The 1,153,433-nt window shown below is 46.1% G+C and overlaps 2 protein-coding genes across 3 annotated transcripts; one reads left to right on the forward strand and one right to left on the reverse strand.

Annotated features, from left to right (window-relative positions):
• Positions 1–13,870: 13,870 nt before the first annotated feature.
• On the reverse strand, positions 13,871–901,134 carry LOC139266053 (polyamine-modulated factor 1-binding protein 1-like). Its single transcript, XM_070883919.1, has 29 exons — positions 900,787–901,134; positions 845,502–845,651; positions 836,771–836,902; positions 791,201–791,271; positions 788,570–788,705; positions 701,626–701,709; positions 701,175–701,315; positions 574,224–574,382; positions 574,059–574,142; positions 520,255–520,401; positions 507,326–507,493; positions 491,104–491,283; positions 471,947–472,030; positions 445,757–445,924; positions 432,498–432,581; positions 423,785–423,952; positions 422,059–422,301; positions 421,059–421,289; positions 378,015–378,245; positions 331,119–331,241; positions 325,998–326,282; positions 268,944–269,190; positions 243,449–243,638; positions 215,072–215,225; positions 174,894–175,061; positions 172,369–172,536; positions 93,471–93,638; positions 61,669–61,778; positions 13,871–13,949 (listed from the first exon to the last, which is right to left on the reverse strand). Exons 1-29 carry the CDS (start codon positions 901,063–901,065, stop codon positions 13,871–13,873), a joined length of 4,632 nt encoding a protein of 1,543 aa, XP_070740020.1. The 5' UTR covers positions 901,066–901,134.
• Positions 901,135–901,299: 165 nt separating this feature from the next.
• On the forward strand, positions 901,300–939,572 carry pex2 (peroxisomal biogenesis factor 2). 2 transcript variants are annotated; one of them, XM_070875179.1, is made up of 2 exons: positions 901,300–901,627; positions 936,436–939,572. In XM_070875179.1, exon 2 carries the CDS (start codon positions 936,453–936,455, stop codon positions 937,359–937,361), a length of 909 nt encoding a protein of 302 aa, XP_070731280.1. In that variant the 5' UTR covers positions 901,300–901,627; positions 936,436–936,452; the 3' UTR covers positions 937,362–939,572. The 2 variants fall into 2 exon arrangements, with proteins under 2 accessions (XP_070731280.1, XP_070731270.1); XM_070875169.1 differs by lacking the exon at positions 901,300–901,627 and adding an exon at positions 910,664–910,709.
• The last annotated feature ends 213,861 nt before the right edge of the window (positions 939,573–1,153,433 follow it).

Raw genomic sequence — 1,153,433 nt, forward strand, 5'->3', positions numbered from 1 at the left:
TGTCTATCTCCGCCTTAAATATATTCATGACCCAGCCTCCCCAGCTCTCTGGGGCAGAGAATTCTATATATTTACAACCCTCAGAGAAGAATACCTCCTTATCTCAGTTTTAAATGGTCGGCCCTTTATTCTGAGACTATGGGCTAGAACCTCCACTTTTTTTGCATGCTTAACGCCCACTTTACCGCTGAAATTATGTATAATGCCCATATATTGCCCATTTTGGCACAAAATGGAAACTGGCGGGCATTTTTCGGAAACTTATCGCCAAGCATTACTTTCCCCATGTGGTTAACACCGAAAAAAAATATTACCACCCGCCCACTTTTTTTGGGCGGAATCAGCAGAATGGGTAAATTCAACGCCCATAAGATCGCCCAGCGTTACTTTCTGCACGGAATTAACGCCGAGATTCAATATTAATGCCCGACGACTGCTTTTTGTCATAAAGAGCATATTTACCCAAACTAGTGGCCATGGAGATCGCCCATCGCCAATTTCACCACCTCCCACACATTTCGGCCACAATATCGCTCGCTCAAGCAAACGTCCACAAAAAGTGGAACTAACCGGAATGAATCACAGCGTTATAGATGCCATGTTGTAGATCACATGCCACATCCTTTAAAAGGCTACTGTGCTTCAACCTCGGCGGAGCTCGGATGTCCTCTGTAGGTCGTTGGAGTTGATCTCTAAAAACATCTTGAGCACACTGTGACTGATTGAAATTCAGGAGTTGTGCTTGTCGGGATATTCCTTGTTTGTGTGCAATCGATGGAAAACAGAGAGCTACTGCAATGGGGCCTGTCCTTTCTCACCCTCTCTTGGTGATTAAATACATGCAGCAGATTTGACATCACCAAAGGAATGCTGCACTGCATTATGTGCCCAATGTACGAAGTGATAGACAGATGAGGAGGACCAGACATTACACCCCCCACAAGTACAAGGAGAAGCATTCTTACCTTGACTTGCGCGGCACCACCTGCCTTCGGAGACTGCGCTTCCACAAAGAGGTTATCACTGAGGTATGCCAGCCGATAAGGGCAGGCCAGCAGCCTGCCAGCACCATTAGAACTGCACTATCCATCAAGGTCAAAGTCACGCGTCACTGTTGTTCTACACCTCGGGTTCTTTTTAGGTCACAGCTGGAGACATTTACGGACTTTCTCAGCATACCACACATCGCTGCATTAGACAGGTCACGGAAGCCCTGTACGCATGCAGGAGGGACTTGATCAGCTTCCCTATCACCAGGGAGGCACAGATCGTGAGGGCTCCAGGTTTCTCCAGAATTGCAAACTGCCCCAAGGTGCAGCGAGCAATAGACTGTACGCACATCGCGATGCGGGGACCTTTTCAGGATGCTGAGGTTTTTAGGAACCGCAAGGGATTCCACTCCCTGAATGTCCAGCTGGTTGTCATCTACCAGAAAATTATACTGGCAGTGAATGCTCAATTTCCCGGCAGCATCCATGATGCTCACATCCTGCGAGAGAGCACTGTATCTGACTTGTTTAACAATGAGTCACAATGTCGATGCTGGATGCTTGGGGACAAAGGATATGGCCTCGCCACCTGGCTGATGACCCCTGCGTAACACCCACACCAAGGCCGAGAGGCGCTACAACGAAAGCCACAGAGTAACTCGCAATATCGTGGACAAAACCATTGGAGTGCTGAAGCAACGCTTCAGATGCCTGGACCACTCAGGAGGCAAGCTCCAATACCACCCTGAGCAGGTAGCTCAATTTGTGGTGTTCTGCTCCATGCTACACAACTTGGCTATCAGGAGGGGACAGGAATTGCCTGATGAGTCTGACAGTCTATCTCACCAGAGAGAGGCAGAGGAGGACGAGGAGGTGGACGCTGACATCAGGCCAGACAATCAGGCTGACGCTGAAGCCATGCCCCTGCACCCCTGTAGGCTGCATGAAAGGGCCCATGGTGACATGATAGCTGCAAGGGCCTTACGTCAGGAGCTCTTCAATGATCGCTTTGCCTGAAAGAACATTGGTGTTACTTATAAGGCTGACACACTGCTGGGTGTGCAGGTCATACATCAATGGTGGGCATCACCTTAGTGGCAATTAAAGTTTACGTTGATTGAAGTTAAATGTGATTATACCCTTTGATGTTAAGGAATCACCAGCGTGTAATGGTGCAGCTATCTGAGCCAATTCGCTGCAAGGTTTTGTTAAATAAACAACATTTAAACTGAACATTAGTCTGAAATCATCAGCATTTCTGTACAAACCAACCCTTCCCACCGCCCGCCCCCCCCCCCCCACCCCCGCTTCTTCTCCTCCCCACCTCTACCCCTTACCCTTACCCTCCTGACTCCAAGCCGCCTGGCCGAGGAGGTCCTCAGGCGATGCTTCATTGGGAGAGAGGGGGGCTTGGACGGATATGGGAGAAGATGGTCCCAAGGTGCGAGCGTGCTCCGAGCCATAAGCAAGATGTTGCTGCAGGCTCTCATGTGTGGTTGGCAATGGGGGTGCGTCACCTTGGGGTGCAGTGCGGCGCTCTGGGACCACTGGGAGCCCTCTGCACCAGTGTTCCTGGCTACCAGCTGCAGGGCGTCCTCCATCCCTTCCATGTTATATCTTATTTTTTGGACAAAAACTCGGTGCCAACTATGGTTTAAAAACAAGTATTAAAAAACTTTACATAAACGCACGCAGCATTCGAAACAAAGTAAATGAGTTGACGGCACAAATCATTACAAATGTATGATTTGGTGGCCATTACTGAAATGTGGTTCCAGGGTGCCCAAGACTGGGAATTAAACATCTGACAATTCGGAAAGATAGACAAGAAGGGAAAGGAGGTGGGGAAGCTCTGTTAATAAAGGATGCTATCAGGGCAGTTGTGAGAGACGATATTGGCTCTAATGAACAAAATGTTGAATCATTGTGAGTGGAGGTTAGAGATAGTAAGGGGAAAAAGTCACTGGTGGGCGTAGTTTATAGGCCCCCAAATAATAACTTCACGGTAGGGCGGACAATAATCAAGGGAATAATGGAGGCATGTGAAAAAGAAACGGCAGTAATCATGGGGGATTTTAACCTACATATCGATTGGTCAAATCAAATCGCACGGGGTAGCTTTGAGGAGGAATTCATAGAATGCATACGGAATTGTTTCTTAGAACAGTATGTTACAGAACCTACAAGGGAGCAAGCTATCTTAGACCTGGTCCTGTGTAATGAGACAGGAATAACAAATGATCTACTGGTAAAAGATCCTCTCGGAATGAGTGATCACAGTATGGTTGAATTTGTAATACAGATTGAGGGTGAGGAAGTAGTGTCTCAAACGAGCATACTATGCTTAAACAAAGGGGACTACAGTGGGATGAGGGCAGAGTTGGCTAAAGTAGACTGGGAACACAGACGAAATGGTGGCACAATTGAGGAACAGTGGAAGACTTTTAAGGAGCTCTTTCATAGTGCTCAACAAAAATATATTCCAGTGAAAAAGAAGGGCGGTAAGAGAAGGGATAACCAGCCATGGATAACCAAGAAAATAAAGGAGAGAATCAAATTACAAACCAATGTGTATAAGGTGGCCAAGGTTAGTGGGAAACTAGAAGATTGGGAAAATTTTAAACGACAGCAAAGAATGACTAAGAAAGCAATAAAGAAAGGTAAGATAGATTACGAAAGTAAACTTGCGCAAAACATAAAAACAGATAGTAAAAGCTTTTACAGATATATAAAACGGAAAAGAATGACTAAAGTAAATGTTGGTCCCTTAGAAGATGGGAAGGGGGATTTAATAATGGGAAATGTGGAAATGGCTGAGACCTTAAACAATTAATTTGCTTCGGTCTTCACAGTGGAAGACACAAAAACCATGCCAAAAATTGCTGGTCACAGGAATGTGGGAAGGGAAGACCTTGAGACAATCACTATCACTAGGGGCTAGTGCTGGACAGGCTAATGGGACTCAAGTTAGACAATTCCCTGGTCCTGATGAAATGCATCCCAGGGTATTAAAAGAGATGGTGGAAGTTATACAGATGCATTCATTATAATCTACCAAAATTCTCTGGACTCTGGGGAGGTACCATCGGATTGGAAAGCAGCTAATGTTTAAAAAAAGGGACAGACAAAAGGCAGGTAACTATAGGTCGGTTAGTTTAATATCTGTAGTGGGGAAAATGCTTGAAGCTATCATTAAGGAAGAAATAGCGGGACATCTAGATAGGAATAGTGCAATCAAGCAGATGCAACATGGATTCATGATGGGGAAATCATGTTCAACTAATTTACTGGAATTCTTTGAGGATATAACGAGCATGGTGGATAGAGGTGTACCGATGATATGGTGTGTTTAGATTTCCAAAAGGCATTCGATAAGGTGCCACACAAAAGGTTACTGCAGAAGATAAAAGTACACGGAGTCAGAGGAAATGTATTAGCATGGATCGAGAATTGGCTGGCGAACAGAAGGCAGAGAGTCGGGATAAATGGGTCCTTTTCGGGTTGGAAATCGGTGATTACTGGTGTGCCACAGGGATCGGTGCTGGGACCACAACTGTTTACAATATACATAGATGACCTGGAAGAGGGGACAGAGTGTAGTGTAACAAAATTTGCAGATGACACAAAGATTAGTGGGAAAGCAGGTTGTGTAGAGGACACAGAGAGGCTGCAAAGAGATTTAGATAGGTTGAGCGAATGGGCTAAGGTTTGGCAGATGGAATACAATGTCGGAAAATGTGAGGTCATCTACCTTGGAAAAAAAAACAGTAAAAGGGAATATTATTTGAATGGGGAGAAATTGCAACATGCTGCAGTGCAGAGGGACCTGGGGGTCCTTGTGCATGAAACTCTTTTTTTGGAGTCCTTGTGCATGAATCCCAAAAAAGTTAGTTTGCAGGTGCAGCAGGTAATCAGGAAGGCGAATGGAATGTTGGCCTTCATTGCGAGAGGGATGGAGTACAAAAGCAGGGAGGTCCTGCTGCAACTGTATAGGGTATTGGTGAGGCCGCACCTGGAGTACTGCATGCAGTTTTGGTCACCTTACTTAAGGAAGGATATACTAGCTTTGGAGTGGGTACAGAGACAATTCACTAGGCTGATTCCAGAGATGAGGGGGTTACCTTATGATGATAGATTGAGTAGACTGGGTCTTTACTCATTGGAGTTCAGAAGGATGAGGGGTGATCTTATAGAGACATTTAAAATAATGAAAGGGATAGATAAGATAGAGGCAGAGAGGTTGTTTCCACTGGTCGGGGAGACTAGAACTAGGGGGCACAGCCTCAAAATACGGGGGAGCCAATTTAATACCGAGTTGAGAAGGAATTTCTTCTCCCAGAGGGTTGTGAATCTATGGAATTCTCTGCCCAGAGAAGCAGTTGAGGCTAGCTCATTGAATGTATTCAAATCACAGATAGATAGATTTTTAACCAATAAGGGAATTAAGGGTTATGGGGAGCGGGCGGGTAAGTGGAGCTGAGTCCACGGCCAGATCAGCCATGATCTTGTTGAATGGCGGAGCAGGCTTGAGGGGCTAGATGGCCTACTCCTGTTCCTAATTCTTATGTTCTTATGTTCTTATGTTCTTGGTGCAAAGTAGGCTTTTTGCTGCTGGTGAATCTCCGTTGTTCCTCCCACAACAGCCAAAGAAGCACACAGCACAGACACACACGCTTTCAGTGCCTCTGAGCTTCCTCTCTCTCTGTCTCCTCTTCTGTGCATGTCATGATGACCCTTGACCTCCTGAATCGCAGGAATCGAGCGTTGCCATGCCGTTGCTAAGGACGGCTACACTTTACGGCAGAAAGTCAGAAAAAGTTAACGCCACTGCCCATTTGATATTGCTCGCGGTAACGCCCATTTTCAAAAATGTAAATTAGGTGTTTTGAGAATGGGCGAGAAGCCAGCGATCTGAAAACCCTTTTTTAATGCCCACACCGGAAATAACGCTCAAAAGTGGAGGTTCTAGCCCCAAGTCCCCTAGTTTTAGTTTCTCCTGTAAGTGGAAATATACTCTCTGCATCCACCTTGTCTAACCCCCTCATTATCTTATATGTTTCGATAAGATCACCTCTCATTCTTCTGAACTCCAATGAATATAGGCCAAACCTACTCAACCTATCTTCATAAGTCAACCCCCTCATCTCCGGAATCAACCTAGTGAACCTTCTTTGAACAACCTCCAATGCAAGTATATTCTTCCTTAAATCATTTCTTATATCCTTCCTTAAAACATTGGAGCAAGTTAAATAAATCTGGCCATGATGAGACCATTCTTGGCCTCCCGGGCAGCAAGTGCACCACTACTGGTACCACCTGCATCTCAGGATCCTCCTTCTCCTGCTTGTCTTCCATCTGCTTGTCCTCTTCTTCCTCCTCCTCCTCCTCCTCCTCCTCTGAAGAGACTGTGTTCTGTGTTTTATGCTAATCCTGCAGCTCCAATCCTCGCTGCTGTGCTAGGCTGTGCAGCGGGCTGCAGGTGACGATGATTCTGGAGACCCTGGCTGGTGCGTATTGAAGGACTCCTCCAGATCTGTCAAGGCATCTGGAGTACATCTTTAGCATGCCTATTGCTTGTTCTATGACCCATCCGGTGGAGATGTAGCTCTCACTGAAGCGTTCTTCAGCTTCAGTACTTGGCCTCTTCAAGGGTGTCGTGAGCCACATCTTCACGAGATAGCCCTTATCTCCAAGCAACCAGCCGGTAAGACTGTTTGGAGGTGCAAAGAGCTGAGGGAGGGTGGACTGTTGTAGCACTAAAGAGACATGACAGCTGCCAGGGAATCCGGCACACATGCATAATCATCTTTTTATGGTTGCAGACAAGCTGCACTTTGAGGGAGTGGAAGCCCTTGTGGTTCACAAACACTCCTGGGTGATGATGGGGTGCCTTGATGGCCACATATGTGCAGTTGATGATGCCCTGCACCTGTGGGAAGTCAGTCAGAGCTGCAAAGCCAAGCGCCTGCTCAGTAACACTGGCGTCATCAGTGGCAAAGTTGACATAATTGGCTGACTTGTGAAACATGGCATTGAACACCTGGGTGATGCATCTGTGGGAGGCCACCTGCAAGATCCTGCAAATGTCTGCTGCAGATCCCTGGCAGGAGCCTGAGGCAAAAAGTTGAGGGCGGTGGTGACATTGACAGCCACTGGTAAAGCGTATCCACCAGGACCTCTGGGCAGCAGGTCTTGTTCCAGTAAGCTACAAATGTCTGTGATGACCTGGCGCGATAGCCAGAGCCTCCTGAAGCAGTGCTGCTCGGTCAGGTTGAAGAAGCTCATCCTCTGCCTGTATATCCTGTGTGGGAGTATCGCCTCCAATGTGGTGTTACCCTGTGTTGGTCCCCTTTCTCCTGTGGAGCATCATGTCGTTGAGGAGAAGGCTGCTAATGTGGTTGCTGCTGCTGGTGGGGCTTATCTTGGTCCGATTCTGAGGACCAAGGTGAGATAGTATAAGCGGCACCCATGTGGTAGATGGCAGATAAAGTGGAGATGAAAGGGTCAATCCCTCAATGTTGTGATAGTGAGCAGCAATGTGGTGAGAGTGGCTTCCGAGGTTTTGTTTTTCATTCATGGGATGTGGGTGTCGTTGGCAAGTCCAGCATTTATGGCCCATCCCTAATTGCCTTTGAGAAGATGATGGTGAGCTGCCTTCTTCAACCGCTGCAGTCCATGTGGTGTAGATACAGTGCAATTCGACCTGCAAACTGCTGATACCTCAATCTGTGGAAAAAATGGAATGAGCAAGAGCCTTTCTATGAGGCAAGTACTGAGGTGTAATGTTGCAGTATTTATGTACTTTTCCCAGCTCTCAATGAATGAACTCGCCAATGGACACTGAAGGCTGGATTTTCGGCTTTCCCGATTTCGGGGTGCTAATCGTGGCGGGATGGTCCCGATACCGGCGGAACAAAGTTTGCGTTTCGACTTGAAATTTCGGCAAAAAATAAAGATTCATGATTGGGGGCATTAAATTAGCTGTTACACAACGGACTTTGTGTGCCCAAGCCAAAAATTGCGGCGTTAAAAGATGCCGGCCATGTTGCGCACGCGCAGTCTGGTTTTTGTTTTCCTGGGCACAGACGTTATTTCAGGGCGTGGCGGCTTACTCTGCACATGCACAGATGACCCGCCCGACTTCTGGCACCTCTGCAGAGATGGAGCAGCTGGAGGGCAGGCAGCGTGCCAGGCGTTTTTCCACAGAGGCTGTTGAGGCCTTAGTCCACGTGGTGGAGAGGAGGTGGACATCACTCCATCTGGTTGGGGGAGGGAGACCGCTGCCAACAATTTTCAAAAGGTTGTGGCGTGAAATTGTCCAGGAGGTGCCTGCGGCAGACACGGTTGCCAAAATTGGCACCCAATGCCGCAAAAAGTTCAACAACCTTACCAGAGTCATCAGGGTGAGTACCCTTCACATTTACGTACGCCTGCTATCCTTCCAACATGAATGTCAGACACTATGTGAAGTCTTACATGTATCTGCCCATTCTCAAAGTCTTGCAGCCTGTGGTGTGGGTTTCATAATGCATCAGAAGGCTGACTTCTCCAGCCATTGCCTCTTAATTAAGGATACACATACCCTCTTGTTCCCTAATCATTTAGAATGTTCCTCGCAATACACTCCCACTGATGATATAGATTTCATAAAGATCACCTACAGCCCCTACGCTACCTCCCTCCTCCCTCTCACCTCCTACCAATCGCTCACCAAGCTCATGCAACATCCACACAGGTTGAAGTGAAGACATTTGCACATTAACACAGTCTCAGCTATTGAACTACGGTAGGCATATGTGGCACAACAGGTGGTGTACCTTTCTGAACCCTTCCTATTTTTCTCATTGCAGGCGAAGCTCTCACACAACAAGTGTGAGCAGCGGCGGGCAGGCGGGAGTCCACTTCAGCTCCTCGATTTAACAGATGTGGAGGAATGGGTGTCTGCCTTCATTGGAGCACCAGCTCGGGCGATGCTGAGCCCCTTTCGGGTAGTGAGAGTATGTAAATGGATTCCGCAACTGATGGTGACTTCATTGAGACGTATTATGAAGTGGCATGGGGTCTTCACATGAAAATGTGCAATGCCACTTTCCTGCTATCACCCTGCTGCTAACCACACGTCTATTGTTTTCTGCTTGCAGAACAGCCACAATCGTGACAGGTGTCCAGGGAGCCATCGACATCTGGTCACGTGAGGATACTGCAATGCCTGAGCTGCAGAGCCCACCAGTTGGCCTGTCGAAACAAAGCACATCTGGGGATGAGCCCAATTTCCCTAGCTTTGAGTCATCGCAGACTCCTGGCCCCAGTTACCTACAGCTAGCTCTCTGGAGGGTGAGTCAGCAAAGTAGATCTCCTGAACAACAGGCAGACATGAAACTGGACTTGGTGGAAATGTCCAGGGAAAACACAGACATGCACCGTGAGTTCATGGCTGCATTGGATAGGATCCCAGAGAGCATCGACAAACTTTCTGTTGCGGAGGCAGCGTTATTCACTGTCGGTGCAACTCAGGACTCCAGCGAGGCCATCATTGCCCACTCACAGAGGCAGATAGCCTTCAGCAGCAGCAGTGGTGTTCCAGAGAGTGTGGCGCATGCCATTGATCACGTTGCAGCATCTACTGAATTGCAGGCACAAACTACGCTGCAGCTTTGTGATGTGATGCGGTCGATGACTGGTGCCATCCTCCCTGTGTTCCCCACTGTCCAACAGGAAAGGGGCAGTGTTGAAGCAGGCCAGCAAGTTGTGGAGGCACATCGTGCTCTGGATGTTGAGGCCCAGCCTCCGTGTGAGTCTCAGTTGCTCCCAGGAAATGGAAGGTGCTGCCTTTCTCAGGATGACAGCATTCCGGCTCCTACCACTGACTCTCCAACCATGCATCCTACATGGTACACACCCGAGCCACTAGTGACTGCTTCCACCGACGATGAGGTGCGGTAGTCCACAGCCGGGCCTTCCAGGCCAGAGCTGGTCCAGGACATCCTCATGTCTACATTGTCTGTCCCCTAACACAGCAGCCCTCAAGCAGCCTTGTTGTAGGCACTGACACCTCATTGAGGAGGAGCAGCAGGCATGGGAGGGGGATGAAGGGAAGGGGGGGAATCACAGACCAAGTCCCATTAAGGGGTGGGACAGTCCTTGCGGGTGTCTTGCTATTTTATGAGAATGCCTGTAAATAGTTGTTTTTTAATAATGCACTTGTTAAGTTACTTGCAGCAGAACGCTGTTTACTGTATCGTTTGGTTCTGATGGTTTATAGTCTTGTTTTGTTTTGTTGCGGGTGGATTGTTTGTTACATTTTTTATAAAAATGTCACTTTGACCCTTTGCCATTGGTGTCATGTGTATCATTCAAAAGCTCAGTGTGGATGTGCCTGTATGGTGGCACATAGTATGGTCAGTATTAGATGCGTCCCTCAGCTTCCTCCATTCAACCAAACCGGTCCGTTGTTAACCTGTGGAATTCCCTGCCGCAGAGAGTTGTTGATGCCAGTTCACTGGATATATTCAAGAGGGAGTTAGATATGGCTCTTACGGTTAAGGGGATCAAGGGGTATGGAGAGAAAGCAGGAAAAGGGTACTGAAGGAATGATCAGTCATGATCTTATTGAAGGGCAGTGCAGGCTCGAAGGGACGAATGGCCTATTCCTGCACCTATTTTCTATGTTTCTATGAGCTGGTGGCCTCCCCCGTGGATGGGGTGGCTGTGCAACTTGGGCCTCACCAGGCTCCTCGTCATCATCCTCCTCATCCTGAGGTGGGCCTGGATCCACACTGGAAATGTGGCCTCTCATGATGGCCAAGTTGTGTAACATGCAGAACACCACAATGAATTCAGAGACCTGTTGAGGGGAATATTGAAGGCTGCCTCCAGAGCGGTCCAGGCATCGGAAGAGCTGCTTGAGCACTCCAATTGTCTGTTCGATGATGTTGCTGATGGCTGCATGGCTCTCAATGTAGCGCTGCTCAGCTTCTGTGGTAGGGGTGGGAAGGGGGGGCCAAGAGCCAGGTGGCTAGGCCATATCCTTTGTCTCCGATCAGCCAGCCGTGCCCTTCCCTTTGTCGCTGAAACATTCGTGATTCACTGCCCTCATGCAAGATGAAAGCGTCATGTGCACTCCCTGGCTAGCGGGCATTCACTGCAAGGATGTGCTGTGTGGTATCCCTTTCAGTTTTTGAATAACTCTGTGTTGTTGAATGGTGCTCGCAAGGCGATGTGTGTGCAGTCAATGGCTCCTTGAACCCTCGGGAAGCCTGCAATTCTGCCAAACCCACATGCTCTCTCCTTCTGGCTGTCTCTGCTCATTGGGAACTTTATGAAGTCCATTTTTCGGATGTACAGAGCCTTTGTGACGTGGCAATGGAACAATGTGTAGCATATTGAGAGATGCTGCATTTGTCCCCTGCTGCGCATGGAAGAAGCCAGAGGTCTAAAAGGCCAGTGCCACAATCACCTTCACTGCGATGGGAAGCGCAGTCCTGTTGGTGCTGGATGTCTGTAGGCCTGCCTGCAGGTGCTGCCATATTTCGAAAGCGCAGCCTTCTCACACACTGCTCCTCAGAGAGCTGGAGGTATGAGCGTTGGTGCCAGTAAACCGGTGGCAGGTAAGGCCTTCTCCCCAGACGTCTTTGGCTTCTCCTCATCCGTGGCCCGACATGGGCAGCAGTCCTTCTTCTAGCTTAACGCCGCCTGGCAATAGCAATCAGAGTGATACACTGGCAAACCAGTAATGCCCCCATTAAATTCTCTCACTGACCTTGTAAGGACACTATAATGGCAGATAAAAGTTCCGTTTGCAAGTCGGAGGTTTACGCAGCGTGGTGTATGCAACCGTTGCATTCAATGTGACCTGCGATGTAGGATTCTCATTCCTCCATTTAATTACAGCAACAATACGGCCTGCTGCACCCTGGAACTGCCGTTTCTTTTAGATCTTTCCTGGGGCAGATGTTGAATGAGGCGTAGGGGTCGAATTTTCCATCCGGGACACCTGCACAGTGTTGCACAATGATTGACGTCATGATCTCAGTCAAACTGGAGGGCGGGGCGGTAAGTTTCTGCGGCGCCGCAAATCAGGAGCCTGGTAAAACCTGGACGCCTGGCATAACGGCCAGACACCACTTACCACCCCTCTGCAGCGCACACAGAGATGCAAAAGAGCGGAAAAGCCAGCCCTGAGCTTCACAGGGGAAACACCTGACCTCCGTGAATCCCATGCTCTTGCAGTAAAATTCACAAGCAGGTACTAAAATCACTCTCAAAGGTTTGTAAACAAGCACTTAATGATTTGTCTATCAAGGATGTCTGAAAAACATCCACGCTAATTCAAAAGCAAAATACTGCGGATGCTGGAATCTGGAATAAAAACAGAAAATGCTGGAAATCTCAGCAGGTCAGGCAACATCTTTAGAGAGGAAGCAGAGTTAACGTTTCAGGTCGATGACCCTGCGTCAGAACTGGACAGTGTTCGAAAAGAACACATTCTTAACAAGCACTGAAAGGGGGAGTGGAAGAAAGAACAAAAGGGAAGGTCTGTGATAGGTTGGAAGACAGGAGAGATTAGAGAGACAAAAGGGATGATGGCCCAAATTCAAATGGTAATGTCAGGAGTTAGAAAAACATTAGTCAAGATATGGTGTGAATGGTGGACTATTGACCAACTGCCATTAGAGACAAGAAGAAAAAAAGAAAGAAACAGGCTCTGAGGATGGGGGAGGGGGGGGGGAGCGGGGGGGGGGGGGAAGGGTGCCAAGGATTGGCAATGGTTACGCTCTGAAATTTTTGAACTCTATGTTGAGTCCAGAAGGCTGTAAAGTGCCTAACTGAAAGATGAGGTGCTGGTCCTCATGCTATATTGGCCTTGGATAATTTTTCGGGTGGCCACCTAAAACTGGTATTAGGCCCCTTGCATATTCTAACAAGGAACCTAATGCCTGCTTTGTGCCCCTCCAAGAAGTTGGGCTGCCCTGAGCAGTGCAAGTATCGGGCTTTCTTCGCTCAGTTTTCCAGGTGTAGGACCTTGCCACCATGGAAAAGCTAAGTTTAAATTATTTAAAAAAAAAATCTCTTGCCAGCCACGATCGTCTCTCATGCCGCAATTTTCCCCACCTGGCATTTATCTGAGGGCTGCTGACGGCAAGGCAAATGGTTCAAAATTCATGCATTACTATGGGCAAGCTGTCTGAGGAGGTGACAGGTGCCGGACAGCTCTTCTAATTTGTTGAACGAGGTCTCATTTCTATCCCATAATTTCACATTGTAGTGCTCATTTGGGCTGGGAAACTGCCTGTGGTGATAGAGAACTTCTAGACTGACTCTCGAAACATAGCGACACATCACATTAAGCTGAGCTTTCATTCCTACATGAATCAGGAATGCAGCCTTTACATTATGATGTTCCTCAGGGGATTGAGTTCATACTGAATTTCCTGTGAAATCAACTTTCTAGTGTAAATGTAAGTAGTAATTTTCAAGTACTTCAGTTAATGATGTTTAAATAAGTTTCCTAATTCTTCCTGCTGGTTTAATTGAGAAATAAATAGCGTACTTATCAGCAGAACATCTGGCTTAGTAATCTTATCACCATTGGATTTACATGTATATAGTTCTTAAATACAACCTGCAATCTGACCAGAACAGCAGCTGATTACAAAACCTTTTCAATCCTATTTATATGTACTTTAACCATCTGACATGTTATTAAATATGTGATAATATATTTTTTAAGCAACTATTAAATAAGCTATTTTAACCACATGCATGTGTTTCTTTCTTTTTTTACCTTCAACCACAATGGTTAAATTGTCCTAATTACTTTCAACCAGTAAAACATGTTATGTGCACTACTGTATTTGTTAATTGCAGAAATATTTCATTGCTTACACTTTATCCGCAGTTAAGTGGAAGACAAGTTGGTTTTGTTCTTTGATTTTTGTACCCAAAGTATCATTTGCAATCCTGAAAAGAGTAAAATATGTAATATTATTGCATAATTAAAAAAGGATAGTATAGATCTCTATTCCTGATGAATTTAATAAAACAGAAAATGTTATTTTTGTCTTGTTTTCTTTTCAAGTAGGAAAGACAGGTGTGTTTGTACAAATTGCTGAAAATGATCTGTCGCATAACTGACAATTTATGAATTTTTTGTTTACAATTCAAATAAAAATATACATATTTTTAATGCATGGTTTTATTATTGTGTGGTCAGGTTTAGTCTGACTAATTAAAATATTTCTTCTAGCCTGTTTTGTAAACTACATAGAAAACCGTGCCTCATCACAAGTCTCTAGATAATGCAATTACATTCTTTTAAACCTTTTGACTTTTGAAAGCAGCTAATAACTCACCTTCAGTTCATATGTAATACATTTTATTGATCTACCTCTAATATATACGGTGTTAAAATGTTTTAAAAATAAACCATATACTGGCTTCCTGTACTCCAGTGACTTGATTTTAAGATCCTTATCTTTGCTTTCAAAGCCCTCTATGGCCTTACCTCACCTAACTTTGGAATATTTCTCCAGCCATATGTCACAGCATACATCCTTTGTTCCTCTGATTCTTCTTCATCTCAAAGATTGAGACACTCTGTGTAGTTGCCCCAATGATATCACCTTCTCAGATAAGGGTGTCAGCCGTGGCTCAGTTGCCAGCACTCTCACTTTGGAGTCAGAAGGTTGTGGGTTCATAGTCCCACTCCAGAGACTTGAGCACCAAAATCTAGGCTGGCACGCCACTGCAGTACTGAGAGAGTGCTGCACTATCAGAGGTACCGTCTTTCAGATGCAATGTTAAACCAAAGTCCCGCCTGCTCTCTCAGGTGGACGTAAAAGATACCGTGGTATTATATCAAAAAAGAGCAGGGGAGTCCTGGCGAATATTTATTCCTCAATTAACAGCACTAAAACAGATTATCTGGTCATTATTCACATTGCTGTTTGTGGGAGCTTGCTGTACGCAAATTGGCTGCCGTGTTTCCTACTTTACAAGAGAGACTGCACTTCAAAAGTACTTCATTGGTTGTAAAGCACTTTGGGACATTCTGTGGTTGTAAAAAGCACTTCCTAAATGTAAGTCTTTCTTTCTTTTCTTTTTTTTCCCTTTCTGTCCTGTTTTCTATTACCACTGAAATCAATGAAAATGAAAATCGGTTTCTATAATAGGCAGCCGATCCCCTCCCAGCTCCATCTCCCATCAGCCCTCATCAGGCTCATCTCTATAAGATCCACCTCCTGTTCTGAGCTCCTTCATATTCAAACAATCTAAGCTTGCCTTGAAGGTCGCTGACGTCATGAATGGCACCCTTTGCTACGACACCACCTCAGCTTTGACATCCTTCTGATGTTCCAAATATTGTTATATGTTTAACCTCTTTTTTCTTTCCAAGGTTCTTGAATGTGCTGTTGCCACCCCAATCTATGCTTACTTCATCAAAAATTTCCACTTTGAATTTGGTGTTCATCAGGCACTAATGATACCCTCAGTGATTATGATCATGGCTGGTTATCCCTCCTTGACCTCCTCAACATAATCAACTATTCCATCCTCCATAATGTGGATAAATGTGAGGTTATCCACTTTGGTGGCAAAAACACGAAGGCAGAATATTATCCGAATGGCGGCAGATTAGGAAAAGGGGAGGTGCAATGAGACCTGGGTGTCATGGTACATCAGTCATTGAAAATTGGCATGCAGGTACAGCAGGCGGTGAAGAAGGCAAATGGTATGTTGGCCTTCATAGCTAGGGGTTTTGAGTATAGGAGCAGGGAGGTCTTACTGCAGTTGTACAGGGCCTTAGTGAGGCCTCATCTGGAATATTGTGTTCAGTTTTGGTCTCCTAATCTGAGGAAGGACGTTCTTGCTATTGAAGGAGTGCAGCGAAGGTTCACCAGACTGATTCCCGGGATAGCTGGACTGACATATGAGGAGAGACTGGATCGACTGGGCTTTTAGTCACTGGAGTTTAGAAGGATGAGAGGGGATCTCATAGAAACAGATAAAATTCTGACGGGACTGGACAGGTTAGATGCAGGAAAAATGTTCCCGATGTTGGTGAAGTCCAGAACCAAGGGCCACAGTCTAAGGATAAGGGGTAAGCCATTTAGGACTGAGATGAGGAGAAACTTCTTCATTCAGAGAGTTGTTAACCTGTGGAATTCCCTACCGCAGGGAGTTGTTGATGCCAGTTTGTTGGATATATTCAAGAGGGAGTTAGGGATCAAGGGGTATGGAGAGAAAGTAGGAAAGGGGTAATGAAGGAATGATCAGCCATGATCTTATTGAATGGTGGTGCAGGCTCGAAGGGCCGAATGGCCTACTCCTGCTTCTATTTTCTATGTTTCTAAGTTTCTATGTTTCTTCCATGATATCCCCTCTGAAGCCTACCCCCACTCCTGGTACCAGTTCTATTTGGCCAAATGGATCATCGCTAGTAAAATGTTCTCCTAACCCCAACATTTACCTCCGGAACTTTTAGACTTCCATCCTTATCCTTGTTTACCTGGGATCACTAGGTGTATTATCCACAGACATGGGCGGGGGGAGTAAATTGTTATGTCCATGTCCAATTTCACCCCCAAAATTTGTAGATAGCTAGACATTTCTCCAATTAGACATTGGAAAAATCGAATCAATCTTATTCAACTCCTGCCAAAAACTCTGCATCCTTGCTCCCAACTCACTCACATTGAACCAGATGGCATGCAATCTTCGTGTCCTGGTTAACCCACGGAAAAGGTCCATGCCTAATCCATCATTAAGTTCACTTGCTTTCACCTCCATGACACTACCCATCTTCAGCCTTCCATCACTTCCTCAATTGCTGAAACCCTTATCACATTTTCATTACCTTAAATTCAATTTCTTAAATGCCCTCTTAACCGACCTTCTGAGCTCCTCTCGACACAGACTCCTGCTCACCCATCAATCCTAACCTCGCCGATGACCACTGATCACAAACAAATAACAAAAATCTGTTTCCTCATTGATTTTTTTGGCCTTGCCCATCTCTCCCAGGTCTCATTCTCAGCCTTCACCCTGCAGCTCACTAACTTTGGGCTTCTATGCATCGCCACTCCTTTTCGTTCCATCTAATTCACTCCCTAAACTACTTCCTGCTTAAGGCTGTCTTTAAAAGCTTCATTTAAAAAAATTCTACTCTGCATTTAACAACAATAACTGACATTTTATATAACACCTTGAATGTAGAAAGCTCTCTAAAATGTGTCACAGAGGCAGACTTAGACCAAAATGGACATTGAGCCAAGAAAAGATATCGGGAGCTTATTCAAAGAGGAGGGTTTTCAGGAGAGTCTGCAAGAAGGAAAGGGAGATAGAGAGGTAGAAGGGTACAGAGAGAGAATTCCAGAATGTGGGAATTGCCGTTAAACGCACATAGGAACATAGGAAGAGGAATAAGCCATTGAGCCCCTCGAGCCTGTTCCACCATTTGGTGAAATCATGGTTGATCTATGACCTATCTCCATATATCCGCCTTTGGCCCATATCCCTTAATACCTTTGGATAACAAAAATCTATCAATTTCAGATTTATTATTAATAATTAATCTAACATAAATTGCTGTTTGCAGAAGAGAGTTCCAAACTTCTACTACCCTTTGTGTGTAGAAGTATTTCCCAATTTCACTTCTGAAAGATCTGGCTCTAATTTTTAGACTATGCCTCCTAGTCCTAAAATCCCCAACCAGCGGAGTAGCTCAATAATTTGCCTTCAATTCCTTTGGCTTCTACGTTAGTTAACAGTCTTTTATGTGGGACTTCATCAAATACCTTCGGAAAGTTCATATAAATAACATCCATAGATATTCCCCTATCTGTTACTTTAGTCACTTCCTCAAAAAATTAAATCAGGTTTGTCGGGCATGACCTACCTTTCACAAATCCATGCTGGCTTTCTCTGATCAGCTGAAAATTTTCAAGGTGTACAGTCACCCTATCCTTAATTATAGACTCCAGCAATTTCTCGACAACAGATGTTCAGTTAACTGGTCTATAATTCCTTGGTTTCCCTCTCTTGCCATTCTTAAATAGTCAGCAGAGTTTTGCATGAGCTGATGTTTACTGGGAATGGAAGATGGAAGGCCAACTAGTGGCAGTGTATGGGAGAGATGTTGGACAGATAGAGCTAGGTGCCTTCAGTGTACATATAGAAACTGACCCCCATGTTTGTGGATAATTGTAATCAATGGCCACTGTGATAAGAAAGAAAAGGGGGTCAAGGATAGGTTGCTCTGCTACACAGGAGGGCAGGAAAAAGAGTGCGAGAGCTATAGTAGATGGGGATTCTATTGTAAGGGGAATAGATAGACGTTTCTGCAGCCGCAATCGAGACTCCAGGATGGTATGTTGTCTCCCTGGTGCAAGGGTCAAGGATATCTTGGAGTGGTTGTAGGACATTTTGAAGGGGGAGGGTGAACAGCCAGTTGTGGTGCATATAAGTACCAACGATATAGGTAAAAAAATGGGATGAGGTCCTACGAGACGAATTTAGGGAGCTAGGAGTTAAATTAAAAAGTAGGACCTCAAAGGTAGTAATCTCAGGATTGCTACCAGTGCCACGTGCTAGTCAGAGTAGGAATCGCAGCATAGCTCAGTTGAATACGTGGCTTGAGGAGTGGTGCAGAAGGGAGGGATTCAAATTCTTGGGACATTGGAACCAGTTTTGGGGGAGGTGGGACCAGTACAAACCAGACGGTCTGCACCTGGGCAGGACCGGAACCAATGTCCAAGGGGGAGTGTTTGCTAGTGCTGTTGGGGAGGGGTTAAACTGATATTGCAGGGGGATGGGAACCTATGTCGGGAGACAAAGGGAAGTAGAATGGTGGCAGAAGCAAAAGATAGAAAGAGGAAAAGTAAAAGTGGAGGGCAGAGAAACCCAAGGCAAATCAGGGGAAGTCATAACGGGGAACAAAGAAATGGCAGACCAATTGAACAAGTACTTTGGTTCGGTATTCACTAAGGAGCACACAAACAACCTTCCGGATATAAAAGGGGTCAGAGGGTCTAGTAAGGAGGAGGAACTGAGGGAAATTCTTATTAGTCGGGAAATTGTGCTGGGGAAATTGATGGGATTGAAGGCCGATAAATCCCCAGGGCCTGATGGACTGCATCCCAGAGTACTGAAGGAGGTGGCCTTGGAAATAGCGGATGCATTGACAGTCATTTTCCAACATTCCATTGACTCTGGATCAGTTCCCATCGAGTGGAGGGTAGCCAATGTAACCCCACTTTTTAAAAAAGGAGGGAGAGAGAAAACAGGGAATTATAGACCGGTCAGCCTGACATCAGTAGTGGGTAAAATGATGGAATCAATTATTAAGGATGTCATAGCATCGCATTTGGAAAGAGGTGACATGATAGGTTCAAGTCAGCATGGATTTGTGAAAGGGAAATCATGCTTGACAAATCTTCTGGAATTTTTTGAGGATGTTTCCAGTAGAGTGGACAAGGGAGAACCAGTTGATGTGGTATATTTGGACTTTCAGAAGGCTTTCGACAAGGTCCCACACAAGAGATTAATGTGCAAATTTAAAGCACATGGGATTGGGGGTAGTGTGCCGACATGGATTGAGAACTGGTTGTCAGACAGGAAGCAAAGAGTAGGAGTAAATGGGGACTTTTCAGAATGGCAGGCAGTGACTAGTGGGGTATCGCAAGGTTCTGTGCTGGGGCCCCAGCTGTTTACACTGTACATTAATGATTTAGACGAGGGGATTAAATGTAGTATCTCCAAATTTGCGGATGACCACTAAGTTGGGTGGCAGTGTGAGCTGCGAGGAGGATGCTATGAGGCTGCAGAGCGATTTGGATAGGTTAGGTGAGTGGGCAAATGCATGGCAGATGAAGTATAATGTGGATAAATGTGAGGTTATCCACTTTGGTGGTAAAAACAGAGAGACAGACTATTATCTGAATGGTGACAGATTAGGAAAAGGGGAGGTGCAACGAGACCTGGGTGTCATGGTCCATCAGTCATTGAAGGTTGGCATGCAGATACAGCAGGCGGTTAAGAAAGAAAATGGCATGTTGGCCTTGATAGCGAGGGGATTTGAGTACAGGGGCAGGGAGGTATTGCTACAGTTGTACAGGGCCTTGGTGAGGCCACACCTGGAGTATTGTGTACAGTTTTGGTCTGCTAACCTGAGGAAGGACATTCTTGCTATTGAGGGAGTGCAGCGAAGGTTCACCAGACTGATTCCCGGGATGGCAGGACTGACCTATCAAGAAAGACTGGATCAACTGGGCTTGTATTCACTGGAGTTCAGAAGAATGAGAGGGGACCTCATAGAAACGTTTAAAATTCTGATGGGTTTAGACAGGTTAGATGCAGGAAGAATGTTCCCAATGTTGGGGAAGTCCAGAACCAGGAGTCACAGTCTAAGGATAAGGGGTAAGCCATTGAGGACTGAGATGAGGAGAAACTTCTTCACCCAGAGAGTGGTGAACCTGTGGAATTCTCTACCACAGAAAGTTGTTGAGGCCAATTCACTAAATATAGTCAAAAAGGAGTTAGATGAAGTCCTTATTACTCGGGGGATCAAGGGGTATGGCGAGAAAGCAGGAATGGGGTACTGAAGTTGCATGTTCAGCCATGAACTCATTGAATGGCGGTGCAGGCTAGAAGGGCCGAATGGCCTACTCCTGCACCTATTTTCTATGTTTCTAAATATCAAAAAGGGCCACATTGCAGCAAAATTCTATAAGGGCAAAATGTATTAAATAGACAAGCCTGAAGTCTCTGTGCCTCAATGCGAGAAGTATTCGTAATAAGGTGGATGAATTAACTGCGCAGATAGCAGTTAACAGATATGATATAATTGGCATCACAGAGACATGGCTCCAGGGTGACCAAAGCTGGGAACTCAACATCCAGGGGTATTCAACATTCAGGAAGGACAGACAGAAAGGAAAAGGAGGTGGGGCAGCATTGCTGGTTAAAGAGGAAATTAATGCAATAGTAAGGAAGGACATTAGCTTGGATGATGTGGAATCTGTATGGGTGGAGCTGCGGAATACCAAAGGGCAGAAATCGCTAGTCGGAGTTGTGTACAGACCACCAAACAGTAGTAGTGAGGTTGGGGACAGCATCAAACAAGAAATTAGGGATGCATGCAATAAAGGTACAGCAGTTATCATGGGCGACTTTAATCTACATATAGATTGGGCTAACCAAACTGGTAGCAATACGGTGGAGGAGAATTTCCTGGAGTGTATTAGGGATGGTTTTCTGGACCGATATGTCGAGGAACCAACTAGAGGGCTGGCCATCCTAGACTGGGTGACGCGTAATGAGAAAGGACTAATTAGCAATCTTGTTGTGCGAGGCCCTTTGGGGAAGAGTGACCATAATATGGTAGAATTCTTTATTAAGATGGAGAGTGACACAGTTAATTCAGAGACGAGGGTCCTGAACTTAAGTAAAGGTAACTTCGATGGTCTGAGACGTGAATTGGCTAGGATAGACTGGCAAATTATACTTAAAAGGTTGACGGTGGATAGGCAATGGCAAATAATTAAAGATCACATGGATGAAGTTCAACAATTGTACATGCCTGTCTGGAGCAAAAATAAAACGGGGTAGGTAGCTCAACCGTGGCTAACAAGGGAAATTAAGGATAATATTAAATCCAAGAAAGAAGCAAATAAATTGGCCATATAGAAACTGAGGACTGGGAGAAAGTTAGAATTCAGCAGAGGAGGACAAAGGTTTTAATTAGAAGGGAGAAAATAGAGTATGAGAGGAAGCTTGCTGGGAACATAAAAACTGACTGCAAAAGCTTCTATAGATATGCGAAGAGAAAAAGATTAGTGAAGACAAACGTAGGTCCCTTGCAGTGAGATTCAGGTGAATTTATAATGGGGAACAAAGAAATGGCAAACCAGTTGAACAAATACTTTGGTTCTGTCTTCACGAAGGAAGACACAAATAACCTTCCGGGAGTACGAGGGGACCGAGGGTCGAGTGAGAAGGAGGAACTGAAGGATATCCTAATTAGGCGGGAAATTGATCTAGGGAAATTGATGGGATTGAAGGCCGATAAATCCCCGGGGCCTGATAGTCTGCATCCCAGTGCGAGGAAGGCAGTGCAAGGGTCCCCTGCAGTCATCCCCCTGTAAAACAGATACACCGCTTTGGGTACTGTTGAGGGGGATGACTCATCAGGGGAGAGCCGCAGCAGCCAGGTTCATGGCACCGTGGCGGGCTCTGCTGCACAGGAGGGCAGGAAAAAGAGTGGGAGAGCAATAGTGATAGGGGATTCGATTTTAAGGGGAATAGATAGGCGTTGCTGAGGCCGCAACCGAGACTCCAGGATGGTATGTTGCCTCCCTGGTGCAAGGGTCAAGGATGTCTCGGAGCGGGTGCAGGACATTCTGAAAAGGGAGGGTGAACAGCCAGTTATCGTGGTGCATACAGGTACCAACGATATAGGTAAAGAAAGGGATGAGGTCCTACAAGACGAATTTAAGGAGCTAGGAGCTAAATTAAAAAGTAGGACCTCAAAAGTAGTAATCGGGATTGCTACCAGTGCCACGTGCTAGTCAGAGTAGGAATCACAGGATAGCTCAGATGAATACGTGGCTTGAGCAGTGGTGCAGCAGGGAGGGATTCAAATTCCTGGGGCATTGGAACCGGTTCTGGGGGAGGTGGGACCAGTACAAACCGGACGGTCTACACCTGGGCAGGACCGGAACCAATGTCCGAGGCGGAGTGTTTGCTCGTGCTGTTGGGGAGGAGTTAAACTAATATGGCAGGGGGATGGGAACCAATGCAGGGAGACAGAGGGAAACAAAATGGAGACAGAAGCAAAAGACAGAAAGGAGATGAAGAAAAGCGGAGGGCAGAGAAACCCAAGGCAAAAAACAAAAAGGGCCACTGTACAGCAAAATTCTAAAGGGTCAAAGTGTTATAAAAAGGCAAGCATGAAAGCTCTGTGCCTCAATGCAAGGAGTATTCAGAACCCAGGAGACAGCTCTGAGCTAGTTAGAGTGGGTGAGAGCTCAGAGGAACAGGACCCCAAGAAAGAATGCAAAAGGCAGGAGGCAACAGAGCAGAGTGGCACTGGGGTAAGGGTAAACCACAAGGCGATAGGAAGGGACAATATGTATGAATATAAGGGGGCTGCAGGAGAGGTCAAAACTAAAAATCATGGTTTAAAAACTCGTATTAAAACACTACCTAAACGCACGCAGCATTCGAAATAAAGTAAATGAGTTGACGGCACAAATCATTACAAATGGGTATGATTTGGTAGCCATTACAGAAACGCGGTTGCAGGGTGGCCAAGACTGGGAATTAAACATACAGGGGTATCTGACAATTCAGAAGGATAGACAAGAAGGGAAAGGAGGTGGGGTAGCTCTGTTAATAAAGGATGATATCAGGGCAGTTGTGAGAGATGATATTGGCTCTAATGAACAAAATGTTGAATCAATATGGGTGGAGATTAGAGATAGTAAGGGGAAAAAGTCACTGGTGGGTGTAGTTTATAGGCCCCCAAATAATAACTTCACGGTGGGGTGGGCAATAATCAAGGGAGTAATGGAGGCATGTGAAAAAGGAACGGCAGTAATCATGGGGGATTTCAACCTACATATCGATTGGTCAAATCAAATCGCATGGGGTAGCCTGGAGGAGGAATTCATCGAATGCATACGAGATTGTTTCTTCGAACAGTATGTTACAGAACCTACAAGGGAGCAAGCTATCTGTGGAATGAGTCAGGAATAATAATCGACCTCTTAGTAAAAGATCCTCTTGGAATGAGTGATCATAGTATGGTTGAATTTGTAATACAGATTGAGGGTGAGGAAGTAGTGTCTCAAACGAGCGTACTATGCTTAAACAAAGGGGACTACAGTGGGATGAGGACAGAGTTGGCTAAAGTAGACTGGAAACACAGACTAAACGGTGGCACAACTGAAGAACAGTGGAGGACTTTTAAGGAGCTCTTTCATAGTGCTCAACAAAAATATATTCCAGTGAAAAAGAAGGGCGGGAAGAGAAGGGATAACCTTCCGTGGATAACCAAGGAAATAAAGGAGAGTATCAAATTAAAAACCAATGCGTATAAGGTGGCCAAGGTTAGTGGGAAACTAGAAGATTGGGAAAATTTTAAACGACAGCAAAGAATGACGAAGAAAGCAATAAAGAAAGGAAAGATAGATTACGAAAGTAAACTTGCGCAAAACATAAAAACAGATAGTAAAAGCTTTTACAGATATATAAAACGGAAGAGAGTGACTAAAGTAAATGTTGGTCCCTTAGAAGATAAGAAGGGGGATTTAGTAATGGGAAATGTGGAAATGGCTGAGACCTTAAACAATTATTTTGCTTCGGTCTTCACAGTGGAAGACACAAAAACCATGCCAAAAATTGCTGGTCACGGGAATGTGGGAAGGGAGGATCTTGAGACAATCACTATAACTAGGGGGGTAATGCTAGACAGGCTAATGGGACTCAAGGTAGACAAGTCCCCTGGTCCTGATGAAATGCATCCCAGGGTATTAAAAGAGATGGCGGAAGTTATAGCAGATGAATTCGTTATAATCTACCAAAATTCTCTGACATCTAGATAGGAATAGTGCAATCAAGTCGACGCAACATGGATTCATGAAGAGGAAATCATGTTTAACTAATTTGCTGGAAATCTTTGAGGATGTAACGAGCATGGTGGATAGAGGTGTACCGATGGATGTGGTGTATTTAGATTTCCAAAAGGCATTCGATAAGGTGCCACACAAAAGGTTACTGCAGAAGATAAAGGTACGCGGAGTCAGAGAAAATGTATTAGCATGGAGCGAGAATTGGCTGGCTAACAGAAAGCAGAGAGTCGGGATAAATGGGTCCTTTTCGGGTTGGAAATCGGTGGTTAGCGGTGTGCCACAGGGATCGGTGCTAGGACCGCAACTGTTTATAATATACATAGATGACCTGGAAGAGGGGACAGAGTTAGTGTAACAAAATTTGCAGATGACACAAAGATTAGTGGGAAAGTGGGTTATGTAGAGGACACAGAGAGGCTGCAAAGAGATTTAGATAGGTTGAGCGAATGGGCTAAGGTTTGGCAGATGGAATACAATGTCGGAAAATGTGAGTTCATCCACCTTGGAAAAAAAACAGTAAAAGGGAATATTATTTGAATGGGGAGAAATTACAACATGCAGCGGTGTAGAGGGACCAGGGGGTCCCTGTGCATGAAACTCTTTTAGATCCCTGTGCATGAAACTCTTTTGGAGTTCACCTGCAAAAACATAAAACATTAAACGGTGCCACCCGACCTGGGTGACACTCCAGACATTTACAAGGCCCTTTTTTTTTTCCCCCCCTTTTTTTTTGTGTTTTTCTATTTTTTTTTTTTTTGGGCACTAAAATCACAATTTTCCCCAGTGCCCCCTATAAAAGGGAAGGGGGACACTAAAAGCACCGGCAATTAAAACAAATTAAACTTTAAAACGTAAAATCAAATTAAAATTTGGTTGCCGGGCGTGATGATGCACTCCAGTCCCTCCGGTGCCCACCTCTCGCGGAAGGCCGCGAGCGTACCGGTGGACACCGCGTGCTCCATCTCCAAGGACACCCTGGACCGGATGTAAGAGCGGAAGAGAGGCAGGCAGTCAGGTTGAACGACCCCCTCGACCGCCCGCTGCCTGGACCGGCTGATGGCACCCTTGGCCGTGCCCAGGAGCAGTCCTACGAGGAGGCCCTCGGACCTACCCGCTCCCCTCCGCACAGGGTAAAGATGGCACCTCTGACAGTGCAGTGCACCCTCAGCACTGCACTGGGAGTGTCAGCCTAGATTTGTGTGCTCAAGTTCCTGGGGTGGGATGTGAACCCACAACCTTCTGTTTCAGAGGCAAGTGTGCTACCCACTGAGCCATGGCTGGCATGCCTTATTGGCTATTTTTGTGCTCAAATCTTTGGAGTGGGACTTGAATCCACAACCTCATGACTCAGAGGAGAGATTGCTACCCACTGAGGCACAGCTGATTCCCTGTGCATGAATCCCAAAAAAAGTTAGTTTGCAGGTGCAGCAGGTAATCAGGAAGGCGAATGGAATGTTGGCCTTCATTGCGAGAGGGATGGAGTACAAAAGCAGGGAGGTCCTGCTGCAAATATACAGGGTATTGGTGAGGCCGCACCTGGAGTACTGCGTGCAGTTTTGGTCAACTTACTTAAGGAAGGATATACTAGCTTTGGAGGGGGTACAGAGACGATTCACTAGGCTGATTCCGGAGATGAGGGGGTTACCTTATGATGATAGATTGAGTAGACTGGGTCTTTACTCGTTGGAGTTCAGAAGAATGAGGGGTGATCTTATAGAAACATTTAAAATAATGAAAGGGATAGGCAAGATAGAGGCAGAGAGGTCGGAGAGACTAGAACTAGGGGGCACAGCCTCAAAATACGGGGGAGCCAATTTAAAACCGAGTTGAGAAGGAATTTCTTCTCCCAGAGGGTTGTGAAACTGTGGAATTCTCTGCCCAAGGAAGCAGTTGAGGCTACCTCATTGAATGTATTCAAATCACAGATCGATAGATTTTTAACCAATAAGGGAATTAAGGGTTATGGGGAGCAGGCGGGTAAGTGGAGCTGAGTCCACGGCCAGATCAGCCATGATCTTTTTGAATGGCGGAGCAGGCTCGAGGGGCTAGATGGCCTACTCCTGTTCCTAATTCTTATGTTCTTATGTTCTTATGTACTTAAGGAAGTGGCCCTAGAACTAGTGGATGCATTGGTGATCATTTTCCAACAGTCTCTCGATTCTGGATCAGTTCCTATGGACTGGAGGGTAGCTAATGTAACACCACTTTTTAAAAAAGGAGGGAGAGAGAATACGGGTAATTATAGACAGACTAGCCTGACATCAGTTGTGGGGAAACTGTTGGAATCAATTATTAAAGATGAAAAGCAGCGCATTTGGAAAGCAGTAACAGGATCAGTCGAAGTCAACATGGATTTATGAAAGGGAAATCATGCTTGACAAATCTTCTGGAATTTTTTCAGGATGTAACTAGTAGAGTGTACAAAGGAGAACCAGTGGATGTGGTGCATTTGGACTTTCAAAAGGCTTCTGACAAGGTCCCACACAAGAGATTGTTGTGAAAAATTGAAGCACATGGTATTGGGATAATGTACTGACGTGGATAGAGAACTGGTTGGCAGACAGGAAGCAGAGAATCGCGATAAACAGACCCCACTTGCTCACCGGGGTTTCCCCAGCCAAGCTGTTCATGAAAAGGGCGCTAAAAACAAGGCTCTCTCTCATTCGCCCTGATTTCCATGATCACGTGGAGGGCAGGCGGCATCAACAAAGCATGTACCATGATCGCGAAAATTGTCACACGATATTGAAGTCATTGACCCTGTATTTGTACTCAACTATGGACATGGTCCCAAATGGATTGCTGGCACTGTCATAGCCAAAGAAGGGAGTAGGGTGTTTCAAGTCAAACTCGCAAACTTGCAGAAAGCATTTGGACCAAACCAAACTGCAATACACAGAGAGCCACAAGCAACCTGAAGAGGATACCACCAACTTCGACCATCCGACACACACACAAGTGGCAACTGACATCACGGTTGACCACGGAGCTGAACTCATCATCCCCAGTAGCCCAGCAAGGCCAGCTGCACAGCAGTCCAGCGAAGAACCAACCAACTCAGCTGCACCTGCATTTGTACCGAGACGATTGACTAGGGAGCGAAAAGCCTCAGATTGTCTCACCCTGTAAATAAGTATACTATTGACTTTGGTAGGGAGTGATGTTATGCATGCAACCCTATGTAACCAGGATTCTACCACCACCAGAGGGCGTATCTGTTGGCGTCCCAAGGGATCCCAGCATCCCTTGGGAGCACAGTATATAAGCAGGCCTCCCATGCTGTACCAGCACTCTGGAGTCAGAATAAAGAGAGTAAGGTCACACTTACTCACAACTACAGTACTCAATCACATTACTTTATTAAGAACATAACAATAACCCCATACATTTTTTTTTGATGTGTGAGTTGAAGAATCAGTGTTGATCAGGTCACCGGAAGAACTTCCCTGTACTCCTTCGAATAGTGCCATGGGATCTTTTAAAATCGCCTGAGCAGGTAGATGGGACCTGATGGCCAGATCGGGTGGGGCAGGCTCAATGAGAGGCAAAGGATTACCATTTATGAGCAGTTATGCCAGGATATCAATAGATTTATTCATGATGTGGTTGTGATGGCAAGGGCCTTATTCACAAGAGAGTGAAAATCTTGGACAGTGATTCAGTATTATTGAAGAGTGGATCAAATCTCTCATATGCAATGTTGTAGGATTTTAAATAAATCTTTGAAGCTGGCAGGACATGTTGATAAGGCTGTTAAAAAAGGATCCTTGGCTTTATAAATAGAGAGAGGAGGAAATTCACCTGGTTTGCAGCTCCCATTGGCACCTTCGGGGGGGCGGTAACGGGACACTAAGGGGTTACCGGCCAGGTGTGGAGAATTCACTGACGCCCATGAACTTCACTGACGGTTTGGCGCAGTACCCCGGATGTGATATTAGCTCCTGCACCCTGCAGCATTGCCGGGCATCAATAATGGCAGCTGCAGGAGGCGTTGTCACCGCAGCTGGCCGCTTGGGGAGCGATAATTAAAAGCAGTGGTGTTTAAGTAGGGCAAACTTTATTACTTTCCTCAGTCTGGTGCCTTCTGATTGCTTTTGATCCCGCGACTCTTCAGCCTTCCACTTGGTTAGAGCGCGGGGGCTGTTATGCATGGTGCGCAGATCCATGGCCCCACAGAGACAGCATGAAGATTCACTGAACCCATCATTGGCTCTTCCCTTTAAGCGAGGGAAGGAGTCTCCAAAGATGGCAGTGTGGCACTGAACATTGTTCAGCGCTCTGTCGCTACTGCCCCTCTCACACACTTTACTGCTCAAAAGGAAGTGGTGGCGCTTGATTTAGTGCTCCACTTCCCTCTTGGAGCTCTAAAGCTGAATTTCCAAGGAGCAGCAAATCTTTTTCAACTGGCAATACTTTTGCGACTCTTTAAAGTTATCATCATCATCATAGGCAGTCCCTCGAAATCGAGGAAGACTTGCTTGTTAGCACCCAAACGGGGAGCTACACAATTTTTAGCCCTATAGAGTACTAAAGCAAGGAAGTTATTCTAACCCTTTATAAATCACTGCTTGGGCCTCAGTTACAGTATAGGCTGATAAATTCCTCTGGGGGTCTTCCCGCGGGCAATTGCCTCCTCGCTGGAGATTTTTTACGAAAGTACCTGGTGGGTCTCGGAGGCGCCCTGGATTCTGGTGGGGAGGCCTTCTCTTCCCATGCTGCGAAGTGTGCTCCCATCCCACGCAGAAGATGCAGTCACGTGTGACTGCTCAGCCAATCAGGTAAGTATTCCACAGGTTCCCAGTAATAGCACTGCGACGCACGTATCAACGAGTTGTCAGTGCTATTAATGGGAACAAAACCAAAGGCACAAAATAATAAAAAATAAAAAACAGACCACACATATTTAAAATTAATTGAAATTAAAATTACTGAGTTAGATGTTCCACTTTTTTACATGCTTAACTCCCACTTAACGTCCATTTTACCGCTGACATGATGTATAATGTCCGGATATCGCTCATTTAGCCACAAAATGGAAACTGATGGGCAATTTTTGGACATTTATTGGCGAGCGTTACTTTCCCCATGTGCGTAACGCTGGGAAAAAATAATGCCGCCCGGCCACTTTTTTTGGGCAGAATCATCAGAATGGTCGAAATCAACGCTCATAATATCGCGTTAGTTTCCGCACGGATTTAACGCCAAGATTCAATAATACCGACTGCCCAATTTTTTTTTGTCGCAAAGATCACATTTGCCAAAACTAACACCGAGGAGATCGCCCAGCGTCACTTTCACCACCTTGCACACATATCGTCCACAATATCGCTCGCCCAAAAAAGCGCCCGGAAAAAGTGGAACAGTTCTGAACTAATCACAGTGTTATGGACGCCATGTTCTACACCACATGTCGCATCATTTAAAAGGCTGCTCTGCTTGAACCTCAGGGGAGTTCGGATGTACTCTGGAGGTCTTTGGAGGAGATGTGAACATCTGTACAAACATCTTTACCATACTGTGAACGATTAGAATTTAATAGGTGTCTTCATCAGGATATTCATTCTTTGTGACCATTTGGTGGAAAACAGAGAGCTATTATAATGGGGCCTGTCCTTCCTCACCCTCTCTTGATGACCAATTACATGCTGCAGACTCGAGATGGCCGAAGGTACGCTCCACAGCATTATGTGCCCACTGTAAGACGTGCCAGACTGATGAGGAGGACCAAACGTTACACCTCCCGCAAGTACAGGGAGAAGCAGTCTTACCTCAACTTGCCCGACACCACCTGCCTTCGGAGACTGTGCTTCCACAAAGAGGTTATCACTGAGGTATGCCAGCTCATAAGGAGAGATCTGCAGCCTTCCAGCACCATCAGTACTGCACTGTCCGTCGAGGTCAAAGTAACCGCGGCACTGTCGTTCTACACCTCGGGTTCTTTTCAGGCCTCAGCTGGCGACATTTGCGGTCTGTCTCAGCATGCCACACATTGCTGCATTAGACAGCTCACTGAAGCCCTGTACGCATGCAGGAGGGATTTGATCAGCTTCCCTATAACCAGGGAGGTTCAGACTGAGAGGGCTTTAGGATTCTCCAGAATTGCTAACTTCCCCAAGGTGTAGGGAACAATCGATCGTATGCACATCGCGATGCGGGCACCTTTTCAGGATGCAGAGGTTTTCAGGAGCCGCAAGGAATTCCATTCCCTGAATGTGCAACTCGTTGTTGACCACCAGCAAATTATTATGGCAATGAATGCTAAATTTTCAGGCAGCATTCATGATGCTCACATCCTGTATGAGAGCACTGTATCTGACTTGTTTAACAATCAGCCACAAGGTCAATGCTGGATGCTTAGTGACAAAGGATATGGCCTCGCCACCTGGTTGATGATCCTTCTGCGTGACACCCATACCAAAGCCAAGAGGCGATACAACGAGAGCCACAGGGCCACTTGCAATATCGTGGAGAAAACCATTGGAGTGCTTAAGCAGCGCTTTAGATACCTGGACCACTCAGGAGGCGAGCTCTAATACCACCCTGAGCAGGTAGCTCAATTCGTGGTGGTGTGCTCCATGCTGCACAACTTGGCTATCAGGAGGGAACAAGAATTGCCTCAAGAGTCTGACAGTCCACCTCACCAGAGGGAGGAAGAGGAGAACGAGGAGGTGGACACTGACATTGGCCCAGACAATCGGGCTGACGCTGAAGCCATGCTCCCACACCCCTGTAGACGGCATGAAAGGGCCCGTGGTGGCATGATAGCTGCAAGACTCTTACGTCAATGAGTGCTTTGCCTGAAAGAACATTGGTGTTATTTACAAAGCTGACACACTGCTGGGTGTGCAGGTCATACATCAATGGTGGGCATCACCTTGGTGACAGTTAAAGTTTAGGTTGATTGAAGTTAAGTGTAATTATACCCTTTGATGTTAAGGAATCACCAGCGTGTAATGGTGTAGTTATCTGAGCCAATGCTCAACAAGGTCTTGTTAAATAAAAAACATTTAAACCGAACATTTGTCTGAAATCATAATTATTTCTGTAAAAACCACCCCTTCCCCCCCTCCCCACACCCCCACTTCTCCTCCCCATCTCTACCCCTTCTCCTTCCCCTCCTGATTCCAAGCAGCCTGGCCATGGCGCTCCTCAGGTGATGCTTCATTGGGGGAGGGGTGGGGCGCGGGGGATGTCAGCCGAATCGCTGCTTGGATGGATACGGGAGAGGACAGTCCTGAGGTGGGAACGTGTTCCGAACCAGAAGCAAGATGTTGCTCCTGGCTCTCAAGTGTCGTTGGCAATGGGGGTGCGGCACCTTGGGGTGCAGTCCCGCGCTCCGGGACCACTCTGCCACCAGTGATCCTGGCTATCAGCTCCAGGGCCTCCTCCATCCCTTCCATGTTATATCTTATTTATTGGACAAAAACTCGGTGCCAGCTATGTTCTTGGTGCTTAGTAGGCTTTTTGCTGCTGGTGAATCTCCCTCGTGCCTCCCACAACAGCCAAACAAGCACACACCACAGCCACACACACTTTCAGTCCCTCTCAGCTCCCTCTCTCTCTGTCTCCTTTTATGCGCATGTAATGATGACCTTTGACCTCCTGAATTGCAGGAATCGAGCGTTGCCATGCCGTTGCTAAAGATGGCGACACTTTATGGCAGAAGGTCAGAGAGATTTAACGCTTCCACCCATTTTATATCACTCGCAGTAACGCCCATTTTCAAAAGTGGAGACGAGATGGTTTGAGAATGGGCGAGAAGCTGGTGATCTGAAAATCCTTTTTTACTGCCCACGCCAGAAATAACGCCCATTTTGGGGCGATCTGCACAAAAGTGTAAAATCTAGCCCAAAATGTCTTATAAAAATAAAATATTTTCCCGATTTTTTAAAAGGTTTTTAAATTATGGTTAAGAATAAACTTATAGTCGTGGGGAGGGTTTTTAACAATAAACAATGTGTTTATAATTTAATTTTATCGTGTTTTTGTATGTTTTAAAACACTTGCGCATGGCGCAAGTAGGCTATACGCCTGCTTTTTCAGACGCAAGATTTTTGAGGACATTTGCTGGGCAAGATATGCATAAATCCCGCAATCCTGCCCAAGAAATGTCCTCGCTCCTGATATGTGTAGGATCTGTCAAGCTCCAGCTTGACAGACTGGAAAAGCCGGTTTTCAGCGCATGTGCATTGCGTGCTGAAAACCGGCTTTTCCGATGCCTTCCTGGGTCCGTAGAAACTTCGTACGGGCCTGGGATGTTGGAATTTCTACCCCATTGTTTTTAACTTACTAGAATGGTACCAGGGATGAAAGATTTCAGTTATGTTGATAGACTAGAGAAGCTGGGGTTTCTCTCCTCGGAGCAGACAAGGTTAAGGGGAGATTTAATAGAGGTGTTCAAAATTATGCAGGTTTTTGATAGAGTAGGTAGGGGAAACTGCTTCCACTGGCAGGAGATCAGTAACCAGAGGACACAGATTAAAGATAATTAGCAAAAAACTCAGAGAGGAAATAAGGAGATTTTTTTTATGAAGCTTGTTGCTATGGTCTGGTATGCCTGAAAAGATAGTGGAAACAGATTCAATCGTAACTTTCAAAAGAGAATTGGATATATACTTGGAAAAGGAATAATTTGCATGGCTATGGGGAAAGAGTAGGGAAGTGACACTAATTGGATAGCTCTTTCCAAGAGCCGGCATAGACACAATAGGTTGAATGGCCTCCTTCTGTGCTGTAAGATTCCATATCACAGGAATATATCAATGACATAATTAAACATTTCAACTACTTGTGATAAACCGGGAAAAGAATCCTGCACCTCATATATTTTTTACAAAGTAGAAATCAGATTCCATTTAATACGATTTCAAAAGCATTTTGCAATTTTGCTTTCATTTATTCTTTTAACATAAAACAGACACATTGGAGATCATGTCAGCTTTGTTAGAAAAAGTAAACTGATGCTTACTTCATGAAGATTACGAACATGAACGCTCATTCTGTTACTTCTTGTCTATTTGGAACAGATTCTAAATAAACCATTAAATTTGAGACATGGCCAAAACTGAATATTTAAAGAAAATACATCAAAGAGAGCAACAGTAGAAAACTCAAAGTAACAAAAAAATACACACAGAAGACTAAGTATAGGATATACAGCACAGAAACAAGCCATTCAGCCCAACCAGCCCATGCCGGCATTTATGCTCCTGTTGAGCCTCCTCCCGTCTTTCCTCATCTAACTCTATCAGCATAACCCCCAATGCCCTTCTCTATCATATGCTTATCTAGCCTCTCCTTAAATGCATCTACACTATTCACTTCAACCACTCCTGGTGGTAGGGAATTCAACATTCTCACCACTCTCTGGGTAAAGAAGTTACTTCTGAATTCCCTATTTGATTTCTTGGTGACTCTCTTATATTGATGGTCTCTAATTTTGCTCTTCCCCACAAGTGGAAACGCTCTCTATGTATGTACTCTATCAAAACCTTTCATAATTTGAAACACCTCTATCATACTACTCCTCAGCCTTCTCTTTTCAAGAGAAAAGAGACCCAGCCAGCTCATCCTTTCCTGATAGGTATACCCTTGTATTTCTGATATCATCCTTGTAAATCTTTTTTGCACCCTCTCCAGTGCCTCTGTATCCTTTTTATAATATGGCAACCAGAATTGTACGCAGTACTCCCAAGTGTGATCTAACTAAGGTTTGATACAAGTTTAGCATATCTTCTCTACTTTTCAATTCAATCCCTCTAGAAATAAACCCTAGTGCTTGCTTTGCTTTTTTATAGCCTTGATAACTTGTGTCGCTACTTTTAATGATTTGTGTGTTTGTACTCCGAGATCCCTTTGCTCCTCTACCTTACTTAGATACGTATTTTCCAAGTAATATGTGACTTCCTTATCTTTCATACCAAAATGTAATACCTCAAAATTATCTGTGTTGAAATTTAATTGCCAATTATATGGCCATTCTTCAAGTTTATTAATGTCTTCTTGTAATTTGTTGCAGTCCTCCTCAGTATAGACAATCCCCCCTCCCCCCAAATTGGTGTTATCTGCAAATTTTGAAATTGTGTTTTTGATTCCAAAGTCTAAATCGTTAATATAACTTGTGAAAACTGTGGTCCCAGCACTGATCCTTGTGGAACACCACTTCCCACCTACTGTCACTCTGAATAGCTACCTTTTACCCCTACTCTCTGTTTTGAAGCCAGCTAGTTATCCATTCTGTTACTTGCCCCCTAACTCCACATGCTCTAACCTTATTCATTAGTCTATTATGTGGTACCTTATCAAAGGCCTTTTGAAAATCTAGATCAACACATCTACTGCATTACCCTTGTCTACTCTCTCTGTTACCTCTTAAAAAATTCAATGAGGTTGGTCAAGCAAGATTTTCCCTTTTGAAATCCATGCTGACTATTCATTATTATATCTTTAATTTCTAGGTGTTCTTCTATTTTCTCCTTTTGTGGGGATTCCATTATTTTGCCTACCACTAACGTTACACTGACTGGTCTATAATTCCCTGGACATGTTCTATCACCATTCTTAAATATAGGTATTACGGGATAAATTTTCCCCAATGCCGTTTTTTGGTGTATTTCAAGAGTTATGCCTGTTTTTTGGGGGCCCGATTATTCAAAAAATAAACATTAATTTTCCCTGCTCTAATTTTTGAAATTGGCGCTGCGCCGAAAAAAGGTTACCCTCCCTTCTGTGCATGCGTGGAAAAAAAATGCCGTTTTTTTACATGACTGCTATGGGCGCACATGCCCAGTACACCTCCTGGTTTGCTTTCAGCCATTTTTAAAGAGGTAGTTATTTGTGAGAACCTTAATCCTGTGTGGTGTGTGGGAACTTAAAATTGGAGCTGCAATATGCAACACGGCTCAAAGAGCAAGAATTTCTCACAGGATGAATTGGAGGCCCTGCTCACTGTAATTGAGGCCAGATGGCATGAGCTGGACACCAGCAGAGGTCAAATAAGAGTTTCACCAAAATAAATGAAGAAATGCTGGAAACAACTTTCACAAGATTACTGTGCAATGGTGATCACCCTAAGGTCTGGAGACCAGTGCAAAAAGAAGTTTGCAGGACCTTGGTCAGGCAGTTAGTGCAATTGTAAATGTGACCATCTGTATGTCCCAACCAGCAGAAAGACACCCTCTCTAAAAAGTTATATTTTCATCTTTGCAGAGGAAGGTGGCACACAACAAAAGTGAGAGAACTCGAACAGGAGGAGACCCGGCAAATCTGCACCCACTGACACCCGTGGAAGAGAGAGTCGCTGCTTTGATGGGACCTGCCTGGATAAATGCAACCACCACTGCACAAATTGGGCCCACACTCGAGGGAGAGGATAAGTCCTGCAAATTCCACAGTGTGGCTTTGCTAAATGTTAAGTACTGCGCGGGCTAGCCATGTTCGATTCATGGGGATGTCTCCGTCAGCTATGCTTCGGTTGATGCTGTTATGTATGCAACCCTATGTAACCAGCATTCTACCGCTACCAGAGGGTGTATCTATTGGAGTCCCAAGGGATCCCAGCATCCCTTTGGAGCACTGTAGATAAGCAGACCTCCCATGCTGCACCAACACTGGAGTTAGAATAAAAACTAAGGTCACACTTACTCATGTCTACAGTACTCAATCACATTACTTTATTATGGACATAACAACTGGCGATGAGATAATGAACCATCATGCGAAAATGCAGAGAACCGTTGGTATCCTGGAGAAATTCTCAGAAGGGGATGATTGGGAGGCCATCGTGGAGCGACTCGACCAATACTTCGTGGCTAATGAGCTGGAAAGGAATGAGAACGCTGCCAATCGAAGGGCGGTCCTCCTCACCGTCTGCGGGGCAACAACCTATGGCCTCATGAAGAATCTTCTTGCTCTGGTGAAACCAACAACCAAATCATATGAAGAACTTTGTACGCTGGTTTGGGAGCACCTAAATCCGAAGGAGCTCATTCTGATGGCAAGGTATCGATTTTACACATGTCAACAATCTGAAGGCCAGGAAGTAGCGGCTACGTCGCCAAACTAAGGCACCTTACAGGACATTGCGAATTTGATGGATTCCTGGAGCAAATGCTAAGAGACTTTTTTGTGCTTGGCATTGGCCATGAGGTTATCCTTCGCCAACTATTGACTGTTGAAACACCAAACCTGAGCAAAGCCATAACGATAGCCCAGGCATTTATGTCCACCAGTGATAACACCAAACAAATTTTGCAGCATAAATATGTTTCGGAAAGTACTGTACACAAAGAAACGTCATTTTAAGGCAGGAATTCATATGGCAGAACATACACGCTTGCAGCTGCACGACCTCAGATGACTTAGAGTCCGCCATCAAACGTTAATGTGAGGCAGTTAACACCTTGTTGGCGCTGCGGAGGTGATCATCGAGCCCATCAATGCCGCTTCAAACACTATGCGTGCAAAGGCTGTGGAACAATGGGACACCTCCAGCGAATGTGCAGATGAGCTGCAAACCCTGCAAACCACCATGTTGCAGAGGAAGACCGATACATGGTGGATCAAACTGAACTAGAGACTCGAACCGAGGAAGCAGAAGTGTACGGGATACACACCTTCACCACGAAATGTCCACCGATCATGTTAAAAGTTGAACTGAATGGAATTCCAGTATCCATGGAATTGGACATGGGTGTGAGTCAGTCCATCATGAACAAAAAGGCCTTCGACAGGCTGTGGTGCAACAAGGCACACAGGCCCAAGCTGAGCCCCATTCACACCAAGCTGAGAACTTACACTAAAGAGCTGATCCCTGTAATTGGCAGCGCAGCAGTAAAAGTCTCCTATGATGGAGCAGTGCACAAACTACCACTATGGATAGTACTAGGAGATGGCCCCACACTGTTCGGCAGAAGCTGGCTGGGAAAAATCCGTTAGAACTGGGATGACATCCGAGCACTTTCGTCCGTCAACGACACCTCATGTGCCCAGGTTCTGCGCAAGTTTCCGGCGATGTTCGAGCCAGGCATCTTAAGTTTCTCGGGGGCGAAGGTGCAGATCCACTTGATTCCCGGTACACAACCCATCCACCACAAGGCACGTGCGGTGCCATACACGATGCGAGAGAAAGTGGAGAACGAGCTGGACATGCTGCAACGAGAGGGCATCATCGCGTCGGTGGAGTTCAACGAGTCGGCCAGTCCGATTGTTCTGGTTCTCAAGGGCCATGGCACGGTCAGAATTTGCGGGGACTATAATGTAACGATTAACCGTTTTTCGCTGCAGGACCAGTACCCGCTACCCAAGGCACACGATCTATTTGCAACGCTGGCAGGAGGGAAGACGCTCACCAAGTTGGACTGGACCTCAGCCTACATGATGCAGGAGCTGGTGGAATCTTCGAAAGGCCTCACCTGCATCAACACGGACAAAGGTCTGTTCATCTACAATAGATGCCCATTTGGGATTCAATCGGCCGCGGCTATTTTTCAAAGGAACGTGGAGAGTCTGCGCACCGTGATTTTCCAGGACGACATACTGTGTGGCTCTGCTGCACAGGAGGGCAGGAAAAAGAGTGGGAGAGCGATAGTGATAGGGGATTCTATTGTAAGGGGAATAGATAGACGTTTCTGTGGCCCCACCCAAGACTCCAGGATGGTATGTTGCCTCCCTGCTGCAAAGGTCAAGGATGTATCGGAGCGGGTGCAGGACATTTTGAAGGGGGAGGGGAAACAGCCAGTTGTCATGGTGCATATAGGTACCAACGATATAGGTAAAAAACGGGATGAGGTCCTACAAGACGAGCTAAATTAAAAAGTAGGACCTCAAAAGTAGTAATCTCAGGATTGCTACCAGTGCCACGTGCTAGTCAGAGTAGGAATCGCAGGATAGCTCAGATGAATACGTGGCTTGAGGAGTGCTGCAGAAGGGAGGGATTAAAATACTTGGGACATTGGACCCGGTTCTGGGGGAGGTGGGACCAGTACAAACCGGACAGTCTGCACCTGGGCAGGACCGGAACCAATGTCTTAGGGGGAGTGTTTGCTAGTGCTGTTGGGGAGGGGTTAAACTATTATTGCAGGGGGATAGGAACCTATGCTGGGAGACAGAGGAAAGTAGAATGGGGGCATAAGAAAAAGATAGAAAGAGCAAAAGTAAAAGTGGAGGGCAGAGAAACCCAAGGCAAAAAGCAAAAAGTGCCATATTACAGCAAAATTCTAAAGGCACAAAGTGTGTTAAAAAGACAAGCCTGAAGGTTCTGTGCCTCAATGCGAGGAGTATTCGCAATAAGGTGGACGAATTAATTGCGCAGATAGCAGTTAACAGATATGATGTAATTGGCATCACAGAAACATGGCTCCAGGGTGACCAAGGCTGGGAACTCAACATCTAGGGGTATTCAACATTTAGGAAGGATAGACAGAAAGGAAAAGGAGGTGGGGTAGCGTTGCTGGTTAATGGGAAATTAATGCAATAGTAAGGAAGGACATTAACTTGGATGATGTGGAATCAGTATGGGTGGAGCTGTGGAATGCCAAAGGGCAGAAAACGCTAGTGGGAGTTGTGTACAGACCACCAAACAGTAGTAGTGAGGTTGGGGACAGCATCAAACAAGAAATTAGGGATGCATGCAATAAAGGTACAGCAGTTATCATGGGTGACTTTAATCTACATATTGATTGGGCTAACCAAACTGGTAACAATGTGGTGGAGGAGGATTTCCTGGAGTGTATTAGGGATAGTTTTCTAGACCAATATGTTGAGGAGCCAAATAGAGGGCTGGCCATTCTAGACTGGGTGATGTGTAATGAGAAAGGACTAATTAGCAATCTCGTTGTGCAAGGCCCCTTGGGGAAGAGTGACCATAATATGGTAGAATTCTTTATTATGGTGGAGAGTGACACAGTTAATTCAGAGACTAGGGTCTTGAACTTAAGGAAAGGTAACTTCAATGGTATGAGACGTGAATTGGCTAGAATGGAATGGCGAGTGATACTTAAAAGGTTGAAGGTGGATAGGCAATGGCAAACATTTAAAGATCACATGGATGAACTTCAACAATTATACATCCCTGTCTGGAATAAAAATAAAACGGGAAAGGTGGCTCAACCGTGGCTAACAACGGAAATTAAAGATAGTGTTAAATCCAAGGAAGAGGCATATAAATTGGCCAGAAAAAGCAGCAAACCTGAGGACTGGGAGAAATTTAGAATTCAGCAGAGGAGGACAAAGGGTTTAATTTGGAGGGGGAAAATAGAGTATGAGAGGAAGCTTGCAGGGAAAATAAAAACTGACTGCAAAAGCTTCTACAGATATGTGAAGAGAAAAAGATTAGTAAAGACAAACGTAGGTTCCTTGCAGTCAGATTCAGGTGAATTTATAATGGGGAACAAAGAAATGGCGGACCAGTTAAACAAACACTTTGGTTCTGTCTTCACGAAGGAAGACACAAACAACCTTCCAGAAATACTAAGGGACCGAGGGTCTAGTGAGAAGGAGGAACTGAAGGAAATCCTTATTAGGCGGGAAATTGTGTTTGGGAAATTGATGGGATTGAAGGCCGATAAATCCCCGGGGTCTGATAGTCTGCACCCCAGAGTACTTAAGGAAGTAGCCCGAGAAAAAGTGAATGCATTGGTGATCATTTTCCAACAGTCTATCGACTCTGGATCGGTTCCTATGGACTGTGGACTGGAGGGTAGCTAATGTAAAACCACTTTTTAAGAAGGGAGGGAGAGAGAAAACAGGGAATTATGGACCGGTCAGCCTGACATCAGTAGTGGGGAAAATGTTGGAATCAATTATTAAAGATGAAATAGCAGCACATTTGGAAAGCAGTGACGGGATCGGTCCAAGTCAGCATGGATTTATGAAAGGGAAATCCTGCTTGACAAATCTTCTGGAATTTTTTGAGGATGCAACTGATAGAATGGACAAGGGAGAACCAGTGGATGTGGTGTATTTGGACTTTCAAAAGGCTTTTGATAAGGTCCCACACAAGAGATTGGTGTGCAAAATTAAAGCACATGGTATTGGGGGTAATGTACTAACGTGGATAGAGAACTGGTTGGCAGACAGGAACCAGAGAGTCGGGATAAACAGGTCCTTTTCAGAATGGCAGGCAGTGACTAGTGGGGTGTCGCAGGGCTCAGTGCTGGGACTGCTGCTATTTACAATATATATGAATGATTTGGATGAGGGAATTGAGTGTAATATCTCCAAGTTTACAGATGACACTAAGCTGGGTGGCAGTGTGAGCTGCGAGGAGGAAGCTAAAAGGCTGCAGGGTGACTTGGGCAGGTTAGGTTGTTGGGCAAACGAGTGGCAGATGCAGTATAATGTGAATAAGTGTGAGGTTATCCACTTTGGGGGCAAAAACACGAAGGCAGAATATTATCTGAATGGCGGAAGATTAGGAAAAGGGGAGGTGCAACGAGACCTGGGTGCCATGGTACATTAGTCATTGACAGTTGGTATGCAGGTACAGCAGGCGGTGAAGAAGGCAAATGGTATGTTGGCCTTAATAGCTAGGGGATTTGAGTATAGGAGCAGGGAGGTCTTAATGCAGTTGTACAGGGCCCTAGTGAGGCCTCAGCTGGAATATTGTGTTCAGTTTTAGTCTCCTAATCTGAGGAAGGACGTTCTTGCTATTGAGGGAGTGCAGCGAAGGTTCACCAGACTGATTCCCGGGATGGCAGGACTGACATATGAGGAGAGACTGGATCGACTGGGCCTGTATTCACTGGAGTTCAGAAGGATGAGAGGGGATCTCATAGAAACATATAAAATTCTGACGGGACTGGACAGGTTAGATGCAGGAAGAATGCTCCCGATGTTGGGGAAGTCCAGAACCACGGGACATAGTCTAAGGATAAGGTGCAAGTCATTTAAGACTGAGATGAGGAGAAACTTCTTCACTCAGAGAGTTGTTAACCTGTGGAATTACCTACCGCAGAGAGTTGTTGATGCCAGTTCATTGGATATATTCAAGAGGGAGTTAGATATGGCCCTTATGGCTAAAGGGATCAAGGTGTATGGAGAGAAAGCAGGAAAGGGGTCCTGAGGTGAATGATCAGCCATGATCTTATTGAATGGTGGTGCAAGCTTGAAGGGCCGAATGGTGTACTCCTGCACCTATTTTCTATGTTTCTATGGTCACAGGTCGGGACACCATCGAACACTTGCAGAACCTGGAAGAGGCTCTAAGTCGGCTAGATCGTGTGGGACTCAGGTTGAAACGCTCAAAGTGTGTTTTCCTGGCACCAGAGATCGAGTTCTTAGGAAGAAGAATCATGGCAGATGGCATCAGACCCACCGACACCAAGATGGAGGCCATCAAGAACGCACCGAGAGCACAGACCGTAACGGAGCTGCGGTCGTTCCTGGGACACCTCAATTATTTTGTTAATTTCCGACCCGGGTTGAACACCTTGCTAGAACCTCTACACGTGTTGCTACGCAAGGGAGATGACTGGATATGGGGGAAATAACAAGAGACAGCCTTTGAGAAAGCCCGAAATCTGTTATTTTCCAACAAACTGCTGTCCTGTATGATCCTTGTAAATATTTAGTGCTAGCTTGCGATGCGTCTTTTTACGGGATTGGGTGTGTGTTACAACAAGCAAACGAATCGGGAACATTGCAACCGGTCGCTTGTATGTCCAGGAGCTTGTCCAAGGCCAAAAGGGCCGACAGCATGATAGAAAAAGAAGCTCTGGCATGCGTTCACGGGGTAAAAAAAATGCATCAGCATATGTTTGGGCTTAAGTTCGAGTTATAAACTGACCCATAAGCCGCTCATATCGCTATTCTCAGAGAGCAAAGTTATCAATACCAATGCCTCTGCTCGCATCCAAAGATGAGCGCTCACGCTGTCTGCCTATAACTATGTAATTCGCCACAGGCCAGGCACAGAGAACTGCACTGACGCCCTCAGTCAGCTACCATTGCCCATCACCGGGATGGAAATGGCACAGTCTGCAGACTTGCTCTTGGTGATGGATGCATTTGAAAAAGAAAAGTCACCCACTACGGCCTGCCAGATCAGGACTTGGACCAGCCAGGATCCTTTACTGTCCCTTGTAAAAAAAACTGCGTCCTCCATGGGAGCTGGTCCAGTGTCCCAGTGGAGATGCATCAGAGATCAAGCCGTTCCAGCAGCGTAAAGATGAAATGTCCTTCCAGGCGGACTGTCTTTTGTGGGGTAATCGTGTGGTTTTGCCCAAGAAAGGCAGGGAAACGTTCATACGCGACCGATACAGTACCCACCCAGGCATAGTAATGATGAAAGCTATAGCCAGATCCCATGTTTGGTGGCCCGGCACCGACTCAGATTTGGAGTCTTGCGTGCGCCAATGCAACACTTGCTCTCAGCTGAGCAATGCACCCAGCGAGGCACTGCTAAGTTTGTGGTCATGGTTCTCCAAACCGTGGTCTAGGATCCACGTTGACTTCGCTGGCCCGTTTCTAGGCAAAATGTTCTTGGTTGTTGTGGATGTTTATTAAAAGTGGATTGAGTGTGTAATAATGTCTGTAAGCACATCCACTGCCACCATCGAAAACCTATGAGCCATGTTTGTCACGCACGGCCTGCCTGATATCCTTGTCAGCGACAACGGGCCGTGCTTCACCAGCGCTGGATTCAAGGAATTCATGACCAGCAATGGGATCAAGCACATCACATCTGTCCCGTTCAAGCCCACATCCAACAGCCAGGCAGAACGGGCAGTCCAAACTGTGAAATATGTAAGCTTGTATATACTCTGTACAGCCACCAGAGGGCTCATCCACTGGAGTCCCAAGGGATCCCATAATCCCTTAAAAGCACAGGTATTTAAGGAGGCCTCACAGGTTGGATAGGCACTTTGGAGACCTGCAATAAAAGACTAAGTTCACACTTTATTTTGAGCTCACAGTATCCAGTCAGACTCTTTATTCATTTATAACAACTGGTGATGAGATACAGATAGCGAACCCAAAGATGCAGCGAACAGTGGGCATCCTGGAGAAATTCTCAGACGGAGATGATTGGGAAACCTTTGTGGAGCGACTCGACCAATACTTCGTAGCCAGCAAGCTGGATGGAGAGGAGAACGCTGCCAAACGAAGGGCGATTCTCCTCACTGTCTGCGGGGCACCAACGTATGGCCCCATGAAAAATCCGCTTACTCCATCGAAACCCCATGGCGAATCCGTACAATGATTTGTACACACTCGTCCGGGAGCATTTGAACCCGAAGGAAAGCGTTCTGATGGCGAACTACCGGTTCTACACCTACAAAAGGTCTGAAGGCCAGGAATTGGCGAGTTATGTCGCCGAGTTAAGACGCCTTGCAGGACATTGTGAATTTGAAGGACATTTGGAGCACATGCTCAGAGACGTTTTCATACTTGGCACTGGCCACGAAACCATACTTCGCAAACTTTTGACTGTAGAGACCCCAACCTTGAGTAAGGCCATAGCGATAGCGCAGGCTTTCATTGCCACCAGTGACAATACTAAGTAAATTTCTCAGCACACAAGTGCTGCTATAAGTACTGTGAACAAACTGTGTTGTTTTCAAATCACAACGTACAAGGCAGGTCACACATGCCTGCAGCTGCATGTCCGCAGATGTCTCAGAGTCCACCATCAAGGGTGATGAATGCAAGGCCATTAAAACCTTGTTGGCACTGCGGGGGTGATCATCATTTCCATTCATGCCGCTTCAAAGGGTACGTTTACAAAGGCTGTGGAACAATGGGACACCTGCAACGTATGTGCAGGCGAGCTGCAAACCCTGTTAATCCTGCAACCACCATGTTGCAGAGGAGGACAGATCCACGGCGGATCACGATGCACCAGAGCCTCAGATAGAGAAGATAGAGGTACATGGGGTGCACACATTCACCACAAAGTGTCCCCCAATAATGTTGAATGTGGAACTAAATGGACTCCCGGTATCAATGGAGCTGGACACGGGCATGAGCCAGTCCATCATGGGCAAAAAGACTTTCGAAAAATTGTGTTGCAGGAAGGCCTGAAGGCCAATCTTAACTCCAATTTGCACGAAACTAAGAACATACACAAAGGAACTGATTCCCGTAATCGGCAGTGCTACTGTAAAGGTCTCCTACGATGGAGCGGTACACAAACTACCACTCTGTGTGGTACCAGGCAGGAGCTGGCTGGGAACGATACGTTGGAACTGGGACGACGTCTGAGCGCTATCGCCCACTGACAACACTTCGTGTGCACAGGTCTTAAACAAGTTCCATTCGCTGTTCAAACCAGGCATCGGGAATTTCCAAGGAGCAGATCCACCTAATTCCGGGGACGTGACCCATTCCTCACAAGGCGAGAGTAGTACCGTACATGATGAGAGAAAGGGTAGAGATCGAGCTAGACTGGCTGCAAAGAGAGGGCATTATTTCACCAATCGAATTCAACGACTGGGCCTGTCCGATTGTCCCAGTCCTCAAGGGAGATGGCACGGTCAAAATCTGTGGCGATTACAAAGTAACTAGCAATTGTTTCTTCCTGCAGGACCAATACCCAATACCAAAGGCCGACGACTTCTTTGCAATTCTGGCGGGAGGAAAGACTTTAATGAAGCTGGATTTGATATCAACCTACATGACGCAGGAGCTGGAGGAATCATCGAAGGGCCTCTCCTGCATCAACACGCGCAAAGGTCTCTTCATTTATAACAGATGCCCGTTTGAAATTCGATCAGCAGCGCCGATATTCTAGAGAAACATGGAAAACTTACTGAAGTCGGTCCCGCACACGGTGGTCTTCCAGGACGACATCTTGGTTACAGGTCGGGACACAGTTGAGCATCTGCACAACCTGGAGGAGGTTCTTAGTCGACTCAACAGCGTGGAGCTAAGGTTAAAACGCTCGAAGTGCATTTTCCTGGCGCCTGAAGTGGATTTCCTGGGGAGGAAATCCACTTCAGGCCCACCGATTCAAAGACTGAAGCAATCAAGAACGCACTGCGACCACAGAACGTGACGGAGCTGCGGTCGTTTCTAGGACTTCTGAACTACTTTGGTAACTTCTTACCGGGTCTTAGCACACTGTTGGAACCACTGCACGCCCTACTATGAAAAGGGGGCGAATGGGTATGGGTCAAAAGCCAAGAAAATGCCTTTTAAAAGCGAGAAAATTGTTATGCTCATACAAATTGCTTGTGTTGTATGATCCATGTAAGTGTTTGGTACTAGCATGTGATGCGTCGTCATTTGGCGTCGGGTGTGTATTGCAACAAGCTAATGATTTTGGGAAATTGCAACCGGTTGCTTATGCATCCAGGAGTCTGTCTAAGCCTGAGAGAGCCTACAGCACAATTGAAAAAGAAGCATTAGCTTGTGTCTATGGGGTAAAGAATATGCATCAATACCTGCTCGGGCTAAAATTTGAATTGGAAACTGACCATAAGCCACTGATATCTCTGTTTTCCGAGAGTAAGGGGATAAATACCAATGCACTGGCCCGCATCCAGAAATGGATGCTCACGTTGTCCGCATACAACAATGCCATCCGCCACAGGCCAGGCACAGAAAACTGTGCCGATGCTCTCAGCAAGCTGCCATTGCCCACCACGGGGGTGGAAATGGCGCAGCCCGCAGATCTGGTCATGGTTATGGAAGTATTTGAGAGTGAGCAATCATTCGTCACAGCCTGACAGATTCGAACCTGGACAAGCCAGGACCTCTTACAGTCCCTAGTCAAAAACTGTGTGCTTCACGGCAGCTGGTCCTGTGTCCCAGTGGAAATGCAGGAAGAGATAAAGCCTTTCCAGCGACGCAAAGATGAAATATCTATACAGGCAGACTGCCTTCTGTGGGGAAATGGGGTAGTGGCTCCCAAGAAGGGCAAAGACATCTTTATCAGTGACCTCCACAGTACCCACCCAGGCATCGTAATGATGAAAGCAATAGCCAGATCCCACGTGTGGTGGCCCGGTATCGATGCGGACTTAGAGTCCTGCGTGCACAGATGTAACACATGCTCGCAGTTAAGTAATGCAACCAGGGAGGCACCACTAAGTTTATGGTCTTGGCCCTCCAAACCGTGATCTAGGGTACACGTCGACTATGCAGGCCCATTCTTGGTAAAATGTTCCTTGTGGTTGTAGATGCGTACTTCAAATGGATTGAATGTGAGATAATGTCGGCAAGCATGTCCACTGCCACCACTGGAAGCCTACGGGCCATGTTTGCCATGCATGGGCTGCCTAATGTCCTGGTGAGCGACAACGGGCCATGTTTTACCAGTGCCGAGTTCAAAGAATTCATGACCCGCAACGGGATCAAACATGTCACACCTGCCCCGTTCAAACCACCATCCAATGGTCAGGCAGAGAGAGTGGTGCAAACTATCAAGCATGGCTTGAAGAGGGTAACTGAAGGCTCACTGCAGACTTGCCTATCCCGAGTCCTGCTTAACTACTGCACGAGATCCCACTCGCTCACTGGGATTCCACCCGCTGAGCTGCTCATGAAAAGGGCACTTAAGACAAGGCTCTCGTTAGTTCACCCTGATCTACATGAACAGGTAGAGAGCAGGCGGCTTCAACAAAGTACATACCATGATTGCGCAAATGTGTCACACAAAATTGAAATCAATGATCCTGTATTTGTATTGCATTATGGACAAGGTCCCAAGTGGCTTCCCGGCACTGTCGTGGCCAAAGACGGGAGCAGGGTGTTGCGGGTCAAACTTTCAAATGGACTCATTCACCGAAAACACTTGGACCAAATCAAACTCAGATTCATGGACTATCCTGAGCAACCCGCCTTGGACCCGACCTTCTTTGACCCCCCCCAACAAACACACCAGTGGCAACCGGCACTGCGGTTGGCCATGAAGCAGAACCCATCATCCACAGCAACCCAGCAGGACTCACCACACCAGGCAGCCCAGCAAGGCAAGCTGCACAGCAGCCCAGAGACGGCCCAACAGAAGATTCACCAATACCAGCATTTGCCCCGAGATGATCAACCAGGGCAAGAAGGGCCCCAAATTGACTCACCTTGTAAATAGTTACACTGTCGGGGGTGGAGTGTTGTTATATATGTAAACTTGTATATACTCTGTACAGCCACCAGAGGGCTCATCCACTTGTGTTCCAAGGGATCCCATAATCCCTTGGGAGCACAGGTATTTAAGGAGGCCTCACAGGTTGGAGCGGCACTCTGAAGACCTGCAATAAAAGACTAAGGTCACACTTAGGACAGTATCCAGGTTGAAGTCAATGACCCTGTATTTGTACTCAACTATGGACATAGTCCCAAATGGCTTGCCGACACTGTCATAGCCAAAGAAGGGACTAGGGTGTTTCAGGTCAAACTCACAAATGGACTAACATGCAGAAAGCATTTGGACCAAACCAAACTGCGATCCACAGACAGCCACGAGCAACCTGAAGAGGATACCACCAACTTCGACCCTCCAACACACACACAAGTGGCAACCGACATCACGGTTGACCACGAAGCTGAACTCATCATCCCCAGCAGCCCAACAAGGCCAGATGCGCAGCAGTCCAGCGAAGAACCAACCAACTCACCTGCACCCGCATTTGCATCGAGACGATCGACTAGGGAGCGAAAAGCCCCAGATCGTCTCACCCTGTAAATAAGTGTACTATTGACTTTGGGAGGGAGTGATGTTATGTATGCAACCCTATGTAACCAGGATTCTACCACCACCAGAGGGCATATCTGTTGGAGTCCCAAGGGATCCCAGCATTCCTTGGGAGCATTGTATATAAGCAGACCTCCCATGCTGTACCAACACTCTGGAGTTAGAATAAAGAGACTAAGGTCACACTTACTCACACCTACAGTACTCAATCACCTTACTTTATTATGGACATAACAGATGCAATGTGCTATCATTCATTGTGGTCCTTCAAACGAGCCTACTGCCTGTGCTTTGTGAGCCTACTCATTCCATCCTAGCCCCTCCTCTGCTGCTAACCATTTGTCTGTTCTGTTATATTTTGCAGAACTTGAGGTCAACACTGATGAGATTGACGCCGATGCAGAAGAAGATTCAGACACGGACGAGCCCGAAGAGGAGAACATCTTCCAATCCCACCTTCCAGACCAAGAGCACGGGGGTGAGGAGAATAAGCTTGGTACCAAGCCGAGAAATGCTGCACCATCGCCTGCGGGCAGGGGTGGTGGAGTCACTAAGCCCAAGCGCAGCGGGCGGTCTTAGAATAAGGTGGCGGAGAGATGGGTGCAGCCTTTCTTTGCTGCTGCTGTTGTTGTTGTTACTGTTGTAACTTTTCTCAAACTAAATGTTTTTTGTAAGTGATGTAAATTTACAAGTTTAAAAGTTTGTAAGTGATCTTAAAGTTTGTAGGGGGAGGATGAAGCCTCCACTGTTGTACTCACTCTGGAGGAGATGCTGATGCCGCCCATCGAGGTGCTAGCCCCTTTCCTGAGTGATACGAGTGTTAGGACATTTCATGGTTTCACACAGCCCAATGCTGCGGGTTCCAGTGGTGTGCAGCGAGCCACACCCAGGGTGAGGCTGGGAAGGAGAGCTCAACAGCGCTCTCCTGAGATACAGGATGTAACAGATGTGGTTCAGATGATGGCAATGAGTGGGGAGAGCATTGACCTGATGCGATCACTCCTGGAAACCATCAGTGGGGTGGGTGATGAGGTATTGGGACTGTCGAGAGAAGTAACAACACTCTCGCGAGAAATGGGAACACTTCGGGATCAAATATCACAGGTAGCTGATGCAATGTCCGTGAACATGAGGGAGGGAATGACGCAGGTAGCTGATGCACTGTCGGTGAACATGAGGGAGGGAATGTTGCAGGTAGCTGCTGCAATATGGGAACACGTCCAGACCCCGCAGCCATTGACGGAATCAACTGCCACCCCCACTCCAATCCCCAGACCAACCTCTGAAGAGGCCCAGGCTGGGCCTTCCACATTATCGCCTGCCCACGCCATCAAGAAGTGTGCATTACCCGAGATGCTCGAAAAAATAAGCTTGGTACCAACCCGAGAAACGCTGTACCACCGCCAACGGGAAGGGGTGGAGTCACCAAGCCCAAGTGCAGCGGGTGGTCTTAGAATAAGGTGGAGAAGAGATGGGTGCAGCCTTTCTTTGCTGCTGCTATTGTTGTTGTTGTTGTTACTGTTGTAACTGTTTTTAAATTAAAAGTTTTTTGTAAGTGATGTAAATTTACAAGTATAAAAGTTTGTAAGTGATCTTAAAGTTTGTAAATGATCTTAACTGAATACTTTAAAGTTTGATACAAGAATATTTTTATTAAAGTTAAGTACAAAGAAGTGTTAAACTTTTGAATAAAATATATTTTAAATTGTAACTGAATCATTTACATTATTTGTTCCCTTATTAACACAATTTTTTCAACTAAAGAAGAATTATTTACATTAGTTGTTCCATTAACACAACACAACATTACAGAACAGGTCCAAACAGTCCAAAATGGTCCATGTGAAATCATTGGTGCTGAGCCTTCAGGCAGCAAAGCGTTCATGGATGAGCTGCTGGCGCAAGGCTCGAGCAATTGTTAAAGGGGCACGAGGGCCTGCCCTCGTCCGCCGTTGTGCTCCAGGTTCAGGTAGTTGCATGGCTTCCTCATCCTCCTCCTTCTCACCATCTGCATCTTCCCTCTCATCATCAGCCATTCTCACCTCAGGTGGGTCTTCTATTACCAGCTTCTGCTGCCTCATGATGGCTAAGTTGTGCAACATTTTGTATTCCCGGTCAGCTTCTGTCTGGATTACGCGTAGGGGCGTCATGAGCCAGGTGGTGAGGCCGTACCCTTTGCCTCCCAGCAGCCAGCTTTGCCCTTCTGGCTGCTGCTGAAACATGGCAGATATAGCGCTCTCACGTAGGATGAACGCATCATGGGTGCTCCCAGGGTATCGCGCATCAACTGCCATGATGCGATGCATGTCATCACAGACGAGCTGCACATTCACGGATTTGAAGCCTTTTCTGTTCCTGTATAGTCCAAAGGTGTTTGCAAGGCGATTTGGGTACAATCAATACAGCCCTGTACCTTTGCGAAGCCAGCAATCCTGGAGAAGCCCACAGCCCTGTCACGCATTGCCTGGGCGGCCATAGGGAACTTCATGTAGTCATTCCTCCAGGCATATAGTGCAGCAGTCACTTGCCGAATGTAGATATTTGTTGCATGCTGAGAAATGGCGCACATATCCCCAGTTGTGACCTGGAATGATCCAGATTCATAAAATGAAAGTGCAGTTGTAACCTTTACTTCAACTGACAAAGCAGTCTTCCTGACGCTTCTAGGGCGCAGGTCTGCTTTTATTAACTCACAGATCTCGGTTACAACTTATTTGCGAAACGCAGCCTTCTCACACAGTCTGCATCACTCAAGTGCAGGTATGAATGCTTGTCTTGATATACCCGATGTGGGTAAGGCCTCCTGCCCATCATACTACGTGCTCTGAGGTTCCTCAGGTGATGATGCCGAATCAATCTTCTCCTCCGCAGCACCATCACGCAGAAGGCTTGCATGAGGTATGGCATTGTCAATATTCGCCCCATAATTAAATTGTAGTTTTGCAAGAAGCTCAAAACAACAGGACAAAGCACTCACACCTTATTTCCTCTCTCTCTCCAAGATGCACACACTGGTCTGCCCATGTGCAATGGGCTTGCTTAGAACGGGAAGCTAGGCATTTAATGAAGACATTTGGGGAAACAAAGTCCAATGCAATTCTTTAATTTTTGATGTTTTTCAAAGTACCACCGAACGTCTCCTCACCGGGCTCGAGGGTCGGAGCATCGGCCGGGAGAATTGCTCCCTCGCCTGGATACAGGGGCTTGGCTTCCACAACACACCGCCCTTTCCCCCCCGGGCTTCTTTTGAAGCTACTGTATAGCCTAAGGATTCTCATCCATTATATAAGTGGCTGGCAGTTCACTTCGGCTTCCACCCCACCCCACCCCCAGGCTTCTTTTGAAGCCGAGTCCCGAGCCCCTGTTTCCGGGTGAGGGAGCGATTCTGCCGTCCGACGCTCCGACCTTTGAACCTGGTGAGGAGACGTTCGGTGGTGGCGTGGTACTTCGAAAAAAATCAAAAATGAAAGAATTGCATTAGAGTTCCATTTTCTCCCTTTTGACTTGGAAATCATTAGGATTTATGATGTATATTCTTTGCCTTCTTGACTCCCTCCAAAACTTCGCCTAAAAACAATAGTGTCTTTCTGTGCCGATTTGTTAATGTGTGCTGCTTTTTCTTAAAAGTTTTTTGGGAGTGGTCACATACGCCGTCCTAGGAAAAATGTAAGTTGGCCAAACTTGCTTAAATCTGAAAAACTGGCGCAGACATCAGGTTACGTACCCTATGTCGCAAAAAAATCATAAGCTAAAAAAAATCGTACCTAACTGAATTACGTTGGCGCAGAAACTTTGGGGAAATTTGAAGATTTCAATTTACTCCAAAAAGAAATGGTTTACGCCAAAAGAAACGCACAGATAATTGGGGAAAATTGAGCCCTACGTTCACTATCCACTGGCACTACACCTTGTATTAAATATGTGTAGTATTGCCTCTGCTATCTCTTCCCTCGATTATTTTAATGTGCATGGTACATTAATGGGTACAGTAGCATAGTGGTTATATTACTGGACTAGAGGCCTGGACTAATAATCTGGTGAAGCGAGTTCCAATCCCACCGTGACAGCTGGGGAATTCAGTTAATTAAATAAATCTGGAATTGCTAATATCAGTAATGGTGACCATAAAACTACTGAATTGTCGTAAAAACCCAACCGTTTCACTAATGTCCTCTAGGAAGGAAATCTGCCATCTTTACCTGGGCTGGCCTATGTGACTCCAGACCCCATAGCAATGTGGTTGACCCTCAACTGCCCCCCTGAAATGGCTGAGCAAGCCACTTAGTTGTACCAAATCACTGCGACAAAGTCTGCACTGTGGAAGTACCTTCACCACAATCTACAGCAGTTCAAGAAGGCGACTCACCACCAGCTTCTCGAAGGCAATTAGGGATGAGCAATAAATAATGGCCATACCAGCAATGCTCACATCCCCTGAACGAATGAACAAAAAAAAAATCCATCCAGACCAGGGGTTTTATCCTCTTTGATTTGTTTATTTAATATTTCCCCACTTTTTATTTTAAATGCAGTTACCTCATTTCTAATCTCATCATTTGATGTCACGTCAACCTGAACTGTCTCTCTGGTAAATAGTGAAGCAAAGTAATTATTTAATATTTTTGCCATCTCTCCATCGCTGCTTGTGATATTATCCTGTCCATCTCTTAATGGCCTGATTCCCATCCCAACTTTCCTTTTTTTGTTCATGTGTCTGTGAAATATTTTACTATTTTGTTTTATGTTCCTTGATATTTCATAGTTCCTTTTTGCCTTTCTAATTATTTTTTGACTTCTTTCCTAATCTCTTTGTATTCTCTCTTGTCATGTTTTCTCGTGCTGTCCATGTACTTAGTGCGTGCCTCTTTTCTTACCCTCAATTTTCCCCTTACGTCTTTATTCATTCATGGTGTCTCGTTAGTGTTTAATATGTGAATTAAATACAGATAAGCAGATGTAATGCCATAGGATTTTCAACAAAATTATAGGGCTACAAATTCAACATCACTAAAAACCCACCGGTACCACTGTGAGCTGGAGTAAACAGCCGCCAAAATTTATTGTGCTGGCACGACCGGTAAATTGGTGCTGGTAGCTAATTCACATTAGTCCAGCATTAAACATCCCAAAAACGCCGCTCTGATAGTATTAGTCGCGGCAGGAGGCCCCAATGTAGCGTACCTGTAGCAAGAAGAGCCTTCTTTTAAAGCAAGGCTGTCATTTTAGAAAGCAGTTTGGTCCCTTAAAGGGGAACTGTCTTCTGAAATGAAAAAAATAACAATCATATTAAAATAGGCAATTTTTGTCCCTTACAGCTCAACTGGTGTCTGAAAAAAAAAAACATTAAAAAGAATTCCCAAATGGGAGTCTTTAGCTCTTAAAGCTGAATTGCCTTCTCCACCTAAAAAAATGTTAAAATACACTAACACAAATGGCTCAGCAAGCCAGGAAAGGGGAACCAAGGTTCTTGAATGAAGAACTCCAGCTTTGTGCAAATGTTTTTTTTTATTCGTTCTTAAATGTGGGCATTGCTGCCAAGACTAGCATTTCTTGCCCATCCCTAATTGTCCTCGAAAAGGTGGTGGTGAGCTGCCTTCTTGAACTGCTGCAGTCCTTGTGATGAAGTTACTCCCACAGTGCTGTTAGGGAGGGAGTTCCAGGATTTTGACCCAGTGACGATGAAGGAACGGCGATATATTTCCAAGTCAGGATGGTGTGTAACTTGGAGGGGAACTTGCAGGTGATGGTGCTCCCATGCGCCTGTTGCCCTTGTTCTTCTAGGTGGTAGAGGTCGCAGGCTTGGGAGGTACTGTCGAAGAAGCCATGGCAAGTTGCTGGAGTGCATCTTAAAGATGGTACACCTTAAAGATGGTACACAATGCAGCCATGGTGCGCTGGTGGTGGAGGGAGTGAAAGTTGAAGGTGGTGGATGGGGTGCCAATCAAGCGGGCTGCTTTGTCCTGGATGGTGTTGAGCTTCTTGTGTGTTGTTGGAACTGCACTCATCCAGGCAAGTGGAGAATATTTCATCACACTCCTGACTTGTGCCTTGTAGATGGTGGAAAGTCTTTGGGGCATCAGGAGGTGAGACACTCGCCGCAGAATGTGACCTGCTCTTGTAGTCACAGTATTTGTTTGGCTGGTCCAGTTAAATTTCTGGTCAATGGTGACCCCCCAGGATGTTGATGGTGGGGGAATTCGGCGATGGTAATGCCACTGAATATCATGGGGAGGTGGTTAGACTCTTGCTTGTTGGAGATAGTCATTGCTTGACACTTGCTTGGCGCGAATGTTACTTGCCACTTATAAGCCAAAGCCTGAATGTTGTCCAGGTCTTGCTGCATGCGGGCATGGAGTGCTTCAATTTCTGAGGAGTTGCGAATGGAACTGAACACTGTGCAATCATCAGCAAAAATCCCAATTTCTGACTTTATGATGGAGGGAAGATAATTGATGAAGCAGCTGAAGATGGTTGGGCCTAGGGCACTGCCCTGAGGAACTCCTGCAGCAATGTACTGGGGCTGGGATGATTGACCTCCAACAACCAAAACCACCTTCCTTTGTACTAGGTATGACTCTAGCCAGTGGAGAGTTTTCCCCCTGATTCCCATTGACTTCAATTTTACAAGGGCTCCTTGATGCCACGCTTCGTCAAATGCTGCCTCGATTAGAAGGGCAGTCACTCTCACCTCACCTCTGGAATTCAGCTCTTTTGTCCATGTTTGGACCAGGGCTGTAATGAGATCTGGAGCCGATTGGTCCTAACGGAACCTAAACTGAGCATCGGTGAGCAGGTTATTATTGAGTAAGTGCCGCTTGTTAGCACTGTTGACGACACCTTACATCACTTTGCTGATGATTGAGAGTAGACTGATCGATCTTTGCTGTATCCAGTACGCTCTGCTGCTTTTTGATATCACGTGGAGTGAATCGAATTAGTTGAAGACTGGCTTCTGAGATGGTGGGGAACTCAGGAGTAGGCCGATATGGATCATCCACTTGGCACTTCTGGCTGAAGATGGTTGCAAATGCTTCAGCCTAGTCTATTGCACTTGTGTGCTTGGCTCCGCCACCATTGAGGATGGGGATATTCATGGAGCCTCCTCCTCATATTGTTGTTTAATTGTCCACCACCATTTGCGGCTGTATGTGGCAAGACTGCAGAGCTTTGATCTGATCCGTTGATTAGGGGATCACTTAGCTCTGCTTATAGCATGCTGCCTCCGCTGCTTAGCATGCATGTCATCCTGTGTTGTAACTTCCCCAAGTTGGTACCTCATTTTTAGGTATACCTGATGTTGCTCCTGACATGCTCTTCTGCGCTCCTCATTGAACCAGGGTTGGTCCCCTCGCTTGATGGTAATGATAGAGTGAGGGATATGCCGGGCCATGAGGTTACACATTGTGGTGGAATACAGCTCTACTGCTGATGGCCTACAGTGCCTCATGGATGCCCAGTTTTGAGCTGCTAGATCTGTTCTGAATCTATACCATTTAGCACGGTGGTAGTGCCACACAACACGATGGAGTATGTCTTCAGTGTGAAGATGAGACTTCATCTCCACAATGACTGTGCGATGATCACTGCTACCATCATCATCACCATTGGCAGTCCCTCGAAATTGAGGAAGGCTTGTTTCCAATCTAAAAGTGAGTTCTTAGGTGACTGAACAGTCCAATACGGGAATTACAGTCTCTGTCACTGGTGGGACAGACAGTCGTTGAAGGAAAGTGTGGGTGAGGAGTCTGGTTTGCCGCACACTCCTTTCGCTGCCTGTGTTTGCTTTCTGCATGCTCTCGGCGACGAGACTCGAGTTACTCAGCGCCCTCCCGGATGCTCTTCCTCCACTTAGGGCGGTCTTTGGCCAGGAACTCCCAGGTGTCAGTGGGGATGTTGCATTTTATCAAGGAGGCTTTGAGGGTGTCATTGAAATGTTTCCTTTACCCACCTGGGATTCGCTTGCCATGTAGGAGTTGGCTGTACAAAGGCCTTCGACACTGTTAACCACGAGGGACTATGGAGCTTCCACCTCCGTTTCAGCTGCCCCCAAAAGTTTGTCGCCATCCTCTGCCTGCTCCACGATGACATGCAAGCCGTGATCCTGACCAGCGGATTCACCACAGACCCAATCCACGTCCAGATCGGGGTCAAGTAGGGCTGCATGATCGCACCAACCCTCTTCTCGATCTTCCTCGCTGCAATGCTCTACAATGCTCTACCTCACACTCAACAAGCTCCACGCTGGAGTGGAACTAAACTACAGAACCAGTGGGAACCTGTTTAACCTTCGTCATCTCCAGGCCAGATCCAAGACTGTCCCATCCTCTATTGTCGAGCTACAGTACACGGATGACGCTTGCATTTGCGCACATTCAGAGACTGAACTCCAAGTTATAGTCAACATCTTCACTGAGAAGTACGAAAGCATAAGACAATGGTCCTCCACCAACCTGACCTTATTACACAGCACTGTCCCCCCAGTCATCAAGATCCATGGCACGGCCCTGGATAATGTGGGAGCCTATTATCAGCAAGTGCAGACATCGACGATGAGATTCAACACCGCCTCCAGTGCGCCAGCGCAGCCTTCGGCCACTGCTACTAATGCTGCCATGGACAGATGCATCTGCGACAAGTAGATTGGTGAGGACGAGGTCAAGTAGGTATTTCCCTCGTGTTGGTTCTCTCACCACTTGCCGCAGGCCCAGTCTGGCAGCTATGTCCTTCAGGACTCGGCCAGCTCGGTCAGTAGTGGTGCTACCGAGCCACTCGTGGTGATGGACATTGAAGTCCCTCACCCAGAGTACATTCTGTGCCCTTGCTACCCTCAGTGCTTCTTCCAAGTGGTTTTCAATATGTAGGAGTACTGATTCATCTGCTGAGCGAGGGTGGTAGGTGGTAATCAGTAGGAGGTTTTCTTGCCCATGCTTGACCTGAATACATAAAACTTCATGGGGTCCGGAGTCAATGTTGAGAACTTGCAGGGCCACTCCCTGCCGACTGTGTACCACTGTGCCGCTACCTCAGATGTGTCTGTCCTGCTGGTGGGACTGGACATACCCAGGGATGGTGATAGAGGAGTCTGGAACATTGGCTGAAAGGTATGATTCTATGAGTATAGAAACATAGAAATTTACAGCGCAGAAGGAAGCCACTCTGGCCCATCGTGTCCGCGCGGGCTGACAAAGAGTCACACGGCCCTAAAGGTTACATATAAACCTATGAACAATGACGCAAAGGCAAAAAGCACCCAGCCCAACCAGTCCGCCTCACCACAACTGTGACACCCCTTATACTAAAACATTCTACACTCCACCCCAACCGGAGCCATGTGATCTCCTGGGAGAGGCAAAAACCAGATAAAAACCCAAGCCAATTTAGGGAGAAAAAATCTGGGAAAATTCCTCTCCGACCCATCCAGGCGATTGAAACTAGTCCAGGAGATCACCCTGGCAGTGTTCTATTCCCTGCAGTACTTACCATTATATCTGCTCCGTCCAACAAACAACAAAAGGTCATCCAGTCTAATCCCAATTACCAGCTCTAGGTCTGTAACCCTGCAGGTTACTGCACTTTAAGTGCCCGTCCAACCATCTCTTAAAAGTGGTGAGAGTTTCTGCATCCACCATTCTTCCAGGCAGCGAGTTCCAGATCCCCACAACCCTCTGCGTAAAGAAGCCCATCCTCAAATCCCCTCTAATCCTTCCACCAACCACCTTAAAACTATGCCCTTGTGTAATAGACCCCTCCACCAATGGAAATAGGCCCTTACTATCCATTATGTCCAGGTCCCTCAATAATTTGTACACCTCAATGAGGTCTCCTCTCAACCTCCTCTGTTCCAATGAGAACAAACCCATCCTACCGAATCAGTCCTCATAACTAAGATTCTCCATTCCAGGCAGCACAGTATGACTGTGTCAGGCTGTTGCTTGACTAGTCTGTGGGACAGCACTCCCAATTTTGGCACAATTCCCCAGAAGTTAGTGAGGAAGACTTTGCAGGGTTGACTGGGCTGGGTGTGTCATTGTCGTGACACTGGGGCCAGAAAGACGAAAGTGGGGCCAGATCACCGTGCCGTCACTGTCAGCAGTGTCATCCCCTCGACCTGGCTGCAGTGCTCAAAGAAGCTTCATAACCTCCATCACTAAGAGTGGCTCGGTAGCACCACTACTGACCGAGCTGGCCGAGTCCTGAAGGACATAGCAGTCAAGATCAGTGAATGCACCTTCAAAAGCAGTCTTCTACCAAATGCACCACTAGCCTCACACACTTCTCAATGCAGGACACCTCCGCCCCCTCCAAAAATCACTCACCTACCAACAATTTGTACCAATTACAAGACACACCTCCCATTTCTAGCTTCACTTCACCCTCTTGGAGGAGACGGTGCTGGCTATTCTTGGCAGGGGCATGGCTAAGTCCTTGGCCAGTGGTGGGATTGAAGAGATACTAGATTCTGCACACTCCCAGCCACCAGCTCCTCAAGTTCAGTTAGCAAGGCCATTTGCAGTGTCCCCCACTGCAAGTCAGCAGCCTTCCACCAGCCATGCTGCAGCCACTGGGGTAGCACTGTGTGACATGAGCAGGATAGGCAAAGGCACACACAAGTCAGTCATTATGGGAATGCATTAAGAGGAGGAAACAGAAAAGGAGGAAGCAGAAGGAAGGATGCAACCCAGACAACCCATTCCTGGCTAGGATATCCGGGATGGAATCATCTGCCTGCTGTACCAGTGACCATAACTTTAGTTGATTTCTTGATGTCATATTGGATGGATATATTTATAACGTTGGATTGTAAAGTTTGCTTTGTGGTTGCTTTTATTTCAGCATTATGGCCAAGAGGATGATGTGATGGTCAGTAACAGAGAGAAGGAAAGGTGTGGGACAAATGTCAAAAGGGGAATTGGGGTTATGGTCACTGGTACAGCAGGCAGATGATTCCATCCCGGATATCCTAGCCAGGAATGGGTTGTCTGGGTTGCATCCTTCCTTCTGCTTCCTCCTTTTCTGTTTCCTCCTCTTAACATAGAAACATAGAAAATAGGTGCAGGGGTAGGCCATTCAGCCCTTTGAGCCTGCACCACCATTCAATGAGTTCATGGCTGAACATGCAACTTCAGTACCCCATTCCTGCTTTCTCGCCATACCCCTTGATCCCCCAAGTAGTAAGGATTACATCTAACTCCTTTTTGAATATATTTAGTGAATTGGCCTCAACAACTTTCTGTGGTAGAGAATTCCACAGGTTCACCACTCTCTGGGTGAAGAAGTTTCTCCTCATCTCGGTCCTAAATGGCTTACCCCTCCGTCCTTAGACTGTGACCCCTGGTTCTGGACTTCCCCAACATTGGGAACATTCTTCCTGCATCTAACCAGTCTAAACCCATCAGAATTTTAAACGTTTCTATGAGATCCCCTGTCATTCTTTTGAACTCCAGTGAATACAAGCCCAGTTGATCCAGTCTTTCTTGATATGTCAGTCCCGCCATCCCGGGAATCAGTCTGTGAACCTTCGCTGCACTCCCTCAATAGCAAGAAAGTCCTTCCTCAAGTTAGGAGACCAAAACTGTACACAATACTCCAGGTGTGGCCTCACCAAGGCCCTGTACCTTCCTCTTCTGCGTCTTCTTCTTCTCTCTGCAACAGGATGCTGTAACTCTAAAATAAAAGCATAAAATATGGGAAATACTCAGCATGTCAGGCAGCATTTCGACCTGAGACGTGAACTCTGTTTCTCTCTCCACAGATGTTGCCTGACATGCTGAGTATTTCCAGCATTTTCTGTCTTCTCAGAAGCCTTCCGTTACCATCCGAGATCTTGCAAGCATCCAGCAGCACTCCTTGCTCGATTTAAAAACTTCTAACATGTATTGCACCAAGACACTACTTCAAGAAACTAAAACAAATCCAGTCCAAAAGCTTAAATGCAAACATACTTGAAAAATGTGCGTATCTTTAAGAAGTGCTGACATCATCTCTGTCAGTCTGTTGCACGCTCACTTTTTAGAGTGACCCAGCGCTAAACTGACGCCATGTTCACAATATTTGCATCTCCAAGACTAATGGCAAAATGGCGGCTACTGAGTCCTGCGCCAGAGAAGAGCGTTAGAGTGGTGCCTCCCATTGTTTGCCAGGATTGCGGCACTAATTCGTGGTGATAAGGTAGGTAATTTCTGGGCCAGAATTTTAGCAATAAGTGTCAACTTGGCTTTGTTGTAGCACTGTCTTCGTTAAGTCGTAATGTTTTGTTTTCAAGCCCATATGCGGAATTTAAGCACTTAATCTAGGCTGATATTTCAGTGTTGATTGACTGAGTGCTGTATTGCTGGAGGTGCCATCTTATGTTTAGTTAAATCGAGGCCTAGACTGCTCATTTGGGTGAACCTGAAAGTTCCCACAACACATTTAAAGAAGAACAAGTTCTCCTGGTGTCCTGGCTCTCACTCCTTCCTCAATCAACACCATCAAAAACAGATTAACTGGCCATATATCTCATTGTTCTTTGTGGGACCTTGCTGTATGCAGATTGGCTGCCACATTGTTTTACATATCAACACTGACTACACTTCAAAACAAATTATTTGGCTGTATAGTGCTTTGGTATTTAAAAGATGCTATATCAATGCAAGTTCTTTCTATATTAACATTCTAAAAGAAGCAAAGGTAATTTAAAAATATGAACTCAGACTACTTTCAGTGGATGTTTACAAGTTATACAAGGGTTAATCTATTTCACTATCTTAATTAGTTTCCATGCAACATAAAAAGAATAAATTCACCCACATAAAATTGTGCATTAAATTGAAAATCACACAAATAAGTACACAATGAAATTCTAATTATGTGATCAGTTAAATCATTACACTAACACAGCAGCACATTTTAACAATTCTGTCCAAAATATTCTTTAGAAAAGAGGTTTGGATGCTATGCACTAAACCTTAAATAAGAATGTCTGCAGAAATATAAGCACTGCAGTAACTATGATGCTTGGAATAGTCTCTGTCAGTATGAGTAGAAAAATTAAAGATAAGGATTTTGATTTGTATAAATAAGGAGAAACTGTTTCCACTGGCAAGCATATTAATAATCAGAGAAGACTGATTTAAGATAATTGGCAAAAGAACCAGACAGAGGAGATGAGGAGAATTTTTTTTAAACTGAGAGTTGTTATGATCTGGAATGCACTACCTGAAAGGATGGTGGAAGCAGATTCAATAATAACTTTCAAAAGGGAATTGGATGTATACTTGAAAAGGAAAAAATTGCAAGGTTTTGAGGACAAGCCGAGGAGTTGGACTAACTGGATAGCTCTTTCAAAGAAACGGTATAGGCATGATGGGCCAACTGGCCTCCTTCTGTACTGTAAGATTCTATGATCCTATGATAAAGCAACAATAAATTTACTCACCTTTGCTCCGTGATCCACTGATTAACATTTGAAACCATTAACTCACTTTCCTCATGGAGCCGATTGTTGTCACTTTGTGCAGCTTCCAGAGCCTGGTTCTGAGCTTCCAGCTGTGGGTGCAGACAGATCAAAGAGCGAGATGAACCTTTTAGAATGAATCAGATCTCAAATTTAAGTAATTTCTTGTACACCATGTAAAAGTTAGCCGACATGAATGCATATCCTCCTAAGAGCAAATACATAGTCTTCATTTTGCTTTGTGCTATCATACTTGTTGTCAGTTAATCACTCCTGCCTTCCACCCATCACAGACCTTCACTTTTGTTCTTTACTCCCCCCTCGCTTTCCCTGCCCCTAAAGGCCACGTTAGTGAATTGAAGAGGATTTACTGTGATTGAAAGGCTGCAGTAGAGGGAGCAGCATGCGGCGGCCCGGCCTGGCCCAGAAATCGGCGCGGTCCCAGCCTGCAAGACCATCAGCAGGCCGGGGCCATCAGAGGGAGCAGCGTACGGCGGCATACCACTGCAGGAGGGTGACGGCTACGAAGTCAGGTCGCTGATTGCAGTGCGGGCAGGCACAACAGGAGGGGCGAAGGAGCGGCAAGAGTTTGTAGAAGGAAGTGACCTGGGCCCAGGAGAGGCGTGAGTCTGGGGCCCAGAACAGGCGAGGGCCCAGGGGCAGCACAGGCCAGCCCACACTGCGATATGTGTGCGCGTTCGGTCCGTGCAGCAGAGCTGGTCTCTAGTTGTCTTAGTTAATCCTTGCCACTGGACCAAGACCTAGCCCGTGTGGTGGCTGGTGTGCAACGGCCACCACACATTAAAAAAATCCAAGCACAGGCATCTTCCGCCGTTCAAGATGTCGTTTGGGATCTGGAATATTAGGTCCTTCATTGAAACACCTGTGAACTCATTCCTTTTTGGCGTGGAAGCAAGTCATCCTCACTTCGTGGGATGGCCTATGATGATGATGACTTGCTTAAAATCTGTTACATCTCATAGCTTTTCCCAGTTCTGACAAAAGGTCATCGACCTGAAATGTTAACTCTGTTTCTCTCTCCACAGACACTGCCTGACCTGCTGTGTATTTTTGGCGTTTTCTGATTTTATTTCAGATTTCCAGCATCCGCAGACTTAATTTCCTTCCTGATTCCCAGTTAAGACAAATTTAATCAAATGTTAACACTTCCCTGTATTTCGATGTATCGAATCAGAACCATTGCTGTCAATCATTTTTTGCATGTTAGATTAATTAGCTATTTGTGTTTTTTTTTATTCATCCCTGGGATGTGGGCGACGCTGGCAAGACCAGCATTTATTAAACAGGATTAATAAACAATCTCCTAGTAAAGAATCAAATTCAGATGGAGGGTGAGAAAGTTGGATCTCTAACCAGCGTACTAAACTTAAATAAAGGAGACTATGAAGGTATGAGGGCAGAGTTAGCTAAAGTGGACTGAGAAAATAGATTAAAGTGCAGGACGGTTGATGAACAGTGGTGTATATTGAAGGAGCTATTTCACAACTCTCAAGAAAAATATATTCCAGTGAAAAGGAAAGGGTGTAAGAGAAAAGATAACCATCCGTGGCTAACTAACGAAATAAAGGACGATATCCAATTAAAAACAAGGGCATACAAAGTGGCCAAAACAAGTGGAAGGACAGAAGATTGGGAAGCTTTTAAAAGCCAGCAAAGAATAACTAAAAAAATGATCAAGAAAGGGAAGATAGACTATGAAAGTAAACTAGCACGAAATATAAAAACAGATAGTAAGAGTTTCTATAGGTGTATAAAAAGCAAATTGGCTAAAGTAAATGTTGGTCCCTTAGAGGACGAGACTGGAGAATTAGAAATGGGGAACATGGAGATGGCAGAAACTCTGATCAAATATTTTGTATCAGTCTTTACGGTAGAGGACACTAACAATATTCCAACAGTGGATAGTCAAGGGGCTATAGGGGGGGAGGAACTTAACAAATCACAATGGCTAAGGAGATGGTACTCAGTAAAATAATAGGAATAAAGCCAGATAAATCCCCTGGACCTGATGGCTTGCATCCTAGGGTCTTAAGAAATCGAGTGGCAGGGATTGTGGATGCATTGGTTGTAATTTACCAAAAATCCCTGGATTCTGGGGAGGTCCCAGAGATTGGAAAACTCCAAATGTAACATCCCTATTTAAAAAAGGAGGCAGAAAAAAAGCAGGAAGCTATGGACCAGTTAGCCTAACATCTATGGTTGGAAAAATGTTGGAGTCCATTATTAAAGAAGCAGTAGCAGGACATTTGGAAAAGCAAAAGTCGGTCAGGCAGAGTCAGCATGGATTTATGAAGGGGAAGTCATGTTTGACAAATTTTCTGGAATTCTTTGAGGATGTAACGAACAGGGTGGATAAAGGGGAACCAGTGGATGTGGTGTATTTGGACTTCCAGAAGGCATTTGACAAGGTGCCACAAGATAAAAGTTCACAGGGTTGGGGGTAATAGAGGATTGGCTAACTAACAGAAAACAGAGATTCGGGATAAATGGTTCATTCTCTGGTTGGCAATCAGTAACTAGTGGGGTGCCACAGGTATAAGTGCTGGGACCCCAACTAGTTATAATCTACATTAACTACTTGGAAGAAGGGACCGAGTGTAACGTAGCTAAGTTTGCTGACGATACAAAGATGGGAGGAAAAGTAATGTGTGAGAAGGACACAAAAAATCTGCAAAAGGACATAGAAAAGCTAAGTGAGTGGGCAAAAATTTGGCAGATGGAGTATAATGTTGGAAAGTGTGAGGTCATGCACTTTGGCAGAAAAAAAATCAAAGGGCAAGTTATTATTTAAATGGAGAAAGATTGCAAAGTGCTGCAGTACAGCGGGGCCTGGGAGTACTTGTGCATGAAATACAAAAGGATAGTATGCAGGTACAGCAAGTGATCAGGAAGGCCAATGGAATCTTGGCCTTTATTGCAAAAGGGATGGAGTATAAAAGCAGGGATGTCTTGCTACAGTTATATTGGTGAGGCCACACCTGGAATACTGTGTGCAGTTTTGGTTTTCATATTTACGAAAGGATATATTTGCTTTGGAGGCAGTTCAGAGAAGGTTCACTAGGTTGATTCCGGGGATGAGGGGGTTGACTTATGAGGAAAGGTTGAGTAGGTTGGGCCTCTACTCATTAAAATTCAGAAGAATGAGAGATGATCTTATCGAAACATATAAGATAATGAGGGGGCTTGACAAGGTGGATGCAGAGAGAATATTTCCACTCATAGGCGAAGCTAAAACTAGGGGGCATAGTCTCAGAATAAAGGGCTGCCCATTTAAAACTGAGATGAGGAAGAATTTCTTCTCTCAAAGGGTTGTAAATCTGTGGAATTTTTTGCTGCAGAGAGCTGTGGAGGCTGGGTCATTGAATATATTTAAGGTGGTGATAAACAGATTTTTTAGTGATAAGGGAGTAAAGGGTTTTGGGGAGTGGGCAGGGAAGTGAATCTGAGTCCATGATCAAATCAGCCATGATCTTATTAAATGGCAGAGCAGGCTCAAGGGGCCAAATGGCCTACTCCTGCTCCTATTTCTTATGTTCTTACTGGTTCCCCTGCTTGTTACATCCTCAAAGAACTCTAATAAATTTTTCAAACACGATTTCCCTTTCATAAAATTATGTTGACTCTGCTTGACTGTGTTATGACTTTCTAATATTCATATGTAATTTTCACATATAAGATGAATATGTAATATTCACATGATTTTTGTGCCCTGTCTAAAGAACATTATGCAATACTGAAAGAAACATAGAAACATAGTCTGTATCCAGGATCTGGCGAAGTAGTGGCCAGGGAAAATTCTAACTCCTTATACAGATTGACTCTGGGGAACAGCTTGCATCATTTGAGGCACCAATTCTCCAAGTCACTTTGCAAAAGTCAGTTATGATAAATATGTAATTGCTTGGGGTGTAGATGTGTAATTATTATATACAGGTACTTGGTAAAGTCATCTGTCCACCATCAGGACAGGTGGAAACTTTTCTCAACGCTCCTTCACGACTATGTGAAAGTGGACATTTTATGAATCTATGTCATAACAGTTCACAAATACAATGCCTTATACAGTGCCCTTAAAGAGGTTTGTTCCCAATTTCCTCAAATTAAAAAGTCTTGTATCGTTTCGAAGCTGCAAAATAGTAGGCATAATATATATTCCTTCTCCTAACACTCGGCCTCAATAACAAAGGAGTACAATAGGTCAACCTCTTACTGCCTTCCAAATGGCATTAAAATGTTAGTGCAACATTCCCTGAGCTTTAGAAGATGTTCATTGACATGCAGTGCACTACGATTTCCAATAGTTTTCCATACCTAGGCAACTAAGAACTGATTATAAATTTTGTTTGTGACTGAAAAAGGGCAGTAGTGGATCACTCAGCTCAATATTTCATTCCATCGTCTTCAATGGAAATAAAATCAGGCGATGGCAATGAGTTCTTAGGTGGCTGAACAGTCCAATATGAGAACCACAGACTCTGTTACAGGTAGGACAGATAGTCATTGAGGGAAGGGGTGGGTGAGACTGGTTTGCCGCACACTCTTTCCGTTGGCTGTGCTTGATTTCTGCATGCTCTCGGCGATGAGACTCGAGGTGCTCAGCGCCCTCCCGGATGCACTTCCTCCACTTAGGGCCGTCTTTAGTCAGGGACTCCCAGGTGTCAGTGGGGATGTTGCACTTTATCAGGGAGGTTTTGAGGGTGTCCTTGTAACGTGTCTTCTGCCCACCTTTGGCTCGTTTGCCATGAAGGATTTCCGAGTAGAGCGCTTGCTTTGGGAGTCTTGTGTCAGGCATGCGAATAATGTGGCCTGCCCAGCGGAGCTGATCAAATGTGATCAGTGCTTCAATGCTGGGGATGTTGGTCTGGTCGAGGACGCTAATGTTGCTGCTTCTGTCCTCCCAGGGGATTTGTAGGATCTTGCGGAGACATCGTTGGTGGTATTTCTCCAGCGACTTGAGGTGTCTACTGTACATGGGCCATGTCTCTGAGCCATACAGGAGGGCAGGTATTACTACAGCCCTGTAGACCATGAGCTTGATGGCAATTTTGAGGGCCTGGTCTTCAAACACTCTTTTCCTCAGGCAGCCAAAGGCTGCACTGGCGCACTGGAGGCGGTGCTGAATCTCATCGTCAATGTCTGCTCTTGTTGATAAAGAGGCTCCCGAGGTATGGGAAATGGTCCACGTTGACCAGGGCCACGCCGTGGATCTTGATAATTGGGGCGCAGGGTTGTGTGGCGAGGACAGGCTGGTGGAGGACCTTTGTCTTACGGATATTTAGCGCAAGGCCCATGCTTTCATACGCCTCAGTAAATACGTCGACTATGTCCTGGAGTTCTGCCTCTGTATGTGCGCAGACGCAGGCGTCGTCCGCATACTGTAGCTTGACGACAGAGGTTGGGGTGGTCTTGGACCTGGCCTGGAGATGACGACGGTTGAACAGGTTCCCACTGGTTCTGTAGTTTAGTTCAACTCCAGTGGGGAGCTTGCTGACTGTGAGGTGGAGCATGGCAGCGAGGAAGATTGAGAAGAGGGTTGGGGCGATGACGCAGCCCTGTTTGACCCCGGTCCAGATACGGATTGGGTCTGTAATGGATCCGATCGTAAAGATCACGGCCTGCATGTCGTCATGGAGCAGGCGGAGGATGGTAACGAACTTTTGGGGACATCCGAAACGAAGGAGGACGCTCCATAGACCCTCACGGTTGACAGTGTCAAAGGCCTTTGCAAGGTCGAAGAAGGCCATGTATAAGCTGCATTTTTCCTGCAGCTGTCAAAATCATGTCCGTTGTGCCCCGTACGGGACTAAATCCCCTCTATAACTGGTCTGACAGTTGTAGAATCTCATTTCAGGAAGTAAGATTCCTAGAATAACCAAGAACCATGGCTTGTGAGGTCAATACAGAGTTAGCAGAATAACCTTTGGTATTGCCGCTGTGATTTTCTGTGATTCACTGGTGTTTAAGATAAATGGAGCAGACAACATAAACATCCAAGGAAAAGAAAAACCATCTCCCACTCAAGCTGATTTGTTGTCAATCCTTTAGCAAAACATAAGAACATAAGAAATAGGAGCAGGAGAAGGCCATACGGCCTCCCCGAGCCTGCTCCGCCATTTAATACGATCATGGCTGATCTGATCATGGACTCAGGTCCACTTCCCTGCCCGCTCTCCATAACCCCTTATTCCCTTATTGTCTATTTCTGTCTTAAATTTATTAAATGTCCCAGCTTCCACAGCTCTCTGAGGCAGTGAATTCCACAGATCCACAACCCTCTGAGAGAAGAAATTTCTCCTCATCTCAATTTTAAATGGGCGGCCCCTTATTCTAAGATTATGCCCTCTAATTCTAGTCTCCTCTATCAGCGGAAACATCCTCTCTGCATCCGCCTTGTCAAGCCCCCTCATAATCTTATATGTTTTGGTAAGATCATTTCTCATTCTTCTGAATTCCAATGAGTAGAGGCCCAATCTACTTGACCTTTCCTCATAATTCAACACCCTCATCTCTGGAATCAACCTAGTGAACCTTCTCTGAACTGCCTCCAAAGCAAGTATATCCTTTCGTAAATATGGAAACCAAAACTGCACACAGGTGTAGCCTCACCAATACCTTGTGCAGCAGTAGAAAGACTTCCCTGCTTTTATACTCCCATCTCCTTTGCAATAAAGGCCAAGATTCCATTGGCCTTCCTGATCACTTGCTGTACCTGCATGCTATCCTTTTGTGTTTCATGCACAAGTACACCCAGGTCGCGCTGTACTGCAGCACTTTGCAATCTTTCTCCATTTAAATAATAACTTGCTCTTCGATTTTTTCTGCCAAAGTGCATGACCTCACACTTTCCAACATTATACTCCATCTGCCAAATTTTTGCCCACTCACTTAGCCTGTCTATGTCCTTTTGCAGGTTTTGTGTGTCCTCCTCACACATTGCTTTTCCTCCCATCTTTGTATCATCGGCAAACTTGACCATGTTACACGCGGTCCCTTCTTCCAAGTCGTTAATAGTTGGGGTCCCAGCACTGATCCCTGCGGCAACCCACTGGTTACCGATTGTCAACCCAAGAATGAACCATTTATCCCTACTCTCTGTTCTTTGTTAGTTAGCCAATCCTCTATCCATGCTAATATATTACCCCCAACCCCGTGATCTTTTATCTTGTGCAGTAACCTTTTATGTGGCACCTTGTCAAATGCCTACTGGAAGTCCAAATACACTACATTCATTGGTTCCCCTTTATCCACCCTGTTCGTTACATCCTCAAAGAATTCTAGCAAATTTGTCAAACATGACTTCACCTTCATAAATCCATGCTGACTCTGCCTGACCGAATTTTGCTTTTCCAAATGTCCTGCTACTGCTTCTTTAATAATGGACACCAACATCTTCCCAACCACAGATGTTAGGCTAACTGGTCTATAGTTTCCTGCTTTTTGTCTGCCTCCTTTTTTAAATAGGGGTGTTACATTTGCAGTTTTCCAATCTGCTGGTACCTCCCCAGAATCCAGGGAATTTTGGTAAATTACAACCAATGCATCCACTATCCCTGCCACTACTTCTCTTGACTCTAGGATACAAGCAATCAGGTCCAGGGGATTTATCTGCCTTTAGTCCCATTATCTTACTGAGTACCACCTCCTTAGTGATTGTGATTGTGTTAAGTTCCTTCCCCCCATTGCCCCTTGACTATCCACTGCTATCAAGGAACTAGGTAATGAATTGGTAATATAGAGATTTTGCAGTAATGTGCAGAGGCTGACTGGAAACCTTAGGTTTGAAAGGTTTTGTGGCCATATCAGCATGAATTTTCAGCTTGTCGTTGTGGATAATTTCTGCACTCAAGGGGCTGTGAATCTTTGGAATTCTCTACCGCAGAGGGCTGTGGATGCTCAGTTGTTGAGTATATTCAAAACAGAGATGGATAGATTTTTGGATACAAAGGGGCCGAAATTCCCCTATGCTGCGCCTCCCGTAATGAGGCGCGAAAGTATTTTCGCCCAGGGCAGGCGGCAGGGGTGGCTACCGGTTTCCGCAAACTTGCCCGGAAGTCAGCGGGAGCACGAATGCATTAGCGCCGTGCCTCGCTGGTAGCACCCCGGGCCGCTGTACCGGTGATGATAATGTCATTGCCCTGCGTGACAACCCCTTTTCGTCACACGGCAGAAACTAGCCAGCGCCTGTGAGGCCTCGCGGGTTGCGAACCGGGCTGCACACCTATCATGGGGCGAAACTTGAAGGGGAGGTGCGCTGCGCTGCCATCTTTGTTTTCTACCCCCACTCGCCCCCGCTTCTCGGTCGCACCGTTGTCCACTCCTTTCACGGGATCCGGGCCGCAATCGTGCAGTCAGAACTTCATTTCAGTGCCGGGCTGCGGCCATGGTACCCCTTAGCACTGGTGCTCCAGTGGAGGACATCAAAGGGCCTGCAGAGCTCCTTTAATGGAAGGGGAGGAGCATTGAAACGCGTTAACGCTACGCAGAGAGGCCACGTAACGCTCCGTGATTCTCTCGGGTAGCGCCCCCGATCTTGCCCCAAAAGGAAGTGGAGCGCATGACATTGCACTGCACTTCCTGTGAGGGGCAGTAAGCCGATTTCCATTTCCGCCGTTGGATTCTGCGCCGGGCGCAGAATGTTTGGCCCCCTAAGAGGTTACCGCCCCCAAACCGGGTGATATGGAGTTTTGGCCCCTTCGGGAATGAAGGGATATGGGGATAGTGTGGGAAGGTGAAGTTAAGGTAGAAGATCAGCCATGATCTTATTAAGTGGCGGAGCTGGCTAGAAGTGCCAAATGGCCAATCCTGCTCCTATTTATTATTTTCTTATGACTGGCAGACAGCTGCAAGTTTATACTGTTATATTGCCTGTTTGAGCTAAATGCTTTGCCATAAGTGTCACTCCATTGTTCAGACACCTGTGGGAAAATGGACCAAGAATGTGTTCTACTTATTTATCAAGTAGGCAATCACTGTGTTTTCTGTCCATAAATGCTCCAACTTGCTTTGGCAATATCAGAGTCAATCATACTGCTCTTGTTCAGAATTATAGTCAGTGACAACAGTTTGCAGTTATTTATCACCTTTAATATAAATATGCTATATATATGCAAAAAGATATAAGAAAAATGGATATCGAGCCAGGATGGGAGAGAGTAGGAGAAATATATTTGAGAAGATTTTTCAAGATGGAAAGAGAGGTACAGAGGTTTAGGGAGGGAGTTCCAAAGAGTGGATTAATTCCAATGTTTGGGCAAGTGGAGAGGAGATGCACAGAAGCCCAGAATAAGCTGGACTGAGCATTTGGGCAGGGAAAGAGAGCTGGAGGAAATGACAGAGATAGGACAGGGCAAAGCCATTAAGATCTTTTACAGACAAGGACAAGAATTAATGTATTGGGGGCAAGGAACTTGTCAATGTCAGGGAGGATGTCAGTGATGGGTGAGTGGGACTTAGTGCAGGACACAATTGAGTTTGCGCAAATTGGCGTTTATTGATGTTTATGCACGATGGGAGGCCAGCAAGGAAAATGTTACCCAAGTTGGGACTGCAGGTAACAAAAGCATATATATGGGTTTCAGTGGCAGACAAGCTGAGGTAAGACTGCTGCCGAGCTCAAAATAAGCAGATGAGGTGCTCGGTGTAAGGGATGGAGCTGCTCAAGGTCATCTACCATGGCCATCTCAACTGCCTTCAGTGGATGATCAGCAGCATTGCACTATGTGTGTGTAGTAAGCCCATGCAGCAGAGCCTGGTCTCCAATCGTCTTGGATCCCCTTGCCATTGGACCAAGGCCTTGTTCTGTCAAGTCCGTGTGGTAGTTGGTGTGCAGTGGCCACCCCACGTTAAAATAATTCACGCACAGACATCTTCCATTCTTTAAAATTAAGTTCAGGACCTGGAACATCAGAACCCTCATGGACAACCCCAACAGCGACAGACCGGAACATCGTACTGTTATCATTGCCCGGGAACTTCGACATCGACATCGACATCGACATCGTTGCCTTGAGCGAGACATGGCAGGCAGGAGAAGGTCAGCTCATGGAACAAGGTGGTGGATACATCTTCTTCTGGAAAGGCAAACCAGAAGAACAACGTCGTATCCATGGGGTTGGCTTCGCCATCAAAAGTGATTTTCCTTATGGGATAAACGAATGCCTCATGCCTCTTCGGTTCACTCTAACCCGGAACCAGTATGCTCCGGTCATCAGTGCTTACGCCCCAACCCTGGAAGCTATGGACGAGGCCATAGAGGAATTCTACTCCAGCCTTAAACAATTCCTGTTCCGAGTCCCAACGGGCGACAAGCTGACACAAAAGCAAAATACTGCAGATACTGGAATCTCATATAAAAACAGAAAATGCTGGAAATCTCAAAGGTTCAGGAAGCATCTGTGGAGTGAAAAACAGCGTTAACGTTTCATGTCGATGACCCTTTGTCAGAACTGGCGAATGTTCGAAAAGAACAGATTCTTAAGGAGCACTGAAAAGGGGAGGGAAGGAAAGAACAAAAGGGAAGGTCTGTGAAAGGGTGGAAGACAGGAGAGATAAGAGAGACAAAAGGGATGATGGGCCGACTTGAGATGGTAATGGCAGAAGTTAGAAAAAGGTTAGTCTAGATAGGGTGTGAATGGTGGAATAATGACCAGCTGCCATTGGAGACAGAGAAACATTTTTTTTTACATAAGACCGGGGGCAGGGTGGGGGGGGGAGGGCGGTTTAAAAAAAAGGAGGAAAAGGAACCAAATTTGGGCAGAGGTTATGGTCTGAAATTGTTGAATGTTGAGTCCAGAAGGCTGTAAAGTGCCTAAACAAAAGATGAGATGCTGTTCCTCGAGCTTGCGTTGAGCTTCATTGGAACAGTGTAGGAGGCTGAGGACGGAGATATCGGAGTGGGAGTGGAGCGGGGAATTAAAGTGACAGGCGACCGGTAGCTCGCGGTTACTCTTACGGACTGACTGGAAGTGTTCCGCAATGCGGTCAGTCATCCAATCTGCATTTGGTTTCCTCAATGTAGTGGAGACCACTTCGTGAGCAGCGAATACAGTATACTAAATTAAAAGAAGTACATCCCATCATCATCATAGGCAGTCCCTTGGAATCGAGGAAGGCTTGATTCCACTCTTAAAATTAGTCCTTAGGTGACTGAACAGTCCAATACGAGAACCACAGACCCTGTCACAGGTGGGACAGATAGTCGTTGAGGGAAAGAGTGGGTGGGACAGGTTTGCCGCATGCTCTTTCCGCTGCCTGTGCTTGATTTCTGCATGCTCTCGCCGATGAGACTCGAGGTGCTCAGCGCTCTCCCGGATGCACTTCCTCCATTTAGGGCGGTCTTTGGCTAGGGACTCCCAGGTGTCAGTGGAGATGTTGCACTTTTTCAGGGAGGCTTTGAAGGTGTCAGTGTAACGTTTCCTCTGCCCACCTTTGGTTCATTTACCATGAAAGAGTTCCGAGTAGAACGCTTGCTTTGGGAGTCTCGTGTCTGACATGCGAATGATGTGGCCTGCCCAGTGGAGCTGATCAAGTGTGGTCAGTACTTCAATGCTGGGAATATTGGCCTGGTCGAGGACGCGAATTTTGGTGCGTCTGTCCTCCCAAGGGATTTGTAGGATCTTGCGGAGGCATCGTTGGTGGTATTTCTCCAACGACTTGAGGTGTCTACTATACTTGGTCCATGTCTCTAAGCCATAAAGGAGGGCGGGTATTACTACAGCCCTGTAGAGCATTAGAGTCAAAAGAAGTACAAGTAAATCGCTGTTTCACCTGGAAGGCGTATTTGGGGGCTTGGACAGTAGGAAGGGAGGAGGTAAAAGGGCAGATGTTGGATCTCTCGCACTTGCACGGGAAGGTGCTGTAGGAAAGGGAGGGGTGCTGGGGGTGACAGCAGAATGGACCAGGGTGTCGCAGAGGGAGCGGTCCCTTCGGAATGCTGAGAGGGTAAGGGAGGGGAAGATGTGATTGGTGGTGGGATGATGATGGAGATGGCGGAAATGGCAGAGGATGATCCATTGAACGTGGAGACTGGTGGGGTGAAAGGTGAGGACAAGGGGAACCCTGTCATGATTCTGTGAGGGAGGGGAAGGGGTGAGAGCAGAGTGCGGGAAATAGAACGGACACGGTCGAGGGCCATGTTAACCACGACAACCACAGCGGAGGGGAATCCTAGGTTGAGGATAAAGGAAGACATGTCAGAAGCATTAGTATGGATGATGGCGTCGTCGGAGCAGATGCAACGGAGACGGAGAAACTAGGAGAATGGAATGGAGCCGTTACAGGATGCAGGGTGAGAGGAAGTGTAGTCCAGTTAGCTGTGGGAGTCAGTGGACTTATAATGAATGTTTGTCAATAGTCTATCCCCACAAATGGAGACAGAGAAGTTTTCTGTGTGGGCCCCTCCGATCCGTCGGCCATCCTGGATCCCTCGCACCCCGCCGGCTCACCCCCACCAGGCCCCTCTCTGCAGGGCTGCTTACCTGTCGGGGCTGAGGCTGCAGGATCTCTGTGGCTTGAGGTCTGGGGCTGGGGCTTGCTCTGTGGGTGGATTGAGGCTGTAGCTCCAGCTCGGTCGGCGCTGCTCTCTGGGGAGCCGGGGCATGGCAGCACCCCGGGGAGCAGCAGCCTGTGGAGTGGTGAAGTCTTCCCAGCTCCCACGGACTGTCCCCATCCACCTCCGGCCGAGGAGTGTCGGCCCATCGCCTGCAATGACCCACAAAGGTAAACTGTGCGTCTCGTCCCCGTGGGATACCTGCACCATCGTTCTGCCAAGAACAGGTATTAATTCCCTGGTGTAGGTACGCAGCTTCGCCGTGACCGGGACCAGCTTGGGTCGTGCAGCTGGGTTAATCCATAGTTTATCAAAAGTTCTCCGACTCATCAACGACGGACCCAAGCCCGTGTCCACTTCCATACTCACTGGGACTCCGTTGATTTTTACTTCCCTTATCACTGGGGGCGAATTGACGGTACACGTGTACAGTCATCATCTTCTGCCTGCTCCTCGCTGGATGGTGGATCATCCCCCATCTCCTCAGCTACATGGTGAGTCCGATTTCTTTTACACATATGCTGAAGGTGGCCTTTCATGTGGCAGGTATTGCACGTGTACTCCGCAAACCTGCACCGGTGAGCCCCATGGCTTCCTCCACAACGCCAGCATGGTGCTGCTTGATTGGCCCCCCTCAGCGGACTCTGAGTTCCAGGACCCCGAGGTCCGTGCTCTCTGCCCCGGGCAGAGCCACGTTCTGCAGTTTTGTCCGTGGTGGGCGCTATCCTGTGGACAGTGCCTGCCGGGTTCGAGACTGTGTGGATTATTTGCTTGGTGCTGCAAGTCGAGGTCATATGTGCCCGGCTGATGGTGATGGCCTTTGTCAGAGTGACTGTGGGTTCCGTGGCTAACAGCTTGTGAAGGAGGCCCTCATGGCCAATCCCCATAACAAAAACGTCCTGCAACGCCTCGTCAAGGTGTGCGCCAAAATCACACCGCGCAGCGAGTCTCCTGAGGTCCGCAGCATATTTGGTGACATCCTGACCCTCAGGTCTGCAGTGATGGTAAAATTTGTATCTGGCCGTGAGGATGCTCTCCTTCGGTTTCAACTGGTCACGAATGAGTTCAGTCAGCTCCTCGTATGACTTGTCCCTGGTGCTCCCGGGTGCCAGAAAATCCCTGATGAGACAGTAAACCTCATCTCCATAACTGGAGAGCAATATCGCCTTACGCTTATCTCTCATTGCGTCCGTGTCCTCCGTCAGGTCATTTGCTGTGAAGTAGTTCTCGAGCCTTTCCGTGAAGGCCTCCCAATCATTGCCCATGGTAAAATCCTTTAGCGAGCCCAGAGTAGCCATTGTTGCGTGGAGTTCGTCCGCTTCCTTGTCGCCAATGTGGTGTATGTAGCACACAAATCACTGACTCCACACGGCCTGGTGTAAATCTAACTACTGTGACCTTCGTCCTTTATTGTTCAGTTCCAGAGTGCTTCTCAGGTGTGGTGGTCAGCCTTGTATAGTGCCTGTTGCAGGTACTTCCAGGTTTCCCACCACAGCGCCCTCTGTGGTGTAGCATTGTGCTTACATTATATTTAAGGTACCAGGACGATACACACATCAATACATAACAGAAGTTGAGGAAGGGAAGAGTTGCAGATGGACCATGTGAAGGTGAGGGAAGGGTGGAAACTGTATGCAAAGTGAATGAAAGGTTCTAGTTCAGGGTGAGAGCAGAAAACAGCACCGATACAGTCAACAATGTACCGGAAAAAGAGGTGAGGGAGGGGACCCAAGTAGGACTAGAACAAAGAATGTTCCACATATCCCACGAAAAGGTAGGCATAGCTAGGACCCATGCGGGTACCCATAGCAACACCTTTAATTTGGAGGAAGTGAGTGGAGTTAAAGGAGAAGTTGTTCAATGGGCGACAAGCTGATTCTCCTTAGCGACATTAATGCCAGAGTTGGAAAGGATACAGACCTCTAGAGAGGTGTGATTGGCAGGGAAGTTGTAGGGAAAACCAACTCCAATGGTATCCTCCTCCTGACGAAATGCTCAGAACATGGTCTTGTCATAACCAGCACCTTGTTTCATTAGAAAGACAAGTACAAGGCCTCATGGCAACACCCTCGTTCTAGGCACTGGCATCTGCGAGACTACGTCATCATCCAAGCGAGGGATCGCAAGGACGTCCGCATCACTCGCGCCATGACAGGTGCTGACGACTGGTGGACTGACCACCTCCTAATCCGCTCTGATATCTCCATCAATGTAGCCTCAAACTAAGCAGAGCAAGGTCTTGATCCAGTGGCAACGGGGTCCAAGATGACTGGAGACCAGGGTCTACTGTATGGGCCTAGTTGCCTGCAGTGAGTTGCGAGCCGTAAGCTCGGCACTGAGCAGCGCCTTTCAGGGAGACGGTGGGAGATCTGAGGTGTGGAGAGTGGGGGTGAAAGATTTGAGGTAATGCTTCCCTCTTCCATGTGTTAGATCCTGGCTGTGGGCAGGCATTGGGATGGCCAGAGATCCACTTTGTGGGAGGAGGAGAGGTAAGAGAGGACAGAGTGGCTGCCGCCACTGCATGCACCACATGCTCGACAGGGGTTCCGCAGTTGTGTGGGACCAGTGGCTGGAGGGAGGCCAGAACATCGCTGGAGGGAGGCCAGAATGTCGCCGGAGGGGTGGAGGCCAAGACATCGCTGGCGGAGGGAGGCCAAAACCTCGCCGGGGGAGGCCAGGATGCTGCCAGAGGTAGACATCATCAAAATCGACAGCTCGGCCTTGGACAACCTGGACCATTTTCCATACCTCGGGAACCTACTATCAGCAAGGGCAGACATTGATGATGAGGTCCAACGCTGCCTCCACTGTGCCAGCGCAGTCTTCGGTCACCTGAGGAAGAGAGTGTTTGAAGACCAGGAACTCAAATCTGGCACCAAGCTTGTGGTCTACAGGGCAGTAGTGATACCTGCCCTCTTATATGGCTCAGAGACGTAGACTATATACAGCAGACATCTCAAAGTGCTGGAGAAGTAGCACCAGCGCTCCCTCCGCAAGATCCTGCAAATTCATTGGGAGGATAAACGCACCAACGTCTGTGTCCTCGCCCAGGCTAACATCCCCAGCATCGAAGCGCTGACCACACTCGACCAGCTCTGTTGGGCGAGCCATATCGTCTGCATGCCTGACATGAGACTCCCTAAGCAAGTGCTCTACTCGGAACTCCTACATGGCAAGCGAGCCCAAGGTGGACAGAGGAAACGCTTCAAGAACACCCTCAAAGCCTCCTTGATAAAAGTGCAACATCCCCACCGACACCTGGGAATCCCTGGCCCAAGACTGCCCAAAGTGGAGGAAGAGCTGAACACCAGGAGGGCGCTGAACACCTCGAGTCTCGTCGCCGAGAGCATGCAGAAACCAAGCGCAGACAATGGAAGGAGCATGAGGCAAACCAGGCTCCCCAACCACACTTTCCTTCAATGACTGTCTGCCCAACCTGTTCAGGGACTGTAATTCCCACATTGGAGTGTACAGTCACCTGAGAACTCACTTTTAGAGTAGAAGCAAGTCTTCCTTGATTTCGAGTGACTGCCTGTGATGATGAGCCTCAAATCGGTGGCGGCAACAGAAATGCTGCTGTCGAAAAATCAAAGACCCTGCAAAGAAAGCCCTATTCAGTCAACGCCTCACAGCCAATCTGATGACTCCCAATGATCCAGAACCACGGATTGTCCATAGTGCCTGGTCTACCCTCAAGTCCACCATAATTAGCACCTGTGAAGAGACTCTTGGTTACACTACTAGAAAACATCAAGACTGGTTCGATGAGAACAACCAGGAGATCCAGGAGCTAATAAACCTCAAATGCAAGGCATTTTTAAAGTGGAAACAACACCACAACTCAAATGAAAGAAAGCAGACAACTGAAGGCTGAGGTCCAACAAAAAACTCGTGACCAAAAGAACAGATGTTGGGTGGAAAAAGCACAGGAGATCCAACAGCTAGCCGACAATCACGATGTACGTAGATTTTTTAGCATAGTCAAAATGACCTACGGCCCAAGCACTCAAGGTTCTATTCCACTGAGAGCTAAGAATGGCGAGATGCTTATCACGGACAGAGAGGCAGAGTGCCCGCTGGAAGGAGCACCTTGAAGATCTCCTTAACCAAGATTCTGTCTTTGACGTGAGTTTTTTTGACTCCATCCCACAGCATGCCACCCGCCACCACCTCGGCACAATCCCAGCCTGGCATGAGGTTGAAAAGGCCATCCGACAACTGAAAAACAACAAGGCCTCAGGAGCAGATGGAATTCCCACCAAAGTAGTAAAGCATGGCGGAGAAGTACTATTAGCGTGAATCCATGACCTCATCTCTCACATCTTGAAGGAGGAGAGGATGCCAGGGGATTCCTGAGATGTCATGACCATCCTCAAGAAAGGTGACAAGTCTGACTGCGATAATTACAGAGGAGTTTCCCTGCTGTCTGCCACAGGGAAAATTATCACAAGAATCCTCCTCAATCATCTCCTCCCAGTGGCTGAAGAGCCCCTTTCAGAGTCGCATTGCGGATTCCGCCCACTAAGGGGTACAACGGATATGATCTTCACCGCGCGACAAATCCAAGAAAAATGGAGCGAGCAGCATCAACCTCTGTACATGGCTTTCTTTGACCTCACAAAGGCCTTCGACTCTGTTAACTGTGAGGGATTATGAAGTGTCCTTTTCAAATTCTGTTGTCCTCAAAAATTTGTCACCATCCTTCGCCTGCTTCACAAAGACATGCAAGCCGTGATTCTTACCAATGGATCAACCACAGACCCAATATGTGCAGACCGGGGTCAAGCAAGGATGTGTCATTGCACCAACGCTCTTCTCAATCTTTCTTGCTGCAATGCTTCATCTCACCTTTAACGAGCTTCCCGCTGGAGTGGAGTTAATCTAGAGGACAAGCGGGAAATTGTTCAACCTCCAACGCCTCCAGTCCAGATCCAAGGTTGTTCCAATCTGTGTCACTGAATTACAGTATGCAGACGATGCTTGCGTTTGTGCACACTCAGAGGCCAAACTCCAAACCATCGCTGACACCTTCACTGAAGCGTACGAGAGGCTGGGCCTTACATTAAACATCCGTAAGACAAAGGCTCTCTACCAACCTGCCCCCGCCATACAGTACTGCTCTCCGATTATCAAGATCCATGATGACACTTTGGACAATGTGGACCACTTCCCATACCTTGGGAGCCTACTTTCAGCAAGGACAGATGTCGATGACTAAGTCCAACACTGCCTTCAGTGTGCCAATGCAGTCTTTGGTCACCTGAGGAAAAGAGTGTTCGAAGTCCAGCATCTCAAACCTGGCACCAAGCTCATGGTCTACAGAGCAGTAGTGATACCTGCCCTCCTAAATGATTCAGAGACATGGACTATGTATAGTAGGCACCTCAAAGCACTGGAGAAATACCACCACGTTGCTTCCGCAAAATCCTGCAAATTCATTGGCAGGATAGGCACACCAGCATCAGCGTTCTCTCTCAAGCCAACATCCCCAGCATTGAGGCATTGACCATGTTCGATCAGCAGGACGGGCCACATTGTCCGAATGCACAATTGCAGACTCTTGAAACAAGCACTCTACTCCGAGTTAAGTCACGGCAAGCGAGTCCCAGGAGGGCAGAGAAAACATTTCAAGGACCCCCTCAAAGCCTGTTTGAAAAAATGCAACATCGCCACCAACTCTTGGGAATCCCTGGCCCAAGACCGCTCAAAGTGGAGGAGAAGCATCCGAGAAGGCGCCGAACATTTTGAGTCTCTTCATCAGGAGCACATGGAAGCCAAGCACAAACAGCAGAAGGAGTGTTCACCCCACTTACCCGTCCCACCATTTGCCCCATCTGTGACAGAGACTGTAGGTCCCGCATTGGGCTCATCAGTCACTGAAGAACTCATTTTAGTTTGGAAGCAAGTCATTCTCGACTCCACGGGACTGCCCAAGAAGAGAAGAAAACCTCCCAGGCTCCTTTGACAGAGGAATCATCTAATAGGAGCACTAGAATAGGTGAACGAATACAGGCCAGACACTAACAGATTGAACGCTGATTTTGTGCACAAAAGCTGGGCAAAACGGAAACAAATTTCTACTCCGCTGAGTTTGAGAAAAGGCTGAAATGGAGCATAGTGTACTGACAAAGTTGCAGCAATCAGATTAAATGACAATGTCATGTAGGTATTTTAAAGTTTGTTTGCGGTAATCCCATTGCCTGGGCACAATATCTGAAGGACTTGATGCAGTGTTACCAGTGTGGGCTTTTCTCTATTGAGGAGTGTTTTGAACTCTTCGATGAGATGGAACCCTCTTAATTTTCCAAGAGAAATATCTGAAAAACCTGTTCCTCTCTTGATATGATTGAAGTTGCTCGATTGCCATGGATAATAAACGGCTGTTGTTTCTGGCAGCTACTGTAGAGTCAAGCCATTATATAGCTCCTGTATAATGTGAGTTAGATGTAGTCCTTACTACTAGGGGGATCAAGGGGTATGGCGAGAAAGCAGGAATGGGGTACTGAAGTTGCATGTTCAGCCATGAACTCATTGAATGGCGGTGCAGGCTCGAAGGGCCGAATGGCCTACTCCTGCACCTATTTTCTATGTTTCTATGAATGCACTACACCATGAAAATGCAGGCTTCTACATGGAAGGTAGAGGATCATGGTCTCACTTGTATACAGAAGCTTAAAAGCAGAGTTAACAATCAGTTGCTAAACTAGGTTTCTTGAGTGAGGATTATAGAAATTTTCGGCACAGAAGGAGGCCAATCGGCTCATTGTATCTGTGACAATTTCTTTGCTTGTGCTGTTTCACTCTGTATTTCTGTCTCCCAGCATTCAGCGCAATCTGGAACAACAACTTGCATTTAATTAGTGCTTTTAACATAGAAGAATGTCCCAAGGCACTTCATGGGGGAAACAGACATTGAGCCTTTGTGGGAGAGTTAAGAAAGGTTTGGATGAAGAAATGTGTTTTCAGGAGGTTTTTAAAGGCAGAGCAAGAACAGATAGGTGAAGGTGTTCTGCTTGGAAGTTCTAGAGTTAGATTAGAAGGTCAGAGTTAGAGGACCATACAGCATAAGAAATAGGAGCAGGAGTAGGCCATAAGGTCTTTTGAACCTGCTCTGCCATTTAATAAGATCATGGCTGATCTTTGACCTCAACTCCATTTTCCTGCCCTATCCCCACATCCCTTGATTCCCTTAGTGCCCAAAAATCTATCGATCTCAGACTTGAATATATTCTTCGACTGAGCATCCACAGCCCTCTGGGGTAGAAAATTCCAAACGTTCTCAACCCTCTGAGAATAAATTTCGCTTCATATCAGTTCTAAATGGATGACCCTTTATCGTGAGATTCTGACCCCTAGTTCTAGAATCTGCAGCCAAGGGTAACATCCTCCCAGCATCTACCCACCCTTCAGGTAATTTTGCATTTAAGCTTTTGGACTCGATTTAAACATTTTTTATTGAAGTAGTGGATTGGTTAAAAGATTTTTAACTGTGCAGGGAGTGCTGCTGGATGCTTGCAAGGTCTCGGATGGTAAAGCAAGGCCTCTGCGAAGACAGAAAATGTTGGAAATGCTCAGCAGATCAGGCAACATCCGTGGAGAGAGAAACAAGTTCACATCTGAGGTCAAGATGCTGCCTGACCTGCTGAGTATTTCCAGCATTTTCTGCTATTATTTCAGATTTACGCCATCCATTCACAGAGGGAAGAGGAAGAAGCAGACGAGGAAGACGCAGAAGGAAGGATGTAACCCAGACGGCCCATATCTTGCCGGGATAGAATCATCCATCTGCGGTACCAGTGACCACAACCCCAATTCCCCCATCAACATTTGTCCCACACCTTACCTTCCCTCTGTTACTGACCATCACAGCCTCCTCTTGACCACAATGCTCAAATAAAACCCACCACAAAGCAAACCTTCCAATCCAACTTTATACATCTATCCATCCAATATGACATCAAGAAATCAACTCATCACCCTTATGCATTCCCTCAGTAACTGTCTTGTGCCTTTGCCTATCCTACTCATGTGACACAGTGCTACTTCAGTGGCTGCAGCGTGGCTGGTGGAAGGCTGCTGATTTTCAGTGGGGGACACTGCAAATGACCCTGCTGGTCATCCTTGAGGAGTTGGTGGCTGGGAGTGTCGAATTGTGTGACGGTGTTTGTTTCTTCTTCACTCTCCTCTCCCTCTGCTTGGTCACCCACTGGCTGGGCAGGCTGCCTTTCTTGGGTGCATGAAATGACAACGGCACAAGGGTTGAGGTGTGGTGAGGGGAGGATAGGAAAGCAAGAGGTGCATGCAAGAAAGAGAATAACGTATGAGGATATCAACATCTTGTATCCTTGCAGCCCCGAAGCTGGCCAAGGGCTCACTCATGCCTCTGCCCAGAATGGCCTGCACGGTCTCTTCCAAGGGGGTGAGGTGAAGCTAGGAATTGGAGGTATGCCTTGTGATTGGTGCAAATTGTTGATAAGTGAGTTATTGGGCAGGGAGCAAGTTGTGCATTGAGAAGGGTGCAGTAGGTAGGAGACGGCTTTTGAAGATGCATTCACTGACCTTGCCCACTGGTCTGAGGTCATGAAGCTTTTTTGGACACTGGAGCCAGGGCGTGGGGGTGACACTGCCAGCAGTGACGACTTCGGTGATGTGGTTCCACACCCTTCTTTCTGGAGTACCTTGTGGCCCCTGTGGGTATAGAATCTCTCTTGTAGTGTTGACCCCCTGCACAAAGCTGGAGTGCTGCGTGCGAGACCCTGGATGCCCCTTCCTTGGCTTGCTGGGCCATTTGCATTAGTGCTGAAGCACATTTTCCATTTTTTAGGCTCGGATGGGAATTCAGCTTTAAGAACTGAAGACTCCCATTCGGGAATTCTTTTCAATGCTAATTTTTGTTCAGAAGGCAGTTGAGCTGTAAGAGCTAAAAACTGCATATTTTTACGTTATTTTTATTTTTATAATTTCAGAAAGCATTGCCCTTTTAAGAAAATGACAATGCATTGCCCTTTTAGTGCTGGGCTAATGATAATTAGTTTCTAGTGCCAATTTGTCAGTCCTATTAGCACCACCATTTTCAGCAGCCGCCAAGCCCCGGCCGCTGTAGCACCGGCAGCTTTTGTAGTGGTCACAAATTTTTAGCCAATGATTGAAAGACTGCAAAAGCAATAGACATTATGGGGTCAATTTTCCCCAATGCCATTTTTTGGCGTATTTCAAGAGTTACGCCCGTTTCTTTTGGCCCTGACTACTCCAAACAAAAACTTGAAAGTTTCCCCATTCAAATTTTTTTAATTGGCGCCGCGCAGCCTATCCTTTAGCTTTTGGGGGGGGGGGGGGGGGGGTGAAGCCTAATGTCTGCACTGAAAAAAGGATGCCACCCCGCCCCCTCCCCCAAAAAAATGACGTTTTCTACGTGACCGCTATGGGCACGTATACCCAGTACACCACCCGGTCTGCGTTCGGCCATTTTTAAAGAGCCAGTTGTGTGTGAGAACTGTGTGAAAACTTTAATTCTTAGTGAAACAAATCGCAGCTGCATTATGCAATGTGGCTCAAGGACCAAGAATTTCTCACAAGAAGTGGAGGCAGGCACTAGTTACTGTAATTGAGGCCAGAGGGCATGAGCTGGACACCAGCAGAGGTCACATGAAAGTTTCACCCAAAGAAATGAAGAAATGCTGGAACCAACTTGCAGATTAATGTACAATGGTGACCACCCCGCGGTCTGGAGGCCAGTGCAAAAAGAAGTGGTAGGACCTTGGTCAAGTAGTTAGTGTAAGTAATATTTTCATGTATTCAATGGAATTGCAAGTGTAAATGTGACCATCTGTATGTCCCACCCAGCAGAAAGCCATCCTCTCTTAAAAGTTATATTTTCATCTTTGCAGAGGAAGGTGGCTCACAACAAAAGAGAGAGAACTCGAACAGGAGGAGGCCCAGCAAATCGGCACCCACTGACACCCTTGGAAGACAGAGTCACTGCTTTGATGGGTGCTGCCTGGAAAAAAGCAACCACCACTGCACAAGCTGGGCCCACACTCGAGGGAGAGGGTAAGTCCTGCAAATTCCACAGTCTGGCTTTGCTAAATGTTAAGTACTGCATGGGCTAGCCATGCTACGGTTCATGGGGATGTCTCCGTCAGCTACGCTTCGGTTGATGCAATGTGCTATCACTCATCGTGGTCCTTCAAATTTCAAATGAGGCTGCTGCCTGCGCTGTGTGAGTCTACTCCTGCCACCCTGCCCCCCTCCTCTGCTGCTAACCATTTGTCTGTTCTGTTATATTTTGCAGAATTTGAGGCCAACCCTGATGAGGCTGAAGCCGATGCAGAAGAAGATTCAGATGCAGACGAGCCTGAAGAGGAGAACATCATCCAATCCCACCTTCCAGACCAAGAGAATGGGAGTGAGGGGGAGGGGGAAGGGCAGGGGGAGGATGAAGCCCCCACTGTTGCACTCACTCTGGAGGAGATGCTGGCGTTGCTTATTGAGGTGCCAGCCCCTTTCCTGAGTGGTACGAGTGTTGGGACATTCCATGGCTTCACTAAGTCCGAGGCTGGGGATTCCAGTGGGGTGCAGCGAGCCACACCCAGGGTGAGGAGGGGAAGGAGAGTAGGCTGTAACAGATGTGGTTCAGATGATGGCAATGAGTGCAGAAAGCATTGACCTTACGCGATCACTCCTGGACATCATTAGTGGGGTGGGTGATGAGGTATTAGGACTGTTGGGAGAAGCAACAACACTCTCATGAGAAATTAGAACAATATGCGGGCACATAAGGGAGGAAATGTTGCAGGTAGTTGACAAAATGTCAGGACATATGAGGGAGGGAATGTTGGAGGTAGCTGCTGCAATAAGGGAACATGCCCAGACCCCGCAGACAATGATGGAATCAACTGCTACATCCCACTCCAATCCCCAGACCAGCTTCTGAAGAGGCCGAATCCGGGCCTTCCACATTACCGCCTGTCACGTCCCCCATCAAGAAGTGCACATTACTCGAGATACTCAAAAGAATAAGCTTTGTACCAAGCGAGAAATGCTGCGCCATCGCCTGTGGGCAGGGGTGGAGTCAACAAGACCAAGCGCTGCGGGCGGTCTTAGAATAAGGTAGAGGAGAGATGGACGCAGCCTTTCTTTGCTGCTGCTGTTGTTGTTGTTGTTGTTACTGTTATAACAAATTTAAAGTTTTTTGTAAGTGATGTAAATTTACAAGTTTAAAAGTTTGTAAATGATCTTAAAGTTTGTAAGTGATCTTAACTGAAAACTTTAACATTTGAAAGAAGAATATTTTTATTAAAGTTAAGTTAAGTACAAACAAGTGTTAAACTTTTGAATAAAATATATTTTAAATTATAACTGAATCATTTACATTATTTGTTCCCTTATTAACACAATTTTTTCAACTAAAGAAGAATCATTTCCATTATTTGTTCCATTAACACAACACAACATTACGGAACAGGTCCAAACAGTAAACATGGTCCATTTGGAATACTTGCCGCTGAGCCTTCAGGCAGCAAAGCATTCATGGATGAGCTGCTGGTGCAAAGCTCGAGCAATTGTTAAAGGGGCACGCAGCCTGCCCTCCTTCGCCGTGATGCTCCGAGTTCAGGTAGTTGCATGGCTTCCTCATCCTCATCCTCCTCACCATCAGCCATTCTCACTTCAGGTGGGTCTTCTATTACCAGCTGCTGCTGCCTCATGATGGCTAAGTTGTGCAGCATACAGCATACAACAGTGAACTGACCGACAATCTCAGGAGAATATTGCAAGTAGCCTTCCGGAATGGTCCACGTATCGGAAACGCTGCTTCAAGATGCCAATGGTCCTCTCTATTATGCTGCGTTTCGCTATGTGCAACTTCTTGTATTCCCAGTAATCTTCCATCCGGGTTGTGCGTAGGGGCGTCATGAGCCAGGTGGTGAGGCCGTACCCTTTGTCTCCCAGCAGCCAGCTCTGCCCTTCTGGCTGCTGCTGAAACATGGCAGATATAATGCTCTCGCATAGGATGAATGTATCATGGATGCTCCCAGGGTATCTCGCATCAACTGCCATGATGCGATGCATGTCGTCACAGACGAGCTGCACATTCATGGAGTGGAAGCCTTTTATGTTCCTGTACATCTTGGAATCTTCCAAAGATGTTTGCAAGGCGATGTGGGTACAATCAATGCAGCCCTGTACCTTTGGAAAGCCAGCAATCCTGGAGAAGCCCACAGCCCTGTCACGCATTGCCTGGGCGGTCATGGGGAACTTTATGTGGTCATTCCTCCGGGCATATGGTGCAGCAGTCACCTGCCGAATGCAGATATGTGTTGCATGTTGAGAAATGGCACACACATCCCCAGTTATGGCCTGGGGTGATCCAGATGCATAAAATGAAAGTGCAACTGTAACCTTTACTTCAACTGACAAAGCAGTCCTCCTGATGCTTCTAAGGCTTCTAAGGTGTTTTTGTTAACTCACAGATCTCGGTTATAACTTCTTTGCGGAAATGCAGCCTTCTCACACAGTCTGCATTACTCAGGTGCAGGTGTGAATGTCTGTCTCGATGTAACCAACATGGGTAAGGCCTCCTGCCCATCATCCTTCGTGCTCTGAAGTTCCTCATATGATGATGTCTAATCAATCTTCTCCGCAGCACAATCATGCAGAATCCTTGCACGAGGTATGGCATTATCAATATTGCCCCCACAATTTAATTGTAGCTTTGCAAGAAGCTCAAATCAGCAGGACAAAGCACTCACACCTTCTTTCCTCTCTCTCTCCCTAAGGCCGACGCCCTAGTATGGACCACACCCTGGTCTGCGCATGCGCAATACGCTTGCTTAGAACGGGAAGCTAGGCTTTCAATAAAGAAACAAAGTCTAATGTAATTGTTTAATTTTTGATTTTTTTGAAAGTACCACCCCACCCACCACCGAACGTCTCCTCACCAGGCTCGAGGGTCGGCCGGCAGAATCGCTCCTTCTCCCGGACACAGGGGCTCGGACTCCACCCCACCACCCCCTCCCCCTTCTCCCGGGTTTCTTTTGAAGCTGCTATATAGCCTAAGGGTTCTCATGTCTTCAGTTCAGCTTCCACCCCACCCCACTGCCTCCGGGCTTCTTTTGAAGCCGAGCCCTGAGCCTCTGTGTCTGGGTGTGGGAGCGATTCTGTCGGCCGGTGCTCTGACCCTCGAGCCTGGTGAGGAGATGTTCGGTGGTGGCGTGGTACTTTGAAAAATTTAAAAATTTTGCATTAGACATCGGCATCCATTTTCTCCCTTTTGACTTTGAAAAAAATTAAGCTTCATGATACATATTCTTTGCCTTCTTGACTCCCTCCAAAACTTCGCCTAAAAACAATGGCGTCTTTCTGCGTCGATTTTTTAATGCGTGCTGATTTTTCTTAAGTGCCGAGAAGGTTTTTTGGGAATGGTCACATACGCCGTCCTTGGAAAAATGTAAGTTGGCCAAACTTGCTTAAATGTGAAAAACTGGCGCAGACATCAGGTTATGCCCCCCTATGACGTAAAAAAATACTAATGTAAAAAAAATCGTAATTGAGTTACGCTGGCACAGAAATTTGGGGGAAACTTGGATATTTTAATTTATGCCAAAAAAAGCGCCGTACGCCAAAAAAACAGTGCAGATAACTGGGGAAAATTGAGCCCTATGTCTGTACAAAGATCAATTACAGCATTCTTTGAGGCCAGCTGGCACATGTTTATCAGGTTTTTATGTCTTGATAACCCAAACATTAATGCTTTCCATGCAATTTTGGGACCATTATATTTAGCAGGCCCAGAGAATCTTGATAGGGACTGGCACTAAATGCAAAGGCCGATAGATTAGTGCAGTCTACAAACAATATAAATGAAGTGAGACCATAACCATAGATGGGAAGATATCAGTAAAGGGAAGAAGTTGGAAGAAGAGAGTGTGACAGTTGTTCTCAACTGGCTTTAACGTGCTCTTCCACGAGCATATCTAATGTAATCTCGATGTTGGCTGTGAGTATATCAGTTAATTTAACCTTCAAATGTTTGACTGTGTGCTGAACTCATGCTTGGCATATAGATGCAGGGCTGCAGCCTTGTCTATAATATTACAACATTAATATTCCTAACAGAAGTAAGCAGTTTTGATACTGGATAGGATAAGAAGTTTGAAACTCAGCTCTGGATCAAACAGAACACTGAGGTTTCTTGCATTCTGATTCAGTTTAAATGAACAGTAAGGAATAGGGACTCAGTCAGTGATAGGAAGGCAGAGATTTTGAAGCGAGCTGAATAAGATGGCTTTAGTTTTCCCGAGGAATACTGGCTCATTCATGACTTAATATCAGGTAGGCTGCCTGACAGCAGAAAGGATATTGTGTGGTCTACGAAAGTAATAGAGCTGAGTGTTGCCAACACACATATGAACACTGACTGCATATTGGTGATGTCACCCAGGGATAGCATGCAGACGAGGAAAAGGAATAGGAGACTCCAGATCACCTCAATAACTGTGTTGTAAAAAAAATGATGTTAAGACAGCACATAAAGAGTAATAAAGGGTGCTATTCTTGCAGAGAATGAGGGTCAGTGCATTGTGGCTATAATTATCTCCAACTTGTGCTTCTCTTGAGAATACAGAATTATCCCCATACACTTTTATTGAAGTAAAAAAATGCTGCTACCTCGCTTTGAAGAAAGTGGTTCTCTGCACTCGAGTATTCATTCGTGTGTAGTAAGAGCAAGATGTCTATCGAGTTACTGATAGATGAAGAATATTGGGCCAGACTTTCCACTTTTGTGCAGATTGCCCAAAAATGGGTGTTATTTCCAGCGTTGGCGGTAAATATGGGTTTTGAGATCGCCAGATTATCGCACATTTTCAATGGGCGTTACCGCGAGCGATCTGCAATGGGCGTTAGTGTTACATTTTTTTTTACCTTCTGCCATAAACTGTCGCCGTCCAGAGCAACGGCATGGCAACAGTCGTTTCCCGCATTTCAGGAGGTCAGGGGTCATCAGTACATGCGCAGAAGATGAGAGAGGGAGCAGAGAGGAACTGAAAGCCTGTGTGGGTATGTTGTGCTGCTGAGCACAAAGAACGTTGTTGCCACCAAGTTTCTGTCGAAAAATAATATTTAAAATGGAAGGGATGGAGGAGGCGACCCAGCATGCTCTGGAGACTGAGGACGTTGGCGAAAGCAGTGAGGTGGGAGAGGAACAATTGGGAGGACGCAAACGAGCGAGGAGATTCTCCGACGAGGCAAATGCATCCCTCCTGCAGGAGGTGGAGTCACGTTGGGGTCAATTGACACAGGGTGTGCATGAGAAGTCCACCCCAAAGGTCTACCAGAGGGTATGGGCCAACATAGCCGAGGTGGTCTTGTCGGCGACCAACGAGGTGCGTGAGGGCAACCTTTGCCGCAAGCGCTGGTACGACCTTGTCGGATCCGCCAGAGTAAGTATTACATTTATTTACATGTACTTATATATTTATATCAGTGTAATGATTGATTAAAATTAGCTGTGATGTGTTACACTTATACCGGGAATGTTTTACTCAAAGCCTGTGTTGACAGTGTACGCCTTTAGGTAAAAAATTATAATTATCATAATAATCATGATTACATCTGTCGGTTATGTGTTGTATCAGTCTCTGTGACAGTACCTAGCAATGATCTCACGCAATGATCTCATGCCATGTCATGCTGGTGTTGCCTTTTACAGAAGAAGCTTTCAAATCGGGCCGAGCAGAGGCGAACGGGTGGCGGGTCACCAGTCATCATCGAGCTCATCGACATCGAGGAGCAGGTGCTGGCACTATTGGGGAGCCACCCCCGGTCGGCCACGCATGCGGCAGCAGAACCTGATGTGATGCCACGTGAGTAAAGTATACACCATTGCGTGATGTAAAGTCATAAGATGCCACACCCACTCATATCCGGCCAATAATATATGATAGACGATTGATAAAAGTGTTCTCTAAATAATGATGGCCTCATGAGAATGATTGCAATGCAGAATTTGGTCATGGTCATGAAATGTGATGTCTGTGATGATTTTGATAGCGGTTCTGCTTTTGTCGTGCATATGCTGTGTGTAGCACTGGACTCACCTTGTGACCCTAGCACCCCCTTCTCCTCTAATAACCTCATTTATGTTTTGTAGCTCAGCTAGCAGTGTGGCCCCATGCAACACCACCGAGCCCAGAAGCTGGGGTCCGGGGCCAGAGTCGCCGGACAATCGAGCATCTGGTGCTGAGGAGCCCCAAATTTCACCCATGGAGCTGCTGGGTGCCTTCTCCACGGATGAGAGTGCAGACTTCGAGGGGTCTGCATCGCCAAGCTCCATAATGCAGTCAACACCCATGACATCTCGTGCTCCTGTGGCCATTCCTTTCTCCACCATGGAGGTACTGGGCCCAAGCACCTTGCCGCAGGGCACTTGAGGTGTCTCCAGGATGGCACCGACCACACGGAGGTTGGTTCGATGCAGCAAGTCTGCTCCACGAGCGGCAGATCTGAGCGGGGACATGGTACACTTGTCCAGGAGGAGTGTTGACATAGGTCAGCAGACCTTCAGACAATGGGGGGCATATCCCAACAGCTGGCCAGCATGTCCGCCACAATGAGCGAGTATGTGCCATGGATGGCGGAAGCCCTGGAGGTGATAGCCAGGAACACTGGTGGCAGAGGCCTCCCAGTCGTCCCGGAGCGTGGCACTGGACCCCAAGGTGTCGCACCCCCATTGCCAATGACACGAGAGCCAGGAGGAAGATCTTGGGATACCTCGGGACCGTCCTCTCCCATATCAGTCCAAGCAGTGGTTCTACTGTCATCACCCCAATGAAGCAGTGACTGAAGAGCTCCTTGGCCAGGCGGCTTGGAATCAGGAGGGGAAGGGGTAAAGGTGGAGAGGAGAAGTGGGGGGGGGGCAGTGAGAAGAAAGGAAAGTGAGGTGCATGGCCGAAGGTGTTGTCGTGGTCACAGTATTTTAATGTTGTTGCTACTATTTTGTTGGGAGGTTTGGGGTAGGGGGGGCACTTTGTTTTTTTGCATTTGTGTTCTATGTTTATGAACTGTTGTTGGAAATATTAAACTATGAATGAATGATATAAATGTTATAAATTTGTTGTGGAGTGGGGTGCTTTTTACAGTTATAATTATGATTTCATACAAGTGTTCTCATTAAATATTTTTTATTTAAAATAACCTTGTTGCACATTGTCTCAGATAGCTGCACCGTTACACACTGGTGATTCCTTAACATGAAAGGGAATAATTAAACTTAACTTGAATCAACTTAAACTTTAACTGTCACCAAGGTAATGTACAGCATTCATGTATGAGCTGCAGACACAGCAGTCTTGCAGCTTTGTAAATCCGAACAAAGTTATTTCAAGCAAAGCGCTCATTTATGAGCTGCTGATGTTGGAGTCCTGAAGCTATGTAGCCACCACAGGCCCTTTCCTGCAATCTAGAGGGGGGCAGGGGCATGGTTTCATCATCAGCCTAATTGTCTGGCCCGAGGTCAGCGTCCACCTCGTTGTCCTCCTCTTGCTCTCTCTCCTGAGGTGGACCGGCAGTCCCTTCTGCCAATTCTTGTCCCCTCCTGATAGCCAATTTGTGCAGCATGGAGCACACCACCACGACTTGAGTTACCTGCTCAGGGTGGTATTGTAGCTCGCTTCCTGAGTGGTCCAGGCATTTAAAGCGCCGTTTAAGCACTCCAATGGTATTCTCGCCGATATTGCATGGCACTCTGTGGCTCTCATTGTATCGCTTCTCGGCTTCTGTCTGGGTGTTACTCAGGGGGGTCATCAGCCAGGTAGCGAGGCCATATCCTTTGTCACCAACCATCCAGCATTGAGCTTGTGGCTGACTGGTAAACATATCAGATACAGCGCTCTCACACAGGATGTGAGCATCATGAATGCTGCCCGGAAATTTTGCATTTACTGCCATTATAATTTGCTGGTGGTCGACAATGAGTTGCACATTCAGGGAGTGGAATCCCTTGCGGTTCCGAAAAACCTCTGCATCCTGAAAAGGTGCCTGCATGGCGATGTGCGTACAGTCTATTGCTCCCTGAACCTTGGGGAAGTTTGCAATTCTGGAGAATCCGAGAGCCCACTCAGTCTGTGCCTCCCTGGTCATAAGGAAGCTGATAAAGTACATCCTGCATGCGTAAAAGGCTTCAGTGACCTGTCGAATGCAGCAATGTGTGGCATGCTGAGATATAGCGCAAATGTCACCAGCTGAGGCCTGAAAGGAACCCGATGCATAGAAGGCAACTCCCGCAGTGACCTTGACCTCAATGGAACGTGCAGTTGTGATGGTGTTGGCAAGTTGCACATCTCTCTTGATGAGCTGGCATATCTCACTGATAACCTCTTTGCGGAAGCGGAGTCTCCTAAGGAGCGTGTTATCGAACAAGTTCAGGTAAGACCGTTTCTCCCTGTAAGTGTGTGGGATGTAAGGTCTCACCCTCCTCAGCAGTCTGGCACATCTTTGATTGGGCATATAATGCTGTTGAATATACCTTCTGCCATCTCTAGTCTGCAGCATGTGTGTAGTCATCAAGACAGGCTGAGAAATTACAGGCCCCATTACAACAACTCTCAGTATTATACTTATTGTTCACAAACAATAAATCTACCTACTAAGACACCTAAAATAACTTCAAATCGTCTACAGTATGATAAGATGTTTGTTCAGATGTTCAAATCGCCTTAAAAGACCTCCAGAAGTTGAAGCAGCCTTTTATATGAACCGACCTCTGATTTAAAAAATGCGGCCCATACCACGGGGTATAGTTCAGGTGAGAGCAACTTTATCTCAGTTTTCCGGCGAGCGATATTTTCGGCGATATGTGGGCGAGGTGCCGAAAGTAATGCTCGGCGATATTATGGGCGTTGGTTTCAGCCATTCTGATCTTTACGACAAAAAAAAAAGTGGCCGGGCGGTATTATTATTTCTCAGCGTTAATTATATGACGAAAGTAACGCCGGGCAATAAGTGAGCATTAGTTTCTATTTTGTGCCTAAATGGGTGCTATCTGGGCGTTGTACCTCATCTCAGGTTAAAATGAATGTTAAGTGGGTGGTATCGATGCAAAAAAAGTGGAAAGTCTAACATTGATTCTATTGCTTCATAGGATATACAGAAGTAGTCAACGAATTATAAACACTATTATATATTAATATAAGGCTATACTGTGCTATCACTACTGTACCTCCTCTATGTTGTCTTGGAGCTTCTCTTGAAGGACAGTTATTTCCTTTTCATGTATAATCAGTTGCTCATCTTTAGTAACCAAATCTTTGATGTTTTCCTGGTTCTTTTTCAATGTTTGATTCAGTTGAATACTAAGTTCTGTTAATCTCTCTTCATATTTTTGTACCTAAATAACAAAAAATTAACAGACTAATCAAAACTCTCTTATTCACCATCTACAATTGTTATGATAGTTTAATATAGTACTTGACTAGCAATTCAGCGACTCTGACTTCAAATGCCATCATAGTAAGCTATCAAATTTGGCCCCCGAAACCTGCATGATTCTCATTAAAATAAACAACTGGTTCACTGTTGTCCTTTGGGAAGGGAGCCTGACACATACATGCAACGACTTTCTGAAGTGACTTAACACGCTCCCAGATTTATGGCACCCATTGGCGCTAAAGATCTTTCCCTGCAGGTCTCTCCAGACCGGAAAGACCCGATTTAGGGCAAATTAGAGGGGCCTGCCCCAAACAAACTAATGACCCACGTCCCACAATTTGCAATGAGGTTGGCATCCTTCAATTGGGCATCTGTGGTTTCTGCTCTGCCTTACTGATCTGCTGATGGGACGGGCTTACTGGAATTTTGGCCCTGTTGTCTTTTCTTCGGCATTCCAGTTAAAACATTATTATGGGATAAAATCTCTCACTCAAGTGTTTAATACGTGTTCTTAAAGTATTGCAAATTATATAATGTGTTCATACAACTAATGCATAGCTAACATAAATATAGTTTAGTAACATCTATTTTTAGGTAGGCTTGAGAACTAACAATTATAAATGCAGCACAAGATCAGTTGGAAATAAAGAACTTGCAGTGTTAAGAGTAAAAACTGAATTTTGAACAAGAGTCTTTCATTTGAACTCACATTTGGAACTCAGGCAGATTTGAAAGTAGACCAATCAATTAATATCTGAGTTGGAATTTGGAGAGATGGAACTTTCTTATCATTTGTAATGCATGGTGCTAATTCCACCCATTGTATTCAGAAAGCTTTACATAAACAAATATGACTACTGTTGCCAACTGTGATTCTAGCCTGGAGCAAATTATGCAAAGTTTATTGTCGTTACGTATTTTTTAAAAATAAATATATATTATCATTGTCTTGTACTTTATTATGTTATTTATGCATAGCACATTACTGCAAACATGTCTTTTGAAATAATGAACTGCAATAAATTGTGCAGTTAATAAAATTATCTGCTGTAATTATAAACCTTTTGTTTTTCATTATATTAAAGACCGCAAGTTGCTATTTTATGAATCTTTGCAATTCTTGCTAAAACAAAGGACATTTCTGATTTTTTTTACATTTTATTGCTTCTAAATGAATATACATTTTTTGATTCCCAGTTTTCTGAAACCTTACTTGCTAGCCAGTATAACCATTCAGAGTTCATGCTTTGATTGCAGTTCTAACTGCAAGGAAAATAATTTTATCTGCCACATAATGTAACATGTTAATTCAGCATTAATTATGGAACATGTCAAGCTAAATTTCAGTCAAAGCTCCATGTTAGTCTCCAGAGCTTTCTTAATGACAGTAATTACAGGCCATAAAATAAATCTTCTAAAATTAACATTTTTTCTATGTCTTGATAGGGAACTGTAAACGGCCAAGCAATACAGATATTTTGATTACTTAAATGTAGCTTCTTTTGTTTCAAACAGCTGTCAGAGCTGTGAATAGAGTAAAGGTTGACAGAGGTGTCTCATTGTAGATCCCTGAAAGGGTATATTATAAAATCCAATCTGATGTGAAGCCTGAAACATTTTCATGAACTGTCTAAAACTAACAAGATGCTATATTATGCAGATGTTTTTGTCTGAGAAATATAAAGATATTAAACTATAATGCATTGATACTGGGAGTTTCAAAACAAAAAAAATCACTGCTGTGTAAAAATATATATTGGTGAACAAATATTAGTAATACAGAACTTACATTTAAACACATGTAACAAAAAATCTCAATCTATTTTTCCCTAACAATATGATGTATACTGAAGGGTGCTGATCTAATGTTACACTGGAAGATTGTAACATTTAATCAATGTAACAGAGCACATATATATATATTCATATATATATATATATATATATATATATTCACTCCACCCAGTGCAAATGAGGTGATAGCAGCCCAAATATTATGGTGCTTACTTACCACCCTATTCCTGTCTGCTGCCATTTTTCTCGGGCCTTCACTAGTGCAACCCTGGCGCCTGCCGAAAGCAGGTAGGAACATCACAGAAATATTCAAATCTGGGTTCGATAATGTTTTAATGCCATTTTCAGAGCAAATAGTGGAATTAGTGCACAGTGCTGGACCAGCCAAATACCATCGGCATGAAACGGCATTTAGAAGCACTATTTAAAGAGGCATTCATATGAGCATAGGAATTGCCAGCCGATAAAAGACCAAGGTCTATCTAGTTCACCTTCCAACAATCTGGGCAAATGGTAGTCGCATGATACAAGAGTTGTTGACTAATCAAAGCAATCAATCACTATCAATGAGTCTACAACAGACGCAGATATGACACGAGAAAAGCCCCAGAGGTGGAGAGCTTTGAAAACCATAGGTCCAAACTCACCTGACCTTCTCAAGCCTGCTACGTATACCACATGTCGGACAGAATCCTCCCAGACCTGCGAGTGCGGGTTTGGAGGCGAGCCCACTGTCAAAATGGCCGTGATTGACAGCGGGTCAGGATCGTGCTCTAAACTCGCCTCCGTGTCAATTTCTCAACTGTCAGGGCTGTGTATGATTCGCAGACCCAACAGCAAGCGGCGGGCCAGTTAATTAAGATAGTTCGGAGGTAGCTGAATGCTTACAATTTTACCAACCTTTCGATGGGTTTGCCATCCCTCGGAGAACACGCCAGGTAAGTGGAGTCAGGTTCTCAGTGACTCTCCATTGCTTTTGCTAGTTGACAGCTGCAGAAGTGGTATAAAAGCTACCATTTCACAGCTGTTCACTTTCCAATGTCAGAAGTTGAAGCCTTTAGGATTTGGAAGAGACATTTGACCTGCATACAGTTTGAAAGTGTTTGCAGTGAACTCTCTATTCACTGTCACCTCCTTGGAGCAACCTCTCTCACCATTGACAGATCGCTTCTGTCATCTCAACCTCACCAGCCATCTATTCCAGCAGCATCGGTGCCCTTGAAAAAATTTCACCTTTGTCCTCAGAATCCCACCACTATCAGCCCCGACAGCAACATCACTAAACACACTAGCATCATCAACAACAACACCAACCTTCTCCGCAATCACTTGATGCTACACAGGACATCAGCACCTGACCACATTGCTGCCCGGGAGACCAGGGATGGCCTTACCATGACCACAATTACTTCACTTGACGTTGTACACCCTGGCTGTCACATGATGCATCAGGGTAACACCATCCCACACCAGCTCCATAAGGCATCCCTGCAATGCCCAACCCATTCCTTGTGGGGGGGGTTCCCTTATGTTTCTCCATTCACTACAACTCACTCAGCCACTTCCAAAGATGCTCACAAATCTGTCCAAGGACACAAAGTGCTGAAAATAAAGATTTCAATGTTTGACAACACATCAACATAAACTTTAAATGAACATTGGCTTAAGGACCCAAATGTGCTGTTAGTTGATATGATTGGACAAGGATGAGGGTGAGTGTGAGGGGTGGCGAGTGAGATGGGGAACTGATAATGTAGATAGAGAGGGATGGGTGGAGGTGCAAGGTAAATTGGTGTGAGTAAGGATGTGCAGGGGTCGAGTAGGGAAGGCAGAGTGATGGAGATGTGATGAGTGGCACAGCAGGATGACGTTGAGTGCGGCTTTGCAGCAACATTTTGTGATCTACTGAGATCATGGAAAGGTTCGCAGCACTGCAGCCAGGGCCTCCTGATGACATTCTTGCTGGTGCCGTCCTGTGCAATGTGCAACCAGGTTGCGTTGGTGTCCTGGTGAGATCACCTCCGCCCATGGGAAGGGAAGAGAGCCTCCCTTTGTGCTGTGTCTCCCTCCTTAAGCATCTGGAGAGAGAGATGGGAGAGCCTGGGTGCAGCCGTACACCTCTGTGCAGTGCTTGTCAGTGTTTGCAGCAGCTTAATGCTGCAGAACACTGACAGAAGAACTGTCAATGCAATGTGAGCATGGTCCCTTTAAGAAAACCGGCTGATGACGCATCATCAAATGATCTCAATCAGACTGGCTTCCTGTTAATTGGCAAGGAACCCCAAAGGGTGGGCTTAACAAGCCCCCCCATCAGAAGATTGCTGCGAAAGGGCGGGCTGGAGCCAGGAGCATGTTTCCCACACGCCACCAACCCTGGATTCGCCGCGGCCGTCGTGTCTCAAATTACTGATATACTGTATCCCAAAATGTTATTTTCTGAAAGAAATCTATCTAATTTGCATTTCAATTGATCAATATTAACTGCTTTGATCATCGCTCTAAGAAGCCTGTTTCACAGATTGACCACTCACTCACTGATATATTGTTTCCATAGAACCCTTCAAGCACAGGCCATGTCCTCGGGTTCTGCTGTTCTGGACAAGGTGACACAGCTTGTCAGGGTCTACATTTTGTATTCCCTTTAAAATCCTAAAACACCAATCAAATCACCTCTTGACTTTCTCTCAGAGAATACATTCTCATATTATTTATCAGACTACAAAAATGAAAAAAAAACACTTGCCAAGACATTCAGAATAGACTGTTCAGTGCATTAATAATTTTCTTATTTTCTTTTACAAGGCACATATTATTTGGTCTCATCTATAGCAAACATAATAAAGCTGTTACTGGTAATCATCACTGATTTACCCTAACCTTCAAGCTAAGGTGTATACTATGCTGCAGATGGAACATAGAAGTACATCACATTGACATCTGGTATGTTTGACAATTTATTGTATTACATCAAGACAGTACAAAACTACCGTTTCTAAATCCGTCTCTAGTTAATAACAAAATGCAATAATGCCCTTCAACATGCGTAAGACAAGAACAGAATAACGTAAAGCAGTAGGAGAGATCAAAGATTGACTGTTATGGAGGCATAATTAAAAAGACAGTTTTGTCGATCAGTTTAATGGGCTAAAAATTCGGGAGCTTGATGCCACCCATTGCCGTCACAATGTAATGAAAAAAGGACAGCCTCTGCTCTTGCCGCTAGCTGGTGGCAGGTCCTGCAGCACCTGACACTGTCAGAGGCCTGGAAGCTCTGCCGGTAAGAGCGATTAGCCTGCAAATTTAAATTAGGGAGAGGTGACGTGCAATGCCAACGTAACGTCACCTCGGTGAACTTGGACCTTAGCACTGACTTCAGCATTGGGTCCGAAGCTTGCCATGAAAACCCCGCGTTCAGCAGCTGTCACCACCTTTTAAAGGGACACCCACATCTTTCAGGTACATTTGCATTTAAGGTTTTATACTGGATTTTTTTTGATTTTATTGAAGTAGTGGCTTGGTGCAATACATGTTAAAAGTTTTTTTAAGTGTGTAAGGAGTGCTGTTGGACACTTGCAAGGCCTGGAATGGTAAAAGAAGGCCTCTGGGAAGACAGAAAATGCTGGATATACTCAGCTCGTCAGGCAATATCCGTGGAGAGAGAAACAGAATTCACCTCTCAGGTTGAGAGGCTGCCTGACCTGCTGAGTATTTTATGCTTTTATTTCAGATTAAAGCATTCTCTCACAGAGGGAAGAGGAAGAAACAGAAGAGGAAGAAGCCTATGAGGAAGAAGCTGAAGAGGAGGAAGCAGAAGAGGAGGAAGCAAAAGGAAGGATGCAACCCAGACAGCCCCTTTCTAGCCGGGATATCTGGGATGGAATCATCCGCCTGCGGTATCAGTGAGCATAACCCCAATTCCCCTTTCAACATTTGTTCCACACCTTACCTTCCCTCTGTTACTGACCACCACAGTGTCCTCTTGGCCACAATGTTGAAATAAAGCCACCATAAAGCAAACTGTCCAATCCAACTTTATACATCCAGCCATCCAATATGACATCAAGAAATAAACTCAGGATCCTTATGAATTCCCTTAGTGACTGTCTTGTGTGTGCCTTTTCCTATCCTAGTGATGTCACGCAGTGCTACTCCCAGTGGCTGTAGCCTGGCTGGTGGAAGGTTGCTGACTTTCAGTGGGAGACACTGCAAATGGCCTTGCTGGTCTACCTTGAGGAGCTGGTGGAGAGTTAAATCAAGTGATGGTGTTTCTTCTTCTTCTTCACTCTCCTCTCCCTCTTCTTGGTCACCAATTAGCTGGGCAGGTTGCATTTCTTTGGTGTGTGAAATGAGGAAGGCACAAGGGTAGAGCTGTGGTGAGGAGAGGGGGGGGAAAGCAAGAGGTGTAAGAGAGAAGGAGGATAACATAAGACGATACTAGCATCTTATATTTTTCAATTCCAAGGGTTCAGCCATGCCCCTGCCAAGAATGGCCAGCACGTCTACTCTAAGGGGGTGAAGTGAAGCTAGGAATAGTAGGTGTGCCTCGTGCTTGGTAAAGATTGTTGGTAAATGAGTGATTGAAGCGTGGATGTAGGGAAGTCGTGCATTGAGCAGTGTGTGAGGCTCATAGTGCAGTTGGTAGGAGATGGCTTTTGAAGATGCATTCACTGACCTTGACGGCATCGGTGATGTAGCCTGACATTCTCCTTTCTGGAAGGCCTCCTGACCCCTAGGGGTAGAGGACATCTGTTGCAGTGTTGACCCCCTGCACAAATCTGGAGTGCTGTGTGCGAGACCCTGGGAGCTCCTTCCCTGGCTTGCTGAGCCTTTTGTGATAGTGCTGTAGCACTTTTCCAATTTTTTGAGATGCGGAAGTGAATTCAGCTATGAGTGGATTCAGCTTTAATTCCCCATTTGGGAATTCATTTTAATGTTAATTTTTTTTTCAGAAGGCAGTTAAGCTTTAAGGGCTAAAAACTGCTCGTGTTTACATGATTTTTTTTGTTTTTCCTTTTAAAAGGCATTGCTCCTTTAATAAACCAACAATGTTTTCTAAATGACAGCCTCGCTTTCAGAGCAGGCTGTTCTTGCTGCTTTTTCTTGGGCAATGATGCTTTGGCCACACTACATTGGGGTCTCTTGCTGGGACGAACACCAACAGGATGGCATTGCATGGTGTGTTTAGTGCTGGGCTAATGTTGATTAGTCCCCAGTCTGAATTTTTCAGTCCTGTCCATGCCCTATTTTCGGCATCTATTAACACCCGCTGGCGGTGGCACCGACAGCTTTTGTGGCGTTCACATATTTCTAGGCCAAATTTTCTTAACCTCTCTGTAGCCTAATCATCTCCTATTTGAATATTTCCTGGGAAGCTGTAGCTTTGTGGGGTTTTTGAATTCTGGGAAACTGATGGGTAACACTGAATTCTGGGAAGCCGCACTACAAGAAACTAGGACAATGACTGCCACACACATACAGAAAGCCACCTGATGGCTTTTACCTCAAGTCGTGGAGAAATATCACCAACGATGTCTCCGCAAGATCCTACAAATCCCCTGGGAGGACAGGCGCTTTAACATCAGCGTCCTTGTCCAGGCTAACATCTCCAGCATTGAAGCACTAACCACACTCGATCAGCTCTGCTGGGCAGGTCACATAGTTCGCATGCCAGACACGAGACTCCCAAACCAAGTGCTCTACTTGGAGCTCCTTCACGGCAGACGAGCCAAAGGTGGGCAGCGGAAACGCTACAAGAACACCCTCAAAGCCTCCCTGATAGAGTGCGACATCTCCACTGACACCTGGGAGGCCCTGGCCCAAGATCGTCCTAAGTGGAGGAAGTGCATCTGAGAGGGCGCTGAGCACCTTGAGTCTCAACGCCGAGAGTATGCAGAAATCAAGCACAGGCAGCGGAAAGAGCGTGCGGCAAACCACGCACCCCTTCCCTCAACAACTATCTGTCCCACCTGTGACAGAGTGGCTCTCGTATTGGACTGTTCAGCCACCAAAGAACTCACTTCAGGAGTGGAAGCAAGTCTTCCTTGATTCTGAGGGACTGCCTATGATGATGATGATGATTTACATGGAGCCATAAGGTACCATAAAACTGTCACCAGCTAAGAAGCTGATGGACAGGACACTTTTATTTGGAAGTTGGTCAAGCAATCTGAGTTGGTTTGTTAATGGAACATGAATGCTGGTTTATGGCGCTTGCCTGTGGCTTAAGTGCTATAGATGTTAAAATAAATATAGAGACCTGGCCTGGTGGAACAAGTGAAAGTTGACCATCAATAATTTCTGATTGATGTCTATCAAAATTGATCAGAATATTCGAAGAGACTTATGTGATTTAGTTAACCCTTCTTAACTGGACATTAAAATTTAAACCCAGAAATTAAATTTTTAACTAAATTTAAGGAATAAAAAGCGTAATGTCTTTGTCTCATGTGGAAGTAAGAAGTCGTAAGGTTAGAGTAAAAGATCAAGAAATCAGTCCTTTGCAATGTCAGAATAAGGCCAGTCAAGCAGTCAGAATAGGAAGAAATTCAAGTCCTGTTCTCCTAACAGCAGCTTGGCCAGTTAGACAAAGGGGCAGAAATTGGGCTCCTTTGCAGCTCCTAATAGCGCCTCCGGTGAGATCATCGATTCCCGCTAAATTCGGCAGGAGTTTTGCGGCGGCTGTATGACGTTGCGTCTTGATCTCCTTTGCCCGGATATCGTGATGTCATCGCCATGCGCATCATCCCGGACCCAAACTTGCATTCTGCCCCCTGCAGCATCGACGGGCGAAAACACCAACAGTTGCAGCAGGCGTTCATCAGGTGGCTGGGAGCTTCAGGGGCGATGCTTAAAGGCAAGGTGGTTGAGCTAAGTAAAAAAACAAATTTCAAATCTCTTTTTCCAATTTTTTACCTTGTTTCCTGCCCGCAATCAATCAGCCCAGCACTCTACTGCAATGCTTCGGGCTGATCGAGTCGGATCGTGGCTGCTGTCAAGGAGAAAGTAAATCTTCTTTTGCAGAGCCTGCAGCGATGGCCCTTTCATTTAAAGGAGGGAAGGAGCCTTCCAACGTGGCAGCACTGCACAGCTACTGCCCCGCCTGCTGCCTCTTGTGCTCCAGAAACAGCCCAAGTTCAAGCTACAGAGTAATTCAAGCAGAAGTACACCAGGAACCTGCCAGTAACTGTGTCGGTCAAGGGTAACAGCCGTCCGCTGAGAGAGCGCAGGCAGCATCGGTATTTTTAGGCTGCCTGCTAATTAACATCAGTGGTGCAGTGAATTTGTGGTGCAACACGCTCTTTCTAGCGAGCTCAACAGGAGGTCGAAGGTCGCAACTGTGCCCCGTTTGCAGTTAAGGAGAATTGGGAAGAAATGAGTGAAACTGTAGGCCAAGTATGGAACAGTTGCCATATTTGCCAATTTCCCTGTCACCCGCTCACCAATCAATGTTATAGGAAAATTGTTTATGTATTTGTGGGGAGTCTGTCAACTGTGCCAGGGAAGTTTGTGCTTTGATCGGACTTCGGGTTTCAAGGGATCAGAGGCTGCTGATGCTGCATGCATACATATCTTGTTCTCCCCCCGGCTCCCTGTCACCTCCCCTCATCACAACCCGATCCTAGTCCCTTTCTGCTTTCAGATAACCAAGAACAAGCAGCCAGAGAGCCTGACCCTGAGGCGATGGTGGAGAGCAAGGTGGGGGAGAAGAAGCGTCACTGCATTGGACACTCCCACACGCCAGCCCAGAAACGGGCACTGCACGTAATTTAGTTCTGTTGCACACGACTCAGGTGAGGACCTCATGGGGTGGCCTTCACAAGAAGGGTGATGGGCATGCACATCGAATTGCTAGGTGCAATGCCAAGCCTGCCAGAGAGCCTCTTGGCAATGTCAAGGAGCATTAAGGAGCCTTCTTCCAACATTAGCCAGGGTTTTGTGCAGAGCTTGGGGCCCATGATTTTAAGGTTTGAAATGATGGAACACTCCAGGATAGACAGTGTCTACCCGGACATGGTGCTGCATGTGATGGACGATGTTTTGTGCTGCAGCGGAAGCGCAGACCACTGTCCTGCAGTCTCAGCTTGCTGCCACCCAAGCTCTGACTGCTGTCAAGCGTGGCTGGGTTTACTACCTTTGACCGGGGCTTGCAGGGTGTCGCAGCAGGCCAGCAATCAGTCCTCCAACAGATTGTTAGGGATGCTGAGGTGCTGTCCTGGGGGAGTGGCAGTGGGTCTGTGGAGCAGGACCCTGCTGTCCTTTCTCAGGATGACAGTATTCCTGTTCCCACCACTGCCACTGCCCTTGCAGTTGCCTATCAGCCAGCCAGCCGCGCCCATACCGAGGTGTTGCAGTCTACAGGCAGGCTGTCTAAATCCAGAACTACTCGTGGTCATCCAGCAAGGCCATCTGAAGTCTCCCCCAAGGAAACACAGCAGGCTTCCACCAGCCATGATGCAGCTACTGGGGGAGCACTTCATTGGAGCACTAGATCAGGAAAGGGCATCCGAACGACAAGCATCAAGGGATTGCACAAAGGGTGATGAGTTGATGACATCCAGCTCCACCTCACTACCACTTTTCTCGACCCCTCCTGGGTCTCTAAATTGTCAGACTGCTTGTCCGACATCCAGTTCTGGATGAGCAGAAAATTTCTCCAATTGAATATTGGGAAGACTGAAGCCACAAACTCTGTTCCCCAGCCACTGACTCCATCCCTCTCCCCAACTTCTGTCTGAGGTTGAACCAGACTGTTTGCAACCTTGGTGTCATATTTGACCCTGAAATGAGCTTTCGACCACATAAACACAGCATAACTAAGACCATCTGAAGTACCCCTAAAAAGCCCCAAAGTAAGGTGCATAGCCTGGGATCATTTAAACCTATGTATAAAGCTAGAGTAGAGTAAACACTGTATCAACCCTCATATAATTATGCTAACTTGCAAAAACTAAAACCGAAGCAGCAAGATAATCAGTGGTAGAATTATCACGAATCATCCGAGCAGATGAGGCCTTGAGAAGGATACTACAAGACACGGTTACTATCTGTACAAGATAAGATATGATGAAATGTAACTCATAAAAAATGTAGACACACAATGCTTTAATTAAGAAAAATGATGAGATGCAGGCTTTGCCTGCAAGATAAGCTTGTACTAAAAGGTATATAATGCTGTAACTTAAATGTAACTGCGGAGCTGAGTGTCCGAGAGCAGGTCTCGATCTCTCTCCCCAGGCCTGAGAATAAACTGTTTTGAACCACGTACCAGAGTCTGTCGTCTCTACCTGAGTGTCGACCTTGTATATCACTTGGTCCACTCCTCGGTCACTACACCACGTATTTCCACCACCGTAACATCGCCCGCCTCTGCCCTTGCCTCAGCTCATCCGCTGCTGAAGTCCTCATCCATGGCTTTGTTACCTCTAGATTTGACTATTCCAATACATTTCTGGCTGGCCTCCCACATTCTACTCTACATAAACTAGAGGTGATCCAAAACTCGGCTGCCCGTGGCCTAACCCTGCTTACCCATCACCCCTGTGCTCGCTGATATACATTGACTCCCAGTTAAGCAACGCCTCGATTTCAAAATTCTCATCCTTATTTTCAAATCTCTCCATGGCCTCACCCCTCCCTATCTCTGTAATCTGCTCGAGCCCCACAACCCCCTGAGATGTCTGCGCGCCTCTAATTCTGCCCTCTTGAGCATCCCTTATTATAATAGCTCAACCATTGGTGGCCGTGCCTTCTGTTGCCTAGGCCCTAAGCCCTGGAATTCCCTGCCTAAATCTCTCCACCTCGCGATGTCGCTTTCCTCCTTCAATACACTCCTTAACCAACCTCTTTGACCAAGCTTTTGGTCATGTGCCCTAATTTCTCCTTATGTGGCTCGGTGTCAAATTTTTGTCCCATAATACTCCTGTGAAGCGCCTTGGGACGTTTCGCCTCATTCAAGGCGCTATATAAATACAAGTTGCTGTTGTTGATAAAATATTTGTGAATTGATTATTGATCTATTTATTAATTTTGTTTGAATCTTTGTTTTGTGGTGGCTCTCATTTCAGCTTTGTACCCTGGAGGACACTGTGATATTCTGTGACAGAGGGATAGTATGATGGGGTTGTGGTTGATGACGATGTGGTGAGCAACAGGGATCTGGGGTTTCATTCACTGGACAGCCCGTGCCTGACTTCCTCCTTATCCTCTTCCTCTCCCTCATCCTCTTCCTGAGGTGGTCTCGCAATTCCTGCTGGCAAGGGCTGTGCCAAGTTGTGAAGCATGCAGCAGACCACCACGAAATGGGACAACCCGCTCCGCCGAGTATTGGAAGGCTCCTCTGAGCGGTCAAGGCAGCTGAGCCGTGCTTCAGCAGCTCGATGGTCTGCTTGATGATGTTCCTGGTGGCAGCATGGCTGTCATTATGAGTTTTGGGCATGAGTGGTGGGGTTGCGGAGGGGAGTCATCAGCCAGGTGCAGAGTGGATAGCCCTCGTCTCCAAGCAGCTACCCTTGGGTTTGACATGGTGGCTGGAAGATCACCGGACTGATACAGGATGAAGACATTGTGACTGCTGCTAGGATAGCAGGCATTGACCATCAGGAAGTGCTGGGCGTGGTCGCACACCCACTGCCCATTAAGTGAATGGTAGCCGTTGCAGTTACGGAAGATTTCAGGATTATTATGTGGCGTCCGAAAGCAATGTGTGGGTAGTCGATGGTGCCATGCACCATGGGGAAGCCCGCTATCCTGGCAAAGCCACAGGCACGATCCTCCTGTTTCTCTCTGCTCAGAGAGAAGAAAGCGTAGTCCCTTCTCCTGGTGTAGAGAGCCTCAGTGACCTCCTGGATGCAGCAATGGGCAATGAACTGGGAGATTCACAGAAAGTTGTTGAGGCCAGTTCGTTAGGTATATTCAAAAGGGAGTTAGATGTGGCCCTTACCGCTAAAGGAATCAAGGGGTATGGAGAGAAAGCAGGAATGGGGTACTGAAGTTGCATGATCAGCCATGATCATATTGAATGGTGGTGTAGACTCGAAGGGATGAATAGCCTACTCCTGCACCTATTTTCTATGTTTCTATGTTAGCTATGTCTCCTGCTGCAGACTGGAAGGATCTGCTGGCGAAGAAATTGAGGTCCACGATGACCTTGAGGACCACTGGGAGAGCCGTGGTCACCCTGCTCTGAGGCTGTAGGTCTGGTTGCAGGAGGTGGCAGAGTTCTGTGATCACCTCCTTGCTGAAATGGAGCCTCCTAATACACTGCATCTTGCTTAATTGGATATAAGGGAAGCTCTCTGAAGACCCTAGGTATGTAAGGCCTCCTGTTGAGAGCCCTCCTGCTCCTCCCTCAGTGCGCATCCTTTCTTCCTTCTCGCTGCCTTTGCTCCCTTTTCCGAAGATACTCGAGCATGAGGGGATTTGCTAGTAGAGCCCCCATGACTGTGAGTAAGTGTTGTGAGCAGAAGCCTTTAAATAAGAATGAAAGCTTTCTTCACTTGCAACAACACTCCCTGTCACCTTTGGACCTTAAAAGAAGTTTATAAAGCTGCTAGAGTTGCAAAAAGCTCCACAGTGCCGTTCAAACTGAAGAAACATGTCAACTAAAAAGTCGATCTATTGAAGAACCAGCTGTTAAATAAATTGAACTATATGGCTACCTTGTACTGAACTATTCTCAGCTATGACTGAAGCACAGCAAGACATTAAAGTTAATTGGTGATGAATAATTTAAGTAATCTGTCAATTTTATAATCTCTGCTTAAGTTTCTAATATCTCTAATAGCTGTAAGAACTTGTGCAATGAAACACTACGTATAAACTCATTGGAAATTGAATAGCCATGTTAAAATGAATGTTAACTAAAAAGAAAGACTTGCATTTATATAGCACCTTGCACGACCACTGGACATCTCAAAGTGCTTTACAGCCAATGAAGTACTTTTTGGAGTGTGGTCACTGAAGTAATGTAGGAAACACGGCAGCCAATTTGCACAGCAAGCTCTGACAAACAGCAATGTGAGAATGACCAGATAATCTGTTTCTGTTCTGTGGATTGAGGGATAAATATTGGCCAGGACACCGGGGATAACTTCACATGCTCTTTTTCGAAATAGTGCCATGGGATCATTTATGGGCCACTCGAGAGAGCAGACAAGGCCTCGGTTTAACATCTGGTCTGAAAGATGGCATCTCCAACAGTGCAGCACCACCTCAATACTGCACTACAGTGTTGGCCTAGATTTTTGTGCTCAAGTCCCTGGAGTTGGACTTGAACTCACAACCTTCTGACTCAGAGGCGAGAGTGTTCCCAACTGAGCCACAGGTGACACTGCAAATGTTAATTGTATTGGAAGTTCGAACCAATAACTGTCATGAGATCAATGCTTACTGTATGAGAGTAATCATGTGTTAATATGTTAATGTAGATGCCCATTAAATTTAGTATAGTTACAACATTTGTGCCTGATGCCACCTTTGACAGTTTTGACAAGTGAAATTAATTTTTCTTGGATTCTACTAAGGTTCTATTTTAATTATCTTGGGCTAAAACTATTAAATTATTTTGGATTGGTTTTTAAAATGGTTCAGAGCGAGATGTCCCTTAAAAATATTAGATTTATATACAATCCAATCCGTATATATGTGGAAAGAGAATGGGAAAAGATTGCTCTGATGTATTCAGAGCAAATATTAGAAGTTCCAAGACATATTCTATATGCACAAGATGTGTTCCAGCAGCTACCTACACTACCTTACATTGTCACTTATGGTACATGTTAGCTGCAGTTGTTGTTGCAGATGGCATAGCTCCTTCTCTTCTCAAAAGAAAATGTAATTAAAGAGAATTATCATATGGAAACCCATTGCAACAATACTGTGGCCATTCTAAAATAAGTAAGCTTGCCAAATCTATTGAAACAAGACGTCCTGAGCAACCAAGGCTTGACAGACAAATAAGGGACAAAAATCAACAAAAAAGTTGGAAAAATTGTTTTAAAATATAACAGTAAATTTTCTTATACACCTTTTAAATGCATTTCTGCACACAACACAGCCATCCATTTCATATGGGTGGGTTTATGATTCTGTGCTATTCCAGCACTAATTTCTTGAAATTGTGTGGAAGGCTAAATAATGTCAACAGAATTTTATTTAAATATTGCAACTTTGAAACTGGTGGGTGCCTCCAATGTTACTTGAAAACCTAACCAGAAAATTAAATGGGGAATTCAATGGATGTTAAACCAGTCTAATCAATCACCGTCTCTATTTCCAATAGGTAACACCCACTTTATACCGTTTTATTGGAACATCTTTCTTGCTGTGGGCAATAACCAATTCCATCATTACAATGAAGAAAAGCACAGAAACAAGAGGAGGAATTTTAACCCCCAAAAACGGGTGGGTTGGGATTGACTGGGAGGCTAAAGCATCAAAAATGTGAAACCCAACCCCAGCCCACTTCCGGGTTTAATGGAAGCAGGATGGGGGTCTAGGCAGCCAATCCGCTCCTAGGAGGTGGGTTGCCACTTTAAATATTATAATTAAGTTGGAAGCCTTTGATTTAACCTTCTGTGCAGGTTAAAACCAGGAATCTCAGGCCTAGATCCCAGATATCTCGGCCAGAAAGGAGCTGTCTGGGTTGCCTCCTTCCTTCCACTTCTTCCTTTTCTGCATCCTCCTCTCCTGCTTCTTCCTCTTCCTCCTCCTCCCCTTTGCTGCCTCTGCTCCATCTCCATGTCATGCTGTATCCCAAGGGGGACTGCAACTAGGGTCCCCAGGACTGGGAGTAAGTGGTGTTCCCAGAGTCCTTCTTTTTAAGAGCCAAAGGCTTGCAAACATCCAGCACTCCCATCACACCATAGCAACTTTTTAATTAGCTTACACCAAAGCCACTACTCAATTAAAATGTAACAAAACCAGTACAAAATAAACTTATTGCAAAAATGCGTGTGCCCCTTTAAGGAGCACTGGTGGTGGGGCCGGTGGGGTCCATCGTACAGCTGAACGCATGTGCATGCTTTGGAGAGGACGGTAAGAGTAGTAGCGATATCCAAAATAGCAGATCATACGTCAATTCAGCGTTGCACGTTGATTGATAACATGATCTGACCAATGTTCCCGCTACTTCTTTTGTGGGTGAGTGGCCCCTTTAAGGGGCTGCGCAGCCGATTCAAATTACAGTGCACGTGAAGTTTTTGCCATTAGAACGCCGTTGAGTGGCCTGCGCAGGAGCTGCAGATCTGCCGTGTAGCTAAACGGGAACACTGGATCTGACTAATTACCATATTTGCAGCAAGCGTAGGCAATGACAGTGCTGCTGACCGACCCTAAATGACAGCCTCCACGTTCCAGATGGAAGTGGGTGGAAGGGAGGCAGCTGCCACTTTTGCACCGAAAGTGCCTTTATCAGCGGCGCTAAAGGATCGAATTTCACGGCCCAGTCTTCAGCTAAAGGCCATAAAGTAAAGATTTTCAAGGATCTCTTTTACTGAGAAGAGAGGAACTTTGGCAGCATAGGCGAGTCACTGGTTGCAGTAGGGCTCGGTAAGACTCCATGTAGCGCTAACGCGCTTCAATATCCCTCTCCTTCGCTTAAAGGGGAGGGCTGCTGCGCATTCTGCAAGGCCTCTGATGGTCTCCACTAGGCTACCAGGACAGAGTGGGACCAGGCCTGTAGCCAGGCACCCAAAAGGGAGTGCCAGGCTGCACGATGGCAGCCCGGACCACGCTAGGCCTGATTTACTGGAGCTGACCCGAGAGTCGGCAAACCAGTAAAGATGGCGGCGCAGGGCGCTGGCACCCTCCCCTTTAAGAGTGTTGACATCTGCTCACGCTAGCCTCGTGGGGCATTTTCTCCACGGGGTGGTAAGGGATCGGCGTGGGTTTGCCGTGCATACCGCATTTGAAACACCCTAAGGACAAGAAAACTAACATGGGATCGTTCCATACACTAAATGAACATTTTTGACCAAGTAAAAGCAGGCTGGGAAACGTGTGGGCGGATACAGACATTGTAAAGTCTGGCTCACAAGCGAGACCGAGGCACTGGCCAATGGGGGATAAGTGCATTCTGGCAGGCCAATCAGGGGTCGAGTCGGGCCTGAAGTGGGGAAATCTTCAACCAATAAGGACTCCCGGCCCAGTTTGAAAATGACTTCCTCCCCCAAAATCAAATTACGAATGTGGGCCATTATCTACCTAATTAATATGGACAATAGCTCTAAATCAAAACTATGAATCACTGCAGGAATGGCCCACTGACTCCCAGGACTATAACAAAGGACCCACAGACTTTCAGGCACCTATGTGCCCCGTAACAGTACCCTGGTCCTCACACCTGCGTGTACCTGTGACATCTTCTGATTAAATATTCAAAGCTATCTCCCCGCCCAAACTTACACAATGGACCACCCACTGGGTTTGAGCGCAAAAAGACCAGAACTGAATTGAATACAAATATAGGACAAAGAACCAGCAGAAAACAGTTGTGGACCAAAAAGAGTTGTGGGCAGAGTTCACAGGGGAGGAAAGGTGTGGAGAGGAAAAGACTTGCAGGAGTTGTGAGAAAAACAGTTTGGGGTCAGTTCTTGAAAAGGCTGCTGGCTGCTGGAGGGGGAATGCAGCTGGAGCAGTAGGAAAAACAGTTTGGGGTCAGTTCTTGAAAGGTTGCTGGCTGCTGGGGGGAAAGGAGCCAAGAGAGTTTTGCAAACTTTGATTTTGGTCGAGACTAAAAACCCACGAGCCAACCTCCTGGTTGGTAAGTGACAGCAGGTGCTGCTGTTAGCCCTGAACACACTGGACAGGGTGAGAATAGCCGAAGCATCAGGCTGGGGCACGCAGAGCTGTGCAGACCTGGACACCTAGTTCAATAACCTGGATTCACAGCTGTAGTCTGACGATAACCGAGAGGCAGATAGAAGAAACCGACGCAACATCGAAGAAGAAAACCGAACAACAACATAAAACCCACCCCAGAGGGACCCTGAGCTGAAATAAGTGCTACAGAACCCCGGAGTTGATAGGATTGTGAGGATAGCCCAAACCCCCTCACAGACTCAATTTAGGATAGGAATTGGTAGGAAGGGTGGGAGTGGGAGGTGGGGTTGTGTGTGAGTGGGATGTTTTATCCTCTTGTTTTTCCCTTTCCTGTTGCGAGATTTTTCGGGTTGTTGAATGAGATTTTGCCATTACTGCTATTTTATGACCTCTTCCTATGCCCTCTATCTTTGTGTTTGCTATTCCAAAAAAACAACATTAGCCATTTTGTACTCTTACCCACTGTGTCTGGTGCCTCATTACTTACTCACCCTCATAAATCGCACGTACAGAACCCAAGGGGAGTGTGGATTTGAACCCACACCCCAAGCTCCCCTTACAACGGGGTGGTAAGGGATCGGCGCGGGTTTGCCGTGCATGGCGATGACATCATCGCTGGTTGTGTGGCGATCTGGGGCGTTACTCGTTGCCATGACAGCGCCTCCAAACTCCTGAGCAATTTCCTGGGAGCCGGTAGCATCCCCCCCCCACACCTCAGGCAAAAAGGCTCTTCCACCCCATTAGCGCGCCCCCGCATGCACGCAAGTGCCAATGGGTCTCTAAAAAAGAGGCAATTTTGCCCCATCTGCTTTATCATAGAACTATGTCACCTGCTGCAGTACCAACTGCAGCCCAGCACCAGGTCACTGTTGTCCTTGCCTTGTCATCTGAAGTGACTCTGACCCTGAATATTTATGTCTTGGCCTATCGCAGGCTGCAGCATTTGACATTAGCAACATTGGTCAATCTGTTGAGCATTCCTGCATCAAGCAGATGATAGATGCATTGTTCGCAGAGTAAACAACTTAACTTCCTTCTCTAGGAAGCCTACGAATCACAAAGACAAGGCTTTGGGGTTTGCCAAGATTGTAGGCTTCGCCCACATGCAGGGCATCATTGATTGCACACGCATAACTTTGCATGCTCCAACACAAGACCCCAAAGTATAAGAGAAGAGGCAGGGCTTCCACTCTCTGATTGCGTATATGCTGTGCGATGACACACAGCGCAGCATGCAGGTCTGTCCCTTGTGTCCTGGCAATTATCATGATACCATCATCCTCTCCTAATAGTCAATATCCTTTCTTTTTGACCCAGATCATCAGGTCAGAGACTGGCTGCTTGGGACAAGTGTAGTCTCTGCCCACATGGCTCATGTCCCATGTGCCCTGTCAGAAACCTATGCTCAAAAGTCAGGATGAGACAAGCCATCCCTGTATCAGAGATCTGACAGAGCAAACAATCAGCATCCCGAAGCAACAGTTCTGCTGCCTGGATAGGTCTGAGGGCGTACTGCAGCACAGTCCCCAAAGAGTCTCCAGAACTGTTGTCATGTGCTGCAAACTCCACATATTTGCCCTGAAAAGGGCCCAACCTGTTAGAAACATAGAAATTTACAGTGCAGAAAGAGGCCATTGCGGCCCATCGTGTCCAAGCCGGCCGACAAAGAGCCGCAGCCCGAAAGGTTACATATAAACCTATGAACAATGACGGAAAGGCAAAAAGCACCCAACCCAACCAGTCCGCCTCACACAACTACGACACCCCTTACACTGAAGCATTCTACACTCCACCCCAATCGGAGCCATGTGATCTCCTGGGAGAGGCAAAAACCAGATAAAAACCCAGGCCAATTTAGGGAGAAAATATCTGGGAAAATTCCTCTCCGACCCATCCAGGCGATCGAAACTAGCCCAGGAGATCACCCTGGTTGTGATGTATTTGCAGCAAGGCTCTGTACCATGCATTGTACCATGTAATTACATGTAGCAGCCAACAGATGGGGAAAGCTTGGGAGGCACACATTACTGCACCTCGTGCTGCCTGCCTAAATAAAACAGGCTCCCCCTGCAGGTTTCACTTTTGGAGTTTACATTAAACCTAAAGGTCACAAGGTGATCAGCTCCAGCAATGGGCCACGTGTGATCATCACAGTGATAAGCATATGTATCAACTGGCGACGAGAGTGGGATACTAACACGCAGCTATGGCCACCATTGACTACATCGAACGATATTACATCGGGGAAGACTGGGATGACTTCATTGACCGGCTGGATCAATGCTTTGTCGCGAAAGACTTAGAGGGAACCGCGAATGCCAGCAAAAGCAGGGCCATCCTCCTCACGGTCTGCGGATCACGGACATACACATTGATCAAGGACCTACTGACCCCGACGAAACCCACTGAGAAAAGTTACGCAGAACTTTGCGAGCTTGTTCGAAATCACCTAAAGCCGAAACGCAGTGCGCTCATGGCGAGGTATCGTTTCTACACCCACCGGCATAGAGTAGGCCAAGACGTGGAGCGTTCATCGCTGAGCTAAGGCGTCTTGCTGGGCCATGCAAATTCAGGACAATTCTTGAAGAAATGTTAAGAGACTTCTTTGCTTTGGGAATCAGGCATGAAGGGATTTTCCGCAAATTGCTAGTGGAGGAAGACTTGGACCTAGCCAAAGCCACCCTGATTGCTCAGGCATACATGGCCAGAGAGGAAGAAACAAAGCTACTCTACTCACAACTTCGGAATCACCCGGGGCCAAACACCGTAAATAAGCGAAATTTGTCGGCAGACAGGAGAAGTGCCCCCAACTGGGCTAATGCGACCTCTGCTCGACCCGAGATGATTCACTCACCAGAGCAATGGACTAATGCGAAGAGATCAGTATCTGTGAATGCAAGTCCATCAGCAAACTGTTGGCGCTGTGGAGGGACTCATCGCGCAAACCAGTGCAGGTTCAAACAATATGTCTGCAAGAATTGCTCAATGATGGGGCACCTCCGACGAATGTGTAAACATGCTACAACTCGATATGTGGCGGAGGATGGGAGGTCAAGCGTAGATCCTGAGGATCGTGCAGAGATGACCGAGGAGGTGAGGTACATGGGGTGCACGTGCATGAAGTGCACATCTTTACCAACAAGAGTCCCCCAAATATGATGAACGTTAAACTGAACGGCATACCGATACCGATGGAACTGGACATGGGTGTGAGCCAATCGATTATGAGCCAGAAGGCCTTCGAGAAGTTATGGGCAAACAAGGCACACAGGCCCAAACTGAGCCCGATTGACGCGAAGCTGCACACCTACACCAGAGAGATTATCCCGGCCCTCGGAAGTGCAATGATTCAGGTGCTGTATGGTGGTTCTGTGCATAAATTGCCACTATGGATGGTTCCCGGTAACGGGCCCACGCTGCTTGGCATAAGGTGGCTATGGAATTTTAACTGGAAATAGGGCGATGTAAAAGCATTATCGTCAGTGGAGAAAGCCACGTGTGTGCAGGTCTTAGACAAGTTTCCATCACTGTTCCAGCCTGGTGTCGGCAGCTTCACAGGGGCCGAGGTGACAATTCACCTCAGCCCAGACGCGAGACCCGTTCACCACAAGGCCAGAGCAGTCCCTTACATGATTCAGGAGAAAGTAGAAGTCGAGCTAGATCGGCTTCAGCGCGAAGGCATCATATCGCCAGTGGAATTTAATGACTGGGCCAGTCCCATTGTCCCCGTTCTTAAAAGTGATGGGACAAATTAGAATCTGTGGGGATTATAAAGTAATCATAAACCGAGTATTGTTACAGGACCAGTACCCACTACCCAAGGCAGGGGATTTGTTCACGACCCTATCGGGCGGAAAGCTGTTTTCGAAATTGGACCTCACCTCGGCATTCATGACCGAGGAACTGGCGGAATCGTCCAAGAAGCTGACGTGCATAAACACACACAAGGAGCTGTTCGTATACAACCGGTGTCCCTTCGGGATCCGTTCAGCGGCTGCGATCTTCCAACTAAACATGAAGAGCCTGCTGAAATCTGTCCCGGGAACGGTCGTCTTCTAAGACGACATCTTGATCACCGAACACGACACTGATGAACACCTCCATAATCTGGAAGAGGTGCTACGCCGACTAAATCGAGTAGGTCTAAGATTGAAACAAACCAAATGCGTCTTCTTGGCACCAGAGGTGGAATTCCTGGGAAGGAGAATCGCAGCAGATGGCATCAGACCCTCAGACTCAAAGACGGAGGTGATCCAGGAGGCCCCGAGACCACGCAACACGATGGAGCTGCGCTCATTCCTAAGACTACTGAACTACTTTGGTAACTTTCTGCTTGGGCTGAGCACTTTGCTTGAACCAATACATGTACTGTTCCGTAAGGGTGATGACTGGGTCTGGGGTAAAAAGCAAGAAACTGCCTTTGAGAAGGCCAGAAACTTATTGTGTTCAAACAAACTACTGGCGCTGTATGATCCCTGTAGGCATCTTGTTTTAGCGTGCGATGCGTCATCCTACGGGATTGGGTGTGTGCTTCAGCAAGCGAACATGTCGGGTAAACTCTAACCTGCAGCGTATGCGTCCCGCAGCGTTTCCAAGGCTGAAAGGGGGGGTACAGCACGGTCGAAGAGGAGGCCCTAGTTTGTGTGTACGGTAAAAAAGATGTACCAGTACCTATTTGACCGGTGGTTCGAACTAGAAACCGACCACAAGCCGCTCATGTCGTTATTCTCTGAGAGTAAAAGCATTAATACCAACGCCTCAGCTCGTATTCAGAGGTGGGCATTAACGCTATCTGCTTACGACTACATGATCCGCCACAGACCAGGCACCGATAACTGCGCAGATGCGCTCAGCCAGCTCCCGCTCGCCACCACCGAGGGTGAAGCGGAGCAGCCCGCGGAAATGGTCATGGCCATGGAAGCCTTTGAGAGCCAAGGGTCACCCGTCACGGTGCGCCAGTTAAGAATCTGGACCAGCCAAGACCCACTGCTGTCCCAGGTGAAAAACTGTATATTAAGTGGAAACTGGGCAACCACATATGGAGAGATGCATGTTGATTTTAAGCCGTTTCACCGGCGCAAGGACGAGTTATCCGTCCAGGCCGACTGCATTTTGTGGGGAAATCGCGTAGTCCTGCCCAAGAAGGGTAGAGATTTATTTGTCAAGGATCTCCATAGCACACACCCCGGCAATATAATGATGAAAGCTATTGTGAGATCGCACATGTGGTGGCCTGGCATCAACGCAGATTTAGAGTCGTGCGTACGCTGGTGCAACACGTGTATGCAACTCAGCAACGCACCCAGGGAGGCCCCCCCGAGCCTGTGGTCCTGGCCCTCCAAACCCTGGTCCCACATCCACGTAGACTACGCGGGTCCCATTCTAGGAAAAATGTTCCTGGTTGTAATTGATGCTTATTCTAAATGGATCGAATGTGTTATAATGTCGTCCAGCACATCCACTGCCACAATAGAGAGCTTTCGGATAATGATCGCCACCCATGGCCTGCCCGACGTCCTTGTTAGTGACAATGGACCATGCTTTACGAGTTCCGAATTTTGCGAATTTATGTGCTGCAACGGCATAAAACATGTCAGCCTCCAATGGCCAAGCTGAACGGGCAGTACAGATCATAAAGCAGGGCATGCAGCGAGTGACGGAAGGCCCCTTGCAGACCCGTCGGTCTTGCGTGCTGCTTGCATATTGGACGAGGCCCCACTCATTCACAGGGGTTCCGCTCTCCGAACTCCTCATGAAGAGAACTCTCAAAACAAGGTTGTTCCTCGTGCACCCGGTTTTAAGTGAGATTGTCGAAAGCCGGCGTCTTAAGCAATGTACATATCATGACCGCAACTCTGTAACGCGTTGCATCAATGTCGATGACCCTGTTTTCGTGCTGAACTTTGGTACGGGCCCCAAGTGCACTGTCGTAGCTAAAGATGGGAGTAGGGTATTCGTGGTAAGACACACCAATGGTAAAACCTGCAAGAAGCACATCGATCAAACCAAATTGAGGTTCCCCGATGATCCAGAACCGCTGGATGACTACAGTGACATCGACTTCCAACCACAAGCAACAGAACTGGCGGTTCACCAAGAGACAGAACCCGTCGCACCGGACAGTCTGACCAGAGCCGCAGCACCTCAAGGCAGCGACACTCCGGTCAGGCCGCCCACACCCGGCGTCCAACTCAGACGCTCAACCAGAGAGCGCAGACCGCCGGTCAGGCTCGACCGGTAAACCGCATCTAAGACTTGGGAGGAAGTATTGTGATGTATTTGCAGCCATGCTCTGTACCATGCATTGTACAATGTAATTACATGTAATAGCCAACAGATGGGGAAAGCCCGGAGGCACACATTACTGCACCTCATGCTGCCTCCCTATATAAAGCAGGCTCCCCCTGCAGGTTTCACTTTTGGAGTTTACATTAAACCTAAAGGTCACAAGGTGATCAGCTCCAGCAATGCACCACGTGTGATCGTTAGTGATAAGCATATGTATCACTGGTCGTATTCGATTTCCTGCAGTACTTACCATTATATCTGCGCCATCCAACAAAAGGTCATCCAGTCTAATCTCAATTACCAGCTCTAGGTCCGTAACCCTGCAGGTTACGGCACTTTAAGTGCCCATCCAACCATCTCTTAAAAGTGGTGAGGGTTTCTGCATCCACCACTCTTCCATGCAGCGAGTTCCAGATTCCCACAACCCTCTGTGTAAAGAAGCCCCCCCCTTCAAATCCCCTCTAAACCTTCCATCAACTACCTTAAAACTATGCCCCCTCGTAATAGACCCTCCACCAATGGAAATAAACCCTTAATATCCACTATGTCCGGGCCCCTCAATATTTTGTACACCTCAATGAGGTCTCCTCGGAACCTCCTCTGTTCCAATGAGAACAAACCTAGCCTATCCAATCTTTCCTCATAACTAAGATTCTCCATTCCAGGCAGCATCCTAGTAAATCTCCTTTGCACCCTCTCTAGTGCAATCACGTCCTTCCTATAATATGGCGACCAGAATTGCACGCAATACTCCAGCTGTAGCCTAACTAAAGTATTATACAATTTAAGCATAACCTCCCTGCTCTTATATTCTATGCCTTGGCCAATAAAGGTATGCCTTCTTAGCCATCTTATCCACCTGGCCTGCTACTTTCAGGGATCTGTGGACAAGCACTCCAAGGTCCCTATTGAGCCACCTATGGAGAAAAAATGTGGATGTGGAGCAGGAATAATAAAGAGGATGACACGGAAGCAAATGCCCACCAATCCTGCCAGTTGCAAGCTCTTCAATAGGTCATCAAGGAATGCTTCGATTAAATAATCCCTATTCACCTGCACCAACAGTATTGCCCAACAAAAGTCACAATCTTCCCAAAATCCTTAGGATTGCACTTATCCCAAACCAGCATGGGTGTTCTATCAAATCACATTGCCTGGTCAACAAATGCTCATCAAACTGCACACTAAGATTTCCATGAAAAATGTTATTTAGAATTAAAGAAACACATCCAAATATTAATAATCATCCTGACTGCAAGCCCATAATGGCTGTCTCAGTTGATTTCCTACCTATTCTGGTGCTCAAGTGGTGCTACCCCAGTGGCTTCAGCTTAGGACGTGGAAGGTTACTGTGCCTCCCTAGATGTTCGTAGTCGGCAACTTCAAGAAGCTCAGACTTGAGAAGGCTGGCCGCAGCCTCAGCATTGTGGCTACTGCCAGTGCAGTCTGGCCTAGCTGGCTTTCTGGTACTAGGACGGGCAATATTTTTTGCAAGCATTGCGATCTTGTGGAGAAGTTGGAGCCCTCAGCCAATACCATATGTTAGTACTCTACACAAGATAGGAGTGGATATCTCCATTGTCCAACAGGGCGTTGAAGCTCACTGGCAGGCAGTTCAATGCATTGAACAATAGCTAGTGCATAACTACAAGTCTTCTTTTAAAGGTTTGGCCCTGGAAGTCTTCAGCTGTGCCCTCTATACCAGAGTTAGGAGGTGAGATTGCCCTCTAGAATGCTGTACCTTGTGCTGCCCTTGCTCCTGCTCACATGTGCTCAGTGAATTACCCAGTGGAGGACCCTGTAAACTCACTTCTTGCAGAATACAGGGTGCCTATTTCTGAGCTCGTACTTGCAAGCATTAATGAGAGTGAAGATGCATCTTCTGGATGAGAGGGGTGATGATGAAAGTGGTCATAGAAGTGGGAAGCTCCGAGCGCTTCTACTTCTCGCGCATTACCTTCCCGTGCCCACCCTCAGTCAGAGCCCCACATTCTACCTCCTGTCCCGATGGTCGACAGTGCCTCTGCACAGGAACAGGTGGAGCAGTCTTTGGCGGGTCCCTCAAGGGCTCCAAAACCCAGAGGACGTTGGCAAGAGCATCTGAGCAGTCAGAGCAGGAAAGTGAGCAGCCTGCCTCTACATCTGCTGAAGCACAATGTAGATGTGCTAGAAATAGGTAAATGAAAGAATAGTAGTTGCACAAGGGTATCCACATGGGTGTGTTAGACAATGTTACACCGTCAAGTTTATGTTTAAATTTTGAGGCACATAAAATTATTTATTTGCACCACTATTCTGACTTGCCCATTTTTGCTGCCTGGCAAGTGGCCTTGTCACTTGTAATGAATGGTAAGACATGACTTAATTGTAAGCAATGGGTGTTTGTGAAAGGAATGGTTTGGTCATTGTAGGACTGCTTTGTGCTTGAGGCCAGGACAGGGACAAGTGGGTTCAGCATCTGAGTGCCAGATGGGTGCACTGGTGCAACCTAACTATATCATGCCATTATGAGGCCATCCCAGGCAGCAATGTGTGCCACTGCTGGTGCCATGCACACATCATGTTCCTCCTCCTTTTCCTTCTCCTCCTACTTCTCCTCCTCCTCTGAAGAAACTCAATGCCATGCTCCTCCTGCAGCTCCAATCGTTGCTGCTGCACTATGCTGTGCAGAGAGTAGCATAACACATTCATTCTGGAGACCCCGGCTGGTGCGAATTGAAAGGATCCTCCAGATCTATCCAGGCATCTGAAGCGCATCTTCAGCATCCCGATTGCTTGCTCTGTTAAACATCGCGTCGTCAATTGGCTTTGATTGTAGTGCTCTTCAGCCTCATTGCTTGGCCTCCTCAAGGGTGTCATCTGCCACATTGTCAGTGGATACCCCTCGTCTCCAATCAGCCAACCGCTGTCTGGTCAGAGATGCGAAAAGCTGAGGAAGGGTGGACTGGCGCAGGACGAATTAATCATGGCAGCCTTTTTTTTTATTCGTTCTGGGATGTGGGCGTCTCAGTCAAGGCCAGCATTTATTGCCCATCCCTAATTGCTCTTGAGAAGATGGTGGTGAGCTGCCTTCTTGAACTGCTGCAGTCCTTGTGGTGAAGGTATTCCCACAGTGCTGTTAGGGAGAGAGTTGCAGGATTTTGACACAGCGACAATGAAGGAATGGTGTATACCTACAAGTGTGTGACTTGGAGGGGAATGTGGAGGTGGCGGTATTCCCATATGCCTGCTGCCAATCCGTCCTTCTAGATGGTAGAAGGCGCACCAACATCAACACCCTCGTCCAGGCCAACATCCCCAGCATTGAAGCACTGACTACACGCGATCAGCTCCGCTGGGCAGGCCACATAGTTCACATGTCAGACACGAGACTCCCACAGCAAGTGCTAATTGGAGCTCCTTCACGGCAAGCAAACCAAAAGGTGGGCAGCAGAAACGTTACAAGGACATCCTCAAAGCCTCCCTGATAAAGTGTGACATCCCCACCGATACCTGGCCCAAGACCCCCAGGATTTGATGGTGGGGGATTTGGCAATGGTAATGCCTTTGAATATCAAGGGGAAGTGCTTAGATGTTCGCTTGTTGGAGATGGTAATAGCCTGGCACTTGTGTGGCACAAATCTTACTTGCCACTTATCAGCCCAAACCTGAATGTCGTCCCGGTCTTGCTGCTTGCAGGCATGGGATGTTCCATTATCTGAGGAGTTGCAAATGGCACTGAACACTGTGCAATCATCAACAAACATCCTCATTTCTGACCTTATCATGGAGGGAAGGTCATTGATGAAGCAGCTAAAGATGGTTGGGCCTACAGTGTTATCCAGGGGCTGTGATGATTGACCTCCAACAACCCCAACTATTTTCCTTTGTGCTAGGTATTCCTCCTGATTCCCATTGATTACAATTTTATGAGGGTTCCTTGATGCCACACTCAGTCAAATGCTGCCTTGATGTCAAGGGTGATCACTCTCACCTTACCTCTGGAATTCAGTTCTTTTGTCCATGTTTGGACCAAGGCTGTAATGAGGTCTGGAGCTGAGTGGTCCTGGTGGAACCCAAACTGAGCATCGGTGAGCAGGTTATTGGTGAGTAAGTGCTGCTTGATAGCACTGTGGAAGACACCTTTCATCACTTTGTTGATGATTGAGAGTAAACTAATGGCACGGTAATTGGACGGATTGGATTTGTCCTGCTTTTTGTGGACGGGATATACTTGGGCACATTGTCGGGTAGATGCCAGTGTTGGAGCTGTAATGGAACAGCTTGGCTAGAGGTGTGGCTGGTTCTGGGGCATCAGTCTTCAGCACGACAGTCAGGATGTTGTAGGGGTCCATAGCCTTTGCTGTATCCAGTGCGCTCAGCTGTTTCTTGATATTATGTGGAGTGAATCGAATTGGCTGAAGACTGGCTGCTGTGATGGTGGGGACCTTGTGGAGGAGGCCGATATGGATCATCCACTTGGCACTTCTGGCTGAAGATGATTGCAAACGCTTCAGCCTTATATTTTGCACTTGCATGCTGGACTCTGCCATCATGGAGGATGGGGCTATTCATGGAGCATCCTCCTCCTGTTAGTTGTTTAATTGTCCACCGCCATTCACGACTGGATATGGCAGGACTGCAGAGCTTTAATCTGATCCGTAGATTGTAGGATCGCTTAGCTCTTCTGCTTCTTAGTCCTGTGTTGCAGTTTCCCCAGGTTGGTACCTAATTTTTAGGTATGCCTGGTGCTTATCTTGGCATGCTCTACTGCACTCCTCATTGAACCAGGGTTGGCCCCCTGGCTTGATGGTAATGGTAGAGTGAGGGATATGCCAGGCCATGAGGTCGCAGATTTTGGTGGAATACAATTCTGCTGCTTCTGTTGGCCCACAGCACCTCATGGATGCCCAGTTTTGAGCTGCTAGATCTGTTCTTCATCTATCCCATTTAGCATGGTGGTAGTGCCACACTACATGATGGAGGGTGCCTTTAGTGTGAAGATGAGACTTCTTCTCCACAATGACTGTGCGGTCATCGCTGCTACCAATACTGTCATGGACAGATGCATATGCGACAGGTAGATTGGTGAAGACGAGGTCAAGTAGATTTTTCCCTCATGTTGGTTCTCTCACCACCTGTAGGCCCAGTCTGGCAGCTATGTTCTTCAGGACTTGACTAGCTCTGTCAGTAGTGGTGCTACCGAGCCACTCTTGGTGATGGACATTGAAGTACCCCACCCAGAGTACATTCTGTGCCCTTGTGTTGTGTATGCAATAACTCAATAGACTGAATATTATAAACTCCGAACAGGTACAAACCTGGCTCTACTTTATTAGGGCCCAAAAGTGATTACATTACAAGATGGCTGGCCTTTTATATCTGGGCCACACACACGTGCACACAGCCCAATGACCTCCGACAGTGGCGCCACCTGGTGGCTAGTAAACACAAGCATACATACGTGACAATATCCCCCCTTTAAGATATTAGTAACGGTCTTTTTACAAATTGAGATGGTTCGGGGCTTTCCGCTCCCGGGTTGAATGTCTCAGTTCAACTCCAGCCTTGGGCAAGCGTTCTGAGTCTGTTATGACTGGGGGCTGGGTAGCCGATCTGATGGGAGTGGCAATAACCACACCAGGGATTGAAAGTCCAGATTCATTGACCATGTCAGTGATTGAAAGTCCAGATTCATTGATGACAGCAGAGTCCTCTGATGACTGAGGGTAGGTTGGTTGGTCACTGATTGTGTCTTCCTCAGACTGTTCCGATTCATCCGTGTGCCGCAGCTTTATCTGATCGACATGTTTCCTGCATGTCTGCCCATTCTTGAGTTTAACGATAAACACTCTGTTACCCTCCTTAGCCGTAACGGGACTGGCAATCCATTTGAGACCTTGACCATAATTCAGTACATACATAGGATCATTGATAGCTATGTCGCGTGACACAGTAGCACAATCATGATACCCTTGCTGACTTTAACGTCTGTATTCGACACGATTATTCAAGTCAGGGTGGACAAGAGAGAGCCTAGTCTTGAGACCTCTCTTCATCAACAGTTCAGCAGGGGAGACCCCGGTAAGCGTACGGGGTCTTGTCCTGTAACTTAGCAATATGCGTGAAAAGCGAGTTTGCAGTGAACCTTGAGTTACACGTTTCATAATCTGCTTGATGGTTTGGACTGCACGCTCTGCTCCATTGGATGCGGGTTTGAATGGTGCTGACCTCATATGTTTGATACCTTTGAGTTTCATGAACTCTTGAAACTGCATACTGGTGAAGCAAGATCCGTTGTCGCTTACAATGATGTCAGGCAGACCATGCATAGCAAACATGTCACGAAGGCTCTCAATGGTAGCTGTGGATGTGCTGCATGACATGATTGTACACTCTATCCACTTGGAATAAGTGTCCACCACAACTAAGAACATCTTTCTCAGGAAGAGACCTGCAAAGTCGATGTGGATCCTGGACCATGGTTTAGATGGCCACCACCACAGACTCAGCGGCGATTCCGCTGGTGCTTTACTTAGCTGCATGCAAGTGCTGCACTGATGCACACATGATTCCAGATCAGAGTCAATTCCATGACATGAGACCTGGCAATGGCTTTCATCATGACAATACCGGGATGCATGCTATGTAGATCATGCACAAATTTCTCTCTGCCTTTCTTGGGCACAACAACACGATTACCCCACAGTATACACCCTGATGATTGAATGGATAGTTCGTCTTTGCGATGATGTAAGGTTTGGTCTCCTCACACATTCGCTTGGGTATGGCAGACCAATTACTGCTAAGGATACAACGTTTCACAACTGATAATATCGGGTCCTGGCTGATCCAGGGCTTAACTTGTTGGACTGTGACAGGGGTTCCTTCACTTTCAAAAGCATCCATAACTAACAGTAGGTCTGCCGGTTGTGGCGTTTCCACCTCCGGTGTGGGCAACGGCAGACAGTTCAATGCATCGGCACAATTCTCAGTGCCAGGTCTATGGCGAATGACATAATCATAGGCAGATAATGTCAGCGCCCACCTCTGGATGCAGGACGATACATTGGTATTGATACCTTTGTTTTCCGAAAACAATGAAATGAGTGGCTTGTGATCTGTTTCCAGTTCAAACCGAAGACCAAACCGATACTGATGCATCTTTTTAACCCCATACACACAGGCTAATGCTTCTTTCTCGACCATGCTGTAGGCTCTTTCTGCCTTTGACAAACTTTTTGAAGCATATGCAACAGGTTGTAATTTGCCCGACTCATTAGCTTGTTGGAATACGCAACCAACTCCATTTAATGAAGCATCACAGGCCAATACTAGACGCTTACACGGATCATAATGTACCAGCAGTTTGTTAGAGTAAAGCAGATTAGTAACTTTCTCAAAAGCTCGATCTTAAGACGCATCCCAAACCCAGTTGACGCCTTTTCTTAGCAGCATGTGCAGTGGCTCTAATAAGGTGTTCAATTTAGATAAGAGCTTCCCTAAGTAGTTGAGTAGACCAAGGAACAAATGCAGCTCCGTCACATTCTGAGGCTTGGATGCATTTTTGATGGCCTTGGTTTTCGAGTCCGTAGGCCTGATATCGTCAGCAGCAATTTTCCTCCCCAGGAATTCAACTTCCGGTGCCATGAAGACGCACTTCAAGCGTTTCGGTCTGAGTCCCACTTCGTCCAGACGATATCGAACCTCTTCCAGGTTGTTCAGATGTTCGGCAGAGTCACAACCTGCGACCAGTATGTCATCTTGGAATACGACGGCTCTGGTGATGGACTTCAGTAGACTCTCCATGTTCCTCTGAAATATGGCTGCAGCCAAACGAATTCCAAAAGGACACCTGTTGTAGATAAACAGTCATGTATGAGTGTTGAAGCGCATAAGTTTTTTCGACATATCGACCAGCTCCTGTGTCATGTAGGCCGACATCAGATCCAGTTTTGTGAACGACTTCCCCCCGGCTAGCAGTGCAAACAGGTCATCAGCCTTCGGTAATGGGTATTGATCTTGTTTCGAAACTCGGTTGATCGTAACCTTGTAGTCTCCACAAATCCTGACAGTGCCATCATTTTTCAACATGGGAACAATGGGGCTGGCCCATTCGTTAAATTCGACCGGTGATATGATTCCTTCATGCTGAAGTCTGTCCAGTTCGATTTCGACCTTCTCCCTCATCATGTACGGAACTGCCCAAGCTTTATGATGCACCTTGGCTCCCGTGAAATTGCCAATGCCTGGTTCAAATAGCGAGGGGAACTTGCTCAGCACTTGAGCACATGGAGTATCCGACGACGACGACAACGCTTTGATCGTGTTCCAGTTCCATTTGAGTTTTTCTAACCAATTCCTGCCGAACAGCGTTGGATCATTGCCTGGAACAATCCATAATGGTAAATCGTGAATCGCACCATCATACGACACCTTGATTACTGCACTGCCAATCACTGTTATGAGTTCTTTAGTGTATGTACGCAACTTGGCATTGACTGGACTCAGCTTAGGCCTCACAGCCTTAGTATCTCACAGCCTGTTGAATGTCCTCTGGCTCATTATTGATTGACTCGTGTCCAATTCCATCGATACCGGCATACCATTACGTTTTACATTAATCATTATCGGCTAGCTCTTTGTTAGGAACGAATACAGTCCATACACTTCCTCCTCTGGTATCTTGGATTGCATATCCGGATCCGCGCTAGACTGGTCATCATCCTTCATGTGGTGTGTCGCAGCACGCTCGCTTAGTTGCGGACACATGCGCTGGAGATGCCCCACTCTCGAACAGCCTTTTCAAATAAACTGTTTAAACTGACACTGATGATGCCGATGATTTCCCCCACAACACCAACACGGTGATATCGGATTCATTCCCGTTGGCGGACTTTGAGCAGCCACAGGTTTCGAGTACGCAGTCGGGTAGGCCCTGCCATATGCAGCTCTGCCAAACGACGATACTATCTTGTTTTACAGTACTTGGCCAAGTTCCGATTTTTCAATGATATCTGTTTAAGTTTTTCTCCGTCGTCATGCATGATTGGCCAATCGTGATGGCCTTGCTCAAATCCAATGTCTCCGCCGCCAGTAGCTTATGCAGGATCGCCTCGTGGTTGATGCCGATTACAAAGAAGTCCTGCAGCATGTCTGCCAATGCAGTTTCGAACTTACACGGTCCAACTAGACGTCTTAAGTCGGCAACGAATTCCGATACATCTTGGCCCTCAGAACGAACGTGCGTATAGAATCGATATCTTGAGATGATGATGCCTTCATCTGATTTGAGATGGTCACGTACCAGAGCACACAATGTTTCATAGTCTTTGTCCATTGGACTTAAGGGTGAGAGGAGATTCTTTATGCGTCCATAGATTTTCGGACAGTAAACCGTGAGGAGGACCGCCCGCGCCGGACTGCGTCTGCCTCTTTCTCCATTTTGTTGGCCACGAAGTACTGGTTCGAGCGGGTTACAAAGTCTGCCCAATCTTTTCCCTTCACAAATCGCTCCAGAATTCCAATTGTGCTCATTTTTGCACGGGAAGGTTCTTGTTACCTCGTCGCCAAATGTTGTGTATGCAATAACTCAATAGACTGAATACTGTAAACTCCAAACAGGTACAACTATTTGTGTTGTAAACTAATAATCAAGTGCCCCCTAATTAAGGGGGGGGGGGGCACACTCCAAAAACTTTTCAGGTGCCCCCTTTTTTTTGTTGTTTTTTTTCCGAGGGCACCAAAACACAAATTATACAAGTGCGCCCTGGCTAAAAAGGGGGGGGGGGAGGCACTAAAATCGACAAACATAGACAAATTAAATTTTAAACAACAGTAATCAAATTAAAATTTGGTTGCCGGGGGTGATGATACACTCCAGTCCCTCCGGTGCCCACCTCTCGCGGAAGGCCACGAGCGTACCGGTGAACAACGCGTGCTCCATCTCCAGGGACACCCTGGCTCGGATGTAACCGCGGAAGAGAGGCAGGCAGTCGGGCAGAACGACCCCCTCGACCGCCCGCTGCCTGGACCGGCTGATGGCCCCCTTGGCCATGCCCAGGAGCAGCCCTATGAGGAGGCCTTCCAACCTGCCCGCTCCCCTCCGCACAGGGTGCCCAAAGATCAGGAGTGTGGGACTGAAGTGCAACCAGAATTTGAGGAGCAGCCCCTTCAAATAATGGATTAGGGGCTGCAGCCTCATACACTCCATAAAAACATGGAACATGGACTCTTCCAGACCGCAGAAATTGCAGGCGGCCGTGAACTGACTTAAAAACTTATTGCACGGGACTGCTCCGTGCAACACCCTCCAGGCCAAGTCGCTAATAAATAGAGGGAGGACTCCTTCATAGAGTGCACTCCATTGGGGATCCCCGCCTCCTCCAGACAGCAAGATGGTGCACCATGGCGTGTCCAGATGGCAGACGCGGATGGCAAAGTGGAGAGTGTGCAAGAGCAGCCCGTACAGGAAACCCCTCTGCGCAGAACTGAAATGCACAGTGGGGATTTCCCGGAGGAGGCTCAAGTTGTGAGGCGCCAGCTCCCGAGGGAGGTTTCGGGGCTTCGCGCTGATGAGGCATTCCATCAGGACAGGGGTCAGTTCGGACGGGATCTCCCCACGTGCCTGAGCCTCCTCGACACATCTAATGAAGTAAGGGCCCAGTGCTGTTTTTAACAATTCAATGGCATTGGCTGCGTGTCGGACGTCGGCCCAATTTAGGCGCTATGCCAGCACGTCTGACGCCATCCAGCCCGCTCCTCCGCCATCGAGCAGGTCCCCGGCCCTGGTCATCTCGCAATCCACAGCCCTCTCGTCCGCCTGCCACCTAAAACCACAGTCGCCGAACAGGTACAAAGCTGGCTCTACTTTATTAGGGCCCAAAAGTGATTACATTACAAGATTGCTGGCCTTTTATACCTGGGCCGCACACACATCCGACAGTGGCGCCACCTGGTGGCTAGTAAACACAAGCATACATACATGACACCTTGCTACCCTGAGTGCTTCTTCCAAGTGGTGTTCAACATGGAGGAGTACTGATTCATCAGCTGAGGTAGGGCAGTAGGGGTAATCAGCAGGAGATTCCGGTTTTATTCTGATTATTATATCTTGTAGCGGTTTGTTACAACTGAGTGGCTTACTAGGCCATTTCAGATGGCAGTCAAAAGTCAACCACATTGCAGTAGGTCAGGAGTCACATATAAGCCAGACCATAAGGATGGCCGATTTCCTTCCTTAAAGGACATTAGTGAACCAGATTGTTTTTTACAACAATCCTGTAGTTTCATGGTCACCATTCCTGACACTAGCTGTTAATTCCAGATTTATTTAACTAACAATTTAAATTCCACAGCTATCATGGTGGGATTTGAACTCACGTCTCCGGATTACTACTCCCTAGGCAGAAATTGCCCACTGCTAGAAATGGGGGCGCGTCTACGTGTTTCTCGTGTTTTTACCAGTGCGGTGATGTGGTGGCCTCTTGAGCGAAATTCAGCTCTTTGGTTTTTTTTCTTCTGCCGGACCAGAAGTTGGTCATAATGGGGGCGGAAGTGCGGCGGTGAGCACACTAGAGGGGCGGAAGTTGGGGGCGGGCGGAGTGGCCGCCACTGTCAGGCATCAGCTGAAAGGGGAGAGCTTGCGCGATTGTTTAAGTTCAGTTCACTGGGCCACCAGGGAGGGTTTCAGCTTGGCCAGTGGCCTGGCCCAAGAGGAGGTGCCAGGCTGACTGTTGGTGGCCTGGCCGATCCCGGGGCATAATTGTTAGCCCGACATAGCAGTCGACCGACAAAAAAAAACATGGCTGCCGCGACTATAGGTCCTCCCCTTTAATGGGAGCCGCACCGGCATTTGACAAGGACTACAGCCTCACTGCACTGGCAGAAAAAAGCAGCTTTTGGCACCACGTGACGGGAGCAAGATTTTTTCGGCGGAATTTCGCCATCGGGGGGAACATCGGCGGTGTGCGTGCTTATGATGCACGGCAGCAACGGAGCGGTAGTGGGCGGAGAGTGGGTCACCGCTGGGATATCGCAGGAATGGAATTAAAAAAACGGCGGGCATTACATAAAAATCGGTGGCCATTTTATACCGCAGTGTGGCCACCAATTTCCGGCGGTAATAGATCTTAAGAGGAGGGGCAATTTCGGCCCCAGGTCTCTGGATTACTAGTCCTGTAATTTAACCACTGTGCTACCGTTCACAGTTCCCTGGAAATCTGGCATGCACCTGCATGACGATCTTTTTGTGGTTGCAGATAAGGTGCGCATTGATGGAGTGGAAGTCCTTACGGTTCATAACCATTCCTGGGTGTTCTGGGGGTGTCTTGATGGCCACACGTGTGCAGTCAATGATGCCCTGTACTGTGGGAAGCCAGTCAGAGCTGCAAGGACAAGCGCCTGCTCATTGTGACTGGCTTCATCAGTGGCAAAGTGTACAAAATTGCCTGACTAGTCAAACATGGTATTTGTCACCGAGGTGATGCACTTGTGAGCGGCCAACTGTGAGATCTGCAAATGTCTGCATAGATCCCGAGAAGGAGCCTGAGTCGAAGAAGTTGAGGGAGGTAGTGACTTTGACAGCCACTGGTAACACGTGCCCACCAGGTCCACTTGACAGCAGATCTTCTTCCAGTAGGCTACAAATGTCTGCCACAACCTGACGTGACAGCCTGAGCCTCCTGAGGCACTGGTGCTCAGTCATGTCCAGGAAGCTGATTCTCTACCTATATACTTTGTGTTGAGGGTATCGCCTCCTATGAGTTGCACCCCTGTGCTCATCCCCTCTCTCCTGTGGAGTAGCAGGTCTGTGAGGAGAGGGCTGCTGCTGCTCCTGCTGCTTTTGTTGCTTTTGAGGCTCATCTTAGTCTTCATCTGAGGTCCAAGATATAACAGCATAAGCGGCACCCATGCTGATCGATAGATGAGGTAAACTGGAGATTAGAGGCACAATCCTCCAATATAGTGAGAGTGACTTCCAAGGTTGCAGAAATCACCTGCAAACTCCTGAAAGCAAACTCTCAGTAAGGTGTCAGCAAGAGCCTTTCCCTTCGGCAAGGAAGCAGGTGCGAGGATTTATAGGATTTTCGTCATTTGTTCAACTCCTCCAATGCTACTGTACTCTCGCCTTACTTTCACTGGCGATTTTTAGAAATCCAGGGAAACTCGAGGACACCCAGTAAAAGCTGCAACATTGGGTAAAAAATGCTGTTAATAGCCTCTTATCGAGTACTAAGTTGCTTTAATTAGGTCACCCGCTTCTCTCGTGGGGGTCTCTGGTGCACTGTCTGACGCACTCGAGTTAAAGGCAAAAGCCGGAGGGTTGAATCCGGCTTCCCGACGCGCTGCCAATTTCATCTCTTTTAACTGCCCATCCGCTCGCAAACCCGCATACTGTTCAAAGTAAATGTCCAGCCCATGGTTTCCAAAGCTCTTTACCAGTGGGGTTTTCCTCGTGTCATGTCAGGGTTTGTTGTAGACTAATTGAAACAAACAAACAGCGGAAGTCCAAAGAGACTTGGGGGAGCCAGCTACATAGCCTGGTCATGGACAGGTACAGAAAATAATCAAAAAGGCTAATGGATTGCTGGTACTTATATCTAGAGGACTAGAATACAAGGGGGTAGAAGTTATGTTGCAGCTATACAAAACCCTGAACAAAGTTCCCTTCAGGTCTGTTACCGCCGGCAATCGGCCACGCTACGGAGTGCAATGGCCCTCGATTTTTCATGGAATGGCCGCCATTTTGAAAATTCTGCTCCGTGGTATCCCAGCAGTGACCCGCTCCCCCCACTACTGCTCCACTGCTGCTGATCCGTCCTAAGTGTGTCATCAGAGCGCGCACCACTGATGTTCCCCCCGAGCACAAAATTCCGTCGAGAATACTTGCTCCCGCCGTTCGGTGCTACCGGCAGCTTTTTCTGCCGGTGCACTGTGTTCGGAATACTTGCAAAATGACAGTGCAGTTGTACAAGGGGAGGACCTACTGCCGCGGCAGCTGTCATTTTTTTTTTGTCGACTGACTGCTGTGTAGGGCCAACAATTATGCCTCCCGAGTTCGGCCAGGCTGCTATCAAGCAGCCTGGCACCCCCTCTGGCCACTAGCCCAGCCGAAACGCTCCCTGGTAGTCCAGTGGACCTAAGCTAAAGAATCGCAGCGTCTCTCCCCTTTAAGTGAAGGGGAGAGACGTGGTGACGTGGCACCATGATGATGTCATCAGCGCTACGCTGATGAGTGACAGCGGCAGACACTCCACCCACCCCTCAACTTCCGACCCTCTAGTGTGTAAATTCCCGCTCACCGCTGTACATCTGCCCCAATTATGACCAATGTCCGGTCTGCTGAAAAGAAAAAGCCAAAGAGCGGATTTCGCTCACGAGGCCACCGCATCCACCATGCCGGTAAAAACAACTGAAACAGGGTAGGTCCGCCGCGTTTCTGGTGGTGGGCAATTTCGCCCCCTGAAGTACTGTGAGCAGTTCTGCGCACCACACCTTCGGAAGGATATATTGGCCTTGGAGGGCGTGCAGCATAGGTTTACCAGAATCATACCTGGACTCCAAGGATTAAGTTACGAGGGGAGATTACACAAATTAGGGTTGTATTCCCTAGAATTTAGAACGTTAAGGCGTGATCTGATCGAAGTTTTCAAGATATTAAGGGAAACAGATAGGGTAGATAGAGAGAAACTATTTCCGCTGGTTGGAGAGTCTAGAACTAGGGGGCATTGTCGAAAAATTAGAGCCAGGTCTTTCAGAAGTGAAATTAGGAAACACTTCTACACACAAAGGGTAGTCGAAGTTTGGAACTCTCTTCTGCAAACAGCAAATAATGTGGATTAATTATTAATAATAAATCTGAAATTGATAGATTTTTGTTTTCCAAAGGTATTAAGGGATATGGGCCAAAGGCGGGTATATGGAGATAGGTCACAGATCAATCATGATTTCATTGAATGGTGGAACAGGCTCTAGGGGCTCAATGGCCTACTCCTCTTCCTATGTTCCTATGATAGAGATTGATTCCTATGATTAGTCAACAACTCCATTATCATTGTATCATGCAACTACCAAGATGGTAGAAGCCGAACTAGATGGAGCTTGGTCTTTATTCATCCAGTAATTCCTTTGTTCCTATGTTCGATGAGTGTAATACTAGACATATCTGTGAGACTTACTTCATTATACTTTCTCATTAGTCCCGCACTGTTTATGCAATTCTGGTGCTATTTATGATCAACATGTAAAGTTAGTCATATAGAATTGTATCTCCATCGTTTCACTGTGTGACATTGGCTTGGAGTTTGCGGTCAACAGCGTTCATTGCTGGAAACTTCACACAAAGAAATTTGGGTTTTCCGAAATTCAATTCAAATCAATGGAGGTTAGTTGGGATCCCCTTGTGCGAGCTGCTGTGACAGCAACATGCTGTCTAAGCAGCCAATCAAAATGCAGAATTCTCACAGACACTGAACAAGTAAGTGACTAAGCTCTTAAAATTCTAACTTTTTAAAAATGTTAGAGAGAGCAAAGCAAAAATTGGGGCTCTCACATGGGGAACAGGCAAACCTGAAATAACTTTCTTAAAAATTTTGATTTTTAATAAAATGGATAAATTTCACACTGCACAAAATTAATATTTGTTTTTCAGAGCCATCAGCCCAGTTACACCTAATCCCTTTGGGTCTAACGTTCAATGTGAAATTTAACAGCGCAATTACTGCAGCAGAGCCTAAGTTTACGTCAATTTCCCCGATTTGAGTGAGTATCGGCTCTGTGGTGGTGGTGGGGTGGTGGTGGGGGGGGCGGCGGGGAACATTGCAGCCTGTTTTGGAGCTGTGAATGATGGATCACAACTTCAGGATTTCCACATTCGCTTGCGCCAAATCCCAAATGCTGCCAGTGCATTGTCATCTGGACCAGAAATTCTGGCCCATTATAAAATTGTGCTGTACAGGTTGAACCTCTCTTATCCGGGACTCCCATTCCCGGCCGCCGGGTGGCGCATGCGCAGAACGCGACAATCAAAATACTACTCACCAATATCGTCTTTCTCCTCAATCAGCTCGACACCCTGCTGGAACACCTGCAGCCACAGTCCTCAGGCAGGCCGCTTCTCCCCACAGTGCTCCCTCCGGGGGATCGAGCCGACTCTTCGGAGCCCGCCGACTCTCCTGGGCCCGTCGACTCTTCGAGGCTCGCCAGGGCCCGCCAACTCTGTTGGGCCCGTCGACTCTTTGAGGCGCGCTGGGGCCCACTGACTCTTCGGAGCCCGCCGACACTTCGGGGCCCGCTGACTCTTCGGGGTCCGCCGACTCTCCTGGGCCCGTCGACTCTTTGAGGCGCGCTGGGGCCCACTGACTCTTCGGAGCCCGCCGACACTTCGGGGCCCGCTGACTCTTCGGGGTCCGCCGGCTCTTTGGTGCCCACCGGCTCTTCGTGACCGCTGGATCTTCGAGGTCCCCTGCACACTGATTGGCTGACTGACTGACTGTCGGTCCAGCCAATTAGCGCACACACATACTTACCCCAGCAACAGCACTTAAAGGCGCAGTCCACCCAAACACGTGACCACCTCTCATCCAGCAAAATTCCTCATTCAGGACAGACCAGGTCACGAGGGTGCCGGATAAGGGAGGTTCAACCTGTACTATAATTATAAATAGTACAATGAATCCCTCCCAAGACACTGCAGACAGTACAGAGCATGACCGTTCATGATGCCATCACAGGGACATTTTCTGTATAAAGGTAACAGTTCCAAGGTTACTTCTAACTACCATCCTTAAAGGATAAAATACAGGAATGATGAAAGACTGAAACATCAGTAATTTTACAGACTTCTCCCTTTTATAAGAACATAAGAAATAGGAACAGGAGTAGGCCATACGGCCCCTCGAGCCTGCTCCGCCATTCAATAAGATCATGGTTGATCTGCTCATGCATTCAGCTTCACTTCCCTGCCCGCTCCCCATAACCCCTTATCCCCTTATCATTTAAGAAACTGTCTATTTCTGTCTTAAATTTATTCAATGTCCCAGCATCCATAGCTCTCTGAGGCAGCAAATTCCACAGATTTACAACCCTTTGAGAGAAGAAATTTCTCCTCATCTCTGTTTTAAATGGGCGGCCCCTTATTCTAAGATCATGCCCTCTAATTCTAGTCTCCCGCATCAGTGGAAACATCCTCTCTGCATCCACCTTGTCAAGCCCCCTCATAATCTTATACGTTTTGATAAGATCACCTCTCAGTCTTCTGAATTCCAATGAGTAGAGGCCCAATCTACTTAACCTTTCCTCATAAGTCAACCCCCTCATCCCCAGAATCAACCTAGTGAACCTTCTCTGAACTGCCTGCAAAGTAAGTATATCCTTTCGTAAATATGGAAACCAAAACTGCACGCAGTATTCCAGGTGTGGCCTCACCAATACCTTATATAGCTGTAGCAAGACTTCCCTGCTTTTATACTCCATCCCCTTTGCAATAAAGGCCAAGATACCATTGGCCTTCCTGATCACTTGCTGTACCTGCATACTATCCTTTTGTGTTTCATGCACAAGTACCCCCAGGTCCCGCTGTACTGTGGCACTTTGCAATCTTTCTCCATTTAAATAATCACTTATTCTTTAATTTTTTTCTGCCAAAGTGCATGACCCCACACTTTCCAACATTATACTCCATCTCCCACTCACTTAGCCTGTCTATGTCCTTTTGTAGATTTTTTGTGTCCTCCTCACACATTGCTTTTCTTCCCATCTTTGTATCGTCAGCAAACTTGGCTAGTACTTAAAATCCTATGATAATTTAAATTACTGTAGTTTCTCTTTAATGTTACTGCCTGAGCTGACAGCTTGCAAACTTTAACACCTTTTTTAAACATCAACTTTTCATTTAGTTTTCCTAAAAAAACATAAAAAAGCACAGGCTGGAAGCAGTAGTAAACAACAGAAGACCCAACATTCATACATATTCCCAGAAATTGCGTCGGAGGCTTCCCACGGATGGATGCCTCCGACCTGAAAGATTTTTACAAATGTATCTGGTGGTCCCGGAGGAGCGTGGGATTCCGATGGGGAGGCCTTCTCTTCTCGCACTGCGAAGGGCGCTCCCGTCCTCCAGGTTCCCACGCAGCAGGTGAAGTCACATGTATTGCTCAGCCAGTCAGGTACTGTATTCCACAGCTTTCTCATTAATAGCAATGAGAACTCCGTATCTACGAGTTCTCATTGCTATTAATGAGGAAAAAAAACACCAAACACCGTAATAAAAAATAAAAGACACACCTCACATAATTAAAATTAATTAAAATTAAAGTTAATAAATGCCTTAGAAAATAAAATATTTTTCCGATTTTTTTTTTAAAGTTTTGTAATTAGGGTTAAAAATAAACTTACCTTAGTGGGCAGGGTTTTTAACAATAAAATGTGTTTTTTCAATTTTAATTTAATTATATTTTTGTATGTTTTAAAACTCTTATGCCTGTAAAAGTAGGCTATGGGCCTGCTTTGATCAGGCGCAAGAGTTTTGAGGACATTTGCTGGGCTAGATATGGCTAAATCCTGCAATCTTGCCCTTGCAAATGTCCTCGCTCCCGAGATGCCTGCGATCTGTCAAGCTGGAGCTTGACAAATCGGAAAAGCCGGTTTTCAGCACATGCGCATTGCGCGCTGTAAACCGGCTTTTGCGATGCCTTTCCGGGTCCTTACACACTCCTTACGGACCCAGGGAGGTCGGGATTTCCAGGTCAATGGCTTTCCAAATCCCCTCCTGAGATTCCCACCAAAATAACTCCCTTCATTTCCTCTCTCATCCTCAGCACTGAGTGAATTCCAATCCTCAGTGATTTAATATTCATCTGAGCTGCCCTTACCCTCTTTCTTCTGAATGCATTTACTTCCTGTCCCCCTTAAACCTGTCTCTCTATAAACTCTCCTACCCGTACTTATGCCACCCCAATTTCCTTGCCGTCTCCTGTGGCCTCTCGATTCCTGTTATATTTGTAAACTTGCATTTACTCTGTACAGCCACCAGAGGGCTCATCCCCTGGAGTCCCAAGGGAGTCCACAATCCCTTGGGAGCACAGGTATTTAGGGAGGCCACACAGGTTGGAGAGGCACTCTGGAGACCTGCAATAAAAGACTAAGGTCACACTTTACTTTGAGCTCACAATGTTCAGTCTGACTCTTTCTCCATACATAACAACTGGCAACGAGATACAGATAGCGAACCCAAAGATGCAGAGAACAGTGGGCATCCTGGAGAAATTCTCGGAGGGAGATGATTGGGAAATTTTTGTGCAGCGACTCGACCAATACTTCGTGGCCAATGCTGCCAAATGAAGGGTGACCCTCCTCACCGTCTGTGGGGCACCAATGTATGGCCTCATCTGCTCACTCCAGTGAAACCCACGGAAAAATCGTACCACGATTTGTGCACACTGGTCCGAGAGCATTTGAACCCGAAGGAAAGCGTTCTGATGGCGAGGTACCGGTTCTACACCTACAAAAGATCTGAAGGCCAGGAAGTGGCAAGTTATGTCGCTGATCTAAGAAACCTTGCAGGACATTGCGAATTTGAAGGACATTTGGAGCACATGCTCAGAGACTTTTTCGTACTAGGCATTGGCCACGAAACCATACTTCACAAACTTTTGACTGTAGAGACCTTAACGTTGAGTAAGGCCATAGCGATAGCCCAGGCGTTCATTGCCACCAGTGACAATACGAAGCAAATCTCTCAGCACACAAGTGCTGCTACAAGTGTGAACAAAGTGATGTTGTTTTCGAATCGCAATGTACAGGGCAGGTCACACATACCTGCAGCTGCACGTCCGCAGATGTCTCAGAGTCCACCATCAAGGGTGATGAATGCAAGGCCATTAACATCTTGTTGGCGCTGCGGGAATGATCATTGTTTCCATTCATGCCGATTCAAAGGATATGTTTGCAAGGGCTGTGGAACAATGGGACACCTCCAGCATATGTGCAGGTGAGCTGCTAATCCTGTCAAACCTGCAAACCACCATGTTGCAGAGGAGGACAGATCCACGGAGGATCACGATGAATCAGAGCCCCAGACTGAGGAGGCAGAGGAACATGGGGTGCACACATTCACCACAAATTGTCACCCGATAATGCTGAATGTTGAACTAAATGGACTCCCGGTGTCAATGGAACTGGACACGGGCGCGAGCCAGTCCATCATGCGCAAAAAGACTTTCGAAAGATTGTGGTGCATCAAGACCTCAAGGCCAGTCTTAACTCCAATTCGTACGAAACTAAGAACTTACATGAAAGAACTGATTCCCGTAATCGGCAGTGCTACTGTAAAAGTCTCCTACGCTGGAGCCGTGCAAAAGCAACCACTCTGGGTGGTACCGGGCGATGGTCCCACGCTGCTTGGCAGGTGCTGGCTGGGAAAGATAGACTGGAACTGGGACGATGTCCGAGCCCGCTGACGACACTTCGTGTAGCCAGGTCTTAAACAAATTCCCTTCGCTGTTCGAACTAGGCATCGGGAAATTCCAAGGAGCAAAAGTGCAGATCCACCTAATTCTGGCGGCACGACCCATCCATGCAAGAGCAGTTCCGTACATGATGAGAGAAAGAGTAGGGATCGAGCTAGACAGGCTGCAAAGAGAGGGCATAATTTCGCCGATCGAGTTCAATGAGTGGGCCTGCCCGATCGTTCCTGTCCTCAAGGGCGATGGCACCGTCAGAATCTGTGGCAATTACAAAGTAACTATCAATCGTTTCTCCCTGAAGGACCAATACCCACTACCAAAGGCCGACAACCTCTTTGCAACGCTGGAGGGAGGAAAGACATTCACGAAGCTGGATCTGACTTCAGCCTACCTGGCGCAGGAACTGGAGGAATCATCGAAGGGCCTCACCAGCATCAACACGCACAAAGGTCTTTTTATTTATAACAGATGCCCATTTGGAATTCGATCAGCAGCAGCGATATTCCAGAGAAACATGGAAAGCTTACTGAAGTTGGTCCTGCAAACCGTGGTCTTCCAGGACGACATCTTGGTCACAGGTTAGAACACAGTAGAGCATCTGCAGAACCTGGAGGAGATACTTAGTCAACTCAACCGCGTGGGGCTCAGGTTAAAATGCTTGAAGTGCGTTTTCCTGGCACCTGAAGTGGAGTTCTTGGGAAGGAGGATTGCGGCGGACGGCATCTGGCCCACCAACGCGAAGACGGAGGCAATCAAGAACGCACCGAGGCAACAGAACGCGACGGAGCTGTGGTCGTTTCTGGGACTCCTAAACTACTTTGGTAACTTCTTACCGGGTCTCAGCACACTGTTAGAACCAGTGTCTTACTACAAAAAGCGGACGAATGGGTTTGGGGCAAAAGCCAAGAAACTGCCTTTGTAAAAGCGAGAAAATTGTTATGCTCAAAAAAATTGCTTGTGTTGTATGATCCATGTAAGCGTTTGGTACTAGCATGTGATGCGTCATCATATGGCGTCGGGTGTGTATTGCAACAAGCTAATGATTTCGGGAAACTGCAACCGGTTGCCTATGCATCCAGGAGTCTCTTTAGGGCTGAGAGAGCCTACAGCATGATTGAGAAAGAAGCATTAGCCTGTGTCTATGGGGTGAAGAAAATGCATCAATACCTGTTTGGGCTAAAATTCGAATTGGAAACTGAACATAAGCCACTCATATTCCTATTTTCCGAGAGGAAAGGGATGAATACCAACGCATCGGCCCACATCCAGAGATGGACGCTCACGTTGTCCGCATACAACTACCCCATCCGCCACAGGCCAGGCACAGAAAACTGCGCCAATGTTCACAGTTGGCTGACATTGCCCATCACGGGGGTGGAAATGGCACAGCCCACAGATTTAGCCATGGTTATGGAAGCATTTGAGAGTGAGCAATCACCTGTCACTGCCCGGCAGATCAAAACCTGGACAAGCCAGGACCCCTTATTATCTGTAGTCAAAAGCTGTGTGCTTCACGGGAGCTGGTCCAGTGTCCCAGTGGAAATGCAGGAAGAGATAAAACCGTTCCAGTGGTGCAAAGACAAAATATTTATACAGGCAGACTGTCTTCTGTGGGGCAATTGTGTAGTGGTTCCCAAGAAGGGCAGAGACACCTTCATCAATGACCTCTACAGTACCCACCCAGGCATCGTAATGATGAAAGCGATAGCCAGATCCCACGTGTGGATGGCCCGGTATCGATGTGGACTTAAGAGTCCTGCGTTCACAGATGCAATACATGCTCGCAGTTAAGCAATGTACCCAGGGAGGCACTGCTAAGTTTGTGGTCTTGGCCCTCCAAACTGTGGTCGACTATGCAGGCCCGTTCTTGGGTAAAATGTTCCTTGTGGTTGTAGACGCATACTCCAAGTGGATAATATGAGATAATGTCGGCTAGCACACCCGCTGTCACTACTGAAAGCCTGTGGGCCACGTTTGCCACAGACAGCCGACTCGATGTCCTGGTGAGCGACAACGGGTCATGTTTTACAGTGCTGAGTTCAAAGAATGCATGACCTGTAACGGGATCAAACATGTCACATCTGCCCCGTTTAAACCAGCGTCCAATGGTCAGGCAGAGAGAGCAGTGCAAACCATCAAGCAAGGCTTGAAGAGGGTAACTGAAGGCTCACTGCAGACTCGCCTATCCCGAGTCCTGCTTAGCTACCGCACGAGATCCCATTCGCTGACTGGGATCCCACCTACTGAACTGCTCATGAAAAGAGCATTTAAGACAAGGCTCTCATTAGTTCACCCTGATCTACATGAACAGGTAGAGAGCAGGCGGCTTCAACAAAGTGCATACTATGATAGTGCAAATGTGTCACGCGAGATTGAAATCAATGATCCTGTATTTATATTGAATTATGGACAAGGTCCCAAGTGGCTTCCCGGCACTGTCATGGCCAAAGAGGGGAGCAGGGTGTTTCGGGTCAAAATTTCAAATGGACTCATTCACCGGAAACACTTGGACCAAATCAAACTCAGATTCATGGACTATCCTGAGCAACCCACCTTGGACCCTACTTTCTTTGATCCCCAACATACACACCAGTGGCAACCGGCACTACGGTTGACCACGAAGCAGAACCCATCATCCACAGCAGCCCAGCAGGACCCAACACACCAGGCAGCCCCGCAAGGCCAGCTGCACAGCAGCCCAGCGAGGTCCCAACAAATGATCCAACAATACCAGCTTTCACACCGAGACGATCAAGCAGGGCAAGAAGGGCCCCAGATTGACTCACATTGTAAATAGTTACACTATTGACTTTGGCGGGGCGGGGGGGGGGGGGGGGGGGAGTGTTGTTTTATATGTAAACTTGCATTTACTCTGTATAGCCACCAGAGAGCTCATCCCCTGGAGTACCAAGGGATCCCACAATCCCTTGGGAGCACAGGTATTTAAGGAGGCCTCACAGGTTGGAGAAGCACTCTGGAGACCTGCAATAAAAGACTAAAGTCACACTTTACTTTGCGCTCAGTGTTCAGTCTGTCTCTTTCTCCATACATAACAATTCCCAGGGCTTTTATGACAGATCATACTGGGACCGAAATTCAGGCAGCATCTACCGCCTTTTTCGCGTCATTACTGCCACTGTTTGTGGAGGCCACTTGATCCAAATTCAGTAGATATTTGAAAAAAATGGGTTCCTGCGGTAATGAGCGGTGGCAATCGGGAGTTTTTAGCGGTGTGGGTGGGTTGATTTGAGCGGTATAACAATGGAGAAATTCAGCATTGTGGTCATGTGCAGATAACAAGCCAGCTTAAAGACCAGGGTTTGCAGCTAGGCCCTGAGGAGCGAAGGAGTTGGGTTACAGGATGGCTGGTGCTGGTGGACCAAGAAGAGCAAGCCGATTTTCGGATGCAGAACTTGAGACCCTGATGCAGTCTGTCGAGGGCAGGTGGCGAGTCTTTTATCCAGACGTAGGGAGATCCCCTCATGAGGGTTTTATGGTGGTAAATTGGTGTGGCGGCCTCAGGGACCTCCATTCATAACCGGACCGCGACGCAGTGCAGAAAATGTTTGAATGACGTCAACCGTCTGATGAAAGTGAGTACCTGTTCCACCCACTACTGACCAGGCATCTACGAGCCTCTCCTTCATCCTGCTCTTATTTCCCATCTTCATTATTTAGTCACTAAAGCAGCATTTTATTGTTGACGCCTCTATATATATATATATGTGTGTGTTCTTGCATGTCAGGGACACACACTTATGTTCTCATTTCTGATGCATCATCAGAGTGGTACTCACCAACCATTCTTTCTTTTGCAGGCCAAACTGGCTCACAATAGAATGGAGCTAAGGATGATTGGTGGTGGCAAGGCAGCTATACATGTCCTCACACCCTTGGAAGAGAGGGTCGAGGCGCTCGTGAGCGGACATGGTGCCTTCCCTGTGGCCTGTGGTACTGCTGATGCCAATGTGGTTAAGTGAAGGCCCGCCTTTAATGCTCTCTCCCCCTGAAAACGCCAGCGCCTACTGTGCCTTTCCTTCTTGAAGTCTGCTAGTTGCAGCCTCTATGCGTCAATCCCCTACCTCTCCCTCATGGCAGCCCTTCTCCCATTTATGCTTGTGGATGAAAGACTGAGTGGCAGCACAGGAGAGAGAGAGGCCTCGATTACACCAGTGCTAGGCCTCGATTACATCCTTGACGACATCAGCACAGAGATGTCTAATGAGAGCATTGAGAACAGTGAGGGGTCCAGCCTTGCTCATACCGTGGAGCGCACTCCATCTTTTGGGGACCTCAGTGATGAGGAAGAGGAAGAGGAGGACACTGCTGGCAGCACCGCGTCATTGCTTCAACTCACACGCGCCAGCTCAGATACTGGGAGTGCGCGGTCTGATCTAATTCAGATAGTACAGGGGTTTAAACTGGGTGTTGCACTGGGGCCTAGCGGGCTGCAACATGGTGACGGGACTAGGCAACCTCATGTGCCATCTCTCCGGGGCAAGTCCACACTGGAGTTCTGCTGAGGAGGACTCAGACGAGGCCATCGATGTAGCGGCTTATGAGAGAAGGGTGGAGGCCATGCATTCCCAAATATTGGGGGCACTGGCAAGGGTGCAGGAGAGGTTGCCGGAGAGGCTCTCGGAAGTGGTCAGGAGTGTGGAGGCGCCCACCTCCCGCATAGTTGACAGCTCTGCACACACCATGGAGCCCATCATTGCCAGTGTGCAGGCGATGGTGGACTCCCAGATTGTCCATGCGGATCTAGCTGTGATTCCGCAGCCTGCAGGTAATGTGGCAGCTGCCATTTCAGCACAGGCACAAGGGAACGAGCACATGGGTGCTAGTTTGGAGAGAATGGCCGCGGCCCTGGAAGCGCAGAATGCTCTTATACACTCTGGGCAACAGGCCCTGGAGCATCAAACTGCTGCCATGGAGTGTCAAACTACTACCATGTCTGCTGGCTTTGAGACCCTGGCTGCAGTCATGCAGTCTCAGCTCGATGCCACCCGACACCTCAGTGCTGCGTTCGTGGCTGAGTCCACCACGGGCCACGGGGGACCTTCTGGTGTTATGCCACAGCACCGACCTGAGTTCCCTCAGATTTGTGGTGGTGGTGGTAATGTGCCGCCGCAGTGAGTGATGCAGGCTCCTCAAACCAGGATCCTGATGATCTGTTCTCTCAGGATCACACCATTCCTGACCCCAGACCTGTCACTCGGACATTGCATCCAACCATGTTCTCGCCCGACCCAAGCCACACTGAACCCTCCTAGGAGAGAGCTGACCAGTCTGCAGCCGGCCCTTGCAGACCTAAAGCTGGTCGAGGGCATCCTAGAAGGACATCTGCAGCTTCCACACAAGAAACACAACAGCCGTTCCAAGCCAATGAGGCACACAGGGGAGACACTGAGAAGTTGTAGGATAGGCACCTGTAAGAGTGGTTATAAGGAAATGCACAAGGGTGAGAAATGATGTTTTTGTGTAAGTTGTTTGGAATGTCTTTTGTTGTTTTGGCTTTTTCCACTGATTTGGATCATATGTCATAAATCTTTATTTTTTGCACCTATATCTGGCCAGGTGTATCATTTGAAATTGGGCAATTATGTGTGAAGGCACTCATTGGGATGACCATGGAAAATAGGAGTAAAGGTTTATGTGGGGATGAGATAATGTGAATCGAGCAACAATCAGACGTTTCTGCACCTCCCTTGCAGGGTTGCGATGGCGACGACGCCTCCTGGCTGGGTAGCGACGGGGATCCTGGTCCTCCTCCTCCTCCTCCTCCTCCTCCTGCGCCTCCTCCTCCTCAGGTGGTACTGCTGGCTCGACCTCCAGTGGTTGGCCCCTCATGATAACCAGGTTGTGCAGCATGCAGCAGACCACCACAAATATGGAGACCCGTTCAGGAGAGTACTGCAAAGCACCACCAGAGGATCCCGATGATGCACCTGGTGCCAGAATGAGTGTCACTGTAGGCATGCTCAGCCACAGTCCTGGGGTACCAAAGTGGAGTAAGCAGCCAAGTGGACAGGGGATATCCCTTGTCCCCAAGCAGCCATCCACAATCCTGAATTAGCCCAGTTAAGACGGCGGGCACACTGGACTGGTGCAGGATGAAGGAATCATGGCTGCTGCCTGGATACCTGGCATCAACTGCCGGGATCCTATGTTGGTGGTCACACACCAGCTGTACATTCAGGGAGTGGAATCCCTTTCTGATCATGAACAGTTCGGCATGGTTGAGTGGCGCCCTCAGGCCAATGTGTGTGCAGTCGATGGCACCCTGCACCCTGGGGAACCCTGCAATCCTGACAAATCTGGCCTGCCACTCCGCCTGCTTCTCCCTGGTCATGGGGAAGGAGATATATTCGACTCTTCTCCTATACAGTGCATCGGTCACCTGCCGGATGGAGCGATGGTCAGAGAATTGGAAGATGTTCAATATGTCTGCAGTCGCAGACTGGAACGAGCCCATGGCGTAAAACTTCAGAGCTATGGTGACCTTGGTCTCAATGGTCAGAGCTGTCCTGAGCCTTGTGTGTGGCTGAAAATCTTGCCATAGGACATTGCACAGCACCCTCAGTATGTCCTTTCTAAATGGCAGCCTTCGCAAACATTGCTCATCATTGAGCTCCAGGAAGGAAAACTGTCGTCGGTAGACCCTTTGACGGTAGGGCCTCCTTCCCCCAGATCTATGCTGGCCAACTCTGATGGCACCTGGCTGATCACTTTTCCCTCTTCCTGCTGTTGTTTGGGAGCCTCTGCAGGCTGCTGCTGGCAAGGCTCATGGCCCAGTATATGGTGCGGGGGGTCAGCGTACCTGGCCCTCCTCCTCACGCCATCTCTCTCCTGGTCAGCCTCTCTACGTGGAGGTCTGCGGCCTTCTGCAGGCCCTTCTCCCTGTTGGGCAGCCATGGCTGCTGCCTCACTTGCCCGCAGCCTCTGTACCTGTTGCTGACAGGGTCACCTTCTCCTGCATGCCACCCTGCCTCTCACAAGGTGCACAAGGCGTTGCCCTGCCAACACTGAGTCCATTCTGTATGAAGGCTGGACCCTCACAAGCAGGTGTCTGTGGAGCAGAGAATGAGGCCCACAGGCCTCCACTCATCAATGAGAGTGGAAAAGATTTCTAAACTCACCAAAGGTTTTGAAAAGTCCTCTGTAGGTGTAGCAAATCCCCACTGCGAAATCTGAAAAAGTTTGGACCAAAAATACCCGATCGCACAAAACCTTTGTTCTCCTCCTCTGTCGGTTTAGAACAGCTCACCAAAGTGCACCGACCCAAAAATCTGGCAGGGCACTGTCAACAAAAAAGCTGCCATTTTTATACCGAATATATGTGGCGTGGCCGCGTAGCAGCGGTGCGCACCCTGATAATGTCATCATGGCCGCAAGTCCCAAACTGCAGCGGAAGTCGGTGGTTTGGGGCGGAAGTGGACACCACCCAGAAAACTCTTGCGCTGAAAATGGAACGCGGCGGCCACTCGATTCTGCCACATGGCAGCTGCAAACCCGTGGTAACATAAGAACATAAGAAATAGGAGCAGGATTAGGCCATTTGGTCCCTCGAGCCTGCTCCGTCATTCAATAAGATCATGGCTGATCTGATCATGGACTCAGCTCCACTTCCCTGCCCGCTCCCCATAACCCTTTACTCCGTTATCGCTCAAAATCTGTTTATCTGCCTTAAATATATTCAATGATCCAGCCTCCACAGCTCTCTGGGGCAGAGAATTCCATAGATTTACAACCCTCAGAGAGAAGAAATTTCTCCTCATCTTCGTTTTAAATGGGCGGCCCCTTATTCTGAGACTATGTCCCCTAGTTTTAGTTTCCCCTATGAGTGGAAATAGCCTCTCTGTATCCACCTTGTCGAGCCCCCTCATTATCTTATAATTTTCAATAAGATCATCTCTCATTCTTCTGAACTCCAATGTGTATAGGCCCAACCTACTCAACCTATCTTCATAAGTCAACACCCTCATCTCCGGAATCAACTGAGTGACCCATCTCTGAACAGCCTCCAATGCAAGTATATCCTTTCTTAAATACAGAGACCAAACTGTACGCAGTATTCTCGGTGTAGCCTCACCAATACCCTATACAGTTGTAGCAGGATTTCTTTGCTTTTATACTCTATCCCCCTTGCAATAAAGGCCAACATTCCATTTGTCTTCCTGATTACTTGCTGTACCTACATACTACCTTTTTGTATTTCATGCACAAGGACCCCCAGGTCCATCTGTACTGCAGCACTTTGCAATTTTTCTCCATTTAAATTATAATTTACTTTTCTATAATTTCTGCCAAAGTGGATAACCTCACATTTTCCCACATCATGCTCCATCTGCCAAATTTTTGCTCACTCACTTAGCCTGTCTATATCCCTTTGCAGATTTTTTGTCCTCCTCACAATTTGCTTTCCCACCATCTTTGTATCATCAGCAAACATGGCTACATTACACTCAGTCCCTTCATCCAAGTCATTAATATAGATTCTAAATAGTTGAGGACCCAGCACCGATCCCTGCGGCACCCCACTAATCACTGTTTGCCAACTGGAAAATGACCCATTTATCCCGACTCTCTGCTTTCTGTTAGTTAACCGATCCTCTATCATTAACCTCTTATGTGGTACCTTATCAAATGCTTTCTGGAAATCCAAATACACCACATCCCCTGGTTCCCCCTTATCCACCCTACTATTTACATCCTCAAAGAACTCCAGCAAATTGTCAAACATGATTTCCCTTTCATAAAACCATGCTGACTCTGCTTGATTGAATCATGCTTTTCCAAATGTCCCGCTACTGCTTCCATAATAATGGACTCCAGCATTTTCCCAACCTCAGATGTTAGGCTAACTGGTCTATTGTTTCCTGCTTTTTGTTTGCCTCCTTTTTAAATAGAGGCATTACATTTGCGGTTTTCCGATCTGCTGGGACATTTTCGGGACCCTGAATTTCAGCCCTACTATTTCCGTAAATCATAGAGTTCTGATGAAAGGACACCCACCCCCAAGATTCTGCACTGGGACCTCAGCTTTTCACTATATTTATAAATGACTTAGATGAAGGAATAGAGAGCCATATATCTAAGTTTGCTGACAACACTAAGTTAGGTGGCACAGTAAATAGCGCAGGTGGGAACAGAAGATTGCAAAGGAACATTGATAGACTAAGTGAGTGGGCAAAGCTGTACAGATGGAATTCAATGTGGGAAAGCATGAGGTCATCCATTTTGGACCCAAGAAAGATAGGGGGCAGATTTTGTGGTGGGTATAACAGCTAACTCTGAGATTATGCCATCAAACCACCTTTGAAATTGACCAGCAAGTTTGGGATTTCCGATGCGCTTATGAATGCACTAAGTCCCGAACTTTGATCTGTCAAGGTACGCCTTGACAGATGATCCGCACTCACAAGGAAATACTCATTGCTGTCATAGAGTTGGGCTAATTGTCCACCAACTGCCCAGAAATTATGTCCAAAGATTTTAGGGTTAGTGTTTCACTGTGAAAGGAACCCATTTGTATTGAGAACAAGCAATGGATATAGTTGTAAGCAATGCAAGTTTTACCCTAAAATGTACAGAATCTACAAATTGTTCAGTAAGTTAAAATGATCCTGTTACCAGGAAACCACCAACAGAAACAAATTACTTGTACTGAACACATACCACTTTACATATTCTAAAAATTAAAGTTTTTTTTGCAGCAGAGAGGATAGGCTCTACATGGTCTCTCCACCGATTTCACAATGCATCTGAAAGGATTGTTAACCATTCTGGTATCACTTCACAGTCAAATACATGTACCTAGTGACCCCATTTAGAAACATTAAAAATATAAAATATAACAATATTTAAAATTATCAACGTTTTCTGCACTTCAATTGTACGATCAAGAACTGGACATTCAGCACAGATCATTTATACTTTTTCCAAATGTATGAAATAAAACCATTTTGCTATTTAATTATTTTTTCTAATACATTTAAAGCTGCCACACCATGCTACGTATATGGTACATAGTAAATTAAAAAGATCATTGCCAACGCCTTTCAGTGCTGTTGAATTGCAATCCGTCGTAATGGACCTTTGACAGGATATTAAATCTAACCTTAAAAGAATAAAACATTTACCTGATTTACATAAAATATAGCAAACACATCCTTAATTTAAAAAGCTGCAATGTTTGAGGTACAGCACAGGTAATTCTCTGGGCTAGCAAAACACTCTACAATGCTCCTTCATGCAAATAAGAAAAGGACTATGTTTCTTAGTATGAAATATAAATTATCGTCATCATCATAGGCAGTCCCTCGGGGTTGAGGATAACTTGCTTCCACACTAAAAATGAGTACTCAGGTGACTGATGAACTCAGTTTAAACAGTGGAAGATGCTTGTGCGTGAATTCTTTTAATGTGGGGTGGCCGTTGCACACCAGCCACCACATGGGCTTGATGGAGCAAGGTCCAGTGGCAAGGGGATCCAAGACGATTGGAGACCAGGCTCCGCCACATGTGCCAATAGATACACACAAACTCAAACATACTCCTACTGTCCTTCTTCCTTCGTCCTTCCCACAGGACCTCTCTCTACATGGAAATCATTGTATGCAATGTGAGCCTCATGATCTCACAGCCCCTATGTCAGAGACTATGAGATGGTATGGTCAGGAACATAGCCATGAATATGGATAGGAGAGTTTATTTGGATAACGTAATGTTTAATACACTTCCCACGTGATAGAAACTGTTTTAACCAAAATAGAAAGTTGAACAGCTAAACATTTATTTCACTTTAGTACACATTTAACACATTATTACCCCCTGACAAAGGAAGAGAATCTTTCCATTAACCTCAAATTATCTTTTTTAACCTTCGGGGAAAACAGATGCCAAATTAATGTTGGTATTTTGTTACATAATTTTAACTAAATGCTGATATATGAAATAAGTCCAAGTACCAGTTGCATTAAAAGTTTTTAAAATGCAATTTCAATGAAAAAGACTGAAAGAAGTTTCTGTGGATGTGGCTTAGTTTTGACAGATTTTGTGGGCACGTCTTCCCTTACGCGTAGGTTGTATGCTGCATTCCTGGCCTTCGTGATGTAATACGCTGCTCACAACTCTGCAGCGCAGAACAGCAAGTCCATGTATGGAGCATCTCACAAGGTAAGTTAGCTATGCCACTGAATGCAATTTTGGGGCCATAGAGTACTTTCTAAATGGTGAGAAACTAAGACCTGTGGATAAGCAGAGATTTAAGGGTCCAAGTACAGAAATCACTAAAAGCTAGTGGACAGGTACACAACATAATTCAAAAGGCTAGGGCTGGAATACAAAGGGGAGGAAGTTATGTTACAGCGGTACAGGGTTTTGGAAGGCATCTGGAGTACTGCCTTCAGTACTGCGCACCACATCTTAGGACGGATTTATTGGCCTTGGAGGGGGCTGGATGGACTACTCTTGTTCCAATAGCTGATGGTTTTCACCATTCTCCAAACCAGATCCCCCCGCCCCCAGCAGCCCCCCTGCCTTAGCCATGAACCCATATCTTTCCTATCTGCCCTCATGCTTTTACCAAGCTAATCTTGTTCATGCAACCTCATTCTCATTAAACTGTTGACTGGCCAACTTCCCTTCCTGTCCCCCATGCTAGTTGACATTGTAAATGGATCCCTCTCTTCAGGTGCCATCCCTCTTGCTTTAATAAGCATCATCCCTCTTCAAAAAACCCATGCTCGACCCTCTATCTTTGCAACCTACCACCTTATATTGAATCTCCCTTTCCTCTCCAAAGTTCTTGAACGTGTTGTCACCTCCCAAATCTGTCTCCATCTCTCCTGCAACTTTATATCTGAGTCTCCCCTCAGGTTTTGATACCTGTCACATCACTGAAATGGCTGTAAATCACAGACATTCTGTGATTGTGATTGTGGTGCATTAACACTCCTCATCCTCTCTGCAGTCTTTGACATGGTCGATTATACTATCCTTTTAAAACACCACTCCTCTGTTGTCCAGCTCAGTAAGATTGCTCATGCTTGATCACATTCTTATCTATCCAGTCCCACACCATTACCTCCAAGAATCTGCCATTGGCTCCTTCTTCTTCCTCATCTGCATGCTGCCCCTTGACGACATCATCCGCTGACATAAGGTCAGATTCCACATGGATGCTTACGATTCCCAGCTGTACCACTTCTACACATCTTTCGATCTCTTCACTGCTTCTGTGTTGTCAGACTACTTATTAGATTATCAGTCCTGGATGAGCTGCAATTTCCTCCAGTTAAACATTGGGAAGAAACCATTGTCTTCGGCCCTCATCACACACTCCGTACCCTATGAACATTGGTTATATATATTTCTTTATTGAGCATTCATGGGATGTGGGTGTCGTTGGCAATGCCAGCATTTATTGCCCATCCAAGTCTTTGGATTACTAGTCCAGTAATATAACCACTATGCTACCATTCCCCCTCCATGGCCACTGTCACACAGAATCTAGGTGTCCTATTCAACTCTGAGTTAAGCTTCCAGCCCCATCACAAACACCGCCTACTTCCACCTCCGTAATATTGGCTGTCTCCACCATCTGCTATTGAAACTCTCATCCATACTTTTGGCACCTAAAGACTCAACTATTTCAATAGCCAGCCTCCCATCTTCAACCCTCCATAAACTTTAGCTCATCTAAAACTTTGATGCCATATCCTATCCTCGCTGACCTACATTGGCTGTTTGTCTCCTAATACCTCCAATTAAAAATCTCCAATCATGTGCTTAAATTTTTCATGACCTGGCCCGCTCCTTTCTCTGTAACCTCCTCCAGAACTACAATTCCCACTTCTGAATTCTGTTCTCAATGTAGGTTCTTCATCTTGATTTCATATGCAGAAATCTCATTGGTGAGTTTATTTGATTGTACAACTGTAAGAAAAACTCTTACAATATTTTGTAGATAGAGCTAAAATGGGCTAGATTTTAACTTTCGGATAGCTGACCAGCTCCCATATCATGTTTAACTTATTTACTGGAATTCTTTGAGGATATAACGAGCATGGTAGATAGAGGTGTACCGATGGATGTGGTGTATTTAGATTTCCAAAAGGCATTCAATAAGGTGGCACACAAAAGGTTACTGCAGAAGATAAGGGTACGCGGAGTCAAAGGAAATATATTAGCATGGATAGAGAATTGGCTGGCGAACAGAAAACAGAGAGTCGGGCTAAATGGGTCCTTTTCGGGTTGGAAATCGGTGGTTAGTGGTGTGCCACAGGGATCAGTGCTGGGACCACAACTGTTTACAATATACATAGATGACCTGGAAGAGGGGACAGAGTGTAGTGTGACAAAATTTGCAGATGACACAAAGATTAGTGGGAAAGCGGGTTGTGTAGAGGACACAGAGAGGCTGCAAAGAGATTTAGATAGGTTAAGCAAATGGGCTAAGGTTTGGCAGATGGAATACAATGTTGGAAAATGTGAGGTCATCCACCTTGGTAAAAAAAACAGTAAAAGGGAATATTATTTGAATGGGGAGAAATTACAACATGCTGCAGTGCAGAGGGACCTGGGGGTCCTTGTGCATGAATCCCAAAAAGTTAGTTTGCAGGTGCAGCAGGTAATCAGGAAGGCGAATGGAATGTTGGCCTTCATTGTGAGAGGGATGGAGTACAAAAGCAGGGAGGTCCTGCTGCAACTGTACAGGGTATTGGTGAGGCCGCACCTGGAGTACTGCATGCAGTTTTGGTCACCTTACTTAAGGAAGGATATACTAGCTTTGGAGGGGGTACAGAGACGATTCACTCAGCTGATTCCGGAGATGAGGGGGTTACCTTATGATGATAGATTGAGTAGACTGGGTCTTTACTCGTTGGAGTTCAGAAGGATGAGGGGTGATCTTATAGAAACATTTAAAATAATGAAAGGGATAGACAAGATAGAGGCAGAGAGGTTGTTTCCACTGGTCGGGGAGACTAGAACTAGGGGGCACAGCCTCAAAATATGGGGGAGCCAATTTAAAACCGAGTTGAGAAGGAATTTCTTCTCCCAGAGGGTTGTGAATCTGTGAATTCTCTGCCCAAGGAAGCAGTTGAGGCTGGCTCATTGAATGTATTCAAATCACAGATCAATAGATTTTTAACCAATAAGGGAATTAAGGGTTACGGGGAGCAGGCGCGTAAGTGGAGCTGAGTCCACGGCCAAATCAGCCATGATCTTGTTGAGTGGCAGAGCAGGCTCGAGGGGCTAGATGGCCTACTCCTGTTCCTAATTCTTATGTTCTTATGTTCTTATATCGGAAGCGATGAAGACAGAGCCATTTTAAAGCCCAGACCTCATTTAAATAGAACTGGTGAGCTGTTCATCCCAAATGGGCATCCCGATGCAGCTTGCCGGATTCGGAATGATGAAATATCAGGCGGTTTCTGTGCGCCCAACCAGCTGCAAAGTAATTCCCCAGGGGTGACGGGGTGGGTGGGTGGGGGAGGATCATGATTGCGGGGAGGGCCCGACAGCAGCAGCCCATTGCCTTCAAGAAGGGAGGGGAACACAAATGAAAACATAACAATACTGCAAGGAAAAGCAAAATTCCTTAACAATGCTAAAGTTACCCAGTAAAAATTGAAATCCTTATGCCACAATCAGGATTACGCTTGATGGAGAAGTTGTAAATAATGGAAAAGGCTGTGAATGATACATTCCAATTCTATTATTGGATGACTTTGGATCAACCCATGATTGACAGAAATTGAGAATATGGTAGTTGAAATTATTTTTTGTAAATATTAAAAGAAAATGAGGCAAATTTGTGTTTTCACCACCATGGTGGTAATATGGTAAAACCGATTGCCTGCCTGTTATCCAACACACCTGATTTTTATTCCATTGATCCATTCTGCACTTATCCCAAAGAAAAAAAACTACCCAACATCCTAATTGTGAAGGAGGATAACTAATCTGTCCATAGAACTTACATTTTCAATTAAGATCTGGCTATATACTCCATGCTTGTTTTGTTTCATCCTCTGACTAACTTTCTTTTGCCAATCTTCATTGTAGTACAAATACACAGTAGCCAGTCGGTCTAGTACCTAAAGCTGCCATCGTTGAGACATGAACCTTGATAGTGCTATTCAACCACTAGGAGCACCATAGCGTCCAATCCTGCCCTCGCCCCATGTCCTCATACAAGCACTTCTAACAGGGTCACTTGATAGCAATCAGGAATGCGGCCTTCATTGATTTTCACCTCGGTGAGGTGCTGAGGCCATTCGCAAATAATATAATTGTTAGAGCACTTTCTGCTGTGCTAGATGAGATTAGCCCACTCTTCAGACTGGGACTGAACTTGGGATTTTCCTGTGTTTATGGTTTGCCTACTGTTTGAATGAACACACTCAGCTACTGGAGAAGCAGATGTTTTCTTCACATGAGAAATGTAAGTTCTTTCATATTAATTCTATTCTTTAGATATTGTCCACCGGTGTTATCTTTATTAAATAGAATTCAACATTTGGCACTCAGCAAACTAAATACTGATATTAAACAACAAATTAGCCCAATGCCAGCTTATAATGAAACCAGCATTGCCAATAAGATGGAATTTATAGTTGCCAAGCTGATGTCATAAACTGTAGACCATTGTGGTGCTAATTAAATTTCATTAGTTTAGCAAAATTACATGACTAATTATAATATTACAACAGTTCATCTTTGAATATGTCTCAACTTATATCAATGGCATCATAATAGATTGTAGGATAATTCAAACAAGACAAAAATCGTTTTAAAAATAAACTTTCTAACATTAAAGTTGTACTTCTTTACACTCAGCTAAAATTTCAAAGAATTTCAGCTGCATGCATGAGCTAGTATCATTATCAATTCATCATCATAGACAGTCCCTTGAAATAAGGACGATTTGCTTCCACGCCAAAAAAGGATGAGTTCACAGTTGTTTCAATGAAGGATCAAATATTCCAGGTCCCGAACTACATCTTGAAGGGTGGAAGATGCCTGTGCCTGGATTTTTTTTTATAAACGTGTGATGGCCATTGCACATCAACCACCACACGGGCTTGACAGAGCTAGGTCTTGGTCCAGTGGCAAGGATTAACCAAGACAACTGGAGACCTGCTATGCTGCATGGGCCTAGCGCGCACACACATCACAGTGCTGCCCCGAGGCCGACGCCTCTTCTGGGCCCCAATCACATCCCTCTACAATCTCACAGACAGTGACACCATGCCATCAAATTCATTCAGGCCTTACTAAAAATAATGGCTTTCAAATGCAAATACAGCACTTAAAACATAAGCCTTTAGGCTATACAGGTATAGCACTCCCAAGAGAAAACGATAACTTAATTTACATATATCAAAAAGTAAACAAGGAAACAGTTAAAGTGACATGCTCCAGGCTTGTTTGTTATGGCAAAGATCATTGGGTGCTAATGCCAGATTACCTATTGTAGGTGTGGTCTACCTCATTCTTTGAAAGAAGTTCTAACTTTTCATACCATCATCTGAGAAAGTTCACAGGGAGATAGTGGCCATTAATGAAATGAATGAGCTGGAGCCTCAGTTGATTGACCACTTTGCCGTATATAAGGCTTTGTTTTGGGGAGTATTCTTAGTTCTCTGGCAGGAGGAGGCACGATTCTGACCTCAAGTAACAGTTGCATTACTTAAATAAAACAGGAAACAAAAGAAACCAGCTCAAAAGAAGGAGATCTTGGAGGGAGAATAAGTAAAACCACCCATGGGGCCCAAGTTTCCACATGATTCGCGCCTGATTTTTAGGAGCAACTGGTGGAAAACGGACTATTTTAGAAATCACAATTCTCCACATTTTTTTTTCTGCAGTTCTAGTCAGGTAGAACAGTTCTAGTTTCAAACAGAATTTTTTCTTCAAAAGGGGGCGTGTCCGGCCACTGACGCCTGATTTGAAAGTTTCCACAGTGAAAACGTACTCCAAACTAAAGTAGAATGGAGCCAGTGAAGATTTTTGTAGAACTGAAAAAACCTGTTCTACACATTAAAAAATCAGGCGCAGGTTACAAATTAGGCGTCCAGAACGAGGTGGGGGGGAGGGGGGGGAAGGGAACTCATTAAATTTGACAATAAATCCTTATTTATACTTCTACAAATATTATACAAATAAATCCAACCTGAATAAACATTTATAAGCCAAGAAAAGATTATATAAACCATATTCCTACCTGTGTGAAAGTGCTTCAGCCAGGGAGAATTCTGCAGCCGTTCGTGCCACTGAGCAGGAGGGGGAGAGAGAGAGAGAGAGGGAGGGAGGGAGAGAGAGAGGGGGGGAGGGAGGGAGAGAGAGAGGGGGGGAGGGAGGGAGAGAGAGAGAGGGGAGGGAGGGAGAGAGGGGGGGAGGGAGGGGGAGAGAGAGAGAGAGAGAGAGAGGGAGGGAGGGAGAGAGAGAGAGAGGGAGGGAGGGAGGGAGAGAGAGAGGGGGAGGGAGGGAGAGAGAGAGAGGGGAGGGAGGGAGAGAGAGAGAGGGGGAGGGAGGGAGAGAGAGAGAGGGGAGGGAGGGAGAGAGAGAGAGCCGGGGGGGGGGGGAAGAGAGAGTGGGTGGGGTGGGGAAGGGAGAGGTCAGGTCGGATCGGATCCAGTCCGGGAGTCGGGAGTCGGGTCCAGTGGGGGGGGCGGGGGGGGGCGGGTCGGGTCGGGGAACAGGAGCGTGGGTCGGGTCGGGTCAGTCGGGGGGGGGGGGGAGCGGGTGTCGGGTTTCGGGTCGGGGCGGGGGGGGGGGAGCGGGTGTCGGGTCTTGTCGGGGGCGGGGAGCAGGAGCTGGCCGTGGGAGGAGCCTTATTCACGCAGCCCCAGTGAGGCCATTCAGCCAGGGCTAGGGGCTGCGTGCTTCGGGCCCCTCCCACACAGTTCGGCGCCTGGAGCTACTGCACTTGCGTGCCCACTGTAGCGCGCATGTGCAGAGGTCCCGGCACTGTTTTCAGCGCCGGGACCTGGCTCCGCCCCCCCCACAGCTCGTGCTGGCTGCGCCGAGGGCCAGAGGACCTGTAAGTAGGTGGAGAATACCGAGGATTTTTTTAGGCGCCGTTTTAGGCGCGAAAAGCGGGCGCCCAGCTCAGAGGGGCGTCCGTTTTTTTTCTTGTGGAAACTTGGGCCCATAAGGTGGGTAATCTAAGAGTTTTCCTTATTCATTCAGCCTCTGTATACAAATAGCAGTATATTAAAGCTAGGCAACAACAATCTCTTTCTGTATTCCCACAAGATACTGAGTAGACAAATCCACTGAAATTGCACCATGTCTGTGTGCACTGCAGCAGGAGCTAAGCGGTGATTTTGGTCCCGCTTGTTGATATAGCACTGTGCCACATTGTCACAGTATTTCTGCTTTTTCATCACCTGATTGTGCCCAAATTCCTTCCAACTGGACACCCTACTCTTTGAGGGAGACTTCAATCATTAACACCTGCGATGACAGAGGGGACTGTATCATTAGTTCACATTTGTATCATATCCTTAATGTTGTAAAAACATCCCAAGGTGCTGCACAGGAGAGTTATCAGACAAAATTTGACACCGAGCCACGTAAAAAGATATCAAGAAAGAAAACCAAAAGGATTTTAAGCAGCGACTTAAAGGAGGGAGAGGTAGAGTTGCAGAGAGGTTTATGGAGGGAATTCCAGAGCTTAGCGCCTAGGCAGCTGAAGGCACGGCCACTAATGGTGGAATAATAAAAATCAGAGATGCACAAGAGGTCAGAATTGGAGGAGCACAGAGGTCAGAGGGTTGTATGGCTGGAGGAGGTTACAGAGATAAGGAGGGATGAGGTCATGGAGGGATTTGAACACAAGAATGAGGATTTTAAAAAGGAGCCGTTGCTGGATTGGGATCCAATGTAGATCAGCAAGCACAAGAGAGATGGGTGAACGGGACTTGGTGCAAGTTTGGATATAGGTAGTGAGTTTTATATGAGCTCACATTTACGGAGGGTGGAAGGTGGAAGGCTGACCAGGAAAGCAGTAGAATAGTCGACTGTGAAGGCAACAAAGATTTGCATGAGGGAATCAGCAGCAGATTAGCTGAGGCTGGGGAGGGACCGAGTGATATCGTGGAGGTGAAGTAGGCGGAGGATATGAAGTTGGTAGCTCAGCTCGGGATCAAATAGGATGCTGAGGTTGTGAGCGACCAGGGATGGAATCAGTAACTAGGACACACATTTGTGGCGGGGACCAAAGACAATGGCTTCGGTCTTCCCAATATCTATTTGGGAGGAAATTTCTGCTCATCCAATATTGGATGTCAGACAAGCAGGGTGACAAATCAGAGGCAGTGGAGAGGTGGTGGTGAGGTAGAGCTTGGTGTTGTTAGTGTACATGTGGAACCAGATGTGTTTTCAGATGATGTTGCTGAGGGACAGCATGTAGGTGAGAAATAGGTGGGGAGGCCAAGGTTAGATCCTTGAGGAACTCCAGCAGTAACGGAGCAGTTGTGAGAAGGGAAACCATTGTAGGTGCTCTCCACTCTCCCGTCCTGTGACAGTGGGAACTCGTGCTCTCCACTCTCCCGTCCTGTGACAGTTTGAACTGGTGCTCTCCACTCTCCCGTCCTGTGACAGTTTGAACTGGTGCTCTCCACTCTCCCGTCCTGTGACAGTGGGAACTGGTGCTCTCCACTCTCCCGTCCTGTGACAGTGGGAACTCGTGCTCTCCACTCTCCCGTTCTGAGACAGTGGGAACTTGTGCTCTCCACTCTCCCGTCCTGTGACAGTTTGAACTGGTGCTCTCCACTCTCCCGTCCTGTGACAATTGGAACTGGTGCTTTCCACTCTCCCGTCCTGTGACACCCAATGGCACTATTTGCCACGGACCTGGAAACAAAAACGGCGCCAATACGTGCAGTCGGTCGCCGTTGTCCACCACCCGGGTGAAGACGGCGCAGCCCCCAGACCCAGTCGCTACCTCGGCCATGTCCGGGAGTGAAAGGTCAGAACCAACGAGCTCCCCAAACGGGACCTGGAACAGCCAGGTTCCCAAGACTATTAGAGAGCAGGCAGAAGATTCTGCAGCCCTCAAAGGAGGACAGGGAGGCCACACACATCTGTGGCTCTGCCCACCACTAGGCAACGGCAAAGGCCTTGAGTCCTGGCTAGGGGAGCGAACCAAGCCCACCCCGCTAGCAGGGGGCATAGCGCCGCTAACAGACAACTAGGATCCCATCCGGTTGCTCTGGAACTTGCTACCTCAGTACTTACCATGACTGAACCATGAATGCAATCTACCAAATCCTGGTGCACGACCGCAAAGCGTAACGAATGTAAGTCACTGAACCTATGTGTCACGATACAAACTGTAATTTCTTTCCTTTGCACTGTGTCTGATCCTGTATGTTAATGTAATGGGCCTGCTGCATGATCTCGCTGTGTGGGGGGGAATGGATATATGTAGCCATGGACACACATGGATCACACCCAGAACCCACTGGAACCTCCACTGCATCATTGAACTATCCAAACTGGTAACCACTACCTAATGTTGTGGCAAAAGGACTTGGGGGTTAACAGGGAGCGAGCCAAGCCAAAGCATAGCCAAGGTCAAGGGCTATTGGCACTTAAGTCTGGAAAGAACTAAGCCAGAGCACATAGTGCAAAGGTAATCGGCACAAAGGACTTGGGGGAGAGTGATGTTATATATGAAGCCTATAGATATACTCTCTGTGTAGTCACTGTATAGTTGCATAAGATGAAAACTTGTTATCTGACGTACTGTGTATATACTATACTGGCACCTCTAGAGGATGCAACTGGTGGAGACTGGGGTTTCCTGCCCCTGTGGCAGAGGCTGTCCACCAGAGGGCACTGCGGTGGGAGACCTGAGAGTCACCTGCATAGGTGTGCAGGGCCCAGTATAAAAGGCTTCCCACCATGTTTGTGCCTCACTCTGGAGTTACGAATAAAGGACCAAGGTCACTACAGTTTGAGTACAACACATTGCCTCGTGGAGTCATTCATAAGTGCATTACAGACATAACAGTGTTCTATCTTTTTGGACCTGGAGGCTTACAAATGGCTGTTTCTAGCATGTTACCATATTGTGACTAAGGCCTAAATCAGAATACCAAAACCTTTATTATCAGCAAATTGAAATATATGCAAATTAATGGGAACATGAAATTAAATTTTTATTAAACTCAAATCGACATGGTATACACCTAAGTGACCCACAAAGCTTGAAATCACTAGTCCATGCTAGTCATGCACTGCAGCCGGTTGTGAAATAGTAATATGTAATCTCTTCCTTCAATAGTGTCCTCTCTGGACTGGTGCATGGTTTGATGGTGGAGGAGGAAGCAGGATTTCATTTTTTTTTTCTTTCTGAGGTCCTACTAATCATCCTGTTGGCATGCTTAACTCTTGAGTCAATGTTACTCAATGTCTGAAAGAATGGCTGCTGTTTGGCTGAGAATGGTCTGGTCTATTGCTGGCCTTGATTCTCTATCCCCTTCTGGGATATCCACAATATAGTCATTAGATTTTGTTGCTGTTTCTTAAAGCTTCCCAGGATTGCTTCAACTTGATACCAAAAAGATTGATCCAGGAAAAATGTTACTCTATTAACCCCTTTTATAAGTAATCTGGAAATCCTTCAATTCCCAGCAACATAAAGTGGCATGGGATAATACCCTAGGTGGCCAATCCCCTCCCCTCCCCTCCTCCCCCCGCAAGCCATGGACATCCACTGCCAGATGCTCCATTAGATTCACTGCCTGGTCAGATTTATCTTCATTAGTCAGAGCTGATTATTGCCAAATGCTGAAGCTTATATAACAGCCAAATGAAGTTCATGTATTGTATGTGGGAAAAAGTCACCAAGAGTGTCTGATTAAAAAAAGACATGCAAAGTTCTCTGCTACTTCAGTATTGATTAAGGAGAATATTACAGTGCAGGACAGTGAGGATGTCCTGGAGGGGTCAAGGACAGAACCTTTAGAGTTAAGAAACAGTAGAGGTGCCATTACACTACTGTGTGTATTCTATAGGCCACCTACTAGTGGGAAGGATAAAAAGGAAAACATTTGTAAGGAAATTACAGAAAGGTGCTTGAGCTATAGCATAATGATAATGGGGGTCTTTAATTATCCTAATATAGACTGGGATAGTAATAGAGTAAAGACCAGAGAGGGGAAAGAATTTCTGAAGTGTGTTCAGGAGAACATTCTTCATCAGTATGTTTCCGGCCCAACGAGGAAGGAGGCATTGCTGGATCTGGTTTGGGGGAATGAAGTGGGTCAGATGGATCAAGTTTCACCATGGGAACATTTAGGGAACAGTGATCATTGTATCATATGGTTTAGGTTAGCTATGGAAAAAGACAAAAAGCAATCTAGAGTCAAAATACTTAACTGGTGGAGGGCCAATTTCAGTGGATTGAGAATGTACCTGGCCCGGGTAAATTGGAATCAAAGATTGGCAGGCAAAACTGTAATTGAACAATGGGATGCCTTTAAATAGGAAATGGTTCGGGTATATACCTATAAGGGGGAAAGGTAGGGTAACCACAGCCAGAGCTCCCTGGATGATGAAAGAGGACTGGATTTTTGACTTTGAGGATTTTGCGGCGTTAATGACGGTGGGGCAGGGCGGTACTGATACCGCCTGGAAAAACTCTGCGCCTCAGTCAGAAAAACTGGGCAACTGGGCCTTGGTTGTGGGACGGAGTGGTAAGGGAGGCGTTGCACACCTTTCTTGGGGCGCTAGGCTGGCTTAGCATGCGAAAATCCCGAGCTAAACAGTCGGCCTGGGAGTGCTCTAAAAGAGGCCTGGGGAGAAAAAAACCTGAAAAACCCCCCAACAAAAACATTCCCAATACATTGCCCATGCCACCACAAAAGAAATCTCAAAAAAAAGGAAAAAACAAACTTACCTGAGGTGGACATGGGGAGCGGGCGGGTAAGTGGAGCTGAGTCCACGGCCAGATCAGCCATGATCTTATTGAATGGCGGAGCAGGCTCGAGGGGCTAGATGGCCTACTCCTGCTCCTAATTCTTATGTTCTTATGTTCTTATGACATTACTTACCTCACTGCAACCGGGATAGGTTGGACCGCCCGTTTTCACAGGTGGCCCTAGCAGGGCCCACTACACAGTGCTACAGGTCAGGCGGGAATCAAAAATCAGGTTGTGCTTGCAACCAGGGACGTTGCACACCGGCTCGCTTCTTCCTGGAGGTAATGCTCTGCGCTCCGCCAAAACCGTCCCCGAAAACCCCGGCGGGGTGCTGGAAGCTGGCTGCCCGCCCAGAAGAGCTCACCGCCACTATTGCCACCCCTCTGGGGCGAAAACAGAGGCGGCCAGGAGCAGAAAATCCAGCCCATAGAAAATAAAATAAAGTAGAAAAAAGGGGCGTATGTCAGCTGTCAGGTTGAGAATACGAGTGAGAACCAGGCTGAATACAGAAAGTTCAGAGGTGATGTGAAAAAGGAAATAAAAGGGGCAATGAGGGAGGATGAGAATAGATTGGCAGCTCACATAAAAAGGAATCCAAAAGTCTTCTATAGGCATGTAAATAGTAAATGGGTAGTAGGAAGAGGGATAAGGATGATTGGGGACCAAAAAGGAGGCAGTGGGCATGGCTGAGGTACTAAAGGAGTACATTATGTTTGTCTTTACCAAGGAGGAAGATGCTGCCAAAGTTATAGTGAAAGAGGAGGTAGTTGAGATAGTGGATGGGATAAAAATTGATAAAGTGGAGGTATGAGAAAGGCTGGCTGTACTTAAAGTATTTAGGTCATCAGAACTGGATGGGATGCATCCTAGGATGCCAAACGAAGGTGAAAATTGCAGAGATACTGACTATAATCTTCCAATCCTCCTTCGATGCGGGGGGTGGTGCAAAGGACTGGAGAATTGCAAATGCTACATACTTGTTCAAAAAGGGGTGTAAGGATAAACACAGCAATGGGCTAGTCAGTTTAACCTCGGTAATGGGGAAGCTTTTAGAAACAATAATCCGGGACAAAATTAACTGTCCCTTGGATGTGTGGATTAATTAAGGGAAGCCAGCATGGACTTCTTAAAGGCAAATTGTGTTTAACTAACTTGACTGAATTTTTTGATGAAGTAACAGTGTGTGTTGATGAGAGCAATGTAGTTGATGTGGTGTACATGGACTTCCAAAAGGCGTTTGATAAAGTGCCACATAATAGGTTTGCCAGCAAAGTTGAAGCCCATGGAATAAAAGGGACAGTGGCAGCATGGATACAAATTGGCTAAGTGACAGAAAACAGTAGTGGTGAATGGTTGTTTTCGGAGTGGAGGAAGGTACACTGTGGTGTTCTCCAGGGGTTGGTACTAGGACCACTGCTTTTCTTGATATATATTAATGATTTGGACTTGGGTGTACAGGGCATTATTTCAAAATTTGCAGATGACACAAAACATAAGAACATAAGAAATAGGAGCAGGAGTAGGCCATTTGGCCCCTCGAGCCTGTTCTGCCATTCAATAAGATCATGGCTGATCTGATCTTGGACTCAACACCACTTGCCAACCCACTCCTCATAACCCTTGACTCCCCTATCGTTCAAATATTTGTCGATCTCTACCTTTAAATATATTCAATGACCCAGCCTCAACAGCTCTCTGGGGTAGAGAATTCTAAAGATTCATGACCCTCTGAGAAGAAATTCCTCCTCATCTCCTCACACCTGGAATATTATGTTCAGTTTTGGGTCTCCTAATCTGAGGAAGGACGTTCTTGCTATTGAGGGAGTGCAGCGAAGGTTCACCAGATTGATTCCTGGGATGGCAGGACTGACATATGAGGAGAGACTGGATCAACTGGGCTTGTATCCACTGGAGTTTAGCAGAATGAGAGGGGATCTCATAGAAACATATAAAGTTCTGATGGGATTGGACAGGTTAGAGGCAAGAAGAATGTTCCCGTTGCTGGGGAATTCCAGAACCAGGGGTCACAGTCTAAGAATAAGAGGTAAGCCGTTTAGGACCGAGATGAGGAGAAACTTCTTCACTCAGAGAGTGGTTAACGTGTGGAATTCTCTGCCGCAGAAAGTTGTTGAGGCCAGTTCATTAGATATATTCAAAGGGGAGTTAGATATGGCCCTTACGGCCAAAGAGATCAAGGGGTATGGAGAGAAAGCAGGAAAGGGGTACTGCGGTTGAATGATCAGCCATGATCTTATTGAATGGCGGTGCAGGCTCGAAGGGCTGAATGGCCTGCTCCTGCACCTAATTTCTATGTTTCTATGTTTTAAATGTGCAACCCCTTATTCTGAAACTATGACCCCAAGTTCTTGATTCCCCCACAAGGAGAAACAGCCTCTCTAACCTGTCCAGCCCCCTCAGAATCTTCGCCGTTTCAATAATATCACCTTCTCAATTCCAATGAGTATAGGCCCAAACTGCTCAACCTTTCTTCATAAGAACCCCTTTATCTCAGGAATCAATGGAGTGAACCTTCTCTTAACTGCCTCTAATGCAAGTATATCCCTCCTTAAATAAGGAGATCAAAACTGTACGCGGTACTCTAGGTGTGGTCTCACCAACGCCCTGAACAGTTGTAACAAGACTTCCCTACTTTTATACTCCATCCCCCTTGCAATAAAGGCAAACATTCCATTTGCCTTCCTAATTACTTGCTGTACCTGAATGCTAACTATTTGTGTTTCATGTACAAAGACCCCCAGATCCCTCTGTCCCTCAGCATTTTGTAGTCTCTCTCCATTTGAATAATAATTTGTTTGTTTATTCTTCCTACCAAAGTGGATAAACTCACATTTTTCCACATTATACTCCATCTGCCAAATTTTGCCCATTCACTTAGCCTATCTATATCCCTTTGTAAATTTTGTGCATCCTCCTCACAACTTACTTTCCCACCTTTGTTTGTATCATCAACAAATTTAGCTACATTACACTCGGTCCCTTCATCCAAGTCATTAATATAGATTGTAAATAGTTGAGGCCCCAGCACCGGTCCCTGTGGCACCCCGCTAGTTACAGTTTGCCAACCTGAAAATTACCCATTTATCCCCACTCTGTTTTCTGTAAGTTAGCCATGCTAATATATTACCCCCAACACCATGAGCTCTTATCTTGTGCAGTAACCTTTTAGATGGCACCTTATCGAATGCCTTCTGGAAATCCAAATACAACACATCCACTGGTTCCCCCTTATCCACCCTACTCGTTACATCCTCAAAGAACTCCAGCAAATTTGTCAAACATGATTTCCCTTTCATAAAACCATGCTAACTCTGCTTGATTTTGTTACGATTTTCTAAATGTCCTGCTACTACTTCCTTAATAATAGATTCCAGCATTTTCCCAATGACACATGTTAGACTAACTGGTCAATAGTTTCCTGCTTTCTGTCTGCCTCCTTTTTTAAACAGCGGTGTTACATTTGCGGTTTTCCAATCTGCTGGGACCACTCCAGAATCCAGGGAATTTTGGTAGATTACAACCAATGCATCCACTATCTCTGCAACAACTTCTTTTAAGACCTGAGGATGCAGGCCATCAGGTCCAGGGGACTTGTCCACCTTTAGTCCCTTTAGTTTGCCTAATACTTTTTCTCTCGAGATAGTGATTGTTTTTAAGTCACCCCCTCCATATAACCCCTTGATTATCTATTATTATTAGGATGCTTTTAGTGTCTTCTACCATGAAGACCAATACATAATATTTGTTCAAAGTCTCTGCCATTTCCCTGTTTCCCATTATTAATTCCCCAGTCTCATCCTCTAAGGGACCAACATTTACTTTAGCTACTCTCTTCCTTTTTATATATCTGTAGCAGCTCTTACTGTCTGTTTTTATATTTCTTGCCAGTTTACTCTCATAATTTATCTTCTCTCTCTTTATTAGTTTTTTAGTCGTACTTTGTTGGTTTAAAAAAATTTCCCAATACTTTGGTCTACCACTAATATTTGCAACATTGTATGCCGTTGTTTTCAATTTGATACCATCCTTCTTTTAGAGTCTTTCTTTCTCACTGGAATATATCTTTGCTGAGAGTTATGAAATATCTACCATCTTACCCTTTAATCTATTTTCCCAGCCAACTCTGTCTTCAGACCTTTGTAATCGCCTTTATTTAAGTTCAGGACACTGGCTTGAGATCCAAATTTCTCATCCTCAAGTTGAATTTGAAATTCTAATATGCTATGATTACTCTTCCCTAAAGGATCCTTTACTATAAGATCATTAATTAATCCTACCTCATTACACATGACCAGATCTAAAATAGCATGCTCCCTGGTTGGTTCAACAACATATTGTTCTAAGAAACCATCCCAAATACACTCTATGAACCCGTCCTCAAGGTAATCTTTGCCAATTTGATTTGTCTAATCTATATGTAGATTAAAATCGCCCATGATTATTACTGTACCTTTCTTACAAGCCTCCATTATTTCTTGATTTATACTCTGTCCTACAGTGTAGCTAGTGTTAGGGGGCCTATAGACTACTCCCACCAGTGACTTCTTTCCTTTATTGGGCTAGACTTTCCACTTTTGTGCAGATCACCAAAAAATGGGCGTTATTTCCAGCTGTGGCGGTAAATATGGATTTTGAGATCGCTGGATTATCGCCCATTTTCAAAACCCCAACTTTCCATTTTATAAAATGGGCGTTACCATGAGCGATCTTAAATGGGCGTTAGTGTTACATTTTTTTGACCTTCTGTCACAAACGAGTGTGGAGATTCTCCGACGAGGCAAATGTCTCCCTCCTGCAGGAGGTGGAGTCACGCTGGGGTCAATTGACACAGGGTAGGTGTGGGAAGCCCACCCCAAAGGTCTACTAGAGAATATGGGCCGACATAGCCGAGGTGGTCTCGTCGGCGACCAATGAGATGCGTGAGGGCAACCAGTGCCGCAAGCGCTGGAACAACCTTGTCGGATCCGCCAGAGTAAGTATTACATTTATTTACATCGACTTATATATTTATATAATTTGATTTGTAAGTGTAATGATTGATTAAAATCAGATTCGAGGTCTTGCACTTATACCGGGAATGTTTTAGTTAAAGCCTGCATTTACGGTGTACGTCTTTAGATAAAGAATGATAATTATCATAATAATCATGATTATATCTGTCGGTTATGTGTTATATCAGTCTCTGTGACAGTACCTAGCAATGATCTCATGCAATGCCATGTCATGCTAGTGTTACCTTTTACAGAAGAAGCTTTCAAATAGGGCCGAGCAGAGGCGAACGGGTGGCGGGTCACCAGTTATCATCGAGCTCATCGACATCGAGGAGCGGGTGCTGGCACTAGTGGGGAGCCACCCCCGGTCGGCCACGCATGCAGCAGCAGAACCTGATGTGATGACATGTGAGTAAAGTATACACCATTGCGTGATGTAAAGTCAATACATGCCACACCTACTCATATCTGACCAATAATATGATAGATGATTGATAAAAGTGTTCTCTAAATTGCCAAGCTCCATAATGCAGTCAACACCCATGACATCGCGTGCTCCTGCGGCCATTCCCTCCTCCACTGTGGAGGTACCAGGCCCAAGCACCTTGCCGCAGGGCACCCGAGGTGTCTCCAGGACGGTGCTGACCACACGGAGGTTTGTTCGATGCAGCAGGTCCGCTCCACGAGCGGCAGGTCTGAGCAGTAACATGGTACACTTGTCCAAGAGGAGTGTTGACATAGGTCAACAGATCCTACAGACAATAGGGGGCATATCCCAACAGATGGCCAGCATGTCTGCCACCATGAGCGACTACGTGCCGCGGATGGCGGAGATCCTGGAGGTGATAGCCAGGAACACTGGTGGCAGAGGCCTCCCAGTGGTCCTGGTGCGCAGCACTGCACCCCAAGGTGTCGCACCCCCATTGCCAACGACACATGAGAGCCAGGAGGAAGACCTTGCTTCTGGCTTGGAGCACGTTCCCACCTCGGGACCGTCCTCTCCCAGATCCGTCCAAGCAGTGGTTCTGCCATCAATCTCCCAATGAAGCAGCACCTGAAGAGCTCCTCGGCCAGGCGGCTTGGAGTCAGGAGGGGAAGGAGAAGGGGAGGAGAAGCGGGGGGGAGAAAGGAAAGTAAGGTGCATGGGCGCAGGTGTTGTCTTGGTCACAGTATTTTAACATAGTTGCTGCTATTTTGTTGGGAGATTTGTGGGGAGGGACGTACCTTGTTTTTTTGCATTTGTGTTCAATGTCTATGAAGTGTTGTTGGAAATGTTCAACATTGAATGAATGATATAAATGTTATAAATTTGTGGTGGGGTGGGGTATTTTTAACAGTTATAATTATGATTTCATACAAATGTTCTCATTAAATATTTTTATTTAACATAACCTTGTTGTGCATTGTCTCAGATAGCTGCACCGTTACACACTGGTGATTCCTTAACATGAAAGGGGATAATTCAACGTCACTTGAATCAACTTAAACTTTAACTGTCACGAAGGTAATGCAGAGCATTCGTGTAGGAGCTGCAGACACATCAGTCTTGCAGCTTTGTAAATACGACCAACATTATTTCAAGCAAAGCGTTCATTTATGAGCTGCTGACGTAGGAGTCTTGCAGTTATGTAGCCACCACGGAGCCTTTCCTGCGGTCTAGAGGAGGCGGGGGCATGGTTTCAGCGTCATCCTGATTGTCTGGCCTGAGATCAGCGTTCACCTCCTTGTCCTCCTCTTCCTCTCTCTGGTGAGGTGGACTGTCAGACCCTTCTGGCAATTCTTGTCCCCTCCTGATAGCCAAGTTGTGCAGCATGGAGCACACCACCACGAATTGAGCTACCTGCTCAGGGTGGTATTGGAGCTCCCCTACTGAGTGGTCCAGGCATCTAAAGCACTGCTTAAGCACTCCAATGGTATTCTCGACGATATTGCATGTGGCTGTCTGTCTCTTGTATCGCTTCTCGGCTTCTGTGTAGGTGTTACACAGGGGGGGGTCATCAGCCAGGTGGCGAGGCCATATCTTTTGTCACCAAGCATCCAGCATTGACCTTGTGGCTGACTTGTAAACATATCAGATACAGCACTCTCACACAGGATGTGCGCATCATGAATGCTGCCCAGAAATTTTGCATTTACTGCCATTATAATTTGCTGGTGGTCGACAACGAGTTGCACATTCAGGGAGTGGAATCCCTTTTGATTCCAAAAAACCTCTGCATCCTGAAAAGGTGCCCGCATGGCGATGTGCGTACAGTCTATTGCTCCCTGCACTTTGGCGAAGTTTACAATTCTGGAGAATCCTAGCGCCCTCTCAGTCTGTGCCTCGCTGGTCATAGGGAAGCTGATAAAGTCCATCCTGCATGTGTAAAGGGCTTTAGTGACCTGTTGAATGCAGCAATGTGTGGCATGCTGAGATATAGCGCAAATGTCGCCAGCTGAGGCCTGAAAGGAACCCGATGCATAGAAGGCAAGTGTCACAGTGACCTTGACCTCGACGGACAGTGTGGTCCTGATGGTGCTGGCAGGCTGCAGATCTCCCCTGATGAGCTGGCATATCTCACTGATAACCTCTTTGCGGAAGCGCAGTCTCCGTGTTATCGGACAAGTTCAGGTAAGATCGCTTCTCCCTATAAATGCCTGGGGTGTAAGTCTCATCCACCTCAGCAGTCTGGCATGTCTTTGATTGGGCACATAATGCTGTTGAATATACCTTCTGCCATCTCTAGTCTGCAGCATGTTTGTGGTCATCAAGACAGGCTGAGAAATTACAGGACCCATTACAATAACTCTCAGTATTATACCTATTGTTCACACCTAAAATAACTTCAAATCGTCCACAGTATGATGAGATGTTTATTCAGATGTTCAAATCACCCTAAAAGACCTCCAGAGTACATCAAAACTCCCTAGAAGTGGAAGCAGCCTTTTATATGAACCGACCTCCGATTTACAAAATAGCGTCCATACCGCTGGGTTTAGTTCAGGTGAGAGCAACTTTTTCTCAGCGTTTTTTTCGGCGAGCGACATGTGGGCGATGTGCCGAAAGTAATGCTCGGCGATATAATGGGCATTGGTTTCATCCATTCTGATCTTTACGCCAAAAAAAAGTGGGCGGGCGGTATTATTATTTCTTGGCGTTAATTACATGCCGAAAGTAACACTGGGCGATAAGTGAGCGATATATGGACGTTAGTTTCCACTTTGTGCTTAAGTGACCGATATGTGGACATTATACCTCTCATCTCAGCATTAAAATGGACGTTAAGTGGGCGGTATCGATGCAAAACAAGTGGAAAGTCTAGCCCATTATTTCTTATTTCCACCCAAACTGATTCTACATCTTGATCTCCTGAGCCAATATCATTTCTCACCACTGCATTGATCTCATCCTTTATTGACAGAGCTACACCACCTCCTTTTCCTTTCTGCCTATCCTTCCAAAATGTCAAATACCCCATAATATTCAGTTCCCAGCTTTGGTCACCTTGCAACCATGTCTCTGTAATGGCCATCAGATCATACCCATTTATTTCTATTTGTGTCATTAACTCATCTATCTTGTTACAAATGATGCGTGCATTCAGATAAAGAGCCTTTAATTTTGTCTTTTTACCATTTTTCCCTATTCTGACTCTACATTCTGGTTCACTCTTATGTTTATACGCTTTGTTCCTTCCTTGTACCCCTATCGCTACCCTGCACTATTGCCTTCTCTTTTTCCTTTGACTTTTTAAATTTCCCCTCACCTGTACCCTCCCCCCCCCCCACCCCCGACTATTTAGTTTAAAGCCCTATCTACAGCCCTAGTTATTCGATTAGCAATGACACTGATCCTTGCATGGTTCAAGTGAAGTCGACCCAACGGAACAACTCCCTCTTTCTCCAGTACTGGTGCCATGAATCAAAACCCATTTCTCCCACACCAATATTTGAGCCACGCATTCATCTCTCTGCTCTTATTTACCCTATGCCAATTTGCTCGTGGCTCAGGTAGTAATCCAGAGATGATTTTGTGGTTTTGTTTTTTAATTTAGTCCCTAGCTGCTCATACACTTCCAGCAGAACCTCTTTCTTTGTCCTACCTATGTCATTGGTACCTACGTGGACCACGACAACTGGATCTTTCCCCTCCCACTCCAAGTTCCTCTCCTGCCCAGGGGAAATATCTTTAACCCTGGCAAAACTTGGAAGTACAATGAACAGTGAGGAGGATAGGGATAGACTTCAAGAGGACATAGACATGCTGGTGGAATGAGCGGACACGTGGCAGATGAAGTTTAATGCAGAAAAGTAATACATTTTGCTCGGAAGAACGAGGAGAGGCAATATAAACTAAAGGGTACAATTCTAAAGGGGGTGCATGAACAGAGAGACCTGGGGGTATGTGTGCTCAAATTGTTGAAGGTGGTAGGACAGGTTGAGAAAGTGGTTACAAAAGCATACATGATCCTGGGCTTCATAAATAGAGGCATAGAGTATAAAAGCTAAGGAAGTTATGATGAACCTTTCTAAAACACTGGTTCGGCCACAACTGGAGTATTATGTCCAATTCTGGGCACCACACTTTAAGAAGGATGTGAAAACTTTAGAGAGGGTGCAGAAAAGATTTACAAGAATGGTTCCTGGATGAGGGTGTTTGATAGAGGTGTTCAAAATCATGAGCAGTCTAGACAGAGTAGATAGAGAGAAACTGTTCCCATTGGCGAAAGGGTCAAGAATCAGAGGACACAGATTTAAGATGATTGGCAGACGATCCAAAGGTGACATAAAGAAAAACTTTTTTACGCAGCAAGTGGTTATGATCTGGAATGCACCGTCTGAAAGAATGGTAGAGGCAGATTCAATCGTGGCTTTTAAAAGAGAATTAGATAAATACTTGAAGGAAAAAAAATTGCAGGGCTACAGAGTAAGGGTGGGGCAATGGGACTAGCTAAAGTGCTCTTGCAGAGATCTGGCACAGGCTTGATGGGATGAATGGCATCCTACTGTGCTATAATGATTCTATGATTCATATGCCCAGCTGCTTAGATTCCTTCTCAAGAAAAAGGGAAGAGTGTCAGTGGGTGTGATGCAATCCGTTTGGGAGATGTGGCTATCAAGGTTGAATAACTGGCAGTGTGTGTAAGCTGTGAGATGTGGGTGTGAGACATGCAGCAGTGTGTGAGAGTGAGGTGGAGCAATGTGAGGTATGAGTTATGACTGAGAGAGCTTGTTGGTAGGTGAGTAATGGGGGTGTTGTGAATTGAGCGGTGAGTGAAGTTAGTGGTGCAGTTGGTGAACTATGGCATTTGGAGATGCATTCACTGACCTTGACTACTCGTGTGAGGTCATTAAACTTATTTCTGCACTGTATTCAGGTCTTCGGAGCAGCACTGCTGGTATTGACCTCCACCGCTATCTGCTTCCACTGCCTTTGCAGTGTCTGCCTGGAGGGCCCCCTAGCTCCCTATGGATACAGGACCTCTCTCCTTTCTACTTCCTGCATTAAGGCCTGTAGTGCTGCGTCAGAGATCCTTGGCGCCCTCTCTCTGGTCTGTGTTTCCATATTGATACTCCCTTCTGCAATGACTTGCAGCGCAGGTAAGTGTGCAAGGGTGAAGTGAGACTATGAATGTAAGGTATGAGCCATGTTTGGTAAAGACTGTTGGTGAGTGATGAGGTGTGGTGCATTGAGCATCGTGTGACGCTAGTGCTGCAGATGGTGAAATAGGGCACTTGAAGATGAATTCACTGATCTTGACCACTCGTGTGAGGTCATTAAACTTATTCCACATTACAACAGTGACAACACTCCAAAAGTACTTCATTGGCTGTAAAGTGCTTTGAGATGTCCGGTGGGTGTGAAAGGTGCTATATAAATGCAAGTCTTTCTTTTTCTTTTTTTCTTCCTGCACTGCGTCCATGTCCTTAGGGCATCACTGCTGGCATTCACCACAGCGGCTATCCGCTCCCATTGTACCTTACACTATTGCCTGGAAACATCGCCTCTCTCCTCCTATCCATCTCCTGCACCAAGGCCTCCCAGTACTGCATCCAAGAACCTTGGTACATGCTCTGTCCTCTGCTGTGCCATCATTAATTGTTTTTCACTGTCTTCCACAACCAGTTCAATGATCTGCTGCAGGCAGAATGCAGCTCCCCTTTAAGTAGCGCAGACTAGGTTTAAGCCTAGCCTCGCACAAACCTGGGCCCTCTGCTGAGCATTCAGCCGTTCAGCAGCGCACTGGGCTGAATGCCACAATCATGGAAATGAGCAGGCAGCACCAATCTTAACAGGCACGAGTTGATCACGCATCGCAATCCCCGCGTTCGTTTTCTGGAGCAAACCAATTTCAGGGCTTTAGTAATATATTGTCCTCTTCACTTAACTATAATATAAAACTATAATTTACCTCTTCAGCGTAGCTCTTCTTCTTTATTTCAGTTGTAGCTATCTTTAACTGAAGATCTTTGAATTGAGACTTCTCGTTCATCAGCTCCTCACAGGCACTTTGATATTTATTTTGCAGATGTTTCATCTCTTCTTCCAATGTGGATATATGATTCTCCTGATCCTTAATCTGTGAAAGCACCAATGCATTCTACTTATTTTAATGAGAATATATTGGGATCTAACATATTTGTCAGCCTGTTATGCTCACATAGAATTGTTTATAAAAATTAATTATTTGTGAAAGATTTACAGGTAAAATGGAAGTTACAATTCAAATAAACTGCCGGCTCCATAGGTCCAAATGAGTTTGGGCAATCCATTTCCTAGTAGACATGGGTCCACAGCACCAAACGGTACCTGCATGACATTTTAATCTTTTCCACACCAGTGTACTAGGTCTAAGATTGCTTATTTGTGCTCTAATTTGTGGAGGGAAATCAAAAATGTCACACTGGGTTTACCTTCCTTTCCCACCACTGCACATGGAAATCTTACTGGGAGCCCACCAAGTACAGTAGATATTGTCCTTCGATAGTCAAGGCTGACTCATAAGGATGAGCAGTGGGAGCTTTAATCTGCATCTAATCATGGTCTACCTGACCTGAAAGAGCTCAATCCTAACACTGGATGCCTGATAGGAATGTATCCCTTTCCCAAAACCAACATCTCACCTTCATCAGTACAAAGCGTCACGCTCAATAAAATAAAAAAATAATGATCAAGAAGAGGCAGTGGCTTGGATTTTCCTCCTTGGTGGCTATGCTGCCATAAGTATTGTGGTACTGGGCACCCTGCTGCCTCACAGATGTACTGCTAACCCAGCAAAGTTTCTGAAGTCAACCTGACTTCCATTTTTTTGGTGGGCTCCCAGTGAGATTTCCATGTGCATTGGTGGGAAAGGAAGGTAAAGCCCTGCTGCTATGGAGCCTGATGCCTGTAGCAACTCAAAGTGGGCTATGTTCCTCCTTGTTAGGAGAGTATCTGTTTTCTGGACATCCTGCATGAATAACTGGTTGGGAGTGTGAATTCCACTCTCTGGGATGGACCTTTTAATTTTTTTAATGTCTCTTCCAGCTTTAGCAGTGGTGGATAACTGTTGTATACAGGCGTTCCTTCTATAGCTGTAATGATGGAAAATATGACATATGACATCACTCTGTCAGTACTATTTTATGTGGTTACCTCGTCCATTTTTGGGCAGGCGCTTCTGACATCAAGTGAAAGATCACGAGAGAAAGGCAGAGACTTGTCGAGACACATTCAGCATAATTTACAATGGAAAACTAGTGTAGCTCAGAAGGAAAATCCTCCCTAAGTCCTAAAAGCAGATATCTGAAAACTTATATGGGTAGCAAGGGCTTTGAAATTTAAATTAGATTTTATTTTAACAATTTAGCACTTTGCCAGCAGCTGGTGCTTGCTGGCTAGTGGAAACAAATTTACGTATTTATAGACTGGTGTCACGGTACATCAGTCATTGAAGGTAGGCATGCAAGTTCAGCAGGCAATAAAGAAAGCAAATGACATGCTGGCCTTCATAGAGAGGGGATTTGAGTATAGGAGCAGGGAGGTCTTGCTGCAGTTGTTCAGGGCCTTGGTGAGACCACACCTTGAGTACTGTGTGCAGTTTTGGTCTCCTAATCTGAGGAAGGACGTGCTTGCTATTGAGGGAGTGCAGCGAAGGTTCACCAGACTGATTCCCGGGAAGGCAGGACTGACATATGAGGAAAGACTGGATCGGCTAGGCTTATACTCATTGGAATTTAGAAGAATGAGAGGGGATCTCATAGAAACGTATAAAATTCTGACGGGACTGGACAGGTTAGATGCAGGAAGAATGTTCCCGATGTTCGGGAAGTCCAGAATCAGGGGACACAGTCTAAGAATAAGGGGTAAGCCATATAGGACCGAGATGAGGAGAAACATTTTCACTCAGAGAGTTGTGAACCTGTGGAATTCTCTGCCACAGAAAGTTGTGGAGTCCAGTTCGTTGGACATATTCAAAAGGGAGTTAGATGTGGCCCTTACGGCTAAAGGGATCAAGGGGTATGGAGAGAAAGCAGGGGTGGGGTATTGATGTTGCATGATCAGCCATGATCATATTGAATGGCGATGCAGGCTCGAAAGGCCGAATGGCCTGCTCCTGCACCTATTTTCTGTGTTTCTTTGTGACTAACCCTGCTACTCTCACCAGCATTTGTCTGAACTTCAACCCAACATATAACTCTACCACTGGCCTCAGCCACAGGAACACCTGCGTCCACCTCAGCCTCTAGATTTTGCTGCTCCCGGCAAAACAGGAAATCTATCTCTGCTTCAACTCGGACTTTGTGTCCAACTCAAACTCCCACTATGCCTGTCTTCTCTCCTCTTTGACTCCGTGCTCCATCTCAACCGAACAGCTCCATTCCCTGGCCCCTGTCAAGGACTACCTGTGAGCAGTGTCACGACAGAACGACATACAATAATAGAAAGCTTCATTACCATCTGCATTTCACTTTTTTGTTTGATTTTGAGGTTATCCACTTCTGTCTCCATTTCAGACGTATGGTACTTTAATTTAATAAGCTGCCTTTGTTGCTCCTGGTATTGGCTCCTTTCCTGATTAAGCTCATCCCGTAAATACCTTCCCAGATCCTCTTGTTGTTGAAACTACAATACAAATACCAACAATAATGGATTACAATGACTGTTGTGTACTGGGAACATAAGTAAATCCATAAATAACCTAATTTAAATTTCAGAGGTCTGTTTTGAGGTCAGCTCTTAAGTTTTCTTCAATGGGACAAACCTGCTAATCTAGACAGACAAGTGACATTAGTAATAAGAAATTATATAACCTCTATTGAAAGCTTGGACGCAATCGAATAGATTATTGAAGAAATATGGTAGAAAGAAAGACATACATCTATATAGCAGCTTATCATGTTGAAAATTCTCAAACCACTTCATACAGAATGTACTATTTTCAAAGTTCAGCAACTTATTAAGAAAGCAAACATTGGAGGTGGGAGTGATTTGGGGGCGGGGCCTGGACTGGAGCCCACAGTGGAGCCATCTGAGAGTGCAGAAAGCAGGAGCAGCTATGTTAGGAGGGCAGACATATACTGTGGCATTAGGTTAACAGAAAGTAGGGTGTACAAGAATCTGCATGGAGGACAAAGAAAGTGTAGGCGCATTCGTAGTGTGTCCATGTGCCCATGGCCACACCAGGAAGGCACGTTGTGGCAATGGCAGAAGCACAGATGGCAGCCACACCCAGGGACTCAGAATGGCTGCATCTAGAGCAAGCATACCCAGTAGCCAGCTTTAATCCTTCTATAAGAGAGTGGCACTGAAAATAGGAGAGTGGGCAAGAACAAGCGTAGCATTGAAACAAATTGGGTGGATGCGGGCAGATGGACAATGCAAGTTTCAAGACAGAGGCAGACGCAAATCCAAGTGAGAAAGGTCCCCAGGCTCAAAACTAGTTGAGCAATTTTCCAACAGAACTTGGGCATTTTATGGGTAAACTTAAAGAATTCACAAAATAGTAAGACTTTATAGGGTCGTTAATGTAAGTGGAAATGCCCGAAGCACTACTGCACCTCATGCCTGAGGCTCTATTCTTGAGCGGCCTAAGCCATACTCCATACCACATGCACATTATGCATATCTATTTGATTGGGAAATACTGGTAGCCTGCACATAGTCTATGTACAAGACTCATTGTAGGCTGAATGTTATGTAAATAAAGGGAGGACCTTGAAATGTGATCTAAAGTCCTGAACGATGCTCAATAGAGTGTTCACCCATAAAATCAGTGGTATAACAGAGGCCTGTTAACTTCATTGAGGTCCTTGTTGTTAAAGATATATTGTTATATCACTTAGCAACTGACTATTTTGGTCTGGCTGGTGATTACAGGAACTTTTTGGAGCCTTCCTGATAGCTAATTAAAACCATACTGCATCTCTTTTTTGTGACATCATGCACAGCTGACGCTGTTACTGGGTATCCCTATGGGTACACATCTTTACTTGCAGATTCTGGAGGATGAAGATCAAAGGAGGAATGCCAGTCAGGTGCATCCACACTTTAAAGTCAGCCCATTTTAAATCACCCTTATCCTGCCACTTGTGTGTACATAGGCGAGGTTCTCATATCTGGACTTATCTACAGATACCTGCCTGTGCCGACTAAATTCCTAAAGTCTTCGTAAGAACTAAGCACAGTCCTGCAACAGATTTGAAAATCAATTCCAGCACAGGGAGGAGATGGAGTGGCAATATTGATGAAAGATGGAACACACGGTGTAGAGAGGGTTGATGTAAACTAAGGGGTACAATCAGAGTCAATATGGTTGGAGCTCAAAGATAAAAAATGACCTGTCAAACTAATAGGGTTATATTAGACGTCCAAATTCTGGGAAGACAATGAAAGAGGGAATCTGCAGAAAGATTAGAGAGATAAGTAGCAATAACAACATTATTGTTTTGGGAGATTTTAATTAGTCACTTAATGATTGAAACAGATAGGGAGTATCGGGACGCCTTCCTCAAACAGTACATTAGTCGGCTTACAAGGCATTGCTAGATTTGGTAGTTGAGCTAACTGTGGGTGAACAACTTGGGAATTGTAACCAGAATATATGATTTAAGATCTAACTAGAAAGGGAAAAAGTTAGTACAAAACCAGTAACACCAAATTGGATTAGGGCAGATCATAGAAAGAGCTTGCTGAGGTAAAGTGTACAGCAACAGTGGGATATTTTTCTTTTAAAAGTGGATTACAAAAGTACAGAATAAATATATTCCATTAAGAAACCAGGAGACTATTAGTAGTCATGGATGAATAAAATGATTAGAAGCCAATTAAAATTGAAGGAAAGGGCCTATGAGGACTTAGAATAATAATGAAAAAAACTAAAGGAGAATATGAGATTATAAGAAAAGAGGCTAAAGGCAGGACATGGAAAGCTAAGCTGAGAGAAAATAAAATAATCAAAAAATATCAAAAGGAACAGCAAAATGAATAACAAGTATATCAGTGAAAAGAGAATCGTTAAAAGTTAGGTGGGATTACTGAGAGGAAAGGATTGTCAATTTGTGAATGATGGTTAGAAAGTGGCAGATGTATTTAATGTACACTTTGCATCAGCTTTTAGTAAAGAGAAGGATATTAGAAACAGAAAATAGGTGCAGGAGCAGGCCTTTCAGCCCTTCTAGCCTGCACCACCATTCAATGAGTTCATGGCTGAACATGAAACTTCAGTACCCCCTTCCTGCTTTCTCGCCATACCCCTTGATCCCCCAAGTAGTAAGGACTTCATCTAACTCCCTTTTGAATATATTTAGTGAATTGGCCTCAACTACTTTCTGTGGTAGAGAATTCCACAGGTTCACCACTCTCTGGGTGAAGAAGTTTCTCCTTATCTCGGTCCTAAATGGCTTACCCCTTATCCTTAGATTGTGACCCCTGGTTCTGGACTTCCCCAACATTAGGAACATTCTTCCTGCATCCAACCTGTCCAAACCCGTCAGAATTTTAAACGTTTCTATGAGGTCCCCTCTCACTCTTCTGAACTCCAGTGAATACAAGCCCAGTTGATCCAGTCTTTCTTGATAGGTCAGTCCTACCATCCCGGGAATCAGTCTGGTGAATCTTCGCTGCACTCCCTCAATAGCAAGAATGTCCTTCCTCAAGTTAGGAGACCAAAACTGTGCACAATACTCCAGGTGTGGCCTCACCAAGGCCCTGTACAACTGTAGCAACACCTCCCTGCCCCTGTACTCAAATCCCCTCGCGATGCCATTTGCTTTCTTAACCGCCTGCTGTACCTGCATGCCAACCTTCAATGACTGATGTACCATGACACCCAGGTCTCGTTGCACCTTCCCTTTTCCTAATCTGTCACCATTCAGATAATAGTCTGTCTCTCTGTTTTTACCACCAAAGTGGATAACCTCACATTTATCCACATTATACTTCATCTGTCACGCATTTGCCCACTCACCTAACCTATCCAAGTCACTCTGCAGCCTCATAGCATCCTCCTCGCAGCTCACACTGCCACCCAACTTAGTGTCATCCGCAAATTTGGAGATACTACATTTAATCCCCTCGTCTAAATCATTAATGTACAATGTAAACAGCTGGGGCCCCAGCACAGAATCTTGCGGTACCCCACTAGTCACTGCCTGCCATTCTGAAAAGTACCCATTTACTCCTACTCTTTGCTTCCTGTCTGACAACCAGTTCTCAATCCATGTCAGCACACTACCCCCAATCCCATGTGCTTTAACTTTGCACATTAATCTCCTGTGTGGGACCTTGTCGAAAGCCTTCTGAAAGTCCAAATATACCACATCAACTGGTTCTCCTTTGTCCACTTTACTGGAAACATCCTCAAAAAATTCCAGAAGATTTGTCAAGCATGATTTCCCTTTCACAAATCCATGCTGACCTATCATGTCACCATTTTCCAAATGCGATGTTATGACATCCTTAATAATTGATTCCATCATTTTACCCACTACTGAGGTCAGGCTGACCGGTCTATAATTCCCTGCTTTCTCTCTCCCTCCTTTTTTAAAAAGTGGGGTTACATTGGCTACCCTCCACTCGATAAGAACTGATCCAGAGTCAATGGAATGTTGGAAAATGACTGTCAATGCATCCGCTATTTCCAAGGCCACCTCCTTAAGTACTCTGGGATGCAGTCCATCAGGCCCTGGGGATTTATCGGCCTTCAATCCCATCAATTTCCCCAACACTATTTCCCGACTAATAAAGATTTCCCTCAGTTCCTCCTCCTTACTAGACCCTCTGACCCCTTTTATATCCGGAAGGTTGTTTGTGTCCTCCTTAGTGAATACTGAACCAAAGTACTTGTTCAATTGGTCTGCCATTTCTTTGTTCCCCGTTATGACTTCCCCTGATTCTGACTGCAGGGGACCTACGTTTGTCTTTACTAACCTTTTTCTCTTTACATACCTATAGAAACTTTTGCAATCCGCCTTAATGTTCCCTGCAAGCTTCTTCTCGTACTCCATTTTCCCTGCTCTAATCAAACCCTTTGTCCTCCTCTGCTGAGTTCTAAATTTCTCCCAGTCCCCAGGTTCGCTGCTATTTCTGGCCAATTTGTATGCCACTTCCTTGGCTTTAATACTATCCCTGATTTCCCTAGATAGCCACGGTTGAGCCACCTTCCTTTTTTTATTTTTACGCGAGACAGGAATGTACAATTGTTGTAATTCATCCATGCGGTCTCTAAATGTCTGCCATTGCCCATCCACAGTCAACCCCTTAAGTATCATTCGCAAATCTATCTTAGCCAATTCACGCCTCATACCTTCAAAGTTACCCTTCTTTAAGTTCTGGACCATGGTCTCTGAATTAACTGTTTCATTCTCCATCCTAATGCAGAATTCCACCATATTATGGTCACTCTTCCCCAAGGGGCCTCGCACAATGAGATTGCTAATTAATCATCTCTCATTACACAACACCCAGTCTAAGATGGCCTCCCCCCTAGTTGGTTCCTCGACATATTGGTCTAGAAAACCATCCCTTATGCGCTCCAGGAAATCCTCCTCTGCCGTATTGCTTCCAGTTTGGCTAGCCCAATCTATGTGCATATTAAAGTCACCCATTATAACTGCTGCACCTTTATTGCATGCACTCCTAATTTCCTGTTTGATGCCCTCCCCAACATTACTACTACTGTTTGGAGGTCTGTACACAACTCCCACTAACGTTTTTTGCCCTTTGGTGTTCTGCAGCTCTACCCATATAGATTCCACATCATCCAAGCTAATGTCTTTCCTAACTATTGCATTAATCTCCTCTTTAACCAGCAATGCTACCCCACCTCCTTTTCTTTTTATTCTATCCTTCCTGAATGTTGAATACCCCTGGATGTTGAGTTCCCAGCCCTGATCATCCTGGAGCCACAGCTCCGTAATCCCAATCACATCATATTTGTTAACATCTATTTGCACAGTTAATTCATCCACCTTATTGCGGATACTCCTTGCATTAAGACACAAAGCCTTCAGGCTTGTTTTTTTAACACCCTTTGTCCTTTTAGAATTTTGCTGTACAGTGGCCCTTTTTGTTCTTTGCCTTGGGTTTCTCTGCCCTCATCTCCTTTCTGTCTTTTGCTTTTGCCTCCTTTTTGTCTCCCTCTGTCTCCCTGCATTGGTTCCCATCCCCCTGCCATATTAGTTTAACTCCTCCCCAACAGCACTCGCAAACACTCCCCCTCGGACATTGGTTCCGGTCCTGCCCAGGTGCAGGCCGTCCGGTTTGTACTGGTCCCACCTCCCCCAGAACCGGTTCCAATGCCCCAGGAATTTGAATCCCTCCCTGCTGCACCACTGCTCAAGCCATGTATTCATCTGCGCTATCCTGCGATTCCTACTCTGACTAGCACGTGGCACTGGTAGAAATCCCGAGATTACTACTTTTGAGGTCCTACTTTTTAATTTAATATTGGAGAGGAGGTGAATCCTGAATTGATTGAGAGCAAGAGCAGTGATATGATGATGAATAAAAGGAATATTTTAGATAAGTTAGTTAAGTTCAAGGATTACAAAGCACCAGAGCCTGATGCGATAGATCCTAGGATCCAGAGGAAGATGAGGAAGGAAGTTATCGAGGACCTAGAAACATTGAGTGTGAATGTGTGCCAGAGGACTGGCGAGTGTACAATGCAGTATCCATTTTTTTTGTGTAATTACAGGTCAGTTAGCTTACGATCTGTGGTTGAGAACATTTTAGAATCTTTAATTAAGGATAAAATTACCACTTATTGAGATAAAGAGAAAATAGTTAGAAGTAGCCAGCATGAATTTGAAAGAGACAGTCGTGCTTGACAAATCTCAAAGTTCTTCTCAAACTACCAAATGTGATAGACGGGGAAAATGCAGCGGATGTGGTGCACATGGTCTTTGAGTAAGTCTTTCACAAGGTACCACAATGGAGATTACGAGAGAAGATTAAGGGGTGTGGTATTAAGGGGAGTTTAGAAAACTGGATTAAAAATTGGTTAGACAGGAGAAAAAGGGAGTCGGAGTTAAGGGTAGTTTATCAGAGTGGTTGGAAGTGGATAGCAGTGTCTCACAGGGTTCAGTTCTGGAGCCACTTCTATTCATTGTGTATATCAATTATGTGGATATAACCCGAGAAGGAGTGGTGTCAAAATTTGTAGTTTATATCAAAATAGGAGGTCTGGGGAGAAATTGGCCTCCTTTGCGCCTCCCGTTAACACCTCCGGGAGGCGACAACGGGGCACAAATGGGCTTGCGACTGGGCACAGTGAATTGAGTGATGCCCGCGGAATTTCCTGCCGCTTTTGCGCCCCGGTGATCATGACGTAATTCGATGAGCAGCAGTCCATTAGCACCCCAGATTAGAACTTCCCTCTCGCCCCCTGCCTGAGCACCTGATGTTATCAGTGGCAGGTAGAGAAGGTGGTATGCAGTCGGATGGCCGCTGGAGGAGCGGTATTTAAAGGCGTCAACATCCAATTTATTTTTACTCTGCAAAGAATGCTGCCTTGTCAGTTTCACAAAGGCAAACAGGCCTTTTGAGCAATTTCAGCATTTTTCACTTTAAGGATTCTTCTGCATCAGAACAATTAATCATTTTCATTTCGGTGAGATTTCAAATGCAACATTTCCATACTTATTGAGGACTGTATTTGCACTGGACCTTGCCCTCCAGTGTCAACGTCTGAGGCAGAGAGAAATATTGCAAAATGTGGTCAGAGGGAGGAGGGCCAACAGGGCTCTCAACAGGAGGCTTTACCAGCAGTCTTCCAGCAGCAGTTCTCTTACACCAATTTCACTGATGAACAGAGTCTTAAAAGACTCCACTTCATCAAGGACATGGTCACAGAGCTCTGTCATCTCCTGCAACCAGACCTCGAGCCTCGTACCAGGGTGAGGATGGCTCTCCCAGTGGCAGTCACGATCACCAACACCCTCAATTTCTACGCCAGCGAACCTTCCAGTGTGCAACAGGAGACATATCTAACATATTGTAGTTCGCCGTCCGTTGCTGCATCCGCGAGGTCACAGATGGTTTCTACAGAAGGTGAATGGACTACATCTCCTTCCGCATGAGCAGAGAGAAACAGTTGGAGCATGCATATGACTTTGCCAGGATAGTGGGCTTCCCCATGCTGCAAGGTGCCATTGACTGCACCCACGTCGCTTTGCGGGCACCGCATACAATGCTGAGGTATTCTGTAACTGCAAAACCTACCACTCATTCAATATGCAGTTGGTGTGCAACCCCACACAGCGATGCCTCACCGTCAATGCTTGTTATCCTGGCAGCAGCCACGATGCCTTCATCCTGCGCCAGACCGGTGTGCCAGCTCTGTACCAGCCACCACATCAAGCTTGCGGTTGGCTGCTGGGAGACGAGGACTATCTGCTCTCCACCTGACTCATGACTCCTCTCCGCAATCCCAACACTTGTGACCAGCACTCATATACAAGGACAACCATACTGCCACCAGGAAGCATTGAGCAGACCATTGGAGTGCTCAAGCAACAGTTCCACTGCCTTGACTGCTCGGGAGGAGCCCTCCTGCACTCCGCTGAGCGGGTGTCCCTTTTCGTCATCATCTGCTGCATGCTGCACAACTTGGCCATCAAGAGGGCACAGCCATTGCCACCAGGCATAGCTCCATCACCTCAGGAGGAGGAAGGAGGAGATGAGGAGGATGAGAAGGAGGAAGAGGAACAGGAGCACGAATAGCAATGAGGGTGGAGGCAGCCACTCAATCGGCCTTGCGGAAGGGTGGTCCGTGACTGCCTCATCAGACTTCAGTTCCAATGAATTCGAGGCCACTTCCCGGTTGCTCAGCATGTCCCCATTATTCCATCAATTTATCATTCCAAAGCTGAAATAAGACACAGCACCAAATCTGCAACTTTCCAATAATAAATATATCCAAATTCATTACCCACATATATACAACAATATTAATTAATCACGGTTGTGCAAACGCTTACTTCCCTTCTTTACAGTACCTTTTCCTAATCTGCTGCTCTTACATAGTGCCTCCCAGTGGCTGCAGCATGGCTGGTGGCTGTCGGTGCCAGAGACCACAGATGGCCTTGCAGGACACCCTCGACCAGCTCTGGGCCTGGAAGGCCCGGCTGTACACCTAACCACTTCAGAATGGGCGAGGGCAGTCTGGGCTGGCTGGATGACAGGCAGCGACAAGTGCAATGGCAGAGTGGTAATGCTGGGATCAGGAATGCTGTCATCCTGAGAGAGGACAGCAGGTTCCTGCTCCACTGACCCACTGCCACTCCCCCGGGCAGCCCCTGAGCATCCCTACCAATCTGCCTGAACAAAGATTGGTGGCCTGCTGCCACACCGTGAGATCTGTGGTGGACCCAGAGTTGATGGCAGCAGTCAGAGACTCAATGCCACCAACCATTGTCGCCATTACAGCCCAAAGACGTTGTGTCGCTTCTGCCTGTGCTGCAATGGAAGCTGCCACATCACGCATGACATGTGTCATGAGGTCTGAATCCGCACGGTCTCTCTGGGACTCCACCAGCCTCTGCAGAGTAGAAATGATGGGCTCCATGGTGTGCGCAGAGCTCGGTGCAATATTGGAAGCTCTCGGGCACCATTGCCATTGCACCGATCATCTCGGAGTGCATGCTCATGACCCTTCTTGTGTTCACCTCCCCGTCAAGGTCCACATCGGAGTCCTATGCAGCTTAACTCATGCACTAACTCGCCCTCCCAGGAGCTAGCTCTCAAGCAACCCTTTCCCCTTGGCCTTGCTGCAGCCCGATTGTCCCCGGTGCATCACCCAGTGCAGACTCCTCTACTAAACTTGCCTCTAAAGATCGCGTAATGCTATTATCTGAGGTGGTGCCTGCGGGTGAGAGATGCAATGACGAGGTGCTTTGCTCCTCCTCCTCTTCTCCTTCCTCATTCTCAGTGGGAGGTTCAGGGATAGGCTGGACATCTGCTTGCTGATTATCTGAAAGCATAAAGACACAAGACCTGCGTTAAGGTGAGGGCAGGAACAGAGCAAGGAATGCAGACATTATCAGGAGCTGGAAAGTAAGAAAGGCTTGTGGTGTGAGGGGGAAGTGGGATGAGAGAAGGAGAAGGGATGAACATACTGCTGTTGCCCCCAATGGGGTCGACGTAGCTGACGGCCACGGCGCCCACCACCGAGTGCCCAATGAGTTGCAGCAGGTCTGAAAGCTGCTGGCGCTGTGCATCACCACCGCCTCTTCTCTTCTGCTCCCTCCTATTGTGGGCCATCTTGGCCTGCAAGAGAAACGAATGTGTGTGAGTCAGAGTCCAGCTATGTGTTTGGGAGATATGCGCGCAATAGTTGAATAGCTATCATTGTAGGCAAGGCGTGAGATGTGGATGTGAGTTTGAGTAGGTGCAAATGCTTGGTGGGTGAATGGTGGGGGTGTGGTGGTTTGTGCAACGTGTACAGATCAAGGTTTAGATGCTGGTATGTATGACCTATTGAAGCATATACTCATCTTGACTACCCAAGTGAGGTCATTGAATTTTTCCCAGCACTATGTCGGACTGCATATGACCACACTACTGACCAAGACCTCCTGGGTCACTTTCCTCCACATTGCTCTGAAGACCTGGGGCAATGTCTCCTTCCAGTGGCCAGGAACATCACTGCTCTCCTTCGCTCCATTCCCACGACCAATGCCTCCAATGCCTCGTCCATGATATGACGAGTTTGCTCCTTGGGAGTGGGATCAGCCACTACGATCAGAGGATTGAGTTGGTTGCAAGCCGCCTTTACAGCCAGAAATGCTGATAATAAGGATCTGCACAATGATGGAACCTTCCCTTTAAGAGCTAGAAGGAGCCAGTGTGAATGATCATTCCGAATTGCATTGCGCTTGAAATTCATTATTGCTCTGCTGGTAGTGCCCTACTGAGGTCATTATTGATTTAGCGCCCCAGTTCTTTCCTGGAATGCTAACAGCCAACTTACTGGAAGCTGACAATCATTAGCGCCTAGCGCTAAATTTTCAAGATTTTAAAAGTTAGCGCCCCGAATGTCTAGCCCATATTCTTTAAAAGACCAAAGGTAGCTGCAAAGGATATTGATAAAATGGGAGAAAGGGTTAAATGGAATTCAATGTCAGCAGATGTGGGGTGATGAATTTTGTTTAAAAAAAATAGCAGCAGTAATTATACTCTGAATGGATCTAGCCTCGGTGCTGTGGAAAAGGAGGGATTTGTGGGCACAGGCTCACAGGACATTAAAGGCAGCATCTCAAGTAAAGAAATCTTAGAATTCTAGGTTTTATCATGAAAGTCAAGAGGTAATGATGACCTTATTTAAAACTTGAATCTACCTCAACAAGAGTACTGTGTGCAGAATTGGGCCTCACAAGATAGGAACGATGTTAAGGTTACAGAGAAAGTACAATGTAGATCCACTAGGATACTGCCTGGTATGGGGAAATATAAGTACAAAGAAAGACTTGAAAAAACTGGGTCTTTTTTTGTCAGAACAACGCAGATTATGGTGTGATCTGATAGATGTGAAATTATCAAAGGATGGAACAGGGTAGGTGGAAGCAGACTGTTTACAGTAGTTGTAGGCTCAAGACCAAGGGGCAGTAGATACAAGACTAAAGCCTCAATGTTAGCTCTGGTGGGAATCGTGCAGGTGGGTGACAAGCCCCATAATGTTGTTGACATAAGAAATAGGAGCAGGAGTAGGTCATATGGCCCCTCGAGCCTGCTCCGCCATTCAATAAGATCATGGCTGATCTGATCATGGACTCAGCTCCACTTCCCCACCCGCTCCCCATAATCCCTCATCCCCCCCATCGCTCAAGAAACTGTATTTTGGTCTTAAATTTAATTAATGTCCCAGCTTCCACAGCTCTCTGAGGCAGCGAATTCCACAAAATCACAACCCTCTGGGAGAAGAAATTTCTCTTCATCTCAGTTCTAAATGGGTGGCCCCTTATTCTAAGATCATGCCCTCTAGTTCTAGTCTCCCTCACCAGTGGAAACATCCTCTCTGCATCAACCTTGTCAAGCCCCCTCATAATCTTATATGTTTCGATAAGATCACCTCTCATTCTTCTCAATTCCAATAAATAGAGGCCAACCTACTCAACCTTTCCTCATAAGTCAACCCCCTCATCCCCGGGATCAACCGAGTGAACCTTCTCTGAACTGCCTCCAAAGCAAGTATATCCTTTTGTAAATATGGAAACCAAAACTGTACGCAGTATTCTAGGTGTGGCCTCAACAATACCCTGTATAACTGTAGCAAGACTTCCCTGCTTTTATACTTCATCCTCTTTGCAATAAAAGCCAAGATTCCATTGGCCTTCCTGATCACTTGCTGTACCTGCATACTATCCTTTTGTGTTTCATCCACAAGTACCCCCAGGTCCCGCTGTACTGCAGCACTTTGCAATCTTTCGCCATTTAAATAATAAATTGCTCTTTGATTTTTTTCTGCCAAAGTGCATGACCTCACACTTTCCAACATTATACTCCATCTGCCAAATTCTTGCCCACTCACTTAGCCTGTCTATGTCTTCCTGCAGCCTCTTTATATCCTCCTCACACATTGCCCTTCCTCCCATCTTTGTATCGTCAGCAAACTTGGCTACGTTACACTCAGACCCCTCTTCCAAGTCGTTAATATAGATTGTAAATAGTTGAGGTCCCAGCACTGATCCCTGCAGCACCCCACTCTTTACTGATTGAGACCTAGGCCATTTTAACTCCCAAGGCCTCATTACCGTTTGAAGGATGGGCTGCCCATTTGATTGCCTGCAGAATCGGGCTGCTTGCCCATGTGACTTATGCAATTTCTGTCGCATTTCCTGACTGTATTTAAAGCAAGGATGCACCTCTTAAAACGAAATTGCATTCTCTCCTTGCACTTTCGAGCGAACAACTGTGGAAAACTCTTTGCCTGCGACGGACTGCCCTCTGCTTTCCTGAACGTTCCTTGGAAGTCCCAGTGGAAGAAGTGCAGATCAGAAAGGAGGTGCTCTTCCCCAGAACCCGCTGGAGCATCCCCAAGGCCACTGTCAGGCAAGCCTGGACAGAGGTGGCTGATAGGGTCAGTGCTAGAAGCATCACCCCCAGAACCTCAATTCAATGTAAAAAGAGGTTTAATGACCTCACAGAAGAAACAAGGATGAGTACATCTCTTCATCTCTTCACCTGTCTCACCAGCATCTCACAACACTCCTCTCCCACCATCTTAAACTTTCAACTATGACCACCCTTCTATCACATACTTCAACATACAATCACAAGAATTAAAACATCTCTTTTGCTCATTCCAAACACACTCACCTCTTCCTTTCCCCTCTTCACACTGCACATTCACTATATACATAAGCCCCACACATCTCAACTAACCATCTCAACAGCCATACCCTAACCCTCGCCCTCTCTTTCTACAGGACAAGACGTCACATAATGCCAGATTAAGGAAAAGGGCAATTAGAGTAGTTTCTAACATCATCACCCTCACACAGGTAGATCAGAAAGTCCTGGACATCACTGGCCCAGGCAGAGTCATGAGCATCGGGAAAGGAGAGGCTGGTGGCATACCCAAGAAGAGCGTTTGCTTATACTTTTAGCAACTCCAACATGCATTTTCAGCACAGTCACCTGATTATGTACAGCTTCTGTCTCCCATCCTAACTCTTTCTGTTTCTTCAAAGGGCTTCTCAACGTCAAGAAGCTCCCGCAGAAGAACAGACTTTGGAGGAAGACAATCTTGCTGAGGCACTCACCCCTCTCAGGCAACAGCTCAGACACTGGCACTCTGCTATGGCGAGATAATGAGCTAGAGGGGTCTGCACATGGTGAAACACCCATCACCAGTGGGCACACCAGCTACTGGTGGCTGGAATAGCCAAGGAGAGACTTCACTGGAGGGCGATGTCCTCTCCAACTCCGCTGAGGACGACAGGGATGAGGACATCGAGGGCGCAGCCAGGGGAAGAAAACTGTTGGCTTCACATACAAAGTTTTACCACTATGGCTGAAAGTATGGAGAAGTCCGCATCCAGCTTCTGTGGTGTTATCACGCATGACATCACCACTCCGCAATCTACCATGGATAGTGTGGTTACCTATAGGAATGAGATAGCTGGGCCCTCACTGCAGGAGACCATACCAGCATGCTTTCCAGCTCTGCTGGAAGCTCAAATGGCTGCCATGCAGACTCTGGGCTCCACAATGCAGAGATTGGTGAATCGAAAGGATAGGGGCTTTGAAGGGGATGTTGATGAACCTTATGCTATATGTTCTTGTGCAGATCGGTGGAAATGATGAGGCAGTGGAAGTGGTGCAATGGGGGCACTACATGCTGACCTCTCTCAGGATGTCAGCACCCCTCCACATACATCCTCCCTCAACCAGTACCCACCATACCACTAGCAAGTCAATCGAGTTGTAGCACTAACAGGTTAAAAAAAATGGGATCCTAGGTTTTATAAAAAAGGTAATAGAGTACAAAAACAGAGAGGTAAAGCTAAATATATTCAAATCATTGGTTAGGCTGCAGTTAGAACGGTGTGGCAGTTTTTGATACATTATATTAGAAAGGACTGTCAAAGCCAGAAAGAGAGTAACCCCCCCGGCCACTATCTGAGGCTCAATCAGACTGTTCGGCAATCTTAGCATCTTATTTGATGCTGAGTTGAGCTTACAATTCCAGATCCTCTCCATCACCAAGGCCGCCTACTTCCACCTCCATAACAATACCCGTCTCCACCCCTGCTCAACTCATTTGCTGAAACCTTCATCCATGCCGTTGCTACCTCCAGACTTGATTATTTAAATGTTTTCCTGGCCGGCCTCCTACCTACCGCCTCCATAAACTTAAGCTCATCCAAAACTTTGCTACCTGTATCCTAACTCACACCAAGTTCCATCTAATGCATCCCTGTTTGAACCTGGAACCTCTTGCATTAATCTTCTTGGTCTGTAAATTCTGGTGACTGGGTATCTGCATGAAGGGAACATCTTTGGTGGCTCACTTTTCCTGATTATAACAAAGGAATAAAAAGATCACAACTGGGAATTCCATGCACCCTGTCCAAAGATTTATTTTAAGTGGCTTGGAGGTAGGAAGCAAAGGGTAATGATTGATGGATGTTTTTATGACTGGAAGGATGTTTCCGCAGGGCTCTTTACTGGGTCCCTTGCTTTTTGTGGTATAGAAACATAGAAACATAGAAAATAGGTGCAGGAGCAGGCCATTCAGCCCTTCTAGCCTGCACCGCCATTCAACGAGTTCATGGCTGAACATGAAACTTCAGTACCCACTTCCTGCTTTCACGCCATACCCCTTGATCCCCCGAGTAGTAAGGACTTCATCTAACTCCCTTTTGAATATATTTAGTGAATTGGCCTCAACTACTTCCTGTGGTAGAGAATTCCACAGGTTCACCACTCTCTGGGTGAAGAAGTTTCTCCTTATCTCGGTCCTAAATGGCTTACCCCTTATCCTTAGACTGTGACCCCTGGTTCTGGACTTCCCCAACATTGGGAACATTCTTCCTGCATCCAACCTGTCCAAACCCGTCAGAATTTTAAACGTTTCTATGAGGTCCCCTCTCACTCTTCTGAACTCCAGTGAATACAAGCCCAGTTGATTCAGTCTTTCTTGATAGGTCAGTCCCACCATCCCGGGAATCAGTCTGGTGAATCTTCGCTGCACTCCCTCAACAGCAAGTATGTCCTTCCTCAAGTTAGGAGACCAAAACTGTACACAATACTCCAGGTGTGGCCTCACCAAGGCCCTGTACAACTGTAGCAACACCTCCCTGCCCCTGTACTCAAATCCCCTCGCTATGAAGGCCAACATGCCATTTGCTTTCTTAACCGCCTGCTGTACCTGCATGCCAACCTTCAATGACTGATGTACCATGACACCCAGGTCTCGTTGCACCTTCCCTTTTCCTAATCTGTCACCATTCAGATAATAGTCTGTCTCTCTGTTTTTACCACCAAAGTGGATAACCTCACATTTATCCACATTATACTTCATCTGCCACGCATTTGCCCACTCACCTAACCTATCCAAGTCACTCTGTAGCCTCATAGCATCCTCCTCGCAGCTCACACTGCCACCCAACTTAGTGTCATCCGCAAATTTGGAGATACTACATTTAATCCCTTCGTCTAAATCATTAATGTATAATGTAAACAGCTGGGGCCCCAGCACAGAACCCTGCGGTACCCCACTAGTCACTGCCTGCCATTCCGAAAAGTACCCATTTACTCCTACTCTTTGCTTCCTGTCTGACAACCAGTTCTCAATCCACGTCAGCACACTACCCCCAATCCCATGTGCTTTAACTTTGCACATTAATCTCCTGTGTGGGACCTTGTCGAAAGCCTTCTGAAAGTCCAAATATACCACATCAACTGGTACTCCTTTGTCCACTTTATTGGAAACATCCTCAAAAAATTCCAGAAGATTTGTCAAGCATGATCTCCCTTTTACAAATCCATGCTGACTTGGACCTATCATGTCACCATTTTCCAAATGCGCTGCTATGACATCCTTAATAATTGATTCCATCATTTTACCCACTACTGAGGTCAGGCTGACCGGTCTATAATTCCCTGCTTTCTCTCTCCCTCCTTTTTTAAAAAGTGGGGTTACATTGGCTACCCTCCACTCGATAGGAACTGATCCAGAGTCAATGGAATGTTGGAAAATGACTGTCAATGCATCCGCTATTTCCAAGGCCACCTCCTTAAGTACTCTGGGATGCAGTCCATCAGGCCCTGGGGATTTATCGGCCTTCAATCCCATCAATTTCCCCAACACAATTTCCCGACTAATAAAGATTTCCCTCAGTTCCTCCTCCTTAATAGACCCTCTGACCACTTTTATATCCGGAAGGTTGTTTGTGTCCTCCTTAGTGAATACTGAACCAAAGTACTTGTTCAATTGGTCTGCCATTTCTTTGTTCCCCGTTATGACTTCCCCTGATTCTGACTGCAGGGGACCTACGTTTGTCTTTACTAACCTCTTTCTCTTTACATACCTATAGAAACTTTTGCAATCCGCCTTAATGTTCCCTGCAAGCTTCTTCTCGTACTCCATTTTCCCTACCCTAATCAAACCCTTTGTCCTCCTCTGCTGAGTTCTAAATTTCTCCCAGTCCCCAGGTTCGCTGCTATTTCTGGCCAATTTGTATGCCACTTCCTTGGCTTTAATACTATCCCTGATTTCCCTAGATAGCCACGGTTGAGCCACCTTCCCTTTTTTATTTTTACGCCAGACAGGAATGTACAATTGTTGTAATTCATCCATGCGTTCTCTAAATGTCTGCCATTGCCCATCCACAGTCAACCCCTTAAGTATCATTAGCCAATCTATCTTAGCCAATTCATGCCTCATACCTTCAAAGTTACCCTTCTTTAAGTTCTGGACCATGGTCTCTGAATTAACTGTTTCATTCTCCATCCTAATGCAGAATTCCACCATATTATGGTCACTCTTCCCCAAGGGGCCTCGCACAATGAGATTGCTAATTAATCCTCTCTCATTACACAACACCCAGTCTAAGATGGCCTCCCCCCTAGTTGGTTCCTCGACATATTGGTCTAGAAAACCATCCCTTATGCATTCCAGGAAATCCTCCTCCACCGTATTGCTTCCAGTTTGGCTAGCCCAATCTATGTGCATATTAAAGTCACCCATTATAACTGCTGCACCTTTATTGCATGCACTCCTAATTTCCTGTTTGATGCCCTCCCCAACATCACTACTACTGTTTGGAGGTCTGTACACAACTCCCACTAACGATTTTTGCCCTTTAGTGTTCTGCAGCTCTACCCATATAGATTCCACATCATCCAAGCTAATGTCTTTCCTAACTATTGCATTAATCTCCTCTTTAACCAGCAATGCTACCCCACCTCCTTTTCCTTTTATTCTATCCTTCCTGAATGTTGAATACCCCTGGATGTTGAGTTCCCAGCCCTGATCATCCTGGAGCCACGTCTCCGTAATCCCAATCACATCATATTTGTTAACATCTATTTGCACAATTAATTCATCCACCTTATTGCGGATACTCCTTGCATTAAGACACAAAGCCTTCAGGCTTGTTTTTTTAACACCCTTTGTCCTTTTAGAATTTTGCTGTATAGTGGCCCTTTTTGTTCTTTGCCTTGGGTTTCTCTGCCCTCCACTTTTCCTCATCTCCTTTCTGTCTTTTGCTTTTGCCTCCTTTTTGTCTCCCTCTGTCTCCCTGTATAGGTTCCCATCCCCCTGCAATATTAGTTTAACTCCTCCCCAACAGCACTAGCAAACACTCCCCCTAGGACATTGGTTCCGGACCTGCCCAGGTGCAGACCGTCTGGTTTGTACTGGTCCCACCTCCCCCAGAACCGGTTCCAATGCCCCAAGAATTTGAATCCCTCCCTGCTGCACCACTGCTCAAGCCATGTATTCATCTGCGCTATCCTGCGATTCCTACTCTGACTAGCACGTGGCACTGGTAGCAATCCCGAGATTACTACTTTTGAGGTCCTACTTTTTAATTTAGCTCCTAGCTCCTTAAATTCTTTTCGTAGGACCTCATCCCTTTTTTTACCTATGTCGTTGGTACCAATGTGCACCACGACAACTGGCTGTTCTCCCTCCCATTTCAGAATGTCCTGCACCCGCTCCGAGACATCCTTGACCCTTGCACCAGGGAGGCAACATACCATCCTGGAGTCTCGGTTGCGTCCGCAGAAACGCCTATCTATTCCCCTCACCATCGAATCCCCTATCACTATCGCGCTCCCACTCTTTTTCCTGCCCTCCTTTGCAGCAGAGCCACCTACGGTGCCATGAACTTGGCTGCTGCTGCCCTCCCCTGATGAGTCATCCTCCCCAACAGTACTCAAAGCAGTGTATCTGTTTTGCAGGGGGATGACCACAGGGGACTCCTGCACTATCTTTCTTGCACTGCTCTTCCTGTTGGTCTTCCATTCCCTATCTGGCTGTGGACCCTTCTCCTGCGGTAAGACCAACTCACTACACGTGATACTCACGTCATTCTCAGCATCGTGGATGCTCCAGAGTGAATCCACCTTCAGCTCCAGTTCCGCAACGCGGACCGTCAAGAGCTCGAGGCGGATACACTTCCCACACACGTAGTCGTCAGGGACACCGGAAGTGTCCCCGAGTTCCCACATGGTACAGGAGGAGCATATCACATGACCGAGCTCTCCTGCCATGTCTTAACCTTAGATACCCTTAAATTGGTAATAACAATGTTATAGTTCACTTACTGATATAAAAAATAAAAGAAAAGCTACTCACCAATCACCAGCCAATCACTTACCCCATTGGCTGTGACGTCACTTTTTGATTACTTTCTACTTCTATTTTGCTTTCTCTCCCGCTGTAGCTGCACCGGTACGCTTTTGACAGGTCGCTCCCCTCTCACCAACTGCCGCTGGCTCTCGATCTCCCGCTGGGCTTTTGACAGGTCGCTCCCCTCTCACCAACTGCCGCTGGCTCTCGATCTCCCGCTGGGCTTTTGACAGGTCGCTCCCCTCTCACCAACTGCCGCTGGCTCTCGATCTCCCGCTGGGCTTTTGACAGGTCGCTCCCCTCTCACCAACTGCCGCTGGCTCTCGATCTCCCGCTGGGCTTTTGACATATATATATGTCACCGATTTAGATTTGAATATCAGGAATATGATTAAGAAGTTTGCAGAGTACACTAAAATTGGCTGTGTGGTTGATAATGAAGAGGAAAATCATGGGCTGCAGGAGGATATCAATCTACTGGTCAGATGGGCAGGGCAGTGGCAAATTGAATTTAATTCAGAAAAGTGTGAGGTGATGCACTTTGGGAGGGCAAATAAGGAAAGGGTATACACATTAAGTGGTAGGCCTCTTAATAGTGTAGATGAACAAAGGGACCTTGGAGTGCTTGTCCACAGATCCCTGAAAGTAGCAGGCCAGGTGACTAAGGTGGTTAAGAAGACATACAGAATGCTTGCCTTTATTGACTGAGGCATAGAATATAAGAGCAAGGAGATTATGTTTAAATTGTATAATACTTTGGTTAGGCCACAGCTGGAGTACTGCGTGCAGTTCTGGTCGCTATATTATAGGAAGGGCGTAATTGCACTAGAGAGGGTGCAGAGGAGATTTACTAGGGTGCTGCCTGGAATGGAGAATCTTAGTTATGAGGGCAGATTGGATAGGCTGGGTTTGTTCTCATTGGAACAGAGGAGGTTGAGAGGAGATCTCATTGAGGTGTACAAAATATTGAGGGGCCTGGACACAGTGGATAGTAAGGGCCTATTTCCATTGGTGGAGGGGTCTATTACGAGGGGGTATAGTTTTAAGGTGGAAGGTTTAGAGGGGATTTGAGGAGGGGCTTCTTTACGAGAGGGTTGTGGGGATCTGGAATTCGCTGCCTGGAAGAGTGGTGGATGCAGAAACCCTCACCACTTTTAAGAGATGGTTGGATAGGCACTTAAAGTGCCGTAACCTGCAGGGTTACAGGCCTAGAGCTGGTAATTGGGATTAGACAGGATGACCTTTTGTTGGACGGCACAGATATAATGGTAAGTACTGCAGAAAATAGAATACTGCCAGGGTGATCTCCTGGACTCGTTTCGATCGCCTGGATGGGTCGGTGAGGAATTTTCCCAGATTTTTTCTCCCTAAATTGGCCTGGATTTTTATCTGGTTTTTGCCTCTCCCAGGACATCACGTGGCTCCGGTTGGGGTGGAGTGTAGAATGTTTCAGTATAAGGAGTGTCGCAGTTGTGTGAGGCAGACTGGTTGGACTGGGTGCTCTTTGCCTTTCCGTCATTGTTCATAGGTTTATATGTAACCTTTAGGGCTGCTGATGAAGGGCCGTGCGGCTCTTTGTCGGCTGGCGCAATTACAATGGGCCAAAATGGCCACTTTCTGCGCTGTAAATTTCTATGTTTCTAAGTTACCATGCCCACTTGACCGTATTTAAATGCAGCAGGGTGGGCTCCAGTGGGCTTTAAAGGTTTCTTGTGGGAGGTAATTTTGGTGCTATTTTAAACTGACGTTTGAGGTGATAGATATTATCGACGAATTTTACTCTGTTTACCACCCCAAATCGGGCAATAATTGAAAGGAAAATCAAGCACTCTATGTCCAAAACTATAAGCATTCCATAAATTCAACACAAAGTTTGCACAAAATATTTTTTTTATAAAAGAATACTCATATTGCCTAAATTTGTCACTGACCTGTTGTAATTCTGCAGATATTCTAAGCTGCTCTGGTTATTCTATGGCAGTAGAGAGAGTAACAAAGATAATAGGGCATCAGTGACTAAGGTGAAATCAGGGAAAAATAGACAAAAGTTGAAGCTAAAAGCAAGGGGCAGAAAACATTGGTCGGAGTTGTTTATAGGCCCCCAAACAGTAGTGGTCATGTAGAGCACAGTATAAATCAGGAAATTAAGTAACAAGGGTAATACAGCAATCATAGGGGTCTTTAATCTACATATAGACTAGGCAAACCAAATTTGCAGTAATAGTGTGGAGGACGAATTCAAGGAATGTGTACAAGATGGTTTTCTAGATCAGTATGTTGAGGAATCAACCAGGGAACCAGCTATTTTAGATCTAGTCTTATGCAATCAGAAAGAGTTAATTAATAACCTTGTAGTAAAGGGGCCTTTAGGGAAGAGTGACCATAATATGATAGAGTTTTATATTAAGTTTGAAAGTGATTTAGTTAAATCTGAAACTTGGGTCTTAAATCTAAACAAAGCAAACTATGTAGGTATGAGGGGCAAGTTGGGTAAGGTAGATTGGGGAAGTACATTAAAAGGTATGACGGTAGACCAGCAATGGCTAGCACTTAAAGAATTAATACATAATTTACAACAAATATACATTCCTTTAAGGCACACAATCCTCATAGGAAAAGTGGTTCAACTGTGGCTAATAAGAGAAGTTAAAAATAGAATTAGATCAAAGGAAGATGCTTATAATGTCGCCAAAAGGAGCAGTAAGCCTGAGGAATGGGAGAATTTTAGAATTCAGCAGCAGAGGACCAAGAAATTGATAAAGAAAAGGAAAATAGAATGAGAGTAAACTAGCGACAGACATAGAGGCAAAAGCCTTTTCTCTATGGGCATGTACGATGTATGAAAACCGGCATTTGCAAACTGCCAAAATTTCTTTTAACAGTTCCAACGCATCCCCGGGAGAAGGGCCTTCGCAGGCAGAGATTTGGGCTCTTTGCTCAACTCTTGCCCAGCGAATTTCCTTCAAACTCTTATGCCTGGTAAAAGCAGGTGTCAGGCCTGCTTTTACCAGTGTAAGAGTTTTAAAAGATAGAAAAATAAAATGTGATCAATAATTTTTATATTAAAAACCCTGTCCATTTAGGTAAGTTTATTTTTACCCCTATTAAAACATATTAAAACATATTTTTAAAAAATCAAAAAAATAAAGTTTTGTCTAAAACATTTAATTCAATTCAATTTCAATTAATTTTAAATATGTTAAGTGTTTTTCTTATTTATTTTAAATGTTTGTGTTTTTGGGGGTATCTCCATTCATAGAAATGGTGATTGCTTGTGAATGGGAATACACCATTTTCATTGGCTGGTCCGGCCCACGTGATCCCAGGCTGCACATATGCTCCTGGAATAGGTGGGTCCCTATGCTGGGCTGCGAATGGAGGCCTCGTAGCGCAAGTGTTCGATCCTCCAGGACCATCAGTAAATATTTGGGTGGTCGGAGGCATCCGCCCGCGGGAAGCCTCAGACCACAATCTTTGGCCCATAAAAACAGACTGTAAAAGCTTCTATCGAAAAAAGAAAAGATTAGCGGAAGTAAATGTGGGTCCCTTGCAGGCTGAGACAGGTGGAATTATAATGGGGAATAAGAAATGGCAGAGAAATTAAACAAATACTTTGTATCTGTCTTCATGGAAGAAGATGCAAAAAACCTCATTAATGTTAGTAAAAAAACAGTACTGGAGAAATTAATGGGACTGAAAGCCGATAAATCCCCTGGACCTGATGGCCTACATCCTGGAGCTTTGAGCGAGGTAGCTATTGAGATAGTGGATGCATTGGTTGTCATTTTCCCAAATTCTATAGATTCTAGAATGGGTTCCGCAGATTGGAATGTAGCAAATGTAACCCTACTATTTAAGATAGGAGGGAGAGAGAAAACGGGGAACTACAGACAAGTTAGCCTGACATCAGTAGTAGGGAAAATGCTAGAATCTATTATTAAGGACATGGTAACAGGGCAATTAGAAAATAATAATAGAATTAGGAAGAGTCAACATGGATTTACGAAAGGGAAATCATGTTTGACAAATCTGTTGAGTTTTTTGAGGTTGTAAGTAGCAGAATAGATAAGGGGGAACCAGTGGATATGGCGTATTCTGGTTTTCAAAAGGCATTCGATAAAGTGCCACACAAGAGGTTATTAAACAAAATTAGCGCTCATGGGATTGGGGGTAATATACTAGCATGGATTGAGGATTGGTTAACCGACAGAAAGCAGAGAGTTGGAATAAATGGGTAATTTTCGGGTTAGCAGATAGTAACTAGTTGGGTACTGCAAGGATCAGTGCTTTGGCCCCAGCTATTCACAATCTATATCAATGATTTGGATGAGGGGACCAAATGTAATATATCGAAGTTTGCTGATGATACAAAGCTAGGTGGGAATGTAAATTGTGAGGAGGATGCAAAGAGGCTTCAAGGGGATATAGACAAGCTAAGTGAGTGGGCAAAATCTTGGCAAATGGAATATAATGTGGTGAAATGTGAAGTTATCCACTTTGGTAGGAAAAATAGGCAAGCAGAATATTTTTAAAATGGTGAGAGATTGGGTAATGTTGGTCTTCAGAGGGACCTGGTGTCCTTGTACACAAATCACTGAAAGTTAACATGCAGGTAACAGCAACTAAGAAAACAAATAGTATGATGGCCTTTATTACAAGAGGATTTAAATATAAGAGTAAAAACGTCTTACTACAATTATATAGGGCCCTGGTGAGACCGCACCATGAGTATTGTGTACAGTTTTGATCTCCTTCCCTAAGGAAGCATAGACTTGCCATAGAGGGAGTGCAATGAAAGTTTACCAGACTGATTCCTGGTGCTGTGGAAAAAAAGAGCACCACAGCCTGCCTGCAGCAAGTCCACAGAATGACTGTAGCATCACAAGCATGTGGAAGAAAAGAGCACCACAGCCTGCCTGCAACAAGACCACAAAATGGCTGCAGCACCACAAGAACGTAGAAGAAAAGAGCACCTCAAAATGGCTGCAGCACACCAAGCAGCAGACCTGCATTCAAAATGGCCTCCTCCATGCCACGAGTCAATATGGAGGAGCATCATGTGACATCGAGCGGCCAATCGGATTTGAAAGCTCCCGTAAAGGAGACTGGTAACCAAAAAAATTTAAAGGGGAAGTTCCAACTATTTGAGTACACGGACTTTAAAGCTAAAGATGCAATTAAAGGGTGCAAGTATGAAAATGTATGCAATGTAACCATGAATTGTGATGCTGGTTTAACTAATGTGACTAATGAGATGAATGCAGGTGTCAGTAAGGTTAAGAATAAGTTTATTATGTTTATTAGGCCTTCGTTTGGCAGCGTTCCCTTCTCTTTCCAGCTCGTTGGCCATGAAGTATTGGTCAAATCGCTCCACGAAGGTTTCCCAATCATCTCCGTCTGAAAATTTCTCCAGGATGCTCACAGTTCTCTGCATTGTTGCGTTGGGGTTCGTCATCTGTATCTCGTCGCCAGTTGTTAAGTCTTGGATAAAGAGTCAGACTAGATACTGCAAGCTCAAAGTAAGTGTGACTGTAGTCCTTTATTACAGATCTCGGAGTGCCTCTCCAGCCTGTGAGGCCTCCTTACATACAGGTGCTCCCAAGGGATTGTAGGATCACTTGGGACTTCAGGGGATAAGCCCTCTGGTGATTAGACATGGTAATTACAGGTTTACATACATAACACCATTTATGGTGGATTTTGTGCCGATGTAAATATAGGTTAGTGCCATAGAAGTGCTCAGAGCTTTACAAGTGGGAAACTCACTGCTCTAAGATTTTACTCATGCTTAATAGTTTAAACTCTTTCCAGATGACAACAAAAACCTGTCAAGTATAATTCGCTAAGTATTGATTTTGTAAGAACTTTCCCTAGCCAGGGTACATTTTTCTCTTCCCTGTCTGGTCACTGAAAAGTCTGAAATTCAATACAGAGTTCAGCTGCTTATCCAGTTTTCACTAAAGCAATTTGTATTATGGATTTATTTTCACACAGTACAATAGTCATTGCCACTTCTACTATTTGAATGTTTTGACTGCCTGAACCTTTTTATTTTATCTTTGCAAGTATAGTGCATGAACTTCACATTAAATCAGGTTTAACAAATATGGCTTAAACTAAATAATCAATGAGTGGGCTTTGGCTTTAAATACATAAATGCTGATAACATTATTGCTATCTATACCATTTTCTCGTCAGCCTTGCTTGCCTATTTAGCACGCCAACGTGCTACAAAATACTAGTTAATTTTGAATGAATGTAATTAGAAGCACAAACTATTGTATAGTTTTTATCATTACTGGTAGATTTTCCAAGGTTTTATAAGAAGAGTGCAGAATAAGAAGAATGGCATTACCAGGAGCATTGACTTTTTAACATGAAAGGGGAGTGACCCTGGGACATGGGAGCATTGGGATGAGGGTCTATAATGGGAGGGTCTCAGGATCTATCAATATTTTGAGGGGGCAGGGGTCTCAGAGTTTAGGAGCACTGTAAGGGTTCCAGGGTTTCATGAGTTTTAGGAATATGAAGGCAGGTCCCAGGATTTGAGATTACTGGAGGAGAGATCCCAGCATCGAGAGCCATTGAGAAGGAAGGTCTCACGATCTGTGCACGCTGCGGATGGGATCAGGGAATACTGGAAGGACAATCTTTTCGATCAAAAAAAAAAACACCATCACAGGTGCTGTTGTTCAAATGTGCTTCCTGCAGTGAACACTATTAAATAAATCCAGAATTACATAAAATAAAGCTCAGAGAATAAAATCTGCAGATTCTTTCAAAGTTTGGAAAAAAACAAAGAAACTCAAACTCTCACTGGATGAGAAAACACACCCTTCTATCCTATAACTGGTGTTAATGCACATATTGCATGCTGGGAAATTCTGCAAACTGCACATGCTCAGAATGCACAGGTGTAGTTGAAAGATCTCTCCAACTGCTGTAAGGTAAAAATATTCAGTCAAAACCCAGGTTTACAAGAGAGGTTGAGACATTGAAATAAAGACTTTAATGAAGCTATTAAAAGTTATAAAGAACAATTTTGAGTAATTTGATTGGTTCATCAACAAATTGTGATAGCAAAAGAAAGGTTTACATCTTTATGTAGAATTTTCCCATTATATATGTTTTCAATGATAAATAATGGCATCAAAATCGTGATTCAAAATTGTGGCATCGGAAGTAAGATTTGTGGACAGCAAGAACGAGCTATTTGACTGATTTTTAATATAATGCTCCTGCAGGGTTGCACACGGGGAATCAAGAGCATTAGCAGTATTCAGGGCAAACAGGTTTAGAGTGCAGCGGGATAATTAGACCTAGGTAGGGAAGGTGGGAGGAAACAGATGGGAAATGGCAGGAAGGTGGAGAGGATAATGAGGTAAAGTGGATGGGGAAGATGGACAGAAAGGGGAGACAGAGAACAGGAAAAAGGATACGGATAAGAGGAGTTAGGGGAAAGAGGAGAAAAGTGGTGAATGGGGGAGAAGATGAAGACAGGAACAGAGGGGCAAAGAAAGAGAAACTACCTTAGTGTGTAGTTGCTGGACATCTCTTCTGCCCATAAGGCCTAGATATTTACTTCGGCTGGGGGCACAGGGCTTTGTTCCCCGTCCTTTACCCAGCTTTGATTACATTTGAGCAAGCGAAGTAGGAGTTAATTACTAAGGATTCAGGTAAAGAGATTCAATGGTTAATTGGGGTTGTTCTGGTCGAAAGAGGCAGTCATTTACATTCAGTGGGGAGGGGCTAAACATGATATGCTGGCTGGAACAAACACTGTGGAGCAGGTGGGAAAAGGAGAGAAGTGGGCCAGAACAGTGTTTGGGAATTCACTATCGTTCATCTCGTTGGGGTTTAAATTATTATAGCAAGAACGACCCACCAATCTCCAAGAAGGCAGTTATTAATGCTGTTTTTATTGCAGGAAAGGGATTTGGGGGGCATCAGGGCATGCTTTAGTATCTGGCATGGCAGGGTTATTCATTGCCGCTGTATTTTTTTCACATGTTCAGGTGCCCTTTCAGAGAGATGGGCAACTTGAACAGGCTCATGGGACAGCCAAGTAGTGTGATGGGGGACAAAGGATTAATTAAGTGGCACTGTTCAATGAGCAGGAAGGATGAAATATTACATAATGGGATTTATTTTCATCCATCCACGAATTAAAGGAGAAATATTAGGGAACAGCAATTCAGGTGGAATTTTATTGTAAGGTAAATGTCAGTGCATTAAGGCTGTAACATTACTTACTCAGGGGTGGGGGTTAAAGGGTCCCATTACTTGCTCAGGGGTGAGGGTTAAAGGGTCCCATTACTTGCTCAGGGGTGGGGGTTAAAGGGTCCCATTACTTGCTCAGGGAATTATTTTCTGCTTTAGGCTTTTTCGGCTTTCCTTTCTGTTTCTATCTCAAATATCAACTTGCTTCAGTTTCCTATTTAAGTTTCTTTCCTCTGTTGGTGACAGTCTAAGAAGTGGGGTCAGCAGATTAGCATCCACTCTTTGCTCGGGAGAGGGGGTTCGGAGACTTCCTGATCGCTTGGGTCAGGAGACTGTCTTCTGATCTAGTGCCTGACCTCTGTTTAGGGAGAGGGTATTTACGGACCGAGTGCTGACTTTGGTCTTTGGTGTAGTTGGTGTTTTTGAACCATTTGGATTTGGAGTATGCTATTTGGTTCCTGTTTTATGGGCGCAGGGATGTTGTTGCTCACAAAGTTCAGCTTGTATAACTGAAAGAATGATGCACACTTCACATTCAGTTTAGTTAGGGATAGGTTGCTGAAAGGGTTGTTTTGAATTTCTTTGGATTTGGGAAACGGCATTGGATTTTGTTTTGCTGGAAGGGTTTGTGCAAAATAATTTCTGCCATTGTATTCAAGCCGCTAATGCTTTTTTGGGTTTTTCTCTCTAAGCTTTCATTCCTGACATGCGCATCCTCTTTCTTTGTTTCTAGTCCTGTTTCCCTTACAAGGTTTTGTGGTCAGCGGCCAATTAACTAGTCATGTTGACAGTTTGAGGAGCAAATTTGTTTATTATAATATCTGGCCTAGATCTCTTTCTGATGTCCTCGCTATTTGAAAGATGAGTTTAGCTTACTTTGAAATATTTTTGCTTCCCCATATAGTAATTTTTTTATTGTCATACTTTTAATTGTCACATAATGTTAGGCGCTGTTCCATTTCAGTCATTTATTCACATGTAACATTTAAACTGTCCCCGAAAAGTGCAGTACCTTAGCACCAATCACCAGTGACCATTTTTAATATATAATAGATAAACAGCTGAACAATTTACACAAATAAGGTGAAGAAATACAAAAAGAGAGAAAAATATTATTTAAATCAAGAAAAGTAGATTAATTTATAGCCAAGGAAAGAGCTTCTGCATTAAACCTCTGTTTAAAAAAAAATACAATCAGTGCAGCTCCCCTGATGGCTCAGTAAGTTTATCCCGTAAGTAACTGAGCCACTGAGACCAGGAAAATACCAGGTTCAATCCTTAGTCTATTTGCTGAATTTGCTGATCTGAGCTGGTTTGATATGTCTTACAATCATAAAATGGAGTCACTTTACACCTATGCCAGTGATACCTTTCCAACAGGAGCTATCCACGCTAATCTCAATATCCTGTTCTTTCCTTATATCCTTCCTTTTCAAATGCTTTTCCTTTTTAATAATCGCAACCTCAATAATACCTGTGCTCTAATAAACCTTTGTGTGAAAATGTATCTAACGCTCCCTTTTTTCTCATAATAATCTGTAGAGAATCTGTAACCAATGAAAACAACCGTTCACTACTTATCTTGAAACCCTCTAATAGATCCCTGTTCCAGAGAAAAGGAATTAATTTTAGAACCTTTCTTTATAACTATAATTTTAATTCCTGGTATAATCCTAGTGAATCTTCATTGTATAGCTTTAATATAATTCCTATAGTGGGTGCCCCAGAGCTACATAACAATACTCCAACTATGGCTGAACCAATGTCTTGCACAAATTAAATATCACCTCCTGGCCTTTATATTCTATGCGCCTACGCATAAAACTCAGAATTCTATTTTCCTTTTTATAGACGTTCAATCTGCACTCCATGCACTTTAAAGATGTATGTATCTACAGCCATAGATTGCTCTTCCAAACTGTTAAGAACTTTATGATTTATAGTACACTTCCTTTCATTGCTGATTTCCCAAAATGTGATACTTCACATTATGTATCTGCCACCTATCTTCCCACTCTGCTAACCTGTCTCCAATATCCTGAAATCTCTTGTATTCTTCCTCAGTTTGTCATTCCTCAAATATGGTATCATCAGCAAACTTTGATAGAATTTCCTTATAGAAATATAAGGCCCAAGTTTCGAGCCGCGCCTAGAACGGCGCAGTCCCGACCTGGACGCCCGTTTTTCGCGCCACAAAGTGCGCCTAAAAAAAACTTCCAGATTCTCCAGCTCCCTGCAGGTCGTTTGCAGCTCGGCGCAGCACAGCACAAGCTGTAGGGGGCGGAGCCAGGTCCCTGCGCTGAAACAGTGCCGGGATCTCTGCACATGCGTGCTACAGTGGGCGCGCATGTTCAGTAGCTCCAGGCGCCCAAAACTGTGTGGGAGGGGCCGAAGCACGCAGCCCCTAGCCCTGGCCGAATGGCCTCACTGGGGCTGCGTGAATAAGGCTCCTGCTTCCTCCCGACCCGACTCGACTCCCGCTTCCCGCCCCCCACCTCCGGACCGACTCCTGCTTCCCCACCGCCCCCCCCGCCCCTGGACCGGACCCGACCCCGACCCGACCCGACTCCCGCTTCCCCCCCGCCGCCTCTGGACCGGACCCGACCCCGACCCGACTACCGCTTCCCACCCCCGCCCCGCCCCCGACCCGACTCCCGCTCCCCCCTGCCCCCGGACCGGACCCGACCTGACTCCCGCTCCCCCCCGCCCCCGGACCGGACCGGACCCGACACCGACCCGACTCCTGCTTCCCCCCCCCGCCCCCGGACTGGACCCGACCTGACCTCCCTCCCCCCCGACCTGACCTCCCTCTCCCTCCCTCCCCCCGACCGAACCGAACCGACCTCCCTCCCACCACCCCCCCGACCCGCGCTCCCCCCAACCCGACCCAACGCCACCTACCTGTAAATCTGGTTCTGGGGACGGGCCCTGCCCGAAGTCTCGGGCCCGGCCGGGCCCGGCCCATTCAGCCTCCCTCCCCCTTCTCCTTCCCCCCCCCCCATCTCCTTCCTTTCCTCCCCCCATCTCCTTCTTTTTCCCCCCCATCTCCTTTCCTCCCGTCCCCCTCCTCCCCTTTCTCTCCCATCCCTCCCTCTGCTCCCCCCTCTCTCCCCCTCCTCGCTGTCAGAAACACAGACACTGACAGACAGAGAATGAGAGACACACAGACAGACAGACAGAGAGATAGAGACACTGACAGAGACACACTGGGGCGGGCATCCCAGCACGCTGTTGGAGGGCTCCCGGTGCTGCAGTCGGTAAGTAGAAAATGTTCTACTTATTGATTTTTTTTAACAAAATTATTTCTTATTAATTTTTTTTGATTGATTTATTGGTTGATTTATTGATGTTTTTATCATTTATTATTGATGATGGCTCTTTATTTGTAAAACTGAAGTGTTTAATGTTTGTAAACTTCCCTTTTAACCCCCCCTCCCCCATTCCCTACGCCTGATTTGTAACCTACGCCTGATTTTCTAAAGTGTAGACAAGGTTTTTTCGAGCGTACAAAAATCTTCACTTACTCCATTCTAAGTTAGTTTGGAGTAAGTTTTCACTGACGAAACTTTGAAAAACAGGCGTAAGTGGCCGGACACGCCGCCTTTTGAAAAAAAATTCTGTTCCAAAGTGAAACTGTTCTAACTGACTAGAACTGGAGCAAACTAAATGGCGAGAATTCCGATTTCTAAGATACTCCGTTCTACACCAGTTGCTCCTAAAAATCAGGAGCAAATCATGTCGAAACTTGGGGCCATAGAAATTTACAGCACAGAAGGAGGCCATTTCGGCCCATCATGTCCATGCCGGCCGAAAAAGAGCCGCATGGTCTTTGGTCAGCAGCCCTAAAGGTTACATATAAATCTATGAACAATGATGGAAAGGCAAAGAGCACCCAGATCAACCAGTCCACCTCACACAACTGCGACACCCTTATACTGAAACATTCTACACTCCACCCCAACTGGAGCCATGTGACCTCCTGAGAGAGGCAAAAAACGGATAAAAACCCAGGCCAATTTTGGGAGAAAAACATCTGGGAAAATTCCTCTCTGACCCATCTAGGCGATCAAAACTATTCCAGGAGATCACCCTGGTCATATTCGATTCCCTGCAGTACTTACCATTATATCAGCGCCGTCCAACAAAAGGTCATCCAGTCTAATCCCAATTACCAGCTCTGGGTCCGTAATCCTGCAGGTTATGGCACTTTAAGTGCCTATCCAACCATCTCTTAAAAGTGGTGAGGGTTTCTGCATCCACCACTCTTCCAGGCAGCAAATTCCAGATCTCCACAACCCTCTGCATAAAGAAGCCCCTCCTCAAATCCCCTCTAAACCTTCCACCAACCACCTTAAAACGAAGCCCCTTCGTAATAGACCTCTCCACCAATGGAAATAGGCCCTTACTATCCACTATGTCCAGGCTCCTCAATATTTTGTACACCTCAATGAGGTCTCCTCTCAACCTCCTCTGTTCCAATGAGAGCAAACCCAGCCGATACAATCTGTCCTCATAACTAAGATTCTCCATTCCAAGCAGCATCCTAGTAAATCTCCTCTGCACCCTTTCTAGTGCAATCACGTCCTTCCTATAATACGGCGATCAGAACCGCACGCAGTACTCCAGCTGTGGCCTAACCAAAGTATTATGCAATTTAAGCAACCTCCCATCTCTTATATTCTATGCCTCGGCCAATAAAGGCAAGCATTCCGTATGACTTTCCTCTTCATTATCAACCACACAGCCGATTTTAGTGTCGTCTGCAAACTTCTTAATCATACTCCCGATATTCAAATCTAAATCATTGATATATACAACAAAAAGCAAGGGACCCAGTACTGAGCCCTGCAGTACTGCAGTCACAAAAACATCCATCAATCATTACCCTTTGCTTCCTACCGCCAAGCCAATTTTGGATCCAACTTGCCACTTTGCCCTGGATCCCATGGGCTTTAACCTTCATGATCAGTCTACCATGTGGGGCCTTATCAAAAGCCTTGCTAAAGTCCATATATACTACATCGTATACACTACCCTCATCGACCCGCTTGGTTACCTCCTCAAAAAATTCAATCGGTTAGTCAAACACGATCTTCTCTTAACAAATCCATGCTGACTGTCCCTAATTAATCCTTGCCTATTCAAATGTAGATCTATCCTGTCTTTCAGGATTTTTTCCAATAATTTTCCCACGACTGAGGTTAGGCTGACAGGCCTGTAATTACTTGGCCTATCCCTATCTCCCTTCTGAAATAAGGGTACTACATTAACAGTCCTCCAATCCTCCGGCACCATGCCCAGATCCACGGAGGACTGGAAAATCATTTATATAAAAGGAAAACTATCACAGCACTGATCCTATGACATACCACTACCCACATTCTGGAGAACACAAACGTCCATTACTCTTACTCTTTGCTCTTGTCCCATTGTGATTCCCTTATCCATGAAGCCATCTTCCCTTCAATACTTTGGGAGTAAAATTGGGCGATAGCATAAAATGGGCGTGCGAATTGACATCCCTTTTTACAAATTGCCCGATTTCTTTTCAATTCACTTCAATGGAAAAAAATTTGGATGGAGATTAAAGCACTCTTCCGATTCACTAGCTCCCATTCTGTGCTGTTGCCCGAGACCAATTTCATGCTCAGAACCTCTGCCTGCCCCAAACACGGCCATCGTTATAAGGATGATGGGGATTCTCTACGTTGCAAGTTCCTGCAATCCAGGATCTGAGAGACGCAATGCATGTTCAGACGAGGTGTGCCTCCACAACAAGGGCAAGAGTGTGCAGCACCTGGGAATCCTTTAATTCCCCGCTCCACTCCCACTCTTATCTCTGTTCTCGGCCTCCTACACTGTTCCAATGAAGCTCAATGTGAGCTCGAGGAACAGCATCTCATCTTTTATTTAGGCACTTTACAGCCTTCTGGACTCAATTTCAGCCCCTATTTTTTTCTTCTTTTTTCTGTGTTTTTCTCTCCTTCCCATGGCAGCTGTTGATGATTCTGCCATTTCCATTTACACCCTGGGGGCGAAATTGGTCATCCACCCATTTCTCGGCAGTGTGTCGGTGGAATGTCGTTTCATACCGCCGGGTACCGCTGGGGCGGAGTGTGCGCAATTTTCGTCACTGGCAGTGTGTCATTTTCACTGGGGAATCTTGGGCTGCTGCGAAGCTCCACCCCCTGAGAGGCACAGACGAGAATCCACAGAGACTGTTGGCCTGAGAGCGATGGCGATGTGGAAGTATGTGCTGGCGGCGAGGGTGGGGGGGGGGGAAATCGCTGCTGTGGGGGGAGATACCTGTGAAGGGGGAATCGCTGCTTGGGGGGGGGGGGAGATCGCTGCTTGGGGGGGAAGATCGCTGCTATGGGGGGGGGGGGAGATCGCTGCTTGGGGGGGGGGGGAGATTGCTGCTTGGGGGAAGATCGCTACTAGGTGGGGGTTTGCTGCTTTGGGGGGGGGAGATTGCTGCTTGGAGGGGGGGGGGAGAGATCGCTGCTTGGGGGACGGGGGAGATCGCTGCTTGTGGGAAGATCGCTACTAGGTGGGGGTTCGCTGCTTTGGGGGGGTGATTGCTGCTTGGGGGAGGGGGGAGATCGCTGCTTGGGGGGGGAGATCGCTGCTTGGGGGAAGATCGCTACTAGGTGGGGATTCGCTGCTTGGCTTGGGGAGAGATGGCTGCTTGGGGGAGAGATTGCTGCTTGGGGGAGAGATTGCTGCTTGGGGGAGAGATGGCTGCTTGGGGGAGAGATGGCTGCTTGGGGGAGAGATGGCTGCTTGGGGGAGAGATGGCTGCTTGGGGGAGAGATGGCTGCTTGGGGGAGAGATGGCTGCTTGGGGGAGAGATGGCTGCTTGGGGGAGAGATGGCTGCTTGGGGGAGAGATGGCTGCTTGGGGGAGAGATGGCTGCTTGGGGGAGAGATGGCTGCTTGGGGGAGAGTTGGCTGCTTGGGGGAGAGTTGGCTGCTTGGGGGAGAGATTGCTGCTTGGGGGAGAGATTGCTGCTTGGGGGAGAGATTGCTGCTTGGGGGAGAGATTGCTGCTTGGGGGAGAGATTGCTGCTTGGGGGAGAGTTAGCTGCTTGGGGGAGAGTTAGCTGCTTGGGGGAGAGATTGCTGCTTGGGGGAGAGATTGCTGCTTGGGGGAGAGATTGCTGCTTGGGGGAGAGATTGCTGCTTGGGGGAGAGATTGCTGCTTGGGGGAGAGATGGCTGCTTGGGGGAGAGATTGCTGCTTGGGGGAGAGATTGCTGCTTGGGGGAGAGATTGCTGCTTGGGGGAGAGATTGCTGCTTGGGGGAGAGATTGCTGCTTGGGGGAGAGATTGCTGCTTGGGGAGAGATTGCTGCTTGGGGGAGAGATTGCTGCTTGGGGGAGAGATGGCTGCTTGGGGGAGAGTTAGCTGCTTGGGGGAGAGATTGCTGCTTGGGGGAGAGATTGCTGCTTGGGGGAGAGATTGCTGCTTGGGGGAGAGATTGCTGCTTGGGGGAGAGATTGCTGCTTGGGGGAGAGATGGCTGCTTGGGGGAGAGATGGCTGCTTGGGGGAGAGATTGCTGCTTGGGGGAGAGTTAGCTGCTTGGGGGAGAGATTGCTGCTTGGGGGAGAGATTGCTGCTTGGGGGAGAGATTGCTGCTTGGGGAGAGATTGCTGCTTGGGGGAGAGATTGCTGCTTGGGGGAGAGATGGCTGCTTGGGGGAGAGTTAGCTGCTTGGGGGAGAGATTGCTGCTTGGGGGAGAGATTGCTGCTTGGGGGAGAGATTGCTGCTTGGGGGAGAGATTGCTGCTTGGGGGAGAGATTGCTGCTTGGGGGAGAGATTGCTGCTTGGGGGAGAGATGGCTGCTTGGGGGAGAGATGGCTGCTTGGGGGAGAGATGGCTGCTTGGGGGAGAGTTAGCTGCTTGGGGGAGAGTTAGCTGCTTGGGGGAGAGTTAGCTGCTTGGGGGAGAGATTGCTGCTTGGGGGAGAGATTGCTGCTTGGGGGAGAGATTGCTGCTTGGGGGAGAGATTGCTGCTTGGGGGAGAGATTGCTGCTTGGGGGAGAGATTGCTGCTTGGGGGAGAGATTGCTGCTTGGGGGAGAGTTAGCTGCTTGGGGGAGAGTTAGCTGCTTGGGGGAGAGATTGCTGCTTGGGGGAGAGATTGCTGCTTGGGGGAGAGTTGGCTGCTTGGGGGAGAGTTACAAGCTTGGGGGAGAGATTGCTGCTTGGGGGAAGAGATTGCTGCTTGGGGGAGAGATTGCTGCTTGGGGGAGAGATTGCTGCTTGGGGGAGAGATTGCTGCTTGGGGGAGAGATGGCTGCTTGGGGGAGAGTTAGCTGCTTGGGGGAGAGATTGCTGCTTGGGGGGGAGATTGCTGCTTGGGGGGGAGATTGCTGCTTGGGGGAGAGATGGCTGCTTGGGGGAGAGTTAGCTGCTTGGGGGAGAGATTGCTGCTTGGGGGAGAGATTGCTGCTTGGGGGAGAGATTGCTGCTTGGGGGAGAGATTGCTGCTTGGGGGAGAGATGGCTGCTTGGGGGAGAGTTGGCTGCTTGGGGGAGAGATTGCTGCTTGGGGGAGAGTTAGCTGCTTGGGGGAGAGATTGCTGCTTGGGGGAGAGATTGCTGCTTGGGGGAGAGATTGCTGCTTGGGGGAGAGATTGCTGCTTGGGGGAGAGATTGCTGCTTGGGGGAGAGATTGCTGCTTGGGGGAGAGTTAGCTGCTTGGGGGAGAGTTAGCTGCTTGGGGGGGAAGATTGCTGCTTGGGGGAAGAGATTGCTGCTTGGGGGAGAGTTAGCTGATTGGGGGAGAGATACCTGATTGGGGGAGAGATACCTGCTTGGGGGAGAGATTGCTGCTTGGGGGAGAGATTGCTGCTTGGGGGAGAGATTGCTGCTTGGGGGAGAGTTAGCTGCTTGGGGGAGAGTTAGCTGCTTGGGGGAGAGATTGCTGCTTGGGGGGGAGATTACTGCTTGGGGGAGAGATTGCTGCTTGGGGGAGAGTTATCCTGCTTGGGGGAGAGATTGCTGCTTGGGGGGAGATTGCTGCTTGGGGGAGAGTTAGCTGCTTGGGGGAGAGATTGCTGCTTGGGGGAGAGTTAGCTGCTTGCGGGGGGGAGATCGCTGCTTGGGGGAGAGATCGTTGCTTGCGGGGGGAGATTACTGCTTGGGGGAGAGATTGCTGCTTGGGGGAGAGTTATGCTGCTTGGGGGAGAGATCGTTGCTTGCGGGGAGATCGCTGCTTGGGGGAGAGATCACTGCTTGCGGGGGGGGAGATCGCTGCTTGGGGGAGAGATCACTGCTTGTGGGGGGGGAGATCGCTGCTTGGGGGAGAGATCACTGCTTGCGGGGGGGGAGATCGCTGCTTGGGGGAGAGATCACTGCTTGCGGGGGGGGAGATCGCTGCTTGGGGGAGAGATCACTGCTTGTGGGGGGGGAGATCGCTGCTTGTGAGTGGGGAGATCGCTGCTTGTGGGGGGGGAGATCGCTGCTTGTGGGGGGGGAGATCGCTGCTTGTGGGGGGGGAGATCGCTGCTTGTGGGGGGGGAGATCACTGCTTGTGGGGGGGGAGATCGCTGCTTGTGGGGGGGGAGATCGCTGCTTGTGGGGGGGGAGATCGCTACTTGGGGGAGAGATCACTCCTTGTGGGGGGGGGGGGAGATCGCTGCTTCGGGGGGAGATCGCTGCTTAGGGGGGAGATCGCTGCTTGGGGGAGAGATCACTGCTTGGGAGAAGAGTTAGCTGCTTGGGGGAGAGATTGCTGCATGCGGGGGGGAGATCGCTGCTTGGGGGAGAGATCACTGCTTGGGAGAAGAGTTAGCTGCTTGGGGGAGAGATTGCTGCTTGGGGGAGAGATCGCTGCATGCGGGGGGGAGATCGCTGCTTGGGGGAGAGATCACTGCTTGTGGGGGGGGGGGGATCACTGCTTAGGGGGGAGATCGCTGCTTGGGAGAAGGGAGATGGCTACTTGGGGGGGGCAGTGGCAGAGATGGCTGATTGGGGGTGGAGATCACTGATTGGCGGGGGATCGCTGCTTGGGGGAATTTGCTGGAACTCTTTGAGGATGTAACGAACAGGGTGGATAAAGGGGAACCAGTGGATGTGGTGCATTTGGACTTCCAGAAGGCATTTGACAAGGTGTTACATAAAAGGTTTCTGCACAAGATAAAAGTTCACGGGGTTGGGGGTAATATATTAGCATTAGCATAGAGGATTGGTTAACGAACAGAAAACAGTAACATTATAAATAGTTAATTTTCTGTTGGCAACCAGTAATTAGTGGGGTGCCGCAGGGATCAGTGCTGGGACCTCAACTATTTACAATCGATATTAATGACTTGGAAGAAGGGACTGAGTATAACGTAGCCAAGTTTGCTGATGATACAAAGATGGGAGAAAAAACAATATGTGAGGAGGACACAAAAAATCTGCAAAAGGACATAGACAGGCTAAGTGAGTGGGCAAAAATTTGGCAGATGGAGTATAATGTTGGAAAGTGTGAGGTCATGCACTTCGGCAGAAAAAAATCAAAGAGCAAGTTCTTATTTAAATGGAGAAAAATTGCAAAGTGCCGCAGTGCAGCGGGACCTGGGGGTACTTGTGCATGAAACACAAAAGGATAGTATGCAGGTACAAGTGATCAGGAAGGTTAATGGAATCTTGGCTTTTATTGCAAAGGGGATGGAGTATAAAAGTAGGGAAGTCTTGCTACAGCTATACAGGGTATTGGTGAGGCCACACCTAGAATATTGTGTGCAGTTTTGGTTTCCATATTTACAAAAGGATATAGTTGCTTTGGAGGCAGTTCAGAGAAGGTTCACTAAGTTGATTCCAGAGATGAGGGGGTTGACTTATGAGGAAAGGTTGAGTCGGTTGGGTACTCTACTCATTGGAATTCAGAAAAATGAGAGGTGATCTTATCGAAACGTATAAGATTATGAGGGGGCTTGACAACGTGGATGCAAAGAGGATGTTTCCACTGATGGGGGAGACTAGAACTAGAGAGCATGATCTTAGAATAAGGGGCTGCCAATTCAAAACTGAGATGAGGAGAAATTTCTTCTCTCAAAGGGTTGTAAATCTATGGAATTCGCTGCCTCAGAGAGCTGTGGAAGCTGGGACATTGAATAAATTTAAGACAGAAATAGACAGTTTCTTAAACGATAAGGGGTTATGGGGAGCGGGCGGGCAAGTGGAGCTGAGTCCATGATCAGATCAGCCATGATCTTATTGAATGGCGGAGCAGGCTCGAGGGGCCGTATGGCCTATTCCTGTTCCTATTTCTTATGTTCTTATGAGATCGCTGCTTGGGGGGAGATCGCTGCTTGGGGGGGGGGGGCAGGGGGAGATCGCTGCTTGGTGGGGGGGGGGGGAAGATCGCTGCTTGGGGGGATATCGTTGCTGGCGGGAGTTTGCTATTTGGGGGAGATCGCTACTTTGGGGGAGATCGCTGTGGGGGGGGGTGGGAAACAGATCGCTGTGGCGTGGGGGGGGGAAAGAGACGGGGGGGTGAGATTTTTTTTTTAAATTACAGTTAAAGATGCATACCGCCAATTGAAGATCGACCGAAAACCACCTTTTCCAGGGTGGTCTGCAGGGTCAGCGGTATGTCGGTAGTAATTGATCAATTTTGCAATTTGGGGCGGTATGTCGGCGGAGCTCATGGGCATGCAGACCGCCCAGCAGTATGTCGCTGATGAATTTTCCGCCGGGCGGTATGTCAGCAGTCTGCGGGCGGTATGTCCACCAATTTTGGGCCCCCTATCTTTTGTTTCTTAATTTGTCCCATTACCATATCCTTTTGCCTTGCGCCATCATTCCTTTTGTCACTTAATCTCTTCTGCCTTCCACCTTATCACAGACCTTCCCTTTTGTTCTTTCCCCCCCTCATAACTTTCCCTGCCCCTACATTTGCTTAGAAACCTGTTACATCTCTAACTTTTTCCAGTTCTGACGAAGGGTCATCGACCTGAAACATTAACTCCGTTTCTCTCTCCACAGATGCTGCCTGACCTGCTGAGTATTTCCAGCATTTTCTGTTTTTATTTGGCGATCCTTGCTGTGATCGAGATCTGAACCTCTCAAGGTTGCCTATTTAAAAATAATTAAAAATATTAAAGTTATCCCTCCTTAGAGCCGCCAGGGGCGGTGCTCTTGTTTCGGGCAGGGGTGGAGTCGGGAGGACAAGTCCCCGCTGGACCACCTTTATTGTACTTTTCGGCATGTTTACAAAGTGAGATGTCCTAAATGCAGCCCAAGTGGCCCAGGTGCACTCCATTTACAGCCACATTAAAGGACTTCTCCCAACATGTGAACTTTGGCAGGATAAGTGACGAAAGTCCCAACCATATCTATCTGAGCATTTACACCAAGATGACCCAGCCCCCATTTTTCAAGCACAATATGCCCTTCACAGTTCCATGCCGACTGTCCCTGCTTAGCCCATGCCTTTCTGTGTTTACTAATTTCATCCCCTACTATGGAATCCAGACCAACTGGCCTATAATTTTATGGCTTATCGTTTACCTTGCATATTATAGATTTGATATCATTGTTAATAAGCTCTCCTTCAAATGGTTAAATCGATGTACTGATCTCAATTTTTATTGTCTCTCAGTAGCAACAGATAAAAATTAACAGAATGACTCTTGCCAACAAAGCAGAAGCTACCGGAAGCTGTACAGAAACATTCTATGCATGTCAGGTCACAAATTTAAAAAAATAATGTTCACCACAACAGATGGAGGATCTAAGAAATGCTCCGGCTTCCCGGCTGTTTCATCAACCCGCTCCCTTCCCTGCTTTTTTACATTTTCCTGGCTTTCACAACAACCCGCTCCCTTCCCTGCTTTTTTACATTTTCCTGGCTTTCACAACAACCCGCTCCCTTCCCAGCTTTTTATTTTTAACGAGCCCGCTCCCGGGACGAACCGGCAGCCACGTGCGCAGACCACTTCCGATTCGTTGGCAGCAGTCTCGACCAAAAATTCATGACAGAATCAGCAAACATAGCTTACAAAAAGTAGGTGTGACTCCAGATTAGATTTGAAGAAATAGATATGCTAGTGTTTACTTGTATTGATTTGTTTTCTTTACAGTGTAAACATTTGACAATCAACTTTGACAATCTAGTACCTGTTGCTGCAGAGTTTGGATCTGATCTTTGGCAACAGCCAGTTCCAACTCTGTCTTCTTACTACCATGTTGGTGCTTCAGCATTTCCTGGAAATTCTGTTGCTGCTGTTGTTTTTTCTCATTCAGTTCGTTTTTCAGCTGCTCTTCTATTTGTCTGGGCAAACAACAAAATTAACATTTCTGACACGAGCAAAAATAATGTTTAACCAAGTAAGGTTAGATGTTGGGATGGGTACTGCGGAGTTCTATGAATGCATGAGCACAATTGGAGGAATGGCATCAACAGATCATCATGCCCGTGTGACCTGTTTGCTAGAACAATTCAAATCTAATTCCACTGCCCGGCTCTCTTCAAATAGCCCTGTATCATCCTACTTCTAATATTTATCCATCTTTCCCTTGAAGGGTGCACTGGGAAACTACTCCCTATGGCAACGCATTCTATACTCCAACAACCTGTTGCGAAAGGAGGTTTCTCCTATCGTCTTTGTTCACTCCCTGAATGGCGATTTAAAATTTATGACCTCTTGGCACTGACTCATATCTATTTCTTCAAATCTAATCTGGAGTCACGCCTACTTTTTGTAAGCTATGTTTGCTGATTCTGTCCTGAATTTTTGGACGAGACTGCTGCCAATGAATCGGAAGTGGTCTGAACCAGAGGAAACAGTCTTTCCCTATTCACTCTATCAAAACTCGTCATCATTTTAAAAAACTCTATTAAATCTCCACTTAGCCCTCCCTGTTCCAGTGGAAATAATCCCAGTATCTTGAGTTTCGCATCATAACTATAGATTCCCATTCCTGGCATTATGCTGGTGAATCTAAGCTGTACACTCTTTACGGTGTTAAAACCCTTTGTTCCAATTATGTTTTGGATTTTATAAATAGGTGCATGTAGTAACCCACATTTTCAGGAAAATATATATTTGAACCCTTGGGGATCTATCTATCTCATAATTGAAGATTTCTACCTGCGAATCTGTCAACCTGTTTGCTTACTTTTCTGCCAATTAATTTGGGCCAGACCACTTCTCATCTTGCTGAACTTGTCTTTTTCCAGTCCAGCACTCTTATCCTTTTCCATTAAATTGCACCTATCTATATTGTTCAGGCCTCGACTTTCCTCACACCAGTCTAATTCGTTTGAATCCATCTCCACTCTATTTAGTTTATCTGCAAGAACATTGGGGCCATTACAATTCAGTTGAAGGTCATTTTTTGCTTTATTTCTTTGCTTGCTTCAGAACTTGAACCTTTTCGTCCTATACAGGCCTAGAAAGGAAAATTGAGCCAAATGTACAGCGAGTGGCAGATCCGAAAGTGCCAGTTTTAAACACCTGCTGAAGTTAAAACATAGAAACATAGAAAATAGGTGGAGTGGGCCATTCGGCCCTTCTAGCCTGCACCGCCATTCAATGAGTTCATGGCTGAACATGCAACTTCAGTACCCCATTCCTACTTTCTCACCATACCCCTTGATTCCCCTAGTAGTAAGGACTTCATCTAACTCCTTTTTGAATATATTTAGTGAATTGGCCTCAACAACTTTCTGTGGTAGAGAATTCCACAGGTTCACCACTCTCTGGGTGAAGAAATTCCTCCTCATTTCGGTCCTAAATGGCTTCCCCCTTATCCTTAGACTGTGTCCCCTGGTTCTGGACTTCCCCAACATTGGGAACATTCTTCCTGCATCTAACCTGTCTAACCCCGTCAGAATTTTAAACGTTTCTATGAGGTCCCCTCTCATTCTTCTGAACTCCAGTGAATACAAGCCCAGTTGATCCAGTCTTTCTTGATAGGTCAGTCCCGCCATCCCGGGAATCAGTCTGGTGAACCTTCGCTGCACTCCCTCAATAGCAAGAATGTCCTTCCTCAGGTTAGGAGACCAAAACTGTACACATACTCCAGGTGTGGCCTCACCAAGGCCCTGTACAATTGTAGCAACACCTCCCTGCCCCTGTACTCAAATCCCCTCGCTATGAAGGCCAACATGCCATTTGCTTTCTTAACCGCCTACTGTACCTGCATGCCAACCTTCAATGACTGATGTACCATGACACCCAGGTCTCTTTGCACCTCCCCTTTTCCTAATCTGTCACCATTCAGATAATAGTCTGTCTCTCTGTTTTTACCACCAAAGTGGATAACCTCACATTTATCCACATTATACTTCATCTGCCATGCATTTGCCCACTCAACTAACCTATCCAAGTCGCTCTGCAGCCTCATAGCATCCTCCTCGCAGCTCACACTGCCACCCAACTTAGTGTCATCCGCAAATTTGGAGATACTACATTTAATCCCCTCGTCTAAATCATTAATGTACAGTGTAAACAGCTGGGGCCCCAGCACAGAACCTTGCGGTACCCCACTAGTCACTGCCTGCCATTCTGAAAAGTCCCCATTTACTCCTACTCTTTGCTTCCTGTCTGACAACCAGTTCTCAATCCATGTCAGCACACTACCCCCAATCCCATGTGCTTTAACCTTGCACATTAATCTCTTGTCTTGAAAGTTCCACCCAGTCAAAAGCTATACAGCCTGGAAAAGTTTTGTATCAATGTTCCCAAATGTAATGATAGTAAACCCTAAAACAGTGCAGAATAGAATCTGGTAGTATAACATGGAGATTAAAAATAAATGGAATAAGATGCAGAAGTTAAATTACAACAAGGAGGAAAACATCTCCCATTCATCTTCTCCCTTTCTAATCATTCCCATAAATTAAATCCGACTCACTCCCCATCACTCTTACCCTTCCTTTTCTCCTTACTACTTCCCTCTTGCCTCATTCATACCCCTATGCCTTTAATGTGTCACATTGCTATTCCTCTCTTTCCCTCGCCCATTTACTCTCCCCAGTCATTTGTCTTACCTCAGATTTAAAAAAAGGCTGAGCTTGTTTTCCAGCTTTTGTTTCAAAAATATTTCAGATTTAATTAATGGCCCAGAAATTGCGTGGGTTGGAGGCTTCCCGAGGGCGGATGCCTCCAATCGCAAACATTTCTATGAAAGTACCTATTGTTCCCGGAGATTCAGAGACTTCTGGTCTTGGGCCTCTATGCGAAGGCCTGCACAGAGGCCCATGTATCCCAGCGGAGTATGCGCTTCGTACACATCACTGCAATCACGTGGGCCCAGCCCAACCTATCAGAGTAGGGGTATTCCCATTCATACTTATGGAATCACCATAACTATGAATGGGAATAACCCCCAAAACACACAAGCACTTAAGTTAAATTAAAAAAAAAAAATCATATTTAAAGTTAAGCAAAATGGAATTTAATTAATTATTTAAAACAAAAATGGTCAATTTTGAAAAATTAATTTACATATTTTAAAGGGTCTAAAAATAAACTTACCTCATTTAATAGGATGTTAAATGTTTAAATTATTGAAAAAAAATGATTACTCTGCTTTAAAAGTCATACGGTGATAAAAGCAGGCTTTTATCAGTCGTAAGCATTTCAAGGGCATTCGCTGGGCAGGAGTTGAACAAATAGCCCAACTCTCCACCTGCGGAGGCCCTTTACTTTCAGATGTGTACGATCTGTCAAGAGGATTCTTGGCAGATCGTAAGTTCCGGGTTTAGGCGCTGTCCTTAGGGGCCATGAATTCTGGGCCATTGTATTCAGTCACTTTCGTTACATGTACCCCCATTGAGGTGCACCAACCTTACTGGATTCTCCTTTGTCATCTGTGATCTGTACCTCCAGACCCCACAAGGAATAAGAACATAAGAACATAAGAAATAGGAACAGGAGTAGGTCATACGGCCCCTCGAGCCTGCTCCGCCATTCAATAAGATCATGGTTGATCTGATCATGGAGTCAGCTCCACTTCCCCACCCGCTCCCCATAACCCCTTATCGTTTAAGAAACTGTCTATTTCTGTCTTAAATTTATTCAATGCCCCAGCTTCCACAGCTCTCTGAGGCAGCGAATTCCACAGATTTACAACCCTTAGAGAAGAAATTTCTCCTCATCTCTGTTTTAAATGGGCGGCCCCTTATTCTAAGATCATGCCCTCTAGTTCTAGTCTCCCACATCAGTGGAAACATCCTCTCTGCATCCACCTTGTCAAGCCTCCTCATAATCTTATACGTTTCGATAAGATCACCTCTCATTTTTCTGAATTTCAATGAGTAGAAGCCCAACCTACTCAACCTTTCCTCATAAGTCAACCCCCTCCGGAATCAACCTAGTGAACCTGCTCTGAACTGCCTCCAAAGCAAGTATATCCTTTCGTAAATATGGAAACCAAAACTGCACGCAGTATTCCAGGTGTGGCCTCACCAATACCTTATATAGCTGTAGTAAGACTTCCCTGCTTTTATACTCCATCCCCTTTGCAATAAAGGCCAAGATACCATTGGCCTTCCTGATCACTGCTATACCTATCCTTTTATCCTTTTATGTTTCATGCACAAGTACCCCCAGGTCCAGCTGTACTGCGGCACTTTGCAATCTTTCTCCATTTAAATAACTTGCTCTTTGATTTTTTTCTGCCAAAGTGCATGACCTCACACTTTCCAACATTATACTCCATCTGCCAAATTTCTGCCCACTCAGTTAGGCTGTCTATGTCCTTTTGCAGATTTTGTGTGTCCTCCTCACACATTGCTTTTCCTCCCATCTTTGTATCGTCAGCAAACTTGGCTATGTTACACTCAGTCCCTTCTTCCAAGTTGTTAATATAGATTGTAAATAGTTGGGCTCCCAGCACTGATCCCTGCGGCACCTCACTATTACTGGTTGCCAACCAGAGAATGAACCATTTATCCCTACTCTCTGTTCTCTGTTAGTTAGCCAATCCTCTATCCATGCTAATATATTACCTCCAACCCTGTGAACTTTTATCTTGTGCAGTAACCTTTTATGTGGCACCTTGTCAAATGCCTTCTGGAAGTCAAAATACACCACATCCACTGGTTCCCCTTTATCCACCCTGTTTGTTACATCCTCAAAGAACTCCAGCAAATTTGTCAAACATGACTTCCCCTTCATAAATCCATGCTGACTCTGCCTGACTGAATTTTGCTTTTCCAAATGTCCTGCTACTGCTTCTTTAATAATGGACTCCAACATTTTCCCAACCCCAGATTTTAGGCTAACTGGTCTATAGTTTCCTGCTTTTTGTCTGCCTCCTTTTTAAAATAGGGGTGTTAAATTTGCAGTTTTCCAATCTCTGGGACCTGCCCAGCATCCAGGGAATTTTGGTAAATTACAACCAATGCATCCACTATCCCTGCCGCTACTTCTCTTAAGATCCTTGGATGCAAGCCATCAGGTCCAGGGGATTTATCTACCTTTAGTCCCATTATCTTACTGAGTATCACCTCCTTAGTGATTGTGATTGTGTTATGTCCCCTATAGCCCCTTGACTATCCACTGTCGGAATATTGTTAGTGTCCTCTATCGTAAAGACTGATACAAAATATTTGTTCAGAGTTTCTGCCATCTCCATGTGCCCAGTTACTAATTCCCCATCCTCTAAGGGACTAACATTTACTTTAGCCACTCTTTTCCTTTTTATATACCTATAGAAACTCTTGCTATCTGTTTTTATATTTTGTGCTAGTTTACTTTCATAGTCTATCTTCCCTTATTCATTTTTTTAGTTGTTCTTAGCCTCTGATACCTTAGGCTACCCTTCCGTTCCACCTGCAAAACATGCTGATTTCATCCTCCACCCGCACCCACTACTTACCTTGGTGCCAGTAGCTGGCCTCTAGTTGACCTCCCCAAAGCCAGTCAGTTGCCATTTAAAACCATTTCAAGCAGGCAGCTGCCTGGCAGAATACAAATGAGGCCGGTAGATGGTGGTAAATAGTGTGGAAGTATCCTATTCAGATGTTAAAGGACCATTTTATTGCTGGGGAAGATTAAAAGTGAGGAACAGCATGGCGGTTTGATATATCATCATCATCATAGGCAGTCCCTCGAGATCGAGGAAGACTTGCTTCCAATCTAAAAGTGAGTTCTCAGGTGGCTGTTCAGTTCAATGCAGGAACTACAGTCTCTGTAACAGGTGGGGCAGACAGTGATGCACGCTCCTTCCGCTGCCTGCGCTTGATTTCTGCATGCTCTCGGCGACGAGACTCAAGGTGCTCAGCGCCCTCCCAGATGCTCTTCCTCCACTTTGGCCGGTCTGGGCCAGGAATTCCCAGGTGTCAGTGGGGATGTTGTACTTTATCAAGGAGGCTTTGAGGGTGTCCTTGAAATGTTTCCTCTGCCCACCTGGGGCTCGCTTGCCGTGTAGGAGTTCAGAGTAGAATGCTTGCTTAGGGAGTCTCATATCGGGCATGCGGATGATGTGGCCCGCCCAACGGAGCTGGTGAAGTGTGGTCAGTGCTTCGATGCTGGGGATGTTGGCCTGAGCAAGAACACTGACGTTGGTTTGCCAGATCTTGCGGAGGCAGCGCTGGTGGTACTTTTCTAGCGCTTTGAAATGTCTGCTGTATATAGTCCATATCTCTGAGCCACATAAGAGGGTGGGTATCACTACTGCTCTGTAGACCATAAGCTTGGTGCCAGATTTGAGGTCCTGGTCTTCAAACACTCTCTTCCTCAGGCGACCGAAGGCTGTGCTGGCTCACTGGAGGCAGTGTTGGACCTCGTCATCGACGTCGGCCCTTGCTGATAGTTGGCTCCCGAGGTATGGAAAATGGTCCATGTTGTTCAAGGCCGCGCTGTGGATTTTGATGACCAGAGGGCAGTGCTATGTGAAAGGGTCAGGTTGGTGGAGGACCTTTGCCTTATGGATGTTTGATGTAAGGCCCATGCTTTCGTATGCCTCAGCGAAAGTGTTGACGATGGCTTGGAGTTCAGCCTCTGAGTGTGTGCAGATGCAAGCGTCACCCGCGTACTGTAGTTTGATGACAGAGGATGGGACGACCTCAGATCTAGCCTGGAGGCAGCGAAGGTTGAACAGGTTCCCATTGGTTCTATAGTTTAGTTCCAGTCCAGCAGGGTGGAGTATAACAGATTTAAGAGAACATGCCCAGGATGAGATTTCACCAGATTGGTACCTCACTGCCTTGGAGTCTTTCTGGAGGCTCCTTTTCCTCCACAAGCAACTCCTCCTGATTCTCCCATCTTCTGATTATCCAGCTGTTACAATATTATGCAGCAACATGCTACTATTACTGTAAAAATCCTCTTTGGATTATGCTGTAGAACATGCTCTTGGCTTTTAGTTATGAGGAAAGATTAGAGAAGCTGACACTTAGAATAGAGAAAATCTAATAGAGATGTTCAAAATTATGAGTGTGTTTGATAAGGTAAATAGGGAAAAATATTTAATTGGTTGGTGAGTCAGTTACTGAAAGGCAAAAATTTAATATTATGAAGAAAAAAGACTTGGGGCTAGACTTTCCACTTTTTTTGTATCGATACCGCCCACTTAATGTCCATTTTAATGCTGAGATGAGGTATAATGCCCATGTAGTATATGCAAGCACTCTAATAACGACTCCACGAGGTAAGGGTGTAATACTTGAACTGTAGTGACCTTAGTCCTTTATTGCAGCTCCGAGAGTGAGGACACCAAGAGGTGAGCTCCCTTTTATACTGGGTTACCTGCAGTGTACAGGTGATCCTTCGGTCTCCAGCAGCAGCACCCTCTGGTATACAGGTAAGGTGTGTACAGGGTGAAGGTACATTCAGTGGTCTAGTGTTACAGTACATACATACATAACATGCATACATAACAGCCCAGATATCGCCATTTTAGCATAAAATGGAAAATAATGCCCATGTATCGCTCACTTATCACCCAGCGTTACTTTCGGCATGTAGTTAACGCCGAGAATTAATAATACCGCCCGTCCACTTTTTTCTGCTGTAAAGATCAGAATGGGCGAAATTAACGCCCATGACATCACCGAGCACCTCGCCCCCAAATCGCCGAAAATATCATTTGCCGAAAAAAACGCTGAGAAAAAGTTGCTCTCACCTGAACTAAACCCAGCGGTATGGACGACATTTTGTAAATCGGAGGTCAATTCATATAAAAGGCTGCTTCAACTTCTGGGGAGTTTTGATGAACTGTGGAGTTCTTTTAAGGTGAATTGAACATGTGAACAAACATCTGATCATACTGTGGATGATTTGAATTTATTTTAGGTGTCTTAGTAGGTAAATTTATTGTTTGTGAACAATAGGTATAATACTGATAGTTATTGTAATGGGGCCTGTAATTTCTCAGCCTGTCTTGATGACTACGCACATGCTGCAGACTAGAGATGACAGAAGGTATATTCAACAGCATTATGTGCCCAATCAAAGACATGCCAGACTGCTGAGGAGGACGAGAACTTACACCCCACACACTTACAGGAAGAAGCGGTCTTACCTGAACCTGTCCGATAACATGTGCCTTAGGAGACTGCGCTTCCGCAAAGAGGTTATCAGTGAGATATGCCAGCTCATTAGGGGAGATTTGCAGTCTTCCAGCACCATCAGGATCACATTGTCCGTTGAGGTCAAGGTCACTGTGGCACTTTCCTTCTACGCAACGGGTTCCTTTCAGGCATTGCTGCATTCGACAAGTGACTGAAGCCATTTACGCATGCAGGATGGACTTTATTAGCTTCACTTTGACCAGGAAGGCACAGACTGAGAGGGCTCTAGGATTCTCCAGGTTTGCAAAATTCCCCAAGGTGCAGGGAGAAATAGACTGTATGCACGTTGCCATGCGGGCACCTTTTCAGGACGCAGAGGTTTTTTGGAAGGGATTCCACTCCCTGAATGTGCAACTCATTGTCGAACACCAGCAAATTATAATGGCAGTGAATGCAAAATTTCCGGGCAGCATCCATGATGCTCACATCCTGCATGAGAGCACTGTATCTGACATGTTTACCAGTCAGCCACAAGGTCAATGCTGGATGCTTGGTGACAAAGTATATGACCTCGCCACCTGGCTGATGACTCCCCCTGCATAACACTCATACAGAAGCCGAGAAGCGATACAATGAGAGCAACAGAGCCACATGCAATATCATCGAGAATACCATTGGCGTGCTTAAGCAGTGCTTTAGATGCCTGGACAGGCATCGAGTTACAAGGAGGTGAGTTACAATACCATCCTGGGCAGGTATTTGTGGTGCTGTGCTGCACGCTGCAAAACTTGGCTATCAGGAGGGGATAAGAATTGCCAGAAGGGACTGCCGGTCCATCTCAGGAGAGAGAGGAAGAGGTAGACGAGGAGGTGGACGCTGACCTCGGGGCAGACAATCAGGCTGATGATGAAACCATGCCCCCACCCCCCTCGAGACCGCAGGAAAGGGCCCGTGGTGGCAACATAGCTGCAAGACTCTTACGTCAGCAGCTCATAAATGAGCGCTTTGCTTGAAATAATGTTGGTGGTATTTACAAAGCTGCAAGACTGCTGTGTCTGCAGCTCATACATGAATGTTGTGCATTACCTTGGTGTCAGTTAAAGTTTAAATTGATTCAAGTGACGTTGAATTAGCCCCTTTCATGTTAAGGAATCACCAGTGTGTAACAGTGCAGTTATCTGAGACAATGCACAACAAGGTTATGTGAAATAAAAAACATTTAATGAGATCATTTGTATAAAATCATAATTATAACTGTAAAAACATCCCACCCCACCCCCACCCCATGACAAATTTATAACATTTATATCATTCAATAATTTTTTTCCATTTCCAACAAACTTCATAAACATTGAACACAAATGCCAAAAAACAAGGTACCGCCCTCCCCCCTAACCTCCCAACAAAATAGCAACAACATAAAAATACTGTGAACAATACAACACCTGCGGCCATGCACCTCAATTTAATTTCCCACCCGCTTCTCCTCCCCACTTCTACCCCTTCCCCTCCCGACTGCAAGCCGCCTTGCCAAACTGCTCCTCAGGCGCTGCTTCATTGGGGGTGTTGACGGCAGAACCACTGCTTGGACGGATACTGAAGAGGACGGTCCTGAGGAGGGAACGTCCTCTGAGCCAGAAGCAAGATCTTCCTCCTGGCTCGCATGTGTCGTTGGCAATGGGGAGTGCGGCACCTTGGGGTCCAGTGCCGCGCTCCAGGACCACTGGTAGCCCTCTGGCACCAGTGTTCCTGGTTATCACCTCCAGGGCCTCCGCTATCCGCGGCACATACTCGGTCATGGTGGCGGACATGCTGGCCAGTTGTTGGGATATGCCCCCCCATTGTCTGTAGGATCTGCTGATCTATGTCAACACTCCTCCTGGACAAGTGCACCATGTCCCCGCTCGTGGAGCAGTCCTGCTGCGTTGAACCAACCTCTGCAGGGTCTGCACCATTATGGAGACACTTGGGGTGCCGTGCGGCAAGGTGCTTGGGCCCGCTACCTCCACGGTGGAGGAGGACATGACCGCAGGAGAACTAGATGTCATCGGGGTTCCATAGATGATGGAGCTTGTCGATGCAGGCTCCTCAAAGTCGGCACTGTCATTAGTGAAGAAGGCACCCTGCAACTCCACGGGTGAGATTCGGGGCTCCTCAGTACCAGACTGATGATCCCCCGACGAGTCTGGTGCCGGACCCGCAGCTTCTGGCCTCAGTAGTGTTGTCTGTGGCCGCGCTGCTGGCTGAGCAACAAAACATAAATTAGGTTATTAGAGGAGAAGGGGGTGCTCGGGTCATAAGGTGAGTCAAACGCTACACACAGCATATGCACGACAAAAGCTCTACCGCTATCAAAATCATCACAGACATCACATTTCATGACCATGACCAAATTCTGTAATACAATGATTTTCATGAGGCCATCATTATTTAGATAACAATTTTAGCAATCATCTATCGTATTATTGTTTGGAGATGAGTGGGTGTGGCATCTATTGACTTTACATCACACAATGGTGTATACTTTACTCACATGGCATCACGAGGTTGTGCTGCTGCATGCGTGGCCGACGGGGTTGGCTCCCCAATAGTGCCAGCACCAGATCCTCGATGTCTGTCAGCTCGCTGATGACTGGTGCCCCCCCCCCACCCATGTGCCGTTGCTCAGCCCTATTCTTCGAAAGTTTCTTCTGCAAAAGGTAACAACAACACGACGTGGCATGAGATCATTGAGAGAGATCATTGCGAGAGATCATTGCTAGGTACTGTCACAGAGACTGATACAACACATATCCAACAGATGTAATCATGATTATTATGATAATTATCATTATTTACCTAAAGACGTACACCGTAAACGCAGGCTTTGAGTAAAACATTCCCAGTATAAGTGCAAGACATCACATCTGATTTTATTCACTCATTACACTTGCAGCTAAAATTATATAAATATATGTGAATGTAAATAAATGTCATACTTACTATGGAAGAACCGACAAGGTCGTTGCAGCGCTTGTGGCACTGGTTGCCCTCACGCACCTCGTTCGTCGCCGACGACACCACCTCGGCTATGTCAGCCCAAATCTTCTGGTAAACCTTTGGGGTGAGCTTCCCACGCCCACCCCGGGTCAATTGATCCCAGCGTGGCTGCACCTCCTGCAGGAGGGAGGCATTTGCCTCATCAGAGAATCTCCGAGCTCGTTTTCATCCTCCCACTTCCAGTTCCTCTCTCACCTCACTGCTCTCACCAGTGTCCTCAATCTCCACAACGTGGTGTGTCGCCTCCTCCATGCCTTCCATTTTAATTATATTTTTTGGGCCAAAATCTCTGTGCAAACAACGTTATTTGTGCTCTCAATTCTTTTTACTGCTGCTAAATCTCTTTCCTATCTCACACAACAGCCAAACAACTACACATGCTTACAGTTCCTCTCTGCTCCCTCTGTCTCTCTCTCTTTTTCTGCGCATGTATTGATGATCTCTGACCTCCTGAAATGCATGAAACGACCGTTGCCATGGCGTTGCTATGTATGCCGACATTTTACGGCAGAAGGTGAAAAAATTTACCGCTAACGCCCATTTCACATCGCTCGCGTTAACGCCTATTTTATAAAGTGGAAAGTTGGGGTTTTGAAAATGGGCAATAATCTGGCGATCTCAAAACCCATAATAAACATCAATGCTGGAAATAACGCCCATTTTGGGGCGATCTGCACAATAATGGAAAGTCTAGCAGTTGGACATATATAGTATCTTTCATGACCACTGGACGTCTCCAAGCGCTTTACAGCCAATAAAGCACTTTTGGAGTGTAGTCACGGTTGTAATGTAGGTAACGCGACAGTCAATTTGCGCACAAGCAAGCTCCCACAAACAAAAAGATAATCTCTTTTTTTTATGTTGATTGAGGGTAAACATTGGCCAGGACACCTGGGATAACTCCCCTGCTCATCTTCGAAATAGTGCCATGGGATCTTTTACGTCCACTTGAGAGAGTAGATGGGACCTCAGTTTAATGTCTCATCTGAAAGATGACACCTCCGACAGTGCAGCGCTCCCTCAGCATTGCACTGGAGTGTCAGACTAGATAGTTTATGGTGCAGTCTCTGGAGTGGGACTTGAGCTCACAACCTTTTAAACAGAGGCAAGTGTGCTACCCACTGAGCCACAGCTGACACTCCCAAAATCATCAAAGGACAACGGTAGAGGTCAGGAGATATTCTTTACACGGAGGTTATTTAGGATAACTGCGGTAGAAGCAGATTCCATCACAACTTTAAAAAAGGAAATGTAAAATATTTGAAAAATTTAAAAAAGGATACAGGGAAAGGGCAGGGAGACTGGACTAAGTAGATAGCTTTTTCAGAGATATAAAAGCAAAATACTGCGGATGCTCGAATCTGGAATAAAAACAAAAAATGCTGGAAATCTCAGTGGGTCAGGCAGCATCTGTAGAGAGAAAGCAGGGTTAAAGTTTTGGGTCGATGACCCTTCGTCAGACTGGTGAGTGTTCGGAAAGAATAGATTCTTAACAAGCACTGAAAGGGGGAGGGGAAGAAAGAACAAAAGGAAAGGTCTATGATAGGTTGGAAGACAGGAGAGATTGGAGAGAGCAGGCACAGGCACAATTTGCTGAATGGTTTCCCTCTGTAGTGTAAAATGTTATCATTTGACTTACGCGATCTATTCACAATAATTGTCTCAATTATCATTTTTGTCAACATATGTTATTCCATTAAAACTGGGTTTAATATTAACAGGTTATTACAGGTCTGTATCCTCTCCGCTTGGAAAATGCAAAGCAATAGTAACTGCCATATGTGTTGAATTATTGGTAATCAGCAGTAGATCAATGGCAACATTTATGCAGGAAATTCAGGTGTAAATGTTAATAAATCACCAGGTCTGTTCTTTTAAAAATATGCTTTCAGTTAATATTGACTAATGAAATCGTTAAGTGTTAAATCTCAATTGGACATATTTTGCCTTTTCGAGCAGCGATTCAGTCAATAAGTTACAAAACCGTAGTTGTTTTTAAGTTGCAATAATAGTCAATTCTGAAACAATCTTTCTATAACAATGAATTGTTTAAGAAAAACAGTAACATGCATATGCTTATCTGCAACAATTGTCTCAAAGGATTGTTACTGAAGGAAATTTAGTGGAGTCAGTCAGGTCTGTACTCTTTCCCCTTGGGTAAACAAGTAGTGAGTTACTTGAAACAATGAAAAGTATTGTCATGGCACAGTAGCACAAAAATGAGAGGTAAAAATGATGTCTTGAAAATATGGCTGTAAAGTGTAATCAATAAAGTGTCTATTTCTGCCTTTCCACCGGGGGCCCCAGCTGTAAGGTTTCAAACAATCGATACTGCAAATTATTACAATTTCCAGTTTCCCAGCTGCACATTCTTTGACAAATTTCAACTACTGCAATAGACAGTAGGAATTGAAGTAGTGCAATTATTTCCATTACTGGTTTTTAGTTGATGGCTCATATAGTTTGCATTTTCATCAATCAGCAGAAATCAAAAAGGATACGAATGTTAATCGTAATGCTGTCTAGCACCTTTCTCGACCTTATGACCACTTCCGTGCTATCAGATTGCCTATCCGTTATCAAGTCATTGTTGGTTCAGAACTTCCTCCAATGTCAGGAAGACCGAAGCCCTAATTTTTGCTTTTATCAGAAGCTCATCTCCATCAGCACGAACTTCATCCCATGCTCTGGCTAATGTCTCAACCTGATGAAGCCCATGGAAAACTTTCACATCCTGTTCAATCCAGGGTTAAGCTTCAAAGCCCATATCCGAGCCATCAGCAAGAATAAATATTATTTCAAAACAACAACTTGCATTTATATAATGGGCTAAACTTTCCACTTTTTTGCATCGATACCGCCCACCTAACGTCCATTTTAATGCTGAGATGAGGAATAACACTCAGATATCAGCCATTTAGGCACAAAATGGAAATTAATGCCCACTTATCGCCCAACGTTACTTTCGGCATGTAATTAACGGCGAGAAATAATAATACCGCCCGCCCACTTTTTTTTGTCATAAAGATCAGAATGGGCGAAACCAACGCCCATAATATCGCCGAGCGTTACTTTCGACACCTCGCCCACATATCGCCGAAAATATCGCTCGCCGAAAAACCCGCTGAGAAAAAGTTGCTCTCACCTGAACTATACCCCGCGGTATGGACGCCATTTTGTAAATTAGAGGTCGGTTCATATAAAAGGCTGCTTCAACTTCTGGGGAGTATTGATGTACTCAGGAGGTCTTTTAAGGTAATTTGAAAATCTGAACAAACATTTGATCATACTGTGGATGATTTTAAGTTATTTTAGGTGTCTTAGTAGGTAAATTTATTGTTTGTGAACAATAGGTATAATACTGAGAGTTATTGTAATGGGGCCTGTAATTTCTCAGCCTGTCTTGATAATCACACACATGCTGCAGACTAGAGATGGCAGAAGGTATATTCAGCAGCATTATGTGCCCAATCAAAGACGTGCCAGACTGCTGAGGAGGACAAGACTTTACACCCCACGCACTTACAGGAAGAAGCGATCTTACCTGAACTTGTCCGATAACATGTGTTTTAGGAGACTGCGCTTCCACAAAAAGGTTATCAGTGCGATATGCCAGCTCATCAGGGGAGATCTGCAGCCTGCCAGCACCATCAGGGCCCCACTGTCCGTCGAGGTCAAGGTCACTGCGGCACTTGCCTTCTATGCATCGGTTTCCTTTCAGGCCTCAGCTGGCGGCATATGCGCTATATCTCAGCATGCCACACATTGCTGCATTCAACAGGTGACTGAACCCTTTACGCATGCAGGATGGACTTTATCAGCTTCCCTACGACCAGGAAGGCACAGACTGAGAGAGCTCTAGGATTCTCCAGAATTGCAAACTTCTCAAGGTGCAGGGAGTAATAGACTGTACGCACATCGCCATGCAGGCACCTTTTCAGGATGCAGAGGTTTTTCGAAACCGAAAGGGATTCCACCCCCTGAATGTGCAACTTATTGTCGATCACCAGCAAATTATAATGGCAGTAAATGCAAAATTTCCAGGCAGCATTCATGATGCTCACATCCTGCGTGAGAGCGCTGTATCTGATATGTTTACCAGTCAGCCACAAGGTCAATGCTGGATGCTTGGTGACAAAGGATATGGCCTCGCCACCTGGCTGATGACCCCTCTGCGTAACCCCCAAACAGAAGCTGAGAAGCGATACAATGAGAGCCACAGAGCCACAGAGCCACACGCAATATTGTCGAGAATACCATTGGAGTGCTTAAGTGGCGCTTTAGATGCCTGGACCACTCAAGAGGCGAGTTATAGTACCACCCTGAGCAGGTAGCTCAATTTGTCATGGTCTGCTGCATGCTGCACAACTTGGCTATCAGGAGGGGACAAGAATTGCCAGAAGGGACTGCGGGTCCACCTTAGGAGACAGAGGAAGAGGAGGATGATGAGGTGGACGCTGACCTAGGGCTAGACAATCAGGCTGACGATGAAACCATGACCCTGCCCCCCCTCTACACTGCAGGAAAGGGCTTCATAGCTGCAAGACTCTTGCATCAGCAGCTCATAAATGAACACTTTGCTTGAAATAATGTTGGTCGTATTTACAAAGCTGTAAGACTGATGTGTCTGCAGCTCATACATGGGTGCTGTGCATTAGCTTCGTGACAGTTAAAGTTTAAGTTGATTCAAGTGACTTTGAATTATCCCCTTTCATGTTAAGGAATCACCAGTGTGTAACGGTGCAGCTATCTGAGACAATGCACAACAAGATTATGTTAAATAAAAAACATTTAATGAGAATATTTGTATGAAATCATAATTACAACTGTAAAAACCACCCCACCCACTCCCACCACACACCAAATTTATAACATTTATATAATTCATTCAATGTTTAATATTTCCAACAACACTTCATAAACATTGAACACAAATGCCAAAAAACAAGGTGCCCCCCTCCCCCAAACCTCCCAACAAAATAGCAGCAACAACATGAAAATACTGTGACCAAGGTAACACCTGCGGCCATGCACCTCACTTTCCTAAACCCCCCGTGCTTCTCTTCCCCACCTCTACCCCTTCCCCTTCCCCTCCTGACTCTAAGCCGCCTGGCTGAGGAGCTCCTCAGGCGCTGCTTCATTGGGGGGGCATGACGGCAGATACGGGAGAGGAAGGTCCCGAGGTGGTAACGTGCTCCGAGCCAGAAGCAAGATCTTCCTCCTGGCTCTCGTGTCATTGGCAATGGGGGTGCGACACCTTGGGGTGCAGTGCTGCGCTCCGGGACCACTGGGAGGCCTCTGCCACCAGTGTTCCTGGCTATCACCTCCAGGGTCTCCGCCATCCATGGCACGTACTCGCTCATGGTGGCGGACATGCTGGCCATCTGTTGGGATATGCCCCCCTATTGTCTGCAGGATCTGCTGACCTATGTCAACACTCCTCCTGGACAAGTGTACCATGTCCCCGCTCAGATCTGCCGCTCGTGTGGCAGACCTGCTGCGTTGAACAAACCTCCGTGTGGTCGGCGCCGTCCTGGAGACACCTCGGGTGCCCTGCGACAAGGTGCTTGGGCCCAGTACCTCTACGGTGGAGGAGGGATGGGCCGCAGGAGCACAAGATGTCATGGGTGTCGACTGCATTATGGAGCTTGGTGATTCAGGCTCCTCGAAGTCCGCACTCTCATCCAAGGAGAAGGCACCCAGCAGCTCCACAGGCGAAATTCGAGGCTCCTCAGCACCAGATGCACGTTCGTCCGGCGACTCTGGCCCCACACCCCCAGCTGCTGGGCTCGGTGGTGTTGCATGGGGCCACGCTGCTGGCTGAGCTACAAAATTAAAGTGAGGTTATTAGAGGAGAAGGGGGTGCTAGGGTTACAAGCTGATTCCAACGCTACACACAGCATATGCACGACAAAAGCATTACTGCTATCAAAATCATCATAGACATCACATTTCATGACCATTACCAAATTCTGCATTGCAATCATTCTCATGAGGCCATCATTATTTAGAGAACACTTTTATCAATCATCTATCATATATTATTTTCGGATATGAGTGAGTGTGGCATCTATTGACTTTACATCACACAATGGTGTATACTTTACTGACGTGGCATCACATCAGGTTCTGCACCTGCGTGCATGGCCGACCGGGGGTGGCTCCCCACGAGTACCAGCACCCGCTCCTCGATGTCCATGAGCTCGATGATGACTGGTGACCCGCCACTCATTCGCCTCTGCTCAGCCCTATTCTTCGAAAGCTTCCTCTGTAAAAGGTAACACCAGCACAACATGGCATGAAATCACTGCGTGAGATCATTGCTAGGTCATCATCATCAAAGGCAGTCCCTCGGAATCAAGGAAGACTTACTTCCACTCTTAACATGAATTCTTAGGTGGCTGTACAGTTCAATACGAGAACCACAGTCTCTGTCACAGGTTGGACAGATAGTCGTTGAGGGAAGGGGTGGGTGGGACAGGTTTGCCACACGCTCTTTCCGCTGCCTGCGCTTGATTTCTGCTTGCTCTCGGCGATGAGACTCGAGGTGCTCAGCGCCCTCCCGGATGCGCTTCCTCCACTTCCGGCGGTCTTTGGCCATGGACCCCAAGTGTCAGTGGGAATGTTGCACTTTATCAGGAAGGCTTTGAAGGTGTCCTTGTAACGATTCCACTGCCCACCTTTGCCGTGAAGGAGTTCCGAGTAAAGCGCTTGCTTTGGGAGTCTCGTGTCTGGCACGCAAATGATGTGGCCCGTCCAGCGGAGCTGATCAAGTGTGGTCAGTGCTTCAATGCTGGGGATGTTGGCCTGGTCAAGGACGCTAACGTTGGTGCGTCTGTCCTCCCAGGGAATTTGTAGGATCTTGTGGAGATATCGTTGGTGGTATTTCTCTAGCGACTTGAGGTGTCTACTGTAGATGGTCCACGTTTCTGAGCCATACAGGAAGGCAGGTATTACTACAGCCCTGTAGACCATGCTAGGTACTGCCACAGATACTGATACAACACATAACCGACAGATGTAATCATGATTATTATGATAATTATCATTCTTTACCCAAAGACGTACACCGTAAACACAGGCTTTGAGTGCAAGTCATCACATCTGATTTTAATCAATCATTACACTTATGACTCAAATTATATAAATATGTAAGTACATGGATCACAAATGTGATACTTACTCAGGCGGATCTGACAAAGTCGTTCCTAGCGCTTGCAGCACTGGTTGCCCTCACGCACCTCATTGGTCGCCAACGAAACCACCTCGGCTATGTCGGCACATATCCTCTGGTAGACTTTTGCGGTAGGCTTACCCACCCACCCTGGGTCAATTGACCCCAGCGTGACTCCACCTCCTGCAGGAGGGAGGGATTTGCCTTGTCGGAGAATCTCCTCGCTCGTTTGCATCCTCCCAATTGTTTCTCTCCCACATCACTGCTTTCACCAGCATCCTCAGTCTCCACAGCGTGCTGTGTCACCTCCTCCATCCCTTCCATTTTAAATATTATTTTTTTGACAGAAATTCGGTGGCAACAACGTTCTTTGTGCTCAGCAGTCTTTTTGCTGTTGGTAAATCTCTCTCCTGCCTCCCAAAACAGCCAAACAAGCAAACACACCCACAAACGCTTTCAGTTCCTCTCTGCTCCCCCTCTCTCTCTCTCTTTCTCCTGTTCTGTGCATGTACTGATGACCCCTGACCTCCTGAAACGCAGGAAACGACTGTTGCTATGGACGCAGACACTTTACGGCAGAGGTTCAAAAAAATTGGACGCGAACACCCATTTCCGATCGCTCACGGTAACGCTCATTTTATAGAAATGGAAAGTTGGGGTTTTGAAAATGCGCGATAATCCGGCGATCTCAAAACCCATATTTACCGTCAACGCTGGAAATAATGGCAATTTTTTGGCTGATCTGCACAAAAGTGGAAAGTCTAGCCCAATGTCTTTAACACAGTAAAACAAAGGCGCTTCACAGTAGCATTATCAAACAAATTTTGACACCGAGCTACATAAGGAAATATTTGGGCAGACAGGTCAAAAAGGTAGGTTTTAAGGAGCATCTTAATGGAGGTAAGAGAGGTAGAGAGGCGGAAAGGTTTAGGGAGGGAATTTCTGAGCTTGGAGCCTTGGCAACTGAACGCACTGGTGGAACGATTAAAATTAAGGATGCTCCAAAAGGCCAGAATTGGAGGAGCACAGATATCTCAGAGTTATGTAGACTGGAGGAGATTATAGAGATAGAGAGGGGCAACATTGTGTGTCTTTGCGATCAACCTCAGTCCTTCCATTGGTAAAACCCTTATCCATGCTTTTTTCATCCATAGACTCAACTACTGCAATGCACTCATGACCTTCTGTCCTTCTACAGATACCAGCTTGTCCAAAACTTAGCCCCACACTAACTCCTGTTCGCTCATCACTCTCACTCTCACTGACCAACAATGATTCCCTGTCACACAACGTATTAAATTTATATTCTTAGCTCTAATTATCGCCATGGTCTTGCTCCATCGTATTTCTGAAATTTTCTCCAGCCTTATATCATCAACTCCTGCCCCCTTTGATCCTCAGTTTGAACTTTGTGGATCCCACTGCCCTTTCATGCAGTGGTGGTGGCAGATCCTTCAGCTGCCTTGACCCCGCTCTCTGGATTTCTCTCTCTAAACACTTATGCCTCTCCATTTCTTTTTTTTTTAAACCTAAAAAAAAATCAATTGTTTTGATTACATTTTTGGTTACATCTCTTCCTCTGTGGCTCAGTGTACTTTTCAATACTTAATAGCCATTTGTGAAACAACCTGAGGCATTATTTTTGGCATTACTATATAATAGCAACCTTTTTTTGTCTAACAGCTTTCCTTTTAAAGGGGGCACTTGTAGTGAGACGTTAAATCGAAACCCCACCTGACCTCTCAGGTAGACATAAAAGATCCTTTGGCATTATTCAAAGAAGAGCAGGAACTTCTTCTAGTGTCCAATCCAAAACTGATCCTTCAACCAACATCACTAAAACAGATCTAGGGGTATGGTTATGTTATTGGACTAGTAATCCAGAGGCCTGGACTAATAATCTGGAGATGTGAGTTCAAATCCCACCACGGCAGCTGGGGGAAGTTAAATTCAGTTAATTAACTAAATCTGAAATTAAAAAGCTAGTATCAGTAATGGTGACCAGGGGCTCAAGTTTCGGCCTGAGTTGCTCCTATTTTTTTTGAGCAACTAATTTAGAATGGAGCATCTTAGAAATTGCAATTCTCGGCATTTAGTTTGCTCCAGTTCTAGTGAGTTAGAATAGTTCCATTTTAGAACAATTTTATTTTCAAAAAGGGGGCGTGTCCAGCCACTTACGCCTGTTTTGCAAGTTTAGGCAGCGAAAACTTACTCCAAACTAACTTAGAATGGAGTACGTGTAGATTTTTGTACGCTCAGAAAAACCTTGCCTACACTTTATAAATTGGGCGCAGGGAATGAGAGATGGGGGGGGAAGGGAAGTTAGGGAATTTTACAAGCATTTAATACTTCACTTCTACAAATAAAGAGCCATCCTGAATAATAAATGATAAATAAAGCAAATAAAAAATACATTTAATTTTCCTACCTATCTGAAGCAGCAACAGCAACAGCAGGCTCCGAGCGAAGACTTAGGCCGTTCGGCCAGAAGTTGGGGAGCCGTACAAAGCACCGGGAGGGACAGCCAGCCAGCCAGCAAGTTTAAAAGTTTAATTTGTACTTCAAGTATGGGTGCTGCATTATCAACACCACGTATTATGCAATGGTTCTCCATCAATTCACTGCATAGGAGAGAATTGATTGGAGCTCACCGCACCAGGAATGTCATAGCCCATAGGCTGATGGGCAGGAGACCTTACCCACATCGGCAATATCGAGCCAGGCATTCGTACCTGGACATGAGTGAGGCTGATTGTGTCAAAAGACTGTGTTTCTGCAGAGAAGTTGTCGTTGAGATCTGTGATATGCTGAGAGCAGATTTACAGTCCAGAAGCAGAACGCCGACTGCCTTGTCTGTTGAAGTGAAGGTTATAGCTGCACTTTCCTTCTATGCCTCGGGATCGTTTCAAGCTACAACTGGAGATGTGTGCGCCATCTCTCAACGTGCAATACATGCCTGCATTTACCAGGTTACAGCTGCACTGTATGCGCGGAGGAATGACTTCATCAAGTTCCCAATGATCAGCCAAGCAATGCATGACAGGGCTGTGGGCTTCTCCAGGATTGCTGGCTTCCCAAAGATACAGGGCTGCATTGATTGTACCCACATCGCCTTGCGAGCACCTGTGGAGGATTCCGAACAGTACAGGAATAGAAAAGGTTATCACTCCATTAATGTGCAGCTCGTGTGTGACGACAAGCAGCGCATCTTGTCAGTCGATGCGAGATACCCATGATGCGTTCATCCTATGTGACAGCGTTATATCTGACATGTTTGAGCAGCAGCCAGAAGGACAGAGCTGGCTACTGGGAGACAAAGGGTATGGCCTCGCCACCTGGCTCATGACGCCCCTACGCGTAACACGGATGGAAGCTGACCATCAGTACAACATGTCACACATTGCAACGCACAGCATCAGAGAGAGGACCATTGGCATCTTGAAACAGCGTTTCCGATGCCTGGACCATTCCGGAGGCCACTTGCAATACTCCCCTGAGATTGTCAGTCACTTCACTGTTGTGTGCTGCATGCTGCATAACTTAGCCATCATGAGGCAGCAGGAGCTGGTAGTGGAACCAGAAGGCCCAAATGAGGGAGAGTGCCTGATGATAGTAATTTGGAAGAGCAGGATGAGGATGATGATGACTATCAGGAAAGCATGCAAGTGCCTGATGCCGGAGCACGAGGTTGGAGGAGGGCCGTCCATCGTGCTCCTTTAACGATTGCTCGAGCCCTGTGCCAGCAGCTCATCCGTGAACGCTTCAATTACTGATGCCTGAGGGCTCTGCGACTACTGTTGCGCATGGACATGTTTATTTTTTGGAGTTGTTCCTATGTTGTGTTGTGTTAATGGAACATGATTCAGTTTTAATGAAAAAATATTTTATTGAAAAGTTAACGATAGTGTAATAAAATATTTGTTGTATCAAACTTTACTTTTTAATATGACTTGTTAAGATCACTTATAAACTTGTAAAGTTACAAAAGTTACAAAACAATTTCAATGTGAAAAATCTTACACTCTTAAGATCACTTAAACTTCAAGATCACTTTTTAGGTACAAAATTAAATAAGGTACAAAATGTGAGGACATAAGATCACTTAAAAACCCTAAGATCACTTATAAGTTGTCAAGTTACAAAACTTACAAAACAATTTCAATTGAAAAAAGTTACTACAGTTACATCAAGAACAAGAACAAAAGCAGAAAAGAAAGGCTGCAACCATCTCTCATCCACATCTCGGTAAATGTTCACTTCTTCATGGGGCTGTCATTTGATTAGCCGGGCTGTGTGCCCTTATTGCAGCAGCTACCTCCATGAGGGCCTGTGCCGTCACTTGCATGCCCTCCCTGACGGCCTGTGCCGTCACTTGCATGCCCTCCCTGACAGTCTGTGCCATCACTTGCACTCCCTCGGACATTCCCTCCCTCATTTCCCGTGTCATTGCTACTATTTCTCTCGTCAGTACCGTTATCTCTTCACCCACTGCACTGACGCTGCCCACGAGTGATCGAGTAAGGTCATTGCTCTCCACACCCAATGCCACAACCTGAGTCACATCTGTTGCACACTGCATCTCAGGAGAGCGTGTTTCCAATCTCCTTCTCCTCTGCCTGGGTCTGCCTCGTGACACCACGCCACTGGGAGCCGCGGGCTGGGACGGTGGGACCCTGGGTGTCCCAAACGGCAGCACTCGAGTGGGAGCCACGGGCTGGGATGGTGGGGCCCTGGGTCTTGCATCCGGCTCCACTCCAGTGGGAATCACGGGCTGGGATGGTGGGGCCCTGAGTCTTGCATCCGGCTCCACTCCAGTGGGAGCCGCGGGCTGGGATGGTGGGGCCCTGGGTCTTGCACCCGGCTCCACTCCAGTGGGAGGCGCAGGCTGGGATGGTGGGCCAAGGGTGTAAACTGCTGCATTACATCAGCAGCATCACTGGGACCCGCAACATCGCAATCTGTGAAATCATGGAAGGTGGAACCAGAACCTATGGAAGTGGGAGGCGCAGGCTGGGATGGTGAGGCAGTGGCTGTAAACTGCTGCATTAAACCACCAGCACCACTGGGACCCGCAACGTCGGAATCTGTGAAACTATGGAAGGTGGAACCAGAACCTATGCAAGGGTTTGAAACACTAATGTCCGCTAATGTGGGCTCATAAATATTAAGTTTGAAGGTCTCCCCTGAAGACATTTTAGGCCACGCCTACACCCACCCTTGGTCTGGATCGTCCGTATCTAGTTCTTCTGGTTCTTCTTCTGGATCTTCAGGAACTTCAGAATTTGGCATCATTTTCTGCAAAATATAACAGAACAGTCAAATGTTTAGCAGGGCAGGATGGGTGGCATGAGTACTCTCACACATAGCAGGCCAGGCAGCAGGTTGATTTGAAGGGCCACGATGCATTTTCAGGACTTACCCTCTCCCTCGACTGTGGGCCCAGCTTGTGCTTTTCTCCAGGTACGACTCATCAAAGCAGCGACCCTCTGTTCCAAGGGTGTCAGCGTATGCAGATTTGGCACGTCTCCTCCTGTTCGAGTTCTTTCCCTTTTGTTGTGGGCCAATTTCTTCTGCAAAGATTAAAATATAACTTTTTACAAAGTGCGTCTTTCTGCAGGGTGGGACATACAGATAGTCACATTTACAGTTAAGATTCCATTGAAAAATGAAAATATTACTTACACTAACTACTTGACCAAGGTTGTGCCATTTCTTTTTACACTGGCTTCCAGATCTCCTGGTATACACCACTGCACAGTAATCTTCTGTAACTTGATTCCAGTGTTTCTTCATTTCTTTGGGTGGCACTTTTATGCGACCTCTGTTGCTGGTATCGAGCTCCTGCCATCTCTGCTCAATGACGTTAACTAATATCTCCACTTCCTCATGCAAGAAATTCTTTGTTCTTGGTGGACATTGTTCCATTGCTGTATTGAATTGACACTCTGATTTTTCAAAACACACAGTCCTTATTTTGCATGCACCTATGCAGCACTTGTTCTGGAGCTTTAGCAGCAACAAACAGCACTCACTGATTTCTGCTGGTGATTTCTTCAATAGTGCTGCTAAAAGCACTCCTTCAGGCACAAAAAATCACCAAAATTCACTCACAAGCCTTTCCACAGCTCCACAAAACAAAACAGCACTTTTCCTCATTTACCTTTAAAAATGGCCGAGTGCCAATGTTTGTCTCCCACTGCGCATGCATGTACGCTCCAGCGCGCATGCGCTGGGCTGCCGGCACTAAATGTGCTGCTGTGAGATAGCCCCGCCCCCCCTGCCAGCAGATCTTTGGCGCCATGCTTTGGCCCTGCCCCCCGCAGCTGCTGGTACGCCACGCCGACCTGGAACAGGCCAGAGAAAGATCGCAGAATACCGAGGTAGGCTTTTGGTGCACTTTTTCTTCCAGCAAACAGGCGTGCCCCTCGGAGGTGTGCCGTTCTAAAGGAGGGCTGAAACTTTCCCCCCATGAAACTACCGAATTGTTGTAATGTCTTTTCGGGAAGGAAATCTGCCGCACTTATCTGGTCTGGCCTACATGTGACTCCAGACCCACAGCAATGTGGTTGACTCTTAACTGCCCTCTGAAATGGCCTAGCAAGCCACTCAGTTTTACCAATCTGCTGCAACAAAGTCAGCACTGAGAGTACCTTCAAGAAGGCGACTCACGTATTCCTGGAGATTTGATCATGTGGCATTCAATTATATGACACCACCCATGTGTTGCTTAATCACATGATATTTAATTACGTGACATTTGCCCACTGTTTGCAAATGTTATTGCATTTACCTTAGTTCAAGCCCGAATAAAATATTTGACTTTTTATTTTATAGTGAGATGAATAACATAATTTATAAATCAATGAAAGAACAGAAAAGAATAGAATTATTTAAGGATAAGTGATGTTTGAATACAAACTACTTCTGTGATGTTTCTACAGTATCGACCACAATGCACTAAGTAAATTCTATTGACTCAATATAAGTAATTTCTTATTAAAGTTTTCATTCATTTTTTGACTTTTTACCATACACAGCAAGTTATAAAAACAATAAATAAAACCAAAACTAATTCAATTCACAACTCCCACATCCCACAGCATCAGGAGGTGAGACTCAGTCCTCAGGGGGACAGCACCAAAGCTGCCTGACTCGCTTAATAAAAAACCATTATACAACAGAGCACATCACAGACTGACATGAACTCCCTCTCCCCCAGTTTGTGTTTCTCCCTTCCCAGTTTGTTTCTCTTTCTCTCCCTCCTTCCCCCAGCTGTGTTGCTTTCGCAGAACATATGAAGTTTCCAGGTGATATTCATTGGCCCCAATGCCGCCAATCCCACAACAGGTAAGGTACATTCCGAATAGTGGGGAGACCAGCCGGGCCCAGACAACATGAATTGGATGCAAGCCCTGACAGCTAAGGTATTGCACATATGGGAACGATGCATACAAAGACCATTTCTGCTGAGTCGCCAGCAGAGCTGGGGAGCCCAATTCCAGTAGATTCCCACCAAAAGCGGGAGGGTTAGAAACCTTACGGTGTCGACAAAAATACTTCACTGGCTGTGAAACACTATGTCGTCCTGAAGTTGTGAAAGGTGCTCTATTAATGCAATTATTTATTTCTTTATCTAACTGTACATGGCCCTTTTCTCCCAGTAACTGTCGACTGGAAAATTTCACTAAAGCACAAAGAGATTTGAGAGAGCTGAAGAAATAAAAATATATGGCTAAAGCCTTCACATAGTTTACTGCATGACAAAAGTTAGATCTACAGATCTAGGCATTTTGCACTATACCTGGTAAGCATTTTACTTAAATAACAAGGAAATGATAGAAAACAAGAGCTTTTCATTTAAGTATGCTCTTAATATTAGTGCCTTTAACAAAGTCAATCGTAAATAAGTATCGTACAGTTTTCATTTCATTAAGATAATTTAAATTAGTGCATCATGATGATGATGTCTGTTATAAAGAAGTGACTATGAAGCTTTCCTACTAGCATGTTAAACTCAAGTCGGCAACCAGCAGCTGCTGCCTCTTTTAAAAAATAATTTCTCCCCTCCAAGTCACACACCATCCTGACTTGGAAGTATATCGCCATTCCCTCATCGTTGCTGGGTTAAAATCCTGGAACTCCCTCCCTGACAGCACTGTGGGAGTACCTTCACCACACGGAATGCAGCGGTTCAAGAAGGTGGCTCACCACCACCATCTCAAGGTCAGTTAGGGATGGGCAATAAAAACTGGCCTTGCCAGCAACACCCACATCCCATGAACGAATAAAAAAAGAACTGATTATCAGAAGAAATATAGGGAGCATTGGCAGGATTTTCCAACAAATTTTCTCCCCTCTTCTGATAGCAGTAACTCAAGATACAGTTTTTTGGGGCTGTAAGCTCTCTTTTACCTTGCCTAAGTTGCTATTCCTCATGTGCAAGCATAAACTATTAGTGTCAGCAAATTATTCAACCTGGCAGAACATCAGAGTTAAGCTTCGTCTGCCCTTACCCAATTCAGTAAAACCACTCTTTCCAACAGAGGTCACCGGTTAATGATCAGGAGTAGAAAACTTGTCTGCTTAGTCTAGGGGCACTCAGGTCATTTGTAGAATCCCAAATGCCACACTTCAATCAGCTAATTTAGCAGAGACCACAGATCAAACCTCGTGCATTCCTGGTCTGTAAACTGCATTACAATTGATCATCCACTGAGCTATTGGCAGGATGGTAAAGGATTAGGATTAGTTTCTTTGAAACACATTGGCCCAGAAATTCCTGTCTCCCGGGTCCTTACGGAGTGACTACGGACCCGTGAAGGCATCGGAAAAGCCGGTTTTCAGCGCACAATGCGCATGCGCTGAAAACCGGCTTTTCCGATCCGTCCAGTTTCTGGCTTGACACATCTCCAGCATATCGGGAGCGAGGACATTTGCACAGGCAAGATTGCGGTATTTACGCATATTTTGCCCAGCAAATGTCCTCAAAATTCTTGCGCCTGATAAAAGTAGGCGCATAGCCTACTTTTACAGGTGTAAGAGTTTAAAACATACAAAAATATAAATAAATTAAAGTAAAAAAAACACATTCTTTTTTAAAACCTTGCCCAATATGTTACATTTATTTTTAACCATAATTAAAACATTTTTTTTTAAATCGGCAAATTTTTTTTCTTTAAAAAACATTTCTAACAACTTCAATTTCTATTAGTGTATTTATGTGAGGTGTTTTTTTAATGTTTTATGTCGTGTTTGTGTGTTTGGGGGTGTTTCTCATTCATAGTAATAGGAGATTCGGATTTACAAAACACCTATTACTAGAATGAGAAAATACTTACCTGTGATTGGGTGTCCAGGCCCATGTGACTCCTGCAGACGTCCCGACGTGAATGCGTTCCTCGAGTCTGGGATCTCGGGCGGGCATTCGACCAAAAGTTAAGTGCGCATCTTTTCTCTTACTTTTAGTCGAACGCCCGTGGGAAGAAGAAACAGGAATTTCTGGGCCATTACGAATATTAGAAGGGCATCAGAATTTAATGTCCTTGAAATAGAGATTGTGGAATTAGTCTTTTAAGACAGCTCTAGAATAGTTTTAAAGGCTTACCCCAATTTATCTACAATACTACCAGCAAACCAAGCTTCAGATGATTTACCAAAAAGCCACAAAATTGATTTAGCTTAGGGAGTTGATATGGGCTATGAAGCTGTATTTGGGTAATGAGGAAAAGAAACAATTGTCACTTTGTGAAAACATTAAAACACTTTAAAATTAAAGCCACCAAACAAAAAATAAAGTTGTAAAGGAGTAATAACTTACTTGTATTTGTTCATCTCTTCCTCAGTAGTTTCAAAGTGTTCTTTCAGTGTTTTTAGTTCTGTATGTAACTTTTGTTGCTTTTGCTCTTGACGAACTATCTCAGATATTTGGTCATTTAGCTGCTTCTCAGTAGCTTGTAAGTTTGACTCCATTAAAATGAGCTTCTCTTCTCGATTTGCAAGCTCTTGAGCTACAATTAGACATTAATATATTTTTTTGATTAAAGTCATCCTGTTTACTTCCTTATTAATTGCATATAATAATATTCCAAGATTTCAATGCTGGATGTTGCAAATACACAAATAGAAGCCAATTTTTTTTCTTCAATTGTTTTCTCCCCTTCTCTCCTGAAAGCATTAATTCCTTGCTGGGCATAGTTCCATGGTTGCTCTGTTACTTGCCAAAGTAGCCATTACTTATGTGTGAGCCTTGACAGTGAGTGTTGGTAGGCCACTCCACTATTAAGGGCAACACAGTTGAGCCTAATCCTGTCCTCAGACATACACTTCTAGCAAAGATCATTGGACAGCAAACAGCAGCAGGACCTTGTGTTGATTTTTCCCACGGTCACAGAGGCCACTTGTACTGCCCAAGTTGAAATCTGCCAATTTAGTTTAAATTTTTTTTAAAATCGCATGTTGTTAATTCACAAAAGTTAAATAGTCTTACAAATTGCTATATTAGAACATTGTGCTCATATTTCGAGAAGGTAATTTGAATTAGCATGACAATTGGGTAATGGAAAATTGGCAAAGATTCCACCTCAGATCACGCCATCAATCTTTACTGGCTGGCCATGAAATAATATTGATAGACTGTGTCTACAGTTGTCTGTTCCACCTGTCAGTTGGATTTCAGGGTGCATAGTACAGGAGATTATGGAGGAACAGGGGGCCAAGAAGAAAATACTGCATGTAACCAGCACTCGGCAATGGGTCACAGAAAAGCCAAACACCAACATCATCTTACCAAATGTATTAACAATGAAAATACAACATTTAAGCATCATATTATATTTCTGTAAAACTGCTGAAAACAAAAAGTCCGCAATAGATGTCTGCCTGAATGCAGCAAACATATCACCTTATTAGGACAGTTTTAAATGTGTTGCACCCTTCACTTCATCTCACATATTAACTGAAAGTCATTGCCAAAAAAGACACAATAAGAACTTTGTTATTTGGAATAAGAGTTAGCTAACGGAAATTACCATGTAAATCAATCAATATGAAACGGAATGAAAATCAATCCAACCACCTTCAGAACAGTTGCATGGTTTTGATGTCGGGAAAACATAGACTCATGATTACACCACAGTCATGATTAATATGAGTCAGCAGTAACAGAAATGTTTAAACTTGTGCTTTAGGAAATCACACAGATGACTTAGATTACTAAATATTTAACTCTCTGCAAACATTTGTGATTCATCTTTAATAACGACAGTACAACTATAGCAAGGGGTTGCAGAAAACAGGTTGACAGTTTAAACATCCAGGACTATAAATTTGGCTGTGAAATGGAAAGAAATCATTGTGCAGTGCCCACGCCTGAAACAGGCGTTCGGGCATTCACATATGAAAAAGGACCAAACACCTGTTTAGGCCCCCACTGCAAGATTGGTTTGCCCTGAGGCAGCTGGCAACAGCATCGGCAGCATTCAGGAAAAACAGACCATCAGATCGCCTGCTACCTACAATATGAAATATACTTGCCTGATTGTGAAGCTGAGAGAAAAAGGAGAGCTCCTCCCAACCCCACATTTAAAGAATGCAGCCCGCAGGCATTCTACCCACCATTCCTCCCTCACCCCCCATACCTGCTGCCATTCCAACTCACCCGGCCTCTGATCTGCCCAAACCTCCACAACCTCCGATCTCCCCGTGCCACACCCCCGCCTCTGATTCTTCTCCCCCAACGTCACACTACCAATGGCCCAATCGTCACTGACGAATCACTGGCTCCGTTGAAATGAGGCCCAAGGACCAACATCAGGGCGCCTCGGCCTCACCATTCAGGTGCAGGAATTGTACCCTACGCCCCAAAAATGGCCGCAGCTGAATCTCTGACACACCCCACATCAATTTTAAACAAATTAACGTGAATCTTTGAAAATAATTTTAAAGATTCCCAAACAATTTTGGAGTGTCGCTTTTGTTCAAAAAAATCTTTGAATGCAATATGAGATCTTTGTAATCAAAAGAGAAAATTATCAAAAATCTTTCAATAAATCCTGACCATTTATCACAAACAAAAGATTATAAAACAGGTTAATCAGCACCTCTAATTCTCCATATTAACCAAGTTTAAAAAAAAAAATTATCTGTTCTTCCTCAGTGAGTTTTGGGGCACAGGCATCAACAACAGCATGCTTTCTTTACAATCCCTTTGGCAGACTTATGACTGCCCGTGGCTATAACACAATGTACCTAATGTTCAAACTGGCAGGTAATCTTATGTCAAACATCTTCTTTTGATTTAAGATGATCAATAGATTCTTGTTAAGAGGCAATTTCTTAGATGTTTTCACCTTGCCTTTCTCACAGGTAACATTTACAGGAGCTACATTTGTGAATCAGGAAAAATAAAAAGCAACTATGATGCTTTTTGAGCAAAGGTTTCCTGTGCACAACAATTTTTGATCAATACCACAAGTGATCTGCACTTATCTGCAATGATATGTTAGTACTGGAAAAAAATTGTGATCGACCCCTAGTTCCTTCTTTAATTTGAACTACCAACATAGCAAAAGGGGTTGCAGTTCAGTGGTGCAAAAAAAAGCAGTTAAGTAAAATTGAAATTTCCTTTTTTCAGTTTTGTGTAAAAAGAAGGAAAATGCAATCTTCCAAGATATTTTTATGCAAAATAGTCTGTAATTCATAATTAGACCAACAGGTATGAGGTTGTTGCTGCCTGTGTGGATGAGGGAAAAGTCTGCAGGGTGGATGAGCAAACTGACCATGGCATCATGGGGGCCATTCAAGTGGGGGGAATGAAAAGGAATGTTGTAATGGTAGGGGACAGTATAGTCAGAGGGATAGATACTGTTCTCTGCAGCCACGACCGGGGAGTTCCAAAGGCTGTGTTGCCTCCCCGGTGCCAGGGTTAAGGATATCTCTTCGAGGCTGGAGAAGAATTTTGAGTGGGAGGGAGAGGATCCAGTTGCTGTGGTCCATATAGGAACCAACAACATAGAACTAGGAATGAGGTTCTGCTGAGAGAGTTTCAGGAACTAGGATCCAAACTAAAAAGCAGAATCTCAAATGTAATAATCTCTGGATTATTACCTGAGCAACACACAAATTGGCATAAGGACAAGCAGATCAGAGAGTTAAATGCGTGACTCAAAGAGTGGTGTGGGAGGAAAGGGTTTCAATTCATAGGGTATTAATACCAGTACTGGGGAAAGAGGGAGTTGTTCCGTTGGGACGAGCTTCACTTAAACTGGACTGGGACCAGTATCGTGACAAATCGAATAACGAGGGTTGTAGATAGATAGGGCTTTAAATTAAAAAGCGGGCGGGGAGGAGGGGCGGGTCGGGGGCGGGGGGGTGGGAAGAGAGGTCAGGCGAGGGGAACTTTAGAAATCTAAAGTGAAAAGTCAAGGCAATGGAGCAGTGTAGCGATTTGGGTGATTAGCAGAATGTGACAGGAAGGGACAGAGAGTTTAATGGTAAAAGTGCATCAGCTAATAAAGTGAAAGCAGGGAATAATGGTAAAAAATTTAAATTAAAGGCTCTTTATCTGAATGCACGAAGCATTTGTAACAAGATAGACGAATTAGTGGCACAAATAGAGATAAATGACTTTGATCTAATAGCCATTACAGAGACGTGGTTGCAAAGTGACCAAGATTGGGAGCTAAGTATTCCAGGGTTCTTGATGTTTAGAAAAGGCAAGCAGAATGGAAAAGGTAGGGAGTAGCCCTGATATAAAGGATGACATAAGGACAGTAGTGAGATGGATCTTGGCTCGGAAGATCAGAAAGTAGAATCAGTATGGGTGGAAATAAGAGATAACAAGGGGCAGAAAACATAGGTGGGAGTAGTTTATAGGCCCCCCAAACAGTATTAATCAACAAATAACAGGAGCTTGTAACAAAGGTAACACAATAATCATAGGGGACTTTAATCTTCATATAGACAGGACAAATCAAATTGGCAAAGGTAGTCTGGAGGATAAGTTCATGGAATGCATTCGAGACAGTTTCCGAGAACAATACGCCAGGGAATAGGCTATTTTAGATCTTGCACTGTGTAATGAGGCAGGGTTAATTAGTAAGCTCATCATAAAGGATCCTCTGGGGAAGAGTGATCATAATATGATAAAATTTCACATTGTGTTTGAGAGTGAAGTACTTCAGTCGGAAATGAGATTCTTAAACTTAAATAAAGCCAAGTACATAGGTATGAAGGGCGAGTTGACTAAGGTGGATTGGGAAATTAGATTAAAAGGTATGATGGTGGATAAGCAGTGGCAAACATTTAAAGAAATATTCCTAAATTCTCAATGAATATACATTCCATTGAGAAATAAAAACTCAATGGGAAAAGCTAACTAATGAAGTTAAAAAGGATAGTATTAAATTAAAAGAGGATTATAACATTCGGATGAACTGTAGTAAGCCGAAGGATTGGGAGAGCTTTAGAAACCATCAAATGATATCCGAAATATTGATAAAAAGAGAGAAAATAAAATGAGAGTAAACTAATAAGAAATATAAAAACAGATTGCAAGAGATTCTACAAGTATGTAAAAAGGAGAAATATAATGAGAGTAGACTAACAAGAAATATAAAAACTAATTGTAAGAAATTCTACAAGTATGCGGAAAGGAGAAAATAGAATGAGAATAAACTAGCAAGAAATATAAAAACAAATTGTAAGAGTTCCTACAAGTATGTGAAAAGAAAGCAGCAAAAGTAAGCGTTGATCCCTTGGAGGCTGAGACAGGTGAAATTATAATGGCGAATAAGGAAATGGCAGAGATTTTAACAAATATTTTGTGTCTGTCTTCACAATAGAAGACACAAAAAGTGTTATATATGTGGATTTGTATTTACTCTTTACAGCCACCACAGGGCTCATCCCCTGGAGTCCCAAGGGATCCCAAAATCCTTGGGAGCACAGGTACTTAAGAAGGCTTCACAGGTTGGAGAGGCACTCTGGAAACCTGCAATAAAAGACTACGGTCACACTTTACTTTGAGCTCACAGTGTTCAGTCTGACTCTTTCCCCATGCACAACAACTGGCGATGAGATATAGATAGCGAACCCAAAGATGCAGGGAACAGTGGGAATTCTGGAGAAATTTTTGGAGGGAGATGATTGGGAAACTTTTGTGGAGCGACTCGACCAATACTTCATGGCCAATGAGCTAGATGGGGAAGGGCGATTCTCCTCACTGTCGGTGGGGCACCAACATATGGCCTCATGAAGAATCTGCTCACTCCAGCGAAACTGACGGAGAAATTGTACAACGATTTGTGCACACTGGTCCAAGAACCCGAAGGAAAGCGTTCTGGTGGCAAGGTACCGGTTCTACACCTAGAAAAGGTCTGAAGGCCAGGAAGTGGCGAGTTATGTCGCTGAGCTAAGACGCCTTGCAGGACATTGCGAATTTGAAGGACATTTGGAGCACATGCTCAGAGACATTTTTGTACTTGGCATTGGCCACGAAACCATACTTTGCAAACTTTTGACTGCAGAAACCCCAACCTTGAGTAAGGCCATAGCGATAGCTCAGGCGTTCATAGCCACCAGTGACAATACGAAGCAAATCTCTCAGCACACAAGTGCTGCTACAAGTACTGTGAACAAAGTGATGTTGTTTTCGAATTGTAACATACAGGGCAGGTCACACATACCTGGAGCTGCACGTCCGCAGATATCTCAGGGTCCACCATCAAGGCTGATGAATGCAAGGCCATTAACACCTTGTTGGCGCTGCGGGGGTGATCATCGTTTCCATTCATGTCGATTCAAAGGTTACGTTTGCAAGGGCTGTGGAACAATGGGACACCTCCAATGAGTGTGCAGGCGAGCTGCTAAGCCTGTTAAACCTGCAAATCACCATGTTGCAGAGGAGGATCACGACGAAACAGAGCCTCAGATAGAGGAGGCAGAAGTACATGGGGTACACACATTCACCAGGAATTGTCTCCCGATAATGCTGAATGTTGAAATAAATGGACTCCTGGTGTCAATGCAGCTGGACACGGGCGTAAGCCAGTCCATCATGGCAAAAGACTTTCCAAAGGTTGTGGTGCAACAAGGCTCAAGGCCAGCTTTAACTCCAATTCACACGAAACTAACAACTTATACAAAAGAACTGATTCCTGTAATCAGCAGTGCTACCGTAAAGGTCTCCTACGGTGGAGTGGGGCACAAGCTATCACTCTGGGTGGTTCCGGGCGATGGTCCCACGCAGCTCGGCAGGAGCTGGCTGGGAAAGATACGCTGGAAGTGGGACGCCATCCGAGCGCTATCGCCTGCTGATGACACTTCGTATGCCCAGGTCTTAAACAAATTTCCTTCACTGTTCGAACCAGGCATCGGGAAATTCCAAGGAGGTAGAGATCGAGCTAGACCGGCTACAAAGAGGGGGCATCATTTCACCGATCGAGTTCAGCGAGTGGGCCAGTCCTATTGTCCCAGTCCTCAAGGGAGACGGCACCGTCAGAATCTGTGGCGATTACAAAGTAACTATCAATCGTTTCTCACTGCAGGACCAATGCCCAAACCAAAAGCCAACGATCTCTTTGCAACGCTGGCGGGAGGAAAGATATTCAAGAAGCTGGATCTGACTTCAGCCTACATGACGCAGGAACTGGAGGAATCATCGAAGGCCCTCACCTGCATCAACACGCACAAAGGTATTTTTGTTTATAACAGATGCCCTTTTGGAATCCGATCAGAGGCGGCGATATACCAGAGAAACATGGAAAGTTTACTGAAGTCAGTCCCGCACACCGTGGTCTTCCAGCACGACATCTTGGCCACAGGTCGGAACACAGTCGAGCACCTGCAGAACCTGGAGGAGGTTCTTAGTCGACTCACCCGCGTGGGCCTCAGGTTAAAACGCTTGAAATGCGTTTTCCTGTTGCCTGAAGTGGAGTTCCTGGGAAGGAGGATTGCAGCGGATGGCATCAGGCCCACCAACGCGAAGACGGAGGCAATCGAGAACGCACTGAGGCCACAGAATGTGACGGAGCTGCGGTCGTTTCTGGGACTCATGAACTACTTTGGTAACTTCTTATCGGGTCTCAGCATCCTGCTAGAACCTCTACATGTCTTACTACAAAAAGGGGACGAATGGGTTTGGGGCAAAAGCCAAGAAAATGCCTTTGTAAAAGCGAGAAAATTGTTATGCTCAAACAAATTACTTGTGTTGTATGATCCATGTAAGCGTTTGGTACTAGCATGTGATGTGTCATCATATGGCGTCGGGTGTGTATTGCAACAAGCTAATGATTTTGGGAAACTGCAACCTGTTGCTTATGCATCCAGGAGTCTGTCTAAGGCCGAGAGAGCCGACAGCATGATTGAAAAAGAAGCGTTAGCATCTGTCTATGGGGTAAAGAAAATGCATCAATAAAAGTTTGGGCTAAAATTCGAATCGGAAACTGACCATAAGCCACTTATATCCCTGTTTTCCGAGGGTAAAGGGATAAAATACCAACGCATCAGCCTACATTCAGAGATGGGCGCTTACGTTGTCCGCATACAACTACGCCATCCGCCACAGGCCAGGCATAGAAAACTGCGCCGATGCTCTCAGTAGGCTGCCATTGCCCACCACGGGGATGGAAATGGCGCAGCCCGCAGATCTAGCCATGGTTATGGAAGCATTTGAGAGTGAGCAATCACTCGTCACTGCCCAGCAGATTAAAACCTGGACAAGCCAGGACCCCTTATTATCTCTAGTCAAAAGCTGTGTGCTTCACGGGAGCTGGTCCAGTGTCCCAGTGGAAATGCAGGAAGAGATAAAGCCGTTCCAGCGGCGCAAAGATGAAATGTCTATACAGGCAGACTGCCTTCTGTGAGGCAATCGAGTAGTGGTCCACAAGAAGGGCAGAGACACCTTCATCAATGACCTCCACAGTACGCACTCAGACATCGTAATGATGAAAGCGATAGCCAGATCCCACGTGTGGTGGCCTGGTATCGATGCAGACTTAAGAGTCCTGCGTTCACAGATGTAATACATGCTCGCAGTTAAGCAATGTACCCAGGGAGGCGCTGCTAAGTTTATGATCTTGGCCCTCCAAACCGTCGTCTAGGGTACACGTCGACTATGCAGTCCCGTTCTTGGGTAAAATGTTTCTTGTGGTTGTAGACGCATACTCCAAGTGAATTGAATGTGAGATAATATCGACGAGTACGTCCGCTGCCAGTACTGAAAGCCTGCGGGCCATGTTTGCCACTCACGGCTTACCCAATGTCCTGGTGAGCGACAATGGGCCATGTTTTACCAGTGCTGAGTTCAAAGAATTCATGACCTGTAACGGGATCAAACATGTCACATCTGCCCCATTTAAACCAGCGTCCAATGGTCAGGCAGAGAGAGCAGTGCAAACCATCAATCAAAGCTTGAAGAGGATAACTGAAGGCTCACTGCAGACTCGCCTATCCCGAGTCCTGCTTAGCTACCGCATGAGACCCCACCCTCTCACTGGGATCCCACCTACTGAACTGCTCATGAAAAGACAAGGCAAAGACAAAGACACTTAAGACAAGGCTCTCGTTAGTTCCCACTGATCTACATCAACAGGTAGAGAGCAGGCGGCTTTAACAAAGTGCATACCATGATAGCGCAAATGTGTCACGCGAGATTGAAGTCAATGATCCTGTATTTGTATTAAATTATGGACAAGGTCCCAAGTGGCTTCCCGGCACTGTCGTGGCCAAAGAGGGGAGTAGGGTGTTTCGGGTCAAACTTTCAAATGGAATCATTCACCGGAAACACTTGGACCAAATCAAACTAGATTTACGGACTATCCTGAGCAACCCACCTTGAACCCCACCTTTTTTGATCCCCCAACATACACACCAGTGGCAACCGGCACCACGGTTGACCACAAAGCAGAACCCATCATCCACAGCAGCCTTGCAGGGCCCAACACACCAGGCAGCCCAGCAAGGCCAGCTGCACAGCAGCCCAGCAAGGGCCCAACAAATGATTCAACAACACCAGCTTTCACACCGAGACGATCAACCAGGGCAAGAATGGCCCCAGATCTACTCACATTGTATATAGTTACACTATTGACTTTGGTGGGGAGAGTTGTTATATATGTGGACTTCTATTTACTCTGTACAGACACCAGAGGGCTCATCCCCTGGAGTCCCAAGGGATCCCATAATCCCTTGGGAACACAGGTACTTAAGAAGGCTTCACAGGTTGGAGAGGCACTCTGGAGACCTGCAATAAAAGACTACGGTCACACTTTACTTTGAGCTCATAGTGTTCAGTCTGACTCTTTCTCCATACACAACAAAAAGCATACCAAAATTGGGTTAATGAGAGTGAGGAACTTAAAGTAATTAAAATCAATATAGGGGAAGTACTTGAAAAACTAAAAACTGAAAGTGACAAATGCTCTGGACCTGATGGCCTACATCCTCGGATTCTAAAAGAGCTGGCTGCAGAGATAGTGGATGCATTGGTCGTGATCTTCCAAAATTGCCTTGTTTCTAGAACGGTCCCAGCGTATTGGAAGGTAGAAAATGTAACATAAGAACATAAGAAATAGGAGCAGGAGTAGGCCACCTGGCCCCTCGATCCTGCTCTGCCATTTAATAAGATCATGGCTGATCTTATCATGGACTCAGCTCCACTTCCCTATCCGCTCCCATAACCCTTTATTCCCTTTCGCTCAAAAATCTGTCTATCTCCGCCTTAAATATAGTCAATGACCCAGCCTCCACAGCTCCCTGGGGCAGAGGATTCCATACATTTACAACGCTCTGAGAGAAGAAATTCCTCCTTATCTCAGTTTAAAATGGGCGGCCCCTTATTCTGAGACTATGTCCCCTAGTTTTAGTTTCCGCTATGAGTGAAAATATCCTCTCTGCATCCACCTAGTCAAGCCCCCTCATTATCTTATATGTTTCAATTAGATCACCTCTCATTCTTCTGAATTCCAATGAGTTTATCCCGACTCTCTGTTTTCTGTTATTTAGCCAATCCTCTCTCCATGCTAATATATTACCCCCAACCCTGTGAACTTTTATTTTGTGCAGTAACCTTTTATGTGGCACTTTATCGAATGACTTCTACAAATCCAAATACACCACATCCACTGGTTCCCCCTTATCCACCCTGCTCATTACATCCTCAAAGAATGCCAGCAAATTTGTCAAACATGATTTCCCTTTCATAAACCCACGCTGACTCTGCTTGATTGAATTATGCTTTTCCAAATGTCCTACTGCTGCTTCCTTAATAATGCACTCCAGCATTTTCCCAATGAGAGATGTTAGGCCAACTGGTCTATTGCTTTTTGTCTGCCTCCCTTTTTAAATAGCCTGACATCAGTCATCTGAAAAATGCTGGAATCCATTATTAAGGAAGTGGTAACGGGGTACTTAGAAAATCATAATATGATTAGGCAGAGTCAACATGGTTTTATGAAAGGGAAATCGTGTTTAACAAATTTATTAGAGTTTTTTTGAGGATATATCTAGTAGGGTAGACAAAGCGGAGTGACTATTTGTCCTAACTCTCCCGACGCATGAGCAGAAGCGAGAGTTAGAACAAATAGTCTCCGACTCGGCACCCCCTCCCCACCCCCAGCGCAATTTACACTAACCCTTTTCTACGCATTCGTCGGAACTGGCCCGAACATCAGGTTGCCTGCTGAGCCGCCGGCCGCTGAGCCCTGAGCTCCCCGCTGGGCTGCACTAATTCCTGAGCTCCCCGCTGGGCTGCACCAAGTCCTGAGCTCCCCGTTGGGCTGCACCAAGTCCTGAGCTCCCCGCTGGGCTGCACTAATTCCTGAGCTCCCCGCTGGGCTGCACCAAGTCCTGAGCTCCCCGCTGGGCTGCACCAAGTCTTGAGCTCCCCGCTGGGCTGCACCAAGTCCTGAGCTCCCCGCTGGGCTGCACCAAGTCCTGAGCTCCCCGCTGGGCTGCACCAAGTCCTGAGCTGCCCGCTGAGCCGCCAGCTGCCGAGCTCCACTCTGCCTGCTAGGCTATTTGGCGGTGGGGGGGCGGGGGAGAGAGAGAGAGAGAGAGAACCTGGTTGGAGGAGGGAGAAGAGAGTTCCTGGTTGCGGGGGTGGGCGGGAGAGAGCGCCTGGTTGGGGGGGGGAGAGAGAGAGAGCCTGGTTTGGAGGGGGTGGGAGAGAGAGCCTGGTTGGCGGGGGAGGGGTGAGGGAGAAAGAGAGCCTGTTTGGCGGGGGGGGGGGGAAACAGAGAGAGCCTGTTTGCGGGGGCGGGGGGGGGGGAAGAGCCTGGTTGGTGGGGGTGTTGAGAGAGCGCCTGGTTGGTGGGGGGGGGGGGGGGTGAAAGAGCCTGTTTGAGATGGGGAGAGAGAGACAGCCTGTTTGCGGGGTGAGAGAGCGATCCTGTTTTGCTGGGGATGTGGGGGACTGGCGGGGGGGGGGGGGGGAAGGAAGAGAGAGAGCCTGCTGGAGGCCGGAGGGGGGGGGGGGGCTGGTGGAGAGAAAGATGGGGTGGGGGGAGAGAGGGAACTTGGGGAAGACAGTTTCCATTCATCCAACCCCCTTTACACCCACAGCCTTCATACCCAATGAACCTATTAACAATCCACACACAATGCCCCATCTATGGCGGGGTGAGCGGGGCAGGGGGGGGGGGTGGCGGCGGTGACAGGGATAAGGTCATACCCTTCCTCTTGGGTAAGGGACTTAAGCTGGGGGAGGGATGCACTTGCTCTGGGGTAAGGAACTTCAGCTGGGAGAGGGATGCCCTTGCACTGGGATAAGGGACTTCGACTAGGAGAGGGATGCACTTGCACTGGGATAAGTAGGGACTTTGGCTGTGGGAGGCAGCACATGTGCTGGGGTAAGGGTCTTCAGCTGGCGGAGGGATACACTTATGCTGAGGTAATGGACTTCAACTGGAACTTGGTGGCTATTGGGGAGATCTATCCTCTGTGGCTTCTGAAGTCAAAATGGATCGAATTACAAATTGGAAAGTCACTCAGAACTTGAGCTGTGCGGTTCCAATTACACATTCCAGAGTAATTTCAGGGTGTGGCTTATCCTCCAAGGGGACCAATCAGCAATAGGTCATGTGAAAATGGAGAGCCAATCAGAGAAATGGTTGCCTTTCAGTTAGTACAAATAGATGCAGCTTAGATAAAGGGGAACCAGTGGATGTAGTCTATTTGGATTTCCAAAAGGCATTCAATAAAGTGCTACATAAAAGGTTGCTAAGCAAGATAAGGGCTCATGGGGCCGGGGATAATATATTTAGCATGGATAGAGGATTGGTTAACGGACAAAAAACAGATAATAGGGATAAACGGGTAATTTTCTGGTTGGCAGGCTGTAACTAGTAGAGTGCCGCAAGGATCAGTGCTTGGGCCTCAGTTATTTATAATCTATATCAATGACTTAGATGAAGGGACTGAATGTAATGTATCCAAGTTTGCTGACAATACAAAGCTAGGTGGGAATGTAAGCTGTGAGGAGGACACAAAGAGCCTGCAAAGCGATATCGACAGGTTAAATGAGTGGGCAATAGGTGGCAGATGGAGTATGATGTGAGGAAATGTGAGGTTATTCACTTTGATAGGAAGAATAGAAAAACAGAATACTTTTTAAATGGTGAAAAACTATTAAAAGTTGGTGTTCAGAGAGATTTAGATGTCCTTGTACAGGAAACATAGAAAGTTAGCATGCAGGTACAGCAAGGAATTAGGAAGCCAAATTGCATGTTGGCTTTATTACAAAGGGGTTGGAGCACTAGGAAGTCTTGCTAGAATTATACAGGGCGTTTGTGAGACCACACCTGGAGTACTGTGCACAGTTTTGGTCTCCTTATCTGAGAAAGGACATACATGTCTGAGAGACGGTGCAACATTGGTTCGCTAGGTTGATCCCTGGGTTGAGAGGGTTGTCCTACGAGGAGAGGTTGAGTAGGTTAGGCCTATACTCTTCAGAATTTAAAGGAATGAGAGGAGATCTCACTGAAACATATAAGATTCTGAGGGGGATTGACAGAGTAGATACTGAGAGGTTGTTTCCCCTGGCTGCAGTGTCTCGAACTGGGGGCATAGTCTCAGGATAAGTGGTAGGCCATTTAAGACTGAGAGGAGAAATTTCTTCACTCAGTGGGTTGTGAATCTTTGAAATTCTCTACCCCAAAGGGCTGTGGATGCTGAGTCGTTGCGTATATTCAAGGCTGAGATAGATAGATTTTTGGACTCTAGGGGAATCAAGGGATATGGGGATCGGGCAGGAAAGTAGAGTTGAGATTGAAGATCAGTCTTGATCTTACTGAATGGCGAGGCATTCTCGAAGGGCTGTATGGTCTACTCCTGCTCTTAATTCTTATGCCCTTATGTTACATACATAAGGGAAAATTCAATTCCAAAAATTCATAACCCACTTATGTAGAATATAAAATGCACTATTGGTAGGGTACAGACAGTTCTTGAAAACACAGAGGTCAATTTTTCTCATATCACCCACACCAGTTTAAATGGGGTGGGTAAGACTACTGCCTTGAAATTGACACCAGGTCCAAATTGGGCCTGCAACAACATTTTTGTCTGCTATCTGCTATGAGAAGCTGCAGCTAAATGAGCTCTATTCTTGCAGTGCATCTCTGCTGCACTGAAGACTAGGAAAATATGCTTACTTGAGGTCACAGGAAGTTGTTGCTTTACAGAACCTCCAATCTGCAGCATCTTGGGATATTTTTCTATGTTATCATCATAGACAGTCCCTCGGAATCGAGGAAGACTTGCTTCCACTCCTAAAGTGAGTTCTTTGGTGGCTGAATAGTCCAATACGAGAGCCACAGATTCTGTCACAGGTGGGACAGATAGTCGTTGAGGGAAGGGGTGGGTGGGACTGGTTTGCCGCATGCTTTTTCCGCTGTCTGCGCTTGATTTCGGCATGCTCTCGGCGGTGAGACTCGAGGTGCTCAGCGCCCTCTCGAATGCACTTCCTCCACTTAGGGCGGTCTTGGGCCAGGGACTCCCAGGTATCAGTGGGTATGTCACACTTTATCAGGGAGGCTTTGAGGGTGTTCTTGTAGCGTTTCCGCTGCCCACCTTTGGCTTGTTTGCCATGAAGGAGTTCCAAGTAGAGCTCTTGCTTTGGGAGTCTCGTGTCTGGCATGCGGACTATGTGGCCTGCCCAGCGGAGCTGATCAAGTGTGGTCAGTGCTTCAATGTTGGGGATGTTAGCCTGAATGAGGACACTGATGTTGGTGCGCCTGTCCTCCCAGGGAATTTGTATGATTTTGCGGAGACATCGTTGGTGATATTTCTCCAGCAACTTGAGGTGTCTACTGTACATGGTCCATGTCGCTGAGCCATACAGAAGGGCAGGTATTACTACAGCCCTGTAGATCATGAGTTTGTTGGTAGATTTGAGGGCCTGGTCTTCAAACACTCTTTTCCTCAGGCGGCCGAAGGCTGCACTGGCGCACTGGAGGCAGTGTTGGATCTCGTCGTTGATGCCTGCTCTTGTTGATAGGAGGCTCCCGAGATATGGGAAGTGGTCCACGGTGTTCAGGGCCATGCCGTGGATCTTGATGACTGGGGTCAGTGCTGTGCGGTGAGGACAGGGTGGTGGAGGACCTTTGTCTTACGGATGTTTAGCATAAGACCCATGCTTTCGTACGCCTCAGTAAATACGTTGACTATGTCCTGGAGTGCAGCCTCTGTATGTGCGCAGGCGCAGGCGTCGTCCGCGTACTGTAGCTCGCGACAGAGGTTGGGGTGGTCTTGGATCTGGCCTGGAGACGGCGCAGGTTGAACAGGTTCCCACTGGTTCTGTAGTTCAGTTCCACTCCAGCGGGGAGCTTGTTGACTGTGAGGTAGAGCATGGCGGCTAGAAAGATTGAGAAGACGGTTGGGACGATGACCCAGCTCTCTTTGACCCCGGTCTGGACGTGGATTGGGTCTGTGATGGATTCGTTGGCAAGGATCACTGCCTGCATGTCGTCGTGGAGTAGGCGGAGGATAGTGACGAACTTTTGGGGGCATCTGAAACGGAGGAGGACGCTCCATAGACCCTCGCGGTTGACAGTGTCAAAGCCTTTGTAAGGTCAAAGAAGGCCATGTATAAGGGCTGCCGCTGTTCCCTGCAATTTTCCTGTAGCTATCGCGCTGCAAAAATCATGTCCGTTGTGCCCCGTAGGGGAAGAAATCCGCACTGTGACTCCGGGAGGAGATCCTCAGCCACAGGAAGAAGACGGTTGAGGAGGACTCTAGCGACGACTTTCACAGTAGCTGATAGCAGGGAGATTTCTCTGTAGTTGCCAGTCGGACTTGTCCCCTTTTTTAAAAAATGATCACGATTACTGCATCTCTGATTTCCCTGGCATGCTCTCCTCCCTCCAGATGAAAGAAATGAGGTCGTGCATTCGCGCCAGTAGTGCCTCTCCGCCATACTTCAATGCCTCAGCAGAGATTCCGTCCGCGCCCGTAGCCTTGTTGTTTTTAAGCTGCTTTTTCTACCTCGTGCAGTATTGGAGTCTCACTGAGGTGGTGGCAGGTAGCATACTGTGGGATGGAGTCGCGAACACTCAAGTCAAAGGCAGAGTCTTGATTGAAGAGATCTTCGAAGTGCTCATTCCAGCGGGCCCTGACTGCCTCGGTGTCCTTGATAAGTGTTTCCCCATTCTTGGCCAGCAGCGGGGTGGGGCCTTGGGTGTTTGGCCCGTAGGTGGCCTTGACTGCGATGAAGAATCCTTGCACATCATGGTTGTCGGCCAGCTGCTGTATCTCCTGTGATTTCTCCATCCACCGCCTGTTCTTTAGGTGTTTTTTGGTTGGATCTCAGTCTTGAGCCATCTGTAATGCCGCTTTGCTGCTCTCACGTTGGGAGCAGCAATATAAATGCAAGTTACTGTTAATGTTCCCACAAACTCCATTCCCCAGCCACCGACTCATTCCCCATCCCTGGCCACTGTCTGAGGCTGAACCAGACCATTCACATCCTTGTCGTTCTATTGTACCCTATTGTACCCTGTGCTGAACTTCCGACCCCATGTCTTCTCCATCACTAAGACCACCTGCTTCCACCTCTGTAACATCATCTGTCTCCACCCCTGCCTGTTCATCTGTTTGCCTCTCTCTCACACACACAGGTGACATCTGCTGCTGAAACGGTCAATCATGGATTTCTTACCTTTAGACTCGACTATTCCCTCCCACCTTGTACCGTCCATAAATTTGAACTCATCCAAAGCTCTGCTGCTTGTATCCTAACTCACACCAAGTCCTGTTCACCCATCACCCGTGTTTGCTGGCTTACATTGGCTCTCAGTCTGGCAATGCCTCAATTTTAAAATACTCAAACTTGTTCTCAATTTCCTCTATGGCCTCGTCCCTCCCTACCTCTGTAACCTCCTCCAGCCTTACAATGCTTCACCATCTCTCCAATTCTGACCTCTTGCACATCCTCAATATCCATTGCTTCAACATCGACAGGTGTGCCTTCAGCTGCATGGGCCCTAAACTCTGGAATTCCCTCCCTAAACAGCTCCACCTATCTCTCCTCCTTTAACATGCTCCTTAAAACCAACCTCTTCACCTATCCAAATATTTCCTTATGTCACTCGGTGTTAAATTTTGTTTGACAATGTTCCAGTGAGGCGCCTTGGGAGGTTTTATTTGTTAAAGGCACTATATACATGAAAGTTTTTGTTGTTGTTAAAATCTCTCTCTTTGACCAAGTTATTGATCACCTGTCCTAATCTCTCCTTATATGGCTTAGTGTGTGTAAAATGTTTTCTGATAACACTCCTGTGAAGCACCTTGGGATGTTTTATTACATTAAAGGCACAATATAAGTGCAAGTTGTTTGTTGTTTAAGGGGCAAGTTACAACCACTAATTTTCAGTTTTCATGTGCAGCCTGCATTTCAGGCAGTCACCCATGGGCATCCTGATGTGGTTTTAGGCAGGCGGCATGGTCGTTCTGCCAACTTGATGCCCATTGCAGGTGTAAGTCAAATTTCTCCGTCACTGTCTCTCTCTCTCTTTGTATCTTGCAGGGGTCAGTAAATAAAATGTTTACATTTGCCAACTACCAATATCACCCAGGTGATAGATACTGCCTGACCTCCTTAGTATTTCCAGCATTTTCTGTTTTTATTTCAGATTCCAGTATCTGCAGTATTTTGCTTTTGTGATAAATAAAGGCTTTGGCCTAGAAATTACATTGCGCCTGTTTGGGGGCGGTAACATCCGGGAGGTGGGACCTTCTGCAGCAGGCACGGAAGTCCCGCTGCACTCAAAAAATTCGGGTTATCGCCCCCGAAAGGAAATGGAACACAAAATAACGCGCTCCACTTCCTTTCTGGAGCGCGAGTGCAGCAGGCGGGTTGAGAGCAGGATGCAGCGCTACGCACTGGGCCACGTAGCGCTGCCACATAGGAGGTGCTCTTCTCTTCATTAACATGGCCGTCACATCCCCTTTAAGTAGCACCCCGCAAGCTGCCTGTAGCCCTGAAGCTGTCGCTGGCTCAACTTCAGGGGGCGCTCCCCAATTTTTGTTCTGGGGCGAAAACGGGGACCTGCGCACGGTGATGACAACAGTGCAGCGGAGCAGTGGGCTATGGGTTACCAACGGCGTTAAACTCCCGCGGAATTTAGCAGGAGCCGTTAGCGGTGTTGCACCCGAGCACCCCTGGGGGGCACTAACGGGAGATGCAAATGACCCGACTGTCTCGGCCTTTGTTTCTTGTCAAAATTCAACCAATTTGTGTTCTTTTTTAAAAATAAACAGTCAAATTAGGATGAGGAAGAGATAATGATCATCTGTTTGCCTTCACTCACACACAAAGCTGTCAATAAATAGAATGTTTATATTTTCTAACCCTCAACAAAACACAGGTGATAAATGGGGGCTTTGTTTGCCATCAAGGTTCAATACACTTATTTAAAAAAAAACTAAAATTGCAGCAATGGCATGCATTTGTATAGCAGCTTTAATGTAGAAAAATGTCCAAAAGCACTTTGCAGAAGCATAATCAAAAATTGAACTTTGCTTCAAAGGAGATATTAGCAGCAGTGACCAAAAACTTGATCAAAAGGGTGGGTTTTAAGAAGGGTCTTGAAGAAGGAGGTAGGTGTAGAGGCAAAGGGGTTGAGGGAGAGAAAAATTAAGATGAGGAAAGACTCGGCGGGGGGGGGACAGAGTGGAATTTTATCCCCCTCACGGCGGGCGGGGAAAGTGGGTTGAATTGCCAAAATCTAAAACCCGATCGCAACCCGCCGCCTACTGCCTGTTGTGGTTCAGGCAACTCGGCATTAAAATGGAGGCGAGATTGATCGGCACTTCTGTGGGCTAGTTAAAGGTCAGGGGGGCGAAATTGATGGCCTTACCGCCCACTGCCGCCGAGATCCGCCAACATTCCTCTTCGGGTTGCACCCAGTGCCAGTTTGCACTTGGGCTGGAGCGGGTGGGAGGGGGGAACCACCGAGAACCGCCCGCTGACGTCAGCGGGCAGCCAAATGGGCGCAAGTGACCTCCCGCCCGCCAAGGTGCCAGATTGGTGTGGGTAGGAGTCGGCATCAGCAGGGGGAAGGATCGCCGCGAGGAGGCTGGTCTAAACCCAAGGTAATTTTAAAAAACTGAAAAAAAAGGTTAGTGAACTTTTTAATACATTTTTTTTCACAGCGACTTATCTTAATGGGCGGCAGTGGGCGGTAAGGCCATCAATTTTTTTTCAATCATTTTTATTTCAACATCTTCGACATTCCGTGGGCCCGACTCCATCCTCGGTGGCAGTTCGGCAGCAAGAGCCTTTGTCAACGGGATTGGGAGTTCCCATCCGCTCCCGCCCAGTTTTACGGCGTATGTCGCTTGTTTGCCGCTGGCCCAAGCTTTAAATTATTTTTCATTAATTTCCCGCCCAAAGTGCCGCCCGGTCTCTTGGTGGCCATCGGCGGCTTTTTGGGTGGCACTTGGCCTTCACCAAGTTCAGCCCCCTGCAGGAGTCCTGAGATTAATAAAGGCTCAGTGTTCACAGCTACTTTCTCAGTTCCCCTTAGGAAACCGTTTGGTGACAGTACTTGTAGTGAGAGACTTATTTGTACAATTTGGAGATCTTCACACAGAACATCAGGATGGGTGGCACCATGGAAGCTTTAGATTGACAATCAGCAGCAGCAAAACCACAGTGTGGAGGGAGCTGCAGGTGTACAACAGAGAGGGGAACAACAGATTATTCGAGTTCACAGGAGGCACTACCCACCTAACCATATACAGACAGAAGCTCAGCTTCCTCGATCTCTCAGAAGAACAGTACTTTGGAGGTTGAGATTGTCATGTCAGATAGTCGCAGACGTCTGCAGCATCCCAGTAGAGAACTAGCTCCCTACTGAAACTGGCGGCCAAGCATTACCAGTGGCTGTGAAAGCCACCAGGGCCCTCAAATGTTTTGTCTCTGGTCCGTTCCAAGACACTACCGGAGACATATCAAGGGTCTCAGTCTCAGAGCACATAAATGCATTAGGCAGGTGACAGATGACTTGTTTGCCAGGGCTGGGAGCTATTTAAGCTTCCCCTTTGATGTCAATAGCCAGAATGAGCGGGCACTCACATTCCCATTTCTGGCTGGCTTCCCATAGGCATAGGGTGCCATCGATTGCACACAAGTGGCAATTGAACGCTTCCAGATCAACTTGGAGTATCTTTCAACCATAAGGGCTTTCATTCCATCAATGTTCAGCTGGTATGCAACTACAAGAAAAGGTTCATGCAGGTCTGTGCTAGATTCCCTGGGAGCTGCCATGATGCTTTAATACTGTGCCAATCCAACATCCATGGCCTGTTCATACCTGAACTTAACCTTAGGGGTGGTTGCTGGGTGACAAAGGTTACCCCCTTCACACCTGGCTGATGACAACTTGGAGGAACCCCATCAATGAACCCCAAGTGCGGTAAATAACAGCCATATGACAATCGATGCATCATCGTGCAAGCCATTGGCATGCTTAAGATGCACTTCAGGTGCCTAGACAGGTCTGGAGATGTCATTCAGTACTCAACAGTGAGGGTCTCTAGGATAATCATTATGTGCTGAGCTCTCCACAGCAAAGTGCAGAGGTGGAGTAGGAACAAGTCAATCAGCGATCTTCATCTGATGAGGATTCCAATGGAGAAGAGGAGGACAAGGAGGAGGAAGATGAAGATGGGGCATCCAACGCTAGACCAGCTTCTCACATTGCTGTGCGGGTTGGCAGGGATTCCCTAATAGCTCAAAGATTCAGTTATTCACTCACAGGGGACCAAAGTAACTATCACATTGCCAGCTGCTCCCGCGCTCCCACTAACACAAAGCAATCCTGTAACCAACCAGGCATCCATTGCACATGCACCAATTGCTCTTGGTCAATTCATGTATTCACATTCATCAACAAGCAACTGAAAAGGCAAACTTGACAACCAGCATGCAAGAATTAGAAAAACAGGAAAGTAGTGCAAATTAATAAATGTTGTGATTTGATTAAAAAAATAAACTTAATTGCATAACTTTTTCACAAACAAGCACGTGCATAACCTTGGTGCATACCTTTGCCTACCACTCCCACGTGGTGCAACGCCTGTGGCTTGAGCAGAGGTAAAGGCAGGCTCTGACCCAGATCCCTGCTCTAACTGTTGAGTTGCACTTGGCCGACGACCTCGGAGAGTTCGAGCCCGTGAGGACCCCGCCTCAAAGACTGTTCCACCTGCACCTGTGCAGGGGCAGATTCGTCCATCGGGAGAGGAGGCAGCATTTCGGGCACTGGTTGGGTGGGGTGGGGTGGACAATGAGTGAGACGTGGGAGCGTTTTGAGTTGTGTTCCCACTTCCATATCCCCTTTCACCATCATTCCTTTCCTGGGCCAGCAGCACATCACTCCTACCTCTCTGTGGGGGAGCAGCTTGGTGCAGATCAAGGACACCTTGTAAGGCCATGGCTAAGTTGCCTGTCATTCTATTTACGGCAGCAGACATGTCGGCATCCAAAATCTGCACAGCCCTAATCATGGCATGGATTGATTAGAGTGCCACGATTGATGTTTCACGGAGGAGGCCAGTCTAGCCATGGAAGATATCCTTGCAATGGCCTGCGACATCAATCAATAAATGTTTGAGCTGGACTCCTCCATACTCTCTGCTATTGTGGACGGTGTGCGTGGCAGGACTGCCAGTACCTCACAAGACAGACTGAGAAAGAAGATGGTGTGCACTACAGGATGTAGGTGAATCTGCAACTGTAATCACCTTTGATTACCTGGTCAGGCCATTAAACTGCTTTCTGCACTGGATCCATGTGCGAGTTCCAATACTCCTGCTACTCATCCGCTGCTGAAGCCCTCATCCATGCCTTTGTTACCTCTAGACTTGACTACTCCAATGCACACCTGACTGGCCTCCCACATTCTACCCTACGTAAACGAGAGGTGATCCAAAACTTAGCTGCATGTGTCCTAACTTGCACCAAGTTCCGCTCACCCATCAATCCTGTGCTCGCTGACATACATTGGCTCCCGGTTAAGCAACACCTCAATTTCAAAATTCTCATCCTTGATTTCAAATCCCTCCATGGCCTCGCCCCTCCCTATCTCTGTAATCTCCTCCAGCCCCACAATCCCCCAAGATGCGCTCCTCTAATTCTGCCCTCTTGAGCATCCCTGATTATAATTGCTCAGACATTGGAGGCCGTACCTTTCTGTTGCCTAGGCCCTAAAAGCTCTGGAATTCCCTGCCTAAACCTCTCCGCTTCTCTACCTCTTTTTCCTCCTTCAAAATGCCCCTTAAAACCTATCTCTTTGACCAAGCCCTACCCTAATTTCTCCTTATGCGGCTCGGTGTCAAATTCTTTATCGCATAATACTCCCGTGAAGCGCCTTCGGACGTTTCACTACGTCAAATGCGCTATATAAATACAAGTTGTTGTTGTTGTTGCTAACCTCCTCAGCCTCCTCTAACCAAGCCTTCTTGGTGATAGCACCAAGTTTCTTCTTCCCGTTGCTGGGAATGATTATCTCCATTTTACTCCTTGCTGCCCCCAGCATTACGTTAAGTGAGGCATCGTTGAAACGGGATGCAGCCTTTGAATATCATGGCTCCATGTTCTAACTTTACCGTCTCTTTCCAAGTGCTTCCAACTCCTCCAAGTTCCATCATTGAATTGTCCCTTTAAATAGTCGAGTTGAGATTGCATCAAGCGGCTGACCATCATGCATGCTGACGTGCATTGGAGATGCAAAGGCCGGAAGTAAAATGATAATTAGGTATCCAATTTGAAATCGGATATTCCCATGAGCCCGCTATCGCTATCTCCCCACAGCCCCCCCCCCCTCCCCCACCACACGCTGATAACCTGCCTCTGTGTTATTGTCAGGCCCTCTGCCTTTCTGTGTTTATGCCTCTCATGCTCTCTTTCTCTCTGCTTAATACATTTTTGGAAGTTATAAAATATTTATTATCTTGAAAGCAATAAAAGCTGTACCAGGTGTATGATCAGTACAGTCTGTCATTTTCTCCCTGTTTTAAATAAGACTTCCAAACCTTGTACTCTAGTTTTTCTTCAAAGATTTATGTAAAAAATCTAAACAGATCTTAGAGTCTGAAAGAGAAACATTCTGGGGAGTCTCATTCCCTAGAAGTAAATTAATGTTGTAGCTTAAAAAAAAAATCAAGTAGATTTTTTTGATAGATTTTACGTGTTTCTCTCTTATGTCTTTCCCTTAATCCTATGTGTATATCCCAATCTTTATTTTGTTTCCTGTATAATGATTTAAATATAATTCATATTTCCCGTTTTTTACTTCCTGTTTTGCAGTCTACATGTCTCAATGAGGATTCTTTAATCTGATTGATTGAAGAGCCTCTCTGATGCTTGACCTGCTCACAGATCCCCTGCAGAGGTTGCCGAATTCAGAGAGATCCGGGATAACTGGAAGTCTTTGCTGACAATCCTACTATATATTTATGAGCAACTGTACGCAAGGTCAACGGCAAAAGCCGTTCACAGCAAAATCCAGGCCAATATTCTCAAACATTGTTAAATTGATGTAAAATATTGTCATTTGAAAGCTCTTTAAGTTTATTCATCGGCTGATTCAAATATTTATTATGCTTCCATTTCACAACAGTTAAAGACTGATACTGAAATTAAAACTTTTACAACAAATAAGTAACAAAGAGAAGATGCAGAAAAACCTACAATTATAATAATATATTTGCAGATTCAAAGAATCAATTATTAAAGATGTAATAGCAGCACATTTGGAAAGCAGTGACAAGATCGGTCCAAGTCAGCATGGATTTATGAAAAGGAAATCATGCTTGACAAATCTTCTAGAATTTTTTGAGGATGTAACTAGTAGAGTGGACAAGGGAGAACCAGTGGATGTGGTATATTTCGACTTTGAAAAGGCTTTTGACAAGGTCCCACACAAGAGATTAGTATGCAAAATTAAAGCACATGGTATTGGGGGTAATGTATTGATGTGGATAGAGAACTGGTTAGCAGATAGGAAGCAAAGAGTAGGAATAAACGGGTCCTTTTCAGAATGTCAGGCAGTGACTAGTGGGGTACCGCAGGGTTTAGTGCTAAGACCCCAGCTATTTACAATATACATTAATGATTTAGACGAAGGAATTGAATGTAATATCTCCAAATTTGCAGATGGAACTCAGCTGGGTGGCAGTGTGAGCTGTGAGGAGGATGCTAAGAAGCTGCAGGGTGACTTGGACAGGTTAGGTAAGTGGGCAAATACATGGAAGATGCAGCATAATGTAGATAAATGTGAGGTTATCCACTTTGGTGGCAAAAACAGGCAGGAAGAATATTATCTGAATGGTGACAGATTAGGAAAAGGAGAGGTGCAACAAGACCTGGGTGTCATGGTACAGCAGTCATTGAAAGTTGGCATGCAGGTACAGCAGGCGGTGAAGAAGGCAAATGGTATGTTGGCCTTCATAGCTAGGGGATTTGAGTATAGGAGCAGGGAGGTCTTACTGCAGTTGTACAGGGCCATGGTGAGGCCACACCTTGAATATTGTGTATAGTTTTGGTCTCCTAATCTGAGGAAGGGCATTCTTGCGATTGAGGGAGTGCAGCAAAGGTTCACCAGACTGATTCCCGGGATGGCAGGACTGATATTTGAAGAACGACTGGATCGACTAGGCTTATATTCATTGGAATTTAGAAGAATGAGAGGGATCTCATAGAAACATCTAAAATTCTGACTGGATTGGACAGGTTAGATGCAGGAAGAATGTTCCCGATGTTGGGGAAGTCCAGAACCAGGGAGCACAGTCTAAGGACAAGGGGTAAGCCATTTAGGACCGAGATGAGGAGAAACTTCTTCACTCAGAATTGTGAACCTGTGGAATTCTCTACTACAGAAAGTTGTTGAGGCCAGTTTGTCAGATATATTCAAAAGGGAGTTAGATGTGGCCCTTATGGCTAAAGGGATCAAGGGGTATGGAGAGAAAGCAGGAATGGGGTACTGAAGTTGCATGATCAGCTATGATCATATTGAATGGTGGTGCAGGCTCGAAGGGCCGAATGGCCTACTCCTGCTCCTATTTTCTATGTTTCGATGTTTCTCTGAATCCTTTTCAATAGCAATCTGAGAATGCAATTTAGAAGTCATCTATTAATTTGGGAACTTTAACAGTGTTAAACTATTTCACGGCAGCATACATTCTAATGGTTTCTTAATTTTTAGCTGTGTGTGTCAGCACATTTTGAAAATGGGTGAAAGACAACAGAAATTAATACAATTGATCCTCAGCAACAGTATAAAACACAATTATATGAGTGCATGCAGAAACTTTTGTTGTCTGTAAAATGTCTGTTGGTGATGTCATCCTACCATCTAGATGGTGAGTTTCCTATTCAGCTCACTGAATTTCTCAGCACTTTCATTACATCCCTGAAGTGGTTGTTCTATACTATGGACTGTTTTTCAGTCCTACATTCATGAAGCTTTGCGCTTTCCCATAATTTCCCCAATCTATACAAAATGCATGAGTATCTTTAAATCGATGAAACTGCAACAGCAAATGAGCTCAGTTTTGAAACCAGGAACAGGATCTAACTTTCGCAACTGGGCCGAAAACTGGCAGTCGTGGATGGGCCGCTCATCCAATTTTCCTTCCCATTGAAGGCAGCCAATCAGCTACTGCCAGTTGATCGCTCCACGGTGATAGTTAAAGTCTACCGGATGACTTTTTAACATCAGTGTTGCATGCAAAAGCTAAATTTCAAAGCTGTAGAGAGCTACAACTACTGCACGATCTATATAGTAATGTATTTTATTTTAGAAGAAAATGCTCACCCTTCTCCCTGTACTGTTGATGGATATTGTGCAGCTCCTGGTTTAGCTGCTGAATCTCTGTTCTCAGTGCTGTATTTTCTTTTTCAATCTGTCTCTTATGATTCTGTAATCCCTGCATTCTCGCTCTCAGGTCCTTGGCTATGATGTCCAAAGCTTCCACCTCTGCCACTTTCTCTTTGATATTTTCTTGAGACTGCAGCAGATCAGCCTCTGAGTTCCGCAGGAGATCATCTCTTTTCCATAATGCCTATAAAGACAACAGCAATTACAAACACTTTTTCCACCTGTTTTAAAAAATATATAAAACAATGGCATTTCAATCTATGGAAGGCTGAGGCCTTTCAAAGGCAAATAATGTCAACCAAGTACACATAGGAGCAGAAGTAGACCATTCAATCTCAATCCTGTTCTGTCATTCAATTAGATCATGGCTGACCTATGCATGAACTCTATTTATCCAATCTTGTTACATATTCCCTGACACCATTACCCAATAAAAAGTTCAGTCTTGAAAATTTCTATTGACCCAGCGTCCACAGCCTTTTGCGGAGTGAGTTCCAGATTTCCACTACCCTTTGCTTCCTTATTTCACTCCGAAATAGCCTCACTCTAATTTTAAGATTATACCCTCTTGTTCTGGATTCCCACCAGAGGAAATCAAACCCTTTATCATTTTAAACACCTTGATCAAATCATCCTTCAACCTTCTAAAGTCAAGGAATACAAACCAAGTTTATGCAAACCGTCCTCATAATTTAACACTTTAATCCTGGTGTAACTCTGATGAATCTGCACTGCACCTTTCAAGGCCAATATATCTTTCCTCAGGTTCGGTATCCAAAACTGAATGCAGTGCTCCAGATGGGATCTGACCAAGACTCTGTACAACTGAAGTATCACTTACTCACTTTTGTATTCTAACCCTCATGAGATAAGGACCAACATTTCATTAGCCTTTTTGATTACTTTTTGTACTAGTTTTTAATGATTTGTGTACATGGACACTCAAATCCATTTGCTCCTTCGCTGCTCCTAGTCTCTCACTGTTAAGAAAATATGCCGATTTATCTTACTCACATCCAAACTGGTTCACCTCACACTTCCCCACATTGATCTCCGTCTGCCACAGTTTTGCTCACTCACTTAGTCTATGGCTCTTTGCAAATTCCTTCTCCCATCTACATACATACTGTGCCATCTAACTTAAACTTGCAAAATTGGATATCAATTACGACATCAGCAGTGGCTCAGTTGCCGCACTTTCACTTCTGAGTCAGAAGGTTGTGGATTCAAGTCCCACTCCAGTGACTTGATCACAAAAGTCCAGGCTGACACTGCAATGTAGTTCTGGGAGAGTATTGTATTGTCAGAGGTACCGTCTTTCAGAGGAGACGTTAAACCTAGGCCAGGTGCTCTCTCAGGTGTACGTAAAAGATCCCAAGACACTATATTGAAGAAGAGCCGTGGAGTTATTCCCAGTGTCCTGGCCAATATTTATCCCTCAATCAACATCACTAAAACAGATTATTGGGTCATTATCACGTTGCTGTTTGTGGAAGTTTGCTTTGTGCAACTTCGCTGCCATGTTTCCTACCTTACAACACTTCAAAAGTACTTCATTAGCTGTGAAGTGCTTTGGGACCTGAGGTCGTAAAAGGCGCTATATAAATGCAAGTCTTTATTTTCTTTCTTTTTAATATACATGGTAAAACACTGAGCCCCCAGTACAGACCCCGAGGTAACACCACTAGTTCAATCCTGCCAATCAGGGAACATACCCTTTATTCCTATTTTCAGTCTCCTACTTCTCAACCAATTACCGACCCATGAAGAAAGACGTCCATTTATATAGTGCTTTTCACGACCACCGATGTCACAAAGTGCTTCACAGCCAATGAAGTACTTTAAAAAAATCTAGTCACTGTTGTAATGCAGGAAACGCGGTGGCCAATTTATACACAGCAAGCTCCCACAATAACCAGATCATCTGTTTTTTAGTGATGTTGGTTGAGGGATACATATTGGCCAAGACACCAGGATAACTCCCCTGCTTTTCTTCGGTATAGTGTCATGGGATCTTTTACGTCCACCTGAGAGAGGCCTCGGTTTAACGTCTCATCTGAAAGACTGCACCTCTGACAGTGCAGCACTCCATCAGTACTGCACTGGAGTATCCGCCTAGATTTTTGTGCTCAAGTCTCTGGGGTGGGACCCGAACCCACAAATCTTCTGACTCTGAGGTGAGGGTGCTACCAACTGAGCCACAGCTGACACTGTACACATCACAAGATTACCACCAATTTTATGTGCTCTCATTTGTGCTAATAATCTCTTGTGCAGAACCTTATCAAATGTCTCCTTGAAGATCATACAGTGTACACTCTGATGAAAGAATTCGGTAACTTCCCCACAATTGATGTTAAACTGACAAGTCTTTACTTACTTGGTTTCTCCCTCCCTGTACAGCCATTCCTGGCCTCAAATGTGGTCCCAGTATCCTAGGTATCTGAAACCCTCCCTTCTACATCATCCTTGAAGTCATGCAGTGACAAACCTAATCTTTCTCTCCCCTGCCTTGTCCAGCGTATGGTGCTGGGAGTAATCAGAGGTTCTTAATTTTGAATTTCACTCTTTGAAATCCATTTGAGAACCTCAAACCTACTCTTATCTATGTCATTACTATCATAACTAGCTTTTCTTCTGGTAAAATTAGCTATTGCATTAAAACAAATTATGTTTAGAAAAACTATCTATAGCAATAAATAATATGCACTTGTATTGCTAAAGGCAATTTAAAAATGTGTACTTAATGCTACTTTATCAGGTATATGATTCAATATTCTGTAATTACTGGATCTCTTGTGTCAGTTGTCTCTTCTGAATAGGAACAAAATTTAATAGAGGCAGACTATTATGTTTGTATATAGCAGTAACCTTCACAGTGACTCATTTGTTTTATATCTTTAATCAAAATAATAGCAGCCATGGTTCAGAATATATTTTCACTTTCCATTGCGAGGATTAGCACTCTGCACCTTCATCAAAATTATTAATATAAAGAGTGTTAAATGTTAATTGAGTTAGAAACATTGAGCTAAATTTTATTATTTTCTTTTTATTGCAGTATATGTAATGTGTGATGCAGCTGTTATATAACACAATTTTGATATTCCATTAACTGGGCTTTTGTATAAACACATACATATTTCCATATCTTATTAAAAATCTTACATATGCACCTGTTGACTTCCTGTTGTCACATATTGTCACACGTTTTGTATCAAAACCCAATATAGGCAGTGCCTATGTAAAAACAACACTAACTGTACAACCTGGCTACCACTGGGTTCCCATCAATCACTCCAAATGCTTTCTTAAAAAGGATGTAATCCATCTGCTTTTTCCTCTCAGTAACCAAAATTGCTATGCCTAAAGGAAGAGTTTAAACAAAAATTACATATTTCATAATAACATGATTATTTTTTCCACGGAATGTCTGAAAATGTCTTTATTGAAGTTTCACTTAAAGGCCTAAGTTTCTTCTAAAGCTTGGCTGTATTTGATATTTTTTACCCAGATCTGTGACTGCGAGTTAAATTTGAATTGCGCTGCCTGAGCATAGCAGTACAGCTAATTTCCCAGGATGCATCAGTCCCATTTAGTTATCTGCACTAATTAAATATTTTTATTTACCTACGAGCACTTTCTGATCAGTCGCTTGTCTTCAAATAATCTTGAAAAGGGAAAATTGCAAGCGCATAACTGAATTAAAATTCAGATTATAGAGATTGTGTCTGTGTGAAAGATGACAATGTACTAATTAAACACCAGTTGTAGCTTTCAGAAAGTCTACTCAGCTGAGAGAGCGCGATGAGAGGATGGCCACGATTTTAGCTCCAGGTGGATTCCCCACTCAGGCCTGGGTTAAAGTTACAGTCAGGTGTCAATGATATCATTGCGCCCCAACATGCATATATATGGCTCCAGGAAAATGTCTTTGCTACCTGCTTGGGAGAGCAGGTTAAAATTGCAGATGATGGGATCATGGTGGCTTTCAGACAGGCAAGAGCCAGGACAATTTTAACTGCCTACCTGCCATGTCTCTAATGAGAGAGCAGGGTTAAAATTGCCCCCACCACGTTATTGTTCGATTTTCAAAAAAAAAACAATTGAATTATTAAGCCAATTGATTATCTCACCTGCACATAAGATAATGAGGGGGCTCGACAAGGTGGATGCAGAGAGGATAGTTCCATTCATAGGAGAAACTAAAACTAGGGGACATAGGGCTAGATTTTCCATTATTTTTGCATGCATACCACCCACTTACCGTTCATTTTAATGCTGAAATGAGGTAACACCCCTATATCGCCCATTTTGCTACAAAATGGAAAGTAACGCCCATTTCTCGGTCACTTATCAGCGAGCGTTACTTTCGGCATGTACGTAACAGCGATAAAAAATACCGCCCGCCCACTTTTTTTGGGCAGAAAGATCAGAATGGGCGAAACCAAAGCCCATAATATCGCCCAGCATTAATTTCGGCGCGTAATTAACGCCGAGATTTAATAATACCGCCCGGCCACTGTTTTTTGTCAAAAGATCACATTTGCCGAAACTAACGCCCATAAAATTGCCCAGCATTACTTTCAGCACCTCGTACACATCTCTCCGACAATATTGCTCGCCGAAAAAAAATGCTGTGAAAAAGATGAACTGACCTGAACTAATCACAGCGGTATGGACGCCATTTTCTAAATCGCAGATCGCATCATTTAAAAGACTGCTCTGTTTCACCTTCGGGGGAGTATGGATGTACTCTGGAGATTTTTTAAGGTGATCTGAACAAACATCTTTTCATACTGTGGACGATTGGAATTTACTTTAGGTGTCTTAGTGGGGACATTTATTGCTTGCGAACAATCGGTATTATACTGATAGTTATTGGAATGGGGCTAGCCATTTCTCAGCCTGCCTTGATGACAACGCAGGTGCTGCAGAGTAGAGATGGCAGAAGATATATTCAACAGCATTATGTACCCAATCTAAGATGTGCCAGACTGATGAGGAGGACGAGACCATATGCCCTCCGCACTTACAGGGAGAAGCGGTCTCACCTCAACTTATCTGAGCACACCTGCCTTCGGAGACTGCGCTTCCAGTTATCGGAGACGTTATCAGTGAGATATGCCAGCTCATCAGGCAAGATCTGCAGCCTGCCAGCACCATCGGGACTGCACTGTCTGTCGAGGTCAAGGTCACCGCGGCACTTGCATTCTACGCGTCTGATTCCTTTCAGGTCTCCGCTGGCGACATTTGCGCTGTATCTCAGCATGCCACACATTGCTGCATTAGACAGGTCACTGAAGCCCTGTACGCATGTAGGATGGACTTTATCAGCTTCCCTATGACCACGGAGGCTCAGACTGATAGGGCTCTAGGATTCTACCGAATTGCTAACTTCCCCAAGGTGCAGGGAGCAATAGACTGTATACATATCGCCATGAGGGCACCTTTTCAGGATGCAGAGATTTTTCTGAACCGAAAAGGATTTCACTCCCCGAAGGTCCAACTAGTTGTCGACCACAACCAGATAATTATGATAGTGAATGCCAAATTTCCGGGCAGCATTCATGATGCTCACATCCTGCGTGAGAGCGCTGTATCTGACATGTTTACCAGTCAGCCACAAGGTCAATGCTGGATGATTGGTGACAAAGGGTATGGTCTTGCCACCTGGCTGATAACCCCCCTGCGTGACACCCATATCGAAGCCGAGAAGCGATACAACGAGAACCACAGAACCACCGCAATGTGATCCAGAAAACTATTGGTGTGCTTAAGCAGCGCTTTAGATGCCTGGACCACTCAGGAGGGGAGCTCCAATACCACCCTGAGCAGGTAGCTCAATTCGTGGTCGTGTGCTGCATGCTGCACAACTTGGCTATCAGGAGGGGGCAAGAATTTCTAGAAGGGACTGACAGTCCGCCTCAGGAGAGAAAGGAAAAGGAGGACGAGGAGGTGGACACTGACCTCGGCCCAGACAATCAGGCTGACTATGCAACCATGCCCACGGCCCCTCCAGACCGCAGGAAAGGGCCCATGGTGGCTACATAACTGCAAGACTCTTACATCAGCAGCTCATAAATGAGCGCTTTGCCTGAAAGAATGTTGTTGTTATTTACAAAGCTGACACACTGCTGCGTGTGCAGCTCAGACATCAATGGTGAGCATCACCTTGGTGCCAGTTAAAGTTTAAGTTGATTCAAGTTAAGTTTAATTATACCCTTTCATGTTAAGGAGTCACCAGTGTGTAACGGTGCAGCTATCTGAGAAACAAGGTTATGTTAAATAAAAAACATTTAATCCGACCATTTGTGTGAAATCATAAGTACAACTGTCAAAAATACCCCACCCCCACAACACATTTATAACATTGACATCAATCAAATAGTCAACATTTCCAGCAACACAGAGTATAAATGCAAACCAACAAGGTGGCCCCCTCTACCCATACCCCAGACCTTACAACAAATTTGATACACCAAGATGGAAATATTACAAAGCCATCACCTGCGGACATGCACCTCACTTCCCTTCCTCCCCCGCCACCTTCTTCTCCCCACCTCTACCCCTTCCCCTCCTGACTCCATGCCGCCTGGCTGAGGAGCTCCTCAGGCGCTGTCATTGGAGGGGAGGAAGACAGAGCACGGATACGGGAGAGGAGGGTTCCGAGGTGGGAAACTTCTCCAAGCAGAAGCAAGATCTTCCTTCTGGCTCGCATGTGTCGTTGGCAATGGGGGTGCGGCACCTTGGGGTGCGGTTCCGCGCTCTGGGACCACTGGGAGGCCTCTGCCACCAGTGTTCCTGGCTATTGCCTCCAGGGCCTCTGTCATCCGTGGAACATGTTCCGTCATGGTGCCGGGCATGCTGGCCAGCTGTCGGGATATGCCCCCATTGTATGGAGGATTTGCTGACCTATGTCAACACTCCTCCTGGACAAGTCCATCATGTCGCCGCTCAGATCTGCCGCTCGTGGAGCAGACCAGTCGCATCTAGAAAGCCTCCGTGGGGTCGGCGCCATCCTGGGGACACCTGTGGTGCCCTGTGGCGAGGTGCTTGGGCCCGGTACCTCCACAGTGGATGTGCGACTGGCCGCAGGAGCACAAGATGGCGTTGGGGTCGAATGCATTATGGAGCCTGTCCGTAGAGAATGGATCCAGCAGATCCACGGGCGAGAATCGGTGCCCCTCAGCACCAAATGGAGGATCGTCCGGCGAGTCCGGCCCCGCGCCCTCAGCTTCTGGCCTCTGTGGTCTTGCCTGGGGACACGCTGCTGGCTGAGCTGCAAAACACAAATTAGGTTATTAGAGGAGAAGGGGGTGCTAGGGTCACAAGGTGATTACAGTGCTACACACAGCATATGCACGACAAAAGCACCACCGCTATCAAAATCATCACAGACATCACATTTCATGACCATCAACACATTTTGCATTGCAATGATTCTCATGAGGCCAGCATTATTTAGAGAACACTTTTAGCAATCATCTATCATATATTATTGTTCGGAAAGAGTGGGTGTGGCATCTATTGACTTTACATCACGCAATGGTGTATACTTTACTCACCTGGCATCACCTCAGGTTCTGCAGCTGCTTGCGTGGCCGACCAGGGGTGGGTCCCCGCTCCTCGATATCGGTGATGTCGCTGATGACTGGTGGCCTCCTACCCGTTCGCCTCTGCTCGGCCCTATTCTTTGAAACCTTCTTCTGTAAAAGGTAACAATAGGACGACATGGCATGAGATCATTGCTAGGTACTGTCAGAGAGATTGATACAACACATAAGCGACAGGTATAATCATGATTCTTGTGATAATTATCATTCTTTACCTAAAGACGTACACCGTGAACGCAGGCTTGGAATACAAAATTGCCGGTAAAAGTGAAAAACCCCACATTTGATTTTATTCACTCATTACACATACAAATCAAATTATATAAATATATAAATACATGTAAATAAATGTAATACTTACTCTTGCGGATCCGACAAGGTCGTTCCATCGCTTTCGGCAATTGTTGCCCTCACGCACTCGTTGGTTGCCGAGACCACCTTGGCTATCTCGGCCCATATCTTCTCATAGGCTTTGCGGTGAGCTGCTCACACCCTCCCTGTGTCAATTCACCCAAGCGTGACTCGACCTCCTGCATGAGGGAGGCATTTGCCTCATCCGAGAATCTCCTCGCTCTCTTTCGTCCTCCCAATTGTTCCTCTCCCAGCTCATTTCTCTTGCCTGCGTCAGTCTACACAGCGTGCTGTGTCGCCTCTTCCATTCCCTCCATTGTAGGCACCAAATTAGCGCAAATATCTCGCTGGTAACAGCTACATTTTTGCTCACGTTTCTGTATTAAGGTCGAAATTCTCCCTCCTACCTCCCAAAACAACCAAACAAGCACCTACACCACACCCACACATGCCTTCACTCCCTCTCTGCTCCCTCTCTCTCTGTCTCCTCTTATGCGCATGTAATGATGACCCCTAACCTCCTGAAATGTGGGAAACTAGCGTTGTCATGCCATTGCTAAGGACAGCGACACTTTACGGCAGAAGGGCAGAGAAATTTAACGTTAACGCCCATTACAGATCGCTCGCGGTAATGGCCATTTAAAAAAATGCAAAGTAAGGGTTTTGACAATGTGCGATAATCCGGCGATCTGAAAACCCACATTTAGTGCCCATGCTGAAAATAACGCCGATTTTTGGCCAACTTGCACAAAAGTGGAAAGTCTAGCCCATAATCTCAGAATAAGGCCCCGTTTATTTAAAACTGAGATGAGGAGGAATTTCTTCTCTCAGAGGGTTGTAAATCTGTGCAATTCTCTGCCCCAGAGAGCTGTGGAGGCTGAGTCATTGAATATATTAAAGGCGGAGATAGACAAATATTTGATTGATAAGAGAATAAAGGGTTATGGGGAGTGGGCAGGGAAGTGAAGCTGAGCCCATGATTAGATCAGCCATGATCTTATTAAATGGTGGAGCAGGCTCGAGGGGCTAAATGGCCTACTCCTGCCCCTATTTCTTATGTTCTTATTGTAGTGTATGGAGAAAGAGTCAGTCTGAACACTGTGTGCTCAAAGTAAAATGTGACCGTAGTCTTTTATTGCAGGTCTCCAGAGTGCCTCTCCAGCCTGTGAAGCCTCTTTAAATACCTGTGCTCCAGAGGTATTATGGGATCCCTTGGAACTCCAGGGGATGAGCCCTCTGGTGGCTGTACAGAGTAAATACAAGTCCACATATATAACAACACTCCCCGCCAAAGTCAATAGTGTAACTATATACAATGTGAGTCGATCTGGGGCCATTCTTGCCCTGATTGATCGTCTCGGTGTGAAAATTGGTGTTGTTGAATCATTTATTGGGCCCTCGCTGGGCTGCTGTGCAGCTGGCCTTGCTGGGCTGCCTGGTGTGTTGGGCCCTGCAGGGCTGCTGTGGATGATGGGTTCGTGGTCAACTGTGGTGCTGGTTGCCACTGGTGTGTGTGTTGGGGGATCAAAAAAGGTAGGGTCCAAGGTGGGTTGCTCAGGATAGTACATGAATCTGAGTTTGATTTGGTCCAAGTGTTTCCGGTGAATAATTCCATTTGAAAGTTTGACCCGAAACACCCTGCTCCCCTCTTTGGCCACGACAATGCCAAGACGCCATTGGGACCTTGTCCATGATTTAATACCAATATAGGATCATTGATTTCAATCTCGCGTGACACAATCTCGCGGGGCAGGTGTGACATGTTTGATCCCGTTACAGGTCATGAATTCTTTGAACTCAGCACTGGTAAAACATGGCTTGTTGCCACTCACCAGGACATCGGGTAAGTTGTGAGTGGCAAACATGGCCCGCAGGCTTTCAGTAGTGGCAGCGGACGTGCTAGCCGACATTATCTCACATTCAATTCACTTGGAGTATGCATCTACAACCACAAGGAACATTTTACCCAAGAACTGGCCTGCATAGTCGACGTGTACCCTAGACCACGGTTTGGAGGACCAAGACCATAAACTTAGCGGCGCCTCCCTGGGTACATTGCTTAACTGCAAGCATGCATTGCATCTGTGAACGCAGGACTCTTAAGTCTGCATCGATACCGGGCCACCACATGGGGGATCTGGCTATCACTTTCATCATTACGATGCCTGGGTGGGTACTGTGGAGGTCAGTGATGAAGGTGTCTCTGCCCTTCTTGGGGACCACTACTCGATTGCCCCACAGAAGGCAGTCTGCCTGTATAGACATTTCATCTTTGCGCCGCTGGAACGGCTTTATCTCTTCCTGCATTTCCACTGGGACACTGGACCAGCTCCCGTGAAGCACACAGTTTTTGACGAGAGATAATAAGGGGTCCTGGCTTGTCCAGGTTTTGATCTGCCAGGCAGTGACGGGTGATTGCTCAGCCTCAAATGCTTCCATAACCAAGGCTAGATCTGCGGGCTGCGCCATTTCCATCCCCATAGTGAGCAATGGCAGCCTACTGTGAGCATCGGCGCACTTTTCTGTGCTGGCCTGTGGCAGATGGCGTAGCTCTATGCGGATGTGAGCGCCCATCTCTGGATGCGGGCCGATGCGTTCGTATTTATCCCTTTACTCTCAGAAAACAGGGATATAAGTGGCTTATTGTCAGTTTCCAATTCGTATTTTAGCCCAAACAGGTATTGATGCATTTTCTTAACCCAATAGACACACGCTAACCCTTCTTTTTCAATCATGCTGTAGGCTCTCTCAGCCTTAGACAGAGTCCTGGATGCATAAGCAACCAGTTACAGTTTCTCGAAATCATTAGCTTGTTGTAATACACACCCGACACCATATGACGACGCATCACATGCTAGTACTAAATGCTTACATGGTTCATACAACACAAGCAATTTGTTTGAGCATAACAATTTTCTCATTTTTACAAAGGCATTTTCTTGGCTTTTGCCCCAAACCCATTCACCTCTTTTTCGTAGTAAGACATGTAGTGGTTCTAACAGTATGCTAAGACCCGGTAAGAAGTTACCAGAGTAGTTCAGGAGTCCCAGAAACGACCGCAGCTCCGTCATGTTCTGTGGCCTCGGTGCATTGTCGATTGCATCCGTCTTCGCATTGGTGGGCCTGATGCCGTCTGCTGCAATCCTCCTTCCCAAGAACTCCACTTCAGGCGCCAGGAAAACGCACTTCAAGCATTTTAACCTGAGCCCCACGTAGTTGAGTCGACTCAGAACTTCCTCCAGGTTCTGCAGATGCTCGACTGTGTTCCAACCTGCGAACAAGATGTCATCCTGGAAGACCACGGTGTGCGGGACTGACTTCAGTGAACTTTCCATGTTTCTCTGGAATATCGCCGCCGCTAATCGGATTCCAAACGGCATCTGTTATAATCAAAAAGACCTTTGTGTGTGTTGATGCAGGTGAGGGCTTTCGATGCTTCTTCCAGTTCCTCCATCATATAGGCTGAAGTCAGATCCAGCTTCGTCAACGTCTTTCCTCCTGCCAGCATTGCAAAGAGGTCGTCGGCTTTTGGTAGTGGGTATTGGTCCTGCAGGGAGAAACGATTGATAGTTACTTTGTAATCGCCACAGATTATGACGGTGCCATCTCCCTTGAGGACTGGGACAATAGGACTGGCCCACTCGCTGAACTCGATCGGTGAAATGATGCCCTCTCTTTGCAGCCGGTCTAGCTCGATCTCTACCCTTTCTCTCATCATGTACGGTACTGCTCTCGCCTTGTGATGTATAGGTCGTGCCCCCGGAATTAGGTGGATATGCACTTATGCTCCTTGGAATTTCCCGATGCCTGGTTCAAACAGCGATGGAAATTTGTTTAAGACTTGGGCACACGAAGTGTCGTCAGCGGGCGATAGCGCTCGGACGTCGTCCCAGTTCCAGCGTATCTTTCTCAGCCAGCTCCTGCCAAGCAGCGTGGGACCATCGCCCGGTATCACCCAGAGTGGTAGCTTGTGCACCGCTCCATCGTAGGAGACTTTACGGTAACTCTGCCGATTACAGGAATCAGTTCTCTTGTGTAAGTTCTTAGTTTTGTGCGAACTGAAGTTAAGACTGGCCTTGATGCACCACAACCTTTTGAAAGTCTTTTTGCCCATGATGGACTGGCTCGCACCCGTGTCCAGCTCCATTGAAACCGGGAGTCCATTTAGTTCGACATTCAGCATTATCGGAGGACAATTCATGGAGAATGTGTGCACCCCATGTACCTCTGCCTCCTCGATCTGAGGCTCTGGTTCATCGTGATCCTCCGTGGATCTGACCTCCTGTGCAACATGGTGATTTGCAGGTTTAACAGGCTTGCAGCTCACCTGCACACTCGTTGGAGGTGTCCCATTCTGCCACAGCCCTTGCGCAAACGTACTCTTTGAATCGGCATCAATGGAAACAATGATCACTCCCGCAGCGCCAACAAGGTGTTAATGGCCTTGCATTCATCACCCTTGATGGTGGACTCTGAGACATCTGTGGACGTGTAGCTGCAGGCATGTGTGACCTGCCCAGTACGTTACGATTCAAAAACAACATCACTTTGTTCACAGTACTTGTAGCAGCACTTGTGTGCTGAAAGATTTGCTTCGTATTGTCACTGGTGGCAATGAAAGCCTGGGCTATTGCTATGGCCTTACTCAAGGTTGGGGTCTCTACAGTCAAGTTTGTGAAGTATGGTTTTGTGGCCAATGCCAAGTATGAAAACGTCTCTGAGCATGTGCTCCAAATGTCCTTCAAATTCGCAATGTCCTGCAAGGCATCTTAGCTCGGTGACATAACTCACTACTTCCTGACCTTCAGACCTTTTGTAGGTGTAGAACCGGTACCTCGCCATCACAACGCTTTCCTTCGGGTTCAAGTGCTCTCGGACCAGTGTGCACAAATCGTCATATGATTTCTCCGTGTGTTTCGCTGGAGTGAGCAGATTCTTCATGAGGCCATACGTTGGTGCCCCACAGACTGTGAGGAGGATCGCCCTTCATTTGGCAGCGCTCTCTTCTCCATCTAGCTCGTTGGCCACAAAGTATTGGTCGAGTCGCTTCACAAAATTTTCCCAATCATCTCCCTCCGAGAATTTCTCCAGGATGCCCACTGTTCCCTGCATCTTTGGGTTCGCTATCTGTATTTCGTCGCCAGTTGTAGTGTATGGAAAAAGAGTCAGACTGAACACTGAGCTCAAAGTAAAATGTGACGTTAGTCTTTTATTGCAGGTCTCCAGAGTGCCTCTCCAGCCTTTGAAGCCTCCTTAAATACCTGTACACCTGAGGGATTATGGGATCCCTTGGGACTCCAAGGGATGAGCCCTCTGGTGGCTGTACAGAGTAAATACAAGTCCACATATATAACACTTATGTTCTTTGTTGAGAGTCAGAAAAGATCAATGTTAATGGTTTACACGTGAGAGAGATTTTAATTTCTAACACTTATGATACAGGAAGACATAAATGGAGGAAAAAAGCTGTCAGTTTCTTTTCTCATTCTAATTTGATTTATTTATATAAAAGTTGGAGTTTAAGAGCAAAGAAAACATCTTTGAAGGAACAACAGAAAGGGTACGAGGGGAAGGGGAGAAAAGATAGAAACAAGGGGTTGAAAGAGAGAGAAATGAGAAAGAAGAGGGGTGAAATAGAGTAGTGGTAGAGGCAAAGAGAAAGGTGGTAAAGGGAGGAAACAAGAGTCGGAGAGACTGAGTGGAGAGAGAGAGAGAGAGAGAAGAGGTGCATAAAGATGTGGCAGAGAAATAGAGAGAGATGGGTTATGAAGGGTCAGTTGAGAGGAAAGAGGAGTTAGATTGAGAGACAGAAAAGTAAAGAGAGGGGTTAATTGAGAGTGGTTGGTTGAGAAAGTAGAGTTGAGAGAAAGAGAGACAGGTTGAAACAGAGGTGTGGTAAAGAAAGGGGTTATTAGAGAACGGGATAGTTGAGAGGGGAATTGAGAGAGACAGAAGGGAGAAAGTGACAGAGAGAGGTAGAATGAGAGACAGACAGGAAAAGACTGGTGGGACAGGTTCTTTCCTCATTCTAGTTTGTTTTGTTTAAAAGAAAACAAGTAGAATTTTGAAAGCAAATATGCATTTTTGAGGAAAACAGAAGCAGAAAATGGGGAGGAGGGAAATTGGTTGCGGGGGGAGGGAGATTCTCACCTCTCGCTATCCATCCTTGCGGAAGTGAGTGGGAGTGGTGGGAGTTAATAAAGGGTTAAGACTGAGGTGAGTGACAGTGCAGCAAGGATGGGGGAGAATACAGGCGTTCTGTGGGTATTATCTGTAATGTATATAATAACTAAAAAGACTTGTTACTGTAAACTCACTCAGGTGCAAACCTGGTTCAACTTTATTCGCGCCCAAAGTGCACAGATGACATGATACTCGCTCTTATATACCAGGGCCCATGCACTCGCGCGTAAAGCCCGATGACCGCTGACAGTGGTGCCCCCTGGTGTCTAGTGACCCCAAGCATCAATACATAACGACATCCCCCTTCAAGATCTTAGTATCAGTCTCTTTACAAATTAAGACGGTCTGGGGCTTTTCGCTCACGAGTTGATCGTCTCAGTTCAACTACCAGTTCTAGGCGAGCGTTCTGAGTCAGTTATGACTGGAGGCTGAGTAACCGATCTGATGGGAGTGGTAATGACCCTATCAGAGATTGAAAGTCCAGATTCAGTAATGACAGCAGAGTCTTCTGATGAATGAACATTGGTTGGTTGGTCACTGACTGCATCTTCCTCAACCGGTTCCAGTTCATCCGTGTGCCACAGTTTTAACTGATCAACATGTTTCCTGCATGTTTGCCCATTCTTGAGCATGACAATAGACATTCTGTTACTCTCCTTGGCCGTAACAGTACCGGCGATCCACTTTAGACCTTGACCATAATTCAGCACATAAACTGGATCGTTGACAAAGATGTCACGTGACACAGCAGCACGATCATGATACCATTGCTGATTTTGATGTCTGTTTTCAACATTATTCAAATCAGGATGGACAAGAGAAAGCTTGGTCTTGAGACTTCTCTTCAGCAGTAGTTCAGCAGGGGAGATCCCGGTAAGCGTGTGAGGTCTTGTCCTGTAACTAAGCAATATCCGTGACAAAGAAGTCTGCAGTGAACCCTGAGTCACACGTTTCATGCTTTGCTTGATCGTTTGAACCGCACGCTCTGCTTGACCATTAGACGCAGGTTTAAATGGAGCAGACCTTACATGTCTAATACCATTGAGTTTCATGAACTCCTGAAACTCAAGGCTTGTGAAGCAAGATCCGTTATCGCTCACAACAATGTCAGGCAAACAATGAGTAGCAAACATGACACGTAGGCTCTCAATAGGAGCTGTGGACATTCTGGATGACATAATAATACTCTATCCACTTGGAATATGCATCCACCACAATAAAAAACATCTTTCCTAGTAAAGGGCCCGCAAAATCGATGTGTATCCTCAACCATGGTTTAGATGGCCATGACCAAAGACTCATTGGAGATTCCACTGGTACTTTACTTAGCTGCATGCATGTATTGCACTAATGCACACATGATTCCAGATCACAGTCAATTCCAGGCCACCAAACATGAGCCCTGGCAATGGCTTTCATCATGACGATACCAGGATGAGTGCTATGTAGTTCACATACACATTTTTCTCTGCCTTTCTTAGACATAACAACACGATTGCGCCACAGTAGACAATCTGACTGAATGGATAGTTCATCTTTGCAATGGTTGTAAGGTTTGGTCTCATCACCCATTTCCATCGGTATTGCAGACCCAATCACCACTGAGGACACAACGTTTCACAACCGATAAAATAGGATCATGGATGGTCCAGATCCTCACTTGTTGAGCAGTGACAGGAGTTCCTTCACTCTTAAAAGAATCCATTACCAACAGTAGATTTGCAGGTTGATGCATCTCCACTTCAGGTGTGGGCAACGGCAGACGACTCAGTGCATCGGCACAATTCTCAGTGCCAGGTCTATGATGAATAACATAGTCATAGGCAGACAATGTCAACGCCCACCTCTGGATACGGGACGCTGTATTAGTATTGATACCTTTGTTTTCCGAAAACAATGAAATGAGTGGCTTGTGATCTGTTTCAAGTTCAAAACGAAGACCAAACAGGTACTGATGCATCTTTTTGACCCCATACACACAGGCCAAAGCTTCTTTTTCTACCATGCTGCAAGCTCTTTCTGCCTTTGACAAACTTTTCGAAGCATACACAACAGGTTGTAGCTTACCCGACTCATTTGCTTGTTGGAGTACACGGCCAACCCCATATGATGAAGCATCACAGGCCAATACAAGACGCTTACATGGATCATAGTGAACAAGCTGCTTGTTCGAACAGAGCAGATTCTTGGCTTTCTCAAAAGCTCTACCTTGAGATACACCCCAGACCCAGTTGTTGCCTTTTCTGAACAGCATGTGCAGCGGCTTTAATATGGTGCTCAATCTGGGTAAGAAATTACCGAAGTAGTTGAGTAGCTCAAGGAATGAACGTAGCTCCATCACATTCTGAGGTCTGGGTGCATTTTTGATGGCCTGGGTTTTCGAATCAGTTGGCCTGATGCCATCAGCAGCAATCTTCCTCCCCAGGAATTCAACTTCAGGTGCCATGAAGGCACACGTTGAACATTTCAGCCTGAGTCCCACTTTGTCCAGACGATGTAGAACTTCTTCAAGATTGTTCAGATGTTCAGCAGTGTCGCGACATGTGACCATAATGTCATCTTGAAACACGACGGTTCTAGGAATGGACTTCAGTAGATGCTCCATGTTCCTCTGAAATATGGCTGCAGCCGAACAGATTCCAAAAGGACACCTGTTGTAGCCAAACAGTCCTATATGGGCGTTGATGCAGGTGAGTTTCTTCAAAATGTCGACAAGCTCCTGTGTCATACAGGCCGATGTCAGATCCAGTTTAGTGAACGACTTTCCACCAGCTAGCATGGTGAACAGGTCATCAACCTTCCGTAGTGGTTACTGATCCCGTTTCGAAAATTGGTTAATCGTAACCTTGTAATCTCCACAGATCCTGACAGTGCCATCATTCTTTAACAGAGGAACGATAGGACTGGGCCATTCGTTAAATTCGACCGTTGATATGACCCCTTCACGTTGGAGTCTGTCAAGCTCAATTTCAACCTTCTCCCTCATCATGTATGGAACAGACCGAGCTTTATGATAGACAGGTCTTGCATCAGAATCCAGGTGAATCTGCACCTTGGCTCCAGTAAAATTGCCAATGTCCAGTTCAAACAAAGAAGGAAACTTCTTCAGCACTTGAGCACACAAAATATCATCCACCGAGGACAACGCTTTGATATCATTCCAGTTCCACTTGATTTTCTCGAGCCAATTCCTGCCGAACAGCGTTGGACCATTGCCTGGGACGATTCATAATGGTAAGTCATGAACCACACCATCATACAACACCTTGACTATTGCATTGCCAATCACCAGTATGAGTTCCTTTGTGTAAGTACTCAACTTGACATTGATTGGACTCAGCTTAGGCTTCACAGCCTCAGTGTCCCACAGCTTGTCGAATGTCCTTTGGCTCATTATCGATTGACTTGCACCTGAGAACAGTGAGTCAGGATAAATAGTTGATTCTCTGATTGGCAACCAGTAACTAGTGGGGTGCCGCAGGGATCAGTGCTGGGGCCCCAACTATTTACAATCTACATTAACGATTTGGAAGAAGGGACTGAGTGTAACGTAGCTAAGTTTGCTGACGATACAAAGATGGGAGGGAAAGCAATGTGTGAGGAGAACACTAAAAATCTGCAAAAGGACATAGACAGGCTAAGTGAGTGGACAAAAATTTGGCAGATGGAGTATAATGTTGGAAAGTGTCAGGTAACGCACTGTGGCAGAAAAAAAATCAAAGAACAAGTTATTATTTAAATGAAGAAAGATTGCAAAGTGCCGCAGTACAGCGAGACCTGGGGGTACTTGTGCATGAAACACAAACGGATGGTATGCTGGTACAGCAAGTGATTAGAAAGGCCAATGGTACCTTGGCCTTTATTGCAAAGGGGATGGAGTATAAAAACAGGGAAGTCTTGCTACAGTCGTACAGGGTATTGGTGAGGCCACACCTGGAATACTGCGTGCAGTTTTGGTTTCCATATTTACGAAAGGATATATTTGCTTTGGAGGCAATTCAGAGAAGGTTCATTAGGTTAATTCCAGGGATGAGGGGGTTGACTTATGAGGAGAGGTTGAGTAGGTTGGGCCTCTACTCATTGGAATTCAGAAGAATTATCGAAACATTTCAGATTATGAAGGGGCTTGACAAGGTGGATGCAGAGAGGATGTTTCCACTGATGGGGGAGACTAAAACTAGAGGGCATGACCTTAGAATAAGGGGCCGTTCATTTAAAACAGAGATGAGGAGGAATTTCTTCTCTCAGAGGGTTGTAAATCTGTGGAATTCGCTGCCTCAGAGAACTGTGGAAGCTGGGACATTGAATAAATTTAAGACAGAAATAGACAGTTTCTTGAACATATAAGGGGATAAGGGGTTATGGGGAGCAGGCGGGGAAGTGGAGCTGAGTCCATGATCAGATCAGCCATGATCTTATTTAATGGCAGAGCAGGCTCGAGGGGCCGTATGGCCTACGCCTGTTCCTATTTCTTATGTTCTTATGTGTCCAGCTCCATTGTTACAGGCACGCCATTTAGCTTAACCGCAACGATTGTCGGCTGGTTCTTTCCCAAGAACGAATAGAGACCATACACTTCCTCCTCAGGTTGTGTAACCGGGCCAGCATTGGACTGGTCATCATTAGCAATGTGATGAGCAGCAGCACGCCTGCTCAGTTGTGGGCACATTCTCTGAGATGCCCCACTTTCAAACAGCCTTTACAGATGTACTGTTCAAACCGATACTGATAAGGCCGATGATTGCCCCCACAATACCAACAGGGTGAAATCGGATTCGTACCAGTTGGCGGACTTTGAGCAGCAACAGGTTTCACATAAGCAGTCGAGTAGGCACTGCCATAAACAGCTCTGCTAGACGACGACACAATATTGTTTACAGTACTTGCCGTGGAGCTCTGACTCTTCGATGATATCTGCCTTAAATTATCATCAGTCGCCATGCATACCTGGGCAGTCACGATGGCCTTGCTCAAATCCAGCATTTCTGCAGCCAATAATTTCTGAAGGATCACATCATGGTTGATGCCTATCATGAAGAAATCTCGCAGCATGTCTTCCAACGCGTTTCCGAACTTACACGTCTCAGCCAGATGTCTTAAATCGGCGACGAATCCTGACACATCCTGGCCCTCAGCATGAACATGTATGTCGAAGCGATAGCGTGAGATGATGATCCCCTCTTTTGGCTTGAGATGTTCACGCACCAGATCGCACAAATCCCCATTCACGTTGTCCGTTGGACGTGCAGGCAAGAGAAGATTCTTTATGAGGCAATAAATTTTTGGACCATAAACAGTGAGGAAAACCGACCTGCGCCTAACTGCTTCCTTCATTTTGGTGGCCATGAAATACTGATCCAGGCGGTGGATAAAATCTGCCCAATCCTCGCCATCCACGAATCTCTCCAGAATTCCAATAGTGCCCATTGTGCATGAGAAGGTTCTGAAGTTACATCATCACCAAATGTAATATATATAATGACTCAAAAGACTTGTTACTGTAAACTCACTCAGGTGCAAACCTGATTCAACTTTATTTGCGCCCAAAGTGCGCACATGACATGGTACTCACTTTTATATACCAGGGCCCGCGCACACAGCCCGATGACCTCCGACAGTGGCGCCCCCTGGTATCTACTGACCCCAAGCATCAATGCATAACATTATCAAAGAAGAGATAGGATACTGATAGTGGGAAGCTGATGGGTCCCCTTAGAATCTGAAGGTTGTGGATCTAGGCCCACTCCAGAAACTTGATCAAATAATCCAGGTTGAAATGTTAGTGCGGTACTGAGGGATTGTTACTGATGAGATGTTGAACCAAGAAGCCAGGGTGATCTCCTGGACTAGTTTCGATCACCTGGATGGGTCGGAGAGGAATTTTCCAGATTTTATTCCCCAATTGGCCTGGATTTTTATCTGGTTTTTGCCTCTCCCAGGAGATCACATGGCTCCGATTGGGGTGGAATGTAGAATGTTTCAGTGTAAGGGGTGTCGCAGTTGGGTGGGGCAGGCTGGTTGGGCTGGGTGATCTTTACCTTTCCGCCATTGTTCATTGTTTATATGTAACCTTCAGAGCTGCTGACCGAGGGCCGTGCGGCTATTTGTCGGCCAGCGCGGACACGATGGCCCGAAATGGCCTCCTTCTGTGCTGTAAATTTCTATGTTTCTATGCTTCTAAGCCAGCTGACTTCTCAGGTAGATGTAAAAGATTCCATGGCACTATTTGAAGAAGAGCAGGGGAGTTCTCCCAGTGTCTTGATCAACATGTATCCCTCAACCAACATCATAAACTGTTTATCAGTCATTTACCTTATTGCTATTTGTGGGGATTTTGCTGTGTGCAAATTGGCTAATGCGTTTGCCTACATTACAACAGTGACAATATTTTAAAAATTGGTTGTGAATTCCTTTGGGACATCCTAAGGTAGTGAAAAACGGTATATCAATACAATTTTTTTTTAACCTTTCCTTAGTGCAAGGAAGGTAGTGCAGGGGTCCCTCCTGCAAAACAGATACACCGCTTTGGGTACTGTTGAGGGGGATTACTCATCAGGGGAGAGCAGCAGCAGCCAAGTCCATGGCACCGTGGGTGGCTCTGCTGCACAGGAGGGCAGGAAAAAGAGTGGGAGAGCGATAGTGATAGGGGATTCAATTGTCAGGGGAATAGATAGACGTTTCTACGGCCGCAACTGAGACTCCGGAATGGTATGTTGCCTCCCTGGTGCAATGGTCAAGGATGTCTCGGAGCGGGTGCAGGCCATTCTAAAAAGGGAGGGTGAACAGCCAATTGTCGTGGTACATATTGGTACCAACGATATAGGTAAAAAACGGAATGAGGTCCTAAGAGATGAATTTAGGCAGCTAGGAGCTAAATTAAAAAGTAGGACCTCAAAAGAAGTAATCTCAGGATTACTACCAGTGCCACATGCTAGTTAGAGTAGAAATCGCAGGATAGCTCAGATGAATATGTGGCTTGAGCAGTGCTGTAGCAGGGAGGGATTCAAATTCCTGGGGCATTGGAACTGGTTCTGGGGGAGGTGGGACCAGTACAAACCGGACGGTCTGCACCTGGGCAGGACCGGAACCAATGTCCCAGGGGGAGTGTTTGCTAGTGCTGTTTGGGAGGAGTTAAACTAATATGGCAGGGGGATGGGAACCTATGCAGAGAGACAGAGGGAAACAAAATGGAGACAGAAGCAAAAGATAGAAAGGAGAAAAGTAAAAGTGGAGGGCAGAGAAACCCAAGGCAAAAAAAAAAAGGGCCACTTTAGAGCAAAATTCTAAAGGGTCAACGTGTGTTAAAAAGACAAGCCTGAAGGCTCTGTGCCTCAATGCGAGGAGTATTCGGAATAAGGTGGATGAATTAACTGCGAAGATAGCAGTTAATGGATACGATGTGATTGGCATCACGGAGTCATGGCTCCAGGGTGACCAAGGCTGGGAACTCAACATCCAAGGGTATTCAGCATTTAGGAAGGATAGACAGAAAGGAAAAGGAGGCGGGGTGGAGTTGCTGGTTAAAGAGGAAATTAACGCAATTGTAAGGAAGGACATTAGCTTGGATGATGTGAAATCGGTATGGGTGGAGCTACGGAATACCAAAGGGCAGAAAACCCAAGTGGGAGTTGTGTACAGACCACCAAACAGTAGTAGTGAGGTTGGGAACAGCATCCAACATGAAATTAGGGATGCATGCAATAAAGGTATAGCAGTAGTAATGGGCGACTTTAATCTACATATTGATTGGGCTAACCTAACTGGTAGCTATGCGGTGGAGGAGGATTTCCTGGCGTGTATTAGGGATGGTTTTTTAGACCAATATGTCGAGGAACCAACCAGAGAGCTGGCCATCCTAGACTGGGTGATGTGTAATGAGAAGGGACTAATTAGCAATCTTGTTATGCGAGGCCCCTTGGGGAAGAGTGACCATAATATGGTAGAATTCTTTATTAAGATGGAGAATGACAAAGTTATTTCAGAAACTAGGGTCCTGAACTTAAGGAAAGGTAAGTTTGATGGTATGAGGCATGAATTGGCTAGATTAGACTGGCAAATGATACTTAAAGGGTTGACGGTGGATAGGCAATGGCAAACCTTTAAAGATCATATGGACGAACGTCAACAATTGTACATCCCTGTCTGGAGTAAAAATAAAACGGGGAAGGTGGCTCAACTGTGGCTAACAAGACAAATTAAGGATCGTGTTAAATCCAAGGAAGAGGCATAAAAGTTAGCCAGAAAAAGCAGCAAACCGGAGGACTGGGAGAAATTTAGAATTCAGCAGAGGAGGACAAAGGGTTTAATTAAGAGGGGGGAAATAGAGCACGAGAGGAAGCTTGCCGGAAACAAAGAAACTGACTGCAAAAGCTTCTATAGATATGTGAAGAGAAAAATATTAGTGAAGACGAATGTAGGTCCCTTGCAGTCAGATTCGGGTGGAATTTATAACGGGAACAAAGAAATGGCAGACCAATTGAACAAGTACTTCGGTTCTGTCTTCACAAAGGAAGACACAAATAACCTTCCGGATGTACTAGGGGACTGAGGGTCTAGTGAGAAGGAGGAACTGAAGGATATCCTTATTAGGTGGAAATTGTGTTCGGGAAATTGACGAGATTGAAGGCCGATAAATCCCCAGGGCTTGATAGTCTACATCTCAGAGTACTTAAGGAAGTGGCCATAGAAATAATGGATGCATTGGTGATAATTTTCCAGCAGTCTATCGACTCTGGATCAGTTCCTATGGACTGGAGGATAGCTAATGTAACACCACTTTTTAAAAAAGGAGGGAAGAGAGAAAACGGGTAATTATAGGCCAGTTAGCCTGACATCAGTAGTGGGGAAAATGTTGGAATCAATCATTAAGGATGAAATAGCAGCGCATTTGGAAAGCAGCGGTAGGATTGGTTCAAGTCAGCATGGATTTATGAAAGGGAAATCATGCTTGACAAATCTTCCGGAATTTTTTGAGGATGTAATTAGTGGAGTGGACAAGGGAGAACCAGTGGATTTGGTGTATTACAAAAGGCTTGTGACAAGGTCCCACACAAGAGATGGTGTGCAAAATCAAAGCACATGGTATTGGGGGTAATGTACTGACGGGAATAGAGAACTGACTGACAGACAGGAAGCAGAGAGTCGGGATAAACGGGTCCTTTTCAGAATGGCAGGCAGTGACTAGTGGAGTGCCGCAGGGCTCGGTGCTGGGACCCCAGCTCTTCACAATATATATTAATGATTTAGATGATGGAATTGAGTGTAATATCTCCAAGTTTGCAGATGACACTAAACTGGGTGGCAGTGTGAGCTGTGAGGAGGACACTAAGAGGCTGCAGGGCGACTTGGACAGGTTAGGAAATTGGGCAAATGCATGGCAGATGCCGTATAATGTGGATAAATGTGAGGATATCCACTTTGGGGGCAAAAACACGAAGGCAGAATATTATCTGAATGGCGGCAGATTAGGAAAAGGGGAGGTGGAACGAGACCTGGGCATCATGGTACATCAGTCATTGAAAGTAGGCATGCAGGTACAGCAGGTGATGAAGAAGGCAAATGGTATGTTGGCCTTCATAGCTAGGGGATTCGAATATCGGAGCAGGGAGGTCTTACTGCAGTTGTACAGGGCCTTAGTGAGGTCTCACCTGGAATATTGTGTTTAGTTTTGGTCTCCTAATCTGAGGAAGGACATGCTTGCTATTGAGGGTGTGCAGCAAAGGTTCACCAGACTGATTCCAGGGATGGCTGGACTGACATATGAGGAGAGACTGTATCAACTTTGCCTTTATACATTGGAGTTTAGAAGGATGAGAGGGTATCTCATAGAAACATATAAAATTCTGACGGGACTGGATAGGTTAGATATGGGAAGAATGTTCCCGATGTTGGGGAAGTCCAGAACCAGGGGACACAGTCTTAGGATAAGGGGCAGGCCATTTAGGACTGTGATGAGGAGAAACTTATTCACTCAGAGAGTTGTTAACCTGTGGAATTTCCTGCCGCAGAAAGTTGTTGATGCCAGTTCATTGGATATATTCAAGAGGGAGTTAGATATGGCCCTTATGGCTAAAGGGATAAAGGGGTATGGAGAGAAAGCAGGAAAAGGGTACTGAAGGAATGATCAGCCATGATCTTATTGAATGGTGATGCAGGCTCGAAGGGCCGAATGGCCTACTCCTGCACCTATTTTCTATGTTTCTATGTTTCTATTTTGCACCATACAGGCTAGTACTTCTCACTTGAAAGGAAAGAGAGAAAGAAGCAAAAGAGGACCAAGAGCAGCAAATGCGAGATTATAAAATGTATCAAGTTTTGTGAGCATTTCTTTTTGTAAGACTGGTGAAATACATGAATGTTCATGCTGATCAGATTTTGTACGGTTCAGCTAAGCCAATTGCTGCATCCTGTTATGGTTGCCTCCTGTTATTGCGAAGCTATGCCATGGGTCAAGGTGAGATAACAGCTCAAAATTGAATTTGAAAAGTCAGCGTAAAAGACACCCTTTAGATTAACCAAATATGGACTATTCACGTGAAGAGTAAATGTTGAAAACTCTTGCATCAACTGTGGGTGTCACGCTATTATTGGATAAGAAGAGTTAGTTGTACTGGGCACAAAGGAATATAAGGAGACTGTTTAACCTGAGATACACAGATGTAGATACGACACTTGCAGGGGTGGATCCATGCTGGCCACCTGAGCCTAGCACCCCTCAAGTATTCTAGCCTGAGGAGCGGAACAATACTAGCGAGTGCCTAACACCCCTCTCAGCTAGAACAACAACCAATTAGGAAAGAACAATGGAGACATCGCACGTACTCTGTCCAGTGGCTGAACGGGGTCATCTTCTTCGGAGCTGTAAATAACTGTCATTAAATACTAGTCTTTTGGCTGTATTGATTTTTACTGTACTAAACACCAATCAACACCTACCATTATCAATATGGAGTCAAGTTCGAATCTTTAAGTTTGAGCTGAAACCCTCTTACACAAGAGTTCTGGAAAAGGAAGCAGAAGAAAAGCAAGAGACAGAAGCAGAAGAGGAAAGACAGAAAGAAACAGTAACACAAAGATAGAGGCAAATAATATTCTTTGACTTGCTCTGTGCAATACCATGGGAGACTGACCAGTACAATATATTTAAAATCTTACATCTGCACGCACCGTTACCATTATAAATTATAATATCCACAATTATAATGGCATATGGCGATGCAAACAAATCACCCTGCAATTATATAATTTTGCATTACGTAATCTTTCCCTAATAAATGCATTCTGAAAATTTCATACACCTTTTTCCTCAGTAACAATAATGTCCAAAAATAAGGAAGATTTTCAAAAGATTGCATATTTCAGGGTAAATATTTAAATATATCCATAGAATTGACTTTTGTGTCTTTAAATGCCTTCATAGTTTAATTTAATTGAAGGCCTCACCCTTTCCCCAAAGTCTTGGCTGGGACTTGATACTTTACCCACAGCAGTAACACTGTTAATTGAATGCAGATTGTGCAGTGGGAAGATACACAATGTACATAACATCTGAGGATGCATCAGTACTGTGGTTTTGGCTCAGCTTTTTTTTCAAAAATTCCCTTAAAAAAGCTAATTTTCAAAATCTTTATTTTCAGGAAAAGCTCATCTGAGCAGTTTTTTTAATCAGAGGGTATTATCAGAGGGTCTGTTTGTATCTGAGGAAAGGAGAGAGGGTGAACAAAGAAAGACATCTGATTACATAATTGTTGTAGCTTTTGTTTCACACTCTGCAATCTTCAGAGAGCATATAGTGGGAGTTAAATTCAATTTCAGCGAGCACAAGATTGCGGTGTCGAATCACTACCACCCATTGTGCACCCTTGCCAAAGTTGCATTTTACCCTCAGTGTCTTCTCTCATCTTAATTTGAATTAATTTTCAAACAAACAAATTAGTTCAATTTTGAAGCAAACTGCCTTTAATACTCCCTCATTATCACTCGTGGTATGTTGACAGAAGAGCATCTAATTATTGTCTGTGTTTTGTTGATCGTAATTTGAATATTTACATTTCCTAACAGCAGTTTGGGAGTTGGGTGCGGGGAAGAGACATGTAGCACCCAAAATTCTGATCTTTTTTGTCTTAGAAGTGGTTTATTGCTGCTTGGGGACAAAAATTTGAAGCGTGTCAGATATGCCAAAGTTGCACCCATTCTGAAATGCACAGTAAATTCCAGTACAATTTTTTTGCTGGCAGCAGATGGGCCTGTCCCCAAAGTGGTGACTGAATAAGGGCCAAAGCTGTTATCCCAGAAATTCCAACATTTACACCAGAGTAAGCTTGAAGAAAACATGACTTTATAGAATGGGAAGTAGTTAAGTTTACATGCTTTGAATGTCCACAACCTTTGTCTGAAATATCAACTTTACTTGAAGCATTTAGAAAAATATTTTTCTCAGCTGTGCAACTAAGAAAGGATTCTGTAAGCTGCCTTTCAGCAGCTTCTGTCAGGGAGGTCTTTTGCTTCCCACCATGCAGGTCACCGAGCCACAAATCTGAGCAAAAATATGAAGTTCAAGCCCACAATTTTGTTAGAGGCTGAGTCAGACCATAAGGTTCCTCACAAGACTTAATTAGCAAATATATGAGCACATAGATGTGCCTGTTCCCAAAGTGGCGCCTGTTTGCAAATGGTAGGTAATTGGTTGGAAGGTAGAAGACAGAATAACAATAAAGAGAACATTCGCTAATTGGCAGAATGTGACGAGTTGTCTTCCTCAGAGATCCGAACTGGGGCCTCATGGATTAGAGAGTTGTATGTTCAACATTGTGGATGACTAAGTTGGAAGTCCACAGATGGAAGCAGTAAGTTACAAACAGACAACGACAAAGTGAATGGGCAAAACTATGGCAGATGGCGCTCAATAGCGGAAATATGAGATCATCCAATCTGGATCTAAGAAAGACAAATCATAATATTTCTTAATGGTGAGAGACTTGAAGTTGGGAAGGAGCAAAGGGATTTGGATGTCCACATACAAAATCACCAAAAGCTAGTGCATAGGTACAGAAAGTATACAAAAAGGCGAATAGACTGTTGGTCTTCATCTCAAGGGGGAAGAAGTAATGCTTCAGTTGTACAGAGCCTCAGTCAGAGCCCATCTGGAGCACTACATTCAGTTTTTGGCACCGAACCTGAGGAAAGATATAATCGCCTTGGAAGGGATAGAACGTAGATTCATCAGAGTGATACCAGAGTTGAAAGGGTTAAATTAACAGGACAGGTAGCATAAACTTGAGTTTAGACGGTTGAGAATTGAGGGCTAATCAACATGTTTAAAATTATAAAATGATTCAATAGGATAGATACAGAGAAAATATTTCCTCTGGTGGGGCAATCCAGAACAAGGAGGCATAATCTTAAAATTCCAGCTAGGCCTTGAAGGATTGAAATCAGGAAGCACTTTTTCCACACAGATGGGAGTGGAATTCTTGAACTCTGTCTCCCAAAAGACTGTGATTGCTGTTAATTGAAATTTTCAAAATGGAGACAATAGATTTTTGATCGGTAAGGGTATCAAGGAATATGGAACAAAGATGGGTAAATGGTGTTAAGGTACATATCACCCATGATCTAATTAAATGGTGAAACAGGCTCGAGGGGTTAAATGGCCTGCTCAGATTCCTATGTCCCTTTCAAATAAAAACTTTAAAGAAGGCATTAAAAAGACACAAAAGATAATTTATTGGAAATGCTATTGTGAAGTATCTAGGGCCCGAACTTGGTGTGAGCCATCCAATACCGCCCACAGCCGCCGAGGTAGCGCCCCATAAAATTATTTTTGACGAGATTCCTCGTGTACCGCCCATCTGCTGCCCAGGTCCCGCGTGGCAGGTGTTTCTTCGGGAAGTACTGCCGGTGCAACTTTATACTGGCCACCCATGCCGGAGGCTCCAAAAATGTCATTTTGGTGGTCTAAGATCCTCTAAGATGCTGCTCCCACCCACCAGAATGACCGCTGGGAAAAAAGTAGTTTGAGCTGGCTGTAAATTGGGCGCCAGGTACAATCGCGCAGAGTGGTCGTGAGCTGCACATCTCAGGTAACATACATATGCTGCACCATTATCACACTCTCAAAATGAGTTCATAGATGGAAATTAAACTGCACAGAAAGACTTCACAGTTGTAAATGAAAAGTACTCCGTTGAAGGGCTGGTGTGGTATAGGAAGCGGAACTGAGCTACGAGATACAGTAAGGCTTGATGGAGATGTGCTATAAGGGTTTTCACAACATTGCAGGCACAACAGATTTATTGAGACAATGTGAGTGTTCAGATGGTATGAGCTTATAGGCAATAATGAGATCATATAAGGTTCTGTCAAGTGAGAGGATGTGAACCTGAGAACAACATGAGCTCAGTATAGAATACAGGAAAATATATAAAATGAACTGCAATGTCACTGAAAAAACATGTCATGTCAGGGGTGGGGTTCAGCAATGTAGCACCTAAGATAATGTGGACTGACGTTCAAGCGTTATTGTGTGGCCTCCAAGTTGTGCAACTATCTCTCATTCAATGGCAGCCTTCCTGCATTGGTGACCCTTATTTGTCGTTGCGAGATAGCCTGATGACAGGACCTATCAAAGTGTTGCTTCATATGTGGACGCCAAGATATTGTTCAGGGACCAGTCCATGTGAAGGAGATTTGTCTGTTTCTCAGCACATACCCCAGATGATATAAAACTCAAACATAGAGCAAGAGTTGGTGAACAATGTGTATGTATTGAATAGTGCAGCATGGCAAGGGACAGAACATGCAAACAAGTGAATCCAAAAAGTCTACATTATATCCAGAACCAGTCAAGTGACAATCTAAACGAACCATGTGAAACAACAGCAGCAACTTAATGAACACTTAACAACATCAGCAGCACCAACCCTCTATTCACTACCACCACCTCTCTTCCCCCCTACCCCCCTCGATGTGAGGCCCATTGCTCTCTTCATGGGTCTGCCTTCACCACGGCGACACGTACCCCTGCCCCTCACCGCCTCTGTTCCATGATGTTGTGCAGGAGGGCAGCCGGAGTGCTGCTGCCATGTTCGTGTTGGAGAGAATGTAGGGGATGAGATGGAATCCGCTGCCACCTCCTGCTGCTCGGGATCTGTCGGCCTCGCTGGTGTGTCATCGGGGAGTTGCATGAAATGGCCCAATAACATCGATTGGCGCATGGCCTCTACTGATGAGCTGCGACATACTGGCAGAATGCTCCTCCGCGATGCTGGCACCAGAAAATGGTCCAGTTGTCGAGGACGAGTGTCGAGATAGGTTGAGATCTGCCATGACACTCGTCCTCGATAACTGGACCATTTCCTGGATTGCTGCCACCCATCCTGCATCCTCATCGGCTTGTTGCATCATCATGGGTGGTTGCGGTTTGGTGGATTTTCTGGCACGGCTTCTGCGCCTCCCACCACTTGTTCCCATGTTGTCCGATTTGAAGCCCAAAAAGTCGGACCCCGAAACCGATGTTGGCCGAACAGGTGGCACACATGTTAGGAGGCTGGAGTCCTCCTCTTGCAACTCTTCGACCTCAAGTGGTACAAAGACTGGTACTTCTCCCTCCTCTTCCACCTGGTGTCTGTGACTCTGAGTGGCGGAGTTGGATGCGGTGGATATGGATGATCGGGTGGGGTTAGTGGTGGAAGAAGGAGCTGGTGTGTTGGGCTGCCGATGGCATTGAGGTGGAAGGCGTTGGGTGTTTGACACTGCCTGTGGATGGGGTGCATTGATCGCTGCTGTCCGAATCAACATCTGGAAGTAGAGGACAACATTTAAGTCTATAGCGGGGGGGGGGGGGTGTGTGTGGCGGGGGGAGTTAATCATGCTGATATGTGTACTGTCACTTTCACATTCTTACTTCAAGGACTTCCATCGCTACATGAACACACCATTAATGGGCGACACACATTGCAGTAAAAAGCATTTGATATAACATTACATGACCTTGCATGACATGAGCGTGACACAGACCGGAGATTACCATGCTCTAGCACGGGATCTGCACCACCTGTGTGGTGGCACGGGGGTGGTTACCCACCATAGCCAAGGCACGCTCCTCTCGGCTAGTCACCTCAATGACATCTGGTGGGCCCCCTCCCGTGCCACTCTGCTTTGATGTGTTGGATGCTCTTTTCTTCTGCAGAGACAAAAGTTGCAGCCTTTACCCGTTTGCTTATGCAACACACACACTCAGATACAATGGACACAGAACCTTTTGTAGTATTACAGGAGTGCAACAAAAAAAATGTTTACTTACTCTTGCTGACGCAACAATATTGTTCCATCGTTTCCTGCACTGGTCTCCATCCCTCACAATGTTGCCCACTGAGGACATGGCCTCCCCAACCTCCCGCCAAATGCGTCTATATTGAGGTGGTGCAGGCTTGCCATGACCATCCCGGGTGAGGTCTTTATAATGGTGCTCCACCTCACACACAAGTTCCTCCAGCTCCTCCTCAGTAAACCATGGGGCTCTGGGCCTCCCTCCATTAGACTTCTTGGAAGCTTTTTTTGGACCCATGACAGCTTTTTTAGATGGATGGCTGATGATGATCTTGTTTTTCTCTCTCCAAATCTGACCCCTCTGCACCTGGTAGGTGCAAATGAGTAGCGAGCTTTTAGGCGCATGCGCAGCTGTGTCATCAGCCCCAATCGCGGGAACAGTGATGTCACCGCCCACATGAAACTACAAAAAAAATTCTAAATCTCGCGCATGTGCGGTGCACGGCCTCCGATATTTGCCGAAACGAGAGGCCTGCACCCACCGGTCACTGCTGCTGCCGCCCACCCGCCGACTCCCGCTGCCTGCCACTCCTGCTGCGGCCGACAAAACCACGATTAAACTCCCGCCCGACTGGCTCTAGCAGCAGAGGGCAGAAAAAACTCATAGAAAACATAGAAACATAGAAAATAGGTGCAGGAGTAGGCCATTCGGCCCTTCTAGCCTGCACCGCCATTCAATGAGTTCATGGCTGAACATTCAACTTCAGTACCCCATTCCTGCTTTCTCGCCATACCCCTTGATCCCCCTAGCAGTAAGGACCTCATCTAACTCCTTTTTGAATATATTTAGTGAATTGGCCTCAACAACTTTCTGTGGTAGAGAATTCCACAGGTTCACCACTCTCTGGGTGAAGAAGTTCCTCCGCATCTCGGTCCTAAATGGCTTACCCCTTATCCTTAGACTGTGACCCCTGGTTCTGGACTTCCCCAACATTGGGAACATTCTTCCTGCATCTAACCTGTCTAACCCCGTCAGAATTTTATATGTTTCTATGAGATCCCCTCTCATTCTTCTGAACTCCAGTGAATACAAGCCCAGTTGATCCAGTCTTTCTTGATAGGTCAGTCCCGCCATCCCGGGAATCAGTCTGGTGAACCTTCGCTGCACTCCCTCAATAGCAAGAATGTCCTTCCTCAGGTTAGGAGACCAAAACTGTACACAATACTCCAGGTGTGGCCTCACCAATGCCCTGTACAACTGTAGCAACACCTCCCTGCCCCTGTACTCAAATCCCCTTGCTATGAAGGCCAGCATGCCATTTGCTTTCTTAACCGCCTGCTGCACCTGCATGCCAACCTTCAATGACTGATGTACCATGACACCCAGGTCTCTTTGCACCTCCCCTTTTCCTAATCTGTCACCATTCAGATAATAGTCTGTCTCTCTGTTTTTACCACCAAAGTGGATAACCTCACATTTATCCACATTATACTTCATCTGCCATGCATTTGCCCACTCACCTAACCTATCCAAGTCGCTCTGCAGCCTCACAGCATCCTCCTCGCAGCTCACACTGCCACCCAACTTAGTGTCATCCGCAAATTTGGAGATACTACATTTAATCCCCTCATCTAAATCATTAATGTACAGTGTAAACAGCTGGGGCTCCAGCACAGAACCTTGCGGTACCCCACTAGTCACTGCCTACCATTCTGAAAAGTACCCATTTACTCCTACTCTTTGCTTCCTGTCTGACAACCAGTTCTCAATCCATGTCAGTACACTACCCCCAATCCCATGTGCTCTAACTTTGCACATCAATCTCTTGTGTGGGACCTTGTCGAACGCCTTCTGAAAGTCCAAATATACCACATCAACTGGTTCTCCCTTATCCACTCTACTGGAAACATCCTCAAAAAATTCCAGAAGATTTGTCAAGCATAATTTCCCTTTCACAAATCCATGCTGACTTGGACCTATCATGTCACCTCTTTCCAAATGCACTGCTATGACATCCTTAATAATTGATTCCATCATTTTACCCACTACCGATGTCAGGCTGACCGGTCTATAATTCCCTGTTTTCTCTCTCCCTCCTTTTCTCTCTCCCTCCCTCATGTTCTGCCCGGGGATCGCCGAGAAATGGGCGGACTTTAGCTCCCGCCAAGTTCAGGGCCTTAATTGTTTAATTTAAAATATTTTGGTTAAACTCGTATTGAATTCCTTTGTCCATATTTATAATGGAATTAGCTATGTACATTTGTTGTGCTGTAATGTCACCCTCATGCCAGTGGTGGCAATGTAACTCCTCAGTGTTGCATCTTCCAACTCCTGAGACTACTGCAGAGAAAGGCCTAGAAATTCGAGATCACTAAAACCCTGCCAGTGCCACTGCGGGCTGGAGTTAACAGTCGCCAAAAATAATGCCGTTGGCAGGACGGAGATATTGATGCTGGTTGCCAATTAACATTAGCCCAGTGCTAAACCTAGCATGCAAGGCCAATTTTGTGGTGGTAGTCATGGCAGGAAGCCCAATCTAGCGTGGCCATAGCGTCATTACAGCTAGAACAGCCTTTTCTTAAAGCAAGTCTGTCATGTCAGAGAGGAGTGGTCTCTTAAAGGGGAACCGACTCTAAACTGAAAAATATAAAAATCATTTTAAAATTGGCAGTCTTTGCACTTTTTAGTCTTCTGAAAAAAATCTTAACATTAAAAAGAATTCCCAAATGGGAGTCTTCAGCTCTTAAAGCTGAATTTCCTTCCCCACCTCAAAAATGGGAAAAGGTCTTCAGCACTAACACAAATGGCTCAGAAAGCCAGGGAAGGGGCACCCAGGGTCTCACATGCAGCACTCCAGCTTTATGCAGGGGGTCAACACTGCAAGAAAGGTCCTCTACCCATAGGTGCCAGGAGGTCCTCCAGAAAGAAGGATGTGGGATCAGATCACAGAGGCCATCACTGCCAGCTTTCTCCTCTTCTGTGTCCACCACTTCTCTCTGCAAGCGGAAGCTGTAAATCTGAAAAACATGAAATGCAGGAAATACTCAGCAGGTCAGGCTGCATCTCGACCTGAGACATGAACTCTGACTCTCTCTCCATGGATGCTGCCTGAGTATTTCCAGCATTTTCGGTCTTCTCAGTGGCCTTCCTTTACCATCCGAGGCCTTGTAAGCATCCACCTATACTCCCTGCACACTTTGAAAATTTTTAACATGTATTGCACCAAGCCACTACTTCAATAAAATTTTAAAAATCCAGTCCAAAAGCTTACATGCAAACTTATCTGAAAGATGAGTGTATCCCTTTAAGAAGTGTTGACAGCATCTCTGTTAGTCTGCTGTATGCTCGCTTTTCAGAGCAAGCTTATTATCCAGCGCTAAACTCAGCGCTAAGGTTGAAGTTCGCAGAGCATGACGTTAAGTCAGATCACGCTCTCTATATTCACATTTCCAGGGACAACACTGCTATTGGCAGCGCTAAGGCCTTCTACAAAATGGCGGCTGCCGAGTCCGGCACCAGAGGCAAGCGTTAGACTGGCAACCGACATTTTTTTCCAGGATTGTGGTGTAAACAGGTGGTGGTAAGTAGCCCAATTTCTGGCCCAAAGACCCTCTCTGCTCCAACCAACTCTACTTCACTGCTTCAAAATTTGTTGGCATGCATGATCTCATGTGGGGAAAAGTCTTCATGACACCCTCATGCCTTTAATATTCTCTTCTTTTCCTCGAATGACAAAAAGCAGCACAGAAAGACAACCAGGAGAAGACCACCATTACTGAAGTTGCCGAGTCCACAGGAAGAGAATGTGTTCAATTTAATGAGCAGATGGACAGGAGAGCCTGTAGGAAACGGCGAATTTGGAGACAAGCTGGCAGGAGAAGGTTACTAAAGGCTGGGCAATTCTCATATGTTTCAGCTTGCGCTGTCTTGAAAATACTGCAATGTCTTTACACCCACCCACTTATCGTCAAGGCTACATGTCACTGTGCATATCTAAACCTACTCTTCTGTCTTTCACATCATAGGGAGTATCTTGGAGGAAGAAACCAGCCACTCCAATGACTGCCCAGGCCTTTCCACATCCAAAGGGATTTATAACAACTCCATCCTGGCATCTTTCCTGTACATACACCAGCCCAGAGACACCAAAACATCAGGAATTAGATGGACAGTCAGAATTGCTGTCATCAGATGAGTCACTGAGCACTAGAGAGAACGAGGACTTGAGAGTGGCAGAAAAGAGAGATTCTTCCACGAAGGGATAGAAACCCACTCTTGGCTGAGGAGTCCAGAGGCCCAGATCACAGGGGCTCAGACTTCAAAAGAGCAATGATTCAGCAACATCAATCTCATGTGCAGATATCGTGATAAAATAGACCATGCGCCGAATCTCAAAAAAATGCTTTTCCGTAGTTCCCTCTGTGGAAGACCTTCATATTCACATCAATATTAGTTTAGGACCACTTATCACAAAAATCAATGTTTCCATCTTCAAAAAGTGAACATTTGGCAGAAATTTTCATCAGAAAATAGGCAGAAATCCCGTCAAAACCAAGAGTGATGACGTAATTGCGAGTTACTTAAATGACCAATCACAACTGCTGTATTTGTCAGTACTGCAAAATCAGCCAATCACGATCTCTGTACTAGATCGATTAGAGTCAGTGACTACATGCATCAAAACATTCACATAGTTGTGGGAGCCAAAGGCAACATAATTTATTTTCCGGACTGTATTTGGATAATATTTTTCACGAGTGTTCCTCAGTGGAAATTTACTGGAATTAGAGACACCAAAATTGCAGAGAAAGAAAGTTAAGATATGGAGCTTATTGCACCAGAAAGACTCACAACAATCCATATTCGATTGGATATCATTGGCAGTGCTACATGCATTTAATTGATAAATCCAAGATTGATAGAGCCAAGAAGCAAGAAAGGGTAAATCAGAACTATGAACATGAGTACACGTGATTGTACAATATTTCCTATGAAACTGTGTCAGCCGACAAATGTTTATATCCAACTTTCGTTCTTTAGTTCAATGGTTATGCTGTTTGACATGTTCCAATTTCTGGGCCAGCTTCAGCCCCATATACTTATTTCTGTGTAGACTGACTGAGGCCGAAATACAGGCCTGCCGCAAACCTGGCGCGATTACCACCGCTAATTTTGCGGCGGCCAGTTGATCGATTTTCAGCAATTTTTTTTAAAATGGCGTCCGGTGATAATAACTGCGGGAATTGGGAGTTTGCAGTGGTGTTGATGGATTGATTGTAGTGGAGTAACCACGGGGAAATTCAGTCTTCTGATCATGTGAAGCTAACGAGCCAACTGCATCCAGCCTTCTTAAAGGCCAGGGTTTGCAGCTAAGTCCTGAGGAGGGAAGGAGTTCTGTTGAAGGATGGCTGGTGCTGCTGGACCAAAAAGGGCAAGTAGATTTTCCGACACCGAGTTGGACACCCTGATGCAAGCTGTGGAGGGAAGGAGGTGAGTCCTTTACCCAGATACACGGTGACCCACTCGTGAGGTCTTTACAAATACATGGAGCGAGATTGCTTTGGAGGTCTCTAGCAGTGCAGTGCAGAAAACGGCTGAATGACATCATCCGTCTGATGAAAGTGAGTGCGAGCCCTTCCTTCAACCTTGTGAAATGTATCCCAGGCTGTTAAGCGAAGCAAAAGAGGAAATAGCAGAGGCTTTGACCATCATTTTCCAATCCTCTCTGGCTGCAGGTGTGGTGCCAGAGGACTGGAGGACTGCTAATGTGGTACCTTTGTTTAAGAAGGAAGAAATGGATAGACCGAGTAATTACAAGCCAATCAGCCTAACCTCAGTGGTTATTGGAAAAAATCCTGAAGGACAGGATAAATCTTCACTGAGAAAGAAACGGATTAATCAAGAAGTCAGCACAGATTTGTCACGCAAAGGTCGTTTCTGACTAATTTGATTGAATTGTTCAAGAAGGTAAGCAGGAGGGTTGGTGAGGGTAAAGCGTATGATGTAGTGTATATGCATTTTAGCAAAGCTTTTGATAAGGTCCCACATGGCAGACTGGTCACGAAAGTAAAAGCCCATGGGAACCAAGGCAAAGTGGCAAGTTGGATCAAAAATAGTCTCACAGGCAGGAAGCAAAGGGTAATGGTTGATAGTGTTTTTGTGACTGGAAGGATGTTTCCAGTGGGGGTCCGCAGGGCTCAGTACTGGGTCCCTTGCTTTTTGTGATATCCATCAATGATCTAGACTTGAATATAGGGGGTATGAGTAAGAAATTTGCAAATGATACTAAAATCGGCTGTGTGGTTGATAATGAAGAAGTACACTGAGGACTGCAGGAAGATATCAATCAACTGGTCAGGTAGGCAGAACAGTGGCAAATGGAATTTAATCCAGAGAAATGTGAGATAATGCATTTGGGGAGGGCTAACAAGAAAAGGGAATAGATATTAAATGGTAGGACACTGAGAAGTGTAGAGGAACAAATGGGCCGTGGAGTGCATGTCCACAGATCCCTGTAAGTAGCAGGCCAGGTAGATAAGGTGGTTAAGATGGCATACGGAATGCTTGCCTTTATTAGCCGAAGCATAGAATACAAGAGCAGAGGGGGTTATGCTTGAACTGTATAAAACACTGGTTAGGCCACAGCTGGAGTTCTGGTCACTACATTACAGGAAGGACGTGATTGCACTGGAGAGGGTACAGAGGAGATTTACGAGGATGTTGCCTGGAGTGGAGAATCTTAGCTATGTGGACAGATTGGATAGGCGGCATTTGTTTTCCTTGCAACAGAGGAGGCTGAGAGGAGACCACATTGAGGTGTATAAAATTATGAGGGGCCTAGATATAGTGGATAGAAAGGGCCTATTTCCCTTAGCAGAGGGGTCAACAACCAGGGGGCATAAATTTAAAGTAATTGGTAGAAAGTTTAGAGGACTTTAGGGGAAATTTCTTCACGCAGAGGGTTGTGGGGGTCTGGAGCGCGTTGCCTGAAAGGGTGGTAGAGCCAGAAACATAGAAACATAGAAAATAGGTGCAGGAGTAGGCCATTCGGCCCTTCGAGCCTGCAAAACCATTCAATAAGATCATGGCTGATCATTCACCGCAGTATCCCTTTCCTGCTTTTTCTCCAAAACCCTTGATCCCTTTAGCCATAAGGGCTATATCTAACTCCCTCTTGAATATACCCAATGAACTGGCATCAACAACTCTCTGCGGTAGGGAATTCCACAGGTTAACAACTCTCTGAGTGAAGAAGTTTCTCCTCATCTCAGTCCTAAATGGCTTACCCCTTATCCTTAGGCTATGTCCCCTGGTTTTGGACTTCCCCAACATCGTGAACATTCTTCCTGCATCTAACCTGTCCAGTCCCGTCAGAATTTTATATGTTTCTATGAGATCCCCTCTCATCCTTCTAAACTCCAGTGAATACAGGCCCAGTCGACCCAGTCTCTCCTCATATGTCAGTCCTGCCATTCCGGAATCAGTCTGGTGAACCTTCGCTGCACTCCCTCAATAGCAAGAACATCTTTCCTCAGATTAGGAGACCAAAATTGAACACAATATTCCAGGTGAGGCCTCACCAAGGCCCTGTACAACTGCAGTAAGGCCTCCCTGATCCGATACTCAAATCCCCTAGCTATGAAGGCAAACATACCATTTGCCTTCTTTACCGCCTGCTTAACCTGCATGCCAACTTTCAATGACTGATGTACCATGACACCCAGGTCTCGCTGCACCTCTCCTTTAACTAATTTGCCGCCATTCAGATAATATTCTGCCTTTGTGTTTTTGCCACCAAAGTGGATAACCTCACATTTATCCACATTATACTGCATCTGCCATGTATTTGCCCACTCACCTAATGTGTCCAAGTCACCCTGCAGCCTTTTAACGTCCTCCTCACAGCTCACATTGCCACCCAGCTTAGTGTCATCTGCAAATTTGGAGATATTACACTCAATTTCGTCATCCAAGTCATTCATTTATATTGGAAATAGTTGGGGTCCCAGCACTGAGCCCTGCGGTACCACACTAGTCACTGCCTGCCATTCTGAAAAGGACCCATTTATCCTGACTCTCTGCTTCCTATCTGCCAACCAGTTCTCTATCCGCGTCAGTACGTTACCCCCAATACCATGTGCTTTGATTTTGCACACCAATCTCTTGTGTGGGACCTTGTCAAAAGCCTTTAGAAAGTCAAAATACACCACATCCACTGGTTCTCCCTTATCCACTCTACTAGTTACATCCTCAAAAAATTCGAGAAGATTTGTCAAGCAGGATTTCCCTTTCATAAATCCATGCTGACTTGGACCGATCCTGTCACTGCTTTTCAAATGCGCTGCTATTTCATCTTTAATAATTGATTCCAACATTTTCCCCACTACTGATGTCAGGCTAACCGGTCTATAATTACCCACTTTCTCTCTCCCTCCTTTTTTAAAAAGTGGTGTTACATTAGCTACCATCCAGTCCATAGGAATTGATCCAGAGTCGATAGACTGTTGGAAAATGATCAGCAATGCATCCAATATTTCTAGGACTACTTCCTTAAGTACTCTGGAATGCAGACTATCAGGCCCCGGGGATTTATTGGCCTTCAATCCCATCAATTTCCCGAACACAATTTCCCGCCTAATAAGGATTTCCTTCAGTTCCTCCTTCTCACCAGACCCTCGGTCCCCTAATATTTCCAGGTGGTTATTTGTGTCTTTCTTCGTGAAGACAGAACAAAAGTATTTGTTTAACTGGTCCGCCATTTCTTTGTTCCCCATTTTAAATTCACCTCAATCTGACTGCAAGGGACCTACGTTTGTTTTCACTAATCTTTTTCTCTTCACATATCTATAAAAGCTTTTGCAGTCAGTTTTTATGTTCCCAGCAAGCTTCCTCTCATACTCTATTCCCCCCCCTGCCCTAATTAAATCCTTTGTCCGCCTCTGCTGAATTCTAAATTTCTCCCAGACCTCAGGTTTGCTGCTTTTTCTGGTCAATTTATATGCCTCTTCCTTGGATTTAACACTATCCTTAATTTCCCTTGTTAGCCACGGTTGAGCCACCTTCCCTATTTTATTTTTACTCCAGACAGGGATGTACAATTATTGAAGTTCATCCATGTGATCTTTAAATGTTTGCCATTGCCTATCCATCATTAACCCTTTAAGTATCATTTGCCAGTCTATTCTAGCCAATTCACGTATCATACCATCGAAGTTAGCTTTCCTTAAGTTCAGGACCCTAGTCTCTGAATTAACTGTGTCACTCTCCATCTTAACAAAGAATTCTACCATATTATGGTCACTCTTCCCCAAGGAGCCCCGCACAACAGGATTGCTAATTAGTCGTTTCTCATTACACATCACCCAGTCTAGGATGGCCAGCCCTCTAGTTGGTTCCTCGACATATTGGTCTAGAAAACCGTCCCTAATACACTCCAGGAAATCCTCCTCCACCGCATAGCTACCAGTTTGGTTAGCTCAATCAATATGTAGATTAAAGTCGCCCATGATAACTGTTATACTTTTATTGCATGCATCCCTAATTTCTTGTTTAATGCTGTTCCCAACCTCACTACTACTGTTTGGTGGTCTGTATACAACTCCCACTAGCGTTTTCTGCCCTTTGGTATTCCATAGCTCCACCTATACCGATTCCACATCATCCAAGCTAATGTCCTACCTTACTATTGCATTAATTTCCTCTTTAACCAGCAACGCCACCTCCTTTTCCATTCTATCTATCTTTCCAAAATGTTGAATACCCCTGGATGTTGAGTTCTAAGCCTTGGTCATCCTGGAGCCATGTCTCCATGATGCCAATCACATCATATCCGTTAACTGCAATCTGCAAAGTTAATTCGTCCACCTTATTCCGAATACTGCTCGCCTTCAGGCTTGTCTTTTTAACACACTTTGCCGCTTTAGAATTTTGCTGTAATTTGGCCCTTTTTGCTTTTTGCCTTGGGATTCTCTGCCCTCCACTTTTACTTTTCTTCTTTCTATCTTTTGCTTCTGTCCCCATTCTACTTCCGTCTGTCTCCCTGCATTGGTTCCCATCCCCTTGCCGTATTAGTTTAACCCCTCCCCAACAGCACGAGCAAACACTCCCCCTTGGACATTGGTTGCGGTCCTGCCCAGGTGCAGACTGTCCGGTTTGCACTGGTCCCACCTCCCCCAGAACCGGTTCCAATGTCCCAGGAATTTGAATCCCTCCCTTCTGCACCACTCCTCAAGCCACGTATTCATCTGAGCTATCCTGCGATTCCTACTCTGACTAGCACGTGGCACTGGTAGCAATCCTGAGATTACTACTTTTGAGGTCCTACTTTTTAATTTAGCTCCTAGCTCCCTAAATTCATCTTGTAGGATCTCATCCCGTTTTTTACCTATATCGTGGTACCTATATGCACCACGACAACTGGCTATTCACCCTCCCCCTTCAAAATGTCCTGCAGCCGCTCCAAGACATCCTTCACCCTTGCACCAGGGAGGCAACATACCATCCTAGAGTCTCAATTGCGGCCGTAGAAACGTCTATCTATTCCCCTTACAATAGAATCCCCGACCACTATAGCTCTGCTACTCTTTTTCCTGCCCTCCTGTGCAGCAGAGCCAGCCATGGTGCCATGAACTTGGCTGCTGCTGCTCTCCCCTGATGAGTCATCCCCCTCAACAGTATCCAAAGCGGTGTACCTGTTTTGCAGGGGAATGACCACAGGGGACCCTTCCTTCCACTGCTCTTCCTGTTGGTCACCCATCCCCTACCTGGCTGTGTACCCTTTACCTGCGGTGTGGCCAACTCACTAAACGTGCTATTCAGGTCATTCTCAGCATCGTAGATGCTCCAGAATGAATCCACTCGCAGCTCCAGTGCCGCAATGCGGTCTGTCAGGTGCTGCAGGCGGATGAACTTCCCGCACATGTAGTCGTCAGGGACATTGGAAGCTTCCCTGACTTCCCACATAGTGCAGGAGGAGCAGAACACGTGTCCGAGCTCTCCTGCCATGATTTACCCCTTAGATTAACTTAATTTGGCAACAACGTTAAAAGGTTACTTACTGATAAAGAAAAAGAAAAACTACTCACCAATCACCAGCCAATCACTTACCCCCTTGGCTGTGACGTCACCTTTCGATTTCTTTCCAATTCTTTTTTGCTTCCCTGCTGCTGCTGCACCGGCTGGCCTTTTCTAGGCCTCTCTGACGTCCCACTCCACCTCCTCGACTCCATGCTGGCCTCCTGACTCGACGCTGGGCCCCTCACCACATTTAGAAAGTACTTGGATGTGCATTTGAAATGCCGTAATCTGCAGGGTTATGGACCCAGAGCTGGAAAGTGGGATTAGGCCGGATAGCCTCTTGTTGGCCGGCATGGACACGATGTGCCGAAATGGCCTCCTTCCGTGCTGTAAACTTCAATGATTCTATGAAGCAGCATTTCATCTATATATACGTGTGTGTTTTCGCAATGGAGGCTCCCTTTCATCTCAGTTACAGCTGCCTCTGCAAGTTCCTGCAAAACTACTGGGAGGATACACGCACCAATGTCAGTGTTCTCACTCAGGTCAACATCCCCAGCATTGAAGCATTGACCATGCTCGACCAGCTCCGTTGGCTGGGCCACATGGTCTGCATGCCCTAAGCAAGCGCTTTACTCGGGGTCCCGACACAGCAAGCGAGCCTCAGGTGAGCAGAGGAAACGCTTCAAGGACACCCTCAAAGCCTCCTTGATAAAGTGCAACAACCTCACTGGCATCTGGAAATCCTTGGCCCAAGACCACCCAAAGTGGAGGAAGAGCATCCAGGAGGGCGCTGAGCACCTTGAGTCTTGTCGCCAAGAGCATGCAGAAATCAAGTGCAGACAGCAGAAGGAGCGTGTCACAAACCAGGCTCCCCACCCACCCTTTCCTTCAACCATTGTCTGCCCCGCCTCTGGCAGAGACTGTAATTCCCGCATTGGACTGTACATCCACCTGAGAACTCAATTTTAGAGTGGAAGCAAGTCTTCCTCGATTTCAAGGGACTGACTATGAAGATGATGACAGCTGCATATCAGGGCACACTCTTGTGCACTCATTTCTGACGTGTCATCACAGTGGTACTCACCGACCATTGTTTGTTTTGCAGGCCAAACTTGCTCATAATAGAATGGAGCAAAGGAGGATTGGTGGTGGTGAGCCCGACATCCACATCCTCGCACCCTTGGAGGAAAGGGTCGAGGTGCTCGTCAGGAGACATGCTGCCTTCCCTGTGGCCACTGGTACTGGCAATGTCGATGTGGGTGAGCAAAGGCCCTCCTTTAATGCTATCTCTCTCAGAATGCTCCAATGCCTACTGTGCCTTTCCCTCTGAAAGTTTGCTAGTTGCAGCCTACATGTGGTAATCCCATACCTCCCCCTCACCGCAGCCCTTCTCCCATTAATGCTTGCAGATGAGACGCCGAGTGGCAACACAGGACAGAGAAAGCCAGCACCTGTAAGACCAGCGCCAGGCCTGGAGACAACCCCGGAGCCCAGTGGCAGCAGAGAACAGAGAGAGGCACCACCTGTCAGCTCAGTGCCAGGCCTCGAGGATATAAGTTCCGATATGCCTATTGACAGCATAGAGAACATTGAGGTCTCCAGCCTTGCTGACACCCTGGAGCGCATGCCATCTTTTGGAGAGTTCAGTGATGAGGAAGAGGAAGAGGAGGACACTGCTGGCACCAACGCATCCACACGCGCGCCAGCTCAGATATTGGGAGTGTGCGGTCCGATGTAATTCAGATAGTGCAGAGGTCTGCACTGGGTGTTGCACTGGGGCATAGAGGGCTGCAGCATGGTGACTGGGCTAGACAACCTCAGGTGCCATCTCTCTGGGAGTCGAGTCCGCACCAGAGTTCCGCTGAGGAGGACTCAGAAGAGCCCATCGATGTAGCGGCTTATGAGAGAAGTGTGGAGACCATGCGTTCCCAGATGTTGGAGGCACTGGCAAGGATGCCAGAGAGCCTGTCGGAAGTGGTGAGGAGCGTGGAGGAGTCCGCCACCCGCATAATCGACAGCTTTGCACACTCGATGGAGCCCAACATTGCCAGTGTGCAGGCGATGGTGGACTCCCAGATTGTCCGTGCGGATCCAGCTGTGATGTCGCAACCTGTAGGTGATATGGCAGCTGCCATTGCAGCACAGGCGCGAGGGAACGAGCGAATCGGTGCTGGTTTGGAGAAGATGGCCACAGCCCTGGAAGTGCAGAATGCTCGTATACACTCTGGGCAACAGGCCACAGAGCGTCAAAGTGCTGCCATTTCTGGTGGCTTTGAGATTCTGGCTGCTCTCATGCAGTCTCAGCTCGATGCCACCCGACACCTCAGTACTGCCTTCGCGGCTGTGTTCACCACGGGCCACGAGGGACCTACCGGCACCGACTTGACCTCCCTCAGCTTGGTGGTCGTGGTAATATGCCACCCCTGGTGAGTAACTGAGGCTCCTCGGGCCAGGATATGGATGATGCGCTCCCTCAGGATCACAGCATTTCTGGCCCCAAACCTGTCACTCCGCTAGTGCTTCCACGCATAGCCTCGCCAGAACCAAGCCAGACTGAACCCTCCCAGGCGGGTGTTGACCAGTCTGCAGCCGGCCCTTCCAGGTCCAAAGCTGGTCGAGGGCATCCTAGAAGGACATCTGCAGCTTCCACACAGGAAACACAGCAGCCTTCCCAGACCTATGAGGCAGCCACAGGGGAGACACTTAGGCATAGTAGTAGATTAGGCATGTGTAAGAGGGGTTATAAGGAAATGCACATGGGTGAGAAATGATGTTGTATAAGTCGTTTGGACTGTTTTTTGTTCTGTTAGCCTTTTGCACTGATTTGGATTACATGATAAATCTTTATTTTTTGCACCTATATCTGGGCAGGTGTCTCATTTAAGAGTGGGCAAATATGTTTGAAGGGGATGGCCATGGAAAATAGAAGCTGAAGGTCATGTGGGGATGAAATGATCAGAATCAAGCAGCAATCAAATATCTCTGCACCTCCCTTGCAGGGTTGGGATGCCAACGACGTCTCCTGGGTGGGTGGCGACGGGGATCCAGGTGCTCTACCTCCTCCTCCTGCTGCTGTGCCTCCTCCTCAGGTGGTACTGCTGGTTCTACTTCCAGCGCTGGCCCTTCATGAGAGCCAGGTTGTGCAGCATGTAGCAGACCACCACGAATATAGAGATCCGCTCAGGAGAGTACTGCAAGGCAGCACCAGAATGGTCCAGCTAACGGAACCTCTGTTTGAGGATCCTGATGCAATGCTCAATGATGCACCTGGTTCGAGAATGAGTGTTGTTGTGGGCATGCTTGGCCACATTCCTGAGGTTCCAAAGTGGAGTGAGCAGCCAAGTGGACAAGGGATATCCCTTGTCCTCAAGTAGCCATCCACAATCCTGGTTTGGCCTAGTGAAGATGGCGGGCACACTGCTCTGGCGCAGGATGAATGAATTGTGGCTGCTATCTGGGTACCTGGCATCAACTACCAGGATCCTATGCTGATGGTCGCACACCAGCTGCACATTCAGGGAGTGGAATCCCTTTCTGTTCATGAAGAGTTCGAGATGGTTCAGTGGGGCCCTCAGGCCAATTTGTGTGCAGTCGATGGTACCCTGCACCCTGGGGAACCCTGCAATCCTGACAAATCCAGCCTGCCACTGCACCTACTTCTCTCTGTTCATCGGGAAGGAGATATATTGGACTATTCTCTTATACAGGATATCGGTCACCTGCCGGATGGAGCGATGGACGGAGAATAGGGAAATATTGGATATGTCTACAGTGGCAGACTGGAACGAGTCCGTCGTGTAAAAGTTCAGAGCTATGGTGACCTTGGTCTCAATGGTGAGAGCTGTCCTCTGCCTTGTGTGAGGCTGCAGATCTGGCCACAGGAAATTGCACAGCTCCCTCACTATGGGCTAGAACCTCCACTTTTGTGCTTATCGCCCAAAAATGGATGTTATTTCCGGCGTGGGCATTAATAAAGGGTTTTCAGATCGCTGGCTTCTCGTCCATTCTCAAAACACCTAGTTTTAATTTGTGAAAATGGGCGTTACCGCGAGCAATATCAAATGGGCGGTAGCGTTAAGTTTTTTTGACCTTCTGCCGTAATGTGGCCATCGTTAACAACGGCATGGCAACGCTCACTTCCCGCAATTCAGGAGGTCAAGGGTCATCATGACATGCACAGAAGAGGAGACAGAGAGAGAGGGAGCTCAGAGGCACTGAAAGCATGTATGGCTGTGGGGTGTGCTTGTCTGGCTGTTATGGGCGACACGATGGAGATTAGCAAAAAGCCTACATAGCACCAAGAACACAGTTGACATCGAGTTTTTGTCCAACAAACAAGATATAATATGGAAGGGATCGAGGAGGCCCTGGAACTGGTAGCCAGGAACACTGGTGGCAGAGGGCTCCCAATGGTCCCGGAGCGCAACAGTGCACCCCAAGGTGCCGCACCCCCATTGCCAACCTAACATGAGAGCCAGCAGCAACATCTTGCTTATGGCTCGGAGCACGTTCCCACTTCAGGATCGTCCTCTCCCATATCCGTCCAAGCAGCGCCTTGGCCATCTGCCCCCCCCCCCCCCACCAATGAAGCATCGCCTAAGGAGCTCCTCGGCCAGGTGGCTTGGAGTCAGGAGGGGAAGGGGTAGAGATGGGGTGGGGAAGCGGGGGGGGAGGGGTGGTTTGTACAGAAATACTGATGATTTCAGACTAATGTTCGGTTTAAATGTTTTTTATTTAAACCTTGTAGCACATTAGCTCAGATAGCTGCACAATTACACACTGGTGATTCCTTTACATCAAAGGGTATAATCACACTTAACTTCAATCAACTTAAACTTTAACTGTCACCAAGATGCCCACCATTGATGTATGATCTGCACACCCATCAGTGTGTCAGCCTTGTAAATAACACCAATGTTCTTTAAGGAAAAGCGATCATTGATGAGCTCCTGACGTAAGGCTCTTGCAGCTATCATGCCACCACGGGCCCTTTCATGCGATCTATGGGGCATGGCTTCAGTGTCAGCCTGATTGTCTGGGCCGATGTCAGCGTCTGTCTCCTTGTCCTCCTCTTCCTCTCTCTGGTGAGGTGAACTGTCAGACTCATCAGGCAATTCTTGTCCCCTCCTGACAGCCAAGTTGTGTAGCGTGGAGCACACCACCACAAATTGAGCTATCTGCTCAGGGTGAAATTGGAGCTCGCCTCCTGAGTAGTCCAGGCATCTAAAGCGCTCCTTCAGCATTCCAATGATTTTCTCCACGATATTGCGAGTTGCTCTGTGACTCTCATTGTATCGCCTCTCAGTCTCGTTGTGGGTGTCACCCAAAGGGGTCATCAGCTAGGTGGCGAGGCCATATCCTTTGTCACCAAGCATCCAGCATTGACATTGTGGCTGATTGTTAAACAAGTCAGATATAGTGTTCTCACACAGGATGTGAGCATCATGGATGCTGCTCGGAAATTGAGCATTCACTGCCAGTATAATTTGCTGGTGGTCGACAACCAGTTGGACATTCAGGGAGTGGAATCCCTTGCGGTTCCTGAAAGCCTCACCATCCTGAAAAGATGCCTGCATCGCGATTTATTGCTCCCTGCACCTTGGGGAAGTTTGCAATTCTGGAGAATCCTAGAGCCCTCTCACTCTGTGCCTCCCTGGTCATAGGGAAGCTGATCAAGTCCCTCCTGCGTGCGTACAGGGCTTCAGTGACCTGTCTAATGCAGCAATGTGTGGCATGCTGAGAAAGTCCGCAAATGTCGCCAGCTGTGGCCTGAAAAGAACCCAAGGTGTAGGACGACAGTGCTGCGGTGACTTTGACCTCGACCGACAGTGCAGTACTGATGGTGCTGGCAGGCTGCAGATCTGCCCTTATCAGCTGGCATACTTCAGTGATAACCTCTTTGTGGAAGCGCAGTCTCCGAAGGCAGGTGGTATCGGGCAAGTCGAGTTAAGAATGCTTCTCCTTGTACTTGCGGGGGTTGTAACGTCTGGTCCTCCTCATCTGTCTGTCACGTCTTACATTGGGCACATAATGTAGTGGAGCATTCCTTCGCCCATGCCGAGTCTGCTGCATGTATTTGGTCACCAAGAGAGGGTGCGAAAGGACAGGCCTCATTGCAGTAGCTCTCTGTTTTCCACCAATTGGTCACAAACAAGGAATGTCCCGACGAAGACACCTCTTCAATTCCAATCGGTCATAGTACGGTCAAGATGTTTTTACAGATGTTCATATCAACTGCAGAGTATATCCGAACTCCACTGAGGTTGAAGCACAGCAGCCTTTTAAAGGATGCGACATGTGATCTAGAACATGTCGTCCATAATGCTGTGATTAGTTCCGGGTCGTTCCACTTTTTCTGGGCGTTTTTTTGGGCGAGCGATATTGTGGGCGATATGTGTGCGAGGTGGTGAAATTGACGCTGGGCGATCTCGTGGACGCTAGTTTCAGTAAATATGCTCTTTACGACAAAAAAAGTGGGCGGGTGGTAATATTTTTTCTCGCTGTTAAGCACATGGGGAAAGTAACGCTCGGCGATAAGTTTCCGAAAAATGCCCGCCAGTTTCCATTTTGTGCCAAAATGGGCACTATATCGACGTTATATGTCATTTCAGCGGTAAAATGGGCGTTATCATGCAAAAAAAGTGGAGGTTCTAGCCCTATGTCTTTTCTAAATCGCAGCCTTCACGAACATTGCTCATCACTGAACTCCAGGAATGAAACCTGCCATTGGTAGACCCTTTGACGGTAGGACCTCCTTCCCCAGGCCTGTGCTGGGACACTCCGATGGCACCTGGCTGATCACCTTCTCCCTGTTCCTGGTGATGTTCAGGAGCCTCTGCAGGCTGTTGCTGGCAAGACACCTGGCCCTGTATATGGTGCGGGGGTTCAGCGTACCTGACCCTCCTCACTCCATCTCCCTCCTGGTCACCCTCTATATGTGGAGGTCTGTGGCCTTCTGCAGGCCCTTTTCCCTGATGAGCAGCCTTGGCTGCTGCCTCCCTTGCCCGCTGCCTCCCTTGCCCGCTGCCTCTGTACATGTTGCTGATGGCGCCGCCTTCTCTTGGGTGCCGCCCTGCCACTCGCAATGTACACAAGACATTGCCCTGCCAACACTGAGCCCATTCTGTCTGCAGCCTCAATCCTACAAGCAGGCTTGTGTGTAGCAGAAAATGAGGCCCACAGGCAATAGCTATTCAATGAGAGTGAAAAAGTGTTGTGAGTTCTCAAAAACCCACTGCAGGTTTTCCAAATACCCACAAAAAAATCCAACAAAGTTTGTGCACAAAATACCCGATCGCACTTAACGTCCATTTCTCCTCTGACAGTATCAAGCAGCCCGGCAAAGTGCACCAACCCAAAGAGCTGGCGAGGGCACTGTCAAAGAAAATGCTGGGTTTTTTGTACTGAAAATAGGTGGTGGGCCACGCGGCAGTGGTACGCACTGTAATGATGTGATCACGGCCGCAGGACCCATACCGTAGCGGAAGTCGGGGGTTTGGGACGGAAGTGGACACCACCCCAAAAACTCATGCGCTTATTATGGGTTGCGGCGGCCAATCGATTGGAACGTGGCAGCCACTCGATTCTGCCGCATGGCCGCCGCGATAATGGCCCTTCTCCGGACCCTGAATTTCGGCCCCACTGACTCTAAAGCTCTCAGTCTGGTCATAACACACACAAACACGGAAAAAAACAGATTTGTGGGGCTGATTAGAATATCCATTTTATCATTCCTTCACAGCCCTTTCAGAACCAGCAGAGAAAGAAGAGGAAAAAAGCCACCAAGGTTCGACTGCTTCGCTCAAAGACGACAAACCCCAAGGTTATACCTGTGAGGGCTTCTCATCTTCTTCTAGTGCAGTGCCTTCTCTGCAAGAAGGATAAGAACATTGTGGAGACATACAGCCGAAAAAGAGGAAAAGAGAGGCTGGTACAATGTGAGACTGAAACTGTAGGTAAGCTGGCTCCTTGCAGCAGAAACCCACAAAGATGAGGCATATCCGTGGATAAGAGCTTGTTGCCCTCTTAGCTGCTACCGGAGCTACACCAGATTTCTGACCAGAAAAGAGCAGGATGACCCTCCAGAAGGCAACCTCTACAAGACAGGACTACTGTGATACAGTGATGGAGGGCAGGATTGTAAAGAACTGCGGAGTTCTTAGAATGACAAAGCTGAACAGTTTGTTTAAGAAATGCATTTTTGTGAGAGGGTATTGACGCTTCTTCTTATAAAATGTATAATCTTAAACGTATAATGCAGAAATCTTATCCTTTCCTGAAAATTGTCAGATCATCACACAGTAATGAGTGATCTTGTTTTTGTAAAAGAGCTTGTACAGAAGAAGTTGTTAAGGAGGCAGTCAGAGATTTGCTTTCAGATACAAGCACATATACAGCATGCCAATTACCAGTCTGTAATTCACAAGCAATGTCTTGAGAACATGCTGGAAATCCAATTTCCAAAGGACCATGGGTGGAGACTTGAAGATGATGCTTGTCACAGACTGGATGACACTTCCTCCAGCACCAGCAAGTGTAATGGAGCTTGGATATTGTTCATGCAAAAAGACCCAGTGTGCACAAGGAAGGTGCTATTATCTTCTCAGTGAGAATGTTGCATCTTTGCCCAAGACTTCGAGGGCTGAGGAAACAGATACCCTTGATTCTGATGATGATTCATAGATATATATTCATTTTCAGCGACTAACTTTTTTTCAGATCTATTTTGTTTTTTCAGTACTTCTATCTTTTAAATAAAAACCAATACTATTACTTTTTTATTATAATAATTAATTATATGGTTGACAAATAAGTGCGGGTGTCTATCTGAAATGTCAATATGTGTGTATGAAATAAATGGTTGCGATGGTAGATTTCTTTCTTAGCAACGAGCATGAAAACAAAACTTAGATTTATGTATAAATGCACCATATGAGGCGTCCAGACCGCGGATGTGCCCAGTGATACTTCTTTTTACCAGATCTATCTTTTCCACACAGTTTACTGTCTTCTATATTTCTATCAGGTTATCTCTCAGTTACCTCCCTGCAAGGATGAAAAAAACAAGTTTCTCCATTCTATCTGCACAACTCAGTTTTTATTTTGCTTTATCATTCTTCATGTTCGTTAAGTTCAGAGTTAATAATAAAAAAGGATCATGTTTACAGTCCCATCCAGAAAAGATACTAAGGGGGAGAAATTTGGGGCGCTACTTTTGAAAGTTGGAAAAATTAGCTCAAGGCACTAATGTTTTCTAACTTTAAAAAGATTTGTAGTTTGCATCCAGGAAGGAAGTGGAGTGCTAAATTAAGCGCTCCATTTCCTTCCTGGAGTGCAAGAGCAGCAGAAGGGGCATGGAGAGGGGGCGGTACTTGTGCAGTGCTTCCACGTTCGGTAGGCTCCTTCCCAACCGTAAAGGGACGGGCCATCACTGCAGGCTCTGCAAAAGAAGAACTTATCTTCTCCCCGACGGCAGCCGTGGTCTGGCCCGATCAGCTTGATGCACTGCAGCCGAGTGCCGGGCTGATCGATCGTGGGCAGGAAACACCCTAAAAAAATTAGAGAGGATTGAAATTTTTGAAGTATCGCCCCTGAAGCACCCGGCCTCTCAATGAACACCTCCTGCAGCTGCCGGTGTTTTTGCCTAGTGATGTGGAACCGAACTTCAGGTCCGCGGCACTACCAGGGAGGTGACGTCATGATCTCTGACCAAAGAAGATCGGGACACAACGCCATACTGCCGCGGCAAACCTCCTGCCGACGATGGCGGGAGTTGATCTTCTCGCCACGCGCGGTCAGTGCTTAGCGCCCCATTATCACTCCCCGGATGCAATAACGGGAGGCGCTAAGGAGGCCAATTTCTCGGCCTAAATCTTTGTGATTTTTCAAATACAAAGACATGCATGTACCCCATCATCAACAATCATGTATATAATGCAAAAAAGCATCCCAAGCCACTTCATAAATAGAAATATAAAACAAATGGACATCAACCTATACATGGAGAGATTAGTAGGGGTGACTAAAAGCTTGGTCAAAAGGATGGATTATTAAAAAGATTTTCAAGGCAAAGAGACAATTAGAGATGGCAAAGGGTTTAGCAAAGGATTATCATATAGGAGTCCTAAAGCAGTTGAATGGTTTCCCTCCAATGGTGGGCAAAGGGGGGTGGGGAGGAGGGTGTGATGTGTCAAAGACCAGAGTCAGAAAAACAAAGGATGTAAGTCAGAGAGGATGGGGATGATGGGTGCACAGACAATGCAGGACAGGATAGAGGTGGATGAGGTTTATACTGGAGTTTACAGAGGGTGGAAGATAGAAATCAGCAAGGAGGGCACTGGAATAATTTGGTGGAGAAATTCAACTTACAGCCACCTGTTTTGTGCCTATAAAATGAGCAATAGGCTGCAGAATTTCACTGCAATCTGTCGTGCCCAATCTGGACCGCAAGTGTGGCGGATGCAATATTGTTTTTATTTGTTCATGGCATGTGGGCATCGCTGGCATGACCAGCATTTATTGCTCTTCCTGAATTCTCCTCGAGAAGGTGGTGGTGAGGCTTTTTAGGCCATTTCAGAGGGCAATTAAGAGTCAACCACATTTCTGTGGGTCTGGAGTCACATGTTGGACAGACCGGGTAAAGACAGCAGATTTCTTTCTCTAAAGAGCATTAGTGAACCAGATGGATTTTTACGACAATCTGATAGTTTTATGGTCATTATTACTAGTACTAGCTTTTTGACTTATAGTCATGCCAAGCGTCCACCTGAAACAGGTTCCTTAAATATTCACATACTCTGGTTGTCGGACCGCCAATGTGAAATTCAGGTATAAATGGGTAGAGTTTGCTTCACACGTTCTTCACCTACTTATACCAGGTCTTAAGTGGCCTACATAGCAGTTCTTAAAAGAACTGCTGGAGGCAGCTCAATAAAAGGTCCAAGAAATTTTCAGCTTTCATTTCTGTGGACCCAGGAGTACTTCTCCTAAAGGTAGAAAATAAAAAATTCCGTCCAGCTGCTGATGCGTTCGAGGGCCTCTTCCACCTGGGTCAATTCCTCCAGCTTCGATGTAAGAGACAGCCAATTTCCCGCCTCCTCGAGCTGTAGAGGGACACCCATTTGGAGCCCGCAGCTCACTGACAGCATTTAAATGAGGCCTGAAGCCGAACTTGGCATGGGCATCTGGCCAGCACAGATAGCTGTGTGGAGTAAACGAACTCCCAATTTTGTGCCCAATTTGGGTGCAAGCCAAATTTCTTCCTTGCTGAGTTCAGAGGTGACATAAGCATGGATGAGCGGTTCAGCGGCCAAGATAAGGGCAGAGGTAAGCAATACTGCGTAAATGGAAAAAGAGGTCTTGGTGATGGGTAAGTTTGTGAACCAGATGGCTTTTCCCAATTCCTTAATTTGAGATAAACAACAAGAATATCTAATAACTTTGCATTTGGGAAGTTCTATTTTGTGGATCACAAAAATAAACTACACTTGAAGTCTTTCTTTTTATTTTTTCCGTAATGTGGGCATCACTGGCAAGGCCAGCATTTATTGCACATCCCTAATTGACTTGAGAAGGTGGTGGTGAGCCACCTTCTTCAACTGCTGGAGGCCTTTTGGTGAAGGAACTCCCACAGTACTGTTAGGGAGGGAGATCCAGGATTTTGACACAGCGATGATGAAGGAATGGCGCTATACTTCCAAGTCAGGATGGTGTCCAACAAGCGAGAGTCTAACCACCTCCCTTTGATATTGAACGGCATTACCATCGTCGAATCCCTCACCATCAACATCCTGGGGGAACTTGGAGGTGATAGTTTTCCCATGCGCCTGCTGCTCTTGTCCTTCTAGGTGGTAAAGGTCACGGGTTTGGGAGGTTCTACCAAAGAAGCCTTGGCGTGTTGTTGCAGTGTGCCTTGTGGATGGTACACACTGCAGAAACTGTGCGCCGGTGGTGGAGAAAGTGAATGTTGAAGGCTGTGGATAGCGTGCCAATCAAGTGGGCTGCTTTGTCCTGGATGGTGTCAAGCTTCTTGAGTGTTGTTGGAGCTGCACTCATCCAGGCAAGTGGAAAGTATTCCATCACACTCCTGACTTGTCTTATAGATGGCGGAAAGGCTTTGGGGAGTCGTAGGAAACCCAGTCTCTGACCTGATCTTGTTGCCACAGTATTTATGTGGCTGGTCCAGTTATATTTCTGGTCAATGGTGACCCCCAGGATGTTGATGGTGAGGGATTCGACGATGGTAATGCCGTTGAATATCAAGGGGAGATGATTAGACTCTCGCTTGTTGGAGATGGTCATTGCCTGGCACTTGTATGGCACGAATGTTACTTGCCACTTATCAGTCCAAACCTGATTGTTGCCAGGTCTTACTGCATTTGGGCATGGACTGCTTCATTACCTGAGCAGTTGCAAATGGAAGTGAACACTGTGCAATCATCAGCGAACGTCCCCACTTCTGACCTTATGATGGAGGGAAGGCCATTGATGAAGCAGCTGAAAATGGTTGGGCCTGAGGAACGCCTGCAGCGATGTCCTGGGGCTGGGATGATTGATCTCCAACAATCACAACCATCTTCCTTTAGCTCGGTATGATTCCAGCCAGTGGAGAGTTTTTTCCTGATTCCCAATGCCTTCAATTTTACTAGGGCTCCTTGATGCCACACTCAGTCAAATACTGCCTTGATGTCAAGGCAGTCACTCTCACCTCACCTCAGTTCCTTTGTCCATGTTTGGACCAATGCTGTAATGAGGATTGGAGCCGAGTGGTTCTGGTGGAAACCAAATTGAGCATTGGTGAGCAAGTTATTTGTGAGTAATTGCTGCTTGATAGCACTGTCAACAACACCTTCCATCACTTTGCTGATGATTGAGAGTAGACTGATGGTGCTTTAATTGACCGGATTGGATTTGTCCTACTTTTTATGGACAGGGCATACCTGGGCAGTTTTCCACATTGTTGGTTAGATGCCAGTGTTGAAGTTATATTAGAACAGCTTGGCTAGTGGCGCAGCTAGTTCTGGAGCACAAGTCTTCAGCATGATAGCTGGGATGTTGTCGGGAACCATAGCCTTTGCTGTATCCAATGCGTTCAGTCGCTTCTTGATATCACGTGGAGTGAATCAAATTGGCTGAAGACTGGCTTCTGTGATGGTGAGGACCTTGGGAGGAGGCCGCTATGGACCATCCACTCGGCACTTCTGGCTGAAGATGGTTGCAAACGCTTCAGCCTTGTCTTTTGCACTTGTGTGTTGGGCTCCGCCATCATTGAGGATGGGGATATTCATGGAGACTCATCCTCACATTAGTTGTTTAATTGTCCACCATCATTCATGACTGGATGTGGCAGGACTGTAGAGCTTTGATCTGATCCGTTGATTATGGAATCGCTTAGCTCTGTTTATAGCATGCTGCTTCTGATGCTTAGCATGCATGTTGTCCTGTGTTGCAGCTTCCCAGGTTGGAAAATCATTTTTAGGCATGTCTGGTGTTGCTCCTGGCATGCTCTTCTGCACTCCTCATTGAACCAGGGTTATTCCCCTGGCTTGATAGTAACAGTAGAGTGAGGGACATGCCACGCCATGAGGTTACAGATTGTAGTCGAATACAATTCTGCTGCTATGATCGCCCATAGCACCTCATGAATGCCCAGTTTTAAGCTGTTAGAGCTATTCTGAATCTATCCCATTTAGCATGGTGTAGTGCCACACAACACGATGGAGTGTGTCTTCAGTGTGAAGACGGGACTTCATCTCCACAATGACTGCGGTGATCACTGCTACCAATGCTATCATGGACAGATGCATCTGCGACAGGTAGATTGGTGAGGACGAGGTCAAGTAGGTTTTTCCCTCGTGTTGGTTCTCTCACCACCTGCTGTAGGCCCAGTCTGGCAGATATGTCCTTCAGGACTCAGCCAGCTCGGTCAGTAGTGGTGCTACGGAGCCACTCTTGGTGATGGACATTGAAATCCCCCACCCAGAGTACATTCTGTGCCCTTGCTACCCTCAGTGCTTCTTCCAAGTGGTGTTCAACATGAAGGAGTACGGATTCATAAGCTGAGGGAGTGGTAGGTGGTAAACAGCTGGAGGTTTCCTTGCCCATGCTTGCCCTGAAGCCATAAGACTTCTTGGGGTCCAGAGTCAATGTTGAGGACTCCCAGGGCCACTCCATCCTGACTGTATACCACTGTACCGCTACCTCAAGTGGGTCTGACCTGCTGGTGGGCCTAGACATACCCAGGGATGGTGATGGAGGAGTCTGGGACATTGGCTGAAAGGTATGGTTGTGTGAGTATGATTATGTTAGGCTGTTGCTCTCCCAATTTTGGCACAAGTCCCCAGATCTTAGCGAGGAGGACTTTTCAGTGTCGACTGGGCTGGGTGTGCCATTGTTGTGTCCAAAGACGCTGCCGAGGTCGATGCGAGGTCAGTCCATCTGGTTTTATTCTTATTATTGCTTTCTGTAGCGGTTTGTTACAACTGAGTGGCCATTTCAGAGGGCAGTTAACAGTCAACCACATTGCTGTGGGTCTGGAATCACATATAGGTCAGACCAGGTAAGAGTGACAGATTTTCTTCCCTGAATGACATTAGTGAACCAGATGCGTTTTTACAATAATCCGGTAGTTCCATTACTGACACTAGCTTTTTATTCCAGATTTTAAAAAAAAATTAACTGAATTTAAATTCCAAAGCTGCTGTGGTGGGATTTGAACTCACGTCTCCGAATTATTAGTCCAGGTCTGGATTACTAGTCCCGTAACTTAACTACGGTGCTACCGTTCCCGAAGTAAGTCTGCCAGGGTTCCCACTTCAATGTTATTGTCTCGGGTCATACATCAAATTATTCTTTTGGGTGTGCTATCAGAAAGCTGCCATTGCCCCTGGAACTGTAGCACAGCATTAATCACTGCCATCAGGAAAGAAAGAGACAAACTTGAAAATGAACATCTATCGAGATAAACACCATAAATAATCTTGAAGTCTGCTAAACACAACCTACTTTCCAACAAAACTAAATCAGGAAGTAGGTTCAATTTTTCCAGAGTAAGTCATACAGTAATTGCTGAGTTGGATTTTCACTATAATTTCAAACAAATCACAATTTCAATGTGATATTTGCCAAAGTTTCAGATTTTAAGAACCTTTAAAAATAACCGCTATGGTTAAGGGGCCACAGTATGAGTAACTGATAAAATGATATCCTGAAACACCTCTGAAAAACTAAATGCCAGTACATTTTGATTTGATGCACTGTGGCTAAATTGGCCTGATTATCCAATTGTAGATTATCCTAATTAATCATAACTGTTTTAAAGGCAGCAATTATATTATTTTCTTTTATTTGCGTGAGTCTTAAAAAAAATCATAGTCATTGAGAATTTCCTCGAAGGTTCTCCCGATCAGCCACCTTAACTTCAGCAGATCGGCAGAAGGCTTGAATAAACCACGTGCTATCCTTTCATCGAAGTTACGGTGAAGATCGGGAGAATCCACAAGGAATTTTCCATTGAACATCTTAACAATTTTCATTATCAAACATGCAACAAACCTGTTCCTTTTGGTTACAAATTTTCTGGGAATCTGTAAGGTCACTTTCAAGTTGGGTAATCTGCTGCTGCAGTTGTACAAGCTCTAGCTTGTGCTTATGTTGGGAGACTGCTACATTCAATTGAAGGGTTTGCAAAGTTTTTTCAAGTTTTTCCACTTCAAGTACATAGTTCTTTCGTTGATCAGCAGATTTTGTTATCTCTGCTCTGAGATCGAGTATGATTTGTTCACATTCTCCAACTCGACTGATTTTTTCATTGCAAACATTTTTCACCATTTCAAGGTCCTGGGAACCACAAGATAAACAAGAGGTCATTCAGCCAATCAAACTCCATCCAATTTATTTCGTTTCTGAGTAAAGTTCTGCAACATGAGAATTAATACATGTTAGTTGATTATAAAATTACAGTTGACTATGGGTATTAAATACTTTTTTACATTTTAACAAACATTTCAAAAATATAATTAGTAGAATGATGATTGTATGAAATCAGTTACAGATACAAACCTTCTGATTACTAATATGATAAAATTATTCATCTAGTCAATAAATGATCCATAAATTCAAGTCTTATTTAAGTTACACATTATTGTCACGGGTGTTCTTGAACAGTTTTAAAAACATGAGGGTGAAATTGGTCTTGGGCGAGAGCGCAAGATCGGGGATAGTGAACTGGAGGCCAGTTTCACAGTCCGCCTGATTTTCTTTCTCATGTAACCAATTGAAGTCAATGGAAAGGAAATTATGCAAATTGTAAAATGGGCTGCCAATTCACTACTATTTTGTGCTACTGTCCAATACAAATTTCATCCTTAGGAGTATTTTAATGGGTAATCAACTTCCATGCTGAATTAATTACGTTTAATAGGTCAGACTTTAGGAGTGAGAATGGTCTTTGCCATGAGTCGCTCAGCTTAAGCTAGTCTCATCATAATATGAGGCCAGCTCATTTAAATATTTTTCTGCTACTCCTAGGGTGTAGCATATTGGGAGTGCCAGGAGCCAGACATTTGGTGTGTCAAACAATGCAGGGCTGCTGGCTGCCCATGAAATGCCAGCATTTTTTTATGATGGGACGAAGGACAAAGGCAGGTTGCCCTAGAGGAAGGTAAAGACTATCCAGATATAAAAAAACATGTTAGTCCCAACTTAGTGCTAAATTGCACTGAAATATGAGCAGTTTTGTGATCCATACCCACTGAGTATTAGGTTGAAACTATTCCAACTCATTTCATTTAGGGCCCTCACAGAGACAAAGAGAGACTTTCAATGCAATACTGTGCTGGACTCAGATTTAGCTGTCAAAGGTGAAGGACAATGTGTCAAAAATCATGTTCTTAAAAGAGATAAATCAATTAGGGAGAAAAAATGTCGCAGTTTCAAACTCAAACATGTTTTTATACTTGGCGAGAGTTAGCCACATACTGATATGGAAGTAGCAAGTTCATGTAGGACAAATAACAGCAGCTAAATTATTCACCTTAAGTGTAACATCCATTATTCTTCTTCAAATTATGACATACAAAAAGCAGGAAAGGAAAGTTATGTAAGCAGGACATTTAGGGGAAGAGTGACCATAATATGGTGGAATTCTGCATTAGGATGGAGAATGAAACAGTTAATTCAGAGACCATGGTCCAGAACTTAAAGAAGGGTAACTTTGAAGGTATGAGGCATGAATTGGCTAAGATAGATTGGCTAATGATACTTAAGGGGTTGACTGTGGATGGGCAATGGCAGACATTTAGAGACCGCATGGATGAATTACAACAATTGTACATTCCTGTCTGGCGTAAAAATAAAAAAGGGAAGGTGGCTCAACCGTGGCTATCTAGGGAAATCAGGGATAGTATTAAAGCCAAGGAAATGGCATACAAATTGGCCAGAAATAGCAGCGAACCTGGGGACTGGGAGAAATTTAGAACTCAGCAGAGGAGGACAAAGGGTTTGATTAGGGCAGGGAAAATGGAGTACGAGAAGAAGCTTGCAGGGAACATTAAGGCGGATTGCAAAAGTTTCTATAGGTATGTAAAGAGAAAAAGGTTAGTAAAGACAAACGTAGGTCCCCTGCAGTCAGAATCAAGGGAAGTCATAACGGGGAACAAAGAAATGGCAGACCAATTGAACAAGTACTTTGGTTCAGTATTCACTAAGGAGGACACAAACAACCTTCCGGATATAAAAGTGGTCAGAGGGTCTATTAAGGAGGAGGAACTGAGGGAAATCTTTATTAGTCGGGAAATTGTGTTGGGGAAATTGATGGGATTGAAGGCCGATAAATCCCCAGGGCCTGATGGACTGCATCCCAGAGTACTTAAGGAGGTGGCCTTGGAAATAGCGGATGCATTGACAGTCATTTTCCAACATTCCATTGACTCTGGATCAGTTCCTATCGAGTGGAGGGTAGCCAATGTAACCCCACTTTTTAAAAAAGGAGGGAGAGAGAAAACAGGGAATTATAGACCGGTCAGCCTGACCTCAGTAGTGGGTAAAATGATGGAATCAATTATTAAGGATGTCATAGCAGCGCATTTGGAAAATGGTGACATGATAGGTCCAAGTCAGCATGGATTTGTGAAAGGGAGATCATGCTTGACAAATCTTCTGGAATTTTTTGAGGATGTTTCCAATAAAGTGGACAAAGGAGTACCAGTTGATGTGGTATATTTGGACTTTCAGAAGGCTTTCGACAAGGTTAGACAGGTTAGATGCAGGAAGAATGTTCCCAATGTTGGGGAAGTCCAGAACCAGGGGTCACAGTCTAAGGATAAGGGGTAAGCCATTTAGGACCGAGATGCGGAGGAACATCTTCACCCAGAGAGTGGTGAACCTGTGGAATTCTCTACCACAGAAAGTTGTTGAGGCCAATTCACTAAATATATTCAAAAAGGAGTTAGATGAGGTCCTTACTGCTAGGGGGATCAAGGGGTATGGCGAGAAAGCAGGAATGGGGTACTGAAGTTGAATGTTCAGCCATGAACTCATTGAATGGCGGTGCAGGCTAGAAGGGCCGAATGGCCTACTTCTGCACCTATTTTCTATGTTTCTATGTTTCTATGTCCCACACAGGAGATTAATGTGCAAAGTTAAAGCACATGGGATTGGGGGTAGTGTGCTGACGTGGATTGAGAACTGGTTGTCAGACAGGAAGCAAAGAGTAGGAGTAAATGGGTACTTTTCGGAATGGCAGGCAGTGACTAGTGGGGTACCGCAGGGTTCTGTGCTGGGGCCCCAGCTGTTTACATTGTACATTAATGATTTAGACGAGGGGATTAAATGTAGTATCTCCAAATTTGCGGATGACACTAAGTTGGGTGGCAGTGTGAGCTGCGAGGAGGATGCTATGAGGCTACAGAGTGACTTGGATAGGTTAGGTGAGTGGGCAAATGCGTGGCAGATGAAGTATAATGTGGATAAATGTGAGGTTATCCACTTTGGTGGTAAAAACAGAGAGACAGACTATTATCTGAATGGTGACAGATTAGGAAAAGGGAAGGTGCAACGAGACCTGGGTGTCATGGTACATCAGTCATTGAAGGTTGGCATGCAGGTACAGCAGGCGGTTAAGAAAGCAAATGGCATGTTGGCCTTCATAGCGAGGGGATTTGAGTACAGGGGCAGGGAGGTGTTGCTACAGTTGTACAGGGCCTTGGTGAGGCCACACCTGGAGTATTGTGTACAGTTTTGGTCTCCTAACTTGAGGAAGGACATTCTTGCTATTGAGGGAGTGCAGCGAAGATTCACCAGACTGATTCCCGGGATGGTGGGACTGACCTATCAAGAAAGACTGGATCAACTGGGCTTGTATTCACTGGAGTTCAGAAGAGTGAGAGGGGACCTCATAGAAACGTTTAAAATTCTGACGGGTTTGGACAGGTTGGATGCAGGAAGAATGTTCCCAATGTTGGGGAAGTCGAGAACCAGGGGTCACAGTCTAAGGATAAGGGGTAAGCCATTTAGGACCGAGATAAGGAGAAACTTCTTCACCCAGAGAGTGGTGAACCTGTGGAATTCTCTACCACAGGAAGTAGTTGAGGCCAATTCACTAAATATATTCAAAAGGGAGTTAGATGAAGTCCTTACTACTCGGGGGATCAAGGGTTATGGCGAGAAAGCAGGAAGTGGGTACTGAAGTTTCATGTTCAGCCATGAACTCATTGAATGGCGGTGCAGGCTAGAAGGGCTGAATGGCCTGCTCCTGCACCTATTTTCTATGTTTCTATGTTTCTATGGGTTAATAAATACATTTTGGTTCAAAGCCATATAACCTTACCTTATCTCCCCATCCATTACATTTGGAGAGGAAGCGACAAGAAATTGGTAGCAGTTCAATAAAGCATTGTGAGAGGGCAAGAGTAAATAAAAATAACCACTCAATTTACTTTGGGCTAGAAATTTGGTGCATTTGCACTTCCTGTTAACGACCTCAGGCGCAACACTGGCAACGGCTCCCGCCAAATTCGGCGGTTGTTTAGCGGTGGTGCTACAGTGTTGCCAGTCTTGCACCCGGAGATCGTGACGTGATTGCCATGCGCATCGCCCCGAAATTGGCTTTTGCCCCCTGAAGCAAAGCTTGGTGATAACAGCGACAGCTTCAAAAGATGCATAATCGGGTGACCAGCTGCTACTGGGGCAAAAATTAAAGGGGAGGTGATCGAGTGCAGAAAAAAAAATTATCTTTTTGTTGCCGCTCCTCATGCGGTTTCTTCACGGGGTTGTGGTCATGAATGCTCTGTTTGAGTGCCGGGCTGATCACGTGGCACCCCCACTCCCCGGTGGCCCAGATAGGTGCCTTTTTCTTTTTGCCTTCGGCAGCGTGGGCCCTTCCCTTTAATTGAGGGAAGAGCCCCTCGGACGCAGCAGCGCTGCACAGCCGAGTGCGCAGCACTGCAGTGCCCTCTATCCAATTACTGCCCCAGGAAGGAAGTGGAGCACTTCGCACCACTTCCTTCCGGGGGAGGTAACCTGAATTTATTGAGTGGGGCAGGAGTTCTGCGCCTGACACAAAGTTTCACACCTCCCGGATGTTACTTCCCCCAAACAGGACGATAATGAATTTTCATCCCCTTTGTTCTTTACAAAGCTCTTATTTATTATTCAGATATTTATTGCAAAGCTGACCTTCTGTAAATATTCAGTGTGTACAGTCTGTGCATCATACTCCTCATTGGAATGACCATGGTTGATTTGATACTGTGTCAAGTCTGATTGAAGTTGTAGTATTGTCTCTTCTTGTTCTGCAATCTAAATAATAATGCATTAAAAAGTAGCATAATATAATCACTTATCACACTGAGCATTTTTTTGAAAAAAAAATCTGTTAGGTTTCGTGCATAGAACACACTTCCAGTAAGTGTCACACTTACTTCCTGTTACAATTCTCCGCCATGCTTAAACTTATGACCATTCAACTTACAACTTATTTTTCAGTTCTGAGATACTAAAAGAGATACTTCAAAGATCTTATAACTGGTTCCCGGTTCCAAAGTTATATTGCTTTCTTTAATGGTACACTGCAATGCTCCTGCCCCTGTTACTACCTGAAGACAACCGTCACACCAGTCCCACATCCTTTGAACTGCAACCAATTTCTTGGAGCTTCCACTCCAAATATAATGGATAACCGTGGCTGGCTTTGTTGCACAGAAGGGCAGGAAAAAGAGTGGGAGAGCGATAGTGATAGGGGATTCAATGGTGAGGGGAATAGATAGGCGTTTCTGCGGCCGCAACCGAGACTCCAGGATGGTATGTTGCCTCCCTGGTGCAAGGGTCAAGGATGTCTCGGAGCGGGTGCAGGACATTCTGAAAAGGGAGGGAGAACAGCCAGTTGTCGTGGTGCACATTGGTACCAACGACATAGGTAAAAAAAGGGATGAGGTCCTACGAAACGAATTTAAGGAGCTAGGAGCTAAATTAAAAAGTAGGACCTCAAAAGTAGTAATCTCGGGATTGCTACCAGTGCCACGTGCTAGTCAGAGTAGGAATCGCAGGATAGCGCAGATGAATACGTGGCTTGAGCAGTGGTGCAGCAGGGAGGGATTCAAATTCGTGGGGCATTGGAACCGGTTCCAGGGTAGGTGGGACCAGTACAAACCGGGCGGTCTGCACCTGGGCAGGACCGGAACCAATGTCCTAGGGGGAGTGTTTGCTAGTGCTGTTGGGGAGGAGTTAAACTAATATGGCAGGGGGATGGGAACCAATGCAGGGAGACAGAGGGAGACAAAAAGGAGGCAAAAGCAAAAGACAGAAAGGAGATGAGGAAACGTGGAGGGCAGAGAAACCCAAGGCAAAGAGCAAAAAGGGCCACTGCACAGCAAAATTCTAAAAGGACAAAGGGTGTTAAAAAAACAAGTCTGAAGGCTTTGTGTCTTAATGCAAGGAGTATCCGCAATAAGGTGGATGAATTAACTGTGCAAATAGATGTTAACAAATATGATGTGATTGGGATTACGGAGACGTGGCTCCAGGATGATCAGGGCTGGGAACTCAACATTCAGGGGTATTCAAAATTCAGGAAGGATAGAATAAAAGGAAAAGGAGGTGGGGTAGCATTGCTGGTTAAAGAGGAGATTAATGCAATAGTTAGGAAGGACATTAGCTTGGATGATGTGGAATCTATATGGGTAGAGCTGCAGAACACCAAAGGGCAAAAAACGTTAGTGGGAGTTGTGTACAGACCTCCAAACAGTAGTAGTGATGTTGGGTAGGGTATCAAACAGGAAATTAGGGGTGCATGCAATAAAGGTGCAGCGGTTATAATGGGTGACTTTAATATGCACATAGATTGGGCGAGCCAAACTGGAAGCAATACGGTGGAGGAGGATTTCCTGGAGTGCATAAGGGATGGTTTTCTAGACCAATATGTCGAGGAACCAACTAGGGGGGAGGCCATCTTAGACTGGGTGTTGTGTAATGAGAGAGGATTAATTAGCAATCTCATTGTGCGAGGCCCCTTGGGGAAGAGTGACCATAATATGTTGGAATTCTGCATTAGGATGGAGAATGAAACAGTTAATTCAGAGACCATGGTCCAGAACTTAAAGAAGGGTAACTTTGAAGGTATGAGGCGTGAATTGGCTAGGATAGATTGGCGAATGATACTTAAGGGGTTGACTGTGGATGGGCAATGGCAGATATTTAGAGACCGCATGGATGAACTACAACAATTCTACATTCCTGTCTGGCGTAAAAATAAAAAAGGGAAGGTGGCTCAACCGTGGCTATCAAGGGAAATCAGGGATAGTATTAAAGCCAAGGAGGTGGCATACAAATTGGCCAGAAATAGCAGTGAACCCGGGGACTGGGAGAAATTTAGAACTCAGCAGAGGAGGACAAAGGGTTTGATTAGGGCAGGGAAAATGGAGTACGAGAAGAAGCTTGCAGGGAACATTAAGGCGGATTGCAAAAGTTTCTATAGGTATGCAAAGAGAAAAAGGTTAGTAAAGACAAATGTAGGTCCCCTGCAGTCAGAATCAGGGGAAGTCATAACTGGGAACAAAGAAATGGCAGACCAATTGAACAAGTACTTTGGTTCGGTATTCACTAAGGAGGACACCAACAACCTTCCGGATATAAAAGGGGTCAGAGGGTCTAGTAAGGAGGAGGAACTAAGGGAAATCTTTATTAGTCGGGAAATTGTGTTGGGGAAATTGATGGGATTGAAGGCCGATAAATCCCCAGGGCCTGATGGACTGCATCCCAGAGTACTTAAGGAGGTGGCCTTGGAAATAGTGGATGCATTGACAGTCATTTTTCAACATTCCATTGACTCTGGATCAGTTCCTATCGAGTGGAGGGTAGCCAATGTAACCCCACTTTTTAAAAAAGGAGGGAGAGAGAAAACAGGGAATTATAGACCGGTCAGCCTGACCTCAGTAGTGGGTAAAATGATGGAATCAATTATTAAGGATGTCATAACAGTGCATTTGGAAAATGGTGACATGATAGGTCCAAGTCAGCATGGATTTGTGAAAGGGAAATCATGCTTGACAAACCTTCTGGAATTTTTTGAGGATGTTTCCAGTAAAGTGGACAAGGGAGAACCAGTTGATGTGGTATATTTGGACTTTCAGAAGGCTTTCGACAAGGTCCCACACAAGAGATTAATGTGCAAAATTAAAGCACATGGGATTGGGGGTAGTGTGCTGACGTGGATTGAGAACTGGTTGTCAGACAGGAAGCAAAGAGTAGGAGTAAATGGGTACTTTTCAGAATGGCAGGCAGTGACTAGTGGGGTACCACAAGGTTCTGTGCTGGGGCCCCAGCTGTTTACATTGTACATTAATGATTTAGACGAGGGGATTAAATGTAGTATCTCCAAATTTGCGGATGACACTAAGTTGGGTGGCAGTGTGAGCTGCGAGGAGGAGGCTATGAGGCTGCAGAGTGACTTGGATAGGTTAGGTGAGTGGGCAAATGCATGGCAGATGAAGTATAATGTGGATAAATGTGAGGTTATCCACTTTGGTGGTAAAAACAGAGAGACAGACTATTATCTGAATGGTGACAGATTAGGAACAGGGGAGGTGCAACGAGACTTGGGTGTCATGGTACATCAGTCATTGAAGGTTGGCATGCAGGTACAGCAGGCGGTTAAGAAAGCAAATGGCATGTTGGCCTTCATAGCGAGGGGATTTGAGTACAGGGGCAGGGAGGTGTTGCTACAGTTGTACAGGGCCTTGGTGAGGCCACACCTGGAGTATTGTGTACAGTTTTGGTCTCCTAACTTGAGGAAGGACATTCTTGCTATTGAGGGAGTGCAGCGAAGATTCACCAGACTGATTCCCGGGATGGTGGGACTGACCTATCAAGAAAGACTGGATCAACTGGGCTTGTATTCACTGGAGTTCAGAAGAATGAGAGGGGACCTCATAGAAACGTTTAAAATTCTGACGGGTTTAGACAGGTTAGATGCAGGAAGAATGTTCCCAATGTTGGGGCAGTCCAGAACCAGGGGTCACAGTGTAAGGATAAGGGGTAAGCCATTTAGGACCGAGATGAGGAGAAACTTCTTCACCCAGAGAGTGGTGAACCTGTGGAATTCTCTACCACAGAAAGTAGTTGAGGCCAATTCACTAAATATATTCAAAAGGGAGTTAGATGAAGTCCTTACTAATCGGGGGATCAAGGGGTATGGCGAGAAAGCAGGAAGGGGGTACTGAAGTTGCATGTTCAGCCATGAACTCATGAATGGCAGTGCAGACTAGAAGGGCTGAATGGCCTACTCCTGCACCTATTTTCTATGTTTCTATAAGGAGATAAGGGAAGGTTACATGTCTTCTAATCACTACTGTTACGCATACGGACTACTCACACACCCCTACATCACCACATCCTCCCCCCACACCACCAACACTATTTAATTACAGCAACCCCGCACTTTACTAAAAGGTAAGACATACGTGGTTAAATTGGTCTACGCGAAACGTAGTGCAAAACGGGCTGATAATAAATGGGTTTATTACCGCATCTGAATTTCTTTTCTATTGACTTCAATAACCTTTTGAGATGGTTATTAATTATGTGTTGCAAATATTACCTACCATTATTCAGGTCAAGTCTGGATGTTACTTAGGTCTTGTTATAGTTGGCAAAGGTATTATCAGAGGAGTTGTGGATGAAGTTCAACACTGTAGAATCATCAATGAACAGTCCCATTGCTGATCTTATGACAGAGGAAGGGCCATTAATGAAGCAGCTGAAGATGGCTTCCAAATATAACTCCTTCAATGATGTACTGGGGCAGTGATGACTGCAAAAAACCTTCTCTACTTCTACCCTATTGAATTATTTTAAAATCTCTGCCACTACATAAATTCATTTGAAAATATTCCCAACCAACTCATGATTGCGGCATGATAGATGTAATAATTCCTGTTGATCTTATTTCATTAATAACTTTTGAGCAAAGCCATGATATATTTGTTCCTTTTATTTCATTAATAACTTTTAACCCAATCTCCTTGAGTTCAAGGTCCACTTAAATTATTTAACTAATTTATTTTGCAAGTGTGATTTTTTAATTTCTTCCAAAACAGGAATAGAATTGGATTTAATGGCTACTATTTTTAATTAATTAATACATTTGCAACATAGCATGGATAAAATGTCCCTCTGCATTACCATAAATGGTCACTGATTTTATTTCTACTACCCCATTCCATTAAATATTCACTGCTCCTCTTGATTACTTTTGGGGGAAACGCATTAAATCATAGAATGATATAGCACTGAAGGAGGCCATTCGCCCTCACGTGCCTTTATCGGCTCTTTGAAAGAGCTATCTAATTAGTCCCACTGGCATTCTCTTTTTCCATAGCCCTGCAAGATTTTCCCCTTCTATTGAATAACTTATACCATCCTTTCAGGCAGCGTATTTCAGATCATAACAACTTGTTCCGTAAAGTTTTTTTCCCCTCATGTCACCTCTGGTTCCTTTGGCAATTACCTTAAATCTGTGTCCTGTGGTTATCGACTCCTGCCAATAGAAACAATTTATCCTATTTATTCTATCAAATCCCTTCATAATTTTAAATATATTAAATCAACTTTATATATTAAATTTGATATGTTGGTTGCACATTTCATTAATAGCTAATTATAAGTAGGTGCAATATCTTTTATCCCTGAAAGTGGAACTGTGGCAAATATTTTCAATGCTAAATGTGTGACACAGTAGCTACTATTTTATAGTCAGATTGCGCAATCAAGCCATTGGATTTGCATAAATCACTCAGAATGCTTTCTAATTTTTGTTTACCGCCACCAATAACTTTTTCAGTAACTGAAATTGTTAATGTCGAAAATAAGTACTTAAAAATGTTTTACATAATTCACAATAAGCTGCTGCAATGTATCGATTGAAATGCATTTTGTCTCTTTTAATACCTTCACTAAAGATCTTCCATGAAGACCTCAAACAGTCACAAAAGACTTGGGGCTAGACTTTCCTCATTTTTTGCATGCTTAATGTCCACTTAACGTCCATTTCACCGCTGAAATAACGAGTAACGCCCATATATCGCCCATTTAGCCACAAAATGGAAACTGACGGGCATTTTTCGGAATCTTATCGCCGGGCGTTACTTTCCCCATGTGCGTAACGCCGGGAAAAAATAATATCATCCACCCACTTTTTTTTGGGCGGAATCATCAGAATGTCCGAAATCAACGTCCATAATAACGCCCAGAGTTACTTTCCGCACGGAATTAACGGCAAGATTCAATAATACCGCTCAACCCTTTTTTTTTGTCGTAAAGAGCACATTTGGCGAAACTAGCGCCCAGGAGATCGCCCACCATCACTTTCACCACCTCGCACACATATCACCCACAATATCACTCGCCCAAAAAAACGCCCAGAAAAAATGGAACTGTTCTGAACTAAAGCCAGCGGTGTGGCTGCCATTTTGTAAATCGCAGGTCGCTTCATTCAAAAGGCTGCTTCAACTTCGGGGGAGTTTGCATTGACTCTGGAGTTCTTCTCAGGTGAAGTGACCATCTCAATAGACATATTTTCAGACTCTGGACTATTGGGGGTTTACTCTCGGTGTATTTTAGTGAGGAAATTATTACTGCTGATCAATCACTATTATACTTTCATTGCAATGGGGCCAGTCATTTCTCAGCCTGCATCAATTAATACGCAGATGCTGCAGAGTGCAGATGGCTCAATGTGTGATGCACATCATTATGTCCCCAATTTAAGACATGCAAGAATCAGGGGGAGGGCCAGACCATACACACCCCGCACGTACAGGAAAAAATGGTCTTTCCTCGATGTGTCCGACCACACCTGCCTTCGGAGATTGCGCTTCCACAAGGTGGTGATCAATGAAATATGCAACCTTATCAGGCCACATATGCAGCCTGCCATCAGGACATCACTGTCGGTCGAGGTCAACGTCACCACGGCACTGTCTTTCTACGCATCCGGTTCCTTTCGGGCCTCCGTGGTTGAGATTTGCCCTCTGTCTCACCATGCCACCCATCGCTGCATTAGATGGGTCATGGAGGCCCTGTACGCGAGAACGATGGACTTTCTCAGCTTCCCCATGTCCACGGAGGCTCAGACTGACAGGGCTGGAGCATTCTACCGCATTGCTAAGTTCCCCAGCGTGCAGGGAGCAATACAGTGCACTCACATCGCCATGCGGCCACCTTCTCAGGATCCGGAACTTTTTCGTAACAGAAAAGTATTTCACTCCCTGAAGGTCCAACTAGTTGTCGACCACAACCAGGTCATAATGGCAGTGAATGCCAAATGTCCGGGCACCTTCGATGAGGCTCACATCCTGTGTGAGAGCGCTGTCTCTGACATATTTAAGAGTCAGCCACAAGGACAATGCTGGATGCTTGGTGATAACCGATATTGCCTAGTTACCTGGCCGATGACGCCCCTGTGTGACACCCACACCGAGAAGCGATACAACCAGAGCCACAGAGATACACACAATGTGGTCCAGAAAACAATAACTGTGATTAACCAGCGCTTCAGATGTCTGGGCCACTAAGGAGGGGAGCTAAAATACAACCCTGATCAAGTAGGTAAATTCGTGGTCGTGTGCTACATGCTGCACAATCTGGCTATCAGGAGGGGCCAAGAATTGCCAGAAGGGACTGATGCTCCACCTCAGGAGAGAGAGGAAGAGGAGGACGAGGGGCTGGATGCTGACCTAGGGCCAGACAATCAGGCTGGCTATGCAACCATGCCCACGACCCCCTCCAGAACACAGGAAAGGGCCCATGGTGGCTACATAGCTGCAAGACTCTTACGTGAGGAGCTGATATCTGAACGATTTGCCTGAAAGAACGTTGCTGTCAGTGACAACGCTGATGCACTGCTGTGTGTGTGCAGCGCAGACATAAATGGTGCCCATCACCTTGGTACAAGTTAAAGTTTACGTTGATTGAAGTTAAGTTTTATTTAACCCTTTCACGTTAAGGAATCACCAGTGTGTAACGGTCCAGCTATCTGAGACAATGCGCAACAAGGTTTTCAATAAAACATTTTTTATACCAATATTGGTCTGAAATCATAAGTATCACAGGCAAAAACACCCAACCCCCGCCCACACCCCACTTTTTCCACCATTGACATAAATCAAATGTTCAACATGTCTAGCAACACAGAATACAAAGGCAAAACAGGAGGGTGGTCCCCTTCCCCCATACATTACAACAAATTGCATACACCCAGATGGAGATATAACACAGCCATCACCTGCGGACATACAACTCACTTTCCTTCCCACCTCTACCCCTTCCCCTCCTCGCTCGAAGGCGCCTGGCCGAGGAGCTCCTCAGGCGATGCCTCATTGGGGGGGGATGAAGGCAGATGCGTTGGTTGGACGGGTACGGGAGCGGGGGATGCCGAGGGGGCAACATTCTCTGATGCAGAAGCAGGATCTTGGTCCTTGCCCTCATCTGTCGTTCACAGTGGTGGTGTGGAACCCAGGGGTGGAGTGCCGCGCTCTGGGACCACTGGGAGGCCTGTGCCAGCAGTGTTCCTGGCTATCACATCCAGGGCCTCCGCCACGCGCAGAATGTACTCGGTCATGGTGGCCAGCTGTTGGGATATGCCCCCCAATGCTTCGATGAGCTGGTCACCAATGTCTAAGTCCTCCTGGACAACTGTACCATTTCTCCGCTCTCATGTGGCGCTCGTGGACCAGATCTGCCGCGTCGACGAGGCCTCCGCGGGGTCGGCACCGTCCTGGGGACAAATAGGGTGCCCTGTGGCGAGGTGCTTGGGGCCGGTATCTCCAGAGTGGAGGTGGGAATAACCAGAGGACCACTAGTTGGCCTTGGGGTGGAATGGCTTCTGGTTCCTCGAAGTCCGCGCTCTCACCCGTCGAGAACAGACCCAGCGGATTGACGGGCGAGAATCGGAGCTCCTCAGCACCAGATGTAGGATCGTCCGGAGAGTCGGGCCCCATGCCCCCACCTTCTGGCCTCTGTGGTCTTACCTGGGGCCGCATTGCTGGCTGAGCTGCAAAACGCAAATGAGGTTATTAGAGGAGAAGGGGATGCTAAGGTCATAAGGTGAGTTCAGCGCTACACACAGCATATGCACGTCAAAAGCACCACTGCTCTCAAAATCAACACAGATATCATATTTCATGACCATCAACACATTTGCATTGCAATGATTTTCATTAGGCCAGCGTTATTTCTATGCCAATTTTAGAAATCATCTATCATATATGATTGTTCGAATATGAGTGGGTGTGGCATCTATTGACTTTACATCACGCAATGGTGTAAACTTTACTCACGTGGCATCACTTCAAGGTCTGCAGATGCTTCCATGGCTGTCCGGGGTTGCTTCCCCACGAGGGCGAGCACCTGCTCCTCCATTTCAGTAATGTCGCTGGGGACTGGTGGCCCCCCATGTGTTCGCCTCTGCATGGACCTCATCGTTGAGAGCTTCTTCTGTAAAAGGTGACAGGACGACATGGCTTGAGATCATTGCGTGATATCATTGCTAGGTACTGTCACAGAGACTGATACAACACATAACCGACAGATGTAATCATGATTATTATGATAATTATCATTCTTCACCTAAAGACGTGCACTGTGACTGCAGGCTTTGAGTAAAACATTATCGGTAAAAATGAAAGACCTCACATCTGCTGATAGTCACTCATGACTGTTACAAATCAAATTATATAAATACATAAGTACATGTAAATAAATGTAATACTTACTCATACAGATCCAACAAGGTCGTTCCATCGTTTGCAGCATTGGTTGTCCTCACGCACCTCGTTGGTTGCCGACGTGACCACCTTTGCTATCTCATCCCATTATCTTCTGGTAGGCCTTTGGGATGGGCTTCCCACACCCTCCCTGTGTCAAATCACCCCAGCGTAACTTGACCTCCTGCAGGAGGGAGGTATTTGCCTCGTCTGAGAACCTCCTCACTCTTTTGCGCCCTCCAATGTGCTCCTCTTCCACCTCACTGCTCTCTCTAGCGTCAGTCTCCACAGCGTGCTGTGATGCCTCCTCCTCTCCCTCCATTATAGGCCAAATTCGGGCAAATATGTGGCTGGTAACAGCTAATTTTTGTTTCCCTATTTGCTTAAAGCTCTAAACTCTCCCTCCTTCCTCCCAAAACAGCCACACCACATCCACACATGCCTTCAGTCCCTCTCAGCTCCTGCTCTCTGTCTCTGTCTCCTCTTCTGCGCATGTCATGATGACCCTTGACCTCCTGAATCGCAGGAATCGAGCGTTGCCATGCCATTGCTAAGGACGGCGACACTTTATGGCAGAAGGTCAGCGAGATTTAACGCTACCGCCCATTTCATATCGCTCGCGGTAATGCCCAATTTCAAAAATGGAGACTAGATGCTTTGAGAATGGGCGAGAAGCCGGCGATCTGAAAACCCATTTTTACCGCTCACGCCGGAAATAACGCCCATTTTTGGGTGATACGCACAAAAGTGTAAAATCTAGCCCTTGGAGTGGACATTTTTGCCCAGAGCAGAATTTGAATTGTGCACTCTAAGCAGTCTACCTATTTTCCCAGGATGCATCAATAATGTTCACTCTGCTCTAATGATGAGTATTCTTCTTCAACTTGTAACACTTTCTTGCACAGCAGCTTTTCTTCAAATGAATGTGTAAAACAAGACAAATTTTAAAATGCAGATTTAATTTATATTGAATGTTTTTTTTTTTAAAAAGAGTTGTGTGTGAGCGAGAGAAAGAAAGAACTAACAAGGTGCTGATGACACATCCATTGTAGCTTTAATTTGGTGTTATATAAACTTTAATACACTTTTTAAAGATTATAGAACACAAAACCAAAGCTACAACAGATGTGAGAGACAAACTGGTGTTGGGGGGAGACAAGAGAGCACTACTGAGAGAGGAAGAGCATCTTCCTCATTTAATGCTGCTTACATTTTCAAAAAAGTTACATTTTAAAACCAATTAATTATCTCCACCTGTGTTTTAAACTAATCACATACACCTGTGAGACAAAGATTCTAATTTCTAACACCTGTGATTTCCGGCGAACAGATACAAATGCTGGTCCCAAAAAAGTAAGTTGACATCCAGCAAAGTACTCGCGTCCAATAGGAGTGGAGTGGCAACCCTCTAACATATCTAGCCAGTCTTCCTTGTGGAGGATTGTGAATCAGACTGTCCATATAGATAAAAAGGGTCTTTGTTACAGAAATAACACAAGGCATTATCTGCTGGATGTAAAACCATTGAAAGAAATGGGTTGCCTTGTGCTGGTAACCATGGAAGAGAAAGGTGAAACAGAGGGAGAGAAAGATACATAAAGCACGTATTACCTTTGCATGGAGCGAATGGGACTGAGAGATAGCAAAGGATGAGATAAGTATAGCAATGCTGGAGGGGAACATGCTGTCCAAAGAGCAAGAAATAGGGCGGGTGATGGGAATAGGGGGTGATAGAAAGGGGAATAGGTAGTGTAAAAATCATGGGCTAGACTTTCCATTATTGTGCAGATCGCCCAAAAATGGGCATTATTTCCAGCATTGGCGCTTATTATGAGTTTTCAGATTGCCGGATTATCGCCCATTTTCAAACCCCCTAGTTTCCACTTTATAAAATGGACGTTAGCGGGAGCAATGTGAAATTGGTGTTAGCGGTATTTTTTTTTCTTGTCGTAAAATGTCGCCGTCCATAGCAACGGTCTTTTCCTGCGTTTTAGGAGGTCAGGGGTCATCAATACATGCGCAGAAGAGGAGAGAAAGCTTGTGTGGATGTGTTGTGTAGGTTTGTGGTTTGTTTGGCTGTTGTGGGAGTTTGGAATGATTTTTCTGAGGAGTAATAATAAAAAAATAGCACTATTTAGTTTTGTGACACAGAAATATCAGTCACAAAAACAAAAATAACATGCACGGCATGGAGGAGGTGAGAGAGCATGATGTGGAGTTGGAGAAGGCTGGTGAGGGCAGTGAGGTTGGAGAGCAATTGGACTTGAGGACAAAAAAGAGCAAGGAGATTCTCAGACGAGGCAAATGCTGCCCTCCTGCAGGAGGTGGCGTCATGTTGGGGTCAATTGACACGGGGTGGGCATGTGAAGCCTACCCCAAAGGTTTACCAAAAGATTTGGATCGCGATCGCTGAGGTGGTCTCATCGGTGACGCACGAGGTGCGTGAGGGCAACCAGTGCCACAAACGCTGGAATGACCTTGTCGGCTCTGGCAGAGTATTAAATTTATTTACATTTACTTATATATTTATATAATTGGAATTGTAAGTGTAATGAGTACATAAATTCAGATCTGATGTACTGCAGTTAGACCGGTAATGTTTTACTCAAATCCTATGTTTACGGTGTACGTGTTTAGCTTAATAATGATAATAATAATAATTATAACATCTATCGGTTATGTGTTGTATCAGTATCTGTGACAGTACCTAGCAATGATCTTACACAATGACCTTATGCCATGTTGTGCTGTTGTTAACTTTTGCAGAAGAAGCTTTCGAAGAATAGGGCCGAGCAGCGGTGCACGGGTGGCGTCCCACCAGTGATTTGTGAGCTGATGGACATTGAGGAGCAGGCACTGGGACTAGTGGGGATACACCCTTGGTTGGCCATTCATGCAGCAGCAGAACCTGATGTAATGCCACGTGAGTAAAGTATACACCATTACGTGATGTAAAGTCAATCGATGCCACACCCACTCATATCCGTACGATATATGATAGATGATTGATGAAAGTGTTATGTAGTTAATGATGGGCTCATGAAAATCATTGTAATGCAGAATTTGGTTATGTTCATTAAATGTGATGTCTGTGATTATTTTGATAGCGGTAGTGCTGTTCTCATGCATATGCTGTGTGTAGCGTTTGAATCACCCTATGACCCTAGCACCCCCTTCTCTTCTAATGACCTCATTTATGTTTTGTAGCTCAGCCAAGAGCACAGTCACTGCCAACAGCACCGAGAGGAAGTGATGAGCTTGCGGCGACGTCTGTGGTGGATCGTGCTTCTGGTGGTGAGGAGCCCCGAATATCGTCCGTTGAGCTGCAGGTTGTCCTCTCCACTGACGACTGTGAGGAGTTGGAGGAGCCTGTTACAACAAGCTCCATATCAAGCACACTGATTACATTTAGTGCTCCCGCGGCCATGTCCTCCTCCACCGTGGAGGTAGGGGGCCCAAGAACTTTGCCACAGGACACCCCAAGTGTCTCCATGTCGGCGCCGACCCTGCGGAGGTTGGTTCGACGCAGCAGGACTGCTCCACGATTGGCAGATCTCAGCAGGGACATGGTACATTTGTCCAGGAGGAGTGTTGACATAGGTCAGCAGATCCTCCGGACAATGGGGGGCATATCCCAACAGCTGGCCACCATATTCGCAAATATGATCAAGTACATGCCGCGGATGGCGGTGGCCCTGAAGGTGATAACCAGAAACACTGGTGTCAGAGGGCTACGTGTTCCCGGAATGCGGCACTGAACCCCAAGGTGCCACACCCCCATTTCCAATGACATATGCAAGCCAGGAGGAAGCTGTTGCTTCTGGTTCGGAGGACGTTTCCTCCTCGGGAATGTCCTCTCCATCATCCGGCCAACCAGCGGATCTGTCGTCATCCCCCCTAATGAAGCAGCACCTGAGGAGCACTGCGGCAAGGCGGCTTGAAGTTTGGAGGGGAAGGGGTAGAGGTGGGGAGAGGATGCGGGGGGGAAAGGAAAATGAGGTGCATGGCCGCAGGAGTTGGAGTTGTGACAGTATTGTTCTTGCTTTTGTTGCTAGTTGGGAGGGTTGAGGGAAGGGAGAGGAGGAGGGAAGCACCTTGTTGTATTTGCATTTGTGTTATTAGTGTTATTGGAAATGTTAATGGCAGTGACTGCGCTGTTGGCTAAACACTAAGAGGTAATGCACATCATTTATGTATGAGCTGCAGACATACATAGAGGGGTGGGGACATGGTTTCATCGTCAGCCTGATTGTCTGCCCCGAGGTCATCGTCCATCTCCTAATCCTCCTCTTCCTCTCTCCTGAGGTGGACCGGCAGTCCCTTCTGGCAATTCTTGTCCCTTCCTGATAGCCATGTTGTGCAGCATGCAGCACACCATCACGAATTGAGCAACCTGCTCAGGGTGGTATTGTAACAGGCATCTAAAGGGCTGCTTAAGCATTCCAATGGACTTTTCGACGATATTGCATTTACTGCCATTATAATTTGCTTGTAGTCGACAATGAGTTGCACATTCAGGGACAGGAATCTCTTTCGGTTTCAAAAAACCTTTGCATCCTGAAAAGGTGCCCGCATGTTGATGTGCGTACAGTCTACTGCTCCCTGCACCTTGGGGAAGTTTGCTATTCTGGAGAATCCTACAGCCCTCTCAGTCTGTGCCTCCCTGGTCATAGGGAAGCTGATAAAGTCCATCCTGCATGCGTAAAGGGCTTCAGTCACCTGTCGAATACAGCAATGTGTGGCATGCTGAGATATAGCATAAATGTCGCCAGCTGAGGACTGAAAGGAACCCGATGCATAGAAGCAAAGTGCTGCAGTTACCTTGACCTCAATGGAAAGTGCGGTCCTGATGGTGCTGGTAGGCTGCAGATCTCCTCTAATGAGCTGGCATATCTCACTGATGACCTCTTTCCGGAAGCGCAGTCTCCTAAGGCACATGTTATCGGACAAGTTCAGGTAAGACCATTTCTTCCTGTAAGTGCGTCGGGTGTAAGTTCTCGTCCTCCTCAGCAGTCTGCCACCTCTTTGATTGGGCACATAATGCTCTTCAATATACCTTCTGCCATAATCTAGTCTGCAGTATGTGCGTAGTCATCAAGACAATCTAAGAAATTACAGGCCCCATTACAATTAGAATCAGTATTATACCTATTGTTCACAAACAATAAATTTACCTACTAAAATAAATTCAATTCGTCCACAGTATGATAAGATGTTTGTTCAGATTATCAAATCACCTTAAAATAACTCCAGATTACATCAAAACTCGCCAGAAGTTGAAGCAGCCTTTTACATGAAAAGTCCTCCGATTTACAAAATGGCGTCCATACTGCTGGGTTAAGGTCAGGTGAGGGCAACTTTTTTTCAGCGTTTGTTTCGGCGAGCGATATTTTCGGCGATATGTGGGTGAGATGCTGAAAGTAACGCTCGGTAATATAATGGGCGTTAGTTTCCATTTTTCTGATGTTTACGGCAAAAAAAATGGGTGGGCAGAATTATTAATTCTCGGCGTTAACTATATGCCGAAAGTAACGCTGGGCGATAAATGAGCGATAAATGGGTGTAAGTTTCCATTTTTTTGCTAAATGGCCGATATCTGGGCGTTATACCTCATCTCAGTGTTAAAATGGACGTTAAGCGATGCAAAACTTATGGAAAGTCTAGCCCGAAGTGTTGAGGGAACTAATAAGAGCAAAAGGTGGGGGAAGCACAAATAATTGGGAGAGAAGATGGGAAGGAATCTATTAAGAGGCACATTTTCCCCATAATCCCATCTCAAAAGTAGGATGCAGTCATTTTCCCCACCATGCCACTTATCACCAACCACCCTTATTTACATACGTTATTCATTGCTTTCAATAGTTCTGGCAAGCACTCTGGGCACCTATGGAGACGTCCGATCAATTTGATGGGCAGCGCATTTCCCGGGTTGTAATGAGTGTCCACCCAAAAAAGGGCACTACGCTATCAGATTTCTAGTAGCTATGCTACTTTCACTTTGCAATAGTTGATGGTGCCACAACTCTTTGAAGGAGCAAAGAATGGACGGTTGACTACGATGCTCTGGCTAATGACACTAGCCCAGAATCCCCAGTCCTTTATTTGGAAGTGGAAGAGAATGAAGGCTAAGGCACGGAAAGGCAGACATGGAGCTGGTGACATCATTTTTACTTAAAAGCAGTCCTTGAAACTCTTAATGAGCTGTTCAGTGGTCCTCTCTGCACTACCCTCGTTCCATACTATCCTGCCTTCACTGCCATCCCTACATGTTTGCTCTCAACATTAATCATCATATGTCCCTTCTACTCAACAAATCAAAATCAAACATACCAAAAATGTGCAGTTTACCTGTCTATTCGATATGCGTGATTCTATATCAATGTTAGCTTTTGGTGAAATTCTACAGTGTGTACTAATCTACTGCTTCTCAGTGCCACCTCAATGACAGCAGCAAATGCTATGTAATGCTGCTACTGTTCAATGGACTAACTTGTAGCAAATTTTCTGTTTCTGCTTGGTCATGCGATTGGCCTGCTAGCATCTTGATGACTGTTGCTGCTATTCCCTTATTGTCTCTTCTGCAATAATCTGGCGGAGCTGCCTAGAAGGCAAGTGAATTCCTCATCTGTCTTCCCACGTGGTATACCCCAGCCGCTGGCTGCCCCAGAAATCATTGTGAGGGTAGACTCTAGACTAGCACTAAAGAGTATGAAGTCTGCTATCAAGGTGCTCTCCAGCTGATCCCCAAGCTTCTGCTAGTCAAAACTGAGATCAAACAGGGAACTCTTAATAGTAGCAGGCACAGTGACCCTCTGTCCTTACACCCTCTGTCCTTAGAAATTTACCCACAGAATGACCTGGAGTTGCCATTCACTTCAGAGTTCCGCAAGTTCCCCAAACCCTCCTGCTTTTCTGCACACATGCCAAAGTAGAAATGTTGTGTATACTCCGAGTGTGGGGGCTTTATCAAAGGACTGCATAAAGAGCTTCTGTTGATTAACAAGTACACCTTAGTATACAACGCCAGTAAGGTATGAAGCCATAGGTCCCACAGCAGATGCCTTTATGACCTTAATCCTTTTTCCTCCTGTTGTTGATCATCTGGTGCCATCTCCACTTGATCCTCTTCACTAATATTTGGTGCTCAATACTGACTGCACCTTATTCAATTCCCTGAATTATCTAAGTAGAGTGGGGAATTTTAAGAGCAAGAGTGAGTGGTTTTGGGAGCGGGTGGGTGGTTAAATGCACTGAAATTGACAGTGGGTCAGGAAGCCTACTTCTGCAATTCACTCAAGCGCGTTTGGCTGCGTGCGAGATACCCTCTTGGGAGACAACAAAGCTATTTGTCTTGCTGCTCCCATTGATGTACATGTATCTGCGTTGGTGCATGGTGTGCATGAGTGCTGTGATGATGCACCCTCAGAGTTAGTGACCTTCACTGAAGAGTCATCTTTCCCCTTTGGCAGCACCTCATTTGGGACACTTGATGGATCTGTGGGAGATTAAAGACATGAATTAGAACTGTCACGATAAGAAGGTTTCAGTTAACATTATGCACATGATCATATTTCACTGGCTGCTGACATCAAGTTAACATGAGTGACTACTGTATGTCATGTGGTTGTATGATATTTAATTCTGGCACCAAGTAGCTGGAAGTTCCCCAGCTCTCCATCGTTGACTGCAAGGCATGCCAACACTCTGCTTATCTCAAGAGCATCCTCCTCTGCAGCAGTCAGCTTGGCGATGACTGGAGGCCCACCTCTGTGTTCTGTGCTCTCTTCTCCTGCAAGGAGGGAAACAAGAGACCTTTCAGTGAGAGTCATGGAATGATTGGAATGGATGGATGAACAACATCTATTTAGGGTGACTATGAGGGAGAGGTGTGACATTGCATTAAGATGTTTATGAGGATGAGTGTCAGTGGTGGATGGTCAGATGGGGATGCGAGGAAGTGCATAGACAGAGAGGGGTGCATCTGCAAGGTACGTTTATGTGAGGAATGATGTGCAGGAGTAGGCTCGGGAAGGCAGAATGAAGGGTTGGGATGACACACACATCAGGATGTAGTTGAATGTGCCACTGTACTCACCTTTCCTGCCCTCATGAGGTCACTAAAGCGCTTCCTGCACTGTATGCGGGAGCGCGGCACCACACTCCTCCTGGTTCTCCTCCTCTGCTAGCTCCAGCCATGCCTTTTTGGTCATTGAGTCTGGCTTTTTCATCCCATCAGCAGGGAATAAAATCTCCCCGTGGGCTCTTACACCTCGCAGCATAAGGTTTAGGGATGCATCACTGAAGCGAGGTGCAGCCTTTGTATGTTGAGACTCCATTCTGTAGTGCTTGATATGTTTCTCCCACCTTCACAATCCTTCAACTGTCATCTTTGCCGTGTTCCTTTAAATATCTCAGCTAAAATAGACCCATGCATATTGTCATCATGCTCACACGCGCTAACTGGTCAGGAAACCTGGAAGTCAGATGCAAATCCTACTTCTGGGGCTCCTGCTCCCAGCACGTTGACAGGTAAATACTCCGGCCGATGTATCTGGACTTGTGTTTGGAGCTTCTGGACTGTTCGTTGGGTGCCAAGGTGATGGGGCTGCTTCCTCATCTTGAGGGATCTACACAAGAAGAAAGTGATCAAGCATTGGGGTACGCAGCCAGTAGCTGTGCACAAAGTTGCAAGACCACTATGATGTCTTGCAGCAGAAGGTTAGATGCCTGTTAAATCACTGATTTTTTAATTGTTCTTGGGAAGTGGGTGACGCTGGCAAGGCTGCATTTACTTCCCATCCTTAGTTACCCTGAGGGCATTAAGAGTCACATGTAGGCCAGACTGAGTAGGGTTGGCAAGTTCCCTTCTCTGAAGCATATTAGTGAACCAGTGGGTTTTTACAACAATCAATGGTTACTTTATCTGATGCAAGCCCACAATTGCTTGCTAACAATGGGCCAGAATTTGCTGTAGCAGGACATCAAATGGCATGTGCCATTAATTAGACTTACCCTTGCACCCATCAGCTCAAAATAATTTTTCCCACTAAGTTGCTGAAAGTGCAAGCTGATAACAGCACAGTGAGGGAAACAGGCCATCTGGGATCTGAGTGAAAAGGGCAACCATAGGTTATCTCCTGAACCAATGAGATTTAAGGATTGGGACAGCGGAAGGACAAGAAGGAAGGTGAATTAAAGGGGGTGAATTCAACATCAAATCATGTTAGAAAGAGAAATGAGAAGGAAAGAAAAACTGGATTAGAGAGAGAAAAAAGACACAGAAAGGGGGGAAAAAATGTAAATTTAAAATGAGACATTTTTTAAATCTCCCTGAAAAATTCAAAGCCTGTAGGAATGAGACGCCACACTTGTAACAGTTAATTTTTGGTGCACGGGAGCTTGATTGGCAATAATTAACGCTTATCACATAGTTAAAAGGGTACTTATGTTACTAATTACCAGCCCTAAATATTTGCAGCGGGTTTAGTTTATATCTACTGTGCAAATACAGCAACTTCACGACATTCAATGCATTTCAATGGTGAGGTAGTTGGCGGAAGGCAGTTTTCGCGAAGCTAGCAGCGGAGCAGCACAGCTTGGACAGCAACCTTTGGATATTCGCATTTAATCGCTCATCTGCTCCTCGCCTGAAGTTACTATGCCATTTATGCGTAAATAATAGTGAGCACCTCACTGTTATTTTGACAGCATAATCTGGCACAATAGGGTTGATTTTTTTTTTTGTGAGCACGCACCTGAAAATCAGGCAGGTGGAGTGCACCAGATAAGTGCTCCATCTACAATGATAAGAACCCATCTATATTTCCAGGTTCAGGACAATTGCATGGACCAGGAATTACCCGATCACAGACCCATCCTGTACAAAAGGGGGCAACTGTTGCAGGCCTAAAATGATAATCAAAAACTACAACGAGATGCTGCCTAACCCAGCTTTGCTGAAAAAAGTCAACTATCTCAAAATGGACAAGAGGAAAATGAATGGGGATGCCTGGAGCACCTTACATGACTGCCCTTATCCAGCACCTATTATAGCTACAGGTACTTTGAAGCCATTTAAGGGAAGCCTGAGGCAACCTCAAGGAAACGCAACACAAGTCTCCAACCATTTTCCTTGAGCTCTGGTGCTGGGGATTAAGCATTCCCCAGGTGCAAAAAGTAGGAAAACAGCCCTAAATTAAGATTAATAGAGTCCGAAATCTAAGTGGTCAATAATAATGTTGTAAGATTAAATCAATTCTTCACATCAATATTTGCAAATCATGTTAACCTCTTCACATTTTCCAAATTGCAGCCGAAACCAGAAACTTACGCAGATATTGATAAAATATAATAGAACTTAAATCATCAAAATGTATATAAAAGCAAAATACCGCGAAAACTGGAAATCTGAAATAAGAAAGGAACATGCTGGAAATACTCAGCAGGTCAGGCAGCTTTGGTGGAGAGAGAAATAGAGTTAACGTTCCAGGGCGATAATCTTTTATCAGAACTAGAAAAAGATGTATCAGCTTTTAAGCAAGTACAGAAGCAGGAAAGCAGAGAGGGGAGGAAAGAACAAAAGGGAAGGTCTGTGATAGGGTGGAAGATAGGAGTCATTCAATATCAAGCGGGAATATGGTGTTGAGATAGAGGATCAGCCATGATCATACTGAATGGCGGTGCAGACTCGAAGGGCCGAATGGCATACTACTGCTCCGAGTTTCTATGTTTCTATGGGCTAGATTTTCCATTATTCTTCCATGCATAACGCCCACTTAATGCCCATTTTACTGCTGAAATGAGGTATAACACCCAGATATCGCCTATTGAGCCACAAAATGGAAACTGACGTTCATTTTTCGGAGACTTATCGCCAAGTGTTACTTTTGTCATGTACGTAATGACGGGAAAAAATAATACTGCCCGCCCACTTTTTTTGGTCGCAATCTTTAGAATGGGCGAAACCAACGGCCATAATATCGCCCAGCATTACTTTCGGCACGTAGTTAATGCCGAAATTCAATAATACCAACCGTCCACTTTTTTTTGTCGTAAAGATCAAATTTGCCAAAACTAACGTCCAGTATACCACCCAGCATAACTTTCACCACCTCGCACACATCTCGCCCATAATATCGCTCACCCAAAACACCGCTCTGAAAAAGTGGAACTGTTCTGAATTAATCACAGCGGTGTGGGCGCCATTTTTCAAATCGCAGGGGTTGCTTCATTGAAAAGGCTGCTTCAACTTCGGGGGAGTTTGGATTGACTCTCTCAGGTGAAGTGACCATCTCAACAGACATCTTTTCAGATAGTGGACGATTGGGTTTTACCGTAGGTGTCTTTTAGTGTGGAAATGATTGCTTCTGATCAATCGCTATTCTACTTTCTTTGGAATGGGGCCAGCCATTTCTCGGCCTGCATCGATTAATACACAGATGCTGCAGAGTGCAAATGGCACAATGTCTAATGAACATCAATATGTGCCCAATATAAGACGTGCCAGAATGAGGAGGAGGTCCAGACTATACACACCCCGCATATACAAGCAGAAGAGATCTTACCTCGACGTATCTGAGAACAACTGCCTTCGGAGACTGCGCTTCCACAAAGTGGTGATCACTAAAATATGCGAGCTCATCAGGCTAGATATGCAGCCTGCCATCAGGACATCGCTCTCCATCGAGGTCAAGGTCACCGCGGCACTATCGTTCTACGTGTCCAGTTCCTTTCGGGCCTCCGCGGTCGACATTTCCCCTCTGTCTCACCATGCCACACATCGCTGCATTAGACAGGTCACGGAGACCCTGTACGCGCATAGGATGGAATTTATCAGCTTCCCCATGACCATGGAGGATCAGACTGATAGGACTGGAGCATTTTATCGCATTGCTAAGTTCCACAGGGTGCAGGGAGCAATACAGTGTGCTCACATCACCATGCAGGTACCTTCTCAGGACCCAGAGCTTTTTCGCAACAGAAAAGGATTTCACTCCCTGAAGGTCCAACTAGTTGTCGACCACAACCAGATAATAATGGCAGTGAAAGCCAAATATTCGGGCAGCTTCAATGAGGCTCACATCCTGTGTGAGAGCTGTCTCTGACATGTTTAAGAGTCAGCCACAAGGACAATGCTGGATGCTTGGTGACAACCGATATGGCCTAGCCACCTGGCTGATGATCCCCCTGCGTGACACCCACACCGATGCCGAGAAGCGATACAACCAAAGCCACAGAGACACACGCAATGTGGTGCAGAAAACAATAACTGTGCTTAATTAGGAGGGGGAAAACAGAGTATGAGAGTAAGCTTGCAGGGAACATAAAACTGACTGCAAAAGCTTGTTTAGATATGTGAAGAGAAAAAGATTAGTGAAGACTAATGTAGGTCCCTTGCAATCAGAATCAGGGGAATTCATAATGGGGAACAATGAAATGGCAGACCAACTGAACAAATACTTTGGTTGTGTCTTCACTAAGGAAGACACGAATAACCTCCCGAAAATACTCGGGGACCAAGGGTCTAGCGAGAATTGGGAACTGAGGGAAATCCTTATTAGTCAGGAAATGGTGTTAGGGAAATTGAAGGGACTGAAGGCCGCTAAATCTCCAGGGCCTGATAGTCTGCATCCCAGAGTACTTAAGGAAGTGGCCCTAGAAATAGTGGATGCATTGGTAGTCATTTTCTAACATTCTATAGACTCTAGTTCAGTTCCTATGGATTAGAGGGTAGCTAATGTAACACCACTTTTTAAAAAAGGAGGGAGAGAGAAAACAGGGAATTATAGACCGGTTAGCCTGACATCGTTAGTGGGGAAAATGTTGGAATCAATTATTAAAGATGAAATAGCAGCGCATTTGGAAAGCAGTGACAGGATCGGTCCAAGTCAGCATGGATTTATGAAAGGGAAATCATGCTTGACAAATCTTCTCGAATTTTTTGAGGATGTAACTAATCGAGTGGATAAGGGAGAACCAGTGGATGTGGTGTATTTGGACTTTCAAAAGGCTTTTGACAAGGTCCCACACAAGAGATTAGTGTGCAAAATTAAGGCACATGGTATTGGGGGTAATGTATTGGTGTGGATAGAGAACTGCTTGGCAGACAGGAAGCAAAGAGTGGGAATAAATGGGTCCTTTTCAGAAATGGCAGGCAGTGACTAGTGGGGTGCTGCAGGGTTCAGTGCTGGGACCCCAGTTATTTACAATATACATTAATGATTTAGATGAAGGAATTGAATGTAATATCTCCAAGTTTGCAGATGACACTAAGCTGGGTGGCGCTGTGAGCTGTGAGGAGGATGCTAGGAGGCTGCAGGGTGACTTGGACAGGTTAGGTGAATGGGCAAATGCATGGCAGATGCAGTATAATGTGAATAAGTGTGAGGTTATCCACTATTGTTGCAAAAACAGGAAGGCAGATTATTATCTGAATAGTGACAGATTAGTAAAAGGGGAGGTGCAACGAGACCCGGGTGTCATGGTACATCAGTCATTGTAGGTAGGCATGCAGGTGCAGCAGGCAGTAAAGAAGGCAAATGGCATGCTGGCCTTCATAGCGAAGGGATTTAAATATAGGAGCAGGGCGGTCTTACTGCAATTGTACAGGGCCTTGGTGAGACCGCACCTTGAATATTGTGTGCAGTTTTGGTTTCCTAATCTGAGGAAGGACATTCTGAGTATTGAGGGAGTGCAGCAAAGGTTCACCAGATTGATTCCAGGGATGGCAGAACTGACATATGAAGAAAGACTGGATCGACTAGGCTCATATTCACTGGAATTTAGAAGAATGAGAGGGGATCTCAAAGAAACATATAAAATTCTGACAGGATTGGATAGGTTAGATGCAGGAAGAATGTTCCCGATGTTGGGGAAGTCCAGAACCAGAGGTCACAGTCTAAGGATAAGGGGTAAGCCATTTAGGACTGAGATGAGGAGAAACTTCTTCACTCAGAGAATTGTTAATCTGTGGAATTTTCTACGACAGAAAGTCGTTGAGGCCAGTTCATTAGATATAGTCAAAAGGGAGTTAGGGGCCCTTACGGCTAAAGGGAACATGGGTTATGGAGAGAAAGCAGGAATGGGGTACTGAAGTTGCATGATCAGCCATGATCATATTGAATGGCAGTGCAGGCTCGGTGCCGAATGGCCTACTCCTGCACCTATTTTCTATGTTTCTATGTTTTCTATGTTAAGCAGCGCTTTAGATGCCTGGAGCACTCAGGAGGGGAGCTACAATACAACCCTGAGCAATTAGCTAAATTCGTGGCTGTGTGCTCCATTCTGCACAACCTGGCTATCAGGAGAGAGAGGAAGAGGAGGACGAGGGGCTGGACGCTGACCTCGGGCCAGACAATCAGGCTGACTATGCAACCATGCCCACCCCCCCCCCCTCCAGTCCACAGGAAAGGGCCCGTTGTGGCTACAACTATTTTTGTAAACAACATTAATCAAGTGCCCCCTGGTTAAAGGGGGTGCACGCTCCAAACACTTTCAAACAACTGTCCTTTTTTTTTGAGGGAGTAAAAATACAAATTATACAAGTGTCCCCTTGCTAAAAGGTGGGGTGGTGCACTAAAACTGACAAACATAGATAAATTAAACTTGAAACATGAAGGGTCAAATTAAAATTTGGTTGCCGGGGTGATGATGCATTCCACTCCCTCCGGCGCCCATCTCTCGCCGTGGTGGCTCCATAGCTGCAAGACTCTTACGTCAGGAGATCATAAATGTGCGATTTGCCTGAAAGAACGTTGCTGTAATTGACAAAGCTGACACACTCCTGTGTGTGTGCAGCTAAGACATCAATGGTGGGCATCACCTTGGTGCCAGTTAAAGTTTAAGTTGATTGAAGTTAAGTTTTATTTAACCCTTTCATGTTAAGGAATCACCAGTGTGTAACTGTCCAGCTATCTGAGACAATGCGCAACAAGGTTATGTTGAATAAAAAACATTTTATATGACCATTGGTCTGAAATCATAAGTATCACGGGCAAAAACACCCCACCCCCACCCCACTTTTTCGACCATTGACATCAATCAAAAGGTCAACCTGTCCAGCAACACAGAATACAAATGCAAAACAGGGCCCCCTCCCCCCATACATTGCACCAATTTGCATACACCCAGATGGAGATATAACACAGCCATCACCTGCGGACATGCACCTCACACTTTCTTTCCCCCCATCCCCTTCTTCTCCCCACCTCTAACCCTTCCCCTCCTCGCTGCCTGGCTGAGGAGCTCCTCAGGCGGTGCCTCATAGGGGGCGATGAAGGCAGAGGCAGTGGTTGCACGGGTACGGGAACGGGGGGGTGGTGCCGAGGTGGGAACATTCTCAGATCCAGAAGCAGAATCTTGGTCCTGCCTCGCATGTGTCGTTGGCGCTGGTGGTGTGGAAGGTAGGGGTGGAGTGTCACGTTCCGGGACCACTGGGAGGCCTGTGCCAGCAATGCTCCTGGCTATCGCCTCCAGGGCCTCCGCCATCCAAGGAACTAACTCAGTCATGGTGCCAGAGATGGTGGCCAGCTGTCGGGATATGCCCCCTAATGCATTGAGGATCTGGTCACCGATGTCTACAGTTCTCCTGGATAACTTAACCATCTCTCCGCTCTCATTGGGCACTCGTGAACCAGACCTGCCGCGTCCTCGAAACCTCCGCCGGGTCAGTGCCATCCTGGGGACAAATGGGTTGCCCGGTGGCGAGGTGCTTGGGCCCGGTACCTCCAGAGTGGAGGCAGGAATGGCCGGAGGAGCACTAGATGGCCTTGGGGTGGAATGCCTTCTTGGGCAATGCAATGCAGGTTCCTCGAAGTCAGCGCTCTCATCCATACAGAACAGATCCAGCGGATTGATTGGCGAGAATCGGACCTCCTCAGCAGAAGGTGTAGGATCGTCCGATGAGTCCGGCCCCGTGTCCCCATCTTCTGGCCTCTGTGGTCTTGCCTGGGGCTGCGTTGCTGGCTGAGCTACAAAACACAAATGAGGTTATTAGAGGAGAAGGGGTTGCTAGGGTCACAAGATGAGTCCAGCGCTACACACAGCATATGCACGACAAAAGCACCACCGCTATCAAAATCATTGCAGACATCACATTTTATGACCATCAACACATTTGCATTGAAATGATTTTCATTAGGCCAGCATTATTTATAGGATAATTTTAGAACCCATCTATCATATATTATTGTTCAGATATGAGTGGGTGTGGCATCAATTGACCTTACATCACGCAATGGTGTATACTTTATTCACGTGGCTTCAATTCAGGGTCTGCAGCTGCTTGCATGGCCGTCTGAGTGTGCTTCCCCACGAGTGTGAACACCCGCTCCTCCAGGTCAGTGATGTCACTGATGACTGGTGGCCCCCCCACCCGTTCGCCTCTGCATGGACCTCATCGTCGATAGCTTCTTCTGTAAAAGCTAACAGGACGACATGGCATGAGATCATGGCATGAGATCATTGCGTGAGATCATTGCTAGGTCCTGTCACAGAGACTGATACAACACATAACCAACAGATGTAATCATTATTATTATGATAATTATCATTCTTTACCTAAAGACGTACAATATAAACACAGGCTTTGAGTACAACATTCCTAGTAAAAGTGAAACACCTCACATCTGATTATAGTCACTCATGACTCTTACAAATCAAATTATATAAATACATGAGTACATGTAAATAAATGTAATACTTACTCTGGCGGATCAAACAAGGTCGTTCCATCACTTGCGGCATTGGTTGCCCTCACGCACCTCGTTGGCCGCCGACGAAACCACCTCTATCTCGGCCCATATCTTCTGGTAGGCCTTTGGGGTGGGCTTCCCACGCCCTCCCTGTGTCAAATCACCCCAGCGGAACTCAACCTCCTGCAGGAGGGAGGCATTTGCCTCGTCCGAGAACCTCCTCGCTCTTTTGTACCCTCCAATGTGCTCCTCTCCCAGCTCACGGCTCTCACCAGCGTCAGTCTCCACAGCGTGATGCGTCGCCTCCTCCTCTCCCTCCATTTTAGGCACCAAATTCGGGCAAATATCTGGCTGGTAACAGCTAATTTTTTTCCCCAATTTGCTCTAAAACTCGAAACTCTCCCTCCTTCCTCCCAAAGCAGCCACACCACACCCACACACGCCTTCACTCCCTCTCAGCTCCCTCTCTGTCTCCTCTTCTTCGCATATCATGATGACCCTTGACCTCCTGAATCGCGGGAATTGAGCGTTGCCATGCCATTGCTAAGGACAGCGACACTTTACGGCAGAAGGTCAGAGAGATTTAACGCTAACGCCCATTTCATATCGCTCGCGGTAACACCCAATTTCAAAAATGGAATCAAGGGGCTTTGAGAATGGGCAACAAGCCGGTGATCTGATAACCCATTTTTACCGCCCACGCCGGAAATAACATCCATTTTTGGGCGATATGCACAAAAGTGTAAAATCTAGCCCTGAGTTTCTAAAATAAATAAAAGATGGGTCTAGAGAAGCTGCTAATGACAACAGCAGAATCATTGGCAGTAGCTGTTGTCCGAAAAAATGTATACAGGCTCTTTGGACCCTCTATGCCCTGAATTCTCAGTAAAATGAAAAGTTGACAAAATGCCCCTGAATAATATTTCTTTTATGTAAATACAGGGTCTGTATCTGAGGGCTGGCATTTGATGTTAATCAAGGAATTTATAAATCATTAATCTATGGACTAGACCATTAGGTCATATGATCTATTCAGCATGTTTTTAGAGAAAATAAATGATGCCTCAAGAATCTAATGGAATCCAATGAAAAGGTAATATATGAGCATGGATTGAGGATTGGTTAATAGACAGAAAACAGAGAGTAGGAATAAACGGATCATTTTCGGGATGGCAGACAGTAAGTATCAATGCTTGGGCCTCAGCTATTCATAATCAATATCAATGATTTGGATGATGGGACCAAATGTAATATATCCAAGTTTGTTGACAATACAAAGCTATGTGGGAATGTAAGTTGTGAGAAGGATGCAAAGAGAAATGAGTGGGAAAGAACATGGCAAATGGAATATAACATGGAGAAATGTGAAGTTATCCATTTTGGTAGGAAAAATAGAAAAACAGAGAGGCCGAAGTTGCTCCTTTCCCAAAGGCCAGTTTGTGCCCGGGGCCAGGCAGCAGAAGCAACCCATCTCCTGGGATGGCGGTGACGAAAACGGCTTTGTGCCGGGCCCTGTCCTGTAGTTTTCGCCCCGGGCCATCCTCTATCGCCCCACACCGACTCCTTTATGTCCCGCAAGGGAAATTGTCCAGTGGGAGCAAGGTTCGCATGGGGCTATGCCACCGGGTCGCAAAGCTGTGATTGCTGGGGCGCCCAGTCTGCCCTTTAAGGGGAGGGCGTTAACTCCTCCAACACTGCCCCTGGGGTCCCCTTACCTGCCCGAGTTGCAGTCATACCCTCCTGTCCCTGACCACTAACCAAACCTGTACCATTCCCAAACCAAAGGGGTATGACTGCCTCCTGGACCAAAGTGTCCAGGTAACTCTCCCTCTTCCTGAAGCCCTGCAATGTCTGCACCTCAGGCTCCAGCTCAACAATTCTGAGCTGAAACTCCTCAAGATGCAGGCACTGACTGCAAACATGGTTGTCCGGGATCACAATGCTCTCCACAAACTCCCACATGCTGCAGTTGCGGCACACCACCTGCACTGTTATTCCTATATAACATTGTTTTATTCAATTAAATTTGTATTTAAGTAACTTAGTTTACAGTTTAATTTCTTGATTACTTACTTGATTTAGATTAAATTATGGGTAATGAAATTAAATATCTACCTGTAACACAAAGTAGTACAAGTAGTGTAGGCAAAAAGCAGCAACTCCTTCCCCCTCTTCTCCAAATTCCAACTCTCTCCAAATTCCCAAATAAAACACTCTGTTTAAGTGCATTCCATTTAATACCACTCTCTATGCAGACAAGATTATAGAACTGAATATGTTTATATTTGGAAAAAGAAAAATGAGGGGACAAGACACAAGCTTATAAAATACTGAATGGCAAGGATAATGTAAGTATAAGGTATCCAATTAAACTGTCAGCAAGGCAATAGAGCACAAGTACAAATTTCAGAAACAACTTGTGTTATGGATCGGCTGTCCATCATAGAAATCACCAATTTTCCTGTTCATCAAATTCAATGGAAATGAAAATCAGGTTGTTTCTATAAAAGGTGGCCAATCCACAATGCCAGTTTTATGCCTGGACGGTAAGTTGAAAATTTCCCCTTGGAATAAACTCCCATCAAAAGCAGTTCAGGTTATATTAATTAACTCCTTTAAAAAAGAATTTGATGAATATTGTTAAGAGTAGAATTGAAGGTTATAAGGATATTTATAGACAGAGATTATCAAATATTTCATGTAATATTTTGATTCCCATTCCATGAGGACTACAGAAATGTCATCTGTGAAATGCAACTAATTAAGTTTGAATAATAAAGTGTATAGACTTATAATCATGAGTTTTTGCTTAATTACCTTTGGGCGTGTAGGAAAAGCTGTAGCAAATCTGATACAGTGAGGTTAACATTGTGTGGCATTGGTACCATAACTAGAAATTGAACTGAACTAGAACTGTAAACAGTGACGAATCAAGTGCTACAAATCAAACAGTTTTTTTTCATTTCAGCCAAACAATATTGTACCTGGTTTTAAAAGTAACATAAATCTTCCTAACTTTTAATTAAGTGGAGGTTCACAGCACTTTCAGAGATGGTTAGTACAGCAACTGAAATTTGAAGATACGTTTTTGCAGCTTTAATTCAAACCTAGCAATTGACCTGTTGACTCTAGAGGCAGAGTGCCTTAAGTAATGCTTTGATCTTGATAAATTAATGTACTGATACAGGCTTGTACTTCAGATTTTAGAATGCAGGTTAAAGTGTATAGATAGATTGGAGAAATTTAAAGAATATTTAAAATGTAGAAATGTGCAATGTTAAGGATAATCCAATAGTATGTAATAGTGTGTAGAACAGGGTAATCCATCACCTAACTCAGAAATATAACAGTGCCATATAAATACAAGTTGGAAATTAAGGAAAAAGGATCATTGGTGAACCAAGAAGCAAGTAGACTACAGGTGACTCACTAAAGATAAACTTAGAAGATTAGCATCAGTACCCTAGAGAGAAAGAGTAAACTGTTTTATCTAACAGTTAAACTGGCATCTGATCATCGGCTAACAATTGCCAGAATCCACTCCCAATCCAGCATTTCATTCAACAGGAGCACAAAACAGAAGGGTGAATTTTAAACTACTCTGCTTGGTGGGAATGGGGCAGGTGCACAGTTAAAATTGGAGTACTCATTGCCCTGTTCCTATTCGATTTTAACCATGCATTTTAGTTTAGACAACCAAGGAAGCAGGCAGGCACCCCATGAACACATGCAAATCAGATTCCTATGATATCATTAGGAACCCGATTAAATTTTGACGGCCAACTGAGCGAGATCCCACCCTGTAAAACCTGACGGGGAAGAAGAGGAGACCCTCTAAGGTTAAGTCAGTAACTTTCATTAATAGGGAGCAGAAATGCATCTCCGGGCTCCACAAGGATATTCTGGGCTTCTGCTGCCCCAGGCACCCGCCTCCACAATCTCCCATTTGCGAAATGGCCCCGATTCCCCCATCCCGCGACTTATCTTGGTGCCGCAGGATGGCATCTGGACATCGCGATTTTGACTTGCCCAAAGCTTCCCAGCTGCTTCTTTTGCCCCTTTGTGGGCAGGTAACTGGCCAGTGGGATGTAAATGAGACCGGCTGTTACCACCCCACCATCTACAATGATCTGAACCCATCTATATGTTAAAATCCACCTGAGAGAATCAAGCACAAGTGTCAGCATGCCTTGTCTACTGTACATTTGGCTGAAAATCAGGTGCATTATGCATGCTGTCCTTTGCACCTGATTCTCCAAACTATGCACCCAACAATTGAGACTCCTTTCTGAAAGGGGAGGCTTATAATTTCAGGCATGTGCATCTTTACAACAGACCAATCTCGTCAAGTAACTGGTATTATTTTTCAAAAATGCACATTACTTTTATTTAATGTTAAGTTGAACCTGGCTAAGGTTATGCCGCTGTAATTCTGTGTCAATCATTTGTGTTATATTAGTTGAATCCAACTAATGCTGTGCTTTATAATTCTGAAACAAAGTTGTATTTATGATACTTACATAGATATTTGAATTATTCTTGCTGTAAAGTCCTTACTCTACAGCATGAAACCACACGAGGCACATTCTAGGAACAAGGTTACTCTGACCTTAACTCCTTATTCACAGGACTCCAAGTGATGACCCTGCGTAGGACCTCCCTTTTAATACCTGTGTGATCAGGTAAGGAGTGTCTCCCACAAGTTCACCCCTTGTGGTCAAGGTGTGCATCTAGGTTGAGTGTATACAGTAATACAGTGGTGTTACATTGAGGTTACATACATGACATTTGCCTTGCACAGTAGTGACCGAAAGTAGTTATTAATACATTAAATTGTGCCCTACAGAATTCTTGATATTTCTGAGTTAAACAGCATTCAAGCAAAGCTGTACTTCTTTCATGGTGCAAAAAAACTGATGGGCTGGATTTTGGTTCTGGTCATTTCGGTGCAGTAAAGTTTGCACCAGGAAATGGTTTGCATCCTCAGTCACAAAATTCATCAGCTGGGCCTTGAGTTTGGAGTGGAGCATTAAGGGAGGCGTTGCACATCTCTTTTAGGGCGCTAGGCTGGCTGAGCAGGCGAAACTCCCAAGGTAAACAACCGCCCTCGGAGCTCCCTAAGAGAACCCTGGGGGGGAAAAAAACACAAAAAACACCCACCAAAAACATTCCCAATACATTACTCACACCACCACAACATAAATCACAAAAAAAATCAATCACACTTATCTGAGGTCGACATTACTTACCTCACTGTGGCCACGACAGCTTGGAACGCCTGCTGTCGCAACCAGGGGCGTTATACACCGGCTCACGACATCCGGGCGGTAATGCTCCGCGCCCCTTTCAATCCGGCACCGAATTTCCCGGCGGTGTGCTGGAAGCTTGTCGCCCATCCGCAAGTGCTCACCGGCACCATTGCCATCCCTCCGGGGCACTAACTAGGGCGGCAGAAGACCGAAAATCCAGCCTGATGTGTTTACATTTTTTTTTAACTGAGTGGTTTATGGAAATATAAGTTAGTCCAGTAGCAAGTCTGCGCTGAATTTATAACTGTATCAAGGGCCAATTTTACACTCCCATTTTCTCACTTTCTCCTCAAACGAATACAATTCTTATGACTTCACTTCACAGCCTTTTATATTATTCTTTAGATAATTATCCAGTACCTTTTGAATACTGCAATCGATTTAACATCAACCAGTGGCGGCGAATGATTTCACATTCCGATAATTCAAAATTTTTCTAAATTCCCAACATTATGTATCTATATTTATCTTGAGCATAGCCTCTTCTCCTTGATTTACCTAGCACTGAAATAATGCGCTGGGTTTTCTTTTTTTTGCATTTTCAACCGCTTCTGGGAGCAATTTGCAGCAGAGTGAAAATTTTAGCACCCGAGATAACGTCAGCGCCAGAGCGAGCAACTTTCGCCGAATGAAAGTTCACGAGGAGCATCAGTGTTAACTCCAGCGTTACACCACAGATTCTGTGCGTCGGAGCTAAAAGTTCCGGCATTGGCGCAATCTGCCATTTTGCGCAAGTGCTTTTTTTTCCCGCGCTTCCACCTTCTGGTTTTCTGTCGCAGACGCTAATGCAGGGCACGGCCACTCCCTGCGCACGCATGCGCAGCATAACCGGGGCTGAATCAGCCATTTCACATTTTGAATTCGATAATGGAGGAGGACGAGGGAAGACAGCATGCCAGGCGATTCAGCCACGAGGCTAATGAAGCTCTAGTGGGGGCTGTGGAACGGAGATGGCAGGAGTTGCATCTTCGGGGTGGTTCTCGACCACTGCCATCCATATTTAAGAAAATTTGGAGAAACATCGCAGAGGAGGTCTCTGCCTCAGCATTGAATGGCGGTGCAGGCTAGAAGGGCCGAATGGCCTACTCCTGGACCTATTTTCTATGTTTCTATGACACTATGGTGAGGACTGCCACACAGTGCCAAAAGAAATTTAACGATCTCACCAGGGTCGTCAGAGTACCATTTTCATCATGTATGCCTTCATTATTTCAAGGATAAATCTGACACACTATTTGTTCTCATGCTGTTGGTGCCTCTCAACCCTCTGTGGGTTGCCTCCTAAAATGCATGACATATACATAGGCTTAGTTCGGCACTCTATTTGCCATGAATGATCTTTACACATTATTAAGATTGCTTTCTGAGATCTCATAAGATGACTCCCCACTTCGATGTCCTCCTGATGAACCACGTGCAACTTCCAAGGCCATTAAACAGAGGCTATTACATTCAGACAGTATGGTATAAATGCTTTGGTGGTTATCTGTGCCACAAGAGCAGATGAATCCTCATGTAATAATTCCCATTTTCAACTTTGCAGGCAAAGGAGTCTCACAATTGCCGCGAGTAGGTGCAGACAGTTAGCGTTCCGCCTCAGACTCACTGACATTGAGGAGAGAGTGGCAGGCCACTTCGGCATCACAGGTTGGGCAGCTGTCACTGGGGGTGCTGACCTCCATTCAGATACTGAGGGTGAGTCCTGCACACTCCCTGGAATAGGTTGGGCAATGTCCTGCACACTCCCTGGGAAAGGTTGGGGCAATATCTTGCAGTGCCTCTGGACCAGGTTGGGGCAATGTCCTGCACACTCTCTGGGATAGGCTGAGGCAATGTCCTGCAGTGCCTCTAGACCAGGTTGGGGCAATGTCCTGCAGTGCCTCTGGACTAGGTTGGGCCAATGTCCTACACTCCCTGGGAAAGGTTTGTGCAATATCCTGCAGTGCCTCTGGACCAGGTTGGGGCAATGTCCTGCAGTGCCTCTGGACTAGGTTGGGGCAATGTCCTACACTCCCTGGGAAAGGTTTGTGCAATATCCTGCAGTGCCCCTGGACCAGGTTGGGGCAATGTCCTGCACACTCTCTGGAATAGGCTGAGGCAATGTCCTGCAGTGCCTCTGGACCAGGTTGGGGCAATATCTTATAGTGCCTCTGGATCAGGTTGGGGCAATGTCCTACACTCCCTGGGAAAGGTTTGTGCAATGTCCTGCAGTGCCTCTGGATCAGGTTGGGGCAATGTCCTGCAGTGCCTCTGGACTAGGTTGGGGCAATGTCCTGCAGTGCCTCTGGACTAGGTTGGGGCAATGTCCTGCAGTGCCTCGGTTCTAGAATGGGGCAATGTCCTGCACACTCCCTGGGTTGGGTTGGGGCAATGTCCTGCACACTCCCTGGGATAGGTGGGGCAATGTCCTGCACACTCCCTGGGATAGGTGGGGCAATGTCCTGCAGTGCCTCGGTACTAGGTTGGGGCAATGTCCTGCACACTCCCTGGACTAGGTTGGGACAATGTCCTGCAGTGCCTCTAGACTAGATATAATGGAGTAGCGGCGGTTCTTCAAATGAGCCTGTGCTATGCGACCTTCCTCATATCAGCCTGCCCCCTCCCCTGCTGCTAACCACTCGTCTGTTGCTTTCTACTTCCAGATAACCAGTCACAGGCGCCGCATCCCTCAAGGGACCCCTCCACGTCAGGCCATCGTCTGAAGGAGGAGGAGGATACCGATGAGCCGACACCGGCGCAGCATCAATCGACCCCTGCTCCATCACCAGCACTCAGCTCCTCTGAGGACGACGTGACGTTCTCGGGGTTTGAGGAATCCGAGGCTCCTGGGACCAGTGGCATGCAGCAATGCAGTGCTGGGATTGAAAGGATTGTAAGTTGGCAAAGTCCGGTCTGCTAACAGACAGGCAGATATGGAACTGGACATGGTGGGAATGTCCAGGGAGAGCATCCAAATCTGCCGTCAGTTCCTTGATGTCCTGGGAAAGATTCTCGCGAGCATTGATAGTATGAAAGCGATGATTACGGAGGTAGGGTTGCAGATTGTCAGGGCAAGCTATGATACCAGCGAGGCCATCAATGCCCACTATCTGTTGGTGGCCTCCAGCAATGACAGTGGAGTCCCAGAGAATGTGGCGCCAGCCCTTGCAGAATATGACGCATCACAGGCACAAGCTCTGCTTCAGCTTGGGCGGGTGATCCATGCCTGCCACCATACTCTCTGCATTTCCCACTGTCACATGAGGAAGTGACAGTTCTGATGCAGGCCACCAAGGTGTTAGTTTACATCGTGCTCCAGTTGCTAGGTGCTAGCCTCCTTGGCGACTGAGTGGCTCCATGGACATGGGAGGTGGTGTTCTTCCTCCGGATGACAACATTCTGTCTCCCCCCCACTCAGTCGCCAACCAAGCATCAGCAACGGTTGTCACCCAAACCACCTGTGACTGGCGATGCCAATGAAGAGGCTAGCCAGTCAGAAGCCAGGCCTTCCACACCACGAGCTGGTCCAGTGCATCCCCAGACGCCTTCTCCAAAGTCTCTCCCTGTAACACAGCAGCGTTCTGGTAACCTTACTGCACGTCTTGGTGCCATTTTGATTCGGAGCAGCAGGCAGGGGAGGGGGATGAAGAGAAGGGGTCAAAAGACGGTGGGAATTGATGTTATAGTATCACACTGCTGGATTATGTTCTTGATGCTGGATACAGCTTAATTATGTTAACAGTATCACACTGCTGGATTGTGTTCTTGATACTTGATGTTGATTATGTTCTTGATACTTCATGTTGGATGCAGTTTATTTATGTTACAGTATCACACTGCTGGATTACGTTCTTGATGCTGAATTATATTCTGATAATGCTCTTGAATTGTCACACTGCTGACTGCAGCTCATTATTTTATTTAAGTATCACAATGAAGGTTACAAAGTTTACAATGTTACAATGTTTAATAATTTTGTTTGTTCACCTTAACCATTCCTGTGTAGTGTCACATTTGCAGAATAAGAGGAGGAATAGTCAACATGGTGGGATGGAGTGGCCAGGCAATGGTCAAACCTGTCGTTTACTCTTCAAGCAAAGAGTTCAATTATGAGCTGCTTTTGTAGTGGCAAAATCTCCACGATGCCTCCTCCGTGATTGTGGTGGTGGAGGTGATGGCATGGGTTCCTCGCCAGGCTCCTCTTCCTCCTCCTCTTTCTCCTGAGGTGGTCCTGCAATCCCCATTGGCAATTCCTGTCTCCTCATGATGGCTGCGTTGTGTAACATGCAGCACACCACAATGAACTCAGAAACCTGCTGAGGGGATGTATTGCAGGCAGCCTCCAGAGTGGTCCAGGCATTGGAAACGCTGCTTGAGCACTCCAATTGTCTGTTCGACCATGTTGCATGTGGCTGCATGGCTCTCATTATAGGTATGCTCGGCTTCTGTCAGAGGGTTCTGGAGGGGGTGGTCATGAGCCAGGTGGCGAGGCCGTAACCTTTGCCCTTGAGCAGCCAGCTCTGGCCTTGTAATTGACGGTAGAACATGCGTGAGACACTGCTCTCACGCAAGATGAAAACACCATGGATGCTCCCTGGAAATTGGGCATTCACTGCCATGATGCGCTGACTATGGTCGCAAACGAGTTGTACATTCAGGGAGTGAAACATAGAAACATAGAAAATAGGTGCAGGAGTAGGCCATTCGGCCCTTCGAGCCTGCACCGCCATTCAATGAGTTCATGGCTGAACATGCAACTTCAGTACCCCATTCCTGCTTTCTCGCCATACCCCTTGATAGAAACATAATCCCTTTCAATTTCGGAAAACCTCTGCATTCTGTAAAGTTGCTCGAAGAGCGATGTGCTTATAGTCAACGGCACCCTGAACCTTGGGGAAGCCAGCAAATCGTCCAAAACTGAAAGCCCTCTCATTTTGGGTCTCCCTGGTCATTGGCAACTTTATGAAGTCTATCCTGCGTGTGTACAGTGCAGTAGTCATCTAGCGAATGCAACAATGTGCAGCGTGGTGCGAGATGGAGCATATGTCCCCCCACTGATGCCTGGAAGGAACTGGAGGCATAGAAGGCAAGTGCCACAGTCACTTTCACCTTGACGGGCAGTGCAGTCCTATTGCCACTGGTAGGCTGTAGATCTGCCTATAGGAGCTGACATAACTGTCAGCACTTCTTTTCGGAAACGCAGCCTTCCAACACACTGTGCGTCAGAGAGCTGGAGGTATGAGCGGTGTTCCCTGTAAACACGTGGGGGGTAAGTCCTCCTCCCCATATGTCTACGACCTCTTCGATTACGTTGCAAATAATCAACAATAAGCCATCTTCCAGTTTGAAGTCATATGGCAATAGCTCCCGACCTAGCATGGCCCCCATCTTTTAAAATGTCCTTAAATGTCCTTAATAAAACAAATTAGAAACTCAGATAAAGCTTCACAATCCAAAGTATGCAGTAACACAGCTTTCTTCTCCAAATCCTTTTAATCACTCACAACTGCAACTTTCTCCTTTGCTTTCAACATGGCGCCGTTAGTGCCTGGTCCGCCCTGGGTCCATCTGTTTTTTCTCAACGGGTCCTCGGGCTGATGCTCAATCGTGAAAAATGCTTAAAATTTCCGCCCGGGGCGCCAGCGCAGCAATGCACGACGATTTACGTCATCCCAACGGTCAAGACAGCGGCAGGGTGGTAAGTTTTAGCGCCGCCACTAAATCACTGGCAAAAGTTCGGCCTGGGCACAAAATCTTGTGTGCCTCATTTCACGCCCCCAAAAAATCATTTTTGCGCCCCGCCGAGGTGCTAAATGGGGCGCAAATGAACCGAAAATCTAGCCCAATATAACTATGTTCACCTCGTCTATTCTATTTAGCACTTTGAACACCTGTATCAAATAACAACAACAGCAACTTGTATTTAGATAGTGCCTTTAACGTAGTAAAACATGCCAAGGTGCTGTACAGCAGTGTTCTCAAACAAAATTTGACACCGAGTCACATAAGTACATATGAGGGCAAAGAGGTTGTTTTTATGGAGCATTTTAAAGAAGGAAAGAGAGGCACATTGGAACGGAAGAACATGAGTAGGCCATTGAGCCCTCGAGCCTGTTCCACCATTCAATGAGATCATGACTGATCTGTGACTTAACTCCATATACCCGCTTTTGGCAGAGAGGTTTAAGGAAGTAATTCCAGAGCTTAGGGCCTTAGCAGTTGGTGGAGTGATTAAAATTGGTTAATGCTCCCTCAACTCATAACATAGACCCCTCATCCCTGGTACTATTCTGGTTTCTCCAGGGGTATTATATTACTCTTATACCGAAGAACCTAAAACTGCACAAAGTATTCCAGATGCAGAATCTGGAATATTACAACTATTATTTTGTACAGTTACCATGGCTTCTTTGTTTTTGTATTTGTATTCAATCCCTATCGATATACAACAAAAACAACATATTTATATAGCACCTTTAATGTAGCAAAATGTCCCAAAGCACTTTGCAGGAGTGTTTTAAGTCAAAACAAATAAATTTGACACCGAGCCATATAAGAAGAAATTACAGCAGATGACCAACAGCTTGGTCAAAGAGGTAGGTTTTAAGGAGCGTCTTAAAGGAGGAAAGAGAGGTTGAGAGGTGGAGAAGTTTAGGGAGGGAGTTCTAGAGCTTGGGGCCTCGGCAGCTGAAGGCACGGCTACCAATGGTTGAGCAGTTACAATCAGAGATGCTCAAGAGGGCAGAATTTGAAGAGCGCAGACATTTCGGGGGGTTGTGAGGCTGAAGGAGATTGCAGAGATAGGGAGGGGCGAGGCCATGGAGGGATTTGTAAACAAGGATGAGAATTTTGAAATCGACACATTGCTTAACTGGGAGCCAATGTAGATCGGTGAGCACAGGGATAATGGGTGAGCGGGACTTGGTGCGAGTTAGGTCACAGGCTGGCGAGTTTTGGATCACCTCAAGTTTACGTAGGGTAGAATGTGGGAGGCCAGCTAGGAGCGTGTTGGAGTAGTCAAGTTTAGAGGTTCTGACGGTTAATGAATCTTGGGACCTGAGGTGTGAACCTGTTCCTTCTCTCTACGTGTTTGAATGTGTGGAACTGGAATTGACCCTGAAGCTGGCAACGGGGGATGATGATGAGCAGTTACAATCGGATTTCTCCTGCCCAATCACATTGTATAAAGATCCGTTATGTCCAACACGATATCATTGCATGCACATAGCTGGTGTACACAGCATTAGGCTGACGTGGGTCAACAAACTGGAACAATTTCTCAGCACAGATGAAGATGATAAAAATGGGCTGCAGGAGTTAGCAGCTGAACAGAAATGCATAGTGGAACACATCCTGTGTACCAAACCACTGCCGTGCAGCCGGCCTGCACCAATCAAGGGATTCTGGATCATTTCCGACCTGTCTCTTGGGGCCACAATGATTTGCATTGCAGATTCATACGAATGTATCATAAGACAATTGTTAACCACTACACGACCAGTGTCGCCACCACTACTGTGTTCCAACCCAGACACTGGCTGTGTGGCATCTCCACTGCGGAACTTTGCCAGCAATTCCTTTGAACAACACATGAGGAACATTTTGCGTCGCAGTACAACCAATCCTCTACTTCTGAGGGCCTCCGATGCAGAGGGAGCTCCGCCACCACATGAGGCCAATTCACTAAATATATTCAAAAAGGAGTTAGATGTAGTCTTTACTACTAGGAGGATCAAGGGGTATGGCGAGAAAGCAGGAATGGGGTACTGACGTGCATGTTCAGCCATGAACTCATTGAATGGCGGTGCAGGCTCGAAGGGCCAAATGGCCTACTCCTGCACCTATTTTCTATGTTTTTATGTAACAAAAGCATGGATGAGGGTTTCAGCGGCAGATGAGCTGAGGGAGGGGCGGAGACAGGCGATGTTACAGATGTGGAAATAGGTGGCTTTTGTTATGCCGCCTGATATAACCCCCAAAGCCTTTTACCTTTCCAGCTATTTTTAAGATGTATTTATCTGTACACTTTTATATATATAAAGAAGAAATTCATAATATAACATTTGCCACCACCATGCCAGTACAGCCACACCCAAGATCATCTTTCCAACACTACCACAACTGAGCATCTCCTCCCACTAATTCCACACACCTAACCCATCAGTCTAGTACTCACAGACCCTAGAATATCCCTCCCGCATACTCCCACACCCCAACACTCACTTCCCATACTTTATGGCCACCCTCCCAACACGATGGAAAAGACAAAACCCTGGCGTAGAGTTTCCACTTTGGGCACAATTGGCGATTCCAGTACAAATTGCACTCAAAACACCATCCGTTTTGAAAAATGTTTGTTTTCCCTGAGTTTCCGCTCAAACTCATTTGCATCTTGCCGAACACAAAATTTGCCATGAACCAATGCAATTTTACAGCGTTTTAAAATATAATTTAAAAAAAAATTCCTTTAAAAATGTTCCGGGATATATTTAGGAGTGGTAACTTGGTAAAGTTTGATTAATACAGCTGAAAATTGGTTTATTACAAAAAATAAGCATTTTACATCACAGTGTCAAGCCATCACCTGTGAGCAACCCGATTTTAAATGATTGAAACTGACTTTTAAAAAATACAAAACTATTTTCTAGCTAGATTGGGGCATAGTAGTGAGATCCTTAGTAACTTTTAAAAAAATCATTCAAAACGTACCTATTGGTGTCCTCGCACCCAAAATATTCAGCTTGGAGCCTCCATGAAGGCCTGCAAACAAGCGCAATTAATGGAAACTCCCAATGGTAATTTAGTCACCCTGGGGGCATGGACAGTTTTGTGGGCGAGGCCTGATACTTGCACGATTTTTAAAAACTAGCGCAAAAGACTGCGAAAACTCGAGTTGCGCTGAACACAATTTATGCTTAAAATTCCACGATCTTTTGCATGGCTTACGCCGATATCAGGGGAATCGCACCCAAAAAACAGCACAATCAAGCGGAAACTCCAGGCCCCTTTGTCATCCTCAGTACTTCTACATGCCTCATATCTGCTTTCAACCTACAACATCTTCTCTACTGTCTTCCTTTGGATCCTGAACTTAAAAAAAGGCAAGACATAAAATTCGTTACATAGCTAAACAAATGGATTACAACAATTATGACAGCTACTGATGTACAAGTTCTACAAAAATGTGGACATAATCACATAGTGTAACTGAAAAATATGAACAATCCATGATACTTTGCAATAAACACAATTTCAATTAGTCAATCACTTGGGGCAATTTTAATGTTGCCAGCCTGGCGGAAACTGGGCGGCTGGGTAGTTAAAAACATCTGAGAAACTTACCCATCAACGATCCGCTCCCATCCCGCAAGCTTTCATTATAACTTGCTCCTCTGAGCAATCGGAAAGGACGCTCGCTGGAAACTGGTGGAATCGTTCTTTAAAAATGCAGATTGGGTTCCGATGAGATCATGGGACCTAACTGCTAATTTAACCATTGACATGAGCGGGGAAGCAGTAGTGGCTATCCCACAAGGTCAACCTAGCAGGAAAAAGAGTTGAGGCCAGAAGTCACCCTCCCAAAATCCCGCAATTTACGATAGTCTCCTGTCACCTGACATTATGGGACACTTATGACATATACCAACGGCTAAATACTATAGAATCTTTAGAGGAATATAGAAAGTTAAGAGGCAAAATTAAAAAGTATATTAGGAATGCTAAGAGAGAGCACCGAGAAATTCTTGGCCAGTAAAATTAAGGAAAACGCAAAAATGTTCCATAAATATATTAAGAGTAAGAGGGTAACTAAAGAAAGGGTAGGGCATTTTAGAGACCATGAGGGTAATCTTTGTGTGGAGGCGGAAGATGTTGGGAGAGTTCTTAACGAATACTTTGCAACTGTTTTCACAAAGGAAAGGGGCAATGCAGATACTGCTATCGAGGAGGAGTGTGATATTCTGGATGAAATAAATATAGTGAGAGAGGAAGTATTAAGGGGTTTAGCAGCTTTGAAAGTAGATAAGTCCCCAGGCCTAGATGAAATGCATCCCAGGCTGTTGAGCGAAGTAAAAGAGGAAATAGCAGAGGCTTTGACCATCATTTTCCAGTCCTCTTTGGATATGGGCATGGTGCCGAAGGATTGGAGGACTGCTAATGTAGTACCCTTGTTTAAGAAGGGAGAAAGGGATAGGCCGAGTAATTACAGGCCTGTCAGCCTAACCTCAGTGGTGGGAAAATTATTGGAAACAATCCTGAAAGTCAAGATAAATCTACATTTGGAAAGGCAAGGATTAATTAGGGACAGTCAGCACGGATTTGTTAAGGGAAGATCGTGTTTGACTAACCTGATTGAATTTTTTGAGGAGGTAACCAAGAGGGTCGATGAGGGTAGTGCGTACAATGTCGTATATATGGACTTTAGCAAGGCTTTTGATAAGGTCCCACATGGTAGACTGGTCATAAAGGTTAAAGCCCATGGGATACAGGGCAAAGTGGCAAGTTGGATCCAAAATTGGCTCAGAGGTAGGAAGCAAAGTGTAATGATTGATAGATGTTTCTGTGACTGGAAGGATGTTTCCAGTGGGGCTCCGCAGGGCTCAGTAAGGGGTCCCTTGCTTTTTGTGGTAATATATCAACGATTTAGATTTGAATATAGGGAGTATGATTAAGAAGTTTGCAGACGACACTAAAATTGGCTGTGTGGTTGATAATGAAGAGGAAAGTCATGGGCTGCAGAAGGATATCAATCTACTGGTCAGGTGGGCAGAGCAGAGGCAAATGGAATTTAATTCAGATAAGTGTGAGGTGATGCATTTTGGAAGGGCTAATAAGGAAAGGGTATACACATCAAGCGTTAGGCCACTTAATAGTGTAGATGAAAAAGGGACCTTGGCGTGCTTGTCCACAGGTCCCTGAAAGTAGCAGGCCAGGTGGATAAGGTGGTTAAGAAGAAATACGGAATGCTTGCCTTTATTCGCCGAGACACAGAATATAAGGGAGGTTATGCTTAAATTGAATAGTATTTTATTTAGGCCATAGTTGAAGTACTGCGTGCAGTTCTGGTCGCCATGTTATAGGAAGGACGTGATTGCACTAGAGAAGGTGCAGAGGAGATTTACTAGGATGCAGTCTGGAATGGAGAATCTTAGTTATGAAGACAGATTGGGTAGGCTGGGTTTGTTCTCATTGGAACAGAGGAGGTTGAGAGGAGACCTCATTGAGGTGTACAAAATATTGAGGGGCCTGGACATCGTGTACAGTAAGGGCCTATTTCCATTGGTACGAGTGGGCATAGTTTTAAGGTGCTTGGTGGAAGGTTTAGAGGGGCTTTGAGGGGGGGGCTTCTTTACGCAGAGGGTTGTGAGGATCTGGAACTTGCTGCCTGGAAGAGTGGTGGATGCAGAAACCCTCCTTACTTTGAAGAGATGGTTGGATGGGCACTTAAAATGCAGTAACCTGCAGGGTTACGGACCCAGAGCTGGTAATTGGGATTAGAAGCATAGAAAATAGGTGCAGGAGTAGGCTATTTGGCCCTTCGAGCCTCCACCACCATTCAATAAGATCATGGCTGATCATTCCCTCAGTACCCAGTTCCTGCTTTCTCTGCATACCCCTTGATACCTTTAGCCATATCTAACTCCCTCTTGATTATATCCAATGAAATGGCATCAACAACACTCTGCGGCAGGGAATTCCACAGGTTAACAACACTGAGTGAAGAAGTTTCTCCTCATCTCAGTCCTAAATGGCCTACCCCTTATCCTAAGACTGTGTCCCCTGGTTCTGGACTTCCCCAACATCGGGAACATTCTTCCCGCATCTAACTTGTCCAGTCCCGTCAGAATCTTATGTTTCTATGAGATCCCCTCTCATCCTTCTAAACTCCAGTGTTTTAAGGCACAGTTGATCCAGTCTCTCCTCATATGTCGGTCCAGCCATCCCAGGGATCAGTCTGGTGAACCTTCGCTGCACTCCCTCAATAGCAAGAACATCCTTCCTCAGATTAGGAGACCAAAACTGAACACAATATTTCAGGTGAGGCCTCACCAAGGCCCTGTACAACTGCAGTAAGACCTCCCTGCTCCTATATGCAAATCCCCTAGCTATCCATACCATTTGCCTTCTTCAATGCCTGCTGTACCTGCTAACTTTCAATGACTGATGAACCATGACACCCAGGTCTCATTGCACCTCCCCGTTTCCTAATCTGCCGCCATTCAGATAATATTCTGTATTTGTGTTTTTTCCCCCAAAGTGGATAACCTCACATTTATCCACATTATACTGCATCTGCCATGCATTTGCCCACTCACCTAACCTGTCCAAGTCACCCTGCAGCCTCTTAGCGCCCTCCTCACAGCTCACACTGCCACCCAGTTTAGTGTCATCTGCAAACTTGGGAGATATTACACTCAATTCCTTCATCTAAATCATTAATGTATATTGTAAAGAGCTGGGGTCCCAGCACAGAGCCCTGCGGCACCCCACTAGTCACTGTATGCCATTCTGAAAAGGATCCGTTTATCCCGACTCTCTGCTTCCTGTCTGCCAACCAGTTCTCTATCCACGTCAGTGCATTACCCCAATACCATGTGCTTTGATTTTGCACACCAATCTCTTGTGTGAGACCTGGTCAAAAGCCTTTTGAAAGTCTAAATACACCACATCCACTGGTTCTCCCTTGTCCACTCTACCAGTGACATCCTCAAAAAATTCCAGAAGATTTGTCAAGCATGTTTTCCCTGTCACAAATCCATGCTGACTTGGACCAATCCTGTCACTGCTTTCCAAATGCACTGCTATTTCATCCTTAATAATTGATTCCAACATTTTCCCCACTACTGATGTCAGGGTAACTGGTCTATAATTACCCGTTTTCTCTCTCCCTCCCTTTTTAAAAAGTGGTGTTACATTAGCTACCCTCCAGTCCATAGGAGCTGATCCAGAGTTGATAGACTGTTGGAAAATGATCACCAATGCATCCACTATTTCCAGGGACACTTCCTTAAATACTCTGGGATGCAGACTATCAGCTCCCGGGGATTTATCAGCCTTCAATCCCATCAATTTCCCTAACACAATTTCCCGCCTATTAAGGATATCCTTCCGTTCCTCTTTCTCACTAGATCCTCGGTCCTCTAGTACTTCCGGAAGATTATTTGTGTCTTCCTTCGTGAAGACAGAACCAAAGTATTTGTTCAATTGGTCTCCCATTTCTTTGCTCCCCATTATAAATTCATCTGATTCTGACTGCAAGGGACCTACGTTTTATCTTCACTAATCTTTTTCTCTTCACATATCTACAGAAGCTTTTGCATTCAGTTTTCATGTTCCTGGCAAGCTACTACTCGTACTCTATTTTCCCCCTCCTAATTAAACCCTTTGTCCTCCTCTGCTGAATTCTAAATTTCTCCCAGTCCTCAGGTTTGCTGCTTTTACTCGCCAATTTATATGCCTCTTCCTTGGATTTAACACTATCCTTAATTTCCCTTGTTAGCCACAGTTGAGCCACCTTCCCCATTTTATTTTTACTCCAGACAGGGATGTACAATTGCTGAAGTTCATCCATGTGATCTTTAAATGTTTGCCATTGCCTATCCACCATCAATCCTTCAAGAATCATTTACCAGTCTATTCTAGCCAATTGACGCTTCAAACCATCGATGTTACCTTTCCTTGAGTTTACGACCCAAGTTTTTGAATTAACTGTGTCACTCTCCATCTTAACAAAGAATCCTACCATATTACGGTCACTCTTCCCCAAGGGGCTTCGCACAAGATTGCAAATTAGTCCTTTCTCATTACACATCACCCCAGTCTAGGATGGCCAGCCCTCTAGTTGGTTCCTCGACATATTGGTCTAGAAAACCACCCCTAATACACTCCGGGAAATCCTCCTCCACCACATTGCTACCAGTTTGGTTAGCCCAATCAGTATGTAGATTAAAGTCACCCATGATAACTGCTGTACCTTTATTGCACGCATCCCTTATTTCTTGTTTAATGCTGTCCCCAACCTCACTACTACTGTTTAGTGGTCTGTACACAACTCCCACTAGCGTTTTCTGCCCTTTGGTATTCCGTAGCTCCACCCATACCGATTCCACATCATCCAAGCTAATGTCCTTCCTTACTATTGTGTTAATTTCCTCTTTAACCAGCAATGCCATCCCGCCTCCTTCTCCTTTCTGTCTATCCTTCCTAAATGTTGAATGCCCCTGGATGTTGAGTTCCCAGCCTTGGTCACCCTGGAGCCATGTCTCCGTGATGCCAATCACATCATATCCGTTAACTGCTGCCTGCGCACTTAATTCGTCCACCTTATTCCGAATACTCCTCGCATTGAGGCACAGAGCCTTCAGGCTTGTCTTTCTAACACACTTTGCCCCTTTAGAATTTTGCTGTAATGTGGCCCTTTTTGCTTTTTGCCTTAGGTTTCTCTGCCCTCCATGTTTACTTTTCTTCTTTCTATCTTTTGCTTCTGCCTCCATTCTACTTCCCTCTGTCTCCCTGCATAGGTTCCCATCCCTCTACCATATTAGTTTAACTCCTCCCCATATTAGTTTAAGTCCTCCCCAGACTGGATGACCTTTTGTTAGATGGTGCAGATATAATGGTAAATACTGCAGGGAATAGAATACGGCCAGGGTGATCTCCTGGACTAGTTTCGATCGCCTGGATGGGTCAGAGAGGAATTTTCCCAGATTTTTTCTCCCTAAATTGGCCTGGATTTTTATCTGGTTTTTGCCTCTCAGGAGATCACGTGACTCAGGTTGGGGTGGAGTGTAGAATGTTTCACTATAAGGGGTGTCGCAGTTGTGTGAGGCGGACTGGTTGGGCTTGGTGCTCTTTGCCTTTCTGTCATTGTTCAGAGGCTTATATGTAATCTTTAGGGCTGCTGACCAAGGACCGTGCGGCTCTTTGTCGGCCGGCGTGAACATGATGGGCCAAAATTTCTATGTTTCTATTATGCCCCGGCCTGCCGTCTAGCTGCTGCTTCCCACCGGTTTCACATGGCTAACTGACTGCCAGCATGAAGATCAGACCCGCAAGTAAAAATTTCCAGAGCTTCACATTGCCAAGGTCAGGAGGGTTTGCTGCCTGCCCCCACCCGTTACATTTAAAATTGGGGCTCATAAATCAGTGGCACGAATAATGTTTTGTTGATTTCACAGCACATAACTCACCATGAGCAATGTCACTATTGATCCATTTATATACATATTGATATTGAGCACCTCACCCTCAACTACTCATAGTTCAGTATTTTTGTACAGTAGTTATAGTAAGTTTCACCAGGTCACAACATAAATTCAGTAATTTAAATATTTTAACCTTGCTTTGCATCTTCTGGGCCTCGTTTTTTAATATATGGATTAATTGTTCGCACTGCTGGATGTGGTCCTTGTTAGTCTGTAGGTCCTCTTGACTTCCATTCAACTCTTCTGACAGTTGATCAATCATTTCTTCACAAGTTTCCATTTGGCTGCATTTTTCTTCATATCGATGTTGCAAGGTCAACATTTCATCTTTTAAATTATGGACTGTCTCATTCAGCTCTAATATCTGTCAATACCAAATTCTGAGAATAAACAATCTAATTTCAAAAGCATTTATTATTTATAAAGCATTTATAGATTTATAAATTTAGTTATACTGCATCATCTTTATTGTCTTATAGTTAGTTCCAGACAAGAGCAGCACGATCTTATGAACACCATGATCTCCAAAATCCCCTCCGAGTCACACACTATCGCGACTTGGATGCATATCGCACTAGAAATCTGATGACGCTGCTTCAAAGCGTCCAATATGGCGGGCATCATTCTGAGCCTGCTCTGGTCAAAGGCATTGCTTGGTTTCACTTCTACTTTTCCACATGTAATAAATACATCTCTTGCAATAGCTGCTTTTTTCACCTTACATTGTCATTTCAGGATTCCCCATAGGATCTGTCCTTGGCATATTCCTTTTCCTCAAATATATGCTGCTCCTTATTGACATCATCCACAAATATGGGGTTATCTTCCATAGATATGCTGATGATACACAGCTCTTTCTCTCCACCAATTCTCTAAACCTCTTAATAACTTCTATGGTGTCTAACTGCCTGGCTGATGTTAAGTCTTAAATGAACATTAGGAAGATTGAAGCCATGATTTTCAATGCTGGTCACAAACTTCACTCTCTGAATACAATTCTATCCAGAGGCCCTTATTTGGCCGAAGACAACATTAATATTTTTTTCCTTTTTCCTGACAGGAAACAGCTGCATTCAGTGGTAATCAATCTCTTTTATCATCGATTTCCTTTGCTCTGCACGTTCTGTGCGGCTTTCAAAAGGTCCTGGGGCCGAAATTCAAGTCCGCCTGTAACAGGTCGCACCTACCGCTCTTGAAATGTTTTTTTCCACCGCTGTGGATGAGGTGGCCTCTTTCGCGAAATTCAGCTCTTTGGTAATTTTATTGGAGCGGGCCGGAAGCCGATCATAATGAGGGCGAAGTGCGGCAGTGAGCACTCTAGAGGGGGGGGGGCGGAAGTAGAGACGGGTCGGAGTCTCTGCTGCTGTCAGTCATCAGCGTGGCGGGACGAAGATTTTTGCAGGTGAATTTATATGGAGGTGCAGAAAATAGGCGGTGCGCGCTTTGATTACACACTTAGGAGGGGTTGGCAGCAGCCGGGCGGAAGTGGACACTGTCGGAAAAATCCCCGAGGTGAATTTCGCGGGCAGCGGCCATTCAACTCCGCCGCTTGGCAGCCGCTTTCCGGCAGTAAGAGACCTTTTCGGGTGGCTGAATTTCAGCCCCCCGGTATGGAACCTGTGTCTACTCTCAGCAGACATGGACATCACTGAACCTATGGGCTGAATTTTTCCAACTTTGGAGGATCTGTGGCGGGCAACGTCGGTGGCGGGTCCCGGCTACGCTGCCGGCTCTAGTCCCCTGTCCAAAATTATTTTTTCCTGATTGGGCTTGTTAAGCCCGACCAGTGCATTTGCAGGCCAATTGAAAGAAGCGGGTCTGATGACGTCATTTGATAATGTGCCATCAGCCGGTTTTCTTAAAGGGACCATGCGCAAATTTATTTTGACATTTGTGCTGTCAATGTTCTACAGCATTGAGGTGTTACAAACACTGACAAGCACTGCACAGAGGTGCACGGCTGCACCCAGGCTCTCCCATGGCACCCTCCAGATGCTTAAGGAGGGAGTCACAGCACAAAGCGAGGTTTGCTTCCCTTCCAATGGGCGAAAGAGAATCCGCAGCAGACCACCGCAGCCTGGTTGCACATTGCATAGGACACAAGCAGGGATGTCGTCAGGACGACCAGGCTGCAGTGGCGCAAACCTTTCAATGATCTCAGTAGATCATGAAATGTTACTGCAAAGCCACACTCAACCTCATCCTGCTATGCCACTCATCATATCCCCATCACTCTGCCTTCCCTACCCTACTCCTGCACATCCTTACTCACACCAACTTACCTTGCACCTCCACCCATCCCTCTCTATCTACGTTATCACTTCCCCATCTCATTAGCCACCTCTTGCACTGACCCTCATCCTAGTCCAACCATACCAACTAACTTCACACAAGGGTTGGCACTTGGGTGTTTTATGCAATGTTCATGTAAAGTTTCTGCTAATGTGGTGTCAAGCATTGAAACCTTTATTTTGAACACTGGACATATTTGTGTGCACCTTCGGAAGTGGCTTGGTGAGTTGCAGTGAATGGTGAGACATGACGGTATCCATCACAATGGTAATGAGTTTGAAAGGAATGGCTTTGGCATTGTCGAGATGCTTTATGGTGTTGGCATGGGGTGGTGCCAACCTGTTGCATCATGTGGCAGCCAAGGTGTACAGCATCAAGTGAAGTAAATTTGGTTATGGTGAGACCATCTCTTGCAGAAATGTGGTGGGGTGCTGATGCCCTGTGCAGCATCAGTTGATTGTGGTAAAAGTTGGTGTTCTTACTGGTGCTGCTGGTTTGCCTGGTGCTGCTGGTGTTGGGACTGATCGTGGTGGGATTCTGAGGACCAATGTGAGATAGTTTCACCTCACCGATGCTGATGCAATAGATGGGATGTAAAGTAGAAATGACAAATGATTTGTCAATGGTGAGAGAGGTGATAAGGTCAGACTGAATGGAGACTTGTGTAAAGACTTGCAGCATTCTTAATCTGTCGTGGAAATGCGGTTTAGAGAATCTAGTGGCTAAGGGAAGATATCTGATTCACTTGACATTTGAAGCTGTCAACTCATGAACTGAAATAATGGCAAGTCACCTTCCGCGTCAGTTTCACTGACGAGGTCAAGGCACAGCGGGAAACCGGTGGGCGACCTGTCAAATTCAAAAAGCTGGGAAAAAAGCATTGTTAAGTGGCTGTAAACAAGCCACTGATGATTTCAATTGCTTCCCTTACCGCTGCATATCGGGTCTGCTCAGAGCTGGCAGACGAGACATTTGGGAAAAGCACGGACCCCCTGGAAAATTCTGCCCCAAGAGTGGCATGGGTAAAATCCCTGGGTAGCTTAGTAATACCCCGCACTCAGGAAGATTCGTCCTTGCTCGCCTTAAGAATTTTTGATAGAGGGTCATCATCATCATAGGCAGTCCCTCAAAATCGAGGAAGACTTGCTTCCATTCTAAAAGTGAGTTCTCGCATGCCGTGTCGGAGTTCCAAGTAAAGCGCTTGCTTTGGGAGTCTTGTGTCGGACATGCGGACGATGTGGCTCGCCCAACAGAGCCAGTCGAGTGTGGTCAATGATTTGATGCTGGGGATGTTGGCCTGATTGAGAACACTGATGTTGGTGCGTCTATCCTCCCAGGGGATTTGCAAGATCTTGCGGAGACATCATAGCTGGTATTTCTCCAGCGATTTAAGGTGTCTACTGTATATGGTCCACGTCTGAGCCATATAGGAGGGTGGGTATCACTACAGCCCTGTAGACCATAAGCTTAGTGCCAGATTTGAGGTCCTGGTCTTCGAACACTCTCTTCCTTAGGCGACCGAAGGCTGCGCTGGTGCACTGGAGGTGGTGTTGGACCTCGTCGTCGATGTCTGCCCTTGCTGACAGTAGGCTCCCGAGGTACGGAAAGTGGTCCACGTTGTACAAGCCACGCTATGGACTTTGATGACCAGGGGACAGTGCCGAGTGGCGAGGTCAGGTTGGTGGAGGACCTTTGTTTTACGGATGTTTAGTATAAGGCCCAGGGTTTCGCACGCCTCGGTGAAGATGTTGACGATGGCTTGGGAGTTCAACCTCTGAATGTGCGCAGACGCAAAAGTCATCAGCGTACTGTAGTTCGCTGACAGAGGAAGGGACAGTCTTTGATTTCGCCTGGAGGCGACGAAGGTTGAACAGGTTCCCACTATGGAGTGTGCAAGATGGCGGATGGGATAGCAGCTCCCTAGGTAGTTCTCCCCGAACAAACCTTCCTCTGGCCATCTGTTGCCATCCTTCACCTCTCTCCTTCAATCTCCCCCTCTCCCACTGTTTAAGCCCCCCTGGTCCTAACAGTAGGTGCACTTCGACCCCCGAAGTATTTTCTTACTCCTAAAACCCATGCAGCAAGGGCCCACTGTCCATCCCTCAATCAAGACTTACCTTCCAGTTCGACCCCCCTGCTGCCAAATCCCTCCAACTGGACTCATGCTTCTCGCTCCCCGCTGGCCGACTCCGCTGCTCCAACCGATCTCCGGCAATCTCTACGGCGGTGAGCCTCCGACCAACTTCAACCACAGGTTTGGGCCCTACCTTCTCCCCTTCGCACCTCAATCTCTCCGGTGATGTTGGGGTCACCATCCTTCCGGCGACGTCCGGTCCTTCATTCTACCGACGACGTTTGGACCTTCACTCCACTGATGATGTCCGGGCTTCCATCCCTCCAGCGACGTTCGGGCCTTCCTCCTACTGGCGACATCTTGGCCTCCCCCCAACCGCTGGCCCCACTCAACGGCAGTCTCTGTCAAGCACGTGATGTGCACAATGGCTGTGACCACTCTGACCTTTCCTCCTTCCACGAAGTGGACCTCTGACCATCCCAATGCCTGCCCTCAGCCATGACTCGGATTTTTCACCACTTCACTGAAGGGCGCTGCTCAGCGCCGAGCTTACGGCTCGCACCCCGCCATAGGCAATTAGGCCCATACAGCAGTGCCTGGCCTCCAGACGTCTTGGACCCCCTTGCCACTGGACCAAGACCTTCCTCTGCTTAGCCCGTGTGATAACCGGTGTGCATGGCCACCCCAAGTTAAAATAACTCATGCACAGGCATCTTCCATCCTTCAAAATGAAGTTCGGGACCTGGAACGTCAGGAGCCTCATGGACAACTCCAACAGCAACAGACCGGAACGTCGCACCGCCATCCTTGCCTGGGAACTTGATAGAGAGTAAATGGGGTGCGAACCGAATAGATCTGGGTTCTGCCTCAAATTCTTGTTGCTCACTCTCCACGGGCGATCCACCCACTATGTGGCCTCCTCCACCCCAGAAATTTTGAGCACCTTTCTTAAGAGTAGCTAAAGACAAAGAAGTAGACCTGGTGTTGTGGCTTCTTTTCTAACTAAAGGGATTCCACCTGATAAATGGCAAGAAATGCACTCAACTAACTATCCGTATTTAGATAGCCAATTTTAGCTTTGTGATACAAACAGTATAGACTAATCAAAATAACTCGACTGTCAAAATAGTAAAATTTTTAAAAAACTAGAAATTCGGGCTAGAAATTCGGAAAATAACGCTATGACCGTTTTTTGGGCGGTAATCGACGATTTAGATTTTTTTTTACTGCCGGAATACCACTATGGCTGGAGGCCGCAAAATTTGCCAAACAGCGACCAGCGGTAACGGTAAAATCTGACCCTGCACGATGAAATTTGTGCGTCGGAGCCGAATTCAGCAATCTGAAAAAAAAAACGGACCTCTGCGCATATGTAATTTTTTTCCCGCCGATTTATTTTCCCCTGCGAGTCTGGTCAGGTGTCAGGGTGTGCCCGCGCATGCGCAGTACACCCAGCTCTCAATCTGCCATTTTTCAGAAACAGGAGAAGATGCAGCAGGGTGATCGTAGAAAGCAGAGAGCCAGGAAATTTAGTTCCGATGCGAATGAGGCACTTATAACAGCAATTGAGAGTAGATGGGGGGAGTTTAATAGGAGGAGTCGAAGTAAACCCCTCCCACCCATTGTAAGGAGATTTTGGACCTCTGTTGCTGAGGAGGTCTCCCCAGTAGATGACATTCCCAGGAACCACCAGCAATGCAGGAGAAGGTGGAATGACTATTGCAGGGTGGTGAGAGTAAGTAATATTTTTATTCATGCATTCCTTGATTACTTAAATTGTAAATCTGACACATGTTGCTGTAGGTAGGCTGAGTGTTGCACCTTATTTGTCTTGAATGATCGTTATACATTATTAAGATTGCTTTTTGACATCTTAAAGATGTTTCTGCACATCGATATCGTCCTCATGAATCATGTGCAACTACCAGGGCCATTAAACTGACGGCTGTATTAAATACACACAGTATGGTAATAAGTGTTTTGATGGCTATCTGTCACAAGAGCAGAAGGGCACTCTAGTAACCATTCGTATTGTCATTTTTCCAGGAAACGTTGTCGAGCAATCGCCGCAAGCAGCGATGGACAGACAGTGGCCCGCCCATTACGCATCCCTTAACAGACCTGGAGGAGCGCGTGGCTGGCTTAATTGGTGCCTCCGGGAGGTCAACTACCCATGCACATGGTCGAAACTGAGGGTAAGTAATGCAAAATCCCCTGGCTGGGTTGGGGTCAGGTGATGCAGGGTCTGTGGACACGGGTTCGGGTAATGTGATGCCGTGTCTCTCAACGATATATAATGCAGTAATGATTGTCCTTCAAATAAGTCTGGACTATGTGACCTTACTCATATCACCCTGCCCTCTCCCCTGCTGCTAACCACTCGTCTGTTGTTTTCTATTTTGCAGGTGAGGATTCTGAGGCACCACATTGTCCTATGCAAGCCTCCACCTCAGCCCATCATGTGTGGGTCAAGGAGGAAGATGAGGGCCGCGCTGAGGAACCTCCACGGGAGGAACAACATCATGAAGCTGTTGCGGGGGGGGGAGGGGAGGGAGGGGCTGGTGGGGGCAATGCAGTCAGCACCACTTTTAGCTGCGACCGCAAGTTCCTCGGAGGAAGCCACATTCACAGGCTTTGTCCCATCCGAGGCAGCGGGTCCAAGTCGTGTGCAGCAACGCACCCCCAGGGCTGAACCCCGTATGCCATCTCTTCGGAGGTTGAGTCGGCAAAGCCGGTCTGCTGAAAGACAGGCAGACGCACACCTGGATATGGTGGGACTGTCAATGGAGAGCGTTGAACTTGGTCGAGAGCTCCTCCAGGCCCTGGGTGGCATTTCCGGCAACATCGTGGCACAATCTGCAACACAATCTGTGGACATGTTGCAGATTGCAGCTGCGATCCGGGACAACACAGAGGCTGTCAATGCGCTGCGTCAACTGAGGGTCTCGACTTTTGGCACTGCAGTCCCCAGTGTCATACCACCCAGACCGACAGCACCTGTGAGTGGTGAGGTAGAACAAGAGCCTTCTGACTCAGTAGCCAGGCCTTCCATACCCTGAGCTTCTCCAGGGGGTCCAATAATGTCTCCGTTGTCTCTTTCCCAACAACAGCAGCGCCCTGCACGCGGGTAGAGGTAGGGGCAAGAAGCGAGGGGGGGGCGGGAGGAAAGATCAGTGGGGGGGAAAGGTAGCCGCAGTTAAAAGACGTTCGGTGCAGGGGTTGTTGTTTTGATGTAGTTTTCCTGTTTTGGTTATCTTATGAAAGTTTTACAAATTGTGTTCAAGCTCAAAATTTATTTAAGTTTCAAAATTAAAGTTTACAAAGTTTCAAGAATGTACAAATGTTTCATAAATTTACAAATGTTGTAGTAATTCTTTTGTTCACCTTAACCATTCTTGTGCAGTGTCTCATTTGTAGAATACGAGGGGGAATAGTCAACATGGTGAGATGGAGTGGGCAGGCAACGGTGAAATGTGCCTTTCACGATTCAAGCAAAGTGTTCATTTATGAGCTGCTGAAGTAAGACTTTTGCAGTGACGAAAGTTTCACGAGGCCTCCCCTGTGGTGGTGATGGGGGTGGTGGCATGGGTTCATCGCCAGGCTCCTCGTCCTCCTCCTCGTCATCCTCCTCCTCTCTCTCCTGAGGTGGTCCTGCAGTCCCCAGTGGCAATTCCTGTCCCCTCATGATGGCTAAGTTATGTAACATGCAGCAGACCACAATGAACTGTGATTTGCTGAGGGGAGTATTGCAGGCTGCCTCCAGAGTGGTCCAGGCATCAGAAGCGTTGCTTGAACACTCCAATTGTCTTTTCAACAATATTGTATGTGGCTATATGGCTGTCATTATAGCGATGCTCGGCTTGTGTCTGAGAGTTCCGGAGGGGGGGGTCATGAGCCAGGTGGTGAGGCCGTAATCTTTGTCCCGCAGCATCCAGCTCTGGCCTTGTGGCTGATGCTCAAACAGGTGTGAGACACTGCTCTCACGCAAGATGAAAACATCAAGGATGCTCCCTGGAAACTGGGCATTGACTGCCATGATTCCCTGAGTATTGTCTCAGGCGATCTGTACGTTCAGGAGTGGAATCCCTTGCGGTTTCGGTAAACATCAGGCTTCTCTAAAGGTGGTCACAGGGCAATGTGCTTACAGTCAATTACACCCTGAACCTTGGGGAAGCCAGCAATTCATGCAAAACCTGCAGTGCTCTCATTCTGTGCCTTCCTGGTCATTGGGAACTTTATAAAGTCCATACTGTGTGCGTACAGTGCAGTAGTCACCTGATGAATGCAGCTATATGTAGCAAACTGCGAGATGCAGCATATATCCCCTGCTGATGCCTGAAAGGAACCGGAGGCATAGAAGGCAAATGCCACAGTCACCTTCACCTCGATGGGCAGTGCAGTCCTGTTCCCATTAGTTGGCTGTAGGTCTGCCTTTATCAGCTGGCATATCTTTTTGGAAATGCAGCCTTCGAACATACTGTGCCTCAGACAGCTGCAGTATGAGCTTGTTTCCCTGTAAACACATGGTGGGTAAGGCCTCAAATAGCCTTAAAATCGAACTATAAACTCACAAAAACTTCAATGTGTAAAACGCAGCCTTCCCTCCAACACCTTTTATGCACTGAATTTCTGCTCCATTTTCCAAGATGGCGTCGTTAGCGCCATGTGCGTGTGAGCAAGTAAAACTTGCGTTTTCCCGGCGGGTTTTTGGGCGGTCGGCAAAAATGGTGGTATCGGCGAATTCCCCGCCCACGGCGATAGCGGGGCATTGCACACCGACTGACGTCATAATCCCAAAAAGTTAGTTTGCAGGTGCAGCAGGTAATCAGGAAGGCGAATGGAATGTTGGCCTTCATTGCGAGAGGGATGGCATACAAAAGCAGGGAGGTCCTGCTGTAACTGTACAGGGTATTGGTGAGGGCGCACCTGGAGTACTGCGTGCAGTTTTGGTCACCTTACTTAAGGAAGGATATACTGGCTTTGGAGGAGGTACAGAGACGATTCACTCGGCTGATTACGGAGATGACGGGGTTACCTTATGATGATAGATTGAGTAGACTGGGTCTTTACTCGTTGGAGTTCAGAAGGATGAGGGGTGATCTTATAGAAACATTTAAAATAATGAAAGGGATCGACAAGATAGAGGCAGAGAGGTTGTTTCCACTGGTCGGGGAGACTAGAACTAGGGGGCACAGCCTCAAAATACGGGGGAGCCAATTTAAAACCGAGTTGAGAAGGAATTTCTTCTCCCAGAGGGTTGTGAATCTGTGGAATTCTCTGCCCAAGGAAGCAGTTGAGGCTAGCTCATTGAATGTATTCAAATCACAGATTGATAGATTTTTAACCAATAAGGGAATTAAGGGTTATGGGAAGCAGGCGGGTAAGTGGAGCTGAGTCCACGGCCAGATCAGCTATGATCTTGTTGAATGGCGTAGCAGGCTCGAGGGGCTAGATGGCCGACTCCTGTTCCTAATTCTTATGTTATGTTATGTTCTTATAAAATCGATGAAAAAAACGGGCGAGCGATAATTTTTAGCGCCAGCGCAAATCTGCTGTCAAATTTTCCACCCGGGCGCTAAATTTTGCGCGCCGCGTTTATCACTTTTTCCACCCCGCCAAGCCGGTAAATGGTCACTAACCTGCCGAATTTCTAGCCCAAAGTCATTACATTCTTTGTTCCACTTCCAATTTGTGAGAAGACAGATAAAGAGGTAGGATTGCACATTCTCGCTGCAAGGTCCTCAAACAACTTGCATTTATATTGTTTCTTTAATGTAGAAAATAACCCAAATACTTTACAGAGGGAATAAAATAAATAAGCTTACATAAGGGAACAGACAACAGCACAAACAAGAGAAATTAGATGGGGTGGTCGACAGCTTATACAAGAAGTTTTTAAAAGGCAGGAAAAAAGAGAGGACATACAAAAGTCCGAAGTCTGATACAAATACCCTGAGTTTGCCAATTCTCTTGGTTGCAGCATTCAAGAGTATGAAGCACCAAATTTAAGTCCCAGTATAGGAGGGCATTACATTGATTTGATCCATGATTTCTCCAAATTAAACCATTATGATTGGAATGTAAAAAATGCTGCAATGGATGCATTATTCACCACAATAATACAAGGATTCAAGCCTAAATTTTAAAAATATCCGATACAACACAACCAAAGACATTTCATAAAGTAGAAGATCCAGTAGATGTCTATTCCTACAATAGATGAACACCATTTTGCACTGTAAACTGTGTTAATGAAAGATTTACCAGAAGATCTTGGGGCAGAAATCGCAGCCTCCCCAGGTCCGTACAGAGTGTGTACGGACCCCGGGAAGGCATTGCAAAAGCCGGTTTTCGGCATGCAATGCGTATGCACCGATGCGCAGGGAGAGGAGGCCTCAGGACTGGGATCGCTGATGGGCGCAGTAGGAAAAGGTAGGTGCACATCTTTACACCTTTTTCTGTCGAGCGCCTGCGGGAAGCAGAGGACCGGGATTTCAGGGCAAATAACCAGAACAGATGGCAAACATCTTTGGCTAACAATGATTTATTTTTCACAGCCAGCCTGTTATAGAGAAGCTGCTGGCCCAGATTAAAGATTTGATTCTCAAATGAGATAGCACATACTGACTATAAGAAAGTAATAATAGATTGTTTGTAATACATCATAGAACGTTGGAGAATAAAGATTTGAAATCCTTCTTGTGCCCTCCAAACTCAGTTTTTAGAGAATTCTGAAAATTAGAAGAAACGGTGAGAATGTATGAATATGTGTCCTCGAAAGAATAGTGGACCATTCGTCAATTAGGCTGTTACAGGGTCCATAACCTCAAGTCTTCTTCCAATAGCACTGACTCAGTGGTTAAAGTAATCCACACACCTACAGTATGCATTTTTGATTCTTAAATTATCTAGTCTGATTGAATTTCTCTTCCTATGGCAAGCTGTGCAAATGTAACTTTTCTCATCAAGAATTCATGTTTTTACAATGCTTATTAAATGACACAAGTATGCAATCTAAACAAACCTTTTTGTGCTACCTGTAGACTAGCAAGTGTCTGACATGCTCCTGTTTCAGCCTGATACTAATATTGCTATTCTCAGCATGAGGCCATATATGTAATTTCCAACTTCCATTTGCTGCTGGCGAGTCAAGGGGCTATCGGGGGGGAGGAACTTAACACAATCACAATCACTAAGGAGGTGGTACTTAGTAAGATAATGGGACTAAAGGCAGATAAATCTTCTGGACCTGATGGCTTGCATCCTCGGGTCTTAAGAGAAGTAGCAGCAGGGATTGTGGATGCATTGGTTGTAATTTACCAAAATTCCCTGGAAAAGGACATAGACAGGCTAAGTGAGTGGGCAAAAAAATTGGCAGATGGAGTATAATGTTGGAAAGTGTAAGGTCATGCACTTTGGCAGAAAAAAATCCAAGATCAAGTTATTATTTAAATAGAGAAAGATTGCAAAGTGCTGCAGTACAGCAGGACCTAGGGGTACTTGTGCATGAAACACAAAAGGATAGTATGTAGGTACAGCAAGTGATCAGGAAGGCCAATGGAATCTTAGCCTTTATTGCAAAGGGGATGGAGTATAAAAGCAGGGAAGTCTTGCTACAGCTATACAGGGTATTGGTGAGGCCACACCTGGAATACTGCATGCAGTTTTGGTTTATATATTTACAAAAGGATATACTTGCTTTGGAGGCAGTTCAGAGAAGGTTCACTAGGTTGATTCCGGGGATGAGGGACTTATGCGGAAAGGTTGAGTAGGTTGGGCCTCTACTCATTGGAATTGAGAAGAATGAGAGGTGATCTTATCGAAACATATAAGATTATGAGGGGACTTGAGAAGGTGGATGCAGAGAGGATGCAGAGAGGGGGAGGCTAGAACTAGAGGGCATGATCTTAGAATAAGTGGCCGCCGATTTAAAACTGAGATGAGGAGAAATTTCTTCTCTCAAAGGGTTGTAAATCTGTGGAATTCGCTGCCTCAGACAGCTGTGGAAGCTGGGACATTGAATAAATTTAAGACAGAAATCGACAGTTTCTTAAACAATAAGGAGTTATGGGGAGCAGGCAGGGAAGTGGAGCTGAGTCCATGATCAGATCAGCCATGATCTTATTGAATGGCGGAGCAGGCTCGAGGGGCTGTATGGCCTACTCCTGTTCCTATTTCTTATGTTCTTATGTTCTGCCCATTACTGACTTTGTTCAGCTTGAGCACAGGAAGCTTAAGTTTTACTTTTAAAAAAATGTAAGAAATAAAGGGCTAGACATTCCACTTTGCTGGCTATCGCCCAAAAAATGGGCAATGTTCCAGCCTTGGCAATGTGTCAGCATTCATGATCGCTGGATCATCGCCCATTTTTTGAAGTGTGAGTTTCGTCTCGGTGATAGCCCAGCGAAGTGAAATGAGCAAAGCGAAAGGCCAACGATGTTACATGGGCCCAGCGAACAGCCAGCGATGTGGAAGGCAAAAGCTTCCCTATCAACGGCGATTTTTTTTTTGGTGGACAGCTTTTCCCGCGTTTCGGGAGGTCAGGGGTCATCCACACATGTGCAGAAGGCCGTTGCTGAGGGGGGAAGAGAGAGAGAAAAAGGAGAGGAGTAAAAATAGTGAGAGGGAGAAGCAAATAGAAAATATTTGTGAATAAAATAGCGAAAAATATATAAAAGCAGTGGGAGAGAGGGATTGAAAAAACTAGAGAAAATATAGGAAAGCAATTGCAGTTGAAAGAGAGAGACAGCGATTGAAAAAAGAGATAAAAGGTATAACAGCAGTTGGAGAGAGTGACAGATAAAGAGAGATTGCAAAAAAGAGAGAAAAGATATAAAAGAGAGGAGAATATAAATTTCGTCATCGGACAGTGTGGAGGGGGGTCGGAAAAGGGCAAAGCCTTTTTCCGACAAGGTCAATGAGGCCCTCGTCCAGGAGGTGCACTCCAGGTGGGGTGAATTAACCCGGGGTGGCAGTGGGAAACCTCCACCCCGGACCTTCAGGAAAATTTGGGGCGAGATCGCAGAAGTCGTCTCTTCGGCATCCCACGAGGCGAGGGGGCCTGACCAGTGCCGCAAATGCCTGGTGGCATCAGCAAGAGTAAGTACAGATTTTATATTGTATTGATGAAGATTTTAATTATAATTATAATAGTAAATCTCCTGGATTTAATTAATTGTTGTAAATGTTGTAAATTATTTAAATACATACATACATACGTACAGACAGACATACATAAATGCATACACGCATACACATATATATATATTTCCTTCTAGTATCTGGACAGGGCTATGAATCTGTGCCCTTTTTAAGTTTCTTTGGCTGCTGTAGTATAGAGAGATGTACGTGTCAAGCTTTAGCTCCTAAACGCGCTTAGCTTTGTTACAACCGTGCATCAATTGTTGATCCTATTTGCAAGTAACGTTTGAAACTGTTGTGTTTCCATGATACTACCTAGTTAATTAGCTTAGGCCACATTTTGTTCACGTTTGCAGAAGAAGATATCTAACAACTGTTCGGAGCAGAGGTGCACCGGAGGGGGCACTGTTCAGGTGCAGCCGCTGACAGACCTGGAGGAGCGTGCAGCCACGCTTGTGGGCCATCAAAGCCTTTCAGCCACCACCCGTGGTCTTGCGGAACCCTGCTATGCGTCTTTTGAGTAATGTGCCAAACAGTTTTAAAAAGTAATATAACGTCCTGTAATTATAATGCAATATACGAATTATGTCATGTCATGTCATGCATGCAGCCTCTGTGCGACTCTCAGGTTGACAACATGAGAAGCAATAAGAGCAGGGGATGGTCATCTGGCCACCTGTCCTTTCTCTGTTCACTCTCCATAAACCCTCATACCTTATTCTGTCCATCTACGATTGATGCACACGTGACAGCTTTCTGGGCCAGTGAAGTCCACATGATGCATTAATATGCAACGTCTCTCGGTAATGTGTACCCTTATGTTCTAATAAGTTCAATAAGCTGAAAGGTGCTTTGAAGGTCAACCAGAGACGCCACTGGTGGTCGCACCTGGACAGGAGGAACAGGAGGAAGAAGAAATTTCTACCGCCAGAACCAGAGGAGGAGGAACATTTGATGGATCGCACAGAGGGGGATGAACCTGCGGCCAACTTAGACGTCTTTATTGAGACAGAAGAGGCACCGGGACCAAGCGGCGTGCAGCCGGCAATGCCAAGGCACATTATAATATGCATGCCGACCTCACGGAGGTCGGGTCAGTGAGGTCTGCACTCGCCTCCCACGGATGATCGGCTGGAGGGCTTGATCTCCCTGTGCGAGGAGACGGTCGCGATAAGTCGCGAGCATCTCCAGGCTTTTCTCCAGTTCACGCGGGACTTTGCACAGGTGTCTGCTGAGCATATGGAAGTAGCGAGGCAGACACTTGCACAGTTGCGTGCACAGACCGCCGCCACCAATGCCTTGCGACATGCGCTGTTGGTTGTGTATGGCGCTGCATCCCAAAGTGTCGCGCTCGGTCCGAGTACCAACCCAAGCACTCAAGTGAGGCGGGAGGAAGAACTTCCTCCTTACTCGGAAGACGATCCCCCCACTTCGTCTTCCCCTCCAACACCCAGCCCCGCCCCCGCCCCCCAACAGCCGATCGTGCCACCATCACTCCCACCACGGCAGGAAGTCTTTCCGTTGCCCGCTGCACGCCAGCGTCGTCTTGGTCTCCGGGGACCAAAACGGGTGGGTGGGCCTAAGACACGGCGGGGGGGGGAGGGGGGGAGAGGACCTGGAGGGAAAGGTAAGGAGCGGGGTGTTATTGTTGTTATTTTTATTGTTGTTATTGTTGTGTTCTTTTTATCTTATTGTTACTGTTGGTTTATAGTTGGGGGAGGGGGTTGTTAAAAATTAAAAATTCTTGTTACATTAATAAAATGTTTTATTGAATTTAACAATTGTTGTGCATTGTCTTATAATAATGTAAGTTAAGTTCAGCTAAACATCAATGCAACAGTTGTACAACAATGGCCAGGCCAGGGCAGTCAAGGCTAAAACGTAACTCAACGCAAATGCAACTGTTGTCTAACCGTAACTGTGACTGTCCCCAATGTAAGTTCATGCAATGTGTTCATTTATGAGCTACTGGCACAACAGCTTTGCAACTGCATAACTCCCACGAGGCTTCGCCAGTCTTCTGGGGGGGAGGGCGTGGGACCATGGATTCATCGCCAGGCTGTTTGCCCTCCCCGAGGTCCTCACCAGCTTCCTCCTCCTATTCCTGCTCCTCGTCGTCTGCCTCCACTCCTTCTGGAGGTGGACCAGCAGCCCCACCTGGCATTTGTTGTCCTCTCCTTAAAGCTAAGGTCATCATCATCATCATAGGTAGTCCCTTGATACGAGGATGACTTGCTTCCACGTCGAAAAGAGATGAGTTCACAGGTGTTCCAATGGAGGACCTAATATTCCAACTACATGTTGAAGGGTGGAAGATGCCTATGCGTGGATTTTTTTAATGTGTGATGGCCGTTGCACACCAGCCACCACACAGGCTTGACAGAGCTAGATCTTGGTCCAGTGGCAAGGATTAACCAAGATGACTGGAGGCCAGCTCTATTGCATGGACCTAGTGCGCACACCTCTTCAGGGCCTCTTCAGGGCTAGGTAATGCAACATGCAACACACCACAATAAACTCAGCAACCTGGTCAGGGTGATACTGTAGGCTGCTACCAGAATGGTCTCGGCATCTGAAGCGCTGCTTGTATACTCCAACCGTCTTTTCGACGATGTTGCGTGTAGCTGTGTGGCTTTCATTGTACCACTTCTCGGCTTCTGTCAGGGGATTACGCAGGGTTCTCATGAGCCAACTGGCAAGGCCATATCCTTTATCCCCCAGCATCCAACCGTGACCTTCTGGCTGATTGACAAACAGGTCAGGGATAGCACTCTCACACAGGATGTGCGCATCATGGATGCTGCCTGGAAATGTAGCATTTACTGCCATGATTATTTGGTTGTGGTCTACAACGAGCTGCACATTCAGGGAGTGGAATCCCTTTTGGTTACGAAACATCTCCAGGTTCTGTAAAGGGGCTTTCAGGGCGATGTGCGTGCAGTCTATTGCTCCCTGCACCTTGGGGAAGTTTGCTATTCTCAAGAAACCCAAAGCCCTCCCGGCTTGTGCTTCCCTGGTCAGAGGGAAGCTTATAAAGTCCATCCTGTGAGCGTAAAGGGCTTCAGTCACCTGTCGAATGGAGCAGTGTGTGGCGTTCTGAGAGATATTACAGATGTCGCCAGTTGAAGCCTGAAAGGATCCAGATGCGTAGAAGGATAGTGCCGCAGTAGTCTTTACCTCAACGGGCAGTGCGGTCCTGAAGATGTTGGTAGGATGCAGATTCCCCTTAATGAACTGGCAAATCTCATCGATGACCTCCTTCCAGAAGTGCAGTCTCCTAAGACACGCATTTTCAGACAAGTTGAGAATAGACTGCTTTTCCCTGTAGGTTCATCGGCTGTACACTCACCTCCTCTGTTTCCGCATTACTCTACCACCTCTTCGATTGATCCTTTCAGACGTCAGCGTGTGAGCAGTTACAAATAATGACTCCATCACTATCACTACAAGAGAAGCTATAGGCTCCATTACTATCACTAATATTATCACTTGCTATAAATGCCCTTTTTAGTAATAAAATGCCTAATCTACTAAAATAAAAGCTAATATTAATATAATTATTAATGATGTAAGTGGATCTATCTTCTGTAAAAGACCCTTAAATAATTCACAAATTATAAGCTCTCCTATTTTAGCAGCCTCATCCCTTCCTCCGACATTCAAAATGGCGTCCATAGTGCCCAGTTCTGTGAGGAAGGCCCGGGAAAAGCAACTATTCTCCAGCGATGTTCTTGGCGAGTGATCAGCCGGCGATGTGTGGGCGATGTGCCGAAAGTTGGGCTGGGCGATGTGCGGGCGATCACCTCGGCGATGTGAACCGAAAGTTGGAGAATTTTCCGGCGATGTTCCAGCTTAACTTTCCACTTTTCAGTCAAAATGGGTGATAGCAGGCCATTTTGGGTGATATATGGGCACTAGGCCAGTGATGTGAAGTGGAAAGTCTAGCCCAAAAAGAGTTCACTTGACAGGTACAAGGAATGGAACTGATTCAAATATTTCATCAGAGCTTTGTTGTATAATGATTTGGTGAAAAAAGCCAATAAAATTGGAGAGTTGATTCAGATTATTTGGTCTGTAATGACACCAACCAGTAGGATTTCCAAGTCTATACCTAGCACCAGTGTACTGCAAGAAGTGGTCAAAGATGTTACTGGGCTAGAACCTCCACTTTTGTGCTCATCGTCCAAAATGGGCGATATTTCCGACGTGGGTGGTGTAAAAGGGTTTTCAGATCACCGGCTTCTCGCCCATTCTCAAAACAACCAGTTTACATTTTTGAAAATGGGCGTTACCGTGAGCGATAGCAAATGGGCGGGTGCGTTAAATTTTTTTGACCTTCTGCCGTAAAGTGTGGCCGTCATTAGCAACGGCATGGCAGCGCTCGATTCCCGCGATTCTGGAGGTCAAGGGTCACCATGACATGTGTAGAAGAGGAGACAGAGAGAGAGGGAGCTCAGAGGGACTGAAGGCGTGGCTGGGTGTGGTGTGGCTGCTTTGGGAGGAAGGAGGGAGACGTTAGAGCTTCACAGCAAGTAGGCAAACAAAAATTAGCGGTTACCAGCCACATATTTGACCAAATTTGCCCTATAATGGAGGGAGAGGAGGAGGCATCATAGCACGCTGTTGATACTGACGCTGGTGAGGTGGGAGAGGAGCACATTGGAGGCCGCAAAAGAGCCATGAGGTTCTCGGACGAGGCAAATGCCTCCCTCCTGCAGGAGGTTGAGTCACGCTGGGGTGATTTGACACAGGGAGGCCCACCCCAAAGGCTTACCAGAGGATATGGGCCGAGATAGCAGAGGTGGTCTCGTCGGCGACCAACGAGGTGCGTGAGGGCAACCAATGCCACAAACGATGGAACGACCTTGTGGGATCCACAAGAGCATTACATTGATTTACATGTACTTATGTACTGATATAATTTGATTTGTAACAGTCATGAGTGACTATCAGCAGATGTGAGGTCTTGCACTTTTACCAGGAATGTTTTACTCAAAGCCTGCGGTCACGGTGTACGTCTTTAGGTAAAAAATGATAATAATCATATTAATCATGATTACATCATCGGTTATGTGTTGTATCAATCTCTGTGACCGTACCTAGCAATGATAGCATGCAATGATCTCATGCCATGTCATCCTGTCACCTTTTACAGAAGAAGCTATCGACGATGAGGTCCGTGCAGAGGCGAAAGGGTGGGGGGGTGCCACCAGTCCCCAGCGACATCACTGAAATGGAGGAGTGGGTGCTCGCACTCGTGGGGATGCACTCCCGGACAGCCACGGACGCATCTGCAGACCCTGAAGTGATGCCACGTGAGTAAAGCTTACACCATTGCGTGATGTAAATCAATAGACGCCACACCAACTCATATCCGAACAATCATATATGATAGATGATTTCTAAAAGTGTCACAGAAATAATGCTAGCCTAAAGAAAATCATTGCAATGCACAATGTGTGGATGGTCCTGAAATGTGATGTCTGCGATGATATTGAGAGCGGTGGTGCTTTTGTTGTACATATGCTGGATTCACTTTGTCACCCTAGCACCCCCTTCTCCTCTAATAACCTCATTTGTGTCTTGCAGCCCAGCCAGCAGCGTGGCCCCAGGCAAGGCCACAGAGGCTAGAATGTGGGGGCACGGGGCAGGAGTCGGCAGACGATCCTACTACATCTGGTGCTGAGGAGCTCCGATTGTCGCCCGTCAATCCGCTGGGTCTGTTCTCGACGGATGAGATCGCGGACTTTGAAGAACATGCATCGCCACGCTCCAGAACCCATTCCACTCCAAGGACATCTAGTGCTCCTCCGGTCATTCCCGCTTCCGCTCTGGAGGAGCCAGCCCCAAGCACCTCTCCACAGGGCACACCATGTGTCCCCAGGACGGCGCCGACCCCGCGCAGGCCTCGTGGACGCGGCAGGTCTGTTCCACGACCGCAACGTGACAGCGGAGAGATGGTACAGTTGTCCAGGAGGACTGTAGACAATGGTGACCAGTTCATCGAAGCATTGGAGGGCATATCCTGACACCTGGCCACCATGACCAAGTACATTCTGCGCATGGCTGAGTCCCTAGATGCGATAGCCAGGAACACTGCTGCCACAGTCCTCCCAGTGGTCCCCGAGCGCGGCACTCCACCCCTAGGTTCCGCACTACCACTGCGAATGGCAGATAGAAACATAGAAACATAGAAAATAGGTGCAGGTGTAGGCCATTCGAGCCTGCACCACCATTTAATATCATGGTTGATCATTCACCTCTGTACTGCTTTCCTGCTTCCTCTCCATACCCCTTGATCCCTTTAGCCGTAAGGGCCATATCTAACTTCCTCTTGAATATATCTAACGAACTGGCATCAACGACTCTCTGCGGTAGAGAATTCCACAGGTTAGCAACTCTCTGAGTGAAGAAGTTTCTCCTCATCTCAGTCCCAAATGGCTTACCCCATACCCTTAGATTGTGACCCCTGGTTCTGGACTCCCCCAACATTGGGAACATTCTTCCTGCAGCAAACCTGTCCAGTCCTGTCAGAATCTTATGTTTCTATGAGATCCCCCCTCATTCTTCTAAACTCCAATGAATACAGACCCAGTCGATCCAGTCTCTCCTCATATCAGTCCTGCCATCCCGGGAATCAGTCTGGTGAACCTTCGCTGCACTCCCTCAATAGCAAGAACGTCCTTCCTCAGATTAGGAGACCAAAACTGAACACAATATTCCAGGTGAGACCTCACCAAGGTCCTGTACAACTGCAGTAAGACCTCCCTGCTCCTATACACAAATCCCCTAGCTATGAAGGCCAACATGCCACTTACCTTCATCACCACCTGCTGTACCTGCATGCCATCTTTCAATGACTGATGTACCATGACACCCAGGTCTCGATGCACCTCCTCTTTTCCTAATCTGCCGCCATTCAGATAATATTCTGTCTTCATGTTTTTGCCACCAAAGTGGATGACCTCACATTTTTCCACATTATACTGCATCTGCCATGCATTTGCCCACTCACCTAACCTGTCCAAGATACCCTGCAGCCTCTTAGAATCCACAGCTCACACTGCCACCCAGCTTAGTGTCATCTGCAAACTTGGAGATATTACTCTCAATTCCTTCATCTAAAACACTGATGTATATAGTAAATAGCTGGGGTCCCAGCAGTGAGCCCTGAGGCACCCCACTAGTCACTGCCTGCCGTTCTGAAAAGGACCCATTTATCCCAACTCTCTGCTTCCTGTCTGCCAACCAGTTCTCTATCCACGTCAATACATTACCCCCAATACTATGTGCTTTAATTTTGCACACCAATCTCTTGTGTGGGACCTTGTCAAAAGCCTTTTGAAAGTCCAAATACACCACATCCACTGGTTCTCTCTTGTCCACTCTACGAGTTACATCCTCAAAAAATTCTAGAAGATTTGTCAAGCATAATTTCCCTTTCATAAATCCATGCTGACTTGGATCGATCCTGTCACTGCTTTCCAAATGCGATGCTATTTCATCTTTAATAATTGATTCCAACATTTTCCCCACGACTGATGTCAGGCTAACCGGTCTATAATTTCCCATTTTCTATCTCCCTCCTTTTTTTAAAAAGTGGTGTTACATTAGCTACCCTCCAGTCCATAGGAACTGATCCAGAGTTGTTAGACTGTTGGAAAATGATCACCAATGCATCCACTATTTCTATAGCCACTTCCTTAAGTACTCTGGGATGCAGATTATCAGGCCCCGGGGATTTATCGGCCTTCAATCCCATCAATTTCCCTAACACAATTTCCTGACTAATAAGGATTTCCTTCAGTTCCTCCTTCTCGCTAGACCCTCTGACCCCTTTTATATCCGGAAGGTTGTTTGTGTCCTCCTTAGTGAATACCGAACCAAAGAACCAAGTTACATTTCCTTAATTTCAGGATCCTAGTCTCCGAATTAACTGTGTCACTCTCCATCTTAATAAAGAATTCTACCATATTATGGTCACTCTTCCCCAAGGGGCCTTGCACAAGATTGCTAATTAGTCCTTTCTCGTTGCACATCACCCAGTCTAAGATGGCCAGCCCTCTAGTTGGTTCTTCAACATATTGGTCTATAAAACCATTCCCAATACGCTCCAGGAAATCCTCCTCTACTGTAATGCTACCAGTTTGGTTAGCCCAATCTATATGTAGATAAAGTCACCCATGATAACTGCTGTACCTTTATTGCACGCATCACTAATTTCTTGTTTGATGCTGTCCCCAACCTCACGACTACTGTTTGGTAATCTGTACACAACTCCCACTAGCGTTTTCTGCCCTTTGGTATTCCGCAGCTCTACCCATACAGATTCCACATCATCCAAGCTAATGTCCTTCCTTACTACTGTGTTAATTTCCTCTTTAACCAGCAACTCTACTTCACCTCCTTTTCCTTTCTGTCTATCCTTCCTGAATATTGAATACCCCTGAATGTTGAGTTCCCACACTTGGTCACCCTGGAGCCATGTCTCCGTAATCCCAATTATATCATATTCGTTAATAGCTGCCTGCGCAGTTAATTCCACCTTATTGAGAATACTCCTCGCATTGAGGCACAGAGCCTTCAGGCTTGTCTTTTTAACACACTTTGTCCCTTTAGACTTTTGCTGTAATGTGGCCCTTTTTGATTTTTGCCTTGGGTTTCTCTGCCCTCCATTTTACTTTTCTTCTTTCTATCTTTTGCTTCTGCCCACATTTTACTTCCCTCTATCTCCCTGCATAGGTTCCCATCCCCCTGCCATATTAGTTTAACCCCTCCCCAACAGTACTAGCAAACACTCCCCCTAGGACATTGGTTCCAGTCCTGCTCAGGTGCAGACTGTCTGGTTTGTACTGGCCCCACCTCCCCCAAAATCGGTTCCAATGTCCCAGGAATTTGAATTACTCCCTCCTGCACCACTCCTCAAGCCACATATTCATCTTAGCTATCCTGCCATTCCTACTCTGACTAACACGTTGCACTGGCAGCAATCCTGAGATTACTACCTTTGAGGTCCTCTTTTTTAATTTAACTCTTAGCTCCCTAAATTCAGCTTGTAGGACCTCATCCCATTTTTCACCTATATCGTTGGTACCTATATGCACCACGACAACTGGCTGTTCACCCTTCCCCTCCAAAATGTCCTGCAGCCGCTCCGAGACATCCTTGACCCTTGCACCAGGGAAGAAACGTACCATCGTGGAGTCTCAATTGTGGCCGCAGAAATGCCTATTTATTCCCCTTACAATAGAATCCCCTACCACTATAGCTCTCCCACTCTTCTTCCTGCCCTCCTGTGCAGCAGAGCCACCCATGGTGCCATGAACTTGGCTTCTGCTGCCTTCCCCTGATGAATCATCCCCTGCCAACAGTACCCAAAATGGTGTAACTGTTTTGGAGGGGGATGACCACAGGGGACCTCAGCGGAGCGGCCTATAAAGGCCCAGCATCATTCGTGAGGCGGAAGTGCGAGCAACGGGAGTCCGGGGACGTCAGCGCGGCCTACAAAGGCCCAGCGTCTTTCATGAGGCGGGAATGCTAGCAGCGGGAGGCTGGGGACGTCAGAGCAGCCTATAAAGGCCCAGCGTCGTTCGTGAGGTGGGAGTGCGAGCAGCAGGAGTCCGGGGACATTGGAGCGGCCTATAAAGGCCAAGCGTCGCTCGTGAGGCGGGAGCACGAGCAACGGGAGTCAGGGGAACGTCGAGAGGCCTATAAAGGCCAGCTGGTGTAGCTGCAGCAGGGAGGCAAAAAAGAAGTAGAAAGAAATCGAAAGGTGACGTCACAGCCAAGGGGGTAAGTGATTGGCTGGTGATTGGGAAGTAGTTTTTTTCTTTATCTTTTCTTTATCAGTAAATAACATTTAGTATTGTTGTTGCCAAATTAAGTTAATGTAGGGGTTGTCATGGCAGGAGAGCTCAGACATGTGTTATGCTCCTCCTGTACTATGTGGGTCCCTGACGACTACATGTGCGGGAAGTGTATCCGCCTGCTACACCTGACAGACCGCATTGCGGCACTGGAGCTGCAGATGGATTCACTCTCGAGCATGCGCAATGCTGAGGATGTCGTGAATAGCACGTTTAGCGAGTTGGTCTTATCGCAGGTAAAGAGTACACAGCCAGATAGGGAATGGGTGACCAACAAGAAGAGCAGTGGTAGGAAGGTAGTGCAGGGGCAAATAATCTTCTGCTTGCTCGACGATACTTTTGTCTCCATACTGGCCTCTTCCCACCCAGGGGATACTGTGCAGTGCCTCGGCTTGTAACACCACTTTTTAAAAAAGGAGGGAGAGAGAAAACGGGTAATTATAGACCGGTTAGCCTGACATCAGTCGTGGAATCAATCATTAAGGATGAAATAGCAGCGCATTTGGAAAGCAGTGACAGGATCGGTCCAAGTCAGCATGGATTTATGAAAGGGAAATCATGCTTGCCGAATCTTCTAGAATTTTTTGAGGATGTAACTAGCAGAGTGGACAAGGGAGAACCAGTGAATGTGGTGTATTTTGACTTTCAAGATGCTTTTGACAAGGTCCCACACAAGAGATTCATGTGCAAAATCAAAGCACATGGTATTGGGGGTAATATACTGACGTGGATAGAGAACTGGTTGGCAGACAGGAAGCAGAGAGTCGGGATAAACGGGTCCTTTTCAGAATGGCAGGCAGTGACTAGTGGGGTGCCTCAGGGCTCACTGCTGGGACCCCAGCTATTTACTATATACATTAACGATTTAGATGAAGGAATTGAGTGTAATAACTCCAAGTTTGCAGATGTCACTAAGCTGGGTGGCGGTGTGAGCTGTGAGGAGGGTGCTAAGAGGCTGCAGGGTGACTTGGACACGTTAGGTGAGTGGACAAATGCATGGCAGATGCAGCATAATGTGGATAAATGTGAGGTTATCCACTTTGGGGGCAAAAACACGAAGGCAGAATATTATCTGAATGGCGGCAGATTAGGAAAAGGGGAGGTGCAACGAGACCTGGGTGTCATGGTTCATCAGTCATTGAAAGTTGGCATACAGGTACAGTAGGCGGTGAAGAAGGCAAATGGTATGTTGGCCTTCATAGCTAGGGTATTTGAGTATAGGAGCAGGGAGGTCTTACTGCAGTTGTACAGGGCCTTGGTGAGACCTCACCTGGAATATTGTGTTCAGTTTTGGTCTCCTAATCTGAGAAAAGACGTACTTGCTATTGAGGGAGTGCAGCAAAGGTTCACCAGACTGATTCCAGGGATGGCTGGACTGACATATAAGGAGAGACTGGATCAACTGGGCCTTTATACACTGGAGTTTAGAAAGATGAGAGGGGTTCTCATAGAAATGTATAAGATTTTGATGGGACGGGATAGGTTAGATGCGGGAAGAATGTTCCCGACGTTGGGGAAGTCCAGAACCTGGGGACACAGCCTTAGGATAACGGGTAGGACATGTAGGACTGAGATGAGGAGAAACTTCTTCACTCAGAGAGTTGTTAACCTGTGGAATTCCCTGCCGCAGAGAGTTGTTGATTCCAGTTCATTGGATAAATTCAAAAGGGAGTTAGATATGGCCTTTACAGCTAAAGGGATCAAGGGGTATGGAGAGAATGCAGGAAAGGGGTACTGAGGGAATGATCAGCCATGACCTTATTGAATGGTGGTGCAGGCTCGAAGGGCCGAATGGCCTACTCCTGCACCTATTTTCTATGTTTCTATGTTTCCCTTACTTTCACTGCTCTGCCTGATGGTCACCCATTCCTTATCTGCCTGAGTAACCTATACCTGCGGTGTGACCAACTCACTAAACATGCTATTCACGACATCCTCAGCATCGCGGATGCTCTCGAGTGAATCCATGCGCAGCTCCATTGCCGCAATGCAGTCTGTCAGGTGCTTCAGGAGGATATACTTCCTGCACATGTCGTCGTCAGGGACACTGGAAGCGTCCTTGGCTTCCCACATAGCATAGGAGGAGCATGACATGGGTCCGGGCTCTCCCCTTAGATTAACTTAATTTGGCAACAATGTCAAAGGTTACCTACTGATAAGGAAATAAAAGAAGAAAGAAGAGATTAAAAACTCACCAATCCACCAGCCAATCACTTACCCGCTTGGCTGTGACATCACCCTTCGATTTTTTACTACTTCTTTGTTTACCTTCTGCTCCTGCACCAGCTGGCTTCCTCGACTGCCGCTGCTCCCAAACTCCCGGGCCTTTTATAGGCCGCCTCGATCTCCCGCCTCCTCGACTGCCGCTGCTCCCGAACCTTTATAGGACTCCTCGACTGCCGCCTCCTCGACTGAGATGAGAGCAAGGACCAAGATCCAGCTTCTGCATCAGAGAATGTTGCCCCCTCGGCATCCCCCCACTCCCGTGACTGTCCAACCAACGCATCTGCCTTCATCCCCCCAAATGAGGCACCGCCTAGGAGCTCCTCGGCCAGGCGCCGTGGAGCGAGGAGGGGGAGGGGCAGAGGCGGGGAGAAGGAGAGCGGGGAAAGGAAAGTGAGGTGCATTCGCGCAGGTGATGACTGTGTTATATCTCCATCTGGGTGTATGCAATTTGTTGCAATGTATGGGGGCTGGGGACCACGCTCCTGCTTTGCCTTTGTATTCTGTGTTGCTGGACATGTTGACCATGTGATTGATGTCAATGGTGGAAAAAGTGGGGTGTGGGCGGGGGTTGGCTGTTATTGGCTGTCATACTTACGATTTCAGACCAATGTTGGTATTAAACTTTTGTTATTGAACATAACCTTGTTGCGCATTGTCTCAGATAGCTGGACAGTTGCACACTGGTGATTCTTTACCATGAAAGGGTTAAATACACTTATCAATAAACGTAAACTTAAACTGGCACCAAAGTGATGGGCACTATTGTTATCTGAGCTGCACACACACAGCAGTGTGTCAGCATTGTCACTCACATCAGCGCTCTTTCAGTCAAATCTTTCCGATATCAGCTCCTCACGTAAGAGTGGGATTTAACAAATGCCAGCCACACCGCTGGCGTTCCACTTTTTGTGGGTGTTTTTTTAAGCGAGCGATATTGTGGGCGATATGTGTGCGAGGTGGTGAAATTGAAGATGGGCGATCTCCATGGCCACTAGTTTGGGTAAATATGCCCTTTACGACAAAAAACAGTGGTCGGGCGTTATTATTGAATCTTGGCGTTAATTCTGTGTGGAAAGTAACACTGAATTCGCTCATTCTGCTGATTCCGCCCCAAAAAAGTGAGTGGGCGGTGAAATTTTTTCTCGCCGTTAAGCCCATTGGGAAAATAATGCTCGGCGATAAGTCTCCTAAAAAAAGCCCGTCAGTTTCCATTTTGTGCCAGAATGGGCGATATATGGGCATTATAGGTCATTTCAGCAGTAAAATGGGCATTAAGTGGGCGTTAAGCATACAAAAATGTGGAGGTTCTAGCCCACTGTCTCTCTGCAGAGTAGCAGTTAACCTCCTTCCTTTAGGCTGCCTGCATATGAGGGAGCTTCACACTGTAAGAGTAAGACTGCCAGAAGTTTGACTGAGACGAGAGTCACCTTTGCACTCTAAGGATCCAGGGAAATCTTCCCAGTCACCCACTCACCTTATCATACTCAGGGAGCACCTCATAGTAGTAATAGATTAGAAGCTACAGTAAGCAAGTTAGCTGGCCCAAAGGAAAGACATGGTGGTAAAATATAAAAATGCACAGTGAATGTTTTTTATTATTACCTTTTGATAAATGTTTCTGTACACTATTTGACTACAGAGTTCAAAATGCATTTCTAGGTTTGCTGCTTACTTTCTACCAGACTCGGATGATGGCAAAGGAAAGAGAATTCTGCAGTTTTTGACAGTGAAGAATATGGCTGAGGAGGAGAGCAGGCAGGCATAAAGTGACTTTAGTTGGCATATTAACTTATGTTCATTAAATATATTGGTCTTTAAGTTGTGTCCTGCTGGGAGCTGAACACTTTCACACATAAACTGCAACTGCCATCATCCCATGGAGGCGGGTGGGGGGATCTCCTTCAAGGAATTTGTGCCTCTGTGGTACACCACTTCACTCGAGTGATTTGCTCCAACTCACTGTAGAATATCCTTTGTCCCACACCATGCACTTCGTTCTTTGACCGGAAGAAGCTCATTTAAGTACAAAACAATAAAGCAACAGATAAACAAAATAAACCAAGCAGGACCAAGTGAAAGGGTGGTGCGAATGCAATGCAACTGTGGTCTGTAGTTCTTTCAAATGAGAAAGCCCCTACCTGTGGCAAGTAATATAACTTTCTTCCTCATTCATTCTATGTCCACAAAGAAATAGAGATGCACAAAGTAGTGCAACAATTGGCAATGAAAGTTTGAAGATCTAATTGTTCAGGCTGGCTAGTCATCCTAACTTGTCAGATCAAGACAACAATACTTGGTGAAAACTACCTTCGAAAAAATGACTGATGGGGTAAAATTTCCATGGACATTCCCTGAACACCCGCTGTAACATTGGCAAAAGATCGGCAGAAACCCTGGCAAACAGCTGTTTATGCCAAAGCTGCAGTGACGATTTCGATAATCACGTAGAGATTATGGCGATGGAGTCAAAAAAGAACAGGGGCTGGATTTTCGGCTTTACTGATTTCGGTCCCGATACCGCCTGAAAAAAGTTTGCGCCTTCGACTGGAAATTTCGGCAAAAAATGAGGATCCATGATTGTATAATGTCTGATTTAACACCCCCAATGAAATTTTGCGTGCCTGAGCCGAAAATCGCAGCGGTAAAAGAGGCAGCCATTTTGCACATGCGCAGTCGGGTTTTTGTTTTCTCGGGCGCAGATATTATTTCAGGGCGCGGCAGCTTCCTCCGCGCATGTGCAGATGACCCGCCTGACTTCTGGCACTTCTGCAGAGAAGGAGCAGCAGGAGGGCAGGCAGTGTGCCAGGCGATTTTCAACAGAGGCTGCTGAGGCCTTAGTCTCTGCAGTGAAGAGGAGGTGGACATCACTCCATTTGGTTGGGGGAGGGAGACCGCTGACAACAATTTTCAAGAGGTTATGGCGTGAAATTGTCCAGGAGGTGCCTGCGGCAGACACGGTTGCCAGAACTGGCAACAATACCGTAAAAAGTTCAACGATCTTACCAGGCTGGTCAGGGTGAGTATCCTTCACATTTATGTATGCCTGCTATCCTTCCAACATGAATGTCAGACACTATGTGATGTCTTTCATGTATCTGCCCATTCTCAAAGTCTTGCAGCCTGTGGTGCGGGTTTCACAATGCATCAGAAGGCTGAAGGCTGACTTCTCTAGCTATTGCCTCATAATTAAGGATGCACATACCCTCTTGTTCCCTAATCATTGATAACCTTCCTCGCAATACGCTCCCACTGCTTACATGGGTTTTATAAAATTCACCTGCAGCCCCTATGCTAACTCCCTCTCACCTCCTACCAATCGCTCACAAAGCTCATGTAACATCTACACAGACTGAAGTGCAGATATATGCACATCCACACAGTCTCAGCTATTGGATTATGGTAGGCATATGTGGCACATCAGGAGGTGTACTCTTTCTGAATCCTTCCTATATTTCTCATTGCAGGCGAACTGCTACACAACAGGCGTGAGCAGTGTCGGATAGGCGGGGGTCCGCCTCAGATCCTGGGCTTAACAGATGTGGAGAAACAAGTGCCTGCCCTCATCGGAGCACCAGCTCAGACAATTGCCGGGGGCAATGCTGAGCCCCCTTCGGGTAGTGAGGGTATGTAAATATATTGCGTGACTGATGTGGCTTCATTGAGATGTATTATGAAGTGGTGTGGGGCCTTCACATGTACATGTGCAATGCCACCTTCCTGCTATCACCCTGCCCCCTCATCAAAATCGAGGAAGACTTGCTTCCACTCTACAGTCCAATATGGGAATTACAGCCTCTGTCACAGGTGGGTGGGGAGTCTGGTTTGCCGCACGCTCCTTCTGCTGCCTGTGCTTGTTTTCTGCATGCTCTCAGCGACGAGACTTGAGGTGCCCAGCGCCCTCCTGGATGCTCTTTCTCCACTCAGGGCAGTCTTTAGCCAGGGATTCCCAGGTGTTGGTGGGGATGTTGCACTTTATCAAGGAGGCTTTGAGGGTGTCCTTAAAACGTTTCCTCTGCCCACCTGGGGTTCGCTTGCCATGTAGGAGTTCCTAGTAGACCGCTTGCTTTGGGAGTCTTGTGTCGAGCATGCAGACAATGTGACCCGCCCAACGGCTACCCTGCTGCTTACCACACGTCTGATGTTTTCTGCTTGCAGAAGAACAGCCACAATCGTGATAGGCGTCCAGGGAGTCATCGACATCTGACCATGGGGGAGATGATGAGGTGTGTGAGGAGACTGCAATGCCTGAGCCACAGAGCCCACCAGTTGGCCCGTCACAACAAAGCACATCTGGGGACGAGCCCAATTTCCCTGGCTTTGAGTTATTGGAAGCTCCTAACCCCAGTCGCCTACAGCAACACGCAACGAGAGGGGAATCTCGGAGGCCAGCTTTCCAGAGGGCGAGTCGGCAAAGTCGATCTGCTCAACAACAGATAGACATTGAACTGGACTTGGTGGAAATGTCCGGAGAAAACAGAAATGCACCGTGAGCTCATGGCTGCATTGGGTCGGATCCCAGAGAGCATCGACAAACTTTCTGCGACTATTGCGGAGGCAGTGTCACGCACTGTCGGTGCAACTCAGGAGTCCAGCGAGGCCATCATTGCCCATTCACAGAGGCAGGTGGCCTCCAGCAGCGACAGTGGTGTTCCACAGTGTGTGGCGTGTGCCATTGATCATGTTGCAGCATCAATCAAATTGCAGGCACAAGCTACGCTGCAGCTTCGTGATGTGATACAGTCGATGACTGGTACCATCCTCTCTGTGTTCCCCATTGTCCAATAGGGAAGGGACGGTGCCGAAGCAGACCAGCAAGTCGTGGAGACACATCGTGCTCCGGATGTTGAGGCCCAGCCCTGTCAGAGTCTCAGTGTCCCAGGCCCAGAGTTGGTCCAGGGCGTCCTCATATGCCCCCCAACACAGCAGCCCTCAAGCAGTCTTGCTATAGGCACTGAGGCCTCATTGAGGAGGAGCAGCAGGTGTGGGAGGGAGATGAAGGGAAGGGGGGATAATGGCAGGCCAAGTCCCATTAAGGGGTGGGACAGCCTTCTGCAGATGCCTTGATATTTAATGAGAACGCCTGTAAATAGTTGTTTTTTTAATAATGCACTTGTTGTTAAGTAACTTGCAGCACAATGCTGTTTATTGTGTCGTTTGGTTATGATGGTTTATTGTATTGTTTGGTTGTGATGGTTTATTGTGTCATCTGGTTTTGTTGTGGGTGCATTTTTTGTAACATTTTTGATAAAAGGCCATGTGTGTACAGTCAATGGCTCCTTGAAGCCTTGGGAAGCCTGCAATTCTGCCAAACCCACATGCCCTCTCATTCTAGCAGTTCCTGCTCATTGGGAACTTTATGAAGTCCATTCTGCGGGCGTACAGAGCCTTTGTGGTACAGAGCCTTTGTGACTTGGCGAATGCAGCAATGTGTAGCATATTGAGAGATGCTGCATATGTCCCCTGCTGCTGCCTGGAAGGAGCCAGAGGCATAGAAGGTCAGCGCCACAGTCACCTTCACTGCAATAGGCAGTGCAGTCGTGATGGCATTGGAAGGCTGTAGGTCTGCCTGTAGGAGATGGCATATCTCTGTCAGCATTTCCTTTTGGAAGCACAGCCTTCTCACACACTGCTCCTCAGAGAGTTGGATGTATGACGTCTTCGGCCTCCCCTCATCCGTGGCCCAACATGGCAGCAGCCCTTTTACTAGCTTGAAGCCACCTGCCAATAGCAACCAGCATGATACGCTGGCAAACTAGTAATGCCTCCATTAAATTCTCTCATTAACTTTGTAAGGACACTGTAATTGCAGATAAAACTGCCATTTGCAAGTCGGAGCTTCACGCAGTGTGCTGTGCGCAACTATTGCAATCAATGTGACCTGCGATGTAAGATCCTTCTCCCTCCATTTAAATACGCCGCCAATACCGCCTGTTGCACGCTGAGAATGCTGGGTTTTTTCAGACGTTTCCTGGGTCGGACATTAAAAAAGGGCCAAATTTTCCATCCGGGACGTAAACTTAGCGTTGCATGACAATTGACGTCATGATCTCAGTCAAATTGGAGGGCGGGGCAGTAAGTTTTTGCGCCGCCGCAAATCAAGAACCTAATATATCGGCACGGCGCTAAAACCTGGATGCCTGGCGTTACACCCAGAAACACCAATGACCACCGCTCCGGGGCGCAAACTGTGGCGCAAAAGAGTGGAAAATCCAGTCCCAGGTTCCCAGAATCAGCACATGATTCAAGATACACAACCAAAGCTTGTGGTTCTCTAAGTCTTTGTATTAAGATAAGGACAAACAAACTAACAGTTTTAAATGTAAGATACCTAACATTACATGAACATATAGGTTAGGGTTGTTATGAGATAAGTTGACTCACTAGATTTAAATATCAGGCAATAGTTAACTGTCATATGAAAACCTTTTGGTTTGGGAAACTCCCCAACTGCCATTTCTAACAAAGAGATGGTACATCAAGCATAACAAAAGTAAGAGGGTGACAATGTAAGGAGGTCTGGCTAAGCTTCATCCTCTCCCCATTTTTGAGCAAGCCTTCTGTTATATATGTAAACTTGTATTTACTCTGTACAGCCACCAGAGGGCTCATCCCCTGGAGTCCCAAGGGATCCCATAATCCCTTGGGAGCACAGGTATTTAAGGAGTCCTTACAGGTTGGAGAAACACTCTGGAGACCTGTAATAAAAGACTAAGGTCACATTTTACTTTGAGCTCACAGTGTTCAGTCTGACTCTTTCTCCATACATAACAACTGGCGACGAGATACAGATAAGCGAACCAAAAGATGCACAAAACACAGTGGGCATCCTGGAGTAATTCTCAGAGGGAGATGATTGGGAAACTTTTGTGGAAAGATTCAACCAATACTTCGTAGCCAACGAGCTGAATGAGGAAGAGAACGCTGCCAAATGAAGGGCGATCCTCCTCACCGTCTGTGGGGCACCAACGTGTGGCCTCATGAAGAATCTGCTCACTCCAGTGAAACTCACGGGGAAATCATACGATGATTTGTGCACACTGGTCTGAGAGCATTTGAACCCGAAAGAAAGCGTTCTGATGGCGAGGTACCAGTTCTACACCTAAAAAGGTCTGAAGGCCAGGAAGTGGGGAGTTATGTCATCAAGCTAACACGCCTTGCAGGACATTGCGAATTTGAAGGACATTTGGAGCACATGCTCAGAGACTTTTTTGGTGCTTGACATTAGCCACAAAACCATACTTCGCAAACATTTGACTGTAGAGACTCCAACCTTGAGTAAGGCCATAGCGATAGCCCAGGCGTTCATTACCACCAGTGACAATACTAAGCAAATTTCTCAGCACATAAGTGCTGCTACAATTACTGTGAACAAAGTGATGTTGTTTTCGAATGGCAATGTACAGGGCAGGTCACACATGCCTGCAGCTGCACGTCCGCAGATGTCTCAGAGTCCACAATTAAGGGTGATGAATGCAAGGCCATTAACACCTTGTTGGCGCTGCAGGGGTGATCATTAATTCCATTCATGCCGATTCAAAGGGTATGTTTGCAAAGGCTGTGGAACAATGGGACACCTCCAACATATGTGCAGGCGAGCTGTTAATTCTGTTAAACCTGCAAACCACCATGTTGCAGAGGAGGACAGATCCATGGAGGATCATGACAAACCAGAGCCTCAGACCGAGGAGGCAGAGGTAAATGGGGTACACACATTCACCACGAATTATCCCCCGATAATGCTGAATGTTGAACTAAATGGACTTGCGGTGTCAATGGAACTGGACACGGGCGCGAGCCAGTCCATCATGGGCAAAAAGACTTTTGAAAGATTGTGGTGCAACCAGGCCTCAAGGCCAGTCTTAACTCCAATTCGTACGAAACTAAGAACTTACACGAAAGAACTGATTTCCGTAATCGGCAGTGCTACCGTAAAGGTCTCCTATGATGGAGCGGTGCACAAGCTACCACTCTGGGTAGTACTGGGCGATGGTCCCACACTGCTCGGCAGGAGCTGGCTGGGAAAGATATGCTGGAACTGGGACGACGTCCGAGCGCGATCGCCCGCTGACGACACTTCGTGTGCCCAGGTCTTAAACAAGTTCCCTTCGCTGTTCGAACCAGGCATCAGGAAATTCCAAGCAGCAAAAGTGAAAATCCACCTAATTCCGGGGGCCGACCCATCCATCACAAGGCGAGAGCAATACCGTACATGATGATAGAAAGGATAGAGATCGAGCTAGACCCGCTGCAACGAGAGGGCATCATTTCACCGATCGAGTTCGACGAGTGGGCCAGCCCGATTGTTCCTGTCCTCAAGGGAGACGGCACCGTCAGAATCTGTGGTGATTACAAAGTAACTATCAATCATTTCTCACTGCAGGACCAATACCCACTACCAAAGACCGACGACCTCTTTGCAATGCAGGCGGGAGGAAAGACGTTCACGAAGCTGGATCTGACTTCATCCTACATGACGCAGGAACTGGAGGAATCATTGAAGGGCCTCACCTGCATCAGCACCCACAAATGTCTTTTTATTTATAACAGATGCCCGTTTGGAATTCGATCAGCGGCGACGATATTCCAGAGAAACATGGAAAGCTTACTGAAGTCGGTCCCGCACACCGTGGTCTTCCAGGACGACATCTTGGTCACAGGTCGGAAAACAGTCAAGCATCTGCAGAACCTGGAGGAGGTTCTTAGTCGACTCAACTGCGTGGGGCTCAGGTTAAAATGCTCGAAGTGTGTTTTCCTGGTACCTGAAGTGGAGTTCTTGGGAAGGAGGATTGCAGCAGACGGCATCAGGCCCACCAACGCGAAGACGGAGGCAATCGAGAACGCACCGAGGTCACAGAACATGACGGAGCTGCGGTCATTTCTGGGAATCCTGAACTACTTTGGTAACTTCTTACCGGGTCTCAGCAGACTGTTAGAACCACTGCATGTCCTACTATGAAAAGGGGACGAATGGGTTTGGGGCAAAAGCCAAGAAAATGCCTTTGTAAAAGCGAGAAAATTGTTATGCTCGAACAAATTGCTTGTGTTGTATGATCCATGTAAGCGTTTGGTACTAGCATGCGATGCATCGTCATATGGCGTCGGCTGTGTATTGCAACAAGCTAATAATTTTGGGAAACTGCAACCGGTTCCTTATGCATCCAGGAGTCTGTCTAAGGCTGAGAGAGCCTGCAACATGATTGAGAAAGAAGCGTTAGCGTGTGTCTGTGGGGTAAAGAAAATGCATCAATACCTGTTTGGGCTAAAATTCGAATTGGAAACTGACCATAAACCACTCATATCCCTGTTTTCCGAGAGTAAAGCGATAAATACGAACTCATCGGCCCGCATCCAGAGATGGGCGCTCACGTTGTCCGCATACAATTACGCCATCTGCCACAGGCCAGGTATAGAAAACTGTGCCGATGCTCTCAGTCGGCTGCCATTGCCCACCACAGAGGTGGAAATGGCGCAGCCCGCAGATCTAGCCATGGTTATGGAAGCATTTGAGAGTGAACAATCACCTGTCACTGCCCAGCAGATCAAAACCTGGATGAGCCAGGACCCTTTATTATCCTTAGTCAAAAGCTGTGTGCTTCACGGGAGCTGGTCCAGTGTCCCAGTGGAAATGCAGGAAGAGAAAAAGCCGTTCCAGCGGCGCAAAGACAAAATGTCTATACAGGCAGACTGCCTTCTGTGGGGCAATTGTGTAGTGGTTCCCAAGAAGGGCAGAGACACTTTCATCAATGACCTCGACAGTATCCACCCAGGCATCATAATGATGAAAGCGATCGCCAGATCCCACATGTGGTGGCCCGGTATCGATGCGGACTTAGAGTCCTGTATTCACAGATGTAATACATGCTCACAGTAAAGCAATGTACCCAGGGAGATGCTGCTAAGTTTATGGTCTTGGCGCTCCAGACCGTGGTCTAGGGTACATGTCGACTATGCAGGCCATTCTTGGGTAAAATGTTCCTTGTGGTTGTAGATGCGTACTGAAATGCATTGAATGTGAGATAATGTCGGCTTGCACGTCCGCTACCACTACTGAAAGCCTGCGGGCCATGTTTGCCACACACGGCCTACCCGATGTCCTGGTGAGCGACAACAGGCAATGTTTTACCAGTGCTGAGTTCAAAGAATTCATGACCCATAACGGGATCAAACATGTCACATCTGCCCCGTTTAAACCAGCGTCCAATGGTGAGGCAGAGAGAGCAGTGCAAACCATCAAGCAAGGCTTGACGAGAGTAACTGAAAGCTCACTGCAGACTCGCCTATCCCGAGTCCTGCTTAGCTACCGCACGAGTCCCCACTCGCTCACTGGGATCCCACCTGCTGAACTGCTCATGAAAACAGCACTTAAGACAAGGCTCTCGTTAGTTCACCCTGATCTACATGAACAGGTAGAGAGCAGTCGGCTTCAACAAAGTACATGCCATGATAGCGCAAATGTGTTACGCGAGATTGAAATCAATGATCCTGTATTTGTATTGAATTATGGACAAGGTCCCAAGTGGCTTCCCGGCACTTTCATGGCCAAAGAGAGAAGCAGGGTGTTTCGGGTCAAACTTTCAAATGGACTTATTCACCGGAAACACTTGGACCAAATCAAACTCAGATTCACGGACTATCCTGAGCAACCCACCTTAGACCCTACCTTTTTTGATCCCCCAACATATACACCAGTGGCAACCAGCACCACGGTTGACCACGAAGCAGAACCCATTATCCACAGCAGCCCAGCAGGACACAACACACCAGGCAGCCCAGCAAGGCCAGCTGCACAGCAGCCCAGCGAGGGCCCAACAAATGAAGCAACAATACCAGTTTTCACACCGAGACGATCAACCAGGGCAAGAAGGGCCCCAGATCAATTCACATTGTAAATAGTTACACTATTGACTTTGTGTGGGGGGCGGGGGGAATGTTGTTATATATGTAAACGTGTATTTACTCTGTACAGCCACCAGAGGGCTCATCCCTTGGGAGCACAGGTATTTAAGGAGGCCTCACAGGTTGGAGAGGCACACTGGAGTCCTGCAATAAAAGACTAAGGTCACACTTTACTTTCAGCTCACAGTGTTCCGTCTGACTTTTTCTCCATATATAACACCTTCCAAATACAGGGATGCGACTTTGAAGAGGAAGCAGGATATGCGGAAGCAGGAGGCCTGCCCCCAACTCAGGGTTTGTATTACGTTTATCCATCCTTTACTTTGTATTGTATTTAGTAATGCATTCGCTAACACTAAAGTATGCACAGAACAGCAAGTGCATGACTGTGAAGATTGAATGGCACCAAGTTGTAAAGACATGTTGCCAACATTTTTCCTCTTCTGTCCCTGTAGGTTTGAAAGAAGCAGGAGCCAGTGTCCAGGAGCAATCATGCACTCACAGCATGCTCAAACTCACTAAATTTATTCAACAGCACCCCCCAATCTGTGACCCTCACTCCAGAGAAGGACAGATGTAGCAATATCATGGGAACACGATCGCCTCCAAGTTTCTATCCAAGCCACACACCATCTTGACTTGGACATATACCGCAATTCCTTTGTCATTCATGGGTCGAAGTACTGGAATTTCCTACCAAACACCATGTTAGAGAACCATCACTAGAAAGACAGCAGCAGTTCAAGAAGGTGGCGCAATATCACCTTGTGGGCGTTGCTGGCAAGGCCTCATTTATTGCCCATCCCTAATTGCCCTAGAGAAGATGGTGGTGAGCCGCCTTCTTGAACCGCAGCACACCATGATGACTTTAGAAACGTTGACTGGGCTGTACTACAGCATGCCTCCTAATCTATTGATACATCATAATCATTGCTTAAGTGGGCCTATGATCTGTTCAATGAAGGCTGTGGTGGAGGCATGCACCACATTATATCTGTACTCTACTGCTGTCCATGACTGCCACAAAAGGTTCATGAGCTCTGCTCAGCTGGATGCAGATGCTGAAACTCGGCTGTCAATGAAGCGGATACTTCTGGGGCAGCAGCAAAAAATGTGCGATGTGCTGGCAGGCTTTCCAGCTGTATTGTGCATGATTGCAGAAGGAGTGGAGTGGCATTATCTCGCAGGCCTTTGCGATGATGTCTTTGCCACCTGCATGGAGCATCAAATATGGCAATCAAACAAGTGCATGCAGGCCCTCACACTATGAATGCCATTTAAATAGGATTGATCAAACCATAGCCTTGGCCATTCTCCAGCAAATTTGTAGCAGGGAGGTGTGGGTGGGCCATGAGAGGGATGATGGTGAAAGGGGACATGGAAATTTGGACTCGGGTCAAAGCACTTCCACTTCTCACCCATTGCTCCCCCCTACCCCAGTCAGTACTCCAAATGCTGCCTCATGACCAGACAGCCGCATCTACCCCGACAAGTGAAACAGTGTTTGGCGGGGTACTCATGGGCTCCAAAACCCAGAGGATATCAGGCAAAACCATCTCAGCACTTAGAGCAGGGTTCTGAGCAGCCTGCTGCTACCTTGGCTGAAGTGCTTGGGATCATAGAAATTTACAGTACAGAACGAAGCCATTCGGCCCATCGTGTCTGTGCCAGCCGACAAAGAGCTACCCAGTCTAATCCCACTTTCCAGCTCTTGTTCCATAGCCTTGTAGGTTACGGCACTTCAAGTGCACATCCAAGCACTTTTTAAATGCTTTGAGGGTTTCTGCCTCTACCACCCTTTTCGGCAGTGAATTCCAGACCCCCACTACCCTCTGGATGAAAAACTTTCTCCTCAAATCCCCTCTAAACCTTCTACCACTTACTTTAAAACTATGCTCCCTGGTTATTGACCTCCTCTGCTGAGAGAAATAGGTCCTTTGTCTCCACTCTATCTAGACCCCTCGTAATTTTAAAAATCTCGATTAGGTCTCCCCTCAGCCTCCTCTGTTCCAAAGTAAACAACCCCAGCCTATACAATCTTTCCTCATAGCTAAAGTTCTCCAGTCCAGGCAACATCCTTGTAAATCATCTCAGTAGCCTCCTCTCTAGTGCAATCACATCATTCCTGTAATATGGTGACCAGAACTGCATGCAGTACTCTAGCTGTGGCCTAACTAGTGTTTTATACAGTTCAAGCATAACCTCCCTGCTTTTATATTCTATGCCTTGGCTAATAAAGGCAAATATCCCGTAAGCCTTCTTAACCACCTTATCTACCTGTCCTGCTGCCTCCAGGGATCTGTGGAGATGCACTCCAAGGTCCCTCTGTTCCTGTACACTTTTCAGTGTCCTACCATTTATTGTGCATTCCCTTGCCTTGTTAGCCATTCCCAAATGCATTACCTCATACTTATCCGGATTGAATTCCATTTGCCAGTGTTCTGCCCACCTGACCAGTACATTGATATCTTCCTGCAGTCCACAGCTTTCTTCTTCATTATCAACTACACAGCCAATTTTATTGTCATCTGCAAACTTCTTAATCATACCCCCAACATTCAAGTCCAAGCCATTGATATATACCTCAAAAAGCAAGAGACCCCGCACTAAGCCCTGCAGAACCCCGCTGGATACCGCATTCCAGTCACAAAAACACCCATCAACCATTACGCTTTGCTTCCTGACTCTGAGCCAATTTTGGATTCAACTTGTCACTTTGCCCTGGATCCCATGGACTTTTACTTTCGTGACCAGTCTGCCATGTGGGACCTTATCAAAGGCTTTGCTAAAATCCATATACACTACATCATACGCATTGCCCTCATCGACCCTCTTGGTTACCTCTTCAAAAAATTCAATCAAGTTAGTCAGACACGACTTTCCTTAACAAATCCATGCTGACTATCCTTGATTAATCCACGTCTTTCCAAATGAAGATTTATCCTGTCCCTCAGGACTTTTCTCCAATAATTTTCCCACTACTTAGGTTAGGCTTACTGGCCTGTAATTAATTGGTATATCCCTTTCTCCCTTTTTAAACAAAGGTACAACATTAGCAATCCTCCAGTATTCTGGTACCACACCTGTAGCCAGAGAGGACAGGAAAATGATGGTCAGAGCCTCTGCTATTTCCTCTTTTGCTTCTCTTAACAGCTTGGGATAGATTTCATCCAGGGCTGGGGATTTATCCACTTTCAAAGCTGCTAAGCCTCTTAATACTTCCTCTCTCACTATGTTTATCTTGTCTTGTCACGCTCTTCCTCCCTCATTGAAAAGTCTCTTTTCATTGCCCCTCTCTTTGGCGAAATCAGCTGCAAAGTATTCATTAAGAATCATACCCACGACTTCTGCCTCCACACAGAGATTTCCTTTATGGACTCTAATAGGCCCCACTCTTTATCTAGTTATCCTCTTACTCTTAATGTATTTGTAAAACATCTTTGGGTTTTCCCTGATTTTACTTGCCAACATTATTTCAAGCTCTCTCTTTGCTTTCCTGATATCTTTTTTAATTGCACTGCTGCACTTCTTATACTCCTCCAGAGTTTCTGCAGTATCGAGTTCTCGGTAGCTGTCATAAGCTTCCCTTTTTTTCTTTATCTTACCCTGTATGTCCCTTGATATCCAATGGGCTCTAGATTTGTTAGCCTCACCTTTATTTTTTTAAGGGAACATACTTGCTCTGTACCCTCAGGATCTCCTCTTTGAATGCCTCCCACTGCTCTGTCGCTAATTTACTATCAAGTAGCCATTTCCAGTCCACTTTGGCCAAATTCCTTCTCAGCTCAGCAAAATTTGCTTCACCACAATTGAGAACCTTTATTCCTGCTCCACCTTTGTCCTTTTCCATAACTACCCCAAAATCTGACTGTGGGGCCGGCTTCCAGTGCGATGTATTTTAAACCAGTGCAAAAAATCGCTGAAACTTGATTTGTATTGAACATCATTGGAGCTGGAACTTCCTCGATCATTTGCACTGGTTTGGGAAATTTCGGGCAACTTGCACTGTCAAAACCAGTGCAACCAAGCAGAAACTCCAGGCCTACATGTACAGTGGTATTCTGAAGGGGATACCAATTATTCAAAGCTTATGGTGTAGCTCCAAACGGTGATACAAAATGTGGTCTAAAAATTTGCATGCCCCAAGCTTTTACTTTGCTGAAAAATTTCTGAAAAACTACTATTAAATTCAAAATGGAAGTTTCTGTCTCCCATTAGATTCCTATCTAAAGATGCAATGCAGAAATTTTGTGTGTCTAATATATTGGGAAGGCTCTTTAAAACTGCCATGTGCAAAACATGAAGACAGGAAAATAACACCGTAGGCATTATTATCTTGCTAGAAATTCTTATCACATGAGAAAAGAATAAACATCTTTCTCTGTCCTTTTTCTGGTCTGTAACACCCTGTGAACTGACACACACCAGTATTCCAGAGAGGAAAATCGACCCCGCTATGTTTGTATTTTGTTGCCCACCAGATCTGCGCAATCTGACTGCAAAACCAGTGGATGTGATGTATTTGGATTTCCAGAAGGCATTTGATAAGGTGCCATATAAAAGGTTACTGCACAAGATAAAAGCTCATGGGGTTGGGGGTAATATATTAGCATGGATAGAGGATTAGCTAACTAACAGAAAATAGAGAGTCGAGATAAATGGGTCATTTTCCGGTTGGCAAACAGTGACTAGTGGGTGCCGCAGGGATCGGTGCTGGGTCCTCAACTATTTACAATCTATATTATTGACTTGGATGAAGGGACCAAGTGTAATGTAGCCAAGTTTGCTGATGATACAAAGATGGGTGGGAAAACAAATTGTGAGGAGCACACAAAAAATCTGCAAAGGGATATAGACAGGCTAAGTGAGTGGGCAAAGATTTGGCAGATGGAGTATAATGTGGGAAAATGTGAGGTTATCCACCTGGAGGTCTTTGTGCATGAAACAGAAAAAGTTAGTATGCAGGTACAGCAGGTAATCAGGAAGGCAAATGGAATGTTGGCCTTTATTGCAAGGGGGATAGAGTATAAAAGCAGAGAAGTCCTGCTACAACTGTACAGGGTATTGATGAGGCCACACCTGGAATATTGCATGCAGTTTTGGTCTCCGTATTTAGCGAAGGATATACTTGCATTGAAGGCTGTTCAGAGAAGGTTCACTAGGTTGATTCCAGAGATGAGGGTGTTGACTTATGAAGATAGGTTGAGTAGGTTGGGCCTATACTCATTGAAGTTCAGAAGAATGAGAGGTGATCTTATTGAAACATAAGATAATGAGGGGGCTCGACAAGGTGGATGCAGAGAGAATATTTCCACTCATAGGGGAAACTAAAACTAGGGGACATAGTCTTAGAATAAGGGGCCACCCATTTAAAACTGAGATGAGGAGAAATTTCTTCTCTCAGAGGGTTGTAAATCTATGGAATTCTCTGCCCAGAAAGCTGTGGAGGCTGGGTCATTGAATATATTTAAGGTGGAGATAGACAGATTTTTGAGCGATAAGGGATTAAAGGGTTATGGGGAGTGGGCACAGAAGTGGAGCTGAGTTCATGATCAGATTAGCCATGATCATATTGAATGGCAGAGCAGGCTTGAAGGGCCAAATGGCCTACTCCTGCTCCTATTTCTTATGTTCTTATGTAAAAAAAAAAGTCATACATTCAGGAAGCCATTATAAAGTGAAAAGCATATTGTGAAACGAATGGTTGCGAGTCAAGTTCCTATTTGCAGCACAATGTTCTGGAACCTAATTCTTAAACATGAAGCAATCTATGCATTAAAAACAGTGAGAGTTTAATCAGGAACACATGAACGATGAAGACAAGTTTCATGTCACTGCCCGGAATTCCTTCAGGTCATACGCTCCCTCCTCCCTCTGAAAATTCAATTTTTCAATGTTTCGTAAGGTTAAGGAAGATATCTTCGACTGAATTTAAGTTTGAAAAAGTTTTTTAACTTTACAAACACCCACAATACTCTTTCTGTAGCTCATGTAGCTTCATGTGAAACAGTTGGCACTAATGTTCCCTTTAAGCTGCGCAGCTGCACTCTGCAACTCCTGCGCATCGGGCTTACCAGCTTTTAAATAGAAAAAAACGCGCAGGCATGGTATTTTGAATGGTCTGCGCAACCAGAAAAAATTAAAGGGAACATTGGTTGGTACCATATATTTGTGATGTCAAAGTATCTCGAGCTTCTGCCATGTCTCTGTCCGTCTCAAGATCAGTAACACAACCTCAACAAATATCTCAGCCGCTATCTCACTAAAGCCAGCCATATATTGCAAGAATCTCCAAGGGCAGAATATATAGCAGTGAATGAGTACTTTAAACGGTCTTTTGCAAGAGAGGCATCGATGGATAGTTTAGCAACCTACCTGCTATAGAACCCACCTGATTGAAAATTATAAAATGGTTTATAACAGATGGGTAATTTGCTCTGCCTGATTACTGTCCAGGTGATGAAGAAAGAGTACTCAATTTGCATTGTTTTGCATTGGTGCTGATTGCAAAGTAATACAAGTGCATGATTTTATGTACTGAGATTTTGTAAGTTTAAACATATGATTAATATAGAAACATAGAAACATAGAAAATAGGTAATATGATTAGTAATGCAATAGGTAATATGATTAGTAATGCAATCTAGTAGCAAAACAGAACTACTCATAAAAGATAGCATACCTGATTACTTGAATCTTTTGTTGTTTCTTCAAGGCTCTGCACAAGTTTCTCTAGATCTTGTATTCTATCTGTGCTTGTTTGATATTTCTGTTTGTACAGATCTGCAGTAGAGTCAGAGACTTTTGCCTGATTGTGATTTTCTGTAGCTTTGCATTGTAGAAGGTCAATCTGCTCTCTTAAATGCAAATTCTCACAATTCTGTTTTTGGATGGTGTGTTCATGTTGTTGAACCTTTGGAAACAAATACTTTGCTTTGTTAGAATGCAATCCCATTTTCCATTTGCTTGTGTTGGAGCTGTTTGGCTTTCCAGAAAAAGATTAGATTACTGGATACATTTAAAATCTTGAATTTTATCCTCTAGAAATCATTTGTGTAAGGAACACATTCTGTTCATTTAAACACACAGTCCAGACAGAAGTCAGAGGTAAAACATTGACACATTTGCATTGCAGATCTGCTGCTGGTTTTAGCAATTGACACTTTAAATAGGATGTGCTTACTATTTGTTTAACTAGAATAATCATTATAATAGGTTTTATAAATTATACCACTTAGGATAAAATTTATTTGAATGAATATACAGTTATGCACCAATATTTGTGTTCGATAGTAATTGTTTGTTAGGGAGAAATTGTGTTTTAATAAATGAAAAAATATCAACATGTGCAATTTATGTTTCCAGCAACTTCACTGTAATTCTAGCTTCCTCAAACAGCTACAGAACAAGATAGATGGCTTTTAATTTCCTAATTGTGGGATGCCCAGTCTGATGCCAATTGTTAAAATCCTTCAACTGTAATTCCCCTTTGTAAATCCAAAGTTTGAGTTTTAATGAAAATGTTCTTTTTTCAATACTTATGTATAAAAACAGTAGCAATGATAAGTTTAGAAGGTTGAACATAATCACTGTAGTGAAACAAAATAATTTGAGAAAGTTTTAGTCAAAAGTTAATGGCTGATTCTTAATATAATATATTCAGGATTTTTTTTTTCACTTACTAGATTTGCGGTCTCACGCTGAAGATGCTTTGATTTATCCAAGTCATCTTTGAATTGTTTTCCTCTTGTCTTGTGTTCTTGCAGTTTACCAAGAGTATTCTGTAATTCAACTGTGGTTGAATCCAACTCCTTTTGCAACAGAAAGGTCTTCTGTGACCATCGTTCTAAATCATCATTGTAAGATTGCTTTGTGACATCCAAATCGTTGTGCACTTGTGCTATATATTTTTTATTGCTTTGTATCTATTTAAAAAAAAATTGCATTTTACCAAATAGATATTCCTCTATAGCATGAAATTCTACAAGTTGAACAGTTTAAAATCTTGATGTACTCCGCATCATTTCTAAGCTTTTTTTAACCGTGGTTAGGAAGGGGATTATCAGTTCCCCAAATGCTCTCCAGAGATCCCTGCTGGTGGTGCATGTGCGTGGATGTCGATTGAGGCCAGAATCAGGCTCGGCTATCATGCCGCTGTGTTGAATAGCCGACCAACATCAACTGTCAAGGCTCACAACTGAATAATGGCCATTTGGGGAGCTACTGAAGGGTGATTGGTTTGTGGAACCCGATATCAGCAAGCAATCAGCCAGTATAGGTAGCTAAGTTAGGGTGAACTTATTTTCAAAACCAAATCCAAGAACATACAGGAAATGTTCCCCTGCAATTGTTTTGGGTACGCAGCCCCATTAACGGCTGCGTGGCACATTCAATATATGCAAAATTTCACATTGGGAAAGCCGGTCCCAGGCTGTGCGGGACTGGTAGACAACTGTGTGACTGCGCGGTTTGGAAAACCGAATCACGGATCTTGCGCGTGCTCGAATACCCTAAATTTTAATTTCTCAATTTAAAATCTGTTCCCAACAGACTGGGATTTTCCATGAAACATCCTCTGTCTCAGAAGGTTTCAGATTCACAAACCTCTTCCTGGTGGGAGAATTTAGAGCTTGCCTTCCCTTATTTAAAAAAAACACAATGCACCATACAGATAAACTGGTAAAATAAATAAAATCGACTCACTCACCAGCTCTCTCCATTCACATGGCTTCTCCCATGCATTTGAAGGTCCCACCTTCCTGCCAGTCACCATTGGATGAAACACTGATCTCAATCCCCATGCAAAAGCACAGGGTCGATGACCCTGACGAAGGATCATCGACCTGAAACTTTAACTCTGTTTCTCTCCACAAATGCTGCCTGACCCGCTAAGATTTCTAGCTTTTTCTATTTTGATCTCAATTCCCTATAGTGCAGTGTGACCAGAGTTATAGATAGGGCCTTTTCTCAGCCGCATTGTATTGTGGGTAGGTAGGTTGCCATTGACGCCTCCATTCAACCAGCTCTACGAATTCGTTTCTGAACTCAAATGGGCCGAGAATCTCTGAGAAACGGGTTTCTGTGCATTAGCATTGAAAAAGTCAATGACTCAGTTTCAGGGTTGAGATTTTTTAAACCGGCGATTCTTCCGGTAACATTGTTTGCCCGAGGACACATTCCCAAATCCGGGGGCTGTCCCCGGAAAATGAGGATGTCTGGTCAGCCTAAGCTAAGTGGACATTGTATTAATGGAGAAAATAGGAAGACAGACCTTTTTGTCAGTCATTTCTAAAGTTATTTTTCATACAAAGGCTTCAATATTATAAAGTACTTTTTGAATATTTGCCTAAAATTCTGATTACACGCAGTAATTTAAATGTGCAATAGCCTACTTTGTCTTCTACCAACCTCTTCCATGAGCATTTCCCGTTCATGTGCAAATCCCTGAATTGACTTTTCAGCCTGGCTCAACTGATTTTCTTGTACATTGCCAATGTTCTTTTGATTGCGAATTTCATTCTGCAGATCTTTCAATTTTTCATTAAGTCTGTTGATCTCAGCTTCCTGAATACCAAACTGTTTAATAAAAATAAATCATTTATGTGATTTACATTGCACTACATTTTTGTTTTTTGTCAGCTGGGTGTTTGTCATACATAAAAACCCATCATTGTACTTAAGTCTCCAAATCAGACTACTGATAAATCCACAAAGGTGTAGAGTTTCCATTTGACTTATATGAAGCCCTGAAAGAGACACATCCTACTTACCTAAGGCCAGAGAATTTAGGCATAGGTTGACAAGATCCAAGATTTAGGCTCCACAAATGTGCATAGAAATACTGGTGCAATTTATTAAGTTAAAACCTTACAATGGTTTAGTGCAGGCCATGGTAAGATTCTGCTGGTTGGCCAAGCTAGGGCTACTCTACCATGAGGTCACCGGCTGCAGAGATATTTGGAATTGAGTGGGAAGAATTGGAGCTGAGTGTGAAGAATTTGTAGCTGAGAACATGCCTGGTTCTCTACTCCCCATTAATGAGCCAATCATTTTCACTGGCCAGGCTGTGGTTCACCTCATTAAATCGCTGTCATTCATCTGAGCCATTGCCACTTGCCATCCTCCCATAAAAATTGGGAAGTATCTCATTTTTCTTTCTTTGGACTTCCATACTAAATTTAGCCAAAATCAATATACGGGTGAAATGTTTCTAGCTACTGTGAATGGAATAAAATATTAATAAGTAGGGGCTACCCCTTTATTTTCAGTGCTATCGCTTTACTGGGAACTGAAACACAAATAAAGCCTCAACTGACCCTTGCTAGATATTTTTTTAAATAGGTACTTCTTTTGAAAAACATTCGGGGTAGGTTGTCAATGGAAATGAAAATCAGGCTATTTTTATAATGCTGATTTACAACTCCAGTTTTACAATTGGACGACAAGTTGAAACTCTACTCCTCAATTTCCACATTCAAAGTTCTCTGCCAGCCTACCCGTTGTGATTTGGAGATGCTTTTGTTTACCCTTGCATTTCAGTGTTCTTGTTGTTGCTTGGGGTCTCAGTGTTGTCTCAACCAAACAAAAATCCAAAGGCATGGCTTGACTGAGGCCAATACACAGCAGAGTGGGGAATAGATCAAGGGTAACTTTGAAGGTATGAGGTGTGAATTGGCTAGGATAGATTGATACTTAAGGGGTTGACAGTGGATGGGCAATGGTAGACATTTAGAGACTGCATGATGAACTACAACAATTGTACATCCCTGTCTGGCGTAAAAATAAAAAAGGGACCGTGGCTATCAAGGGAAATCAGGGATATTATCAAAGCCAAGGAAGTGGCATACAAATTGGTCAGAAATAGCAATGAACCCGGGGACTGGAAGAAATTTAGAACTCAGCAGAGGAGGACAAAGGGTTTGATTAGGGCAGGGAAAATAGAGTACGAGAGGAAGCTTGCAGGGAACATTAAAACGGACTGCAAAAGCTTCTATAGATATATAAAGAGAAAAAAGTTAGTAAAGACAAACGTAGGTCCCCTGCAGTCAGAATCAGGGAAGTCATAATGGGGAACAAAGAAATGGCAGACCAATTGAACAAGTACTTTGGTTCGGTGTTCACTAAGGAGGACACAAACACCTTCCGGATATAAAAGGGGTCGGAGGGTCTAGAAAGGAGGAATTGAGGGAAATCCTTATTAGTCGGGAAATTCTTATCAGTTGGGAAATTGTGTTGGGGAAATTGATCGGATTGAAGGCTGATAAATCCCCAGGGCCTGATGATCTGCATCCCAGAGTACTTAAGGAGGAGGCCTTGGAAATAGCGGATGCATTGACAGTCATTTTCCAACATTCCATTGACTCTGGATCAGTTCCTATCGAGTGGAGGGTAGCCAATGTAACCCCACTTTTTAAAAAAGGAGGGAGAGAGAAAGCAGGGAATTATAGACCGGTCAGCCTGACCTCAGTAGTGGGTAAAATGATGGAATCAATTATTAAGGATGTCATAGCATCGCATTTGGAAAGAGGTGACATGATAGGTCCAAGTCAGCATGGATTTGTGAAAGGGAAATCATGCTTGACAATCTTCTGGAATTTTTTGAGGATGTTTCCAGTAGAGTGGACAAGGGAGAACCAGTTGATGTGGTGTATTTGGACTTTCAGAAGGCTTTCGACAAGGTCCCACACAAGAGATTAATGTGCAAAGTTAAAGCACATGGGATTGGGGGTAATGTGCTGACGTGGATTGAGAACTGGTTGTCAGACAGGAAGCAAAGAGTAGGAGTAAATGGGTACTTTTCAGAATGGCAGGCAGTGACTAGTGGGGTACCGCAAGGTTCTGTGCTGGGGCCCCAGCTGTTTACATTGTACATTAATGATTTAGACGAGGGGATTAAATGTAGTAAGTCCAAATTTGTGGATGACACTAAGTTGGGTGGCAGCGTGAGCTGCGAGGAGGATGCTATGAGGCTGCAGAGTGACTTGGATAGGTTAGATGAGTGGGCAAATGCATGGCAGATGAAGTATAATGTGGATAAATGTGAGGTTATCCACTTTGGTGGTAAAAACAGAGAGACAGACTATTATCTGAATGGTGACAGATTAGGAAAATGGGAGGTGCAACGAGACCTGGGTGTCATGGTGCATCAGTCATTGAAGGTTGGCATGCAGGTACAGCAGGCGGTAAAGAAAGCAAATGGCATGTTGGCCTTCATAGCGAGGGGATTTGCGTACAGGGGCAGAGAGGTGTTACTACAGTTGTTCAGGGCCTTGGTGAGGCCACACTTGGAGTATTGTGTACAGTTTTGGTCTCTTAACTTGAGGAAGGACATTCTTGCTATTGAGGGAGTGCAGCGAAGGTTCACCAGACTGATTCCCGGGATGGCGGGACTGACATATCAAGAAAGACTGGATCAACTGGGCTTGTATTCACTGGAGTTCAGAAGAATGAGAGGGGATCTCATAGAAACGTTTAAAATTCTGACGGGTTTAGACAGGTTAGATGCTAGGAAGAATGTTCCCAATGTTGGGGAAGTCCAGAACCAGGGGTCACAGTCTAAGGATAAGGGATAAGCCATTTAGGACCAAGATGAGGAGAAACTTCTTCACCCGGAGAGTGGTGAACCTGTGGAATTCTCTACTACAGAAAGTTGTTGAGGCCAATTCACTAAATATATTCAAAAAGGAGTTAGATGTAGTCCTTACTACTAGGGGGATTGAGGAGTATGGCGAGAAAGCAGGAATGGGATACTGAAGTTGCATATTCAGCCATGAACTCATTGAATGGCGGTGCAGGCTCGAAGGGCCGAATGGTCTACTCCTGCACCTATTTTCTATGTTTCTATTTGAACACTCAGGGTACAAATTTCTAAAAGTGACAGTATAATGTAGGTCAGGCAGAAGGTCATCGATCCAACTTGTCCGATTTATCTCTATATCCTTCAAATAATCATGATGATGGATCTTTCAGATGTCTGGAACTTGCCTATTCCTTTTTGAAAGCCTTAAGTTTTAAACTATCTGCACTAGTAGCTTGTTTCACACGTTGATCACACTTTTACTAATGACATTTTGACTGACTTGCCTATTCATTTTAGCTTTCCTTATCTAGAACCTCTGCTCTGGTGTTTCTTACTCTGTTAGATAATATCATATGTATTGATTATTTGAAGACCAAAACTGTTATAGAGTGTGTGTCATCAGTTGTACAGAGCCTTGGTGAGGCCACACCTGGAATATCGTTTTCAGTTTTGGTCTCCTAATCTGAGGAAGAACATTCTTGCGATTGAGGGAGTAGAGCGAAGGTTCACCAGGTTGATTCCCGGGATGCAGGACTGACACATGAGGAGAGACTGGATCAACTGGGCTTGTGTCCACTGGAGTTTAGAAGAATGAGAGGGGATCTCATAGAAACATGTAAAATTCTGACGGGATTGGACAGGTTAGAGGCAGGAAGAATGTTCCCGTTGCTGGGGAGTTCCAGAACCAGGGGTCACAGTCTAAGAATAAGGGGTAAGCCATTTAGGACGAAGATGAAGAGAAACTTCTTCACTCAGAGAGTGGTTAACCTGTAAAATTCTCTACCGCAGAAAGTTGTTGAGGCCAGTTCATTAGACATATTCAAAAGGGAGTTAGATATGGCCCTTATGGCCAAAGGGATCAAGGGATACAGAGACCCCTTGGGGAAGAGTGACCATAATATGGTGGAATTCTGCATTAGGATGGAGAATGAAACAGTTAATTCAGAGACCATGGTCCAGAACTTAAAGAAGGGTAACTTTGAAGGTATGAGGCGTGAATTGGCTAGGATAGATTGGCGAATGATACTGAAGGGGTTGACTGTGGATGGGCAATGGCAGACATTTAGAGACCGCATGGATGAACTACAACAATTGTACATTCCTGTCTGGCGTAAAAATAAAAAAGGGAAGGTGGCTCAACCGTGGCTATCAAAGGAAATCAGGGATAGTATTAAAGCCAAGGAAGTGGCATACAAATTGGCCAGAAATAGCGGCGAACCCGGGGACTGGGAGAAATTTAGAACTCAGCAGAGGAGGACAAAGGGTTTGATTAGGGCAGGGAAAATGGAGTACGAGAAGAAGCTTGCAGGGAAAATTAAGACGGATTGCAAAAGTTTCTATAGATATGTAAAGAGAAAAAGGTTAGTAAAGACAAACGTAGGTCCCCTGCAGTCAGAATCAGGGGAAGTCATAACGGGGAACAAAGAAATGGCGGACCAATTGAACAAGTACTTTGGTTCGGTATTCACTGAGGAGGACACAAACAACCTTCCGGATATAAAAGGGGTCGGAGGGTCTAGCAAGGAGGAGGAACTGAGGGAAATCCTTATTAGTCGGGAAATTGTGTTGGGGAAATTGATGGAATTGAAGGCCGATAAATCCCCAGGGCCTGATGGACTGCATCCCAGAGTACTTAAGGAGGTGGCCTTGGAAATAGTGGATGCATTGACAGTCATTTTCCAACATTCCATTGACTCTGGGTCAGTTCCTATGGAGGGGAGGGTAGCCAATGTAACCCCACTTTTTAAAAAAGGAGGGAGAGAGATAACAGGGAATTATAGACCGGTCAGCCTGACATCGGCAGTGGGTAAAATGATGGAATCAATTATTAAGGATGTCATAGCAGTGCATTTGGAAAGAGGTGATATGATAGGTCCAAGTCAGCATGGATTTGTGAAAGGGAAATCATGCTTGACAAATCTTCTGGAATTTTTTGAGGATGTTTCCAGTAGAGTGGACAAAGGAGAACCAGTTGATGTGGTATATTTGGACTTTCAGAAGGCTTTCGACAAGGTCCCACACAAGAGATTAATGTGCAACGTTAAAGCACATGGGATTGGGGGTAGTGTGCTGACATGGATTGAGAACTGGTTGTCAGACAGGAAGCAAAGAGTAGGAGTAAATGGGTACTTTTCAGAATGGCAGGCAGTGACTAGTGGGGTACTGCAAGGTTCTGTGCTGGGGCCCCAGCTGTTTATACTGTATATTAATGATTTAGACGAGGGGATTAAATGTAGTATCTCCAAATTTGCTGATGACACTAAGTTGGGTGGCAGTGTGAGCTGCGAGGAGGATGCTATGAGGCTGCAGAGCGACTTGGATAGGTTAGGTGAGTGGGCAAATGCATGGCAGATGAAGTATAATGTGGATAAATGTGAGGTTATCCACTTTGGTGGTAAAAACAGAGAGACAGACTATTATCTGAATGGTGACAGATTAGGAAAAGGGGAGGTGCAACGAGACCTGGGTGTCATGGTACATCAGTCATTGAAGGTTGGCATGCAGGTACAGCAGGCGGTTAAGAAAGCAAATGGCATGTTGGCCTTCATAGCGAGGGGATTTGAGTACAGGGGCAGGGAGGTGTTGCTACAGTTGTACAGGGCATTGGTGAGGCCACACCTGGAGTATTGTGTACAGTTTTGGTCTCCTAACCTGAGGAAGGACATTCTTGCTATTGAGGGAGTGCAGCGAAGGTTCACCAGACTGATTCCTAGGATGGCGGGACTGACATATCAAGAAAGACTGGATCAACTGGGCTTGTATTCACTGAAGTTCAGAAGAATGAGAGGGGACCTCATAGAAACGTTTAAAATTCTGACGGGGTTAGACAGGTTAGATGCAGGAAGAATGTTCCCAATGTTGGGGAAGTCCAGAACCAGGGGACACAGTCTAAGGATAAGGGGGAAGCCATTTAGGACCGAGATGAGGAGGAATTTCTTCACCCAGAGAGTGGTGAACCTGTGAAATTCTCTACCACAGAAAGCTGTTGAGGCCAATTCACTAAATATATTCAAAAAGGAGTTAGATGAAGTCCTTACTACTAGGGGAATCAAGGGGTATGGTGAGAAAACAGGAATGGGGTACTGAAGTTGCATGTTCAGCCATGAACTCATTGAATGGCGGTGCAGGCTAGAAGGGCCGAATGGCCTACTCCTGCACCTATTTTCTATGTTTCTATGTTTCTATGAGAGAAGGCAGGAAAGGGGTACTGAGATTGAATGATCAGCCATGATCTTACTGAATGGCGGTGCAGGATCGAAGAGCCGAATGGCCTGCTCCTGCACCTAATTTCTATGTTTCTAGGTTTCTATGTTTGTATTATATTGAAATGGTCTGTAGAGTTGTTTGTATTTTTGTATCATTATGATGTTTTTGGACTGTACATGGACAGAAAAATATCTTTGATAGTACAATATGTATTAGAAATTTACTTAGGGAAGGATTTTACTGTCTTCTGCTGGTATAAAACATACAGCTTGATTTTATTTCTGTATGATAAAATATTTAGAAATGCAACTGCATGATATTGCTCAACTATAGTTAAGTAGATTTTACATCTGATCAAATTTTCAGGAAAAGAATGGTAGACATTTTATTAAGCCCAATAGTGCTTATTCTTCCCTGAAATATTAAATACAACTGTAGAAAACAATATTGGTTTGACTTAAATTACATGGAGTTATATTTGAGTTATCACTTCACATGAAATATATGGTTGTCACATTCACTCAGATCTCAATATGACTTAAAAGTTAGGCTTGGAAGATAAATGTCACTGTTAATCAATTGTACAGGTCACTGGCAATTGCTTTTACTGTAAGACAATGTTCCTTCATGTTATTTGCTGTCTATAGCTAAATGTGTACACAACCTATATATTGCCATTGATTATCCTTTTTTTGTGTATGTCAGTTTTATAACCAGATGACCACAACATGCTTCAAATTGATGTATTAACACTCTTAATTAGTACTCTTTTAAGTGTTACTAAAAAGTCATATGCTTTGAAATTACTTTGATGTTTATACACCTTTCATTATTGTCACTAAAAAGCCGCACAAGGCTGTCTCTCTATTTGGAACATTAGGAAAATAGAAAATTAAGTCCTTTCTGTTCTAAGCTGCAAAACAGTAACAAGTAAAATGTAACTACATTTGGGATAAACAGGGAGTGGTGTGGCACATGCTCAAGGACTTGATACTGTCTTGCAAGACTTCTGCTCAGACAATTTGCACCCAGACATGGGTGCAGTAATTTGTATCCCCCTTGGACTGCAGCATAACAGGGAGAATGAGCACAAGTGGCACAGAGTAGGACAAGCTGCCAGAAGAGAGAGGAGGGGGAGAAGGGCTCTCAGCAAGAGGCCATATCCACCAGGAGTCTTCCGGGAGCAATTGTCTTACCTCAACCTCAGTGAGCAACAGTGTGTGCGCTATCTCCACTTCACTAAGGAGGTGCTCACTGAAATCTGACACCTGCTGCAGGCAGAACTGCAACTTCAGAGCAGGGCGAGCACCACATTGCCAGTGCCTGTCAAGGTGACCGTGGCCATGAATTTTTATGCATCCGGTTCCTTCCGGGTTGGAGCAGGCGATAATTGCAATATCTCCCAGTTTGCCATCCACTGCTGAATAAAGGAGGTCACTGAGGCACTATATGCAAAGAGAGCTGAATACTTTTCATTCTCTATTGCCAGAGAGAAGCAGGAGGAGCGATTGTAATTGACTGCACGCACGTCGCTTTGCGGGCGCCGCATGTCAATTCGGAGATGTATCTCAACCGGAAGGAATTCCACTCCCTCAAAGTCCAGCTGGTGTGCCACCATTCTCAGCGCATCATGCAGGTCAATGCTCAGCATCCTGGCAGTGGTCATAATTCCTATGTCATGCCTTCATTCTGCGGCAGTCCACTGTACCATTTGCATTGGAGTTATTATGAGAAACCAGAGGTTTTTTTCCTTTTGTGCTGGCAACAGTAGAAATTCTGCTGACAAAGATAAAAGATTTGAGGTATGCCTCCAGAATTCTATCTGTATATATGCACACACAGTGGGGATGGAGGAATACAACAAAACGTTCTGCTATATGGCACTGCTAAAAGGACAGTACTCCATTGGAGAAGGTGGGGCATCTGCCTTTCAGGCGGATCACAGCCTAATGAATTGTAAGAGGAAGTTAAATGATTGAAGAACAATCAATGTTTGCAAAAGTAAATCAAAACACAAAGAAGATGCTTTGTTATAACTTGACAAAAATGTTAAAACTATGGCATTTTACTGAAACGTATTCCTGCTGGCTAAAGAGAAAACAAAAGGATACATACTTCTTCCTGTAAACCTGTATATTTCTCCTGCGCAGTTTTCCAGTCAGTCTTCAGTTTTAGAATAACCTGATCTCTGTTGCTGACCTGATTATCCAAACACAACAATGTAGATATGAATAACATAAGTACAATGGGCTCAATTTTTCCCAATGCCATTTTTTGGCGTATTTCAAGAGTTACTCCCGTTTTCTTTGGCCCCGGCTACTTCAAAAATATAACTTGCATGTTTTCCCGTTCTAATTTTCGTAATTGGTGCCGCGCAGCTTGTCCTTTAGCTTCGGGGGGATGGAACCTAAAGTCAGTGCCGAAAAAACGATGCCCACGCTTCTGCGCATGCGCGAAAAAGAAAATGATGTTTTTTTACACGACTGCTATGGGCGCGCACGCCCAGTACACTTCCCAGTCTGTATTCGGACATTTTTAAAGAGCCAGTTGTGTGTGAGAACTTTAATACTCAGTGGAAAAATTGGAGCTGTAATATGCAACGTGGCTCAAGGACTAAGAATTTCTCACAGGACATAGTGGAGGCACTAGTTACTGAAATTAAGGCCAGATGGCACAAGCTGGACACCAGCAGAGGTCACATAAAAGTTTCACCAAAAGAAATGAAGAAACGCTGCAACCAACTTGCAGAAGATTACTGTGCGATGGTGACCACCCCGAGGTCTGGAGGACAGTGCAAAAAGTGGCAGGACCTTGGTCAAGTAGTTAGTGTAAGTAATATTTTCATTTATTCACTGGACTTGCAATTGTAAATGTGACCATCTGTATGTCCCACCCAGCAGAAATGCACCCTCTCTAAAAAGCTACAGATTCATCTTTGCAGAGGAAGGTGGCACACAACAAAAGAGAAAGAACTCGAACAGGAGGAGGCCTGGGAAATCTGCACCCATTGCCACACTTGGAAGACAGAGTCACTGCTTTGATGGGTACTGCCTGGAGAAAAGCAAGCTGGGTCCATACTCGAGGGAGAGGGTAAGTCCTGCAAATTTCACATTCTGGCTTTGCTAAAAGTTAAGTACTGCGCGGGCTAGCCATGCTTCAGTTCATGGCGATGTCTCCGTCAGCTACGCTTCGGTTGATGCAATGTGCTATCATTCATCATGGTCCTTCAAATGAGCCTGCTGCCTGCGCTGTGTGAGTCTACTCATGTCATCCTGCCCCCTCCGCTGCTGCTAACCATTTGTCTGTTCTGATATATTTTGCAGAACTTGAGGCCAACCTTAACAAGGCTGAAGCCGAAGCAGAAGAAGATTCAGAAGAGGACAAACCTGAAGAGGAGAACATCTTCCAATAGCACCATCTAGGCCAAGAGCATGGGGGTGAGGGGGAGGAAGAGAGGAGGATGAAGACCCCACTGTTGTACCTACTCTGGAGGAGGTGCTGGTGCCGCCCATTGAGGTGCCAGTCCCTTTCTTGAATGGTACGCGTGTTGGGACATTCCATAGTTTCGCACAGTCTGAGGCTGCGGGTCCCAGTGGGATGCAGTGAGCCACAGCCAGGGTGAGGAGGGGAAGAAGAGCTCGACAGCGGTCTCCTGAGGTGCAGGATCTAACAGATGATGCAAAGAGCACTGACCTTACGCAATCACTCCTGGACACCAATAGTGGGGTGGGTAATGAGGTATTGGGACTGTTGGGAGAATTAACAACACTCTCATGAGAAATGGGAACACTGTCCGGGCACAGGTGGGAGGGAATGTCGCAGGTAGTTGAGACACTGTCAGGGCACATGAGGGAGGGAATGTCGGAGTTAGCTGCTGCAATAAGGGAACACACCCAGACCCCATAGCCATTGACGGAATCAACTGCCATTGTAAGATTTCTAAACCTCTGGCATTAAATTTGATGGTGAGACAATTCTTTTAAGAACAATTGGAACAGTTTATTAAAAAATACACACACATGCACATATCAGCAGTCGGCAATTATCCTACAGGTCTACCTTAGCTACAATAGATACAATGAGGTTATAATGAAGAGCGATATACGTTACTTCCCTTTGGCTGGCTGGTTTGAACACATGGCTTGCTGTTTTAGCTGGTCTTCAGTGGGAGGTCTTATGCCATGTTTCCAGCAGAGAGAAGAGGAAGAGAAAGGTCTTTGCCTGAGTTCTTTATACTTCTCAAAGCCATTGTCCCTCAAAATGCCTCCGGATTCCAGGGCAGTTCCTTATTGGCTCTCTTCACACATGTGGCTGCCTGGCCTGGCTAGCCTGGCTCAGCCATTGATTAGTTTAATGGCTTTACACAAAACCCATGCAGCAGATCTGTAGGCTTTCATTTTGTTTCTTTCAAAACTCAACCCATGCTGGCAACCTGTGGGCTTTCATTTTATTTCAACACAAACAGGCCTTTCTGTATAATCTACACTTTTAACATTTATACATACACAGAATCAATTTTAATCATTAATAAACACTTTTATTCTTATACCACTCCCACTCCAATCCCCAAGCCGGGCCTTCTACATTATCACCTGCCCACGCCCCTCCAATCAAGAAATGCGCATTACCCAAGATGCTCGAAAGAATAAGCTTAGTACCAACCCAAGAAATGCTGCGCGGGCAGGGGTGAAGTCACCAAGATCAAGCGCAGTGGGTGGTCTTAGAATAGGTGGAGGAGAGATGGGTGCAGCCTTTCTTTACTGCTGTTGTTGTTGTTGTTACTGTTCTCAAATTTAAAATTTTTTGTAAGTGATGTAAATTTACAAGTATAAGAGTTTAGAAGTCATCTTAATGTTTTTAAGTGATCTTAAAGTTTGTAAGTGATCTTAAAGCTTGTAAGTGATCTTAACTGCAAATTTTAAAGTTTGATACAAGAATATTTTTATTAAAGTTAAGTTAAGTGCAAACAAATGTTAAACTTTTGAATAAAATATATTTTAAATTATAACTGATTCATTTACATTATCTGTTCCATTATTAACACAACTTTTTGAACTAAAGAATAATCATTTCCATTATTTGTTCCATTAACACAACACATTACGGAACAGGTCCAAACAGTAAACATGGTCCATTTGGAATACTTGCCGCTGAGCCTTCAAGCAGAAAAGCCTTCACGGATGAGCTGCTGGCGCAAGGCTCGAGCAATCGTTAAAGGGCCCTACTCTGCCGTCGTGCTCTGGGTTCAGGTAGCTGCATGGCTTCCTCCTCCTCCTCCTCGTCATCTGCATGTTCCTCCTCATCATCAGCCACTATCACCTCAGGTAGGTCTTCTACTACCAGCTGCTGCTGCCTCATGATGGTTAAGTTACGCAGCATGCAGCAGACAACAGTGAACGGACTAAGAATCTCAGGGGAATATTGCAAGTAGCCTCTGGAATGGACCAGGCATCGGAAATGATGCTTCAAGATGCCAAAGGTCCTCTCTATTTAGCTGCACATCACAATGTGCGACTTGTTGTATTCCCAGTCAGCTTCCGTCCAGGTTATGCGTAGGGCCGTCATGAGCCAGGTGGCGAGGCCATACCCTTTGTCTCCCAGCAGCCAGCTCTGCCCTTCTGGCTGCTGCTGAAACATGGCAGATATAACACTCTTGCATAGGATGAATGCATCATGGGTGCTCCCAGGGTATCTCACATCGACTGACATGATGCGATGCATGTCGTCACACACGAGCTGCACATTCATGGAGTGGAAGCCTTTTCTGTTCCTGTACATCTCGGAATCCTCCAAAGGTACTCGCAAGGCAATGTGGGTACAATCAATGCAGCCCTGTACCTTTGGGAAGCCAGCAATCCTGGAGAAGCCCACAGCCCTGTCACGCATTGCCTGGGTGGTCATGGGGAACTTTATGTAGTCATTCCTCCGGGCATATAGTGCAGCAGTCACCTGCCTAATGCAGATATGTGTTGCATGTTGAGAAATGGCGCACACACCCCAGTTGTGGCCTGGAATGATTCAGATGCGTAAAATGAAAGTGCAGCTGCAACCTTTACTTCAACTGACAAAGCAATTCTCCTGACGCTTCTAGGGTGCAGATCTGTTTTTACTAACTCACAGATCTCAGTTACAACTTCTTTGCGGAAACGCAGCTTTCTCACACAGTCTGCATCACTCAAGTGCAGGTATGAATGCCTGTCTCGATATACCTGATGCAGGTAAGGCCTCCTGCCCATCATCCTATGTGCTCTGAGGTTCCTCATGTGATGATGTCTAATCAATCGTCTCCTCCACAGCACCATCATGCAGAAGGCTTGCACGAGGTATGGCATTGTCAATATTCGCCCCATAATTAAATTGTAGCTTTGCAAGAAGCTCAAAACAGCAGGACAAAGCAGATCAAACCTTCTTTCCTCTCTCTCTGCCCAAGCTTGACACCCTAGTATGGACCACACCCTGGTCTGCGCATGCGCAATAGGCTTGCTTAAAACAGGAAGCTAAGCATTCAATGAAGACATTTGGGCCAATGAAGTCAAATGCAATTCTTTAATTTTAGATTTTTTTCAAAGTACCACCCCACCACCGACCGAACATCTCCTTACCAGGCTTGAGTGTCGCCGGCAGAATCGCTCCCTCACCTGGACACAGGGGCTCGGTGTCAACCACCCCCATCCACTGGGTTTCTTTTGTAACGGCTGTATGTCTAAGGGTTCTCATTCCTTCAGTTGGCTTCCACCCACCCCCATCCCGGGCTTCTTTTCAAGCCGAGCACCGAGCCCGTATCCAGACGAGGGAGCGATTCTGCCGGCTGACGCTCCGACCCTCAAGCCCGGTGAGGAGACGTTTGGTGGTGGCATGGTACTTTGAAAAAAAATCAGAAATTAAAGAATTGCATTGGACTTCCATTTTCTCCCTTTTGACTTTTAAAAATTAAGCTTCATGATGCATATTCTTCGTCTTCTTGACTCCGTCCAAAGCTTTGCATAAAAGCAATGGCGTCTTTCTGCATCGATTTTTTAAATGTGCGCTGGTTTTTCTTAAGTGCCCAGAAGGTTTTTTGGGAATGGTCACATACGCCGTCCTAGGAAAAATGCAAGTTGGCAAAACTTGCTTAAATATGAAAAACTGGCAGAGACATCAGGTTATGCCCCCTATGATGCAAAAAAAACAAACCTAAAAAAATCTCATTATGTTCAGAATAAAGTAATGTAACGGAGTACTGTAGATTTGAGTAAGTGTGACCTTAGTTCCTTTATTTCAACTTCAGTGTTGGTACAGCATGGGAGGCCTGTTTATATACAGTGCTCCCAAGGGATGCTGGGATCCCTTGGGACTCCAACAGGTACACCCTCTGGTGGCGGTTTAATACTGGTTACATAGGGTTGCATACATAACATCACTCCCCCCCAAAGTCAACAGTACACTTATTTACAGAGTGAGACGATCTGGGGCCTTTCGCTCCCTAGTTGATCGTCTAGGTACAAATGCAAGTGTAGGTGAGTTGGTTGGTTCTTCGCTGGACTGCTCTGCAGCTGGCTTTGCTGGGCTGCTGGGGATGGTGAGTTCAGCTTCGTGGTCAATCGTGATGTCGGTTGCCACTTGTGTGTGTGTCGGGGGGGGGGGTCGAAGTTGGTGGTGTCCTCTTCGGGTTACTCGTGGCTGTCTGTGAATCGCAGTTTGGTTTGGTCCAAATGCTTTCTGCAAGTTAGTCCATTTGCAAGTTTGACCTAAAACACCCTACTCCCTTCTTTGGCTATGACAATGCTGGGAAGCCATTTGAGACCATGTCCATAGTTGAGTACTAATACAGGGTCATTGACCTCAATATCGCGTGACAAATTTGCGTGATTATGGTACATGATTTGTTGACGCCGCCTGTCCTCGACGTGATCATGGAGATCAGGGTGGACGAGAGAGAGCCTTGTTTAGAGCGCCCTTTTCATGAACAGCTTGGTTGGGGGAACCCTGGTAAGCGAGTGGGATCTGGTGCGGTAGCTGAGCAGCACTCGGGACAGGCGAGTCTGCAGGGAGCCTTCCGACACGTGTTTCAAGCTTTGCTTGATGGTTTGGACTGCCCTTTCTGCCTGACCGTTGGATGCGGGTTTGAACGGGGCAGATGTGATGTGCTTGATCCAATTGCGGGTCATGAATTCCTTGAATTCAGCACTGGTGAGGCACGGCCAATTGTCGCTGACAAGGACATCAGGCAGGCCATACGTGGCGAACATGGCTCGTAGGCTTTCGATGGTGGCAGTGGACATGCTTACAGACATTATTACACACTCGATCCATTTTGAGTAGGCACCCACAACAACCAAAAACATTTTGCCTAGAAACGGGCCAGCGAAGTCAAAGTGGATCCTCGACCACGATTTAGAGAGCCATGACCACAAACTTAGCGGTGCCTCCTTGGGTGCATTGCTCAGTTGAGACTCCAAATCTGAGTTGATGCCAGGCCACAACACATGGGATCTGGCTATGGCTTTCATTATTACTATGCCTGGGTGGGTACTGTGTAGGTCGCGTACGAACGTTTCCCTGCCTTTCTTAGGCAAAACCACGTGATTACTCCACAAAAGACATTCCGCCTGTATGGACATTTCGTCTTTGCGCCGCTGTAACGGCTTGATCTCTTCATGCATCTCCCAGCTCCCATGGAGGAAACAGTTTTTTTTACAAGGGACAGTAAAGGATCCTGGCTGGTCCAGCTCCTGATCTGGCGGGTCGAACGGGTGACTTTTCATTTTCAAATGCATCCATCACCAAGAGCAAGTCTGCAGGCTGTGCCATTTCCACCCCGGTGGTGGGCAATGATAGCCGACTGATAGTATCAGTGCAGTTCCATGTGCCTGGTCTGTGGCGGATTACAAAGTTATATGCAGATAGCGTGAGCGCCCATCTTTGGATGCGAGCAGAGGGATTGCTATTAATCCCTTTGCTCTCTAAGAATAGCGATATGAGCATCTTATGGTCAGTTTCTAACTCAAACTTAAGACCAAACAGATACCGGTGCATTTTTTTTTACCCTCTGGGACGCATGCCAGAGCTTCTTTATCAATCATGCTGTAGGCCCTTTCAGCCTTGGACAAATTCCTGGACGCATAGGCGACCAGTTGCAATGTTCTCGATTCATTTGGTTGTTGTAACACACACCCGACCCCGTACGAAGACGCATCGCAAGCTGGCACTAAACGTTTACATGGGTCATACAGAACAAGCAGTTTGTTGGAACATAACAGATTTCTGGCTTTCTCAAAAGCAGTCTCTTGTGATTTCCCCCATACCCAGTCATCTATCTTGCGTAGCAACATGTGTAGAGGTTCTAGCAAGGTGCTTAACCAGGGTAGGAAATTACCAAAATAATTGAGGAGTCCCAGGAATGACCGCAGCTCCGTCACGTTCTGTGATCTCGGCGCATTCTTGATGGTCTCTGTCTTGGCGTCGGTGGATCTGATGCCGTCTGCTGCGATTCTTCTCCCTAAGAAGTCGACCTCTGGTGCCAGGAAAACACACTTCGAGCATTTCAACCTGAGTCCCACACTAGCCAACTTAGAACCGCTTCCAGGTTCTTCAATTGTTCGATGGTTTCCCGGCATGTGATCAATATGTTGTCCTGGAAAACCACGGTGCGTGGAACCAACTTTTGCAGGCTCTCCATGTCCCTTTGAAAAATAGCCGCGGCCGATCGAATCCCAAATGGGTATCTATTGGAGATGAACAGGCCTTTGTGCGTGTTGATGCAGGTGAGGCCTTTCGAAGATTCCATCAGCTCCTGCATCATGTAGGCCGAGGTCAGGTCCAACTTGGTGAACGTCTTTCCTCCTGCCAGGGTTGTAAATAGGTCGTCTGCCTTGGGTAGCGGGTACTGGTCCTGCAGCGAAAAACGGTTCATCGTTACTTTATAGTCCCCACAAATTCTGACTGTGCCATCGTCCTTGAGGACCGGAACAATCGGACTGGCCACTCGTTGAACTCCACTGGCGTGATGATGCCTTCTCGCTGCAGCCTGTCTAGCTCGATCTCCACTTTTTCTCTCATCATATATGGCACCGCACGTGCCTTGTGGTGGATGGGTCGTGTACCGGGAACCAAGTGGATCTGCACCTTCGCCCCCAAGAAACTTTCCATGCCTGGCTCAAACAACAATGGAATCTTGCTCAGAACCTGTAAACATGAGGTGTCGTCGACAGACAAGAGCGCTGGGATGTCATCCCAGTTCCAGCAGATTTTTCCCAGCCAGCTTCTGCCGAACAGTGTGGGGCCATCTTCTGGTACAATCCGTAGTGGGAGTTCGTGCACTGCTCCATCATAGGAGACTTTTACTGCTGCGCTGCCAATTACAGGGATCAGCTCTTTGGTGTAAGTTCTCAGCTTGGTTTGACTGGGGCTAAGCTTGGGCCTGTGTGCCTTGTTGCACCACAGCCTGTCGAAGGCCTTTTTGCTCATGATAGACTGACTCACACCCGTGTCCAGTTCCATGGATACTGGAATTCCGTCCAGTTCGACTTTTAACATGATCGGTGGACATTTTGTGGTGAAGGTGTGTACCTCATACACCTCTGCTTCCTCGGTTCGAGTCTCTAGTTGAGTTTAATCTGCCATGGATCGATCTTCCTCTGCAGCGTGGTGGTTTGCGGGTTTTGCAGCTTGTCTGCACATTCGCTGGAGGTGTCGCATTGTTCCACAGCCTTTGCACACAGTGTTTGAAGCGGCATTGATGGGCTCGATGATCACCTCCGCAGCTCCAACAAGGTGTTAATTGCCTCGCATTAACGTTTGATGGCGGACTCTGGGTCATCTGAGGTCGTGCAGCTGCAGGCATGTACGTTCTGCCATATGCATTCCTGCCTGAAAACGATGTTACCTTTTGCACAGTGCTTGCCGAAACCTCTATGCTGCGAAATTTGTTTGGTGTTATCGCTGGTGGACATTAATGCCTGGGCTATCGTTATTTCGGTGTTTCATCAAAGCATAGAAAATAGGTGCAGAAGTAGGCCATTCGGCCCTTCAACAGTCAATAGTTTGCGAAGGATAACCTCATGGCCAATGCCAAGCACAAAAAAGTCTCTTCACATTTGTTCCAGGAATCCATCTAATTCGCAATGTCCTGCAAGGCGCCTTAGTTCGGCGATGTAGCTCGCCACTTCCTGTCTTTCAGACCGTTGACATGTGTAAAATCGATACCTTGCCATCAGAACGCTTTCCTTCGGATTTAGGTGCTCCAGGACCAACGTACTCAGTTCTTCATACGATTTGGTTGTAGGTTTCACCAGAGCAAGAAGATTCTTCATGAGGCCATAGGTTGTTGCCCCGCAGACGGTGAGGAGGATCGCCCTTCGTTTGGCAGCATTCTCACCCCCTTCCAGCTCGTTGGCCACGAAGTATTGGTCGAGTCTCTCCACGAAGGCCTCCCAATCGTCCCCTTATGAGTATATCTCCAGGATACCAACAGCTCTCTGCATTTTCACGTGATGGTTCGTTATCTTGTCGCCAGTTGTTATGTTCATAATAAAGTAATGTAACTGAGTACCATAGACGTGAGTAAGTGTGACCTTAGTTCCTTTATTACAACTCCAGAGTGTTGGTACAGCATGGGAGGCCTGCTTATATACAGTGCTCCCTAGGGATGCTGGGATTCCTTGTGACTCCAACAGGTACGTCCTCTGGTGACGGCATAATACTGGTTACATAGCGTTGCATAGATAACACTAAGTGAGTTACGTTGGCGCAGAAATTTTAGGGAAACTTGGATATTTCAATTTACGCCTAAAAAAGTGGCACATGCCAAAAAAAAGCGCAGATAACTGAGGAAAATTGAGCCCTATATATCTAATATTATCAAACTAGGATTAATATACCTGTTGCTATATCTTTGGCCACTAGATTTTTATATCGAGATTCGGTCACATTGAAAAGAAAAATATAAGCTGATTTCTATTTTATGTTATTCTAATCTATTCTATTTTGTTTACTGAGAAGTGCAAATACAAGCACAAATCCATAAAATGCACCATTTTTAGCACCACGTTTAGCACCAATATAGCCTCAGAAAAAGTTACAAAATGATCCTACCAAAGACACGGATTATAAAATAAAAATTTCTAATTCTTATTTATCTTTAAAACTTGCAGTGGCAGAGACATAGAAACATAGAAAATAGGTGCAGGAGTAGGCCATTCGGCCCTTCTAGCCTGCACCGCCATTCAATGAGTTCATGGCTGAACATGCAACTTCAGTACCCCATTACTGCTTTCTCGCCATACCCCTTGATCCCCCGAGTAGTAAGGACTTCATCTAACTCCCTTTTGAATATATTTAGTGAATTGGCCTCAACTACTTTCTGTGGTAGAGAATTCCACAGGTTCACCACTCTCTGGGTGAAGAAGTTTCTCCTCATCTTGGTCCTAAATTGCTTACCCCTTATCCTTAGACTGTGACCCCTGGTTCTGGACTTCCCCAACATTGGGAACATTCTTCCTGCATCTAACCTGTCTAAACCCGTCAGAATTTTAAACGTTTCTATGAGGTCCCCTCTCATTCTTCTGAACTCCAGTGAATACAAGCCCAGTTGATCCAGTCTTTCTTGATAGGTCAGTCCCACCATCCCGGGAATCAGTCTGGTGATTCTTCGCTGCACTCCCTCGATAGCAAGAATGTCCTTCCTCAAGTTAGGAGACCAAAACTGTACACAATACTCCAGGTGTGGCCTCACCAAGGCCCTGTACAACTGTAGCAACACCTCCCTGCCCCTGTACTCAAATCCCCTCGCTATGAAGGCCAACATGCCATTTGCTTTCTTAACCGCCTGCTGTACCTGCATGCCAACCTTCAATGACTGATGTACCATGACACCCAGGTCTCGTTGCACCTCCCCTTTTCCTAATCTGTCACCATTCAGATAATAGTCTGTCTCTCTGTTTTTACCACCAAAGTGGATAACCTCACATTTATCCACATTATACTTCATCTGCCATGCATTTGCCCACTCACCTAACCTATCCAAGTCACTCTGCAGCCTCATAGCATCCTCCTCGCAGCTCACACTACCACCCAACTTAGTGTCATCCGCAAATTTGGAGATACTACATTTAATCCCCTCGTCTAAATCATTAATGTACAATGTAAACAGCTGGGGCCCCAGCACAGAACCTTGCGGTACCCCACTAGTCACTGCCTGCCATTCTGAAAAGTCCCCATTTACTCCTACTCTTTGCTTCCTGTCTGACAACCAGTTCTCAATCCACGTCAGCACACTACCCCCAATCCCATGTGCTTTAACTTTGCACATTAATCTCTTGTGTGGGACCTTGTCGAAAGCCTTCTGAAAGTCCAAATATACCACATCAACTGGTTCTCCCTTGTCCACTTTACTGGAAACATCCTCAAAAAATTCCAGGTGGTTTGTCAAGCATGATTTCCCTTTCACAAATCCATGCTGACTTGGACCTATCATGTCACCATTTTCCAAATGCACTGCTATGACATCCTTAATAGTTGATTCCATCATTTTACCCACTACTGAGGTCAGGCTGACCGGTCTATAATTCCCTGTTTTCTCTCTCCCTCCTTTTTTAAAAAGTGGGGTTACATTGGCTACCCTCCACTCAATAGGAACTGATCCAGAGTCAATGGAATGTTGGAAAATGACTGTCAATGCATCCGCTATTTCCAAGGCCACCTCCTTAAGTACTCTGGGATGCAGTCCATCAGGCCCTGGGGATTTATCGGCCTTCAATCCCATCAATTTCCCCAACACAATTTCCTGACTAATAAAGATTTCCCTCAGTTCCTCCTCCTTACTAGACCCTCTGACCCCTTTTATATCCGGACCTCATCATCCCACGTTGGTTATAGCTTTCCAAAATAGATATGTTATTGATTCTTTTTCAGAGCGTTAAACAAATTGTATCGTAATTATCTGAGAAAATATTAATACAGTATAAAGTAGAATGGTTTAGAATGGTTACAGCATTTGACCCATCGAGCCTGTGCCAGCTCTCTGCAAGAGGACTTCAGCTAGTCCCACTCCCCGACCTTTCCCCACAGTACTGCACATTTTTTCCTTCAGGTACTAATTCAATTCCCTTTTGAAAGCCACAATTGAATCTGCCTCCACCACCCTTTCAGGCAGTGCATTCCAGATCCTAGCCACTTGCTGCGTAAAATGTTTTTCCTCATGTCGCCTTTGGTTCTCCTGCCAATCACCTTAAATCCATGTCCTCTGGTTCTCGACCCTTCTGCCAATGGAAACAGTTTCTCTCTATCTACTCTGTCTAGACCCATCATGATTTTGAACACCTCTGTCAAATCTCATCTCAACCTTCTCTGCACTAAGGAGAACAACCCCAGCTTCTCCAGTCTATCCACATAGCTGAAGTCCCTCATCCCTGGAACCATTTTTGTAAATCTTTTCTGCGCCCTCTTTAAGGCCTTCACATCCTTCCTAACGTGTGGTGCCTGGAATTGGACACAATATTCCAGTTGAGGTCGAACCAGTGTTTTATAAAGGTTCATTATAACTTCCTTGCTTTCAAGTAAAAGTACCTGCAGTATAATTAATGTAATTTTAAATTTACTTTGAAAAAGATTACATTAAAATGGAAGAAATAATGTTGCAAATGTTTATGTCATTGATGAGCATTTTTGGTTTGTAGTAGTCAATATAGGAAGAGAAGTAGGCCATTTAGCCCCTCGAGCCTGTTCCACCATTCAATTAGACCATGGCTAATGTGTGACCTAATCCCTTAATACCATTCGTTAACAAAAATTTATCAATCTCAGATTTAAAATTAACAATTGACCTGGCATCAATTCAACATTTAAGATGCACTATAAGTAACTGAACATTTATTTATTGAATTTGATCAATTCTTTTGGATCAAGTGCCAGGTAATGGTTAATTTAAAATCCAAAGACCTCAAGTTTCCATATAGCTGTTTGAGTGCATGCAACAATGAAAGCTTAATTATATTTCCTATTTTATCTTTTTCTGACTCTAATCTTGAAGACTTGATCTTGTAACCAGCAAGGTTAAATAGAACTGAATACCCTCCCCTGTCTCTAGCACTAGTGATGCTCTGTGGATGAGTCAATAAGAGCTTCAACAATGTCTTATGAGGTAACATGACAAGAAGCATGACAACTGATCACAGAAACAATAGACAAGCTGTAATGTTAACAATTTACGATAACTACTGATCATGTTAACCTTATTTGGTCACCAGTTGCTTAAAATCCTTTACATTTTAATAATAGTATGACAATTCTAACTTTTCGTTAATTTTAAAGTAGGAAAAACACTGTATTTAAATATTAATAAAATATGCAAAGAGTGACAGCAACAATTTATGCTTGTATTGACATCTCTAACATACCTCTTGTTGAGCAGTTCTATGTTTCTCAATAATTACAGCCATCTCCAGTTCTATTTTCTGCTTCTCAATGCTGAGCTTGCTGATATCCAGGGAATGCTGTTTTATTTGGTCTGTCAACTTCGTAGTTTCTTCCTTTAGCTTCTGCACGAGTTTTTCTCTGTGGAGGAACTGAGATCAGAACTGAAAGCTGCAGCCATTATTTCAAATAATTTCATCATGTCCTTGAATTCTAACACCTAATACAATTTCCTATGTGAATATATTTGCGTGAGCAATTCAGAGTTACAGTCATCCATAATAGATTATTCACAACAGATGTAGCTGTCCTCTTTCAAATAAAGTTTTCCCCATATCAATATGCTTAGTTTACAGCCAGGATACAAAGCTTGTATAACTCTCTGGTAGGTTCTGATGACACATTAAAACTACATTACATCGTCCTGTTATGTGAACTTTGACTTTGATGGTTCAATATATAATGACACCACATCATCTTTTTTCAGTTCTTCTTAACTTTTAAAATACAATGGGGCCAATTCTTATCTCCAGCTCTAAATCAGTTCTGAATGGATAAGAAATTCCTTCTGAAAGGTCAATTGCAAATAGCACTCAATTCTGCAGTGTATATTATTGACAGCACCAGATACAGACTCACATAAGAGCATAAGAAATAGGAGCAGGAGTAGACCATTCGGTCCTTCGAGTCTGCTCTGCCATTCAATAAGATCGTAGCTGATCTTCTATCTCAATTCCAACTTCCCGCACTATCCCCATATCCCTTGGTTCCCTTAGTATCCAAAAATCTATCAATCTCTCTCTCTTGAATATATTCAATGACTGAGCATCCACAGCCCACTGAGGTAGAGAATTCCAAAGATTCACAACCCTTTGAGTGAAGAAATCTCAACTCATTTCAGTCCTAAATGGCTGACCCTTTACTCTGAGACTGTGAACCTTAGTTCTGGACTCCACAGTCAGGGAAAACAACCTCTCAGCATCTATCCTGTTAAGCCGCTTAGGAATTTTATACATTTCAATGAGATCACCTCTCATTCTGTTAAACTACAGAGAATAAAGGCCTAATGTACTCAATCTCTTTTTGTAGGACAATACCCCCAGCCCTAGAATTAGTCTGTTGAACTTTCGTTGCACTCCCTCTCAGGCAAGTATATCCTTCCTTAGGTAAGGGGACCAAACCTGTGCACAGTACTCCAGGTGTAGTTTTACCAAAGCCCTACAAGATTGCAGTAAGACTGCTTTACTCTTATACTCCAATCCTTTTGTAATAATAGCTAACACACCATTTGCTTTCCTAGTTGCTTGTTGTACCTGCATGTTAACTTTCCGTGATTCATGTACAAGGACACCCAGGTCCCATTGAATGCTTTCCTATTTTTCCTACTCAAGTGGATAACTTCACATCTCTCCACATTATATTCCATCTGCCATGTTCTTGCTTACTCATTTAATCTGTCTATATCCCTTTGTAGCTTGTGTGTGTCCTCTTCACAACTTACTTTCCCACCTAGCTTTGTATCATCAGCAAACTTGGATACATTAGGCTCGGTCCACTTCTCTAAGTCATTGCTATAGATTATATAAATAGCTGAGGCCCAAGCACTGATTCTTGTGGTACCCCACTAGTTACAGCCTGCAACCCCAAAATTGACCCATTTATTCCTACTCTCCATTTTCTGTCCATCAACCAATCCTCAATCTATGCTAATATATTAGCCCCAATCCCATAAACCCCAATTTTGTATCGAATGTTTTTTGAATATCAAAATAAACTACATACACTGGTTCCTCCTTATCTACCCTGCTACTTACATCCTCAAAAAACTCTTAACAGATTTGTCAAACACGATTTCCCATTCCTAAATCCGTGTTGACTCTGCCCAATCATATTATGAATTTCTCCACCGCCCTGTTTCCACCTCGCCAATGATAGATTCTAACATTTTCCCTACTACTGATGTCAGGCTAACTTATCTATAGTTCCCTATTTCTCTCTCCCTCCTTCCTTGAATAGCGGGATTACATTTGCTATGGTCCAATCCATGAGGACTGTTCTAGGCAATTCGGGAAGATCAAAACCAATGCATCCACTATCTCTGTAGCCTTTTAAAATCCGAGGATGTAGGCCATTAGGTCCAGGGTATTTGTCAGCTTTTGGTCCCATTAATTTCTCCAGTACTATTTCTTTACTAATACTAATTTTCCTAAGTGCATCCTCACTCGACCATTGGCTCCTTACCATTTCCAGAATGTTTTTTGTCTTCTTCCGTGAAAACAGATACAAAGTATTTGTTTAATGTCTCTGCCATTTCCTTATTCCCCATTATAATTTCTCCTGTCTCTACCTGTAATGGACCCATGCTTAATTTCACGAATCTCTTTCCTTTTAAATATCTCCGGAAGCTTTTAAATCTGTTTTTATGTCTCTTGCTAGTTTACTCTCATGCTCTATTTTCTCTCTCTTTAGCAATTTCTTGGTCATCCTTTGCTGAATTTTAAAATTCTCAGGCTTACAACTCTTTTTGGCAAAATTAAAAGCCATTTCCTTCAATCTAATACTATCTTTAACTGCACTTGTTAGCCAAGGTTGGACCACTGTTCCTGCAGGGGTTTTATCCTTCAAGAGAATGTATATTAGTTGTGAATTAGGAATTATTTCTTTAAATGATTGCCATTGCTTTACGATCATGTCTTTTAATCTAGTTTACCAATCTACCTCAGCAAACTCGCACCCTCATACCTACATAGTTTGCTCTGTTCAGATTTCAGACACTAGATTTGAACTTAACGAAATCACTCACAAACTCAGTAGAAAATGGGTGGTGGAAGGCTGGTGACCTTCAATTGAGTAGATTGCAGATGGCCTTGGATCGACCTCAAGCTGCTGTGAGCCTATAAGGCCCGGCTTCAGACTGTACCATCTCAACCTAGACTGCAGCAGTCAGGGCTGGCTGGATGACAGCCAAAAGCAGCAGCACTGGCAGAGGTGGGAGCACAAATGCTGTCATCCTGAGACAGGACAACAGGTTCACACACCATGGAGCCACTGCCACTCTCCCGGGGCACCGCCTCAGCAATCCGAGTAATATGTTAGACAAGAGATTGATGGACTGCTGTGATGCCCTGGAAGCCCCTTTGAACACTGGCATCAGTGCCATGATAGCAGCAGTCTGAGCTTCCCATGCAGCACTCAGACTTTTGCTGGAAGCTGCTTGTGCTACAATGGAAGCTGTGACATTGGCTATCAGACTGCATCATGTAGGTTCTATAGGCGTGCCGAGGGAGGTGACCAGCTGTTGCATGTTGGAAAGGATGGGCTCCATGACATTTCACGCAGGCTTTCTGGCAGGATTTCCAGTGCACCGAGCATTTGGGTGTGTACACCCATCAGCCTTCTCCTGCAGCCTCATCTGAGTCAACTGCAGCAGCACGAGAGTGCAATCTCGTCCTCCGGCAAGCTGGAACCTGTGCTATCCTTGACTCCCACCCTTACTTCTACGCAGTTGTGCCTGATGTCCCACCACGTGTAGATCCCTCTTGTATGGTAGCCTCTAAAATGTGTGCAGTTTCAGTATTTGAGCTGGTTGCTGCGAGTGCAAGATCAAGCGACAGTACCTCTTGTTTCACTGTCTTCCTCCACTTCAGCAACAACAACTTGTATTTATATAGCACCTTTAACATAGTGAAATGTCCCAAGGCGATTCACAGGACTATTATAAGTCAAAAAATTTGACACCGAAGCACATAAGGAGAAATTAGGGCAGATGACCAAAAGCTTTGTCAAAGAGCTATGTTTTAAGGAGCATCTTAAAGAAGGAAATAGAGGTAGAGAGCTCCAGAGGATTAGGCAGGGAATTCCAGAGTTTAGGGCCGAGGCAACAGAAGGCATGGCCACAATTGGTTGAGCGATTATAATCAGGGATGCTCAAGAGGGCAGAATTAGAAGAGCGCGGACATCTCGGGGGGTTGTGGGGCTGAAGAAGATGACAGAGATAGGGAAGGGAGAGGCTATGGAGGGACTTGAAAACAAGGATGAGCCTTTTGAAATCGAGGCATTGCTTAACCGAGAGCCAAAGTAGGTCAGCGAGCACAGGGGTGATGGGTGAGCGGGACTTGGTGCTAGTTAGGACATGGGCAGCCAAGTTTTGGATCACCTCAAGTTTACGTAGGGTAGAATGTGGGAGGCCAGCCAGAAGTGCAGTGGAATAGTCAAGTCTAGAGGTAACAAAAGAATGCTTGAGGGCTTCAGCAGCGAATGAGCTGAGGCAAGGGCGGAGACGGGCAATGTTACGGAGGTGGAAATAGGTGGTAAGAGTTATGCTGTGGATATGTGGTTGAAAGCTCATTTCAGGGTCAAATATGACACCAAGGTTGCGAACAGTGTGTTTCAGCCTCAAACAGAAGTTGGGGAGAGGGGTGAAGTCAGTGGCTAGGGAACGGAGTTTGTGGCGGGGACCGAAAACAATGGCTTCGGTCTTCCCAATATTTAATTGGAGAAAATTTCTGCTCATCCAGAATTTCCTCCACTGTCTGGGTAGGGTCCAGTTTTTGGGTATATGAAAGGAAAAAAGGACAAGGGTTAGGTTGTGGTGAGGGGAGAGAAGAAAGTAAAAAGTGCATGCTTACACCTTCTACAGCCTCTCACTCAAAAGAGATTAAGGAATGAGGGAAGTGGGAATAGAGAAGGAGGATTAGGTATGTGGCTACCCTCATTATCAATCGCTTCACCAGCACCAGTAGTCACAGCCTCAACGATGCCCCTTCCATAATGGAAAGCAAAGTCTCCTCTGTGGGTGTTAAAACATGCAGGTCCACTTGTCCTCATCCAGTTCTTTTTTGCTGCTTGCTGTTACGTGCAACTTTCTCCGGCAAAAAAGAAGGAAGTATCAGTAAGTTTCGCAAAATATGTTTGGGTGATATGGCTGTCCTGATTCAACAGCTGTCCATGTGTGCGAGCTGTGAGTGTGAGGCTTACAATAGTGCTATGTTTTTGAGAGCGAGGTAAAGCCAAAGCATGGTAGGGTTGAGTCCTGATTGATAAGGTTGTTGGTAGATGGGTGATAGAAGTGTAGTGAATTAAGCAATGGTTGAAGCTATTGGTGCAGTTGGTAGGATATGCCATTTGAAGATGAAATCACTGACCTTGACAACTCGCATGAGATCAATAAATTTGTCCTGCACTGCATCCATGTTCTAGCTGCAACACATCAGGCATTGACATTCTCCATTTTTAAAAAATGTGTTCCTTGGATGTGCATGTCGCTGGCAAGGCCAGCATTAATTGCCAATCCCTAATTGTCCTCGAGAAGGTGGTGGTGAGCTGCCTTCTTGGAACCACTGCAGTCTGTGTGGTGAAGGTACCCCAATAGTGCTGTTAGGGAGGCAGTTCCAGGATTTTGACCCAGCGACGATGAAGGAATGGCGATATACTTCCAAGTCAGGATGGTGTGTAACTTGGAGGGGAACTTGGAGGTGGTGGTGTTCCTATGCGCCTGCTGCCCCTTTCTTCTAGGTGGTGGAGGTCGCAGGTTTGAAAGATGCTGTCGAAGCCTTGGCGAGTGGCTGCAGTGCATCATGTAGATGGTACACACTGCAGCCACGATGCGCTGGTGATGGAGGGAGTGAATATTATGGTGGTGGATGGGGTGCCAATCAAGCAGGCTGCTTTGTCCTGTCTTGTGTCAAGCTTCTTGCGTATTGACGGAGCTACACTCATCCAGGCAACTGTAGAGTATTCTAACACGCTCCTGACTTGTGCCTTGTAGATGGTGGAAAGGCATTAGCGAGTCAGGAGGTAAGACACTCGCCGCAGAATACCCAGCCTCTGACCTGCTCTTGTAGCCACAGTATTTATGTGGCTTGCCCAGTTAAATTTCTGGTCGATGGCGACCCCCAGATTGTCGATGGTGAGAGATTTGGCGATGGTAATGCCATTGAATGTCAAGGGGTGGTGGTTAGACTCTTGCTTGTTGGAGATAGCCATTGCCTGGCACTTGTGTGGCACAAATATTACTTGCCACTTATCAGCCCAAGCCTGAATGTCGTCCAGGTCTTGCTGCATGTGGGCATGGACTACTTCAATATCTGAGGAGTTGCAAATGGAACTGAACACTGTGCAATCATCAGCGAACACTTCTGACCTTATGATGGAGGGAAGATCATAGATGAAGCAGCAGAAGATGATTGGGTCTGGGACACTCCTTTGAGGGACTCCAGCAGCGAGGTCCTAGGGCTGAGATGATTGACCTCCAACAACCACAACCAACTTCCTTTGTGCTAAGTATGACTCCAGTAAGTGCAGAGTTCTCCCACCCCTCCGCCCACCGCTCCTCTGCCCCCGCCATTGACTTCAACTTTACTAGGGCTCCTTGATACCACACTCGGTCAAATGCTGCCTTGATGTCAAGGACAGTCACTCTCACCTCACCTCTGGAATTCAGCTCTTTTGTCCATGTTTGGACCAATGAGGTCTGGAGCCGGGTGGTCCTGGCGGAACCTAATCTGCATCAGTAAGCAGGTTATTGGTGAATAAATGCCGTTTGATAGCACTGTCGACGACACCTTCTATCACGTTGCTGATGATTGAGAGTAGACTATTGGGGAGGTAATTAGCCAAATTGGATTTGTCCTGCTTTTTGTGGACAGGACATTCCTGGGCAGTTTCCCACATTGTCGAGTAGATGCCAGTCTTGTAGCTGTACTGGAACAGAGGCTAGAGGCAGAGCTCGTTCTGGAGCACAAGTCTTCAGCACAACAGCCAGGATGCCCATAGCCTTTGTTATATTAGTGCACTTAGTCGGTTCTTGATATTGTGTGGAGTGAATTGAATTGGCTGAAGACTGGCTTCTGTGATGGTGGGGACTTCAGTAGGAGGCCAAAATGGATCATCCACTCGGCACTTCTGGCTGAAGATGGTTGCAAACGCTTCAGACTTGTCTTTTGCACTCGCGTGCTGTGCTCTGCCATCACTGAGAACAGGGATGTTCATGGAGCCTCCTCCACCCGTCAGTTGGTTAATGGTCCACCACCATTCACGACTGGATGTGGCAGGACTGCAGAGCTTTGATCTGATCCACTGGTTGTGGGATTGCTTAGCTCTGTCTATAGCATGCTGTGTCCGTTGTTTAGCTTGCATGTCATCCTGTGTTGCAGTTTCCCCAGGTTGGCACCTCATTTTTAGGTAGATTTGCAGCTGCTCATTGAACCAGGAGTTGGTTGCTTGGCTTGATGTTATTACTAGCATGAGGGATATGCCGGGCCACGAGGTTACAGATTGTGGTGGAATACGATTTTGCTGCTGCTGACGGTTCACAGCACCTCATGGATGCCCAGTTTTGAGCTGTTAGATCTGTTCTCAATCTATCTCATTTAGCACGGTTGTCGTGCCACTCAACACGATGGAGGGTGTCCTCAGTGTGAATACGTTACTTCATCTGTCCCTGGCCAAAGACCGCCCAAAGTGGAAGAAGTGCATCCAGGAGGGCGCTGAGCTCCTCGAGTCTTGTCGCCGAGAGCATGCAGAAATCAAGCGCAGGCAGAAGGGGAGTGCAGCTGACCAGACTCCCCGCCCACCCTTTCCTTCAACCATGTCTGTCCCACCTGTGACAGAGACTGTGGTTCTCGTATTGGACTGTACAGCCACCTAAGAACTCATGCTAAGAGTGGAAGCAAGTCTTCCTTGATTCGGAGGAACTGCCTATGATGATGATGATGATGATGATGATGATGATGATGATGGGAACCGATGCATCTGCAACAGCTAGATTGGTGAGGGCGAGGTCAAGTAGGTTTTTCTCTCGTGTTGGTTCTCTCACCATCTACTGCAGCTACGTCCTTCAGGACTCGGCGAGCTCGGTCAGCAGTGGTGCTACCAAGCCACTCTTGCTGATGGACATTGAAGCCTTGCACCCAGAGTACATTCTGTGCCCTTGCTACCCTTAGTACTCCTTCCAAGTGGTGTTCAACATGGAGGAGTACTGATTCATCAACTGAGGGAGGTTTCCTTGCCCATGTTTGACCTGATGCCAGGAGACTTCATGCAATCCGGAGTCAATGTTGAGGACTCCCAGGGCTATTCCATCCCAGCTGTATACCACTGTGCCACCACCTCTGATGGGTCAGTTCTGCCGCTGGGACAGGCCATACCCAGGAATGGTGATGGAGAAGTCTGGGACACTGGGAGAAAGGTATGATTCTATTACTATGACTGTGTCAGATTGTTGCTTGACTGGCCTGTGGGACAGTTCTCCCAATTTGGCACATATGTTGGTGTGCAGGACTTTGCAGAGTTGACTGGGCTGGGTGTGCCGTGGTCATGGCCAAAGCCGATGCCGAGGTCAATGCCGGGTGGTCCATCCTGTTTTATTCTTCTTATTGTTTCTTATAGCGGTTTGTTACAATTGAGTGGCTTGCAAGGCTATTTCAGAGGGTAGTTAAAAGTCAGCCACATTGCTGTGAGTCTGGAATCATATATAGGCCCAACCAGGTAAGAATGGCAGATTTCCTTCCCTAAAGGACATGAGTGAACCAGATAGGGTTTTAAGACAATCTAGGAGTTTCATGGTCTGATACTAGCTTTTTATTCCCGATTTATTTCATTAACTGAATTTAAATTCCACAGCTGCCATGATGGGATTTGAACTCAAATCTACAGATTATTAGTGCAGGCCTCTGGATTACTAGTTCAGTAACATAACCATTATGTGACTGTTCCCGTTATGTGGCACGTTATCGAATACCTTTCAGAAATCCAAATATACTACATTCACTGGTTGTCTTTTATTTAACCTTTTAGTCAGAGCTTCAAAAAATTCTAAGAAATTTGTCAAACACGATTTCCCGTTCATAAAATAATGTTGGCACTGCATAAGTATGTTGGCCCGGAATTTGCGGTCCAGATGACGGTGAACTGGTAACGTTCGTCGTCATTCCGCCTGACATTACTCCAAAAGTACTTAATTGGCTGTAAAATACTTTGAGACATACGGTGGTCGTGAAAGGTGCTATATAAATGCAAATCTATCTTTCTGCTTTCTTTCTTTGAAACTGACCGCAACTGCGGGATTTGGCGCATGCACAGCGCATACGGAAATCCTGAGGTTTAAGTCTGTCAATGACAGTGCCGAAATTGGCTGTGCTGTGCAACCTCCCCCCCTCCCCCCCCCGCAGAGTCGGCAATCAGTGAAATTTCGTAAATCATTAAAACTGAGAAATACTTCAGCTCTTCCACAGTAAGTACGCTGTTAAATTTCCCACTAACTGTTAGACCCAAAGGGATTAGGTATAATTGAGATTTTAACAGCATATTGACTGCTAAACAAATGTCAAGGGCCTGGAAAATGAATACTAATTTTGCACAGTGTGAAATCTGTTCATTTTAATAAAAATAAAAACATTTAAGAAACATTTTTTAAGTTTGTCCATCTTTATTTCAGGTTTGCCTTTTCCCCATATGAGAGCCCCAATATTTATTTTGCTCTCTCTAACTATTTTAAAACATTAGAATTTTAAAAGCTTACTTTTGATTGGCTGCTTAAACAGCCTGTTGACATCACAGCAGTTTGAACAAGGGAATCCCCACTACAGTCCACTGAATTGAATTGAAGATCGGAAAACCCGACCTTCTCGACACAGGGATTGCGAGATCCTTGTGCGAAGTGTACTTCGAGGCCAGCAGCGAATTCCTTCGCTTCGCTGCTGACTGCAAATCCCATGCCATTATAATTTTCTAAGTGCCTTGTTACCACTTCCTTCATAATAGATTCCAGCATTTTCCCGATGACTGATGTCTGGCTAACTGGCCTGTTTTCTCTCTCTCCCTCCTTTCTTGAAAAGTGAGGTTATATTTACTACCTTCCAATCTGCTGGGAACATTCTAGAATTTAGAGAATTTTGAAAGATGCATCCACTATCTCTGCATCCACCTGTTTTAGAACTCTAGGGTGTAAGCAATCAGGTCCAAGGGATTTGTCGGCTTTTAGTCCCATTAGTTTCTTTAGTACTTTTTCTCTACTGATATTAATTATTTTAAGTTCCTCAATCTCATTAGCCCTGCTATTTTTGGTGTGCTTTTTGTGGCTTCTACTTTGAAGACATACAAAATAATTGATTAAAGTCTCTGCCATTACCTTATTCCCCATTATAATTTCCCCTGTCTCAGCCTCTAAGGTACCAACGCTTACTTTTGCTACTCTCTTCCATTTTATATACTTATAAAAGCTCTTACAATCTGTTTTTTGTATTTCTTGCAGGTTTACTCTCATTCTATTTTCTCCCTTTTGAATCAAATTTTTGGTCATCCTTTGGTTTCTAGGCTCGGTAGCTCACATGGAGCTCATCAGCAAAAATTTGATGGGCCAAAGGCCAAGTTTGCGGAAGACACTAAACTGGGTGGCGGTGTGAGCTATGAGGAAGATGCTAAGATGCTGCAGGATCACTTGGGACAGGTTAGGTGAGTGGGCAAATGCATGGCAGATGCAGTATAATGTGGATAAGTGTGAGGTTATCCATTTTGGGGGCAAAAACACAAAGGCAGAATATTATCTGGATGGCGGCAGATTAGGAAAAGGGGAGGTGCAACGAGACCTGGGTGTCATGGTTCATCAGTCACTGAAAGTGGGCATGCAGGTACAGCAGGCGATGAAGAAGGCAAATGGTATGTTGGCCTTCATAGCTAGGGGATTTGAGTATAGGAGCAGGGAGGTCTTACTGCAGTTGTACAGGGCCTTAGTGAGGCCTCACCTGGAATATTGTGTACAGTTTTGGTCTCCTAATCTGAGGAAGGACGTTCTTGCTATTGAGGGAATGCAGCGAAGGTTCACCAGACTGATTCCGGGGATGGCGGGACTGTCATATGAGGAGAGACTGGATCAACTGGGCCTTTATTCATTGGAGTTTAGAAGGATGAGAGGGGATCTCATAGAAACGTTTAAGATTCTGACGGGACTGGACAGGTTAGATGTGGGAAGAATGTTCCGGATGTTGGGGAAGTCCAGAACCAGGGGACATAGTCTTAGGATAAGGAGTAGGCCATTCAGGACTGAGGTGAGGAGAAACTTCTTCACTCAGAGAGTTGTTAACCTATGGAATTTCCTGCCGCAGAGAGTTGTTGATGCCAGTTTGTTGGATATATTCAAGAGGTAGTTAGATATGGCCCTTACGGCTAAGGGGATCAAGGGGTATGGAGAGAAAGCAGGAAAGGGGTACTGAGGGAATGATCAGCCATGATCTTATTGAATGGCGGTGCAGGCTCGAAGGGCTGAATGGCCTACTCCTGCACCTATTTTCTATGTTTCTATGTTAACTGTGCTGTGCATTCTATGGTTCTATAAATACACATTATGTAATCCCCACATTATCCTAACTTTATTTAGTTTCATAAAATTTAAACTACCATTCACTAAAGCTTTACAAAGAATATGTGGAAAGTACAAAAATTGAGAATTTGTTTCCTTATACAAAGCCAATCACAATCAGCCTTCTGCAGTCACTCTTGAAATGCTGTATTCTTCTACAATAGACTGTCTCTTCAACAGCATGTTATGTAATGAAACAAGAGTCGTTAAAGTTCAGACTCTGTGATGAAGTGTGTGTACCTGTCTGCTGTTTTACATCTACATTAATAAACAATCAGATTTGTTTAACGAGGTTGAAGCACCTTCCATGGTTTCAGATGGTTATATGCCAGTATATGAAAATAAAAACTTGTAATGTGTCAGTGAAAGTGTTCCTGTTTCTATGACTTTGGAATGAATATTAAAATGAGCTGAACTCTCCCTCATGGCATGTCTATTTATGATTAGACATTTTCAGACAAGCTGCATTTCTTGTGAAGCCACAAGGGATAAAGACTGCAGCTACCAGTAAAGGTAGATTATGCATCATTACGTATACTGTTCTTCAAACTTCAAACAGAGTAATCATCCAAATAGCACGGTAAAGTCAGCATATAAATTGGAAAATCACTAAGTGTGGCTATCTTTTGTGATATTATTGAGCTTGCACTTTTGCCCAAAAGGAGTGAAGAATATGTTATGTATATCATTTAATCCAGAAAAGACTAAAGGTAACATTACATTTATTCGTCATTCATGATGTTCCTCACACTTGCAATTCTTGTAAAACAGGACAGCTGGAATTTTCTACTTGCATATTGGCCAGCCCACAATTTTTCTGTCTGTTAAAATAAATGGCGGTGAATTCTTTCAGTACCACAATAACAAATGGACATGTTTGTGAGCAGGCCAAGCAACAACATGGCTCTTCATCCAATCAGATTGAAAAATCTTCACTGAGACACGCAGGCCCCAATATTAACGGGGAGGCAGGGAGGGACATTTTTGTGTTCAGGAAACCCAGAAGAATGGGCTTCCCTCAGGTCCTGCTAAATTTAACCAGATTGAGAGGCTAGCTGGCTGTCGGGCAAGTAGGCCTTCAGCACCAGGCTGCAACCGAAGAGCCGGGCAGAGGGATTGGAAAGGCCGGGGGTGGGGTGCGGCGGAGGCCGGGAAGGTCGAGGAGGAGATCAGAGGTCTCAGCCTGGGAAGTCAGAGGGAGGGAGGGTTTGGAAAGGCGAGGGGGTGGTGGGGGCAAAAGAATGTGGCTCAGGGGGAAATCGGATCAAATGGGAGGATCCCATCGCCGACGGGGGGAGGAGGGTAAGCAGGTTAGCTACTGCTGGCCCACAAGCAATGCTGGATAGACACAGTCCTCATCTCCCTTTAGCTGCCGGGTTTCCCATGGCCAGGAAACCTGGCTGGCTCGAGTAAAACCTAAAATGGAGAAATAATCTGAGGCACAGAGCCTCATTCAAATATTTAGATAAGCAACCTGCCTCCTGGGAGCGTGTTGCTCACCCATCCCCCTCCCCGTCAAAAACGGAAGTGGGAGGGTTGGCTTAGGGTTTGAGATTGTTAACATTTTTACATCCTACCCGACCCAAACCCACCCATTTGTGGGGTTAAAATTCCCCCCGGAGTGTCTACACCAGGAAGTATAATTTAGAATATTTAATTCGATGTAAAATCATAAAATGAAAAGTGAAATAAAGAGAGGGAAAGGAAGCTGGGATTAAGAGAGATAAAAGAGACAGAAAGAAAAAAGTAAAAAAAAATGTAATTTAAAAAAAAATCTCCAACAATAATTAAATTCTAAAGGAATGAGACTCCACACGTCAAATTAAATTTTCAGTGCCAGAGAGGTAGTTTGGCAGTAATTAAGGGGGAGAAATTCGGTTTAGGAGCGGAAACAGTCAGGAAGCGCGAGACTTACCGCCAGGCGTTGAAGTCTCGCCCCTCTCCAGAAATATGGGTTACCGCACCCAGAGGGAAGTGGAGTGCTAAATCATGCGCTCCACTTGCTTCCTGGGACACAAACGGGGCCGCGCAGCACTGCTGCATTCGAGGGGTCTTTCCCTCACTTAAAGAGAAGGGCCCACGCTGCCAACTCTGCAGAAGGAAAAGGGACATACTTGGGCCACCATGGAGCAGGGGTGCCATGCGATCAGCCCGGCACTCAAATAGAGTGCTGGGCTGAGCGATCGCGGCCAGAACCTCACAAAGAAACCGGATCTGGAGTGGCAACAAGAAGGTATGTTTTCTTTTCTTTTTCACTCGGCCACCACGCCTTTAATTTTCGCCCCTCCTGCAGTTATCAGTACTTTTGCCTGCCGCTGCTGCCGGAGGCAAAAGCCAATTTGGAAGCCAGGGCGGTAACGGTGCGATGCACGCGGCGATGACATCACGATCTCCGGATGCAGGAGATCGGGGCGCAAAGCCGTAGCACCACCACTATAAACTCCTGTCCAATATGGCGGGAGTCGTTAACATTTGTGCACCCAATTTCTCCCCCTAAGACTTATGACACCATTAAAAATTCACTTACACCTGAATTTTCTGGCATGCTTAGTGGGTAAACGAGTGGGTAAGTATCATAACTTCACGCCCTTCATGTCTTTTAATGCTGAATCTCTCAGTGAGGTACCAGTGTCGCAAAGCTTGTGGAGGAGCAGGGTAAATCGGAAAGCAACTTCCTGATGTGTGGACACCATAAGTTGCTGTCCAATTTACTCCATAACGATATGTGTTGATAGCTTCATCATTATTCCTATCGCAAAATCCAGGCCAACGTGAATTGGCTACATTTTCAGATGATATCAAACTCAGAAGGACATTAGAATCAAAGGAAGCAGCCCAGAAATCACAGAATGAGCTATGCAAAATATATGAGTGGGCTGAACAATAGCAGATGAAATTTCATGCAGGACACTGTAAAGCATAGGAGCAAAAATGGGCAATATTTATAATTCATGAGTAGTGCTGAAATAGCTAAGGATGAAGTTGAGAGTCCAAGGAGTTCAGCTCCCACTTCTTCCCTGAAAAATGGGTGGCCAGCAATTGAAAATCGTGAGGTAATCTTGGCCACCCAATTGATGCCCAAGGCCCGCCTGATGCAATTTTCACGCCCCATTGCTGAAGAAAGGAAGGTGTCATGGGGGGGGGAATTTGGTCTTGGGTGGGAGTGCAAAACAGGCAATAGCGAATCAGTGGTCACTATTACACCACGCCCATTGACATGGAGTCAAAAGAAAAAAAAAATCAAACGGGGTGCAAAATGAGCTCCCAAGGCCAATTTCATCACCCCCTCCTCCCCAGTTTGGGAAAGAATGTGTTGGAGTAGGAAACAGTGCAATCAGTATAGAATTCAATAAAATAAAAATGAAGGAAGGAGTAAAACATGTATGATGATGTATTTTCAGTTTAGAAGGAACAAGAGAGGAATGTTCAGCACTATTAATGAAATAAGAAAGAAACAATAAATAATAAAACTTGAATTTATATAGCATCTTATTGCGTTGAAATGTCTCAAAATATTTAACACAACAAATAACGTTTGAAATGCTGTGACTGTTATGTAGATAAACACAGAAAAGGTGCAAGAGAAAGAAAGAGATTGAAAGCTCGAGAGAATTATTTATTTTTAAATAGCAAACTGTTTCTTGCATCCCATCCAGAATGAAATTGAGGAGAAATGAAGGTCCCATGTTTAACTGCCCCACCTAGTAGAAACTGGTTGGGGGTCAGTTAAAATACCCTCCAGCCACTCAATCGATCCTGCTTCTTTCCTGGCATGTCCCCATATTAACGTGCTATTTTGAACAGGACACCTGCACGAAGGCACCGGGTTCCTGTTTTAAATATACAGATCAGGTTTGATAGAAACATAGAAACATAGAAACATAGAAAATAGGTGCAGGAGTAGGCCATTCGGCCCTTCTAGCCTGCACCGCCATTCAATGAGTTCATGGCTGAACATGCAACTTCAGTACCCCATTCCTGCTTTCTCACCATACCCCTTGATTCCCCTAGTAGTAAGGACTTCATCTAACTCCTTTTTGAATATATTTAGTGAATTGGCCTCAACAGCTTTCTGTGGTAGAGAATTCCACAGGTTCACCACTCTCTGGGTGAAGAAATTCCTCCTCATCTCGGTCCTAAATGGCTTCCCCCTTATCCTTAGACTGTGTCCCCTGGTTCTGGACTTCCCCAACATTGGGAACATTCTTCCTGCATCTAACCTGTCTAACCCCGTCAGAATTTTAAACGTTTCTGTGAGTTCCCCTCTCATTCTTCTGAACTCCAGTGAATACAAGCCCAGTTGATCCAGTCTTTCTTGATAGGTCAGTCCCGCCATCCCAGGAATCAGTCTGGTGAACCTTCGCTGCACTCCCTCAATAGCAAGAATGTCCTTCCTCAGGTTAGGAGACCAAAACTGTACACAATACTCCAGGTGTGGCCTCACCAAGGCCCTGTACAATTGTAGCAACACCTCCCTGCCCTTGTACTCAAATCCCCTCGCTATGAAGGCCAACATGCCATTTGCTTTCTTAACCGCCTGCTGTACCTGCATGCCAACCTTCAATGACTGATGTACCATGACACCCAGGTCTCTTTGCACCTCCCCTTTTCCTAATCTGTCACCATTCAGATAATAGTCTGTCTCTCTGTTTTTACCACCAAAGTGGATAACCTCACATTTATCCACATTATACTTCATCTGCCATGCATTTGCCCACTCACGTAACCTATCCAAGTCGCTCTGCAGCCTCATAGAATCCTCCTTGCAGCTCACACTGCCACCCAACTTAGTGTCATCCGCAAATTTGGAGATACTACATTTAATCCCCTCGTCTAAATCATTAATGTACAGTGTAAACAGCTGGGGCCCCAGCACAGAACCGTGCGGTACCCCACTAGTCACTGCCTGCCATTCTGAAAAGTACCCATTTACTCCTACTCTTTGCTTCCTGTCTGACAACCAGTTCTCAATCCATGTCAGCACACTACCCCCAATCCCATGTGCTTTAACTTTGCACATTAATCTCTTGTGTGGGACCTTGTCGAAAGCCTTCTGAAAGTCCCAATATACCACATCAACTGGTTCTCCCTTGTCCACTCTACTGGAAACATCCTCAAAAAATTCCAGAAGATTTGTCAAGCATGATTTCCCTTTCACAAATCCATGCTGACTTGGACCTATCATATTACCTCTTTCCAAATGCACTGCTATGACATCCTTAATAATTGATTCCATCATTTTACCCACTACCGATGTCAGGCTGACCGGTCTGTAATTCCCTGTTTTCTCTCTCCCTCCTTTTTTAAAAAGTGGGGTTACATTGGCTACCCTCCACTCCATAGGAACTGATCCAGAGTCAATGAAATGTTGGAAAATGACTGTCAATGCATCCACTATTTCCAAGGCCACCTCCTTAAGTACTCTGGGATGCAGTCCATCAGGCCCTGGGGATTTATCGGCCTTCAATCCCATCAATTTCCCCAACACAATTTCCCGACTAATAAGGATTTCCCTCAGTTCCTCCTCCTTACTAGACCCTCCGACCCCTTTTATATCCGGAAGGTTGTTTGTGTCCTCCTCAGTGAATACCGAACCAAAGTACTTGTTCAATTGGTCCGCCATTTCTTTGTTCCCCGTTATGACTTCCCCTGATTCTGACTGCAGGGGACCTACGTTTGTCTTTACTAACCTTTTTCTCTTTACATATCTATAGAAACTTTTGCAATCCGTCTTAATGTTCCCTGCAAGCTTCTTCTCGTACTCCATTTTCCCTGCCCTAATCAAACCCTTTGTCCTCCTCTGCTGAGTTCTAAATTTCTCCCAGTCCCCGGGTTCGCTGCTATTTCTGGCCAATTTGTATGCCACTTCCTTGGCTTTAATGCTATCCCTGATTTCCCTTGATAGGCACGGTTGAGCCACCTTCCCTTTTTTATTTTTATGACAGACAGGAATGTACAATTGTTGTAGTTCATCCATGCGGTCTCTAAATGTCTGCCATTGCCCATCCACAGTCAACCCCTTCAGTATCATTCGCCAATCTATCCTAGCCAATTCACGCCTCATACCTTCAAAGTTACCCTTCTTTAAGTTCTGGACCATGGTCTCTGAATTAACTGTTTCATTCTCCATCCTAATGCAGAATTCCACCATATTATGGTCACTCTTCCCCAAGGGGCCTCGCACAACGAGATTGCTAATTAATCCTCTCTCATTACACAACACCCAGTCTAAGATGGCCTCCCCCCTAGTTGGTTCCTCGACATATTGGTCTAAAAAACCATCCCTTATGCACTCCAGGAAATCCTCCTCTACCGTATTGCTTCCAGTTTGGTTAACCCAATCTATGTGCATATTAAAGTCACCCATTATAACTGCTGCACCTTTATTGCACGCACCCCTAATTTCATGTTTGATGCCCTCCCCAACATCACTACTACTGTTTGGAGGTCTGTACACAACTCCCACTAACGTTTTTTGTCCTTTGGTATTCTGCAGCTCTACCCATATAGATTCCACATCATCCAAGCTAATGTCCTTCCGAACTATTGCCTTAATTTGCTCCTTAACCAGCAATGCTACCCCACCTCCTTTTCCTTTTATTCTATCTTTCCTGAATGTTGAATACCCCTGGATGTTGAGTTCCCAGCCCTGATCATCCTGGAGCCACGTCTCCGTAATCCCAATCACATCATATTTGTTAACATCTATTTGCACAGTTAATTCATCCACTTTATTGCGGATACTCCTTGCATTAAGCCACAAAGCCTTCAGGCTTGTTCTTTTAACACCCTTTGTCCTTTTAGAATTTTGCTGTACAGTGGCCCTTTTTGTTCTTTGCCTTGGGTTTCTCTGCCCTCCACTTTTCCTCATCTCCTTTCTGTCTTTTGCTTTTGCCTCCTTTTTGTTTCCCTCCGTCTCCCTGCATTGGTTCCCATCCCCCTGCCATATCAGTTTAAATCCTCCCCAACAGCACTAGCAAACACTCCCCCTAGGACATTGGTTCCGGTCCTGCCCAGGTGCAGACCGTCCGGTTTGTACTGGTCCCACCTCCCCCAGAACCGGTTCCAATGCCCCAGGAATTTGAATCCCTCCCTGTTGCACCACTGCTCAAGCCATGTATTCATCTGCGCTATCCTGCGATTCCTACTCTGACTATCACGTGGCACTGGTAGCAATCCCGAGATTACTACTTTTGAGGTCCTACTTTTTAATTTAGCTCCTAGCTCCTTAAATTCGTTTCGTAGGACCTCATCCCTTTTTTTACCTATGTCGTTGGTACCAATGTGCACCACGACAACTGGCTGTTCTCCCTCCCTTTTTAGAATGTCCTGCACCCGCTCCGAGACATCCTTGACCCTTGCACCAGGGAGGCAACATACCATCCTGGAGTCTCGGTTGCGGCCGCAGAAACGCCTATCTATTCCCCTCACCATTGAATCCCCAATCACTATTGCTCTCCCACTCTTTTTCCTGCCCTCCTGTGCAGCAGAGCCAGCCATGGTGCCATGAACTTGGCTGCTGCTGCCCTCCCCTGATGAGTCATCCCCCTCAACAGTACCCAAAGCAGTGTATCTGTTTTGCAGGGGGATGACCACAGGGGACTCCTGCACTACCTTCCTTGCACTGCTCTTCCTGTTGGTCTTCCTGATGATGTCATCAGGATGGGGGTGGGGTGGGTGGGGGGCAGTGTCAGCTCCCCATCAGGCAAAACCTGTTGGGTGCCAGATCCTGGGCCAGAAGTGGCCCAGAATGTAAGTTTAAAATTTACTTTTTAAGTTTTTCCCATGCCGGATTCTTCGGTCAATTAGACTGTCCCACACACACGTAATTATCTGGGCCAAAGTGTTCGATACATGGGTATGAAATCAGATGGAGTTGAAAGTGAGCATCTATGAGGTTGATGGCCTTCTCTTGTCCTGGATACATCAAAACGAATAATCATTGCAATTTCCTTTTCTCCAATTCACTCTCTTACTTATCTAATCAACTCTGTAAATGTTGAGCTGGTGGTTGATAGCAGTGAACAATTATTATTTAGCGGCCCTCATTTCTACTTCTTTGTTATGACCATAATGCCAATTGCTGTTGAAATTATCACATATGATACTGTTCCACTTCTGCCTTTAAAAAGCAAATCTTTGCAAAACACTCTGGCCTGCAAAATTCATGGGAGCTGTCTCGGTCCCCTGCTGTAAGAACTGTGGCTACCAGTGGCAATAGCGGTGATTTGTGGCTGCAACTTCTAACAGAAAATGCTGCAACGTTGATCTTATGGTGATGATACTACGGAGTGCCACACAGTGTAATCCTCCTCGCACACACTTCATGCAAAGCCTGATATCCAATTAGAATGTTTTTTGCAGCTTTCCAAAAGCTTTCAAAATGTTGTTCTCTATTGGGACACTCCCTTTTAATTATCTCCATTCATTTAAATTTGAATGACATACTTTTTTCCTTCACACCCCTAATTTCTTCCATACAGTCATCTAAATCTTCACCAGAAGTTATGATAATAAGTTGACCTACACAAATTGAATGTAGGCATCCCACATATGTTTCAGTTTGTCAGGCAGTAACAATGGAAAAAGAGGAAGCATCAGGAGTCCACCAACAACCAAACTTCACAATCCACCCCAAATTCTGCCAAACTCCAGATTGCCCCTTCACATTTCTGCTAAACCTCAGGGGCCCTGACACAGTGGTATCAAACCACAAGAGTAGTTCCCTCTCCATGCTGTGAAGTTCCAGAACCACCACTCCAATACTGCCATACCCCCAAATCTCAATCCCAATTTGCCAAACCCCAGGACCACCTTAGAGCCCAGGACTACCCTCAGTGCTGCCAAAGAAATAAAGAAAGACTTACAGTTATATAGCGCCTTTCACGACCACCGGACATCTGAAAGCACTTTACAGCCAATGGAGTACTTTTTGGAGTGTAGTCACTGTTGTAATGTGGGAAACGGGGCAGCCAATTTGCGCAAGCAAACTCCCACAAACTGCAATGTGATAATGACCAGATAAACTGTTTTCTTGTTATGTTGATTGAGGGATAAATATTGGCGCCATCGACGCTCATCTCTGGTGTGTGTGCCGAAAAAATGGGTGGGCCAATTTTGAGCCCATAATGTTTTGAAATTTTCTGAACTAAATGGCGTGAATGGCAAATGATAACTATATACATGTTGATTAAAGTAGACAAGTGTTTGGTCCTTAAGAGGCAGACTCCTGCTAGTGCCCCACCCCCCTCCAATCACTTATCCCACCATCTCTCAGGAATATCCCCAGAACACAATATTGATTATTCCCAGACACTTGCATACTCTATTCCACACAATTACCCCCTTCCACTAACTTCCCTTCTCTGCCCACATCCTCAGACACTCCAACTCTCACCACTTGTTTTGTCCTGCCACAGATACCCTCCATTCCCTTGGCAGACACACTAAATGTATTAACAATTTGCACCAAGCTTGTGTTTTGTCAATCACACTTTGAGTATCACACTTTTGAACAGGTAGGAATGCATCAATCAGAATGTAACAAGAGGACAAAGGGTTTAATTAGGAGGGGGAAAATAGAGTATGAGAGTAAGCTTGCAGGGAACATAAAAACTGACTGCAAAAGCTTCTATAGATACATGAAGAGAAAAAGATTAGTGAAGACAAATATAGGTCCCTTGCAGTCAGAATCAGGTGAATTTATAATGAGGAACAAAGAAATAGCAGACCAATTGAACAAATACTTTGGTTCTGTCTTCACGAAGGAAGACACAAATAACCTTCCGGAAATACTAGGGAACCGAGGGTCTAACGAGAAGGAGGAACTGAAGAAAATCCTTATTAGTCAGGAAATTGTGTTAGGGAAATTGATGGGATTGAAGGTCGATAAATCCCCAGGGCCTGATAGTCTGCATCCCAGAATACTTAAAGAAGTGGCCCTAGAAATAGTGGATGCATTGGTGGTCATTTTCTACAGACTGTGGATCAGTTCCTATGGATTGGAGGGTAGCTGATGTAACCCCACTTTTTAAAAAAGGAGAGAAAACAGGGAATTATAGACAAGTGAGCCTGACATCGGTAGTGGGGAAAATGTTGGAATCAATTATTAAAGATGTAATACCAGCTCATTTGGAAAGCAGTGACAGGATCGGTCCAAGTCAGCATGGATTTATGAAAGGAAAATCATGCTTGACAAATCTTCTAGAATTTTTTGAGGATGTAATTGGTAGAATGGATAAGGGAGAACCAGTGGATGTGGTGTAAATGGACTTTCAAAAGGCTTTTGACAAGGTCCCACACAAGAGATTAGTGTGCAAAATCAAAGCACATGGTATTGGGGGTTATGTATTGACGTGGATAGAGAACTGGTTGGCAGACAGGAAGCAAAGAGTAGGAATAAACGGGTCCCTTTCAGAATGGCAGCCGTGACTAGTGGGGTACAGTGCTGGGACCCCAGCTATTTACAATAAACATTAATGATTTAGATGAAGAAATTGAGTGGAATATCTAAAAGTTTGCAGATGACACTAAACTGGGTGGAGGTGTGAGCTGTGAGGAGGACGCTAAGAGGCTGCAGGGTGACTTGGACAGGTTAGGTGAGTGGGCAAATGCATGGCAGATGCAGTATAATGTGGATAAATGTGAGGTTATCCATTTTGGTGGCAAAAACAGGAAGGCAGAATATTATCTGAATAGTGACAGATTTGGAAAAGGGGACTTGCAACAAGACTTGGGTGTCATGGTAGATCAGTTATTGAAAGTTGGCATGTAGGTACAACAGGTGGTGAAGAAGGCAAATGGCATGTTGGCCTTCATAGCGTACTATAAAAGCTCCGACCTCACAGCTGGTCACTTTCCTCAGGCAGAAGCTGTTGCTGACTGCATTCGCAGCACACATTTAGCTTTCTACAGACTGCAAGTGTTTGCAGCAAAGTCGCCATCCAGTCTCACCTCATTGTTACAACCTATCACACCACGAACAGCTTGCTCCTCTGATCTCTGGTTGATCTGCCATCTATTCCATCAGCATGGGTACCATTTACATTGTCTCACCTTGGTCCTCAGAATCGGATCACAATGAGCCCAACACCAGCAACAACACCAACATTCTCCTCAACCACCTGATGCTGCACAGGACAGAGAGCATCAGCGCAGGGCTGCACTGCAGGGTGTCATCGACTGCACACATGTGGCCATCAGGATATCCCATCATAATCCAGGAGTCTTTCTTCAACCACAAGCGCTTCCATTCCCTCAATGTGCAGCTGGTCTGCAATCATAGGAAGATTGTCATGCATGTGTGTGCCAATTTGCCTGCCGCTGCCATGACTCTTTTGTCCTTCGCCAGTCCAGCCTCCCTCAGCTGTTCGCTCCTCTAAACAGACTTTTCGGTTGACTGCTTGGAGACAAGAGGTATCCAATGAAGATGTGGCTCATAACACCCTTGAGGAGGTAAAGTACTGAGGCCCAGGAGAGATACAAGGAAAGCTACATTGCTACCAGATGTGTCAAAGCAGACAATAGGCATGCTCAAAATGCGCCCGAGATACCTTGTCAGATCTGGAGGAGATCTTCAGTACGCACCAGCTAGGGTCTCCAGAATCATCATGGTCTGCTGTACCTTGCACAACATAACACAGCAGCGAGGATGAATGCTGCATGAGGAGCATGGCACTGAGCGCGCACCTCTTCAGAGGAAGAGAAGCAGGAGGAGGAGGAGCATCAACTTGGAGGAGCAGGAGCTGGGGGAACTGCAGCTCGGGAGATTCAGGATGCCCTCATCATGGCCAGATTTACTTAACTTTACGCAATACACCTGTATGGCTGCTACATGCTACACCAGATTGGCACCACTCCACAACACCATAAAGGATCCCTACAATAACCAAGCCATTAGTTTCACACTGGCCAACATTGTTGGAGGTACCATTATATCTCATCATTCACTGTAACTCACTAAGCCACTTCCAAAGGTGCACACAAATGTATCCAAGATGTGAAAGTGGTGAAAATAAAGATTTTTATGGTTGAAAATACATTGAAACATGACATTAACATTGACTAAAACACCCAAGTGGCTACCCGAGTGAATCTACTTGTGCGTCATCTTTCTCTTATGTGTGCTTCTATAAAGTGCTACCCCTGTGGCTTCAGCAGAGGTAGAGGCAGCCTGCTCACTTCCCTGCTGTGACTGCTTAGACAATCTTGGTAGACGTCCTCTGGGTTTTCGAGCCTGTGATGGCCCTGCTAACTGCTCCTCCTGCGACTGTGCAGGGGCAGACTCGGCCATCCGAGGAGCCATCTAGGAGTCTGACTGAGGGGGTGGGAATGGGGGGAATGTTTAAGCGCTCGGAGAGGAACCCGCACTTCCCTCTCGCCTCCCATCCTCATCCCACTCATGGGCCACCTGCATTTTCCTGCTACCAAGGAGAAGGAGAGCATCTTGCTGCACTCAGTTGGCCCATGAGGACTCACGTCTATGTTGACATCCCTCCTAGACAGGAGAGGCATGAGCCTCTCCTATCTATGCTCCATGGATAGCCATCTATTCTCCACAGAGACCATGGTGGTGAAATTGCCCCTTTCCAAAAGCTCCTTTGGGCGCAAATGAATTATCGCATGGGGGCAGCTGGTGGAAGTGACCCGCCCGGAATTGCCACCGGGATGCCCAGAGCGGAAACGGAGTATCGCCACGCCCCATACCTTTTGCTCCGGATGGGTGCGCACATGGTGTCCTTTTGCGTTCTGCGGGGGAAATTTCCCCGCAGGACGAGACATTGGCATGGGGCAATGCCAGCTGTCATGGCTGGAGCACCCTGGGCGCCCTTAAAGGGGAGGGCCTTGCACCACGGCCGCCATCTTTATTTGTCATACGACTTTGCAGTTGGCTTGACAATGGTGGCCGCTGGTTCGGCCGGACGGCCAAGATGCAGCCCGGTACACCTCTTAGGTGCCAGGCCACTGGCCCGGCCGAAACCCTCCCTGGTGGGCCAGTGGGCACCAAGAAAGCGGCTGCAGAGTTCACAGCGGCCCTCTCCTATAAAAGGAGGGGAGGGTTGTTGTGACGCATCACAAGAACACAAGAAATAGGAGCAGGAGTAGGCCATTTGACCTCTCGAGCCTGCCCTGTCATTTAATAAGATCATGGCTGATCTGATAACGGACTGAGCTCCACTACCCTGCCCTCTTCCCCATAACCCTTTATTCCCTTATTGCTCAAAAATCTGTCTATCTCCGCCTTAAATATATTCAATGACCCAGCCTCCACAGCTCCCTGGGGCAGAGAATTCCACAGATTTACAACCTTTTGAGAGAAGATATTCCTCCTCATCTCAGGGCGGCCCCTTATTCTGAGACTATGCCCCCTAGTTTTAGTTTCCCCTATGAGTGACAATATCCTCTGCATCCAACTTGACGAGCCCTCTCATTTTCATTATATGTTTCGATAAGATCACCTCTCATTCTTCTGAACTCCAATGGGTATAGGCCCAACCTACTCAACCTATCTTCATAAGTCAACCCCTTCATCACCGGAATCAATATAGTGAACCTTCTCTGAACAGCCTCCAATGCGGCGCGGCACGTCGCTGTCATGCTGCCACCATCAGCACCGCACTGATGTGATCAGCGCCGCACTGATGTGGTCAGCGCCGCACTGAGCGCTGAGTTGCGCTTCCGCCCTTTATCGCCTCGCAGATTTTTTTGATTCAAAGACCCAATTCTGGGACATTTAGCTGCCCATCTCACCGGCCGCTAAATTTTCATTTAATTCAAATTGTGCTCCCCAAACGGGATGTGGGCCAATTTCTCCCCCCACGTCTTTCTGTGAATGCCGCATTAGCTGCTCCATGCAGGTAACCATCCTATCCATGGAAGAGCCTACAGTCACCATCGCCTGTGACACGGTAGTGTTCATGTTGGAGATGGATTCCTCCATTCTCTGAACATTTGCAGGCTCTTTTTTTCAACTGGGGAGGTCTTTTCCACCCATTGGAAGGGAAGAGGACCTCCCTGCGTGCTCTGACTCCCTCCACAAGCATATGGAGCGGGTCGTCGGAGAACCTGGGTGCAGCCCTCTGCCTCTGTACAGACATCTCTCCAACTGTTTGGAGCAATCAAAACCTCGCATGTGCTGCCTGCACACTTCTAGATGAACATTCAAATGAAATGTGGCCATGGCTCCTTTAACAATACTAGCTGAAAACACGTCAGGGATGACGTCATAGATGACGTCATCAGACCTGCACCATTTAATAGGGCAGGGTAATGCACAGGGCGGGCTTAATAGGCTCCATTAGCACAAAGTTCATTTCTGCAGAGGGATGGAAGCAATAACGGGGTCGCGACGTGACACGCCGACTGCCTGCACCCGACCCGCCCAGGTACAGAAAATTTCGGCCTTTATTTTCTTTCTGTACCTGATTTGACATTAAATGCTCCCACTTCAATTCACCTTCCTTCTCTGTCCACCCTTTGCATATTTCTCAATCCTTTAATCTCACTGGTTAAGGGGATATACACTGTTTATTCTGTTGTTCACCAAGGTCCCAGATGCCCCATTGCCCTTGCTGCACCTTTATCAGCTCGCACTTCCAGCAACTTTGTGAACAAAATTTTTTAAACCTAAATATACACGAACAAATGTAACTAACAGGGTATGCCACGAGATATGCTGGGCCATTGTAAAATTTGATGGATAATATGTCCTTATCCTAACCATTATGCAAAATGTTTTATAATATTAAAGTATGAAGCTAAATAACCAACATGTCAAGAAAAAAGGTTCTCAAGTTTATTTATTGATAAAATGTATCACCTCTTCATAGCAGGCAGAGTATTGCTGTTGGGCCTCCACTAGCTCTTTTTGCAAACCACACAGTTTGCTTTCTTTTTGATGAATCTATGAAACAAAAGGAAGATAATTCAACAGTACAATTTTTATTTTCTCCCAATCTACAAACACCGGGATCATCTATACAAAGGTAATACTATACTTTTTCGATACAAATAGCAAAAATAATTCACTGCTGAACAAGGGACTGCATTTTTATTTTCTAATGATTCAACTCACATAAAAAGTGCACAAATTCTCTGCTTCTATTCAGAATGATAACATGTCTGATGTAGTGACTAATAACCCACTCTATATGCTGAAAGTTTACCTATGGTTTCAATAACAACTTTAGAAATGCAATTTTTCAGAATGTGACTCAGTCAGTGTAAATTAGATATTAGTTTCTATCAGCACACAGGGTGAATGAACCATTCAGAAGATCCTACAATAACTGCACCTTCAGCAGCATGAAAGGCTTTTATTTCCCCATTTTCTAAACACAGAAAAATGTATCCCTACAATTCAGAATATTGAATGTCTTATGGAAAGTGAAAGGTCATTTGTAACTGTCCACAGGATTGATGGAGTTAAGATAGCTCTTTGACCTTCACCCTGCACTCATGAAATATAGTCTCAGATGACAGAGCATAATGCAAGTTTTTGGAGACTGTCCATTTAATTCTATATCACATTGTAGGTTTGTTCCTATGTGTGCTTTATAATTGCAAGTCAAGATTTAATTACCACGAGTCTTTACCACCCTCATTAAACAGCAACCAATCTTTTAATACAATACTGCCCAGAGTCTGTAATTTGCACGAATTCAAACATTTCTGTCCTCATTTTGTATTATTTTTAAACTGATCCAGTTGAATAACTGCTTTAGGGGCCCATATAAACATCAAGGTCACACCTACTGAATATGTATATATTATTTAAAATGAACATAATCTACCCTAGAAACTACATCTACAACCTTTGTATTTCAAACATAGCTGACTTGTAAACATCAAACTAATTTTGCATAATCCAGGGGTAAATCTTAAATATATTGGAAATAGAAAATCACAACAAAAATATTTAAATTTAGTTTATTTGAGATCAGTGAATTATTATATGCAGTATAAACTATTTCCCCTGACAGAATTTATGTTTATCATGTGAAATATAATAGTGATGAAAGTAATATGTTTAAACAAAACACTATTCTTTCTCTTTTTGATAAAGAGCCTTAAACATAAAATAGAAACACATTTGGGCTGAGAAATTCGATGCTTTAACGCCAGCCGTTAAATCCGGTTTTGTAGGAAAAATGGCCGCCATGTTGGGCAGGTCGATAACGTTGCCACTGCCTGCGCTCACCTTAAGTATTTTAATTACCAGGAACATGACATCAATCATCATGGAATGCCAAAGTGATGCATGTTCATCCAGTTTCGACCTCACTATTCCTCTTACCGCCATCTTCAAAGCACGCTCGTGCATGCAACCGTTGACAGCGCATAGAGCTGCGAGAAAGCGGCAGTAAGCTATAAACCATACAGTAAGGAGCTGCTGATTTAACTGGTAACTATGGTGAGCTCAGACTATGTAATTAGAGTGAAAACTGCTTACAATGAAATGCATCAAATCTCGCCGCCCCCACCCCTCCCCCCTTCAGCCAGGTAAATACTTTTAAAATAAACTGTACTGTACTATGGTTGTGAGAACCTCAGGAAAAAAAATCAAAGCTCCTTAAATTTTATATGTTGGGTTTTCTAGCTTAAAAAGTGATAAAATAATATGCAAAGTTTTGAAGTCTGTTTTTAAAAGGCTGAACACCACATTCTCACCAAGAGTTCTTCAAATGTCTGCTGTTGTTAAATATTGAATTGAACTATCTTCTCCATGATTTACATCAGTACACCCCTGACCAAGAGGTTCATGTTTCCCTTTTTAAAATTTATTTCAATTGATTTCTCATGCAACAGTTTAATGAAATCTGTGCCACAGTCTTTGGGGTCAAAATTCAGGTGCTCCAGGATTTTTCGGATGGTACTCACCCCTGGAACTCCTGGTTCGGTAAGTAGATCCATTTCATGACTGTGAAATTTTTTTTAAAGTCCTACAGGAAATGGATCATAATGGGGGCGGGCCTTAGACTCAAAGCCAGGCTGACTGGCTGAAAATAGATCGGTCGGGACCTCCGCCACTGTCAATCAGCGGTGGAGTCATGGTGACGTCACAGCGCGTGTGTGTCACCACGCTCTCTTCCCCCATTAAAGGGGAGAGATTCGACCATTTTTTATCTTTCGCCACTGGGCCACCAGGGAGGGTTTCGGCTGGGTCAGTGGCCTGGCACCCAAAAGGGGGTGCCAGGCTGCCCATTGGCCCTCCCCTTTAAGGGCGGCCGTGCTGCTGGGCCACACTCAGTGCGGAGATGGTGCACCAATAGAAAAACCTGCCGGGGGCACCACCCAGCAGAGAATCGATCTATTCTGCTGAATATGGATAGGTAAATGTTTTTATTATTTTAAATTGGCGGCACAACCACTCGGGCGGGATGGGGCCAAGGCCTAAATTCACCGACTCCAATTTAGGTCAGGTCGGCCAGTTGACCCCAAAGCAGCGGCCATTTTATTTTTAGGAATGGCCGCCGCAAACAGGCATTAACAGGTCTCTTTGAGACCCTGAATTTCGTCCCCTTTATGTGGGTGTTTCCAGTCACAGTCCCACCAGATCTGAGCCTGTGCTTTAAGAGCCACTCACCAGGGAGTGAATCCCCTATATGACGTGAAGGCTCGTGCACTATCACTGCTCGCTGCAAGATGGTGCATCCACATCCACATCCCCCTCCAGCACCATGGTGGAGCACAAACTTCCACAACAGCAAATATCTGGGTGAAACATCTGTGGACCTACAGAGTGATTATTTGCACAGATTTCTGGACTCCCCTTCCACGCCCATTTGGTACTGCACATGCGCACTCGTTCCGGTCGAGCTTGCGCACTCAATCTGGTTGCTCTTATGCAGTATCAAACGGCGCAATGACTGCAGCCTGCACTGTCACGCTTTCCTCGGCTCTGTGTGGAGGTCAGGGGATCGGATGTGGGGGACAAAGAGGGGGAATCGAAGAGGGTGGGGGCGGAATCTGGAGGGTGGGGGGGAAGAGAGGAGAGGGGATTGAAGGGGGGGAGAGGAGAGGGAATCGAGGGGGGGAGAGAGGAGAGGGGATCAAAAAGGGGGTGTGGGAGTGGAGATCGAAAGTGGGGGGGGGGGAAAAGAGGCGCTGCAGAAATGTCATTGTGAAAGGAGAGCCAAAGCTTGGACAGTTTGGAGTGGATAAGTGCAGTTGTAAGGGGGTTGGGAGAGTTTTTTCCAGGGCGGATGCAGAAGGAAGTAGGTTTGGATTCGGGAAGAGTGATGTGGCTCGAGAGCGATACAAGGAAATGGTCAGAGATGGCCTTTTCTTTAATTGACACAGTTGGAATAGTGAGGCCACGAGAAATGGCAAGGTCAAAGGGGTGGTCATGAATATGGGTTGAGGAATTTACATGGAGGGAGAGATTAAGGGAGGACAGGAGAGTAGTGAACTCAGAGGAGAGAGAGCATGATGAATTGAGATGGAGGTGGAAATCACCGAGGATGAGAAGTCACTTCGTGCATAGGCTAAGGCAGGAAAGCAGTGAGGATATTGTTATGTATGTAAACATGTATATACCTTGTACAGTCACCAGAGGGCTCATCCCCTGGCGTTCCAAGGGATCCCACAATCCCTTGGGAGCACAGGTACTTAAGGAGGCCTCACAGGCTGGAGAGGCACTCTGGAAACCTGTAATAAAAGACTAAGGTCACACTTTACTTTGAGCTCACAGTATCCAGTCAGACTCTTTATTCATATATAACAACTAGCGACGAGATACAGATGACAAACCGAACAATGCAGAGAACAGTGGGCATCCTGGAGAAATTTTCGGAGGAAGATGATTGGGAAACCTTTGTGGAGCGACTCGACCAATACTTAGTGGCCAATGAGCTGGAAGGAGAAGCGAACGCTGCCAAACAAAGGGCGACTCTCCTCACCGTCTGTGGGGCACCAACATATGGCCTCATGAAAAATCTGCTTGCTCCAGCGAAAACCACAGAGAAATCGTACGATGATTTGTGCACACTGGTCCGGAAGCATCTAAACCTGAAGGAAAGCGTTCTGATCCCAAGGTACTGGTTCTACACCTACAAAAGGTCTGAAGGCCAGGAAGTGGCGAATTATGTCGCCGAGCTAAGACGCCTTGCAGGACATTGTGAATTTGAAGGACATTTGGAGCACATGCTTAGAGACTTTTTCGTACTTGGCTATGCCATGAAGTGATACTTCGCAAACTTTTGACTGTAGAGACCCCAACCTTGAGTAAGGCCATAGCGATAGCCCAGGCGTTCATTGCCACCAGTGACAATACGAAGCAAATCTCTCAGCACGAGTGCTGCTACAAGTACTGTGAACAAAGTGATGTTGTTTTCAAATCTCAATGTACAGAGCAGGCCCCACATGCCTGCAGCTGCATGTCTGCACATGTCTCAGAGTCCACCATCAAGGGTGATGAATGCAAGGCCATTAACACCTTGTTGGGGTGATCATCGTTTCCATTCATGCCACTTCAAAGGCTACGTTTGCAAGGGCTGTGGAACAATGTGCAGGCGAGCTGCAAACCCTATTAATCCTGCAAACCACCATGTTGCAGAGTAGGACAGATCCACGGTGGATCATGACGAACCAGAGCCTCAGACCGAGGAGGCAGAGGTATATGGGGTTTACCACAAAGTGTCCCTCGATAATGCTGAAGGTTGAAGTTTCAATGGAGCTGGACACAGGTGCGAGCCAGTCCTTTATGAGCAAAAAGACTTTCGAAAAATTGTGGTGCAGCAAGGCCTCAAGTCCAGTCGTGACGCCCATTCGCACGAAACTGAGAACTTACACAAAGGAATTGATTCCTGTAATCGGCAGTGCTACTATAAAGGTCTCCTACGATGAAGCGGTGCACAAGCTCTGGGTGGTACCGGGCGATGGTGCCACGCTGCTCGGCAGGAGCTGGCTGGGAAAGATACGCTGGAACTGGGACGACATCCGAGCGCTCTCCTCCACTGATGACACTTCGTTGCCCAGGTCTTAAACAAGTTTCCTTCGCTGTTCGAACCTGGCATCGGGAAGTTCCAAGGAGCAAAAGTGCAGATCCACCTAATTCCAGGGGTGCGACCCATCCATCACAAGGTAAGAGCAGTACCGTAAATGATGAGAGAAAGGATAGAGATCGAGCTGGACCGGCTGCAACGAGTGGGCATCATTTCGCCGATCAAATTCAACGAGAGGGCCAGTCCTATCGTTCCAGTCCTCAAGGGAGATGGCACCGTCAGAATCTGTAGTGATTACAAAGTAACTATCAATCGTTTCTCCCTGCAGGATCAATACCCACTACCAAAGGCTGATGACCTTTTTGCTATGCTGGCGGGAGGAAAGACTTTCACGAAGCTCGACTTGACCTCGGCCTACATGGCGCAGGAGCTGGAGGAATCATCGAAGGGCCTCACCTGCATCAACACGCACAAAGGTCTCTTCATTTATAACAGATGCCTATTTGGAATTCACTCAACTGCGGCGATATTCCAGAGAAACATGGAAAGCTTACTGAAGTCGGTCCCGCGCACGGTGGTCTTCCAGGATGACATCTTGGTTACAGGTCGGGACACAGTCGAGCATCTGTAGAACCTGGAGGTTCATAGTCGACTCAACCACGTGGGGCTCAGGTTGAAACGCTCAAAGTGCGTTTTCCTGACGCCTGAAGTGGAGTTCCTGGAGAGAAGAATTGCGGCGACGGCATTAGGCCCACCGATTCGAAGACGGAGGCAATCGAGAACGTGATGGAGCTGTGGTCGTTTCTAGGACTCCTGAACTACTTTGGTAACTTCTTACCGGGTCTCAGCACACTGCTCGAACCACTACACGCCTTACTGCATGGGTATGGGGCAAAAGCCAAGAAAATGCCTTTGTAAAAGCTAGAAAATTGTTGTGCTCAAACAAATTGCTTGTGTTGTATCATCTATGTAAGCGTTTGGTACTAGCATGTGATGCGTGTATGGCATTGGGTGTGTACTGCAACAAGATAATGAATCTGGGAAATTGCAACTGGTTGTTTATGCATCCAGAAGTCTGTCTAAGGCCGAAAGAGCATATAGCATGATGGAAAAAGAAGCGTTAGCGTGTGTCTATGGGGTAAAGAAAATGCATCAATATCTGTTTGGGCTAAAATTTGAATTGAAAACGGACCATAAACCACTAATATCCCTATTTTCCGAGAGTAAGGGGATAAATACGAATGCATCGGCCCACATCCAGAGATGGGCGCTCACGTTGTCCACTTACAACTACGCCATTTGCCACAGACCAGGCACAGAAAACTGTGCCGATGCTCTCAGTAGGCTGCCAGTGCCCACCACGGGGGTGGAAATGGTGCAGCCCGCAGATTTAGTCATGGTTTTGGAAGCATTCGAGAGTGAGCAATCACCCGTCACAGCCCGACAGATTAGAACCTGGACGAGCCAGGACCCCTTACTGTTCCTAGTAAAAAATTGTGTGCTTCACGGGAGTTGGTCCAGTGTCCCAGTGGAAATGCCAGAAGAGATAAAGCCGTTCCAGCGGCGCAAAGATGAAATGTCTATATAGGCAGACTGCCTTCTGTGGGGCAATTGGGTAGTGGTCCCCAAGAAGGGCAGAGACACCTTCATCAGTGACCTCCACAGTACCCACCCAGGCATCGTAATGATGACAGCGATAGCCAGATCCCACGTGTGGTGGCTCGGTATCGATGCGGACTTAAGAGTCCTGCATGCACAGATGTAACACAAGCTCGCAGTTAAGCAATGCACCCAGGGAGACGCCACTAAGTTTATGGTCTTGGCCCTCCAAACCGTGGTCAAGGGTCCATGTCGACTATGCAGGTCCGTTTTTGGGTAAAATGTTCCTTGTGGTTGTAGATGCGTACTCCAAATGGATTGAAGGTGAGATAATGTCGGCAAGCACGTCCGCTACCACCACTGAAAGCCTGCGGGCCAGGTTTGCCATGCACAGACTACCTGATGCCCTTGTGAGCTACAACGGTCCATGTTTTACCAGTGCCAAGTTCAAAGAGTTCATGACCCGTAACGGGATCAAACATGTTAAACCTGCCCCATTCAAACCAGCATCCAATGGTCAGGCAGAGACAGCAATGCAAACTATCAAGCATGGCTTGAAGAGGGTAACAGAAGGCTCACTGCAGACTCGTCTATCCCGAGTTCTGCTTAGCTACCGCACGAGAACCCACTCGCTCACTGGGATTCCACCTGCTGAACTGTTCAGGAAAAGGGCACTTAAGACCAGGCTCTCGTTAATTCAACCTGATTTACATGAACAGGTAGAGAGCAAGCGGCTTCAACAAAGTACAGATCATGATAGCGCAAATGTGCCACGTGAAATTGAAATCAATGATCCTGTATTTGTATTGAATTATGGACAAGGTTCCAAGTGGTTTCCCGGCACTATTGTGGCCAAAGAGCGGAGCAGGATGTTTTGGGTCAAATTTTCAAATGGACTCATTCACCGGAAACACTTGGACCAAATCAAACTCAGATTCACAGACTATCCTGAGGAACCAACTTTGGACCCTACCTTCTTTGACCCCCCAACATACACACCTGTGGCAACCGACACTGCCACGAAGCAGAACCCATAACCCGCAGCAACCCAGCAGGACTCACCACACTAGGCAACCCAGCAAGGCCAGCTGCACAGCAGCCCAGCGAGGGCCCAACAAACGATTCACCAAAACCAGCATTTGCACCGAGACGATCAACCAGGGCAAGAAAGGCCCCAGATCTTCTACTTACCTTGTAAATAGTTGCACTGTTGACTTTGCGGGGGGCGGGGGGGGGCAGTGTTGTTATATATGTAAACTTGTATATACCTTGTACAGCCACCAGAGGGCTCATACTCTGGAGTCCCAAGGGATCCCACAATATACTTAAGGAGGCCTCACACGCTAGAGAGGCACTCTGGAGACCTGCAATAAAAGATTAAGGTCACACTTTACTTTGCGCTCACAGTATCCAGTCAGACTTTTTATTCATATATAATTCATATGTCCGTGATAACATTTTTATCAGACTTAGGTGGACGGCGATAGAGAACGAGAATTGTAAATGAGAGGTGAAAGGGGTGGAGTAAGGTGAGATGTTCAAAAGAGGAGAACGTGCCAGAGGAGTAGGGGGACAGACCAAGGTATGATTTGGTGATGAGAACTACACCGCCACCACGGCAGTCTGGGCAGGGCAAGTGGTGGAAGGTACAGCCAGAAGAGGAGGTTTTGTTTCAAGGTAATGGGGTAGAAATTCAGCGGCGCCTGAAACGGGTTGCACTGACCGTTTCTGATGTGTTTTCACTGCCGCTGTGGATGAGGTGGCCTCCTGCGTGAAATTCAGCTCTTTGTAATTTTTTTTGGAGCAGTCTGGAAGTTGGTCATAATGGGGACGGAAGTGCAGCGGTGGCACTCTAGAGGGGCGGAAGTGGAAGTGGGAAGGAGTCTCCGCTGCCATCAGTCATCAGCCTGGCACTGATGACGTGTGTGCATCGCCACATCTCTCCCCTTCACTTAAAGGGGAGAGCCACTGCGAGCTCTGCGATTATTTTAGTTAGGTCCACTTGGCCACCAGGGAGGGTTTCGGCCGGGCCAGCGGCCTGGCACCCAAGAGGGGTTGCCAGGCTGCCTGTTGGCGGCCCGGCCAAACCCGGGGGCATAATTGTCGGGCTGACCTGGCAGTCAGCCAACAAAAAAAATTAAATGGCGGCCGCTGCAGTGTGCCCTCCCCTTGAATAACCACAGCCATGTCGCACATACTTCGAACACAGTGCACCGACAGAAAAAGCTGTTCGACGGCCCGAAGATTTTTGTAGCTGAATTTTGATGGGGCTGCGGGAGATCGGCGGTGTGCGCTTTGATGACGCACTTCGGCAGCAGCAGGGCGGAAGTAGGGACCGCTGGAAAAATCACCTACAAGAACTTTGCTGGCGGCGGCCATTCGACCGCAAATCGGCGACCACTCGACTCCGCCGCTTTCCGACAGTAAGAGGCCTTTTTGGGAGGCTGAATTTCGTCCCCAACGTGTCATTACAAGAGCGGACTCGATGGGGCCACCTCATCCACAGCGGCGGTGAAAACACATCAGAAGCGGTCGGTGCGACCCGTTTCGTGCGGCGCTGAATTTCTACCCCAATACCTCCTGACCCAGCAAAACCCAGGAGCCTTCACTAAGTTATCCCAAACAGCACTTTGCCCAAGACCACCGCACCGATCCTTTAGTCACGACCTTTGGCCTCCTGCTGAGGTTACCGACGGAAAGAGCAAGTTGCACAAGAGACTCTGGACTCTGCTCATTTAAATCAGCAGGCAGCACCAGCCTGTGCTCTTTTTGCTGACAGCCATTAATATTGCCCAGTGGTGGGACTGCCCGTTAATTAAGCTAAATTATAACTCTCAATTATTTACAGTTCTTGGACACCATTAAATTCTCACTTAATCCCTAGAAACTTTTTTTCCAAATTCAAAGTAAAACTAAAAAACCTACATTTAATGTTGTGGCTCCAACCACTTACTTGACCCTATGATGGTGGGATAATGCAAACGTTGACGATTATGCATAGGGGAACAGTCGTGATCTTGTTTTTGGTAAACAATGTCTTGCTGTGTGGCCTGAGTCAACTTTTGATTGATGATATTATTTAGGAGACTATTAGCATGGTAATTTTGTCAGTGCACTGCTGTCCTTGTTCTGTACGCAACTAAAAATTAAGACTGACATTTAAGGCAGCATAATATCATCCTCGCAGCAATACCTAAAGACAATCCGAGTCCCCTTTAAAAAATCCAGGTTCCCTTTTAAAAAAAATTCAAACTGCACAGCCACTGTTTGTTTTTCTAAAGAAAATCATGTGCAGATATGTGTGCTCATCACAGCCATAACAGCACAAGACACATACACACAACGTGCACAAGTTACCATGCACCTGATTTTTGGTAAGAAAACAATGCAAATTTTAAGTTTATTTTCTCAAATTTGGGAGGAAATCTTTACTTACTGATTCACACCTAAACAAAATCTGACAATTATTTAGTGAAAATCGGTTGAAAATTATTTTTTTATGTTGACTTACTGTCAATCAGAAAACACCACCTTTAGCATTCAAGTTAATTTTCATGGTTTTAACCAGACTTCATTTTTCTTTGTTGGTTTACTCATCTGTCCACAATAGCACTGAGTGGGCTGACCACTGCATAGCCTCAAAATTGTTTGTTTTTGTGGGGGTGCATTTTGGTCACCATTTGCAATTTTCAGGTAGATCTGTAAATGGCCAAATGGCATGCATGCCTTTTTCTGATGAGAGGCTGTTCAAATATGCAAACTGGTGGCTTACACCTTTGTAAGTCTCCGATTGCAATTTGAACGACAAATGAATAGAGATAGTGTATTACAAGTGCTGCACCTTTGTGTGCATTTTTTCACCGCCTTCTGGGATCAGATTCCGCTCCCCCCTCCCACCCCCACAGACCCAACCTGGCGCACGGCTATGCGCAGGAGCCAGCTGATTTCCCGATCTCCCATAACCAGTGAGCTGCAGTGTGATTTCAAAATGCTTCAGGCTTCCGAACGCCATGTTTGGGAGGGCGGTCTCTCTGCCAACTACACGCCCATTTTGGATGGAAATTAAAAATGCCCCCCAAAGTCGCAGCTTTACAATGAGAACATTCTCTGCCATCATACTATGAGAGATAGACTAAGAGTAGATCTAACAACCCAAAATTGGCCAACCACAATGCACTCTGGGCCATCAATATCACCGGAATTGTGCACAACTGCAAACTACGACTTCATGGCTTGCATATTCGTCTTTTCCCCATTTTTAGCATGTCAGAGCAACTAGTTCAGTTCGAACATAAAGAAAAATAGTTGTGGTAGCTGAAAGTCAATCCTGGCAGCACAAAGACATCATTTCAGAAGTTCCTCAAGGCAGGATCCTTGGTCCAAACATCTTTAGCTGCTTCATTACCAATATTCCTTTTGTTATAAGGTCAGGAGTAGGACATTCGCTAACAATTCGACAGTGTTCAACATCATTCACAACTCCTCCAATAATTAAGCAGCCCATTCAGGCTCGAGCTGACGTGGCAGGTAACATTCATGCTACACAACATTTGTACCACACAATAACCATCTGCAATAAGAAACGGCCCAACCATCGCTCCCCGACCTTCAACAGCACCACGAGTGTTGAGTGCCCACCATCAATATCTTGAGGCTAACCACTGACCAGAAGCTTTATTGGACCAGCCATAACAATATGGATCCAAAAGCAGGGCAGAGGCTGGGTATTTTGCAACGAGTAACTCACCTTGTGACCCACTGAGGTCTCTCGAACATCTATAAGGTTTAAGTCAGGAGTGTGATGGAATACTCATCACTTGCTTGGATAGGTGCAGCTGCAATAATACTCAAGAAACTCAATACCATTCAGGATAGATCTTCACCCTTGCCACTGATCTCAATATCTATCCCCATCATCATTGGAACACTTTGGCTGCTTTATGTACTATCTAATGTGCTGCAGCAACTCATCAAGTTTACTTTGACAGAATCGCCCGGCCCCATGACCTCTACAGCCAAGCAGCAGGAATATCATGGGAACATGATCGCCTCCAGGACTCCTTCCAAATCACACATCAACCCAATTCAAAAATATACTGCTATTTCTTCATCAGCTTTGGGTCAGTATTCTAGAATTCGCTACCGAACACCATTGTAAGAGTAGCATTACCACAAGGCCTACAGTGGTTCATGGCGAAGGTTGCCCAAGTTTAACTAGGAATGGGTAATAAATGCAGCTTGGTCAACCTCACCCTCAACCCAACAATACTTTTTTTTTTAAATGCCTATTGTTAATCAATTAAAAATACCTATTAAGCCAGTTATTTAACATAAATCAGGGATAATTTTTAGATATTATTTAGCTCTGCCACCACTGTCAATATAAGTCACATTTGGACCAGGTTTTAATAACATGGGAGGCATCGCTTTATACTAGAAAAAAATAATGGGATGGATTCTTTTGATTTTGTTTTTTTCTATCAATTTTCTCCTCTCCCTTCCTTGAGACATTTTTAGGATATGGTCATACAGGTCACCCTATAATGCAAACCTTGACAGTGAGTGCCAGTGCTGGCATGAGGGAGGGGGATATCACAGGTAAGCCCAATTCTGTCTTCACCCAACATTCACACACATGTATATTTCTAGGGAGTCAGAAAGTATGTAGGAAGAAGAATTCTGGCCAATTATTCTCTCCCTAGCCCAGAGGTAATCAACCCAACTGCAGCAGGCCAAATGCCACCACGGCTGAGATCAGCTAACTCAGCACAGGCCAGATATTAAATTCAGGGCCTCATTATTCTGCATAGCTCACCAGCTGTGCAGTGCAATCATGCCTATGTTAGAATATAGATTCTCTGATTATTATAATTAATATAACATGAAAACTGTTGTGATGAGAACTTTAAAAAAAAGCATATCCCTCTCCATTGTTGAAATGCATTTACTGATTTGACTTTGTCCCCCTTTTTTGTTTAGATTTCCTTGGGATTGATTCCCTGGCATTCTGCTGCTGGTCCTCTGAAAGTGCCGATTTTGGGATGACCACCTTAAAGTATTGAGGAGTGAGTTAACTTGATTTCTTTTACTACAGGATCAAGTCTTGCACCTTCCTGGTTCAACTATTCACGAGATAAACTCATTGCTTATGAGATAAATTATATGAGCTATCAGGGAGATCGAGAGCCAGCGGCAGTTGGTGAGAGGGGAGCGGCCTATAAAAGGCGTACCGGTGCAGCTACAGCGGGAGAGAAAGCAAAATAGAAATAGAAAGGAATCAAAAAGTGACGTCACAGTCAATGGGGTAAGTGATTGGCTGGTGATTGGTGAGTAGCTTTTCTTTTTATTTTTTATATCAGTAAGTGAACTTTAGCATTGTTACTACCAATTTAAGTGTATCTAAGGGTTAAGACATGGCAGGAGAGCTCGGTCACGTGATATGTTCCTCCTGTACCATGTGGGAACTCGGGGACACTTCCGGTGTCCCTGGGCGCTACGTGTGTGGGAAGTGTATCCGCCTCGAGCTCTTGATGGTCCGCGTTGCGGAATTGGAGCTGAGGGTGGATTCACTCTGGAGCATCCACGATGCTGAGAATGACGTGAGTATCACGTGTAGTGAGTTGGTCTTACTGCAGGAGAAGGGTCCACAGCCAGATAGGGAATGGAAGACCAGCAGGAAGACCAGTGCAAGAAAGATAGTGCAGGGGTCCCCTGTGGTCATCCCCCTGCAAAACAGATACACTGCTTTGAGTACTGTTGGGGGGGATGACTCATCAGGGGAGGGCAGCAGCAGCCAAGTTCATGGCACTGTGGCTGGCTCTGCTGCACAGAAGGGCAGGAAAAAGATTGGGAGCGCGATAGTGATAGGGGATTCGATGGTGAGGGGAATAGATAGGCGTTTCTGCGGCCGCAACCGAGACTCCAGGATGGTATGTTGCCTCCCTGGTGCAAGGGTCAAGGATGTCTCGGAGCGGGTGCAGGACATTCTGAAATGGGAGGGAGAACAGCCAGTTGTCGTGGTGCACATTGGTACCAACGACATAGGTAAAAAAAGGGATGAGGTCCTACGAAAAGAATTTAAGGAGCTAGGAGCTAAATTAAAAAGTAGGACCTCAAAAGTAGTAATCTCAGGATTGCTACCAGTGCCACGTGCTAGTCAGAGTAGGAATCGCAGGATAGCGCAGATGAATACGTGGCTTGAGCAGTGGTGCAGCAGGGAGGGATTCAAATTCGTGGGGCATTGGAACCGGTTCTGGGGGAGGTGGGACCAGTACAAACCGGACGGTCTGCACCTGGGCAGGACCGGAACCAATGTCCTAGGGGGAGTGTTTGCTAGTGCTGTTGGGGAGGAGTTAAACTAATATTGCAGGGGGATGGGAACCTATGCAGGGAGACAGAGGGAGACAAAAATGAGGCAAAAGCAAAAGACAGAAAGGAGATGAGGAAAAGTGGAGGGCAGAGAAACCCAAGGCAAAGAACAAAAAGGGCCACTGTACAGCAAAATTCTAAAAGGACAAAGGGTGTTAAAAAAGCAAGCCTGAAGGCTTTGTGTCTTAATGCAAGGAGTATCCGCAATAAGGTGGATGAATTAACTGTGCAAATAGATGTGAACAAATATGATGTGATTGGGATTACGGAGACGTGGCTCCAGGATGATCAGGGCTGGGAACTCAACATCCAGGGGTATTCAACATTCAGGAAGGATAGAATAAAAGGAAAAGGAGGTGGGGTAGCATTGTTGGTTAAAGAGGAGATTAATGCAATAGTTAGGAAAGACATTAGCTTGGATGATGTGGAATCTATATGGGTAGAGCTGCAGAACACTAAGGGCAAAAAACATTAGTGGGAGTTGTGTACAGACCTCCAAACAGTAGTAGTGATGTTGGGGAGGGCATCAAACAGGAAATTAGGAGTGCATGCAATAAAGGTGCAGCAGTTATAATGGGTGACTTTAATATGCACATAGATTGGGCTAGCCAAACTGGAAGCAATACGGTGGAGGAGGATTTCCTGGAGTGCATAAGGGATGGTTTTCTGGACCAATATGTCGAGGAACCAACTAGGGGGGAGGCCATCTTAGACTGGGTGTTGTGTAATGAGAGAGGATTAATTAACAATCTCATTGTGCGAGGCCCCTTGGGGAAGAGTGACCATAATATGGTGGAATTCTGCATTAGGATGGAGAATGAAACAGTTAATTCAGAGACCATGGTCCAGAACTTAAAGAAGGATAACTTTGAAGGTATGAGGCGTGAATTGGCGAAGATGGCTTGGCGAATGATACTTAAGGGGTTGACTGTGGATGGGCAACGGCAGACATTTAGAGACCGCATTACAACAATTATACATTCCTGTCTGGCGTAAAAATAAAAAAGGGAAGGTGGCTCAACCGTGGCTATCTAGGGAAATCAGGGATAGTATTAAAGCCAAGGAAGTGGCATACAAATTGGCCAGAAATAGCAGCGAACCTGGGGACTGGGAGAAATTTAGAACTCAGCAGAGGAGGACAAAGGGTTTGATTAGGGCAGGGAAAATGGAGTACGAGAAGAAGCTTGCAGGGAACATTAAGGTGGATTGCAAAAGTTTCGATAGGTATGTAAAGAGAAAAAGGTTAGTAAAGACAAACGTAGGTCCCCTGCAGTCAGAATCAGGGGAAGTCATAACGGGGAACAAAGAAATGGCAGACCAATTGAACAAGTACTTTGGTTCAGTATTCACTAAGGAGGACACAAACAACCTTCCGGATATAAAAGGGGTCAGAGGATCTAGTAAGGAGGAGGAACTGAGGGAAATCTTTATTAGTCGGGAAATTGTGTTGGGGAAATTGATGGGATTGAAGGCCGATAAATCCCCAGGGCCTGATGGACTGCATCCCAGAGTACTTAAGGAGGTGGCCTTGGAAATAGCGGATGCATTGATAGTCATTTTCCAACATTCCATTGACTCTGGATCAGTTCCTATCGAGTGGAGGGTAGCCAATGTAACCCCACTTTTTAAAAAAGGAGGGAGAGAGAAAGCAGGGAATTATAGACCGGTCAGCCTGACCTCAGTAGTGGGTAAAATGATGGAATCAATTATTAAGGATGTCATAGCAGCTCATTTGGAAAATGGTGACATGATAGGTCCAAGTCAGCATGGATTTGTGAAAGGGAGATCATGCTTGACAAATCTTCTGGAATTTTTTGAGGGTGTTTCCAGTAAAGTGGACAAAGGAGAACCAGTTGATGTGGTATATTTGGACTTTCAGAAGGCTTTCGACAAGGTCCCACACAGGAGATTAATGTGCAAAGTTAAAGCACATGGGATTGGGGGTAGTGTGCTGACGTGGATTGAGAACTGGTTGTCAGACAGGAAGCAAAGAGTAGGAGTAAATGGGGACTTTTCAGAATGGCAGGCAGTGACTAGTGGGGTACCGCAAGGTTCTGTGCTGGGGCCCCAGCTGTTTACATTGTACATTAATGATTTAGACAAGGGGACTAAATGTAGTATCTCCAAATTTGCAGATGACACTAAGTTGGGTGGCAGTGTGAGCTGCGAGGAGGATGCTATGAGGCTGCAGAGTGACTTGGATAGGTTAGGTGAGTGGGCAAATGCGTGGCAGATGAAGTATAATGTGGATAAATGTGAGGTTATCCACTTTGGTGGTAAAAACAGAGAGACAGACTATTATCTGAATGGTGACAGATTAGGAAGGGGGAAGGTGCAGCGAGACCTGGGTGTCATGGTACATCAGTCATTGAAGGTTGGCATGCAGGTACAGCAGGCGGTTAAGAAAGCAAATGGCATGTTGGCCTTCATAGCGAGGGGATTTGAGTACAGGGGCAGGGAGGTGTTGCTACAGTTGTATCGGGCCTTGGTGAGGCCACACCTGGAGTATTTGTGTACAGTTTTGGTCTCCTAACTTGAGGAAGGATGTTCTTGCTATTGAGGGAGTGCAGCGAAGATTCACCAGACTGATTCCCGGGATGGTGGGACTGACCTATCAAGAAAGACTGGATCAACTGGGCTTGTATTCACTGGAGTTCAGAAGAGTGAGAGGGGACCTCATAGAAACGTTTAAAATTCTGACGGGTTTGGACAGGTTGGATGCAGGAAGAATGTTCCCAATGTTGGGGAAGTCCAGAACCAGGGGTCACAGTCTAAGGATAAGGGGTAAGCCATTTAGGACCGAGATGAGGAGAAACTTCTTCACCCAGAGAGTGGTGAACCTGTGGAATTCTCTACCACAGAAAGTAGTTGGGGCCAATTCACTAAATATATTCAAAAGGGAGTTAGATGAAGTCCTTACTCCTCGGGGGATCAAGGGGTATGGCGAGAAAGCAGGAAGGGGGTACTGAAGTTTCATGTTCAGCCATGAACTCATTGAATGGCGGTGCAGGCTAGAAGGGCTGAATGGCCTGCTCCTGCACCTATTTTCTATGTTTCTATGGAACGTCCCAGTGTTTATTTGTAAGGTAACAGCATATTACATTATTTTAGAAAGTACAGGTATTGGGGCAATAAGTGGTAGTTAAAGATTAATAGAGATCATCTTTCTAAAGCATAAAAAGTTTTTCAAACTGCAACATGGGAGATTCCCTCCAAAATCTTCTTCTCCCACACATAACCAACCACTCTCTTTGCTGCATTTCTGCCCAGGAGCCCAGATAGACAGAAAGACACAAATATAAAGAAAGGCAGACAAGTTTCTTTTCTCATTTGAGGCAAATAGGTAAACAGGAGTAGGGGACGAGACAAACATGTTGAGGGGAGCCTCTGGTCTCTCAACACCTGTCTTCAGGAGAGCGGGTGGAAGTAGAGGAGAGTTGGATGGAAGGGCAAGGATCAGGTGGATGGCAGCAGAGCAAGGGGATACAAAGAATGCAGGGCATGAACAGATTAGTTCAAAGAAGAGGTAGGTTGTCATCTAGATGGGAGTGAGTAGGTGTAGCAATTTGTGTGAGGGGGTGGAGAAAATAAAAGTGGTTGTGTGAAGGTAAATTGTTAGGGGACAAAATGGGAGCAAGGGGATGGGGAGCATGAGCAATTGGGGTAGAAGATGGAAAGGGAGTCACTGAAGGCGATATTCTCCCTGAAGTCAATGGAAAGTAAAATTCGGCGGGGTGTGTAAAGGCAGCTGATCTGTTATCACCCGCTTTGTGCCTAAGTTGAATTTTATTCCCCCCCTCACATGTTTGAGGGATTGGCAAGTAAAGGACCACATTTTATATGTGTAGCAAATGTGTAAATAATGCTTTAGAAATGTTTTGTCCTGGTCACAGTGAAAGTGCCAATAATGGAAAAAATAAGGCCGATACAGTATGTGGTGCTATGCCACTTTATGATGTTAAATCTTAAAAGGACCTACTCCATTTTAGATTTTAGCTTTTTCATTTGTATCTGAAAATCGAATGAATGAAAACAAAGCAATATTTCTAAAAAGCCAAAGATAGAATTTATTTGTTAGTTATTGTACAATACATTTATGAATATTAAATTTATATGTACTCTTTTACTATCATTTTTAAACATTAGGGTAAATCTGATCCTCCCTGCAGGTAGCCATGCCCAAAGGCAGCACAGCTGGGAGGCTGCAGTGTTGTAGCCCTATCTCCATCCAACACTCCCTTCAATGTAATTCCCTGCTAGGAGTGCGGGTTCACTGAATATATCCTGTTATCTGAAAAATGCATTGGTTTTATGTATGATGTGGGCTGTGGTTATAGATGACAACAACAACAACTTGTATTTATATAGCGCCTTTAACGTAGTAAAAAGTCCCAAGGCCCTTCATAGGAGTGTTATAAGAAAAAAAAAATTGACACCGAGCCACATAAGAAGAAATTATGGCAGATGACCAAAAGCTTGGTCAAAGCGGTAGGTTTTAAGGAGCATCTTAAAGGAGGAAAGAGAGGTAGAGCGATGGAGAGGTTTAGGGAGGGAATTCCAGAGTTTAGGACCCAGATAGCTGAAGGCACAGCCACCAATGGTTGAGCAGTTATAATCAGGGATGCTCAAAAGAGCAGAATTTGAAGAGCGCGGATATCTTGGGGGGTTGTGAGGCTGAAGGAGATTACAGAGATAGAGAGGGGCGAAGCCATGGAGGGATTTGTAAACAAGGATGAGAATTTTGAAATCGAGGGGTTGCTTAACCGGGAGACAATGTAGGTCAGCGAGCACAGGGGTGATGGATGAACGGGACTTGGTGTGAGTTCGGACATGGGCTGCCGAGTTTTGGATGACCTCAAGTTTACGTAGGGTAAAATGTGGGAGGCCAGCCAGGAGTGCATTGGAATAGTCAAGTCTAGAGGTAACAAAGGCATGGATCCTTAAAGCATTGATGCTAACTATTGCTTCTTACATTCAGGAACAGGTCAACCTGCAAAGCTTTCCCAAATCAGGATCCCCCCTTTCATATGGAGATGTATTACTCTTGATTTGTGATAGTTTTTACCTTATTACCAGCTGCCTTCTTGGTATCTCTGAGAGTCTCACTTGCTCTGTTTAATGACTCCTGCTGTTTTAGAATTTGGTCTTCCAGGTTTTGAACCAGATCAGTCTTTTCCACCAATCTCATCTTCAACATATTTACTTCCAGGCCCAGAGTGCTAACTTGTCCTTCACCATCGCTCAACTGAAAGTAATTAAAAATAATTATATTTCCATAACAATAATTTATTTTAAAAAGTATATTATTCACCCTTGGTTATTGTTGATATACAAATAAAGTAATACCCCACAAATCACTGATAATTAAATTTAAATAATTAAATGTAATTAGACGAATGCCAGCCTTTCCAAGAGGTTCCACATATTAAATCTCTGACTACCTTATTTTAAACAAAGCAAAATTTTATATGACGAGGTCCACAGATTTACTCCCGTTTGAGGATAGAAAACCTACAGTATTTCATTTATATATTCTGTGGGCTGGATTTTCGGCGTTTTGGATTTCGGGGAGTTAATCGCGGCCTGACGTAAAAGTATGCGCCTGAAAATAGTTTGCGCCTTCGACTGGAAGTTTCGGCAAAAAAGTCATCTGGAGGAGCATTGGTGTTAAGTCAGGCATTGCACGACTGACTTTGTGCGCCCGAGCTGAAACTTTCAGAGTTAAAGGAGGCGGCCATTTTACGCATGCGCAGTGAATTTTTTTTCCGGTCGCAAACGCTAATGCAGGATGCGGCAGCTTTCTGCCAGCATGCGCATATAAACCACCCAACTTCATCCACTTCTGCCGAGATGGAGGATCAGGAGGGAGGGCAGTGTGCCAGGCACTTCAGCCATAAGGCAAGTGAGACCTTACTCCAGGCAGTGGAGAGGAGGTGGATCTCACTCCATCTGGCTAGAGGAGCCAGACCACTCCCTCCTGTGTTTAAGGGAGTATGGAGGGAGATAGCGCAGGAAGTGTCTGCTGCAGACACTGTGCCCAGGATTGGCACACAGTGTTGAAAAAAGTTCAACGATCTTACGAGATACGTCAGGGTGAGTACCATTTGCATCTATGTATGCCTCCGTGATATCTAACATTAATCTCCCACACTATGTGAAGTTTGTCATGCCTATGGTCCCTCTCAACACTCTGTGGGATGGCTATCACAATGCATAATAAAGATGAAGGCCTTCTTCGGCACCCACTGGCTTTTAATGATCCATGCACATTAACCATATCATTCACATCGTCCCTCGCAATACTGCTACAATGCCTTTCTGAAAGACGACTTACAGTCCACATGTTAGATGCCTCAAACCTGCGAACAAATACTGACGAAGCAACATCCAGACAGATTGATCGGAAGCAACAATAACATTCACAGTATCACTTATTGTACTCTGGTAGGCATATGTGCCACAACAGCAGAAAAACCCTGTCTGAACTCTTCCTATTTTTCTCTTTGCAGTTCAAACACTCCCATAATAGAAAGGAGCAGATGCGGACAGGTGGGGGTCCTGTTGACGGATATGGAGGAAAAGGTCTCGACCCTCATTGGAATCCCAGCTCGGGCAGTTGCCGGGGGCGATGCTGAGCCCCCTTCGAGTAGTGAGATATGTAAATGGATGGCACGACTCAAGATACTGCACTGAGAGATATCATGGAATTGCGGCGGCCCCTCAAATGAACATGTGCAATGCCACATTCCTCATGTCACCCTGCCCCCTCCCCTGCTGCTAACCACTCCTCTGTTGTTTTTTACTTCCAGATGACCAACCAGAGGCACAGCATCCCTCAAGGGAAGCCTCCACGTCAGGCCATGGTGGAGACGACGAGGGAGGGGAGGAGATTGCTCCTGCGGAGCATTACAGCCCAGCAGTTGCCCCATCGAGGCTAAGTTCATCTGGGGACGATGCTGACTTCCCCGGGATTTGAGTCGTCGGAGGCTCCTGGTCCCAGTGGCATACAGCAATGTAGTGCCGGGGTGGAATCTTGCAGGCCAGCTCACCGGAGGATAAGTCGGCAAAGTCGGTCTGCTCAAAGACAGACGTGCAACTGGACCTGGTGGAAAAGTCCATGGAAACCACAGTTATGCACCGTGAGCTTATGAATGCATTGGGATGGATCCCAGAGAGCATTGACAAGTTCACTGTGACTGTTGCGGAGGCAGCGTTGCAGATTGTTGTTGCGAATCATGAGTCCAGCGAGGCCATTATTGCCCACACACAGAGGCCGATGGCCTCCAGCAGCGACAGTGGAGTTCCAGAGTGTGTGGCGCTTGCCCTTGATCACGTCGCAGACTCCGGTGCATCACAGGCCGAAGCTCTGCTTCAGCTTGCCCAAGTGATGCAGTCCATGTCTGCTACCATAATCTCTGCATTTCAAACTGTCCCACGGGGAAGTGACGGTGCCAAAGCAGGTCAGCAAGTTGTGGGGAGACATCGTGCTCCGGTTGCTAAGGCCCAGCCCCATCGGAAAGTCAGTTACTCCATGGAAATGGCAGGTGCTGTCATTCCTCAGGATGACATCATTCCAGATTCCACCACTCACTTGCCAACCATGCACCATACACGGTTGACACCCCAGACACCCGTGACTGGTGACGCCGATGATGAGGCGCCCGAGTTCAAAGCCGGGCCTTCCAGGCCAAGAGCTGGTCCAGGGCATCCTCAGACGCCATCTACATTGTCTGGCCCCCAATACAGCAGCTCTCTAGCAGCCTTCCTGTATGCCCTGAGGACACATTGAGGAGGAACAGCAGGCACGGGAGGGGGTTGAAGGGAAGGGGGTGGGGGAAATGTCTTGCAAAAACCGATTGCCACGAATGTCTGTATCATTGTCCACATTGTACATAGTTGTGTGATAACAATGCACTCCTCTTCAATGGTGTTGCTGCATGAAGCAGTCTTGTGTTAACTTACATTTTGTTCACTGCAGGGAGCAGTTTTGTGTTAATTTACAGTGTTTAAGGATTGTATCGTTTTGGGTTTTTCGGGGAGGGGAGGGAAAATTGTCAATGTTGCATTTCGATAAAAATGTTTGTTTGACCTTTGCCATTGGTGTCTTGTGTCTCATTCGCAGAATCAAGTGTTGAATAATATAGATGGTGGCATAGAGTAGCGAGTCAATGCTGCAACCCCACCCTCCCCGTTCAACCAAACCGGTCAATGATGAGCTGCCGACGTAAGGCTCTTGCTGCGGCCATATCTCCACGCTGCCTCCCCTGTGTTTGTGGTGGATGCGCAATGGGTTCCTCACCAGGCTCCTCTTCCTCATCCTCCTCTTCCTGAGGTGGTCCTGCAATCGCCACTGGCAATGTCTGTCCCTGCATGATGGCTAAGTTGTGTAGCATGCAGGACATGACAATGAACTCTGAGACCTGTTGTGGGGAGTATTGAAGGCTGCCTCCAGAGCACTCTGGGTATCGGAAGCACTGCTTCAGCACTCTAATTGGCTGTTGGATGAAGCTACGGGTGGCTGCATGACTCTCATTATAGTGTTGCTCGGTTTCTGTGGCAGGGTTCCGGAGGGCGGCCATGAGCCAGGTGGCCAGGCCGTATCTTTTGTTCCCGATCAGCCAGCTCTGACCTTGGCTTTGTCGCTGAACCATTCGTGACACACTGCTCTCACGCAAGCTGAAAGCATCATGTGTGCTCCCTGGATAGCGGCATTCACTGTGAGGATGCGCTGAGTGTGGTCGCAGACCAGCTGTAAATTTAGGGAGTGACATTCCTTTTGGTTTCTGAAGACCTCTGCATTGTGTGAAGGTGCTCGCAAGGCGATGTGTGTACAGTCAATGGCACCTTGAACCTGCAATTTTTCCAAACCCTACAGCCCTCTCATTCTGGCTGTCCATGTTCATTGGGAACTTTATGAAGTCCATTCTGTGTGCGTACAGTGCCCTTGTAACCTGGCGAACGCAGCAATGTGCAGCGTGCTGCGAGATGCTGCATATGTCCCCTGCTGCTGCCTGGAAGGAGCCGGAGGCATAGAAGGCCATCGCCACAGTCACCTTCACCTCGATGGGCAGTGCAGTCCTGTTGGTGCGTTTGGCTGTAGGTTTGCCTGTATGAGCTGGGGTAAGTGTAAACCACAATGTGATAGGAGGAGACAATATGTATGAATATAAAGGGGCTGCAAGGAGGGGTCAAAACTAAAAATCATGGATTAAAAACTAGTATTAAAACACTTTACCTAAACGCACGCAACATTCGAAACAAAGTAAATGAGTTGACGGCACAAATCATTACAAATGGGTATGATTTGGTGGACATTACTGAAACGTGGTTGCAGGGTGGCCAAGATTGGGAATTAAACATACAGGGGTATCTGACAATTCGGAAAGATTAGACAAGAAGGGAAAGGAGGTGGGGTAGCTCTGTTAATAAAGGATGATATCAGGGCAGTTGTGAGAGACGATATTGGCTCGAATGAAGAAAATGTTGAATCATTGTGGGTGGAGATTCGAGATAGTGAGGGGAAAAAGTCACTGGTGGGCTTAGTTTATAGGCCCCCAAATAATAACTTCACGGTGGGGCGGACAATAATCAAGGGAATAATGGAGGCATGTGAAAAAGGAACGGCAGTAATCATGGGGGATTTTAACCTACATATCGATTGGTCAAATCAAATCGCACGGGGTAGCCTTGAGGAGGAATTCATAGAACGCATACGGGATTGTTTCTTAGAACAGTATGTAACAGAACCTACAATGGAGCAAGCTATCTTAGATCTGGTCCTGTGTAATGAGACAGGAATAATAAACGATCTTCTAGTAAAAGATCCTCTCGGAATGAGTGATCTCAGTATGGTTGAATTTGTAATACAGATTGAGGGTGAGGAAGTAGTGTCTCAAACGAGCGTACTATGCTTAAACAAAGGGGACTACAGTGGGATGAGGGCAGAGTTGGCTAAAGTAGACTGGGAACACAGACTAAACAGTGGCACAATTGAGGAATAGTGGAGGACTTTTAAGGAGCTCTTTCATAGTGCTCAACAAAAATATATTCCAGTGAAAAAGAAGGGCGGTAAGAGAAGGGATAACCAGCCGTGGATAACCAAGGAAATAAGGGAGAGTATCAAATTAAAAACCAATGCGTATAAGGTGGCCAAGGTTAGTGGGAAACTAGAAGATTGGGAAAATTTTAAACGACAGCAAAGAATGACGAAGAAAGCAATAAAGGAAAGATAGATTATGAAAGTAAACTTGCGCAAAACATAAAAACAGATAGTAAAAGCTTTTACCGATATATAAAACAGAAAAGAGTGACTAAAGTAAATGAGAAGGGGGATTTAATAATGGGAAATGTGGAAATGGCTGAGACCTTAATCAATTATTTTGCTTTGGTCTTTACAGTGGAAGACACAAAAACCATGCCAAAAATTGCTGGTCACGGGAATGTGGGAAGGGAAGACCTTGAGACAATCACTATCACTCGGGAGGTAGTGCTAGACAGACTAATGGGACTCAAGGTAGACAAGTCCCCTGGTCCTGATGAAATGCATCCCAGGGTATTAAAAGAGATGGCGGAAGTTATAGCAGATGCATTCGTTATAATCTAACAAAATTATCTAGACTCTGGGGAGGTACCAGCGGATTGGAAAGCAGCTAATGTAACGCCTCTGTTTAAAAAAGGGGGCAGACAAAAGGCAGGTAACTATAGGCCAGTTAGTTTAACATCTGTCGTGGGGAAAATGCTTGAAGCTATCATTAAGGAAGAAATAGCGGGACATCTAGATAGGAATAGTGCAATCAAGCAGACGCAACATGGATTCATGAAGGGGAAATCATGTTTAACTAATTTACTGGAATTCTTTGAGGATATAATGAGCATGGTGGATAGAGGTGTACCGATGGATGTGGTGTATTTAGATTTTCAAAAGGCATTCGATAAGGTGCCACACAAAAGGTTACTGCAGAAGATAAAGGTACGCGAAGTCAGAGGAAATGTAATAGCATGGATAGAGAATTGGCTGGCTAACAGAAAGCAGAGAGTCGGGATAAATGGGTCCTTTTCGGGTTGGAAATCAGTGGTTAGTGGTGTGCCACAGGGATCGGTGCTGGGACAACAACTGTTTACAATATACATAGATGACCTGGAAGAGGGGACAGAGTGTAGTGTAACAAAATTTGCAGATGACACAAAGATTAGTGGGAAAGCGGGTTGTGTAGAGGATACAGAGAGGCTGCAAAGAGATTTAGATAGGTTCAGCGAATGGGCTAAGGTTTGGCAGATGGAATACAATGTCGGAAAATGTGAGGTCATCCACCTTGGAAAAAAAAACAGTAAAAGGGAATATTATTTGAATGGGGAGAAATTACAACATGCTGCGGTGTAGAGGGATTTGGGGGTCCTTGTGCATGAATCCCAAAAAGTGCAGGTGCAGCAAGTAATCAGGAAGGCGAATGGAATGTTGGCCTTCATTGCGAGAGGGATGGAGTACAAAAGCAGGGAGGTCCTGCTGCAATTATATAGGGTATTGGTGAGGCCGCACCTGGAGTACTGCGTGCAGTTTTGGTCACCTTACTTAAGGAAGGATATACTGGCTTTGGAGGGGATACAGAGACAATTCACTAGGCTGATTCCGGAGATGAGGGGGTTACCTTATGATGATAGATTGAGTAGACTGGGTCTTTACTCGCTGGAGTTCAGGAGGATGAGGGGTGATCTTATAGAAACATTTAAAATCATGAAAGGGATAGACAAGATAGAGGCAGAGAGGTTGTTTCCACTGGTCGGGGATACTAGAACTAGGGGGCAAAGCCTCAAAATAAAGAGGAGCCAATTTAAAACCAAGTTGAGAAGGCATTTCTTCTCCCAGAGGGTTGTGAATCTGTGGAATTCTCATCCCAAGGAAGCAGTTGAGGCTAGCTCATTGAATGTATTCAAATCACAGATAGATAGATTTTTAACCAATAAGGGAATTAAGGGTTATGGGGAGCGGGAGGGTAAGTGGAGCTGAATCCATGGCCAGATCAGCCATGATCTTGTTGAATGGCGGAGCAGGCTCGAGGGGCTAGATGGCCGACTCCTGTTCCTAATTCTTATTTTCTTATGTTCTTATGACTCAACAGTCCAATACGACAGCCACAGACTCTGTCACAGATGGGACAGATAGTCGTTGAGGGAAGGGGTGGGTGGGACTGGTTTGCCGCACGCTCTTTCCGCTTCGTGCGCTTGATTTCTGCACACTCTCGGCGTTGAGACTCAAGGTGCTCAGCGCACTCCCGGATACACTTTCTCTACTTATGGCAGTCTTTGGCCAGGGACTCTCAGGTGTCAGTGGGGATGTCACACTTTATCAGGGAGGCTTTGAGAGTGTCCTTGTAACGCTTCCACTGCCCACCTTTGGCTCATTTGCCGTGAAGGAGCTCCGCGTAGAGCACTTGCTTTGGGAGTCTCGTGTCTGGCATGCGAACTATGTGGCCTGCGCAGCGAAGCTGATCGAGTGTGGTCAGTGCTTCAATGCTGGGGATGTTAGGCTGGACAAAGACGCTGATGTTGGTGTGCCTCTCCTCCCAGGGGATTTGTAGGATCTTGCGGACCCATCGTTGGTGATATATCTCCAGCAATTTGAGGTGTCTACTGTACATGGTCCATGCCTCTGAGCCATACAGGAGGGCAGGTATTACTACAGCCCTGTAGACCATGAGCTTGGTGGTAGATTTGAGGGCCTGGTCTTCAACATTCTTTTCCTCAGACGGCCAAAGGCTGCACTGGCGCACTGGAGGCGATGTTGAATCTCCTCATCAATGTCTGCTTTTGTTGATAAGAGGCTCCCGAGGTTGGGAAATGGTCCACGTTGTTGAGGGCCGCGCTGTGGATCTTGATGACTGGGGGGCAGTGCTGTGCGGTGAGGACAGGCTGAAATGCAGTCTTTGGCCAGGGACGCCTAGGTGTCGGTGGGAATGTTGCATTTTATCAAGGAGGCTTTGAGGGTGCCCTTGAAATGTTTCCTCTGCCCACCTGGAGCTCGCTTGCCATGTAGGAGTTCCAAGTAGAGCGCTTGCTTTGGGCATGCGAACAATGTGGTCCACCCAACAGAGCTGGTCGAGTGTGGTCAGTGCTTCGATGCTGGGGATGTTGGCCTGATCGAGGGCACTAACGTTGGTGTGTCTGTCCTCCCAAGGGATTTGTAGGATCTTGCAGAGACATCGATGGTGGTATTTCTCCAGCGATTTGAGGTGTTTACTGTCTAAGGTCCATGTCTCTGAGCCATACAGGAGGGCGGGTATCACTACAGCCCTGCAGATGATAAGCTTGGTACCAGATTTGAAAGCCTGATCTTCGAGCAATCTCTTCCTCAGGCAGCCAAAGCAGTTGCTGACAACTGCAATATAAGATCCTCCAGCCTCCGTTTAAATATGCCGCAAATAGCGCCTGCAGCACCCTGGGACCGCCTGGTTTATTTAGTCATTTTCTGGGGCGGTTGTTAAATGAGGCGTTAGGGTCAAAAGTTCCATCCTGGGCGCTAGTGCAGCCTTGCACAGCGCTTTACGTCATACTGACGATCAAAACGGAGGGCGGGGTGGTAAGTTTTTGTGCCACCGCAAAACCATTTGCGAAACTTCCAGCCGGGTGCTAAATCCTGGACGTCCCATTTCATGCCCAGAAACAGAATTTACTGCCCAGCCGGGGCACGAAACGAGGCACAAAAGAGCGGAAAATCCAGCCCTTTACGTCTGCATCTGACTGCTGTTTACGTTAGAATGGTTACATTTTCTAACAAGACAAAGATGGTAATCATGTGATAATTAGAGACTTTCTGTCTGCTGACAAATTCAACATACTTGTTTTTATTTACTGATTCTGTCTCTGTTTTCTGCCTGTGTCGTAAGTGACACTAATTATAATGTCTCTATGTTCTAACTGTTGAAAAAGTACAGGTGAGACACTAGGGGGCTTGATTTTGACTTTTTGGCAGCTGTTCATGCCAGTGGCCATAATTTTGAGGCTCCAGCCTTATTTGAATTTGACCTGCATGCTGCAAACACCAAACAGGCATCTCGATGCAGCTCGCCAGTTCTGGGCATCAGGAATGTTATCCAGCTGGGAAGCCAACAGGTAGTTCTTCACAGCAGGGGGGGTGGGGGGTGCGGGGTGGGGGGTACGGGGTGGGGGGTGCGGGGTGGGGGGTACTGGGTGGGGGGTGGGGGGGAGTGGGGGGTGGGGAGCAGGGTGCGGAGTGGGGTTGGGGGGTGCGGGGTACGGGGGGTGGGGGGTACGGGGTGGGGGGTGCGGGGCGGGGGTTGCCGGGTTGGGGGGGGCGGGGGGTGCCGGGTGGGGGGGCGGGGGCAGGCTCCTCCCAGTCCACAAAAATATAATTTGAAAAGAAAGTCTGGCCATATCTGTTATGTATGTAACCCTATGTAGCCAGTATTATACCGCCACCAGAGAGCGTACCTGTTGGAATGCCAAGGGATCCCAGCATCCCTTGGGAGCACTGTATATACGCAGGCCTCCCATGCTGTACCAGCACTCTGGAGTTAGAATAAAGCAACTAAGGTCACACTTACTCATGTCTACAGTACTCAGTTACATTACTTTAGTTGAGACATAACAACAGGCGACAAGATAACGAACCACCACGCGAAAATGCAGAGAACTGTTGGCATTCTGGAGAAATTCTCAGAAGGGTACAATTGGGAGGTCTTCGTGGAGTGACTCAACCAATACTTCGTGGCCAACGAGCTGGAAGGGAGCGCAAACGCTGCCAAACGAAGGGCGATCCTCCTCACCGTCTGTGGGGCAACAACCTATGGCCTCATGAAGAATCTTCTTGCTCCGGTGAAACCAACAACCAGATCATATGAAGAATTGTGTACGCTGGTCCAGGAGCACCGAAATCCGAAGGAGAGCGTTCTGACGGCAAGGTATCGATTTTACACATATCAACAGTCTGAAGGCCAGGAATTGGCGAGCAAAGTCGCCGAACTAAGGCGCCTTGCAGGACATTGCGAATTGGATGGATTCCTGGAGCAAATAATAAGAGACTTTTTTGTGCTTGGCATTGGCCATGAGGTTATCCTTCGCAAACTATTGACTGTTGAAACACCGAACCTGAGCAAAGCCATAACGATAGCCCAGGCATTTATCTCCACCAGCGATAACACCAAACAAATTTCGCAGCATAAAGATGCATCGGCAAATACTGTACACAAAGTAACGTCGTTTTCAGGCAGGAATGCATATGGCAGAACATACACCCCTGCAGCTGCACGACCTCAGATGACTCAGAGTCCACCATCCAGCGTTAATGCAAGGCAATTGATACCTTATTGGTGCTGCGGAGGCGATCATAGAAACATAGAAAATAGGTGCAGGAGTAGGCCACTCGGCCCTCCGAGCCTGCACCACCATTCAATAAGATCATGGCTGATCATTCCCTCAGTACCCCTTTCCTGCTTTCTCTCCATACCCCTTGATCCCTTTAGCCGTAAGGGCCACATCTAACTCCCTCTTGAATATATCCAATGAACTGGCATCAACAACTCTCTGCGGTAGAGAATTCCACAGGTTAACAACTCTCTGAGTGAAGAAGTTTCTCATCTCAGTCCTAAATGGCTTACCCCTTATCCTTAGACTATGTCCCCTGGTTCTGATCTTCCACAACATCGGGAACATTCTTCCTGCATCTAACTTGTCCAGTCCCGTCAGAATTTTATATGTTTCTATGAGATCCCCTCTCATCCTTCTAAACTCCAGTGAATACAGTTGATCCAGTCTCTCTTCATATGTCAGTCCTGCCATCCCAGGAATCAGTCCCGTGAACCTTCGCTGCACTCCCTCAATAGCAAGAACATCCTTCCTCAGATTAGGAGACCAAAACTGAACACAATATTCCAGGTGAGGCCTCACGAAGGCCCTGTACAACAGCAGTAAGACCTCCCTGCTCCTATACTCAAATCCCCGAGCTATGAAGGCCAGCATACCATTTGCCTTCTTCACCGCCTGCTGTACTGCATGCCAACTTTCAATGACTGATGTACCATGACACCCAGGTCTCGTTGCGCCTCCCCTTTTCCTAATCTGTCACCATTCAGATAATATTCTGCCTTCGTGTTTTTGCCACCAAAGTGGATAACCTCACATTTATCCACATTATACTGCATCTACCACGTGTTTGCCCACTCACCTAAACTGTCCAAGTCACCCTGCAGCCTTTTAGCGTCGTCCTCACAGCACCACCCAGCTTCGTGTCATCTGCAAACTTGGAGATATTACACTCAATTCCCTCATCCAAATCATTAATGCATATTGTAAACAGCTGGGGTCCCAGCACTGAGCCCTGCAGCACTCCACTAGTCACTGCCTGCCATTCTGAAAAGGACCCGTTTATCCCGACTCTCTGCTTCCTGTCTGCCAACCAGTTCTCTGTCCACGTCAGTACATTACCCCCAATACCATGCGCTTTAATTTTGCACACCAATCTCTTGTGTGGGACCTTGTCAAAAGCCTTTTGAAAGTCCAAATACACCACATCCACTGGTTCGCCCTTGTCCACTCTACTAGTTAAATCCTCAAAATATTCCAGAAGATTTGTCAAGCAGGATTTCCCTTTCATAAATCCATGCTTGACTTGGACTGATCCCGTCACTGCTTATCAAATGTGCTGCTATTTCATCTTTAATAATTGATTCCAACATTTTCCCCGGGGATTTATCGGCCTTCAATACCATCAATTTCCCTAACACAATTTCCCGCCTAATAAGGATTTCCTTCAGTTCCTCCTTCTCACTAGACCCTCGGTCCCCTAGTACTTCCGGAAGGTTATTTGTGTCTTACTTCGTGAAGATAGAACCACAGTATTTGTTCAATTGGTCTGCCATTTCTTTGCTCCCCATTATAAATTCACCTGATTCTGACTGCAAGGGACCTATGTTTGTTTTCACTAATCTTTTTCTCTTCACATATCTATAGAAGCTTTTGCAGTCAGTTTTTACGTTCCCAGCAAGCTTCCTCTCATACTCTATTTTCCCCCTCCTAATTAAACCCTTTGTCCTCCTCTGCTGTATTACAAAATTCTCCCAGTCCTCAGGTTTGCGCTTTTTCTGGCCAATTTATATGCCTCTTCCTTGGATTTAACACTATCCTTAATTTCCCTTGTTAGCCACGGTTAAGCCACCTTCCCCATTTTATTTTTCAGACAGGGATGTACAATTGTTGAAGTTCATCCATGTGATCTTTAAATGTTTGCCATTGCCTATCCACCGTCAACCCTTTAAGTATCACTCGTCAGTCTATTCTAGCCAATTCACATCTCATACCATCGAAGTTACCTTTCCTTAAGTTCAGGACCCTAGTCTCTGAATTAACTGTGTCACTCTCCATCTTAATAAAGAATTCTACCATATTATGGTCACTCTTCCCCAAGGGGACTCGCACAACAAGATTGTTAATTCGTCCTTTCTCATTGCACATCACCCAGTCTCGGATGGCCAGCCCTCTAGTTGGTTCCTCAACATATTGGTCTAGAAAACCATCCTTAATACACTCCAGGAAATCTTCCTCCACCGCATTGCTACCAGTTTGGTTAGCCCAATCTATATGTAGATTAAAGTCGCCCATGATAATTGTTGCACCTTTATTGCACACATCCCTACTTTCTTGTTTGATGCTGTCCCCAACCTCACTACTACTGTTTGGTGGTCTGTACACAACTCCCATTAGCGTTTTCTGCCCTTTGGTATTCCACAGCTCTACCCATACAGATTCCACATCATCCAAGCTAATGTCCTTCCTTACTATTGCATTAATTTCCTCTTTAACCAGCAACGCCACCCCACCTCCTTTTCCTTTCTGGCTATCCTTCCTAAATGTTAAATACCCCTGGATGTTGAGTTCCCAGCCTTGGTCACCCTGGAGCCATGTCTCCGTGATGCCAATTACATCATATCCGTTAACTGCTATCTGCACAGTTAACTCGTCCACCTTATTCCGAATACTCCTCGCATTGAGGCACAGAACCTTCAGGCTTGTCTTTTTAACACCCTTTGCCCCTTTAGAATTTTGCTGTAATGTGGCCCTTTATACTTTGGGTTTCTCTGCCCTCCATTTTTACTTTTCTTCTTTCTATCTTTTGCTTCTGCCCCCGATCTACTTCCCTCTGTCTCTCTGCATAGGTTCCCATCTCCCTGCCATATTAGTTTAACCCCTCCCCAACAGTACTAGCAAACACTCCCCCTAAAACATTGGTTCCGGTCCTGCCCAGGTGCAGACCATCAATGTCCATCAATGCCCCTTCAAACACTATGTGTGCAAAGGCTGTGGAACAATGGAACACCTCCAGCGAGTGTGCAGACGAGCTGCAAACCCTGCAAACCACCACGTTGCGGAGGAAGACTGATGCATGGCAGATGAAACTGAACAAGAGGCTCAAACCGAGGAGGCAGAAGTGTATGAGGTACACACTTTCATCACGAAATGTCCACCGATCATGTTAAAAGTCGAATTGAACAGAATTCCAGTATCCATGGAACTGGACACGGGTGCAAGTCAGTCTATCATGTGCAAAAAGGCCTTCGCCAGGCTGTGGTGCAACAAGGCACACAGGCCCAAGCTGAGCCCTATTCATACCTAGCTGAGAACTTACACTAAAGAGCTGATCCCTGTAATTGGCAGCGCAGCAGTAAAAGTCTTCTATGATGGAGCAGTGCACAAACTCCCGATATGAATTGTACCAGGAGATGTCCCCACACTGTTCGGCAGAAGCTGGCTGGGAAAAATCAATTGGAACAGGAATGACATCCGAGCGCTTTCGTCCGTCGACGATGCCTCATGTGCCCAAGTTCTGAGCAAGTTTCCGTCGTTATTCGAGCCAGGCATCGGAAGTTTCTCGGGGGCGAAGGTGCAGATCCATGTGGTTCCAGGTACACGACCCATGCACCACAAGGCAAGGGCGGTGCCATATATGATGAGAGAAAGTGGAGATCGAGCTGGACAGGCTGTAACGAGAAGGCATCATTGCACTAGTGGAGTTCAACGAATGGGCCAGTCCGATTGTTCCGGTCCTCAAGGGCGATGGCATGGTCAAACTTTGTGGGGACTATAAAGTAACGATTAACCGTTTTTCACTGCAGGACCAGTACCCGCTACCCAAGGCAGACGATCTATTTGCGACGCTGGCAGGAGGAAAGACATTCACCAAGTTGGACTTGACCTCAGCCTACATGACGCAGGAGCTCGCAAAATCTTCAAAATGCCTCACCTGCATCAACACACACAAAGGTCTGCTCATCGACAATAGATGCCCGTTTGGGATTCGATCGGCCGCAGTTATTTTTCAAAGGAGCCTGCTAAAGTCGGTTACGTGCACCGTGGTTTTCCAGGACGACATGTTGATCACAGGTCGGACACCATCGAACACTTCCAGAACCTGGAAGAGGTTCTAAATCAGCTAGATCATGTAGGACCCAGGTTGAAACGCTTGAAGCGCCAGAGGTTGAGTTCATAGGGAGATGAATCGTGGCAGATGGTATCAGACCCACCGCGCCAAGACGGAGGCCATCAATAACGCGATGGGACCACAGAACGTGACGGAGCTGTGGTCATTCCCGGGACTCCTCAATTATTTTGGTAATTTCCTACCCGGGTTAAGCACCTTGCTAGAACCTCTACATGTGTTGCTACGCAAGGGAGATGACGAGGTATGGGGGAAATCACAAGAGGCTGCTTTTGATAAAGCCAGAAATCTGTTATGTTCCAACAAACTACTTGTTCTGTATGACCCATGTCAACGTTTAGTGCTAGCTTGCGCTGCATCTTCATACGGGGTCGGGTGTGTGTGACAAGCAAATAAATTGGGAACATTGCAACCGGTCACATATGCGTCCAAGAGTATGTCGGGGTTAACAGAGCAATAAGACCGCATTTTGAGGCCCTTACTGCCCTGTTCTCACCGATTTTCCGAAGTGAAATTCGGCCCCTGAATTTCGCTTTAAAATTCAATTTTATTTGAAAATGAACACAAATTAGAATGAGGAAAGGCACGAGCCACAAACTTCCTGGAGATTCTGCTGGACTCCCACCATAACTTTAGTGGGAGACCGGAAAAACTCCCCAGAAAATAGCAGGGAGCCAGTCCATCTTGTAAGGCACAGAAGCCTTAATCCTCTCCTTCAAAAATCCAATGTAGTTTCCACTTCCCTGGCTCAGTCGGGATTTGGTGCATTACTGGAAGCTGAAATGCCAAGTAAGGTGATACCTACTGAAGGTAGTGCCGGAAGGCAAGATGGCATGATCCTACAAAACAATTTGGACCATGGTCCAGGGATTTTCACGTCTCTCAGTTTACTACCCCTTCTGTATTTCATGAAACACAAAACTATCGCTATAACATGTCTGTCTTTTTTTCTAACACAGACAAACAAACAGTCTTTCTGTTAAAAAAATAAAAACTTTCTGTAAATAAAGCTTTTAAAGTTTGTTCTCTAGCTTTTCTCCAAATAATTCTGATCAACAGTTGAGCAGAATTTACTGGAATCTAAAGAAAAATATTCCAGCAGGTCAGCTGATTAACTGGTACTGATGCATGCTGACAAATTGGGAACACTGCACTTTCTTGGCTATAAAATCTACATTCAGCTAACAGAATCACAGCTCTAGACAAAATATATCAAGTTGAAGCTCAGATTTTTGCCAGATTGTGGCCTCAAGTAAAAACTTTAATGAGGGCATTAAAAGACACAAAGACAATTTAATGGGTACATTTCATAATGTTAATGTGAAATATATAAATTTAAAAAGATATTGTTTGAAGCCTTACTTTAGACATTAGAAATTCCAATTACAGAGAAAAGAAATGGCACAGAAAATTTTGTTCAGAAAGTGTTTTGAGTGATTTGTGGGAAAACATAATGCAGTGCCACTTAGTTTGTAATTACACAGGCCTAGAATTTTCTCGGATCTGGTCCGGTTCTGCTCCTGTAACTGTGTGGCGGAAATACCATTTCGGCACGCAAACAGGGTTTCCGCCACAGATCCTGTAAAGCTACAGCAGAGGAGCGGCAACAGCTCCGAAAAAATTCCCGGCCACCGTGACCCATGATAGTTGACACAGCAAAGCTGGACACGAAATGTGGACTCAAAAATTAACAATGGCAAAAGTTGGCACAGAAGTGCGGAGGAAAATTTTGAGAATAGAAAGTAAGCCTTGTGGACAGGATGTGTGTTTTCTATGTTAGATTTTTAATATAGAATATAAATACTTAATGTAATACAAACATGATTATAATATATTATCCCACCTTACATAGTGCTTCTTTCAATTTCTGCTTCAGTGAGTCACTGTCTTGCTGTAGCTCATTAATAATTTGCTTCTTATGGGTAATGGTCTTATTGTCTAAGTCTTGCGCTGAATTTAAGGAAGATAATTCCATTTGCAAATGTTTAATGGTTTCTTCAAACTGAGCCACCTGTAAAAAGAAAAATGACAGGCAACTTTGATAAAAATAATTTACAAGCTAACATTTGTCTCAAATAAAGCTGACATGAGCAACGGCATAGTTGCATGCTACAAATTGTCAATGATCACTTAAATAAAGAGAAATATGAAAATATATAGTAATTTTCTACCTATTCTACTAGCATGTAGTTTAATTCTGCCCTTATTTAATCGGATATAGGCATACCCTGTACATACCTGGGGGTCCTTGTGCATGAATCCCAAAAAGTTAGTTTGCAGGTGCAGCAGGTAATCAGGAAGGTGAATGGAATGTTGGCCTTCATTGCGAGAGGGATGGAGTACAAAAGCAGGGAAGTCCTGCTGCAATTGTACAGGGTATTGGTGAGGCCGCACCTGGAGTACTGCGTGCAGTTTTGGTCACCTTACTTAAGGAAGGATATACTAGCTTTGGAGGGGATACAGAGACGATTCACTAGGCTGATTCCGGAGATGAGGGGGTTATCATATGATGATAGATTGAGTAGACTGAGTAGAAAGCCATTTAGGACCGAGATGAGGAGAAACTTCTTCACCCAGAGAGTGGTGAACCTGTGGAATTCTCTACCACAGAAAGTTGTTGAGGCCAATTCACTAAATATATTCAAAAAGGAGTTAGATGTAGTCAATACTACTGGGGGGATCAAGGGGTATGGCGAGAAAGCAGAAATTGGGTACTGAAGTTGCATGTTCAGCCATGAACTCATTGAATGGCGGTGCAGGCTCGAAGGGTTGAATGGCCTACTCCTGCACCTATTTTCTATGTTTCTATAAAAGAAAAAAATGTTTTCGTTGAACGTATTACTTTTTGCAGGGGAGGATTCAAGTTTGGAATGCAGCCGACATGCATATGAATAAGGTACACCAACTGTAAATCTTTCTAAACGGTAATCAAGTGTAATGGTTATAGTACTAGACTAACAACCTAGTGGCCACAATTCAAATCCCCCAGAACAAGTTATGAAATTGAGTTTAATTATATTGGTAATTTATGGGCTAGCACGAGGAAAATGACCATAAAAGCTGTTCGATCGTTGTAAAAAAATGGTTAATTGGTTCACTTGTGTCCTTCGAGAAATGGATCTGTCTGGTCTGACGTATGTAAATGCGTTGCTTATTGTCCAAAAATAAAAATAAAGTCCAAAGTGACTGAAAGAACCCTAATTCAGATCAGAGGGATGCTAAACAACCTGCTGTCCACATGCACAGGAAAACTCCTCCGTTCACTGAACAAATTATTATGACCAGGCGATAAGCACAGAAAATGTTAAACAAATACTTTACAGCATTCCCATTGCATCTGTCGGAAAGTACATGACAATCTATTTGTGACCTCAATGAAATCAACAGGCCAGTTGTCGATCTCTACACTTCACTAAATACTTCAGAAACCGAATCCAAGCACTATCCCACTAACCTCCCCTCACTACTCCTACAAAAGGATACACAATCTCCGCAAACCAAGGTACGGCGATTCAGACAGCAGTAAAAGGGCAAGAAAGCACATGGTTGATTTTTTTTTAAACTGTCTTATATTCTGGATATGTTTTTGGATTTTCATCGATCACAACCCTGAGGTGAGCCGTTGTTCCTTTGTCCCAGTCTCCTTTCACTTTGCCATAATATCTAGGTGAATTTGTAGCATGCCCTGGGATTGAATAGATAATCCTCTTAACTTTGTTTTGGCTTAGTTTTTCTATCACGTATCCTCACACAATCTTCTTTAACTTTCGAAGGTGGGAAAATACATTAAATTGTGATGGAGGCTTCAACTAGCAAACAAATTTATTAAACAGTCATCATCATATCATCATAGGCAGTCCCTCGGGATCGAGGAAGACTTGCTTTCACTCTTAGCATGAGTTCTTAGGTGGCTGTCCAGTCCAATACGAGAACCACAGACTCTGTCACAGGTGGGGCAGACAGTGGTTGAAGGAAAGGGTGGGCAGGGAGCCTGGTTTGCCGCACGCTCCTTCCTCTGCCTGCGCTTGATTTCTGCATGCTCTCGGCGACGATACTCGAGCTCAGCATCCTCCCAGATGCACTTCCTTCACTTAGGTAGGTCTTTGGCCAGGGACTCCCAGGTGTCATTGGGGGATGTCGCACTTTATCAGGGAGGCTTTGAGGGTGTCCTTGTAACGTTTCTGCTGCCCACCTTTGGCTCATTTGCCATGGACGAGTTCCGAGTAGAGCACTTGCTTTGGGAGTCTCGTGTCTGGCATGCGAACTATGTGACCAGCCCAGCGGAGCTGATCAAGTGTACTCAGTGCTTCAATGCTGGGGATGTTGGCCTGGTCGAGGATGCTAACGTTGGTGCGTCTGTCCTCCCAGGGGATTTGTAGGATCTTGCGGAGACATCGTTGGTGGTATTTCTCCAGCGACTTGAGGTGTCTACTGTACATGGTCCATGTCTCTGAGCCATACAGGAGGGCGGGTATTACTACAGCCCTGTAGACCATGAGCTTAGTGACAGTTTTGAGGGCCTGGTCTTCAACACTCTTTTCCTCAGGCGGCCAAAGGCTGCACTGGCGGCAGTGTTGGATCTCGTCGTCAATGCCAGCTCTTGTTGATAGGAGGCTCCCGAGATAAGGGAAATGGTCCACGTTGTCCAGGGCCGCGCCGTGGATCTTAATGGACAGGCTGGTGGAGGACCTTTGTCTTACTTATGTTTAGCGTAAGGTCCATGCTTTCGTACGCCTCAGTAAATACGTCAAATATGTCCTGGAGTTCAGCCTCTGTGTGCACAGACACAGGCGTCATCCGTGTACTGTAGCTCGACGACAGAGGTTGGGGTGGTCTTGGACCTGGCCTGGAGACGGTGAAGGTTGAACAGGTTCCCATTGATTCTGTAGTTTAGTTCCACTCCAGCGGGGAGCTTGTCAACTGTGAGGTGGAACATGGAGGCGAGGAAGATTGAGAAGAGGGTTGGGGCGATGACGCAGCCCTGCTTGACCCTGGTCCAGACATGGATTGGGTATGTGATGGATCCGTTGGTAAGGATCACGTCCTGCATGTCGTCGTGGAGTAGGCGGAGGATGGTGATGTACTTTTGGGGGCATCCGAAACGGAGAAGATGCTCCATAGACCCTCGCGGTTGACAGTGTCAAAGGCCTTTGTAAGGTCGAAGAAGGCCATGTATAAGGGCTGGCAGTAAGAGTGAATGAACAGCAGGAATGACAATATATATTTAAAACAGCTATTAAACTTAATTATCTCAAGTAAGTATAAAATAAGTCACAACTGTTGCATTCTTATGGAGTCGTTCATTTACTTTTCTTACTGCATATATGGCCTGACTATTACACTCCAAAGGCTTCTGCCAGATTGTACACATTGAACCAGCCAGACTGAGAAATACTGTCCAGAAAAGCAAAACAAATTTAAATAACAATATTTTAAATTTAAAAAGCTGCCAAGTAAGCACATAGTTGAATAAATTTCACAAGATGCTTATAATTGAATTAAATGTCGCCCCCTTTCCTCCCTCAGATACCTGACTTAGACACTACTGTACACAAAATGAGGGGATGAAAAATCAATAAATGAGAGAGATGTACGTAAGAGATCAGAAACTTGAGCAAGGTGAATGGGAGACCAGGAACCAGAGGAGGGAGCAGCAAATTGAGAGTCAGAGAGAGGAGATTTAGTATTGAAATGAGAGCTTCTGCAGAATTGGATTTGAAATTTGGATGTACTACTACCTGAAGACTGGACTACTGCTGTGGAAGAGTTTTGTTGTCAGAAAACTGCGAGATTATCTTTTTTAACATGTGTTACTTTAGAAGCAAATTTACATGATAAGGTCAAACAGCTGAAACATTTCCACTCGCACCCTCCCAAATACACTCAAGTCACTACCATCTCATTAATTCTCAAGAAAGGCAAGACTCCGTTGGCCAAAATTCAGGTCTGCCTGAAACGGGGCGCAACTACCACTTTTTGGCTGCCATGACTGCCGCAATGGTTGCAGCGGCCAGTCGATCAAAATTCAGCGATTTAAAAAAAAATGGCGGCCAGCGGTATTGCCCGGCAGGAATCGGGACTTTGCAGCGGTGTGGGTGGGGAGCATGGAGCGGAGTTTGCACGGGGAAATTCATCTTCTGGTAATTTGTTGTTAGCTGGTGCCTGGCCTTCTTAAAGGCCAGGGTTTGCAGCTAGGCCCTGAGGAGGGAAGGCCTTTCAGTGAAGGCCATGGCTGCTGCACCTGTAGCAAGGAGAGCAACCCGTTTCTCAGATGCCGAGTTGGAGACACTCATGCAGGCTGTGGAGGGAACGAGGAGAGTCCTGTACCCCGATACAGACAGACCAACTCACCAATGCCTGGAGAGAGATAGCTGTGGAGGTCTCAGGGAACTCCATTCATGATTGGACCGCCACCCAATGCTGAAAAAGGATGAGTGACATAATTCATCTGATGAAAGTGAGTATCTGTTCCATGAACTGCTGACCTTCCATCTGTGAGCCTCTCCTTCATCCTTCTCTCATTTCCCACCTTCACTACATAGTCACTGAAGCAGCATTTCATTGTTGAGGCCTATGTGTGCATGTTCTCGCAATGGAGGCACCCTTTCATGTCACAGTTACAGCTGCATGTGAAGAACACGCATTTGAACACTCATTTCTGATGATTAATGACACCGCTACTCAGCAATCATTCTTTGTTTTGCAGGCCAAGTGAATGGAGCAAAGGAGGACTGGTCGTGGCAAGGCTTGGCTTCAGACCCTTACAGCTTTGGAGAAGAAGGTCCAGGCGCTAGTGGGCAGACATGTTGCCTTCCCTGTGGCCTCCGGTACTGCTGATCCCGCTGAGGGCAGCATGGGTAAGTGAAGGCCCTCCTTTAGTGCTATCTCTCCCTGAAAGCGCCAGCACCTACTGTGCCTTTCCTTCTGAAAGTGTGCAAGTTGCAGCCTCCATGCGTCAATTCCCTACCTCCCCTTGTGACATTTATGCATGCAAATGAGAAGCCAAGTGACCTAGCGCTGGTGCGAGTGGGAGGGCAATGCAGGACGACAGCCTTGAAGGCAGTGGCAGCTGAGGCCAGGGAGAGGATTAAGTAGAGACCAAGAGGCGAGGCCTGGACAACAGCCTTGAAGGCAGTGGCAGCCGAAGCCAGGGAGAGGATGAAATAGAGACTGAGACGTGAGGCCTGGACGACAGCCAAGAGGGCAATGACAGCCATGGCGATCCCGACACCCTAGAGGACATTGGGGGCTGGAGCCTGGATGAGCGCCTGGAGCCCGGATGAGCACCTGGAGCCCATTCCAGCTGTTGGCGCCATATCAGATGAGACAGAGGAAGAGGGGGACAATGCTGTCAGCACCGCATCAGTCACAAGCGCCAATTCAGATACTGGGAGTATGCGGTAGGACATAGCAGAGGGGTATGCACTGGGTTTTGCACCTGGGCCTAGCAGGTTGCAGCATGATGACGGGCATAGGGAAACTCTGCTGCCATCTCTCCAGGGGGCGAGTACGCATGGGAGTTCTGCTGAAGAGGACTCAGACGAGCGCATCGATGTTGGGACTTATGAAAGAAGGGTGGAGGCCATGCATTCCCAGATGTTGGGGGCAATGGCAAGGGTGCCGGACAGACTGTTGGAAGTGGTCAGGAGCGTGGTGGAGTCCGCCTCCCGCATTGTCGACAGCTCTGCACACACCATGGAGCCCATCATTGCCAGAGTGCAGGCAATGGTGGACTCCCAGAGAAACCATGCAGATCCAGCTGTGATGCCACGGCTCATTGGTGATGTGGCAGCTGCCATTACAGCACAAGTGCAAGTGAACGAGCGTATCAGTGCTGCTTTCAAGAGGATGGTTGCGGCCCAGGAAGTTCAGAATGCCCTTATGCACTCTGGGTAACAGGCCACGAAGTGTCTTATTGCTGTCATCTCTGGTGGCTTTGAGACTGTGGCTGCTCTCATGCAGTCTCAGCTGGATGCCACCCGACACCTCACTGTCGTCTTCGCGGCTGGGCACATCATCATCACAGGCAGTCCCTCAAAATCGACTTGCTTCCATTTTAAAAGTGAGTTCTCAGGTGACTGTACAGTCCAACACGGGAATTATAGTCTCTGTCACAGGTGGGACAGACAGTCGGTCAAGGAAAGAGTGGGTGGGGAGTTTGGTTTTCCGCACGCTCCTTCCGCTGCCTGCGATTGGTTTCTGCATGCTCTCGGTCACGAGACTCGAGGTGCTCAGTGCCCTCCCGGATGCTCTTCCTCCACTTTGGGTGGTCCTGGGCCAGGGATTCCCAGATGCCAATGTTGCACTTTATCAAGGAAGCTTTGAGGGTGTCCTTGAAATATTTCCACTGCCCATCTGGGGCTCGCTTGCCATGTAGGAGTTCCGAGTAGAGCGTTTGCTTTGGGAGTCTCGTATCGGGCATGCGGACGATGTGGCCTGCCCAACGGAGCTGGTCGAGTGTGGTCAGTGCTTCGATGCTGGGGATGTTGGCCTGATCAAGGATACTGGATTTGAAGGATCTTGCGGAGGGAGCGCTGGTGGTACTTCTCCAGTGCTTTGAGGTGACTACTGTATTTGGTCCATGCCTCTGAGCCATATAGGAAGGCGGGTATTACTACTGCCATGTAGACAATAAGCTTGGTGCCAGATTTGGTGCATCACGGGGCACAGGGGACCTTCCGGTGTGGTGCCACAGCATCGACCTGAGTTCCCTCAGATTGGTGCCGGTGGTTATGTGCTGCCCCCAGGGAGTAACGCAGGCTCCTCAGACCAGGATTCTGATGATGTGCTCTCTCAGGATCACCTCATTCCTGACCCCAGACCTGTCACTCCGCCATTGCCTCCAACCATGGAATCGCCTGAGCCAAGGTAGACTGAACCCTCCAAGGAGGGTGCTATCCAGTCTTCAGCCAGCCCTTCTAGGGCCAGAGCGGGTCAAGGGCATCCTTGAAATACATTTGCCAGGGTCGGCAAAGACACAGACCTCTGGGGTGGCGTGATTGGCAGAGAGGGGGTAGGGAAAGCCAACTCCAGCGGTACCCTACTCCTGACAAAATGTCCAGAACCTGAACTCCTCATCACCAACACCCTGTTCCGCCAGAGGGAGAAATACAAGGCATCGTGGCGACACCCTCGCTCCAAACACTGGCACCTGCTCGACTATGTCATCGTCCGAGGCAGGGATCGCAAGGATGTGCGCATCACCCGTGTCATGACAGGAGCTGATGACTGCTGGACGGACCACCGCCTCATCCGATCCATCATCGACATTAACATTGCCCCAAAGCAGAGGGGACAGCAGAAGCAGTTCTGCAAAAAAGTTAATGCTGGGGCATTTACAGACCCAGCTAAGAGAGCCCTATACAGCCAGCGCCTCACAGCCAATCTGGCGTGCCTTGATGATCCTGAGATGCTGAATGCCCATAGCGCTTGGTCAGCCCTCCAGGCCTCGATAACCAGTGCCTGTAAAGAGACACTTGGTCGCTCAACCAGAAAACATCAGGACTGGTTTGATGAAAATGATCAGGAGATCGAAGAACTAATAGACTGCAAGCGCAAAGCATTTCTGAGCCTCAAGCAACAACCCAACTCAGGAGCTGCAAAACAACAATACAGATGGCTCAAGGCTGAGGAACAACAAAAAACCCGGGACCTAAAGAACAGGTGGTGAATGGAGAAAGCACAGGAGATACAACAACTGACCAACAGCCACGATATAAGAGGATTCTTTGCTGCAGTCAAGGCCACCTACGGTCCAAACTCCCAAGGCCCCACCCCACTCCTGGCCAAGAACAGGGAAACACTCATCAAGGACACCGAGGCTGTCAGGGCCCGATGGAAGGAGCACTTTGAAGATCTCCTCAATTGAGACTCTGCCTTTGACTCAAGTGTTCTCGACTCCATCCCACAGCACGCGACCCACCACCAACTCAGTGAAACTCCAACGTTACATGAGGTAGGCAAAGCCATAAAACAGCTCAAGAATAACAAGGCTACGGGTGCGGATGGAATCCCTGCTGAGGCACTAAAGTATGGTGAAGAGGCGCTGTTGCCGCGGATACATGACCTCATCTCCCTCATCTGGAGGGAGGAGAGCATGCCAGGAGATCTGAGATTGTGACCATTTTTTAAAAAGGGGACAAGTCCGACTGCGGCAACTACAGGGGAATCTCCCTGCTACCAGCCACTGGGAAAGTTGTCGCTAGAGTTCTCCTCAATCGTCTTCTCCCTGTGGCTGAGGAGCTCTTCCCGGAATCACAATGTGGATTTCGTCCCCGACACGGCACAAACGACATGATCTTTGCAGCGCGACAGCTGCAGGAAAAATGCAGGAAGCAGCGCCAGCCCTTATACATGGCCTTTTTCAATCTTACAAAGGCCTTTGACACTGTCATGCGTGTGGGTCTATGGAGCGTCCTCCTCTGTTTCGGATGCCCCCAGAAGTTTGTCAACATCCTTCGCCTGCTTCAAGATGACATGCAGGCCGTGATCCTTACCAATGGATCCATTACAGATCAAATCCACGTCCGGACCGGTGTCAAACAGGGCTGCGTCATCGCTCCAACCCTCTTCTCAATCTTCCTTGCCGCCATGCTCCACCTCACAATCAACAAACTCCCCGCTGGAGAGGAACTAAACTACAAAACCAGTGGGAAGCTGTTTAACATATGCCACCTCCAGGCCAGGTCTAAGATCACCCCAACCTCTGTCGTTGAGTTGTAGTACGTGGACGACGCCTGCGTTTGCGCACATTCTGAGGCTGAACTCCAGGATATAGTCGATGTATTCACCGAGGCATATGAAAGCATGGGCCTTACGTTTAACATCCGTAAGACAAAGGTCCTCCACCAGCCTGCAATCGCCGCTCAACACTGCCCTCCAATCATCAAGATTCACGGCGTGGCCCTCGACAATGTGGACCATTTCCCATATCTCGGGAACCTCTTATCAACAAAGGCAGACATTGATGCGGAGATTCAACATTGCCTCCAGTGTGCCAGTGCAGCCTTTGGCTGTCTGAGGAAAAGAGTATTTGAAGACCAGGCCCTCAAATCTACCACAAAACTCATGGTCTACAGGGCTGTAGTAATACCCGCCCTCCTGTATGGATCTGAGACATGGACGATGTATAGAAGGCACCTCAAGTCGCTGGAGATATATCACCAATGATGTCTCCGCAAGATCCTGCAAATCCCCTGGGAGGACAGGCTCACCAACATCAGTGTCCTCGACCAGGCTAACATTCCCAGTATTGAAGCACTGACCACACTTGATCAGGCCACATAGTTCGCATGCCAGATACGAGACTCCCTAAGCAAATGCTTTATGCGGAGCTCCTTCATGGTAAACGAGCTAAAGGAGGACAGCGGAAATGTTATAAGGACACCCTCAAAGCCTCCCTGGTAAAATGCGAGATCACCACTCACACCTGGGAGACCCTGGACGAAGACCGCCCGAGGGGAAGAAAGTACATCCGGGAGGGCGTCGAGCTCTTCGAGTCCCAACTCAAAGAGCATGAAGAGGCCAAGCGGAAGGAGCGCGCGGCAAACCAGCCCCACCGACCCCTTCCCTCGACGAATGTCTGTCCCACCTGTAACAGGGTCTGTGGCTCTCGCATCGGACTGTTCAGCCATCAAAGAACTGACTTTGGGAGTGGAAGCAAGTCTTCCTCGATTCCGAGGGACTGCCTATGATGAGAAATACATTTGTTGTTTCTACACAGGAAGCACAGCAGCTTTCCCAGTCCCATGAGGCAGCCACAGGGGAGACACTGTGGTGTAGTAGCAGGATAGGATGGCGGAACAGAGGTTATAAGGAGATGCACAAGGGTGAGAAATGATTATGTGTGTGTTTCTTGCACCTTGCTTTATTTGTAATAAATCTTTATTTTGTGTTCCTATATCTGGGCAGGTGTTTCATTTGATGGTGGGCAATGATGTATGAAAGGATTCATTGGGATGGCCATGGAAAACCAAAGATGAAGGGTGATGTGGGCATTAACTCATCGGAAATGAGCAGTGATGAGACAGGTCTGCATTTCCCTTGCAGGGTTGGGCTGGCGACACGCATCCTGGTCCTCCTCCTCCTGCGCCTCCTCCTCTTGCTGCTGTGCCTCCTCCTGAGGTGCTACTGCTGGATCGACCTCCAGCAATGGAATCTCTGTTTGAGGATCCCGATGCAGTGCTCAATTATGCACCTGCTGCCGGAATGAGCGTCGTTGTAAGCATGTTCAGCAGCAGTCCTGGGGTTGCAAAGGGGAGTCAGCAGCCAAGTGCACAGGGGATATGCCTTGTCCCCAAGCAGCCATCTACAATCCTGGTTTTGGTCCGAGAACATGGCAGGCACACTGCTCTGGCGCAGAATGAAGGCATCGTGGCTGCTGCCTGGATACCGGATATTAACTGCCAGGATCTTGCGCTGGTGGTCGCACACCAACTGGACACAGAGAGTGGAATCCCTTTCTGCTCATAAACATCTCAGCATGGGTTTGTGGCGCCCTCAGTGTGACATGGGTGCAGTCGATGGCGCCCTGCACCCTGGGGAAACCCCGCAATCTGCACAAATCCGATCTGCAGCTCCACCTGCTTCTCCCTGCTCATTGGGAACGAAATGTATTGCAGTCTTCTCCTGTAGAGAGCATCTGTGACCTGACGGATGGAGCTATGGGCAGAGAACTGAGAGATGTTAGATATATTTGCAGTTGCAGACTGGAAAGAGCCAGTTGGGTAAAAGTTTAGTGCAATGGCCAGTTTGGTTTCAACGCACAGACCTGCCCTCAGCCTTGCCTGAGGCTGCAGATCTGGGCGCAGCAGAATGCACAGCTCCCTGAGGATGTCCTTCCTGAATCGGAACCTTCGCAGATAATGCTCATCTGTGAACTCCATGAATGAAAACTGATGGTGGTACACCCTTGCATGGTAGGGCCGTCTTCCCACAACTCTATGCTGTGCCCCTCCTCTGGCAGCTGGCTGGTTGCCTTCTCCCTCACCCGTTTGATGCTCCTCAGCCTCTGCAGGCTGCTGCTGGCAAGCATCTGTCTCATCGGCCACTATCTGGTGTGGGGGGTTAGCGTACCTGACCTTCCTCCGTACGCCAGCTCCTTCCTGGCCAACCTCTCTGTATTGAGGTCTGTGGCCATCTCCAGACCCTTCTCTATGTTGGGCAACCATGTTTGCTGCCTCCCTTGCCAGACGTCTCTGGACCCGTTGCTGATGGCGCCATCTTCTCCTGCATGCCTCGTTGCCACACACAATGTGCACAAGGCGTTCCTTTGCTAGCATTGAGCCCATTGCGTCTGCAGGCTCAACCCTCACTATGAGGCCTCTGTGGAGTACAGATTGAGGCCCCTAGGCCACTAGTAATCCCTGCCGAATTCAAAAGGGCGAGTGAGAAACTTTTCACAAGTCCGCAAAAGTGTTCACAAGTCCGAAAAATTTTGAACAAAAAAATGGCGATTCAACCAGAACTGCTTTCTCCTCCGCTGGTGGTCTCGAGCCGGCCGGCACAGTGCTCCGACACAAAAAGCTCTCGGGGGCACAGTCTGGCAGCAGGTTGTTTTTTTATAGCTTCTGGGCCGGAGAGGCAGTGGTGCGCGCTCTGATTGCGTCATTAAGGCTGCATCTGCAATACTGCGGTAGAAGTGGGGGGAGTAGGGCGGAAGTCGCATCACTGCAAAAACCCCCGAGGACAATTTCACTGGCGGTGGCCATTGGACCGGAAGTCGCCGGTCACTCGACTCCATCGCTTGGCTGTCGCTTTCCGGCGACAAGAGGCCTTTTCAAGAGGCTGAATTTCAACCCCTTTATCTTATAACAAAGAAAATCCAAAGCAAAAAAAGGCAAACATCATTTAGAGTTCATGTATGGTATAGCTATAGATATTCAGAAACAGAGCATGCTTGTAATTCCAAGAAACAATGGCCCAGAAATTGCAGTCGGAGGCAGATGTCTCCGACCTGAAAAATATCTACAAATTTACCTGGTAGCCCGGGGGGTTCGGAGACCTGTGGTCCTGGGACTCTATGCGAAGGCCTGCATAGAGGCAGACGTATTCCAGGGATGTCGGCATTTCGCACATGTCCCTGGGATCATGTGGGCCGGCCCAACCAATCAAAGTAGGGTAATCACATTCATACTTGTGGTGAGTTCCGTATGTATGGAATCACCATAAGTATGAATGGGAATACTCCCAAAAACTTAAAATAATTTTTATTTTAAATCACATGTTTAAAATTAATCAATATGGAATGTAATTAATTGTTTAAAACAAAAATGTAATTTAAAAAAAAATAAATGTACATATTTTAAAGGGACTAAAAATAAACTTACCTTATTTCACAGGTTTTTAAATGATAAATTATTGAAAAAAATTTATTTTTCTGTCCTTTAAAAGAATTTCACGGGCATTCGCTGGGCAGAAGTTGGGCAAATAACCCAATTCTCCGCACGAGGAGGCCCTTTATTTCCGAATGCATGCGATCTGTCAAGAGGATTCGCATATCTAAACGTGGAACATGCGGGGCCCCTACGGGAGCATGTCCACCTCGTACGCGCCCTTAGGGACTGCAAATTCAGGGCCAATATATATTTAGGAGCTGCATTTTTTAGCACTATTTTCTTGAACACAATTATTTTTAAGATAATTTAGTTACGCAAAATGGCAAAGGATTGCACTTATCCGTTTAACAATGACAATACCTTCACAGTATCAAACAGCAGCATTTTTATAATTCAGTTATAATTCCTGTATTTAAAAACAATATTGCTGTTTTACCTCAGTAGCCAGTTCCCTTTCTGCAATCAGAGCAGTTTGAAGATCCTGTTCCAGAGAATTAATCATTTGCTGTTGCTTTTCAACCATATTAACTGCTGCCAAATATTTTTGATGCAATTGTTCCAGTAGCTTCTCTTGATGCTGGATCTAAAATAAATTTCAAAGAGCTGTTTAGTTGCAAGTGTTATATTTGGATAATCATGTCAGCTCAAAAACATAAAACAAAAAAATCTGCTTGGATAACTGAACCTAACTAACAATCCAGACCAACTGAACTATTTCCGTGCTGTATCTTTGATGTAATTCAATGTTGTTTTATGGTACTCTAAATAATACAAATTACATACATTTAGAAAAAGTAGTGTTTAACTTTTTATTAGACAAAAAAACACTGTAATAATTCAACCACACTGATTATTTTAGATGATGTAGCAACATTGAGTCAAACCAATCACTGACACCAATATTTTAAAATATGGAAAGTAATTAGCACCTTGGTTTTGGCATCTTGGTAACAGCAAGAAAGTTAAAAATAAAATCATACTGCTCCATACCATAATAAGGAACAGAGGGGTCTAAAGTCGGTACCGCCATTTTTGAGGCGGTGTCACCGCCTGAGAGAAATTTTTATCGGCACGCGTTAGGCACGGTCCCCAAATGCAAAATTCAGTTTTGGTGCCTAAAGAGTGGATAGCAGTGTAAAATCATGGCATTGCACACTTACCTGAAGGCGCTACGCTGCGCTAAGTGGGCTGTTAAGTGTGGGCTCAACATTCGGGAGTTAGGCAACACTTGGAGCTGCGCCACAGGCATAATGGCGCCACCTGGATTGCATTGAGACGCTGACTGGGCGCAATCAATGCATCATGGGTATATTTGCTTCCTACACATTCACTCAGACTTTGCAGCAGCAGCTCGTCAGGGTGCCCATCGGTTCACGGACACTGCAGTGGATACACTCCTTGATGCACTGGAGGCGTCAGGAGGTGCTGAGGACAGAGGCTGGGAGGAGACCACAATCTGAAACATACCGAAGGCGATGGAGAAAAATTGCAGAGCAAGTGTCTGCGAGTGACACTGTGCCAAGGACAGCCATGCAATGCCGAAAAAAGTAGAACGACCTGACATGGATAGTGAGGGTGAGTATCTTAAATTTCAAACTTCAACATGCTATGTTCTGACCTCAATGTGCACTCTCTGCTCAATGTAGTGTTTCGGAATCCATGCTCTAAGTGGGTGAGGCCACAGTCAAGGTTCCCATTTGCAGCCTCACCCACTGCAAGGGCCTACATGCGGTTAACCTTGCTACTCAGTTCTGCAGGCCCACCCCTCATGTTTTTAACTCCTCAGTCTTCATATGCGTGTCGAAGACGGCTGCCTCCCCGTTACTGTTAGGTCCTGGCCCCCTAATTCAAGCATTGCCACAGCAGCTCCACACCGCGAATGGTAATTACATCGAGCTGTGAAGACAGTCATCGATTAAAATTTACTAAACATCAAGCTGTGAAGACTCTCATAGAGTATCATGTGCTAAAGTATGTAAGATACTTGGGACATACTGATAGAAGGTCTTTAACTCCGACTTTCTCTTTAATGTTACAGTCGAAGCTCGCACACAACCGGTGGGAGTAATTGTGGACTGGTGGAGGGGAGCCAGACCTCCAAGTGCTCACGCCGTTTGAGGAATGGATAGCTGCCCTGAATGGCGTTCAAGTTGGTGCGATGGCGGTGGGTGCTGCCGACCTGCCTCGGAACTGTGATGGTATGTTGAGTTCCTTTGCAGCGAACTGCAGGACACTTGGCCCTGACATATCATCGTGCAGCTCTTTCGATGAGACTAGCATTCACAAATGCCTTTCCCACTCCTAGCCTCCTCGTCTGCAGCTAACCACTCCTCTGTATTTGTGCTTTCAGATGATCAACCAGATCCACCAAGGCCTTAGCGGGCACCTTCCATGTGTGCAGATGGTGGTGACGACGAAGAGGACAAGGAGGAGCAGTTTGACCTCACGCAGGAGGGTGCGCGGTCTGAGAGCGGGACCAGCAGCGTTGTTGACAATGGGGTGGCTGGCGGAGGTGGGTGATACTCCGGGACCCAGTGGCCTCCAGCAACGCCATGGGGGAGGGGTAGGCCAAGGGCCAGTTCCCCAGAGGGTGAGTGCACACTTAAGTGATGCTCAGCAGCACTCTGACGATGATCCCGACCTAGAGGTTGTCGCAAGACAATCCCTGCAGTTGCACAGCGATCTGCTGTGTGCAATAGCAAGGATGCTCCAGAGTCTTGATGCACTAGCTGTGAGAATGGAGGAGTCCACCTCAACTATTGCTCATGCCTCTCAGCAGCCCACCGAGCCCAGTTTTGCTGGAGGCAAACAGTGACCATGGGGTCCCAGACATGGTGGCACAGGCTATGGCTGATGTTGCAGTGGTCATTGAGCATGAGGCCGATGCTAAATGTCATCAGTGCGTTGTGTTCTCAGTCAGCTCTCTGGTGAACTGCAGTCGCACACTTGATGCAGAGGAAAATAGATTTAACGGACGCACTGACCGCTGCCATCCTGTCTGGAGCTCCATCAGTTAAACGGGGACCTAACCTTGCCGAACCAGGGCAACAATCTGACCTCACCCAAATTTCTGCAGATGATGATGCTCAGCCCCGGGGAGTAGCAGCCTGTTGGGCCAGTTGGATCATGTCGTTTCTCAGGATGACATAATTCCACCTTCGCAGCTGCCGCTCTTGGCAACTCATCCACTACTGAGTGTTGCCGCCCAAGCTGAGGTGAAGCAGTCCGCAGCCAGGTCTTCCAGGGCCCGAGCTGGATGGGGACATCCTGCTCGGCCATCATGTGTGGCTGCGGCTCCAAGTCAGCAACTGACGACCAGCCTGAGACCCCATTGAGGAGGAGCAGTAGGTGTGGGAGGGGGAGAGGGAAAGAGGTGACAAAGCACTCTTCAAGACAAAGTAAAGACCTGTGGGAAGGAGGCCACATATGCTGACCTTGTGAAGATATGAGCTTTTATAATAAGTTGCACTTATATGACCCACCAAACACTTGCTTGATAGTCAACAGAGATGGGTAGCTTGTTGCAATGTGAGCTCATGTAAATTGTTGCACTTGGATGAATGACGTAACAACTGTTTGGTAGTCGCCAGAGATGGCTACCTTGTTAGAAAATGAATGTCAATAGTTGCACTTGGATGTCTCTGAGAATATTTGAAGGGGTTTGTAGATATGTTGATGTGTTGGGGATGGAGTTGTTGTTTTGAGCTTGCTTTCAGCACACATGATTATGTTTGCAATATACCAAGCTTTGATTGTTTACATGATTATGCAGTGATTATTAAATACGGAGGGCTGAAGGGTGGGTAGCGATGTGTTTAGTTGATGCCCACATGTATAGGCTGGCCATTCCGCACGTCAAGAGTCATTCAGTGAAATCGATGAGCGATGAGTCTCTGACGAGCAGCCCTTCCAGCCACAGCTGTGTCATGCTGCCTCCTCCTTGGCTGAAGCTCCACGTCTGTCTCCTCATCGGCATACCCTTCCCTGAGGTGAATCATTCATCCCTGGTGGTATTAGCTGGCCCCTCATAATGGCCAGCTTGTGAAGCATGCAGCAATGGTGAACATGGAGACTCTATCAGGTGAGTACTGGAATGCCCCTTCACAGCGGTCAAGACAACGGAAACGCTGCTTCAGAACCCTGATTATTTGCTCGATAATGGCCCGGGTTGTGGTATGGCTGCTGCCCTGCAATGGTGGGAGGACAGTGGAGAGGTATCATCATCCAGGTGGCCACACCATATCCTTTGTCGCCCAGGAGCCAGCCACGGACTTCATGTGGTGGCTTGAAGAGTCATGATAACATAGAAACATAGAAAATAGGTGTAGGAGTAGGCCATTTGGCCCTTTAAGCCTGCACCACCATTCAATAAGATCATGGCTGATCATTCCCTCAGTACCCCTTTCCCGCTTTCTTTCCATATCCCTTGATCCCATTAGCCGTAAGGGCCATATCTAACTCCCTCTTGAATATATCCAATTAACTGGCATCAACAACTCTCTGCGGCAGGGAATTCCACAGGTTAACAACTCTGAGTGAAGTAGTTTCTCATCTCAGTCCTAAATGGCCTACCCCTTATCCTAAGACAGTGTCCACTGATTCTGGAATTCTGCAACATCGGGAACATTCTTCCCGCATTTAACCTGTCCAGTCGCGTCAGAATCTTATACGTTTCTATGAGATCCCCTCTCACCCTTCCAAACTCCAGTGTATAAAGGCCCAGTTGATCCAGTCTTTCCTCATATGTCAGTCCAGCCAACCCTGGAATCAGTCTGGTGAACCTTCACTGCACTCCCTCAACAGCAAGAACGTCCTTCCTCAGGTTAGGAGACCAAAACTGAACATAATATTCCAGGTGAGGTCTCACCAAGGCCCTGTACAACTACAGTAAGACCTCCCTGCTCCTATACTCAAATCCCCTAGCTGTGAAGGCCAACATACCATTTGCCTTCTTCACCGCCTGCTGTACCTGCATGCCAACTTTCAATGACCGATGAACCATGATACCTAGGTCTCGTTGCACCTCCCCTTTTCCTAATCTGCCACCATTCAGATAATATTCTGCCTTCATGTTTTTGCCCCCAAAGTGGATAACCTCACATTTATCCACATTATACTGCATCTGCCATGCATTTGCCCACTCACCTAACCTGTCCAAGTCACCCTGCATCCTCTTAGCGTCCTCCTCACAGCTCACACCTCCACCCAGTTTAGTGTCATCTGCAAACTTGCAGATATTACACTCAATTCCTTCATCTAAATCATTAATGTCTATTGTAAAGAGCTGGGGTCCCAGCACTGAGCTCTGCGGCACTCCACTAGTCACTGCCTGCCATTCTGAAAAGGGCTCATTTATCCCGACTCTCTGCCTCCTATCTGCCAACCAGTTCTCTATCCACGTCAGTACATTATCCCCAATACCATGTGCTTTGATATTGCACACCAATCTCTTGTGTGGGACCTTGTCAAAAGCCTTTTGGAAGTCCAAATACACCACATCCACTGGTTCTCCCTTGTCCACTCTGCTGGTTACATCCTCAAAAAACTCCAGAAGATTCGTCAAGAGCATGATTTCCCTTTCACAAATCCATGCTGACTTGGACCGATCCTGTCACTGCTTTGCAAATGCGTTGCTATTTCATCCTTAATGATTGATTCCAACATTTTCCCCACTACTGATATCAGGCTAACTGGTCTATAATTACCCATTTTCTCACTCTTTTTTTAAAAAGTGATGTTACATTAGCTACCCTCCAGTCCATAGGAACTGATCCAGAGTCGATAGTTGGAAAATGATCACCAATGCATCCACTATTTCTAGAGCCACTTCCTTAAGTACACTGGGATGCAGACTATCAGGCCCCGGGGATTTATCGGCCTTCAATCCCATCAATTTCCCTAACACAATTTCCCGCCTAATAAAGATATCCTTCAGTTCCTCCTTCTCACTAGACCCTCGGTCCCCGACTACCTCCGGAAGGTTATTTGTGTCTTCCTTCGTGAAGACAGAACCAAAGTATTTGTTCAATTGCCATTCCTTTGTTCCCCATTATAAATTCACCTGAATCCGACTGCAAGGGACCTATGTTTGTCTTCACTAATCTTTTTCTCTTCACATATCTATAGAAGCTTTTGCAGTCAGTTTTTATGTTCCCAGCAAGCTTCCTCTCATACTCTATTTTCCCTCTATTAATTACACCCTTTGTCCTCCTCTGCTAAATTCTAAATTTCTCCCAGTCCTCAGGTTTGCTGCTTTTTCTGGACAATTTATATGCCTCTTCCTTGGATTTAACAATATCCTTAATTTCCCTTGTCAGCCACGGTTAAGCCACCTTCCCAGTTTTATTTTTACTCCAGACAGGGATGTACAATTGTTGAAGTTCATCCATGTGATCTTTAAATGTTTACCATTGCTTATCCACCGTCAACCCTTTAAGTATCATTGTCAGTCTATTCTAGCCAGTTCACACCTCATACCGTCGAAGTTACCTTTCCTTCAGTTCAGGACCCTAGTTTCTGAATTAACTATCACTCTCCATCTTAATAAAGAATTCTACCATATTATGGTCACTCTTCCCCAAAGGGCCCCGCGCGACCAGATTGATAATTAGTCCCTTCTCATTACACATCACCCAGTCTAGGATGGCCAGTTCTCTAGTTGATTCCTCGAAATATTGGTCTAGAAAACCATCCCTACTATACTCCAGGAAATCCTCCTTCACCGCATTGCTACCAGTTTGGTTAGCCCAATCAATATGTAGATTAAAGTCGCCCATGATAACTGCTGTACCTTTATTGCACACATTCCTTATTTCTTGTTTGATGCTGTCCCCAATCTCACAACTACTGTTTGGTGGTCTGTACACAACTCCCACTAGTGTTTTCTGCCCTTTGGTATTCCGCAACTCCACCCATACTGATTCCACATCATCCAAGCTAATGTCCCTCCTTACTATTGCATTAATTTCCTCTTTAACCAGCAACGCCACCCTGCCTCCTTTTCCTTTCTTTCTATCCTTCCTAAATGTTGAATACCCCTGGATGTTGAGTTCCCAGCCTTGGTCACCCTGGAGCCATGTCTCCGTGATGCCAATTACATCATATTGTTAACTGCTATCTGCGCAGTTAATTCGTCCACCTTATTCCGAATACTCCTCGCATTGAGGCACAGAGCCTTCAGGCTTGTCTTTTATAACATACTTTGCCTCTTTAGAATTTTGCTGTAATGTGGCCCTTTTTGTTTTTTGCCTTGGGTTTCTCTGCCCTCCACCTTTACTATTCTCCTCTCTATCTTTTGCTTCTGCCTCCATTTTATTTCCCTCTGTCTCCCTGCATAGGTTCCCATCCCCCTGCTATATAAGTTTAACTCCTCCCCAACAGCACTAGCAAACACTCCCCCTCGGACATCAGTTCCGGTCCTGCCCAGGTGCTGACCATCCGGTTTGACTGGTCCCACCTCCCCCGCAACTGGTTCCACCTCCCCCGCAACTGGTTCCAATGTCCCAGGAATTTGAATCCCTCCCTTCTGCACTACTCCTCAAGTCACGTATTCATCTGAGCTATCCTGCGATTCCTACTCTGACTAGTACGTGGCACTGGTAGCAATCCTGAGATTACTACTTTTGAGGTCCTACTTTTTAATTTAGCTCCTAGCTCCCTAAATTCATCTCATAGGACCTCATCCTATTTTTTTACCTATATCGTTGGTACCTATATGCACCACGACAACTGGCTGTTCACCTTCCCTTTTCAGAATGTCCTTCACCCACCCCGAGACATCCTTGACCCTTGCACCAGGGAGGCAACATACCATTTTGGAGTCTCGGTTGCGGCTGCAGAAACGCCTATCTATTCCCCTTACAATCGAATCCCCTATCATTATAGCTCTCCTACTCTTTTTCCTGCCCTCCTGTGCAGCAGAGCCACCCACGGTGCCATAAACTTGGCTGCTGCTGCTCTCCCCTGATGAGTCATCCCCCTCAACAGTACCCAAAGTGGTGTATCTGTTTTGCAGTGGGATGCCCGCAGGGAACCCCTGCACTATCTTCCTTGCACTGCTCTTCCTGTTGGTCACCCATTCCCTATCTGGCTGTGTACCCTTTACCTGCGGTAAGAGCAACTCATTAAATGTGCTGTTCACATCATCCCCAGCATCGTGGATGCTCCAGAGTAAATACACCCGCAGCTCCAGTGCCGCAATGTGGTCTGTCAGGTGCTGCAGGCGGATGCACTTCCTGCATGTGTAGTCGTCAGGGACACTGGAAGCGTCCCTGACTTCCCACATATTACAGGAGGAGCATAACACGGGTCCGAACTCTCCTGCCATGACTTAATCCCTAGATTAACTTAATTTGGCAACAACAATGCTAAAGGTTACTTACTGATAAAGGAAAAGAAAAAGAAAAACTAACCAATTACCAGCGAATCACTTACCCCCTTGGCTGTGACGTCACCTTTTGATTTCTTTCTACTTCTTTTTTGCCTTCTGCCCCTGCTGCAGCTGCACCAGCTGGCCTCCTCTCCGATGAACTCCTGCTGGGCCTTTTATAGGCCTCCCCACACTGCCTCCGACGATGCTGCTCGAACTTCTAGCTCGCCTCCTCGACCACGAACTTCTGCTGGGCCTTTTATAGGCCTCCCCATGCTGTCTCCGACGACGTTGCTCGAACTCCCCGCTCGCCTCCTCTCCGACGAATTCCTGCTGGGCCCTTTATAGGCCTCCCCACGCTGCCTCCGATGATGTTGTTCGAAGTCCCTGCTCGCCTCCTCGACCACGAACTTCTGCTGGGCCTTTTATAGGCCTCCCCACGCTGCCTCTGACGACGCTGCTCAAACTCCCCGCTCGCCTCCTGTCCGATGAACACCTGCTGATAGTGCTCTCCCGCAGGATGAAGGCATGGCAGCTGCCAGGCTATCAAGCATTGACAGCAAGAATCATCTGCCTGTGATCGCAGACCAGCTGTACATTGAGGGAGTGAAATCCCTTGAGATTCCGAAAGACGTCTCCATTGTGGGGTGGGGTCCTCAATGCCACATGTGTAACAATCAATGGCTCCCTGAACCGTGGGAAAGCCCGCTACTCTCGCAAAGCCACAGGTGCGCTCATCCAGGTCTTCCGTTGACATGCTGAATTTGATGTAATCCATTCATTTGCTGTAGAGAGCGTCTGTCACCTGGCGAATGCAGCAATGTACTGCAAACTGCGAGATGTTGCATTTGTCACCTGCAGGAGACTGGAAGAAGCTGGTAGCATAGAAGTTGAGTGTTACTGTCACTTTCACTGCCACTGACGAGGTTCTCGTACCGATGTCAGCTGCCAGGTATGTCTACAGAAGGTTGCAAAGCTCCGTCACCATCTCCATGCAGAACCTCGGCCTTCTTAAGCAATGCTCCTCGGACCTCTCAAGATAAGATTAATGCGCACAGTAAACTCAGCGTCTGTACAGCCTTCTGCCCCGCCTTCTGGGGTGTTCCCTCTGAGGAGGATCCACATTTGCCCTAAGCTGTCTCTGCAGCCAGCACCTTTCAAGTCATCGCCACAGGATGACATGGTGTGCGATCACTGCCCCCATAGCTTTGCAGAGGTCACAGCGAAATGCCACTTTCAAATTTTTCCAATATGGAACCCAACAATATGTCCGGAATACTAATACTTAATCTGACGAGTCAACAGCAGTACGACGCCAACACCCTACTCTCTGTGCGAGCATCAAACCCAGCACTGACCGATATCTTTGAGACCCGGCTGCAACTCCCCTTAAATAATGCCCCGGATTAGTTTCTCCACCTTGTGCAGTCCAAATTTTTCAGGCGTCATCGACGCCAGCCGTTAAGTAAGGTGGCAAAAGTGAATGTGGCGAGAGGGGCGCCAAGGAGGCATTGCATGCGTACTGATCTCATCATTTCCATGGCGTTAGCCGGCAGGATGTTGTTTTAACGCCCTTCAAAAATGACCACCGAATTTCACGGCAGGCGTCTACAGCACCCAGCGGCACTCCAATCCGCTTTATGCTCACTTAACACCGAACACCTAACACCAGCGTTATCAGCAGGCATTAGCAACCGAATTTCGACCCTATAGTCTTTCTTTATAGGCCTGGAGAGCGTGAAGTTATGCTGGTTCACCCAAAATTGCTCAAACCAGCACAAAAGGTCGAGGAATTTCAAGCGCAAATTACGTCCAGCACAAATCAAGTTTTCGCGATCTTTTGCACTGTTTTTTTAAAAATCACACTGAAAACGGCCCCACCCACAAAACTGGCCATGCCCAAGATCAAATGAATCACCATGATAAGTTTCCGTAATTACGCCCCTTTCGGGGCTTTTAAGGAGGCTCTTAAAACTAAGCTTTTTTTTAGGCGCCAGGGCACTTTTTACAAGCACCTTTTACAAGCTTTTAATTAATTTTTTTAATTTATTAAAAAACTGATTAGGTACACCAATGTAACTAGTGAATTGTTCTGTCTTGCTTTTTAAGTTATTTAAAATCAGGTTACTCACAGTAGTGGACTAGGTACTTTCAATGATAAATTCATTTTCAGCTATATTACCAAAACGGCACCAGGTTACCACACTCAAAATATATCAAAGAATATTTTGTTACTCAATAATAAAAAAAATTACATTCTAAAACACTACCTGGTTGCACTGGTTCATGCAAGATTTTACGTTGGGTGATATGCAAATGCATTTGAGTGGACAACTGAGCAAAAAATTCACTTTACAAAACTAGCAAAGTTTTGAATGCAATTTGCGTCCGGATCATTGATTGGCCCAAAGCGGAATCTCTTGGCCATTATGTTTCGGCATCAACATTCAAACTTCAGAACCACAAGAATATAATTATTGAATAAAGTGCAGAATGGTATCGAGAAGATTTGAATGGATTGTGTCTGCCCAGATGTTTTTTCACCAGAAAATAAAAAGGTCCTTTGGCATTACACCAAAAGGCGGCTATGAATTAAAGTAAAGCAAAGTTCATCCAATCTGGTTGGCAAGTAGATTACATCCTTGAGGGCTTTGCTGGGATAGAGACAAAGTAATCCACTGTGTTTTAATACATTTGTGGGATTGCATGGCATGAAACAAGTTGGATTGAATATTTTCTGACAGTAAATACAGAGGTGTAAATAGCAGATAGTATAATTTTCAGGAATGTACACTGTGCCATCAACATCATTATTAAATATTCAATGATCAGAAATTGCAGTTAGGAGTTAATAAATATTAAAATGATGTTTTTAATAAAGCCTTTTCTAATACAAAACCAAATAGAACATAAATACAGGACAATCCAATCATGATAAGCTAAAGGCGGAGATTTATACTGATTTTACCTGCCCATTGGAAATAATAATAACTTTTATTTGTATAGCGCCTTTTAACGTAGTAAAACGTCCAAAGGCACTTCACAACAATTTTACAACACATTAGACACTGACCATTGAGGTAAAGAGAGAAAAAGCTTGAGCGGGAAGTGTAAAAAGAGGTTAAAGGCTCGGGTCCAAAGCGGCAGCCAAAATGCGCACAGATAGACACAGGTGAAAAAAGTAAAAAAAAAAGAGAAATTCAAATTACATTTTAAATAATACAAGGAGTATACAATAGTAAAATCAGTATAATAAAGATTAATTATAATTAAACAAAATTAAATAATATATACCATTATTATAAATTAAGTTAAAATGAGAAAATCAGCAAATTAATCAAATTAAATCAGTTATTAGCTTTAAGATTCATTCCTTGTCCCCTGATTCAATTAATATGGAAGAACCAATCACTGTCCTCCATCCTTGTGATGTCATAATTGTATTACTTTTTATTTCTCATTTTGTCCTCTTGACAGGACCTGTAATAGATCCAGGCTTAAGGTGCCTCCATTGTCAGAGAGACGCTGATGTTTAAATCTCCCTCCAGCTGTTCAGGCTCGCGCTGCCTCTGATATCAGGGATACGCTGATGTTTAAATCTCCCTCCAGCTGCTCCAGGCTCACACTCCCTCCGTTGTCAGGAAGGCGCTGATGTTTAAATCTCCCTCCAGCTGTTCCAGGCTCGCTCTGCCTCCGTTGTCAGGGAAACGCTGATGTTAGTGGGAGGATAGTGGCCCGAAAATGTTGGAGAATAACTTACCTTCCCGTACCATCATTTAGGCTGCCTCAATCTTCCCCAAGGCCAACTGCTGGATGGCTAAACCGCACATAGCTGTCGGCAGTAGTCCTTTTTGAGATGCAGATTGGTATACTATGACAAACGTAAGTCCCATTTGCCATTTTTAGATTGCGCACGCTCAGCCCTGTAACAGCTGTCAGTCCAGACAAAGGAGTGTCCACAGGTCAGATTTACTGTATTTTTGTAAAGCCAGGAGGAGCATAATCTACAAAACCAGTTTGAACCATTGCTACTCCAGCTCCCCCATCCAGAGATTGGACCCACATCTTCTTCTTCTCCAAAGCCCAACTGGGCCGTCCAATAGTAAGGCGGCCCCAAGCTGGCAAGTTGTCCCAGGATGCTCGTCTTCTGCCTACAGCCCATTGGCCGAATCCTATTGGTTTCATGACAGGACTATTGCGCAGTACTTCCGACAGGTTGCCCAAAGTCCTCACAGGGGGAAAATCTACCCCAAAGAATTCTAAGTGATGAGACATTAGTGAGGACTGGATACTTAAACTGGTGTATATCTATATATTTAATTAAAAATTTGGCATCTGACATTTTCATGGGGTGCACAGTATGCCAACTGACCCAAATTTCACTTCCACTAAAAACCATCTGCAGCTGAAAAAAATCTGTAATCCTGGGTCCACAGAAGACTTCCGGCTTGCTCATGGTCCATGTGAGCCCGGCACCGAAATCACCGACCCAACAACACCCCCATCTCCCACCCACCCTGAGGCACAACCTGTCCACTGAAACAACCTACCATGAATGGTGAGCTGCAGGGCAGCATCCAAGCTCACTGGCATAATTTAAATCCAAAAATGGTTTGGGCCTCCTGATGCCAGCTTCAAGCAGGCAGTGCGCCCATTTTGGGCAATTGTCTAAAATCGACTCCCATTTTTCCATAGGAAAAGAGTGAGGATGTTGGGCTTTTAAAGCAAAATGTGTTCATACAAGTTTCTTTAAAAAAGAGCGACGAGACAAAAGGTAATTAAAATATTATTGAGCTACGCTTTGAACAAAGGGTCACAGACCTGAAACGTTAACTCTGTTTCTCTCTCCACAGATGCTGTCTGACCTGCTGAGTATTTCCAGCATTTTCTGTTTTTATTTTATGCTTTGAAGTTGTTTACTCAATATTAAAAATAATAAGCAATTTATCACCCTATCTTGGTGATCAATATACTCTTTAAACCCAATCTTTTGGGAGATCCCTGGTCCCAGACTCTCAGCGGGGTTGGCTGCTACTGGCTTCCAACCCTCAGTGTAAAAAAAAAGGGCTTAATTTTCCCCAAAGCTTTTTTTTGGCGTACTTGAAGAGTTACGCTCGTTTTTTGGGGATCCAAGTACGCCAAAAAAAAAGATGTTGGCGCAGCCGAACCTGTCCTTTAGTTTTGGGGGTGGAGCCTTTATCTGCGTCAAAAAGATCAGGTTGCCATGGTAACCAGGGACACAATGTGGGCTGAGCCTGCAAAGTTAAACATACAGCCAGCTCACAACACATTAAAATACATTGCAACAACTTAAAAACACATTAATAATTGGAGGTAAATTGCTACAATGTATTTTAAAGTGTCCCCACCCACCCCAATGCCGATCCCTACCCCTATCCCAGGCCGAAGGACCTCCCGGTCCACTCCCCTGCCCGTCCCTAGCCCTGAGTGTTTTGCCGGTCCGCTTCCCTGCTCCTATCCCAGGCCGAAGGACCTCCCGGTCCACTCCCCCGCCCGCCCTTAGCCCCAAGTGGCCTCCCGGTCCGTTCCACTACCCTTAGCCCTGGCTGAGTGGCCTGCCTGTCCGCTCCCCTACCCCTAGTGGCCTCCCAGTCTGCTCCACCAGCCCAGCCCTGGCCAAGTGGCCTGCCTGTCCGCTCCCTAGTCCTGGCCGAGTAGTCTGCTGATCTGCTCCCCCGCCACTAGCCCTGGCCGAGTGGCCTGCCTCTCCGCTTCCCCGCCCCTAGCCCTGGCCAAGTGGCTTGCCGGTCCGCTCTCCCGCGCCTAGCCCTGGCCAAGTGGCTTCCTGGTCTGTTCCCCCGTCTCTAGCCATGGCCGAGTAGTCTGCCGATCTGCTTCCCCGCCCCTAGCCCTGGCCAAGTGACTTGCCGGTCCGCTCTCCCGCACCTAGCCCTGGCCAAGTGGCTTCCTGGTCTGTTCCCCCGTCTCTAGCCATGGCCGAGTAGTCTGCCGATCTGCTTCCCCGCCCCTAGCCCTGGCCAAGTGACTTGCCGGTCCGCTCTCCCACGCCTCGCCCTGGCCGAGTGGCTTCCTGGTCTGTTCCCCCGTCTCTAGCCATGGCCGAGTAGTCTGCCGATCTGCTTCCCCGCCCCTAGCCCTGGCCAAGTGACTTGCCGGTCCGCTCTCCCACGCCTCGCCCTGGCCGAGTGGCCTGCTGGTCCACTCGCCCGCCCGCCTCTAGCCCCAAGTGCCTTACCAGTCCCGCTCCCCCACCCCTAGCCCTGGTGGAATGCCCACCCAGTCCGCTCTCCTGCTCCTATCCCAGGTCGAGTGGCCTTCCGGTCTGCTCCCCCGCCCCTATCCCAGGCCTAGTGTCCTCCCGGTCCGTTCCCCCGCCCCTATTCCAGGCCAAATGGCCTCCTCCCTCCCGGTCCCCGCACCTAACTATACCCGAAAGGCTTTCCCCCGCCTCTCTCCCCTCTCTCCTGCTGCTGCTGTCCGGGCATCTGCTGCACTTACTTGTGCTGATTTCCCTACCTGCGTTGATTCCCTTAACTCTCAAGAAGGTTTTTCTGCAGAGGCCACATTCGCTGGCCTAAGAAGAACTGGAGTAAATCTCAGCTGGCCAAACTTCCCTAAATGGTCAGAATTGGCACGGGTGGCAGGTAACGCCCCCTTTGGCTGAAAAGAAAACTTTAAACTAAAATGGCAGGGGGATGGGAATCTATGCAGGGAGGCAGAGGGAAGTAAAAAGGGGACAGAAGCAAAAGGTAGGAAGGAGACAAGCAAGAGTGGAGGGCAGAGAAATCAAGGGCAAAAATCAAAAAGGGCCACATTACAACATAATTCTAAAAGGACAAACAGTATTAAAAAAACAAGCCTGAAGGCTCTGAATCTCAATGTGAGGAGATTTGTAATAAGGTGCATGAATTGATTGCGCAGATAGCTGTTAACGGATATGATGTAATTGGGATTATGGAGACATGGCTTCAAGGTAACCAAGGCTGGGAACTCAACATCCAGGGGTATTCAATATTCAGGAAGGACAGACAGGAAGGAAAAGGAGGTGCGGTAACGTTACTGATTAAAGAGGAGATTAACGCAATCGTAAGGAAGGACATTAGCATGGATGATGTGGAATCTATATGGGTAGAGCTGCGAAACAGCAAAGGGCAGAAAACGTTAGTGGGAGTTGTGTACAGACCACCAAACAGTAGTAGGGAGGTTGGGGATGGCATCAAACAGGAAATTAGGGATGCGTGCAATCAGGGTACAGCAATTACCATGGGTGACTTTAATCTACATATTGATTGGGCTAACCAAACTGGTAGCAATGCTGTGGAGGAGGATTTCCTGGAGGGTATAAGGGATGGTTTTCTAGACCAATATGTCGAGGAACCAACTAGAGAGCAGGCCATCCTAGACTGGATGATGTGTATCGAGAGAGGATTAATTAGCAATCTGGTCGTGCGGGGCGCTTTGGGGAAGAGTGACCATAATATGGTAGAATTCTTCATTAAGGTGGAGAGTTACACAGTTAATTCAGAAACTAGGGTCCTGAACTTAAGGAAAGGAAACTTCGACGGTATGAGACGTGAATTGGCTAGGATAGACTGGAGAATGATACTTAAAGGGTTGACGATGGATAAGCAATGGCAGACATTTAAATGTCACATGGATGAACTACAACAATCGTACATCCCTGTGTGGCGTAAGAATAAAAAAGGAAGGTAGCTCAACCGTGGCTAACAACGGGAATTAGGGAAAGTGTTAAATCCAAGGAAGAGGCATATAAATTGGCCAGAAAAAGCAGCAAACCTGAGGACTGGGAGAAATTTAGAATTCAGCAGAGGAGGACTAAGGGTTTAATTAGGAGGGGGAAAGTAGAGTATGAGAGTAAGCTTGCAGGGAACATAATAACTGACTGCAAAAGCTTCTACAGATATGTGAAGAGAAAAAGATTAGTGAAGACTAATGTAGGTCCCTTGCACTCAGAATCAGGTGAATTCATAATGGGGAACAAGGAAATGGCAGACCAATTGAACAAATACTTTGGTTCTGTCTTCATTAAGGAAGACATGAATAACTTCCCGAAAATACTAGGGGACCGAGGGTCCAGCGAGAAGGGGAAACTGGGGGAAATCCTTATTAGTCAGGAAATGGTGTTAGGGAAATTGAAGGGACTGAAGGCCGATAAATCCCCAGGGTCTGATAGTCTGCATCCCAGAGTATTTAGGGAAGTGGTCCTAAAAATAGGAGATGCATTGGTGGTCATTTTCCAACATTCCATGGACTCTGGTTCAGTTCCTATGAATTGGAGGGTAGCTAATGTAACCCCACTTTTTAAAAAAGGAGGGAGAGAGAAAACAGGGAATTATAGACCGGTTAGCCTGATATCAGTGGTGGGGAAAATGCTGAAATCAATTATTAAAGATGAAATAGCAGTGCATTTGGAAAGCAGTGACAGGATCGGTCCAAGTCAGCATGGATTTATGACAGGGAAATCATGTTGGCAAATCTTCTAAAATTTTTTGAGGATGTAACTAGTAGAATGGACAAGGGAGAACCAGTGGATGTGGTGTATTTGGACTTTCAAAAGGCTTTTGACAAGGTCCCAAATAAGAGATTAGTATGCAAAATTAAAGCACATGGTATTAGGGGTAATGTATTAAAGTGGAGAGAGAACTGGTTGGCAGACTGGAAGCAAAGAGTGGGAATACATGGGTCCTTTTCAGAATGGCAGGCAGTGACTAGTGGGGTGCCACAGGGTTCAGTGCTGGGACCCCAGTTATTTACAATATACATTAATGATTTAGACAAAGGAATTGAATGTAATATCTCCAAGTTTGCAGATGACACTAAGCTGGGTGGCAGTGCAAGCTGTGAGGAGGATGCTAGGAGGCTGCAGGGTGACTTGGACAGGTTAGGTGAATGGGCAAATGCATGGCAGATGCAGTATAATGTGGATAAGTGTGAGGTTATCCACTTTGGTGGCAAAAACAGGAAGGCAGATTAATATCTGAATTGTGACAGATTATTAAAATGGGAGGTGCAACGAGACCTGGGTGTCATGCTACATCAGTCATTGAAGGTAGGCATGCAGGTACAGCAGGCAGTAAAGAAAGCAAATGGCATGCTGGCCTTCATAATGAGGGTATTTTGAGTATAGGAGCAAGGAGGTCTTACTACAGCTGTACAGGGCCTTGGTGGGACCACACCTTGAGTATTGTGTGCAGTTTTGGTCTCCTAACCTGAGGAAGGACATTCTTGCTCTTGAGGGAGTGCAACGAAGGTTCACCAGACTGATTCCCGGGATGGCAGGACTGACATATGAAGAAAGACTGGATCGACTAGTCTTATGTTCACTGGAATTTAGAAGAATGAGAGGAGATCTCATAGAAACCTATAACATTCTGACGGGATTGGACAGGTTAGATATAGGAAGAATGTTCCCGATGTCGGGAAAGTTGAGAACCAGGGGTCACAGTATAAGAATAAGGGGTAAGCCATTTAGGACCGAAATGAGAAGAAACTTCTTCACTCAGAGAATTGTGAACTTGTGGAATTCTCTACCACAGAAGGTTGTTGAGGCCAGTTCGTTAGATATATTCAAAAGGGAGTTAGATATGGCTCTTACAGCTAAAGGGATCAAGGGGTATGGAGAGAAAGCAGGAATGGGATACTGAAGTTGAATGATCAGCCATGATCATATTGAATGGTGGTGCAGACTTGGAGGGCTGAATGGCCTACTCCTGCACCTATTTTCTATATTCCCATGTTTCTATGTTACCTCAAAAAATTGTAACTAACTTATTGGGGAAACTATGGTTTTTTAACTTGGGCCAAAAAAAACGGCCTGCTCAAAAAAAAAAACGTGCAAATCACTGGTGAAAATTGAGCCCAAGGTAAGTAGAAAAAGAGACAGAAAATTAAATGCACATCTGTGGAATAAAGCAGCTTACAAACTGAACAAAATTGAATATTCTCCTCTAGTACACCTATATTCTCATTGTCATCATTTTTTATAAAAACTGATGTAAAATAATTCATATATATTTCCACCATACTTTTAACTTGCAAAACTAGAGTTCTTCTTAATCTCTGAGGCATCCTACACTCTCTCTAATTATTCCTTCACTTTTAGTATGCTTAGACAAGCTCTCACTATTTATTTTTATATTATTTAGTCTATTTGTAAGTTTTCTTTTAGCATTCTACTTTTCACCTTCCCACTACACTTCCGACATTCCTCATGATTTTCTTCAGGATTGTTAGCACGAGTTTTATTATATGCCTGTCTTTAAGGTTTCATTCAGTCTTAACCTCTCTATTTATTCAAAGAACAATGTCCTTTGATGCACTTCCCCCTTTTCACCTTTGCATTTTATCCATCTCAAATTTGAATTTTACGAATCTTCCTGGTGGTCTAGGAGGCGCCCTGGGTTCCGGTGGGGAGGCCTTCTCTTCCCGCGCTGCAAAGCGCGCTCCTGTCCAGAGGGCTCACACAGAAGATGCAGTCATGTGTGACTGCTCAGCCAATCAGGTAGGTAGTTCACAGGTTCCTATTAATAGCACTAAGACCCGCATATCTACGAGTTCTGTGTTATTAATGGGGAAAAAAACAAACACACACTAATAAAAAATAAAAAACAGACCTCACATAATTAAAATTAATTGAAATTAAAGTTAATAAAAGCCTTAGAATAAAACAATATATTTACGATGTTTTTTAAGTTTTGTCATTCGGGTTAAAAATAAACTTACATTAGTGGGCAGAGTATTTAACAATACAATGTGTTTATTTTATTTAATTTTATTATGTTTATGTGTGTTTTTAAAAACTTGCGCCTGTAAAAGTAAGCTATGCACCTGCTTTTTCAGGCACAAGATTTTTGAGGGCATTTGCTGGGCAATATATGCGTAAATCCCGCAATCAAGCCCGTGCAACTGTCCTCGCTCCCGATAGGTGTAGGATCTGTCAAGCTCCAGCCATGATCTTATTGAATGGCGGAGCAGGCTCGAGGGACAAAATGCGCCTCTTTGACCACCAGGTAGATTCGTAAAACATCTCCGGTCGGAAGGCAATTGCCCGTGGGAAGCCTCCGACTGGGATTTTCGGGCCATTAAGATGTCTGAGATATGGGACAGGTGCTGATTCTGCCATTTACACCTCTTTGAGATCCAGCTTTTGTTTATTTATTTGTCCCATTACCACCCACTTTTGCCTTGCACCATCATCTCTTTTGTCATTTAATATTGTCTGCCTTCCACCCGATCATAGACCTTCATTTTTGTTCTTTTCTTCCATCCCCCCTTTCCCTGCCTCTGTTACATCTATAACAGTTTCCAGTTCTGATGAAAGGTCATCGATCTGAACGTGGGCCGTGATTTTGCTGACCAGGCAGGTCGTGGCGGGCAATGTCGGTGACAGGTCCCGACTCCACTGCTGTCTCCATCCCACTGTCTGAAATGAATTTATCTTGATTGGGCTTGTTAAACCCACCCAGGGCGTTTGCCAGCCAATTTTTTTAAAAATTTATTCGTTCATGTGATGTGGTCATCACTGGCAAGGCCAGCATTTAGTGCCCATCCCTAATTGCCATTGAGAAGAACATAAGAAATAGGAACAGGAGTCGGCCATTTGGCGGATCATGGCGGATCTGATCTTGGCCTCAACTCCGCTTCCCTGCCCGCTCCCCATTTTTCCTACCAAAGTGGATACCCTCACATTTTCCCACTTTATACTCCATCGGCCACATTTTTGCCCACTCACTTAGCCTATCTATGTCCTTTTGCAGATTCTTTGCATCCCTCTCACAACTTGCTTTCCCACCTATCTTTGTATCATCAGCAAATTTGGCTACATTTCACTCGGTCCCTTCATCCAAGTCATTAATATAGAATGTAAATAGTTGAAGACCAGCACTGATCCCTGTGGCAGCCCATTAGTTATAGTTTGCCAACTTGAAAACTACCTATTTATCCCGACTCTCTGTTTTCTGTTCGTTAGCCAATCCTCCATCCATGTTAATATATTACCCCCAACCCTGTAAGCTCTTATCTTGTGCAGGAACCTTTCATGGGGGACGTTATCGAATGCCTTCTGGAAATCCAAATACACGACATCGACTGATTCCCCTTGATCCATCCTGCTCGTTACATCCTCAAAGAACTCCAAAGAAGGTAGTGGTGGGGAGCCGCCTTCTTGAGCCGCTGCAATCCTTGTAGTAAAGGCAGGACTGACATGTGAGGAGAGACTGGGTCGACTGGGCCTGCATTCACTGGAGTTTAGAAGAATGAGAGGGGATCTCATAGAAACATATAAAATTCTGACGGGACTGGACAGGTTAGATGCAGGAAGAATGTTCCCGATGTTGAGGGAGTCCAGAACCAAGGGTCACAGTCTAAGGATAAGGGGTAAGCCATTTAGGACCGAGATGAGGAGAAACTTCTTCACTCAGAGAGTTGTTAACCTGTGGAATTCTCTTCCGCAGAGAGCTGTTGATGTCACTTCGTTAGATATATTCAAGAGAGAGTTGGATATGGCCGTTACGGCTAAAGGGATCAAAGGGTACGGAGATAAAGCAGGAAAAGGGTACTGAGGTGAATGATCAGCCATGATCTTATTGAATGGTGGTGCAGGCTCGAATGGCCTATTCCTGCACCTATTTTCTATGTTACACCCACAGTGCTGCAGTTGAGTCAATCACATTGGACACTGGAATCACAATAGGCCAGACCCGGCAAGGAAGGAGATTTCTTTCCCTAAAGGGTTTTTATGACAATCCAGTAGTTTCATGTTTCACGAGCTTTTGAACTCCAGATTTATTTTAATTAACTGAATTTAAATTCCCCAGTTGCCATGGTGAATTTGAACTCACGTCTCCGGATCAATACTCCAGGCCTCTGAATTACTAGTCTAGTAACATAACCACTATCCTACCGTACCCCTAAGAGGAAGCGGGTCTAGTGATGTCATTTGATGATGTGTCATCTGCCTGTTTCCTGAAAGGGACCATGGCCAATGTTATTTTAACATTTGTGCTCTGTGTTCTACAGCATTGAGGTGCTGTAAACATTGATAAGCACTGCAGAGAGGTGCAGGGCTGCACCCAGGCACTCACATGGCACTCTGCATATGCTTACGGAGGGAGTCACAGCACGCAGGGAGGTCCTCTTCCCGTCCCATGGGTGTAAGCGACCTCCCCAGAAGATCAACACAGCCTAGTTGCACATTGGTCAGGATGACCCAGCTGCAGTACCGCAAACGTTTCAATGATCTCTGTAGTCCAATCAGCATGGATTTCTGAAAGGGAAATCATGCTTGACAAATCTTCTGGAATTTATTGAGGATGTTTCCAGTAGAGTAGACAAGGGAGAACCAGTTGATGTGGTGTATTTGGACTTCCAGAAGACTTTTGACAAGGTCCCACACAAGAGATTAGTGTGCAAAGTTAAAGCACATGGGATTAGGGAGTGTGCTGACGTGGATTGAGAACTGGTTGGCAGACAGGAAGCAAAGAGTAGGAGTAAATGGGTACTTTTCAGAATGGCAGGCAGTGACTAGTGGGGTACCGCAAGGTTCTGTGCTGGGGCCCCAGCTGTTTACATTAATGATTTAGACGAGGGGATTAAATGTAGTATCTCCAAGTTTGCGGATGACACTAAGTTGGGTGGCAGTGTGAGCTGCGAGGAGGATGCTATGAGGCTGCAGAGTGACTTGGATAGGTTAGGTGAGAGGGCAAATGCATGGCAGGTGAAGTATAATGTGGATAAATGTGAGGTTATCCACTTTGGTTGTAAAAACAGAGAGACAGACTATTATCTGAATGGTGACAGATTAGGAAAAGGGGAGGTGCAACAAGACTTGGGTGTCATGGTACATCAGTCACTGAAGGTTGGCATGCAGGTACAGCAGGCGGTTAAGAAAGCAAATGGCATGTTGGCCTTCATAGCGAGGGGATTTGAGTACAGGGGCAGGAGGTGTTACTACAGTTGTACAGGGCCTTTGTGAGGCCACACCTGGAGTATTGTGTACAGTTTTGGTCTCCTAACTTGAGAAAGGACATTCTTGCTATTGAGGGAGTGCAGCGAAGGTTCACCAAACTGATTCCCGGGATGGCGGGACTGACATATCAAGAAAGACTGGATCAACTGGGTTTGTATTCACTGGAGTTCAGAAGAATGAGAGGGGACCTCATAGAAACATTTAAAATTCTGACGGGTTTAGACAGGTCAGATGCAGGAAGAATGTTCCCAATGTTGGGGAAGTCCAGAACCAGGGGTCACAGTCTAAGGATAAGGGGTAAGCCATTTAGGACCGAGATGAGGAGAAACGTCTTCACCCAGAGAGTGGTGAACCTGTGGAATTCTCTACCACAGAAAGTTGTTGAGGTCAATTCACTAAATATATTCAAAAAGGAGTTAGATATAGTCCTTACTACTAGGGGGATCAAGAGGTATGGCGAGAAAGCAGGAATGGGGTACTGAAGTTGCATGTTCAGCCATGAACTCATTGAATGGCGTTGCAGGCTCGAAGGGCCGAATGGCCTACTCCTGCACCTATTTTCTATGTTTCTATGTTACTGCAAAGCCACACTCAACCTCATCCTGCTGTGTCTCTCATCACATCCCCATCACTCTGCCTTCCCAACCCTACCCCTATACATCCTTACTCATAACAACTTACCTTGCACTCCACCCGTCCCTCTATCTACATTATCACTGCCCCATCTCACTCACCCTCATCCTAGTCCAATCATACCACCTAGCAACACACAAGGGTAGGCACTTGGGTGTTTTATGCAATTTTAATGTAAAGTTTCTGTTAATGTGGTGGCAAACATTGAAAGCTTTATTTTCAACACTGCATTTTTGGACAGATTTGTGTGCACCTTTGGAAGTGGCTTAGTGATTTGCAGTGAATGGTGAGACATAACGGTACCCACTCAATGGTGATGAGTGTGAAAGGAATGGCTTAGGCATTGTTGGGATGCTTATAGTGTTGGTGTGGGGTGGTTCTAACCTGGTGCATCATGTAGAAACCAGGGTGAACAGCATCAAGTGAAGTAAATCTGGCCATGGTGAGGCCATCTCTGGCCTCCCGGGCAGCAATGTGATCAGGTGCTTATGCTTCTGTCCTGTGAATCACCAGATGATTGCGGATAAGGTTAGTGGTGTTGATGTTGATGCTGCTGGTGTGGGGCTGATGGTGGTGGGATTCTGAGGACCAAGGTGAGAGATTATTAAGGTTGTTGTGTATCTGTAAAACATGCACAACCATGTTCTGCCACCAGGGAGCGCATCCCCTGAAGTCCCAAGGGATCCCAGCATCCCTTGGGAGCACTGTATATAAGCCGGCCCCTAAGTCCTGTTACTCACTCTGGAGTGTCTTAATAAAGACTGAGGTCACTGTTTCTTTAACCTCCCTATGTGCAGTCTCATCTGTGTTAGGAACACAACAACTGGCGACGAGTACACGAATCCAACGCAAAGATGCAGCAAACTGTGGGCATCCTGGAGAAGTTCTCAGAGGGTGAGGACTGGGCAGCCTATGTCGAACGGTTCGACCAGTACTTTATAGCCAACGAGCTGGACGGAGAAGGAAGCGCTGCAAAAAGGAGAGCGGTCCTCTTCACAGAATGCAGGGCACCAACCTACAGCCTCATGAAGAATCTTCTGGTTCCGGTGAAACCCACAGATAAGTCATATGAGGAGCTGTGTACACTGGTTCGGGAGCATCTTAACCCGAGGGAGAGCGTGCTGATGGCGAGGTATCGGTTCTATATGTACCAGCAATCTGAAGGTCAGGAAGTGGCGAGCTACGTCGCTGAGCTAAGGCAACTTGCAGGACAATGTGAGTTTGATGGCTACCTGGAGCAAATACTCAGAGAATTTTTTGTACTGGGCATTGGCCACGAGACCCTCCTACGAAAACTTTTGACTGTAGAGACACCGACCTTCAGTAAGGCCATTGCGATAGCACAGGCGTTTATGTCCACCAGTGATAACACCAAACAAATCTCTCAGCACACAAGTGCTAGCAATGTTCATAAATTAACTGGAACTGTGTTTGCGAGCACAAATGTACGGGGCAGAAACCATGAGTCTGCAACTGCCAGCAGGCCTCAGGTGACCCAGATGACTCAGAGTCCCCAACAAAGGACGAATGCAAGGCAATTCACACCTTGTTGGCGTTGTGGAGGCTTCCATTCAGCCTATTCATGCTGCTTAAAAGGGTATGTTTGCGAGAGCTGTGGAACAATGGGGCACCTCCAACGAGCTAACCTGCTAACCACCACGTGGCAGAGGAAGATCGGTCCATGGTGGATCAAAGCAATTTCGAGCCTCAGAGAGAGGAGGCAGATGCTGAAGTACACGGGGTGCACACATTTTCGACGGAATGTCCACCTATAATGCTAAACGTAAAATTGAATGGCTTACCCGCAGCCATGGAACTGGACACTGGCGCTAGCCAATCCATCAGAAGTAAAAAGATGTTTGAGAGATTGTGGTGCAACAAGGCACTCTGACCAGCCCTGAGCCCCATCCACACAAAACTGAGAACGTACACCAAAGAGCTTATCACTGTCCTGGGCAGCGCCATGGTCAAGGTCACCTATGAGAGCACAGTGCACAAACTGCCATTCTGGATTGTCCCGGGCGATGGCCCCACACTGCTTGGAAGGAGCTGGCTGGGCAAAATCCGCTGGAACTGGGATGACATCCGAGCGCTATCACACGTCAATGAGGGCTCATGTACCCAGGTTCTGAACAAATTTCCTTCCCGTCTTGAACCAGGCATGAGAAACTTTTCCGGGGCGAAGGTGCGGATCCACTTGGTCCCAGAGGCAGGACCCATTCACCACATGATTAGGGAGAGAGTGGAAATTGAGCTGGACAGGCTGCAACGCGAGGGCATCATCTCCCCAGTGGAATTCAGCGACTGGACCAGCCCGATTGTTCCAGTACTCAAAAGTGATGACACGGTCAGGATTTACGGCGATTATAAAGTAACTATTAATCGTTTCTTGCTACAGGACCAATACCCGCTACCTAAGGCAGACGACTTATTTGCGACGCTGGCAGGAGGCAAGACCTTCACCAAGCTCGACCTGACTTCGGCCGACATGATACAGGAGCTGGAGGAGGCTTCGAAGGGCCTTACCTAAATCAACATGCGCAAGGGACTGTTCATCTACAACAAATGCCTGTTTGGAATTCGGTCGGCTGCAGCGATCTTCCAGAGAAGCATGGAGAGCCTACTCAAGTCAGTACCACGCACGGTGGTTTTTCAGGACAACATATTGGTCACGGGTCGGGACACCGTCGAGCACCTAGAAAACCTGGAGGAGGTCCTCCAATGACTGGACCACGTAGGGCTGCGGCTGAAGAGGTCGAAATGCGTCTTCATGGCAACAGAAGTGGAGTTTTTGGGAAGAAAGATTGCGGCGGATGGCATTCGGCCCACAGACGCCAAGCAGAGGCCATCAGGAACGCGCCCATGCCACAGAGCGTCACGGAGCTGCGGTCGTACCTGGGACTCCTCACTATTTTGGTAACTTCCTACCGGGGTTAAGCACTCTCTTAGAGCCCCTACATGTGTTATTGCGTAAAGGTGAGAACTGGATCTGGGGAAAAAAACAAGTAAGTGCTTTTGAGAAAGCCAGAAACATTTTATGCTCCAACAAGCTGCTTGTATTGTATAACCCATGTAAAAGACTTCTGCGAGAATGTGATGCGTCGTTGTATGGAGTTGGGTGTGTATTACAACAAGCTAAAGTTGCGAGGAAGTTGCAACCTGTCGTCTATGCTTCCAGGAGCTTGTCCAAGGCCGAGAGGGCCGACAGCATGATTGAGAATGAGGCATTAGCGTGTGTGTTCGGGGTAAAGAAAATGCATCAGTACCTGTTTAGCCTCAAATTTGAGCTGGAAACCGATCACAAGTCCCTCATATCCCTGTTCGCTGAAAACAAGGGGATAAATACTAATGCCTCAGCCCACATACAAAGGTGGGCACTCGTGGTTTCAGCTTATAACTATATCATCCGCCACAGGCCAGGCACCGAGAACTGTGCGGGTGCTCTCAGTCAGCTACCATTGCCCACCACGGGGGTGGAAATGGCGCAGCCTGCAAACTTCTTGATGGTGGCACAGCCCGCAGACTTGTTGATGGTCATGGAAGCGTTTGAAAATGATAAATCACCTGTCACGGCCCGCCAGATTAGGACTTGGACCAGCCAAGATACTCTGCTGTCCCGAGTAAAAAACTGTGTACCGCATGGGAGGTGGGCCAGCATCCCCATTGAAATGCAAGAACTAATCAAGCCGTTCCAGCGGCGAAAGGACGAGCTGTCCATTCAGGCAGACTGCCTGTTGTAGGGTAACCGCGTAGTGTTACCCAAAAAGGGCAGGGAGGCCTTCATCTTGGATCTCCACAGCACACACCCGGGTATAGTAATGATGAAAGCAATAGCCAGATCCCACGTGTGGTGGCCCGGTATCGACTCTGACTTAGAGTCCTGTGTACGGCAATGCAGTGTGTGTGCTCACTTGAGCAACGCGCCCAGAGAGGCAATACTAAGTTTGTGGTCCGAGCCCTCCAGACCATGGTCGAGGATCCATGTCGACTGTGCGGGCCCGTTTCTCGGTAAAATGTTCCTTGTGGTGGTGGATGCTTTTACAAAATGGATTGAATGCGAAATAATGTCGGGAAGCACCGCCACTGCCACCATTGAAAGCCTGAGGGCCGTGTTTGCCACCCACGGCCTGCCTGACATACTGGTCAGTGACAACGGGCCATGTTTCACCAGTGCCAAATTTAAAGAATTCATGACCCACAATGGGATCAAACATGTCACCTTGACCCCGTTTAAACCAGCCTCCAATGGGCAGGCAGAGCGGGCAGTACAAACAATCAAACAGAGCCTGAAACGAGTCACAGAAGGCTCACTCCAAACCCGCCTGTCCCGAGCACTGCTCAGCTTCCGCAAGAGACCCCACTCGCTCACAGGGGTACCCTTGTCTGAGCTACTCATGAAAAGGACACTTAAAACCAGACTCTCGCTGGTTCACCCCAACCTGCATGATCAGGTAGAGAGCAGGCGGCAGCAACAAAATGTAAATGATGGTCACGCCACTGTGTCACGGGAAATTGATCTGAATGACCCTGTGTATGTGCTAAACTATGGACATGGTCCCAAGTGGATCGCGGGCATGGTGATCGCTAAAAAAGGATGTAGGGTGTTTGTAGTCAAACTAGACAATGGACAAATTTGCAGAAAGCACCTGGACCAAACGAGGCTGCGGTTCACAGACTGCCCTGAACAACTCACAGCAGACACCATCTTTTTCGAACCCACAACACACACCCAAAGGATCAACGACACCACCCCAGACCAGGAAATCAAACCCATCACGCCCAACAGCCCAGCAAGGCCAAGCTCATCCAGCAGCCCTGTAGGGCCAACAACACGCCAGCCCAGCGAGGGCACAGCCAACACACCAGATCAGACATTTGTACCGAGGCGGTCCACCAGGGAAAGAAAGGCTCCCGACCACCTCACCTTGTAAATAGTTTTCACTTTGATTTTGGGGGGGGGGGGGGTGTGATGTTGTATATCTGTAAAGCATGCACTCCCATGTTCCGCCACCAGGGAGCGCATCTCCTGAAGTCCCAAGGGATCCCACTGTTACTTTAACCTCCCTGTGTGCAGTCTCATCTGTGTTAGGAACACAACAAAGGTCACCCATGCTGATGGAATAGATGGCAGGTGAAGTCGAGATGACAGAACCAATGTCAATGGTGATAGAGGTAATGAGGTCAGACTGGATAGAGACTTGTCTGAAGACTTGGAGTATGGTGAAGCAGTTGTGGAAAGCAGTGAAGAAGAGCTTGTGGCGGAGCGAAGATATTTCTGTAAGGTGGGGGGTTTTACTGTACATTTAAAGCTGTCAACTCAATAGCTGACATAGTAGGGATTACTGAGACATGGCTACAGAAAAATCAGGACTGGGAATTAAACATTACAGGGTATAACATATTTATAAAACATAGAGAGGGGAAAAGGGAAAGTGGAGTAGCTGTACTTATTTGGGATAACATAACAGGAAAAAGTGACGCAGCTATCAACCAAGTCAAAAATAGAAGCCATATGGATAGAGATAAAAGATAATAAAGGATCAATCACACTAATAGGTGTAGTCTACAGACCACTTCGAGGTGGAAGGGAGGTGGGAAGAAATGTGCAGACAAATTAGGGAAATGAGCAATAAACATAGAACAATAATCAAGGGGGATTTCAACTATCCTAATATTAATCAGACAGAAGAGGTAGGTAATGGGGATAACGGAATGGAGTTCATACAAAGTGTAAATGACTCCTTTCTAACCCAATATATAAAAAGCTCAGCAAGGGAGAATTCGCTATTCGATCTCGTTATGGGGAATGAACCAGAGCAAATAAGAAAAGTAAAAGTCGGTGAACATTACTCAATAATGACCATTATTGGGCTTGTATTCACTGGAGTTCAGAAGAATGAGAGGGGACCTCATAGAAACATATAAAATTCTGACGGGGTTAGACAGGCTAGATGCAGGAAGAATGTTCCCAATGTTGGGGAAGTCCAGAACCAGGGGTCACAGTCTAAGGATAAGGGGTAAGCCATTTAGGACCGAGATGCGGAGGAACTTCTTCACCCAGAGAGTGGTGAACCTGTGGAATTCTCTACCACAGAAAGTTGTTGAGGCCAATTCACTAAATATATTCAAAAAGGAGTTAGATGAGGTCCTTACTGCTAGGGGGATCAAGGGGTATGGCGAGAAAGCAGGAATGGGGTACTGAAGTTGAATGTTCAGCCATGAACTCATTGAATGGCGGTGCAGGCTAGAAGGGCCGAATGGCCTACTCCTGCACCTATTTTCTATGTTTCTATGTTTCTATGTTATATTATATGTTTAAGATGATGATTGAGAAGGAAATAAGTATGAAGAAAATCAGAGTAATAGATTGGAAAAAAGCTGATTTTGAGGGGTTGAGAATAGAACTTGGGAAAATAAAATGGGCAACAAAATTGGCAAAAAAAGATGTAGATCAGCAATGGGAAGCATTTAAAACAGTGTTTAACAGAGTGCAGGAGCAATATATTCCGCTAAAAGGAAAGAACAAACTAAACACTAATGAGACTCCATGGATGGATAAAGCCAAAAGAGAACAAATGAGGGTAAGGAAAGAGGCATACATTAAGTGCATAGACAATTAGGAGAGTGCAGGATAAAGGAGAATACAAAAAGATTTGGGGTCCAAAATTGGCCACTGCTGCAAACGGGGCGCAGCTACCCTGTTTCTGGTACAGTGGATGCGGTGGCCTCTTGAGCGAGATTCCGCCCTTTGGCTTTTTTTTTCAGCGGACCAGAAGTCAGTCGTACTGAGGGCGGATGTGCAGTGGTAAGCGGGAGTTCGCAGTCTAGAAGGGTGGAAGTTGGAGATGGATGTAGTGGCCGCCGCTGTCAGTCATCAGCGCAGCGCGTCATCACAGTGCCGCTTCACCACGGCTCTTCCCTTCACTTAAAGGCGAAAGCCTGTGCGATTCTTTAAGTTCGGTCCACTGAGCCACCAGGGAGGGTTTTTGCCGGGCCAATGGTCTGGCACCCAAGAGGGGGTGCAAGGCTGCCTGTTGGTGGCCCGGCGAACCCCGGAGCATAATCGCTGGCACGACATGGCAGCCGGCCGAAAAAAATAAAAACATGCGGCAGCGGCAGTAGGTCCTCCCCTTTAATGGGAGCCACACCGCTATGGTAGAAGGACTCCAAGCTCAGTGCGCCGGCAGAAAAAGCTGTTGGTGGCACCGAGAAGTGGCAGCAAGATTTTTTCGGTTGAATTTCACCATTGCGGGGGAACATCGGCGGTGCGCACTGGTCCGGATGGATTGCATCTCGCGAAGATATAGCAGAGGCATTACTACACATATTTAATAATTCATTAAAAAAAAGGTGTAGTGTCAGAGGAACGGCGGATAGCTAACGTAATACCTATATTTAACAAAAGGGGACAGAACATGTCCAGGGAATGATAGACCAGTCAGCTTAACATCGGTGGTAGGAAAAATAATGGAAGTCCTACTACAGTAAAATCAGAACTACAGTACGCAGACGACGCTTGCGTCTAAGCACATTCAGTGGCAGAACTCCAAGCCATTGTCAACATCTTCACCGAGGCGTATGAAAGCATGGGCCTTACACTAAACATCCATAAGACAAAAGTCCTCCACCAACCTGACCCCGCCACACAGTACTGCCCAGGTCAGCAAAATCCACGGCGCAGCCTTGGACAACGTGGATTATTTTCCATACCTCGGGAGCCTACTATCAGTAAGGGCAGACATCAAAGCCTTCGGTCGCCTGAGGAAGAGAGTGTTCGAAGATCAGGCCCTCAAATCTGGTGCCAAGCTTATGGTCTACAGGGCTGTAGTGATACCCGCCCTCCAAAAAGGCTCAGAGACGTGGACCATATACAGCAGATACCTCAAATCGCTGGAGAAATACCACCAATGATGTCTCCACAAGATCCTGCAAATCCCCTGGGAGGATATACGCACCAACATCACTGTTCTCGATCAGGCCAACATCCTCAGCATCGAAGCACTGACCACACTCGACCAGCTCCGTTGGGCATGCCCGACACAAGACTCCCAAAGCAAGCGCTCTGCTCGGAACTCCTACATGGCAAGCAAGCCCCAGGTGGGCAGAGGAAACGTTTCAAGGACACCCTCAAAGCCTCTTTGATAAAGTGCAACATCCCCACCGACACCTGGGAATCCCTGGCCAAAGACCACCCTAAGTGGAAAAAGAACATCCAGGAAGGCGCTGAGCACCTCGAGTCTTGTCGCTGAGAGTATGCAGAAAACAAGCGCAGGCAGCGGAAGGAGCGTGTGTCAAACCAGACTCCCCACCCACCCTTTCCTTCAATGACTGTCTGTCCCACCTGTGACAGAGACTGTAATTCCCGTATTGGACTGTTCAATCACCTAAGAACTCAGTTTTAGAGTGGAAGTAAGTCTTCCTCGATTTCGAGGGACTGCCTATGATGATGAAAGGAGAAATTTGAAGAACATCTAGAAACCAAAAATATAATAATGAATAGTTAGCATGGATTTCAAAAGAGAAAGTTTTGCTTGATCAAACTCACTGAATCTTTTAAAGAGGTAACAGAAAGAGTAGATAATGGTAATGCAGTTGATGTAATTTAACTAGATTTTCAAAAGGTCTTTGATAAGGTACCCCATAATAGACTGATGAACAAGGTTAGAAAATGCAGAGTCAGTAGACAAGTAGCAGAATGGATAGCTAGCTGGCTTCAAGACAGAAAGCAGAGAGTAGGGATAAAAGGTAGCTATTCACAGTGGCAGATGGCGGGCAGTGGTGCACAACAATTAGTGCTGAGACCACTGTTGTTCACAATTTATATTAACGATTTAGACTTTGGAATCAAAAACACAATTTCTAACTTTGCAGATGACACCAAATTGGGGGGGGATATTTAATACTGAGGAGGATTGCAACAAATTACAGGAGGACATTAATAAACTTGTAGAATGGGCAAATAATTGGCAAATGACGTTCAACACAGATAAATGTGAGGTATTACATCTTGGTACGAAGAACAGGAAAGTCACTTATTACTTGGAAGGTGTGAGTCTAGGTGGGGTAGAGGAACAAAGGGATCTCAGAGTACAAATACACAAATGGCTAACAGTTGTGACACAAGTTAGCAACGCCCTAAAAAAAGCAAACCAAGCACTCGAGTTTATTTCTAGAGGTACAGAATTGAAAAGTAGGGAAGTTATGCTAAATTATCGAACCTTGGTTAGACCATACTTCGAGTACTGCGTACAGTTCTGGTTGCCATATTATAAAAAGGATATCGAGGCACTGGAGAGAGTGCAGAGAAGATTTACAAGATGGTACCAGAAATGCGAGGGGATACCTATCAGGAAAGGATGAACAGGCTGGGTCTCTTTTCTTTGAAAAAAGGCGGCTCAGGGATCACCTAATAAAGGTCTTTAACTTATAGAAACATAGAAAATAGGTGCAGGAATAGGCCATTTGGCCCTTCGAGCCTGCACCACCATTCAATAAGATCATGCCTGATCATCACCTCAGTACCCCTTTCCTGCTTTCTCTCCATACCCCTTGATTCCTTTCGCTGTAAGGGCCATATCTAACTCCCTCTTGAATATATCCAATGAATTGGCATCAACAACTCTCTGCGGCAGAAAATTCCACAGGGTAACAACTCTCTGAGTGAAGACGTTTCTCCTCATCTCGGTCCTAAATGGCTTACCCCTTATCCTTAGACTGTGTCCCCTGGTTCTGGACTTCCCCAACATAGAAACATAGAAAATAGGTGCAGGAGTAGGCCTTTCGGCCCTTCTAGCCTGCACCGCCATTCAATGAGTTCATGGCTGAACATTCAACTTCAGTACCCCATTCCTGCTTTCTCGCCATACCCCTTGATCCCCCTAGTAGTAAGGACCTCATCTAACTCCTTTTTGAATATATTTAGTGAATTGGCCTCAACAACTTTCTGTGGTAGAGAATTCCACAGGTTCACCACTCTCTGGGTGAAGAAGTTCCTCTGCATCTCGGTCCTAAATGGCTTACCCCTTATCCTTAGACTGTGACCTCTGGTTCTGGACTTCCCCAACATTGGGAACATTCTTCCTGCATCTAACCTGTCTAACCCCATCAGAATTTTAAATGTTTCTATGAGGTCCCCTCTCATTCTTCTGAACTCCAGTGAATACAAGCCCAGTTGATCCAGTCTTTCTTGATAGGTCAGTCCCACCATCCCGGGAATCAGTCTGGTGAAACTTCGCTGCACTCCCTCAATAGCAAGAATGTCCTTCCTCAGGTTAGGAGACCAAAACTGTACACAATACTCCAGGTGTGGCCTCACCAATGCCCTGTACAACTGTAGCAACACCTCCCTACCCCTATACTCAAATCCCCTTGCTATGAAGGCCAACATGCCATTTGCTTTCTTAACCGCCTGCTGCACCTGCATGCCAACCTTCAATGACTGATGTACCATGACACCCAGGTCTCTTTGCACCTCCCCTTTTCCTAATCTGTCACCATTCAGATAATAGTCTGTCTCTCTGTTTTTACCACCAAAGTGGATAACCTCACATTTATCCACATTATACTTCATCTGCCATGCATTTGCCCACTCACCTAACCTATCCAAGTCGCTCTGCAGCCTCACAGCATCAGGAACATTCTTCCTGCATCTAACCTGTCCAGTCCCGTCAGAATTTTATATGTTTCTATGAGATCCCCTCTCATCCTTCTAAATTACAGTCAATACAGGCCCTGTCGATCCAGTCTCTTTCATATGTCAGTTCCGCCATCCCGGGAATCAGTATGGTGAACCTTCGCTGCACTCCTTCAATAGCAAGAACGTCCTTCCTCAGATTAGGAGACCAAAATTGAACACAATATTCCAGGTGAGGCCTCACCAAGACCCTGTACAAATGCAGTAAGACCTCCCTACTTCAATACTCAAATCCCCTATCTATGAAAGCCAACATGCCATTTGCCTTCTTCACCGCCTGCTGTACCTGCATGCCAACTTTCAATGACTGATGAACCATGACACCCAGGTCTCGTTGCACCTCCCCTTTTCCTAATCTTCCGCCATTCAGATAATATTCTGCCTTCGTATTTTTGCCACCAAAGTGGATAACCTCACATTTATCCACATTATATTGCATCTGCCATGCATTTGCCCACTCACCTAACCTGTCCAAGTCACCCTGCAGCCTTTTAGCATCCTCCTCACAGCTCACACCTCCACCCAGCTTAGTGTCATCTGCAAACTTGGAGATATTACATTCAATTCCTTCATCTAAATCATTGATGTATATTGTAAATAGCTGGGGTCCCAGCACTGATCACTGTGGTACCCCATTAGTCACTGCCTGCCATTCTGAAAAGGACCTGTTTATCCAGGCTTTCTTCTTCCTGTCTGCCAACCAGTTCTCTATCCACGTCAATACATTACTCCCAATATCATGTGCTTTAATTTTGCACACCAATCTCTTGTGTGGGACTTTGTCAAATGCCTTTTGAAAGTCCAAATGTACATCCACTGGTTCTACCCTGTCCACTCTACTAGTTACATCCTCAAAAAATTCTAGAAGATTTGTCAAGCATGATTTCCCTTTCATAAATCCATGCTGACTTGGACCGATCCTGTCACTGCTTTCCAAATGCGCTGCTATGTCATCTTTAATAATTGATTCCAACATTTTCCCACTACTGATGTCAGGCTAACCAGTCTATAATTCCCCATTTTCTCTCTCCCTCCTTTCTTAAAAAGTGGTGTTACATTAAGCTACCCTCCAGTCCATAGGAACTGATCCAAAGTCAATAGACTGCTTGAAAATGATCACCAATGCACCTCCTATTTCTAGGACCACTTCCTTAAGTACTCTGGGATGCAGACTATCAGGCCCTGGCGTTTTATCAGCCGTCAATCCCATCAATTTCCCTAACACAATTTCCTGACTAATAAGGATTTCCTTCAGTTCCTCCTTCTCACTAAACCCTCGGTACCCTCATATTTCCAGAAGGTTATTTGTGTCTTCCTTCGTGAAGACAGAACCAAAATATTTATTCAATGAGTCTGCCATTTCTTTGTTCCCCATTATAAATCCACCTGATTCTGACTGCAAAGGACCTACGTTTGTCTTCACTAATCTTTTTCTCTTCACATATCTATAGAAGCTTTTGCAGTTAGTTTTTATGTTCCCAGCAAGCTTCCTCTCATACTCTATGTTCCCCTTCCTAATTAAACCCTTTGTCCTCCTCTGCTGAATTCTAAATTTTCCCAGTCCTCAGGTTTGCTGCTTTTTCTAGCCAATTAATATGCCTCTTCCTTGGATTTAATGCTATCCTTAATTTTTCTTATTAGCCATGGTTGATTCACCTTCCCCATTTTATTTTTACTCCAGACCGGGATGTACAATTGTTGAAGTTCATCCATGTGATCTTTAAATGTTTGCCATTGCCTGTCCAGCATCAACCCTTTAAGTATCATTCGCCAGTCTATTCTAGCCAATTCACGTCTCATACCATTGAAGTTATCTTTCCCCTAGTTCAGTACCCTAGTCTCTGAATTAACTGTCACTCTCCATCTTAATAAAGAATTCTACCATATTATAGTCACTCTTCCCCAAGGGGCCTCGCACAACAAGATTGCTAATTAGTCCTTTCTCATTACACATCACCCAGTTTGGGTTTGGCCCGCCCTCGAGTTGATTCTCGACATATTGGTGTAGAAAACCATCCCTAATACACTCCAGGAAATCCTCCTCCACTGTATTGCTACCCGTTTGGTTAGCCCAATCAATATGTAGATTAAAGTCGCCCATGGTAACTGCTGTACCCTTATTGCATGCATCCCTAATTTCTTGTTGGATGCTGTCCCCAACCTCACTACTACTGTTTGGTGGTCTGTACACAACTCCCACTAGCGTTTTCTGCCCTTTGCTATTCCGCAGCTCTACCCATACAGATTCCACATCATCCAAGCTAATGTCCTTCCTTACTATTGTGTTAATTTCCTCTTAAACCAGCAACGCTACCCCACCTCATTTTCCTTTCTGTCTATCCTTCCTGAATGTTTAATACCCCTGGATGTTGAGTTCCCTGGAGCAATGTCTCCATAATCCCAATTATATCATATTCGTTAATAGCTGCCTGCGCAGTTAATTCATCCACCTTATTACGAATACTCCTCGCATTGAGAAACAGAGCCGTCAGATTTGCTTTTTTAACACACTTTGCCCTTTAGAATTTTGCTGTAATGTGGCCATTTTTGATTTTTTCCTTGGGTTTCTCTTGCCACCACTTTTACTTTTCTTATTTCTATCTTTTGCTTCTGCCCCATTCTGCTTCCCTCTATCTCCCTGCATAGGTTCCTGCCATATTAGTTTAACCCCTCCCCAACAGCACTAGGAAACACTCCCCCTAAGACATTGGTTCTGGTCCTGCCCAGGTGCAGACAGTCCGGTTTGTACTGGTCCCACCACCCCCAGAACTGGTTCCAATGTCCCAGGAATTTGAATCCCTCCCTCTTGCACCCTTCGTCAAGTCACGTATTCATCTTAGCTATCCTGCAATTCCTACTCTGACTAGCACGTGGCACATGGTTATTGATACAGTGGATACAGAAAGAATGTTTCCACTTGTGGGGAAGAGGACGTCAATATAAGAGTCACCAAGAAATCCAATAGGGAATTCAGAAGAAACTTTTTTCCCCAAAAAGTAGTGAGAATGTGGAACTCGCTACCACAGGGAGTGGTTGAAGCGAATAGTACAGATGTATTTAAGGGCAGGCGAGACAAGCATATGAGGGAGAAGGGAATAGAGGATTATGCTGATAGATTTAGATGAGGAAAGACAGAGAAGGCTCGAGTGGAGCATAAACGCCGGCATCGAATGGTTGGGCCGACCGACCTGTTTCTATGTCGTATATCCAAAGTAATCCTATGTATTCCTATGATTCAATGGCCACTGAACTCCCGCTTCAGCTTGACAGATGTGGTCCACGACCAGCGTGGATCCCGTGGCGAGGTGTCAAATGTTCTTACAGAAACGTTGCAGGGTGTCCAAGACTGGGAATTAAACAAACAGGGGTTATCTGACGATTCGGAAAGATAGACAAGAAGGGAAAGGAGGTGGGGTAGCTCTGTTAATAAAGGATGATATCAGGGCAGTTGTGAGAGACGATATTGGCTCTAATGAACAGAATGTTGAATCATTGTGGGTGGAGATGAGAGATAGTAAGGGGAAAAAGTCAATGGTGGGCGTAGTTTATAGGCCCCCAAATAATAAATTCACGGTGGGGCGGACAATAATCAAGGGAATAATGGAGGCAAGTGAAAAAGGAACGGCAGCAATCATGGGGGATTTTAACCGACATATCGATTGGTCAAATCAAATCGCACGGGGTAGCCTGGAGGAGGAATTCATAGAATGCATACGGAATTGTTTCTTAGAACAGTATGTTACAGAACCTACAAGGGAGCAAGCTATCTTAGATCTGGTCCTGTGTAATGAGGCAGGAATAATAAACGATCTCCTAGTAAAAGATCCTCTCGGAATGAGTGATCTCAGTATGGTTGAATTTGTAATACAGATTGAGGGTGAGGAAGTAGTGTCTCAAACGAGCATACGATGCTTAAACAAAGGGGACGACAGTGGGATGAGGGCAGAGTTGGCTAAAGTAGACTGGAAACACAGACTAAACGGTGGCACAATTGAGGAACAGTGGAGGACTTCTAAGGAGCTCTTTCATAGTGCTCAACAAAAATATATTCCAGTGAAAAAGAAGGGCGGTAAGAGAAGGGATCACCAGCCGTGGATAACCAAGGAAATAAAGGAGAGTATCAAATTAAAAACCAATGCGTATGAGGTGGCCAAGGTTAGTGGGAAAATTGAAGATTGGGAAAATTTTAAACGACAGCAAAGAATGACTAAGAAAGCAATAAAGAAAGGAAAGCTAGATTACAAAGGTAAACTTGCGCAAAACATAAAAACAAATAGTAAAAGCTTTTACAGATATATAAAACGGAAAAGAGTGACTAAAGTAAATGTTGGTCCCTTAGAAGATGAGAAGTGGGATTTAATAATGTGAAATGTGGAAATGGCTGAGACCTTAAACAATTATTTTGCTTCGGTCTTCACAGTGGAAGACACAAAAACCATGCCAAAAATTGCTGGTCACAGGAATGTGGGAAGGGAGGACCTTGAGACAATCACCATCATTCGGCGGGTAGTGCTGGACAGGCTAATGGGACTCAAGGTAGACAAGTCCCCTGGTCCTGATGAAATGCATCCCAGGGTATTAAAAGAGATGGTGGAAGTTATAGCAGATGCATTCGTTATAATCTACCAAAATTCTCTGGACTCTGGGGAGGTACCAGCGGATTGGGAAAGCAGCTAATGTAACGCCTCTGTTTAAAAAAGGGGGCAGACAAAAGGCAGGTAACTATAGGCCGGTTAGTTTAATATCTGTAATGGGGAAAATGCTTGAAACTATCATTAGGGAAGAAATAGCGGGACATCTAGATAGGAATAGTGCAATCAAGCAGACGCAGCATGGATTCATGAAGGGGAAATCATGTTTAACTAATTTAATGGAATTCTTTGAGGATATAACGAGCATGGTGGATAGAGGTGTACCGATGGATGTGGGGTATTTAGATTTTCAAAAGGCATTCGATAAGGTGCCACACAAAAGGTTACTGCAGAAGATAAAGGTATGCGGAGTCAGAGGAAATGTATTAGCATGGATAGAGAATTGGCTGGCGAACAGAAAGCAAAGAGTCAGGATAAATGGGTCCTTTTCGGGTTGGAAATCGGTGTTTAGTGCTGTGCCACAGGGATCGGTGCTGGGACCACAACTGTTTACAATATACATAGATGACCTGGAAGAGGGGACAGAGTGTATTGTAACAAAATTTGCAAATGACACAAAGATTAGTGGGAAAGCGGGTTGTGTTGAGTTCACAGAGAGGCTGCAAGGAGATTTAGATAGGTTAAGCGAATGGGCTAAGGTTTGGCAGATGGAATACAATGTCGGAAAATGTGAGGTCATCCACCTTGGGGAAAAAAACAGTAAAAGGGAATATTATTTGAATGGGGAGAAATTACAACATGCTGCGGTGCAGAGGGACCTGGGGGTCCTTGTGCATGAATCCCAAAAAGTTAGTTTGCAGGTGCAGCAGGTATCAGGAAGGTGAATGGAATGTTGGCCTTCATTGCGAGAGGGATGGAGTACAAAAGCAGGGAGGTCCTTCTGCAACTGTATCGGGTATTGGTGAGGCCGCACCTGGAGTACTGCGTGCAGTTTTGGTCACCTTACTTAAGGAAGGATATACTAGCTTTGGAGGGGGTACAGAAACGATTCACTAGGCTGATTCCGGAGATGAGGGGGTTACCTTATGATGATAGATTGAGTAGACTGGGTCTTTAGTCGTTGGAGTTCAGAAGGATGAGGGGTGATCTTATAGAAACATTTAAAATAATGAAAGGGATAGACAAGATAAAGGCAGAGTGGTTGTTTCCACTGGTCGGGGAGACTAGAACTAGGGGGCACAGCCTGAAAATACGGGGGAGATAATTTAAAATCGAGTTGAGAAGGAATTTCTTCTCCCAAAGGGTTGTGAATCTGTGGAATTCTCTGCCCAAGGAAGCAGTTGAGGCTAGCTCATTGAATGTATTCAAGTCACAGATAGATAGATTTTTAACCAATAAGGGAATTAAGAGTTATGGGGAGCGGGCGGGTAAGTGGAGCCGAGTCCACGGCCAGATCAGCCATGATCTTTTTGAATGGCGGAGCAGGCTCGAGGGGCTAGATGGCCTACTCCTGTTCCTAATTCTTATGTTCTTATGTTCTTAAGTGGCTCAAAACAATCCACTAATTACCTGAATTGGGTCCCCTGCTGTGAACCCGCCGCCACTTGTCAGGTCTGCTCAGCGCTGACAGGCTTGACATCGGGGAAAGGTGCGTGGCGGCGGGTTCACAGCAGGGTCCCAACCCGCTGGGGAAAAAAAAAACAATTTCTCAACCAACCCGCCAGTGATCACGCCCACTGACCCCCCGGAAAATCCAGCCCGTTATGTTTGTTTCTCTCTCCACAGATGCTGCCCGAACTACTGAGTAGTTCCAGCATTTTCTGTTTTTACTTCAGATTTCCAGCATCGGCAGTATTTTGCTTTTGCATTAATGTTTAATCAAACACTGCCGCTTCTCTTCCAGGAATGCCCACCTTGAAGAAGTTCTGCTCTACTCTCCGACAGGATTTCTGTTTGTCTCTTTGACCTTGTTCTTCTGAATTGCTTTCTGTTTCCTGTTCTGTGTGACACATCTTTTGTTTCTTTACTTGTCCCATTACCATACACTTTTGCCATGCACCATCATCCCTTTTGTCATTTAATCTTTCCTGCCTTCCACTCTATATCACAGACCTTCCCTTTTGTTGTTTCCCCCCAACCCCCCTTTCCCTGCCTCTGTATTTGCTTAAAACCTGTTACATCTGTAACAATTCTGTTGAAAGGTCATCGACCTGAAACAATGGCCTTGAAATCCCGGTTCCTTCATCCCACGGGCGTTCGACTCAATTCTAGAGAAAAGATGCGCACTTACCTTTTGCTGCTGCGCCCACCAGAGATCCAGGGTCCTGAGGCCTCCTCTCCCTGCGCATCGGAGCACATGCACGTCTGGCGGAACGTAGAGCTGGAGCTGGAGCTGGAGTCACGTGGCACTGGGCAGCCAATTCAGGTAAAGTATTTTCTCATTCATAATAATGGGAATTCCGTAAGTAGGAGTTCTCATTATTATGATTGAGAAACAACCCAACACCAAAACACCAATAAAAAATAGGGGGAAAAAAAATCACATATTTAACATTAATTTAAATTAAAGTTAATAAATGTCTAGAAAAAATATATATTTTTCTGATTTAAAAAAAAAATGAATTATGGTTTAAAATAAACTTACTTTAGTGGGCAGGGTTTTTAACATTAAAATGTGTTTTTGAAAAGTTATTTTTGTATGTTTTAAAACTCTTACGCTGGTAAGAATAGGCTATGCACCTGCTTTTACCAGGCGCAAGAGTTTTAAAAACATTCGCTGGCCAAGAGATGGGCAAATACCGCAATCTTGCCCATGCAAGAGATGCGTTGGATCTGTCAAGCCAGAACTTGATAGATTGAAAATGCCAATTATCGATGCATGCACATTGCGCGCTGAAAATTGGCTTTTGCGATGCCTTCCCGGGTCCGTACGCACTCCGTTTCTCCACAGATGCTGCCTGACCTGCTGAGCATTTCCAGCATTTTTTTGCTTTTATTTTTAATACTTCTTTCCTTGCTATTCTCTTCTTCTTATGCAGTCCCTCGGAGTTGAGGATGACTTGCTTCCACACTAAAAATTAGTTCTCAGGTGACTGATGAATCCAATGAGGGACCTACAGTCTCTGTCACAGGTGGGGCAGATGGTGGTTGAAGGAATGGGTGGGTAGGGTGCTTGGGTTGCCGTGCGCTCCTTCCACTGTCTACACTTGGTTTCAGCTTGCTCCCAGCGGACAGACTTGAGGTGTTCCACACCTTCCTGGATGCTTTTCCTCCACTTTGAGCACTCATGGACCAGGGATTCCCAGGTGTCGGTGGGGATGTTGCACTTTTTCAAGGAGGCTTTGAGGGTGTCCTTGAAGTGTTTCCTCTGCCCACCTAGGGCTCACTTGTCGTGTCGAAGCTCTGAGTACAGTGCTTGTTTTGGGAGTCTCATGTTGGGTATGCAGACAATGTGGCCCGTCCAATGGAGCTGATCGAGCGTGGTCAATGCTTCAATGCTGGGGATATTGGCCTGAGTAAGAACAGTGACGTTGGTGCGCCTATCCTGCCAATGGATTTGCAGGATCTTGCGGAAGCAGCGTTGGTCGTACTTCTCCAGTGTTTTGAGGTGCCTGCTGTACATAGTCCATGTTTCTGAACCATATAGGAGGGCGGGTATCACGACTGCTCTGTAGACCATAAGCCTGGTGCCGGGTTTGAGGTCCTCGTCTTCAAACACTCTCTTCCTCAGGCGACCGAAGGCCGCATTGGCACACTGAAGGCGGTGTTGGACCTCGTCATCGATGTCTGCCCTTGTTGACAGTAGGCTCTCGAGATATGGAAAATGGTCCACGTTGTCCAAGGCCTCGTCGTGGATTTTGATAATCGGGCAGCAGTGCTGTGTGGCGGGGGCAGGTTGGTAGAGAATCTCTGTCTTACGGATGTTTAGTGTAAGGCCCATGCTCTTGTGCGCTTCGGTGAAGGTGTTGACGATGGCTTGGAGCTCGTCTGCATACTGTAGTTCGATGACAGAGGATGGGGCGACCTTGGATCTGGCCTGGAGGCGGTGGAGGTTGAACAGATTCCCGTTTGTTCTGTAATTTAGCTCCACTCCAGCGGGGAGCTTACTGAGGGTGAGATGGAGCATTGCAGCGAGGAAGGTCGAGAAGAGCATTGTTGCGATGACACAGCCTTGCTTAATCTCGGTTCAAACGTGAATTGCATCTGGAAAGGACACAGACCTCTGGCGAGGTGTGATCGGCAGAGAAGGGGGAGGGAAAACCAACTCCAACGGTACCCTCCTTCTAACTAAATGCTTAGAACATGGCCTTGTCATAGCCAATACCCTGTTCCGTCAGAAAGACAAATATAAGGCTTCATGGCAACACCTCGCTCCAAGCACTGGCATCTGATAGACTACGTCATCATCCGAGCAAGGGACCACAAGGATGTGTGCATCACCCACACCATGACAGGAGCTGATGACTGGTGGACTTACCACCGCCTAATCCGCTCTGTCATCACCATCAACTTGGCCCCAAAACAGCGACAGCAACAGAAACAATGCTGCAGGAAAATCAACGCTGGAGCAATCAAAGATCCTGCTAAAAAAGCCCTATTCAGCTAGCGCCTCACTGCCAACCTGACGACTCCCAGTGACCCAGCGATGCAGAGTGTCCACAGCGCCTGGTCTGCCCTCAAGGCCTCCATTATTAGCAGCTGTGAAGAGACGCTCGGTCACTCGACCAGGAAACACCAAGACTGATTCGACGAGAACGACCAGGAGATCCAGGAGCGATTAAGCAGCAAGCACAAGGCATTCTTGAACTGGAAACAGCTTCACAAATCGAGATCAAGAAATCAGCTCCACAGACTTCTGAACGCCAAGGTCCAACAAAAAACCCGAGACCTAAAGAACAGATAGTGGGTGGAGAAAACGCAGGAGATCCAGCAACTAGCCGACAGCCTCGGTGTGCAAGGATTCTTTAGCGCAGTCAAGACCACCTATGGCCCAAGCACCCAAGGCTCTACCCCACTGCTGGCCAAGAACGGAGAGGTGCTCATCAAGGACAGAAAGGCAATCAGTGTCCGCTGGAAGGAGCACTTCGAAGATCTCCTTAACCTAGACTCTCTCGACTCTGTCCTGCAGCATGCTACCCGCCACCATCTCAGCACAACCCCTACCCGACATGAGGTTGATAAGGCCATCTGACAACTGAAGAACAACAAGGCTTCGGGAGCAGATGGAATCCCCGCTGAAGCACTAAAGCATGGTGGAGAAGCACTATTGGCGCGAATAGATGATCTCATTTCTCTTAACTGGAAGGAGGAGAGCATGCCAGGGGATCTCAGAGACGCCGTAATCGTGACCATCTTCAAGAAAGGTGACAAATTTGATTGCGATAATTACAGAGGCGCTTCCCTGCTGTCTGCCACAGGGAAAGGCATCGCAAGAATCCTCTTCAATCGCCTTCTCCCTGTGGCTGAAGAGCTCCTCCCAGAGTCGCAATGTGGATTCCGCTCACTAAGGGGCACAATGGACTTGACCTTCACCATGCGGCAAATCCAAGAGAAATGCAGGGAACAGCACCAATCTGTGTACACGGCCTTCTTTGACCTCACAAAGGCCTTCGATACTGTCAACCGTGAGGGATTATGGAGCGTCTTCCTCAAATTCGGCTGCCCTCAAAAGTTTGTCACCATCCTCCGCCTGCTTCACGATTACTTGCAAGCCGTGATCCTGTTATTACAACAGTGACAACACTCCAAACGGACGTCTTTGGCTGTAAAGCACTTTGAAATGTCCGGTGGTCATGAAAGGCGTTATATAAATGCAAGTCTTTCTTTCTTTTTGTTGGACTAGAAACACACTGGGGTAGAAATTGTTGTGTGTGTGTGCCTGTTTTTCAGGTATAAAACGGGCACGAAGCATACCAATTTAGCAATCTGCTCAGGCGTTGAGCCCACTGCTAAATACCCGGGTCTATTTTTTGGCATCCAAGGTGGACACCTAAAACAGGCGCAAAGTCCTTTCAATATTTTGATTGGGGACCTAATGCCTGTTGAAGAACAACTATGTAAAAAAAAAATTCTAACACCTGCCCTGCTTGGATTCTACAACGAGCCCTGCGACGGCCAACTAAAGGTAAGTTTTAATAAAACATTTTTTTAAAACATTTCTATGGACAGGATGAGCAGGAGTGCTCCTGCTATCTCTATAGATCATGCCAATCACTACTCACCTCCCCTCTCCATCGCTTTGCCCACTCCAACATCCCTCCTGGAATTTACCTGAATGCCACTGTTAGCGAGCCAGGCGGCCCAAAATTGATTTTTCTCGAGGGACAAGTTGCCTGTGGAGGCGCGACAGGCGTTGGCAGCTCGCCCTCAATATCTTGATGAGGTCCGAGGACCAACTCCTGAGATCGTCAGACTTCCTCCGGAGCTCGTCAGACCTCTTGATTCAGGCGTGTGCTGCCTCCGCAGCACAGAGTCTGATCCCAAAAGTAAGCCCAGATCAAAATTTAAACCATTAATCCTCAGTATGACCACATGCATACCTTTATTCCAGTCTATCTTGGAGTAGTTAAAAACAAATCCAATATTGTTCTTATTGTCTACAAAGCTCTCCCCCCCCATCCTGCCCTGTTTCATCTTCGCAGTTTGTCATACCAGTTTCCTTCCTTTTCTTAACCCTATCCATGTAGATCCTATCCGAGCACAACCAACAGAATTACTATTACCATCCACTTTATCCCGATCTCTTCTGCAGGAATATTAAGTTACCAGTCCTGCCCTAACCTAAGCCGCGACTGTGTTATAGCTGCTATGTCAAACCCTTCCATGGTAATTCATGTTTCTAACCAATTTTGCCCTAAGGTGCATGGGCACGGCTGCGCATCGATCCAGAGGCCCCATACAGGCTGCTCACACGGTGTGGCCGCTGGAAAGGGACAGCGCACGTACATTGCTTCCATCTAAAAAAAGAGTTTTTCAATGTTTTGTGCATTCACATACATACCTGTCAATCCGAGCTCAAATTTTCTGTTAATTTAATTCTTTCTAATTCATCTTTTTAATCTTTTACCCTTTCTAGCACCCCTGAAAATGGAGAAAAGAACTGATGCATCACATCATGGGAGGCACGTTATAGATTAAGGGCAGGGAAAACAATCTGGTGCCATCTTGTCAAAAAGTATTAAAACCATTATGACCATAATGCTTCTCTCCATTCATAGCCAAGACATGGGGCTCAATTTTTACCAGTGATTTGTGCCATTTTTTTGGCATGCGCCGCTTTTTTTGGCATAAGTTAAAAAATTAGTTTCCCCAAGGAATGTGCGCCAGCGTAGCTCAGTTACGATTTTTTTAGGTTAGCTTTTTTTTTTGCGTCATAGGGAGCGTAACCTGATGTCTGCGCCAGTTTTTGTCATTTATAGAAGTTTGCCCAAAAACATTTTCTCCTAGGTCGGCGTATGTGACCACTTCTGAAAAACTTTTTGGTAAGTTAAGAAAAAGCAGCGCACATTGAAAAATTGGCGCAGAAGATGCCATTGTTTTTCAGCCAGCGATGTTTTGGAGGGAGTCAAAAAGACTTAACTATGCATAATAAAGATTACATTTTTTTACCTTTTAACGCAGGAAATGGAACTTTGATGGAATTCTGTAAGTTTTCATATTTTTTTCAACTGACACGCCACCACCGAACGTCTGCAAACAGGGCTGGAGGGTCGGAGTGTCGGCCGACAGAATTGGCGCCGCGCCTGGACACAGGGGCTCAGGGCTCAGCTGCAAAAGAAGCCCGGGGGGGGTGGGGGAAGGTGAGGGGCTGTGGAAGGTGATCGGAAGGCATCAGAAGCCTGCACTCCGCATCAAATGTAGCCCGGGATGTTGGGGGTGTGGGGTGGGGTGTGGGGGGGTCCTCAATCACTGCGCCTGCTCAGACCTGGGTGTGGTCCATACAGACTTGTGGGGGGAGAGAACAAAGAACCTTGAGCTGCCTGCCTGCCATTTTGAGCTTCTTGCAAAAGGTAAAATTTAAGCATGGAGGCAATAGTGACAATGCCATATCTTGTGCAAGCCTTTTGCATTGTGGTGCTGTGGAGGAGACAACTGATTCAACGTCATCGCATGAGGAACCTCAGAGCCTGTAGGGTGATGGGCAGGAGGCCTTACCCACGTCGGGTATATCGAGACAGGCATTCGTACTTGCACATGAGTGATGCAGACTGTGTCAGAAGGCTGCGTTTTCACAAATAAGTTGTAATTGAGATATGTGAGTTGGCAAAAGCAAACCTGCAACCGAGAAGTGCCAGGAGGACTGCTTTGTCAGTTGAAGTGAAGGTTACAGCTGCACTTTCATTCTATGCATCCGGATCGTTCCAAGCTACAACTGGGGATGTGTGCGCCATTTCTCAACATGCAACACATGTCTGCATTTGGCAGGTGACTGCTGCATTATATGCCCGGAGGAATGACTACATAAAGTTCCCCATGACCACCCAGGCAATACGTGACAGGGCTGTGGGTTTCTCCAGGATTGCTGGCTTCCCAAAGGTACAGGGCTGCATTGAATGCACCCACATCGCCTTGCGAGCACCTTTGGAGGATTCCGAGATGTACAGGAACAGAAAAGGCTTCCACTCCATTAATGTGCAGTTCGTGCGTGACGACATGCATCACATCATGTCAGTTGATGCAAGATACCCTCTGAGCACCCATGATGTGTTCATCCTACATGAGAGCGTTATATTTGCCATGTTTCAGCAACAGCCAGAAGGGCAGAGCTGGCTTCTGGGAGACAAAGGATACAGCCGCGCCACCTAGTTCATGACGTCCCTATGCGTAACCCGGACGGAAGCTGACTGGGAATACAACATGTCACACATTGCAACGCGTAGCATAATAGAGAGAACCACTGGCATCTTGAAACAATATTTCCTATGCCTGGACCATTCCGGAGGCTACTTGTTATACTCCCCTGAGATTGTCGGTTAGTTCACTGTTGTGTGCTGCATAACTTAGCCATCATGACGCAGCAGCAGAAGACCCAGCTGAGGTGAGAGTAGTTGATGATAATGATGAGGAAGATGCAGATGAGGAGGAGGAGGAGGAAGCCATGCAACTACATGAACCTGGAGCACGACGGTGGAGGAGGGCGGGCCATCGTGCCCCTTTACGATTGCTCGAGCCATGTGCCAGCAGCTCATCCTTGAACGCTTTGCTGCCTGAAGATTCAGTGGCAACTTTTCCACATGGACCATGTTTACTGTTTGGACCTGTTCCGTAATGTTGTGTTGTGTTGTGTTAATTGAACAAATGATGGAAATGATTCTTATTTACTTCAAAAGTTGTGTTAATAATCGAACAAATAATGTAAACGATTCAGTTATAATTTAAAATATATTTTATTGAAAGGTTTAACAAATATTTGTTTGTACTTAACTTTAATAAACATATTCTTGTATAAAACTTTAAAGTTTTCACTTAAGATCACTTAAAAACTTTAAGATCACTTACTAACTTTAAAACTTGCAAATTTACATAACTTACAAAGAACTTTTAAGTTGAGGACAGTTACAACAGTAACAACAATAACAACAACAACTGCAGCAGCAAAGAAAGGCTGCACCCATCGGTCCTCCACCTTATTCCAAGACCGCCCGCTGCGCTTGGTCTTGCTGACTCCACCACCCCTGCCCGCAGGCGATGGCGCAGCATTTCTCGCGTTGGTACAAAGCTTATTCTTTCGAACGTCTCGGGTAATGCGCACTTCTTGATGGGGGGGGGGGCGCAGGCGGTAATGTGGAAGGCCCGGCTTGGGTCTCTTCAGAAGCTGGTCTGAGGATTGGAGTGGAAGTGGTAGTTGATTCTGTCAAATGGCGCGGGGTCTGAGCGTGTTCCCTTATTGCAGCAGCTAACTCCAAAATTCCCTCCCTCATGTGGCTGACAGTGTCTCAATTACCTCCAACATTCCCTCCCTCATGTTCACCGCCAGTGTCTCAGCTACCTGTGACATGCCCTCCCTCATGTTGAGCAACAATGTGTCAACTATCTACAACATTCCCTCCCTCATGTTCACTGGCAGCGCATCAGCTACCTGTGACGTTCCCTCCCTCATGTGCACCGACATGGTTTCAGCTGACTGAGATATTCACTCCTTCATGTTCCCGAACAGCATTCCCATTTCTCGTGAGTGTTGTTACTTCTCCCGACAGTCCCGCTACCTCATCACCCACCCCACTGATGGTGTCCAGGAGTGATCGCCTAGGTCAATGCTCTCCGCACTCACTGCCATCATCTGAATCCCATCTGTTAGATCCTGCGCCTCAAGAGAGCTTGGTCAAGCTCTCCTTCCCCTCCTGTGGCTGTGGCTCGCTGCATCCCACTGAGACCCGAAGCCTGGAACGGTGGGGCGCTGGATATGCCTCACTGCACCCCACTGGGATCCCCAGCCTCGGACAGTGGGAGACCATGGAATGTCCCACCAACACTCAAACCACTACTCAGGGAAGAGCTAGCACCTCAACGGGTGGCACCTGCACCTCCTCAAAAGTGAGTGCAACAGTGGGAGCTTCATCCATTCCCTCCCCCTCTCCCTCCCCCCCATGCTCTTGGTCTGGAAGTTGGGATTGGAAAATGTTCTCCTCTTCAGGCTCGTCCTCATCTGAATCTTCTTCTGCATCATCAGGGTTGGCCTCAAGTTCTGCAAAATATAACAGAACAGACAAATGGTTAGCAGCAGAGGAGGAGGCAGGGTGGTATGTGTAGGCATACATCATCATAGGCGGTCCCTCGAACGAGGATGACTTGCTTCCACATGAGTTCACAGATGTTTCAATGAAGGACCCGATATTCCAATCCTGAACTCCAATTGAAGGGGTGGAAGATGCCTGTGCATGGATTTTTTTAACATGTAGTGGCGGTTGCACACTAGCCACCACATGGGCTCGACAGAACTAGGCCTTGGTCCAGTGGCAAGAGTTAACCAGGATGACTGGAGATCTGCTCTGTTGAACGGACCTAGTGCGCACACTCAGCGCAGATAGCAGGCTGATTTGAAACCACGATGAATGACAGCACACTGCATCAACTGAAGCGTAGCTGAGGGAGACGTCCCCATGAACCGAAGCATGGCTAGCCCGCGCAGTCTGAAAACGGGTCTTTTTCAGAATGGCAGGCAGTAACTAGTAACTCAGTAACTCAGTACTGGGACCCCAGCTCTTTACAATATACATTAACAATTTGGATGAAGGAATTAAGTGTAATATCTCCAAGTTTGCAGATGATACTAAACTGGGTGGCGGTGTGAGCTGTGAGGAGGACGCTAATAGGCTGCAGGGTGACTTGGACAGGTTAGGTGAGTGGGCAAATGCATGGCAGATGCAGTATAATGTGAGGTTATCCACTTTGGGAGCAAAAACACGAAGGCAGAATATTATCTGAATAGCGGCAGATTAGGAAAAGGGGAGGTATAACGAGACCTGGGTGTCATGGTTCATCAGTCATTGAAGGCTGGCATGCAGGTACAGCAGACGGTGAAGAAGGCAAATGGTATGTTGGCTTTCATAGCTAGGGGATTTGAGTATAGCAGCAGGGAGGTCTTACTACAGTCGTACAGGGCCTTAGTGGGGCCTCAGCTGGAATATTGTGTTCAGTTTTGGTCTCCTAATCTGAGGAAGGACGTTCTTGCTATTGAGGGAGTGCAGCGAAGGTTCACCAGACTAATTCCAGGGATGGCTGGACTGTCATATGAGGAGAGACTGGACCACTGGGCCTTTATTCACTGGAGTTGAGAAGGATGAGAGGGGATCTCATAGAAACGTATAAGATTCTGACGGGACTGGTCAGGTTAGATGTGGGAAGAATGTTCCCAATGTTGGGGAAGTCCAGAACCAGGGACATAGTCTGAGGATAAGGGGTAGGCCATTTAGGACTGAGATGAGGAGAAACTTCTTCACTCAGAGAGTTGTTAACCTGTGGAATTCCCTGCCGCAGAGAGCTGTTGATGCCAGTTCATTGGATATATTCAAGAGGGAGTTAGATATGGCCCTTACGGCGAAGGGGATCAAGGGGTATGGAGAGAAAGCAAGAAAGGGGTACTGAGGGAATGATCAGCCATGATCTTTTTGAATGGCGGTGCAGGCTCGAAGGGCCGAAAGGCCGAAAGGCCTACTCCTGCAACTATTTTCTATGTTTCTATGTACTTAACATTTAGCAAAGCCAGACTGTGGAATTCACAGGACTTACTCTCTCCCCCGAGTGTGGGCCCAGCTTGTGCAGTGGTGGTTGCTTTTCTCCAGACAGGACCCATCAAAGCAGCGACCCTCTCTTCCAAGTGTGTGCAGATTTGCCGGGCCTCCTCTTGTTCAAGTTCTTTCTAGTTTGTTTTGTGCCACTTTCCTTTGCAAAGATGAAAATATAACTTTTTATAGAGGGTGTCATTCTGCTGGGTGGGACATATACAGATGGTCACATTTACAATTGCAATTCCATTGAATAAATGAAAATATTACTTGCACTAACTACTTGACCAAAGTTCTGTCTCTTTTTGCAATGGCCCTCTGACCTCGGGGTTGTCAACATTGCACAGTAATCTTCTATAAGTTGGTTCCAGCGTTTCTTCATTTCTTCGGGTGGAAATTTTATGTGACCTCGCTGATGTCCAGCTCCTGTCATCTGCCCTCAATCACAGTAACGAGAGCCTCCACTTCAACCTGTAAGAAATTTTTGGTCCTTGCACCATGTTGCATCTTGTATTGCAGCTCCGGTTTTTACAATGAGAATTAAAGTTCTCACACAGAACTGGCTCTTTAAAAATGGCCGATTGCAGACCGGGAGCTGTACTGCGTATGCTCATAGGAATCACATCAAATACGTCCTTTTTTTTCCGGCAGAAGTGGCGGCATCATTTTTCAGCGCAGACACTGCCCCCTCACCCCACAAGACAGGCTGCGCGGCACCAATTTAAAAAATGGAGTGGAGAAACTTGGCACATTTATTTTTGGAGTAGTTCTGGCCAAGAAATAAATACGGGCGTAACTCTGGCAATACGCCAAAAAGCGGCTTTGGGCAAAATTAATAAGAACATAAAAACATAAGAAATAGGAGCAGGAGTAGGCCACCTGGCCCATCGAGCCTGTTCCGCCATTTAATAAGATCGTGGCTGATCTGATCATGGACTCAGCTCCACTTACCTGTCCGCTCCCCATAACCCTTCACTCCCTTCTGGCTCAAAAATCTGTCTATCGCCACCTTAAATATATTCAATGACCCAGCCTCCACAGCTCTCTGGGGCAGAGAATTCCATAAATTTACAACCCCCTGAGAAGAAATTCCTCCTCGTCTCAGTTTTAAATGGGTGGCCCCTTATTCTGAGACTATATCCCCTAGTTTTAGTTTCCCCTAGGAGTGGAAATATCCTCTCTGCATCCAACTTTTCGAGGTTTGGCCTCACCAATACCCTGTACAGTTGTAGCAGGACTTCTCTGCTTTTATACTCTGTCCCCCTTGCAATAAAGGCCAACATTCCATTTGCCTTCCTGATGACTTGCTGTACCTGCATACTCACTTTTTGTGTTTCATGCACAAGGAGCCCCAGGTCCCTCTGTACTGCAGCACTTGCAATTTTTCTCCATTTAAATTATAATTTGCTTTTCTATGTTTTCTGTCAAAGTGGAATACCTCACATTTTCCCACATTATATTCCATCTGCCAAATTTTTGCCCACTCCCTTAGTCTGTTGATATCACTTTGCAGATTTTTTGTGTCCTCCTCACAATTTGCTTTCCCACCCATCTTTGTATCACCAGCAAACTTGGCAACATTACACTCAATCTCTTCATCCAAGTCATTAATGTAGATTGTAAGTAGTTGAGGCCCCAGCACTAATCCCTGCGGCACCCCACTAGTTACTGTTTGCCAACCAGAAAATGAGCCATTTATCCCGACTCTCTGTTTTCTGTTAGTTAGCCAATCCTCTATCCATGCTAATTTATTGCCCCCAACCCGCGAACTTTTATCTTGTGCAGTAACCTTTTACGTGGCACCGTATTGAATGTCTTCTGGAAATCCAAATACACCACATCCACTGGTTTCCCCTTATCCACCCTGCACGTTACATCCTCAAAGAGCTCCAGCAAATTTGTCAAACATGATTTCCCTTTCATAAAACCCATGCTAACTCAGCTTAATTGAATTATGCTTTTCCAAATGTCCCGCTACTGCTTCCTTAATAATGGACTCCAGCATTTTCCCAACAACATATGTTAGGCTAACTGGTCTATACAGTCCTGCTTTTTGTCTGCCTCCTTTTTTATATAGGGGAGTTACATTTGCGGTTTTCCAATCCGCTGGGACCGCCCCAGAATCCAAGGAATTTTGGTAGATCACAACCAATGCATCCACTATCTCTGCAGTCACTTCTTTTAAGACCCTAGGATATAGGGTCCAGGGGACTTGTCCACCTTTAGTCCCATTATTTTACCGAGTACTATTTCTTTGGTGATAGTGATTGTATTAAGTTCCTCCCTCCCTATTGTCGCTTGATTATCCACTACTGGGATGTTTTTCGTGTCTTCTACCGTGAAGATCGATACAAAATATTTGTTGAACGTCTCTGCCATTTCCCTGTTCTCCATTATTAATTCCCCAGTCTCATCCTCTACTTTAGCCACTCTTTTCCTTTTTATGTACCTGTAGAAACTCTTACTATCTGTTTTTATATTCCGTGCTAGTTTACTTTCATAATCTATCTTGCCTCTCTTTATCATTTTTTTGGTCGTTCTTTGCTGGCTTTTAAAAGTTTCCTAATCCTCTGGCCTCCCACTAGTCTTGGCCACATTGTATGCCCTTATTTTCAGTTTGATACCATCCCTTATTTCCTTAGTTAGCCACGGATAGTTATCCCTTCTCTTACAGTCTTTCCTTCTCATTGGGATATATTTTTGTTGCAAGTTATGAGATAGCTCCTTAAATGTCTGCCACTGCTCATCAACCGTCCCATACTTTAATCTATTTTCCCAGTCCACTTTAGCCAACTCTACCTTCACAGCTTTGTAGTCTTCTTTATTTAAGCTTAGGACACTGGTTTGAGATCCAACTTTCTCACCCTCCAACTGAATTTGAAATTCAACCATGTTATGATCACTCATTCCCAGATAATTCTTTACGAGGAGATCATTTATTAATCCTTAATATTAAATTGAGCCCTTTGGGCTGGAAATTCACCAACCTTGCACCCGTTTTTTCGGCGATATTTCGGCGTTTTTGGCGAAAAACGGTGATCCGCTAGTTTCGCCGAAGTCTTTAAATACCGTTGAAAAGCAGACTGCCAGCGTGCAAGACTGGAAATAGTGCTTTCACCTTAGTTTTGACTTTTGGCGCACTTGTATTCTGGGCAAAAAAAAACGCCCGAGAAAAACATGCATTGCAGCCCCAAGAACCCCATGAAGACCTGCAAAAAAGTAATTTAAATTTTTTATATTTTAATTCTTTTTCTGCGATTCAATAGTTAAGTGTCTTGTGAATGTTTTGTGATTTAAAAAAATTTTTTTGTGTGTTTTTCCCCCTCCCAAACAGCGGTAATGGGACTCGGACTAAAGTTGGTGAGGACCATGGTTTCTGCCGCAAATCTTCAGGACAGGGCCGATTTTTACTGCTGGCGCATTTTCTAACTAAACTTAGGCCTTTAAAAAATAGCGTTGTGATTAGCGGTATTTTTGGCGCTAAATGCTGAAAAAATACCGCTATCCCCAAAAAACTAATTTCTAGCCCTTTATCTTGAATCAGTGAAGGATGCTAGAAGAGGAAAAATATTGAAGTATACATTGGTACAACACATAAACATAAGCTGGCATTTGTTTGGGATGTTTATAGCATAAAAGTTAGAATTTAATAAAATCAATTGAAATTTATGTATTTATTTTAAGACTGAAAATAATTTCAATTATTAAAATTGTTTACATGACAAGCTATATCAATGTCAAATAAAATGTAAGAAACTTGCCTGTTCTTCTGCTATATTACATTTTTCATCTTGACCTAATTGCTTCATTCGTAGTTTATGGATTATGTCCTCCTTACAAAAGACCTGTAGATTTATAAATATAAAATGATAAAAATTAACTTAAAAATATTCTGACAAATATATCTGAAAAATTCAAGAAATTACCTCATTTGAAAGGATATCTTGTTCACTTTGTGCAGTGATCATCCAAGCTTCAAGTCGGGCTTGTAAGCGTCCATTGTCCTCCACCTTTTCATTGTATTGCTGTTGAAGTTGTTTCATTTGATCTTTCAGCTCAGTAATGGTAACTTTATTCTTGTGAACCTTTAATCAGGAAACAGATGTTTCAGTGTGTCATGATCATATGAAGAAGGCACGCAAATTTACATGCATTTGGTAAGCTTTACGATTATTGCAACTATAGCCAAATAATGAACTATTTGGAGCCAATTACAAGCTGTCTCTTTATTAATGTTTCAATCATAAATAAAACTTCACCTGCAATAATTAACACGACTAAAATATTGTATTGTTAGAATTAAAACTTCGAGTTCAGATTTAAGCTAATTATGAAAGCAGAAACAGGTAAAATTGACCATCATAATTTGGTGAATAATAATGATTAATTATGTCATTGTGTGTCAACAAATATCATAGTAAAACATTAAAATAATAAAGTGAATTACTGTCTGTTAATAATTCAAGTATTTTAATATATGTACACATTTGGCTCATTAAAGATAGCCTCGTTCATCCAGTAAAATTGGCTAATGATAGCAACATTCCTGTCACCAAGTAAAATCTTAATACACCCTGCAACATTTTAATCTAGCAATAGATATGCAGTGTCTAGTCATCCAACGACACCACAGCTAATTCTCATTTCAAAATCCCATCAGTATTCATAACACAGCTCACAGCTTCTTGCAATCTACCTCACCCACTCTTGACCTGCTCCTCCATGTGTTTCTCTCTCTATTCCCACTCTGTTTGGTTGTTGCTGATGAATTTTCAGTGCTACTCACTTTCCCTCTTGATCTTCAACAAGAGACAGTGCTGCTTTTCCAGGTGAAAGGAATTCATTAAAATATAAAACACCTATTTACAGGATAGCTCTACTTCTTAACAGTATTCCTTTGTTTCCTCTCATTGGAGAGTAAGGAAAGGAGAAAGAAAATACTGAATTTTGGCATGGACAACATACCACAGCTAAGGAGCTGCACATGTACATGAGCAATAAAAGGTAAAAGGGCCAGATTACTCTCTCAAAATAACAGTGAGGCTAACGGCATTACTTATGCGCAAATGGTTCAACAACTTCAGAGCAGATGTGCGGTTCAATGTGAATATCTAAAAGTTGCTGCAAAGTTGCTTCTTTAGCTTCGCAAAAACATATCTCGTTGTATGGCTCCCCATTTAAACACATTGAGTGGTGTGAAGATCTTATACCTGCACGGTACATACAAATTAAACTTGCTGCAGAAAGTTAGGTCTTGTCATTTCAAGTCTAAGTACACTTTTAAAGACGTGATGTGTTAATTATAGCCAATCAACCTCTCTGGCACTGAAAATTAGCTACTACCAATGTGGAGTCTCAATCCTTCAGGTTTTAATTGTTGTTGAGGATTTAAAAAATGTAACATTTCAAATGTTAATTTTTTTTTCCTTTTGCTTTCTGTCTTTTTTTCTTTTACCTTTCTGGTTTTTTTTCTCTTAATCCAATATATATTTCCCTCTCTATTTCTCTTTCTCTACCTGATTTGACATTGAATTCACCCACTCTCATTTACACTTCTTTCTCAGATCTTGCGCTGTTTATTTTGCAATCCTACAATCTGATTGGTTAAAGGAGATGCACAGTTGCTTCCTTGTTCATACAGATCCCAGATGCCCACTTTCCCTCGCTGCGACATCATCAGCTCACACTTTCAGAAACATACCACGCAAAAAATGTTAAAACCTAAACGTGCAAGAGCAAGTCTCACAAATAGCAGATGCCATTAGATGCCCTGCTACAGCAAAATCTAGGCCTAAGAAAAATGAAGAGAGATTCTACACAAGAGATTTGTTATGAAAATTAAGGCACAATGGTACCAAAGGGAATGTAATTGTATGGTTCATCAGATTGGTAGAATGAGTGCAATAATATAACAAAGATTTATAGCACTTTTTATTTTCCACTTATACGAATGATTTGGAGATAGGTACTATAGGCATGATATCAGTTTGTTATACAGGACAAATTGTGAGGAAGAATGCAAATGATAGAAGGAGGTCATATATAGGTTACCAGAGTAGTCAGACAAATGGCAGATGCAGTTCAAGTGAAGTAGTATCTTTACCATCCAAATGGATGACCTGAAGACCTACTCCCTGATTTCAACCAATACCAATAGGAGATACACACGAGTGCCCCTGTGTGACCGCACACTTCATTATTTCTTCTCCTCTCTGTTCCCACCCTCTGCTCAACAATTTCTCACAGCTATACAAATAGGGGCAGTGTTAATCAATGATTCCATTACAACATTAGAACATCGAAACATATAAGATAATGAGGGGGCTGGACAAGGTGGATGCAGAGAGGATATTTCCACTTATAGGGGAAACTAAAACTAGGGGACATAGACTCAGAATAAGGAGCTGCCCATTTAAAACTGAGATGAGGAGGAATTTCTTCTCTCAGAGGGTTGTAAATCTATGGGGCTAGAACCTCCACTTTTTTTGCATGCTTAACGCCCACTTTACCGCTGAAATGACGTATAACGGCCATATATCGCTCATTTTGGCACAAAATGGGAACTGGGGGGCATTTTTCAGAAACTTATCACCGAGCGTTACTTTCCCCATGTGCTTAACACCGGGAAAAAATATAACCGCCCATCCACTTTTTTGGGGCGGAATCAGCAGAATGGGCGAAATCAACGCCGATAATATCGCCCAGTGTTACTTTCCACACGAATTTAACGTCGAGATTCAATATTAACGCCCACCCACTTTTTTTTGTCGTAAAGAGCATATCTACCGAAACTAGCGGCCATGATATCGCCCACGGTCACTTTCACCACTTCGCACACATCTCGTCCACAATATCACTCGCCGAAAAAAAAACTGCCCAGAAAAAGTGGAACTAACCGGAACGAATCACAGCGTTATGGAAGCCATGTTCTAGATCACATGCCGCGTCCTTTAAAAGGCTGCTATACTTCAACCTCAGCTGTACTCTGCAGGTCGTTGGAGTTGATATGAACATCTGCAAAAACATCTTGACCATACTGTGACCGATTGGAATTGAAGAGGTGTCTTCGTCGGGGCATTCCTTGTTTGTGACCAATCGGTGGAAAACAGAGAGCTACTGCAATGGGGCCTGTCCTTTCTCACCCTCTCTTGCTGACCAATTACATGCAGCAGACTCGACATCACCGAAGGAACGCTCCACTGCATTATGTGCCCAATGTAAGATGTGACAGACAGATGAAAGGGACCAGACGTTACACCCCCCCAGCAAGTACAAGGAGAAGCATTCTTACCTCGACTTGCCCAAGACCACCTGCCTTCGAAGACTGCACTTCCACAAAGAGGTTATCACTGAGGTAAGCCAGCTGATAAGGGCAGATCTGCAGCCTGCCAGCACCATCAGAACTGCACTGTCTGTTGAGGTCAAAATCACTGCGGCACTGTCGTTCTACGCCTCGGGTTCTTTTCAGGCCACAGCTGGAGACATTTGCAGACTTTCTCAGCATGCCACACATCGCTGCATTAGACAGGTCATTGAAGCCCTGTACGCATGCAGGAGGGACTTGATCAGCTTCCCTATGACCAGGGAGGCACAGGTGAGAGGGCTCTAGGAGTCTCCAGAATTGCAAACTTCCCAAGGTGCAGGGATCAATAGACTGTATGCACATCGCGATGCGGGCACTTTTTCAAGATGCTGAGGTTTTCAGGAACCACAAGGGATTCCACTCCCTGAATGTCCAACTCGTTGTCGACCACCAGCAAATTATACTGGCAGTGAATGCTCAATTTCCGGGCAGTATCCATGATGCTCACATCCTGCGTGAGAGCACTGTATCTGACTTGTTTAACAATGAGCCACAAGGTCAATGCTGGATGCTTGGTGACAAAAGGATATGGCCTTGCCACCTGGCTGACGACCCCCCTGCGTGACACCCACACTGAAACCGAGAGGCAATATAATGAGAGCCACAGAGCAACTCGTAATATCATGGAGAAAACCATTGGAGTGCTGAAGCAGTGCTTTAGATGCCTAGAACACTCAGGAGGCGAGCTCCAATACCACCTTGAGCAGGTAGCTCAATTTGTGGTGGTGTGCTCCATGCTGCACAATTTGACTATCAGGAGGGGACAAGACTTGCCTGATGAGTCTGACAGTCCACCTCACCAGAGAGAGGAAGAGGAGGACAAGGAGGCGGACGCTGACATCGGCCCAATCAGGCTGACGCTGAAGCCATGCCCCCACCCCCCCCTGTAGACCACATGAAAGGGCCCATGGTGGCATGATAGCTGTAAGAGCTTTGTATCAGGTTCTCATCAATGATCGCTTTGCCTGAAAGAACGTTGGTGTTATTTACAAGGCTGACACACTGCTGGATGTGCCGGTCATACATCAATGGTGGGCATCACCTTGGTGACAGTTAAAGTTTAAGTTGATTGAAGTAAAGTGTGATTATACCTTTTGATGTAAAGGGATCACCAGTGTGTAATAGTGCAGCTATCTGAGCCAATGTGCTACAAGGTTTTGTTAAATAGAAAACATTTAAACCGAACATTAGTCTGAAATCATCAATATTTCTGTACAAATCAACCCTTCACCCCACACACCGCCCCCGCCTGACCCCCCCGCAGCCGCTTATCCTCCCATGACTCCATGCTACCTGACCGAGGAGCTCCTCAGGCGATGCTTCATTGCAGGGGGTGGGGTGGGGGCGGGAGAGGACGGTCCCGAGGTGGGAACATGCTCCGAGCCAGAAGAAAGAAGTTGCTACTGGCTCTCATGTGTGGTTGGCAATGGGGGTGCAGCACCTTGGGGTGCAGTGCGAAGCTCTGGGACCACTGGGAGCCCTCTACCACCATTGTTCCTGGCTACCAGCTCCAGGGCCTCCTTCATCCCTTCCATGTTAAATCTTATTTGTTGGACAAAAACTCGGTGCCAACTATGTTCTTGGTACTTAGTAGGCTTTTTGCTATTTTGAATCTCTGTCGTTTCTCCCACAACAGCCAGACAAGCACACACTACAGCCACACATGCTTTCTGTGCCTCTGAGCTCCCTCTCTGTCTCCTCTTCTGCGTATGTCATCATGACCTTTGACCTCCTGAATCGCAGGAATCGAGTGTTGCCATGCCGTTGCTAAGGACAACCACACTTTATTGCAGAAGGTCAAAAAAACTTAACGCAACTGCCCATTTTCAAAAATGGAAACTAGGTGTTTTGAGAATGGGCGAGAAGCCGGCGATCTGAAAACCCTTTTTTATCGCCTACGCCGGAAATAATGCACATTTCTGGGTGATAAGCACAAAAGTGGAGGTCCTAGCCCATGGAATTCCCTGCCCCAGAGAGCTGTGGAGGCTGGGTCATTGAATATATTTAAGGGGAGATAGACAGATTTTTGAGCGATAAGGGAATAAAGGGTTTTGGGGAGTGGTCAGGGAAGTGGAGCTGAGTCCATGATCAGATCAGCCATGATCTTATTAAATGACAGAGCAGGCATGAGGGGCCAATGGCCTACTCCTACTCCTATTTCTTGTGTTCTTATGTTTTTGTACAGGCTAAATGTATTCATTTAAAATTAAGAAATATGATGGATGTGGTTACTCTATTGGGAGTGTATTATATACCATGGAACAGTGGAAAGGAGATGGAAGACCGGATATGGAGAAATTATAGAAAAATGCAGCACTTTAAATTTTTCCTGCTGGGCAGCAATGTGTCCACCACCCACTTTACACTCCTTTCCACAATGAAAAATGAGGCAGTGAACACGCAATAGGAAATGTTCTAAAAGGAAATGAGTAGGGCACCGGTTAGGCATATTTCAACACGAACAAACAATAGTACAGCAAGAGCTAAATATAGAAAATAGAGATAAAGTAAAAAATTAGATTAGAAAAACAAACAGGACGTATAAAGAAAGACTGGCAGGTAACAGAAAGGGAAATAGTAAAGGATTCTATACACACATAATAAAGCAAATGAATAATTAAATAATATGTAGAGCCATCTTAAGGAAGATGAAAAAGTGGCAAAATACTGGAAAACTCTTATTCAGTTTCACAAAAGAGTGATAGTGAAAATGAAAAAGTAAAGATGGTGTAGAACAATTAGAAAGGATAACTATTGGGAAGAAAGTACTACAATTTAAAAAAATGTGGAACTCAAAATGGAAAAGGCACTGCGTCATGATGCCATACATCCTCGAATGCTGAGTGAAGACTGAGAGGAAATAACAGATCCTTGGAACACAACACTTCATTTGTACTATGTGGTATACTTTGCTGTTGAATGACTTTATTGATAAAGGGAGTCAACAGGAAAGTCAACCTATGGCCACATGGGTATCACCTATGACTCCTTGGGGTGAAAATTCGGTCGCACCACTTTTGCGGCGTTAATCCAGGCGGAGCAGTAAATTTTGCGCCTGCAGCTGCAAAATTCATCCGCTGGGCCGAGTGTGTGAGCAGAGCGCTAAGGGAGGCGTTACACACCTCACTTAGGGAACTAGGCCAGCTGAGCAACTGAATATCTAAGCAGCCGGCCTCGGAACGCCTAAATAATATACATTAATGATTTAGATGAAGGAATTGAGTGTAATATCTCCAAGTTTGCAGATGACACTAAGCTGGGTGGCAGTGTGAGCTGTGAGGAGGATGCTAATAGGCTGCAGGGTGACTAGGACAGGTTAGGTGAGTGGCAAATGCATGGTAGATGCAGTATAATGTGGATAAATGTGAGGTTATCCACTTTGGTGGCAAAAACAGGAAGGCAGAATATTATCTGAATGGTGACAGATTAGGAAATGGAGAAGTGCAACAAGACTTGGTGTCATGGTACATCAGTCATTGAAAGTTGGCATGCAGGTACAGCAGGCAGTGAAGGCGGCAAATGGCATGTTGGCCATCATAGCGAGAGGATTTGAGTATAGGAGTGGGGAGGTCTTACTGCAGTTGTACAGGGCCTTGGTGAGGCCACACCTTGAATATTGTGTACAGTTTTGGTCTCCTAATCTGAGGGAGGACATTCTTGCTATTGAGGGAGTGCAGCGAAGGTTCACCAGACTGATTCCCGGGATGGCAGGACTGACATATGAAGAAAGACTTGATCGACTAGGCTTATATTCACTGGAATTTAAAAGAATGAGAGGTGATCTCATAGAAACATAGAAAATTCTGACGGGATTGGACAGGTTAGATGCAGGAAGAATGTTCCCAATGTTAGAGAAGTCCAGAACCAGGGGTCACAGTCTAAGGATAAGGGGTAAGCCATTTAGGACCGAGATGAGGAGAAACTTCTTCACTCAAGAGAATTGTGAACCTGTGGAATTCTCTACCACAGAAGGTTGTTGAGGCCATTTCGTTAGATATATTCAAAAGGGAGTTAGATGTGGCCCTTACAACTAAAGGGATCAAAGGGTATGGAGAGAAAGCAGGAATGGGGTACTGAAGTTGCATGATCAACCATGATCGTATTGAATGGCAGTGCAGGTTCGAAGGGCCGAATGGCCTACTCCTGCACTTATTTTCTATGTTTCTAACTTTCTGAGAGAGGCTTTCCTGGGGAAAAAAAAAAATCATCAAAAAAAACACCAAAAGCATTCTGCTAGAAGTCAGGAATGCCCAAAAATGTATTTGGTTGAGCAATTAAAACTGTGACGGGAAAAAACTGCTGTTTAAACTCTGATGTTCGAATTGCAGACGGAAAGTCTCTTCGGATCAGAGAAATGCTTAGAAATGCTCATGTATTGGTTTTCCAAGGTGGGTATAGTTTTTTGTACTATATATAATCTCCCTGTTGCCATGCGATTATCTGTTGTTTTTAAGTTAAGACTTATTTATGTATCTTTAAGACAATTTGTGATAGGAAGATTAGAATGGATGGAACTTGAGAGAGTTAACGTAAACATGTTGCCTTGTCATAAAGGAGGCAGCACTCTGAAGCGAGCAGTTTTCTGATTTGGGCTTCAGGATTGTTCCCAAGAGAATAGGGAAAAGAGAGATGAAATGATTTCCACAGGAAGAAACCCTGGAACAGTATAAACAACAAGACACGTGGCCAAGAAAATCGTAAGACATCTTTCGGGCGGGTTCTTGACACAAGACTCGAGACAAAGAACTATGGGAAAGATTTTACACTTTTATGCATATTGCCCAAAAATGGGCATTGTTTCCGGCGTGGGCGGTAAAAATGGGTTTTCAGATCGCTGGCTTCTCACCCATTCTCAAAGCATCTAGTCTCCATTTTTTAAATTGGGCGTTACCGCGAGCGAAATGAAATGGGAGGTAGCGTTAAATCTCACTGACCTTCTGCCGTAAAGTGTCGCCGTCCTTAGCAATGGCATGGCAACGCTCGATTCCCACGATTCAGAGGTCAAGGGTCATCATGAAATGCGCAGAACAGGAGAGAGAGAGAGAGGGAGCGGAGAGGGACTAAAAGCATGTGTGGCTGTGCCGTGTGCTTGTTTGGCTCTTGTGGGAGGCATGAGGGAGATTCACCAGAAGCAAAAAGCCTCCTAAGCATCAAGAACATAGTTGGCACCGAGTTTTTGTCCAACAAATAAGATATAATATGGAAGGGATGGTGGAGGCCCTGGAGCTGGTAGCCAGGAATACTGATGGCAGAGGGCTCCCAGAGCGCAGCACTGCCTCCCAAGGTGCCGCACTCCCATTGCCAACCACACGAGAGCCAGGAGCAACTTCTTGCCCCGGGACTGTCCTCTCCCGTATCCGTCCAAGCAGCGGTTTGGCCGTCATCCCTCCCACTCCCCCATCCCCCCGCACCCCTCCTGCAATGAAGCATCGCCTGAGGAGCTCCTCGGCCAGGTGGCTGGAGTCAGGAGGGGAAGGGGAAGGGGTAGAGGTGGGGAGGAGAAGTGGGGGGGCAGGGTGGGGGAGGGTTGGTTTTTACAGAAATACTGATGATTTCAGACAACTGTTCATTTTAATAAGGACGTAAGAAGATAAGAAATAGGAGCAGGGGTAGGCCATATGGCCCCTCGAGCCTGCTCCGCCATTTAATACAATCATGGCTGATCCGATCATGGACTCAGCTCCACTTCCCTTATCGTTGAAGAAACTGTCCATTTCTATCTTAAATTTATTTAATGTCCCAGCTTCCACAGCTCTCTGAGGCAGCAAATTCCACAGATCCACAACCCGCCGAGAGAACAAATTTCTCCTAATCTCAGTTTTAAATGGGCGGCCACTTATTCTAAGAGTATGCCCTCTAGTTCTAGTCTCCCCTATCAGTGGAAACATTCTCTCTGCATCCACCTTGTCAAGCCCCCTCATAATCTTATACGTTTCGATAAGATCACCTCTCATTTTTCTGAATTCCAATGAGTAGAGGCCCAACCTACTCAACCTTTCCTCATAAGTCAACCCCTTCATCTCCAGAATCAACCTATTGAACCTTCTCTGAACTGCCTCCAAAGCAAGTATATCCTTTCGTAAATATGGAAACCAAAACTGCACGCAGTATTCCAGATGTGGCCTCACCAATACCCTGTACAACTGTAGCAAGATGTCCCTGCTTTTATACTCCATCCGCTTTGTAATAAAGGCCCAATTTCCATTGGCCTTCCTGGTCACATGCTGTACCTGCATACTAACCTTTTGTGTTTCATGCACAAGTACCCCCAGGTCCCGCTGTACTGCAGAACTTTGCAATCTTTCTCCATTTAAATAATAACTTGATCTTTGATTTTTTTCTGCCAAAGTGCATGAGCTCACACTTTCCAACATTATACTCCATCTGCCAAATTTTTGCCCACTCACTTAGCCTGTCGATGTCCTTTTGCAGATTTTTTGCGTCCTCTTCACACATTGCTTTTCCTCCTATCTTTGTATCGTCAGCAAACTCGGTCCCTTCTTCCAAGTCATTAATATAGATTGTAAATAGTTGGGGTCCCAGCACTGATCCCTGCTGCACCCCACTGGTTACTGATTGCCAACCCGAGAATGAACCATTTATCCCGACTCTCTGTTTTCTGCTCGTTAGCCAATCCTCTATCCATGCTAATATATTACCCCCAGCTCGGTGAACATTTATCTTGTGCAGTAATCTTTTATGTGCCACCTTGTCAAATGCCTTCTGGAAGTCCAAATACACATCCACTGGTTCTCCTTTATTCACCCTGTTCATTACATCCTCAAAGAATTCTAGCAAACTTGTCAAACATGACTTCCCCTTCATAAATCAATGCTGACTCTGCCTGACCAAACTGTTTTTCCAAATGTCCTGCCACTGCTTCTTTAATAATGGACTCCAACATCTTCCCAACCACAGATGTTAGGCTAATTGGTCTATAGTTTTCTGCTTTTTGTCTGCTCCTTTTTTAAATAGGGGCATTTAAATATTTTTTATTTAACAAAATCTTGTTGCGCATTGGCTCAGATAGCTGCACCATTACACACTGGTGATTCCTTAACATCAAAGGGTATAATTACACTTAACTTCAATCAACTTAAACTTCAACTGTCACCAAGGTAATGCACAGCATTCATTGACAAAAGCAGGGAGGTCCTGCTGCAACTGTATAGGGTATTGGTGAGGCCGCACCTGGAGTACTGCGTGTAGTTTTGGTCACCTTTCTTAAGGAAGGATATACTAGCTTTGGAGGGGGTACAGAGACGATTCACTAGGCTGATTCCGGAGATGAGGGGGTTACCTTATGATGATAGATTGAGTAGACTGGGTCTTTACTCGTTGGAGTTCAGAAGGATGAGGGGTGATCTTATAGAAACATTTAAAATAATGAAAGGGATAGACAAGATAGAGGCCGAGAGGTTGTTTCCACTGGTCGGGCAGACTAGAACTAGGGAGCACAACCTCAAAATACGGGGGAGCCAATTTAAAACCGAGTTGAGAAGGAATTTCTTCTCCCAGAGGGTTGTGAATCTGTGGAATTCTCTGCCCAAGGAAGCAGTTGAGGCTAGCTCATTGAATATATTCAAACCACAGATAGATAGATTTTTAACCAATAAGGGAATTAAGGGTTACGGGGAGCGGGCAGGTAAGTGGAGCTGAGTCCATAGCCAGATCAGCCATGATCTTGTTGAATGGCGGAGCAGGCTCGAGGGGCTAGATGGCCTACTCCTGTTCATAATTCTTATGTTCTTATGTATGAGCTGCAGACACAGCAGTGTGTCAACCTTGTAAATAAAACCAAAGTTCTTATAGGCAAAGCACTTATTGATGAGCTCCTGATGTAAGGCTCTTGCAGCTATCATGTCACCACAGACCCTTTCATGCGGTCTACAGGGGGGCAGGGACATTGCTTCAGCGCCAAGTCTGATTGTCTGGGCCGATGTCAGCGTCTGCCTCCTTGTCCTCCTCTTCCTCTCTCTGTTGAGGTGGACTGTCAGACTCATCAGGCAATTCTTGTCCCCTCCTGATAGTCAAGTTGTGCAGCATGGAGCACACCACCACGAATTGAGCTACCTGCTCAGGGTGCTATTGGAGCTCGCCTCATGAGCGGTCCAGGCATCTAAAGCGCTGCTTAAGCACTCCAATGGTTTTCTCCACGATATTGAGAGTAGCTCTGTGGCTCTCGATGTATCGCCCCTCGGCTTCGGTGTGGGTGTCATGCAGGGGGGTCATCAGCCAGGTGGCGAGGCCATATCCTTTGTCACCAAGCATCCAGCATTGACCTTGTGGCTCATTGTTAAACCAGTCAGACACTGTGCTCTCACGCAGGATGTGAGCATCATGGATGCTGCCCGGAAATTGAGCATTCGCTGCCAGTATAATTTGCTGGTGGTCGACAACGAGTTGGACATTCAAGGAATGGAATCCTTTGCGGTTCCTGAAAACCTCTCCATCCTGAAAAGGTGCCCGCATCACAATGTGCGTACAGTCTATTGCTCCCTGCACCTTGGGGAAGTTTGCAATTCTGGAGACTCCTAGAGCCCTCTCACCTGTGCCTCCCTGGTCACAGGGAAGCTGATCAAGTCCCTCCTGCGTGCGTACAGGGCTTCAGTGACCTGTCTAATGCAGCAATGTGTGGCATGCTGAGACAGACCACAAATGTCGCCAGCTGAGGCCTGAAAAGAACCTGAGGCGTAGAACGACAGTGACGCAGTAACTTTGACCTCGAGTCACAGTGCAGTATTGATGTTATTGGCAGCGTGCAGATCTCCGCTTATGAGCTGGCATATCTCACTGATAACCTCTTTGTGGAAGAGCAGTCTCTGAAGGAAGGTGGTGTTGGGAAGTCGAGGTAAGACCGCTTGTCCCTGTACTTGCGAGCGGTGTAACGTCTTGTCCTCTTCATCAGTCTGGCACATCTTACATTGGGCATATAATGCTGTGGAGAGTACCTTTGGCCATCTCGAGTCTGCAGCTCTCTGTTTTCCACTGAATGGACACAAACAATGAATATCCCGACGAAGACACCGATTAAATTTCAATCAGTCACAGTATGGTCAAGATGTTTGTACAGATGTTCACATCAACACCAATGACCTCCAGAGTACATCCAAACTCCCCCGAGGTTGAAGGAGAGCAGCCTTTTAAAGGATGCTCCATGTGATGTAGAACATGGCATCCATAACGCTGTGATCAGTTCCGGTTAGTTCCACTTTATCCGGGCGGTTTTTTGGGCGAGCGATATTGTGGGCGATATGTGTGCGAGGGGATGAAAGTGACGCTGGGCGACTTCATGGCCGTTAGTTTCGGCAAGTGTGATCTTTACGACAAAAAAAAGTGAGCAGGCAGTATTACTGAATCTCGCCGTTAATTCCATGCGGGAAGAACGCTGGGCGATATTATGGTCATTGATTTCGCCCCAAAAAAGTGGGCGGCCGGTATTAGTTTTTCCCAGCGTTACGCACATGGGGAAAGTAACGCTCGACGCCAAGTTTCCGAAAAATGGCTGTCAGTTTCCATTTTGTGGCTAAATGGGCGATATATGAGCGTTATACGTCATTTCAGCGGTAAAATGGACGTTAAGTGGGCATTATGGAAAATCTAGCCCTATAAGCCTTATTGGATATTAAGTTTTTAGGGGAACCTTTGTAGGTCACAAGGTCTTGTCAATATCCAGGGTCAGGACCACTCCTAAGAAGAGAATAAAAGAAGCCTAATCAAGATTGACCGCACAGGCAGTGTGAGGGGAGGGTGAAACAGAAGTTGAGCTGGTCAAACACTCTTCGAGTGATCCCATGCTTTACCGAAGGAAGCTCGAGACAGAGAGCAGACTGCAAGCCAAAGAACTGCTTACGTGCGCCAGCCATTTGTCCAATCGGAATTGATCTCAACTACCTGTTACGGTTGTATGTTTTTGCTGTATAACTCGTGTTATATTTCGTCTTGAACTCTGATTAAACACAATATATCCAACAGATTGGTTTACAGTCGAACCTGATTAAAGTGACCAGAGATAGCCTTAAACTTGGTTATTTCTAACAATTCCCAATAGATTACTGCCGCCACATCAACATAAAATTGAAATAAAAACAATCACACTGACCTCAGGTCGACATTTCTTCCCTCACTGAGTCTGGTGCAGCTTGGACCAGCAGTTTTCCGAGGCGGCCCCACTAGGGTGTGCGACGGGGCACTACGGATCGCGCACACAACAAATTTCAAAATGGTGTTGCAACCAGGGGCGTTGCACACCGGCTAGCCTCATCCTGGCGGAACTGCTCTACGCCCCGCAAACCCCGAAATCAAACAGACTGAAAATCCAGCCTTTTATACCTTAGAGAATCCCGCTACTCAGCAATATTCCATTTGCCAAATTGTCACGATAGTTAATAAAATTGCTAAGAGAACAACGCACTCATGTCTTGCTTAATGCATCTGACTGAGTTCTGCGACAAATGTACCCAGTTACGGTCTCGAATGACTTTGTGGCACGGATGTACAAAACAGTGGTGATCTTAACAGCTACTGGTGGAATGGTGCCTACAAACTCATGGTCGACAGGGCTGTAGTAATACCTGCCCTCCTGTATGGCTCAGACACATGGACCATGTACAGTAGACAGCTCAAGTTGCTGGAGAAATATCACCAACGATGTCCCCACAAGATCCTACAAATCCCCTGGGACGACAGGCACACCAACATCAGCGTCCTCATTCAACCTAACATCCCCAGCATTGAAGCGCTGACCACACTCTATCAGCTCCGCTGGGCAGGCCACATCGTCCGCATGCCAGACACGAGACTCCCAAAGCAAGTGCTCTACTCGGAGCTCCTTCTCGGCAAACGAGCCAAAGGTGGGCAGCAGAAACGCTACAAGGACACCCTCAAAGCCTCCTTGATAAAGTGCGACATCCCCACTGACACCTGGGAGTCCCTGGCACAAGACCGCCCTAAGTGGAGGAAGTGCATCCGAGAGGGCGCAGAGCACCTCGAGTCTCAACGCCAAGAGCCTGCAGAAATCAAGCGCAGGCAGCGGAAAGAGCATGCGGAAAACCAGTCTCACCCACCTGTAGAGTTGCAGAATTCGTGGGAGAACTCCCCCACCCCGCAATATCTGGACTCATTGGAAAGGGAATATAATTTGAAACTATCTACCAAAATGTTTGAGATCCTAAAGTGCACATGGAAAAAACTACGAACTTTAATCGAATTTGGAATTTTACAAGGCAGATTGGGTCTGTGTGGGCAGGGCTAAGAATTAAAGGATCTATCCTTCAAAGAAGCCAGTTTGAGTATTGAAGCTGTCTGGGGTATTGAAGCTAAAGCAAATTGTCTGGAGAATTGTGGATACTCGAAAACCCATCTCCCCAGGAGACATTAACATAGCAACAATTAACCCAGAGATAGTCAGCCATCACTGTGAGCAGAAAACCCATTCCAGCATATACATAATGACAATGGCACATCCAGCCCACATGGAAAACCAAAACCTAGGCAGACATTGCAAATACCAAAGCTAATTTTTTCATCAAGAAACAGATTCAGAAGATCGACACATCCGAGACAGGTTAACATTTTAATGGGCCCACCAAAATATGACAAAGAAATACCAAGCCCGCCAAAATTAAACTAAGACTCAGGGCTGATTTGGCGCGAAGATTAGAACAGCTGCAAAGGTATAACTGGGCCCTGCTTTTACAAAGGGTATGCAATGCTATGTGATGCATCAGAGGGAGAAAGGAGAGAGACCACCGCAACAGTTTTAACAAGCTTCTTCAGCCTCGACATCCTGCAACCGAAAAGGAAGGAAGAACATCACCTTCGCGGCAGCAGCCGACCACAGCCAATATGGTACCACCAAAAACACCGCGATCGACCAACTTCGAAACAAAACTCCGCAAGGAAGAAACCGAAGAATCGAAAGTTTCCACTCTACAACCAAGGCCTGACTACCAACAGGTGAAGACATTACCTAAAGAGACCTTGAACCTATTTCTAATGAAAGAAAGTGGGTACTTACCCCATAAGTCCAAAACGCACCCTACCGAATCCAGCGAACCCCGAAATCGCGAACCACCGCCAACTACCAGTAAAGGATCGGTGAGCATAATCCCTGTTTTCCCTGGAGTTTAACCTAGTCAGAGTTAGGCATTGGGAGGTGGGAGGTGTATTATTCACTGTAACCCCTTTGAATGTGTGATGTATTGTTCTTTACTTGAGTGATTACAAATTTGACATTGTATTTTCTTGCCTTTAATAAAATCGAAGTTCTTTTGCACCAAACCAGTTGTCTCTTGCACTTTATCACATCCCCCAAATAAACTCTAAGTCTGGAACCAAGGGAGTGGGAGAGATTCGAACCACTCAGAAGATCAGAGGTGAACATGACCCCACACACCACCCCACACACCACCCCCTACAAAATGGCGACCGCGGCAGGACTCTGGTATAAGGGATCTGATGGAGTGAGTGCTGTTTGGAAGAAAGTACCAACATGGAAGAGAGGATTTCCTCCTATGTGTACAATAAAGTGAATGTCACTAAAGAATGGGTGTTTGGTCGATTGCGCGCTGAGCGTCCGCGTGACGCTGCGGCCCAGTGGACAGCAAGCAAGGACCATAAGGAAATGGTAGAAAAGGCAATTTGGTTGGTCTGTCTACAGCGACAGGTACAACTCCTAGATAAAATCATCAAGTCACTACAGGCAGAACTATGAGAATGTGCAGAGACATCACATGAAAGGGCTATGGCAGGAGAAAGGTTATGGGGAGAACTCCGCAAGCTGAAGCATGGAAAGGCGCAGCTAATGGAAAGGTTTAAAAACAGTCAGGACTATTTTCAGTGTCAGGTTACCGAGGTTAGGAATAATGAAAAGATACTGCGGGAGGAAAATACTCGCCTTACCCTTCAAGTAAAAGTGCTGGAGGAGAGGTTAAGGGACGTACAGGCAGCTTATAAAGTAGCCAGCAGTAATGGGTTTGAGTCGGGAGATCACGGTCCCTGCCAGCAACAAATCAAGGCTCTGTCCAATGCAAAAGGCATGGTATGCCTAATAAGCCTGGGTACAGCCCAGGTAAACCTGGAAGAGGAGGAAACTGTTCAACCACCACCTGTGGCACCAGTGACTATACCGGTCCAGCAGCAGGAGGGGCGAACGAGTTGTGGGGTGGACAGGGGTAATGGACCACCACCTGAGACAGTGAGGTTCAGCTCGGTTTGGCAGCAGGGAGGGGTGGACGAGCCAGAGCAGGAAGAGCCAGAGCCGGGGCTGCTGTGCCTGGTCTGGCAACAGAAGTTCGGCCCGTCCACCGCTGGGGGTCTGGGGCCCCTGGAAAGTCAATTTGTGGTTCCCCACACTACCCAACAGCTTAGGACTATGATAAGCCACCTGGGAAAGCTTACCCCAAAGGGAGACCCCTCAGTTCACTTTATGGAAGTAGAACAAGTAGGGGATATTAATGGGTGTGATGATGCTGAGATAGCAAAGATGCTTCTCCTCTCACTGGACGGCAAGTTGTACCAGTCCCTCTCTGCCGAGAGCAAAAGAGGGTAGAGGACATGTGCCGCTGTCCAGGAAGACATTCTGGAAGCCATGGGCTGTAATGACGGGAGTCCCTTCTCTAGAGTGGAGAAGACAGTGCAGCTCACAGGGGAAACCCACAGGCTTTTGCAGACAGACTGTGGCCTGTGTACCAGAGTGCCTGTGGAGGGAACCTCAACCGGAATCACCTAAGCCGTGATGAGAGAGCCCACTGGCTCTGAAGCCTGGTGGCAAACAATTTGCCACGAATAAGAACAAAGGCTGACCCGAGAGATCCCCAGGCCACTGAGCAGGGAGTGGTCAGGCAACTGACCCTAGTCAACCGGAACGGCAGGGGGACGGAAGAGCACCCACCCAAGGGAAGGGCCCACAAAATCAGACCTAGTCAATATAAGAGGAAATGGCGCCACGAGGAGGGCAACCCCTCCGATACAAAAACGTACCTGCTTCGGGTGCGGAAAGAGTGGGCACTGGAGAAAGGATTGTCGAAACCCATGGAAGAATAGCGCAGGGAAGAATTCTCCAGCCCCTGTCCAAACGACCGAGACCAAGAAGCCAGTCCCTCCCCACACATTTGACACATTCATGACTGCGCTCTGCACAATGCTAGATGGCCCTGGGAGGGTAGCCGCCGCCACTGGTACCGAAATCCCATCTGCCAAAACAGTGACTAGGACAGGCACAGCCTGTCCATCTGTGTTCCCTTGAGTACGATGCGTGGGGGAGACCGATCGTTCAGATGGAAGTGGAAAAGGTAAAGGGGACTTATCTGCTGGATACGGGTGCATCGAGCACCCTCGTCTATGCAGCTAAGCCTGCCACCTCAACTCTGTCTAGCGGGGTCTCCTACAGCTTGGTGGGTTTCACAGGCGCCGAGCAGGTTGGCTCATTCTCCGTTCTGCTCTCTATTCATTTGGGAACATTCCACACCAAGTGGACTTGTGTCCTGATGAAGTGGGAACAGGAAGGGAGGGGCATCCTGGGGGCTGACTTCATTCTAGGCCACAGGATCCGAGTGGATTTAAGAAATCACTGTCTTTGGGGGGCAGTATGTACGGGACAGGAGAGTAAGGTGGTGGTTATCCCAGAAAAATGAGGAAAAGGGACGATGTGCACCATGAAGCCAAAGGAGGGTTACGACTTTGAATCACTGGTCAGTAACACTCCGATGGAGTGCCAAGAGTATGTGAGGGCAAACCTTGCAGCTTTTGCCACTCACAAACACGACCGTGGAAGGATAAGCGGGGTCAAGGTTAGCATAGATGGGGACCCCATGACCCGACCGCAGAAACAGTATAACTTTCCCTGGGAGGCGGAGGCAGACATGGAAACAGCATTGGGTTCGTTGGTTAAACAGGGGGTATTGAGACCAATAGCTACCCATGTGAACTCTCCATTGTGGCCAGTTAGGAAACCGGACAACTCCTGGAGAGCCACGATGGATTATCGAGTACTCAACCGTAACATCCCGCCTGTGCACCCACAGTTGCTGCCGTCGCCGAACTCATTAGAAATATTCCAGCCTCCACGACCATCTTAACGGTACTGGATATTTCCAACGGGTTTTGGTCCATCCCTTTACGAAGAGAAGACCAGGACAAGTTTGTTTTTACTTTTAAATGACTGCAATACACTTGGAACTGTCTCCCTCAGGGCTTCCACAACAGCCCCAGTATTTTCCATCAATGTATGGCCAACTGTTTAAAGAGCTTCAGCAGACCCCAGCAGTTAGTACAGTATGTGGACGACCTGCTCCTATTCACCAATGAGGGGGAGGAGCATGGCCCACTGCTGGCTGAGCTGTTGGAGCTGCTGAAAGAAGAAGGGTTTAAAGTGAATCCCAAGAAGGCACAGATCGGCCAGAAGGAAGTAAAATTCCTGCGACTGGTTGTGCGCGCTGGGGAAAGGGTCGTTGACAAAGCTAGAAGGGAAGCAGTGCAGAAGTTACCAGCCCCCAACACAGTGACAGGAGTAAGATCTTTTCTAGGGCTAACTGGGTACTGCAGAGATTTCATTGAGGATTATGCAGCCACAGCAGCCCCTCTGCTCCGACTCCTACACAAGCGAGTGGAGTGTGATTGAGACGAAGATTGCGAGGCAGCATTTATCCAGCTCAAGAAAGACCTGCAGACTACGCCAGCTCTCGGGGCTCTATTGATGGGGGAAAAGTGTTCTTCCTGGAGATAACAGCCAGTGGAGACAGCCTGAGTGCAGTACTGCTCCAGGAGCGGCACGGCCAGCTGAGACCAGTGGTCTACTCCTCCAGGATACTCACGGACGTGGAGAAGGGATACTCCAACTGTGAGCGGCACCTCCTAGCCACTCATTGGGCTGTGAAAAGATCACTGATCTTCACAGAGGGGGTCCCCTATCACACTCCTTACCCACCATACGCCCACCCAAGTGCTCCTGGACGGGAGAATCAAGGACAGGACAGTGAGCAGTGCCCGCATTGCTTGCTGGACCCTGCTCCTCTCCCAGATGGACCAAAGGGTAAAGGGTCTCTGCGAGCCAAGGCGCGCAGCCAACATGATCTACCCAGGGACAGCCCACCGGTGTTCCGTAGAAGGGGTATGGGAAATTAACACAGGCTTTCGGGCCGGGTTACACCCCACAGGCCGGGAGATCTATGGACGATTCAAGCACGGTATCTGCAGGTGAACAACTCACAGGCTGCGGAGTGTATGACCCAAAGGCAGGTATTGCCCTGGCGATTAAACTCCCCAGTACTATGAGCGCCCAGCATGCTGAACAGCGGTGGTGTACGTGGTCACACACCCCGAAGAATTCCCTACCCCATACACGATTTGCTCGGACAGCATGTTCACATGTAATTCATGTACGGAGTACCTGGCTATCTGGTCCCGTCGTGGATACACCTCTGCAGACAAGAGACCCCTGGCAATTAAGCCTTTGCTGGAAAAGATCCTGACAGCCGTGGGGGAGGAAGGGAAGATTTAGATACACAAGGTGAAGGCACATTCCACCACCGAACCTCGTAGCGAGGGAAACCAGCAGGTTGACATGTTGGCCAAGCAAGGTGCCCGCACAGGCAAGCTCTGGGATCCGTACAACGCAGGCCCCATCACAGCAGTCAGGGGCAGGATTGGGATGACAGGGTGGGCAGGAGTCGTATTGCCCCCGGACCTGAAAACGGCTCAAGACCCCGTCCTGAACACGCTATCTAAAGGGGAAAGGTAGACGGCCCGTACAGCACCGCAGCTATTGCCATTAAAGAAGGCATGCTGTTCAGGGGGGAGCAATGGGTGGTACCGCAACAACACCGGAGAGAATTCCTCCAGCTGGCCCATGAGGGTCCAGGGGCAGTACACCCCGGACCGGAGACCACTTGGCAACGGGTGGAACAGGCAGGGTGGTGGCCAGGACTCAGGGAAGATGTCCGCGAGTTCTGCGCCAGCTATCTGGTGTACGCTGCCAACAACCCTGACCTCCAGAAAAGAAAGGTGTCTATGGGACATATCAGGAGGATGGAGGGACCCTGGCAGTCGATCCAGGTCGATTACATCGGGTCCCTACCCACTGCCCAGGGAGGATACAAGTACTGCCTAGTATTAGTGGATTCATTCACCAAATGGGTGGAAGCCTTCCCATGCTGAATAGCCACTGCATTAGGGACAGCTAGGATCCTGGTGAGGGAGGTGTTCTCCCAATGGGGACTGCCACAGTCCGACCAAGGGAGCCACTCCACCGGGCAGGTGATACAGGAGACCCTTAAGGCGCTCGGCATCGAGGGGAAATGGCATGTCGCCCACAACCCGCAGTCATCCGGGCCTGTGGAACGTTTAAACTGCATTATAAAGGAAAGGTTACGTAAGGAGACGGGGGACTCACCCAAGAGGTGGGTCGAGGTCCTACCACTGGTCCTTATGGGGATCCGGACCAGCCAGTCAAAGAGCACGGGTATTCCCCGTACGAGCTCATGACTGGCAGAGCCATGCAAACCTCCACCCATGTATTAGCCCCAGTACTCACGGAAGGTCAGCTCAGAGAAGCGAACTGGGACAGCTTTGTCAGGAATCTGTTTGAATACCTTAAACATATTCACTGGTGGACTGCTAACAACATGATAAAACAGTATCGGAGCAGCAGAATGCTGCTAGAACCCCGCAAACACCACGAATAGTTGGTCGGGGACCAGGTAATGGTAATGAACTACACTCGAGTAGGGGTTTTTGAGGCACTGTACATGGGACTGCACCACACTGTCGACAAGGCAAGCCCCATGGTCTATGCCGTGAAAATGCCCCACCGTACAAAGTGGTTCCACATAAACCAGTGCAAACTTTTCAACCCCAGGATAGCAGCAAAGCGTAAAGGACAGCCAGAAACAGGGACCCTCAGCCAGCAGCCCCCGACTGTGGAAATCCCACAGTGGACGTGGCAGACCCACAGACTGCACCCAGAGGGGCGGTGGACTGTGTTACTGGAGAAGCTATCCCCCCCAATCATTTGGGACTTGGACGCACCACCAGCAGTCAGCGCCTTGAGAAGGACTCTCCGCACGCCACGGCCAAAGGCACCATGGTCGCCAGCGCCTCAATTTAAGTGGTTCAGCCCCGGGAGAGGGACCAGCCGCAAAAGGGTACCTAAGATCAAGGACCAGCCTGCGAGCAGGGGCCCCCAGACAATGGCCTGAGGCGACAAGGGACCCCCGGAAGAGATAGTGGTGGACCAGTCACCAATTGGGAGTCCTCAGCCCGCAATCCTCGACCAGGCAGAACCCCCAGGTGAAGAAATGAACCGTGCAGCCACCCCCAAAGGGGTGGTGTGCTGTAGCACCGGAGGGGACATTCCCCCAATAGTGTGGGACTCAGACCCACCTCCGGTCAGGACACTCTGGGTCCTGCGGTACAGGCCGACCTGCTACTGGCCCCGCTGGAAACCCAGAGGCCAGAGAAGAAAGGATAAAAACAAGAGTTAACCTGGCCACCCGTAGACGGGTGGCAGATGTACATAATTAGGATAAGAAGAATCGAGCATAGCGCAGGATTAAGGTTTTTTTTTGCTAGGGTCACCATGACTGAAAGTAAACCACACGTATGGAAGGAGTGAAACGAGTAGAATAGGATAAGAATGTTTAGATTAATATAGAATGTAAGAGTTTCAGCTGACAGCCGGTGACTAAATAGTGACATATGTATTAATTATTGGGGAAAGGAAAAGACCCCATCTTGTAAGCAGTAAAAGAGGCACTACAAGAACGATAAGAGTAAGATGAGACAAAAGTTGATAACAGACATCAGTTCCTACAGGAACTGGATAAGACAGCCAGTTGATTAAAGACTTAATTGTGTTCTCCGAGAAGAAATGAGCACAAATTGGAACTCGATCACCTTTTGTCAAGCCAGAGAGCTTTTCTCAGGGCTGGACAATGCTACAGGAAGGAGAACAACATGAGAAGGGTCCTGTTCCTGCTCGCCCTGATAAGGATGAGCAGCGGCGGTCGAGGAGACCTGGAAGAATCCCTTATTTATGGGTGCTCAGGAGAGAGAGCACCGATCGTAATCGCCGGGGGTGGCACACCGGGCGTGGAAGAGCATGCCGTTTATGCCCACGAAGATGGTGGCCAGGGTCTAATTCCACCCGCTACTCCAGCCAGAAAGGGTTTACCTATGGGGAGGCTTCTGTTCCATGCCCCAGGATACGGGTCGTTGTTGCACGGGTCAGTGTTACGGAGGGAAAACGGGTATGTTTGACTTGTAGAGGGCAGATTCCCCTGGGTAGATGGTGGTGGCTCAGGAAGCTGAGCAAGGACGCGGGGGACCAGAAATCTGACTGGGAAAGACTTGGTAACGATACGTACCATACCATCACGGGGACACGGGGAGGAGTGAAGGTGTGTTGGAACAAGTCATGGGAGTCTGAACAGGGAATTTACGTTTGCATGTGGGGGTCAGAGGAGATCTGTCCCGCAGGCATATCAATCGCCTTCGCTAGGCAATGGCAAGATGACGGGGAAGGGATGGGGTGGAATTCCAGCCTACATGGGTGTGCAGTCTCACACTCCTCGCTCCCAATTAACGCCACCGAACTAAGAGCACACATTAAGAAACCCCTTCCCACGACCCCGCCAATGCGAACAATAATAGAAAGGTGTCCTACCACCCACCAAGGGACCAGGGAACGGATAAGTATTGGTACCGACCGAAAAGGTGTGATACCACGGTACACTATGTAGTCGCTTCAGTTATTTTAAATCTTACCGAGGTGCACTTACCTGCATGCTGCCCGAAGGAAACAGAACAACTATACCAGGCCCTACTTAGAGAAATATTCAAGAAATTTTACGAGTTTGACTTTGGGAATGTAGACAAAGCAGATTTATCCACCCTATACGCTAGGGACACCATGGGCACAGGGAGACCAAGAAGGGGAACCTTGACCGACATTTTTACTGCATATAATACAGGATCCTCTGTGATAAATAGCCTGAACGATATAGAACTGCAAACGCAGTTAAATGGTCTAAAGAACCAACTGAGAAATATCCGAAAAGAGGAAAACACAGTAGTACGTTCAGAGCTACATGAGGACCAGGCTATGACGGTCCATTGAAAGGAGATTGTGGCTGAGCTGGAAAAGCATGCACAGACAGTGAATGCACTCATATGGAAGGATAGGAACGCTTCGGACCAGGCTGCAAAGAACGAGGTGTGCATGCTGTATGGGGCATGGTTGTTGGGCGAAGGCCGCAACAACCTGGAGGATTTAAAACATGGTTTAGTCCCGTCCTGGATCAGTAACTCCACCCGTATAGTAATTCACTAAGCCCATGCCAGCTCCACCTAGCTTCTGAAGCCTACCCTGTCCCTGTAGATTGCGAGCGTTCTAATCATACCATGATGGGGATAGTACTAAGGATACCGGTCATGGGTGGAATAGCCCAACCCGCACCAGTATACAGGGTGGAGAACATTGGGGTCATTCAAAGAGGTGCACATGTTCGTTTCACAGCGGTCCCACTCTATGTCATAAAGTGGGAGCATGCTATGACGGGTACTGACCTCTCCGGGTGTCGGAGCCGGGGTGCACACATAATACTGTGTCCCCAGCACTTGAACGCCTATTTTAAACCACAGTGTGGGTTTAAAGCTGCTGGCACACAGCCTATTAACTGTACCATGGAGGTAATGGCACAAGACTATGTTCCCCCAAAGGTAGCATACATAGGGGCTGGGACATATTGTGTCACCACCAGTGCACCCCACTACCAGCATGGACACTTCTGGTGTCCGGTGAGTGACAGCAGTTTTTGCTTTAAACCTGAGGCATCAGTTCAAGTGGCCCAGGAACGGAGTGTCCCCATTCCTGAACCCTCCACTGTCCACCTCACTGAGAGAAAACATCACAAACCTGCAGAATTATGTTACACATTTTGGCTATGAAATTCCCCCTCTACCCGAACATCTTACCGCTCTACTAGAAGTTGTGGTAATCTCACAAAAACATTTCTATACTCTAGAACAGAAAACAATTGAGATAGGTAGAAAAATTCTAGAGATCACAATTCCACCTTGTTGGGACATTTTCAGGAATATAGAAGTTCCTGCCGGGATCAGAAGAGCTTCCCACATTTTAGTTGTCTGTCAACTCGCGATTATTCTTTACTTATGGTGTCTCACTTGCCGAGTGAAACACAGAGGCTATCAGGTCAGGTACCAAAGGGTGCTGTACGCTCCCTGGCCAAACTTGGGTATCGCACATGGAAGGGGTAACACCATATTACCATGTTTAATTTGTTTTAATTTTCACCTGCTGTAAAAACGCAGAGATCGAATGTTGCAAGAATGTTACAGACAAATGTGTTTGACTATGTACCTTTATTTTACTGTAAAAGCAGAGTAATGGAGGGGCATCGGACCCCCTCTATGCTGTAACAGAATTTGAATGACTGTATTTGCCTGTAAACTGCATTGCATTTCAAAGTGGGGTTCCCGTTAAAGTTTAAGCTAAATAAATACAGGGAAGGTTGACTCTGTGCAGAAAGAATGCTGGGCGATATTATGGGCATTGATTTCTCTCATTCTAATGATTCCGCCCAAAAAAAGTGGGCGGCCGGTATTAGTTTTTCCCAGCGTTACGTACATGGGGGAAGTAACGCTCGACGCTAAGTTTCTGAAAAATGCCTGTCAGTTTCCATTTTGTGGCTAAATGGGCGATATATGGGCGTTATACGTCATTTCAGCAGTAAAATGGACATTAAGTGGGCGTTAAGCATGCAAAAAAAGTGGAAAATCTAGCCCTATTAGCCTTATTGGATATTGAGTTTTTAGGGGAACCTTTATAGGTCACAGGGTCTTGTCAATATCCAGGGTCAGGCCCACTCCTAAGAAGAGAATAAAAGAAGCCTAATCAAGATTGACTGCACAGCCAGTGTGAGGGGAGGGCGAAACAGAAGTTGAGCTGGTCAAACACTCTTCGAGTGATCCCATGCTTTACCGAAGGAAGCTCGAGACAAAGAGCAGACTGCAAGCCAGAGAACTGCTTACGTGCGGCAGCCGTTTATCCAATCGGAATTGGTCTCAACTACCTGTTGCGGTTGTATGTTTTTGCTGTATAACTAATGTGTTATATTCCCTCTTAAACTCTGATTAAACACAATAGATCCAACAGATTGGTTTACAGTCGATCCTGATTAAAGTGACCAGAGATAGCCTTAAACTTGGCTATTTCTAACAATTCCCAATAGATTACTGCCGCCACATCAACATAAAATTGAAAAAATAAAAAAAACCAATCACACTGACCTCAGGTCGGCATTTCTTCCCTCACTGAGTCTGGTGCAGCTTGGACCAGCAGTTTTCCGAGGCGGCCCCACTAGGGTGTGCGACGGGGCACTACGGATCGCGCACACAACAAATTTCAAAATGGTGTTGCAACCAGAGGCATTGCACACCGGCTAGCCTCATCCTGGCGGAACTGCTCTACGCCCCGCAAACCCAGCACCGAAATCAAACAGAGGTGGCAACAGACTGAAAATCCAGCCTTTTATACCTTAGAGAATCCCGCTACTCAGCAATATTCCATTTGCCAAATTGTCACGATAGCTAATAAAATTGCTAAGAGAACAACGCACTCATGTCTTGCTTAATGCATCTGACTGGGTTCTGCGACAAATGTACCCAGTTACGGTCTCGAATGACTTTGTGGCATGGACGTACAAAACAATGGTGATCTTAACAGCTACTGGTGGAATGGTGCCTACAAGCTCATGGTCGACAGGGCTGTAGTAATACCTGCCCTCCTGTGTGGCTCAGACACATGGACCATGTACAGTAGAGACCTCAAGTTGCTGGAGAAATATCATCAACGATGGCTCCGCAAGATCCTACACCAACGTCAGCGTCCTCATTCAGGCTAACATCCCCAGCATTGAAGCACTGACCACACTCGATCAGCTCCGCCTGGCAGGCCACATCATCCGCATGCCAGACACGAGACTCCCAAAGCAAGTGCTCTACTCGGAGCTCCTTCACGGCAAACGAGCCAAAGGTGGGCAGCGGAAACGCTACAAGGACACCCTCAAAGCATCCCTGATAAAGTGCGACATCCCCACTGTCACCTGGGAGTCCCTGGCACAAGACCGCCCTAAGTGGAGGAAGTGCATCCGAGAGGGCGCAGAGCACCTCGAGTCTCAACGTTGAAAGAGCATGTGGCAAACCAGTCCCACCCACCTGTAGAGTTGCAAAATTCGTGGGAGAACCCCCCACCAATGTTTGGACTCATTGGAAAAGACATTTAATTTGGAACTATCTACCAGAATGTTTGAGATCCTAAAGTGCACATGGAAGAAACTACAAACTTTAATCGAATTTGGAATTTTACAAGGCAGTTTGGGTCTGTGTGGGCAGAGCTAAGAACTAAAGGAACTACCCTTCAAAGAAGCCAGTTTGAGTATTGAAGCTGTCTGGGGTATTGAAGCTAAAGCAAATTGTCTGGACAATTGTGGATACTCAAAAACCCTTCTCCCCAGGAGACATTAACATAGCAACAATTAACCCAGAGATAGCCAGACATCACAGTGAGCAGAAAACCCATTCCAGCATATACATAATGACAATGGCACATCCAGCCCACATGGAAAACCAAAACCTAGGCAGACATTGCAAATACCAAAGCTAATTTTTTCATCGAGAAACAGAGTCAGAAGATCGACACATCCGAGACAGGTTAACATTTTAATGGGCCCACCAAAATATGACAAAGAAATACCAAGCCCGCCAAAATTAAACTAAGACTCAGGGCTGATTTGGCGCGAAGATTAGAACAGCTGCAAAGGTACAACTGGGCCCTGCTTTAACAAAGGGTATGCAATGCTATGGTATGCTATGCTATGCATCAGAGGGAGAAAGGAGAGAGACCACCGCAGCTGTTTTAACAAGCTTCTTCAGCCTCGACATCCTGCAACCGACAAGGAAGGAAGAGCATCACCATTGCAGCAGCAAGCGACCACAGCCAACATGGTCCCACCAAAAGCACCGCGATTGACCAACTTCGAAACAAAACTACACAAGGAAGATACCGAAGAATCGAAAGTTTCCACTCTACAGCCTCGGCCTGACTACCAACAGGTGAAGACATTACCTAAAGAGACCTTGAACTATTTCTAACAAAAGAAAGTGGGTACTTACCTCATAAGTCCAAAACGTGCCCTACCGCATTAGCGGACACCACCCAACTGAAGATTGCGCAGTAAGAAGTCTTCTATGACATTCGGGGTAAGGCAAGCAGAACTTACAGAATCCAGCAAACCCCGAAATCGCGAACCATCGGCAACTACCAGTAAAGGACCGGTGAGCATAATCCCTGTTTGCCCTAGAGTTTAACCTAGTCAGAGTTAGACATTGGGAGGTGGGAGGTGTATTATTCACTGTAACCCCTTTGAATGTGTGATGTACTGTTCTTTGCTTGAGTGATTATAAATTTGTCATTGTATTTTCTTGCCTTTAATAAATCCAAGTTCTTTTGCACCAAACCAGTTGTCTCTTGCACTTTATCACATCCCCTAAATAAATCCAGAGTCTAGAACCCAGGGAGTGGGAGCGATTCGAACCACTCAAAAGGTCAGAGGTGAACCTGACCCCACACACCACCCCCTACACACCCCTCCCCTCAACGACTATCTGTCCCACCTGTGACAGAGTCTGTGGCTCTCGTATTGGACTGTTCAGCCACCAAAGAGCTAATTTCACTTGTGGAAGCAAGTCTTCCTCGATCCCGAGGGACTGCTTATGATGATGATGGTGCCTACAGGTCAGAAGGGCTGCATCTGCCATAACTCAGTGACAGCTTCCTTTTCTAAAGTGAATTGCAGGTAGGCATGCCTCTGCTGTATATTGCGGTGTGGCTTACCAACAAGTGGGCACCATGGATCTCCGACCCAACCCAATCTCCCTTGGTTGTATCTCTTCTTCCAGAAAGCAAAGGTAGGTAACAATCCCCAGTGGAAAACCGACGTACTTTGCTTGAAGGGGGGCAAAAATCGCAGCCTCCCTACAAATGGCAGAAAGGAGATGGAAAAGCAGTTGACAAGAACCAAAAACAAAACAAAGCAGAAAATCTGATAGTGGCAGAAAAATAAAGGGGTGAATTTTAACCCCAAAATGGGGTGGTTTGAGGTCACGAGAGATGTAAAAGATGTTTAAATCTACCCACTTCTAGGTTTAACGGAGGTGGGACAAAGGGCGGGCAGCTAACCTGCACCCAGGGGGAGGGTTGGCCATTTATATATTCTGAGGCTGGGAGCCACACATTTAACCTGTCTTACAGGTTTAACCTTGGTCGGCAGGGTTTCCCAGTCCTCAGGAAACCCAGCAGCTCAAGGGAGGCAAGGACATCTTCGGGGAAATGGTATTGCCCTTACAGCACAGCTTGTCATCCAGAAGGAGCTAGAATGCTTCCTCCTCGCCCCTTCAAGCTTATCTGCTTCCTTGGGACCACCCCAGCCCCGATCAGGAATCGGACCACCATCCCCCCCTCCCCCACCCATGGATCGTACAGCCGTGGGATCGGGGATCAGACAGTCGTTCTCACCACCGCTCCCCCACACTTCCACGAGCAGCTGTAGGCTCCTTACCTGCTTGCGGAACTACGCACTCCCCTAGCCCTCCCAACCACTATCCGCTCCCCCCCCCCCAATCCACCCGCTCGGAAAGCCCGTCGCTGTTCATATTGGTGCCAAAGATTTGCTTCCATCTTTTCCCCTGTGGCTGCTTCATGCAGTTGTGATTACCACCAAGCAAAAACTGAGATAGAAAAGAGATGGATGACATCACCACATTAGTACCCGCTCATTTGTATGATAGCAGAAGACTGGACAGGTAGAAAAGCAGACACTGCTTTGGCATAACAGATCCTCAATCCATTTCCTGCTCTTGTCTGTTTGATTACCATCCCAAAATTAGGCAGAACACAGTGGGAAATGTACGCCTCTCTGACACTTTCTCTTTCTCAGCCAGCCTGTTCCTCTCAGCCTCTCTTCGACATAGTTTTCCTATTGTTAATTTTTAACTGTTAATGAGAAAACAAGGATAGCAGCTGAGAGAATTTTCAAAATATTTTCAGAGCCATTTGATTGGATCCTGGCTCCCCTTCACCTTTCTCCTCAGTTTTGATTTCTTGCTGTTTTATGAGCCTTCAGCCAAATCAGATGCAAATGTATCATGGACTTTCCCTAACAAGAGTGTGGTGCCTGAGTTGTGACATTCAGGAAGTTACTTGGCCCAGAAATTCCGGTTTCTCCTGGATTCTGGAAAAAAGAAGCGCACCTACCTGAAGCTGCTGCGCCCATGAGAGATCCCGGTCTCCTGACTGTGCGTCTCAGCGCGTGCATGTCGGGATGTGTGCAGGCCTGGAGCTGGAGTCACATGGCTCTGGGCAGCCAATCAGGTATAATATATTCTCATTCATATTAATAGGAATTTCGCAAGTCCAAAACTCCTTATACTATGAATGAGAAAAACACCCAAACACTACATAACACAATTTTAAAAATACCTCACATAAATACACTATAGAAATTAAAGTTGATAGAAATGTTTTTGAAAAAAAAATATTTGCCGATTTTTAAAAAAGTTTTAATTATGGTTTAAAATAAAATTACCTGAGTGGGCAGGGTTTTTAACATAAATATGTATTTTTAAATTTTATTTTAATATGTTTTTGATATGTTTTTAAACTCTGCCCAATCTCTGCCATGGGAATGTCCTCGCTCCCGATATGCGGGAGATCTGACAAGGCAGAAACTTGACAGATAGGAAAAGCCAGTTTTCAGCGCATGCGCATTGCCGGGTCTGTAGATTTCTGGGCCATTATATACTAGTTGATCTTGTGTGGCACTGGTCTACTAAGGCCTAGAAATTCGAGCGAGCCCATTTGTGTGTGCACAGAGGTGTCTGAATAGACTGAACCAAGGTGCACCCAATATTAGTGTTAAAAAAGTGAGTGCCATATGTGCATCGACACGCAAGACTCATTTTATATTTATTTATTTACATGCAGATAGATATATATACTTATTTATTGCTAATTCTTCTATGGCATGTTATATCATGCAATATACAACATATCATTTGCTGCTCAGGTGAAGCTGTGTACCTCTAGGCTACAAAGTTAAAAAATCTAATTAGCTTTAAAATAATATTTTGAAGCAGCACAAAGGCTGTAGGCCTTGCTGTAGGCCAGGATTTCTCAGCTCTCTATAGCAGGCTCCAGTATCTTATTGTTCTTAAATAAACAGCCTCAGGCCAGAGTTTAATTGTTGGTGAGGGAACTGTGGTGGACGAGGTCAATGAGAATTTAATTGTTCTTCAGAACCCGGAAATAAATGTCTCAGTTTGAAAAAAAAAACGACTGCTAAGGTTATTGTTTAAGTTACTGACTATGGAAATAATGGCCGAGAAATCCTGGTCGAGAGAAAAAAAATGCGCACTTAACCTGTTCCTGCTGCGCCCACTCGAAATCCCGGTCCTGAGGCCTTCACTCCCTGCGCATCACAGCGTGTGCACGGCAGGACGTCTGTAAGCTGGGGCTGGAGTCACATGGCTCTGCACAGCCAATCAAGGTACAGTATTTTCTCATTCATAATAATGGAAACTCCGTAAGTAGGAGTTCCCAATATTATAACTGAGAAACAGCCCTCAAACACCAAAACACCAATAAAAAATAGAAAATATACACTGCATATTTCAGATTAATTTAAACTAAAGGTATCAATGTCTTATAAAAACATAAGAGGCCGATAAAAGGCACAGCAGGGAGTCCGGGGCCCAGCGTCGAGGAGATGCGTGGAGAGGCAGTCGGGACTTTGGAGAGAGGCCTATAAAAGGCACAGCAGGGAGTCCGGGGCCCAGTGTCGAGGAGGTGCGTGGAGAGGCAGTCGGGACTTTGGAGAGAGGCCTATAAAAGGCACAGCAGGGAGTCCGGGGCCCAGCGTCGAGGAGGTGCGTGGAGAGGCAGTCAGGACTTCGGAGAGAGGCCTATAAAAGGCACAGCAGGGAGTCCGGGGCCCAGCGTCGAGGAGGTGCGTGGAGAGGCAGCCGGGACTTCGGAGAGAGGCCTATAAAAGGCGGAGCTTGTACAGTTACAGGGAGAAGGCAAAAAAGAAATAGAAAGAAATAGAAAGGTGACGTCACAGCCAAGGGGGTAAGTGATTGGCTGGTGATTGGTGAGTAGTTTTTCTTTTTTCTCTTCTATAACAGTGAGTAACTTTTAACATTGTTGTTGCCAATTTAAGTGTATCTAAGGGTTAAGTCATGGCAGGAGAGCTCGGTCACGTGATATGCTCCACCTGTACCATGTGGGAACTCAGGGACACTTCCGGTGTCCCTGACGACTACGTGTGCGGGAAGTATATCCGCCTCCAGCTCCTGACGGACCGCGTTGCGGGATTAGAGCTGAGGGTGGATTCACTCTGGAGCATCCACGATGCTGAGAATGATGTGAGTAGCACGTGTAGCGAGTTGGTCTTACCGCAGGTGAAGGGTCCACAGCCAGCTAGGGAATGGAAGACCAGCAGGAAGAGTAGTGCAAGGAAGGTAGTGCAGGGGTCCCCTGTGGTCATCCCCCTGCAAAACAGATACACTGCTTTGAATACTGTTGAGGGGGATGACTCATCAGGGGAGACCAGCAGCAGCCAAGTTCATGACTACCGTGGCTGGCTCTGCTGCACAGGAGGGCAGGAAAAAGAGTGGGAGAGCGATAGTGATAGGGGATTCAATCGTGAGAGGAATAGATAGGCGTTTCTGCGGCCGCAACCGAGACTCCAGGATGGTATGTTGCCTCCCTGGTGCAAGGGTCAAGAATGTCTCGGAGCGGGTGTAGGACATTCTAAAAAGGGAGGGAGAACAGCCAGTTGTCGTGGTGCACATTGGTACCAACGACATAGGTAAAAAAAGGGATGAGGTCCTGCGAAACGAATTTAAGGAGCTCGGAGCTAAATTAAAATGTAGGACCTCAAAAGTAGTAATCTCAGGATTGCTACCAGTGCCACGTGCTACTCAGAGTGGGAATCGCAGGATAGCGTAAATGAATACGTGGCTTGAGCAGTGGTGCAGCAGGGAAGGATTCAAATTCCTGGGGCATTGGAACCGGTTCTGGGGGAGGTGAGACCAGTATAAACCGGATGGTCTGCACCTGGGCAGGACCAGAACCAATGTCCTAGGGGGAGTGTTTGCTTGTGCTGTTGGGGAGGAGTTAAACTAATATGGCAGGGGGATGGGAACCAATGCAGGGAGACCGAGGGAAACAAAGAGGAGACAAAAGCAAAAGACAGAAAGGAGATGAGGAAAAGTAGAGGGCAGAAAAACTCAAGGCAAAGAACAAAAAGGGCCACCGTACAGCAAAATTCTAAAAGGACAAAGGGTATTAAAAAGACAAGCCTGAAGGCTTTGTGTCTTAATGCAAGGAGTATCCGTTATAAAGTGGATGAATTAACTGTGCAAATAGATGTTAACAAATATGATGTGATTGGGATTACAGAGACATGGCTCCAGGATGATCAGGGCTGGGAACTCAACATCCAGGGGTATTCAACATTCAGGAAGGATAGAACAAAAGGAAAAGGAGGTGGGGTAGCATTGCTGGTTAAAGAGGAGATTAATGCAATAGTTAGGAAGGACATTAGCTTGGATGATGTGCAATCTATATGGGTAGAGCTGCAGAACACCAAAGGGCAAAAAACGTTAGTGGGAGTTGTGTACAGACCTCCAAACAGTAATAGTGATGTTGGGGAGGGCATCAAACAGGAAATTAGGGGTGCATGCAATAAAGGTGCAGCAGTTATAATGGGTGACTTTAATATGCACATAGATTGGGCTAACCAAACTGGAAGCAATACGGTGGAGGAGGATTTCCTGGAGCACATAAGGGATGGTTTTCTAGACCAATATGTCGAGGAACCAACTAGGGGAGGGGCCATCTTAGACTGGGTGTTGTGTAATGAGAGAGGATTAATTAGCAATCTCATTGTGTGAGGCCCCTTGGGGAAGAGTGACCATAACATGGTGGAATTCTGCATTAGGATGGAGAATGAAACAGTTAATTCAGAGACCATGGTCCAGAACTTAAAGAAGGGTAACTTTGAAGGTATGCGGCGTGAATTGGCTAGGATAGATTGGCGAATGATACTGAAGGGGTTGACTGTGGATGGGCAATGGCAGACATTTAGAGACCGCATGGATGAACTATAACAATTGTACATCCCTGTCTGGCGTAAAAATAAAAAAGGGAAGGTGGCTTAACCGTGGCTATCAAGGGAAATCAGGGATAGTATTAAAGCCAAGGAAGTGGCATAGAAATTGGCCAGAAATAGCAGCGAACCCGGGGACTGGGAGAAATTTAGAACTCAGCAGAGGAGGACAAAGAGTTTGATTAGGGCAGGGAAAATGGAGTACGAGAAGAAGCTTGCAGGGAACATTAAGACGGATTGCAAAAGTTTCTATAGATACGTAAAGAGAAAAAGGTTATTAAAGACAAATGTAGGTCCCCTGCAGTCAGAATCAGGGGAAGTCATAACGGGGAACAAAGAAATGGCAGACCAATTGAACAAGTACTTTGGTTCGGTATTCACTAAGGAGGACACAAACAACCTTCCGGATATAAAAGGGGTCAGAGGGTCTAGTAAGAAGGAGGAACTGAGGGAAATCCTTATTAGTCGGGAAATTGTGTTGGGGAAATTGATGGGATTGAAGGCTGATAAATCCCCAGGGCCTGATGGACTGCATCCCAGAGTACTTAAGGAGGTGGCCTTGGAAATAGCGGATGCATTGACAGTCATTTTCCAACATTCCATTGACTCTGGATCAGTTCCTATCGAGTGGAGGGTAGTCAATGTAACCCCACTTTTTAAAAAAGGAGGGAGAGAGAAAACAGGGAATTATAGACCGGTCAACCTGACCTCAGTAGTGGGTAAAATGATGGAATCAATTATTAAGGATGTCATAGCAGTGCATTTGGAAAGAGGGGACATAATAGGTCCAAGTCAGCATGGATTTGTGAAAGGGAAATCATGCTTGACAAATCTTCTGGAATTTTTTGAGGATGTTTCCAGTAGAGTGGACAAGGGAGAACCAGTTGATGTGGTATATTTGGACTTTCAGAAGGCTTTCGACAAGGTCCCACACAAGAGATTAATGTGCAAAGTTAAAGCACATGGGATTGGGGGTAGTGTGCTGACATGGATTGAGAACTGGTTGTCAGACAGGAAGCAAAGAGTAGGAGTAAATGGGTACTTTTCAGAATGGCAGGCAGTGACTAGTGGGGTACCGCAAGGTTCTGTGCTGGGGCCCAAGCCGTTTACTCTGTACATTAATGATTTAGACGAGGGGATTAAATGTAGTATCTCCAAATTTGCAGATGACACTAAGTTGGGTGGCAGTGTGAGCTGCGAGGAGGATGCTATGAGGCTGCAGAGTGACTTGGATAGGTTCGGTGAGTGGGCAAATGCATGGCAGATGAAGTATAATGTGGATAAATGTGAGGTTATCCACTTTGGTGGTAAAAACAGAGAGACAGACTATTATCTGAATGGTGACAGATTAGGAAAAGGGGAGGTGCAACGAGACCTGGGTGTCATGGTACATCAGTCATTGAAGGTTGGCATGCAGGTACAGCAGGCAGTTAAGAAAGTAAATGGCATGTTGGCCTTCAGAGCGAGGGGATTTGAGTACAGGGGCAGGGAGGTGTTGCTACAGTTGTACAGGGCCTTGATGAGGCCACACCTGGAGTATTGTGTACAGTTTTGGTCTCCTAACTTGAGGAAGGACATTCTTGCTATTGAGGGAGTGCAGCGAAGGTTCACCAGACTGATTCCCGGGATGGCGGGACTGACCTATCAAGAAAGACTGGATCAACTGGGCTTATATTCACTGGAGTTCAGAAGAATGAGAGGGGACCTCATAGAAACGTTTAAAATTCTGATGGATTCAGACACTTTAGATGCAGGAAGAATGTTCCCAATGATGGGGAAGTCCAGAACCAGGGGTCACAGTCTAAGGATAAGGGGTAAACCATTTAGGACTGAGATGAGGAGAAACTTCTTCACCCAGAGAGTGGTGAACCTGTGGAATTCTCTACCACAGAAAGTTGTTGAGGCCAATTCACAAAATATATTCAAAAAAAGAGTTCGATGAAGTCCTTACTACTAGGGGGATCAAGGGGTATGGCGAGAAAGCAGGAATGGGGTACTGAAGTTGCATGTTCAGCCATGAACTCATTGAATGGCGGTGCAGGCTAGAAGGGCCGAATGGCCTACTCCTGCACCTATTTTCTATGTTTCTATATTTAAAAAATTATCTGATTTTTTAAAACAATTTTTTAATTATGGTTTTAAATAAACTTACCATAAGTGGGGAGGGTTTTTAAACAATAAAAAGTGTTTGTTAAATTTTATTTTGTTATGTTTTTGTGTGTTTTAAAACTCTTACGCCTGCAAGAGTAGGCTTTTATCAGACACATGTGCTTTCAGGACATCCGCTGGGCAAGATATGGGTAAATACCATAATCTTGCCCTTGCAAATGTCCTAGATGTGGAGATACGGAGCATCTGACAGATTGGAAAAGCTGGTTGATTTCAGCGCATGCCAGGTCCATAGAAACTTCGTACGGGCCCGGGAGGGCGGGATTTCTGCCCCACTGACGTCTGACTTCCGAAGTTATTTTCTGTTTGAGATATTGGGCCCGAAATTCAATACCACTGGAAAGCTGGTGCTCCCCCTGACCTTTTTGTGGCCATTAGCGCCGAAAATGTTTTGTGGCTGGGCCACGACATATTCAGCTCCAAAAGTGAACAAATGGGTTCCAGCGCTAACGAATCCTTCCCAAGTGGATTTTTCAGCGGTATGGCTGCCTTAATTTGAGCATTATCACCACTGAGAAATTCAGCATGAAGGTCATGGTTTCTAACGAGCCAGTTGCTCCCTGGCCTTTTTAAAAGCCAAGATTTGCAATAAGGTCCTGTGCAGGGGAAGGAGTTTGGAAGGATGGCTGGGTGGAAGAGGTGCAAGGAGAGCAAACAGGTTCACTGAAATGGAGCGGGAGACACTGATGGACGGTGTGGAGTACAGAAGAAGAATACTGTTTCCTGACGTGGGGAGACCTGGCAGACAAGCAGTACATAATGAATGGAGGGAGATTGCTGAGGAGGTGTCAGGCATCTCCATATATGTGAGGATGCACCCTCCCAGGAGGGTGCTGGCCAGTCTGCACCCGGCCCTTCCAGGCTCAAATGTGTTCCAGGGCATCCTAGAAGGACAGCTGTAGGTCCCAGACAACAACCACAGCAGCTTTCCTGGAACATGATGCAGCCACAGGGATGATAGTTAGGCTAGTCACACATAACAGGTGTGATAGTGAGATGCACAGGGGTAAAAAATGATATCAATATTATTATATTGTTCTTTATGGTCTTTTTCTTTCAATGATTTGGATAATTGGATAAATCTTTATTTTTGGCACATATATCTGGCCAGGTGCTTCATCTGGGAGTGTGCAATTCTGTGTTAAGGCACTCATTGCGATGGCCATTGAAAGTGATAGCTGAAGGGTCACGTGTGAATGGAATTATCTGAAGCGAGAAGCTATGAGACACGACTGTACCTCCCTTCCAGGGTTGCGATGGGGACGACGCCTCTTAGCTCTGGGGCGACGGGGATCCTCCTCCTCCTGTGCCGCCTCTTCTTCCTCCTCCAACTGTGCCTCCTCCTCCTCCTCCTCCTCAGGTGGTACTGCTGACTCAACCTCCAGCAGCTGTCCCCTCATGATGGCCAGGTTGTGCAGCATGCAGCTGACGACGACGATTATGGAGACCCATCAAGGAGAGTACTGCAAGGTGCCACCAGAGCGGTCCAGGCACCAGAATGTCTGCTTGAGGATACCGATGCACTGCTCGGTTATGCACCCGGTGGCACAATGAACGTCGTTGTATGCATGCTCTGCCGCTGTCCTGGGGTTCCGCAGTGGAGTGAGCAGCCAAGTGAACAGGGAATATCCCTTGTCCACAAGCAGCCAACTGTAACCCTAATTTGGGCCAGTGAAGAGGGCAGGCGCACTGGTCTGGCGCAGAATGAACAAATCATGGCTGCTGCCTGGGTACCTCACATCAACTGCCAGGATCCAACGCTGGTGGTCACACACGAGCTGCACGTTCAGAGAGTGGAAACCTTTGCGGTTCACAAAGGTCTCGGGGTGATGATGTGGCACCCTTAGCCCAACGTGTGTGCAGTCAATGACACCCTGCACCCTTGGGAAGCCTGCCATTTGGGAAAATCCAGCCAGCCACTCCACCTGTTTGTCCCTTGTCATCGCGAAGGAGATGCACTGTGCATCTGTGACCTGCCGGATGCAGTGATGTGCCGAAAATTGGGAGATGTTGCCAATGTCTGCAGTGACAGACTGGAAAGACCCCATGGCGTAAAAATTCAGGGCGATGGTGACCTTGATCTCCACGGTGAGAGTGGTCCTGAAGCATGTTTGAGGCTTCAGATCTTCTCTTATGACAGTGCAGAGCTCCCTTCAGTACTTCCATCCGAAATCGTAGCCTTCGCAGGCATTGCTCATCAGTGAGCTGGAGGAAGAACTGAGGTCTGTAGACCCTTTGAGGGTATGGCCTCCTTCCCCCACGTCTATGTTGGCCACCTCCCTGACAGCTGCCTGCTGGCCATCTCCCTGGGCCTCCTCATTCTCGAACTGCTGTGGAGGCGCTTGCTGGAAAGGCCCCTCTCCCAGTATTTGGAGTGGGGGAGGGGGCAGCATCCCTCATCCTCCTCCTGATGCGATCTCCCTCCTGGCCCCCCTCTCTAGCTGCAGGTCTGCGCACATATGCACACCCTTCTCTCGGTTGTGCAGACATGCGCACTGCCTCTCTGTATGGTGCTGACGGCAACACCTACTCCTGCGTGCCGCCCTGCTTCTCACCAGGTGTACGAGGTGTCGCCCTCCTAACGCTCCTCCAACCAGGTCTCTACAACCCACAATGAGGCCGACAGGCCTCCACTAAACAAGCAGCAGGTTTAATGAGGCAAAAACAATCACTACAACTTATTACACTTTAAATTCAAATCAAAACTTAATTAACTTATTTTCATGCCAAATGGCCCCAGTCCCAGCAACACTCCAGCGGTGTGGCATTCAAGCAGTGACTCGAATACCTGGCGGGGGCACTGCCTGAAGAACTCCTCCCTTTTTATAGCTGAAAATCCAGGTGGTGACCGTTTTCCAGTGGCACGCCTGCTGCTTCCCTTACCACACAAAACTTCTTTACTCTGGCTTCACCCCGCCATTTCTGGAGGAAGTGAGCACCGCTGAAACCCCCCCCCCCCCCCCGCCCCCGCCGTCCCCCGCCACCCCGAGCTGAATATGGCTCGGGGGGGGAAAAGTCCTTGACGATGGCGGCCGATCGATTTTTTTCGATCGACCGTCCAAACTCCACAGTAGCCGTTCCTTTGGGGACGGTGAATTTCGAGCCCATTGTCTGTTAGAAGGAAAGTTTCTCTGTAAATGACTGGGTTTCTTTCTCCTTTGCTTTGAAAGATTGTTGCAAGAAATTTATATGAGTCAATTAGCTTTAATTTTGGCTATAATTAAGCATGGCAGTTTGATATAGGAGCATTACATGATGTACATTTGGAGATAAATATACATACACCAACACACACGCGTATTGATCTCCCATGACTTATTGGATTGGAGAATATGCTGTTTTCTAACAAAAGGACTTTTATGCCATGCAGAATATAACACTAGGGCCACTGATTTACAGTGACTGAGTAACTCAAATTCAATTTGTATAAAATGGATTTTTGCTGGTGCTCAGGGAATCAAATTTTAAAAATGCGCATTATTCTGTGAACACTGTAAAAGAGTACCCTTAATTTTATATATACTCCTTTATACATGTATTTAATTTTTTTAACCTTTACCAGTTTGGAAGCTGAAGACATTGGCCCTGAAATTGCAGTCGGCAACATAGCTAAGTAGTATGCCGCCGACCTCTGAAAGAAATCCACCTGGTGCGTGGCCCCCTTTGAAAGCTTGAGATGTTTCACTGCGGAGTTGAGTGCAGCGTAGTGACCCACGGATCACAGGTGTGCATTCATAATTTTCTTAGACTCACTCACGCCAGTTATATTGATAAACAAATCAGTCTCTCATTCACCCCAGATATATTAATAAATCATCATCATCATCATCGGCAGTCCTTTGGAATCCAGGAAGAATTGCTTCCACTCTTAACATGAGTCATTCGGTGGCTGAACAGTCCAATACGAGAACCACAGTCCCTGTCACAGGTGGGACAAATAGCCATTGAGAGAAAGTGTGGGTGGGACTGGTTTGCCGCATGCTTTTTCCGCTGCCTGCGCTTGATTTCTGCATGCTCTCAGCAACGAGACTCGAGGTGTTCAGCGCCCTCCAGGATGCACTTCCTCCACTTGGGGCGGTCTTTGGCCAGGGACTCCCAGGTGTCAGTGGGGATGTTGCACTTTATCAGGGAGGCTTTGAGGGTGTCCTTGTAACAATTCCTCTGCCCAGCTTTGGCTCGTTTGCCGTGAAGGAGTTCCGAATCGAGCGCTTGCTTTGGGAGTCTCGTGTCTGGCATGCGGACAATGTGGCCTGCCCAGCGGAGCTGATCGAGTGTGGTCAGTGCTTCAATGCTGGGGATGTTAGCCTGGTCGAGGACGCTAATGTTGGTGGGTCTGACCTCCCAGAGGATTTGTAGGATCTTGAGACATCGTTGATGGAATTTCTTCAACGACTTGAGGTGTCTACTGTACATGGTCCATGTCTCTGAGCCATACAGGAGTGCGTTATTACTACAGCCCTGTAGACCACGAGCTTGGTGGCAGTTTTGAGGGCCTGGTCTTCAAACACTCTTTTCCTTAGGGACCAAAGGCTGCACTGGCGCACTGGAGGTGGTGTGGGACCTCGTCATCAACGTCTGCTCTTGTTGATAAGCATCAGTCTCTCATTCACTACAGTTATATTAATAACTAAATTAGTCGCTCACAGAGACTTTGAACAAATATTTTGCATCGGTCTTCACGGTAGAAGACACTAAAAACATCCCAATAGTGGATAATCAAAGGGCTATAGGGAGGGAGGAACTTAATACAATCACTATCACTAAAGAAAAAGTACTCGGTAAAATAATAGGACTAAAGATGGACAAGTCCCCTGGACCTGATGGCTTCCACGCATGGGTCTTAAAAGTGGCTGCAGAGATAGTGGATGCATTGGTTGTAATCTATTAAAATTCCCTGATTCTGGGGAAGTCCTAGCAGATTGGAAAACTGCAAATGTAACGCCCCTATTTAAAAAAGGAGGGAGACAGAAAGCAGGAAGCTATAGACCAGTTAGCCTAACATCTGTCATTGGAAAAATGCTAAAGTCCATTATTAAGGAAGCAGTAGCAAGCCATTTAGAAAAGCATAATACAGTCAAGCAGAATCAGCATGGTTTTATAAAAAGGAAATCATGTTTGACAAATTTGCTGGAGTTCTTTGAGAATTTAACAAATAGGGTGGATAAGGGGGAACTAGTGGATGTGGTGTATTTGGATTTCCAAAAGGCATTTGATAAGGTGCCACATAAAAGGTTACTGCACAAGATAAAAGCTCACGGGGTTGGGGGTAATATATTAGCATGGTTAGCAGAATGGCTAACGAACAGAAAACAGAGACAGGCTAAATGAGTCATTTTCCAGTTGGCAAACAGTAACTTGTGGGGTGCCACAGGGATTGGTGCTGGGGCCTCAACTATTTACAATTTATATTAATAACTTCGATGAAGGGACCGAGTGTAATGTAGCCAAGGTTGCTGATAATACAAAGATGGGTGGGAAAGCAAGTTGTGAAGAGGACACAAAAAAATTTTCAAAGGGATATTGACAGGCTAAGTGAGTGGGCAAACATTTGGCAGATGGAGTATAATGTGGGAAAGTGTGAGGTTATCCACGTTGGCAGGAAAAATAAAAAAACAAATTATTATTTAAATGGAGAGAAATTACAAAATGCTGCAGTACAGAGGGACCTGAGGGTCCTTGTGCAAGAAATACAAGACGTTAATATGCAGGTACAGCAAGTAATCAGGAAGGCATGGAATGTTGGCCTTTATTGCAAAGGGGATGGAGTATAAAAACAGAGAAGTCCTGCTACAACTGTACGGGGGTATTGGTGAGGCCACACCTAGAGTACTGCGTACAGTTTTGTTCTCCTTATTTAAGGAGGGATATGCTTGCATTGGAGGCTGTCCTGAGAAGGTTCACGAGGTTGATTCCTGAGATGAAGGAGTTGACTTATGAGGAAAGGTTGAGTAGGTTGGGGCTATACTCATTGGAGTTTAGAAGAATGAGAGGTGATCTTATTAAAACATATAAGATAATGAGGTGGCTCGACAAGGTAGATGCACAAAGGATTTTTTCCCTCTTGGGGGAATCTAGAACTAGGGGGCATAGTTTCAGAATAAGGGGTCACCCATTTAAAATTGGGATGAGGAGAAATTTCTTCTTTGAAATCTGTGGAATTCTCTGCCTCAGTGGAGGCTGGGTCATGGAATATATTTAAGGTGGTGATAGATAGATTTTTGAGTGATAAGGGAGTGAAGGGTTATGGGAAGAGGGCAGGGAAATGGAGCTGAGCCCAAGATCAGATCAGCCATGATCTTATTGAATGGCGGAGCAGGCACGAGAGGCCAAATGGCCGACTCCTGCTCCTATTTCTTATATTCACTGCAGTTATATTAATAAATAAGTCAGTCTCTCATTCACCCCACTTTAATGCTTAATTTTAGCAGAGGCGATGTAAATAGAAACATAGAAAATAGGTGGAGTAGGCCATTCGGCCCTTCGAGCCTGCACCACCATTCAATAAGATCATAACTGATCATTCACCTCAGTACCCCTTTCCTGCTTTCGCTCCATTCCCCTTGATTCCTTTAGCCATAAGGGCCATATCTAACTCCCTCTTGAATATATCCAATGAACTGGCATCAACAACACTCTGCGGTAGAGAATTCCACAGGTTAACAACTCTCTGAGTGATGAAGTTTCTCCTCATCTCAGTCCTAAATGGCTTACCTGTTATCCGTAGACTGTGTCCCCTGGTTCTGGACTTCCCCAACATCGGGAGTATTCTTCCTGCATCTAACCTGTCCAGTCCCGTCAGAATTTTATACGTTTCTTTCATCCTTCTAAACTCCAGTGAATACAGGTCCAGTCGATCCAGTCTCTCCTCATATGTCAGTCCTGCCATCCTGAAAATTAGGTGAACCTTCACTGCACTCCCTCATTAGCAAGAACGTCCTTCCTCCGATTAGAAGACCAAAACTGAACATAATATTCCAGATGAGGCCTCACCAAGGCCCTGTACTACTGCAGTAAGACCTCCCTGCTCCTATACTCAAATCCCCGAGCTATGAAGGCCAACATACCATTTGCCTTCTTCACCGCCTGCTGTACCTGTATGCCAACTTTCAATGACTGATGTACCATGACACCCAGGTCTCATTGCACCTCCCCTTTTCCTAATCTGCCGCCATTCAGATAATATTCTGCCTTCGTGTTTTTGCCACCAAAGTGGATAACCTCACATTTATCCACATTATACTGCATCTGCCATGCATTTGCCTACTCACCTAACCTGTCCAAGTCACCCTGCAGCCTCTTAACATCCTCCTCACAGCTCACACTGCCACCCAGCTGAGTGTCATCTGCAAACTTGGAGATATTACAGTCAATTCCTTCATCTAAATCATTGATGTATATTGTAAATAGCTGGGGTCCCAGCACTGAGCCCTGTGGCACCCCACTTGTCACTGCCTGCCATTCTGAGAAGGACCCGTTAATCCCGACTCTCTGCTTCCTGTCTGCCAACCAGTTCTCTATCCACGTCAGTACATTACCCCCAATACCATGTGCTTTAATTTTGCATACCAATCTGTTGTGTGGGACCTTGTCAAAAGTCTTTTGAAAGTCCAAATACACCACATCCACTGGTTCTCCCTTGTCCACTCTACTAGTTACATCCTCAAAAGTTCTAGAAAATCTGTCAAGCATGATTTCCCTTTCATAAATCCATGCTGACTTGGACCGATCCTGTCACTGCTTTCCAAATGCGCTGCTATTTCATCTTTAATAATTGATTCCAACATTTTCCCTACTACTGATGTCAGGCTAACTGGTCTATAATTACCCATTTTCTCTCTCCCTCCTTTTTTAAAAAGTGGCGTTACATTAGCTACCCTCCAGTCCATAGGAACTGATCCAGAGTTGATAGGCTTTTGGAAAATGATCACCAATGCATCCACTATTTCTCGGGCCACTTCCTTAAGTACTCTGGGATGCAGACTATCAGGCCCCGGGGATTTATCAGCCTTCACTCATATCAATTTCCCTAACACAATTTCCTGCTTAATAAGGATTTCTTTTAGTTCCTCCTTCTCACTAGACCCTCGGTCCCCTAGTATCTCCAGAAGGTTATTTGTGTCTTCCTTCGTGGAGACAGAACCAAAGTATTTGTTCAACTGGTCTGCCATTTCTTTGATCCCCATTATAAATTCACCTGAATCTGACTGCAAGGGACCTACGTTTGTCTTCACTAATCCAACTTATGCATCTAGGTTTCTCGTGCACAAACGTTTCACTGCAGGGAAATTGCACTTCATTAATAGTTTGTACAAATCATGAAAGTCTCAGGGAATAGTCAGTTATGTCATCAGCAATTCAAACAGTTAACCGAAAACTTGAAGACACTTAGGCCGGAATCTTTACCCGAGGGTTGGGGCAGGTGCATGTAGGTCGCATAACAGATCGCCATCCCAAACGTTTTAACAGTGCGCTCTGCACTGCGTGTTTAAATCAATTACATCAACTGAAACCGTCATGCGGATTTCCTGGTCCAATTAAATCGAGTGAGTTTGCTGACGCCACCAATGACTCGTTTTCAGCTCGGATCTTTAAAGCAGACTTGCGCACATCACAGTTAAAGGTTGTTGGAGGAGAGATAAAGGTAGTGCTGGAAATTGTTGGATATCACAAATATTTGTGTGGGTCATGGAGTCACACTGACAGAAGGCTGCACCCAGATTCACTGATAGCTCCATGGAAGTCCTAGTCCAGGAGTCAGAGCACGCAGAGAGGTCCTGTTCCTTGCGGATCAGCGCAAAAGAGCTGCTAGAGAAGAGGGCTTGGCTGGAAATCGCAGAGGAAGTGAGCAACAGGGATATCATAAGGCGCTCCTGGATCCAGTGCCAGAAAAGATTTAATGATCTCATGAGGTAATGAAAGGTGGGTGCAATGCCACATTCAACTACATCCTGATGTGCATGTCACCCCAATCCCATCACTCTGCCTTCAAGCCTACTTCTGCACATCAACCTACCTTGCAAGGTGTACCCACTCCTCACTCTCTATGCACTTACTCACATCCCTATCTGACTAACCACCACTGAATACACTCTCATCCTAATGCAATCATTGGAAGTAACGCCGCAGAAGGAAGTAATTTAGCAATGTCATGCCACTCTCTCATCGTCTCCCTCTACAGATGTAGCCCATTCATTCCTTACACTCATTTCATCACTCTCAATCAAAGTTCTGCTCTTTCCCTCCTTGCAGGAGAAGAGAGTCCAGAACAAAGAGAGGCAACAAACCGGAGGTGGCCCTCCAATATTCACCAACTTGACTCCAGTAAAGGAGAGAGCACTTGAAATCACTGGAGTAGCAGAGCTGCTGGTGGTGGGAGATGGGGCGAGGGGGACCTCCCAGCAACCTGGTGACAGAATAAAATCTCATACAGCCGCATGGCATACAACAGTGACTCATGGTGACTTGATGTCAGCAGCCACTGAAATGTCATCATGTGCATATGGTAACATTACATCTTATAAGATTTATAATTCATTTCTTTAATCTCCCACAGGCCCATCAAGACCCCCCTACCTTTTCTCCACCACTGTCCAGCCGGAGGAGGAAGACAACGCCCTCAGAAGAAGCTCCACTCTCTGAGGGTGCATCGTCACCAGATCCATGCGCACCCAGCACCAGCACGGATATACGCACCTCAGTGGGAACAGCAAGACATAGAATAGTGTTGTCACTTGGTGTCTCACAGATCACAAGTGAGCAAGAGCTGATGGTGGAGACAGGGACAGTAGTGGAACATCCTTCACCAGAGGATGCAGGGCGAGCAGCAACAAATGTGCAAGGCTCTGGTAGCTTTTGCAGCCGCGCTGTATTCGACTGTACAGAGACTGAAGAAGTCCATCTCCAACATGAGCACCATCATCTCTCAGGCGGCAGTGGTAATGTGCTGTTCCATGGAGAAGATGGCCACCTGCATGGAGCAACAAATGCGCCAGTCAAACGAGAAAACGCTTGCTGTGAACAACAGATTGCAGGCACTCACTGACATCATCTTGAGGAGGGATACCAACGTAGACTTGGACATTCATCGCCCCACTGATGTGCAGCAAGGTGCTCTCCTGCTCTTTGCTAGTAGGGAAGTGTGAGAAGCCTATGAGAATGATGTTGAGAGGGGACACAGAAGTGGGGGCTGAGCTCAAAGTGCTCCCACTTTTCTCCTGTTGCCCCACATGTTGCCTCAGATCCCGAGAGCTGAGTCTGCCCCTGCATTGTTGCTGGAGGAGCAGTCTTTACCAGGGCCCTCACAGGCAGAGGACGTCTACCAAAAGTGTCAAAGCAGTCGCAGCAGGGAAGTGAGCAGCCTATCTCTACTTCTGCTCAAGCCACAGAGGTTGCACCTCGTAGAAATGTCTGGAAACGAAAAAAGACACAATCATAGATACACAAGAATATGCCCATGGGTTTTGACAATTTTCCCATCTTGTGCATTTTTGCATGCTACCTGGGAAGTGGCTTTGACATTTGGAGTGAATGATGAGATGTTACTTAACCTCGAGCAATGGGTGTTCGGGTGAGAGGAATTCTTTCGTCATTAGAGGACTGCTTTGTGGTGTTGTTGGGGCGCAGGGTGCGGAGTTGGTATAGCATCTGAGAGGCATATAGTGCACTGGTGCAAGTTAAGCAAATTAGGCCATTCTGACGCCCCCCCGGGCCTCCCTGGCATCAATGTGTACCACCTGTTCTTCCTCCTCCTCCTAAGAGTCTGTACGCTCTGCGCCTTGCTACTCCTGCAGCTCCAATCCTCGCTGCTGCGCTATATTGTGTAGCACGCAGCATACGACGATGATTCTGGTGACCCTGGCTGGTGCTTACTTAAGGGTTCTTCCAGATCTGTCAAGGCATCTGAACCACATCTTCAGCATGCTGATTGCTTGCTCTATGACACATCTGGTTGTTGTCGTTATAGTGCTGTTTGACCTCATTGCTTGGCTTCCTCAACGGTGCCATCAACCACATCTTCAATGGATAACCCTTGTCTCCAAGCAGTCAGCCAGAAAATCTGTTTGGAGGTGTTAAGTGCTGAGGGAGGGTGGATTGGCGCAGCAAAAAAGTCATGCCAGCTCCCCGGGAATCTGGCATACACATGCATGGTCATTTTAGGGTTGCAGATGAGCTGCACATTGAGGGAGTGATAGCCTTTGCAGTTCACAACACTCCTGGGTGATGATGGGGTGCCCTGATGGCCACATGTGTGCAGTCGATGAAGGCCTGCATCTGTGGGAAGCCAGCCAGAGCTGCAAAGCCGAGCGGCCGCTCAGTAACACTGGCTTCATCAGTGGCAAAGTGTACATAATTGTGAAACATGGCATCAGTCAGCTGGGTGATGCATCTGTGGGCGGCCGACTGTGAAATCCTGCAAATGTCTGCTGCAGATCCATGGAAGGAGTCTGAGATGAAGCAGTTGAGGGCGAGACCGTAATGGAGAGACCGAGAACGGTGTTGGAGAGGGAAAACTGAGTGTTGCCGTCCATGTCAAAGGTTATAGAGGCCTAGGAGGGAAAATGCACCCTGGTCACGATCACAACAAATGTCATTGGTGACTTTGATTAGGGCCGTTTCATTGATGTGGCAAGGTTGGAAACCTGATTGGTGAGCTGCGTTAAAGAGGGGCGCAAATTTGGAAGGCAACAACACATAAAAAGTTTCTTCCATAAAAATACTTAACTCCAGAGCCCTTCCTTTTTAATACATTTGGCTTTACTGAAACAATGAGAGCGAATTTCCTTAGAGCTTCTCTGCTCTAGTGCTATAACTTCAGCAGAAGCTAGGCAGAGGCTCCATTGACATACACCAAAGTTACAGTTGCAGAGCAAGAGACACTCTGAGGGAATTCACTCTCTTAGTTCATGAAAATAAAAGATTTAAACTAGAAGGCTTTGTTAATAGTAACACTGGCCTCAGTTTGGTGCATTAAATTGGACTTCATTAAAATCTATTAACATTAAGTGACAGAGCCCTTCGGCATTTTCAGTAAAAAACAGGGAATGGAAATATTTCACCAGTTACTAGTTATATTTTCTGGTAACGGTGTCACAATTTCTCTTCCCCCACCCCCCCACCCCACTCTGCCATCCCCATTCCCAAGTACATACTCACAATTCCTTCTCTTCCCTGCTCCTTGAGCACATTCTCTTAAATCAGTTAAGCAACCATATTTAAACATGGCAATTCCTATTTTTAAAATTTTTACAAAGCTGTAATTCAAATCAAACTGATTAAGGATATAAAACAAAAATAATTTTAAAAAAGATTTCAAATACACATGGTACTGAAAATGCTATGAAATATCCTATTTAATGTATATCACAGCTGCAAAGGTTGAGTAGTTGATAGTCATATTAAGGCACAGCTGTGCAGACAGTAATCTGGTATCACATGCTGCTATCATGAATGCCACAGATTTATAAATATGGAGAATGAAGGTAATATTATTCACTGTCCCGGAAGAAAATTAAAGCCTGCAGTTTTAGAATATCCATTCCTTTTGTTAGATTACTTATTTAGGTTCTAGTTAGCCATTAATTTTCTATTGCAAAATATTTATAATCACACATCATGTATATCTATTCTGCAGAACATTTATAATTTCATAACATTTAAAAAAGTTCAATTCTTTTAGAAAATTCAGACACACTAACTCACCCCTTCAGCTTCATCATTTTTTGTCTTAATGCATACATATACAAACATATACGTAAATCCAAGAACCTGACATTAATAGGTTAAAAATGTATTACAGAAATCTCCTTAGATGTAAGATAATGGCACAGCACATCAAATATAAATAAAATTATTAAGCTGGCTACTGACCTAATTATGCTACAAGACTGAAATGAAAGTATGATGAGACCAGCTTTTAAGTCTGCATATAATGCAAGCCATATGTAGAATCTACTTTATCAGAAGTCAGAAGGGCATTATTTTCCTGAAAATTACATATTCTCATGCAAAAACCGGATGGTCTTTATTGATGGACAATGTCGTAAAGCCATCACCGTGTTTATAGACATTTAATTGAAGACAGCATAAAACGATAAACTAAGAAACATGCATGGTTGACTCCTCCAATTCAAACCATAAATCATACTGATGTTCAGACAAGTCTCCCAGACACAAATTCTGATGATAGATGAACCATTTAACTTTGATTTTTGAAAGCAATGAGCTTGCTAGCAATACCTCACACTGACTAATACCACATATGGTCATGCAAGAACTCATCAGAAATCCATTTTTTTGTTTTGTAGATGCCAAAAAAGCTTGCAATAATGTATGAATGCAGGTGGGCGAGTCCAATTTTTATGAATTTAAAATCTTTTTTCACTCATTGAATACCAAAAATCATTTGATGCGAGACAAAACACAGTTGAATATTTTTATTACAATTCTCATGCTAAAGGCATGTATTATTTTTGTTCTTAAGTTAGGCAAACCAAAACTATCACATTAATCTAAATGAATGTTTGGGAGTTTTCTATGCGAGCTGTAGAGCATCCATATAGAAATTTGTGCTTCAGTAACACAGCTCGGTTAATCAGACATTTCCTATATCATGACTTGTGTAAGATTTTAAATGACTTAAAATTCGTCCTAATGCACAACAGACTCCAGGTGGTGGCTCCCTCTGACTACCCCACACCTAAAACCAATAGGGTATTCAATAATAAAGCATTATAATGCAGGCCAAAAGCAGCTGCTAACCCTCTCTGGGGACTTATTTAGCTGTGCAATGTAATGCCTGACTTTGGGCCTTGTTAGTAAGCAGTTTGTGTGGCTGCACTTGCAGAGCAAACATACACATTGCTGAAATCATTAATTCAACCTGATTTAAAAGGATTTTTAGAAATCCCTTTCTACTCCATCTCTGCAGACCCGTTTCCTTCCTCTATATCTGACAGCAGAAAACATCAAGTTTTTCATCAGATGAATTTCAGAGCTTTTGGGTTCCCTTTGCTTTAATTATTTCTGCATTTTGAGTTTCCAGGGACGACAAAGATCAGATCTAATTTTCAAATACGGCTAATATGAAATGAGCAGCTGTGAAAAATAAGAATATATAGATGTGAAAAACTGGAACAGCACTAAACATGATGCGGATAATACAAGGAAAACAAACTAATCTGTTTGATGGAAAAAAAATTATGTACTGAGCATTTCTTAAAATAACCAATTATTCAGATGAACTATATAGTATATAATACCTCAGCATGTGCTATATCATGTTTATGCTTAGCAGTGGACAGATCAGCCTGAATCCCCTCCAGTTCATGTTTGGTATCATCCAGCTTGTAATAAATGAAAGAGCAGTGATATTTAGATGGATGAGCGGTGCACCTGGAAGAGAAAACTACCAAACAAGGACCTTAAGCGATCCCCTGTCTTCACATGCTTGATTTCATTCCTTAATTAGAGCCATTAATCAATGAGTATGAGATATAAGACTTTAGAAGGGCCTGGTGACATGACACCTTGCCACCTGTCAAAATTACAGCTTTCAGTTCATGCACCATCCCTCAAATAGTTATTTTTTACAAGCCTGGCTGCATTCCACAATTCATTATTTACAGTACAGCCCTCTACCAGCCCAAACCTTTCCTGGTGAACCATTATGCAACAAGCAATTCACTTATTATTCATTAAACATCTGTGCTTTGCACTAAATTCCAAGATCTGAAAACTTAGGTTTTGTATCTCTTTATGGAACATGATTTTGTTCCAGTGCCAAACATAACTCGAAATGCTAGTGATGTTTATGTGAAGTTCTGCTCCCTAAGCATAATGCCTGTACAACCAATGTAGTCAAAGTTTGTTAAATATAAAATATTTTTTCAAAAAATATGAGCATTTTCTGTTCTACCACATCAACAGTCAAGATGATTTGAGTATGATTGTTTTCAGATAGCAAAAGAAGAAAATATTCCATTAAGATGGCAGTCTTTCTAGTTAAAAGAAATTAAATGAATAAAAATCACATTTAGAATATTACTATACACTTCTCATTTATGAAATTTCTCTTGTCAATAACATTATCAAAAAGGCATAACATGCACAAATTGGGATTTCCAATATTATACACCCACACTAACTTTCGGTAAAAGTATTTTTTAAAAATTTGTTCTGGGAAGTGGGCGTCGCTGTCAAGGCCAGCATTTACTGCCCATCCCTAATTGCTCTTGAGAAGGTGGTGGTGAGCCTTCTTCAACCGCTGCAGTCATTGTAGTGTAGGTACTCCCACAGTGCTGTTAGGGAGGGAGGTCCAGGATTTTGACCCAGCGATGCAGAAGGAACGGCGATATATTTCCAAGTCAGGATGGTGCTTAACTTGGAGGCGGTGGTGTTCCCATGCGCCTGCTGCCCTTGTCCTTCGAGGTGGTAGAGATCACAGGTTTGGGAGATGCTGCCGAAGAAGTATACACTGCAGCAACGGTGCGGCGGTGATGGAGGGAGTGAATATTGAAGGTGGTGGATGGGGTGCCAATCATGCGAACTGCTGTGCTGGATAGGAGTTGAGCTCCTTGAGTGTTGTTGGAGCTGCACGAATCCAGGCAAGTGAGAGTATTCCATTACACTCCTGACTTATGCCTTGCAGATGGTAGAAAGGCTTTGGTGAGGCAGGAAGTGAGACACTCGCCGCAGAATATCCAGCTTCTGATCCACTCTTGTTGCCGCAGAATTTATGTGGCTAATCCAGTTAAGTTTCTGGTCAATGGTGACTCCCAGGATGTTGATGGTGGGGGATTCAGCGATGGTAATGCTGTTGAATATCATGGGGAGGTGGTTAGACTCTCGCAGGAAATGGTCATTGCCTGGCACTTTTGTGGTGCGAATGTTAGTTGCCACTTATCAGCCTGAATATCGTCCAGGTCTTGCTGCAAGCGGGCATGGACTGCTTCTTTTGCTGAGCAATTATGAATGGAACTGAACATCATCATCATCATAGGCAGTCCCTCGAAATTGAGGAAGACTTGCTTCCTTCCACTCTCAAAGTGAGTTCTCAGGTGGCTGTACAGTCCGATGTTGGGAATTACAGCCTTTGTCACAGGTGGGGCACACAGTGGTCAATAGAAAGGGTGGGATGGGGAGCCTGGATTGCCATGCGCTCCTTCTGCTGTCTGCGCTTGATTTCTGCATTCTCTCGCTGATGAAACTCGAGGTGCTCAGCGCCCTCCTGGATACTCTTCCTCCATTTAGGGCAGTCTTGGGCCAGCGGTTCCCAGGCGCCAGTGGGGATGTTGCACTTTATCAAAGAGGCTTTGAGGGTGTCCTTAAAATGTTTCCTCTGCTGACCTGGGGCTCTCTTGCCATGTAGGAATTCCAAGTAGAGTGCTTGCTTTGGTAATCTCGTGTCGGGCACGCGGACGATGTGGCCCGCCCAACAGAGCTGGTCGAGCGTGGTCAGTGTGTCGACGTTGGGGATGTTGGCCTGAGCGTGAACACTGATGTCGGTGCGACTATCCTCCCAGTGAAATTACAGGATCTTGCGGAGGCAGCGCTGGTGATACTTCTCCAGTGCTTTGAGATGCCCACTGTATATAGTCCACATGGCTGAGCCATATAGGAGGGCGGGTATCACTATTGCCCTGTAGACCATAAGCTTGGTGCCAAATTTGAGGTCCTGGTCTTCAAACACTCTCTTCCTCAGGCTAAACGAAGGCTGCGCTGGCATACTGGAGACAGTGTTGGATCTTGTCATCAATGTCTGCCTTTGCTGATAGTCAGCTCGCGAGGTATGGAAAATGGCCCACGATGTCCAAGGCCCGCTGTAGATTTTGATGACCGGAGGGCAGTGCTGTGTGATGGGGTCAGGTTGATGGAGGACCTTTGACTTATGGATGTTTCATGTAAGGCCCATGCTTTCATACGCCTTGAAGGTCTCCCCGCCCCCTGCCCCCCCGACACTGGAACTGAACTGTACAATTATCAGCGAACATCCACTCTTCTGACATTATGATGGAGGGAAGTTCATTGATGAAGCAGCTGAAGATGGTTGGCCCTCAGACAATACCCTGAGGAACTCCTGCATTGATTTCCGGAAGCTGGGATGATTGACCTCCAACAACCACAACTATCTTCCTTTGTGCTAGGTATGACTCCAGCCAGTGGAGAATTTAACCCCCGATTCGCATTGACGTCAATTCTATAGGCAATGTAACCCCACTTTTTAAAAAAGGAGGGAGAGAGAAAACAGGGAATTATAGACCGGTCAGCCTGACCTCAGTAGTGGGTAAAATGATGGAATCAATTATTAAGGATGTCATAGCAACGCATTTGGAAAGAGGTGGCATGATAGGTCCAAGTCAGCATGGATTTGTGAAAGGGAAATCATGCTTGACAAATCTTCTGGAATTTTTTGAGGATGTTTCAAGTAGAGTGGACAAGGGAGAACCAGTTGATGTGGTATATTTGGACTTTCAGAAGGCTTTTGACAAGGTCCCACACAAGAGATTAATGTGCAAAGTTAAAGCACATGGGATTGGGGGTAGTGTGCTGACATGGATTGAGAACTGGTTGTCAGACAGGAAGCAAAGAGTAGGAGTAAATGGGTACTTTTCAGAATGGCAGGCAGTGACTAGTGGGGTACCGCAAGGTTCTGTGCTGGGGCCCCAGCTGTTTACACTGTACATTAATGATTTAGACGAGGGGATTAAATGTAGTATCTCCAAATTTGCGGATGACACTAAGTTGGGTGGCAGTGTGAGCTGCGAGGAGGATGCTATGAGGCTGCAGAGTGACTTGGATAGGTTAGGTGAGTGGGCAAATGCATGGCAGATGAAGTATAATGTGGATAAATGTGAGGTTATCCACTTTGGTGGTAAAAACAGAGAGACAGACTATTATCTGAATGGTGACAGATTAGGAAAAGGGGAGGTGCAACGAGACCTGGGTGTCATGGTACATCAGTCATTGAAGGTTGGCATGCAGGTACAGCAGGCGGTTAAGAAAGCAAATGGCATGTTGGCCTTCATAGCGAGGGGATTTGAGTACAGGGGCAGGGAAGTGTTGCTACAGTTGTACAGGGCCTTGGTGAGGCCACACCTGGAGTATTGTGTACAGTTTTGGTCTCCGAACTTGAGGAAGGACATTCTTGCTATTGAGGGAGTGCAGCGAAGGTTCACCACACTGATTCCCAGGATGGTGGGACTGACCTATCAAGAAAGACTGGATCAACTGGGCTTGTATTCACTGGAGTTCAGAAGAATGAGAGGGGACCTCATAGAAACGTTTAAAATTCTGACGGGTTTAGACAGGTTAGATGCAGGAAGAATGTTCCCAATGTTGGGGAAGTCCAGAACCAGGGGTCACAGTGTAAGGATAAGGGGTAAGCCATTTAGGACCGAGATGAGGAGAAACTTCTTCACCCAGAAAGTGGTGAACCTGTGGAATTCTTGCCACAGAAAGTTGTTGAGGCCAATTCACTAAATATATTCAAAAGGGAGTTTGATGAAGTCCTTACTCCTCGGGGGATCAAGGGGTATGGCGAGAAAGCAGGAATGGGGTACTGAAGTTGCATGTTCAGCCATGAACTCATTGTGTGGCGGTGCAGGCTAGAAGGGCAGAATGGCCTACTCCTGCACCTATTTTCTATGTTTCTATGTTTCTATTTGGGCTGCTTAATGCCACACTTAAGCAAATGCTGCCTTGATGTCAAAGGCAGTCACTCTCACCACACCTCTGGAATTCAGTTCTTTTGTCCATATTTAGACTAAATCTGTAGTGAGGTCTGGAGCCGAGTGGTCCTAGCAGAACCCAAACTGAGCATTGGCAAGCAGGTTATTGGTAAGTGCCGCTTGATAGCACTGCCGATGATATTGTTATGTATGGAGAAAGAGTCAGACTGAACACTGAGCTCAAAGTAAAGTGTGACCGTAGTCTTTTATTGCAGGTCTCCAGAGTGCCTCTTCAACCTGTGAGGTCTCCCTAAATACCCGTGCTCCCAAGGGTTTACATATATAACAACACTTCCACCCCCCCCCCCGCCCCCCGCCCCCACGAAAGTAAACAGTGTAACTATTTACAAGGTGAGTTGATCTGGGGCCCTTCTTGCCCTGGTTGATCGTCTCGGTGTGAAAGCTGGTATTGGTGAATCAACTGTTGGGCCCTCGCTGGGCTGCTGTGCAGCTGGCCTTGCTGGGCTGCCTGGTGTGGCGGGTCCTGCTGAGCTGCTGTGGCTGATGGTTCTGCTTCGTGGCCAACAGCAGTGCCGGTTGCCACTGGTGTATATGTTGTGGGGGGTCAAAGAAGGTAGGGTCCAAAGTTGATTGCTCAGGATAGTCCGTGAATCTGAGTTGATTTGGTCCAAGTGTTTCCAGTGAATGAGTCCATTTGAAACTTTGACCTGAAACACCCTGCTTCCCTGTTTGGCCACGATAGTGCCTGGAAGCCACTTGGGACCTTGTCCATAATTCAATAGAAATACAGGATCATTGATTTCAATCTCGCATGACACATTTGCGCTATCATGGTATGTACTTTGTTGAAGCCCCCTGCTCTCTACCTGTTCATGTAGATCAGGGTGAACTAACGAGAGCCTTGTCTTAAGTGCTCTTTTCATGAGCAGTTCAGCAAGTGGGATTCCAGTGAGCGAATGGGATCTCGTGCGGTAACTAAGCAGGACTTGGGATAGGCGAGTCTGCAGTGAGCCTTCCGTTACTCTCTTCAAGCCCTGCTTGGTGGTTTGCACTGCTCTCTCTGCCTGACCATTGGACGCTTGTTTAAATGGAGCAGATGTGACATGTTTGACCCCGTTGCGGGTCATGAATTCTTTGACCTCAGCACTGGTAAAACATGGCCTGTTGTTGCTCACCAGGACATCGGGTAGGCCGTGTGTGGCAAACATGCCCGGCAGGCTTTCAGTAGTGATAGCGGACGTGCTAGCCGACATTATATCACATTCAATCCATTTGGAGTACGCGTCTACAACCACAAGGAACATTTTACCCAAGAACGGGCCTGCATAGTCGACATGTACCCTAGACCACGGTTTGGAGGGCCAAGACCATAAACTTAGTGGCGCCTCCCTGGGTGCATTGCTTAACTGCGAGCATCTATTACATCGGTGCATGCAGGACTCTAAGTCCGCATCGATACCGGGCCACCACACGTGGGATCTGGCTATCGCTTTCATCATTCCGATGCCTGGGTGGGTACTGTGGAGATCACTGATGAAGGTGTCTCTGCCCTTCTTGGGAACCAATACTCAACTGCCCCACAGAAGGCAGTCTGCCGGTATAGATGTTTCATCTTTGCATCGCTGAAACGGCTTTATCCCTTCCTGCATTTCCAGTGGGACATTGAACCAGCTCCCGTGAAGCACACAGTTTTTGACTAGGGATAATAAGGGGTGCTGGCTCGTCCAGGTTTTGATCTGCCGGGCAGTGACGGGTGATTGCTCACTCTCAAATGCTTCCATAACCGTGGCTAGATCTGCGAGCTGCGCCATTTCCACCCCCGTGGTGGGCAATGGCAGCCGACTGAGAGCATCGGCACAGTTTTCTGTGCCTGGCTTGTGATGGATTGCATAGTTATATGCGGACAACGTGAGCGCCCATCTCTGGATGCGGGCCGATACACTAGTATTTATCCCCTTACTCTCGGAAAACAGGGATGAGTGGCTTATGTTCAGTTTCCAATTCGAATTTTAGCCCAAACAGATATTGATGCATTTTCTTTACCCCATAGGCACAAGCTAACGCTTCTTTTTCAACCATGCTGTAGGCTCTCTCAGCCTTAGACAGACTCCTGGATGCATAAGCAACCGGTTGCAATTTCCTAAAATCATTAGCTTGTTGCAATACACACCCGATGCCATGACGGTGCATCACATGCTAGTACCAAACGCTTACATGGATCATACAACACAAGCAATTTGTTTGAGCATAACAATTTTCTAGCTTTTACAAAGGCATTTTCTTGGCTTTTGCCCCATGCCCATTCGTCCCCTTTACGCAGTAAGACGTGCAGTGGTTCTAACAATGTGCTGAGACCCTGTAAGAAGTTACCAAAGTAGTTCAGGAGTCCTCGAAATGACCGCAGCTCCGTCACATTCTGTGACCTCGGTGCGCTCTTGATTGCCTCCATCTTCGAATCGGTGGGCCTGATGCCGTCCGCCGCGATCCTCCTCCCCAGGAACTCCACTTCAGGCGCCAGGAAAACGCACTTCGAGCGTTTTAACCTGAGCCCCCGGGGTTGAGTCGACTAAGAACGTCCTCCAGGTTCTGCAGATGCTCGACTGTGTCCTGACCTGTGACCAAAATGCCGTCCTGGAAGACCATGGTGCGCGAGACCGACTTCAGTAAGCTTTCCATGTTTCGTTGGAATATCGCCGCCAGTGATCGAATTCCAAACGGGCATCTATTATAAATGGAAAGATCTTTGTGCGTGTTGATGCAGGTGAGGCCCTTCAATGATTCCTCCAGTTCCTGCATCATGTAGGCTGAAGTCAAATCCAGCTGAGTGAACGTCTTTCCTTCCGCCAGCATTGCAAAGAGGTCGTCGGCCTTTGGTAGTGGGTATTGGTCCTGCAGGGAGAAATGATTGATAGTTACTTTGTAATCGCCACAGATTCTGACGGTGCCGTCTCCCTTCAGGACTGAGACAATAGGACTGGCCCACTCGTTGAACTCGATCGGTGAGATGATGCCCTCTCTGTGCAGCCGGTCTAGCTCGATCTCTACCCTTTCATCATGTACGGTACTGCTCTCGCCTTGTGCTGGATGGGTCGCGCCGCCGGAATTAGGTGAATCTGCACTTTTGCTCCTTGGTATTTCCTGATGCCTGGTTCGAACAGCGAAGAGAACTTGTTTAAGACCTGGGCACACGAAGTGTCGTCAGCGGGCGATAGCGCTCGAACGTCGTCCCAGTTCCAGCGTATCTTTCCCAGCAGCGTGGGACCATCGCCCGCTACTACCCAGAGTGGTAGTTTGTGCACCGCTCCATCGTAGGAGACCTTTACGGTAGCACTGCTGATTACGGGAATCAGTTCCTTTGTGTAAGTTCTTAGTTTTGTGTGAATTGGAGTGAAGACTGGCCTTGAGGCTTTGCTGCACCACAATTTCTCGAAAGTCTTTTTGCCCATGATGGACTGGTTCGCGTCCGTGTCCAGCTCCATTGACAATGGGAGTCCATTTAGTTCAACATTCAGCATTATCGGGGGACAATTTGTGGTGAATGTGTGCACCCCATGTACCTCTGCCTCCTCGGTCTGAGGCTCTGGTTCGTCCTGATCCTCCGTGGATCTGTCCTCCTCTGCAATATGGTGGTTTGCAGGTTTAACGGGATTTGCAGCTCACCTGCACATACGTTGGAGGTGTCCCATTGTTCCACAGCCCTTGCAAACGTACCCTTTGAAGCGGCATGAATGGAAACGATGATCACCCCCACAGCGCCAACAAGGTGTTAATGGCCTTGCATTCATCACCCTTGATGGTGGACTCTGAGACATCTGCGGACGTGCAGCTGCAGGCATGTGTGACCTGCCTTGTACATTGTAATTTGAAAACGACATCATTTTGTTCACAGTACTAGTAGCAGCACTTGTGTGCTGAGAGATTTGCTTCGTATTGTCACTGGTGGCAATGAACACCTGGGCTATCGCTTTGGCCTTACTCAAGGTTGGGGTCTCTACAGTCAAAAGTTTGCGAAGTATGGTTTCGTGGCCAATGCCAAGTACGAAAAAGTCTCTGAACATGTGCTACAAATTCGCAATGTCCTGCAAGGTGTCTTAGCTCGACGACGTAACTCGCCACTTCCTGGCCTTCAGAACTTTTGTAGGTATAGAACCAGTACCTCGCCATCAGAACACTTTCCTTCGGGTTCAAATGCTCTCGGACCAGTATGCACAAATCATCGTATGATTTTTCCGTGGGTTTCGCTGGAGTAAGCAGATTTTTCATGAGGTCATATGCTGGTGCCCCACAGACGGTGAGGAGGATCGCCCTTCATTTGACAGCATTCTCTTCTCCATCTAGCACGTTGGCTACGAAATATTGGTCGAGTCGCTCCACAAGTTTCCCGATCATCTTGCTCCGAGAATTTCTCCAGGATGCCCACTGTTCTCTGCATCTTTGGGTTCGCTATCTGTATCTCATCACCAGTTGTTATGTATGGAGAAAGAGTCAGACTGAACCCTGTGGGCTCAAAGTAAAGTGTGACCGTAGTCTTTTATTGCAGGTTTCCAGAGTGCCTCTCCAACCTGTGAGGCCTCCTTAAATACCTGTGCTCCCAAGGGATTATGGGATCCCTTGGGACTCCAGGGGATTAGCGCTCCGGTGGCTGTACAGAGTAAATACAAGTTTACATATATAACAGATACCTTCTATCACTGTGCTGATGATTGAGAGTAGACTGATGGGGCGGTAATTGGCCGGATTGGATTTGTCCAGCTTTTTATGGACAGGACATACCTGGGCAGTTTTCCACATTATCAGGTAGATGCTAGTGTTGTAGCTATACTGGAAGAGCTTGGCTAGATGCGCAGCTAGTTCTGGAGCACAAGTCTTCATCACATCAGCTGGCAGGAGGAATTTCACTCCCTTATTTGAATGTTACAGAATTCATTTTATCAACTTCAATATGTACATTATTTTTAACTACTGCATAACTTAGACAACTAGATTATATTACAATATAATTCTCTCTGGTGTCTTGGTCAATGTTTATCCCTCAACCATCATCACTGAAACAGATTGGCCTAGAAATTCAAAGTATTTGTGCTAGCCCTTAACAGCAACAACTTTTATTTATATAATGCCTTTAACATAGTAAAACGTCCCAAGCGGCTTCACAGCAGTGTTACAAGACAAAACAAATAAATTTGACACCAAGACACAAAAGCAGAAATTACAGCAGATGACCAAAAGCTTGGTCAAAGAGGTAAATTTTAAGGAGCATCTTAAAGGAGGAAAGTGAGGTAGAGAGACAGAGAGGTTTAGGGAGGGAGTTCCAGAGCTTGGGGCCCAGGCAGCTGAAGGCACAGCCACCAATGTTTGAGCAGTTATAATCAGGGATGCTCAAGGGTAGAATTTGAGGAACACAGACTTCTCGAGGGGTTGTGAGGCTGAAAGAGATCACAGAGATAGGGAGGGGTGAGGCCATGGAAGGATTTGTAAACAAGCATTAGAATTTTGAAATCGAGGGCTGTTTAACCGGGATCCAATGTAGGTCAGTGAGCACAGTGGTGATGGGTGATCGGGCCTTGGAGCTGAGTTTTGGATGACCTCAAGTTTATGTAGGGTAGAATGTGGGAGGCCAGCCAGGAGTGCATTGGAGTAGTCATGTCTGGAGGTAACAAAGGCATGGATGAGGGTTTCAGAAGCAGATGAGCTGAAGCAATGGTGGAGACCAGCAATATTACAGAGGTGGAAATAGACGGTTTTAGTTATGCCACGGATATGTGGTCAGAAGCTCATTTCAGGGTCAAATATGATGCCGAGGTTGCGGACAATCTGGTTTAGCCTCAGTTGGATGCTCAGGAGAGGAATGTAGTCAGTAGCTAGGGAACGCAGTTTGTGGTGGGGACCAAAGGCAATGGCTTCGGTCTTCCCAATATTGAATTGGTGAAAATTTCTGTTCATCCAGTACTGAATGTCCAAAAATTTAGAGACCATGGAGGGGTCGAGAGAAGTGGTGGCGAGGTAGACCTGAGTGTCGTCAGCGTACATGTGGAAACTGATTGTGTTTTCGGATATCGCCAAGGGGCAGCATATAGACGAGAAATACGAGGGGGCCAAGGATCCTTGGGGGACACCAAAGGTAACGATGCCGGACTGGGAAGAGAAGAGAAGCTGCTGCAGGAGAGGCCTGCATTGGGGGAAAAAATGGCAGCCACTTTACTTTCACCTGCTGCCGGTGGGACCTGCGGCGGCTGCCATTTTCGGAAGGCCGGCAGCACTGCCATTACCTGCACTTGTCATAAATATTGTAATTAGTTGGAGTAATAATTGGTGTGTGACACCGAGTTGATGCCCGCTCATCCATTTTGGATATTGCCGGTAAACCAGACTGTCCGCCCTCGCCAAAACACGCCGTACGTGCAGCCGCTAAAAGGACTTCACCAGCGTAAACAGCCATGAGGATGCTTCAAGTGATAAATGTAACACAACCAGGATTATTAATTCCACATAGCAGTATTTACATTAATCACAAGCCTAGGTCTTTAGATAGTTAACTTTTGAGATTTGCAGATAAAGTTTAGGTTTTTCTTCCGGTGGTTTGTTTATTTGAAACTGTCCTGCCTGAGATTGTAATACTGAATGTGTAATAAATGGGAAAAAGCAGAATATTGCAAGTGATTACTTCTGAGTGACTAGAAGAGTGAGCTTGAGGTTTACATTAGGGATCACCTATAGATGTTCAGAGTTTTGATCTCTGACACCTGAAGTGTGAATTCAAATTCTTTAAGTTATCAGATAGGAGTACTCTGTCCTCACCATGGAATAGTAAATCGTCCTCAGTTGTCAGACCCTCCTAAACCAGTGACTAAAGTGACATCAGCATATTAAGTTATGATTACAGTGTAATGGTTTCAAAACCTACAAAGCATGGATTTGATTGTTCTTGTCCTGTATCTTTTTCTTCCTGCTTCATGAAAATTTAAACAAGCATTTAAAATAAAGAGCTTGCCAGCAGTGTTAACTTCAGTGATCTGATAGAGGACTTCTCTTGCAGTGTTGAACCCCCTGCACAAAGTTGGAGTGCTGCATGTGAGATCCTGGGTGTCCCTTCCCTAGTTTGATGAGCCATGTGTGTTAGGTGTGGAAGGTAATTCAGCTTTAAGTGCTTAAGATTCCCATTTGGGAATTCTTCTTAATCTTAATTTTTTTCCAAAAGGCAGTTGAGCTGTCAGGGCTAAAAGCTGCATATTTTTATACCATTTTTATTTCTTTCATTTCAGAAGGCATTGCCCCTTTAAGAAATCATCAGAATGCAGGTGAGGCCCAGAAATTAAAATATCTGAGGCCTCAAATTTAGGCTTGCAAGTGCGATTTGCATTCACCTCACAACCCTTGCCTCGCACTCTCTGCCCACCCAAAATCCACTGGGGCTTAAAGTCTACCATAAGGTTTTATATAGATTCACCATTACATCTCAACTTTTATATTCCATACATCTTGCCATAACACCATTAAATTTTTTAAATGCCTAATCCAATTGAGATGCTGCTTTTAATGTCTTATGAACTTTACTCCCCAAATCCCTCTGCTCTTCCACATCACCTAGATTCCTCCCAAAGTATAATTATTACATTTTTTACACAAAATGTACCACCTCACAAAAACTGACACTGAATTTCAGCTGCCACTTTTTTTGCCCATTCCACCATCTGTTAAATATCCCATCACAACTTCCTTTGGTCCTCCGAATCATTTACTATACCTTCTATTTTAATATTGTCAGCAAATTTAGACAGAACTCTCTCTAGCCTTATATCCAAATCAGTGCGGTGTATAGTGAACGGAAGTGGTCTCAGTGCAGAATCCTGTGGGAAACTGCAAAGCATTTTGAAACACTGCCCCTTACTCCCACGCTGTTTCCTCCCTTGTAACTATTTTTAAACCAGTTTGCTACCCACCCCCAAATTCCACACCCCTTAATTGTCTCCAATAGTCTCCTGTGCATTACCTTGGTTAAAGGTTTTCTGAAATTTCATGTACAACCTACGTCACCAACTCAATCATTGTCAATCATGTTTCTTTTATGAAATCCGTGTTGGCTCTTTCTAATTATTTTCTCTTCATGATATATTTAGTAATTTCATAACAACCTGTATTTATATAGCACCTTTAACATAATAATACATCCCAAGATGCTTCACAGGAGTATTGGAAGACAACAAATTTGACACTGAGCCACATAAGGAGAAATTAGGGCAGGTGATCAAAAGCTTGGTCAAAAAGGTAGGTTTTAAAGGAGGAAAGAGGTCAAAAGGCGGAAAGGTTTAGGGAGGCAATTCCAGAGCTTGGGGCCTAGGCAACGCCCACCAATGGTTGAGCGATTATAATCAGGGATGCTCAAAAGGGTGGAATTAGAGGAGTGCAGATTTCTTGGGGGCTTGTGAGGCTGGTGGAGATAACAGAGATTGGGAGGGGCGATGCCATGGAGGGATTTGAAAACAAGGATGAGAAATTTGAAATCGAGGTGTTGCTTAACCGGGAGTTAATATAGGTCGGCGAGCACAGGGGTGATGGGTGAACAGGACTTGGTGCGAGTTTTGGATGATCTCAAGTTTACGTAGGGTAGAACGTGGGTGGCCAGTTAGGAGTGCATTGGAATAGTCAGGTCTAGAGGTAACAAAGGCATAAATGAGGGTTTCATCAGCGGATGAGCTGAGGCAAGGGTGGAAACGGGTGATATTGCAAAGGTGGAAATAGGCGGTCTTAGTTATGCCATGGATATGTGGCTGGAAACTCATTTCAGGGTCAAATATAACACCAAGGTTGCAAACAGTGTGGTTCAGCTGCAGACAGATGTTAGGGAGAGGGATGGAGTCAGTGGCTAAGGAACGGAGTTTGTGGCGGGAACTGAAAATAATGGTTTCTGTCTTCCCAATATTTAATTGGAGAAAATCTCTGCTCATCCAGTACTGGATGTTGGACAAGGAGTCTAACAATTTAGAGACCGTAGAGGGGTCAAGGGAAGTGATGGTGAGGTAGAGCTGGGTTTCGTCAGCATACATGTGGAAACTGACGCTGCGATTTCAGATTTCAGGGGCAGCAGGTAGATGAGAAATAGGAGGGGGCCAAGGATAGGTTCTCAGAGCATACCAGAGGTAACAAAGCAGGAGTGTGAAGAGAAGCCATTGCAGGTGATTCATCTTTAATTGAAGATTCCACATTTTTTCCATATTAAACTAATCGGCCTGTAATTAACTAGGTTAGCTGTGTCTCCCTTTTTGAAGATAGGTATTGCATTGGGCACTCATCAAACTTCAATAGAAACTTGAAAATATACTTTCTAGAGCATCTGCTCTTTCTTCCCCATTTTGATCAGGATCCTTGGAAGTATTCCATCAGGTCCTGGCAACTTATCCTCCTATAACTTAACTAATGCCTCTGATACTTATTATGTATTGGAATAACTCTCATCTTACTTTTAACCATCTCAGGATCTACCTCCTCTTTTGTAATTACTGAAGTACTTACTAAGTATCCCTGCCAATTTCTGTTTATTCTCTACCAACTCATGATCCTCTTCTCCCAGGAGTCCCACATCGCTTTTTGACAATGCTCTGTTTACAAATATAAAGAATACTTTCATGGTTCTTTTTAATATTTTCTGACTTTCCTCCTCATATTCCCTCCTTGCTTTCCTTATTCATTCATAAACCTTTTCTTTTTTCCTTGTACGCTTCCTTATTATTGTTTTTATCATACTGTCCCTCCTCATTTTCTCTGACCTGTGGATAGTCACTCCTTCTCTGCCTACCAATGGCAGCTTCCTATCTCTCTCACTGGGGTGGCCATCCTCCAAAACTCTTTCTCCAGGAGCCTGATGTGTCAGATCATGCTGTCAGATTGTCTCCAACTCTATCTCAGGTTCTGAGATCTTGAGCTCAAGTAATCTCAGTTGGAGGCGCTTTTTGTCTGAATTAATATTTGCGACTCGACACTTCCGCATCCTGTAGGAACCATATGTCACTATCATTTCCTGTGCTGCCTTTCTTACTATAAGTATTAGACAAGTTTATATTCTTAGCTAAGTAAATTAAAATAAACTACTTTAAAAAAAATCATTCTCAGGATAGGGACATCACGAGCCAAGCCAGCATTTACATTCCATCCTTAGTTGCCCTTGAGAAGATGGTGGTGAATCTTTTTCCTGAACCGTTGCAATCAATATGGTCCAAGAATATTACTTTATTCCTGCTGCTAAAAATTCCCAATCATAATCAAATTCTTGTTATGGAATTATTGTTTTTCACTTGATTCCTACCTCACTCTATTACCAACTCACTATTTGGTGTGTTCTCAATTCAAACATTTCCAGCAGTTCAGCTGAAACATCAGGGATTAGTGTATCAGCCAAAATACTAAAAATGTTACAGCTAAGGACAACAATGATGAGGAGAGAGCATCATGACCAGCCTGTCTGACTTTAAAAGTGACATATAAAGCCATGCAGTTATCTTCACTACAAACTGAAATATTAAATGTAAAGGAATATATATCAACTGAAAAAATATAAGTCGGTCTGTGCAATATCTGCAATGTTACATTAGCACGTTGAAATAACTAATGCTGTCGTATCAATGTATGTATTTTAATAACTTGTGTGTGAAAATGATCTCTCTGCTTTGTTCATCTAACAAAGTAACTGTCAAACTTCAGAAGAGTACAGCATGAGAAGAATCCTTTAGAGGATGCACACCAGAAGGTGGTGCTATTGTAATCACTGGAGAGCTTGTCCCAGACTCCTTTGCCCGCATGAAAGAAATATCAAAGGAGTGGAGAATGATCTGAATTGCAATGAGGTAGAGTGGAGGTAAGTTGCTGGTTTTACACCAGTGTTCAGCAGAATGGCTTGTAAACCAATCCAATTACATATTATAAATGTTACAATGCATCCAACTTCTGTCTGAGGCTGAACCAGAGGTTCGCAACCTTGGTATCGTATCTGACCATGAAATGAGCTTTCAACCACATAACTAAGGCCGCCTATTTCCACCTCCATAACATCGCCCGTCTCTGCACTAGCCTCAGCTCATCCACTGCTGAAGCCATCATCCATGCCTTTGTTACCACTCGACTTGACTATTCCAACACTCTCCTGGCTGGCCTCCCACATTCTACCCCGCGTACAGTTTTGGTTTCCATATTGAAGAAAGGATATACTTGCTTTGGAGGCAGTTCAGAGAAGGTTCACTGGGTTGATTCCGGAGATGAGGGGGTTGACTTATGAGGAAAGGTTGAGTAGGTTGGGCCTCTCCTCATTGGAATTCAGAAGAATGAGAGGTGATCTTATCGAAACGTATAAGATTATGAGGGGCTTGACAAGGTGGATGCAAAGAGGATGTTTCTGCTGATAGGGGAGACTAGAACTAAGGGGCATAATCTTAGAATAAGGGGATGCCCATTTAAAACTGAGGTAAGGAGGAATTTATTCTCTCAGAGGGTTGTAAATCTGTGGAATTCGCTGCCTCAGAGAGCTGTGGAAGCTGGGTCATTGAATAAATGTAAGACAGAGATAGAGTTTCTTAACCGATAAGGGAATAAGGGGTTATGGGGAGGGAAGTGGACCTGAGTCCATGATCGTTTTAAATGGCGGAGCAGGCTCGAGGGGCTGGATGGCCTACTCCTGCTCCTATTTCTTATGTCATGTTCTTATGTATCCTACGTAAACTAGAGGTGATCCAAAACTCGGCTGCCCATGTCCCATTCACCCACCACCCCTGTGCTCGCTGACCTGCATTGGCTCCCGGTTAAGCAACACCTCGATTTCAAAATTATCATCCTTGTTTGCAAATCCCTCCATAGCCTCGACCCTCCCTATTTCTGTCAGCTCCTCCAGCCCCACAACCTACCGAGATGTCTGCGCTCCTCTAATTCTGCCTTCTTGAGCATCCCTGATTATAATCGCTCAGCCATTTGTGGCCGTGCCTTCTGTTGCCTAGGCCCCAAGCTCTGGAACTCCCAGCCTAAACCTAACCACCTCTCTACCTCTCTTTCCTCCTTCAAGACGCTCCTTAAAACCTACCTCTTTGACCAAGCTTTTGGTCACCTGCTCTGATTTCTCCTTATTTAGCTCAGTGTCAAACTTGTTAATCTCACAATACTCCTCTGAAGTAAAAAGTGCCTTGGGTTGTTTCACTACATTAAAGGTGCTATATAAATGCAAGTTGTTGTTGTTGTTACAAGAGGGCAGTGACACAGAACTATTCAACAACTTAATTAAGCAACTGCATTCTTTTCTTCAGCAGACTGCATATTAGTAGTGAGTGTAGAAGGACTAATATCTGTGTTATACCTTGGTTTGCTGTTGTGAACCTTCAGCTTCCATTGTGTAAACTGCTGAAGCCCTCAGGAGGATCCAGCAACAAGCAAAGCTCTTCCCGTCATTCAATAGTATATTATGGACTCAGTTCCCTAGTGGGCACTGGTTTTTCCCAGCTCAAGAGTTTAATATCCTCGAATGCTGGTGGTCACTGTCCTCCTGAGATACTGATAGATCAAGAAACAGATTCAGCAGAGCTGCATGATGACAGCTCATCTATGGAGATCTGAACAGCATTGTTCCATTAAATACTTTGAACTACATATGCACTGTAAGTTCAGGAGGATTACTACAGACAAAAGAGTGAGAGTAAGTTATGTATTTCAAATGCATCTAAGGAATATAGAAACAAAGATTTATTAATGTAAATCAATTACTTTACACATTGCTATCATCAAACTGATTAAGAGTTACAAATAGTGCTTTCAAGATACTTTTACTGTTCAGGGAGATCATCTTGAAAAAGTTATGTGTCACTCACCAGAAAGTTGAGAATCTAATGTAATAGACAAAACTGCTCTGTGATCATATACTCGACCAACTAAATGTTTATCGCAACATATCCAAATACCTGTGTTTTGTTTTAAAGTTGGATAATTGTGTACTGATTTTCACTTTCACATTGGTGAAGTTGTTAATTCATTTCATAAAGGGCTAGAGCTGGGTCCATGTACCCCAATACCATGCTGCACAGGCACTATGTGCACCTGTGCACAAATAAGTTGACTTGATCGGATAAAATAAAGTCAGCCCATTTGCACAATAAACTGGCGTTGTGGGATTGTTTTTCTGGATACATTGTTGGGCGATAACAGCCAATGAAGGTGTGGCTGGAGTGGGTCTCAAAGGAAGGAAGGAACACATACATATGTATGCAAGATCATGAAATGGCTCTCCTGTAGATTCGAAAAGGCAGTGGCTGCCAGTGCCTGCCTTTTAACTGCCACTTTTTCAGTCCTTTGAGAGGGAAGACTGGATTGGATGAATGTGCAGTCACCGTGACAGAAAACTGACTCATTTGTCCTTTCTTCACCCATGTGCAAATGATGAGAACCCCTGCAGGGTTACCAACAATCTGTATGAGAGAAGACCGAAGGGGAAGAGTGCCCATAATATGGTAGAATTCTTCATTAAGATGGAGAGTGACGCAGTTAATTCAGAGACTAGGGTCCTGAACTTAAAGAAAGGAAATTCTTTAAGTTCAGGACCCTAGTCTCTGAATTAACTGTGTCACTCTCCATCTTAATGGAGAATTCTATCATATTATGGTACGTGAATTGGCTAGAATAGACTGGCGAATGATACTTAAAGGGCTGACGGTGGATAGGCAATGGCAGACATTTAAATATCACTTGGATGAACTACAACAATTGTACATCTGTGTGTGGCATAAGAATAAAAAATGGAAGGTGGCTCAACCGGGGCTAACAAGGGGAATTAGGGAAAGTGTTAAATCTAAGGAAGAGGCATATAAATTGGCCAGAAAAAGCAGAGGCAGATAAATTGGCCAGAAAAAGAGGACTGGGAGAAATTTAGAATTCAGCAGATTAGGAGGGGGGAAATAGAGTATGAGAGTAAGCTTGCAGGGAACATAAAAACTGACTGCAAAAGCTTCTATAGATATTTGAAGAGAAAAAGATGAGTGAAGACTAATGTAGGTCCCTTGCACTCAGAATCAGGTGAATTCATAATGGGGAACAAGGAAATGGCAGACCAATTGAACAAATACTTTGGTTCTGTCTTCACTAAGGAAGACACGAATAACCTCCCAAAAATACTAGGGGACCGAGGTCTAGTAAGAAGGGGGAACTGAGGGAAATCCTTATTAGTCAGGAAATGGTGTTAGAGAAATTGAGGGACTGAAGGCCGATAAATCCCCAGGGCCTGATAGTCTGCATCCCAGAGTACTTAAGGAAGTGGCCCCAGAAATAGGAGAAGCATTGGTGGTCATTTTCCAACATTCCATGGACTCTGGTTCAGTTCCTATGGATGGGAGGGTAGCTAATGTAACCCCACTTTTTAAAAAAGGAGGGAGAGAGAAAACAGGGAATCATAGACCGGTTAGCCTGACATCGGTGGTGGGGAAAATGTTGGAATCAATTGTTAAAGATGTAATAGCAGCGCATTTAGAAAGCAGTGACAGGATCGGTCCAAGTCAGCATGGATTTATGAAAGGGAAATCATGTTTGACAAATTTTTTTAATTTTTTGAGGATGTAACGAGTAGAGTGGACAAGGGAGAACCAGTGGATGTGGTGCATTTGGACTTTCAAAAGGCTTTTGACAAGGTCCCACACAAGACATTAGTGTGCAAAATTTAGGCCCATGCTATTGGGGGTAATGTATTGAAGTGGATAGAGAACTGGTTGGCAGACAGGAAGCAAAGAGTGGGAATAAACGGGTCCTTTTCAGAATGGCAGGCAGTGACTAGTGGGGTGCCGCAGGGTTCAGTGCTGGGACCCCAGCTATTTACAATATACATTAATGATTTAGACAAAGGAATTGAATGTAATATCTCCAAGTTTGCAGATGACACTAAGCTGGGTGGCAGTGTGAGCTGTGAGGAGGATGCTAGGAGGCTGCAGGGGTACTTGGACAGGTTAGGTGAATGGGCAAATGCATGGCAAATGCAGTATAATGTGGATAAGTGTGAGGTTATCCACTTTGGTGGCAAAAACAGGAAGGCAGATTATCTGAATTGTGACAGATTATTAAAAGGGGAGGTGCAACGAGACCTGGGTGTCATGGTACATCAGTCATTGAAGGAAGACATGCAGGTACAACAGGCAGTAAAGAAAGCTAATGGCATGCTTGCCTTCATAGCGAAGGGATTTGAGTATAGGAGCAGGGAGGTCCTACTGCAACTGTACAGGGCCTTGGTGAGACCACACCTTGAGTATTGTGTGCAGTTTTGATCTCCTAACCTGAGGAAGGACTTTCTTGCTATTGAGGGAGTGCAGTGAAGGTTCACCAGACTAATTCCCAGGATGGCAGGACTGACATATGAAGAAAGACTGGATCGACTAGGCTTATATTCACTGGAATTTAGAAGAATGAGGGGAGATCTCAGAGAAACATATAAAATTCTGACGGGATTGGACAGGTTAGATGCAGGAAGAATGTTCCTGAATTTGGGGAAGTCCAGAACCATGGGTCACAGTCTAAAGATAAGGGGTAAGCCATTTAAGACCAAGATGAGGAGAAACTTCTTCACTCAGAGGCCAGTTCGTTCGATATATTCAAAAGGGAGTTAGATGTGGCCCTTACAGCTAAAGGGATCAAGGGGTTTGGAGAGCAAGCAGGAATGGGGTACTAAAGTTGCATGATCAATCATGATCACATTGAATGGTGGTGCAGGCTCAAAGGGCCGAATGACCTACTCCTGCATCTATTTTCTATGTCTATGTTTCTAGATTGTAAATAGTTGGGGTCCCATCACTGATCTCTGCGGCACCCCACTAGTTACTGGTTTATCTTGACATCTGTTTCTAGCTTCACTTAACCCCCTTGGAGGAGACAAAATTCTTCCTCGACTCCAAGGAACTGTCCAAGAAGAAGGAGGAGACAGTGTTGGTCATTCTTGGCAGGGGCATGGCTAAGCCCTTGGCCAGTGTCAGGACTGAAAGGATACAAGATGCTGGTAGCCTCATACATATCCTCCTTCTTGCATGCACCTCTTGCATTCCTGCCCTCCCCTCATCACAACTCTACCCTTGTGCCTTCCTCATTTCAAAGGTGCAAGAAATGCAGCCTGCCAAGCCAGTGTTTGACCAAGGAGCCAGAGGAGAGTGGAGAAGCAACACCGTCACTTGATTTCACACAACCAGCTACCAACTCCTCAAGGACGACCAGCAAGGATAGTTGCAGTGATCCCACTGAAAGTCAGCAGCCTTCCACCAGCCATGCTGCAGCTGAGGTAGCACTACGTGACATCAGTAGGATAGACAAAAGCACACACAAGACAGTCACGAAGGGAATGCATGAGGGTGATGAGTTTATTTTTTGATGTTACATTGGATGTATAAAGTTGGATTGGAAAGTTTGCTTTGTGCGGGCTTTTATTTCTGCACTGTGGCCAAGAGGACGTTGTGATTACATAGGATATATGACACAGAAACAGGCCATTCAGCCCAACCAGTCCATGCCACCATTTACGCTCCACTCGAGCCTCCCCGACCCATGTCTGCCACTGTGAATAGCTACCTTTTACCGCTACTCTCTGCTTTCTATCTTGAAGCCGGCTAGCTTTCCATTCTGCTACTTGTCCCCTTACTATGCATTCTCTGGCCTTCTTCATTAGTCTATTATGGGGTACCTAATCGAAAGGCTTTTGAAAATCTAGATACATTACATCTACTGCAACACCATTGTCAACTCTCTTTGTTACCTCTTCAAAAGATTCAATGAGGTTGGTCAAGCAAAGCTTTACCTTTTGAAATCCATGCTGACTATTCATTATTATATTTTTGGTTTCTAGATGTTCTTCTATTTTCTCCCTCAGTAGGGATTTTATTATTTTCCTACCACCGATGTTAAGCTGACTGATGGACATTTTCTAGCCCCCTTCTTAAATATAGGTATTACGTTAGCTATCCGACAGTCCTCTGGCACTACACCTTTTTCGAACGAATTATTAAATATGTGTAGTAATGCCTCTACTGTCTCTTCCCTAGAATCTTTTAAAATGTATGGATGCAATCCATCTGGGCCAGGGATTTTATTCTCTTTGAGTTTGATTAGTTTATTTAATATATCCACTTTTTTATTATTAATTCAATTCTCTCATCATCTAATGTCATGTCCACCTATTTTACCTCCCTGGTAAATATTGAAGCAACGTAATTATTTGATATTTCTGTCATCTCTCCTGTGGCATTATCCTGTCTATCCCTTAATGGCCCCATTCCCATCACAGCCTTCCTTCTTTATTGATGGTCAGTAACAGAGGGAAGGAAGGTGTGGGACAAGTGTTGAAAAGGGAATTGGGATTGTGGTCACTGGTACCACAGAGGATGATTCCATCTAGGATATCCCAGCCAGAAAGGGGCTGTTTGGGTTGCATTCTTCTTTATGCTTCCTCTTCTGCGTCTTCTCTTCCGTCTGCGAGTGGATGTTGTATATCCGAAATAAAAAAGCACAAAATGCTGGAAATACTCAGCATCACGACCGGACACGTGAATTCTGTTCCTTTCTCCACGGACGCTGCCTGACCTGCATTTCCAGCATTTTTTGTCTTCTCAGAGGCCTACTTTTAACCATCTGAGGCCTTGCAAGCGTCCAGCAGCACTCCCTGCACACTTTAAAAACATTTAACATGCATTGCACCAAGCCACTAATTCAATAAAACTAAAAAATATCCAGTACAAAAGCTGAATGCAAACTTACCTGTGTGTTACATAGAAACATAGAAAATAGGTGCAGGAGTAGGCCATTCAGTCCTTCGAGCCTGCACCACCATTCAATATCATGGCTGATCATTCACCTTATTACCACTTTTCTGCTTTCTCTCCATACCCCATGATCTCTTTAGCCCTAAGGGCCATACCTAACTCCCTCTTGAATATATCCAATGAACTGGCATCATCAACTCTCTGCGGCAGGGAATTCCACAGGTTAACAACTCTCTGAGTGAAGAAGTTTCTCCTCATCTCAGTCCTAAATGGCCTACCCATTATCATAAGACAGTGTTCCCTGGTTCTGGACATCCCCAACATCGGGAACCTTCATCCCACATCCAACCTGTCCCGTCCCGTCAGAATCTTATACGTTTCTATGAGATCCCCTCTCATCCTTCTAAACTCCAGTCTATAAAGGCCCAGTTGATCCAGTCTCTCCTCATATGTCAGTCCAGCCATCCCTGGAATCAGTCTGGTGAACCTTCACTGCACTCCCTCTATAGCAAGAACGTCCTTCCTCAGATTAGGAGACCAAAACTGAACACAATATTCCAGGTGAGGCCTCACCAAGGCCCTGTACAATTGCAGTAAGACCTCCCTGCTCCTATACTCAAATCCCCTAGCTATGAAGGCCAACATGCCATTTGCCTTCTTCACCGCCTGCTGTACCTGCATGCCAACTTTCAATGACTGATGAACCATGACACCCAGGTCTCGTTGCACCTCCCCTTTTCCTAATCTGCCGCCATTCAGATAATATTCTTCCTTCGTGTTTTTGCCACCAAGTGGATAACCTCACATTTATCCACATTATACTGCACCTGCCATGCATTTGCCTAACCTGTCCAAGTCACCCTGCAGCCTCTTAGCGTCCTCCTCACAGCTCACATCGCCACCCAGCTTAGTGTCATCTGCAAACTTGGAGATATTACACTCAATTCCTTCATCCAAATCATTGATGTATATTGTAAAGAGCTGGGGTCCCAGCACTGAGCCCTGCGGCACTCCACTAGTCACTGCCTCCCATTCCGAAAAGGACCCGTTGACCCCGACTTTCTGCTTCCTGTCTGTCAACCAATTCTCTATCCACGCCAGTACATTACCCCCAATACCATGTGCTTTAATTTTGCACACCAATCTCTTGTGTGGGACCTTGTGAAAGGCCTTTTGAAAATCCAAATACACCACATCAACTGGTTCTCCCTTGTCCACTCTACCAGTTACATCATCAAAAAATTCCAGAAGATTTGTCAAGCATGATTTCCCTTTCATAAATCCATGCTGACTTGGACCGATCCTGTCACTGCTTTCCAAATGTGCTGCTATTTCATCCTTAATGATTGATTCCAACATTTTCCCCACTACTGATGTCAGGCTAACCGATCTATAATTACCCATTTTCGCTCTCCCTCCTTTTTTAAAAAGTGGTGTTACATTCGCTACCCTCCAGTCCATAGGAACTGATCCAGAGTCAATAGACTGTTGGAAAATGATCACCAATGCATCCACTATTTCTAGGGCCACTTCCTTAAGTACTCTGGGATGCAGACATCAGGCACCGGGGATTTATCGGCCTTCAATCCCATCAATTTCCCCAACACAATTTCCCGCCTAATAAGGATATCCTTCAGTTCCTCCTTCTCACTAGACCCTCAGTCCCCTAGTACATCCGGAAGGTTCTTTGTGTCTTCCTTCGTGAAGACAGAACCAAAGTATTTGTTCAACTGGTCTGCCATTTCTTTGTTCCCCATTATAAATTCACCTGAGTCCGACTGCAAGGGACCTACGTTTGTCTTCACTAATCTTTTTCTCTTCACATATCTGTAGAAGCTCTTGCAGTCAGTTTTTCTGTTCCTGGCAAGCTTCCTCTTGTACTCTATTTTCCCCCTCCTAATTAAACCCTTTGTCCTCCTCTGCTGAATTTTAAATTTCTCCCAGTCCTCAGGTTTGCTGCTTTTTCTGGCCAATTTATATGCCTCTTCCTTGGATCTAACACTATCCTTAATTTCCCTTGTTAGCCATGGTTGAGCCACCTTCCCTGTTTTATTTTTACTCCAGACAGGGATGTACAACTGTTGAAGTTCATCCAAGTGATCTATAAATGTTTGCCATTGCCTATCCATCGTCAACCCTTTAAGTATCATTTGCCAGTCTATTCTAGCCAATTCATGCCTCATGCCGTCGAAGTTAGCTTTCCTTAAGTTCAGAACCCTGGTTTCTGAATTAACTGTGTCACTCTCCATCTTAATAAAGAATTCTACCATATTATGGTCACTCTTCCCCAAGGGGCCTCGCACAACAAGATTGCTAATTAGTTCCTTCTCATTACACATCACCCAGTCTCGGATGGCCAGCTCTCTAGTTGGTTCCTCGACATATTGGTCCAGAAAACCATCCCTAATACACTCCGGAAATCCTCCTCCACCGTATTGCTGCCAGTTTGGTTAGCCAATCTATATGTAGATTAAAGTCGCCCATGATACCTTTATTGTACACATCCCTTATTTCTTGTTTGATGCTGTCCCCAACCTCACAACTACTGTTTGATGGCCTGTACACAACTCCCACTAGCGTTTTCTGCCCTTTGGTGTTCCATAGCTCCACCCATACTGATTCCACATCATCCAAGCCAATGTCCTTCCTTCCTATTGCATTAATTTCCTCTTTAACCAGCAACACCACCCCGCCTCGTTTTCCTTTCTGTCTATGATGTTGAATAACCCTGGATGTTGAGTTCCCAGCCTTGGTCACCCTAGAGCCATGTCTCTGTGATGCCAATGACATCATATCCATTAACTGCTATCTGCGCAGTTAATTCGTCCACCTTATTCCGAATACTCCTCGCATTACTTTAAGAAGTGCTAAAAGCATCTCTATCAGTCTGCTGAACACTCGCTTTTCAGAGCAAGCTTGGGACCCAGCGCTAAACTCAGCGTTAAGTCGAAGTTCACAGAGTATGACTTTAAGTCAGCATAGCACACTGAATGACTTCACACTCTCCCTATTTGCATCTCCAGGGTAAGCACTGCTATCAGAGGTGATAATGCCCTTACCAAAATGGTGGCCGCCAGGTCCCACGCCAGAGAATGCCGTTCGAGTGGTGACTGCCGTCTTTCACTAGGATAGCAGTGCTAATGGGTGGCGGTAAGGTTTAAAATTTCTCCCCCAAAACTTCTTCCTCAAAGCTGTCCTCGCCTCCCTTCAGATGCCAGGTTTCCCAGGGTTTCCCGAGGCTTGGGAAACCCGGCCGGCCACTGTTAAACCTGCAAAGCAGATTAAATCAGAGGTTGCCTGGCTCTTAAAATATTTAATTGACAACCTGCCTCCTGGGAGCTGGTTGGCTGTCCGCCCCTTGTCCCGCCTCTGTTAACCTGGAAGTGGGATGGTTGGAGTTGGGCTTCAGATTTTTTTTAAACTTTAACATCTGACCCGACTCCAACCCATCCGTTTTTGGGTGTTAAAATTCAGCCCCTTGAAACTAATTTGGCATCAAATTCTGCAAGTTTTATTTCAGGCAAGTGAGATAACATTTATTAATAAATACTGGTTTGCTATCACAGAATGCTCACGGACATACAACACCTACAATTAAAGGTGTGGTTTCTTTGTTAATGTTTGAAAGCAAAAGAGATTGTTCAGTGAGAATGGATTTCTTTTTAGTCATTCATCTCTTTACCTTGATTCAAAATTCAATTAACAAATCTCTTTTCTGAATCATTTTTGGTGCTAAAAGATATATTTCACAAAGACAGAACATTTACCTTTAAAAGTTTTAAGGCAGGAACATAAAGACAAGAGCTAGACTCCACAAAGTCTTTCCACCATCTACAAAGCACAAGGAGTGTGACGGAATACTCTCCACTTTCCTGGATGAGTGCAGCTCCAACAACACTCAAGAAGCTCAACGCCATCCAGGACAAAGCAGCCCGCTTGATTGGCACCCTATTCAACACCTTAAACATTCACTCCCTCCGCCACCGGCGCACCATGGCTGCAGTGTGTACCATCTACAAGATGCACTGCAGCAACTCACCAAGGCTTCTTCGACAGCACCTCCCAAACCCGCGACCAATCCCACCTAGAGGGACAAGGGCAACAGGCGCATGGGAACACCACCAGCACCTCACCACCATCTTCACAAGGGCAATTAGGGATGGGCAATAAATGCCAGGAACGAATTTTTAAAAATTGGTGAAAGTGGTGCATGTCGGTGTCGGAAGATGCAAAGGGGCTGCAGATGGGCCAGTGGAGGAAGCTGCTAGGGAAGAACATGGTGGGGTGGGGTGGGGTGCACCTGATGGTTTCATCGTGTTTGAGGGAAGTTTGCATCCCCTTTTCTTGAAACCCCTCTCCCAGAAAACTGCTAGATCCTACTCCTCCCAAATACTACCAGACGACAGAAACCCCACAATACTGCCAGACTCTGCTCTCCAATCTCCAAAATCCTCTGCAGTTCTACTGGACTATAGGATCCTCCGCCATCATGCTCAGATCACAGGACCCCATTATCAGTGCTCACAAACACCTAGATTATATTACCAGTGTTCTCTAATCCACAAGTCAATCTCTCTAACCAACTATAAGCCCTTCCTCTCCCAGTGATTCCAGATACCATTACCTATCCCAGTGCTTCCAGAACTGCCCTCTCCAGTGTTCCCAAAAGCCCAGCACCACACCAACTAGCGCTCCCGATCATGGGACATCACTTGAAATACTGCAGAAAACTCATGAGACTCTTTCCCAGTTCTCCTAGATGACAGCATAGCCCCCAATACTGATAAGTCAATATTTCTGGTAATACAACTTGAACTTATAAAATCTCTGACTCACAGTGGGCAACAACATAGAAGATTACCTAGTCTTTTGTAATGGTGCTGCAATGTCAGTAGAGGAAACAGAGGTGTGGCCAGAAAGCTTGGTGCAGCAAGCACAAATGGACAACTGGTTCCAATAGTTTTCCGATTCAACCCATGCACAAGTACTCCTTACAAATTATGCGCTGTACAGTATCTCCATAAGCAACATGCTACTCCTTTGTTAACAGTTTGTGTTCGGGTAAAAAGACTTCTCATCTTCAAGGTGGACTCCCTGATATAAAGACTTGACACCTGCCTGTATCTCCGCCTATATAGCGACCACGGAATCACTCAGACGAAGCCTCAGTTCAACTGGTTTTTATTCAGGCATGCAGGGGAAGTGTTCACGGATGAACCTTCTAAGAACAAAGGTTTTACATCTACAGTTATACTGGCCCCAAGTTTCCACACGCGGCAAAACAGGCGCCCCTCCGAGCTGGGCGCCCGTTTTTCACGCCGAAAACTGCGCCTGAAAAAAAACGCGCTATTCTCGAGCGCTTTGCAGCTCGGTGTCTGCTTGGCGTGGTGCCCAGGGGGCGGAGCCTACCACTCGCGCCGATTTTGTAAGTAGGAGGGGGCGGGTACAATTTAAATGAGTTTTTTTTGTGCCGGCAACCCTGCGCGTGCGCGTTGGAGCGTTCGCGCACGCGCAGTCTGAAGGAAACATTGGCACTCGACCATTTTAAAAAGTGCTGCAGAAAAAGTGAAAATTTGTTTATTGAACCCTTGCAAAGGCTTGTATTTTAATTTTCTTGATATTTCTGTGTGTGAGGGTGAGGGAGTGCATTCTGTAATTAAAGATAGACTGTGATAAACGGGACACATGCACTTGTTTGAGACTATTCAAATTCTTTGTAGCTGTTCAATTTTTAAAATTTTTTAATAAAACCACATTGCCCGTCCATGATCAGCACTGAGGCTTCTTGCAGCTTTCTCCCCCTGCCGTCCGTCGGGCCAGACGGCAAGCGGCTGCCTCAAGTAATGAGGCTTCCTGCAGCCTTCTCCCTGCCTCCCCCACCCTTCCGTCGGGAACGGCTGCCTGCCTGCCCCTCCCGTCGTCGGGACCTACGCCACACCGCTGAGCTGACTGAAATGCCTGCAGCTCAAGTAGAAGGCTGCTTGCTGCCTGCCTGCCCCTCCCGTCGTCGGGACCGACGCCACACCGCTGACTGAAATGCCTGCCTGAAGCACTTTCACACAGGTAGGAAGATGGTTTATTTAATCTTTTCTTTGCTTATAAATTTTTATTCAGGTTGGATTTATTTGTATAATATTTGTATAAGTATAACTAGGGATTTATTGTAGAATTTAATGACTTCCCTTCCCCCCTACCCCCCCCCACCTCGTTCCCAACGCCTAATTTGTAACCTGTGCCTGATTTTTTAATGTGTAGACAAGGTTTTTTCAAGCCTACAAAAATCTTCACTTGCTCCATTCTAAGTTAGTTTGGAGTGCGTTTTCACTGTGGAAACTTTCAAATCAGGCATCAGTGGCCGGACATGCCCACTTTTGAAAAAAAAATTCAGTTCCAAAGTGAAACTGTTCTACCTGACTAGAACTGCAGAAAACTAAATGTGGAGAATTCCGATTTCTAAGATACTCTGTTCTACACCAGTTGCTCCTAAAAATCAGGAGCAAATCATGTGGAAACTTGGGGCCATAGTTTCTGACCCTCCTACAAAACCACCGATTGGCCTATTGCTATCAGCGAAGTTACATCAGACTGGCTCCGAGTGGTTCCCCCCACCTGTCCCTCTCCCATCACGTAACCCTTCCGGAATGTGTTATTCAGTGGTGTCAACTTTGCCTCAGTTCCTCATGACATGTGAATTAACCTTGCTTCCCAGGGTTTGCTATCTATGTTCCCAAACATCCCTTCAGATGTTGCTACAATAGACTGTTGACTCCCTCCTGTCCTTGGTGGATGTGTTATTCAGTACTGAATCAGTCTGTATTAAGGTTAACACAACGGATGGTTCATTAACCATCAAGCTTCGCTGCTTCCCCTTCTTAAAACCCATTGTAAGCGAGTGTATAAGGCTGCTTTACATACATTAGCAAGTTTTACATACAATCGGTCAATTTACGATATATTACAATCCCTACCGTAAGGTAGAGGAACTCCTGATTCCCCCGAACCTCCTAATACTGATCAGCCCTTCAATCTGGACCATGTGTCAGATCAATTCACTACCTTCAGTGTCCACTTTAGTGACCGTACTTTATCCCCTTACAGTTTGCAACTACTATTTATTTAAAGATCCTTCTACTAAAACTGAAACTTGTCTTACACAAACTACGGTTTATAAAACCAATGTAACCTTGCCAGTTTTTTTTCTCACTTCTTTATAGTTGATGTACGCCAGAGCTTCATAGTGCTTTTTTAAGTTCTATAGGATCAGTTGAAGAGCCACAAAGGAATTACAGTGTCTGTAATAAGCTATTTTGATGGAGCATGCTTTTAATGCTAAATAATCAGATTTAGGAAATATGCACTCACAAAAAAAGAAAATGACAACAAATAATTAAACATGCAATCACATTAATCTTTCTGCTCAGCAATGTTTTATAAAATTGTGATTGCAACTTAATTTAATGGGACTGGTACTATATTATTTAGACCTTGTATCTCCCCAAAACCTCTCTGTTTAAAAGATAGGCCCATGAAAGCAAAGAGCGAATTGTAATCTTCTTTTGGGATTAGTTAAAAAGAGGAAAATCTAGGGGAATGCTTTTTGTTCAAAATATTTTACAGGAGAAAATATGAGCTTAAGGGACAATTTTGATTATGTTTGTTTTAAAACATCAATATATTGCCAATTGGGTCTCCTTCAATACTAGGCTGTTCCACCGTTATCACGAGCAGAGAGCGCCCTGTGTGTTCCATAGAAGCCTTGCACAGAACAGCAGAGGGTGTGACTTCAAACCGGCCTGAAAGCCAGGGTACCAGGTGGAAATACAATTTCCCAACTAGTGTGTTTTCCCAGTTCAGGCAGTTCCAGAGGACTTCCTGTAGACCTGCTCCAGGCACACGGAGTACCATTTAGGATTTACTTTCAAAATTCTGTTTAGCTCCTGTTTAAACCTGATTGCTATTCTTTTTGCCATGAACATCTTGATATTGATAGAGACACAATGTCAAAATCCTAGGTACTTGTGCTTATTATCTTCTGGAATAATATTATTTAAATGGAATAATTATCTCTGCCTCATGATCCAGATGAATTTAGTTGCCATTTTCTTCCACTTTATATGTAACATTAATCAAACTTAGCTGCGCAAAGAAATAAGATTGTTCTTTCCTTCAGCATGGCATTCTGTTTCACAAAATGTCTTCTGTGATTTGGATTTGTTAGTATTCTTCGACACAATGAAAGTCTGTTAACTAGTTAGGAAAATGTAAAATATACTAATGATAAAATTGCCATGAGAAAGCAAAGTAAGAAAACATAGGGCACAAGATGAAGAATCTGCTTCATTAAACTAATGACAGTCGACTAGCAAAACAGCTGCCACGTCTAGAATTTAGAATGATTTACAATGGAAAAAAAGCACGACTAAAATAAGAATAGATACATGAAGGCATGAGGACAAGTAAAAATGACTGGCTCAGAAATTCCATGAAGTGAATCGCTCCACTTCTACACCAACGTAAAATGAAGAGCGTCCGCTGATGGGCTGAAGAGGTATCTACATCATAATTTCCTATGGATGATTTGCAAATCCATTCACGTAGTGACTGACGTACAACTTTTTTTTAAAAACACAAATAATTTGATTTAAGAAAATTAGAAAAAATTCATTCGAACAGAGGAGATGAAGGGGGTATTTGATAGAGGTGTTTAAAATTATGAAGGGTGGGACAGAGTAGGTAGAAACAGATTGCTGCTGCCCATGCCGAGATGATGCAGTCCGAAGCCAGGCCTTCTCGACCCTGAACTGACAGAGGTCAGCCTCCAAGGCCACTGGCAGTCTCCCCCACTAAAAGTCAGCAGCCTTCCATTAGCCATGCTGCAGACACTGGGGTAGCACTGTGTAGGAGCATTAGGACAGGCAAAGCCACATGGAAGTCAGGCACTAGGGGAATGCACAAGGATGATTAGTTGGCGTTTGTATGCAATATGGCATGTTTTGACATATAAATTTGGTTTGAAATGTATATTTTGTGTTGACTTTTATTTTTGCATTGTGGCCAAGCAGACACTGTGATGGTCAATGACAGAGGAAAGGTAAGGTGTGGGACTGTTGGTGTATGGAAATTGGGGTTTCATTTACTGGTATTGCTGTCTGACGAGTTGTTCACAGACAGCCCGGTCAGAAAGGGATCGCCTAGGTTACCTACTCCCTTCATCTTCCTCCTCTTCCTCAACTACTCGCTACATAGCTGGCAGAAAAGGCTATGCCCTCATGATGGTGAGGTTGTGCAGCATGCAGCAGACCACCATAATAGTGACACCCACTTTGCCAAGTACAGCAGGGCTCCTCCAGAGCAGTCCAGACAATGGAAACGTTGTTTCAACACACCAATGGTCTACTCTATCACACTTCATGTGGCAGTATGGCTTTCATTGTATGCAGGCTGCCCACGTGTGCGTGGGTTGTACACCGGAGCCATGTCGTCAGCAGATAGTCCTTGTCGTCCAGTAGCCACCTTTTGATTTGGCGTGATGGTTCAAATGCAGATTGCACAGCGGATTGCTGCAGGATGAAGGCATCATAACTGCTTCCAGGATACTGGGCATGATTCACTGCCTATAGTCGCATACCAGCTGGACGGTGAGGGAGTGGAAACCCTTTTGGTTGCGGTACATCTCAGAATTGACAAGCGGTGCCCGCAAAGCAACGTGCGTGCTGTCAATGGCAGCCTGCACCATGAGGAAACCTGCAATCTTCATGAAGCTGCATACTCACTCCTCCTGCTGCTCTCTACCGAGAGAACGAAATGTAGTCAACTCTCGTTGAATAAAGAACCTCAGTGACCTCCCTTACACAAGATTGGACAGAAAACTATGAGATGGTGCAAATATCTCCAGCTCCAGCCTGGAAGGAGCCCAACGCATAAATGTTCATGGCCATGGTCACCTTCACAGCTACAGGCAATGCAGTTCTTACCCTGCTCTGCAGTTGTAGGTGTGGCTGCAGCAAGCTGCAAACTTCAGTGAAGACATCCTTACTGAAATGCAGACATCTCACACACTGTTCCCTGCAGAGGTTCAGGTCTGAGAATTACTCTCTGAATAGCCTGGAGGGATATGGACTCTTGCTGAGAGCCCTTCTTCCCCCATCTCCTCGCTCTTCTAGCAGCTTGCCCTGCTCTGTGTTGCCTTTGCTCATTCTCCCAGTCATGCTGTATTCCAAGGGGAAAGCCTATGACTAAACCCATGTCTTGGAGCAACTAGTTTGTGCAGGATAAAGTTCTTCAGCACCTGCCACACCACTCCCTGTAGATTTCAGCAACTTTAAAGAACTCTAGAAAGGACCAAACACTTGTAGACTCATAGCAACAATCAGTAGGAATCAATCTGCAACTAACCTGTAATTAATTGATGATCCCTTCAAATAGTGGAATGTCCTTCCTGCTGCTGAATGCGTGTTCAGCTGTACATGCTCAAGAGAGGTCATTAGCTGCAGATTTGAGCTCCAAAACATCAGCACTGGCATCAAATCAACATTACACACTGATTGACGACATCATTTTCCTACTGTGCATACTTTCAGCAGATGCTCACTGTGTGCGCACTAACATCCTCACCAATATGGCGCCTGACGCAACTCGCACCAGAAATGTGCGCGCATACCATGGACGCCATTTTGGAACTCCAAGGCCACTCGTAGAGCCCAAAAAACGGGGTGTGAGGCTGTGGAGTGCTCTATCAAAGTTAATGATTGGAACAGAGATGGTGTCAACATTTAGAATAAGTTAGATAGGTGATTGAAGGAGAGTGAATAAAAGAATTTGGGAACAACGATTTGAGCTACTGCTCTTATGGAGGATAAACACTGCATGCACTGCTGAACATATTTCTATATTTTAATGTCTATGTACTTCTAAGATGAATTAATCACCTCTCCTGTAAAGTGCCGAAGTCACCTGACAAATACATAATAGTGCTGCCTGAAATGTAACTGTGCCATAAAAGTTGATTGCGGTCGGCACCATCATAGCCAGAGAGCAGTGAGGGCAGATGACTATGGCTGCAGGTAGTAGATACAGAACTGTACTATTGCTGTAAGAACACTCTTTGTATACACATCTCTAAGGTCCCCATATAGCCTGTGTTGCCTATATTTTTTTTACGGGTGAAATAATATTTGCTGGGGTCCATCCTCCTTAAATGCCGAGTCTCCCCTGCTTTATTCCGTGCTGCTGCGCCTTCTCTTCCATGATAATGGCATACAAGGATATGCTAGCATGGAATGCATACCTTTTCCTGAGAAGTCTCACTGGGGATAAGTATTGGAGGGGAGGAGTGTGACAATCTCCTGGTTGTGTAAATCTAGTAGTAGCAGTGAGAAGCAAGCTGTGGAGGCTCAATGGCAAAAGGAAGGAGTTGCAACTATATATCATATTTTACAATAATCCCAAAGTACTCAGCAGCTGATTAATTACTTTTGAAACGTGGTCAATATTGCGAAGCAGGCGAACACCACAGCCAATTTGCATAAATGACCAGATAATCTTTTTGTCGTGATGTTGGTCGAGGAATGAATGTTCACTGTGATTATTTGCAGTCTTCTGCATCGTTCTACGCATGTGCTCATGTGGGGGGCAGGAGAAGTTAGGTCTAAACAACATACCACCACCACAAAGGTGCATGCGCAGAAGGACGCAGAATTACCCGGCACCACCAAATGCTGGGATTGGTCTGGGCCAGAGAGCACAAGTGATGGCAGACAAGCAGGGCCGTGAGTGAGTGAGTGAGTGAGTCAGCCTTCATGCACAGCTGGGGTTTTAGAGACACGGCACTCTGCCCCCAAGTTGGCTGTGGTGCGGACGAGGCTGTCATCCATCTCCTTTGGGATTGCCCCTTTGTAAGGCAGGCCTGGAAGGAGATGTAGTGGTTGCTGTCGAGGTTCATCCCAAGCAGCTCTGTAACACAAGACTCTGTGCTCTGCGGACAGTTCCCAGGGACGCACACCGAGACAGACATCATCTGCTGCTGGACAGCCATCAACTTGGTGAAAGACGCACTTTGGTCTTCCTGAAACTTGCTGGTCTTCCAGAGCAAGGAGATATCCATGGCCGAATGTTGCAGAATGGCGCAATCCAAGGTCCAGGAGTACGTGCTGTGGGACGCACTAATGATTGGTGCAGTTGCCGCAAAGGCATGATGGGGAAGAGCCACAGTTTAAGGCCCTTCCACCACAGTAAACCCAGGGGATGGAATCAGACCTCCCTCAGGCTTGTATACATAGAGCACCATGTACTGAAAAACACCTGTGTTGTGCCATGTATTATGAAAGTCTCTGCACTGTTTAGTAATTTGTAAAGAAATGTAAATATATCCCCATCCAGTCCGTGTACTGCATTCATCTGCATAGTGTTACATTTAACGTGATTCGTGATCGGTATTGAAATGTATCCTGGAATCTAATGTAAACCTGTTCTCGTCTGCTCCATGCAATACCCTCATTTGCACAGTATTACATGTAATGTGATTTACAGATTGTACTAAACTGTACCTTGAAATGAAATGCACACCAATGCATTGTATGAAACTGCTGCCAGCATCCAAACAAATTGTATGGTATTGCAGACCACAAGGTACTGAGCTATTTTCCAATGTATTGTGAAAATGTTATATGAATAAAGTATATTTTTGAAAAAAAAACAAAAAAAAAGACAAGCAGGGCCCCAGGCCCACCAAACCCTGGAATCTTCACGCACTCTGCAAGCACCCAGGAGCCGCGTGTGAACCTCCGGGGTTTGGTGGTGTCGGGGTTCTGCTCGCTCTGCCACCTCGAGCGCACTCCAGCCCGGCCCCGGGGTTTGGTGGTCAGGGCTCGGGCCCTGTTCGCTCTGCTGCCTCTTGTCCTCTCCAGCCCGGCACGGGTTTCGCACACAACTCCTGGGCGTCACCATTACCAACCACGTATTTGTGAGCACACCCACCAAACGCTCTTGCTGTGCTGCACTTGGCTCCCACATAAAATGAACTTGCAGTCCATTCTGCAACAATCCAGGAGGTACAAACTTTGAGGAATCCTTATGAGCAAAACACCCGCGCACCACATACACTGATCCCACACATGGTCACTTCAATCAGAGAAAAAAACATAAAACTCCAAAGACTTAAGTAACAAACTAATTACAGTGTAAAGTCTTTGGGGCCAAAATTTCCCCCCTCCTTAAGCTTCATTACCACCTCATGGAGCAGATAGGCTTCATCAACTAGGGGCAGGCTGGCTGATGGGCCGACCCATCCAAAATTGCCCCCGGGCTGAGAGTGGCGGGAACGGGTTTCCGTGCCACCTGGTCGGGTACGCATCGACCCCACATCAACTGGCCCCAGCCCCCTTACCGACTCCAGTGGGAAACTGTCCCGCGTGAGTGGTGCCGCCGCCAATCAGTGCTACTGACAGTTTTCACCTGTGGGAAACTTGCGTGCCTGGGAGGTGCGTCCGCCCTTAAAGGAGAGTCCGCACTGCCGGCGCCTCCATTTGATTTTAATTGTCAGGCCAACTCCAAGGTCGGCTCGACAATGGTGGCCAGGGGTTCGGCCGGGCCACCATTGGCACTGACGACTCGTTGGGGCACCCGACCCGACCGAAGGGCACTTCCGCCCCTCAGCACCGCCCCGACCAGAAATAGACGACAAAGATTGGGGCGGAGAAACATCTTAAATATCGGTAAGTGTGCCTAGTCTTAGTCGGGGAGCAATTTTGGACAGACAAGATAGAGGCAGAGAGGTTGTTTCCACTGGTCAGGGAGACTAGAACTAGGGGGCACAGCCTCAAAATACGGGGGAGCCAATTTAAAACCGAGTTGAGAAGGAATTTCTTCTCCCAGAGGGTTGTGAATCTGTGGAATTCTCTGCCCAAGGAAGCAGTTGAGGCGAGCTCATTGAATGTATTCAAATCACAGATAGATAGATTTTTAACCAATAAGGGAATTAAGGGTTATGGGGAGCTGAGTCCACGGCCAGATCAGCCATGATCTTGTTGAATGGCGGAGCAGGCTCGAGGGGCTAGATGGCCTACTCCTGTTCCTAATTCTTATATTTTTATGTTTATTTTAACAACCAAGGACAACTACAATTACAAGTGAGGAATAGGGGCTGGATTTTCCTTTGTGCTCCGGGTTTCACCCCGAAGCGGCGTGAAAGGTAGCATTCAGGTCTCCGGCACCCCGTTGCAATCCTCCGGTCCTGTTTTGCGGCGAGAGCTGCGCTGGGTGTGCAAAGCCTCTTGTTGCAACACCAGCAGTACTTTGGACTTTTGTCTGATCCGTCCACACGGAAGTGCGCCCGCAATGACTGCGTGGGAAATCCGTGCGGTCCAGCATAGCCGGCTGCTCAGAGGAAGGTAAAGTACTCCAAAGGTAAGTGCGTTTGTTCTTTTAATTTTTTTAGTGATTTGTGTTGTGGTGGCGTGGCAATATTTTGGGAATGTTTTGGGGTGCGGTTTTTAAGATTCCCCCCTCCCCAGGCCTCTCTCAGAATGCACACGGCCCGTCAGGTTAGTTCACGAGTTTCCCATCCTTGCACCACGAAAAGTGTAGAATGCCTCCCTACACGCTGCGCCCCGAATGCAGGGCCCAGATGTCGAAACTTCCTTCCCAAAGCGCAAACTATTACTGGCTGGTAACGTTCCCGCCCCACCCCTGTTTTCGCCCCACAGGCTAGAAATTGACCAGCTGTTGATATTTGGTTTTTACCTTCATTTTTTGGGAAAAAATAATAAAAATTTCACCATTTTTTAAAGGGGATAAATTTGGCCCAAAAATACACCTGCCGATAAAAATCGGCATTGCTGAAGGATTCATGGTGGAAACTACAGTCCTCGCCAACTTTAGCCCAAGGCCGATTAACGGCAAAAATACAAGGCTCAATATTTCCCAAAGTTGTTTTTTGGCATTCTTAAAGAGTTGCACCCGTTTTTGGGGGCCCAAGTACGCAAAAAAAAAAATCTTCCAAGTTTCCCCGTTTGAATTCTTCATTTTGGCGCTGACTTGCCTGTCATTTAGTTTTGGGGGTGGAGCCTTGATCTGAGCCAAAAATATCAGGTTGCCATGGTAACCGGGGACACAATGCGGGCTGAGGCTGGAAAGTGAAATAGCTCACAGCAGCCAAGCACAAGCACATTACAGCAACTTACCAAGTACATTAAACATTACAGCAACTTACCTCCATTAAATGATTAAAGTCCCCCCCCCATGCCGTTGCCCGCTCCTATCCCAGGCTGAAGGGCCTCCCAGTGCCGGTCCCTGCACATCCCTGGCCGAATAGCCTCGTCCCTCCCGGTTCCTGCACCTATCCCTGGCCGAATGGCCTCTCGGTCCCAGTCCCCGCACCTATCCCTGACCGAGTGGCTTCACGGTCCCGGTCCCCACACCTATTCCTGGCCGAATGGTCTGCTCCCTCCCAGTTCCCGCTCCTATCCCAGGCCAAATGGCCACCCAGTCCCGGTCCCTGCACCTATCCCTAGCCGAGTGGTCTCCCAGTCTCCGCACCTATCCCAGGGTCACCCAGTCGCCCATCTCAAAATCGGCGCACACTTGGAGCAGCTCACACTGGAGGTTGAAGTGGTACACCGCTGCAGCTCTTTTATAGTTCTCTCGCAGGTCGTGGGGCCACGAGTACGAGTACACCAGAGTACGGGTTGGCCGAATGGCCAAATTTAGGCGGTCGTATTTTTGGGGGATTTCTACGTTGGCGATCCGCTTTTTGGCGATATTTCAAAACCGCCATTCTTAACCTTTGGCCAAATTTGGTTAAGTATTTTTTAACGACAAAAAAGGCTAAATATCCCCCAAAAAAGTGCATTAGGTTGATTAAATTCTGGCCCTATGTGTATTGTCCTCCTAGGGGACCAATCAGAAATCTGGTCTTGTCTTCCAAGGGGACCAATCAGAAATCTGGTGTTACAAATAAACACGACCATGAATGTTGGCCAGGGTTCTGATGAAAGGTCACTGACCTGGATTATTAACTCTGTTTGTCTCTCCACAGAAGCTGCTGAGTATCTCCAGCATTTTTGTTTTTATTTCAGATTTCCAGCATCCACATTATTTTGTTTTTGCATCAACACTTTAAACTGAATGCGATAGGCAGAATATGTATCTCAAAGAATGTTTTCTTGCAGCCGTTTACACTTGGACTGCTGACCCACGTAAAGCACTCGTAGCCCTTTGAAGATTTACCATGTGGCACCAAAGCACAAATTCCAGCTGCAATTTATAACAACCTTTTGGCAACTGAAAAATACTTCACATAAAAAATCCTTCTAAAAAAAAAACCTAGCTGAATGATGCATATTCATGCACTCGCACACACAATGGGTTGCAGAATGGACACCTGAGCATCACTTAATGTGCTCTTCACATTTTCAATCAATCAACACTACTTGTCTACTTGCCAGACAAACTAACACATGATAGAAGGGAGAAGTGTGTGAGAGAGAAACTGCAACCATAAGCCCTTGAATCTCTCTTAAATCATTGGGAGTCAGAGTGGGAGAGGGTAAAGTCAGAAGCCTCCTCTAAACTGAAGACAATTCACAACCCTATATTTTCTTCTCCCCTTCTCACTGTCAGCCAGCCACAGCAGCATGGTACATGGGCCTAGAAATTCGTGTTGGCCAGAAATCTGCCAGTAACAGCACCAGCTAAGGCTAACGGAGCGGAGAATCTGTGGTGCAACACGCTTGTTCCGACACTAACCTCAGCAAGAGGTCGAAGGTCACATCGGAAGGCTTGGTGCAGTGTACTCAGGCAATGTGCTATGTCAGAGCATTTGGTAACAGTTCCTGAGTTTTGCTCCCGAGTCTGCTGATGGACTTTGTAGGATTGCAGCATTGCGGCTGATGACGAGGCATTTGTTTGTCCACGGCTCCCCTCTCACTTGCACGGAAATTTTCTGGGTGCTGTGTGCGTTCCACAAATAGGTGCCAGACTGCTGGTACTCCCAATTTGCTGGCTGCCATAGCTCCACAGATCTTGGACCCAGATAGTTGCTGTTTGGAGGTTTGTGCTCCACCGTGATGTTGGAGGGGAGGGTGATGGGGATGCACCTTACAGTTAGCAGTGACAGTGCACTAGCCTGTAGATTATAGATAGCATTTATTCCCGGATGAGTGGCTCTCAAAGCACGGGCTCAGATCTGGAGGGACTCCTGCAAAGACCACATAAAAACTGTGGCACAGATATCCTTAAGCCGTTGCAAAAGACATCAATGGAAAGACATTTTTAAAATGAGGAACATGAACTCTTGCTCAGGAGTTTACTGGTGTAAATGGTGCATAAGAGAATTCAATTAAATTTTTAACAACAGCAGAATTTTGAAGAACTCTTGGTGAGAATGTGCTGTGTAGCTTTTTAAAAGCAGACTTCCAAACTTTGCATGTCACTTTATCAGTTCCTAAACTAGAAAACCTGAATATATAAAATTTAAGGAAATGCAGCTTTGTTTTTTTCCCCCGAGGTTATTACAACTATAGTACAGTACAACTTATTTTAAAAGAAACTCTTATACTGTTTGACTGACCGGTGGGGGGGGGGGGGGTCCGGGGGCGGATTTGATGCATCTCAGTGGAAGCAGTTTTCATTCCAATAGCTCTCTATAGTTAACAGTTATCCCAGCAGCTGTTTATAGTAAGGATTCTAGCTCACCATCGCTTTCTCCCGCCATCAACGGCAGCACGAGCATGCTTTGGAGATGGTAATTAGAGGAGTGGTGAGCTCCAAAAAGGATGAGCGGACATCAATTTGGCATTGCACACCGATTGACGTCATGCTCTTATTAATTAAAATACACTCTGTCAGCGCAGACAATGGCAGCGCTGCTGACATGCCAGAAAAGGCAGTCGCTGTGGAACCTGCTGGCAGCGCCCGGAAGTGAGGCTGCCACCATGTGTTTTCCCAAACCGGGCCTTAACAACCAGGTCCAACACCTCCAATTTCTCGGCCATAGTATACTTTTACATGAGTCAATATTTTCACCCATGTTTTGCTTCTGTTGCTATGGCAGCCACAGCTTCAAATACTACAAACGAGTGAACCATGCAGCCACCTGTAATAGTCACATCTCCTGTCACAAGTAGCAGTACAGGTCCATTGAGGTTGGTTGGGAGAATTTAAGAGCTTGAGCGCAGAGCACGTGAAGAAGAACAACTGTAGGTGGCAGTGAAGATGCAAGAACCTACTCACTTATGGGGTTTCCCAGCTGCAGAGCCCAAGGATTTGGACGTCTTGGGGCCGGCTTATAAAAGAAGATTGCTATTTGAGCACAATCACCTTATGCTGTCATTTGGGAGTGCCTAACACACCTTGGAATGTTTGGAAGCAACTTTAGAGAAGTCCAGTAGCTGCATCTGTGCCGTTGTGCAGGAAAGCTCATTAGAACTGCAGTTCACCACAGAGTGTCTGAAAATTCAATGGGCATCGTCAGCTGAGCCTTCAGTGTCAAAGATCTTAAGCACATGTGAACAGGGGGATTAGTGAAATGGCAGTTCACTTGGGTCAAAGTCTCCACTATGAAAGCCTGTCATATTATTCCTAGAGGAAAAGTTGTTTCTCCGACAAGATCCTCTGCATTTTTATCAATGCCATTCTCTGCTCTTGATAGCAGATGGGCATCTTCCTTCATGATTAGACCTTTAAGTGCTAAAATCGTGCAGCATACAGCAGACAATACTTATATAGAAAACCTTGGTGAGCCTGTACTGCAAATTGCCTCTGACCGCTCCAGCATTTTGAAATGCTGCTTCAAGTCTGTTCTATGATCAGACAAGTGGCTGCATGGGCCTCATATCTGCATTCACATTCTGACCATAGCCTTCACGACGGTGGTACGAGGATTACAGAATGTATCGTTGTCTCTAGAAACCATCCTTCAAGTCTGATTCTTCTTTCAAAGAAACCATAAAAATTAAAAGAATGCTGCCTGGGAACCAACATTAACATAAATGATCCTGTGCTCCTGGTCACTGACTTCCTGGACACTGAAGGACTGGAAACTCTTGCAATTTATGAATGCTATGGCATTGTGTTTAGGAGCCCAATGGCCACTTTGGTGCCATCAATAACACTGTAGACCTTGGGGAATCTTGCAACACAAATCAAATTGCAGTGCCCTCTAATTAAACTGTTGCTTTTCCATAGGGAAACTGATAAAAGTATTTGTCCCAGTGAACGAAAGATCAACAATCTGCTTGATGCTTCTCTGCAATGCAGATGAACTGAAGTTGCAGATATCGGCTGTGGTAACCCGGAATGAAATTCATGGCAGTTGTGACCTTTCATAGAATCATGGGGCTAGAACCTCCAATTTTGTGCTTATCACCTAAAAATGGGCATTATTTCCAGCGTGAGTGGTAAAAAACGGTTTTCAGATCGCCGGCTTCTCGCCCATTCTCAAAGCACCTAGTCTGCATTTTTGAAAATGGGCGTAACCACGAGCAATATGAAATGGACATTATCGTAAAATCTCTCTGACCTTCTGCCGTAAAGTGTGGTCATCCTTAGCAACGGCATGGCAACGCTCGATTCCCGCAATTCAGGAGGTCAAGGGACATCATGACATGCGCAGAAGAGGAGACAGATAGAAAGGGAACTCAAAGACACTGAAAGCGTGTGTGGCTGTGGTGTGTGCTTGTCTGGCTGTTGTGGGAGGCACGAGTGAGATTCACCATCAGCAAAAAGCCTATTAAGCATGAACAACATAGTTGGCACCGAGTTTTTAATCCAACAAATAAGATACAACATGGAAGGGATGGAGGAGGCCCCTGGAGCTGGTAGCCAGGAACACTGGTGGCAAAGGGCTCCCAGTGGTCCCGGAGCACGGCACTGCACCCCCAGGTGCCGCACCCCCAATGCCAACCACACGAGAGCCAGCAGCAACATCTTGCTTCTGGCTCGGAGCACGTTCCCACCTCAGGACCGTCCTCTCCTGTATCTGTCCAAGCAGCACTTCGGCTGTCACCACCCCACCCGCCGCCAATGAAGCATCGCCTGAGGAACTCCTCGGCCAGGCGGTTTGGAGTCAGGAGGGGAAGGGATGGAGGTGGGGAGGAGAAGCGGTAGCGGGGAGGGTGGGTTTGTACAGAATTACTGATAATTTCAGCCTAATTTCGGTTTAAATATTTTTTATTTAACAAAACCTTGTAGCACATTGGCTCAGATAGCTGCACCATTACACGCTGGTGATTCCTTTACATCAAAGGGTATAATCACACTTAACTTCAATCAACTTAAACTTTAACTGTCACTAAGGTGATGCCCACCATTGATGTATGACCTGCATACCCAGCAGTGTGTCAGCCTTGTAAATAACACCAATGTTCTTTCAGACAAAGCAATCATTGATGAGCTCCTGACGTAAGGCTCTTGCAGCTATCATGCCACCATGGGCCCTTTCATGCGGTCTACAGGGGGGCGGGGGCATGGCTTCAGCGTCAGCCTGATTGTCTGGGCTGATGTCAGCGTCCGCCTCCTCGTCCTCCTCTTCCTCTCTCTGGTGAGGTGGACTGTCAGACTCATCAGGCAATTCTTGTTCCCTCCTGATAGCCAAGTTGTGCAGCCTGGAGCACACCACCACGAATTGAGCTACCTGCTCAGGGTGGTATCGGAGCTCGCCTCCTGAGTTGTCCAGGCATCTAAAGCACTGCTTCAGCACTCCAATGATTTTCTCTATGATATTGCGAGTTGCTCTGTGGCTCTCATTATATCGCCTCTCAGCTTCGGTGTGGGTGTCACGCAGGGGGGTCAGCAGGCAGGTGGCAGGCCATATCCTTTGTCACCAAGCATCCAGCATTGAACTTGTGGCTCATTGTTAAACAAGTCAGATACAGTGCTCTCACGCAGGATGTGAGCATCATGGATGCTGCCCGGAAATTGAGCATTCGCTGCCAATATAATTTACTGGTGGTCGACAACGAATTGGATATTCAGGGAGTGGAATCTCTTGCGGTTCCTGAAAACCTCAGCATCCTGAAAAGGTGCCCGCATCGCGATGTGCATACAGTCTATTGCTCCCTGCACCTTGGGGAAGTTTGCAATTCTGGAGAATCCTAGAGCCCTCTCACTCTGTGCCTCCCTGGTCATAGGGAAGCTGATCAAGTCCCTCCTGCATGCGTACAGGGCTTCGGTGACCTGTCTAATGCAGCGATGTGTGGTATGCTGAGAATGTCCGCAAATGTCTCCAGCTGTGGCCTGAAAAGAACCCGAGGCGTAGAATGACAGTGCCGTGGTGACTTTGACCTCGACGGACAGTGCAGCACTGATGATGCTGGCAGGCTGCAGTTCTGCCCTCATCAGCTGGCATACCTCAGTGATAACTTCTTTGTGGAAGCGCAGTCTACGAGGTAAGAATGTAGAGATGTTCACATCAACTCCAACGACCAGCAGAGTACATCCGAACTCCGCCGATGTTGAAGTACAGCAGCCTTTTGAATGAAGCGACCTGCGATTTTAAAAATAGCAGACACACTGTTGGCTTTAGTTCAGAATAGTTCCACTTTTTCTGGGCGTTTTTTTGGGTGAGTGATATTGTGGGTGATGTGTGCGCAAGGTGGTGAAAGTGACGCTGGGCGATTCCTGGGCATTAGTTTCGCCAAATGTGCTCTTTACCACAACAAAAAAATGGACAGTTGGTATTATTGAATCTCGTCATTAATTCCGTGCGGAAAGTAACGCTGGGCTCTATTATGTGCGTTGATTTCGCCCATTCTGATGATTCCACCCAAAAAAAGTGGATGGGCGGCAACATTTTTTCCGGCGTTAAGCACATGGGGAAAGTAACGCTCGGCGATAAGTTTCCTAAAAATGCCCGTCAGTTTCTATTTTGTGACAAAATGGGAGATATCTGGGCGTTATACGTCATTTCAGTGGTAAAATGGACGTTAAGTGGGCGTTAAGCATGCAAAAAAAGTGGAAGTTCTAGCCTATAGAAATTTAGACACAGAAAAGAGCCATTCGTCCCATCGAGTCTGTAACAGCCGAAAATGAGCTATCCAGCCTAATCCCACTTTCCATAGACTTGTAGGTCACAGCACTTCAAGTGCATATCCAAGTACTTTTTAAATGCAATGAAGGTTCCTGCCTCTACTACCCTTTCAGGCAGTGAGATCCAGACCTCCGCTACCTACTGAGTTAAAAAAGATCTTAATTCCTTCTACCAATTACTTTAAATCTGTGTCCCCTGATTATTGACACCTCTGCAAGGGGAAACAGGTCCTTCCGAAACACTATCAATGCACTTCATAATTTTATTCACCTCAATCAAATATCCTCTGTTCCAAAGAAAACAACCCCAGCCGATACAATCTTTCCTCATAGCTAAAATTCTCCCGTCTTGGCAACAATCTCATGAATCTCCTCTGAACCCTCCCAACTGCAATCACATCGTTCCTGCAATGTGGTGACCAGAACTGTATTCAGAACGCTAGCTGTGGTCTAATTAGTGTTTTATACAGTTCAAGCATAACAACTCTGCTCTTATATTCTATACCTTGGCTAATAAAGGAGTGTTGTGTATGTGTAAAGCATGCACTCCCATGTTCTGCCACCAGGGAGCTCATCCCCTAAAGTCCCAAGGGATCCCAGCATCCCTTGGGAGCACTGTATATAAGCCGGCTCCCAAGGCCTGTTCTTCACTCTAGAGTGTCTTATTAAAGACTGAGGTCACTGTTACTTTAACCACCCTGTGTGCAGCCTCATCTGTGTTAGGAACACAATAACTGTCGACGAGAATACGAATTCAACACAAAGATGCAACAAACTGTAGACATCCTGGAGAAGTTCTCGGAGGGTGAGGACTGGGAAGCCTATGTCGAACAGCTAGACCACTACTTTGTAGCCAACGAGCTGGATGAAGAAGGAAGCACTGCAAAAAGGAGATCGGTCCTCCTCACAGTCTACGGGGCACCAACCAACAGCCTCATGAAGAATCTTCTGGCTCCGGTGAAACCCACAGATAAGTTGTATGAGGAGCTGTGTACACTGGTTTGGGAGCATCTTAACCCGAGGGAGAGCGTGCTGATGGCGAGGTATCGGTTCAACACGTGCCAGCGATCTGAAGGTCAGGAAGTGGCGAGCTACGTCGCCAAGCTAAGGCGACTTGCAGGACAATGTGAGTTTGATGGCTACCTGGAGTAAATGTTCACAGACTTTTTTGTACTGGGCATTGGCCACGAGACCATCCTACGAAAACTTTTGACTGTAGAGACACCGACCCTCAGTAAGGCCATTGCGATAGCACAGGCGTTTATGTCCACCAGTGATAACACCAAACAAATCTCTCAGCACACAAGTACTAGCAATGTTCATAAATTAACTGGAACTGTGTTTGTGAGAAGAAATGTACAGGGCAGAACCCACGAGTCTGCAACTGCCAGCAGGGCTCAGGTGACCTAGATGACTCAGAGTCCCCAACAAAGGACTAATGCAAGGCAATTCACATCTTGTTGGCGTTGTGGAGGCTTCTATTCAGCCTGTTCTTGCCGCTTCAAAGGGTATGTTTGCAAGAGCTGTGGAACAATGGGGCACCTCCAACGAGCTTGCAAACGAACTGCAAGCACTGCAAAACCTGCTAAGCACCACGTGGCAGAAGAAAATTGGTCCATGGTGGACCAAAGTAATTTCGAGCCTCAGAGGAGGCAGATGCTGAAGTACACGGGGTGCAAACATTTTCGATGAAATGTCCACCTATAATGCTAAACGTAAAATTTAATGACTTACCCGTAGCCATGGAACTGGACACTGGCGCTAGCCAATCCATCATGAGTAAAAAGGTGTTTGAGAGACTGTAGTGCACAAGGCATTCAGACCAGCTCTGAGCCCCGTCCACACAAAACTGAAAACGTACACCAAAGAGCTTATCACTGTCCTGGGCAGCGCCATGGTCAAGGTCACCTACGAGGGCACGGTGCACGAACTGCCACTCTAGATTGTCCCGGGCGATGGCCCCACGCTTCTTGGAAGGAGCTGGCTGGGCAAAATCCACTGGAACTGGGATGACATCCGAGCGCTATCACATGTCGATGAAGGCTCATGTACCCAGGTTCTTAACAAATTTCCTTCCCTGTTTGAGCCAGGCATTGGAAACTTTTCCGGGGCGAAGGTGCGGATCCACTTGGTCCCAGAGGCACGACCCATTCACCACAAGGTGCGAGCAGTACCTCACATGATGAGGGAGAGAGTGGAAATCGAGCTGGACAGGCTGCAACGTGAGGGCATCATCTCCCCAGAGGAATTCAGCGAGTGGACCAGCACAATTGTTCCAGTACTCAAAAGTGATGGCACAGTCAGGATTTGCGGCGATTATAAAGTAACTATTAATTGTTTCTCGCTACAGGACCAATACCCGTTATCCAAGGCAGACGACCTATTTGCGACGCTGGCAGGAGGCAAAACGTTCACCAAGCTCGACCTGACTTCGGCCTACATGACGCAGGAGCTGGAGGAATCTTCGGAAGGGCCTCACCTGCATCAACACGCATAAGGGACTGTTCATCTACAACAGATGCCCGTTTGGAATTCGGTCGGCTGCAGCAATCTTCCAGAGAAACATGGAGAGCCTACTCAAGTCGGTACCACACACGGTGGTCTTTCAGGACGACATATTGGTCACGGGTCGGGACACCGCCGAGCACCTACAAAACCTGGAGGAGGTCCTCCAGCAACTGGATCGCGTAGTGCTGCGGCTGAAGAGGTCAAAATGCGCCTTCATGGCAACAGAAGTGAAGTTTTTGGGGAGAAAGATCGCAGCGAACGGCATTCGGCCCATAGACTCCAAGACAGAGGCTATCAGGAACACGCCCAGGCCACAGAACGTCACGGAGCTGCGGTCGTTCCTGGGACTCAACTATTTTGGTAACTTCCTACCGGGGTTAAGCATCCTTTTGGAGCCCCTACATGTGTTATTGTGCAAAGGTGAGAACTGGGTATGGGGAAAAAAAACAAGTAATTGTTTTTGAGAAAGGCAGGAACATTTTATGCTCCAACAAGCTGCTTGTATTGTATAACCCGTGTAAAACACTTGTGCTAGCATGTGACGCGTCGCCGTACGGAGTCGGGTGTGTATTACAACAAGCTAACGTTGCGGGGAAGTTGCAACCCGTCGCCGATGCTTCCAGGAGCTTGTCTAAGGCCGAGAGGGCCTACAGCATGATTGAGAAAGAGGCATTAGCGTGTGTGTTCGTGGTAAAGAAAATGCATCAGTACCTGTTTGGCCTCAAATTTGAGCTGGAAACCGATATCCCTGTTCTCTGAAAACAAGGGGATAAATACTAATGCTTCAGCCCGCATACAAAGGTGGGCAATCGCGCTATCAACATATAACTATACCATCCGCCACAGGCCAGGCACCGAGAACTGTGCAGATGCTCACAGTCGGCTACCATTGCCCACCACAGGGGTGGAAATGGCGCAGCCTGCAAACTTGTTGATGGTGGCGCAGCCCGCAGACTTGTTGATGGTCATGGAAGCGTTTGTAAATGATAAATCACCTGTCACGGCCCGCCAGATTAGGACTTGGACCAGCCAAGATCCTCTGCTGTCCCTCGTAAAAAACTGTGCTCTGAATGGGAGCTGGGCCAGCATCCCCGTTGAAATGCAAGAGCTAATCAAGCTGTTCCAGCGATGAAAGGATGTGCTGTCCATTCAGGCAGACTGCCTGTTGTGGGGTAACCGCGTAGTGCTACCAAAAAAGGGCAGGGAGATGTTCATCTCAGATCTCCACAGCACACACCCGGGTATAGTAATGATGAAAGTGATAGCCAGATCCCATGTGTGGTGGCCCGGTATCGACTCTGACTTAGAGTCCTGTGTACGGCAATGCAGTGTATGTGCTCAGTTGAGCCATGCGCCCAGAGAGGCACCACTAAGTTTGTGGTCCTGGCCCTCCAGACCATGGTCGTGGATCCATGTTGACTATGCAGGCCCGTTTCTCGGTAAAATGTTCCTGGTGGTGGTGGATACTTTTTCAAAATGGATTGAATGTGAAATAATGTCGGGAAGCACCGCCAACGTCACCAGTGAAAGCCTGAGGGCCATGTTTGCCACCCACAGCCTGCCTGACATACTGGTCAGTGACAACGGGCCAGGTTTCACCAGTGCCGAATTTAAAGAATTCATGACCCGCAAGGGGCTCCGTTTAGACCAGCCTCCAATGGGCAGGCAGAGCGGGCAGTACAAACCATCAAACAGAGCCTTAAACGAGTCACAGAAGGCTCACTCCAAATCAGCCTGTCCTGAGTACTGCTCAGCTACCGCACGAGATCCCACTCACTCACAGGGGTGCCCCTGGCTGAGCTACTCATGAAAAGGACACTTAAAACCAGACTCTCGCTGGTTCACCCCAACCTGCGTGATCAGGTAGAGAGCAGGCGGCAGCAACAAAATGTAAACGATGGTCGCGCCACTGTGTCACGGGAAATTGATCTGAATGACCGGTGTGTGTGCTAAACTGTGGACATGGTCCAAAGTGGATCGCGGGCACAGTGATAGCTAAATAAGGGAATAAGGTGTTTGTAGTCAAACTAGACAATGGACAAATTTGCAGAAAGCACCTGGACCAAACGAGGCTGCGTTTTGCCCTGAACAACCCACAGCAGACACCACCTTTTTCAAGCCCACAACACACACCCAAAGGATCAACGACACCATGCCAGACCAAGAAATCGAACCCATCACGCCCAACAGCCCAGCAAGGCCAGGCTCACCTAGCAGCCCTGCAGGGCCAACAACACGCCAGCCCAGCGAGGGCACAGCCAACACACCAGAACAGACATTTGTACCGAGGCGGTCCACCAGGGAAAGAAAGGCTCCCGACCACCTCACATTGTAAATAGTTTTCACTTTGACTTTGCGGCGGGGGAGTGATGTTGTGTATCTGGAAAGCATGTACTCCCATGTTCCGCCACCACGGAGCTCATCCTCTGAAGTCCCAAGGGATCCCAGCATCCCTCTGGAGTGTCTTATTAAAGATTGAGGTCACTGTTACTTTAACCTCCTTGTGTGCAGTCTCATCTGTGTTAGGAACACAATTGAAAGTATCCCGTATGACTGGTTAACCACCTGATCTACCTGTCCTGCTACCTTTAGGGATCTGTGGACATGCACTCCAAGGTCCCTCTGCTCCTCTGCACTTCTCAGTATTCCACAATTTATTGGCCCTGAAATTCCTATGTCCCGGGTCCACACGAAGTTTCTACAGACCCGGGAAGACATCGGAAAAAACGGTTTTCAGCGGCAATGCGCATGCGCTGAAAACCAGCATTTCCAATCTGTCAAGTTTCTGGCTTGACAGATCTCCCGCATATCGGGAGCGAGGACATTCCCATGGCAGAGATTGGGCAATTTGCCTATCTCTTGCCCTGCGAATGTCCTTTAAACTCTTGTGCCTGGCGGATGCTTGGTGACAGATCTCCCGCATATCGTGAGTGAGGACACTTGCATGGCAAGATTTCTGATATTTACGAATACCTTGCCCTGAAAATGTCCTTTAAAATCTTGCGCCTGAAAAAGCAGGCGTAAGAGTTTAGAAACATAGAAAAAACATGATTAAAATTAAAATTAAAATAAAAAAAAAACATTTATATTAAAATCCTACCCACTCAGATAATTTTATTTTAAACCCTCGCCCTAACTTTTTTTAAAAATCGGGAATTTTTTTAAATTTAAAAAACATATGTAACATTTTTAATTTCTATTAGTTTATTGAGAGATTTTTTTTAAATGTTTTGTATCGTGTTTGTGCGTTTTGAGGATTTTCTCGAGATTCATAACTTAATCTCCTATTATTATGAATGAGCAAATACTTACTTGTGATTGGGTGTCCAGGCACATGACTCCTGCGGACATCCTGACGTGCATGCACTGCGCGTCATTGGGAGAGGGGGCCTGTGATTCGGAAGTCCCAACATGTGCAGCAGCTTCAGGCAAGTGTGCAGTTTATGTCTATTTTTTCAGGATTTAACCGTAGGAAGCCCTCCTCGGAATTTCAGGGCCATTGTGTATTCCCTTGCCTTGTAAGCCTACCCCAAATGTACAACCTCACACTTCTCTGGATTGAATTCTATTTGCCGCTTTTCTGCCCACCTAACTAGTCCATAATATCTTCCTGCAGTCTACAGCTTTCTTCCTCACTATCAACCACACGGCCAATTTTTGTATCATCTGCAAACTTATTAATCATGCTACCTACATTGAAGTCTAAATCATTGATATATACACAACATATAAGGGAGGGGGAAGAATTTCAGGACGGTGGAGGAATTTCCGGATGGTTTTATCCAGAATACAGTCACACCCCAGAGGAAAGCACAGGTTCAGGAAAGGGAAGGTGTGACTGTTCGGGAGCCGAGCAGCAGAGATTTAGGAGAGGTTGAGAAGGAGGTCCCGCAGACACTGGTCCTGTCCAACAGGTACGATGTACTCGTTATCCGTGAGGACAAGAAGAAAGACAGCAGGGAGGACAGCCACAATGCACTGTAGCTCAGAAGGCTTGTTTGGTGGCGGGGGAGTGGGGTGTGGGGTGGGGGGGAGGCAGGGGGCGGGAGGAAAGAGAGCAGAATAGAAATGTGGTAGTGATACTGGACTCTACAATTAGGGGGGTAGATAGCCAACAACAAGAATCCCGAAGGGTATGTTGCCACAGTAAGCGAAATGTCATGGTGGCTGGAGAGGAACTTGGAAAGGGAGGGGGTAAATCTAGTTGTCATGCTGGAATTAACAACATAGGTAGGAACAGGGAAGAGGTCCTGCTGAAACAGTATCAGGAGTTAGGCTTTAAATTAAAAAGCAGGACCTCGAGAGTAATAATCTCTGGATTATTGCCGGAGCCACGTGCAAATTGGCATAGAAGCAGATAGACCAGGAGAATTAACACGGAGCTCAATGGCTGGTGTGGGAAAGAGCGGTTCATTTTCATGGGACACTGGAACTAGTTCTGGGACAGGAAGGAGCTTTACCGATGGGACCGGCTCCACCTGAACTGACATGGGACCCGTGTCCTAGTGCAAATGGTAAATAGAGAGGTGGCAAACGCTTTAAACTAGCAAGATGGGGGGAGGGATCTGCAAGAAATGTGACCAGCCTAAATATAAACAAAACAGGAAAAGAGAGCATAGGAGAGAATAAAGTAAGGGAGGACATTGATGGCAAGGGAATAAATAGAGTTATACAACAAGAGTCTAAAAAGATGGTTAACCATAAATGAGAGGGAATCCTATTCAAAATGAGTTAAACTGTCTGCACAGCAATGCACACAGTGTCCATAATAAAACAGCGGAGCTGGAGGCAGTCATGCGTTGCGAGGAACCAGAAATAGTAGGGATTACTGAGACATAGTAACTTGAAGTGTGGAAGATGTCTGTGCGTGGATTTTTTTAACGTGTGGTGGCCCCCCCAGCCACCACACGGGCTTGACAGAGCTATGTCTTGGTCCAGTGGCAAGGATTAACCAGAACGACTGGAGATCAGCTCTGCTGCGCGGACCTAGTGCGTACACATATCGCAGTCATATCATATACGATATGAAGAGATGAAGTACATAGACAGCAGGAGAGTGCAGGATAAGGGAGAATACAAAAAAAATTAGGAGAGGCGTTAAAAAAACAACTAGGAAGGCAAAGAGGAACTATGAAATTAAATTATCAAACAACATAAAACAAAATAACAAAATATTTTCCAGCTACATCAATAAAAAAGGAAGGTTGGGATGGGAATAGGACCTTTAAGAGACAGTCAGGACAATACCACAGGTAACAATAAAGAGATGGCAGAAATATTAAATAATTATTTTGCTTCAATATTTACCAGGGAGATCGAACAGGTGGTCATGACATTGGATGATGAGATTTGTAATGAGATAAGTACATTTAAAATAAAAAGAGTGGATATATTAAATAAACTAATCAAACTCCAAGAGGATAAAAACCCTGGTCCGGATGGATTGCATCCACGCATTTTAAAAGAATCTAGGGAAGAGATAGCAGAGGCATTACTACACATATTTAATAATTTGTTCAAAAAAGTGTACTGCCAGATACCTAATGTAATACCTATATTTAAGGGGGATAGAACATGTCCAGGGAAGTATAGACCAGTCAGCTTAACATCAGTGGTAAGAAAAATAATAGAATCGCTACTAAAGGAGAAAATAGAAGAATATGTAGAAACCAAAAATATAATAACAAATAGTCAGTGTGGATTTCAAAAGGGAAAGTCTTGCTTGACCAACCTCATTGAATATTGTGAAGAGTATCGGGAGACAGTAGACATTGGTAATGCAATAGATATAATTTATCTAGATTTTCAAAAGGCCTTTAATAAGGTACCCCATAATAGAGTGATGAACAAGATCAGAGAATGCAGAGCAAGGGACAAGTAGCAGAATGGATAGCTGGCTGGCTTTAAAAAGAAAGCAGAGAGTAGCAGTAAAACGTAGCTATTCACAGAGGCAGATGGTGGGTAGTGCCGTTCCACATGGATCAGTGCTGGGACCACAATTTATATTAATGATTTAGACTTTGGAATCAAAAACACAATTTCTAAATTTGCGGATGACACTAAATTGGGGGCAATAGTCAATACTGAGGAGGACTGCAACAAATTCGAGGAGGGCATTAATAAACTTGCAGAATGGGCATATAATTGGCAAATGAAGTTCAACACAGATAAATGAGAGGTATTACATTTTGGTAGGAAGAATAGGGAGGCCACCTATTACTTGGAGGGTGCGAGTCTAGATGGGGTAGAGGAACAAAGGGAGTGCAGAGTACAAATACACAATTGCTAAAAGTTGCGACACAAGTTAGCATGGCGATTAAAAAAAAAGCAAACCAAGCACTAGGGTTTATTTCTAGAGGTATAGAATTGAAAAGTAGGAAAGATATGCTAAACCTGTATCAAACCTTGGTTAGACCACACTTGGAGTACTGCGTACAGTTCTGGTTGCCATATTATAAAAATGATAGAGGCACTGGAGAGGGTGTAGAGAAGATTTACAAGGATGACAGAAGAAATGCAAGGGTATACATATCAGGAAAGGATGAACAGGCTGGGTCTATTTTCTCTTGAAAAAAGAAAGCTCAGGGTGACCTAATAGAGGTCTTTAAATTATGAAAGGTTTTGATAGAGAGAGCGAATGTTTCCACTTGTGGGGAAGAACATAACTAGAGGCCATCAATATAAGATAATCACTAAGAAATCCAATAGCGAATTCATAAGAGACTTCTTTGCCCAAAAAGTGGTGAAAATGTGGAACTCCACAGCGAGTGGTTGAAGCTAATAGTATAGATGCATTTAATGGGAGGCTAAACTGTGCCCCCCTTGCCCTCCCACCCGGAACCCCGGTGGGCCACTGACCCTTCCAATGCCTGCCCCCAACCAGGCCTCGGAACACGTACAACCAAGGGTGCTACCCAGCGCCGAGCCTGCAGCCAAAATCTAGCCGTAGGCAACTAGGCCCATATAGCAGAGCCTGGTCTCCAGTCGTCTTGGATCCCCTGCCATTGGACCAAGACCTTGCTCAGCTAAGCCCATGTGGTAGCCGGTGTGCAACGACCACCCCACGTTAAAAGAACTCACGCACAGGCATCTTCCACTCTGTTAACATGAAGTTCGGGACCTGGAACGTCAGGACCCTCATGGACTGTTCAGCCACCAAAGAACTAACTTCAGGAGTGGAAGCAAGTCTACCTCGATTCCAAGGGACTGCCTATGATGATGAGACAGGCATATGAGGGAGAAGGGAATAGAGGGTTATTCTGATAGATTAAGATGAAGAAAGATGGGAGGAGGCTCAAGTGGAGCATAAACGTCAGCATCGACTGGTTGGGCTGAATGGCCCGTTTCTGTGTCAGATATCCTGTGTAATCTTATATAATACCAGAAAAAGCAAGGGACCTAGTACTGAGCCCTGTGGAACCCCACTGGAAACAGCCTTCCAGTCACAAAAACACCTGGTAACCATTACCCTTCGATTCCTGCCACTGAGCCAATTTTGGATCCAACTTTCCCTTGGATCCCACTTTTCCTTGGATTCCATGAACTTTTACTTTTCTGACCAGTCTGCCATCTGGCACCTTGTCAAAAGCCTTGCTAAAATTCATACTAGAAACACACAACCCTCAGCGGCAGTTGGCGAGAGGCAGGAGCAGTGTCGGAGAGGCCTATAAAGGCCCAGCGGGTGTTCCACAGGCAGCGGCAGTTGGTGAGAGGCGGGAGCAGTGTCGGAGCGGCCTATAAAGGCCCAGCGGGTGTTCCACAGGCAGCAGCAGTTGGTGAGAGGCGGGAGCAGTGTCGGAGAGGCCTATAAAGACGTACTTGTGCAGCTACAGGGGGAAGAGAAGACAAAAAAGTAGAAAGGAATCAAAAGGTGACGTCACAGCCAATGGGGTAAGTGATTGGCTGGTGATTGGTGAGTAGCTTTTCTTTTTATTTTTATATCAGTAAGTAAACTGTAACATTGTTATTACCAATTTAAGGGTATCTAAGGGTTAAGGCATGGCGGGAGAGCTCGGTCACGTAATATGCTCCTCCTGTGCCATGTGAGAACTCAGGGACGCTTCCGTTGTCCCTGAGGACTACGTGTGAAAAGTGTATCCGCCTCCATCTCCTGACGGACCACGTTACGGAATTGGAGCTGAGGGTGGATTCACTCTGGAGCATCCACGATGCTGAGAATGACATAAGTGGCACGTGTAGTGAGTTGGTCTTACCGCATGAGAAGGATCCACAGCCAGCTAGGGAATGGAAGACCAGCAGGAAGAGTAGCACAAAGAAGGTAGTGCAGGGGTCCTATATGGTCATCCCCCTGCAAAACAGATACACTGCTTTGAGTGCTATTGAGGGAGATGACTCATCAGGGTAGAGCAGCAGCAGCCAAGTTCATGGCACCTTGGCTGGCTCTGTTGTACAGGAGGGCATAAAAAAAAAAGAGTGGGAGAGCGATAGTGATAGGGGATTCAATCATAAGGGGAATAGATAGGCGTTTCTGCGGCCACAATCGAGACTCCAGGATGGTATGTTGCCTCCCTGGTGCAAGGGTCAAGGATGTCTCCGAGCGAGTGCAGGACATTCTAAAAAGGGAGGGAGAACAGCCAGTTGTCGTGGTGCACATTGGTACCAACGACATGGGTAAAAAAAGGGATGAGGTCCTACGAGACGAATTTAAGGAGCTAGGAGCTAAATTAAAAAGTAGGACCTCAAAAGTAGTAATCTCGGGATTGCTACCAGTGCAACGTGCTAGTCAGAGTAGGAATCGCAGGATAGCACAGATGAATACGTGGCTTGAGCAGTGGTGCAGCAGGGAGGGATTCAAATTCGTGGGGCATTGGAACAGGTTCTGGGGGAGGTGGGACCAGTACAAACTGGACGGTCTGCACTTGGGCAGGACCGGAACCAATGTCCTAGGGGGAGTGTTTGCTCGTGCTGTTGGTGAGGAGCTAAACTAATATGGCAGGGGGATGGGAACCAATACAGGGAGACAGAGGGAAACAAAAAGGAGACAAAAAAAAACAGAAAAGAGATGAGTAAGAGTGGAGGGCAGAGAAACCAAAGGCAAGAAACAAAAAGGGCCACTGAATATAAAAGGGCTGCAGGAGGGGTCAAAACTAAAAATCATGGTTTAAAAACTAGGATGAAAACACTCTACCTAAATGCACGCAGAATTCGAAATAAAGTAAATAAGTTGACGGCACAAATCATTACAAATGGGTATGATTTGGTGGCCATTACAGAAACATGGTTGCAAGGTGGCCAAGACTGGGAGTTAAACATACAGGGGTATATGACGATTCAGAAAGATAGGCAAGAAGGGAAAGGAGGTGGGGTAGCTCTGTTAATAAAAGATGATATCAGGGCAGTTGTGAGGGATGATATTGGCTCCAATGAACAAAATGTTGAATCATTGTGGGTGGAGATTCGAGATAGTAAGGGGAAAAAGTCACTGGTGGGCGTAGTTTATAGGCCCCCAAATAATAACTTCACGGTGGGGCAGACAATAATCAAGGGAATAATGGAGGCATGTGAAAAAGGAACGGCAGTAGTCATGGGGAATTTTAACCTCCATATCGATTGGTCAAATCAAATCGCACGGGGTAGCCTGGAGGAGGAATTCATAGAATGCATACGGGATTGTTTCTTAGAACAGTATGTAAAAGAACCTACAAGGGAGCAAGCCATCTTAGATCTGGTCCTGTGTAATGAGACAGGAAAAATAAATGATCTCCTCGTAAAAGATCCTCTCGGAATGAGTGATCACAGTATGGTTGAATTTGTAATACAGATTGAGAATGAGGAAGTTGTGTCAGAAACGAGCGTACTATGCTTAAACAAAGGGAACCACAGTGGGATGAGGGCAGAGTTGACTAAAGTAGACTGGAAACAAGGACTAAATGGTGGCACAATTGAGGAACAGTGGAGGACTTTTAAGGAGCTCTTTCACAGTGCGCAACAAAAATATATTCCAGTGAAAAAGAAGGGCGGCAAGAGAAGAGATAACCAGCCGTGGATAACCAAGGAAATAAAGGAAATTATCAAATCAAAGACCAATGCGTATGAGGTGGCCAAGGTTAGTGGGAAACTAGAGGATTGGGAAAATTTTAAGCAACAGCAAAGAATGACTAAAAAAGCAATAAAGGGAAGATAGATTACGAAGGTAAACTTGCGCAAAACATAAAAACAGATAATAAAAGCTTTTACAGATATATAAAACGGAAAAGAGTGACTAAAGTAAATGTTGGTCCCTTAGAAGATGAAAAGGGGGATTTAATAATGGGAAATGTGGAAATGGCTGAAACCTTAAACAATTATTTTGCTTCCGTCTTCAAGTGGAAGACACAAAAACCATGCCAAAAATTGCAGGCCACAGGAATGTGGGAAGGGAGGACCTGGAGACAATCACTATCACTAGGGGGGTAGTGCTGGACAGGCTAATGGGACTGAAGGTAGACAAGTCCCCTGGTCCTGATGAATTGCATCCCAGGGTATTAAAAGAGATGGCGGAAGTTATAGCAGATGCATTTGTTATAATCTACCAAAATTCTCTGGACTCTGGGGAGGTACCAGCGGATTGGAAAGCAGCTAATGTAACGCCTCTGTTTAAAAAAGGGGGCAGGCAAAAGGCAGGTAACTATAAGCCGGTTAGTTTAACATCTGTAGTGAGGAAAATGCTTGAAACTATCATTAAGGAAGAAATAGCGGGACATCAAGATAGGAATAGTGCAATCAAGCAGACGCAGCATGGATTCATGAAAGGGAAATCATGTTTAACTAACTTACTGGAATTCTTTGAGGATATAACGAGCATGGTGGATAGAGGTGTACCGATGGATGTGGTGTATTTAGATTTCCAAAAGGCATTCGATAAGGTGCCACACAAAAGGTTACTGCAGAAGATAAAGGTACGCAGAGTCAGAGGAAATGTATTAGCATGGATAGAGAATTGGCTGACAAACAGAAAGCAGAGAGTCGGGATAAATGGGTCCTTTTCCGGTTGGAAATCAGTGGTTAGTGGTGTGCCACAGGGATCAGTGCTGGGACCACAACTGTTTACAATATACATAGATGACCTAGAAGAGGGGACAGAGTGCAGTGCAACAAAATTTGCAGATGACACTAAAATTAGTGGGAAAGCGTGTTGTGTAGAGGACTCAGAGAGGCTGCAAGGAGATTTGGATAGGTTAAGCGAATGGGCTAAGGTTTGGCAGATGGAATACAATGTCGGAAAGTGTGAGGTCATCCACCTTGGGGAAAAAAAACAGTAAAAGGGAATATTATTTGAATGGGGAGAAATTACAACATGCTGTGGTGCAGAGGGACCTGGGGGTCCTTGTGCATGAATCCCAAAAGGTTAGTTTGCAGTGCAGCAGGTAATCAGGAAGGCAAATGGAATGTTGGCCTTCATTGCAAGAGGGATGGAGTACAAAAGCAGGGAGGTCTTGCTGCAACTGTATAAGGTATTGGTAAGGCCGCACCTGGAGTACTGCGTGCAGTTTTGGTCACCTTACTTAAGGAAGGATATACTAGCTTTGGAAGGGGTACAGAGACGATTCACTAGGCTGATTCCAGAAATGAGGGGGTTACCTTATGATGTTAGATTGAGTAGACTGGGTCTTTACTCCTTGGAGTTCAGAAGGATGAGGGGTGATCTTATAGAAACATTTAAAATCATGAAAGGGATAGACAAGATAGAGGCAGAGAGGTTGTTTCCATTGGTAGGGGAGACTAGAACTAGGGGGCACAGCCTCAAAATACGGAGGAGCCAATTTAAAACCGAGTTGATAAAGAATTTCTTCTCCCAGAGGGTTGTGAATCTGTGGAATTCTCTGCCCAAGGAAGCAGTTGAGGCTAGCTCATTGAATGTTTTCAAGTCAAAGATAGATAGATTTTTAACCAAGAAGGGAATTAAGGGTTACGGGGAGCGGGCGGGTAAGTGGAGCTGAGTCCACGACCAGATCAGCCATGATCTTATTGAATGGCGGAGCAGGCTCGAGGGGCTAGATGGCCTACTCCTGTTCCTAATTCTTATGTTCTTATGTTCTCATCAATCCTCCTTGTTACCTCCTCAAAAAAATCAGTTAAGTTAGTCAGACATGACCATCACTTAACAAATCTATGCTGTCCTTTTCTAAATTACAATTAATACTATCCCTCAGAATTTTTTCCAATAATTTGCCCATCACCGAGGTTAGGCTGACTGGCCTGTAATTACTCAGTCTATCCCTTTCTCCCTTTTTGAACAATGGTACAAATTTAGCAGTCCTCCATCACCACATCTGTAGCCAGAGAGAATTGGAAAATGACGATGAGGCTCTATTTCCTCCCTTGCTTCTCTTAACAGCCTGGGATAGATTTCATTCGGGCATGGCAATTTATCTACTTTCAATGAAGCTAAGCTCCTTAATACTTTCTTTTTCACTATGTTTTCACACTCCTCCTTATTAACTACAATGTCTGTATCATTCCTCTCTTTTGTGAAGACAGACGCAAAGTATTCATTAAAAACCATACTGACGTCTTCTGCCTCCACACACAAATTACCTTTTTGGTCTCTAAAAGGCCCTAGTTATTGTCTTGCTCTTTATGTATTTATAAAACATGTTTGGGTTTTCCTTGCCAATATTTTCTCAAGCCCTCCCTTTGCTTTCCTAATTTCTTTTTTAATTTCACCCCTGCACTTTCTATACTCCTCTCGGCTTTCTGCAGTATTTAGCTCTTGGTATCTGACATAAGCTTCCCTGTTTTGCCTTATCCTACCCTGTATGTTCCTTGACATCCAGGGGGCTCTAGATTTTGGAGTCCCACCATTTTTCTTTGTGGGAACATATATGCTCTGCACTTTCACTATCTCCTCCTTGAATGCCTCCCACTGCTCTGACACCAATTTACCTTCAAGCAGCTGTTTCCAGTCCATTTTGCTAAATCACATCTCAGCTTAGTAAAATTGGCCTTTCCCTTTATTACCATGGCAGTGCTATCCTTATAATGGCAGTTGCCTGCAGATCAGTTTGCAGCAGACAGCATAACTTGGTCACTGCCTTCCTGGTGAACATGAAATTGTAAAGGCAGTTGTCTTCAGACTGTACCAGGCAGCTCTGCCTGGATCCTTAAATATGACTATGTTAGGTAATGTCAGATGCAGGCAGACCATCTCTAGTGCAAACATCCTTGGCATCCCTGCTTTTATTTCCTTTTGCCTTCAAAAACCTGGAGAGAGCACTCCATGCTCTCTGCCCATATTCTGAAATGTTGCAAAAATCCAAATTCAACCTGTTTACTTTTAAGATACAACAGCTGAAATGTTCCTGATAGTCAAAAAATCAGTCCCTAAACTTACTGTTGTTTTGTAATGGCTACGCTTTTTAAAAACATTTCCAATTTATGTTGATCACAATTGCACGCAGAGAGTGAAAACCAAGTCTATACTTCAGGTGAAGCGGGTTGGAGAGCAGCAGTGAGGACCAGGTTAGATAGATGATATTCGGCCACCATTTTAAAGTCACATACAAGTCTAAGGAGAGAATGTATTTCCATTATAAATTTCTATGCACATATTCATCATGGAATCTGTCCCAGTAAACTTGTCATGCTGTAAATACAGCTTTCCATTAGTGGTGACAATGCGGCATCTCCATCGGCCAAAATGTGAAACCATAATGTGACAAGTTTTAAATTATTTCCATTATAAATGTAGACATAATGGAAAAAGTTGACAAGAAATGTATGCAGATATAAGATGTTTAATATACTTTAGATGTTACACTGCATAACATAACAAATCCACAAAATGTGGAAGCTAAAACAAAAATATCCAGTGCACATAGGGTTGAATTTTTTTTTAATTGGTCAGCCGAAGTCTCATACATAAGAGCCCATCATCATTCTTGGGAGCACAGGATGGCCAAGCAGTAGCTCATAGATCCCATGCAGCTCTGCTGGGTTGAAATGCATCTCTTTTTGGCTGCAATGGCTAGGTTTTCATTCCTTGTGTAAGGGACTCAGAGTAAAAAGGATTAGACGGAACAATACACATGGGGGGGGGGGGGGGGGAATTGCTTTTGGGGACGGTAACAGTCACAAGGCAGGAGTTCCTGGAAGGGGAGGTTCATTAAAGGGGAGGGCCAAGTTGCCAACACTGCGGGTCCCTACCTGGACCACCGGGGAGTGGGGTGCCAGGCTACCAGATCGCGGCATGGACCCTGTGTTCCACGACGCAACGGGCTGCGACCAGTAAGTTGGCGAATTTGTTTTTAATGATGCCACATCCCCTTTAACTAGCGCCCCGCGAATGGCCTACAGCCCATGGTACGTGTCCCCTGAAGCTGTCACTGTCATCTCCCAGCTTCAGGGGGCGCTCCCGAATTTTCACTCTGGGACGAAAACGGGTCACTGTGCATGGTGATGACATCATTATTGCTGGCACAACGGAGCGAGACGCTACCAGTTGCCACCGCTGCTAAACTCCTGTGAAATTTAGCAGGAGTTGTTTGCAGCACCGCACGCAGGCGTAAAGTCATTTGTGCCCCTGTTGGTGCCCCCCAGGGAACTAACAGGAGGCGCAAACGACCCCAATTTCTCCACTAGAGTTTTTCTTCATGGATGAGGCATCCTGAACTTGGGTTTCACCCTTCTGAAAAATAAAGCTGTTCCTTTTACAACGGATGTATTTATTAGGAATAGACATTTAAGGCAACTTGAAGTTCAGTATTAAATTGGCAGCCTGTTATGTGTAATATTATAATTTTATTGCCAAAAAAGTCAGAAGACAAGCCACAAACTTAAAAAACGTATCTAGGATTTTTTTAATGAATTAAAAAATAATATTAGTTAAGTTTAAATAAAATATAAAGCAAAACACTTTGCATCATTTCAACTTCAGATTGGAGATCTTTCCGTCTCTTGCTATTTTTAGAAATGTTGGAACAGAAGTAATCCATTCAGCCCCTCAAGCCTGCTTTGGCACTCTATTAGATCATAACTGATCTGTACAATAGCTCCGTTTACCCACGTTTTCTCCATATCCCTTGATACCCTTACCTAACAAAATTCAATCTCAGTCATGAAAATCTCAATTGACATAGCATCAACAGCCTTTTGGAGGAGAGTGTTGCAGATTTCTGCCGCCCATTGCGTGAAAAAATCCTTCCCGATTTAATTCCTAATTGGCCCAGCTCTCATTTTAAGATTATGTCCCCTTGTTATGATTCCTCCACCAGAGGAAATTCCCCCTCCCCTCAAAAAAAATATTTAAGTACTAAGGGCTGGATTTTCAGCTAGTTTGCGCCCCATTTAGCGCCTGGGTGGGGCGCAAAAACAAGTTTTTTTTGGGCACGAAACGAGGCGCACAACATTTTGCGCCTGGGTGGTACTTTCGGCAGTGGTTTTGTGGTGGTGCTAAAACTTAGCGCCCACCATTTTCACCATTTGGATGAATTGGCATGTAACGCCACAGGGCAGAACATTCGGCCATATCGCCCAGGAACCCGCCAGTAAAAAGCAGTTGCACCCAGGTCGAAGCCAGGGCTAACAGCACCATCTTGAAAATGGAGAAGTTGAGTGCATAAAAGGATTGGGAGAAGGCGGCTCCATTTGTCATCGTGAAGTTTTATGTGAGTTTATAGTTCATTTTAAAGGACATTTAAGGACACACAATGGAAGCCATTATTTCTGGCTGCTATGTTTATGCAGTGTCAAGCTGCAAGAAGGCTTATTGATGATCATTTTTAATGTAATCGAAGAGGTCGCAGATGTATGGGGAGGAGGCCTTACCCCCAACAACTTTACAGGGAACATCAGATCTGCAGATCTCTGAGGCACAGTGCGTTAGAAGGCTGTGCTTCCGAAAAGAAGTGCTGAGAGAGATATGCCAGCTCGTACAGGCAGACCTACAGCCTACCAGCACCAACAAGACTGCACTGCCCGTTAAGGTGAAGGTGACAGCGGCACTTGCCTTCTATGCCTCCGGCCCCTTTCAGGCATCGGTAGGGGACATATGCTCCATATTACTGCATTCACCAAGTGACTACTGCACTGAACGCACGCAGGATGGACTTAATAAACTTCTCAATGACCAAGGAGGCCCAAAATGAGGGCTGTAGTATTAGACAATTTGCTGGCTTCCCCAAGGTTCAGTGTGCCATTGACTGTACGCACATCGCCTTTGAGCACCTTTACATAATCCAGAGGTTTACCGAAACCGATACCGCCATCATGAGGAGCCACTCCCTGAATGTACAGATCGTCTGCGACCATACCCGGCGCATCATGGCAGTCAATGCCCAATACACGCGAGAGCATCCATGATGCTTTCATTTTGCGTGAGAGCACTGTCTCAGGCCTGTTCCAGCTTCAACCACAAGGCCAGAGCTGGATGCTCGGGGACAAAGGTTACGACCTCGCCACCTGGCTCATGGCCCCCGTCCAGAACTCTCAGACAGAAGCTGAGCATCGCTATAATGAGAGCCATGCAGCCACACGCAACATCGTCGAACAGACAATTGAAGGGCTAAAGCAGCGCTTCCGATGCCTGGAGCACGCTGGTGGCTGCCTGCAATACTCCCCTCAGCAGGTCAGTGAGTTCACTGTGGTGAGCTACATACTGCACAACTTAGCCATCATGAGGGGACAGGATTTGCCAATGGGGAACAAAAGAATTGAACATTGTAAAATGTTATAACTTTGCTAACGTAATTTGAAAACGTTGAAACTTTAATAAATTAACATAAATTGTGATTAAACTGCGATCATACTACAACAACAACATGATAACCAACACCTCTGCCCCACAGTCTTTTACCACTGGCTTTCCTCCCCCACCTTACCCTTAGCACCCTCCCTCGCCTGCTCCTCGTACCCAAAGTGGCACCACGATAACGTGCAGCAATGTTGTCAGAGCGATGCTGTGTTGGGGGAGAGACACATTTGAGACGCCTCCTGGGGAGACACTGGACTAGCTTGTGATGTGGAAGGCCCGGCTTCTGACTGGCGAGCCTCTTCATCGGCGTCGACAGTCACAGGTGGTATCGGTGTCACACTGGGGAACTTGGAAAGGCTGCTAGCCACACTTTCCGGGACTCCAGTGTGACTGCTGGAGGCCATCAGTCTCGTGTGGACAGTGATGGCCTCGCACCAACAATCTGCGACCCTACCTCCGTTATGGTCGCTTTCAGACTGTCGATGCTCGCGGGAATCCTACCCAGGACATCAAGGAGCTGATGGGTGAGCTGGATGCTCTCCCTGGACAGTCCTACCATGTCCAGTTCCGCATCTGCCTGTCTGTCAGCAGACCAGTTTTGCCAACTCACCCTCCGGAGAGATGGTATACAGGATTCGACCCCAGAACTGCGTTGCTGCCCGCTACTGGTCACAGGAGCCTCAGAGATCTCAAAGCCCGGGAATGTAGCATCATCCTCGGATGAGGCGTTTGCCAGTGGTAAAAGAGGTGTAGACTGCATCTGCAACCCCCCCCCCCACCCCCAACACCACACAGAGTCAGCTGCTCCGTCAACTCCTCTTCCTCAAATTCCTCCTCCTCCTCCACATGTTGGGCTGACGTGGAGGGTTGATCCCAGGGATTTGGCGCCTTCAACTGGTCATCTGGAAGCAGAAAGCAACGGTCGAGTGCTTAGCAGCCGGGGAGGGGGCAGAGTGACGTGAGGAAGGTCACATAACAGGTTCATTTGAGGGACCACTGCGACTCCATTATATCTAGTCCACAGACACTGCATGACATTGCCCCAACCCTAGTCCACAGACACTGCATCACATTGCCCCAACCCTAGTCCACAGACACTGCATGACATTGCCCCAACCCTAGTCCACAGACACTACATCACATTGCCCCAATCCTAGTCCACAGACACTGCATCACATTGCCCCAACCCTAGTCCACAGAAACTACATCACATTGCCCCAACCCTAGTCCACAGACACTGCATCACATTGCCCCAACCCTAGTCCACAGACACTACATCACATTGCCCCAACCCTAGTCCACAGACACTGCATCACATTGCCCCAACCCTAGTCCACAGACACTGCATCACATTGCCCCAACCCTAGTCCACAGACACTGCATCACATTGCCCCAACCCTAGTCCACAGACACTGCATCACATTGCCCCAACCCTAGTCCACAGACACTGCATCACATTGCCCCAACCCTAGTCCACAGACACTGCATCACATTGACCCAACCCTAGTCCACAGACACTGCATCACATTGCCCCAACCCTAGTCCACAGACACTGCATCACATTGCCCCAACCCAACCCAACCCAGGGAATGTGCAGGACTTACCCTCAGGACGTAAGCGGGGGTCAGCACCACCAGTGGCAGTTGCCCAACCTGAGATGCCAATGAGGCCAGCTACTCGCTCCTCCAGGTCTGTAAGTGGCAGGGTCTGAGCTGGACCGCCGCCTATCCGCACCCATTTGCGCCAATTGTGTGACTTCTTTGCCTGCAAAGAATTAAATGGGAATGGTTACCAGAGGGTCCATCTGCTCTTGTGGCACACACAGATAGCCACCAAAGCACTTATACCAACCATACTGTCTGAATGTAATACAGTCCTCTGTTTAATGACCTTGGAAGTTGCACGTGGTTCATCAGGAGGACATCGAAGTGTGGAAACATCTTATGTGATCTCAGAAAGCAATCTTGATAATGTGTAAAGATCATTCATGGCAAATAGGATGCTACACTAAGCCTACCTATGCGTCATGCATTTTAGGAGGCAACCCACAGAGTGCTCAGAGACAGCAACAGCATGATAACAAATAGTGTGTCAGATTTATAATTTAAGTAATAAAAGAGTGCATGAATAAAAATTGTACTCACTCTAACGATCCTCGAAAGATCATTGAACTTTTTCCGGCACTGTGTGGCAGTCCTTATTTCTGTACCTGAGGCAGAGAGCTCCTCAGCTATCTCCCTCCAGATCCTGTTAAAAATCGCTGGCAGGTGTCTCGATCCTGTGGAGTTCCTGCCATCTCCTCTCCACAGCCCCCACAAGAGCTTCGTTAGCCTCCTGTGTGAATCTTCGCGCACGCTGCCTGTTGTCCTCCTCTTCCATCATGAAAATCAAATAACAAAATGGCTGATTCAGCCCCGGTTGTACAGAGCAAGCCCACGGCAGCTGCGCCGCGCCTGCATTAGTATTTGTGATCGAACAGCAGACCAGAAGCATGACAAAAAAAATAATTCATGCATGTGCAGAATGGCCGATTTTTTATCCGGTCGGAACTTTCGGCTCCGCCGCACAAATTCTGTGGTGCAATGCCGGAGTTAGTGCTGACGCCCGTCGTGAACTTTCATTTGGTGAAAGTTGCGCGCTCTAGTGCTAACACTAACACGGTGGAGACGGGCGAAATCGCAAAAAGCCGAAAATCCAGCCCTTTTAGTGGCTAATCTGTGAATATGGAGAAATCACCTGGGGATTTAAATAAACTCTATATTAATAGAGCACTGTATCCTCAACTCCACCCTCACGGGCCAAGCTTTATTTTTGTTCTTATCTGAGCTGTTGGATATAGATATAGCAGCAGTTAAGTTTTGAAGGGGATAATGGACAATCTGGCAAGACCTTATTCCTTCCTGTAAAATTGAATCTTAATTTCAATCACAGTACATAATTAATAAAAGCCACAATAGTACTCTAGGCCACAACAGCTTGTGCTAGTAAACGAATCAATAAAGATTTCTGTTTGGGAAGACAACGGTTAAGGAACTTGAAAATGTGGTATAGTGGGGGGACTGGAACGACCAAACACAAAATACTATAATCTGTAGTTCAGTGACAAGGACTGACCTAGCAACTGTCTATTGTCCATGTTAAAATTATATTAAAACTGAATACATATCGCTATGTTTCCAGACACCTAACAAAAGGAAGCAGTTGACTATTTAGGGCCCCCTGCCACTGGGGAGAACATTTTGTGAATGATTGTTTGGATCTGTGAAGCACCCAGCTATGGAAAGAAAGAACAGGCAGCTGGCTAACAGAACTGCATGCATAAGTAACATCAGCCAACCAAAGCTGCATTCTGATTGTTGTGCAACAATCAGCAGCTGAGACCATTGTGCACTCCAGGCAGCAGAAGCTGTGGAGTTGTTAGATGTTCCTGAAAAAATTCAAGGATTAATAGACACAAACAGTTGTGAAATCTACTCATGTCAACTACCCAGGAGCAAAAAAGAAATCCAATCCAATGCATTAGTCAGCCTCCTTGGTGAGAACATCTGGCTAATTCTTTCCATCCAACAAAATCATTATATGTCTCAGTCTTCATCCAGCAACCTTCTTGCTCGAAATGTTTCATTTTCAATAGCCATTTTAAGTGACACTGGCACCTGATTTCTTAATAGGCCTCTATGTGTGTTGCTGCAAATCTTTGGCAGAAGTAAAGAAATCCACACTGTTTCTAAACAAAAGCAGCATGGTCAAAATCCAGCAAGATCAGCTACCTCGCTATTGCAGAAAGATTGGGAAATTTGGAAAGAACCTGATTAGCTGTTTAAACATTATCAGGTTAGCAAAACTGGTCACCATACACAAATTTACAACTACCACACATGTTGATTATATTAATGAGCCTCCTTTACAAAAGCCTCAATGAAAAACCCTGGGCCTGAAACTGCTGCCGACATTCCTCTTGAAGTTGTGCCCAGTGCCACTTTCCATTTGGCATGGAGCGGGCGGGAGGGGAGAACTGTCGGGAACCCCCCGCTGACGTCAGCGGACGGTCGAGTGGTGCAACTGACCTCCTGCTCGCCGAGATGCTATATTGATGCAGACGGGAGTCGATGCCAGACGGGTAAGGACCGCTGGCTGGAGGCTGTGCTGTCCCCGACTGAGTATGAAGAGCTGAAAAAAAAGGTTAGTAGACATTTTTTGAATTTTTTCTTTACAGCAACTTACCTGGACGGGGTCGCCTGAAGGTGTTCCAATGGGGTTTTTTTCCGTGATTTTCCTTTTCAGGTCTTCGACCCTCCGTGGACCCGACTCCATCCTCGGCGGCACTTGGGCGGCAAGCATCTTTGCCGCCGATATTGGGAGCTCCTGCCGGCTGTCACCTACATTAGTGGCATGTCCCCCTTTTGCCGCCCGCTGCCCTTTCAAGGTCCTTTTTGGCGAAAACCCCGCCCAAAATACTGTCAGGTACCTCGGCATAAATCGGCAATCCTTTGGGCAGCACTTGGGCGGGCGGGGGCCTTCACCAATTTCGGCCCTCCTGAATTTTAATGGTGCAGGCATAATACACATCTGGGGCTAGAAATTGACCAGCCTTGACGGTAAAAGGTATTCACCTAAATTCGCTAAAATTTGTGCGCCGGCTGTTTTGAAATACTGCTGAAAAGCGGACCATCGGCGTGCAACACAATTTATTTTTCTATGAACAGTATAGATTATTAAAAGGCATTTTTACAAACATATGCTGAACTTTTTATATTAAAAGGTCATCTAAAAACAAACATTTAAAAATCTAATCTTACATTACAAAAATTTAAAAATACTAATGTTAAAAAACTTAAATATATCAAGGATTGAAAATGACCATCAGATATTTGAGGATTTAAATAGTTTTCATATATACACACAACAAAGACGTAGAAAACGATGAAGCTTATAAAACTAATATACATTAATAACCAAGAAAAATGCAACCGCTTTAAATTGGCCATTCGGCACACCTGTAGTTGGGAAGAAAAAAACTGCCCAAGAAAACCCTTCACTGCAGCCCCAGAAGTATGAAGACCTGGAAAAAAAGTAAGTTAAAGTTTTAATTTTCTAATTCTTTTACAGCGATTCGCTAGATAAATGTCTTGTAAATGTTTTGTGATTTTTTTATTTTTTAATTTTCGGTATTTTTTTTCCCTCCTCCCAGGGTCTGTCTTTTTAATCGGCCTCGGGCTAAAGTTGCCGAGAACCGCAGTTTCCGCTGCGAACCTTCGTGCAACACCGATTTTTACCATCGGGTGCATTTTGTTGCCAATTTTACCCCTTTAAAAAATAGCGTTATTTTTAGCGAAATATGCCAAATAAAAACGCTATCATCAAAAGACCAATTTCTAGCCCCTGGTGTTTGCAGCAATGCCAGAATCACAACATAATTGTAGCCAAAAGTCAAAATATGGCATTGTAGTTTGGAAGATGGGGGTTAATTATGTATTAAAGGTTAAGGATGATTAATGCTGGAGACTATATTATTTCCCATCCAGTACTACCAAGCTAAAGACAAATGCCAGGAATTTCCTTGGGGCATTTCCCACTATACTGCCGTAACATTGGTAAATGTAGTTTCCGCCTAAATTATGGCGGTGGAGCGAGAGAAGCCTGGAGGAAATTTACCCCAAAGCAATACTATGGGCCCAAGTTTCCACATGATTTGCGCCTGATTTTTAGGAGCAACTGGTGGAGAACGGACTATCTTAGAAATTGCAATTCTCCACATTTTTTTTTCTGCAGTTCTAGTCAGGTAGAACAGTTCTACTTTGGAACAGAATTTTTTCTTCAAAAGGGGGCGTGTCCGGCCACTGACGCCTGATTTGAAAGTTTCCACAGTGAAAACATACTCCAAACTAACTTAGAATGGAGCAAGTGAAGATTTTTGCAGAACTGAAAAAAACCTTTTCTACACATTAAAAAATCAGGTGCAGGTTACAAATTAGGCGTCCAGAATGAGGTGGGGGGGAAGGGAAGTCATTAAATTCTACAATAAATCCTTATTTATACTTATACAAATAAATCCAACCTGAATAAATATTTATAAGCAAAGAAAAGTTTAAATAAACCATCTTCCTACCTGTGTGAAAGTGCTTCAGCCAGCCTCACAAGTTCGTTCCCGACGGCGGGAGGAAGGGAGTGCTGGCCCGCCCGCCCGAACGCAGCGGGGGGGGGGGAAAGGAAAACATTCCCAACGGCGGGAGGAAGGGAGTGCGGGCCCACCCGCCCGAACGCAAGGAGACAGTGAGAAGGCTGCAGGAAGCCTCAGTGCTGATGTGCTGATGGCAATGTGCTTTTATTAAAAAATGTTCAAAAATTAAACAGCTACAAAGAACTACAAAAATGGCCGAGTGCCAATGTTTTCTTCACACTGCGCGTGCGCGAACGCTCCAACGCGCATGCGCAGGGTTGCCGGCAGGAAAAAAACTAATTTAAATAGTACCCGCCTCCTCCCACTTACAAAATCGGCGCGAGTGTAGGCTCCGCCCCCCTGGGCGACGCGCCAAACAGACAAGGAGCTGCAAAGCACTCCAGAATCGTGAGGTTTTTTTTCCGGCGCCGTTTTAGGCACGAAAAACGGGCACCCAGCTCGGAGAGGCGCCCATTTTTTATCGTGTGGGAACTTGGGCCCTATATAACGAATGGTGATGATTTCACTAGAAATAGTAAGCAGAGGAAATGTGGCCCATTAACCTGACCTCAATATAGCATTTACGACTGCACCACTATGAATCTTCTCAAATTCTTACCTGTCCTAATTGAGATTGGCAACTTCGTATCAATCTGTTGCCACTTGTTCACTGCGGATGCACGGCGCCAGAAACTGGATTTTGAGACAACCCAAATTTTTTCAGAGCCCTTACAACCAATAGAGTATGAAAAGACTATCATTGCATCAGCTTGACTGGGTTACAATTAGGTTTCATGAAGCAAACAGTCAATGGGCTAACTCACTCCAGCACACAGATTCTACTCCAATTTTCTTATTAACTCTAAACTATGTTTAAACAACAGTAACAAATCTGACTTTAATTAAAGGTTTCTATGGATGAGCATGGCTCCAAGTAATTTCAAATGTCATACAGATTAAGCGTCCAAAATCCAGAGTTCCGGAATCCGGAATGTTCCGGAATCAAGGACGATCCGTGGCAGGTCGTCCGGAATCCGTAAAATGTTCCGGAATCTGGACCAGATGACCCTGCCAACCTTGGGGCCTCGCCGCTGCCCAACCTCGGGCCTCGACTCGCCGCCGCTCGCCTCGTCGCCCTTATCTCAGGGCCTCCTCGCCGGCCCGCCCGAACACCTCCTCGGTGGGGCCGGCCTGCCTGACAACCTCCTTGGCGGGGCCCCGCCTGACGACGACCTCCTTGGCAGGGTCCCGCCCGACAACAACCTCAGCGGGGCCTGCCCAGTGACAACCTCCTTGGCGGGGTCCCGCCGGCCCGACAACAACCTCAGCGGGGCCCGCCCGAACACCTCCACGGCGGGGTCCCGCCGGCCCGACAACAACCTTAGCGGGGCCCGCCCGAACACCTCCACGGCGGGGTCCCGCCGGCCCGACAACAACCTCAGCGGGGCCCGCCCGAACACCTCCACGGCGGGGTCCCGCCGGCCCGACAACAACCTCAGCGGGGCCCGCCCGAACACCTCCACGGCGGGGTCCCGCCGGCCCGACAACAACCTCAGCGGGGCCCGCCCGAACACCTCCACGGCGGGGTCCCGCTCGACGACCTCCTGGATGGGGCCAGCGACCCGAAAGCTCCTCTGAGAGCAACTGGGTGTTTCCAGATTCCGGACATCAGAAACACATTCCGAAGTCCGGAAAAACACAAAAACCGGCTCGGCCTCGGTCCCAAGGTTGCCAGATTCGGAACGCTCAACTGTATTGGCATCATTATAATAACTGTGTACAGAGCACATTTCCTCTTAGTTGCTTGTGTGCTTATAACAATAAGAATATCTGTGCGAAACAATCACGAATTCAATAATGAATATAATACATAGGGCCCAAAATTAATCGACATACCACCCACCACTGCCCGCTTACCACCCTCTTATCGCCCAAAAATGCAAGTTTGGTCAAAAAACACATACATACCGCCGACATACCGCTCGGCGGAAGACTCATCATTGACATACCACCGAGCGGTACGCACACCATCCACCATGCAGAACCACCCGCATACCGCCCAAAAAGTGCAAGTTTCATGACATATCCAGAGTTGCATACCGTCCTGGAAAAGGTGGTTTTACTCGATATTAAGTGGGCGGGAATGGGCGGTAGTGCTTGGTGCCGCCATTTTGAAATCGGGAACAGTCTACAAAAGCAGCACCTCAGAATTTCTGAGGTGAACAGTGAATTTATAGTGCGATTTACAGAGGGAAAGGTATTTTTATTGGTACTGAGTACATTATTAAGATAGAAGGCAGTTCAGTTAATATTTTTTTCCTTGAAAAATCCTGAGTTTTTCTCAGGATATTTGAGGAGATTCAAAAAGAATGGGGCTTGTACTATCTCAGTCTGTATTGCTGACTACCTGTCCAATGCAGGATCCAGATGGGAGAAGGTTTATTGAGCAGAGTTATCGGGGTAATGGAGGAGGTCGCAGACTGTTGGAGGTCTTACCCCCAAAGGATTTTCAGGGAGAAGTGCTCATATTTGGATCTGACCAATCAACAGTGCGTTCGAAGGCTGCGCTTCTGAAAAGAGGTGATCAATGAGATTTGCCAGCTCATTAAGGCAGACCTGCAGCCCAGTACCACCAACATTACTGCATTCTCTGCCGAGATGTAGGTGACTGCTGCACTTTCCTTTTATGCATGCGGCTCTTTTCAGGCATCAAATGCCTGAAATTCAAAAAGGAGTTAGATGAAGTCCTTACTACTAGAGGGATCAAGGGGTATGGCGAGAAAGCAGGAATGGGGTACTGAAGTTGCATGATCAGCCATGAACTCATTGAATGGCGGTGCAGGCTCGAAGGGCCGAATGGCCTACTCCTGCACCTATTTTCTATGTTTTTATGTTTCTATCAGCTGAGGACAAATACTGCATTTCTCAGCACACTACTCATCGCTGCATTCGACAGGTAACCGAAGCACTGAATGCACGCCGGATGGAATTTATAAACTTCCCAATGACCAGGGAGGCACAGAGTGAGAGGGCTTTAGGATTTGCACACATTGCCGACTTCCCCAAGGTGCAGGGTGCTGTTGACTGTACCCATATTGCCATGTGAGCACCATTACAGGAGGTGGCGGTGTATCGAAACAGTAAGGGATACCACTCCCTCAACGTACAGCTCGTCTGCGACCACACGCAGCGCATAATGGCAGTGGCTGCCGACTTTCCAGGGAGCATCCATGATGCGCACATCTTGCGTCAGAGCACTGTGTCTGAACTGTCGAAGTCTGAGTCACAAGGTAAATGCTGGATGCTGGGGGACAAAGGGTACAGCGTCACCACCTGGCTCTTGACCCCCACCCCCTGCGGAACCCTCAGACAGAAGCCGAGCAACGATATAAGAAGAGCCATGTAGCCACACGTAATATTATCGAAAAGACAATTGGAGTGCTGAAGCAGTGCTTTCGATGCTTGGACCACTCAGGAGGCAGGCAGGTTGCTCAGTACACAGTGGTGTGCTGCATGTTTCATAATCTAGCCATCATGCGGGGATAGGAATTGCCACAGGGGACTGCGGCACCATCCGAGAAGAGAGTGCAGGGGACGGAGGAGGAAGAAGAGGAAAATGAGGGGGAGGAGAATGAGGATGAGCTTCCAAATAAACCCACTGCACCACCTCCCCCTGCCCCCACCACCCCACCCCACCCCACAGCAGAGGGCACGTGGAGCATGCCACTGCAAAATTGTTACATCAGCAGTTCATAAATGAACGCTTTGCATGAATGTGGAGAGCTGTGTTTTGGGACCCTGATGACTGTTACCCCGAAGGTTTGACACTGTACAAGAGTGCTTAAATTCAATTCAATCGTTTATGTAAAAATGTAAAAAATATACAACAATTGTAAAACTTATAACCATAACTTTGAACAACTGTAACAACTGGAACAACTTGAAATAAACTTTAAAAAAATCAAACTGCAACTATTTTAAATGAACAATAAACACCTGACTACAACAAAGCACCCTTTCCTGCCTTGACCTCGCCTCGACCTCAACTGCGTACTCCACCACCCTTGGGACTCACTTTCTGACTCCCACCCTTCCCTTTCCCACTGCCCCTGAGCCCAGACCTCCCCCTGGTGGTACTAAGCCGGTGCTCAGCAGTGCATCCGGAGTGCTGTTGTTGAGGGTAAGACATTGCAGGTGCAATGAATGGAGTCTCGGGAGAAACTCGTGATCCGGAAGGCACGACTTCAGGGCGGGAAGCTGCTGGCAGCTCCCCATCCTCAGGTGCTGTCGGCCCGACTACTCTGGCACAAGGTGATTCCGTGCCATGTCCCGATCCCGTCAATTGCCGAATGGCATCGACGGAGTCAGTGGTTCGCTCCATCGTGGTGATCAGACGCGACATATCCTCTGACTGTCATTCTGATAGTGCCACAATGTTTCCGGTTATCGCAGCCATGGCCTTGAGCAGCTCTCGACCTGTATCGCGCTGGCCTGTGACAGACACACCATGTCCTGGTACGCGCCTATCTGTCTTGCAGCAACGGACTTTTTCTGCACCAAACTCCGTCACTGCAGCAAAGGCGCTGTAAAGCTGGGGGTGCTTTGCTGCACACCGCTTGGTCCCGCAGAATCAGAGGAGGCATGGGAGAATCCTATGAATATAAGTCGGTGGTGATGTTCCAGCTGGCCCACATGGAACTGCTGTATCCTCCTCTGTCTCCACCCCCACCTCCACCTCACTGGCTCCAAGATCAGCTGCTCTTCCTCTTCCTCTTCATCATCTCTGGCAGGGATGAAGTTGGCAGAGGGCTGGGTGACGCCAGAGATGGAGGCAGTGGGTCTGTCGTCTGGTCTCTCTGCGGAGGTCTGGTCTGAATCCTCAGAGTCTGGAAGTACAAAACAACATTTAAAAATGCTTGGCACCAGGGGAGGGATCAGGGTTACATGAGTACATGAGTACAGTGACATAGCACAGTCTTACTTAAATGTCCACCATTGCTGCATTATTGCATTACATATCGCAAACAGACAATACATATATACATATACGTATGCATTGTGTTAAATGCCCCCAACATTGCAGTACATCACATGAGCCCAACACTACAGTGCAATAAACTTACATTACATTACACGAGGCCAAGATTACAGTTACAGTTACATTACATGATATTACAGGACCGCAACACAGACTGGGGATTGTATTGAACTGACCATTCTGTGTAGGTGGTTCAGCTCCAACGCCAGTGGAGGCACGGTTGCTATCCCCGACCAGCGACAGGGCATGGATTTCAATCTCCATCAATGGTTCTTGCATTGTGGGTCCTCCCCCCCCGTACACCGCTGGTCCGCTGCTATTGCAGATGTCTTCTTCTGCAGAAAGTGAAGTAAATGAAACTAAAAATCTGCAATCCATTTAACATCGCAGACACACAGGTTCTCTCACACACACACCCATACACAATCAAAACACTGCATCGATTCTCTTGTTATTGACTGAAAACACAATACATCGCCGTAACCTTCGGATAAATATCATCATCCATGTGAGACTGAACCTTCATTTACATGGTACATGGCGCATGGGGGGGGATGCATAAATAAAATCATTACTTACTCTTGCTACCCTCACCAGATCGTTCCACCTCTTAGGACACCTTTCCCCGATGCATATCATTGTCCTTGTGGAGGACACAGCCTCCCTGATCTCGTCCCATATTCTATTGTACTCCTTTGCGGGGGGGGAGCTTTCCATGACCACCCTTCGTTAAGTCAGAGTATCGCTCCATAATATTCTCCAGCAGGGCAGCTCCACCTCGTCGAAGGCGGACGCCCTCACCCTCCCATCCTTCTCGATGTTCCTGCGCTTCACTTCTTTTTCAGCATTTCCATTATATTTATCTTTATAATATTTATTATATGATGTTTGATTTATAAAATATGTATAATTATTGTTGATATTGTATAATTATTATTTGTTATTAATTTTTTTGACTCTGGATTCTGTGCTTAAACCAACTGACCCTCGAATACCTTGCTGTTCCTTTTCACTCTCTCTCCCTCAACTTCAACTCTCTGTGCATACACAGGTGACGCCTGACCCCCGAATTCGCAGGGAAAAAGCATCTGTGAAAAAAAAGCAACAAAAAAGATTCACGCATGCGCAGTGCAGTGCCGCACTGTCCATCAACAAGAAAGTCGATCTTGATTGACTATAATACTGCATACCGCCCGCTGCACACCGCTCACATTCCGCTCGCATACCTCTGGAAAAAAATTACACCAAACTAGCTCTCTTCAGTCTCGCCGGTATTCCGGCGGTTTTAAACGATGCCCCGCCGGAGTACAGACGAGAAATGGGCGGACCTTACGTCCTGATGAATTTCGGGCCCCCTAGATCATTAGAAAAGAAAAATCTCTAATTATTCTTAGAGATTCATTAGATTATATATCCATATAAACTTTCTCAGCGCAGTAGTTAGAAATATGTCACTTTAAACAGAAACATTTTGTGCCATACAATATATGAACAAAAAAGGATGGCTACTTCACAACTGCTTATTCTATCACCTTCAATTGCACAGATTCTAATATTGCTTGAAATAAATGAAACATCACCAAGACTAGGATGATCCTTCCAGAATCTGAGGTTGATGAAAAAAATATTAGTGACTCAGCCCTGCAAGATTGGGAAATTTTAAAGAAAAATTTCAGTGCAATTTAGTGCATAAACACAAGTTTATCTGGATAGATTTGACTGCTGCGGCACTGACATGGAAATAGGAATAAGGAATAATGCACCAAAAGTACACAGTATTCTGTTCCAGTGACTTATTGTTGCCAGTGTAAATAAGGCTTTTAAAATATTGATTTCTTTCTGGCCTCTCTACATACAGAAACTATATAAATCAATTACCAACTAGCTTTGAACACTATGACACTTACTGAAATTTGAAATAAAACAGAAAAAAGCAGGTCGTCCTGAAGGTGAATACCCTGCTCCAAAAGTGCCAAAACATTGTACATTATACAAAGACAATTTTTCAGTTATGAGTCAAAAACCATACTGTTCTGCTTACAATATAATATTATGTAGCTCCACAGATTTTGCAATTAGGAAGCTTAGATGAAAAGACCATTAACTGAATACCAATAACTTTAGAACACAGTAACATGGCACTCTATCCGACTACATATCAATAAGTCTATTTCACTTAATTAACCTATGGGTAATTAGGTAATTTATGTAATACAGAGCAGTTAATGATATCAATGCAGAATACCTTATGTTGGGCCTGCTGAAGTGACTTACAGTCAACATCTTGTTCATTCTGTTCTTGCTGAGCTGTTCTGCAATGGGCTTCAGTCCTCCTGATTTGCTGTTCGTGTTGCCGATGGTAAATCCTATGTTCCTTTGCTTCAAGCTGAAAGGAATCCAGCAAATAATTAAATAAACATGGTAACCCAAGCAAATGTACTAATATTACTATGAATGTACTTTCATCAAGGGAAGACCCTATACTAATTCTTGACGTCCTCTCCAGCATTGGAAAATACTACTCACAATGCACAAACTGAAAACTCAAAATCATCATTCCTTCATGTCCCTTGTATGCCTCCCACACAACTACTCATATTGTTATACTGGTAATTATTACATCACAAATTGCCGACAATTATTTAATATAATTATAAGTCACACAAATCAGCTTGCAGTTATTTTGGATACTGTACCTCAGCAAGGAACACATCTTTTTTCTGTTGCAGGAAAAGGATTTCATTCTGTTGTCTCTGTATCGTGTCTTCTCTTTTCTGAAGCTGCAAGTTTACACACAAAGCTGAACCACAATGTCAACCAATTGGACATCAGTAAAACAACCTAGGTGATCAATACTTAAGGCAAAGGATGAACAGGACTCCATTTCTGCAGTAGGTGTTCAGACTGCTCTTTCATTAAAAGAAGCTCTTTCATATTGATTTTGGCTTAAGTAATGAGAAAGCTTATCCAAAAATCTTTAACATTTCAGCTGAAGTTAAGGAAATCAATACAACCATTTCCCATTTGAACAGCACGTGGATTTTATGTACCAGAGACAAGACAAAGCCAAAAATCAGATAAATCAATGAAGTTGGTCAATAAAACATAAAGCTGACAAGTGCTATTTTCAGCAATTAAAGCAAGTTGTAAACCTTACCATGATAATCAATTTCTACACATTGTTATTAGTTGTATTTAAATTCCACTTTAAATATTTAAGGTACAGTCCGTTTTAGCCAAAGGCTGACCCTTTAGTAGTTAGAACATAACTATCAAAATAACATTCATATACAGGTTGAACCTCCCTTATCCGGAACTCCCTTATCCAGAACCACCCCTTGTCCGGAACCATTCCCGGCCACCGGGTGGCGCACGCGCAGAACTCCGACATGAACAAATTTAAGTCCTTCCTCACTGCCGACTCCCGCAAACACTGGTCTGACCCCGCGATCCACCGCCACCGCCCCCCCGCCCCACACTCCCATGATCTCTCTGCCGCACTCCCAGCCCCAAGCCAGCCAGCCCCAATATCCCCTTGCTCAGTACCTTTACCACCCAATTTAATGTTACCACCCCTCGTCCGGAAAAATCCCTTATCTGGAACAAGCCAAGTCTCGTGGGTTCCGGGTAAGGGAGGTTCAACCTGTACTGGTATTTTATAGGGCTGTCAATTAGTTAGTTAACTTTTGCAATTAATGTGTTCATTTTTTTGGATTTTTTTTTAATGTGTGTCAATTGCGGAAGTTATGTAGAGGGTACCGAGGTAGGAATAAGTTTTTGCCAAGCAACAGGCTAAAAGCTTTAGTATGCTGAATTGTGACTTTCTCTTCTGCTGGTGCTGTCAAATAAACAGGTGCTCTTTCTTCCACTCAGAGCAATTCATATCCATAATAATGAGCAAAATGGCGATACGTAGTAACCGCTCATGGAGAAATTGCTTGTTGCAGAATATTGGAAAGTAATCCGAAAGAGTTATTGGCCGAGAAATTAGTCTCAGGCTGTGGCGCAAAACAGGTGATATACGATCGTCCGTCAGTTATACGCTGCGCCTGATATTCAATTCCATTGCAGTATAAAGGGTGGCCAATCCGATACTGCCCAATTTCTAGGTCATTGTCTACAGAGCTTTGATACAGTGAACATGTTCCCAGAGTGGTTCAAGCCCATGGTGTACACGTTGCACATCTTCTGAATGTAAAGATTAAAGTTTAAGTTAAAGATTGGGAGAAATTGGCCTGCTTTGAGCCTCCTGTTAGCACCCGAGAGGGGGAGGTACCAGGGCGCTGAGGGGTTACCGACCGGGCGCGGTGAATTCAGCTACGCCCGCAAACTTCCTTGGCGGTTTTGCGCTGATGTTAACACTTACCACTTCACTCTCTTGCGCCCTGGAGATCGTCGCGTTATCCCGTGCGCAGCGCCCAATTACTGCCCCGGATGCAATATTCACTTCTGCCCCCTGCAGCAACACCGGGCGTCAACAACAACAGCTGCAGGAGCGTTGTCAGCTGGACTGGCTGCTTGGGAGCACTATTTAAAGGCAGTGGTGGTCAGGCAAGGCAAAATTTATTTATCTACCAGTGTGGTATTTTTCCCTTTTTTTTGGTCCCTGCAATTGCTCAGCACTGCACTCTCTTACAGTGCTTGGGGCTGCTGTGGACGTTGCACAGGTGCCGTGGCCCAACACCGACATCAGGAAAACTCAGTCACCCCAGCGTTGGCCCTTCCCTTTAAACGAGAGACGGTGTCGGTGCAGATGGCAGCGCTGCACAGAACAGTGTGCACTCTGCTGATACCGCCCCTCTCACTCTCTTTAGCACTCTAAAGGAAGAGACAGCCCTTGATTTAGCGCTCCACTTCCCTCTTGGAGCGCTAAAACGGAAGTTCCCGTCAGCTGAATTTTTTTTCGCCCGCCGATACCTTTGTGGCCCCACAAAAGTTAGCAGCTCAAACGGGGTGCTACGTAATTTCTAGCCTTTTTTTTTTAAAAAAACCTTGCTGATTTGTGATGTAACTAATAGTATGCAACAGGGGTTTAGATGGCCTTTTCACACTGTGGCTTAGTTCAGTGTGCTGAACCGAGGCTATGCTACAATTTAGTGAGGCTATGTTTTTAGTTTTCATTGTTTTAAAAGTGCTCCTTTTTCCATTTATTTCTTCATTTACTATCAGTTTAGAGTAATACTGCATCGATATAAAGTGGTTCTGTTCCGACTTTTAAAAATGTATACAAAACAAAATTAATAGAACGGATGCAGTAATTATATAAATTAAATGTGATTAAAACCAAGATTAACAAATTAAAATTTTTAATCATATGAATAATCAAGATTAATTTTTTTAAACGCTTGAGAGCACCAGTAATTTAATATTTTCTGACCCCATTATGGATAAACACTGCAATGATATCAAATGTTATGTTTATCTTATCATTTGACATTATTTAATTCTAGCTAATATAAGGCCTAACAGTCACTCACACTACAACAACAACTTGTATTTATATAGTGTCTTTAATGTAGTAAAACATCTGAAGGCCCTTCACAGGAATGTTATAAGACAAAAAATAAATTTGACACCAAGCCAGATAAGAAGAAATTACGGCAGATGACCAAAAGCTTGGTCAAAGATGTAGGTTTTAAGGAACGTCTTAAAGGAGGAAAGAGTGGTAGAGAGGCAGAGAGATTTAGGGAGGGAATTCCAGAGCTAGGGCCGAGGCAGCTGAAGGCACGGCCACAGATGGTTGAGCAGTTATAATCAGGTATGCTCAAGAGGGCAGAATTTGATGAGCGCAGATATCTTGGGGGGGTTGTGAGGCTGAAGGAGATTACAGAGATTACGGAGGAATTTGTAAACAAGGATGAGAATTTTGAAATCAAGGCATTGCTTAACTGGGAGCCAATGTAGGTCAGCGAGCACAGAGGTGATGGGCGAGTGGGACTTGGTGCGAGGTAGGACATGGGCTGCCAAGTTTTGGATGACCTCAAGTTTACGTAGGTTAGAATGTGGGAGGCCAGCGAGTCTTCTCTCACATTCTTAATAGTAGTCATTTTTCTCTGCAAAGGCAAAAAACACTGAAATATTTGCTCCTGAGAGCAAAGTTTTCATTATTATTTCACAACTCACCAAATTACCTCAAAAGCATAAATGTAATTCCTATTACAAAAGGAAAATTAGCTACCGCATAGGGTATTCTTTTTTTCGAACAAACATAGAACCATAGAAGTTTACAGCACAAAATGAGGCTATTCAATGTATCATGTCTGAGCCCACTCTGCTAGAACAATCCAAACTAATCCCATGGCTACACTGTCTCCCCTTCTGCATCAAATATTTAACCAATTTTCCATTAATACATGCAACAGTCTCTGCCTTAACCAATCTTTTTAGCAAAGCATTCGATGCTCCAACAACCCTATATGTGAAGAAAATTGTACGAAGATGTTGTTACTCGAGCTTGCATTGAGCTTCACTGGAACAGTGCAGAAATCCGAGGACGGAGATATCAGAGTGGGAGTGAAGTGGAGAATTAAAGTGACAGGCAACTGGAAGCTCAGGGTCACACTTACAGACTGAACAGAGGTGTTCCGCAAAGCAGTCACCCAATCTGAGTTTGGGCTCCCCAATGTCGAGGAGATCACATTGTGAGCAGCGAATACAGTATAATAAATTGAAAGTACAACAAGTAAATCGCTGTTTTACCTGGAAGGAGTATTTGGGGCGGGGTGGGAGTAAATGTAATCTGACTGATTCAATTACTATAAACAGTAGGCCTCATAATTTGCAATGCACTGCACGACACCTCTATTGTTAAGAAATAGGGCATCCTCTGACTCACTATGAACAACAGCAGAAGAGATCCTCAAAGTACTTCAGTTGTCGAAAGCCAGTTAGCTCATTAATTAAAGGAAAAAGATAGTCACAGAAAAGTGATAACACATAAGACTGTAAAGACATTTTCTTTTTATTTGAAATACAATTAAATGCAAATATATTTATTTAGTAGTTGATATTGCATAGTGCTGCTCATGAGTAGTCTGCTTGCTGATGCTGCTAAACTGAAGTTGTGTTGAACTAGTTGAACCGTTGAAGACAACTGCTCAATTACTCCCAGTGGGGAAGTGGTGGGAGGTCAATTACAAGCTAATTGTCGGAATCCCTGGCCCAAGTCTGCCCAAAGTGGAGGAAGAGCATCCAGGAGGGCGTTGAGCACCTCAAGTCTCGTCACCAAGAGCATGAAGAAACCAAGCGCAGACAGCGGAAGGATCATACGGCAAACCAGGCTCCCCAGCCACCCTTTCCTTCAACCACTGTCTGCCCCACCTGTTACACAGACTGTAATTCCTACATTGGACTGTAGAGCCACCTGAGAACTCACTTTTAGAGTGGAAGCAAGTCTTCCTCGATTTCAAGGGACTGCCAATGATGGTGATGAGTGAAGAATTGTTGGAGGAAGTTTCTGTAGATTGGCATCTGTTTATAACTACCCTAATCCTGGCCTTGGGAGAGACTCGGGCCTAAAAATTGGATTCGGCCCAAAAACGGGCGGTGTCAATGGCCAGCTCAATTTGCCTGCGCCCATTCAAAGTGGTCCAAACAGCACACAAAATTTGGGGCGCGACGGGGGGAACAATATTGGGTAAATCTAATGACCAGTAATGTTTGGTCTAAGCTCTCTGCATTACCTAAAGCAGCAGCATCACATTGCCAATCTGGATGAAGACATGGCCCCACTGAAAGTCAGCAGCCTTCCATCAGCCATGCTGCAGCCACTGTGGGAGCACTGCATAGGAGCACTAGGTAGGTAAATGTACACAAACAACAGGCATTAAGGCAATGCACAAGGGTGATTAGTTAGTATTATAATGTTGATTGGATTTGGATAAATTTATGATTTTTGTTTGGAATGTGTTTTGTGGTGGCTCTCATTTCAGTTTTGCGCCCAGAAGGATGCTGTGACGTTCCATTACATAGGGATGATATGATGGGGAAGTGATGAGCAACGGAGATCTGGGCTTTCCTTCAATGGAGTAAACATAGAAAATAGGCGCAGGAGTAGGCCATTCGGCCCTTCGAGCCTGCACCACGATTCAATATGATTATGGCTGATCATTCACCTCAGTACCCCTTTCCTGCTTTCTCTCCATACCCCTTGATCCCCCTAGCCGTAACGGCCATATCTAACTCCCTCTTGAATATATCCAATGAACTGGCATCAACAACTCTCTGCGGTCGGGAATTCCATAGGTTAACAACTCTCTGAGTGAAGAAGTTTCTCATCTCAGTCCTAAATGGCTCACCCCTTATCCTTAGACTGTGTCGCCTGGTTCTGGACTTCCCCAACATCGTGAACATTCTTCCTGCATCTAACCTGTCCAGTCCCGTCAGAATTTTATATGTTTCTATGAGATCCCTTCTCATCCTTCTAAACTCCAGTGAATACAGGCCCAGTCGATCCAGTCTCTCCTCATAAATCAGTCCTGCCATCCCGGGAATCAGTCTGGTGAACCTTCGCTGCACTCCCTCAATAGCAAGAACGTCTTTCCTCAGATTACAAGACCAAAACTGAACACAATATTCCAGGTGAGGCCTCAACAAGGCCCTGTACAACTGCAGTAAGACCTCCCTGCTCCTATACTCAAATCCCCCAGCTATGAAGACCAACATACCATTTGCCATCTTCACCACCTGCTGTCCCTGCATGCCAACTTTCAATGACTGATGTACCATGACTCGTTACACCTCCCCTTTTCCTAATCTGCCGCCATTCAGATAATATTCTGCCTTTGTGTTTTTGCCACCAAAGTGGATAACCTCACATTTATCCACATTATACTGTATCTGCCATGCATTTGCCCACTCACCTAACCTGTCCCAGTCACCCTGCAGCCTCTTAGCATCCTCCTCACTGCTGACACCTCCACCCAGCTGAGTGTCATCTGCAAACTTGGAGATATTACACTCAATTCCTTCATCTAAATCATTAATGTATACTGTAAATAGCTGGAGTCCCAGCACTGAGCCCTGCGGCACCCCACTAGTCACTGCCTGTCATTCTGACAAGGACCCGTTTATCCCAACTCTCTGCTTCCTGTCTGCCAACCAGTTCTCTATCCACGTCAGTACATTACCCCCAATACTATGTGCTTTAATTTTGCACAACAATCTCTTGTGCGGGACCTTGTCAAAAGCCTTTTGAAAGTCCAAATACACCACATCCACTGGTTCTCCCTTGTCCACTCTACCAGTTACATCCTCAAAAAATTCCAGAAGATTTGTCAAGCATGATTTCCTTTCATAAATCCATGCTGACTTGGTCCGATCCTGTCACTGCTTTCCAAATGTGCTGTTATTTCATCTTTAATAATTGATTCCAACATTTTCCCCACTACTGATGTCAAGCTAACCGATCTATAATTACCCGTTTTCTCTCTCCCTCCCTTTTTAAAAAGTGGTGTTACATTAGCTACCCTCCAGTCCATGGGGACTGATCCAGAGTCGATAAGACTGTTGGAAAATGATCACCAATGTATCCACTATTTCTAGGGCCATTTCCTTAAGTACTCTGGGATGCAGACTATCAGGCCCCGGGGATTTATCAGCCTTCAAAGCCCAGCAATTTCCCCAACACAATTTCCCACCTAATAAGGATTTCCTTCAGTTCCTCCTTCTCACTCGACCCTCGGTTTCCTAGTATTTCTGGAAGGTTATTTGTGTCTTCCTTCGTGAAGACAGAACCAAAGTATATGTTCAACTGACCTGTCATTTCTCTGTTCCCCATTATAAATTCACCTGAATCCAACTGCAAGGCACCTACATTTGCCTTCATTAATCTTTTTCTCTTCACATATCTATAGAAGCTTTTGCAGTCAGTTTTTATGTTCCCAGCAAGCTTCCTCTCATATTCTATTTTCCCCCTCCTAATTAAACCCTTTGTCCTACTCTGCTGAATTCTAAATTTCTCCCAGTCCCTTGTTGGACACGGTTGAGCCACCTTCCCTGTTTTATTTTATTTTATTTTTTTTATTCGTTGCCAATCTTTCCAATTCTTTGTCAAATCACAAACGCCAGAGGTCACCTTGCACACATCAAGGATCACTCTGCGCCAATGCTCTTAGCCAAAAGGCCTAGAGCCACTGCACCGTTCCTGGAAGTACTGCAATACCAGGTTCGTGCCATGGAGGTGGATGGGTCAGGCCCCCCACACACCTCCGTGGAGGTGGATGGGTCAAGCCACCCCACCCACCTCCTACTCCAGACAGGGATGTACAATTGTTGAAGTTCATCCATGTGATCTTTAAATGCTTGCCATTGCCTATCCGCCATCAACCCTTTAAGTATTATTTGCCAGTCTATTCTGGCCAATTCACATCTCATACCATCGAAGTTACCTTTCCTTAAGTTCAGGACCCTAGTCTCTGAATTAACTGTGTCACTCTCCATCTTAATAAAGAATTCTACCATATTATGGTCACTCTTCCCCAAGAGGCCTCACACAACAAGATTGCTAATTAGTGCCTTCTCATTACACATCACCCAGTCGAGGATGGCCAGCCCTCTAGTTGGTTCCTCGACATATCGGTCTAGAAAACCATCCCGAATACACTCCAGGAAATCCTCCTCCACCGTATTGCTACCAGTTTGGTTAGCCAAGTCTATATGTAAACTAAAGTCGCCCATGATAACTGCTGTACCTTTATTGCACGCATCCCTAATTTCTTGTTTGATGTAATCCCCAACCTCACTACTACTGTTTGGTGGTCTGTACACAACTTCCACTAGCGTTTTCTGCCCTTTGGTATTCCACAGCTTCACCCATACAGATTCCACATCATCCAAGCTAATGTCCTTCCTTACTATTGCATTAATTTCCTTTTTAACCAGCAATGCTACCCCACCTCCTTTTCCGTTCTGTCTATCCTTCCTGAATGTTGAATACCCCTGAATGTTGAGTTCCCGGCCTTGGTCACCCTGGAGCCATGTCTCCGTGATGCCAATTATATCATATTCATTAATTGCTGCCTGTGCAGTTAATTCGTCCACTTTATTATGAATACTCCTTGCATTGGGGCAGAGAGCCTTCAGGCTTGTCTTTTTAACACACTTTGCCCCTTTAGAATTTTGCTGTAATTTGGCTCTTTTTTGATTTTTGCCTTGAATTTCTCTGCTCTCCATTTTTACTTTTCTTCTTTCTATCTTTTGCTTCTGCCCCCATTCTACTTCCCTCTGTCTCCCTGCATAGGTTCCCAACCCCCTGCCATATTAGTTTAACTCCTCCCCAACAGCACTAGCAAACACTCCCCCAAGGACATTGGTTCCGGTCCTGCCCAGGTGCAGACCGTCCGGTTTGTACTGGTCCCACCTCCCCCAGAACCGGATCCAATGTCCCAGGAATTTGAATCCCTCCCATCTGCACCACTCTTCAAGCCACATATTCATCTGAGCTATTCCTGCGATTCCTGCTCTGACTACCACGTAAGATGAAGTATTCATGGATAGCCTGTCCAAAATGGGTATTTGCTTCCTGCTACCTCCCTCCCTCCTCGTCCTCTTCTTACTTCTCGAGGTGGTCCCGCAATCCCTGGTGGCAAGGGCTGCGCCCTCATGATGGCCAAGTTGTGAAGCATTCAGCAGACTACCACAAAATGGGATATCCACGCCAACAAGTACTGGCGGGCACCTCCCAAGCGGAGTAGGCAGCGCAACTGTTGTTTCAGCACCGTGATGGTCTGCTCAATGATGTTCCTGATGGTAATATGGCTGTCATTATATGAGTTCTGGGTACAAGTGGTGTGGTTCTGGAGGGGAATCATCAGCCCCAGGTGCAGAGCAGATAGCAGATGACACATCAGGGGAAAGCAGCAGCAGCCAAGTGCATGGCACCGTGGCTGGCTCTGCTGCACAGGAGGGCAGGTAAAAGAGTGGGAGAGTGATAGTGATAGGGGATTCAATTGTCAGGGGAATAGATAGGCGTTTCTGCGGCCGCAACCGAGACTCCAGGATGGTATGGTGTCTTTCCAGGTGCAAGGGTCAAGGATGTCTCGGAACGGGTGCAGGACATTCTGAAAAGGGAAGGCGAACAGCCAGTTGTCGTGATACATATAGGTACCAACGATATAGGTAAAAAACAGGATGAGGTCCTACGAGTTAAATTAAAAAGTAGGACCTCAAGGGTAGTAATCTCAGGATTGCTACCAGTGCCATGTGCTAGTCAGAGTAGGAATCACAGGATAGCTCAGATGAATACGTGGCTTGAGCAGTGGTGCAGAAGGGAGGGATTCAAATTCCTGGGGCATTGGAACCGGTTCTGGGGGAGGTGGGATCAGTACAAACTGGACGGTCTGCACCTGGGCAGGACCAGAACCAATGTCCAAGGGGGAGTGTTTGCTAGTGCTGTTGGGGAGGAGTTAAACTAATATGGCAGGGGGATGGGAATCTATGCAGGGAGACAGACGGAAATAAAATGGAGTCAGAAGCAAAAGATAGAATGGAAAATAGTAAAAGTGGAGGGCAGAGAAACCCAAGGCAAAAAACAAAAAGTGCCACATTACACCAAAATTCTAAAGGGGCAAAGTGTGTTCGAAAGAGAAGCCTGAAGGCTCTGTGCCTCAATGCGAGGAGTATTCGGAATAAGGTGGATGAATTAACTGCGCATATAGCAGTTAACGGGTATGAAGTCATTGGCATCACAGAGACATGGCTCCAGGTTGACCAAGGCTGGGAACTCAACATCCAAGGGTATTCAGCATTTAGGAAGGATAGACATAAAGGAAAAGGAGGCTGGGTGGCGTTGCTGGTTAAAGAGGAAATTAATGCAATATTAAGGAAGGACATTAGCCTGGATGATGTGGAATCGGTATGGGTGGAGCTGCGGAATACCAAAGGGCAGAAAACGCTAGTGGGAGTTGTGTACAGACCACCAAACAGTAGTAGTGAGGTTGGGGACAGCATCAAACAAGAAATTAGGGATGTGTGCAATAAAGGTTCAGCAGTTATCATGGGCGACTTTAATCTACATATTGATTGGGCGAACCAAACTGGTAGCAATGCGGTGGAGGAGGATTTCCTGGAGTGTATTAGGGATGGTTTTCTAGACCAATATGTCAAGGAACCAACTAGAGAGCTGGCCATCCTAGACTGGGTGATGTGTAATAAGAAGGGACTAATTAGCAATCTTGTTGTGCGAGGCCCCTTGGGGAAGAGTGATGATAATATGGTAGAATTCTTTATTAAGATAGAGAGTGACGCAGTTAATTCGGAAACTAGGGTCCTGAACTTAAGGAAAAGTAACTTCGACGGTATGAGGCATGAATTGGCGAGAACAGACTGGCAAAGGATACTTAAAGGATTGATGGTGGATAAGCAATGGCAAACATTTAAAGATCACATGGATGAACTTCAGCAATTGTACATCCCTGTCTGGAGTAAAATTAAAACGGGGAAGGTGGCTCAACCATGGCTAACAAGGAAAATTAAGGATAGTGTTAAAGCCAAGGAAGAGGCATATAATTTGGCTAGAAAAAGCAACAAACCGGAGGACTGGGAGAAATTTAGAATTCAACAGAGGAAAACTAAGGATTTAATTAAGAGGGGGAAAATAGAGTACGAGAGGAAGCTTGCAGGGAATATAAAAACTGACTGCAAAAGCTTCTATAAATATGTGAAGAGAAAAAGATTAGTGAAGGCAAACGTAGGTCCCTTGCAGTCAGATTCAGGTGAATTTATAATGGGGAACAAAGAAATGGCAGACCAATTGAACAAATACTTTGGTTCTGTCTTCACACAGGAAGACACAAATAACTTTTCGATTGTACTAGGGGACAGTAGGTCTAGTGAGAAGGAGGTACTGAAGGATATCCTTATTAGGTGGGAAATTGATGGGATTGAAGGCTGATAAATCTCCGGGGCCTGATAGTCTGCATCCCAGAGTACTTAAGGAAGTGACCCTAGAAATAGTGGAGGCATTGGTGATCACTTTCCAACAGTCTATCGACTCTGGATCAGTTCCTATGGACTGGAGGGTAGCTAATGTAACACCACTTTTTAAAAAAGGAGGGAGAGAGAAAACGGGTAATATAGACCGGTTAGCTTAACATCAGTAGTGGGGAAAATGTTGGAATCAATCATTAAGGATGAAATAGCAGCGCATTTGGAAAGCAGTGACAGGATCAGACCAAGTCAGCATGGATTATGAAAGGGAAATCATGCTTGACGAATCTTCTGGAATTTTCTGAGGATGTAACTCGCAGATTGGACAAGGGAGAACCAGTGGATGTGGTGTATTTGGGCTTTCAAAAGGCTTTTGACAAGGTCCCGCACAATAGATTGGTGTGCAAAATCAAAGCGCATGGTATTGGGGGTAATGTATTGACGTGGATAGAGAACTGGTTGGCAGACAGGAAGCAGAGAGTCGGGATAAACGGGTCCTTTTCAGAATGGCAAGCAGTGACTAGTGGAGTGCCGCAGGGCTCAGTGCTGGGACCCCAGCTCTTTACAATATACATTAACGATTTAGATGAAGGAATTGAGTGTTATATCTCCAAGTTTGCAGATGGCACTAAACTGGGTGGCGGTGTGAGCTGTGAGGAGGACGCTAAGAGGCTGCAGGGTGACTTGGACAGGTTAGGTGAGTGGGTATAATGTGGATAAATGTGAGGTTATCCATTTTGGGGGCAAAAACACGAAGGCAGAATATTATCTGGATGGCGGCAGATTAGGAAAAGGGGAGGTGCAACGAGACCTGGGTGTCATGGTACTTCAGTCATTGAAAGTGGGCATGCAAGTACAGCAGGCGGTGAAGAAGGCAAATGGTATGTTGGCCTTCACAGCTAGGGGATTTGACTATAGGAGCAGAGAGGTCTTACTGCAGTTGTACAGGGCCTTAGTGAGGCCTCACCTGGAATATTGTGTACAGTTGTGGTCTCCTAATCTGAGGAAGGACGTTCTTGCTATTGAGGGAGTGCAGCGAAGGTTCACCAGACTGATTTCAGGGATGGCTGGACTGCCATATGAGGAGAAACTGGATCAACTGGGCCTTTATTCACTGGAGTTTAGAAGGACGAGAGGGGATCTCATAGAAATGTATAAGATTCTGATGGGTCTGGACAGATTAGATGCGGGAAGAATGTTCCCGATGTTGGGGAAGTCCAGAACCAGGAGACATAGTCTTAGGATAAGGAGTAGACCATTTAGGACTGAGATGAGGAGAAACTTCTTCACTCAGAGAGTTGTTAACCTGTGGAATTCCCTGCCGCACAGAGTTGTTGATGTCAGTTCATTGGATATATTCAAGAGGGAGTTAGATATGGCCTTTACGGCTAAGGGGATCAGGGGTATGGAGAGAAAGCAGGAAAGGGGTACTGAGGTGAATGATCAGCCATGATCTTATTGAATGGTGGTGCAGGCTCGAAGGGCCGAATGGCCTACTCCTGCACCTATTTTCTATGTTGCTGAGCAGCCACCTTCAGGTTTGACGTGGTGGCTGGAAAATTGCTGGCACACTGGACTGGTGCAGGATGAAGGCACCATGACTGCTGCTAGGATAGCAGACATTCACCATCATGATTCGCTGGGCGTGGTCAGACAAACCACTGCACATTAAGTGAGTCGTGGCCTTTGCAGTCTGAGGATTGGTATACGGTGCCCGCAAAACCACATGTGTGCAGTCGATGGCACCCTGCACCATGGAGAAGCCCGCTATCCTGGCAACGCCACATGCACGCTCCTCCTGCATATCTGTTCAGAGAGAAGACAATGAAGTCCCTTCTCCTGGGGCAGAGAGCCTCTGTGACCTCGCGGATGCAAAGATGGAGGATGAACTGTGAGATGTTAGCTGTATCTCCTGCTACAAACTGAAAGGATCCACTGGCGAAGAAATTGAGGGCCACGGTGATCTTGACTGCCATGGGAGAACTGTGGTCGCCCTGCTCTGAGGCTGCAGATCTGCAGGAGGTGGCAGAGTGCTGTGACCATCTCGTTGGTGAAAAGGGGCCTCCGAATACCTCTACTTAAGCGAGGGCAGTGTAAAAGAAGTGCTCTCGGAAGACCTTACTTGGGTGAGGCCTCCTGTTGAGAGCCCATTCTACGAGCATCTTGTCCTCTTCCTCGCTGCCACCACTCTCTCTCTGAAAGATATTCAAGCGCAAGGGTGACTGCAAGTAGAGCCTCCATGACTGTGAGCAAGTGGTGTGAGCAGAAGCCTTTAAATGATGATGGAGGCGTTCTCCACTTGCACCAACAGTCCCGGTCGCCTCAGGAGCTTTAAACGAGTTTAGAAAGCTGCAAGAGTTGCAGAAAGTTACACAGAGCCAGTCAAACTGAAAAACCAGTTGCAAGTTGTTGATGATGATCCCTTTAAATATTGCAGCTGCAGGCTTCTTCCTGCTGCTGAACACTTGATCAGCTGGTCGTGATTAAGAGAGGGCAGTAAGTGAAGCGGCGACGGAGAAATGGCAGCTCGTTCAGACAGACAAGGAGGACCAGGCAGGTAGTGCAGGAGTCCCCTGAATGCATCTCGCTCTCCGACCAATATTCAGTACTGAATACAGGTGAGGGCGATGGTGCCTCTGGGGAGTACAGCCAGAGCCAAGGCCATGGCACCACGGGTGGCTAAGCTGTACAGGGGGCGGGGAAGAAGATCGGGAAAGCAATAGTGATAGGAGATTCGATAGTTGTGGCCACAGACGTGATTCCAGGATGGTATGTTGCCTCCCTGGTTGTGCATTACTGTTTGTGGGAGCTTGCTTGTGCACAAATTGGCTGCCGCATTTCCTACATTACAAGAGTAACTACATTCCAAAAGTACTTCATTGGCTGCAAAGCGCTTTGGTATGTCTGGTGGTTGTAAAAGGCGCTATATAAATCCAAGACTGTCTTTCTTTCTTTACTCCCGGTGCCACGAGCTAGTGAGTATCGAAATAGGCAGATAGAGCAGATGAATGTGTGGCAAGGGAGATGGTGCAGGAGGGAGGGCTTTAGATTCCTGGGAAATTGGGACTGGTTCTGGGGAGGTGGGACCTGTACAGGCCAGACAGGTGGCATCTCAACAGAGCTGGGACCAATGTACCCGTGGGGGGTTTGCTCGCGCTGTTGGGGAGGGTTTAAGCTAATTTGGCAGGGGGTTGGGCACCGGGAGAAACAAGGTGCACAAAGGTTTGGGAGAGACAAATAGCACCCGAGTAAGAAATGGTACAATATTAGGTGGGGTCAGACTAAGAGAGAATACAAGAAGATCTAGTATAGGCTTATAGTGCATGTGTGTGAACGCACGAAGTGTGGTAAATAAGGCTGGTGAGCTGCAGGTGCAAATAGCCACATGGGAATATGATGTTGTGGTGATAACAGAGACCTGGCTCAAAAAAAGATCGGATTGGGTACTAAACATTCCTGTATATAAGGGGGCCAATGAATGGGACGGCCAAACCGGAGAAATTCAGCACTTCGTGCTTTTTTTTAATAACCGGGGCGGAGGTGGCCTCATCATCAGGGCGGAGGTAGGGGCGGCGCCGAGTGGCCATCATTCGCGGGGCAGAAGTGGGGGCGGGGCAGAGTGGCCGACGCTGCAAGTCATCAGCGCCGTGTTGATGATGTCATCGCGCTGGCGCGTCACAACATCCCTTCCCATCAGTTAAAGGGGATCGCCGCTGCGAACTCTGCAGCCACTTTAGTGGCAAACACTGGGCCACCAGGGAGGGTTTCGGCCAAGAGAGGGTGCCAAGCTGCCTGTTGGCAGCCCGACCAAACCCGTGGCTATAATTGTCGGCCCGACCTGGCAGTCGGCCAACAAAAAACAGTCACTGGCAGCACCGCTCACGCGGGGCAATTTCTAGCAGGGCAATTTCGGAAAGGGGTCGCCAGCAGTCGGTAAGGCGTCAGCGCGTGCACGCTGTGGCAGAAAATGAGAAGAGCGGTGTCCCACACCACTCCAAAATGAAGGAAGCGCAATTTCAAAAATGGCAACCCCTCTCCGGAGACTCGGAGGCCAGTCCGCACCAACCTGTGGCCGCCACGGGCCTTATAAAAAGGGGCAATTTTGGCCCCAAAGTATTCAGGAAAGAACATAAAAATTTGGAGCAGGAGTAGGCCATTTGGCCCATCGAGCCTGCTCCGCCATTTAATAAGATCATGGCTGATCTGATCTTGGGCTGAGCTCCACTTCCCTGTTCACTCCCCATAACCCTTCACTCCCTTATCGCTCAAAAATCTGTCTATCTCCACTTTAAATATGTTGAATGACCCAGCTTCCACAGCTCTCTGGGGCAGAGAATTCCACAGATTTACAACTCTGAGAAGAAAAAAGATAGGGAAGGAAAGAAAGGAGTTGAGGTAGCAGTATTGGTTGCCGAGAATATTAGTGCTAGAGAGAGAGGATGTCCTGGTGGGGTCATGGACAGAATCTATTTGGTGAGAGTTGAGAAACAATAGAGATGACACTACATTACTCTGTTTATTCTGCAGGCTGCCAACTAGCGGGAAGGATATAGAGGAGCAAATTTGCAGGGTAATTACAGAGAGGTGAATAACTATAGCACAGTGATAATGGGGAACTTCAACTATCCTAATATAGACTGGGATAGTAATAGCGTAAAGGGCAGAGAGGGGGAAGAAATTATGAAGTGTGTTCAGGAGAACTTTCTTGATCAGTATGTTTCCGGCCCAACGAGGAAGGAGGCATTGCTGGACCTGGTTCTGGGGAATGAGGTGGGTCAAGTAGAGCAAGTGTTAGTAAGGGAAGATTTCGGGAACAGTGATCATAGTTTTATAAGGTTTAGACTACTATGGAAAAAGACTAGAGTAATCTAGAGTAAATATACTTAATTGCAGGAAAGCCAATTTAAGTGGGTTGAGAATTGATCTGGCCCGGGTAAATTGGAATCAAAGATTGGCAGGCAAAATTGCAATCTAACAATGGGCTGCCTTTAAAGAGGTGGTTCGGGTACAATCGAGGTACATTCCCAGGACGGGTCAAGGTGAGGCAACCAAACTAAGAGCTCCCTGGATGACGAAAGAGAGAGAATAGAGAGTAAGATGAAGCAGATGTAAGGTTGAGAATACTAGTGTGAACCAGGCTGAATATAAAAAGTTCAGAGGGGAAGTGAAAAAGGAAATAAGAGCAGCAAAGAGAGAGTATGAGAACAGATTGGCAGCTAACATAAGAGGGAATCCAAAAGTCTTCAACGGGCATGTAAATAGTAAACGGGTACTAAGAGGAGGGGTGGGGCCGACTAGAGACCAAAATGGAAACCTACACATGGAGGCAGAGGGCATGGCTGAGGTACTAAATGAGTACTTTGCATCTGTCTTTACCTAGAAGATGCTGCCCAAGTCAGTGAAAGAGGAGGTAGTTGAGATGCTGGATGGGATAAAAATTGATCGAGGTGGTACTAGAAAGGCTGGCTGTATTTAAAGTAGATAAGTCACCAGGATCGGATGGGATGCATCCTAGGATGCTGAGGGAAGTAAAGATGGAAATTGCAGAGGTACTGGCTATAATCTTCCAATCCTCCTTGGATACGAGGCTGGTGCAAGAGAACTGGAGAATTGCAAATGTTACACCCTTGTTCAAAAAAGGATGCAAGGATAAACCTCGCAACTACAGGCCCGTCTGGTTAACCTCAGTAATGGGGAAGCTTTTAAAAACGATAATCAGGGACACAATTAAGAGTCACTTGGATAAGTATGGGATTAATTAAAGAAAGCCAGCACAGATTTGTTAAAGGCAAATTGTGTTCAACTGACTTGATTATGTTTTTTGATGAGGTAACGTAGAGGGTTGATGAGGGCAATGCGGTTGATGTGACGACATGGACTTCCAAAAGGCATTTGATAAAGTGCCACATAATAGGCTTGCCGGAAAAGTTGAAGCCTATGGAATAAAAGGGACAGTGGCAGCACAGATACGAAATTGGCTAAGTAACAGGAATCAGATAGTGGTGAACGGTTGTTTTTTGGACTGTAGGGAGGTATCCAGTAGTGTTCCCCAGGGGTCAGTACTCAGACCACTGCTTTTCTTGCTATACATTAATGACTTGAACATGGGCGTACAGGGCACAATTTCAACATTTTCAGATGACACAAAACTTGTAGGAAGTATAATGAACAGTGAGGAGGATAGTGATAGACTTCAAGTGGATATAGACAGGCTGGTGGAATGTGCAGACATGTGGCAGATGAAATTTAATGCAGAAAAGTATGACGTGATACATTTTGGTAGAAAGAAAGAGGAGTGGAAATATAAACTAAAGGATACAATCCTAAAGTGGGTACATTAATGATTTTGATGAAGGAATTGAGTGTAATATCTCCAAGTTTGCAGATGACACTAAACTGGGTGGCGGTGTGAGCTGTGAGGAGGACGCTAAGAGGCTGCAGGATGACTTGGACAGGTTAGGTGAGTGGGCAAATGCATGGCAGATGCAGTATAATGTGGATAAATGTCAGGTTATCCATTTTGGGGGCAAAAACACGAAGGCAGAATATTATCTCAATGGCAGCAGATTAGGAAAAGGGGAGGTGCAACGAGACCTGGGTGTCATGGTTCATCAATCATTGAAAGTTGGCATGCAGGTACAGCAGGCGGTGAAGAAGGCAAATGGTATGTTGGCCTTCATAGCTAGGGGATTTGAGTATAGGAGCAGGGAGGTCTTACTGCAGTTGTACAGGGCCTTAGTGAGGCCTCACCTGGAATATTGTGTTCAGTTTTGGTCTCCTAATCTAAGGAAGGACGTTCTTGCTATTGAGGGAGTGCAGCGAAGGTTCACCAGATTGATTCCAGGGATGGCTGGACTGTCATATGAGGAGAGATTGGGTCAACTGGGCCTTTATTCACTGGAGTTTAGAAGGATGAGAGGGGATCTCATAGAAATGTTTAAGATTCTGACTGGACAGGTTAGATGCGGGAAGAATGTTCCCAGTGTTGGGGAAGTCCAGAACCAGGGGACATAGTCTTAGGATAAGGGGTATGCCATTTAGGACCGAGATGAGGAGAAACTTCTTCACTCAGAGAGTTGTTAACCTGTGGAATTCCCTGCCGCAGACAGTTGTTGCTGCCAGTTCATTGGATATATTCAAGAGGGAGTTAGATATGGCCCTTACGGCTAAGGGGATCAAGGGGTAGGGAGAGAAAGCAGAAAAGGGGTACTGAGGGAGTGATCAGCCATGATCTTATTGAATGGCGGTGCAGGCTCGAAGGGCCGAATGGCCTACTCCTGCACCTATTTTCTATGTTTCTATGAACAGAGAGACTTAGGAGTATATGTGCATAACTCGTTGAAGGTGGCAGGGCAGGTTGAGAAAGCGGTTAAAAAGCATATGGGATCCTGGGCTTCATAAATAGAGGCAGAGAGTACAAAAACAAGGAAGTTATGATGAACCTTTATAAGACACCTTTATAAGAATCTTTTTGTGAACATGTCGAATTCTCTACCACAGAAAGTTGTTGAGGCCAGTTCATTAGATATATTCAAAAGGGAGTTCGATGTGGCCCTTACGGTTAAAGGGATCAAGGGGTATGGAGAGAAAGCAGGAATGGGGTACTGAAGTTGCATGATTAGCCATGATCATATTGAATGGTGGTGCAGGCGTGAAGGGCCGAATAGCCGATTCCTGCACTACTTTCTATGTTTCTATGACAATGGTTTGGCCTCAACTGGAACACTGTGTCCAATTCTGGGAACTGCACTTTAGGAAGGATGCGAAGGCCTTGGAGAGGGTGCAGAAAAGATTTACAAGAATGGTTCCAGGGATGAGGGACTTTAGCTATGTGGATAGACTGGAGAAGCTGGGGTTGTTCTCCTTGGAACAGAGAAGATTGAGAGGAGATTTGACAGAGGTGTTCAAAATCATGATGAGTCTAGACAGAGTAGATAGAGAGAAACTGTTCTCGTTGGTGGAAGAGTCGAGAACTAGAGGGCACAGATTTAAGGTAATTGGCAGAAGAACCAAAGGTGATATGAGGAAACTTTTTCATGCAGCAAATGGTTAAGATCTGGAATTCACTGCCTGAAAGGGTGGTGGAGGCAGATTAAATTGTGGATTTCAAAAGTGAATTGGACAAGTACCCGAAGGAAAAACATTTGCAGGGCTACGGGGAAAGGGTGGGGGAGTGGGACCAGCTGAAGTGCTCTTGCAGAGAGCCTGCACAGGCTCGACAGGCCGAATGACCTCCCTCTGTGCTGTAACCATTCTATGATTCATAAGTCAGGTGAGCGTTGAACACTCATTAACATCACAATCTCATTTCCATTTCTGCAACGAGCACAGGCAACAGCAAGCACTGCCAACTTGCTGAAAATGGCCACAGGACCCATCAGAAGTGGTTGGAAGCAAGTCGGCCGCCATTTTTTCTTCAAAAACAAGCGTTAACAGCCGGTGCTAAACCCCAAAATTTCTATGCCCAGGTTTCTAAGACTAGAAAAAATAGCAGCAAATCACTGGCTTTCTTTGTGTTTTTCTGTATACAGTTTGAATTTTGACATCTGAAGTGTATACATAGATGCTTGCTTTAATATATCATTCAATAAAAAACTCATTCCAAATTATTGGCTTAAGGCATTAGTTCAGAATAACTAAAATATTCCTGTAAACTGAGACACCTGTGGAAATATTACATTACAGTGTTGCAATACTTAATTTATGCCATTAGATGCCACCGCCAGATTTACACAAATGTCCCAATCAAATACAACTAAAGATCAATATAGTATCAAGCAGATTACTTACAGAAACAGACTAATACATAGAATTTACAGAACTGAAACAGGCCATTGAGCCAAGCTAGTCGATGCTGGTGTTTAGTGCCTACTTTACATTGCAGAATCCCATTCAAAGAAGAAGTACCTGACACTTCCCATCAGAAGCATCATACTTTCCCCTCAAGCAGAGGTTTTATTGGGTTTCTCGAACCAAAATTATTGCAGTGTTCAGTTCCATTCGTAACTCCTCAGATAATGAAGTAGTCCATGCTCACATTCAGCAAGATCTTGTCAAGATTCAGGCTTGGTCTGATAAGTGGCAAGTAACATTCGTGCCACACAAGTACCAGGCAATGACCCTCTCCAAAAATAACATCTATTTACTGCCCCTTGACATTCAACAGGATTACCATCACCAAATCTCCCACCATTAATGTTCTGAGGACACCATTGACCAGAAACATAACTGGACCAGCCACATAAATAGTGGCTACAAGAGCAGGTCAGAGGCTGGGTATTCTGCAGCGAGTGACTCATCTCCTGACTCCTCAAACCCTTTCCATCATGTACAAGGCACCAGTGTGATGGAATACTCTCCATATGCCTGGATGAGTGAAGCTCCAACAACACTCAAGAAGCTTGACACCATCCAGGACAAAGCAGCCCGCTTGATTGGCAGCTCATCCACCACTTTAAACATTCACCCCATCTACCTCCAGTGCACCGCGGCTGCAGTGTGTACTATCTACAAGATGCACTACAGCAACTCGCCAAGGCTTCTTCGACAGCACCTCCCAAACTGTGACCTCCACCACCTCAAAGGACAAGGGCAGCAGGCGCATGGGAACACCACCACCTGTAAATATCACTCCAAGTCACACACCATCCGTTCCTTCATCGTCGCTGGGTCAAAATCCCGGAACTCCATCCCTAACAGCACTATGGGCCCAAGTTTCGAGCCGCGCCTAGAACGGCACAATCCCGACCTGGACACCCGTTTTTCGTGCCACAAAGTGCGCCTAAAAAAACCTCCGTATTCTCCACCTCCCTGCAGGTCCTCTGGCCCTCAGCGCAGCGCAGCAGGAGCTGTAGGGGGCAGAGCCAGGTCCCTGCGCTGAAAACAGTGTCGGGACCTCTGCACATGCGCGCTACAGTGGGCACGCAAGTGCAGTAGCTCCAAGCGCCCAAAACTGTGTGGGAGGGGCCCGAAGCACGCAGCCCCTAGCCCTGGCCGAATGGCCTCACTGGGGCTGTGTGAATAAGGCTCCTCCCACGGCCAGCTCCTGCTTCCTCCCGACCCAACCCGACACCCGCTCCCCCTCACCGCGCCTCCGGACTGGATCCGACCTGACCTCCCTCCCCCCCGACCTGACCTCCCTCTCCCTCCCTCCCTCCCCCCGACCCGAACCGACCTCCCTCCCACCACCCCCCCGACCCGACCCAACGCCACCTACCTGCAAATCTGGTGCTGGGGACAGGCCCTGCCCGAAGTCTCGGGCCCGGCCCGTTCAGCCTCCCTCCCCCCCCAATGTCCTTTCCCCCCCCCCCAAATCTCCCCCCCTCCCCCCTTTTCCCCCATCCCTCCCCCTTCTCCCCCATCCCTCCCTTCCCTCCCCCCCTCCCCTCCCCCCCTCCTCGCTGTCAGAAACACAGACACTGACAGACAGAGAATGAGAGACACACAGACAGACAGAGAGATAGAGACACTGACAGAGACACACTGAGGGGGGCATCCCAGCACGCTGTTGGAGGGCTCCCGGTGCTGCAGTCGGTAAGTAGAAAATGTTTTATTTATTGATTTTTTTAAAAATTATTTCTTATTAATTTTTTTTGCTTGATTTATTGGTTGATTTATTGATGTATTTATCATTTATTATTGATGATGGCTCTTTATTTGTAAAACTGAAGTGTTTAATGTTTGTAAACTTCCCTTTAAACACCGCCCCCCCCCCCCACCATTCCCTACGCCTGATTTGTAATCTACGCCTGATTTTCTAAAGTGTAGACAAGGTTTTTTTCGAGCGTACAAAAATCTTCACTTACTCCATTCTAAGTTAGTTTAGAGTAAGTTTTCACTGACGAAACTTTGAAAACAGGCGTAAGTGGCCGGACACGCCCCCTTTTGAAAAAAAAATTCTGTTCCAAAGTGAAACTGTTCTAACTGACTAGAACTGGAGCAAACTAAATGACGAGAATTCCGATTTCTAAGATACTCCGTTCTACACCAGTTGCTCCTAAAAATCAGGAGCAAATCATGTGGAAACTTGGGGCCTATGGGAGTACCTTCACCTCAAAGACTGCAGCGGTTCAAGGCAGTGGCTCACCACCACCTTCTTATGGACAATTAGGGATGGGCAATAAATGCTGACCTTGCCAGCGATGCTCACATCCCATGAATAACTATATATTTTTAAAATATTGCTGAAGGCAAAGCTAAGCATCTCCCACCAGTGACACTTAGGGGCCGAAATTCAGCTCCCAAAAAGGCCACTTTCCTCTGGAAAGCGGCGGCCAAGCAGTGATCTCGAGTGGCCGCCAACTTCCGGTCCAATGGCTGCCACCAGCGAAATTCAGCTCGGGGATTTTTCTGCCGGTCCCCACTTCTGTCCCGCCGCCACTGACTGGACCCAAGTGCGTGGTCAAAGCAAGCACCACCGATTTCCCACACCTCCAGCCAAATTCAGCAGTAAAAATCCTCGATCCGCTGAGCGATGCCTCCAACAGCTTTTTCTGTCGGTGCACCTTGTCTTCTGAGAGTGGGACTTGGCTGCACAGTGGCGATTAAAGGCAAGGGCCCACTGCCACGGCTGCCATTTTTTTTTTGCCGGCCGACTTCCAGGTTGGCCAGACAATTGTGCCCCTGGGTTCAGCCAGGCCGCCAACAGGCAGCCTGGCACCCCCTCTTGGGTGCCACACCACTGGCCCAGCCAAAACCCTCCCTGGTGGCCCAGTGGACTGAACCTAAAGAATCACTGCTTCTCTCTCCTTAAAGTGAAGGGAAGAGACGTTGTGACGCACACGCGTAATGACATCATTACCGCTCCACCATGTCTCCGCAAGATCCTGCAAATCCCCTGGGAGGACAGATGCACCAACGTCAGTGTTCTCGATCAGGCCAACATCCCCAGCATCAAAGCACTGATCACACTCGACCAACTCCGTTGGGTGGGCCGTATTGTTCACATGCCTGACACAAGACTCCCAAAGCAAGCGCTCGAGTCGGAACTCCTACACAGCAGGCGAGTCCCAGGTGGGCAGACGAAACATTTCAAGGACACCCTCAAAGCCTCCTTGATTAAGTGCAACATCCCCACCGACACCTGGGAGTCCCTGGCCAAAGATCGCCCTAAGTGGAGGAAGTGCATCTGGGAGGGCGCTGAGCACCTCGAGTCTCGTTGCCAAGAGCATGTAGAAAATGTTGTGTATGCAACACCTTGCAACCATCATTCTATCTCCACCAGAGGGTGCATCTGTTGGAGTCCCAAGGGTTCCCAGCATCCCTTGGGAGCACTGCATATAAGCAGGCCTCCCATGCTGTGCCAGCACTCTGGAGTCAGAATAAAGAGACTAAGGTCACAAGTCTACAGTACTCAGTCACATTGCTTTATTTGAGACATAACAACTGGCGACGAGTAATAGATAACGAATCATCATGCGAAAATGCAGAGAACTGTTGGTACCCTGGAGAAATTCTCAGAAGGTGATGATTGTGAAGCCTTCGTGGAGCGACTCAACCAATACCTCGTGGCCAACGAGCTGGAAGGGAATGCGAACGCTGCCAAACGAAGGGCGATCCTCCTCACAGTCTGCGGGGCAACAACCTATGGCCTCATGAAGAGTCTTCTTGCTCCGGTAAAACCAACAACCAAATCGTATGTAGAACTGTGTACGCTGCTCCGGCAGCACCTAATTCCGAAGGAGAGCATTCTGATGGCAAGGTATCGATTTTATACATGTCAACAGTCTGAAGGGCAGGAAGTGGCGAGCTACGTCGCCAAACTAAGGCGCCTTGCAGGACAGTGCGAATTCGATGGACTCCTGGAGCAAATGCTAAGAGATTTTTTTGAGCTTGGCATTGGCCATGAGGTTATCCTTTGCAAACGATTGACTGTTGAAACACCGAACCTGAGCAAAGCCATAACGATAGCCCAGGCATTTATGTCCACCAGCGATAACAGCAAACAAATTTCGCAGCATAAAGATGCATCGGCAAGTACTGTACACAAAGTAATGTTGTTTTCAGGCAGGAATGCTTATGGCAGAACGTACACGCCTGCAGCTGCACGACTTCAGATGACTCAGAGTCCGCCATCAAGTGTGAATGCGAGGCAGTTAACACCTTGTTGGCGCTGCGGAGGTGATCATTGAGCCCATCAATGCCGCTTCAAACACTATGCATGCAAAGACTGTGGAACAATGGGACACCTCCAGCGAATGTGCCGACGAGCTGCAAACCCTGCAAACCACCACGTTGCAGAGGAAGACCGATTCATGGCGGATCAAACTGAACTAGAGACTCGAACCGAGGAGGCAGAAGTGTATGGGGTACACACCTTCACCACGAAATGTCCACCGATCATGTTAAAAGTTGAACTGAACGGAATTCCAGTCTCCATGGAATTGGACACAGGTGCGAATCAGTCCATCATGAGCAAAAAGGCCTTCAAGAGGCTGTGGTGCAACAAGGCACAAAGGCCCAAGCTGAGCCCTATTCATAGCAAGCTGAGAATTTCCACTAAAGAGCTGATCCCTGTAATTGGCAGTGCAGCAGTAAAAGTCTCCTATGATGGAGTGGTGCACGAACTACCACTATGGATTGTACCAGGAAATGGCACTACACTGTTCGTCAGAAGTTGGCTGGGAAAAATCCGCTGGAACTGGGACGACATCCGAGCGCTCTCGTCCGTCGACGACGCCTCATGTGCCCAGGTTTTGAGCAAGTTCCCGTCGTTGTTTGAGCCAAGCATCGGAAATTTCTCTGGGGTGAAGGTGCAGGTCCACTTGGTTCCCAGCACTCGACCCATCCACCACAAGGCACGTGCGGTGCAATACATGATGCGAGAGAAAGTGGAGATCGAGTTGGGTAGGCTGCAACGAGAGGGCATCATTGTGCCGGTTGAGTTCAACGAGTGGGCCAGTCCGATTGTTCCAGTTCTCAAGGGCGATGGCATGGTCAGAATTTGTGGGGACGATAAAGTAACGATTAACCGTTTTCGCTGCAGGACCAGTACCCGCTACCCAAGGCAGACAGCCTATTTGCAACATTGGCAGGAGGGAAGGCGTTCATCAAGTTGGACCTGACCTCTGCTTACTTGATGCAGGAGCTGGCGGAATCTTCGAAAGGCCTCACCTGCATCAACACGCACAAAGGTCTGTTCATCTACAATAGATGTCGGTTTGGGGTTCGATCGGCCGCGGCTATTTTTCAAAGGAACATGAAAAGTCTGCTAAAGTCGGTTCCGGGCACCGTGCATTTCCAGGACAACATGTTGATCACAGATCGGACACCATCGAACACTTGCAGAACCTGGAAGAGGTCTAAGTTGGCTAGATCGTGTGGGACTCAGGTTGAAGTGCTCGAAGTGTGTTTTCCTGGCGCCAGAGGTCGAGTTCTTTGGGAGAAGAATTGCAGACGGCATCAGACCCACCGACACCAAGATGGAGGCCATCAAGAACGCGCCGAGACCACAGAACGTGACGGAGCTGCGGTCGTTCCTGGGACTTCTCAATTATTTTGGTAATTTCCTACCCGGGTTAACACCTTGCTCGAACCTCTACATGTGTTGCTATGCAAGGGAGATGACTGGGTATGGGGGAAATCACAAGAGACTGCTTTTGAGAAAGCCAGAAATCTGTTATGTTCCAACAAACTGCTTGTTCTGTATGATCCATGTAAACGTTTAGTGCTAGCTTGCGATGCATCTTCGTACGGGGTCGGGTGTGTGTTACAACAAGCAAACGAATCGGGAACATTGCAACCGGTCGCTCATGTGTCCAGGAGTTTGTCCAAGGCCGAAAGGGCCTACAGCATGATTGAAAAAGCTCTGGCATGCGTTTACGGGGTGAATAAAATGCACCAGTATCTGTTTGAGCTTAAGTTCGAGTTAGAAACTGACCATAAGATGCTCATATCTCTATTCTCAGAGAGCAAAGGTATTAATACCAATGCCTCTGCTCACATCCAAAGATGGGCGCTCACGCTGTCCGCATATAACTATGTAATTCGCCACAGGCCAGGCACAGAGAACTGCGCTGATGCTCTCAGTCGGCTACCATTGCCCACCACCGGAGTGGAATTGGCACAGCCTGCAGACTTGCTCTTGGTGATGGATGCATTTGAAAACGAAAAGTCACACATTACAGCCCGCCAGATCAGGACCTGGACCAGCCAGGATCCTTTACTGTCGCTTGTAAAAAAAACTGTGTCCTCCATGGGAGCTGGTTCAGCATCCCAGCGGAGATGCATGAAGAGATCAAGCCGTTCCAGCGGAGTAAAGACGAAATGTCCATACAGGCAGACTGTCTTTTGTGGGGTAATCGCGTGGTTTTGCCTAAGAAAGGCAGGGAAACGTTCATATGCGACCTTCACAGCACCCAGGCATGGTAATGATGAAAGCTATAGCCAGATCCCATGTTTGGTGGCCCGGCATCGACTCAGATTTGGAGTCTTGCGTGCGCCAATGCAACACTTGTTCTCAACTGAGCAAGGGAGGCACCGCTAAGTTTGTGGTCATGGCCTCCAAACCGTGGTCTAGGATCCACGTTGACTTCGCTGGCCCGTTTCGAGGCAAAATGTTTTTGGTTGTTGTGGATGCTTATTCAAGATGGACTAAGTGTGTAATAATGTCTGTAAGCATGTCCACTGCCACCATCGAAAGCCTACGAGCCATGTTTGCCATGCACAGCCTGCCTGAGTCCTTGTCAGCGACAATGGGCAGTGCTTCACCAGCGCTGAATTCAAGGAATTCATGACCCACAATGGGATCAAGCATGTCACATCTGCCCCGTTCAAGCCCGCATCTAACAGCCAGGCAGAACGGGCAGTCCAAACCATCAAGCATAGCTTGAAACGCGTGTCGGAACACTCCCTGCAGACTCGCCTGTCCCGAGTGCTGCTCAGCTACCGCACAAGACCCCACTCGCTCACCGGGGATCCCCCTGCCGAACTGCTCATGAAAAGGACACTCAAGACAAGGCGTTCTCTTGTCTACCCATCAACAAAGCATGTACCATGATCGCGCAAATTTGTCATGCGATATTGAAGTCAATGATTTGTACTCAACTATGGACATGGTCCCAAATGGCTTGCTGGCACTCTCGTCGCCAAAGAAGGGAGTAGGATGTTTGAGGTCAAACTTGCAAAAGGACTAACTTGCAGAAAGCATTTGGACTAAACCAAACTGCGATTCACAGACAGCCACGAGCAACCTGAAGAGGACACCACCAACTTTGACCCTCCGATACACACACAAGTGGCAACCGACATCACAGTTGATCACGAAGCTGAACTCATCATCCCCATCAGCCCAGGCCAGCTGCGCAGCAGCCCAGCGACGGCCCAACCAACTCACCTACACCTGTGTTTGTACCAAGATGATCAACTAGGGAGTGGAAAGCCCCAGATCGTCTCACCCTGTAAATAAGTGTACTATTGACTTTGGTGGGGTGGGGAGTTGGGAGGGCGGGGCAGGGAGTGATGTTATGTATGCAACACCTTGTAACCAGCACTCTACCGCCACCAGAGGGTGCATCTGTTGGAGTCCCAAGGGTTTCCAGCATCCCTTGGGAGCACTGCATATAAGCAGGCCTCCCTTGCTGTGCCAGCACTCTGGAGTCAGAATAAAGAGACTAAGGTCACACTTACTCAAGTCTACAGTACTCAGTCACATTGCTTTATTTGAGACATAACAGAAAATAAGCGCAGGCAGCGGAAGGAGCGTGCGGCAAACCAGACTTCCTACCCACCCTTTCTTCTAATGACTGTCTGTCCCACCTGTGACAGATTGTAGTTCCCGTATTGGACTGTTGAGTCACCTGAGCACTCACTTTTAGAGTGGAAGCAAGTCTTCCTCGATTTCGAGGGACTGCCCATGATAATGATGATTGTAAGAGGGTGTAAAAATACAGACAGATTGTATGTAACACTCACTTATAAATGATAGAAAATGGCCGTATAACATTGAAGTGGGACTGTCGGTCACAGTGGACGTATAATCAGGCATGGATGAAGGGTTAAATATGAACGTGCAAAAGCCAGGTTGGTAAAGCAGCAGTACAGCTGTGAGTTTTCTCAGCATTGCAGTGACAAAATAGGCACCACTCACCTGCAATAACAGGATGGATGAGGGGGTCCCTCTGGTCAAGGAGCAAGAGAGATAAGATAACATTCCAATGTGCTAATGCACCCGCGGGACACAGTGAGGTTTGTGGAAAAGTACTGGAGACAAGCGTGGTCACCTTTGTTTTGAGTGACAAGGGTTTTGACCATTCAAATCAATGTATGTCTGATGTATTGAATGTCCGGCCATTATAGGCCGAGTAACTATATAAACCTGTTTTCTTTGTTCGAAGAGAGCGAGTGAGGACAGCTCAGCAACAGGTTGGCTGCAGATTCAACACTCCCTTGCAAGCAAAATAAGCTCCGTCTTCAGTTGCTAAGGCAGAGCTCACCCCGCATATGCCAGAATAAAAGATTGTTGCGAACCTATCTCTGGAGTCTGTCGTCAATCAGGTGTAGATCCTCTATTTCAGTGGGTCCGCTCGGGAGAGAGGAAGATTTCTCCACAACAATGATGCTGACTGACAGCGGCGGAAACTCCGTCCCGCCTTCACTTCCGCCCCTCAAGAGTACTTACCGCCCCACTTCCACCCAATCACGACCGACTTCCGCTCCACTTTAAAAAAAAACAAAGCGCTGAATTTCGCGAAAGAGATCACCTCATCCAACGCGGCAGAGAAATCACTTCAAAAGTGGAAGGTGCGTCCCGTTTCAGGCGGGGGTGAATTTTGGCCCCTTAGTATTTTTTGTTATTCATTCACGGACAGAGACGTAGCCCATCCTTAATTGCCATTGAGTAGCCACCTTCTTGAACATAACTTGCTCGGCCATCTCAGAGGACCATGAAGACTCAACCACATTGCTGTGGGCCTAGAGTCACGTATAGGTCAGATCGGGTAAGGATGGCTGATTTCCTTCCCTAAAAGGACCTTAGTCAACCAGATGGATTTTTACAAAAATCCGGTTGTTTCATGGTTACTGATACGAAATTTTTATACCAGATTTCCCCAGCTGCTGTGGTGGGATTTTAATTCATGTTTCTGGATTACTAGTCCAGTAACACAACTACTATGCATCCGTAGCCCTCGGTACTCCATTGAGCCTGCCATGTTGACTCTAGCTGCAGGCAAGATGACCACTTAGCCTACCTGTACAAGCCAGCAAGGCAATTCCACTACTGTTGGCTTGTTTGTGTTTTCCATAGACATCAGGAAAAGTTCCATCCATACTGACAAACTTTGCAGTAACTAAGCATGTGAGATTTACACATATGTAGCAACAGTTTGGAGCAACTACATATGCATAAAAAATGCACATTATTTTCCCACTGTCATCAAATCTGACCCACAATACAATCAAAATAACTCAATTTACAATAGCACAATAACACAATACAATCAATAGGAAACAATTCAATGACTGAATGCTTCAATAATACAAAAGCAGCATAAGAAATTGATCCAACATATACATATTCCAACTTCTACTTCATTAGAAAATGAGGATAGATATCTTAATAAAATGAGTTTTGAAATATGAAATTTATTGGTATGTTTTGAGGGCTGAAACAACTCTCTTCTGTTGTCAGTGTTTGGGTCAGTATCTTTTCAATTGTTTAATAATTTTGTGTCACTAGTGTATCTCCTATGACTAAGCAGACGGAAAGTCAGAGGAAGCATCTGTCTTATCTGTATATTATGGGTTCTTTCTTCGTCTGCTCTTCTGATTGTCTCTCACTTATTTTCTAGTTCTCTCTCCCTTTCTGTTCTCTTCTGTCCCCTTCTGCCTCTTGCTTTTATTCTGATTTATTCCTTCTCTGTTCAGGTTCTCTGCCTCATTTATGCTCAGGTTGTTTGCCTTATTTGTGTCAGGTGGGAAGTGGTATGGTCGGTTGAGAGTATTTTGCAGTGGTGGCTGTGGGGTGCTGCACGCAGGAGTAAGGTAGGGTGGAGGAAGCTAGGCAGGACAGGAAGGAGCAAGGGGGAGAAGGGGGTGGGTATGAGGCAGAAGCACCTAGGGTGCATCGGGTAGGAGAAGTGAAATTGAGACAAAAGAAAAGTAATGGATGCTCCAGTGGAACACGAAAGGAGAGTGGGGGAAAGGAAAGGAAAGGGGGTATCAGGTGGCGGTGGATTTCAAGCAGTGCTTTAGATCAGCTGATCACAGCTGCATTTTGATGGTTTTGAGAAATCTGATTAAGATTTTTTTAAGAATAATTATTTATTGAGGAGGAGCTGTTTTATTTTTAACAATCAGAAATTTAAAATTAATTTTACACAAAATTTCAGAAACATTACATTCATCATTAAATCAGATAGGGTGTAATATATTTCCCAACTATTCTTCGAACAGAAATACAAAATGTTTTGCCATGAAAGATCATTTGATTGCTGTTAATGGCTGTTATGGGTTTTCTGTTAACTTTTGCCAAGTGGTATTTTTAAATTTAAAAAAAATCAAGGCATGCATTGCTTCTCTAGCTACGACACTGTGCTGGTGATAGACTTCTGAATGAATATAATATATCAAAACATTGGCAACTGCAATACAAAACAAAGCAACCTGGTAAGCATGCCTGCTATAGGATTTTACAAAGAAAGACTGCACCTTATTTTGACCAGCAGTATTAGAGTTCCATCCATGCTCGTACATTTTAGAGGTAGTTTAATCACCCGTAAGAAATTACTAGCTTTTCTGTTCGTGAAGCATGACATTTCAATTGCACAGCCAATAAAAGTATTACATAGAAAGGGTTCAAATGATTTACTGCCTTGAAAGTCTGAAGACCAAGGTTACCATGGTGAGGTACCTACTCCATGCATGTTAGGTCAAGTGAGAGCACTCCATCAATGGACAACCCTCAGTTATGTGAGAAAACGATATTTGTTTCAAGTCACAAACAGGTTGTTTTCTGTACTGAACTCAATCTAAATCTCAACCTTATTTTTTGCTAAATATAATGGGTTGCAAAAAAGCAATGATGAAAATAATCTACGTGAATGTACCTTGTGGTGTCAATCCACTATACAGGAAAAAAACATTTAGTCACAGACTAGACCATTCCAAATTTGTATGGCCCTAAAATACAATTTAAATTAAATTCACGTTATCAGTTCATGTTATGTTATTGCAATATTTGTTCAATTTTGTGGCAGCATTTGGTTTCATCTTTTAGTGAAAGCTTTAAGTTTTTGTCTTGTAATTCTTTTTATTCATCCTCAGAATATAGGTGTTGCTGGAACGGCCAGTATTTATTGCCTATCCCTAGTTGTATTTGAGAAGGTGGTAGTGGGCTGCCTTCTTAAACCACTACAGTACGTGTGGTGAAGGTGCTCCCACAGTGCTGTTAGGTAGGGAGTTGCAGGATGTTAACCCAGTGACAATGAAGGAACAGCGATATATTTCCAAGTTGGGATGGTGTGTGACTTACAGGAGAACTTTGAGATGATGTGTTCAAATGCACCTGCTGCCCTTGTCCTTCTAGATGGTGGAGTTTGTGGGTTTGAGAAGTTCTAACAAAGAAGCCTTGGCAAGTTGCTGCAGTACATCCTATCTACAGTAAACACTGCGGCCATGGTGCACCGGTAGTTGAGGGAGCAGATGTTTAAGTTATATTATAATTATGTGCCAACCCTCAAAACAGCAAGTTCTTGATGCAGGGATCACTTTCCCAGCAGCAAAGTTGGAACAAAAAGATAAATAATACACAGGAAAAATAAATCCAAGCCATTCTCATATGCCCTCTAATGGTTTCCAGGATAATTTGTGGTTATTAATAGATGTAGACCTGTTTGAAGACCGGTTACCAGCAGTCCCATAAGAATCAGTATCAGGGAAGTTACTATTCATCATCTTCATTAATGACCTGGATGAACGTATTGGGGGAATGGCCCACAAGTTTGCAGATTATACCAAGACTTGTGCAAATCTTAGGACTAGACTGTGGATGAGAATAAGCTACTGCAAGCATATCTTGATGCGGCAGGTAGCGGGGGAGGGAGAAATAGGCCCACATTTGGCAGATGATATTTAACTTGGATAAATGTAAGTGTTATGAATTTGGCAGGACCAACACAACTATAATTACACTCCAAGTCTGCTGAAAAATAAATAGGTCTTGTTGTTATAGTACAACCAATGTCACGAAATGATTGCCAAAGTAAAGTAAATGGATTATTAGGTAGCATTACCAGGATGATTCAATGCAAAACAAAACACACCATTCTGTTCTCGACTTTGGTTAGGCCTCACTTCGAATACTGTGTCTAGTTTTGGTTCCCTCCAATGGTGGGTGATGTAGAGACTTTGGATAAGATTCAGAAGAGGGATACAAAAATGATACCCAGTTTAAAACACCTCAGTTGGCCAGTTAAGCTTAAAAAGCGGAGTTTATTCATCCAAGAATGCGTAAACTCTAAGGAGAGCTGATCGAGGTATTTAAAATAAGGAAGGGACTAGAAAGTGTTCATATTGATATAGGCTAAGGAGGACTAGGGCTCATGTGTATAAGTTACATAAGGGAAAAACTAGATTAGATGTCATGAAGTTCTTCTTTTCCCAGAAAACAGAAAACCTATGGAACAAGTTTCTAGCTCGTGCGTTGAGTGCTGAGTCAAAGCATGCCTTCAAAACAGAGCTGGTCCATTCCCCGGGCTGCGGCGTAAATCACGTCATACAAGAGATAGGCCAAATAATAATAATGGAATACTATGTAATATAAATCATAGTCAATGTGCGCTGGACTAAGTTTAATCACTGGAGGAGGGGGACTCAGAGGAATTTTCCAAAGGCAGAAGGCAAAGGGAAAAATCAGGAGGAGGAGGCGACCTAAGGCACAGTTGAAGAGAAGTATTTTTAGAAAGCTTTTGACAACAGAGAGGAAAATGGTAAGACAAATGATTTGAAGGAAAGAGTTCTAGAGATCAGTAATGTTGTGACTAAACAAGTGGCAACTAATGCTGGAGAAGTGGGAGTGGAGAACAGGAGTAACCGAGGGCTAGATTGTGATGAATGCCAACAGGAGGCCTCGTCTATTTTGATGGCCGGCCCTAATTACCAGACTTCCGGCAGGCTGTGGGCAGAAAACAGGGATTGGGGGTGGGGGGGGCGGGACCAGGTGCAGCAATAACCCAGGCTATTTTTGTGTAGCCTGGAGTACTACTCTTGCTCCTCCTGGCAAAACAAAAGAAAATAAAAACTGAGTTTTGTGCTCCTCTTCAGCTGCATTACTAGTTGACTATTCTGTCCTAAAATGGCAATAGACCCTTATCGGGAGGTCCTGCGCAGGCCGCTCGCCAACTGCTGTTGCTGGAAAAGATACTGCGTATGCACGGCTGCTGAAAATTTAAAGGGACCGCACAACAATACAAAATGATAGAGGGAACATTGGTCCTATATACATTAAAGGACACCGATTTGCATATTAAAAGACCTACTGCCTAAAATGGGCAAGTGCTTCAGTTGTCCAGCGGTAGATCTCGTTAAATGTGGTGGTGGCCTAAGTAAATGAGGCGGACTATGTACAATAGGCACCTCAAGGCACTGGAGAAGTACCACCAACGCTGCCTCCGCAAAATCCTGCAAACTCATTGGCAGGATAGGCGCACCAACCTCAGCATTCTCTCTCAGGCCAACGTCCCCAGCATCGAGGCATTGACCACGCTTGATCAGCTCCAATTGGCGGGCCACATTGTCCACATGCCCGATTCCAGACACCCGAAACAAACACTATTCCGAGCTACGTCACGGTGAGTCCCAGGAGGGCAGAGAAAACACTTCACAGACACCCTCAAAGTCTCCTTGAAAAAATGCAACATCCCCACCGACTCTTGGGACTCCCTGGCCCAAGACTGCTCAAAGTGGAGGAGAAGCATCCGAGAAGGCACTCAATACTTCGATACTCTTCGTCGAGAGCACCCGGAAGCCAAACACAAACAGCAGAAGAAGCATTCGACAAATCAAGCACCTCACCTACCTGTCCCTCCAACCACCATTTGCCCCACCTGTGACAAAGACTGTTGATCCTGTATTGGGCTCACCAGTCACCTAAGAACTTATTTTAGTGTGGAAGCAAGTCATCCTTGACTCCGGGGGACTGCCCAAGAAGAAGAAATGAAGCGGAAAGTCATTTCCGGGTTACGACCACCCCATTTACACCAAGCAGTCAAATAATGTCAAAGAAATGGAAGGTATGTATAGGACATGGAGACATCAATGAAGGAAGAGTGAGAAGGATAGGCCGTGGAGCAGATGTAAGCAAGCACAAGGAGCTTGAAGTAGATTCACAGGGAGTGAGTGACAATTGGAGACACAGGAAATTAGATATAATTTGTGGAGGGCAGAGATAGGCATAGTATTTGTTAGTAGTTCTGATGTGGCTGCTGTCATGCAGTCTCAGCTGGAGGCTATGTGAGATCTGACTGCTGCCATTGTGGCTGGGTCCATCACGGTCCACCGGGGGCCTAACGGTGCCACCCCACTCTGCCGACTTGTGCTTCAGCACCTTGGTGGGGGAGATAGGGTGCTGCCCCGGAGGAGTGGTGCTGGCTCCTCGGATCAGAATACTGATGTGGGCTCTCCGGTTCACAGCAGCCCTGAGCCGAGTGCTGCCAGTGCGCAATTGCTGCTAACCATGGCTTCGCCCCAGCCACTTCCGACTGAAGGCGCATAGGAGGATGCCGCCCAGTCTTCAGCTGACCCTTCCAGGGCCAGAGTTAGTCGAGGGCATCCGAGAAGGACCTCTGTAGCTTCCTCTACAGATACACAGCAGTCTTCCCAAAGCCATGAGGCAACCACAGGGGAGACACTGCGGCAATATATGTGCGCACTAGGTCTGTGCAGCAGAACTGATCTGCAATCGTCTTGGTTAATCCTTGCCACTGGACCAAGACCTAGTTCTGTCAAGCCCGAGTGATGGCCACCACAGGTTAAAAAAAATCCACGTACAGGCATCTTCCACCCTTGAACATGTAGTTCGCGACCTGGAATATTAGGTCCTTCATTGAAACACCTGTAAACTCATCCCTTTTTGGCGTGGAAGCAAATCATCCTCGATACGAGGGACCGTCTACGACAATGACGATTTGTTAGTAGCTCAGTTGGTAATAAAGTAAGATTTCAGAATTTCAAAATACAAAATTCCGTAGATTTCATTCCAATCATGTAAGTGCAGCAGAATGGTAATCCTATCCAGCCATGGATCTCAGAGCACACCCTGCCCCAAATGGGGTCATTTAAGTATTTGGCATGATCAGTCCATACCTGTACTTAGACATGAAAAAGGGGGCAAGATATCAAGAGTGTCTGGTTTCTATAGAACTGTAGTACAACATGAATCAGCACCCAGGGCTGTCCTGTGAGGAGAGATTGAGTAGAATGGGCCTAAATTCTCCGGAGTTTAGAAGAATGAGAGGCAATCTCAGTGAAATGCATCAGACAGGGAACAATGCAGCTGACAGCAACAGCTTCAGCAGGGCATCAGGTGCATGAGTGACAGATTGTATTCTCCAATTCACCACGGGCATATACCAAAGGAGATTTACTTGTATGGAGCAAGTGAAAAACAGTTACATAGGCCGGAATTTTCTGTACCTGGGCGGGTCGGGTGCAGGCAGTCGGCGTGGCGGATTGCAGCCCCGTTGTTGCTTCAAAACCATCTGCAGAAATCGACTTTACGCTAATGGGGTCTATTAAGCCCGCCCTGCGCATTACCCTACCCGATTAAACGGTGTGGGTCTGATGACGTCATCCATGATGCGTTTTCAGCCAGGGTATTTAAAGGAGCCATGGCCACATTGCATTTCAAGGTTTGTCCAGGAGTGCGCAGTCACTGCATTGGAGGCTTTGATTGTTCCAAATAGTTGGACACTGGACTGCACAGAGGCAGAGGGCTGCATCCAGGTTCTCCGATGACTCCCACCAAATGCCTGTGGAGGGAGTCAGAGCACACAGGGAGGTCCTCTTCCCTTCCAATGGGCGGAAGAGACCTCCCCAGGAGACAGAGAGAGACTGGCTTCAAATTGCTGAGGTGGTCAACAGCAGGGATGTGTTCAAGAGGAACTTGGTGCTGTGCCGAAAACGTTTCAATCCTATCATTAGATCATGAAAGGTGCCTCTCATCACATCCCCATCACTCTGCCTTCCCAACCCTACTACTGCACATTCTTACTCACACCAACATATCTTGTCCACCTATCCCTCTCTCTCATGGGGAAGTCCAGAACCAGGGGTCACAGTCTAAGGATAAGGGGTATGCCATTTAGGACCGAGATGAGGAGAGGCTTCTTCACTCAGAGAGTTGTTAACCTGTGGAATTCTCTACCGCAGAGAGTTGTTGATGCCAGTTCGTTAGATATGGCCCTTACGGCTAAAGGGATCAAGGGGTATGGAAAGAAAGCAGGAAAGGAGTACGGAGGTGAATGATCAGCCATGATCTTATTGAATGGTGGTGCAGGCTCGAAGGGCCGAATGGCCTACTCCTGCACCTATTTTCTATGTTTCGATGGGCCCAAATTTCCACATGATAAAAAACGGGTGCCCCTCCGAGCTGGGCGCCCGTTTTTCGCGCCTAAAACGGCGCCGGAAAAAAAACGAGCGATTCTGGAACGTTCTGCAGTTCGTCTGCTTGGCGCGACACCCAGGGGGGCGGAGCCTACACTCGCACCGATTTTGTAAGTGGGAGGGGGCGGGTACTATTTAAATTAGATTTTTTCCTGCCGGCAACGCTGCACGTGCGCGTTGGAGCGTCCGCGCATGCTCTGTGAAAAAAACATTGGCACTCGGCCATTTTTGTAGTTCTTTGTAGCCGTTTAGTTTTTGAACATTTTTTAATCAAAGTACATTGCCATCAGCACAGAGGCTTCTTGTAGCAGTGAGAAGGGTGCAGGAAGCCTCAGAAAGTTGAGGCAGCCGTTTCCAGACGACCTCCCACTTTTGCCATCGGGAAATGGCTCCTCAATTTCTGAGGCTTCCTGCAGCCTTCTCTCTTTCCCGCCAGCCGTCTGGAACGGCTCCATTCTCTTCCCCCCCCCGCGTTCGGTCGGCTCCCTCCCTCCCTCCCTCCCTTCCCCCCGCGTTCGGTCGGCCCCCTCTTCCCCCCTCCGCATTCAGTCGGCCCCCTCTCCCCCCCGCGTTCGGTCGGCCCCCTCTCCTCCTCCCCCCCACCCCCCCACCATGTTCGGTCGGTTCCCTTCCCTCCCCCGCGTTCGGTCGGCTCCCTTCCCTTCCTTCCCCCCGCGTTCGGTAGGCTCCCACCCGCCCGCGTTCGGACGACTCCCTCCCTCCCTCCCGCGTTCGGTCGGCTCCCTTCCCTTCCTCCCCCCGCCCCCACGTTCGGTAGGCTCCCGCCCACCCGCGTTCGGTCGGCTCTCTTCCTCCCCCCGCGTTCGTCGGCTCCCTTCCCTTCCCTTCCCTCCCCCCCCCCGCGTTCGTCGGCTCCCTTCCCTTCCCTTCCCTCCCCCCCCCCGCGTTCGTCGGCTCCCTTCCCTTCCCTTCCCTTCCCTTCCCCCCGCCCGCCCGCATTCGGTCGGCTCCCTCCTCCCCCCCACCCCGCCCGCGTTCGGTCGGCTCCCTCCTCCCCACCCCCCGTTCGGTCGACTCCCTCCTCCTCCTCCCCCCCCCACCCCCCGTTCGGTCGACTCCCTCCTCCCCTCCCCCCCCCCCCCGCGTTCGGTCGGCTCCCTCCCTCCTCCCCCTCCGCCCCCGCCCCCCGTTCGGTCGGCTCCCTCCTCCTTCTCCTTCCCCCCCCGCCCGCGTTCGGTCGGCTCCCGCGTTTTGTGAGGCTTGCTGCACCATTCTTCCTGGCTGAAGCACTTTCACACAGGTAGGAAGATGGTTTATTTAATCTTTTCTTTGCTTATAAATGTTTATTCAGGTTGGATTTATTTGTATAAGTATAAATAAGGATTTATTGTCAAATTTAATGAGTTCCCCCCCCCCCCCCCCCCACCTCGTTCTGGACGCCTGATTTGTAACCTGCGCCTGATTTTTTAATGTGTAGAACAGGTTTTTTCAGTTCTACAAAAATCTTCACTTGCTCCATTCTACTTTAGTTTGGAGTATGTTTTCACTGTGGAAACTTTCAAATCAGGAGTCAGTGGCCGGACACGCCCCCTTTTGAAGAAAAAATTCTGTTCCAAAGTAGAACTGTTCTACCTGACTAGAACTGCAGAAAAAAAAATGTGGAGAATTGCAAATTCTAAGATAGTCCGTTCTCCACCAGTTGCTCCTAAAAATCAGGTGCAAATCATGTGGAAACTTGGGCCCAATGTTTCTATCCCTCACACTCACCCTCATGCGATCATACTATCTAACAACACACAAGGAGGCCACTTCGCACTGCCACCCCAATCCATCATAGTCTCCCTCTAACGATGTAACACATCCATTCCTTACACTCATTCCATCATTCTCACTCAACATTCTCTTCTTTCCCCCCTTGCAGGAGTACAGAGTGCAAAATAAGAGGGAGAGGAAGAGAACTGGAGGTGGACCTCCAGCATTTGCATTCTCACAACAGCAGAGCAGGCTGCCTTGGAAGTATCGGGAGTGGCCGAGCAGCTGGAGGTGGAAGACGGATAGAGGGGGACATCTGAGCAATCTGGTGACAGAATTACACATCATACAGCTACATGGTATACATCAGTCACTCATATGGGGACTGACGTAATCAACCAATGAATGTTCATCATGTGCAAAATGCTATCTGTACCCATTCTTCATATGGTGTATCTAACTCATCTCGTTAGCCTCCCATCAGATCCATCAAGAGCCCCCGCCACTGTCTGGGAAGAAGAGGAAGATGACTCCTCAGAGCAGCTTCTAGCCCGAAGGCGTAGCACCACCAGACAAGAGCGCACCCAGCACCAGCGCAGATACTTACACCTCGGTGGATCCCACGCAAAATAGTGGTGTTGTCACCTGGTCCGTCACAAGTCACAAGTGAGCAATAGCAGATGGTGGAGACAGGGACAGCAGTGGAGACTCCTTGCCAGAGGGTGCAGGATGCTCCCAGCTCTGCTCAGCTGCATGCAGATGCTGAACCTTGAGGGCCATCCAGAAAGAGGGTGATCCTGGAGATGCAGGAACAACTACAAGGGACTCCAACAGGTTTTGCGACTGCAATGTCTGCAAATGTTCAGAGAATGGAGGAGTCCATCTGCAACATGAGAACCACATGTAGGCAATGGATAGAATAGTCACCTGCATGGAGCAGCTAATGCGCCACTCACAGGAGCACATGATCTCTATGGAGAATAGATGGCTATCTATGGAGGTTAGTTAGCAGAGGTTCATCGACCTCCTATCTAGGAGGTATATCAGCATAGACGCGAGTCCTCATGTGAGGTGGTGCCATTCTGGCGCAGCATGTGGCAGCTATATGGGTGTACTGTGTAAAGTTAAGTAAATCTAGCCTTGATGTGTCTATCCCGGGCCTCCCAGGCAGGAATGCTCGGGTGCTGGTGGCGTCTGGCCCACAGATTCCTCCAGTTCCTGCTCCTTTTCTGAAGAGGCTATGCATTCAGTGCCTTGCTCCTCATGCAGCGCTAATTCTCGCTGTTGCGTTATGTTGTGCAGGGTGCAGTAGACCACGATGATTCTGGAGAGCCTAGCTGGTGCGTGCTGAAGGGCTCCTCCAGATCCGTCAAGGCATCTGAAGCGCATTTACAGCATGCCTATTTTATGCTCCATGACACATCTGGTGGGAATGTGGCATTCATTGCATCTCTCCTGGGCCTCAGTACTTGGCCTCCTCAAGGGTGTCATGAGCCACGTGTTCAGTGGATAACCCTTTTCAGCAAGCAGCAAGCGGAAAGTCTGCTTGGAGGAGCTAAGACCTGAGGGAGAATGGTCTGGCGAAGGACAAAAGAGTCATGGCAGCCGCCAGGGAATTTGGCAGACACATGCATGATGATCTTCCTAATCAGCTAAACATTGAGGGAGTGGAAGCCCTTGCAGTTGACAAAGACTCCTGGGTTATGATGGGGTGCCCTGATGGCCACATCTGTGCAGTTGATGATGCCCTGCACCCGTAGAAACCCAGCCAGAGTGGCAAAGCCGTGCGCCTGCTCATTAACAATGGCTTCATCAATGGCAAAGTTGATATAATTGGCTGACTTGTTAAAGAGGGTATCGGTGACCTATATGATGCATCTGTGGGTGGCTAACTGCGAGGTGCTGCACATGTCAGCTGCAGATCCCTGGAAAGAGGCTGAGGCGAAGAGGTTGACTGCGCTGATGACTTTGACACCCACTGGTAAGACATGTCCACCCAATCTTCTGGGATGCAGGTCTTGCTCGAGCAATGTGAAAATGTCTGTGATGACCTGGCGAGATAGCCTTAGCCTCAGCCTCCTTTGGCTCTGCTGTTCAGTCATGTTGAGGATGCTCATCCTCTGCTCGTATACCCTGTGTTGGGGGTATCGCATCTGGCACGGTGCAGCCCTGCGCTGATGCTTTCTGTCCTGTGCAGCATCAGGTGGTTGAGATGAAGATTGGTGATGTTGGTTTTGGTGATGTTGGTTTTGGTGCTGATGGTATGCCTGGTGCTGCTGGTGTTGAGGCTTGTTGTGGTTCGATTCTTTATTTTCCTTTATTGCACCAAACTCAATAAAAATTAAATTTTTTGAAAAATAATTTCAAACATCTTAATCTGGACCAATATTTGCATAAACTCATTTAAAGTGAATGTGCATAAATTGGGATTTTTAAATGTTTTATTTAAGCCTTGTATAGATCCTTATGCCTGTTTTTACCAGCTGTAAGAGTTGCGTGGACAATTGCTGGGCAAATAGACCAGCCCTGCACCAGATATACTCACTTTTCAGGCAGGTCAGTTGATCTGTCAAGGTGTATCTCAATAAATCGCAAGTTCTGGATTTCGCACACGCGCTCAAATGTTGCGGATCCTTTCAAATGGATTACAATGGCGTACACTGAGAATATGCCATCACAGAGACTACAATTTCAGGGCCATCATCTTTAGCAATGTTTGGGGTTCATGAAAAATCAACTGATGAGCTCGAGCCATCAAATCTATTCCTCCTTGTATCAGCTAGCAAATGAGAACTGTGTTACAATGGAAATATACAAATAGAAGATACAACAGATGAAATATTAGTAACGATTGATCGATCTTAACCACCGCTCCCATTTTCTTTACCAGAGTGTGCTGGTTATGGAGAATGCTGCATCAGAACCACAGGGAGTGGGGAGAAGCTGTGGGCTACTGCTTGGGATGGGAATCCTCTAACAATACACTGCTGGCAGGGTGGTGTTCACCCCTGTGGTCTACCCACATTTCCCCACTACATTTCCAGGCCACAGGCGTCTTCTCTTTGCCAGATTTTCCATGCTTCCCTCCTCATTTGCTATTCTGCTGTAACTATTTACACTTTCTCTGGACCCATTTCTTTTGTTTTTTTAAATTGTCCCAGTATTATCCCTTATTGTCTTGTATTATCACTTTTGTCATTTAATCACTCCTGCCCTCTACCCCATCACAGAACTACCCTTTGTTCTTTCCTGTCCCTCCTCTCCCACCCACCCCCCTCCACCCCACTTTTTTCTGGCTCTGTATTTGCTTAAAAACGGTTGGCCTCTAAAATTTTCCAGTTCTGATGAAAAGTTATCAACCTGAAATGTTAACTCAGTTTCTCTCTCCACAGATGTTGTCTGACCTGTTGAGTTTTTTTTCCCAGCATATCTTGTTTTTAATTTTAGATTTCCAGCATCCACAGTCTTTTATTTTTGTTTAAATAGTCGCAAATGTGCCCTTGTTGCTTCTCCTTCCATTCACTGCATTTAGCTCCCTGTTGTAGGTAGAAAAATGCAGCGCTAATAGCTCAGCATTTAGTGAGCACAGAAAATTTGGTGATGGGCCACTGCAGCAATATGATTAAATTACACTTGGTCACTCTGGGACAGACTTACTCAATCGAGTAGGACTATGTGCCAAGTGACTGACATAAACATGAGGATGCAGTTACCGCCGTTCAAGAACTACAAATCCTGGTGTATTTTTTGTGTCGCCTTTTCCAGTTATTATTCTACATGAACCTATAATTTAATCAGTGCAATGTTTTTGTCATAGTTTCACTATGTATTTTTACAGTTTCCAAATTCTTATAGCACTTCAGAATATTGAGTCATTGACCCAGATTTTGCGGTCAGTGGCAAAGGAACGGTGCTCGCCGTTCATTATGCTTATAGCTGCCCACAGACTTTTTGCAGGCCTTTGAGCGGCAACTTGCGGTATTTAGAGATCCTTTTCAACGTGGCGCCCTCTGCAGGGAAGCTGTGTTATGTGTGAACAGAGAAAGCAACAGTGTAACTCTGCAACCAATCAGATTGAAGAATCCTCACTGCGATACAAGAAGTCTAAACCAGGAAGTATAAATTAGAATGTTTAATTCAATGTAAAATCATGTTCAGAAAGAAAACCTCAGTACAGTATATTTCCAATTCAAACAATTTGTAAACTTATGGGGCTAGAGTTTCCTCTCAAATCGCCTATTTACCGCCCAGAAATACTAGTTTCGGCAGAAAAAACACATTTACCGCCCGACGGTAAATTCCACAATCATTACCGCCGGGCGGTATTCGATACTGGCCGCCCATATATTACTGCCCAAAATGGAAGTTTCATCATTAAGATCCATTTACCACCGGACCTTAATACCGTCCTGAAAAAGCAGGTCTTACTGGATCTTAAGTGGGCGGTATGGACACAGCTCTGACAGGTTTGTTTGATATTACACAAATCTTTATAGTACTCCAGTTTGATGTATTTTTAAATGGATTGTAGTATTTTCTCGTGTTAGGCAATAATATAAATGGTCCAATAAAGCCTTATTTACTCCTTTAGTCTCTCTCACTCACTAGTCTCACTCACATTAGTCTCTCTTCCCCCCACAGCGATCTCTCGCCCCGCCGACAGCGATCTCTTTCTCGCCTCCCCCCGTTCCCAGCGATCTCTCTCACCCACCCCCACCCCAGCGATCTCTCTTCCTCCCCCCCAACAGCGATCTCGCTCCTCCCCCCGCCCCAGTGACCTCTCTTCCCCCCAATCCCCCACAGCGATCTCTCTCCCCTTCCCCCCCCCGCCACACAGCGATTTCTCTCCCCCTCCCCCACCCCAGAGTGATCTCTCTCCCATCCCTGCCCCCCCCCCACTCCACAGCGATCTCCTCACCCCCCCCGCCCCACAGCGATCTCTCTCCGCCCGCCCCCCCACCCCACCGCAATCTCTCTCTCTCCTCTCCACCGCCTCCCCCCCCCGCCACGGCAATCTCTTTTCTCCCCCTCCCCGATCTCTCTCTCCCCCCCCACGGCAATCTCTCCCCCCACTCCTCAGCAATCACCACCCGCCACCCCACCCCCACAGCAATCTCTCTCTCCTCTGCCCCCCCCCCCCCTTCACGGCAATCTCCCCCACTCCCCCCCCCCCTAGCAATGTCTCTCCCCCTCTCCCCCTACAGCAATCTCTCTCTCTCCTCTCCCCCCTCTTCCCTATGGCAATCCCCCCCACTCATCTCTCTCCCCCCCTCCCCCTACAGCAATCTCTCTCTCCTCTCCCGCCCCCCCGCCACCACGCCCCCCCCCCCCCAGCGATCTCTATCCCCCCACATCCCTCCATGGCAATTTCTCCTCCCCTCCCCCACAGCAATCTCTCTCCCCCCACATCCCTCCATGGCAATTTCTCCTCCTCCCTGCCCCTACAGCAATCTCTCTTCCCCACCCCCTCCACCCCCCCCCCCCCCAGCAATTTCTCTCTTCCCCTCCCCCGCTCCCCCTTCATGGCAATCTCTCTCACTCCCCCCACCCCCACAGCAATCTCTCTCCACCCCCAACAGCGATCTCACTCTCTCCCCCACGCCCCCGCAGCGATCTCAACCTCTTCCCCATCCCCCCACAGCGATCTCAATCTCTCACCCATCCCCCCCCACAGCGATCTCACTCCCTCCCCTCCCACCCCCCCCCTCTCATAGCTATCTCAGGCTGGCAGTCTCTGGCCTCTTGTCGGTGCCTCTCGGCGGGGGGGCGGAGCTTGATAGCCGTGCGCACAACTTGAGAGCTGAAGATTCCCAAGTCGATAGGCTTCCTCTGTCGCACACCGCCTGCTGCACTCCGCTCCCGTCCGCTCCCGCACCGCTTCGTCGCCGAAAACCGTGGGAGCGCGCACCAGCGGCATTCCGCCGGTTGAAAAAGAGGCAACCGCCACAACACCGCTAAGGATCGGGCAAGGGTGATTTAAAAGGAAAATCCAGCCAATGTATTTGATTAACTATCATGCTTTATAGAAGCTGTTTTAGTCAAACAAAACATTGCCATTACCAAATAAGTATTCAGTGCATTTTTTGTTACGCAACAGCCAATCGTGCTTCAGAGACTTCTTTTGAAATGCTGAGACATTTTCTTTAGCTACTAGGGGTTAAAAAAAGGCAACCTAAAACTGTCACTTAAAAACTGCTAAATATTTAAAACATCTTGTGCGCCAAGCTTGATGCATGCAATACTTGTGTCTACATTTGAATGTGAAGTAAACCGCCAATATACTGACACATGTACAAATGTACATAATGACTTAATTACAAAGAGACAAGCTACTTAAGTGCCCCATGATGTTAGACAGATGTGCTATACAAATATATGGATGACAAAAACACAAACGTACAATAAAGATGCCCGTTAACTAGACCATTACCTGTTATGTCAACTTTCTTTTTCCCACAAATTCTATTTTTTTGTAAACTACTGTTATTTCTATTTTCTTGGCTGCTATTGGTGATCATCCGGTGTTGTTCGAGTTATTTGTTGATAACAATAAATCAGGGAGAAATAACATACATGAAAGGTATACTACTGATACCATGTGAAAGATTGTTATATTCTGGTTTTCTCCCCGAACTCATAATAAAGCTGTTTCTCTGAAGCGTCCTGCTATGCAGCAGAATTAATTGTTACCCAGCAATTGTGACGTTGGGGAATGACAGTTTCAAGATGAGCTCTTGAAAAGTTGGGATTGACTCAGAGATCAGTATCCAAATCACATGCCAACCCCTACTGTGTTTGTACATTAACAGAAATGCCATCTCAGAAAAGCTAGAATCACCTGAAAAACAATAGAATTCCAAGACCCTTTTCTCCCATGAGATTTTTTTAAAAAAATTCAATCTCAGGTTTTGGGCATTTATTGCCCATCCCTAGTTTCCCTCAAGAAGGTGGTGGTAGGTCTTCTTCTTGAGTCCATGTGGTGAAGATACTCCCATATTAGGAAGGAAGATCCAGGATTTTGACGCAGCGATGATGAAGGAACAACGATATATTTCCAAGTCAAGATGGTGTATGACTTGGAGGGGAACTTGGAGGCAACGATGTTCCCATGCACCCACTGCCTTTGTCCTTCTAGGTGGTCGGGGTCACTGGTTTGGGAGGTGCTGTTGAAGTACACACTGCAGCCACGGTACGCCGGCGATGGAGGGAGTTGATGTTTAAGCTGGCGGATAGGGGGTGTTGAACAAGCAGACTGCTTTGCCCTGGATAGTGTCGTGCTTCTTCAATGTTGGGTGCAGCTGCAACATTCAGGCAAGTGGAGAGTAGTCTATCACACTCCTGCACCCATCACTGGTATGCAGAACCATGGGCAGACACATAAACAGAATCAGAGAGAGACAATTTGTTTCCTCAGAATATAATTGTTTTCAAATTAAAACACAATTAAGTTTTGATTTTGCAATCAAAGAGAAAAATTCCAATTGTCACGTTGTGTTGATAGTTAGTAGTTAGAATGTTTACATTTTCTTACAGCTGTGAGAAATAGCTCTAAGCCTAATTATAACAGCTGTCTTTCCATTTTTTTCTAAAAATGTCCCTAAACCAGTGTTTGTCACAACTCATTATACTTTTGTTTTGTTTTTCATTAATATTTATCAATCTGCTACAAGTTGAAGAATGTATTAATAATTTCTTGGCAAACTAATGAAATATCACTACTTCCACCCTTAAGTACAAATGTGTTGACAGTTACATCCCCTAAATCTACATAAGATTTGACCAATATTTGGTGTATGTGGGACATCCACAACACTTCAAACACTTTTCCTCAGGCGACCGAAGGCTACAGTGGCATACTGAAGGCGGTGCTGGACTTCGTCATCGATGTCTGTCCTTAACCAAGACTCTGTCTTTGACGCGAGTATCCTTGACTCCATCCCACAGTATGCTACCCGTCACCACTTCGGCATAATCGCAGCCCAGCATGACAACTGAAAAACAAAACAGCCTCAGGAGCAGATGGAATCCCCGCCAAAGTACTAAAGCATTGCGGAGAAGTATTCTTGGCATGAGTCCATGACCTCATCTCCCTTATCTGGAAGGAGGAGAGCATGCCACGGGATCTCAGAGACACCGTAATCGTGACCATGTTCAAGAACGGTGACAATTCCGATTGCCGTAATTATAGAGGAGTTTCTTAATACATGCCTCTTTCCTTACCCTCAATTTATCCCTTATAGCTTTATTCAGCCATGGAGTCTCACTAGTGTTTTGTTTGTTCTTTCCTTTTAACAGAATATATTGTTCCTGCACTCTGTTGAACATCGTTTTAAATGTTTCCCATTGCTGTTTTCTGTCATTTTTTGCCAATATTGTTGACTACTTTATTTTCCCCAAGTTCTATTCTCAGTCCCTCAAAATCAATTTCTCCAATCTATTACTGTGGTTTTCGTCATACGTATGTCCTTCCCAATTATCATCTTGAAGCGTATTATATTATGGTCACTAATGCCTAGATGTTCCCCTACCTTTACTTCTCTTATCTGCTCTGGTACATTCCCCATTACTAAATCCAAAAGCAAATCCTCCCTTGTTGGGCTTTTTACATATTAGAACATAAGAATTAGGAACAGGAGTAGGCCATCCAGCCCCTCGAGCCTGCCCCGCCATTCAATAAGATCATGGCTGATCTATATTGGGTGAGGATACTCCTGTACATATTGTAGGAACTCCATTCGCTTATCCTCTTTAGCTCTTTTGTCTAATTAATATCAGGGTAGTTGAAATCCATGATGATTATTCTGTTTTTTACTCATTTCCCTAATTTGTCTGCATATTTCTTCCCCCACCTTCCTTCCACTAGTAGGTGGTCTGTAGACTACACCTATTAATCCTTTATTATCTTTTATCTCTATCCATATGGATTCTATTTTTGTCTTGCTGATCGCTGCGTCACTTTTTTCTACTGCCATTGTTAACCCTAGTAAGTACAGCTACTCCAACTCCCCTTTTTCTCTCTCTATCTTTTTAAAATATGTCATATCCTGCAATGTTTAATTCAAATCATGATTTTTCTGCAGCTATGTCTCAGTACTCCCTACTATGTCTGGTTCCTCGTAACGCACAATTGCCTCCAGCACCCCTGCTTTATTATGGAAACCGTGTGTATTGCTGTACAGACAGTTTAACTCATTTTTAATAGGATTTTTTCTCACTATATGTTTAACCATCTTTTTAGACTCCTGTTCTATAACTCTATTTATTCCTTTGGCATCAATGTCCTCCCTTACTTTATTCTTTCCGATGCTCTCTATTCCTGTTTTGTTTATATTTAGGCTCGTCACGTTTCTTGTAGATCCCTCCCCCATCTTACTAGTTTAAAGCCTTTGCCAAGTTGGCACTTTTTTTTTTTAAGTCATAGGTAATCCCAGGTAATTGCAGGCTAGTTATCTTAACAAAAGAACATAAGAAATAGGAGCAGGAGTAGGACATTGAGCCCCTCGAGCCTGCTCCCCCATTCAATAAGATCATGGCTGATCTGATCCTGGCTTCAACTCCACTTCCCCGCCCGCTCCCCATAACCCTTGACTCCCTTATCATTCAAAAATCTGTCGATTTCCACCTTAAATATATTCAATGACCCAGCCTCCACAGTTTCCTGGGGTAGAGAATTCCAAAGATTCACAAACCTCAGAGCAGAAATTCCTCCTCATTTCTGTCATAAATGAACGGCCCCTTATTCTGAAACTATGCCCCCTAGTTCTAGATTCCCCCATGAGGGGAAACATCCTCTCTGTACCTACCCTGTCAAGCCCCCTCAGAATCTTATATGTTTCAATAAGATCACCTCTCATTCTTCTAAATTCCAATGAGTATAGGCCCAACCTCTCTTCATATGACAACCCCCTCATCTCAGGAATCAACCTCATGAACCTTCTCTGAACTGCCTCCAATGCAAGTATATTCTTCCTTAAATAAGGAGACCAAAACTGTACGCAATACTCCAGGTGTGGTCTTACCAATGCCCTGTACAGTTGGAGCAGGACTTCCCTGCTTTTATACTCTATTCCCCTTGCAATAAAGACCAATATTTCATTGGCCTTCCTGATTACTTGCTGTACCTGCATGCTAACTTTTTGTGTTTCATGTACAAGAATTCCCAGATCCTTCTGTACTGCAACATTTTGTAATCTCTCCCCATTTAAATAGCAATTTGCTTTTTTATTTTTCCTACCAAAGTGAAAAACCTCACATTTTTCCACATTTTACTCCATCTGCCACATTTTTGCCCATTCGCTGAGCCTATCTATATCCCTTTGTAGATTCTTCCCCGCTTCCTCACAACTTTCTTTCCCACCTACCTTTGTATCACCAGCAAATTTGGCTACGTTACACTCGGGCCCTTCATTGAAATCATTACTATAAATTATAAGTAGTTGAGGTCCCAGCACTGATCCCTGTGGCACCCCACTAGTTAGTTTGCGAACTTGAAAATGACCCATTCATCCCGACTCTCTGTTTTCTGTTAGTTAGCCAATCCTCTATCCACGCTAATATATTACCCCCAACCCCGTGATCTCTTATCTTGTGCAGTAACCTTTTATGAGGCACCTTATTGAATGCTTTCTGGAAATCTAAATACATGACATCTACTGGTTCCCCTTTATCCACACTGCTCATTACATCCTCAAAGAACTCCAGTAAATTTGTCAAACATGATTTCCCCTTCATAAAACCATGCTGACTCTGCTCGACTGCATTTTCATTTTCTAAATGTCCTGCTACGACTTCCTTAATGATGGACTCCAGCATTTTTCCAATGACAGATGTTAGGCTAACCGGTCTATAGTTTCCTGCTTTCTGTCTCCCTCCTTTCTTAAATAGGGACGCTACCTTTGCGATTTTCCAGTCCGCTGGGACCTCTTTAGAATCCAGGGAATTTTGGTAGATTACGACCAATGCATCCACGATCTCTGCAGCCACTTCTTTTAAGACCCTTGGATGCAAGCCATCAGGTCCAGGGAACTTGTTCACCTTTAGTCCCATTAGTTTGCCTAGTACTTTATCTTTAGTGATAGTGATTGTTTTAAGTCCTTCCCCCCGCCCCCCACTAGCTCCTTGATATCCATTATTAGGATGTTTTCTACCTTGAAGACAGATACAAAATATTTGTTCATAGTCTCCGCCATTTCTCTGTTGCCCATTATTAATTCCCCAGTCTCATCATCTAAGGGACCAACATTTACTTTAGCTACTCGCTTCCTTTTTATATACCTGTAGAAGCTCTTACTGTCTGTTTTTATATTTGTTGCTGGTTTACTCTCATATGCTATCATCTCTGCCTTTATTCTTTTTTTTTTAGTCGCCCTTTGCTGGTTTCTAAAAATGGCCCAATCCTCTGGCCTTCCACTGTTCTTCGCGACATTGTATGCCTTTGTTTTCAATTTGATACCATCCTATACTTCCTTAGTTAGCTAGGGATGGTTCATCCTTCTCAGAGTCTTTGGGCCTGAATTTCGTGGCATTACTGCCCGCTGCCACCAAGTTTTTTGGGCGATCTCCTTTTGGTGGCAGTTTCCACTAGGCCTCCTGCCAGTGGGAGGGGAGGACTGCTGGGAACCGCTCGCTGATGGCTGCTGGCACGCAAGGTGTGTAAGTGTCCTCCCACCGAGCTGGCAGATTCCTCCAGGCGGGAGCCGGTGGCAGCAGAGGGAAGGACCGTTGCGTGCAAACATAGAAAATAGGTGCAGGAGTAGGCCATTCGACCCTTCGAGTCTGCGCCACCATTCAATAAGATTATGGCTGATCATTCACCTCAGTACCCCTTTCCTGCTTTCTCTCCATATCCCTTGATCCCATTAGCCCTAAGGGTCATATCTAACTCCCTCTTGAATACATCGAATGAACTTGAATCAACAACTCTCTGCGGTAGAGAATTCCACAAATTAACAACTCTGAGTGAAGAAGTTTCTCCTCATCTTGGTCCTAAATGGCTTACCAGTTATCCTTAGACTGTGACCCCTGGTTCTGGACTTCCTTAACATTGGGAACAATCTTCCTGCATCTAACCTGTCCAGTCCTGTCAGAATTTGATATGTTTCTATGAGATCACCTCTCATTCTTCTAAACTCCAGTGAATACAGACCCAGTCGCTCTAGTCTCTCCTCCTATTCCAGTCCAGCGATCCCAGGAAGCAGTCTGGTAAACCTTCGCAAGACTCCCTCAATAGCAAGAATGTCCTTCCTCAGATTAGGAGACCAAAACTGAACACAATATTCCAGGTGAGGCCTCACCATGGCTCTGTACAACTGCATTAAGACCTCCCTGCTCTTATACTCAAATCCCCTTGCTATGAAGGCCAACATGCCATTTGCCTTCTTCACCGCCTACTGGACCTGCATGCCAACTATCAATAACTGATGTACCATGACACCCAGGTCTCGTTGCACCTCCCCTTTTCCTAATCTGCCACCATTCAGATAATATTCTGCCTTCATGTTTTTGCCACCAAAGTGGATAACCTCACATTTATCCACATTATACTGCATCTGCCATGCATTTGCCCACTCACCTAACCTGTCCAAGTCACACTGCAGCCTCTTAGCATCCTCCTCACAGCTCACACCACCACCCAGCTTAGTGTCATCTGCAAAGTTGGAGATATTACATTCAAATCCTTCATCTAAATCATTGATGTCTATTGTAAATATCTGGGGTGCCAGCACTGAGCCCTGCGGCACCCCACTAGTCACTGCCCGCCATTCTGAAAAGGACCAGTTTATTCCTACTCTCTGCTTCCTGTCTGACAACCAGTTCTCCATCCATGTCAATACAGTACCCCAAATACCATGTGCTTTAATTTTGCACACTAATCTCTTGTGTGGGACCTTAGCAAAAATCCACTGGTTCTCCCTTGTCCATTCTACTAGTTACATCCTCAAAAAATTCCAGAAGATTTGTCAAGCATGATTTCCCTTTCATAAATCCATGCTGACTTGGACCGATCCTATCACTGCTTTCCAAATGCGCTGCTATTTCATCTTTAATAATTGATTCCAACATTTTCCTCACTACTGATGTCAGGCTAACTGGTCTATAATTACCCGTTTTCTCTCTCCCTCCTTTTTTTAAAAAGTGGTGTTACATTAGCTACCCTCCAGTCCATAGGAACTGATCCAGAGTCGATAAGACTGTTGGAAAATGATCACCAATGCATTCACTATTTTTAGGGCCACTTCCTTAAGTACTCTGGGATGCAGACTATCAGGCCCTGGGGATTTATTGGTCTTCAATCCCATCAATTTCCTGACTAATAAGGATTTCCTTCAATTCCTCCTTCTCGCTAGACCCTCAGTCCCCCAGTATTTCCAGGTGGTTATTTGTGTCTTCCTTCGTGAAGACAGAACCAAAGTATTTGTTCAATTGGTCTGCCATTTCTTTGTTCCCCATTATAAATTCACCTGATTCTGACTGCTAGGAAGTTACGTTTATTTTCACTAATATTTTTCTCTTCACATATCGATAGAAGCTTTTGCAGTCAGTTTTTATGTTCCCAGCAAGCTTCCTCTCATACACTTATTTTCCCCCTTCTAATTAAACTCTTTGTCCTCCTCTGCTGAATTCTAAATTTCTCCCAGTCCTCAGGTCTCCCAATCTTCAGAGGTAGGTCCAACCTCAACAGTAAGTATGAAGACCTGCAAAAAAAGGTTAATAAACTTCTTTTATTTATTTTTTTTGCAGCGATTCATCTGGATGGGGTCCCCTGAATGTTTTCCAGTGGTTTTTTTGTGCAAATTTTTATTTTTGTGTGTTCCTCCCTCTCTGGGCTCGACTCAATCATCGGTGGCACTTTGGCAAAGATTGCATTTGCTGCAGGGATTGGGAGCTCCCGCCCGCTGCCACCCAGATTCATGGCGTAAGTCATTTTATTTTGCTGCCAGGCAATCTTTGCAGATTTTTTGGAGAAATCTCCCTGCCAAAGTACCACCAGTCCTTTGGGTGGCACTTGGGCGGGCTTTAGCATTGACCAAGTTCGGACCCTATTTTTCTCACTGGAACATATCTTTGTTGAGAATTAATGAAATATCTCCTTAAATGTTTGCCACTGCTTTTTTACAGTATTACCCTTTAATATATTTTCCCAGTCCACTTTAACCAACTCTGCCTTCATACCTTTGTAATTACCTTTATTTAAGCTCAGGACACTAGTTTGAGACCTCGCTTTCTCACCCTCAAACTGAATTTGAAATTCTACCATGCTATGATCACGCTTCCCAAAAGGATCCTTCACTACGAAATCATTAATTAAGCCAGACTCATTACACATCACCAGATCTAGAATAGTCTGCTCCCTGGTTGGTTCCACAACGTATTGTTCCAAGAAACCATCCTGCATACACTCTGTGGCCCAAGTTTCCCCCCCCACTGTAAAAACGGCGCACTTCCGTGAGGTACGCCAACAATACAGAGGAAAAAGGCCGCCAAAAAGTTACCTTGCAATTCTCCCCGCTCCTCAGGACGTCTTCGGCCTCGGCGTGGCGCACCACATCCAGTGGGGGGCGGAGCCAGATCTCGGCGCTGAAAACAGTGCCGGGACCTCCGCACATGCACACTAGAGTGTGCGCGCATGTGCAGTAGCTCCTCGCCCCCAGCGCGTCCTGCAGCCTGAGAGGGACCCGATTCTCGTAGTTGCCGACCCCATCCTTGGCCGAGTGGTCAGATGAAGGTCGGACTTCTAGCCCAGGATTCCTTCCCAACTTGTTTTGAAGCCGACAGGCCCTTTTCTTGTAAAGAACGTAAGTAATCGGCTCAGAAGTCATTGATTTCAACATCCTCTGCAAATAATGTAGTGCTGCTCATCGGATCCCTGGGCAGGGCAGCCCAGCTCGCCAGTCTCGGTCTTGATGTGTGCGCGAATGCGGCAGAGGAACTTTGTCGGCGACGTTGGGAATGGGTGGGATCACCTGAGCTTTGCCCAGAGCCGCTGTTGACACCCGTCCGCTCGCCATTTGCACATTCACCCGCCAGGGCCGGAGCCGGGGCAGACTGTCGATCACTGCGGAGAGCCAGCCTGTCGCATTCACTACTTCACATTCCACGGCTCACAGTTACCAATACTCCGCACTGAGCGCCACCCACCTGCAATCTTAACTTTATCTGTGAGTTGTCCTGCCTGCCGGTGAGTTCTCCCACCCCTATCCCTGGCCGAGTGGCCTTCTGGCCCGCTGACTTCCTCGGCCCAGTAAGTTTTATTTTTTACTTATTTCCTTTAAACTATTATTGATGGTTTTTATGCTTAATGAATGTTGCAGAGAAGGTGTTTAGTGCTCTCACTTCCCTTCCCCCCTCCCCCTCTCCAGCTATCTGCGCTGATCTTTTAATTCATCGCAGGGTTTTTCAGAACGTACAAAAGTTCCCACTTACTCTGGCCTAAGTTAGTTTGGAGTAAGTTTTAGCTGGCTAAACTTGCTTAAATGGCCAAAACAGGCCTAAGTGGCTGGTAATACCCCCTTTTGAAAAATAAAACGGAACTAAAAAAAAACCTAACTCACTTACACTGGAGCAACTTAAATGGGGAGAATTGTGATTTTTAAGTTACTCCAAAAAAATCTAGTTGCTCCAAAAAAAACAGAGCAACTCCTGGGGAAACTTGGGCCGTGTGAACTCTTCCTCAAGGCTACCTTTGCCAATTCGATTTGTCCAATCAATATGAAGATTAAAATCGCCTATAATTATTGCCGTATTTTTCTTACAAGCCTCCATTATTTCTTGATTTATACTCTATCTTACAGTGTGGCTACTGTTTGGGAGCCTGTAGACCTCTTCCACCAGTGACTTCTTTCCCTTCTTATTTCTTATCTCTACCCAAAATGATTACACATCGTGATCTTCTGAACCACTGCAATATCATTTCTCACCACGGCACTGATCCAATCCCTTATTAACAGAGCTACCCCACCTCCTTTTCCTTTCTGCTGATCCTTACGAAATGGCAGATACCCCTGAATATTCAATTCCCAGCCTTGGTCACCTTACAACCACGTCTCTGTAATGGCAATCAGATCATATCCATTTATTTGTATTTGTGCCGTCAACTCATCTAATTACAAATGCTTCGTGCGTTCAGATATAGAGCTTTTAATTGTGTCTTGTGTATACGCTCCATCCTTTCTTGTCACACTCTGGTTGTCATTCCACCTATTGCTATTCTGCATGTTTGCCTTCTCCTTTCCCTTTGACTTTTTAAATTTCCGCTCGCTGGATCCCTCCCCCCCACTATTTAATTTAAAGTCCTATCTACAGCCCGAGTTATCTGTGGTAGAGAAGATTTTACAGACTTTATCTACATACGTAGTCATTTCATCCTTAATTAAAGACAAAATCATTACAAGAGCCTATTTCAAACTGGATTATCATGCTCAAAAAACTCAGAATTCTTTGAGGAAGGAGCAGACATAGTTGATGGGCAAAAAGTAGTGGATGTATTGTACATGGAATTTCGGAAAGGCTTTCACAAAGCAGCACTATGGTGATGAATACTGGAGAAGATCAAGAGGTACGGAAAAAGAGGGATAGCAAACCGAATTAAAAATTGGTTAGAAGGGAAACAAAAGAGTACTAGCTAAGGACAGTTTTGCAGAGTGGTTGGCAGTGGATCATGGTGTCCCACAGATCTGGGCCACTTCTGTTCACTATGTAGATCAATGACTTGGATATAGGCCTACAGGGAGTGAAATTTGTAGAGAATACCAGGTACAGTTAATTCTTTGGAAGACCAAAGGAAGCTATTAGGAATACTGATAAGATGGGGAATGGTTTAAAATATGGGAAATGGAATTCAATGCCAGTAAGTGAAGGTGATGCATTTTGGTGAAACAGTGGCCCCAAGTTTCCACATGATTTGCTCCTGATTTTTAGGAGCAACTGGTGTAGAACGGAGTATCTTAGAAATCGGAATTCTCGTCATTTAGTTTGCTCCAGTTCTAGTCAGTTAGAACAGTTTCACTTTGGAACAGAATTTTTTTTTCAAAAGGGGGCGTGTCCGGCCAATTATGCCTGTTTTCAAAGTTTCGTGAGTGAAAACTTACTCCAAACTAACTTAGAATGGAGTAAGTGAAGATTTTTGTACGCTCGAAAAAACCTTGTCTACACTTTAGAAAATCAGGCATAGGTTACAAATCAGGTGTAGGGAATGGTGGGGGGGGGGGGGCGTTTAAAGGGAAGTTTACAAACATGAAACACTTCCGTTTTACAAATAAAGAGCCATCATCAATAATAAATGATAAATACATCAATAAATCAACCAATAAATCAATCAAAAAAAATTAAGAATACATTTTTTTTTAAATCAATAAATAAAACATTTTCTACTTACCGACTGCAGCACCGGGAGCCCTCCAACAGCGTGCTGGGATGCCCCCCTCAGTGTGTCTCTATCTCTCTGTCTGTCTGTGTGTCTCTCATTCTCTGTCTGTCAGTGTCTGTGTTTCTGACAGTGAGGGGAGGGGGGAGGGATGGGGGAGAAGGGGGAGGGATGGGGGGGGAAGGGGATAAAGGGGAGAAGGGGATAAAGGAGATTGGGGGGGGGGGGAGGAGATTGGGGGGGAGGAGATTATTGGGGGGGGGAAGGAGATTATGGGGGGGAAAGGAGATTATGGGGGGGAAAGGAGATTATGGGGGGGAAAGGAGATTATGGGGGGGAAAGGAGATTATGGGGGGGAAAGGAGATTATGGGGGGGAAAGGAGATTATGGGGGGGAAAGGAGATTGGGGGGGGGAAAGGAGATTGGGGGGGGGGAGAAAGGAGATTGGGGGGGGGGAGAAAGGAGATTGGAGGGGGGGAAAGGAGATTGGGGGGGGAGAAAGGAGATTGGGGGGGGAGAAAGGAGATTGGGGGGGGAGAAAGGAGATTGGGGGGGGAGAAAGGAGATTGGGGGGGAGAAAGGAGATTGGGGGGGGAGAAAGGAGATTGGGGGGGGGAGAAAGGAGATTGGGGGGGGAGAAAGGAGATTGGGGGGGAGAAAGGAGATTGGGGGGGGAGAAAGGAGATTGGGGGGGAGAAAGGAGATTGGGGGGGGAGAAAGGAGATTGGGGGGGGGAGAAAGGAGATTGGGGGGGGGAAAGGAGATTGGGGGGGGAAAGGAGATTGGGGGGGGGGGAAGGAGATTGGGGGGGGAAGGAGATTGGGGGGGGGGAAGGAGATTGGGGGGGGGGAAGGAGATTGGGGGGGGGAGGAGATTGGGGGGGGAAGGAGATTGGGGGAGGGGAGAAGATTGGGGGAGGGGAGAAGATTGGGGGAGGGGAGAAGATTGGGGGAGGGGAGAAGATTGGGGGAGGGGAGAAGATTGGGGGAGGGGAGAAGATTGGGGGAGGGGAGAAGATTGGGGGAGGGGAGAAGATTGGGGGAGGGGAGAAGATTGGGGGGGGGGGAGAAGATTGGGGGGGGGAGAAGATTGGGGGGGGGAGAAGATTGGGGGGGGAGAAGATTGGGGGGGGGGGAAGGAGATTGGGGGGGGGAAAGGAGATTGGGGGGGGGAAAGAGATTGGGGGGGGGGAAAGAGATTGGGGGGGGAAAGAGATTGGGGGGGGGGAAAAGAGATTGGGGGGGAAAAGAGATTGGGGGGGGAAAAAGAGATTGGGGGGGGAGAAAGAGATTGGGGGGGGAGAAAGAGATTGGCAGGGGAGAAAGAGATTGGCAGGGGGAGAAAGAGATTGGCAGGGGGGGGGAAGGAGATTGGGGGGGGGAAAGGAGATTGGGGGGGGGGAAAGGAGATTGGGGGGGGGAAAGGAGATTGGGGGGGAAAGGAGATTGGGGGGGAAAGGAGATTGGGGGGGGAAGGAGATTGGGGGGGGGAAGGAGATTGGGGGGGGGAAGGAGATTGGGGGGGGGGAAGGAGATTGGGGGGGGGGAAGGAGATTGGGGGGGGGGAAGGAGATTGGGGGGGGGGAAAGGAGATTGGGGGGGGGGAAAGGAGATTGGGGGGGGAAAGGAGATTGGGGGGGGAAAGGAGATTGGGGGGGAAAGGAGATTGGGGGGGGAAAGGAGATTGGGGGGGGAAAGGAGATTGGGGGGGGAAAGGAGATTGGGGGGGGAAAGGAGATTGGGGGGGGAAAGGAGATTGGGGGGGGAAAGGAGATTGGGGGGGGGAAGGAGATTGGGGGGGGAAGGAGATTGGGGGGGGAAGGAGATTGGGGGGGGAAGGAGATTGGGGGGGGGAAGGAGATTGGGGGGGGAAGGAGGGGAAGGAGCTTGGGGGGGGAAGGAGATTGGGGGGGGGAAGGAGATTGGGGGGGGGGAAGGAGATTGGGGGGGGGAAGGAGATTGGGGGGGGAAAGGAGATTGGGGGGGAAAGGAGATTGGGGGGGGAAAGGAGATTGGGGGGGGAAAGGAGATTGGGGGGGGAAAGGAGATTGGGGGGGGAAAGGAGATTGGGGGGGGAAAGGAGATTGGGGGGGAAAGGAGATTGGGGGGAAAGGAGATTGGGGGGGAAAGGAGATGGGGGGGAAAGGAGATTGGGGGGGAAAGGAGATTGGGGGGGGGAAAAGAGATTGGGGGGGGAAAAGAGATTGGGGGGGGAAAAGAGATTGGGGGGGGAAAAGAGATTGGGGGGGAAAAGAGATTGGGGGGGGGAAAAGAGATTGGGGGGGGGAAAGAGATTGGGGGGGGAAAGAGATTGGGGGGGGGAAAGAGATTGGGGGGAAAGAGATTGGGGGGGGAAAGAGATTGGGGGGGGAAAGAGATTGGGGGGGGAAAGAGATTGGGGGGGGAAAGAGATTGGGGGGGGAAAGAGATTGGGGGGGGGAAGAGATTGGGGGGGGAAAGAGATTGGGGGGGGGAGAAGAGATTGGCAGGGGGGGAAGGAGATTGGGGGGGGGAGAAAGAGATTGGCAGGGGGGGGAAGGAGATTGGGGGGGGGGGAAGGAGATTGGGGGGGGGGCGGGGGAAGGAGAAGGGGGAGGGAGGCTGAACGGGCCGGGCCCGAGACTTCGGGCAGGGCCCGTCCCCAGCACCAGATTTACAGGTAGGTGGCGTTGGGTTGGGTCGGGTCGGGGGGGTGGTGGGAGGGAGGTCGGTTCGGTTCGGGGGGAGGGAGAGGGAGGTCAGATCGGGGGGAGGGAGAGGGAGGGAGGGTCCGGTCCTTGGGGGGGGGGGGGGAGCGGGTGTCGGGTCCGGTCCGGAGGCGGGAGGGGGGGGGAGTGGGTGTCCGGTCCGGAGGCCGGGGGGGGGGGAGCGGGTGTCGGGTCCGGTCCGGAGGCGGGAAGGGGGAGTCGGGTCGGGCCGGGAGGAAGCAGGAGCTGGCCGTGGGAGGAGCCTTATTCACGCAGCCCCAGTGAGGCCATTCGGCCAGGGCTAGGGGCTGCGTGCTTCGGGCCCCTCCCACACAGTTTCGGGCACCTGGAGCTACTGCACTTGCACGCCCACTGTAGCGCGTATGTGCAGAGGTCCCGGCACTGTTTTCAGCGCAGGGACCTGGCTCCGCCCCCTACAGCTCTGTGCCGAGGGCCAGAGGACTTGCAGGGAGGTGGAGAATCTGGAGGGTTTTTTTAGGCGCACTTTGTGCCGCGAAAAACGGGCGTCCAGGTCGGGACTGCGCCGTTCTAGGCACGGCTCGAAACTTGGGTCCAATAACAGCAGTAATTATATCCTGAATGAAAGGAATCTCAGTGCTATAAAAGAGGAAAAGGGTTTGAGGGCACAGGTTCACATAACATTAAAGGCAGCACTTCAAGTTCATACGGGTGTTAAAAAAAACTAATGCAATTCTAGGTAAGAGAGGTAAAGAACATAAAAACCAAGAGGTAATAATGAGCCTATATAGTCAGTTAAGAATACTGGATGCAATATTCAGTTCCACACAATAGGAAAGATATTTCTGCTTTAGAGAGGGTAGAATGTGGATCCACTAGGATGCTGCCTGGTATAAGGAAACACAAATATAAGGAAAGGCGTAAAAAATTGAATGCTAGAATTAAACTGAAAAATTTTATCTTTTTTCATTAGAACAATGCAAGATTACAGGGCAATGTTAAAGAAATGTTTAAAATTATGAAAGGATAGGACAGGGTAGAGAGAAGCAGACTGTTTCTAGTAGTTGAAGAGTCAACGATACAAGATTAAATTTAAGTGATTTAGAGCAGAGGGCAGGAGAAACTTCTTTCGACAGATAGATGCGAGGGTGTGGAATTCAATTCAAGGATTATGATCGAGGAATAAATTATGGGCTGAATTTTCCAGGGTGCTGGCAGGCGACAACGGTGGCAGATCAGGTGGAAAAGTTGTTATTTTTGACTGCGGATCAGTAACCTGCTGTCATCTCACTCCCATGCGTCTTTCCACCAAGCGCGTCTGTCATTGCGGACCCAACCCGACCGGCAGCAGCGGGCGCCCCAATTGAGAGGATTATCAGCTAGTTTACAGACACAAAGAGCCCTTTTTCACTTACTTGTTAAATTTCCTTGCATGGCCACGAGAATCACGCAGCTCGGGAACCACGTCTGTCAACCTGAGGCGTGAGTTCTGTGACCAATGCTTCAACTGATTAGTTGACAGCATGAGAAACAAACCATAATGAAAATATGTTGATTACATCAGCGAATTGATTGATGGAGATTTTGTTCTACTTGAAAAGCTACTGGTAAATATTAATTCAGAAATTCCTGAAGGGATGAGAGTGCTGAAAGCTCCCCTCCTATCCTGGATGGTGAGGGAAATACATTTTTCACTGGTCATTCTCGGCTGTTGCCTTCTAACTCAACAGTAATTGGAGTGAATTGATCTGCACTATAAAAAAATAACATATACCATTTAAATACATTTTTGTGTTTTTCTAGTCAGGTTTTTCCTCACAGTATACTGTGATTGCTCAGTTACAGATTAAATCAAGTCATCAACCATAACAATTTCATTCTCATCACTCATTCCACTGGTTCTATTTGCTTTCAGTCCCTGAATGTGATTAATTAAATTTTTCAGACTGAGACTTCAGGGTGAATTTCTGCAGAGGTTCTCTCATTTGTTCATTGTTAACTTCAATGGAAGAGCTGCAGAAATTCCAGAAACGCATTGTAAGCACCATTTACACCGTTGTCAGGGTTGCTGCAGCTCTTCCACTGAACTTGCATAAGTTCGGAAATCCACCCCTTTACAAATCGGCTTAATTTTATATATTACCTATACACACACATCTTTTATTTGCAACAGTTACTGAGATTTGTGACTAAAGCACCAACAACTTCGCAATTAATGTACTTGAATTATGTTCTTGATCATATTTGCAGATGGCATCATATTACTAAATGATAATATTATTTAAATATTTCTTTGTCACTCATATAAGTTATTATATTATTGTAGAGTAAAGATTCAACACCCATTTTGTTAGATTAAACTTCAAATGCAATGGGGCCATGAACCTTTTAAAGATCTTGGCTGAAAACAAGTCATGAAATCCGTCACCAGACCTGCTCCATCGAATTGGACCCCATTGAGGCAAGTTCATTTTCAATAGCGGGATGAAGCCAGCAGCTGGGTCGCGACACACCATGGACACCGCCCGCACCCACCCAGGTAGGCAAAATTCCGGCCTATGGCAATGTTCAAGATTAGATTGGAAAGTGGATAAAGGGATATGGAAACAGAGTGGGTAAATGCGATTCGTACTTTTGTTTGCATGGACGGTAAACACGACACTGACTGGTTGGACCAAATGGCTGGTTTCCATTTATTTCTTTCAAAGAATGCCGAAACATGCCTGTTATGTTTGTAAACTTGTATATACCTTGTACAGCCACCAGAGGGCTCATCCCCTAGAGTCCCAAGGGAGCCCACATTCCCTTGGGAGCACAGGTACTTAAGGAGGCCTCACAAGCTGGAGAGGCACTCTGGAGACCTGCAATAAAAGACTAAGGTCACACTTTACTTTGAGCTCACAGTATCCAGACTTTTTATTCATATATAACAACAGGCGACGAGATACAGATGACGAACCCAACGATGCAAAGAACAGTGGGCATCCTGGAGAAATTCTCGGAGGGAGATGATTGGGAAACCTTCGTGGAGCGACTTGACCAATACTTCGTGGCCAACGAGCTGGAAGGAGAAGAAAACGCTGCCAAACTAAGGGCGATTCTCCTCACCGTCTGTGGGGCACCAACATATGGCTCATGAAAAATCTGCTTGCTCCAGCGAAACCCACAGAGCAATCATACGAGGATTTGTGCACGCTGGTCCGGGAGCATCTGAACCCGAAGGAAAGCATTCTGATGGCGAGGTACCGGTTCTACACCCACAAAACGTCTGAAGGCCAGGAAGTGGCAAGTTATGTCGCTGAGCTAAGACACCTTGCAGGACATTGCGAATTTGAAGGACATTTGGAGCACATGCTCAGAGACTTTTTCATACTTGGCATTGGCCATGAAGTGATACTTCGCAAACTTTTGACTGTAGAGACCCCAACCTTGAGTAAGGCCATAGCGATAGCCCAGGTGTTCATTGCCACCAGTGACAATACTAAGCAAATCTCTCAGCACACGAGTGCTGCTAAAAGTACTGTGAGCAAAGTGATGTTGTTTTCAAATCGCAACGTACAGGGCAGGCCCCACATGCCTGCAGCTGCACGTTCACAGATGTCACAGAGTCCACCATCAAGGGTGATGAATGCAAGGCCATTAACACCTTGTTGGTGCTGGGGGGTGATCATCGTTTCCATTCATGCCGCTTCAAAGGGTACGACTGCAAGGACTGTGGCACAATAGGACACCTCCAACGTATGTGCAGGCGAGCTGCAAACCCTGTTGATCCTGCAAACCACCATGTTGCAGAGGAGGACAGATCCATGGCGGATTATGGCGATCAAGAGCCTCAGACCGAGGAGGCAGAGGTATACAGGGTGCACACATTTACCACAAAGTGTCACCTGATAATGCTGAAGGTTGAATTAAATGGACTCCCGCTGTCAATGGAGCTGGTCACGGCCGCGAGCCAGTCCATTATGAGCAAAAAGACTTGCGATAAATTGTGGTGCAGCAAGGCCTCAAGGACAGTCTTGACTCCAATTCGCACGAAACTGAGAACTTACACAAAGGAACTGATTCCCGTAATTGGCAGTGCTACTGTAAAGGCCACCGACGATGGAGCGGTGCACAAACTACCACTCTGGGTGCTACCAGGCGATGATCCCACGCTGCTCGGCAGGAGCTGGCTGGGAAAGATACGCTGGAACTGGGACGACGTCCCGGCGCTCTCGTCCGCTGACGCCACTTCGTGTGCCCAGATCTTAAACAAGTTCCCTTCGCTGTTCAAACCAGGCATCGGGAAGTTCCAAGGAGCAAAAGTGAAGATCCACCTAATTCCGGGGGTGCGACCCATCCATCACAAGGCAAGAGCAGTACCGTACATGATGAGAGAAAGGATAGAAATCGAGCTGGACCGGCTGCAACGCGAGGGCATCATTTCGCCGATCAAATTCAACGAGTGGGCCAGTCTGATTGTTCCAGTCCTCAAGGGAGATGGCACCGTCAGAATCTGTAGTGATTACAAAGTAACTATCAATACTCACTAACAAAGCTGACGACCTTTTTGCTACGTTAGCGGGAGGAAAACGTTCACGAAGCTGGACCAGACCTCGGCCTACATGACACAGGAGCTGGAGGAATCATCGAAGGGTCTCACCTGCATCAACACGCACAAAGGTCTCTTCATTTATAACAGATACCTGTTTGGAATTCGTCACTACGATAATCCAGAGAAACATGGAAAGCTGACTGAAGTCGGTCCCGCGCAAGGTAGTCTTCCAGAACGACATCTTGGTTACAGGTCAGGACACAGTTGAGCATTTGCAGAATCTAGAGGAGGTTCTTAATCGACTCAACCGCGTGGGGCTCAGGTTGAAACACTCGAAGTGTGTTTTCCTGGCACATGAAGTGGAGTTCCTGGGGAGAAGAATCGCGGCGGATGGCATCAGACCCACCGATTCGAAGACAGAGGCAATCGAGAACGCACCGAGTCCACAGAACGTGACGGAGCTGCAGTCGTTTCTAGGACTCCTGAACTACTTTGATAACTTCTTACCGGGTCTCAGCACACTGAGAATCACTGCACGCCTTACTGTGTAAAGGAGACAAATGGGTAAGGGGCAAAAGCCAAGAAAATGCCTTTGTAAAAGCTAGAAAATTGTTATGCTCAAACAAATTGCTTGTGTTGTATGATCTGTAAACGTTTGGTACGAGCATGTGATTTGTCGTCTTATGGCGTCAGGTGTGTATTGCAACAAACGAATGAATCTGGGGAATTGCAACCAGTTGCTTATGCTCCAGAAGTGTGTCAAAGGCTAAGAGAACCTACAGCATGATTGAAAAAGAAGCGTTAGCGTGTGTCTATGGGGGTAAAGAAAATGCATCAAAATCTATTTGGACTAAAATTTGAATTGGAAACGGACCATAAGCCACTAATATCCCTGTTTTCCGAGAGTAAGGGGATAAATACAAATGCATCGGCCCGCATCCAGAGATGGGCGCTCACGTTGACCGCATACAACTATGTAATCCGCCACAGGCCAGGCACAGAAAACTGTGCCAATGCTTTCAGTAGGCTGCCACTGCCCACCACGGGGGTGGAAATGGTGCAGCCCGCAGATTTAGTCATGGTTATTGAAGCATTTGAGAGTGAGCAATCACCCGTCACAGCCCGACAGATTAGAACCTGGACGAGCCAGGACCCCTTACTGTCCCTAGTAAGAAAATGATGTGCTACACGGGAGCTGGTGCAGTGACCCAGTGGAAATGCAGAAAGAGATACAGCCGTACCAGCAGCACAAAGATGAAATGTCTCTACAGGCAGAGTGCCTTCTGTGGGGCAATCGAGTAGTGGCCCCCAAGGGCAGGAACACTTTCATCAGTGATCTCCACAGCATCCACCCAGGCATCGTAATGATGAAAGCGATAGCCAAATCCCACGTGTGGTGGCCCGCTATCGATGCGGACTTAGAGTCCTGCATGCACAGATGTAACACATGCTCGCAGTTAAGCGATGCACCCAGGGAGGCGCCACTAAGTTTATGGTCTTGGCCCTCCAAACCGCAGTTCAGGGTCCATGTCGATTATGCAGGCCCGTTTTGGGGTGAAATGTTCCTTGTGGTTGTAGATGCGTACTCCAAATGGATTGAATGTGAGATAATGTCGGCAAGCACGTCCGCTGCCACCACTGAAAGCCTGCGGGCCAGGTTTGCCACGCACGGACTACCTGATTTCCTTGTGAGCGACAACGGCCCATGTTTTACCAGTGCCGAGTTCAAAGAGTTCATGACCCACAACGGGATCAAACATGTTACCTCTGCCCCGTTCAAACCAGCATCCAATGGTCAGGCAGAGAGAGCAGTGCAAACTATCAAGCAGGGCTTAAAGAGGGTAACAAGGCTCACTGCAGACTCGCCTATCCCGAGTTCTGCTTAGCTACCGCACAAGACCCCACTCACTCACTGGGATTCCACCTGTTGAACTGCTCATGAAAAGGGCACTTAAGACAATGCTCTTGTTAGTTCACCCTGATCTACATGAACAGGGAGAGAGCAGGCGGCTTCAACAAAGTACATATCATGATAGCGCAAATGTGTCACACAAAATTGAAAGCAATGATCCTGTATTTGTACTGAATTATCGACAAGGTCCCAAGTGGCTTCCCAGCACTAATGTGGCCAAAGAGGGGAGCAGGGTGTTTCGGGTCAAACTTTCAAATGGACTCATTCACCGGAAACACTTGGACCAAATCAAACTCAGATTCACGGACTATCCTACCTTCTTTGACCCCCCGCAACATACACACCAGTGACAACTGACACCGCGGTTGGCCACGAAGCAGAACCCATCACCCGCAGCAGGACTCACCACATCAGGCAGCCCGACAAGGCCAGCTGCACAGCAGCCCAGCGAGGGTCCAACAAACGATTCACCAAAACCAGCATTTGCACCGAGACGATCAACCAGGGAAAGAAAGGCCCCAGGTCGATTCACCTTGTAAATAGTTACACTGTTGACTTTGGGGGGCGCTGGGGGGGGGGGGGGGGGGGGGGGGGGGGGGGGGAAAGTGTTGTTATGTTTGTAAACTTGTATATATCTTGTTTGTACAGCCACCGGAGGGCTCATCCCCTGGAGTCCCAAGGGATCCCACAATCCCTTGGGAGCACTGGTACTGAAGGAGGCCTCACAGGCTGGAGAAGCACTCTGGAGACCTGCAATAAAAGACTACGGTCACACTTTACTTTGAGCTCACAGTATCCAGTCAGACGCTTTATTCATATATAACAATGCCCATGGCAGGTAATCTAATATTCTAATTTCTTAATTCAATTAAAGTATGTAAAAGTAATATAAAAATTGGTGGGGGAACTAAATACACAATCGTGGAAGGACAGCAGTGCCAAAACCTGAGCTATCAAGTCATTTTTATCATAGGCAATCTCTTGAAATCGAGGAAGACTTGCTTCCGTTCCAAAAATGAGTTTTTGGGTCACTGAACAGTCCAATACGGGAATTACAGTCTCTGTCACAGGTGGGAGAGATAGTTGTTGAAAGATAGGGAGTTGGGACTGGTATGCTGGACGCTCCTTCCACTGCCTGCACTTGGCTTCTGCATGCTCTCGCCGATGAGACTCGAGGTGCTCAGCGCCCTCCCGGATGCACTTCCTTCACTTAGGGCAGTCTTTGGCCAGGGACTCCCAGGTGTCGGTGGTGATGTTGCATTTTATCAAGGAGGCTTTGAGGGTGTCCTTGAAACATTTCCTCTGCCCACCTTGGGCTCGCTTGCCATGTAGGAGTTCCGAGTAGAGTGCTTGCTTTGGGAGTCTTGTGTCAGGCATGCGAACAATGTGGCCCGCCCAGCAGAGCTGGTCGAGTGTGGTCAGTGCTTCGATGCTGACCTAGTCAAGGACGCTAACATTGATGAGTCTGTCCTCCCAGGGGATTTGCAGGATCTTGCGGAGGCATCGTTGGTGGTATTTCTCCAGCGATTTGAGGTGTCTGCTGTATATGGTCCACGTCTCTGAGCCATACAGGAGGGCGGGTATCACTACAGCCCTGTAGATCATGAGCTTGGTGGCAGATGTGAGGTCCTGATCTTCGAACACTCAAAACGCTTAGTGAAAGCAGGTTACAGTGACCCTCCAGGCAGCTGCAAGATGTGGCTAGAGTAAAAAGAGCTCCAACTTTTCATGGTGAGCTCCACTATCCCAGGGAGTAATACAAACAGATATAATGCACAATCCAATCTGCCAACCATTTGTTTCCACTTACTGAAAATATTGGCCTGGAATTTGCTGTCAGAATGACGGCAAACTGGAAGAGTCTGCCTTCATTCCGCGTTTGAAACTGACCGCAACTTCGGGATTTGGCGCATGACAGATCCGAATCTGGCTGCGCTGTGCCACTGCACCCTTCCCACCCCACAGAGCCAAATCAGGGAAACTGACGAAAAACTTTGGAGCGTCCCGCAGTAAGTGTACTGTTAAATTCCCAACTAAAAGTTAGAAATAATGGGATTAGATGTAGCTGGGATTTTTAACAGCATTGTTACTGCTGAACAAATGTTAAGGGCCTGGAAAACTAATTTAACATTTTGTGCAGTGTGAAATTTGTCCATTTTAACAAAAAATAAAATTAAGAAACTTTGCAACAAAAAAATCTTTGAATTTTTTTTAAAGATTGTCCATCTTTATTTCAGGTTTGCCTTTTCCCCATGAGAGCATTGATCTTTGTTTTGCTCCAACATTTTTTCCAAAGTTAGAATGTTCTTTGTCACTTCCTTGCTCGCTGTCTGGGAATTCTGTCTTTTGATTGGCTGATTAGACAGCCTGTTGACATCACAGCAGCTCGTACAAGTGAATCCCCATTAACTTCCATTGAATTGAAGGTCGGAAAAACCCAAAGTTCTTGACACAGGAATCGCGAAATCCTTGTGCGTAGCGTACTATGGGGCCAGCAGTGAACGCCTTCGCTTCGCTGCTGGACGCAAATTCCAGGCCATTATTTCCAATTGTAGCAAACTGCTTTGATGGACTTCTTTTTTTTTTTTTTAAAAGTGTACATGACAAGTCTGTGCACATCAACTAAATTATATTTCCTATCAGTAGCAGAAACTATGAGATGGCAGGTAATCATCAGCACCACTATTTGCCGTAAGTAAAATCGGACACAATTTTTGACAAAAATATAGCTGAAGACTTAGATTGCTGAATGTATATGTTAAACAAGATAAGTGAGTCTACCACCAAAATGCTCAGTTCACTGGCCTTCTGTACAGAGACAAAAGCTAGTAATCATTTTGAGTGAAAGAAACCAAGCTCATCAACACCCAAAGGTTCAATAGGTTCTGACACTTTTTGCTCAGAACTTAACTCACAAGTAGGGACAAGTTGAGGAACAAAAGGTTACACTTTTCAGACACTTTTCTTAAATTAGAACAGCCGAGTGGTCCCAATTGACATCTCCATCAAGGGCAAGTGAGAGAGAGAGATAGAGCAACAGTGTTAACTCTCAGAAAACTCAAGCGAAGCTCTGATTTAACAGTATCTGAAAGTATGATAAAATTGTTGATACATCATGTCTCAAAGGTTTGAAATCCATGATCACAACACCAGGGAACAAAACACTTCTATTTGGTGAAATTGGTTTTCAAAGCAGAGAATTTGATGGTTAACAGAAATGCCATGATACTTGATCACTGGAAACTGTATGGTGCTGTGCCACACCTGACTTTCCATCTGATTCAGCGGCTCTATCCTGTATGAGACAATCAATATTGAAGGTGAGACAGACCAAATCCCGCATCTTCCTTCATCAATAAGGTGTCATACAAATGTGACATAAATGCACGAGTATAGTAAATAGTGGTTATATTACTGGACTATTAATCCAAAGGCCTGGACTAATGACCCAGAGACAGGAGTTCATATCCCATAACAACTGGGGAATTTAAATTCAGTTAATTCATTAAATCATTCTGGAATTTTAAAAAACTAGTATTAGTAATGGTGACTATGAAACTACCAAATTGTTGTAAAAACCCATCTGGTTCACTAATATCCTTTGGAGAAGGAAGTCTGCTATCCTTACTTGGTCTGGCCTATGTATGACTCCACACCCAACAATGTGGTTGACTCTTAATTGCCCTCTAAAATGGTCTAGCAAGCCACTCAGTTGTGTCAAAACACTATGAATTGCTATGCAAAACAATAATAAAACCGGACGGACCACCAGGCAGTGGCCTTGGCACCGGCTTCTTACACGACAACGGCACACCCAGCCCAGTCGACCCGGAAACGTCCCCTTCACTAACATCTGGGGACTGCCGTCAAAGTTGGGAGAGCTGTCCCACAGACCAATCAAGCAACAGCCTGACATAACCATACTCAAAGAATCATAACCTTCAACCAACGGACTTCTCCATCACCATCCCTGGATGTGTACTGTCCCTCCAGCAGGACAGACCCACTAGGGGTGGCAGCACAGTGGTATACAGCAGTCAGGAGAGAGCGGCCCTGGGAATCCTCAACATTGACCCATGAAGTCTCACGGCATCTGGTCAAACATGGGCAAGGAAAATTGCTGATTAACACCGACCGCCCTCCAATGTTCCTGCTAATGTTTTTTCCCTGTGCAGTCCCTTTAACTGGCTGCGTGGCCCATTCAAATTTTGGCACTTGCGCGGTTTCTTCTATGTTTAAGCCAATGAGCAGACTGCACCGGACCTGCAAACTGCTGGAACGTTGCCACCTTCCCTAAGCTGATGAATCAGTACTCCATTTTGAAGCAGCACAGAGTAGCAAGGGCACAGAACATATTCTGGGTGGAGAACTACAAAGCCCATCACCAAGAGTGGCTCAGTACCACCAATACTGACTGAGCCCTGAAGGACATATCTGCCAGTCTAGGTCACGGCAGGTGGTAAGAGAATCAACACAAGAGAATAATCTACTTGACCTCATCCTTACCAATCTAGCTATTGCAGATGCTCCTGTCCATGACAGTATTGGTAGGAGTTACTACCGCACAGTCCTTATGGAGACGAAGTCACATCTTCACACTGAGGAAACCATCCATGGTGTGGCATGGCACTACCACTGTGCTGAATGGGATAGATTCAGAACCGATCTAGCAGCTCAAAACTGGGCGCCCATGAGGCACTGTGGGTCATCAGCAGCAGCAGAAATTGTATTCCACCACAATAAGTAATGTCCTGGCCCAGCATATTCCTCACTCTATCAAATACCTTCAAGCCAGGGCACCAACACAGGACTACAAGTATGCTGAACATAAGAAATAGCAACAGGAGTAGGCTATATGGCCCCTCGAGCCTGCTCCACCATTCAATAAGATCATGGCTGATCTGATCATGGCTGATCTGATCATGGACACAGCTCCACTTCCCTTCCCGCTCCCCATAACCCCTTAACCGCTTATCATTTAAGAAACTATCTATTTCTGTCTTAAATTTATTCAATGTCCCAGCTTCCACAGCTCTCTGAGGCAGTGAATTCCACAGATTTACAACCCTCTGAGAGAAGAAATTTCTCCTCATCTCCGTTTTAAATGGGCGACCCCTTATTCTAAGATCATGCTCTCTAGTTCTAGTCTCCCCCATCAATGGAAACATCCTCTCTGCATCCACCTTGTCAAGCCCCCTCATAATCTTATACGCTTTGATAAGCTCACCTCTCATTCATCTGAATTCCAATGAGTAGAGGCCCAACCTACTCAACATTTCCGCAGAAGTCAACCCCCTCATCTCCGGAATCAACCTAGTGAAACTTCTCTGAACTGCCTCCAAAGCAATTATATCTTTTCATAAATATGGAAACCAAAACTGCAGGCAGTATTCCAGATGTGGCCTCACCAATACCCTGTATAGCTGTAGCAAGACTTCCCTGCTTTTATACTCCATCCCCTTTGCAATAAAGGCCAAGATTCCATTGGCCTTCCTGATCACTTGCTGTACCTGCATACTATCTTTTTGTGTTTCGTGTGCAAGTACCCCGAGGTCCCACTGTACTGCTGCACTTTGCAATCTTTCTCCATTTAAATAATAACTTGCTCTTTGATTTTTTTTCTGCCAAAGTGCATAACCTCACACTTTCCAACATTATACTCCATCTGCCAAATTTTTGCCCACTCACTTAGAAACATAGAAACATAGAAAATAGGTGCAGGAGCAGGCCATTCAGCCCTTCTAGCCTGCACCGCCATTCAATGAGTTCATGGCTGAACATGAAACTTCAGTACCCCCTTCCTGCTTTCTCGCCATAACCCTTGATCCCCCGAGTAGTAAGGACTTCATCTAACTCCCTTTTGAATATATTTAGTGAATTGGCCTCAACTACTTTCTGTGGTAGAGAATTCCACAGGTTCACCACTCTCTGGGTGAAGAAGTTTCTCCTCATCTCGGTCCTAAATGGCTTACCCCTTATCCTCAGACTGTGACCCCTGGTTCTGGACTTCCCCAACATTGGGAACATTCTTTCTGCATCTAACCTGTCTAAACCCGTCAGAATTTTAAACGTTTCTATGAGGTCCCCTCTCATTCTTCTGAACTCCAGTGAATACAAGCCCAATTGATCCAATCTTTCTTGATAGGTCAGTCCCGCCATCCCGGGAATCAGTCTGGTGAACCTTCGCTGCACTCCCTCAATAGCAAGAATGTCCTTCCTCAAGTTAGGAGACCAAAACTGTACACAATACTCCAGGTGTGGCCTCACCAAGGCCCTGTACAACTGTAGCAACACCTCCCTGCCCCTGTATTCAAATCCCCTCGCTATGAAGGCCAACATGCCATTTGCTTTCTTAACCGCCTGCTGTCTATGTCCTTTTGCAGATTTTTTGTGTCCTCCTCACACATTGCTGTTCCTCACATCTTTGTATCGTCAGCAAACTTGGCGACATTACACTCAGTCCCTTCTTCCAAGGCATTAATATAGATTGTAAATAGTTGGGGTCCCAGCACTGATCCCTGCGGCACCCAACTAGTTACTGGTTGCCAACCAGAAAATGAACCATTTATCCTGACTCTAATTTTCTATTAGTTAGCCAATCCTCTATCCATGCTAATATATTACCCCCAACCCCATGAAATTTTATCTTGTGCAGTAACCTTTTATGTTATGGTATTATTGAATGGTGGTGCAGGTTCAAAGGGCAAAATAGCCTACTCCTGCACCTATTTTCTATGTTTCTATGTGGCACCTTGTCAAATGCCTTCTGGAAGTCCAAATACACCACATCTACTGGTTCCTCTTTATCAACCCTGTTCGTTACACCCTCAAAGAATTCCAGCAAATTTGTCAAACATGACTTCCCTTTCATAAATCCATGCTGACTTTGCCTGACTGAATTATGTTTTTTCAAGTGTCCTGCTATTGCTTCTTTAATAATGGACTCCAACATTTTCCCAACCACAGATGTTAGGTTAACTGGTCTATAGTTTTCTGATTTTTGTCTGCCTCTTTTTTTAAATAGGGGCATTACATTTGCAGTTTTCCAATCTGCTGGGACCTCCCCAGAATCCAGGGTATGTTGGTAAATTATAACCAATTCAATTCTCAATCCCTGCTGCTACTTCTCTTAAGACCCTAGGATGCAAGCCATCAGGTCCAAGGGATTTATCTGCCTTTAGTCCCATTATCTTACTGAGTACCACCTCCTTAGTGATTGTGATTGTGTTAAATTCCTTCCCCGGTATAGCCCCTTGACTATCCACTGTTGGAATATTGTTAGTGTCCTCAACTGTAAAGACTGATACAAAATATTTGTTCAGAGTTTCTGCCATCTCCACGTTCTCCATTACTAATTCCCTGGTCTCATCCTCTAAGGGACCAACATTTACTTTAGCCATTCTTTTTTATACACCTATCGAAACTCTTGCTATCTGTTTTTATATTTCATGCTAGTTTACTTTCATAGTCTATCTTCCCTTTCTTAATCATTTTTTTAGTCATTCTTTGCTGGCTTTTAAAAGCTTCCCAGTCTTCTGTCCTCCCAGTAGTTTTGGCCACTTTGTATGCCCTTGTTTTTAATTGAATACCGTCCTTTATTTCTTTAGTTAGCCATGGATGGCTATCTTTTCTCTGACACCCTTTCCTCCTCACTGAAATGTATTTTCTTAAGAGTTGTGAAATATCTCCTTATCATCAACCATCCGACACTTCAATCTATTTTCCCAGTCCACTTTAGCCAACTCTGCCCTCAAAACTTCATAATCTCCTTTATTTAAGCTTAGTACGCTGGTTAGAGATCGAACTTTCTCACCCTCCATCTGAATTTGAAATTCAATCATGCTATGATCACTCATTCCAAGGGGATCCTTTACTAGGAGATCGTTTATTAATCCTGTCTCATTACACAGGACCAGATCTAGGATAGCCTGCCCCCTGGTTGGTTCCGTTACATACTACTCAAGGAACCGGTCTCTTATGCACTCTCTGAATTCCTCCTGAAGGCTACCCTGATCAATTTGATTTGTCCTATCAATATGGAGCTTAAAATCACCCATTATTATTGCTGTTCCCTTTTTACAAGCCCCCACTATTTCCTGGTTTATGCTCCGACCAACAGAGTTGCTACAGTTAGCGGGCCTATAGAATACGTCCACCAGTGACTTTTTCCCATCATTGTTCCTTATCTCCACCTAAACTGTTTCAGCATCTTTATCATTTGAGCCAATATCGTTTCTTACTATTGCAGTGATTCCATCATTTATCAATAGAGCCACCACACCTCCTTTTCCTTTCTGTCTGTCCTTCCGGATTGTCAAGTACCCCAGAAAATTTAATTCCCAGTCCTGGTCACCTTGCAACCACGTCTCTGTAATGGCTATCACATCATACCCATTTGTCTCAATTTGTGCCGTAAACTCATCTATTTTGTTACAAATGCTACGTGCATTTAGACAAAGTGCCTTTAAGTTTGTCTTTTTACCCTTTTTCCTGCTGGTTTCCTCTCTCCTTCAGACTCACCTTCATTATTTTTGCTTTCTAATTCCAGCTTTACTCCCCTCCCTACTGAATCCATTTTCAGGTTCCCATCCCCCTGCCAAGCTAGTTTGAACCCTCCCCAACAGCACTAGCAACCCCCGCCGCGAGGCTATTGGTACCGGCTCTGTTGAGGTGCAACCCATCCGGCTTGTACAGGTCCCACCTCCCCCAGAAGCGGTCCCAATGCCTTAGGAAACTAAAGCCCTCCTATGTACACCATCTCTCCAGCCACGTATTCATCTGCTCTATCCTCCTATTTCTGTACTCACTAGCTCATGGCACTATGAGTAATCCAGAGATTACCACCTTTGAGGTCCTGCTTTTTAATCTAGCTCCATAAACTCTGTCTGCAGGACTTCATCCCTCTTCCTACCTATGTCATTGGTACCGATGTGGACATGACCTCTGGCTGTTCACCCTCTCACCCCCAGAATGCCCTGCAGCCGCTCAGTGACATCCTTGACCATGGCACCAGGGAGGCAACATACCATCCTGGAGTTACATCTGGGGCGGCAGAAATGCCTGTCTGCTCCCCTGACTAGTGAATCCCCTACCACTATAGCGCTTCCATTCTTTTTCCTCCCCCGCCCCCACCCCCACCCCTCTGTGCAGCTGAGCCACCTGTGATGCCATGGACTTGGCTCTGGCTGCATTCCCCAGAGCCACCATCGCCCCCACCGGTAAGTACCGGTTGGAGAGCGAGATGGACTCAGGGGACTGCTGCAGTACCTGCCTAGTCCTCCTCTTCTGTCCAGGGGTCACCCAAACCCTATCTGCCTGCACACTCTTAAGCTGCGGGGTGACCGCCTCTAGAAACGTGCTATCCATGTTGCTCTGTCTCACGGATGCACCGCAGTGATCCCAGCTGCCGCTGAAGCTCCAAAACATGGAGCTCGAGTTGGTGCAGCTGGAGACACCTCCTGCACACATGGTCGTCCCAGCTGCGCGAAGCATCCGGGCCTTCCCACATGACACAGGATGTGCAATCCACGGGATTGAGCTGCCCTGCCATCCCTTGAGTTACACTCGCAACTAACAAGTAGAACTAAACTCTAAACCTTAGCACGACACACCCAACCACTGCTCAGCAAACAGCAGATTTAATTAACTGGCTCTCCTTAGATAATAAAGATCACATGTATTTACTTGCAGATCCTACTTACAACAATGCCAAAGGTTTCCTACTGAACAATGGAAGCTAAGTGATGCCACAACCACTGGATCAGACCAAAGCGAGTTCAAAAAACAAGGCTGAAGCATTTGTAACCATCTTCAGCCAGAAGCACCAAGTGGATGATCCATCTCAGCCTCCTCGAGGTCCTCACCATCACAGAAGCCAAACAACAGCCAATTCAATTTTCAATTCACTCCACATGATATCAAGTAGAATGCACTGTATACAACAAAGGCTATGGGCCCCGACGACTTGTATTCCAGAACTAGCTGTGCCTCTAGCCAAGCTGTTCCTGTATAGCTACAACACTGGCATCTACCTGACAAAGTGGAAAATTACCCAGGTATGATCTGTCCAAAAAAAGCAGGACAAATCCAATGTCAATTACCGCTCCATCAGTCTACTCTCAATCATCATCAGTGATGGAAGGTGTCATCAACAACGTTATCAAGCGACACTTACTCATCAATATCTTGCTCACTGGGTTCCACCAGGACTACTTGGCTCCAGACCTCATTACAGCCTTGGTCCAAACATGGACAAAAGAACTGAAATCCAGAGGCGAGTGGAAAGTGACTGCCTTTGATACCAAGGCAGTGTTTGGTGAATGTGACATCAAGGAGCCCTAGTGAAAACGAAGTCAATGGGAATCAGGGGGAAAATTCTCCACTGATGAAAATCATACCTAGCACAAAGTAAGGTGGTTGTGATTACTGGAGGCCAAGCGTCTCAGCCCCAGGACATCGTGGCAGGAGTTCTTCAGGGCAATGTCCTAGGCCCAACCATCTTCAGTAGCTTCCTCACTGATCTTTCCTCCATCACAAGAGAAGAAGTGGGATTGTTCGCTGATGATTGGACAGTTTTCAGTTCCATTTGCAATGCCTCAGATAAGAAAACAGTCCATGCCTACACTCAAAGACCTGGCTGACATTTGCGCCACACAAGTGTCAGGCAATGATCATCTCCAATAAGAGAAAGTCTAACCACTCCCCTTGATATTCACTGGCATTACCATCATTGAATCCCCCATCCATCAACATCCTGAGGGTCACCATTGATCAAAGATTTAACTGGACCAGCCACATAAATACTGTGATGATAGTAGAGTAGATCAGAGGCTGGGTATTCTGTGGCGAGTGACTCACCTCCACCTTGCCTGGATGGTTGCAGCTCCAACAACACTCAAGAAGCTCGACACCATCCAGGACAAAGTAGCCGCTAACTGGCACCCCATCCACCTCCTTAAACATTCACTCCCTCCACCTCAACGTATCTACAGGGTGGATAAAGGGGAACCAGTAAATATAGTGTATTTGGATTTCCAGAAGGCATTCGATGAGGTGCCATATAAAAGGTTACTGCACAAGATAAGAACTCACGGGGTTGGGGGTAATATATTAGCATGGATAGAGGATTGGCTAACCAACAGAAAACAGAGTCGGGATAAATGAGTCATTTTCCGGTTGGCAAACTGTAACTAGTGGGGTGCCACAGACATCAGTGCTGGGGCCTCAACTATTTACAATCTATATTAATGACTTGGATGAAAGGACCGAGTGTAATGTAGCCAAATTTGCTGATGATACAAAGATAGGTGGGAAAGCAAGTTGTGAAGAATCTGCAAATGGATATAGATAGGTTAAGTGCGTGGGCAAAAATGTGGCAGGTGGCGTATAATGTGGGAAAATGTGAGGTTATCCACTTTGGCAGGAAGATTAATAAAGCAAATTATTATTTAAATGGAGACACTACAAAATGCTGTGGTACAGAGGGATCTGGGAGTCCCTGTACATGAAACACAAAAAGTTAGCATGCAGGGACAGCAAGTAATTAGGAAGGCAAATGGAATATTGGCCTTTATTGCAAGGGGGATGGAGTATAAAAGTAGGGAATTCTTGCTACAACTGTACATGGTGTTGCTGAGACCACACCTGGAGTACTGCGTACAGTTTTGATCTCATTAAAGGAGGGATATACTTGCATTGGAGGCAGTTCAGAGAAGGTTCACTAGGTTGATTCCTGAGATGAAGGGTTGTCTTATGAAGAAAGGTTGAGCAGGTTGGGCCTGTACTCATTGGAGTTTAGAAGAATGAAAGGTGATCTCATTGAAATATATCAGATTCTGAGGGGCTTGATAGGGTAGATGCAGAGAGGATGTTTTCCCTCGTGAGGGAATTTAGAATTGGGGGCATAGTTTCAGAATAAGGGGTCACCCATTTAAAACTGAGATGAGGAGGAATTTCTTCTTTCAGAGGGTCGTGAATCTTTGGAATTCTCTACCCCAGGGAACTGTGGAGGCTTGGTCATTGAATATATTTAAGGTGGAGCCAGACAGATTTTTGAACGATAGGGGAGTCAAGGGTAATGGGGAGCAAGCAGGAAAGTGGAGTTGAGGCCAAGATGGTGGAGCAGGCTCGAGGGGTCAAATGGCCTGCTCCTGCTCCTATTTCTTATGTTCTTATGTACCATTTACAAGATGCACTGCAGCAACTCCCCAAGGCTTCTTTGACAGCACCGCCAAAACCCGTTGCCTCTACCACCTAGAAGGACAAAGGCAGCAGGCGAATGGGAACTTTGGAATTATATTGTCAATCCTTCATCGTCGCTGGGTCAAGATCCTGGAACTCCATACCTAACAGCACTGTGAGAATACCTTCACTACACAGACTTATGGGTTCATGGCGGCGGCTCATCACCATCTTCTCAAGTGCAATTAGGGATGGGCAATAAATGCTGGTCTTGCCAGAGACGCCAACATCCAGTGAATGAATAAAAAATATATCTTTTCATATCTGGAAGTGGGCTCATCTGAATAAATAAGGATACAATTTCTATTTCTCCTCACTTAACACGAATCCAAGGCTTTCCAGTGGTGCTACAACTTAATAAAAGGCAAGCACATGGTATCCTTGAAAAAAGGCAGAGCCAACTGGTCATCCAGGGATAGTTCTTGGTCTGTTCTGCCCTTGAAGTTGCCACTAATGGCAATTACCTAAGGATCAGCTGGCTACGCTCCATAATACACATGGGGAGGAATGATTTATCGAAGACCCATTTCAGACAAAGCAAAATAGTGAAGCAGAAGACGTATGTGGGGGGGCGGGGAGGAAGGAGGAAGGAAGGTATAGGAACATAGGAAGATAGGAACATGTGTAGACCATTCAACCCCTCAAGCCTTTCCCACTGTTCAATTAGATCATGGTTAATCTGTACCTCAATATTGTTCCAGAAAGGGTGAAGAGGGTGGTGGCAAAGGCTTTAAACTACTAAGATGGGGGTAGGGATCTACAAAAAATGAAAGTAGCCTAAATATAAATGAAACAGGGAAGGAGAACATAGGAAAGACTAAACCAAGGGAGGGGGTAGTGTTAGAAATCAGGGGTGTCTAAAATGTAAATGGTTATGCAAACAATGCTGTGTTTACATGACTGTATTAGAACTTGAGACAAAAAGTCTCTTCAGACTAATATTACAATAACTCGATAGATGCTTAGAATCTGCTTATCTTTTTGGTTCCCTTCAAATGTTATACCATTCTACACTATGACAGTCATATATGATGTTGTTCCAGGCTAGATATCTGCTGTTTGTGTGCTAGGAAGGTTGTTTAGGGCCCACCCCTAAAAAGAGAATTTTAAAAAGACCTCGAGAGATAATAACCATATTATAATGCTAAGTTAGGATTTTCACTTTGTTTAACAAAACTGCTTTAAAATGCGTAAGTTAACCAGTGTATGAGAATAGAAGAGAGGATTTCATTGTGAACTTAATGATTCATTCCATGATACAATAGTCTGGAATGAAATAGTTCATTTTGCATAGCTAAAGCTACTTGAACAGCGTGAAAATAAATAATTGGTAACAAAAAGCTACACACATCTGAAGGCCAAGTCTGACTCCAAACTTGGGAGAATAGGGATAAGAGATAAGAGACATAACTTTGAAGGTATGAGGCATGAATTGGCTAGGATAGATTGGCGAATGATACTTAAGGGGTTGACTGTGGATGGGCAATGGCAGACATTTAGAGACCGCATGGATGAACTACAACAATTGTACATTACTGTCTGGCGTAAAAATAAAAAAGGGAAGGTGGCTCAACCGTGGCTATCAAGGGAAATCAGGGATAGTATTAAAGCCAAGGAAGTGGCATACAAATTGGCCAGAAATAGCAGCGAACCCAGGGACTGCGGGAAATTTAGAACTCAGCAGAGGAGGACAAAGGGTTTGATTAGGGCAGGAAAAATGGAGTACGAGAAGAAGCTTGCAGGGAGCATTAAGACGGATTGCAAAAGTTTCTATAGATATGTAAAGAGAAAAAGGTTAGTAAAGACAAACGTAGGTCCCCTGCAGTCAGAATCAGGGGAAGTCATAACGGGGAACAAAGAAATGGCAGACCAATTGAACAAGTACTTTGGTTCGGTATTCACTAAGGAGGACACAAACAACCTTCCGGATATAAAAGGGGTCAGAGGGTCTTGTAAGAAGGAGGAACTGAGGGAAATCCTTATTAGTCGGGAAATTGTGTTGGGGAAATTGATGGGATTGAAGGCCGATAAATCCCCAGGGCCTGATGGACTGCATCCCAGAGTACTTAAGGAGGTGGCCTTGGAAATAGTGGATGCATTGACAGTCATTTTCCAACATTCCATTGACTCTGGATCAGTTCCTATCGAGTGGAAGGTAGCCAATGTAACCCCACTTTTTAAAAAGGAGGGAGAGAGAAAACAGGGAATTATAGACTGGTCAGCCTGACCTCAGTAGTGGGTGAAATGATGGAATCAATTATTAAGGATGTCATAGCAGCGCATTTGGAAAGAGGTGACATGATAGGTCCAAGTCAGCATGGATTTGTGAAAGGGAAATCATGCTTGACAAATCTTCTGGAATTTTTTGAGGATGTTTCCAGTAGAGTGGACAAGGGAGAACCAGTTGATGTGGTATATTTGGACTTTCAGAAGGCTTTCGACAAGGTCCCACACAAGAGATTAATGTGCAAAGTTAAAGCACATGGGATTGGGGGTAGTGTGCTGACATGGATTGAGAACTGGTTGTCAGACAGGAAGCAAAGAGTAGGAGTAAATGGGTACTTTTCAGAATGGCAGGCAGTGACTAGTGGGGTACCGCAAGGTTCTGTGCTGGGGCCCCAGCTGTTTGCACTGTACATTAATGGTTTAGACGAGGGGATTAAATTTGCGGATGACACTAAGTTGGGTGGCAGTGTGAGCTGCGAGGAGGATGCTATGAGGCTGCAGAGTGACTTGGATAGATTAGGTGAGTGGGCAAATGCATGGCAGATGAAGTATAATGTAGATAAATGTGAGGTTATCCACTTTGGTGGTAAAAAGAGAGAGACAGACTATTATTTGAATGGTGACAGATTAGGAAAAGGGGAGGTGCAACGAGACCTGGGTGTCATGGTACATCAGTCATTGAAGGTTGGCATGCAGGTACAGCAGGCGGTTAAGAAAGCAAATGGCATGTTGGCCTTCATTGCGAGGGGATTTGAGTACAGGGGCAGGGAGGTGTTGCTACAGTTGTACAGCGCCTTGGTGAGGCCACACCTGGAGTATTGTGTACAGTTTTGGTCTCCTAACTTGAGGAAGGACATTCTTGCTATTGAGGGAGTGCAGCGAAGGTTCACCAGACTGATTCCCGGGATGGCGGGACTGACCTATCAAGAAAGACTGGATCAACTGAGCTTGTATTCACTGGAGTTCAGATGAATGAGAGGGGACCTCATAGAAACGTTTAAAATTCTGATGGGTTTAGACAGGTTAGATGCAGGAAGAATGGGGAAGTCCAGAACCAGTGGACACAGGGGTTACCCCGAAGGATAAGGGGTAAGCCATTTAGGACCGAGATGAGGAGAAACTTCTTCACCCAGAGAGTGGTGAACCTGTGGAATTCTCTACCACAGAAAGTTGTTGAGGCCAATTCACTAAATATATTCAAAAAGGAGTTAGATGAAGTCCTTACTACTAGGGGGATCAAGGGGTATGGCGAGAAAGCAGGAATGGGGTACTGAAGTTGCATGTTCAGCCATGAACACATGGAATGGCGGTGCAGGCTAGAAGGGTCGAATGGCCTACTCCTGCACCTATTTTCTATGTTTCTATGTTTCTATCAGAATAATTCCAATGGAGGAACCTTCAGGATGTATAAACAAGAAAGACAAATTGGCAAAGAACATGAGACCCCTTTAGGGGAGGGCTTTCATCCAAGAATTGAGACAAAGTACTCAGCGTGTTATTGCGTACAGAGTTTTTAGGGGAATCTCTAGGTTAAAAGGTCTTGTCAATATTCCATCCGAGGCCCACCCCATAAAGATAATTTTAAAAAGACGAAGAGAGCTTTTTAGCCCTGATGGTGAAGGGGAGAGCCATACAAGAGTGAGGTTGGTCTAACGCTCTTCCGAGAGTGAACCTATGCTGACCTAAGTTAACACTCTTGGAGGTTCTAGACGAGAGGAAGAGAGATCATAAGCCAGGGATCTGTTTGCGCTGCCAGCCGTCTGTCCGACCTGGACCTGTACCAGCTGCTTGTCACAGTCATATGTTTTTCCGTCTAATTAGTGTATTATATTCAGTCTTAAACTCTAATTAAACACAATAAACACAAGTTTAGTTTAACATCTGTAGTGGGGAAAATGCTTGAAGCTATCATTATGGAAGAAATAGCGGAACATCTAGATAGGAATAGTGCAATCAAGCAGACGCAACTTGGATTCATGAAGGGGAAATCATGTTTAACTAATTTACTGGAATTCTTTGAGGATATAACGAGCATGGTGGATAGAGGTGTACCGATGGATGTGGTGTATTTAGATTTCCAAAAGGGCATTCGATAAGGTGCCACACAAAAGTTTACTGCAGAAGATAAAGGTGCGCGGAGTCAGAGGAAATGTATTAGCATGGATCGAGAATTGGCTGGCTAACAGAAAGCAGAGAGTCGGGATAAATGGGTCCTTTTCAGGTTGGTTAGTGGTGTGCCACAGGGATTGGTGCTGGGACCACAACTGTTTACAATATACATAGATGTCCTGGAAGAGGGGACAGAGTGTAGTGTAACAAAATTTGCAGATGACACAAAGATTAGTGGGAAAGCGGGTTGTGTAGAGGACAGAGAGAGGCTGCAAAGAGATTTAGATAGGTTAAGCGAATGGGCTAAAGTTTGGCAGATGGAATACAATGTCGGAAAATGTGCGGTCATCCACCTTGGTAAAAAAAACAGTAAAAGGGAATATTATTTGAATGGGGAGAAATTACAATATGCTGCGGTGCAGAGGGACCTGGGGGTCCTTGTGCATGAATCCCAAAAAGTTAGTTTGCAGGTGCAGCAGGTAATCAGGAAGGCAAATGGAATGTTGGCCTTCATTGCGAGAGGGATGGAGTACAAAAGCAGGGAGGTCCTGCTGCAACTGTACAGGGTATTGGTGAGGCCGCACATGGAGTACTGCGTGCAGTTTTGGTCACCTTACTTAAGGAAGGCTATACTAGCTTTGGAGGGGGTACAGAGACGATTCACTAGGCTGATTCCGGAGATGAGGGGGTTACTTTATGATGATAGATTGAGTAGACTGGGTCTTTACTCGTTGGAGTTCAGAAGGATGAGGGGTGATCTTATAGAAACATTTAAAATAATTGAAGGGATAGACAAGATAGAGGCAGAGAGGTTGTTTCCACTGGTCGGGGAGACTAGAACTAGGGGGCACAGCCTCAAAATACGGGGGAGCCAATTTAAAACCCAGTTGAGAAGGAATTTCTTCTCCCAGAGGGTTGTGAATCTGTGGAATTCTATGCCCAGGGAAGCAGTTGAGGCTAGCTCATTGAATGTATTCAAATCACAGATAGATAGATAAGGGAATTAAGGGTTACGGGGAGCGGGCGGGTAAGTGGAGCTGAGTCCACGGCCAGATCAGCCATGATCTTTTTGAATGGCGGAGCAGGCTCGAGGGGCTAGATGGCCTACTCCTGTTCCTAATTCTTATGTTCTTATGTTCCTATGTTCAAGATGACATCATCCGAAAACATGCCGTCAGTTTCCACATGTAAACTGATGACACCGAGCTCCACCTCACCGCCACTTCTCTCAAACTCTCCATGGTCTCAAATTGTTGGACTGCTTGTCCTACATCCAAGTACTGGATGAACAGAAATTTTCTCCAATTAAATATTGGGAAGTGTAATATATCCAATTTTGCTGACTATACAAAGCTAGGTGGGACAGTAAGCTGTGAGGAGGACACAAAGCGTCTGCAAAGGGATATAGATAGACTAAGTGAGTGGGCAGTAAGGTGGAAATGGAGTATAATGTAGGGAAATGTGAGGTTATTCATTTTGGTAGGAAGGGTAGAAAAACAGAATAGTTTTTAAATGGTGAGAAACTTTTAAATGTTGGGGTTCAGAGAGATTTCGGTGTCCTCGTGCAAGAAACACAGAAAACTAACATGCAGGTACAGCAAGTAACAAGGAAGGCAAATGGCTTGTTGTCCTTTATTTCAAGGGGGTTGGAGTATAAGAGTAAGGAAGTCTTGCTGCAATTGCACAGTGCCTTGGCGAGACCACACCTGGAGTACTGTGCAGAGTTTTAGTCTCCTTATCTCAGGAAGGATATACTTGGCTTGGAAGCGGTGCAATGGAGGTTCACTAGATTGATTCCTGGAATGAGAGGGCTGTCTTATGATGAGAGATTGTGTATAATGGGTCTATACTCTCTGGAGTTTAGAAGAATGAGAGGTGATCTCATTGAAACATACAAGATTCTGACAGGGATTGACATGGTAAATGCTGAGTGGTTGTTTCCTCTAGCTGGAGTGTCTAGAACTAGGGGTCACAGTCTAAGGATAAGGGGTAGGCCATTTAAGACAGAGATGAGGAGGAATTCCTTCACTCAGAGGGTTGTGAATCTTTGGAATTCTCTGCCCCAGAGGGCTGTGGATGCCGAGTCTCTGAATATATTCAACACTGAGATAGATAGATTTTGAGTTCAGGGGAATCAAGGGATATGGAGATCGGGTGGGAAAGTGGAATTGGGGTCAATGATCAGCCATGATCTTATTGAATGGTGGAGCAGGCTCGAGGGGCGGTATGGCCTACTCCTGCTCCTATTTCTTAAGTTCTTATGATACAGTCCCAACTGCTTGCTGTCGTCTTTTTAAAAAAAAACATTCCATATCTTATTATTCTTAGGAAAAAACGTTATTAGCAGTCACATTCCACCTTAAAACACTTTTTTAAAAACTCAGCCTTTTACGCTGGCAGTTAGTTCAGGTCAAGAGTTCATGATGTCACTTTAACCTCTGCCTCTTGCCCTTTGAGGAAGTTTCATCAATACTCTCCTCAAACATAAAGAGGTAGGTCGGAGTCAGGGAGTAAACTTTGCCCAAAAAGGGAATATTGTTTACAATGTTTTCTATTGATTTGTTCTGTCAAATTTACAAACACAACTCTGAAATTTTAATGGACGCAGGGCGATAGTAACGTCACTTTATTCTGACTCTGTGCTGCTATATTGTTGATAAATACTTTAACTATTTGTTTTGTAAAGTCATAAGTTTAAAAATGTTAATTACAGTAGTTTTATCTCAAAGCACCAAGTCTTAAAAACACGACAGCCATCAACCACCAACATTAAACTAAAACATATTGCCCCAGATTTTGCGGTAGTAATGTCAGCGTTCACCATCATTACGCCTCTCAAACTGACAGCAATTTCAGGATTTAGCACATGCGGAGATAAACGCGGAAATCCTGACATTGCAGTCAGTCATTCATTGCTGCGCTGTGGAACGCCCCATGCCAGTAATCGATTCAAACCACTTGAATTGCTGAAAACTTGTCCTTTTACAATGGAATATCGCTGTTAAAAAAAAACTAAAACGTTAAGCCTTGTTGAAAGAGGTATAACTGTTCTAACGGTGTACTGACTGCTGAACAACCATTCTGGCCCTGAAAAATGAATTTTATATTTGTAGAACGTCAAATGTTTCTATTAATATGATTAAGAATGACACATTTTTTAATAATTTTTTGAAGTTTAGGATATTTCAGCAACTACCTTAATCCTGTGTGTATGTCCTAATCTTTATTTCGCTCTTTATAATTTATTTTTAAATAAATTTTGCAATCACTGCATTTTACTTCCTGGTTTGCTGTCTGAGAATTCTTCAATGTGATTGGTTGCTTAGCCAGATGGATGACATCAGTGTCGTTTGATGCTGGTGATTCACTTGATGTGGCCCCAGATTCAAACTAAGTTCGGGAGAGCTGAAATTGACACCACAGAGATTGTTGTGGGCACCTTTCTTCGAGGTCAGCGGCGATCGTTGTCACTTACTGCAAATTCCGGGCCAAAATGCAGCTGCATTATTGTCTTAAAAAAGCTTGATAAAAATTTCTGCTGCTTGGTGCTTTGCCAGATAATGCAGATTAATGATTGCTTCAGTCGGTCTGTTTAATGAAAATTCAAGTGCCCTTAAAAGTCGTTACTACTTTGAATAGCAAGACTATATTAAATATACCTCGATTGTTTAATTCATTAACTACTGCAAATGCCATTTTGCTGTTAGCTGCACTACAGTTTTTACTTCAAGGATGATGGCAGTTGGAGATGTAATTAAAGAGTAGACTTTGACTGTTGAAAGTAACATCATAATTGTAATATGAAGTGACTACTTTTAAGAGACAAATATAGAAATTACATTGTTTGTGACACTGCTGAGTTATCAAAAACTGTATATGATGGCGATATCTAAATAATCAATTTTCCTCATTTTTAAAATGACTTAAAGTACTTTATCCTACTAGATGACTGGATTCTCAATGCTGTTACATTATACAAATTGCAGAAAGATGTGATATTTTACTAATATTGCAATAATTATATCAGGTCATTTCTAGGAAGATGCTGAATTTTCAGCTGACTGCTATCTGTAACAGATGCAGCATGGTTTCAGGTACAATGCAAAAATAAGCAAAAAGTAAATTCATTTGAATTGGTACAATATAATTTTTTTAAGGTTTCCTCAAGTTTGTAGATCAAAGGCCAATGTTCATATTGTATGAAGAACATTAATTATACAGGAAAAGGAAAAATAATGATGGTGGAAATCTGAAACAAAATAGAAAATGTTACAATCGCACAGCAAGCCTGTCAGCATCAATGGAGACAACAGACAAATTAACATTTTTGGTGTAGACCCACTTTGAAGAAGGGACCAATGTTCCCTTTAAGCTGCGCAGGTGCACAGCGCTCCAGGAGTCCTGCACAGCCAGTAAGCCAGCCTTTAAATTGAAAAAAAAACGCACATGCGTGGAATTTTGAATGGGCTGCGCAGTAAAGGGGTTGCGCAGCCCAAAAAGAGGGAACATTGGTCCACACCCAAAACATTGGCCCAGAATTTGCAGCTATAATAACGGCAAGGCTGTCAGCATTGTCTTTATTACTGTGCATAACCGACAGCAACTTCTAGCGTCTGCACATGCACAATTAAACATGGAAATCCAGAAGCTGCTGTCATGATACCTTGCAGGGTGCGCTATTACAGTCTTCGCAGATGAAATCATTAGAAATCACTGATATGTTGTGAACTTCAACTATTTACATACTATTCTCGCTGTAAAAACCAATGAAAATGTTAAGTATTGTTCAATCAGGAGTAACTGAGCTTGTAACGGCAAACAAAGTCATAATTACTGCTGAACAACCTCACTGGTTTTACAAGTGTGGAGTCTCATTCCCTCAGAAAAACATTTAAAAATTGCAGATTTTTAATAAAATAAAACTCAAGTTTTTGTTATAATATTTGCGTTCCTCCCTTAACCCCATGTGTAGTCCCAATCTTTATTTTGCTTTCTGTACAATGATTTGAATGTGATTTATATTTTTACTTCTTGCTTTACTCTGAGAATTCTTCAATCTGGTTGGGTGGTCAGCCTGCCTGCTGCCTGCTCTGTTGCTGGATGCCACAGATCCCCTGTAGATGGCGCCAAATTGAAACTGACGCTGGAAATGTGGAAATCTACACTCTGGAGCCCGTTAAATCTTTGTGGGCAGCTTTTATTGACATCAGTAGTGAGCACCGTCCCTTCGCCCCTTGACCACAAAATCCAGGCCATTAACTAGTCTGTTTTCTCCACAGAGGCTTACTGACTTGCTGTATGTTCCAGCATTTCTGCTGCACAGAATTTCCTTTGAATAAGAGAATTAAACATACCTCGTCCTTACTTCGTTCATTGGCATACAGTGCCTTTTTCAGTTCCTTATGAAGACTTTGAACCATCTGATCTCTAGCTACCAACTGGGATTTTAAACTTTCTAAATGGGGTTTCAAGATCTCCTCTGATTTTTTCCTGTTGGGTATAAATATACAATTCATAGCCAACATAACGTTTCATTTACAAGTAAAATTTCGATTTTTGTTAACAGCTCATGAAAAATTTATGAAAGTAAAAATATATATCAAATACAAGTTACTCTATCACAAGTACAATTACATCTTATTCATTGCATAATTTTTACTATGTTATTAGTCACCTCAAGGTTATAGTTATAGCAGAAATTAAAAACAGACAAAACCTATGATGAAAGCAGACTCAATATCAGCCAGCAGATGGAACAACCTTTAACGGTAAACTCAACATAGTAAGCTATGGCAGGTATCACATTACTAATAACCAAATTAAGCCAATAAATAAAATAGGAAGCATCAAGATCTAAATAATGTGTATATTGCCAATTCTATGCATGTATTAGGCAATTTGTAGCATATTTCCATTACTAGTAAAAAGTTACTAATAGTAGTTAATAATATAATCGCAAAACAAACGCTAATAAAATACAAAAACATTTATGTAGTTTCCAGTACTAGTTACAAAGCCAAAAGATATTTTTTGTTTAAAAAGTTAAAATATATACTTTCATATGATCCAACATTATAGTCCTTTAAAAATTAAGCTTTAGTTTTAATTGCTAGGTTCAATGTGAAAGCAGGATAGAATATATATTCATAATTATTAAGTATTCAAAGTCATATATATTCAAAAAGGAGTTAGATGAGGTCCTTACTGCTAGGGGGATCAAGGGGTATGGCGAGAAAGCAGGAATGGGGTACTGAAGTTGAATGTTCAGCCATGAACTCATTGAATGGCGGTGCAGGCTAGAAGGGCCGAATGGCCTACTCCTGCACCTATTTTCTATGTTTCTATGTTTCTATGTTTCTATATTTGAAAGCATTAGAAAATGGAAAGATTTTGTAGAAATATTGCAGAACTCAAATTATAATCAGTAAAAAGTGGTGTCTATTCTTGGTATGTAGTACAATTTCATTATTAAAATGTTTTATACTCGTAACAACTGTGAACTTTACACTATTAGAGTTACCATTATGAATATTATATAAAACTAGCAGTATAAACAAACCTCACAGAATACAGCTTTATAAATTATATTGTCTGATTAACAAACAGTGCCATGGTCATTCAGTGTTCAGTATTGAAACAAAAAAGGAAACCCAAAACCTTTGTTGGCAATACACTCGATGCTAGGTTTTTCAAAATGCCATTCTATTCTATTAGCACAGCCTAACAAAATTAAGTATGAATATGCAGTAATAACATGCAAATTGTTCCCCCACAATTGCCTCAAGGCAGTGGTCTTTGCCTTGCTAAGCTCAATTCCTTCTACATCATTATAGCAGCCTGGCATAATTCATCAGAAAAATTGTTCAACCTTATTGCAAGTGCCTAGCCATAAAACCATCAGTTGCTGTTAACCATTGTCTGACAATGGCATGTTAGTTCCACCATCCCCACATCCCTGCCACTCCTGCACTTGTACATATCTCCCTTGAGTAATGTTAAACACTACATTTGAGCCTGCCAGAACAATTAACCCCTCTGTTAATTAGAAGAAAATGTCAGGTGCACAGATGGTACAAGTTGGCATGCAGCCATCCAGCCAACTGCTACTGAAAGCAGCTACCCTGCTGCTGACAACTGTTCAGTCAAGTGCCAAACAAGCAGATGTCAAAACTTTCCAGCTGAGGAAGGCTAAACAACAGGGAAGGTTACAGAAGCCACAACAAGTACTTCAATAGTTTCATATCAATTGCCTGTTGTTCTATTAATTGATCTTACATAAAATATAGCACATTACAAAGTAGGAAATATAACTGTTCCAGTAACCTTTTCATTCAGCAATCAACAATTAGGGCATGTTTAAGCTGGTAACCATTCAGTGTTGCACCACAATAAAATCAGAGATTCAAAAAATTGCAAGACAATAATGAAGTGCTCATGTCTTTCCGAAAACAGAACAGTTAGCTGGGGAGAAATTTTACTTGTGTCCAAAACGTGCGAGCTTGAGGACCAAGCTGAATTCAGCTTCGGGTCTCATTAAAATACTGCCAGCAAACAATCGGATCCAAACAGGTGTCCTGCTGCAGCTTGCTGGACAGGGAGAGCAGGAGGTCAACTGGCTTTTGAGCTGAGTCAGGCCAGGTTAGGTCTGGGGGTGGGAGGCAGGGAACTCAGGTAGGTTCTTAAATGAGCCAACAGTGGCTGGTGTTTCTTTGTGGACTCATGAGGAACACACCTGCTCCTCCTGGGCCAACAAAAATAAAAACTCAAAATTTATTTGGCCTTTTTTTAAAGCAGCCTCCAGCAGACCCTTTAAGGATCGCTGGTTAGGCCAATAAACGCTTAGTATGACAAGGCACAGCATGCGTGGCATAAATTTCACACATTTCTGTCCATTCAAACATGGAGCACTTAGAGATGCCATCAGATTACACAGGAACAAACAGCTTCACTGAAGTCAGACAAAAAATATGTAACTCTATACTTACATGAATGAACTATGAAATGCTGGTCTTTCAACTAGCTCCAATGGAATACTCCTCAAGTTAAGGGTTGAAAACTACAGTGCATAAAAAGAAATGGAACATCAGGTTACTTTCCTTTTTAGCATTTTAGAGATTCTTATTTACAGGTCTTGTCTATGGAACTCTATATACTGCAAACAGAAGCAAAATACTAGAAATCTGAAATAAAATCAGAAAATACTGGAAATACTCAGCAGGTCTGGCATAATATGTGGCGAGAGAAACTGAGTTAACGTTTCTATATATCCCAGTTTGCTTCAGCGTTGAATAGGACGACATAGGGTAAAATATCTACAAACAACACTTCATAGGAACTTGGGAATTGCTACGTGAAAAAAAAGACTATGGTCCATCTGGTTTGCCTTCTACATAATACAATGATAATGGACTTGGACCTCCAGCACAACACTGTCCACCTACAAACCCCAGGGACCACTCACTACTCAGACCTTTCCTACATTCAGTACCTAATAAGACCTGACCCATCTACCCTGCTGAACCCATGCCTCCTACCAAGGAATATATTTAACACCATAGAGCTGGTGTCAGATCAGGTGTAACACCTGTTACCATGATGGCAGTAAATGGTACTGCATATGACTGATCAATACAGAGCGCCAGGTGGCAGTTCAAAAGCCTGGCTACCTCCAGAAAGTGTCAACGGCTTCAGGCAGATGAGTGCCTGGAGGAGGGACCCTTGATGGAGAAAATGCCATCAAAAGTCAGAGAAGGTAATCCTCAAAGTAGCCAATGGCATCCACAAACTACAAGCAGTGATGCAACTACTGGACATAATAATTCAATGAAAGAGCATTGGACAGTCCAAAGCACAACGTGTGGAGGACAGTCATTGTTGCTCCAAAAATATTCAAACCATGATGGTGACTGAAATGGGCAGAACAATGCAAGATCCTGACTTTTCAATTCTTGTGGAATTGCTATTTTATGGATAACACAATATAAAGTTTACACAATGTAATAAAGAATTGAAGAAAAAAGTAAGGACCCCAAAGCCAGAGGTACTACCCAGAGGAAGAATTAAGCTTCCTCTTCTCAGCTCAGACAACAACTACAAGATTAAAACATTGCTGACTGCATCAGTGTGAATTATCCCCACCACTTACACCAACTATTCTCTCATCTCTTCTGCAAATTTAGGGCCAACTTGCACTTTGCACGTGTCCAGAAGGAAGCTGATGAGACTGTCCAAATTCAAGGCACACGAGACCCTGACAAGAGCAGGATTATCTTGAGCTGGATTCTAACCCAAATCTTAGGAATAAAAGCATAGTCTATCAAAAAACCTTGTTAGCTAGCTCTCATTCCCCTACCCCCAACCCAAGAATTTGTGCAAAAAGGGAAAAAAAAAACAAGAAGCTAAGTATAGGTAAGTACTTATAAGCAGTTTCCCATAGTTACCTTCTTAAATTTCACTGAACAGTTTCACATTTCTTTCATTTACAAGTTACACAGACCCAGCTGGGAGACTGCCACATAATTAAATAGCTAACAACCCTGCTGTGATTTTCCAAGTGCAATTAAAGGTGGATGGGGTCTTCACCCACTTGGCTTCTCTTATCCCAGTTCAAGAGATCCACGTAAAAATGCTAAATACTTTATCGACATTACAAACACCAACAGATTAAGTCTTTAGCATGAACACTACAGGGCACTGGATTGCAAAACAGCTTTCCCACTGACATCAAATATTTTGCAACCAAATACAGGTTGAACCTCTCTTATCCGGCACCCTTGAGACTTGACCTGTGCCGGATAAGAGGATTTGCCAGCCGACGGGAGGTCACACCGACCCTAGCGTTGTTAGCAGTACCCAGTAAGTTTTTAATGTAATGGTTCATTTCGGGCGGAGACACCAACTCTCAGAGCAGCAGGGTCAATGTGTATCTGTGGGGAACATCAGTGAAGTGTTGCCGTGGGCTACAGGTCAGCCGAGAAAGACCAGCAGTGTTTACAACGGAGTATAAATCCTTCCAACTGATGTAAAGTCCAATGTCTAATCTTGAGAGTTTGTTTTAGATGAGCGATCTTCATTCTTTTAAGCATTATAGTTCAGAGAGCCTGCAATACTTCGGCTGACTTTGTCCTCTCAACTACAAAACATGCCGAATTGTCAATATCAGTTTAAAAATGTTTTATTTGTTTAAAAATGTAGGCAGTTGGAAGGATTTATACTCCATTGTAAACACTGCCGATCTTTCACGGCTGACCTGCAGCCTACGGCGACACTTCATTTGATGTTCCCCACAGGTACACATTGACCCCGCTGCTCTGACAGTTGGTGTCTCCGCCTGAAATGAACCATTACATTAAAAACTTATCGGGTACTGCTGACAATGCCCGACCCGACCGAGGAAGGGAACACCGGAGGCAGAGGGGAGAAGAGGAGCAACCAGCCCCAGGACACAGCACGGGTCGTGGCCCCCCCACCCCCTGCCGGGAGTGATGCCGGATGAGAGAGGTTCAACCTGTACTATATTCTGAATAAGCCCATCTGAGGCCTTTTATAATTAGAAAGCATAGCCACTATTGACTCAGCATGTGCTGTCCACTGCAGACTTCCACAATTGTCGTTGTTGCTGACACGAGATGTGCCTTTTTGTTTTCTGCAATGGTCCTGGTACTTCCAGTCACAACTTGGAAGCACATGGTACACTGTGTCCAGTTTAACTTCAATCAAAGCATCAAACCCCAATTGAATCCATCACCAAAACCACCCTTTCCACCCATGTAACACGGTCCTTCCTACATGACTATCATCTCATGGTGAACACGCTCCCTCCCCGTGCTCTGAATAAATTAAAGTCTTTCTTTTTTTCTTTCCATGCTACACAACTATAACTCCTCCACTTGCACCCTATCTCATAGTAAATCTTCTTCACTGAGCTATAAGAGTTCCCCCTTCTCACCAAATACATTGATTTAAAATCCTTGCTCTGATTTACAAATCCTTCTCTGGTCTCATCCTGTAGAATCTCCTCGAGTCTAATTTCACACCTCATGCCTTCTGCCATTCCAACTCTGCCTTGCTGTACACTCCCCCTTCATTCCACCATTGATGGCAGAGCCTTGAGCGATCATGATCCCACCCTCTCAAAATCTCTTCCTGCTCGGTGTTCATTCACCCCCTCCATTTTAAAGCACATTTCACTATGTTAAAACAATAACGATTTGCATTTACTTTAATTATTATAAAAATAGTGTTGCATCTACATCGCAGCTCAGCCACAAACTAGCAAAACTCCCACTAAACCAAAGTGAATCTCAATATGTCAGCTAACAGTGGGATTTGTTAATGCAATTTAGAAGCATTATCAGGCATAACTTGTCTGTTTAATTTCGATTCCTCTTACCAGTATAAATGCTTATAAAAGTATTTTAATTAGGAAGAAGGACCACATTCTAATATTTAATTACTTGTTCAAATTTCACCATCATAGTGAAATGCAATCACACAAAAGTACTTCACACAATCTAATAACAGTGCCAGCATAAAAGTAAAATTACTGTTTACATCAGCAGCCTGATATATGAACAGAGGTTTAAGGTGACAATCTACAACATATGTAAGCTTGTCCTTTTTGATGACCTAACAATGCACTTAGTATCATCTACTTGAATAATGCTGTTTCTACTACTACAAGCAATTTATTCCAACTAATGATCACCAGGCACTCATAAATCAGTATTAGATCTCAGTTACTAAGTTGGTGGCTTCCACAGATAAAAGTCGCATTTCAATTCCTGGTTAGATATTGGCACACATATTGATTTTAATTAGCCTAATTAGTTCATTATGTTCCAGCATCAAACCGCTCATTTACTGCATTCCACTACCCTAATGGCATACTATCAAGGTTTAATATGATAATGAAGCAAATCAATTAGCAACCATAAAGGAAGCCATTAAGAAGTGTAAATACTGCCACGTCAGTTTGTAAAAAGCATAAAAACACAGCGATGATTAACAATTTTGTCAGTTACATGAAAATTCAAATCCCATTGCAGCAGATTGCTGAATCTGCATGTCTTAGAGGAGCTTTTAAGTGGAAGTTTATTAAGAATCAGCCCAGAAAGTGCAGCACCTCCTATATGGTAAGTGAAAAAAAAATCCTCGTCATTCTCATTTATTATAGAAATATAACACACTTATCTTAATATGTTTCTAGAAATAAATGTTATTTTTCCAATTGATCCACTTATTTCTATTGTTTTCTTCAATTTCATCTCATTATGTAACAAACATTCAAAATCCACACTTGTATTATATTCTTCATTCTTCCAATAATATACTTCCTTCAAACACCACAGGACTTTAGCCAAGCTTGAATGTTTCTGGGAACATCAGATGCTAGGCATGTCCAAATTCATGATCATGATAACACATATTGGGCAAATCAAACATGACCTTCCACTGCCATGTTATATAAAGCTCCAGGCCCACATAATAGCATCAGTTCATTTTGACATGAAGCTGATCTAAACCAATAAAATTCTTATCCTAACCAAAAACAAACCCAACAGGGCCTAAATGGATAAAAACAAGCCTAACATGGGCTGATGGTTGGAAGGAATTCCAGAATGTGATAAAGGCTAATATTTGAAGAATGGAGGAGATTCCTTCATGGTAGCTTAAAAAAAAAATCATTTGAGTATAACAAAGTGGTGCAAAATATGTGGAGGGGACCCTACTGCAGTGCTCCAAACTCCTGCCAAAAATATTTGCCAAATGTAAACAGTGATGTTAATAAATGTGTTGAGCAGCTCCTGTACAAATATTCCCAATTCAGATCTGACGAAGGAAAGCACAAAAAGCCATGATAGAATGGAAATGGCTGTTGTAATGTATGTGCTTCATTTGCTAAGAATTCATAGCAACACAGTGCTATTAGGAACCAGTTTGTTTATTAACAAAGGTTTAACAATCACACTACGCAGTACCATTTCATCCATCATCATCATCATAGGCAGTACCTCAGAATCGAGGAAGACTTGCTTCCACTCTTAAAATGAGTTCTTAGGTGGCTGAACAGTCCAATACGAGAGCCACAGTCCCTGTCACAGGTGGGACAGATAGTCGTTGAAAGGGTGGGTGGGACAGGTTTGCCGCACGCTCTTTCTGCTGCCTGCGCTTGATTTCTGCGTGTTCTCGGCAGCGAGACTCGAGGTGCTCAGCGCCCTCCCGGATACACTTCCTCCACTTAGGGCGATCTTTGGCCAGGGACTCCCAGGTGTCAGTGGGGATGTTGCACTTTTTCAGGGAGGCTTTGAGGGTGTCCTTGTAACGTTTCCTCATCCCACCTTTGGCTCTTTTTCTGTGAAGGAGTTCAGAGTCGAGCGCTTGCTTTGGGAGTCTCGTGTCTGGCATACAAACGATGTGGCCTGCCAGCAGAGCTGATCAAGTGTGGTCAGTGCTTCAATGCTGGGGATGTTGGCCTGGTCAAAGATGCTAATATTGGTGCAGCTGTCCTCCCAGGGGATTTGTAGGATCTTGTAGAGGTATTTCTCCAGCGACTTGAGGTGTCCACTGTACATGGTCCTTTTCATCCACTAGGCCCACAACTGCATACCTCAAGGTGGATGACCGAAACCTAGTGGGGTTCTATTGAGTCTTGTGAACATCACATGACTGGCTAAGCCACTCACAATGCAACAGCTCTATAAACCTGTGAGCAGCCTCACAGGTGCATATATTACAACTGTTAACTGAACCCCTGACTTTTTTCGAATCAAATAAATTGCAGTAAGAATGCAGCTCACCATACTGCTAAGGGGTTTGGTTAATACACAAATAGGTGCTTAGAATTTACACAGTGAAAACTACAATTCTCTTCTGATCAATATGATATTGGACAAAATGATGGAACACCAATTTTCTGATGTGAATAAAACTGCAAAACAACCTTGCGGAGAAGTTCTAGTTGTGGCATGGAGGGCTTGTGAACTGTAGGCCTCAGTTGTTCGGACTTATTTGTAGGGGGTGGTCCACTTCTGACCTTCTGAGCGGTTCGAATCACTCCCACTTCCTGGGTTCTAGACTTTGGATTTATTTGGGGTTGTGACAAAGTGCAGCAGACAACCGGTTTTGGTGCAAGAAACTTTGATTTTATTTAGGAAAGAAATTACATTGTCAAAACTTACAATCTCGAGAATAAGGAACACTTCATTACACATACAAAAGGGGTTACAGAAGATAATACACCTCCCACCTCCCAATACCTAAATCTGACTAGGTTAAACTCTAGAGCAACAGGGATAATGCTCACCAATCCTCCTTTTCACAGTTAGCGGTGGTTCGCGATTTCGGGGTTTGCTGGACTCGGTAGGTTCTGCTTGCCATACCCCAAAATTCGTACTGCGTAGTCTTCAGTTGGATGGTGTTCGCTGATGTGGTAGGGCGCATGTTGGATTTATGGGGGAAGTACCCACTTTCTTCTGGTAGGAGTAGGTTTTAAAGTTCTTTTAGATAATGTTTACCCGTTGGTAGCTCAGGGATAGCTCATAGAGTGGAAACAGCTTGCGAATCTTCAGGTTTTCGTTGAGTTGACTTCGGTTTGGAAATCATTGGTCGCGGTGGCTCAATATTACCAATTTGGTTGCTGGTAATATCTTGGTGGTTGTTTTGTGAGCCTCCTGCTGCCGCGGCGTGCTTGGTGCCCTGGTCATTTGCGATGCTGTCTTGGTCGATGTTCTGAAGCACCAGGTTAGCGCAAGCTGGTGTGCTGATCTTGAAGTCTGCCAGGTATGAAGCATATAAAGCTGGTGTAGAAGCAAGGTGGCTTTTTCACTGTCAAACAGGGCCTCAATTATACCTCGAGAGCCTTGCTAATCTGCGCGCCAAATCAAACCCGATTCTTTGTCTTAATTTTGGCGGGCTTGGTAATTCTTTGTTGGATTTTGGCTGGCTAGTTAACGGTAACTTGTTTTAGGATGTGTCGATTGGTTGAATTCGAGTCGTGATTATACGAATTATTTTCGGTGTTTACGTTCTCTGCCTAGGCCTGGGTTTCCCATGCGGGCTGGATGGGTGATTACCATTATGCATGTGCTGGATGGGTTTCATGCTTAAGCCATGGCTGGCTATCTCTGGATCAATTGTTCAATTGTTGCTATGTTAGTGTCTCCGAGGGAGCAGAGTTTTGGAGTTTACACAATTACCCAGACAATTTGTTTTAGCTCGAATATCCCAGACAGCTCCAATACCCAAAAACTGGTCTTTTCAGAGATTAATGTTCCCCTGGTTTTTGCAGTCGTTTTCCTTTGCAGACCCATGCATCCTTTAAAATCCCAAAGTTCATTTTAAGCGAGTCCAAAATGATCTTTCCTTCGGGTTTCTTCATAGAGAGGGGGAAATCTTTGAATTTTGAGAAAACTCGAGTTTTACATGTTTGACTTGGTATGATGGCAGAATAATGTTTAGAACTTTCTCAAGCTTTCCAATCCATTCAAGCGAGAGAAGACGTTACTAACCTACTGTCATTTATACACAAATAATCTACATCACCACAATTATAGATCACTCCAAAACTTAAATTAAAAATATCATCTTAGGCAGTCCCTCGAACGAGGATGACTTGCTTCCACATGAGTTCACAGATGTTTCAATGAAGGACCCGATATTCTCGTCCTGAACGCCCATTGAAAGGGTGGAAGATGCCTGTGCATGGATTTTTTTAATGTGTGGTGACCATTGCACATCAGCCACACGGGCTTGACAGAGCTAGGCCTTTATCCAGTGGCAAGGATTAACCAGGATGACTGGAGACCTGCTCTGCTCCACGGACCTATATGTGTGCACACATATCGCAGTAAAAATGTAGTACATATATTAAACATACAAGAGGTTGTACATGTACTATAAATCATGCACGAGTATACCACAGGTACCCTAGTTACAATCTTCTCATTTCAATGGAACGTGGAAAAAAAGAATTAATTATTCAGGATGATGCAGAATTCACAAATTTCACTGAGCCCACGCCATGCTCAGCAAATTATCAGACATGGAAAACTATGAAAAAAAAATGCAAGATTGCAGGAGGGAATAAACGGATTAGTGAACTGAGTAGACAGCAGATGCAGTGTAATGCAGCAAAACATGAAATTCTTTGGGGTGAAATAAACATTAGATCAGTAAATCAAGCGCTGGTGTGAGTTTTGGCTCAAAGTAACTTTTTCACCTCTGAGTAAGGTGGTTATGCGTTTGTGCCAAGTGCAAAAATGTTTTGATAAATTTAGCAATAATTTAATGATACACATAAATTTGATGTTACACTAAGTTTGAAACCAAATCTGCATGTTATACATATTGCTTTATGACAATAGTTAAATATACAGCGTATTCCATCATCCCAATGAAAAAATAATTAGAGAAACATTCTGATCTTCATATTTTGTTTCCGATTGCCGACAGAACCTGTAAAAGTGTTTCAAGGGTGTTACATCATTGAGACGTATAAATGATGCTGTGAACTGCAGAATTCACGTTTGAATGATTCCTAGCAGTCAACTGAAGCCGGAGAATGCAGTTTTGTAACTTTATTAAATAATGCTTTAATTGAGCTTTGAGAGTATTATTCAGATTTACTGAGTTTTTTTGTGCCAATAGCAATCAGTGCTTATTCTATCAGTAATCTTGATACGCAATATTGTTAACACACACATATTGGGGGTGAAAATTGCGGTCGGAGGCTTCCTTCGTACAAACGCCTTCAACCCAAAAAAAATCTACAAAAGTACCTGGTAGTCCTGGAGGAACGTAGAGATTCCGGTCGGTGGCCTGGATTCACTGCGCAGCACATGGCGAGATGACTTCGAGGTATGTGCGTACAAGAGTCAGGTGGGTCTGGACCACCAATCACTATGCAGTATTCTCATTGATAAAAATGGGAGCTCTGTTTGTACAGACTCCCATTACTATCAATGAGAAAACCCCCTAAAATACCGAAACACAGCATAATAAAATAAAAAAAACACCTCACATATTTAAAATTAATTGAAATTAAATGTAATTAAATGTTTTAGAAAAAATATATATTTTTTGGAATTTTTTTAATGTGTTTTAATAGCGATATTAATAACTTACCTTAATGGACAGGGTTTTTAAATATAAAAATGAGTGTTTAAATTTAATTTTTATATGTTTTAAAACTCTTACGCTGGTAAAAGTAAGCTATCCTGACTATGTCTAGGCTGACACTCCAGTGCAGTGCTGAGGGAGTGCTGCACTGTAGGAGGTGCCGTCTTTCGGATGAGACGTTAAACTGAGGTTTGTCTGCTCTCTCAGGTGGACGTAAAAGATCCCATGGCATTATTTCGAAGAAGAGTGTCCTGGCCAATATTTATCCCTCAATCAACGTAACAAAAAAAGATTATCTGGTCATTATCACATTGCTGTTTATGGGAGCTTGCTGTGCACAAATTGTCTGCCACGTTTTCCACATTACAACAGTGACTACATTCCAAAAGTACTTCATTGGCTGTAAAGCGTTTTGGAGATGTCCGGTGGTCGTGAAAGGCGCTATATAAATACAAGTCTTTCTTTTTATGCACCTGCTTTTACCAGGCGTAAAAGTTTGAAAGACATTCGCTGGGTAGAAGTTGGGAAAATAGCCCAATTTCTGCCGCGAGGATATCCTTCTCCTGGAGGTGTGGAGGATCTGTCAAGAGAAATCTTTACTGATCGGAAAAGCCAGTTTTCGGTGCATGCACATCGCGCCCCAAAAAACTGCTTTTGCGAGGCCTCGCCAAGTCCATACGCACTTCGTACAGACCTGGTGAGGCCGGAATTTTTGGCCCATTATTAACTTGCAATGTTATTGAAGCATCTTCAATGAATAATCGAATATAAATTAATGTCCTGTATGTATCATAACCAATTATACATTAGGATTCATCAGGGCCATCCTCTAATCTAATAGAAAACACAGATAAATCAGCAAGATTCTCTGCTGCATTATGGGAAAACATATCTTTAAAACAGAAGCTTCATGTGTGGCTTGGAGTAGATGGGTTTCTGGATAAGACTAACTTGCGTTATTCCTCAGACTATTCAATTTATTATTTGCTGTAATTACCTTGCATATTAGATTATTTCTAATCTTTATATTTGTGTGCCACCTTCTTCGAAATTTTAAATAGTGTTGGTTTTGGCAACTGTTAAGTTCATTTCAGGCAATCAGCATAGAAATTATTGCCATACTTAAAACAATTTGCTTTTTGCTTTCTTATTAAAATATCAAGTTTAAAATGTTTGTATGTGCATAAATGTGGCAGCTTTCACAGCTTCTATAACGGGCTATTTCCGCCCATTTTTCCTTTCAGGCCCACTGAATTTGTTTTAAAAACAAGGAGTATTTTCACCAAGTCTCACAAACAAGATGAAAAACTACCTACAACGCTACACCATGCAACAGTCCCGGCCAGGAATGTAAACATCTGCTCCTCGGCACTGCCTCTGAATTGTCTGAAAGTTGTCACAAGGAGTTGCATAAAAGTGTCTGCAATTATACCTTCTTTGTGTAGAAGTGCCAGTTATCATCTTTATGGCATCCCAGCATGGCTATGCTTGAAAATTCTGGCTATGTCAAACTGCATCCTACCATTCCATTAGACAGCATGTAGGATCTCCAACTGATCAGCAGTACAGCTGTTCTTTTGATAATAGGTGAGAAAAGGAGGAAATCTTTTAGAGAAAAATGTAAACTGGTTGGTGATATTTATTAATTCCAATTCTAATAGGCAGGTTTGAGATGTATTTGAATATTGACAATCATGACTGTAATTTATTTTAAACTTGGATAGCTATACTTACAATTATACATACTTTTTGGTCCTCCAGAAGGTAGGTGTTGCTGTGGCTTTATGTTCCACATTGTCACCCACTTTACTTCGGTTTACCTCCTTCCCGATGCTCACACACATCCACCTCAGGCTCCCAGACCTCTAGGAGGTTCTGTTTGAGGTTTTCCTCACCTGGCCTCCCTTCCTATCCTGATGGTTACCAGTCCACCATTAGACCCTTTGGCACTCAGGGTGCTCTCACTTCTCAGCCAACATAGACCTCATTCTTCCAGCTGCTCCCAGATCTTCTGCAGCCCCACCAAATGCTGTCTCCTCCCTCCCCTTTACACAATGTAGAAACCAGAAGTGTTTTAAATGGTTTTCAAAAGAACTAAAACAGGTAGGGAGAGAGAAACAAAAAAGGAGATAGAGAGAGCATGCAGGACAGAAAACACAATATAAATGTAACCTCAGTAAAGCATTTTAAATTAATCTTCTTACCTTTATAATAATAAAAGCTACCAAGTAGAAATTTCTAGGATGTGAAGAAAAGCATCCCATAACTGTAGCAGACTGAACAGTATTGGTGCATCTTGGAAAAGTAGTTATATTGAATATGCTTAGATTGCACAATCCAAACTTTAGTTGACAGGATCACCTGTCTGAACAAAATAGCAACTGTAAGCCCAAGCTTTTGAGAGGCGCCAAGGCTTTCAAGTAAAAACATTACTGAAGCACAAAAGACAATTCCACAGAGATTTAATCAGTGAAATATGTACTTGTTTAAGTTATTATTTTATTTTAGACAATAAAAATTTGAGTTAATTTGAAAAATATGGCAGATGAAAAAGATTTCAAGATCTATGGGAACATGGTGACCAGATTGCACAATCAGAAGGGGACATATTGGCCCATAAATCCTGGTTGCTCCTTCCCTCAGGCGTTCGACTGGATTCTAGAAAAAAGAAGCGTATCTACCTGAAGCTGCTGCACCCATGGGAGATCCCAGTCCTGAGGCCTCCCCTGACTGCGCATCGCAACACATGCACGTCGGGACGTCGCAGGTCTGGAGCTGGAGTCACATGGCTCTGGGCAGCCAATCAGGTATAGTATATTCTCATTTGTAATAATGGGAAATCCGTAAGTTGGAGTTCCCATTATTATGAATGAGAAACAGCCCCCAAAACACACAACCAAAAATAAAAGATAGAAAAAATGCACAACATATTTTTATGAATTTAAATTAGTTATTTATGTATTTAAAAAAATACATACTTTTCCAATTTTTTTAAAAGTTTTTTTGAATTATGGTTTAAAATAAACTTACTGAAGTGGGGAGGGTTTTTAAACAATAAAATGTGCTTTAAAATTTTATTTTACAATGTTTTTGCGTGTTTTAAAACTCTTACACCTGTAAAAGTAGGCTATGCGCCTGTTTTTATCAAGTGCAAGAGTTTTGAGGACATTTGTTGGGCAAGATATGGGTAAATACCGCAATCTTGCCCATGCAAATGTCCTCATTCCAGAGATGCGGAGGATCTGTCAAACTTGACAGATCGGAAAAGCTGGTTTTCAGCGCATGCGCATTGTGTGCTGAAGACCAACTTTTCCAATGCCTTCCCGGGTCCATAGAAACTCCGTACAGACCCGAGGCCGGAATTTCAGGGCCACTCTCACTATAAAATAGGACTGCGTCTAACTCTTTTTGGAGTTCACCTGCAAAACATAAAACATTAAACGGTGCCACCCGACCTGGGTGACACTCCAGACATTTACAAGGCCCTTTTTTTTTCCCCCCTTTTTTTTGTTTTTTTTTGTGTTTTTCTTTTTTTGGTTTTTTTTTGGGCACTAAAATCACAATTTTCCCCAGTGCCCCCTATAAAAGGGAAGGGGGACACTAAAAGCACCGGCACTTAAAACAAATTAAGCTTAAAAACGTAAAATCAAATTAAAATTTGGTTGCCGGGCGTGATGATGCACTCCAGTCCCTCCGGTGCCCACCTCTAGGACTGCGTCTATTTGTACTAACTGAAAGGCAGCCGTTTCTCTAATTGCCTCTCCATTTTCACATAACCTATTGCTGATTGGTCCCCTTGGAGGATAAGCCACACCTGAAGTTCCTCTGGAATGTATAACTGGAACCACCTGAGTGACTTTCCAATTTGTAATTCGATCCATTTTGACTTCAGAAGCCACAGAGGATAGATCTCCCCAAAAGCCACCAAGTTCCAGCTGAAGTCTATTACCCCAGCACAAGTGCTACCTCCGTTAGCTGAAGACCCTTACCCCAGCACATGTGCTGCCTCCCACAGCCGAAGTCCCTTACCCAAACACATGGGCTGCATCCCACAGCCAAGTTCCAGCCGAAGTTCCTTACCCCAGCGCAAGTACATCCCTTCCCCAGCTGAAGTCCCTTACCCCAGAACATGTGCTGCCTCCTACAGCTGAAGTTGTTTACCCCAGCACAAGACCTTAACCCCCCCGCACCCTCCATAGATGGGGCATTGTATGTGGCTTGTTAACAGGCTTATTGGGTATGAAGTGAATAGTGAGAGCGTCAAGACATCTGGATTTCATCCATCCCAACGATGTCCCTTGTAACACACGCAACGAGCTTGCACGCACCAGGGGGTTGGAAGAACGTGATCCACCTTCCGAGTTCCCTCTCTCCCTTCCCACCTGTGTCCCTCCGCCTTCCCCCTGCCTCAATCTCTCTCCCCATTTCGCGCTCTCCCCGGCACCGCGGGAGGCTCAGGGCCCGCGGCCTGCTCGGGGCTCAGCGCTGTGGGAGGCTCGGGGCGCTGAGGGAGGCTCGGGGCCCGCGGCCTGCTCGGGGCTCAGCGCTGTGGGAGGCTCGGGGCGCTGAGGGAGGCTCGGGGCCCGCGGCCCACTTGGGGCGCTGTGGGAGGCTCGGGGCGCCGTGGGAGGCTCGGGGCGCCGTGGGAGGCTCGGGGCCCGCGACCCGCTCAGGGCGCTGTGGGAGGACCCGCGGCCCGCTCGGGGCGCTGTGGGAGGCTCGGGGCCTGCCACCTGCTCAGGGCAAATGTGGGAGGCTCGGGGCGCTGTGGGAGGCTCAGGGCCCGTGACCCGTTCAGAGCGCTGTGGGAGACTCAGGTTCCGCGGCCCGCTCAAGACGCTGTGGGAGGCTCGGGGCCCGTTCAGGGCGCTGTGGGAGCTCGGGGCCTGCGGCTCGCTCAAGGTGCTGTGGGAGGCTCGGGGCCCGCTTGGAGCGCTGTGGGAGGCTCGAGGCCTGCGGCCCGCGCAGGGCGCTATGGGGCGCTCGGGGCCTGCAGCCCGCTCAGGGCGCTGTGCGAGGCTCGGGGGCCCGTGCTGTGAGAGGCTCGACGGATGCGTTCGGCAGCTCAATGGAGGCAACGTGGTGTTGGACACATGCAGAGAAAAGGGTTAGTAGAAATTGGGCTGAAGCAGGCGGGGATATTTGTCCTAACTCTCGTTGCTGCGCATACATCAGGAGACATGCACACGAGACTTAGTACAAATAGTTACTCGAATACAATAGCAGCTTTCCAGCGTCTGTCAGATTTCACAATGTGATACCTTAAACAGTGGACACGCTTATTTGCACTGTGAAAATGGCCGCCCTGGTGTGCGCTTTGTCTATGATTGGTCCCCTTGGAAGATATGCCATACCCTGAAGTTTCTCTGAAATGTGTAACTGGAACCGCCCATCCCAAGGTCTCAGTGACTTTGCAAATTGTAACTCGATCCTCTTCGACTTCCTGAAGCCACAGATGATAGATCTCCCCAGAAGACACCAAGGGCCAGCCAAAATCCCATACCCCAGAGCAAGTGCATCCATCCCCTAGCCAAAGTGTCTTACCCCCAGCCAAAATCCCTCCTTACACCAATGCAAGTGCATGACTTTACCCACTCCATACCCCACCCACCATAGATGGAGCATTGTGTACGGATTGTTAACAGGTTTATTGGGTATGAAGTGAATGGTGACAGTGTCGTGACTTCTGGATTTCATCCACTCCAACGATGTCCCTTATAGGGGGTTGGAAGAACGTGATCCGTCTTCCCAGAGTTCCCTCCCCCTCCTCCGATCCCCCCCCCACCCCGTGTCTCCCTCTCCCTCCCCCAGTCTCTCTCCCTCTCCCTCCCCCAGTCTCTCTCTCTCTCTCTCTCTCCCAGTCACTCTCTCTCTCTCTCCCTCTCTCCCCCAGTCTCTCTCTCCCTCTCTCCCCCAGTCTCTCTCTCCCTCTCTCCCCCAGTCTCTCTCTCTCCCTCTCTCCCCCAGTCTCTCTCTCCCAGTCTCTCCCAGTCTCTCTCTCCCTCTCTCCCCCAGTCTCTCTCTCCCTCTCTCCCCCAGTCTCTCTCTCCCTCTCTCCCCCAGTCTCTCTCTCCCTCTCTCCCCCAGTCTCTCTCTCCCTCTCTCCCCCAGTCTCTCTCTCCCTCTCTCCCCCAGTCTCTCTCTCTCTCCTCCCCCAGTCTCTCTCTCTCTCTCTCTCTCTCCCTCCCCCAGTCTCTCTCTCATTCCCTCCCCCAGTCTCTCTCTCTCTCCCTCCCCCAGTCTCTCTCTCCCTCTCCCAGTCTCTCTCTCCCTCCCCCAGTCTCTCTCTCCCTCCCCCAGTCTCTCTCTCCCTCCCCCCAGTCTCTCTCTCCCTCTCCCTCCCCCAGTCTCTCTCTCCCTCTCCCTCCCCCAGTCTCTCTCTCCCTCTCCCTCCCCCAGTCTCTCTCTCCCTCTCCCTCCCCCAGTCTCTCTCTCCCTCTCCCTCTCCCAGTCTCTCTCTCTCTCTCCCTCCCCCAGTCTCTCTCTCTCTCTCCCTCCCCCAGTCTCTCTCTCTCTCTCTCTCTCCCTCCCTCCCTCAGTCTCTCCCTCCCCCAGTCTCTCTCTCTCTCCCTCCCCCAGTCTCTCTCTCTCTCCCTCCCCCAGTCTCTCTCTCTCTCTCTCTCTCTCTCTCTCTCTCTCTCTCCCTCCCCCAGTCTCTCTCTCTCTCTCTCTCTCTCTCCCTCCCCCAGTCTCTCTCTCTCCCTCCCCCAGTCTCTCTCTCTCTCCTCTCCCTCCCCCAGTCTCTCTCTCTCTCTCTCCCTCCCCAGTCTCTCTCTCTCCCTCTCTCCCCCAGTCTCTCTCTCCCAGTCTCTCCCAGTCTCTCTCTCCCTCTCTCCCCCAGTCTCTCTCTCCCTCTCTCCCCCAGTCTCTCTCTCCCTCTCTCCCCCAGTCTCTCTCTCCCTCTCTCCCCCAGTCTCTCTCTCCCTCTCTCCCCCAGTCTCTCTCTCTCTCCCTCCCCCAGTCTCTCTCTCTCTCTCCCTCCCCCAGTCTCTCTCTCTCTCTCTCTCTCCCTCCCCCCAGTCTCTCTCTCTCTCCCTCCCCCAGTCTCTCTCTCCCTCTCCCAGTCTCTCTCTCCCTCCCCCAGTCTCTCTCTCCCTCTCCCCTCCCCCAGTCTCTCTCTCTCTCTCTCTCCCTCCCCCAGTCTCTCTCTCTCTCTCTCTCCCTCCCCCAGTCTCTCTCTCTCTCCCTCCCCCAGTCTCTCTCTCCCTCTCCCAGTCTCTCTCTCCCTCCCCCAGTCTCTCTCTCCCTCCCCCAGTCTCTCTCTCCCTCCCCCAGTCTCTCTCTCCCTCCCCAGTCTCTCTCTCCCTCCCCAGTCTCTCTCTCCCTCCCCCAGTCTCTCTCTCCCTCCCCCAGTCTCTCTCTCCCTCCCCCAGTCTCTCTCTCCCTCTCCCTCCCCCAGTCTCTCTCTCCCTCTCCCTCCCCCAGTCTCTCTCTCCCTCTCCCTCCCCCAGTCTCTCTCTCCCTCTCCCTCTCCCAGTCTCTCTCTCTCTCTCCCTCCCCCAGTCTCTCTCTCTCTCTCTCTCTCTCCCTCCCTCCCTCAGTCTCTCCCTCCCCCAGTCTCTCTCTCTCTCCCTCCCCCAGTCTCTCTCTCTCTCTCCCTCCCCCAGTCTCTCTCTCTCTCCCTCCCCCAGTCTCTCTCTCTCTCTCTCTCTCTCTCCCTCCCCCAGTCTCTCTCTCTCTCTCTCTCTCTCTCCTCCCCCAGTCTCTCTCTCTCCCTCCCCCAGTCTCTCTCTCTCTCTCTCCCTCCCCCAGTCTCTCTCTCTCTCTCTCCCTCCCCCAGTCTCTCTCTCTCTCTCTCCCTCCCCCAGTCTCTCTCTCTCTCTCCCTCCCCCAGTCTCTCTCTCTCCCTCCCCCAGTCTCTCTCTCTCTCTCCCTCCCCCAGTCTCTCTCTCTCTCTCCCTCCCCCAGTCTCTCTCTCTCTCTCCCTCCCCCAGTCTCTCTCTCCCTCCCCCTCCCCCAGTCTCTCTCTCCCTCCCCCTCCCCCAGTCTCTCTCTCTCTCTCTCTCTCTCTCTCTCTCTCTCTCTCCCTCCCTCAGTCTCTCTCTCTCTCTCTCTCTCTCCCTCCCCCAGTCTCTCTCTCTCTCTCTCCCTCCCCCAGTCTCTCTCTCTCTCTCTCCCTCCCCCAGTCTCTCTCTCTCTCTCTCCCTCCCCCAGTCTCTCTCTCTCTCTCTCCCTCCCCCAGTCTCTCTCTCTCTCTCTCCCTCCCCCAGTCTCTCTCTCTCTCTCTCCCTCCCCCAGTCTCTCTCTCTCTCACCCTCCCCCAGTCTCTCTCTCTCTCTCCCTCCCCCAGTCTCTCTCTCTCCCTCCCCCAGTCTCTCTCTCTCTCTCCCTCCCCCAGTCTCTCTCTCTCTCTCCCTCCCCCAGTCTCTCTCTCTCTCTCCCTCCCCCAGTCTCTCTCTCTCTCTCCCTCCCCCAGTCTCTCTCTCTCTCTCCCTCCCCCAGTCTCTCTCTCTCTCTCCCTCCCCGAGTCTCTCTCTCTCTCTCTCCCTCCCCCAGTCTCTCTCTCTCTCTCTCTCTCTCTCTCTCTCTCCCTCCCCCAGTCTCTCTCTCTCTCTCTCTCTCTCTCTCTCCCTCCCCCAGTCTCTCTCTCTCTCTCTGTCTCTCTCTCTCCCTCCCCCAGTCTCTCTCTCTCTCTCTGTCTCTCTCTCTCTCTCCCTCCCCCAGTCTCTCTCTCCCTCCCCCAGTCTCTCTCTCTCTCCTCTCCCTCCCCCAGTCTCTCTCTCTCTCTCTCTCTCTCTCTCTCTCTCCCTCCCTCAGTCTCTCTCTCTCTCTCCCTCCCCCAGTCTCTCTCTCTCCCTCCCCCAGTCTCTCTCTCTCTCTCCCTCCCCCAGTCTCTCTCTCTCTCTCCCTCCCCCAGTCTCTCTCTCTCTCTCCCTCCCCCAGTCTCTCTCTCTCTCTCTCTCCCTCCCCCAGTCTCTCTCTCTCTCTCTCCCTCCCCCAGTCTCTCTCTCTCTCTCCCTCCCCCAGTCTCTCTCTGTCTCTCTCTCTCTCTCCCTCCCCCAGTCTCTCTCTCTCTCTCTCTCTCTCTCTCTCTCTCTCTCCCTCCCCCAGTCTCTCTCTCCCTCCCCCAGTCTCTCTCTCTCTCCCTCTCCCTCCCCCAGTCTCTCTCTCTCTCTCTCTCCCTCCCCCAGTCTCTCTCTCTCCCTCTCCCTCCCCCAGTCTCTCTCTCTCCCTCTCCCACCCCCAGTCTCTCTCCCTCTCCCTCCCCCAGTCTCTCTCCCTCTCCCTCCCCCAGTCTCTCTCCCTCTCCCTCCCCCAGTCTCTCTCCCTCTCCCTCCCCCAGTCTCTCTCCCTCTCCCTCCCCCAGTCTCTCTCCCTCTCCCTCCCCCAGTCTCTCTCCCTCTCCCTCCCCCAGTCTCTCTCCCTCTCCCTCCCCCAGTCTCTCTCCCTCTCCCTCTCCCTCCCCCAGTCTCTCTCCCTCTCCCTCCCCCAGTCTCTCTCCCTCTCCCTCCCCCAGTCTCTCTCCCTCTCCCTCTCCCTCCCCCAGTCTCTCTCCCTCTCCCTCTCCCTCCCCCAGTCTCTCTCCCTCTCCCTCCCCCAGTCTCTCTCCCTCTCCCTCCCCCAGTCTCTCTCCCTCTCCCTCCCCCAGTCTCTCTCCCTCTCCCTCCCCCAGTCTCTCTCCCTCTCCCTCCCCCAGTCTCTCTCCCTCTCCCTCCCCCAGTCTCTCTCCCTCTCCCTCTCCCTCCCCCAGTCTCTCTCCCTCCCCCAGTCTCCCTCTCCCAGTCCCCCTCTCCCAGTCCCCCTCTCCCAGTCCCCCTCTCCCAGTCCCCCTCTCCCAGTCCCACCCCCAGTCTCCCTCCCCCCTCTTCTCTGCCCGCCGGCACTCTCGACCCCCCGCCGCTTCTCTGCCCGCCGCTGTGGCTCTCGGCCCCTGCTCTCGACCACGTGGAATGAGAGCAGGGCCGCACTTCCGGTTCGGGCAGGAGGCATCGGGGGCGGAGCTTGACAGACACATGCACAGAAAAAACACAGTACAAATAGTTACTCCCTTAAACATTGAAATAACTAGCTCATGGCCACCTACAGGTGTAAAAGGTACTGCAGATATTTACAATGGCCCAGATATTGCAGTCGGAGGCTTTCGGTGATTCTGGAATCACTACAAGTATGAATGGCAATATCCCCAAAAATACACAAACACTTAAAATATATATTTTTAAAACATCACATATTTAAAATCAAAATGGAATTTAATTATTTAAAACAAAAATTTAAATTAAAACAAATAAATTTACATATTTTAAAGGATATAAAATTAAACTTACAAGATTTTAAATGTTTAAATTATTGGAAAAAATGTATTTTTCCGTCCTTTAAAAAGTCTTACGCTGAAAAAGTCATAAGAATTTCAAGGGCATTTGCTGGGCATATATGCCAACTCTCCGCCCGCAGAGGCCCTTTACTTCCGGATGCATGTGATCTGTCAAGAGGATTGCTAACATATCGCAAGTTCCCGGTTTAGGTGCATGCGCTTCGCATGCCTAAACCCGGAACTTGCGGGGCTCCTACGTGCATAGGTGCACCGTGTACGTGCCTGTAGGGCCACGTATTCAGGGCCAATGAGTTTTCAGTAAAGTGCACATCCCTTGTGTGTGTCAAATTTATCTGTTTTGTCTTATAACACTGTTGTGAAGCACCTGGGGACATTTTACTATTTTAAAGGTGCTATATAAATAATAAATAAATAAATAATAAGCGTTATGTAAAAATTATGGGGCCAAATTTCTGGCACGCTAGAAAGTTGGCGCATCTAAGTATTTTATCTAGTTTTACTGCCGGGAGTGATGAAGCGGCCTTCCAATCGATTATCTGGACGTTTTCATTTTTTTTTTAACGTCAGACCGGAAGTCTGTCATAATGGGGGCGGAAGTGCGGCATTAAGTCCTGCTGAGGGGCGGCAGTTGGGGTGGGATCAAGTCTCCGCCGCTGTCATTCAGCAGTGAGCAGTGGTGACGTCATTGCACGTGTGCGTCAGCACGCTCTATTCCTTCCATTAAAGGGGAGAGAATCAGAGATATTTTAGCTTCGCCCACTGGGCCACCAGGGCGAATCTCGGCCGGGCCAGTAGCCTGGCACCCAAGAGGGGGTGCCAGGCTGCCTGTTGGCGGCCCGGCCGAACCCGGAGCAATAATTGGCTGGACAATCAGGAAGTCGGCCGGCAAAAATAAAAACATGACGGCCACGGCAGTGTGCCCTCCCCTTGAAGGGCTGCCGCACTGCCGAGCCCCGCACACACAGGATAAGATGCACCGACAGAAAAAGCTGTCGGGGGCACCGTGCAGCGAATCGGCGATTTTTCAAGGTGAATTTGGGTTGGAGTGTTCTGAAGGTGCGGGAGATCGGCGGTGTGCGCTTTGATGACGCGCTTGCGGCAGTCACCAGCAGCGGGGCGGAAGTGGGGACAGGCCGAAAAATCCACAAGCTGAATTTAGGTCGGGGCGACCCATCAACTGCAATGCGGCGGCCACTCGATTCCACTGCATGGCTGCCGCAAAACAGTGGTAATGGGCTTTATCCGGACCCTGAATTTCGACCCCTTAGTATCTAATAGATGCAATAGACAGATTTGACTAACTTAGTTTCTTTATACTTTTACATTAGGCAGTGTGAGATGTCCAAAAGTCTGACAGATATAAAATGCATTCATATGCAAAGCTTTTGTATTATAGATGCAAAATATATCTATAAAGCTCACCAATCACACTTCCAATATAGCTATGACAACTTTCACCCATATATTACTCCTTTTCTTGGCAGGGGTGGGGGGGGGAGCGGTGTGGGGGGAGAAAGGATTTGGGTTTGCCTTCTGCTCTATATCCAGGGTTTAAATCCTTCATCAGGGACTTTAATCCCTTGAATCTGGTGAAGGATTCAGGAACTGCATCTGCCATAATTTCTCAGCTCATAACTCTGCTGTTCCTGACTCCTCTGCCTGCAACTCTGTGCTGAGAAGCATTATCAGTTGTTTTGAGGTTTATGTGGTTAAGGAACGAATGTTATCCACAACATTAGAAGAATTCTCTGCTCTTCTTGAAGTAGTGCCATGCAATCTTTTAACTTTCACATGAACCACTGAAACAGGGAAATGGGACTACCAACATTTCCCACAATGCAGTACTATATTGGATCATTATCTTTTATCCTAGTTTCTTCTGGATGCTCAAGGAAGAGAGAATATTTCTATTAGTCTGTGAGCAATGCCAGGGTAATACATAGTACATACGTGGTATAATGCAATTATAAAATAGCATCTCCTCAGATTCACTGAAGATGGATTATTTAACTTATTAAAAAAAAAAGTCAACGTTTTTGGCAGAGCACTATGAGACATTAGCAGATCACAAATTTCAAATGTATGTTTTAAAAAGCCTACCTCTACAAAGAAGACATACCTAACATTAAACTGTAAAGAAGAGATCCAGAAAGATGCATCTTCACTGAAGTAGAATCACTAGCTTGCACGACACAACATTGGCCATTTCTTGTCCAAGCCACTAGATGGAGCAGGGTACAGTAACAACGTTTTTTAATTCAAGAGAAAAACTTGTGTAACCAAATTCATGCCACAGAAATGCATCTCCTGCTGATCACACAGTGGTACTGACAGTAGCTGCGAGAGTGCAGAACCCAGGTCTCTCTGCCTTCCCAGAAAAAAAGGAGGAAAAACAGGCAAAAAGCAAAGAAGAAAAAACAGTTTTCCTACTTTTCCTGTGAAAAACTGCCTGGTATCACTTGGCACCTTCACAGCAATGCAGCAAAGTCTGTGAACTTAAAGCGTGAACCAACCTGCTTCCTACCATGCTGAATGACCCTGCCACCAATAGTACTAGTGTTCATTTTTTTTTTTTATAAAAGAGGTAAAGTTAAGATAAACCTAACCCCCACAAAAAGGTAAAGTTAAATTGGAAGTGGTCAATCATCTTTATGAATTTAATTCGAGCAGTAACCAGGAAAAAATATAAGCCAGATAGAAAGAACATTAATAAATAAACTGGATTTAACAAGGAAAAATGTATATTTATTGAGCTGCCCTGAAATAAATTAAGCGAGGGGATGGGAGTGGTGGGGAGGGCAAGAGCAACTAGGTTGGTTTTTCATTCATCGGTGAGAGGATTCTGATAGGTGATTTTGCCTCAGACGTAACGGTGCACCTGTGTATCCTGTAGATAGGACATACTGCAGCCACAGTATGCCAGTGATGGTTGGGGGGTATTGAATTCAATAGCAGGAGGGATTAATCAAGCAAACTGCACTATTTCAGTGTTGGAACTTCTTGAGTCTTGTTGCAGCTGCATCGATCCAGGTACGAGCTGATTATTGCATCACACTCCTGATTTGAGCTTTGCAGATGATCGAGAGGCTTCAAGGGATCAGAAATGAGCCACTTATCAAAGAGTGCTCGGCGTCTGCCCTGCTCTTGTAGCAGCAGTGTGAATATAGCTAGTACAGTTAAGCTTCTGGTTAGTGGTGACACTCAAGATGTTGAAGGCGGGGGACTCAGCAATGGTGGTGCTGTTATGGTCAGGAGGAGATGGTTATTACCTAGCGCGAATGTTAGCTGCTACTTGTCAATCCCAACCTGAATGACATCCACGTCTTGCTTTACACTGGCTTAGACTGCTCCGTTATCAGAGGAGTTGTGAATTCCATTTGTGGAATTATCAATAAACAGCCCTGTCCCTGACTTTATAAGAGGGAAGGTCATCGATGAAGCAACTGATGATGGTTGGACCAAGGATGCTGCTCAAGAATTCCTGAAGGAATATCCTGTGGCTGCAATAACCAGCCTCCAACAACTACAACCATCTTCCTTTCATATTCAGTCTAATGCTGCCTTGATGGGCACTTACTCTCACCACTTCTCCTCGCATACAGCTCATGCCGCCATGCCTAGGTTGACACCGCAGTGAGTTCTGGAGCTGCATGGTTCCTGGGTCTTGCTCAATGGCACTATTGATGACTTCTTTCATCACTTTACTGATGATTGGGAGGAAAGAGATAGAATGGTAATATGCCAGGTTAGATTTCTTTCAGCATTTTGTGGATAGAACATAGCTAGCCAACTTTCCACAATGCCAAGTAAATGCCAGCATCGTAGCTGTAGTGGAATATCTTGGAAGGAAGCTAGTTCTGGTGCCAACGCTTCGGCACTGATGTGGTCAGTACCCATCAACTTCACGGTGTCTAGGGCAGCCAATTATGTAGTGTCACATGGAGTGAGCAAAATTTGCTGAACGCTAGTATATATGATGATGGGGGAGGATTCAGGTGAGCAAAAATGTTAAAAGTCAAAGAAAAAGGAGAAGGCAATAGAGCAGGATAGCACTGAGGGAAATCAAAACCAGAGCATGTCAGGAAGGGACTGAATGCATAAACATAAAGGTGAATCAGAGAGTGGGGTCAAAGCAGGAAAAAAAAAAATGGTAAAAAAACAAATTTAAAAGCTCTTTATCTAAATGCACTGTAGCATTCGTAACAAAATAGATGACTTGACAGCTCAAATAGATACAAATGGGTATGATCTGATGGCCATTACAGAGACGTGGTTGCAAGGTGACCAGGACTGGGAACTAAATATTCAGGGGTATTTGATAAATCAGCAGGACAGACAGAAAGGAAAAGGAGATGGGGTAGCACTGCTAATAAAGAATAAGATCAGTGCGTTAGTGAGAAACGATATTGGGTCAGAAGATCAAGATGTTGAATCAGTTTGAAATAAGAAATAATAAGGGGAAAAAGTCGCTGCTGGGCGTAGTCTACACTGTTGGATGGAGTATAAATCAAGAAATAATGAAGGCTTGTAAAAAAAGAATGGCAATATCCTGGGCGATTTTAACCTTCATATTGATTGAACAAAGCAAATTGGCCAGTATAGCCTTGAGGAAGAGTTCATAGAGTGTATCTGGGATAGTTTCCTTGAACAGTACATTGTGGAACCAACCAGGGAGCAGGCTATCTTAGATCAGGTACTGTATAATGAGACAGGATTAATAAATGATCTCCGAGTAAAGGATCCTCTTGGAATGAGTGACCAATAACATGGTTGAATTTCAAATTCAGTTGAAGGGTGAGAAAGTTGGATCTCAAACCAGTGTCCTAAGCTTAAGTTAAGGAGACTACAAAGGTATGCAGGCAGAGTTGGCTAAAGTGGACTGGGAAAATAGATTAAAATATGTGACGGTTGATGAGCAGTGGCAGACATTTAAGGAGATATTTCATAACTCGCAAGAAAAATATATCTCAATGAGAAGGAAAGACTAAGAGAAGGGATAACCATCCGTGGCTAACTAAGGAAATAAGGGATGGTATTAAATTGAAAACAAGAGCACACAATGTGGCCAAGACTAGTGGGAGGCTGTAATATATTTATGCTTGGGGTCACCGATACCAGAGAGCGCCACTGTCGGATGTCATGCAGGCAATACAGGAAGTCGGATCTTGTTCTTACCCGAAGTGGGAATAAAAGAGATCGGGTACACACCCAAGGCAGTTTATAACAACAAGACTCTTGTGTTATTACATTAGCGACGAGGTAAACTAAGAACTTTCCTATTTACAATGGGCACTATTGGAATTCTACATGAATTCGTGGATGTCGAGGATTGGGTGGATTTTATCGGCCGCCTGGATCAATATTTTGTTGCCAACAAAATGGAGGGGAAAGCTGATGCAATCCGTCACAGGGCGGTTCTCCTCACCATCTGCGGTCAGAGGTTTACGACATCATGAAGAATCTTCTCTTGCCTTTATGTTCAACTGCCAAGTCTTACGAGGAATTTTGTGATTTGGTGCGTGACCATCTGAAGCCGAAGGAAGGGATCATCATCTCACGCTATCGCTTCTACACGCATGTCCGTGCTGAGGGCCAGGACGTGTCGGGATTCATCGCCGATCTACGACATCTTGCCGAGCCGTGTAAGTTCAGGAACACGCTGGAAGACATGTTGAGAGACTTTTTCGTGATAGGCATCAACCATGATGTGATTCTTTGGAAGTTATTGGCCAAAGAGAAACTGGACTTGAAAAAGGCCATCGCGATTGCCCAGGTATGCATGACAACTGATGAGAACTTGAGACAGATATCATCCAAAGGTCAGAACTCCACAGCAGGCTTGTCAGGTACTGTAAACAAGATTGTGTCATCTTCTGGCAAAGCTGCTCATGGAAGGGCCAAGTCAACTGTTTGTGAAACCTGTAGCTGCTCAGAGCCCGACAAGTGGTACGAAGCTGAGTTCACCCTGTTGGCGTTGTGGGGTCAATTATTGGCCTCATCAGTGTTGGTTTAAACAATACTCCTGTAATGGCTGTTCGAAAGTGGGACATCTCCAGAAAATATGCCCACAACTGAGCAAGCATGGTGCTGCTGCTGCTGCTGATCATATTGTTGATAACCAGACCAATGCTGACTTTGATACACAACCCGAGGAGGAAGTATAGTTTCTATTCGTTCTCGTCAAAAAGCCAGCTGATAACTGTTAACGTGAAGCTGAATGGCATTCCTGTATCAATTGAGCTGGACACGGATGCAAGTCAGTCGATCATGAACCAAGTGACATTTGACAAGCTGTGGGACACGGAGACTGTGAAGCCGAAGCGCAGTCCAGTCAAGGCCAAGTTGTGTACTTATACGAAGGAACTCATATCTGTGATTGGCAATGCAGTAGTCAAGGTGTCGTATGATGGCGTGATCCAAGATCTACCATTATGGATTGTCCCAGGTCACGGTCCAAAGCGGTTCAGTCGGAATTGGCTCGAGAACATCAAGCTTCTCTGGAGTGATGTCAAAGTGTTGTCCTTGGTAGACAACACTTCCTGTGTTTAAGTGTTGAAGAAGTTTCCTTCTTTGTTTGAGCCTGGCATTGATAATTTTACTGGAGCCAAGGTGCAAATTCACCTGGATTCTGATGCAAAGCCTGCCTATCACAAAGCTCGGTCTGTCCCTTATATGATGAGGGAGAAGATTGAGATTGAGTTTGACAGACTCCAACATGAAGGGGGTCATATCACCTATCAAGTTCAATGAGTGGGCCAGTCCTATTGTTCCTGTGTTGAAGAGTGATGGCACTGTCAGGATTTGTGGAGACTACAAGGTTACGATTAGCCGATTCTCGAAACAGGTTCAGTACCCATTACCGAAGGTTGATGACCGATTCGCCATGCTAGCTGGTGGAAAGTCTTTCACTAAGCTAGATCTGACATCGGCCTACCTGACAGGAGCTCGTCGATAATTCGAAGAAACTGACCTGTATCAACACCCATAAAGACTGTTTGTCTACAACAGGTGTCCTTTCGGAATTCATTCGGCTGCAGCCAGAATATGAAGAGTCTACTGAAGTCCGTTCCTAGAACGATCGTGTTCGAAGGTGACATTCTGGCCACAGGTCGCGACACCGCTGAACATCTGAACAATCTTGAGGAAGTTCTACATCGTCTGGACAAAGTGGGACTCAGACTGAAATGTTCGAAGTGTGTCTTCATGGCACCTGAAGTTGAATTCCTGCGGATGGCGTTAGGCCTACTGATTCAAAAACCAAGACCATCAAAAATGCACCCAAGCCTCAGAATGTGACAAGAGCTGCGTTCGTTCCTTGGGCTACTCAACTACTTTGGTAATTTCTTACAAAGAAGTTTTGGCCTGTGTGTATGGTGTAACAAAGATGCATCAGTCTTCAGTTTGGTCTCCAGTTTGAACTCAAAACAGATTACAAGCCACTCATTTCATTGTTTTCTGAAAACAAAGGTATTAATACTAATGCATCATCCCATATTCAGAGGTGAGCATTGATACTGTCTAGCTATAATTACATTATTCGTCATAGACCCGGTACTGAGAATTGTGCCGACGCACTGAGTCGTTTGCCTTTGCCTACACCTGATGTGAAAACGCCTCAACCCGCAGATCTAACATTGGTAATAGATGCTTTTGAGAGTGATGAAACTCCTATCGCAACAAGTTAGGATCTGGACCAGCCATGACCCTATTTTGTCGGTTGTTAAACGTTGTGTCCTCAGTGGTAATTGGTCTGAAATACCTACGGAGATGTGTGAAGAGACCAAACATTACACCCATCGCAAGGATGATCTGTCCATTCAGTCAGATTGTTTACTGTGGGGTAATCGTGTCATCATGCCAAAGAAAGGTAGAGAAAGATTTGTACGTGAGCTACATAGCGTTATCTCTGTATTATTATGATGAAAGCCATTGCTAGGTCTCATATATGGTGGCCTGGAATTGACTCTCATTTGGAATCATGTGTGCATCAGTGTAATACTTGCATGCAGCTAAGTAAAGTACCAGCGGAATCTCCGTTGAGTCTTTGGTTGTGGCCATCTAAACCATGGTCAAGGATCCACATCGATTTTGCGGGTCCATTCCTAGGAAAGATGTTTTTTGTTGTGGTGGATGCATATTCAAAGTGGATAGAGTGTATTATTATGTCATCCAGTTCATCTACAGCCACTATTGAGAGCCGACGTGTCATGTTTGCTACTCATGGTTTACCTGACATTGTTGAGTGACAACGGATCTTGTTTCACAAGTCTTGAGTTTCGGAAGTTCATGAAGCTCAATGGTATTAGACATGTGAGGTCAGCCCAATTCAAACCTGCTTCTAATGGTCAAGCAGAGAGTGCTGTTCAAACTATCAAAAAAAGTATGAAACGTGTAACTCAGGGTTCACTTCAAACTCATTTATCATGTATATTGCTCAGTTATAGGACAAGACTTCATACTGTTACTGGTGTTTCCCCTGCTGAACTACTGATGGAGAAATCTTAAAACCAAGCTTTCACTTGTTCATCCAGATTTGAATGATCGTGTTGAAAACAGGCGTCAAAGTCAACAACTGTATCATGATCGTACGGCTGTGTCACGAGATATCTCCGTCAATGATGGTGTTTGTACTGAACTATACTCGAGGTCCAAAATGGATCGCTGGTACAGTTACAGCTAAGGAGTGTAACAGAATGTTCATTGTCGTGCTCAAGGATGGCCAAACATGCAGAAAACATGACGACAGGTAACACTGCGGCACACAGATGAATTGGAACCGTTTGAGGAAGATCCAGTCAGTGACCCATCAACTATCATTCATTTACCAGAGGCCTCTGTTGTCATTCCTGAACCCGGACCTTCAGAATCTGATGTTGTTATTACCACTCCCACCAGAACGGTTACTCAACCTCCAGTCACAACTTTCACCTGAAACTAATGTTGAATTGAGACGATCAACTCGTGAGCGGAAAGCCCCAGATCGTCCTATATTATAAAGTGACTGATACCAAGATCTTGAAAGGGGGATGTTGTAATATATTTATGCTTGGGGTCACCTGACACCAGTCGGATGTCATGCAGGCAATACATGAAGCCGGATCTTGTTCTTATCCGAAGTGGGAATGAGATAGATCGGGTACACACCCGAGGCAGTTTATAGTAACAGGACTGTTGTGTTATTACAGAGGCCAGAAGATTGGGAAATTTTTAAAAGCCCACAGAGAGCGACTAAAAAATAATAAAAAGGGGGGAAGATAGATTATGAAAGTAAACTAGCACGAAATATAAACAGATACTAAAAGTTTCTACAGGTACCTAAAAAGGAAAATAGTGGCTAAAGTAAATGTTGGTCCCCTAGAGAATGAGACTGGGGAATTAATATTGGGGAACAGGGAAATGGCAGAGACGGTGAACAAATATTTTGCATCAGTCTTCACGGTAGAAGACACTAAAAACATCACAATAGTGGATAATCAAGGGGCTGTAGGGAGGGAGGAGCTGAATGCAATCACTATCACTAAAGAAGTAGTATTCGGTAAAATAATGGGACTAAAGGCGGACAAGTCCCCTGGACCTGATGGCTTACATCCTAGGGTCTTAAAAGAAGTGGCTGCAGAGAAAGTCGATGCATTGGTTGCAATCGACCAAAATTCCGTGGATTCTGGGGCGGTCCCAGCGGATTGGAAAACCGCAAATGTTAGGACCCTATTTAAAAAAGGAGGCAGACAAAAAGCAGGAAACTATAGACCAGTTAGCCTATCATCTGTCGTTGGGAAAATGATGGAGTCCATTATTAAGGAAGCAGTAGCAGGACATTTGGAAAAGTATAATTCAATCAGGCAGAGTCAGCATTGTTTTATGAAAGGTAAATCATGTTCAACAAATTTGCTGGAATTCTTTGAGGATGTAACAAGCAGGGGGATAAGGGGAAACCAGTGGATGTGGTGTATTTAGATTTCCAAAAGGCATTCGATAAGGTGCCACATAAAAGGTTACTGCACAAGATAAAAGTTCACAGGGGTGGGGATAATATAGTAGCATGGATAGAGGATTGGCTAACTAACAGAAAATGGAAAGTAGGGATAAATGGGTCATTTTCCGGTTGGCAAACAGTAACTAGTGGGGTGCCGCAGGGAGCGGTGCTGGGGCCTCAACTATTTACAATCTATATTAATGACTTGGATGAAGGGACCAAGTTTAATGTAGCCAGGTTTGCTGATGGCACAAAGATGGGTGGTGGAAAGCAAATTGTGAGGAGGACACAAAAAATTTGCAAAGGGATATAAACAGGCTAAGTGAGTGGGCAAAAATTTGGCAGATGAAATATAATGTGGGAAAATGTGAGGTTATCCACTTTGGTAGAAAAAAATAGAAAAGCAACTTAAAATTTAAATGGAGAAAAATTGCAAAGTGCTACAGTACAGCGGGACCTGGGGGTCCTTGTGCATGAAACACAAAACGTGAGTATGCAGGTACAGCAAGTATTCAGAAAGGCAAATGGAATGTTGGCCTTTATTGCAAGGGGGATACAGTATAAAAGCAGAGAAGTCCTGCTACAACTGTACAGGGTATTGGTGAGGCCACAACTGGAGTACTACATGCAGTTTTGATCTCCTTATTTAAGGAAGGATCATCATCATTATCGGCAGTCCCTCGGAATCAAGGAAGACTTGCTTCCACTCTTAAAGTGAGTTCGTTGGTGGCTGAACAGTCCAATATGAAAGTTACAGACTCTGGTCACAGGTGGGACAGATAGACATTGAGGGAAGGGATGGGTGGGACAGGTTTGCCGCACGCTCTTTCCGCTGCCTGCGCTTGATTTCTGCATGCTCTCGGCAATGAGATTCAAGATGCTCAGCGTCCTCCTAAATGCACTTCCTCCACTTAGGGGCTCTTTGGCCAGGGACTCCCAGGTGTCAGTGGGGATGTCGCACTATTGAGGGTGTCCTTGTAATGTTTCACTGCCCACTTTGGTTCATATGCCATGAAGGAGTTCCGAGTAGAGCACTTGCTTTGGGAATCTCGTGCCTGGCATGCGAACTATGTGGCCTGCCCAGCGGAGCTGATCAAGTGTGGTCATGCTTCAATGCTGGGGATGGTGGCCTGAATGAGGACGCTAATGTTGGTGGGTCTGTCCTCCCAGGGGATTTGTAGGATCTTGCGGAGACATCGTTATTGGTATTTCTCCAAGGATATACTTGTATTGGAGGCTGTTCAGAGAAGGTACACTAGGTTGATTCTGGAGATGAGGGCGTTGACTTATGAAGATGGGTTGGGCCTATACTCATAGGAGTTCAGAAGAATGAGAGGTGATCTTATCGAAACATATCGGCCCAGAATTCCTGCATCCCGGGTCCGTACAGAGTGTCTACGGACCCGGGAAGGCATTGGAAAAGCCGGTTTTCAGCGCGCAATGCGCATACGCTTAAAACCGGCTTTTCCAATCTGTCAAGCTGGAGCTAAAACTACGGTACATAGTCTCAGAATAAGTGACCACCCATTTAAAACTCAGATGATGAGGAATTTCTTCTCTGAAATGGTTGTAAATCTATGGAATTCTCTGCCCCACAGAGCTGTGGAGGCTGGGTCATTGAATATATTTAAGGTGGAGATAGACAGATTTTTGAGTGATAAGGGAATAAAGGGTTACGGGGAGCGGGCAGGGAAGTGGAGCTGAGTCCATGATCAGATCAGCCATGATCTTATTAAATGGCGGCGCCGGCTCGAGGGGCCAGGTGGCCTCCTCCTGCTCCTATTTCTTATGTTCTTATGAGCCTTGAGCGGAGATGTGAGTGGGGCCGTCCATTTGACATTATTGACTGAAGATACTTACAAATACTTCACTCTTGCCTCTTGCATTCAAATGCTAGGCTATAGCATAATTGGAATATTCATGGAGCCTTCATCTGCTGGCAGTTGCCTCATTGTCCAACAACAATCTCAGCTGGATGTGGTATGGCAACAGAGCTTTGCTCTCATCAATCAGTTGTGGGACCACTTAGTTCAGTCGATAGCCTGATGCTTTTTGTATTTGGCCTTCAAGTAATCTTGTGTTGCAACCTCAGTTTCATCTAAAGGACAGAACCTCCAACAATTATCAGTCTGGCTTATGCCATCAAGTCTGGGAGTGGGCTTGAACCCACAAACTCTGACTCTGAGGCAAAAAGGCAATGAGCCAGGCTGACACTTGGAGGGGTGGGGGCGGGGGGAATTATGTAGCGCACTCTTTGGGGGTGGTAACAGCCACGAGGAGGGATTTAAAATGGCAGGCATGCAAAATAACCTGCTCCACTTGCTCTGTGGGGCAACAGTGGATAGTCAAGGGGCTATGGGGTGGGAGGAACTTAACACAATCACAATCACTAAGGAGGTGATACTCAGTAAGATAATGGGACTAAAGGCGGATAAATCCCTTGGACCTGATGGCTTGCATCCTATGGTCAAGAGAAGTAGCGGCAGGGATAGTGGATGCTTTGGTAGTAATTTACCAAAATTCCCTTGATTCTGGGGAGGTTCCAGCAGATTGGAAAACTGCAAATGTAACGCCCCTACTTAAAAAAGGAGGTAGACAAAAAGCAGAAAACTATAGACCAGTTAACCTAATATCTGTGGTTGGGAAAATATTGGAGTCCATTATTAAAGAAGCAATAGCAGGACATTTGGAAAAACATAATTCAGTCAGGCAAAGTCAGCATGGATTTATGAAAGGGACGTCAACTTTGACAAATTTGCTGGAGTTCTTTGAGGATGTACCGAACACGGTGAATAAAGGGAAACCAGTGGATGTGGTGTATTTGGACTTCGAGAAGGCATTTGACAAGGTTCCACATAAAAGGTTACTGCACAAGATAAAAGTTCACGGGGTTGGGGGTAATATATTAGCACGGAGAGAGAATTGGCTAACTAACAGAAAATGAGAGTTGGAATAAATGATTCATTGTCGGGTTGGTAATCTGTAACTAGTGGGGTGGCGCAGGGTTCAGTGCTGGGACCCCAACTATTTACAATCTATATTAATGACTTGGAAGAAGGGACCGAGTGTAACGTAGCCAAGTTTGCTGACGATACAAAGATGGGAGGAAGAGCAATGTGTGAGGAGGACACAAAAAATCTGCAAAAGGACATAGACAGGCTAAGTGAATGGGCAAAAATTTGGCAGATGGAGTATAATGTTGGAAAGTGTGAGGTCATGCACTTTGGCAGAAAATAATCAAAGAGCAAGTTATTACTTAAATGGAGAAAAATTGCAAAGTGCTGCAGTACAGCAGGACCTGTGCATGAAGCACAAACGGTTAGTATGCAGGTACAGCAAGTGATCAGGAAGGCCAATGGAATCTTGACCTTTATTGCAAAGGGGATGGAGTATAAAAGCAAGGAAGTCTTGCTACAGTTCTACAGGGTATTGGTGAGGCCACACCTGGAATACTGCGTGCAGTTTTGGTTTCCATATTTAAGAAAAGATATACTTGCTTTGGAGGCAGTTCAGAGAAGGTTCACTGGGTTGATTCCGGAGATGAGGGGTTGACTTATGAGCAAAGGTCGAGTAGGTTGGGCCTCTACTCATTGGAATTCAGAAGAATGAGAGGTGATCTTATCGAAACGTAATGAGGGGGCTTAACAAGGCGGATGCAGAGAGGCTGTTTCCACTCTTAGGGGAGACTAGAACTAGGGGGCATAATCTTAGAATAATGGGTCGCCCATTAAAAACTGAGATGAGGAGGAATTTCTTCTCTGAGGGTTGTAAATCTGTGGAATTCACTGCCTCAGAGAGCTGTGTAAGCTGGGTCATTGAATAAATTTAAGACAGAGATAGAGAGTTTCTGAACCGATAAGGGAATAAGAGGTTATGGGGAACGGGCAGGGAAGTGGATCCGAGTCCAAGATCAGATCAGCCATGATCGCATTAAATGGTGCAGCAGACTCGAGGGGCTGTATGGCCTACTCCTGCTCCTATTTTTAATGTTCTTTATGTAGAAGGAATCTGAGAGGGGCACAGTGCTACACGGTCGATGCGTAGCGCTGCAACATAGAAAGGGCCCTCCTATTCATAAAAGGTGTCATGCCATCAGCCCGGTAGTCAGTCAATAGGAGTGCCGGGTTGCAAGATCGGGGTATGTACCCTACGATCCACCATGCAACAGCCCACGACCGGTAAGTCGGACTTTTTTTTTTTTTAAATAAAAGTGCCACCTCCCCTTTCACCCCGCAAGCAGCCTACAGCCCAGTATGTGCCACCTAAAGTGGTCGCTGTCATCACCCGACGCAGCTTCAGGGACGCTCCTGAATTTTTGCTCAAGGCGAAAATGAGCCACTACATACGGGGATGACATTGGCACTGCTGGCGCAGCGGAGTGGGCCACTACCAGTTACTACCGGAGCTAAACTCCCGCGCGAGTCATTAGCGGCACCGCACTCGGGCGAAAAGTTGTTTGCGCCCCCTAGGGGCACTAACAGGAGGCACAAACACCCCTAATTTCTACCCCTCAGTGATAAATATCATGGAATAATTGGTTAGTCTGGGTACTGGCGACCCATTCATTGGATGCAGTCAAAACACAGACGGATGCTAGGTTAGGATAGTTAAGTATTAGAGATGACCTACAATAGGCTGATAGATCAAGGTCAAGAGAAATTCTATCTAATGTTCTAATAAGTAGGAACTTTTCAGGATGGGAAGAGGTAATTTGCAAGGTACCCCAAAGCTTAGTCTGGGGATCCTGGATATGTTTAAATTTATACATATACATTACCTGGATTAGGTTATCATTAGCAAAGATTTACAAGTTTCAAGATTATCACCAAGATGTGTAAATCAGAGTAAATAATTCACAACAAAGCAAACAGATCATTTAAGTAACTGAGCCAGTAGATAGCAGATGCAATTCAAAGTAAGATAACTAGGTAGATATAGAGATATAGAGATAGATAATCTGCTGTCTGAACACACTTCCTGTCGACAAAACCTTACTTTCTCTAGTCACATTCATACTCTTATGTCAACCTTTCCCACTGTAAAGTTGCTACATCAACATTTCCCATTGAATTTTGCTGTAAACTGTCACAATTACTGGCTTTAGCCATTAGGTGGCATGTGGGGCAGTTTTTAATATTTCCAATGTAGTTGCATACTCTGGACACTGGGCGGCATCTCGAGCAATTTTTTTTAAGGATTTCAGCAATAATTTCCCCTTCCCCACTGCCACCAAATTTTGGGGGCCTTTTTCCCTCCCATCCCCATTTTTCAGCTGTTTCAAAAAAGTATTTTGGGTCAACAGGAACAAAACCCTGAATTTGCTGTCAAAATAACAGAGAGTAATGGAGCTCACCGTTATTTATGCGCAAATGCTGCAGTAGTTGCAGGTGAGGGCAGATGCACAGTTGAACAGATACCAAGATGATGCTGTCGGAGTTGCGCTGCTCTGCCATTAGCTTTGTAAAAACAGCATCTCACTGTCAGCCTCACCATTGAAATGTATTGAACAGCATGAAGTTGCTGTATTTGCGTGGTAGTTACAAACTAAACTCACCACAGAAAGTCAAGTCTTGTCCATTTAAGTCTAAGTACCCTTTTAACGATGTAATTAGTGTTAATTACTGCCAGTCAACCTCTGGCACTGAAAATTAACTTACAAGTGTGGCGCTGCATTCGTTCAAGTTTTAATTGTTGGAGATTTTAAAATGTAAAATGTAAAATTTTTACTTCTTTTAAATGTTCATTTTTTTCTCTTAATCCAGTATTTCTTTCCCTCCCTATTTCTCGTTCTGTACCTGATTTGACATTGAATTCACCCAATCTAATTTACACTTCCTTTTCAGTCCTTGCCCTATTAATTTCATAATCCTTCAATCTGATTGGTTAAGGAGATACACACCTGCTTACCCTGTTCACTTCGGTCCCAGATGCCCAGTTTCCCTCGCTGCAACGTTATCAACTCGCAATTTCAGCAACTGGACATGAACATTTTGTTTTAAACCTAAATACTCATGGGCAAATGTGACTAAAGGCACCATTAGGTGCCCTGCCACAGCAAAATTATAGCCCAAATTATAAATAAACATATTAGAAACATGAAGTTATAAACTGTTGCTCATAAATGGTGCCACACAAGAGGTTATTACACAAAAGTTGGGCTCATGGGATTGGGAGCAATATATTTGCACGGATTGAGGATTGGTTAACAAACAGAAAGCAGAGTAGGAATAAATGAGTCTTTTCCAGATTGCCAGACTGTAACTAGTGGAGTACCACATGGATCAGTGCTTGGGCCTCAACTATTTACAATCTACAACAATGACGAACATGAGAGGACCGAGTGTAATGTATCCAAGTTTGCTGACAATACAAAGCTAAGTGGGAAAGTAAGCTGGGAAGAGGACACAGGGCGGCTGCAAAAGGATTTAGACAGGTTAAGTGAGTGGGCAAGGACATGGCGGATGGAATATAATGTCGAGAAGTGTGAAATTATCCACTTGGTAGGAAAAATAGAAAAGCACAATATTTTTTGAATGGTGAGAGACTGGGAAATAAAATATTGGTATTCAGAGGGCCCTAGTACACAAAATTACAGAAAGTTAACATGCAGATACAGCAAGCAATTAGGAAAGCAAATGGCATGTTATACTCTGGTCCTTTTGTAATAAAGGCTAAGAGTAAAGAAATCTTGCTACAATTATACAGTGCATGGGTGAGACCACACCAGGAGTAATGTACAGAGTTTTGGTTTCCTTACTTAAGGCTATACTTGCCTTCGAGGGAGCGTAGGTTTACTAGACTGATTCCTGGGATGAAGGGACAGTCCTCTGAGGAGAGATTAGAGTAGACTAGGGCTATATTCTCTAGAGTTTAGAAGAATGAGAGATGATCTCATTGAAACATATACAACTCTTAAAGGGCTTGACAGGGTAGATGCTGGGAGGATGTTGCCTCTGGCTGGGGAGTCTAGACCTAGTTCAGAATAAGCAAGTGGCCATTTAGGACTGAAATGAGGAGAATTTTATTCACTCAAAGGGTTGTGAATTTTTGGAATTATCTACCCCAGAGAGCTGAGGATGCTAAGGTATTGAGTTCATTCAAGACAGATCATTGGATTTTTGGATACCAAGGAAATCAAAGGAAATGGGGATAATGCAGGAAGGTGGAGTTGACGTAAATTAGCCCTGATCTTAGTGAATGGCGAAGCAGGCTCAATGGACTAAATAGCCTACAATAAGCATAGCCCTAGTTTCAAGCCAAATTCTCCTACTGCTGCTCCCAACTAAAAACCTTAAAAATTCAATTTACTGTATTTAAAATGGCATTTAGAGAAAGTGAGTATGTACTAAAATGTATTTGACTTTGTGAATATTCATTATACAATCGATTTATCAGAATTAAATGAACATAATAGGAAACCCAATTAAAGTTGAAACAATGCAATTTTTGCTTTGTCTTTCTATCTCTGATTGAAAATGATGCTGTACACCTTAAATTTTCAATTATCATTTGTGTCCTATTATTTATACATGAATGTGTATACTCAAACTCGGCGAAAGATGCAAATAGAAACACTATTCTACCCTGGCTAAGATATTTATTTTGTGGCTTTTGGTTGCTAAAGAGTCACTGCCCCAGCTGGCCCCAAATCTCATGCAAGCAAAGTACAGTCATTTCTATTGAGATATTTAAAAATACTTATGTGCTATGCATTTACATCCTGAGAATAATAATTTCTGTAAAACACTTGGGGCTAGACTTTCCACTTGTGTGCAGATCAGCCAAAAATGGACGTTATTTCCAGCATGGGCGAGAAAAATGGGATTTGAGATCACCGGAGTATCGGCCATTTTCAAAATCCTAACTTTCCATTTTTGAAAAAGGGCGTCACTACGAGCGATCTGAAATGGGCGTTAGCGTAAAAATTTTTTGACCTTCTGCCGTAAAGTGTCGCCAACCATAGCAACGCTCGTTCCCCGCGTTTCAGGAGGTCAGGGGTCGTCATTACATGCGCATAAGAGGAGACAGAGAGAGGGAGCAGAGAGGGACTGAACGTGTGTGTGGGTGTGGTGTGTGCTTCTTTGGCTGTTGTGGGAGGCACGAGGATATTCACCAGCAGCAAAAAGCCTACTAAGCACAAAGAAGGTAGCTGACATCGAGTTTTTGTGGAAAAAATATTTAACATGGAAGGGATGGAGGAGGCGACCCAGCACGCTGTGGAGACTGAGGACGCTGGCAAAAGCAGTGAGCTGGGAGAGGAACAATTGGGAGGACACAAAAGAGCAAGGAAGTTCTCAGATGAGGCAAATGCCTCCCTCCTTAAGGAAGTCGAGTCACGCTGGGGTCAATTGACCCAGAGAGGGTGTGGGAAGCCCACCCCAAAGGCCTACCAGAAGATATGGGCCAAGATAGCCGAGGTGGTCTCATCGGCGACCAACGAGGTGTGTGAGGGCAACCAATGCCGCAAGCGATGGAACGACCTTGTCGGATCTGACAGAGTAAGTATTACATTTATTCACATGTATTTATATATTTATATAATTGGAATTGTAAGTGTAATGAGTGATTCAAATCAGATGTGATGTCTTGCACTTATACCAGGAAGGTTGTACTCAAAGCCTGCAGTCACGGTGTACGTCTTTAGGTAAAGAATGACAATTTTCATTATAATCATGATTACATCTGTCGGTTATGTGTTGTATGTGACAGTACCTAGCAATGAGATCACGCAATGATCTCATGCCATGTCATGCTGTTGTTACCTGTTACAGAAGAAGCTTGAGGAATAGGGCCGAGAAGAGGCGAACGGGTGGGGGGCCACCAGTCATCATCGACCTCACCAACATAGAGGAGCGGGTGCTGGCACGATTGGGGGCCCACCCCCCGGTCGGCCACGCAAGCAGCAGCAGAGCCTGATGTGATGCCAGGTGAGTAAAGTATACATCATTGCGTAATGTAAAGTCAATAGATACCACACCCATTCATATCCAACCAATATTATGATAGATTAATCATAAAATTCTTCTCTAAATAATGATGTCCTCATGAGAATTATTGCAATGCAGAATTTGGTGATGGTCATGAAATGTGATGTCTGTGACGATCTTGAGAGTGGTGTTGCTTTTGTCGTGCATATGCTGTGTGTAGCGCAGGACTCGCCTTGTGACCCTAGAACCCCCTTCTCCTCTAATAACCTCATTTATGTTTTGCAGTTCAGTCAGCAGTGCGGCCCCATGCAAGAACATCGAGCCCAGAAGGAGGGGGCGCGGGGACGGACTCGCAGGACTCTCCTCCATCTGGTGCTGAGGAGCACCGATTCTCGCCCGTGCTTCTGCTGGGTCCTTTGTCAATGGATGACTTCGAGGAGCCTGCATCCCCAACCTCCATCATCCATTCGACATCAATGACATCTAGCGCTCCTGCAGCCATTCCCACATCCACCGTGGAGGTACTGGGCCCAAGCACCTTGTCACAGGACACCCCAGGTGTCTCCAGGACGGTGCCCACCGAGCGAAGGTTGGTTCGACGCGGCAGGTCTGCTCCACGAGCGGCACATCTGAGCGGGGACATGGTACACTTGTTCAGCAGGAGTGTTGACATAGGTCAGCAGATCCAACAGACAATGCTGAGAGGGGGGAGGAGGGGAGGGGAAGATGTGATGGCAGCTGGTCATTATCCCGCCATTTACACCCTATCTAGACTAACCTTTTTCTAACTCCTGCTATTACCATTTCAATTTGGCCCATCAGCCCTTTTGTCTCTCTAATCTCTCCAGCCTTTCACGCTATCACAGACCTTCCCTTTTGTTCTTTCTTCCCCTTCCCTTTTCGGTGCTTCTTAAGAATATGTTCTTTTCGAACATTCGTCAGTTCTGACAAAGGGTCGTCGACCCGAAATGTTAACTCTGTTTTTCTCTCCACAATGCTGCCTGATCCACTGAGATATCCAGTATTTTCTGTTTTTAGTTCACTTTCCTCACTCCCTGGCCACCACCAGAAAACCAGTACTTCACTTTTGAAAATGCTCAGAGCAGTTCAGCCTCTGGCTGCCGACCCCCTCCTGCAATTGCAGGCCTCAGACATCTGGCCCCCAGTCAATCGCTCTCAATCAGCACCGCTCACCCTGGTCCCTGTTTGGGCACCCCGTTGGGCTCAGCCTCCCAGCTCAACAGCCTCTTCGTCTCCAGCTGTCCGTCCACACCCAATCACCCTTTATTTCCATGCTTTTGTTCAGGCACCTGATAGGGCACACCACCCTCTCTTGCTGGGGTCTCATCCAATTTCAGGCATCTGGTCACTAGCCGGTCACCCACACTCGGCTCCATGTCTCCTTCCATACTAGTTCCTGCTCTTTATCGTCACTAGTTTTCCAGATGTGGAAAAACGGCAGTTACTTTTGAAACCACTACTAGTCCAAAGTCTTGTACACAGCACATTCCGGTCACAATTACATCCTGTAATACCCCATCGTCACACTTTGTTGATCTGTTTATAAAACAGAGCATCCTGTGACTCATCTTCCTACATGAGCCTCTGCAGAGCAAATATCTTTATATAATGCATATATCGGATTTAATTGCCTGGAGCAATTTGTGCAATACATAAAATAAATGAAAATATTTGTGGAATTTTTTTTACTTGAAAGTGAATCCATTTGTTCACTGGGCAGAAGATGGTATCTTTTTTAGTCATTGTTCATGGGATGTGGGTATCGCTGGCAAGGCCAGTATTTATTGCCTATCCCTAAACTGTGCAAGTGATTGCATGATGGAGTAGAAATTTGGGATATAGTTCGTCAGTGGAAGACTCGTTTTCCAAGAGGTTGGGGTCATTTTGGTGTTTGTGAAATTGGATACGTGAAATATATATTTAAATATCGGGAAGACCAAACCCATTGTCTTCGGTTCACGCCACAAAATCCGATTCCTTTCCACTGATTGACCTCTCTCTCCCCGACAACTGTCATATTTGATCACAAATTGAGCTTCCGACCTCATATCCGTTCCAAGATGTCCCGTTTCCACCTTTGTAATATCGCCCATCTCTGCCCTTACCTCATCCAGGCCTTTATCACCTCGAGACTGGACTATTCCTATGCACCCTTGATCGGCCTCCCAAGTTGTACCCTCCATAAACTTGAGATCATCCAAAACTCTGCCACCCGTGTGCTAACTCGTACCATCCCACTCACTCATCTCCCCTGTGCTTGCTGAGCTCCACTAGTTCCTAGTTAAGCAATGCCTCGACTTTAAAATGGTCATCTTTGCTTTCTAAACTCTCTCCATGGCCTCGCACATCCTTATCTCTAATTTCCAGCCCGATAACCTGCTCCATCTGTGATCTGTCTATTCTGGCCTTTTGAACACCCCTGATTTTAATTACTCTACTATTGGCAGTCGTGCCTTCAGCTGCCTAGGACCCAAGCTCTGGAATTCCCTCCCTAAGGGGAAAAAAGTCACTGGTGGGCATAGTCTATAGGCCCCCTAACAGTAGCAGCTCTGTTGGTCGGAGCATAAACCAAGAAATAGCAATAATCATGGGTGATTTTAACCTCCATATTGATTGGACAAATCAAATTGGCCAGGGTAGCCTCGAGCAGAAGTTCATAGAGTGCGTAAGGGACGGGTTCCTTGAGCAGTACATAACTGAACCAATCAGGGGGCAGGCTATCTTCGATCTGGTTCTGTGTAATGAGACAGGATTAATAAACAATCTCCTAGTAAAGGATCCCCTCGGAATGAGTGATCATAGCATGGTTGAATTTCAAATTCAGATGGAGGGTGAGAAAGTTGGATCTCTAACCAACATACTAAGCTTAAATAAAGGAGACTATGAAGGTATGAGGGCGGAGTTGGGTAAAGTGGACTGGGAAAATAGATTAAAGTGTAGGACAGTTGATGAACAGTGGTGTATATTTAAGGAGATATTTCACAACTCTCAAGAAAAATATATTCCAGTGAGGAGGAAAGGGTGTAAGAGAAAAGATAGCCATCCGTGGCTAACTAAAGAAATAAAGGACGGTATCTAATTAAAAACAGGGGCATACAAAGTGGCCAAAACTAGTGGGAGAACAGAAGACTGGGAAGCTTTTAAAAACCAGCAAAGAACGACTAAATAAATGATTAAGAAAGGGAAGAAAGACTGAAAGTAAACTAGCGCAAAATATAAAAACAGACAGCAAAAGTTTCTACAGGTATATAAAAAGGAAAAGGGTGGCTAAAGTAAATGTTGGTGCCTAGGAGGACAAGACCAGGGAATTAGTAATGGGGAACAGAGAGATGGCAGAAACTCTGAACAAATATTTTGTATCGGTCTTTACGGTAGAGAACACTAATAATATTCCGAAAGTGGATAGTCAAGGGGCTATAGGGGTGGGGGAGGAACTTAACACAATCACAATCACTAAGGAGGTGGTACTCAGTAAGATAATGGGATCAAAGGCAGATAAATCCCCTGGACCTGATGGCTTGCATCCTAGGGTCTTGAGAAGTAGCGGTCGGGATAGTGGATGCATTGGTTGTAATTTACCAAAATTCCCTGGATTCTGGGGAGGTCCCAGCAGATTGGAAAACTGCAAATGTAACGCCCCTATTTAAAAAAGGAGGCAGACAAAAAGCAGGAAACTAGAGACCAGTTAGCCTAAAATCTGTGATTGGGAAAATGTTGGGAGTCTATAATTAAAGAAGTCGTAGCAGGACATTTGAAAAAGCAAAATTCGGTCAGGCAGAGTCAGCATGGATTTATGAAGGGGAAGTCATGTTTGGCAAATTTGTTGGAATTCTTTGAGGATGTAATGAACAGGGTGGATAAAGAAGAACCAGTGGATGTGGTGTATTTGGACTTCCAGAAGGCATTTGACAAGGTGCCACATAAAAGGTTACTGCACAAGATAAAAGTTCACGGGGTTGGTGGTAATATATTAGCATGGATAAAGGATTGGCTAACTAACAGAGAGTTGGGATAAATGGTTCATTCTCTGGTTGCCAACCAATAACTAGTGGGGTGCCGCAGGGATCAGTGCTGGTACCCTAACTAATTACAATCTATATTAACGACTTGGAAGAAGGGACTGAATATAACATAGCCAAGTTTGCCAACATTACAAAGATGGGAGGAAAAGCAATGTGTGAGGAGGACACAAAAAATCTGCAAAAGGACAGACAGGCTAAGTGAGTGGGCAAAAATTTGGCAGATGGAGTATAATGTTGGAAAGTGTGAGGTCATGCACTTCGGCAGAAAAAAAAAATCAAAGAGCAAGTTATTATTTAAATAGAGAAAGATTGCAAAGTGCTGCAGTACTGCAGGACCTGGGGATACTTGTGCATGAAACACAAAAGGATAGTATGCAGGTACAGCAAGTGATCAGGAAGGCCAATGGTATTTTGGGCATTATTGCAAAGGGGATGGAGTATAAAAACAGGGAAGTCTTACTACAGCTATATAAGGTATTGCTGAGGCCACACCTGGAATACTGCGTGCAGTTTTGGTTTCCATATTTACGAAAGGATATACTTGCTGTGGAGGCAGTTCAGAGAAGGTTCACTAGGTTGATTCCAGGGATGAGTGGGTTGACTTGTGAGGAAAGGTTGAGTAGGTTGGGCCTCTACTCATTGGAATTCAGAAGAATGAGAGGTGATCTTATTGAAACGCACAAGATTATGAGGGGGCTTGACAAGGTGGATGCAGAGAGGATGTTTCCACTGATGGGGGAGACGAGAACTAGAGGGCACGATCTTAGAATAAGGGGCTGCCCATTTAAAACAGAGATGGAGAAATTTCTTTTCTCAGAGGGTTGTAAATCTGTGAAATTCGCTGCCTCAGAAAGCTGTGGAAGCTGGGACATTGAATAAATTTAAAGACAGAAAGACAGTTTCTTAAACGATAAGGGGATAAGGGGTTATGGGGAGCGGGCGGGGAAGTGGAGCTGAGTCCATGATCAGATCAGCCATGATCTTATTGAATGGCGGAGCAGGCTCGAGGGGCTGTATGGCCTACTCCTAATCCTATTTCTTATGTTCTTATGTAAATCTCTCTGCCTCTCCACTTCTCTTTCCTCCTTTAAGACGCTCCCTAAAACCTAGCTCTTTGACCAATCTGCCCTAGAATTTCCTTATATGGCTCGGTGTCAAATGTGTTTGTTTCGATAACGCTCTTGTGAAGCGCCTTGGGATGTTTTATATTAAAAGCGCTATAAAATATAAGTTGTGATTGTCACAGGCAGCAAGGGATAGGTCAGGGACTATGGGGCTATGGGTTGAGTTGTGGGGAAGTACAAAATTGAGGGAGCAACTCGGGGGAAACAATAGGGCTGTGGAGATATTTCTGGTGGTGAGTAGGTGGTCAAAGTCAGACTCAAGTAATAAAAGGTTTGGAAAGGAATAAAGAAGTTAGTGTAAATGGGAGTTGCTCGGACTGGAGAAGGGTTAGAAATAGTGTACCCAAAAGTCAGGAGTCCACTTTTGTTCTCAGCATATATAGATGTTATGCTAACAATACAGAAGTAAGGTTTGACAAACAGTGAGGTGGTCAGTAAAAGACTTCAGGACGACAGGGATCATTTAGTGAAATGGGTTGTCAGGCGTCAGATGTAATTTAAATGTATACAACTGAGAGAATATATTTTCAGAGAGGAAAAAAAATAGTAATGGGTTGTACACACTAAATAGAAGGGTGTGGATAAACAGAAACCTTGGAATTTAAATACAAAGGGCTAGACTTTCCCTAAAGTCCCCCACCACCGGATTGCCACCCAAAAAGACCACTAAGATTCTTCAAATAACGCTGGCAAAAAATTCCATAAAAAAAGGGAAAAAATACCGCCCGGTGAGAAAATGGATCTTATACGTAGATTCTCAGCGGTTGAACGCAAAACTTGGCACGATGGACGGTTCTTACCAGAATGGACGGTAAGTACTCAAAATTTAGACCAAGGCTATGGTTGGGCCTAGGGAGAGAGGAAAGCTCAAAAACTATTTTTTCAATGAAACAAAAAATAAAAATTTTGAAAACATTCTCAAGACCCTTTTTAACAATCATCATGAAAGAATTTTAAAATATTTATTAAAAAACCTTTAACTTGCCTTTCTTTACAGGGTACTTACCTACCGTCCTGTTTCCGGTAGCTTTTCGTGGGCGTTTTTTTCGATCTTACTTACGGGTCACCGTTGAGGCAAAACTTGGACCATGGCGGTTTTCTCGGCGGTGCACACAGATGCACGTGGGCATTCTGCTCCCCAGCGGTAGTTTAAAAACGGCGGCGGAACTCTTTAAAAAATGAAGAGGAAACTTTCGCCAGGTGGTTTTTCGCCAAAAAAAAGCCGTACCGCCGAGAAAACCGCCGAAAAAGAAGAGCAAAATCTAGCCCATGATTCTGTCATAGTGAAAATCCACAAACGGCTTATCTGGTCATTATCACATTGCTGTTTGTGGGAGCTTGCTGTGCGCAAACTGACTGCTGCATTTCCTACATAACGAGTGACTACACTTCAAAAGTATTTCATTGGCTGTAAAGTGCTTTGGGATGTCCGAAGGTCATGAAAGATACTTAAAAAAAGCAAGTCTTTCTTTCTTTAAAAATAGCCAATAGAAGTGTGGTTTTATAAATAGGGACAAAGAAGTAATGATGAATTTATACATTACATTTATACATTGATTAGGCCACAATTAGAGTGCTGTGTGCAGTCCCATTATAGAAAGGATATTAACGCCAAGGGAGCATACAGCAGAGATCCACCAGGAAGGAAACTGGTTATGAGGAGACACTCGCGATTCCAGGACTATATACACTGGGATTAAGAGGAGATTTAATGGAGCTTTTAAAATTAAGACAGTGAATAGGGAAAAACTTTCCTCTTGTTGCGTAGTCAATAATAAGAAGTAATCATTTTAAAATGATCACAAAGAAAGTGAGGAGGGAGGTTCGGAGAAATTTATTTTTATGGATGGTTGAAGTATAGAATTGAGGCAGAGATCTCCGCACCTTTCAAAGGGAAATGTAGATAAATATTTGAGGTAGAGGAAGATACAAGGCTATGGGGGCAGATCAGGTCAGTGAGAATTGTTTTGGGTTGCTCTAACAAAGAGCCAGCACAGACACAATGGGCCAAATCACCGTCTTCTGTGTGGTAAAATTTGATGGTTCTAAAATCATGTGAAATTTAGATGTCAAGAGTAATTTTAAAAAATCACCTACATCAAATTTCTGCACTATTTCAGCTTGCTGGATGGCACTAACCAGAGTGCTGAGATCAATTTTTAGGTCCAGGTTTTCTCTGTGCAGATGACCAGTTTCTTCCTTAGAAGCTTCCCATTTCAATTGTTGGTCCTGTCAAATATAAAAAGATACTGGAGTCAATATTCTATTTTACTTTGCTGAAACTCCAAAACTTCCTTTGTAACTCATGTATATGTCCATCATGTACTCAAATTGTTGACAATAGTTGCAGAATTGTAATTAAAGACTGATAATTGAAATTTTCTCACAAAAGGTTCTTTTGCTTTGGGTCTGTTACTTGTGGGTCCCACAACTTAGAACCATACAGCATAAAAGAAAGCAATTCAGTCCATCATGCTTTTGCCAGTTCTCAAATAGCTATTCACAGGAACATAGGGCTAAATTTTCAGGCCTCTAGCCCAGAGGAAACTGTACATTAATGCCCTGAAAACAGCGGGCAAAGACCGACCTCATCGTTGCTTCCTTCCATTCAGCAATGCTTGGAATGGCTCCAGGTCTAGTGGAAGGCCCATTTAAAATGTTAATGCCGTTGGTCAATGGCAGCACTCTCGCCACTGAGTCAGGTTGTGGATTCAAATCCCACCCCAGACACTTGAGCAAAAATCTAGTCTGACACTCCAGTGCAGTACTGAGGGAGTGCTGCACTGTCGGAGGTGCCATCTGTCCCCTCGTGAACATAAAAGATTCCAAGGCACTTTTTCGAAGAAGAGCAGAAGAGTTCACCCTGGCCAAAATTTATCCCTCAATCAACATCACCAAAAAAATTAGATTATCTGGTCATTATCATCTTGCTGTTTGTGGGACCATGCTGTGTGCAAATTTGCTGCTGCATCAGTGACTAAACTTCAGAAAGTATTTAATTTGCTGTAAAATGCTTTGGGACAGCCCGAAATCGTGAAAATGTTATATAAATTCAAGTCTTTCCAACAGGGTTCCTGTGACATACATTGATTTGTTATTTTTGCTGCGAACTGAGTGGTTACCAGTATCAGTTGAACCAACCAAAGAAGATGCCAAAGATAAGTTCGTCTTCCTTTTTGTGAGGCCAGGAGAAACAGGAAAGCACCTTCAGGCTCCAATGCGTATAAGGTGGCCAAAGTTAGTGGGAAACTAGAAGATTGGGAAAATTTTAAACGACAGCAAAGAATGACGAAGAAAGCAATAAAGAAAGGAAAGATAGATTACGAAAGTAAACTTGCGCATAACATAAAAAGATAGTAAAAGCTTTTACCGATATATAAAATGGAAAAGAGTGACTAAAGTAAATGTTGGTCCCTTAGAAGATGAGAAGGGGGATTTAATAATGGGAAATGTGGAAATGGCTGAGACCTTAAACAATTATTTTGCTTCGGTCTTCACAGTGGAAGACACAAAAACCATGCCAAAAATTGCTGGTCACGGGAATGTGGGAAGGGAGGACCTTGAGACAATCACTATCACTAGGGAGGTAGTGCTGGACAGGCTAATGGGACTCAAGGTAGACAAGTCTCCTGGTCCTGATGAAATGCATCCCAGGGTATTAAAAGAGATGGCGGAATTTATAGCAGATGCATTCGTTATAATCTACCAAAATTCTCTGGACTCTGGGGAGGTACCAGCGGATTGGAAAGTAGCTAATGTAACGGCTCTGTTTAAAAAAGGGGGCAGACAAAAGGCAGGTATCGATAGGCCGGTTAGTTTAACATGTGTAGTGGGGAAAATTCTTGAAGCTATCATTAAGTAAGAAATAGCGGGACATCTAGATAGGAATAGTGCAATCAAGCAGACGCAATATGGATTCATGAAGGGGAAATCATGTTTAACTAATTTACTGGAATTCTTTGAGGATATAACGAGCATGGTGGATAGAGGTGTACCGATGGATGTGGTGTATTTAGATTTCCAAAAGGCATTCGATAAGGTGCCACACAAAAGGTTACTGCAGAAGATAAAGGTACGCGGAGTCAGAGGAAATGTATTAGCATGGATCGAGATTTGGCTGGCCAACAGAAAGCAGAGAGTCGGGATAAATGGGTCCTTTTCGGGTTGGAAATCGGTGGTTAGTGGGGTGCCACAGGGATCAGTGCTGGGACCACAACTGTTTACAATATACATAGATGATCTGGAAGTGAGGACAGAGTGTAGTGCAACAAAATTTGCAGATTACACAAAGATTAGTGGGAAAGCGGGGTTGTGTAGAGGACACAGAGAGGCTGCAAAGAGATTTAGATAGGTTAAGCGAATGGGCTAAGGTTTGGCAGATGGAATACAATGTCGGAAAATGTGAGGTCATCCACCTTGGGAAAAGAACACAGTAAAAGGGAATATTATTTGAATGGGGCGAAATTACAACATGCTGCGGTGCAGAGGGACCTGGGGGTCCTTGTGCACGAATTCCAAAAAGTTAGTTTGCAGGTGCAGCAGGTAATCAGGAAGGCGAATGGAATGTTGGCCTTCATTGCAAGAGGGATGGAGTACAAAAGCAGGGAGGTCCTGCTGCAATTATGCAAGGTATTGGTGAGGCCGCATCTGGAGTACTGCGTGCAGTTTTGGTCACCTTACTTAAGGAAGGATATCCTAGCTTTGGGGGGGTACAGAGACGATTCACTATGCTGATTCCGGAGGTGAGGGGGTTACCTTATGATGATAGATTGAGTAGACTGGGTCTTTACTCCTTGGAGTTCAGAAGGATGAGGGGTGATCTTATAGAAACATTTAAATAATGAAAGGGATAGACAGGATAGAGGCAGAGAGGTTGTTTCCACTGGTCGGGGAGACTAGAACTAGGGGGCACAGCCTCAAAATACAGGGGGAGCCAATTTAAAACCGAGTTGAGAAGGAATTTCTTCTCCCAGAGGGTTGTGAATCTGTGGAATTCTCTGTCCAAGGAAACAGCTGAGGCTAGCTCATTGAATGTATTCAAATCACAGATAGATAGATTTTTAACCAATAAGGGAATTAAGGGTTATGGGGAGTGGGTGGGTAAGTGGAGCTGAGTCCACGGCCAGATCAGCCATGATCTTTTTGAATGGCGGAGCAGGCTCGAGGGGCTAGATGGCAGACTCCTGTTCCTAATTCTTATGTTCTTATATTCTTATATAAACCAGCTTGGACTGCTGCCACTCCGGCCCCCATCCCACTCCAGAGATCGGAACCCACTTAACTACCTTCTTGCGGCCTGGAGTCAGCAGGATGCTTGATCACCAGCAGCAGCCCACCAGCCCAGTGATAATAAGGCTCGGCCCTCAAAATGGTCGGGCCTCATGGGACTACTGAGCACATTCCACCAGCCAGCTGCCCGAAGTGCACTCGGGGTCCTTCTACCCCCATAGGAGTAGGCCATTTAGTCCTTGAGCCTGTTCTGCTATTCTATTAGATCATGGCTGATCTACACCTCAAATCCATTTACCTGCCGTTGCTCCATACCCAACAGAAATCTATTTTGAAAATGTCAATTGACTCAGCAGCTACAGTTTTGTGGGCGAGCGAGTTCCAGGTTTCCATTACGTTTTGAAAGTGCCTCCTGATTTCACTTCAAACTGGCCTAACTCTAATTTTAAAATTGTGCCCCCTTATTCCAGATTCCCCCAACAGAGGAAATAGTTTCCCTTTATTGACCCCATCAAATTCCTTTATCATTTTAAACACTTCGATTAGGTCACCCCTCAACCTTCTAAACTTAAGGGAATACAAACATTATGCAACCTATCCTCATAATTTAACTTTTTAAGCCCCGGCATCATTCTGATCAATCTTCACTCGAAACATAGAATGGTTACAGCACAGAAGGAGGCCATTCGGTCTGTGCGGCTCTCTGCAAGAGCACTTCAGCTAGTCCCACTGCCCGCCCTTTCTCTATAGCACTGCAATTGTTTTCCTTCAGGTACTTATTCAATTCCCTTTTGAAAGCCTCGATTGAGTCTGTCTCCACCACCCTTTCACCAGATTCTAACCACTTGCTGCGTGAAAAAGAATTACCTCATGTCACCTTTGGTTCTTTTACCAATCACCTTGAACCTGTTTCCTCTACTTGTCAACTCTTCTACCAATGGGAATAGTTTCTCTCTATCTACGCGGTCTAGATTCACCATGATTTTGAACACCTCTATCAAATCTCCGTTCAAATGAGAATAACTCCAGCTTCTTTAGTCTATCCACGTAACTGAAGTTCCTCATCCCTGGAACCATATAACTGAAGTTCCTCATTCCTGGAACCATTCTCGTAAATCTTTTCTGCACCCTCGCGATGATCTTCCCATCGTTCCTAAAGTGCGGTGCCCAGAATTGGACACAATACTCCAGTTAAGACTGAACCGGTGTTTTATAAAGGTTCAACATAACCTCCTAGCTTTTGTGCTCTCTGCCTCTATTTATTAAGCCCAGGATCCTGTATGCTTTTTTAACCTCTCTCAACCTTCAAAGATTTGAGTACATATATAGCCCCAGGTCTCTCTCTCTTTTTCCTACCAAAATTTATCACTTCGCACTTTTCTGCGTTAAATTTCATCTGCCACGTCGGCCCATTTCACCATCCTGTCTCGATCTTCTTGAAATCTATCACTAATCTACTCACTGTACACTGGACTTCCAAGTTTTGTGTCATCTGCAATCTTTGAACTTGTGCCCTATACACCAATGCCCAAGTCATTTGTACAGGTACGTCCGAAATCCAGAATCCTCGGGACCGAATCTGTGCCGGTTTTGGGTTTTGCCGGATTTCGGACCTCACTGTTGACGCTCCTCACCGCCCGCCAATTCCGCCGCTCACCGATTCCCGGCGCTCCTCCAAATCTCGCCACTCCACCGCTCCCTGCTGCCCGCCGATTCTCACCGCCCGCGGCCCCCCGGACCTGCATTTTTTTTACCTGTTTCCTCGTCCCTCGCCGCTCAATGTCACCATCTTGGCCACCTCAAAAATATCCGGTTTTCGGACAATTCCAGTTTTTGGAATTCCGGATTCAGGACGCTGTACCTGTATTAATAAAAGCAGTGGTCCTAGTACCGACCCCCGGGGATCACCACTATATACCTTCCTCCAGTCTGAAAAACAACTGTTCACCACTGCTCTCTGTTTCTGGTCACTTAGCCAATTTCATATCCATGCTGCCACTGTCCCTTTTATTCCAGGGGCTTCAACTTTGCTGGTAAGCCTATTTATGTGGCACTTTATCAAATGCCTTTTAGAAGTCCATATACACATCAACTGCATTGCCCTCATCAACCCTCTGTTACCTCATCAAAAAAACTCAATCAAGTTAGTTACGATTTGCCTTGAACAAATTAACCTTGGTAGTGGGGTAGCTTTTAGAGATGATAAACTAACTGACCTATAGTTGCTGGGTTTACCCTTACACACTTTTTTGAAGGGTGTAACATTTGCAATTCTCCAATCCTCTGGCGCCACTCCTGTAACTAAGGAGGATCTGAAGATTATGGCCAGTACCTTCGCGATTTCCACCTTAACTTCCCTCAGCATCCGAGAATGCATCCCATTCAGTTCTGGTGAGTTATCTACGTTAAGTAAAGCTGGCCTGTCTAGTACCTCCTCTCTCATTTTTTAGCCCATCCAGTATCTCCACTACCTCCTGTTTCATTATGACTTTGGCAGCATCTTCTTCCTTGGTAAAGATTGATGCAAAGTATTAATTTAGTACCTCAGCCATGCCCCCTGCCTCCATGCATAGGTCTCCTTTTTGGCACCTAATTGTCCCCAATCCTCCTCTTGCTACCCATTTACTATCTCTATGCCTATAGAAGACTTATGGATTCCCTTTTATGTTAGCTGCCAATCTATTCTCGTACTCGCTCTTTGTCCCTCTTATTTTTATTTTCACTTCCACTCTTAATTTTCTATATTCAGCCTGATTCTCACTTGTATCATCAACCTGACATCTGTCATACGCGCTCTTTTTCTGCTTCATCTTACTCTATATCACTTTCGTCATCCAGGGAGCTAACTTTGGTTTCCAGACCTTTCCCCTTGTGGGAATATACCTCGGCTGTACCTGAACCATCTCCTCTTTAAAGGCCACTCATTGTTCTGTTACAGTTTTACCTGCAAATCTTTGATACAATTTATTCAGACCAGATCTGTTCTCAACCCACTGAAATTGGCCTTCCTCCAATTAAGTATTTTTACTCTAGATTGCTCTTTGTCCTTTTCCACAGCTAATCTAAACCTTATGATACTATGATCATTGTACCCTAAATGTTCACCTACTGATATTTGCTCATTCCCCAGAACCAGATCCAGCAATGCTACTGGAAACGCACTGATCAAAAAGTTCTCCTGAATACACTTCAGAAATTCTTCTCCCTCTCTGCCCTTTGCATTATTACTATCCCAGTCTACATTAAGATAGTTGAAGTCCCCCATTATCACTATTCTATAGTTTTTGCATCTCCCTAATTTCCCTGAAAATTTGCTCCTCGATATCCTTCCCACTAGTTGGCAGCCTATAGAATACACCTAGTAGTGTAATGGCACCTCTATTATTTCTTAACTCTAACCAAATAGATTATGTCCTTGACCCCTCCAAGACATCCTCTCTCTCTCCAGCACTGGAACATTCTCCATAACCAATACTGCCACCCTACTTCCTTTCTTTCCTTCTCTCTTTTTCCTGAACACCTTGGCCTCAAGTTTCCACATGATTTGCTCCTGATTTTTAGGAGCAACTGGTGGAGAACGGAGTATCTTAGAAATCGCAATTCTCCACATTTAAGTTTTCTGCAGTTCTAGTCAGGTAGAACAGTTTCACTTTTGAACAGAATTTTTTTTTCAAAAGGGGGCGTGTCCGGCCACAGACACCTGATTTGAAAGTTTCCACAGTGAAAACGTACTCCAAACTAACTTAGAATGGAGCAAGTGAAGATTTTTGTAGGCTTGAAAAAACCTTGTCTACACATTAAAAAATCAGGCACAGGTTACAAATTAGGCGTTGGGAACGAGGTGGGGGGGGGGGTGGGGGAAGGGAAGTCATTAAATTCTACAATAAATCCTTAGTTAAACTTATACAAATATTATACAAATAAATCCAACCTGAATAAAAATTTATAAGCAAAGAAAAGATTAAATAAACCATGTTCCGACCTATTTACAAAATCGGCGCGAGTGGTAGGCTCCGCCCCCTGTGCGCCGCGCCAAGCAGACATCGAGCTGCAAAGCGCTCGAGAATAGCGCGTTTTTTTTCAGGCGCCGTTTTCGGCGCGAAAAACGGGCGCCCAGCTTGTAAGGGCGCCTGTTTTGCCGCATGTGGAAACTTGGGGCCCTTATATCTAGGAATATTTAATGCCAAATTCTGCCCTTTTAAAAAAAAAAAAAGCCAGGCCTCAATTATCGCCACAACCGGTGGCAAAAGGGAGGCCAAGACGCCAACGGGATCGAATCGGCTCGATGACATGCTGGTCCTGGGACAGGCACACTGCGCTGCTTAGAAGGAATGGATGGTAGGTACGTCCTCGGTAGGGTCCAAACCTGCAAGTTGGGTGGTAGCTCCCCGGACGCTGACGGTGTCTGCGAGGAGTAGCTGATCGGCCACAACCGGTGGGGGAGCAAAGCTTGGCAGCGGGAAAGTCCGGTAGGTTGAAGATCAATTTGAGTGGAGATCCGGCACTCACTGATGCAGGTGAAGAGCAGGCATGGTTGGGGGATGGGCAGTGGACTCAGCTAGCTACCCTTGCAGCATGGATTTAGAGGTAAGGAATGCACCCACTATTAGGGCCAGAGGAAACTTAAACAGTGGAAGGGGGCAGATTGGGAGAGAAAGGGTGGAGGATGGCAAAGGATGGCCAGGGACAAAGTTGTTCAGCAGAGAAGCTCCTTGGGGAGCTGCCACCCCAGGGGCCATCTTGAAATAAATATTGTATTACCTTTGATACATGCGCCTCTAATTTCCTGATTTATACTGTGCCCTACATTACCACTACTGTTTGGGGGCCTATAAACAACTCCCACCAATGCATTCTGCCTCTTGCTGTTGCTTAGCTCCACCCAAACTGATTTATTTTTGGAGCAGAGATCCTTTCTCTCTAATGTCTTTATCCCATCCTTTCTTATTAGAGCTACCCTCCTCCATTTCCAGTTTGCCTATCTCTTCCAAAAATGAAGTATCCTGGAATAATTAGTTACCAACCTTGGCCACGTTCCAACCACGTCTCTGTAATGGCTATTAGATTAAACCTATTCATTACTACCTGTGCTATTAATTCATCTATTTTATTGCGAATGCTCCACGCATTCAGATACAGTGCCTTTAGCTTTGACTTATTTCTATTTTACCCTGATGTCATCTTCGTCACTGATGCCTTATTACCCTTTCTTATTCTCTCTGCCCCTTCCTGACCCACTCTGCTTATTTTTACCCCAAACTCTACTCTGCTCTAGAGCCTTGACATTTCTCTTGCTGCTTTGAAATTTACTCTTTCCTGAATCCTTCATTCAGCAGAAGCTGAAGGCTCAACTCACCAACTTGTGTGGTCTGGATCGTAAGAAAAAATGTAATGATCACGGAGATAATTTATATAGGTGACCATCATTTTCCACCGAGTACCATTACCTACAACAAACTGCCATTTCTATAGTCAAAGGCTCAAGATACTGTTGTCCAGAAGCTACTTTTTCAAATATCACTATTCTTCACTAAATTTTTGCAGATTAGCTATACTAAAACACAAAGATAAAGAAAGAAAAATATGCATGTAGTCTTACATATAATATTTGGTCAGCTCTCCGTAGTTTAGTATCCAGATTTACAACCTTTTCATTTGCTTCTCTCTCAAGGTCTTCAATGGTTTGAACCAAGACTTCATTCTGGTCACCAAGATCATTTACGTAGGACTGAAGAATCCTTAACTTCATCTAAAACAAAACCAAATCAGGAGTTTAACAAAACATTTTATTCCCATTTAACCCTCTCCACTGCCTTTACCTCCACATCAACTTCAATGTGAAGGCCAGAACAGGTCAAACAATATGTCATTTTTACTTTGTTTGAAATCAAATTGGACCCGAAATTAGTCAAAATACAACATGTAAAATGATATAAATCTTGTCTGATTTATGTGGCAAATCACTACCAAAATATGACTAATTTTGGGGAATGTTTTCTTGTCAGTGCTGTTTCAGAAACCTCGCAGTGCACTCATTTGATAAACTCGTGTTAAATCCACTTCTTCCATCCAATTCTGCCTGGTGTTTGTGGATGACAGCTACTTGATTCACAAACGGGAAAACAAATAATTATTGACTGATATACAAAACGATGTATTAATTGTATAGAAAGTTAGCACAGCAGCTCCAGTAGCCCAGACAGATTGAAAACTTCATCCTAGATTATAGCACCAGGTCTTAGCACAGCCACACCACCACCATCTGGCAGCCTAATGAAGAAGCTACAAAGTGCATATGTGCTCAAATAACAATTGAATACCACCCAATTAATTTGCATATTTAAAAAAATTCAAGATAAAAAATCTTGCTATTAAATATAGTACCATTGTATTTGTAGCTCAATTAATTTTATAATTAATTGTTTTATGGCAGACAACCAAATCGCTCAATTAGGAGGCTTATTGAACTATTCTGTCTAGGAGTAAGACAAGGATGCCCACTGCTACCCATATTATTTTGTGTGTTCATCAATATGTTGGATGGCATCACACAGGATGGTCTTCTGGCTGTCTATCCAGGCAGTGCTAAAAATACTGCTGCACTCCTTTTCCTGTTGCAAGGAATCTAGTACATTCTACTCACCACCTTGAACAATGGGCTAAATAGTAGGATATCAAGGTGGGTGACCCCAAATGAAGTATTATGGCTCAAGAGAGGATCTTGAAGATATAATATGGAAAATCCAAGTTTCACCTGCCCCAATTTTGATTCCTTTCTGTACCTGGGGCACCTGATGGATGCAAACTTTGGCCTGGATGCAGTCCTCCAGATTGCGTTCAGAAAGGGTGACAAGCACTTTGGTCTTTCTTCAATGGTAGCAAGACTTCAATGCTTGTTAAGCTTGTGGAGTGTAAAACATGTGTCCAAACACTATCCGTTCATGGTTCTGAACTCCTAGGCATTCACAGATGGGCTTCCTCCAGCCAACATACAAGAACCTGAACCAAATAGAGAAGTAGATATGGGAAAGGAAGGCTCCAGCCTACACCAACCTTCAATAAATACAATGGAGGGGAATCAGCCTCATACAGGCACACCCCTTTGCCAAAGCCCTTGCATGAGGACATGTTAAGAAATTGGCAACAATTAAGCCTAATATGTGGCATTGGACTGGGACTTATGGAACATCAAGCTGGCTGGCATGACACTAACTGCTCTATGTAGCTTCTTCCATCACATTAAAAGCAGATCCCTATCATATAGTTGATGAGGAAACAGACTTGGGAAGACAGATGCTGGAAGTGTTACCTGAAGGCCAGGTATGAGAACACATCTTGTATTGTTGAAATATAAAATTAATCTATTGAAGTCTAGAATTAACATACCAATTATAATATAGAACTAATGTACTGCAATGTGAAAGGAATGCAGGATTAAAAACAAACCTGGAGAGTCAACTGATTCCCAAGAGTGAGCAGTAACCAGCTGCAGAAAGAATGTGCTGGGTGATCCAGGTTGGTCCAGGTTATGAACTATTTGTGTCTCCCAGATTGGCAATGCATGATCTTTTTACATAATTGAGTATCTTTTTGTGTCATTTTATGTCAATGAGTTTCTCATTGTAGAGTCTCAATCCTAAATTACAAATTAAACTTTAAAAAGAGTCGTAACCCTCAAATTTGAATAGTCTAACATCCATGGCTTTGTACCTGCCATGCTGGGCTGTAAAGAGACAAGCAACAGCTGCTGAAGTTCTACACTTTCAACCATCGTTCAATGGACGTCCATGCTCTGGTAAGCAAGATCATAGCAATACACTCACACATATTAGTGAGTTGTGTTGCTCGCCATTCACCGTGAGGGATTCCTCATCTCTGTTGTCCACCAATATGTCGGGTACAGTGGTGTAGAGGTTATGTTACCAGACGAGAAACCCAGAAGTCATGAATTCAAATCCCACTATGTCATGTTGTACAATTTAATTTCATAAAATATGTGTCAGCTGGGTACAGAAAAAAATTGACCAACTGGTTCACTAAATATCCTCCAGGGAAGGTAAACTGTCACCCCTGCTTGGTCTGGTCTACACACGACTTCAGTCCGACACACTGTAGTTCACTCAATGCCCAGTAAGCCACTCACTTGTAAAAGCAATTGCTAGGATGAAGGTAACCCACCGAGAGCTGGGCAATAAATGCAGCCTTCATCATCAATATCCAGAGAACAAATAATTTTTATAACAAAGCACGAGCTCAAGCCCACAACGGACAGTTGTATGACGATCTTCCTCGCTGCAATGCTCCACCTCACACTCAACAAGCTCCCCGCTGGAGTGGAACTAAACTACAGAACCAGTAGCAACCTTCGTGGTCTCCAGGCAAGATCCAAGATCGTCCCAACCTGTCGTCGAACTACAGTACGCGGACGACGCTTGTGTCTGCGCACAGAGACTGAACTCCAAGTCATACTCAACATCTTCACTGAGGCGTACAAAAGCATGGGCCTCACACTAAACATCCGGAAGACAAAGGTCCTCCACCAACCTGACGCCTCCACACATCGCTGCCCCCCGCAGTCATCAAGATCCACGGCACGACCCTGAACAACATGGACCACTTTCTATACTTCGGGAGCCTATTATCAGTAAGGTAATAGACATCGATGACGAGGTTTAACACCACCTCCAGTGCACCAGCACAGCCTTCGGCCACCTGAGGAAAAATGTATTCGAAGATCAGGCCCTCAAATCTGCCACCAAGCTCATGGTCTACAGGGCTATAGTGATACCCACCCTCCTGTATGGCTCAGAGACATGGACTATATACAGTAAACAACTCAAATCGCTGGAGAAATACCACCAACGATGTCTCCACAAGACCCTGCAAATCCCCTGGGAGGACAGACACACCGACGTCAGTGTTCTCGATCAGGCCAACATCCCAGCATCGAAGCACTGACCACACTCGACCAGCTCCGTTGGGTGGGCCACATCGTTCACATGTCTAACACAAGACTCCCAAAGCAAGTGCTTTACTCGGAACTCCTACACGGCAAACAAGCCCAAGGTGGGCAGAGGAAACATAGAAACATAGAAAATAGGTGCAGGAGCAGGCCATTCAGCCCTTCTAGCCTGCACCGCCATTCAATGAGTTCATGGCTGAACATGCAACTTCAGTACCCCCTTCCTGCTTTCTCGCCATACTCCTTGATCCCCCGAGTAGTAAGGGCTTCATCTAACTCCCTTTTGAATATATTTAGTGAATTGGCCTCAACTACTTTCTGTGGTAGAGAATTCCACAGGTTCACCACTCTCTGGGTGAAGAAGTTTCTCCTCATCTCGGTCATAAATGGCTTACCCCTTATCCTTAGACTGTGACCCCTGGTTCTGGACTTCCCTAACATTGGGAACATTCTTCCTGCATCCAACCTCTCTAAACCCGTCAGAATTTTAAATGTTTCTATGAGGTCCCCTCTCATTCTTCTGAACTCCAGTGAATACAAGCCCAGTTGATCCAGTCTTTCTTGATAGGTCAGTCCCACCATCCCGGGAATCAGTCTGGTGAATCTTCGCTGCACTCCCTCAATAGCAAGAATGTCCTTCCTCAAGTTAGGAGACCAAAACTGTACACAATACTCCAGGTGTGGCCTCACCAAGGCCCTGTACAACTGTAGCAACAACTCGCTGCCCCTGTACTCAAATCCCCTCGCTATGAAGGCCAACATGCCATTTGCTTTCTTAACCGCCTGCTGTACCTGCATGCCAACCTTCAATGACTGATGTACCATGACAACCAGGTCTCGTTGCACCTTCCCTTTTCCTAATCTGTCACCATTCAGATAATAGTCTGTCTCTCTGTTTTTACCATCAAAGTGGATAACCTCACATTTATCCACATTATACTTCATCTGCCATGCATTTGCCCACTCACCGAACCTATCCAAGTCACTCTGCAGCCTCATAGCATCCTCCTCGCAGCTCACACTGCCACCCAACTTAGTGTCATCCGCAAATTTGGAGATACTACATTTAATCCCCTCGTCTAAATCATTAATGTACAATGTAAACAGCTGGGGCCCCAGCACAGAACCTTGCGGTACCCAACTAGTCACTGCCTGCCATTCTGAAAAGTACCCATTTAATCCTACTCTTTGCTTCCTGTCTGACAACCAGTTCTCAATCCACGTCAGCATACTACCCCCAATCCCATGTGCTTTAACTTTGCACATTAATCTCTTGTGTGGGACATAGAAACATAGAAAATAGGTGCAGGAGTAGGCAATTCGGCCCTTCTAGCCTGCACCGCCATTCAATGAGTTCATGGCTGAACATTCAACTTCAGTACCCCATTCCTGCTTTCTCGCCATACCCCTTGATCCCCCTAGTAGTAAGGACCTCATCTAACTCCTTTTTGAATATATTTAGTGAATTGGCCTCAACAACTTTCTGTGATAGAGAATTCCACAGGTTCACCACTCTCTGGGTGAAGAAGTTCCTCCGCATCTCGGTCCTAAATGGCTTACCCCTTATCCTTAGACTGTGACCTCTGGTTCTGGACTTCCCCAACATTGGGAACATTCTTCCTGCATCTAACCTGTCTAACCCCGTCAGAATTTTAAATGTTTCTATGAGGTCCCCTCTCATTCTTCTGAACTCCAGTGAATACAAGCCCAGTTGATCCAGTCTTTCTTGATAGATGAGTCTCGCCATCCCGGGAATCAGTCTGGTGAACCTTCGCTGCACTTCCTCAATAGCAAGAATGTCCTTCCTCAGGTTAGGAGACCAAAACTGTACACAATACTCCAGGTGTGGCCTCACCAATGCCCTGTACAACTGTAGCAACACCTCCCTGCCCCTGTACTCAAATCCCCTTGCTATGAAGGCCAACATGCCATTTGCTTTCTTAACCGCCTGCTGCACCTGCATGCCAACCTTCAATGACTGATGTACCATGACACCCAGGTCTCTTTGCACCTCCCCTTTTCCTAATCTGTCACCATTCAGATAATAGTCTGTCTCTCTGTTTTTACCACCAAAGTGGATAACCTCACATTTATCCACATTATACTTCATCTGCCATGCATTTGCCCACTCACCTAACCTATCCAAGTCGCTCTGCAGCCTCACAGCATCCTCCTCGCAGCTCACACTGCCACCCAACTTAGTGTCATCCGCAAATTTGGAGATACTACATTTAATCCTCTCATCTAAATCATTAATGTACAGTGTAAACAGCTGGGGCCCCAGCACAGAACCTTGCGGTACCCCACTAGTCACTGCCTGCCATTCTGAAAAGTACCCGTTTACTCCTACTCTTTGCTTCCTGTCTGACAACCAGTTCTCAATCCATGTCAGTACACTACCCCCAATCCCATGTGCTCTAACTTTGCACATCAATCTCTTGTGTGGGACCTTGTCGAACGCCTTCTGAAAGTCCAAATATACCACATCAACTGGTTCTCCCTTGTCCACTCTACTGGAAACATCCTCAAAAAATTCCAGAAGATTTGTCAAGCATGATTTCCCTTTCACAAATCCATGCTGACTTGGACCTATCATGTCACCTCTTTCCAAATGCACTGCTATGACATCCTTAATAATTGATTCCATCATTTTACCCACTACTGAGGTCAGGCTGACCGGTTTATAATTCCCTGTTTTCTCTCTCCCTCCTTTTTTAAAAAGTGGGGTTACATTGACTACCCTCCACTCGATAGGAACTGATCCAGAGTCAATGGAATGTTGGAAAATGACTGCCAATGCATCCGCTTTTTCCAAGGCCACCTTCTTAAGCACTCTGGGATGCAGTCCATCAGGCCCTGGGGATTTATCGGCCTTCAATCCCATCAATTTCCCCAACACAATTTCCCGACTAATAAAGATTTCCCTCAGTTCCTCCTCCTTACTAGACCCTCTGACCCCTTTTATATCCGGAAGATTGTTTGTGTCCTCCTTAGTGAATACCGAACCAAAGTACTTGTTCAATTGGTCTGCCATTTCTTTGTTCCCCGTTATGACTTCCCCTGATTCTGACTGCAGGGGACCTACGTTTGTCTTTACTAACCTTTTTCTCTTTACATACCTATGGAAACTTTTGCAATCCGCCTTAATGTTCCCTGCAAGCTTCTTCTCGTACTCCATTTTCCCTGCCCTAATCAAACCCTTTGTCCTCCTCTGCTGAGTTCTAAATTTCTCCCAGTCCCCAGGTTCGCTGCTATTTCTGGCCAATTTGTATGCCACTTCCTTGGCTTTAATACTATCCCTGATTTCCCTAGATAGCCACGGTTGAGCCACCTTCCCTTTTTTATTTTTACGCCAGACAGGAATGTACAATTGTTGTAATTCATCCATGCGGTCTCTAAATGTCTGCCATTGCCCATCCACAGTCAACCTCTTAAGTATCATTTGCCAATCTATCCTAGCCAATTCACACCTCATACCTTCAAAGTTACCCTTCTTTAAGTTCTGGACCATGGTCTCTGAATTAACTGTTTCATTCTCCATCCTAATGCAGAATTCCACCATATTATGGTCACTCTTCCCCAAGGGGCCTCGCACAATGAGATTGCTAATTAATCCTCTCTCATTACACAACACCCAGTCTAAGATGGCCTCCCCCCTAGTTGGTTCCTCGACATATCCCTTATGCACTCCAGGAAATCCTCCTCCACCGTATTGCTTCCAGTTTGGCTAGCCCAATCTATGTGCATATTAAAGTCACCCATTATAACTGCTGCACCTTTATTGCATGCACCCCTAATTTCCTGTTTGATGCCCTCCCCAACATCACTACTACTGTTTGGAGGTCTGTACACAACTCCCACTAATGTTTTTTGCCCTTTGGTGTTCTGCAGCTCTACCCATATAGATTCCACATCATCCAAGCTAATGTCTTTTCTAACTATTGCATTAATCTCCTATTTAACCAGCAATGCTGCCCCACCTCCTTTTCCTTTTATTCTATCCTTCCTGAATGTTGAATACCCCTGGATGTTGAGTTCCCAGCCCTGATCATCCTGGAGCCACGTCTCCGTAATCCCAATCACATCATATTTGTTAACATCTATTTGCACAGTTAATTCATCCACCTTATTGCGGATACTCCTTGCATTAAGACACAAAGCCTTCAGGCTTGTTTTTTTTAACACCCTTTGTCCTTTTAGAATTTTGCTGTACGGTGGCCCTTTTTGTTCTTTGCCTTGGGTTTCTCTGCCCTCTACTTTTCCTCATCCCCTTTCTGTCTTTTGCTTTTGCCTACTTTTTGTCTCCCTCTGTCTCCCTGCCATATTAGTTTAACTCCTCCCCAACAGCACTAGCAAACACTCCCCCTAGGACATTGGTTCCGGTCCTGCCCAGGTGCAGACCGTCCGGTTTGTACTGGTCCCACCTCCCCCAGAACCGGTTCCAATGCCCCACGAATTTGAATCCCTCCCTGCTGCACCACTGCTCAAGCCACGTATTCATCTGCGCTATCCTGCGATTCCTACTCTGACTAGCACGTGGCACTGGTAGCAATCTCGAGATTACTACTTTTGAGGTCTTACTTTTTAATTTGGCTCCTAGCTCCTTAAATTCGTTTCGTAGGACCTCATCCCTTTTTTTACCTATGTCGTTGGTACCAATGTGCACCACGACAACTGGCTGTTCTCCCTCCCATTTCAGAATGTCCTGCACCCGCTCCGAGACATACCATCCTGGAGTCTCGGTTGCGGCCGCAGAAACGCCTATCTATTCCCCTCACCATTGAATCCCCTATCACTATCGCTCTCCCACTCTTTTTCCTGCCCTCCTGTGCAGCAGAGCCAGCCACGGTGCCATGAACTTGGCTGCTGCTGCCCTCCCCTGATGAGTCATCCCCCCCAACAGTACTCAAAGCGGTGTATCTGTTTTGCAGGGGGATGAACACAGGGGACCCCTGCACTACCTTCCTTGCACTACTCTTCCTGCTGGTCTTCCATTCCCTATCTGGCTGTGGACCCTTCTCCTGCGGTAAGACCAACTCACTACACGTGATACTCACGTCATTCTCAGCATTGTGGATGCTCCAGAGTGAATCCACCCTCAGCTCCAATTCCGCAACGCGGACCGTCAGGAGCTCGAGGCGGATACACTTCCCGCACACGTAGTCGTCAGGGACACCAGAAGTGTCCCCGAGTTCCCACATGGTACAGGAGGAGCATAACACCCGACCAAGCTCTCCTGCCATGACTTAACCCTTAGATATACTTAAATTGGCAACAACAATGTTAAAAGTTACTGACTAATATAAAAAAGAAGAAAAACTACTCACCAATCACCAGCCAATCACTTACCCCCTAGGCTGTGACGTCACCTTTTTGTTTCTTTCTACTACTTTTTTGCCTTCTCCACGTAGCTGCACAAGTATGCCTTTTATAGGCCTCTGCTGATCCCCGGACTCACGCCTCAGCGACCACGAACTCCCGCTGCCTCTCGCGGCCTTTTGTAGGCCTCTCGCCGACCCCGGACTCACGCCTCAGCGACCACGAACTCCCGCTGCCTCTCGCGGCCTTTTGTAGGCCTCTCGCCGACCCCGGACTCACGCCTCAGCGACCACGAACTCCCGCTGCCTCTCGCGGCCTTTTGTCGGCCTCTCGCCGACCCCGGACTCACGCCTCAGCAACGTTTCAAGGACACCCTCAAAGCCTCCTTGATAAAATGCAACATCCCCACCGACACTTGGGAGTTCTTGGCCAAAGACCGCCCTAAGTGGAGGAAGTGCATTCGGGAGGGCACTGAGTACCTCGAGTCCAAGAGCATGCAGAAGCCAAGTGCAGGCAGCGGAAGGAACGTGCAGCAAACCAGTCCCACCCACCCTTTCCTTCAACGATTGTCTGTCCCACCTGGGACAGAGACTATAATTTCCATATTGGACTGTTCAGTCACCTGAGAACTCAATTTTAGAATGGAAGCAAGTCTTCCTCGATTTTGAGGGACTGCCTATGATGATGATGATGATGACTATCCTGATTGGGTGGGTGGAAGAGCACAAGCAGAGTCTCAGAGTTTTGCTTGCTGTTGAAAGCTCAGAACCAAAACAATCCTCTGACAAGACTCCATGGGCTGGAAATTCGGGTATTGGCGATTTTGCCCGTTTTTAGGCGCTAATCGTGGAGTTATTTTTTTTAGTGTCGGGGTAGCATCATCGCTGGACGATTTTTTTCTTCTTCACGCGATTCTGGTCAGCAGTCGGGGTGCGTCCGCGCATGCACAGTATATCCAGGGCTGAATCAGGTATTTTTCCACAGATCAAGCAGCCACGATGGAGGGAGACTCCAGCAGGCAGAGAGCCCAAAAGTTTAGCAATGAAGCAATCAAGGCCCTCATTGCAGCTGTGCAAAAAAGATGGGGGAATGTAATAGGAGGGGTGCTGATAATCCCCTCCCAGCTATGTGAAGGCATCTGTGGACTAGCGTGGCTGAGGCAGTTTCCTCAGGTCGATAATACCAAGGGGGACCATCAACAATGTAGGAAAAAGTTCAATGACCTTTGCAGGGTCGTCAAAGTAATATTTTTATTCGTGCAATCCATTACTTAAATTGTAAATCTGACACATGTTGGTGTATGTAAGCTTAGTGATGCACCTTATTTGCCATGAATGATCGTTACACATTAATAAGACTGCTTTTTGACATCTTAAAAGATGTTTCTGCACTTCGATGTCTTCCTCATGAACCATATCCAACTACTAAGGCCATTAAACAGAGGACTGTATTAAATGCACACAGTATGGTATAAGTGCTTTGATGCATATCTGGGTGTGCCACAAGAGCAGAAGGGCCCTCTGGTAACCATTCCAATTGTCATCTTTGCAGGGAAAGTTGTCACATAACCGCCGGGTGCAGCAGCGCGCAGGCGGTGGTCATCCCAGACACTGCCGTTAACGGACCTCGAGGAGCACGTGGCAGCTCTAGTCGGTGCCTCAGAAGTCAACTACCCATGGGAATACTGATCCCCTGTTTGAAATTGAGGGCAAGTCCTGCAAAGTGGCCAGTGCATTGGGGCAATGTGATGTCGTGTCGGTGGATTAGGGATGGTCCCTATTGGTATTATCGACTGAGGAAACTTCCTCAGCCAGGCTGGTCCACATAAGCCTTCACATAGTGGGAGGGGTTTACCATAGTGTCTGTGGGCTAGCGCTGGGGCAATGTCACAGAAACATAGAAAATAGGTGCAGGAGTAGGCCATTCGGCCCTTCGAGCCTGCACCGCCATTCAATGAGTTCATGGCTGAACATGCAACTTCAGTACCCCATTCCTGTTTTCTCGCCATATCCCTTGATCCCCCTAATAGTAAGGACTACATCCAACTCCTTTTTGAATATATTTAGTGAATTGGCCTCAACAACTTTCTGTGGTAGAGAATTTCACAGGTTCACCACCCTCTGGGCGAAGAGGTTTCTCCTCATTTCTGTCCCAAATGGCCCACCACCCATCCCTAGACTGTGACCCCTGGTTCTGGACTTCCCCAACATTAATAAGAACATAAGAACATAAGAATTAGGAACAGAAGTAGGCCATCTAGCCTCTCGAGCCTGCTCTGCCATTCAACAAGATCATGGCTGATCTGGCCGTGGACTCAGCTCCACTTACCCGCCTGCTCCCCATAACCCTTAATTCCGTTATTGGTTAAAAATCTATCTATCTGTGATTTGAATGCATTCAATGAGCTAGCCTCAACTGCTTCCTTGGGCAGAGAATTCCACAGATTCACAACCCTCTGGGAGAAGAAATTCCTTCTCAACTCGGTTTTAAATTGGCTCACCCGTATTTTGAGGCTGTGCCCCCTAGTTCTAGTCTCCCCGACCAGTGGAAACAACCTCTCTGCCTCTATCTTGTCTATCCCTTTCATTATTTTAAATGTTTCTATAAGATCACCCCTCATCCTTCTGAACTCCAACGAGTAAAGACCCAGTCTACTCAATCTATCATCATAAGGTTACCCCCTCATCTCCGGAATCAGCATAGTGAATCGTCTCTGTACCCCTCCAAAGCTAGTATATCCTTCCTTAAGTAAGGTGACCAAAACTGCACGCAGTACTCCAGGTGCGGCCTCACCAATACCCTGTACAGTTGCAGCAGGACCTCCCTGCTTTTGTACTCCATCCCTCTCGCAATGAAGGCCAACATTCCATTCGCCTTCCTGATTAACTGCTGCACTTGCAAACTAACTTTTTGGGATTCATGAACAAGGACCCCCAGGTCCCCCTGCACCGCAGCATGTTGTAATTTCTCCTCATTCAAATAATATTCCCTTTTACTGTTTTTTTTCTCCCCCAAGGTGGATTACCTCACATTTTCCGACATTGTATTCCATCTGCCAAACCTTAGCCCATTCGCTTAACCTATCTAAATCTCTTTGCAGTCTCTTTGTGTCCTCTACACAACCCACTTTCCCACTAATCTTTGTGTCATCTGCAAATTTTGTTACACTACTCTGTCCCCTCTTCCAGGTCATCTATGTATATTGTAAACAGTTGTGGTCCCAGCACCAATCCCTGTGGCACCCCACTAAACACCGAATTCCAACCCGAAAAGGACCCATTTATCCTGACTCTCTGCTTTCTGTTAGCCAGCCAATTCTCGATCCATGCTAATACATTTCCTCTGACTCTGCATACCTTTATCTTCTGCAGTAACCTTTTGTGTGGCACCTTATCGAATGCCTTTTGGAAATCTAAATACACCATATCCATCGGTACACCTCTATCCACCATGCTCATTATATCCTCAAAGAATTCCAGTAAATTAGTTAAACATGATTTCCCCTTCATGAATCCATATTGCGGCTGCTTGATTGCATTATTCCTATCTAGATGTCCCGCTATTTCTTCCTTAATGATAGCTTCAAGCATTTTCCCCACTACAGATGTTAAACTAACCGGTCTATAGTTACCTGCCTTTTGTCTGTCCCCTTTTTTTAAAACAGAGATGTTACATTAGCTGCTTTTCAATCCGATGGTACCTCCCCAGAGTCCAGAAAATTTTGGTCGATTGTAACAAATGCATCTGCTATAACTTCCGCCATCTCTTTTAATACCCTAGGATGCATTTCATCTGGACCAGGGGACTTGTCTACCTGGAGTCCCATTAGCCTATCCAGCACTACCCCCCTAATGATAGTGATTATCTCAAGGTCCTCCCTTCCCACATTCCCATGACCAGCAATTTTTGGCATGGCTTTTGTGTCTTCCACTGTGAAGACCGAAGCAAAATAATTGTTTAAGGTCTCAGCCATTTCCACATTTCCCATTATTAAATCCCCCTTCTCATCTTCTAAGGGACCAACATTTACTTTAGTCACTCTTTTCCATTTTATATATCGGTAAAAGCTTTTACTAACTGTTTTTATGTTTTGCGCACGTTTACTTTCGTAATCTATCTTCCCCTTCTTTATTGTTTTCTTAGTCATTCTTTGCTGTCGTTTAAAATTTTCCCAATCTTCTAGTTTCCACTAACCTTGGCCACCTTATACGCATTGATTTTTAATTTGATACTCCTTTATTTCCTTGGTTATCCACGGCTGGTTATCCCTTCTCTTACCACCCTTCTTTTTCACTGGAATATATTTTTGTTGAGCACTATGAAAGAGCTCCTTAAAAGTCCTCCACTGTTCCTCAATTGTCATGGTGTCTGTGAGCTACATATAATGCAGTAGCGCCGGTCCTTCAAATGAGCCTGTGTTATGTGACCTTCATGTCACCCTGTCCCCTCCCCTACTGCTAACCACTCGTCTGCTGTTTTCTATTTCCAGATGAGGAGGTGCCAAATCTGCCAATGGAAGCCTCCACCTCAGGCCATCGTATGGGGGTGCAGGAGGAGGACCACGAAGACACTGAGGATGAGGAACCTCCATGGGAGGAAGAAACTCAGGAAGCTATTCGGGGGGGGTAGGGTGAGGGGGGGGGGGCAGGGGGTGATGAAATCAACACCTCTTTTAGCTGCGGCCAGTAGCTCTGACCAGGAAGACACATTCTCGGGCTTTGGTCAATCCAAGGCCCCGGGTACAAGTGGCGTGCAGCCACGCACTCCCAGGGTTGAATCCCGTATGGTCTTTCCGGAGGATGAGTCGGCAGCAAAGCCAGTCTGTTGACAGACAGGCAGACGCACACCTGGACAGTCCGGGTCTCTCCAGGGTGAGCATCCAGCTCAGCTGACAGCTCCTGGAGGTCTTAGGTGCTTTTCCCACAAGCAGTGCGGCACTATCAGCGGACACAAGGAAGGGCATGTCTCAGATTGTTGCGGCTGTCAATGATCACACCCAAATGATGGTCTTGACCTTTGGCACTGCAGTCCCCAGTGTCGCAGCACCCAGACCCACATCACCTGTGAGTGGCGAGGCCGAGCAAGAGGCTCGCCACTCAGAAGCCGGGCTTTCCATACCCAGAGCTTCTCCAGGGGATCCACACATGCCATTGTCTATCCCCCTTTTAGAGCAGGACTCTGGCCGCATTGCTGCACGACGTCTTGGTACTACCTTGGCGCGAGGGAGGGGAGTTAACATGAAGGGGCGGGGGGGACACAGGTAAAAGACATTCGGTGCAGGGGTTGTTCTTTCGTTGTTTTGTTGCTGTTGCTATTTTATAAAAGTTTTTAAAGTCTCCCAATAGTTAACTTTTTAAAAATTCACAATAATGTTTAATAAATTTTATTCCAGTTTCCAAATTACGTTTACAATGTTTAATAAATCTTATTCAAGTTACTGTATGTTAAATAAATTCTTTTGTTCACGTTAACCATTCCTGTGTAGTGTCTCATTTGCAGGATAAGAGGAGGAATACTCAATATGGTGGGGTAGAGTAGACAGGCAATGATGAAACGTGCTGTTCACTGTCCAAGCAAAATGAGGAATTATGAGCTGCTGACGTAAGGCTTTTGCAGTGGTGAAAGCTCCATGAGGCCTCCCATGTGGTGGTGGTGGGATGGATTCATCCCCAGGCTCCTGGTCCTCCTCTTCCCCCAAGTGGTCCTCTTCTTCCCAATCCCCTCCTCCCCTCTCTCCTGAGGTGGTCCTGCAGTCCCCAGTGACAAATCATGTCCCCTCATGATGGCTAAGTTGTGCAGCATGCAGCACACCACAATTAACTCAGCAACCTGCTGAGGGGAGTATTACAGGGAGCCTCCAAGCATCGGAAGCGCTGCTCTAGCACTCCAATTGCCTTTTCGCCGATTTTGCGTGTGGCTATATGGCTGGCATTATAGCGATGCTTGGCTTGTGTCTGAGGGTTCCAGAGGGGGGGTCATGAGCCAGGTGGTGAGGCCAAAACCTTTGTCCCCTAGCATCCAGCTCTGGCCTTGTGACTGACGCTCGAACATGTATGAGACAGTACTCTCACGCAAGATGAAAGCATCACAGATACTCCCTCGAGATTGGGCATTTACTGCCATGATGCGCTAAGTATGGTCGCAGACAATCTGTACATTCAGGACGTGGAATCCCTTTCGGTTTCGGTAAACCTCTGGATCCTCCAAAGGTGCTCGCAGGGTGATGTGCGTACATTCAAAGGCAGCCTAAACCTTGGAAAAGCCAGCAATTCATGTAAAACCTACAGCCCTCTCATTCGTGCAAAACCTAGAGTACCTCCTTGGTCATTGGGAACTTTATAAAGTCCATCCTGCATGCGTACAGTGCAATCCCTCATTGAAACACCTGTGAACTCATCCCTTTTTAGTGTGGAAACAAGTCATCATCGATACGAGGAACCGTCTAAAAGAGTCACCTGGCGAATGCAGTGATATGTAGCATGCTGCGAGGTGGAGCATACATCGCCTGCTAATGCCTGAAAGGAGCTGGAGGCATAGAAGGCAAGTGCCGCAGTCACCTTCATCTTGACGGGCAGTGCAGTCCTGTTCCTGCTGTTAGGCTGCAGGTCTGCCTTTATGAGCTGGCATATCTGTGACGACCTCTTTTCGGAAGCGCAGCCTTCGAATGCACTGTGCCTCAGACAGCTGCAGGTATGAGCGCTGTTCCCTGTAAACTCATGGGGGGGGTAAAGCCCAGTAACACCAGTAAGCAGCACAGTTTGAATTGATTAAACTCCGGCAGTGTCCCTGTGCACACTTCGCGATATCAAAGCTCAAGCTCTTTCTTTCGGATGAAACATTAAACGGAGGCCCCGCCTGCCCTCTCAGGTGGATATAAAAGACCCCATGGCACTATTTCAAAGAGCAAGGGAGTTCCCCGGTGTCCTGGCCAATATTTAGCCCTCAATCAACATAATAAAAACATATTGTCTGATCAGTATCATATTGCTGTTTGTGGGAGTTTGCTGTGCGCAAGTTGGCTGCCGCGTTTCCCACATCACAACAGTGACTACACTCCAAAAGTACTTATTTGGCTGCAAAATGCTTTGAGACGTCCGGTGGTCATGAAAAGCATGATAGAAATGTGAGTCTTTCTTTCTTTTCTTTTACCCTATACCCAAGATCTCTGAATGTGGGGAAGGGGGACATAACCCACACAAAGACTCCAATGAGCAAACAGAAATTCAACAAGTAGAGTAGAGTTTTCAGTAGTTTGATTTGGACACTTTTAACCATGGCGATAGATTTCTGTACATGCCAGACACCCAGCTGACCCTCTTCATCCCTTACCCGCCACCCACCACAACCCTCTACCCCAAAATAACATCACAAGTACCAGGCCTGTAATCGCTGATGCTTAATCCGAGAAGTTCAAAGCGCAAAATGTTCTCTCCAGGCAGAACACAGGACAAAATCCATTGTTGCATCCATAGGTGTTTCTCTTCCCTGCCCTATAGTTCAAGTAGACATAGTATAATAATTTCACATATCCATCATTGCACTAATGTACATAAGACTTAGAGTTATGGAAAAGTATGGAGGCTGTATATTTTATTTTTATAAAAACGCTCAACTCTGGAATACCTTCTCCATACAGATATAGGGCTCAATTTTGTCCAAGCCCATCTTCTGGCATATTGCCAGAGTTACGCCCATTCTTTTGGCCAGAACTGCAACCAAAATATTTTGCCAAAGTTTTCCAGATCTATAATTCAAATTTGGCGCCAAGCAACATGTCCAGTCGCCTCGGAGGATGGAGCCTGCTGTCTGCGCCAAAAAAATGATGCTGCACCTTCTGCGCACGCGCAACAAAAAAAGAGACGTTTTTGACGTCATTGTAATGGATGTGCATGCGCAGTACAGCTCTGAGTTGGCAATGGGCCATTTTTAAAGAGCCAGTTTTGTGTGTGTGAGAAATGCTGTGCAAGAGCATTGGAAAAATCGGAACTGCAGCAGTACAAGATGCAACACGGATGAAGTGGAGGCACTAGTTACTGTGATTGAGAACAAATGGCAGGTGGCAGGAGCTGGACACCAGCAGAGGTCACATAAAAGTTCCACCCAAAGAAATGAAGAAACGCTGGAACCAAGTTGCAGAAGATTACTATGCAATGGTGACCACCATGAGATCGGGAGGCCAATGTAAAAAGAAATGTCAGGACCTTGGTCAAGTAGTTACTATAAGTAATATTTTCATTTATTCAATGCAAATGCAATTGTAAATGTGACCAGCTGTATATGTCCCACCCAGCCTCTCTAAAAAGTTATGTTTTCATCTTTGCAGAGGAAAGTGGCACACAACAAACGAGAAAGAACTCAAACAGGAGGAGGCCCGGCAAATCTCCACCCACTGACAGCCTTGGAAGAGAGGGTCGCTGCTTTGATGGGTCCTGCCAGGAGAAAAGCAACCACCACTGCACAAGCTGGGCCTACACTCGAGGGAGGGCAAGTCCTGCAAATTCCATCGTCTGGTTTTGCTAAATGTTAAGTACTGCGTGGGCTAGCTATGCTTCGGTTCCTGGGGATGTTTCCGTCAACTACGCTTCGGTTGATGCAATGTGCTATCATTCACCGTTGTCCTTCAAATTAGCCTGCTGCCTGACCTGTGCTGTGTGAGCCTACTCATGCCACCCACCCTGCCCCCTCCTCTGCTGCTAACCATTTGTCTATGTTCTGTTATATTTTGCAGAACTTGCAGCCGACACCGATGATCTTGAAGAAAATTCAGACAAGGACCAGCCTGAACAGGATAACATCTTCGAATCCAACCCTCCAACCAAGAACATGGGGGTGAGGAGAAGGGGATGGATCTGCATGAAGCCCCCACTCTTTTACTGAATTTGGAGGAGGTGCCGCTCATTGTGGTGACAACCCCTTCCGTGACTAGTGGTTTGAGTGCTGGTGGGACATTCCATGGTTTCCAAATGTCCGAGGCTGCGGGTCCCAGTGTGGGGGTGGGGGTGTACAACGAGACACACCCAGGGCCCCACTGTCCCAGGCTGCACAGCCCAGTGGTGGGGTGTGAGCCACAGCTGTGGGGATGAAGGGAAGGAGAGCTGGTCCACACTTTCCTGAGGTGAAGGATCTAATAGACGTCCTTCAGATGATGGCAATGAGTGGGGAGAGCACTGAACATACACGATCCCTCCTGGACACCATCAGTGGGATGGGTGACGAGGTAGCGGGACTGTCAGGAGAATAAACAGCAATCTCACGAGAAATGGGAACGATGTCACTGACCATGAGGGAGGGAATGTTGCAGGTAATTGAGACACTGTCAGTGCACATGAGGGATGGTATGTTGGAGTTAGCTGCTGCAATAAGGGAACATGCCCAGACCCCGCATCCATTGACAGAATCAACTGTCACTCTCACTCCAATCTCCACACCAGCCTCTGAAGAGCCCCAAGCTGGGCCCTCCACATTGCCACTTTCCTTCTCCACCCAAACAGGTGCGCACTACCCGAGATCTTAGAAAGAATAAGCTTGGTACCAACCCCAGAAACACTGTGCAGCAGCCGGTCTTAGAATAAGGTGGAGGAGAGATGAGTACAGCCTTTCTTTGCTGCTGCTGCTATTATTATTATTGTTACTGTTGTAACCGTTGTTCAAGTTAAAAGTTTTTTGTAAGTTATGTAAATTTACACATTTATTGGTAAGTGATCTCAAAGTTTTTAAGTGATCGTAACTGAAAACTTTAAAGTTTGATACAAGAATTACGAACGGCTCGTTAAACTTTTGAATAAAATGTAGTTTATATTAAAACTGAATCATTTCCATTACTTGTTCGATTATTAAAACTTCTTCTCTCTCCCCCCACCCCCCCAACTAATTGCAGTCTTGTGACTTCTCCCCTTCTCCCCCCCGCCCCCCAAACTCGTTGTAGTCTTCAGAAGCCTTCTGATCGGCACCTCCCTCTCTCTCTCTCCGCCCCGCCGCCCCCTCCCCCTCCCAAAACTCACTGCAGTCATCAGAAGCCTTCCGATCGGCACCTCGCTCCCCGGGCTGAGTGAATACGCCTTCTGATCGGTTGGCACCTCCCTCTCTTCTCCCCTCCCCCCACCCCGGGCTTGTTTTCCAGCCGAGCCCAAAGCCCCTGTGTTCTGCCCGGCCAAAGCTATGATCCTCCAGCCCTGCTTGAAGACATTTGGTGTGGTGGCGTGCAAGCAAGAAAAAAAATGAAAACCTCTGAAATCAAAAAAACTTCCATTCACTATGTTGACAGGTTAAAAAAAAGTTGAACTTTATTATTGATTTTTAGTGCTCGACTCCCTCCAAAATCTTCGATTAAAAACAATGGCGTCTTTCAGCGTCGATTTGTCAATGTGCACTGCTTTCTGCTAACTCACCATAAAGTTTTTCAGGAGTGGCCAGATACACCAACCTAGGAGGAAAAATTTTTGACCAAACTGCGAAAAATTATGAAAACCGACATGAGGGAAAATTACGTTAAAAAAAAACTTAACCTAGAAAAATCGTAACTAACTCAGTTATGCCGGCACAGATCGCAGGGGGAAACTTTGAAAAAAATAAATACGCCAGAAAAAAATGTTGCGTGCCAAATCAATGGTGCAAATGACCCAGCAAAATTGAGCCCATCATTTGTAACGATTCACAAAACAAAACGATACAGCAGCTTTATTTAACTCCCACTCATTTACCTTTGGACTTCCACTACTACGTGAGGGCAAGATGAAGGAGGAATTCCTCATCAAAGAAAATGACCAGAGACTCAACAGGTGCTAGTACTTTTTCTGAATGCATTTTGTAGATAGTTTCTCAATCAGCGGGAATGAAATGTCAGCACCAAGCAGCACCTCGTCTAATTCAGAAGCTATAGTTTCAAATTTGCCAGCAAGTTTTCTAACTCACGAGGATAATTACAAGGGGGTAGAGTATTGTAAGGGGATTGACAGATTATATGTAAAACTCGCTTATGTATGTAAAGCACGCTTATAACACTCACTTACAAATGGGTTTTTAAGCAGCAAAGCTTGATGGTAAATGAACCATCAATTGGGTTAACCTTTAGTACAGGTGCAGTGTCCCGAATCCGGAACCCTCGGGACAGAGGCCGTTCCGGATTTTGCGTCTTCCGGACATTGGAACGAACGTCTTTCTGACGTCACGAATCCAGAAACACCCGAGCCCAGGTTCGGGTATTTCCAGATTTCAGAACATCGGGGGGGGGAGGGTACCTGCCAAGGAGCTGTTCGGGCCTTCTGGGGTCCACCGAGGTGGCCGTCGGGCGGATCCCCAGCGAGGAGGTGGTCGTGGAGTTGGCCCCGCCAAGCATGTTGTGGGGCGGGCCGACGAGGCCCATCGAGGAGATGTTTGCGACGGGCGGGACTGCCGAGGAGGCGGTGTTCGGGCGGGCCCCCCCCGCCGAGGAGGCGGTATTCAGGCGGGCCCCCCCCTGCAGAGGAGGCGGTGTTCGGGCGGGCCCCCCCCCCCCGCTGAGGAGGCGGTGTTCGGGCGGGCCCCCCCCCCCGCTGAGGAGGCGGTGTTCGGGCGGGCGCCCCCCCCGCCGAGGAGGCGGTGTTCGGGTGGGCCCCCCCCGCCGAGGAGGCGGTGTTCGGGCGCCCCTCCCCCCCCCCCCGCCAAGGAGGCGGTGTTTGGGCGCCCCTCCCCCCCCCCCCGCCAAGGAGGCGGTGTTTGGGCGGGCCTCCCCCCCCCGCCGAGGAAGCGGTGTTCGGGCAGGCCCCCCCATGCCGAGGCGGTGTTTGGGCGGACCCCCCCCCCCCCCCCCGCCGAGGAGGCGGTGTTTGGGCGGGCCCCCCCCCCGCCGAGGAGGCGGTGTTCTGGCGGCCTCCCCCCGCCGATGAGGCGGTGTTCGGGCGCCCCCCCCCCCGCCGAGGAGGCGGTGTTCCGGCGGCCCCCCCATCGCCGAGGAGGCTGTCGGGTGGGCGGCCCCCCCCCACCCCCGGCCGAGCAGGCTGTCGGGTGGGCCCCCCCCCACCAAGGAGGCTGTCGGGTGGGCGGGCCCCTGCCAAGAAGGTTGTCGTTGTCGGGCGTGGCCCCGCCAAGGAGGTATTTGGGCGGGCTGGCGAAGAGGCCCCAAGGTAAGGGCGGCGAGGCAAGAGGCAGCAAGGCAAGGCTCAGAGTTCGGGCAACGGCGAGGCCCCGAGGTCGGCAGGGTCATCCGGTCCGGATTCTGGAACATTTTACGGATTCCGGACGACCCTGCCACAAATCGCCCCGGAGTCCAGACTCTGGAGCATTCCAGATTCCGGATTTTGGACGTGCCACCTGTATAGACAGATAGAAAATGAAAACTTACATATTCAGTACAGAACAATTTCTGCCAAGAACAGAAGGGAGCCAGCAGTCTAGAAACAGATTGTAGCAGCAGTAAAATCAGGTGCTTGGGAACAAGATAGCAAACCCTGGGAAACAAGGTTAATCAACACGTCATGAGGAATGGAGGCAAAGTTGACACCACTGAACAACACATTCCAGAAGAGTGACATGTGATGGGAGATGGACAGGTTGGGAAATCGCACAGCAGCAATTCTAATAAGGGTCTATGAATCAATGAAGCTCTGCTGATAAGCTGCAGGCCAATAGAAGTTTGTAGGAGAGTCAAACACCTCGAAAATCTGTATAAATGTGCTTGTAGAAACCCTTGTATTTCAAAAGGTTCATTTGTGAACTCTTCCCCTGCATGCTTGAATAAAGACCGATTGAACCGAGGTTTCGTCTGAGTAATTCCGTGGTCGTTATACGGATGGGCAGGTGTCGATTCCTTATATCAGGGAGTCCACCTTAAAGAAGAGAAGTCTTCTTTTTACCCCAACAATAATGCATCGCTGAGGGCAAATATATCATTTAGTAAGTTTTACGGCTGCGCTCAAAGTAGAGATTGAAACCACAACCAGAAGTCAAAGCATAGGTCCCAGGCTCAAGCTGAGTGAGGAGACAGAAAATTTCAGGCAATGGAGCAAAACTGCAGTGAGAATCCAGAATTTTGGCAGCAGTTGCACAGGACGGAATGGACTTAACTGTAACCTCATGGCCCAGCATACCTCTCACCCCTCCATCACCAGTAGATTACAAACCCATGGATCAATGCGTGTAGATAAGCATGCCAGAAGCAACACCAGGTATACTTCAAAATGAGCTAACTTGCTGAAGCTACAACAGGACCACATGCACACTAAACAGCAGAATCACCATGCTATAAACAGAGCTAAGATCAGGTAAAAGCTCTGCTATCCTGCCACATCCAGCCATGAATGGTGGTTGGAAATTAAGAAACTAACAGGAGAAGGAGGCTCCATCAACATCCACATCCTCAATGATGGCGGAACCCAGCACGTGAGTGCAAAAGAAAAAGATTGAAGCATTTACTACCGTCTTCAACCAGAAGTGCTGAGTGGATGATCCTTCTCCACATCCTCATGAAATCCCCACCATCGCAGATGCCAGTCTTCAACCACTTCGATTCACAACATGTGATATGAAGAAATGGTTGAGTGCACTGGTCACAGTAAAGGCTACCGAAAACGTGCTGAAGACCTGTGCTACAGAAATAGCAGCACCTCTAGCCAAGTTGTTCCAGTACAACAACAACACAGTCATCTACCACACATCGTAGAAAATTTAGCTAATGTGTCCATCCTATCAGTCTACTCTCAATCTTAAACAAAGTGATGGAAGGAGTGATTAACAGTGTTGTCAAGCGACACTTACATATAAGAACATAAGAAATAGGAGCAGGAGTGGGCCATTTGGCCCCTCAAGCCTGCTCCGCCATTCAATAAGATCATGGCCGATCTGATCATGGGTTCAGCTCCACTTCCCCGCCCGCTCCGCATAACCCTTTACTCCCTTATCACTCAAAAATCTGTATCTCCACATTAAATATATTCAATGACCCAGCCTCCACAGCTGACTCGGACAGAGAATGCCACAGATTTACAACCCGCCGAGAAGAAAAAATTCCTCATCTCAGTTTTAAATGGGCAGCCCCTTATCCTAAAACTATGCCTCCTCGTTCTAGAATCCCCCATGAGTGGAAATATCCTCTCTGCATCCACCTGTTGAGCCCCCTCATTATCTTATATGTTTCGATAAGATCACGTGTCATTCTTCTCAACTCCAATGAGTACAGGCCCAACATACTCAACCTTTCTTCATAAGTCAACCCTTTCATCTCAGGAATCAACCAAGTAACCTTCTCTGAACTGCCTCCAAAGCAAATATATACCTCCTTAAGGAGACCAAAACTGTACGCAGTATTCTACGTGTGGCCTTACCAATACCCTGTAACGCTGTAGCAGGACTTGTGCTTTTCTACTCCATCCCCCTTGCAATAAAGTCCAACATTTCATTTGCCTTCCTGATTACTTGCTGTACCTGCATCCTCACTTTTTCTGTTTCATGCACAAGGATTCTGAGATCCCTCTGCACGGCAGTATTTTGTCATTTTTCTCCATTTAAATTATAATTTGCTTTTCTATTTTTTCTGCCAAAGTGGATAACCTTACACTTTCCCACATTATACTCCATCTGCCAAATCTTTGCCCACTCACTTAGCCTGCCTATATCCCTTGGGAGATTTTTTGTGTCCTCCTCACAACTTGCTTTCCTACCCATCTTTGTATCATCAGCAAACTTAGCTATATTACACTCAGTTCCTTCATCCAAATCATTAATATAGATTGTAAATAGTTGCAGCCCCAGCACAGATCCTTTCAGCACCCCACTAGTTATTATTTGTCAATGGAAAATGACCCATTTATTCCGACTCTCCGTTTTGTTAGCTAGCCAATCCTCTATCCATGCTAATATATTACCCCTAACCATATGAACTTTCATCTTGTGCAGTAACCTTTTATGTGGCACCTTATTGAATGCCTTCTGGAAAACCAAATACACTACATCCACTGGCTACCCCTTATCCACTGAGAGAATTCAAACAGGCTGCAAAGTTGAGAAAACACAGACCACTGCCTACGTGAGAATTAGCACATTGCATTGAGCTATAACTCATGCTTGACATTTCAAGACTTTTGGCAGCAAGCCAATTATGGGCTAACAACATATCAATTGAGCCAACAAGGTCAAAGGGGGCGAGGTCACAATTGTAAATTGATCCAGGGATAAGTACAGCCATTTTTTGCCATGTGTTTCAGAAGGACAAAGGACCTGGCATAAGGCCAGAGCTTGTTGCAGCTGCCAGAATAAAATTATTTTAAAGATCTACAACCGGAGTTCGCATCTCATTGAAAATTAAGAGATCTAACATCCACCCTGCTCGTTACATCCTCAAAGAACTCCAGCAAATTTGTCAAAAATGATTTCCCTTTCATAAAACCATACTGTCTCTGCTGGACTAAATTATGCTTTTCCAAATGTCCTGCTACTGCTTCCTTAATAATGGACTCCAACATTTTCCCAACGACAGATGTTAGATGAACTGGTCTATAGTTTCTTGCTTTCTGTCTGCCTCCTTTTTTTTTTTTAAATAGGGGCGTTATATTTGCGGTTTTCCAATCCACTGGGACCTCCCCAGAATCCAGAGAATTTTGGTAGATTACAACCAATGCATCCACCATCTCTGCAGCCATTTCTTTTAAGACCCGAGGATGCAAGCCATGAGGTCCAGGGGACTTGTCCACCTTTAGTCCCATTATTTTACTGAGTACTTCTTTATTGACAATGATTGTTTTAAGTTCCTCCCTCAGCCCCTTGATTATCCATTATTGGGATGTTTTTAGTGTCTTCTACCGTGAAGACTGATACAAAATATTTGATCGAAGTCACTGCCATTTCCCTATTCCCCCATTATTAATTCCCCAGTCTCATCCTCTAAGGGATGAACATTTACTTTAGCCACTCGCCTCCTTTTTATATACCTGTAGAAACTCTTACTAACTGTTTTTATATTTCTTGCTAGTCTACTTTCATAATCTATCTTCCCGCTCATTATTTTTTTAGTCGTTCTTTGCTGGTTTTTAAAAAGTTTCTCAACCCTCTGGCCTCCCACTAATCTTGGCCACTTTGTATGCCATTGTTTTCAATTTGATGCCATCCTTGGTTTCTTTCGTTAGCCACGGATGGTTATCCCTTCTTTTACAGTCTTTCCTTTTCTTTGGAATATATTTTTGTTGAGTTACGAAATATCTCCTTAAATGTCCGCCACTGCTCATCAACCGTCTTACACTTTAATCTATTTTCCCAGTCCACTTTAGGCAACTCTGCCTTCATACCTTTGTAGCCTCCTTTATTTAAGCTCAGCACACTAGTTTCAGATCCAACTTTCTCACCCTCATTCCTAGAGGATCCTTTACTCGGAGATCATTTATTAATCCTGTCTCATTACCCAGTACCAGATCTAAAATAGCTTGCTCCCTGGTTGGTTCCGCAATGTACTGTTCAAGGAAACGATCCCGGATACACTCTATGAACTCTTCCTCAAGGCCTCCTTGGCCAATTCGATTTGTCCAATCAATATGAAGATTAAAATTGCCCATGATGATTGCAGTATCTTTTTTACAAGCCTCCATAATTTCTTGATTTATACTCCGTCCAACAGTGTAACTACTGTTAGGCGGCCTGTAGACTATGCCCACCCGTGACTTCTTCCTCTTATTATTCCTCATCTCCACCCAAACTGATTCTACATCTTGATCTTCTGAGCCAATATCATTTCTCAACTAATCTCAACCTTTATTAACAGCACTACCCCCACTTCCTTTTCCATTCTGTCTGTCCTTGCAAATTGTCAAATACCCTTGAATATTTTGTTCCCAGCCTTGATCACCTTGCAACCACATCACTATCAGATCATACTCATTTGTGTCGTCAACTCATCTATTTTGTTACGAATGCTGCCTGCATTCAGATAAAAAGCTTTTAATTTTGTTTATTTACCTTTTTTTCCTGCTTTGACCCCATTTCTGATTCACTGTTATGTTTATACATTCTGTCCCCTCCCGTCATGCTTCGGTTATCATTTCCCCCAGTGCTATCCTGCTCCATTGCCTCCTCCTTGCGCTGACTTTTTACATTTTCGCTCACCTGAACCCTCCCCCCCACTAATTAGTTTAAAGCCCTCTCTCCAGCCCTAGTTATTTGATTCACCAGGACACCTCTCAGTCCTCTAAACTCCAATGCATACAGGCCCAACCTTTCTTCATATGACAACCCCTTCATCTCAGGAATCAACCTCGTGAACTTTCTCTGAACTGCCTCCAATGCAAGTATATCCTTCCTTACATAAGGAGACCAAAACCGTACACAGCACTCTAGGTTTGGTCTTACCAACGCCCTGTACAGTTGTAGCAGGACTTCTCTGCACACCGATGCTCAGTTTGGGTTTAGTCAGGACCACTCAACTCCAGAACCATTCAGGCTTTGGTCCAAACATAACAAGAGAGCTGGAATTTCAGAAACGAGGTGAGTGTAACTGCCTTGGACACCACGGAATCATTTGACCGAGTGTGGCACCAAGGAGCCCTAGTAAAGCTGGTCAATGGGGATCAGGGGGAAAACTCTCAAGTCACTGGATTCTTAAGAACATAAGAAATAGGAGTAGGAGGAGGCCATTTGATCTCTCGTGCCAGCTCTGCCACTTAAGATCTTGGCTTATCTGATCATGGACTCAGCTCCATTTCCGTGCCTGCTCCCCAGAACCCTTTATTCCATTATGGCTCAAAAATCTGTCGATCTCCACCTAAATATATTCAATGACCCAGCCTCCACAGTTTTCTGGGGCAGATAATTCCACAGATTTACAACCCTCGGAGACAAGAAATTCCTCCTCATCTCAGCTTTAAGCGGGCGGCCCCTTATTACATAAGAAATAGGAAATAGGAACAGGAGTATTCTGAGACTATGCCCCCTAGTTTTAGTTTCCCCTATGAGTGGAAATATTCTCTCTGCATCCACCTTGTCGAGACCCCTCATTATCTTTAGGGCTGACGGTGCATAGGCAATGGCAGACATTTAAAGATCACATGGATGAACTACAACAATTGTACATCCCTGTCTGGCAAAAAAAAAGGGGGAAAGTAGCTCAACCATGGCTAACAAAGGAAATTAGGGATAGTGTAAATCCAAGGAAGAGGCATGTAAATTGGCCAAAAAAAGCAGCAAACCTGAGGACTGGGAGAAATGTAGAATCCAGCAGAGGAGGACTAAGGGTTCAATGAGGAGGGGGAAAAAGCTTGCAGGTAACATAAAAACTGACTGCAAAAGTTTCTATAGATATGTGAAGAGAAAAAGATTAGTAAAGACTAATGTAGGTCCCTTGCAGTCAGAATCAGGTGAATTCATAATGGGGAACAAGGGAATGGCAGGCCAATTGAACAAATACTTTGGTTCCGTCTTCACTAAGAAAGACATGAATAACCTCCCGAAAATACAAGGGGACCGAAGGTCTAGCGAGAAGGGGGAACTGAGGGAAATCCTTATTAGTCAAGAAATGGTGCTCGGGAAATTGATGGGACTGAAGGCCCATAAATCCCCAGGGCCTGATTGGGATGCATCGCAGAGTACTTAAGGAAGTGGCCCTAGATATAGGAGATGCATTGGTGGTCATTTTTCAACATTCTACAGACTCTGGATCAGTTCCTATGGATTGGAGAATCACTAACGTAACACCACTTTTTAAGAAAGGACAAAGAGAGAGAAAATAGGGAATTATAGACTGGTTAGCCTGACATCAGTAGTGGGGAAAATGCTGGAATCAATTATTAAAGATGTAATAGCAGCGCACTTGGAAAGCAGTGACAGGATCGGTCCAAGTCAGCATGGATTTATGAAAGGGAAATCATGCTCGACAAATCTTCTATAATTTTTTTGAGGATGTAACTAGCAGAGTGGACAAGGGAGAACCAGTGGATGTGGTGTATTTGGACTTTCAAAAGGATTTTGACAAGGTCCCACACAAGAGATTGGTGTGCAAAATGAAGGCACATGGTATTGGGGGTAATCCATCGACGTAGATAGAGAACTGCTTGGCTGACAGGAAGCAAAGAGTAGGAATAAACGGGTCCTTTTCAGAAAGGCAGGTAGTGACTAGTCGGGTACCGCAAGTTCAGTGCTGGGACCCCAGCTATTTACAATATACATTAATGATTTAGACAAAGGAATTGAATGTAATATCTCCAAGTTTGCAGATGACACTAAGCTGGGTGGCAGTGTAAGCTATGAGGAGGATGCCAAGAGGCTGCAGGGTGACTTGGACAAGTTAGTTGAGTGGGCAAATGCATGGCAGATGCAATATAATGTGGATAAATGTGTGGTTATCCACTTTGGTGACAAAAACAGGAAGGCAGAATATTATCTGAATGGTAACAGATTAGGAAAAGGGGAGGTGCAACGAGACCTGGGTGTCATGGTACATCAGTCATTGAAAGTTGACATGCAGGTACAGCAGGCGGTGAAGGCGTAAAATGGCATGTTGGCCTTCATAGCTAGGCGATTTGAGTATAGGAGCAGGGAGGTCTTACTGCAGTTGTACAGGGCCTTGGTGAGGCCATACTTTGAATATTGCGTACAGTTTTGGTCTCCTAATCTGAGGAAGGACATTCTTGCTCTTGAGGGAGTGCAGCGAAAGTTCACCAGACTGATTCCCGGGATGACAGGACTGACATATGAAGAAAGACTGGATCGACTAGGCTTATATTCACTGGAATTTAGATGAATGAGAGGGGATCTCATAGAAACATATAAAATTCTGACCGGATTGGACAGGTTAGATGCAGGAAGAATGTTCCCGATGTTGGCGAGTCCAGAACCAGGAGTCACAGTCTAAGGATAAGGGGTAAGCCATTTAGGACCGAGATGAGGAGAAACTTCTTCACTCAGAAAATTATGAACCTATGGAATTCTCTACCAGAGAAAGTTGTTGAGGCCAGTTCGTTAGATATATTCAAAAGGGAGTTAGATGTAACCCTTATAGCTAAAGGGATCAAGGAGTATGGAGAGAAAGCAAGAAGGGGTACTGAAGTTGCATGATCAGCCATGATCATATTGAATGGTGGTGCAGGCTCGAATGGTCTACTCCTGCATCTATTTTCTATGTTTCTATGTTTCGATAAGATCACCTCTCATTCTTCGGAACCCAAATGAGTATAGGCTCACCCTACCTTCATAAGTCAACCTCCACATGTCTGGAATCAACCTAGTGAACTTTCTGTGAACAGCCTCCAATGCAAGTATATCCTTCCTTAAATACGGAGACCAGAACTGTATGCAGTACTCCAAGTGTGGCCTCACCAATACTCTGTACAGTTGTAGGACTTCTCTGCTTTTACACTCTAGCCCCCTTGCAATAATGGCCAACACTCCATTTGCCTTCCTGATTACTTGTTGTACCTGCATACTAACTTTTTGTGTTTCCTGCACAAGGAGCCCAGGTCCCTCTGTACTGCAGCACTTTATAATTTTTCTCCATTTAAATTATAATTTGCTTTTCTATTTTTTCTGCCAAAGTTGATAACCTCACATTTTTCCACCTTATATTCCATCTGCCAAATGTTTGCCCACTCACTAACTTCGCCTGTCGATATCCCTTTGGAGATTTTTTGTGTCATCCTCACAATTTGCTTTCCCACCCATCTTTGTATCATCAGCAAACTTGGCTACATTACACTCGGTCCCTTCATCCAAGTCATTAATATAGATTGTAAATAGTTGAGGCCCCAGCACCGATCCCTGCAGCGTCCTACTAGTTACTGTTTGCCAACCGGAAAATGACCCATTTATCCCAACTCTCTGTTTTCGGTTAGTTTGCCAATCCTCTATCCATGCTAATATATTACCCCCAATCCCGTGAACTTTTATCTTGTGCAGTAACCTTTTACGTGGCACCTAATCGAATGCCTTCTGGAAATCCAAATAGACCACATTCACTGGTTCCCCCGATCCATCCTGCTCATTACATCCTCAAAGAACTCCAGCAAATTTGTCAAACATGATTTCCCTTTCATAAAACCATGCTGACTCTGCTTGATTGAATTATGCTTTTCCAAATGTCCTGCTACAGCTCCCTTAATAATGGACTCGAGCACTTTCCCAACGACTGATGTTAGGCTAACTGGTCGATAGTTTCCTTCTTTTTCTCTGCCTCCTTTTTTTTTTTTAAAAACGGGCGTTACATTTGCGGTTTTCCAATCCACTGGGACCTCCCCAGATTCCAAGGAATTTTGGTAGATTACAACCAATGCCTCACTATCTCTGCAGCCACTTCTTTTAAGACCCTAGGATGCAAGTCATCAAGTCCAGGGGTCTTGTCCGCTTTTAGTCCCATTATTTTACAACTTTTTTTAGTGATAGTTTTTTAGTTCCTCCCTCCCTATAGCCCCTTGATTATCCACTATTGGAATGTTTTTAGTGTCTTCTACCGTGAAGACCGATACAAAATATTTGTTCAAAGTCTCTGCCATTTCCCTGCTCCCCATTATTCCCCAATCACATCCTCTCGGGGACCAACATTTACTTTAGCCACTCTTTTTCTTTATGTACCTGTAGAATGTAGAAACTCTTACTATCATTCTTCTATTTCGTGCTAGTTTACTTTCATAATATATCTTCCCTCTCTTATTTTTTTCGTCATTCTTTGCTGGCTTTTAAAAGCTTGCAATCCTTTGGCCTCCCACTAGTCTTGGCCACTTTGTATGCCATTGTTTTCAATTTGATACCATCCCTTATTTCCTTTCTTAGCCATGGATGGTTATCCCTTCTCTTGCAGTCTTTCCTTCTCCTTGGGATATAATTTTGTTGAGAAACAAAATGTCTGCCACTGCTCATCAACCATCCCATACTTTAATCTATTTTCCCAGTCCACTTTAGCCAACTCTGCCTTCATACCTTTGTAGTCTCCTTTATTTAAGCTGAGGACACTGGTTTCAGATCCAACTTTCTCACCCTCCAACTAAATTTGAAATTCAACCATGTTACGGTCATTCATTCCTAGAGGATCCTTTACTCGAAAATCGTTTATTAATCCTGTCTCATTACACAGTATCATATTTAAGATAGCCTGCTCCCTGGTTGATTCCACAACATACTGTTCAAGCAAACTATCCCGGATACTCTTTATGAACTCTTCCTCAAGGCTACCCTGGCCAATTTGCTTTGTCCAATCAATATGAAAGTTAAAATCACCTATGGTTATTGCTGTTCCTTTTTTTTTTAAAAACAAGCCTCCATTATTTCTTAATTTATACTCTGTCCAAAAGTGTAGCTACTGTTATGGGGCCTATAAACTATGCCCACCAGTGACTTTTTCCCCTTATTATTCCTTATCTCCACCCAAACTTAGTTAACATCTTGATCTTCTGAGCCAATATAGTTTCTCACTAATGGACTGATCTCATCCTTTATTAACATCAGTACCCCACCTCCTTTTCCTTTCTGTCTGTCCTTCCGAATTGTCAAATAACGCTGAATATTTAGTTCCCAGCCTTAGTCACCTTGCAACCACGTCTCTGTGATGACTATCAGATCATACCCATTTGTATCTATTTATGCCATCAACTCATCTATTTTGTTACGAATGTTGCGTGCATTCAGGTAAAGATCTTTTAAATTTGTTTTCTTACCATATTTTCCTGCTTTGACCCCAGTTTCTGATTCACTTGTGTTTCTACATTCTGTCCCTTCCCGTCACGCTCTGGTTTTCATTTCCCCCAGTGCTACCCTGCTCTATTGCCTTCTCCTTGCTCTCTGACTTTTTTAATTTCCACTCACCTGAACCCTCCCCCCCACTAATTAGTTTAAAGCCCTGTCTACAGCCCTAGTTATTCAATTTGCCAGGACCCGTCCTAGCACAGTCTAAGTGGAGCCCATCCCAACGGAACAGCTCCAGGACGACTGGAGATCTGCTCTGCTGAACAGACCTAGTGCGCACACTCAGCGCAGGCAGCGGGCTGATTTGAAGGACCACGATGAATGATAGCACATTGCATCAACTGAGGGAGATGTCCCCATGAACCGAAGCATGGCTAGCCTGCGCAGTACTTAACATTTAGCAAAGCCAGACTGTGGAATTCGCAGGACTTACCCTCTCCCTCTCCCTCTCCCTCTCGTGCGGGCCCAGCTTGTGCAGTGGTGGTTGCTTTTTTCAAGGCAGGACCCATCAAAGCAGCGACCCTTCCTTCCAAGGGTGCTAGTGACTGCAGATTTGCCGGGCCTCTTCCTGTTCGAGTTCTTTCTAGTTTGTTTTGTGCCACTTTCCTCTGCAAAGATGAAACCATTGGATAAAGACCTAGCTCTGTCGAGCCCGTGTGGTGGCTGGTGTGCAACCGCCACCACACGTTAAAAGAATCCATGCACAGGCATCTTCCACCCCTTCAATTGGAGTTCAGGACTGGAACTTCAGGTCCTTCATTGAAACATCTGTGAACTCATGTGGAAGCAAGTCATCTTCTTTCGCGGGACCGCCTATGATGACCCCAATACTGGTGCCAGTGTCCCACGAACCAAAACCCATTTATCCCACACCAGTCTTTGAGCCACGAGTTTAACTCTCTGATCTTAATTACCCTATGCAAATTTGCTCGTGGCTCAGGTAATAATCCAGAGATTACTACCTTTGTGGTTCTGCTTTTTAATTCGGCCCCTAGCTGCTCATATCCCTCAGCAGAACCTATTTGTTTGTCCTACCTGTGTCGTTGGTACCCACGTGGACCACAACAACTGGATCTTCCCCCTCCCACTCCAAGTTCCTCTCCAGCCCAGAGGAGATGTCCTTAACCCTGGCACCGGGTAGGCAACACAGCCTTTGGCTGCAGAAAATAGTATCTATCCCCCTAATGATACTGTCCCCTACCACTACAACATGTCTTTTTACTCCCCCCACTTGAATGGCCCCCTGTACCACAGTGCTGAGGTCAGTTTGCTCATCCTCCCTGCAGTCCCTGCTCTCATCCACACAGGGATTAAGAGCCTCGAACCTGTTGGACAAAAGCAAGGACCAAGGCTCCTCCATCACAACATACTTCCTCACTCGTAGTCACACCCTCCTGGCCCTGACCATGGATTGAATTTGAATTAATCTAATTGGTGTGACTAGCTCCTGGATCCAGGTAACTCTCCCCCTCCCAGAGATGTCACAGTGTCTGCAGCTCGGATTCCAGCTCATCAACGTGGAGCCAAAGTTCCTCGAGCTGCACACTTGCTGCAGATGTGGTCGCCGTGGACCTTAATGGAGTCCACCAGCTCCCACATGCAGCAGCAGAAACACATCGCCTCCCTCGACATCGCTAATGTATTTAATTAATTCAGTTTTCATGTTTTGAAAGTTTAGATTTTTAATCCCAGCTCTTAATTTCAATCAATGTCCAAGAAAGAGAGAGAAATACAGACCAACACATCACATACCTGCTTTCCGGAGACATCACACGTTGATTCTTTCTACTTCTTATCTTCCGAGGTCAGTTGGTGCTGGTTGGGCTGGCTCACATTTATCACTGCTCCGATCGGCTCTCGCTGTGTTTTGCTTCGGCTCATACTCAACACTAAGGAAAATGGTTGTGGTTGTTGGAGGCCAAGCATCTCAGCCCCAGGACATTGTTGTAGGAGCTTCTCAGGGCAGTGTCCGAAGCCTAACTATCTCCAACTGCTTCCTCAATAACCTTCCCTCCATCATAAAGGTCAGAAGTGGGGTTGTTCACTGATGATTGCAGTATTCAGCTCCATTTGCAATTCCTTGGGTAATGAAACAGTCCATGCCCAAACGCAGCAAGACCTGGACAACATCCAGGCTTGGGCTGATAAGTGGCAAGTAACATTCGCCCCACATAAGCGCGCCAGGCAATGACCATTGCCAAATAGAGAGATTCCAGCCATCTCCCCATGATATTCAATGGCGTTACCATTGCCGAATCTTCCATTACCTGGGTATTGCCAATAACCAGAATCTCAACTGGAGCAGCTATATAACGCTGTAGCTACTAGAACAGAGGCTGGGAATTCTTTGATGAGCTGTTCATCTCCCGACTCCCCAAAGCCTCTCCACCACCTGCAATGCATCAGTCAGAAGTGTGATGGAATACTCTCCACTTTCCTGGATGGGTGCAGCTGCAACATTATCATCATAAGCAGTGCCTTGAAATCGAGGAAGATTTGCTTCCACTCTCAGTGAGTTCTTAGGTGACTGAATAGTCCAATACGGGAATTACAGTCTCTGTCACAGATGGGACAGACAGTCGTTGAAGGACAGGGTGGATGGAACTGGTTTGTCGCACGCTCCTTCCACTGCCTCGCATGTTTTCTGCATGTTCTCGGTGACGAAACCCGAGGTGCTCAGCGCCTTCCCGGATGCACTTCCTCCACTTGGGGTGGTCTTTGGCCGGGGACTCGCAGGTGTCGGTGGGAATGTTGAATTTTATCAAGGAGGCTTTGAAGGTGTTCTTGAAACGTCTCCTCCGCCCACCTGGGGCTCTCTTGCCATGTAGGAGTTCCAAGTAGAGCGCTTGCTTTGGGAGTCTTGTGTCAGGCATGCGAACAATGTGGCCCACCCAGGTAGAGTGTGGTCAGTGCTTCGATGCGAGATGTTGGCCTGATCAAGGACACTAATGTTGGTGCGCCTGTCCTCCCAGGGCATTTGCAGGATCTTGCGGAGACATTGTTGGTGATATTTCTCCAGCGATTTGAGGTGTCTACTGAATATGTTCCACGTCTCTAGGCCATACAGGAGGGCAGGTATCACTACAGCCCTGTCGACCATGAGCTTGGTGGCAGATGTGAGGGTCTGATCTGTGAACACACTCTTCCTCAGGCGGCCGAAGGCTGCGTTGGAGGCATGCCCTTGCTAATAGGCTCCCAAGGTATGGAAAGTAGTCCACTTTGTCCAGGGCCGCGCCGTGGATCTTGATGACTGGGGGGTAGTGCTGTGTGGCGGGGTCGGGTTGGTGGAGGATCTTTGTTTTATGGATGTTTAGTGTAAGGTCTATGCTTTCATACGCCTCAGTGAAAATATGGACTATGGCTTGGAGTTCAGTCTCTGAATGTGCACAGGCGCAGGCATCATCTGCGTACTGTAGTTCGACGAGAGGTTGGGACAGTCTTGGATCTGGCCTGGAGATGACGAAGGTTGAACAGGTTCCCACTGGTTCTGTAGTTTAGTTTCACTCCAGCGGGGAGCTTGTGGACTGTGAGGTGGAGCATTGTAGCGATGAAGATCGAGAAGACGGTGGGCATGATGACTCAGTTCAAGAATAATACAGGACAAAGCAGTCTGCTTGATCAGCAGCCCATCCAGCACCTTAAACATTCACTCCCTCCACCACCAGTGCACTATGGCTTGAGTGTGTACTATCTACAGAATGCACTGCAGCAACTCGCCAAAGCTTCTTCAACAGCACATCCCAAACCCGTGAACTTCACTACCCAGTATAAATTCCCCACCAAGCTGCACACTATCCCAACCTGAACATATATCGCCGTTGCTTCACTGTTTCTAGGTCAAAATCCTGAAACTTCCTACTTAACAGCACTGTGGGAATACCTTCATCACACAACTGCAACTGTTCAAGAAGGCAGCTCACCACCACGTTCAAGGGTAATGAGGGATGGACAATAAATGCTGGCCTTGCCAGCAACACCCATAATCCCCAAAATGAATGTTTAAAAAGTTGGAAGAGCGAAAGGAATGCACAGACACAAACGAGTGGAGGAACTTGCAGATGTAGGAAGGGGCAAGGTAATTTAAATGAAGTAAAGGTTTTGACTTTGAATTTGATGTGTTCGGGGTTGGGGAGTCAATGGAGGTTGGCAAAGACAGATGACAAATTGTGCAGTCGAGTTTTAACTGTAGTTCACGTAGAATTCAATTTCAGGAAGCTGGCAAGGAGACCATTGTTGAGCCTAGAGGTTGATAAATGCATAGATGAAGGCATCAGTGGCAGTGGGGCGAGATAGATTAGAGGAGGGTAATGCTACAGAGATGGAAATAGGCAGTCTCAGTTATGTTTAGTGAAGTGGGTGGGGGTGAAAAAAAGAGGACAGTCACAGTAGAGAGCAATCTAGAATGCTAAAGAGAAAAGAAAAGAAAGCAAATGTAGGAAAGTGATTGTGGTAAGGATAACCAGATTGTGTCAGGAAGGGACAGAGCATAAAAACAAAAGAGTGCACTAGCAAATAGGGTCCAGGTAAGTAAAAACAGCTATAAGACAAATAGGGCTAGAGTACAAAATAATGTTAAGATGTCTAATAATGTCAGAGACAAATTTAAAAGCATTGTATTTGAATGTATGAAGCATCTGTAATAAGGTAGATGAATTAACAGCGCAAATAAATGTAAATGGATACGATATAGTTGCTGAAGTAGGATTTTTAGAAACCCACCCTAGTGCAATAAGTGTTGCTGTCTAGGAAATGTGTTCAGAAATGGACAAGTAGTAATATAGAGTTGCAGGATGGGTAACAGGGGAAAAACCATGTCGGTTTTTTGCCTGGCAACAACTCGCAAGGCCAATCACAAAGCAAGAGGACGTGGTGGACAAAGACAGACATGCTGACTTGCGGTTAAGCTAGATGTGGAATAACAGGAAACCTAATTTGTTGCAAATTTATAAAGTCCCTGTTGCAAAGTCCCCAGAGTAATGGAACAGGTGACGCACATGGACTGTGGTTTTTGGCTTTAAATATTGTACGCGGGTAACCAAGGGTTGAGACGGCACGGTACAAGTTGCGTGAACTCTACCATACTGCTGCTCTCCCTTGGCCAAGCTATCAGTATTCGAAAATAAACATATTTTTATTCTTTATCCGACTTGTGTATTGAGCCTTATTTTGGTTCCACTTCAAATTTGGTGACGAGAATGGGATACGCCAGGAGATGAACAGACGATTGTTGGTAGAACATGTCGGAGCGAGTAAGTTTAAAGTACCATTCCAAAATTACATCATTTCTGTGATAACAAGACTGTCAACTGGGTATTCCGATCTGTAAAAGTCTGGTAAAGAACAAATTTGTTGGCGTGTGAGTATGATAAGTTAGTTTAAAGTCATTGATTTAGTTTAAAGTCATTTATAAAAACTGTGTTGTGCAAGTAGTATACCAGTGGAATAAGGCTCAGAGTTAACAGAGGTTGGATTAAACTATCGATTGGAGAGACGTCAAGTCATTGGACAGGTGACTTAGATCATCAGACCATATAATGGCATTGGGGAAAGGATTAGACTGGGGTTCGGACAGTTCCCTTACTAAATTCTATGCAGATGACCAGAAGGGGTTAATCGACAAAATTTTAAAAGACGGGTGGGACCCATCACAAGAACCAGCCGAACAAAAGGCTTGGTGAGAAAAAAAGAAAACCAAGAGAGCCCAGAAAGCAGGTATAATTATAATGCTACAGTTTTTACAATTTAGTGACAAGATGAAACCCAAAATTGAGGAATTAAGGCAATCAGGGGAAGAAGTAAAGAAACCCAAGAGAAGCTAATGAACATCGTTGTGTGTCCGGGCTCTTTGGGAGACCCGGAGACTACGACAGGGACGAAGGCGGGGAGCTAGAGGCACCCCTTCTTATGAAAAGACGGGAACTACGGCACCCGAGTATGACCGAGAGGATGATAGTAAGTTTCCTGCAGCTCTGCTGCGATCGTCTGGCACAGGACAGTAAAATACATATCGTTTACCGCTTTGGAGAAACACAGAATCCTCAAGGATCTGTCTCCTCTGAAGGAAAAACACGGCAATTCTGAATTTTGGAGATTGTTAAGAGAAATGTATGACATCCATGAGATACACGAGAGGGACGTACATCAGATATTGAGGGCTAAATGCCAACGGCCTAAATAGGAGACCTTAGGACAGGATTATAGAAATGGTGAATGGACTCCTTTTAACAATGCCACTCAGGCAGTCCGACAGACAGCATCCGATGATTTCACCCGGGTGGTCCAAAATGCCTTGGGAGTTCCTGCTCCCAACTGCGGACTAATTCTGTTAGTCCACCAGAAGAAAGATGAAAACAGCAGAGAATATGGTCATAGACTGTGGACCGCGTATCAAGAATACTTGGGTCAGGCAGCCCCAGACAAGGCAGATCAGGCATTTTTAAAGATGTTTAAAGACGGCCTGTCAGCCGACCATCAGAAAATACTTAAGATGGGGGTAGTCGGCGCAGATACCCATGACGGACTGGTGAGCTGGGCATGCCAAGTGGATAATGAAGCCAGCCAACACCAGAAACTGATTAAAGTAGAAATAGGAGCGGCATCTAGCAAAAGACCCAGTGGAGTTTGCTACAATTGTCCAAAGACTGTAAGAGTCTACGTCTCAAATGCACCAACTGCCAGAAAATGGGGCACAACAAAAATCAATGTTGGACGCCAGGCAGGGGCGGGAAAAGACCCACACCACAGGGTAGCCCACCTAAATCCCAGAACATGACCAAGGATCAGCTCCTCCAGGCCCTCAAGGACCTGGCAAGGGACTGAAAGCCAGCAGCCCCCACTCAGAGCGAAGGCGACCCTCGGATCCACATTACAGCACTGTTAGGGGGCCGGAAGTGTGACATGTTAGTGGATACAGGCGCCTCTGTCTCAATGACAGATATCCCCCTACCCACAACCAAATGGACAGTTTTAATCACAGGGGTTGGAGGATCTGCCACAAGGGCACATCTAAGCAAAGTAATATTATTGGACATGGCAGGGATTCTAATCCCCGCACAATTTTATGGTTGTCCCAATAATGAGGGTACAATATTAGGAATCGATCTCCGAGAACAATTAGGAGCGTTGATTGAACCACAGGGGAAGAAAATAGTTTGGAGAAGCCAAATGGGCACAAAACGACTACCTTCGGGGAACAAACTAAATTGGACAACCATGCGAAGGTGGGGAGCGTACAACTCCTCGCCAGGGATTGGGATACATTAAAAGGGTATGGCCCCGTGTGTCTGCAGATTGATGGAGTGTGGGCAAGATTGTGGACTGGTAGAACCGACACAATCATTGGCCCAGTACGCGAGCACGCCCCTCAAACAATATCCAATCAAACCTGAAGCCAGGGAGGCAGTCAAACAAATTGTACAAGATCTGCTGGACAGTGGCATACTCCGGGAAGCTGAGAGTACCACTAATTCACCAGTGTGACCGGTAAAGAAGCCAGACAGCTCATACCGGCTGACTATAGATTACACGGCTCTGAATAAAGGGACACATCATCAGCACCCCATTGTAGGCAGCCCAGCCACAATCTTTAACGATTGAAACTCGAACATAAGATATTCACAGTGCTTGACATAGCCAATGGATTTTGGTCCATACCTCTGGCTCAGGAATCACAGGACAAGTTTGCCTTTACTGTAGTGGACCGCCAATATACAGGGACACAGGTGCCACAGGGATTCCACAATAGCCCGGCAATATTTCACCGGACTGAGTCGAGTCCCAGAAAAGGTGAACCTAACCCCTTACAGAAGCACAGTCCTCCAGTATGTGGATGATCTGCTGATTGCCTTGGAGGATGAACGGGGACACACGGACACTCTCATAGAAATCTTAAAAACCCTACAAAGGGTGGGATTTAAAGCCAATCCCAAGAAAGCCCAAATCGGATAGACAGTGGTACAATATTTGGGACATGAGATATCACAGGGGACTAGAACAATGTCTCAATTTAGGAAAGAAGCTATCAGAATCATGCCCTGCCCAAAGACAGTACGAGGGGGTACGGAAAGTACTGGGACTCTTTAATTACTGCAGAAACTTTATAGCCAACTTCGCAGCAATTGCAGAACCAATACAGAAACTGGTAAAAGGGGGGGGGGAAACTCTCCCTAGAGAGTGTGGAGTGGGGCCTGGAGCAGGAAACAGCATATGGTAATCTGAAGGAAGCCTTAACGTCTGCACCCGGCCTGGGATTCCCGAACATGGACATACCTTTCCACATTTACTGCGAAAATGAGGAAGGATTCTATGGGGCAGTGGTCACTCAGATGCATAGGGACAGAATGCGTCCTGTAGCCTATTACTGAACCCAACAGTCACCCGCGGCGGTCGGTCTGTCCCGGTGTATGGCGGCTCTGGACTGTGCAACCGGTAGTGATGGCCGGGGAGATTGTACTGCACACTAAGCATACTCTGATAGAAATGCTCAACACTGGGAAACTAAGATCCGTGTCCAATGTATACTCAGGGCTAAATGGGAGGCAGTTTTACTCCCCCATGACGAGTCTGTGAAAATAGTACAAGACATAGGGGAGAACCTTGCAGAGGGTCTCCTGGCCACAGGTGAACCCCATTAGTGCCATGCCCAAGAGTGGGAAGACTCACCCGGTAAAAAAGTGCGATCCCACTCGAGGATCCCGATTTAACGCTTTATGTGGACGGGTCCCGCAAATATATCCAAGGGACCCCACATACAGGGTGGGCGGTGGTCAATGGAGAACTTGACACGGTCCCAAGTGGGGGACTGGACGGAGGACTTTCCGCACAAGTGGCACAACTCACTGCCCTGACAGAACCCCTACAATTAGCTGATGGCAAGCGGGCAAATATCGACACAGACAGCCGCTATGCCTTTGGAGTACTCCATGACTACATGACCACCTGGGGGAGGCAGGACTCCAGTGTATAAAGGCCCAGTCGATCCAGTCTCTGCTCATATGTCAGTACTGCCATCCCAGGAATCAGTCTGGTGAACCTTCGCTGCACTCCCTCAATAGCAAGAACGTCCTTCCTCAGATTAGGAGACCAAAACTGAACACTATATTCCAGGTGAGGCCTCACCAAGGCTCTGTACAGCTGCAGCAAGATCTCCCTGCTCCTATACTCAAATCCCCTAGCTATGAAGGCCAACACGCCATTTGCCGCCTTCACCGCCTGCTGCACCTGCATGCTAACCTTCAATGACTGATGCACCATGACACCCAGGTCTCGTTGCACTTCCCCTTGTCCTAATCTGCCGCCATTCAGATAATAGTCTGCCTTCATGTTTTTGCCACCAAAGTGGATAACCTCACATTTATCCACATTATACTGCATCTGCCATGCATTTGCCCACTCATCTAACCTGTCCAAGTGACCCTGCAACCTCTTAGCATCTTCCTCATAGCTCACGCCGCCACCCAGCTTAGTGTCATCTGCAAACTTGGAGATATTACACTCAATTCCTTTGTCTAAATCATTAATGTATATTGTAAATAGCTGGGGTCCCAGCATTGAACCCTGTGGCACCCCACTAGTCACTGCCTGCCATTCTGAAAAGGACCCGTTTATCCCGACTCTCTGCTTCCTGTCTGCCAACCAGCTCTTTATCCTCGTCAATACATTACCCCCAATACCATGTGCTTTAATTTTGCACACCAATCTTGTGTGGGACCTTGTCAAAAGCCTTTTGAAAGTCAAAATACACCACATCCACTGGTTCTCCCTTGTCCACTCTACTAGTTACATGCTCAAAAAACTCTAGATTTGTCAAGCATAATTTCCCTTTCATAAATCCATGCTGACTTGGACCGATCCTGTCACTGCTTTCCAAATGCGCTGCTATTTCATCTTTAATAATTGATTCCTACATTTTCTCCACTACTGATGTCAGGCTAACTGGTATATAATTCCCCGTTTTCTCTCCCTCCTTTTTAAAAAAGTGGTGTTACATTAGCTACCCTCCAGTCCATAGGAACTGATAGAGTCGATAGAATGTTGGAAAATGATCACCAATGCATCCACTATTTCTAGGGCCACTTCCTTAAGTACTCTGGAATGCAGACTATCAGGTCCTGGGGATTTATCGGCCTTCAATCCCATCAATTTCCCTAACATAATTTCCTTCAGTTCCTCCTTCTCACTCGACCCTCGGTCCTGTAGTATTTCTGGAATGTTATTTGTGTCTTCCTTCGTGAAGACAGAACCAAAGTATTTGTTCAATTGGTCTGCCATTTCTTTGTTCCCCATTATAAATTCATCTGATTCTGACTGCAAGGGACCTACGTTTGTCTTCACTAATCTTTTTCTCTTCACATCTATAGAAGCTTTTGCAGTCAGTTTTTATGTTCCCAGCAAGTTTCCTCTCATACTCTATTTTCCCCCTCCTAGTTAAACCCTTTGTCCTCCTCTGCTGAATTCTAAATTTCTCCCAGTCCTCAGGTTTGCTGCTTTTTCTGGCCAATTTATATGCCTCGTCCTTGGATTTAACACTTTCCCTAATTTCCCTTGTTAGCCACAGTTGAGCCACGTTCCCTTTTTTATTTTTACGCCACACAGAGATATACAATTGTTGTAGTTCATGCATGTGATATTTAAATGTTTGCCTTTGTCTATCCACCGCCAACCCTTTACGTATCATTCTCTAGTCTATCCTAGCCAATTGACGTCTCATACCGTCGAAGTCTCCATTCTTTAAGTTCAGGACCCTAGTCTCTGAATTAACGGTCACTCTCCACCTTAATGAAGAATTCTACCATATTATGGTCACTCTTCACCAAGGGGCCCTGCACAACCAGATTGCTAATTAATCCTCTCTCGTTACACAAGACCCAGTCTAGGATGACCTGCTCTCTAGTTGGTTCCTCGACATATTGGCCTGGAAAACCATCCCTTATACACTCCAGGAAATCCTCCTCCACGGTATTGCTACCAGTTTGGTTAGCCCAATCAATATGTAGATTAAAGTCACCCTTTGTTAACTGCTGTACCCTTATTGCACTCGTTCCTAATTTCCTGTTTGATGCCATCCCCAACCTCCCTACTACTGTTTGGTGGTCTGTAAACAACTCCCACTAACGTTTTCTGCCCTTTGGTGTTTCGCAGCTCTACCCATATAAATTCCACATCATCCACGCCAATGTCCTTCCTTACAATTGCGTTAATTTCCTCTTTAACCAGTAACGCTACCCCACCTCCCTGTTGGTCCTTCCTGAATATTGAATACCCCTGGATGTTGAGTTCCCAGCCATGTCACCGTAATCCCAATTACATCATATCCGTTAACAGCTATCTGCGCACAATTCATCCACCTTATTACGAATGCTTCTCACATTAAGAGTCAGAGCCTTCAAGCTTGTTTTTTTAACACTCTTTGTCCTTTTATAATGATGTTGTAATATGGCCCTTTTTTGATTTTTGCCCTTGATTTCTCTGCCCTCCACTGTTGCTTTTCTCCTTCCTACCTTTTGCTTCTGCCCCCTTTTTACTTCCCTCTGCCTGCCTGTATAAATTCCCATCCGCATACCATTTTAGTTTAAACCCTCCCCAACAACACGAGCAAACACTCCGCCTCGGACATCGGTTCCAGTCCTGCCCAGGTGCAGACCGTTCAGTTTGTACTGGTCCCACCTCCCCCAAAACCGGTTCTAATGTCCCAGCAACTTGAATTCCTCCTCCTTGCACCATTTCTCAAGCCACGTATTCAGCTGAGCTATCCTTCAATTCCTACTCTGACTAGCACGTGGCACTGGTAGAAATCCTGAGATTACTACCTTTGAGGTCCTCCTTTTAAATGTAACTCTTAGCTCCCTAAATTCTGCTTGTAGGACCTCATCCCGTTTTTTTACCTATATCGTTGGTACCTATATGTACCACGACAGCTAGTAATCGGCGGATTGCCTTTTCCGCATTGAATTCTCGGTCAGAGGTTCAGCGAGACCTCTGCCACGCTTACGGGGGATGGATGATTGGGCAGGTCAGGGAGAACCTGGACCAAATGCACAGGGACGAAGTCCCGGACTGGATTAACAGCACCCACCTGTTCCGCCTAGCACAGCACCCAGGGTCACTGGACGAGTGCACCATGAAAGGAATGACGAGTCTTTCCAGTGACAGGCGGATGCACAGATTCACATTCTGCCCTGGTGGGGATGGTCCTAATAATTCCGGTCATGGCAAAGGGGGAGTCTGGACCACATCCCCAGTTTGAGGTAGAAAACTTGGGGCTAATCCAGGGTGAGAACTACATGCGGTATTACCCAATGGATCAACATGTGATCAAACGGAACGGAACCATGAGAGGGGTCTCATTATCAGGGTGCCGCAGGGTAGGAAGCTTAACTATATGTCCACATCCAGTAGGCTGGGGAAGCGAGGATGGATGCAGATTTAATCAAACCATTGGGTGTGTCTTAGAAATAAGCCCATCAGAATCCAAATACACCCACTCAGCCTACCGCGGAAAGGAGGAATACTGTGTGGTAACCAACCAACCAACTTATGACTGTGGTATTTATCAATGTAATATCACTAACCCCAACTTCTGCTTCACCCAGAGGCTACCGGTTACAATTGGATGAGCACGAATGATGCATATCCATGCTCGAGAAACTATTAGCCTGAATCTGACTGATGCAATTAAACAAGATTTGTGCCAATATGAAAGTGAACTGGCTGTAGCAATACCCCACCTGCCCGAGGTCCTGAGAAACATAAAGGATCCTCTGCTGGCAAGCATAAAACGATATCACGTGCTCAAACAAGAGCTGCGCAAACTGGGCAAGGACATTGCAAAAGACCTTCAACGTACCCCCTGGTACAAGGCGGCATGGAACAGGGGACTGAACGTTAATATCCATCCATGGATACGTATCATTTTTCACATATTGGTGGCATTTCAACTGATTTTGACACTGTGCTGGCTGATAATGGCATGTACAGCTTGTAGGAAGTGTAGACATAGGCAGCAAGCTAAAGCAATCACTCGTATGCAAGAGAAAGATAGACTGTTGATGCATAGGGGAATTTAAACACTGGTTAGGCAATAGACCTTCCAAACTTGGCAGCAGATCACTGCAAAATGGGGCGGGAAGTCTAAAGCATTCGATAAGCTTAGCTCTCGTGGTCTCATGGGCTGGGGTTAGCCAGGGACCACAGGGCGAATTGATGTGGGATTTTTAGAAACCCACTCTAGTGCAATAAGTGTTGCAGTCTGGGAAATGTATTCAGAAATGGACAAGTAGTAATAAAGTTGCAGGATGGATAACACGGGAAAAACATGTCAAGTCGGTTTTTTGCCTGGCAACAACTCGCAAGGCCAATCACAAAGCAGCTCACCTGCAAGAGGATGTGGTGGACAAAGATAGACATGCTGACTTATGGCTAGGCTAGGTGTGGAATAACAGGAAACCTGGTTTGTTGCAAATTTGTGAAGTCCCTATTGTAAAGTCCCCAGAGTAACGGAACATGGACTGCGATTTTTGGCTTTAAATATTGTATGCGGATAACCAAGGATTGAGACGGCACGATATGAGTTTCGTGAACTCTACCATACTGCTGCTCTTCCTTGGCCAAGCTATAGGTATTCGAAAATAAATATATTTTTATTCTTTATCAGACTTGTGTGTTAAGCCTTATTTTGGTTCCACTTCAGTTGCAATTACGGAGACATGGTTACAGGGTGACCAGGGTTGGGAACTGAATATCCAAGGATATTCGATATTTCGGAAGGACAGGCAAAAAGGAAGAGGGGGTGGTGTGGCGTTGTTAGTAAAGAATGAAATCAGAGCAAGCGAGAAAGGATATTGGCTCAGAAAATCAAGATGTAGAATCAGTTTGGGTGGAGCTAAGGAGCACCAACGAGCAGAAAACATTGGTGGGAGTTGTCCATAGGCCTCCAAACAGTAATGGTAGTGTAGGGGATGGCATCAAACAGGAAGTTAGAGATGCATGTAACAAGGGTACTACAGTAATCATAGGTGACTTTAAATCTACATATAACTGGCCAAACCAAATTAGCAATAATACTGTGGCAGATGAATTCCTGGAGTGCGCACGAGATGGATTTTTAGACCAGTATGTTGAGGAGCCTACTAGGGAACAGGCTATCCTAGATTGGGTATTGTGTAATGAGAAGGGGTTAATTAACAGTTTTGTTGTGCAGAATCCTTTCGGGAAGAGTGAGCATAACATGATTGAATTCTTTATTAAGATGGAAAGTGAAGTTGTCCAATCCGTAAATATAGTCCTAAATCTAAACAAACGAAACTACGAAGGTATGAGGAATGAATTGGCTATGATAGATTGGGAAAATTCATTAAAAGGCATGGCGGTGGATAGGCAATGGCTAATATTTAAGGAATGAATGCATGAATTACAACAGTTATACATTCCTTTCTAGCGTAAAAACACAAAAGGAAAAATGACCCAACCATGGCTAACAAAAGAAATTAAGAATAGTATTGGATCCAAAGAGGAGTTATACAAAGTTGCCAGAAAAAGTAGCAAGCCTGAGGATTGGGAGCAGTTTAGAATTCAGCAAAAAAAGGACCACGGGCTGGAACCTCCACTTTTGTACTTATCGCCCAAAAACGGGCGTTATTTCTGGCATGGGCAGTAAAAAAGGGTTTTCAGATCGCCAGCTTCTCACCAATTCTCAAAGCACCTAGTCTCCATTTTTGAAAATGGGCGTTACCGTAAGCGATATGAAATGGGCAGTAGTGTTAAATTTTTTTGACCTTCTGCCGTAAAGTGTGGCCGTCCTTAGCAACGGCATGGCAGTGCTTGATTCCCGCGATTCAGGAGGTCAAGGGTCATCGTGACATGCGCAGAAGAGGAGACAGTGAGCTAGGGAGCTCAGAGGCACTGAAATCATGTGTGGCTATGGTGTGTGCTTGTCTGGCTGTTTTGGGAGGCACGAGGGAGATTCACCAGTAGCAAAAAGCCTACTAAGCACCAAGAACATAGTTGGCACTGAGTTTTTGTCCAACAAAGATATTATAACATGGAAGGGATGGAGGAGGCCCTGGAGCTGGTAGCCAGGAACACTGGTGGCAGAGGGCTCCCAGTGGTCCCGGAGTACGGCACTGCACCCAAGGTGCCGCACCCCCATTGTCAACCACACGAGAGCCAGGAGCAACATCTTGCTTCTGGCTCGGAGCACGTTACCACCTCGGGACCGTCCTCTCCCGTATCCGTCCAAGCAGCGTTTCGGCTGTCACCCCCCCAATGAAAGGAAGTAGTGCCCGAGGAGCTCATTGGCCAGGTGGCTTGGAGTCAGGAGAGGAAGGGGAAGGGGTAGAGGTGGGGAGGAGAAGCGCAGGGGTGGGAGGGATTGGTTTGTACTGATGATTTAGGACTAATGTTCAGTTTAAATGTTTTGTATTTAACAAAACCTTGTAGCGCATTGGCTCAGATAGCTGCACCATTACACGCTGGTAATTCCTCATCAAAGGGTATAATTACACTTAACTTCAATCAACTTAAACTTTGTCACCAAAGTGATGCCCACCATTGATGTGTGACTTGCACACCCAGCAGTGTGTCCTGCACACCCAGTAGTGTGTCAGCCTTGTAAGTAACACCAATGTTCTTTCAGGCAAAGCGATCATTGATGAGTTCCTAACAAAAGGTTCTTGCAGCTATTATGCCACCACAGGCCCTTTCACGCGGTCTACAGGGGGGTGGAGGCATGGCTTCGGCGTCAGCCTGATTGTCTGGATCTATGTCAGCATCCGCCTCCTCGTCCTCCTCTTCCTCTCTCTGCTGAGGTGACCTGTCAGACACATCAAGCAATTCTTGTCCCCTCCCAATAGCCAAGTTGTGCAACATGGAGCAGACCACCACAAATTGAGCTACCTGCTTCAGGGTGGTATTAGAGCTCACCTCCTGGAGTGGTCCAGGCATCTAAAGTGCTGCTTCAGCACTGCAATGGTCTTCTCCACGATATTGCGAGTTGCTCTGTGGCTCTTGTATCGCCTCTTCAGTGTGTATGTGAGGGGGGTCATCAGCCAGGTGGCGAGGCCATATCCTTTGTCACCAAGCATCCAGCATTGACCTTGTGGCTCATTGTTAAACAAGTCAGACACTATGCTGTCACGCAGGATGTGAGCATCATGGATGCTGCCCGGAAATTGAGCATTCACTGCCAGTTTCATTTGCTGGTGATCGATAAAGAGTTGGACATTCAGGGAATGGAATCCCTTGTGGTTCCTGAAAACATTTGCATCCTGAAAAGGTGCCCGCATCACAATGTGCGTACAGTCTATTGCTCCCTGCACCTTGGGGAAGTTTGCAATTCTGGAGAATCCGAGAGCCCTCTCACTCTGTGCCTCACTGGTCAAAGGGATTCTGATCAAGTCCCTCCTGCATGCGTACAGGGCTTCAGTGACCTGTCTAATGCAGCGATGTGTGGCATGCTGAGAAAGTCCGCAAATGTCTCCAGCTGTGGCCTGAAAAGAACCAGAGGCATAGAACGTCAGTGCCGCAGTGACTTTGACCTCGACGGGCAATGCAGTACTGATGGTGCTGGCAGGTTGCTGGTCTGCCCTTATCAGTTGGCATATCTCAGTGATAACCTCTTTGTGGAAGCACAGTCTCTGAAGGCAGGTGGTGTCGGGCAAGTCGAGGTAAGAATGCTTCTCCTTGTACTTGCAGGGGGGTGTAACATCCGGTCCTCCTCATCAGTCTGTCATGTCTTACATTGGGCACATAATGCAGTGGAGCATTCCTTCAGCATTGTTGAGTCTGCTGCATGTAATTGATCACCAAGAGAGGGCGAGAAAGGACAGGCCCCATATTGCAGTAGTTCTCTGTTTTCCACCGACTGGTCACAAACAAGGAATATCCCGACTAAGACACCTATTCAATTCGAATCGGTCACTGTATGGTCAAGATGTTTGTAGAGATGTTCACATCAACTCCAACGACCTGCAGAGTACATCCGAACTCTGCTGAGGTTGAGCCACAGCAGCATTTTAAAGGACGCGACATGAGATCTAGAACATGGCGTCCGTAACGCTGTGATTAGTTCCAGTTAGTTCCACTTTTTCTGGGTTGAGCGATATTGTGGGCGATATGTGTGCGAGGTGGTGAAATTGAGGCTGGGCGATCTCATGGCCGCTAGTTTCGCTAAATATGCTCTTTACGACAAAAAACAGTGGGCAGGCGTTAATATTGCATCTCAGCGTTAAATCAGTACAGAAAGTAATGCTGGGCGATATTATGGGCGTTGATTTTGCCCATTCTGATGATTCCGCCCCAAAAAATGAAGCAGGCGATAATATTTTTTCCCGGCGTTAAACACATGGGGAAAGTAACGCTCGGCGATAAGTTTCTGAAAAATGCCCGTCAGTTTCCATTTTATGCCAAAATGGACAATATATGGGCGTTATACATCATTCAGTGGTAAAATGGGCGTTAAGTGGGCATTAAGCATTCAAAAAAGTAGAGGTTCTAGCCCCAAGAGATTGATTAAGAGGGGAAAAATAATGAGAGTAAACTTGCAAGGTACGTTTAAACTGACTGCAAAATTTTCTACAAGTACATAAAAAGAAAAAGATTAGTGAAGACAAATGTAGGTCCTTTACAGACAGAAATGGGAGAATTTGTAATGGAGTACAAGGAAATGGCAGAACAATTAAATAAATACTTCAGTATTGGGTCAAACAGAAATATCAAAAGATTGAAAAACTTCAACTTTTATACAAGTTTACGTACTTTGGCAAGCTTTGATGTTTAGAGTATTTTGCACCTATAATCCCGATATGATCATATCGATTAGATGCAAATTGGTATTTGCCTGAAACAGGCCTGATTAGCACTGAATATCAGTTTCAGCATTTCTTGTCCAATCTGTAGACTTTGTGGAGAATATGATATCCTATCATGAGGGAGTCAATGAACCGTAGAGAAGTCCCAATAGATTTGAATTACAAAAAGGGTCACAAAACAGACAATGGCAGAACTATTAATTTCACATTAATACCATGCACAGAAATCAATTATCAGGAGTAAACCGGAGGATTACCTGTCTGATAACAAACTAGTAAACAACCACAACGTCAATTCAGAAGAGGAAAGAGAAGCCTAAGCAACCTCCTTCACTTTTTCTTTGAGGAAGTGTGTATGAAAAGCCCTGCAAGTGAACTTCTAAATGTTCCACATGAAAGCCTAAAGCTGGATTCAAGTAAAACCAGGAATGCATTAAGAATTGTCTGAAAGATGTGAAGCAATGGATAATAATTAGAGGAATTAGACTGTTAGAGGAATTGCATCAATGGAGGAAAGGGTGGTACAAAGCTACCGCCGTGTTTATACTGGTGCGTGCAGAGTGCAAAATGAGCCTTCTTAGCAACGTTTTGAACAATTCAGCAGGTTTAACGAGATGTAGCCACCAGATGAGATAAACTCACCTTACCAGCTGAAAAATATATATATATAATTTGGATGAGGGAACCAAATGTAATATTTCCAAGTTTGCTGACGACACAAAACTAGGTGGGATTGCAAGTTGTGAGGAGGATGCAAAGACACTGCAAGGCGATTTAGATAGGTTGAGTGGGCAAACATGTGGCAGATGCAGTATAATGTGGATAAATGTGAAGTTATCCACTTTGGTTGGAAAAACATAACGACAAAGTATTATTTAAATGGCGATGGCTTGGGAAGTGTTGATGTACAGAGGGACCTGGGTGTCCTTGTACATCAGTCATTGAAAGCAAACATGCAGGTGCAGCAAGCAGTTAGGAAGGCAAATAGTATGTCGGCCTTCATTGCAAGAAGATTTGAGTACAGGAGCAAGGATGTCTTACTACAGTTATACAGATACTTGGTGAGACCACAGATGGAGTATAGTGTGCAGTTTTGGTCTCCTTACCCAAGAAAGGATATATTTCCCATAGAGGGAGTGCAGCAAAGGTTCACCAGAATGATTCCTGGGATGGCAGGACTCTCATATGAGGAGAGATTGGGTCGTCTAGGCATGTATTCACTCAAGTTTAGAAGAATGAGAGGGGATCTCATTGAGACGTATAAAATTCTGACTGGGTTGGATAGACTGGATGCGGGGAGGATGTTTCCCCTGGCTGAGAGGGGTCACAGTTTCAGGATACGGGATAGGAAATTTAGGACCGAGATGAGGAGAAATGTTTTCACTCAGAGGTTGGTGAACTTGTGGAATTCTCTACCACAGAATGCTGTGGCGGCCAAGTCACTGAATATATTTAAGAGGGAGCTAGATAGATTTCTAGAAACAAAAGGCATCAAGGGGTATGGGGAAAAAGCAGGAATATGCTGTTGAGATAGAGGATCAGTCATGATCATATTGAATGGTGGTGCAGACTCGAAGGGCCGAATGGCTTACTACTGCTCCTATTTTCTATGTTTCTATGTTTTGGATGTCCGATTTCCAACAGAACTCTATATGGAACTGGACAGCGAGCTTGTGCATCATGGGTTAATCGTCTGTGGTGTGCAAATTCGGTGTCCAGTTTAAATAATAACAAACCTGGCCAAAGATGTAGAGGTTTTGGCAGGAGCTAAACAGGATAGTATCAGTCTGGTCAATGTTAAGTTAGAGAAATTTCTTGCTCATTCACATTCAACATCAGACACGCATCAGGGCAGCATAGTAGTAATCATGAAGTCTAAGGTGGTGGCAGGGATGTAAAGTGGTGTGTCATCAGCATACATGTGGAAGCGAACACCATACCCATGAATGATGCCATCAAGGGTCAGCAAGTCGTTGAGGAAAAAAAAAAGAGGGCCAGGAAATATCCTTAGCACACAGTGACCTTGCATAGGCAGGACAATAAACCGTTATGGGAGATATGCTACTTGCGTTGGAACCAAGCAAGGATAGTCGTACTGCAGGTGATTTACAAAAGAGACAGTGGATGGAGTGAATACCACAGACAGACCAATCAAGGATCGGGCATCATGGTTGCAATTACAAAGAATATGGGTGGTGTTTTAAGCAGGACAGTCGTGATGCTAAGGGAAAGGCACATACAAAACTAGTGATCCCCATATCAGAAATAACAAAGAACACCAGTCTATCATGGCTAACAGGTCAAATTCACTGTATAGGTTAGTAATCTTTGAACTGTCACTAGCCTTTCCTATTACAGGCCACATACATTCATGCATCTATCTACAGCAGCTCAGTGTTCCTCTGCCTGGAGGGAAGGCAAGACCCTTTTGCCACTCATTGTACCAACATAAGAACATAAGAATTAGGAACAGGAGTAGGCCATTTAGCCCCTCGAGCCTGCTCCGCCATTCAACAAGATCATGGCTGATCTGGCCGTGGACTCAGCTCCACTTACCCGCCCGCTCCCCATAACCCTTAATTCCCTTATTGGTTAAAAATCTATCTATCTGTGATTTGAATACATTCAATGAGCTAGCCTCAACTGCTTCCTTGGGCAGAGAATTCCACAGATTCACAACCCTCTGGGAGAAGAAATTCCTTCTCAACTCGGTTTTAAATTGGCTCACCCGTATTTTAAGGCTGTGCCCCCGAGTTCTAGTCTCCCCTACCAGTGGAAACAACCTCTCTGCCTCTATCTTGCCTATCCCTTTCATTATTTTAAATGTCTCTATAAGATCACCCCTCATCCTTCTGAACTCCAACGAGTAAAGACCCAGTCCACTCAATCTAACATCATAAGGTAACCCTCTCATCTCCAGAATCAGCCTAGTGAATCGTCTCTGTACCCCCTCCCTCAAGTAGGGTGACCAAAATTGCACGCAGTACTCCAGGTGCGGTTTCACCAATACCCTGTACAGTTGCAGCAGGACCTCCCTGCTTTTGTACTCCATCCCTCTCGCAATGAAGGCCAACATTCCATTCGCCTTCCTGATTACCTGCTGCACCTGCAAACTAACTTTTTGGGATTCACAATGTTTTTTGTTTACTCCCAAAAAGAGTTTCATGAACAAGGGCCCCCAGGTCCCTCTGCACCGCAGCATGTTGTAATTTCTCCCCATTCAAATAATATTCCCTTTTACTGTTTTTTTTTCCCCCCCAAGGTGGATGGCCTCACATTTTCCGACATTGTATTCCATCTGCCAAACCTTAGCCCATTCGCTTAACCTATCTAAATCTCTTTGCAGCCTCTGTGTCCTCTACACAACCCCGCTTTCCCACTAATCTTTGTGTCATCTGCAAATTTTGTTGCATTACACTCTGTCCCCTCTTCCAGGTCATCTATGTATATTGTAAACAGTTGTGGTCCCAGCACCGATCCCTGTGGCACACCACTAACCACCGATTTCCAACCCGAAAAGGACCCATTTACCCCGACTCTCTGCTTTCTGTTAGCCAGCCAATTCTCGATCCATGTTAATACATTTCCTCTGACTCCGCGTACCTTTATCTTCTGCAGTAACCTTTTGTGTGGCACCTTATCGAATGCCTTTTGGAAATCTAAATACACCACATCCATCGGTACACCTCTATCCACCATGCTCGTTATATCCTCAAAGAATTCCAGTAAATTAGTTAAACATGATTTCCCCTTCATGAATCCATGTTGCGTCTGCCTGATTGCACTATTCCTATCGAGATGTCCCGCTATTTCTTCCTTAATGATAGCTTCAAGCATTTTCCCCACTACAGATGTTAAACTAACCGGCCTATAGTTACCTACCTTTTGTCTGCCCCCTTTTTTTTTTTAAAAACAGAGGCGTTACATTAGCTGCTTTCCAACCTTCCTCCCCACCCACTGAGAGCCATAGCAATTACACTGTGGTCCTGGAATTGCGGCCTTAATGTCTTATGACAGATCGCACACATCCCCAGGAGAAGGGCTTTCGCTGGCGTAGAGTTGAGTTATTTGCCCAACTTCTGTCCTTCAAACGCTTATGCCTGGTAAAAGCAGGTGTAAGGCCTGTTTTTACCAGTGTAATAATGTTAACAGAGACTTTAAAAATTATTACTTATTTTTATATTAAAAACACTGTCTTGAAGGCAAGTTTATCTTTAACACTTAAAATATATAGTTTTTTAATTTCAAAAATATAATGTTCTCTAAAACATTTAATTTAATGCAATTTCTATTAATTTTAAAAAAGTGAAGCATTTTATGTTTTTTTTGAAGGGGTATTCTCATTAATAGTAATGGGAGCTCAGAGCTCCCATTTCTATCAATGAGAATACTACATTGTGATTGGTGGTCCAGGCCCACGTGATCCCAGGAAACGCTTATGCTCCTGGGATGCGTGGGCCTCTGCGCTGGGCTGTGCAGCTAGGCCTCGGACACGAAGTGTTCGTTGGAGCAGGACCACCAGGTACATTCAGATTTTTTTTTTGGTCGCAGGCATCCATCCGCAGGAAGCATCCAATCGCAATTTTTGGCCGCGTATGTTTAGTCGTGTCTCAATGAATTAAACAAATCCAACATTATATTTCGCATGTTTTCTTAACCACCTTCTCAACTTGTCCTGCCACCTTCAAAGATTTGTGTACATACTACCCCAGGTCTCTGTTCCTGCACCCTGTTTAAAATTGTACCATTTAATTTATACAGCTGCAGCATAGAGAATCTGGAATTCCGGAATGTCCCGGAATCCAGACTGATCGGTGGCAGGGTTGTCCGGAACCTGTAAAATGTTGCGGAATCTGGACCGAATGATCCTGCCGACCGCGAGGCTATGCCGCTGCGCCGGCCCGCCCGAACACCACCTCGGCAGAGCCCGTCCAATGACGACGACATCCTCGGCTTTCTGACAATCCGAAATCTGGAAATACCCGAACCTGGGCAAATTGAAAATCCGGAAAAACCCGGAATCCGGAACGGCCTCAATCCTGAGGGTTCTGGATTTTGAGCACTGCATTTGTATTGCTTTGCCTCATTCTTCCTAATAAAATGCATCACTTCACACTTCTCTGTCAAATTTCATCTATCTTGTATCTTCCCATTTTACCAGTCTGTCTATATCCTCCTGAAGTTTGTTACAACATTTCCGAGTTTTGTGTCATCTACAAATATATGAACAACACTCGGGCAACTCTGAACACTTATTTTAGGGAACGATGGTTTCAAATGTACCCAAATATATTAGGAGGTTATAATTTAACAGGTAAGGCACTTATGAAGTTTCATAAGTCTGAAGAATTATCTAATTTAGTGAGGTGAGAATTTAACTATCTATATCAGCATACAATTAGAAATTCCTTGACCTCTTGGCTAAAGTAGAAAACCCAGGCAAGACATATTGGTTCAAGAGCAAGTATTTGAGAAATTCAGCCTCATGATGATAGAGACTGAATAGAGTTTCCTACAGCAATGGTTGGCACATAGGGGGAGGAAAGAGGCAATAATGAATGAAAGCAGTCTTGGTAACCAATTGGATATGAGGAAATAAGCGGAGCTTGGCATCACACATAGAATCACAGAAATTTACAGCACAGAAAGCGGCCATTCTGCCCATCGGTTGACAAGAGCTATCCAGCCTAATCCCACTTTCCAACTCTTGGTCCATAGCCTTGTAGGTTACGGCAATCCAAGTGCATATCCAAGTACTTTTGGAATGCTATGAGGGTTTCTGCCTCTACCACCCTTTCAGGCAGTGCGTTCCAAACCCCCAGCGCCCTCTGGGTGAAACAATACAAAAATTCTGCATTTCAAAGTTTAACGAGGTTGAAGGACAAAGAAATCAAAGCATACACAAATCCGCAGTTGAACTCCAAGTTCCACATTCAAATAATGTTTTTCAACAATCTATTTGTTTTGTAAAATGGTTCATCTTAGATTTTTCTGAGGGAGATGGACATCACTTATTCCCACTTGCGATTTGCAGTGTAAAAAAAACTAAGGTACCATAATCTGTTGCATAATTTGTATCTTCCAAAAGTGTATTTGTTCCATTGTATGTGATTAAGAAAGACACTTTGCATCTTTGTCAGTTACAAATTTATTCCTGTTTTCTGCAGACTACTTACCTTCAAAATGTCTTTACTTTCATCTTTATTTTCTAGATGTCTCAGTTTTTCCTCGTAGAGGCCTCTGAATTCGTTCAACAAATGTTTCATGTTTTGCCTGACTGTTGCTGATGGTAATAACGACAATTTCTTGCCTCCCGCTCTTAGTAGCTCAATGTCCCGCCGCAAGTCACCACTAACGCCTTCTCCAACAGTAGCATGGCCCGAGGCGCCACCATGCAATTTTATTTGGTCTCGGTCAGAACAACCAACACTCACGTCCAAATCTTTAATATCCATGTGTTTGGTTCGATCGTTTACCAGACTTTTGTCGTCAGTCGCTTGGACAACAGCCGCTCGCTCCAGCTGTTCACCCAACTTTGAAACCAACTGAAAGTTGCAACTCCCGCTTCCTCTGCTCTCATAGGTGGAAAGGGTCGCGCAAACGGGCGGTCTATTGGCTGGCTGTCCTGTCAATTGCCTACGTCACTGAAATTGGGTCCCTCGCGGCTCGCCAGCCGAAGTCCGGCTTGAGAAGTTGAATGGTGAAGGGGAGCTGCGCAGCTCACAGCAACATTAGGGGTGGGAGAGAGACAATGCGAAAGCAAGCAGACGTTATTAAGTTTGCTGTATTTAGCACGGACAAGCCCAATTTTGTTCTCTCGAACACCCTTGATAATGGCCACGATCGTGTTTACATCTCAGGGCCGTCTGTTCAGGGAGACCGTTAACACGTGACACCTGGAGCGTGCCCTGTGATTGGTTGGCTTGCATTGCAAGGATGCCGGAAGTGCAGCTCGTCGCTTGGTTACAGAGGCTCTGCTGCAGTGCTGAGACAAGCGAGAGGCGGCGGCGGTGACAGGTACTGGACTTATAATCGGTGAAACTTGTTCAAAGCATTGCAGCCGAATCTCAAAAAAAAAGTACAGAACATAAATTCCCAATTTACCTCGTCTTCGCTTTTAAACTCCGGTACTGCTTGCACCAAAGGCCTTATCCTTTCTGTTTCGTTTCTCAATTAAATACACCGTTAACTTAAACCATGGCCTACCTGTGGCTGTTGTACAAATTTGCATCGCATGCTTTCACATGAATTCCGTAGCCCCTCAAATTTAGAGAGGAATCTTGCTTTAATCATGGTGGTTTGGATGCTTGGTGTGAACATGCTACTAGAGCATATTTAGTTTCCACAGTTTATAATGTGGAAGAACACGTTGATGACTGCAATAATATTTTACTTTTGTAATGGATGAGCTCGTTTTCTAGTGAAGGGTCATAAGAACATAAGAAATAGGAGCAGGAGTAGGACATTTGGCTCCTCGAGCCTGCACCGCCATTCAATAAGATCATGGCTGATCTCATTTTGACCTCAACTCCACTTCCCTGTCCGCTCCCCATAAACCCTTGAATCCCTTATCATTCAAAAATCTGTTTATCTCCACCTTAAATATATTCAGTGACCCAGCCTCCACAGCTCTCTGGGGTAGAGAATTCCAAAGATTCATGACCCTCTGAGAGAAGAAATTACTCCTCATTTCTGTTTTAAATGGGTGACCCCTTATTCTGAAACCATGCCCCCTAGTTCTAGATTCCCCCATGAGGGGGAAACATTCTCTCTGCATCGAACCTGTCAAGCCCCCTCAGAATCTTATACTTTTCCATCAGATCATCTCTCATTCTTCTAAATCCCAATGAGTATAGGCCCAACCTGCTCAAGACAATCCCTTCAGCTCTGGTCAAAACCACCTACCTTGATACTTGACTTCAGATGCCCCCCTAAAAATCTACTGTTTTGTGTATTTTGCCCTCTTCCTCTAATTTATTCATTTGCTGACTGCATCCTGCCACTGTGCCTTCTGAAGAGCTCTGATGGTTTACAAAATGTTTACATTATAAATATATTTTTTAAGATTCACCTGTATTTAAAATAATTTTGAATTCAATTTTTAGTATGGTCTATGGATGACTGGGTTATGCTTTAAACTCCCCATTGTGAAACAGCTTCTAATTTTCTGTAGCGAATGCTAATGTGAAATTACCAAATACAGAATGTATATCACAAATAACAAAGTCAATAGATAAACAACATAAAATATGTAAGGAATTGTGCAGTGCAGCTACTGAGTGTTGCATGAAATAGTCAGAATATTTTGTACATCAGCTTTAAGTCTGAGCAGCAGTAAATGTGCAGGGTATTTTTGATAGATCTTGTCTGCCATTTTGTAACAACTGAGATTTAATATTAGAGATTCGGAGGAGGTGCAGTTTGAAACAATATAAAATGCTGTTAATGTAGAAACACATTCCACATTCAGACTGTAATATTGGATATTCAAGGGTCTATCGGGAGGGAAGAACTAAATACAATCATTATCACTAAAGATGTAATATTCGGTAAAATAATGGTATTAAAGGCAGATAAGTCCCCTGGACCTGATGGCTTATATCCTAGGGTCTTAAAAGAAGTGGCTGCAGAGATAGTGGATGCATTGGTTGTAATCTACAAAAATTCCCTGCATTCTAGGGAGGTCCCAGCAGATTGGAAAACCGCAAATGTAATGCCCCTATTTTAAAAAAAAGAGGCAGACAAAAAGCAGGAAACTAGACCAGTTAGCCTAACAACTGTCGTTGGGGAAAATGCTGGAGTCCATTATTAAGGAAGCAGTAGCAGGACATTTGGAAAAGCAAAATTCAATCAAGCAAAGTCAGCATGGTTTTATGAAAGGGAAATCATGTTTGACAAATTTGCTGGAGTTCTTTGAGGATGTAACTAGCAGGGTGGATAAGGGGGAACCAGTGGATGTGGTGTATTTGGATTTCCAGAAGGCATTCGATAAGGTGCCACATAAAAGGTTACTGCACAAGATAAAAGTTCATGGGGTTGGGAGTAATATATTATCATGGAGAGAGGATTGGCTAACTAACCGAAAACAGAGAGTCGGGATAAATGGGTCATTTTCCGGTTGGCAAACAGTAACAAGTGGGGTGCCACAGGGACCGGTGCTGGGGCCTCAACTATTTACAATCTATATTAATGACTTGGATGAAGGGACCGAGTGTAATGTAGCCAAGTTTGCTGATGATACAAAGATGGGTGGGAAAGCAAATTGTGAGGAGGACACAAAAAATCTCCAAAGGGATATAGATAGGCTAAGTGAGTGGGCAAAAATTTGGCAGATGGTGTATAATGTGAGAAAATGTGAGGTTATCCACTTTGGTAGAAAAAATAGAAAAGCAAATTATAATTTAAATAGAGAAAAATTACAAAGTGCTGCAGTACAGAGGGATTTGCATGAAACACACAAAGTTAGTATGCAGGTACAGCAAGTAATCAGGAAGGCAAATGGAATGTTGGCCTTTATTGCAAGGGGGATTTAGTATAAAAGCAGAGAAGTCCTGCTACAACTGTACAGGGTATTGGTGAGGCCACACCTAGAGTACTGCATGCAGTTTTGGTCTCCGTATTTAAGAAAGGATATACTTGCATTGGAGGCTATTCACAGAAGTTCACTGGATCGATTCTGGAGATGAGGGTGTTGACTTATGAAGATAGGTTGGGCCTATACTCATTGGAGTTCAGAAGAATGAGAGGTGATCTTATCAAAATATATAAGATAATGAGGGGTCTCGACAAGATGGATGCAGAGAGGATATTTCTACTCATAGGGGAAACTAAAATTAGGAGACATAGAATAAAGGGTCGCCAATTTAAAACTGAGATGAGAAGTAATTTCTTCTGAGGGTTGTAAATCTGTGGAATTCACTGCTCTCAGCAAGATCCTACGCACCAACATCAGTGTCCTCGTCCAGGCTAACATCACCAGCGTTGAAGCACTGACCACACTCGATCAGCTTTGCTGGGCAGACCACATAGTTCGCATGCCAGACACGAAACTCCGAAGCAAATGATCTGTGCGAAGCTCCTTCACGGTAAACGAGCCAAAGGTGGGTAGCGGAAATGTTACAAGGACACCCTCAAAGCCTCCCTGATAAAAGCGTGACATCACCACTGACACCTGGGAGTCACTGGCCGAAGACTGCCCTCGGTGGAAAAAGTGCATCTGGGAGGGCGTTAAGCTCTTTGAATCTCAACGCCGAGAGTGTGAAGAGGTCAAGCGCAGGCAGCAGAAGGAACGTGCAGCAAACCAGTCCCATCTACCCCTTCCCTCGACGAATGTCTCTCCCACCCGTGACAGGGTCTGTGGCTCTCGTATTGGACTGTTCAGCCACCAAAGAACTCACTTCAGGAGTGGAAGCAAGCCTTTCTCGATTCCGAGGAACTGCCTATGATGATGATGATGATGGTGGAGCTGAGTCCATGATCAGATAAGCCATGATCTTATTAAATGATGGAGCAGGCTCAAGGGGCCAAATGGCCTACTCCTGCTTCTATTTCTTGTGTTCTTAATTGGGACTGAATGCTGAGCAAGGAAGAGACAAATAAGAAATAAGAATACTTGAAGAAATAGATTTTGAGAAGATTTTTAAAGGTGGAAAGAGATGGAGAGGCAGGTAGTTTTAGGGAGAGGGGAGCAGAAACAGGGCCAACGCAACTAAAGGCGCAATCACCAATGGTGGGACAAAGGATTTTGTGGTGGGGGGGGGGGGCGGGGTGAATGGAAGGCCACAATTTGGAGGGGTTATAAAGCTGCTGGAGCAAGGCTGTTGAGGGCTTCATAGGCAAAGACAAAAGTTTAAAATGTAATACATTTGAGAGATAGGAAACCAGTGGAGGTCAGCAAAGATGATTAAGGAATGAGACAATACAGAACAGGACATGTACTGCAACATTTAGAAATTTATGAAGGGAGGTGGATGGGAGGCCAGCAAAGAAGTAATAAAGCTACTCAAAAATGCATTTTTATTCTGAACAAATGATCATTGCTTTGCTTGCCTCATTCTTCTATTAAAGTTACTGTATATAATTTTGTTTATTGTCAGTGTCCGAGCAGTAGCCTTGTTCAAGGAGGAAATAGTGAGGGTTCAGAGCAAATATGTTCCCACAAAGAAAAACAGTGCGACTCCCAAATCTGGAGCCCCTTGGATGTTAAAGGGCATACAGGGTAGGATAAGGCAAAAAAGGGAAGCTTATGTCAGATGCTGAGAGCTAAATACTGCACAAAGCATAGAGGAGTACAGAAAGTGCAGGGATGAAATTCAAAAGGAAATTAGGAAAGTAACGAGAGGGCATGAAAAAAATATTGGCAAGTAAAATCAAGGAAAACCCAAAGATGTTTTATAAATGTATAAAGTGCAAGGGAATAACTAGGGCCTATTCGAGACCAAAAAGGTAACCAGTGTGTTGAGGCAGAAGGCATGGATATGGATCTTACTGAATACTTTGCGTTTGACTTCACAAAAGAGAGGGGCGATGCAGACATTGTAGTTTAAGGAGGAGGACTGTGGAAGATATCAGTGAATTGGTCAAGTGGACAGAAAAGTGACAAATGGAATTCAGTCTGGAGAAGTGTGAGGTAATGCATTTGGAGAGGGCTAACGAGGCAAGGGAATGCACAATAAATGGTAGAATATTGAGAAGTGTAGAGAAACCTTGGAGTGCATGTTCACAGATCCCTGAAGGTAGCGTGGCAGCTAGATAAGATAGTTAGGAAGGCAGATGCGATACTTTCCTTTATTAGTCAAGGCATAGAATATAAGAGCAGGGAGGTTATGCTTGAACTGTATAAAACATGAATTAGACCACAGCTATAATATTGCATACCGTTCTGGTCACTACATTACAGGAAAGATGTGATTGCATAGAGAGGGTACAAAGGAGTTTTACGAGGATATTGCCAGGATTGGAGAATTTTAGCTATGAGGAAAGATTGTATAGGCTGGGGTTGTTTTCTTTGGAACAGAGGAGGCTGAGGGAAGACTTAATTGAGGTGCATAAAATTATGAGGGGGGGGGGGCCTAGATAGAGTGGATAGGAAGGACCTATGTCCCTTAGCAGAGAGGTCAATAACTAGGGGTATAAATTTAAGGTAATTGGTAGAAGGTTTCGTCATCATAGGCAGTCCCTCGAAGCGAGGATGACTTGCTTCCACTCCAAAAAGGGATGAGTTCACAGGTGTTTCAATGTTCCAGATCCCGAACTAATATTCCAGATCCCGAAATACATCTTAAAGGGTGGAAAATGCCCGTGCGTGGATTTTTTTAATGTGTGGTGGCCTTTGCACACCAGCCACCCCACAGGCTTGACAGAGCTAGGCCTTTATCCAGTGGCAAGGCCAAGACGACGGGAGACCTGCTCTGCTGCAAGGACCTAGCGTGCGCACATATTGCAGTGGCTGGCCCCTGCTGCCCCTGGGCCCTCGCCTCTCCTGGGCCCCAGTCACTTCCAGCTGCAAACTCTTGTCGCTCCTTCGTCCCTCCTGCTGTGCCTACCCACACTGCAATCAGTGACCTGGCTTCGCAGCCGTCTACCTCCTGCAGCAGCACACGCTGTTCCCTGAAGTGGTATACCGCCACACGCTGCTCGCTCGAATGGCCCCAGCCTGCTGATGGTCTTGCAGGTCGGGACTGCACGATTTCCAGGCTGGACCGCTGCATGCTGCTCCCTCTAGTGGCCCCGGCCTGCTGATGGTCTTGCATACTTAAATGCAACTATACTCGTCACCCCAACTACTCCAGGTGGTAGTGAGTTCCACATTCTCACCACTGTCTGGGGAAAGAAAATAGGTAAAGCAGCTGGCAGCTCCCAGACTGTAAATGTGTCCATTAGAAAGTCACAGTGGGGAAGTTGTAGATCTCCCTGCAAGTGCCGGCTATTGTGCGCCGCCCACACCTGTCGCCTTGGTTGCAACAGCTCATTTCTGCTGGCATCTGCACATCGTCTTTGCTGCGTTCCCCGCCCCCCCCCCCCCCCCCCCACCATGCAGTGCTGCTCCTCCTCCGATCCCACTGTGAGGGTTCTGCACACTGCAATATTGTACAGCATTCAGAATCCTAATCCAACGTTGCTTACCTTAATTGTCAACCCAACATCATAAAATCATAGAAATTTGCAGCGCAGAAGGAGGCCATTTCGGCCCATTGTGTCCGCGCCGACCGACCAAGAGCTACCCAATCTAATCCCACTTTCCAGCTCTTGGTCCATTGCTTTGTAGGTTACGGCACTTGAAGTGCATATCCAAGTACTTTTTAAATGTGGTTCCTGCCTCCACCACCCTTTTCAGGCAATGAGTTCCAGATTTTCACCATCATCATCATCATCATAGGCGGTCCCTCGAACGAGGATGACTTGCTACCACGAGAGTTCACAGATGTTTCAATGAGGGACCCGGTGTTCCAGTCCTGAACTTCATTTGAGGGGGTGGAAGATGCCTGTGCGTGGATTTTCTTTTAACGTGTGATGACCGTTGCACATCAGCCACCACACGGGCTTGACAGAGCTAGGCCTTTATCCAATGGCAAGGATTAACCAGGACAATTGGAGACCTGCTCTGCTGCACGGATCTAGTGCGCACACATATCACAGTGTGGGCAGGTCCATGCTGTCCCTGGGCCCTCGGCTATGGACCAAGAGCTGGAAAGTGGGATTAGGCTGGATAGCTCTTTGTCAACCAATGGGCAGAATGGCCTCTTTCTTGCCCGGCACAGACAGTGAGTTGAATGGCCTCCTACTGTGTCCATAAATGTCTATTATTCTATGTTTTTTTAACTATTCTATAAACGCTTTCCTCCCCACCCCACCCCGCCCCAGTAAAAATCTTATAATACTCTACTTTGCATTATTTCTCCTGTCCCTCGGATCCCATTGTTCATGGCTAAAAAGAATTTTAAAGAAGGCCTGAATCAAAATTTCTTAGTGGCAATTAGTGATATTCCAAGAAGCAGTTCTCTGTGATCTGTATTTTTGTTAATTTTTTTCCTTGACATACCTTGCTGGTTGTGAGCAAGGAAACGTAATTTCCTAATGAGTAGAAATGTGTTGTGCTAAAACTATGGCCCCAAGTTTCCACATGATAAAAAACGGGCGCCCCTCCGAGCTGGGAAAAAAACGCGCGATTCTGGAGCGCCCTGCAGCCCCATGTCTGCTTGGCGCGGTGCCCAGGGGGGGCGGAGCCTACCACTCGCACCGATTTTGTAAGTGGGAGGGGGCAGGTACCATTTAAATTAGTTTTTTTCCTGCCGGCAACCCTGCGCGTGCGCGTTGGAGCGTTCGTGCACGCGCAGTGTGAAGGAAACATTGGCACTCGGCCATTTTTGTAGTTCTTTGTAGCTGTTTAATTTTTGAACATTTTTTAATAAAAGCACACTGCCATCAGCACATCAGCACTGAGGCTTCTTGCAACAGTGAGAAGGCTGCAGGAAGCCTCAGAAAGTTGAGGCAGTCGTTTCCCGACGGCCTTCCCCCTCCCCTCCCCCCCCTGCCGTCGGGAATGGCTGCCTCAACTTGTGAGGCTTCCTGCAGCATTCTCCCTGGCTGAAGCACTTTCACACAGGTAGGAAGATGGTTTATTTAATCTTTTCTTTGCTTATAAATTTTTATTCAGGTTGGATTTATTTGTATAATATTTGTAGAAGTATAAATAAGGATTTATTGTAGAATTTAATGACTTCCCTTCCCCCCCCGCCACCCCCCCACCTCGTTCTGGACGCCTAATTTGTAACCTGCGCCTGATTTTTTAATGTGTAGACAAGGTTTTTTCAGTTCTACAAAAATCTTCACTTGCTCCATTCTAAGTTAGTTTGGAGTACGTTTTCACTGTGGAAACTTTGAAATCAGGCGTCAGTGGCCGGACACGCCCCCTTTTGAAGAAAAAATTCTGTTCCAAAGTGAAACTGTTCTAACTGACTAGAACTGCAGAAAAAAAAATGTGGAGAATTGCGATTTCTAAGATAGTCCGTTCTCCACCAGTTGCTCCTAAAAATCAGGCGCAAATCATGTGGAAACTTGGGCCCTATATGTGTAATAGTACATTTTGCTTCCAGCCAGATAATTTGGGTAATATCTTCCACCTGTCGAAAATAGTGAGAACATTAGCAATTTTTAGGCTCTCCAGAGTATTGCTGTAAAGCAATGGCGATACTTAGGAAAATTATAGTACTGGGATTCAGTTATTATTTTTTCTTAAACAAATATTTTGAAAACTGCATTCCCAGTTGAGTTTGTCATTCCACAGTCTTCATCCAGAAAACATACATAAAGTATGTTACAATAAGTATATTGTTTTACTGCACATTATTCATGCGACAGTATTTTGTTGCTATGCCAAATTTTGTTATTGTTCAGGTATTTCAGATTATGTGAAATAATTTCAGCTCTTGACTGAGGACATCTTATTGATATTTAAACCCTTTCAACTCTCTTTTTCCCAATAAATAGAATTTGGAAATTTTGATCTTTTAATTTGGAGAAAGGATTGAAATAAAACATTTTTAATCATTTGTTGATTATTAGAATTCAATTTGACCATGTTTTTGAATTATTACATATGGACAAGGTCTTGTACTTTTTTAAATCAAAGCTGATGACTTTTGGATAATATCATTATATACGTTTTTTTGATGCTAATACTGTGGCAACATGGAATAACGGGCACAAAACACTAATTGAACATTGGGAGGCCTTGAAGTAGGAGATGGTTCCGGTAAAGGGTAGACATATTCCGCCGAGGCGGCAAGCAAAGGCATCCAAAGCTAGAGTTCCCTGGATAACTAAAGATATAGGGCTATAAATTGGCCAGCCTTTTTGCCCGTTTTTTCAGCGATATTTCACCTTTTTTGAAGGAAAAAGGTGTTCATCTAAATTGGCCAAAGTTGTGCGCTGGCAGTTTTGAAATACTGCTGAAAGCGGACCACCGTCGTGCAAGACGGAAAAAAGCGATATCACTTTAAATTGGCCGTTCAGCACACCCGTATTCTGGGTGGAAAAAACGCCCGAGAAAAGGCTGCGTGCAGCCCCAGAAACAGCGGTATGAAGACCTGCAAAAAAGGTCAGTTAAAGTTTTTATTTTTTAGTTGTTTTTCAGTGATTTGCTAGATAAGTGTCTTGTGAATGTTTTGTGTGTTTTTTTTTATTTTTTGTCTTTTGCAAATTTTTTTGTGTTTCCCACCCTCCCCAGGGCCTGTCTTTTTAATGGTAATTAGCCTCGGACTAAAGATGGCGAGGACCACAGTTTCCACCGTGAATCCTCGTACAACACTGACTTTTACTGTTGGGCGCATTCTTTTGCCAATTTTAGGCCTTTTTTTTAAAAAAAGCAGTATTTTAATGGTATTTTTGGCCAAAGAACCAATTTCTCACACACACAGATTAAAATGAAACAGAAAAAGGAAACTTATGACAAATGTAAGGTTCATAATACAGTAGAGAACCAAGCTGAATACATTGCAGAGGAGATCTAAAAAAGAAAATAAGTGAAGCAAAAAGGGAGTATAAGAATAGATTAGTGCCTTATATAAAAGGGAACTCAAAAGTCTTTTATAAACATATAAATAGTAAAAGGACAGTCAAAAGACCGGGGCCGATTAGGGACAAAAAAGATCTTATTGTAGAGAGAGAGGGGCCGAAATTGCCCACCGCCTGAAACGGGTCGCACCTACCCCTCCGGAAGTGTTCAGGAGAAATTCAGCTTTTTGGATGATGTTTCCAGTTCGAACAGTGTTGGTGTGGGGAGAGGGATGGAAGTGTGGTCGGATTGGTATAGCCGCCACGAGCAGGGGGGGGCGTAAGTGGGGGAGTGTCTGAGTGGCCAACGCTCCAAGTTATCAACGCTGCGCTGATGAAGTCATCGTGCTGGCGTGTCGCAACGCTCCTCCCCTTCAGTTAAAGGGGAGTGCCGCTGCAAACTCTGCAGCCACTTCAGTGGCAAACACTTGGCCACGAGGGAGGGCTTTGGCCAGGCCAGCGGGGGTGCCAGGCTACCTGTTGGCGGCCCGGCCAAACCCGCGGGCATAATTGTCAGCTGATTTTTTTTTTTAAAACATGGAGTCACCAGCAGCGCCACTTCCCCTTTAAGGGCAGCCGCGCCGCCACGCCACAGAAAGCTGTCAGTGGCCCTGACCGGCGGCGGTACCGCTCATGCGGGGCAATTTACGAGCTGGACAATTTCGGAAAGGGGTTGCCGCCAGTCGGTAAGGGGTTGGCGCGTGCACAAAACAGCCTTATAGAAAAGGGCAATTTTGGGCCCCGAGAGTATACAATGTTCCCTTTAACCTGCGCAGCCGGTGAGCGGCTTTTAAATAGAAAAACCACGCATGCATAGAACTTTGAATGCCTGCGCAGCCTGTTAAATGGTGCGTGTGAGACAAAAATCATTAGAGAGAACACTGAAGGTATGACTCGGATACTAAATAAATACTTTGCATCGGTCTTCACTACTGAAGACCAATATAGTAAAGGAGGAGGTCTGAGCAATATTGGATAAGATAAGGCCCGGCAGCCAGCTTTGTGCAGGCGCCAGAGCCGCCTTTGCAGTCCGGAGCGCGAGTTCCGCCATATTTAGGCAGGGCAGAGGTGCTGCTCCTTTGTACATTGAGCATCGCCGCCATCTTTGTCAAGGGCACGTGTGTCACCATCTTGGTATGGGCAGAAGTTCTCCTTTATGTAATGCGTAAGGACCATCTTTGTCTAGGCCACTTTTTCTTGCTCATTGGGTATTGAACCCCTCCCCCCACTCCAGCTCACTCCAGCCTGTGAATTTAAGTGTGCAGAATCTTGCAGATCGCTGTGCACTTTACAGAGACATAGGAGGGAAGTAAACAGTGGTGTACCCCAGAGTTGGTATTGGGACGACTGCTCTTTTTGATGTATATTAATGGCCTGGACTTTGGTATGCAGGATATAATTTCAAAGTTTGCATATGAGGCGAAACTCAGAAAAGTAGTAAACAATGTAGAGGATAGTCGTCATCATCATCATCATCATCATAGGCAATCCCTCGGAATCAAGAAAGACTTGCTTCCACGCTTAGAATGAGTCCTTAGGAGGCTGAACAGTCCACTTCAAGAGCCACAGTCCCTGCCACAGGTGGGACAGACGGTCGTTGAGGGTAAGGGAGGGTGGGACAGGTTTGCCACAAGTTCCTTCCGCTGCCTGCGCTTGTTTTCTGCATGCACTCAGTGATGAGACTCGAGGCCCTCAGCGCCCTCCCGGATGCACTTCCTCCACTCAGGGCGGTCTTTGGCCAGGGATTCCAGGTGTCGGTGGGCATGCTGCACTTTATCAGCGAGGCTTTGAGGGTGTCCTTGTAACGATTCCTCTGTCCACCCTTGGCTCGTTTGCCATGAAGGAGTTCCGAGTCGAGCGCTTGCTTTGGGAGTCTCGTGTCTGGCATGCAGACAATGTGCCCAGCAGAGCTGATCAAGTGTGGTCAGTGCTTCAAAACAGGGGATATTGGCCTGGTCAAGGACGCTAATGTTGGTGCGTCTGTCCTCCTAGGGGATTTGTAGGATCTTGCAGAAGCATCATTAATGGTATTTCTCCAGCGACTTGAGGTGTCTACTGTACATGGTCCATGCATTTGAGCCATACAGGAGGGCGGGTATTACTACAGCCCTGTAGACCATGAGTTTGGTGGTAGATTTGAATGCCTGGTCTTCGAACACTCTTTTCCTCAGTCGGCCGATGGCTGCGCTGGCCCACTGGAGGTGGTGTTGAATCTCCTCATCAATGTCTGCTTTTGTTGATAAGAGACTCCCGAGATATGGGAAATAGTCCACTTTGTCCAGGGCCACGCCGTGGATCTTGATGACTGGGGGCAGTGCTGTGCGACAAGAGCAGGCTGGTGGAGGAGCTTTGTCTTACGGATGTTTAGCGTAAGGCCCATGCTTTCATATGCCTCAGTAAATACGATGACCATATCCTAAAGATCAGCCTCTGAATGTGCGCAGACGCAGGCGACGTCCGCGTACTGTAGTTCGACGACAGAGGTTGGGGTGGTCTTGGACCTGGCCTGGAGGCGGCGACGGTTAAACAGCTTCCCACTGGTTCTGTAGTTTAATTCCACTCCAGCGGGGAGCTTGTTGGCTGTGAGGTGGAGCATGGCAGCGAGGAAGATTGAGAAGAGGGTTGGAACAATGACTCAGCCCTGTTTGACCCTGGTCCAGACGTGCATTGGGTCTGTAATGAATCCATTGGTAAGGAGCAGGCGAAGAATGTTGACGAACTTTTGGGCGCATCCAAAACGGAGGAGGACGCTCCATAGACCCTCGCGTTTGACAGTGTCAAAGGCCTTTGTAAGGTCGAAGAAGGCCATATATAAGGGTTGACGCTGTTCCCTGCATTTTTCCTACAGCTGTCGCGCTGCAAATATCATGTCCATTGTGCTCCGTAGGGGACGAAATCCGCACTGTGACTCCGGGAGGAGCTCCTCGGCCACAGGGAGAAGACGGTTGAGCAAGACTCTAGCGACAACTTTCCCAGTGGCTGATATCAGGGAGATTCCTCTGTAGTTGCCGCAGTCGGACGTCCCCTTTTTTAAAGATGGTCACGATTACTGCATCTCTGAGTTCTCCCGGCATGCTCTCCTCCCTCCAGTTGAGAGAGATGAGGTCGTGTATCCACGCCAACAGCGCCTCTCCGCCATACTTTAGCGCCTCAGCAGGGATTCCATCCGCTCCCGTAGCCTTGTTGTTCTTGAGCTGTCTTGTGGCTTTTCCTACCTCGTGCAATGTCGGGGTTTCACTGATGTGGTGGCGGGGAGCATGCTGCGAGATGGAGTTGAGAACACGCGAGTCAAAGGCAGAGTCTCGATTGAGGAGACATTAGAAATGCTCCTTCCAGCGGGCCCTGACTGCCTCGGTATCCTTGATGAGTGTTTCCCCGTTCTTGGCCAGCAGGGGTGGGGCTTTGGGAGTTTGGACCGTAGGTGGCCTTGACTGCGATGAAGAAACCTCGCACATTATGGCTGTCGGACAGTTGTTGTATCTCCTGTGCTTTCTCGATCCACCACCTGTTCTTTAGGTCCCGGGTTTTTTGTTGGACCTCAACCTTGAGCCGCCTGTAATGTTGCTTTGCTGCTCCCGAGTTGGCTTGTTGCTTAAGGCTCAGAAATGCTTTGCGCTTGCGATCTATTCATTTTTGGATTTCCTGATCATTCTCATCAAACCAGTCCTGGTGTTTTCTGGTTGAGTGACCAAGTGTCTCTTCGCAGGCACTGGTTATGGAGGCCTGGAGGGCAGACCAAGCGCTGTGGGCATTCTGCATCTCGGGGTCATCAAGGCACGCCAGGTTGGCTGTATCGGGCTCTCTTAGCTGGGTCTTTAAGTGCCCCGGCATTGACTTTTTTTAGTGGCACTGCTTCTGCTGTCCCCTCCGCTTTGGGGCTATGTTTATATCGATGATGGATCAGATTAGGCGGTGGTCCGTCCAGCAGTCGTCAGGTCCTGTCATGGCGCAGGTGATGTGCACATCCTTGCGACCCCTGGCTCGGACCATGATATAGTCGAGCAGGTGGCAGTGTTTGGAGCGAGGGAGTTGCCACGATGCCTTGTATTTGTCCTTCTGGCGGAACAAGGTGTTGGTGATGAGAAGTTCATGTTCTAGCTATTTTGTCAGGAGTAGGGTACTGCTGGAGTTGGCGTTCCCTACCCCCTCTGCCAATCACACCTCCCCAGAGGGCTGTTTCTTTGCCAACCCTGGCATTGAAGTCACCTAGGAGGATCAGTTTGTCGCTCGCGGGTACGCAGGAGAGGGATTTTTCGAGGTCGGAGTAAAAACCCTCTTTGGTCTCATCCGTTGCATCGAGTGTTGGGGCATATGCACTGATGACTGTGGTGTAGTGATTCCGGGATAGGGTGAGTCGGAGAGTCATGAGGCGTTCGTTAACCCCGCAGGGGGAGTCTTTGAGGCGGTCGACCAGCTCGTTTTTGATGGCAAAGCCGACTCCGTGAAGGCAGCTTTCTTCCTCTGGTTTCCCTTTCCAGAAAAAGGTGTAACCTCCATCTTGTTCCTTGTGCTGGCCTTCCCCTGCCCGCCGGGTCTCACTTAGGGCGGCGATGTTGATGTCAAAGCGTCTTAAGTTCCTGGGCAACTATGGTGGTGCGGCATTCCAGTCTGTTACTGTTGGAGTTGTCCATGAGGGTCCTGATGTTGCAGGTCCCGAACTTCATGTTAACGGAGTGGAAGAATGCCTGTGCATGAGTTCTTTTAATGTTGGGTGGCCGTTGCACACTGGCCACCACACGGGCTTAGCTGACCAAGGTCCTGGTCCAGTGGCAAGGGAGTCCAAGACGACTGGAGACCAGGTACTGCTATATGGGCCTAATTGTCGACGGCGAGCTATTGGCCGCAAGCTTGGCGCGCTGAGTAGTGCCCTTGATGGCAGGTGGTCTGAGGCTTGGTTGGAGGCAGGCATTACGAAGGTCAGTTGCCCGCTGGAGTTCCGAGTTGGAAGTCAGTAAGGAGTGGGAGGGTGGAAGAGTTATAGCCATGATGCTTACCAGTAGAAGAGGCCAGGTCACCAGTGGGGAAGGAGAGATCCAGCCGTCGACGAGGAGAGGCCCAATCGCTGCTGGAGGGATGGATGTCGGCCCGCCGCAGGAGTGGGGGCTGGTGTCCCGGGCATCGTCGTGAGTAACCCGATTTCAAATGACTGAAAATGATGTTAATAAAACACACCAAACTATTTTCTAGTTAGATTGGGGTACAGTATTCAATTCCTTCGTAGAATGTTTAAAAGAAAATAATTCTTGAAAGTTCCTCCACGTTGTTTAAAAGTTTCTCCCGAAGTTTTAAAAGTTTTCCCAAGTTGTTTAAAAGTTTAAAATGAAAGTTAATAAGTTACTTCCTTTGGTATTGTTCCATGGGTGCTGCCAGCCCTCTGCAGCTGTACAAAGCCCTGGTTAGACCACACCTGGAGTACTGTGGGGAAAGTAGAGGCCCAGTCATCTCTGAAGGAGGGGGAAAGGCTAGCCGCTGTCATAGAAGAGGAGGAGGCCCATACGCCGTTGTGACGTAGAGCCGCTGGGGAGAGGTCTGGTCACCGTTGGGGGCCCGAACATCTGGTCGCCGCTGGAGAGGCCTGAACGCCACTGGGGGCCCGAATGCTTGGCCGGATGCTCACCTAGCTCGCCGGGCACCGTCGAGGGTCAGGGATTGGGTGGAGCAGCTGGGACGACATCGGAGGAGGAGGGGGCAGGAGACAGGCCCTGAAAAACTAATTTTATATTTGTGGAATGTCAAATGTTTCTATTAATATGATTAGGAATTACAAGTTTTTAATATAATAATTTTTTTAAAGTTTGCTTTTGATACTTCAGCTTTTACCTTAATCATATGCGTATGTCCCAATCTTTATTTCGCTCTGTAAAATTTATAAAAAGTAAATTAGAATAAGAATATAAGAATTAGGAGCAGGAGTAGGCTATTTGGCCCTTCGAATCTGTTCTGCCATTCAATAAAATCATGGCTGATCTCTGACCACAACTCCGCTTTCCTGCCCGATCCCCATATCCCTTGATTACCCTAGAGTCCAAAAATCTATCTATCTCTCAGCTTTGAATATACGCAATGACTCAGCATCCACAGATCTTTGGGGTAGAGAATTCTAAAAATTCACAGCGCTCTGAGTGAAGAAATTCATCTTCATCTCAGTCTTAAATGGCCAATCCTTTATCCTGAGATTATGCCCCTTAGTTTATAGACTCTCCAGCCAGGGGAAACAACCTTTCAGTATCTACCCTATCAATCTCCCTCAGAATCTTATATGTTTCAATCTTCTTCTTTCGTATGGTAGTAGTAAAGCAAATTAAACGTCAATATCCAAGTTGGATATCCATGCCAAAGCTTCTGGTGTAACAGCGTGGATATCTTGTAGCCTGCCTGCAAATTTCCTCTGAGGGCAGTACTCAATGATGTGCTCCAGAGTCTGATTAGGAGCTCCACAGTCACATGGAGAAGGTGGCAGCATCTACCATGACTAGTCCTGAGGCGGTTGATGGTTGTCCACTGTTTGCGAGGAAGGTTTGATTCTACAGGTTGTTTTGTGGGGTCCTCTATAAGGAATCCATTCCATATGTCGCAGTTCTTCCAAGCATTTCGCCATCGGTCATCGAGGCTGAGGGGAGATCGCTGAAGAGCTTCGGCGAAGGTCCAAAATGGCCACCTAAATTTGAGACAAGTTGGTGGTAGGTTGTTCAAGTCGTCCTGGATCGGCATGTCTTTTGCTTGTGTAGTGGTTGTATTCTCTGGAAACTGCATATTAGCGGCATAGGTGTGGTGGTGCGATGTTTGCAAGCACAGGGAGCCACGGTGTTGGTGTCGATAAAAGCGTACCAGTGATAATTCTCATAATAGAATTCAGCTGAACATCAACGGATTTGACATGCCGACTTATCATCATCATAGGCAGTCCCTCGGAATCGAGGAAGACTTGCTTCCACTCTTAAAGTGAGTCCTTAGATGGCTGAACAGTCCAATACAAGAACCACAGTCCCTGTCACAGGTGGGACAGATAGTTGTTGAGGGAAAGGGTGGGTGGGACAGGTTTGCCGCACGCTCTTTCCGCTGCCTGCGCTCGAGTTCTGCATGCTCTCGGCAGTGAGACTCAAGGTGTTCAGCACCCTCCCGGATGCACTTCCTCCACTCAGGGCCGTCTTTGGCCAGGGACTCCCAGGTGCCAGTGGGGATGTTGCACTTTATCAGGGAGGCTTTGAGGGTGTCCTTGTAATGAGATGCGGTCTTAATAGCCATGCCGGAGAGCAGTACTCCGTTGCAGAGTACACCAGGGTGAGTGTTGCCGTACGGAGGGTTTGAGTGTCTGCTCCCCATATGGATTTGGCGAATTTCTGGATTAAGTTCACCCTACTCTTTAGTTTCTTCCCAAGATTCTGGAGATGTTATCTATATGACATGGTGCGATCAAGCGTGATTCCTAAATAGGAGGGTTTTTTGCCATGGTTTACCTCTGCACCGCAAAAGGAGACTTTCAAAGCTTGGTTTGCGATGGGTGTTGAGGTGGAATGTCAAGATGACAGTCTTTTGCGGGTTTGGCCGGAGTCGCAAAATGTTTCAATGAGATCACCTCTTATTCTTTCAAACTCCAGAAAGTATCGGCTCAATCTCTCCTCCGAGGACAACCCTCTCATCACACATCTACTCCAGCTTTCAATTCTTATGTTGTTACAAAAACAGATTTTCTGGTCATTATCACATTGCTGTTTGTGGGAACTTGATGTGTGCAAATTGGCTGCTGTGTTTCCTACATTACAGCGCTGAGCGCCGAGAGCATGCAGAAAACAAGCAGCGGAAGGAACGTGCGGCAAACCAGTCCCACCCACGCTTTCTTAAAACAACTGTCTGTCCAACCTGTGACACAGACTGTAATTCCTGTATTGGACTGTTCAGTCACCTGAGAACTCACTTTGAGTGGAAGCAAGTCTTCCTTGATTTTGAGGGACTGTCTATGATGATGACAGCAGTGACTACACTTTAAAAGCACTTCATTGCCTGTTTTGGGACATCCTGAGGTCATGAAAGGCGGTATATAAATGCAAGTCTTTCTTTATATCAGTATTTAAGAATAGATTAGTTCGGTGTTTGAAGGAATTGGAAATAAAGAAGGAGAGCAGCCATATGGGATTTGGACTAATGCTTTTTTAATTCGTTCCTGGGATGTGGGCGTCGCTGGCAAGGCCAGCATTTATTGTGGTGGTGAGCTGCAGTCTATGTTGTGATGGTACTCCCACAGTGCTTTGTATAGATGAATACCAACACAAACTGGTTGGGCTGAACAGCCTGTTTTATGATGCAATTCTATCTAATGTCTTTCAAGAAAGAGAACCTGTCAACCCTGCCTGTTCTGACTGACACTTGACTCCAGTCCCACACTGTGTGGTTGGCTCTTAATGCCCTCAGGGCAACTAGGGACGAGCAAGAACTAATATAAAAAATAAACCAGCCAACAAGTCTGTTAACATCATCAAAGCAAAACTACAAAATTTAAATGATGATTGCAATATCTGCGCCACCCTTAATCTGTCTGCTGCCGGAATCTGGACTTTTCAAAACGCTTACAACTCCCAAGATTCTTTTGTCTATATATAGTCTAGCAATATTTGTAATATTTCAAGTTGGTGTACTTTCAAGGTATCAAGGAAGCACCTTTTTTGTTTCTTTCCCTCCTTCCAAGCAAGAAGAAAATGATTTGTAAAAAAAAAACAATCAAGACTTAGTAGTGAACAGTACAATGGCAATACCTAGGCAGGGTAGTTCCTTTAACACAGTTCGGAATCAATCTAATCCCTGGCTTATTACTATCAATAACCTAATGGAGTGCTTACTGTCCCTACTTAAGACAGTTGATGTTACTGGTAGTGTTTGTGGACTGTAGGCATAAAAATTGCTTAAAGGAAACTACCTTTTCCATAAGCTTGAAGCTTTGAACATTTAGACACCAATTTTTTTTAAGGGAAAAGTTATTGACAGAAGACTGTGATGGTAATACATCTCCTGGTACGTCCTGGGAGCTTGTCAATAGAAATGTAGCTATTGATAGAAGCCTGTGGGAGAAGTCTTTCTGCCTGCCTACATCTGTGTGATCTCTAAATCATAACTACATTAATATTGACAAGCTCCTGACAATAGCCACATTAGTATTGATAGGTTTCTGTCAATAATATGTTCCCAAATAAAATGTATTAATTCATAATTTGTAAACTACTCAATAACTGCATTGAAGAAAAAAAATCAAGGGAAGTTCCTATTCCCACAGTGATATGTTATTAGAATTTATATTGGTTGTAAATTATATTTAAAAGACAGAGATTGTGGTTCGTATAACATACAAATATATAAACACAAATAAAGTCCTACAATAATAGTATTTGACAAATTAGCATTCTGTTTTGTGCAGACAAATCTTCAAATCTGTTTCAAAATTGGCTAAATGTATTCTTTTCAAAAAATGAAGTAAAATGTGATGAAACATTATTCAAATATATAAGGGTTAGAATTTTTTCAGTGATGGATTTAGCTCAAAAATAGCACTGCAACTGCACTTCTGCCGAGTGAAAGTGATCCACTAAGGGTGTGATACAGAACCATGGAAGGAGGTGGCTTTGGCAGTTAGTGCCATCTCCTGCAACCCTTGCATGGATACTCAATGCCAGAAGAAATTCAATGATCTCTCCAGCACTGTCAGAGTAGCAGGAGGCAGTTGTACCTTGCAGCAATACGCCTTTAATAAGAATGTTTTCCTGTTACAGCCACCTTTCTCTCACACCATCTGCAGTTTACCATGTATGTTGAGGAGTACCACAGTACCTTTCATCCCTCCCTTCTCCTACAAGTGTTTCTTTACTCACAGGTTGAGAAGCAGTGGAAGACTCGCGTGATTGGTATTTCCTTGATGATACCTATTTTCACCCTTCTAAAACCTGGGTTGTATTCCATATGACAGCATGCAAATGCCTTTGCTCTCTCTATTGTTTCTTAAGGGGGAAACGGTCCACAACCAAATGATTGGAAATATCTGCTCAGCCTGCCACCTCAGAGAAGTGTGAGGTTAGAATTGAAAGAGTCTACAAGACTAGGCAGCAAATAGAGCTCGTGATCTTAAATAGTAAGATAGTAAACCTATTTGTGGTCAGGGAGATGCTTTTGTCACTGTTGGAATTTGTGAACATGATTAGACTTCAAGACAGTCTCATTAACCCTTTCTTTACAAGCTGGTAGTCTTTGTTACGAGCTATGCCCAAATCTTTTTGATAGCTGGCACAACTCAGTTGCTTCTTCATGAGAAAAGTTAAACCTTTCATGGTAAAGTAACCCGCCTAACTTTGCAGATGCAGAGGTGTAAGTACCAGTGGATTGGAACCAGAGGTCGCCTTTGGTCCCTGATTGGGTGTCAGCATTGGTTCAGTGGTAGCACTCTTACTGTAATGTTTGTAGCTCCACACTGTGGGTGTGGACGTATTGTGTACTGCAAGTGCAGGGATAATAATAAAAAGAACCAGGCGATTTCCAAGAGAGCTGCCTGCCATGTTAGGAGCTGTGTGTGCTTGTGCTCTGTGAATATATCACATTTGGCGACGATGGGATTTTTAGGATGATTTAAAGCTTAAATTTTGTTGAAGGATTCAGCCAGCCGCAAGAGAGACTTTGGAAGTTTCTGTCTTTGGAAAAAAGCTGCCAAATCCGAGGTAAAATACAGCACACGGTGTAAACAGCTAGAGATTAAAATGGCAGGTGTAATGGAACATTTGGGGGAATATAGACACGACCGGGAATGTTTTAAACCGTATGTGGATCGACTAGAAATTTATTTCACTGCAAATAACAACATCAAAGTTCCAGACAATGCAGTCCAGAACAGGGCTGTGTTGGAACGTAAGAGAGCGATCTTCTTATCGGAGGCAGGTCCGGCACTGTATGACACCCTTGTAAATCTGCTTGTGCCTGACGAGCCAAAGGACACAACGCTTAAAGAGATTTTAACGAAGCTGGAGCAGCACTATAACCCCAAACCGTTAGAAATTGCTGAAAGCTATCGTTTCGGGATTCGGAATCAAAAAACTGATGAAAGTATCAGTGATTACATCGTAGCATTAAAAAAGCTATCGATGCACTGTAATTTTGGAAACTTTCAAAACCGAGCATTACGGGATCATTTTGTTTGTGGGGTGAAAAATGATGCGATCTGAAGGAAGTTATTGATGACGGATGACTTGACTTTTGAGATTGCTTGTCAGACAGCAAGGTCGATGGGCATGGCCGAACAATATTCCCGAGAATTAAATAATAATTACGGTCATCAGTCAACCGAGGTAAATCACCTGCAGGTTCAAAGTATAAGATGGTGGGGGCCCAAAGTCTCAGAAACTGGAAATTCTAACAGAGCGTCGAAGTCGTGCTATAGGTGCCTGGGATAACACATTGCTCAAAGTTGTCCATACGTAAAGGCAGCGTGTTTCTTCTGCAGGAAGACTGGGCATCTTGCGAAGGCATGCCGACTGAAGGGTAAACCAGCTTTCAAAGCTATGAGTCCAGCGTTCAAAGCTACGAGTAGAAATCCCAAGAGACTACATAGCATGGGAGAACAACAACAGGACGAGGAGATGTTAGAGTTACACGTCATCAGGAGCACGAGGTTAACGGTCAGCAATTCGGAAAGCATCAAAATCCACATAGATGTTGCGGGATTCAAGATACCAATGGAAATTGACACGGGTGCATCCGTGAGTGTAGTACTGGAGTCGCTGTACCGCGACAAATTGCGTGATTTCCAACTGGAGAAATCCAAGATAGAGCTGCGAGGCTACTCGGGAGAGAAAATTCCTGTGGTAGGTTGTATCACCGTACCAGTGAAATATAAAGATCAAATTTCAGAACTTGCCTCTAATAGCAGTGAAAGGAGACATGCCTGCCTTACTCGGAAGAAATTGGTTGAGCTCACTGAATCATTGGAGTAAGATTTTCTGTGTGGAAGCAAGATTTTCATCAACGGATGAGGTTATCAAGAAGTATCCGAAGGTGTTCTGCGAAACGGGCAGTCCGATCCAAGGCTTCAAGGCGAGTGTCAGGGTACAGAAGGACGCTAGATCGGTTTACTACAAGCCACATTCCGTACCATATGCACTCAAGGAGAAAGTTGAGCAAGAACTCAAAAGACTAGAGACTGAGAACATTATTTGTAAGATAGATCGATGTAATTGGGCTACACCCATTGTTGTTCAACCTAAGTCCGATGGTAAGGTAAGATTGTGTGGTGATTATAAAGTAACCGTAAACCAGATTCTAGAGAGTAATGTCCCCAATACATTGCCGAATATAGAAGATTTGTTCACAACACTGACAGGTGGTCAGATCTTCTCAAAACTGGATCTTACGAATGCCTACTTACAGCTTGAACTAGATTCTGTGGGTGGTGGTGCATGGCCGTTCTTAGTTCATTGAGCGATTTGTCTGGTTAATTCCGTATTTACAGTCATGTTTGACTATAAATACTCATCTAGGCCTATATCAATTTAATAGGCTACCGTTTGGAGTGTCTTCTGCCCTGCCATATTCCATGGGGTGACGAACAAGATTTTGCTAGGTATTGAAGAGATAGTATGTTATTTGGATGACATACTAATTTCAGCACCAAATAGGCAAATTCATTAATATATTGAATGAAGTCCTCAAACGGCTAGAGAAGCACAGAGTATGAGTGTCTGCTCGTAAGTGTGAGTTATTTAAAAACTCAGTAGAATACTTAGGGTACAGAGTAGACAAAGATGGTTTACATCCAACCATGGCAAAATTGGATGCAATTAGAAATGCACCCACTCCCAGGAATGTCACTGAAGTTCGTTCATTCTTGGGACTTTTGAACTATTATGGGAAGTTCCTACCAAATTTGGCTACAGTATAACATCCACCGAATGAACTTTTGAAAAAACAGGTCCATTGGAAGTGGTCAAAAGAATATGATACAGCATTCAAGGAGTGTAAAAGCAAATTGGTAGAGAGCACCATGTTAGTTCACTATGACATATCTAAGGAGATTAAGCTAGCATGTGATGCCTCTCCGTATGGAATTGGGGCAGTGATCTCTCATGTATCACATAGTGTGGAGGAGAGACCAATTGCTTTTGCTTCACGCACTCTCAGTGCCAGTGAGAGTAATTATGCGCAAATTGAAAGGGAAGCTTTGGCATTAATTTTTGGGGTCAAGAAGTTTCACAAATACTTGTGTGGTCGTAAGTTTGCCATCATTACGGACCATAAGCCCCGAACAGCAATCCTCCATCCAAAGTCCCCCAGTTCCAACATTAGCTGCAGCCCAAATGCAGAGATGGGCTTTGATTTTGTCAGCATATACATATGATATTGAATACAGACGATCAGCTGATTACAGTAATGCTGATGCAATGTCTAGATTGCCTTCCCCATCATAAGTTACACCCGATAGGGAAGAAGTGTTTTATTTTTCATACATTGATGAACTGCCAGTCACAGCTGAAGAGATTGGTAGAGCAACTAAAAGTGACCCAGTGATGTCAAAGGTGTACGAGTATATTGCAAATGGATGGGCAAACCAGGTAACAGACAAAGATACACATCCATTCTTCATTCGTGGGAATGAATTGTCAGTCAATAAAGATTGTATCATGTGGGGTGCAAGAGTGGTTATACCAAATAAATTCAAGTACAAATTATTAGGAGACCGCCATGACCAGCACCTGGGAATGTGCTTGACCAAGAGTTTTACACGCAGTTAATTATGGTGGCCAAGTCTTGATAAAGATATCGAGTACATTGTGAGTCAGTGTACGACACGTCAATCGGTAAGCAAGCAACCACCACCAGTACCATTACAGCCATGGAAATGGCCTCCCAGGGTGTGGCAAAGGCTACATATTGATTTTGCTGAGTTAGAAGGACAACAATTGTTCATTGTGATTGATAGTGGCAGTGTGAGCTGCGAGGAGGATGCTATTAGGCTGCAGAGTGACTTGGATAGGTTAGGTGAGTGGGCAAATGCATGGCAGATGAAGTATAATGTGGATAAATGTGAGGTTATCCACTTTGGTGGTAAAAACAGAGAGACAGACTATTATCTGAATGGTGACAGATTAGGAAAAGGGCAGGTGCAAAGAGACCTGGGTGTCATGGTACATCAGTCATTGAAGGTTAGCATGCAGGTACAGCAGGCGGTTAAGAAAGCAAATGGCATGTTGGCCTTCATAGCGAGGGGATTTGAATACAGGGGCAGGGAGGTGTTGCTACAGTTGTACAGGGCCTTGGTGAGGCCACACCTGGAGTATTGTGTACAGTTTTGGTCTCCTAACTTGAGGAAGGACATTCTTGCTATTGAGGGAGTGCAGCGAAGGTTCACTAGACTGATTCCCGGGATGGCGGGACTGACCTATCAAGAAAGATTGGATCAACTGGGCTTGTATTCACTGGAGTTCAGAAGAATGAGAGGGGACCTCATAGAAACGTTTAAAATTCTGACGGGTTTAGACAGGTTAGATGCAGAAAGAATGTTCCCAATGTTGGGGAATTCCAGAACCAGGGGTCACAGTCTGAGGATAAGGGGTAAGCCATTTAGGACCGAGATGAGGAGAAACTTCTTCACCCAGAGAGTGGTGAACCTGTGGAATTCTCTACCACAGAAAGTAGTTCAGGCCAATTCACTAAATATATTCAAAAGGGAGTTAGATGAAGTCCTTACTACTCGGGGGATCAAGGGTTATGGCGAGAAAGCAGGAAGGGGGTACTGAAGTTTCATGTTCAGCCATGAACTCATTGAATGGCGGTGCAGGCTAGAAGGGCTGAATGGCCTGCTCCTGCACCTATTTTCTATGTTTCTATAGCCATTCGAAGTGGGTTGAGGTGTTCCCAATGTGGAAAATAACAACAAGTAAAACATTGGACATTTTATGAAGATTATTTTCTTAATTTGTTCTCGCTGAAGAAATTGTTTTGCATAATGGACCACAATTTTGTTCAGAAGAATTTGCACAGTTCACGTGCAAAAATGGTGTGTAACATACCAAGGTTCCACCATACCATCCTGCTTCGAATGGTGCAGCAGAGCGCACTGTACAAATTGTAAAACGTGCCCTCATAAAACAAATGTTAGATCCAAATCCAAGGAAACGACAGTTGTCATTGGATCACAAATTGGCTAATTTTTTGATTACATATCGAAATACTTCTCATACAACTACTCGTAGAACACCAGCAGAGTTGTTTCTCAAATGACAGCCACGAACCAGATTCTCGTCGTTAAAGCCAAATTTGGCACAGTCAGTAGAAGAGACACAATTCAGATAGAAAGAGAATCATGATAGAGGTAGAGTAAAAGGGAGAAGTGTGAAATTAAACCAGAAGGTGACAGTGAAGAACAATCACCATAAATGATTATCGTGTTTACCAGGAAGAGTGGTGAAGATATGTGGTCCTCGCACATATTTGGTAAAGATGTTTGATAATGGACAGGTTAGGTTGATCATATTTTACCTACAGACATGGAAGGAGTTGAAGGTGGGAATGATTCAATTATTTCTGACTCATCAGATAGTTTTGATACACCAGTAGCAAATCCTAAATCCAATGTACTGGAAACAAATCCAGGAGAGAATCAGAATGAAAGTCTGAGTCCGAGTCAGGAAAACAAAGAGCCTGAAGTTAGAGTGAGTTCAAATGAAAATCAAGGAAATTCCGTGGAGGAAAACGTTCCTCACGATGAGCCTCGAATGAGCTTGAAATCGACACCGTGTTTGGAAGGTTCTGTTCTAGAGCGAAGGGTATCCTCTTCGAAACAGAAAACAAGTGGTAAAGTTAAATTTGTAAATATGGAAAAAAATAACTTTATATCCTGTGTTATGTATAAACATGAAAGTTATATATGATGTTTGTTATAATAACTTCTTCATTAAGGAGGGAGAAGTGTAATGTTTGTAGCTCCACACTGTGGGTGTGGATGTATTGTGTACTGCAAGTGCAGGGTTAATAATAAACAGAACCAGGCAGATTTACGGAGGTTTCCGAGAGAGCTGCCTGCCATGTTAGGAGCTGTATGTGCTTGTGCTCTCTGAATATATCACACTTACCTCTGACTCAGAAGTTCCAGACACTTGCGCATATAATCTAGGCTGGCTTTCAGTACAGTAAAGGGACTGCTGCACTATCGGAGGTACCACGGATGTTTCAGGACCAGAGTCCCAGACCAGAGAGGTTCAACCTGTAATTACTTTTCAAGTACAATCACTGTTGTGTTATTATGGTATAAATTATTTTGATCTACAACTGCATCCTATGGTGCATGGTGTACCAAGAATATTCCTTTTGAAGCATTTGTATCAAGAACATACAGTAAAGAAAATGTCTTAAATTAAGTAATTAAATATTCAACTGTCCAATGTTGGAATCTAAATTACTATATCACGGGGATTTACTTCAGTGGGAATCAGATACAATGCTATTAGCATCTGACTCCTACCAAAATAAATATTTCTGTACAACAGTGCAAGGCATTTATGTGCAGTAATTTTCAGTGTATCATCTTTTTTAAATTTTATATAAATGTACCATGATAAATAAAATCTAGATATTAATCCGATATTTTTATTTTACTTTTTGTTATGACTCATCTTGAATTATCAGTTGTTTAAAATGGCTTTGAGTACCAAATAATTTCCACAAGGTTTAATCAGAGATTTTCAGTACCTTCTTTCTCTAGCCTTGATTACATTTTCTTAAAGCCAATCATACTCCAGTTAAATTTGACACTGCTTCCTTTGACCACATTGTTATGTTCTGCGATAAATCCACAGGTATCGATGTGCAGCTTTAGAACACGATAGCTTATTCGGATGATTTTAAATTTCATGTGACCTTTCATTATAGATATTCTGTTCTTTTAAATATATGTCATGCTAGTTTGAGCATTTTGCAGTTTGACAACCACTTACAACAGTGCGTTTTGAACTTTTTTTAATATAAAATAGTTGCATCATTAATGAGCAGAATTATACTGATCCAATTATTTCTAAATTACTTTCCCATAAAGAGATGTAATCATTTCTAATGCAACTGGAGCTCTAATTCGTATTTTGAATCCACACATGGCATGATGTGAATTAGCAATTTGCTGTCATCCTCCCATCTAAAGTGGCTGCTTATCTTTATCCCAAAATACATATTTTTTAATCTCATTTGTGTCAGCCATGACTACAGTTGATAGCATCCTCATCTCTGAGTCAGAAGGTTGTGGGTTCGAGTCCCACTCCAGAGCACAAAAATTTAGGCTGACACTCCAGTGCAGTACTGAGGGAGTGATGAACTATTGGTGCCATCTTTCGGATGAGACATTAAACCGAGGCCCTGTCTGTTCTCTCAGGTGGGCATAAAAGATCCCATGACACTATTTTAAAGAAGAGCAGGGAAGTTATCCCCGGTATCCTGCCCAATATTTATCCCTCACTCAGCATCACTGAAAAACATTATCAGATCATTATCACTTTTTTTTATTTGTTCCTGGGATGTGGGTGTTGCTGGCAAGACCAGCATTTACTGCCCATCCCTAATTGCCCTTGAGATGGTGGTGATGAGCCGCTTTCATGAACCGGTTGTAGGGTGTTTGTTTTTCACTCTACCCTGATTCTTAGACCTCAGAACTTATAGTGGGAAAGGACAACACGTGGCACAAAATTTAGGCTTAACCCAGTGTCAGTTTTATTACGCAACAAAAACCGACTAAAACTACAGGACTAGACTTCTGAGAGAAATTGACTTAAGACACACAATCACCATCCCTGGCTGTAGCTATTGTAGGTTCGTGGTCGTTGATTCCCTGACTGGTTGGTTCTTCTTCTGTCCGTTCTCTGCAGTGCTGTTCCCTTCATGTCCTTCTGTCTCTCTGTTTGTCCTTCTTCGTCGTTCCATGTGTTTCTGTGTTCGTATATTTATATCCATAGTGTGAATAAGTTTCCCGCTGGGCCGGGGTCCGATTAATGCGTCTGGATCGATGTGGTAATTTGTTTAATTGGCTGTGGTGATGAGTTGGAATGGCTACTAATTTGCACACGGAATCGGCAGTACAAAAGCTAACTCCTTATCCTTATTGCCATGATATCCAAAAATGTGCAGTTCGTAGGGTTGGTTTCTTGCAGACTTGTTGTCTCTGGGGTGAACTGTTTTACCTCCCGCAACCAATCAACTCTGGGGCTCCTCGGATGGATAGTATCAATCTCTTTGTCTGTATGCATAACCAAATTTAGTCCTTGACCACAGTGATTGCTTTTAATGGGTGATGAGTCACCACTTGCCTCAGGTAATCCCTCCCAGGTAGTCCAAAAGTTTTTACTTTAAAATAGTTTGTTCGTGGCCTCTTCCTGTGCCTTGTTCCAAGAAAAATAGGTGTACCCTTACACGCCCTCTTTTTTTTAATGTCTCTTATAATAAACTCGGAGATATTACTCTGGGTGGCGTCTTCTTTTCCACAAGCGTTTTGGGTGATTGCAGCCTTCAGTCAAATCTCTCCATTACATTCCTTTTTACACACAAAAACCCAATGTTTTTACAACACAACAGTGTTTCTTACAACAAAATTATGTTTGGCCTTAATCTGACTTCGGTTTATACCTTTTTGCAGATACTTCGGCCTGGGTTTACTTTAATAACCCTTCCAGATTCCCCTCCATCATCCTTTTCTTTAATTTACAGGACAGAACAAGTAGATACAACACTGTTATCAGGAGGTGAGATGCTCGGTGCAGAATACCCAGCCTCTAACCTGCTCTTATAGCCACATATTTATGTGGCTGGTTCAGTTAAGTTTGTGGTCAGTGGTGAGCCCCAGGATGTTGATGGTGGGGAACTCGATGATGGTACAGTCGTTGAATTTCAAGGGACTGTGGTTAGACTCTCACTTGTTGACGATAGTCATTGCCTGCCACTTGTGTGGTGTGCATGTTACTTGCCACTTATCAGCACAAGCCTGAATGTCATCCAGGTCTTGCTGCATGTGGGCACCAACTGCTTCATTATCTGAGAAGTTGCGAATGGAACTGAACACTGTGCAGTCATCAGCGAACATCCCCACTTCTAACCTGATGATGGAGGGAAGATCATTGATGAAGCAGCTGAAGACCACACACAGCGCATCCTCACAGTGAATGCCCGCTATCCAGGGAGCTCACATGCTGCTTTCATCCTGCATGAGAGCAGTGTCTCAAGAATGTTTCAGTGCCAAAGACAGGGTCAGAGCTGGCTGATCAGGGACAAAGGATACGGCCTGGTCAACTGGCTCATGGCCCCTCTCTGGAACCTTGCCACAGAAGCCAAGCGGCGTTGTAATGAAAGCCATGTAGCCACCCGCAACATCATCGAACAGACAATTGGTGTGCTCAAGCAGCGATTCCGATGCCTGGACCGCTCTGGAGGCAGCCTTCAATACTCCCCTCAACAGGTCTCCTAATTCATTGTCCTGTGCTGTATGCTGCACAACTTGGCCATCATGAGAAGTGCAAGACCATCTTGAGGATGAGGAAGAGGAGCTTGGCAAATAAGCCATTGCAGGTAGACCACAACCACAAGGGAGGCTGCGTGGAGATGTGGCCACAGCAAGAGCCTTATGTCGTCGGCTCGAATGGGGAAGATGGGGTTGCATCGATGAGTCGCTACTGTATGTCACCATGCTGCCGAATCTGCATTTAATTCTGCAATGAGACACAACAAAAATGGCAAAGATGAAACAAACATTTTTAGACAGACTAATTAATAACAATCTGCTCCCGCCCCCAAAAAACCCAAACTATACAATGGCTAATCTAAGAGGCAAAAAAGAGGCAACTACTTCCTGCAGCAAATAAACTGTAAAATATAAAACTGCTTCTTGTAATGAACAAAGTGTAAAGTACAAAACTGCTTCCTGCAGTGAACAAATCTGTAACGAGACTGTAAAGTGCTTCCTGCAGCAACACTATTCAACATTTCAGAGAACTTGCAGCAATTTTGAAAATGATATATAGAACCATTAGTAACAACTTGTGCCAGGCCTTAATGGCTGTTATTCAGACTTTGGGAGCCGCTTCCCTTTAACGCCCTCCCACACCTGCTGCTCCTCAATGAGACCTCAGTGCGCACAGCAAGGCTGCTAGAGGGCTGCTGTGTTGGGGGGACAGACAATGCAGACTATGTCTGAGGATGTCCTGGACAGGCTTTTGGCCTGGAACGCCCGGCTTCATCAGAGGGAACAGTCTCTGGTGGCTGGGGTGTCAACCGTGTATGATGCATGGTTGGCGACTGAGTGGTGGGAGCCGGAATGCTGTCATTCTGAGGAAGGAGAGCACCTTTCATTTCCTGGGAGCCACTAACTCTCCAATGGGGCTGGGCCTGAACATCCCAAGCACGATGTGTCTCCATAACTTGCTGGTCTGCTCCGGCACCATCCCTTCCCCATTGCACAGTGGTGAACGCAGAGAGTATGGTAGCAGACATGGACTGCATCACTTGACCAAACTGAAGCAGAGCTTGTGCCTGCGATGCGCCAGAGTTTGCGATGTGATCAAGTGCACGCGCCACACACTTTTGAACATCACCGTCGCTGCTCGAAGCCACCAGCCTCTGTGTGTGAGCAATGATGGCCTCGCTGGACACCCGAGTCGCACTGACAATCTGCGATGCTGCCTCTGCAACAGTCGCATTAAGCTTGTTGATGCTCTCAAGGATCCGTACCAATACATCCATAAGCTCACGGTGCATTCCTGTGGTTTCCCTGGACATTTCCACCAAGTCCAGTTCCATGTCTGCCTGTGGTTCAGCAGACCAACTTTGTCGACTCCCCCTCCGGAGAGATCGCCTGCGAGATGCCCCTCTGGCAGTGCGTTGCTATACGCGACAGGGGCCAGGAGCCTCCAACTCCTCAAAGCTCGGGAAATCCCCTGGATCAGTTCCTATGGATTATAGGGTAGCTAATGTAACCCCATTTTTTTTTTAAAAAGGAGGGAGAGAGAAAATAGGGAATTATAGACCGGTTAGCCTGACTTCGGTAGTGGGGAAAATGTTGGAATCAATTATTAAAGATGAAATAGCAGCGCATTTGGAAAGCAGTGACCGGATCGGTCCAAGTCAGCGTGGATTTATGAAAGGGAAATCATGCTTGACAAATTTTCTAGAATTTTTTGAGGATGTAACTGGTAGAGTGGACAAGGGAGAACCAGTGGATGTGGTGTATTTGGACTTTCAAAAGGCTTTTGGCAGGGTCTCACACAAGAGATTAGTGTGCAAAATTAAAGCACATGGTATTGGGGGTAATGTATTGATGTGGATAGAGAACTGGTTGGCAGACAGGAAGTAAAGAATAGGAATAAACGGGTCCTTTTCAGAATGGCAGGCAGTGACTAGTGGGATACCGCAAGGTTCAGTGCTGGGACCCCAGCTATTAGAATATATATTAATGATTTAGACGAAGGAATTGAATGTAATATCTCCAAGTTTGCAGTTGACACTAAGCTGGGTGGCAGTGTGAGCTGTGAGGAGGATGTTAAGAGGCTGCAGGGTGACTTGGACAGATTAGGTGAATGGACAAATGCATGGCAGATACAGTATAATGTCGATAAATGTGAGGTTATTCACTTTGGTGGCAAAAACAGGAAGGCAGAATATTATCTGAATGGTGACAGATTAGGAAAAGGGACGATGCAACGAGACCTGGGTGTCATGGTACATCAGTCATTGAAAGTTGACATGCAGGTACAGCAGGCGGTGAAGAAGGCAATGGCATGTTGGCCTTCATAGCGAGAGGATTTGAGTATGGGAGCAGGGAGGTCTTACTGCAGTTGTACAGGGCCTTGTTGAGGCCACACCTTGAATATTGTGCACAGTTTTGCCCTCCTAATCTGAGGAAGGACATTCTTGCTATTGAGGGAGTGCAGCGAAGGTTCACCAGACTAATCCCCGGGATGGCAGGAGTGACATATGAAGAAAGACTGGATCGACTAGGCTTATATTCACTGGAATTTAGAAAATTGAGAGGGAATCTCATAGAAACATATAAAATTCTGACGGGATTGGACAGGTTAAATGCAGGAAGAATGTTCCCGATGTTGGGGAAGTCCAGAACCAGGGGTCATAGTCTAAGGATAACTGGTAAGCCATTTAGGACCGAGATGAGGAAAAACTTCTTCACTCAGAGAATTGTGAACCTGTGAAATTCTCTACCACAGAAAGTTGTTGGGGCCAGTTCGTTGGATATATTCAAAAGGGAGTTAGATGTGGCCCTTATGGCTAAAGGGATCAAAGGGGTATGAAGAGAAAGCAGGAATGGGGTACTGAAGTTGCATGATCAGCCATGATCATATTGAATGATGGTGTAGGCTCAAAGGGCTGAATGGCCTACTCCTGCACCTATTTTCTATGTTTCTAAATCCATCTTGCCCCCAGATGTCGTTAGTCCAGATGGGACTACTGGTGAACTGTGTGGCTCCGGCAGAAGTCTCTCTCACCCTCCCTCATTGTGTCCCCCATGGCCAGATGTGGAGGGCTCCCTGGAAGTCTGCTGCGATTGTGGCTGGTCATCTGCAAGCACAAAACAGACGTGCGGTTAGCAGCAGGGGAGGGGGCAGGGTGATAGGAGGGAGGTGGCATTGCACATGGTTATTTGAAGGTCCGCCGCCACTTCATTATATGTTTCAATACATTCTCTTCATTCGCTCTATACATTTACATACCCTCAGTACCCAAAGGGGACAGCATCGCCCTCAGCAACTGTCTGTGCTGGTACACCTATGAGGGCCGACACCCATTCCTCAACAGCATTTAGTGGCAAGAGTTGGGGCAGCCCTCCGCCTGTTTGCAACTGCACCCTTCTGTTATGGAAGTACTTCGACTGCAAAGAGAAAATTAGGAAGGGTTCAGAAAGGGTCTCTGCTGTTGTGACACTTATGCCTACCATTGTACAATAGGGAAAACTGTGTTCTGGTGGCTTCCATGCAAGCTGTTTAGATGTTCCATATGCTTCGAGAGGAATAGTTAGGGAGCCAGAGGGATCTAACATGGGGGCTATAAGTAATCTCTGCATTGTGAGAGCCCCCCACAGACTGTTGAGAGCGACCATATGCATTAAAAACTTCACATAGTCTGTAAGATTCGTGTTCGAAGTGATGGAGGCATGTATAAATGCAAATAGTACTCAACCTGACGATACTGGTAAGGTCGTTGAACTTTTACGGCACTGTGTGGCAGCTCTGGCCATAGTGTCTAAAGCGGACAGCTCCTGAGCTATCTCCCTCCATATTTGCTTGAAAACGGGTGAGAGTGGTTTGCTTCCTCCATCTTGCTGGGGGAGGCAGACCACTCTCTCCTGTTTTCAAGCAAATATGGAGGACCACCTCCTCTCCACCGCGCTCACCAACGCCTTACTCACCTCATTTGTGAAGTGCCTGGCAATGTTGCCTTTGCTCCTGCGCCTCCATCTCTGAAAAAATGACTGAAATGGGGTGGTTTATATGCGCCTGCGTGCAAGAAGCTCGCGCGCCCTGCAATTAGTGTTTGCTACCGGGAAACCCAAAAAAATTCCAACTGCGCATGCACAAAATGGCCACCTCCTTTATCGACACACATTTCGGCTCGGGCACACAAAGCCTGTTGTGCAATGCTTGACTTAACGGCAACGCTCTGCCAACTTACTTTTTCACCAAAGCTTGCAGTCAAAAGTGCAAACTATTTTCAGGCGCTAACTTTAACGCCCCACCGCTCCGAAATCCAAAAGGCCCAAAATCTAGCCGTTTCTTTCATTTATGTGATGACTTAAAGGGGCTGAAATTGCCCCACTCAAAGGCCCGTTAGCGCCTTTGGGATGCACTAATGGGGTGCTAAAGGGTTTTTGTCGAGGTGCAGCAGCAGAGTGCCGCCCCTCCCCCTTCCCCCCCAGGAATTGCACCCGCGACTCTACGCGACAGAAAGTGGTTTGCACTGCGCACTGTGATTAGCGCACCGGCACAGTGCACGCATGGCAATGACGTCATCACAGTGTGCGCCATCCTCTTATCGCGCCGCAGGACACGCGGTCGACACTGGGCAAATCCACCGACGGCTTCTCGGGACAAGAAGCTTGGTGGCTGGGGCGCCCTTAAAAGGGAGGTGGTAGTGCGGCTGCCGCCAAAATTTTCTGTCAGCTGACTTTTCAGTCCAACACCCTCCCTGGTGGCCCAGTGGGCACCAGTAAAGTGGCTGCAGAGCTCACAGCTGTCCTCCCCTTTAAAAGAAGAGGTGGGGCGTTGTGACACATCAGTCAGATGTGGCATGTCCGCATCGTGCTGACGTCATCAGCGCGGCGCTGATGTGCTGAGTGCGGTGGTGAGCATTGCGCCCCACAAATGCCCCGTTACCACAACCAATATATTTTTCACTCACAGCGGCCAATTCCGTGCTGGCACAAAAACCCAGATAATTTTAACTGACTGCCTCAAACCCAGTGCGGAGCAATTTCGGCCCTAAAATGTCCATAACAATGTTGATCATACATTGCAGGACCTTTCCCAGATGGTTAAGTGGCCTTTTATTTAGTGCTTTTTCCTGTGGAATGTTGCTTGTTCAGGAGTCACACCAACACTTTTACTATAATATTATAACTAAGCATAGTTTTTGGAAGTTTTGTATATTTAAGTAGAATTTAAGTTGATATGTAATGCAGAGAATCTTTAAAATGTACTTTAGTGTAACAAATAAAATGGGCACGCAATATAGTTTTTTTTTGGTTGCTATTCTTTTTTTAAAAAATATATCATTAAAGGTTTTTTTTAAAGGAGGTGGCAGTGGTTATGTTACATTTGGCCTCAGCATTCTGGCCTAGGCAAGAGGGAACAAAATCAGGTTGCTAATTCTTGATTGCTATCTATTGAGTTCAACTAGTATATGAATGTCTGGTGACGGCAAGATCAGGCTTGGCTCGTCTACTATTTTTCTACTACCCTCTCAGATCCTTGTGTTTGAATAGTCTCCTCACTGCCCGTGCGTACACATGAAAATGATTAACTGAGAAGCATTCTGGAGGACTTGTAGTACCATGGAACTATATGCTTGAGCTGTTACCTTCAGGATTGGAGAGAGCAGAAAGTACATTGAGAATGTAAGCAGATTTGCACAAGTGCTAAACCCACAGGGATTGTATAGTATTTTGCATTTAACAAAAATGTAGACCAACCTGGCTATGTCTCAGGATATACAAGTTTAGATGAGATTAAAGACTGAATTCTTTGATGTGTTTGTTTTTTTTCCTCTAGATGCCATTGGTAGCAACATGGATTCCAAAGAAGACAGCTTAAATACCCCAACTCCAGTATTAAGAATAAGCCAGCTGGATGCTTTTGAACTGGACAGAGCCTTAGAACAGCTTGTGTGGTCCCAGTTTGCCCAGTGTTTTCAGTGTTTCAAACCTGGCTTGTTAACATACTTTGAACCAGAACTGAAAGCCTTTCTGCAACTTTTGTTATGGAGATTTACAGTCTATTCACAAAATGCAACAATTGGCCAGACACTTCTGAACATCAGATATAAAAATGACTTATCTCAGGGACAGAAGTACCAGCCAATGAGTAAACATCAGAAGTTATGGTATGCGTTATGCACCATTGGGGGGAAATGGCTGCAAGAGAGAGCCCATGATTTATTCAGTAATCGTTCTCCAGAGTCAACTATTCACAAGATGAAATATTTCATTACTTTTATAGTTGGACTTTTGAAAGTGGCCGGACTACTGAATTTTCTCAGCTTCCTTCAGAAGGGTAGGTTTGCCACATTTCCAGAACGACTCCTGGGAATCAGAGCAGTTTTTTCCAGAGCTCAGGGTTTTCGTCAAGTAGGCTTTGAATACATGAATCGAGAACTGTTATGGCACGGCTTTGCTGAACTCCTTATATTTCTTCTGCCACTGATTAATACAAGAAAAATGAAAGCAGTTGTCTCATCGTGGTTCCTTCCAGTAGGCCATCTCCGAGATAATGATGGCACACTAGCTATCCACTGTAAAGAATGTGCTCTTTGTGGTGATTGGCCAACAATGCCTCACACAATTGGTTGTAAACATGTTTTTTGTTATTACTGCATACAAAGTAATTACCTGTCTGATGCTTACTTCACTTGCCCAAAATGCAGCAGTGAAGTCCAACATTTAGCACCTTTGACACCTGAAGTTCACAAGCCAATCTGATGCAAATATGCCTAAACCCCCACTTTAGGATTTGAGCACATAATCTGGGCTGACATTTCAGTGCATTATTGAAGGACAGCTGAATTGTTGGGGATGCTATCTTTTGGATAAGAGGTTAAACTGAGGCCACATTTGCCTGCTTAGGTGGACATGAAAGATTCTATGTTACTTTTCGCAGAGCAGGTAGTAAGTACTCCCAGTGTCTTTGCCAAATTTCTCCCCTCAAACAATCCTACCATTAAAAAAAAACATTATTTAGTTGTTTATTTTATTTGTCATTTGTGGAACCTTTGAGACATCCTGAGGCCATGATAAATGTAAATTCTTTCTAAATAAGATATTCAAATCAACCATTTATACATTTTTGGCTGCAGAACTAGAGATTATTTCTTAATAATTCACTGTAGAAATCATTTACACATCATTCATGTGTTTTTCTATCTCTGTTAAGACCAATTTGTATCATCAATGTTCCTTTAATAGTGATTACAGTATGTGTTGTTTTGTGTTTTAGATATCTAATCTCACTACATAAGTAGATGGATGAAATTTAACTTAATTTCATTGCTAAATGACTATTTTATTAATACTTTGTTGCATTACTGAAGCATAGTCATTTGTTTTGATTAACTTGAGATCCCCTATCTACAGAATTTCGTCTGCAGCATATAGAAATTCTTGAATTAAGTCCCCAATATACTCTCTATTTAGCTGTCCTGCCCCCAACTTATTTGCTTTAAAAAATTGACTCTTCATTATCCTGAGTCCTGCAGTGCAGTGATGATAGAAAATCATTAAAACTGGTTGAAGAAGCTTTTACTACTATTTGCCCATCTGCTTCATATGGAAGAGAACAAGCCACGAATGACTATTAATTTTCATAGCATTTTACAGCAGAGTAGACTACTCAGCCATTGTTCCTGCCCTGAGCCTCAAAGAGCTATCATTTTTCCCCATATCCTTCTAAAAATATTATTTTTCAAATATTTATCCACTTCCCTTTAAAAGCTATTATGGATTCTGCATCTACCATGATTTCTGGTGAGGTAATTCATGTCCTGGCAAACCTGCATTAAAAAAAAATTCTCCTAGCCGCTCCCTTTGGGATTTTTTTTTGTGATTTTAGTCTCCTCGTTAAAATTTCTAGTTAATCCTTACAACTAAACCCTCTCATTTCCTAGTATTTATCTGACTACTACTCCTGTACCCTCTCCAAGCCTTGACATCTTTCATAATTTAAGGCACCCAACATTAAACATTATTCTAGCTGCAGAATATTCAAACGTTTGGGTAGGTTTTGTATTCTATGCTCCTTTTTACAAAACCTAGAAACTCGAATCTGCTTTTTATGTTTTTACAGCTTTATCAACTTGTCCTCCTACTTCTAAAGATTTAGTTGAACCTCTAAGTCTATCTGCTGTTAAAGTTTTACTATTTGGTATTTTTTTTATTTCCTTATTCTCCATCTCAAAATATAACCTCTCACATTTCTTCACATTAAATTTAATCCAACATCATTAAGCCCATCTATTAATCTATATCCTCCCAAAATCACTTCCAATATTTTTCACTGTTAACAATGCTCCCTATATTTATATCATCTACAAATTTCAATAGTGTTCCCTAAACCCAAGCTGAAATCAGTTAAATACTTTATTTTAGTATGATTCACAATTGTTCTCTATCAAAAGCTCAGTACAATATTACTCGGTTACTAAACTGGTCCAGAATTTACTAAACTTTGCACGTAGCTGTCAAACATACTTCCATAATATTCTAGTATCAACTTGGACCTTTGATGCATAGATTCTATGTAATCTTCAAAGTTCTTATGTTATTTTGAATACCAAACTCTAAATTTTTAAATTACATTTCTGCATAGTTCTGTGGTAAATTAAAGGTCTACCATTTTTTTGCTACAGCAGTATTTGGGTGTGATCTTGTGTGATTCTGTTAAACATATGACAGAAATGGTTGGTTTATGTGGCAGCAGACTGACTAATTTTATTGAGGTGGCAGAGTATTGCACTTAATTTTTTTCTTATATTGATCACTGCCTGTTCTAAACTTTGGGGTGGAGGGTTTCAGGAAAAAAAGCGAATTGATTTTTTTTTTAATCCAGGGAAGATGGAATACTCATTTTAGTAGAGTATTAACAGCTATTGTATCTGTTTGAATTAATAAAATGGTGATTCATACAAATGCCTACTATATTAAGTTTAGTGTATTCATTATTTTGAAAGAAAATATGTAAACACTTTGTATAAAGTCCTGCAAAAGAAATAGAATAGATTCTCCAAACATTTGTACATCCTTTCATTTAATAGTTTGAATCATTCCTTTCACTTATTGTCATCCCAGAACACTATTGTGGCTGCTCCTGCTTTGAGTTATACATTCCAGAAAGTGTATCACCTAAAATGTCATTATATAAGGGCATAAATAACAGCTTTTCCTTCCAGTCACTGACAGTAAGTGATTAATCAGTTTTCCAGAGTAAACAAATTTGATTGCAGATATTCAGTAATTTCCAATCTTACTGAATCGAGTTGGGGGAGGGGGAAGCTAACGCACAGGTCCAATATGAGGAATGTGAGAGAAGAAAAATGCTGTGCTCAGTCTTTTAATGCAACAGAATACCATCTGCTGTCTCATCAGTTTTACAAAATAATCAAAAGGTAATCAGCCTGTCATTTCTTTATTCCTTCACTCATCAATTTACCTTTCTGTGCTGATCCTGCTACATGTAGATGGTGTCCAGCAGATAAACCTGGATGTAACAATATAACCTCTGTAATAATTCATTATTTTATTCCATTCATTATGCTTCACTTTTTCCTTTTTACTGTGAAAATTAGGTTTTTTCTAAATTGATTGGGGAAAGAAGTGTATATTGGATTGATAGATCTAAATCATCCATGCTGCCAAAAAGAAAAGGCAGTGTATATTTTATTGGAACATTATTAGGCTTTCCATGACGTTTCTCATGGGTACTTTTGCGATGTCTAACATAGTGTTCCATATGTGTTACCTGTACTGAGCTTTGCTTCTTATCAGGTCTTATAGTTTTCCCTTGAAGGCTTAGTTTATCCCGTGGGTGGGTGTGAGGATAGTGAACACATTGATAGGCTGCAGTGCTGAAGTGAGACTGATACAGCATGTGAAGCGCTTTGTGCTTTTTGGACGAAGAACATTTGGACATGTGGGAGACTTGGCCACCACTGCTGCTGTTTGAATGCCAATGTTTGCAGTGTCTAGTATGCACAGCCAGAGGTTTGAAGATCCCCTGTAGATGGTACACACTGCAGCCACGGTGTGCCGGTGGGAGAGGAAGTGAATGTTGAAGGTGGTGAATGGGGTGCCAATCAAGCAGGCCGCTTTGTCCTGGATGGTGTCTAGCATCTTGTGTTGGAGCTGCACTCATCCAGGGAAATGAGAGTATTCCATCGCACTCCTGACTTGTGCCTTGTAGATGGTGGAAGGGCTTTGGGGAGTCAGGAGGTGAGACACTCGCTGCAGAATACCCAGCCTCTGACCCGCTCTTGTTGCCACAGTATTTATCTGGCTGGTCCAGCTAAGTTTCTGGTCAATGGTGACCCCCAGGATATTAATGGTGGGGGATTCAGCAATGGTAATGCCATTGAATATCAAGGGGAGATGGTTAGACTCTCGCTTGTTGGAGATGGTCATTGCCTGGCACTTCTGTGGCGCGAATGTTACTTGCCACTTCTCAGCCCAAGTCTAAATGTCATCCAGGTCTTGCTACATTTAGGCATGGACTTGCTTCATTTTCTGTGGAATTACGAATGGAACTGAATCATCAGCCAACATTCCCACTTCTGACCTTATGATAGAGGGAAGGTCATTGATGAAGCAGCTGAAGATGGTTGGGCCTTGGAAAACAATTTGCAGGGCTACAGGGAAAGGACAGAGAAGTGGGACTAGCTGAGAGTCGGCACAAGCTCGACTGGTCGAATGGCCTTCCGTGCTGTAACCATTCTATGACACTTCCTTGAGGAACTCCTGCAACAATGTCCTGGGGCTGTGATGATTGACCCCCAACAACCCCAACCGTCTTCCTTTGTGCTAGATATGACTCCAGCCAGTGGAGAGTTCCCGTTTACCCCCCGCCCCCCGATTCCCATTGCCTTCAATTTTACTCGGGCTCCTTGATGCCACACTCGGTCAAATGCTGCCTTGATATCAGGGGCAGTCACTCTCACCTCACCTCTGGAATTCAGCTCTTTTGTCCATGTTTGGACCAAGGCTGTAATATAGTCTGGAGCCAAGTGGTTCTGGCAGAACCCAAACTGAGCATCAGTGTGTAGGTTATTGGTGAGTAAGTGCTGCTTGATAGCACAGTTGATGACACCTTCCATCACTTTGCTGATGATTTAGAGTAGACTGATGGGGCGGTAATTGGCCGGATTGGATTTGTCTTGTTTTTTGTGGACCGGACATACCTGGGCAGTTTTCCACATTGTCAGGTAAATGCCAGTGTTGTAGCTGTAATGGAAGAGTTTGGCTAGAGGCACGGCTAGTTCTGGAGCACAAGTCTTCAGCACGGCAGCTGGGATTTTGTTGGGGCTCTTTGCTGTATCCAGTGCTCAGCCGCTTCTTGATATCACCTGGGATGAATCGAATTTGCTGAAGACTGGATTCTGTGATGGTGGGGACCTCAGGAGGAGGGTGATATGGATTATCCACTCAGCATTTCTGGCTGAAGATGGTTGCAAACGCTTCAGCCTTGTCTTTTGCACTTGCATGCAGAGCTCCGCCATCATTGAGGATGAGGATATTCATGGAACCTCTTCCTCTAGTTAGTTATTTAATTGTCCACCACCATTCACGACTAGATTTAGCAATACTGCAGAGCTTTTGATCTCATCCATTTATTGATTAGATGACATGGGGAACTTTGGTAATTTTTGGATTTTTAATCTTTACTATATCATAGTTTATGTTTAGGACATAACATTGTGTGCTGTAATATTTTGTGAAATATGATTGGTGACTAACAAAAGTATAAAATAACCAATTAGAAAGGAGATTTAACCAATGAAGAAATTGAAAAAAACCTTATTCGCAATATACTACAATCAATATGCTCCCATATATATATTAGATAGCTGAATATAATTTGTATTATCAAAAGATTATGCAGCACTGTGTTTTGATAATTTCCATTCTTCCATATTTCAGTGTGCAATCTGGCTTTTTTCAATAAGGATGTGTTAAAACTGCTTTTTAGCTATATAATAATCAAAATTACCATTGGTTCATAATAAGGGAAAAGAGTTCTTTTGAAAATGCCTGTAAAATAAGGCCCTTATTTAAACTAATTGGCATGAGTCAGCAGGGACTTGCAAAACCGGAAAGTTATAACTGGCCAGTTTAATCTGATTTGTTCATAAAGTAGCTAAGGATGTGGATGGGGGTGACATTATTAGTGTGGATTACTTGGATTTTAATAGAATTTCATGCAAAACTAGTTAAGTTGGATTAAAATGTGGCTGGGCAGTAGGAAGCAGAGGATCTATATTCCTTCACTCATCAATTTACCTTTCTGTGCTGATCCAGCAGATAAACCTCAATGTGGCTACCTCTGTAATAATTCATTATTTTATCAAGAGGTGTGATGAGTAGATTCCTGCAGGACTATGTGCTCTATGATCTCGAAGAGGATGTCAGCAGCTTCATTTATAAAAAGTTGTAGTTAATATCATGGATGATTGGGACAAGCTACAAGGGAACGTAAGATGGGTCAACAATTGGCAGAGGCAATTTAATGTAGATAGGCACAAAAATATGCACTTGGGGGTGAATACTGACAAAACAATTTAGGAAAGGGATCAGAGAGTCACATTTGATAAATCCCTCAAAACATCAAGCCAATCTCTAGCTGCTGTCAAGAAAGAAAATTAGGTTATATAAAAAGAGGAATATAATGTACATTAAAGCAGATTATCCTGCCTATTGCATAAAGCATTGGTCAGGCAACACCTGGAGTATTTTGTGTAGTTCTCAAGAGCTCGGTACAGGAGTGATGTAGGTGAGCTGGAAGATGTGCTACAAGAATGAAGAGAAGATTAGAGAATAAAACACATGGAATAGACTCTCAAAATTGAGACTATTATTGAAGGAGAAGACTAAGCGGGTATATCATGGAGGTTTCAAATGAATATGGCTTAGGAATACAGAGGATCAGGCAGGATATTTGATCTGGTACAGGATAGAATATTGAGCAATGATTCAGTTTCAGCAGAATAGTAACGCATTACTTCACTGAGAGGATGATCAGTTTCTCGCTATCTCATCAAGGGAGGTTGCAGGAGTATATAGTTCTGATCTCAAGATCAAATCAAACCAATATCTTAGAGAGCATATCAATGGTTACAATTGTTGAACAACAAGAAAGTTGACTAAATGGACCTATGGTCTTTTCTAGCCTTAAGATTTTCTATGTTTTTAACATTCACGAGCCTCCAGCATTTGGCTTTCTACACAATCACCATTTTGGGGTACAAATTGGTATGTGTGCCCACGCCCACTGCCAATCTGCGCATGCATTTGAGCCACCACTAAATACGCTGAGCCCATTTTTTAGACATCTCGTGTGGCCGCCTAAAACAGCTGTTGGGCTCTAACGCATGTTAATGAAGGGCCTTGGGCTTCCTGGTTTGGTGCACAGTGTCAGCATGCCGCTGTTCATGTGCCTGAAAATGGGCCATAACCAATTTCTCCCCTTTGTTGATTCAAAAGGATATGATCCTCAAAGTTCTTCATCTTTAGTTTGTTGGGGCTGTGGGTGGATCAGTAGCTTATTTTCAGAATAGTGGAGGGAAAAATAGCAACATTTGCACAATAAGATTTTGTTAAACTTGATTTACACAAGAACAATACAGAGTTGCAGTGCCGCTGCGTGTCTGAGTTTGGTTATTGCTATCTACAACAAAATTGATACTCAGTATTTCTCATTTTTGTGGATAGTTACTGGCCATCTTGGATCAAAATTGTTCCAGAATTCTTAACATAAAAGTTTACATCACTGAAGGAGGGCATTTAGTGCATATTGTCTATGTCAGTTCTTTGCCATCGAAAACTATTCCCATTGCTTGCTCTCACATGTAGTCCTATATTTGCCTCTGCTTCAAATGTTTATCCACTTTTTCCTTAAAAGGTGCAATGATCTCTGCCTAAACTACTCCCTTGTGGTGAAGCATTACATGCTCTAATAATTCTTTGCGTAAACAATTCTCCTCACTCCCTTGGTGACTATCTTAAATTGATGATCCTCTTGGCAATGACTCCCCTACCAGAAAAAAATAGTCTTACTCTATTCACCCCATCAAAATCCTTCATAAATCTCTTGGTTTTCTCTGCTGCAGTGGAAGTCTCTCTCATATTAAAACGAGTTTCTCATCCCTAGTATCATCCTGGTGAATCTAAACTGTATTTTGTCTGTGACATTAATGTCTTTTCAATAGGCTGCATCCAAAACTACACACACTATGTGGCCAACTTATTGCCTTCTACAAATTGATTATTACTTCTTTGTACTTGTACTTGTTTTCCCACAGTTTCTGCGGCTCTTCAACCAAAGCCACGACAGACGATTGGGATAACCCAAATGAAAGTTTTCCCGCCATGTCTCAATTTAAAAAAAAATGTTAATTGGCTTTTATGAATGTATCTACCTGCACTTGCCCTTTATGGAATTATGTAATTTGCAACTTAAGTTCTCTTCTATGCGCCTCAGTGTATTTCCATTGTATACACTCCCTATGGCTGTACTGAACAGTGAAAAAATAGCGAGAGGTGAAGTTCTACATTCCAGTCTTAATAATAAGTCCCTTATTTATCCATTACTTACATAATAATTACATTTTAAAATATCTGTGTGGAGTTCTATTAAGTAAGTGCCCAGAATTTGCTGGGAAAGTAACAGCGAGTTTAATGCGCACCTTGTTATTCGTCTGTAAATAACCCAGCAATTTGTGGGAAGGAAGTGATATACCATGAGTTGCGAATCACCACAAATTACTGGATGATTTGCACTGCTCTGCCGTTGGCCTCAAAAATGGGACCTTCTGCACTGCCACCAATTTGCAGCACAAGATATTATCGAGCTCATTGATGAAAAAAATCTAATGAACGGGGCACATCGCGAATGTCCTGCTCCAGCAAATTTTGGGCCAATATTGAACATTTGTACATGCTGTAACATGTATTGCCTAGTGATTAGATCCAGTATCTATCAGAGTATTGTACTTGGGTCCAAAGTAGATTAAATGTCACAGAATTTATTTGCATCACTAGTAAAGACTTAAGAGCATCTTTTCTCAGCATAAACTATGCTTAATTACATTTCAGTACATTCTCAATTAATGCACTTTTTGTAAGATGAACATTACAGATCCCAAAGGTGAACTTCACAGCTTCCCTCTAATGTTTTGCAGCTCCGGCAAATTACTTTCAATAGTGAATTTTAAGGCAAGTTTTTATAGCTGCCTGTCCTCAATTGCTGAGTTCACATAGTCTCCAGTCTATCTCACTAGAGATTCCTATGTGGCAATCATAGCATCTTCGTTCTCTGACGTGTTCAATCTGTTTTCAGAAATTATAGCACCTATTGATTGCCTTTTGGGTCAATTGTAGCTCAATGGGAAGCACCTGCTTGGCAAAAAGCTACTTCCTGCACACTTTCAGTATTAAACAATTGTAGACTGTCTTCTTGCTGCCCTCCACAAAATTAGTGTAAGTTGACCTATTGTAGTGCAAGAACTAAAATTATTGTAGCTCTTCTATTTAGTTAAAAAGGAAAGAAAGTTATTTGGCTGACCATAACTTTAAACAGTGCATTTGGTGATAAGGCTGAGTGCAAATTGCATACATTTTACTGTAGAGTCTTTCACAATTACACCAAGCCTGATTTTATACCTAACATGCCTATCCTGTTAATTCGTTCTTATGTGAACAGTAATTGAACGAAAACTTAGGAATTCGGGGGAAAAAACAATTTAGCATAAAAAAATTTACCCCTACATGGGTAGGCTGATCTAGAAGACAGCTATAGAAACTCATCTATCTACCATGCCAGCAATGTTCCCTGTAAGCATGTGCAGTATTTGCAATGGAGAAGCCAGTGAGCAGCCTGTGCAGGACCTTTCCTATTACTACGCAGCTGAGAGGAAATATTGCATGCCAGTGATCTTTTCAAATTAATTCAACTAGATTTGTTCAACAATACCTACCCATCACTCTATCTGTCAGTCTTTCTCTGGGTTTTTCTTTCCCTCAATCTTTTCTCGCTATATATTTTCTCCTTTTTCCTGTCTATCTTTCTCTCTTTCCTACATGCCCATGATTTCCCATGAGATCAGCAGATAATGTAATCATCCATACAAAAGCAAAATACTGCGGATGCTGGAATCTGAAATAAAAACAGAAAATGCTGGATATCTCAGCGGGTTAGGCAGCATCTGTGGAGAGAAAAACAAAGTTTCGGGTCGACGACCCTTCGTCAGAACTGGCAAGTGTTTGAAAATATCAAATTCTTAATAAGCACTGAAAGGAGGAGGGGTAGAAAGAACAAAAGGGAAGGTCTGTGATAGGGTGGAAGGTAGGAGAGATTAGAGAGACAAAAGGGATGATGGGCCAAATTGAAATCGTATTCACAGGTGTTAGAAAAGGATTAGTCAAGATAAGAACATAAGAAATAGGAGCAGGAGTAGGCATTATGGCCCCTCGTGCCTGCTTCGCCATTCAACACGATCATGGCTGATCCGATCATGGACTCAGCTCCGCTTCCCTGCCTGCTCCAATAACCCCTTATTCACTTAACGTTTAAGAAACTGTCTATTTCTGTCTTAAATTTATTCAATGTCCCAGCTTCCACAGCTCTCTGAGGCAACAAATTCCACAGATTTACAATCCTCTGAGAAGAAATTTCTCCTCATCTCAGTTTTAAATGGGCGGCCCCTTATTCTAAGATTATGCCCTCTCGTTCCAGTCTCCCCTATCAGTGGGAACATCCTCTCTGCATCCAAGCTGTCAAGCCCCCTCATACCCGTATACGTTTCGATAAGATCACATTCTTCTGAATTCCATGGAGTAGAGGCCCAACCTACTCAACCTTTCCTCATAAGTCAACCCCCTCATCTCTGGAATCAACCTAGTGAACCTTCTCTGAACTTCCTCCAAAGCAAGTATATCCTTTCATAAATATGGAAACCAAAACTGCACTCAGTATTCCAGGTGTGACCTCACCAATACCCTGTACCACTGTAGCAAGGTTTCCCTGCTTTTATACTCCATCTCCCTTTGTAATAAGGGTCAAGATTCCATTGGCCTTCCTGATCACTTGCTGTACCTGCATATTAACCTTTTGTGTTTCATGCACAAGTACCCCCACGTCCCGCTGTACTGCAGCACTTGGCAATCTTTCTCCATTTAAATAATAACTTGCTCTTTGATTTTTTTCTGCCAAAGTGCATGACCTCACACTTTCCAATATTATACTCTATCTGCCAAATTTTTGCCCACTCACTTAGCCTTTCTATGTCCTTTTGCAGATTTTGTGTATCCTCCTCACACATTGCTTTTCCTTCCATCTTTGTATCGTCAGCAAACTTGTGGTGAATGTTTATGACGGAGGAGCGGTGAGAGATCGTGGCGGAAGTGCGGAAGATGAGGGTACAGGGCCCAGAAGAGCCGAGGGCCCAGGGGCAGCACGGGCCAGCCCACACTGCGATATATGTGCGTGCTAGGTCCGTGCAGCAGAGCACCTCTCCAGTCGTCCTAGTTAATGCTTGCCACTGGCTAAACGCCTAGCTCTGTCAGGTCCATGTGGTGGCTGGTGTGCAACAGTTAAAAAAATTCATGCACCGGCATCTTCCACCCCTCAATTGGAGTTCAGGACTGAAACACCAGGTCCTTCATCGAAACACCTGTGAATTTGTGGAAGCAAGTCATCCTCGTTCAAGGGACCACCTATGATGAAGATACAATGTGCATATTAACTATAAACTTCGACAGTTCCAGTGCTAACAGTTCAAAGTCACTGATAAATAAGATTATTGTAATAGATTTTCACTATACCACTCTTTATTGTAACGTGATGAGTTTTTTTATTTGTAGTGTTGACAGGAGTCTTTTCCATCAGAAATCTTAGTTGCTGTTCTGGGGATATTTGTATGTTCACTGTTTGTTGATTACCAGCCAGTCTTTTCTTTTCTCATGCTCTGTTTGCAATTATGTGGCTGTGATTTGTTTATTGTGGACCAGCTGGACAGTTGCACTTTGGTTATGGAATGTATAATCAGACTTTTGCGTGTGTGCACAAATAATAGTTCTGTTTCCTATAGGTGTCTCTGGTTTCTCCTGAAGATGCTTTCACCTTCAGTCCTTCTATGTCAGGATCTCACAACTACATGCTGTTGCACTTGTGCTGCCACCTGTTTCCTTTTTGTTGCAGCTGAAATCTAACACCTTTTTCTTTCTCTGAGCTTAACAAGCACTTTCGTGCCTTTATTATATTGCAGGGTATGTTTGGCTTTTCTAAGGTAGAGCTCCTTTATATCACTTATTGTCTTCACCTTTAGAAGTCAGCTTGCTGAAGTGAAGAGTGTCTTGGTTCATCTTCTAAATAGTCCTTGAGATGGTGAGCTATCCATTATCACACATAGTGTATTGCATCTTGGTGATCTGGTGATGACTGAAATTGTACTTTATTTCATTCATGGGCTGTCGATGTCACTGACAAGGCTGGCATTGATTGCCCATCCCTTGTTATACTGAGAAAGTGATGGTGGGCTTTTTGTTTTGAACCGTCGAGCAGTTTGATGCAATAGAGTGGCTTGTTAGGCCACAGCATAAGGCAGAATCAACCATGCTGATGTGGGACTGGGGCCACATATAGGTCAGACTGGGTAATAACCACAGATTTCCTCCCCTAAAAGATATTAGCGAACCAGTTGCACAAACTGTTGGAATTCTCTTAAATTAAATGGTGTTTGAAATATCCTCATTTGGAATACCATGCTGTGCAAAATAGGAACAGGAGTAGGCCATTCAACCCTTTGTGCTTACTCCTATTCAATTAGATCATAACTGATCTACCTCAATTCCACCTTTCCGCACTATCCTCATATCCCTTGGTTCCTTTAGTATCCAAAAATCTATCGATCTCTGTCTTGAATATAAACAACTGAGCATCCACAGCCCTCTGGGTAGAGAATTCCAAAGACCCACAATCCTTTGAGTGAAGAAATTTCTCCTTGTCTCAGTCCTAAATGGCTGACTCCTTATTCTGAGACTGTGACCCCGTGTTCTAAACTCCCTAGTCATGGGAAACATCCTCCCAGCATCTATCCTGTCAAGCCCCTAAAGAATGTTATACGTTTCAATGAGATCACTTCTCATTCTTCTAAATTCTAGAGAACATAAGAACATAAGAAATAGGAACAGGAGTAGGCCATACGGCCCCTCGAGCCTCCACCGTCATTCAATAAGATCATGGCTGATCTGATCATGGACACATCGCCACTTCCCTTCCCGCTCCCCATAACCCCTTATCCGCTTATCGTTTAAGAAACTATCTATTTCTGTCTTAAATTTATTCAATGTCCCAGCTTCCACAGCTCTCTGAGGCAGCGAATTCCACAGATTTACAACCTTCTGAAAGAAGAAATTCCTCCTCATCTCGCTTTTAAATGGGCGGCCCATTTTTCTAAGATCATGCCCTCTATTTCTCGTCTTCCCCATCAGTGGAAACATCCTCTCTGCATCCACCTTGTCAAGCCCCCTCAATCTTATACATTTCGTTAAGGTCACCTCTCATTCATCTGAATTCCAATGAGTAGAGGCCCAACCTACTCAATCTTTCCTCATAAGTCAACCCCTTCATCCCCGGAATCAACCTGATGAACCTTCTCTGAACTGCCTCCAAAGCAAGTATATCCTTTAGTAAATATGGAAACCAAAACTGCATGCAGTATTCCAGGTGTGGCCTCACCAATACCTTGTATAGCTGTAGCAAGACTTCCCTGCTTTTATACTCCATCCCCTTTGCAATAAAGACCAAGATTCCATTGGCCTTCCTGATCACCTGCTGTACCTGCATACTATCCTTTTGTGTTTCATGCACAAGTACCCCCAGGACCCACTGCACTGCGGCACTTTGCAATCTTTCCCCATTTAAATAATAACTTGCTCTTTAATTTTTTTTTTACCAAAGTGCATGACCTCACACTTTCCAACATTATTATACTCCATCTGCCAAATTTTTGCCCACTCACTTAGCCTGTCTATGTCTTTTTGAAGCTTTTTGTGTCTTCCTCTCCACATTGCTTTCCTCCCATCTTTGTATCATCAGCAAACTTGACTACATTACACTCAGTCCGTCCTTCCAAGTCGTTAAAGTAGATTGTAAATAGTTGGGGTCCTAGCACTGATCCCTGCAGCACTCCACTAGTTACTGGTTGCCAACCAGAGAATGAACCTTTTATCCCAACCCTCTCTTCCCTGTTAGTTAGCCAATCCTCTATCCATGCTAATATATTACCCCCAACCCTATGAACTTTTATCTTGTGCAGTAACCTTTTATGTGGCATCTTGTCCAATGCCTTCTGGAAGTCCAAATACATCACCTTAAGCCTAGTCTACTAAATCTCTTCTAATAGGACAATCCCCTCATCCCAGGAGTCAGTCTAGTGAACCTTTGTTGCACTCCCTCGAAGGCAAGTATATCCTTCCTTAGGTTACGAGCTTTCACCTTGGTTTTGAGCTCTTTCCCAGTTTTATAAGACAATATAATCAGAGTAATAATTATAGCATACAAGATAGGAACAGGAGTAGGCCATTTAGCCCCTTGAGCCTGTTCCATCATTCAATGAGATCATGGCTGATCTGTGCCCTAGCTCCATATTTGTCTTTTCCCAATATCCCGTAATACCTTTGGTTATCAATCTCAGATTTAAAATTAACAATTGATCCAGCATTAATTGGCATTTGTGGAAAAGAGTTCCAAACATCTACTCCCCTTTGAGTGTAGAAGTGTTCCCCAACATCACTCCTGAAAGGCCTGGCTTTAATTTTTAGACTATGCCCCCTAATCCTAGAATCCCCAAACAGCAGAGATAGTTTTACCTATCTGCTACAACTAGCTCACAACTATTTTCACCCATTACCTTTCTGGTGTTTGATGGCTAATCAGCAGTTCCTTCTGCTGTTTGGTTTTGAAACAGTTTGCCTATATCACACCGATGTATGTATGTCTCTATGGGCCCAAAATTCACCCCCGCCGGAAACGGGGTGTACATACTGTTTTTGGTGTTTTGGCCGCCGCATTGGATGCTGCGGCCCATCTTGCGAAATTCAGCTCTTTGTCGCTTTTTTTCGAGCGGGAAAGTTGCTCATAATGGGGGGTGGAAGTAGGGGCGGGAATGGAGGTACTGTCATAATGGGGGCGGAAGTGGAAGCCGGACAGAATCTGTCAGTCATCAGTCAGTCAGTCCGGACGCTGTCAGTCATCAGCGCCGGTCTGATGACGTCATCGCGCTGACGCATCGCAACTTCAGTTAAAGGGGGGAGCCGCTGCGAGCTCTGCAGCTTTTTAAGTTAGGTCAACTGGGCCACCAGGTCGCGTTTCGGCCGGGCTGGTGGCCTGACACCGAACCCGGAGGCATAATTGTCGGACCGACCAAAAAAAATAAGATGGCGGCCGCGGCAGTGTGCTCTCCCCTTTAATGAAGGCCGCACCACCATTTTACACATAGTGCAAACACAGTAGACCGACAGAAAAACTTGTTAGGGGCACCGTGCCCCGGCTGGATGATTTTTTCAGCTTGCGGGGCGGGACATCGGCGGTGAGCGCTTTGATGATGCGCTTAGGAGAGTCCGCAGCAACGGGACAGATATGGTGAATGCCAGGAAAATCACCGGGGAGAATTTCGTGAACGGAGGCCATTCGACACCACCGCGTAACCATCGCTTTCCCACGGTAGCAGGCCTTATCGGGAGGCTGAATTTCAGCCTCTACATCTTTGTTCAATTGAGGGTGTCCTGTGGTACTGAAAGGTGCTTTATTTTCTTTCTGTTCGTCTGAAGCAAGTAAGTGCCTTCTTTAGCGTTCCAAAGATAACCTTGAATTCATAGAATCTTACAGCATAAGTGGAGGCCATTTGGCCCATTGTAACTGTGCTGACTCTTTGAAAGAGATTTCCAATTAGTACCACATCTCTGCTCTTTCCCCATAGCCCTGCAAATATTTCCTTTTGAAGTATATATCCAATTATCTTTTGAAAGTTATTACTGAATCTGCTTCCACCAGTCTTTCAGACAGTCAATTCCGGATAATAACAACACGTGAGTATAAAAAAAAAAATGTTTCCCTATCTTCTCTTATTTCTTTTGCCAATTATCTTAAATCGGTGTCCTCTGGTTATCAACTCTCCTGCCAGTGGAACAGTTTCCCCCTATCTACTCCATCAAAACCTTTAATAATTTTGAACAGCTTTATTAAATTTCCCCTTAACCTTCCCTGCTCTAAAAAGAACAATCCCAGCTTTTCCAGTGTCTCCACTGAAGTCTCTCATTCCTGGTACAATTCTCGTAAATTTCCTCTACACCCTCTCCACAGCGTTCACATCCTTCCTATAGTATGGGGCCCAGAATTGGGCACAATACTCCAGCTGAGATCTAAACCATGATTTATAAAGGTTTAGTATAACTTCTTGCTTTTGTACTCAACAGGGGGAATTTTAACCTTCAAGAACGAGTGGATTGGGAGCAGATGGGGGTAAAAAGTATTGGTAAAAAGTGGAAGCGCAACCTGGCTCTTTGTTTGGATGCCAGCGAGAAACCTACTTGCTGAAGTCGAGGATTTCCTAATTTGATGCGGGCGGGTAATTATTGGCTCAATTAACGTATTAGGAGATGTTAATGGGGTATTTTTAAATTGTTTTTAACTTGGCTCCAAATTTTACTTCAGCAGCATTAGTTTCCTGGGGCTCCGGAAACTGACAAGGGAAACAGGCGAGTTTGAACAGCAGTTCAAGTGGGTATTTAATCTTGTCATTGTCCCATCTGAATAAAACCTCACTAATTGCAGCTGCTGTTTCAGTTCCCTCTAGCAAATATCTGACAGAGAGTGCTTGGATACAGCTTTTTTCCACCTTGGAGGATTTCAAATTGACAAGATCAGGATGGGAGGCGCCTGGGATGTGTTTGACAACACATCAGAAGAGGAAGACCATTACCATACACGGCAGTGATAACGTGCTGTCAGCACATGCATAGGAGAGCGGTCCACAGATAGAGGAGGAAAAACGGGCTTATCACTCATCTTCCCGTGAGGAGAACATGGAGGAGGAGGAGGAGGAGGAGGAGCAGGAGGATGAAGATGGGGCATCCATCACCAGATCAGCCACTTACATTTGCAATATCCCTTAATATTGCAAATCTTCATCTGGACATAAACATAAGAAATTAAATCCTACAGTCCACTCCTACCAGCAGCACCAACTGTTCTCCCTCCCCACTAAACAGTGCTTCAACCATTCATCCACCCATTGCACAACCACCCAATGGATCCCAGCATGTATTGACATTCATCATGAAATAAGTGAAAGGACAAGTTGGCCCATGGGATGCAAGAATGTGCAAGATGTAGAATAGTGCAAATCATTACATCTTATGCAGCATTATAAAAAAATGAAACACAATAACGTAGCATTTTGTCAAACACCCATGTACATACCCTTGGTGAATTACAATTTCTTCAATTTATGCATCTTCCTGCTTATGTGTGGTGTATCCCATGTGGCTTCAGCAGAGGTAAAGGCAAGCTGCTCAGAGCCCTGCCCTGACTATTGAGATGCTTTTGACCTTTGACTTATGACCTCTTGGTTTTGAAGCCCCTGAGAACCCCAAAAAGACTGCTCCACCTGCACCTGTGCAGGGACAGATATGGCAGTATGTCAGGTAATGGCTGTGGGAGGGAGCAACAGGTGAGGTGTGGGAGCATTTTGAGTGGTGTTTCCACTTTCATGTCCCCTTTCGCCATCAACCCGATCTCTGGCCAGTGCCACATCACTTGTACTACTCTACTGCAGACCAGATTGTTGAAGATCAGTGATACGTTATAAGGCCATGGTTAAGGTATCTGCCATCATGTTTAAGGCAGCAGACAAGTTGGCATTCAAAGTCTGCAGGGCTGCATAGATTCATTTGAGAGCCTTGCTTGAAGCGGAGGCGGACTCTCTCTCCATGGCAGACATTCTCGCAATTCCCTGCACCAGCAATCCACTAGCGATCAAGTTGGACTCCTCTATCCTCTCCACTATTGTGGAGAGAGTGTGTGGCACATCTGTCAATACCTGACTAAATTAGTGATGCACCTCTAGCATTCTACTTCTCAATGATAGCCCCCAGGGTTCAGCATCTGTGTCCAGCTGAGTAGAGCTTGGAGAGAATTGTACCCTCGAAACAGACTCTCCACAGCTGTTCCTGCTCGTGCTCACTTGTTAGTTACAAATTACCAGATGAAAACCCAACTAACTGTCTAAGTGGACCCACCAAAGTACGAGTATCTGCGCTGATGCATGCTGTAGACCCTGTGATTGAGCACCCTCAGAAGGAATGAGCTCTTCTGAGGAATCGTCCTCATGGATGTCACACAACAATTGCTTAAAGGCCTGGGAAGACAAAATAAAGAGATATCATTTAGCTGTGGCAAAGTCACAATCTTGACAATCACCATACTCAGTATTCTCATAGTTCAATTGTACAGAGCTTTGGTGGAGTACTGTGCACAGTTTTTGGTCTCTTTATCTGAGAAAGGACATACATGCCTTAGAAGTGCTGCAACAAAGGCTCACTAGATTGATCCCTGGGATGAGAGAGTTGTCCTATGAGGAGAGATTGAGTGGATTGGGCTGTTTCGAAGAATGAGCGGTGATTTCATTGAAACATATATGATTCTGAGGGGGATTGACAGGTAGATGATGAGAGATTGTTTCCCCTGGCTGGAGATCTAGAACTAGGAGTTATAGTGTCAGGATAAGGGGTCGGACATTTAAGACTGAGGTGAGGAGCAATTTCTTCACTCGGAGTGTTGTGAATCTTTGCAATTCTCTACCCCAAAAGGTTGTAGATGCTGAGTCGTTGTGTATATTCAAGGCTGAGATAGATAGATTTTTGATCTCAAGGGGAATCAAGGGATATGGGGATCGGGTGGGAAAATGGAGTTGAGGTCGAAGATCAGCCATGATCTTAATGAATGGTGGAGCAGGCTCAAAGAGCTGTATGGCCGACTCCTGCTCCTAATTCTTATGTTCTTCGTTCATGAAGTCAGCATATGTGTATCAGAAATACTTGTAATTCTGTCAGCAGCTTTCTGCGAGCTCCCTGTCTCTCCCATCTCCGACTAAGAAGGATGCAGATGTGTCACAGATCTCTAGGGCGTCCTCCTCTGTGAGCTGTACTATTTGTGGTGGCCCATTTCCAGTCCTCTCCCTCTCCCTCGCGTTTTGCACTCTCTTCACCTACAAGGACTGAAAAAAATGACCTGCAAGTGAAGGTGAGATCTTCACCCGATGGACGCAGTGCATTCGGTGAGGGTGACTGTAAGACAGATGCATCACATTGCATAAGGATTGGGGTAAATGTCAACAGTGGATAGATAAATGGGGAGGTGAGGAAGTGAAAGTGAAGGCTGGATGTTGCTGAAAGTTGAATAGGTGTGAGGAGTAATGTTTTGGAGAACACTTGGCAAGACACAGTGAAAGAGGTGGGCTTAAAGTACAGGGTGTAGTTGAAACATCAAATGTGCTCACTTTTCCTGACCTGGTTAAGTCATTAAACTGCTTTCTACATTGCCTCCATGACGTGGGCACAATGCTGCTGCTGCTCACCTCCTCAGCAACATCTGTTATGTTTAGAATAACTCCACAAGACTGAGTACTGTAAGCTTAAACTGATGTGACCTTAGTCTCTTTAATAAAACTCCAGAGTGCCAAAGCAGCATGGCAGACAACCTTTTATACTCACTTGCATGAGGTGTGTAGGTGACCCTTGGGCCTCCAACAGGTGCACCCTCTGGTGGCAAGTCTTACAGTTACAATGTTTACATACATAACATCACCCCCCCCTGCCCCCGCAAAGTCTTTGATACAAGTTATTTACAAGTTGAGGTGGTCCGGGGCCCTTCGCTCCCTGGTTGAACGCCTGAGTTCGAACCCTGGCATGGATGAGTTGGTCGGGCCATTGCTGCACTGCAGCGCAGTATGGTGGGTTCATCCTCTTGATTGACGGCGAGGTCGTTTGCTGGTTGGATGTGTATTGGTGGATCGATGATGGTGATGTCCTCTTCAAGTTGTTCCTGGTTGTCAGTGAATCGCAGTTTGGTCTGATCCAAATGATTTCTGCACATTTGTCCATTTCATAGTTTGACAATAAACACTCTATTCCCCTCCTTGGCTAAGACAGTGCTAGCAACCTATTTGAGACCATGACCGTAATTAAGGACAAACACAGGGTCGTTTACATCAATGTCACACGATACAGCCGCATGACCGTGGTACATGTTTTGCCAGTGACGCCGGGTTTCCACATGATCATTAAGATCCGGGTGGACTAGGGAGAGCCTGGTTTTGAGTGCTCTCTTCATTAACAATTCTGCAGGGGGAACCCCAGTGAGCGAGTGGGGTCGCGTCCGGTAGCTGAGCAGAACACGAGATAACCGGGTCTGCAGGGAGCCGTCCGTCACACGTTTCAAGCTCTGCTTGATAGTTTGGACTGCCCGTTCTGCTTGACCATTGGATGCAGGTTTAAACGGGGCAGACCTGACATGCTTAATGCCATTGTGGGTCATAAACTCGTTGAATTCCGAGTTGGTGAAACACGGTCCATTGTCACTGACAAGAACGTCGGGCAAGCCATGGGTGGCGAACATGGCCAGGAGGCTTTCAGTGGTGGCAGTGGATGTGCAAGATGACATGATTACACATTCAATCCATTTAGATGAAGCGTCCACTACTACTAAGAACATCTTTCCTAGAAGGGGGCCAGCGAAATCTACGTGGATCCTGGACCATGGTGTGGAGGGCAATGACCATAGACTCAGTGGAGCCTCCCTTGGTGCATTGCTCAACTGTGAGCAAGTGTTACATTGGTGTACACATGACTCCAAATCCGAGTCAATGCTGGGCCACCAAATGTGCGACATGGCGATATCATGACTATGCCTGGGTGGATACTGTATCGGTCGGGTATAAATGTTTCCCTGCCTTTCTTGGGCAAAACCATGAGATGACCCCATAAGAGACAATCCGACTGGATGGACATTTCATCTTTACGTCAGTGAAATGGCTTAATTTCATCTTGCATTTCCCCGGAACAGCCAACCAGCTCCAATTGAGGACGCAACTTTTTACCAGTGATCGCACAAGGTCCAGGCTAGTCCAGGTCCTGATCTGGCGAGCCGTGACGGATGACTCCTCGCTCTCAAAAGCATTCTTGACCAGAAGCAAGTCTGCGGATTGCGCCATTTCCACCCCGGTGGTAGGCAATGGTAGCCGACTGAGGGCATCAGCACAGTCCTCCGTGCCTGGTCTGTGATGGATAACATAGTCATAAGCGGACAATGTTAGTGCCCATCTTTGGATGCAGGACGAAGCATTGGTGTTTATACCTTTTGCTTTCTGAAAACAGCGAAATGAGCGGTTTGTGGTCGGTTTCAAGTCGAACCGGAGTCCAAATAGGTATTGGTGCATTTTCTTAACCCCGTATGTGCAAGCTGACGCCTCTTTCTCGACCATACTGTAGGTTCTTTCAGCCTTAGACTTCTAGACGCATATGCAACCAGTTGCAGTTTGCCTGATACATTGGTTTGCTGTAGCACACACCCGACCCCGTACGAAGATGCATCACAAGCTAGCACTAAATGTTTACACAGGTCATACAATACAAGTAACTTGTTAGAACATAGCAGGATCCTGGCCTTCTCAAAGGCTGTCTCTTGAGATTTACCCCAAACCCAGTCATCATCCTTATGTAGCAACATGTGCAATGGTTCCATCACAGTGCTCAACCCGGGTAGAAAGTTACCAAAATAGTTGAGGAGTCCCAGGAATGAACGCAGCTCCGTCACATTCTGTGGTCTGGGTGCATTCTTGATGGCCTCCATCTTTGAGTCCATGGGTCTGATGCCATCTGCCGCAATCTTTCTCCCCAAAAATTCAACCTCTGGCGCCAGGAAAACATACTTGGAGTGTTTCAGCCTGAGTCCCACTTTGTAGTTGACTTCGAACCTCTTCCAGGTTGTGCAGGTGTTCGATGGTGCCACGACCGGTGATCAGGATGTTGTCTTGAAACACAACGGTGCGCGGAACTGATTTCAGCAGACTCTCCATGTTCCTCTGGAAGATGGCAGCAGCCGAGCGAATACCAAAAGGGCATCTGTGGTATATAAACTGTCCATTGTGCATGTTGATGCACGTCAATCTTTTCGAAGATTCAGCCAGCTCCTGTGTTATGTCAGCGGAGGTTGGATCCAATTTGGTGAACGACTTCCCCGCTGCTAACATTGCGAACAGGTCATCCATCTTGGGTAGTGGATACTGGTCTTGTAACGAGATTCTGTTGATCGTTACCTTGTAGTCTCCGCAGATTCTGACCGTGCCATCGCTTTTCAATGCCGGAACAATTGGGCTGGCCCACTCGTTAAACTCAACTGGCGATATGATTCCCTCTCGTTGAAGTCTGTCCAGTTCGATCTTGACCTTCTCCCTCATCATATATGGAACCGCTTGAGCCTTGTGATGAACAGGCCATGCATCAGGGACTAGATGGATCTGCACCTTGGCGCCTGTGAAGTTGCCGATGCCTGGTTCAAATAGCGACGGAAATTTGCTCAGCACTTGAGCTCATGAGGCGTCATCCACTGAAGGTAGTGCTTTGATGTCATCCCAGTTCCATCAAATCTTTCCTAGCCAGCTTCTGCCGAACAGCGTGGGCCATCATCTGGTACAATCCACAGTGATAAGTCATGCACAGCTCCATTGTACGATATCTTCACTGCTGCACTGCCAATGACTGGTATGAGCTCTTTGGTGTAAGTGCGCAGCTTTGTATAAATCGGGCTCACTTTGTGCCTTGTTGCCCCACAGCTTCTCAAAAGCCTTCTGGCTCATATTTGACCGACTCACCCCCGTGTCCAACTCCATGGAAACTGGAATGCCATTTAATTTGACTTTCAGTATTATAGGAGGGCTCTTGGTGGTGAAGGTGTGTACCCCATCCACTTCTTCCTCGGCCTCTGGTTGAGTTGCCTCTCTTACTCGTTCTGCGTGATCCGCCTCGGATCGACCATCTTCTGCCGACTCTGCCACGTGGTGAGTCGCAGCACGTTTGCATATTCTCTGGAGGTGCCCCATTGTTTCGCAGCCTTTGCACACGTAGTGCTTGAATCGACATTGATGGGCTCTATGATTACCAACATGATGTTAATGGATTTGCATTCACGCCCCACGGCGGACTCTGAGTCATCCTAAGTCTTGCAGCTGCAGACGTGTAGGCCCTGCCATATACAGTTCTGCCTGCTAGTGGTGTTATTTTATGCACAGTACTTGTCGGTGAGCTTCGATGCTGAGAAGATATCAGTTTAGTATTATCATTCATGGACATGAAAGCCTGGGTTATCATGATGGCCTTGTTCAGGTCTGGGGATTCAGCAGACAGCAGCTTGCAAAGAATGACCTCGTGGCCGATTCCAAGCACGAAAAAGTCCCGCAGCATTTCCCCCAAATATCCAGCAACATCGCAAAGTCCCGCAAGGCGTCTTAGCTCGGCGACATAACTCGCCACGTCCTGGCCCTCGGAGCAATGGTGCATATCGAAGCGATACCTGGCCATTAAGATGCTCTCCTTCGGCTTCAGATGTTCCCAAACCAGCGTACACAACTCTGCATATGTCTCTTCCATTGGTTTCGGCGGTGCTAGCAGATGCTTGATGAGGCCGTATGTTGTAGATCCACAAACGGTAAGGAGAATCGCCCTGCACTTGATCACTTTATTGTCTGCATCCAGCTCATTGGCCATGAAGTACTGGTCGAGGCGTTCAACGAAGGCTTCCCAATCATCACCCTCTACATATCGCTCAAGAATACCAACGGCAGCCATAACTGCGTGAAAGTTCATGATCTGTTACTCGTCGCCAATTGTTATGTTCAGAATAACTCCACAAGACTGAGTACTGTAAGCTTAAACTGATGTGATCTTAGTCTCTTTAATAAAACTCCAGAGTGCCAAAGCAGCATAGCAGACAACCTTTTATACTCGCTTGCATGAGGTGACCCTTGGGCCTCCAACAGGTGCGCCCTCTGGTGACAAGTCTTACACAGTTATAATATTTACATACAAAACAACATCCAACTACACCTTCTTGGTGAGAGCAGCCGCTTTCTGCCTCCCATTGCTGGGGAAAAGTATGTCCCTCCTCCACCTGACTGCACCCAGCAGTAATTCTCGTGTGGCATCTTTAAATCTGGGTGCTGCCCTTGCTCAAAGTCCATCATTCATCCGGATGGAACACCTTCAATTTACATTTGTGGACTGTCCCTTTAAATACTGCTAAGATCACGTCAGTCAGGTGTGCATCACACCTGCTGCTCAGCTTGGAAACAGGAAACCTAGAAGTCAAATGAATTGGTTCAATTGAGTTGAGATCGCAGATTCCAAACCAGTCAATTGACATCTGGTTTTCCCGCACGTATTTCCACCAGCCCCCTCACCCCCACCCCGCATGGAAGCCACCTTCAGATTAATATCGGGGTCTATGTCTCTATTTATAAAGCCCAGGGTCCCAAACGGTTTTTTAATAGCCTACTCAACTTGTCCTCCCTGTATCAAAGATTTGTGTATGTGAACCCCCAAGTCTCTCTGTTTCTATACCCCCTTTAAAATTGTATCATTTAATTTATATTGCCGCTCCTCATGATTCCTTCCAAAATGTATCACTTCACACTTCTCTGCATTAAATTTCATCTGCCATGTGTCTGCCCATTTCATCTGTCTGTCCATGTCCTCCTCAGTATTTACACACAATTCCAAGTTCTGTTTCAGCTGGAAACTTTGAAATTTTCCGACGATGCCCAAGTCCAGATTTGTAATATATATCAAAAAGAGCAGTGATCCTATTTCCAATCCCTGGGGAACACCACTGTATACTTCCCTCCAGCTTGATAAACAACTGTTCACCACTACCCTTTCCTTTCTGTCTCTTCTCCAATTTTGTCTCCATGCTACCACTGCCTCTTTAATCCCATGGGCTTTGATGTTGCTAACAAGTCTATTATGCGGCATTTCATCAAATGCCTTTTGAAGTCCATATATACATCAGCTGCACTGACCTCATCAACGCTCGCTGTTATTTCATGAATGAACCTAATTTGTTAGAAACAATTTGCCTTTAACAAATCCATGGTAGCTGTCATTTATTAACCCATGTTCTTCCAACTGATAATTAATGCTGTTCTGGATTATGGTCTCTAGAAATTTCCCCACCACCGACATTAGGCTGACGAGCCTGTAATTGCTGGGTTTATCCCTGTCATGTATGTACTTTTTGGATCACTAGCCACTAGATGGTGTCACTGTTGGAGGCCATTGGGCTGCACGCACTTGTGTGCAGCCCAAGTATAAAAGGCCAGCCATTTTGTATATTAGTCACTTTGGGTCTTAATAAAGCAGAAGCAAGGTCATACCTCTTGGAGTTAAACAGTACTCAGTCTAACAGTTATTACATACACACCATTTGGCGACGAGGCAACGAGAACATTTGCATACAAAAATGAGCACAATTGGATTGTTGGAGCGATTTGTGGAAGGACAAGATTGAAACATAGAAACATAGAAACATAAAAATAGGTGCAAGAGTAGGCCATTCGGCCCTTCGAGTCTGCACACCATTCAATATGATCATGGCTGATCATGCAACTTCATTACCCCATTCCTGCTTTCTCTCCATACCCCTTGATCCCTTTAGCCGTAAGGGCCACATTTAACTCCCTTTTGAATATATCTAACGAACTGGCCTCAACAACTTTCTGTGGTAAACAATTCTCTGCGTGAAGAAGTTTTTCCTCATCGGTCCTAAATGGCTTAACCGTTATCCTTAGACTGTGACCCCTGGTTCTGGACTTCCCCAACATCGGGAACATTCTTCCTGCATCTAACCTGTCCAATCCCGTCAGAATTTTATATATTTCTATGAGATCCCCTCTCATTCTTCTAAATTCCAGTGAATATAAGTCTAGTCGATCCAGTCTTTCTTCATATGTCAGTCCTGCCATCCCAGAAATCAGTCTGGTGAACCTTCGCTGCAGTCCCTCAATAGCAAGAATGTCCTTCCTCAGATTAAGAGACCAAAACTGTACACGATATTCAAGGTGTGGCCTCACCAACTGCAGTAAGACCTCCCTGCTCCTATACTCAATTCCTCTCGCTATGAAGGCCAACATGCCATTTGCCTTCTTCACCGCCTGCTGTACCGGCATGCCAACTTCAATGACTGATGTACCATGACACCCAGGTCTCATTAAACCTCCCCTTTTCCTAATCTGTCACCATTCAGATAATATTCTGCCTTTCAGTTTTTGCCACCAAAGTGGATAACCTCACATTTATATACATTATACGGCACCTGTCATGCATTTGCCCACTCACCTAACCTGTCCAAGTCACCATGTAACCTCTTCGCATCCTCCTCACAGCTCATACTGTCACCCAACTTAGTGCCATCTACAAACTTGGAGATATTATATTCAATTCCTTCTTCTAAAGCATTAATATATATTGTAAATAGCTGGTGTCTCAGCACTGAACCTTGTGTTATCCCACTAGTCACTGCCTGCCATTCTGAAAAGGATCCATTTATTCCTACTCTTTGCTTCCTGTCTGCCAACCAGGTCTCTATCCACATCAATACATTACCCCCAATACCATGTGCTTTAATTTTGCACACTAATCTCTTGTGTGGGACCTTGTCAAAAGCCTTTTGAAAGTCTAAATACACCTTATCCACTCTACTAGTTACATCCTCAAAGAATTCTGGAAGATTTGTCAAGCATGATTTCCCTTTCATAAATCCATGCTGACTTGGACCGATCCTATCACTGCTTTCCAAATGCGCTGCTATTACATCTTTAATAATTGATTCCAACATTTTCCCCACTACCGATATCAGGCTAACCAGTCTATAATTCCCTGCTTTCTTTCTCCCTCCTTTCTTAAAAAGTGGGGTTACATTAGCTACCCTCAAATCCATAGGAACTGATCCAGAATCTATAGAATGTTGGAAAATGACCACCAATGCATTCATTATTTCTAGGGCCACTTCCTTAAGTACTCTGGGATGCAGACTATCAGGCCCTGGGGATTTATCGGCCTTCAATTCCATCAATTTCCCTAACACAATTTCCTGACTAATAAGGATTTCCTGCAGTTCCTCTTGCTCGCTAGACCCTCAGTCCCCTAGTATTTCTGGAAGGTCATTTGTGTCTTCCTTAGTGAAGACAGAACCAAAGTATTTGTTCAATTGGTCTGCCATTTCTTTGTTCCCCATCATAAATTCACCTGATTCTGACTGCAAGAAACCTACATTTGTTTTCACTAATCTTTTTCTCTTCACATATCTATAGAAGCTTTTGTAGTCAGTTTTTATGTTCCCTGCAAGCTTACTCTCATCCTCTATTTCCCCCTCCTAATTAAACCCTTTGTCCTCCTCTGCTGAATTCTAAATTTCTCCCAGTCCTCAGATTTGCTGCTTTTTCTGGCCAATTTATATGCCTCTTCCTTGGATTTAACACTATCCCTAATTTCCCTTGTTAGCCACGGTTCAGCCACCGTCTCCATTTTATTTTTACACCAGACAGGGATGTACAATTGTTGAAGTTCATCCATGTGATCTTTAAATGTCTGTCATTGCCTATCCACCGTCAGCCCTTTAAGCTTCATTCACCAGTCTATCCTAGCCAATTCACGTCTCATACCATTGAAGTAACCTTTCTTTAAGTTCAGTACCCTAGTCTCTGACTTAACTGTGTCACTCGCCATCATAATGAAGAATTCCAGCATATTATGGTCACTCTTCCCCCAAGGGGCCTCGCACAACAAGATTGCTAATTAATCCTCTCTCATTACACAACACCCAGCCTAGGATGGCCAGCTCTCTAGTTCCTCAACATATTGGTCTAGAAAACCATCCCTTATACACTCCAGGAAATCCTCCTCCACTGTATTGCTACCAGCTTGGTTAGTCCAATCTATATGTAGATTAAAGTCACCCATGATAACTGCATACCGTTATTGCACGCATCCCTAATTTCCTGTTTGATGCCATCCCCAACCTCACTATTATTGTTTGATGATCTGTACACAATTCACACTAGCAATTGGGCAGACTTTATGAGCCATTTGAGCCAGTTCTTCGTGGCCAACAAAATGGCGGAGGTCAGCGATGCAGATTGGCGCAGAGCGGTGTTCCTCACGGTTTGTGGTCCAAAAATTTATGGCCTGATAAAGTATCTACTCCTGCCTGTGAGTCCAACAGAGAAAATGGATGAAGAATTTTGTACACTGGTACAGGACCACCTTAAGCCAGCCGGAGGCATCATCATCTCGAGATACAGATTTTACACGCACGTTTGCTCAGAGGGCCAGAACGCGGCGGAATTCATTGCCGACCTGAGACGTCTAACGGAACCGTGTAAGTTCGGGGCTGTGTTGGTAGACATGCTGCAGAACTTCTTTGTAATCAGCATCAGCCATGAGGTGATCCTGCGTAAACTACTGGCGGTGGAGACGTTGGACTTGAACAGGGCCATCATGATCGCTCAATCATGTATGACGACGGATAGAAGTCTAAAGCAGATATCATTGAAAAATCGAAACTCGGCAAGTACTGTAAATATGATTGATTCGGCATTTGGCAGAGCGGCACATGGCAGGGCCTACCCGACTGCATATGTGAAACCTGTGGCTGCCCAAAGTCTGCAAGCGGCAATGCATCCGATTTCTCCCTGTTGGCGTTGTGGGGGAAATCACCGGCACCAGCAGTGCCGATTCAAGCAATATAGTTGCAAAGGCTGTCAGAGAGTGGGGCATCTCCAGCGCAAGTGTCCGCAGATGAGCAAGCGTGCTGCGACACACCATGTGGAGGATGATGGTCAGACTAGCGCGGATCCGGATACACAGTCCGAGATACCAGAGGAGGATGTGTATGGACTGTACTCATTCCTAACTAAGAGCAAACCGATAATGATCAACGTGAAATTTAATGGGGTGCCGGTATCGATGAAACTGGACATGGGGGTGAGTCAATGCGCCAGAGGGCATTCGACAAGCTGTGGGATACTAAGGCTATGAGGGCCAGGCTGATTCCAGTCAATGCCAAGTTGCGCATGTACACTAAATAACTCATAACGGTGATTGGCAGTGCCACAATCAAAATGTCGTATGACGGTGCGGTTCACGAGTTACATAGAAACTTAGAAACATAGAAAATAGGTGCAGGAGTAGGCCATTCGGCCCTTCTAGCCTGCACACCCCTTGATCCCCCTAGTAGTAAGGACTTCATCTAACTCCTTTTTGAATATATTTAGTGAATTGGCCTCAACAACTTTCTGTGGTAGAGAATTCCACAGGTTCACCACTCTCTGGGTGAAGAAATTCCTCCTCATCTCGGTCCTAAATGGCTTACCCCTTATCCTTAGACTGTGTCCCCTGGTTCTGGACTTCCCCAACATTGGGAACATTCTTCCTGCATCTAACCTGTCTAACCCCGTCAGAATTTTAAACGTTTCTATGAGGTCCCCTCTCATTCTTCTGAACTCCAGTGAATACAAGCCCAGTTGAGCCAGTCTTTCTTGATAGGTCAGTCCCGCCATCCCGGGAATCAGTCTGGTGAACCTTCGCTGCACTCCCTCAATAGCAAGAATGCCCTTCCTCAGGTTAGGAGACTAAAACTGTACACAATACTCCAGGTGTGGCCTCACCAAGGCCCTGTACAACTGTAGCAACACCTCCCTGCCCCTGTACTCAAATCCCCTCGCTATGAAGGCCAACATGCCATTTGCTTTCTTAACCGCCTGCTGTACCTGCATGTCAACCTTCAATGACTGATGTACCATGACCCCCAGGTCTCTTTGCACCTCCCCTTTTCCTAATCTGTCACCATTCAGATAATAGTCTGTCTCTCTGTTTTTACCACCAAAGTGGATAACCTCACATTTATCCACATTATACTTCATCTGCCATGCATTTGCCCACTCACCTAACCTATCCAAGTCGTTCTGCAGCCTAATAGCATCCTCCTCGCAACTCACACTGCCACCCAACTTAGTGTCATCTGCAAATTTGGAGATACTACATTTAATCCCCTCGTCTAAATCATTAATGTACAGTGTAAACATCTGGGGCCCCAGCACAGAACCTTGCGGTACCCCACTAGTCACTGCCTGCCATTCTGAAAAGTCCCCATTTACTCCTACTCTTTGCTTCCTGTCTGACAACCAGTTCTCAATCCATGTCAGCACACTACCCCCAATCCCATGTGCTTTAACTTTGCACATTAATCTCTTGTGTGGGATCTTGTCGAAAGCCTTCTGAAAGTCCAAATATATACCACATCAACTGGTTCTCCCTTGTCTACTCTACTGGAAACATCCTCAAAAAATTCCAGAAGATTTGTCAAGCATGATATCCCTTTCACAAATCCATACTGACTTGGACCTATCATATCACCTCTTTCCAAATGCACTGCTATGACATCCTTAATAATTGATTCCATCATTTTACCCACTACGATGTCAGGCTGACCGGTCTATAATTCCCTGTTTTCTCTCTCCCTCCTTTTTTACCGCTATGGATTGTCCCATGCAATGACCCAACACTGTTCGGCAGGAACTGGCTTGAAAAACATCAGATGCGATTGGAATGACATCAAGGCATTGTCGTCGGAAAAAGATACATGTGCCCAAGTACTGAGCAAGTTCCCCTCGCTGTTTGAACCAGTAATTGACAACTTCACGGGAGCCAAGGTGCAGATCCACGTGGACTCGGATGCAAGACCTGTCCATCACAAAGCCTGGGCAGTTCCATATATGATGAGAGAGAAGGTCGAAATCGAACTGGACAGACTCCAGCATGAAGGGGGATCATATCACCAGTTGAATTTAATGAATGGGCCAGCCCTATTGTTCCTGTGCTGAAAAGTGATGGCACAGTCAGAATCTGTGGAGACTACAAGGCTATGATCAACAAGGTTTCGAAACAGGATCATTACCCGTTACCGAAGGCTGATGACTTGTTTGCAACGCTAGTTGGGGGGAAGTCATTCATCAAACTGGACTTGACGTTGGCCTACATGACACAGGAGCTGGTTGAGACATCGAAGAGACTTACGTGCATTAACACGCATAAAGGACTGTTTATTTATCACAGGAGCCCATTTGGAATTCACTCGGCTGCAGTAATATTTCAGAGGAACGTGGAGAGTCCACTGAAGTCCGTTCCCAGAACCGTCATGTTCCAAGATGACATCCTGATCACAGGTCATGACTCCGAGGAACATCTGGACAACCTGGAAGAGGTTCTACATCGTCTGGACAAAGTGGGACTTAGACTGAAACGCTCGAAGTACGTCTTCATGGCACCAGAGGTCGAATTCCTGGGGAGGAAAATTGCTGCTGACGGCATCAGGCCCACGGATGCGAAAAGCAAGGCCATCAAGAATGCACCGAAGCCGCAGAATGTGATGGAGCTGCATTCGTTCCTGGGTCTACTCAACTACATCGGTAACTTCCTACCTAAATTGAGCACCTTATTTGAACCACTGCGAATGCTGCTAAGAAAAGGCGACAACTAAGTGTGGGGTGCATCTCAAGATAGAGCTTTTGAGAAAGCCACTAATCTGTTTTGCTCTAACAAGCAGCTGGTACATTATGACCTATGTAAACGTTTAGTATTGGCCTGTGATGCTTCGTCATATGGAATTGGTTGTGTATTCCAACAAGCTAATGAGTCGGCTAAACTTCAACCAGTCGCATGTGCTTCAAAAAGGTTGTCTAAAGCAGAAAGAGCCTACATCATGGTAGAGAAAGAAGCACTAGCCTTGTGTATGGGGTTAAAAAGATACATCAGTATCTATTTGATCTTCAGTTTGAACTGAAGACAGATCACAAGCCAGTCATTTCACTGTTCTCTGAAAACAAAGGTATCAATACCAATGCTTCATCCCGCATCCAGAGGAGGGCACTGACATTAATCGCTTATGATTATGTCATTCGCCATAGACCTGGCACTGAGAATTGTGCCGATGCTTTGAGCCGTCTGCCGTTGCCCACACCGGAGGTGGAAATGACACAACCGATGGACCTATTGTTAGTTATGGATGCTTTTGAGAGTGAAGGAACCCCTGTCACAGCTCAACAAGTTAAGACCTGGACCAGCCAGAACCCTATTTTATCAGTGGTGAAGAGTTGCATCCTCAAAGATGATTGGTCTGCCATACCCAAGCAAATGTGCGAGGAGACCAAACCTTATATTCGTCGCAAAGACGAACTGTCTATTCAGTCGGAGTGTATTCTGTGGGGCAATCGTCTTGTTATGCCCAAGAAAGGGAGAGAGAAATTTATACGTGAGCTATATAGCTCACATTCTGCATTGTAATGATGAAAGCCATCGCCAGGTCTCATGTATGGTGGCCGGGAATTGACTCTGAGCTGGAATCATGTGTACATCAGTGCAACACTTGCATGCAGCTCAGCAAAGCACCAGCGCAATTGCCGCTGAATCTGTGGCCCTGGCCGTCCAAGATCCACATAGACTTTGCAGGTCCCTTCCTGGGGAAGATGTTTTTAGTTGTGGTGGATACATATTCGAAGTGGCGATAGTGTATAATCATGTCATCCAGCACATCCACAGCTACTATTGAGAATCTCAGTGTCATCTTCGTGACACATGGTCTGCCTGACATTGTTGTTAGCGACAACGGATTGTGCTTCACCAGTCACGAGTTTCAAGAGTTCATGAAACTCAATGGTATCAAACATGTAAGGTCAACACCATTCAAACCTGCATCCAATGGGCAAGCAGAGCATGCTGTCCAAATCATAAAGCAGAGTATGAAGGGAGTAACCCAAGGATCACTGCAGACCCACCTGTCATGCATACTGCTTAGTTACAGGACAAGACTACACACGTTTACCGGAGTCTCACCTGCTGAACTAATGATGAAGAGAGGTCTTAAGACCAAGCTATCTCTTGTACACCCTGACATGAATAATCATGTTGAATATAGAAGACAAAGTCAGCAAGGGTATCACAATCACGCAGCTGTGTCACGCGATATTTCTGTAAATGATCCTGTATATGTTCTGAATTATGGTCAGGGTCCCAAGTGGAATGCTGGTACTGTCATGGCCAAGGAGGGCAACAGAGTATTTATTGTCAAGCTCAAAAATGGGCAAACATGCAGGAAACATATGGATCAGACAAAGCTGCAGCACACAGACAAACTGGAACAGTCGGAGGAAGAGACAATCGACGACCAACCAACCTACCCCCAGTCATCAGAGGACTCAGTAGTCATCAGTGAATCGGGACTTTCAATCTCTGACTTGTTCAATGAAAATGGATTTTCAATCCCCGACATGGCCACTGCCACTCCCACCAGGTCAGCCACCCAGCCACCAATCACAACAGACTCTGAACACTCACCCAAGGCTGGAGTTGAACTGAGACTGTAAACCCGGGAGCGTAAAACACCGGACCGTCTCAATTTGTAATAGACTGTGTTAATATCTCAGAGGCGGGTATTGTCATGCATGTACTTTTGGGATCACTAGCCACTAGATGGCATTGGAGGCCATTGGGCTGCACGCGTGTGTGTGCAGCCCAAGTATAAAAGGCCAGCCATTTTGTATATTAGTCACTTTGGGCCTTAATAAAGCAGAGCCAAGGTCATACCTCTTGGAGTTAAACAGTACTCAGTCTAACAGTTATTGCATACATAACAATCCCTCTCTCCTTTTTTGAACAGAGGTGTAACATTTGCAATCCTCCGGTCCGCTGGCACCACTCCCATTTAAAAAGTGAATCTGTAAGACAGAGGAAACAAGGGTTCATAAGTAGTAATCAAGGAGGTCTTCCTGTGCTAAATGGTATATACTTTAATGCAAGGAGCATAGCGAATAAGGCAGATGAGCTCGAAGCACAGGTAGACACTTGGGAGTATGACATTATAGCTATTACAGAGACATGGCTGAAAGAGGGGCAGGTTTGGCAGATCAATATTTCTGATTACAGGATTTTGAGACAAGACAGAGAGGGGGTAAAAAGGGAGGGGACGTGGTATTGATTAAAGAAACTATTACAACGGTGAGGAGGGATGATATGTTAGAGGGCTCATCAAATGAGGCATATGAGTCCAATTGAAAAATAAAAAAGGGGCGATCACACTGCTGGGCATGTATTATAGACCCCCAAACAGTGGGAGGGAGATAGAGGAGCAATTATGTAGGCAAATTGCTGTGAAATCCAAAAACAATAGGGCAGTAATCGTAGGGGATTTTAACTATCCTAATATTGATTGGGACAAATATAATGTGAAGGGTAGAGAGGGTACAGAATTCTTAAAATGCATTCAAGAAAACTTTTTTAGTCAGTATATAACAAGTCCAACACGAGAGGGGGCGGTTTTGGATTTAGTTTTGGGGAATGAAGCTGGGCAGATTGAAGGGGTATTAGTGGGAGAGCACTTGGGTGCCAGTGACCATAATTCAGTCAGATTCAAGTTAGTTATGGATAAGGACAAGGATAGGCCTGGGATAAAAGTCCTAAATTGGGGAAAAACTAATTTTGCTAAGTTGAGGAGTGATTTGGCCACAGTGGACTAGAAACAACTACTTGTGGGTAAATCAGTGTCGGAACAGTGGAAGGCATTCAAGGAGAGATCCGGAAGGCTTAGGCCAAACATGTGCCCTTAAAGAAAAAGGTTGGGAATAACAATTCTAGAGTCCCCTGGATGTCTACAGACTTACAGGGGAGGATAACCAAAAAAAAGGAAGCTTATGTCATATACCGACGGCTAAATACTTTAGAACCTTTGGAGGAATATAGAAAGTTAAGAGGTAAAATTAAAAAGGATATTAGGAATGCTAAGAGAGAGCATGAAAAATTCTTGGCTAGTAAAATTAAGGAAAACCCGAAGATGTTGTATAAATATATTAAGAGCAAGAGGGTAACTAAAGAAAGGGTAGGGCCTATTAGAGACCATGAGGGTAATCTTCGTGTGAAGGCGGAAGATGTTGGTATGATTCTTCATGAATACTTTGCGTCTGTCTTCACAAAGGAAAAGGACAATGCAGATACTGCTATCAAGGAGGAGTGTGATATTCTGGAAGAAATAAACATAGTGAGAGAGGAGATATTAAGGGGTTTAGCAGCTATGAAAGTAGGTAAGTCCCCAGGCCCAGATGAAATGCATCCCAAGCTGTTGAGCGAGATAAAAGAGAAAATAGCAGAGGCCTTGACCATCATTTTCTAGTCCTCTTTGGATCTGGGCATGGTGCCAGAGGACTGGAGGACTGCTAATGTGGTGCCTTTGTTTAATAAGGGAGAAAGGGATAGACTGAGTAATTACAGGCCTGTCAGCCTAACCTCAGTGATGGGAAAATTATTGGAAAAAAATCCTGAAAGACCGGATAAATCTACATTTGGAAAGGCAAGGATTAATTAGGGATAGTCAGCATGGATTTGTTAAGGAAAGATCGTGTTGGACTAATCTGATTGAATTTTTTGAGGAGGTAACCAGGAGGGTCGATGAGGGTAGTGCATATGATGTAGTGTATATGGACTTTAGCAAAGCTTTTCCGAAGGTCCCACATGGTAGGCTGGTCATGAAGATTAAAGCCCATGGGATCCAGGACAAAGTGGCTAGTTGGATCCAAATTTGGCTTAGAGGTAGGAAACAAAGTGTAATGGTTGATGGATGTTTTTGTGACTGGAAGGATGTTTCCAGTGGGTCCCTTGCTTTTTGTGGTATGTATCAATGATCTAGATTTGAATATAGGGAGTATGATTAAGAAGTTTGCAGATGATACAAAAATTGGCTGTGTGGTTGATAATGAAGAGGAAAATCTGGATTGCAGGAGGATATCAATCTATTGGTCGGGTGGGCAGAGCAGTGGCAAATGGAATTTAATTTGGAGAAGTGTGAGGTGATGCACTTTGGGAGGGCTAATAAGGAAAAGTTATGCACATTAAGCGGTTGGCCACTTAAAAGTGTAGATGAACAAAGGGACCTTGGAGTGCTTGTCCATAGATTCCTGAAAGTAGCAGGCCAGGTGGATAAGGTGGTTAAGAAGGCAGACGAAATGCTTACCTTTATTGGCTGAGGCATAGAATATAAGAGCAGGGAGGTTGTGCTTAAATTATATAATACATCTGGTTAGGCCACAGCTGGACTACTGCATGCTGTTCTGGTCGCCTTATTATATGAAGGACGTGATTGCACTAGAGAGGTTGCAGAGGAGATTTACTAGGATGTTACTTGGAATGGAGAATCTTAGCTATGAAACAGATTGGATAGGCTGGGTTTGTTCTCATTGGAACAGAAGAGGTTGAGAGGAGACGTCATTGAGGTATACAAAATTTTGAGAGGCCTGGATATAGTGGATAGCAAGGGCCTATTTCCCTTGGTGGAGGGATCAATTACAAGGTGGCATAGTTTTAAGGTAGTTGAAGGAAGGTTCAGAGGGGATTTGAGGGGAGGCTTCTTCACGCAGAGGGTTGTGGGGGTCTGGAACGCACTGCCTGGAAGGGTGGTGGATGCAGAAACCCTCACCACATTTAAAAGGTGCTTGGATGGGCACTTAAAGTGCTGTAACCTTCAGTGGGATTAGACTGGATAACCTCTTGTTGGCTAGCGCAGATACGATGATAAGTACTGCAGCGAATCGAATACGGCCAGGGTGATCTCCTGGACTAGTTTCGATCGCCTGGATGGGTCGGAGAGGAATTTTCCCAGATTTTTTTCCCCCAATTGGCCCGAGTTGTTATCTGGTTTTTGCCTCTCCCAGGAGATCACATGGCTCCGGTTGGGGTGGAGTGTAGAATTTTTCTGTGCAAGGGGTGTCACAGTTGTGTGGGGTTGACTGGTTGAGCTGGGTGCTCTTTACCCTTTCGCCAATGTTCATTGTTCATAGGTTTATATGCAACCTTCAGGGCTACTGACCGAAGGACATGTGGCTCTTTGTCGGCCGGCACGGACACAATGGGCAGAAATGGCCTCCTTCTGCGCTGTAGATTTCTATGTTTCTATGTTTCTAGATCTAAGGAGGATTGGAAAATTGCGGCCAGGGCCTCTGCAATTGTCACCCTTACTTTCCTCAGCAACTTAGGATGCATCCCATTCAGACCAGGTGATTTTACTACTTTGAGCACTCTTAGGGGCCGAATTTGCCCCCCTCCTTAAGCAGCATTACCGCCTCTAAGAGGTAGCAGTGGAGCAGATAGGCCTCACTGGGCAGGCGGATGGGCCAACCCATCCGAAATTGCCGCCGGGCCGAGAGCGCGGGAACGGGTTTCCATGCCACCCGTGCTGCCGCCCCATCGGGCGCGCACTGACCCCACACCGACCGGCAGCGACCCCCTTACCGACCCCAATGGGAAATTGCTCCGTGCGGAATTGCCCCGCGGGAGCAGAGGCGCTGCCAATTGGTGCCGCTGACAGCTTCCCCCTGCATGAAGCTGTGTGTGCCTGGACAGTCCGTCCACTCTTAAAGGGGAGGGTGCACTGCTGGTACCTCCATTTTATTTTTTAATTGTCATGCCGACTCCTCGGTCGGACCGACAAGGGTGGCTATGGGTTCGGTTGGGCCACCAATAGGTGGCCCGGCACCCCTTTTGGGTGCCAGGCCGCTGGCCTGGCTGAAACCCTTCCTGGTGGCCCAGTGGGCCTAACTAAACTTCTTGCAGAGCTCGCAGCGCCTCCCCTTTTACTGAGGGGAAGGGGCGCTGATGTCATCAGTGACGCGCTGACGACTCGTTGGGGCGCTCAACCCGACCGAAGGGCACTTCTGCCGCTCGGCATCGCCCCAAATGGAAATAGATGACAAAGAGCCGAATATCAGTGCAAAATGCGCCCCATGGATTGGGGCGGAGAAAAATCTTAAATATCGATATGTGCGCCTACTTGTAGTCGGGGGGCAATTTCTCGGCCTCGGCCCAACCATCTTCAGCTGCTTAATCAATGACTTGAGGAATTCCTGCAGTGATGTCCTGGAGCTGAGATAATTGGCCTCCAATAACCATAACCTTCTTCCTTTGTGTGGGGTATGACTCCAGCCCGTGGAGCATCTTTCCCCCTGATTCCTATTGACTTCAATTTTACTAGGGCTCCTTGATGCTACACTCAGTCAAATGCTGCCTTGATGCCAAGAGCTGTCACTCTCACCTCACCAGCCTGTCTTCTCTCAGTTGCTTCAGCAGTCACTTGAAGGTGGAGACATGTCAGGGGTTTTGCTCCAGATGGTCCGGAACTGTCACTTGTTCTGAGATTGACGCCTTGTATAACAACCGCACAAATGTTGGTGGTGGACTCCGTCATGCTTGCTGCTTTGTGTCAGAAGCCACTTGACACACCTTGTAATGACTGGAGCAATTTATGTGCTCTCAAATCATTTATCATTTGATGTTAGGACCTACAGATCTGGATCCCTGTTGCCAACAGCTACAGAGGACGTGCCCTCACACATAAGGAGCTGCCTCTTCCTCCTCCAGTTCCACACTTACTTTTGCTCACTTGTGCTTTGTGCTTCACCAGCTGTACTGCCCTAAAACCCACTTGCTATTTCCCAAGGATGTATGGCGTTTGAGCTGCAGCTAGGTAGTTATTGGTGAGATGCTGGGAGATTGGCTCTGTGAAAGAGTGGGTTTAGCTTTGTCCACCACATATGAGAAGCTATAAAAGCAAGTATTATTGGAAGGTTTAGTGATGAGGACTTCTGAGACCTTTAGAGGGCAGTCCAAAATTGCCTTCTTAACCACCTTATCCACCTGGTCTGCCACTTTCAGGGATCTGTTGGCAAGCACTCCAAGGTCCCTTTGTTCATCTACATTATTAAGTGGCCTATCGCTTAATGTGTATACCCTTTCCTTATTAGCCCTCCCAAAGTGCATCACCTCACACTTTTCTGAATTAAATTCCATTTGCCACTGCTCTGCCCACCTGACCAGTAGATTGATATCCTCCTGCAGCCCATGACTTTCCTCTTCATTATCAACCACACAGCCAATTTTAGTATCGTCTGCAAATTTCTTAATCATACTCCCTATATTCAAATCTAATTCGTTGACATATACCACAAAAAGCAAGAGACCCAGTACTGAGCCCTGCAGAACCCCACTGGAAACATCCTTCCAGTCACAAAAACATCCATCAATCATTACCCTTTGCTTCCTACCTCCAAGCCAATTTTGGATCCAACAAGCCACTTTGCCCTGGATCCCATGGGCTTTAACCTTCATGACCAGTCTACCATGTGAGACATTATCAAAAGCCTTGCTAAAGTCCATATATACAACACCATCCACAAAAAATTCAATCAGATTAGTCAAACACGATCTTCCCTTAACAAATTCGTGCTGACTGTCCCTAATTAATCCTTGCCTTTCCAAATGTAGATTTATCTTAACTTTCAGGATTTTTTCCAATATTTTTCCCACAACTGAAGTTAGGCTGACAGGCCTGTAATTACTTGGCCTATCCCTTTCTCCCTTCTTAAACAAGGGTACTACATTAGCAGTCCTCCAATCCTCCGGCTTCATGCCCAGATCCAAAGAGGAGTGAAAAATGATGGTAAAGGCCTCTGCTATTTCCACTTTTACTTTGCTCAACAACCTGGGATGCATTTCACCCAGGCCTGGGGACTTATCTACTTTCAAAGCTGCTAAACCCCTTAATACTTCCTCTCTCACTATATTTATTTCATCCAGAATACCACACTCCTCCTTGATAGCAGTATCTGCATTGTCCCTTTCCTTTGTGAAGACAGATGCAAAGTATTCGTTAAGAACCTAACCAATATCTTCCGCCTCCACACAAAGATTACCCTCATGGTCTCTAATAGGCCCTACCCTTTCTTTAGTTACCCTCTTACTCTTAATATATTTATAGAACATCTTCGGGTTTCCCTTAATTTTACTGGCCAAAAATTTCTCATGCTCTCTCTTAGCATTCCTAATATCCTTTTTAATTTGGCCTCTTAACTTTTTGTATTTCTCTAAGGATTCTATAGTATTTAGCCTTTGCTATATGACATAAGCACCCCTTTTTTTCTTAATCCTCCCCTGTAAGTCCCTAGACATCCAGGGGGCTCTAGAATTGTTATTCCCACCCTTTTTCTTTAAGGGCACTTGTTTGGCCTGAGCCTTCTGGATCTCCTCCTTGAATGACTCCCACTGTTCCGACACTGATTTACCCACAAGTAGCTGTTCCCAGTCCACTATGGCCAAATCACTCCTCAACTTAGCAAAATTAGTTTTCCCTCAATTTGGGACTTTTATTCCAGGCCTATTCTTGTCCTTATCTATAACTAACTTGAATCTGACTGAGTTTGGTCACTGGCACCCAAGTGCTCTCCCACTAATACCCCTTCAACCTGCCCAGCTTCATGTCCCAAAACTAAATCTAAGACCGCCCCCTCTCATGTTGGGCTTGCTACATACTGACTAAAAAAGTTCTCTTGAATGCATCTCAAGAATTCCGCACCTGCTATACCCTTCACACTAAATTTGTCCCAATCAATACTTGGATAGTTAAAATCCCCTACTATTACTACCCATTGGATTTTGGACTTCACAGCAATTTGCCTATATTTACTCCCCTATCTCCCTCCCACTGTTTGGGGGTCTATAATACACGCCCAGCAGTGTGATCGCCCTTTTTTATTTTTCAATTCGACCTATATGGCCTCATTTGATGATCCCTCTAACATATCATCCCTCCTCACCGCTGTAGTCATTTCTTTAATCAGTATCGTGACCGCCCCCCCCCCACCCCCCACTTCTTACCCCCCTCTCGATCTTGTCTAAAAATCTTGTGGCCAGGAATATTGATCTGTCAAACCTGCCCCTCTTTCAGCCATGTTTCTGTAACGGCTATAATGTCATACTCCCAAGTGTCTACCTGTGCTCTTAGCTCATCCGCCGTATTCGCTATACTCCTTGCGTTAAAGTATATATCATTTAGCACAGGAAGATCTCCTTGCTTACTACTTACTAAGCCTTGTTTCCTCTGTCTTACAGATTCGTTTTCTAGATTCTTGTTATCCACTTTCTGGTTTACTTCCTTCCCTTTTGAATTTGATCTCAGGTTCCCATCCCCCTGCCAAGCTAGTTTAAACTCTCCCCAACAGCACTAGCAAACTCTCCGCTGTTGAGGTGCAACCTGTCTGGTTTGTACAGGTCCCATCTCCCCTAGAAGTGGTCCCAATGTTTCAAGAATTTAAAGCCCTCCCTCCGACACCAACTTTCCAGACACGTGTTCACCCTCTCTATCCTTCTATTCTTATACTCATTAGCATGTGGCACCGGTAGTAACCTGGAGATTACTACCTTTGAGGTCCTACCCTTTAATTTTCTTCCTAGCTCCCTGACTTCTTCCTGTAGGATCTCATCCCTCATTTTACCTATGTTGTTGGTCTCGATATGGACCACGACCTCTAGCTGTTTACCCTCCCCCCCCCCCCCCAACTAGAATGCCCAGCGTCCACTCTGTGACATCCTTGACCCTGGCACCAGGGAGGCACCAAACCATTCGAGAGTCATGTCTACGGCTGCAGAAACACCTGTCTGTTCCTTTAACTAGAGAATCCCCTATCACTAGGGCTCTTTTATTCTTCGTCCCTCCCCCCTGTGCAGCTGAGCCACCCATAGTGCCTTGGAATTGGCTCTGGCTGCACTGCCCAGAGGCACCATTGTCCTTACCGATACTCAGAAGTGAATATCAGTTTGAAAGCAAGATGGACTCATGGGGGTCCTCCTGCGCTACCTGCCTAGCACACTTACTCCGTCTGTTGGTCACCGACTTCCCCTCTGCCTGCACGCCTTTACGCTGCGGGGTGACTGTAATGTCCTTACTCAATGGCACAAAACCCACACGAGACACATTCTATGGACAAGGTCACTCTACGACCTTGAACCATTATTCACAGGACCAAGAAGTGATGACCCTGCGTGGGATCTCCTTTTATATACCTGGATGACCAGGTAAGGAGTGTCTCCCACAAGTTCACCCCCTGTGGTCAAGGTGTGCATTGCTTAAGTATATACAGTATTGCAGTAGTGTTACATAGATATTACATACATGACAATGACCACCTCCTGAAACGTGCTATCCACGTAGCTCTCAGCCTCGCGGATGCACTGTATTGACTCCACCCGCTGCTCAAGCTCCGAAACGTGGAGCTCGAGTAGTTGAAGCTGGAGACACCTCCTGCACACATGGTTGTCTAGGCTGCGCGAAGCATGCAGGACTTCCCACATGCCGCAGGATGTGCACTCCACGGGACTGAGCTGCACTGCCATCCCTCTAGTTAGACTTATCTAGTTTAAAATCTACTTCAAAAGAAATAGAGAAAAGAGAGATATTTACCAACTCACCTCACTGACCTCTGTGGCCTCCCGAACTCACTGATCTCTGTGGCCTCCCGACCTCTCAGCCTCCGAACTCCCGACCTCTGTGGCTTCCGAACTCCGAACTCCCGACTTCTCGGCCTCCGAACTCCCGGCCTCTGAAGTCCCGGCCTCTGAACTCCCAGCCTCTTGACCTCCGAACTCCCGACCTCCGAACTCCCGACCTTCGAACTCCCGGCCTCTGTGGCCTCCGAACTCCCGGTCCCGAACTACATCCTGAAGGGTGGCAGATGCCTTTGCGTGGATATTTTTAACATGTGGTGGCCGTTGCACACCAGCCACCACACGGGGCTTGACAGAGTTAGGTCTTGGTCCAGTGGCAAGGATTAACCAAGACGACTGAAGACCAGCTCTGTTGCACGGACCAATGCGCCTGCCTATCGCAGTATGGGCTGGCCCGTACTGCTTCTAGGCCCTCGCCTCTTCTGGGCCCCAAACTCACGACTCTCCTGGGCCCCGATCACATCCCTCTACATTCTCTCGCCACTCCTTAACCCCAATCTTGTTGCTCCTGCTGTACCTGCCCACGCTCCAATCATCGACCTGGATCTTGGCCATGTCCAATCCAGTCACCCTCTTCGCTGCCGTCGCTCTACTGCTCCAGTACATGCTGCTCCCTGGAGTGCTATGCCACCACGCTGCTCCTTCCGCTCCCCGGCCTGCTCCAATGGTGCTCGCAGGCCGGGGGCTGCGCAGACTGCTGGGCCAGGCTGCCGCGCTACTCCTTCCACTCCCCGGAATGTTTGACCAACCCTTCACTGAGTGTAAGCTCTTGCTTTCCTATCTTCTGGCTCCTCTTCCAAATATTTGCCCTGAATTTGGAGGGTCTGCTTTTCAAATGGGGTTATCTCATGGGTATTGGCTGTGCCTCCCTCTAGTTGCAGACTTCTGCCTTATATTGTGTGCAGCCTTTCCTCATGAAAATATAGACATAAATTGATTAGATATTCAATCCAGCATGCCATTTATATAGAGCATTTCAGATCCTCAGGACATTCCAAAGCACTTCACAGTCAATCAAGCTTTTCAAGAATAGTGACCATGTTGTAATATGGGCAGATAATTTGTTTCGACTGGTGCTGGTTGAGGGATAAAGGTTGGCTCGGACATTGCCTGAAAATAATGCCAGGGATCTTTTCAGTCCACCTGAGAAAGCAGGGGCTCTGTTTAACTTCTCATCTCAAAGTCAATGGCCTAGAAATTCGTCTCGGGTGATGTTGTATATTGAAGAAGTCCACGAGGCTGAGTACTGTGAGCTAAACTTAGTGTGATCTTAGTCTTCTTTATTACAACTCCAAAGTGCCTAAACAACATGGCAGCCAACCTTTTATACTGGCCCTGCACGTGTGCGCAGGTGACCGTTAGGACTCCAACAGTCGCACCTTCTGGTGGCAAGTATTACATAGTTATATACCTAACACCACTCCCCCCGCCAAAGTCTTCGGTACAAGTTATTTACAAGTTGAGACGATCCGGAGCCCTTCGCTCCCTGGTTGATCGTCGAAGTTCAAACCCTGATGGAGAAAGCACAGGGGATACAACAACTGGCCGACAGCCACGATATGCGAGGATTCTTCACTGCAGTCAAGGCCACCTACGGTCCAAACTCCCAAGGCCCCACCCCACTCCTGGCCAAGAACGGGGAAACACTCATCAAGGACACCGAAGCTGTCAGGGCCCAATGGAAGGAGCACTTTGAAGATCTCCTCAATCTAGACTATGCCTTTGACTCGAGTGTTCTCGACTCCATCCTGCAGCATGCGACCCACCACCAACTCAGTGAAACTCCAACGTTGCATGAGGTAGGCAAAGCCATAAAACAGCTGAAGAATAACAAGGCTACGGGTGTGGATGGAATCCCTGCTGAGGTGCTAAAGTATGGCAGAGAGGCGTTGTTGGCGCGGATACATGACCTCATCTCTCTCATCTGGAGGGAGGAGAACATGCCGGGAAATCTCAGAGACGCAGTGATTGTGACCATTTTTAAAAAGGGGACAAGTCCAACTACGACAATTACAGGGGAATCTCCCTGCTATCAACCACTGGGAAAGTTATTGCTAGAGTTCTCCTCAATCGACTTCTCCCTGTGGCCGAGGAGCTCCTCCCGGAATCACAATGCGGATTTCATCCCCTACGGGGCACAACAGACGTGATCTTTGCAGTGTGACAACAGCAGGAAAAATGCAGTGAGCAGCGCCAGCCCTGTACATGGCCTTTTTTGATCTTACAAAGGCCTTTGATACTGTCAACCGTGAGGGTCTATAGAGCGTCCTCCTCCGTTTCGGATGCCCCCAAAAGTTTGTCAACATCCTTCGCCTGCTTCACGATGATATGCAGGCTGTGATCCTTACCAATGGATCCATTACAGACCCAATCCACGTCCGGACTGGGGTCAAACAGGGCTGCATCATCGTTCCAACCCTCTTCTCAATCTTCCTCGCTGCCATGCTCCACCTCACAATCAACAAGCTCCCCGCTGGAGTGGAACTAAACTGCAGAACCAGTGGGAAGCTGTTTAACCTACGCCACCTCCAGCCCAGGTCCAAGATCACCCCAACCTCTGTTGTTGAGCTGCAGTATGCGGACGACGCCTGCGTTTGCGCACGTTCAGAGGCTGAACTCCAGGATATAGTCGATGTATTCACCGAGGCATATGAAAGCTTAACATCCGTTAGACAAAGATCCTCCACCAGCCTGTCACCGCCGCACAGCACTGCCCTCCAATCATCAAGATTCACGGCGTGGCCCTGGACAACATGGACCATTTCCCATATCTCGGGAGCCTCTTATCAACAAAGACAGACATTGATGCGAAGATTCAACATCACCTCCTGTGTGCCAGTGCAGCCTTCGGCCGTCTGAGGAAAAGAGTGTTTGAAGACCAGGCCCTCAAATCTACCACCAAGCTCATGGTCTATAGGGCTGTAGTAATACCCGCCCTCCTGTATGGATCTGAGGCATGGACAATATATAGAAGGCACCTCAAGTCGCTGGAGATATATCACCAATGATGTCTCTGCAAGATCCTGCAAATCCCCTGGGAGGACAGGCGGACCAACATCAGTGTCCTCGACCAGGCTAACATCCCCAGTATTGAAGCACTGACCACACTCGATCAGCTTCGCTGGGCAGGCCACATAGTTCGCATGCCAGATACGAGACTCCCTAAGCAAATGCTTTCTGCAGAGCTCCTTCGTGGTAAACAAGCCAAAGGAGGACAACGGAAACATTATAAGGACACCCTCACAGCCTCCCTGGTAAAGTGCAACATCACCACTGACACCTGGGAGACCCTGGCTGAAGACCGCCCGAGGTGGAGAAAGTGCATCTGGGAGGGCGTTGAGCTCTTCGAGTCTCAACGCAAAGAGCGTGAAGAGGCCAAGCGCAGGCAGCGGAAGGAGCGAGCGGCAAACCAGCCCCACCGATCCCTTCCCTCAACAAATGTCTGTCCCACCTGTGACAGGGTCTGTGGCTCTCATATCGGACTGTTCAGCCATCAAAGAACTTCCTCAATTCCGAGGGACTACCTATGATGATGATGAGGATTCCCCAACAGTCACACCCTCTGGTGGCAAGTATTACATAGTTACATACATAACATCACTCCCCCCAAAGTCTTCGGTACAAGTTATTTACAAGTTGAGGTGATCCAGAGTCCTTCGCTCCCTGGTTGATCGTCTAAGTTCAAACCCTGGCCTGTGTGAGTTGGTTGGACCATTGCTGGTCTGATCGGACTGTCAGGAACGGTGGGTTCATCCTCGTGATTGACAGCGAGGTCGACTGCTGGTTGGGAGTGTGTTGCTGGATCCTCGGTGGTGATGTCCTCTTCAAGTCATTCCTGGTTGTCAGTAAATCGCAATTTGGTCTGATCTAACTGTTTTCTGCACATTTGGCCATTTAACAGTTTTATTATAAACACCTTATTCTCTTCCTTGTTCAAAACTGTAACAGCAACCCACTTGAGACCATGACCGTTATTCAGGACAAACACAGGGTCGTTAACATCAATGTCATGTGGAACATTACGGTCATGGTACATGTTCTGCCGTTGTCGCCGGGTTTCCACATGATCATTAAGATCCGGGTGAACTAGCGACAGCCTGGTTTTGAAGGCTCTCTTCATTAACAATTCTGCCGGGGAAACCCCGGTGAGTGAGTGGGGTCACGTCCAGTAACTGAGCAGAATGCGAGACAAGCGGGTCTGCAGGGAGCCGTCCGTCACGCGTTTCATGCTCTGCTTGATTGTTTGGATTGCCCGCTCCGCTTGACCGTTAGACGCGGGCTTAAACGGGGCAGACCTGACATGCTTGATGCTATTGCGGGTCATAAACTGGTTGAATTCCGAGCTGGTGAAACACGGTCCATTGTCGCTGAGAAGGACGTCGGGTAAGCCATGGGTGGCGATCATGGCCCAGAGGCTTTGGACGTGATAGATGACATGATTACGCATTCAATCCATTTGGAGTAAGCGTCCACTACTACTAAAAACATATTTCCTAGAAAGGGACCGGCAAAATCTACATGGATCCTGGACCACGGTTTGGAGGGCCATGACCACAGACACAGTGGAGCCTCCCTTGGTGCATTGCTCAGTTGCGAGCAAGTGTTGCACTGATGCACGTATGACTCCAAGTCCGAGTCAATGCCGGGCCACCAAACATGCGACCTGACAATTGCCTTCATCATGACAATGCCTGGATGGGTACTGTGCAGGTAACGTATAAACGTTTCCCTGACTTTTTTTGGCAAAACTACGCGATTACCCCATAAAAAACAATTCAACTGGATGGACATTTCATCTTTGCGTCGGTGAAACGGCTTAATTTCATCTTGCATTTTCCTGGGAACGGCCGACCAGTTCCCATTTAGGACACAACTCTTTACTAATGATAGCACAGGATCCTGGCTGGTCCAGGTCCTGATCTGGTGAGCCGTGAAGGGTGACCCGTCACTCTCAAAAGCATCCATGACCAGTAGCAAGTCTGCGGGTTGTGCCATTTCAACCCCGGTGGCGGATAACAGTAGCCGGCTGAGAGCATTGGCACAGCTTTCAGTGCCTGGTCTGTGGTGGATAATATAGTCATAAGCGAATAATGTTAGTGCCCATCTTTGGATGCAGGATGAAGCATTGGTGTTTATATCTTTGCTTTCTGAAAACAGCAAAATGAGTGGCTTGTGATCAGTTTCAAGCTCAAAACAAAGTTCAAATAGGTATTGGTGCATTTTCTTAACCCCCATATACACATGCTGACGCCTCTTTCTCGATCATACTATAGGCTTTCTCAGCCTTAGACAGACTTCTAGACACGCATGCAACCGGTTGGAGGTTGCCCGATACATTGGCTTGCTGTAACACACAGCCGACCCCGTACGATGAGGTGGCACAAGCTAGCATTAAACGTTTACATGGGTCATAGTGTACAAATAACTTATTTGAACATGGCAGGTTTCTGGCCTTCTCAAAGGCTGTGTCTTGAGATTTGCCCCAAACCGTCATTCTTATGTAGCAACATATGCAAAGACTCTAACAACGTGCTCAACCTGAGTAGAAAGTTACCGAAATAGTTGCGGAGTCCCAGGAACGAACGCAGCTCTGTCACATTCTGTGGTCTGGGTCTATTCTTGATGGCCTCTGCCTTTGAGTCCGTGGGCCTGATGCCGTCTGCTGCAATCTTTCTCCCCAAAAATTCGACTTCTGGCGCCAGGAAAATACACTTGGAGCAGTTCAGCCTGAGTCCCACTCTGTCTAGGCGACTTAGAACCTCTTCCAGGTTGTGTAGGTGTTCGATGGTGTCACGACCGGTGATCAGGATGTCGTCTTGAAACACAACGGTGCGCGGAACAGATTTCAGCAAACTCTCCATGTTTCTCTGGAAATGACTGCAGCTGAGCGAATCCCAAAAGTGCATCTGTGGTATATAAACAGCCCTTTGTGTGTGTTGATGCACATCAGTCTTTTCGAAGATTCAGCCAGCTACTGTGTCATGTAGGCAGGGGTTAGGTCCAACTTGGTGAACGACTCCCCCCCCACACTAACGTTGCGAACAGGTCATCCACCTTGGGCAGCGGGTACTGGTCCTGTAGTGAGACTCGGTTAATCGTTGCCTTGTAGTCTCCGCAGATTCTGACCGTGCCATCGCTTTTCAATACCGGAACAATTGGACTGGCCCACTCGTTGAACTCGACTGGCAATATGATTCCTTCACATTGGAGTCTGTCCAGTTCAATCTCGACTTTCCCCCTCATCATGTACGGAACCGCCCGAGCCTTATGATGGATGGGTCATGCATCGGGGCCTAGATGTATCTGTACCTTGGCGCCTGTGAAGTTGCCGATACCTGGTTCGAATAGCGAGGGAAACTTGCTCAGCACTTGAGCACACAACGTGTCATCCACTGAAGATAGTGCTCTGAAGTCGTTCAAATTCCATCTAATCTTTTCTGGCCAGCTTCTGCTGAACAGCGTTGGGCCATTGCCTGGAACAATCCACAATGATAGGTCAAGCACAGCTCCATCATACGATATATTCACTGTCGCACTTCTAATGACTGGTATGAGCTCTTTGGTGTAGGTACGCAGCTTTGCATTAATCGGGCTCAGTTTGGGCCTTTGTGCCTTATTGCCCCACAGTTTCTCGATGAGCCTTCTGGCTCATTATTGACTGACTCGCACCCGTGTCCAACTCCATGGATACTGGAACTCCATTTAATTTGACTTTCAGCATTATAGGAGGGCGCTTGGTGGTGAAGGTATGTACCCCATACACTTCTTCCTCTGGTTGAGTTGCCTGTGTTGCGTGATCCGCGCCAGATCGATGGTGTGTCGCAGCATTTTTGCACATTTGCTGGAGGTGCCCCATTGTTGCGCAGCCTTTGCACATGTAGTGCTTGAATCGACATTGATGGGCCCGATGATTACCCCCGCAGCATTAACACAGTGCAAATGGATTCACATTCACCCCCGAAGGCAGATTCTGAGTCATCACAGGTCTTTCAGCTGCAGACGTATAGGCCCTGCCATATGCAGTTCAGCCTTCTAGTGATGTCATTTTATGCACAGTACTTGCCGGTGATCTTCGATTTTGAGAAGATATCTGTTTGCAGTTATCATCCGTGGCCATGCATGCCTCTTATTCCATTACTACCACTACATTTAATGCACTGTGTCATGTATTTAACCAGCATGTTAACCCATGTACAATCTGACCTAAGTTGTACACTGTGAGAACAATGACCACTAGGTGGTGAACTTGTGGGAGACACTCCTAACCTGGACCTTCAGATATAAAAGGGCAAGCTCCACCCACTTCCATTACTTGAGTGCTATGGAATAAAGGACAGGTCACAGACTGACCTTCTCTCAAGCATGGGCCTCGTGTGCATTTATACTGTATAGTAAGGACGTATTAATGGCGATGAGAAACTGGGATTTAAACCACGCGAGCATGGCCACGAGCAGAACAGACGAGAGGTACTGTGTTAAGGAATGGTTGGGACAGAGATTCAACATTGTTAAAGCAGCACACAGTTCTCCAGGCAGACAAGGGCAGTCGGGCATGCCCCAACATGTAGTCGAACCCAGAGGGGGAGTTCGACAGAGACAATGGCAAGTTGAACGGTGATTCACGCCATTGCAAGGGACAATGCAGCCAGTAATGGGGCCATCAACGCCTGCTAATGGCGCACTCAACGACAGGGGCAGTCAGGGACGATCGACTGGCAAGGGACCTTTTGTTTCCAACAGCAGCTCATGTTGGAGGTGTGGAGGCACACACTCAGCCGGAGTTTGCAGAGATGAGCAAAATACCTGCAGAAATTGCAGAAATGAACGCTGGGGGAAATCGCTGGAAGCTGGAGTTCAGCGAGTTCATGTGGAGCACGTATACAGTTCATACACCAGGACGTCACTGATAATGATGAAAGTGCTCCTCAATAGCATCCCAGTATCAATGGAGTTAGACACGGGTGCCAGCCAGTCCCTGATGGGTATCAAACAGTTCAAAAAGTTGTGGGTGTCCAAGGCCAGGAGGCCAAAATTATCGCCGATTGACGCACAGCTACGGACATACACAAAGGAGATCATTCCGGTGCTAGGCAGCGCCACAGTAGTCGTGACCCACAAAGATTCGGAGAACAGGTTGTCACTCTGGGTTGTCCCGGGGGATGGTCCCGCACTGCTCGGGAGGAATTGGCTTCATGAACTGGAAATGGGGCGATGTCAATGCAATTTCCTCTGTGGAGCGAGTATTATGCTCACAGATCCTGGACAAATTTGACTCATTATTTCAACCCGGCATTGGCACTTCCATGGGGGCCAAGGTAGTGATTCACATAAACCCGGACGCCAGGCCAGTACACCACAAGGCCAGAGGGGTGCCGTACGTGATGCGGGAAAAAATAGAAGGCGAATTGGACTGCCTGCTGAGGGAAGGCATCATCTCGTCAGTCGAATTCAGTGACTGGGCGAGCCCGATTGTGCCGGTGCTCAAGGCGGATGGGTCGGTCAAGATATGTGGTGATGACAAGGCCACCATCAATCGGGTGTCACTCCAAGACCAGTACCCACTACCGAGAGTGGAGAACCTCTTTGCGACGCTATCCGGTGGTAAACTTTTTTCAAAATTGGACCTGACCTCAGCTTACATGACCCAGGAGCTGACGAGTGAGTCGAAGAAGCTGACCACCATCATGACACATAAGGGGTTGTTTGAGTACAAGAGATGTCCGTTCGGGATTCGCTCGGCCGCCGCAATTTTCCAACGAAATATGGAAAGTCTCCTCAAGTTGATTCCAGGGACGGTGGTTTTTCAGGATGACATCCTCATCACGGGTTACGATACTGAAGAACACCTCCACAACATGGAGGAGGTGCTACGCAGACTGGACCGGGTAGGGCTGCGACTGAAAAAGGCGAAGTGCGTCTTCCTAGCTCCAGAGGTACAATTCCTGGGGATGAGGGTAGCAGCAGACGGGATCAGCCCTACTGCGTCCAAGACGAAAGCAATCCAGAGAGCACCCAGACCCCGTAACACGACGGAGCTGCGTTCATTCCTGGGGCTCCTGAACTATTTTGGTAACTTTCTTCCCAAATTGAGCACACTGCTAGAGCCGCTACACGGACTCCTACGCAAAGGTCGCGAATGGGTCTGGGGGGGCAGCCAGCTTTTAATAGAGCACGCAATTTGTTATGTTCCAACAATCTGTTAATGCTATATGACCATGTAAGAAACTTGTGTTAACGTGCGATGCGTCGTCCTATGGTGTCGGGTGTGTGTTGCAGCATGTCAATGCCAAGGGTCAGTTACAGCCGGTAGCTTATGCCTGGTGACTGAATGAAATATCACACAACCACATGAAGTCTGTCCCAGGCAGAAAGGGGCTACGGGATGGTAGAAAAGGAGGCGCTTGCATGTGTATATGCGGTAAAGAAAATGCACCAGTACCTGTTTGGCAGGAAATTTGAGCCGGAGACAGATCACAAACCCCTAACGTCCCTTTTGGCCGACAACAAGGCCATAAATGCAAATGCATCGGCCCGCATACAGAGGTGGGCACTCACGTTAGCCGCCTATGACTACACAATTCGGCACAGACCGGGCACCGAAAATTGCGCTGATGCACTCAGCAGGCTCCCACTAGCCACCACTGAGGGGGCTACCGAGCATGCTGCTGAGATGGTCATGGCTGTTGAAGCTTTCGGAAGCGAAGACTCACCCATGACAGCCCGTCAGATTAAAGTCTGGACAAATAGAGACCCGCTATTGTCTCTAGTCAAGAAATGTGTCCTGAATGGGGACTGGGCAGCCACGTACAGGGCATGCCCTGAGGAATTTAAACCATTTCACAGGCGCAGGGACGAACTCTCGATTCAGGCCGATTGCCTACTGTGGGGAAACCACGTAGTCATGCCCCAGATGGGCAGAGAGGTGTTCATCAGAGAACTCCACAATGAGCACCCAGGCATTGTCACGATGAAGGCAATTGCCAGGTCACACGTTTGGTGGCCAGGGATAGACGCAGATCTGGAACTTTGTGTTCACAGGTGCAACACGTGTGCCCAGCTGGGCAATGCGCCCAGGGAAGCCCCCCTTAGCCCCTGGCTATGGCCCGCCAAGCCTTGGTCACGCATCCATGTGGACTATGCAGGTCCTTTCATGGGAAAAATGTTTTTGGCTGTAGTAGACGCCTACTCCAAATGGATCGAATGTGACATTTTAAATTCAAGCACCTCCTCTGCCACGGTAGAAAGTCTACGGGCAATGTTCGCTGCCCACGGTCTACCGGATATCTTGGTCAGCGACAATGGCCCGTGCTTCACAAGCACTGAATTCCAGGACTTCATGGCAGGCAATGGAATTAACCATGTCAGAACAGCACCGTTCAAACCGGCCTCAAACGGCCAGGCAGAACGAGCAGTGCAGATAATCAAACAGGGGATGCTCAGAATCCAAGGGGTTCCCTACAACACCGCTTATCACGCTTCCTGTTGGCCTACAGATCCCGACCACACTCGCTCACAGGGGTTCCACCCGCAGAGCTGCTAATGAAAAAGACGCTCAAAACCCGGTTATCCCTTATACACCCCACCATGAAAGAAATTGTCGAGAGCAGGCGCCAGTCACAATATGACTACCATAACAAGAATGCGAGGGCGTGAAGTATTGATGTAAATGACCCTGATTTTGTCGCAGGCACTGTGGTTGCCAAAGAGGGAAATAGGATTCTGGTAGTTAAACTTACCAATGGACAAATCTGCCGCAAACATGTAGATCAAACAAAAATGAGGTTCAGTAACCCCATAGAAGAAGCAGAGGAAGAACACGATATAGAGTTCACTCCTCCACAGGTGACCGAACACAGGAACCAAAGGGAGGAGAGCCCAGTCACTGTGGGCAGTCTGGACAGGCCTGAGGCACCGCAAACAGCAGACACTCAAGCCAGCGCCCAACAACCGGAGCACCAACTCAGGCGCTCTACAAGAGAGCGTAAACCACCAGAGAGACTCAACCTGTGATCCCAATAAGACTTTGGGGGAGGGGGGAGGGGGGGGGGGGAGGTGATGTCATGTATTCAACCAGCATTGTAACCCATGTATAATCTGACCTAAGTTGTGCACTGTGAGAACAATGACCACTAGGTGTTGAACTTGTGGGAGACACTCCTAACCTGGACTTTCAGATATAAAAGGGCAAGCTCCACCCACTTCCATCACTTGAGTGCTATGGAATAAAGGACAGGTCACAGACTGACCTTCTCTCAAGCATGGACCTCGTGTGCATTTATACTGTATAGTAAGGACGTATTACACTAAATCCTGGGGATGGGCTTATTAACATAAAGATGACTATTTATGGCACCACTTGTGCTCTCTCCCACTAGAGGGGAGGCCAATATAGAATTTTGGAACAACATCGATCAGGCTAAGGAGGCCTGTCTGGTAATAGAGTGATTTTTTGACTCAGAAACGATCCTTCATGTAGTTGCCATTTTCCTAACAGCAGTCGATCACTATGAGACTGCTTTTGGGAAACAGCATTTCAGGTCAACTTATGCCTCTTGTACAGTAAATGTGCCATTATCATCCAAGGGAGGTCATCCTACCGATCCCACCACTTACAATAACATCAAGATGGAGGGTGAAGGATGGAAGAAATAGCCTACCCCACTCCCTGCAACCCCCGCCCCCATTAGAATTTTGTATCATGGCCAATAGAGACATTGGCCTCACTCCAAATTGTACCCCCTGATCCATTGAATGTCTTGCATAATTTTACTTCCTTCTGTATTTCTGCTTTTTGACTGAAGCCTTTAGTTTGCAAAGCCAATTTGCCAGGTGAAACACCTTCATCACTTTCCCAATGGAAAAAAGATACGAACTGGAGAGGTCACAAAATTATTACATCATACGAGCCTTTCAAAGAGTCTAGGATTTATAAACATGATCCATGTGGCTATTCAAGCTCCATATATTAACCCAACTGCATGACTGTACAGGAAAGGTAACTACTCAATTAATGTATAAGTGATTACAGACTGCAGAAATTGGAATCTCTTCATATTAATGCACATTATCCAGGGAGCAAGCATGATGCTTTTATTAAATAGAAGTCCACCTTCCTGCATTACTTGAAGGTCCTCACAGAATGAAATGATGTCTAGTGGGAGACCAGGACTACTCTTTGCACCAATTGACCTCAATTTGACCCCAATTAAAAATCCTCACACAGCAGTAACACACAGATATCGTGACACCAATGCCACCACCCAAATTACAATTGAGCACACCATAAGAATGCTAAAGCAATGATTATGTGAATATGGTGCTTGGACCACACAAGCAAGGTCCTGCTATGCACTCCAGCCAAAGTTTGCTGCAACATGCACAATTTTTCAATTTGGAGAGGAATAACAATATAGCAGGTTGAGGAATAGGTTACTCAGACTAAAGATCCCAAGACTAAAGATCCCAAGGAAGAGATGGAAGAAAAGGAGGACCCCATTTTAGGTAACTGAGGTACAGGTTTGGACATTGGTGTGGAGCTCTGTGGCCAAGAACTATTTTCAGTGATGGACACATTGGCCGGAATATTTACCTGCCGATACACTAGGAGCAGCGGGAAGGGGTGGGCGGAGGGGTCCAGTAGTGAGGGGGAAACCTGGAAGTAGCTGCAGCATGTCGTTCAGTGGCTTTTTAATCCAGCAACTGCATTTGCCTCTGATTTCCAAGTTTACCGACCAATTAATGGGAGCGGGCATTTGATGATGACACGCATGGGTCTATTTCAAGATATTTAAAGGAACACTACAAAGATGACAGTTGAAAGATTGTGGAGGTCAGAGAAACATAGGAAGGAATAAAGAATGGAGTCTCAACGTGCAAAGCCTGTGCCTCACTTAAATGATGCATCCCTAGACCTGCTGCTGTGAGGTGTAAGAGCCCACAGGGAGATACTATTCCTTGCTGATGGGAGGAAGAAGCCAGCCTCAGTGACCAAGAAGGCTGGAGATTGCAGAGAGGTCAGCAGCAGGAATGTGGTGTCATGCTCCTGGATACAGTGCTGGAAGCGATTTAATGACCTAATGAGGACAGGAAATGTGAGTATAATGCCACATTCAACTACATCCTAATGTGTGTGTCACCCCAGCCCCCTCACTCTGCTTTCCCAAGCTTACTCCTGCACATCACTCATCACACCAACGTACCTTGCAGCTGCACCCATCCCTCTCTGTCTATGCACTTCCTCACATCCCCATCTGAACATCCACCACTGATACTCATCTTAATGCAATGTCACACCTCTCCCTCATAGTCACCTTCTACAGATGTTGTCCATTCATTCATTCCACTCAGTGCATGACTCTCACTCAAAAATCTCTTATTTCCCTCTTTGCAGGAGAAGAGAGCTCAGAACACCTGGGAGAGATAGAGAACCAGAGGTGGCCCTCCAGGCATTGCCACACTGACAGCTACAGAGGAGGATGCTCTGGAGATAAGCCGAGTGTCGGTGTGCTTGGCGGTCGGAGATCGAGAGACGGGGACCTCACAGCTACCTGGTGACTGAATGAAATATCACACAACCACATGAAATACAACTTGCTATCAGCAGCCAGTGAAATATGATCATGTGCAAAATGTTCACTTAAAACATTCTCACCATGACAGTTCTAATTCCCACAGGCCCTTCAAGTGTCTCACAGGAGGTGGTGCTGGAGGAGGACAACGACTCCTCAGAAGAGGTTGCTAACTCTGAAGGTGTACCATCATAGGACTCATCCTCTAGTGCACATCATCCACTAGTGCAGATACACACATGTCAGTGGGACCAGTAAGATAGATTGTTGTATTATCACTTGGTGTCTCACACATCACATGTGAGCAAGAGCAGATGGTGGAGACATGGACAATAGTGGAGAATCTTCATTGGAGGGTGCAGGACACTCCAAGTTCTGCCCAGCTGAATGCAGATGCTGAACCTTGGGGGCCGAGGATGATTCTGGAACAGCAACAAAAAAATGCGTGAGGTCCGGGCAGGATTTCCAGCTGCACTGTTCACGCTTGCAGAGAGAATGGAGGAATCATCTCAAGCATGAGTGACATGATGTCTCAGGTCTTCGTCCATGGAACATCAAACACGGCAGTCAAACGAGTGCATGTTGGCCCTCACCAATGGCTTGCACACCTTGGATGCCACCTTAAATAGGATAGCTCATAACCTATCCTTGGCTGTTCAGTGTCCCACTGGTGTGCAGCAAAATGATCTCCATCTCATTGCTAGCAGGGAAGTAGTAAGAATATATCACATTGGTGACGAGGATAGGATTTCTGGATTCCCTACCTGAAATTTTTGATGATGGATGTTCCTGCTAACCAGCAGAGAGACTTTGAGAGGTTCTTTGTTTTACAGAACAGCTAAAAACCCAAGGTAAATTTCAAGCACACTTGGCTGAACTGTTGACATTGCCTGAGTCCAGATGGCCATGCCTATGGGAATAATAGGGCAATTGGGTGAGTTCCATCATGACTGAGAGACTTTCGGAGCATATGTGGAGTGGCTAGAATTTTTTTAATCGCAAATAGTATCGTTAAAGTCCCCGATGATGAAAACCATAACTGGGTGGTTTTAGAAAGAAAATGGGTTATTTTCTTCACTGAAGCAGGCCCTGAGGTGTATGGAATCTTGAAAAATGTGCTTGTTCCCGTCAAGCCATAGGACACGCCACTGACAGAGATTCTAATCAAGTTAGAACAGCACTGAGCCCCTGGAAATTGCTGAAGGTTATCATTTTGGAAAACAAAATCAATTAACTGATGAGGGTATCAGTGAGTACATTGTAGCTTTAAAAAAGCTATCCATTCACTGTCATTTCAGAAACTTTCAGGACCGAGCATTGTGTGACCGCTTTGTTTGTGGGATGCAAAATGAAGTAATCAGAAGAAACCTGTTGACAAACCCTAACTTGACATTTAATTTAGCTTGTCAGACAGGTATGTCGATGGATATGGCTGACCAATACTTTTGAGAATTTCGTTACATTGTCAGTCAACAGACAACCGAGGTGAATCACCTTCATGTTAAAAGTAACAGGCATTTGGGCCCAAAGGCCCAATTGACTAAGGCAACAGCAAATTGAAGTTATGCTATCGATGCCTGGGACAATATGTCACTCAAAGCTGTCCACATGTGAAGGCACAGTATTTCTTCTGCAAGAAAACAGGGCATCTTGCGAAGATGTGCCGGCTGAAGAGTAAACAGACTTTCAATGCTAGAAGTAGAAATTGCCAAACACTACATTGCATTGAAGAGAAGCAACAGGATGAGGAGGTTATGGACATACACATCATCAGGAGCATAAAGTTATCTAACAACAATTCACGATGTATCGTCATCCAAGTAGACGTTGCAGGAACCAGGAAATCGACACTGGTGCATCCATGAGCAGAGTACCAGAATCACTATATCTCGAAAAGTTGAGTGATTTTAGACAGGACAAATTGAAGATAGAGCTGTGAGGCTACTCAGGAGAGCAAATCCCTGTAGTAGGATGAATCACCATACCAGTGAAATACAAGGATCAGTTTCAGAGCTTGCCTCTCATAGTAGTGGCAGGAAACAAGCCTGCCTTGATGGGTAGAAATTGGTTGCGATCACTGAAGCTGGATTGGAATGAAATTTTTTATGTGGAAACAAAATTTGCATCGAAAGATGACATCATCAAGCAGTATCCGAGGTTTCTGCAAAACAGTCAGTCCAATCCAAGACTTCAAGGTGAGTGTTCGAGTGCAGAAGGATGCAAGACCAGTTTACTGCAAGCCACATCCCGTACCATGCGCACTTAAGGAGAAAGTTGAGCAAGAACTCAAATGACTTGAAACTGAGAACATTATCCCAAAGATAGAGGAATTGTTCTATTTTTCACATATTGATGAATTGCCAGTCACAGCTAAAGAGATTGGTAAAGCAACCAAACGTGACCCTGTTATGTCAAAGGTGTATGATTACATAGCAAATGACTGGCCAAACCAGGTATCAGAGAAAGATATTCATCCATACTTCATTTGTCGGAATTAATTATCAGTCGATAAAGATTGTATCATGTGGGGTGCAAGAGTGGTTATTCCAAATAAGTTCAGGTCCAAATTGTTAGGAGATCTTCATGACCTGCACCGGAAATGTGCTTGACCAAGAGTTTTGAATGCAGTTACTTATGGTGGCCAGGTTTAGATAAAGATATAGAGTATATAAAGGGATCAAGAGGTATGGAGAGAAAGCAGGAAAGGGGTACTGAGGTGAATGATCAGCTATGATCTTATTGAATGGTGGTGCAGGCTTGAAGGGCCGAATGGCCTACTCCTGCACCTATTTTATATGTTTCGATGTTAGTCAGTGTACAACATGTCAATCGGTAAGCAAGAAACCACCATCAGTACCATTACAGCCATGGAAATGGACTCCCAGGGTATGGCAAAGGTTACAGGTAGATTTTGCTGAGCTAGAAAGACAACAATTGTTCACTGTGATTGATAGTCATTCGAAGTGGGTAGAGGTGTTTACGATGCAGAAAATAACAAGTAAAACACAAGACAATTTGCGAAGATTCTTTTCTTAATATCGTCTTCCAGAAGAAATTGTGTCTGATAATAGGCCACAATTTTGTTCAGAAGAATTTGCACAGTTCATGAGCAGAAATGGTGTGAAACATATCAGAGTTCCACCATACCACCCTGCTTCAAATGATGCAGCAGAGCGCACAGTACAAATTGTAAAATGTGCCCTCATTAAGCAAATGTTGGATCCAAATCGAAAGAAATGTCTGTTGTCGTTTGACAACAACCTAGCAAATTTTCTAATTACCAATTGTAATATTCCTCATACAACTACTGGTAGAACACCAGCAAAGTTGTTTCTCAAATGACAGCCCCGAACTAGGTTCTCGTTGTTAAAGCCAAACTTGGCACAGTCAGTAGAAGAGAAACAATTAACAACAACAACATCCTGTATTGAGATAGTGCCTTTAACATAGTGAAACATCTCAAGGCGCTTCACAGGAGTATTATGAGATACAAACAAATTGGCACCGAGCTGCATAAGTAGAAATTAGCGCAGAGGAGGACTAAGGATTTAATTAGGAAGGTGAAAATAGAGTATGAGAGTAAGCTTGCAGGGAACATAAAAACTGACTGTAAAAGCTTCTATAGGTATGTGAAGAGAAAAAGATTTGTGAAGACTAATGTAGGTCCCTTGCAGTCAGAATCAGGTGAATTCATAATGGGGAACAAGGAAATGGCAGACCAATTGAAAAAATACTTGGGTTCTGTCTTCATTAAGGAAGACACAAATAACCTCCCAAAAATACTAGGGGACCGAGGGTCTAGCGATCAGGATGAACTGAGGGAACTGAGGGAAATCCTTATTAGTCAGGAAATGGTGTAGGGGAAATTGATGGGATTGAAGGCCAAGAAATCCCCAGGGCTTGCTAGTCTGCATCCCACAGTACTTAAGGAAGTAGCCCTAGAAATAGTGGATGCATTGGTGGTCATTTTCCAACAATCCATGGATTCTGGATCAGTTCCTATGGATTGGAGGGTAGCTAATGTAGCTCCACTTTTTAAAAAAGGAGGGAGAGAGAAAACAGGGAATTATAGACTGGTTAGCCTGACATCAGTAGTGGGGAAAATGCTGGAATCAATTATTAAAGATGTAATAGCAGCGCAGTGTCAGGATCGGTCCAAGTCAGCATGGATTTATGAAAGGGAAATCATGCTTGACAAATCTTCTAGAATTTTTTGAGGATGTAACTAGTAGAGTGGACAAGGGAGAACCAGTGGATGTGGTGTATTTGGACTTTCAAAAGGCTTTTGACAAGGTCCCACACAAGAGATTAGTGTGCAAAATTAAGGCACATGGGATTGGAGGTAATGTATTGACGTGGATAGAGAACTGGTTGGCAGACAGAAAGCAAAGAGTAGGGATAAACGGGTTCTTTTCAGAATGGCAGGCAGTGACTAGTGGGGTACCGCAAGGTTCACTGCTGGGACCCAGCTATTTACAACACACATTAATGATTTAGACGAAGGAATTGAATGTAATATCTCCAAGTTTGCAGAAGACACTAAGCTGGGTGGCAGTGTGAACTATGAGGAGGATGCCAAGAGGCTGCAGGCTGACTTGGACAGGTTAGGTGAGTGGGCAAATGCATGGCAGATGCAGTATAATGTGGATAAATGTGAGGTTATCCACTTTGGTGGCAAAAACAGGAAGGCAGATTATTATCTGAATTGTGACAGATTAGGAAAAGGGGAGGTGCAATGAGACCTGGGTGTCATGGTACATCAGTCATTGAAAGTTGGCATGCCGGTACAGCAGGCAGTTAAGAAGGCAAATCGAATGTTGGCCTTCATAGCTAGAGGATTTGAGTATAGGAACAGGGAGGTCTTACTGCAGTTGTACAGGGCCTTGGTGAGACCACACCTTGAGTATTGTGTGCAGTTTTGGTCTCCTAATTTGAGGAAGGACATTCTTGCTATTGAGGGAGTGCAGCGAAGGTTCATCAGACTGATTCCCGGGATGGTAGGACTGACATATGAAGAAAGACTGGATCTACTAGGCTTATATTCACTGGAATTTAGAAGAATGGGAGGGTATCTCATAGAAGCATATAACATTCTGACGGGATTGAACAGGTTAGATGCAGAAAGAATGTTCCCAATGTTGGGGAAGTCCAGAACCAGTGGTCACAGTCTAAGGATAAGGGGTAAGCCAGATAGGACCAAGATGAGGAGAAACTTTTTCACCTAGAGAATTGTGAACCTGTGGAATTCTCCACCACAGAAAGTTGTTGAGTCCAGTTCATTGGATATATTCAAAATTGAGTTAGATGTGGCCCTTACGACTAAAGGGATCAGGGGGTATGGAGAGAAGGCAGGAGAGGGGTACTGAAGTTGCATGATCAGCCATGATAATATTGAATGGTGGTGGAGGCTCGAAGAGCCGAATGGCCTACTCTTGCACCTATTTTCAATGTTTCTATGTTTCTAAGTCAACCCCCTCATCTCCGGAATCAACTTAGTGAACCTTCTCTGAACTGCCTCCAAAACAAGTATATCCTTTCGTAAATATGGAAACCAAAACTGCACGCAGTATTCCAGGTGTGGCCTCACCAATACCCTGTGTAACTGTAGCAAGACTTTTATACACCATCCCCTTTGCAATAAAGGCCAAGATTCCATTGGCCTTCCTGATCACTTGCTGTACCTGCATTCTATCCTTTCGTGTTTCATGCACAAGTACCCCCAGGTCCTGCTGTACTGCAGCACTTTGCAATCTTTTTCCATTTAAATAATAACTTGCTCTTTGATTTTTTTTCTGCCAAAGTGCATGACCTCACACTTTCCAACATTATACTCCATCTGCCAAATTTTTGCCCACTCACTTAGTCTGTCGATGTCCTTTTGCAGATTTTTTGTGTCCTCCTCACACATTGCTTTTCCTCCCACCATTGTATCATCAGCAAATTTGGTTACATTACACTCGGTCCTTTCTTCCAAGTCGTTAATATAGCTTGTAAATAGTTGGGGTCCCAGCACTGATCCCTGCGGCACCCCATTAGTTACTGATTAACAGTCTTGATGTGTGGGTCCTTTAGGGAAGAGAGACCATAATATGATTGAATTCTTTATTAAGATGGAAAGTGAACTCATCCAATCTGAAACTCGGGTCTTAAATCTAAACAAAGGAAACTACAAAGGTGAGGAATGAATTGGCTATGATAGATTGAGAAGATTCATTAAAAGGCATGACGGTGGATAGGCAATGGCTAACATTTAAGGAACGAATGCATGAATAGCAACAGTTATACATTCCTTTCTGGCATAAAAACACAAAAGGAAAAGTAGCCCAACCATGGCTAACAAAAGAAATTAAGGATAGTATTAGATTCAAAGAGGAGTTGTACAAAGTTGCCAGAAAAAGTAGCAAGCCTGAGGATTGGGAGCAGTTCTGAATTTAGAATTCAGCAAAAAAGGACCAAGAGATTGATTACGAGGGGAAAAATAGATTGAGTGTAAACTTGCAAGGAACACACAAACCGACTGCAAAAGTTTCTACAAGTACGTAAAAAGAAAAAGATTAGTGAAGACAAATGTAGGTCCTTTACAGACAGAAATGGGAGAATTTATAATGGGGAACAAGGAAATGGCAGAACAATTAAATAAATACTTTGGTTCTGTCTTCACGGAAGAGGACACAAATAACTTCCCAGAAATGCTAAGGAACCAAGGGTCTAGTGAGCAAGCGGAATTAAAGGAAATATTATTAGTAAGAAAATAGTGCTGGAGAAACTAATGGGACTGAAGGCCGGTAAATCCCCATGGCCTGATGTTCTGCATGCCAGAGTACTAAAAGAGGTAGCCATGGAAATAGTAGATACGTTGGTTGTCATCTTCCAAAATTCCATAGATTATGGAACAGTTCCTGCAGATTGTAGAGTGGAAAACGTAACCCCACTATTTAAAAAAGGAGGGAAAGAGAAAACGGGGAACTACTAGCCTAATATAAGTGGTAGGGAAAATGCTAGAGTCTATTATAAAGGATGTGATAACGGCACACTTAGATAATATCAACGGGATTAGACAAAGTCAACATGAATTTATGAAAGGATAATCATGTTTGACAAATCTACTGGAGTTTTTTTGAGGATGTAACTGATAGAATAGATAAGGGAGAATCAGTGGATGTAGTGTATTTGGATTTTCAGAAGGTCTTTGATAAAGTCCCACATAAAAGGTTAATGTGCAAAATTAAAGCACATCGGATTGGGGGTAATGTACTGGCATGGTTTGAAAACTGGTTAACTGACAGGAAGCAGAGAGTAGAAATAAACGGGTCTTTTTCGGGATGGCGGGCAGTGGCTAATGGGGTACCACAGGGATCAGTGGGCCCCAGCTATTCATAATATATATAAATGATTTGGATGAGGGAACCAAATGTAATATTTCCAAGTTTGCTGACGACACAAAACTAGGTGGGATTGTGAGTTGTGAGGAAGATGCAAAGATACTGCAAGACGATTTAGATAGGTTGAGTGAGTGGGCAAACACATGGTATAACATTGATAAATATGAAGTTATCCACTTTGGTAGGAAAAACATAAGGACAAAGTATTATTTAAATGGTGATAGTTTGGGAAGTGTTGATGTACAGAGGGACCAGTCATTGAAAACAAACATGCAGGTGCAGCAAGCAGTTAGGAGCCAACTGGTATGTTGGCCTTCATTGCAAGAGGATTTGAGTACAGGAGCAAGGATGTCTTACTACAGTTATACAGAGCTTTGGTGAGACCGCACCTGGAGTATTGTGTGCAATTTTGGTCTCCTTACCTAAGAAAGGATATACTTCCCATAGAGGGAGTGCAGCGAAGGTTCACCAGACTGATTCCTGGGATGGCAGCACTGTCATATGAGGAGAGATTGGGTCGACTCGGTCTGTATTCACTCAAGTTTAGAAGAATGAGAGGGGATCGCATTGAAATGTATAAAATTCTGACTGGGTTGGATAGACTGGATGTGGGGAGGATGTTTCCCCTGACTGGGATGTCTAGAACAAGGGGTCACTGTCTCAGGATATGGGGTAGGAAATTTAGGACCGAGATGAGGAGAAATGTTTTCACTCAGTGAGTGGTGAACCTGTGGAACTCTCTATCACAGAAGGCTGTGGAGGCCAAGTCACTGAACATATTTAAGAGGGAGATCGATAGATTTCTAGACACAAAAGACATCAAGGGGTATGGGGAAAAAATGGGAACATGGTGTTGAGATAGAGGATCAGCCATGATCATGTTGAATGGTGGTGCAGACCCGAAGGGCCGAATGGCCTACTACTGTTTCTATTTTCTATGTTTCTATGTTTCTATGTTTCTAAAGAAAAAACCCTCAAACTTCACCAACCAAGACACAAACTTCCCCACTGTTACAACTACTGAAAAGAAGATGAAGTAAAGAAAGAAAAAAACTTAGCTTAATCAAAAAAAATGATTAAGAAAGGGAAGATAGACTATGAAAGTAAACCAGCACAAAATATAAAAACAGATAGCTAGAGTTTCTATAGATATATAAAAAGGAAAAGAGTGGCTAAAGTAAATGTGGTCCCTTAGAGGACGAGACCGGGGAATTAGTAATAGGGAACATGGAGATGGCAGAAACTCTGAATAAATATTTTTTATCAGTCTTTATGGTAGAGGACACTAACAATATTCAGAAGTGGATAGTCTAGGGGCTATAGGAGAGGAGGAACTTAACACAATCACAATCACTAAGGAGGTGGTACTCAGTAAGATAATGAGACTAAAGGCAGATAAATTCCCTGCATTTGATGGTTGCATCCTAGAGTCTTAAGAGAAGTAGCGGCAGGGATTGTGGATGCATTGGTTGTAATTTACCAAAATTCCCTGGATTCTGGGGAGGTCCCAGCAGATTGGAAAACTGCAAATGTAACGCCCCTATTTAAAAAAGGAGTCAGACAAAAAGCAGGAAACTATAAACCAGTTAGCCTAACAACTGTGGTTGGGAAAATGTTGGAGTCCATTATTAAAGAAGCAGTAGCAGGACATTTGGAAAAGCAAAATTCGGTCAGGCAGAGTCAGCATGGATTTATGAAGGGGAAGTCATGTTTGACAAATTTGCTGGAGTTCTTTGAGGATGTACTGAACAGGGTGGATAAAGGGGAACCAGTGGATGTGGTGTATTTGGACTTCGAGAAGGCATTTGACAAGGTGCCACATAAAAGGTTTCTGCAGAAGATAAAAGATCACGGGGTTGGGGTTAATATATATTAGCATGGATAGGGGATTGGCTAACTAACAGAAAATAGAGAGTCGGGATAAATGGTTAATTCTCTGGTTGGCAACCAGTAACTAGTGGGCTGTCGCAGGGATCAGTGCTGGGACCCAAACTATTTACAATCTATATTGACAACTTGGAAGAAGGGACTGAGTATAACGTAGCCAAGTTTGCTGACAATACAAAGATGGGAGGAAAAGCAATGTGTGAGGAGGACACAAAAAATCTGCAAAAGGACATAGGCAGGCTAAGTGAGTGGGCAAAAATTTGGCAGATGGAGTATAATGTTGGAAAGTGTGAGGTCATGCACTCGGACAGAAAAAGATCAAAGAGCGTGTTATTATTTAAATGGAGAAAGATTGCAAAGTGCCGCAGTACAGCAGGACGTGGGGGTACTTGTGCATGAAACACAAAAGGATAGTATGCAGGTACAGTAAGTGATCAGGAAGGTTAATGGAATCTTGGCTTTTATTGCAAAGGGGATGGAGCCTAAAAGTAGGGAAGTCTTGCGACAGCTATACAGGGTATTGGTGAGGCCACACCTAGAATATTGTGTGCAGTTTTGGTTTCCATATTTACGAAAGGATATAGTTGCTTTGGAGGCAGTTCAGAGAAGGATCACTAAGTTGATTCCAGAGATGAGGGGGTTGACTTATGAGGAAAGGTTGAGTAGGTTGGGTACTCTACTCATTGGAATTCAGAAAAATGAGAGGTGATCTTATCGAAACGTATAAGATTATGAGGGGGCTTGACAACGTGGATGCAAAGAGGATGTTTCCACTGATGGGGGAGACTAGAACTAGAGGGCATGATCTTAGAATAAGGGGCCGCCAATTCAAAACTGAGATGAGGAGAAATTTCTTCTCTCAAAGGGTTGTAAATCTGTGGAATTCGCTGCCTCAGAGAGCTGTGGAAGCTGGGACATTGAATAAATTTAAGACAGAAATAGACAGTTTCTTAAACGATAAGGGGTTATGGGGAGCGGGCAGGGAAGTGGAGCTGAGTCCATGATCAGATCAGCCATGATCTTATTGAATGGCGGAGCAGGCTTGACGGGCCGTATGGCCTACTCCTGTTCCTATTTCTTATGTTCTTATGTTTTTGATCTCTGGGCGAATACGTCCAAGCACTGCGATGTTCCCTCCACTTTTCCCAGGCAGTACGGACGCCATGCCATTAGTCGTCCGTACAAACCAAATGTCGCAGGAATGCCGCACACTGGATGACATCACCACGTGGGTGGCATTAGATGGCGCAGCATTACCTCTTGGTGCCTCTATCAAAGAGCCGACCAAATTTCTCCTGAGCCGTGGACGTGGCTTAACACTGATGGTAGGCCTTTTCTGTCCGTTAGCCACCTAGCACAAGTGATAACTGTTATGGTATCTGTAAAGTATGCACTCCCATGTTCCACCACCAGAGAGTGCATCCCCTGAAGTCCCAAGGGATCCCAGCATCCCTTGGGAGCACTGTAGATAAGCCGTCCCCTAAGGCCTGTTACTCACTCTGGAGTGTCTTAAGAAAAACTGAGGTCACTGTTACTTTAACCTCCCTGTGTGCAGTCTCATCTGTGTTAGGAACACAACAACTGGTGATGAGTACACGAATCCAACGCAAAGATGAAGCAAACTGTGGGCATCCTGGAGAACTTCTCAGAGAGTGAGGACTGGGCAGCCTATGTCGAATGGCTAGACCAGTACTTTGTAGCCAACGAGCTGGATGGAGAAGGAAGCGCTGCAAAAAGGAGAGCGGTCCTCCTCATGATCTGCGGGGCACCGACCTACAGCCTCGTGAAGAATCTTCTGGCTCCAGTAAAACCCACAGATAAGTCGTATGAGGAGCTGTGTACACTGGTTCGGGAGCATCTTAATCCGAGGGAGAGCGTGCTGATGGCGAGGTATCGGTTCTATACGTACCAGCGATCTGAAGGTCAGGAAGTGGCGAGCTACGTCACCGAGCTAAGGCGAATTGCAGGACAATGTGGGTTTGATGGCTACCTGGAGCAAATGCTCAGAGACTTTTTTGTATTGGGCATTGGCCACGAGACCATCCTACGAAAACTTTTGACTGTAAGGCTATTGCGATAGCACAGGCATTTATGTCCACCAATGATAACACCAAACAAATCTCTCAGCACAAAAGTGCTAGTAATGTTCATAAAGTAACTGGAACTGTGTTTGCGAGCAGAAATGTACAGGGCAAAACCCATGAATCTGCAACTGCCAGCAGGCCTCAGGTGACCCAGATGACTCAGAGTCCCCAACAAAGGATGAATGCAAGGCAATTTACACCTTGTTGGCGTTGTGGAGGCTTCCATTCAGCCTATATATGCCGCTTCAAAGGTTATGTTTGCGAGCTGTGGAACAATGGGGCACCTCCAACGAGCTTGCAGACATGCTGCAAGCTCTGCAAAACCTGCTAACCACCACGTGGCAGAGGAAGATCGGTCCATGGTGGATCAAAGCAATTTTAAGCCTCAGAGAGAGGAGGCAGATTCTGAAGTACACAGGGTGCACACATTTTTGACGAAATGTCCACCTATACTGCTAAATGTAAAATTGAATGGCTTACCCGTAGCCAAGGAACTGGACACTGGCGCTAGCCAATCCACCATGAGTAAAAAGATGTTTGAGAGACTGTGGTGCAACAAGGCACTCAGACCAGCCCTGAGCCCCATCCACACGAAACTGAGAAGGTACACCAAAGAGCTTATCACTGTCCTGGGCAGCGCCATGGTCAAGGTCACCTACGAGGGCACAGTGCACGTACTGCCACGCTGGATTGTCCCGGGCGATGGCCCCACACTGCTTGGAAGGAGCTGGCTGGGCAAAATTCGCTGGAACTGGAATGACATCCGAGCGCTATCACATGTCGATGTGGCCTCATGTACCCAGGTTCTTAACAAATTTCCATTCCTTTTTGAGCCAGGTGTTGGAAACTTTTCTGGGGCGAAGATACGGATCCACTTGGTCCGAGAGGCACGACACATTCACCACAAGGCGCGAGCGGTATCTCACATGATGAGGGAGAGAGTGGAAATCGAGCTGGACAGGCTGCAACGCGAGGGCATCATCTCCCCAGTGGAATTCAATGAGTGGGCCAGCCCGCTTGTTCCAGTACTCAAAAGTGATGGCACGGTCAGGATTTGCGGTGATTATAAAGTAACTATTAATTGTTTCTCGCTACAGGACCAATACCTGCTACCTAAGGCAGACAACCTATTTGCGATGCTGGCAGGAGGCAAGATGTTCACCAAGCTTGACCTGACTTCGGCCTACATGACACAGGAGCTGGAGGAGTGTTCGAAGGGTTTCACCTGCATCAACACGCACAAGGGACTGTTCATCTACAACAGATGCCTGTTTGGAATTCAGTCGGCTGCAGCGATCTTCCAGAGAGCCTACTCAAGTCGTTACCACGCACGGTGGTTTTTCAGGACGACATATTGGTCACAGATCGTCACACTATCGAGCACCTACGAAACCTGGAGGAGGTCCTCCAGTGCCTGGATCGCATAGGGCTGCGGCTGAAGAGGTCAAAATGCGTCTTCATGGCAAAAGTGGATTTTTTGGGGAGAAAGATCGCGGCGGTCAGCATTCGGCCCACAGATGCCAAGACAGAGGCTATCAGGAACGCGCCCAGACCACAGAACATCATGGAGCTGCGGTCATTCCTGGGACTCCTCAACTATTTTGGTAACTTCCTACTGGGGTTAAGCACCCTCTTAGAGCCCCTACATGTGTTATTGCATCAAGGTGAGAACTGGGTATGGGGAAAAAAACCAAGTAATTGCTTTTGAGAAAGCCAGAAACATTTTATGCTCCAACAAGCTGCTTGTATTGTATAACCCATGTAAAAGACTTGTGCTAGCATGTGATGCGTCGTTGTACTGAGTCGGGTGTATATAACAAGCTAACGTTGCGGGTAAGTTGCAACCTGTCACCTATGCTTCCAGGAGCTTGTCTAAGGCCGAGAGGGCCTACAGCATGATTGAGAAAGAGGCATTAGCGTGTGTGTTCGGGGTAAAGAAAATGCATCAGTATCTGTTTGGCCTCAAATTTGAGCTGGAAACCGATCACAAGCCCCTCACATCTCTGTTCGCTGAAAACAAGGGGATAAATACTAATGCCTCAGCCTGCATACAAAGGTGGGCACTCACGCTATCAGCATATAACTATACCATCCGTCACAGGCCAGGCACCAAGAACTGTGCGGATGCTCTCAGTCGGCTACCATTGTCCACCACGGGGTGGAAATGGCGCAGCCTGCAAACTTGTTGATGGTGGCGTAGCCCGCAGACTTGTTGATGGTCATGGAAGCGTTTGAAAATGATAAATCACCTGTTACGGCCCGCCAGATTAGGACTTGGTCCAGCCAAGGTCCTCTGCTGTCCCTAGTAAAAAACTGTGTACTGTATGGGAGCTGGGCCAGCATCCCCGTTGAAATGCAAGAGCTAATCAAGCCATTCCAGCGGCGAAAGGACGAGCTGTCCATTCAGGCAGCCTGCCTGTTGTGGGGTAACTGCATAGTGCTACTCAAAAAGGGCAGGGAGACGTTCATCTTGGATCTCCACAGCACACACCCGGGTATAGTAATGATGAAAGCGATAGCCAGATCCCACGAGTGGTGGCCCGGTATCAACTCTGACTTAGAGTCCTGTGTATGGCAATGCAGCGTGTGCTCAGTTGAGCAACGCGCCCAGAGAGACACCACTAAGTTTGTGGTCCTGGCCCTCCAGACCATGGTCAAGGATCCATGTCGACTATGCGGGCCCGTTTCTCGGTAAAATGTTCCTGGTGGTGGTGGATGCTTTTTCAAAATGGATTGAATGTGAAATAATGTCAGGAAGCACCGCCACCGCCACCATTGAAAGCCTGAGGGCCATGTTTGCCATCCATGGCCTGCCTGACATACTGGTCAGTGACAACGGGCCATGTTTCACCAGTGCAGAATTTAAAGAATTCATGACCCGCAATGGGATCAAACATGTCACCTCAGCCCCGTTTAAACCAGTCTCCAATGGACAGGCAGAGCGGGCAGTACAAACAATCAAACAGATCCTTAAACGAGTCACAGAAGGTTCACTCCAAACCCGCCTGTCCTAAGTACTGCTCAGCTACCGCACAAGACCCCACTCGCTCACAGGGGTGCCCTCAGCTGAGCTACTCATGAAAAGGACACTTAAAACCAGACACTCGCTGGTTAACCCCAACCTGCATGATCAGGTAGAGAGCAGGCGGCAGCAACAAAATGTAAACGATGGTCGCGCCACTGTGTCACAGGAAATTGATCTGAATGACCCTGAGTATGTGCTAAACTATGGACATGGTCCCAAGTGGATCGCGGGCATGGTGATAACTAAAGAAGGGAGTAGGGTGTTTGTAGTCAAACTAGACAATGGACAAATTTGCAGAAAGTACCTGGACCAAACGAGGCTGCGGTTCACAGACTGCCCTGAACAACCCACAGCCGACACCACCTTTTTCGAGCCCACAACACACACCCAAAGGATCAACAACACCACGCCGGACCAGGAAATTGAACCCATTACGCCCAACAGCCCAGCAAGGCCAGGCTCACCCAGCAGCCCTGCAGGGGCAACAACACGCCAGCCCAGTGAGGACACAGCCATCACACCAGAACAGACATTTGTACTGAGGTGGTCCACCAGGGGAAGAAAGGCTCCCAACCACCTCACCTTGTAAATAGTTTTCACTTTGACTTTGGCGGGGAGTGATGTTGTGTATCTGTAAAGCATGCACTCCCATGTTCCGCCATCAGGGAGCGCATCCCCTGAAGTCCCAAGGGATCCCAGCATCCCTTGGGAGCACTGTATATAAACTGGCTCCTAAGGCCTGTTACTGACTCTGGAGTGTCTTAATAAAGACTGAGGTCACTGTTACTTTAACCTCCATGTGTGCAGTCTCATCTGTGTTCGGAACAGAATAATGTGCGGCGTTATGAAGGGAATTTCGACCCCTCAGTATTCATGCAATTTTTTTGCTTGTCATTTGTTCAGGCTCTTCAATTGTCACTATGCTCTCGCCTTGCTTTCACTGGCAAGGTCTAGGATGCTGGGAAACCCCTGAACCCACAGTGAAAGTTGAAAACCCCTTTTATAAATCTGTTAATGACCTCGTAACTACCTCGTAACAGCTTCTCTTGTGGGCGATTGTCACAGACAGCCAAACGTGCTCCACTTAAATGCGAAGTCGGCGGGTTCATGCCAGCTTCCCAATGCACTGGCAATTTCAATGCATTTAACCACCCACCCGCTCCCAAACCCGCTCCCACTTTGCAGTTAAAACTCCCCCCATTATGCCACTAAACATTTTCCAATCCCACACATTGTAGCCTTCAAGAACATGTCACACATTCTCTTCACTCAAGTTTAACTGCTCTTTTTCAGCCCCCTCCAGGCACTTACATTATTTCTATGACCCTACAAAACTAACAATGTCCATAAAAGGAGAAATGAAAAGACCAATATTTATTTAATGCTATTTACGTTCCAAATGTGTTTTCCTTTGGTCACCCTGTAAGGTGCGTTTGTCCTACTTCCTAATTTAATGCTGTATCTAAGTGCTCCTGGAGGAGTAACTGTAATGGCAGGTTAAAGTTATTCATTGCAGGCCCTGTTGTGATGCTCTTGGCCTTGAGCCATTGGGTGCAACGTTATTTTGAAACAGCAAAAGATATAGGGCTAGACTTTACATTTTGCTGGCTATCGCCCAAAAAATGGGCGCTGTTCCAGCCTTGGCGATGTGTCAGCCTTCATGATTGCTGGAACATCCCCCATTTTTTGGATCGCGACTTTCGGCTCAGCGATAGCCCAGAGATGTGAAATGGGCCCAGCGATAGCCCAGCGATTTGGAAGGCAGAGCTTCCCTAGCAACAGCCTTTTTTTTTGGTGGACAGGTTTTCCCGCATTTCGGGTGGCCACACATACGCAGAAGGCAAAGGGGGAGGGGGAGAGAAAGAGAGAGAGAGAGAGAGGATAGAGAGAGGAGCAAGTCAGAGACAGAGAGGAGAGAGTAAAGAGAGAGAAAGTGAATATTGCAGGAAAAGAGAGAGAAAGAGATGTCTGATTCAGAACACAGTATGCATGATGTGGAGGTGGGGAGGAAGAGGGCCAAACCCTTTTCTGATGAGGCCAATGAGCTCTCGTTGCGGAGGTGTACTCCCGGTGTGCCCAATTAACCCGGGGTGCTCATGGGAAACCCCCACCCCAGGCATATCGGAAGATATGGGGTGAGATCGCTGATGTGGTCTCCTCGGCTTCCCATGAGGCGAGGTGGTCCGACCAGTGCCGGAAGCGCTGGAACAGCCTAATTGCTTCGGCAAGAATAAGTAGGATTTTATATTGTAATGATGCAAATGTAATTATATTTAATCTCCTGGATTGAATTTAAGCTTGTTATTCTTACATATATCATATATTCCCTGCTAAGATCTGGACAGGTGTATGAACCTGTGCCTTTTTTAAGTCTCTCTGGCTGCTGTCACTTACAGAGTGACCCATCATGGACTGGGGGAAGAGCTGCCCTTGCTCACTGTCTGCCCTGGGACACTTTTGTACATTAGCTCCTGCCATTGCCGAGATGGAGATTGTATTCGAGCATTAGCTCCTAAACACGATCTTTGTTATAACCATGCATCAATTGTGGATAAAAACCCTATTAGCATATAACATTGTAAACTGTTGACTTTCCATGATAATACCTTAGCTCATGCCATGCTCTTGTCACGTTTGCAGAGGAAGTTATCTAACAATAGGAGGGAGCAGAGGCACACTGGAGGAGGCTCTGCTCAGCTCCAGCAGCTATCTGAGATCGAGGAGTGTGCGGCAGCGCTCGTGGGGATTGACAGTCACTTGGCCACCGCCCGTGGTGTTGCAGAACCCACCCATGCGTCACATGAGCAATGTGTCAAACAGTGTTAAATTAATGTTAAAGTAATGTAACGTCATTTAATTATAATATACGAATGATGTTGTGCTATGCATGCAGCCTCTGTGCTACTCTCAGGTTGACAATATAAGAACCAAACATAAGAGCAGGAGCAGGCCATCTGTGTATTGTCCCTTCTCTGTCCGCTTCCCATAACCCTTCAGTCCCTTATCATTCTGTCAATCTCTGACTTATCCATCCTCCACACCTCTCTGGGACACTGAATTCCACATAGATGTACCACCATATATACTACCAAATGATGCATTAATCTGTAACGTCCCTTAGTCACATTTATTGTAGTAGTGCTTCTCCTTGTACGTATGCCAGCAAGATTCATGTGTACCCTTCTGTTCTAATTGTGTTTTGCAGGTCACCCAGTACTAGAGGCGCAAAGGGAGGCACTAGCAATAGCGCCAGCACCGCTGGTGGTGCTCATGACCATGGGTGGTGAGGAGGAGGAAGAAGAGGAAGAGCATGAGACAACCAAGCCTGAGGAGATGGAGGAGGAGGATGCCCCTAACATCCCTAACATTCCTGAGACAAGTGTTTCACCTGTGGGACCTACGGCCATGAGTTTGTTTTTGAACGAAGAGGTAGCGGGACCAAGCGGCGTGCAGCCGGCAACGCCAAGACGCTCATTAGTGCTCACGCAGACTCCACGGAGATCATGTCAGCGAGGTCAGCACACACCTAACCTGGCCAATCTGATTGAGGGCTTGACAAGACTGTGCGAGGAGACTGTCGCGATTAGTCGCGAACATCTCCAGGCGTTTGTGGAGTTCACGCGGGACTTTTCCTGGGTGTCTGCTCGCCAAGCGGAGGCATCGCAGCAGATATTCGTGGAGATGCGTGCACAGACCGCTGCCACCAATGCCTTGTGGCATGCGTTGTTGGCGGGACACGGCGCTGCACCCCAAGCTGCTGTGATCCGACACACCACCACCACCAGCACCAGCACACAAGCAAGTCAGGAGGAAGCAGTTCCTTCTGACTCGGAAGGCGATTGCCCAGCTTTGTCTTCCCCTCCAACACCCCCCCAACAGCTAATCGCACTACCATCACCCCCACCATGGCAGGAAGTCTTGACGTTGCCTGCTACATGCGCGCATCGTCTCGGTACCCGGGGACCAAAATGGGTGAGTGGGGCTAGGACATGGGGAGGATCAGGATCTGGAGGGAAATGTGGCTGCAGGCGTTGATATTGTTCAAATTGTTTTTGTTTGTTGTTTTTATTGTTGTTTCACTGTTGGGGTGTCGGTTGAGGGGCGGGTGGGTGATTGGGTGTTATTTTAAAATAATTCACAAATGTTCATATAATCCATTTTTAAAATTTAACTTTACAATTGTTGTGCAGTGTCTTCTAATAATGTAAGTTAAAACAAGGTAAAACATGAATGCAACTATTGTAAAACCAGACCAGGCAAGGATGAAAAGTAACTCAACGCAAACGCAACTGTTGTCTTTCCGTAACCGTAACTGTAACTGCAACTGTGACTGTCCCCAATGTAAGTTCATGCAAAGCGTTCATTTATGAGCTGCTGGCGCAACTGCTTTGCAGCCGCGTAACTTTCATGGGGTTTTTGCAGTTTTGCGGGGGGGGGGGGGGTGGTGAGACCATGGATTCATCACCAGGCTGATTTTCCTCCCCCAGGTCCTCACCAGCCTCCTCCTCCTCCTGTTCCTCGACATCTGCCTCTTCCGCCTCAAATCCTTTAAGGTGGACCGGCAGCCCCATCTGGCAATTGTTGTCCTCTCCTTATAACTAGGTTATGCAACATGTAGCACACCACAATAAACTCATCAACCTGGTCAGGGTGGTATTGTAGGCTGCCTCCAGAATGGTCCAGGCATCTGAAACACTGCTTGAGCACTCCAATTGTCTTTTTGACGATATTGCGTGTAGCTATGTGGCTTTCACTGTAACGCTTCTCTGCTTCCATCAGGGGATTACGCAGGGGGGTCATGAGCTAGCTACATCCTTTATCCCCCAGCATCCAACCATGACCTTGTGGCTGAATGTCAAACAGGTCAGAGACAGCGCTCTCACGCAGGATGTGTGCATCATTAATTTAACATTAACTGCCATGATAATTTGGTTGTGGTCGACAATGAGCTGCACATTCAGGGAGTGGAATCACTTTCAGTTATGAAACATCTCCGCGTTCTGTAAAGGTGCTTTCAGGGCAATATGCGTGCAGTCTATTGCTCCTTCCACCTTGCTGTTTGCTGTTCTGAAGAAACCCAAAGCCTTCCCGGTCTGTGCCTCCCTGGTCATAGGGAAGCTTATAAAGTCCATCCTGCGAGCATAAAGGGCTTCAGTCACCTTTTGAGTGGAGCAGTGTGTGGCATGCTGAGAGATACCACAGATGTCGCCAGCTGAAGCCTAAAAAGAGCCCGATGCGTAGAAGGATAGTGCCGCAGTGACCTTGACCTCAACGGGTGATGGTGCTGGTAAGCTGCTGCTCCCCCTTGATGAGCTGGCATACCTCATCGATGACCTCCTTTCGAAAGCACAATCTCCTAAGGCACGCGTTATCAGACAAGTTGAGGTAAGATTGTTTTTCCCTGTAAGTTCATCGGCTGTATGTCCTCCACCTCCGCATTAGTCTGCCACCTCTTCGATTGGCCCCTTCACTAAACCCTTCACTTAACTCAACCTCAGACGCCAGCATTTGAGCATTTACAAGTAATGGTAGAGAAGCTATGGACCCCATCACTATATCACTATTATCACTATCACTATCACTGTTGGTATAAACGCACTTTCTACTAAAATAAATACAAATATAAAAATATAAATATATGTATAAATGTGAGTGGATCTATCAGTAAAAGACCCTTAAATAACTCACAAATTATAAGCCCCTTGTTTATGCAGCCTCCTCACTTCCTCCGACGTTCAAAATGGCGTCCGTAGTGCCTAGATTCTGTGAGGAAGGCCAAGTAAAAATGGCTTTTCTCCAGCGATGTTCAGCGATGTTCTCGGCGAATGATCAGGCCGGCAATGTGTGGGCAATGTGCCGAAAGTTGTGCTGGGCGATGTGTGGGCGATCACCTCAGTGATCATCTTGGCGATGTGAGCCGAAATGTGGGCTGGCTATTTTCCGGCGATGTTCCAGCCCAACTTTCTACTTTTGAGGTAAAATGAGGTAAGATAGCCTGCCTTTTTGGGCGATATATGGGCACTAGCCTAGCGATCTCAAGTGGAAAGTCTAGCCAGCTGTGAGGAATGAGCAGTGCAATGGGACTAGTTCTGAATTACTTTAACAAAGATCCAACACTATGTTTTAAATGTCTGTGGTTCCAATCTTTATGTAAAAGCTGAAGTGAAAGCTGAAAACGTAGTGGCTGCCAGCGCCTGCCCACTTTCGGGCATTTCCTCCATCTTTTGAGGGCCCTGGCTGCAGTGGAAGGATGTGCGGCCACCTTGACAAGAATGTACCTTTCCTGACACTTTTCTTGCTATGAACCGGGTGGTGGATACTTCCACTGGATCAGCATTAGTGCAATCAATAAGGTACCTTTGAAGTGGGTAAAATCTGATATCATTCCTCTTAACTGAATGATCAATCTGACAGTCAAAGACTTGTACTCAAGGTCTCATGGTGCTCATCATGGTGTTTGGGAGAATATAATATAGCTCTTCAGATGGCCGTGAAAAGGTCACTTGCTATATGGCACTCTGTACTTCTGTAAGTTCATCGAAGGAGGATAGTTATGTCAGATGTGCTCGGTTGTACATTCCCATTAGCTACCTGTGGTAATAGTCCTCCATGTGAAAAGTATTCTTCTAATTCCCTTCCATTGCATTTTTCTAGTGATAATCCTAAATCCATGACACCTTGTTACCGATTTGCCAACCAGCATAAAGAATTTTCATTATTTACCTTTTCAAAGTTTTAAATAATTTTGAAAACCATTATTAGATTCCACCTCCCCATCTTAACCTTCTGGTGGAAAAGCCTTAGGGGGTGAAATTGGCCCTTTTCATAACCCCGTTAGCTCCTCTGGGGGGAGTTAATGGAGCGCAAGACAGTTTTTGCCTGGGGGGGGAGGGGAGGGGCCACCATCGCGCAGCCCGACACTCCGTCTTGGGAGCCGGGCTGCCCTGGAGGCCCAGTGGAGGCAATTGGAGGCCGTCCAGACTGTGCAGCGGCCCTCCCCTTTAAGCAAAGGGCAGGGGCGTTGAAGCACATCAGTGCCTCGCGGAGCATCCGCATAGTGCTTGACTTCCCGCCCCAGTAGCACGCCAGTTATCGCCCCCAACGGAAGTGGAGCGCAGGAGATTGCGTGTCGTTCCTTTCAAGGGGAGTAAGGGCAGGTCTTCCGTGCCGGGCGCTAAATGTCCCCGTCCTGAAGGTTACCGCACCAAATCAGGGCTCAGGGCAATTTCGCCCCCCTACTTTTTTAAGCCTTTATTTATTTATAACCTTTCATTCTGCTATCATTCCAGAAAATCCTTGCTCTAACCTTTCCATGGCTCAAATATCCTTGATGGAGTTTCCAGAATTGCACACAAAACCCCAGCTGTGGCCTAACCACTGTCTTGTAGATTTCAACAATAGTTACTTGCTGTTGAATCTGAGGCCTTTATAAATAAAATCCAGAATTCCATTTACATTATTATGGCTTTTTCTATCTGAAGTCTCACCTTTAAAGATCTGTGGGGGCGAAATTGCCCCTCACCCCGATTGGGGGCGGTAACCTTCCGGGGCTGGGACTTTTCTCGCCCGGTCTGGAAATCCTGCCCCCAACACGGAATTAGACAGTACGCCCTTCAAAGGATGCGGAGCGCTGAGTCCCCTTCCATTAAAGGGGAGGGCCACTGCGCACTCTGCATGGCTGCCACTGGGCCACCAGGGATGCGTTAGACCGGGCCAGCAGCCCAAAATGAGTGCCGGGCTGCACGATGGCGGCCTGGTCGACACTAGGGCCACCATTGTCAGGCCGATCCAAGTGTCAGCTGACAAATAAAGTTGGTGGCATGAGACGCTAAAGGCCGCCCCTTTAAATAAGGCCTGTGGATATCTGCCAGCTTCGTGACCCACAGGCTAACTCCCCCCGCGGGGTGGAATGGGGACGGCGTGCACAGCGATGACGTCCTCACCGGTTGCGCATCTGCCTGGGGCACTAACTGTGAGGCGCGGTGCAGCCGGGACAGTGCCCCTCAAATCTCCGGGGCAATTTCCCGGGAGGTAGTAGCATGCTGCTCCCCAGGCAAAAACGCTATTGTACCCCGTTTGCGCCGCCATAGAAAGGGGCAATTTCGCACGCTATGTATCTGCACTCCTCAATACCAACATATGAACATAAGAATTAGGAACAGGAGTAGGCCATACGGCTTCTCGATCCTGCTCCACCATTCAATAAGATCATGAGTGATCCATTTCCTCCACCCTTTTAAGAATCCTACCAATTAGGATACTATCTTCTCCCCCCCACCCCGCTTCTCTCAAAATGACCTGATTATTGTCATGAGCCCATTCCTACAATTTAGGATGGAGTCCTGGGAAGACGACAATTGAACTAGCATTACTGCAAATCCATTCAGGGTGGTGGAAAGTGAGCTCTACCACACTTCCAATAGCCTGAAAGATTTGTAAAAGTTATAGACTCATCTTATGTGGCACCTTATCAAGGGTCTTTTGAAAATGCAGACGTGCATCCATTGTATTCCCTTTATCTATACACTGTTCATTTCCACAAAAATTTCAATTAATTTAGTGAAGTACAACAACAACAGCTTGCATTTCTATAGTGCCTTTAATAAAGTAAAATGACCCAGGTTTTACAAATTCATGATTAGCCTGTGTCTATGATTAGCCTGTGTCATTCTAAGTGTTCACCAATTTCACCTTGTAAATTGTATAAGGCTCCATTGGTGGTGAACATGAGTTGGGGAATTGGATCCCTGACTTCATGTACCCGATTTGAGTTGTGCTCAATGTTCTGAGATGTGATTTAGGGCGAGCAAGGAGGCCCAAACTGCAGGCATGCCACGAACTTCATTTAAATTGAAAATTTCAGGCATGGTTCTATCCCGAGCATTCACCTCATCCATAGAAAGTGGGTGCATGACTGTGAACTAGGTCTGGCTTACTTTAGAATGCTTCTTACTGCAAGTTTGCTGTTTCAGTTGATGTTAAGTTCAGTTTTTTTATCTAGTGGCATTTTTCTATTTGTGCACTGAACATTGTGAATAATTACATTTTCCTTTCTCTGCCTTGTTGGTGAAGCCTTTGGTTTGTTAACTCACATTTTCTAAGTCTTGCCAATTATTGCTGAAGTGTAAGGTGTATCTAACAAAGCGGAGAGATTAGAAGTCTCTTTGGGTGTAGCCATATTGCTGCATGAGTTGGATGACGAGGGTCAATTCTTGAAAGGACAAAATATTTAATGTCCAAGCTTCTGTCAGTGCCCAAGGATTCTGTGTGCAGACCATGCCTCTCCTAATTGGGTAGATCAGCGAAAACCTGTCATCACCACCTTTGCTTCACTGCAGCATTTGTGGCTGCTGTAGGTCGACTTACTAAAACTCAAGGATGGGGTGGCATTTCCTCTAGTTCCGAAGTTCATTGGGCTCAATTATGCCCAAGCCTGTTTTCTGGCGAATTTCCAGAGTTACGCCCATTTTCTAGGCCAGAAATGTGCCGGAAATATTTTGCCAAAGTTTCCCCAATCTATAATTCGAATTTGGTGCTGTGCAGCATGTCCAGTCACCTCGGGGTGGGGGGTGGGTGGAGCCTGCGGTCTGCACCGAAATACGATGCTACAGCTTCTGCACATGCGCGGGAAAAAAGTTACGTTTCCGGCATCGTTGCAATCGACGTGTATGCTCACTACAGCTCGGATTTGGCAATTGGCCATTTTTAAAGAGCCAGTTGTGTGTGTGAGAAGGAGTGCTGCGTGAAAGCATTGGAAAAATCACAGCTGCAGCAGTACAAGATGCAACACAGTACAAGGACCAAGAATTTCTTACAGGAAGAAGTGGAGGCACTAGTTACTGTGATTGAGAAGAGATGGCAGGAGCTGGACACCAGCAGAGGTCACATTAAAGTTCCACCCAAAGAAATGAAGAACCGCAGGAACCAAGTTACAGAAGATTACTGTGCAATGGTGACCACCATGAGATCTGGAGACCAGTGTAAAAAGAAATGGCATGACCTTGGCCAAGTAGTTAGTGTAAGAAATATTTTCATTTATTCAATGCAATTGCAATTGTAAATGTGATCATTGGTATGTCCCACCCAGCAGAAAGATACCCTCTTTGAAAAGTTATGTTTTCATCTTTGCAGAGGAAGTTGGCACATAATAAAAGGGAAAGAACTCGAACAGAAGGAAGCCCGGCAAATCTGCACCCACTGACACCCTTGGATGAGAGGGTCGCTGCTTTGATGGGTCCTGCCTGGAGAAAAGCAATCACCACTGCACAAGCTGGGCCCACACTCGAGGGAAAAGCTAAGTCCTGCAACTTCATCATGGTCCTTCAAATCAGCCCGCTACTTGGCCTGCGATGTGTGAGCCTACTCATGCCACCCACCCTGCCCCCTCCTCTGCTGCTAACCATTTGACTGTTCTCTTATATTTTGCATAACTTGAGACCAACCCTGACGATGCAGAAGAAGATTCAGACGCAGACAAGCCTGAAGAGGAGAACATCTTCCAAACCAACCCTCCAGACCAAGAACATAGGGGTGAGGGGGAGGGGAAGGAGCTGGATTAAGCTCCCACTGTATTACTGACTTTGGAGGAGGTGCCGCTCATTACGGGGACAGCCCCTTCCGTGACTCATGGTTTGAGTGCTGGTGGGACATTCCATGGTTTCCCAGTCAGATGGTTTCCCATCGTCCGAGGTTGCGGGTCCCAGTGATGGGGTGCAGCAAGTCACACCCCAGGGCCCCACCTTCAGAGGTTGCGGGTCGCAGTGGTGTGGTGCAGCGAGGCACATCCAGGGCTCCACCTTCCAAGTTTGCATGTCCAAGTGGTGGATGGTGGACTCTGAGTCATATGTGGTCGTGCAGCTGCAGGCGTGTAAGTCCTGCCCTGTACATTTCAATTCAAAAACAACGTTACTTTGTTCACAGTACTTGCAACAGCCTTCGTGTGCTGAGAAATTTGTTTGATATTGTCACTAGTGACGATAAACGCCTGGGCTATCGCTGTGGCTTTACTCAAGGTTGGGGTCCCTACAGTCAAAAGTTTGTGAAGTATTACTTCATGGCCAATGCCACGTACAAAGAAGACCCTGAGCATGTGCTCCAAGTGTCCTTCAAATTCGCAATGTCCTGCAAGGTGCCTTAGCTCAGCGACAGAGCTCGCCACTTCCTGGCCTTCAGACCTCTTGTATGTGTAGAACCGATACCTCGCCATCAGAATGCTTACCTTCGGGTTTAGATGCTCCCGGACCAGTGTGCACAACTCATCGTATGACTTGTCTGTGTGTTTCGCTGGAGCAAGCAGATTTTTCATGAGGCCATAAGTTGGTGCCCTGCAAATGGTGAGGAGGATTTCCCTTCATTTGACAGCATTTGCTTCTCCTTCCAGCTTGTTGGCCACGAAGTATTGGTCGAGTCGCTCCACGAAGGTTTCCCAATCATCTCCCTGTGAAAATTTCTCCAGGATGCCCACGTTCTCTGCATCGTTGTGGTGGGGTTCGTCACTTGTATCTCATTGCCAGTTGTTATGTCTTGAATAAAGATTCAGGCGAGATACTGCAAGCTCAAAGTAAAGTGTGACCGTAATCCTTTATTATTGATCTCATAATGCCTCTCCAGCCTGTGAGGCCTCCTTATATACAGATGCTCCCAAGGGATTGTGGGATCCCTTGGGACTCCAGGAGATAAGCCCTCTGGTGGTTAGACATGTTATTTACAGGTTTACATACATAACACAGTTGTTGCCTTTTCTTAGCAGCATGTGCAGTGGCTCTAATGAAGTGCTCAATTTAGGTAGGAAATTACCAAAGTAGTTGAGTAGACCAAGGAATGAACGCAGCTCTGTCACATTCTGAGGCTTGGGTGCATTTTTAATGGCCTTGGTTTTTGAGTCCATAAGCCTGATGTCGTCCGCGGCAATTTTCCTCCCCAGGAATTCGACTTCCGGTGCCGTGAAGACGTACTTTGAACGATTCAGTCTGAGTCCCACTTTGTCCAGACGATGTAGAACCTCTTCCAGGCTTGGCGGTGTCACGACCTGTGACCAGGATTTCATCTTGGAACATGACGGTTCTAGGGACAGACTTCAGTAGACTCGCCATGTTCCTCTGAAATATGGCTGCAGACGAGCAAATTCTGAAAGGACGCTTGTTGTAGATAAACAGTCCTTTATGAGTGTTGATGCACGTAAGTTTCTTCGACGTCTCAACCAGCTCCTGTGTCATGTAGGCCGATGTCAGATCCAGTTTAGTGAATGACATCCCCCCGGCTAGCGTTGCAAACGGGTCTTCAGCCTTCAATAACGGGTTTTGATCCTTTTTCGAAACTCGGTTGATCGTAACCTTGTAGTCTCCACAAATCCTGATAGTACCATCACTCTTCAACACAGGAATAATGGGGCTTGTCTATTCGTTAAATTTTACCAGTGATATGACCCCTTCGCGCTGGAGTCTGTCCAGTTCGATTTCGACCTTCTCCCTCATCATGTACGGAACCGCCCGAGCTTTATGATGGACGGGTTTTGCATCCGAGTCCACGTGGATCTGCACCTTGGCTCCCGTGAAATTGCCGATGCCTGGTTCAAACAGCAAGGGGAACTTGCTCAGCACTTGAGCACATGGAGTATCATCCTCTGACGACAGCGCTTTGATATCGTTCCAATTCCATTTGATTTTTTTCTTGCCAATTCTTGCCGAACAGCGTTGGAACATTGCCTGGAACAATCCACAACGGTAAATCATGAACCGCACCATCATACGGCACCTTGACTACTGCACTGCCAATCACCGTTATGAGTTCTTTAGTGTACATGCGCAACTTGGCATTGACTGGACTCAGCTTAGACCTCACAGCCTTAGTATCCCACTGCTTGTCGAATGTCCTCTGGTTCATTATTGATTGACTCGCACCTGTGTCCAATTCCATCAGTACTGGCACACCGTTAAGTTTCACATTAATCATTATCGGTTGGCTCTTTGTTAGGAACAAATACAGTCCATACACTTCCTCCTCTGGTATCTCAGATTGCATATCCGGATCCGCACTATATTGGTCATCATCCTCCACGTGGTGTGTCACAGCACGCTTGCTCAGTTTCAGTTACGGACACATGCGCTGGAGATGCCCCAATCTCGAATAGCCTTTACAAATGTACTGTTTAAACCGACACTGATGAGGCCGCTGATTGCCCCCCAATGCCAACACGGTGAAATCGGATTCATTCCTGTTGGCGGACTTTGGGCAGCCACAGGTTTCACATACGCAGTCGAGTAGGCCCTGCCATATGCAGCTCTGCCAAGCGACGATACAATCCTGTTTACAGTACTTGCCGAGTTCCGATTTTTCAATGATATCTGCTTTAAGTTTTTGTCCGTCATCATGCATGCCTGGGCAATCGTGATGGCCTTGCTCAAATCCAGCGTCTCTGCCGCCAGTAGCTTACGCAGGATCACCTCGTGGTTGATGCCGATTACAAAGAAGTCCTGCAGCATGTCTCCCAACGCGTTTTCGAACTTACACGGCCCAGCCAGACATCTTAGGTCGGCAACGAATTCTGACACATCGTGGCCCTCAGAACAAACATGCTTGCAGAATCAATATCGTGAGATGATGATTCCTTCTTCTGGTTTGAAATGGTCACATACCAGAGCACACAATTCCTCATAGTCCTTGTCCGTTGGGCTTGCAGGCGAGAGAAGATTCTTTATGAGTCCATAGATTGTCGGACCGCAAACCGTGAGGAAGACTGCCCTGCGCCTAACTGCGTCAGTGAATTCCTCCATTTTATTGGCCACGAAGTACTGGTCCAGGCGAGCTACAAAATCTGCCCAATCCTCTCCCTCCACGAATCTCTCCAGAATTCCAATTGTGCTCATTTTTGCATACGAAGGTTCATAATTTACCTCGTCGCAAAATGTTATGTATGTAATAAATCGATAGACTGAATACTGTAAACTAACACAGGTACAAACCTGGCTCTGCTTTATCAGGGCCCAAAGTGATTACATTACATGATGACTTGCCTTTTATACCTGGGCCGCACACATGTGTGTACAGCCCAATGACCTCCGACAGTGGCGCCACCTGGTGGATAGTAACCCCAAGCATACATACATGACAGTCTGTTTCTGTCTTAAATTTATTCAATGTCCCAGCTTCCACAGCTCTCTGAAGCAGCAAATTCCACAGATTTACAACCCTCTGAGAGAAGAAATTTTTCCTCATCTCTATTTTAAATGGGCGGCCCCTTATTCTAAGATCATGCCCTCTAGTTCGAGTCTCCCCCATCAGTGGAAACATCCTCTCTGCATCCACCTTGTCAAGCCCCCTCATAATCTTATACATTTCGATAAGATCACCTCTCATTCTTCTGAATTCCAATGAGTAGAGGCCCAACCTACTCAACCTTTCCTCATAAGTCAACCCCCTCATCTCCAGAATCAACCTAGTGAACCTTCTCTGAACTGCCTCCAAATATGGAAACCAAAACTGCACGCAGTATTCCAGGTGTGGCCTCACCAATACCTTATATAGCTGTAGTAAGACTTCCCTGCTTTTATACTCCATCCCCTTTGCAATAAAGGCCAAGATACCATTGGCCTTCCTGATCACTTGCTGTACCTGCATACTATCTTTTTGTGTTTCAAGCACAGGTCCCGCTGTATTGCAGCACTTTGCAATCTTTCTCCATTTAAATAATAACTTGCTCTTTGATTTTTTCTGCCAAAGTGCATGATCTCACACTTTCTGATATTATACTCCATCTGCCAAATTCTTGCCCACTCACTTAGCCTATGTCCTTTTGCAGATTTTTTGTGTCCTCATCACTCATTGCTTTTCCTCCCATCTTTGTATCATCAGCAAACTTGGCTATGTTACACTCAGTCCCTTCTTCCAAGTCGTTTATATAGATTGTAAATAGTTGGGGTCCCAGCACTGATCCCTGCGGCACCCAATTAGTTGCTGGTTGAGAATGAACCATTTATCCCAACTCTCTGTTTTCTGTGAGTTAGCCAATCCTCTATCCATGCTAATATATTACCCCCAACCCGGTGAACTTTTATCTTGTGCAGTAACCTTTATGTGGCACCTTGTCAAATGCCTTCTCGAAGTCCAAACACATCACATCCACTGGTTCCCCTTTATCCACCCTATTTGTTGGATCCTCAAAGAATTCCAACAAATTTGTCAAATATGACTTCCCCTTCATAAATCCATACTGACTCTGGCTGACCAAATTTTGCTTTTCCAAATATCCTGCTACTGCTTCTTTAATAATGGACTCAAACATTTTTCCAACCACAGATGTTAGGCTAACTGGTCTATAGTTTCCTGCTTTTTGTCTGCCTCCTTTTTTAAATAGGGGCGTTACTTTTGTAGTTTTCCAATCTGCTGGGACCTCCCCAGAATCCATGGAATTTTGGTAAATTACAACCAATGCATCCACAATCCCTGTCACTACTTTTCTTAAGACCCAAGGATGCAAGCCATCAGGTCCAGGGGATTTATCTGCCTTTAGCCTCATTATCTTACTGAGTACCACCTCCTTTATGATTGTGATTGTGTTAAATTCCTCCCCCCCCCCATAGCCCCTTGACTAGCCACTGTCGGAATATTGTTAGTGTCCTCTACGCATACAGTGCAGCCGTCACCTGGCGAATGGAGACATGTGTTGCATGTTGAGAGATGGCACACACATCACCAGTTGTAGCTTGAAATGAGCCGGAGGCATAGAATGAAAGTGCAGCTGTAAGCTTCACTTCAACTGACTATGTAGTCTTCTTGATGCTTCTAGGTTGCAGGTCTACTTTGACCAACTCACAGATCTGTTACAAATATATTTAAGGTGGAGATAGACAGATTTTTGTGCGATAAGGGAGTAAAGGGTTATGGAGAGCGGGCATGGAAGTGGAGCTGAGTCCATGATTTGATCAGCCATCTGATTGAATGGCGATGCAGACTCGAGGGGCCAATTGGCCTACTCCTATTTCTAATGTTCTATGTTCTTTGCGGAAAGGCAGCCTTCTAACACAGTCTGCATCAATCAGGTGGAGGTACGAACGCCTGTCTTGATATACCCGAGGGGGAAAAGGCCTCCTGCCCAGCACCCTACAGGCTCTGATGTACCTGATGCAATGACGTCGAATCAATTGTCTCCAACATAGCACCATAATGCAGAAGGCTCGCACAAGGTTTGGCATTGTCAGTATTGCCCCCATACTTAAATTTTACCTTTGAAAGAAGCTCAAAACTGCAGGAAAGCAGGCAGGACAGGTTCACAGTTCTCTCTCTCCCCAAGGTCTGTAAGGTCTGTATGGATGAACCACACCCAAGGTCTTGTGACTTCTCCTCTCCCACCGCGCCCCCTTAATTAATTGCAGTCTGGTGACTTCTCCTCTCTCCTCCCCCCCCCCCCCCACCCTTGACTAATTGCAGTCTTGTGACTTCTCCCCTTCTCTCTTCCCCCCCATTCATTGCAGTCTTCAGAAGCCTTCCGATCGGCCTCAGTGCAGAAGGCTTCCGATTGGCACCTCTCTCCCCGGGTTCGAAGCCTTCCGATCGGCACCTCGCTCTCTCTTCTCCTCTCTCCCTCCTCCCGCATCCCCACGACTTGTTTTCTAGCCGAGTTCCTAGCCCATGTGTCCGGGCACGGGGATGATTCTGCCGGCCAAAGCTAAAACCCTCCAGTTCTGCTTCAAGACTTTGGTGGTGGTGTATGAGTGAGTAAAAATATGTGAAAACTTCTGAAATCCAACAAATTTACATTTATTATGTTGACAGGTAAAAAAAAGTTGAACTTTATTATTGATTTTGACAGTGTTCTTGAATCCCTCCAAAATCTTCGATTTAAAAACAATGACGTTGTTCAATGGCGATTTGTGAATGTGCACTGATTTTAATAAGTGACCAGAAGGTTTTTCGGGAGTGGCCAGATACGCCGACCTAGAAGGAAAAAATGTTGTCAAAACTGCGAAAAAATATAAAAACCGGCGCAGACATGAGGGAATGCCCCCTATGACGTCAAAAAAACTGGCCTAGAAAAATCGTAACTAAGTTAGTTACGCTGCTGTAGATCACAGGGAGAAACTTGGAAAAAAATAAGTATGCCAAAAAAACGGCGTGCGCCAAAAAAACGGTGCAAATGAGCGGGAAAAATTGAGCCCAACATGACATTAAGTTTTATACAACAGGACTCTTCTAGGCAGCTCAGGGACATCTTTTAGATAAGCCAGTGTGCAGTTCATAGCTGTATAAGATAAGTAACTGATGACATGTTTGCCAAGGGAAAAACCTAAATCACTTTCCCAATGGAAAGCTGATACTAATTAGAGAAGGCACAGGATTTTTACTGCCTGAGAGACTGCTAAAGAGTCTGGGACATTATAGAGGGAAATTATGCAGTAGTGTTCAACACATCAATCCAAATGCATAAACAGGATGGAGTACGTCCTTAAATGTACAGGTGGTTTCAGACCACACAAATGTAATTCCACAACCATGATATCCTGCATCATGATGCTTTTATTTTGCTCATGTCCATGGTGCCACAGAATGAACTGGTGACTCCCAATAGAAACCCCACACAGCAGCAAAGTACACATACAATGCAGCCCATGACATAGTGTTATCGTCAGGCACACCATAGGGATGCTTGAACTCGTTGTTTGTATTGCTTGGGCTAGGTGCCAGCCAAAGACTCAAAATCATTTCCATCTGCTGTACGCTGCGTGATTCTGCCACCCAAAGAGGAAAGAGCAGGATGGGGAGCAGGTCTGTGGGGCTACAGACTCAAAGCAAGAGGAGGAGGAAGAGGAGAAGATGCCATGGAGGGAGCTACTGTACAGACATGGATATTGATCCAGAACTCTGATTGAGAACTATTGAACCACTTTCTTTTTCCAAGGAAATTCCGCATGAGAAGTGGCGAGTAGCATTCATGTCACTTATGTACAAGGCTTCTCCAAAATGCAAAGCCCAGCTACCAGCTCTGAACTTCTTCATTGAGTCCCCTTTTGTAAAAATGAAAATCGATTCACTATCAATGCTACAGATGGAGTAGACATACAGTATGGAGCCTATTCTGAACCCATATCATCATGAACAAAATCTGCACTCTCACAAATATTTAGTTCCTGGTTTTGTGAGGGGTCTTTCAAATATTTTGTTCTTTGTTTTGTGAGGGGTCTCTTGAATGCAGACTTTCGAACCAGAGCTTGAGCTCCATTATGTAGTTCTGCATAAAGATTGTGAGAGCTTGTAATGGGTGAACAGTAAATATGGAACAGGTTGACAGGCAACATTTATTTCAAGCAATCTTGAGCCACTTACTGTTGGGTAGCCTTACCATGCCTTTTTCTGGATCCAGCAGATACTATACTCAGTGTTGAGTCTGACTGCCACATCCTGCCAGTCATGGTGCACTGCTGTCTTGTAGAGGTCAAACCCTCCTTTCATCCACATAATGCTGTAGCATGTTCACTTTACCAGCCATCAAACAAGGGGTGGTGGGAGATATGCCTCTGTGCCACTTGCAACAGACTTAATTCTGTGCTCCAACATTGGGTTCACTTCACTTACTTTTGGCTTGCCAAGATTTTGCAAGCACAAAGATGGCTTTTAAAAAGGCTGACATTTAAAAAAAGACTTTTCACACTTTTTAAAAGGTGGTGCAATCCAATTTAAGCTCAATATTGCAAGGCTGTGTCAGAAACTGCTGAAAATTAATGAACAAAACAAATCCATGGGAACTGTTGACTTCCATGCCTAATTAGCAGATATCCATTTGCAACACATAAATTAGTAAAACATATTCTATATAATGCATCTTAGTTCTTCTTTTGCCAGTGACACTAAATGGTTAGCGACCAGGCGCAATGACTTCACCGACGCCCGTGCACTTCCCTGGCGGCTTTGCATTGGAGCTAACACTTACCTTCTCACTCTTGTGACGTCATCAGTTGCGAAGCGTCTCATTATCACCCCGGATGTGATATTCGCTCCCGCCTCCTGCTGCATCGCCCGCCGTTAACAATGGCAGCAGCAGGCGGCTTTGTCACCTCGGCTCGCCTTTTCGGGAGCGATATTTAAAGGCAGTGGTGGTCAGGTCGGGCAAACTTTATTCTTCCCACCACTCTGAATATTTTTGATGGCTGATTGCTCAGCCTTCTACTCTCAGAGTGCTTGGGGCTGTAATGTGTTATGTCCTTAATACTCTTATGAATGACTCCACGAGGTCTAGTATTGTACTTGAGCTGCTGTGACCTTAGCCCCATTTATTGTAACTCCAGAGTGAGGCACAAGCATGGTGTGCAGCCTTTTATACTGAGCCCTGCACACCTATGCAGGTGACCCTCAGGTCTTCCACTGCAGTGCCCTCTGGTGGCACACCTTATGTGACTATACAGTTAGCATACATGGTCTACATATATGACATCACTTCCCCCCAAGTCTTTAATGCAAATTGACTCGTATATTGACGGTGACCTGGGCTTTGCTCTTCCTGGTTGACCATTGGAGGGTCGCTTCTAGCTTGGGTGGGTTGGTAGTGAGATTTGTTGCCAGTGGAGGTCCCCGTGGTTTCTGGTTGTGAGTCCATGACTACTCCATTCTCTCCCCCACACAGAGATCATGCTAATGGCCCGTTACATGCAAGTTACATTAAAGTTCATCACATGGGTTTTATATTTACATCTTGGTACATTTGTTGGGTGGATTACAGTTGCGTTTCTTTTTGTGTGGTACATTTACATGATCAGTACAGGTATATCAGTGCAGGTACACAAGGACAGTCTAGTTCCAGCACGGCCGGATGAGATCCAGGTCGTCTGATGGCGGCGCAGCGCCCCATGCTAATGGGTCTGTGGGCGAGGTGAGCTCATTTTGCTTGAGTTGCCGGAGCTCAGGGCTTTTGCCATTACTCATAGGGCCCAAGTTTCGGCCTCAGTTGCTCCTGATTTTTTGGAGCAACTGGTGTAGAACGGAGTATCTTCGAAATTCAAATTCTCGGCATTTAGTTTGCTCCAGTTCTAGTCAATTAGAACAGTTTCACTTTGGAACAGAATTTTTTTTCCAAAAGTGGGCGTGTCCAGCCAATTATGTCTGTTTTCAAAGTTTCGGCAGTGAAAACTTACTCCAAACTAACTTAGAATGGAGTAAGTGAAGATTTTTGTACGTTAGAAAAAACCTTGTCTGCACTTTAGAAAATCAGGCGTAGGTTACTTATCAGGCGTAGGGAATGGGGGGGTGGGAGTTTAAAGGGAAGTTTACAAGCATTAAACACTTCAGTTTTACAAATCAAGAGCCATCATCAATAATAAATGATAAATACATCAATAAATCAACCAATAAATCAATCAAAAAAAATTAATAAAAAATAAAAACATTACAAAAAATCAATAAATAAAACATTTTCTACTTACCGACTGCAGCACCGGGAGTCCTTCAACAGCGTGCTGGGACGGTGCCCCCAGTGTGTCTCTGTCAGTATCTCTATCTGTCTGTCTGTGTGTGTGTGTCTCTCACTCTCTGTCTGTCAGTGTCTGTGTTTCTGACAGCGAGGGGAGGGGGAGAAGGGGGGGAGGGGGAGAAGGGGGGTGGGAGGGGGAGAAGGGAGGTGGGGGGGGGAGAAGAGAGGGGGAGGGGGAGAAGGGAGGTGGGGGGAGGGGGAGAAGGGAGGTTGGGGCGAGGGGGAGAAGGGGGGGAAGGGGGGGAAGGGGAAGAGAGGGGGGGAGAAGGGGGAGAGAGGGGGGGAGAGGGGAGGAAGGGGAGAAGGAGAGAGGATGTAGGGAGGGAGGGAAGGAGAGAGGATGTAGGGAGGGAGGGAAGGATAGAGGAGGGAGGAAGGGAAGGAGAGAAGAGGGAGGGAGAGAGGAGGGAGGGAGGGAGAGAGGGAAGGAGAGAGGGGGGAGGGAGGGAAGGAGAGAGGGGGGAGGGAAGGAAGGAGAGAGGGGGGAGGGAGGGAAGGAGGGAGGGAGGGAAGGAGAGAGGGGGGGAGGGAGGGAAGGAGGCTGAACGGCCGGGCCCAAGACCTCGGGCTAGATTTACAGGTCGGTGGCGTTGGGTCTCGGGGGCGGGGGGAGTGGGGGGGGTCGTGGAGGTCCGGGGGGGGGAGAGAGAGTCGCGGAGGTCCGGGGGCGGGGGAGGGAGAGAGTCGTGGAGGTCGGGTCGCCGGGGGCGGGGCCGGTGGGGAAGCGGGAATTGAGTCGGGTCGGGAGGAAGCAGGAGCTGGGCGTGGGAGGCAGCCTTATGCACGCAGTCCCAGTGAGGCCATTCGGCCAGGGCTAGGGGCTACGTGCTTCAGGCCCCTCCCACACAGTTTTGGGCGCCTGGAGCTACTGCACATGCACGCCCACTGTAGCACGCATGTGCAGAGGTCCCGGCACTGTTTTCGGCGCAGGTACCTGGCTCCGCCCCCATCAGCTCGTGCTGCGCTGCGCCCGGCTGCAGAAGACCTGCAGGGATTCGGAGAATGGGGAAGTTTTTTTTAGGCGCACTTTCTGGCGCGAAAAACGGGCGTCCAGGTCCGGGCTGCGCCGTTTTAGGCGTGTCCCGATACTTGGGCCCCTCGTGTCGGACAGTCCCAAAGACAGCTGATGTGTCTGTGACCTCCCTGTGCTTTTAATTTGCACAGTGTCGCTGCTGCTCCCTGGGAAGCGGTCTGAGCGAGTGAGCGTTTCGTCTAAGCACAGTGGGGCTGCCTCGTCTTGTCTAGCAGTTCGCAGGGGGCTGCTGACTCGCTTTCCTTGAGGATACCGTTGTGAGCATTCTCTAGTTTGGGAGCTTGGCTGGTCCAGGTCCCGTTCGGAGGAGTCGTTGCGGGTGACCCTTCGCTCTTGGGCATTGCCGTGGTGGCGAGTGGGTTTGTGGGCTGCGCCTTTTCCACCCGGGAGGTCGGCAACGGTAGCCGACTACTAGCATAGGCGCAGTTTACTGTTTCTGGCCCGTGGCGGTTCATGCCATCGGGTGCCTGCAATGTTAAACCGATCTGAGACAGGGTATCGCTACCGGTGCCTCTGCTCTCCGGGGATCGTTTACTCTGCGGCTTGTCTACTTCTGTCAGCTATGGGGACACTTTATGGTAAATCGTTCTGGTCGCGGGGATGCAGGCTGCAGCAGTGGATAGCCCGCTGGACCTGTATGCGACCGTTAGGTGTTCGCCCGCTACATTGGCTGATTGCAATTTGCACCCGACATCGCTCAACAACATTTTACGCGTTACAACTGGACTTTTACATTGGTTACCAATTTCAAGCAGTTCATTCAAAAATGGCCTACTTTAAAGTGGCCTTACTACTTTTACCCCAATCGTCTTCCTTGTGTGGAACCACGTGTCATTGCTCCATTAGCGTTGCACCCCGTGGTTTGGACGCCATCTTTTCCCTGTCCATGATGTCGACTGCCACGATCTTCTTTCCCAGGGATTCTGCCACTGAAGCTGGGAAGGCGCCCTTGGATCCAATCTTCCTCCCCAGCAGTCCAGCCACTGAAACCAGGAAGGTGCGTTCAGGTCGTCTCGGCCGGATCATCGCCACGCAGTCATGATGAGCGGTCTGTGCCTAAGGGGCTGCACGGATCTGCTCTCAGGTGCCTGGTCCAACCAAAGGTGGGGGCTTGCTCTGCCTCTGAACACGGGGGAACGTTAATCACTGGAGGGATGAAGTCTTCCCAGTTCCAATGAATCTTCCCCATCCATCTTCTTCCAAGTAGCGTTGGTCCATCACCTGAAACAATCCACAATGGTAAATTGTACACCACGCCATCATGGGATACACTTACATCTGCACTACCAACAACTGATATCAGTTCCTTGGTGTAGATGCACAGCTTTGCCTGAACCGGGACCAGCTTGGGTCGTTCAGCTTGATCGTTCCATAGCCTCTCAAAGGCTTCCTGGCTCATTACTGATTGACTCGCCTCCGTGTCCACTTCCATGAAGACTGGAACGCCATTTATCTCGACTTCCATTATCACTGGAGGACAATCTGTGGTGCAGGTATATACTCCATACACTTAGTCCTGGGACTGAGCTGCCTCTCTAGCCATCACCTAGTAATCCGTGCTGGATTCACAGCCATCTGCTAACTCCTCTTCCATGTGGTGAGTCACAGCTCTTTTGCACATTCGCTAGAGGTGGCCCTTTGTGCTGCAGCCTTTGCACACATAGTCTCTGAACCGACACTGATGAGCCCTGTGATTACCTCCACAATGCCAGCATGGTGCTACTCGACTTATGTTTGCACCCCTCGGCGGACTCTGAGTTAAACGACTCGGGGACCTGTACACTCTGCCCTGGGCAGATTCCCGTTCAACAGTTCTTCCTGTGAAAGGCGCCATTCTATTTACAGTACTTGCTGGGTTTGAGTCCTGAGAGTGAGTCATCATCTGCTTGGAGGTGTAGCTTGAGGTTATGAACGCCTGGCTCTTGCTGATGGCCTTCTGCAGAGCGACAGTGGTTTCGGCAGACATCAGCCTGTGAAGAAGGGCCTCATGACCAATGCCACTTACGAAGATGTCCCACAATGCATCGGCGAGGGATGCACTGAATTCACACGGTCCTGCCAGCCTCCTGAGGTCGGCAGCGTATTTCGCGATTTCCTGGCCCTCGGGGCGGCGGTGTGCATAAAATCGATGTCTGGCTGTGAGAATGCTCTCCCTCGGTTTGAGTTGGTCCTGAATTAGCACTTTCAGCTCCTCGTATGACTTGGTCGTTGTTTACTCTGGTGCAAGCAAGTCCCTGACGAGGCCCACAACTGGTCAACAGGATAGCTCTGCGCTTATTTGCCAGCATGGCCGGATCATCACCTACCAGGTCGTTTGCTATGAAATATTGGTGAAGCCGCTCAGTAAAGGCTTCCCAATCTTCACCCTCTGAGAACTTTTCTAATGCACCAACGTTATTCATTTTTGCGTGAAAGTTCGTAATCTCGTCACCAGTTGTTATGTCTTTACTACTCTTGTGAATGACTCCACGAGGTCTAGTATTGTACTTGAGCTGTTGTGACCTTAATCCCATTTATTGTAACTTCAGAGTGAGGCACAAGCATGGTGGGCAGCCTTTTATACTGGGCCCTGCATACCTATGCAGGTGACCCTCAGGTTTCCCACCGCAATGCCCTCTGGTGGCACACTTTATGTGACTATACAGTTAGTCTACAGGGTCTACATACCTGATTTAATGGAAGTCACACAGGTCTGTGGCCCCGCAGAAATAATAATAATAAGAATGTTGCAACCCATCATTGGCCCTTCCCTTTAAGTGAGGGAAGGAGCCTCTGATGCCAGCAGCACAGCACTAAACATTCTTCAGCGCTCTGCCGCTACTGCCCCTCTCACACACTTTAGCGCTCTAAGACAAGTAACACTTGATTTAGCACACCACTTCCCTCTTAGAGCACTAAAGCTGAAGTTCCCGAGATGAGAAGAGGATTATTGCCTGGTGATACTTTTCTCACTTTTCAAACGTTACCACCCAAAACAGGGTGCAACGGAATTTCTAGCCCAAAGAGTTTACAGTGCAGAATTAACAGCACTGACTTTAAGAAAGTTACAGTACTCAGGTTTCTGCTTGTTATTTCAAGCTGTGTTAACCAGTGATCATGTTTCCTTTTGTTATCTCTAATAAAACCAAAGTTCCTGAGTTGCATTGGGTTCACAAAACTTTTAACACTTGAGGAGCAAATTACTTTGTGCTCTTATAAACCTCTCTGTTCTTCCTACTTTCAGAATTACTCCGTTTTTTCCTTCCATCTGCCTGGAACTTGGTAATTCTGCAGTGGTAATAAATATGGTAGGAAAAAATTGCTGATGCTCCACTTTAGTGTGATAAAGGCGATCTGTACTATAACCTAAATCACAAAGAAATCACACTCAAAACCATGGCCATAAGGACAACAATTGATATTTCAATCCACTACATGAACAGAATGAAACCCAAGAAAGTGTCCTTCCGTAATCAATGTCAAACATAAGCATGCAAAATGTATTACATTGTTAACATCTATATAATCCCCAGTTAAGGCAAACAATGGCTATCACCTTAACGTGGCACTCCAACTTCAGCAATTCATTTCCCTGCAATCTTCCCCTTTCAATCTGCCTCAAATTCTCCCCTTGATATTTCAGGCTCCATCTATACTTCCATCAAGTCGCAAAATGAGTCTATAATCAATCAATTTTACACAACAGTCCCTATATTATCATCAATACAAATGTCAGCTTCAAACTGTTACTCAAACTTTCCTTTCCCCCCATTGTGAATGGAACAGTTGAAACTTGGCTTGATACGAGAGTACCCTATTATGTGCTTGTTCAATAAGACCACAATAATTGTGGTGGAAGATTGGTATTAATGTTACAAGCAGATTTGTATTCTATCTTAACAATGTGCTGATCAGCAATATTTTTAGGTGTATTTTGCAAAACTGCTTATGTATCAACTAGTTATTTTAATATGTTTTTCTCCACAACAGTTAGAACACATATAAGGCATGATTTTATGTATTTTGGCAATGTCACAGTTGCTACTTAGAGGTTTAATATGCCTTTATTTGTGTTTTGCAGTGGTTATTGCAACACAACTTAGTTTGATTCAGTTAGTGTATCTTGTCGCTATATGCATGTCCCATAGCATGGTGGAGCACTTAGCACTTGTGTAAATGATGTAGACCATCACATTTTAAGCCACATGTGCTATTTTATATGCCAATTTGTAGGCACTAAGTGGTAATTGCCTGTGGCACTGTTAAAACCACTTTTCATGAGGTTAAATGGAGGACCTGCATATAAAATACAGCTGCATCTGTCATCGCCAAGACAATTTCAAAATATCTGAAGGCTTCCTATTTGCAAGGCACAGAAGGCTATGCAAAACAGGCTACAGAAATAATTACTTTGACTGATCTGAGGTTCATTTTTATCGTACATTTATATTTAACAAACAGATGCTATATGATCTTGGCATATATAAAGGATTTGGAGTGACCTTTCACTATGAATTGTGCCATTATCAGGAAAAGCCACTGGAGCACTTAGATTGTCACTAGTACATTTCAGAGTACCAGCTCATTTTACACCACAGAGACCTGTCTTCTTTCTTTCAAATCTGTACCAGCAACTGAGGAGTAAACAGACGTCTTTGCTAGTATAGGATTTCTCAATGTGTTAGGAGCCACTGTTATTCCTCACATGCTACTCCAAATACCTTTACTCAATTTAGTTGGTATTTGTTTACCATAACGTCATCAAAAATATGTTTACCAACTTTCCCATCTGACGTCACAAGTCCTTCATACTCTCTTAATCATAACAGAGTGCTTGAAAGTGAATCTTTCCCTGCTGATTTTTTTGAGGAATAACATTTTGAAACGCCGATATTCGGTTTGTATGTGCTGCTCTCTCTCTTTCTTTTTCGCTCACAATGCCTTTGATTAATTCTAATTATGTACATAGGTGGAAGGCTTACTGATGTTTCTTGATCCCTTCTGGTTTTACCATTCCCTCCTCCCTTTAATAGTGGCCGACTCTGTCTTTATATTTCACTTTTGGCATGTTGTAAGATGTCTATCCAGTCTCCGCTGTCATTTATTCCTCAGTGAGTGTTCATTTTCCTGGTCTAACTTTTCTAGCACTGCACTAACATTTTATTTTAAACTGCAGTATGCCCGCCAGATGTGTAACTGAAGTATGACAGCCAGATGTGAGGCATGTATAGTAGAATAAAATAAATGCAAATGGCATGTAAGGTTTGAACTAATAGCACTATAAATGCAAGTAGCAACTATTTCTGACATAAAAATACAACTGAAACTAGGCCAGCAGAGAAGGCTATTAGAGAAGAGGTGTTGTGACAAAGAAGCTGACATTCTTGTTAAGGAATCTTTAATGTTGTATCATAAAACTATTTTCAATTTCCAGCCAGTGACCTTGGGAAACAATGTTCTCGAAAATGTAGCCTTAAATTGTTACTATTTCATACATTTAAAAAAATATCCTCCAAATGCTAGAAACTACTGACTAACGCTAAGGAAAGCAAAAGATAAAACAATCCAAACACAGGTAGAAGGCACTATTCACTGACAGGCAACTCCATTCCAGGAAAATGAACACATGTTAAGGTGCAATATAAATGTAAATTCTTTCTATCCGCGCTGTAATTTCTATCTTAAACATCAAAGGAACATCTATAAATCCTTATACTATATTATGTAAGTAAGGAAGGCTGAGTCATAAAAAATGGTCAATTAAGATTTTGCGTCTGTGAAACACTTCAGTAGGCTCAACAAGGGCCTGAAATAGTTCAAAGCTATTCATTATTGTACACATTCATCAAATTGGGGTCCATAGGCCATCAAACTAATGTTAAAATCACTCTTGAATGTTACTTTGTATCTACAGTTTGTACATGTCTTTAGGATGTCCCAAAGTGTTTCACAACCGATGAATTATTCTTGAAGTGTCGTCACTTATGTAGGTGAATGTGGCATCCAATATGCACACAGCCAGGTCCCACCAACAGAGAATGAATGAATGACAAATAATCCACATAACTAAACAAAGAAAAACAAGGACAGGAAAAGACCAGCCAGTCCATCAAGCCTGTTGTAGACTGTCATGATGCAATGGTGGCTCATATCTGCTCCCACTCCCTCACCAATCAGCCGCTCAATAACCTGGGAAAGGTATGAAAGACAGGAAAAAAAATTCTAAGCCAATTTAGAGAAATAAAAATTCTGGGATACTCCTTATAACACTCCTGAGAAGCGCCTTGGACATTTTATTACATTAAAGGTGCTATATAAATGCAAGTTGTTTTTATTTTTTCTGATTCAGGTACTACAACACCTAAGTCTTTCTCTGCTCAACAGCCATATGCTTGGTGTTGGCCCTATGCAGTGTGCACAACAATGCATTTGTCTATACTAAATAAACCACTTAATCCCCTCTCCCTTGCCCCCTCTACCCTCACCTCCACCAAGTGTGAGGTGCTTATGGACACTTTTATCACTAAAAATAAGACTATCCATTCGGTTGCCTCTGCCGCATCCATGGAGAGACTGGAGAGCTGGGATGGTTCTCCTTACGGCAGAGAAGGTTAATTTGATGGAGGTGTTTTGATTGAGTAAATAAGGAGAAACTGTTTCCAGTGGCAGATGGGTCGGTAACCAAAGGACACAGATTTAAGGTGATTGGCAAAAGAACCAGAGAACGCATGAGGAAACTGTTTTTTTTACACAGCGAGTTGTTGTGATTTGGAATGCAGGATCTGAAAGGGTGATGGGAAGCAAATTCACATTCAAAAGGGAAATTAATAAATACTTGAAGGGAAAAAAATACAGGGCTATGGGGAAAGAGCAGGGGAGTCGAATTAATCGGGTACCTCTACCAAACAGCCGGCACAGGCATGATGGGCCAAGTAGCCACCTTCTGTGCTGCATCATTCTATGATTCTATGATCCTATCCCCAATTTCCCCTTGCTCACCAAGCCTAATCTTTCCTATGGGTTCCCCCCACCATAGCCCTGCACCAGTGTCTTTCTCTAATCTAACTCCTATTTTCCCTCATACTTTCTTCAACTTCATCTTGCCCATGAGATCCACTTACTGCTCCCTTGACCCCATTCCCATTAAATTACTTGTTATATATGCAATAAAGGTTCAAACTGAGTACTGTTTAACTAAGCAAGGTGCAACTTTGCTTCTGCTTTATTTAGGCCCAAAGTCGCTGACTCACAAAATGGCTGGCCTTTTATATCTGAGCAGCACCATGTGTGTGCCACTCAGTGGTCTCCAACAATGACACCATCTGGTGGCTACAAACAGCATGTACATACATGACAATACCCTCCTCTGAGATCTTATTCCAGTCTTTCACAGGTTGAGACGGTCCGGTGCTTTACACTCCCGGGTTGACCGTCTCAGTTCAATTCCGGCTTTGGGTGAATGTGCAAAGTCTGTTGTGGCTGGTGGCTGGATGGCTGACTTGTTGGGGGTGGCAGTGGTCATGTCAGAAATTGCAAGTCCATTTTATTGAACAAGTCCGTGATGGAAATTCCGGGATCACTGATGACCCTTGAGTCCACTGAAGGCTGCTGGTAGGTTGGTTGGTCGTCGACAGTTTCTTCGTCTGACTGCTCTGGCTCATCTGTGTGCCTCAGCTTTGTTTGATCCATGTGTTTCCTGCAAGTTTGCCCATTCTTGAGCTTAATAACAAATACTCTGTTGCCATCCTTGGCCATGACTGTACCAGTGATCCATTTGGGACCCTGACCATAATTCAACACATAAACAGGATCATTAACAGAAATCTCGTGTGACACAGTTGCATGATCGTGGTATCCTTGTTGACTCTGTCTTCTATATTCAACATGATTACTTAAATCCGGATGTACAAGAGATAACTTGGTCTTAAGACCTATTTTCATCATGAGTTCAGCAGGCGAGACCCCTGAGAGTGTGTGGGGTCTTGTCCTGTAACTCAGCAGTATGCAAGACAAGCGGGTCTGCAGTGACCCTTGGGTTACTCTCCTCATGCTTTGCTTGATAATTTGTACTGCACGTTCTGCTTGCCCGTTGGATGCAAGCTTGAACGGTGCTGACTTTACATGTTTTATTCCATTAAGTTTTACAAACTCCTGAAACTCCTGACTGGTGAAGCACGATCCATTGTCGCTCACCACTAGTCAGGCAGACCATGTGTCATGAACATGACACTGAGATTCTCTATGGTTGCCATGGATGTACTGGATGACATAATTATGCATTCTATCCACTTCGAATGAGCAATCACCACCATTAAAAACAGGAAGGGACCTGCAAAATCTACATAAATCCAGGACCTAGGTTTGGATGGCCATGACCACAGCCTCAGCAGCGATTCCGCTGGCGCTTTGCTGAGCTGCATGCAGGTGTTACATAGAAACATAGAAAATAGGTACAGGAATAGGCCATTCGGCCCTTCGAGCCTGCACCACCATTCAATATGATCATGGCTTATCATGCACTTCAGTACCCCATTCCTGCTTTCTCTCCATACCCCTTGATCCCTTTAGCCATAAGGGCTACATCTAACTCCCTTTTGAATATATCTAACGAACTGGCCTCAACAACTTTCTGTGGTAGAGAATTCCACGTGCTCACAACTCTGAGTGAAGAAGTTTCTCCTCATCTCGGTTCTATATGGCTTACCCCTTATCCTTAGACTGTGACCACTGGTTCTGGACTTCCCCAACATTGGGAACATTATTCCTGCATCTAACCTATCCAATCCCGTCAGAATTTTATATGTTTCTATGAGATCGCCTCTCATTCTTCTAAATTCCATTGAATATAAGCCTAGTCAATCCAGTCGTTCTTCATCTGTCAGTCCTGTCATCCCGGGCATCAGTCTGGTGAACCTTCGCTGCACTCACTCAATAGCAAGAATGTCCTTCCTCAGATTAGGAGACCAAAACTGCACACAATAATCAAGGCCCTGTACAATTTCAGTAAGACCTCCCTGCTCCGATACTCAAATCCTCTCGCTATGCAGGCCAACATGCCATTTGTCTTCTTCACTGCCTGCTGTACCTGTATGTCAACTTTCAATGAATGATGTACCATGACACCCAGGTCTTATTGCACCTCCCCTTTTACTAATCTGTCACCACTCAGATAATAATCTGCCTTTCTGTTTTTACCATCAAAGTGGATAACCTCACATTTATCTACATTATACCACATCTGCCATGTATTTGCCCATGCACCAAACCTGTCCAAGTCACCCTGCAGCCTCTTAACATCCTCCTCACAGCTCACACCGCCACCGACACCAGCTTAGTGTCATCTGCAAACTTGGAGATATTACATTCAATTCCTTCGTCTAAATCATTCATGTATATTGTAAATAGCTGATACCCCACAAGTCACTGCCTGCCATTCCAAAAAAGACCCATTTAATCCTACTCTTTGCTTCCTGTCTGCCAACCATTATAAATTCACCTGATTTTGAATGCAAGGTGATAAGCTCATAATAAAGGATGAAACTGAGTACTGTGAGTAATGAGTAAGTGTGACCTTAGCTCCTTTAATAAGATTCCAGAGTGCAGGTACTGCATGGGTGGTCTGCTTATATACAGTGCTCCCAAGGGATGCTGGGATCCCTTGGGACTCCAACAGATAGGCCCTCTGGTGGTGATGTGATACAGGTTGCCAAGGGTTAAATACATAACATCACTCCCTCGTAAAGTCAATAATACATTTATTTACAGGGTGAGACGATCTGGGGCTTTTCGCTCCCTTGTCGATCGTCTCGGTACAAATGCTGGTGTGGGTGAGTTGGTTTGTTCTTCACTAGGCTGCTGGGCAGCCGGCCTTGCCAGGCTGCTGAGGATGGTGAGTTCGGCTTCGTGGTCAACCATGATGTCAGTTGCCACTTGTGTGTGTGCTGGAGGGTCAAAGTTGGTGGTGTCGTCTTTGGGTTGTACGTAGCTGTTAGTGAATATGATTTGGTCCAAATGTTTTCTGCACATTAGTCCATTGGCAAATTTGACCTGAAACATCCTACTCCCTTCTTTGGCTATGACCGTTCCAGCGAGCCATTTGGGACCATGTCCACAGTTGAGTACAAACACAGGATCATTGACCTCAATATCGCGTGACAAATTTGCCAGGTCATGGTACATACTTTGTTGATGCCGCCTGCCCTCCACATGATCATGGAGATCAGGGTGGACAAGAGAGAGCCTTGTTTTGAGCGCCCTTTTCATGAGCAGCTCGGCTGGGAAAACCCCGGTGACTGAGTGGGGTCTGGTGCGGTAGCTGAGCAGCACTCGGGACAGCTGGGTCTGCAGGGAGCCTTCTGATGTGCGTTTCAAGCTTTGCTTGATGGTCTGAACTGCCCGTTCTGCCTGGCCGTTGGATGCGGGCTTGAACGGGGCAGATGTGACATGCTTGATCCCATTGCATGTCATGAATTCCTTGAATTCAGCACTGGTGAAATACGGCCCATTGTCACTGACTAGGACATCAGGCAGGCCGTGTGTGGCACACATGGCTCGTAGGCTTTCGATGGTGGCAGTGGACGTGCTTACAGACATTATTATACATTCAATCCATTTTGAATAAGTATCCACAACAACCAAGAACATTTTGCCTAGAAATTGGCCCGCATAGTCCACATGAATACTCGACCACGGTTTGGAGGGCCACGACCACAAACTTAACGGTACCTCTCTGGGTGCATTGCTCAGTTGAGAACAAGTGTTACACTGGCGCACGCACGACTCTAAATCTGAGTCGATGCTGGGCCACCACACATCTGGCTATGGCTTTCATCATTACAATGTCTAGGTGGGTGCTGTGTAGGTCACGATTGAACGTTTCTCTGCCTTTCTTGGGCAAGACCACGCGATTACCCCACAAGAGACAGTCCACCTGCAGGGACATTTTGTCTTTGCGCCTGTGGAACGGCTTAATCGCCTCCTGCATCTCCGCTGGGACGCTGGACCAGCTCCCATGGAGGACACAGTTTTTTTACCAAGGACAGTAAAGGATCCTGGCCGGTCCAAGTCCTGATCTGGCGGGTGACTTTTCGTTTTCGAATGCATCCATCACCATGAGCAAGTCTGCAGGCTGTGCCATTTCCACCCCGGTGGTGGGCAATGGTAGCCGACTGAGAGCATCAGCGCAGTTCTCTGTGCCCCGTCTGTGGCGGATTACATAGCTGTATGCCGGCAGCGTGAACGCCCATCTTTGGATGCTGGCATGGGCATTGGTGTTAATCCCTTTCCTCTCAGAGAATAGCGACATGAGCAGGTTATGGTAAGTTTCAAGCTCAAACTTGAGGCCAAACAAATACTGGTGCATTTTTTTCACCCCGTAATCGCAAGCCAGAGCCTCTTTTTCAATCATGCTGTCGGCTCTTTCAGCCTCGGATAGACTCCTGGACGCATAGGCGACCGGTTGTCAAATCCCCGATTTGTTAGCCTGTTGTAACACACACCCAACCCCGTATGACGATACATCGCAAGCTAGCACTAATTATTTACAAGGGTTATACAGAACAAGCAATTTGTTTGAACACAACAGATTTCTGGCTTTCTCAAAGGCAGCCTCTTGTGAATTACCCCATACCCAGTCATCTCCCTTGCGCAGTAGCACATGTAGGGGTTCTAGTAGGGTGCTTAACCCAGGTAGGAAATTATTGAAATAGTTGAGGAGCCCCAGGAACGACCACAGTTCCGTCACATTCTGTGGTCTCGGCGCATTCTTGATGGCCTCCGTCTTGGCGTCGGTGGGTCTGATGCCATCTGCTGCGATTCTTCTTCCCAAGAACTCGACCTCCGGTGCCAGGAAAACACACTTCGAGCGTTTCAATCTGAGTCCCACGCAATCCAACCGACTAAGAACCTCTTCCAGATTCTTCAAGAGCTCGATGGTGTCCCGACCTGTAACCAGTATGTCGTCCTGGAAAACCACGGTGTGAGGAACCGACTTTAGCAGGCTCTCCATGTTCCGTTGGAAGATTGCCGCGGCCAACCGAATCCCAAACGGGCATCTGTTATAGATGAACAGACCTTTGTGCGTGTTGATGCAGGTGAGGCCTTTCGAAGATTCCTCCAGCTCCTACGTCATGTAGGCCGAGGTCAGGTCCAACTTGATGAACGTTTTCCCTCCAGCCGGGGTCGGAAATAGGTCGTCAGCCTTGGGTAGCGGGTACTGGTCCTGCAGTAAAAAATGATTAATCGTGACTTGATAGTCCCCACAATTTCTGACCATGCCGTCACCTTTAAGTACCAGGACAATCGGACTGGCCCACTCGTTGAATTCCACTGGCACGATGATGCCTTTTCGCTGCAGCCTGTCCAGCTCAATTTCCACTTTCTCACGCATTATATACAGTACTGCTCGTGCCATGTGGTGGATGGATCGCGTACAGGGAACCAAATGGATCTGCACTTTCACCCCCGAGAAGCTTCCAATGCCTGGCTCGACCAACGATGGAAATCTGCTCAGAACCTGGGCACATGAGGCATCGTCGACGGACGAAAGCGCTCGGATGACATCCAGTTCCAGTGGATTTTTCCCAGCCAGCTTCTGCCAAACAGTTTGGGGCCATCCCTTGGCACAATCCATAGTGGGAGTTTGTGCACTGTTCCATCATAGGAGAATTTGACTTCTGCACTGCCAATTACAGGGATCAGTTCCTTGGTGTAAGCTCTTAGCTTGGTGCGAATGGGGCTGAGCTAGGGCCTGTGTGCCTTGTCAAAGGCCTTTTTGCTCACTATGGACTGACTCGCACCTGTGTACAGTTCCATGGATACTGGAATTCTGTTCAGTTCAACTTTTAACATTATTGGTAGACATTTCATGGTGAATGTGTGTATCCCGTACACTTCTGCCTCCTTGGTTCGACTCTCCAATTCAGCCTGATCCACCGTGGATCGATCTTCCTCTGCAACGTGGTGGTTTACAGGGTTTGCAGCTCGTCTGCACATTCGCTGGAGGTGTCCCATTGTTCTGCAGCCGTTGCACGCATAGTGCTTGAAGCGGCATTGATGGGGCCGATGATCACCTCCACAATGCCAACAGGGTGTTAACTGCCTCGCATTAACGATTGATGAGCGACTCTGGATCATCGGAGGTCGTGCAGCAGCCGGCGTGTACGTTCTGCCATGTATATTCTTGCTCGAAAACGACATTATTTTGTGCACAGTACTGGCCGAAACCTCTTTATGCTGCAAAATTTGTTTGGTATTGTCGTTGGTGGACATAAATGCCTGGGCTATTGTTATGGCTTTGCTCAGATTCGGAGTTTCAACAGTCAATAGTTTGCGAATGATTACCTCATAGCCAATGCCAAGCACAAAAAGTCCCTCAGCATTTGTTCCAGGAATTCATGAAATTCGCAATGTCCTGCGAGGCACCTTAGTTCGGCGACATAGCTCGCCACTTCCTGGCCCTCCGACCGTTGACATGTGTAGAACCGATACCTCGCCATCAAAACATTTTCCTTCAGATTTAGGTGCTCCTGGACCAGCGTACACAATTCTTCGTAGGATTTAGTTGTTGGTTTTACCGGAGCTAGAAGATTCTTCATGAGGCCATAGGTTGTTACCCCACAGATGGTAAGGTGGATTGCCCTTCGTTTGGCAGCATTCTCGTCCCCTTCCAGCTCGTTGACCATGAAGTATTGGTCGAGTCTCTCCATGAAGGCATCCCAATCGTCCCCTTCTGAGTACTTCTCCAGGATACCAACTGTTCTTTGCATTTTCGCGCGGTTGTTTGTTATCTCGTCGCCAATTGATAAGCTCATAATAAAGGATGAAACTGAGTACTGTGAGCAATGAGTAAGTGTGACCTTAGCTCCTTTAATAAGACTCCAGAGTGCAGGTACCGCGCTGGTGGTCTGCTTATATACAGTGCTCCCAAGGGATGCTGGGATCCCTTGGGACTCCAACAGGGTAGGCCCTCTGGTGGTGGTGTGATACAGGTTGCCAAGGGTTAAATACATAACATAAGGGACCTATATTTGTCGTCACTAATCTTTTTCTCTTCACGTATCTGTTGTGTCTTTTGCAGTCAGTTTTTATGTTCCCTGCAAGCTTACTCTCATATTCTATTTTCACCCTCCTATTTAAACCCTTTGTCCTCCTCTGCTGAATTCTAAATTTCTCTCAGTCCTCAGGTTTGCTGCTTTTTTTGGCCAATTTATATGCCTCTTCCTTGGATTTAACACGATCCATAACTTCCCTTGTCAGCCACAGTTGAGCCACCTTCCCCATTTTATTTTTACGCCAGACAGGGATGTGCAATTATTGAAGTTCATCCATGTGATCTTTAAATGTCTGCCATTTACTATCCACCGTCAACCCTTTAAGTATCACTCGTCAGTCTATCCTAGCCAAATCACGTCACATACTGTCGAAGTTGTCATTCTTTAAGTTCAGGACTCTAGTTTCTGAATTAACTATGTCACTCTCCATCTTAATTAAGAATTCTACCATATTATGGTCACTCTTCCCCAAGGGGCCTCGCACAACAAGATTGCTAATTAATCCTCTCTCATTACACAACACCCAATCTAGGATGGCCAGCTCTCTAGTTGGTTCCTCGACATATTGGTCCAGAAAACCATCCCTTACACACTCCAGGAAATCCTCCTCCACTTTATTGCTACCAGTTTGTTTCGCCCAATGTATATGTAGATTAAAGTCACCCATGATGACTGCTGTACCTTTATTGCACGCATCCCTAACTTCCTGTTTGATGCCATCCCCAACCTCACGATGACTGTTTGGTGGTCTGCACACAACTCCCACTAGCGTTTTCTGCCCTTTGGTGTTCCGAAGATTCCACCTCATCCATGCTAATGTCCTTCCTTACCATTGCGTTAATATCCTCTTTAACCAGCAATGCTACCCCACCTCCTTTTCCTTTCAGTCTATCTTTCCTGAATATTGAATACCCTTGGATGTTGAGTTCCCAGCCTTGGTCACCCTGGAGCCATTTCTCCGTAATCCCAATTACATAATATCCGTTAACAGCTATCTGCGCAATTAATTCATCCATCTTATTACGAATGCTCCTCGCATTGAGGCACAGAGCCTTCAGGCTTGTTTTTTTAACACTCTTTGTCCTTTTAGAATTATGTTGTAATGTGGCCCTTTTTGATTTTTGCCTTTGATTTTTCTTCCCTCCACTCTTACTTTTCTCCTTTATACCTTTTGCTTCTGTCCCTATTTTACTTCCCTCTGTCTCCCTGCATAGGTTTCCATCCCTCTGCCCTATTAGTTTAAATCCTCCCCAACAGCACTAGCAAACACTCCCCCTAGGACATTGGTTACAGTCCTGCCCAGGTGCAGACCGTCTGGTTTGTACTGGTCCCACCTCCCCAGAACCGGTTCCAATGTCCCAGGAATTTGAATCCCTCCCTCAAGCCACGTATTCATCTTAACTATCCTGCTATTTCTACTCTGACTAGCATGTGGCACTGGTAGCAATCGTGAGATTACTAACTTTGAGGTCCTACTTTTTAATTTAACTCCTAGCTCCCTAAATTCAGCTTGTAGGACCTCATCCCGCTTTTTACCTATAACGTTGGTACCTATATGCACCACGACAACTGGCTGTTCACCCTCTCCCTCCAGAATGGCCTGCAGTCACTCTGAGACATCCTTGACCCTTGCACCAGGGAGGCAACATACCATCTTGGAATCTCGTTTGCGCAGCAAAGCCACCCATAGTGCCATGAATTTGGCTGCTGCTGCCTTTCCCTGATTGGCCATCTCCCCCAACAGTACCCAAAGTGGTGTATCTGTTTTGGAGAGAGATGACCGCAGGGGACCACTGCATTACCTTCCTTCCAGTGCTCTTCCTGATGGTCACCCATTCCCTAGCTGCCTGTGTAACCTTTACTTGCGGTGTGACAAACTCTCTAAATGTGCTATTCACGACATCCTCAGCATTGCGGATGGTCAGAGTGAATCCATGCGCAGCTCCAGTGCCGCAATGCGGTCTGTCAGGAGCTGCAGCTGGATACACTTCCCGCACACATAGTAGTCAGGGAAACTGGGAGCGTCCCTGACTTCCCACATAGCATAGGAGGAGCATGACAGGGGTCTGGGCTCTCCTGCCATGACTTAACCCTTAAATTACTTAATTTGGCAACAGTGACAAGGTTTCTTACTGCTAAGAAAAAGAAAAACATAAGGAAAGAGAAATCTACTCACCAATCAACTAGCCAATCACTGACCCTCTTGGCTGTGATGTCTCACTTCGATTACTTCTTACTTCTTTCTTACTTTTGACCCTGCTGCAGCTAGGCCTCGCCGCTCCTTCCCGACTGCCACTGCTCCTCGCTGCCGCTGGACCTTTTATAGGCCTCGCCGCTCCTCCCCGACTACAGGTTTAACCTGTATCTTTCAAACTCTCGGACCTCTCGGACCTCCTGAACTCACGGACCTCCCGAAATCATGCATACATGCTTCCAGCTCAGAATCAATTCCTGGCCACCATAAGTGGGAGCTAGCAATGGCCTTCAACATCACTATACCAGGATGTGTGCTGTGTAACTCACGCACAAACTAAGATAGGGAGCTATCTCAGGCATTACAACTCGATTGCCCCACAATATGCAATCTGCTTGAATAGACAGTTCGTCCTTGCGACGAATGTACAGTATGGCTGCCTCGCACATTTGCTTATCTATGGCAGACCAATCCCCTTTGAGAATGCAACCCTTTATCATTGATAATATCAGGTCCTGGCTGGTCCAAGTCTTAACTTGTTGAGCCGTGACAGGGGTACCGTCACTCTCAAAAGCATCCATGATTAACATTAAATCTGCCAGTTGATGCATCTCCACCTCCAGTGTGGGCAGCGGCTCAAAGCAGCGGCACAATTCTCTGTGCCAGGTATGTAGTGAATGACAATCATAGGCAGATAATGTCAGCGCCCACCTTTGGATGCGGGATGAAGCATTGGTATTGATACCTTTGCTCTTGGAAAACAACAAAATGAGTGGCTTGTGATCGGTCTCTAATTCGAACCTCAAACTAAACAGTTATTGGTGCATCTTTTTAACTGTACACACACGCTAAAGCTTCTTTTTCTACCATACTGTAGGCTCTTTCTGCTTTAGACAAACTTTTGGATGTATACACGACAGATTGAAGTTTCCCTGACTCAGTGAGGGTGAGTAACACACAACCAATTCCATATGACAATACGTCACATGCCAAAATTAACATTTACATGGGTCATAATGTATCAGCAGCTTGTTCGAGCAAAGCAGATTGGTGGCTTTCTCGAAAGCTCTGTCTTGCAATGCGCCCCACACCCAGTTATTGCCTTTTCTCAATAGCATGTGCAATGGTTCAAGTAAGGTGCTCAATTTAGGTAGGAATTTACCAAAGTAGTTGAGTAGACCCAGGAACGAACGCAGCTCCATCATGTTCTGCAGCTTGGGTGCATTCTTGATGGCTTTGGTTTTCATGTCAATAGGTCTGATATCATCAGCGGCGGTTTTCCTCCCGAGGAATTCGACATCCGGTGCCATGAAGACGCAGTTCGAGCATTTAAGTCTGAGTCCCACTCTGTCCAAACGCAGTAGAGTCTCTTCCAGGTTGTTCAGATGTTCCTTGGAGTCATGACCGGTGATCAGGATGTCATCTTGGAACACGACAGTTCTGGGAACAGACTTCAATAGACTTTCCATAATCCTCTGGAATATTGCTGCAGACGAGCGAATTCCAAATGGGCACCTGTGGTAAATAAACAGTCCTTTGTGCGTGTTAATGCACGTAAGTTTCTTCAACATCTTGACCAAATCCTGCGTCATATAGACCGACATCAAGTCCAGTTTTGTGAATGACTTCCCTCTGGCTAGCATCGCGAACAAGTCATCAACCTTCGATAATGGGTACTGATCTTGTTTCAAAACAGTGTTGATCGTAGCCTTATAGTCTCCACAGATTCTGACTGTGCCATCACTTTTCAGCACAGGAACAATGGGGTTGGCCCATTCATTAAATTCGACCAGTGTTATGATCCCTTCACGCTGGAGTCTGTCCAGTTCAATTTCGACCTTCTCCCTCATCATATACATCACTGCCCGAGCTTTATGATGGATGGGTCTCGCATCTGAATCCACGTGGATCTGCACCTTTGCTCCCTTGAAGTTGCCGATACCCGGTTCGAACAGCGAGGGGAACTTGCTCAATACTTGGGCACATGCATCTTCCTCCGATGACAACGTCGTTCCAGTCGCATTGATTTTCTCCAACCGGCTCCTGCCGAGCAGCGTTGGGCCATTGCCTGGAACAATCCACAGCGGTAACTCGTGAACCACACCATTATACGACACATTAATTTGCACACTGCCAATCACCTTTATCAGTTCTTTGGTATACGTGCGCAGCTTGGTGTTAACAGGGCTCAGCCTGGGCCTCACAGTCTTAATGTCCCACAGCTTATTGAATGCCATCTCGTTCATAATCGATTGACTCACCCGTGTCCAGTTCCATCGAAACCGATATCCCGTTGAACTTCATATTAATCAAAATTGGTTTACTCTTGGTTATGAAAGAGTACAGTACATACACTTCCTCCTTTGGCATCTCGGATTGCGTATCCAGATCTGCGCTAGTCTGACTCTCATCCTCCACGTGGTGTGTCGCAGCTCGCTTGCTCATCTGCGGACACTTGCGCTGGCGATGCCCCACCCTCAGACAGCCTTTGCAACTATATTGCTTAAATCGGCACTGCTGGTGCCGATGATTTCCCCCACAACGCCAACACGGAAAAGTCAGATACATTCCCACTGGCGGAATTTGGGCAGCCACAGGTTTCACGAACGCAGCCGGATAGGCCCTGCCATGTGCCGCTCTACCGAACACCTAATCAATCACATTTACAGTACTTCACCGATATTTGCTTTAAACTCCTGTCCATCATCATACATGATTGAGCGATCTGGATGACCCTTTTTAAATCCAATTCCTCCACCAGCAGACTTTTGCGCAGGATCACCTCATGGTTGATACCGATAACAAAACAAAGAAGTCCTGCAGCATGTCTGCCAACACCGTCCTGAACTTTCACGGCCCCACTAGACGTCTCAGGTCGACAACGAATTCCGCCATGCTCTGGACCTCCGATCGAACGTGTGTATAAAACCTCTATCTTGAGATGATGATGCCATTGTCTGGCTTGAGGTGCTCCCGTACCAATGTACACAACTTCTCGTACGTTTTCTCTGTTGGATCACTAGGCATGAGTAGATCCTTTATCAGACCGTGTATCTTTGAACTGCACACAGTGAGGAACATGGCTCGGAGCCGATCTGCATTTTGTTGGCCATGAAGTACTGGTTCAAACGGCTCATAAAGTCTGCCCAATCTTCTCCCTCCACGAATCGCTCTAAAAATCCAATCGTGCTCATTATGCAAACAAAGGTTCTTGTATTCTCGTCGCCAAATGTTATGTATGCAATAAAGCTTCAAACTGAGTACTGTTTAATTAAGCAAGGTACAACCTTACTTCTGCTTTTTTTAGGCCCAAAGTCGCTGACTCACAAAATGGCTGGCCTTTTATACCCGAGCAGCACCATGTGCGTGCTGCTCAATGGCCTCCAACAATGACACCATCTGGTGGCTACAAACAGCATGTACATACATGACAATACCCTCCTCTGAGATCTTATCACAGTCTTTCACAGGTTGAGACGGTCCGGTGCTTTATGCATCTGTGGAGCAAGAATCAGAATTAATGTTTTAGGTCAATGACCTTTCATCAGAATTTTAAGAGAGGCAACGGAAGTTCGTGAGTTGACGAGAGGCAGCGTGTGGAGGCCTGTAAAAAGGCCCAGCATTGGTGAGTCAGCGAGAGGCAGCGGGAGTTCGTGAGTCGGTGAGAGGCAGCGTGGGGAGGCCTATAAAAAGGCCCAGCATTGGTGAGTCAGCGAGAGGCCAGCTGGTGCAGCTGCAGCAGAGAGGCAAAAAAGAAGTAGAAGGAAATCGAAAGGTGATGTCACAGCCAAGAGGGTAAGTAATTGGCTGGTGATTGGTAAGTAGTTTTTCTTCTTCTTTTTCTTTTCGATATCAGTAAGTAACCTTTAGCACTGTTGTTGCCAAATTATTTTAATCTAAGGGTTAAGTCATGGCAGGACAGCTCGGACACGTGTTATGCTCCTCCTGTAATATGTGGGAAGTCAGGGACGCCTCCAGTGTCCCTGACGACTACGTGTGCGGGAAGTGTATCCACCTCCAGCTCCTGACGGACCGCATTGCGGCACTGGAGCTGAGGGTGGATTCACTCTGGAGCATCCACAATGCTGAGAATGACGTGATTAGCACGTTTAGCGAATTGGTCTCACCGCAGGTAAAGGGTCCACAGCCAGATAGGAAATGGGTGACCAGCAGGAAGAGCAGTGTAAGGAAGGTAGTGCAGGGATCCCCTGCGGTCATCCCCCTGAAAAAAGGATACACCACTTTGAGTACTGTTGAGGGGGATGACTCATCAGTGAGGAGCAGCAGCAGCCAAGTTCATGGCACCGTGGCTGGCCCTGCTGCACAGGAGGGCAGGAAAAAGAATGGGAGAGCAATAGTGATAGGGGATTCAATTATAAGGAGAATAGATAGACGTTTCTGCGGCTGCAACCGAGACTCTAGGATGGTATGTTGCCTCCCTGGTGCAAGGATCAAGGATGTCTCGGAGCGGGTGCAGGACATTCTGAAAAGGGGGCGTGAACAGCCAGTTGTCGTGGTGCATATAGGTACCAACGATACAGGTAAAAAAACGGGATGATGAATTTAGGGAGCTAGGAGCTAAATTAAAAAGTAGGACCTCAAAGGCAGTAATCTCAGGATTTCTACCAGTGCCACATGCTAGTCAGAGTAGGAATCGCAGGATAGCTCAGATGAATACGTGGCTTGAGGAGTGGTGCAGCAGGGAGGGATTCAAATTCCTGGGACATTGGAACCGGTTCTGGGGGAGGTGGGACCAGTACAAACCGGACGGTCTGTACCTGGGCTGGACTGGAACCAATGTCCTCGGGGGAATGTTTGCTTGTGCTGTAGGGGAGGAGTTAAACTAACATGGCAGGGGGATGGGAACCTATACAGGGAGACAGAGGGAAATAAAATGGAGGCAGAAGCAAAAAATAGAAATGAGATGAATAAAAGTGGAGGGCAGAGAAACCCGAGGAAAAAAACAAAAAGGGCCACATTACAGAAAAATTCTAAAGGGGCAAAGTGTGTTAAAAAGACAAGCCTGAAGGCTCTGCGCCTCAATGAGAGGAGTATTCGGAATAAGGTGGACGAATTAACTGCGCAGACAGCAGTTAACGGATATGATGTAATTGGTCATCACAGAGACATGGCTCCAGGGTGACCAAGGCTGGGAACTCAACATCCAGGGATATTCAACATTTAGCAAGGATAGGCAGCGAGGAAAAGGAGGCGGGGTAGCATTGCTGGTTAAAGAGGAAATTAATGCAACAGTAAGGAGGGACATTAGCCTGGATGATGTGGAATCGGTATGGGTGGAGCTGCGGAATTTCAAATGGCAGAAAATATTAGTGGGAGTTGTGTACAGACCACCAAACAGTAGTAGTGAGGTTGGGGACAGCATCAAATGAGAAATTAGGGATGCGTGCAATAAAGGTACAGCAGTTATCATGGGCGACTTTAATCTACATATTGATTGGCTAACCAAACTGGTAGCAATGCGGTGGAGGAGGATTTCCTGGAGTGTATTAGAGATGGTTTTCTCGACCAATATGTCGAGGAACCAACTGGAGAGCTGGCCATTCTAGACTGGGAGATGTGTAATGAGAAGGGACTAATTAGCAATCTTGTTGTGCGAGGCCCCTTGGGGAATCGTGACCATAATATGGTAGAATTTTTTATTAAGCTGGAGAGTGATACAGTTAATTCGGAAACTAGGGTCCTGAACTTAAGGAAAGGTAACTTCGACGGTATGAGGCGTGAATTGGCTACAATAGACTGGAAAAGGATACTTAAAGGGTTGACAGTGGATAAGCAATGGCAAATATTTAAAGATCACATGGATGAACTTCAATAATTGTACATCCCTGTCAGGAGTAAAAATAAAATGGGGAAGATGGCTCAACCATGGCTAACAAGGGAAATTAAGGATAGTGTTAAAGCTAAGGAAGAGGCATATAAATTGGCTAGAAAAAACAACAAACCTGAGGACTGGGAGAAATTTAGAATTCAACAGAGGAGGACTAAGGGTTTAATTAAGAAGGGGAAAATAGAGTATTAGAGGAAGCTTGCAGGGAACATAAAAACTGACTGCAAAAGCTTCTATAAATATGTGAAGAGAAAAAGATTAGTGAAGACAAACGTAGGTCCCTTGCAGTTGGATTCAGGTGAATTTGTAATGGGGAACAAAGAAATGGCAGACCAATTGAACAAAGACTTCAGTTCTGTCTTCACGAAGGAAGACACAAATAACCTTCCGAATGTACGAGGGGACAGTGGGTCTAGTGAGAAGGAGGAACTGAAGGATATCCTTATTAGGCGGGAAATTGTGTTAGGGAAATTGATGGGATTGAAGGCCGATAAATCCCCGGGGCATGATGGTCTGCATCCCAGAGTACTTAAGGAAGTGGCCCTAGAAATAGTGGATGCATTGGTGATCATTTTCCAACAGTCTATCGACTCTGGATCAGTTGCTATAGACTGGAGGGTAGCTAATGTAACACCACTTTTTAAAAAAGCAGGGAGAGAGAAAACGGGTAATTATAGACCAGTTAGCCTGACATCAGTAGTGGGGTAAATGTTGGAATCAATCATTAAGGATGAAATAGCAGCGCATTTGGAAAGCAGTGACAGGATCGGACCAAGTCAGTATGGATTTATGAAAGGGAAATCATGCTTGACGAATCTTCTAGAATTTTTTGTGGATGTAACGAGCAGAGTGGACAAGGGCGAACCAGTGGATGTGGTGTATTTGGACTTTCAAAAGGCTTTTGGCAAGGTCCCGCACAAGAGATTGGTGTGCAAAATCAAAGCACATGGTATTGGGGGTAATGTACTGACGTGGATAGAGAACTGGTTGGCAGACAGGAAGCAAAGAGTCGGGATAAACGGGTCCTTTTCAGAATGGCAGGCACTGACTAGTGGAGTGCCACAGGGCTCAGTGCTGGGACCCCAACTCTTTACAATATACATTAACGATTTAGATGAAGGAATTGAGTGTAATATCTCTAAGTTTGCGGATGACACTAAACTGGGTGGCGGTGTGAGTTGTGAGGAGGACGCTAAGAGGCTGCAGGGTGACTTGGACAGGTTAGGTGAGTGGGCAAATGCATGGCAGATGCAGTATAATGTGGATAAATATGAGGTTATCCATTTTGGGGGCAAAAACACGAAGGCAGAATATTATCGGAATGGCGGCAGATTAGGAAAAGGGGAGGTGCAATGAGAGCTGGGTGTTATGGTACATCAGTCACTGAAAGTTGGCATGCAGGTACAGCAGGTGGTAAAGAAGGCAAATGGTATGTTGGCCTTCATAGCTAGGGGATTCGAATATAGGAGCAGGGAGGTCTTACTGCAGTTGTACAGGGCCTTAGTGAGGCCTCACCTGGAATATTGTGTTTAGTTTTGTTCTCCTAATCTGAGGAAGGACGTTCTTGCTATTGAGGGAGTGCAGCGAAGGTTCACCAGACTGATTCCCGGGATGGCAGGACTGTCATATGAGGAGAGACTGGATCAACTGGGCCTTTATTCACTGGCGTTTAGAAGGATGAGAGGGGATCTCATAGAAACGTATAAGATTCTGACGGGACTGGACAGGTTAGATGCAGGAAGAATGTTCCCGATGTTGGGGAAGTCCAGAACCAGGGGACATAGTCTTAGGATAAGGTGTAGGCCATTTAGGACTGAGATGAGGAGAAACTTCTTCAGTCGGAGAGTTGTTAACCTGTGGAATTCCCTGCCGCAGAGAGTTGTTGATGCTAGTTCATTGGATATATTCAAGAGGGAGTTAGATATGGCCCTTATGGCTAAAGGGATCAAGGGGTATGGAGAGAAAGCAGGAAAGGGGTACTGAGGGAATGATCAGCCATGATCTTATTGAATGGCGGTGCAGGCTCGAAGGGCCGAATGGCTTACTCCTGCACTTATTTTCTATGTTTCTATGTTTCTGTATTGGAGATCTTGCTCGGAATTCGGTAGCACCCCGATTGGAGCGTTAAATTTTGAAAAGTTGAAAAAGTAGCGCCAGGTGCTAATCATTCTCTCCTCCAGCAATATTCAGTTTTAGTGCCCAAAGAGGGAAGCGGAGTGCTAAATTGAGCGCTAACCACTTCTCTTAGGGCGCCAAGTTCCGAAACCGGGGCAGTGGGCTAAACAATTTCGAGTGCATTGGTAACGGCACCCTTTCGTCACAGAGGCTACTTGATTCATTTAAAGGGAAGGGCCAATGATGCTGCACAAGCTAGTTGTCGTCAATTCTGTTTTGCAAAGTGATCTGGGCAACTACCACCACAGCCCCAAACACTCTCACAAAGTGGAGGGCTTGGACATCTTGCACCAGTGAAACATGAAAAACGTTGTACAAGCATCAAGTTGGTGCAAACAATAAAAGGTCGCACTAGCTGAAAACCATTCCCTTTAATTATCCCTCCCCAAGTGGCCAGCCAAGTTCACAATGCCTCCTCTCGCTGGCGTTGTCAGTGCAAGGCGATACAGCATCTTATATCCGGGGCGATAACGGGGCGCAGTGCACTTTATGACATCACGATCTGCGATGCGCTAGAGGCCCAGGCGCTACAAGTTAGCGCCAGCGCTAAACCAGCACTGAAGTTTGCAGCGTTGCTACATTCGTCGTGCTCCGTTGCTAACCCTTTAACTCCCCGTTAGTACCCACCCCCTCACACACCCCCCGCCACCCCACCCCATGCGCTAACGGGAAGCACTAACCTACCGAATTTATAGCCCCTTTTAAGTAAATGCAGAGCCAGGGAAAAAGGGGAAAGGAAATAACAAAGGCTGTGATAGAGTAGAGAGCAGAAGTGATTCAATGAAAAAAGGGAGAATGGTGCAATGCAAAAAGTGGGTGACAATGAGACAAGTACAGAAAAGAGGGAAAAGGAATTGAGGTTGAAGATCAGTTATGATTTTATTGAATGGTAGAGCAGGCTCGCGGAACCATATGCCCCACTCCTGCTCCTAATTCTTATGTTCTTAAAAGATGAGTCCAGAGGAGCTTTTAATGGTTACAGCAGAATAGCAGGTGTGGAGGGAAACATGCAAAACCTGGAAAAGAGGTGAAGTCTCCTGTGGTCCTGGAATGTGGTGGAGAAAGATGGGTGGACCGTGGGGGTGCAGACCACCTGCTGGCCTTGTATCTATAGAGGATTCCCACCCCAAGCAGTAGCCCAATGGCGCTGGTCTATTGCCAGCACCTGCTGTCTGAGAAAATTGTGGCGGTGGTTAATATCTAAAGTTGTTAATCTCAGTGTTAAGGCCAGAGGGTTGTAAAGTGCCTCATTGAAAGGTGAGGTGTTGGTCCTCGAGCTTGCGTTGATTGGAACTGTGTAGGAGGCCAAGGACAAAGAGGTCAGAGTGGGAGTGGGACGAAAAAATAAAGTGGCAAGCGACCAGAAGCTCAGGGTTATACTTGCAGACTGAATGGAGGTGTTTAGCAAAGCGATCACCCAATCTGCATTTTGTCTTCCCAAACGCATCGTGAGCAGAGAATACAATATACTAAGTTGGAAGAAGTACAAGCCATCTGTTCGATCCATCTGCACTTTCAAATGATGCAGGCACGATGAATTGCTGCATAATAAAAATATCATTGGTATTCCCTGGATAATTGGAATTAAAGTGCAGGATCACATTACTGTAGTCAGAAACCACCTGCAGATTTATGGAGTAATGTTTCTTACTGTTGCTGCCTGCATGGGGATTGCTATGTGGGGCCCTGGCAGCCATTTCAACAAGAACAACTTGCATTTATTAAATTTTTAACGATACTTCATGGAAGTGTAAGGAAAAGAAAATAGATGCTGATCTGAAAAAGTAGCTATTCGGAGGAGAGACTAAAAACTTGGTCAAATTGGTGAGTTCTAAAAAAGGTCTTGAAAGAAGAGAGGGAGGTAGAGAGACAGAATGGTTTGGGGAGGGATTCCAGTACCACTAATAGTGGGACAATTGGGATGGGATTACACAGGAGCCTAGAGTGCGAGGAATTGAGAGTTTGGGGGAGCATTGTAGTACTGGAGGAAGTCACATATAAAGGGTGGAATGAGACCATGAGAAACAATCGATTCTATCTAAAATACACTGACTTGTTGGGAAGCCTGCCAGCTGGAAGCAGCTAATGTCCTTTCCAGTTGATATCTTGTTTCCTTGGAGAAAGTGGCAAAGGTGTTTCTCTTGGTAAACATGCCACTTGTTCTATACAGGTATGAACTGCACACTGGCTAGCTGGCAGATGACTTGGGAGAATCCTGAGGCATGGAAGCTTAATGCTGTTGTTACTTTTAGATGGGAAGAGCTATCTAGTCATCGAGGTTGGCCCAGAAAATCCATTGGGTGGGTGGAGGTGCGCATCCTGGGAGTAATGCCGAACTTGTGGAATGGTGCAAGGGAGAGGGATTCAAATTCCTGGGATATTGGAACTGGTTCTGGGGGAGGTGGGACCAGTGCAAACCGGACGGTCTGCACCTGGGCAGGACTAGAACCAATGTCCTCGGGGGAGTGTTTGCTAGTGCTGTTGGGGAGGGTTTAAACTAAAAAGGCAGGGGGATGGGAATCTATGCAGGGAGGCAGAGGGAAATAAAAAGAGGGCAGAAGCAAAATGTAGGAAGGAGAAAAGCAAGAGTAGAGGGTAGAGAAATCAAGGACAAAAATCAAAAAGGGCCACATTACAACATAACTCTAAAAGGACAAAGAGTGTTAAAAAAACAAGCCTGAAGGCTCTGAGTCTCAATACGAGGAGCATTCGTAATAAGGTGGATGAATTGACTGTGCAGATAGCTGTTAACGGATATGATATAATTGGGATTACGGAGACATGGCTCCAAGGTAACCAAGGCTGGGAACACAACATCCAGGGTATTCAATATTCAGGAAGGACAGACAGGAAGGAAAAGGAGGTGGGGTAGTGTTACTGGTTAAAGAGGAGATTAACGCAATAGTAAGGAAGGACATTAGCGTGGATGATGTGGAATCTATATGGGTAGAGCTGCGAAATACCAAAGGGCAGAAAACGTTTGTGGGAGTTGAGTACAGATCACCAAACAGTAGGAGGGAGGTTGGGGATGGCATCAAACAGGAAATTAGGGATGCGTGCAATAAGGGTACAGCAGTTAGCATGGGTGACTTTAATATGCATATTGATTGGGCTAACCAAACTGGTAGCAATACTATGGAGGAGGATTTCCTGGAGCGTATAAGGGATGGTTTTCTAGACCAATATGTCGAGGAACCAACGAGAGAGCAGGCCATCCTAGAATGGGTCTTGTGTAACGAGAGAGGATTAATTAGCAATCTGGTCGTGCGGGGCCCCTTGGGGAAGAGTGACCATAATATGGTAGAATTCTTCATTAAGATGGAGAGTGACACAGTTGAATCAGAGACGAGGCTCCTGAACTTCAGGAAAGGAAACTTCGTCGATATGAGACGTGAATTGGCTAGGATAGACTAGAGAGTTGACGGTGGATAGGCAATGGCAGACATTTAAATATCGCATCAATGAACTACAACAATTGTGGAACCCTGTGTGGCATAAGAATAAAAAAGGGAAGGTTAACAAGAGAAATTAGGGAAAGTGTTAAATCCAAGGAAGAGGCATATAAATTGACCAGAAACAGCAGCAAACCTGAGGACTGAGAGAAATTCAGAATTCAGCAGAGGAGGATTAAGGATTTAATTAGGAGGGGGAAAATAGAGTATGAGAGTAAGCTTGCAGGGAACATAAAAACTGACTGCAAAAGCTTCTATAGATATGTGAAGAGAAAAAGATTAGTGAAAGCTAATGTCGGTCCCTTGCAGTCAGAATTAGGTGAATTCATAATGGGGAACAAGGAAATGGCAGACCAATTGAACAAATACTTTGGTTCTGTCTTCACTAAGGAAGATACGAATAACCTCTCAAAAATACTAGGGGATTGAGGGTCTAATGAGAAGGGGGAACTGAGGGAAATCATTTTTAGTCAGGAAATGGTGTTAGGGAAATTGAAGGGACTGAAGGCCGATAAATCCCCAGCACCTGATAGTCTGCATCCCAGAGTACTTAAAGAAGTGGCCCTAGAAATAGTGGATACATTGGTAGTCATTTTCTAACATTCTATAGACTCTGGTTCAGTTCCTATGGATTGGAGGTTAGCTAATGTAATCCCACTTTTAAGAAAAGGAGGGAGAGAAAACAGGGAATTATAGACTGGTTAGCCAGACATCGGTAGTGGGGAAAATGTTGGAATCAATTATTAAAGATGTAATTGCAGCGCATTTGGAAAGCAGTGACAGGATCGGTCCAAGTCAGCATGGATTTATGAAAGGGAAATCATGCTTGACAAATCTAGAATTTTTTGAAGATGTAACTAGTAGAATGGACAAGGGCGAACCAGTGGATGTAGTGTATTTGGATTTTCAAAAGGCTTTTGACAACGTCCCACACAAAAGATTAGTGTGCAAAATTAAGGCACATGATATTGGGGGTAACGTACTGACGTGGATAGAGAACTGGTTGGCAGACAGGAAGCAAAGAGTGGGAATAAACGGGTCCTTTTCAGAATGGCAGGCAGTGACTAGTGGGGTGCCTCAGGGCTCAGTGCTGGGACCCCAGCTATTTTCAATATACATTAATGATTTAGACGAAGGAATTGAATGTAATATCTCCAAGTTTGCAGATGACACTAAGCTGGGTGGCAGTGCAAGCCCCGAGGAGGATGCTAGGAGGCTGCAGGGGTACTTAGACAGGTTAGGTGAATGGGCAAATGCATGGCAGATGCAGTATAATGTGGATAAGTGTGAGGTTATCCACTTTGGTGGCAAAAACATGAAGGCAGATTATTATCTGAATGATGACAAATTAGGAAAAGAGGAGGTGCAACGAGACTGGGTGTCATGGTACATCAGTCATTAAGGTAGGCATGCAGGTACAGCAGGCAGTAAAGAAGGCAAATGTCATTGCTGGCCTTCATAGTGAGGGGATTTGAGTATAGGAGCAGGGAGGTCTTACTGCAGTTGTACAGGACCTTGGAGAGACCACACCTTGAATATTGTGTGCAGTTTTGGTCTCCTAATCTGAGGAAGGACATTCTTGCTATTGAGGGAGTGCAACGAAGGTTCAGCAGACTGATTCTCGGGATGGCAGGACTGACATATGAAGAAAGACTGGATCGACTAAGCTTATATTCACTGGAATTTAGAAGAATGAGAGGGGATCTCATAGAAACATATAAAATTCTGATGGGATTGCACAGGTTAGATGCAGGAAGAATGTTCCCGATGTTGGGGAAGTCCATAACCAAGGGTCACAGTCTAAGGATAAGGGGAACGCCATTTAGAACCGAGATGAGGAGAAACTTCTTCACTCAGAGAACTGTGAACCTGTGGAATTCTCTACCACAGAAAGTTGTTGAGGCCAGTTCGTTAGATATATTGAAAAGAGAGTTAGATATGGCCCTTACAGCTAAAGGGATCAAGGGGTATGGAGAGAAAGCAGGAATGGAGTACTGAAGTTGCATAATCAGCCATGATCATATTGAATGGTGGTGCAGGCTCGAAGGCTCGAATGGCCTACTCCTGTACCTATTTTCTATGTTTCTATATTTCTATACACCCACCTCGGACCTATGCTAAAGTTCCCATAGTGAAGAAAGAGGTCCCTGCACTTGAATGACACTGGCAGCTACTGGTGCCATTAAGAATGCATCCCGTCTGTTGAGGAGGCCAGAAAGACCAGCCAACGAGTGGTCATGTTAGAGGGGTGGTGCTGTGTTTACCCTTCCCCACCTCAAAAATTCCTAAGTTGTCCCCTATAATTCTACTTTTTGGAGGAAGAAGAGATAGAACAACATAGGACATGAGATGGTTCAGGCTAAGGCAATCAGCGCCCACCCACCAGTGCCCTTGCACTTGAATACATAGGCAAAGACGCTCATACCTCCACTTGACTGAGAAACAGTGCTTTGATTTACCAGAACTGCAATATTGTGAACTTCCTGAGCTGCCCTCTCTTGCACATCATTTAGCCCTCAATGCTCGCACAAAGATGTGATGTGCAGAAATAATCCAACATCGACATATTTATACAGTACCTTTAACATAGAAAACATTAATAAATGTAAGGCACTACATATATAGGGAAGAAAAAAATAACTAGATGAAAGGAGTGAATGTCAAGCCAAGCCACCAGATTTAAGAGACATAATCAAAAGTTTGGTCAAAAAGATAAGTTTTGAGATGATTTTAAAAGTGAGGAGAAAAGTAGAGGGACATGGGGCTAAAAATTCAGGTGGTTTGTGCCACCCGTTAACACCATGAAATGTCGAAAAAACGGCAGCCATTGCTCTTCCGCCAGCTGGTGGCAGGTGTCATTTTGCAAGGGCTGATAGTGATTGCCATATGGATTTAAATGAACGAGATCAAGACATCAGGGAGTGTGCAACGGTCACTTCAAACCCAATCTCCCGCATTCACTTTCGCCATTCAACTTACCAGCATGTCTAAACAACGACGGAGAGTAGGCTTTCAACAGCCGGAAGGAGGCTGCAGCAGTGATATTTAAAGGGATCATCAGCAATTACTTGCACCTGACATGGTCCTGCAGTTTGAGTGGTTCTGTGCTACTTTCTGCAACTCCAACAGCTTTCTTTACTTATTTCAAGGTGCTTCGGTAACAGGGAGTGTTGTTGCAAGTGCAGAATTCTCTTATTATTTTTAAAGGCTTCTGCTTAGAACACTTGCTCACATCATGGGAGCTGTACTGGCAGACAATCTTGCCCTCCAGGATCTGCAGGAGAGGGAGGAGGAGGAGGGCCAAGAGAGCTCTCAACAGGAGGCCTTACCCACCTAGGTTCTTCCAACAGCACTTCCCCCACCTCCAATTAAGCAAGGAGCAGTGTCTTAGGAGGCTCCGCTTCACCAAGGAGGTAGGCACAGAACTCTGACACCTCCTGCCTCAAAGCAGGGTAACCACGGCTCTCCCAAGGTCACCGTGGCCCTCAATTTCTTCGCCATAAGATCCTTCCAGTCTGCAGTAGGAGACATAGCTAGCATCTCACAGTTTGTCATCCAGTGCTGCATCTGGGCGGTCACTGAGGCTCTCTACACCAGGAGAAAGGACTACATTGGCTTCTTTCTCAGCAGACAGATGCAGGAGAAGCGCACATGTGGCTTTGCCAGGATAACAGGCTTCCCCATGGTGCAGGGCGCCATTGACTGCACAAACATGGTTTTGCGGGCACCACATAACAATCCTGAGATCTTCCATAATTGCAAAGGCTACCACTCACTTAATGTGCAGTTGATGTGTGTTCACACACAGCGCATCCACAATGCCAATGCCCGCTATTTTGGAAGACGTGATGCCTTCATCCTGTGCCAGTCCAGTGTGCCAGCAATCTTCCAGCCACCACAGCAAACTCAAGGGTGGTTGCTGGGAGACAGGGGCTATCCCACTCTCCATCTGGCTCACGACTCCCCTCCGTAACCCCAATACTCGCGCTGAGCACTTGTAATGAGACCTATATTTTCACCAGGGACATCATCAAGCAGACCATTGGGCTACTGAAGCACCCGTTCTGCATCCTTGACCGCTCAGAGCAGCCCTCCAGTACTCGGCGGAGTGGGCGTCCCATTTCGTGGTGGTCTACTGCGTGCTTCACAATTTGGCCATCATGAGGGCGCAACCCTTGCCAGCAGGGATTGCACCATCACCTCAGGAGGAAGAGGACAAGGAGGACGAAGAGGAAGAGAGTGAGGACGAGGAGCCAGAGGAAGAGAAGGTAAGGAGGAGGCAGGCACCTAATCGTCCATCCGGATGGGCTGTCCGTGAATGGCTCATCAGACTCCGATTCAAATGAATGAAACCCCAGATCCCTGTTGCTCACCACACCCTCATTATACCATCAGAGTGTTCTCCTGGGCATAAAGCTGAAATGAGAAACACCACAAAAGATTTCAAACAAAATTGATAAGAACATAAGAAATAGGAGGAGTAGGCCATTCGGCCCTTCAAGCCTGCTCTGCCATTCAATAAGATCATGGCTGATCTTCTACCTCTTTCCTGCACTATCCCCATATTCCGTGATTCCATTAATACATAAAAATCTATCGATCTCTGTCTTGAATATACTCAACGACTGAGCCTCCACAGTCCTCTGGGGTAGAGAATTCCAAAGATTCACCACCATCTAAGTGAAGAAATTTCGCATCATCTCGGTCCTAAATGGCCTACCCCTTATTATGAGACTCTGACCCCTGGTTCTAGATTCCCCAGACAGGGGAAACATCCTCTCTACATCTACCCTGTAAGAATTTTGTATGTTTCAATGAGATCATCTCTCATTCTTCTGGAGAATATTGGGCTAGTCTACTCAATATTTCTTCATAGGACAATCCCCCATCCCAGGAATCAGTCTGGTGAACCTTAGTTACAGTCCCTCAATGGTAAGCATATCCTTCCTTAGGTAAGGAGAGCAAAACTGTACACGATTGTAATGTATGTATGCCTGGGTTTACCTGCCACCAGGGGCAGCGACCGTCGGAGGTCATTGGGCCACAGACACACACGTGCAGCCCTTGTATATAAAGAAAGCCTCCATGTTTAATCCTCACTTTGAGAGCTAATAAAGTAGTGTCAGGTCGCACCTGATTGAGTTCACGGTACTAAGCCTATTGAGTTATTGCATACGCAACATTTGGCGACGAGGCACAATACGAACTCTCACACACAAAAAAAAAATGAGAACCATTGGAATCCTGGAGCGATTTGTGGAGGGAGAAGACTAGGAGGATTTTACAGATTGCCTCGACCAATACTTCGTGGCCAACAAGATAGATGAAGATGCTGACGCCGTTAGGCGCAGCGCGGTTTCCTTCACGGTTTGTGGTCCAAAAATCTATGGCCTCATAAAGGACCATCTCAAACTTAAAGAAGGCATCATTATCTCGAGATATCGCTTTTGCAAGCATGTTCGTTCTGAGGGCCAGGACGTGACGAAATTTGTTGCCGACCTGAGACGTCTCGCTGGGCCGTGTAAGTTTGGAACTGCGTTGGAAGACATGCTGCGCGACGTCTTTTAATAGGCATAAACCACGAGGTGATCCTGTGGAAGCTGCTGGCTGTGGAGACGCTGGATCTGAGCAGGGCCATCACGATCGTCCAGGCTTGCCTGACCATGGTCGATAGTACAAAGCAGATATCCCCGCAGAGTTGGAACTCCACGGCAAGTACTGTGCACCAGATTGTGTCGTCGGTTGACAGAGCTGCACCTGGCAGGGCCTACGCGACTGTGTTTGCAAAACCTGTAGCTGCTCGAAGTCCGCCACTGGGCACGAATCCGATTTCACCCTGTTGGCGTTGTGGGGGCAATCATCGGCCTCATCAGTGCCATTTCAGACAGTATATTTGTAGAGGCTGTGCAAAAATGGGGCACCTTCAGCAGATATGTCTGCAGCTCAGCAAGCGTGCTGTGACACACCACGTGGATGATGATGACCGATCTGGAGCCGATCCGGCAACGCAACCTGAGATACCCAAGGAGGAAGTGTATAGTGTACATTCGTTCCTGACAAAGAGCCAACCAATAATGATTGAAGTAAAATTGAACAGTGTGCCGGTATCTATGGAATTAGACACGGGTGCGAGTCTGTTAATTATGAGCCAGAGGACTTTCGAAAACTGTGGGACACCAAGACCGTGAAACCCAAACTGAGTCCAGTAAATGCAAAATTGCGTACCTATTCCAAAGAGCTCATACCAGTGATTGGCAGTGCAGCAATCAACATGTCATATGATGGGGTGGTTCATGATCTATCGCTGTGGATCGTTCCATGCAATGGTCCAATGCTGTTTGGCAGGAGTTGGCTCAAAAAAATAAAGTGGAACTGGAACGATATTAAAGTGTTGTCATCGATGGATGAAGCTTCGTGTAGTCAAGTGCTGAGCAAATTTCCCTCGCTGTTTGAACCGGGCATCGGCAACTTCACGGGAGCCAAGGTGCAGATTCACCTGGACTAGGATGCAAGACCCATCCATCACAAAGCCCGGGCGGTCCCATACATGATGAGGGAGAAGGTCGAAATCAAACTGGACTACTCCATATGAAGGGGTCATTTCACCGGTCGAATTTAATGAATGGGCTAGTCCATTGTTCCTGTGCTGAAGAGTGTTGGCACTGTCAGGATTTGTGGAGTCTACAAGGTTACGGTCAACCGAGTTTCAAAACAGGATCAGTACCCATTACCAAAAGCTGATGACCTGTTTGCAATGCTAGCCGGGGGAAAGTCGTTCACCAAATTGGATCTGACGTCGGCCTATATGACACAGGAGCTTGTCGAATTGTCGAAGAAACATACGTGCATCAATACGCATAAAGGGCTGTTCAGTTACAACAGGTGTCCTTTCGGAATTCGCTCGGCTACAGCCATATTTCAGAGAAACATGGAGAGTTTATTGAAATCCGTCCCTAGAACTGTGGTATTCCAAGACGACATTATGGTCACTGGTCGTGACACTGCCGAACACCTGCACAACCTGGAAGAGGTTCTACGTCGTCTGGACAAAATGGGGCTCAGGCTGAAACATTCAAAGTGCGTCTTTATGGCACTGGAATTCGAATTCCTGGGAAGGAAGATCGCTGCAGACGGCATCAGGCCTACGAACCCGAAAACAGAGGCCATCAAAAATGCACGCAGACCCCAGAATGTGACGGAGCTGCGTTCGTTCCTTGGTCTTCTCAACTACTTTGGTAATTTCTTACCTAAATTGAGCACATTATTAGAGCCACTGCACATGCTGCTCAGAAGAGGCGACAATTGGGTTTGGGGTGTATCTCAAGACAGGGCCTTCGAGAAGGCTAGAAATCTGCTTTGTTCCAACAAATTGCTGGTACATTATGACCCGTGCAGGCGTTTAGTATTGGCCTGTGACGGTTCATCACATGGGGTTAGTTGCGTGCTCCAACAATCCAATGAATCGGGCAAACTACAACCTGTTGCGTACTTGTCGAGAAGTATGTCTAAAGTGGAAAGAGCCTACGGCATGGTAGAGAAAGAAGCTTTAGTCTGCGTACATTGGATTAAAAAGATGCACCAGTATCTGTTTGGGCTTTGTTTTGAGCTTGAAAACGATCACAAGCCACTCATATCTTTGTTTTCAGAGCATAGAGGTATCAATACCAATGCGTCGTCCCGCATCCAAAGATGGGCATGACATTATCTGCCTACGATTATGTCATTCGCCATAGACTTGGCACCGAGAATTGTGCCGATGCATTGAGTCATTTACCGTTGCTCACGCCGGAGGTGGAAACGCCACAGCCCACAGACCTACTTTTGGTCATGAATGCCTTTGAGAGTGAAGGATCGCCTGTCACTGCTCAGCAAGTTAGGACCTGGACCAACCAGGATCCGATCTTATTGGTTGTAAAACGTTGTGTCCTTAGTGGTGATTGGTCGGCCATTCCCAGGGAAGTGTGTGATGAGACCAAAACTTACAACCGTCGCAAAGACGAACTATCCATTCAATCTGATTGTTTGCTATGGGGTAAGCATGTTGTTATGCCTAAGAAAGGCAGGGAGAGATTTTACGGGATTTACACAGTACCCATCCCGGTATTGTGATGATGAAGGCCATTGCCAGGTCTCACGTTAGGTGGCCTGGCATTGACTTTGATTTGGAGTGATGTGTGCATTAGCGCAACATGTGCATGCAGTTAAGCAATGCACCAGTGGAATCTCCGCTAAGTCTGTGGTCGTGGCCATCCAAACCATGGTTGAGGATCCACACCGACAATGCGGGTCCTTTCCTGGACAAAATGTTTTTGGTGGTGGTGGATGCGTATTTCAAATGGATAGAATGTGTAATCATGTCATCCAGCACATCCACAGGCACCATTGAGAGCCTTCGTGCCATGTTCACCACTCATGGTCTGCCTGACATTGTTGTGAACAACAACGGATCGTGCTTCACGAGTTTGGAGTTTCAAGAGTTTATGAGACTCAATGTATCAAGCACTTAAGGTCAGCACCATTTAAACCCGGGTCCAATGGTCAAACAGAGTGGGCCGTCCAAACCATCAAGCAGAGCCTGAAATGCGTAACTCACGGTTCTTTGCAGACTCGCTGGTCAAGCATTCCACATGCATAAACCTACCACCAAACTCATGGTCTACAGGACTGTAGTAATACCCGTCCTCCTGGATGGATCGGAGGCATGGACGATATACAGAAGACACATCAAGTCACTGGAGATATATTACCAATGATGTCTCTGCAAGATCCTGCAAATCCCCTGGGAGGACAGGCGCACCAACATCAGTGTCCTCGCCCAGGCTAACATCCCCAGCATTGAAGCACTAACCACACTCGACCAGCTTCGCTGGGCAGGCCACTTGGTCCGCATGCCAGACGCGAGACTCCATAAGCAATTGCTCTACGCGGAGCTCCTTCATGGCAAACAAGCCAAAGGTGGGCAGCGGAAACGTTACAAGGACACCCTCAAAGCCTCCCTGGTAAAGTGCGACAGCACCACTGACACCTGGGAGACCCTGGCCGAAGACCGCCCTAGGTGAAGAAAATGCATCCAGGAGGGCGTTGAGCTCTTCAAATCTCAACGCTGCTAACGTAAAGAGGTCAGGCGCAGGCAGCAGAATAAGCATGCGTCAAATCAGTCCCAACCTTCCTTCCCCCGACAAATATCTGTCCCACCTATGACAGGGTCTGTGGCTCTCATGTTGGACTGTTCAGCCACCAAAGAACTCACTTTAGGAGTGGAAGCAAGTCTTCCTTGATTCCGAGGGACTGCCTAATGATTAGTTACAGGACCCCACATGCTTACCGGCGTTCCCCCTGCTCAACTGTTGATGAAAGAGAGGTCTCAAGACCAGGCTCTCGTTTGTCCACCCTGATCTTAACAATCACGTCGAAAACAGACATCAACATCAGCAGTGGTATGGTGATCGCACTGCCGTGTCACGCGACATCTCTATTAATGATCCTGTGTATCTGCTAAATTATGGTCAAGGCCCCAATGCGTCACTGGCACTGTTACAGCCAAGGAGGGTAACAGGGTGCTTATTGTCAGGCTCACTAATGGGCAAACATGCAGGAGGCACATTGATCAGACGAAATTGCGGTACACAGACGAACCGGAACAGCTTGAAGAAGACACCATCAATGACCAACCGATTCATATTCAGCCATCAGAAGACCCTGCTGTTGTCAATGAATCCGGACCTTCAATCCCTGACATGGACACTGCCACTCCCATTAGATTGGCTACCCAGCCTCAAGTCATGAATGACTCGGAGAGCTTACCCAGATCTGGAATTGAACTGAGACGATCAACTCGGGAGCGGAAAGCCCTGGACCGCCTCAATTTGTAAATAGGACTGATACCAAGATCTTGGGGGGGGGAATGATGTAATGGATGTATGTCTGGGTTTACCTGCCACCAGGGGGAGCGACCATTGGAGGTCTTTGGGCCACAGACACACATGCAGATCTTGTATATAAAAAAAGCCTCCATGTTTAATCCTCTCTTTGAGAGCTAATAAAGTAGAGTCAGGCCGCACCTGATTGAGTTCACGGTACTAAGCCTATTGAGTTATTGCATACGCAACAACAATACTCCAGGTGTGATCTCACCAAGGCCCTATATAATTGTAGGAAGACATCTTTACTCTTATACTCAAATCCTCTTAATAAAGGACAACATAGAATTTGCTCTCTTAATTGCTTGCTGTACCTGCATATTAACTTTCAGTGATTCATGTACAAGGACATCCAGGTCTCTCTGAACACCAACATTTCCCAATCTCTCAGCATTTAAAAAATACTCTGCTTTTCTATTTTTCCTACCAAAGTGAATAACTTCACATTTGTCCACATTATATTCCAATTGCCATGTTCTTGCCCACTCACTTAGCCTGTCTATATCCCCTTGAAGTCTCTTTGCATCCTCCTCACAACTTACATTCCCACCGAGCTTTGTATCATCAGCAAACTTGATATTACATTTGGTCCCCTCATCCAAATCATTGTTACAGATTGTGAATAGCTGGGGCCCAAGCACTGATCCTTGTGGTCCCCCACTAGTTACAGCCTGTCAACCCGAAAATTACTCGTTTATTCCTACTCTCTGTTTTCTGTCCATTAACCTATCCTCAATCCATGCTCGTATATTACCCCCAATTCCATGAGCCCTAATTTTGTTTAATAATGTGACACCTTAACGAATGCCTTCTGAAAATCTAAATACAGCAAATCCATTGGTTCCTCTTATCTATTCTGCCAGTTACAACCACAAAAAACTTTAACAGATTTGTCAAACATGATTTCCCTTTCATAAATCCATGTTGACTCTGCCCAATCCTATTATTATTTTCTAAGTGCCCTGTTACCACGTCCTTAATAATAGATTCCATTGCTCCACCTGTTGGGTGCTAAGCTAATGAGCTTCAGTTTTAGCGCTGAAATCATGACTGTAATCATGTCAATGAAGAGTGATTACGAAGTTTGCGTACTAACTAGACCATTTTCAGGTGATGCAGCTTAACCTCATTTAGTCTTAACACTGCCCATTTCTTGGCTATATTCAATTTTTAAGCCAGTAAATTTGAAGGACTTTGTACCTGCATGTTAACTTTCAGTGATTCGTGTACAAGGACACCCAGGTCCCTCTGAACACCAACATTTCCCAATCTCTCAGCATTTAAAAAATATTCTGCTTTTCTATTTTTCCTACCAAAGTGGATAACTGCACATTTGTCCACATTATATTCCATTCCAGAGAATAGGGATGAGATGACTGAAGATTTTGCTTTCAATGTTGGGGCAAAAACTCCAGTCAGAGGACTGAAGAGTATGGGATGTTAGCATGGAGGAGGTTGCAAACAAAGGATGGGTGTGACCATGTACAATTTTGAAGACTACCCCCATTAACAGTAGCTCCATCTCCTATGGTGCCTAATTGTAGCACCATAGGATTTTTCTCTCTGGCGGTGGTGGTCTCCCTCGACAGACTGCAGGTACATCTGGAAGCCCGCCCTGCATATGTAATTTACCCCACCCTGAAAAATCGCAGAGTTAGGCTAGCAGGTGCAGCTTACCACGCAGTCTCATCAGTAGGCAGAAATCCAGCTCTGACCCATTTCCGGCCTCAATCTCTGGATCCCAATAAAACTGTTATAACTTTCTGAGGTATTCAGTAGTGGTAGTGTGGTTTATATCTTGGTAAGTAATTATGGGCTAGATTTTGCACTTTTGTGCAGATTACCCAAAAATGGGCGTTATGTCCGGTGTGCACGGTAAATATGGGTTTTCAGATCACCGGATTATCGCCCGTTTTCAAAGCCCCTAGTTTCCATTTTAAAAAATGGGTGTTATCGCAAGCGATCTGAAATGGGCGTTAGCGTTAAATCTCTCTGACCTTCTGCCGTAAAGTGTCGCCGTCCTTAGCAACGGCATGGCAATGCTTGCTTCTCGCAATTCAGGAGGTCAGGGGATCTTCATTACATGCGCAGAAGAGGCGACGGAGAGAGAGAGGGAGCAGAGAGGGACTGAAAGCGTGTGTGGGTGTGGTGTGTGCTTGTTTGGCTGTTGTGGGAGGCACGAGGGAAATTCACCAGCAGCAAAAAGCCTACTAAGCACCAAGAATGTAGTTGGCACCGAGTTTTTGTCCAACAAATAATATATAACATGGAAGGGATGGAGGAGTCCCTGGAGCTGTTAGCCAGAAACACTGGTGGCAGTGGTTCCGGAGCGCGGCACTGCACCCCAAGGTGCCGTACCCCCATTGCCAGCAACACACGAAAGCCAGGAGGAAGATCTTGCTTCTAGCTCAGAGCACGTTCCCACCTCAGTACTGTCCTCTCCCGTATCCGTCCAAGCTGTGGTTCTGCCGTCATCATCCCAATGAAGCATCACCTGAGGAGCTCCTCGCCCAAGCAGCTTGGAGTTAGGAGGGGAAGGGGAAGGGGAAGGGGTAGAGGTGGGGAGGAGAAGTCAGGGGTGGGGGGGCGTGAAGGAAAGTGAGGTGCATGGCCGCAGGTGTTGTCTGGGGCATATTTTTAGGTTGCTGATACTATTTTGGTGGGAAGGTCGGGGCAAGGGACAAGGGTTGCATTTGTGTTCTGTTTTGCGGGAAATGGGGACCAATGTAATGATGTAAATGTGATAAATTTGTCATGGGGTTGAGTGGGGTGGGGTGTTTTTTACAGATATACTTATGATTTCAGACAAATGGTCGGATTAAATGTTTTTTATTTAACATAACCTTGTTGAGCATTGGCTCAGATAGGTGCTCCGTTGCACACTGGTGATTCCTTAACATGAAAGGGTATAATTACACTTAACTTGAATCAACTTAAACTTTAACTGTCACCAAGGTGATGTACACCATTGATGTATGATCTGCACACCCAGCAGTGTTGCAACTTTGTAAATACCACCAACGTTCTTTCAAGCAAAGCGCTCATTTATGAGCTGCTGACGTAAGAGTCTTGCAGCTATGTGGCCACCACAGGCCCTTTCCTGCGGTCTAGAGGCGGGTGGAGGCATGGTTTTAAAGTTAGCCTGATTGTCTGGCCCAAGGTCAGCGTCCACCTCCTCGTCCTCCTCTTCCTCTCTCTCCTGAGGTGGACCGTCAGACCCTTCTAGCAATTCTTGTCCCCTCCTGATAGCCAAGTTGTGCAGCATGGAGCACATCACCACAAACTGAGCTACCTGCTCAGGGTGGTATTGGAGCTCCCCTCCTGAGTGGTCATCTAAAGCATTGCTTAAGCACTCCAATAGTTTTCTCGACGATAATGTGAATGGATCTGTGGCTCTCGTTGTATCGCTTCTCGGCTTCGGTGTGGGTGTCACGCAGTGGGGTCATCAGCCAGGTGGCGAGGACATATCTTATGTCACAAAGCATCCAGCATTAACCTTGTGGCTGATTGGTAAACATGTCAGATACAGCGCTTTCATGCAGGATGTGAGCATCATGGGATGCTGCCCGGAAATTTGGCATTCACTGCCATAATAATTTGCTGGTGGTCAACAACCAGTTGCACATTCAGGGAGTAGAATCCCTTGTGGTTCCTAAAAACCTCTGCATCCTGAAAAGGTGCCCGCATCGCGATGTGCGTACAGTCTATTGCTCCCTGCACCTTGGGGAAGTTAGCAATTCGATAGAATCCTAAAGCCCTCTCAATCTGAATCTCCCTGGTCATAGGGAAGCTGATAAAGTCTATCCTGTGTGCATAAAGGGCTTCATTGACCTGTCTAATGCAGCAATGGGTGGCATGCTGAGATATAGCGCAAATGTCGGCAGCTGAGGCCCAACAGGAATCCGACGCATAGAATGAAAGTGCCGCAGTGACCTTGACCTCGACGGACAGTGCAGTCCTGATGGTGCTGTCAGGCTGCAGATCTCCCCTGATAAGCTGGTATAGTTCACTGATAACCTCTTTGTGGAAGCGCAGTCTCTGAAGGCAGGTGGTGTCGGACAAGTTTCGGTGAGACTGCTTCTTCCCTGCAAATGCGGGGGGTGTAACGTCTGGTCCTCCTCATCAGTCTGGCACATCTTACATTGGGCACATGGTGATGTTGAATGTACCTTCTGCCATGTCGAGTCTGAAGCATGTGCGTGGTCATGAAGAGAGGTTGAGAAATCACAGGCCCTATTCCAATAGCTATCTGTATTACACCGATTGTTCACAAACAATGAATGTCCCCACTAAGACACCTAAAGTAAATTCCAATCAGCCAAGTATGATAAGATGTTTGTTCAGATGTTCACATCACCTCAAAACACCTCCAGAGTACATCCAAACTCCCCCGAAGTTGAAGCAGAATAGCCTTTTAAATGATGCGACTGGAGAAAAAGGCGTCCATACCGCTGTGAGTAGTTCCGGTCGGTTCAACTTTTTCACAGCGGTTTTTTCGGCAAGCGATATTGTCGGCGAGATGTATGCGAGGTGCCGAAAGTAAGGACGGGCGATTTTCTGGGCGTTAGTTTCGGCAAATGTGATCTTTACGACAAAAAACAGTGGCCGGGCGGTATTATTAAATCTCAGCGTTAATTACGTGCCGAAAGTAACGCTGGGTGATAATATGGGCGTTGGTTTTGCCCATTCAGATCTTTCCACCCAAAAAAAGTGGGCGGGCGGTATTATTTTTTATTGGCGTTACGTACATGCGGAAAGTAACGCTCGCGATAAGTGACCGAGAAATGGGCGTTACTTTCCATTTTGTGGCTAAATGGGCGATATATGGACGTTACACCTCATTTCAGCGTTAAAATAGACATTAAGTGGACGGTATGCATGTAAAAATAATGGAAAATCTAGCCCTATGTAGCTAACTGTATTTATAGCAATGTTTGATTTACCGCATATAATGATATTTTAATGTTACTCTTATTGGGCTCAATTTTGCCCAAAGCTATATTTTGGCGTACTTGAAGAGTTATTTTGGGAGCCCAACTATGCCAAAAACAATATTCCAACTTTCCCCGTTTGAATTGTTGATTTTGGCACTGCCTAAACTGTCCTTTAGCTTTGGGGGTGGAGCCTAAGATCGGCGCCAAAAAGATCGGGTTGCCAGGGCAACCAGGGACTCACTGCGGCCTGAGGCTGGAAAGTCACACATACAACACATTCTGGCCAGCTCACAGTAATCTGCACAAGCACCTTACACATTGCAGCAACTTACCAGCATTAAATTATTCAAGTGTTTATGCCAAAAGTCTATCACCTCCCCCCCTCCTGATGCCGGTGCCCGCTACTAGCCATGGCCAAAGGACCTCCCCTTCCCGGTGCTGGTTACCGCTCCTCTAACTCTGGCTGAAAAGCTGTTGCTGCTGTTGTCTGGGCCGTGGGACTGCATCTGTTGCGCCGATTTTCTTAACTGCTCAGAAGGTTTTTTCACAGCAGTTACATATGCCGTCCTAAGAAAAATTGGAGGAAATCGGAGCTGGCCAAACTTGCTTAAATGGCCAGCATTGGCGCGGGTGGCAGGTTATGTTCCCAATGAGGTGAAAAAAAACTAATCTAAAAAATCGTAACTAACTGAGTTACACTGGCACACAATCTTTGGGGAAACTTGGATATTTTAATTTAGGCTCAAAAAAGTAGCGCACATCAAAAAAACAGCGCAAATAACTGGAGAAATTTGAGCCAATATGTAGTTTCAGTCTATTTCTAAAAGTGCAGTAGATTTTGCTTCGCATTTAAAATTCCTCTTTCTTTTCTTATATCACTCTCTTCATTATTTTCTATTATCTCTTCTTTGTTTAATCTCTTTGTTTCTGTTTTGAATACAATTTTGCCATCATGGTGAAAAAGGCCTCAGGCTCGCTTTGGTATCTTGGAAGTCTTAAGAGATGACTCAGAATGGGTTGTGATGAAGGTCTTCACACAGCTATAAGCAATACATTGCTTTTCACAGGCTGAGACTAACAAAAAGCTATTCAAGAATGGATATCTGTTGAATGCCAACAAATACTAATTTCCTCAACTATTACCAGCGAGACTTGAAAGCCCCCAAAATTTCATGAAGCCATTTAAGCCAGAGTTGTGCTGCTGAGCCAGGACTTTTCCCCCCCGAAACTGTCCAGTGTTGACTCAGCCATAAATTGAGGGCTAAATAATTTAAATATCCATTGGTGGTTCAGTAGCACAACTCCTGAATAGCACAGAAGCAGTGTACTCGGAAGATTTGGAAATTAGGGGCTGGATATTAACTTGGAGGCAGTGAGGGAGCAGGGGGACTGCTTTGAGGGCAGGAAACCCAGTCGAATGGGTTTCTCTCAGGTCCTGCCAAATTTAACACGAGGACCTGATTAGCAGTTTTTGTCTCTATTTCCTGGCCGCAGCCAGCCAGATTGAGAGGCCGGCTGGCTATCGGACAGGTAGGCCTTTGGCACCAGGTCACAATCGGCGTGAGTCCCCCCTGGGCTCCTCCTGGGATGCCGGGTCGGGAAGCGGCAGCGGACGGGGGTACCCCTCCGCCCCAGGCACCGCAGAGCACGGAGAAACTGGCCGGAAAAACAGCTCCAGGTCCTCCAAGTCCCCCGGCGCCAAAGTCAGGGATGAAGATTGGGGTTCCTCACCCTCCCCGCCACCACCCTCTGGCATAGCGGGTGGGAGTTCCTGTAATTCGTTTCCTTTTTCCGCCAGGTCGAGCAGGTCCCGGGGGAAGTTGATGTTTAACTGGGTGGGCTCTGACTTGGCCTCTTTGGCCTCGCCTGCCTCAGTCCCCGGGACGCTCGACCCAGCAGCGACATTTTCTTTTGGTGCCCCAGCGCCCCCCGCAACAGGTAGTTCTTCATCCCCATCCCTGGGAGGCCCAGGCTGGGCAGCCTCGGCTGTCTCACCCTCCCGAGGGACAGACTCCCCCCCCCCCCGCCCGCGCCTTCGGCACGCATTGGGAGCGCTGGTGGGGGATGCGGGATATGTGCCGGGCACCAACTCCTTCACGGAGGGACCTTGGTCATCTTCCGTTTCTCTGGAATGGTGCCTCCTTTTTTGTCTGGAGGGACGCGGAGGCAGGGAGATCTCCATGTCTGCTGGGGCTCCCGCCTCCACTCCCTCCTTCAGATTGTCTTGCCCCTGCTCGAGCCCGACCGCGGGTGGAAAACTCTCCGCGGAAGCAGGTGTGGTCAAGGGCTTGGGCACTGGATCGGGATGCCCTACGCTAACCGGTGATAGCATGAGGCCGAGCGCAGTGATGAGGCTGTGTGGCCCACTGAGGGGACTCGCCTGCAGGTGTTTGGTTTTATCCAACACCTTCCTGCCACGCAGACGCTCTCCCTCCCCCCTGCCAGAGGCCGAGAAGACAATGGGGGGAGGAGGAGGGGGGAGGGGTGAAGGAGGGGGCAGAGGGGGGGGAAGGGGGGAAAGGGGGAAGGGGAGGGAGAAGGGGGCAAGGGGGAGGGGGAGGGAGGGGGGAGGGGAGGGGCACTAAAACTGACAAACTTAGTCAAATTAAACTTTAGACATGTGGTTCAAATTAAAATTTGATTGCTGGGGTTTATGATGCACTCCAGTCCCTCCTGATAGGATTTCCCGGAGGGGGCTCAAGTTGTGAGACGTCAGCTCCCGAGGGAGGTTTCGGGGCTTGGCACAGAAGACGAATTCCGTTCGGATGGGTGGCAGTTCGGACAGGATCTCCCCATGTGCTTGAGCCTCCTCACACACCTAAACGGAGTCAGGGCCTAGTGCTGTTTCTAGCGACTCGATGGCATTGGCCGCGCACCGAACGTCGGCCCAGGATAGGCGCCGTGCCAGCTCCTCTGGCGCCATCCAGCCCGCTCCTCCACTATCGAGCAGATCCCTGACCCTGGTCATCTTGCCAGACACAGCCCTCTCGTCCGCCTGCCACCTAAAATTGCAGTCGTGGAGGTACGGATCCCTGAGCAGCGGTTCCAGAAGGACAGCCGTCACTCCAGACGGGGGAGAACTGCGCTTGGTGGCGACTCTGTTCCAGACCGTGATGAGTTCCTGGTAAAAGACAGGCAGCCCCCGCATGGTGGTCCTGATGCCTCCCAAGCTCACAAACAGGAGCTGCATGTCGTAATTGAGGCTGTACTGCTGGTGGAAGAAATACGTCGCTACCGCACACCATCTAGGAGGGGGCTCGACGTACAGGTATCACTGCAGGGTCTGAAGACGGAAAGTCGCATGCTGGGTGCTGACGCACACCAACGTCTGACCACCCTCCCTAAGCAGGAGATTCAGAACCGCAGCAGAGACCCAGTGCTTCCTGTTGTTCCAGAAGAAGTCAACCAGCTTCTTCTGTATTTTGGTGACAAACACAGTGGGAGGGGTCAAAGTGACCAGCCGGTACCACAGCATAGCGGCCACCAGCTGGTTTATGAATAGCGCTAGACCCCTGTAGGACAGCACTTGGAGCAGTCCTGTCCAGCGCCCGAGGCGAGCAGCGACTTTGGTCTCCAGCTCCTGCTAGTTCGCCGGCCAGGCTTTCTCGTCTGAGCTAAGGTAGACTCCCAGATAGAGGAGATGGGTCGTGCTCCAGGCAAAAGGCCTGAACTACTCCAGCAGGGAGTCCACCCGCCACTGACCCACCAGGAGTCCGTAACATTTCTCCCAGTTGATCCTGGCGGAGGATGCGGCTGAATAAATCCCCTGGTACTCACGCATCCTCCGCAGGTTAACGGGATCCTCAACCATGAGGAGCACGTCATCGGTGTAAGCCGAGAGGATGACCTCCATGCCCGGCCCTTATAGAGCCAGTCCCATCAACCTCTTCCGCAAGAGGCGCAGGAAAGGCTCCACGCAGATGGCATATAACTGGCCAGACATGGGGCATCCCTGGTGCACCCCTCTTCCAAAGTGAAGGGGCGGCGTCAAAGACCCATTAATCTTAATCAGACACTCCGCGGCAGCGTACAAAAGTCGGATCCGGGTGACGAAATGCATCCCGAACCCGAAAGCGCGCATAGTTCCGAAAAGATACTCGTGATCCACCCTGTCGAACGCCTTCTCATGATCGAGGGAAAGGAAAGCGACCGACAGACCAGCCCTCTGGGAATGGTGGACCAGGTCCCGGACCAGATGGATGTTGTCGTGGATTGTCCGGCCCGGGACCGTGTAGGACTGGTCAGGGTGGATCATGTGGTCCAGCATGGCGCCAAGGCGAGCAGACATCACCCTGGCAAAAATGTTGTAATTCGTGCTGAGGAGGGAGACCGGGCGCCAGTTCTTAAGTAGATGGAGATAGCCCTTCTTAGGCAGTAGAACGGTGACTGACCTGTGCCAAGAGGGGCATCTCCCCGGTCGCCAGACTTTTCCCAGGACCCGCGCATAGTCGCCCCCCAGGATGTCCCAGAACACTCTGTGGAACTCCACGGACAGCCCACCCAGCCTCGGGGCCTTTCCCCTTGAGAGCTGGTTGAAGGCACCAGTCAGCTCCTCCAGGCTTAGCAGAGCTTCAGATTTTCGGTGCCCTCCGGGCCGACCTTCAGCAGGTCCTCCCACAAAACTCTATGTGCTTCCTCACTGGACGGGTCCAGAGAGAACAGAGCTCTGTAGTAGTCTCGGGCCCTGTTGCTGATGCCCTCTGGATCCGAGACCAGAGATCTGTCGTCGGCCAGCAGTGTCAAGAGCTGTTTACGGACCCCCGGTCTTTTTTCTAGCGAGTAGAAGAAGGGGCAGCCGCGATCCAGGTCCCGGAGGAACCGCATCCGCGACCTCACAAACACGCCTTGGGACCCGACGAGCTGCAGGTCCTTCAGCGCGGCCTTCTTCGCTTCATGCACTGTCCGCAGGGCCGGGTCCTCGACGACTTGACCGAGACGGGACTCCAGGTCGAGCACCTCCTTCTCCAGGTCGACCCCTTCGCGTACTCTTGACAGAAGAGATGCACGTCCCACCATAACCTCAAGGAGGGGAAGCCCCCCTGCTTTCTTCTCCATTCGGACCAGAACTGACGGAATGAATCCTGGAACCACTCGTCCTCCAGCAGCAGGTTGTTAAAATGCCAGTACGCGGACCCCGTCCTCACGCAGAGCGAAACAAGCTCCGCCCACACCAGGTGGTGGTCCGAGCATAGCGTCGGCCGCATGGAAGCCACCGGAACGCAGGAGACGTACGCCCGGGATACGTAAAGGCGGTTGATTCTGAACCATCCTCTTCCAGGCCTCAACCAAGTAAAGGCGCAGGAGTCGGGAAGGACCCGACCAGGTCCATCAACTTCTCCATCGCCGTCATGCACTGTGGGGCACCGGAGCGATCCCTCGCCTCGAGAGTGCAGTTAAAATCCCCCCCGAGGACAATGCAGTCGCCGACATCGATGGAGCCTAGAAGAGTGGATACTTCTTCAAAGAAACGCACTTGCTGTGGGTCGGGCTGAGGGGAGTACACGTTCACGAGATGGAGCGGCTCGTCCCCCAGGCAAACCAGGACATGGAGCAAGCGATCTGGCACAGGCTCCTTGACCCCCAAAATCTCCGGCTGAAAATATGGGGCCAGCAAGATAGCCACCCCACAAGAAGTGGCAGTGAGGTGGCTCATGCGGACCTCTCCTTACCATTCCAGGAGCCACGTGGCCTCGTTTCCCGGAACGGTGTGGGTTTTTTGAAGGAAGCACACCGCATATTTCCCCTCCCGTAGGAGTGAAAAATTGTTAAATCTACGGTGTGCCTCCCTGCCGCCATTGATGTTGAGGCTGGCTATAGTTATCTTAATGACAAGAGCATAGTGCAACCTCTAAATAACCGACTGTGAGGAAGGGGTGGAGTCGTGTGATGACTTCCACTCCCTCAGCAACCCAGCAAGGAATGTTTTGAACCAGCGCAGCTCAAGATTTTCTTGTTTTGGTAAGGTCCTGTCCGCGCCCATGGTTTTGACGGCGGCGCAGACGGACCTGATGAACAACGCCTGCTCAGACCATTTGTCCAGGGCCAGATCGTCTATATTGCGGCGACCCTGGCATTCTGTCAAAAAGTCCTGGAGTTCCTTGGCAGGAATGAGGGGGGATTCAGCGAGGGGCACGAGGAGATCCATTGCCTCACTGGCGATAGACTCTAAATCCTCTCCCGTGCCCACCACCGTGTCCCTGTCCTCCTCCGGGAGTTCGCCAACAGCGGCCAGTCCCTTGGCCGCACAGGGTACGGCAAACAGCCCAGCCGCACCATCCGGCTCTACCTCTGCTACCTCTGTCACGATCCCACCCCCAGGATCGTCGGCAGAGGAGTCCCCCCGGGCTCCTCCTGGGATGCTGAGTCGGGAAGCAGCAGCGGATGGGGGACCTCCTCCGCCCCAGGCACCGGAGAGCACGGAGAAACCGGGTCGAAAAACAGCTCCAGCTCCTCCAAGTCGCCCGGCGCCAAAGTCAGGGATGAAGATTGGGGTTCCTCACCCTCCCCGCCACCACCCTCTGGCATAGCGGGTGGGAGTTCCTGTAATTCGTTTCCTTTTTCCGCCAGGTCGAGCAGATCCCGGGGGATGTTGATGTTTATCTGGGTGGGCTCTGACTTGGCCTCTTTGGCCTCGCCTGCCTCAGTCCCCGGGACGCTCGACCCAGCAGCGACATTTTCTTTTGGTGCCCCAGCGCCCCCCGCAACAGGTAGTTCTTCATCCCCATCCCTGGGAGGCCCAGGCTGGGCAGCCTCGGCTGTCTCACCCTCCCGAGGGACAGACTCCCCCCCCCCGCCCGCGCCTTCGGCACGCATTGGGAGCGCTGGTGGGGGATGCGGGATATGCGCCGGGCACCAACTCCTCCACGGAGGGACCTTGGTCATCTTCCGTTTCTCTGGAATGGTGCCTCCTTTTTTGTCTGGAGGGACGCGGAGGCAGGGAGATCTCCATGTCTGCTGGGGCTCCCGCCTCCACTCCCTCCTTCAGATTGTCTTGCCCCTGCCCGAGCCCGACCGCGGGTGGAAAACTCTCCGCGGAAGCAGGTGTGGTCAAGGGCTTGGGCACTGGATCGGGATGCCCTACGCTCACCGGTGATAGCATGAGGCCGAGCGCAGTGATGAGGCTGTGTGGCCCACTGAGGGGACTCGCCTGCAGGTGTTTGGTTTTATCCAACACCTTCCTGCCACGCAGACGCTCTCCCTCCCCCCTGCCAGAGGCCGAGAAGACAATGGGGGGAGGAGGAGGGGGGAGGGGTGAAGGAGGGGGCAGAGGGGGGGGAAGGGGGGAAAGGGGGAAGGGGAGGGAGAAGGGGGCAAGGGGGAGGGGGAGGGAGGGGGGAGGGGAGGGGCACTAAAACTGACAAACTTAGTCAAATTAAACTTTAGACATGTGGTTCAAATTAAAATTTGATTGCTGGGGTTTATGATGCACTCCAGTCCCTCCTGATAGGATTTCCCGGAGGGGGCTCAAGTTGTGAGACGTCAGCTCCCGAGGGAGGTTTCGGGGCTTGGCGCAGAAGACGAATTCCGTTCGGATGGGTGGCAGTTCGGACAGGATCTCCCCATGTGCTTGAGCCTCCTCACACACCTAAACGGAGTCAGGGCCTAGTGCTGTTTCTAGCGACTCGATGGCATTGGCCGCGCACCGAACGTCGGCCCAGGATAGGCGCCGTGCCAGCTCCTCTGGCGCCATCCAGCCCGCTCCTCCACTATCGAGCAGATCCCTGACCCTGGTCATCTTGCCAGACACAGCCCTCTCGTCCGCCTGCCACCTAAAATTGCAGTCGTGGAGGTACGGATCCCTGAGCAGCGGTTCCAGAAGGACAGCCGTCACTCCAGACGGGGGAGAACTGCGCTTGGTGGCGACTCTGTTCCAGACCGTGATGAGTTCCTGGTAAAAGACAGGCAGCCCCTGCATGGTGGTCCTGATGCCTCCCAAGCTCACAAACAGGAGCTGCATGTCGTAATTGAGGCTGTACTGCTGGTGGAAGAAATACGTCGCTACCGCACACCATCTAGGAGGGGGCTCGACGTACAGGTATCACTGCAGGGTCTGAAGACGGAAAGTCGCATGCTGGGTGCTGACGCACACCAACGTCTGACCACCCTCCCTAAGCAGGAGATTCAGAACCGCAGCAGAGACCCAGTGCTTCCTGTTGTTCCAGAAGAAGTCAACCAGCTTCTTCTGTATTTTGGTGACAAACACAGTGGGAGGGGTCAAAGTGACCAGCCGGTACCACAGCATAGCGGCCACCAGCTGGTTTATGAATAGCGCTAGACCCCTGTAGGACAGCACTTGGAGCAGTCCTGTCCAGCGCCCGAGGCGAGCAGCGACTTTGGTCTCCAGCTCCTGCTAGTTCGCCGGCCAGGCTTTCTCGTCTGAGCTAAGGTAGACTCCCAGATAGAGGAGATGGGTCGTGCTCCAGGCAAAAGGCCTGAACTACTCCAGCAGGGAGTCCACCCGCCACTGACCCACCAGGAGTCCGTAACATTTCTCCCAGTTGATCCTGGCGGAGGATGCGGCTGAATAAATCCCCTGGTACTCACGCATCCTCCGCAGGTTAACGGGATCCTCAACCATGAGGAGCACGTCATCGGTGTAAGCCGAGAGGATGACCTCCATGCCCGGCCCTTATAGAGCCAGTCCCATCAACCTCTTCCGCAAGAGGCGCAGGAAAGGCTCCACGCAGATGGCATATAACTGGCCAGACATGGGGCATCCCTGGTGCACCCCTCTTCCAAAGTGAAGGGGCGGCGTCAAAGACCCATTAATCTTAATCAGACACTCCGCGGCAGCGTACAAAAGTCGGATCCGGGTGACGAAATGCATCCCGAACCCGAAAGCGCGCATAGTTCCGAAAAGATACTCGTGATCCACCCTGTCGAACGCCTTCTCATGATCGAGGGAAAGGAAAGCGACCGACAGACCAGCCCTCTGGGAATGGTGGACCAGGTCCCGGACCAGATGGATGTTGTCGTGGATTGTCCGGCCCGGGACCGTGTAGGACTGGTCAGGGTGGATCATGTGGTCCAGCATGGCGCCAAGGCGAGCAGACATCACCCTGGCAAAAATGTTGTAATTCGTGCTGAGGAGGGAGACCGGGCGCCAGTTCTTAAGTAGATGGAGATAGCCCTTCTTAGGCAGTAGAACGGTGACTGACCTGTGCCAAGAGGGGCATCTCCCCGGTCGCCAGACTTTTCCCAGGACCCGCGCATAGTCGCCCCCCAGGATGTCCCAGAACACTCTGTGGAACTCCACGGACAGCCCACCCAGCCTCGGGGCCTTTCCCCTTGAGAGCTGGTTGAAGGCACCAGTCAGCTCCTCCAGGCTTAGCAGAGCTTCAGATTTTCGGTGCCCTCCGGGCCGACCTTCAGCAGGTCCTCCCACAAAACTCTATGTGCTTCCTCACTGGACGGGTCCAGAGAGAACAGAGCTCTGTAGTAGTCTCGGGCCCTGTTGCTGATGCCCTCTGGATCCGAGACCAGAGATCTGTCGTCGGCCAGCAGTGTCAAGAGCTGTTTACGGACCCCCGGTCTTTTTTCTAGCGAGTAGAAGAAGGGGCAGCCGCGATCCAGGTCCCGGAGGAACCGCATCCGCGACCTCACAAACACGCCTTGGGACCCGACGAGCTGCAGGTCCTTCAGCGCGGCCTTCTTCGCTTCATGCACTGTCCGCAGGGCCGGGTCCTCGACGACTTGACCGAGACGGGACTCCAGGTCGAGCACCTCCTTCTCCAGGTCGACCCCTTCGCGTACTCTTGACAGAAGAGATGCACGTCCCACCATAACCTCAAGGAGGGGAAGCCCCCCTGCTTTCTTCTCCATTCGGACCAGAACTGACGGAATGAATCCTGGAACCACTCGTCCTCCAGCAGCAGGTTGTTAAAATGCCAGTACGCGGACCCCGTCCTCACGCAGAGCGAAACAAGCTCCGCCCACACCAGGTGGTGGTCCGAGCATAGCGTCGGCCGCATGGAAGCCACCGGAACGCAGGAGACGTACGCCCGGGATACGTAAAGGCGGTTGATTCTGAACCATCCTCTTCCAGGCCTCAACCAAGTAAAGGCGCAGGAGTCGGGAAGGACCCGACCAGGTCCATCAACTTCTCCATCGCCGTCATGCACTGTGGGGCACCGGAGCGATCCCTCGCCTCGAGAGTGCAGTTAAAATCCCCCCCGAGGACAATGCAGTCGCCGACATCGATGGAGCCTAGAAGAGTGGATACTTCTTCAAAGAAACGCACTTGCTGTGGGTCGGGCTGAGGGGAGTACACGTTCACGAGATGGAGCGGCTCGTCCCCCAGGCAAACCAGGACATGGAGCAAGCGATCTGGCACAGGCTCCTTGACCCCCAAAATCTCCGGCTGAAAATATGGGGCCAGCAAGATAGCCACCCCACAAGAAGTGGCAGTGAGGTGGCTCATGCGGACCTCTCCTTACCATTCCAGGAGCCACGTGGCCTCGTTTCCCGGAACGGTGTGGGTTTTTTGAAGGAAGCACACCGCATATTTCCCCTCCCGTAGGAGTGAAAAATTGTTAAATCTACGGTGTGCCTCCCTGCCGCCGTTGATGTTGAGGCTGGCTATAGTTATCTTAATGACAAGAGCATAGTGCAACCTCTAAATAACCGACTGTGAGGAAGGGGTGGAGTCGTGTGATGACTTCCACTCCCTCAGCAACCCAGCAAGGAATGTTTTGAACCAGCGCAGCTCAAGATTTTCTTGTTTTGGTAAGGTCCTGTCCGCGCCCATGGTTTTGACGGCGGCGCAGACGGACCTGATGAACAACGCCTGCTCAGACCATTTGTCCAGGGCCAGATCGTCTATATTGCGGCGACCCTGGCATTCTGTCAAAAAGTCCCGGAGTTCCTTGGCAGGAATGAGGGGGGATTCAGCGAGGGGCACGAGGAGATCCATTGCCTCACTGGCGATAGACTCTAAATCCTCTCCCTTGCCCACCACCAAGTCCCTGTCCTCCTCCGGGAGTTCGCCACCAGCGGCCAGTCCCTTGGCCGCACAGGGTACGGCAAACAGCCCAGCCGCACCATCCGGCTCTACCTCTGCTACCTCTGTCACGATCCCACCCCCAGGATCGTCGGCAGAGGAGTCCCCCCTGGGCTCCTCCTGGGATGCTGAGTCGGGAAGCAGCAGCGGATGGGGGACCTCCTCCGCCCCAGGCACCGGAGAGCACGGAGAAACCGGGTCGAAAAACAGCTCCAGCTCCTCCAAGTCCCCCGGCGCCAATGGCAGGGATGAAGATTGGGGTTTCTCACCCTCCCCGCCACCACCCTCCAGCCCAGCGGGTGGGGGTTCCTGTAATTCGTTTTCTTTTTCCGCCAGGTCGCTCAGATCTCAGGGGATGTTGTTGTTTAACTGGGTGGGCTCGGACCTGGCTTCTTTGGCCTTGCCCGCCCCAGTCATTGCCCCCACGCACTCCTCAATGCTCATGTTGGGGTGAGTGTAGCTCTTGATCCCATTCTTTTTTGTTAGTAAAGTAAAAGGTGGCAGGGCAGCAGGAGCCACCGTGGCCGTGGTCGCCACGTGCGCATGAGTTTTGGCTAGCTCTGCCACTGGCGTAGATGGCCTCGCCATGTCCGGGTCCCTTTAAGGGCTACACTCACCCCAATGTCTCAGGCCTAAAGGTCTTAGTTGGCCTCCTTAATAGAACAGTGGGAGTTTTAATGAGGCACACCTCTCCCCTGCTTAACAATTGGGAGGGGCCTTTTTCCCTCTGCTCAGTGTTTTTATTAATTCAATTTAAAAAAAAATTTTAAACAAAAGGAGAAAGGGGCCTCTCATAGAGAGAGGGGAGAGACAGAGAGCGAGAGAGAGAGGAGGAGAGGTTGGGAAAGAGGGAGGCTGCGAGGGCAGAGTCGCCCCTCACAGCGTTGGGTGGGTGCTTGCAGGGGTGCACTCTCCAATGGAAAACAAACAAAGTCTCTATAGATGGTCGATGATGTGTTTACCCGGGATAGTTGGAACTACCCAGGCACAGTCCTCCACCGGGTCTCAACAATATTAATGATTGGAAAACGAGACTTCAACCAGGCAACTCCAACTGTCCCGGGCCAGGCAATGAGGGAGAGGTGCTTTCAGTGGTGTGTGGGGCCTAGTTATTCTCAGGAACCCCACACACATACACACACAGCAGCCCCCATGATGTTCCAGCCTTCTTAATGTCTTCTTTCCTCCCCCCACCTATAAAACAAAGTCTTTTTGGAGAGCGCACCAAAAACACCCACCTGTAGATTGTTGGTAGAAGGCTCTCCTTCCTTCCACACAGATGATGTTATTTCAAGTTGTTTCAGCTTTTTTCTTTTCCCCTCTCCCTAACTCTTTGACAGCAGTGTTGTAGCTCTTGCTCTCCTCCTCTCCCTCAAGGTGTATGAAACAGTAGGCCAGTAGAGGTATGGAGAAAAAGCAGGAATGGCGTACTAAAGCTGCATGATCAGCCATGATCATATTGAATGGTGGTGCAGACTCGAGGGGCCGAATGGCCTACTCCTGCACCTATTTTCTATGTTTCTATGTTTCCTCCTCTCATGGGGACTCTGGTTTGCAGGCTTGCAGGCAGGTTGTTACAGCAGCTCCTTCCTCCACAGGGTCAGCTCTCAAGTGAATAAGCCATGCCCACGACAGCTCAACAACTATTTTGTGTAGAAACAATCAAGTGCCCCCTGATTAAAAGGAGGGCGCGGGCACACTCCAAAAACTTTTCAATTGCACCCTTTTTTTTGTTGTTTTTTTTTGGAGGGCACCAAAAACACAAATTATACAAGTGCCCCCTGGCTAAAAGGGCGGGGGCACTAAAACCGCCAAACTTAAATAAATTAAACTTTAGACATGTGGTTCAAATTAAAATTTGGTTGCCGGGGGATGATGATGCACTGCAGTCCTTCCGGTGACAACCTCTCGTGGAAGGCCGCGAACGTACCGGTGGACACTGCGTGCTCAATCTCCAGGGACACCCTGGCTCGGATGTAACCGCGGAACAGAGGCAGGCAGTTGGGCTGAACAACCCCTTCAACCGCCTGCTGCATGCACCGTGCCCAGGAGCAGTTCTACGAGGAGGCCCTCGGAACTACCCGCTCCCCTCCGTACAGGGTGCCCAAAGATCAGGAGTGTGGGACTGAAATGCAACCAGAAATTGAGGAGCAGCCCCTTTAAATAATGTAACAGGGGCTGCAATCTCGCACACTCCATAAAAACGTGGAACATGGACTCTTCCAGGCCGCAGAAATTGCAGGCGGGCTGGGAGCCCGTGAACCGGCTTAAAAATTTGTTGCATGGAACTGCTCCATGCACCACCCTCCAGGCCAAGTACCCGATAAATAGTGGGAGGACTCCCACGTAGAGTGCACTCCATCGGGGACCCCCGCCTCCTCTGGACGGCAAGGTGTTGCGCCATGGCGTGTCCGGACGGCAGACGAGGATGACAAGGTTGAGAGTGTGCAGGAGCAGCCCGTACAGGAAACCCCTCCGCGCAGAACTGAAAGGCACGGAGGGGATTTCCCCGAGGCGGCTCAAGTTGTGAGGCGCCGGCTCCCGAGGGCGGTTTTGGGGTTTGGCGCCGATGAGGAATTCCGTCCGGACGGGGGTCAGTTCGGACGGGATCTCCCCACGTGCTTGAGCCTCCTCAACGCACCTAACCGAGTCAAGGCCCAGCGCTGTTTTTAGCGACTTGATGGCATCGGCCGCGCGCCGGACATCTGCCCAATTTAGGTGCCATGCCAGCACATCTGGCGCCATCCAGCCCGCTCCTCCGCCATCGAGCAGATCCCTGACCCCCAACAGCTCTACCAATCTGTGAGCGTACTCACAGGTGCATACATTACAGGGTGAATTTCCTCGGGGTTTTTCGCCCTCCGTCAAAGGAGAAATCCCCAGGAAATTATCCTTCATAAACCTGTTTATAAAGAATGGATTCATGATTTTGTTACTTCTGTTATAAATGCAGACTATCGATATACTCTCTGTGTAGTCACTGTATAGTTGCATAAGATTGAGACTTGTTCCCTGATGTACTATCAATAAGGTTTACACTGTGTATATACTATGCAGGAACCACTAGAGGGTGTAACTGGTGAGACCAGGATTTCCTGCCCCTGTGGCAGAGGTTGTCCACCAGAGGGCACTGCGGTGGGAGAACTGAGGGCCACCTGCATAGGTGTGCAGGGCCCAGTATAAAAGGCTGCCCACCATGCTTGTGCCTCACTCTGGAGTTACAAATAAAGGACCAAGCTCACTACAGTTTGAGTACAACACATTGCCTCGTGGAGTCATTCATAAGTGCATTACAGACATAACAACTTCAAAAGATAAATTTTGCAAGGCTCTGCCGGCAGTGTAGGGGCTGGGAAATGAGGCATCTGATTCATGACCAGCCATTTTGGCTTCAAAATGGGGCTGTGCTACCACTATGTGCCAGTCTCATTGATTGGAATTTTAATTTGGATTTGGGTGGGGAGCGGGGATGGGGGGTTGCTGGAAAGTGGTCAGGAAACCTGCGAGAACAGGTGTCTCTTAGGCTCTGCTGAATTTAACGGCAGAGACTGATTGACATTTTGATTATCTCTTTGATTATCACTCCTGTGGCAGCCAGCCAGATGGGAAGGCCTGTGGCATCAGGCCACAGAGAGTGAGGGAGGTATCGATTGTGTTGGGGGGTGGGTGGAGATCGGGTGGGTGGGTGGTTGGAGGGGAGGTCGGGGGATGGGTAGTTGGAGGGGAGGTCGGGGTGTGGGTAGTTGGAGGGGAGGTCGGGGGGGGTAGTTGGAGGGGAGGTCGGGGGGGTGGGTAGTTGGAGGGGAGGTCGGGGAATGGGTGGTTGGAGGGGAGGTCGGGGGGTGGGTGGTTGGAGGGGAGGTCGGGGGATGGGTGGTTGGAGGGGAGGTCGGGGGGGTAGTTGGAGGGGAGGTCGGGGTTTAGTTGGAGGGGAGGTCGGGGGTCGGTAGTTGGAGGGCAGGTCGGGGGATGGGTAGTTGGAGGGGAGATCGGGGTTTAGTTGGAGGGGAGGTCGGGGGGTGGGTGGTTGGAGGGGAGGTCGGGGGATGGGTAGTTGGAGGGGAGGTCGGGAGTGGGTAGTTGGAGGGGAGGTCGTGGGGGTAGTTGGAGGGGAGGTCGGGGGTGAGTAGTTGGAGGGGAGGTCGGGGGGTGGGTAGTTGGAGGGGAGGTCGGGGGGGTAGTTGGAGGGGAGGTCGGGGGGTGGGTGGTTGGAGGGGAGGTCAGGGGGTGGGTGGTTGGAGGGGAGGTCGGGGGATGGGTGGTTGGAGGGGAGGTCGGGGGGGTAGTTGGAGGGGAGGTCGGAGGGGGGGTAGTTGGAGGGGAGGTCGTGGGGGTAGTTGGAGGGGAGGTCGGGGGGTGGGTGGTTGGAGGGGAGGTCGGGGGATGGGTGGTTGGAGGGGAGGTCGGGGGGGTAGTTGGAGGGGAGGTCGGGGTTTAGTTGGAGGGGAGGTCGGGGGTCGTTAGTTGGAGGGCAGGTCGGGGGATGGGTAGTTGGAGGGGAGATCGGGGTTTAGTTGGAGGGGAGGTCGGGGGGTGGGTGGTTGGAGGGGAGTTCGGGGGATGGGTAGTTGGAGGGGAGGTCGGGGGGTGGGTAGTTGGAGGGGAGGTCGTGGGGGTAGTTGGAGGGGAGGTCGGGGGGTGGGTAGTTGGAGGGGAGGTCATGGGGGTAGTTGGAGGGACGGTCGGGGGGTGGGTAGTTGGAGGGGAGGTCGTGGGGGTGGGTAGTTAGAGGGGAGGTCGGGGGGGTAGTTGGAGGGGAGGTCGGGGGGGTGGGTAGTTGGAGGGGAGGTCAGGGGGGTAGTTGGAGGGGAGGTCGGGGGTCGGTAGTTGGAGGGCAGGTCGGGGGATGGGTAGTTGGAGGGGAGATCGGGGTTTAGTTGGAGGGGAGGTCGGGGGGTGGGTGATTGGAGGGGAGGTCGGGGGATGGGTAGTTGGAGGGGAGGTCGGGAGTGGGTAGTTGGAGGGGAGGTCGTGGGGGTAGTTGGAGGGGAGGTCGGGGGGTGGGTAGTTGGAGGGGAGGTCGGGGGTGGGTAGTTGGAGGGGAGGTCGGGGGGGTAGTTGGAGGGGAGGTCGGGGGGTGGGTGGTTGGAGGGGAGGTCGGGGGTGGGTAGTTGGAGGGGAGGTCGGGGGATGGGTGGTTGGAGGGGAGGTCGGGGGGTTAATTGGAGGGGAGGTCGGGGGGTGGGTGGTTGGAGGGGAGTTCGGGGGATGGGTAGTTGGAGGGGAGGTCGGGGGGTGGGTAGTTGGAGGGGAGGTCGTGGGGGTAGTTGGAGGGGAGGTCGGGGGGTGGGTAGTTGGAGGGGAGGTCGGAGGGGGGTAGTTGGAGGGGAGGTCGTGGGGGTAGTTGGAGGGGAGGTCGGGGGGTGGGTAGTTGGAGGGGAGGTCGGGGGGTGGGTGGTTGGAGGGGAGGTCGGGGGATGGGTGGTTGGAGGGGAGGTTGGGGGGGTAGTTGGAGGGGAGGTCGGGGTTTAGTTGGAGGGGAGGTCGGGGGTCGGTAGTTGGAGGGCAGGTCGGGGGATGGGTAGTTGGAGGGGAGATCGGGGTTTAGTTGGAGGGGAGGTCGGGGGGTGGGTGGTTGGAGGGGAGTTCGGGGGATGGGTGGTTGGAGGGGAGGTCGGGGGGGTAGTTGGAGGGGAGGTCGGAGGGGGGGTAGTTGGAGGGGAGGTCGTGGGGGTAGTTGGAGGGGAGGTCGGGGGTGGGTGGTTGGAGGGGAGGTCGGGGTTTAGTTGGAGGGGAGGTCGGGGGATGCGTAGTTGGAGGGGAGGTCGGGGGGTGGGTGGTTGGAGGGAGGTCGGGGGATGGGTGGTTGGAGGGGAGGTCGGGGGGTGGGTAGTTGGAGGGGAGGTCGGGGGGTGGGTAGTTGGAGGGGAGGTCGTGGGGGTAGTTGGAGGGGAGGTCGGGGGATGGGTAGTTGGAGGGGAGGTCGGGGGGTGGGTGGTTGGAGGGAGGTCGGGGGATGGGTGGTTGGAGGGGAGGTCGGGGGTGGGTAGTTGGAGGGGAGGTCATGGGGGTAGTTGGAGGGGAGGTCGGGGGATGGGTAGTTGGAGGGGAGGTCGTGGGGGTAGTTGGAGGGGAGGTCGTGGGGGTAGTTGGAGGGGAGGTCGGGGGATGGGTAGTTGGAGGGGAGGTCGGGGGATGGGTAGTTGGAGGGGAGGTCGGGGGATGGGTAGTTGGAGGGGAGGTCGGGGGTGGGTAGTTGGAGGGGAGGTCGTGGGGGTAGTTGGAGGGGAGGTCGGGGGATGGGTAGTTGGAGGGGAGGTCGGGGTTTAGTTGGAGGGGAGGTCGGGGGATGCGTAGTTGGAGGGGAGGTCGGGGGGTGGGTGGTTGGAGGGAGGTCGGGGGATGGGTGGTTGGAGGGGAGGTCGGGGGCTGGGTAGTTGGAGGGGAGGTCGGGGGGTGGGTGGTTGGAGGGGAGGTCGGGGGATGGGTAGTTGGAGGGGAGGTCGGGGGGGTAGTTGGAGGGGAGGTCGGGGGGTGGGTAGTTGGAGGGGAGGTCGTGGGGGTAGTTGGAGGGGAGGTCGGGGGGTGGGTAGTTGGAGGGGAGGTCGTGGGGGTGGGTAGTTGGAGGGGAGGTCGGGGGGGTAGTTGGAGGGGAGGTCGGGGGGTGGGTAGTTGGAGGGGAGGTCGTGGGGGTAGTTGGAGGGGAGGTCGGGAGGTGGGTAGTTGGAGGGGAGGTCGTGGGGGTAGTTGGAGGGGAGGTCGGGGGGGGTGGATCGTTGGAGGGGAGGTCGGTGGGGTGGATCGTTGGAGGGGAGGTCGGGGGATGGGTAGTTGGAGGGGAGATCGGGGGATGGGTAGTTGGAGGGAGGTCGGGGGGTGGGTAGTTGGAGGGGAGGTCGGGGGATGGGTAGTTGGAGGGGAGGTCGGGGGATGGGTGGTTGGAGGGAGATCGGAGGGTGGATCGTTGGAGGGGAGGTCGGGGGATGGGTGGTTGGAGGGGAGGTCTGGGGGTGGGTAGTTGGAGGGGAGGTTAGGGGTTGGATCTTTGGAGGGGAGGTCGTGGTTTAGATTATTGGCGGCGAGGCAGGGGCTGGGGGTAAGAGGGGAGTCAGATGCTGGGGAAGGAGAGGGTGGTCGGAAGGCCAGAGGGGCAATTGGAGATTGAGGCCTCGTGTGGGGTGGGGTCAGAGGCCTCGGTGGAGAGGTCGGAGGGAGATCGGAAAGGTCAGGGGGAGGTCCAATCGTGGGTCATTGGCAAGTCAGGAACGCCGGATCCAGAAGGTAAGTGGATAGGCAGTTACCTCCTGGATCCAGCACTCCTTGCCTTCCTTTAGCTGTCAACTTCCCCAAAGTTTGGGAAACCTGGCCAGCCAGAGTTAAATTTAACTTCGAGCTTCCAAATGAGGCAGAGTGCCTCATTATAATATCTAAAATGTCAATTCTCCTCCTGGGAGCGGGTTGCCTGACCCCCCCCCCCGCCCCCCCGCCCCCCCCCCCCCCCCACTCTTCAATCCCCATCCAGTTTCCGTTAAAACCGGAAGTGGCCGTGCTAGGGTCAGGATTCATATTTAACTTCTCACCCATCCCAAACCCACCTGATTTTTGACGTTAAAATTCACCCACATATTGAATAATTATTTAAACATGATCTCTTGTAGGAATTTCCAAAGCACAGCTCGGGACTGCTTTCTCATTTCAGTTAAACTTTTCAGGGATTTTGGAGTCTGGCCCACTTCTTAAAGGTAATTCAAGATCCTGTTGTGCGAAAAAGTGCTTTTTGTTTGTGTATCCAAACATTTATGGCGCAAGTAACATTCTCGCCACGCAGTGCCTGGCAATTACTATTTCCAACAAGAGAGTCTAACCACCGACCTTTGACATTGAATCTGATTATCACCCCCGAATCCTCCACCATCAACATCCTGGGGGTCACTATTTACCAGAAACTTAACTGGAACACTCACATATATACTGTGGCTACAAGAGCAGGTCAAAGGCTGGGTATTCTGTGACGAGTGACTAACCTCCTGACTCCCCAAAGCCTTTCCATCATGTACAAGGCACAAATTAGGAGTGTGATGGAATACTCTCTACTTGCCTGGATGTGGGCAGCTTCAACAACACTCAAGAAGCTCGACACCATCCAGGGCATTGCAGCCCGCTTGATTGGCACCCCATCCACCACCTTAAACTTTCACTCCCTCCGCCACCGGCGCACCGTGGCTGCAGTGTGCACCATCTACAAGCTGTACCACAATTCGCCAAGGCTTCTCCAACAGCACCTCCCAAACCCACGACCTCTACCATCTAGAAGGACAAGGACAGGGCATCAGACGCATGGGAGCACCATCACCTCTAAGTCTCCCTCCAAGTCTCACACCATGCTGACTTGGAAATTTATCCTCGTTCCCTCATCGTCGTTGGGTCATGATCCTGGGAGCACCTTCCTCTCATGGACTGCAGAGATTCAAGAAGGCGACTCATCACCACCTTCTCAAGGGCAATTAGGGATGGGCAATAAATGAGCGACGTCCACATCCCAGCAATGAATTTTAAAAACTTGTTCCTTGTATTGGTTACTTTTGTTGGGAACACAGCGATTTTTTTCATGTTGTTCTTTTTGTCAATGTTTTTCTTTATTGTTCTTGGTTGCTGCTAGCATTTAAATAGATCCGTAAAAAGTACAGGAGGCATACTAAAAATATTTAAATATCAGATCCTGATCAGGGAATCGGCCCTACTACCTCAATGACTAGCAGTCCACGGTTTCTGGATCTTTGCAGGGAGAAGGAACACTGAAGGGGGAGAGGTTAATGGCTCTTTGGATATCAGGGCTAACTTCTGTATCCATAGCTGCTAAGAGCACTGAGAAATCATTTAAAAGCAGAGGACGGATTTGGATTGCAAGTCTGAGCACCTGTTTCTTCTTCCGTGTCTACCAGCTCTACCTGTAAAAGAAGTGTTCTATCCATTTTTGGCTCGATGAAAAATTGAATGCAATGTATAAAGCCTGAAATGGCATTTCAGAGAACGTGTTGAAATTCCTAACTTTGGTTTTTGGGCCCCACATGCAAGAAATATGTGCAACTGTGAGAAGCACACTGACCTTCATCTTCCTCATAATACCAGCAGACTTCTTCATTTGCAGTCAACATGACCTCAATTGGCAACCTCCCACAAAGCAACTGGTAACTGTACTTTTTACTGGAGGATGGTCTTCAGCCCCAAATAAGGTAATTCTCCTTTGGTGCCCCTCCTGAAGCAGGTCTCGTTTTCCGCATGTCTCCAATGTGTAATTAATTTCTCCACTGTTCTGTCTCCACCACAATTTTCTCTTTACGAGCCAGCTGCAGTCCTTTGAGAGTTCTGTCATTCCAGATTTTCTGCTTCCCGGTAAAATATGATGTCTTGCTTTTGCTGTATTTGTAGTCTCATGGGGAGGGACTCCCATCAGAAAATTAAGCCAGGCCTATTCCTTGTGTTGTATGTGCCGGAATGCCTGTGTATTGATCAACCCTATTTTTTCCATTATTGGAAAGTAGATGCTATAATGTGCAGAGTTAATATTCCCCCATGGAATTGTGAACAAGTCCATTTTCATTATGCAGTTAAAATAGTTTTAATCAAAATTTTGGAACAAGCAGAGGGAAGGAGGGGGAGGATTGAGATCTTCGCATAATAGTACTGAAAGTAATTAACATTTTGTATAAACTGTGTTGATTATATTTATTCTACAAGTTAGTTTCCTAAATGAGGTGCATTTTAATACTCCGACCATCTCAGAGCAGAGAAAGTTTATGTTGGTTAAATGGTATTACACAAAGCCATACTCATACCAAGCCTTGATTTGTACCATGAGATTTGGTGGTTTGCAGATGGGGACGGCATCCATGGCATCTTCAACACTTTCATTCTCAACATTTCAAATAAAAGAAGCTCCCAGGCCAATATGAAAGCATTTATCTGTTGTATTGTTCATACAAATCACTTGAACTTACTTGCCATTCAATCACCCTTCATGTAGCATATATATGTATGTGTAACGAGAGACAGAGAGACAGGGATCCACATAGTCAGAATGCTCAAATCCCCCATGCTACTATCTCCATGATCTATATCCAAAAGTGACCACCCTGCTAAAACTAGAAACTATGGAGAACATAATGCAATGGTTAACATCGCACAGAAGGAGACCATTCGGCTCATCGAGTCGGCGCCAGTTCTTTCAAAGAGCAATCCAGTTAGTCCCACTCCCCCGCTCATTCCCCATATCCCGGCAAGCTTTCCTCCGACCAGTATTTATCCAATTCCCTTTTGAAGGCTACTATTGAATCTGTATCCACCTCCCTATCAGGTAGTGCATTCCAAATCCTATCCACTTACTGAGTACAAAAGTTTTCCCTCATGTCGCCTCTGGTTCTTTTGCCAATCACCTTACACCTGTGCTCTCTGGTTATCAGCATTCCAACCATTGGAAACACTTTCTCTTTTTTTACTCTATCAAAACCCTTCATGATTTTAAAGTCCTCCATCAACTCTCCTCTTAGACTTCTCTGCTCCAAGGAGAACAACTCCAACTTCTCTAGTCCATCCACATAACTGTATTTCCTCATCCCAGGTACCATTCTAATAAATCTCTTCTATACCCTCTTCAAAGCCTTCACATCCTTCCTAAAGTGTGTTGCCCATATTTAGACACAATACTTCAGCTGGGGCTGAACTAGTGTTTTATATAGGTTTAACATAACTTCCTGGCTTTTGTACTCTTTGCCTCCATTTATAAAGCCCAGGATCCCATATGCTTTATTAACCGCTTTGTTAACCTGACCTGGCGCCTTCAAAGATTTGTGCACAAACACCCCCAGGTCTCTCTTTTCTTGCACCCCATTTGAAATTGTACCATTTAGCTTGTATTGTCTCTCTTCATTCTTCCGACCAAACTGTGTCACCTCACACTTTTCTGCGTTAAATTTCATCAGCTATGTGTCTACCTATTCTACTAGCCTGCCTATGTCCACTAGCAGTCTATTACTATTATCCTCACTGTTTATAACACTTGCAGGCTTTGTGTCATCTGCAATGTTTTGAAATCATGCTCTGTACCCCCAAGTCCAAGTCATTAATGTATATCAAAAACAGCAATGGTCCTAGTACTGAACCTTGGGAACTACCACTGTATACCTCCCTCCAGTCTGAAAAACAGCCATTCACCATAACTCTCTGTTTTCTTTGTTAGTCCATACTTGTCCAAGTGACTGTTAATTTTCTCCTGAATTAATGTTTCTAAAAGCTTCCCCTACACTAATATTAAACTGACTGGCCTATCATTGCCAGGTTTATCCTTCTTGCCTTTTTTGAACAAGAGTGTAAGATTTGCAATCCTCCAGTCCTCTGGCACAACCCCTGTATCTAAGGAGGAATTGAAGATTGTGGTCAGCACCTCTGCAATTTCTACCCTTACTTCCCTTAGCAACCTAGGATGCATCATATTCGGACCGGGAAACCTACCCACTTTAAGTACTACCAACATTCTCTTTATCTAATTTTATCTCATCTAGTATCCCGACAACCTCCTCGTTTACCGTAATTTTGGCAGTTGGCTTTCTTGGTAAACACCAGCAATAGACTTTCATTTTGGTCCCTAATCGGCCCCACCTCTCCTCTAACAACACTTTTATTGGTAATATGCCTATAAAAACAGATAGTAAGAGTTTCTACAGGTACATAAAAAGGAAAAGAGTGGCTAAAATAAATGTTGGTTCCCTGGAGGATGAGACTGGGGAATTAATAATTGAGAACAGGGAAATGGCAGAAACGTTGAACAAATATTTTGTATCGGTCTTCACGGTAGCAGGCATTAAAAACATCCCAATAGTCAATAATCAAAGGGCTATAGGTAGGGAGGAACTTAATACAATCACTATCACTAATTAATTAGTACTAAGTAAAATGATGGGACGAAAGGCAGACAATTCCCCTGGACCTGATGGCTTACATCCTAGGGTCTTAAGAGAAGTGGCTGCATTGTTTGCAATCTACCAAAATTCCCTGGATTCTGGGGTGGTCCCAGCAGATTGGAAAACCGCAAATGTAACGCCCCTATTTGAAAAAGGAGGCAGACAAAAAGCTGGAAAATATAGACCAGTTAGTCTAACATTTGTTGTTGGGAAAATGCTGGAGTCCATTATTAAAGAAGCAGTAGCAGGACATTTGGAAAAGCATGATTCAATAGAGCAGAGTCAGCATGGATTTATGAAAGGGAAATCATGTTTGACAAATTTGTTGGAGTTCTTTGAGGCTGTAACGAGCAGGGTGGATAAGGGAGAACCAGTGGTGTATTTGGACTTCCAGAAGGCATTTGACAAGGTGCCACATAAGAAGTTACTGCACAAGATAAAAGTTCACGGGGTTGGGGGTAATATATTAGCATGGATAGAGGATTGGCTAATTAACAGAGAACAGAGAGTCAGGATAAATGGTTCATTCTCTAGTTGGCAGCCAGTAACTAGTGGGGTGCCACCGGGATCAGTGCTGGGACCCCAACTACTTACAATATATATTACCGACTTGGAAGAAGGGACTGAGTGTAACGTAGCCAAGTTTGCTGACGATACAAAGATGGGAGGAAAAGCAATGTGTGAGGAGGACACAAAAAATCTGCAAAAGGACATAGACAGGCTAAGTGAGTGGGCAAACATTTGGCAGATGGAGTATAATGTTGGAAAGTGTGAGGTCATGCACTTTGGCAGAAAAAAATCAAAGAGCAAGTTATTATTTAAATGGAGAAAGATTGCAAAGTGCCGCAGTACAGCGGGACCTGGGGGTACTTGTGCATGAAACACAAAAGGATAGTATGCAGGTACAGCAAGTGATCAGGAAGGCCAATGGTATCTTGGTCTTTATTGCAAAGGGGATGGAGTATAAAACCAGGGAAGTCTTGCTGCAGCTATATAAGGTATTGGTGAGGCCACACCTGGAATACTGCATGTAGTTTTGGTTTCCATATTTACGAAAGGATATACTTGCTTTGGAGGCAGTTCAAAGAAGGTTCACTAGGTTAATTCTGGGGATGAGGGGGTTGACTTATGAGGAAAAGTTGAGTAGGTTGGGCCTCTACTCATTGGAATTCAGAAGAATGAGAGGTGATCTTATCGAAATGTATAAGATTATGAGGGGGCTTGACTGATGGGGGATGTTGTGACCTTACACACTACAGCAAATCAACACGAGGCACATACAGGAGACAAGGTCACTCTGTGACCTGTACCTTTATTCACAGGACCAAGAAGTGATGACCCTGCGTGGGACCTCCCTTTATATACCTGGATGACCAGGTGAGGTGTGTCTCCCACAAGTTCACCCCCTGTGGTCAAGGTGTGCATTTCTCAGGTGTATACAGTGTACAGTGTTGTTACATGAAGGTTACAGTTATGTGAGGTTACAAACATGACATCACCTCCCCCCAACATCTTTGGGTCAAAGATTGAGTCTTTCAGGCAGTCGACGCTCTCTCGTGGAGTGCCGCAGTTGGAGCTCTGGTTGTTGAGCCTTGGCATGCGCCTTTGTCACCCGTGGTGATTCCGGCTCGTCCGGGCTGACCGCAGGGAATGTGCATGCTGCTGACGATTCTTGTTGCTCGTTCACTGGCAATGGTGTGGGCACATCTCATGATTTTCCTCAGGTTCCTCAGTGTCCATGCTGAACCTTTTTTTTACTTGGTCCAGATTCTTGCGGCATATCTGTCCATTGTTAAGTCTGACCACTATGACCCTATTCCCCTCTTTACCAATTACAGTACTCTCGCGCCACTTGGGCCCCACAGCGTGATTAAGAACAAATACAGGGTAATCGATTTCTATCCATCTCCCCTTTGAGTTACGGTCGTGGCACTCATTTTGGGACTGGCGCTTGCCCTCAACAATGTCTGACAGGACTGGATGAATGAGGGACAGCCGAGTTTTTAGTGTACGTTTCATGAGTAGTTCCGCTGTCGGGACTCCCGTGAGCGAATGAGGTCGGGACCTGTAGGCCAGCAGGAGGCGCGATAGATGGTATTGAAGGGAGGGTCCTTGAATCTGGAGCATGCCTTGCTTTATAATTTGGACCGCACGTTCTGCCTGGCCATTGGAAGCCGGCTTGAACGGCGCTGTCTTGACATGTTTGATGCCTTTACCCGACATGAACTCCCGGAATTCATAGCTAATGAAACACGAGCCGTTGTCGCTAACTAGGATGTCCGGCAAGCCTTGGGTCACAAAGACCGCACACAGACTCTCCACTGTGGTGGATGTTGTGCACGAATTCAATATGATGCACTCGATCCATTTCGAGTACGCATCAACGACAATGAGGAACATTTTCCCCATGAACGGGCCCACGTAGTCTACGTGAATACGTGACCATGGCTTGGTGGGCCAGGGCCACGGGCTGAGTGGGGCCTCCCTGGGGGCATTGCCCAGCTGGGCACACGTCGTGCACCTGCGAACACAGTGTTCCAGGTCTGCATCAATTCCCGGCCACCATACATGTGACTGGGCAATGGCCTTCATAAGCACGATGCTCGCTGTGGAGTTCCCTGATGAATGCTTCCCTATCCCTCTGGGGCATGACTACCCGGCTGCCCCATAATAGGCAGCCGGCTTGGATAGAGAGTTCATCCAACCGTCTGTGAAACAGTCTGACCTCTTCAGGGCATGCTCCGTGTGCGGGCGCCCAATCCCCAGTCAGGACACATTTCTTAATCAGAGATAGGAGGGGATCTCTGGTTGTCCAGGTTTTGATCTGGTGGGCTGTGATGGGGGAGCCTGCGCTGTCAAAGGCATTGACAGCCATGACCATCTCCGCGCTTTGCTCTGCTGCCCCCTCAGTGGTGGCCAGTGGAAGCCTGCTGAGCGCGTCAGCACAATTTTCGGTGCCTGGCCGGTGCCGTATGGTGTAGTCATACGCAGCCAACGTGAGATCCCATCGTTGTATGCGAGCTGACGCATTGGCATTGACAGCTTTGCTGTCGGACAACAGGGATGTTAACGGCTTGTGGTCCGTTTCTAACTCGAACCTTCTGTCAAAAAGGTACTGGTGCATCTTTTTCACCCCATAGACACATGCGAGTGCTTCATTTTCAACCATCCCATACCCGCTTTCTGCTTGGGAGAGCGACCTGGAGGCATAAGCCACAGGTTGGAGTTGGCCCTCAACATTACTCTGCTGCAACACGCACCCAACCCCATAGGATAATGAATCGCATGTCAAAACCAATTTTTTACAGGGGTCGTACAGGGTCATTAACTTATTAGAACAAAGCAGGTTCCGTGCCCGATTGAAAGCCCGTTCCTGACCGTCCCCCCAAAACCAATCGCAACCCTTACGCAGGAGCACATGTAGCGGCTCCAGCAATGTACTTAAGTTCGGTAGAAAGTTCCCGAAATAGTTCAAGAGTCCCAGAAATGAACGCAACTCTGATGTGTTGCCAGGCCTGGGCATGCGACGGATCGCCTCCGTTTTGGATTCGGTAGGCCGGATCCCGCCTGCGGCAACCCTCCTGCCCAAAAGCTCGACCTCTGGGGACAAAAACACACACTTGGACTTCTTCAGTCGCAGGCCTACCCGGTCCAGTCGGCGTAGTACCCCCTCCAGGTTGTGGAGGTGTTCCTCGGTGTCTCAACCCATGATAAGGATGTCGTCCTGAAATACGATTATTCCGGGGATGGATTTTAGCAGGCTTTCCATGTTCCTCTGAAAGATAGCGGCTGCTGAACAAATGCCAAATGGACACCTGTTGTAGACAAACAGCCCCTTGTGCATGGTGATGATGGTCAATAGCTTGGATTCTTCGGCCAGTTCCTGGGTCATGTAGGCCGAAGTGAGGTCCAACTTGGTGAACAGCTTGCCGCCTGCCAGCGTGGCAAAAAGATCCTCCGCTCTCGGAAGCGGGTATTGGTCCTGAAGGGACACTCGGTTGATGGTGGCCTTGTAGTCGCCACAGATCCTGACCAAGCCATCCATTTTTAGAACAGGGATGATGGGGCTTGCCCAGTCGCTGAATTCAACAGGCGGAATTATGCCCTCTCTTAGCAACCTGTCCAACTCACTCTCAGTTTTCTCCCGCATCACATACGGCACAGCTCTGGCTTTGTGGTGCACTGGTGTGGCATCCGGGGTGATGCGTATCCTTACTTTGGTGCCTTTGAAAGTCCCAACGCCAGGTTGAAATAATAACTCGAACTTTAGTAGGACCTGTGAGCATGAACTTTGCTCCACAGATGAAATGGCGTGCACATCCCCCCATTTTCAGTTCATCTTGGCGCGCCAGCTTCTCCTCAAAAGCGTGGGACAATTTCCCAGGACAATCCAGAGTGGCAGTCAGTTCTGAGATCATAGAAACATAGAAACATAGAAAATAGGTGCAGGAGTAGGCCATTCGGCCCTTCGAGCCTGCACCGCCATTCAATGAGTTCATGGCTGAACATGCAACCTCAGTACCCCATTCCTGCTTTCTCGCCATACCCCTTGATCCCCCTAGTAGTAAGAACTATATCTAACTCCTTTTTGAATATATTTAGTGAATTGGCCTCAACAACTTTCTGTGTTAGAGAATTCCACAGGTTTACCACTCTCTGGGTGAAGAAGTTTCTCCTCATCTCAGTTCTAAATGGCTTACCCCTTATCCTTAGACTGTGACCCCTGGTTCTGGACTTCCCCAACATTGGGAACATTCTTCCTGCATCTAACCTGTCTAAACCCGCCAGAATTTTAAACGTTTCTATGAGATCCCCTCTCATTCGTCTGAACTCCAGTGAATACAAGCCCAGTTGTTCCAGTCTTTTTTGATATGTCAGTCCCGCCATCCCGGGAATCAGTCTGGTGAACCTTCGCTGCACTCCCTCAATAGCAAGAATGTCCTTCCTCAAGTTAGGAGACCAAAACTGTACACAATACTCCAGGTGTGGCCTCACCAAGGACCTGTACAACTGTAGCAATACCTCCCTGCCCCTGTACTCAAATCCCCTCGCTATGAAGGCCAACATGCCATTTGCTTTCTTAACCGTCTGCTGTATCTGCATGCCAAGCTTCAATGACTGATGTACCATGACACCCAGGTCTCGTTGCACCTCCCCTTTTCCTAATCTGTCACCATTCAGATAATAGTCTGTCTCTCTGTTTTTACCACCAAAGTGGATAACCTCACATTTATCCACATTATACTTCATCTGCCATGCATTTGCCCATTCACCTAACCTATCCAAGTCACTCTGCAGCCTCATAGCATCCTCCTCGCAGCTCACACTGCCACCCAACTTAGTGTCATCTGCAAATTTGGAGATACTACATTTAATCCCTCGTCTAAATCATTAATGTACAATGTAAACAGCTGGGGCCCCAGCACAGAACCTTGCGGTACCCCACTCGTCACTGCCTGTCATAGATCCATGATGTGTGACCACCAACATTGCACTGCCTAACACTGAGATGATCTCTTTGGTGTACATCTGTAATTGCGTGTCAATGCGTTCTAGTTTGGGTCTGCTAGCTCTGTGTAGCCACAGTTTCTCGAATTGTTGGACACTCATCAGTGACTGGCTGGCTCCTGTGTCCAGCTCCATGCGTACCGGGGTGCCGTTTAACAGTACTCTCATCATCATAGCTGGCGTTCTTGTGTATGAGCTCTGGATGTTTGCCACCTGGACCCGCTGAACTTCAGCGTCCATTGCTGTGTCCCAGGCATACCTCTGCCTTGCAGACCTCTCTTGTGGTTCATCCACTTCGTAAACCAGCCTTGTTGTGGGCTTTCTGCACATCCTGGCTAAATATCCACTCAAGTTACAATTTCTGCAGATGAATTGTTGAAACCGGCACGTCTTCGCAGCATGTTTGCCCCCGCACCTCCAGCATGAGCTGAGAATGTTGTGAACAAAAGAGCTGTTACCAGACATTCCTCTCTGATTGCTTTTTTGATTACTCTTGGGCACTCTGTTTGTGGGTGTCAATGGTCCCATCCCGGGATGTATTGGCCCTTGTGATGGCGTAAATGTCTGTTCAACCTGCCATTGTCTCTGTTGTGGGCCTACCCTCGAGTCTGTTACTGGTTGGTTGGTGTCGAATTGCCCTTGCCTGCTTGCGGGGTTCTGATTCGCGTTTACCATGTTAACTCCCTGCTCCATTGCCACATTGGGAGTAGAGTTGCGCGCATATATGATCTTGGTTTCCTCCTCCCACGCCATGAAGGTTTGAATCATCAACGCCGCTGCTTCCAAGGTCAAGTCCTTGGTCTCAATTAGCTCCCTTAAAATCCCGCATGATCAATGCCCTCAATGAAGAAATCCCGTAACATCTCCCCCCTGCAGGCGTCTGTGAACTTACAGAGGCTGACCAAGCGCCGAAGGTCCGCAACGAAGACTGGTATGCTCTGCCCTTCCCAACGTCGGTGTGTAGAGAATCAGTGTCGGGCCATACTACTCGCCGGTTTGAGGTGCTCACCGATCAGTTTGCTGAGTTCCTCGAAGGTCTTGTCCGCCGGCTTCTCGGGTGCGAGCAAGTCTTTCATCAGCGCATACGTCTTAGGTCCACAGCTGGTCAGTAGATGTGCCCTTCGCTTGTCAGCCGCTGCCGCTCCCAGCCAGTCCTTCGTGACAAAGCTCTGCTGGAACCTCTCAACAAAATCGTCCCAGTCCTCACCAACACAGTACCATTCCTCCGTGTTACCGGTGGCCATTCTCTTGAGTCGTTGATTCCCGTTTCTCGTCGCCAAATGTTCTGTCCTTACACACTACAGCAAATCAACACGAGGCACATACTGGAGACAAGGTCACTCTGTGACCTGTACTTTATTCACAGGACCAAGAAGTGATGACCCTGCGTGGGACCTCCCTTTATATACCTGGATGACCAGGTGAGGAGTGTCTCCCACAAGATGTGCATTTCTCAGGTGTATACAGTGTACAGTGTTGTTACATGAAGGTTACAGTTATGTAAGGTTACAAACTTGCTGGGGAAACTAGAACTCGAGGACATGATCTTAGAATAAGGGGCTGCCCATTTAAAACAGAGATGAGGAGAAATTTCTTCTCTCAGAGGTTGGTAAATCTGTGGAATTCGCTGCCTCAGAGAGCTGTGGAAGCTGGGACATTGAATAAATTTAAGACAGAACTAGACAGTTTCTTAAACGATTAGAGAATAAGGGGTTATGGGGAGCGGGCGGGGAACTGGAGCTGAGTCCATGATCAGATCAGCCATGACCTTATTAAATGGCGTAGCAGGCTCGAGGGGCCGTATGGCCTACTACTGCTCCTATTTCCTATGTTCTTATGTTATTCAATGCACTCCTGGCTGGCCTCCCTAGTTCTACCCTTCATAAACTGAAGGTCATCCAAATATCTGCTGCCTGTGTGCTAACTCGCACCAAGTCCCACTCACCCATCTCCTCTGCACTTGCTGACCTACATTGGCTCCCAGTTAAGGAACAGCTCGATTTTAAAATTCTTATTCTTGTTTTCAAATCCCTCCATGGCCTCGCCCCTCATTATCTCTGTAATCTCCTCCAGCCTTATAATCCCCCCAGACCTCTGCTCTGCACCTATTCTGGCCTTTTGGCATCCTTGATTTTAAATGTTCCACCATTGGTGGTCATGCTTTCAGCTGCCAAGGTCCTAAGCTCTGTAATTTCTTCCATAAACCTCTCCGCCTCTCTTTCCTTATTTACGACGCTCCTTTTACACCTTGTTGACGAAACTTTTGGTCATCTGCCCCAACATCTCCTTGTATGACTCGGTGTCAAATTCATTTTTGATAACACTCCTGTGAAGTGTTTTGGGACAATTTATTATGTTAAAGGCGTTATATAAATATAAATTGTTGTTGTTGCATCATCCTGGTAAACCCCCTCTGTACCAAGGCTTTGACATCCATCCTAAAGTGTGGTGCCTGGAATTGTACACAATACTCCAGCTGAGGCTTGCCCAGTGATTCAGAAAGATCTAGCATTACTTCCTCGTTTTTGTATTCAATGCCTCTATTTACAAAGCGAAATATTCCATATGATTTTTTAACTGCCTTATCAACCTGCGCTGCCACCTTGAAAGATTTGTGATATGCACCTCCGAATCCCTCTGCTCTTGCACCCACCTCAAAATATTTAGATATACTGCCTCTCCAGGTTGTTCCACCCAAAGTGCATCACTCCACACTTATCTGCACTAAATGGGAAGCCACATGATAGATGCACTAAATTGCATCTGTCATGTGCCTTCCCATTTCACCAGTCTGTCTCGGTCCTTTGAAGTCTGCTGGTATCCTGCTCATTATGTACTGTGTTGCCAAGTTTTGTATCATTACATGTTTTCCTACATGACAACACTTGAAAAAGTATTTCATTGGTTGTAAAGCTCTTTGGGACATCCGGTGGTCGAAAAGGCACCATCTGCAAACTTCTAAATTGTACTCCCTATACCCAAGTCCAGATCATTTATACAGAACAAGAAAAGCAATTGTCAAAATTCTGCCCCCTGGAGGAACCTCACTTCATATTTCTCTCCAATCAGAAAAACATCTGTTCACCACTATTCTCTGCCTCCTATCCCTTAACCAATTATGTACCCAAGTTACCACCGGCCATTTAATACCATGTGCTTCTATTTTCTGAATAAGTCAAATGTGTGAATCCAGTGGCAGTGACACTGATCAAGTTATTTGTTCTATTCTAGACGTGTTAACTTCTTAAGTGTATTTGCGGCTGCACACATCCAGGTGAGCGGTGAGTATTCCATCACAGTTCTGCCTTGGGCTTTGTAACTGGTAGAAAGGCTTTGAGGGGTCAGGAGGAGAGCCAATCATTAACTAGCCTCTGCCCTGTTATTGTAGCCATGATATTGATATAACTGGTAAAGATCAGCTTCTGGTCAGTGGTGGCTCCCAATATGGTGGAGAGTTAGTGATAGGAGCTATTGAAATTTAAAAGGATACGATTGAGCTTTTTCTTCTCTTGTTCGATATAATGATTGCCTGGCACTTATGTGGCATGAATTGTGTTGTGCATGGAGAAAGAGTCAGACTGAACACTGTGAGCTCAAAGTAAAGTGGTGACCATAGTCTTTTATTGCAGGTCTCCAGGGTGCCTCTCCAACCTGTGAAGCCTCCTTAAATACCTGTGCTCACAAAAGATTATGGAATCCCTTGGGGCTCCAGGGGATGAGCCCTTTGGTGGCTGTACAGAGTAAATACAAGTATACATATATAACAACACTCTCCCCCAAAGTCAACTGCGTAACTATTTACAATGTGACTCGATCTGGGGCTCTTCTTGCCCTGTTTGATCATCTCGGTGTGAAAGCTGGTGTTGTTGAATCATTTGTTGGGCCCTGCTGAGCTGCTGTGGATGATGAGTTCTGCTTCGTGATCAACCGTGGTGCCGGTTGCCACTGGTGTGTATGTTGGGGGATCAAAAAAGGTAGGGTCCAAGGTGGGTTGCTCAGGATAGTCCGTGAATCTGAGTTTGATTTGGTCCAAGTGTTTCCGGTTAATGAGTCCATTTGAAAGTTTAACCCGAAGCACCCTGCTCCCCTCTTTGGCCACGACAATGCCGGGAAGCCACTTGGGACCTTGTCCACAATTTAATACAAATACAGGATCATTGATTTCAATCTCGCGTGACACATTTGCGCTATCATGGTATGAACTTTGTTGAAGCCACCTGTTCTCTACCTGTTCATGTAGATCAGGGTGAACTAATGAGAGCTTTGTCTTAAGTGCTCTTTTCATGAGCAGTTCAGCAGGTGGGATCCCAGTGAGTGAGTGGGGTCTCGTGCGGTAGCTAAGTGGGATTCGGGATAGGCGAGTCTGCAGTAAGCCTTCAGTTACCCTCTTCAAGCCTTGCTTGATGGTTTGCACTGCTCTCTCTGCCTGACAATTGGACGCTGCTTTAAATGGGGCAGATGTGACATGTTTGATCCCGTTACAGGTCATGAATTCTTTGAACTCAGCACTGGTAAAACATGGCCCATTGTTGCTCATCAGGACATCAGGTAGGCCGTGTGTGGCAAACATGAACCGCAGGCTTTCAGTAGTAGCAGCGGACGTGCTAGCCGACATTATCTCACATTCAATCCACTTGGAGTACACGTCTACAACCACAAGGAACATTTTACCCAAGAATGGGCCTGCATAGTCGACATGTACCCTAGACCACAGTTGGAGGTCCAAGACCATAAACTTAGCGGCGCCTCCCTGGATACATTGCTTAACTGCGGACATGTATTACATTTGTGAACGCAGGAGTCTAAGTCCGCATCGATACCGGGCCACCACACATGGGATCTGGCTATCGCTTTCATCATTACGATGCCTGGGTGGGTACTGTAGAGGTCATTGATGAAGATGTCTCTGCCCTTCTTGGGGACCACAACTCAATTGCCCCACAGAAGGCAGTCTACCTGTATAGACATTTCATCTTTGCGCCGCTGGAATGGCTTTATCTCTTCCTGCATTTCAACTGAGACACTGGACCAGCTCCTGTGAAGCACACAGCTTTTGACTAGAGATAATAAGGGGTCCTGGCTTGTCCAGGTTTTGAACTGCTGGGTAGTGACGGGTGATTGCTCACTCTCAAATGCTTCCATAACCATGGCTAGATCTGTGGGCTGCTCCATTTCCAACCCCGTGGTGGGCAATGGCAGCCTACTGAGAGCATCGGAGCAGGTTTCTGTGTCTTGCCTGTGGCGGGTGGCGTAGTTGTATGCGGACAACATGAGCGCCCATCTCTGGATGCGGGCCGATGCGTTGGTATTTATCCCTTTACTCTCGGAGAACAGGGATATAAGTGGCTTATGGTCAGTTTCCAATTTGAATTTTAGTCCAAACAGGTATTGATGCATTTTCTTTACCCCATAGACACACGCTAACGCTTCTTTTTCAATCATGCTGTAGGCTCTCTCAGCCTTAGACAGAATCCTGGATGCATAAGCAACCGGTTACAGTTTCCCGAAATCATTAGCTTGTTGCAATACATACCCGATGCCATATGACGACGCATCATATGCTAGTACCAAACGCTTACATGGATCATACAACACAAGCAATTTGTTTGAGCATAACAATTCTCTTGCTTTTACAAAGGCATTTTCTTGGCTTTTGCCCCAAACCCATTTGTCCCCTTTTCATAGTAAGACATACAGTGGTTCTAAAAGTGTGCTGAGATCCGGTAAGAAGTTACTGTTGTGTATCTGTAAAGCATGCACTCCCATGTTCTGCCACCAGAGAGCTCATCCTCTGAAGTCCCAAGGGATCCCAGCATCCCTTGGGAGCACAGTATATAAGCCGGCCCCACAGGCCTGTTCCTCACTCTGGAGTGTCTTATTAAAGACTGAGGTCACTGTTACTTTAACCTCCCTGTGTGCAGCCTCATCTGTGTTAGGAACACAATAACTGGCGACGAGAATACGAATCCAACGCAAAGATGCAGCAAACTGTGGACATCCTGGAGAAGTTCTCGGAGGGTGAGGACTGGTAAGCCTATGTCAAACGGCTAGACAAGTACTTTGTAGCCAACGAGCTGGATGGAGAAGAAAGCGCTGCAAAAAGGAGAGTGGTCCTCCTCACAGTCTGCGCGTCACCGACCTACAGCCTCATGAAGATTCTTCTGGCTCCGGTGAAACCCACAGATAAGTCATATGAGGAGCTGTGTACACTGGTTCGGGAGCATCTTAACCCGAGGGAGAGCGTGCTGATGGCGAGGTAGCGGTTGTACACGTGCCAGCGATCTGAAGGTCAGGAAGGGGCGAGCTATGTCGCTGAGCTAAGGCGACTTGCAGGACAATGTGAGTTTGATGCCTACCTGGAGCAAATGCTCAAAGACTTTTTTGTACTGGGCATTGGCCACAAGACCATCCTACGAAAACTTTTGACTGCAGAGACACCGACCCTCATTGCGATAGCACAGTCGTTTATGTCCACCAGTGATAACACCAAACAAATCTCTCAGCACACAAGTGCTAGCAATGTTCATAAATTAACTGGAACTGTGTTTGCGAGCAGAAATGTACAGGGCAAAACCCACGAATCTGCAACTGCCAGCAGGCCTCAGGTGACCCAGATGACTCAGAGTCCCCAACAAAGGATGAATGCAAGGCAATTTACACCTTGTTGGCGTTGTGGAGACTTCCATTCAGCCTATTCATGCCGCTTCAAAGGGTATGTTTGCAAGAGCTGTGGAATAATGGGGCACTCCAATGAGCTTGTAAATGAGCTGCAAGCTCTGCAAAACCTGCTAACCACCACGTGGCAGAGGAAGATCAGTCCATGGTGGATCAAAGCAATTTCGAGCCTCAGAGAGAGGAGGCAGATGCTGAAGTACATGGGGTGCACACATTTTCGACGAAATGTCCACCTATAATGCTAAATGTAAAATTGAATGGCTTACCCGTAGCCATGGAACTGGACACTGGCGCTAGCCAATCCATCATGAGTAAAAAGATGTTTGAGAGACTGGGGTGCAACAAGGCATTCACACCAGCCCTGAGCCCCATCCACACGAAACTGAGAGCGTACACCAAAGAGCTTATCACTGTCCTGGGCAGAACCAATATCAAGGTCACTTACGAGGGCATGGAGCACGAACTGCCACTCTGGATTGTCCCGGGCGATGGCCCCACACTGCTTGGAAGGAGCTGGCTGAGCAAAATCCGTTCGAACTGGGATGACATCCGAGCGCTATCACATGTCGATGAGGCCTCATGTACCCAGGTTCTTAACAAATTTCCTTCCCTTTTTGAGCCAGGCATTGGAAACTTTTCCGGGGCGAAGGTGCGGATCCATCTGGTCCAAGGGCATGACCCATTCACCACAAGACGCGAGCGGTACCTCACATGATGAGGGAGAGAGTGGAAATCGAGCTGGACAGGCTGCAACACGAGGGCATCATCTCCCCAGAGGAATTCAGCGAGCGGGCCAGCCCGATTGTTCCAGTACTCAAAAGTGATGGCACGGTCAGGATTTGCGGCGATTATAAAGTAACTATTACCGTATATACTCGCGTATCCTACAATCTCACGTATCATGCGACCCCTAAACTTTCGTCCCCAAAACATGATTTTATCATATATCTCATGTATCATGCGAGTCACTTTTTTGAGATACCAGATGCCACTAGGCTAGGCTTTCAAACAAGTTTAACAAGTACCCAACACGTAACAAACATAGAAACATAGAAACATAGAAAATAGGTGCAGGAGCAGGCCATTCAGCCCTTCTAGCCTGCACCGCCATTCAATGAGTTCATGGCTGAACATGAAACTTCAGTACCCCCTTCCTGCTTTCTCGCCATAACCCTTGATCCCCCGAGTAGTAAGGACTTCGTCTAACTCCCTTTTGAATATATTTAGTGAATTGGCCTCAACTACTTTCTGTGGTAGAGAATTCCACAGGTTCACCACTCTCTGGGTGAAGAAGTTTCTCCTCATCTCGGTCCTAAATGGCTTACCCCTTATCCTCAGACTGTGACCCCTGGTTCTGGACTTCCCCAACATTGGGAACATTCTTCCTGCATCTAACCTGTCTAAACCCATCAGAATTTTAAACGTTTCTATGAGGTCCCCTCTCATTCTTCTGAACTCCAGTGAATACAAGCCCAGTTGATCCAGTCTTTCTTGATAGGTCAGTCCCGCCATCCCGGGAATCAGTCTGGTGAACCTTCGCTGCACTCCCTCAATAGCAAGAATGTCCTTCCTCAAGTTAGGAGACCAAAACTGTACACAATACTCCAGGTGTGGCCTCACCAAGGCCCTGTACAACTGTAGCAACACCTCCCTGCCCCTGTATTCAAATCCCCTCGCTATGAAGGCCAACATGCCATTTGCTTTCTTAACCGCCTGCTGTACCTGCATGCTAACCTTCAATGACTGATGTACCATGACACCCAGGTCTCGTTGCACCTTCCCTTTTCCTAATCTGTCACCATTCAGATAATAGTCTGTCTCTCTGTTTTTACCACCAAAGTGGATAACCTCACATTTATCCACATTATACTTCATCTGCCATGCATTTGCCCACTCACCTAACCTATCCAAGTCACTCTGCAGCCTAATAGCATCCTCCTCGCAGCTCACACTGCCACCCAACTTAGTGTCATCCGCAAATTTGGAGATACTGCATTTAATCCCCTCGTCTAAATCATTAATGTACAATGTAAACAGCTGGGGCCCCAGCACAGAGCCTTGCGGCACCCCACTAGTCACTGCCTGCCATTCTGAAAAGTACCCGTTTACTCCTACTCTTTGCTTCCTGTCTGACAACCAGTTCTCAATCCACGTCAGCACACTACCCCCAATCCCATGTGCTTTAACTTTGCACATTAATCTCTTGTGTGGGATCTTGTCGAAAGTCTTCTGAAAGTCCAAATATACCACATCAACTGGTTCTCCTTTGTCCACTTTACTGGAAACATCCTCAAAAAATTCCAGAAGATTTGTCAAGCATGATTTCCCTTTGACAAATTCATGCTGACTTGGACCTATCATGTCACCATTTTCCAGATGCACTGCTATGACATCCTTAATAATTGATTCCATCATTTTACCCACTACTGAGGTCAGGCTGACCGGTATATAATTCCCTGTTTTCTCTCTCCCTCCTTTTTTAAAAAGTGGGGTTACATTGGCTACCCTCCACTCCATAGGAACTGATCCAGAGTCAATGGAATGTTGGAAAATGACTGTCAATGCATCCGCTATTTCTAAGGCCACCTCCTTAAGTACTCTGGGATGCAGTCCATCAGGCCCTGGGGATTTATCGGCCTTCAATCCGATCAATTTCCCCAACACAATTTCCCGACTAATAAAGATTTCCCTCAGTTCCCCCTCCTTACTAGACCCTCTGACCCCTTTTATATCCGGATGGTTGTTTGTATCCTCCTTAGTGAATAGCGAACCAAAGTACTTGTTCAATTGGTCTGCCATTTCTTTGTTCCCCGTTATGACTTCCCCTGATTCTGACTGCATTTGTCTTTACTAACCTTTTTCTCTTTATATACCTATAGAAACTTTTGTAATCCACCTTAATGTTCCCTGCAAGCTTCTTCTCGTACTCCATTTTCCCTGCCCTAATCAAACCCTTTGTCCTCCTCTGCTGAGTTCTAAATTTCTCCCAGTCCCCAGGTTCGCTGCTATTTCTGGCCAATTTGTATGCCACTTCCTTGGCTTTAATACTATCCCTGATTTCCCTAGATAGCCACGGTTGAGCCACCTTCCCTTTTTTATTTTTACGCCAGACAGGAATGTACAATTGTTGTAATTCATCCATGCGGTCTCTAAATGTCTGCCATTGCCCATCCACAGTCAACCCCCTAAGTATCATTCGCCAATCTATCCGAGCCAATTCACGCCTCATACCTTCAAAGTTACCCTTCTTTAAGTTCTGGACCATGGTCTCTGAATTAACTGTTTCATTCTCCATCCTAATGCAGAATTCCACCATATTATGGTCACTCTTCCCCAAGGGGCCTCGCACAATGAGATTGCTAATTAATCCTCTCTCATTACACAACACCCAGTCTAAGATGGCCTCCCCCCTAGTTGGTTCCTCAACATATTGGTCTAGAAAACCATCCCTTATGCACTCCAGGAAATCCTCCTCCACCGTATTGCTTCCAGTTTGGCTAGCCCAATCTATGTGCATATTAAAGTCACCCATTATAACTGCTACACCTTTATTGCATGCACCCCTAATTTCCTGTTTGATGCCCTCCCCAACATCCCTATTACTGTTTGGAGGTCTGTACACAACTCCTACTAACGTTTTTTGCCCTTTAGTGTTCTGCAGCTCTACCCATATAGATTCCACATCATCCAAGCTAATGTCTTTCCTAACTATTGCATTAATCTCCTCTTTAACCAACAATGCTACCCCACCTCCTTTTCCTTTTATTCTATCCTTCCTGAATGTTGAATATCCCTGAATGTTGAGTTCCCAGCCCTGATCATCCTGGAGCCACGTCTCCGTAATCCCAATCACATCATATTTATTAACATCTATTTGCACAATTAATTCATCCACCTTATTGCGGATACTCCTTGCATTAAGACACAAAGCCTTTAGGCTTGTTTTTTTAACACCCTTTGTCCTTTTAGAATTTTGCTGTACAGTGGCCCTTTTTGTTCTTTGCCTTGGGTTTCTCCGCCCTCCACTTTTCCTCATCTCCTTTCTGTCTTTTGCTTTTGCCTCCTTTTTGTTTCCCTCTGTCTCCCTGCATTGGTTCCCATCCTCCTGCCATATTAGTTTAAATCCTCCCCAACAGCACTAGCAAACACTCCCCCTAGGACATTGGTTCCGGTCCTGCCCAGGTGCAGACCGTCCAGTTTGTACTGGTCCCACCTCCCCCAAAACCGGTCCCAATGCCCCAGGAATTTGAATCCCTCCCTGCTGCACCACTGCTCAAGCCATGTATTCATCTGTGCTATCCTGCGATTCCTACTCTGACTATCACGTGGCACTGGTAGCAATCCCGAGATTACTACTTTTGAGGTCCTACTTTTTAATTTAGCTCCTAGCTCCTTAAATTCGTTTCGTAGGACCCTAACACATAACAACGATCGAATACAGACCTTAACAACCGAATCATGAAACATCGAGTGGATTCTGTTGTGAAAGCTGTTCGCAAATCGAACACCGATATAGCAATCATTCCAGCTGGCTTGACTAGCGTCGTTCAGCCACTTGACGTATCCATTAATAAGCCATTTAAAGACAATATTAGAAAGAAATGGAATGACTGGATGATGGAAGGAGAGAAATCATTTACGAAGGGAGGGAATATGAAGGCTCCGGATTTGCCTCTACTGTGTTTGCGGGTAAAAGAAGCATGGGCTGAGATAGATGGAGATTTGATTGTTAAAGCCTCTAATAATGCAGCAAACTTCAGAGGGAGTTGTGGGTGGCGATCTCTAGACCACAGCAAAGATACAGTACAAGTGACAATAGAGGCTGCAATCCAGCCCAGGAGATACCTGTCGAGATTCAGCGTGGATACGGTCTGCTTAACAGCCTAACAGCCTAATCTTGGCCAGCACTTCACACCCGCAAATTTTGTATCTCGCGTATCATGCGACCCCCCAAATTTAGGTTACAATTTAGGTCTTCAAAAGTCGCATGATACGCGAGTATATACGGTATTGGTTTCTTGCTATAGGACCAATACCAGCTACCTAAGGCAGACGACCTACTTGCGACACTGGCAGGAGGCAAGACGTTCACCAAGCTCGACCTGACTTTGGCCTACATGACGCAGGAGCTGGAGGAGTCTTCGAAGGGATTCACCTGCATCAACATGCACAAGAGACTGTTCATCTACAACAGATTCCCGTTTGGAATTCGGTCCGCTGCAGCGATCTTCCAGAGAAACATGGAGAGCCTACTCAAGTCGGTACCACACACGGTGGTCTTTCAGAACGACATATTGGTCACGGGTCAGGTCACCGTCGAGCACCTACAAAACCTGGAAGAGGTCCTCCAGCAATTGGATCGCATAGGGCTGCGGCTGAAGAGGTTGAAATGCGTCTTCATGGCAACAGAAGTGGAGCTTTTGGGGAGAAAGATCGCGGTGGATGGCATTCGGCGCACAGATGCCAAGACAGAGGATATCAGGAACACGCCCAGGCCACAGAACGTCACGGAGCTGCGGTCGTTCCTGGGATTCCTCAACTATTTTGGTAACTGCTTACTGGGGTTAAGCACCCTTTTAGAGCCCCTACATGTATGATTGCGCAAAGATGAGAACTGGGTATGGGAAAAAAAATAAGTAATTGCTTTTGAGAAAGCCAGAAACATTTTATGCTCCAACAAGCTGCTTGTATTGTATAACCCGTGCAAAAGACTCATGCAAGCATGTGATGCGTCGTCGTACGGAGTCGGGTGTGTATTCCAACAAGCTAACGTTGCGGGAAAGTTGCAACCTGTTGCCTATGCTTTCAGGAGCTTGTCTAAGACCGAGAGGGCCTACAGCATGATTGAGAAAGAGGCATTAGCGTGTGTGTTCGGGGTAAAGAAAATGCATCAGTACCTGTTTGGCCTCAAATTTGAGCTGCAAACCGATCACAAGCCCCTCACATCCCTGTTCGCTGAAAACAAGGGGATAAATACTAATGCCTCAGCCCGCATACAAAGGTGGGCACTCGCGCTGTCAGCGTATAACTATACCATCTGCCACAGGCCAGGCACGGAGAACTGTGTGGATGCTCTCAGTCGGCTACCATTGCCCACCATGGGGGTGGAAATGGCGCAGCCTGCAAACTTCTTGATGGTGGCGCAGCCCACAGACTTGTTGATGGTCATGGAAGCATTTGAAAATGATAAATCACCTGTCACGGCCCGCCAGATTAGGACTTGGACCAGCCAAGATCCGCTGCTGTCCCTAGTAAAAAACTGTGTACTGCATGGGAACTGGGCCAGCATCCCCATTGAAATGCAAGAGCCAATCAAGCTGTTCCAGCGGCGAAAGGACAAGCTGTCCATTCAGGCAGACTGCCTATTGTGGGGTAACCGCATAGTGCTACCAAAAAAGGGCAGGGAGAGGTTCATCTCCGATCTCCACAGCACACATCCGGGTATAGTAATGATGAAAGCGATAGCCAGATCCCACGTGTGGTGGCCCGGTATCGATTCTGACGAGAGTCCTGTGTACTGCAATGCAGCGTATGTGCTCAGTTGAGCAACGCGCCCAGAGAGGCACCACTAAGTTTGTGGTCCTGGCCCTCCAGACCATGGTCGAGGATCCATGTCGACTATGCGGGCCGGTTTCTCGGTAAAATGTTCCTGGTGGTGGTGGATGCTTTTTCAAAATGGATTGAATGTGAAATCATGTTGGGAAACACCGCCACCGCCACCACTGAAAGCCTGAGGGCTATGTTTGCCACTCATGGGCTGCCTGACATACAGGTCAGTAACAACGGGCCATGTTTTACCAGTGCCGAATTTAAAGAATTCATGACCCGCAGTGGGATTAAACATGTCACCTCGGCCCTGTTTAAACCAGCCTCCAATGGACAGGCAGAGCGGGCAGTGCAAACAATCAAACAGAGCCTGAAATGAGTCACAGAAGGCTCACTCCAAATCTGCCTGTCCCGAGTACTGCTCAGCTACCGCACGAGACCCCGCTCACTCACAGGGGTGCCCCCGGCTGAGCTACTCATGAAAAGGACATTTAAAACCAGACTCTTGCTGGTTCACCCCAACTTGCATGATCAGGTAGAGAGCAGTAGGCAGCAACAAAATTTAAACAATGGTCGCGCCACTGTGTCACGGGAAGTTGATCTGAATGACTCTGTGTATGTGCTAAACTATGGACATGGTCCCAAGTGGATCGCGGACACAGTGATAGCTAAAGAGGGGAGTAGGGTGTTTGTCGTCAAACTAGACAATGGACAAATTTGCAGAAAGCACCTGGACCAAACGAGGCTGCGGTTCACAGACTGCCCTGAACAACCCATAGCAGACACCACCTTTTTCGAGCCCAGAACACACACCCAAAGGATCAACAACACACGCCGGACCAGGAAATCGAACCCATCACGCCCAACAGCCCAGCAAGGTCAGGCTCACCTAGCAGCCCTGCAGGGCCAACAACACACCAGTCCAGCGAGGGCACAGCCAACACACCAGAACAGACATTTGTACCGAGGCAGTCCACCAGGGAAAGAAAGGTTCCCGACCGCCTCACCTTGTAAATAGTTTTCACTTTGACTTTGGGGGGTAAGTGATGTTGTGTATCTGTAAAGCATGCACTCCCATGTTCCGCCACCAGGGAGCTCATCCCCTGAAGTCCCAAGGGATCCCAGCATCCCTTGGGAGCACTGTATACAAGCCGGCCTCTAAAGCCTGTTCCTCACTCTGGAGTGTTTTATTAAAGACTGAGGTCACTGTTACTTTAACCTCCCTGTTTGCAGCCTCATCTGTGTTAGGAACACAATAGTTACCAAAGTAGTTCATGAGTCCCAGAAACGACCGCAACTCCGTCACGTTCTGTGGCCTCGGTGTGTTCTCGATTGTCTCCGTCTTCGTGTTGGTGGGCCTGATGCCGTCCACCGCAATCCTCCTTCCCAAGAACTTCACTTCAGGCACCAGGAAAACGCACTTCGAGCTTTAACCTGAGCCCCACGCGGTTGAGTCGACTAAGAACCTCCTGCAGGTTCTGCAGATGCTCGACGGTGTTCCGACCTGTGATCAAGATGTCTTCCTGGAAGACCACGGTGTGCGGGACCGACTTCAGTAAGCTTTCCATGTTTCTCTGAAATACCGCCGCCGCCAATCGGATTCCAAATGGGCATCTGTTATAAACAAAAAGACCTTTGTGCGTGTTGATACAGGTGAGGGCCTTCGATGATTCCTCCAGTTCCTATGTCATGTAGTCTGAAGTCAGATCCAGCTTTGTGAACGTCTTTCCTCCCACCAGCATTGCAAAGAGGTCGTCAGCCTTTGGTAGTGGATATTGGTCCTGCAGGGAGAAACGATTGAGAGTTACTTTGTAATCGCCACAGATTCTGATGGTGCCGTCTCCCTTGAGGACTGAGACGATAGGACTGGCCCACTCATTGAACTTGATCAGGGAAATGATACCCTCTCTTTGCAGCCAGTCTAGCTCGATCTCTACCCTTTCTCTCATCATGTACGGTATTGCTCTCGCCTTGTGATGGATGGGTCGCGCCCCCGGAATTAGGTGGATCTGCACTTTTGCTCCTTGGAATTTCCAGATGCCTGGTTCGAACAGTGAAGGAAATTTGTTTAAGACCTGGACACACAAAGTTTCGTCAGCGGGCGATAGCGCTTGGACGTCGTCCCAGTTCCAGCGTATCTTTCCCAGCCAGCTCCTGCCGAGCAGCGTGGGACCATCGCCCGGTACTACCTAGAGTGGTAGCTTGTGCATCACTCCATCATAGGAGACCTTTACGGTAGCACTGCCGATTACAGAAATCAGTTCTTTCATGTAAGTTCTTAGTTTCGTGTGTACTGGAGTTAAGACTGGCCTTGAGGCCTTGTTGCACCACAACCTTTCGAAAGTCTTTTTGCCCATGATGGACTGGCTCGCGCCCGTGTCCTGCTCCATTGATACCAGGAGTCCATTTAGTTCAACATTCAGTATTACTGGGGGACAATTCATGGTGAATGTGTGCACCCCATGTACCTCTACCTCCTCGATCTGAGGCTCTGGTTTGTCGTGATCCTCCGTGGATCTATCCTCCTCTGCAACATGGGTCAGTTGTATATGGAAAAAGAGTCAGACTGAACACTGTGAGCTCAAAGTAAAGTGTGACCGTAGTCTTTTATTACAGGTCTCCAGAGTGCCTCTCCAACCTGTGAAGCCTCCTTAAATACTTGTGCTCCCAAGGGATTATGGGATCCCTTGGGACTCCAGGGGATGAGCCCTCTGGTGGCTGTACAGAGTAAATACAAGTATACATATATAACAACTTGCACCTCCCATTTGTCAATCCAAGTAATGCTATAGGCTGGCATGAGCTGCATCATTGTGAGAAGATTTGTGAACAATCGTCAGCGAAAGCCCAACCTAATTTCATGATGGAGGGAAGTTCATTAATGAACTGTTAGAGGTGCTATCTTTCAGATGTAAAATTAAACTGAAACCCCGTCTGCTCTCCCAGGTGGACATAAAAGATCCCATGGCACTATTTCAAAGATGAGCAGGGGAGTTATTCTCGGTGACCTGGCCAATATTTATCCCTCAATCACTGAAACAGATTATCTGATCATTGCCACATTGCTGTTTGTGGGATCTTGATGTATGCAAATTGGTTGCCATGTTTCCTACATTGCAAAAGTGATTACATTTTAACCATACTTCTTTGGCTGTAAAGCATTTTGGGACGAGATGAGGTCATGAAAGGTGCTTTATAAACACAAGTTCTTTTTTTTCTTGGGAGTGATTGCTGACACGATGAAATTTGAGCCGCTCTGCGGATGTGCACCTTTATGGGGCGGACCGAGCCAAACCCCTGGGGTTAAGCCTATTTCTGTTCTGCTCCCACCGGAGCAGCACATGTGCACCCAATGTTGTGGCCGTGCATGCACCTAGCTGGAGCCTGCGGCCTGAACAACAGTTCCTCCCTGTTGCCAACCATTTTTTCCTGGAGAAGTTCAAGAGATGTGAGCGGGAATCGGTGAGGGGGAAGAGGACACGGTATCAGATTGGTGGGGTGGGGGGGGGAAGGACAGGGGATCGGATGGGGGGGGGCGAAGACAGTGAATCGGAGGGAGGAGATGACAGAAACTCGGAGAGGGAGAAAGTCAGGAGCTTGGTGGGGGAGGGAGAATGTCAGGAACTCGAGGGGAAGAAGGTCAGAAGCTCATGGGGGGAGAGAAAGTTCGGAACATGGGAGTGGAAGAAGGTCAGGACCTCATTGGAGAGAAAATCAGCAGCTTGGGGGGGAGAATGTTGGGAACTCATTGGGGAGAAGGTGAGGGGCTCAGTGGGGGGGAGAGAAAGTTAGGAACTCGGGAAGGGGAGGTCAGGAGCTCCGGGAGGGAAAAGGTCATGAATTCAGGGAGGGGGGGAAGAATGTAATGAACTCGTGGGGGAGAAGGTCAGGACCCCATTGGGGGGAGCACGGACAGAACAGTGGGGAGGAGGAAGAACATGATCCAGGTCTAACGGGAAGGGGGGTGAGAGCAAGAACATGATCCAGATGGGAAGATAGATTACCTTCTCCCACCGCACCCCCCCCCCGCCCCCCACTCTGTTAAAACTGGATCACGTTCTTCCACCCCCTACCCCCTTTACACCTGCTCTACGTTCTCCCTCTTCTGCCCCCCTTGACTCTTGACCATGAGCGGCAGAGAGTTGATTTCTCGGAACGCCTGGTGCATGTGTGGCAAGTGACATCATTGGACTGGACGAAATCAGGAAGTCATGACACCATCACTATTCACTTCGTAATGTAAAAGGTGACCCCCCCACCCTTACACTTTCTACCCAATAGACCTGTTAACAATCCGTGACCCACACACAATGCTCCATCAGTCACCACAGATCATACCCAGAGTGTTGAGTTTGATGGTGCGATTAGCGACAGTGAGGGTATTTCGGGTTTTCGGTTGACCCGTAATATCATCCTGCGCACAAGCCGGGCCACTTGATGATGTCATTCTCAGCGGAAGCTAAAAATTTACGGTACTGCTAGTAATGTCACTTTGAATTACATCACCTGCACTTGTTCTTGTTGAATGAAATGCACCGCACCAAATCAATGTTGGACTGATAAGTGGCAAGTGACATTCGTGCCACACAAGTGCCAAACAATGACCACCTCCAACAAGAGAGAATTTAATTATCTCCCCTTGACATTCAATGGCTTTACCACCATCAACATCCTGAGCGTCACCATTGACCAAAAATTGAACTGGATCAGCCACATAAATACAGTGGCTGCAAGAGCAGGTCAGAGGCTGGGTATTCTGCGGCGGCTGACTCACCACCTGGCTCCCCAAAGCCTTTCTACTTCCTTCAAGGCACAAGTCAGGAGTGTGATGGAATACTCTCCACTTGCCTGGATGGATTAGCTCGAACAGCACTCAAGAAGCTCGACACCATTGAGGACAAAGCAGCTCGCTTGATCGACACCCCAAACACCACCTTAAACATTCACTGCCTTCACCATTGGCACACCATGGCTGCAGTGTGTACCATCTACAAGATGCACTGCAGCAACTCACCAAGACTTTTTCAACAGCACCTCCCAAACCTGCGAACTCTACCGCCGAGAAGGACAAGGGCAGTCGGCGCATGGGAATACCACTAGCTCCAAGTTTCTCTCTAAGTCACACCATCCTGACTTAGACATATATTGCCGTTCCTTCATCATCGTTGGGTCAGAATCCTGGGACTCCCTCTCTAATAGCACTGTGGGAGCGCCTTCACCACATGGATCTTCTCAAGGGCATGTAGGAATGGGCAATAAATACTAGCCCTGCCTGCACCCCAAGAATGAATAAATACATTTAAAAAAATGAGAGCATATTCTGAGTTCGTCCTACCAACATGCATGACATTACTTTTACGTGTTATTTGCCAGACTCGACCATTCTAATGTTCTCCTGGCCAGACATCCATCTTCCACCCTCAATGAACTTGAGCTCAAAAACTCTGCTGCACATATCCTAATTTGCAGAAAGTTCCATTCACCCATCATCCCTGTGCTCGTTGACCTACATTGGCTCATGGTCCACCAAAACCTTGATTTTAAAATTCACATCCTCATGTTGAAGTCCTTCCTGTATCTCTGGGATTACCGGGATTCCTCCCCCTCCCCACCTCCCCCTCCCCTCTCCCCCATTCCTTCCCCTCTCTCTGCTCCACCCCACTATCTCCCCACCCTGCCCCCTCTCCTTCCTCCACCCCCTCCACCTCTCCATGGGCAAGGACTGCTTTGTCTGTGGCTATGAGGTGGCTTAGGCCGACATCTCCGGGGATGAGGTTAAAATCATAGTCTCGTGCAGTGGCCACAATTGCACTATCGATGCTGGACAAGGACACTGCCAGATGGAAGGGGAGCTTTCTCTTGGTTTATGACAGTTTACTCCAAGACTGTCAATTCTATCAGAAAAGTTAACTTAGCCATGTAGTGGAGTGGAGTCTGCATGTCACTGTACGTTCATTGGAACATAGGAACAGGAGGAGACTAGTCAACCCTATGAGCCTGTTCCACTATTCAAACAGATCATGGTTTATCTGTATCTCAACTCAAGTTACCCACCTTAGCTCAATATCCCTTGTTAGCTTTACCTAATGAAAATCTATCAATTTAATCTTGAAAGCTCCAATTGACCCCCAGCATCTACAGCTTTTTGGGGCAGAGATTTCTAGATTTCCACTACACGTTGTGTGAAGAAATGCTTCCTGACATCACCGCTAAATGGCCGAGTTCTAATTTTAATGTTATGGCCTTTTGTTCTGGATTCGCCGCCAGAGGAATTAGTCTCTCTACCATGTTGAATCCTTTTAACATTTTAAACACCTCAACTAGATCATCTCTCAATCTTCTAAACACTTCAACTCCTTTAGTTGAAGACAAATAAATCAATTAAATCAAGTACTCCCCTTAAAGGGGGGTGGGGGGGGCACTCCAAACATTTTCAAACAAATGCCCCCCCTTTTTTGTTTTTTTTGGGGGAACTAAAAACCACAAATTTTACAAGTGCCACCTGGCTAAAAGGGGGGCGGGGGGGCACTAAATTAAACTTTAGACACATAAAATCAATTTAAAATTTGGTTGCCGGGGGTGATGATGCACTCCAGTCCCTCCGGCGCCCACCTCTCGCACAAGTGATTACAAGCAAAGTTTATACAACATGACCTCATAATTTAACCCTTTCAGCCCTGTATCATTCACTATACTCTCTGTATGGTGGAAAGATGTTAACAGTAGATTTGTGAGGTTGTTTGTGATGTTTTTGTGAAATCAGGAGTACAGGGTTTAAAAGTTGAAGTTTGACTATCAGTGACGAAGACCTGAACCCGGGAGTGTGAGTACTGTGCAGTCTCTGAACCCGAGAGTGTGAGTACTGTGCATTCTCTGAACCCTGGAGTGTGAGCACTGTGCATTCTCTGAACCCGGGAGTGTGAGTACTGTGCAGTCTCTGAACCCGAGAGTGTGAGTACTGTGCATTCTCTGAACCCTGGAGTGTGAGCGCTGTGCATTCTCTGAACCCGGGAGTGTGAGTACTGTGCAGTCTCTGAACCCGAGAGTGTGAGTACTGTGCATTCTCTGAACCCTGGAGTGTGAGCACTGTGCATTCTCTGAACCCGGGAGTGTGAGTACTGTGCATTCTCTGAACCCTGGAGTGTGAGCGCTGTGCATTCTCTGAACCCGGGAGTGTGAGCGCTGTGCATTCTCTGAACCCGGGAGTGTGAACACTGTGCATTCTCTGAACCCGGGAGTGTGAACACTGTGCATTCTCTGAACCCGGGAGTGTGAGCACTGTGCATTCTCTGAACCCGGGAGTGTGAGCGCTGTGCATTCTCTGAACCAAGGAGTGTGAACACTGTGCATTCTCTGAACCCGGGAGTGTGAACACTGTGCATTCTCTGAACCCGGGAGTGTGAGCACTGTGCATTCTCTGAACCCGGGAGTGTGAGCACTGTGCATTCTCTGAACCCGGGAGTGTGAGCGCTGTGCATTCTCTGAACCCGGGAGTGTGAGCGCTGTGCATTCTCTGAACCCGGGAGTGTGAGCGCTGTGCATTCTCTGAACCCGGGAGTGTGAGCGTGCATTCTCTGAACCCGGGAGTGTGAGCGCTGTGCATTCTCTGAACCCGGGAGTGTGAGCGCTGTGCATTCTCTGAACCCGGGAGTGTGAGCGCTGTGCATTCTCTGAACCCGGGAGTGTGAACGCTGTGCATTCTCTGAACCCGGGAGTGTGAGCGCTGTGCATTCTCTGAACCCGGGAGTGTGAGCGCTGTGCATTCTCTGAACCCGGGAGTGTGAACGCTGTGCATTCTCTGAACCCGGGAGTGTGAACGCTGTGCATTCTCTGAACCTGGGAGTGTGAACGCTGTGCATTCTCTGAACCCGGGAGTGTGAACGCTGTGCATTCTCTGAACCCGGGAGTGTGAGCGCTGTGCATTCTCTGAACCCGGGAGTGTGAGCACTGTGCATTCTCTGAACCCGGGAGTGTGAGCGCTGTGCATTCTCTGAACCCTGGAGTGTGAGCGCTGTGCATTCTCTGAACCCGGGAGTGTGAGTACTGTGCAGTCTCTGAACCCGAGAGTGTGAGTACTGTGCATTCTCTGAACCCTGGAGTGTGAGCACTGTGCATTCTCTGAACCCGGGAGTGTGAGTACTGTGCATTCTCTGAACCCTGGAGTGTGAGCGCTGTGCATTCTCTGAACCCGGGAGTGTGAGCGCTGTGCATTCTCTGAACCCGGGAGTGTGAACACTGTGCATTCTCTGAACCCGGGAGTGTGAACACTGTGCATTCTCTGAACCCGGGAGTGTGAGCACTGTGCATTCTCTGAACCCGGGAGTGTGAGCGCTGTGCATTCTCTGAACCAAGGAGTGTGAACACTGTGCATTCTCTGAACCCGGGAGTGTGAACACTGTGCATTCTCTGAACCCGGGAGTGTGAGCACTGTGCATTCTCTGAACCCGGGAGTGTGAGCACTGTGCATTCTCTGAACCCGGGAGTGTGAGCGCTGTGCATTCTCTGAACCCGGGAGTGTGAGCGCTGTGCATTCTCTGAACCCGGGAGTGTGAGCGCTGTGCATTCTCTGAACCCGGGAGTGTGAGCGTGCATTCTCTGAACCCGGGAGTGTGAGCGCTGTGCATTCTCTGAACCCGGGAGTGTGAGCGCTGTGCATTCTCTGAACCCGGGAGTGTGAGCGCTGTGCATTCTCTGAACCCGGGAGTGTGAGCGTGCATTCTCTGAACCCGGGAGTGTGAGCGCTGTGCATTCTCTGAACCCGGGAGTGTGAGCGCTGTGCATTCTCTGAACCCGGGAGTGTGAGCGCTGTGCATTCTCTGAACCCGGGAGTGTGAACGCTGTGCATTCTCTGAACCCGGGAGTGTGAACGCTGTGCATTCTCTGAACCTGGGAGTGTGAGCACTGTGCATTCTCTGAACCCGGGAGTGTGAACACTGTGCATTCTCTGAACCCGGGAGTGTGAGCGCTGTGCATTCTCTGAACCCGGGAGTGTGAGCACTGTGCATTCTCTGAACCCGGGAGTGTGAGCGCTGTGCATTCTCTGAACCCGGGAGTGTGAGCACTGTGCATTCTCTGAACCCGGGAGTGTGAGCACTGTGCATTCTCTGAACCCGGGAGTGTGAGCGCTGTCCATTCTCTGAACCCGGGAGTGTGAGCGCTGTGCATTCTCTGAACCCGGGATTGTAAGCGCTGCGAACTCTGGAGCCTGCTTGACAATGCTTAAGACTGAATCAAATTACACATTGCAGAGATCTTCAATTTTACTACAGCAACAGGATCAAATTAAACAATCCAGACAATTGGGTGTGTCTTGTCCTCTAATGGGAACAATCAGAAAACTCGATCAACCCACTTATGATGGAAATAGATGCAGCCTTCTTTCTTTATGGTGGGGAAGGATGCTACCCAAAGGAATTCCTGCAGCGATGTCCTGGGACTGTGATGACTGGTCTTCGACAATCACTATTATCTTCCTGTGTGTGAGCTATGACTTCAGCCTCTGTAGAGCTTTCCCCTTAACCCCTATTGACCTCAGTTTTGCTAGGACCTTTAGGTTCCTTACTTGGTCGATTGTGGCCTTGTTGTTGAAGTCTCCTCTGGCATTTACCTTTTTCACCCATGGCTGGATCAAAACTGTGATGAGATTTGGAGCTAAGTGATTCTGGTGGAACCCGAACTGAGCTTTGGTTACCAGGTTATTGGTGAATAAATGTTCCTGGATGGCACTGGGAATGACTTCTTCTATTATTTTAAGGAAGGATATACTTGCACTGGAGACAGTTCAGAGAATGTTCAGAAGGTTGATTCCTGAGATGGAGGTGTTGTCATATGAAGAAAGATTGAGCAGGTTGGGCCTATACTCATTGGAGTTTAGAAGACTTAGAGGTGATCTTAATGAAATGTATAAGATTCTGAGGGGGCTTGACAGGGTAGATGCAGAGAGGATGTTTCCCCTAATGGGGGAATCTAGAACTAGGGATCATAGTTTCAGAATAAGGGGTCGGCCATTTAAAATAGAATTGAGGAGGAATTTCTTCTCTCAGAGGGTCGTGAATCTTTGGAATTCTCTACCTCAGAGAGTTGTGGAAGCTGGGTCATTGAATATATTTAAGGTGGAGATAGACAGATTTTTGAATGATAAAGGAGTCAAGGGTTATGGGGAGCGGGCGGGGAAGTGGAGTTGAGGCCAGGATCAGATCAGCCATAATCTTATTGAATGGCGGAGCAGGCTCGAGGGGCTAAATGGCTTACTCCAGCTCCTATTTCTTATGTTCTTATGTTTATTGATTGGAAGGATGCTGATTGGGTGGTAATTGGCCAGGTTAGATTTATCCTATTTTTTATGGAAAGAACATATGAAAAGATAAATCGTCCATGTTGCTTGGTAGATGCCAGTGTCATAGTTGTACTGGAACAGCTTGGCTCGTTGGATAATCCTGGTACACAGGTCTTCAGCACTATGGCCAGGTTGTTTTCTGGGCTCACAACCTTTGTGGTGTCCTGTGCACTCAGCCATTTCTTATTGTCATGTGGAGTGAAATTAATTGGCTATAAATAGTATCTATGATGGTGGAGACCTCAGGAGGAGGCCAAATAAGATCACCCACTCAGCACCTTTAGCTGTTGACGCTTCAGGCTGTGTCTTGCACTCATGTGCTGAGCTCCACATAGTTGAGGTTGGAAATGTTCATTGCGCCTCCTCATTAATTGCCTGGTTGTCTTTCATCATTCTCGACTGGATGTGTTCGGGTTACAGAGCTTCACTCTGATCCATTGGTTACGGTAAGCTCTATCTATAGGTTGCACTTTTGTTTTTTAGCATTCAGGTAACTCTGTGCAGGAGCTTCACTAGATTGGTACCTCACTCTAAGGTTTGCCTGGTGCTGTACCTGGTACACCTTTCTACATGTTGCATTGAGCCAGCATTCAGAGTTGATCTCCTGACCTCATGGTGATCAACTGTGGTGGGCCATGAGATTACAGATTATGGTTGTGTACAATTCTGCTACTACTGATGGCCCACAATGCCTTTGAATGCCCATCTTTAGTATGCTAAATCTGTCCTTAGTTTGTTCCATCTAGCACAATGTTAATGCCACCATACAGGATGGAGGATGTTATCATGGTGGAGACAAGACTTTTTTTCACAAGGCTTGTGCGATGATCACTTCATGTACATATGTGTCTATGATAGGCTGGTGTGGATACGGTCAAAAAGGTTACTTCCTTGTGTAGATTTCTTCACCACCTGACAAAGGTCCAATCTAGCAGTCTATGGGTTTTCACAGTCAGTCACAGTGTCTATGTTGAGCCTGAAATTCATCATGTGTTGGTCTTGCATCATCCTGGGGTAGCTGAATGTTGTAGTACAAATACTTGCTAGGGTAGCTTGTTCTATGAGAGTATGCCTCCTATCCCCTTTGCACACTCAACCTTGTTGTTCTTTCAGATTCTCCTGCAAAATAAAATAACTGACAATGACTGTCACACCTGTTTTGTGGAGCTAAAAAATCATCTGAAAAATTCACTTCTGTCAATACTGTGGTGATACATCCAAGTCTTTCCCTTTCTTCATATGACTAAAAGCCATTTGAGTGAGAGTTCCGGACTCACTGTTTGCTCAGATCACACACAGCTCAATTCTGCAGGAGTTTCTCAGTTAGACCAAAATAAAGACATTAAGATGGATTTTCCTCTCCAGATGCCCACTGGGTTCCCAACAGACACACTGTACCAGAGGAGGGCTCAGTTTTAAAAGGGCCTTCACAGTTTTTAATACTCCTTTAAGTGGCAAGAGGGCATATTTTGTTTGACATTATGCCTGGGAAATGCTTAGTTCCCAGCTAGTGCGAAGAGGAAATGTGGATGGGGATCCATTGGGCTGTATTTTGCTCTGCAATTCCACCCTAAAATGATGAAAATGTTGGAAAAATGGGGCAACAAGGCCTGCCGGAGCTTCACCAAGCTGACCTGGATTATTGACTTCCCTCCCACGAGAACCACCCAGTCCTCCACCATGCAAATGCTGCTGGGGAAGTGGGACCTGGGTTTCCCAATGTAGTTGCATATATTTACTCCCTTACTGCTGCTCCTTACCATGTCACCGATGCTGTACTAATAGCATGTTTCCTGCCAAACATTGCACACTGCGTAGTAGACAGGAAGTGTCGCTGCATTTAAGAAATAATTGCTTTACACCTGTTACCGTCCTCTCCCCTCTGTGTTGTGGTTGGTCCTAGACTGGACATTTCTGCAGCCCAGTTCAGGTGGGAGATGTTGCACAAATTTCAGCTGCTCAAGGACCGGCTGTACCTTTCCCAATATTTCCTTGGGCCCAGGTGCCCAGGGACAGCACGGGCCAGCCCACACAGTGATATGTGTGTGCACTAGGTCCGTGCAGCAGAGCTGGTCTCCAGTTGTCTTGGGTAATCCTTGCCACTGGACCAAGACCTAGCTCTGTCAAGCCCATGTGGTGGCTAGTATGCAACGTCCACCCCACGTTAAAAAAATTCACGTACAGGCATCTTCCACCCTTCAGGATGTGACCCCTTTCATTGAAACACCCGTGAACTCGTCCTTTTTTTGGTGTGGAAACAAGTCATCCTTGTTTTGAGGGACCGCCTATGATAGAAACATAGAAAATAGGTGCAGGAGTAGGCCATTCGGCCCTTCTAGCCTGCACCGCCATTCAATGAGTTCATGGCTGAACATTCAAATTCAGTACCCCATTCCTGCTTTCTCGCCATACCCCTTGATCCCCCTAGTAGTAAGGACCTCATCGAACTCCTTTTTGAATATATTTAGTGAATTGGCCTCAACAACTTTCTGTGGTAGAGAATTCCACAGGTTCACCACTCTCTGGGTGAAGAAGTTCCTCCGCATCTCGGTCCTAAATGGCTTACCCCTTATCCTTAGACTGTGACCTCTGGTTCTGGACTTCCCCAACATTGGGAACATTCTTCCTGCATCTAACCTGTCTAACCCCGTCAGAATTTTAAACGTTTCTATGAGGTCCCCTCTCATTCTTCTGAACTCCAGTGAATACAAGCCCAGTTGATCCAGTCTTTCTTGATAGGTCAGTCCCGCCATCCCGGGAATCAGTCTGGTGAACCTTCGCTGCACTCCCTCAATAGCAAGAATGTCCTTCCTCAGGTTAGGAGACCAAAACTGTACACAATACTCCAGGTGTGGCCTCACCAATGCCCTGTACAACTGTAGCAACACCTCCCTGCCCCTGTACTCAAATCCCCTTGCTATGAAGGCCAACATGCCATTTGCTTTCTTAACCGCCTGCTGTAGCTGCATGCCAACCTTCAATGACTGATGTACCATGACACCCAGGTCTCTTTGCACCTCCCCTTTTCCTAATCTGTCACCATTCAGATAATAGTCTGTCTCTCTGTTTTTACCACCAAAGTGGATAACCTCACATTTATTCACATTATACTTCATCTGCCATGCATTTGCCCACTCACCTAACCTATCCAAGTCGCTCTGCAGCCTCACAGCATCCTCCTCGCAGCTCACACTGCCACCCAACTTAGTGTCATCCGCAAATTTGGAGATACTACATTTAATCCCCTCATCTAAATCATTAATGTACAGTGTAAACAGCTGGGGCCCCAGCACAGAGCCTTGCGGTACCCCACTAGTCACTGCCTGCCATTCTGAAAAGTACCCATTTACTCCTACTCTTTGCTTCCTGTCTGACAACCAGTTCTCAATCCATGTCAGTACACTACCCCCAATCCCATGTGCTCTAACTTTGCACATCAATCTCTTGTGTGGGACCTTGTCGAACGCCTTCTGAAAGTCCAAATATACCACATCAACTGGTTCTCCCTTATCCACTCTACTGGAAACATCCTCAAAAAATTCCAGAAGATTTGTCAAGCATGATTTCCCTTTCACAAATCCATGCTGACTTGGACCTATCATGTCACCTCTTTCCAAATGCACTGCTATGACATCCTTAATAATTGATTCCATCATTTTACCCACTACCGATGTCAGGCTGACCGGTCTATAATTCCCTGTTTTCTCTCTCCCTCCTTTTTTAAAAAGTGGGGTTACATTGGCTACCCTCCACTCCATAGGAACTGATCCAGAGTCAATGGAATGTTGGAAAATGACTGTCAACGCATCCACTATTTCCAAGGCCACCTCCTTAAGTACTCTGGGATGCAGTCCATCAGGCCCTGGGGATTTATCGGCCTTCAATCCCATCAATTTCCCCAACACAATTTCCCGGCTAATAAGGATTTCCCTCAGTTCCTCCTCCTTACTAGACCCCCCGACCCCTTTTATAACCGGAAGGTTGTTCGTGTCCTCCTTCGTGAATACCGAACCTAAGTACTTGTTCAATTGGTCCGCCATTTCTTTGTTCCCCGTTATGACTTCCCCTGATTCTGACTGCAGAGGACCTACGTTTGTCTTTACTAACCTTTTTCTCTTTACATACCTATAGAAACTTTTGCAATCCGTCTTAATGTTCCCTGCAAGCTTCTTCTCATACTCCATTTTCCCTGCCCTAATCAAACCCTTTGTCCTCCTCTGCTGAGTTCTAAATTTCTCCCAGTACCCAGGTTCGCTGCTATTTCTGGCCAATTTGTATGCCACTTCCTTGGCTTTAATACTATCCCTGATTTCCCTTGATAGCCACGGTTGAGCCACCTTCCCTTTTTTATTTTTATGCCAGACAGGAATGTACAATTGTTGTAGTTCATCCATGCGGTCTCTAAATGTCTGCCATTGCCCATCCACAGTCAACCCCTTAAGTATCATTCGCCAATCCATCCCAGCCAATTCACGCCTCATACCTTCAAAGTTAGCCTTCTTTAAGTTCTGGACCATGGTCTCTGAATTAACTGTTTCATTCTCCATCCCAATGCAGAATTCCACCATATTATGGTCACTCTTCCCCAAGGGGCCTCGCACAACGAGATTGCTAATTAATCCTCTCTCATTACATAACACCCAGTCTAAAATGGCCTCCCCCCTAGTTGGTTCCTCGACATATTGGTCTAAAAAACCATCCCTTATGCACTCCAGAAAATCCTCCTCCACCGTATTGCTTCCAGTTTGGTTAGCCCAATCTATGTGCATATTAAAGTCACCCATTATAACTGCTGCACCTTTATTGCACGCACCCCTAATTTCCTGTTTGATGCCCTCCCCAACATCACTACTACTGTTTGGAGGTCTGTACACAACTCCCACTAACGTTTTTTGCCCTTTGGTGTTCTGCAGCTCTACCCATATAGATTCCACATCATCCAAGCTAATGTCCTTCCTAACTATTGCCTTAATCTCCTCCTTAACCAGCAATGCTACCCCACCTCCTTTTCCTTTTATTCTATACTTCCTGAATGTTGAATACCCCTGGATGTTGAGTTCCCAGCCCTGATCATCCTGGAGCCACGTCTCCGTAATCCCAATCACATCATATTTGTTAACATCTATTTGCACAGTTAATTCATCCACCTTATTGCGGATACTCCTTGCATTAAGACACAAAGCCTTTAGACTTGTTTTTTTAACACCCTCTGTCCTTTTAGAATTTTGCTGTACAATGGCCCTTTTTGTTCTTTGCCTTGGGTTTCTCTGCCCTCCACTTTTCCTCATCTCCTTTCTGTCTTTTGCTTTTGTCTCCTTTTTGTTTCCCTCTATCTCCCTGCATTGGTTCCCATCCCCCTGCCATATTAGTTTAACTCCTCCCCAACAGCACTAGCAAATACTCCCCCGAGGACATTGGTTCCGATTCTGCCCAGGTGCAGACCGTCCGGATTGTACTGGTCCCACCTCCCCCAGAACCGGTTCCAATGCCCCAGGAATTTGAATCCCTCCCTGCTGCACCATTGCTCAAGCCACGTATTCATCTGAGCTATCCTGCGATTGCTACTCTGACTAGCACGTGGCACTGGTAGCAATCCCGAGATTACTACTTTTGAGGTCCTACTTTTTAATTTAGCTCCTAGCTCCTTAAATTCATTTCGTAGGAACTCATCCCTTTTTTTACCTATGTCATTGGTACCAACGTGCACCACGACAATTGGCTGTTCTCCCTCCCTTTTTAGAATGTCCTGCACCCGCTCCGAGACATCCTTGACCCTTGCACCAGGGAGGCAACATACCATCCTGGAGTCTCGGTTGCGGCCGCAGAAACGCCTATCTATTCCCCTTACAATTGAATCCCCTATCACTATCGCTCGCCCACTCTTTTTCCTGCCCTCCTGTGCAACAGAGCCAGCCACGGTGCCATGAACTTGGCTGCTGCTGCCCGCTCCTGATGAGTCATCCCCCTCAACAGCACTCAAAGCAGTGTATCTGTTTTGCAGTGGGATGACCACAGGGGACCCCTGCACTACCTTCCTTGCACTACTCTTCCTGCTGGTCTTCCATTCCCTCGCTGGCTGTGGACCCTTCTCCTGCGGTAAGACCAACTCGCTACACGTGATACTCACATCATTCTCAGCATCGTGGATGAAATGTGGCAGCTGGCCCAGGGAAGTAATGGTTAGGCCCCAACATTCTTTTAATTGAGGGAGAGAACCCAATAGAGGCCACCTCTTCCTCCATTTCTGCTCTATGCATCTGTTTGTTTAGATCTCGGCTTTTATTTTGAGGTCTTTTCTGCCCCTTTAAGGCCCCTCACCATGTCTTCAGGTACTGGGACAATGGTCTTGCTGCAGCAGCACCCAACATTCCTCATTGGCAGTGTAAAGCTGCTTTTTAGTGGCAGAAAGCGTGCCAAGAGCCCACTCTGTTTGGAAATTACTGTTGACTCAGGAAACTGGTGTGGAGTCAGGGTGGAGTTAGAGGGGCTGTTTGCGTCAGGTCACAGCACTGACATTTCTGGGGCTTCCCCAAAATAGCATGTGGACTAGGCATAGGGCTAGTGTAGGCATTACAATAAGGTGGAAGAGGGTGTTTCCCATCTACTGCTTCCCTTTACTATCTCTGCACCCATGAGGTACACACACAAAGAGGCCAGGATCCTTTATGGATTGAAGGGTTTATGGGCAGTATGGGGAAGCCTGAAGATCAAAGACAAATGATATTTGGTGACTTATTTACCCTCCTGGGTGATCATCAGGCTGGCAGCAGCCAGGTGGCCCTGATGCAGGTGGCCAGGAGAATAGGTAAAGGCTTTCTCACTTCCTCAACTTTACTCCTGTTCCAAGTCCCTCCTAGGGGATGCACCTTTGGCAGAAATGTACCCAGGTATGCAAAGAGCCTGAGCCAGGATATGGGAGCTCATTCTGCCCTTGAGAGAAACATAGAAACATAGAAACATAGAAACATAGGTGCAGGAGTAGGCCATTCGGCCCTTCGAGCCTGCACTACCACGCAATGAGATCATGGCTGATCATTCCTTCAGTACCCCTTTCCTGCTTTCTCTTCATACCCCTTGATCCCTTTAGCCGTAAGGGCCATATCTAACTCCCTCTTGAATATATCCAATGAACTGGCATCAACAACTGGCATCAACAACTGTCTGTGGCAGGGAATTCCACAGGTTAACCACTCTCTGAGTGAAGAAGTTTCTCCTCATCTCAGTCCTAAATGGCCTGCCCCTTATCCTAAGACTGTGTCCCCTGGTTCTGGACTTCCCCAACATCGGGAACATTCTTCCCGCATCTAACCTGTCCAGTCCTGTCAGAATCTTGTATGTTTCTATGAGATCCCCTCTCATCCTTCTAAACTCCAGTGTATAAAGGCCCAGTTGATCCAGTCTCTCCTCATAAGACAGCCCAGCCATCCCTGGAATCAGTCTGGTGAACCTTCGCTGTACTCCCTCAATAGCAAGAATGTCCTTCCTCGGATTAGGAGACCAAAACTGATAGATGGAGTGCACCTCGTGCAGAATGTGCCTGTTGGGTGGCCAGTGGGTCCTTGGAGAGGAAGATTGACCCTAAGTTCTTTTTTTTGCCACAAATTTCTATATACCCATTTTAGGCTGAGAGCAAGTCTTGGAGTACAGTAAATGTTTGTTACTGCTTTTTACAAGTCTTGCTCACCTGTTTTCTTTCCTACTTTGTTTATTAAATTGACACCCAGAGGAAAATATAACCCTACATGCTATATTTAGAAATAATCAAGAATTGAAGTCCCATCTTTTGGAGCTGATGTACAACTATTTTTAGCAGGAGGTAAAGGAAAGTCTCCAAAGTACACTTCTGCACCAAAGATGTATTTGTAAAATGTTATTGGATGTGTCTTATGACTGCGCCAGTTTCCTTATTTCAGTAGTAAACCAACCGTATGAATTGGCACAGAATAGAAAAACATATTTTGGAAGAAAAGCAATGAAAACTGTCATCAGTGCTCCCTGGTGGTTCAGTGGCTAGATCCAGGTCCTAAAGATTTAAAAAATATATATATTAATTTTCCTCAGGTCAACAAGATATATACAATGTGGCAGTACATAAAATTTCAGAAACCCTGCTGCAAGTAGAAATGATGCAAATGGTTTTATGCACATGCTAGTCAAATGATTATTACATTATTTGCAAAGAAATCAAGCTGAACTTTTTACTAGCTCATTGGCGTTTTTTATTATAAAATAACAAAAGTACTGAAAGAAAATGAAGAGAAATTACAGCAAGACGCTATCTGCATCTTCTTGTTATTTCGATGAATTTAACTGAAAATTTATGATAGATTTACTGTAAACATCCTAAGACTAGCCTAGTAATGTTGGCAAAAGAAACACAATCATGATTTTACTGCTAGAAATCTGCCAATATTTATGAAAATTATATGGAAATTATAACACATTCGCTAAAAACGATAATTCTGTAAGCAATTAGGAAATTAAGGAATATTACTGCTAACAAACTACTGCAGAGCTATTGTTTATTTCACTCTAGGTTACACAAACAGTACGAGGGATAAATTGGTTCATGTCCGGTTTTGGCTATGAAACTGGTGGCTCACACAGTACACGTGCTGGAAGAGGCTGGCCCGGTGACCACCTGAAATTGCACTTCGGGCCTCCGTTTAATATTTTGGGTGGAAAAGCTGGTGCCTGTCCCACCTTCAGAAGCAGCTCACACATGCCGAACGATACAATTTCAGATAAGTACTGGGGGTGGGGAGGTAGCGGGGGATGGATGATAGGGGGTGGGTGTGATCACAGTCCGGCAGTGGGCCTCAGGTGTGCTGTAGAGCCAGGGAAAGCACTCCTGCTCCTCCTGACTTCACATCCAAATAAAAACATCTTTTACTTAGCTTTTCGGCAGTGTGGAGGTGGCCAGACTGCGCTATCCTTCCAGCTGGCAGCATGGGTGCAATCAGCCTTGTACTTCAGAAAAGCTAACGGTCTGGTGGAACTGAGCAGACTCATTATGCTGTTGTTGTCAGGGAACGGAGATGTAGGTGTTGGCCCTCCTGTACAAAGCATCAGTCAACTGTTTGATGTATCTATAGACAGCAAATTGGCTCCTACTGCAGATGTACTCTCTGCTAGCCAGGAAGGAGCCAGAGGCTTAAAAAAAGGGACTTGTTCATATTGATGGCCGAAGTGCTGTTCGAGATTGGTTGTAGGTCTTCCTGAAGCAGAACATACAGCTCTATAACTGCCTTCCAGCTTAGCATCAGACTCCAGAGGCAGTGTCCTTTAGTTCTTGCCAGGTAGCTGTATCTGCGCTGGTATACCCAATGGGTAGGGTAATAGCAGATCTGGACAGTATGGCAGAGAAATTGGGAGGTTTAATGCGGCAGTTAAGGCTGGTTTTGCAGAAATAATGCTGGCTGCTCGCTACCGGCACTGAATGTGGCAGCCACCATTTTGGGCAGGTCGGCAGCGCTGCCATTGCCTGCGCTTGCTGCCCACATTTAAATGATGCAGATCGTGATGTCAATTGAGCAACGCACGCCAATCGACGCATGATCTGTGATTTTTGACATTGCCACTCTTGATACCACTCTCTCCAAACCACTCATGGAGGAACGTGCGTGCAGCAGTACAACAGAGATGCCGTCAGTGCTTATTAAAGCGACACAGGTAAGTTTAGATTTTTGCATATGGACTGTTTGTTTACATTTTATTGGAGTAGTGGCTCGGTGCAATACATTTAAAAAGTTGTTAAAGTGTGCAGGTAGTGCTGCTGGATGCTTGCAAGGCTTTGGCTGTTAAAGGAAGTCCTCTGAGAAGACCACTTGCTCCCAGTCCTGGGGGCTTTAGTTGCAGTCCCACTGGGCCACAGCATCACATGGCGATGCAGCAGATGCAGAAAAGGGGAGAAGCTGTTCACAGAGGGAGGAGGAGGAAGCAGAAGAGGAGAAAGCAGAAGGAAAGAGGAAACCCATTCAGCCCCTTTCTGGCTGGGATATCCAGGATTGAATTATCTGCCTGTGGTACCAGTGACCACAACCTCAATTCCCCTTTCAACATTTGTCCCACATCTTATCTTCTTTCTGTTACTGACCATCACAGCATCCTTTTGGCCGCAATGTTGAAATTAAAATCATCACAAAGCAAACTTTCCAATTCAACATTATCCATATATGCATCCAATATGACATCAACTCATCACCCTTATGCATTCCCGAAGTGACTGTGTTGCGTGTGCCTTTGTCTATCCTAGTGATCCCGAGTATCCTAGTGCTACCCCAGTGGCTGCAGCTTGGCTGGTGGAAGGCTGCTGACTTTCAGTGGGGGACACTGCAGATGGTCCTGCAGGATGACCTCAAGGAGCTAGTGGCTGGGAGTGTCAAATCGTGTGATGGTGTTCCTTCTTCTTCTTCTTCACTCTCCTTGGTGAACCACTGGCAGGGCAAGCTGGATTTCTTGGATTTCCAAAATGAGGGAGGCACAAGGGCAGAGTTGTGGAGAGGGAAGGGGTTGAAAGCAAGAGGTGTATAGAAACATAGAAAAATAGATGCAGGCATAGGCTATTCGGCCCTTCAAGCCAACACCGCCATTCAATAAGATCACGGCTGATCATTCCTTCAGTACCCCTTTCCTGCTTTCTCTCCATGACCCTTGATCCCCTTAGCGGTAAGGGCCATATCTAACTCCCTCTTGAATATATCCAGTGAACTGGCATCAACAACTCTCTGCGGCAGGGAATTTCACAGGTTAACAACTCTCTGAGTGAAGAAGTTTCTCCTCATCTCAGTCCGAAATGGCCTACCCCTTATACTAAGACTATGTCCCCTGGTTCTGGACTTCCCCAACATCGGGAACATTCTTCCCGCATCTAACCTGTCCAGTCCCGTCAGAATCTTAATACGTTTCTATGAGATCCCCTCTCATCCTTCTAAGCTCCAGTGAATAAAGGCCCAGTTGATCCAGTCTCTCCTCATACAATAGCCCAGCCATCCCTGGAATCGGCCTGGTGAACCTTCGCTGCACTCCCTTAACAGCAAGAACGTCCTTCCTCAGACTAGGAGACCAAAACTGAACACAATATTCCAGGTGAGGCCTCACTAAGGCCCTGTACAACTTCAGTAAGACCTTCCTGCTCCTATATTCGAAACCCCTAGCTATGAAGGCCAACATACCATTTGCCTTCTTTACCGCCTGCTGTACCTGCGTGCCCACTTTCAGTGACTGATGAACCATGACACCCAGGTCTCGTTGCACCTCCCCTTTTCCTAGTCTGCCGCCATTCAGATAATATTCTGCCTTCGTGTTTTTGCCCCCAAAATGGATAACCTCACATTTATCCACATTATACTGCATCTGCCATGCATTTGCCCACTCACCTAACCTGTCCAAGTCACCCTGCAGCCTCTTAACATCCTCCTCACAGCTCACACCGCCACCCAGTTTAGTGTCATCTGAAACTTGGAGATATTACATTCTATTCCTTCATCCAAATTGTTAATGTATATTGTAAAGAGCTGGGGTCCAACCACTGAGCCCTGCGGCACTCCACGAGACACTGCCTGCCATTCTGAAAAGGACCCATTTATCCTGACTCTCTGCTTCCTGTCTGCCAACCAGTTCCCTATCCACATCAGTATATTACCCCCAATACAATGTGTTTTGATTTTGCACAACAATCTCTTGTGCGGGACCTTGTCAAAAGCCTTCTGAAAGTCCAAATACACCACATCCACAGGTTCCCCCTTGTCCACTCTGCTAGTTACATCCTCAAAAAATTCTGGAAGATTCGTCAAGCTTTCATAAATCCATGCTGGCTTGATCCGATCCTGTCACTGCTTTCCAAATGCGCGCTATTTCGTCCTTCATGATCGATTCCAACATTTTCCCCACTACTGATGTCAAGCTAACTGGTCTATAATTACCCATTTTCTCACTCCCTCCTTTTTTAAAAAGTGGTGTTACATTAGCTACCCTCCAGTCCATAGGAACTGATCCAGAGTCGATAGACTGTTGGAAAATGATCACCAATGCATCCACTAATTCTAGGGCCACTTCCTTGAGCACTCTGGGATGCAGACTATCAGGCACCAGGGATTTATCGGCCTTCAATCCCATCAATTTCCTGAACACAATTTCCTGCCCAATAAGGATATCCTTCAGTTCCTCCGTCTCACTAGACCCACTGTCCCCGAGTACCTTCGGAAGGTTATTTGTATCTTCCTTCGTGAAGACAGAACCAAAGTATTGGTTCAATTGGCCTGCCATTTCTTTGCTCCCCATTATAATTTCACCTGAATCCGACTGCAAGGGACCTACGTTTGTCTTTACTAATCTTTTTCTCTTCACATGTTTATAGAAGCTTTTGCAGTCAGTTTTTATATTCCTTGCAAGCTTCCGCTCGTACTCTATTTTCCCCCTCTTAATTAAACCCTTTATCCTCCTCTGTTGAATTCTAAATTTCTTCCAGTCCTCAGGCTTGTTGCTTTTTCAAGCCAATTTATATGCCTCTTCCTTGGCTTTAACACTATCCTTAATTTCCTTTGTTAGCCATGGTTGAGGCACCTTCCCAGTTTTATTTTTACTCCAGACAGGGATGTACATTTGCTGAAGTTCATCCGTGTGATCTTTAAATGTTTGCCATTGCTTATCCACCGTCAACCCTTTTAGTATCGTTTGCCAGTCTATTCTAGCCAATTCACACCTCATACCATCGAAGTTACCTTTCCTTAAGTTCAGGACCCTAGTTTCCGAATTATCTTTGTCACTCTCCATCTTAATAAGGAATTCTACCATATTATGGTCACTTTTCCCCAAGGGGCCTCGCACAACAAGATTGCTAATTAGTCCCTTCTCATTACACAATATCCAGTCTGGGATGGCCAGCTCCCTGGTTGGTTCCTCGACATATTGGTCTAGAAAACCATCCCTAATACACTCCAGGAAATCCTCCTCCACCGCATTGTTACCAGTTAGGTTAGCCCAATCAATGTGTAGATTAAAGTCGCCCATGATTACTGCTGTACCTTTATTGCACACATCCCTTATTTCTTGTTTGATGCTGTCCCCAACCTCACTACTACTGTTTGGTGATCTGTACACAAATCCCACTAGCGTTTTCTGCCCTTTGGAATTCCGCAGCTCCACCCATACAAATTCCACATCATCCAGGCTAATGTCCTTCCTTACAGTTGCATTGATTTCATCTTTAACCAGCAACGCCACCCCACCTCCTTTTCCTTTCTGTCTATCCTTCCTAAATGCTGAAAACCCTTGGATGTTGCGTTCTCAGCCTTGGTCCCGTTGGAGCCATGTCTCCGTGATGCCAATCACATCGTATCCGTTAACTGCGATCTGCGCAGTTAATTCATCCACCTTATTCCGAATACTCCTCGCATTGAGGCACAGAGCTTTCAGGCTTGTTTTTTTAACAGACTTTGCCCCTTTAGAATTTTGCTGTAATGTGGCCTTTTCATTTTTTGCCTTGGGTTTCTCTGCTCTCCACTTTTACTATTCTCCTTTCTATATTTTGCTTCTGCCTCCTTTTTATTTCCCTCTGTCTCCCTGCATAGGTTCCCATCCCCCTGCCATATTAGTTTAACTCCTCCCCAACAGCACAAGCAAACACTCCCCCAGGATATTGTTTCCGGTCCTGCCGAGGTGCAGACCATCCGGTTTGTACTGGTCCCACCTCCCCCAGAACCGGTTCCAATGTCCCTGAAATTTGAATCCCTCTCTTCTGCACCACTCCTCAAGCCACGTATTCATCTGAGCTATCCTGCGATTCCTACTCTGACTAGCACGTGGCACTGGTAGCAATCCTGAGATTACTACTTTTGAGGTCCTACTTTTTAATTTAGCTCCTAGCTCCATAAATTTGCCTCGTAGGACCTCATCCCGTTTTTTACCTATGTCATTGGTACCTTTATGCACCATGACAACTGGCTGTTCACCCTCCCTTTTCAGAATGTCCTGCACCCGCTCCGAGACATCCTTGACCCTTGCACCAGGGAGGCAACATACCATCCTGGAGTCTCGGTTGCAGCCGCAGAAACACCTATCTATTCCCCTGACAATTGAATCCCCTATCACTATCGCTCTCCCACTCTTTTTCCTGCCCTTCTGTGCAGCAGAGCCAGCCATGGTGCCATGAACTTGGCTGCTGCTGCTCCCCCCTGATGAGTCATCCCCTTCAACAGTACTCAAAGCGGTGTATCTGTTTTGCAGGGGGATGACCGCAGGGGATCCCTGCATTACCTTCCTTACACTGCTCTTCCTGTTGGTCTTCCATTCCCTATCTGGCTGTGTACCCTTTACCTGCGGTAAGACCAACTCACTAAACATGCCATTCACGTCATTCTCAGCATCGTGCAAGTTTACACCATGTGCAGCTTGTAAATCAGAAACATAGAAACATAGAAATAGGTGCAGGAGTAGGCCATTTGGCCTTCGAGCCTGCACCGCCATTCAGCATGAACATGGCTGAACATGTAACTTCAGTATCCCATTCCTGCTTTTTCTCCATACCCTTGATCCCTTTAGCCGTAAGGGCCACATCTAACTCCCTTTTGAATATATCTAACGAACTGGCCTCAACAACTTTCTGTGGTAGAGAATTCCACAGGTTCACAATTCTCTGAGTGAAGACGTTTCTCCTCATTTCACTCCAAAATGGCTTACCCCTTATCCTTAGACTGTGACCCCTGGTTCTGGACTTCCCCAACATCAGGAACATTTTTCCCGCATCTAACCTGTCCAATCCCGTCAGAATTTTATATATTTCTATGAGATCCCATCTCATTCTTCTAAATTCGAGTGAATATAAGCCTAGTCGATCCAGTTTTTCTTCATATGTCAGTCCTGCCATCCTGGGAATCAGTCTGGTGAAGCTTTGTTGCACTCCCTCAATAGCAAGAATGTCCTTCCTCAGATTAGGAGACCAAAACTGCACACAATACTCAAGGTGTGGTCTCACCAAGGCCCTGTACAACTGCAGTAAGACCTCCCTGCTCCTATACACAAATCCCCTAGCTATGAATGCCAACATGCCATTTGCCTTCTTTACTGCCTGCTGTACCTGCATGCCTACCTTAATGATCGATGTATCATGCCACCCAGGTCTCATTGCACCTCCCCTTTTACTAATCTGTCACCATTCAGATAATAATCTGCCTTCCTGTTTTTGCAAGCAAAGTGGATAACCTCACATTTATCTATATTATACTGCATCTGCGATGCATTCGCCCATTCACCTAACCTGTCCAAGTCCCCCTGCAGCCTCCTAGCATCCTCCTCACAGCTTGCACTGCCACCCAGCTTAGTGTCATCTGCAAACTTAGAGATATTACATTCAATTCCTTCGTCTAAATCATTAATGTATATTGTAAATAGCTGGGGTCCCAGCACTGAATCCTGCAGCACCCCACTGATCAATGCCTGCCGGTTGAAAAGGGACCTGTTTATTCCCATTCTTTGCTTCCTGTCTGCCAACCAGTTCTCTATCCACGTCAATACATTACCCCAATACCATGTGCCTTAATTTTGCACACTAATCTCTTGTGTGGAACCTTGTCAAATGCCTTTTGAATGTCCAAATACACCATATCCACTGGTTCTCCCTTATCCACTCTACTAGTTGCATCCTCAAAAAACTCTAGAAGATTTGTCAAGCATGATTTCCCTTTCATAAATTAATGCTGACTTGGACTGATCCTGTCACTACTTTCCAAATGTGCTGCTATTACATCTTTAATAATTGATTCCAACATTTTCCCTACTACCAATGTCACGCTAAGCGATCTATAATTCCCTGTTTTTTCTCTCCCTCCTTTTTTAAAAAGTGGGGTTACATTAGCTACCCTCCAATCCATAGGAACTGAACCCGAATCTGTAGAATGTTGGAAAATGACTACCAATGCATCCACTATTTCTAGGGCCACTTCCTTAAGTACTCTGGGATGCAGACTATCAGGCCCTTGGGATTTATTGGCCTTCAGTCCCTTCAATTTCCTTAACACCATTTCCTGACGAATAGGGATTTCCCTCAGTTCCCCCATCTCGCTAGACCCTCGGTCCCCTAGTATTTTCGGGAGGTTATTCGTGTCTTCCTTAGTGAAGACAGAACCAAAGTATTTGTTCCATTGGTCTGCCATTTTTTTGTTCCCCATTATGAATTCCCCTGATTCTGACTGCAAGGAACCTACATTAGACTTCACTAATCTTTTTCTCTTCACATATCTAAACAAGCTTTTGCAGTCAGTTTTATGTTCTCTGCAAGCTTACTCTCATACTCTATTTTCCCCCTCCTAATTAAACCCTTAATCTTCCTCTGCTGAATTCTAAATTTCTCCCAGTACTCAGGTTTGCTGCTTTTTCTGGCCAATTTATATGCCTCTTCCTTGGATTTAACACTTTCCCTAATTTTCCTTGTTAGCCACGGTTGAGCCACCTTCCCTTTTTTATTCTTACGCCACACAGGATTCTACAATTGTTGTAGTTCATCCATGTGATATTTAAATGTCTGCCATTGCCTATCCACCATCAACCCTTTAAGTATCATTCTCTATATCCTAGCCAATTCACGTCTCATACCGTCGAAGTTTCCTTTCTTTAAGTTCAGGACCCTAGTCTCTGAATTAACTGTGTCACTCTCCAGCTTAATGAAGAATTCTACCATATTATGGTCACTCTTCCCCAAGGGGCCTCGCACAACAAGATTGCTAATTAATCCTCTCTCATTACACAACACCCAGTCTAGGATGGCCAGCTCTCTAGTTGGTTCCTCGACATATTGGCCTGGAAAACCATCCCTTATGCACTCCAGGAAATCCTCCTCCATAGTATTGCTACCAGTTTGGTTAGCCCAATCAATATGCAGATTAAAGTCACCCATGATAACCATTGTCCCTTATTGCACGCATCCCTAATTTCCTGTTTGATGCCATCCCCAACCTCCCAACTACTGTTTGGTGGTCTGTACACAACTCCCACTAACGTTTTCTGCACTTTGGTGTTTCGCAGCTCGACCCATATAGATTCCACATCATCCACGTGAATGTCCTTCCTTACTATTGCGTTAATCTCCTCTTTAACCAGTAATGCTACCCCACCTCCTTTTCCTTCCTGTCTGTTCTTCCTGAATATTGAATACCCCTGGATGTTGTGTTCCCAGCCTTGGTTACCTTGGAGCCATGTCTCCTTAATCCCAATTACATTACATCATATTGTTTACGCCCCTGATCACTGCCTATTTATTCCCAGTTGATTTACATAATTAGTGCATATGCTTGGGTGGGGGACGAAAATGGTTGCAGCATTTCCGACAGTGTAACATGGCCTTCGGTGTGGACTGATGGTTCAAGAATATTTCACATTTTATAACAAGGTGGCACATAAGGGGTCATTTTCTGACATAATGCTCCTGGTGGGGAGCCTGAATCACTGAGAGAACAGATTGGAAATTTGGGTTTTCGAATCATTTTGAGAAAATTAAAACTTTTGTTAGGTGTTCTTGCAGGTAAGGCTGCCCGCAAAAGTGTAAAGTTGGAAAATTACCCATATAAATATATGGCACAATCCTGACCCGGAGAAAGGTTTCCCTGGTGAAGTGTAGGTGTTCCTAACAGAGATGAGACTGCACACAGGGAGGTTAAAGTAACAGTGACATGAGTCTTTATTAAGACACTCCAGAGTGAGGAACAGGCCTTCGAGGCCGGCTTATATACAGTGCTCCCAAGGAATGCTGGGATCTTTTATAGATACACAACATCACTCCCCGCCAAAGTCAAAGTGAAAACTATTTACAAGGTGAGGCGGTCGGGAGCCTTTCTTTCCCGGGTGGACCGCCTCGGTACAAATGTCTGTTCTGGTGTGTTGGCTGTGCCCTCGCTGGGCTGGCATGTTGTTGGCTCTGCAGGGCTGCTAGGTGAGCCTGACCTTGCTGGGCTGTTGGGCGTGATGGATTTGATTTCCTGGTCCGGCGTGGTGTTGTTGATCCTTTGGGTGTGTGTTGTGGGCTCGAAAAAGGTTGTGTCTGCTGTGGGTTGTTCAGGGCAGTCTGTGAACCGCAGCCTCGTTTGGTCCAGGTGCTTTCTGCAAATTTGCCCATTGTCTAGTCTGATTACAAACACCCTGCTCCCTTCTTTAGCTATCACCGTGCCCGCGATCCACTTGGGACCATGTCCATAGTTTAGCACATACACAAGGTCATTCAGATCAATTTCCCGTGACACAGTGGCGCGACCATTGTTTACATTTTGTTGCTGCCGCCTGCTCTCTACCTGATCATGCAGGTTGGGGTGAACCAGCGAGAGTCTGGTTTTCAGTGTCCTTTTCATGAGTAGCTCAGCCGGGGGCACCTCTGTGAGCAAGTGGGGTCTCGTGCGGTAGCTGAGCAGTACTCAGGAAAGGCAGGTTTGGAGTGAGCCTTCTGTGACTCGTTTAAGGCTCTGTTTGATTGTTTGTACTGCCTGCTCTGCCTGTCCATTGGAGGCTGTTTTAAAAGGGGCTGAGGTGACATGTTTGATCCCATTGCGGGTCATGAATTCTTTAAATTCGGCACTGGTGAAACATGGGCCATTGTCACTGACCAGTATGTCAGGCAGGCCGTGGGTGGCAAACATGGCCCTCAGGCTTTTAATGGTGGCAGTGGCGGTGCTTCCCGACATTATTTCACATTCAATCCATTTTTAAAAAAGCATCCACCACCACCAGGAACATTTTACCAAGAAACAGACCCGCATAGACGATATGGATCCTCGACCATGGTCTGGAGGGCCAGGACAACAAACTTAGTGGTGCCTCTGCAACTGAGCACACACGCGGCATTGCCGTACACAGGACTCTAAGTCAGAGTCGATACTGGGCCACCACACGTGGGATCTGGCTATCGCTTTCATCATTACTATACCCGGGTGTGTGCTGTGGAGATCCGAGATCAACGTCTCCCTGCCCCTTTTTGGTAGCACTACGCGGTTACCCCACAACAGGCAGTCTGCCTGAATGGACAGCTCGTCCTTTCGCCGCTGGAACGGCTTGATTAGCTCTTGTATTTCAACAGGGATACTGGCCCAGCTCCCAAGCAGTAAACAGTTTTTTACTAGGGACAGCAGAGGATCTTGGCTGGTCCAAGTCCTAATCTGGCGGGCCGTGACAGGTGATTTATCATTTTCAAATGCTTCCATGACCATCAACAAGTCTGCGGGCTGCGCCACCATCAACAAGTTTTCAGGCTGCTCCATTTCCACCCCAGTGGTGGGCAATGGTAGCCGACTGAGAGCATCCGCACAGTTCTCGGTGCCTGGCCTGTGGCAGATGGTATAGTTATACGCTGATAGTGCGAGTGCCCACCTTTGTATGTGGGCTGAGGCATTAGTATTTATCCCCTTGTTTTCAGCGAACAGGATGTGAGGGGCTTGTGATCGGTTTCCAGCTCAAATTTGAGACCAAACAGGTACTGATGCATTTTCTTTACCCCGAACACACACGTTAATGCCTCTTTCTCAATCATGCTGTAGGCCCGCTCGGCCTTAGACAAGCTCTTGGAAGCATAGGCGATAGGTTGCAACTTTCCCGCAACGTCAGCTTGTTGTAATACACACCCGACTCCGTACGACGATGCATCACATGCTTGCATGAGTCTTTTGCACGGGGTATACAATACAAGTAGCTTGTTGGAGCATAAAATGTTTCTGGCTTTCTCAAAAGCAATTACTTGGTTTTTTTCCCCATACCCAGTTCTCATCTTTGCACAATAACACATGTAGGGGCTCTAAAAGGGTGCTTTACCCCGGTAAGCAGTTACCAAAATAGTTGAGGAGTCCCAGGAATGACTGCAGCTCCGTGATGTTCTGTGGCCTGGGCACCTTCCTGATAGCCTCTGTCTTGGCGTCTGTGTGTTGAATGCCGTCCGCCGCGATCTTTCTCCCCAAAAACTCCACCTCTGTTGCCATGAAGACACATTTCGACATCTTCAGCCGCAGCCCTACGCGATCTCCTGGACCTCCTCCAGGTTTTGTAGGTGCTCGACGGTGTCCGACCCATGACCAATATGTCGTCCTGAAAGACCACCGTGTGTGGTACCGACTTGAGTAGGCTCTCCATGTTTCTCTAGAAGATCGCTGCAGCGGACCGAATTCCAAACGGGCATCTGTTGTAGTTGTGTGTGTTGATGCAGGTGAGGCCCTTCGAAGACTCCTCCAGCTCCTGCGTCATGTAGGCCGAAGTCAGGTCGAGCTTGGTGAATGTCTTGCCTCCTGCCAGTGTCACAAATAGGTCGTCTGCCTTAGGTAGCTGGTATTGGTCCTGTAGCGAGAAACCAATAATAGTTACTTTATAATCGCCGCAAATCCTGACCGTGCCATCACTTTTGAGTACTGGAACAATCGGGCTGGCCCACTCGCTGAATTCCACTGCCCTCGTGTTGCAGCCTGTCCAGCTCGATTTCCACTCTCTCCCTCATCATGTGAGGTACTGCTCGCGCTTTGTGGTGAATGGATCATACCTCTGGGACCAAGAGGATCCGCACCTTCGCCCCAGAAAAGTTTCCAATGCCTGGCTCAAAAAGGGAAGGAAATTTTTTCAGAACCTGGGTACATGAGGCCTCATCGACATGTGATAGAGCTCGGGTGTCATCCCTGTTCCAGCGGATTTTGCCCAACCAGCTCATTCCAAGCAGTGTGGGGCCATAGCCCGGAACAATCCAGAGTGGCAGTTCGTGCACCGTGCCCTCATAGGTGACCTTGACCATGGCGCTGCCCAGGGCAGTGATAAGCTCTTTGGTATACGTTTCTTGTGGATGGGGCTCAGGGCTGGTGTGAATGCCTTGTTGCACCACAGTCTCTCAAACATCTTTTTACTCATGATGGATTGGCTAATGCCATTTTCCAGTTGCATGGCTAGGGATAAGCCATTCAATTTTACGTTTAGCATTATAGGTGGACATTTCGTTGAAAATGTGTGCACCCCGTGTATTTCAGCATCTGCCTCCTCTCTCTGAGGCTCGAAATTGTTTTGATCCACCATCTTCCTCTGCCACGTGGTAGTTAGCAGGTTTTGCAGAGCTTGCAGCTTGTCTGAAAGCTCATTGGAGGTGCCCCATTGTTCCACAGCTCTTGCAAACATATCCTTTGAAGCGACATGAATAGGCTGAATGGAAGCCTCCACAACGCCAACAAGGTGTGAATTGCCTTGCAGTCATACTTTGTTGCGGACTCTGAGTCATCTGGGTCACCTGAGGCCTGCTGGCAGTTGCAGACTCGTGGTTTCTGCCCTGTACATTTCTGCTCGCAAACACAGTTCCAGTTAATGTATGAACATTGCTAGCACTTGTGTGCTGAGAGATTTGTTTGGTGTTATCACTGGTGGACATAAACGCTGTCGCAATGACCTTGCTGAGGGTCGGTGTCTCTACAGTCAAAAGTTTTCCAGTACAAGGAAGGCTTTGAGCTTTTGCTCCAGGTAGCTATCAAATTCACATTGTCCTGCAAGTCGCCTTAGCTCGGCGACGTAGCTCGGCGACGTAGCTCGCCACTTCCTGACCTTCAGATCGCTGGCACGTGTAGAACCGATACCTCGCCATCAGCACGCTCTCCCTCGGGTTAAGATGCTCCCGAACCAGTGTACACAGCTCCTCATACAACTTATCTGTGGGTTTCACCGGAGCCAGAAGATTCTTCATGAGGCTGAAGAAAACACATCACAACAAAAGCAAATAAAGTGCAAAAAAGACCCAAAGCAAAAGAATCAATAAATGCACCAAATAAACTGCAAAGAAGAACCCAAAACACAAGCTCAAAACCAACCATTTTATTCCCTGTGCAAACTTGGGAAAATTGTGGCTGGCTAAATTTAAATAATATTTGAAATCTTAATGGGATTTTAGTGCATCCTAAGTGAGAACCTCCAGTGATCCCAACACAGTCTGGATGTATAAAACCAGGCTGTGTGACCCTGATTCAGAATAGGCTCAAGTCCTACTTTTGGGATTTTCTAATTCCTCATGCAAAACCAGTGCAACTGAAGTTAGCATGGTTGGCTGCAGGTTTGGCAAATCAGGCTCTGCTGGCTGCTGATCTCCCCAGCGCATCTTTTTTCATTTAGTACCATTTCAAGCATGAAATATTGTGACTGAGGTGCTTCTGAAAAATCTTCCAGCATTCAGGTTATTCAGCTATTCACAGATTGCATTCTTGTTGTTAGCTTTGCTGTCACGGCCTCCCTTGGGAACTTACGCCTCCGCATTCATTAATCCTCTGACAATACAAGGTAAGCGTATCTGTGTTTGTGAAATCAATTGCAAGGGTAACATTGGGTGAGCTCAAAGCCCCTCTGACCCAATCTGGCCTGCCTGAAATCCCTCCAAAAAACTAAAAAGGAAAAAAGTTAACATTTCAGATCTACATAACCCTTCATCAGAACTCTGACAAAGCATCATATAGACCTGAAATGTCAACTTTTTTACTTTCTCTACAGATGCTATCTGACTTGCTGAGTATTTCCAGCATTTTAGTAGACAGAATTTTCTTGGAGTGGCAGACTGAATATTGCACTTAGAATTTCCAATTTAGAAGTATTTTAGTGCATTGTCATAACCATGTCTTTGGACCATGGATGCTCCCTCTTAAATATATTTGATTTATTTCTATGAGGGGCTGGTGATCTGCAGAGTTCCAGTGTTTCCATCATTTTATAGTCTGAGTTGCAAAAATATATATTTCTTGCAATGATGCTCACAGTGCTGGACGGGTGAGTAGAATCGAGTGCATAAACTGATTTTAGGAGCTTTGAGTTCCAGAACCTATGGTACTTATACCCTATAGGGTAAGGTACCCTATTCTTGTATACATATATATGTTCGGTGAGGATTTGGTTTAATCTCATATGATTAAGGTTTTTGTTTTGACTTATAGCTTGCAGACTTTTACTGTAGCTAGAAATAATAACATGGTCAATTTGCTCATTCTCAGAATGCTTCAGGGTATGGATGACCTTTAGCAGCAAAACGCTTTAACAACAAGGAGAATATTTTTATTCGCAAGGAATGATGAGTAAGAGGTGAAAGGTGTTTCAGATACTGCGTAGCCTATATCACAAACAAACAAGACAATGATCAACAGATTAGTTGACAACAAAACTGAAAAACAATTAAGCTGAACAAAAACTCTTATCACGGCATAATGAATCTTCAAGATTACAAAGGATGGGTGTGACTAGAGCTCTATAAAGGTTGTAAGCTTTCCTTTAACAATTCCTACAGAGAGACAAGAATGAAAGAATCAACAATGGTTATGTCTCAACTAAGGGGGAAAGCAGGTAATATTGTTTATATCTCTGTATGACTGTTGCTTCAGAAATTGTGTGTCAAGACTCAGTTGAACTCAATAAAGATTAGTTGCAAACCAAGAAATTGGTGTTCAGTCTAAGGGGGAAAAAATTGTGTTCACCAGCAAAGTTGCGAGCGATACCTGCAACTTTAGTTAATGGACACTGGAAATGACTGCAATGTTAACCGAGTGAAATTGGTCTGGGAGGCATGGAGAAAGGTGGTGCAACACTCACCTTCCATGCAACGCCATCCTGGTGGTGTTGCTGGATGGATCTGGGACAAAGTTTCTGTCCAGGTCTGGCATTGCAGCTTCCCACGCCTCTGTGAACAAAACTGTGGAGCTCACAATGAATTGTGGGTAATGAAGAAGTCTGAGAATTAAAGAAGCCACACACACTGAAGCAATACAAAATAAAATGCAGTGAATTAATACATTTTTCAGCCATATCTGCCTTTTAAGAAATATTGATATTTGAAAGAAATTCCAAATGTGAATATTCAGCTGTTAAAGCTGAATTACCTTCCTAACCTCAACAAATGGGAAAACTGTCTCAGCACTAACGCAAATGGCTCAGCAAGCCAGGGAAGGGGCACCGAGTGTCTCACACTCAACACTCCAGCTTTGTGCAGGGGATCAACACTGCAAGAACAGCCCTCTACCCATGAGGCCAGGAGGCCATCCAGAAAGAACGATGTAGGAATACATCACTAAGGCAGTCACTGCCAGCAGTGTCGCACCCACCACATGGCTCCAGTCCCCAAAGAAGCTTCATGACCTCAGACCACTGCTCAAGGTCAGTGCATCTTCAAAAGTCATCTTCTATCAACTGCACCACTAGCTTCACACACTGCTTAATGCATGACCCCCAATCACTCACCAATACGAACAATCTACACCAATGATGAGGAACATCTCCCATTCCTAGCCTCACCTCCTTGGAGAAGGCAGCACAGCCCATTCTTGGCAGGGGCATGGTTGCGCCCTTAGCCAGTGGTGGAGCGGAAAGGATACAAGATGCAGGTATCCTCGTATGTTATCCTCCTTCTGGCATGCACCTTTTGCTTTCCCACCCTCCCGTCAACACAACTTCACCCTTATGCCTTCCTCATTTCACACACCCAAGAAATGCAGCTAGCCCAGCCAGTGGGTCCGCAGGCAGATGATTCCATCCTGGATATCCTGGCCACAAAAGGGCTGTCTGGGATGCATCCTTCCATCTGATTCCTCCTCTTTGGCTTCCTCCTCTTCTGCATCTTCCTCTTCCCTCTGTAAGTGGATGCAATAAATGTAAAATGGCAGCATAAAGTGCTGCAATCACTTGGGCAGACAGCATGTCGACCTGAGACTTGAACTCTGTTTTTCTCTCCACAGATGTTGCGTAACCTGCTGAGTATTCGCAGCATGTTCTGTCTTCTCAAAGGCCTACATTTACCATCTGAGGCATTGCAAGCATCCAGCAGCATTCCTTACACACTTAAAAAAACTTTTCACATCTATTGCAGCAAGCCACCACTTCAATAAAATTTAAAAAAACGAGTCCAAACCCTTAAACTCAAACTTACTTAAATGACATGTGTGTCCCTTTAAGAGCTGCAAACATCACCACTGTCAGCCTGCTTGCACACCAGGTTAACCTAGCGTGCTTAGGATCCAGCGATGAATTCAGCTCAGCATTAGGGTAGAAGTTCGCGTTGGTGATGTTAAGTCGGCGTTGCATGCCGATTGACATCACCACGCGCAATTTTTTCTTTCAGGGCGCTGCCACTTACCGGCAGCGCAAAGGGGGGCAAAAATGTTGCAGCTGCCGTGGGACCCACCACCAGCTAGCTGCCATTTTATCACCATTTCATGGCGCTACAGAGTGGCGCTCAACAGATGAATCTCTAGCCCTAAGAACCGTACACTTATTTTGATTGCCGTCTGTTTTCTTTGACAGTGATTGAGCATTCAATCCATTGTGTAAGAACAGAAAATGCTGGAAATATTCAGCAGATCAGGCAGCATCTGTGGAGAGAGAATCAGAGTTAATGGCCGGGATTTTGTTTACCTGGACGGGTCGGGTGCGGTTGGTCGTCGTAGCGAGACGCAACCCCGTTGTTGATTTCATCCTAATCGACTTTGTGTTAATGGGCCTAATAAGCCCGGCATCGTCATCATCGGTGATGCGTTTTCATGATGATGTTATCAATTATGCTTTTTCAGCCGGGATATTTAAAGGAGCCATAGCCACATTGCATTTGAAGGCTCATCCAGAAATGTGCATGCAGCATTGGAGTGTTGCAATCGTTTCGAGAGATGACTGCACAGTGACAGAGGACTGAACCCAGGTTCTCCAATGCTTGTGGAGTGAGATAGAGCACGCCGGGAGGTCCTCTTCCCTGGAAGAGACCTCCTCGGGAGACCAAAAGAGACTGGCTCCAAATAGCGGAGGAAGTAAACAGCAGGGATGTTGTGAGGAGGACCTTGGTGCAGTGCGACAAACATTTCAATTATCTCACTAGATCAGGAAAGGTGAATAAAAGCCACATTCAACTTCCTCCTGCTGTGCCTCTCATCACATCCCCATCATTCTGCCTTCCCAATCCTGCTCCTGCACATCCTTACTCACACTAAAATACCTTGCATGTCCACTCATCCCTCTCTCTCTATCTACATTATCACATCACCATCTGACTAGCTACCCCTCATACTCATCCGTATCCCAATGAAATCAGACCTGCGAACAACACACAAGATCACTTGGCTTTGGCATTCCGCTCCATCATAGTCACCCTCCACAGATGTAGCCCATTCATTCCTTATACTCATTCCATAATTCTCACTTAACCTTTCCCTCCTTGCAGGAGAAGAGAGCCCACAATAAGAGAGAAACGGAGAGAACTGGAGGTGGGCCTCCATCATTTGCCTCCCTCACAACAGCAGAGGAGGCTGCATTGGAAGTATCGGGAGCAACCAAACAGCTGGAGGTGGGAGATTGAGAGAGGGGGTCATCTCAGCAATCTGGTAACAGAATTACATATCATACAGCTACACTCATATGGGGTTAGTCACTCATATGGGGACTGATGTCAACAGCTAGTGAATGGTCATCATGTGCATAATGGTATCTGTACCTGTTAAGTCCTGACTCTAATGTACTGACTCACACGAGATACATGCTGAAATCAAGGTCACTCAGGACCTGCACCTTTAATTCCAGCTCTCCAGTGCTGCACTTGCCTGAGACCTCCCTTTATATACCTCAGTGGGACAGGTATGGTTGTGTCTTCTGCAAGTGCACCCCTGGTGGTAAGGTATGCTTATTGTTACAGGTCATGTATAGCATGGTAAGATACAGTTATATACAGTAATGTGAGATACATGACATCACCCTCCCCCAAGGTCTTATTGCCTTTATGGATTCAGTCTCTCAGGTGGTCTGCGCTCTCGTGTGGAGCGTCTTAGTTGTGGTTTAGTTGTTTGCCTTGGCGCCTGTTTTTCGTTCGCTGTGATTGCTGGTATCTCGCCTGGGCTGTCTGTTGAGACTGCCCTTTCCTCAGGTTGTTCCACCTGTCTGTCCACCAGGTGTGGTGTGAGTTTCACATTGTAGTCTGCCTCTGGTTCTTCAGTGTTATCAGTAAATCTACTTTTTACATGGTCTACATGCCTCCGGCAGGTTTGGCCATTGTCCATTTGTACAACCAGTAGCCTGTTTCCCTCTTTGTCTGTTACTGTCCCTGCAAGCCATTTGGGATCCCGGACAAACACTTTGTCCCCTATCTCATTCCACCTCCCCCTCGAATTTTGGTCATGGTACTCAGTTAGCTTTTGACGCTTAGCCTCAACAACTTCATGCATGTCTGGGAGGATTAACGAGAGCCTGGTCTATAAGGTTCGTTTCATCAATAGTTGCACGGGGGAAACTCCAGTTAACGAATGCGGACGAGATCTGTATGCCAGCAGCAGTCGCGACAGGCGGCTCTGCAGCATGGGACCTTGGATTCTGAGCATGCCTAGTTTAATGATCTGCACTGCTCGCTCCACCTGGCCATTGGAGGCCGGCTTGAAAGGTGCCGTCTTAACGTGATTTATACTGTGGTCAACTGTAAAATCGTGAAATTCTGCGCTGGTGAAGCACGGACCATTATCACTGACCAATATGTCAGGAATGCAGTGCGTTGCAAATGTGGCTCTAAGGCTCTCCACACTGGTGGAGGTGATGCTCGAGTTTAAAATGGTGCACTCGATCCATTTTGAAAATGCATCAACAACTATGAGTAATATTTTGCCCATGAGTGGACCCGCAAAGTCTACATGCACCCGCGACCACGGTTTGGTGGGCCAGGGCCAGGGGCTTAGGGGGGCCTCCCTGGGGACATTACTGAGTTGGGTGCAAATGGTGCACCGACAGATGCAGAGCTCCAAGTCTGTGTCAATGCCAGGCCACCAGACGTGAGATCTGGCTATGGCCTTCATAAGGACGATCCCCGGGTGCTCGCGATGGAGCTCCCGAACAAACGCCTCCCTGCCTCGTAAGGGCATAACTACTCGGCTGCCTCACATCAGGCAGTCTGCCTGTAGTGAGAGTTCATGCATGCGCCTATGCAAGGGTTTGACCTCCTCGGGGCAGGCATCGCGAGCCTCTGCCCAGTCACCGGTTAAAACGCATCTTTTAACTGGAGATAACGTGGGGTCGCTGGTCGTCCAGGCTCTGATTTGGCGAGCCGTCATGGGCGAACCTGTGGATTCAAAGGCATTGATTGCCATGACCATCTCACAGTCGTGTTCGTTGGACCCTTCTGTGGTCGCCAGGGGTAGCCTGCTAAGCGCGTCGGCACAGTTGTCTGTGCCTGGTCTGTGCCTTATCGTGTAGTCGTAAGCCGCCAGCATGAGTGCCCACCGCTGAATGTGCGCCGAGGCGTTGGCGTTGATTGCCTTGCACTCGGATAGTAGGGATGTGAGGGGTTTGTGGTCGGTTTCTAATGCAAACTTGGCCCCGAAAAGGTATTGGTGCATCTTTTTGACACCGTACACGCACGCCAGCGCCTCCTTCTCAACCATACCGTACCCGCTATCCGCCCGCGAAAGTGACCTGGAGGCATAAGCAACGGGCTGCAATTTACCCGCATCATTGACGTGCTGTAAAACGCACTCGACCCCGTACGCTGATGCATCACACATAAGGACTAACTTTTTACCTGGGTCAAAAAAGGCTAAAACACTCTTGGAACATAGAAGGTTGCATGCCTTATTGAAGGTGCGTTCTTGGGCGTCCCCCCAAAACCAATCGCACCCCTTTCTGAGTAGCACGTGGAGAGGCTCCAGCAGCATGCTCAAGTTCTGCATAAAGTTCCCAAAGTAATTGAGTAGCCCGAGAAAGGCGTGCGGTTCCGAGATATTCCGGGGCCTGGGTGCCAGTCGAATCGCTTCGGTTTTGGATTCGGTTCGGCGGATTCCATCAGCGGCAATCCTTCTGCCCAAAAATTCAACCTCAGGCGCGAGAAATAGACACTTGGATTTCTTAACTCTTAGGCTTACCCGATCCAATTGACTTAGTGCTTCCTCAAGATTGCGGAGATGAGAGTCGGTGTCCCTACCCGTGATGAGTATGTTATCTTGAAACACAACTGTCCCCGAGATGGACTTGAGCAGACTCTCCATGTTGCGCTGGAATATAGCAGCTGCCGACTTGATTTCAAATGGGCATCGATTGTACACAAAAAGGCCTCGATGTGTGTTGATGGTGGTGAGTAGCTTAAACTCTTGGGTCAGTTCTTGCATCATGTACGCAGATGTGAGGTCAAGTTTTGAGAAAAGATTTCTTCCAGCCAACGTGGCAAATAGGTCCTCCACTCTGGGCAGTGGGTATTGGTCCTATCGGGAGACTCTGTTTATGGTAGACTTGTAATCCCCACAGATTCGCACGGATCCATCAGGCTTCATGACGGGGACGATGGGGCTTGCCCAGTCGCTGAATTCCACGGGAGAAATTATGCCTTCCCGCAGAAGCCGGTCCAGTTCGTTTTCAATCTTTTCCCTCATCACATAAGGCACAGCTCTAGCCTTGTGATGGACGAGTCTGGCATTCTTTGTGATGTAGATTCTAACTTCAGCCCCTTTGAAGGTGCCTACACCTGGCTGAAAGAGATGTTCAAAACGGCTTAGAACTGTTGAGCAGAAGGTCCGTTCCTCTGACGACATGGCGTGAACATCATCCCATTTCCAATTAAGTTCTGCTAGCCAGCTTCTCCCCAACAGGGCTGGGAGATCCCCGGGGACAATCCACAGGGAAAGTCGGTGCACCATCCCTTTGTGTGTGACTGAGAGCATGGCGCTGCCAAGGACTGGGACGATTTCTTTCGTATAAGTCCTTAATTTGGTGTCGACCTTTGTGAGTTTTGGTCTGTTGCTTTTGTGCGGCCACAGCTATTCAAATTGTTGAACGCTCATGAGGGATTGACTGGCCCCCGTGTCCAGTTCCATGTTGACGAGTATCCCATTGAATAGAACCCTCATCATAATTGGAGGCATCTTGGTGTAAGAACAGGGGACATTGATCGTGTTAACCCGCTGTACCTCGGCATCCCGTGCACTGTTCCAATCGTCTTCTGGTCCGCTTTCCGACCCTTCGATTCGTATACCAGCCGAGCTGCTGTTTTTCTGCACGTGCGAGCCAGATGCCCTGTGTAGTTGCAGTTTTTGCAAACGGCATGCTGAAATCGACACACCCTGGTTGCGTGCCTTCCCCCACATCTCCAACACAGACCGTTTTCATTGTTTCCGAAGGATGAGCTGCGTCTGGCTGATCTCCCTTGAGCTTCTCTCAATCTGTTGTTGATTGCTCGCATTGTGGGTTGATGAGGTGTGATCGGCCGTTCATGTGGCCCTTGATTTTGATGGCTTCTGGCGCCACTGTCTGCTGTTGAAGCCCTGCTCTCCTGCCTTTGTCTGTGTGTGGGGGTAGTGGTTTGTTTCACAATGTGAACCCCTTGTTCCGATGCCTCGTTGGTTGTCGTACCTGAAGTATAGATCAGCCTCGTTTCTTCTTCGCCTGCCAAGAA

This window comes from Pristiophorus japonicus, chromosome 1 (assembly GCF_044704955.1).
Source record: "Pristiophorus japonicus isolate sPriJap1 chromosome 1, sPriJap1.hap1, whole genome shotgun sequence".
NCBI lineage: Eukaryota > Metazoa > Chordata > Chondrichthyes > Pristiophoridae > Pristiophorus > Pristiophorus japonicus.

What these genes read in the sequence shown, in the direction of transcription:
- LOC139266053 (XM_070883919.1), bottom strand. Translation starts at nt 901,065, where the DNA reads ATGGATATTAAAGATTTGGACGTGAGTGTTGGTTGTTCTGACCGAGAC. An exon ending in TCAACAGTACAGGGAGAAGG is followed by an intron (nt 243,639 to 268,943) that starts GTGAGCATTTTC and finishes GTCTAATTGTAG; the next exon opens with CTCAAGAGCTTGCAAATCGA. An exon ending in GAAGAGATGAACAAATACAA is followed by an intron (nt 215,226 to 243,448) that starts GTAAGTTATTAC and finishes TTGTTTGCCCAG; the next exon opens with ACAAATAGAAGAGCAGCTGA.